The sequence below is a fragment of the Molossus molossus genome, unplaced genomic scaffold (assembly GCF_014108415.1).
Source record: "Molossus molossus isolate mMolMol1 unplaced genomic scaffold, mMolMol1.p scaffold_m16_p_9, whole genome shotgun sequence".
NCBI classification, from domain to species: domain Eukaryota; kingdom Metazoa; phylum Chordata; class Mammalia; order Chiroptera; family Molossidae; genus Molossus; species Molossus molossus.
Window position 1 is genome coordinate 46,706,604 of NW_023425403.1, and position 1,019,850 is coordinate 47,726,453.

Below are 1,019,850 nucleotides of genomic sequence, written 5' to 3' on the forward strand. Positions count from 1 at the left end.
TCAGAAGGTCTGGTGTAAGGGTCCCACAATTTGCATTTCAGGTCTAATAAGTTCCTGAGTAGTGCTGATACTGATGACAGGGGTCCATGTTTCTAGTCATTGTGCTCGAAAGTGGTCCACAGGCCAGCATCCTCAGCATCACCTGTAACCTCATTAGAAATGTGGAATCTCAGGTTCCACCCAGACCTACTGAATTTGAATCCCCAGATTAACAGGAACCCCGGGTGATATCTGTGCACATTAAAATTGAAGAAGAGCTAAAAGAGCTGGTTTAGAGGATTACAGGTGACATGCATAGAAAACTGATAGTTGCTTTTGTTACTATCAGCCAAAATTACACATACTGTGACTGAGTCTTGATTTCAACGAAGGACTGTCTGATCTCAAAGCTCATGCATTTTACTACAACAGGCTCAAAGACAAAACCTTGCAACAGAGTTAACTGGTTTTCCAGTACGTATGACTCATCAAGTACTTAGTTTTTTATTTTTTAACTGGGTAGAGATGAAGCCTCAAGATTCTGGCAACTAGTCAGGAATGATTCTTCTCTTCAGAAGAGAATACATTTATTATCAGTATTAAAATACATGGTAAAGAGAAGCAGCATGGGAAAAATAGTTTAAGGGGTATACTGATCCATTTTTTCCCCTGCTGCTACTTCCTTGCCCTATAGGGAATCTGGATCTCTTGAAGTTGCCAAAATGTTTGCACTTCACTTTTACATTTCCTCTCAGGTACCTAGAATACACCTTTCCTTAGAAGACTTTGCTCTGCAAATTCTAGCCGGGTCTCACTTCCTAAGTTTAGCCTTCATTTTCTGGCCTCTCCTACTTGGTGATCTATCTCTCTTTTAAATTCTCATAAGCTCTTTACTTTAACTGTCAAATACTACTTGTAAGTCTCACTTTAGAATTTAAATACAGTACCTATTTATTTCTCCTACAAGAGATGGTATATTCCCTGAGGGCTCATGCCTTATTCATTTTTAGCATCCTTTGCAGAACCTAGCACAGTGCATGTTATTGGGGCTCAATAAATATTGAAGAATCCTTGTTTTATGGATAGGTAGGCAGGAAGCTAAGGCAGATGAATAAGGAGTTTTATTTCTATCCATAGAGCATAACAGAAAAATGTATTATGAATTTTTCACAAGTATTTGCTTTAGTTAATTCCTCATTTCCACCTACTTTTGGACTGAATTTTCTACTGAAATTGTAGGATGAAGAAAATAAAACATTGACAGTGAATATCTTAAATGTTAGCAGTTATCTGATGGGTTGCAAATCTTTAAGAAATTATTTTCCTATCAAAAGTCACACAAATAGCCCTGGCTGTTGTGGTTCAGTTGGTTGGAGTGTCCTGTACACCCAAAGGTCATGGGTTCCATTCCCAGTTGTCACATACCCAGATTACTGGTTCGGTCTGGTCCGGGATGTGTATGGGAGGCAACCCATCGATGTTTCTCTCTCTCTCCTGAATTAGTAGAAGCATATTCTTGGGTGAGGATTAAAAACAACAATAACAACAAAAAAGTCACACAAATATGCTGTTAATGGGCATTTCTAAAACATGTTAATATATATTCTAGGATATTTGAGTTTATAATAGTGAGGAATGCTACATTTTTCTTTTAAAGAGAATGGGGAGGGGAGAGAGAAGTAGGGGTTGGCACCTGTAATACTTTCAACAATAAAAATAAATTTTAAAAAACTTTCAGGTAGTTAACTGGAAAAAAGAATAAAATTAATTTAATCCAGGGTCATTTATTTATAATATTATACATTTTAGCTTACATAGTATTTTCCTAGAAATGTATATAGGTTTGAAATATCCCTAAAATTGGTTATCCTTGGGCTCCTTATCTCCAGAACAAAAGAGAGTAGGACTGGATGATATTGAAGGGTTGAGAGGTGTCATGGAGAGAGGATATGACTGCAGGTTGACACAAGAGCTAGACCTGGGTAATCAGAGGCTCCTTCCCCCCTCTCCTATCCTTGACATATACTATACATTCCACCCAAATTTTTCACACTAGGACAGTGATGTTGTTGAGACCATCTGGACTGTACTTGTGACTAACCCTGTTAAAGCTTCCATCTAAACTCTTAAGATTTTGGCAATGGGTGCAAAGATCTACTTGTCTTACAGTTGCCCAAGACAAGCCTCACATATATGTTCTCTTGTTTATTAAACTTGCCACCTATCATTCTGGAGTGGCTTGCCTCTTTGGTCTTTCTTTGCCCACTGTGTATGGGTCCAGTTTTAAATTTCACCAGGGGAACTTCAGAGGTTTTGAACCAACATTAAGGTCTATTTCTATATACAGATAGAAAAATTAAAATGCAAAAACTGTGTAACTCAGCAAAGGTCATTCAAGTTAGTGGAGCAGCAAAGCATTCTAACGTTCATTATCAATAACCCTTGAGCACAGACTGGCTATGAAGTGAATGTAATTCAGGGACACAATTGCACTTTAGTGTTTTTTAGCAAAATGTTATTCAAAGTTATTCATATTGGGATAATATGAATGAAAAGTGATGATGATAGCAGTTTTCACTGTATGTGGAAAAAGTGCTTAATGAGTGTTTTATAATAGGAATATTGTGTTTAATAGAATAAAATAACTTGAATTTTTGTAGAGGTAACATGCACTATGTTTATTTAATTAAAATAGTGGTGCTATGTGAGGATAAAGGTGCTGTCAAATTATCATGTAATATAATAAAACTTTAATTTTCTCCACCTAAATAAAGTCTCACAGCTAAAACAGCTTTTTAAAGTTATTCCTCTGTTGGTTTCCAGATTTCCCTTACTGTAAGAAAGACCCCATTCTCCCTTTTAATTTTGAATATCTTAAATACATGAAAGTGTCCTACTCTTTATTCCAGTTGAGAAGAATTTATTGATTTATGTGAGAAAACGCCTAGGCAAGGTAACACTAAAATCATAACCAAATGAGTAGTGGATTAGTTTCATTTACTTTAGTGTCAGTACACTTGATTTGTATACGTTTTTACACTTTATTTAAAATGGATTACAAATGCTTCACAAATGTCTAACTCCAGGTAAATCTGATGAAACTTTTCTAGTGTAGTTTATTACAGTGACTTCCAAATTGTAAATTAAATGTATAAGATATATAATTTTAAGTCAATCATGTAGGGTGATATAACAACTTGAAATCTGCTATTTAGCAACAACCTTCTATACTCACATATGTGATCTTTTAAAACCATGCATTTGTTTTGTTTCAACAAAACACATAAGATTGAAACATGTTGGTGGGAGACAAAGAAACATGCTCTGCTTTTACATCTTCTAGTAGAGGTTAGTATAGTTATGTGCAAACTCACTAATTCATTAAAAATATATTGTATATCATCTATGGGAAAGTGACTGTATCATATATTGGGAAAAATACTGAAATGAATAAAATGGTTAACATCTTCAAAGGGTTTACTGTGTAGTGAAGAAATAAAAACATACACCAATAAATCATTACAGATAAACATTAATAAAATTCTATGAAAGTTCAGAAGAAGAAGACACATTTTTAAGAAATCTTATTGAACAAATAAACGGTTTTATTAGATTTTTCTCATTAAAATTATTTCCTGCGTTTAAATCTGGCACTTGGTGAAGCTGCAGAAAATTTTTGGTCCCTAGGGAAGCATCTGGAAAGTACTGTCATGATTATCAACAATAAAAATAAGCATTTGTAGAGCAGCTGCCTTACATTTGTCATGAAACAGGGTCTCAAACCCAAGTGACTGTTTCATGTGGTTGGGAAGGTAGTACAGTACATAAAAAGTCAATTAAAATGTGTTTTATGTGACAAGATCTAAAGGACTGGCACTTCACAATAAATATGGCAGGAATTAAAGGAGGAGGCAATCTCATGAAAAGCCTCACAGAATAAGCGGTGTGACTACACTTCGAAGGAAATACACAGCTCTGCCCTTGTAGCATCAATGCAGCCACAGGCAATATGTACGCAATGGACATGGATATCGTCCCCAACCTTGACTGATGGATGCTGTATTTCCTATTTTCAAATAGCATAAAATATTCTTCTTTTGATTTTTTTTTTAATTTAAAAGAATGTAGAAACTATTTCTAACTCATAAGCTATACATATGTGAGCCACGGGCCACAGTGTACTCTGCAGAAAGTTTTTCAGGAAACCTATACAAGAAAGCTTATAGAATTATTGTTTGTAATAACAAAAAACCTGGACACAGCTCAAATGTCCATTGAGATTGAATGACAAAATAAATTGTGGTTTATTCATAAAATGAAATACTAACCAGCAGTGACAATAAATGAGCCACAGCCATTAGCTAAACATGGATGAATCCCCAAAACACAATGTCAGTACAAAATTAAGTCACGAAAGAACACAGGGTGCATATTTCGTTGGCTATACTTAATAAACTTTCCTGAAAGTCCTAGCCAATCACGTCCTCTTATTAACTAGTTCTCTGCCATGTGGCCACCCCTTGCACAATGAGAGTCTGGGCAATGTAATTTTATCGCTAGGCACGTTTTCCCTGTCTCCGCCAACAACATTGGGATTCTGTTACTAAGGAATCAGGGAGGGATATAATTTGTGTAGGGCTGTGTTTGCTATATTCATGTATCCTTTCTACTTTCAGTTGTTTCATTTTGAGGCAACGACTTAGCTTGGAAATTAGAGGGATTGAGATTCTAGAAGCCAGAGGGAAATTTGTAAGGCAATATCAGGAAATGGACTGTCGGCCATAAGTAGTCTTCTGGCCTAATAGAAGTACCATTCTGTGTGTTTAACTGGTTGAAGACTCTTTTGAAGGTCAAATGGCAGTAAGTTAGAAAAAAATCCCTTTATTTAAAAAGACTGTAATTCAAAAGTAACAAAATATCAAAATTTAGTGTTGATTGTTATCTGGGATCTGTTATATTTGCAGCTGCAAGTGCTAAAAATCACATTGTCTAAAATTAGTTGTATCATGAGCCAAGAAAATTTACGTCATTTGTGTAATTTTGGTTTACAAATTCTCCTGACCCAGCAACTGATTTTAATATAATCAGATAACAATTTGTTTCATTTCAAACCCAAAACTTAATCAGCCTTGCCTACCTAAAGGAAAAGGCCAGAGTCATTCCTTCTTCCCATTTACCTTCTCATCTGTTTCTGAGTGTATATCAGCTCTAGAATTAGAAAGGAGGAATTCTGGAGAAGAAGTCAGAAACATGGAGGCGGTTTAAGTAGCGTATCAAGTAGGAAATACATTTTTTCAGATGGAGATATTGAAGGGGGCAGAGAGATGGAGGGAAAGTAAGAGGAGGTTTTGCAATGTTAACAGACTTGGTAAACCTATTTACTTATTTTTATTTGAGCCCAGTACCTTTTTGTTTTCTCTTCCCTCTTTTTTATTTCCCCTTCCATTATTAATCTGATACCACTTATTTTTAATTTAGTGTGAACATATTTCTGGACCTAAGCTAGAGTTGCCAGAGCACTTTTTGAACAAGCTGTTCGGTCTGCTCAAAGTCCGTTCACTAGTCCCAGTTACGACTACAATGGAAGGAAAAGGGACCTGGAGCACATCCTGAGACGGCACAAGTTATTCTGCTTAACAAGGTCCTTGCTTTATCCATCCTTGACTTCTATACTTTTCCCCCTGTATTTCAGCCTTTTTCTTCACACCAATACCTTTAGCTCAGATGTCCTGTTTCCTCTTTCCAAACTGTATAACCACCCATTAGACTGGAACTTTGGTCTCATGCCCCAGAGGCCTTTTACTTCGAATTATTTGGCATCCAGAACATCTGGGGCTGAACCTTTTACAGATAGGTGGGATGCATATGAAAATACTTCTCAGAAACAACTTAGAGGTGGGTTAGGCAATACGTCAATATGGATCAGAGGGTACATTATGCCTGGCTGGAAAATATCAGTCATTTTTGACCAAATTTCCTGACAGTTGGATACTGAGAGGCTGGATTCAGGATTTAGCTATTTCAGTGCATTATGATAATATTTTAACATGCGATTATAATAATGAATATTAAACTTCTCATGCAGGCACTTTATGGATGCTCAGAAAACAACAATGAAGATAAAAACTCTAAGAACATTGGCATGGACTTAGGTGAACTCCTCACTGTTTTTTATTTTATTGTAATGCATCATAGAAACTATATATAAAACTACATTAAACAAAATAATGTATATAAAATGCCTTGTGCATACCTAGTCCATGGTAGGCACTAAAAATGCAACTATATAATTAATTACATTATTGTATTCTATATTTATAATATTTTGTAATATTTTATATCATAATGCATTACATATTTTATCATTAGTAGGTGCTTTATGAGATCATCTTTAAGTTTCACAATGCTATAACTTCAGAGTTCACATAGCAGAGTGGGAACATTCATGTGGATTTTTATTAAATCCTACTGAGAACTGTAAGTCATATCTTCACCTAAAATTTATGTTCTAACATCCTATAATTCAAAATGTCAGAATAATTTCTGCCATTGACTCAGAAAATATCTCTTTGCCTACTGGTTTCTCAACTGTTTTGTCTGGATTTATATTTAAGCATTTGGCTTTCACTTTTATCTCTATTTCAGCCAGGCTGGAAGAGTTGCATAGTAATACCAGATGGCATTGAGTTGAGCCTGCATCAGCATATTGATGTTCCTGCATCAGCATATTGATGCTAGTGACACCAAAATGTCTCTCCGTCTCACTAAACTGCCTCACATAGGCATTAAACAAGTGTGATGACAAAGAAAGCTGACAGGAATCATCCCCTGGGGTGGATGAACTGTTGCCCATTGGAAGAGAGACTGTTTCACAGTGAGGTGGTGCATTATCACAATGACATGAAACAAATTCATAAATCACAACTATCCATAATGAATAAGAATGAGTATGAGACTTTTTGCTGGTCATTGGCGATTACCTATTGAGAGCAGAGCACTTTTGGTTCTGAATGTGATTGAAAACAAAACTCAACATGATGAAGAGGTTTATAAAAAACTGAAGCTGTTGCTCAATCCTGACATGAAGATAACTGGGAAATCAATTATATTTTATGTGATTAACTTTTTAGTTGAAGATATCTATATCTATATATACACATACACACACACACACAAACACACACACAAAAGTGCCTATATCATACTTGTACAGCTCAGTGAATTTTCATACATCTATCACACTCACATAACGAGCACCGGGATCAGAAAATAGCACACATTGACAGTACCCCTACTGCCTCCTAACAGTCATTACCCTTGGCTTTCTCCCCAAAGCTAACCTAACCTGAATTCTTACACAATAAATGAGTTTTATTTGTTTTGAAAAAGAATTCCATATTACTTTTGAGAGTGATTTAAAGTGGTGAGTGTATTATCAGACACATGTGATAGAAAGACTATTCTGCAACAAAGTGAAGTATAAACTTGAGCCCAGAGACCAGGAAAAACATGATTGAACTAGCTTGAGTAATAGAGAATGAGGAATCAACAAGGTCATAAAGTAGGGCTAGAAAAGAAGAAGCATACACATATGTCTGATTTGTATGGAGTAAGAGGGATGCAGATTGACATACAGTTTTCTAGATTTGACAGCTTCATAGATGTGGTTCCATTCTCTGAGAAGATGGAGCAGGTTCTAGGGGAAAAGGGATGAATTCAGTATTGGACATATTTAGTTTGAGGTACAATGTGGCAAGACTATGGCTAGTATATAAGATTTTAGGAAGTCAACCTGTTGATTGAATGCGTGGAGGAAGGGCTCATTAAATAAATAATGATGTAGTGATGATTCGCAGGACTCTGGCTTGGGCAAGTCCGTGAATAGTGTTGACATTCCCTCAGCCAGGAGAATTGATAAGCTTTGGACATACTGAGTTTGATGAACTTGTGAGGAATCCAAATAGAGATAGATTATGGTTAGTTGGGTATATGGAGCTGGTTCAAAACATGATTTTTTTTTTAGAGAAGATTAAAATACAATAAGTTATTTCAAAGCACTCTGGAAAGTTTAGAGTGCTCCGTAGACTACTACTAGCTATTATTTTTTTGTTGACTAAGTTTAAAAAAGCCCTGATAGTGACAGTCCATGATTAATCGTTGGAAGAGAAACATCTCTGTGGTAAAAGAAGACATCAGCATTTTGTCACTGACAACAATGGCATTGTGCCAGTTTCAAAAGCCATTCCAGCCAGTGTTCATCAGAAATTATTTACTTAAATTCTAATGGTGAGACAATTCAATTCTGTAAGACAGGAATGTTCATTTATTCTTTAAAATTGGTTCTTATCCACTGTAGCACTAAAAAAAAAATGCCTTTAGTTAGCTCAGTAATTGGTTGGAACTGAGGATTAGTCTATAGTCCAGAGTGAAAAGCCTTGTTAGCAAGACAAGTTCTTTGCTATGTCACAGAAAAGTGGGAATAGAACATTGTTATCACCTTCATTTTCTGATCTCGCTGATTAACCTGGGAGCCAGGGAGGCACCAGTAAGAAAGTAGTGTAGTGCTTGAGTCTGAAATTCTTGGACTAGATAAAAAGCTCTATAGGGACATTTCTGGATGTTTTAGACAAGTACCATATTTTTACAACTCCTGAAGAGATTAGTCTTCCTCTTGAAAGAGAGTCCTGCCCCTCGATGATCTAATCAGTATGGAACCAAGACAAGGTAGAAGAACAACCTAAGTGTCTGCCAACAGATGAATGGATGAAGAAGATGGAAGATGGATCAGTCTCCGCCCCCACCCCCCACAAGTATTATTCAGCTGTGAGAAAGAAGGAAATTTTTCCATTTGTGAAAACATGGATAGAACTTGAGGGTATTATGCTAAGTGAAATAAGCTGGACAGAGAGAGACAAATACTGCATGTTATCATGTATATGTGGAATCTTAAAAACAAAACAAAATAAAACAAAACCTCTCAGAAATAGGAAAGTGGTTGCCTGGAGCTGAGGGATAGGGAAACAGGAAAATATTGGTAAAAGGGTATAAACTTTCAGCTGTAAGATCGAATAAAGTCTGAGGATCTAATTTTTGACAAGGTGACTATATGTAATAACACTGTATTGTGTAATTTTTCTAAGAGAGTAGAACTTAAATGTTCTTACAAAAAAGATAAATATGTGAGGTAATGGTTATGAAAAATAAGTTAGGAAGGTAGGGGGAATCTTTTTATAATGTATTTGTATAGCAAATCACTATGATATACAACTTTAAATATCTTATAATTTTTTTAGGTCAATTATAGCTCAATAAAACTGAAGTGAAAGAAAATAGAAGAAAAGAAAAAAAAATAAGAGAACACATGTTAAGGGAAATAATAAATTGGACAAGAGAAATAATTGATTCATTCCACCAGTCATAATACATATTTACCAGGCACAATGCTGAGTACTGGAGATACCAGGTATGAATAAGATTCTTCTGTCAAGGTCCTTATAGATTAGTGGAGAGAAAAACCTATAAATAATTATCAAGCAACACAAAAGAATTGGGGAAGAGGACACTTAATACTCCCAGTAAAAATAGTATTTCATAGATAAAATGGAATGACATAGGAGTTAGGGATGAATTGGAATTCAGATAGTCAGAAAAGCTTGAAGAGGTTCCTACTGGCCAAATTTTAATTGAAAAAAAGATTTCAGTAATTAATTATAGCATATTGAATAAAAAATATCCTCAGATCCATAGTGATACTCAAGAAAGATAAAGAGGAGAAGGGAAGGAGTGGAGGTGGTGGGAGAAGGAAATGCAAAAGGGATGATAAAACATCAGAAAATCATCATTTGAAACCCTCAGTGTAGTACTTGATTCAGACATGACTCACGAATAGGTGCTAAAACCATTTGATTTTGGAGAATGTTATATTTGAACAGTGTGAAAATGTCACCCCAGAGTTTACCTCTTAATTACAAAGGGAAAATTTCATGTTTACAGCAGAGTGATCTGGGGACACTGCCTTGAGTGATCAAATTTAGCATCTCATAGAGTGAGACCAGGTGATGTCATGTGTCTTCTGATGAGGTATAATCAGAGGTACACAACATCACTCATGAAGTATTTTTGGCCAAAATGTTCAATCTGAATCTATTCAAACCTGCAAAACTAACTTCCAGTTTACAAGAAATACAAGGAAGAGAGAAACAAGTTGAACAACATCATAAGAAACAAACAAATTCAGGATGTGGGGACATTCTACATTAAAACTAGCCCCATGTTTGTAGGTTAATGTGTTATGGGGGAAAATGGTGGGAGCTGTCTTAGATTAAAAGAGAGTCAAGAGACACAACAAAATGCAATGTGTGAGCCTTGAGTGGTTTCCTGTTTGAAAAAAACAAATTGCTATTAAGAATGTTTGGGGGCCCTGGTCGGTTTGGCTCAGCGGTTAGAGCGTCGGCCTGCGGTCCGGAGAGACCCGGGTTCGGTTCCCGCTAAGGGCATGTACTTCGGTTGCAGTTTGTCCCCGGCCCTGGTTGGTCGTGCGGGTGGCAGCCACTCGATGTGTCCCTTCATGTCGATGTTTCTCTCTCTCTCTCCCTTCCTCTCTCTCCCTCCCACTCTATCTGTACAAAAAATGGAAAAATATCCTCGAGTGAGGATAAAAAAAAAAAAAAAAAAGAATGTTTGGGGGATAATTGAGAGGAAATTTGGATATAAACTGGATATTATATTGTAGAATTGTTATTTTTCTTAGATGGGATCAGAAAATTATGGTTATATAGAAGACCAGACTTCTTATTCTTCTCTAGGAGAGATGTAAAGTTTAAAATGTCTATGACACATTTTTTTTTTAAAAAAAGTATATATTTGGCAGCATGTTTAAATTTTTGGAACTACATGGAAGATTTATAGGCTTTCATTGTACTATTATTTCAAGTGTTTTGCATGATTAAACATTTTCAAAATAAAAAGTAAAAGATATTATAAGTAAGAGAGATCTGCAAATGATGTTTGATCCTAACAAAATTATTTTGGTGCCATTTCTGACTCATAGTGTTTGTAAATGAGCCCCTATCCACACCAGTTACTTCCCAAATGCTATTGCAAAATTTTGTTTTTCTGCACAGGCATACTTAATGTTCTTGGTATGGTGTTATGGGTGCACTATAGCATGATGACTATGTATTTGGGCTCTGGAGTAAGTTCTCTTGTCTCTGTTTCTAAATTCTATGAATAGGTACTCTGTTTTTTTCACTTCTGTGTCCTCAGGGTCTAGAACACTGGCCCACAGAGAGGATGCAAATCATACTTTTAAAACAAATTTTCATTTTGAGAAATTTTCAGACTCATAAAAAAGTTACAAGAAAACAATACAGAGTTCTATTTACTCTTCACCCATTATCTCCAAATGTTAACATCTTATGTCACCCTAGCACAATGATCCAAACCAGGTAAATGATATTGAAAAATGCATAATCTTCATCATTCCAATTTATTTTGAATGAATACATTTGTAGAATAGGCAAAATAATAGTTGCTACCTCAAGCATACAACCCTTAGTAAGTGTTCACTCTCATTCATATTAAATAGCATCATTCTGATTCTTTCTGCCCTTCTAAAGTTTATAGAAGGGCCATAGGGACAGCAATCTGGCTAGAAGGAGAACTACAGGGCTTAAAGTTGTATTTATACAGCAAGCATTATTTGTATTTAGCTTTTAGTTCATTTGGCATTGCTGCCATGCCTATCCTGTCAAATTGTTCAGGTCTTGGGTCACTCTAGATTTAGACATGATAAAGCACCACTTATATTATGTGCTGCAAGGGCTCATTCATTCAACATTTATTGAACCTGGACTACAAGCCCTGAGCGAACCCCTGGGGATTCAATGATAAATTAACCAACTAAATATACAAACAAACAAATAACCAAACAAAAACAAACAAATACAAAATCCCTTCCCTTTAAGGAATTCAGGTGGCCTAGGGCTTCCTGTGTCAAATCTATGGCTTGCTTCCTGATTTTACTGTCCTGGACTCTTGGTAGCTGCCTGTTCTCTGTGGCCTGACATCAGATATTTTTGGACCTTAGATGAGTGTGAATGTTGGCCTGTGTTACTATGACAAGGTGGTTTTAAGTCTCTCCAACAGCTGCTTAATATGGTCTGAGCCCATTCCAGTTTCCAATCCTGTGTAACAAGGTGTGACAACAGAATGCTTAACATGTTACCATAGAATAATGTCTCTTAGCAGACATCCTCAGACTTTCTGTTCTTACTGTTGGAGATAGTTCTTTTCTTAACTTTCTGTAGATGGCTCTCTCATGCCATGTATAAATGGAGTCTCAAGCAAAAACAAGACTCAAGCAAACCCCAGCTGTAACATCAGTTTTCATTTGTTGCTCTTCAATGCACCACAGTAATTTCTGGCTGCAAACTTTCCAGAGCACTTAGGAAAGACATATTTCCCAAGTTCTAGTATCATATTCAGCTTTTAATCAAATGAGGATTGAAGCTTATACCCCTATTAAAATCATCTACTCATATGTTTCAAATGGGTAAAGCAAAAAACAAAAATATACTAATAACTAGAACCAAAATATTATCAGGCAATAAAGATTTTTGATTCATGCTTTGGGAAATACAATAAACCACACTCTGATTATAGCATTTCAAATTGGTAGACTAAAAAGTTCCTCATAAATTAAATACTTCTCAAAAACATTGAGTTTATATAAAACTTATCATTTTCATGATTTTAAACAGAGCAACTTACAGTCCTTTAATTACCAAGTCCATGCATTTGCTTATAGTGAGCATAACTATGGTAAACATATAAAAATTACTTTTACATAATGTAAATGACCATCTTATATCCTTTCCCATTAATCTGAATATGTGAAATTTTCAACTGAGTTGATTTACATGAGGTCATAATTATAAAACATCGAAGAAACAGCTTTTAAATCAATGCAAAATATAAAAGGCACACATGAATGAATATGTATTAAAAAAACTGCAGCCACAAGCTATTACACATATAATTTAAATGATTTATTGCTTTTAGCTTTGATTTTTTTTCTCTGTTATTGAATCATTATGGGGATCCCTTGAGTTCAATTATAATTACACATATACACATTATCATGTTTCACACATATATATAGTACATATATAATCTTCAAAGCTGAACTAATGTAATAATATGTATGCAAATTTAAATGTGTAAAATTCAGGTAATTAAAATTATGATTCCCTTAGCAACATTAACATACAGATAGTTATGAATCACTTCAATGTATGTTAAATTTATATCACAATACATCTCTCTGGCAAGGTGGATTTATGGTGTACATGTGAATTCTTTAAATTTCATAAGTTACATTCTTAAAGTATTGGTCATACTTTTCTAAGTTTAATCATTTTATTTTATATTAAAGGCTTTCTTTATGTCCTGGACAGCTAATGTACAGACTTGGTGAAGGTCTGAGTGGTGATTAGGATTGAGGCTTTGCACCCCAAAAAAGAATAGGTGATTTATTGGAATAATCATATTTTTTTTCATTGATTTTCAATGTAAGATTCAGAGAAAGCTGAGTAATTTGGTAGACACAATACAATTTTTAAACAGATGAAAATAAACAAGCTGAAGCATGCAAATAAAGAATACTGCAACAAGGACTCCCTGAGGTGGCAGCAAGATGTACTGGTTATTAGAGTGGGTCCTAAACAACCTCTAGGTCAGTTTTGTTATGAGTTGAATAGTGTCATGCAGAATGTTATGCTGAAGTCTCAACCCCTGGTACCAGTGATTGTGACCTTATTTGGAAATAACAGGATCTTTGAAGATGTAATCAAGATATGATGAGGTTGTTAGGGTGAGCCCTAATCTAATATGACCGGTGTTCTCATAAGAAGAAGAGAACACCATATGAAGACACAGATACACAAGTGGAGAAGCCATGTAATGATGGAGGCAGAGATAACTGGGCAGCAGCTGCAAGCCAAGGAATGCCAAGAACTACCAGCAAATGACTAGAAGCTGGGAGGATGCAAGGAAGGATTCTCCCTTACAGGTATCAGACACCTTGATTTCTGACTTCTAGCCTCCAGAACCATGAGACATACATTTCTGATGTTTTATACCACTCAGCTTGTGGTACTTCGTTATGGCAGCTCTCAGAGACAAATCCGTCTCTATGAGTCACCTTGGCTACATATTCTGTTTTCTCACAAGGACTAGTTGTCTGACTTCTGGATTCCAATATGGATGAGCTTTACATTCTCATTTCCATCTAATATGAAGTGAACTGACTCTTTGTTACTTGCAACCAAAATATTAGTATCAACTGGAACAGGAGTGGGTTCTATGCAAGAGGCTCAAGGGAAATGAAGACATGTTATAGTGACGAGGCAGGGTAATGGGCAGTGAGAGTTTCTTCCCTCCATATTGTCAACGAAGTGCTGGTCGCTTGCAGTTTATGATGATGGAAGAATTAATTAGGTCATAACCTGTTGTCTCCAGATACTTAGATAATATATCCAACAAAGACAAGTTTCTGAGGACTTTTCTAATTTTAAAGACTAGGCCCAAAAAGCCTGTAGAATTGTAGGGTCTACTGAATTCCTGATTTGTCCACATCTCCATGTAAAGATTTAGAGTTTGGAATACATATAAATGAGAAAATCTGAGAAATGGGAGACGTTAATTGGCTTGCTTAAGGTTGCACCAATTTTACGTTATGAACATTTTACTGGAATTAAAAAATAAATAAAATAATAAAAGCACTTTGTATATTATGAATCAGGCAAAAAAAAAAAAAAAAAAAAGTTAACTATTTGAAATGCATAAGGATGTATTGAGGATTATATGTATGAACATTTAAGCCTGAAGTTGGAACAAGATTTGTGCCAAAGTCTTTCTATTCTCTACTGAATGTGATCTGTTGGACCAATGAAGGACTTGTTCCTGTTGAAGTTCTAGTCTTTTAATGTAAGTGATTTGCTGAAATGTCCCACTATGGAATGGGGCAAGAATTTAAGGTAATCTCATCTTTATGATCTTTAGAGAATGGCTTAAAAAATGGAGACTGTCTTACTGAATTGAATACTTTGGAAATATTTATGATATCTATGAAAGAAATAAAATTATATAAAAAATAAGGAGACAATGATCAAATACTTATTTGCTTTTTAACACTACATCTAAAAGAACTCACAGAATTCAGTTCTATAGTGTCTGTCTCAAATATACGGTCATTTTCCTCAGGAGAATCTAACTTTTCTAGACTCTATATCCCCGGTGCCAATCTGTGCTTTAAATGGAAGATTCAAAACAAAACAAAAATGGAAATTCACATACTTTGTTTCATTCTCTGAGTGATTAAATATAGTTGAATATTATACCTAAGTGTGCTTCATAAGTTTGTAGAGAAGGGAAGATAAGGAATTCTCTGGTTTTCTTTTGGTGGAATTAAAATCACACCAAACTACATCTCCTCTCCTTTCCCCTATACCAAACAACCCAACAAAAAAGGCGAGCAAACACAAATTCTCACATTGAAAACTCTTGTGACTCTTTGAGCATCTTCCAGCATTATGCAGAGATTAGTCCCACTGTAGAGGTAAGTTTTTTTTTAACTCATCACCAAGAAAATGCAAATGTTCACAACAGGCTAACTGATCAAGGACAAGCAAGAGAGGGAAAAAGAGGAACAGACATTTTTCAAAGGTCAGCTCTTCTAATCCTTTCAATCAACTGTTATATAGGGAGGACCATCATGTTACAGAAGTGAAAACGTTTATTTACTCAACCAAGATCACTCAGCCAGTGACAGAGGCTGATACTGTCTGACTCCCCACCAAGTACTTTTTCTAGTATACCACCCAGGCTCTCATACTGAGAGAATATTTATTCATAGACAAAGTGCTTTTTGCTTAACAATTTTCATAAAGGCCCTGGCCAGTTTGGCTCAGCGGTTAGAGCATTGGCCTGTGGTCCAGAGAGACCCAGGTTTGGTTCCCGCTAAGGGCACGTACCTCGGTTGCAGTTTGTCCCCGGCCCTGGTTGGGTCATGCGGGTGGCAACCACTTGATGAGTCCCTTTCACATCGATGTTTCTCTCTCTCTCTCTCTCTCTCTCTCTCTCTCTCTCTCTCTCTCTCTCCCCCTCCCACTTTATCTGAACAAAAAATGGAAAAATGTCCTCGGGTGAGGATCAAAAAAAAATTTTTGTTTTCATAAAGATTCTGTTTTCTTCACATCTTGCAATACTAAGAATCTTTTCTTAGGATAACACACACACACACACACACACACACACACACACACACACACCAACTCACAAAAGTGGTAACAGACTGCTAATTAGTGATTCCCAAGTTTTCTAGGTGTTTTTGATATCCATAATAAGTTGACCTCTGCCAATAAATGCCTTTCTAGGCATAGCACATGGATACAAATTTCAAAATTATGATGATAGCCAATAATAAGGCTCCCATTGGAGCTATCTACAATTTGATATTATATAACACAGTGTCTTTGAGTTTGGAAAATTCATGTTTTTAAATGGATGTGTAAATTCTTAATAAGCTGATCTTAGAGAAAGGAATAGATCACTATTTAATCAACAATTGAATGCAAGCTTCACTATTTTAATTTTACAATTTCTGCTTTCTCTTTTGCTTATTAATCAAAAACCATTCTGCTTCTTGGCTGAGAGGATGATGCTAACAAAATGTACTGTAATTGTTTAGATGTAATTTTTCTCCAGAGATCCAGGAAGCTTAAGCAGCAGTTGAGTTTTCTATTACTTTCTGCCCCCCTGGGTTTTACATGAGTTCTGCACTGACTTTCTTGTCTCCTGTATTTGTAAGAGTAAACGATTAGGTAGGAGAGGCTCCAGGGGACTGTTCTTGGCAGTAGCAGGTTGTGCTTAACCACCTTCTACTTGCATGCACCTGATGCTGTTGGTTATTAACAGAGTTTATGGGAATCAATGACTACAATATCTCTTTGCTTAATAGGTGTACACAAAGGAAAAAAGGATGTAATAACATTTACCTGCAGGTGCATCCTATGGTCTTAATCCAAGAAAGAGAATTTTGTAGCATTGTTGACAGCTGTTTTACATGTTCTCTGTTTTCACTGCACAGGTTGATCCATGAATATTCAAAACATGGTCTGCTTAACTATGTCACCCATGGGAAAAATCAACAAGAAGAGATGTATGTGGTAGAAAGTAATGGACAACAAAGGCTATTGCAAATGAAGTGGTAGGAATCAAGCTTAAACAAACCAGAATGGTAGTAGAGACAGTTAGTGGAAGATTTTTTTAAATGAACGTATGATACCAGTGTTGAAGTCATAATGTCAACCTGCTTTTTGATAGGAAGACACTGATTACTTCCAATTTATCTACTTTGTCTGAATGCTAGACATTAAATCAAGTTTTGTGATTGTTGAGAGAATATTTAAAGTGCAAGTTTTTGTATTCTTGCTCTACCATCTTTCTAGGGAAGAAGTTATTTACTTTTCTTTCTCTCTCTTTTCCTTTTTTTCCTTCTCACATTTTCTTTTCCTTCTCCATCTCCACATTCCCTCTCTTCTTCTCCTTATCTTCCTTTTTTCTTTTTCTCTGAAGCTACTAGGCTTTTACTGCTGCTACATGGGAATAAAAACTGGAGAAACTGAAAACCAGATGGCTCTTCATAATAAAAAGGGAAGCCGACTTTCAGAAGGAAACATCTAGTTGATGGGAAGAAGAAGGTGAGTTTAGATGGGGCAGTCTGTAGAAGTGTGGAGCTAAATGTTACATGGGACTTCTGGAGAAAAGGAAATGTGTAAGAAAGATTTGTTGCCATGGGATGCATGATGTAACCCCCTATTTATTTCCCTGGAGGTTTGTGTTTTTTTTTTTGTTTGTTTGTTTTTTGGTATGTGCCCCTAGTAGGGCCCGAACCCAGGACTCTGGTCTACAGGACAATGCTCCAACCGCTGAGCCAAACTGGCCACTATTTCCAAGTAAACTATTGAAAAGGTCAAATTTTGTGTGTGTGTGTGTGTGTGTGTGTGTGTGTGTGTGTACACATGCACATCTGTTATATCAACATATGTGTCTGGGCATTAGGTGAGAGTAGAGCTGACCCTCTATGATGCAGAGAGAAAACAATGTGACAAAAAGTATTTAAAATGTAGGAATACTTCCCTTACTGTCGTCTAAATGATCTTTTACAGCCAAATGAGACTCCTCACTGCTTCCTGCACGTTTTGCTTTCTTACCCCTGTACTTGTGTGCTTGCACTCTCTCAGACCCAACATCCTCTGCCACCTCATTTCACTCAGCCATCATTCAACCTTCCCAAGTTTAATGCCATCTTCCCTCTACAGCCTTCTCCGATTCCCTGGCTGGAAATGATTTTCCTGTTATTTCCTATTCTTGTATTTTGTTTGCAGCTCTTCTAAGTCCCTCATCATCCACTGCCCTGTATTATAGCCCAGGAGCAGGCTCTCTTTGCTGAGTGAGTGTGAGCCCCTCGGCTGAGGGGTCCTGTACTCTTCATCCCTGTGTCCCACCTAGATCCTGGGTCAGTACACCTAGCAGGTGCTCAGTTAACATCTGTGGAACAATGCAGGTCAGGCTCATCAAATATAGTTTTTTACCTGCATCTTTTCTTGCAACTAATTTATTATTTTTTAAAGGTCTTTTGTGGGTAAAATTTCCTTCTCATAGTACAGGGTTGACAGATAACATGGATAATAACAAATCGCAACAGTCAACATAGTTCTAAAACAAACAAGATAAAAAAATAATCAAGAAATCATTTAGAGGATATACTGTATTTCAATACTAAGCTGTAATAGGTGCTTATCCATTTGGAAAATGCATTTTCACAACAAAATTGTGTGGGAGTGAAAGACTAAAAACTGTCATTCTGAAGATTCTCACGTGAATGTAAGGGAAGACCATGCTGTTACTTATCTTTGTCTTAAATTAAGAGAATTGTAAAATGCAAATTATTACAGAATCAGAAAATGTGAGTAACCTAAGGAAATAATTAGAGGTGGTTTCCGTATTTCCCTTATGGAAAAACGGATAGTTATGGCTGTACACATTTTTCAGTTTTTATATTGTCCCTGTGCCCTCTGGCAAGAACTAAGATGAGAAATTTTGATTTAAGATACTGCTTGGAAGAAATAATAGGATCCCAGAGAAAATGAATAAGTAATACCTGTATACATCAACACAGATTAATCTCAAAAACACATTGATTAGTGAAAAAGCAAATCACGGAAGAAAACGTACAGGATATGTCCCCTTACATAAAGTTAAAAAACAGATAGGCCCTGGCTAGTTTGGCTCAGCAGTTAGAGTGTTGGCCTGTGGACAAGAGAGTCCCGGGTTCAGTTCCCGCTAAGGGCCTGTACCTCGGTTGCAGTTTGTCCCCGGCCCAGTTGGGGTCGTGTGGGTGGCAGATAGAACAAATATGTTGTCTAAACAAAGAAAATAGAGAATGTTAATGCAATGTTTAAGAACTGAACTTTATACTTGTTTGAGGAAATGAAAAAGGAGGGAAATTAAGGAGGGAAAAGAGGGGGGCCTCAAGACTACAGATAATACTTTATTTCTTAAGCTGGGTGGTGGGTTTTTAAAACTGTACCTATATATCACATACACCTTTGCATATATGGTATAATTAATGTTTAAAAATAAATATATACAGTAACTTCACAGCCGTGTTGTAAAACTGGGGACGTACAGCAGCATGGTAGAGAGTTGTGTCAAGGGTTAAACAAAACGACAAGCTAGACACAGCATTTGGGAATGTCACTTTTTAGTCAAGGTGTTGTGGGCAAAACATTTTAAAATGAAAGCATACCGGCAACTTTTAATGGAATAGAATAAAGCATTTGCACTAAATTTTTGAGATACAATCCAAGTATTGCCTCAAAAGTTGCTGTTTGCAATGAGCCATTTTAAGTTTGATCCCAAAGTAGTTGGGAAGCTCATTCACTTTCCTCTATAGCAGCCAGTTTCAACATATTTTATCTCATGGCACACATCGACTAATTACTAAAATTCTGCAGCACACCAAAAAATGTATTATATTTTTTGCCGATCTGACAAAAAAAAAAAAAAAAAGGTATAATTTTGATTCATTCACACTGGATGGCTATTGTGTTGCAAGTTGTTATTTTTTTTTATTTGACGATCGAAGGGAAAAGAGGTTAGTGCCCCTGACTAAATAGTCAGGTATTGCATGTTTTAGAAATTCTTGTGGCACACAGCAGTGAAAATCGCTGCTCTAGGGTGACGTATGGTGCAGGGAGAGCATTTGGGAATTCTCAAGGAGCGGAGCCGAGGAGAGGCCTTTAGCCTGAGCCAACAGGGAGAGTGGGCTCGTGCCTTATCTCAGAACACAGCAAAGGGGTATTTATAAGTATAACTCTATCATGTGGTGTTATACAAGCTTGCTTCCTTTTTGCTATTTTAGTGAATGCTGAGCAAATTTCTTTAGAGATCTTTGCTGAAATGGCGATTATTTTTGGTGCTCCCTAGAGATTATTGGAGATACAGTAATAAATTAATGGCCAGTTCTCCAGTGACATTCTCACTAAGCCACTTCTAAAAGAATGGGTAAGGGATTTTGGAGTGTTTATAGGAGCAGATAACACATCTAAGACACACGGGGCTATCAAAAAGGAAAAAGAGACTTTAAGACGCAACACAGAGGCATCCTTAAAATGCAAAAAACTTTATTAACATCTTTGTACAAATACAGATTGAGCTGTCTTTTTTCAAAAATGGCAATGTCAGTCTTCTTAATACAAGTGTATAAAGACAGAGTAAAAGTTGTCTCTGTAGACAAGCAGGGTAAGGGTATTGAGAAAGTCTAGATTTATTCATTAAGCAAATATTTATTGACTGTCCATGATGTACCAGGCACTATGCTGGCCAATGGAGTTAGAATGATGAGTAAAAGTATCATTACTATCCTTTGAAAAATATATATAGTAAACAAGAAGAAAATTGTTCATTCAAACAGCTAAAATGTTATTGAATGAAGGTGCATGGTCCTAGAAGAGGAGGAGCTATATAAGAGAAGGATTAGGTACAGTGGTGGAATGGATCAAGAAGAACTCTGAAGTGACCTTTGAACTGAGATCTGAAGAATGGGAAAAAATGAACTTGTTGAATTGTGGAGGGGAGGGATATCCTCAGCGAGAAACAGTACATACAACAGTCGTGAGGCAGGATGCAATATGCATGGTACATTCTAGAAAATAAGACTGTTTGACTGTAGCACAGAGAAAGAGGCGAGCAAGGTGAGCATGAGAAGGGCCTTTAGGACCATGTTCAGGATTTAGGTCATTATCTTAAAAGCACTGAGAAGCCATTGAAGATGTATAAACTGGAGAATGATATGATCAGGTATATGAAAAGAATATTATGACTTTAAGGTGTGGAATAAATTGAAAGATGCAAAAACTGGGAGACCGATTAGGGTGAATTGTAAACAAAAGGAGTGGATAATGAGTATTTAGCTTATCATGCTAAAGGGAAGAAAAATGTTTCGAGAAGTATTTAGAAGGTAAAATCTATATGACTTGAAAATGGACTGAAAATGAGGTGAGAAAGAAGACTTGTCAGGGATGACTGTCAGGTTTCTGGTTTAAGTTGATTTGCCATTGACTTGAGGCACACATAAATGAAAGATCATGACTTTTGTTATGGACACGTTGAGTTGGAGATAGTAAAACAAGCACATGGAAATATTGGGAAGGCAATTAGTTACATGCAGGTGCAGTTGAGGGAAGAGGTTTGGGTTGGAGACAGAGAGAGGTCAAGGAGTTACTGGTGTATAGATGGCATATTGATGCTAGAGGCACAGGTGAGGTTTTTGGTGGAGGGGAGAGAAGGGCCTAGAACTAATTCAAAGAAGAGGAAAATATAGACTCTGCCTCAGAGTATCTCATAATCCAGGGCAGGAGCATCAAGCTCTCAGGTTTTAGCTCCTCAACTTGATGAAAAAGAAATATGAGGCCAGAGAGAAACCCATAGCTCACTCTCAGAGAAATAACCATCCCTTCCTGCTGAGTTTTTGGATTTCCAAAACACAGTGCTGCTATCCACCATGTACAAGACGGTTGCATTGACACCTTAAGGAATCAACAGTCAGTTTGACAATCAATGCCTACCTGGAGAAGCCTGGGCCTTTTATATGCAAGAAGGATCAGCCTGAAGCAAGGACAAATGGGGAAATTTATTTAGTATGTGGTCCTCAATCTTGGCCTGACTTTGGAATCACATGGGTAGCTTAAAAAATTCTCATACCCAGATCCTAACTTAGTTGGTTGGTGTGCAGCCTGGATACTAGCACTTTTTATTTTTATTTTTATGTTTAGAGCTTTCAACATGATTTTATTGTTCAGTCAAAGTTGAAAATCTTTGGTTTAGAGCAATCAAAAATAAAAAATCCACTCTATCTCATTCTTAAAGCTTTTCCCATGTATGCTTACCTGGAACGGATCTTTGACTGTCCATCAAATCTGAGCCTAAACCACCTATCTATCTTGAATCTTGTTTATAACATTTTTACCCTTTTTTCTAAGCAAAGCCCATAGCTACAATCTAAGTTTCTCCCCAGATAAAAATTACATCAATTACACTGCTGCCCATGGCCCCAATCCAAACCTGCTTGCTTTATGTACTCTGAAGTTTATTCAGGGAATTTCTGCCCCTCTTACCATTTGGGAGCAGGGACCATGGCAGAGTCAAGCATGATTTGTGTACTGGGGCTTTGAGAGTTTTGAGGGTTGAGAGTTTTGAGGGCTCAGGAATGGAGAATGACAAGAGAACTAAATTTGGACAGTGATTCATGATCAGGTTAGCTGCAAACCTAATTTGATGCTGAGTTACCACTGTGCTGGTTAGTTGTCTCCTACTTCTGGTCACTACTGGACAAGAAAAAGCAGGCCCTAGGAGTTTGCATCTATAGATAAGTCTCAAGTGCCCTCAGCTTTGGAGAAGGGAGAACTTGACCGATGCAAACTTTTAGGTTCAGCTATTTAGATTTTGACATGCCCTAATAAAAAACCACGAAGCATTCAAGGCATTACATCCAGAAACTTCCACATAGACATCCCCTCTGGAGGCCCACCAGCTAGACATCACCAGGAATACACCTGTAGTAAAACAAAGATGAGTGTATTGCTTACAGCAGTTAAGAAGACAAAACACCTTGGGGAACAATGGATTGCCTTGAGAACAGGATGCTAGGAGGGGCTTACTATGGTTGTGTGTTAAATGATTTGGAGAAGGATTCAAAGAGCTGAAGTCAGGATGGGGTCTTTCAGAAAGCAACAATTAGGTGAATGGGTATCTAAATACTTTTATTTAGGGGGAGGACGAATGGAGCTCGAGTTGTCATTGGAAAAGAAGCAGTTGCTATTTGAATTATCCGGGAAAAGGAGAGGTTTGGTCATTATGTGATTGCAGTATCTTTGTTTTGATCTTTGGTCAGACATTTTTATGGAGTCTTGTTCATAATCATGGAGATTCTTCACTTGATGTTGAAATTCTGGGAGACTTCAGAAAATTCTGGGAGACACAGGAAAGTATCTTGGCCTAGCTGGTAGCCACTAGATTCACTACCAGAGGGCAGTTATCAGTTATTAGGTGTTTGTCTTTCTCACCAGACATGTTGGGATCAGGTTAGGGATGACAAAATTGTCAAGGATAGATTAGGAATGAAGAATGGAATGGAAGCTAAGAAACATGAACAGAAAATAAACTAATCTAAACTGACATAATATGTCTGTCACACTTGCTCAGTTTAGGAGGGTCCATCAATCATTCTAAGAAATTGTCTATTCATTCTCTAAAAATTCATTTGTTTTTGAAAGGACCACAATATAAATTCCTTTTCTAAATAGTGTATTTCTTTCTCCCTCCTCTCTTTTTCCTTCCTTCCTTCCTTCCTTCCTTCCTTCCTTCCTTCCTTCCTTCCTTCCTTCCTTCCTTCCTTCTTTCCTTCCTTCTTTCCTTCCTTCCTTCCTCCCTCCCTTCTTTCCTTTCTTCCTTCCATCCATAACCTCATTCATTAATTCAAAGCATCTACCTGATAATTAACCAGTCAATACTTTATTTTGTACCAGGCACTTGTGGTGTGTGTGGGGGTGGTGGTGGTGGTATACTACTATTCTATTACAAGATAAACATAGAAACCTAAAATAACCCAATTTGTAGGTCATACTTCTGTAAGGCCATCAGTTCAGGCATTTTGTGCCTGGGTTATCTTCTTAGGGTCTTATAATGCTAAAATCAAGATGTCAGCTGGGCCAACTTCCTGTCTGGGGGTACTGAGGAAGACTCCACTTGCAAGCTTATTCAGGTTTGGGCAGAATTTGGTTCCTTGAGGCTGCATGATTAAAGTCTTATTGGCTACTGGTCAGGGACAGCTCTCAGCTCCTACAGGCTGCCTGCAATTGCTGCCATGTGGTCCCATGGGCAGTTCTTAACATGATTATTGCTGCTTCTTCCAGGTCAGCAGGAATGACTCTCTCTGACTTCTTCCTCTGCAATCAGCTGAAGAAATCTTTCTACTTTTAAAGGACTCAGGTCTATCTAGGATTACCCCCCTTTGCCATATAACACAACACAATCACAGCTTCTGCCCACACTCAATAGGATGGGCAAGGGTCATTGGGAGTCCCCTGGAATTCCGCCTACCTTAGTTAGATGAATACAGATGTCAAAAATCATTAGTGCCTGCCTACAAGGAGTTCATAATCTCACCTAAGAGTCAGTCGTATAAACATAATTTAAATCCTCAGTATAATACTAGAGCTACATAATTATAGTGAGGTGGAATAAGAGGAAATATTTAATGTTACCTGCAACAGAAGGATGATGTAGTATCCAAAGTGTTTTACGGAAGAGATGTTTTGGCTGAGTGTGGAGGGCAAGCTGGATCCTCAGGTGGAGAGGGTGTGGAAGAATATTCCTGATGGAAGTTTTCCAGGAATGGAAAGTGTGTGTGTGGTGGGAAGCTATGAGTCTTGGCCACTGATGTGCAGTAGAGGGAGATATGGGAGCTGACAGCAGAGTCTAACATAACAGATAGAGCTATGAGGAAGAGCAGGAGCTGGTAAAACAGACACAGGAAGAGCGACCGTCAAAGGTCTAGCATTTGTCTTTCTCTGCTTGGCTTATTTCACTTAGGATAATACTTTCCAGGTCCCTCCATGTCGTCTCAAAGGATAAGAGATCTTTCTTTCTTACCGCTGCGTAGTACTCCATTGTGTATATGTACCACAGCTTTTTTATCCATTCGTCTACTGATGGACACTTGGGCTGTTTCCAGATCTTAGCTATTGTAAATAGTGCTGCTATGAACATGGGGGTACATATATTCTTCCTGATTGGTGTTTCAGATTTCTTAGGGTATATTCCTAGAAGTGGGATCACTGGGTCAAATGGAAGTTCAATTTTTAATTTTTTGAGGTAACACCATATTGTTTTCCATAGTGGCTGCACCAGTCTGCATTCCCACCAGCAGTGTACAGAATATAATGAACATAACAGTCTGAGGAATACAGTAGACCCAGAAACATGGAAGTAGGGCACAGACTGACATCCCTCAGAAGAGGGGGTGGGGGGGGTGGGAAGAGATAAACCACAGAACTTACATGCATGTATGCATGATCAATGGACTTGGACAACTAAGCCGGGGATGGGGTGGGGGTGGGGTGGGGAGGGGTAAAAAAGGTAAAATATCTGTAACAAAAAAAAAATAAAAAATTTAAAAAAATAAAAAATAAATAAATATCACAGGAAAAAAAAAAAAAAAAAAAGGTCTAGCATTGGTTTTAACTCTCCACAAATGAATGAGCCTCCCCAGCCTACCCCTCCTCGGGTGGGTGGTGGCTTGATTTGGATATAAGCTGCCATCAAATGAAGGACATTATCATTTATTTCGCCCTGTCATTTTGTGTTTTAAACAAATAGAACTTCCTACAAAAAGGCACAGAAAGACAGATGTTTCAATTTCCTCTTTCTCAAAGAAACGAGATGCTTTTGCATTCGCTACATTAGGACAGCACCTTAGATACTTAAACAACGTATCATTACCTTATAAAGTCGCAAGAACAACATTTAACTGGCAGCCGTTAGGAAGAATTAGCATTAAATGCTTAGGAGCAATTTATGGTAAAGAATGATCAGAAGACAGCCATACTGAAAATGAAAGAGCAAACATTTTCATATACTTTTTGTACAAAAATATAAATTGAATTTGGGTGTCTGGAGCACGACAAAGTATTATATTAATTGGATTAAAGCTATTTTAATGCACTTCTGAGGTTACTCTGTATAGGATTTTGACCTGGGTTTTAGTAGGCAGGCTCATAACTACATTAAACTGTGTTTTTTTCTTCTTTTTTTACATTTAGAGTGTATTTTCTTGATAAAATAGAATAATAGGACAATAATGAACAGAACTCAAAGCTTTAAGGGAATGCTCTGAGGACAATAAGTATTTACTACCTGATTTCTCAGGGAAAAAATAGAAATAATTTCAAAAGCTTTGAAATAATAAGATTGTATATTAATAACCATAAGAATGTAACAAACATAATTTTGCCGGATAGCTAATGTGCTTCTATGGCAAGGTGACCAGTCTTTTTGATAAGTAAATATATGTGTATATATAATAGAATTTTGCTTTTGTGCAGTACAATTCATCAGACCCTAGGAATATCAGTTGAAATGGCAGAAAAAGGTCATACTGAAACGAAGAACATAATTGAATAATTGGTCAAAGGAGTCATTGCTTACTTCACCTTAGGTAAGACACGAGCAACAAGTGTCAGGGTTTTGAGGCTAGCCACCTGTAAGCAAGGGAATTTGTGGAAACCCATTTGGCAGTCTATAATGAGAGCACAGTTATTTCTTAACTTATTCAAAGAACATTTATTCAGATGCCTATTAAGTGTAAGCACTGTGCCAAGTGCTTTAAAAAGAGTCCTATTTAAAGTCTGCCCTCAGAACATTCAGATCATCTGCACTTCTGTGTTGTTGAAATGACATCCTAATGGAGCAAAGATCAGCTACCTGCAATATTTCTTCCAGCCTGCTTTAAACACTTGATTTCTTATGATACACATAGGTAGAGCTAGATATTGTTGAAGTAAGAAATATCCAAACCTGTAGAGAAATTTTGAGTTTATTTGAGCCAAACTGATGACATATGTCGGGAGAAAAGATCTCAAATGCTCCAAAGAATAACAGTTTCGCAGGTTCTTTTATGCATTTGAAATTAAGGAGGGAACGTAAGGATTACATGATGGTGGGAGAAATCAATGCAGGGATGGGATCACAGAATAGTTAAAATTATGTGGTCTCTTGGAGGATCTGAAAGGGGGCATTTCAAAGGTGTGTTAACCTAGATGCCCAGGAACATTGCACAGGGTTTGCTTAAGGTAAAGATAAACCTTTTAGTAAAGGAGTTGTATGCCTGGGACATTACCCCCTAACCCCCAGTTAGGAATATATGATCAGATCACCCTATGAGGTTACTTTCCATAGAACCCTCCTTTTTTTGGTCTACAAGATGTCTATCTATCATATATCTATCTATCTATCTATCTATCTATCTATCTATCTATCTATCTATCTATCTATCTATCTCTATCTTCATCATCATCATCATCATCATCTATTTACTGATCTATTGATCTTTCTACCTATCATCTAGAGAGACAGTGATATATGTACCACACACACACACACACACACACACACACACAGAGAGAGAGAGAGAGAGAGAGAGAGAGAGAGAGAGAGATTGAGAGGTGGGATACCATTCATTGCCAATGTAGAAAAGAGGAGCATTGCAAATTGATTTATCCTATGAAACATTAAAACAGAGAAAATAGTCTTCCTAAAATATGCTGTTACCTAGGCTTTTCTTTCCAAAGTTAATAATTAAACTAAGGTTATCTGTCTTGCTGTAGAAAAATGAAAGTATATTTTTAAGGCTTGCTTCCTTAAAATGAATTGTAAATGTTTTGAAGCTCAAATCCATTTGAAAAATGCAAACATTTTAATTTGCTGAGAGAACTAATAATTATCTACATTGATTTTTTCCCCTCCCAATCCTTTTTCTGTTCCTCCTTCCATATTAATGGCATTAGCATCCAGGTAGCTTTCTAGGCTAGGACACTTTGAGTCATCCTCAATTTCCTTCTCAAGAGGAAATTACTTAGTCACTAGATGCTATTGATTCTACCTCTGGAATGTATCTCAAATTTTTACTCTTTGGTTCTACTGCCATTCTTTTTGTTTGTGTCTCATTTCTCTCTTGGACCATAGTAATTGCTTACTTAGTCTTTCACAGATTTTTTTCAATAAATATTTATAGAGCATTCCTGCTATGTGTTACCTATTTATTAAAACCACCACCATTTCATCTCTTGTCCCGTCATATCTGAGCACAAGATCCAACATTTAGCTACATATTTGCTATCTCCATTTGGCTGTCTCCTTAGTATTTTACAATTAACTTATCCAAAGCAGAACTCAGAATTCACTCCTCCTGAATCTCCAGCCTCCCAATTGGTTTCTCTCTCTCATGTCACCCCTTTTCAGTAAATAGAACTGTCAGCCCTCCAGTAGCTCAAATGATAAACCTCAGAATTATCTTTGACTCATCCCTTGTTCACTCCTCCTCATCTAATCTACCGACTTGGCTTCCAAGATCTATCTTGAATCCGTCACTTCTCCCTATCACTGAAACAGACCACCTGATTCAAATCCAAGTACTGTCACTTATTAGCTATGGGACCTTGGGTAATTAATGTCTGCCAGTCTTGGTTTCAAATACAAAACCAGACTTTTTAAAGACGAAAATAGGTATCGTTTTATACATTTTTTCTTTATTGATTTTTTTTGAGAGTGAGAGGAAGGGAGAAGGAAAGAGAGTTAGAAACATCAATGAGAGAGAACATTGATTGGCCACCTCCTGCATGCCCTCCACTGGGGATTTGGCCCACAACCTGGGCATGTGTCCTGACTGGGAATGAAACTGGGGACCTCTTGGTGCATGGGTCAATGTGTAACCAGTGAGCCACACTGGCCGGGCAATAGGTATTGTTTTAAAAAAAATTCTAAAATATGGATTTTACCTGTCAAGAACCAAAGTCTGACTGAGTGAGGAAAAATGTTTACTGATTTGGCTTTTTTATCTCCCCTAAACTAATTTATTTTTACAAGGGAAAGAAAAGGGGAGTTACTAGCTTCTCAGTGGAAGTGGTATCAATGCCTAGGGGGTGATTGGGCTTCTCACAACGATGAAGAGTCTTGACTGGCATTTATCTGGTGGTTGCAATGAAAGAATTGTCTTGTCTCCATGTGACTCTCAAATATTTTATTACTTTCATAAATTGGATTAGCCTTGATGTCTAGTGGGATTTCAAGATAGAAAGTTTTTTTTGAGATATATTATAGAGAAGTAGTTTGACCTGACATTTAAAAGGAAAACCTAGCCCTGGCCAGTTTGGCTCAGCGGTTAGAGCGTTGGCCTGCGGTCCTGAGAGACCTGGGTTCGGTTCCCACTGAGGGCACGTACTTCGGTTGCAGTTTGTCCCCGACCCTGGTTGGTCGTGCGGGTGGCAGCCACTCGATGTGTCCTTTCGGGTCGATGTTTCTCTCTCTCTCTCCCTTCCTCTCTCTCCCTCCCACTTTATCTGTACCAAAAATGGAAAAATATCCTCGGGTGAGGAAAAAAAATAAAAAATAATGAAAGGAAAACCTAGCTCATTTATGAAAATTATGCTTCTCTGTTTTCTTCCTTCCAACAATCTGTACTTTGTTATCTCTGCTTCATTTAAGGTTATTCCCCTCTTTTATTTCTTATCAAATGTATATTTGTAAGTCATGACTATTCTTACTTATCCTACCATTATTTTTAATTCTAGTACTCACTAACATCTTTGCTCTTTTAATTTCTTCTTGAAAGGGATGACTTCTGACCTTGTTTTCTTATATTCCAATAAGATATTTAAGACACAAGCATTTCACTACTGTATGTTGTCTACTGTAGTCAGGTTGAGCATTTACATGTTGAAATTCACAGTATTCTATTATTAATTACTTTTTTAAAAATAACTTCTTTGCATTACAATTAGGAAATTGTTGATTTTCCGCATAATGTTTGTGTAGGTAGGTCCTATTATCTATCTCATTTAACTTGAGATTATAAAAGGGATTCTTTCAAAATATTTGTTCAACAAAAACAAGTGCTGGGGCTGATGGGGTTGAGCCACTGATTTAGTTGCAAACATGCCCCCGAGAACAGGCCATAGTAGAGCTGAAAGGGCTGGCAGACAAAAGGGCACAGTTGGGTTGAGTAAGATGCAGATCGTGTGAACATAAGGGCTGAGGTTATAACAGGGCAGTAGAAGACCCAGCAGAAGTCAAGACCTGCACCCGAGTCCAGCTGAGTCTGACTGCATACTCGGGGGAGCTCTGTGAGAAAAGGAAACTCCCACAGACCACATCTCCTTCAGCCAATGCAAAGATGCTACATACACTCCCTTAGTTTAGATCCCCTTAGACTCTAGGGCCTAGAGAAAGACAAAGAGAAAAGGGAGAGGAGAGGCACAAACTTTAACATCTACCCCAAGGAGAAAGAGGTTAATGAGAAGTGACTGAGTTAAGTTGGATACTTTTCCTTTTTCTCTATCTTCAGAAATGGAATCTTAAAGGCAAGTTTCCATTCTGTAATTAGAAAATAAAGGAAGTTTTATCAATCCATATCGAGTTTGTGTACTCATGACTGTAAATTGTTCTCTCCACTCATCTTTGCCTATGCCCCCACAATGTCTTGCCTGGAAAACTGCACTAGCCTCCTAACTGGCTTCTCTGCTTTCTTTCTTCCTCATCCTATTCTGTTCTTCATGGAGCTGAGTGAGCTCTTCATATCAATTGTCATATCTTTTCCTTGCTTCAAACTCCCCAGTGGCTACTTTCCACCCATTATCATGGCTCTGAGTCATCTGGCCCCAACCACCCTCTCGTACATCCTTTCTCTATCTTGAGCCCACTGAGGTCTTTCCCACTCCAGACCTTTGCATTTGTTCTGCTTAGAAAGCTCTTCTCCAGGATGTGTGATGTGGCTGGTTCATTCTAATCCTTCAGGGCTCAGCCCCTTTGCCTCCACATAACAAGTTTTTTCTGCCTCCTTCTCACCATCTCCGTCATTGATTCTTTGTCAAATGACCCTCCTGATTAACCTGATAGCACTTGGAATGGTTGCCCTTGACATCTCAATTGATGGTAACTCTATATTTACAGTTGCACAGGCAGGCCCCAAACTTTGGCATCATCCTTGGTTCCCCTTTCCTCTTATACCCCACATTCAACCCACCAGGAAACACATTCCTGACTCTGTTGAAAATGCAGGCATTGGACCACTTTCCACTTTCTTCTCTGCTACCACCCTGTCTTGGTCGGAGCCACTGTCATCTCTCACTTGGTTTCAGAATAATTCCTTAACTGGTTTTCCCGTTTCTATGGTTGCCCTCTTACAAACCATCCTCAACAAAGCAGTCAAAAGCGATCGTTTAAAAACTGTTCAAATCCATTTCTTCCAGAATAAAATTCTTACCATGGCCCTCAAGGCCCAACAAGTGTACCCTGCTGGCATTTAAACTCTTGAGGGCAAAAAATATTGTTTATATAGATCACTAAAATATTCCAAGTACCTAAAAGTAACTGGTAACATGATGGGGGCTTGATACTATATCTTTGGATAAATGAGTGAATCTTGGTTACTGGTTCATTGTTTATTTTTCCACTGTTGGAATGTAAGATACATTAGGGCAGGGTCCTTAATAGCCGTGTTTAATGTTGTAAACAAAGTACTCAGAATTGCACCAGGTATCGAGTAAATGCTTGATGAGCTCTTGTTGAAGAAATAAGTGAATATCTACTATGAAAAGATTATTGTGTCTGCTTATACTGCAATAAATTAATGAGTATATTTTGCATACAGGTAGCATAGTTTCCATTCATCATTCGTAGGCAGCTATCAATGGTGAATGAAAATGTTATACAACAAAGTAATGAATAAACTGTTCATGTAAATAGAACTTCAAGGAAAGCACTGTGTAGGGTTATGGTTGCCTCACAGTTACAATCACATAGTGAACTGGAACATATTTAGTATATATCACAGTCTTTCTGCAGTTTGCCTTAGCTGTACAAAACCTGCGTAAGCCACTACTTTGCTGGTTATTTTCAAAACTGCTCACAACAGGGGCTTTTTTTTTTTTTTTGGTTTGTTTACAAAAATGAAAAAAATCATTTTTGTGTATAAGAGTACTTTATATTCTTGAAGGAGAGATTCACACTGCCAATCACTTACCTAATCTATTTTGTTTTTCATCTGTACTGAAGGGCACTCATACCTATATATTACTATGTGCAAATGTGGGGAATCCAACACTATTCTCTGTGATGGTTTGGATTGTTAATCTCTCCAGGGTTTCCTCAACATGCTCAGAGGCAGTTTCTGGCACCAAAGGGAGAATGGAGAAGTTCAGATGCAATTTTATCTCCCAATTGAACTTGATTAAATGGGGACTGTTCTAATCAAAAGTTTGAATCCTAAGGGAGTGCAATATTGTTAACGGGTTTGAGAATATTTGAGAAGAACAGGGAGGAAGAGTGCTGAAGTTAAGGCAGAGAGAGAATCAGGCAAGAAAATAATTGTAGTAAAGCTTATTAAGGCATAAAATTAGGTGAACAAATTGCTTCACAGAGAGTGTTAAGCTCATTGCTAGACTGGCAAAGGAAGTGGAAGAAAGCTCTTTGAAAACATTATTTTTATTATTTTAATAATTTGTGTCGGAATCATAGTAGCTGCAATCTGTTAGCCAGAAACAATTGCCAGCTGGTGTCATCATGGAGTAACAATAGTGGGCTGAATGCAAACATGTTTTTCTGTTTACCTGAAGAGCATTCAATTTTAGAAAATTTCTATTTATTTTCACATGAATGTGAGGTCTGCCCTTGTAGATAAGAAAGCCTGTTTATTGCGTGATTTAAGATCTTTGATTCGTTTCACACCAAGTTCCACAACTGTGATAGGGAGACTACTCCTGAGATAGTGTTCATTCACACCACCAAAGTTACCTATCACTAAAAACAAATACTTGGGTCTATGCCTGAATTAACGGTGTCACTGCTTGATTCTATGCATTGTTTTCCTTGTGGTTACCTCAAGGAAATAATGGTGCTTCGTCAGGTATTTTACTGAAAGCAAAAAGAAATCTTCTGGGATAATGTTCTTTGAAGAGGGTTAAAGGTTTGCTTAGGTATGGAACCATACTTTGTCAGCAACATAGCTATTATATTTGTTTGTTATAATGTTTTCTTCTGAAATTTTCCTAAATAATTTTTTTTAAACAATGATATAATCATGTTAAATTGTGTTGTTTTTCCTGTTTATCCGGAAACTCACTGACTGGGTCCAAAATACTGCAGGATGGAGAGATTGCTCAGCGTTGCCTTAAAGCCAGAGGGAAAGGGAAAATAATTTAATTGTTCTATTGCGATTTCATTGTCTCTTCCTGCCTCTTGACTCAAAGGGTCCCGAGAGGGAACAGAGGAAATTATGGGATCTGTTGTTGATGTTCATTGGATTTCTTCAACTGCAATCTGAATGTGTTTCAGGGATATCAGTGGTTTCTAATCTTGGCTCTGCTTTCACCTACTTTTCCTGGGTTCAGTTTCATAATCTCTGAAATGGGATATCATGCTCCTCTTATCTCCTTACTGGGTGGTTCTGAGGAGCAGATGAGAAAATGGCTAGGAAAGTGCTTTCCACTATACAAATTGCCACCAGCACTCAGGTCAGACATTTGTGTAGCTAACAAGGTTATATTTATCCATGTGATTTTATAGAAAATGAAAAACTTCGCAAATAAGGTAATATAAAAACAGGATACATTTTTATTTTGCTAAAGCAAATGTATGTATTTTAAAATCAGAACATCATTAACTAGATGCATTCAGAAAATGATTGTTGGGTTTTATTGGGTTTTGGGTTCTATTTCAATTTCTTGCTTGGGAGAGTAGTGTGATGTTATTAACAGGACTTTCACTTGAAGTGAAAGAGAAAGAATCAAGTAAGCTTTAAAGAAGCTGATTCATCTTACCTAACACCTTTCTTACTAATGTGGGTCACACAGTATCAGGAAGGGCACTGTTTGTGGTTCTTTATAGAGTTGAAAAGAGGCAAGGTAGCAGAAGAGGGAAGCTTTGTTGAGATGAATCTCACCTGCCATAAAAATAAAAATAACTTCCTATGGGTAAGACTTAGCAGTCCTAAAACAGATCTGGATCTTAACTGATGGCTGCGAAGGGAACAGTCAGACAAATGGAAGAGATCAGCACAGTGTCTCAGGAAGACACAGTACCTCATAGATCTCTAAGGAGACCAGGTGGGAAAGTTGGCTGATATGAAGGCATGGAATGCCAGGTGTGGACATGATGGTGGGGTAGCCAGGAGGGACATGATGGCATGGGCCAGGTGATCAAACTGCATCGTTCTGGCCTTCAGTATACTGCCACTCTCCACTTGGGTCAAATAAGATCAGGAATTTACTCCAAACTGATAGTACATCCATCCATTATCTGAAAAACAGAAATTGTTATTACATAAAGATTTGGTTCTCAGGTAAGTGCAAAATTTAGATGTTTGAAAAATAAAGTTTTTTAAAACATCTGCACACAAACAAGAGATTATTTATGTTAAGAAATACAGATAAGTGTAGATCTTAGTGTCCACTTTGGGGGCAAACGGTAAGTCTTGCACATTTAAGAGCTCAAGGTGTATTAGTAGGATGAATTTTAGGAGGTGACCCCAAAACTCCTCTTACTCTCTAAGTACCGCAAGGCTGTGGAGAGGACTGCCTGGTGCTGGAAGAAATGAAGTGTGGGTGGAACACAGAGCCTGACTGATACACAGTAGGTTCCTGATGGACAATGGCGTTCATCATGACTGGATGCTGGTTGAATCAAGCTGTAGAGCTGGACACACCAAGTTTGTAGTTAAGAAAGGGCTGAAATAAAACTAGGGCACCAGTTAGAATGTCCTGGGTAGAAATTAAAAGCAGTCTGGAGCCAATTTCCCCTGCTGACGGGGGACCAGCCTACTCTTGTGAAGTCCTGTTTAGGTGAATCCACCCAGCGCTGTGCAGGTGTTCTCCCCAAAAGGCCAGCCACATTTCTCCCCACTTTCAGATTGAGAAGGCTGTCGATGAGAGGTCTCAGATCAGCTCCAGCGACGCTCTCCTCGGAGCCTCTCCTTGCTCCGCCTGTGCCTTTCTCCCAAATCTCTCCTCCCTCGAGGCAGAAGGGATTCCCATCGCCAGCTGCCTCCTCGAGCCCCGCGGAGCAGCGGACTCCTCCCCTGGAAACTCCTCCGGGGCTGGGAAGGCTTCGGCGCATGCTCCGTACCTAGGGCAGGTTTTTGCTGCGGGTAGCAGGGCTACTGTCACACCGGCTGGCGGGTTGTGGCGGTGCCAGCCAGTGTGTGCGAGTGTGTCTGCGTGCCGGCGCCTGGGAAGACCGACCCGGAGCAGCAGTGTGACTCGCCGGGAGAGGCGGCTCCGCACGGGCGCCTCGCCCGCAGCCGCTGCGGGGGCTCCTCTGCAAACTTGCGGCTGTCACCGTCCGCCCCCGCGGCTCCCGCGCCTCGCGATCTGAGGGCAAAGGCGCCCGGCCCGCGTGCAGGGCGCTGTGCCTGCAGCCGGCCGGGGCGGCGGGGCCGGGCCGCGCCTTTGCCCTTGGCCAGTGCCCTGGCGAGCCTCATGCAGACCCCGCACTCGCCGCTGCAGCTGCCCGGCTGCCCGGCTGCCCGGGGCAGGTCCAGGACCGGAGCCGGACTCTCCAGCGTCTGAGCGCGGGCAGCGGGATGCCCCGCGTCGCCTGAGCGCGCGCCCGGCACCTCGGCCGGAGCAAGAAGCGGGCCGAGCTGAGCGCTCCCGGGAGCGCAGGGCGCCCCACGCCACAGCCTCAACCGCACGCGCCGGCGCCCGCCTACCCGCTCGGTCGGAAGGCCCGGCTCTGCCAGTTTCGAGTGCCGGAGTGCCGCGGGGCCGCCAGCCAGCCGCACGTCTCGGCGTCAGGGGCATGGAGGAGCGGCGGGCTCGGAGCCGCGCCCCTGAGTCCCCGAAACTTCCGAGCGGGCGCCCGTCTGCGCCGCTGCTGCCGCCGCTTTGCCTGCCGGCCTGAGAGCGGGACCATGGATGAAAGGTTCAACAAGTGGCTGCTGACGCCGGTGCTCACTCTCCTCTTTGTGGTCATCATGTACCAATATGTGTCCCCCTCCTGCACCAGCTCCTGCGCCAACTTCGGGGAGCAGCCCCGCGCGGGGGAGGCCGGCCAGCCTGCTGCCTCCGGTCCCGCCCGCCGGGCACAGGTGCCGCTGGAAGATCGGGAGCGGCGTCCTCAGCTGCCCCCGCCACCCCGGGGGCCGCCCGAGGGGCTTCGGGGCGCCGTGTCGCCCGAAGACGACGACGAGGAGCCAGGGGACCCCGAGGAGGAGGAGGAGGGGGAGGAGGAAGAAGAGCCGGACCCCGAGGCCCCCGACAACGGCTCCCTGCCCCGGTTCCTGCCGCGCTTCAACTTCACGCTGAAGGACCTGACCCGCTTTGTGGATTTCAACATCAAAGGGCGCGACGTGATCGTGTTCCTGCACATCCAGAAGACCGGGGGCACCACGTTCGGCCGGCACCTGGTGAAGAACATCCGTCTAGAGCAGCCGTGTAGCTGCAAAGCGGGCCAGAAGAAGTGCACCTGCCACCGGCCCGGCAAGAAGGAGACGTGGCTCTTTTCCCGCTTCTCCACAGGCTGGAGCTGCGGGCTGCACGCCGACTGGACGGAGCTCACCAACTGTGTGCCGGCCATCATGGAGAAAAAAGACTTTCCCCGCAACCACAGCCATACCAGGTACTGTCCCCTGCCCCGTCTGGCTCCCTGCCACCCCCCGCCCTTCTCTCCGCAGTCCCAACCCCGGGCCGCCCTGCGCTTCCTGGGCAGGCTTGGTAGTTCCCCAGCGTCTTCTAGCGGTTGGGGCAGAGGCTTTAGGAGGGGCCTAAGAAACCTCTGGATAGTGTCCTGGTCTTGATGTCTGTTCTTCTCCACCCTCATCGCTTCCCACCACCACCCTTTCACCTTCAAAGGTGTCGGAGCCCCGGTGTGTGTCCTTCCTTGTGCCTAGCCTGGTGTGGCGTCCCTCGGAGCAGGTGCTTGGAAAACCTTGGAATGGTGAGGAGGTCTGAGTTAGACGAGCGAAGTGGAATCTTGTACTTAAGTTCTGTGAGTGGGAACCCAAACCCAGTAAAAAGGCAGAGGAGTCTGGCGTAGAGAGACAGGGCAGGAGTTTTCCAGGCATGATGAAGCTGGAGAGGAGTCCAATTCCTCTATGAGTGGCTCTTGATGGCTGCTCGCCAGCTCAGGAAACAATCCCCTTGATGGCATTTTGAAGATACATGTTCAAATTCCTGTTCTACCTTGATAACCCTTATTCTGGAGATGGGTTTTGTTGCTGAGCAATGGCAGGATTTTGACTCATGCTGTTCTCAGCAAGATTTCCACTTTCCCCCAGGCCAATCCATCAACTCATTCCAAAATTGTCTGTTAAATGACTACTGTGTGCCTGGCAGTGTGCTAAATGCTAAGTGGATACAAAGATATAATAAGTAAAATACCTTTCTTTCGGGATAGAATGGCCTTCTTCCCCCTCCCCCTGTTAAATAGCAATACTGCAGAGAATTAGGAAAGTTTGACATCTTAATAGTCAGTGAAACTGCTTACATTATTAACATCCTTTGAGAGAGGCATGGGTTTAAGAATTTGGTTGAATGTTCCTTCTGCCCGTTGCAATTTGAAGACTAATCTGACATGCTTGCTTAAGGGACTAAAATATTAAAAGCTTGGAACACTAGTTTATTGAAGTTTTTATCTCAAAGGTTTCAAACAATTTGGTGTAAGGAAATAGGAATTTAAAAACTCAAGCTCAATATGTTGATATCAGATAGCTTTTCCATTTGACATGATGGAAAAGCTTCATTTACTGGCAGCTACCCAGATTCTGGAATTCACCACCACTGAAGCATCTAATTCTACTTCATTTCTCCAAGAATGAGCAAAATTTCATTATGGGATTTTTTTTTACTCTGGCAGTTTTTCAAATGCTTTCTCTCCTCCCTGCTCCTTTCCCTGTTTAATGGAAATTGGTTAGAATAAAAAATGGTTAGACTTGGAGTGAAGACATTAGACTTCCTTAGTATATTTTAAGGACCTTTTACTTTGAAATATTTCAAATTGTGTAGTATTTTAGATCTGTTCCTCTATTTTAGCTTAAAAACAGTTTTTCAATTAATTACTTCCATACTTCCTAACACACAGGTAATAAATAGAATATTAATAATAAAATAATTAAGACTTTTATTTCAGTGAGAGGGAATCTCTGCTACATTCTACCCAAAATTGTACTTTTAAGACCTGTATGTATTAATTGCTGAAGGAGCGCAGAGAGTTTGTTAGTTTGATGCCCAGCTTCCATTTCACCCAAACTTGAGACTGATTATAACATTGAAACATCTAATGACCCTTCAGTAAGTATCTACTGATGTATATAAAAGCCTGAGTGAATAGGTTAAGATTTTGGAGGAATTAGAGATTATGGAATCTAAAAATAAAGGGATATTTGCTTAATGGTGAAATGATGCTGCTGCTAAAGACCCAGGATAGATTATAGCAGTAAGGTCTCACTTCTGAAGGAAATACTCAATATCTCTCTACTCTGTGATGCAGGAAAATTCCACCTTGGCTATTTGAACATATGGTTTCTATTGCACAGTCAAGTGCCTTTCTTTGTTTAGCAGTGGGCCATGAACATTCATTTCTCCCTGATTCACAGGTTATCAGATAATCACCCTGCACTGATTCACTTTAAAAAATTCTGTTTGATTTTTTGTGATAGTATTTTTTGAGGGGGGTAGCACCTTTTACAATCATTCTTCCTTTTCTTTCTCACCCTGCTCTCTCCTTCCTGGTATTCTCAATTACTTTTCTTCTCTAGATACTGTAGGAAGGAATAGTCGTGGTTTATGTGAGGTGCCCTGTATCAAAAGCTATGGAGGAAAAATTGAAGAGATGTTCAGTAGCATCTTCCTCACACAGAAGATTGAATTAGTTGTCTGTCATTGGAATGTCTGTGTATGGCATTCTACAGTCAACTAGATTAGCCTGGATAGTGGAGGATACATTTGCACAATGCAAAATGGCAGATAATCCATTGCTACATAATGGGAACAAGGTTCTTCTTCAAATAGGGCTGACTCAAAGCAAAATACGAAAGTGGATCATGTTGATTTTAGTTCCCCACTCTCTTTGCTTTTGTTACCCCCCAGCGGCCCTTCATTTTCCCATTTCTCACAGGGATCAGTGCTTTTGTGAGTCATGTAATGGGTCAGAGCAAGGATTCTGGAGTCATATGGATATGGCTCTTGTGTTTACTAGCAGTATAACCAGGAGCAAGTCACTCTTTCTGAGCCTCAGAATCTTCATCTTTAAACATTGGTAACTGTTAGGATTTCTGTCACAGAGGTGTTATGAAAATTAAGTGAGAAAATGCATGCAAAGTGCTTAGCACAGTACTTATTCATAGTAGAATATGCTAGTATAAAGTACTTAATACTTAATATGCAGGTATATATTATTACTTAGACATTAGTTGTTAACTGTACTAAGATTATTTTCCCTAATCAAGGCTTTCTTTCATAGAGTGATCTGAGGTCAGTTCCTTAGAGCCACTTAATATAAATGGTTCCCAGTAATTTACAGAGATGCCATTTTATGATTATTTATATGGAGACAGAATCCTAAGTTCAAAACATCAGAAGAAAATAGAAAATTATGGACATTTGGGCATCAGACATTGCAGGGGACAGGATGGGAAACAGGATGGGGGTACACAATATAATTGGATATATCTTCTGTTGGTGACAAGAAACACTGTCTGGAATGGTGAGAGGCGGTGAGAAGTGGGAAGCCAACTCTAAAGGGAGATGCATGGTGGAGCTGAAGGAACCATCATATGGATTATAAGACCCAGGAAGGAGAAAGGCTTGGTGGCTGGCAATTTAGATCCAGCACAGAGGGCTTTTCTGACCATAGAAGTTGGTAAGAATAAGAGAGGAAGCTAACAGGAAAAAAGCACATCCTATCACTGATGATTGCTTCCCATTATTATCTTTTGCTTTTTTCTCCAATTACATATTTCTTTGTTGCTGTATGTTTCCCCCTTAAGCATATCTACGTCTTTTGAAGACTCTTCTTTAGCATTGTTGAGTATGGATAGAATCATAACATTTTATGGCTAAAAAAAGACTGAAGAGATGAGTGGGTAATCTAATCTTAAGGAGGTGAAATATATTTTTTTCCAGGGTTCATGTCTTCGTTTTAGTAAATTACATTCAATGTTTTGCCTAATGTTTACGATGCCAAGTATAGTGGAGAGTGTCTTCTGTACCTACTATGTGCCATGCACTATGATAGTTGTAGGAATACAGTTTTAGACAAACAGTGTCAGCCCTATGAGTTCAGGCTCTTAAGGAAAATAGACTTTGATCTTTGGTAAGTGAGTGTCATTCTCATTCTTAAATAATGCTGAAAAGAGATTCTATCCAAACCTTTTGTAGGGTGGGATGGCAATTTTTGCCTTTTATGCATTCAGTTAGTCTGGTTAAAGTAGTTTTAACCTTATGGATATTGTATTAGACAGGACCCTCTTTGCTGCAAATGGTACAAACCTAACACAAACTCAGTTCAGTCAGAGGGGAATTATTGGCTTAAACCAAACCATAGAAAAGATAGGGGTAGAGTTGGTTTCAAGAAAGACTGAAACTGGAGATTTGGGGTCTTTTTCTCCACACTATTTTGCATATGGATCTCATTCTGTCAAATTGCCTTATTCCGTGAAATGGGGAAATAAATGGCTGTCAAATCTAATACCTCCACAAGCTGAGAGGGAAGCAGGTTTTGCCCGAGATCCAGCTAGCTTGGAATCTTGGGGAACAACTCTTATTAGTCCAGGTTGGAACTTGTGACTATTTTTTGTTGTTCTTAATCCTCACCAGAGGATACTCTTCTATTGATTTTTCAATTGAGTAGAAAGGAGGGAGGGAGAGAGAAATATTGATGTGAGAAGAGACATGTTGACTGGTCACCTCCTGCACCACCCTGACCGGGACTGGGGATTGAATCTGCAACTCAGGCACGTGCCTCTCACCAGGAATCAAACCCGAGACCCCTTGGTCCGCTGGCCAGTCGCTCTAACCGCTAAACCAAATCAGCCAGGGTATGACTATTCTTTAAGCCAATCAACGTGGCCAGGGAAATGAGGTTCTCTGATCCACCTTGTATCACAGATCCATCCCATGACTGGTGTGTGTGTGTGTGTGTGTGTGTGTGTGTGTGTTATCATAAAAAAGGCAGCTAGCATAAACATGGCTCCTGGGTGGACTATTGGGTTCTAAACTTTTAGAGTGTCCTTCCAGTTGTATCAATTATAGGTGTAAATGAATGAGAAACAGATGAACCTTCGGATCTCTTCTTTGCATTCCATTTAGGACAAATTTTTATTTTATTTTTTTTATTATTGATTTTAGAGAGAGGAAGGGAGAGAGAGAGAGAAACATCAGTGTGAAAGAGAAATAACTCTCGGTTGCCTCCCACATGTGCCTGACTGGGGGCCTGGGGATTGAACCCGCAACCTATGTATGTGTCCTGACTGGGAATCAAACCCATGACCTTTTTGTGTACGAGATGACACTCCTGAGCCACACTGGCTAGGGCATGCAGGACAACTTTTAAGTCAAACTACAGCTCCATTTATTTGCAGCATCTGGGAACCATGTCATTTGAGGAAAAATGGAAGGAACTGATAATATTTAATAAGGAAATGGGAAAAGTAGAGACATAAAAGTTGTCTTTAAGTGCTCAAAGGAGGAAGATGTGGCAGATGTAGGAGACTGGTTCTGTGTTTATCCACAGGACAGGGCTAGGGTAAGTGAGATAGAAGTGATGGGATAAGGATTTCAACTCAGCGTAAGAAAGAACTTGATACAATTTGTAACTGTCTAAAATGAGAAGGAACTCCTGTGTGGTGGAGTGCTCCACAGCAGTGAAAACTTTAGGGTGGCAGATTAACTACTGATGTTGTGAAAGGAAATCCTTTCTGGGGAAGAGCCCAAGCCTGTATGGCCTTTTATTTTAAGGTTTGCATTCTAATCTAAGCTGAGTTCAGGGTACTTTCCTCCTCCCCTTTCCTGTTCCAGGCAGAGAACACAAAACAAAACAAAAAAAGAAATAAAAGGATTATAAATGAAGTAAATAGTTCTCAATCATTTGTAAATATTTTTACCAAGGAAATTTTGGTCAAACACAGTCTGATGGTATAAACTGTTTTATACATTCAGGGCCGAAAGCAATAAATAGGTTCTGTGTGCTAGAATGTCTGCTTAATAATAAGTATAAAAAGGTAAGATGTGAAAATATAGCACAACTTGCCACAAAAAACCATAACCACTTTGAAACATCATCCGGTTATTGCTTTTCCTTTAGACAGTAGGCTACAATATACAAGGAGACTGCAGAATTCTGTTTCAAAGATGGTGTAGAATATTATGGTCCATACTGTTTTCTAAAGCATAATCTTTTTGATGTCTCTTCTAATTAGAAATGTTGAACTGTAAAGAAGGTTAATTTTCACCATCAGGCTTGAGTTCAGTGTAGAAACTAAGGCGATAGAAGATTGTTCTGTCTATATGCCATCTCCACTTGTATATGTTCATTACAGGGTCTCTTAATGTATTGCTTCTGGTTCAGACAACCAATATTTGCTATAAATCAGAAGGAGGTTGAATTAAGCCCATTCAGTTTTTTGAGTTGTGTAGATAAGGCTGGAGGTGGTAATGCTAATAGATGATTTATTTATTTTTCCCTTTTTCTTGCTAGTTACCTTGGGATTTCTGAAAGGGTTGATTTTAGAGAAATATAAATGTTCATGTAACAGTTGGAAGCTAGGTACATTTAGCCACCAACAATGTGGATTGGCTTAATCTTAGACTCATATTATTATTCCCCAAAGCTAATTATTATCATCTCATTTTGACTAAAGACAATCAGGGGCTTATAGCATTTGAAAGTTATTTATGCTTGATAATGAATTAAACAGGTTTAATTGAGACTGGCAAATCCTAATGTGATTTTAAGAGTCATGAAATAAATTAATTATTGGGCCAAGAAATAGGTTTAGTATAAAAACAATTAAATGAAGAACTCAAATTAGTATTTTGTAGTAATCATTTATCTTGTTTTTGACATTGTTAAATTATATATATCGTGTATCTATTCTGTTTACTTTAATTAGTTGATATAATTTTATTTTAATTATAGCTAAGCATTTAACCATCAGTTGGGAAGTCTATTAAAAATTTAACTAATACAATGTTATTTGTTTATATCTTCCTCTAGCAAATATAGTTGCTCAGTAAAACACATGTCAACACAGAGACTGACTATAGAAGATGTTCAGTAAATGTCATCTAAAAATATATTGTATGTTCTAGATTACCTTGTAAAAATATCAACATAGCTTGACAAGATAGTGTTTTGTTTTTTTTAAAAAAGATGGAATTATTAAACATTTTTTATCATGACTCTCTTATTTCAGGTGTGAATTCTTATGTTTAATATAAATTGTTCATAGTTGCCTTCTATAATTAACAAGATATCAACTCCCCTGATTCTCTAGAAGAGGAGTAAAAGTAAGTATAGAGATCAGGGCTTATTGGATCATTTGAGAACATTATGTCACAAATTAGAAATTCATAGACTTGCCTCTTGGGAAGGCTAATCTCTCATCATTCATTTTCACTTTGGGGAAAAAAATAGCCTAAACAGAGAGCATGGGAACTTTGATGTAGGATGGGAGGATGAAAAAATATAAATGTAGACTCTGGGTTACTCCTGGTCAAAATTAGATGGTCTAGGTTGTTGTGGCTAGAGATTATGACATTGGAGAACAATGGGAGGAGACCCTGAGTGAGGAAAATAGTCCTCAAAAGAAATGGGAAAAAAAATCAATGACAGATTTATCATCCACTGAAAATTGTGCTGATGCTCAATTTGTGAATGTTTAAGATCATGGGCTGTGAAGTCAAACTAGCTAGAGTTTAATCTGGCTCAACCACTTACTGTCATATATCCCTGAATAAGTCAGTTACCTGCTCTTTACTTTAATTTCTTTCTCTGGAAAATGGGAGAAATAGTACGATCTTATGATGAGTGCTACAGAGCCTGACACACAGAAGAATTAGTTATTATTTCTTCACTGGACTCATTTTATACATTCATGCTGTTTTGTATAAAAACAAAATGATCCATAAACACGTTCTATCCTTTTTGAATCTGGAACTTTTCATCCTGAATGATGCAGAGATGAATTTGTGAGCTTTTAATGCCGTGAATGATAAAATTAAATGTTAATTCTTAAGATACCATGAACACTCAATGGGCGCTTAATGTATATTGTTGAATGGAAACTTATGGTCTTTCTTTTCTTCAGCATATCATTTTATTTTTTATGGGAAATTAACGAAACAGCAACAAAAATGTTTAAACACATACAATTAAATTCATAAGTGAAGCAATCCTGCAGTGAAATTGAATTAGTTGCCTCTGGGCACATAAATATTTGTAGTTCATTGCCATTATTAATATCTTACTGTGCTTTTATTGCTAAGTATTGTGTCATTTGTTGTCAGAACCTTGCATTTAACACCATATGTTCATGGTTGCTCCTACTCTCTAGTTTCTTTATAAACATAAGAGGGTAGAGATGCTAACCACCTTGACATCCTCCATATTTATTTGTTAGATTTTACCAAATTTTTTTTTCAAAAAATTCAAGGTTATGGGTGTATGCCTGTAAACCTGGATGATAGCTTCCATATTTTGTGGACGTTAATTAGGAATTTGTAGACTTTTATAGGTTTACTTCACAAGTAAAAACACAGACCTAGAAAGATGAGTAAACATGACTTTACAGATAGATAGCAGTAACTTAAACTGTGTGTGGAAATTTCAAGGTAAGATCAGTATAATACAGTAAAGAACAAGGTGACATGCCAAGGAAGAGAGAACAGACAGCGAATGTGAAGTGTAAATTAGAAGGATGCTATAGGGGAGGGAGAGAAAAAGGACAGAAATAGTCAAGGTGAAGAATGAAATCCGAAAAGAACTGAATCAGAAAGAAGGTAATATTGAAACTAGAGGTCAGAAATTTATCTTGTAGGCAATGTTGGTCTCATTAGTACATTTATGGGAAGTAATCAACTATCTAGGAGGCTATCTGACGTGGAGCCCTGGTGTATTTAAATGCTGCCAATGCTCTTTTATTTATTTACACATTCTTTTTCTGTATTAGGTTGCTATTTATTGATAGCTGTATTAGTCAGGGTCTTGGCAGTAAATAGAGGCACCCTCAGGTGTGAAGGGACTAGTTACAGTATGGATAGGGTAAAGGCATTGGACCTGAGGTACTTTGCAACTAGAGCAAGGGGAAACTGTTAATTCCCCCTGGACTTAAGTGTCAGAGGGAGGGAACCATGTTGTCAGCATCCATTGTCTGCTGGAGCCTGACAGGTGCTCTGGTCTCCATGGTAGGAAGGGCTTCCCCATAGGAGCTGTTTGTAGAAAGCAGCTATGCCAGAAGTATGGAGCTGAGGAGCAGAGGAAGAGGTTGGGGAGACTATCTTGACCACTTTTGCCTCCCATCTGTCCATCTCCTAACATTGTTTTCCATTGGCTGAATCCACCTAGAAGCTACAGGACAAGAGAGCTAGTTGATACATTCCATGCCTTCAACAAGGAGGAGAGTGTTGCAGAATGGATTTGGGATTGTGGGCATAGGAGGGATGGAAATGGAGAATAAGTAGCCTAGTGCCTTAAAATAGTTAGAAATTTCTTCTAATTCACTTCATGAATGCCCTGTTCAGTTCTACAAATGAGGCCGGGAACAAATACCCTTTCTTTTAACACCTGTACCACATGTTTTCTGTATGGATTGTTAGTCTTCATCTAAAGAATGGTGCATGCAGCAAAGGATACTCAGCTAAGGAGCAGTCACCACAGACAAGGGACTTTTTGCTGAGTAACAAAAATAATGCTAAATTTGGATGTTTTGTCACGTTAGTACCCTAGAGTCAGCTGGTAATAGTGACAGATTTGGGCAGTTAGAGCTGTATTATGATGCATAGTATACAACACACATTTTATATTACATCTGTGTATAGTATTTTATGAATTTGAAGTTATAGAACAATATTAGTTAAGGCATAACAAAATAGTTTGCAAAACTGGTTGTAGTTTGCAAAAGCATATTTATGAGATGAGATGTTCTCTGTTGCTTGATTTTCTTCCAAGAACATTTAGGAAATTAAGAGTAATATGTATATGGCTTTACGTGTCTGAAGGTAAAATGTGAGGAAGGAAAGGAATTGTATTACCCTTGAAATAATTCTAATATTTTTAGTTTTAAATGACTTGTGAAACAGTATTTCCATATTTATTTTGGAAGAGAGATGAGATGGTTGAAAGTAGGCATACATGCAACTCTGTGCAAAGCATTATGAACCTGGAATCTCCTAACATTAGATACTGAAAAATAGTTAAATAAAGTTAGTATCTGAGGAACCTTGACACTAGGAACTCGACACAGGGACTATCAATTCACTGCTTTAATTCCAAGAGTCAGAATGCCATGAGCAAAATACAATTCAACATATGTATTTGTAGATGACAAAACAATATCGTGCATCATTCATACCTAGTACATCTATTGGGATTGGTGCCTATGTGTTAAGTTTATTTCTCCCAGCGGACAGGATTTGAGTTGCTGGGAACAACATCACCCATGAAGAACATACCAACTTCCATCCTCTTTTTCACAACTACCCCACCCCCTTTGCACACAGTTCTCTCTCTTGTTTTCTAGGACACCATTTTGTGACATGGCTAGGGTCAGCAATGGTTTGTAGACCCAAGGATCAGCTTCAGGCCCTTGTCTCTATGAAAGTTAGCTTGTCATGATAAAATTGCCTCAGGAATTTTTTCTGCTGGCTGTGAAACGATTAGCTCGAAGGAACCTGTTATTTAAGTGCAGTTCACTTACGGAATCTGGGAGAGGTGTCAGAGAAGGCGCCCCTCCCCCATGGCTTCACTGAGGTTATCACTGTGCCTTCTTTATATGCAATGAAAGAGGTGGATTAACAGATAGTCTTATTTTTAATATTCCTATTAATAGACATTTCCATCAATAGTTCTATTGATACATAAATATCAAATGTTTTATGTATAAAAACACTGGACAACATGAAGGAACTTAGGTATAACTGGAGATGTGAAATCTATTTTCTGATGCATTTTCAATCTAAAAGTATTTGTCAACTATCATGGCCCCATTCTTTTTTTCTTTTTTTTGGTACGTGCCCCTAGCGGGAACCGAACCCGGGACTCTCTGGTTCACAGGCCGACACTCCAATGGCTGAGTCAAACCAGCCAGGGCTATCATGGCCCAATTTTTTAAAATATGATTTTATTGATTTTTTAGAGAGAGAGAAAGGGAGAGGGGGAGAGAGAGATAAAACATTGATGGGCTGCCTTTTGCACATCCCTGTTGGGGGATTGTCCCGCAACCCAGACATGTGCCCTGACCAGGAATCAAACCGATGACCCCTTGGTGTACAGTACGATGCTCAACAAACTGAACCACACTGGCTGGACTTTGCCTTTGAAATTCAGACTTTAGGCTACAACACTACTGAAGATAAATTTCTTTGCTCTGAAAGTTTTATTCTCCAAGTTCCTTATGTGTGCTATAAAGAATAATTAATGTAATGAAAAAATCAATATTGTGTATAAATTATTTAGGCTTTACTATCATTGTAATTTTCTTTTCAACACCTATTGATTGGCCACAATTCATTTGTTAATTTCTTCCTAATAAGATATTCATTGTATTAGGTCTATAGTAGTGCTGTCCCTGCACTTTCACAAATAAGTCATGAATTACTAATGCTACATGGAACAAGTTAACTTACTAGTGAGTACTGTGAGATGGAAATCAGCAAAGAGGAGTCATTTCAAATGCTGTCTTATAGAGACATTGTGTAACCAGACAACTGCTGATAAATAACTAAATGAGTAGATTATTGCAGGATATTAATTTGTATTTAAAAATGTTATGTGTATGTATTTTTTTCAGGTATGTACATGTTTCTGTGTTCAAGTTGATTTTTAAATCCAAAATTCTCTTTTATTGGGGGAACAGGGGGTGGTTATCCCTAACTGTCTGTAATAGTGCTCTGAATGTGTTGGTTATTAAATGCTATTTTGGCGATTGTCCACAAAATTACTTCAGAGGAGTGGGAAAAAATAGGAGACCCAAACAGATCTGGGTCCAATAAATCAAACTGCCGAAATTCATAGCAAAAATAACTTTTGCATCAGCTAATTTGGACCAGCAAGGCAAAATGGTATCCTAAAAAGAGCTCTAAATTTGTGATCAAGCAACCAGAATTTTTGAATCCAGGCTTCCTCATTGACTTGTTTACTTATTTATTGTGTGGCTTTCTTGGCAAAATTTAAGTTTTCTGAAGATGGTGACTATTTTGTTTCCTTCTGTATTTTCAGTTCCCATGTAAATTGTGCCCATGAAAGAAAGTACCCATAAATATATTTACTAATTTATTGGACAATTTGGGTGAGAGTATTTGTCCTCTCTCAATTTTTGGAATTGTTGTGGTTTAAGGAAATGACTCTGAGGGCACTTGGAAAGCATAATATACTATAAAAATTCAAATTTACATGGATGGTGAGAAGCCTTTTGAAATAAAATAGAAAAAGAAGGAAAGTTGTATTTTGAAAAATGCAATGAATATATAATTTTTCTGGAAAGTTTAAAAAATGGGAGTGACAAAGATGCAGTTAAAAATATGCAAAATATACATTCAGCTCAACAACTTGTTAGAATCATGAGCAGTTTCTTTTAAAATAGGATATATCATAAAACGCTTATGAAAATGCATATGTCTTTTCCTTAGACCATCAGGGAAAACTTTTTTTACAGGTATCTGGCACAGATCAAGGTATAAATGTCTCCGCCCCCCTGCCCCCATTGCTTTATCTTTTTGAGAAAATTCTCCTAAAATTGATATTTTTAGTTTTGTATTCAGAGCTTTATCATTATTTTCATATGACAGCTATAATTTATAGCTTCTGGTTAATATGTCCCAAAAGTAAGCTGAGAATGTAACTCTTCTTCATTTAAGCTGATTTAGGATGTGATACTCTGCTGAGCTATTCACCACATACTTACAAAGAAATTAAGAATTTACCTTAGAAAAATAAATATCTTCCAGAATCTAGAGTTTGTATTACAGTACAGATCTATCAGAGAATGATTTTGCTGAACAATGAGCTGATTTTCATACGTGAGGCATGGCTGGTCACTTCCAGGAGGATATACACATTTGCTTGCGAGGAGACCTCAAAGTCCTGGGCTGGGTGGAGTCTTGGATGAAATTTAGTAAGCTGATGGAAAACCATGAGAGATGTGCTGACTGACAGTAGGAGATGATCCAGCAGAGAGGGGGGCATTATCATTTATTGAATTCTTTATCTTAATAGCAAACCTATGAGGCAATGTAGATGTGTCCCTCCGAGTAGGATGTCATCAGCTGCATATAACAAAAATTCAAATTCATATTGGCTTAATAATAATAACACATTTTAAATCTTATAACAAGCCCAGAGAGAATTGGTTGATTCTGACTCTGTAGCGCTGTCCAGATCCAGTGAAGCAGAGAGGCAAAGACTGTAAGTTCTGAAGCCCAACTGTGGGTTTAAATTCTGACTCTATTACTATGTGACCTTGCGTGAATTGCATGAATCCTTCAGGGTTCAGTTTCTCGGTCTGTAAACAGTGATGAAAACATTTCTACCTGGTATTGGTGATGAAAATCTTATGAATTAATGCACACAAGCATTTAGAAGAACACCTGCACCATAGTAAGCACTCATTAAATGCTAGCTGTTGTTATTTTACTGAGGACCCAGGTCTTTTCCACATCTTCACTCTGCCATCTTGAACTTGTCGACGTGGGTCACAGGCAGCTTCTTTCATGGTTGCAAGAACACTGCAGTTGTTCAACTGGCTGCAGAATTTCCTGGCCAAATGGATGACTAGACCAGAAAGGGTCACATTCTCAGCCCTGGCCAATCACTGGCAACAGGAATGAGCCCTTTAGGACATGTTCTTGAAGATGGGGATAGCATTACCCTTCCTTGAATTTTAAGTGGACAGCAGAACAAAATGTAAGTTCTCCCACCAAGGGAAAGGGAGATGTATGTTGGAAAGGCTACCAGTGGTATCTCTATCTTGTTTTACAGAGGCACATGGGATTAAATCGTAAAACTAGATTTTAAATTAAGACCTCAACTTCCAAGTTCTAGTCTGTCAGTTATTCTCATTTACATTTTCTAAAAGTCTTGCATTTCTATGCTTGGTCAAAGAACTTGGATTATTCATTTATTTATTTTTTATTAATTCTTTTGTTGGTTCAATTAACTTCAACATACACTTCTTTAGTGTCTACTATATATCAATCACATACAGTTTCAAGGAAATCAGAGGCAGAAGAAGTAGTGATTATTACTGACTGATTGTTTACTCTGCTCTAGGCAAAGTGCCTTATGTATGTAAGTATACATTAAGAAGGTACTATTATCATCTCCATTATACAGAAGAGAGAATGAAGTTCAGGGACATTAAGTGGCTTACCCAGGGTTGCAGAACTACTCATTGGTAGAACAGTTAGGTATTTTCACCCAGGTGTGTATGATTTCAGAACTATATCTGTTGATCCCTAGGCTGTGCTCATGTGTGCATTTGAAAGCTATTTGAGCTGGTAGTAAGAGTACAGGCAGGAGCAAGGCAGGACCAACATCAGGACCAATGTCAGGCCTACATGGGATACTACAATAGCCTTGTTTTCTAGTTTTTATATTTTACGCTTTGACATCTCTCTGGGGCCTTGCTGGTCCTGGAGGAATTGACTCTTTCATGGTTAGCTAATTTCTAGAGATAATAAATAAATGAACACACCTTTCATATGAAAGCCAACCAATTCAGAGCCCATACCCACAACCACTTCCTTTATCAAACTCTTCATATCAGACCACTACTGCTCATGACCTAATCACCCCAGGCTAGATACAAGACAACTTGGGATAGCCCAGGGCCAACTGAAATTATTTAAATTAGCCAATCCTAAAACTGCTTACCCTGACTCACTTGTTCCTTCCCTTGGAAACCACAATAAAGCTCTTTTTTTCTTTAAATTTTATTTTATTTTTAATTAATTAATTTATTTTTGTTACAGATGTTTCTCTCCCCCCCCCCCACTGATTCCCCCCTTCCCCTCCCTCTCCTCCCTGTCCCTAGCTTTGTTGTCCATGTCCATTGTTCATGCATACATGCATATGAGTTCTGTGGTTTATCTCTCCCCCACCTACCCCTCTTCTGGGGATTGTCAGACTGTACCCCACTTCCACATCTCTGGGACTACCCCATTCCTCAGACTGTTATGTTCATTATATTCCACAAATAAGTGAGATCATATGATACTTGTCTTTCTCTGTTTGGCTTGTTTCGCTTAGGATGATACTTTCCAGGTCCCTCCATGTCGTCTCAAAGGATAAGAGATCTTTCTTTCTTACAGCTGCATAGTACTCAATTGTGTATATGTAACACGGCTTTTTTTATCCACTCATCTACTGATGGACGTTTGGGCTGTTTCCAGATCTTAGCTATTGTAAATAGTGCTGCTATGAACATGGGGGTACATATATTCTTTCTGATTGGTGTTTCAGGCTTCTTAGGGTATATTCCTAGAAGTGGGATCACTGGGTCAAATGGAAGTTCAATTTTTAATTTTTTGAGGTAACACCATAGTGTTTTCCATAGTGGCTGCACCAGTCTGCATTCCCACCAGCAGTGTGCTAGAGTCACCTTTTCTCCACACTCTCACCAATAGTTGTTGTTTGATGATTTGCTGATGGTGGCCATTCTGACAGGTGTGAGGTGATACCTCATTGTCGTTTTAATTTGCATCTCTCTGATGATTAGTGATGTTGAGCATTTCTTCATATGTCTCTTGGCCATTTGTATGTCCTGTTTGGAGAGGTGTCTATTTAGTTCCTCTGCCCATTTTTTAATTGGGTTCTTTGTCTTCCTTTTGTGGAGTTGTATGAGCACTCTATATATATTGGACATTAACCCCTTATCTGATATATCATTGGCAATTATGCTCTCCCATACAGTGGGTTGCCTTTCCATTTTGATGATTGTGTCTTTTGCTGTGCAGAAGCTTTTGAGTTTGATGTAGTCCCATGTGTTCATTTTCTCTTTTGTTCTGTTGCCTTAGGTGATGTATCAGTGAAAATTCTGCTCCGTATGATGTCTGAAATTTTGTTGCCTATAGTTTCTTCTAGGATTTTTATGGATTCATGAGTCACATTTAAGTCTTTTATCTATTTTGTGTTTATTCTTGTGTAAGGTGTAAGTTGATGGTCTAGTTTCATTTTTTTTTTGCATGTAGCTGTCCAATTTTCCCAACACCATTTATTAAAGAGGCTGTCTTCACTCCACTGTATGCTCTTGCCACCTTTGTCAACTATTAATTGAGCATATAGCCTTGAGTTCTCTGTTCTGTTCCACTGGTCTATATGCCTGTTCTTGTGCCAGTACCAGGCTGTTTTGATTACAGTGGCTTTGTGGTATAACCTGAAATCTGGTAATGTGATCCCTCCAACTTTGTTCTTCTTTTTCAAGATTGCTGTGGTTTTCGAGGTTTTTTTTTGGTTCCATGTGAACATTTAAAGTATTTGTTCTAGTTCTATGAAGTATGTCATTGGTATTTTGATGGGGATTGCATTGAATCTATAGATTGCTTTGGGTAGTATGGACATTTTAATGATGTTAATTCTTCCAATCCATGAACAAGGTAAGTGCTTCCACGTTTTTATATCTTCCTCTATTTCTTTTTTAAATGACCTGTAGTTTCTGCAAATAGGTCCTTTACTTCTTTGGTTAAGTTTATTCCTAGGTATCGTAATTTTTTTGGCGCAATGGTAAATGGGATTGTTTTTTCAGTTTCTCTTTCTGTGAGTTCATCATTGGTGTACAAGAATGCCGTTGATTTCTCGACGTTAATTTTGTATCCTGCTACTTTGCCAAATTCATTTATTAAGTCTAGTAGATTTTTGATGGAGTCTTTAGGGTTTTCTATGTATAATATCATGTCATCTGCAAATAATGACAGTTTCACTTCCTCCTTTCCAATTTAGATCCCTTTTATTTTTTCTTCATGTCTGATTGCTGTGGCTAAGACTTCCAGTACAATGTTAAATAAGAGTGGCGAAAGTGGACATCCCTGTCTTGTTCCTGTTCTTAATGGAAATGTTTTTAGTTTCTGTCCATTGAGTAGGATGTTGGCTGTAGGTCTTTCATATATGGCCTTTATTATGTTGAGATATGATCCCTCTATTCCCACATTGTTGAGTGTTTTTATCAGATATGGGTGCTGGATTTTGTCAAATACTTTTTCAGCGTCTATTGATATGATCATATGATTTTTATCTTTCATTTTGTTTATGTGGTGTATCACATTTATTGATTTGCAAATATTGTACCAGCCTTGCATCCCTGGGATGAATCCCACTTGGTCATGGTGAATAATTTTTTTCCTGTATTGCTGGATTCGATTTGCTAGTATTTTGTTCAGGATTTTGGCATCTATGTTCATCAGGGATATTAGTCTGTAGTTTTCTTTCTTTGTAGTGTCTTTTTCTGGTTTTGGAATTAGAATTATGCTGGCCTCATAAAACGAGTTTGTAAGTCTCCTTTTTCTTGAATTTTTTGAAATAGTTTGAAAAGAATGGGTATTAGTTCTTCTTTGAATGTTCGGGAAAAATCCCCCGTGATGCCATCCGGGCCTGAATTTTGTTTGCTGGGAGAGTCTTGATTACATCTTCAATTTCTTTTGTTGTTATTGGTCTGTTTAAGTTTTCTATCTCTTCTTGGTTCAGTTTTGGGAGACTATGTGTTTCTAGAAATTGGTCCATTTCGCTTAGATTGGTGAATTTGTTGCCGTATAATTGTTCATAATATTTGTTCACAATCCTTTGTATTTCTGTGGTGTCAGTTATTATTTCTCCTCTTTCATTTCTGATTTTGTGTATTTGGGTTCTCTCTCTTTGTTTCTTGGTGAGTCTAGCTATGGGTCCACCAATCTTGTTTATCTTTTCGAAGAACCAGCTCTTTGTTTCATTGATCCTTTGAATTGTTCTTTTGGTCTCCATGTCATTTATTTCTGCTCTGATCTTTACTATTTCCTTCCTTCTACTTGCTCTGGGGTTTTCTTTTGTTTGCTTTCTAGTTCTTTAAGTTGTGAGGTTAGATAGTCTATTAGAAATTTTTCTTGTTTTTTGAGGTAGGCCTGTAGTGCTATGAAATTTCCTCTCAGAACTGCTTTCGCTGCATCCCATAGATTTTGTGTTGTTGTGTGTTCATTTTCATTGGTTTCCAGGAAGTTTTTAACTTTTTTCTTGATCTCCGTGGTAACCCATTCATTGTTCAATAACATGCTATTTAGCCTCCATGTTTTCAAATGTCTTTGAATGTTCTTGTTGCAATTGATTTCTAGTTTCATGCCATTGTGATCTGAGAAGATGCTTTATATGATTCCAGTCTTCTTGCACTTGTAGAGACTTAGTTTGTGCCCTAACATGTGATCCATCTTTGAGAATGTCCCATGTACACTTGAGAAGAATGTGAATTTTGCAGTTTTGGGGTGTAATTCTCTGTAGATGTCTATTAAATCCATTTGATCTAGCGCTTCATTTAGAGTCTGTGTTTTCTTGTTAATTTTTTGTCTTGAAGTTCTATCCAGTGATGTCAGCGGGGCATTGAAGTCTCCTGCTATGATTGTATTGCTGTTGCTTTCTCCTTTGAAGACCTCTAAAAGATTTTTAATATATGTTGGTGCTCCTATATTGGGTGCATATATGTTTACCAAGGTTATATCTTCCTGTTGGATAGATCCTTTCAATATTATGTAGTGGCCTTCTTTGTCTCTAGGTATGGCCTTCATTTTGAAATATTCATTATCAGACATGAGTATTGCTACCCCAGCTTTTTTTTTTTTTTGCTTTTCGTTTGCTTGGAAGATTTTTTTCCATCCCTTCACTTTCAACCTATGTGAGTCTTTTGCTGTGATGTGGGACTCTTGTAAACAACATATTTGTGAGTCATGCTTTTTTATCCAGTCAGCTACTCTGTGTCTTTTTATCAAAGCATTCAAACCATTCACATTTAAGGTAATAATTGATATGTATCTATTTATTGGCATTTTTGTTTAGTGTGGTTCTATTTTTCTTCCTATTTCTTCTACTAATTACAGCAGTCCTTTTAGCATATCTTGCAGTGCTGGTTTGGTGTTAATATATTCCCTTAGCCTTTTTTTGTCTGGGAAGCTCTTTATTTGACCTATTTTGAATGATAGCCTTGCTGGACAGAGTATTCTTGGATTCAGATCCTTGTTTTTCATGACCTTGATTACTTCATGCCACTCCCTTCTGGCCTGTAGTGTTTCTGTTGAGAAGTCAGCTGAGAGCCTAATGGGATTTCCTTTGTAGGTAACCTGTTGCTTATCTCTTGCTGCCTTTAGGATTCTCTCTTTGTCTTTAATTGTTGGCATTTTAATTACTATGTGTCTTGGTGTGGGCCTGTTTGGGTTCTTCTTACTTGGGGCTGTCTGTGCTTCTTGAACTTGAATGCCTTCTTCCTTCACCAAGTTAGGAAAGTTTTCTGTCACTGTTTATTCAAATATATACTCTAACTCTTGCTCATTTTCTTCCTCTTCGGGGACTCCTATGATGCGAATGTTATTACGTTTCCAGTGTCCCACAGTTCTCTTAAGCTGCCTTCCTGTTTTTTAAATGTTTTTTTCTTTTTGGTTTTCTGATTGGTTGATTTTTTCTACCCTGTTTTCTAATTCACTGATCTGGTCCTCAGCTTCCTGTACTCTGCTGGCTAGTCCTTCCAATGTGTTCTTAATTTCTGCTATGTCATTCTTCATTTCCACTTGGTTGGTTTCCAGTGTTTCTATATCTTTACTCATGGTGCTGATGTCCTTACTCATGCTGTTGAGGTTCCTCAAGATCATGGCTCTGCACTCTACCTCTGATAGTTTGCTTAACTGCATTTCATTTATCTAATCTTCAATAAAGTCCTCTTGTTCTTTCATTTGGGATTTGTTTCTTTGTTTCACCATTTTGGCTATTTCAGTGGGTTTTGGAGCCTGCCAAATTTTCCCAGTGGATGTTGGTGTTCTGCTGTTTGTGGCTTCTCTGCTGGGTTAGGATGTGCCTGGGTGGGCCCACGTTAAACACCACTGTCAAGTTTTACTTTCCTGGGTAGATTTGCCAGCACTGGAAAGATTCAGTTATCCTCTAGCTTTTTCCTGGTGGCTAATAGTCTCAGTTACTCAGTGCCTTGGAATGTAGCCCTTGTGTTCTGCATCACAGGATTCCCAGAGGGTGGGATAGATGCTGGTTGTTAATGAGCCTCAATTTGCATGTCTTTGCCTCACCTGGAAAAGACTGACTCTCCAAGGGGGTGGGGCTGCTGCTTTTCCCCACAGCTCAGGGAAGGAGCACACTGGCACCATTCTTTGTGGCCGCAGCTCAGCAAAAACTCTGAGTGCCCTCCAAATCCTGGGTGTCCCCACAGAGTTCTAGCCCACTCTGCCCTGCCTCTGCCGTAGCCCCAGGTTAGTGGCTGTGGCTATTTTAGTGCTCTGTCCTAGCTCTCTGTGCTGTGGAGTGGGCTTGGTCTTTATTCCCCAAGGGCACTGCTCACAGCTAAAACTGCTGCTGTCTGTGGTCTCCCAGCCCGCCAGCCACTTGCGCCTCCTCAGATCCTTTCAGTGTCCCTGGTTATATGGTCCTGTCCTGCTTCTTTACTGTTGCTTTTTTTTCCCTAGGATTTGTCTTTATTTTAGTTGTAATTCCCGTTTGGTCCTGGGAGATCATCTGCGTAGCTTCTATTCACTCTGCCTCCATTTTCACATCCTCTATGCCTATCTTGTGCACAGCTGGGTTGCACAGGCTTTTCTGGTGCCCCCACATCCTGCAGGTCCCGTGGGTAACTGGATTGCACAGGCCCTTTGGGGAGCAGGCTTTATGCCTGTTTATGGGCTGCTGGGTCGCACAGTCTTCTCTGGTGCTTCAGCACCCAGCAGGTCCCACGGGAAACTGGATGGCACAGTCTCTACTGAGTCGCACAGTCCCTGCTGGGTGGTACAGGCTTCTCTGGTGCCTCTGCACCCTGCAGGTCCCGAGGGTGGGCAGCTGGATCACACCAGTCCCTCTCGGGCTCCACCTTCCCACTGCACTTGTGAGCTACTGGACCGCACAGGCCTCTGTGGAGCCCCAGGTCCAGCCGCTGGAGGCTGGGGAGTGCTGCTGCCCTGTGGGGCTCAACTCCTGCTCAGCTTTTGCTGTGGGTTTTGGGGATGGGTCTCTGTGCTTCTGTTGCCTGGGGATGGATGTCTGCTCCCCAGCATCTGTTGCTGGGGGTATATCTCGACTCTTATAGGGCTGCTACTGTGGGGGATGGTGCTGGGCTCCGGGCTGTCTGCGGCTTCTGCGGTCAGCACCTTGGGAGCTCCACTACTGTGCAGTGGTCTGTGCTGCCACAGAGTGTCCACTGGTCCAATGGTGCTAGGTGTGCTGGTGGGCTCAGGTTGCTGGGCCCTAGCTGCTCCCACTGCCTTCTCCCAGGATCTTCCAAAATGGTGGGACCTCCCCACAGCACAGGGAGAAGTGCCCTGAAGGGCCGTGACCGTGGTAGCCGGCTGCTCCGGCCACAGCACAGGAACCTTCTGCTCTGTGGCTTTGCACTGCTCGGGTTTGGTCGTCCACCTTCACATTCACTCACACTCTCTCACACACTCGCTCACTTTCTCACACACTCACCCTCCCTCTGGTCCTGCCCACCGACATCTTCTGCTCCTATATCCACAATAAAAGCTCTTGCCCACATTTTCCTCTGACTTCCTCAGCCTCCTGAATGACCCTGATGCGTCCCCATGTAGCATAGGGTTGTGGTATGTTGTGCTTCCTATTTCTAGGTATGTGTGAGTATAAAAATCCTTCTTCCTTTGTGACAGTCATTCGTGTGTCTACTTGTCTTAACATACATGATTAAAACAAATCCCAGGTATCCTAACACAGTTACCAAGAATGGAACTCAAATATAGGACTAAAGATCGAATTAATCAGAAGCACAAATATGGGTTCTGAAACAGTATAGAAACCAGTTTTTAGAGTACAGGTGCAAGGTCAGGTTGCGACTAGGTCCAGGAAGTGCTCTCATATCCATTGTCAGGAGGATTGTGGATTGGTTCCAGAGACTGGAGTGGCACCAAGTCTTCATGTCAGATGGTTCTAAGCTGCAGAAAGACATAGGTATGGGAAGAGGAGGAAGAGACTGGAAGGGTTGTAGAGTTGCAACACGAAGCAAAACATGAGACAGCCAATTCTTATAATTTAAACAATGCTGTAAAAACATTGACTGGTTGACAAGAAATATATAAAAGTACCTAATTTTATTTTTAAGTCATTTTTTTCCTGTTGTTAGCCAGCTAGATCGATTAATTCATTTATGATTGCACATAGCCCAATCCCAGGCATTGGGAGAATAAAGACTGAGGAGAAGACTTGTTCTGACTCTCAGGAGGGAAATCATAGGTAAAGTAACTAGGAAATATTTATGTCACAACATTTAAGTCACTTCATGTATTATGATCAGAACTACATATAAAAATTCTGAAGAAGGTATACTAAAAGAAATGAAGAGTGTGAATATTTGCAGGAATGAAGAAGGCACATAATAAAGACTTTGAATGGAGTGGACATAAGTCAGTTTACAGAGAATATATGCTGGGCTGATGAAATTATTTTTGATTCAGTATCAAATTTAGAATAACTCAAACAGTGATGGTTTTACAACTATGTCCGTAAATTCTTTGACACTCTTCTCTTTCAGAGGTGAAGTTTAATACCTCTCCCTACCCCTAGTATTGACTTCAGTGACTTGATTCTTTTTTTTTTTTTTAATTACATTTATTGGATGACATTGGTTAGTAGGATACTTGATTCTAATGAATAGAATTCAATCAAAAGGATGAACTGCCACTTCTGAGGTTAGGTTGTAAAAGGATGTGGCTTCTGTGTTGGTATCATCTCTTTTCTCTCTCCTGGAGCCCTTGCTCTGGGTGAAGCTGTGTTCTGAGTAGCCTTATAGAGAGGCCCACATAACAAGGAACTGAAACTTCTGCCAACAGTAATGTGAGTGAACTTGACAGAGGACCCTTCAACCCTCATCTAGTCTTCAGAGACGGCTGCCTTGTAAGAGACCCTGAGCATGTCTGAATGCTAACAGAAATGATAAAGCAAAGAGCAGTGATTGTGGGAGAAATGTTTTTAAGAAGATGAGAGACCATCTGATCACAGAACTTGGGATTTCATCTATCTTCTTTCCTTTTTGATAGAAACAGAGGCAGAATATTTGAACACAGATACGGAAAGGTTGGGGAATTGATAGTTGAAAGATGAAGGCGTTCTAATTTGATGACATCTTCTTTCTCTCTGAAGTATGGAGCAAGGTCATTAGCTGAGAGTGGGGAGGAGAGGAAAGAATGTTGGAAATTCGAAGAGAGCACAGAATGTGTGAATAATTATCTCAGAAGTTGGGAAAACAAATTTCCTAGGAAGTAAGCTGTCTGGCAGTACTGAGTTCTGTTTTGAGACCTGTGATTATAAATTTGAAACCAGTCCAGTTAGCATGGTTCTGTAATTTTCTTCAGCAACTTTAAGCTGCTGCAATGGAGGCATGGAATAAGCACACAGTTGGATTCAACCAAGATTGGGGTTTTACCAAGGGAAGAGCTAGGGAGTTATGGCTGTTAGCAAGGGAGCATTTCTAGTGCCAGAACATGTAATTTAGACTGTTTAGGAGATAAACGACGATACAAGGGTGGTGATAGATAAGAAAAGTGGTAGGGTCACTAGTATGTTGTGGTTGATTGTAAAGGTCTTGCTGAGGTTGGGGAATTGTAGGAGATGCTGTTGTAAGTGTGATGGGCAGAGAACAGTGTTTGAAATTGGGATGCTGAAGTGGGTGCTATAACTTACATGATTTATGTGAATGGGTGTGTGAAGTAGGTGAAGTGATCATTGGAGCTAAGAATATCAAAGAATGGTGGGGCCAAGATGGTGGATGGTTTATCCATGGGAATGGTGAAGTCAAGAATGATGGTAAAAACAGACTGGAGCTTGGTACTGGAAGTCAGGAGGTCCGTGGTGATAGCAACTTGGGTAAAGGGTTACGAAGAATAACATGTACATCAGAAGATTGTGGGAATGGAATTTCTCAATTCAGATTTCAAAGTTGTTGAGTTTTTCTGAACTGTAATGAACCAAGAAGAAAAGGAACAAAAGGGAGAGAAGAAAGCAGAAAATAGAAATAAGTGATATAGAAAAGTAGCAATAGGAACTTAAAGAGAGATGCAGGAGTCCCTGGCCAGTGTATACCCTTCTGTTGTGATTGAGTCTTGATTGCTGTTGACATGTCAATGGGAGGGATTTACTCAGGCCGATCAACTGCAAGGACTGGCTGTGTCCACTGTCCACCAGTCTCTGACTATCGTGGAGGATCAGCTGTGTAGGGGCCTACTACACAGAGCAAGACTTACTTCATCAGGGCTCTGGTAACCACTGAGTCCACTCATTGAGTGTGTCACTTGTGGAGGTGGTTGGGTGGTGGTGTTTTGATGTGGTCTGAAGCTGTCCACTGAGTGTGCTGGCTTTGGGGCAAGGTCAGCCACTGCCTGTGTTCTATCCGAGGCCACCAGGCATAAGCTACAAAGTGATCTGCCAATGTCTGCTTCTCGTGCTGAGCTTGGAGGTGCCCAGGAAAAGCCAAATTGTGAACCAGGCTGGCTGCTTCTAGTGCCAGGCCTGGGGCCACTTAACGAGAGGTATGGTGTTTGCTGAGACCAGATGCTGCTTGTTTGAGATATTTTAGGAAATCTGAAGCAGGATCTAAGATAGGCCATTTCTATGGTAAAGCAACTGGTAACAGCTTGGGTGGGCCTGAAAGTTGGGTGGGGCAGGGTCTCAGGGAATCACTGGGGTGGGGCAAACTGTGTAAGCCAAGTTGCTGGAGTCCCAGATATGGTGGCCGTCTGCTACCCTAGGGAAGGGTCTACCAAAGGAACAATGGCCTCTGACAGCACATCTGTCTAGGAGAGAGCTGCCCCAATGCCAAACAACTCCCCGTATGTCTCTGGTGCCTTTCAAGCTGCCTCTCCTATGCTGGATCCTGGAGGGAGCAAGTCTGAGTAAGTCTGTGTGTGGGCTCTTTAAGAGGAACTGCCTGGGACTCTGGAAGCCTCAGCCTCCCTCAGCCTCAAATCCCGCTGGTTTTTCCAACGAGAAGTGATGGGGACTTCTCTTCCTTGCTCTGGAACCCTGAGCTGGGTGCCTGGTGTGAGATGGGGACCCCTCAGTCCTCAGGGAGGACCTTCCCAGCTGAGGTGTCCTCCTGATTTTTATCTGCCACACTTGGGTGTAGGACCAGCCTGTCTCTGCGTCCGCCCCTCTACCAGTCTCCATGTGGCTGCTTCTTTAATTTGTAGTTGTAAGACTTCCATTCAGTTCAATTTCAGGTCGTTCTGAATGATGGTTGTTCTGTAGTTTAGTTGTAATTTTGATGTGATTGTGGGAGGAGGCAAATACCACGTTTAACTACACCGCCATCTTGACCGGAAGTCCATTCTCTCTTTTTGAAAGAAATGTGGATAATATTTATAAAGTTTCTGTCTAAACACATGCTTTTTTCTTTAAGTGTTGTTACCAAAGTGGTCAAGATTCTGTTGTTTGAAAGCTTCACTTGTGAGGGACAGCTCTGCCCCTATGTTGACAGATAACACAAAGGTTTTCAGTAGGCAGATGTCCTCACAGGAAATAAAATCTGACCACTGGCTGTGAGCTGGGCCCTAGAATCTGGAAGCAAATGCAGCAGATCATATGTCAATATGTGAGTACATAGGTTTCTGAGAAATAAAGGTTTTTTGAGGAGACAACTCACTTTCATAAAGAGGGTGAAACTGTTTCAAACCAGTCGTGTTTTTGATGAGATGGGCCAGGAGAAGGATGCATTAGGGGGATAATTATTACGGTTTCCAAAAGGTTATGCATTGCTTACATGTAGAAGGGGGCTCTTTCATAGGCAGATTGGCCTGTGTTATGTCTAAAGCTTGATTCTTTCCACATTGGGAGAGCTACTTGCATTTATTCACAATCTGATATCCTCTTGTTCTGTTCTGGAGAGCATTGAAGGCAGTACAATAAGTTACACTGGTGATTGTGACTTTGAGGTATCAGAAAGGTCAAGAAGGACCAAGGAAGGGCCTAGGAATAAAGGTCCAAAAATGGCCTCAAAAAGCTAGAATAGGAAAATACAAATGGTGAAGTGCCCCGCAACCAGTATTTATTAAGTTCTTATACTTAATGTTTGATAATATGACAAGTTTGGGCAGGCAGAGGTGGCTAAGGCCCCAGTGATAAAAAATGTCACTTCTTTTATTTATTTATTTTTATAATCCTCACCTGAGGATATTTTCCCATTGATTTTTAGATAGAGTGGGGGGTAGGGGAGAGGGAAGGAGGGAGAGAGAGAAAAACATTGATGTGAGAGAGATACATCGATTGGTTGCCTCCTGTAAGACCCCTGACCAAGGTCGGGGACCAAACCCACAACGCCATAACCGAGGTATGTGCCCTTGACCGAGAATTGAACCCCCGACTCTTCCATCCCCAGACCAACACTCTAACCACTGAGCCAAGCCGGCTTGGGTGAAGGTCACCTTCTTGATGGGAGAATAAGATACTATGTGAGTCAATTGGAAGTGCTGGGTACTGTGCTAGGCACTGGAGATTAAAAGGTGAAGCAGAATTTATGGTGAGCAGACTAAAGACTAGACCGCTGTAACGTAAGTAGGAATGTGCTGTAACACCAGTGCAGGGAGGTGCAGGGAGAACAGAGGAAAAGGGTAAGGCTTCGCCTGCAGGGGCAAGACAGGCTTCCTTGCAGGAAGTGGAGTAATTATAAGGGGTCATCAGAGCTCAGAATAAAAAGTGGCTAATTTTGCCTAAAGGGTATGATAAAGACTTCAGAAGCTATGATTCAGGAACTGCTCACAACTTAACCTTGTCAAGGAACTTCTTCAAAATCATTCCTCACCCATCTATGTTTTCGATGACATGCTGTTTGCTGCACATTGACAAGTAATTAAGTTGTACCATAAGTGATTTATTACTAAAAATATTGGAAGTACCAATGTTTGTGAAAAATGATTACATTCTTCTTTAATTTAAAAGAGGACTCAAGGTGACCTGGGGGATCAGTTCACATTTTGTGAGTGCTTTCTTCAGTGGGGTATAGAGGGTAGATTTACAGCGTGTCCTGGAGGAAAAAGGTTGATTACACCATTTTTAGCATATATAATTAGGAACAGATGAACAATACTATTCAATTATCATATAACTTAATTACTTGTGAATGTGCATATTAAGGCACATAACCTTCCTAAGCTAACTGCCTACCTCCAAAGACAATTTAAGGTGGATTACAGAATTAAAATAGGACAAATAACAATACCGATAAAACCAAAACAAATTAAAAGGAACAGAAAAATGTCTAACTTTAGTTCATTTGTGCAATTAAACATAAACTTAAGCTTTTAGTATCTTGATTGCTAAGACATACAATAAAATACTTAGAATGCTTTTGTCACTGGATTAAATTTGCCTCAGGAACAAAACAAAACACCTTTTCTGACCTCTGGAAGGAATTTATTGCTTAAAGGGACATGGGTTGACATCATGAACAATGTTTTCACAATAGTTTTGTGGAAGATACAGTTAAATTCTTCAAAGGCTGTTACTTATATCAACTCTATAAAACAGAGATATTGGTATATCAGCAAGAAGTATCTAAAGAATGTGATGAAGAACATTTCATTCACTATAGTGACAAAATATAAAATATATAGGAATTAGCTTCTTTAGGGATCACTGTGACCTGTGTAAAGAAAATGACAGTACTTCATTGGAGATATATAGAGTTGAAACATGAATAAATAGAGAAATGTTTCCTGAATGGAAGAATGAATATTGTAAAGATGGTAAATTTTTTATCAAGTTACTTTTTAAATTCAAGAATAAAAAATCTACTAGTCTTTTACTCGACTAAATCATTCTGAAACATTCTGGGGGAAAAAATCAAAGGACACCAGAAATACTGTGGAAGACAAATGATGTGGTAGAGTTATTTCCAAATATAAACCATGTTAGAAATGATCATTAAAACTGCATCTATTGACGCACAGCTAGAAATACTCATAAATAGGATGCCAAGCCCTAGAAACTGGCACAAATACATTTATGAATAGAATGTATGATGTAGTAGCTATCACAGAAGAGGGAAAGGAATACCCATTTAATAACCATTTTCCCAGGAACATTTAGACACACAGCAAACTCTTTTAGATCCATGTCTCATGTAACAAACTATGTTCCAGATGAATTCCACCGTTAAGCATAAAAAGTAATATAAGCTTTTGGATAATACCAAACTGGGCATATTGGAGTTCCTTGGAAAGAGTGATCCTTTCTCAAATATGAAGGGATGAGGAAAAGCACAAGGGAAAGCCGGAAAGTTTTATCTATATTAAAAATGTGAACAGTGTACAGTGAAAACAACATAACTGAAGTACAATGGGAAAGAGGAGGGCAGAGTTGCAGTGGGTCTGGGTTGGCAGGAATACCACAGACACACATCAGACTAATTCTTGTACTTAGCTGAGGATACAGGGTTTGTAGGGAGGAGGAGATCACACAGAGCAGGAACAGACGCAGCGGATTCCAACACCCTCTCTTGTGTGCGGAGCTTCTAGCAAGGTGGGCATGCCGGTGGCACTGTTCTCGCGGGGTTGGGTCCCTCCAGATCTGAGAAGCTCAAGTGCTGCTGCTCCTCAGCCCTTCTGTACTCAGAGCTGAACATCCAGGGATAAATTACATTCACAAATATCAAGAGTTCCTGGTTCTTGAGCCAAACTAGCCCTTCTCAAGGTCATACTTCATCTATGGGGAGAAAGCCAACTCTGAGCCCAGGTGTAACTGAGCAGCATCGTAGTGCCTTGCTTTCCAAGACCTCAGGAAACAGACTGAGGAAAACATACAAAGTATGACAGGAAAGGATTAATGACTTTCTTAAAGGCATTCAAAGTGATAGAGAAACTATTACATTCTCAATAGGTAATTGGGCAAAACTTAGTACAGACAATTTTTTTTTCATTAAGAACCTCAGTTAATAAGTAAACAACTAGAAAAATATTAACTTCATCTGTAAGCAATGCAACTGAAATATAAATTAAAAAAATAACGTACACTTACACCTACTAAATTAGTAAACATTAAATAACACAGGCATAATATCCAGTCCTCATGGGATTGCATTCATTTGCAGGTTTGCAACCTTCCATAGCTGATTTACAGAAAGTAGTCTGACGATATGTCAGGGAAAAAAATTGCCCATGGACATTTGTACCAGGAATCTCACCCTTGGGAATTTATCCTAAGGAATTAATTTAAGAGAAGAAAAAAAAAAAATGTACCGAGATGTTCCACCATTATTTTAATGGCAAAGAAATGGAAAACCAGGGAATACCTAGGAGTTTAGATGGCAGAGGAATGAATGGTTAAGCTATGTTAGAATAAACTGATGGATTACTGTTTACCCACTTAATGATCATTATGGAGATCAGCATGTTAGGAATTTTGAGGCACTGTTAAATTAGACAAAAAATTAGAACTATTCAGTGATCTGCTTTGTATTCCTGTTGTCAAGTTCTATAATGAAATATAATGAAAAAAGTAAAACTGTGGGTAATTGTATTTATTTTTTTATTATTATTAAAAGCAGCAGGGCCCTGGCCGGTTTGGCTCAGCGGTTAGAGCATCGGCCTGCAGTCCTGAGAGACCCGGGTTCGGTTCCCGCTAAGGGCGCGTACCTCGGTTGCAGTTTGTCCCCGGCCCTGGTCGGTTGTACGGGTGGCAGCCACTCGATGTGTCCCTTTCACATCAATGTTTTTTTTTTTCTCTCTCTCTCTGTTCCTCTCTCTCCCTCCCACTCTACCTGAACAAAAAATGGAAAAATGTCCTCGGGTGAGGATAAAAAAAAAAAAAAAAAGCGGCAGGGAGTGGTAGTTGAAAATGTGGATTCTCAGATTATTGGGTACATATGGCAGTTCTTCCATTTAATAACTGTGGGGAGTTAGTTACTCATACATTTGTGCTTCATCTGTAAAATGGGCATAATAAAAGTGCCTACGTAATAGAACTGTGAGGATTACATGAGTTAATATTTGTAAAATGCTTTGAAAAGTGCCTGGCATACATAAAACATAATGTCGGTATTAGTTGTCAGTTGAATCTAATAAGATGTAAACGGATGTAAAACACCCCCAAGTGAACAAAACATTGTTCTCTCACAAAACAACATTACCCAAGGCATAAGAAATAGACGTTGACTTCTCATAAATCTTTGTGTAGAGAGCAAAGCCATTGGTACTGGACTTTGACTACAAGGAATCTAATTTCGCTCATTTCTATAACATTCTGGTTCATGGTAGGCAATCAATAAATGGGTTTTTTTGACTGAATTGTCCAGATATGTGGCTTTTTGCCAATCTGGCTTAATAGTAGGCCAGAGTTTAGGTAACTATCGGAATTGTTCCTCCTTGACCTTGCAACTACCTTGAGATTTATCTCCCTCTCCACTTCTGTGCCTGTGTTCAGCCTACTGGTTTAAGACTCAGTACAGGTATTGTTTGTTGAGGGCAGGTTAAGATCTGTTTCTTGGCATAGACATGAGACCCTGTTGATAAATGTTATAACATTTAACATTTTATAGTTACATTTTTGTATTAGTTGGAGCTTTCCCACTTCTTAGTGGTAGAAATCAATCAGACTAGCTCACACTGAAAGCAGTGTTCATTTGAGATGTTGGCAGGACACAGTGATATCTCTGGAAAGCAGATACTCGAACAATAGGTGTCAGGAAGAGTCTTAAAAATCTGGTCAACTTCAGGAACTGGAGAGCAGGAATGCATGAACCCTGGTTCTCCATCATTAACATGACTTCACATCCTCTTCATTCTTTGGCTTCTTTTACACTTTGGCTTCTTTTTAAGCCTAATTATACATTTTTGTTTCTTGGCTGAGAAATCTGGCTGGCCCACCTCACCTGCCCCAAGTGAAGTGAGAAGGTGATAGGACAGAGTGTGGTGGAGATGATGTGCGCTTGGCTGTCTCCCAGGCAGTAGAGATGTTGTCTGGGGAAGGTGCTCTGAGAAGGGAATAACAACATGGCAAACTCCCCGGAACATGGCTAATGGGTAGCAGTCTCCCCTCCTCACTTGATTCCCAAACCATCAGTTTTCCAGTGGCAGATGGGTGTCTTATGTATACATGTATTCTAAGAAACTGGGGTGATTTCTGGCATGCAGAAAGTGCTCAATATACATTTATTGAACCGAACTTTCAAATATCTGCTAGTTCACTCATTACAGCAAATGCTAAATTGTAATACATTTTCCAGTGAATGCCGGCACACCACTATTTTAAACTGTTGATTAAAGAGAAGGCTAGAGAGGTGCAGGTGGCAGAACCACCATCCTATTGTGATGTTTTTGACATCTGACTTGTGTTCTCATCATTTCACTTATGCAGGAAGGCTGAAATTAAGTAAAAATGTATTTAAGGATAAGTGGGAGTTTATAGGAAGTCATGGGAAAAGCATAGATTTAGGAGTCTACAGATTAATTTTGACCCTGAGCTTTATATCATTTACTACATATATAAACTTGAGAAAGTCACTAAGTTCTCTGAGCCTCAATTTACTCATCTGTAAAATGAGATAAATCACTTAATCCATTTTTAGGTTGGCGTATTAAATGAGATTGTGAAATGAAGTTTCTAGGATGTAGTAGGTGTTAGTAATTTAATTCCCTTCTCCTTGCTTCTTACTTCCTTAAGTGCTTTGAGAGTTATTCTGAATGGAGTCTTAAGAGTCCTGATTTCTGTAGCATGAAAGAGACTGTTTTGGCCTGAATATTTCATAAGACAAGGACTTCCAGGAAAATGCTAAAAAAATGAACATTGTAAGGTGCCCCCTGTGGTCTGAACATATCGAAATAATAGCAGAAGAATTACAAAAATTATAATAAGTATCACAAAGGGAAAATAACCTTTGAAAACAATAAATGAAAACTTAAAATAAAAAACCAGATCTCACTGTGAAAGTATTTCAACACCAAAGGGGAAGAATACATTTGCAGGACCAGGCATTTGTACTGTGGTGGAGATGGAAGACAAATATCACGAATCACAAAGAGATAAGGTTGAATGATGATATCCACTTGAGAAGATAGGAAAGACATAATATCTATAAAAATATGCAGTGATGATGAATGACTGCAGTGCATGGAAATGCTGCAGAAATACAAAAAAAAAAAAAAAAAAAAAAAGACAGGACAGGCTACAAAGAAGAGGCATAGAGCCCTGGAGTAAAGATTTACATTAGTTGTACACTGTAACACTAAATGATAGTTTTAAAAACATGCAATGGACTGCATGAATCTAGAAAATAGATTGAGATAAATCTGGGAAGAACAGCTACAGTGTTATGGGCTGAATTGTGTATCCCCCAAATTCAAATGTTGAAGTCCTAACCTCAGCACCTCAGAATGTGATTGTATTTGGAGATAGGGCCTTTAAAAGGTAATTCAGTTCAAGTGAGGTCACTAGGGTGGACCCTAATCCAATGTGACTGTTGACTTATAAGAAGAGGAGATTAAGACACAGGCACACACAGAGAGAAGACCATGTGAAGACAAACAGAGAAGACGGCCATTTACAAGCTAAAGAAAAGGCCTCAGAATGAAACCAACCTTGTCAGTACATTGATCTCAGACTTCTAGTCTCCAGGATTGTGAAGAAATGCATTTCTGTTGTGTAATTCACCTAGACTGTGGTACTTTGTTATGTAAATTCTAGCAAATGAATGCATATATCAAAAGAAAAGTGATGAAGAAAACCATAGGAGGGAAGTAGAAACTTCTTCTAACCTGGAAAAGAAGAAATAAGGAGAACTTAGGAAAAATGTTTTCTATCAATACTCCTAATTAATGCTATTAGAGTTGCTTGCTGCAGGACTGACTATGCGTGGAAAAATGTGACAGGCTCGATGAATAACTAATGTTACTGAATGCATGCATGATTATGTATATAGAAAAATCCTAAGAAATCAACTAAAAATTATTATAGTAATAAGAGTTCAGCACAATTATAAAAGAAATCCATAGTTTCTAGTGCTTCATACATCTGTAAAATGTAATAAAAATTCATCTCTTTATAAATAGTAAAATAGCATTAAATAACTGTTCTTTTAGATTTCAGATTCCTAGCTTCCAGAATTGTGAGAATAAATTTCTGTTGTTTTTAGCTGCCCTAGTTTGTGGTACTTTGTTATGGCGGCCCTAGGAAATGAACCCAAGGACTGTGTAGTTTTTGTAGTTATTTAAAGGATATTCTTGCCCTGGCTGGTTTGGCTCAGCGGTTAGAGCGTCGGCCTGCGGTCCGGAGAGACCCGGGTCCGGTTCCCGCTAAGGGCATGTACCTCGGTTGCAGTTTGTCCCCGGCCCTGGTTGGTCGTGCGGGTGGCAGCCACTCGATGTGTCCCTTCACGTCGATGTTTCTCTCTCTCTCTCCCTTCCTCTCTCTCCCTCCCACTCTATCTGTACAAAAAATGGAAAAATATCATCGGGTGAGGATAAAAAAAACCACAAAAAAATAAAGGATATTCTTGAATATTTGAAGGATATTAAAAACATAATATATTAATTACTAAAAAAATCAATTTTTAAAATATTCTGTATGCTCTGACTCCTATTATCTAAAAAAAATACATAAATCTACACATGTATATTTATCCAATTTGTTTTTTATACATCATATTGTTAAAATGGCTTTTCTCTGGGAACATTTTGAACAATTCTTATTTTCTTTATTATATTTTCCTGAATTTTTATAAGGAGACAAAAATCTATAAATATTAATTTTTTTAAAGAGACGTGTATTTTACTTGGTATAGTCTTCATGTGATTTAGGCAACTGTGCTCACTCCTGAAAAATACAAAATTATGAGCATTTCCTTTTTCAATGTAAATTTCTAAGCACAGAGCTTGGCAAAACCAAGCACAGAAGAGGCTCAACCCGAACGTATTAGTTAGAATGTATAAAATATGGGAGGCTGACATATCTGAAGGACATGTATTACAAAAGCATTAGAAAGTTATACATAAGACATAGCAAGTCAGTCTCATCTGGAAAATGGGTAAGGTTTGGGATGAATATAAGAGGTTTCTAAGCTAATGGAGATTCATTGGCCTGTAATGAAATTACTTGGCCTGGGCTGAATAGCAAAACTGACTAATAAAACTTGGGCACCAAGAATTTTATTTTCCAAATTTCAGACCTTCTGAAATAGATACTGCTAAAACTGGTCACGGAGGATTTAAATTTGTTTACACACCTATCTAAAGAATATTTTAAGTTATTTGTAAGTATATTCTCAACCACTCTAAGGATTTTAAAAATGTCTTCATTTCTCTTTGGGGTTTTGAAAGTATGCCATTGAGAGTTAGTGATTTACTAATACTTTGAACTTAAATATATTTAATTTAGTTGAATTGAGATATATCTGAGAATGTAGGACAGTTTATTAGAGGCTTATTAAGGAGCCAAGCAAATGTAGAGTGAGGCTAGGATTATTTGAGACGAGCGTCACCCTGAGAGATATGAAATGGAATGTCCGTAGAAAAGCCATATTCTTTTTTTTTTTTATCCTCACCTGAGGACATTTTTCCATTTTTTGTTCAGATAGAGTGGGAGGGAGAGGGAGAGGGGGGGAGAGAGAGAGAGAGAGAGAGAGACATCGATGTGAAAGGGACACATGGAGTGGCTGCCACCCGCACGACCAACCAGGGCTGGGGACAGCTGCAATCGAGGTACATGCCCTTAGCTGGAATCGAACCTGGGTCTCTCTGGACTGCAGGCCGACGCTCTAAAGGCTGAGCCAAACTGGCCAGGGTGAAAAAACATATTCTTATTGCTACTATTAAATTATAATGTATGTTGACACCTCATGGCCATCTTTCTTCATGGAGAAAGAAAATGAGGCAGCAGATGGCCACAATTTCTAACAGCCTAGGCCAATTCATAACAGCCACCTAAAGAGTGAGCTCCGTTCTCCTCTAGTCCAAGGTTTCTTCCTGGGAATAGTGGCTATGGGTAGGACATTGCAGATTCATGAACATTTGGCTTATTTATTTTTATTGGCTGTAGTCACTTGGAGGAGCAGCTGGCCCTGGGCCCCAAAGTTTTCTGGCTGCTGGACTCCCTGAACCACTTTCCATTTACACAAGGCTTCCTAAAATCTATCCCAACCTTGAAGAGGAATTCAGAAGATTACATGTGACTTCATATTGATTACTGTTGCTTTATAGGCTGTGATTTTTACCCATTATAATTTCATTAGCATGAGAAGAGAGTCTCATTACCATGGCAATGAGGAGTAAGATTTGTGCAAATCATGTCACCTAAAACTTTGTTTCCTTTGGTTGTATTCTAACTTTCACTATTTCTTTTTCAATGATAAAAAAATGTAAACCATTTTCTCTGATTTAAATATTGTAAGAGACTTACATGCTGGTAATTCCTTTAATTATTAAAATAACCCTTTCACATAGAGTTACTATTATGTATTTTACTACTATTATTATTGCTGCTTTGCAGATGAGGAAATCGAGGCACAAAGAAGAAATTTGTCCAATGTCAAAAAGATAGGAAATGATGAAGCCAGGATTTGGTTTCAGGAGCCTGTGCACTTAACTTATATGCATGTGCATTTGACCCCCAAAGCCCAGATACTTAGCTATCTGCATTTGCTTCTTTCCCATTTAGTCTTTGACTGTTATCTTCAGTTGTCACAAGGCAACATTAAAGAACATGTTCTTCTAAATCTATTGTTATAGTATATTATGTTCCTATTAACATGATCATAATTATACTTTTGCAAAGCCTCTAGGTATATTATGTATATTTTATGCTTAACCTAATATATTTCCCCACTCACATTATGGGAAATGACACCGATGCAATAGTAGCCTCCCAACCCACTATCAGAGACCACTAAACAGAAAAACTTATGGATAAAATGAAGATGCTCCAATTGCATGGTTTATTAACTCAATTAAAACAAAAACAAAAACAAAAAAACGTATTATGAGAATCAGGAGGAAAAATATGAGGTAAGTTAGTGCACTTAGGATAGTATGCAAAAAGAAGCCCACAACCTGAATTCTGGGTTATTCAATGTTCATATGTCTTGTCTCTTTCTTTGCTGCATTAGCCTTCAAACCGGTGGTGTGGTTACAAGGATGAGAATTGGGGTTTGAGGAAGGGGCCCCCACAGAGAGATGGAAGGTGTCTGGGGTCATACTTGCTCTATTAGAAAGATACAAGGGCAAGTACTTAGTTGTCAGCCCATAATGGTGTGATTTTACTTTAAGACTTGGTTTTTCTGAACCTTCCAACCAAAAAGTAATATTCTTGCTTGTTCTTTTATACATTCCATTTATTCTGTCTTTAACATGCTTACAGGTTACTTACTAGCTTCTATCTGTATTTAACATATTATACCTATGTCTCACAAGCTACTCATTATCTATATTTAACGCATCCTATGACTTTTGCCTCTTAAGCTATTAGCTTACCTGTTATCTATGCGTAACATTTCTTCAATTCTACGCATTCTATTTGTTTTGCTTATCTTTCTTTAAAATTGAGTGTTAAATAATAGAGCAAGCACATATTGTTCAAATGCAATAGGTTTTCTCACCTACTACCAACTGGTGAGTAAAAAGTGCCGAGATTGAACAGAGTGAGCATTGGACACAAATGGTCTTGTGAATGGGTCACTATTTTGGTGGAAGTATCAGAAAAGGTTTTGGAAGAGGAGAATTGGAGCTAATGCTCAAGCTCTTTATATTGGTTAGTTTGTTTTTAACTGTTTCATGTCAACTCATGAAAACGATGATCCCCCTTACCAAGAGCTGTAGCTGCTAAAGAAATTTCTCAACTAGTTTCCATTATTGAGGAAATCTGGCATTGAGTGTGACCACAGTACATATAAATTTGCTTCCCTTGAAGGGTCTGAAATTATCAACTCGGGTTTATTGTCATAGGAGTTTTGATGTGATATCTCTTGTGAGAATAGCAGAGCTGTTGTGGCTATAATTGCCTTTAAATCCAGCTATCCGTTAATTTTCATGAGTGAAGGATGCAGATAAAAGATTAGGAGGATGAGAAATTCCTTATGAAGGTTATTTCGGAAAAGCTAGTTTGCTGAGAATTCAAAGTAGTGTTGATAAGGATCCTCTATTGTGCCTCTCTCTTGGAAACATTATAGAAAAGGACCACCTGTTTGTTTTAGAAAATTAAAATATGCATGGACTGATTAGGAGGTTTGGTTGATAGCGTAAGGTTAAGCATGTTGATGATCATGGATTTAAGCTCTCATATTTGTCATATAGGGACTGAATCACCCAGATATTAAAAAAAAAAAAAAAAAGAAGCAAAACATTCAAGAGCTTTTCTTAATAGTTTTTAGAAGCGGGGCTTATTGCTCTCTTGATGGCAGTTTCTAGCCCTTTGTTCTACTGAATTGCCAGGAACAGCGACTTTAGGTGTGCAGTTATTAACCATCTCGGGAGGACCATCCTTTAGGACAAGGTGACTACTGGGGACTTGAATGAGAGAACTGATTCCAAGCATTAAAGGTCCCTGTGGACAGATTTATTCAGCCAAGCTTCTTTGGTAGACAGGCCCCACCTGCTTCTTTGTTTTGGCATTCCCCATTCCTTGTTTAATTGAATAGATGTGAAATAAATAACTAAATAAGATAGATAAAGGAAAAAATAAAGTTGATATTGTTTTTTTCTTTTAGTAATGTAATGTATAAGCAACTTTGACCTAACAAGCCTTTGAGCATCTAATGTCAGTAAGGAGGGCTAATTCTTCGTGGTGGTGTTTAGGATTACCTTAGATTTCTACTCTTGAGCCAGAGGCCGATAGATTATGTTCAAGGGCTTGATTAATTGATTGCTGGTTGAAGCTGTTATCATGCTTTTATTTATTTATTTAATCCTCATCAGAGGATATTTTTCCATTGATTTTTAGATAGAGTAGAAGGAAAGGAAGGAGGGAGAGAGAAAGAGAAACATTGATAGGAGAGAGAAACATTAATTGGTTGCCTCCTGCACTATCCTTACTGGGGCCAGGGATCAAACCTGCAACCCAGTACTTACCCTTGACTGGGAATCGAATCCACGACCCCTCTGTCCACAGGCCGATGTAACTGCTGAGCCAAACCAGCCAGGGCTATCATGCTTTTCTGATTCTGCTTTTATCTCTCTGACTATTTCCTGTTTTGTCTTTCTGTAGTTCTCTTTTTCCTTCAAATGCCTTTTAAATGTTGGTGTTGTTTAGCTATATGTCCTGAGGACATATAATATTCTGCTAACTTGTACTGCTTTAGAGTAAGAACATATGGAAGCATGAGGAGGTGACAGCTAGCATAGTCTCAGAGGTTTTGAATTAAGATCCCATACCTACTGCAACAGACACACATACATATATTTATCAAAACTATCCCTGAGTTTCTGAGTGTGTGTGTTTGGGGTGGGGCCTGGCAATCTGTATTGTTAACACATTCCTGAGTTGCTTCTGATGCACACTTATTGAGTGCTTCTTGTATGTCAGGTACTATGCTATGTGAGAAAAGCCAACAGTTTATTATAGAAATTTAAAAACCTTATCTGTATTCTCTAGTTGATGTGTAAGCTTTCTGACTGTAGGAGGCCCCACAGGCAGGATCAGAACTTTCTTCTAAAAGCAGCTTTGAATGTGCTTATAATTAGTAGAGTTGATTAAGTATTAGGTTCTGTCTCATGAGGAACCAGCAGTGTGGTGGCCCAGAATATTTTCAAGGCAGGGGTTTTTTCACTGTCTCATAGATGTTCTCTTCGGACAGTTGCTGACCTGGAGCAGTGCAGTATCACGGTGCACCCAGGGCAGGTTAGCCTACAGCCTTAGCCTTGGAGATAACTGGATGGAAGAAGTTAATCCTCTAACCCAGATGTCAGATGAAGAGCTTCTCATCTGACTCCTTCAGGAGAGCGCTGAATGGTTCCTCCCCATGTGGATGCAAAGCTCAGCTCCTTTCCAGTTCCTAGGGCCTCATTTTCATTTAAATTTTTTTCTGTTTTTTTTTTTTTAGAAAGAGGAAGGGAGAGGGAGAGAGAGATAGAAACATCGATGAGAGAAAACATCGATTGGCTGCCTCCTGCATGCCCCCCACTGGGGATCGGGCCCACAACCTGGGCATGTGCCCTGATCAGGAATTGCACCGGTGACCTCTTGGTGCATGGATCGATGCTCAACCACTGAGCCACACCGGCTAGGAGCCTCATTTCCATTTGTTAGTTTATGGGTGATTTGGGGGTTTCTGTGGGAATTGCATCTTTTACCATGCAGAATCTCTACATCTCTAAGTTCTCCCCTTTACCTGCTTCTGTCCGTTCTCGGTCTTCCCTTCATTCCTATCTCCTCCCTCTATTCAGAGCTACCCACATTTCCGTCCTTGTTTGATGCAGAGAGCTTAATAGCAGTCATTTTTTAATTTGAGTGTGCTTGGGATTGACCTTTTCTCTCATCCTAAGAGATTTGCCAAAGTATTTTTTCTGTGTTCTTCCTAAGAATAATTCTGGAAATAAAAATTTCTCTGTCTCACTTTCTGAAATGTTTCCTTCAAAGCTGTTTCTTAAAAATGACAATTTTGGTGGTGTTATAGGCAATATTGTGAGTGGTTTATTTTGGTCTTGATTGGTTCAGTTTCTGCAAGAAGATCATTTCTAGCTGCTCCAGGAGGATGCGATGGCAAAAATGCACCCAGATGATCTAATAACTAAATTACAGAGGGCGGAAGCTGCAGCATAGTTTGCTTTACCTAATTTGGAGTTTGATTTGTTGAAACATTGTCTATTCTGATTCTTGTGATAACATTATAATAAAGTCATTTAAAGTCCTGGGGATCTGTATCTTTGTTAGTTTGTATGTAAACAAGAAAGACTGAGAACCAAGAATCAAGGTTAATTTGGAGCATTTGGTCCTGTTTTTAAGAAATTCATCTGAATGATTATCTTTAGTAGTAATGGTCATATGTACTATACTGAGTGTTATGGGTTGACTTGTGTCTATTTATTGAAATCCTAATCGAATCCTCATTAGGACTTAGAATATGACCTTATTTGGAGAGGTGTTTTTTTCCAAGTTAAGGTGAGGTTATTTTAGGATGGACCCTAATCCAATCGGACTTATGTGAAGGGGACATTTGGAGATAGACTCACATAGAGCAAGAGCACCACGTGAGCATGAAGATGGCCACCTACAAACCAAGGAGAGAGGCCCCAGAAGCCGCCAACCCAGCCAATGCTTTGATCTCAGACTTCCAGCCTCCAGAACTGCAAGACAATAGGTTTCTTTCGTGTCAGCCACATAGTTTGTGGCACCTTGTTAGACATCTGCCACAAACACAGTGTGTCTTGAATTGCAGTTCTTGTTTGGAACGTTAGACAGACTAATCTAGCTCTGTAGTTCAAGAGGGGAAAAGAATAGCTGGGAATTTTAAACATATTTCCACCAAAATGAAGAGTGTGTAATTTTGAGGAGTAGGATGGCAACTTTTAGGTAAATATAATAACTTACCTTAAGAGTTTCTAAACTTTATTTGGCAGGGAATCTTTTTTTTTTTTTTTTTTTTTAAGTTTTAAAGGAAATAATTGCACAACTGTTTTTGCTTTGGTTGAATGGGCATGTGTATGTATAAAGAGGGGGCTGGTTGCTATCCCTCCCTCCACCTGTCCTCCCCTTTAGATGGCCTGGAACCCTGGGCCTTTTAAATATTCTTGGCTACTGACTGAGAGGTCCCAGTTCGATTCCGGGTCAGGGCACATGACCGGGTTGCAGGCTCAATCCCCAGGTGGGGGCATGCAGGAGGCAGCCCATGGATGTATCTCTCTCTAAAAAAAAAAAAAAAATCAATAAAAACCTATTTAAATTCTCTTGGCTACTACTTTGAATTTACCCAGAAGGAACCATGGCTGAGGGTTAATTAGACTCTTTGCATGGGCTGGGATTTGCTACCATGAAAACTAGTTATATTATCCTTCAGGCAAAATATAATTTCTGGGAAAGTGATTAATTATATATGCTGTAATGTGGGCGGGCTGACCCCTAATTGGGGAAGGTTTTAGGGTCTGCGAAACATGGGGTGAATACTACAGGGTTAAAAGAACTAACCAGTCATTGTGAACCTGTCTTTTCCTGATTCCCTTTTCTTGAAGTAATGCCAGAAGCAACTATATCCCTAAATCTGCATTCATTGTTGGCCCTATTGGTTAAGCCTTGGGCTTTTCAGTGAGCTCTGTAGTATTGCATTAAAAAACTGCTTATAAAAGGATTTACATTTAATGAATTTCTCTGCAGCTTTCTCTGAGCTTTTTATCCTATCCTATCTAGTCTGGAACTTCCTCCTTCAATTCTCACTGCTCTCAGAGTTTCACCTTCCAACTCTCTGATGCTCACTCTCTGTAGTTATTCGAAATGTTCAAGTGTTACCCAAGTCATTCCCTCCGTTCCTTCTTCCTACCCCTAAGCAAGGTATTTGAGGGCCAGTTCCTATCAGAGCTTGGTGATCATCTGCCATGAGAAACATGCTGTGTTTGATCTCTCTAAGCTTTCATCCGCTCATTGCCCTCAGCTTTCCGCTAAAACCATCTTGATGTCCTTTGCCAGGAACTTGAAGTATTAGAAGGTCAAATCTGCAGGAGATCTGCTGCCTTCGCATTGAACTCAAAACGAGTTTGTAACAGCATCTAAGGGAAGTGTGTATCTTACTTCACTATATAAAGAGCCTATTATTCTCTTTGTTTAGATTGTTTCCATTTATTCTTCTTTAGACTGTTTGTTTTAGTTTGCTAGTTCACTTAATGTTAAGATATTTTCTCTTTAAAATTATATTTTTTGCCCTTTACTCTTGTTATTTTTTTATTTCTTAATCATTAACTTTTTATCTTTTTATTGTAGAAAGAACTCTTTTGAAATTTACCCTCTTAAAATTTGAAGTGTACAGTGTTATTGTTGACTATAGTTATAGCATTGTCCAGTGGATCTCCAGAGCTTATTCATTTTGTTGGACTAAAACTATGCCTGTTGATCACTAACTCCCCATTCCCCCCCCCCACTTCCTGAAAACACTGTCTCACTCTTTGATTTTACAAATTTGATTATTTTATTATTTTTTTGTTGTTGTTATTTTATTTTATTTTTTTTATCCTCACCCGAGGACATTTTGGACATTTTTTTTTCTATTTTTTGTTCAGATAGAGTGTGGGAGGGAGAGAGAGAGAGAGAGAAACATCGACATGAAAGGGACACATCGAGTGGTCGCCACCCACATGACCCAACCAGGGCCGGGGACAAACTGCAACCGAGGCACGTGCCCCTAGCGGGAACCGAACCCGGGTCTCTCAGGACCGCAGGCCGACGCTCTAACCGCTGAGCCAAACCGGCCAGGGCAAATTTGATTATTTTAGATACATCTCATATAAGTGGAATCATGTAATATTTGTTTTTCTGTGACTGTCTTATTTTAGTTAGCATGATGTCCTTAAGGTTTGTTCATATAGTTGCATATTTTAGAATTTCCTTCTTTTTTTATGGTTGAATTGTATTTCATTTTGTGTACACACTCACTCACTCACTCACTCTAGATTCTTTATCCATTCATCTGTCTGTGGATGGACACTTATGTTGTTTCTACATGTTGACTATTGTGAGTAGTACTGCAATGAAGATAGGAGTGGTAATCTCTCTGATTTCAATTCTCTTAGACAAATACCCAGAAGTGGGATTGCTGGAACATATGTTCTATTTTTAATTTTTTGAGAAACCTTTGTACTCTTTTCCATAGTGGCTGCACTGTGCATTCCCACCAACAGTTTGCAAGCCACCCTGCTGACAGTTGTGAAGTGATATCTCACTGTGGTTTTGATTTGTACTCAGTGACATTAGTGTGATTAGTGACACTGAGCATTTTTTTCATGTGCCCGCTAGCCATCTGTACCTGTATATCATCTTTGGAGAAATGTCTATCAAGAGCTTAGGCCATTTTAAAATGGGATTGTTAGTTTTTTTTACTACTGAGTTGTAGGAGTTCCTTAATATATATTTTGGATATTAACCCCTTATCTGATAGATGCTTTGCAAATATCTTCTCTCATTTCATAGGTGGTCTTTTCACCCTGCTGGATTATTTCCTGTTCTGCACAGAAGCCTTTCAGTTTGATGTAGTCCCACTTGTCTTTTATTGTTGTCTGTGCTGTTGGTATCGGATCCACGAAATCTTTGTCAAACTAATGTCAAGGAGCTTTCCCCTGTGTGTTCTTCCAGGAGTTTTACAGTTTTCTGTATTTTTAATGTTTGAATTTTTTAAAAATTCTTTGAATACTTTATATGGTAATTATTCATTTTCACTTGTCTTATTTTTTACCCTCTTTCTCTTTCTCTCTCTTTTTTTTTTTTTGGTGTATAGTTTTACCTTTTATATCTTCCTTTAATTTTCTATCTTTGATAATTTTTATTCTTTTTTATGATTTTTATTTTTTATTCATTAATCTTTTAGGAATGTGATAATTTTTTCTCTTTTAATTTCTGAGGTTTGGTTTTATCTATTTTATAGGTTTTAATTTTACTAGTTCTTTGCATTGTGATCTTCAAGACCCTTTCCTATTGTTTGTCTATTTCTTGTTTTCATTTTATATTTTATTTCTTTAATTTCTTTATTATTATTTTTTAAAGTTACAGACACATATTCATTTTGCAGGGGATGAAAATTGCAAGGAAATTCCCAGTAACCACAGAGTTTGGATGTTTTTCTTCTGACTGTCCATAACAGTTGCTCCTTTGGGTTTATAAAATATCTTTTTATTTTCCTTCACTGTTGATTCTCTAGGAAAAATAGTATCATTGATATCTGCAGAGATGCATATGATACATTTTTTATCCAAGGACTATAATGACCTTCTTTATGGAAGAGACCCATTTTATATTAGAATTAGTGGGTTTTTCTCTCCTTGCATCTCATACCAGCCGGTTGTTTACTAGGCGCTGGATATGCTCACATCCTTCTGTCTGACACAAACATTGGGGCCAACAAGTTGCTCATCGGTGTGCCACATCACTCAAACAAGACATCAGCAGGGGAAGGCCACCTCCGAGGCTTGGCATTGCGGAGGGAACTGCCAAAAGACCATTCTGGAAGGAGTCTCGACAACGGTCACGTTTCTAAAGTCTGTTCTACCTCAGTCTGCTTTGTATGTTGTGTGACCTACCAGCCCTCTTGGCAGGTTTATGGGAAAATCCTGGATGTGTCTCGATTTTTTCATTCTCACAGTATGGGGTACACAGGGGCTATGATTATCACCCATGGACTTCCTTTTCCTTTCTTTATTTTTTTAAACATGATATAGAAATATGAATGAATGAAAGTATGAATAAGTAAAAGTAGACTGTAAAAATAGAAAGGTGAGGTAACAAAAATTATGCTATAGGAGGAACAGTTGCGGGATATGGTTAGTCTGATTATAACAGGAATTTAAAGGGAGTTTGTTTGCTATTGGCAGATATCCCTGGGGCTGCCATGGAAGAAGAGGTTGCTAACTAGGGCAGAACTAGACACAATGGGTGGAATTTGCAGGGAGCCAGCTTTGGCTGTGTTCATGTATGAAAAGAAATCCACATATGAAAACTTTCAAACACACAACATACTGCTTCAAAGTGGACCATGATAGGCTAGTTTTAGAGCGAGACTAGAAGGATCTGTGATTTCTTGGTCTTATGTTTATTTTTACCTTTGGCCTTATATTGGACTGATCTTATTCGTTTATTTCAAAATATGGTATTTGGATTTGAAATGAATTTTTCTTATATAATTTTAATTATTTTAATAGTGAAAAGGAAATTTTTTTTTCTCCTCAGCATTATTATTGGTTATATGCCATCCAGGTGGTGGTGGGTGTCTTGTTATCTGGTAGGATACACTGAATCTAAGTTAGGTTCATGCTGGGCAAAAGATATAAATTGAAATGGAATAATTTTAGATCTAATCCTTAACTTTCCAGAGATTTATTTTATCCCAATTTTATTTAAAAATTAGGAAATGAATAAAAAAATGTATGATCTTAAATGGTTAGTGTGGTTAATTTTGACAGATGTATATACCTGTGTAACCAATTCCCGAAAGTTTCTTCATAACCCTTTTAAAATGATTTCTTCCCCATTCTCACCACCCTAGATAAACCACTTTCTGACTTCTGTAGCTATAGATTTGTTTTGCTATTCTTGGGCTTCATAAATAAATGGAATCATACATTGATTTATCCATTGTGTCTGGCTTTTTTCACTCACCCTAATGTTTGGGAGGTCTATCTTGCATGTTATTGCATTTCATTTGTTTCTTGAAACCTAAAGGAACAGTGCTGAACATATCCAAAGGACTTTGAATTCCAAAGATAAACTTCTTCCAGACATCATTACTTGGTATTGCCATATACTTAGTTCATTTTGCCGATTTTTATTGAAAGAAACAAGAAAAAGGGTAATAGCTGTGTAATGTAAAATGCTAATATAGTGTCTAGCTCATGGAAAGTGTACAATAAATGTGAGCTCTGATGACAACAATTGACAGGTCACCTAATTTTATCCCAAATACTTTTTAGTCCTAAACTTAAATGTAGTAGTATATATTATAGTAAAACGAGTTTCAGGAAATTTTAATAATTTTTTTTGTCCTATGCGGGTGGCTCAGTTGATTGGGAGTCATCCCTTGCACCAAAAGGTTGCTGGTTTGATTCCTGGTCAAGGCTCATGCCCAGGGGGTATGTAGAAGGCAGCCAATTGATGTTTCTCTCTCACATCCATGTTTCCTTCTCTCTCCCTCTCCCTTCCTTTCTCTCTAAAAATCAATAAAATGTTTTTTTTTAAAAACTTACAAATATCTCTTGTGAATTATACAAGAATTAAAATCTCTTCGTCAAATCTACGAATAAGCTTTAAATGTACAAAATCATATTCTCTTTGAACTGAAGTGGTGGGTTATATGTGGTAACATATTATATATGTTTATTTATAATAACTAAACATTGACACTAAACCACTGTGCAACAGTAAGATAATTTTTAGAAGTTTTTTTTTAAATCAGCTTTATTAAGGCATGGTTGCCATACAATAACTGCAAATATTTAAAGTGTATAAACTTGATACATTTTGATATGTTTGTACTACAAGACCATCACCACAACCAAGTAATGAACATTTCTGTCATCTTCAAATACCTCTTGTGCCCTTTAAAAGTTTTCTTTCCTGCCCTGGCCGGTTTGGCTCAGCGGTTAGAGCGTCAGCCTGCGGTCCGGAGAGACCCAGGTTTGGTTCCCGCTAAGGGCGCGTACCTCGGTTGCAGTTTGTCCCCGGCCCTGGTCGGTCGTGTGGGTGGCAGCCACTCGATGTGTTCCTTTCATATCGATGTTTCTCTCTCTCTCTGTTCCTCTCTCTCCCTCCCACTCTACCTGAACAAAAAATAGAAAAATGTCCTCAGGTGAGGATAAAAAAAAAAAAAGTTTTCTTTCCTGCACTATTTCCCCCTACCCTCTGCAACCCTGATTAGCTTTCTGTCACTACAGTTCATATTTTATAGAGTTTTAGTAAGGGGGTGGTAAACTAAGTTATGGTACATGTATATTCTGTTAAAATTAAAATAATGCTTTTGAAGAACATTTAATTCCAAGAGAATGCTCAATATATAATGTTAGGTGAAAAACAAATTATTAATATAGAATAGTATTAAATTTACATTCACAAAATACCTTTAACTTGAATAGAAAAAAATGAGGGAAACATTAAAATTATATGGTTATTTCTGCATATGAGGGATTAGGGGTGATTTATTTAATTTATAAATTTCTTATTTTCTAAATTTAGTATAATCAGAATACATTATATTGCAGTCAGAAAAAAATAAAAAGAAATCTGTGAACTCTGGCATCTACATTTATAACAAACTCTTTATGATAGAATGTACTTCTCCTTTGCTGAGGAAACTTTCTCTTGGGAATTTTAACTGTAAATTGTTAAGGATGTGTTCTCTGTGTTAAAGGAAAAATTCTGATTAAAGAGGCATTTTCTTTTTTCTGGAAGTGGAGTGCCTTGGATATTAATGTAATTTCTCTGAGTAATCACGTTAATAACTATGGTATGTAAAATAATTCCTACAGTATCTGACTGCTCATCCTCCTGGAACTGAACTGGAAGCAGTAAGTGTGCTCTCATGGTAATGAAGGTCACAAATCAAAAGAAAGAATGCATGAAAGAAGGATTAGAACAAAAAGAGCTAAAGCCATAACTCTACATCCCTGTTATAATGAATCCTATAATTTGACAAATGCAAGCGGGTAAAAAATGGCACTTAATGAATTAAGGATGAGCTGGTATTCCCTACTGTCAGTTGGGAATAAATAGTGTTTTTCCTGAAATACTGAAAGAGTCAGAAAAAAAAAAAAAAAAGAAAAAGAAAAAGAAAAATACACATATAAATTAAAATAATTTGTGAGATGTAAGGAAATTGTCATTTTAAAATAAATACTGTTCATAGTAAAGAGTAATTTTTCTTTTTGAGTTTTGCATAGGACTTACAGCCTGTATAAGGTAAACAAGAATTTAGGTTTTTTTTTTTAATCCTTACCCAAGGATATTTTTCCTTTGATTGAAAAAAAAATGTTTTTATTAATATTTTTGGAGAGAGAGAAACATTGATGTGAGACAGAAACATTGATTGGCTGCCTCCTGCAGACCCCCTACTGGGGATGGAGCCCGCAACCCAGGCATGTGCCCTGACTGGGAATTGAACTGGGACCTCTCAGTCCATGGGATGATGCTCAGTCCACTGAGCCACACTGCTGGCTGGGTTTTTTTAAAATTTTATTTATTTTTAGATAGAGTGGGAAAGAGGGTGGAAGAGAGAGAGAGAGAGAGAGAGAGAGAGAGAGAAAGATTGATGTGAGAGAGACACATCAATTGGTTGTCTCCTGTACAACCCCAATCTGAGACTCTTTGGTCCACAGGCCGACACTCTAACTGCTGAACCAAACTGGCCAGGGCAAGAATTAAGATTTATATATTGATTTTTACTTCTCAACCTAACAAAATAGTAATTGCCTATTTTGTGTTAGTAAGATTCTGCTCAGTGCCATAAAAAATATGGAAATGAACAAATAGTGTTCCAAAGGACATCAACTTTAGTGCATTTTTGGGGGGATGATGTTTGGGCTTTAAACCAAGTGTAAATTTTGAACTTGATGAAATGAATATTTTTATTTATTAGTATATTAGAAAGAAATGAAAGTAACAGCATAGATCAATATAGTTATGTTTTCATTAAAATTAGTGTTGAGGTCATTTTAAAAAGATTGCATTCTACAAAAAAAATATGAAAATAACCACACAGTTTTTCCTCTTTAAGTAATGTTATTTCCCACTTTTGGATAGGTCATTCTGGAAAACTCTTTTTTCCCCAAAGAAGTAATAATATATTATTTTGCATCCAAATTCCAGAATTAGTGCGGGTAAAATGAGACTAATTGAAAAGAATCTGGGATCGAGCCAGTAACTTCTAAGGCAGTAATTTCAATACTCAATCAAAATGTAAACTGATGATATTTCATGCAATATAATATTTATAAGCACATGGATGATACTTTGCACAATCAGAAGGGTATATATTGCACTTTGTAAATAGTGTAAATATGTATTTACCTGGGACAGAGGTTATGTCAGTTGTGGCTATGGGAAACTCTGAGGCACGTGACCATGCCTTACCATAGTATTATTCTGGAAGTTTATAAATCTGGCAAATATATGTCCGAAACAATGGCATATTATGAAAGTACAGTTTGTAAAATTAAATATTTTATCCTTCTTTTGTGCTTATAGTCTGTTTTTCTTCATAAATTCTTCTACTTAATTAAAGTGAACTCATTTTCAGGGATACATTAGAAAATCAAGAAACAGTAATATGATATTTCAGTAATGTCTTTACAAAAAGATATTTCAGTTAAAGTGCTGATGCTTCCTGAGAGCTTAATTGTATTTAAAAATAAATGAAATTCTGATACCTTATATTTTTTACTTCCCCCAAATCTTTCTCTAATATAGATGCTGTTTCATATAAAACTGCTTAAGCAGAACTTGACATCTTTTAAAATCATTCACTATCATAACATAATGTCGTCTGCAAATGTTTTCCACTTCATTTGAAATGTCTCTATGGATGAACACAGATCCTATTGGTATCAGCGATGGAATGCCTCACTCTTGTCGCATAAGAAAACTAATACCACTGTATTATAAGATAATGAGCTCTCAAAATTTACAGAGTTCCCCAAAACTTTTCACAGATCAAAACAAAATCTTGGAGTAAAAATAGTGATACATAAGTGTTCCTCAACCACTTGATATTTAGGAAATGATCCCACATGTGTGTATTAATGGACAAGGTAATCTCAAGAATAACCTTAAGTACTTGTAAGTGGTTTGCTGCGAGTGATTAGAATTGAATCGTAAATTATTTAAGTTGAAGAGATGTCTAAAACATTTAGTATGATTTAAGTACTTGAGATCATTTCTTTAAAATTTTCAAATGAATATAATTTTCTGAAAAAACAACAACAACATAGACTATTGTTTGTAATTGAAAATGAATTGCTTTCTCTTTCTAGGTGCACTCTATTTAATTAATTAATTATTAATCCTCACCTGAGGATATTTTTCTATTTATCTTCAGATAGAGTGAGAGGGAAAGAGAGAGAAACATTCATGTGAGAGAGAAACATTGAATGGTTGCTTCCCGCACGACCCCAATCAGAGACCGAACCTCAATCAAGGTACATTCCCTCGTCTGGAATCAAACCTGAAACTCTTTGGTCCATGGACTGACACTCTAACTGCTGGGCCACACTGGCCAGGGCTAGGCTCACTCTAAACAAACCATTTAATTCAGTTTATCCCTGAGTGTTTGGGAGATGGTAATCCCGTCTGTAGGTTATTCAGGCCCTATATTTCTTATCCTGCTCTCACTTCTGTCTACCTTCTGTTCTTATTAGTGCTCACACACATCCTAACAGGGGTGGATGATAGAGAGAAGTGCCTGAAGGAACAGAAGTTAGATGAGTCAATATTTTTCTTATTAATGTTAGGAAAATGTCTAGACCAAAAGCTGCTAGCAAAAATCAGGTTTTCAACATACTATTGGTTTTAATTTATGGTATGTGTGTCTTTCATTAACTTAGGGAATCCTAAACTTAATGGAAAATAAAGGCAGTTTGATTTAGTGAAAGCTTTGAATTCAGACACAGTGGGGTTCAAACCCCAGCTTTGCCATTACTAACATTATGACTTGGGCAAGATAATTTAATTTCTTAGATTTTATTTCTCTATCAGTTCATGGAGGATAAAAAATTTGTCATAGAGTTGTTATGGGCATTAATAATAACTTACGTTAAAATCTGGTATATAGCATATTCACAGTTTTTACCTGAGTGTGTCTTTCAGTATATTAGACAATATTCAATATTAGAGACCTGCTATTTGATTATACTGAGATTGCTAAGTATACTATGACAATTGTATTGCTAAGTATACGATCAGAAATATCAGTGGCCAAAGTTTTAGTATACAAATGTCATGACCCATTCGTTATTCACACAATTCTATGAAGCTGACAGTCCTAATCATAGAAAAGCACTCATAACTTTTATTTAATGTACAGACGATTTTCACTAGAATTAGGAGACAAAAACAGGAGAGCAAGTTCAAGGTGAGAACTCTAGAGACCCCAGTTTTTCTTTAGATTGTGTTCATTATCAAAAAATTCTGTATAAAAAGATCTCAGTTTTATATACTTTTTGGACCAGATGTGATCCTGAAATTGCTTATAAATAAAATTCTTTTTAAAAAATAGAAATGTAAATCCATTAGAAAACTTTGATGGTCAAGGAAATCAGACAGAAACTTCTGATAAATGCTCCCTAATAATTTCTATAAGATACAGTTATAAGTCATGTCACAGAGTTTATGTGCCATTTTTCTCGTCCTTGCCTGGCTCTGCTTGCCAGGGCTCTTATGCTAGCCTGGGAGAAAAGCAATTTTATAAACTAATTCATATCCAGGTGTAATCACCTTGTGTGGAAATCTCTTGGAAATATTGTTTTTCAAGTATGTTATGGTTTATTTAAAGCTATTTTTAAAAATTCAGAACACAGAGCTTAGTGCCTTTAATAAGGAAATACTTGCATTAGCTAGTGTTGAATTGTTAAGTGGAATTGAACCATGAGACAGGAGGGAAGTGGCTTTGACTGGGGGAATTAAGCTGCTAAAAAAGGTTGTGTAACATCTATCAACAACAGCAAAGAGAAAGTTCATTGTATTTTTCAGATAAGGAGTTGACAAGCCAAGAGATGAAGACAAGTCAACAAAGTGACTAAATATGGTTGAGGCACATTTTAATTAATTACTCAGTTTCAGTTGATGTATAACATTGTATTGGTTTCAAGTGTACAATATAGTAATTAGGCATTTGCATATCTTATGAAGTGCTCACCACAATAAGTCTAGGACCCATCTGACACCTACATAGTTATTACAATATTATTGACTATATTCCCTTTGCTGTACTTGCAATCCCTGACTATTTTTATAACTGGCAATTTGTACTTTTTTTTTCCTGTATTGATTTTTGAGAGAAAGAAGGAAGAGGGAGAGAGAGACAGAAACATTGATGAGAGAGAACATCGATTGGCCTCCTCCTGCATGTCCCTCATTGGGGATTTGGCCCACAACCTGGCCATGTGCCCTGACTGGGAATTGAACCGGTGGCCTCTTGGTACATGGGTTGAGGCTCAACAATTGAGCCACATCAGCCGAGCAATTGGTACTTCTTAATCACTTTACCTTTTTCACCCATTCTGTCAACCTCCATCTCATCTGGTAACCATCAGTTTGCTCTTTGCATCTATGAGGGACCATTTAAAAGTCAAATTTTTGTTTTCTCAAATTTTCTGTACTTACTTTCACATATTTTAATTGAAAAAAAGGGCAAATGTGTTTTACCATTCTTTATAGTGTTCAACTGAGCACAATGATGGATGGACTTAATTATTTATCATTGTAGGGAGCGTCATTCATAAGAGATCCACCTTCATTAATAAATTAAGGCTGTGTGCTTTCTCATTTTCTTGTGTGTTTTTCTCATTTTGCTGTATGTTTTTGAGGTTACATGAAATCTCTTATCGGTAACTAACTTACCCTTTGATCAGTTTGTTAACTGTCTCTTACAGATGTTGCCAGGTTTCTGCTGTCGTTGTAAGTCATAATAAGACTGAAGACTCCCTAACTCTCATCATAAGTGCATATTGGACAAAATTATTTATTCAATGAGAGAATTAAAGGATAGTCAATGGATTATAGGCAAGAGAGTGTATATGGAACATGGTCAGGTAGAAACACCACTGATTAGAGTCTGGAAAGAGAGACAGAGCAAAGAGAAAGGTGAGCTTGTGTTGGTGTTTAGCTACTCTTGCCTTTTGACCTGCTTACTAAAGCTGTCTCTTTAATGAACATTTAAATTAATTAAGAACATAAATTTAAAGATTGGGTAGTCTTTCTGTAAACTTCAAAAAAGTTAAAACAGCAGTGTAAAGAAAATAAATTTCAGGAAAGTCAACTTGAGTAAGGATCCATACAAACTAGATTTTTCTTAAAAAAATTTTTTTTTCTTTATTGATTTTAGAGAGAGAGGAAGGGAGAGGGAGAGAGAGAACATCGATTGGCCACCTTCTGCATGCCCCCCATTAGGGATTTGGCCCACAACTTGGGCATGTGTCCTGACCAGGAATCAAACAGGTGACCTCTTGGTGCATGGGTCGACGCTCAACCAGTAAGCCACACTGGCCGGACCAAACTAAATTTTTCTTAAAGCAACACTTGTAAGGGTGGCAGGAGGACAAAGAGAATGGATGAAACCTGGGGAGCTCCACTGAACTGCAGGTTTGAAATGCCCAAGAGAGTAAGGATTAGAAAGGACTATTAAAGCAGAAATAAGGCATGTGGGGATAAAACTAGGAAACATATGGGGAATAGAAGGTGAAATGCAGCAAAAATGACAAAAGACTCTTTGGGGTATGCATGCGATGACAGGAGGACTGAGAAAACACAGCCTCTTTAGGAGATGCAGAGAAGAGGATTGGCACCCAACCCAAAAGCAGAATTCAGTTGTTTTTCAAGAAAACTTAGCCTTCATCATAAATGTAGTGCATAATCTGGAAAATGAACAGGAAACAATGTATTTGGAGGGCAGGGAAACAAACTGGTCTTGACAGGGAATTGATCAAAGATCATTTAAATAGACATTCTGATGACTTTCAAATTAGAATATCCATTGTTGGTGATTTTGGCCCTGATATGCTAAAAATAACACCGTTTTGATACAGTAGAAAACTATTCTTAGTGATTGTTAGATCCCTGAACTGTTAGTGCCTGCTTCATTATGCTTTATGTCAAAGGACACAAAACGGAAAGTTTGTGTTTATAAGGAAAGTAATTCATGATCTTTTAAAAAAATACCTTCATTTTTATGGCCCTTTTTTCTTTACAATCACAATAGTGTGACTCCCCATTTTCTTGCATCAAAATACTCTGGGGAGCTCGGCCGGTGTGGCTCTGTGGTTGAGCATCGATCCATGCACCAAGAGGTCGCCGGTTTGATTCCCAGTCAGGGCACATGCCCAGGTTGTGTCTGATCCCCAGTGGGGGGCATGTAGGAGGAGGCCAATCAGTGTTCTCTCTCATCGATGTTTCTCTCTCTCTCTCCCTCTAAAATCAATAATAATAAAAACAATAATAAAATACTATGGGGAAAAAGCTCACCTCCTTTTAAAGTGACTTGCAGTCCAGACTTGCAGTCTGTCTCCAGTGACAAAAGACAATCTGTGTGTTCCAAAGCTTCCAGGGCATCTGAGAGGAGTGAACCAGGAGATGAACCATGCTAGTACCCTAGTCTTATTTTGTTGAAAAGTAAATTTGAATCAATTAAAGAAAATGTAATGTATGATATTTTTAAAATGATCTAATCTTCCCCTGAGTAGACAGCTTCTTATAAAGTTCACAACAGAATACAATATACAGCTTTATAGTTTACAATTTCTGGGATTTGAAGAACCTGGCAAACTTCCATGAAGAGCTGAATAATGTCTATCCATGTAATTGAATATATATTTTCACTTAAGATGTCTGAGACTGACAGCATCAAACCTGTGGAGGATAAGATGTTAGCTGAAGACAACTAGTTATCTGAAGGCAACTAATTTAACTAGCAGCGAAATTGTTAGTGGTGGCATTTCAATTGAATAGATTTTTTTCCCTTAATAAGTTAGTAAAACAAATAGATTTGTGGTGAAGCTCTGTAGTTTATTTACAAACTTAAAAGGAAGGTCCCGCCGATTTTAAAAATAGTTCCTATGTAATAACATTGAAAATGAGACTGGGATTCTGTCCAGGTGGCTCTCCCTGTGACTTGGCAGGGCACTCCAACTCTGTCTTCATGTTGCCCTGGCTAGATGCCCCGGAAGCACCCTCTCAGACACTCTGATTCTCTTTTTGAAAATGTATGATAAAGAATCTAGCCCTGGCCAGTTTGGTTCAGAGGTTAGAGTGTCAGCCTGTGGACTAGAGAGTCTCAGGTTTGGTTCCCACTAAGGGCACATACCTCGGTTGCAGTTTGTCCCCAGCCCTGATTGGGGTTGTGTGGGTGGCTGCCACTCTGTGTGTCTCTCTCACATCGATGTTTCTCTCTTCCTCCCACTCTATCTGAAGATAAATGCAAAAAATAAAAATAAAAAATAAATAAAAATCCTCAGGTGAGGATTAAAAAAAAAATCATCTAAGTAAGACTTTCGTTCATGATGGCGGTGTAGGTAACCGCAGCATCGCCTCCTTCCACAACCTCATTAAAATTACAACTAAACTACAACACAACCATCATTCAGAACCGGCTGACCTCGAGCTGAATAGAAGTCCTACAACTATGACATTAAAGAAGAAGCTGCATGGAGATTGGTAGGAGGGGCGGAGGCTGGTTGGCTGGTCCCACACCCACGTGTGGCAGATAAAAATCAGGAGGACACCTCCACTGGGAAGGTCCTCCCTGAGGAGTGAGGGATCTCCGTTCCACACCAGGTGCCCAGCTCAGGGTTCCAGTGCCAGAAGAGAAGTCCCCATCAATTCTGGCTGGAAAAACCAGCGGGAACTGAGGCTCAGGGAGTTGCGGCTGCAGAAGCCCCAGGCAGCTCCTCTTAAGGGGCCCGCACACAGACTTGCTCGGACTCGTTCCCTCTAAGCTCAGAGGGGCACCAGAGACATACAGGGAAGAACTGAGCTGTTTGGCCTTGGGATGAAGGCTGGAGAGGCGGCTTTCTCCTAGATAGATAGGCTGGCAGAGGCTGACGTTCCTTTGGTGAGCCCTTCCCTGGGGCAGCAGACACCGCCAGATCTGGGACTCCAGCAACCTGGTTCACACTGTTTGTCCCGCCCTGGTGACTCCCTGAGACCCTGCCCCACTCAACCTTCAGGCCCATCCAAGCTGTTTCCAACGGTTTTACCACAGGATTGCCCTGTCTTGGATCCTGCTCCAGAGTTTCCTAACGAGCAGCATGTGGTCTCAGCGAGCCCCATACCTCTTATTAAGTAGCCCCAGGCCTGGCACTAGAAGGAGCCAGCCTTGGTTCATAATTTGGCTTTTCCTGGGCACCTCCAAGCCCGGATAGAACACAGACAGTGGCTGACCTTGCCCCAGAGCCAGCACACCAAGTGGACAGCTTCAGACCATCTCGAAACACCACCACCCAACCACCTCCACAAGTGACACACTCAATGAGTGGACTCAGTGGGCACAAGAACCCTACTGAAGTAAGTCTTCCTCTGTGTGGTCAGCTCCTACACAGCTGATCTTCCAAGGTAGTCAAAGGACAGTGATCAGTGGGCACAGCCAGTCCTTACAGCTGATCAGCCTGAGTAAATCCCTCCCATTGATGTGCCAACAGCAATCAAAACTCAATTACAACAGAAGAGTGTATAGTCCACACTAGGGGTACACCTTGACGGCCCAGCAGGGGTGATCAGGGAGGTTGTGCCACTGGATCCTACAGGACACCTACAATAATAGGCCACCCTATGAAGCCTAGGAGATATAGCAATTCTATCTAATATGTAGAAACAATCACAGGGAAGCAGCCAAAATGAGGAGACAAAGAAGCATGCCCCAAATGAAACAAAAGAACAAAACTCCAGGAAAAGAATTAAACAAAATGCAGATAAGCAATCAATAAGATGCAGAGTTCAAAACACAAGTTATAAGGTTGCTCAAGGAACTTGGTGAGATAGTCAAGGAACTTAAGGAGACCTCCAAGGAACTTAGTGAAAACATCAACAACATAAAAAAGGACCAGTCAGAAATAAAGGATACATTACTTGAAATAAAGAATAATTTACAGGGAATTAATAATAGAGTAGGTAAAGCCAAGAAGCAAACCATTGATTTGGAATATAAGGAAGAAAACACTCAATCAGAACAGCAAAGAGAAAAAAGAATTAAAAAAAAAAAAAAAATGAGGCTAGTATAAGGAGCCACTGGGACAACTATAAGCATGCCAATATTTGCATCATAGGGGTGCCAGAAGGAGAAAAGAGAGAACAAAAAATTGAAAACCTATTTGAAGCAATAATGACAGAAAACTTCCTTAACTTGGTGAAGGAAACAGACATACAAGTCCAGGAAGCACAGAGAATCCCAAACAAGATGAACCCAAAGAAGTCCACACCAAGACACATCATCATCAAAATGCAAAAGGTTAAAGACAAAGAGAGAATCTTAAAAGCAGTAAAAGAAAAGCAGTTTGTTACCTACAAAGGAGCTCCCATAAGACTGTCAGCTGATATCTCAAAAGAAACTTTGCAGGCCAGAAAGGAGTGGCAAGAGATATTCAAGGTGATGAAAAGCAACATCCTATAACCAAGATTACTCTATACTGCAAAATTATAATTTAGTATCGATGGACATATCAACAGTTTCCTAGACAAGGAAAAGCTTAAGGAGTTTATCACCACCAAACCAATATTACATGAAATGTTGAAGGGTCTTCTTGAAGGAGAAGAACAACAAAAATATGAACAATAGAATGGCAATTGATACATATCTATCAACAATTCAATCTACAAACAAAATGAGCAAGCAGAACAGAAACAGACTCATAGAGAACTTTTTGTTGCTTCCCAGATGGGTGGGGGCTGGGTGGCTGGATGAAAAAGTTGAAGGAATTAAGAAGTACAGATTGGTTGTTAGACTGATGAACCTCAAAAGGAAGGGGAGAGAGAGGGTGGGATGAGATAAACCAAAGAACTTCTGTGCATATAGGCATAACCAATGGACACTGACAATAGCGTGGGGATGGGGGGGGTGGGATTTGGGAGAAGGGGGTCAATGGGGAAGAAATGGGGAACATCTATAATACATTCAACAATAAAGTTGAATTAAAAAGAAAAGAATCTAAGTGAAAGATCTAAAGGTACCAAACAGAACATTGAGATTTTATATATTCTTTCTTTCTATCTATCTATCTATCTATCTATCTATCTATCTATCTATCTATCTATCTATCATCTATCTATCTATCTATCTATCTATCTATCTATCTATCTATCATCTATTTATCTATCATCTATCTATTATCTATCTATCTATCTATCTATCTATCTATCTATCTATCTATCATCTATCTATCTATTATCTATCTATCTATCTATCTATCTATCTATCTATCTATCTATCTATGTATCTATCTATCTCCATATTTTAAAGGGAACTTGAGTGAGGAAATGTGGATAGCAAATCTATCACCATTTCCTTTTGGCGTGAAGTTTAATGGTGACTATATTTCTAAGTAGATGCATTGTAGACACTAAGGATGTCCATTAATAAGAAAAATATTCAGTAAATATTATTTTTACAAAACTGTATTAGTTTCAAACCCAGGGCTGCTATAACAAAATACCTCAAAGTGGTTGGCTTAAAAACACAGATAAATATTTTGTCACAGTTCTGGAGGTCAGCAGCTTCAAATCAAGGTGTCCATGGAAACATGCTTCCTCTGAAACCTGTAGAGAAGAATCCTTCTTTGCCATCTCCCTACCAGCTGGGCTGGGGTTCTCATGCCATTCTTTCCCTTATTATATGGGAGGTGGGTTGTACTTTCTCTGAAAATGGTTAGAAGATAAAGCCATTGGTTCAATTTCTTGGGACATATAGTTTGTCTAGATCAACCTAGTGTTCTGCCTGCAAAATATATCAAAAACACAAGCAAGTATTTAATTTGAGAATTTTATATCTATGTAAATGCTATTTCTACTATTAAAACTACCAGTATAAAAATTCTGTTTTAAATGTTAGTCATAAAATTACTAACATAAATAAATAAATAAATAAGTAAATAAGTAAATAAACAAAATAAATAAGTTTACATAGGCTAAACTCTAAAAAGATGTAGTCAGTGGTGCTACCTTTATTAATGGAAATATCATTTGAGGAGTTTCCAACTAGAGTATATATACTAAATCCCTTAATAAAATATCATTTTCTAAGTTTCTTTTAATCAGTATTAGTGCACAATATTGCCATGCCAAGGGCTGCATGAATAGAAGGCCCCGGGTTAGCATGTCTCTCCATCACCTGTTAGCTGACTGGCCCTGGCCAGGTGGTTAGCTATTCTCAGCCCATGTTTTCTCAGTTGTAAATTAGAGTGGCTAATACCACTCTGAAAATTTGTTTTGAGAACAAAATGAGATAATTTATCTAAAACAGCATGGTAACTGGCACTTAGTAATTTTTTGGTGAATGGAGGTGATTAAAAATAATGCTTATATTAAATAATGTCAGATAATTTGAGATTTGGTGTAAGCATCAGTTTCAGGGTGGCAGAATCATCAGTTTTATTTGCATTTGTTAAACTGTTACCATAATGCATTAAAAGGTCAGGGGAGCCGTAGGAAATAAGACAATTTGGCTTTAATTGGTTGACATGCCATGTTTGGAAAAAATCTTTTATTTTAACTTCAAAAGATAAGTATCATTATAACAGATAAGTTTCAGTGAAGCTAAAGACTTTTAAAGCATCCAAATTGCCCCTCAGATACTGTCAGACTTTTTGGAAGTGTTCCCAAGATATTTTAATTTTCATTTATTAGTGACTGATTTTACTATTATATATTAGTATAACATCAGTAAAATGTCAAAGATCCTTCTAATAGTCTTGCTTTTAATACTAAATAATTTTATGAATGAAGGGGATGGCCTCATACAAATCAATGAAAAAAGATGAGGGTTCTAATAGATGAACAGATAAAGATAACGAATAGATGACTCACAAAGGAAAAGTAAAACTGGACATTAACCGTGAGAAGAAAAGTGTTCTCTGTAATAAGGTAAGTAAAAATGAATACAGTCAAGTGTCTATTTTATTTCTTGCCTATTGTGATAAGAAAACGTTTTGCTGGAGAATCAGGGTCTAGTGACACCAAGTACCTAGCAGCATTGTTGACGGCAGTACAACTGGTGAACCCCTGTTAAAGGCAGTTTGAAAATATGCATCAAGAGTCATACAAATATTTATACCTGCGATACAAATTTTTAATTTGGAAATTAAACCCAAGACAAAAATACACAGATAGAAAAAGGTATGTGCAGGAAAATGCTCATCATAATGTTATTTAAAATTAGGAGGATTCGAAGCAACATTAATGTTGGCCACCATGGAGGAAAGAATGAATCTTTCAGTTATATATTGTACAGTCAATATATAATATACATATGCAAAGTTTAAAAATGCTTATGGTAGTGTTAATTGAGAAAAATAATATGAAATTATTTATATTCCAGAATTAAAGTTTTATAAAAATATGCATGGAAAAAAACTTGAAGGAAACCCCAAATAATAGTTTTAATTCCCCAAGAGAGAGGTGGTATCATGATATTTTTTTCCCTGTCTTCATTCTCCAGATTTTCTTTGCTATAGTTATATTTTATACAAAATATTTTACAAAATAATAATAAAAAAAGATATTCTCACCTCATTGAGATTATTGGGCAAATATAATCATGCCTTGTGGAAAAGTTTATCTTGGCCTCCAGGGCAAAAGCTGAATGCTTAAATAGGTATTAATTAGCCCTAGATTCAGCTGTAGGGGAGGATGAAGATGTCAGAGGTTAATACAAATTTTGATTGGGATAATTTATACAATGAAAATTCATGTCCATGCTATTCTGGCAAGTTTTCCTTTAAAAAAAGGTTAAGAATTTTTTTAAAGGCTAGGGATGACAGTAATTTTTAATAATGAAAAACTGATAGCAGAAAAACATTTCTGTACATACCAAGTACTTCTATCTTCTGTGGCTAACAACATACGTACTGTTCATTTATCTTGGTGTATAACTTATTACTGTCAAAGTGTATGAAAATTAGGATTGCATTTAATCTTCCAAAAATGTTTCCCTGAATAAATAGAGAGGAATCATAAGCATGATGTATTGTTTTGGGGAATAAGTCATAGAGTCGTGAAACTTTTTTTAAGCTCACTGAAGATCTTTTTTTTTTTTTAATTTTTATTTCTTCCTTTATTGATTTTAGAGAGAGAGGAAGTGAGAGGGAGAGGGAGATAGAAACATTGATGAGAGAGAACATCAATGGGCTGCCTCCTGCATGCCCCCCACTGGGGATTTGGCCCACAACCCGGGCATGTGTCTTGACCGGCAATCAAATCAGTGACCTCTTGGTGCATGGGTCGATGCACAGCCATGAGCCACACCCGCTGGACAGCTCACTGAAGATCTTTTTGCCAAACATAGAAGTGGCTTTTTCAGAGACTGTTAGGAACTGAATGCTTGTGTTCCCCTAAAATTCACAAGTTGAAACTCAACTCCCATTGTGTCTGTTATGGACATGGGGCCTCTGAGGAAGTAATTAAGGTTAGATGAGGTCATAAGGCTGGAGCCCTTCTCTGATAAGATTAGTGTCCTTCTCAGGCGAGGCAGGAGAGCTCCAGTTCTCTCCCACCGTGCTCACTCCTAGCAGTGTCCATGGGAGCACACAGAGGAAAGGCGTCTGTCTACAACTCAAGAAGAAAGCTCTCCCCAGACACCAACTGGCACCTTCACCTTGGACTTCCATCCTCTAGAACTGTGAGAAAATACACTTCTATTGTTTAAGTCTCCTAGTCTGCGGTATTTTGTTACAGCAGCCCTGAGCTGACTAATAGGGATCAGGCACGTGATTTCTCCCCACTTTAAACATGCCATCCCTTCAGCGTCCATGAAACTATGTTCAAATGTTTTCCTTCTGTTTCCCTCTTCTCACAATATGGAGTCATCTAACAATCTGTACAAAGTTAATATTTATTGAACTCTATTATGTAGTAAGCGCTGTTCTAAGCACTCTGTAGGTAGTAACTCACTAAATAATTACAGTCGCCCTTTGAGGTAGACAGGGCTATCATCCCTGTTTTACAGATGGGTAAACGGAGACACAGAGAGGCTAAGTGACTTTTCAAGTTCACATAGTAAGTGGCAGACCTGGGATTGGAACCCAGCAGCCTGGTTTCAGAGCATAGACGCTTTACCACTGTGCCCTACTATTTCTTACAGTGCCCCTCAGGGCAAACAAGGCTGATACCCTAAGATGGGTCATTGAGGGCAGGCATTGCTGTGAGCAATCCAGACAGTGAAAGGTACGCAGCTTCCCGGTTAAGTGGCATGGCAGAAGGATATGTTTCAGAAGATCTAGACCAATAGAATTGAAAACGACTTGTTAAAAGTAAATTTCAAAATGGTAGTGCCAAGTTCCTGGTGACATTCTCAGGCAAGACCCTGCAGATCTAGGGCAGTGGGCCATGTTTACAGTAGAAGGAAACAGCAGAGTTGGTTTTGAGAACAGGTAATCATCTCCACTAACTGGGATTCTTTGGGTTTGTTTCTGAACTTCAGCTCCTGAGCTTTGTTTCTTTATCTGGAAGGTAATAAATAATACTGTCCCATTCATAACTCATTCAGTACTCGCATGAAAGAATGTATTTAGGCTATCAGCACAGCGGAGTGTAAATGCAAGCAGAGCATAGGATTGACGTTCTGTTCTGGAATAATGGTGCCAGACAGGAAACCACATGTCAGTGAGCAGAGGCGATGACCTTCAAGCAGGTCAGTTTTTTTTCTGAGAAAAGTACTTCAGGTCACTTTGACATATGGCAAGGAACTGCCATTTATTATCTGGGTAACCTTGAGCAATTACGGAACCTCTCTGAATCTCAGTTTATTGATCTGTTAAGCAGTGATAATGACATTTACCTCGCAGAGTTTTGATGGGGAATAAAATTGGATAATAATGTCTTTAATCGCTAGCCCACTCTCTTATTTCTAAAGTATTTGATAACATTTACTAAATGTTATTGTTGGAAAAGTCTTTGGCTATGACTTTTCCAGTATTCACTTTTATTGCCATCTTACTTGAACTTCATTTCTTCTTCCCGCCATTAATTGGAATAATGAAATTATGGAGTTTTTAATTCCCCAAGGTTTAGAAATTAGAGGAAGTTCATCAAAGACATTTTATCCTGAAAAGTAAGAGAGGAGACAAAGAATTTTATAAAATGTAAGCTGGCAGGAAGAGATATTTCTACTGGTTTAAAATGAGGCCAAACTGAGTAGGAATAGGCATCAGCACTGCCATCCAGAAAGGAGTCAAGTGTTTGTGCAGGGACCTGTAAGACAGCTCGTCATTTTGGACTTTCCAAGTAGGAGTTAGGAGAGCTGTAGTGAGCAGGTGGCGGACATTGGAAACTGGTATTCTCAGGGAAGCGATTCTGTTTGTTCAGTGGAGGTAATCTCTGAACAAGAACCCTAAAGGGTCATATTTTGTGTTAACATTTATTTCTGGAAGAAAAAATGTTATATTAATTACTTCTTGAATTTTTTTGATGTCTCACATAATGCATCATTTGTGTTCAAAGGGACTCAAAGAATCACTTAATATAAGCCCTTTCTTCTGACTAGGAATTTATATAAACCACACCAGACAGATGGATCAACTCAATGAAACAGACATCTTTGAAGACTTCCTATGAGGTAGGCGCTTGATCAATGTTATGTGACATCTGTCAAGGAACAATGAAGATAGGAACAGGAATGAAGGGGGACAGGACTACTCAAAGTTATCATGGTACCAACATTCTCGATGCTGTAAATTACTGGTATATAGAAAATGCTTTGGGAACATTGAGGAAGAAATGAATATTCCTAGGAAGAGTAGAGAAAGCCTCACAACATATGTGACCCTTGAGCGGAAATCTGAATGTTAAGGGCTATATTAAGTAACAAAACGATATGTATAAAGGTATACATGCTGTGGGTCATGCAAGATGAAGACATTGGTGTGTCTCCATGATTGCTTCTCTGCATGTGAGGGAAGGTAAGAGACGAGGCTGTAGAGGAAGGTTAAGAATGGACTTCAGAAGAACTGGTGGTTTCCACCTGGGGGATGGGATGGATCTAAGGGCAAAAAGAAGGAATGGGTATGAGGGGAGAAAAGCTGACGTGGCTTTGAGTATTTTAAAGTGGAGTATTCTGTGGTATATTGGGGAGAGACGGGGAGAGGAGGGTAAGAGACACATAGGAGAAGTTTGAACTCTTGAAAGCAAGGGACCAAGGGAAAGAACCTATGAATACAATGGAAAAAGAAGGAAGGCTTGGAGAGGAACAGTCATGGAGGTAGGAAGACAAGCAGGGAAGTGGAGTATTAAAGACTCTCAGGGAGAGCATTGGAGAAGAGAGCATACAACATTAACATGAGCTAGGGAGACATCAAGGAGGATGAGACCAGCAATTAGGGGTCCCTTGTGACATTCCTGAGAAGGATTTCAGAGACATGAGAGCAAAAGTCAGGTTGCTTTGGGGTGATGAGTGAGTGGGAGTTGAGGAAGTACAGGCAGGGCATATCACTTTGTTAAGCTTTTTGGCAGGGAGGAGAAGATAAAGGAGGGAAAGAGGGTTCTGAGGAAGGGTTTGTGTGTGTGTAGATCCAGGAGGCCTGAGCACATTCATGTTTGACCCGAGAGCTAAAGCCAGGAGGAGGGAAGATGCAGTTGAGAATACGGAGGGGAAGAGTTACGGAGGGATTTTCCAGGGCAGCTGATGGAGGCTCGGATAAAGAGTACGAATGGGAGGAATAGTTCTTGAAGGAGCAGCAGGATGCTTTTTCCTCTAGGGCCAGAAGGAAAGACACAGGGATCAATGAAGGTGAAAAGGAGGAGAGCAGATTGCATGAATGCCCTAGTTTTTAAACTCTCTTACCAAAGGGAACATTTGCTCCCAAATGTGAGCATTTGCTAACACTTATTTTACTTTATTCTCTTTTCTTGGAGCTATTTAGTCTTTTTGTTTACATTTAATTTAATTTAATCCTAATCCAAGGATATTTTTTCATTGATTTAAAAAAATTTTTTTTAGAGAAAGTGGAAAGGAGGGAGAGAGGGAGAGAAAGAAAGAGAGGCAGAGAGAAACATTGATGTGAGAGAGATACATTAGTTGACTGCCTCTCGCACAAACCCTGACTGGGCCCAGGGATTAAACCTGAAACCCAGGTATGAGCCCTTGACCGGGATTGAACCCACTACCCTTTGGTGTGCAGGCTGATACTCTAACCATTGAACAACACCAGCCAGGGCTTAATTCTTACTTTTAAAATACAGTAATGATAGGAGCTAATTCATATTATTTTTATGAGAATTAAATGAAATAATTTATCTAGCTCTTAGCAATATGCTTGGCATATAGTGAACACTCAATCAAGTTAGTAAAATGAGTAATAAGAGCAATGATAACAAATTCTAAAGAGCTATATGGGATTTTCGTAGAAGCATCCTGTTTGTTGTAGAGGATGTTATGTGTAATAAAAATGCTGAATATGGTAGAAATTAACATACACTAAATCTGGTGATATTTATAGCTTTTTAAAGTCCTTCTGAAAAGGTTAAATTAATATGGTTACCCTGGGTACCTAGAAATGATTATGCTGTGCTAACCAGTGTATGGATGACAACTTAGTTTATAATATTAGTTATGTTCTGAAATTGACTGAATGATGACATAGAACTCTGTGGGTTATTTAAGGGTTTGTTTTTGGGAGGGCTACTTCCTTCATGTAAAGGGATCTGAGTTGTCCTGTCCTATTCTTCTATTCCTGACCACGAATGCCTCCTGTTATGTAGGAATAGCTAGAAAGGTGGTGATTAATTTCAAGAAGAGCTAATTCTGCTACCAAGTTCCTTTCCCTGGTGACCATGAGTTCATTTAACTTTCATTTACCCTGGTTTATCTATCGGAAAATGAGAATAATAATAGCTTTCCTTATAGCTTGGAGCTATTCTGAGGATAAATAAGGGAAAAAGTGGTATTTAAGCATTTGTTTAGTCAGCACACTTTTATTTAGTCTCTGTATCTGATTTCTGCTCTCAGAGGGGATATAATCTATAGTAGCATGGACAGGTAATAAACAGTTGCATTTTAGGGGGGTAAATGCACTGAAAAGCATGCAGTAGAACCCTGAGGACTGGGCATCACTTGAGGCTTTTTAGAAAGGAAGGTGGAACTTGAGGCTGATACAGGTTCAGAATTTCAAGAAGAAGAAATTTCTTTCTTCCACAACCTAAAGCTATGATACTGAATCCTTATTTGAAAGTCTTCACTTCTCTTAAGTTTAATTCCTTTACTCCTTGAATTTAATTTTATAAATGTATGTTTGCCAAATAGGATTTCTTGTTATTGGAACAAGGACCATCTTTCATTTTAAAAAAGGTTTTGAGTGTCTGTTATATGCTGAGCATTTTACTAGGTGCTGGTTGAACTATGGAAAGAAATAATAAATAACCTTTGCCCTCAAGATGTTATGGCCTAGTTGGGGATTCTAATGCATTAAGGAAGAATAAGATAAATACACTAATAGGAATATGGGTACTGTCTCATGGAGGCCCAGATCGTGAAGTGTCCATAACATATGGAAGATTTCATAGAAGAGATATTAGTGTTTTATCTGGATCTTGACAAGATAATGGGACATGGAAGTGAAGTGGGCTTCCAGCAAAGTCAGAGAAGCATGAAATTGCATAGATTCTCTGAATAGTCAGGATGGCTGGAGGATGTGTTTGTGAAGAGATATAGTGGAGAAGTAGGTTGGAAAAGGAGATAGGGCTAAAATTTAAGCATTTTACCCTTTGTAGTGTTTATTAAGATCCCCACTATAGAGCCCCTACCCCCTGGCTTGGGAGTAAAGGATCTAAGAACACATTTTACTGCCCTTTAGGTAAAAGAATGACATCAAACTCAATGATCAGGTCCTTAGCTAAAACTTTAAGGATAACACTCATTGTAGTGTGACTTGAGAGGCTGGGGAGGAGGGATGAGTTATTAGGAGGCTATTGCCAAAATTACCTGATCAGGTGATAAAAGAACTTTAGTTCAAGATAGATGAAGAAAGCATATACTGAAAGCTTTTCCTGCACAAAAACTCAGAGAAATATATAAAAGGGAAGATTGTCAAACCAAACATGTATTTCTACTAAAAGAAGTAAGCAGATGGGATTAAGCAGACACAGGAGAGCACAATGGAAAACTCTTTTATATAAAAGTCAACAGGGCCCTGGCCGGTTTGGCTCAGCGGTTAGAGCGTTGGCCTGCGGTCCGGAGAGACCCGGGTTCGGTTCCCGCTAAGGGCACGTACCTTGGTTGCAGTTTGTCCCCGGCCCTGGTTGGGTCGTGTGGGTGGCAACCACTCGATGTGTCGCTTTCACGTCGATGTTTCTCTCTCTCTCTCTCCCTCTCACTCTATCTGAACAAAATATCGAAAAATGTCCTCGGGTGAGGATGAAAAAAAAACAAAAATAAAAGTCAACAGGGACTTACAAAGACCTGAAGAAGGTCACCATCATGAAAGAGATCACATTAACAGACAACTTAATACACACAAGGATTTGCTCCTGAGGAAACAGAGAAAATAGAATAGTCTGAAAAAGGATTTTAAATGAAAATATTTAATATCTTCAGGGTGATAAATGTCTTTATATTTATAAAACAAAACACTAATTCAAAAAGATATATGCACTCCTATGTTCATTGCAGCATTATTTACAATAGCCCAATGGAAGCAATCTAAGTGTCCATCAATAGCCAACTGGATAAAGAAGATGTGGTATGTACACACACACACACACACACACACACACACACACACAGGAATATTACTCAGCAATGAAAAAGAATGAAATCTTGTCTTTGCAACAACATGGATGATGTTGAAGGTGTTATGCTAAGTGAAATATGTCATACAGAAAAAGACAAATACCATATTATTTCACTTATATGTGGGGTCTAAAAAGCAAAATAAATGAAATTAAACAAACAAAATGAAAACAAGCTTATAGATACAGAAAGTAAATTGATGATGGCCAGATGGGAGGGGGAGTTAGGTGATAAACGTGAAGGGATTAAGAAGGACAATCTACTAGTTATAAAAGTAGTCACACGGATATAAATTACAGCATAAGGAATATAGTTAATAATATTACAATAACTATGTGTGGTGTCAGATGGGTACTAGACTTATCAAGGTGATCACTTCCTAAGGTATGTCAAGGTCTAATCACTGTGTTGTATGCCTAAAACTGATATAAAATTGTATGTCAACTATAACTGAAAAATAAATTAAAAAAACTGAAAATAAATCCCAAAACAAATGATCTACAAAATTAAAAAATATATATATATAAAAAACTTATTTGGAGATCTTGGAAATAAACATTAAAATTATTACAATGAAAACATAGCTGATAGGCCACATAACAGCCTGAAAACAACTTAATAGTAAATCAAATAGTAATTTGACAGGTCAACTTAAGGCATTTTCGTAGGATCCAGCAGAGATAAAGATACGGAAAAAATGATAGAAAATTTAAGAGATGGTGGAGGATGGACTCATAAATTCCAACATCCATCTGATTAGAGGAAAGTACAGAAGATCAAAAGACCAAGAAGGAGGAAAAGTGGGATAATGGGTATATAAAACAATTAATTGAATTGTTGAATTGAATGGATGAATATGTGAAAAACTTGCAGCACTTAACGTTGACCGACAGCTTTACGCAGAAGTTATCTCATGTCACGGGCTATTTTTTGTAATTGAGTATGAAGGTGAAACAGTCTAAATAAACTTTAATATACTTTATCTACACATAATGAATTTAAATAATACTTTGTACATATCTGCTACGTATTATATTTTATACGTATTATATATTTTAGTAGTTTCTTTGGTGTGGTATACTGTGTAGCAATCACCTATGTGTAATGGTGCACAACATGTTTTACAATTATACCCGGTTTCGCTGCGCTTTCATCTGGGGATAACTCCTGCGTAGGTATATATAAAGACTGAAATTTTGGAATAAAGTAATCCAAAAGACGCCTAATTTTATACAGTCTGTCTTCATTAGATGTATTTTGTGAATTATCACTAAGATGGAAAAATGTAAGAATTTGCTCGAACCTCATTCTGCTCATAGTTTTAGGAAATATTGGAGCTTCAAGCAAAGGGTCCATTGACCAGTAATCCCTCCAATGTGATTTTTTTGTTTGTCCCATCAATGTCAACAAACCGAGAAACTACTTTACGAGTTAACTCGTGAGCAGTCAACAATGTTTGGGCATGAAAACACGAGTTAACGGTCACCAATATGTATAGAGTTGAGGAGGATCCTAAGGGAATAAATAGGTGATGGGGCTACTGCATATAGAAAGAAAAAAAGTTGTGGGCAAAGCATTTCAGTTTGGTTTTGGACCTTTGGGTTAAAAATACAGGGAAAATAGCTATGTGGACCTTCAGAGGAGAGGCAGTGAAGAAATCTCAGAGGCAGTACTTGAAAAAAGCCAAGTGCATAATATAATAGAAAATATGATAAAATGTGGTGTGAAGAATTCTGTTTGATTTTCATTATTGTACTATGTAATTTAACTTAATGAAATCAAAGTTGATTGTGGCACAAAGAGGTATGTCCCATTAAAATTTTATCACAGTTAAGATGAAAGGCAATGTATTTTGTGTTATCTAGCTGTTCTTTTTTATATTTTATGTTTGGATTATGTTGTTTAGTTAATGTTTGATATGTTAATTAATCATTGTGTTTAGTTATTATTAATTTTTTATGTAAACAGTTATATGGCTTTTAAAAAAATTCTATTCCACACCCTTTCCAAAAGAAATGTATAATTAAATCATCATGGTTACTAAATTACTAAAATAATAGGTCTCTTAAATAATCTTATGTCAACTTAAAGGGAAACTTATTTTAGGATCTGACCCCAAACTTCTAACAAGGATGGAAACATCATAGTCACCAATTCTTTAAAAAGGAGGACAGTTATTGATTTTATAGAGTTGTTCTTTTGTGTTTGGAGCAATATGCTACTTTCATGGGGCAGTGGGCATATAAATACAGTATTTTTTTCAATGAATGTTGGTCTATAAGTCTTTGTGAGATAGGTTTTTTTGTTTTTGTTTTTTAACCAGGCCAATATATAATACTTTTCTTGGTGCATGCCCAGGTGGTTTGTTGAACTATAGTGTTCTTTTTTAGGAAATGTCATTGAAATAATACTGTAAGATTAATTTATAATGATATTTATAATGATATTTAATGTATTCATAGCTTAATAAAAAACCTTTTCCCCATAGCTTGAATATATATCATTTATTAAACTACTACTGTATGACATGATGTACTTAGATCATTCTATTGTGGTAAATTCTTCTCAGCAGAAGTTCTGAATCTGCCAATGTTGACAGTTCTTTATTAAAAAGTATAGTTACTAGCAGGGTTGTTTTGGTCTTTTTTTAGTAGAAGAGTTTAGATATATTACCCATGAGTTCTTAAATATGTATAAAACTGGGGAAACATTTATGGTCTTGCTGGCATTTTAGGATACATGATTTGAGTTAGGGGAACACAATTCTCAGTCTTCAGTGCTACCCTAGGAACGATTGATTCCTGGTGTCTCACTTTAGCTGCTGTGGACACCACTGCAGTGAGGCCTTGCCCTGGTCTCAGGGAAGAGTCACTTCAAACGGGATTAGGCTTTCTGCTCAAACTCGTCTTGTGCATCCAGAAAGCACCAATGGGAATTAGCCTGCCCATCTGCTTCTTTGTCACAAACACACCTGCTATGTTTTATATGTATGTGGAACCATGCACACTTTCCAAGGGTACTCATGCATGGATAGTTTTAAGAATTCTCAGTGACATGCTGCTTTCAAAATTATCAACTTCCACATTTATTCTTTTCTAAAATTGCCTTAGAAAGTTCCTGCTTTTGTATATTTCTTCCCCCACGTTATAAAATAAAGACCTACTTTTTATTCATGTGAAATATTAATATAGTATGTTTATCCCAGGATTAAAGACCTCTCATGCACCAAAGAAAAAGATGATGAGAAATATTGGTTTTGGAAGAGGGTTTGTTTAATCAAGAAAACTTGAACCTGGGGGGTTTCTTGCCTTTCTGTAACTTACATATATTTCTGATAAGGATGAAGCTGGGCCTTACAAAGTAGGTTAGTGGTGCTGAGTTTTAAAAAAATAACATCCATGTTTTCCAGGACTAATAAGGTTTTAAAGATACATTGGATAAAACTACAAATACATATTTCATGTGGTTTCTTTTAGAGTCAGTGTGGTTTTCAGTATGATAGTTAAAACCTAGTTTATCAAAGCATGTCATAAAATATTGATTTCAGTTAAGTCAATCCTCATCTTACTTTGTCTTATAAAATATTTGATATTTACTATCTTTTATTTACAACAAGCTAATTTTCAAACTTATAATGAAAAACTTTGGATAACAATTAAAAAGTATGTAAAGGGAGTTCATAGTTTTTTTCAAAATTATTTTGGGGGAATTTTGAATAACAGAGTATTTTGAGTAACACTGAGAAAAGGCCTTCTTGAAACATACTGTAGGATTGTTCAGAGACCTTGGCTGGCCCCTTGTTCATACAAGCTTACCTCTTTGGTGCTGGGCTCAGGCTGCTTTTAAAAGCCCTCAGGTTAGCCCAGCCAGTGTGGCTCAGTGGATTGAGTGTTGTCTCATGAATTGAAAGATCTGGGTTTGATTCCCGGTTGGGGCACAAGCTCTGTATGCAGGCTCAATCCCCTAGTAGGGGGTGTGCAGGAGAAAGCCGATTGATGTTTCTCTCTCACATCGATGTTTCTATCTCTCTCTCTCTAAAAAATCAATTAAAAAAATGTAACAGCCCATAGTTTACCCTATATTCCCTCTGGGTTGTCTTGTCCATCAGGACTTCTGAAGCTCACTACTGTTTATGGAAGGCAAAGGCAGAGGGCAGGCTTTCAGGAGACAGTTGGTTAATTCTAGAACTTCCCCTTTGCAATGCCAAATGACAGAAAAGTGTGTGTGATTATTTCAGACTGCTGATTGTGCTGTAGTAACAAATGGTTCCAACAGCTTAGTGGCTTACAGCAGCCAAGAGGTGTCTCTTGCTCATGCTGCATTTGCACACATGGGTCAGCTGTGATTGTGCTTCTGCTGTCTGAGAGCTGAGATGGATAGATCAGCCTCTTTGGGAAAGAGGTGATTGTGCCAACTATAGGTAAGATCCCAGAGCTACACGTATCCCTTCTAATCCTTTCATTGATTAGTGCAAATTCATTGGCCAAACCTGGTGTCACTGAGGGTGAGGAATCTTGTCCTCTCTTTCATAGGGGCAGTGGATATTGTCAAAACAAAATTTACATTGGACAAAGTTAAACAGGCTGGGAAGGTTTTAGTCAAGGCTATTGCAATAGGAGATGGAGACCTGAACACAGTCTGCACTCAACTCCACAAAATAAAGGGTGGGAGGGCTTTAAGAGCTGGAATGGAGGTGTGGGAATCGTTGGCCATCTATGTTTGCTAATTGGTTTTACCAAATGGAAAAGTAAACTTTCATATCATTGTGACAGGAGGTAGTTTTACAAGTTGGAGCAAGGGATCCTACCCAACTTCGGTTTATGTCTCCATCCTTTCACAGGGTCTGGGAGATAGGGGCCCTATCTTCCTTGAGGATTACATTTCTAAGTGGTGATTCCCAGGCCCTTGAGAAAACATTCTAGGGCTAAAAAACTGTTAAGAGGCTTTTTAAAAGGTTTACAGCTCAAAGGGGCAGAGAAAGAATTTACAATGACAAGTTTTTCTAAAATGCTTCTTAAGAAATGGGAAGTCTGGGGCCTCGAGTCAGGAAGAAGGCTGTATACAATTAATCAAATCAAGGGGTTTGTTAAGGCCATTTTGGTCAATATTTAAGAAAATGCAGTCTACCACATTATAGTGTGTGTGTGTGTGTGTGTGTGTGTGTGTGTGTGATTTACTTAATTGCAAGCAACAGATATCAACGCAAGCTGCTTTAATTAGGAAAATGCACAGAATTGATGGGGGGGTGGTGTAAAGAATCAGATTTGAAAAATGTATCTAAGGTTGAGAAAGCAGTTCCACATCTATTGGCAGGGATAGTACAGTCAGAACTTTGCCACTGCTGGGCGAAGATGTGGTCGCCAGCAGACTCTTCTATAGCTGCTGTGAATAAAGGCTGGCTACTCCTTCAGTTTTGCTTCAGAGTCACAGCCTGGGCTGGGATATCTGATTGGCAGAGTCAAGGCCATACACCCTGGGCAATGGAGAGGTGTGAGCTCTCTCACACATCCATGCCCTGGCCTTGTATACTGGGGAGGGTGTGAGCTCTGACCTTGGCATTGGTAATGGAAAGTAGGGTGCTGAGTTCCACCAAGACTGAACAAAACTGGAACTAACCTTTTAACCCACACACCCCAATGAAAAGTTGAATAGACAAAGCAAAACGAAGCAAAGCAAAACAAAACATAGAAGAAATCTGTAACCACTAATGTCCACTACCTGAAGGATGGTGTAGTTGTGAAAAAAGTTGTAGCAATTGTTTGCACACTTCTTTCCTGTCTCTTCTGTGGGCCTTTCGATGGCCCCAAACCACCAGGCTGCTCTGACCACCTGATCTCTTCTCTAACTACTGGGCTCACTGGGACAGCCTCACAGGTCTCCGAGCGGTCAGCCAGCACCCATGGAGGAATTCCTCCTCCAAGCCCCTTGCACTAAGATGTGGTGAGAGCACAAGCGAGGCTCTCAAAACCTCTTGCGTCTATCAAGTGGGAGTATAGAAATCTCCATGGACATAATAGATGTTCCAACTTAGTGCCTTTAAAGGAGAGGCATGGAGGTGGTCTTTGAAGCTGCAAAACTTTGTAGTTGTGAACACCTCTTGCCCCTTATCTCTGAGCTTCAGGTTTCCGATCAGATACATGGCGTTTTCATGCATATTTTGCAGGGAGTTTTGGAGGGTGTATCAGATCAAGTCTGGAGAGTGCACAGCGCTGGCACAGTATGCACAAATAAGAGGGAGTGATTATTAGGAAAGGGACAACTTTAATTTCTTCTTTCCCTTCTGCTAGAGTTACTTCTCCACAGCCATCATAATTCCAGTATTTGTTAAGGAGGAAGGACATGAGTCTATTTTTGATTTGGCTTCTGGGGTTGCAGAGTGCCCTGTGCTCTTGCTCTGCCTTTGCTCTTAGCCCGAGGATCTCCTGTGTGGCTTGCCGGGCCTGTCAGTCAGGGCTGGGAGAGGCCAGGTCTCGTGCAGAACAGGTTGGAGCGTTGCTCCCAGGCTGCTGGATTATTCACTGAGCTGCAGGGCTTTGAAAATACAAAGCTTGTTGAGGAAGCGTTTATTAGACAATTTTTACTATGTCCTCACACTAATGCTGCACTAATCACGCTGGGTCGTGCAAAGTACCCAAGTGTTCCCTGAATAGATAATTAATTAAAATGTTATATGCACGTGTCATCCAGTATGTGAGGAATTTTATGGAAATTATTAACATTTTCATGAAAAATTCTCTTTGGGCCTATCTATAAATGCATGCTAAAGATGGGGCACTTCGGATATATAAATATACTGTGCGTGCATGTGCGTGTGTGCCTGTGTGTGTGTCAAATGCTTGACGATGATTAAGATTTTATTGGTGTGGGCTTAGTTAGATGATAAAGCTAGAAGTTAATACTGAAAAATTTTCCAAGTGTCATTACAACTTAACACCATTTTTTTCAGTTTGAAAGAATAACTGTCTTAAAAATCGAACAAATTAGAAAGTTTTATTGGCAGTAATATTGTGTTTCTTAAACTCTGGTTGCCTTGGTTACTCTCGGAATGTTAAAATAATCTGGGCCTTTAGACAGTGAGGACTAGTCTGTTTATTTTGGGCCCATGATGGTGCTAATTAACCATTTCTAGCACGTGTGAGGAGGAACTGTACGTGCTGTCTAGAAGGAAAGATGCCTATGGCAACCAGCAGTTTGGATAATTTCTGAGACTCAGAAGAAAATCGCATCATTAATACGGAGAATCACTACCTTCTAGACATACGTCAGTCCTTTTCTGAGTGTTTCTGGTGCATAAAGGCACAGCTTTGAGCAGTTTAAAGTTACTCTTAGAATAGAGAGCACGGAGCTCCTTAGGATCCTAATCCACATCTGTGACTTTTTTCTTTAACGATTGTTCTCCACCTCCACCCCTCTCTCAGAGCTAACCAGTGCCGAAAGTGGCAATGTCGCTTCTGAAGAGGCAGTGGTCCTCAGTTTCCTCACGGCCGGCTGTTGTACCTAGCCCTGTGAAGAGCTGAAACCTTATCCTAGAACCAGAATTTCAAAGCTGAAATGAAACATGAGTTTGCTGAGCTCAGCCCACATTTTTCAGATCAGGTGATGGATCAGAAGAGTGAGATTTCCATTCTGAATTTCTGATTTCCAGTGCAGTGTTTTTCTCTCATTCTGGATTATAATGAGGACAATCCTAGCTTTTCCAGGTAAATCCAAGTCCCTTATTTAAGTAACACTGCTTGTTGGGAAACTGTTTGGTACCATTGGAATGTTAGAAGTTCTCTTGGTAGAGGTATGAAATCACAAAGTGGAAAGGAACCTTGAGCAAGTGTATAACCCACACAAGCTCTAGGCTCCACCAGGAGTATTTTTAATACCTCACATATTCTCTGCTGACCTTCTAATGATGACCCCTCAGAAGTGTAGGAGCACAATGTGAGGAGGGCAGGGCTCAAAAGTTAGGGTATCTGTCTAAATAAGCCTGTTTTCCTTCTTTAGCATATTTTTGTTAGTCTGCCTAGTTAGATTTATTGACTGTAGAATTGTTGAAGAATGCATAGCTATGAGGAAGAATTAGGACTCACTTATGATAATAATTAAACCACTGAGATTTGTATTTTAATCTTTCCACTCTTATTGTTTCAGGACCATCAGATAATCCATACTGATAACTTGTGATTAACTGATTATCAGGTAGTTAACAGTATCAAGAATAAACAACACAAGAAGGGAAAAGAGAATAATGACATCCTGTGCTGTGTTCCACCTGTCACTCACTTATATTCAGTCTTCACCATCAGGTCAAGAAGGTATTGCTGTGACCATCTTACAGATGAGGACACTGGGAATAAGGAAGGTTCAGTGTCCTTCTGGAGATGACTAAGTTACTGAATGATGATGCTACGATTTGAACCTGGCCTTTGGCCTCCCAGCATGCAGAAAACCTTAAGTGGAGACTAGCAACTTGATATTGGTGCAGTTCAGCCTACTTTACATTTTCTTCCCGTTGCCTAAAAAAACGCCATTTTGTGTGATCCTGATGGTGAGCTGTTCAAGGATGAAGCCATAGAATTTTCCTAAGTTTGCAGATATCCTGAAGTTTAAAAATGGTGGGAGAATAGATTTTTTGAAAAGCTAATGTCTAGAGAAATGCTGATGAGTAAGAAACAGCTTAAGACACAGGCTGATAAAGGCTTCACTGGCACTGTCAGGGGGCACACAGTGCTGTGGGGGATAAAAGGGGGGATGAAGAAATAGTGAATCCATTTGACTGCATAACTGATAGGCATGGCAAGTGGTAGAAATGCTTTTGTATTCCATGAGCCCAAAAAACCCCCAAAATGGACAATTAGGCAATTTATAGCAACCAAGGCCTGGATGTAGCACAAGAATGTGGTGGAAGGAACTGCTTTGAAACACACACACACACACACACACACACACACACACACACACGGGACAATGAGATTGTATTGAAATTATCTTTTAAAAAAAGATTGGGAACTTCCGGTCAAGATGGCAGCGTAGATAAACGCGGTATCGCGTCCTCCCACAACCACATCAAAGTTACAACTAAACTATAGAACAACCATCATTCAAAACTGCCTGAAATCAAGCTGAATGGAAGTCCTACAACTACGGAATTGAAGCAGCAGCCACATCCAGATCGTAGGAGGGGCGGAGGCACGAGGGCCGGTGGCGAGGGCTGGTCCCACACCCACGTGTGGCAGATAAAAATCAGGAGGACACCTCGACTGGGAAGGTCCTTCCTGAGGACTGAGGGGTCCCCATCTCACACCAGGTGCCCCGCTCAGGGTTCCAGTGCCAGGAAGAGAAGTCTCCATAACTTCTGGCTGGAAAAACCAGCGGGAACTGAGGCTCAGGGAAGCTGATGCGGCTGGAGCCCCAGGCAGCTCCTTAAAGGGCCCACGCACGGACTTATCGGACTCTCTCCCTCTAAGCTTGGAGGGGAGGCAGCTCGAGGGGCACCAGAGACATACAGGGAAGAACTGAGCTGTTTGGCACTGGAGCAAGGGCTGAAGAGGGGCCTTTCTCCGGGACAAACGTGCTGTCAGAGGCCTTTGTTTCTTTGGTGAGCCCTTCCCTGGGGCGGCAGACAGAAGCCATATCTGGGACTCCAGCAATCTGGCTCACACTGGTAGCCCTGCCCTGGTGACTCCCTGAGGCCCCGCCCCACCCAACTTTCAGGCCCACCCAAGCTGTTGCCACTTGCTTAACCATAGGATTGGCCTGTCTTGGATCCTGCTTCAGGTTTTTCCTAAATTCTTTCAAACAAGCAGCAGCTGGTCTCAGCTAGCCCCATACCACTCGTTAAGTAATACACAGAAAGAAACACAGGGAGGCAGCCAAAATGAGGAGACAAAGAAACAGGTCCCAAAAGAAAGAACAGAACAAAACCCCAAGAAAAGAACTAAGCGAAATGGACATAAGCAACCTAACAGATGCTGAGTTCAAAATACTGCTTATAAGGATACTCAGTGAGAATCTTAAGAGCAGCAAGAGAAAGGCAGCTAGTTACCTACAAGGGAGTACCCATAAGACTGTCAGCTGATTTCTCAAAAGAAACTTTGCAGGCCAGAAGGGAGTGGCAAGAAATATTCAGAGTGATGAAAACCAAGAACCTACAACCAAGATTACTCTATCCTGCAAAGCTATCATTTAGAATCGATGGCCATATAAAGAGTTTCCCAGACAAGAAAAAGTTAAAGGAGTTCATCACCACCAAACCATTATTATATGAAATGATGAAGGGTCTTTTTGAAGAAAAAGATAAAATATATGAACAAACAAAATGGCAATGAATACATATCTATCAACAATGGAATCTACAAACATAATGAACAGTAGAACAGAAACATTCTCATAGATACAGAGAATATTTTGTTGGTTGCCAGATGGGAGGGGGTTGGGAGAATGGGTGAAAAAGGCGAAGGAATTAAGTACAAATTCATTGCCAGACTGACAAACCTCAAAGGGAAAGGGGTTGGGGGTGGGAAGAAATAAACCAAAAAACTTATATGCATAACCAATGGACACAGACAATAGTGTGGGAAAAGGCGGGAGGGGGCGGGAGTGGGGAGGAGGGGGTCAATGGGGGAAAAATGTGGAACATCTGTAATACATTCTACATTTAACAGTAAAGATTAAAAAAAAAAAAAAAAAAAAAAAAAAGATTGGGAAAGATTTAATGTCAAGCCAGACTGTAGATTAGATGAATATCTATCAATGAAGATCTTTAGAACTTAGATTTTTGGTGAAGACCAATGAATCACATAGTTTTAGGATCAGGATTGACAGGAAATGCTCAGATGTTGAATTCTAAATCAATTTAGTTTTATTAATATAAAACCTTACAGAAGGTGGTTGAGAGCAAAGTACCAATGAGCATGAACTCTTGAATTTCCACAAATTTAGTATATCAGCCTCCTTCTTACCCCTCCTTCACTGACCCGTGCTTATCTTCCACCTCTTGCATCTGTCCTGCATGAGTAGTTGCGCAGTTCATAGTTGGCATGTTGTGTTCAAAATGTCCTCCCTCCCTCCCTCTTTCCCTTCTCCCTCCCTCCCTCCCTCCCTCCCTCCCTCCCTCCCTCCCTCCCTCCCTCCCTCTCTCTTCTTCCTTCTTTCTTTCTTTCTTTCTTTCTTTCTTTCTTTCTTTCTTTCTTTCTTTCTTTCTTTCTTTCTCTCTCTCTCTTTCTCTTTCTTTCTCTCTTTCTCTTTCTTTCTTTCTTTCTTTCTTTCTTTCTTTCTTTCTTTCTTTCTTTCTTTCTTTCTTTCTTTCTTTCTTTCTTTCGAATGGCCTGAGCTGCAGGGGTTATTCTTGTGGAGTAGAATACCCTTCAAGAGTTTTGTTTGCCCACTCTTTGATTCAGCATCCAAGAAGCTTGCTCAGGACTCTCTGGTTGCTTGAATATCTTTTCTTTGACAATATTCTTCTCTTAGTGGGCCACCAGCCAATCTCACCATATTTAGAACTTCTTGGCAAATAACAAATTTTGTTTTCTGTGATAATGTGGTTTGTCTATAACTCATAGAGCAGAGGCATCCAAACTTCATTGGTTCATGGAGCACTTAGTTTCTCAGTAATTTTTTTCATGTTGCCCCTAGGCAAAAAAGTAATGATTCTGCTTATTAAGTAGTTATGTTCAGACAACTTAGTGAGTATTTATGTCCTAACTGTGCTAAGCATTTTACATACACTATCTCATTTTAATCATTCAGCAATACCCTTCATTCAGCCATTTATTCAAGAAACATTTTTTGAGCAGCTGATAGGTGCTAAGCATTGTTTTAAGGACTACAGATATAGGTGAACAAAGCAGGTGGAGCCCAATTCCCAAGAAATTTGTAGTCTGTTATGGGACATAGGTAATAAACAAAGTAAAGAATAGATATGAAGAGTAATAGCAGATAGAGATAAGTACTATGATTAAGAAAAATAACTCAGGTAAAGGGGAAAGAGAATGATGATGATGTCATTTTAGATAGGATGATCAAGGATGTAACTCTGTCAAATTGGTGGTATTATCCTCATTTTATAGAGGAAGAAACTGAGTCTTACAGAGGTTAAGTGTCTTGCCTACCTTAGCAGTTTTAAAGACAGCTGGGATTCAAATCACTCTCATCAAGGAACGATGCAAGCAACCAAGAGTCCTAATTAATTCAAGGATAACATTATTAACATATTTGTCAAAGTGTGTGAGTTGATATGTCATTGTGTCTGGGTACTTGAAATTTTCTGACATGAACTTCCTCCTATGAAGAACTTGAGAAAGATCAGTCTCATTTGCATACCTATCAAGGAGCTAAAGCTATTAACATAAGGGTGGAATCATTGTATGCTCAAACATTGCCGGGAGTGTAGAGCAAAATGATTTCTCTGAGGACAAACAAGACTTGGCTTCTTTGAAGAGGTAAATTCTCCAGTTGGAAAATAATGGGGTCTAGAGAACAGTAATATTTATTTAGTTCAAGCAAAAAAATCATTTTCATTTTGATTGACAGCTACTAAATAAGAGAACAATCAATTGGGAATAGCATTCCAAATTAAACAACTTGATTTTACTTTCTGTGAAAGAAAAGTAAAATATTGCACTTGAGTTTTAAGGACAGTAAAATGATCATATAATAAAGACAACATATAAGGGATAATAATGTATTTTAATTATTATTATGACCAGGTGATTGTAAAAGAGAGCAAGAGGGTGATGGACAGAAGGATGCTGAGCAAGCTCCAAGGGGAATGTGTTAGCTATAGGTAAATCATGTCTGACACATTGTGTTTTGGGCATCAGAGTAAATTATCACCTGTTAACACTACTCTTGGAAGGCTTTCAGCAGATAAGAATAGTCTTCAGTCTCTCAGTGCTCTGGGAAACATGTTGCAAATGAAAGCACATAAATACCAGTTTGCATTTATTTATTTATTCTCATATTTTATTGCTAATTAAAATATTATAAACAATTCTAAGCACGCAGATGGGTATTAAATGAAAAATACATGGCTTCCCAACTTCAGTAATACTTCCCAGAGGCAACCATTTCTAGAGTTTTCTGTTTATATATTTATAATGGGTTATATGTTTATTCCCTATTTTATCAATGTTAGACACTGTCTGTTGAATTCTAGTTATGAAAGAGGAATTGATCTCACGCATTCTTACTTTTCCCCTCCAAAATTATGTATGTAATTTTATAATATATATAATTTATAATTTTGTAATTTTTATTTTGAAATTGAGATATAACTGACATATATTAGTTTCAGGTTTACAACATAATGAATTGATATATGTATGTATTGCAAAATGATCACCACAATAAATCTACTTAGCATCCATAACCACACATAGTTATACATTTTTTCCCTGTGATGAGAACTTTTAAGATTTATTCTCTTAGCAGCTTTCAAAATATACAATACAGTATTGTTAACTATAGTTGCCATGATGTAAGTTACATTCCCAGGACTTATTTATCTTACAGTTTGATGTTTGTACCTTTTGCCCACCTTCACCCATGTATATTAATTACTTTTAGATTTTCAATTGAAGTTTCTAACTTTAATATAAAATTAATACCTTTAGATGGCTTTTTCTCTTTCTACTCTTAGTTCAATTACTTTTATATTTTCAGGATTTATATATTTAAATTATTGAAAACTGAAAACCAATAAACAATACTTGCAATATTATGATCAAGTAAATATTATTCACTGTAGAATCAATTGTATGTTCTGACCTTCAGAGAAGAAAGTAATTCTGTGGAATTGAACTCTTGCTCCTCGAAGGAGAAGGTCCAACAATTACAGTCAAAAGGATATTTCCTCTTTTGAAAAAAAAATCTGTATTAGTTTCTCAGGATCAGGCCATAGTTTCAGTTTGCTTCAAATTTAGAACATGGCTTTAGGGCACAACTTTCTATTTTCCCTGGAGTTTCTAATAATTTTGCCATATATTTGTTGACACAATGAATGTGTTTTCTTCACCATGCCATTAGATCTTCCAGTATAAAAATTACGGGTTTTATTAAATGCAATCTATTCTCATCTTAAAGACATTATTTTTGGGCTTGCATACCTGCTGTCTGAAGTTTTTTTCATGGCAATGCTAGGTTAGTTTGCTTCTATATACTTTTTATCTTCAAGTCTGTTTTGTAATTTTCTTATGGAGGGTATATGGGGGATATATGTCTATGTCCTTCATTATTGTAAATGTCTTTATTTTGTCCTCTTATTTAAAATTTACTTTAAAATGTTATTTTATTTATATTTAGGTGGGTGAAGATACAGAGGCTTAAACTAATTTTCCCTTGGAACTTAATAGGTAATAGTGAATTTTTTTTTTTTTTTTAAATCATCCAGTGTTGTTTATGAGCAGTGTGATACCAGTCTCCTTCTTTTCCTTTTGTAATAGGTTTTCCCCCTCTCTTTGAAAATTTTAAAATATTCTCCTTTTGTTTGGTGTTTGTAATTTTATAAGGCTGCGTAAGGTTGTGGTTCTGTTTGACACTTGGTGGATTTTCAGTCTCATGTCATCAGCTCTGGGAAGTTTTTGCCTATTAAAAAAAATCCCTCCTCTTTTTTTCTTTGTTATTTTTCCCTTCATATCTTATTAGATAGTTATAATAACTGAATTGACTTCCCAAGCCTATTAACTTTTCTCTCATATTTTTAACCTTTTTACTATTTATTCTATGCTTGGTGAGATTTTAAAAAATTGATCTTCCAGTCTTCTATTGAATTTGACTAAAAAAAAATTCTAATGTCACTCTTATTCTCTCATTTTTAAAAAATATAAAGCAGTTTATTAATATTTTATTATTTTAGTATACTCTTGGAACTCTGTGAGGATACTAATTAAGCTTTTTTAAAAAATTTATCTTTATTGTTGAAAGTAGTACAGATGTCCCCCCTTTATCCCACCCCCATTGAACCCCCTCCTCCCAGCCCCCCTCCCCACACTATTTTCTATGTCCACTGGTTATGCATATAAGTTCTTTGGTTTATCTCTTCCTACCTCCTCCACTACCCCTAATTAAGTTTTATAATAATTATTTTCACTTTCTCTGGAGTCAGATTTTAACTATCCTACCCCACAGTATTCTTGTGTTTTATTCTAAAATTTTTGGATGACATTTATTTCTGTTTACATTTTAAAATAAAAGGGCTACTCACTTATAAGAAATACAAAAGTATGAAAATGTGCATGATTAATCACATTGTTTTTAAAAAAAATTTTTAAAAAATTTATTGATTTTAGAGAGAGAGGAAGGGGAGGGAGAGAGAGATAGAACATTGATTGACCGCTCCTGCATGCTCCCCACTGGGGATCGGGCCCACAACCTGAGCATGTGTCCTGACAAGGAATCAAACTGGTGACCTCTTAGTGCATGAGTCAACGCTCAATCACTGAGCCATGCCAGCTGGACAATGACATTGTTTATAGCACTATTTGTAATAGTAAAATATTGGAAATAACCCATTTTCCCATCAGTAGGGGACTGGTTGAATAAACTGTGAACATCTTCAGAATGAAGTGCGATGATACTTTAAAAAAGTTATTATATGGAGTGGTCTATGAAATATATTGTTAGATCTATAAAAAAAGGCCATGTAGAGAAAGCATGTATACAGTAGTATGACACTACTTACTGAGGAAGGGGAGATATAAAATATATATATATATATATATATATATATATATATATATATACACACACACATGTGCTTATATTTTAAGAACTGGAAGGATAAATCATTTAATTTAAAAAAAAAAGCAGCTTTGCTCTGGCCAGTTTGGTTCAGTGGATAGAGCGTCAGCCTGTGGACCAGAGTCCAGGGTTTGATTCTGGCCAAGGGTACATACCTCAGTTGCAGTTCGTCCACCGCCCCGGTTGGGGTCACATGGGAGGCAACAAATTGATATGTTTCTCTCACACTGATGTTTCTCTTTCTCTCTCTTCTTACCTTCCTCCCTCTTGCTCTATCTGAAGATAAATGGAAAAGTATCCTTGGGTGAGGATTTAAAAATAAATAAATAAAAAATATAGCTTTGCCCAGCCGGAGTGGCTCAGTTGGTTGAGTGTCGTCCTGTGCACCTAAAGGTTGCCAGTTTGATTTCTGGTCAGGGCACATGCCTGGGTTACTGTTAGATCCCCAGCTGGGGCATGTTTGAAAGGCAACTGATGTTTCTCTCTCTCCCTTCCTCTCTAAGCCTATCCTAGGGTGAGGATTTAAAAAAAAATAGCTAGCTTTTGGGGAAAGAGAATAAGGTGGTGCTATTTTGTAAATTTGACTTTGTAACCATGTACATGTTTTACATAATTGTAATGCAAAATCAAATTTTAAAAGATAACCCCCCGAATGAGATCAATGAATCTGTATGTGCAGTTGGCGTAGAGGTGAAGTGCTTTAACATGGTAATCTGTATATCCTTGAAGGGATGTACCTCAAAGGCAAAAATAATTTTAAAAATCTTAAACTGTTTTCAGCAAGTATATTGTTGATGGTAGTCTCAATATCAGTAGTATTCTGATACTGTTGTTTGTGTAATATACAATAAAGAACACTAGAAATTATGTTGGTGTTATTGAAGATTGGGATTTTTGGCATGGAGAATGGGTGTGAGATGCAAGATTAATAAAGTTAGGTTTAAAGCTCTGTCCTCAATTTTGAATTGGAAGTATCATTATGAAATTATGATATTTTTTTTCTTTATTGATTTTAGAGAGAGAGGAAGTGAAAGGGAGAGAGAGATAGAAACATCAATGAGAGAGAACATGGATTGGCCACCTCCTGCATGCCCCCTACTGGTGATTGGGCCCACAACTTGGGCATGTGTCCTAACCGGGAATCAAACCAGAGACCTCTTGGTGCATGGGTTGACGCTCAACCACTGAGCCACACCAGCTATTTAATGTATGTATGTACATAGATTTATATGTATTAATACATATATGTATGTATTACTAGCTGTCTCCACTGAAAAACTGCAGACATAGTGACCAACCCATTGGAATCCCTAGCATCTAAGTTATTGTCTGTAAGTACCATCTTTCATTAAGATGAAAGAATTTGAAATGGCTGATTCCTGAGCAGGGGTAAGAATTATACAAGATAAACCTGCAATATCTTGTCTTTCTAGAAAGCAGTGGAGCTATCAGAGACTGCTAGGGTCATGTCAAAAGGATTCAGGAGCCAGCTTGTATAGGCTCCTGCTGGACAAAACTGGGACTTTTTCCAAATCAAAAGGAATAACTGCAGTGAATTTAACCATATTAAATATGTTTAAACCCATGGAGTCATAATCAAACAAACAACACTTTTCACTAATCCTCCCTTTCTCAAATTCATGGATCATTTTTGCAATATACAGAAATCAATTTTTTTCTTTGTTTTTTGTTTTTTTTTGACACTGGTAAATAAAGGCAAATAATTTAGTATTTATCTTGCATTTCTTATATAAACATCACCCCAGGATAGTCAAATATTTGATGAGGGGAAGCTTATATTTATAGAAGTATGCAAGATTAATAAAGAAGGAATAATAGCCCGAAAATATCATCTTTATGCAACCTTAAAAATGACTTGATTTAGGCAGTGACTATTAATGGCTGCTAACTTTGCAAGAAGAGAGACAATCAGACATTATGTACCTCCTGATGAAGGCACACGCACACCATGTCTGAAGTGGTTGGTCTTGTAAAAAACAAAAAAAAAAATTGAACTAAGTATTGAATTAAGTTTTCAATAGGTCTACAATGTACAAAAAGTACGGACAATGGAGATATATGTTAAGTGATGCCATGGAGAGGCCGTCAGCAAAATCCAGACTTTGAGAAACTCTTCAGATCAAATAACGTGATTTCTTCAACAAATTTAACTCATAGGAAAGAAAAAAGGGACAGGAAGGAAATCTGGATTACAAGAAACTAAGAGACCTATCAACCAATCATAATGTATGTTCCTTGTTTGGGTACTGATTCAAGTCGACAAAGTGCAATTTTAAGAAGATCTTTTGTAGGACAATCACATGTATGAACGTTGGGTGATGATATTGATATCATGGAGTTGTTGATTGTGGGAGGTTGTGACCTAGGTATTGTGGTTATGATTTGAAAGGGCACTCCTTGTCTCATAGAGATACATGCCTAAGTGTTTACTGATAGAATATTATAATGTCTCAAAATTTCTAAATAATTATGTAGATTAAGGATGTAGGTTGGCGTATACAGAGAACAAGATTGGCCATGAATTAATACCTTTGAAGCTGGGTGTTGGGTACATGGGGATGCATTATACTATACTCTCTACCTTTGTATATGTTTAGAATTTTTCATAATTTAAAGTATAAAACAATAAAGAATAAAGAAAGAAAAACTAATTTGAGTTAAAGCATATGTAGCCAGCATGTTGTTGTTAGTTATTTTGATGATTCAGTGGGACTCATCAGGTGTAAAACCTCTTTCTTGTGAGGAAGGCTGACTTTGAGCTTCATGTGGGTGGGTGGGGATTTCAACGGGCAAACTTCACCTGAGGGGTATGGGATGTGCACTGCTGAATGCCAAAAGGAGGAGGGCTTCACTGTGGGGGCACCCACTCCTGCCCTAGAACTGGAATCTGCCTGGGCAAATTCTTCGCAGAGCAGATCTTAAGTCTCGTTTTGAGGCAAATGTCCTGGCTGTCAGTGTCCATGAGGGAGGGAGTGTTCGGAAAATAAGTCTTTCAGTAAATTAGCCTTGATTATCATTATACAGCCCACTGGGGAATGTGTTCTTCCTGAGATCTCTTTGTTTGGAGTGAATCTTACAGTGTCTGAGCATCATTCCCATCAGATTCCCAGGAAATGGCTTCATCCTTGCTCTTACTCAGACCAAGAATACTTCTTTACGGGTAGGAGTGGAGAAATGGAAGGTTAGAATTCTCCTTTGAGTAAAACCCTATTGCTTCATGGAGTACATGTCTAATGAAGTTTAAACTAAAGTTGGATCTTTCATTTATTTTTCTGAAAGTTATTGACCAGGTATTACATAGAGGAATATTTTAAAAGTTGAATTATATTGGCTTTGAGTCAAATACTAAGATATGGAGACACTGGCTAACACAAAGGAAGTAAATGAGTCTTTTAGCAGGTGAAGTTAGTGGATTAATAAAATAAAATTTAAAAATGTTAAAAAAAACAGGTTTGAACAGTGGAGTTACCAGATTGGAAAATGACAAACTCAACTAAGAGGTAAAGCAATCAGATGGGTAGGCTAAATGGATAGAATCTCTAATAGAAAAGTGAGATGTGAGCATGAGTGTGCCCTGGGCAAAGTATTATTTATTTTATTTAAAAATTTTATTTTCTTTATTGATTTTAGAGAGAGAAGAAGGGAGAAAAAGAAAGAGATAGAAACATTTATGAGAGAGAACATCGATTGGCCGCCTCCTGCATGACCCTCACTAGGGATCGGGCCCACAACCTGGGCATGTGCCCTGACTGAGAATCGAACCTGTGACCTCTTGGTGCATGGGTCGATACTCAACCACTGAGCCACACCTACCGGGTGCAAAGTAATGTTTAAAAAAGAATTCCAGACTGTATTTTTAATTGTCTGAATCCCATTTAAACTTTCACCACTCGAATAAGACTGTATTGTTGGAGCACTATTAACTCTGTAGTCTGCAAAAATATCACTGCATCAGTAACCAGATTCTTTATCCTTCCCATTCTCTGTTCTGCAAACTGGCATTGTCTTTGTATTTTCTATTGAAGTTCCTGGTAATGTTGTCTTTTCACTCTTTGGGCTCATGATCTTGAAATCCTTATTTTTCCTGTCATTCATTCAACACACACGTATCAGTGCCTGTAGCTACCAGGCTGTGTTAGATGCTGGGGACACTGGTGAATGAGTTAAAGGAGGTCCCTGCATTCAAGGAGTTACGAGTCTTGCAGAGATCACTCATGGCCCCTTGGACCAATGTGCAGGGGACTTATACTAAGTCAGTCTGTCTCAGAATTATCCTCTTTTAGTGGACATCACCCAAATAGTGTTCACCACAGGTTGTAGTTAGGTGTCTGTCTCTTCTATTAGGTTAGGAACAGAATTCATTTATTATACATTATTCTTTCCCACCTTCCAAATTTTTTTAAATATTTTCTAGTTTTAGGACACAAGTGTGTGATTCTTACTACACACACACACACACACACACACACACACACACACACAGTCACTAGCCAACAACAGAACCCTGTTCATGCTCTCATAGGGTATTTAAAGCAGGTGACGCAATGCCCGTGCTGCCCTGTGGCTCTCCCCGCCAGCAGCTCCATACTTTCCTTCTTGAGGGTCAGCTTCCTACCAAGAGGAGAGTGAAAATTAGGTCTCCCTCCCTTCTCTGATATTGAGCATTGTTAGAACACTTCCACCTCGATTACAATTGTTTTTGTTGCTTTTGAAAATAAAAGTATAGCTCTTATTCATAAAACTTCAGAAGTTACTTCTAGAAAGACAGAAATAAGCATGGTATCTGATATATGATAAAATAGAACGTTGCACTAAATAAAAGTGTTAATAAATACTGATAAAATTTTTTCAACTCTTCTTAATGATATCAAGAGGATTTTGAAAGCCGTGAAATTAATTGCTTTATGGCAAACATTCGCCATGTAAACAATAAGAATGATTGAGTACTTAAATGTACCTGATCCTGAGCCAAGTCTTTTATGAGTAGTAACTTTTTTAGTCCTCACAGCAGTTCAGTGAGGCAGGTACCTTTCCTACCTCTATTTTACTGCAGATGAAGACCCTGAGACTTAAAGACATTAAATGATTTGTTCTTATCTATTAAGTGATGAGTCTGATGTTTGAACTAACCATAGTAATTTATCTCAAAGTATCAAATATAGTATTTGCTTCCTCCCTCCCTCCTTCCCTCCATTCTTCCTTCTCTCTCTCCCCCTTCTCTCCCCACTCCCTCCTTCCCTCCTTTCTTCTTTTTGTTTATGGTGCTAGGGAGAGTTCATTTACCATGACATACTTAATTTAAAAAAAAAGTTCTGTTTAATGTAGTAATATTAATGTTCCATTATCACATGTCTTTATTATTTAGTGAATAGCAGTGGCTTATTGGATTTCAGTTGTTACATTTTGCCCTACATGTAGTAGAGAGATATGTTATCTTATTATATAAGTTACTCAACATAATTGAATTTAGAAATTCTATTTTCCATAAAATTTGAAAAAAAAATTTTCTATTCAAAATGTGTGATATATTACAGAACATTTTTTTTTTTTTTAAACTTACAACTGCGAGGAACTTTGGAGGTATAGTTCCTCAGAAGAGGGGGCAGTTGGTTTTTGAATGTACGCCCATTTATATTTCTCACTGCAAGTCATTTACATAGATATGTTCTAGCTATTGAGTCATGCTCCTAAAATGTCAAATGTGATGATCACAGTGAGCAGTGGCTGGAAGAATTTCTCTCCAAATATTTCCCTCCAGAAAGAAGAGACTTTTCCTGCCTTGTTGGAGCTTAGCAGCCAGTAGCTTCCAGATTCTCCAGCCATCCTCCAGCCTCCTCACGAACTGCAGCTGGCAGGGTTGCAGGAGATCTGCTTTGTGGAATCTCTGGCTGGCAATTCCTGTCTTGAAACTACACAGGAGGCATGATATGCTGTGGAAGGCATGATGGGGCTCCTTTAATTAATTTGAGTTTCTGAGGCTTTGCTGTATTGTCAACCCTTGACTTTTGCTAAAGCGATGTCGAACCCTGCAATTCATTATGACTGCTGGGGCGCCGTGATTCCAGCAGTTGTTAAAAGTATGCTGGGCCCTAAAGATAACCTCTAATGATTTAAGACAAGAATCCTTTATTCCTAAAATAATTCTGCTCACTCATGTGATCAGGGAGCTCAATTTCAGTTTGACAGAGGTTTCAAAATAGAACTTTATGAGGGAAAACTGCAATTAGATATTCATGGGTAATATTCTTAAGCTTGTGGCATAGAGTGTTAATGAAGAGGAATATTGATTTTATTTTAGTTTAATTATACTACATTTGCTGTTATATATGCTGCGGACTGTAAAGAACTTGATCGTTACTTTGCCTTCTTCCTATGAAGGATAGAACTCTTTGCAATCTGCAGCAGACATCACATCAAATGTGATATACCCGACGTGAGGAAGCAAACAAAATCTTTAACAGAATTGCTCTGACTAGTACTTAGTTGCAAAATAATGCCATAGTTTTACCTTCTTATCTTTGAAAGCTCTTATCTGAACTACAGATCTCTGGGAGATTAGGAATCAAATAAAGCAGAACAGAAGGAAAATAGCCACCCAGCCATTCAAACCGAAACTATCAGCTTCCTTTCAAAGTCATCTACCATTTTTTCGCTGTCCAGTATTTGGGGATGAAAGATTTCCACGTATGGGGAGAGTTGTTGTGGTGGGCTCCTCCTAGTGAACTAAGGACGTGATAGAAATGGTTTGAGAGCAGATTCTCAATGGCAGGAGAGGCTACCGTGGAACATGGCCCTGTTGCTTTTCTTTTACCAGATGTTGTGGATAACAACAATCATTTTGATAACCTCCATTTTCTTGGAAAATGACTAGATTGAAAATAAAAACTTGGAAATTGTGGAGTGCTATGTTAAAGCACTGTTGGGGCGGGGCTTGTGTACAAGTTGATTTTTCTTCACTTTTGCTATTGTTTAGGTACAGCTTCGTGTTCAGTGAGGGGGACTAAAGTGAAACATTGATTTTCACAGGGTCTCACCTCGGTGCCAGTGACTTGGAGAAACTTAGATGTTTCAGGTGGAAAAATCTTTGGGTGATCTTCACTTTACTCAATGGGTCTTAGAATAAATAGCTGTGGGTGCCTGGAGGTGTTTTTCAATTCTCCTCGCAAGACTCAAGAGTTGTATATATCAGCCCCTATCCTCCTTCAGTTATAACCCCACGAAAGAGCATGGCTGAGCCCAGCTATTCTCTTTCTTTCAGTGTGAGGCCCAGATAGACTGTGCTTCGGACTGTTACTCTCCGACAGCCACATCATACAGGCACTTTCTTTTAAAGGAGATTCAGATGCATGCTGAACCTTGAGGGCATTTTGCTGAATGAAATAAGCCAGACACAAAAGGAGAAATTCTGTTTGATTCCACTTACATGAGGTACCCAGAGTCCTAGTCAAATTCGTGGAGCCAGGAAGAGTGGTGCTTGCCAGGGTCTGGGGAGCGGGGGGGCTGGGGAGTTCCTGTTTAATGGATGCAGAGTTTCAGTTTTACAAGGTGTAAAGAGTGCTGGAGAAGGACGGTGGTGGTGGTTGTGCAACAGTGTATATGTATTTAGTGCCACTGAACCACACACTTAAAAATAGTTACGATAGTAAAATTTGTTATGTGTATTTTACCGCAGTAAAAAATAGTTTAAAAAACTTTCTATCACGCCACCTATCTAGATAGTCTCTCCTCAACTAGATCATCTCACTTTTTAAAATGATTATTTACACAACATTCGTGCGGGTACTCAAATGCAAAGTTTGTAAATTCCCTTCCTCTCATCGAATACATCTTCAAATCTATGTTATTTTACTCACAAAATAGACCTCTACTCCATCCATCGCTTTGGTCTGGGGCACAGTGGCTCTCGACTAGACTGCCATCCTCGCCCCTGGACTTCCGTGACAACTCCTAACTGGTCCAGCGATGTCTTTTCCAAACGCGTTTCGGTGTTCCTCTGCATGAAAAGTTCTTCCTTCATTGTTTCACTAGGCTGACTTTCTGGTCTTTTAGGTCTTTCGGCAAAGGTCATATTTCACAGATGGCCTCTCTGAGCCTCTGTTCTAACGGGTCCTTCCTTACCTTCCACCCTGGCATTGGGTATTCTCTCTGTCACCCCTCTATTTTCCGCAGCGCAGTTACCACATTGCTTTTTTCTTGTTCGTTTGGTTGATCAGTGACTGTCTTTTACAGTACACACCCTATGAGGATCTCATCTTTTCTGCTAAACTCCTAGACACCTGGCCCAGAGTAAAGAACATGGTAGACACTCAATGAATTTATTAAATGAGTAAACACAAATTCATATTGTATAACTTTTTGCACTTTAACAGTTTAAATGTAATTTCTTTATATGTTTCAGATATACTACATAGCTCATCATATCATAAAAACATGGATTTGAGAAAACTGTGTTTGTACTTTGTTTCAAAGGTGGTTTTAAATATATGGTCTTTTTGTTGTTGTTAATACTCACCTGAGGATATCGTTCTATTGATTTTTAGATAGAGTGGAAGGGAGGGAGGGAGAGAGAGAAACTGCGATGTGAGAGAGACACATCGATTGGTTGCCTCCCTCATGGCCCAGACCAGGGCCGGAATCGAACCTGCAACCCAGGTACCTGCTCTTGACAAGGAATTGAACCCAGGACCCTCCAGCAGGCTGATGCTCTAACCACTGAGAAAAACCATCCAGGGCTAAATATATGGTCTTAATAACTTAATATTATGATCTTCAAAACTGAGGAATTGTACTTTCAGAGAAGCAAGCTGGGCTCAGCTAGTCACCAATTTGGATATTGCAGAATGCTGGTTGTCACATGATCACACTAAGTTTCTTTACTGTGAAATTGAGATAGTGATTACCTGTCTCATCCACCTTCGAGTAGTTATAAAGATTGTGTTTTTCTATTTCTTATTTGTGGAGTGCTTTAGCATTTACAAAGTATTTTCTTATTTATGCCTCATAGCAATCTGGCAAAGTAGGTATGGTTATCTGCCTTTTAGAGCAGAGGAACTTTATTTCCAATATTCTAGAACTAGCGAGTGGTAAAGGTGGGGCTCAGGAAATAAAAAAAAAAGGCCCACTGGCTGCATGTCTGCTATTCTGTCTTTGGCATGATTGCTGCCCATTCACTCACTGTAGCACAACTGAGGAGCAGAGACCATTTTGAACATTCCAAAATGCTGTAATAATATACATTCTTAACGTTATGATTTTTTTTGGTATGTGCTCCTAGCGGGAACCAAACCTGGGACTCTCTGGTCCTCAGGCCGAGGCTCCAGCCGCTGAGCCAAACCGGCCAGAGCGCATTATGATTTTTGATCATGGTGAGTTTTACCTAGATAAATTTGCTGCATATTCTTTTTATAATTTATCTTTATTGTTGAAAGTATTACAGATGTCCCTCCTTTTTACCCCTAATGACACCCTGCTCCCCACTCCCGTCTCTCACTGCCTTCCGCACACTGTTGTCTGTGTCCATTGGTTGTGCATATATGCATATAAGTTCTTTAGGTTATCTCTTCCCTCCCCCCACTCCCCACATTTCTTCCCTCTGAGATCTGTCAGTCTGTTCCCTACTTCCGTGACTCTGGATCTGTTTTGTTTGTTAGCTTATTTTGTTCATTGTATTCCCCAAATAAGTGAGATCATGTGGTACTTGTCTTTCACTGACTGGCTTATTTTGCTTAGCATAATACTCTCCAGGTTCCTCCTCCATGCATATTCTTACAAATTGATTGATTAAGCACCTGGGCTATGGACAAAAACACGCAAATACATACTCCACATAAGTTTACAGTAGCAATTGTTCAATTACAATTTTGGATTTAGAGTGGAGAGAATAAGGCATTTGAAATTATTTAGCTTTCTGAATTTGACTCCATGTCTTTTTCTGTTTGCTTTTTTAAAACATGCATTTGGGCCCTGGCTGGTTTGGCTCAGCGGTTGGAGCGTCGGCCTGCAGACCAGAGAGTCTGGGTTTGGTTCCTGCTAGGGACACATACCAAAAATAAATAAATAAACATGCATTTGGTCATGTGAGGGTATTTACATGTGATGTTTGCAATTGAAAACATTGATTCATATATAAAGGGTCCATCCACTCCTCCCAATTGGAGCAGAGAAGCTAACAAAAGTGGAGTAGGTCTAAATGAAATCATATACTGTATGTATATGTATGTTATATGTGTGTATATGCATATATATGTATGTGTATATATTTATTCATATATAGTAAGTGTATATACATATAATGTGCATATAAGTATTTACATGTAGGTAGGTGTGCATATGCACATATATGGATATGTGTGTATATATATATTTATAAATTTTTTTTCTTGACAATGAGCAAAGTAGTCTGGGTATTTTTCTAGGGGCCTCACCTTTAGTATGTGCAGTGAAAAGAGTGGAAAAGAAAGAAGAAAAGTAAAAAGGCCCAGAGAACAAAGAAGACTTGCTCCATCATCTACAGTTCAGTCTGAGGAAGGCGGAGCTGTTGACATTTCACTAGAAGCTGCCCTGTCAGGTCTCCGGGATAGGCTGGAGTTCTGACGGAGACTGCACGTGTGGTGGTAGATGATGAATGTTTCTTTAACCTGTCTCTGGTGACCTTTCTTCTGCCGAGCCTTAGGGCACCCGTACACAAGTTTTAACTCTGACTTCACACTAATTATTATGCACCTGTGGTTGTTATGTGGCTGGGTCTTGAAAGTTTGATGTGATTCTAAGTAATGTCTGGATGCCTTTCCACTAAAGAGACCTTTGTGTGTGGGTATAAAACTCACTGGGTTTTAAAGTCTTCTCTAAAGATACAGTATTTGAAAATCCAAGTAAATTGTGTACATCAGGGTGACTATTTTATATTAGTTTTGACTCTCTGGACAAATGTGTTAAATGCATCTCTGAGGGCAGCTACATTTTTTTCCCTCTGAATGTTCCTTCAAATATATGTTTTTCATCAGACTCTGATATATAAGTCTCTTCTCTTTTTTAGGTCTATGTGTGAATACTCATAACTCCCAATGTGTATTTTTCACTTTTATTTACAATGGACTGATGGGGTATTTTTTATGTTATTGTCCTTCGGGTTCAAAGGTGATGCCCCCGTGCTAATGCTAGCCATGAGGGGCGGATGTGGTTGAAGAGACCACTGTGACGGACAGTTTCTGCAATGTTATTTGCTATGAAAACAGTCTCTTGCTTTGTGGCCCAGGACGCTCTCAGCAGTGATCAGGTCTGATGTACAAGCGGCATGAGGCTTTCTTCTTACAGTCTCTGACGCTGCCACGTTCTCTGGTTTGGTGGCCGCGGCAGGTGCTGATCAGCATTTTGCAGGGAAAGCACAGTCTGAGGTCGAGCTTCAGTGTGACTTTAAGACACTTTTCTGCTGTCTTTGTCCTTGCCTGAATTTGGTCACCTTGCAGCAGTTTTGTGATACCACATTTCTATCCTGAATCTGGATAAGAGTAAATATCCTGCTGAGAACCCTACTTCCATGCTGATCCAATGATTAATAACGTAAATAACTGTCATTTACTGAGCATCTGCTAGACATCTTACCTGTGCTCTCTATTTACTCTTTGCCAGAAAAGTATAGTATTTCCTTCATTTATCCTCAGAGTATCACTTTCTCCAAGATTTCCTGGTTAGTAAGTGGCAGAGCCAGTTCAGGACCCAGGTCTATAGGACTTTAGAGCCCATGTTTTATGTGATGTGACCGTAGTACCACGGCGTCACATTTGGGTCACATTTGTGACTTTCCTTAGTGAAGTATGACTCTGTGATTCACATGACCAGTTTTTAAGACTCAGTTTATGGCAGATCTCTACCACCTTGCTGCATTGTGAAGTTGACACCAGGAACTACCCTTTGATTGGTAGATCAATGCCATGCGGGTGTTCTGTCTGCCAGCCCGCTGAAGGACATGTTGACTTTCCTGATTTTGGCTGGCTACTTCTTTAACTGTCCAGCTGCTGTCAAAGAGCTTGCTCCCCAGGTAGCAGAATTCAGTGACAGTTTCTTTCTCTCCACTGATAAGGAACACCTGAAACAAATGAAAAATTTATATTTTTCTTAGCAGAGGGTGGTATTTACATTGATCTTTTTTTGGTAACCACCACCTTTTAGCCTTTCAAATTCTAACCATTTCATTTGTAGTGTGCTGCTGGCTATACACAAAATTACTTACTTATCTATGGTATGAGAAACAGGTTTATGCCTACCTTCTGGGGTGTCCTTTTCCTCTGCGGCACTAGGTCATGGATGCAACACTGCCCTCATCCCTGGGTTGATCACTTAAGTTGTATCCCAAATAGTGTTTACCATATATTCCATTTCATATAGTACACTTTAGAGAATTTGGCAGAGTATGATATATAGAGCTATAGTTTAGCAAGTGTGATATTCATAGTAATTTTTGGATAAAGTTGAATATCAGTCTTCATCATAATTTACATATAACACTGTTTTTGTTTCAAAAGCAGAGTAAAATTTCTAGAAAATTAAATAAAACCTTGGTCAAGTTTTAAAATCTGTTTTCATTTCCTCATCAGTAAACAGAGATAATATACATGCTTCTTACTTAGATGTTGTTAATGAAAGGAGTATATATAAAGTGCCTTGTATGGTATTTGGCATATTACTCCACAAACTGATATATCTCTTTCTCTATAGACTATGAGTTACTGCAAAGTAATTTTTTGTCATTTTGTTGTTGTTGACACTATCAGTGATGTCCCCCATTTCCCTCCTCCTTTGCCCGTCTCCACCCAGCTCCTGTCCCTCCTCCTGGCAAAGTACTTCTTAGTCCACTTTCTTAGTGTGTGTGCTGTGTCATTATAGTTATCTATTTGTTATTGTTATAAGATGCCTGCATTTAGTATATTTATTGTCCATAATTAGAAGAGTTCATTGAAAGATACGGATATAAGGGTCTAGACTACTCGTATGCTATTTTAAAATTTTTCTCCCACCCTGGCCGGTTTGGCTTAACAGTTAGAGCATCAGCTCACAAGCTAAAGAGTCACAGGTTCGATTCCGGTCAAGGGCATGTGCCTCGGTTGTGGTTTGGTCCCCAACCCTGGTTGGGTCATGCGGGAGGCAACTAGTCGATGTGTCTCTTTTACTCGATGTTTCTCTCTCTCTCTCTTTCTCCTTCCCTCCCTCCCACTCTATCTGAAGATAAATGAAAAAAAAAAAAAATCCTTGAGTGAGGATTAAAAACAAAACAAAACTTTCTCCCAATGTACTATTTCATATTTTATTTAACTTTTGATATAAATATTAAGATCCATATTGTCACTTAATTAAAATTATGTAGCTATAGCCAGCAACAATAAGCTTCCTAATACAGATATTTATATTGTTTTATTCAAGGGGACCATTTTAATTAAGCAAGAATGAAAATTGTATTTCAGTTCATTTTTCTTCATCTAGAATTTTCTATAAATAAAATTTCATGGCTTGATTAAATCTATAGGAATTATAAAACTGCAAAAGAAATGAGAATTAATTATATAATTATCATTATTTTAATTTAATACTTCTTTATGTTTATAGTTTCATTGACTTTTCTTTCAGAGGAGCTTAAGAACTGCAGACTTAAAAATGAAAACATTCAAAACGGAGGTGGTGAGTCGTAGCTGAATACAAGATGGGGAAATAGACCATGAGGGTCCTAATAGAGTTTATAATAGGAAATTTAAATAAAATTCTATTTAATAATGAATATAAATTCCTGGACTATTTATTAATTCATTTTCAGTCTGACACGTTTGGCACATAAAAATCTCATCTTCTTGGCTTGAACTCCCTTGAGAAAGGGATGTAGGACTATTTCTCGAGAGAGCTGTTTGATAAGGAATTTGTCTATGAGATCCTTATCTTTGAACTCTGTACACCCTTACTTTCATCCCAGAGGCATTCATTGTCTTCTGGGGGTTCAAGAATCAGTCAAATTTTGCTGCAGTAGTAATCCTCAAATCTCAGTTGCCGACACCAGCAACAACTTGCTTCTTACTCATGTTACTTGTAGCTGTGGATGGGCTGTGGCTTATGTCCAGGCTGCTGGGTGACTGTGGGTCCATTCCAGGTGTGTTACCATTTTGGAACGCAAGCCAAAAGGAGAAGTCCTATCTGGGATATCTCCGGGCAGTTAGTGCAAACCCCAGAGGCTGAATCAACTACGCAGCTGGACTTAAAGCCACGTCATGATGTGACGTACGGCGTGTCTGCTCCCAGGCTATTGGCAGAAGCAAATCACGTGGACAGTCCTGCAGGCAGAGGTGGTCAGTGGCAAGAGGAGAGAGTGGATATTCCTGAGCTGTGATGCAGTTCACTACACAGTGACTCAGACCTTCTGGACCCAACTAGTTGTTAGGGAATAAGTTAGGTGATAAATATTTGTAATATAATGTGAATTTTCTTACCTAGCATTTATTGAACCATGTAGTAGACTGTAGTTGTTAAAAAAATAAATGGTCCAAATTTGATGTTCAAATGAAACTTATATAGTGTTGTGTATGCAAGTAACTATAATATATCCATCCATTAATTTGTTAATTAAATACTAAGTATTTACTGTGTGCCAGGTACTGTCCTAGGTGCTGACTCCTTTGTCTTCTTTCTTGTTCTTCACCTGCACATCCTCCTTCAGTGCGGTAGCTCCAGTTACCATATGTATGCCGATGACTGAATTTATTCTCAGGCACAGAGTCTGTTCTGAGCTGCATATTAACTACTTTCCAGTTGGATACCTATATTTTATTGGTATATATCCCTCTGGTACCTCATGTCAAAATTGAAGTCTTCATACCTCTCAAGCCTACTCTCCCTATGAGCTCCCCACTTATACATGCACTTATTTATTTACTCATTAAATAATTTACTGCTTGAGGTGTTGGAGGTTCAGCAGTGAACAAAACAAGTTTCTCATTTTTATACAGCATGCACTGAGACGTGGGGAGACAGCAGTAAGCAGGTAATAAGTATCAAAGTACAGAGAGTGTGAAGTAAAATAAAAATAAATAACAGACAGGTTGGTCAGGTAAGGTCTATTGAGGAGGCGGCATTTCCTTAGGGACCTCAATGGCAAGAAGGAACCAGCCATGTGCAGATCTTGAAAAAGTCTGTGTCAGGTACAGAGAACAGCTCGTACAAAGGCTGGTGGGTGAGAACAAGCTTGAGGTATGTAGGAGCACCCAGGAGGCCAGGCTGGAGAGGGACACCAAGTGGGTGGGGTTGGAGAGGGACCAGGACCCAGACATGATGGACTTTGAATTTTGTAGTAAGTGGTCCCACCTCACTGCCACCTCCCCAGTCCATGTCATCACCATTCTGGGTGGCTTCTGGCTGGTTTTTCTGCCCCTGGACTTGCCCACTTCCAGCCTGGTGTTCACTTCACTGCTAGAGTGGTCTTTCTAAAATACGACTTTGGTCAAGCCAGTCTCATTGTGAAAGGTACTCAGCACTTCCAAATGTCTTATGCTCCACCCCCGGCCACCTGCATGTACTAACAGGAGCTGTTCTGTGAGCCCCACTGCTCTACATGCGGGTCCTCGGAAGGTGGCACAGTCCTCTCGCCTCCGTGACTGGGCATGCTTCGCCCCTCTGCATTCTGTTCCGTCCCCATTCTGCTCCGAGCGACTGCAGGGCACCCGCCCAGTCCTGGTATGATTTTCCCTGACAATTCCATCTGGGTTAACCACCTCTCATATGCACTTCCTGCCTCTGGTCTTGTTCTTTCCATTTCAGCATCCCTCCTGAACAGTGCTGAGCACATTTTACCCGCCTGTCTTCCCCACCAGGGTGTACGTTTTGTCTTACTCACTTTCGTATCTCAAGGGTTTAGCACTAATAGATGTTTTAAAATAGTTGTTGATTGAGTGAGGGAATATATTTGTATAATTCAAGTGGCCAAAAATACAAGGAAAGAGGATCTTTTCCTCCACAATCTGGCCAGTGCTTTGTAAACAAAAGGTGCTCTACAAAACCTAGTTGAGTTAAATAAAGCGGGCATGTAAGTTGTTTGTTGAAGCAGAAGTAGGCAAATAGGAAAAGGGAGCATCCCCTCAAGACACAGAGCACGGGTGGTTCAGTGCAGCACAGAGAAACTGAGTCTGGGGTCAGAACTCAGAGTTTGAATCTTATTACTCGCTGTGTGACTTTGGTCGAGTAATGTACCCAGCCCTGTTCAGGAGTCAGAGACCTGTGTTCAGATCTCACTGTGGCATTTTTCTAATTGCTGGTAGGATTTTTAAAAATTCAGCTTTATTGTGGTATAATTAATAAAATTGTAAGCTACATTGTGGTGATTTGCTATACATATCCACGGTGAAAAGATTGATCTAGTTAGCTAACACATTCATCACTTCACATATTTATCTTTTTTTGGGGGGGATATTTAAGTTCCATTGTCAGCAGATTTCAATTATACAATACGGTGTTATCAACTATAGTCACCATGTTTCACCTCAGATCCTCAGGCCTTACTCAGAGCTGAATATTTGTGCCCTTTTACCAAACTCTCCCAATTTCTCCCACCCTCAGCCCCTGACAACCGCTTTTTTACGCTCTGTGTCTATGCTTTTAGCCTTTTTTTTTTTAAGATTCCACATATAAATGATACCATGCAGTATTTTTTCTTTTTCTGTGCTGCTTTTTCACTTAGTTAGCATTGCTGTGAGGATTAAGTGTGATAATAAAATTGCTTAGATGTGTGCCTGACAAATATTATTAGCATTAGTACTAGAATAGAGATATGAATATTTTCATCAAGGGTTAAAATGTCAATCAAATAGTGGAGTTGGTATAGCAAATTACTATAGAAATGTATTCAACTAGAATGTGAAGAAGGTTGGGAAGAAGTGAGAAATGGGACCATACAGATGGCGAGGCTGAAGGAGTTTCTCTGAGCTCTTCCAGAAGTATTATGGCTCTCAGGAGTCCTCAGGAAGGTCGGGGCACCCCTGCTCCTTCTGTATTGCTTCCTTCTCCAGCAGACTGCAGACTTGCCAAGTTCATGCCTTCCTCCTCTCCAGCCCTCTCTCTCCTGCTTCCTTTGGGCCTGCTGAGGCCGTTGGCTCCAGACTTCTGTTTAGAGCCAAATGAGAGAAATCAAGGTTGTCATGCCCCAGAGGTCTCTTGTTAGGTTTTAGGTGGGATCAAATAAGCCCAGTGGATTTTCCTACCTCTCCCTTGTCACTAGCAAAGATGCTTATGTTCTTATTGCTAGAGTAGAATCATTTACTCCAAGTTTAAAGAAATTAGAAGGAACATTGCCTGACAGTTCAATTCCATTCCAGCATTTTCAAGCTCCCCACGGATACTAGATTATGTATTTCTTGCAGATGTTATTAAGGTAGTGTAAATAACTAAAACACAGAGAATATGTGGTTCAGTATAGGCAGGGGATACAAAAAGTGAAGGGAGCTTTGGTATGTTTTCTGGGAGAGCTATGAAGCAAGTGATGGGGGAACCAAGGATAAACCAAACTGGAAAAGATGGTACAGGTTTTAAAAAGAAATGACAAAGGGAGAGAGAAGGGGGTGGGGGGGGGGGGGAGAGAGAATGATAATGACCTAGCTTATGTTTTGGTAGTTGCTTTGGTAATATTTGAGTGTGCATTGCATAAGTGTACAGGGAATTTAGAAAGAGAGGTAGTGAAGTTTCTTATGGGATTTCATTAAACCCCTTTCTAGCTATCTTATTATTTTGGAAATTGAATAAACTCTTCCAGGACACAGAGCTAATTAATACACTAGGTAATCTGCTACTTCATTAAGTGGAACTCCTCGAGGAGCCCATGAAGCTTCCAAATGTGCATTCTAGGAATAATTTTGTTGCTTTTCAGTGATAATAACAATGTGCTAGGCACTGTGCTCAGGGTTTTAAGTAATTTTCCATTAATCTGCATGATAATCCTATGAGGAGTGTTTTTCCCAGCCCGTTCCCAGAGCCTTGGTCCTCCTCGTTTGCTGCCATTTCACACCTTGCAACTGTTTCCCTGGCATCCTCATCTCATTAGCTATAGAATATTGTAAAGTAAGGAGAACACATGGCCCTGGCTGGGTAGCTCACTTGGTTAGACTGTCATCTTGATACGCCAAGGAAGCAAGTTTGATCCCCAGTAAGAACACATACAAGAATCAACCAATGCACCCTGGCCAGTTTGGCCTAGCAGTTAGAGCATTGGCCTGAGGACCAAAGAGTCCTGGGTTCGATTCTGACCAAGGGCACGTACCTTAGTTGCGGTTCTTCCCCAGCCCTGGTTGGGGTTGTGCGGGTGGCAACCAATGGATGTGTCTTTCTCCCTCTCCTCCTCCTTCTCTCCCTTACTCCCTCTCTCCCTCTGGCTGTATCTAAAGATAAATGTAAAAATATCCTTGGGTGAGGATAAAAGAAAAAAAAGAACCAATGAATGCATAAATAAGTGGAACAACAAATCAATGTCTCTCTCTTTGTCTCTCTAAAATCAATAAATAATAACTTTTTTTTAAAGGACACAAAAATCTATTCACAGGAAATATATTGGGTCTGCCTAAGCCTGATTTCCATGAAACTAAACCAAAAAGTGAGATGTAAACGAGACAGAATACATTTTCAGAGATTTAGTCCTGGTCTCTGAATTTTTAAAATAATCCCGTTGATGCATTATGTCCATTACAAACTCAGGAAAATATGGAGGTTCCTAATTTCTCGACTCATCTTTTTACCCAGAAAATTCACCTTACTACATTTCTCATTTTATTTTATTCCCTTTAGACTTTCTTATAACAGTTATCTATCATTCCTATTAGATGAATTGATCCCATTTACAAACTTTAATTAACATTTTGTTATTGATTAAATCTAGAGGTCATGTGCTATTCATGGAATTAATGTGACTATTATGTGTAAGGATTATTTTAAAATGCAATTTTATTGATTTCAGCTATAAAACCATTACTTTCTTCAAGAGAGCAATATGTTGTATGTGTGTGGGGGAAGGATGCCTTCACTGTTACTAGTTCAAGATTTGTCTGCCAGTTTCAAGGATTTGCTTTTTGAAATGTCAAAACTAAAAAAGGAAACAAAAATAACATTAACCGACCCACGTAGGAAATTATATTATTTGAGGATGTCAAATTGGAAGATGGAACGTGTTTTCTTGCAGACTTCCCTGCTTCCTGAAAATAGCAATGCATAACAGAGAACATTTTTAATGCCATCTTTGAACTTTTGCTTGATAAAAGGAACTGCTGTATAGCTTCGAAGGTTAAAAAAACAAACAAACAAACTCTTTGCAGAAACAGTTTGTCCTTTCCCGAGCGTCTTCTCATCGGTGCATACGTGCACTCGCAGTGGCATGCTTAATCCATCTTCACAGCCCAACATATCTTCAAGTGAGCACATACATTCTGTCAGGAAGGAACTATGACCTTGTTGTGAATGACTGCAAGTGGCACTGTGTGTGTGACTCTATCGCTTGATATAAAACATGGCCCTGGATGATCACTCTGCACTTGCTTTTTAGGGTTATAAGGTTGCGTGTGAGCTCCTTGCCATGACGGTCAACATTATTGAGCATTCGTGGTAGAGCCGGTGCCTGAAAAGCTTCGGTTGGTCCGTTGCCACACATTGTCATTCACCCCCACCCCCAGTCACTCCAAGTGTTCATGGACGCCTTAAAGTAACCCCTCAGTTTCCTTGTTTCCCCAGTCAGGGATAGTTATTTATTATTGTATCTCTCCCATAAAGTTGTCATGAGATTAAATGAAATAAAACACTCAGAACCTCTTGAGCAGTGGGTGGCACATAGTAAAATATGCTTTTGATAGATGTTAGTTTAAAGCACTTTTTTTTCCTCTTCGGAATAGGCTTGAGTTCATCAATCTGAGGAATCAAATGATTTCTTTCTATTTTAGATTTGCTTTTGCTTGTGAGCTTTTTCCTGAAGTGTAAGGCATAATTTTGTACTCTTCCAGCATATTCCTGAGAGCAAAGATGCGCATGAAAGTGAAGAGTGATTTAGTACGAAGTGTCGCGCTGGGTCAGCACATTAACTGCTTCCTTTCTGGGCTCCCTGTAGAAGGCTGCGGCTGCCACCACAGTGGCCACAGAATCGCTAGGGCCACCCTCTCAGAAGTGCCTGCCTTCCACCTTCCTATTCAGATCTCTCCTCTTATCAGGTCTCTGTATCCTTGTCCTTGTCACGTTGGTTTCTTAACTGGTCTGTCCCTTTTGGCCTTGCCTATTCCAATTTTGACCCATGTATATCGTCTGTTGGATTTTTGATTGGCATTTCCCTAAATGTCTCCCCTCAGAATGTCCCCTCAGCTGTCTACTGTCTGAAAGGTAAATCAAGCAGGAAGGGAAAATGTGCTGTGTTGACTGAAATCCCTGCAACAGACTTATTCGGTAGACATTCATAATCCCCTTGTAAACAGCACGGAGAGAACAGATAACTTCCCAAGGCTGTAGGACTGATTAGTGATTTGCTGGGTCTCGAGGACCATGTGGATGGTGGTTGGTGACTAGGTAATTGTGCAGTTTGGAGCAGCGGAAAGACAGTGCTCACCCTACAGCATGGCAGTGCTAATGGGGAGAAAGCTGTCCTAGGTAGGCATCAGAGATCTCCGAGGGACCTTTCGCAAGAGGATCACAAGTGAAACACAGCTCCACAGATGTGGCCGACAGAGCTGGTTTCTACTGAGTAATCATTTCTCTTTCTTTGTTCTAGGACCTCGGTATTTAGCTACCCATGTTACCCTCGGAGACAGACCGCTTTTCTCAGCCTTGCTTGCCACTAGATGTGGCCGTGTAACAATTCTCACTGGGGAGTTGTGAGGGAAGTGTTGCGTGAAGCTTTTGAGAACATTGTTTAAAGGGATCTGACTCAGCAGGATGCCTTTCTCCTGGCCTGCACCTCAGAAATGAGGGTCTAGAGGGTGGAAGCTGTGTACAGGAAACTGGGTCCCGGTAACATCATGAATCTGTCTTGCCAGACCTGAACTGCCTCCTTGGACTACTTTTGTGTAGGAAAGAAAGAAACTTCTGTTTTTTTGTCACCAAATGTATACAGGAAACACAGCTAGGTCTATGTTAATGCTACAGTTAATCAAAACAGCGTCTAGAAGAAAACTATAAAAATATAAAACAGGAGAGAAAAGGCACAAGGGACAGTACAAACATGCATGAAGGGCCAACAGAGGAACTCTGAGCACTCAGGAGCCCAGAATAGTTTCCAAGGCATCAGGGGGATGGGCAAGCAGGCTTTCTGTACCAGCCACCACTGGTTCAGGATATAGGAAGCAACTCTAGGCTAGCGGCTCATCCATTCACTATCTGACCCTTGTCAGTCATGAGGCCATTGAGAGTGATAGCCACGGGCTCAGTTTTGGAAAGTACCGAGTATATGTACAAATAACCTACCTTTTGGGTGAAGAGCCATGTAACTTACATTTGTTCATTGCTGTTGACCACTACCGCAATGGACACTGGGAAAATCAAAGCCCAGCTTTGCACCATAGCTTCTGAGCATCCAGTGCGGGCCACAGTGGAGTCCTCTCAAGCCTGATTGTACATTGCTCCCAAACAACGTGGGGCTGAATTTATTCATGCTTCGCATTCTTGTTTCTCTTTGATTAATGCTACAAACCCAAGCTTCTCTGGCCATTCATCATACCACACTGTTGTCTTCATGGACCAGCACTCCTCTCTTCTTTCTCCCTGTTTCTTCCATATTCCAAATATTTTCCCATCTCATTGACTTGTATTGAAACCTGGCTTGTCCCAAGGATGTGGCTTCTCCTGCAACCCTCTCAATGGTCAGCTGCAAAAGCTCTCACAGTCTTTGTTTCTCAGCATTAAGAAGTACTTTCCTTGCTCTGAAATGAGCCTTCTACCCAGTGTTTCTTCACCATTCTGAGTCTCACATTGCTAGCTCTATTATCCTCCTCCCTCCCTCCCTGCCTTCCTCCCTCCCCCCTCTCTTCCTTCCTTTCCCTCCTCCCTCCCTCCCTCCCTCCCTCCCTCCCTCCCTCCCTTCCTTCCTTCCTAGATCCATCATCCAGGTGGATCTATGGAATTCACAGAGGACTGGTTTATTGACAATGATATGACCAGTGATCTAAATATATTTTAGAAGTGAACGATTAAAATTTTTCTTTGGCTGTTAGGGCTAAAGTACATCTAGACACTAACAATATACACATCAATTTGCTTTATTAAGTATTTAAAATAGGACTCTGGCAACATGAAATTGTATTCTTTGTGGATATGGCTGAACAATTAAAATGAAGGTGAGATCCTGGATATAGAGTACAGGTTGCTTCACACAAAAGAGGAACAATTGCATATTTTTCTTGGGCTCTCCATTATTATTTAAAAAATTAATTTACCTGCTCACTGGTTGGAAATTAGTATGCTATTCTGTACCCAAATACCTAGTCAGCATTCATTCATTTTATAACTGAGTATTAGCTATAAGGAAATGAGAACCATTAAACATATATTGATTTTTGGGGGGTTCTGATTTCTGCATTACTTCTGTGTATATCATTTCATTTTTAATTTTATAAGCTAGACTATACATTATTCTAAGATCAGGCTGAGGCTCTTGAAAATTATAATATGCTTTATTTGAAAATTAGACCTGAAATGTAGAAGGCAGGCCTACCAGGAAACAACCCATTGGTAATCTTATTCATATTTGGTAAGAAAAGCCTAGGAATGCCTTTTAGCAAGTGTCAGAGTTGGAAGACATGCAGATTCTGGTTTCATGTAATTATTTGAATGGCTCGCTAGCAGGCCAAATGAGAATAAGATTAAAATTAAATTTTCTCAGAGTAACAGACTTCTATGCCCCTTCCAGGAGTGGAAAATTGATACAGATAATGAATTACATTCATGTGATTTAGGTCTCCATCCTCAGGAACTAAAGGCCATGCTTAGTTCTATACTCTCACTTAAAAAATTCACTTCCCTTAAGATCAAGTATTAGAACTGGAATATGCAAAAATATTTCAGCTCTGTTCCTCGGTGTCCCAAGTGACTGGCCATCTTCCTCACAGTAAACTCTAACATCCCTACACTGGTTTTCAGGGCCCACATGGTCTGACTTGAGTTGCCTTTGGGACCTCGTTGCCTACCCGTCTCCCGCTACTTGCTTGACTGCAGCCACCCAGGCCTCTTTCAACAGGCTTGGCACGCCCCTGCCGTAGGCGTCTGCACTGGCAGCTCTCTCTACCCGGAAAGCTCCTCCCCTTGACAGTCACATGGTTAACTCACTTAAGTCCTCAAGTTGGTGCTCAAATATCATAGTCTCACAGTAAGGCCTGCCTGGCCTGTCCCACCTAAAGTTTTAGCTTGTCATCTCCCCCGCCCCACCCGCCCCAAACTCTGACACACCCAATCCTCCTTATTCTATTTCATTTTTTCATATTACTTAACATTTTATAACTATATTATTTTTCTATTTATTATATCTCTCATTTTCTTATGTCTTCCCCAAGCTACATGAGGGTGAAGATCTTTGTTTTGCTCACTGATGTATCTCAAGTACCTAGAACAGTGCCTGGTTGTATTTATTGAATGGATGACTAGAGTATACTGTGGGTCCCATCCAGGATGCTTCTTATTTGGAATTGTTCACAAGTTACCTTTTGTTCAAAATATGATCCGACATTGCCTCGAACTGTAACTTGCATTCATCCCTAGCCTGATCTTATCATTCCCTACTTGTGCGAGTTCTAGTGTCACCCATGGTCTTGTCTGCACAAAGCCCAGGCCAGAAAAACTTATGGCTGTGTATTCATGGCAGGTGGCCATAGTATTCTGCCTGGTTATCTCTGAGATTAGAGACACAGTTGATAAATGACAGCCTGCCAAGCATCTATTACCACATCCCAGCTGTGCGTGGGACTGGGTGTGCATCCCTCAGACGGCTGTATACAGATGCTCCTGTTTCACTCTGAGTTCTGGCATGTCTCAGAATTTCTGATGATGGTGGCTGAATAGATGGAGTTACTTGGGACCTGATACAAGGGGCAAAATTCCTTGCCTAAAAGGAAGCTTGGCCTGCTAAATGGCATCATCAGAAATTCAGATGAGAGCAGATACGCTTTCCAATTAGTTTCCATTTCAAATTTCTAAATCCCTTGCATGGAGGAAGCCATCCTAGATTAGGTTGGTTGGAATAATGATATCTTCCACCCCAGGTTTCTGTGACTAATGTTGGTCTTTATTTTTGAAATCCACAAGAAATTTAGCAAAACAGAAAAATTTAGAAATCGATACAGAAAGTGAAAAGCCACTTTTATGGAGATTGTGTTTTGGTGCAGTTGAATGAATGATGCTACATTAATTTTTAATTCCTGTTGCAAAGGATGCCTTCCAGTGCTCCAGGTACTTGGCTCCATGAACCATATAATAGTTGGCATTAGCACTGTTCTCACAGTGTAAGCTTCAGATATGAATGGAAAGGTAGTAAATAATGAACTGAGGAGACTCGGATTCACTGGCTTTTATGGCATGCAGCGAGCACCATGCGGAAGCTATATGAATGCTTTTTCATGAAATTGATGAGGGTAGATATTTAATATTTATTAGGTGCTAAGAATTGCAGTTTCATTTCAGGTTTTAATATAAAATGGGTTTCCCTCTATATATTTGTTGACCTTTTTCAATGTTGTAAATGCATGAAAAATACTTGTTTGTATATGTATATGTGTGTGTATGTATATGTGTGTGTGTGTATGTATGTATGTGTGTGTGTATGCATGTATGTGTGCATGCACCAAATACTGAATACTGTATCAAAGGAATTGTGACCTTAAAATAGAGAATTTGTATATTGTGAAATAAAATGAAACATTTAGTTAAAATTAAAATTGTCATGACTTTGAACAGCCAAACATCTCAATATATACCTGTTTTAAAGTAAGCATGCTAAGATGTACACTTGCATGTTGCTGAGTACCATGATATACTGCAGTGGCTATACAAGATTATTTCATCCCCTAAATTCTCCTTCTAATGTTTTTTTAAAAATGAGTTGATCTGGCACCAATGGAACTTGTTATAATGAGTCATACCAGTGAACTGTGTTTTAATGCCTTGATGCCCCATGAAATTATTAGAGGGGGTGAAGGGGAAATGCATTTTCCTTATTCAGGTACTCCTCACATTCATTTTAAATTCCTACTCAAAGTTTGTAATACTTTCTAGCTGCTCTCTCCTCTGCAGTTCACTTCCTCTTTATGCAGGTGCACTGATTTCATCAAATGCCTCAGTCCTTGTTCCCTTCTACCCCAGTCATCTGCAGCCATCAACACTGCTGTCTTGTCTGAAAATGATATTGCATGGCATTTCCTCCATCCCGTGGTGCTCTGGCACTTTACTCACTGTCCTCTGATAATATGACTTCAACATCCCTGCTACAACCCTAAGATACTGAACTGGAACAGCTGCTCCTGTCCAACTACAATGCTCCTTCAGGATTCCCCTAAGACAACTCTGATCTCTGTTACTTCCTTTCTATCACCTCTCCCATCCCAAGAGCGCTCAGGGAATTTCATCTCTCAAAATTTTAGGAACCGATCTCAAAGGTTAGATAGTCCAATCTCAACTTGACTTGATGGGGATTTAGAATTGACTTGCCTGTTGTGAAAATTACTTAGGTCACCAGATCAGAAAGCCTGCCCCAGTTTCTGGTGAATGTCAGTTCAGCTCTTTATTACTATGACTTTATGACTTTCCAGACACCTTTTGCAACATGTGATATGCTTCAAGAGGAATTTAGGAAGGAAACTCCTTCCTAAAGGAGTTGTAGGACATGGAGGAGATTCAAGAGACTGATCGATGATAAAGACCTCCTCACATCCATTTTATTCATCCAATTCATTTATTTATTATTCATTCATTTTACTGTCTGTTTCTTACTCATGGTGCTAGCCACATTTCTCCTTATATAGGCTTTTTGGGCTTGATTGTCCCTTTTAATATAAACCCCATTCTGTGAAACTATTTTAGGCTAGATTTAATCTGTTTTAAAATTAATTTGTTCCTTCCATCTGCTTACTATATTTCCAAATTAGAGCATCACACCCTTTCCTTTTTTTTTTTTTTAATGATTTATTTTTTTGAACATCACACCCTTTTCTAGCTGGGACTGCTTTTTTGTGAGCTAACTTGTTGACATGGGAAGGATGCTAGAAGCCATCTACTGTATGACAAATATCTTGGATGAAGCTGAGAGAGATATATAGACAATGGATTTAGTCTTGCATCCTTCCCTACACTCAAAGTAGGGTTCATCATTAAAGTCTCTGAAAAATACATAAAATATGAAATACCACTCTTTTATTGGTACTATGTAAAGACCTGAAATGAGCCAGAGCCTCTACATATCCCTCTAATCTCACATCTCAAACATTACTATCTGTATAGTATTTATATTCAGACCCATATCTTAAAATATTACACATGATTTTAAAGAAAAAAATACCCATATCTATCAAAAGGAGACCAGTTGAATACCAATTGAAGAAGTTTGAGTACATTCATACTATGACCTGGTAAGTGTGAAAAGCAAGTTTCAGATTAATATGTGTCATATGGTTTAATTTTGGTTAAAAATATGCACATTTTGGCAAATCATTAAAAAAAAAGAATGGATGACACACACCAAACCACTGCTGTAGTTTCATGTGAAATATATGGGTCTTCAACGTGCATTTTTCATTCACTATATTACAGACTTTTTCCCATTAAAAATCACTTTTTTCATAGCTACAAAGAATCTATTATATGTATATGTCACACTTCATTGAGTCATTTTGCTATTGGTGGACTTCTAGGCTATGTCTAAATTTTATATATTACTAACTGTGCTGCACCGAGCATCACTGACATGCACACAGATAAACAGTTATTTCTATAAGATGAATTATCAGATGGGATTGCTAGAACTGTACAGTTAACATTTTAATACCCTGCCTCATTTTCTACTGTTCAACCGATTCTTCAGAGATGACAGCATCAAGTATTTTAGAATAAAATATTATCTCTCCTTTTGATGTCCAGGCTGATTGTTGTTGCGGCCTATGGATTAGTATTTTTTATTTATTGTGGTTGAATTTGGGAGGCACCACTGTATAAGGATAGTGTGCAATTTTCATTTGACATTTTACTCAAACACAACATTAGCCAGTGTTAAACGGTGGCAACCCTTCTATTTGCTATTATGTAAATAATGTACTTTGCTGTTCTCAGCTGAAAGGGCACTAGGTGAACTGAGAGTTATTATTGTTCTTTGTTCACTTCTGTTAGTTTGGGAGTAGTTGTTAATACCACAGATAATAAGGCAGACTTTTTCCACGTACAAACTTCTTGGAACTATAGACCAGGTAGCAAAATTAGCAGGAACCCTTTATGGGAAGTGAAACTACTATTTTTTAACGTATTGCTTCACTGAGCCCCTTATTAATCCCATGAGTTTATGCATCTAAAATTATATAACAGATCATTTCTGATATTTTAATTTGCTGTGGGATACAATGCAATTGACCCCGAACAACACAGGTTTGAACTCTGTGGGTGTACTTATACATGGATTTTTTCAATAAATTTGTAAGTACGGCAAATGTTTTTACTCCTCCTTATGATTTTTTTTTTTTTTTTATTATTCTCACCCAAGGACACGCTTTCATTTTATCTTCAGGTAGAGTGGGAGGGAGAGAGAGGAAGAGAGAGAAAGAGAAACATCGACACGAAAGGGACACTTCGAGTGGTTGCCACCTGCACGACCAACCAGGGCTGGGGACAAACTGCAACCGAGGTATGTGCCCTTAGCGGGAATTGAACCTGGGTCTCTCTGGACTGCAGGCCGATGCTCTAACCGCTAAGCCAAACCCTCCAGGGCTGATTTTTTTTTTTTTACAACACTCTTTTCTCTAGCTTACTTTTTCAAGAATACATGAACTAATACATATAACAAACAAAATATGTGTTAATCTACTGTTTATATTATTAGTAAGGCTTCCTGTCAATAATAGGCTATTAGTAGTTAAATTTTGAGGTGTCAAAAGTATATGAGGATTTTTGACTTCCTGCGTGGTCAGTGCCCCTAACTCTTACATTGCTCAAGGGTCAACTGTGCTACCATGGGCTTTTCACCTATAAAAGTAAGTTTTGGATATGGATTTGACTGTACCAAGAGAGATGTAATGTTGAAATGAATAACATAATATAGATGGAAAGACATTATCTATATAATCCTTTGATTTTACATGTAGGGGAATTAAGAAATTAGGAGGTTAAGCAACGTATAGAAATCATGGGTCAGCCATGGCAGGGCTCATAGTAGAACCAGGTCTCTGAATCATAGGCCAGTGTTCTTGTATCCAGCTGTGATGGATTTTGTAGGGATGGCCTAAGGCCACTGAACAAAGGGTACATAAGGGCACCATTGTATAATGTGTGGGTGGTGCTTTCCAACTATTTGCTGGTTGCCTGTGAGAAAAAATATTGATTATTGTTTATCTCTAGACTTTCCCCAAGCCCATCCTCTGTTATGCACAAGGAGCCATGAAAGTAGATAATTTAGGAATAATGGGTCTGATGTAGCAAAAGTAGCTGATTTCTTTTTGGGAGAATTTGCAGCAAATAAGTAACATTTGTCTGTACTGTTGTCAGCACCTTATGTGGCCTCCACTATGCCTCCCTGATCTCTTCACATGCCACTCGCCCACCCCAGGCTTTTATATCCTCAAATACTCCAGGCTTGACCTCGTCTAGGGATATTGTACTTGCAGTTCACTACTCCTGGGCATGCTCTGCCCCCAGAGACTGCTGTCCTCAGTATTCAGGTCTTGGCTCTAATTGAGAGAGGCATTTGTGACCATCCCATACACACTAACAGGGCATTACCTCTTTCTAGACTTGATCATGTAGTTCTTCTTAATTTCCTTTGTTGAAATATCACTGTCTAAAAATATCAGGTCCAGTATTTGTTTAGTAATTATCTGTCTCCCCTTAGTAGATTGTATCTCTGTGAGAAGAGTCTATATTGGTTTTGTTCAATGCTGTGAAATATGGTAGGTGTCCAATAAATTTTTGTTGAATGAATGAATGAATGAATGAATGAATGAAAGGTCTTATGGAATACTGTTCTGTTTGGGATACTTCCTTTATCCAACTTGCCATTACTAGGAAGGGAAGAGATACTTCCTTATAGCCTTCCTGGGGGGTGCGCTTCACTGCTGGCCACTGTGGAGTCAATTTTGTCATCTCTGGCATGTCCAGAGGTAAGATTTTGGGTCCTTGGGTTGTTCAGAAATTCCCTGCTGACATACCCGTAGCCTTAGTAAAAGTCAAGGAGAGCAAAGGTTGTCTTTCTCTTTATTTTTTCTCTGGCACCAATTTAATTGCCTGTTTATGCCATCACACTCATTCTTGTTGTTGTTATTTCTATATTATTATTGTGGTTATTGTTTGGCTGGTAAGATACATTTCTGACAGTGGGCCTTCTGGAAGCCTTACCACTATTAATCCTCAGCTGGTCCTGCCTCGCCCACTCACCCCATTCCAGACAATGGTCCACAGACCCTCTGGAATTGGGTCATCAGTGTCCACCCCTAGTGATTGCACCATGACTACGATTCTCAGCTTGCTTTTTCATGTTTACATAAATATATGTACAACAGGATTATAGAATCCCAGTTTCTTACTTTGCAAGACTGAATTAGCAGCTCTCATTTTCAGAGAACCGAGATACGTATTGTCTAAATGTCTTTTATATTGTGAGAATGTCAAAAACCCTTTAAATGTATTGTTCTCTATTTTTTATTAGATACTTTCTTACTGTAAAAATCTTTAGTTTCTTCTCTTCTAGGGAAAAAAGAAAGATAATAAAGATAATGCTATTTTCTCGTGGAAGCAAGCACCATAGGCGGCTGTCTTTATATGATGGTTCTGGGATACCGAAGATGTTCCATTTAGGTTGCAGGAACTCACCTGAGTGTCTGCACGTTGCAGGAATATACTGCTGCGTCTCCTTCACTTACCTTCTTTTTGTCAAGTAAATACAAAACCTTTTATAGATACTAACTCTCAACACCCCCAGAGGACAAGATAAAAGGCAAATAGAAGGAAAGTTACAGAATGGATAGTTTTCTTGACATCCTATAGTGCACGAGAAGCAAGAAAGTTCTGTTAATTTCTCACAACAGACTATTTCCTGATTAGGATGATTCTGCCGATTTAGAAATACCTTAATAACTTAAAAACTTACATCAAAAGGAGCTTTTATCTGACTGGTCAGTTGCTGCCAAGCACATTAATAGGAAGACATCTCTAGGGTAAAAATGTAAAGAAAGCTGTTTGTAGAGTTTTTGAAATATTAGACAAGATGATGTAATTGAAATAACTGGCATCAGTTGTAATACAGCGCATGTGAGAAAACATACAGTCATTATATATACTGACATGTAGTGGGTATCCAATGCACTTCATTGTTTTGAAAATTCCTACGAAAGCCTGTTTCCATTGTGCATTATTTGTCTATGTTTTATTTTTAATTGAATTTACTGGGGTGACATTAATACAATTATATAGGTTTCAGGTGTACAATTCTATAACACATACATCATCAGTGTGTTCATTACCCCAAGTCAAGTTTCCTTCCATCACCGTTTATCCCAACTATACCCTCTTCTACCTCCCCTCAACCCCCTTTCCCTCCGGTAATCACCATACTGTTGTCTGTGTCTGAGAGTTTTTCTTAATCCCATCACCTTTTTCACCCAGCCCCATTACCCCCCACCCTGTGACAGGTGTCATTCTTCTCTGTATCTGTGAGTTTGTTTCTATTTTGTTTATTGTACTCATTAGATTCCACGTATTAGTAAGATAATATGGTATTTTTCTTTCTCTGGTTGGCTTATTTCATTTAGGATTATGTTCTCCAGGTCCATTCATGCTGTCTATATTTCTGTGTTTTAAAAGTTGAACTCATATTTAACTTATTTTCATCAAAAGGTATGTAATATCAAGGTATGATGAATCTCAGTGTGTTTGTCTTTCAATAACAATGTTTTCTTACAAAATTTAAGAAAATTAGAAAAATTCCCCATATTTGTTTGTAGATCTAGTTATGTGTTCAAGTTATATAAATGTAGTCAATTTTCTATTTCAGAGAAAAACAAAATACATTTAGGTTTAAAAACAGGTCCCAGATGCTATTACTTTCTAGAGTTTGAGTGGTTTTCTTTCCTTGATTGACTGATACCCTTTCTGTGGGCAGAAAGGGTAAGAAGCTGGGAGGCAGGAGGACCGGGGTGAAGCGGCCTAAGTCACAGCTATGACACAGACTTGCTGCTTCAGTGGGGAAGAATTCTACCACCAAACATGGCAAACTCACATGTTCAAATACTAGTATTTTATTTTCCTTTGCTCTATATAATAAGTGACTAGATTAACTATTGAAAATATATTTTCTGTCTCTAGAATCCAAAGAGAAGAAAATCTCACCAGCTAAATTTATTAACTTGCACCCCTAAAGCAGATGGTATGATAGGAAAATATTGATTTTTTTCTCTACTGACAGAACAGCTGATAACTTATTTTTGGTTTGACTTAATGTATAAACTGTGAGTTAGGTCAAGGGATTTTTTTTTTTATGCCATTGTACTGGCTTATCTTGGACTTTACAAATCCACATATTGACTTTTCAAAGGGAAAAAATATATAATGTAACTCATTGGGATTTTTATAAGACAGTCACAAATTTTCCTCAGAATTTAGCCCCCTTGTACATGTATTTGTCATCTATTTCCCATTGCAGAGCCATGAAAAGGGCACGATTCAGTATGGGGATGCACCATGCAGTGCCCACACACATTACTCCTTTCGTGACCCTGTTTCTTTGCTCTTTCTTCCGAATTTGCAGGGAATAGGTTCTTAACTGTTTGTTCTGCCCAGTCCCAAAGATTCTGAATTTTGTTGCTGTGGGAGGTGAGGGGGTCTCCTTTTTTTTTTTTTTTTTTTACCTGTGATATGACAGTTGAAGTGAAGGCCATGATAAAGAATTAATGTCCTTGATCATATCATATAATGTCTTGGATACCTCAAGAATGGTATTAGTGACCTTTAAAAGGGACAACAGATAGCGCTCTCATTCTCTCCCCACCACGTGAAGACACAGTAAGTTGGCAGTCTTCAGCCTGAAAGAGGGCCCCCAGAATGCACCTGTGCTGGCACCCTGATCTTAGACTTCCAACCTCCAGAACTGTGAGAAATCAATTTCCGTTGTTTATAAGCTACAAACAATAACTACCTTAAGTGTCTTTTTCTGCATATCTTATACTTTTACTATGTGTACGTCTAAACAAAAACGAGATGATTGTTAGGGATATTTTAAAAACTTTATGAAAAAGTCATCATGACACCTGCTATGCTCTCACAATCTGACTCTTAGCTTAACGTTGTGTTCTAGAGATTGATTACATGAATACATACAGATCTTGTTTGTTTTTATTGCACTATACTTTTGAATTGTATTAATTTAGCAGATTTTATTTATCCATCTTGTTGATGGGCATTTTAATTTTCCCAATATAGGCAGTTGATAATATAGTATGCATTTCCATGTACATGTGACTGAGATTTCTCCAGGGCATCTACCTAGGAGTGGGATTGTGGGTCATAGGGCACAGATGTCTTTAACTTTACTAGATATTGCCAAATTGTTCTCCATTTTATGCTTGCATCAGCGGTGTATAAGAATTCTAGTTGCTAACCCTTCTGACATTTGAACAATAGTGTCCTTTTGGTTATACCATAAAGAAACAGACCTCCAGCCCTGGCAGGTTTGGCTAGGCGGTTAGAGCGTCAGCCTGCGGTCCAGAGAGACCCTGGTTCGGTTCCTGCTAAGGGCACATACCTCGGTTGCAGTTTGTCCCTGGCCCTGGTTGGGTTGTGTGGGTGGCAGCCACTCAATATGTCCCTTTCACGTCAATGTTTCTCTTTCTCTCTCCCTCCCACTCTATCTGAACAAAAAAAGGAAAAGTGTCCTGGGGTGAGGATAAAAAAAAAAAAAAAGAATTCTAGTTGCTCCATATCCTCACTACCAGTGATACATCAGATGTTTTCATTTCAATTTTTGTTGTCAATCTGGTGCGTATAAAAGTAGTATCTCATTGTTTTTTTTTATTTGCTCTTCCCTGATAATAAAGTTAATCATCTTTTCATATGATTATTGGTCATTTAAGTTTTTTCTTCAATGAATTATTTTTAATTAGCCTTTTTTGGTGGTTATATTGTTTAGTATGCTATAACAAACATACGATAGACTGGGTAGCTTATAAACAATGGAAATTTATTTCTCACAGTTCCGGAGGTTGGAAGCCTGAGATCAGGATGCCAGACAGTTGCGTTCTAATGAGGGTCCTGTACCAGGTTGCAGATTGCCAACTTACCGTGTCCTCAGGTGGTAGAGAGAGAATGAGTGCTCTCTGTTGTCCCTTTCCAAGGGCACTGATCCCATTTTGAGGTGTGCATCTTCTTGACCTAAATACTGTCCAGAAAGCTCCACCTCCTAATACTAGCACATTTCAACATATGAATTTTGGAGGGGGGACACAAACATTCAATCTATAATAGTGGTGATCTTTCTCTTATTGATCCGTAAATATTCTTTATATATTCTGGGTTTTAATTTTGGTTGCCTATATGGCAAAGATCTTTTCCCTCATCTGTGGCTTCTCTATTCACATAAAAAAAAAAAAATGGTGCCTTTGGTTGCACTGTAATTTTTATGTTTGATGAATCTATTTTTCAATCTTTTTCTTTTAGCTTCTTGTTGAAGATATTATTCCCTAAGTCAAATTCATTCAGAAATGCTCCTAGAGTTTTACTTTCTGCTCTTTCGATAGTTTGTATTTTTGTGATTATGTTCTAATTTTATATCTTATAAACCATATGTTATCAGTTTATAAGTCTGTACCAGTCAGAAGTCCAGAATTCTACCCACTGACCGTTTCTATAAAAAAGTCTACCTCACATTCAACATGTTTGTGAGCAAATAACTTTTGCATGATTTCATTTGGGAATGGGGCCGGTGGGGGCTCTTGTAAGGAGAATTACCTGGAGGTACAGTGCTCACATATTCTACCAAGTCCCCAAGAAGAATAATCCCACTTCATTTCTGACTACTTCTCTCTTGGGGAGTAGTCCTGCATCGTGGTCTCTTTTCTAGAAACCCTTAGAGTTCTGGAAAGTAAAAGTTACAATCTCATGACAATGAAAAACAAACAAACAAGCAAACAAACCCATTTATAGTTTATAAAGTCTATTACCTGGATTAGCCTCTAAGGTTGGGCTACCTATGCCCCCACCACCATTATTTTATAGTCTTTTAAACACTATGGATGTAGATTATTGAGGCCCCAAGTCGTAGCCATGTGACTGAGCCCAGCGCTGTGGGTAGGTAGCCTTGTTGTGGCCTGAATATTTCTCCAGTTGGCATAATTAGGAGACATACAAATAGAAATATCTATCTTTAAAATATTTAAAAGAAAGTCAAATACAGGGGTTTATTACTAGAAAGTAAATGAAGATGACCATGATAATTTTTAGAGCAAAAGTAAGAATTGAGGTTTAGACCACAGAAATATAACTGAACTCTGAGGAAGGAGAGACATGCTGCTTAGCAGGTGGGCTGAGCACTGGCAGATACTTGGTTCCAGCCTACATGTAGTTTGACGAATTGCTTCTGATCCCCACCCCTTTCCTCATCCTACTCCTCCACAGGCCCCATTTTAGGGCGTGGGAGGAAGGGGACGCTCAGACCTGAGGCAAGGTTTCAGGGGTACGGGTGGAGGTGAAGGCAGCTTGCTGTTCAAGCCTGTCATCTCTGTTTCTAAATGTCTGCATTACAACCGCAGCTTAAAAATATCTTGAACCTGCGTTGTCCAACTTGCGATGCTGCATACAAGCACTATTCTCCAAGGATGCAAGACTGTTTTTGTAACGTGTCATGTGCCTGTGCATGGCTTTCAGCTCACCCAGTGATTAGTAATTCTCGGTTGTTAATGGGTAATGAGACACACATTGGATAGCTTGGAGAGAAAATCATTGGTCATTCCATTAAATTGAATCCTAGATTTGAACTGCCGACGGCAGTGAGTTTATTCAACCAATCACTGATCACGTAAAGAAATGCCTTTTCCAAGTGTTACCCGTCAAATTTATTTCTTGGTGATATAAAATTGTATGTACTCTTTCACAGTGATGTGAGGAGTGAATTAAAAGACTTCAAGGGAAGCTATAAAATGGAAGCTTAAATTTTGTTTTTTATCCAAAATGTTATATTAATTTGCAGTTAAAAAAATTTTTTTTTTGCTGTTAGAGTTTTTCATTTGTGCTTTTTCCTTTCTCCTTTCTAAAAATCTAAGTAAACTACCCTCATTGCAGAAGATTTAGAAAATAGTGCAAAGAAGAATTAACATCTAGTGTCATGATTAGGACATGGGCTATGGAGTGAGATTAGATTGATCAGTTTCTAGCTGTGTGTTTTTGGGTGAATTACTTTGACCTCTCTCTGCTGAGGTTTCCATCTTTTTAATAGGATTAATAATAGCTACTCACAGCATTGTTGAGTGTTAACCTGGATGATTATTGCTCTTAACAATTGGTAGCTATTGTTATTATTAGCCCATTTATGGGAGGTAGCATAGTGCAGTAGTTAAGCGCATGCTTCGAGAGCTAACTGTCTTGGGCTCAAATCCCATTGCTGCTGCTTGACACATTTTTAACTCCTCAGTTTCCTCATTTATAAATGAGGTAATAATAGCATTTAATCCTAAGGTTTTCTGAAAATTGTATAAGTGAGCATACATGGACAATATAAAATAAACCCAACTACATATATTAACTATTATTATTGTGCAATTATTGGTCAATTAATGCTGACATTGCAGTACATTTTTGTTTTGGTATTGCAGGTAAACCTTTTGCTTTACATTTTCACGTAACCCGCACAAACAGCAGTCCTTTCTCCATAAAATTCCACAGAATTGGTGCGCCATGATTCACTTAGTCTCAATACTGGACACTAAATGTTTCTTTCCTTTTCTTTCCCCTCATTGATGAATAATAATTAGAGAAATATTATTGTGCTTTCCATGTGTTGAAAATTCTGGAGTTTTATATTTGTTTTTCTAATACTTCATGTATAGAAAATAATGAGACACTCATGACTCATCAACTACATTATCACAAGCTAATGTGTTACCATATATACTTTAAGTCTTTTCTTTGTAAAGAAATGATATGTCATCATGGGTGGGAGGGGGTGAGGGAGAGGTAGTGATAGGGGACACAGTCTGTCAAACTCCTCCCCGTAGGAAGACTTGAAGGCTGTCTCTATCCTACCATAGAGGTGACCTCTGTCGTCGCGTATTATCCCTGTCTAAGCATGAACAGTCTGCCAATTCCTATTTCCTCTTAGCACACTGAGAGAGGTTACAATTTTCCAAAGGAATTTTACTAAAAATAAAGGGAAAATCAGTGGGGAAAAAAAAAGAAAACATAAGAAACATGAACAGTTGAATTTCCTGTCACCTATGTCCCCTGCCCTCCACACTCCTGCTCTGGGCCTGACTTCCCTGGCCCCCTCTGCCCACAGAGTCTCCACCCTGCCTTCTCCCTCATTCTGAGCCCCATCTGCAACTCCAGAATGTGTTTCTGGGACCATACACATCTTTGTCTCTGATGGCTTTTCCTCTCCTCCTTGGTGCAGTTGTGGGGTGTCAGGGAACAAGGCTGAAGCCACCAATTTCCAGGGGGCACTACAGGAGAAGCTGATTTGGAAAACTATGTACTCTAAGAAGCAAGAGATCTGAATTAAGGAATAAAGGGATAGAAGACAATGAGCATTATTTGAGTGACATATTGTACTAAGTGTTTTTATTTTTTTAATCCTCACCCGAGGATATTTTTGTTTATCTTCAGATAGAGTGGGAGGAGGGGAAGAGGGAAAGGGGGGGGAGGGGGGGAGAGAGAGAGAGAGAGAGAGAGAGAGAGAGAGAGAGAGAGAGAGAAACATTAATGTGAGAGAGACACATTGACTGGTTGCCTCCCATAGGACTCTGTTGGGACCGGGGACGAATCACAACTGAGGTACATGCCCTTGACCGGAATGGAGCCCGAAACTCATTGGTCCGCTGGCTGACGCTCTAACTACTGAGCCAAACTGGCCAGGGTAGTACTAGGTGTTTTATATATACAATTTAACTTAATTCTTCCCTAAACTGCATGATAGGATTTATTTTCCTCCTTTAATGGATGAGTAAACTGAATCTCCGAGAACTGAAGTGCTGCACTCAAGATCACCACTGCCTTGTTGGGTTTAACCAAGTCAATTTTCCTTCTCTGTCCCCCATCAGAATGCAAGCCCCAGGAGACAATGAAAATTGTTCCTGTTTATGTGGGTCGTACTAGGTGCTTATCACTAAGGACATGATTTGTATTATCTCACACAATCTTCTTAATATGCTAAGGAAGTAGATCCTATTACCTAGTATCTATCTAATTTTTATTTTGTAAAAGGATAAACTGAGGCATAGAGAGGTGAAGCATGTTCTCTCAGAATCTTACAGCTGGTTAAGAGTAGGGCAAGAATTTGAAACCAGATAGTTTAACTTTAGCGTCTACTGTTAATAATTATGTTATACTACAGAGAAGCAGTATGTATGCATGTTTGTGTGTGTGACTATATGTGTGTGTGTGTGTGTGTGTATAATAATTATTGCGTATATACACCTTATTTACTGCTGTATTCCCAGGGCATAGAATAATGCCTGGTACACAGTAGGTGTTTAATAATTATTTGCTGAATGAATACATACATTGATATGTCAAGATACTAATATGAAAGATATGAAGGAGATGGTGCTCTCAAATGAAAATAACTCAAGGTGAATTTCTTTCTGAAATGGCTCCTTATAAAGATACTGGACAGAAGACCCACAATAGTTCAGGGACTCAGGACTGGCAACAGCCATGCTCTTCACCATCTCTGTGTCCACAGAGATAAGGGTCCAGGCCAGGTCCAGGGGCAGGTTACAGAAACCAGAGTTGAGAGAGAATTACAGCAGGCCACCTTGAGAGGACCATTGCCTCAGGTGAAGGACACAGAAGCTGGAGGGGACGCTGGAGGTGACACTGGAGGGAGGGAGCCAGGAGAATAAATACCCAGCCCTGCCTCTCCTCTCTCTCTCTCTCTAGTGTCCAGTTAGGGCTCCCCATCTGCCAAGCCCAAGGGGAAGCCAGGGGTAGGGGCGTCTTGCTGTAGTCCATACAGGCGAGCCTCCAGGACAGACAGCAGTGTGGAGAAAGGTGGAAAGATGTGGAGGGTCCAGGGGACCAGATCTGGCAGAAAATGACTGTGTACAGTGCCTTTCTCTCTCTACCAATCTGGCTATTTCTAGGACCTCAGATTTCTTCTGGAAACATGCCCGTTACCAAAGGGCAGACACCCAACTCACTTGTTGCCGTGTGGGGAGAAGAAAAGCATTAGGGATATGTTTAAAAGCATGTCAGGAACTGGCCGGCCCCGGAGACCAAGGAAGAGATGCAACCTACCACTTAATTAGGAAGACAGCTGCTAAAGGGCTGTGGCTGAAGAAGCTTCTGAGTAATAATGTTCCCTTGCGCTATCTGGTATTATTTGCCGCTGTCCGTCATTTGACAGATGGACTTTCCTGGTGCTGAATCAGGTCTGGATGTGCACTATTCTTTCTTCATCATGGCCTGGACTGCTCTTGGCACGGGCAGTCTTCATCACCATTTTTGCTTTCCCCTCCAGTCCCCAGCCCACAGCACGTGTCAGTGAATATTTGTAGTCAGGAATCTAGAGCTACTGATCATGGCTGAGACTGGTGTGCCTCCCCCCCTCCCCCAAAGGCACCCATGGCTCCCTATACTATCCCCTTACAGGTGTCCTGGGGACCAGCTGTGACCTCTGGAAGGTTCCTGGACATCTTCCCTTTGAATAGTTTGCCTAAATTAAAGAATCTTACATATCACTGTATGTTTCTAGAATGACATAAACTCAAATAGCTTACCCAGTTCACGAATAGTCTTGTTCTCTTCCACTTTCTGCCTAAAGTGTCCACCTTTATCCACCTTGTGAAGGTTTTGTAAACATGAAACACCATCTAAATAATATGAACACATTTTCTGTAGGTGATCAAGCTTGCATTTTCCAAGAATAATCTTTTCTGGTGATTATTTCCTGTGACGATTTTGAACTCTATTTTTTCAACATAGAGTGGCATCTGTCATTTACTCATTCATTCCAAGAAAATTTACTGAGTGCCTGCTAAGTACCACACACGTTTTTAGGCTCTGGTGAATTGGAGATGGACAGAGGAGACTGCAGATGCCTTTATGAGATGGTGAAAATAGTGTCTACCTTGGAGCGTCATTGTGGAGATGAGATGAGATTATACGTGAAGCAGTCACATAGAATTTGGCATATAGTAGCTGCCTAATAAATCTTATTTGTCAGCCTCTCCCTGCAGATAATCAACATGATATTAGAGACATTTTAAAGGTTTTTGCCAAAGATCATCTGGAGGGAAAATATTTTTGAAAGACCTTTTTAAATAGACCATTTTAAAGCATCATTAAAGCTTTAAACTTTCTGATTTGTTTCCTTGGCTTTTAAGTTGTAAGGAAAGATACACATTTTAAAAGTGTAAGGTAGACCAGTTATCTTACAGACATCTAAAGTCACCTTTCTTTTTTTCTGCCACTTACAGAGCTTTAATTAGAAATAGTGGTGATTCTCCCTTTCTCTGAAGTCTCAGCTGGTTAGAGCCGGCCCGGCTGTTTGTGATATCTGCTCCATCCGGGCACTTGAGCTTAAAAACAGCTTTGAAGAAACTTGATTTTAACTTCTTTCCCTGATAATAGTTTTACGTACTCTAATAAATCTGTGACATTTTGTTTGCCCCAGGGCTCTATAAATTTACATATTAGGCAGCTAAGCCATCGGATGTAAAAATTTCAAGTTGTTTCCCTGGCTTTATGAATTTAATCCTGTAATCACTGAAATGAATGTGGTCAGACAATGTCATGAGTGTCCCACTTTTTTTTTTTTTTTATGCCTTAGGATTGAAGCATCCTGTTTGGAATAAATGTATGGATACTGAAACCATGGCAGCCCACTACAAAACACCAACCTCATTAAGAAATTAAATATTGCCCTGCCCTGTTTGGCTCAGCAGTTAGAGCATTGGCCTTTGGACCAGAGACTCCCAGGTTCAGTTCCTGCTAAGGGCACATACCTCAGTTGCAGTTTGTCCCCAGCCCTGGGTGGGGTCATGTTGGTGGCAACCACTTGATGTGTCCCTCTCACATTGATGTTTCTCTCTCTCTCTCCCCCCTCTCTCCCTCCTGCTCTATCTGAAGATAAATACAAAAATGTCCTCGGGTGATGATTAAAAAAAAAGAATTTAAATATCAAAAAATACTCTTTTTTTTTATCCTCACCTGAGGACATTTTTCCACTTTTGTTCAGATAGAGTGGGAGGGAGAGAGAAATAGAGAGAAACATCGACGTGAAAGGAACACATCGAGTGGCTGCCTCCTGCACAACCCCAGCTGGAGTCGAGGACAAACTGCAACCAAGGTACGTGCCCTTAGGGGGAACTGAACCCGGGTCTCTCTGGACCGCAGGCTGACGATCTAACCACTGAACCAAACCGGCCAGGGTTCCAAAAATATTCTTTAAACCCTAACAATACTAGAGCACAAATGAACATTTGTTTTGCCTGCTCCTTTAACAGTTTTTACTTGGCTGTTAACGATTTTTGCAAGCTGGCAAAAAAAAATTGAGGACTTTTATCCTTAGGTGGCTAAAAGAAAGTCAGTACACAATATATTTGGCAATAACACATTTTCTGACTGAATTAATCATTGAAATATTAACCAATTCATAGTTTGAGCCATGCTACTAATAACTTATTTATAAAATGCACCTGAGCATACTTGAGTATTGTCCACTTGCCTTGTTAGATCCCTTTTCCTGCCCTTTTCTACCTGCTCGGCCCCTCATTACAAAATAAAAGAGACGGGGTGTTGTAAATAGCAGAGATTTATTTTCTCACAGTTCAGGAGGTGGGAAAGTCCAAGACCAGGGCCCCGCAGGCTGTGGTGTCTGGAGAGGGCTCTTTTCTTGGCTTGCGGATGGCAGCCTTGTCACTGTGCGCTCACAAGGCCTTTTCTTGGTGCGTGGGCGTGGAGAGAGGCCAACTCTTAGCGTTTCCACTGATAAGGGCACTAATCCCAGAGCGAGTGCACCACCTTCATGACCTTATCCAACCCTCTCAAAGGCCCATGTCCAAATATCATCACAGATTGGGAGTTACGGCTTCAAGATGTACATTTGGGGGTGGGGGGACCATAAGCATTCAGTCCATAACCCCTAGGAAACTGAATTGGACAGACCACATCAAAGCATCCCTTGCCTCTGGCCTGCTGCTGAGTTTGGCCATGGGGAGCATTAGCAGGAAGTGGGAGGAAGAGGGAAAGTGAAGTCAAGGTTGTCAGGAGGTGGCTGTGCCCTTGACCCAAGTTCACGGTGCCCGCCGGGCAGACCTCTCCACACAGCCTCTCTTTCCAGGTTCCTGTAACCACTGTGTCCCCTTCCATACAGGCCGGTGGTGGTGGCAGCCCTGCCGGTACTGGTCTCAGGTACCACACTGTCCCTGCACTTTCTCTGTTCGCCCTTCATCCTGGTTCATCTTTGTGAGCATCCCTTTCCTCACCTCTCTGACATTGCTCGGTATGAGTGATCTGACTGTTCCCTCTGTTTCTTGCTACCATCCTGACTGATATACTGAATTTAAAATATTTTAACACTTGAAAATCTTAAATACTATTATATATTAGGTTGAAAAGGACAGACAGGAATAGCTGGTAAAGAAGAAAATGTGTCTTCCGTGAGTCTCAAGCACTCCTCCTGCTCTCCCCTCACCATAAAGCAAAACACCAGAACAAAACTGTGTGTGTGTATGTGTGTGTTTGGGGGGAGGTGCTTATTTGTTGATGGGAAACTGGTTTATGCCACCCTCCCCTTTCGATTGATTGGAAAGCAGCTCAATTTAGGGAAAGTCTTTTGAGGAAATAATAATCAAATTATTATCTATCTGCTTTGGGGCAAATGTGACACTCACTCACTTCTAGGTGATCAGTACTCCCTGAAATTGTCACTTTTTTATTTGTTTCACTGCTTATGGCTTGTTCTCATTTGCAGAATTCAAGCTAGTGATTGTGGTTGTCTAAAATACTGTAGTGTTCTAGGCACCGAGAACAATGCTCATGGTAGCTTCCAAAAATATTTGTCCAGTGAATTTGTCACCTAGATTTTACTGAACTGCAGCAGGATGGGGGTGGGGAGGCCGCATTTGGGGGAATGGACCCAGGTGAATGCCCTAAATAAAGTTCACGTGACAGGCAGCAAACCGTAGAGGAAACTAGGGTGCAGGCGGAAGGAGTGGCATATGGGCGAACTGGTGGCCTCTGGAGTCCAGGAAGGTCAGAGGAGGTTCCAAAAATCTCATGGATCAGAAGCAAAGGGGCCATCGACCCTGGGCCCCTGCAACTCTAGACAGTTGGAATGTCTAGCAGCAGGTTGTAAGAGGTAAGCAACCTGGCAGAGTACATGGACTGAGGTGCTGAAATACAAAGTTGAATAAGACATAGTCTATTACATTAGATTTTTGTCTCTCTAGCATGGACTACTAGAAAAATGGTTATGTTCTCCCCCTCAGAATGGAAAGAAAGTCAATCAATATTAGTTATAATGCTACATTTTCTATTAGGATGATGAATTATTTTAAGTTTTATAACTGATTCTGTTGCCAGAGGGATGAGGGGGCCGGTTGCCTCGGACATTTGTGGGAATGGGGCTCTTGTGACATCTTTAGAAAATGAATTTTCTGTCCTGGCCGGTTTCACTCAGGGGTTAGAGTGTCGGCCCTCGGATGGAAGGGTCGCGGTTTTGACTCCTGGTCAAGGGCATGTACCTGGATTGCTGGTTCCATCCCCGGCCCCGGTCAGGGTCGTGCTAGAGGCAGCCAATCGATGTGTCTTTCTCACATCAATGTCAATGTCCCTGTCTCTCTCTCTCCCCCTCCCTCCCTTCCACTCTATCTAAAAATCAATGGGAAAAATATCCTCAGGTGGGGATTACCAAAGGGGGGAAAATAAATAAATAAAAAAGAAAATGAGTTTTCTAAGACTCGCACAGGAGAATACATGGTTCTTATTGGTGTGGAATTACATCTCTGGGGTTGTAGAGTCCCATGTCCCTCAGTCCAGTCCTGGAAGAGGGGCAGTTGTGGGTTCAGCAAGGCTAGAAATGAGGCCAAAGTCCAGAGCTTCTGTTCCACAATGCAGCCGGGTTCAGAGCAGGATCAGGCTAGATTTCGTCCATCTGTCCACGGTAAGGAGTCCCACGTGGCTGTGAGCCATGTTGGGAATACAGGGCATGGGAGCCCCACGAGCCAGGAGTCTGACTCCCGTGGCAAGAGACTAAATATTCAGGTTTCATGTGCTTGCAGGGGCCGTGCCTCTTCTGGCCACTGACTCGATCCCAGGTGTGACAGGCGGGCACCTCCCACGTCACTCAGACCTTATTGGGCATGTGGCTAGACTGCTTTTGTTCAGTCCCTTCCCCCACCCACCAGCAGGGAACAGACCTGGAGTATGTAACATGTTGACTTTCTTTAAAAAAAATTTTTTTTCTTTTTTAGAGAGAAAGGAAGAGAAAGGTAGAGAAAGCTAAAAACATTGATGAAAGAGAACATCGATTGGTCGCCTCCTGCATGGCCCCCCACTGGGGATTGGGCCCACAACCTGGGCATGTGCCCTGATTGGGAATCAAACCGGAGACCTCTTGGTGCATGGGTTAACGCTCAACCACTGAGCCACACCAGCCAGGCTAACATGTTGACTTCAAAGTTGCTCAAATTCTGAAATACAGATGGTGAAATTGACAGCTCTAGTAGACAAAATCAAGGTTATTTTTCTGTGGCCAACCATAAGACATCAATCTCAAGTCTTTAGTTAAAACTTCATAAGACAATGCTGAGATGCTGAAGTAAATATGATTTCCCCCCTCAGCCACTTTATGGTGTAACAGGGAATAAATTGATTTCCTTTCTAACAAGGCACAAATCACCCGAGACAAGGGAGTAAAGGCCTTGAAATGGGCTTTAATAATTTCCAGGCCTTAGAAGCTGCTACAGATGTCTGTGTGGAAAAGTGATGAGCAACATTTCTTAGGGAACAACATCAGCTTCATTTTCCCTGGGCTGAAGATTAAGAACACAGGAAATTAAAGGATGTAATAACACTCAGAGAGAACCGGAGGCAAACCAGCTAGGGCAAAGTTAACACGCAAGCAAGGAGTTACCAAGATCAGTGAAAGCTAACACCCATCTCTAACTTGCCTTAATGAAAGTTGCCCACTGAACTCACACCAGGTAAGTGGTCGGTTACCTCATTCCTGGAGGATTTCCCTCTGGAGCACTACTGTTTGAACAGGAGCATTGTATTCAGATTCAACAACTAGTAATTGCCCTGTTGACTGAATCAGTGACGGAGCAATTAAAATGCATTTCTTTACAGAGAATTATTGTGTTAGTGACTTTTAGATGAATTAGGTAGTTTAAAACGTGGGGCCACTATGCCATTAATGTCTTTATTTCCGTCCCTTTCCCTTCAGAAATTAATCTCTCATTTATCTGGAAGCATGCTTTAGTTCCCACAGTTTGATAATACTCTTTTGTGTGTGCGTGTAGGGGATGACTCTTCTTGTAGCGTGTGTATATATTTTCAGTAGGGTTTATGGATATGAGTTTTGTAAAAGGTACTTGTTACTTCTTGAAACTGCCAAATTGAAGGTGCTACACGTTTCAGTTTAGAAATAGCATGTAACCATGTAATATTTGTTTGTGATGTGTAAAGGTGCATTTGTATGTTAAGTAACCTCTTGTTGTAAGCCATACTTGTTTTTGGATATTTTATTTTATCAAATTCAAAAAATAAAATTTTTTGTTTCAATTCTCAGCTCAGTGTGTCAGTTGTGTGATCCAGTCAGGACAAGAGTGGGATAGGTTGTGTGTGAAGATGGAGGAGGGAAGGAGATGGCTGGGATGAGGAGTCACCCTTATTTTGCAATAAGAAATGTAATAGTGGCTGTTTTGCCAATGCCCCGTGGCCGGGGTAACAATGCGCAGGTATTCTTGTTGTATTGGACAGCACAGCCCCCAACTCTAGAACAAGACAACCTGTTCCAATGGCCTTTACTATATGGTTGTCCCCCCCAGTGGCTCAAACCCACTGCTGACACCAGCTAACTTCTGCATTGGTGCTGGCAGGGTGAGCTACAAGAACGTCTTTCTGATGCACTGGCCTGGGTCTGATCCCAAGAACCATCCCTAGCATTGACATTCATGACGGGACCAGAGCAATTGCTTTCAGAACAGAAAACCTATACTTTGTGGTGATACAAAATAATCCCTCAGATGTTCTTTCTGGGATGAATGCAGGAAAAATCCTTTATGTTTTTCACTGTATAGGTTATTCCTTTATTTGTATCTAACTTGGGGGTGGTAGGAGAAAGAAGAAAATTGCTTAGATGTTGCAATAACATCTACACTACAATTTTGGGCAATAACTACATGACAGACCCTGAAAGTTGCTACGAGAGAAGGTGAAAAATGCTATCCTTGGATGTCTCGTGGAGGAACTCATCTCGCTCTCTCTCTAAACCATGGCAGTTTCTTTCCTATGGAAGCTAGTTCTTTATATATTCTCAAGCAAAATATCCCAATCACTTCCATTCTTCTTTCCTCTCTCCTCCTCTCCTTTTTGCAGGGTATAAATTATATAGAAGAGCACGACTCAGCCCAGTAGCAGCAAGCTGTTCATTCTAGTGGCACACATTATTCCTTTCACGTGTTACCTGGGGGTTTTCAGATGTTCTAATTTCTATGTCAGGATATTAGCCTCTCTGGTGCTTTCAGTTATCCTGTGGCTCTTAAGGCTAATGATTGCAAACGAGAGTCTGGAGCCCCATTTCTGTGAGCACCGCTGCTCTGGACAGGGAAGAGTATCATCTTGAAGCTTGTACCAAATTCTAACATGAGAAATTTGAGATCAGTTCTTTGACACCTGTTAGAAATGAGCGAAGCACCCTTGCGTTTTCATATATGTTCCGGGCTCTATGTTCTAGCCAGAATATAAATTATCTTTGTTTTAGGATAAAGGAATATAGGGTAAGAGGTAGCTAGTGCTTGGCCCCAGGTTACAGGGTCAGCTAATAGTTTCCTGATTCCACAGACCAGTAATCTTTCTACAGGATTCCTCTTGAAAAAATGTATGTCCTCTCTGTCATGTATTAACTTGGATTTCTTTTAGGTTATTCTTAAATAATTTGGGCAGACTTTTATGTTTGTTTAAATGGAGCGTGTTTGCATTGTTACTGGGAGTGTGTTTAATTTTTCCAACGGGTAATTGAATTATTCTGAAGTTGAGCACATGGTTTATGCACAGCAATATATCAGCTTGTAAGCTGGCAATTGAGGCAGTCACTAAGAATAAAACGTTTCCTCCAAGCATCGTAAGTATTTTGGGAGCTTAAAATGTGAATTTTGATCACAGACATGCTTTGTAGATAAGTAGACTTGACCAGTCCTACCTGATAGGTACACCCGTAGGCAAGGCCATTCGAGAGGTCATCGTGCTTCAGATAGAGTGTGCCCTGATCCAGTGACCTGGGGGACGTGCGTATGTAGGCATGCTGATGCGGTTACTACGAGCTACCTACAAGAAGAGGGGTAAACAGCAAGTTATTCTGGGAATATTCCTCTTGGAAACCTCTTCATCAATTATCAAATAATTTCTCAAGTCCATAAACTAAGACCTAGCAGACGTCAATATTCTAATCATTTTGAATGAATATTCTATTCATTTTTTTCTCTTTTTCCCCCAGAGTAGAATATTTACTGGAAATAAACATCATGCTTTTTATTATTATTCTCACTGCAAATAAAGGATTACTTCAGGTAATGTAGAATGTGTTTCTCTCTCTCTCTTTGGAAGAGACAAACTCACAGAGACAGACGACAGTATGGTGCTTACTAGTGGGAAGCAGGGGCAGGTAGAGGAAGGTAGAAGAGAATAAAGGAGGGATAAATGGTCATGGAAAGAAACATGACTTTGGGTGGTGAACACACAATACAATATATAGATACTCTATTATAGAATTGTACAACTGAAACCTATATATTTTTATTAACCAATGTCACCCCAATAAATTCAGTGAAAACAACTCATAGACATATAGAAACAAACTAATGGTTGTCAGAGGGGACGGAGGTGGGAGGATGAGTGGAAAAAATGAAGGGGATTAAGAAGTATAGACTTCCATTTATAAAGTAAGTCATGGGGTTGTAATGTACAGCATAGGGAATATAGTCAATAATACTGTAATAGCTATATCACATGATGATGGATGGTTACTATACTTACTGGGTCATCATTTCATAAGGTATATAAATGTCTAATCTTTATGTTGTACAGCTGAACTAATATAATATTGTATGTCAACTACAGTTTTAAAATAAATAAATAGGTAAATAGATTTGGTGAACTAAAAGAATTTAGAACATTTAAAACACCTAACAACTGGATTTATATATATTTCAAAGGAGAACTATCTTGAGCAGTTTCAGGATTTAGATGAGGAAATTAAAGCATTATATTATCTTTTGTTTTTCTGTTGTTTATATTTTTGTCTCTTCTAAACACATACTGTTTGAATGGAACAACACTGTTGTTTCAAATTCTGTCATATACAGTGAAATATTTTTCTGTTTAAAGAAATATAATGGCACAATTATTTCCTTGGAAGCCTTAATCTAGATTACATACATTGGTGTGAATGCACCTTTATGATGTATACATAGAGTAAAATAATATTAAACCAAGATATGAAAGTACATTTTTGTCAGGTACATTACAGGCAAAGCATTTTAAAAATAGATATTAGTTATAGGAGCCAGCTCATCTTGAGATCATTCACATTAGTCATTAATCTTTAGCGAGTCAGTAGATTTTTGGTGCTCTATGGTGACTTTATCTAGTTAGTATTCTGCATAAATATTTTTATTATATTTAAAATTTTGTCCAGTTAAATCCATGGTTGTTGGGATTAGTCACTTTAGCTGGACACAAGTGAGAACTGTTTGTAGCCAAAGTCTTTGAAAGAATAAGCCATAAAACATTGATTTTGCAGTATCTCGTATTTTGCAGGTCCCACGCCAAGGTAAAAATATGCTTATTTTTACCTTTTAAGTGTGGATATTCTTCATGTATCAGATATGTTTTCCCTGAAAACATTCTATATTTACTACAGTCTTTGGGAAAATATTTACCCATCTTTTGCTCTAAAAATAGGCACCAACAGCATTTGTAGAGATCCAGCAGAACAACAGTAATCAATTTGATCTGGCCCCTAAAACAGGTGTCATTTTGATAAATGGTCCTAATTAAACCGAGATTTCAGGTAGAAAGCTGATTGAGTTAATGTGTTAGCACCTATGTGGCCACGGCCGGACAAGTGCAGATGTTACAACGGGGTAAGGCAGCACTTTATTAACTTTAGTGAAGTCTCCAAGTTTTGCATTTCTCATCATTTGATCCAAGTACCTCTGTGCGGTGACAGCACTGGCTTTGACTTTCATTTGTTCAGTGTTGCAGGCAGCAAAGGCAGCTGTGGAAGTTTCAGCTCTTCTGGGTCATTTTTCTACTGATCCCTATCCTGCAGTGAGAGACAAGTGCATAAAAATGATTAATTAGACAAGAAGCCTCATTGTTTCCGATCCGTGATTCATATTCCTTCTGCACAACATGGGTTTAAACCGCTGGAAACAAAGCTCTTTTTACGTCTTCTTACATTAATTTTTGAATAGCTTGTCGAGGGGTGCAGGATGCCTTCACTGCCTGCCGCCTCACATTCAGACAGACTTTTAGTGCAGAGTGATACAGGGACATGACCTTCTCTCCTGAATTCACGTTGCTTTGTGATCTCATAGTATCAGATTATGCCACAGACAGTTCTGCAAGTGGGTACTCCAAGGGAAGACTTAAGATTTCTTTTTCTCCCCTCCACTTACTCATTTTAAAGTTTTTTTGTTTTTGTTTTTCCTGGGAGGGGGGGTTCTCTTGGGGGAATATTTTAATAATCTCTATGAATTTAATTCAATTGCTTCAACTGTCTAATGCAGAGATCAACAAACTTTTGCTGTGAAGGATCAAATATTAACTATTTCGAGCTTTGTGGGCTGTATGGTCTCCCTTGTGACTACTTAGCTGGTGTTGTGACATGAAGGCAGGCACACATGATACATATGTGCAAAACCACAGCTGCTCTAATACAACTTTATGGATAGTGACATATGAAGTTCATATAATTTTAACACGTCGTGAATATTATTCTTCTTTTCATGTTTTTTTTTGTAACCAATGAGAAATGTAAAAAATATTCTTGGCTCCTGGGCCAGACAAAAGCAGGCAGTGGGCTGCTTTGGGCCCGTGGGCCAGTTTGCTGATCCCATTCTAATGTATTTCATGAAGCACTGCTACGTAATGAGTGCTGTATTTAGTGCTGGGCTGGAGTGGACACACACAAAATAGTCTGTTGTCCCTGCCTTCAAGGCACTTTTCATTCAGATGGAGAAAAAGTCAACTGCATAAAAGCACGTTAACATTATAAAACAGAATGTAATTAAATGCTAAAACCCAAACCGTACTAGTTCTCTAGCCGGCCAAGGAAGAAGGAAGAGGGGCTAGGGAGAGGGAGGCATGAGGTAAGGAGAAACCATTGTCGCAGAGGACTGTGGGTGTGGATGTGAGAGCAGCAGTGTGGGTGGGAGGAAATGGTGAGAAGGAAGAGGCCCTGAGAGACATGGAACTCAGGCAGGAACTGGTAGAATATGCTTTGAGAATTTAGAAAGAGTTTCAGGAGTTGAGTGTGAGAGAACCAAGACTCAAGCCTCTTCGTTTGGTTTTGCTCTGTTCGATAGGCACAAATATACCCAAAGTCAAGATTGATTATAAGTTTACTTTGTGTGCTATGTTCTATGCTAGAAAATCCAGGAGAGGTACAGATATTTTTCTCTAACTTTTTGAAGCTTGTTACTTGGTTGTTGCATGACATGTACCATTTTTCTTTGCTGTGTATACATTTGGCCATTCAATAATCGCTTATTACACCACCTTCTGGGAGTTAAAAACAGTGCTAGTGTACTAGTCAGCTCTGGTGGCTATAACAAAATTCTATAGATGGAAAGGAGGCTGGGAAGTCCAAAGTCAAGGTACTGGCAGATTTGGTTCCTGGTGAGGACCACTTTATGGGTTGCACAGCCACCTTCTTAGTGTCCTCACATGGCAGAGAGAGAGAGAGAGAGAGAGAGAGAGAGAGAGAGAGACAGAGAGGGGAAGAAAGGGGAAGAGAGAGAGAAATCTGTAGTGTCTCTTCAAAGGTCACTAATCCCACCGTGAGGGCTCCACTCTTATGAGCTCATCTAAATCTAGTTATACCCCCCTAAATCCCCATTTGATGGTTAGGGCTTCAACATATGAATTCTGATGGGGGCACAATTTGGTCCATGACAGTTGGATATTGGGAATATAAAGAATAGAATAGAACATAATTATAGCCTTCTAGGGGCTCACCATCTCAAGGGGAGACCCCATTGAGACTCTTAGTAGCACAGACTGTAAGTGCTAAAATAAAGGGAAATATTATTTGTAAGGAGAACACACAGGAAGAAGTACTTAAACTCTACTTGGGGGGCTAGAGCAAGAAAATGATTCATAGAGGGGCATCATTTGGGCTTTGTCTCAAACAATGAGTGCGAGTTAACTAGATGAGAGAGAATAGTCTCAACAGCAGGGGCAGAGTTGGGAGAGCATGTGGTGTGCTCAGCAAATGCAGGTGACACAACATGACTAGAGCATAAGAAGAACTTGTTGGATTGGCAGGAAAAGAGTGTAAGAAGGTATCAGAGTTTAGAATTTTGAAAGTTCTTTCATGTCATATTAAGGAGTTTGAACTTTATCCTGTGAGTGATGGTAAGTTGCTGAAGGACCTGAGCAGAATGGTGATATGACCAGATTAGTCATCTCTTTGGGGGCACAGTACAGAAGGTAGATTGGCAGGGAAATAAGTTAAAAATCTATATTTTTAAATCCATGTGAAAAGTGACGTAAAGTTAACTGGCAGTGAGGATGGGAATGAAAATGATAGCAGGAGGGGTGGAGGAAGCTTAGGAAACATTCAAAGTACTGGTTCAGAAACTGTTTAGTGTGATTATCGGCCAGATGGGGATAGTGGATTGACTTGGTGGGATAAAAGGTAAAGTTAGTTTTTGGAAATGTTGAATTTGAGGTTCTGAGTGTGAACTATGTGTCTGGAGATACAGATCTGGGAGTCAAGCAGTATGGAGGTTTGAGAGCTGAGGAAACTGGTCAGGGAGACTGAGCCATGTGAGAAGGTGAGGTCCAGAATGGAACTGTGGCGGAGGCCAGTGTCCAGGGAAGGTAGGATGGGAACTGAGGAAGTGGAAGCATGAGTTGTAAGCAGCTTTCAAGAAAACTGAATTTAAGAAAAATGACAAGATGGTGCTTAGTGGGGTCTCAAGGTCAAGAGAAGCTTTGTACAAAATGGGCAGGATCTGAGCTGTTTTTAGGCTGAGATGATGGAGCCAGTGAAGAGTAAAGACCAATGGGTTCTTGATAAAACAGAGAAAGGAGGTAGTTTATGAAGCAACTGAAGGGTTTAGCAGGGAGTAGCGGGATTACTTTGGATAGGAGGTGAATTCATGATGAACAGTAAGAGATGAGGATACTTGTGGAGACTGACAACTTTAGAGATTGGGGACATAAAAGCCAAGGGAGCTCCCAGCTGATGACTTATTTCTACTCTGTAAAAGGGGTGGTAAGGCCAACCACTCCAGGCGAAGTGGAAAAAGAGGTGTAAAGATAAGGTAGAAATAGCTGGTTAGGATTGTGGAGAGGAGACTTTCCCAGTGGAGCCCCCATAGCTTCTAGTGTGTGTGTGTGTGTGTGTGTGTGTGTGTGTGTGTGTGTGTGTTGGGGGAGGGACTGGAGAGAAGGGCTGGTAGGGCCAGGACAGTGCTTCTCACAACCTTTAATGTACTTATGGAATATTTGGAGATCTTGTTAACATGTAGATTTTGATTTATTAGGCCTGGGGTGGGGCTTGAGATCTTGAATTTCTTATATGCTATTAAGTCTCAAGTGATGCTGATGCTACAGGTCCATGCAGTATTTGAGTAGCAAGAAACCAGGGCATTTACTAGAAGCTGTGCGTGCACATTCTCACCATTTTTACTTAGCTTACGTGTTTAAGTTGGGGAGGGGCTTTGATGATGATAGAGAATACGGAGGGATTAAGGACCTCTGAAGTCAGCCTTGGCTCCTGAGCTGACCCGTCATAAAGGGCAGATAAAAGCTGTTTTCCCTCTTAAAGTTGGAAATTAATACATTGCTGGCACCAATGTGAATGATTGTGTGCTGTTTCCAGCTCTGCTGTTCTGCTTGGGTGTAAGTGAGGTGAACATAGGGGGCTGTGGTAGGTAGGACTGTTGAAGAAATATGCCGTGTTGATTTACCCTTGATTAGGAAAGAGACAGAGCTCGTAGACTGGGGAAGAAGATTGTGTATTCTGAGAGTGTGAGAGCCAACAGTGGTTGTCAGGGTGGGTTGTTCAGATAGATCGCAGTGTTGAGGGCTAGAGAAAGACAGATGCCAAAGTCCTCATTGATTGTGAGAATGATCCTAGGATCATAAAATGAGATAAAGAAGAAGGTGAAGGTAGGAGGCAGATGTCATGAGCCTCGAGGGCTCATGATACAGGGTGGAAAAGTAATGGTTTGGGAGTGGTAGAGAAACTGCTACAGAAGAGTGCTTGTGTATGGACAGGGTGTGAGAGGGTGTGTGCTCCACTAGAGAGGGCTAGAAGGGGAAAACAGAGCCTTAGTAAAGCAGGATCTACCAGGGTAGGGAAGAATCTGGGCATTCTGAGGTGAGCTTGACAACACGCAGTGGGAGGGTGTGGGCGAGAGTGAAGGTGGGCAGGAGTGTTTCCACAGAGTCCAGAGCAGGGGTAAAGAACCTTTTTTCTGCCAAGGGCCATTTGGATATTTATAACATCATTCGTGGGCCATACAAAATTATCAACTTAAAAATTAGCCTGATGTATTTGGTCAAACTTTTAATTAACTCACCCCTAATGTGATGGTTGGAACTGTTTCTCTTTGGGGAGGTGCGTGATGTTAGCTGGTATTGATGATATTGCTACTCGAAACTGCTTTTCCAGGTTTGTGTTGGTCGACTCTTTGCAATGGGAAGTTCTGAAAAGAACGTCTCACAGCAGTAAGGTGTTCTGAACACAGATGCATATTTCAGTGCATGTCTCCTCAAAGTGGGAAAGTCATTGTTGCTTATGTAATGTTTATAGAAGTCAAGGAGTGGGAGGTTGTATGTAGCTTTCAGCTCATCATCTCTTTGCAGCTGAATGATTTCATGTTGTAGGTTATCAGGCACATCAGCTGGTTCCACATTGAATGGTGTAGCAAAGACGTTCAGTTTCATTTGTTTAGTTTTCAGGTCCTTGAATCTTTCATTAAATGCCACAATTAGTTTCACACATTGACCAGCATATTCAAGTATCATAAGGCTTTTTTCCTTCCAGGGTGGGGAAATGCATCTTGTTAATCCTTTTGAGTTGCACTTTAAACAGCCTTAATTTAGTTTCAAGTGATTTTACATTTGAAAGCAGGGAGCTGAGAAGCTGGGTGGGGCCCTGCAGCTTGACCTTCAGCTCTGTGAGGGATTTGGTAATGTCCACCATGAACACTAAATCATACAGCCACTTGCTATCATTGAGTTCCCTGACAGGATTTCCCTTCATCTCCACGGACTGCTTGACTTCATTCCTCAGCTCGTAAAATCTCATGAGCATGTTTCTGTGACTCAGCCAGCAGGCTTCACAGTGATAAACAAGATCATCCAGTGTACTCAGAGTCAAGATCATTCAGTAACTCCTTAAACTGGCACTTTGAAACCCTCTGCCTTTGACAAAATTTATGCATGACACTACTGTTGACATCACATTGTTGAGCCTCAACGACTGTGCACAGAGACTTTCTTGGTGTGTGATGCAGTGGCATAGAATTAAATCATTTGGATCAAGACTGAGACCATTCAGTACTTTCTTGAAAAATGCAATTAACCCTTTTTGTGGGCCAGCCATGGCTGGAGCTCCATCTATAGTAAGGCCACTTAACTTTTCAAATGTTAGCTCAAGTTTTTTCATTGATAAAACCAATCTCTCAAACAGGTCTTCACCTCTTATAGTGCCATGCATGGCTTCCAGGGACAGCAGTTCCTCTTGCGTGTCAAACTCTGCAGTTATCCCATGAACAAAAACAGCCAGTCGGGCAGTATTTATGTCTGTTGTCTTGTCACAAGCCAGAGAGAAAAATTGGAAATCTCCTGCAGAATCTTTCAGTGTTTGTGTGTGTGTGTGTGTGTGTGTGTGTGTGTGTGTTAAATCAATAATCCGATCTGAGATGTTTCTCCGAGACAAATTAACACTTTGAAATAATTTTACTTTGTCTGGTCCACGGCAGCCACCATGCACTCTTGCACAAACTCTCCCTCTACCTGAGGCCTCAGCTTCTTTGAGACTAACTCACTCACTATATAATGTGTCCAAATAACATCTCTGTCACAATGAGGCCTAGTGGAAGCAGCTTGTTGTGATTCTAAATTCCACTGAAGAGCATTGATTTTATCCAGACACATTTGGGCTCCTAATTCTTTGAGTTTAGCATGTTTTGAGCTGTTGTGATGCTCCAGATTGGCTTTTTTTCATTACTGTCAACACATTGCCACAAACTAGGCACACAGGTTTGCCTTTGACTTCTACAAAAAATAATCATTTGTCCATTTCTCTTGGAAAGATCGACATTCTGCATCAATTTTTCTTTTCTTTGTAGTTACTATTTGTAGGATGTCACACCACTTAAGTTTTAGTAACTATCCAGTGTGTATGTTGCCAGTGATGTGATTATTTTGCTTTGATTGCTGTTCTAATCCTGCATATTGGCTTTGGAACATATCCAACATTCATACCATCGACCTTTGAGGTTTTTTCTGTGTCCTGTAATTTCCTGAATCTTCATTTGAGATTCAGTTTTTGCAAGGATTGTTGATTGTGGACATAGGATAAAAGTTGGAGTTATTCTTCAATCCTCCAAACACTGAAGGATTCTGCAGGAGCCCAATCATTGGAGGCAAGGTCATCAACTTTGTGAGGAATCATCTCATCGCATCTGGTCTCATCATCACTGGATCGCTGTGGTTTTCCCACAGTGTGTTAACACGTTTGCAACGTGTACAGCCTGCCTGGCATTGACCGTCCTCTGAGTCACCACAATACAGGCAGATGGGCCTTGAGCAGCCGACAAGAAGCGTATGTGTCTGTCCCGTCTTGTACTCGTATGTGTCCTATCTATCCCGTAATGGATATTCCTTGCTTGTCCCTCAAAATTTACGTTGTTATTATGATTCACTTAATATGACTTTACATTGCTATGAACAGAGCTCCTGGATTTATTGGACTTTGAGGCCTGCCTGAGGTTGCCTTGTCAGGGCAGACCAGAGGATTTGTCAGGCCTTACCCCTGACCCAGAGGAAAGGGTCGGAGAGGAACTGGCGGTGGAAACCAGGAGGAACCAGGAGAAAGGCAAGAGCAGTAAGAAGATCAGAATGGGGGATGACTGCTACCTAAAGAGGATTAGCCTTGGGGCCGTGCTGAACGATGACAACAGAGACAAGAAGCAGAAGTGCTATTGACTGGCCTGGGAACTCTGACTGTTAGGTAACAAAGTTTTCGGAAGGGAATCAGCAAACCTGATCCCAGGGTGGATATGTGGGGGTCTTTAGGCCTGGTATCTTTCCTATTGTGTGTGGTCTTGTTGGCCAAAAAGGAGGTCTGCCTATTTTATGCATATCAAACAAGAAAACTTTAAAGAAAGATTTATTCCAGAATTTTGATAGTATGGTAAGCATTCTTTTTGAGGGACAATGCAGAAGAACCTGGTGCTTGATTAATATGTTTTTATTATTAAAACATTGGATTTTATTTAGATAATGCTTTCCCCTCTAATTGTGGTGTGGAAATATATCTTTTCTGTACAAATTGGAAAACAGAAAATTATAATAGAGTGAAGTTCTAACTTCCTGCCCTAATTGAGACCACAGTCAGGCTATCAATAATAGAATCTCCATCCAGAAAAAGACCCTATTCTTTTGAAGCTATATAACATACCACATGCAAAAGACTTATCATGTTTACCAGAATGGGTACAATGTTAACAACATTGCAAGATTGGTTCTTTGTTCTTTTTATTCCCTTAGTTTTGTGTGGTAACTATTACTGTTCTATTGAAAGCAATAGCCAGTGGGGAATGTAATTTTGAACTTGACCAATGCAAAGCATTCATTTTGTTATGAAGGGTTTTGCAATACCTAAGAAAGAAACTACAGTTTAAAGAACTCCAGCAAAATAAATTTGAAATGGAAAGAGAGACAGTGATGAGGACTGGAAAAGATGCCTAACAAATCAAAACGAAAGCAGAAGAAAATTGGAAAAATAACAAAAGAGATCATCAAGCCCAATAGAAAAGATGAAATGATAGCAATTTGTGTTTATTTGGAACCTTTAATTCTAAAATGAAATTTGATAGGAATGAAGGATTTAGAGAATTTGGAAAGCAAGGTAGTAATGACTTGGTTATGGGAGGTTAGAGATGGGGTCTGAGCAAACCTGTAAATAGGAAATAAGAATTGTGAAGGAATTTGAATTTAATCCAGGGAGCTGTGGGGGATTTTGTGTAAAGGATTGACATGGTCACAATGACAGCATGGAAGATAATTAACATTCGGAATGCAGGCTCAGAAAGAAACTGGAAAAGGTGTCTTAGGGGAAGTGTGTGCTGGAAATATGGTTGCCTACTGCATGTTGGAGAGGACAGGTTTGACACACCTGCACACCCAGGTACTGGGATAGATACGACTGATGAATAAGACCCTTCCTTTTGAGTCCTTATTGTTTTTCATCTATTAAAAAGAAATAAAGGGAGGAAACAAAGAATTTACCCAAGCTTGGCAAGGTACAAGGGAAGTCTGAGACATTGTTTATACAAACTTCTTTGTAGATAATCAGATGATATGTCTCGAAAACCTTAAAAACACCCATTTTCTATGACCATATAATACTACCTGAAGGGGTTTATGATCAGTAATAATAATTAGAGATGTCTTCAAAGATTTATGCATATGGGTGTTCATTACAGCATTATTTATAATATCCCAATTTTGGACACAACCTAGACATATAACAATAGCACATTGCTTAAATAAATCACAGTGGATCTATCCAATGTAATATCCATTGTAACATTTATTAAGATCATGTTATAGAAGAACATTTGATGTTGGAAAATTTTTTCCATAATTTTTTTTTTCTTTATTGATTTTAGAGAGACAGGAAGGGAGAGGGAGAGAGAGATAGAAATTTCAATGGAAGAGAACATCGACTGGTTGTCTACTTCATGCCCCACATTGGGGATTGGGTCCACAACCTGGGCATGTGCCCTGATAGAAATCGAACAAGTGACCTCTTGGTGCATGGGTCTATGCTCAACCACTGAGCCACACTGACTGGGCAGGAAAATCTTTATAACACATTGTTAAGTGGAAAAGAAGCAGTTCTACAAATAACTTGTATGGGAAAAATGTGTTGTCTGAATGTTGCATGGATACTGGATCTTTTGTCATTATTTGTGCTTACTGGTAGAAACATGCATATAAAGACTCCCTGGAATTTTGACTTCTAGGCAGTCCTATGGTTGAACTGCCAGATAACAAGGATTTGTATTATGTAGAGTAGGCAGTCACCTATTGTTTGAAGGCGGGATTCTCTATAACCCCATCAAGCAGGAAATGTATTTTTACTCATAGCCTGAGTACATCAAATGCAGGCAGGTTGCTTTGGGGCTAAACATGAAATCAGCAAAGACGGGGCCATGAGCTGTTCCAGTAGACATGTGATGGGATAATCCTTCATGGCAAATAAATTTCTGTTTCTATTCAAAAGGCCAATAAACAAGTTACAATGAAATGTTCAATACAATTTATGCAGAGGCATGGGTTGATTTTTCGCTTCTTCTCTCTTACTGTTTTCAGACTAATCCCCTTCCTTACATTAAAAACTTCTGCTCTTTTGATGTTTACACCAAATAGATATACCACCTTCACCCCCAAATGCATATCATCTAATGATCTCGTAGTCATCCTTCTTCATTCCTTGAAGATTTTAGCTCCTGATTCATAGTCTTATTCTTTTCCCCGGACCCTTTTATTATTCTATTCTCAGTGACTGTAACACCCACCTACTCATCAACTTGGTCTGCTACCATTTTATACAATCATCTGTCTACTGCACTCTCCAATGCATTCACACTGTCCATTCATCACCACCATACTCTCTTCATTTTTCTCCTTTCCCAGCTTAGATTCCATGGTTGTCTACCATAATAACTCTCTTGAAAAATCCCTTAACTTATTTTACCTTTCTTCCTTTGTGATTTATTTCTAGAGAAACTCTGACACTATGAATCTGTCATTCACCATCTCCTTGCCAACACCCAAGCAGCTGAATATTCTAGGAGAAACACACACACACACACACACACACACACAAACACACACACGAGGACTGTCTGGTTTAATTTTAAGTGTGTGATCACTAATGTCAATTAGCCAGTTAGCGCTAAACTGCTATCCTATCATATTTCTCTAGTAAACTCGTTTTCCCATTTCCTGAAATGGCTATTTCATATCATTTGCTCTCCTCATATCTCTCCTACCTCTTCTGTTGCTGGTGACCTTGTTTCTTGTGCCATTGAGACGACAGAAGCCACCAGTAAGGCAACTATTTGTCTTCTCATTACCAAATCCGTAAACCCACATGAATTATTCTTCCTTCTTAATGCAGTAGGGAAATATCCCTCTTCTGCTATCAAAGCCAATTCTTTTTTTTTTCCTTTCCACCTGATTTGAATCCCCAGTTTTCTGCAGGACTTCTTTAACTTTTCCCTTCTCTGCATTGTTGATCTCTTCCCCACTAGCAAATCAGTGTATAAAAACAAACCTAAAGTCTTTCGCCCTGTATTCTTCTTAAACATCTGATTCATTTGTTTTGCTAGTAATGACCCTCTTTAAAATATTGTCTGCACATACTGTCTCTAATGCTTCACCTCCAGCAGCTGAAAATATCTTGTCAAGGTCATACATGACCTTCACGTGGCCTAATTCAGTGGCCATATCTTTGCTCTTTTGTGCTCAGACTTCACTGCACTGGATTCAGTTGGCACTCCCTTCTTGAAATATGATCTAATTTCGGCTTCTTTAACCTCAGACTATTTTCTGGTTTGCTCTCATGTAACTTGATGATTTTTCACTCCTCTGCCTCAAAATGTTGGTGCTCTCATCAGCTAAACCTGGGCCTTACCCTCCCTCCTCTCTATATATACTTTCTCTGTAATAGATCTCACTCTCTACCTGTGAATTTAATATTTTCTCCAACTGCTATCTTGACATCTCCAATTGATTGTCATGTAAGCTTGTCAAGCTTAACATGTCCAAAATGGAACCAATGGATTCCATTCTCCTCCAAACCTGTTCCTCTTTGAGTCGTCCTTATTTCCATAAAGACCACTACCACATACCCAGAAGTTTGAGAAAAACACTGGGAGTCATCCTTAATTTGTCCTTTTCACCTCTCACATCCAATTTGTCACTAAAATCTAGAGCTTTCACTTTCTATATGTCTCAAAACCTTCTACTACTGTCTGTGTCTATCGTCAGCATCCCAAACCGCACGGCATAGCCTCTTACTTGGACTACTGCTGCGGCCTCCTAATTCCCTCTGCTCCCAATCTTGCTACCTTTCACCCATTCTTCAGCCAAAAGTGCCTTTTTAAAAAGTTAAACCAGATTTTGCCTCTAAGATGAACTAAGGACTCCTTACTATGACCTACAAAGCTCTTCAGTCTGTCATTCCAACCTCATTTTATATGTCCATCCTCTTTGCTACTGAGACTTCATCTTTTTAGATCTCAGATTAAATGTAATTCATTCTAAGAGGCTTTCCTGAACATCCTGATAAAGCAGATCTCTCCATCATTCTCTATCACAGAACCATTACAGTTCCCTTTACAACCCTTATGATCACAAATCAAGTATGTTTATGTGTCTCCTCTGCTAGGCTGGAAGCCCTCTGAAGTCAAAGTTGAAAGAAACTCCTCTGATTACTGCTTTTTTTTTTAATTTATTTTTTTTAGAGAGAGAGGAAGGGTGAAAGATAGAAATATCAATGTGAGAGAGAAACATTGATTAGCTGCCTTCTACACGCCCCTTACTGGGGATCAAGCCCACAACCCGGGCATGTGCCCTGACCAGGAATTGAAACAGTGACCTCCTGGTACATGGGACGATGCTCAATCCACTAAGCCACACTGGCCGGGCATCTCTGATCAGTTTTACTTCATTATCTAATACAGTGCTTGTGCGTAGTAGATAGTATGCTTTCAATAGATATTTGTGAAATGAGTGAATAGATGAATATTTGCCAAGTGTTGATTTTATTGGGTGCTGAGGTAAAGAGAAAAGATAAAAATGATCCGGATTGTAAAATGATTACTGTGATGCCTGGGTGACACAGGCTAAGTGGTAAGGATCAGTGGCACATGTGGGGAAACGGAAAATACAATAGCAAGGTTTAGAACTTGAGAAATGACAAAATGATTATATCTTTGCAGGGATGAGGAAATAGGGCAATAAGGTCTGAGGAAAGAAAACTGGAGACCAGTATTCTCTACCTTTTGTGAGAGATCTTATACTTAAAAAATCTCTGCAGGCAACCTGACTCAAAAATAGGATTCGTAAAGCTACTCAGGACAGAATAAAGAACAGGAACCACAAAGACACTAAAATTCAGAAAGTTGGTGCAGATATCAATTCCTTAGTATGTACATATATATCAGTAAGTACCTGAATGCATACCACAGAAATGGTTAATTAGTAGGTTAATTATTTTTATGACTGATGTGTATTGATTAACAAAGAATTCCCTTGATTATCTTATGCCTTAGTGTAGATATGAAAGGCATCCCTTCATCTGGCCACATGAATGAAATTGATCATTTAACAGCAGTTGGCTTATCATATTGCAGTACTTTATATGAAAGATGCTATCCATAAAGGCAATTGTAATGGGTGGTTTAATAAGGCAAACACTGTTGGAGAATACAATTTAACTGTAGTCTTAGCAAATACTTTACTTTTTGCAATGCATTCATTTGTTTTCTTAAAGCCAATTATACATTTGTTTTTGCTAATTTTACTGTACAAAAGAAATTTGAAGTGCTTAATAGTCAATTACTGTGAGCATGCAGATAAAAATAATGAATGTTATCACACAGAGAGTTTATATATGAGGCAAGGCAAACACTAATATAGTATATGGAAATTTGTCAGAAATTACTAACTTCTATTTTAAGCTGTTTTAGAGCATTCGGGGGACGGAAAGCCTTTAAATCAATGAAATTTCTACCTGGGTCCATGTAGACATGATTCTTTCTAAATGGAATACTGGTAAAAGCTATAATTGGTGTCCTCTCAAGAGAGCTGGCTTTCTCCTTAACAGCACCATTAACACAATAGACAAGCAAACTGTTGGTGCTTAGATCTCTATATTTAGTCACTTTAGAATATTTGATGCTTTAATGAGTCATCAGAAAGGAACTCTAAACGTGCCTTCAAGTGATAATGGAGAATGACATATTTCAAACAAATTTTGGTTCAAGGAATGATGAATATACTGATAATAAAATTATGGTTATAGGTTAATTAAAGTGTTTTTATTCACTAATTGTACATTTATGTAGCACTTACAACATTTCAGGTTCGGTACTGGATACAGAAAATACTTCAGGCTCAGTATTAGGTATGTAAGAGAGATATGGTCATTGCAGCGTAAAGTTGATAGTCTCAGGGTAAGATGAAGCATTAAACAGGTTGCTCCAGCAAAATGTAATATGTGCTGTGATAGAGGAATTAATGGTAGCACAGGTACATAATCTCTTTCCTAAAATCGAGATCAGGGAAGGCTTCTTGGAGGAAATAACAGTTAAACTAAGCCTCTAAGTAGGCGTTAGGAAAAGGGGTTAGAGGAAACAGTTTGTGTGTAGGTCCTGGAGCATTTGAAAATGGAAAGAAGTCCAGATTGGCTGGTAAGGAAAATGGCAAAGATGAGTTCAGGAGAACAGATTTGGATTGCCTTATGAGTCATAATAAAGGAGTCTGTACTGTACCTATTTTTGTTTTTAAATCCTTACCTGAGGGTATTTTTCCATTTACTTTTATCTTCAGACAGAGTGGGGGGGGGAGAGAGAGAGAGAGAGAGAGAGAGAGAGAGAGAGAGAAAGAGAGAGAGAAACATCGATGTGAGAGCCTCCTGCACAACCCCGACCGGGGCCAAGGACTGAACCACAACCGAGGTACGTGCCCTTGACTGGAGTTGAACCGGTGACGCTCTGGTCCTTGAACCAAAGCTCTTAACTGCTGAGTCAAACAAGCCAGGGTTGTACTTTATCCTAAATGCTGGGATGCCACTAAAGATTTTAAGGAGGGTCAGAACATGATCCCATCTTATCGTATCTTTTAACCATCCTCGCTGTAGTGCGAAGAATGGGTGGGAGGAAACCAGATGGGAAGCAGGGAGATGACTGAGTGAGGGTATTAATACCACATTCCAGGCAAGAGGGTATGCTGACTTTCTTGGGCAAGGGCAGCTGGGGATAGAGACTGGTGGGTAGACTGAGGAAAGGTTTATAAGTTAGAAGGGCCAACATGATGGTAGAGAGGTGGTTCTGAATCTCAGGATACTGGACTGACCTGATAAACGTTTGAGAGTTATCAGCATTTAGACATATTGTAACTGATGCCAAGGGAGTTCATAACGGCATATAGCAGTGGTCTTCAAACTGAGGTATGGGTGTACATAAAAACTCCAAGGTTTATGTGGGCACACAGTTAATTTTAAGGGAATCCAGTTGCTAGGTCCTCAGTTTCTATATGTTGTCGTCCTAAGATCAATATTTCTGAGCATCCTTCTGTGGCCAGGTAGGTTCTTTCCCATATCTCCTTCCACATAGTTCTTTTACCACTGACAAAAGAAGGGCAGACCTGCAATTTATTTCTACGTGTCATAGTACCTCTGTGGGCCCCGCGCAAAATCAATAGCATTTATCTGGAGAAAGTGAATGACCCAAATGGGTGATAAATCCTTTTGTAACTTGGGTACTTTTTTTTGTCCCCACCCCCCATGAAATGAAAGGAATGCCTAATGGAACTGTCAGCTGATAGATCATTAAAAGTAATTTTTGATGCTAAATCATTATTTGATTTTTGGCATATAACTCAGAAGGAGTTTAATGAATTGAGTGACATTGCTATAATAAAACTCCCTCCATTTCTATCTATATACTTATATAAAAAATGTTCGAGGCACTCACATAAAAAATGAAAAACAAGAATAAACTTGATGCAGAACATTGTTTGATTCTAGCAGTGAGTTATATTATCCAGGGACCCATGACATAATTGAAAACAAATCATTTTGATTAATTAATAGTTCCATCTACATTCTGTTTTATATAATTAATAAATATCTGTCAAAATATAAAATATGTTACATTGTGTTTATCAATTTTATGTAATGGTAGTTTAATGAGAGCTCGATCCAGAAGAAAAATGTTATCACTTAGAAATTTATGGTCCTAGGAGATTAAAAAAAATTATGTTTACCAACATATTTTTTTGTGAGATATAGGATAAGGTGATCAATAAAAGACTTTCAAGCATAAAATATATTACATTGGGTTGAAATTTGGTTGAAGTAGAACAGAGTTGTGAGTTCCAATAGAAAAAAAAATGATGTAGCATTTTTTAATGTTAAAGAAGAGCTTATTTATGTATTTATAACTGGATAAAGGTGGGAATGAAATCACTGTGGTGATTTATACCCTTTAAACATTGGACTTGTTTAGGAAGGAAAGAAGTCATGGTTATGTTTTTAAATGTTCTTACAGCCTGGCTGGTGTATCTCAGTGGACTGAACGTCACCCCATGGACTGAGGTTGTAGTTCAGGTCTCAGTCAGGGCACATGCCTGGCTTGTGGGCTTGATCCCCAGTAGGGGGCGTGCAGGAGGCAGCCAATCAATGTTTTTCTCTCACATCGATGTTTCTCTCTCTTTCTCCCTTTCTCTCTGTCTAAAAAAAAATCAATAAAAACATATTTAAAAAAATGTTCATACAAAATTTACGAAATGGAGGCAATTATATTCTCTGCCATTTTTGGATGTCAACTTACAAATATGAGAAAGGTTTTTCAAAATCATTTTAATGGGTATATGGGAACAAAAGTTGGAGGACCACTGGTCTTGAGAGGGGAAGCAGGGTGGAAAGGGAAAAGGCATAGGTTAGGCTCCCAGAAGCGTCTTTAATCAAGAATCTGTCTACCTTCAGCTGTGCAGTAAGGACAGGAAGCAGGAAAAGGCTGGCTAGGAGTAAGTGTGTAGGCCATCTCCCCGGGGTTGGAGGTGAGGCCATTTATGAGCATGCAGGGAAGATGGGGGAGCATATGCAAAGAGAGCCTAATATTTGAATTAGCTGTTGTGGAGAACAAGAGCATCCACTGATGGGTGAGAGGCTAGTCTCGTGGTTGGCCGACCCTGATCCTAGAGTGATCTCCATCTGTTAGGTATGTGATATTTTTCAATCTCTTATTGGCAGCACATTCTTAAAGTCAATAGATAACATAGGCATTAAGAAAATTACTGGAAATTACACAATATTAGGGGAACATGGGGATAACTGGAGGCAGAGATGATAACTCATCTACCCAAGGTTACCTTAGGGAACGGCAGATAGAATCTCACCTTCTTGCTTCCCCACTGAAGATTTTATCAACTTCCCGTATCCATCTCTGTGGTACATCTTACACTGAGTTTGCTTATGAAGCGCACAAGCAGTGAGATGAGAAGTTAGGAAAGGTGTGCGTGTTCCTCTGCCTGACCCAAAACTTGGTCTCAACCCAAATATCCAAACCTGCAAATGCACTTCCAGGCCAATCTCCCCTCTTCCCTGATATATAATATTCCAGCCCCTGCCTGGAACCTGGCTCCCTTCTAACTCCACCTATCCAGATCCGCTAGGTCACCTAAAGACCATCCCCTCTGTGAAATTTCCCGACTCCAGCTGCACTTATCATTTATACCAGCCCTGTGTAGGAGGAAAAAATACACACCACAAATGTGGAGTCGCATGGGTAATTTTTATTTGTTAGGAGCCACATTATAAAAGTAAAAAGAAACAGTTGAAACTTAATTTTGATGTTTTATTTAACTTAATATATCCAAGATATTGTCATTTTTGACATGTGATCAATACAAAAATTAGTAATGAAAGATTTTATATCCAATTTTGGTACTATGTCTTCAAAACTTAGTGTGTTTTACACTTATGGCGTATCTCAGTTTGGACTAAGCATATTTTAAGCGCTAATAGCTATATGCAGTTGTTGCTACTGTATTAGTGAAAAAGCCATATGAGACAAATATTAGTGTAAAAATTCCATTTTTATTTGCTGATTGTTTTTTGAATGTTCTTAGTTTTCTTAGCAGACTTTAAGATCCTTAAGGACAAAAATCACGTTTTAAACTTTGATATTCTCAGGGTGTTCACCGTAATACTCAGCCATCATTAAGATATCTCAATCTACCACATTTGTTGAATTATTTTGCATAATGAAACTTGTTGTTAAACCATCTAGTGATATCAGTCTGTTGACTGGCCCTTTGGAAGTAGGATAGCACTTTTTGGAACAACAAAGCTGTCAGTTTAAAATAATTGACAAGACTGCTAATAGCTGCTGCTTGTGTTGTTAGACAATGGTTTAAATTTGTGAGCATCCTGGGAGTGGCTCTCTGTGTCCTTTCAGTGATACCCAGTCACACAGCTTTTATTTTCAGTATGAACATCTTTACATAAAAATTAATAGTTAATTGGAAGTTATTATATATTCTTTAAAAAACATTGAGTTAAATTTTCCCTGGGGTGCTTTGTCAAGTTGGTTAATATTATCACACTTATATTTGACTTTTCTGAGAACTTAGGTTGAAAATAAATGGGCTTAGCTATACCAAGTGGTCCCTTAGCAACTTTCCTTTGGTGGAGAAGAGGGGGTCTGCCTAGATTCTGGAAATGTCATCATCTCCTTCTACTAAGCCTTTATGTTGAGAGCTGTGGCCTTCAGGATAAACAAAATGTAAAAGGGCCCCTTGAGAATCTTAATTTGTTCAAATTAAAATGAATGTAGGGAGATAATAACACTGTTTTCAAAAGTTAGTCTGAACTTTAGCTCAGTATTTTAACCATATCTTTGGGGGAAATTACATCACCCTTACATGCAGGGTCAATGAAACAACAGTAATTATTTCAAGTTGTAGGAATTATTTTTTAGCCTCCACCATAGTGAATGCAATGATGATGAATTCTGTAGTGCAGATCGTTGAACTCAGCTCTATGACATTAGAAAACCTCTTAGTTGTCCTGAGTAGGGAGGAGGGTTGACAAAGTGATCACTGTTCTAATGACTTCACGTTAAAACAAAGTTATATCAACATCAGTTCTGCAGTAGAAATCCTTGCAGCAATGCAGAGTGGAGATCTTTTGCATGAAAAGGGAACATTACTCTTTCTGTAATTATGACCACTATGTGAAAGCAATCAAGAAGGTGTGCTAATTTATTTCTAACTGCGGCAATTGATTTCCTAAAAGCTTTATGGGGAATAAAAGATGTCAATGCGGTGAATCAGAAATACTTAATCCTATCACAATATAAAGCAAATTGAGTTGTTATGTAGTCCATCTATTTTGGTATTAATCAAGGGTAATTCACAGATGGGAACAGGATTATACAAGCTACCTTAAAACTTTTACCAGAAGAAACGGAATTGAAATTTGAAGCCTCTGGTGCTAATTATTGATGTGCATTCTGCTAGGGATTGAAGTCTATGGGTGACCCCATAACAGAAGTCTGCCAAATATGACATATTCCCTACACAGATAACAGACTGTTGTCAGTTTTGCTCAAGGGAGATCTGCATATATTGCATTTTTCCTCTGAGCTAGGTGTAACTGTCTGAGAATAAGATTTTTGCTACTGCTAATAACTATTAGCTTTAAATGTTATTCACTTGTCTATGCTAGGAAATCACAGCATGTACTGAACATTAATTTTAATCTCTTTCAGCAGCAGTGAAATTTTACTTTGTAACCCAGTTAGATGAATGAGATCAGCTACTGTGGTGCTAATTTTGTGTGCTGTTGCGAAATCATCTCAGAGAATGGAAAGCAGCCTCCAATGCTGATTGGAATCACCACATAATGTTGCAAACAGTGAGGTGATTCTTGGGCTCTTCTTAGACCCAGCTGCTCAGTCATCCTAGTTTGGACCTTTCTTCTTATATGAGGTTCAGAGAATTGAATCACTCAAAGAAGAGTGCAAAAGGTATGGCATTAAAACTACCACTTTAGGATCTCCAAAGGTGTAACTTAATTTTTGTTCCATTTCAGGTCTTTTGAAAATTCACAGTAATAGCTGTCAGTTCAGAGTGTCTTCAGTCAGTTCATGGTTTCTGCTTTCTCATGGGTTCCAACAAATTTTGAGGAATCTTGTAGATACCAAGACATGAAGGTCCACTCTGGTCCTCTCTCTGGACCCCATGTTTTGGTCCCTACAGCTTGCTACAGACCTTCCTCATTCTGATTATAAGGTCTTCAGGGTCTAGATCTCCCCCAGAGCCTCTTCCTCATCCATCTGGTACTCCCTGTTCTCATTTAAGATATTGACACACCCCATGCAAACTCCAGTAGTCTCCTGGTTGGGTTGGGAAACAGCATATTATAAATTTCCTGTTTATGTGAAATCCTTGACTTTTTAGATGCAAAAGTTCAGATTTTGCCTCTTTGGATCTTCTCTGAAATAGAAATTCCCCAATGTGTACCTGTCTCCTAGATTGCAATAACGTGGGAATGGAGGAGTCCTGGGTTAATAGGAAATATAGAGGGAAAAACCACATCAGTTACCATGTCAAAAATATTATTCTCTACAAGAACAAACTGAATAGTTTTAGAAATGGGAAAACAGATTAAAATTGGTCAGTCTGAGAAAAGAAGGCTAACTAACATACTAAGTATATGTATCATACATACATATGTGGTGTGGTTGACTGTTCTGTTTGGCTTGTGCTAATCATTTAGTTTCTCTCTTTTAGAACAGAACCACATGTGTAAAGATTATGTAGTTCAGTAATTTATTTAAACAGTTAGGAAACAGGGTCTCATACATAACTAGCATGAAGTCACACAGCAAATATAGGATGTGAAACCAGGTCCTCCGACTCAGAATTCTTTCCTCATTTTTTCCCTCCTTGCCTGAGAATGATATTATTTTGCAACTGAAGAAAATTAGGTTAGCTATCAGAATGAACTTTTTGATGCTAATAGGTCCAAACATTGAAATGCATTATCAAGGACATTTGCAGTGGTTATTTTAAAACATGGTTAGGAAGCTACCTTTTTGTTCTGGTCTGGCTGTAGTCCTGTGGAATCAGGGACAGTGCAGCTTATTGAAGTCGATTTTTTTTACCCTGGTTTTCAGATTACACGATTTTAAAGCAGACACTTCAAAAAAAAGTTTACAAATATAGACTTGATGGATATATTTACCACAGAAGCTGCCCCTGCAGCTTCTCTAAATTTACTGTGTTTGTTTTCTGTGTGTGTGTGTGTGTGTGTGTGTGTGTGTGTGTGTGTGTAGGGAACATCAATCTGCCCTTTCAAGCAAATGTAAGGATTTTTCAAGATGTTTAAAAACAGAAGTGTGAAATTGTTTTCAGATCCCTAGAGAAGATTGGACTGCATAGAACTTGAGCTTCTTCCTCGCGACGGAATGGATTTCTGTTGGGAGAGGATTTATAACTTTATGGGCCAGATAGTGTAAAAGATGTGACAGGCTTCACAAATAATTTTTCAGTGGGACTATTTCTTGGGAATGGTAATTGATTTTGCTTAGTATCTGCTAAAAACAAACCTGGAGGACTGTGTTGCATTAAAAAAGAAAAGAAAAGAAAAGAAAAAAGGCTCTAGTCAAGTCTTAATGTATTCACATTTGTGTGTGTGTGTGTGTGTGTGTGTGTGTGTGGGGAGAGAGAGAGAGAGAGAGAGAGAGAGAGAGAGAGAGAGAGAGAGATTGAGACAGATTTTAGAGAGATTATTTATTTTGTATTTCATTACTCCTGGATGGGAGAGGTACATTTTGGGAAAGGCAATCATTTTCTTTTCTCATGCTAATATTTAAAGTCTTAGCTTTCAAGAAGAATTTTCCTGATGACCTTTTTTTTTCTTATACTGCACCCAGAATGCCTCTCCAGTCCTTGGGTTCTTCCCTTTTGGTGGCAATGTACCTATTTAACAGGATTTGGGGTAGAGGGAATATCTGTTTGAGAGCAGCCCCTCGCTCCCTCCCTCCACCCCTTCCTCTCTTCCTCCCTATTTTGTAGAGAACAGCTTTGAACTGCCAGATTCAAATAACATGACAGCACAACAGAGCCTGTTTTACCCTCAGTTTTATTGAGATATAATTGACATATAACATTGTGTAAGTTTAAGGTGTGCCATGTGATGATTTGATGCACGGATGTACTGTACAATGATTATCGACAGTAAGGTTAGTTAACACATCCATCACCTCATACAGTTCCCTTTGTGTGTATGTGTGAACGTATACGCTCTACTCTCTTGGAAACTTTCAAGCATGCATCACAGTATGTTATCTATAGTCACCATGCTGTACATTGGATCCCTAGCACTTACTCCTCGCAGAAATGAAAGTTTATACCTTTGACCAACATCTCCTCATTTCACCCATGTCCCTGACCCTGGCATTCACCACTCTACTCTGTTTCTATGAATTCAGCTTTTTTATTTTTTTTTGGGTAGTGAAATCATACAGTATTTGTCTTTCTCCATCTGACTTACTTCACTTTGTATAATGCCCCCAAGGGCCATTCATGTTGTTGACAATGGCAGGATTTTCTTTTTCTTTAAGGCTGAATAATATTCCACTGTGTGTATGTATGCATGTAATAAAGATACATAATATAAAATTTAATATGTATTGTAATGTAAAATGTAACATATAATTATATATACATGCAACATATATTACATTTCCTTCATTCGTCTGTAACAGAGGCTATTTTTAATCTGGTTCTTTTTGTTGAATCTGGGAATCCAAAGTACACACTGCAGCTCATTTTTCAGTATACTCAGCTAGACTGAGGGAACTTTAATTTAATGTAATCTCTTAAGGCTGTAATCATAGAGTTAGTTGTGTTTCCAATATTCCTTCCAGCTGGACTTTCACTCTATATTAATGCTATAAAATTAATCCCTTAGAGGTAGAACCTAAAATTTGGATTTAATTCAGAATCAGTATAATGGGAGAGTATATAATATTATCACCTAATTCCTTTAGTCTGTTTGCCTTTTAAAGTATACAGATGTATGTCGACTTTCATCACTTAAATATTTGCCATAAGGATTTGTAGACATGTTGACCCTAAACTCACTGTTTGAATCAGCATTTCACCATTATCAATATGCATGTGTGTACAGGAAAAACCTTTTGTTGTTGAGATCAGGCGAGCATGCAGAGTAAGTGGGCTGCAGTCTTATGTCCCCTGCCCAGGTTGTTTCAAGTGTTTGCATCGTCTCTAATCATCTTCCTCGTCCTTGTTCCTGAGCCTCGTTTCTTTCTACCAGGAGTTGGGAGCATTTTCAGCCCGGGTCTACTTTAGGGAGGATCTTCGCTCTCTAACATGCTATGTTGTTTTTTACATTACAGTGTATGTTCCTTGCTCATATAAAAGGAAAATATAACTTCTACTGGATATTGTACGAAAGGATTTGTTGTGTAGTACATACAAACATACCCTCCCACAGCTTTATCATGTGTTAAAGAATTCGGTAATTGGCGTTTCAAATTATTTCATTTATGTTATTCAGAAATCCTGGGTGAATTTGGATCGCTATAGACATGTTTATGAGTGTTTTATTGACATTTGGGGAAACTGGAGAGGTATTTGGATGTGTGGGGAAGATATTAATTTTCCCAATTAAGATAACAGAGTGAGAGGGGCCCACCACCTGAAAACTGCGATGCAACATATTTTCATAAGATACTTGGATTTAGAGGAAGCATGCCTATATTTCTGCTCTGAGCACAAACATATAAATTCTGAAGTAGCCTATACTAGTAAAATTATCTTGACATCTTTTACATGACTAATCTTCACAATTGCCATCTAGGATAACTGATGTTTATTTTTGTAATTAAATTTGTCGAGGTGACATTAGTTCATATTAGGATCATATAGGTTTCAAGTGTACATTTCTATGATATAAGATCTGTATATTGCGCCCTGTCCCCACCACCCAAAGTCAAACCATCTTCATCATCTTATTTAGGCACCCCTCACCACCCCCCACCCACACCCCCTTCCCTCTGGTAACCACCACAGTGTTATCTGTGTCTATGAGTTTCAGTTTTATATCCCACATATGAGTGAAATCATATGGTTCTTAGCTTTTTCTGATGGACATATTTTGCTTAGCATAATATTCTCAAGGTCTGTCCAAGTTGTCTCAAATGGCAGTATTTCATCATTTCTTGTGGCTGAGTAGTATTCTATAGTATATATGATGTACCATCTCTTCTTTATCTAGTTCTCTATCGCAGGACACTTTGGTTGTCTCCATGTGTTAGCCACGGTAAATAATGCTGCAATGAACATAGTAGTGCATATCTCTTTGTAAATTAATGTTTTCAAAATTTTCCAGAAGAGGAATTGCTGGGTCATATGGTAACTCTCTTCTTAATTTTTTGGAGGAACCGCCAGACTGTTTTCCATAGTGGCTGTACCAGTTTACATTCCCACCTGCATTGAATGAGAGTTGCCTTTTCTCCACAATCTCTAACACTTGTTATTACATGTCTTTTTTTTTTTTTTTTAATCCTCATCCGAGGACATTTTTCCATTTTTTGTACAGAGTGGGAAGGAGAGAGAGGAAGAGAGAGAGATGGAAACATCGATGTGAAAGGGACACATCGAGTGGCTGCCACCCGCACGACCAACCAGGGCCGGGGACAAACTGCAACCGAGGTACATGCCCTTAGCGGGAACCGAACCCGGTCTCTCTTGACCGCAGGTGGACGCTCTAACCACTGAGCAAAACCGGCCAGGGCACATGTCTTTTGATAAAAGCCATTCTAACAGGTATGAGGTGGTATCTCATTGTGGTTTTGATTTGCATTTACCTAATAGCTAGTGAAGCTGGGCATCTTTTCATATAACTGTTGGCTGTTTGTATGTCTTTTTGGGAGAGGTTTCCGTCTCTTCGGGTCTTCTGCCAATTTTTTAATTCAATTGTTTGTTTGTTTGGTGTTAAGTTGTATGAGTTCTTTATATATTTTGGATATTAACCCTTTGTTGGAGCTGTTGTTTGCAAATATCATCTCCCATTTGAGTTGGTTGCCTTTTTGTTTTGTAGTTGTTTTTTTTTTTTTTTTTTTCTGTACAGAAGCTTTTTAGTTTGATAAAGTCCCATTCATTTATTTTTGCCTTTATTTCCCTTTTGTTTGGGGTCAAATTCAGAAAAAGTTCTCTATGACCAAGGTCCATAAGTTTAGTACCTATGTTTTCTTCTGTGTAATTTATTGTTTCAGGTCTCATATTTAGGTCTTTGATCCATTTTGAATTAATTTTTGTACATGGAGAAAAACTGTAAGTTTTATTCTTTTGCATATGGGTTTCCAATTATTGAAGAGGCTTTCTTTTATCCATTGTGTGTTGTTGGCTCCTTTGTTGAAAATTATCTGCCCATATACATGTTGTTTTATTTCTGGGCTCTCACTCCTGTCCAATTGATCTATGTGTCTATTTTTCTGACAATACCATGCTGGGTTTTTTTTGTTGTTGTTGTTTTTGTTTTGTATGTGCCCCTAGCGGGAACCAAACCCGGGACTCTCTGGTCCCTAAGCCGACACTCCAATTGCCGAGCCACTGGCCAGGCAATACCATGCTGTTTTGATGATCATAGCTCTGTAGTATAATTTGAAGTGAAGAAGTGTGATACCTCCAGCTTTGTTCTTTTTCCTCAGGATTGTTTTGTCTCTTCAGGGTCTTTTGTGGTTCTATACAAATCTGATGATTTTTTTTTTTGTTCTATTTCTTAAAAAGTGACATTGAGATTTTGACAGGGATTGCATTAAAGATGTATATTGCCTTGGGTAATATGGTCATTTTAACTGTGTTGATTCTTCCAATCCATGAACACAGTATCTTTTAATTTTATTGTGTGTTTTCAAATTTCTTTTGATAATCCTGTCTTCTAAAATGCCATTGTTCTCAGGTCTTCTCTTTCCTGTCTCCTCTGGAGACAATTTTTGATCTCATTCCTCTGCTAACCTCTTTATCTCGAACCCTATTCTCTTTTTCATCCTCCTGTCTTCCATTTTTAAGTAGTTGCTTTTTTAATCGATGATGCCAGTTCAAATGTAACATAGCAAGGAAGAAAGATGTTATCCTAACAGTGGGCTCCATAAATACCTCTTGGGAGGCAGTGGGCTTTGATCAAAAAAATGCCCTGTAAGCCAGTTGATATTAAAAATTGAGAAAAAAGGTTGACAGAAGACCAGGTGAGAAAAGGTGGCTGAATCACCCTGAACACATACATACTGAACAGAGATTTGAGGTTTGAAGCGAAGGTGGGAAAAGTAGGAGGAGGAGAGAGGAAAGAGGGGAAGGAAGAAAGTGGTTGAAAAACTTACAGAGAAGAAGAAATAGAGTTGGCAGAAAGGGCCAAAGGACTTTATAAAGACAGGTTAGTTTGATAGTCAAATTTACATGGTTTATATTCTTTGCAATATAAATGTCTTCAATTCTTTAGTACAATCTGCTGCATACACAACAGTTTTCTTTTTAAAAAAATTATTTTTATTAAATTGTTTTTGTTACAGATGTTTCTCCTTTCCCCCCCCATTGACGCCCTCCTCCCCATCCCCCCACCCCATCCCCAGCTTTGTTGTCTATGTCATTGGTTATGCATACATGCATATAAGTTCTGTGGTTTATCTCTTCCCTCCCCAAACCCCCTCTTCTGGGGTTTGTCAGTCTGTACCCTACCTTTATGTCTCTGGGTTAATTTTGTTCATCAGTTTGTTTAGTTCATTATATTCCACAAATAAGTGAGATCATGTGATATTTGTCTTTCTCTGCTTAGCTTGTTTTGCTTAGCATAATACTCTTCAGGTCCCTCCGTGCCATCTCAAAGAATAAGAGATCTTTCTTTCTTACAGCTGCATAGTATTCCATTGTATACATGTACCACAGCTTTTTTATCCACTCATCTACTGATAGATGTTTGGGTTGTTTCCAGATCTTAGTTATTGTAAATAGTGCTGCTATGAACATAGGGGTACATATATTCTTTCTGACTGGTGTTTCAGGCTTCTTAGGGTATATTCCTAGAAGTGGGATCATTGGGTCAAATAGCAGTTCAATTTGTAACTTTTTGAGGTAACATCACAGTGTTTTCCACAGTGGCTGCACCAGTCTGCATTCCCACCAGCAGTGTACCAGGGTCCCTTTCTCCACAACAGCTTTCTATGGGAAAATTTACTAATCCACACACATTTAGATTAGAACAGCATTATTCACACTAGCCAAAAGGTGCAAGCAACCCAAATGTTCATTAACAGATAAACAAATAGGGTATATCTATACAATGGAATGTTATTCAGCCATAAAAAGGAATACAATTCTTGTATATGCTGTAACATGATGAATCTTGAAGACATGCTAAGTGAAAGAAGCCAGGCACCAAGAGACAAATATTATATGGTTCTACTATAAAGGTACCTCAAGTAGTCAGATTCATAGAGACAGAAAATAGGTGGAAGATACCAGGAGGAAGGGGGAGAGTGAAATGTGGAGTTATTGTTCAAGGGGTACAGATTAAGGGTTTCAGTTTGGGATGATGATAAAGTTCTGGAGATGGACTGTGGTGATAGTTGCACAGCAATGTAGATATACTTAATGCTATTGAAACATGCACTTTAAAATGTTTAAAATGATAAATTTTATGTTATAAATATTTTACTACCATATGTGTGTGTGTGTGTGTGTGTATATATATTTTAATCCTTACCCAAGGATATTTTTCTATTTATCTTCAGATATGGTGGGAGGGAGGGAGAGAGAGAGTGGGAGAGAAAGAGAGAAACATCAATGTGAAAGAGACACATTGACTGGCTGCTTCCCACAAGACCCTGACCAGGGCTGGGGATTAACCGCAATTGAGTTATGTGCCCTTGACCAGAATAGAACCGATGCTCTAACTGCTGAGACACACATGCAGAGGCCAATATATATATTTTAAAATATGGACCTAGAGGCTATATGCCTGTCTGGGGTCCTATACTTTGTGCTGGATGAATGTGATCTAGAAACTGAAAAACTTCAGCAGAGGTTGGGTTACAGAACCAGAGAGTGAAAAACAAAACAACAAAACTCCCAAAACTATAAACCCCTGTAGTGGGTTCAATGGTGACCTCCCAAAATATATTTCTGTATTCTAGTCCCTGGAACCTGTGAATGTGACCTTATTTGGAAAGAGACTCTTTGCCTGTGTAATTAAATTAAGGATCTTGAGCTGAGATCACCCTGAATTACCCAAGTGGGCCCTAAATCCAATGACATGGTCCTTATAAGAGACAGAAGAGAAGGCCCAGAGGAGAAGTCCATGTAAAAGCATAGGCTGATATTGGACTGGTACCAAATCCTGCCCGGGCCACCAGAAGCTGGAAGAGGCAAGCAAGAATTATCCTCTAGAGCGTTCAGAGGAATGGGGCCTCACAAAACCTTGATTTTGAACTTCCAGACTCCAGAACTGTGGGAGAATAAATTTCGGTTGTTTTAAGCCACGAAGTTTAGGGTAGTTTATTACAGCAGCTCTAGGAAGGGAATACGACCTCCGACTTCTCCATGCTGTGGGAAATCGGCCTAGTCATCGGACAGCTGCAGGGCTCCCAAGCAGAGAGGATTGGCTGATTCCACTGATATCTTGAACGTATCTCTACTGACTTCTAGAACCCCTAGAAAAATAGAACCATCTTTTTTGTTGTTGTTGTTAATCCTCACCCGAGGATATTTTTTTTCCATTGATTTTTAGAGAGAATGAAAGGGAGGGAGAGAGGGAGGAAGAGAGAGAGAGAGAAACATGGATATGAGAGAGACCCATCCCCACATGGCCTGACATCGAACCTGCAACCCAGGTACATGCCCTTGACTGGGAACTGAACCTGTGACCCTTTGGTTTGTGGGCTGACCCTCTAACAGCTGAGCCAAACCAGGCAGCGCAAAGTAGAACCCTCTTCATTTGGTCTAATTCATGTGCCATCAAAATTTAAAGCAGATAGGCCGCATGTGTGTTTCAGATGGGGAAACTATGACTCCCTGCCAACACTTGTCAGAGAATCATCTGGGTTGTTTGCAGAATACAGTTTCCTGGGCCCTGTCCAAGAGCTAATGAATCAGGAACTCTAGGGATGTTCTCCAGGAATGTGTATTTTTCACAATCACCTTTCTATAATATTTATGCATGTTAGATTTTAAGAATGACTCCTGTAGAGATCAGGTTATTTGCCTGGTGTCTAATGGTGGGTAAAAGATGAAGTGAGGATTTGAATCCAGCTCTCATTGCCTAGAAAGCATGTGTATTTTCCACCAAATCCCAGCTGCATTTTCATCTTTCTTTTTACTCCAAATTTCTTTGCAGGATTCAGTGGTACCAGTGAATAAATTATTTCCTCTCTAGGCATTAATAGTTAATATTTATTTACTCTTTGGTTCAAGATCAAAACGATGAGAATATTATTATGAATGTGTTCATTTCCCCGAGATGGTGAGCTCTATCATGGTTGGACCACATTTTATTTATCTTTACATCTCTGGTGTCTAAGGCAGGGCCTTGCATAAAGAAGGCATCTCATACGGAAAAAGCCTAACCGTTTCTTCTTTATTGTTTTAATTACAAAAGAAATATGTTATTATTAAAGTTTCAAGGATTGCATAAGTATAGAAAATGAAAAGGACAATGTTTTGCCCTTAATTGCAATATTGGGAATGTATCCTTCCATTTTCTGGATGTATACAGATTATAAATATAATTTTTCCACACGGGGCAGATGGCTCTGTAATGTACTTTTTCCTTTTAAAAAATACAGTGAAGACAACCCTCCTGATTAGTGCCTAGAGGTCTATCTTAGTTCCAAAAGCCTGGCCCTTTTAAAAGACAATTCGCAGTTAATCTTCATGGTTCATGCCAGAAGCTCTCCATTGGAATCAGCCCAAGAAAGTGATGTCGTTTTGGGCCTCTGAGGTCTGAAGATGTGCAAAAGCTCAAAGGGATGGACAGACTCCAGGGAGAAGCTCAGAAACTGTCTAGCTCAGAGGGACCAAAGAAAGGAGAACATTTTGCCTCAAAGGAAAAAAAAAAAAAAAAAAAAGAATACTTTAGAAGAAGGAACTTCAAGTTGTTCCAGAAAAAAGAAGGGCGTGTGTTCTGAAAACCTGAAGAGAAAAACTGACTATGTTGATTCCCGACCTTGTGGCTTTCTCCATAGCAGTGAATAGAAAGCCCATGTTCAGGGAGAACTATAAGTGGATTTCAGCTGTTTAAACATCAATGGCAATAAGAGTGAGTCAAAGTGAATGGTGAATGTTAGGTTAGAAAGGACATTCTGTTTTTCTTACTTTTGAAAATATTCTTAAGGTTTTAGATTCTTTAAAATTGATTCAACAAGCAGTTACGACTGGAACAGGGGAGGCATGAAGATGCAGAGATGGGCTGATATCCACCCACAGGGGGACCACGGTTTAAATTAGGGCGACGGGACCTCCCTACACGTGTACTGTGAGCGCGAGCAGTTTTCCTTTGATCCTGTGTTATTATAGAATATGTCCCTGAAAACCAGGATGGAAGCCATGTACAAAAGCTGAATAACTCAGATGACAGGTTAACAGCAAGAAGCGAGGACAGACCATCCCATAGAAGTGAAAATGGTACCAAATCCCTCATTATGATGTCAAGTATGGTATATGAACCCTAGGTTTTACAGTGTATGCATATTTGTTTAATATACTAAAAACTATATTAAGCAGTAAACACATATAATGCAAATTTATTTAAAAAATAATTTCCTACCTAAGGTTTTCAGTATCTCAACTTACTTGGCATGACGTTAGGAGATAGGACCAATGTATTTGAACAGTGTTGGTGGGCTGTCTGGTTGTAATTATTCAGGGGATCCAGCCGGCAATTTTGATGCTGAGTCTAATGGGGACTTACAAAATTTACTCTGAGAAAGCTGAAACTAGCCTTTGTCTTCTCTTGATAAGAAATTTGTGGAAAACTTTATCCGTATCAACAGCTTTAGTGGATTTGAGTTTCTTCTTGCATCTAAATCATTTACATGCTTTTCTGATATTGATTCTTAATTCACAAATCTCTCCATTTTCTCTACTCCTGTACCTCCAATTGTAGGCACAGTGTTGGACTTAGTCCCATCATTTTATGTATGTCATTGGATAATTGCTCTTTCGTTCACAAACTCACAATTGACCAGTCCATGTTCCATGGGCTGTTACTGTCTTGCTTTTGGCATGCTTAATGATAGCATGCATTTCCTAAAGTGTATTAGTACCAGTGTTAACATTTTCATTTTTCTGTCTTTCACTCTGTCATGTAACAACAGAAAGAAGACAACTGAATGTTCAAATCCTCACACAGACGCTGCTGTGTGGAGGGTGCTGGTGCCATCAGCCGCCCCTTAGCCTGTTTCAACAGCAGACATGCAGAACTGGTACCGGAGAGGGGATGGAGTTTCACTGTATAATAAATGAAAGTCAAGGTTCTATGAATCTGGAAGACTCTTGTCATGTGTATATTAAAACATTCTGTCATCTCAAAAGTGCGGTGGGGATGGGAGCTAAAAATTTCATGCTATTTCAACAGTGTCCAAATTATTAATTTACTGTATCAGTGGTGACCTCCGAGCCTGTTTTTCTTTTTCTAAAAAGAGGGATTCCTATCTCACAGAGCTGTCGTGGGGATTGGGTACTGTGCTTAGGGCTTAGCGCAGTGCTGGCTGCATGGTGGGAGCCAGCGAGGGAACATGGGCTTTTTCTGAATCGGTGGATGCTGCACACCTGCAGAGCAGGGACCGTGTCTTTATGCCTTCACGGGAGCTTTGTACCAGTTGCTACATAGCAAAAAAGTATTTTTCACTTGTTCATTTCCCCCTGGTTAGGATATTTAGGGTGATTTAGTAACTGAGTTGAATTTTAGATGGAGAGTTGTGAAACAGAAATGGTGAGTTTAGAGATTTTTGGATAAGCTGTGCATGCTCATCTGCAGAGATGATTCTCTCCTGGATGTATGAAGAATTACAGCCAACCCTTGTTTATCCATTGGAAGGGGTGCTACATATTTTATCACCCAAACCAGTATGCTTTTTCTGGGGAACTTTATTTTTATTGTTGACACTATTACAGATGTCCCTATCCCCCACCCCCATCCCTTTTCCCACCTCCATCCTGTGCAGAAAGAGCATGCTATGACTATTTCCTGGACCACAGGTGAAATCTGGAATTGTCCCAGGCAAACAGAGATGGAGGGTCACCCTACTCATGGCTGATGTTCTTCATTTGGAACCTGGTTTAGTTTAAGGTGAAGCATTTCTGTTGAGTTAATGCCATAACCACATTCTAAATGAGTGGACTCTTCCTGAGGGTGGTCTTGCTCAGAAACGGTGGAGATCCTTCTGGGGGCAGGTTTAGTGCCCCTTGACTATCCTTAATTGAACAGTGGTACCAGGGCCTTGCAATACAGGGCTTTATCAGGAGATCAGATAATCCCCCCTGCCTAATTGTAGTATCTGGCCCCCGAAAAGCTTTTACCACCTATCTGTATATCCGTAGGAGGGGTTTAATGAGTGTTGCAGTAGCCCCTGGAATGTAAAGCTCTGTGATTCAAATTCAAAGATTATTCAAAGATTATCTGAAGTCCCATGCCGATATTCTATTCCAGGACTTCTGTGTGGATTCTCAAATTCGTCTGAGAACAGCCTGGCCCGGTGGTTAGAGCAAGGATTCTTGCTGCCAGATGACCTGGGTTTGGTTCCTTGCTGTGCCCACTTGTCAATTTTGTGACCCTGGCAAATTACTTAAATTTTTTTCCTCCTCAATTTCTTCATTAATAATATGGGGATAATAATAGTACCTAACTCATAGCAAGGTTGTGAGGATTAAATGAATTAATATTTGTAAAACGCTTATAACACGGCATGATACTTAGCAACAACTATATACATGTCTGTTTGTGGCCCTCGCCAGTTTGGCTCAGCAGTTGGAACATCGGCCCTCAGACCAAAGGGTTGTGGTTTTGATTCCTGGTCAGGGGTATATGCCTAGATTGCAGGTCCAATCCCTGGTCAAAGTCATGAGAAAGGCAACCAATCGATGTGTCTCTCTCACATCAATGTTTCTCTCTCTCTCTTCCCCTTGCTTCCCCCCTCCCTTTCACCGTATCTAAAGTCAATGGAAAAATATCCTCAGGTGAAGATTAACAACAACAAAAAATGTTTGTAAGTAAAAAATACAAATAACACTTCTACATATAATCAGGTGCTGGTGATAATTAAGCTTAAAGTGCTCACAGGCATAAATTTGGTAGTAAAGCAGTGATCCCACTTCTAGGAATATACCCTAAGAAGCCTGAAACACCAATCAGGAAGAATATATGTACCCCCATGTTCATAGCAGCACTATTTACAATAGCTAAGATCTGGAAACAGCCCAAGTGTCCATCAGTAGATGAATGGATAAAAAAGCAGTGGTACATATACACAATGGAGTACTATGCAGTGGTAAGAGGGAAAGATCTCTTATCCTTTGAGACGACATGGAGGGACCTGGAAAGTATTATCCTAAGTGAAAGAAGCCAAGCAGAAAAAGACAAATACCATGACCTCACTTATATACAGAATATAATTAATATAACAGTCTGAGGAATACAGTAGACCCAGAAACATGGAAGTAGGGCACAGACTGACATCCCCCAGAAGAGGGGATGGAGGGGTGGGAAGAGATAAACCACAGAACTGATATGCATGTATGCATGACCAATGGACATGGACAACTAAGCCGGGGATGGGGCGGGGGTGGGGTGGGGAGGGGGGTGCCAATGGGATAAAAAAGGTGAAATATCTGTAACAAAAAAATAAATAAAAAATTAAAAAAAAAAAAAGTAAAGGAAAGAACAAAAAAAAAAGTAAGGGCTATAGACAGCACGAGGGTCTTTGAGAGAATAACACTAGGAAACATATTCCTCAGATTTAAAGATGGAAATCTTTGTGTTATAAGAGCCAGTATTTTATTAGGATAATGAGCCCAAGAGACAAATGTAATTTTTCCTTTCCTTATTTTTTGAATGCCATTCAATTTCACAGGGATGCCTCTGCAATCATTTTTGTTACTGTTAATATTGTCATCACTATAATCAATATTATAATCATTGTCATAAAATATTAAATTCCATTGGATTTTGACAGTTCAGTATGTCAGTTAAACACAGAGGTCCAGCCTCAGAACTTAGAGGCTTTGAAATGATAGGTCTTCATTGAAGTCTGGAAGAGACCATGGTGGATTTAGTATGTCGATTGCTGAGTCCTCTGAATAAAACAGGAAGATGAAAACATCCATAGAACTGACAGCACAGCATCTGGCAGAGATCATCCTAAATCCTGGACAGAATGGTCTGAGAATCACTGCTGCAGAGTGATCTGAGCAAGGTGATCTTATTACCTAGTTCCCACTTCTCATGTCAAAAAAAAAAAAAAAAAATCGACCACAAAACACTCAAGTTTAAACATGAGAAAAATGCAAAGGTATATAAGGGTTACAGGCTTTGCAATGAGGTGGAATTGTATTCAAATTCTGGCTCTGGGGTTAATTTTATGCACCTTGATAATTTGTTAAGCTCTCAGAGCCCGTCCATGAAATGGGATGGAGACCCCATCATACAGTCAGAGTAAGAATGAAAGGGGATCATATATGTCAAAGCAGCTGTGCTTGGTGGCACTTGGTATGGGCAATTTCCTTTTGCCTACCATTCACTAGAGTTCTTGAGCATAGATACCATGCCTTTTTATTAGTATAGCTCCAGCACCCAACACAGTGTCTGACATATAGTAGATGCTGGATATGTATTCAATATTGAATGAATAATGGTTTAACTAAATTCATTCATTCATCATACATTCATTAACTATCTATCCTTTGTCAGTTATTATACTAAGAACTTGAGAAATAGAGGTGAACATGGCATAGTGCTCTCCCCACGCTGGCTTACAGACTTGAAGGAGAGAACATACATTTTAATGAGGACAATATAGCACCTGTGTAGGTCCTAGGAACACACAGATGAGGACACGCTTCACTCTAATTGGGGAAGTCTGCTTCACAGAAGAGATATTTGAGCTAAATCCACCAAGCACATACAGTAGAGGGAAGGGTACTCTGTGTAGAGGGAATTGCTTTTGCAAGAACTCAGAGGGAGGAGAGAGCATGCTGTGTTGTGAACTGCAAGTGTTTTGCTTATCTGGAAAACAGAGAGAGAGTATGTGTGTGTGCTTCAGGGTCTGGAGAAAGTGAGGGTCTGGCGGAATCTGGGGTGAAAAGCTAGGCAGGGGGCAAAGCAAGGCAGGCACCTGAACTTGATCCTGAAGTTGATGAAGAACCTACAGACCATTTTACCCAAGAACAGACAGGGCCAAATTTAGAAAGGGCCCTATGGCTGTCCCATGGAAGGTCAGGTAGGTGACTTTTGTGGTATTCCAAGTGAGACAGGGGAAGGCAGGGGACACATAAGAGCTCTGGCAGGAAAGATCTTAGGACATGACAGTGATAGCACTTGGGCATGGATTGGATGTAAAATCTAGAGAAATCCACTCCTGGTTTGACTTGTACAAGTAGCTTCTTCTATATTTTAAGAACCAAGGGAAATATTTTGTATTTCCTTAAGATTATCCAACTTAACGACCAAGACAGTGTTTTAACATTGAAAGCCACTACTCTTAATTTTTGTTTTAGCTCATGTTTTTACAAACATTTAACTTTGTTCATTTAATTTTGGATTTTCCATCTTTTGTCTCCCTTTTCTACCTGCAGTGTTTCACTTGGGGAAAAAAAGTAACCGTTGGTTAGTTTCCCTGTCAGAGAGTAGCTGTAGGCAAAGAGAAATACAGTTTTTGTTTCTTAGTTTCAAAAATTTTATATTACAGTATGAAGTTTATGCTAATGGTGTATTTGGATATGTAGCAATATTCAATAAAACATTGTTTCCTGGAGGTGTCCTCATTTGGGTGGTGACTATTGTTTCCATCTGAGTTCTGTAGATAAGCAAAATGAGTTAAGAATCCAAGCCTTCCATTTATTGTATCTTTTGTTACTACCACCACAAATGAAGCAAAGAGCTCAATGCTACTACTTGATGTGAATGTTCTTTGATGTCCTTGCTTAAATTGTTTGGTCGCTATTTTGCTAAGATCCTACCTTTAATGTCTTTTAAAGTATTTTTTTTTTCCCACTGGGTGAATTCTGTTATAGTTTAGTCTATTTACCTCTTATTTTAATCTAGTTTATAATGGGTGACTTCCTGGACTTTATGTTAAAAAACAAATGGATTATTTATAGGAACAGGAATTCATGTATATTAGCACTTTTTTTTTTTTTTAAAGACTGTTCAATTTAACAAATCCATCACTTTCAAAATGACTTTGAGTTGTAACCTAAACATTTTATATTTAGTTTCATAAAAATTCATTGGTAAATACAAATAAGTATTTAATGAACTATATAACAAGGATTGAGTCTTTGTTTAGTAGTTGGAAAACTAATATAAACATTTCAAAGTAGGACTCTTTTAGGTATATATTTGTAAATAACATTAGGCTTCAAATTGTTGAACTAAAACTTATATAGGAAAGTGCCGATTGCAAAAGAGGATATGGAGCTGTGAATAAGAAATACATAAATTATACACTGCTGTTTTAAAAATGTTACCAAATATCATTGATAATATATATATATATTTTCAGTATTAAATATCCATGAGTCCAAGATAACATAGTGGTTCTAAGCTGAGGGTAATAAGATGCTGTGGTGAAATGAAAAAAACTAAAAACATAGGAAATGTGTTTTCCTCAGCTCTGGCAGTTGAATGGTTTTGCATGAATCACTCGGTCTGTTTAGGTCTAACTTTTTTATCTATGAAGTCTGGAGATTAAAACAATTGCACTTTAGGGTCTTTAAGCATGTTATTCTTCAAAGCTTCATGAGTGGCATGAAGACAGAAATACATAGAGGCTGTGGATTTATAGGGAAAATGGTCCCTTCTTGGCTTTCTTTCCTTTTTTTACATTGAAATGTGAAAATAAAGGTATTTTGTGTTCCTAGACTATTTAACTTCAGCCAAGTGTGATGGATGTGTTAGGGATTTACAACAAGTTCACAGGTCACTGCAATCAAGTTTTTCTTAGAAGAAACAGAGAAGGATCAACTGTGTCGAGAAAGGTACATGGGAGTCCTAGAGTCATTGCAGAAGTAAGTGTATGTCACCATGACAATGAGTAGTGTTATCCCTTGTGGCGTTTATCTGGAAGGAATGAAGGTCATCAGAATGATGAATCACAACTGTCATGCAGGAATGTTTTAAAACTACAATATCAATAACATCACAATTAGATACCTTCATCCCCAGGACACTGGGCAGAACCATTAACTATTTGGTTCTACTGAAATGAAGGTAGGACACAAAGAGTAACAGGTGAAAAGAATATTAAAAACAGTAGAATCAATAGAAGGCAAACACTTTCTGTTTGAAAAAAGCCTGTTAGGACAGAGTTTTCACACCTGTCAGTCTTTTGTCCAGGTCTGGACTCTTTGGTGAAACAGACAGACAGAGGTGTTTAAGTGTCTGGGCAAGTCTGATATTATGAAGAGTCCAGGTGGATATCTCTGTCCTCGGTGTCTTATGTGTCTGGGGATAGCAGGTGCTTTCTTGGGGAAAAGTCAAGGAATTATTCTTTTACACAATAAATGATTTGGTTCTTAATCACATTTAATAAAATGAAAAGTCAGGCAGCAAAAAATAACAATATAGCCCTGGTCAGTTTGGCTCAGAGGTTAGAGCGTCAGCCTACACACCAAAGAGTCATGGGGTTTGATTCTGGTCAAGGGCACGTACTTCCGTGTGGTTCAATCTCTGGTCCTGGTTGGGGTCATGCGAGAGGCAACCAATCGATGTGTCTCTCTCTCATCGATGTTTCTCTCTCTCTCCCTCCCTCCTTTCCTCCTCTCTATCTGAAAAATGAATGGAAAAATATCCTCAAGTGAGGATTATTAAAATAAAATAAATAACAAGAGAAATATTCGCTGTGAATTGTCTTCATAAGCAGCATGGTCACTTGTGCACCTGTCTACCCATCCTGGGTTTACCACAGCAGAAATGAATCCTCTCTCAAACCACCTGACTGTGGTACCATTGCATCTAGCAGAGAAGTGAGGCGGTTACAGCCTTTCAACCTCTTAAAAGAACTAGAACTAATGAGAATGAAATCCAGTTAATTCGAAACAGGGCACATGATATAAAACATTGTTTTTTAAAGCACTTGAGTATAGCAAGCTTTGTATTTTGTGTGATCTCCCCACATTCATTAACTGTATTAAATACGAGTGCCTACCAGTGATTTTAACCCGTTCTGTACCGTGGACATCTGTGTTGATCGGTAGAAGCCTATGGACGACTTCTCAGAATAATGTTTCCAAGTGCAAAAAGCAAAATGCATAGCATTATGAAAGAAATCATTTATATTAAAATACTCTTTTCAAAATTGAACAAACAATGTAGTATGGGGGTAGGTTTTGAATAATGTTAAATATAATTGGTATTATGAGATAGCTGTTATAACCTAATATGATATGAAAATATATGTTAATTCTATTGGTAGCTCAGTAACAGAATTGGCTAATATTGTGATGGTATGATTCCAACATTCAAAGTTGAAGGAAATGGTAAGTTTCTACTGGAGGTAGAGAAAGTAAAGATGCACTTTTTTTCTTCTATTCAGATTAATGAAATTGCTGGGTTCTATCGCTCGTCCCCTTGAGAGTTCAAGGGCTCCAAGTTAAGAACCGCTCACCTAGAAGGTTTTCCTGGTCTGCACTCTACAGTTGACCTAACTTTCACAGACGACTGGAAAATGGATATAAACACCCACATTAATGTAATAAATGGAAAATAAATCAATCCTGTAATATTTATTATAATTAGAAAGTACAAGATCTTGATGGAAAATATTGATCTTCCTGAGTATACCTCTCTAGCCCTTATTTTCTCCTTAAAAATATAACATAAATGTATTTCAGGTGGAAAATTATTAAAACACTGTGAACAAACTTTCAGAAAGTGAGGATTTTTTTTTTTTTATGTATAATTGTATGTATTTAATGAAACACAAAAGATTTGGTATAAATTATCATTGGCAGGAACCAAGATTTAGATATTTATTACCTGGAGTAGACTATTGGTTTACAAAAAACAGATTTGGACAAGAACTGAACAGCCTCCGACCCAGGTCCAGTTTGGATATTTTATTGTGATTTACAATGTTGTCTTGGTTAGCATATTCCCAAGGGGGAATGCAGCTTCTTTGACAAAGGGCTTCTAATCAGTGTGGGGTCAGGCATTCACTGTGGTGGCAGCCACATGTCTGGGCTCAGGATGGAGCCTGGTCTTCTGAGGAATGAGAGCCACTGCTGACCCACCTCACAGGGATAGGGGCCAGCCAGGGGTCGAGACGCTCCTCCATGCTCCTGCCTACCCCTGGCTATATGAGAAAGTTGGGGTGTTGGTGGCTTTATCTGATTGCTCAGATGAGGTGCAATTGGCTGGACATCATACCAGGAACACAAGTCTATGCCTATCGTAATATTTTTGTTTGTTTATTTGTTTTCATCTCAGATAATGCAGTTTCTAATACTAAATATTCAATGTACCACATCAGACAGATCACTCTGGCTGCCTGGACTGACTGTGTAAATGTTGGAAAAGATGTAGAAATGAGGTCTTCAGAATAAAGATCATGATCATGGAAGGAAATGTGCTCTTTGTTCACCAACTGCCACTGAAAGGTATTCCAAAAGCAGTGCAACAAAGTACCAACTTCTCCCCAGCTACAGAAACCCCTGATTTCTATGCAAGTGTATTGACTGGTCCTGGCTTGTCTACACTTGAGGGGCAGTTCACACAGCACATGGATCACAGCAAATTAGATTACTTCTATTTTGGTACTGAACAATATTGAACAATCTAGTCTTTCCTTCAGGATGCCCTGTCTTGCTCTAGCCAGTGTGGCTCCGTTGGTTGGGCATCATGCCATGCACCAAAAGATTACTGGTTCAATTCCTGGTCAGGGCACATGCTGGGGTGGTCAGCTCAGTCCCCAGTAAGGGGCGTGCAGGAGGCAGCCTATGGATGTTCTGCTCTCACATCAATGTTTTTTTTCTCTCTACCCCTCCCTTCCTCTCTTTTTAAAAATCAATATAAAAGAGTCTTAAAAATATAATCTTAAAAATATTAAGTGGAGGCTGATCACTGATGGCTGAAAACAGAAAGTAGACTGTTGGAGTCTGAGCTCAAACCTGTGTAACTTCAATTCAAGCCCTTTTACCAGCTTTATTTTACGGTACAGCAGAGGGAACTCTGGCGAGATGAGAAGTTTAGAAGTTCTCCAAAGAAACCCAGTGTTGCCATGGGTTATTTCTAAAAGGCAAAGGTATAAAGCTTAGTTTCACAGCTTTTAAAAAAGTATTTGCAAGTATTACAAGTTGACATTTCAAAATGCTGAAATTTGAAAATATCTTTTAAAAAGTTCTAATTAAGCAATAATAAGTAGGAATTGACATTTTCTACCATTTACTGAGAAGTTACCTAGCTAATAACCTCCTCTTTTCAAAGTTCCAATCTAAAGGCATTAAATAAATATAGAGTGGCGTTATGGTACTGTGCAGGAAATTGGGGTCCCAGCATCTAACCTACTTCCACCTCTCCCTCAGTTCCCCTGCAAAACACCACTGATATCACCCTAAACAGAAAATGGGTTTAGTGTTCCTTCAAAATTTTGAATAGAAGTTGACTTTCTTTAAGCAATCCTAATTTAATTAATATTCTACAGCACTATTGACTCTGATTCACTTAGAATCCTTTGAAACACTCCAGCTATTTTTATAGTATGCAAAGTAAAAATTCCTACTTACGAATTTTAAGAACTACAGATAGATATACACTCGGCTTATCCAAAGAGCAGTAGGCTTTATGATGGTGTGATTTGGGATTATGGGGAACTTGCAGGCATGTTCTGTTGGAGGGAGGGAACAAGAGACAGGACCAGGGTGACCTCCCTTCAATTTTGCCCAGAACAGAGCTAGTTTATACTTGTTGTCATAGTTTTTCATTCTCAAAAGGTGTCCTCACTTGGATGATGAAATAGACATTTACTTCATTTAATTGTTCAGTGAATTCCATGGTTGCTCAAGATATAGTTGAAGGAGAACTGAAGTAGAATCATATCTCTACTAACTGAGGAATGTTGGGCAGTTGGCTTAACTTGTGGTTTCTTATTTACCTCTAAAATGGAGATTACAATCCCTACCTCACAGAGTAGTCCAGATGTTTAAATAATAACCATGTATGTAAGGTCATTGTAATTCTTGGCTAGTAGTGGACACAAAGGTGTTTTAGTTTGGTTGGTCTTCCTTGGCTAGAGTTCCATGATTGTTCAGTTGACAGCACTTAGAATGGGGAGAACCAAGTTTTACATCTGTTACAGTCCCCCTGTTTAACAGTGGGCACATCGCTTGATGTTTCTAAGATCTCTCCCGCTTTCTTTCTCTCTCTCTTTCTCACTTTCAATAATTATAAGAATGGGCTAAAATGAATACACTATCCATAATATAATTGCCTTTAGATTTTGATTGGGCATTGTTCATTCAACAAATACTGAGTGTGTATTCAATTAATACCTATACACCACATACATTGCAGGTTCTAATGAATCAAAAGTGAACACAATAAATATGGTAACCGCCTCAAAGGAATTGTCATTCTGGCTATCCTGAGTTACCTTTTTTAAGTATTCCCTCTTCTTACACATCAACAGGAAAGAATATTTTAGATTTCTTCACCTGATCCCATATAACAATTTCTAAATCTTTAAATCTAACTAAACCTCCTCTGCTTTTGCTTAAGTGTTTTCTTTTCTTCTTTTTCCCAGTGGGAAACAAGAAAAACTGTTCTTCTGACTAAGTGAATACCTTTTATGTTATTGAATCTCTCCCCGGCTTTGTCAAGGCACTGCACAGGGTAACACCGTGTGGTTGCCTTCAGTACTATAATGAACTCAAATATTAGGTTTCATCTTTGCATTTTCTTCATGCTAATATGAACTGTTTATAAAATTTAGAGTCTGAGACTGATTTTTGTGTTATAACATTTACAAGGTAGTTTCCGTTAGGGTGAGAAATTTTGTTAGGCAGAAGCATCAATAACTATGTGAGAGCTTGTATGGAGTGGGGCACGATGCCCCTGATGGGGGATTGGTTACCTTTGCAATTAACATGTGAGAACCTTCTTGATGAGAGGGAATGGATGTGCAATGGGATTCTTGCTATGTAGGCCGTGAAAGAGCCCAGCGGAATGGGCTTATAAAGGATGAGTTGTGAGTGGAGAGAAAAACAGGCTTTAAGACAGATAAACAGGTACAGCTGGGCTCCCACCCTCGACTCCAGGACATAGCCTGGTTGCCCTTGGCTGCATTCTGATAAATCTTGCTGGGAGGAAGGGATTGTGTACAGGGAGCCCAGTCCCACCAAGGCTTATCAGATAATTCTGGTGAGTGGCGGGGGGTGGGGGGGTCGCTGATTAGAGCAGAGGGGCTAGGCTCAAGGAAAAGATTAAATCTAACACAGCTAAGTTCTGAACTGCCAACAATTACCTACATTTATCAGACTACAGAGGACATCTGATCATCTTGTTTATTCTCTTGCTTCCCAGCAAAATTGTACATTAATGATTCCGGATGGAGGTGTGTCTCACATATCAAATGACTTCAGAAAGAGAGCTCAGCTAGAGCTTAAGTCGACTTTCCTTCAGGTCTAGGATTCCCTGTGTTATTTTGTCCATTCTGTCCTGGTGCTGCTTCACAGACATGGACACAGTTTTTCCGTTATAGATTATTTAAATAAGTCATCACAGAGATGTTCTCTCCCAGCCCTGTCTTTGGTGTAACAAGATGTCCATGTTTCTCAGCTGTATGCATGGGGAAGTCACATTTTATGTGAGAAATAGGTTCATAAAGACCTTGCATTTTTCAAAACTCACATAATTCAGCACTAATTTTCCTATTGTAATAAATTGAAATGCAGGGAAATGTGTTCCCAGACTTCATAAATCTACTACAATTGTAGTATAATTTTGCTTTTAAATATACTTTTTATGTATATCAAATTACATAAAAATAACACATGAATAAATAAACTATGAAACTTTGACCCTTTTCATAGCTTTTTATCACAGCTAATTTCACTCCGTGGATTTTGATTTGGGGGCACATTTAACAGCATCACCATTCAATGCAATTTGGGATATTGTTATGGGAGATAAAAACAATTATAATAGCACTGAACATTAAAATAATAGTAGCATTAGTCACAAAATCATTCAGGAATATTCCCATGCTCCAAAGCCCAGTGTAGTTCATGGCATACTGTTGTTTCTGACATTTCTGCATACGAGCAGAAGCGTGGCTGCCTTGCAAAGCAGCAACCATGGTGACTGGGCTCAACCTCCTCAACCTCCAGCTTCGAAGGGATGTGGTTCATGGGTGGTTTTAAAAGTGTGGTGTGTGTGCGTGCATAGGTGTGCACATGTGTATGTGTTTGTGTGTGTAGGGTTGCATTACATTAAATTTTTCATGTTAAGTTATATATTACATGCAAGATGCAGTACACAGAATATAAGTGGTATAACTACATTATATCATTTCAACTTTGCATATTGCAGTTTTGTGTGCTAGAAAATGTCTTATAGCTATATACAGTAAGGGCTATCATGATTATCGATGTAATTTTAGAAAGATTTGTTCATATTCTTGAACCACACATTTGTTTTATGTTTTTATATTGAACCATGTTGCTATGGGCTGAATTGTGTGTCCCCCATCCACACCAGTACTCACATGTTGAAGCTCTAACCTTCCATGGGATATATTGGAAATAAGACCTTTAAGGAAGTGATTAAGGTTAAACAAAGTCATGAAGATGAGGTCCTGATCCAACAGACAGGTCTGGCATCTTTATAAAAGAGGACAAGGTGCCAGAGATCTCTCTCCATCCGTGTGTGTACACGAAGAAGAGGTCACGTGAACATAGAGCAAAAAGGCAGCTGTCTACAAGCCGAGAGAAGGGCCCTCAAAAGAAAACCTACCTTGCTGGTACCTTCAACCCTGTTCTGAGACTTTCCAGCCTCTAGAACTGAGAGGAATCTATTTCTGTTGTTAATATTCGCTACCACACCATCTATGGCATTTTGTTATGACACCTCTAGCAGACTATTACACGTATCTTTTCATGCTGAATGTGTTCAAGTTATTAGTTCAGTTTTGATTCTTCTAACTTATAGTTAGTGCTTATGCACATTAAATGGTCCCTTTTGACTTGAAACCTACTATTTTTGTTTAGTTGAACTAAAAATTTGATTTATAAATTTTATCCTCATTTCTGGAGATTTGATTGTTGATGTTCACTGAGCTTAGTGTTGTAAGAATTCATTCAGTCACTCCTTTGGAAATGTGTTCAGGCCATGTAAGGAGCTGGGGTAGGCACCAGACAAAGGGGAGATACAGACAATATGGACTCTGTCTTCAACAGAATTGTCTGTTGAGTGACAGGAAAATGTGCTAATAACAATACTGTTAGGTAGAGCACTGTGACTGTCAGGAAAGGAAATTTGAACAGAATGAGCTAAATGACATACCCCCTGCCTTTGCATTCTACCCCATCAGGTTTTCAGTTCTTTGTCAGGACCAAGATCTTCCTCTCCTCACTGATTCCATGTGCTCTGCCTTTCCCTGGAATGCTCTGCCCCACCCCTAACTGACCGCCAGAGCTCAACTCCGTTATCACTTCCTCTGGGACGGTTCCGTGAAACCCCTAATGATGATGTAGTCTCCCTGTTCTCGGCTAAGATTCAATTATATTTCTGGTAATTATCCCAGTTACTAGTAATACTTTGGTAAATATGTAACTAGCAGCTCTATTGGGTGGGGATGCCCTGATGTGTAGTGTTTGCTGATGTCGGTATGCATACTTCCAGCACAGTGATAACAACTAGCAAGGCGATGTCATTGAACGTAGAATTGAGAAGAGATGCACAGGAGCAAACCACTGTATAGCATTTCCACCATGAAGATGCAGATATGTATTTAAGTAACTTCAAAAGCCTAGAAAATAGTAAATTAATGAGGAAATAATGAGCTTAAAGTATTAATTTTAGTTTTTCATATAATTAATTGAAAGTTTCTATAATTTAATTTTTAATACTAACTACATTTAGTGACCGGCTTGCAAAATTCTGAAATTTTAGGAAATATCTCCAACTACTGGTAGGAGCTGGCTTCCTCACAACACTGACAATCAATGTGTAATTATGTGTGTAAACGGTTATTTAATGTCTGCCTTCTCCATGAGAATGTAAGGAATGTAAGGACTGTGTTGGGTTTGATGTCTCAGTCAGTTTTGGTTGGGACAACAGAAGCCACTTAGGAATTCCAAATAGGGAGACTTTCATACAAGGACCTAGAGGTGTACACCACCTTGGAAGGTTGTGGGAGCAGGTGGTTGAGTGTAGCTGCCTTGTAGGAACCTACCCAGAAGCTGTCACAGCCAAGCTCCCAGTCTCAGTGGGAACTGCCATTGCAGATCTCAAGGATTCACAGCAACTAGCCTTTTGTCCTGCATGTGCCAACAGAGATGTCCAAATCCCACGTGTGTACTTCTTATTGGATGACTCTAACCTGGTGCCATGCTGGGAAGGGCATTGTGAAGAATATGGTTTCAGGGTTCTCTGTAATGCAGAGCATCTGCATCAGGGATCAGAGATGATACCACGCTGATGATAGACACGCTCTCTCTCTTGCTCACTAACTTATCATTAGCACCTAGAATATTATCTTGTATCTAGGTGGTGCTCAGTGCACGTCGGTTGGATGATAGTTGGCCAGATGTCGAAAGTATGTGACACAGCCATCCACGATAAAGGGTAACTGAATTTAAAGCAAAGGATTTAGCTGGACATTTAACTCAATTATCCTGAATCCTGACCTAGTACTTGGAGCATTCAGATTAACTAATTTATGGAATAGTATTCTGAAAGTTAATGAATAATGTACTTGCTTGGAATTCAAAACATTTCTGCCTATAAGGGGTAGTGAGATCTCTAGACTGATCCATAAAAGCTCGTTGCACTCATAATGCTCCTGATATATAGCCCTAATTATGGAAACCTCACAACCTATAGGATATTCTGCAGAAAATGCGCTGCACGTGCCAGTTCTGGAGCTAGAGCCACACTTTCTGTTTCCGCGTCTCTGGCAACAAGTCTATGAATTCCTCCTCCCCGGTTCCTGTTTAGATTTGGAACAACAGGAATAGGAACATCGTGATGCAGTTTCAGCTTTAGTCATGTCAGGGAAGATAAGTTCAGAGTGCTCCAGTGTTCACAGAGAAAAAATTCTGGACTGGGGAGGGAATTCTCCCAGGAGCTATAATAGAAAAGTAAATTCCATGGAAAGGATATTGCAAGTATTTTACATTAGGATTTTCTGTATTATGCTTATTTAATTAAGATCAGAGTTTTCATTGCAAAAGAATATAAGCTAGACAGTTCAAATTAAATTAGGAGAATGAGTTATATAACATTTGCATGGAGATTTTTGTTAGTTGGTCTTACAGGTGAGTGAAACTTACCTTGGGGATATTAACTGACAGTTCTTAAAGAAATCATTTTGTAAATTACTCACACACTGAAGTGAAAGATACTCTAAAGAATACTAAAATGTACCTTAAGTTTGTTGAGGGGTGGGCAGGGATCAGATTTTATTCACTGTGCATCCTTCAAGAGTTAGCACTATGTTTAGTAATCAAGTATCCAATGAATGTCAAGTGAAATCATGCAGGTTATCAAAAAGAAAAATTTGGAAAAGGAATTATAACCTAATCTAACCTAAGGACCCACATAATATTCCATTAAAAAAAAATGAGTGAAAATTGGAGGTTTATAATTAGGAAAACTGATTTATAATAAGAGAGAGCTGGAGTTTGGAAGTCATTGGTACCGTTCACCAGACAACATGAGTTCTTATTTTTGTGGATAGGATGGTCCTTACTGGCCCCCTTGGGATGAGATGGGACTGCACCAAACTCATGAGGATTTTGTGAGGAGACATGGTATTTCTAGATGATGCTTCCAGTCTGGAATATTTAATTGCTAGTTCAAGACACTAGAAGTCTTCTTTTTCCTGTACTATGTTGACTGGTAATGTTTCAGATAGTGACTGTTCTATCAGCCTTGGCCTCATGTGATGGACAGGTAGCATAAGTGAGAAATAAACAGTGTGACCATGTCATTTTTCATTCAAACCAGATCACTTTTGAGGTTTAGAGGAGGCTCTATTAATAATTTAGCTGAGACACTAAGCATAAATCAGAACTGTCCTGACCAAACGAGAAGTATGGTCACTTGGAACAAAACCTTTGTAGTTTAAACCTCTGAGATTGGCGTGGTTTGTCACTGCAACATGACCTCCTCTCCAGACTGAGACACGACTCAGTGCCAGAACTGAAAATGACATTCTCTTTTTTGATTTATTGACTTTAAATGAGTGTGTATATATTATTTGAATTGCAAGTAACCGAAACTCACTCCAAAGTCGTTGAGGTTAACACAAAGGAACACAGCAGCACTTGGAACTCAGGAAAGGCTAAAAAACAGAACAACTGGAGGACTGAGCTGGAGCTGAGCCGCAGAACCGGAGCCGGGGCTCAGATCCAACGCTCCAGGCCTCCGGCTCTACTCCCTGGGTGGAGGCCTGGCTGCCTCTCACTAGAGCCGGGCTTCTCCACAGAGGGGCAAACCAGGGCCATCGGCAGCTTCTAGACTCTAAGTCTGACTGCTTCCTTCACCACGAAGGACAGCCTGATAGATCTCTGAGTTCAACTTCAACAATCCCAGGCAAGGATTTCTGTTTGGCTCAGTTTTCAAAAAGTGTCAACCTCTTCATCAACCAGCTGAGACCAGGAAGTTGACTCATTTAGGACGAGTGTCCCTGGGAACGACACTGGGATAAGGAGAAAGATAGGAGAAGGGGGTGCTAGGAGGACATAAAACACTACGTTTACTTCATGTGTGTTCATGGATAGGGGCAGACACTATTAATTATGCACTTGCTTAGAACCTTTTCTGGAGTTAGGAAACATTTGTAACATTTTCCACTATATTCGTTTTTTTTTTGTTATTCCTTTTGGATAAAAGTCTCATCTGAGAAAACATCTTGGTAGAAAGAGTGATGAGTTGTGGGGCCAAGGGACCTAACTGACCCACCTGGGCATTGAACTGGAACTTCTCTCCGCGGAATTATATTCTAATCAACCAAACTGAGCTGTGGGAACATAAATGATGTAATGACATTCAAAGCGACTCTTACAGCTGACCATAAACTTCTATCTGCAGTGAGCTACCTCAACTCTTTTTAAAACAAAAAAGCCCCCCAAACCGGAAGAGTTAGATGATGTCCTCTTAAACCTGCCCTTAAATGTTAAATTGTGTGGTTTGTGATTCAGTGGCAGATCTCAGCACTGGGTTTGTGTCCCATGGTCCTTCTCTCCAGTCTCATATTTTCCATGTAAATTTGGGGGGAGTATAGTAAAAACCTACTCCCAACAAGGTTACCAGCCAAACTCTCCTATAACTCTGAAGGTACCTATGATTAAGGGCCATGTCGTGATGAAAATAATTGCTTTAATTAGCCATTAAACAGGCTTCAGGGTCAACATGACAGTGGGTTTCTTTCTGTGTTTGATTTAGTAGAAGCAGTTAATGATTTTGTTTTTATTATCTTTACCCCCTGCTTCAGAATTATTTACTTAGCACATAGAAAGCAACAGATATTTGTTATTATAAAATCAATTTCATGCCTGACTAGACCATCTCTTCCACCTTTGTCATTACTCTTTGAGCTTTGGGTGTTATCTTGAGCTCATTTATGTTTATACAACTAGATGGCAATGGGCCCTACCAATAATTATGTGGGGAACTTGAGTCATACAGCGATAGGCAGTGTATTTTCAGAGAATTTCCATGTACTCAGCCCCACCCCATTTCTATTGAAATTTCTAATCAATAGAATAATGTTCCTAAAGTAAAAGTGTCATATTATACTTTCCAGTTATTTAAATGATGCTAAGAATGGATTATATATCCACAGTAAAAGTTCAGTATTTAAAAAGAATGAAACACACATCCATAAGCTATTATTTTGGTTAAAAGCATTCTTCTTTGAAATCTTTGTTTACTGAAGTTGTGTTCCTTTGTTTTCCCTAGCTTTTATGTAAGGCTCAAGGTGACAATCATGGCTTTTCTGAAATGTCAGTAGCTGTGAAGTTAAATAATATAAATGCCACTAACATTCTTTCTTTTAAGTGGTTCTGGATTAATTTGCAAACATACGTGAAATTAGGTCTGCAAGTCTCCGTGCCTGTTCAGCACATCCTGGATACAGCCTTGTGAGTGTGGGGAGGAGGGAGTTTGCCTAGTTCCTTTCGGATCTGCCCCCTGCCCCCATCATGACTGGGTAGCACCTTCCTGCCCTCAGTTGCTGGCAAGGGGAGCTTTGCCTGTTTCCGTGGTTTCACTAGGTGTCAGAAATGAACTGCTACCATTTTCCCACTGAGGCAGAACGCCTGCCTTGTTCCTTCCTCCAGCCCCATTTCCTGCTCCGTGGAGCTAGAACCATAACACTACCCTGCCTAGCACACTGCTTCCTACGGGCCAGTCACAGGGAGCCATCATGCTACTCTCTGACCCTATGGCCCATCGTTCCCACTGCTTAACTTTGACCTTCAACACCCAGCGAACATTCATTGAGCATGTACCCAAACCTGGCTGGGAGTTCCAGCTCAGTACTTTCCTTAGTGGTTTTGTGATGCTCGGCAAGTTGGAAATGGTTCTGCATCTTAGTTTCTATATTCATAAAATGGGACTAATATAAATATTCACCTTATCTATGTCACAGTTGTCATGAGGACTAAATACAGTAAAGCATGTGAAAGTATCTTGTATAAGCAGCTGTATAGAAGTTTTAGTTATTTCATTTCCTTGGAGGTTCAAAACCTAGATTTGTATTGAAAATTAATCTCTATAACCTTGGTCAGCTAATTTCTCCTAGAAAATTTCTCTACTGGTGTTAGTTTAACATTTGACGCAGGTTATGTAGAAGCTTGTAAGCACATCAGAATCATCTCGGGTGCTTTGTAAGGCGAGATGGCTGGGCCCCGTGTCCAGAGATTCTGGTTTGAGTTTTGCTTTGGGACCCAGGAACCTGTATTTTTAACAAACACTGTGGATTAGTTTCCTGGGATTGCCATAACAAACTGCCACAAAGTGGGAGGGTGGAAACAGTGGAAATGTATTGTCTCACAGTATGGTGGCTAGACATCTGAGATCGAGGTGTTGGCAGGCTGGGTTCCTTCTGAGAGCTGTGAAGGAGAATCTATTCCAGGCCTATCCCCAGTTCCTGGTGCTTTGCTGGCAATCTTTTATTATTATTTTTTAAATCCTCACCCTTGGATATGTTTTTATTGATTTAGAGAGAGAGGAAGGGTGAGAGGTGCAGAGAGAGAAACATCAATCAGCTACCTCCCACACGCACCCTGATGAAGGATCAAACCCACAACCTGGGTATGTACCCTGACTGGGAATCATGCCCATGACCTTTCCATCTTCCATGTACAGCTGACACTCCAACCAACTGAGCCGCACTGGCCAGGGCTTTGCTGGCAATATTTAGTGTTCCCTGGCTTATAGATGTATCACCCCAATCCGTGTCTTCATTTTCACATGGTGTTCTCCCTATGTGCACGTCTCCAAATATCTTCTTTTTATAAGGACACAGTTGTATTGGCTTAGGGTCCAGTCTAATGACCTCATCTTAACTTGATTATCAGCAGAGACTCTATTTTCAAATAATGTCACATTTCAAAATTACTTCAATATATGAAATTTGGACTTCAATATATGAATTTCGGAGGGACACAATTCAACCTGTAACATACCTTAAGTGACTCTGACCCAGGTGTGCGTTGAATTACATTTTGAGAAATACTGTACTGGAGACTGCAGCCTGAGTGCAAGAGAACATGAGGCTGAAGCACAGAGCCCTGTTTTCTTTACATCAGAGAGAGCAGCTGGGAATGCAGTATAGAGTGGTGTAATGTAGCTGGAGAAGAATGCCCTGTTCTAATGCTAGGTGCACAGAGACCTTAAGAATTGCTTCCAAGTAACTCTGGAGGCGGGATTATTAACACTCCTGTTAATACTGTGAAAGCTGCCGGGCCACATCATCAACCTTGCAACAGAGCCATGATTTGTAGAAACTGAACCGAGAGTCCGCACTGAGAACCTCAGCCTACTCAGATAGTTCTTCTGAACTGTTTGGCAATTTCTCCCATGGTCTCATGTTTATTCCAGAATCAGCAGCTAGAGGATCTACATGGAAGCCTTTCTAAAAATACCATCTCTCTACCAGATCTGCGTAGATGGACTGCTCATGTGAAAATTTGAATCTGCGGTGGCCAGCTAGGACTTTCCTCATTACATCAGTTATCTCTATCCTTGAGTTGAGCCTGGGGTGAGAGTTCTGGAGGATAATTGATAATGCGATTACATTTTAGCTCCAGTGTTGCAGAGCATATGTTCAGGCATATTTCCAATAAAGCTGAGAAGGAATATTTACAAGTGCTATAGTCTAGTATGTTAAAGTAAAGAGGGTTGTGTTTTGCCTTACCTCCTCATACCTCATGGTTCTGTCTGGGTCAGATAACTAGAACCTTCTAACCAGTACCTCAGGGGAGGGCTGTTACAGTTGAGGAGAGATGACATATAGGCATTAGAAAATCATGGACGACATAATCATCAGAGATTCTTGGCCATAAGTATATGAAAGAAACAATAGATTTGAAAAAATGCATTGTGATATAAAACCAAGTTTTCCCCGCTCCAGAGGAGATGTAGCTCCTACAGAATGGGAAGAGGAGAGGAACAGTGGGGAAGAATTAAGGTGGACAGGGGCAAGTCTCCATGAGAAAGGGCCCTCTCCTTCTCTTATCACTTTCCTAGGTTAGGACAAAATTCAAGATCCAAACATTTTTATTTTTATTTTTTTATTATTAGTTTTTTAATCCTCACCCGAGGACATTTTTCCATTTTTTATTAAGACAGAGTGGGAGGGAGAGAGAGGGAGAGAGAGAGAGAAACATCGACATGAAAGGGACACATCGAGTGGCTGCCACCCGCACGACCAACCAGGGCTGGGGACAAACTGCAACCGAGGTACGTGCCCTTAGCGGGAACTGAACCCGGGTCTCTCTGGACCACAGGCCGATGCTCTAACTGCTGAGCCAAACCGGCCAGGACCAACCATTTTTATTTTTATATGTTTTACTTTTATGTCAGTATTTACTTTTGTATGGTAGTGGTTTATATAGAGGTTTATATTTTATATTCTACTTAAAAATATATAATGAGTATTTTCTATGTTGTGATATTCTTCATGTTTTTATGTCTAAAAAATAGACTGTTAAATAATTGTACTCTAGTTCTTTCACAAGCTGCACCTATGTATTACAGGGATTGTAGCAAAACTACACAAAGAATGGAAAGGCCTAATTACAATATTATTCCCTATGCTGTACTTTACACCCCCATGACTATTCTCTAACTACTCATTTGTAATTCTAAATCCCTTCACCTTTTTTACCCATTCCCAAACCCTCTTCTAACTGGCAACCATCAAAATGTTTTCTGTTTTTATGAATCTATTTCTGTCTGTTTGTTTGTTTATTTTGATTTTTAGATTAAATTGTTGATAGATATATATTTATTGCCATATTATTTTTTATATTTTTTATCTTTTTCTGTATTCTTAAAGAAGATCCTTCAACATTTCATGTAATACTGGTTTGCTGCTGATGAATTCCTTTAGATTTTTCTTTTCTGGGAAGCTCTTTATATGACCTTTCATTCTCAATGACAACTTTGCTGGGTAGAATAATCTTGGGTATAGGTCTTTGCTTTTCATCACTGTGAATATTTCTTGTCAATCCCTTCTGGCCTGCAAATTTTCTTTTGAGAAATCAGCTGACAGTCTTATGGGAGCTCCTTTGTAGGTAACTAACTGCTTTTCTCTGGCTGCTTTTCAGATTCTCTCTTTGTCTTTAACCATTTGCATTTTAATTATTAAGTGTCGTGGTGTGGGCCTCCTTGAGTTCATCTTGTTTGGGACTCTCTGTGCTTCCTGAACTTGTATGTCTATGTCTTTCACCAAGTAAACAAAGTTTTCTGTCATTACTATTATTGATAGATTTTTAGAGAGAGAGGGGAAAGGAGAGGGAGAGAGAGAGAGAGAAACATCATTGAGAGAGTGAGACATTAATCAGCTGCCTCCTGCACACACCCTAACCAGGGATTGAACCTGCAACTGGGGCACGTGCCCTGACGAGGAATCAAACTGGTGACCCTTAGGTGCACAGCACGATGTCCAACCAACAGAACCACACTAGCCAGCTATGTTTTCATGAAGGTTTTTAATTTCTTGCTTGCTTTCTTCTTTTTTTGGTATCCCTATGATGTGAATGTTGGTATGTTTGAAGTTGTCCCAGAGGCTCCTTACACTATCTTTTTTCTTTTTGCTGTTCTGATTGGATGATTTTTGCTTATGCATATTCCAAATCGCTGATTTGTTCCTCATTGTCCTCTACTGTACTGTTGATTACTCTTCATTTCAGTTAGTGTATTCTTCATTTCTGACTTTTTTTTTTATGGTTTCTATATCCTTTTTCATGCTGTTGAAGTTCTCACTAAGTTCCTTGAACATCCTTATAACCATTGTTTTGAACTCTGTATCTGGTGTTTTGGTTGCCTGCATTTTATTTAGTTCTTTTTCTGGAGATTTCTCCTCTTCTTTCATTTGGGACATCTTTCTTTGTCTCCACATTTTTGCTGCTTTCCTGTCTTTGTTTCTATGTGTTAGGTAGAGCTGCTATGTCTCCCGGACTTCACAGAGTGGCCTTGTGTAGTAGGTATCCTGTAGGGCCCAGTGGCACAGTCACCCCAATCACCTGAGCTGGTGCTCCAGGTGCACCCCCGTGTGGGCTATGTGCACTGTCTTGTTGTAGTTGACCCTTAACTGCTGTTGGTGTCACTGGGAGGGAATGGCCCCCAGGCCAATCAGCTGTGAGGACCAGCTGCAACTATAGTGAAGGAGCTGCTGTGCAGGAGTCAACCCTACAGAGCAGGACTTGCTTCAGTAGGGCTTTGGTGCTCACTGAATTTGCCTCTTGAGTGTGTCCCTCGTGGAGGTGGTAGGGTTGTAATCCGTCATGGTCTGAAGCTGCCCACAGGGTGCACTCGCTCTGGGGCCTCCCAGGAGGTACAAAATTAGCCCCTGCCTGTACCATGCCTGGGGCCACCCAACATGAGCTACAGAGCTATTGATGGCTGCTTCTTGTGTTGTGCTTAGAAGAGCCCAGAAGAGGCCAACCTGTGAATTAAGGCTGACTGCCACTATTGTCAGGTCTCCAGACCGCAGGCGGACGCTCTAACCGCTGAGCCAAACTGGCCAGGGCTGTCAGGTCTCTATTGGGGCTTCTTAGCGAGAGATGCAGGGCACACTGAGGCCAGCTGCTGCTTGTTTGTGAGATTTTAGGAAAGTCTGAAGCATGAGGCAAGAGAGGCCAGTTGTACGGAAAAGCCACTGGAAACTACTTGGATAAGCCTGCAAGTTGAGTGAGGAAGGATCTCAGGGAATCACCAGGGTAGGGCGAACAGTGTGAACCAGGTTGATGGAGACTTAGATATGGTGCATGCCTGTTGGTGCTCTGGTGGGGTGGGCTCAGTAAAGGAACAGTGGCCTAAGCCAGCATTTTTGGCTATGACGAAGCTGCCCCCCCCCCCCCCCCCCAGCTCTGGCCCTGATGCCAAACAATTCCGTTTCACCAGACTTGTCCCTGGTTTCTTTCAAGCTGCTGCCTCATCACTGGAGCTCAGAGGGAGTGCCTCTGAGTAAGTTTGTGCATGGACCCTCTAAAAGGAGTGCCTAGGGCTCCTGCAGTCCTTTGACTCACTCAGCCACAATCTCCGCTGGTTATGAGGACTTCTCTTCCCTGCACTGAAGCCCTAGCTGAGGGGTCTGGTGTGGGGCTGGGACCCCTCACTCCTCAGCAGGGAGATCTGCAGCCAAGATATCCCTCCCAATTATAAACCGCTACACGTGGGTGTGAGACCAGCCCATTCTGCCTCTGCCTCTCCTACCAGTCTTGATGTGGCTTCTTCTTTAATTCCCTTGTTGTGGTGCTTCCATTCAACTCGATTTCAGGTGGTTGTGAATGATGATTGTTCGGAAGTTGAGTTATATTTTTGATGTGGTTGCGGGAGAATTCTAGTACGGCATTTACCTAGCCACCATCTTGACCTGAAGCCTCTTTCCTATAAGCCTTTACTTCCCTTCCCACACGTGTTGGACAAACACTGCTAAGAGAATGGGTTTACTTACCTACCCGATTCTCTGTCTCTCAATCCTTTTAACCCTCACTACTGGAAAGGATGAAATGTCCATTGACAGGTCTGGTCTTGCCTTGGACAGATTCTACCACTCTTGCCAAAGCCCCTGTTTTGACATATTTACATAACCTTTTTCCTTTTCTGCAATGCCCTTTCTACATCTTTCTACCAACTAAACACTCTCCCTTCATATTTCCAGGCCCCCACATAAGTTCAACCTACTTTTAAATGAATGAAGCCTTCCTTGACTAGTTTAATGGATCTATCTTTCCTTTGAAGACTTGGTTGAATTTTCTCCTTTGCTTTTGTCTTGTCTTTTGTTATTATAAATGGACTGGTATCATGTTATCTTTCTGGGTATTTCTTATCACTTCCATTATAACGTGGAGGCTCTAATAGGTGCTCAGTAAACACTGTCTTCTTATTTCATAGCTATTTTAATGTCAAAGCAAAGATTGGAGCTCTTATACTACTAAGTAAAATTTTTTAAAAATGAGAATTTTCAGAATGTTGATGGATTTTCCAAATGTCCCTGGAACAGAGAGATGGTTAACTATATGGTATTAATTAAATGGAATATATTCATTCATTAAATTTATAATGCTGATGATTATATAGCAACATGAAAATGTTATAAATTCTATTTTAAGTATAAGTGAAGAAAACAGAGCATTAAATTATGCTTTTACTATAATTTCAGCTATGGAAAAACATGAATAAAGGCTTGGGGAGGATGCAAATATGAAAACACTTCTCTTTGGGTGACAGATTAATGGGTGAATCATTTTCTTTTAATACTAGAATACTATTTTTGTAATAATTAAAAAGACATGCAGTGATAGTTTGGACTATGGTCAGCTATGGAAAATAGTGCTCAGTTTCTGAGAATGGAAAATGAAGTGGGCTATATGGAGACTGCAGGGGCCTTCCATGTGTGAAAACATTCAGATAGCCTGTGCTTTTAATTTTTATCTTAAATAATAACGAATACTCACTGAATATAGGAGATTTAAAAAAAAGGCATGGTTACCATGTCTTAGGAGAGCCATTTTGGAATCCAGCTGTTCTGTTTATATAATAAATTCCATATTTCAATTTCCCCCCAGAAGTAAACTGCCAGTAGAATATTTGGAATTCAAGACCTATGACAATCTTTTTTCCCCCCCCTTTATTGATGTTAGAGGAAGAGAGAAAGGGAAAAGAAGACAGAGATAGAAACCTCAATGAGAGAGAACATAGATTGGCCACCTCCTGTATGCCCCCCACTGGGGATCAGGCCCACAACCTGGGCACACGCCCTGACCGGGAATTGAACCGATGACCTCTTGGTGCATGGGTTGATGCTCAACCACTGAGTCACACTGGCCGAAGACCTATGACAATCTTACTACTCTAAACTTCCTTTATTCAAAATCCACATCTTATTTGGACTTGCATGTTTGTTGGTATGACAATAAATCGTTTCTGGTGTTGGAATCATCACGTCCTTTTCCCACATAACCATGTCCCCTGGAGCTTTCATCAGGGACGCAAAGGCAGCACAACAGTAAGACTTTGCTGTGATTATCCCCTCATCTCCTTTCATTTGCAGTGCCCCTGGCAAAACTCTTTTTAAAACAAAGTTCAGCAAAATGATTGGCGCTCGGTAAGTGGTTGAAATTGAATAGGAAAAGCCATGAGCTAATGTGAAGTCTTTTTATAATGTTCTTTGTTTAAAAAAAAATGAGTAGAAAATATCCAAAATTAGAATACTAAGAACTGGAGCAGTCTTGCACCACACTGTTTTAATTGGGTGTTGCTCATGAGAAGAATCAATAATTTTTTTGAAGTTTCATATCAACTGCTTAATTTTGATCAAGTCTTATAATTAGTCAGCTGTGAATAAAATGAATCAGTTATAATTTTAACCTTAGTTTGTTTTTTTTTTTAAGTAGCTACAGTGATATAAGGAATAGGTTATCTAACCTTATTTAAAGCCTTAAAAAAAGATTTTAGTGCTATTTGGGAGGAACTACAACTTACCAATTTACTCATGAGTTTCAACACTCATATTTTCAGTACTTTTCAGAACATATTTATTGAAATGTTAATGTAATTTTGGGGTATTGAGGTATTTTGCCTACTTTATTTTAACCATCAAATAGTAATGTAGAAGTACCCAGTAATATTCCAACACTGTACCAGGCATCGAAAGCAGCATCAGGGATGGATTATATGTTCAAAGAATTTATGATGTAAATGGAAGAGCAGGCAGCCTAGACATACATGAAACAGAGAATAACTGACTTTCAAAGTGACTTGTTAACTGGTCGTAGGTAAAGTAGTTTCAGAAAAGAAGGAAAGTTTGAATCATCTTGAACGCCTTGCAGGACATGGAGCTTGAGTGGGGACTTGAGAGAGGGTGTGGCTGAGACTGCTAGTCTTCCCCTATATCTGTTCTTCCTGTTTTAGGTAGGAATAGAATTTATTGTCCGGCTGAGAGCTACACTTCTCAGTCTTCTTGTTTCTCTGTATAGCCATGAAACCAAATTCTGTACAATGGGTTTTAAGCAGAAGTGTGTGTGGCTTCTAGATTGTGCCATAGAGCAAGAAGGATGCCCATCCCTTACTCCTTTTTGTCTGCGTCACTGGGTAGAAGAGCTGGGAGCTGGAGCAGCATCCTGGGAAATGATGTTGGAGTTGTTTATATACGGCAGATGGGAGAGAAGGAGCCTAAGCCCTTATTAACCTCATCAAACAGAGTTGTCATGGCACCTGAAAATTTTATACATAAGCTAAATAAACTAATATCTTGGTTAAGCCATTGTTATTTTGGGTTTCCCCATTCGAGTAGCTAACCATTGTCCCAACTAATTTAGATGGATAGACTTTAAATTTGCAGAAGAATAAAGGGGGGCATTCCATGAACAGATGACCTTGAACAGAGGCTCTGAATGGGGATTAACATGGTGAAACTGAGTTGTTAGTTCTCTACCCCACAGGGTCTCCACTTACATTAAATAGCAAATAAAGTTATAGGTATTACTTATTTGACTTCATTGTGGCCAGGAATATTGTTTTGTATAAGTTGAATCCTTTTAAATTTATTGAGACTTGCTTTATGTCCTAAAATGTGGTTTATCCTGAGGAATGTTCCTCATACTTGGAAGGAATGTATATATTGCTACATGTATATAGTGATTTGTTAGGTCTAGTTTGTTTATAGTGTTGTTCAAAATTTTCTGAGTTTTTTTTGGTCTAGTTGTTCTATCCATTATTGACAGTGGATTACTGAAGTCTTCAATCACTATTATTTTTTTTACTTTATTAAAATACTGAATTTATTTCACATGTATATTTTTGTCTTCCCGCCATTTCCATTTGTCTGACTGCCACTACTACTGTGTCCTATCATAAAATTTCACACGTTCTTAAAACCAAGCAAAGGGTGGAGTTTCATCTTTAAAAGTCAAACAGGTATTTTGGAAAACACATTCTTGGCAATGGAACCTGGACAGTATTTATTAGACATGGTTGGGGAAGTCCTAACTCTGTATTATAAAAAAGGTAGCCAGATACCAACTGTTACAGAAATGAAATAAGATGGAAAATTTTAACAAACTGTTTAACAATTTTTATCATCACTGGAGGATAAGTTTTTTAAAAATTAATTTTAGACAGAAATAGAGAAAGAGAAAGAAAGAGAGAGAAGCCTTGATGTGAGAGAGAAACATTGACTGGTTGCCTCCAGGAGGTGCCTTGACTGGAGATTGAAGCCACAACTTAGGTATGTGCTCTGACCAAGAATTGAAACTGCAACGTTCAGGTGTATGGGATAATGCTCCAACCAACTGAGCCAACCGGCTAAGGCTAAGCTATTTTTCTTTTTCTTTTTTTTAAAAGAGACTTCCTCTGCTGCCAGAGATCTTGAGTAGTTAGTCATCCAGAAGCAATCATTCACATGATTGATGAACTTGGTTTCCACTTTGAAAAGAGATCCACTTTTAAAAAAGAATATTTGCTTGCATTTTTGCTTTAATGTCTTCTACAGAATGAGGTTCTTTCAGTGTTTTATGATTTTCTCTGTTTTTTTTTTTAAAGCATTCTTGACCTTTTGATCTTGGTGGTGTTTGTTTTGAATCATTCCCATTCTGTTTGATTTTGTGTATTTTTTTTGGCTGGAGTATCTCTTACAGATTTCTTTACTGGAGCTTTTTCCTCATCAAAATCACCGTTATCATCATCATCACCTTTATCTTCATTGTCATCTTCATCTTCATCACCAGCAAGTTTTATTTTTTTCTGAGGAAACTTGAAGTTCCAGGACAGAATGCTTTGCAGATACACTTAGGAGTTTCACATCCTCCTCTTCATCTTATGATTCTGCATCTTCTTCCACAGCTACTAATTGCTGTCCACAAAGATGCACAGGCCCTGAACCACACTTCAACTGTAAGACCGCAAGTAGTGTTATTCAAAGACACCAAGGGAAATCATTGGCTAGACAGACATTTTCAAAGCTGCCGGTGTTACTTTAATTGGACTACCTTCATAATTCATTGCCTCTGCTTCACCCATGTGCAATTTATCCTCTTACAGCCTCTAGTCTGATTGTTCTTGAAGATAATTGGTGTTCATTTTCATTATTATCCAACTTAAACTAATTATCTTTGTTGGCCTTTGGTTCACAATAGTTCTGGAGGTTGTGAGTCCAAGATCAGGGTACCAGCATGGTTAGGTGAGGGCTGTCTTCCAGGCTGCAGACTTCTGGTTGTATCCTCAGATGGTAGAAGGCTCCAACCACTGTTTTTGAATTGTCTACTTCTCCCTTCATTTTTATCACTTTTGCTTCATATATTTGGGTTAAATTTATAAGTTCTTATATTTTAATGTATTATAATTTCTTGTACTTTTATGTATTTTCTAGATGGATTGACTTTTTATCATTACAAAATATAATGATATTTGTCTCTAGTAACACTTTTTGTCTTAAAAACCCATGTTGTCTGATATTAATACAGTCACTCTAGCTTTCTTTTTTTTTAATCCTCACCCAAGGACATTTTTCGATATTTTGTCCAGAAAGAGTGGGAGGGAGAGGGAAACATCGATGTGAAAGGGATACATCGAGTGGCTGCCACCCGCACGACCCAACCAGGGCCGGGGACAAACTGCAACCAAGGTATGTGCCTTTAGCGGGAACCGAACCTGGGTCTCTCAGGACCGCAGGTCAACACTTTAACCTCTGAGCCACACCGGCCAGGGCTAGCTTTCTTTTAATGTAATTTCTACCATATCAGTAACTGCATTAAATTTAAATGGATTGAAAATTCCAGTTAAAGGCAGATTGTTTTTAATGTTTAGTTTTCTACATGTCTTGTTTTTGTTTTTCTCTTCCTCTATTACTGCCTACTTTTGTATTCGATATTTTATTGTATACCATTTTAAATCCCTTGCCATTTCTTTTACCATAGATTTTTGAATTATTTTACATCATTATTTATAACAATTTAGTTTGAATTAATGCCAATTTAATTTCAGTATTATAAAATAATTTAAATCTTATATAGCTACATTTCCCCCCCTTTATTTGTGCTGATATAAATATTTATAATCCTTTTTTTATACCATTGTCTTTTAAATCAGATAGGAGAAATGAATCATCACTAGCAAAAATACATTGGTGTTGTCTTTCATATTTATTTATGTTGTTTTCTTTACCAGCATTCTTTACTTTTTGTGTGGATTTGAGTTGCTTTCTAGTGTCCTGAATTTCAGCCTAAAGCACTCACTTTCGTCTTTCTTTTAAGGCAGGTCTGCTAGTGATGGAGTCTTTCAATTTCTGTTTATCTGAAAGTGTTGTTAATTTCTACTTCATTCTTGAAGAGTACTTTTATGGGACAAAGAATTCTTGTTTGACAGTTTGTTTTTTTCTTTCAGTGCATTGAATGTGTCATCCTACTGCCTTTTGGCCTTCAAGATTTCTAATGAGAAATTGACTTAATCTTCCTGAAGATCCCTTGTACATGATGATTTGCTTCTCTCTCAGTGCTTTCAAGAGTCTGACTTTGTCCTTTAAGTGTTTGGTTATGATGTATCTAGGTTTGAATCTCTGCACTTATTCTACTTGAGATTTGTTGAGTTTCTTGCATGTATAATGTTTTTTATTAAGTTTGGAAAGTTTGGGGAAATTATTTTTTCAAATATTTTTCGGCCTCTTTCTCTCCTCTACTTTTGGGACATTTCATATGTATATGTTAGGATGCTCAGTGGTGTTCCATAGCTTTCTGAGGCTCTTGTTTATTTTATTTTTCTTTTTTTCCTATCTTTTTCTCAGACTGGATAATTTCAAATGATGTATCTTCAAATTTGATTATTTATTCTTCTTCATGCTCAAATTTGATGTTGAGCTCCTGTCGTAAAGTTTACATTTCATATGTTGTAGCTTTTAATCTCTAGAATGTTTATTTGGTCCTTTTTGGAATTTCTGTCTTACTCTAGTTGGTGAGACATTACTCTCATATATATATTTTTAGTTCTTTAGATATGATTTTCTTTAGCTTTTTGAACATATTTAAAAGAGCTGATTTAAAGTCCCTGTAATTTCAACATCTGGCTTTCCTCAGGGACAGTTTCTATTTATTGATTTTATTCTTTTGTATGCACTATATTTTCTTGTTTATTTGCATGTCTTGCAATTTTTGTTGTCGAAAATTGAACATTTAAAAAAATATAATGTTGCAAATCTGGAAATCAGATTTCCTGTTTCTTTCCCGGGATTTATTGTTGTTATTGTGTGTTGTAGTAATTGTTTGTTATTGACTCTTTTGAATGAGTTCTGTAAAGTCTGTAGTTTTTTTATGTGTGACTTCTGAAGTTTCTGCTGTTAGCTTAGTTGTTAACAAATGATCAGACAGGTATTTTCTTAAATGCTTGGAAAAAACGCATCTCCAGTCTTTGCCTAGTTGGTCTGTGTGCATGTTGGGACATGCCTTCAACACTCAGCTAGGCAGTTTACAGCTCTGCCTCAGTCTCTGCCTCCTGCCTGCACAGAGCCTCAGCTCCACCAGGAGTGGGAGCCTCATGTGTCTTTCCTGAGCGCACATTCAGCCCTAGACATATGCACATCTCTACACACATACATGGCCTTCTAGTTTCCCAGAAATATGTTGGAGCTTTTCAAAGCCCCTGTGAGCATCTCATTCCCCTGATTTTCTTTTTAGGCTTTTTAGTTTGTCTATTATTTGCTCTAACTGGCCACCACCACAGAGAGACACAAAGTTGGACAGTTTTCTGTCGTTTCTTTTGACAAACATTCTCGAGATAAAAGGTGGAATTTCTTTTCTGGGTAATCTTCGAATCAGGTCAAATACAGAAGGCAGACCTTCAAGTGGGATTTTCCAAGGAGGCACCACCCAGGTCAGTAATGACAATTCTTTGGCATGTGGCTTTGAAAGAGCTCCAGCTTCCCTGTGCTGGAGGCCAGGACACTGACTTTCAACCCAAATGTGACCTGGAGGGCAGAGCATGACAAGTCAAAATGCCTCATGGCTCTTAAAGAAATGCCCACCAGGTTCTTGCAAGCATTTGGTTAATTTTTAAAGTTATGAGAAAGTTTTTTTGGAGCATTTTTGCTAGTTTTCTTATCACTTTTATGAAAAAAAATTTTCAGAGGACAGATCTACCATTTTTGCTGATGTCACTCTCTCATCTATTTTTATGGATTTTTCTATGTATTACTTGTTATTGTTTGGGCACTTTAAGATAAATTATAGTAAGTTATTTTATATCTCAGTGGAGGAATTTTGCTTTTTCCCTTTTAGAATTATGTCGGCTGAAACATATCACATTGTTGGGTGTAGTAGTCTATTGTACTTGGGAATGCCAAATTTGGATCCACAGTTAACATACCTAAAAATGAAATTTTTATTGTTTATAAGCAAATATAAGTTTTATTAACATTCATATATAACCATTTAACTGATACTTATATAGTGATTAGTATGGCTACTTACTGTTCTAACCACTTTATAAATATTGATGTCTTTAATTCCCACACGCTACCAGGAAAGTCCCATTATTAACCTCATTTTGCACTGAGGAAGCAGTCACAGAGAGGTTAAGAAACTTGCCAGAGTTCATGCAGATAGTGAAGGGCAGAAACAGAATTCAAATCCTGGTAGCCAGGCTTCCAAGTTCTTGCCTTTAATCATTATGCTATGCTGCCTCTCCAAAAAGTTCCATTAACGATTATATTTAGTTTATTCATTCCAATGTTTATTGAGCATTTGGCACATCTTAGGTGCTGTGGCTATTGCAGTGGATTAGATAGATATGGCCTCTACCATGATGGGCCTTGTAGTTGAGGGGCAGGAAAATATAAACATTAACTAAACTACAAATCACAAGTGATACAAAGAGATACAGGGTGTCATCAGAATACCCTGAGAGTGTTACGAGGAAAATTTAATCTCGTTTGGAGGGGCCAGAAAAGGTTTGTTTCAGAAAGTAAATTGCCAAATTGAGAACTACAAGTTGAGGAGGAAATATCTAGACCCCAGCCTTAGCCGTCGCCAGTGAATTCTGTGGCTTCGGTCAGCTGCTCGTCTACTTCCCTGCTTTGTTCCTCCTTCTTCTCTCTTGCCTTCTCTATCTCATAACTGCCCCTTCGTCTGGAGTATGACGCCAAAGGCTGTTCTGTCAGCATGTTTCTTTCATAATTTGGCAGTGGTTGGAAATTCCCAATGGCGCCTGCAGTTGTTTGGTGCTTTGAGGTTTCTTTAAAGTGTCATCTCCTAAAACTATATTTTTGTGCTACTTTAATTCTATTTTGAAAAGAGTATTTATATTCTACTTTTGCAGGAGACATAATACATTTTGGAAAATGGTCAAACTCTATACAAAATGGCAGGAAATCGTAAGTCCTTAAGATGTTGGAAATGTTTGCTCTTGTAGCTTCAATTGTATGTGGACATAGTTTCTGGGTTTGTCAATTCTTTGCCTCGGTGCCCTCAATCAGTAGCTTGGCAACATATTACACTGGCAGGTTCTTATTGTCTGTCAACACAAAGCTTGTTTTGTGTACAGTATTAGCTCCTGGACGGTTCTGCAAAAGTGATGTGTCACTGGAATTTTCTTTTTTGACATGTCTCTTACCTGGTGGTTAATGGCTGTGATGAAATATTTTTTTCTTCAAGAAATGAACCATTTCTTCTTGGCCCTATATTCCAGTATTTGATGATGTATTTGCCAAAAAAAATGCCAATGGAACCTTCTTTTCTTCTGTGCATTTAAAAAATGTCTACTATTTCTGCATTCTAGGTTTATTATTTCTATCAGTGAAGTGACATGTAACCGCAATCTGTCAGGCATTATATTGTAAACCGATGGATTGATTACTCTTGACACGAGAGACTCAAAGTAAAGAAAGAAAAGATGACAAATTCAGGATGTGTTCCATTCAACAACAGACAAAATAGAAAAGTAAATTTTCACTAAATTGTTTGGACAATCAGAGTTGTGGGAGAGTATATATTTTGTAATCAATATAAAGTGAATTATGTTTTAGTCTGCCTTGTATGACATAACACAAAACCTGCTGGATGTATTTTCAGCTGGAGAGTAAGCTAAAGGATAGGTCTAGTATAGTGATCTTAACAGAGACTTTGTGGCCTAAGCAAAATTTATGCTGGTGTACATATTTCAATACAATAGTCATTTCCTTTTTTTAATCCTCACCCAAGGACATTTTTCCATTGATTTTCAGATAGAGTGGGATGGAAGGAAGGAAGGAGGGAGGAAGGGAGAGAGAAAGAGAGAGGAACATTGATGTGAGAAAGTCACCTTGATTGGTTGCCTCCCACACGACCCTGACCAGGGCTGGGGATTGAACTGCAACTGAGGTACGTGCCCTGGACAGGACTCGAACCCACGACTCTTTGGTCCATGGGCCAACACTATAACCACTGAGCCAACCCGGCCAGGGAAGTCAGGGATGGGCAAAAGTAAGTTTGCAGTTGTGACTATGTGAAACAGAGTTTATTCTTGTATTACTATTTATTAATTATTGTATCCTTTATTATTATTTTTAACTGACTTTTGCCCACCCCTGTACTGAGATAGAGTAAGAGGTCTACATGACTGACATTCCAGAGAGACAAACCACACATATTCAGAGACCATATCTTTATAAAACAAGTAGCGTCTGCAACATAACATTCAAATCGAAGTAATCAGGAGAGGTGCTCTGAATTGCAGGTATTGGTTTCTGATAGTGCTGCTTCTTATAAGGAGAGCTCTATTTAGCTGTGTAGCAATAGGAATTTATGTCTTTAAAGATGGTTATTGCTTTGAGCTCTGTGAAGAAAACTAGTCAGTTTGTCATAAATCTGAATATTGCGGTGGTGAGGAATAAAAACAAATGTGCATGCTTTTTTTGTCAGCACCAACAGAAGAAAATAAGTAAACTGGAATGAGAGAGATTTAGAGAATTGTGAGAAGAAAGATCAGTAGTAATATCACTCAAGCCCTACACCTGAATTCTGAGGGCCACTGTGAAATTTTTGTCCTGATGGCTTTCAAAACAGCACAGATTCACCAGTCTGAAGTGTTTAAATTGCCTATACTGAGAAGTAGTTACTAGACATCATAAAATGACTGGAATTGTGTTTGGACTGGAATCTAGATTCTAGTTTTGGTTCTGGTAGCCTTTATATAGTCATATATAAAGTAGTTACAGGCATATGCTCATGATCAATCAATGCCATAGGAGAGCTTAAGGAGATTAGTAATAAGAATCTTCCAATGGGTCCTCTTGGTGACAGAGCTGGACTTAGGACCTCTGGTTGTGACAACAGTTATGTGAAGTTCTAAAATTCTGTGATGGTTGGGAAAATCATTCATTTTAATATGTTTTATAACTTTTTTGGATGGGTTAGCCTCTGCAGTACTTTAGTCTCCTAATTCTTCTCAGTAACTAGTCTAAACTTTTCAAAATGCCTTCTAAATGTCTACATTGGACTGCAAAATGAGCCTGGGAATAAGACATGTCATGAGTCCTCACCCTTGGTCAATCATACATACGTGTGGGAGAGTCTGAACAGGCGTAGAAGGCGGAGGCAACTCTTCTGGAGTCAGTATCCCAACAGAGACAGAGAAGGTCAGTAGTCAGGAAGGCCAGTCAAGGTCAGGTGGACAAAAGGAGTCCGGCTGGATATGCTTTGGCAGAAGCACAAACTAACGACTAACAGCAGGTGAAGGGTCAGTATCCAAGAGGTCAAAGGGTAGTAAAATAGGTGAAGATCAGGAGCTACTGCCTGCTGAACCACAGGGCAGGGGAAAAATTTGATATGCTCAGTTAACCAATGAGAAATGTGTGAGGATTAGTGGATTGAACGAATTTACCCAAGGTAGTTCTTCCCCATGCAGTGGAATGCCAGGAATTAAATCTACATCTTTGTGTATAATATCTGTTTCGTTTCTTCTCTACCACCCATTGCCAAGATTAGGGTACTCTACGTATGTTAAAGAATATATAAATTTTCATGTAAAATTTTTATGAGAAACATGAGATCCTATGATTTGAAGATTCACTTTCTTAGTAGGCATCCAACCTGAATGCAAGTTTGTGAAACAGTGTTCTGGTTAGGAGCATGAACACCTAAGGCTGGGATTTGCTCACCCGGGTTGCTTTCCTTGCAAGTAGAGTGTTAGAATTCAGGGTTTACACAAAGGGCTGTTGTGAGCATGAATTTTTTAAATGTGTTGTTGTTTAACGCAAAATTGCAAAGAAGGAACATATGTCTGGTTACCTGAGGGCATCACTGTTGGCTGGAAATATCCATTCCCTTCACAGCTGTCCCTAGTTCCAAAAGTCTGTGATGGATAACCTGGCTCAGCATCTTTTGAATATCTCTTCCTCACTGTGCTCCAAGAATCTGCTGTCCCAGACTCACCATTTGCTTTTCATGTTTCAGAAAGGTGTTAATGATGCAGGTTGAGTTCTTTTCCTTGAAGAAAAATGCAAACCAATGTTTGATCTATCAGTTTATTTATGCCTTTATTATCTTTCTACTCTTAAGTAATAAAACATTCTTTGTTACTCATCTGGATTAAATCGCTCTTTTTCTTGCTTAGTAACACCCCACAAAGCAGCTAAATAAGCCCTTTTCACTCCATATAGGTGGCCTATGGAACAGCTGTTATTTTATGACTACAAAACCTTATTTTTATTCTAGTTGAGGTTTTGTTTCCTCCCTTTTGAAAATGTTTATGTAATATTTATATATATAAAATATATGTAGCGTAATAATAACAGGGACAACTGTGAATCCGCTCCTTTAATTGTGAAGTAGAATGATACTCTTGCACCTTGTCCTTTCCTGGGCCATCTCTGCCCTCTTTCCCCACCGTCCCACGTTGCTTTGTAATTTATACTCTTATCACAGAAGTCTGACTCTCTAAACACCACATGGTTTAGTTTCATTTATTTTATAATATCAAAATGGGTATTGATGTACATAATTTTCTATGATTTGCTTTTTTTCAGACAAAATTTTGTTTCTAAGAAATTCCTGTGATTTGTTCCTCATGGAGCAGTGCTTTTTAAACTTTATCATGTACAAGCATCACCTTGGGAACTTGTTAAAATCTGGAGTGTGATTCAGAGCGTCCATGGTGGGACTGTGGCTCCCCATTTCTTACAGGCTCCCAGGTCCTGTTCGTCTTGCTGAATTGTGTTACCCTTTGGCTTGCAACGTTAGAGGGTACGGATTATGCACCATGAACAGATTGTTACTTACTTTAAAATAGATAGTTTGTTTATTAAGTTCAGGTATGCCTTCCTGAAAACATACATTTTACATTTGTTTCTTCTGCCAAAGCTGAGTGGAAAGATGGTGTTTGTGGAAAGAATTACAGGGCTGGCTCCCTTTGACCTGAGAACAATGACGAGCAATGCCTTTGTCTAAAGATCACTTGGGTGTTATCAAACCAAGTTTCCCCTTGTAAGTGCTTGGTTGGGTGCTTTTCTATCACAATTCCTGTAGAGAGAATAATGATCATTTTTTTTTTTTTTTTTAACTAGGATTTTCAGGCAATGTTAGCTCGGTAGATCTTAAAATCTTGAGCAGTAGGACTTAATGTATATTTTTATTAGTCTTGCACTTCATCGCTTCATGAACCTTTGGTAAGGTTCCAATAGTATAAGATGGTCAACTTCTGAGGACAGAGCAGGACGTTGCATGGCAGAACTGTGAGCATGTCTTACACGTGATTCAGCTGAAAGATCTACAGCTCGGATATGTAGGTGATTTATCATCCTTGTGTTCTCCAGCACATAAATCTCAAGGAGCAGCGGACACTTTGATCCTTTGAAAGATATACTATTTAGCAATAATTTTACTTTCAGAGAGAATAATAGGTACTTGATACTATTTTCCCTACTTCTGAATTCACAGTGTTCAACTTTGAAACTACAATCAGCTTCCACTTTAAGGAGAGCTATTTAGTCTTTGAGAAAATGGAAATGATGGCACATATTACATGTTCTTTAATAAAGTGTTGGAGAATAGGGAATTGGGCTCTTCCGTTCTAATAGTTGCCTGTCTCAGTGAGAGAAATTAGTGTTCTGAGAAATGCCATGAATTACTTAACACAATATTTACCATTACTCTAAATAATGGTAGGTGTGTTGTGGATTTGAGAGTCTTTTTAGCTTGTTTGGAGATAGAAGAATTGAAGTTTAATTAAAGGACAAGGTGTCTTTTCATTGCAAGTGACAGAAACTCACCTCAAATCAATTCAAGCCAGAAGGGGAATTTCTGTGCTCCTGTGACTAGCAAATTCTTATGGTTCTCTAGCTTCAGGCATGGATAGATCTAGGGTTTAATCAAGTTATCAACTTTCTCTCTCTATGCAGCTCAGTTCTGTTTTTCTTGGAGTTGGCTTCATTTTTCCCAGGGAGTGGCCAAGTTGGCCACCTACAGCTCGAGGCTGACATTATCTGATAAGTGGCAATCCAAGAGAGCAGAGTGAGCTGCCTTCTGGGTAGCTTAACCAGTTGGTTCTCTCCTTATCTATCCTATATTTTAACACCTTTCTCTTCTTTAACTACTTAACTCTTAATCCTTTAACACTTAAATTGCTGTCATTTATGAATAGAGTAGAATATTTGGAATATACAGATAGATGGGTATGATGATAAATTGATAATAGCAAAGATATCCAGTAGGATATACTCCAAAAGAGTTAACATTGATTATAGCTAAGTAAATGTTAATTCCAAAACTTTAATTTAGTATTTTTAACTGTTTTCTATTGGGCAGTTTATACTCCCCAGTAAAGACCCCTCACTCTCCTGATGGGAGATTTGCTTGTATGCTTGTACGTGCTCAGCTGCGTTACCCTGGGAGCTGTGTGGAAAGGAAGATGGGGAGTTTTGACACCGGATATATCAGCTTTAGCTTAATACTCTTGATTTCAGGATGATACAAACACCTGCCCTTAACTATGCCGGAGGAGATATGGTGTGTGTGTGTGTGTGTGTGTGTGTGTGTGTGTGGTGGGGAGAAGTCGCCAAGCTGATCTGTGTTAAGCAGGGGAAGAGCTGACCTGGGAGGGAAATTGAATCCCCAGCTCCCAGGGCATCACCCGGCAGGGCTGAGCCTCTCTCTGGAGGACTTCGAAACACAAAGATCTTGTTGCAAAGGCACAACATAGGAGAGATCACCTCCAACAGTCATATTTCCTAATCCCCAACATTTTCTCATAAAAATAAATCAGATGAGCTTCTGTATAACACCCTACAAGTCCCTGTCTAATTCCTAATTAAAAATCTAAATGAATCTTTTTTTATTAAGGTGTAGTTCCCAATGTTTAATATCTATGAAATAATTCTGAGTTACCTCATTTCAAGTAGTCTCAACCATAAAAGAATACAGAAAAATCTTATATAAGACCTTGAAATATTTTAATATTTAGCTATTTTAAGATCCTTAAGGATTGTGATCTCTTTAGAGATATTTTAAGATCTTTAAAGAGCATTTCCCACATATGGCTGAAGATGTCATTATTTAATATTGAACTATACTGCTACAGAAAGTAATTTAGCACAAATTTCAAAATGGAATAATGCCTAGCATGAAATTTAAAGTAACATTGGGGATCTATTTTATTTTATTTTTTCAAGAATTTAAGACTCAGAGTTGAGATTCATAATATTTTTTACCCTTGCTTCATACAGGCATGAGTATTCTTACCTTTTTTTTTTTGATCCTCACCCAAGGATATTTTTTTATTTATCTTCAGATACAGTGGGAGGAAGTGAGAGAGAGAGAGAGAAATATCAACGTGAGAGGGACATATCGATGGGTTGCCTCCTGCACAACACTGACCAGGGCTAGAGAGGAACAACAACCCAGGTATGTGTCCTTGACCGGAATCAAACCTGCAACTCTTTGGTCTGCAGGCTGATGCTCTAACCGCTGAGCCAAACCAGCCAGGGTGCTACCTTTTTTCATAATTTAATTCTTTTGCCAGTAATTTCCTGTTAGATATTGACAACGTAAAATGGCATTTCTTTTTCTTAGCTCTTATTTCTCCCCCCCTCTCTTCTTTCTTCTTTAATTCTTTACTTTCTTAGTGAAAATAGCTAACATTTATTTAATGTTTCCGAAGCTCAGTTTAAATTCTTTGCGTACACTATATTATTTTATTCCCACAATATGCATATGAGGGATGATGATTATCTTCGTTTCTCAGACGTTGAGGTTGAACCTTCAAAGTTTCATGAATCAGAAAGTTGAAGTCTTTCCGTGCTGTCCTGCAGAGGTCCTCAAAATGCTGTCCCTGGACCAGCAGTGGGAGCACCCTTTGGGAAGTTGTTAAAATGCAAATTGATAGGCCTCGCCCCAGATTTTACAAAACGAGAAACTTTGGTGAGATGGGATGGCCAATCTGTTTTAACAAATTTTTCAAGTGATTTTGATCCATGCTTAAGTTTGAGAATTATTGATTATACTCTTCTCTGAACTTGATCTGAAAATTATATTCTCTATTGCTGACTTTCCCTTTGTTATAAATATATACATATGAATTTGTTCTTACAGGTTGTTTTCTTTTTTATTTAGCCTCTTAATAAATTACTGAAAATTCTTCAGTTTAAATAGGTGTATTACCATTTATTCTGGTGATTATTTTTAAAAAAATTTGTGCTTTGGGTCCGGCTGGTGTGGCTCAGTGGTTGAGCATCAACCCATACACCAAGAGGTCACTGGTTTGATTCCCGGTCAGGACACATGCCCAGGTTGTAGGCCTAATCCCCAGTGAGGGACATGCAGGAGGCAGCCAATCCATATTCTCTCTCATCGATTTTTCTATTTCTCTTTTCTTCTCCCTTCCTCTCTCTCTAAAATCAATAAAGAAAAAAAATTTTTTAAATTTGTGCTTTGAACTAAATCACTCAAAATTTTATCAGCTAGAATCCAGCAATGCAGTAATATAAGGATGATCATGCATCTAGAAAACTATTAATGTATTTACTTCATCAACAAACTAACTGAGAAAAATTCATTAATTATTGAAAAAGTTTTTTACAAACTTAGCAGCCATCTCTAATAAAAAAATTAAGCAAGCCCTGGCCGGTTTGGCTCAGCGTTTGGAGCATTGGCCCGCAGATCAGAGAGACCCGGGTTTGGTTCCTGCAACGTACCTCCATTGCAGTTTGTCCCTGGCCCTGGTTGAGGTCATGTGGGTGGTGACCACTCAATGTGCCTCTCTCATGTTGATGTTTCTCTCTCTCTCTTCCTCCTTCTCTCCCTCCCACTCTATAGCTCAAGATAAAGTGCAAAGATGTCCTCGGGTGAGGATAAAAAAAAAAATGAAGCAAGCCCTGGCCAGTTTTGCTCAGTGGTTAGAGCATCAGCCCGTGGACGAGAGAGTCCTGGGTTCAGTTCCCACTAAGGCACGTACCTCCGTTGCAGTTTGTCCCTGGCCCCAGTTGGGGTCATGTGGGTGGCAACCACTCGATGTGTCTCTCTCGCATTGATGTTTCTCTCTCTCTCTTCTTCCTTCTCTCCCTTCCGCTTTATCTGAGGATGAATGCAGGAATGTCCTTGGATGAGGATTAAAAAAAATTTAAGCAAAATGGGAATAAAAGGAAAATACTACAGTATGATGAAGACTAGTTACTAAGACCAATAGCAAACATCATCCTGATAGTAAAACACTAAATCCATATCCACTGAAATCAGGATAAAGAAAAGATTGCCTTGTGTTACTGTTATTTTTAACATTGTTTTATAAGTTGAAGTAAATTTATAAAGGAAAATAAAATAATAAATATTTTTTAAAATGTAAGATCTTTTGTTTTTTTCCTGAAGATATTTCTTCTATAACTAGAAGCCCAATTATGTTAGTAAAAATGACTAAAATTGATTAAGAAACTTTATAAAGAGCCTGATTATAAGAAAAATATTTTCTAAAAAATTTATACTAATAGCCACTTAAAAATGGAAGTAGTAAAACGATGTCAGTCACAGGAATGACAAAAAATTGTAAAATACTTAGTATTATTTTAAACAAGAAAATCACAAAATCCATATAAAAAAATTACAAAGTAGTATTGAAGGATGTAAAAGAAGACATAAACAAAGAAGACTAATATCCTTTTCATAATATATAAACCCAATGCAATTTTACTTAAAATCTCAAGTGATTTTTGGAATTTAATAAAAATATTCAAGGTTAGGAAAAATGAATATCTGAGAAAAATTAAAATATGAAGAAGAAAAATAATAAAGAACCATTTTTTTTTTACCAGATACCAAAATATGCTGCAATAACCAATATGGTGTGGTAATAAATAGGTTGGCCAGAATAATTACCCTGACATAGATTTCAGTATATATGGAAACTTAATATATGATGAAGCTGACATTTTATTTTACTATGAAAAGGACTATTTGTTTAATAAATTGTGCTCACAAAACTGGAAATCACAATAAATGATACTACTGCTTCATACATATATAAAATTAATTTCAATTGAGAAAAAGATTTAAGTTAACAAAATAAAATTCTAGAAGAAAACCAATAATTTATGTGGTAACATACAGATTGTAGAGACCTTTCTAGCCAAGGCAAGAAATCAAGAAACTACTAAATAACTTTTGGCTACAAAAAAATGAAAAATTTGAGTATGGCAAAGACTACTCAAAGACAATAGAGAATTTATTTTTAATGTGTATGGCATGTAAACATAACAATAATAATAATCAAAGAAGTCTGACAAATTGATGGACCTTTTAGCCCAGTTTCCCAAGAAGGTAGAGTCTGAGGCAGAACTAAAGTGCTAATGCTTTATTTGTGAGATGCAAACCCGGGTTAGCAAGGGTGAGGATTAAGGAAGAGAAGCAAGGGAGGATAGGATGCCATCTGAAGTGATGTGTTACTGCTTCACAAGACACAATAAGACACAGCAAGTTCCTTGGCAGGTGTATTTGCTCAGGGACTTCACAGAGGAGTTGCAAGGAACACTAAGCTTTGGAAAAGTTCATGGAGGGAGACAGGAAGGGAAATGATCTTCAGCGTTTCCATCTATGTCTTGTTTCCTATTGGTCAGTGCTTGTCCAAAGAGCAGTTAGCCTTCCAAGTGTGTCATTAGACCACGTGAATGGCTCCACTACATATGCTTTTTCTCACTGAAGGTGACAAAAGGTCCAAAAACTCTAGGGGTCCAAAAACAACTAGTCAAGCCAGCACCATAATGACCATTGGGGATGACCTGGCAACATGCAAGGCTGGTGACTAGCTAGACCCCAATGGTGTTAGTGGGGTCTAAGAGACAGACAACGTGACCAAGGGGACTTGAGGAGGAGGAGAAGATTTGTATCTGTTAGGTGAAGTTATTCCCAGTACTTAATGTGACCAGTTTCTGTTCACCCCAGGAGGGGTGGGCCCATATCACCTGAAAGAAATATTCTTGCATAGATAAATGGGCTCATTAAGTTGTTTACTATTTTAGCTTATACAGCTCTTAAAAAAAATACATGCCACCTGGTTATAAACCATCTGTGTTAGCATGTGCCACTTGGCTATATATAGCAAGCCCCAGCCCCTCTTGGGTGCAGACATCTTGTTGCTGCTCAAGATGCTTCTTCTGTTCCTACGTTCCCTTAACAAATCCTTGATGTAATTCCAGAGTTGTCAATCTCCTTCTTCAGTCTCTCGCCCGCAGGGAAATTTTCTCAGCAGTATCCAGTACAATAGCAGAAGGATATAAAAAGGCATTTTAAAGAAGTTCAAATCCAAATGAGCAATATGACAAGGTGATTGACCTCCTCAGTAGATTTTTTCTTTTCTTTTCTTTTTTTTTTTTTATAATGCTTCTGCCACAGGAAGAGTGTATTTTCAAGACTCACCCAAACCTTGGTGTTATCTATTTCTTACATTTATCCTACTGCCACTGCACTGGTAAAGCTACCCTCATCTCTCCAATGCTGGCATTAGGACAAAGTAGCCCTTCAACTGGCCTTCCTGCTTTTCTGTCCTTCCACTTTGAAAGTAGCCAGAGTCATCCTATTACAATGCAAGTGAGAGCACTTCCTTTCTCTGCTCAAAACTCACTTATGGCTTCTCATCTTCCTTAGAGAGTAAGCTAAAATCTTTACAGTAACCTATAAAGTCCCACTTAGTGTGGTTTGTTACTTCTCTGATCTCATCTTCTACCACTTTCCCTTTGTCCTTTTAGTGCCAGACACACTGACCTCTTCACTATTTCTCTCCCAGGCCAACCACACTCTACCTCAGGGCCTTTGCACTTGCTGAATGATGATACCCTTTCCCTGGCTATCTGCTTGGCTTGTTTTCTTTCTTTCTCATCAGTTACTCAAAAGTTGCCTTTTCAGTTGAGGCCTTTCCTGACTACTTTTAAAATTTTTTCAAACTCCTACCCTGACATTTTCTATTCTTCTCCCATGCCAATTTTTCTTTAATTTTTTTTAGCATTGACTAATATACTGTGCATTTTCCTTATTTATTTTATCTATTATTATATGTGGGCCCTATGAGGTCCCTATGTGTTTTATTCACTACTATATCCCCAGGATTTAGAACAGTCTGGCATATAGTAGATGCCCAATAAATATCTGTTAAATGAATAAATGGTCACGAAACAAGAATAAGGTGTAGATGCTTCCAGACTTTATTCTTATTTAATGTTGGTGACGAGGGATGGTGGTTGTATGAAGAGCTCAAAAGAGACACATCTGACTTCTAGCATCCCTAGTGTGGCCCATGTATGAGATATGATAGGAAATGTTATTTTTTTGAGCATGGACAAGAAATAAGGGAAATCTGTGTTGGGGGAAGGTAGAGAAATCTTATTGGAAAAATGCAGTGTCTGATTGGGGTTTAGTTTGAAAATAAATTTTTGTTTTTAATAAAAACATGATGGTCCTGACAAGTGAGTACGATAAGTGAATTTGTTAAAAAGTGATATTCTCCGAAGATAAAAATTTTTCTTGATCTAATGATATGAAGAATTATTGAAATATTGTTAGGTGCTATGACAGAACTTTCTGTAAGGACTTAAAACTGGAAAAAGAAGTGCTGCTAAAAACAATCAAACAAAAACATGACTGATTTTTCTAAAGCTCATGGATTCCATTCAAATGAAATGGATATAAAATAGTGATCTGATTCACCACACAGGAAGATGCTAATGATTATTTTCGTTTTGTGTTTCTTTTTGCAAAAAGCACATTTTTGTTCATACCATCAAGTTTTCATTGAGTACTACTGTTTGTCTCATTTGTCAAAGTGGTGTTCATTGGAAAGCTATATTGCAAGATGCTGAGAGCTGTGCCGCAAAATTTTTTTTCTTTGCTTAAATATGTTTAGAAAACCTTGACTTCTGTGATTGTAAATACCTAAGTGGGGTTTTGAAATATCTTATAACTCCCATATTATGGGAAACTTTTATTATAGAACATTTGTTCATTTATTTGAGTATGGGATTCAATGCAAGCCAATTAAGGACCAATATCATATACTGCTAATATGAAATATTTAAAATTCAGAGCCCTGGCTGGTTTGGCTCAGCGGTTAGAGCATCAGCCTGCGGTCCAGAGAGACCCGGGTTCGGTTCCTGCTAAGGGCACATATCTTCGTTGCAATTTGTCCCCGGCCCTTCTTGGGTTGTGTGGGTGGCAACCACCAGATGTGTCCCTTTCAGGTCGATGTTTCTCTCTCTCTCACTCCTTCCTACTCTCTCTGAACAAAATATGAAAAATTGTCCTCGGGTAACAATTAAAAAAAAAAATCACGAAGAGATTCTCGCTTGAAATGCCAAAATCTCAATAAACAAAAAATAAAATTCAGAGAAGTACATATTTATAATTTTAAGAGGTTTACATTACTTTAAAAAGTGACAGTTAATTTTGAATTTTTTTATATTCATGTAGCATTTCTGCCCAAAGAGATAGTCTGATTATTTATTTATTTATTTATTTGTTATCCTCACCCGAGGACTTGTTTTTTTTTTTTTTTTTTGCATTTATCTTTAGATGGAGCAGGATGGAGCAGGAGGGAGCCAGTGAGGAAAGGAGAGAGAGAAACATCGATGTGAGAGAGACACATCGGGTGGCTGCCACCCACATGACCCCAAATTGGGCCAGGGATAAACTGCAACCGAGGTGCATGCCTTTAGCGGGAAACGAACCCGGGACTCTCTGGTCCACAGGCTGACGCTCTAACTGCAGAGCCAAACTGGCCAGGGTTGGTTATTTTATTTTAACAAGGCAAGTTTTGGTAAAATAATTTAGAATTTTTAATCCTCTCCAAGCAATTGAATGATTGATTATGGATTTGGGGGCTATGTCTCCTCAAATGTTTGTTATTAAAAATAGCCATTTATATTAGAAGTGTTTCATTAAAGTCAAGCCATTTTGGATTATTCAGGACACCTTAAAATCTATAGACATAAATGAATGTATTTAAAAATCTTATTTTACCTACATTTCTGCTAAAAGTGCAAAACTATATGCGCAGAACTTCAGCTAGTCAGTAGATTAACACATATTTATTGAATTTGCCAATGTGCTTGCACAATACAGGACTGGAACCCAGAGATAAAATCTGTGTCCCCAAGGCAAACCCATTCTGTTATAGAACACAACTTGGTGAATAAAAGCAAGATCATTAGAATAACTGTAATCTTCTTCATAATTATTAACTATAGAAGAAAAGATTTTTTTGTTTGGTTTCATTTCAAATGATTTCAAAATTTAGAATGAAAATTCTAAATAACTTAAAATGTTTCTTAGATAAAATAAATTATGCTAACCACAAATTGTTGCTTCTATATTCGATATTATTGTGTCCTAATTTTTAAGCCACAGATTTATTCTATGACTAATGTATTGAATTCCATTATTTCTCTTTTATTAAAAAAATTTTTTTTTTCTTTACTGATTTTGGAGAGAGGGGAATGGAGAGGCAGAGAGAGATAGAAACATCAATGAGAGAACATCAAGTGGCCGCCTCCTGCATGCCCCCCAGTGGGGATAAGGCCCACAACCTGGGCATGTGCCCTGACTGGAAATCGAACCGGCAACTTCTTGGTGCAGGGTTGATGCTCAACCACTGAGCTACATGGGCCAGGCTGTTTCTCTTTTAAAAAGACATAATATAGAGATGTTGAGTTCTGACCCCCTGCCCCTCAATCAAGATTTATATTATTAATAAAAAGTAAAATATATATTTATTAAGCAATTCCTTGAAATAAAACAAGAACAACTTGTAAAATTGTTAACAATTAGGTTCAATTAGGAGCTTAACTATTGAACATAATTTGAAGATTGTATCTAAAAATTATTTGATATTTCTTCAGAAAAAATAGCAGCTCTAATAACAGTTTCTGAAGGTCAAGGCTACTGATGGTATTCTGCTTCTATATTGGTGCTTTTAGATTTTTTTCTATGATTTTATGCCTTATTTTTATTTATTTATTTTTTGTTAATCGTCACCTGAAGATATTTTTTTCATTAAATTTTAGCGAGTGGAAGGGAGGGAGGGCGGGGGAGGGAGAGAGAGAAAAACATTAATGTGTCACACATTGATTGATTGTCTCCCACATGTGCCCCAACTCAGGATTGAACCTGCAACCCAGGTGTGTGCTCTTGACCAGGAATTGAACCTGAGACCCTTTGGTACGCAGGCCAATGCTCTAACCATTGAGCAACACAGAGAGATTTTCTTGTTTGTTTGTTTATGCCTTTTTTTTTTAAAGCTCAAAGCAAATAACAAGGTCAAGCAAGAGTGTTGGTGGATTTCCACACATAAGAGTTGGGTATAATAGAAAACCCTAAAGACTCTATCAAAAATCTACTAGACTTAATAAATGAATTTGGCAATGTAGCAGGATACAAAATTAACGTCAAGAAATCGACGGCATTCTTATACATCAATGATGAACTCACAGAAAGAGAAACTGAAAAAACAATCCCATTTACCATTGTGGCAAAAAAATTAAGATACCTAGGAATAAACTTAACCAAAGAAGTAAAGGACCTATTTCCAGAAAACTACAGGACATTGAAGAAAGAAATAAAGGAAGATATAAAAAAGTGGAAGCACATACCTTTCTCATGGATTGGAAGAATTAACATCATTAAAATGTTCATATTACCCAAAGTAATCTACAGATTCAATGCAATCCCCATCAAAATACCTACGACATATTTCACAGAACTAGAACAAATACTTCAAAAGTTCCTATGGAACAAAAAAGGACCCCGAATAGCCACAGCAATCTTGAAAAAGAAGGACAAAGAAGGTGGGATCACAATACCAGATATCAGGTTATATTACAAAGGTACTGTAAGCAAAACAGCTTGGTACTGGCACAAGAACAGGCATATAGACCAGTGGAACAGAACTGAGAACCCAGAAATGGACCCAAAGCAATATGCTCAATTAATATTTGACAAAGGTGGCAAGAGCATACAGTGGAGTAAAGACAGCCTCTTTAATAAATGGTGTTGGGAAAATTGGACAGCTACATGCAAAAAAATGAAACTGGACCATCAACTTACACCATACACAAAAATAAACTCAAAATGGATAAAAGACTTAAATGTGACCCGTTAATCCATAAAAATTCTAGAAGAAAATGTAGGCAACAAAATTACGGACATCATACGCAGCAGAATTTTCACTGATACATCACCTAAGGCAAGAGAAACAAAGGAAAAAATGAACACGTGGGACTACATCAAACTAAAAAGCTTCTGCACAGCAAAAGAAACAATCATCAAAATGGAAATGCAACCCACTGTATGGGAGAACATTATTGCCAATGATACATCAGATAAGGGGTTAATTTCCAAAATATATAGAGTGCTCATACAACTCAACAAAAGGAAGACAAAGAACCCAATTAAAAAATGGGCAGAGGAGCATACAAATGGCCAAGAGACATATGAAGAAATGCTCAACATCACTAATCATCAGAGAGATGCAAATTAAAACAACAATGAGGTATCACCTCACACCTGTCAGAATGGCTGCCATCAACAAATCATCAAACAACAAGTGTTGGCGAGGGTGTGGAGAAAAGGGGACTCTAGTACACTGCTGGTGGGAATGCAGACTGGTGCAGCCGCTGTGGAAACAATATGGTGCTACCTCAAAAAATTAAAAATTGAACTTCCATTTGACCCAGTGATCCCACTTCTAGGAATATACCCCAAGAAGCCTGAAACACCAATCAGAAAGAATATATGTACCCCCATGTTCATAGCAGCACTATTTACAATAGCTAAGATCTGGAAACAATCCAAGTGTCCATCAGTAGACGAATGGATAAAAAAGCAGTGGTACATATACACAATGGAGTACTATTCAGCTGTAAGAAAGAAATATTTCTTATCCTTTGAGATGACATGGAGGGACCTGGAAAGTATTATCCTAAGTGAAACAGGCCAAGCAGAAAAAGACAAATACCACATGATCTCACTTATATATGGAATATAATGAATATAACAGTCTGAGGAATAGGGTAGACCCAGAAACATGGAAGTAGGGTACAGACTGACAACCCTCAGAAGAGGGGGTGGTGGGGAGTGGGAAGAGATAAACCACAGAACTTATATGCATGTATGCATAACCAATGGACATGGACAACAAAGCCGGGACGGGGAAGGGGGGAGGATGGGGAGGAGGGTGTCAATGGGGTAAAAAAGGAAAAACATCTGTAATGAAAATAAAATTAAAAAAAGAAGAGTTGGGTATAGCAAACTTAACTTTGCAGAGACTTCTGCAAGTAGCCAGAGAAGGGGAACACCATATTTACATATAGTGAGATCTTAGGTGAAACGGATCTCCAGGTGACTCTCATAGAAATCTCTATGGGTGTGTACACATACATGTACACATAAGTACGTAAGCTCACTCCAAATAAAATGCATACATTCACATATACATAATACACCTCTCATATGCCGGCCTATATAGGGTATTTATTCAGAATGCATTATGTTGTCATCAATGCAATATTTAATAAATATTAAATGTTTTTCTCTTAACAATATTATGGAAACATGATCCTCAGATATTCATGTCATAACCTTAAGCAATTAAAAGTTAATTTTAGTATTGCCTTTGGAGAATATTGGTGAAAATAGACTGGAACTTATTCATAAATCACTGTCTCCATGATGCAGAATGGGGGAAGGGGAGCTGTAAGATCTTCACAAAAAATTGATGCCGCATCATCTCCATTAGAACGCCCCTAGGTTAAGAAAAAGGGGCAATAGAGGATATTAGTTGTCCATGCACTTTTCTTAACTTGGCATTTTTAGGAGTTTTGAGGTTGCATGACAGTGGAACCATCTTAACTATCTTTAAATTATAGTTCAAGATATAAGATCTATTGTGGTTTGGGGAGCCAATAATAAGGCTATTAATGTTTATAGAAATGACATTACCTTTCTTGGGTTTTCAAGCTTATATTGACTGTTAATGCTGTTTTGTCATTTATTCCTCCTTGTCTGTAGGCAAGAGTCTATACAGTGAAAATTCTTCATGGAAAATTACTTATATACAATCTTTTAATGTGAATGACTATTTAGGGAACTGATGTTATTATTATTATTTGGTACTAATACAATATTTAGGTTAGTTTTTAAGAATAGTTTCTATTCAGGTATCTTGAACCCCTTCTGTTGATGTTTCAGGCAATATGTCCTAATCATATTCCTAATTTGTGGTATAAGGTACTAATTCAATGTGACTGCAGTTACTACAGTATTATTTCTTGGTTCGCAAGCAATATCTTAAGCTAAAAGACAAAAAACAAAAACTGGCATTTTTTTTGTCCCGGGGGAGTTAACCTGAATAGAACAATAAAGACAGGTGACAGAATTGGTGGATATAGTATTCAGAAGATAATTTTTGAAAAAAAAAAAAAGACTGTATTAACAAGCTTATATTCTTATATAAACTATTCTAATGGAGGTTACTTTAGTCCATGCCCATTTGTAGGGTAACTTTACTTTTCAGATTCTTTAAAAATAGTCTGATGTTATGGACTGTCTGTTTTGGGTAATAAAAATGTAGATGTTGGTAATGAAAATGGGTCTTTTCTTTGTGAATGAGAAATGTGTGTTTATATAACTATCATATAGAATAAAGACATATGATAGAAACCCTGCCTGATCCTTACTAGGATTGCTGCAATCTCTATATAATTTATTTTTTTCTTTGTTAGTTACATGAATAGAATGAGAGTTATTTTAAAGGAGTCATAAGAAGAAATCAAACAATTTGAATTTTGTGTGTCCCCACCCTAAGTCAAGTTTCCTTCCATCACCGTTTATCTCCCCTTTACCCTCTTCTACCTCCTCTTACCCCCCTTTCCCTCTGGTAATCACCATAGTGTTTGTTTCTATGAGGGTTTTTTTTTTTTTTTAGCTTAATCCATTCACCCTTTCACCCAGCCCCCTAACCCTCTCCCTTCTGACAGTTGTCAGTCTGTTCTCGGTCTCTATGAGTCTGTTACTATTTTTGTTGTTAGTTTATTTTGATCATTAGATTCCACATATAAGTGAAATAATATGGTACTTGTCTTTCTCTGACTGGCTTACTTCACTTAGCATAATGCTTTCCAGGTTCATCCAGGCTGTCACAAAGGATCGTATTTCCTTCTTTTTTTTTTTATCCTCACCCGAGGATATTTTTCCATTTTTTGTTCAGGTAGAGTGGGAGGGAGAGAGAGGAACAGAGAGAGAGAGAGAGAAACATCGAGGTGAAAGGAACACATCGAGTGGCTGCCACCCGCACAACCGACCAGGGCTGGGGACAAACTGCAACCGAGGTACGCGCCCTTAGCTGGAACCGAACCCGGGTCTCTCAGGACCGCAGGCCGATGCTCTAACCGCTGAAACAAACCGGCCAGGGCCAGATTTCCTTCTTTTATACGGCCAAGTAATATTCCATTGTGTAAATGTACCACAGCTTTTTTATCCACTTATCTAGTGATGGACACTTGGGCTGCTTCCAAATCTTTTCTATTGCAATGAACACAAGGGTGGGTATATTCTTTCAAATTATTGTTTTGGGTTTCTTCGGATAATTTGAAGTGGGATTGTTGGGTCATAAGGCAGTTCCATTTTTAATTTTTTGAGGTAACTCCATACTGCTTTCTACAGTGGCTGTACCAGTCTGCATTCCCACCAACAGTGCACAAGGGTTCCCTTTTCTCCACATCCTCGCCAACACTTATCGTTTGCTGATTTATTGATGATAGCCGTTCTGATAGGTGTGAGGTGATATCTTCTTGTGGTTTTAATTTGCATTTTTCTGATGATCAGTGATGTTGAGCATCTTTTCATATGTCTATTGGCCATCTGCATGTCCTCTTTGGAGATGTGTCTATTCCGGCAGATGATGTTATTATAGAATTGTACACTTGAAACCTATATAATTTTATTTATCAGTGTCACCCCATGAAAAAAAAAACAGTTGGATTTTTATAGTCAGTTGTTTTGTAAATAAATAGTATGTGCTTAAAACCAGGGTCGGTAGCGATCACAGAGGGTGATCAGTGGCCAGGCTTTACTCTCCAGCTGTTTCACCAGATGGCCATAGCCCAGTGTTTTGCACCTTTTAAACTGGCTACATATAATAAATAGAAGGAAAATACTTACATTTCAACCTTATTAATTTGATGATATAGCAAATATATTTTTTAGTTTTTAAACAGATATGCCTTTATATATTTCTAATATTTAATAGTTAATGCTCACCTAAGTTTCTTTCTTTCTATCTGTTTTTTTTTTTTTCTTTACAAAGAAAAATGTTCAATATCAGAACATAGAAGTGTTTTCTTCCCCCCACCCCAAGTGTCAGTGTGATTTAGAAGTGGTTGCTGAAGAGAAGCCGTGTTAACATAACAACAGTTGATACAGTTGCAAATCTTTCCGTTTTAAGGCTCAGGGTTGTCCCAAAGGAACAATCCCAGCCTACGTGCAGATGTTGAGCTCTCTTTTAAAAAATAATGCTGAGCCTGATACAGATGTTCCCACATTGCCCGGCACTTTGATTAACCTTTTATGAAGTATCTGCCTACAGAAATCTGGATTAGTATTTTCCCATGTGTCTTATTAAAAGCCTGCCAAGCTTTATTGAACATTGTGTTTATACTTTTTGTTCTATGGACAGCTTTGGTGTCTAGTAAGTATAAAATGGAAGCATTAGCATACACTAACAAGAGTGTCTGATGTTAGCTGCTGACTTGAGTTTGCAACGGGAACCATCATGGTTTGATTAGCTGATTGTCATTAAAGAATTACTGTAGCTACACAAATGGGGCGGGGTGTGGGTGGGGGTTCTGATTTTCCATAAACACATTGCTAATGGAGCCCCTACTTTGCTTTCTTTGGAAACATGTTGATAGAATTTTCTGCTGTTATCAGATCCTTGGAATTGGGTTTTCAAGGTTATGCCCTTACTCTAGTCTAGACCTGAGCCCTCGAAACAGGAACCACCAGTCAAATGTAGTTATTTAAATTTAAATAAAAACTAAATAAAATTCAAAATTCGGTTTCTTTGTCACATTAGCCACATTTCAAGTGCGCAGCAGCTAATGGTGGTTAGTGGCTACTGTGTTGAATAATGCAAACATAGAACACTCATTTTCATCATGTAGAAAATCCTATTGGATGAAATTGCTCTGAACTTTAAATACCTGACTGACCCATTTGCTACAGAGTCTCTACTTATACACTACATTCTTAAAAGGATTTCTTCAATGGGCTTGTGACTCCTTAAAATTTATAGTATTAAAATTGTAAGTATCAAATTTTTCCTGAGGAATGACCAACCTATTTTTTGGTAAAATGATTGTTTCTTCTAGGTTAACGTTTGAATCCTTGAGTGAGAGTTTAGACTTAGAGACTTAAGAATGTGTTCTTGAAATAGCTAAATTTTTTTAGGTAGCTGGATAAGCCTTAAGAAGAGACTCCTGAGAAGTTGATGGCAGTCTTTATATCTTTGTAAACTGCAGAACAGTGGAGAGAAAAGCTGGTATAAAATTCCTAGTGTTGAGAAAATACCAACATTTTCCAGGCTATATAATTAATAAAATAATTTACTCTTTATATAGCTGTTAAAATGATTTTAAATGGATAAGCTCATGATTACTTTACCCTGAAATTTATTATTTTTGCCTACTTTGAGTGAATGGGTTGAAGTATTTACCAATTTTCCACCTTGCATCTTTTTTATATATGAAATATCTTTTCAGGTTATATAGTTTCAAATGTGTTACAAAAAACACTTCAACTAATTCTGCTGGATCTGCCCTTCGCCATATTCTAAACTGATTATGCTTTGGTTTATTAACAATTATTGAATGTGCTCATCTCTCACCTGGTTTGTGCATTAGCGTACATACTGATTTTGCTGTCCCCAGTTTATCCCAGCTTCTGTCTATCCTCAATGCTGCTGCTAGGATTATCTTCCTAAAATGTGCATTTAATCATATTCTGTTATATTCTCATGGTTTGCTGTATTCAAGTCAGAGACCTTAGCATTTTGTTCAGTGGCTGATCATAAACTGTCTCCTGTCCCTTCTCCAAGAATCTCTTTAAACCTTTCTTCTCACTCTAATATATTCCCAACAAATCCACGAGCTTTTATAACCAACATGGCCCTTTCTGCATGAGTTCCTAACCTCATCCGCATCTACTTGCTCTCTACAATGACCATGTTATTTTACTGTAAACAATGAGATTGTTTTCAGACTTCCCTCTTTTTTACCTCTAAATGTCTCCATATTTCATGTATTCTCCTTTTCTTCCACTCATCTCAGAGGAGGCAATATCTCTTCTTCTGTCAGATTAACTGCCCTAAAGCCGAACAATGAATCCTTGCTCAGAAAACGTCCATGGTTTCCCCATAAAGTGTGGGTTAATGTACATGAAGTGCTCTGCTGGGTGTTCCTAGTGCACCAGGATTTGGCTCAAACCTTCTTTGCTAGTCTTAGTCTTCACAGTGTTTGTTCCTGCAGTGGCCTTTGCAAACGAAATTAATTCTCTAAGTCTTGTTTTGTTTACTCCCTGCCTTACCTGATGCTCTTTCTTCTAAATGTCCTGTTCCTTGCTCTGGCCAAGTAGCTCAGTTGGTTAAAGCGTCCTCCCAATACACCAAGGTTGTGGGTTTGATCCTCCCCAGGGCACATACAAGGATCAACCAATGAATGCATCAATGAGTGAAACAACAAACCAACGTTTCTCTCACTCTCTCTCAAAATCAATTAAAAAAAACCCACACACCTTTTATATATTTATTTATTATTTTTTAAACATGTTTTTTTTTTTTTTTTAATTTTATTTTAGAGGGAGAGGGAGAGTGAGAAAGAAACATCGATTGATCCGCTGCCTCCTTCACGTCCCCTAACTGGGGATCCAGTCTGCAACCTGGGCATGTGTCCTTACCTGGAATTGAACCTGTGAACTCTTGGTGTGTGGGACGACGCTCAACCAACTGAGCCACACTGGTCAGGGCAAAACAAACCAAAGCAAAACAAAACAAAACAAAACCCTTTTAAATGCTATGTTTCTTTTTCTCATCTGGTGCGATTTTTGAGCATCCACACAAAGGCTGTGTCCCAGATGAAGGCATTTCTGATTGCCCCAGCATGCAGTGTTCACGCCTCATCTGCACTCCTGGAACACTTTACCCTCATTTCCACAGGCCCTGATAATCCCTCTGCTGAGGAGGAGCTCCTTGGTAACAATACACTGCGTATCCAGCGGTCTGTATTTCCCACAATGCCTACCACATCATCTTGTATTCATCCCATGCTCAAAATAATGTATTTTCAATGAATAAATGAATGGAATCACTTATTTTCAAGCTTAAAACATATCATTGAGCAGTATTTACAGAACTACACCCATTTTAAATGAAAACCTCTTAAACATACTTGCTAATTTTGCTGTTCCATGGGTGGGCTCTGGATTATGATGGGGCAGTGATTACTTTCTTAATTTTAGCTGGTTAGATATGATGTATTTAGACAATTACTGAAATGCTCAAGTTTGTCAGATTTAAACATAGAGACACCTTTTAAAATAATGATGATATTATGGATTCCTCTTTGGTGTACTGAAATGTTAAATTGTCAGGATTTTCAGTAGAGAAGAAGTAGAAAGTTTCAGGTGAGGTAAGCAGAAGTGTGTTTGCGCTCTTGTGCCTTTGGTTTTGTATGTCCGCATATAAAACACATCGTATATGGTGCAGGAAAAGAAATGGAGAAATGAAAAATAGGGAAGACAAAAAAGCCCTACAGTTATAGGTTATTAGAAGGCTGCTGCTCAGACAAGTGTTATGAAGCACGTTTTCTCCTTAGGCTCATTAACAAAGAGCAGTAGCTCCGAGATCAAACACATGGGTTTGTATTTGTTCATTTCACAGAGGGTCCTTTAAGGCTGAGTGCTTTGCCCTCTTCTTGTGCACGTTCTGTGAATCTAGAGACATCTCTAATAGTCTGTTACCTAAATCAAGATAAAGCAGCACCCAAATTGTTCTACAGCAATTGCAAATTTTTTTTTATTCCTGAGCTCCATTCCAACTTCATAGATATTAGTTGACCTGTCACAAGGAATGAGGTTATCCTTGCTGACCTTTGTGTCCTCTGCCTATTTTAGGGCAGGAACTAACAGCTCAGCAGAAATGAAGCTGAGTACCTTTTTTTTTTTTTGTGGTGGCGGCTTCCACTTCTACCAAACACGTGGAATTAAGTGGAAGAAATTTCATATTGCAGGGGGGAAAAGTAGAAGATTAGTAATACCTATTGGAGTTGGGGAAAATCAATATACATTTTCAAACTGTCAATTCAATAATGGTAAAGAAAACAATATTTTGAAATATTTAATTTTTTTAAGGTAAGCTAGAGGTTTAAACATACTTAATTCATCCAACTCTCCTATTGGAGAAATGGTTTCTGATTCTTTTACCCTGGGGAAACTAGAAGTTCAGATGTCATGTTTCTTTGGGCTGTTTCTCATGGTAGGTTAAACTCCTACTAAATTCCAAGCCTTAATCCAGCCCGGGGAAATACAAAGACAAATGAAACTGTCTTTGTTTGCATGGGATTTGCAATATCGGCTATGGGAACCAAGTACAACAACAATGAAAATATGCTGACATAATGTAAAGTTGGAATATGAAACTTCAGGTAGACAGGATGGTGTCTGTCTCATTCACCGCTGCATTCCTTGGCATCAGCATAATGCTTTGTACATGGCAGAAGCTGAATAAATGTGTTAGATGTTATTCAGGATTCTGTAGAGAAGGAACTTGAAGGCGTGATACCTGATCCAGTTCATAGAGGGCTTCCCACAGATGGTGCCACCTGAGCCAAGTCTAGAAGAAATGTAAGGGTCACCATGCTTAGAGAGTGGCCACCAGATGGGACTGATTGGGAAGGGCATTCCTGGATGATAGAACAGAGACAGAAAGGCACAGTAGCATAAAAAAAAGTATACAATAGTTGTGTTACATGGAATGTCAAAGGGTTAGGCTGTAGAGGCAGCAAGTTGGTGTTATGAAAGGACTTGGGGGATAAGCTAGAAATTGCACTTTAGTATAGGCTACCAGGAGTCCATGAAGCATTTAGCAGAGTGTTGTACTCAGGCTTGCATTGAAGAAAAAACTACTGTGACATTGATATGTTGAAGGAAGCTACTAATGGCATAACCCAGACTAGACAAATAAATATTCCAAATTGTGATATGAAGTCTCACCTACAGAGATAAAATGTCTAGAACTTTTAAATCAGTGGAAGAGATTAGTCTTTCTTTTATGAAAGAAAAATGTTTAGTTTGGCTAGTGTAGCTCACTAGTTGAGCATTGACCCATGCACCAAGAAGTCACAAGTTCCATTCCCAGTCAGGCATATGCCCAGGTTGTGGGCCCAGTCCCCAGTGGGGGGCGTGCAGGAGGTGGCCAATCAATGTTCCTCTCATTGATATTTCTCTTTCTCTCTCTCTCTCTCTCTTCCCCCTTTCCTCTCTCTCTAACATCAATAATGAGAAACATATTAAAATAATAAAAAAAATGTTTAGAGAAAAATATATATTGACTATCTCATCTTTTTATTAAGTCACTTTATAGTTGTATATAAAAATACATATATACTTCACTATGGTCACAAAATAATCATGTTCTCTTTATTAAACTCAAAATTAACCAATGATAAAATTAATCATTTAAATTACATTGGAAATATTTTTATTAGTAGTAAAACTATAATGACTTCATGAGAATTTTTTTTTAGAATGTTGCTAAGACCACACTTTGCAGAGATATTGAAAAATACCAGAAGCACCATCAGGAAGAAGTCATTGAAGTCTTGTGCTCTAGAAGAAAGTGACACTTGCCTGTCCTGTGCAGCGGTTCTCAAGCATACCTGTGATGCACGGGACCATTGTTGAGAGTGAAACAGAATGCTGTTCATTATCACGCTGGATGAGAGGTAGTTAACTTAGGTAGTCTGTGGCCAAGCCAAGATGGATGGTCATCTATAAGAATAATCTATACAGCACTGGAAATATGGGTTTTATTTCATATACTTTTTATTCACAATGTTAGCTTTTAATTCTTCCCCTATACACAACAAAATAAACAAAATAAAACATTAAACAACTCACTATAAAATTACCTTCCCACTAGATCTTGGTCTGAAACAGGCTAGAGAAAAGAACAAAGGGAAAGCCAAGTTTGTGGTTATCTTGCACTTAAACCCTAAATGTTAAGATGAACTAGAAACAAATTCAGAGCCTTTTCAGACTGATCCAAATGTATAGGGTATAGATCGGTAAAGTGGAGCTAGCACTGTACAATGGCAAGAGCTTTACCTGAGTTGTGTCTCTCTCTAACTTTGTGACCATGAGATAATACTTCACCTCTCTGAAGCTCAGTATCCACCTTGTCTTTCAAGTGAGAGCTGAAATTCACAAAATAAGAAATGATCTTCCAAAATGAGGAAAAATACTGTCTTTTCATTAATGGAAGAAATACGTGTTAAATTATAATATGATAGCATTTTAAGGTAATCAAATTAGCCAGTATAAGAAAAAGAAAAACCATCATAAGATTGTGTGGCAATGGTTATTGCAGTTTACTGATGATGGAGGCATAATTTGATCAATCTGCTCAGGAGGGCAGTCTGGCACTATGTATCCAATGCCATAAAGTTAAAAAAAAAGTTTGTCATACTTTTTGACTTCACATTCACTTTCTAGGAATTTACCACGGGAAAGTAATCACATTGTCATACAGAGATTTAAGCACAAAGAGATTCCATTGTCTAGTTATTTTTAATAGCACAGCGGCAGGAAAGAAATGCCTAATATTAAGGGACTGATTAAACAACTTATGACATATGCAGCTGCTGATAAAATGATGTAGCCTTTTAAAATTATACTCTTGAAGATATTTAAGGACGTGAGCAAATGCTTATAAAAAGTTGCTAAATAGATAAGTGGTTCACAAAATTACATATGCAGTGTGATAATTACTTTGCAAGAGAGTACATATATAACATGAAAAAAGAAAGAAATTTATACATATGAGATTTATACGTAATGACTAGAAAGACAAACACCAAAATGCTAACAGTAGCTATCTTAGTATCATAAGATTAGAGTTGACTTTTGCTTTGTTCTTTATTTTGTTTATTTAGAAAGTTTCTTCAATGAAATGTTGTTTGTATATTTTACAAAGGACAATTTTGCTATAGAACAATTTTGATTATAAAAAAAAGTTGCTAAACTAGATAATGTATAGTGCTAGCTTTTGTGCTAAGGTTCTAAAATCCTATTATTTTGTTTTAAAACAGTGGTTTTCACACTGTGGCCCTCAGACCTAATCTGGCCTACTACACAATTTTGCAAATAAAGTTTTTTTGGAATACATCCATGCCCATTTATTTACATATTAGTTATGGCTAATTTTGTGCTGCAATGGGAGAGTTGAGTAGTTGTGATAGAGACTACATGACCCACAAAGTCTAAAATATTTATTATCTGGCCCTTTACAGAAACAAAACAGAAAATAGACTCATAGATACAGAGAACAAACTGATGGTTGCCAGAGAAAAGGGAGTTAGAAAGATGTGCAAAAAAGATGAAGGGAATTAAGAGGCACACACTTTTAGTTATAAATCACAAGGATGTAATCTATATCATATAGAATATAGTCAATAATATCCTAATGACTTTTTAAGGTAGCAGATGGTTACTAGACTTATTGTGGTGATTACTTGTATATGAATGTCAAATCACTATGTTGTACACCTTAAATGAATATAATATTGTATGTCAAATACAATTAAATTTTTTTCTGACCTTTATTCTAGAATGTCGAATTGAAAATTTCTACTATTTACAAAATACATGAATTCTGTTAAAATATAGCTTAGTATTATTTCAGATCAATTTATTTTGATGTCTAAAATTCTATAAAGGTCTATACTTTATTTTAATAATTTATGAATATTAGATTCACAGGCCCCGGAAAGAGCAAGGTCCAACTTGACACTTTTATTGAAGAATCAGAGGTGTATAGATGTTTAGGTTAAGAGGTCTAGGCCTGCTCTCATCTCCTGTGTCCTGACCTGACTGTTATTTCCAATTCAGTTTTATGGGAAGAAAAAGGGGTTTTGCTGCTTTTTTTTTTTGCAAAATGATTAGAACATGTTCTAGCTGAATGTGAAATGCTTTATTCATTTCAATAACCAATATCTATTGCACAAGGCATTCTGTGGCCCTTGTGGAGGATGAGCGAGGAGTCCCTCAACTTTGGGAACAGGAAGAAACAAAATGGAGAGAGGAATGTATTCTGGAAAGGGGAGATTCAAAGCCCATATATGGCACTGGAAAGATATTTGAAAACTGAGGAAATATGATGGGCCTATAGAAATTTGAAAAAAATGAAAGTGAAGTGTGTAATAAATCTGCGAAAGAACTGAGTTAGGGTTTTGCATGGATTTTGGTCATGATTTTTTCTCTTTGTTTTGTAAGATTTTATCAGATTCATCTGTGATTTTAATGAATAAGACTAGGAAGACTTTCGTTAAAAATTTAATTTGCAGCTTTAAAATATATTCAACTTGGGTCCATGCTTTCAACCTAATGCAGATTTCATTTTGATTGATGCTCATATTACTATTTAGTTGTTGAGGAATTACATTTCTTGGTGGATTATTTTGAGGGTGGAGTTGCTTCTCATCCAGAATAAAAAGGAAAAGGGCTCTCGAGTTTCCCTTGCTTCTAGATATTTTCTTCTAATTCTCCACTTAGACATTTATTTGACTTAAAATGACTTTTTTTTTGCACCAGAGACACGATGAGACCTAACGAGCATTTAATTGTTATACATTAGTGCCAAGGTCTAATCAAATGACCTTCTAATGGAGATCTGCCTTAGTTAATAGGGATGATGATGGTGGGAGCATGCAAGGTTGATCATTTTGGAGCTGGGGATGTCTTTGGAAGGTACTGTGAATTCACTGATTGTCTGGGGAAGAGGGCGGCGCAGAGAATGGACAGGTTGGAAGGCTTCAGCGCTCGACCACCTGAGTGTCAGTACTGGACGCTTTTTTAATGATTTTTCTTCTCAGTGTTTTCCATATTTCCTATCTTTCACATTTATTGATTTACCAAGAGATTAGATGTATCTAATAATTCCTCTGGAATTAATTCCCATCTGCAGATCATGAGCCTGGATCTTATTATGGCTGGAAAACCTAATGGCTTTTTATCTGGAAAAAAAAATTACGGGAACAGCATTGACAATGATAAACTTAGTGGTTAAATATTATCATTTATATTTGCCAGATATTTTTAGAAATATATCTGAAAATCCATATTTATCTCCTTAGAAAACATCTCATTTTGAGGCACTTCATGAAGGTTTTAATTTTTATATTTTATAGATACTATACATGGATAGAAAATTTTTGTTGAAATACAAATAACATATAAAATACATCATTTATAGAGTTTTCCAACTTGCATTATTCTTGTCAAATTTTAGACGACTCTATATTTCCAGAAATTATACAATTTATGCTTTAGGATCAATACATATTTTACCATGTAAATATACATAGTGCTCATGGAATTTCTAATACATATAAAAATGAAAATAATGCCTTGCCAGTGTGGCTCAGTGGTTGAGCACCGACCCATGCACCAAGAGGTCACCAGTTCCATTCCCGGTTAGGACACATGCCCAGGTTGTGGGCAAAATTTTCAGTGGGTGCATGCAGGAGGTAGCCAATCGATGTTCTCTCTCATTGATGTTTCTCTCTCTTTTTCTTCCTCTCTCTCTTAAAAAAAAAAAAATCAATAAAGAAAAAATTTTTTTAAAAAAAGAAAATAAGGTAATTTTCTTTACATTATTATATTTACATAATATATAAATAATTTTAGAATCTAATGCCAAATGCCATGTGAATCATTAATATAGTAGTTTAATATCCTTAGCAATTGTTATACATAAACATTGTTTTTAGGGATTTGTACTGTAATCTACATGCCTCCCACAAGAATATACATTATATGCCTTGGACATACCTAATTGATTCAAGATTGGTTTGTTACTGGCTTTGCTATGAATTATTACGTAGTTCATGGTTTACTATTGCCTCTTAGTGAAAATGAGTCCGAATTACTTTTGCTTCCAATGATCTGCGTGAAAGTGAGTTAAATACTGTCCCTTTTAGAGCAAAAACGCCAGCTAGCAGTTTATCCCTTGCAGAGCACCACAAGAGTCCCCCTGACTGCTGGTGAGGGACTTCTCTCTTTGAATCCGTTTCTCTGCTCAGAAAGCCCGTGTGCTTGCTCTGCACATATGCCCTTCTTGCTTCAGTGTGCAAGTTGATAGCTTGTTGTGTGTGTTCCAGGATTTCTCTTAGGAGTGTTTAACCAAATAAATAAGCTCTTCACATTTAAGAGAAAATATATTTACCTCCCTATAAAACTGGATTCTAGTTGACAAGAAATCTTGACTTTAACAAATTATTTTCATCATCATCATTTATATCAAGCATCTTCTGAAAGTGCCTTATCTTGAGCTGGTCCTGGAGTGGGTGCAAAGTAGACAGGAAACATTGATTCAAATAAATACAAGGAAGATGCAGACAGTTCTATCAATGCTAACATAAAAAGTGCATACATCAGATAGATGATTTAATAGCATTTTAACCCCCAGGGGAATAATTATGTAGGAAAGGGTGGTAGTAAGCCATGAAATTTGTTAGGCTTCTTCATTCAATTAGTCTAGAGAGGCTTTAAAAAAGAAGAGGGAGTTTAAGATATGCTTCAATGAAAGAAACTGCTCTCTCTAATATCCTGTTTGGTAGCAAATGACTATTTCAATGTTTTGCCTGCATTAATAATCTTGGGCAATTGCCCTGGCCAGTTTGGCTCAGTGGTTAGAGCGTCGGCCTGCGGTCCGGAGAGACCCGGGTTCGGTTCCCGCTAGGGCACGTACTTCGGTTGTAGTTTGTCCCCGGCCCTGGTTGTTTGTGCGGGTGGCAGCACTCGATGTGTCCCTTCACGTCGATGTTTCTCTCTCTCTCTCCCTTCCTCTCTCCCTCCCACTCTATCTGTACAAAAAAAAAAAAGGAAAAATATCCTCGGGTGAGGATAAAAAAAAAATAATAATAATCTTGGGCAATTATTTAGATACATAGACATAGTGAATCTTCAAAACATATATCTCCAGAACAATAACCACATATTTCTATAAACAATGAGAATAATGATTAAATCTTGTTTCTTGGAAAATTTGAAAAAAAACAGATCTCACTAGAAGTTGATAATATTGTAATTGTGGACATTTGGGAACACTATGGACAGTTATTTTTTTTAACTTTATTTTTATTGTTGATATTATTCTAGCTATTTTTATTGTTGATATTATTATAGATGTCCCCATTTTCCCCCTTTGCCCACCTCCACCCAGCCCTGATGTCTGGCCATCACATCACTGTTGTCTGTGTCCATGGGTTATGCATATATGTTCTTTGGCTAATCCCTTCACTTTCTTTCATCCAGTCACCTCCCCACGCCCCTCTGCTCCGACAGCTCTCAGTCTGTTCCATGTATCCATACCTTTGTTTCTGTTTTACTTATCAGTTTATTTTTGTTCATTATTCCACATATAAATGAGCTCATATGATATTTGTCTTTCTCTGACTGGCTTATTTCACTTAGCATAATGATCTCCAGGTCCATTCATGCTGTCACAAAAGGTAAGATTTCCTTCTTTTTTACAGCGACATAATATTGCCTTGTGTATATGTATCACAGCTTTTTTTCTTTTTTTTTATTCTCACCCGAGGACATTTTTTTGTTCAGGTAGAGCGGGAGGGAGAGAGAGGAACAGAGAGAGAGAGAGAAACATCGACGTGAAAGGGACACATCAAGTGGCTGCCACCCACACGACCAACCAGGGCCGGGGACAAACTGCAACCGAGGTACATGCCCTTAGCGGGAACCGAACCCGGGTCCCTCTGGACCGCAGGCCAACACTCTAACCGCTGAGCCAAACTGGCCAGGGCTATCTCAGCTTTCTTATCCGCTCATCTACTGGTGGGCACTTGGGCTGTTTCCAGATCTTAACTATTGTAAAGAGCGCTGCTGTGAATGTAGGGGTACGTATATTCTTTTGAATTGGTGTTTCTGGATTCTTAGGATATATTCCTAGAAGTGGGATCGCTGGGTCAAAAGGTAGTTTCATTTTTAATTTTTTGAGGAAATTCCATACTGTTATCCACGGTGGCTGCCCCAGTCTGCATTCCCACCAACAATGCACTAGGGATGGTTATTTTTTTTAACGCTATTTTTGTTTTTACATGTGTTATGAGTCTGTTAAAAAAAGACTGCTGCCCTGGCCAGTTTGGCTCAGCGGTTGAGCGTTGGCCTGTGGACCAGAGATTCCCGGGTTCAGTTCCCGTTAGGGGCACGTACCAACCAACAAACAAACAAAAACAAACAAAAAACAAAAACAAACAAAAAAAGACTGCCAAGGTATACTATTAATATAATACTTTAGATATGTTTGAAATTATTCCCAAGGATGAGGAGTCCATTAATTTTGTTCTTTTAATTGATTTATAGTGACATCAAAATATTTTAATTTATTGTATTTTGAATTATTCAGAATTGCTAATAAGATAGCTCCTTCAATGGGCAATATATATAAAATGAATAATAATTTATGATGTCGAGTGGGATTTGATAAAATAAAATTTGTCACCCAGAACAAACTTCTACTTTACATACATATTTTCTTAATTTACTTTATGTGTGCTATGGCAAGAATGCTGTAATTTTCTGTTTGAAATTATAGCTCTTCAGGATGAGAGGGAAGCTTGATTTGATTAATTATGCTTACAAGCTGTTATGGGGGAACAATTTTGACTTTAGTTTTTGCATAATTGCTGCTTTTTGAATTTACATCACTTCCATCAGTTGTTGGGAAATTAAGAACTAATTTATTTTAAAGAGATAAGATGAAGAATTGAGGGTATTAATGCTAAGAAGTAATGACATTGAACTACTACTTTAATATGGTGATAAGTAAGATGAGAGAAAGCATTTATTAAAATGTTAGTCTCATACTTTATACTTTACAATCTCTAAGAAAATAGTTATCCTTACATTTAGAGGACTGATTCCTTAGATAATTTTCATTTTACTTGACTGACAACATTAGATGATACATTAAAAGGGACACAATCGATTCTTTATATACTGCTTTGTTGAAAGCGCTTGTGATGATCTTTGAATTTGCTATTCTCTATCCTACTAGAAGAGTAATTGAGATTCATTTCAGTGTTTCTTAGTCAAATAATTATAATTAGACAAAATATTTATTGCTGTTACCAAGATAAAGCTATAGATATTAGTCATTAGGAAAACAGAAAATACAGGCAACCCAATATCTAAAATAAGGTACCTGAGTTATGGACAGCTTAAAAATTACTCTAACACTCATTAAAATAACTAACACTGTTCCCTCTTCTCTGTCAGCAATGAATTAGTAGGTGTTGCATCAGGTGTCAGGCTCATATAAAAGACAGCGCAAGACATACTAACTCTGGAAGGTAATTTCTGAAGTGCCATTTTCATTTTTGTTTCCCTTTCCATTCCAATCTTATTCCTTTCTTTCTGTAAACTCTTGGGTCTGGGACCCAGCAAGAACCCCTCTCAGCAGCCATGTATGGTTTAGATGAGCTTGTTCTTTTCAAGTTCACAGCTTCATAAATATGCATGCTATTCTGGGAAGCGAAGATTCTGTCCATAACAATTTGCTGTCTTGCAGCTTGCATGACATAGTCTGTTACAATAGAGAAATTGCATCCACGTGTTGACTGAAGAGAGTTATACTGGTAGGAAATCAAGGAATTTCCTGGGAAGATTAGGAAAATTAACCTTTGTCTAGAGGGGAAGAAAGATAAATTATATTTGGCATGTTTCTCCTATATTTGTACAAAATATTTACACAGTCTTCAAACTGTGGAAAAACTAATTTAAAATATTTTCTAAGTGAATTCTCTGCTCAAATGTACACTTGACACAGTTTGCAAATATTTATTTTCCTCAAATTGTATTCTAATATTGTTCTAGGTTACACACTGGGATGCCATAGGACTTGGTATACTTTTAACTTAGCATTTATCACATTCTAGTTTTTATGTTTTGTTTTTCTCACTTAGTCATACATTTTGGAGGGAGGAGACATTTATTTTAGCATCTGCTTGGTTCCATGCTGAGCATGGCACATAGATGATACTCAGCAAATGCTTCCTAATTAAGAGATGATAGTCAACATCAATGATGATCAAAATGACTGGAGGCTTCATTTTTAACTGTGATAAAAATGTAAATGTAACATTTTAAAGGTCGGTACTAACTTGTTTATTAGTATTTCATTGAATTCCTGTTCTGAGTGAGATTAGTCTATTTATCAGCAAAATGTTTACATATATTGGGGTACTTAAATCAAGTTCTGTAGTCTGTTGGGGCTCCAGAGATGAGTTTAATACAAACACAGACTCTTTGAAATAGTTTTCAAAATGTGGCATGCATGTGCATTTTTCTGGAGAAAGGATCAAAGCTTTTATTTGATTCTCAAAAAGATCTGTGACTTAAACAAGATTAAGAACTGAATTAAAGAGTAATTGTTTTGGTGCAAAGTCCAGATTTTGTCAGTTATCTCATGTTCTCTCTGTGATTTATCATTTGAATTAAACTTTGATAAAAAATGAAATAAGAACATATGTTCCTATTCAACACTGCCTTCACTGTTTTAAAAACACATTAATGTCCTTATTAAACTATAATAAGAGACTTCACACCAGAGAAATGTTATTAGAGAAAATCAATAGCTAAAAATATTAAGTGAAGAAGTAAGTTACAAAACTTAATGTGTAATAGGTATATTGTATTTAATTAAATAACTTCACATAAGTAAAATGTGTTTCTAAATGTATAAAGACAGGAAAGATATTCTCGAGTTATCTGTAGTGATTATTCCTGGGTGGTGGATAGTATAAAATTTTCTTTCGGCTATTAAAATCTGTATTTTAAAGTCTGCTCTACAAATTTGTATTTAGAAATATACCCCTTCTACCACGCAAGGACAGAGAGAATAAGCGATCTGCAACCTGAAAGGGATCTTTATCAGAACCTGAGCAGGCTGGTCCTTGGATCCTGGACTTCTAACCTCCAGAATTATGAGAAATAAATTTCTGTTGTTTGTAAGCTCCTTCTTATATACACACAGGGTGAGGCAAAGGTAGATTTACACTTTGTTCATAAAGAAAATAATGCAATAATTAATAAATGGTTATAAATTGTGTTTCCTGTACTCACAACTGTAAACCTACTTTTGCCCCACCCTGTATATAGTACACATACACACACACACACACACACACACACACACACACAGTGACTAGTACTCAGAAGGTCTTTCTCTTTCAAGTTCTTTGCATTTTATTAGGCTGATTATCTTTCTTCAAACATTTAAATATAAACACAAACATACACACCTACACATAAATATACATGTATCCAACAGAGAGAGCAATCTTCTTCAAAGACACTGGAATAACTGAAACATCATCAAAACAAAATTTTGTTTATCACTTGCGTTGTGAGGACCTTATGCTTCTTGTATTGTCAATGAATTTGTCCTTTGCTCAACAGCCCTAGGTTTCAGCAGGCTGAAGTGACATTTTAATGCTGTGAGTACACGTAGGAGTTTGGAAGGACTCAGAATATCAATGAGCAGGAGAAAACAAGTTCACTCACCAACCAGTGATGAAAGAAGTGGCATGTGCCCATATCATCTATGCAGTATATGAAAGGAGACCTGCGGCTGCCTCCCCCCCCCCCCACACACATATGCATGCGTGCGCACAAAAAACACCCACGTGTGCATATTCCACATACTCTGCATCCTTCAACATTGCACAGGACACTTTTTAAGTTCTTCCTGTTTTTTTCTCTTAGAGGCTTACCTTGGATATTATTTAGCTATAGTTCACTTATAAAAATGGTTTTGCTTTATTGGACTAGAGGATTCCCAGCAATTACTATGATCTTTTTGTTATTGTTGTTACAGATGTTTCTCCTTTTTACCCCATTGACACCCACCTCCCCATCCGCCACCCCCAACCACGGCTTTGTGGTCCATGTACATTGGTTATGCAGACATGCATATAAGTTCTGTGGTTCATCTCTTCCCTCCCCCAACCATCCCCTCTTCTGAGGGTTGTCAGTCTGTACCCTACTTCCACATCTCTTGGTCTACCCTGTACCTCAGACTGTTATGTTTATTATATTCCACAAATAAGTGAGATCATGTGGTATGTGCCTCCACTTTTTTATATCTTCCTCTATTTCTTTTTTCAATGTCCTGTAGTTTTCTGCAAATAGGTCCTTTACTTCTTTGGTTAAGTTTATTCCTAGGTATCTGGGATTATTTTTTTAGTTTCTCTTTCTGTGAGTTCATCATTGGTGTATAAGAATGCCGTCAATTTCTTGACGTTAATTTTGTATCCTACTACTTTACCAAATTCATTTATTAAGTAGAGTAGATTTTTAATGGCGTCTTTAGGGTTTTCTATGTATAATATCATATCATCTGCAAATAATGACAGTTTCACTTCCTCCTTTACAACTTAGATCCCTTATATTTTTTCTTCCAGTCTGATTGCTGTGGCCAAGACTTTCAGTACTATGTTAAATAAGAGTGGCAAAAGTGGGCATCCCTGTCTTGTTCCTGTTCTTAAGGGAAATGCTTTTAGTTCCTGCCCATTGAGTATGATGTTGGCTGTAGGTCTTTCCTATATGGCCTTTATTATGTCAAGATATGATCCCTCTATTCCCACATTGCTGAGCATTTTTATCGGAAATGGATGCTGGATTTTGTCGAATGCTTTTTCAGCATCTATTGATATGATCATGTGGTTTTTATTCTTCATTTTGTTTATGTGGTGTATCACATTTATTGACTTGCGAATATTGTATTACCCTTGCATCCCTGAGATGAATCCCACTTGGTCATGGTGAATAATTTTTTTGATGAATTGCTGGATTCGATTTGCTGATATTTTGTTTAGGATTTTGGCATCTATGTTCATCAGGGATATTGGCCTGTAGTTTTCTTTCTTTGTAGTGTCTTTTTCTGGTTTTGGAATTAGAATTATGCTGGCTTCATAAAACAAGTTTGGAGGTCTTCCTTCTTCTTGAATTTTTTGAAATAGTTTGAGGAGAATGGGTGTTAGTTCTTCTTTGAATGTTTGGTAAAACTCTCACGTGAAGCCATCTGGGCCTGGGCTTTTGTTTGCTGGGAGAGTCTTGATTACATGTTCAATTTCTTCTGTTTTTATTGGTCCGTTCAAGTTTTGTATGTCTTCCTGGTCCAGTTTTGGGAGACTATGTGTTTCTAGAAATTTGTCCATTTCTCTTAGATTGTCGAATTTGTTGCCATATAATTGTTCATAATAGTTGTTAACGATCTTCTATATTTCTGTGGTGTCAGTTGTTACTTCTCTTTCATTTCTGATTTTGTGTATTTGGGTTCTCTCTCTTTGTTTCTTGGTGAGTCTAGCTAAGGGTTCATCAATCTTGTTTATCTTTTTGAAAAACCAGCTCTTTGTTTCATTGATCCTTTGAATTGTTTTTTTAGTCTCCATGTCATTTATTTCTGCTCTAATCTTTACTATTTCCTTCCTTCTACTTGCTCTGGGGTTTTCTTTTTGTTTGCTTTCTAGTTCTTTAAGTTGTGAGGTTAGATAGTCTATTAGAAATTTTTCTTGTTTCTTGAGGTAGGCCTGTAGTGCTATGAACTTCCCTCTCAGAACTGCTTTCGCTGCATCCCATAGATTTTGTATTGTTGTGTGTTCATTTTCATTAGTTTTCGGAAAGTTTTTAATTTCTTCCTTAATCTCCTCGGTAACCCATTCATTGTTTAATAACATGCTATTTAGCCTCCATGTGTTCAAATGTCTTTGCATGTTCTTGTTGCAATTGATTTCTAGTTTCATGGCATTGTGATCTGAGAAGATGCTTGATATGATTTCAATCTTTTTGAACTTGTAGAGACTCAGTCTGTGTCCTAACATGTGGTCTATCTTTGAGAATGTTCCATGTGCACTTGAGAAAAATGTGAATTCTGCAGTTTTGGGGTGTAATTCCCTGTAGATGTCTATTAAATCCATTTGATCTAGTGCTTCATTTAAAGTCTGTGTTTCCTTGTGTTCCATCTATTTAGTGATGTCAGCGGGGTGTTGAAGTCCCCTGCTATGATTGTATTGCTGTTGATTTCTCCTTTGAAGTCCTCCAGAAGATCTTTAATATATTTTGGTGCTCCTATATACAGTGCATATATGTTTATCAAGATTATATTTTTCTGTTGGATAGATCCTTTCAATATTATGTCATGGCCTTTTTTGTCTCTAATTATGGCCTTCATTTTGAAATCTACTTAATCAGATATGAGTATTGCTACCCCAGCTTTTTTTTGCTTTCCGTTTGCTTGGAAGGTTTTTTCCATCCCTTTACTTTCAACCTATGTGAGTTTTTGTGAGGTGGGTCTCTTGTAAACAACATATAGATGAGTCATGTTTTCTTATCCAATCAGCTACTTTGTGTCATTTTAATAGAGCATTCAATTTATTTACATTTAAGGTAATTATTGATATGTATTTATTTATTGCCATTTTTTTTTTTAGTGCGGTTATATTTTTCTTCCTATTTCTTTTACTAATTACAGCAGTCCTTTTAACATTTATTGCAGTGCTGGTTTGGTGCTAATGTATTCCCTTAGCCTTTTTTTGTCTGGGAAGCTCTTTATTTGATCTTCTAATTTAAATGATAGCCTTGCTGGGTAGAGTAGTCTTTGATTCAGACCCTTGTTTTTTATGACCTTGATTACCTCATGCCATTTCCTTCTGGTCTGTAGTTTCTGTTGAGAAGTCAGTTGAGAGCCTTATGGGAGTTCCTTTTTAGGTAACCTGTTGCTTATCTCTTGCTGCTTTTAGGATTCTCTTTTTGTCTTTAATTTTTGGCATTTTAATTACTATGTGTCTTGGTGCAGGCCTGTTTGGGTTCTTCTTACTTGGGGCTCTCTGTGCTTCTTGAACTTGAGTGCCTTCTTCCTTCTCCAAATTAAGGAAGTTTTCTGTCACTATTTCTTCACATATATTCTCTAACCCTTGCTCGTTTTCTTCTTCTTCGGGAACTCCTATGATGCGAATATTATTACATTTCCAGTTGTCTCAGAGCCGAGAATATTATTACGTTTCCAGTTGTCCCACAGTTGTCTTAAGCTGTCTTCCTGTTTTTAAATTGTTTTTTCCTTTTGGTTTTCTGATTGGTTGATTTTTTTCTACCTAGTCTTCTAATTCACTAATCCGTTCCTCAGCTTCCTCTACTGTGCTGTTTAGACTTTCCAATGTGTTCTTTATTTCTGATATGTCATTCTTCATTTCTTCTTGGTGGTTTTTAATTTCCAGTTGGTTGATTTTCAATATTTCTATGTCTACTAATGGTGTTGATATCCTTACTCATGCTGTTGAGCTTCCTCAAGATCATGACTCTGAATTCTAGCTCTGTTAACTTGCTTAACTGCTCCTCGTTTATCTCATCTTTGGTAGCGGTATCTTGTTGTTTCATCTGGCATTTATTTCTTTGTTTCACCATTTTGGCTATCATAGTGGGCTTTGGAGCCTGCCAAATTATCCCTGTGGGTGTTGGAATTCTATTTGTGGCTCCCTCTTCTGGGTTTGGATGAGCGTGGGAAGACTCACGTTAAATACCACTCTCAAGTCTTACTTTCATGGGCAGAGTTGCAAGCCCAGGAATGGTTCAGTTATCCTCTAGCTTTTTGCCTGGGGACTATTAGTCACTTGAAGGTTACTTGAAGAGTCTTGGGTTCTCAGTTGAATGAAAATCTCCCTCAGGTGCTCAGTGTAAGGGGGTTTCCTGAGGGTGGAGCAGATGCTGGTTGTTAATGAGCCTCAACTTGCATTTCAATGGCCCACCAGGTAGGTTGAATCTCCAAGGGAGGGGCTACTGCCTCTCCCCAGAGCCCTGGGAAGGAGTAAGATGACCACAGTCCTGTGTGGCTGCAACTCAGCAAAAACTCTGAGCGCCCTCCAAATCCCGAGTGTTCCTACACAGTTTTAGTCCAGTCCACCCTTCCTCTGCCGGAGCTCAAGGTGAGTGCCTGTGGGTATTTTAGCGTCTGTCCCACTCTGTGCTGTGGAGCCATCTGGGAGTGTAACCCCAAGGGTGCTGCTCCCAGCTAAGACCACTGCTGTCCGTGGGCTCCCAGCCCCGCTCTTGTGCCTCTACAATCCTAGCAGGATGGAGTCAGTGCCCCTGGTTATATGTTCCTTGCAAGCTGCTTTTCTTTTGCTTTTTCCCAACAATTTGTCTTTATTTTGGTTGTAATTCCAGTTTGGTCCTGAGAGACGGTCTGTGTAGCTTCCATTCACTCCACTGCCACTTTAGAATCCACAATTACTATGATCTTTGTGCAATACCTCATCGTCCCAGTATGAACTGAGTGGATCCCTATAACCACCCGCCACCAAAAAAAAAACAAAAAAAAAGTTCTCTAAATCATATAACCAGATTTATAAGTGGCAATTCAGAAATATTTTTACCTCAGGTCCAGATAACCCTAATGAAACTGAGAGGATGAATACACTAAAGATATCCCAGTCAGTGAATTTGATGGCTAGTTTTCATATTTGACATTAAGTCAAATTATGTACCATATTTATGAAAGGAATCCAAGTATTTAACTCCAACTCATTGTTAGGAAATTGCCAGGGACGGCAAGTTTGTGAGACTTACTACAGAGCCTTGGTAATGTTGATACCCGGCCTGTTTAATTTCTGGCCTCGTTTCACTTGCCATGGGTTCTGTTACTGTGGAATGGCAACATACACATATCTCTCAAGTCATCAAAACACATGAAATTTACACTTTGGCATTTGGGAGAACACTTTCCAGGAGTCTTAAGAAAGGAAGATAGGAGATGAAGCTAGCCACCACTTCACCCATTCTTTAATATGCCACTCGAATTCTCACAGGGAACAAGCATTTAAAGCCGGCTGGAATGGTTGTTCATTTTTTTGGCTAAAAGTTATCCATCCCCCATTTTGTTAAAAGTAAACTAGCTCTCTTTTGAGAAGCCACACTCTCTCTTCTGCACTAGAGGTCCACGTATTTGAGGTGGGCATGGTACAGGTCTGCCCATTAGGACATTGTGCAATGTCCTGTCCAGAGTAATTGATTCTGAGATGACACATGAGATACAATGAGGTTTTTCTTGGGCTGGGTAAATCCAGGGAAGATATGGGTCTGTAGCCCCTGGCAACCATCTAGCTGCAAAGAAGAACTTGAGAATAAAGCCAATGTGGGGCGGGGGGGAGGGGGGTGGACTTCAAGATGGAGAGAGAGTGGATTCTGGGGACATTGTTTGAGCCCCTAAATAAATCTCTCTTAGCTTTTTCATTTTCATCAGCCCGTAGGTTCCTTTTGTTGTTGTTGTTTAATCTACTTTGAGTGTTTTTTCTTTTGTCATCTACAAAGATTCCTAACTGATATAACATCTGTGCCCTCCTGAAAAGCACATAGACTCTGTCTTTGATGGAGAATAAAATAGGGCTCCTTCGTGCTCCATGACAGTGCTGCAAAGTCTGACCCAGCATTTCTTTTCAGCTTCTTTGGATTTTTTTCTGTTAAGCTTCTAACTTCTTAAATTGGATCCTTAGCCCAATATTATTCAACCATTTTTTTCCTAATACGAACATTTCAGGTTATAAATTTTTTACTAAGTAATGATTTAGTTGGATTTCTCAGGTTTTGGTATGTAATATTTTCAAATTTCCATTATGGTTCATTATGAAATTAAGGTGTAGGGTATGGTCATGGCTAGATTGAGAACCTACTTAACACCTTGGATTCTTGTTCTTGCTTTCTTTTATCTTCTTAGGGTTTCGTTTACTTTCTAATTGCCTTGCAAGCTCAGCCATGCACTAGAATGGTTTTCTTTTTAAAAAAGAATTTTTATCCAACATTAGGAAGTTTATTTTATCTGCTATCTTGTGAGAAACAGAAATTCTTCTCTATTGTCTGCCCATTTAAATCCTTATCATTCTCAAAAGCTCTAAAGCTACCTCTTTAGAGAACTCTTCTGTCAGACAAAATTAATCATCCCTTCCTCTGGATTTCCATGTTACTTTTCCTCCACTGAGCACCGATTTCATTCAGTCCTAATCAGTTCTCATTTATATATCTTATCTCATGTAATTCTTATCCACTTTCCCCCAGTAATATCTTACCTTTTTTCTCCTATCTCCCTAAATGCCATAGATTCTTCCTAAGTAGGGTAAAAATTTTACATGATGGTTTCAAATATTCTCCTCCTCACTGATGTCTGAACTTCTATTGCTTTCTTACATTTAATCACAGAACTAGTACTTTCTGGTTCTTAATCTTGCCTTGTTCTCAAATTTTATGTTCTCAGATAGAAACAAGCAAGAGGTTAATATATTGTTGTGCTTCCCCACCCAGATGTCAATTGCAGTCTCCTTGCCTCTTAAATGGTAGATAAGATTGACTTGAACCACCATTGCACACTGAGCATATGTCCACACTCTCCCCAATCGTTTTGCCCTTTTCAAGGCTGGACAGAGATGTGATTTTCAAGTTCAGCTTTTTCTCTAGTCTCCTGTTTTCACAGGTTTGGCTGTTGATGGGTCATATTTATATGCCATGCTTGCTGGTTTGTGCCCTCCACATTAACCCATATCTGAAACTCATTCTCTTAACTTCCACAAGGAAACCCTTTGATCTGTAATACACTTTACTAAGATATTAGAGAGATCTATATCCAGGAATGCAAGAAAATATAACGTTGTTTTTCTAAAAATCACTCATGTCTTCCATTGTCAGGAATAACTTACCTGAATTCCTTTACCCCAAATGTTGCTCCAGCCTTATATCAACTTCCTGGTGGTGTGGTGTGTGAGAACCAAGAGACCACCAGAGCCAAATTAAAGCCAAATACAGAGCAAAGCCGGCCGGCAACTGATCACGAGTTCTTGGAGATCAGCCCCTATATGCTTTATTACATGCCTTTTATACCTTACAGCAAAAGTTTAATGATATAAGAAAATAGGATCTTCTTGATATAATGCCCAGGCCTACAACAATGCTGTATAGAATTAGTTTGCCTTGTGGATAACAGGAACACCCAGGCACACCCAGGAACACCTAGGCATTTCGGGGTACATTGGGTCACACTTAGCCCCGAACTGCACAAACACAATGCAAGTCTAATTTCTTGAGATTGTGGGGGGAGGTTGAATCTCTGACTCATGACCTCCAGGCTCCATGGACTCTGTCAGACATATAACCGGCTCCCAACAATTTCTTCTTTACAAAACAGGTTCAGCTAGAGAGCACACAGTGACTTTCCCAATTATCAATTATGGAGCTATAAACAAGTCATTGGTAAACAATCATTTACAGTGATACCTCGGTTCTCGAACATAATTCGTTCCAAGAGGACGGTCGAGAACCAAATTGTTCGAGAACCGAAGCAATGAAACCCAATAGGAAATAATGGAAACTGGATTAATTCGTTCCAAGCCCCAGAAAATGCCTATTTACTGGCCTAATTTGTATATAATATGTAGAAAAACATAAGTCTCAACAAGAAATAAAAGTGTACAGTATGTCTAAGGGTTAAATTCAGTGTAAAGCGTGACTCTCTCCACAAAGCGTGGCTCTCTCTCTGCACTCACACTGATGACGCAAGCAAGGCGCGCTGGGCCGAATGAACGCCATTCGGCTCAACTCGGCTCATCTCGGAAGTTCGAGTTCCAAATATTTGTTCGGATTCCAAGACAAAAGTTTCTCGAATCTCCTGGTCGAATACCGATTTGGTCGAAATTCGAGGCGTTCGAGAACCGAGGTATCACTGTACCAATCATCAATTTTGGGGTTATGAACATGGCAGCACATTCCCCACTGGTTTTTAGGTTGAATCAAATCTTGTCATTTCCAGTACAGATATGCTGATAATGGGTTCGTAAGACCATAAGTTTCACAGCCTGGATTCTTTTTCTAACATGCAGTGGAGCAATTTATTATGCAAGGTCCAAAAAACAGTAGTTCCCCCTAGGTGGGTGGGTACTCAGATGTGTCTTGTGTATGAGGTCCCATCCCAGAGCCTCCTGCGGCAATATGCTGTGGTCGGGGAATATATACCACCCTGTGGTGTCCAGTGTCCTGCCTAAAACATTATTTAATTTTATTTCACCTTCAGAGTAGTTAAGGGCATTTGGGAGACACCTTGGGGGTAATAGAGGTAAAATGTGAAGAGGCCCCACTGGTTTTAGGGTCACTTCTCTGGCAGTCTGGTCTGCAAATACATTACCCCAGGCTACATGATCATCCGTAGTCTGATGCCCCTTATAATGTATAATGGCTACTCTCTGGGGTAGCCAGATAACCTCTAATAGGGCTAAGATCTCAGGTTTGTTTTTAATGTTCTTTCACCTTGATGTCAAAAGGCCCCTCTCCTGGTATAGTGCCCCGTGGACATGGGCAGTGGCAAAGGCATACCTGCTAACGGTGTAGATATTGACAGCTTTGTTCTTCCCCCACCATAAAGCTTGGGTGAGGGCTATTAGTTCAGCCCTCTGGGCAGAGGTGCCATGGCCTAAGGCTTGGGCCCAAAGTACCTTATCATGGGTGACTACTGAAGCTCTGGCATACCGTGTTCCATCTGCCATGAAGCTACTCCCATCAGTGTATCGTTCAGCATCTGGATCAGGCCATGGTGTGTCCCTTAGGTCAGCTCTGAGATTGGTCAAAGAGCTGAGGTCCTCCAGGCAGTCATGGATGGGTTCCTCTGGGTCATTGTCAGGGAGTAGCATGGCAAGATTTAAGGCTGTAGTTTTCAGGAACCGAATCCTCAGAGGGTCCAAGAGCAGTACCTGGTATTGGACAATCCTGGAATGGGACAGCCAATGCTCTGGTGGGCTCCGAAGGAGAGCCTCTACTGCACGAGGGGTACAATTTGCAAGTCCTGCCCCAAGGTTAGCTTTGATACTTCTTTAGTTAGGATAACCATAGCCGCCGCCACCCTCAAGCAATTTGGCCATCCTGCTGCCATGGGGTCTAGTCATTTAGAGAGGTAGGCAACAGGGTGTTTCCAAGGTCCCAAGGCCTGGGCGAGAACTCCCTTGGCAATACCTTGGCCCTCAGAGACATATAGTTAGAATGGCTTGGTGACATCAGGCAGAGCGAGCGCGGGTGCACTGGTGAGGGCTTTCTTCAGGTTTTTAAAGGCCCTCTCCTCTATTTCGGTTCAATTTAGACCATCTTCCTTTCCCCTGTGCTGGTATAGAGGGGCTTAGCAATATCAGCAAACTTAGGAATCCAAAGTTGGCAATACTTGATGGCCCCAAGAAATTCGTGGACCTACTTTTTGCTCTGGGGCTGGGGAATCTTTAAAGTAGCTTCTATCCAGCTTATAGAGAGGGGTCGTTTCCCCCCTCTTAGTTCAATAAACCCCCAGGGAAGCCGGATCCAAGTCAATTGCCCTGAGAATCCTTCTTTGGGGTCTGTTCATTCAAAAGCAAAAATAAGTTGGCTTACCTTGGCTAGAGGTAAGGAGAAGAAGGCATCCTTCAGGTCAAGGACAGTGTAGACTGTGCAGCTCAGTGGCAGAAGGCTGAGGATGGTATAGGGTTTTGGTACAGTTGGGTATATGGTTTCAACTCGCTTATTTACCTCCTGGAGATCCTGGACTGGTCAGAAGTCATCTGTCCCTGGCTTTTGTACCGGCAGTAGAGGAGTGTTCCAAACAGAGTGGCAAGGGACAAGGATTTCTGATTCATGAAGATGCCTGATGTGCTTTGAAATCCCATTTTGAGCCTTCAGATTAATCGAGTACTGGTGAATTCCCACTGGGGTAGCAGAACTGGTTAGCTATACTATAGTATATCCTCAGGGGGATCCTAAAGGATGGGATATGGGAGTTACCATCCTTCAGGGCAGACTGAGGCATTGTTAACAAAACTGTTTTTCCTTTCTTTGAATCTCTGGACACTGACATTTCTTAATATCATTTGATCTGGGTGTCCAGGCTTCTGTATATTTTCTGATGAACCATAACAGCCAATTGTAAATTGAAACTACCTTCGGGTGGCCAATTAACCCAATAGGTAGGCCATTCAAGTTCACATAGGGTCAGTAAGGTCCCAGAGCTTACTGGGACATTGTAGCTTTTTTGCCCGAACTTTGAAATCTTTAAAATTATCCAGTAGGCATTGCAATGGAGTTTTTGTACCAGACTGACTTTGGCCCATGACAACAAAGGGAAGTGCAACCAGACAACAACAGACAATCAGGTGGGCCAATAAACAAACAGAACAATAATATAGACGGGGCTCAAACTGAAGTTACTGAAACCAAACACCAAAAGAACACAAAACTGACAACTGACTGAAACTGAAGTTCCCTGTGATGTTTCACTAGGGGACCTGACTGAAGTTCCCTGTGACATTTCGCCAGGAAACCCGGCTGGGGAAGAAGTAATGCTGCATTCAGCCTTCCTCTAGCCACCAAATGGTGCCAAACAGAACAAACAGAAAGTTTGCCCTCACTGGTGAGATTCAGTACAGACTGATTCAAACTGAGGTCTAGGGCGATGTCTTGTCCTAGGACCAGGCTGGAGAAGTAATGCTGCGTCCAGCCTTCTCCCTTGCCACTGAAAGGTACCTATCAGACTGAACAGAAAACAGTACTCACCAGTGAGCTTCCAGATGACTCAAGATGAGTCCAGATGCTCTCTCAAAATTCAATTTAAAGTAGGATTTGAGACCGGGCTAGGAAAACTGGGAGGGCAGGCTCAGCCCCCCCGCCCCTTGCAGTTTCAATAGCGGGTCTAGTGGTTTGGTCCGAGGCTTCCCTGTAAGGGAAGAATCTCGCTGGGACCTTTAAATATTGTAGCATGTGAGAACCAAGAGACCACCAGTGCCAAATTAAAGCCAAATACAGAGCAAAGCCGGCCGGCAACTGATCACGAGTTCTTGGAGATCAATCCCTATATGCTTTATTACATGCCTTTTATACCTTACAGCAAAAGTTTAATGATATAAGAAGATAGGATCTTCTTGATATAATGCCCAGGCCTACAACAATGCTGTATAGAATTAGTTTGCCTTGTGGATAACAGGAACACCCAGGTACACCCAGGAACACCCAGGCCTACCCAGGAACAGCGAGGCATATCAAGGTACATTGGGTTACACTTAGCCCCAAGCTGCACAAACGCAATGCAAGCCTAATTTCTTGAGATTGTGGGGGGAAGTCGTCTCTGAATCAAGACCTCCAGGCTCCATGGACTCTGTCAGACACATAGCCGTTTCCCAGTAATTTCTTCTTTACAAAAGAGGTTCAGATAGAGAGCACACAGTGACTTTCTCAATCATCAGTTATGGAGGTATAAACAAGTCATTGGTAAACAATCATTTCCCAAACACCAATTATGGGGTTATGAACGTGTCAGCACACTGGCTTCTTCTCTCTTTTCCCCATCTTTTCTCCCAATATTCCCAAATTTTGATGATTTCTAATGTTAACTATTAGAAAAATTTCCCCATATATTTATGCAGATCCACACTTCCAGGGATTTTCCTAAACCCAAATCTCTGGGGCAGCTCTCAAGGGGACAGTGTTTCCATTCACTCTGCACTAACCCACACGTGCCTTCTTCATGCCGCTTGCTGCTCTTCCAGGCCTTCCGATAGCACCGCGGTCACCAGGAGGGGAGATCCAGGTGGCAAGATGCAGCTGCAGCTATTCCTGGCAGCACGATTGAGAAGGAGAAAGACCTAGATAGCAAAAATTTTTAGCATTTTCTCAGTTGGCAGCATTCCAAGATGAGGAAAACTAGAAGAGATCTCTAAGGAGTGGCTTTTTCTTTTCTTTTGAGGAAGGTATATGAAGCTTGGGTGTAGAGAAAAAGAAAGAAAGAGAAATAGAGAACTGTACATTTCGTGTGAGGCAAATCAGTATTTTGTCTTTGGAAGTGGTATTTTGTATAAAAAATAAACCAACATCATGAACGAGAGCTACACTTATCAATTTGGATGAATTTCAAAAACAGATTGTGGAGTGAAAGAAATAACTTTCAGAACACAATATAACTAGGTATTATTCCATTTAAGTACAGTATAAAAACAGACAAACCCAAACTACTAACTGTGTAGTTACATGTGAAGGTAGGAAAAATCATTTTGGGATATATGGGAATGTTCTACTTATTGGTCTGAGAGTTAGTGTAAGTATTTTATTACTTTTCCTTAAACTATACAATTACAGTCTTACATTTTTAATATATTCTTTATGTGTATGCTTTATTGCAAAGTGTAATACATATATAAATTATACAACAAAGCAAAAACAAAAACAACAACAACAAAAAAAACACCACTAATACACAAATATGAACAAAGAAGAATGTACCAGAAACTCTTAAATTTCCAAAGTCTGGCATTAGATTTGTTTTTGGATGAACAAATCTTATCTAAATGTATTTGACCTTGGGGAAAAAATAAAGTACAATTGCTACTAAACAAAAAGTCTTTCTTCTTGCTGAATATATCAACTGTAGAGGAGAAACTCAGTGACTCATATCGTGCTACACCCAGTGTCTGCACAAAGAATTTAGATTAATTATTCTTGGGAGGTTCAGGCATATTCCTTTAAGATCTTGGTAACTGATTTGTGTTGGTTATGACCCAAGCCATTTCAAAGAAACAGAAAGAAAAAGACCATCATCATTTCTGTGGGAATAGAAAAGTATAAATATAGTCCATTGTTATTAATAGTTGCATAATAAATAAAAATAAACACAACAATAGCTTAAGCTGATAGCTTAAGTTACAAGAATATGCTTGTAGCTTCAGTACAAGAATGTTTTTTTTTGTTTTGTTTTTTTAAAAAAAAACAGTTCTTTATTGATTTTAGAGAGAGATAAATATCGATGAGAGAGAACATTGATTGGCTGCCTCCTGTGCACCCCCCACCAGGTACTGAGCCTGAAATCTGGGCATGTGCCCTGGCCAAGAATTGAAGCAGCGACCCCTTGCTGCATGGGTCGATGCTCCACCACTGAGCCACCCGGCCAGGCAGAATATATTTTTGAACACTTTATTTACATTCAGTATAATAACTGCCACCGTTTACATTTAGGTTTTTAGATAGGCTCCTCTTTCAGAGATTACAAATGAAAAAAAAAAAAAATCCAGCCAATATTTCTATACAGAACATGTCAAGGCACGTGGTGAAATTAAAGCTTTATGTGCTATGGAGTGTAATTTTCCTATTTTATGCATCCATTTCTTTTTATTTGATTCTCCTGTCACCCAATATAATAAATGAAAATGCCATTTTTTAATAAAGGACTGTTTGCGGTAATCATGGAATTATATGTATTTTCACAGACTTAGTACATTTCAGCTGAGGTTATTTGTACTGCTCTGCATTTTCAATGGCAAGCTTGCTAGTCCTTTGCGTAGGTAGAATACATAGGAGAGATGTGACTTTTTCCAAGTCGTGTATGAAGTCACTGGGTTTTCTTTATAACAAGACCATGTTCCCCTTTTTCCTTTTGTAAGAAAAATAAGAGTTGACACTATTGTGGAGCAAGCCAAATATACTTCAGCACTTGGCTTTTTTCCAGAACCCTGGAGTGCTCACTTCTGGTTGTATTTTTAAAAATTATCACTATTGTGTTAATATTTACAGTTTGTATTGAATACATATTTGGAACTCTTATTTGTGATAAGTGTTATTTTGTTTTCTTAAATCAGTACTTGTGGACCACTATAAATATAAGATTATATACACATATATACGTACATATACACACCACATACAACATACATCCATGTGGGTATATGTAGGTTTGTGAATATGATTGATAGCATGTGACAGTCTCTCTTTAAGGAACAATAGAAAAAGCATAGTCAAATAAAGAAAAAAATGTCCCCTAAGTCCTAAGCTATCCCCAGGTATTCATCCATTGCCTCCTTGGATTTTCTCCAAATACGACTTATTTATCATGGATTTAAAGGATCTGGGAAGAGGTATAGTTCTATCAGTAGAGTTGGTCTTTGTCCATCCAAAACTATTCACCTTCAGGGAAGAAGCCCACTATTATGAAATTACCACTGTCCTCTTCTTTCTTAAATGATAAGAAAATTGCAAGTCACATCCAGTTTGTTACTTTTATTTCAATTATGATATTTTTAGCTGAAAGCTAAATTTGAGATTCATTTCAGTCATAGCCAACAGGAGCAGATGCTACTTTTCTAGCTTCTGGACATTTCTTTTCCTCATAAGAACAAACACGCCTACCACCCTTCTCTTCTCCCCAACTATCTATATTATATATAAAGCAAGATGAAAAAAAAAAAAATGGACAGGCATTCTCAAGTCACAAAGAAATCACTCTTTAGATGTTGGTTACCTGTGAAGTGCAAATTCTAATGATGACATTCAAAGAAGAAAACAACTTTTGGAATATAGATATTTATAAAGAAAAATGTTAATTAGGGCTTAATATCTGTCTTTAACTTTGGAAAATAATAGCTTAACTGAGAAAGAATTCAGATACCATCCTTTTAATCCATTTAGAGTGTAAAACTCCATGGTTTTTAGTCTATTCACAGAGTTGTACAACCATCACCACAATTAACCTTAGAACATTTTTACCAGTCCAAAAAGGAATCCTGTGCCCATTAGTTGTCACTACGCATTTCCCTCTAACTCCCCCAGCACCAGGCAACCACCAATCTACTTTGTGTCTATGGATTTGCCAATTCTTGGCATTTCATATAAATGAAATAAAAAAAAATATGTAATCTTTTATAACTGGCTTTTAAATTTATCAATGTTTTCAAGGTTCATCCATGTTGTGGCATATATTGATACTTCATTTTAATATCAAATAATATTCCTCTGCATGGATATACCACAGTTTATTTATCCATTTATCAGTTGATGGACATTTGTGTTGTTTCCATGTTTTGCATATCATGAATAATGTTGCTATGTACCTTTATGTACAAGTTTTTGCATGGGTGTATGTTTTATTACTCGTGGGTGTACACACTGGAATGGAATTGCTGAGTCACATGGCAACTTTATGTTTAACCTTTTGAGAAACAGCCAGATTGTTCCAAAGCTTTTGCACCGTTTTCCGTTCCCAGCAGCTGTGTCTGAGGAGGGTTCCAGTTGCTCCTTGTCCTTGGCTTTTAATTCGATTTTGTTGTTGAGTCACACTAGAATCAAAATCTATACTTAGGCCCAACATTGCAATGTCAACACCAGAACCAATAATTGTAAACTTGTTATGCCATTTGCAGGTGCATTTTAAGATTTGGTTGTATAACACTTGAGAACAGTCTCTCTACAGCTCTTAGAGAGGAGTCAGAAAATTTGCCAACAGAAAAACTCTGAACACTGGAAAAACAAGATTGCTGCCCCAGAGATTGTTTTTCTTTGTTCTTCCAGAACATCAGATTCCTGGCTCATTATTTGCTCTGAATGCTTCAATGACAGTGGCATTTTAGGTTACTCCTCAAATGACTCCTTAAAAAAAAACAATCTATCAGCCTGGCTGGTGTGGCTCAGTGGTTGAGCATCGACCTATGCACCAAGAGGTCACTGGTTTGATTCCCGGTCAGGGCACATGCCCAGGTTCTGGGCCCGATCCCCAGTGGAGTGCATGCAGGAGGCAGCTAATTGATGTTCTCTCTCTCCCTCTCCCTTCCTTTCTTTCTAAAATCAATAAAGAAAAAAAAAAAAAAAAACTATCAGAGAACTCTCTCACCTAGTGTTGTGGTATTGCGTATTGTGGAATTAATATGCAGCTTCATGTGGAATTCTGCTTTTGTCCTTAAATGTCATTCTCATGCCTAAGTGAACACTTTGATCTTTTACTCACTTGTTTTCTTAGCAAGATGCTTGTCTAACATTTTTCTCCCTTTGGATTCTGAAATTGTTTACTTCTCATTCACAGCTCCAAGTATATTTGAATGTGTTTCTTGACCCAAAATTGAACTCTTGGAGGAAGAGCATCCAGACTTTCACAGTGCCTTGTGTCATATTGTCTCCTACCCCGAACTTTTCATTCAGATGTGAGGACATTCGGTTCTGAAAAGTTTCACTCTTCACGATGGTGCCTAGCAGTGTTGTTACAGAAACAGACTGCACTGAGGCAAAAACGTATACAGCAAGCTGACAAAGAAATACAGCAGGTTTGACAATGGGCCTCGTTGTCTTTGAGATCAGGTTGGAATTCACCACCATGTGGATTCCCACTTTAATTTTTCACTGACATTAGAATATCTTCTTTATTTTTGCAGGATGGCATTTGAGCTGATTTAACACTGTCAGTACTCGCCAGCACAGCCTTATCAGCTAGTTGGAGGGTTTCAGGGAAGCTTCCAAGAGTCTGGGAAAGCTAATGATGCTGAGACCCCAATTTCCTGTAGTGAGCAGAATGTTGGGTCAGTGTGTGGTCTAAAGCTGTCGGTGCCTTGGTGGGCCTGTTTCCGTGCAGGGACTGCTTGCTCTCTCCCAGGCTCATCATGGCAGGTCAGCTGGCTGTTGATGCTGCTCCAGATCAGACCAGCATTTGCCTCCTGCCTTCAGATAGTGTAATGTGGACTTCTGACGCTTTCTGAGGGCCGAGGAGTGCAGCAAGAATGATTTCCTTGGCCCAGGCCTTATTCTCTCCATGGTTACTCTTTTCATCCCTTCCTGGTTATGATGAATAATCAGCAGACTTTTGTTTTGACTCTGTATAGCAAATTCAACTTTAAAAACAGAAATATAAGGTTGTCTTCTTTTGGTTTCCTTATTTGATGCAATACAATATTAAGAAAAATGTTTTTTAATGCTTACTTTGAATCTTCTAGTGGCCTGTTCACTGTTTCAGCCACACTGGCCTCCTGGCTGTTTCTGGAACACAAACCCTCCTTAGGGCTTTTGCTCTTCATATTCCTTCTGCCAGGAGTCTTTGCTGCAATACCTTTTTCCCGTCTTTACTCATCATCGTCTTCTCTGAAGAACTTAGTTAAAGTTGCAATCTGCTGCCTTCTGGTACTTTCTATTTTTCTTCTTTATTTATAACCATCTAACATGCTATATATTTTACATCTCATTTTGTTCATTTTTTTTTTATCTCCCCCCCCCCCAGTAGAATATAAGCTTCATAAGAACAGGGATTTTGGTCCATTTTATTCACAGCCAAGAGCAATGCCTGGTGTAAAAAGAACTCAGTAAATATTTGCCATATGAATACCAGGTGGATTTAAATTGGGCCTTTTTTTAAAAAAAAAAAAACCTTACCTCTTTCCACCAATGATACGAGGTGACAAGACTCCTTTAAGTGAACCACATTGAGAGACTGAGGGATACTTTATCAGTCTTCTGTGCCTCTGTGCCAGCCATGAAGGTTTGCAGTGCAGAGAGCAGAAAAGCTAGACTCCAAGAGAAAACCAAGAAAGACAGCTGGTTAGCTCGAATAGGCTTATAGAAGTTGCAGAAACTCCATCTCTGGACATCCTCAAAAGCTTTCATGTGGGGCTAACAGCTTCATTAATAGGATTGAAGACCTCATAAATATCTTTAAGATAGGAGCATAAAGTACCCTTTTCCTAAATTTTCTTCAATTAAAGAATTCTGAGGGAAGTCATTGCCAATGCTGAGGGATTTCATGATGCGCAGTTAACACCTGTTATGGGTTGAAATGTTGCCCACCCCAAATAAGGTACTTTTACAGTCCCTGTAAATGTACCTTATTTGGAAACAATCAGGTCAAGATGAGGTCGTTAAGGTGGACCCTAATCTAGTAGGGACTCTGTGCTTACAGAAAGGGGAAATTTGGACACAGAGACATGTAGAGGGAAGGCGTCGTGAAGACACAGGAAGAATAACACCTCTAAGCCAAGGAACGGCGAAGGCCATTCGCATTCCTCTTTTAGACTCTCGAACCGTGCGACAATACATTTCTGTTGTGAGGCCACCTCGTTTGTGGTGCTTTGTTACGATAGCCCTAGGAAAGTAATACATTTAAAATTTTTTATTACCATGTAGCGCTTGGGCATATTATTGTGGGGCTGATGATGTATTTAAATCCCAGAGCTTTAGATTTTAATTACCTAGAGAAAATTTTTATCTACCACTTATTCACTGGTAAAATTATGGTGTGTATGTAACATTCTCAGACATTTAATAAAAATAACTATACTTTTAGTGCTTTATAATATATATATCATTTAGAAAGCTGACTTGACAAATAAAAGAACAGGTTATGTTTAGCTAGACTTTAAGAAGTATTTTTAAACCCTGGCTGGTTTGGCTCAGCAGTTGGAGCGTTGACCTGCAGACCAGAGAGTCCCGGGTTCGGTTCCCACTAGGGGCACATACCAAAAAAATAAAAAGTATTTTTCATAAATACTACTTTATAAATGCAATTTATATAAATGATAGTCTAGAATCCTCCCACCTCTTTTGAATTAAAGAAGTTTATTAAATGCTATAGGCTTTGATCTTGAGCTTGAAAGAAATAAGGAGATACTTAGATTAAACAATATATTCAAAACACATTCACACAGAAACAGTCACAGAGAAGCTCCAATAAGACCAAACACACATCTAATCAAAGCATTTTTTCATGTTGTTTCCTAGTGAAAATATTCATATGTAGAAAAATTCTTATTTGATATAAGAATAGTCTTTCATGCCATATTAAGTTTTTCTGAAGTAAGGAAATATTTTTACATAATCTTAAACATTGAACATTAACCATTGGGACTATGAATAGAGTCTGGAAGTAAGGGTTATTTTTTGAGGGGCTAAATTTGATCATTTAAATTGGTTGAGTCAGTTCTAAAGACATTGTGAAATTCACTTAAATTGACACACTGTAATGTCAATAAGAAGTGGGTTTGTATGTTAAAATCATTCCTTTCCTGTACTCATTACACATCTTAAAGATATGGTAATATGGGCACAAAGCTGTATTTTTAAAGTACCCAACTTAGTTTGAAGTTATTATAAGAAAGAAAAGATCTAAGAAGAGATCAGTGGCTTAAAATTCCATAATGATAATGAACTTGGAGGGAACCTTGGATACTAAGTGAATTATAGACATGACAGTGGGAAAACTATACTCAAGCAATAATATTTAATATCATCCAATTTACTCTGTTTATGAAGATCCATAATTTTAAACATATCTGACATATTTGGCTACTTCTTTCATGTTTCAGGTTCCTTTCCCCCAAATTTTATACCATAGTTTTAAATTCTGTTACACTTAAAGATACATGACAGTTTTGTACAATACATAAAGATACCGAAGGTCTGAGTATAGATGGCTCTTGTCGGCCTTGTAAATTTCGGGCCTTCGTTCTAGCTCTAGTTTTACTGCCAACTAACTGGTGACCTTGAGAAAGTCTCTTCACCTTTTTTATTTCTTTTCATCATCTATGCACTCCAACAATCTGTTTAATTTGCCTCTTGAAAGTCTTTGTGGAGCCTGACAAAGTTTAGATATGTGCTTCTTTCTCCTGAGAATTTGGCATTTGCATGATGCTGTGAGTTTCTGTGAGTGCTCTGTCTTGCTTTCTACCGGCTTCAGTTTCTCTTAATCGTGAGAGGACCTCTTTGGACATCTCATTTGAGTACTGTTTGATTTGTGAGAATTTGGAGAATGCCACAATGACTTAAGGGATGGCTATGAAACAGAATTGAAAGCACTTCACATTTCGTACAGGGGATTGCTTTATATTTAAAATATGCATTGACTTTCATGGTGCCTATTTATCTGTTCTGTCAGGAACACACAAGTAAACATTTGTTCAAGAGCATCTACCTGGGGGAAGGAAATAGAAATGTAGGCACATTGCTGGTACTTATTTTGGGTCATAGGCTAATATTTAGGACCACAACTGCACCTATGATGGCCAAGCCCAGATTCAGAGCAGAGGAGGCTCCCCGCTAAGATTCCGTGTTTATAATTCAGGGTAGAGAATACAGGGTGGCTTTCACAGAGTGCGTGTGTCCTTTCCTGGCAGGTCATTAACCTAAAGTGATAACTCTATAAAGTTGTCTACTGTGTAAGGACTTGTGGGAAAGGTCAGGTACACGCAAAGGAAAGGTGACCAGGGGAAAGGGACAGTCTGGGTACGACGTCTCTCCTCTGATTTTGAAGATCTGCAGTGCTGGATAGTACTGAGAGCTTTGGAGAAGCCCTTAGCTTCCCCCAGCTGCTGACAAGCTTTTGGAGTAGCAGTAGTTCTGGGATTTGCAGGAGAAATTGGCAGGGGCGGAAGGATGCAGTGCAATATCATAAGCAAATTCTGTAAGAAGTAAGGGTTTTGGGGTAGATGTTTTATAAAGTTTAAATATTCTTCTTTTTTTTCTCTCTCTCAATTTTTATTAATTTATTTTTGATACAGAGGTTTCTCCTTTTTCCCCCTAGACACCCTCCTCCCCCTCCTGCTCCCCACCACCCCTAGCATTGTTGTCTATGTCCATTGGTTATATGCATACATGCATATAAGTTCTGTGGTTTATCTCATCCATTTCCCCCGCCCCCCCTCCTCTGAGGTTTGTCAGTCTGAACTGTACTCCTTTCTATGTTTCTGGGTCTATTTTGTTCATCAGCTTATTTTGTTCATTATGTTCCAGAAATAAGTGAGATCATGTAGTATTTGTCTTTCTCTGATTGAATTATTTCACTTAGCATAATGTTCTCCAGGTCCCTCTATGTCGTCCCAAAGGTTAAGAAATCTCTCTTTCTTACAGCTGCATAGTGTTCCATTGTATATAAGTACCACAACTTTTTTTATCCACTCATCTATTGATGGACACTTAGGTTGTTTCCAGATCTTAGCAACTGTAAATAGTGCTGCTATGAACACAGGGGTGCATATATTCTTTCTGATTGATATTTCAGGCTTCTTAGGATATATTCCTAGATGTGGGATCACTGGGTCAAATGGCAGATCAATTTTTAATTTTTTGAGGAAACACCATATTGTTTTCCATAGTGGCTGTACCAGTCTGCATTCTCAGCAGCAGTGTACTAGAGTCCCCTTTTCTCCACACCTTCGCCAGCACTTGTTGTTCGATGATTTGTTGATGGTAGCCATTCTGGTAGGTGTGAGGTGATACCTCATTGTTGTTTTAAATTGCATCTCTTTGATGATTAGTGACATTGAGCAGTTTTTCATATGTCTCTTAGCCATTTGTATGTCCTTTTTGGGGAGGTGTCTCTTTAGGTTCTCTGCCCATTTTTTAATTGGGCTATTTGTCTTCCTTTTGTTGAGTTGTATGAAGCACTGTATATATTTTGGAAATTAACCCCTTATCTGATGTATCATTGGCGATTATGCTCTCCCCAATCGTGGATTCTCTTTCCATTTTGATGATTATATCTTTTGCTGTGCAGAGCTTTTGAGTTTGATGTAGTCCCATGTATTCATTTTTTCCTTTGTTTCTCTTGCCTTGGGCATTGTATCAGTGAAAATTCTGCTGTGTATGATGTCCAAAATTTTGTTGCCTACATTTTCTACTAGGGTTTTTATAGATTCATGGGTCACATTTAAGTCTTTTATCTATTTTGAACTTATTCTTGTGTATGGTGTAAACTGGTGGTCTAGTTTCATATTTTTTTGCATGTAGCTGTCCAATTTTCCCAACACCATTTATTAAAGAGGCTGTCTTTACTCCAGTGTATGCTCTTGCCACTTTTGTCAAATATTAATCAAGCATAATATCTTGGGTCAGTTTCTGGGTTCTCTGTTCTGTTTCACTGATCTATATGCCTGTTCTTGTGCTAGTACAAGGCTGTTTTGATTACAGTGGCTTTGTAGTATAACCTGGCATCCAGTATTGTGATCTTTCCTACTTTGTCCTTCTTTTTCAGATCAAGAAATTGATAGCATTCTTATACACAAATAATGAACTCACAGAAAGAGAAACTATAAAAACAATCCCATTTATCATTGTGGCAAAAAAAAACCACAAACCCTAAGATATCTAGGAATAAACTTAAGCAAAGAAGTAAAGGACCTCTTCACAGAAAACTACAGGACATTGAAAAAAGAAATAGAGGAAGATATAAAAAAGTAGAAGCACATACCTTGTTCATGGATTGGAAGAATTAACATCATCAAAATGCCCATACTACCCAAAGTAATCTATAGGTTCAATACAATCCCCATTAAAATACCAACAACATATTTCACAGAACTAGAACAAATAATTCAAAAGTTTATGTGGAACTAAAACAGACCCCGAATAGCCACAGCAATCTTGATACATGTTCTTTTAAGGGTGGGTTTCAGCCCATTGACATTCAGCTAGATGAAGGCAGAACTCTGTTGCTTACAGCTCCCAACAAGAGCAGCCTTCCTGACAGGGTTACACAGGGTGTTGTTCCCGGGGACAGGGTAACAGCAAGCTGGAGCTGCAGGGGGCAGCTTATGTATGATAAATGGGGTGGTGTTACCTAAGTTTCATGGGTTCTCTATGGATTTGATAATTTGAATAATTCTACAGGCTCTAGGTATTGGGTTGGTTACTAGTTGTCTGGTACCTGGCCCTGGGGCGATTAGGGCAGGTGTACTATAGTCCAGGGTATGAGAGCTTGATAAGGGCAATGGTTGAGGTGTGGATCTACTTCACTGGACAAGTAGGAAAGCTGACTGACCTATAACCAGGGCCTCAAAACTGGATCAAGACAGCATTTAAAAATAAAAAGAGACTGTATTACAGTAAGTATATGTACTTTATAGTTGCTCAGATATCTAACTGATACTTCCCAGTTCTATTGATGAGTGGCAGGGGAGGCCACATATTCAAGGAACTCAAAGACCTTAGAAAGCACCACCCAACATCACCCAAAACTCCTGTGTAAATTGGTCAGTGTATGGCTGTTGGGCATCTTTTTGTCCCATGGAAGCAGAGGGTCTTGTTGACATGGGAGGATGTTGGTTGTTGCTATTAGGGGTTGGCTTGTGCAGGAGCAATCATGGGCTTATTGAGGGTTATCCCTACAAGTATGAGAATCTTGGGACCAAACCAATAGATAAGGTAGAAATATATTCAGAGTTAGGTAATGCAGGAACACTTGCAGGTTGAAAAGGGTTGAAAAGTTTCTAAAGTCACCCAGGTCTGTTGAACAACGAGATGTCCCAAGTGGCAGTGTATTTACCAGAAATGCCATGCCAGTCATTCAGTGTTGGCACAGATGTCAGTTATCATCCTGGGTGGTATTTGGCCCCAACGACACGTTTGACTGCTGGCTTTGCCAACTGAGCAGCACACGAACTTGTCCTAATAGCACTGGCTTCCCTTTTCATCCCTTCTGTCTTTGGTTCTCTGGTACCACTGTAAATAGGACTTGACTTACTGCCTACACCAACTCTCTTTTAGCTATAGCTGGTGAAGGTTTCCATGGTGATTCTAACTTCTGGAATAAGGCATCTATGAAGGGGGAGTTTGGGCTGGTACACATGGCCCCAGTTGACTAAATTGTTGCCTATCGAGCATACTTTTATAAGTCAAATGGGGATTTGTGTAACGTTCCTCTCCAGATTTATTTTCCCCAGCCTCTTTGATAGGGTCCTCTTTGATAGGATGTTTATGGTTTGCATAATTCTCTCTTTTTTGTTTTCGAAAGAACAGAAAACAAAGAAAAATACTGTGTGTGTGTGTGTGTGTGTGTGTGTGGTAGAATAATCTCTTCTCCTCAGGCTCATGGTATTTTATAGACTTGGCCTTTCTTTAGATTATTGGTGCCTCAGAAGTAAACCAAAGTGTTCAACACTTGAAAGCACTGTGAGTTCTGGTTAGTTTATCACCATTTTCTTATTTATGTCATAAATTATTGTGTCCCCAAGCATCTGGTAATAATCTGAAAGTTTTGACTAATTGGTAATGGTATATTTTTGGTTATTATTCATGTTTTCATAATTATTTTTATATTTAAATACTTCAATTTGTTTATTCTTACTGTATTTAAATATGTGCTTTTAAAAAAGACAACTAGTTCTATAAGACATAGCAGAAAAGTATTTCCCTCCATCCTTTGTTCACTTGATTCCCACTCTGCAGAGACAATTACTTTAAATTCTTTGAGCTTCTTCTACTATTTGCCTTCTACCATATGATTTTTCAGTTTTACATTATCATCTACTGACCTACTGGTTGTTATGGACTGAATTGTGTTCTCCCAAAATTCATATATTGAAGCCCTAACGCCTGTCCCTCAGAATGTGACTATTAAGAGACAGGGCTCTTAAAGAGGTAACTAAGTTGAAATGAAGCCATGAGGGTGGGCCCTAATTGAATCTCCTGTATAAGAAGAGATTAGGACATGAATACACACAGAGGAAGATCATGTGAAGATGCCCGAAGAAGGAGGCCATTTAAAAGCTAAGGAAAGAGGCCTTAGAATGAAACCAATCCTGCTGACCCCTTGAACTTAGATTTCTAGCCCCCAGAACCTGTGAGGAAATAAATTTCTATGGTTTAAGGCCCCCAGTCTGTGGTATTTGTTATGGCTACCATATCACCATACTTTGGACACCACAGGCATGTCTTTTCCCTCCACACCAAGCAATTCTCTGTGCCACTCTGTACCTCTTCATCGGGCTATTCATCTGTGTTCTTTCTTATATCCTTAATAGTTAAATCCAGGGTAGGAGTCTCGAAGTCTCCATCAAAAATCACAAAAGTACACCGTTTAGAGAGCTTCTGAGTTGGTGAACACGTCCATGTACTTCAAGGGTGAGGAAATACCCCAGCTCCATGGGGACAGAAGTTGGCAGGGCTCCTGGAGCAGGATCATCTGTAAGCACGGTCCATTCCTAAATGAATCTCCAGTCCCTCTCTTCCTGATGGAACATGAGGGGTGGAATAGAAAATTCCAAGCTTCTAACCATGGCTTGGTCTTTTTGGTGACCATTCCCCATCCTAAAGATCATTAGAACAAGATGGTCCTATAACCCAGAAAATTCCAAGGGATTTAGGAGCCCTGTGTCAGGAATTGAAGTCAAAGATCAAATCTTAGAACAAAGACCCTCCTAGTGTTCTTATCACTTAGGAAATTACAAGGGTTTTAGAAGCTCTTCTGGGAACCAAGGGCAAAGACTATATATACTGGCATAGGAAAAAACAAATAGTGTAGCCCCATATCTCCATCCTGAATTTATATATATCATGAAGTTATTTTATATTATAATGTTATGAAGTCAATCTTTGGGATTGTAATATTATAAAAATTATTACAAGTCAACCAAGGAGTATAGAAACATGGTATAATTACATAACCTTTTATTCTTCCTGAAACTCATTTTAATCAGTTTGCTTTGACCACTCACTACTTTTTTTCTCAATTCTAACAGAAGTATGAATCTCTTCTCAGTATATACAAACACATGAAATAATCGATCAGTTTTGCTTTTCTTCGGAAAGAATTTCTCTGAATTTTGCTTTCAGCTTGATTGCAGAGTGTCTGTTGTCCATTAGGCCACCAAGCCACATGACCTATTGCTCGTACTGAATCCTCTATTTCCTAGATTTTTCTAGGTTACTTTTTTATTTTGTTAGACTACATCCTCTAATATCACCCCAAGAAAGAGTTCATGGGATATAAAGTGTTCTCCTACTCTCACAATTGATTATGACTTAAAAACATGTCTTTATTATTTCTAGTTTCCAATGTTGATATTGAGATATCTGAGAATATTCTTATTTCTGATTCTCTGTTGTCACCTCACCTGTATCTTCTTACTGGGAGCATTACAGTTCCCAGTGATCTGATATTTTATGATGACATGCATTAGATGATGTATAATACATGAAATACATTGGGGAAGGTATTTTTTCATCCTTTTAGCTGGGCACTTGTGAGTTCTCTTATTTTGGAAATTCATCTTCTAGAATCTGAAACAATTAAAAAAAAAACAAACCCCTTCTTTGTTGTTAATTGTATCTTTTCAATTTCCTTCCTTCCTTCCTTCCTTCCTTCCTTCCTTCCTTCCTTCCTTCCTTCCTTCCTTCCTTCCTTCCTTCCTTTCTTTTTTTCCTGAAGCAATTGTTTTTGGAAGTAGGAACTCCTAGATAGATTACCTAATTTCTTTATAATTTCTCCCCTATTTTCCAACCTTTAGACTTATTTTCTGGAAGATTTCCTCAACTTTATCTTCTAACTTTTCAAGTAATTTTTTTCATTTGTGCTGTCAGATTTTAATTTTTAAGAATTTCTTTTTGTCATGGACATCACACCACTGGAACACTTATTTCCCAGATATTTTTATAAACTTTTTTCTATTTTAAAGATGTGATACCTTTTTCAGTCTCTCTAGGGACATTTATACAGAATTTTAAAGATTTATTTTCCATGGTCTTTGCTACCCGTAGATTCCTGTTTTATTTTGATTACTTTGGGCCTCAATTTTTCTAGAGGCATTTCTCAGCTATTTGGAGGTCTTTGGCTGGAATTGCTAAGGGTGAGACCTGAAAAGGCTAATTGGAAACTTTAAAAAAAAATGTTTGTTTTTTTTCTACCAATTATAGAGAGAGAGATAGAAACATCCATGAGAGAGAACACCATTTGGCCACCTCCTGCATGCCCCCTACTGGGGATTGGGCCCACAACCAGGGCATGTACCCTGACCAGGAATCGAACAGGAGACCTCTTGGTGCATGGGTCGACACTCAACCAGTGAGCCACACAAGCCAGGCCTAACTGGAACTTTTAAAATGACTGATAAACCATGTTGTTGGGGGACCTCCAACTTTCAGTGTGTGTAGGTCTTTTTCTCCTGAGTCGTCATTTCACAGGGTAGGTGTACTAGCTACAGTGTTTTGGGAGCTCATAAGGAAAGAGGACTGTGGGGCAGCTCAGAGTTCTCTGTAGAGATTTTATATCCCTGGTTGTCAGGGTACAGGACTTCCCTGAGCTCAGAATCCTTCTCTTTCACTGCCTCCAGTGTAATTTTCCAGTTTTCTGCTGAGGAAAGAGAGGGGCAGTCCCCTCGCCTGCCAGAGCTGGAGAGATGATCTGAAGACCTCCAGCCGATATTACCGATATCTGTCCGCTCTCCATGTGGTTTCCTACTTTCAGAGATTCCTGGTGCCTATAATTCCTGGGGCTTGGGGCTATAAAATTTGGGGGTACAAAATCTTTGTGGCTGCCTCTTGCCAACTTCCTCAGGTATTACTTACATCAGTACTATTCTCTTCAACCCTTTTTTAGTTGTAGGGCTACAACATCTGTACCCCTTGTTATTTAGTGGGATTCAGGAGGGAAAGGCGGTGCCCACATGGCTTCCATCTATCACATCTCCAAAGGGACCTCCTTACTACGTTGAAAGTCTCTTTCAAAACAAGGCTCCTTGCTTTTGGGGTCTTAGGCAGTCAAGGGTGGTGAGTGACGCTCTGTTTCTGGGTTGAAAAATTGGTGATTTTGGTTATGTGTTTGCAAAGCAGTTGAACTTCTGCATGTTCTACCTTGGATTATTGATGTTGTGCCTACCAAAGGTAGAGTATTAGAAAAATAGTAGGAAAGTTCAAGATGTGGAGTATCTGCCTCTCCTGTGAAGCATTTGGCGATAATCCTATAAGAAAGAGAAAAGATTGAGCTGAAGGTGATCTATTAAAAAAAAAAAAAAAAAAAATGGAAAACCGAAAAATGGCGGCGGAGTGAACGGAGCTACACAGACCGTCTCCCAGAACCAAACTGGAATTACAACTATAACACAGACAAATCGACGGGAAAAACCAACAGAAAAGCAGCTTGCGAGGACCATACAACGAGGGACACCGACTCGATCCCGGTAGGCTTGCGAAGGCGCGAGACGGGGCTGGGAGCGCACGGTCGGCAGCTCGGCAGCAGCCTCAGCTGTAAGCGGCGCCCGCAGGTCACACTCCCAGGCGGCCCCACAGCGCAGCCGGGACAGAGGCTGAAACAGCCACAGCCACTCACCTTGGGCTCCGGCGGAGGGAGGGCAGACTGGACTGGAACTGTGTCGGGACACTCGGGGTTTGGAGGGCGCTCAGAGCTTTGGCTGAGTGCAGCCACGCAGGACGGTGGCCACATTGCTCCTTCCCAGAGCTCTGAGGAGAGGCAGCAGCCCCTCCCTCGGAGATCCAACCCCACCCTGTGGGCCATTGAAGTGCTAATTGAGGCTCACAAACAACCAGCATCTGCCCCACCCTCGTGAAAGCCCCTTGGCTGAGCACCAGAGGGAGTTTTTCAATCAACTGACAACCCAAAACTCATCAAGTAACCTAGACTGCTAGCCTCCAGGCAAAAAGCTAGAGGATAACAGTACGTTTCCTGGGCTGGCAACTTTAACCAGGAAAGTAAGACTTGACAGTGGTGTTCAACGTGGGTCCTCCCTCGCTCATCTAAACACAGGAGAGGGAGCCACAAACAGTAGAACACCAACACCCACAGGGAGAACTTGACAGGCTCCAAAGCCCACAGTGATAGCTAAAATGGTGAAACACAGAAACAGAAGCCAAATGAAAGAGCAAAACAACTCCACCGAAGATGAGATCAATGTGGAGCAATTAGGCATGTTAACAGAGCTAGAATTCAGAGCCATGATCTTGAGGAAGCTGAACAGCATGAGTAAGGACATAGAGACACTGAAAATAAGCCAAATGGAAATTAAAAACCAACAAGAAGAGATAAAAAATGACATATCTGAAATGAAAAACACATTGGAAGGTTTAAAAAGCAGAGTAGGGGAAGCTGAGGACCGGATCAGTGAATTAGAAGACAGGGTAGAAAAAATCAACCAACCAGAAAAACAAAAGGAAAAAAACTATTAAAAAACAGGAAGACAGCTTATGAGAACTATGGGACAACTGGAAACGTAATAATATTCGCATCATAGGAGTCCCCGAAGAAGAAGAAAAGGAGCAAGGGATAGAGAATATATTCAAAAAAATAGTGAGAGAAAACTTTCCTAATTTGGAGAAGGAAGAAGGCATTCAAGTTCAAGAAGCACAGAGAGTCCCAAGTAAGAAGAACCCAAACAGGCCCACACCAACACACATAGTAATTAAAATGCCACAAATTAAAGACAAAGAGAGAATCCTAAAAGCAGCAAGAGATAAGCAACAGGTCACCTACAAAGGGAACCCCATAAGGCTCTCAGCTGACTTCTCCCAAGAAACACTACAGGCGAGAAGAGAATGGCATGAAGTAATCAAAGTCATGAAAAACAAGAATCTGAATCCAAGACTACTCTACCCAGCAAGGCTATCATTCAAAATAGAAGATCAAATAAAGAGCTTCCCAGACAAAAAAAGGCTAAGGGAATACATTAGCACCAAACCACCACTGCAAGAAATGTTAAAAGGACTGCTTTAATTAGCAGTAGAAATGGGAAGAAAAATAGAACCACACTAAACAAAAATGGCAATAAATAAGTACATATCAATAATCACCTTAAACGTAAATGGATTGAATGCTCCCATAAAGAGACACAGAGTAGCTGATTGGATAAGAAAGCATGACTCATCTATATGTTGTTTACAAGAGACCCACCTCTCAACAAAAGACTCACATAGGTTGAAAGTGAAGGGATGGAAAAAAATTTTCCAAGCAAATGGAAAGCAAAAAAAAGCTGGGGTAGCAATTCTCATATCTGATAAAATAGATTTCAAAATGAAGACCATAACTAGAGACAAAGACGGCCACTACATAATATTGAAAGGATCTATCCAACAGGAAGATATAACCTTGATAAACATATATGCACCCAATATAGGAGCACCAAAATATATTAAAAATCTTCTGGAGGACTTCCAAGGAGAAATCGACAACAATACAATCATAGCAGGGGACTTCAACACCCCGTTGACAGCACTGGATAGATCCTCTAGGCAAAAAATTAGCAAGGAAACAGAGACTCTAAATGAAGCACTAGACCAAATGGATTTAATAGATATCTACAGAGAATTACACCCCAAAACTACAGAATACACATTCTTCTCAAGTGCACATGGGACATTCTCAAAGATAGACCACATGATAGGACACAAACTAAATCTCTACAAGTTCAAGAAGATTGAAATCATATCAAGCATCTTCTCAGATCACAATGGCATGAAACTAGAAATCAATTGCACAAAGAACATGCAAAGACATTTGAACACATGGAGGCTAAATAGCATGTTATTAAACAATGAATGGGTCACCGAGGAGATCAAGGAAGAAATTAAAAACTTCCTGGAAACCAATAAAAATGAACACACAACAACACAAAATCTATGGGATGCAGCGAAAGCAGTTCTGAGAGGGAAGTTCATAGCACTACAGGCCTACCTCAAAAAAACAAGAAAAATTTCTAATTGACTGTCTAACCTCACAACTTAAAGAATTAGAAAGCAAACAAAAAGAAAACCCCAGAGCAAGTAGAAGGAAGGAAATAGTAAAGATCAGAGCAGAAATAAATGACATAGAGACCAAAAAAACAATTCAAAGGATCAATGAAACAAAGAGCTGGTTTTTCGAAAAGATAAACAAGATTGATGGACCCTTAGCTAGACTCACCAAGAAACAAAGAGAGAGAACCCAAATACACAAAATCAGAAATGAAAGAGGAGAAGTAACAACCAACACCACGGAAATACAAAAGATCGTTAACAACTACTATGAACAACTATATGGCAACAAATTCGACAATCTCAGCGAAATGGACAAATTTCTAGAAACACACAGTCTCCCAAAACTATTCCCGGAAGAGATAGAAAACTTGAACAGACCAATAACAACTAAGGAAATTGAAGAGGTAATCAAGACTCTCCCAGCAAACAAAAGCCCAGGCCCAGATGGTTTCACGGGGGAGTTTTACCGAACATTCAAAAAAGAACTAACACCCATTCTCCTCAAACTATTTCAAAAAATTCAAGAAGAAGGAAGACTTCCAAACACGTTCTATGAGGCCAGCATAATTCTAATTCCAAAACCAGAAAAAGACACTACGAAGAAAGAAAACTACAGGCCAATATCCCTGATGAACATAGACGCCAAAATCCTGAACAAAATACTAGCAAATCGGATCCAGAAATACATCAAAAAAATTATTCACCATGACCAAGTGGGATTCATTCCAGGGATGCAAGGCTGGTACAATATTCGCAAATCAATAAACGTGATACACCACATAAACAAAATGAAGAATAAAAACCACATGATCATATCAATAGATGCTGAAAAAGCATTCGACAAAATCCAGCATCCATTTCTGATAAAAACGCTCAGCAATGTAGGAATAGAGGGATCATATCTCAACATAATAAAGGCCATATATGAAAGACCTACAGCCAACATCATACTCAATGGACAGAAACTAAAAACATTTCCATTAAGAACAGGAACAAGACAGGGATGTCCACTTTCGCCACTCTTATTTAACATTGTACTGGAAGTCTTAGCCACAGCAATCAGACATGAAGAAAAAATAAAAGGGATCCAAATTGGAAAGGAGGAAGTGAAACTGTCATTATTTGAAGATGACATGATATTGTACATAGAAAACCCTAAAGACTCCATCAAAAATCTATTAGACTTAATAAATGAATTTGGCAAAGTAGCAGGATACAAAATTAACGTCAAGAAATCGACGGCATTCTTGTACATCAATGATGAACTCACAGAAAGAGAAACTGAAAAAACAATCCCATTTACCATCGCTCCAAAAAAATTACGATACCTCGGAATAAACTTAACCAAAGAAGTAAAAGACCTATTTGCAGAAAACTACAGATCATTGAAAAAAGAAATAGAGGAAGATATAAAAAAGTGGAAGCACATACCCTGTTCATGGATTGGAAGAATTAACATAATTAAAATGTCCATACTACCCAAAGCAATCTATAGATTCAATGCAATCCCCATCAAAATACTAATGACATATTTCATAGAACTAGAACAAATACTTCAAAAGTTCATATGGAACCAAAAAAGACCCCGAATAGCCACAGCAATCTTGAAAAAGAAGAACAAAGTTGGAGGGATCACAATACCAGATATCAGGTTATACTACAAAGCGACTGTAACCAAAACAGCCTGGTACTGGCACAAGAACAGGCATATAGACCAGTGGAACAGAACTGAAAACCCACAAATGGACCCAAGGCAATACGCTCAATTAATATTTGACAAAGGTGGCAAGAGCATACAGTGGAGTAAAGACAGCCTCTTTAATAAATGGTGTTGGGAAAATTGGACAGCTACATGCAAAAAAATGAAACTAGACCATCAACTTACACCATACACAAAAATAAACTCAAAATGGATAAAAGACTTAAATGTGACCCGTGAATCCATAAAAATTCTAGAAGAAAATGTAGGCAACAAAATTTCGGACATCATACGGAGCAGAATTTTCACTGATACATCACCTAAGGCAACAGAAATAAAGGAGAAAATGAACACATGGGACTACATCAAACTCAAAAGCTTCTGCACAGCAAAAGAAACGATCATCAAAATGGAAAGGCAACCCACTGTATGGGAGAACATCATTGCCAATGATGTATCAGATAAGGGGTTAATTTCCAATATATACAGAGTGCTCATACAACTCCACAAAAGGAAGACAAAGAACCCAATTAAAAAATTGGCAGAGGAGCTGAATAGACACCTCTCCAAAAAGGACATACAAATGGCCAAGAGACATATGAAGAAATGCTCAACATCACTAATCATCAGAGAGATGCAAATTAAAACAACTATGAGGTATCACCTCACACCTGTCAGAATGGCCGCCATCAACAAATCATCAAACAACAAGTGTTGGGGAGGGTGTGGAGAAAAGGGGACTCTAGTACACTGCTGGTGGGAATGCAGACTGGTGCAGCCGCTATGGAAAACAATATGGTGCTACCTCAAAAAATTAAAAATTGACCTTCCATTTGACCCAGTGATCCCACTGCTGGGAATATACCCTAAGAAGCCTGAAACACCAATCAGGAAGAATATATGTACCCCCATGTTCATAGCAGCACTATTTACAATAGCTAAGATCTGGAAACAGCCCAAGTGTCCACCAGTAGACGAATGGATCAAAAAGCTGTGGTACATATACACAATGGAATACTATGCAGCGGTAAGAAAGAAAGATCTCTTATCCTTTGAGACGACATGGAAGGACCTGGAAAGTATTATCCTAAGTGAAAGAAGCCAAGCAGAAAAAGACAAATACCACATGATCTCACTTATATACGGAATATAATGAACATAACAGTCTGAGGAATACAGTAGACCCAGACACATGGAAGTAGGGCACAGACTGATATCCCTCAGAACAGGGGATGGGGGGTGGGGGTGTGTGGGAAGAGATAAACCACAGAACTTATATGCATGTATGCATGACCAATGGACATGGACAACTAAACCGGGGACAGGGTGGAGGGGGGGTGGGGTGGGGGATGCCAATGGGGTAAAAAGGTAAAATATCTGTAACAAAAAAATAAATAAATAAATAAATAAAATTAAAAAAAATAAAATAAAAAATAAAAAATAAAAATAAAAAATAAAAAAAAAATAAAAAAAAAATAAAAAAAAAAAATGATGCACAAGAATAATTAGTTTTTTATTTATTTATCTTTTTTATCCTCGCCCAAGGACATTTTTCCATTTTTTGTTCAGATAGAGCAGGAGGGAGAGAGAGGAAGAGAGAGAGAGAGAGAGAAACATCGACGTGAAGGGACACATCGAGTGGCTGCCACCCTCACGACCAACCAGGGCTGGGGACAAACTGCAACCGAGGTACGTGCCCTTAGCGGGAACCGAACCCGGGTCTCTCTGTACCGCAGGCCGACGCTCCAACTGCTGAGCCAAACCGGCCAAGGCAAGAATAATTAGTTTTTTAAAAAGATATCATCTTTGTCTATGGCCTGAAATCTGTGCCAGTTGATTAAAAAATAAAATCCTTTTTCTCAAGCAAGCAAGAGTGGATGTTTAGCAGGAGTTGAAATGGGGAAACAAACAAACAAACAAATAAATAAGCAAGCCCAAGCTTTCAGGATCTCAGAATTCCTCTCCTTAACCATTCGTACCTGCGAGGTGATGAGGCCTGAGGGGAAATAATGCATATGGGTGGTGCGTCCTTGCCCAGAGATACAGTTCCTAAGGGCCTCAAAGCAGAGGCCTTTAAACGGATAACCTGTGGCAGGGTGATGGTAGTCCCCAGGAGCAAAGACTATCTAGAATGAAACAGACCAGGAGTTTTTTAAGTTATTAAAGAAGTAGACTGTAGCCTATGACTGTTCATCTAAAGCAGTCCTCAGTCCCACCCTGGCCACTCCTCAGTTTGAACAATGGGTTCTATTGTTATTCAGATCTTGGGGGTTTCTTGATCATCATCTCAGAGTGTGGATTTGAAGAACAGTAGAAAAAGATGATGGTCCTTGTGGATATAAGCACAGACTCTGGAAAACTGAGGATCAGGAAGGTCCTTCCAGAGAGCAGAAGTGGGGTTGGCAGGTGTGCTGATTCGGAACTCATATCCAGGACAGGAGTCCTGGCTCTCTCGGTCCAGCAGTCTGATTTGGAACTTGGTTTATCCTGGGCAGTGTTTTTCAGGCTTTCCTTTTCTGATTTTTTTTCCTCATTGTAAAAATTGCTGTTTTGAGTTCTTGTTGACTACTGTATATTAGGTATGTTGAAAATTGATCATTTATCTTTCAGCTACATGTTGCTGAATCATGGAGAATTCTTACCCGCATCTAAGCGGCCAGCCTGTCACACAGAGGTCTAGACTTGGAGCTGGTTGCAGAAACTAATTTAATGTGTGCAAAGAAAAACAACCTCATCCAAAAGATACTTGTTAGGGGCACTTGGTGGTTGATTCAGGCGGAGGATTTGGAGATAGACGGACTTGGGTACAAATGTGAGCTCTGTCGTTTACATTGCATACCCTTGGGCAAGCTAAACTCTCTAAACTTTCCTTTTTTCAAATATAAAGTGGGGATGATATTAATTCTACCATACAACGTTGATGTGAAGATTACATGAGGTAGGGCATGTGTAGCATGTGGCAGAGAGCCTCGCCTACAGGGAACACGCAGGGTTAACTATGTCCGTCTAGACGGTGACAGTTACCCTGCAGAGAGACATATTGCTGTGTTACGTACTGAAATGTGCTGAATTAGGTGGGTACACTTGGGGTCCTGAGGTTTCCTGAGCACGCCAGCCCTTCTCCACTGTATTGTTTCCTTTCTGTATCTGTTTCTCATATTAAACCCTGTACTCTGCCTGCACATCACAATGCACTTTATAGCTAGTTCCATGGCCTAACACAGTGCTGTTATAAAAGATGTTCAGTAAATATTTTTAAATGAATATATTCAGGGGTGGGCAAAGTAGGTTTACAGTTGTGAATACGGGAAACACAGAGCTTATTTCTGTACTATTATAACCTGCACGTCTTTTTCCATACAAACAACTATAAACCGACTTTAGCCCACCCTTATATTTATCACTTTTCATTTTTAAGCTTTTCTAAGCTTCTAGGTTATTTTTTCGAGATATGTTGGATGTTTTATTCTCAGACAGAGTGACTAAATTAGCAAATAAATAAGGTGTTTGAAATTCAGTTTTCTCTGGTTATATGTGGAAAAATCAGCCATTTATTCCCAAGTAAGCTTCTGTAGTATTGGGGGAAAATGGCATCCATTTTCCATGTAATAAAAATAATCTATAAATGTTCTTCCCAGTTAGATCTGTGTGCAGAAAGTGGCCAGTTTTCAAATGGAGAAGAGAAAATTGGATGCATTGCTATAAAAAAAATTTACTGTGTTTAAAAAGTGCTTTAAAGTATTAATGGTGTTAATTTAAAAATGACTACATTTTCAATGCATAGATTTAAAATTAAAAATAAATTTAAAATTTTAATTTCATTGAAATTACTTTATTTTAAAGTTGAGGCATTCTTTTGTCTGCTATTGAGAAGGGCTCTTATTTCCTTTTGTAAGACTGGTGTTTCTTCGGTGTGTACCTCTGCACCATGTGAATCTTAAAATGAAGCATTTCGTAACTATATGTGCATTCATATATGTGTTTAGTTTTCAATATATCTGATGCAGTCCTTATAGACATTTATTGTATTTTGAAAATTCCATTATGTATAAATTCCTTACAAGAGGCCACTCTGAAAATTCTTTGTGATGCTTTTCAAATGGAGATGTTCTTACCCTGGAGCGCTATGGTAATGTGCAGGGACACCTGAAGCCCTGGAGTGACTGTGACACTTGGCATATATAACCAGGGTGTCAACTTTTCCTGGAATATTTTCTTTTTAATTTGAGGAGCTATGCTAAGTACTCCTCAAATGATAAGTATTCAAACTTTTTAGAATAAAAAAGTAGATATATTATGAAATTAGATAAAAATTGTCCTGGAATTTTGAAAACTGAAAATTAGAGCTTTGAGAATATGTCTTGCTTGCTAAGAGTAGAATTTCATACTTTATGGGATGCATTTTTATTCTCTTTTACTGTTAGTGTAAAACTTTTATATCAACTTGGTTAAAATATTTAGTATATCTAATTTAATTACCATACATAGAAGTAACTGATACTTTACCTATTTTAGTTGATAGTGGTTACTTTAAATAAGGAATTCAGACAAGCATTCTGAAATTGAATGCATCCGTGTGTATGTTTGTATTTATTACCCTCTCTCCGCATTGAACTTTCCTTTTATCCAAAGGGAATTACATACTAATAGAAGGGTTTTTTTTTTTTTTTTTACTCTTCAGCATCAATGAAAACCAGACTCATTAGTCTTTCACCAAAAAAAGGTTCATGATTTTCATTAGATATCTAATAATGGTGTTAATTTTAATGGAGAAAATAATATAAAGAACTTAATTGATTTAAAGTTTAAATTTAAGGATAGTTGGTATACAATATTATAGTAGTTTCAGGTGTACAATATAATGATTTGACATTTATATACCTTACAATGTGATCACCATAAGTCTAGTAATCATCTGTCACCATCAACTTATCACAATATTATTGACTATATTTCCCCCCTTTAAAGAAAACAAAAACAGACTTTGTGATTCACAAATTGGGTCCTCTATAGACAAATGATAACTTTACATATTTGGACTCATTGAGACTCAAAGACAGTTTGTATTTCTTTCCATATTATTTGTCTTATTTTAGTTATTTGTTTACCACCCTTATCTTCTTCCTCTAGACTACAAATTCCATGAAGGGTAAGGACTGTGTCTTATTACCTTTAAAGTCTGAGCATCTAATACTAAGCCTGGCTCAACAATAGGTGTTGAATGGAACTGAGTAACAACATTCACATAGTTCCCCTGAAGCATTGCCCTTGTAACCAATAGAACACTCTGCTGCACATTAGTTTGAACTTAAATGATTCAATGATCATGTTTACTTGCTAATGTCATCCTATGAATTGTGTTTTAGAGTTGGATGTCTTGAAGAATAGCTTTTTCTTAACGAGACAGAATCCAGACAAAGCAATAATCTGTCTTTACTCAACCCAGACCTAATATGTTAATTCTGATTTAATTTAATTTTCTTCTGCTCATGGCACTGAAATTTTCAAATGGTTCATTTAGCACTTAATTATCAGCTAAAAATTTCACCCTATCTAGAGAAAAGCCATGCTGTGTCAAGTGCAGATCATTTATCTGGGCACATTTCTGTTCTTCTCACTGTTGTGGGGCTTCATGTAATTCAAGAAGAAATGTTTCCATCTAATTTAGAAATAACCTTATATATTTCAGAAAGGATTTCTAAGTAATTCAGGGTTAAATGTCATGTCTTTAGACTCCACATCTGTATTCAGTATACTCAATATTGTACTACTTTTTTCTTCTCTTAGAGGGGACTTGTCATAACTGCCAAATGAGCCAAAGGGTCATGGAAACTTTACTTCTATCCGAAGGGAATTGTATAATAACAGAAGGGGTTTCTCACTCTTCCTCTTTACAACCAGACTCTTTAGTCTGTTCCTTTTCTGCCTGAGAGATGTGCTGTCTTGCTGCTCCTCACCCTTCTTGTATTAGTTTCCTATTGCTGCTGTAACAAATTATTACAGAAGTAATACAGGTCAGAAGTCCAACACTTGTCTCACCGGACTAAAATCAAGTAGTTGGCAAGGCTGCATTTTTTTTTTCCTTGAAGGTCAAGGGGAGAATCCATTTTCTTGCTTTTCCCAGCTTCTAGAAATTGCTCTCATTTCTTGGCTTATTGGCCCCTTTTCCATCTTTAAAGCCAGCAGTATGAGGGTCAGTTGTCCTCTCTGGAGCTCCTCGTCGCCTCTCTCTGCCATGCTGAAGGACCCTTGTGATTACATAGAGCCCATCTGGATAATCCAGGAATAATCTGTTTTAAGTTAAGTTATTTAGCGACCATAATTCTTCTTTGCCATATCAAGTAGCATATTCATAGTTTCTGGAGGTGGGGCAAAGTGATTATTCTTATGACTATACCTCCCATTATATATTTTTTCCTAACTCTTAAACTTTTAATTATCTTTCCACTTTTCTTATTTTCTCCCGGTTACTTTGTATTAACTGTATTTCTTATTCATTCATTTATTTTGTGTTACTTGTTTTTACTTTATTTAACATATGTCTATACAGTATATGTTATACAGGTGTGTGTGTAGATGCCAAACGAAGCTTAAAAAACATTAAAACTTTAATCTTTATAAGAACTCTATATTGTTGTCCTAAGATATGCACCATTTTTATCTTAATTGTACAGATGAGGAAGTTGTGTCTCAGAGAAAAAAAAAATTGTCTAATTCTTCAACAATCAAAATAATCTTATTTATATAACTTATGAGTAAAAGAAACTGAAAAAAAAAAAAAACTATAGAAATAATGAGAAGGAGAGGGATGCTTATTTAAATATCTTCTTTGAGATAGGTGTAACTGTCATTATTTCCTAGGCTGAGTCTTAAAATTTAGAAGACTTGACCGAGGTCAGACAGTTGGCAGTTGATAAATAGTTGGGATGTCAAAGCTTATGATGTTGGTATCATAGGGCATTATCCTGCCTGATGAATATGTATAGATTTGGGTATGCATTGCCACTGCCCTTTCTCTTTGTTATTATTGATTTGCTACTTTTTAAACATAGTGAGTGAGTGAGTATATTGCATTCTGCTACATGTTTATCAAATTTGTATTCTCTCCTGCAGTCATTAGTAGCACATCTGACCCTGACCTGTCCTCTATTACAAAGAACTATTGGGTTTGTATTTCAGTTCCCCCTTTTGATGTTACTTTCACATTTGATGTTTCTGTTTAATGAAGGTCATTGCTTGCGAACAATCTGGAACACCATCCTAAGTATCAGTGTGATGAGCCTGCTGATTGAGGTATTAGTATACGAATGCCAGGTTTGTTTGTTTGTTTGTTTTTTTGCCCATAGATAGATGAGGATCCTGATAACATGATATTTCAGCTTTCTCCTTTTATTATTTGCTTGTCCACATGTAAATAATAAAGACACAACAGGAAATTCATTTTCAATTGTGTCAGGATCAGATTTGAGCAAAAGTAATAGAACATGGGCACATTTTCTGGTAAAATTATCTTCCGATTTCATGTTGAAGAAACATTCGGGTTAGTAATCTCACCACACAGTAAAGATTAAAGCAGCATTTGAAAAACACACTGGAATAAGGGGTGCTAAGAGATATTTTGCTGTTTGTTTTGTTTTAGAGATATATTCGTATTGAATTAGGCAGACTTCAGAGAAATCTTCCTTAAAGTGAGCTCATAGCGCTTTGTTTTTCATAAGACTATCATCAATCCTTGACAAATGCAATTACTTAGAAAACAAAATATACCCTCTAGCAATTTACCTGAAACATTCCTATTTATATTGTTTTTTTTGGAGCTTTGTTGTTACCAGGCTAGACAGGTTTTTTTTTGTAAAGCACTTTTATCTTAGTGACTTGAGTAATTTTCAGGTGTGTGTGTGTGTGTGTGTGTTTAATGCCCAGTATTATTTATTGGAATAGTATGAGGATGTTATGTTGCTAATTTATTTTAAAAAGCCACTAGGTGTGCGCGACTTCTATTTGGCCAATAGAAACCATTTCTGCCATGCCCGTATTTACCATTTACATTTCCTTCTGTTTCTTTTGTGTGCACTACAGGACATTGTTTAGCATATTGTATTGTTCATTTGTATCCTATTTGGAGAGGTTATAGTATATTTGATTTCTTGTCTGTGATAAAATCTTCTGTTGCATCCAGTTGTGCTTGTGACCATACTAAATATTATTTTAAAAAATGCATAAAGCCAAGAAAAAGAGTTACTGTAATTCCATGTTTCTAGAGTCTTACTAGAAGATTGAAAATGTGCTGAAACTTGAGCATGTTTTACATTGACCCAAGACACACTAAGAGTGAACCATCAATCAGCCTTTATGGCACACAGCCTCTTAGACAGTCCCCTTCAATTTGGCATTAATGCTTGTCTAAACCCCTCCTTTTGGATAACTTTCTTCTAACACAGAATATTGTACCATTGAAGGAATGTTCTTTCCATGATTAGGTTATAAGAGATTGTGACTTTTATTTTGATAGTGGACTCTATTGGCTTCTCTGCTTCTCTGCTTTGATAAAGCAAGCTGTCATGCTGGAGAGTTTATCACGTCAAGAAACTAAGGGTGGCTTTCAGCCAACATCCAGCAAGGAACATAATCCTGCAAACAACTACATAAGCTTGAAGTGACTCCTTCTTCAGTCAAGCCAACAATTGAGACCCCAACTTAGATACTTTTGTTATAGCCCATGAGAAACCTGGAAGCAGAGGACCCATACAAGTTGTGCCTGGAGTCCTGAGCCACAGAGGCTATGAGATAATAAGTATGCATTGATTTAAACTGCTAAGTTTTGTGATAATTTGTTATACAGTAATAGATAACTGCTGTAGCCTGGATTTACAACTACTTCCATGGATTATGTGCCCAAGCTTCCATTCTGTCATGAAACATAAGATGCCATTGCAAACAAAAGCATGTAAACGGTTGACCATTCATCCCAACCATAGTCATGCCTCATTATGTTTTTTGCTGCCTCTTTTCCACCTAATACCCAGGTCTGATGAAATTATCATTGTTCATTAGTCATTGTTCATAAAATTGAATTTCATAAGTGAAACCAGTAGCCTGATGAAAAGCATTCCTGTGTACATATTCCAACTTTGCAATTTGGGGAAATTTCAGAATTTTATACTGCCTAATATTTGGAATCTATAGTAAATTCCTTCCTTACCACGGTTAACATTAATAGAAAAGATGCTGGGCTATGGTACCACATTGTTTTTGACCTTAGAATTCAGAGGAACAGAACATATTATATGTGTTCTGTGATTAGGAAAAGTTCTACTCCTAGGCTTTGCCTCCTTTTGCTATATAATCTTTTGTTCTCCAATTGCCTTTTAGATTCCAATTAAATGACATTCTCTCCAGATACTTTACCTGACTCCCTTCTTCACCTTTTTCCTTCCAACACGAGGAGGCTGGGTACCCCTACTATGTGTTTTCCATGCCAGAATTCTTGTACTGAAGAGCTAGTGTAACTATTGGTATTCCAATAGGCTTTATGACAATTAAGACAAGGAGCATAAATCTCTTATTCATTCTGTATCTTTAGCATCTAGACCATTCTTTGGTCTAGAGTAAGCACTCACTAAGTATTTGCTGAAGAAATAAATAAATTTAAATGTCAATAATATGCAATCAGAGAATTTTTACCAATGAAGTCAGCAAAAATGTAGGAAGAGATGCTTGTCCCACAAAATCTACAGCCCATGGAAAACCACTAACACTTGCTTTTCTACAGTATTACAAGAGCACTGTACTGGAAAATTCAAGAATTTTGGATATCAGTTCTGCAAAAGAGAAAGCCATCTAGGGAGGTGTAACATTCAAAATCAATTAGAATTAGGTTGAAGACCTATTATTGAAGTTCCAGTTAATCAGCAGTGGGACATGCTGGCTATTCACATAATTCTGAAAGCCATGGGCTGTCATATTTAGAGGTCTGAGGGAATGTTCCTCAAAGTACTTCAGCATTTGAAATAGTACTAATCAATGGCTAACCATGCAAGATGAAACTTAACTCTGGGACATAATTGGCAAATATGTCTTCCATTGCATTTCCCCCCAAAGAACCATTTGTCAAGGTTACTGAAACCAACCTGTGTACTTATGGATTCAATGAAAAAAATCTCTGAATGTTGTGTTGTAAAAGGATATCTCACAGAGGTCCTTTAATGTATCTTCACAACGACTCTAGGCATATATTTTGCCACTCAGAGAACCGGCACCCAGAACAGCTGGAGCAGCCCAGCTTTAGAAGGATGTCCACCGATTTCCCAAGGCACTCTTCAGAGTGGTGGACACTTATGGGGACAGCCAATCTCTTTGTCTAGATCTTTTCAGGTTACACATGTTCTTAAAGATTGGACATTTTGCTCAAAGAGGAATAAAAGTGAAGAAAAACCTGATGACTAATGAAAGTGTCTTTAATCACATGTGGCAGTTAGAGTTTTAGTGATTATGTCATGACAAAAAGTCAGAGATATTTGAACACAGACCACTGACAGGCAAAGAAATTCAACAGGTCTGGCAAAACAGACTTGTTTACAAAATTAAAATTTTATGATAATTTATGTCCTGGAACTGTTTGTCCTTGACTGACTACCCTAAATGTTATACTTCCCATTAACAGAAATTTGTAAACTTTAATGAAAACTTTGATTTTATGTTCAATGTTTGAATTTAATTTTCTTCTAAATTTGCAATAATTTTTTTTAGTCCTTGAAATTATTTATTTTTTTAATTAATTAATTTATTTTTGTTACATATGTTTTCCCTTTTTCACTCACTGATTCACCCCTCCACCCTCCCCACCCTGTCCCCACCTTTGTTGTCCATGTCCATTGTTCATACATATATGCATATGAGTTCTGTGGTTTATCTCTCCCCCACCTCCACCCCCACTTCAGGGGATTGTCAGTCTGTATCCTACTTCCATGTCTCTGGGACTACCCCGTTCCTCAAACTGTTATGTTCATTATATTCCACAAATAAGTGAGATCATGTGATATTTGTCTTTCTCTGCTTGGCTTGTTTTGCTTAGAATAATACTTTCCAGGTCCCTTCATGTCGTCTCAAAGAATAAGAGATCTATGGAAAACAATATGGTGTTACCTCAAAAAATTAAAAATTGAACTTCCATTTGACCCACTGATCCCACTTCTAGGAATATACCCTAAGAAGCCTGAAACACCAATCAGAAAGAATATATGTACCCCCATGTTCATAGCAGCACTACTTACATTAGCTAAAATCTGGAAACAACCCAAATGTCCATCAGTAGATGAATGGATAAAAAAGCTGTGGTATGTATACACAATGGAGTACTATGCAGCTGTAAATTTGCAATAATTTTAAAGTATTAGTCCAATTTTCAGTTAACATACTGAGTTTTTAATGGGGATTGGTTTGCTAAGTTAAAAGTAAGACAAACTGTTTTCAGGTTTTTAGCTTTTTCTATAATTTGTAATAAGCTAGTTAAGAGTCAAGTGTTCTATATTATACTTTTAAGAAAGTTACTGTGGTGTTTTTATCTTTGTTTGTTTTGGAATCATACTGTTCTTTGCTTAAGTTTACGTCTCTCCCTTTCCAAACCACTCTCTCCAAAACTGCTGCATAATGTTTTAAAAAATGTAAATAGAATGCCACAACATTTCCTGAAAAGGGAAATAAACAGGGCTATTAGATTTCAACCCCATGATGATTGAGATTCACTCCACTTCTGAAAGTATACTGCTGGTGTAGCTTAGTGCAAGTTTTAGCTTGCCTGTCATCTTTCTTTAAAGCAAGTTTATTTTTCAAATATGTGTTGTTGGACTTTATTGCAAAAGATGGCAAAACATTAAATCACCTTGTTCATTTCAGTTCAGCAGAAGTAAAGGAGGAAGAGAAAATTTTACAAAGAAAGTACAGTTGAATTGTTAATGCCAAGACCTTGATATGTTTGTTAAGCAAAGATTAAGGAGAATCTATTCATATGGAAACTAAATAATGTTGTTGGTGTAAATGTTGGCTGGAGTTATGATAGGGTGTACAGAAAATTAACAAAGTAGTTATTTTAATGGAAATAATATTGAAACTGGACACAAAACAGGGATGAGGCCACCTGTCACTACTTGAGCCAAATTCAGCAGAGACAGGATTGAATCTCATATATAAGCGTTGATTCCAGTAATGCCAGCAGCATGGAGAGAACAGCAGGTCATCCTGTAAATTCTGCTCTAACCTCTCCTATTAGTCAGCTGATTAATATGGAATAAGTAAGAAAGGGGCTGCGTGCAAGGAGGGAAGGAGGGCAGGGCAAGGGCTGCAAGGTCCATGGTTCGTGTGTCGTCTTCTAGGTACTTGAAGTCCAACAACAAGGTAGTTAATTTTCTATGATGTTAGTGCAAGGTATCTCACTGAGGAAGAAAGAGAAACGGAGCCGCAAAAGTGGGCAAAAATTTTATTGAAGGGTTCCTGGACGAGGTTCACGGGTCCACCTGGCAGGGGCCAGGGAAGTCGTGCTGCTACTATCGCCTGGGGTAGATTTATAGGGACGTTAGGGACCTGGGTGGGGTGATTAGGTGTGGCGTCAGGGGATTGGCTAGCTGCTGGGGAGATTCAAACATGGCATATGTTGATTGGTTGGGAAGGGTGGTGGGACGTGACCAGGAGTGTCGCCTGAGCCACATCCGGGTACGGCGGAGCCTCCTGAGTTAGGTTTCGATTTCTCCTCTGGCCATCCGTTTCCGGGTCATTCGACTTCCGGGTCATGTGAGTCCCCGGAGCTCGCTGGCTTTACAATTAGAAACAGCGCCACCTGTTCCTAGGACTGGAGAATGCTCAGCATTCCTGAGTCAAACTCCTGGATGGGTCAGGGTCCAGGCACAGTAATCAAATCAAAATGTGTCCTGTCCTTTGTTTATTCTCAAAATGTATTTTTTCCCCCTGAGTACTGGACCCACCCAGGCTCCGAGGCATCTTATGTGTTTACAGCCCTGTTTCCCTTCTTGCAGCACATCCTCCAGTTTCCCAGGGGCTGTAAGAAAACCCCTTATCTATAGCTAGTAAAGTGAATAATCATTAAACAGTTGTGGTCCTATTCTTATTACATGCCCTTTCCCCTATCAATATAACCCCAGTTCAGAAGGTATAGTAAACAAAAATGAAAGTTGTTGACTAGGGTGCTGCAATAAATCTTACACTGCTCCTGAAGGGAATACTTGAGTATTCCCTAGAAAAGAATATTCTGCTGTGTCTTAAATGTAGACTTCAAATCGGCAGAGTCCTAACAGTCAAAATTTCCTTACCTGGATTAAATAGTCTTTCTTGTTTTTGCCCATTATTCCTATCAATCCCGTAGCTACATTGAGTCAGGCCACTGAAATTAGTATTGAAACAAATCCAATATCCCAAGCCAATTGTTTTCATCATGCTCACAACAGATGTTAAGTCTTGAAAAGGTATAAGCTGATCACGTCTGTGGTTCCAAGTTGAGAACAGAAAAAGCCAGCTTACATGTTGCCGTCACGGTCTATACGCTTGTAAATCCTGCAGTGTTTGGTATGAGACGATTCTGCTAGTGTTGATTAAACCTGCTTATAAATCTGGCATTGTGATAAGTCACTTTGGAAAGTCTTGGCATAACATTTGTCTGTAAAGCACAGAAGAGGGTCTTCTCAGGCAGAATTATCACTTGTGTGCAAGATAATATTTTTAGAATAGAATCTGTAAAATGTGGGTTCTCCAACTCTAAGTTTATATGTTCATTTTGCCTTCTATATAACACACTGGATGTTCTTTTGTTAGACGTAGATAAGGAAAAAATTGACACTTCAACTCTAGGTTGAATCATTTACTTAGATGTGATTTTTGCTTTCTTTTCATTCACATAGATATAATAATGAAATTGAAAATCTTTGGAGGATGTTTAACACCTGCTAGTGTATTCTCTTAGTGCAATACAGTGAAGAGAGAGGGTTTACAAGCTTCTAACATAATAAAAAATCAATTTATCAGTTCCCCTGTAGCGTTCTCATTTTCCTGGGTCTCAAAAATATTCCCTATTGCTTTCCCCTTATCCTGTTATCTAGAAATTGTTTTTCAACTTAAATACTTCTGAAGTTGCATTACTTTTGAAATTTATTAAAAGAAAAATTTATTTGGGAAGATTTTATTTTCCTAAGAAATGTCAAGATGTTGCTTCCTTTCCATTTTAACTTTTTTCATTTAGAAGCACATTTTTATTTATTTCTGTAGTTCTGATTTCTACTTTTCTTGGATTAGAAGGATAATTCGGTTTTTTGGTTAAAGGTCAAGTAGGTTAAGGATAGTAAATGAAAGATAGTGAACTGTGACAATGATTGTCATCTCACAATTTTTATTCATATTAGTAAGAAATTGAAAGCAATGTTTGGTTTGGTATAATTAAAAAAGTTAATTTCAAATGTTTCTACTAAAATTATGTATTATAAAAATGTTAACCATTTTAACCACATTGGTTAAGCTAGCAGTCTTTAACAAGAATATTCAGAATAATGGAAGAAAGCAAACAAATACTAATTGTTTATTATATCTTCTGCCATAAAATATTTTTAAAGCCAATACTTATTACTTCAGCCAGTGCAATTATAAAATAATAACTATAAATAAATAATAGCCAGAAAAAGGAAAGTATGAGACAAAATTATTATTATTTGCAGATGATATGATTTCACTCCTGAAAAATCTAGAACAATCTGTTGTCTATATACTAGAAAAATGGCAAAACTAATAGTATATATAGTACTAATAGTCATATAGTATGATAGTGATCAATCTGACTACATATGGAAAATATACCATAAGCAATCAAAAGATAAACAACAAACTAAGGAAAGTGATATATCTTCACCGATGCAACTAACAAAGCTCTAATTTTCTCATTTATAAAGAATTCTTACAAAACCATAAAGGAAAGATGTATAATTCAATGAAAAATCACAGAAATGGTGATTGACAAAAGATATAGAGAACATAAAAACATAAGAAGTGTTCAATCTCAAATTGAAGAAAGTAAACTTAATTTTCACCTATCACATTGGCATATGGCAGAGATTAAATTTTTACTACTTTATAGTATTACTAAGAATATAGGGAAAAGAGGTAATTCTTATGCACTACTGATAGTATCTCTCACAATAAAATATATCCTGACCTTTTGACTAGTAATTTCAGTACTAGATACTTAGTCTAAATACGTACTCTCATATGTGCCCAAAGATATGTGCACAGTTAAGTTTGCTGCACCATTGCTTGACACAGTAAAATAAAAGCAAATAAGGAAATGAAAACTGTTGACCAATAAGGAACTACAGAATGAAAAACCAGGTATATATCCATTAAAGTTAGGTGATGGGGGTACTGATGTGAAAAGTTTCTCAAGTTCAATTTGGGGGAACCAGTCAAGTGCTGAGCACTGGTTCTTGTAAATTCTCATTTGTGTACCACCATCACCAACAAAGGATTCACCTGTATATATATTTTTATGAATTTGAATTTTCTGGAATTTATTTCTCAAGAATCTGTGAAAAGTAGATGATTTTGAAGAGGAGAGACAGGGTCTTGAGTAGAAAAAAAATGTAATTTTATTATATTTCATCTTGTACTTATTTAAATAAAAATAAACCCTATTAAAATGGAATTAAAGAACTATTTTCTATCAGATATACAGCCATATTGTAAGTCAATATTTTTAATGTACTACCAGACTGTCCTGATTCAAGCTACCTTCAGATGATCAATAATTTACACACCTACCTACTTTCTCATAGAAAATATCAAAATCCATTTAAAATGAAAGTCCACTGAAAAATTTAAACAACTCAACAAAAAAATCTAACCACAGTGAGAAAGTGTCCACCTCTAGGAATTGACATGAAGTAGATATAACTGGCCAAAATTGGACAATTTGAACATCAAAAAAAGAATAATTATAATAATGGATTATAGCACATTAAATAAAAGTAAAAGCATGAGTCTATGGTGATATCTATGGATATACATATATGTATATGTAGAGAGATTCCCCCCCCACCTTAAAAACAATATTTTTTTTCTAAATATGTTTTTATTGATTTTTTAGAGAGAGAGGAAGGAAAATAGAGACAGAAATAACGATGTGAGAGAGATACATCAATCGGCTGCCTCCTGCACACCTTCTAAGAAAATGTTTTCTTAGAAGACGCAATCAGAAGGAAAAATGTAAAAATAGAGAAATTAAATGTGGCAAAATAATTGATGAATATAAGGAAAGGATACACAGGTTGAAATTTTGAAAAATGAAAAGAAAAATATTAAGTATGGATTAGTGGCTTGCACTATTTCTGACACATACTTTAATGGGTCCTTGGTGATGACTTCTTGTTTGCCTTCAGGGCATAATTATAATGTTTGGAAGAGGGTGTTTGGGAATATCTTAACTAAGCAAGATGAATAGAACTCTTATTTTTACTAATGTGAATGACTGTACTATTGAGGCAGCTTTACATATGGTCATTTTTTTTTCCTTCCTAAAACTGCTTGTACATTTGATGTTATTATTTGTGCTCTAGAATTAACTGTTAGAGTGTCGGACAGCTTACCATAAATACATTTGCTTTCAAAATTTTTGGATTGATTATTGTATAAGAATGTGGAAAACTATTTATCTATATATGCAAGTTAATCAATCGATAACTTTTTAGAAAACCTTGGTTCCTCATTAAAGCTTTTCTTTTAACCATTAACTGGTTCTCAAAATGTAGTTCTTAGGCCAGCAGCTTCAGTATCACCTGGGAAACATGTTAGAAAGTGAATCAGACACTCTGGGATTGGGCCCTGCACCCTGTCTTTAACAAGCCTCCAATAACTGAAATTGACAGGTCCCATTGCCACACAGATTCTGGCTTTTCTTTTTTTTTTCTTCTTTTTTTATCCTCACCCAAGGACATTTTTTCATATTTTGTTCAGATAGAGTGGGAGGGAGAGAGAGAAACATCGACGTGAAAGGGACACGTCAAGTGGCTGCCACCTGTACGACCCAACCAGGGCCGGGGACAAACTGCAACCGAGGTATGTGCCCTTAGCGGGAACCGAACCCAGATCTCTCTGGACCGCAGGCTGGCGATCTAACCGCTGAGCCAAACCAGCCAGAGCAGATTCTGGAATTCTTCATGCCATTGGTCTGAACATGCTGAAAGCGCTGAAAAATTCCGGGAGATTTGGCCTAATAAGGTAGAGTATCAGAAAGTGGATTAATACCTCCAAACATAACAAGTTGCAAAACAACTGTATCCATTATTAGTCCTCAGCAGGGGTTGGTAAAGCTCTTCCGACTTGGGCCAAGGGAAGACTTGGCAGAAGAGAAGTTAGCCACAAAGTAGGAGTGGGCTGAGCTGCAGGAACAGAGACACACTATAGCACCCCCTCCCACCACATGTTGGGACAGGACTTCAAGTCCAAGGGGAAGTCTGGACAGTGACTTAGTCCAGGTAATCCAGATAGAAGGTGAGGACGCACTTCACCAAATGGGCTAGAGATGAAATCAACAGTGTGCCTGGCAGCTCAGAGTTGCTCCTAAGCAGATTCTGGGAGAGTAAGAGCTAGAGCCATTGTTGAAGGATTGGGTGTTAGCACAATCCAAGAAGAGAAGCAGTTAGGGACCTTTCTGGGGAGGTTAAAGGAGACTCCGTTTTGAGATTAAAAGAGGTTTGATGTTTCAAATGAAAAGAGTCTCCACTTTGGAGGGAGAGGACCAAAGGACCCTGGATACCCATAGTGCCTGGGCCAAAACGGTGGGCGCGCTTTGGGTACTTTGTAGACCCACTGACAAAAATAAGGGGGAGGGGGAAATGTCTTACTCAGTCACCTTTGTTGGGGTGCGAAAAATGGGAATAATGTCGACTCCCTCTAGGGCTTTGGGAAAGATTAGACCTTCAAGCAGGCTGTGGGAAAGGTGCGGAGAAGCAAGGCCCACGTCTGGTAGTCATACAGGCAGGAGGAACTAGGGACCACACTGGACAATTTCAGTCACTATCAGAACGAGAGCAGCTAATAGCCTTTCAGGCCAGGTTTCTGTTGAAACCAAGGTAGGCTGAAGTTTGGGGAAGCCTTCATTAGAGAGATTCAGCAAGGTAGGGAACATCATGGTTAGGTTGAAATTGTCAGTATTCAGACATGCCTGATTAATGATGTTTTTGTATAATTTAAGGAAATGCCAGAGGAGGCAAAAAGGGCATTTATATTCCAGGTATTTATGAGTGCTTCACCAGGAAACTAAACTATTATTGGAAACTCTAGGTAAGAATGCTATGTTAGTTAAATAATAGTGATACTATGAATAATGAGGCTATTAATAGCTAACAAGTTGATTATCCCAGTTTAGAGAGTGCTTTGATATAATTATTTGATGTGGAGCACCTGTGAGTAGTGAGAAGCACACTTTTATCCTCCTATTGCAAATGAAGAAGTCCCAGCTAAAAGTAATTAAATGACATGAATTATCAGTCGAAGACTGATTCCAGCCCAGCCTCCTCAAGGCTTACTTTATCACAAGGCTATGCTGATCCTACCATAAAAATGTTTTTGTCTTATTTTAAAAGACGTTTTAAAACTTCCTCTTATTCTGAATAATGTGCAATAAAAACTGTAAGAAGTTTTTAAGGATTCCTTTTAAAAAGCTGTTAGGGGAAGCTAAGATGGTTTCATCCTCCCACGTCCGAGTTTGGATCCTAATTCACATCATTTTAAAGTAACAGCTAACTAGCCTTTTCCCATCTAACAGTCACAACTATTTGAAAACACAAGGGTGAGTTCTCCAGCCCTAGAAGTACTAGAAATAGAGTGTGGGCTGCTGGCTTGTTTGGAATGTAGAGGAGTTTCTTGCTTTGGGAAGAGTCTAAATTGATAACCTTTAAGGTCTGACTGCCAAGATTTCATGAAGAGCTGGAAGCAAGGGAAAAAAGAAAACAACAAAAAAAAACTTGCACATGACTGCTCATAGCAGCGTTATTATTTATAGTAGCCCAAACTTAGAAACAACCCTCATGTCCTTCAGTGGGTCAACAGTTAAACAAACTGTGGCGTATTCATACCATGGGAAACTCCTCAGCGATAAAAAGCAATAAACTATTGCTATGTGGAACAGCTTTGATAAACTTCAAAGGCATTATGCTGAGTGAAAAAGCAGGTTCTAAAAGATTACATACTGTATGATTCTATTTATAAGACATTCTTGAAAGAGCAAAATTGTGGATGTGGAAACAGATTGGTGGTTGGCAGGGGCTGGGGATGAGAGAGGGAGGGTGTGACTATAAAGGTGTAGCATGGGTGACAGGACATTTCTGTGACTTGATTGGGATGGTGCCACTACTATTAAATGAAGCTATACATGCAATAAAATTGCACAGAACTACACACACACACACACACGCACACACACACACACGAGAGCTTGTCAATATGAATACATTCTATGGATTGTACAAATGTCTAGGTTTTACTATTACATCAGAGTTTAGTGAGAAAAGCTGGGTGAGAGGCATGGAATCTGTATAATTTTTGAAACTTTCTGTAAATCTATAGTTATTTCAAAATGAAAAGTTTAAAGAAGAAAAACTTGACCTAGATGTGGTGTACATCATTCCCTTAGACTTAGTTGACAAGGACTGATTGCATGGTCACATGTAGCTGCAAGAGGGCTGGGAACTGTGGGAGGGAAGAAAAGATTTTGGTAGATAGAGAGCCTTCTCTGCCACAACAAAAATACTGGGAGTCATTGCTTAATGGCTGCAGAGTTTCTATTGGAGATGATGAATGAGTTCTGGAAATGGATAGAGTGTTGGTCACACAACATTGTAAACATACTTAATGCCACAGATTTTAAAAATGATTAAAATGATAGATTTTATGTTATGTATATTTTATCACAATAAGAAAAAGTAGGAGAAAAAAATTACTATAAGAAAAATCTTTTAAGCCTTTAAGTCAATGGCTAAGCTCATCATAGACATAACACAGGATTATGTCAAATCAAGAGGAAAGAATAGACCCTGGCCAATTTGCTCAGCAGTTACAATGTCAGGCCCGTGGACCGAAGGCTTGCGGGTTCAATTCCCGGTCAAGGACACGTAACTGGGTTGCAGGCTTGATCCTTGGCCCAGGTTGGCATCATGTATGAGGCAACCAATCATTGTGTCTCTCTCACATTAATGTTTCTCTTTCTTTCTCTCTCTCCCTCCCTCCCTCCCTTCCACTCTATTTGAAAAAATCAATGGAAAAATATTCTGGGGTGAGGATTAACCAAAAAAAGAAAAAAGAAGGAATAGATTATCTCAGTTTATTTTAAAATTCACTCAGAATTTCCCTTCTAGTTAGCAAACTGTATAATACAGAATTTCTAAGAACTGGTAAACTTTGGATTGTATAAGTATTTATGTAAAGGGACATGCTACAGATTCTTTGAAACATTCTTCCTTTCCCTCCAAGGCAGGATGGACTGGGCATTCTCATTTGCTAGGTGAAGTTTAGGCCATGTTTTGGGTCAGTGTGTCTATGTGTCAGATGACAGTAATCAGGGCAGAGATATTTTAGATGAAGTCTGCTGCAACTAGGAGGTGGATGCCTCCTTTCTCAACCCTCAGATATTTCATTTTAACACACTCATTTTCAGAATATACCACCCCTGTGCTGAGTGAGAAATTGAACATGGAGATTCTGGGTGGTTTAGTCTGAAAGGATGTGTTTTGTGGTCATGTGTGTTTTTATAGTGTTCTTTTCAGAATATCCTATGCCAGCCTGGAACATGGGCACTGGACGGGTATTAATTAGGACATCGATATTAGGCCCAACTCATTGAAGAAGCATAGCATTATCTTTTTTTCTGCTCCGTGCTGGGTAGTTGAGAGTATGAGTATAAACAAAAGTTCCATAAATAAGGAGTTCAGAATCATACTTGTTATATTGTTCTATTTATATTGTATGACTCTTACTTGTAGAAACACTTCGCCAATTGTGACATGTAGCATGCAGCATGTAAATGTTATTGTTTTCAAAACTATGGTTTGTAACTGTCTAAAATAGGAAGATAAAGGAGAGATCATGAATATGAAGTATATTTTTAAGTTTAGAACTTTTATTAGGCCAGGAATTTTGATTTTCTTATTTAAAATATGGTCATTGTGCATATAGAGGGAAGAGCAGATATTTCAGGAAGAAAATGGGATTTTTGTGTTCTAATTTTACAATTTACTAGCTAATTCACTCTGGGTGAGTCAAAGCCCTGAACCTAAATTTGCTAATACTTAAAAATGATGATCATAGTAAGACTACTTCACAAAGTTATCATACTGAAAAAAGTAAATTACAAAAAAATCCTTGGGAAACACTAAGCCCCTTGAAAGAGCTATTTAAAATAATCATATCTACTACTGAATTGGTTGTGTTCCTTCTCTAGGGAGGGAATTAAAGGAATGGGGATACTGAATTTTGTAAATGCACTTGAATATCTTTGAATCTTTTTCAGGTATATGTCAATCAAAAAAATTTTTTTTAATATTCTTATAATTTATTGTTTTAAAGAATCACCTGGGGGCCTTGTAAGACTGCGGAATCTAGGGCCCATACCCAGAAATTCTTCTTTAATGAGTTAAAAGTAGTAGCTCTGAATCTTGAGTGCATGTCAAAGTCACCTAGGGAGTTTAAAAAATTCCCCATGCCCAGGATGTACCCCAGAGCCACTGTATCAGAATTCTGTGGCTGAAGCCCAGGCATCAGTACCCCAAAGATTCTTGTACAAGAACCATCACCTGAAAAACATGGCCTTAGGCCTAGCAGGTTTGGCTCAGCAGTTAGAGTGTCGGCCCGTAGACCAAAGAGTCGGAGGTTCCATTCTGGTCAAGAGCATGTACCTTGGTTGTGGTTCTTGGCGTTATGGGGCGGGGGGCAACAAAATGACACATTACTGTTTTTCTCTCTCTCTCCCTCCCTCCCTCCCACTCTATCTGAAAATCAATGGAAAAGTTTCCTTAGGTGAGGATTAAAAATTTTTTTTTTTTTTAAAAAACAAACAAATAAAAAACCCCCATGGCTTTAAAGAGTAAGTTGCTACACTGTGAATAATTACAATTTGCATTTTCCTGATGTATAAAGGAAGACAGGACTTGTTACAGCATAGATTAAGAACAATATTTTAAAATATTTTTGTAAAAGAAAAGCTGAAGCAAAACAAATGTATTGCTTCTGTACAGTAAAACTTGATATAACTGTAAGATTATATTCTTAGACAACAGTGATATTACAAAAACAATATTGAAAAATGAGTGATAAAAGGATTTGCTTTTTACATTGTTTGATTACAGGATGATAAGATTTAACTTTATTTTTGTAAATATGGTGTCTGCATGTTTTGTTCCCTGTCCTTAATGCGTTTAATTAAATACTGATCCACGCTTTACTCAAATCATAGCTGTTGAATGTGAGGCTGGTACAATCTTATCATGCTTATTTTCTGAGATAAACTCCTAATTGCCTGCTTCTCAGTTCTTACTGGCTTTTTCCTGTTCTTTAATACTGGTGGGATTCTTAGCCCTTAACAATGATGAAAATGAAAGGGATGCAAATGAGATACATTAAAGCTCTTTGCAAAATCTAAGAACAAAACCATGTTACCCATTATTATTGTTGATGCAAACAACTCAGAATGTTCTAGATCTCGGTAACACTGAAGTTACAGAGGAGTGGTAGCTGGTGATATCCAACTTAATTGGCTGGGCTTGTCTTGGAGATCCAGTGTTTTGTAACCTAATCCCTGTATCAGCTGTCCCCCCCCCCCACTTTTGTTCTGACTATATCTACACTGAGCAGCACTTCGTTTTTTAGGTTTTTATTGCTAATTCAATAAAAACTCATTTCATGATTTTTAGTGCCCCCCCCCCCCCAAATGTGTGAGGTCAAAGAGAGTATTTCACTTCAAAAACTTCCCAAATTTTCCACAGGTTTTTACTCAGCATTCCCTATGCTTCCCTCACCCCCACCCCACTTCACCCCACCCCAACCCATCTCACAGAGCCTAGAACTGCCAGTAAGTTCTTTTTGCTTTCCTCAGACACTTAATTTCTCTCTCCTTTATTGTGTGAAGTTCACCTTCTACACTTGGAGGCTGAAACCTATTCCCCACTTCAAAATAAAGGGCTCTGCAGACATAGGGCCACCCTGTCTGGATTGAAGATGGGTGCTTATCAATAACTATTTTTAGAACTCAGTAATAAAAGGAAAGCCTCCTTGTATAAAAGAATATTGTCTATAAATGCCTATTATATTAGGCTTTACTATATTTGAAGAAATGTTTCCAATCCAGCTGGTAGATGTGTTCATGGAAAAAAGAACTTCTCATATAAGTATTAATTCAGACTAGAGTCAGCAAGCCTGATGTTCAGAACTTTATAACAAACAAACAAACAAACAAACAAACAAACACAATTTTCTCCTTCATTTTAAACTACACAGTATAGTTCAGGATCTACAGTATAATTTTTTTAATTTTAACAGAAACATAATAAAACTGAGTAAAAATCTGATTTTTGTCAGTCCTATTTCTGTATTTTCTCTTCTTAGTCAACTATCAATTATTTAGAATTGGTGTTGGGGATTTGTCCATTCACTTTCCTCTTTCTCTTTCATTTTTGAATTTAAACACAACATCCTGGATTCACAAGGGAAAGGAAAGGAGACTAAATTCGAGTAAGTTAGCTGTGATATTGGAGGGGTTGTGCAAAGAATGGTTCAATCAGAGAGAAAAAGGCTCCCCCTGGAGGTTGCGCCTGGGGCAGGGGGTGTGGGTGTAGGGTGTGCAGTCGAAGGCGTGGAAGATGGTGTGGACCCAGCACATTCAGCAGGTTATCCGTTTCCTTAGAGCAAAAACCAAATCCTGCCTTAGTGGGGTCTAACCCTCTTGCAGCATGTAAGAGAGAGGGACCAAACGTACTTCAAGCAAAATCATCCAGCAGCGACTGGTTGCTTCCCTGTCAGGACCGACTGAGTGGGTGGAAGGGTATTTGGTTATTGAATCAAAAAATCACCCTCTCCTTCCGCAGTTTTCTGCACAGTGAAGCAGAAAGCAGAAAGCAGACGCCTTACTTAACATGGCCAGTTGCCCTAGGTATTGTTGGCAGCTGTCTGATGGTACCGTGTGAGTGTAATCTGGGATCCCACGTTTGAGCCACGGCTCAAGCCTTTCTGGGCGAAGCCTTTCTGACAAAGCCTAGAGAAAGAAGATGCTGCGAGTTATATTTTTATCGGTGCTCCTTCTAGCCCGCCAGGCACATTTATCAGCACCTCACTTGGCCCTGTCATCTGGGCAGCAGTCTCTCCGAGAGACTGATGAGCGCAGGACCGAGGCTGTTAGACATCTCGTCAGGGTGATTTCTGGGGCTTTGCTGCGCTTTAGTTCAAATCGGAGCAAAGGATAGAAAGCAGGGTGAGTCCCTCCACCCAAGAAAGGCAGGAAAAAAAGATGAAGCTTTATATAAACTTTGCGTAGAGAAAATGTGTGGGGAAAGCGAGAATGTCAGAGCACTGGAGACTATTTTCAGAATGAGATCTTTTAAAAAATGTTGTACTTTTTCTAGCTCTTAATTTATTTTATTTTATTTTTTTAGTAGAAGTTTGGTGAAATTTTATGGCAGTATAATGATATTGAGGAGTTAGCGGATGGTTTGAAGCCTGGGTTTCCACTAATACAGCAGCATTTCTCTTTGGCCTTCCTCTATCTACAGAAAGTAGGATTGGTCTAGACCAGTGATTTGTCACCCTGGCTGTGCATTAGAATCATCTGGCAAATGGTAAAAGCAAGCCTGAGAGAAAAACAAATGAGTTGACTGCTTTTCATAAATTTTGTCCCATAAATTTTGATTTATTTGGTCTCAGGTGGGGACTAGGCATTGCTCTTTTAAGAAATCTCCACCATCCCAAGTGATTCTAATGTACAGCTAGGGTTGAAAGCCACAGTTCTTACAGCTAATTTTCAGCAGCAATATTTTGTAATTGTTTATTTGCAGCTTTTTTCCCCTCCCCTTAGAACAATTACATTTTCAGTTCTTTTGTTTACTATTACTTTTTCTTTTAAAAGGTTTCTATGTAATATTTGCAATACATGAAAAATTTATACAGCATCTATTTAAGTAATGAAAAACCATGAACAAATTTTTCAACTTAAGAGCTAGAGTATTACCATGACTATTTTGCCCACCCCTGAATATTACTAAACAATGTATTGCTTACTTTTGCTGCATTTGTGGCATTATAAAGAACACTATTATATACTCTATGCTATCTTATGCAATTTACTTTTTTTCACTTGAAGTTGTTTCTGAGTCATTCCTGCTGTGCCTAGCTGGATTTCATTCATTTTCACTGTTGTGTAGTATTCCATTTGTGTGACCATAGCACAATTTGATTTTGCCATCCTCTTGGCAATGGACATTGGGTTACATGTTACTCTACTCAACTCCATGTCATGAACACATACTATTGTAAGCCATTAGAATTCTTGCCAATCTAATATGTTTAAATCGGCATTTCATGGTGGTTTTAATTGTCATTTCCCCAACTACTAAATATCTTTTAATGTGCTGATTTGCTATTTGAATTTTTTTTTTTTATCCTCACCCGAGGACATTTTTCCATTTTTTGATCAGATAGAGCAAGAGGGAGAGAGAGGAAGAGAGAGAGACGAGGACATTTTTCCATTTTTTGATCAGATAGAGCAAGAGGGAGAGAGAGGAAGAGAGAGAGAAACATCGATGTGAAGGGACACATCGAGTGGCTGCCACCCGCACGACCAACCAGGTCCAGGGACAAACTGCAACCGAGGTACGTGCCCTTAGTGGGAACCGAACCCGGGTCTCTCTGGACCGCAGGCCGATGCTCCAACTGCTGAGCCAAACAGGCCAGGGCGCTATTTGAATTTTTATTTGCATTAAAGGCCAGCTCAAGGTTTCTACTTGTTTTTCTAATAATTCTTTTTAAATTTCCTTAGCAGCATGTAGTAATTCATACATTTTTAGGGGCTTTTTATTTATTTATTTTAATTGATTAATTAATTAATTAATCACTTTTTGTTACAGATTAATCTCCTTTTCCTTCCACTGATACCTTCCTCCTCCTCCCTCCCCGCCCTGTCCCCAGCTTTGTTGTCCATGTCCATTGTTCATGCATACATGCATATAAGTTCTGTGGTTTATCTCTCCCCCACCCCCTCTTCTGAGGATTGTCAGTCTGTACCCTACTTCCAAGTATCTGGGACTAACCTGTTCCTCAGACTGTTATGTTCATTATATTCCACAAATAAGTGAGATCATGTGATATTTGTCTTTCTCTGCTGGCTTGTTTCGCTTAGGATAATACTCTCCAGATCCCTCCATGACGTCTCAAAGGATAAGAGATCTTTCTTACAGTTGCATAATACTCCATTGTGTATATGTACCACTGCTTTTTTATCCATTCGTCTACTGATGGATACTTGGGCTGTTTCCAGATCTTAGCTATTGTAAATAGTGCTGCTATGAACATGGGGGTACATACATTCTTTCTGATTGGTGTTTCAGGCTTCTTAGGGTATATTCCTAGAAATGAGATCACTGGGTCAAATGGAAGTTCAATTTTAATTTTTTGACGTAACACCATATTGTTTTCCATAGTGTCTGCACCAGTCTGCATTCCCACCAGCAGTGTACTAGAGTCCCCTTTTCTCCACACCCTCGCCAACACTTGTTGTTTGATGATTTGTTAATGGTGGCCATTCTGACAGGTGTGAGGTGATAACTCATTGTTGTTTTAATTTGCATCTCTCTGATGATTAGTGATGTTGAGCATTTCTTCATATGTCTCTTGGCCATTTGTATGTCCTGTTTCGAGAGGTGTCTATTTAGTTCCTCTGCCCATTTTTTAATTGGGTTTGTTGTCTTCCTTTTGTTGAGCTGTATGAGCACTCTATATGTATTGGAAATTAACCCCTTATCTGATGTATCATTGACAATTATGCTCTCCCATACAGTGGATTGCCTTTCCATTTTGAAGATTGTGTCTTTTGCTTTGCAGAAGCTTTTAAGTTTGATGTAGTCCCATGTGTTCATTTTCTCCTTTGTTTCTGTTGCCTTAGGTGATGTATCAGTGAAAATTCTGCTGTGTATGATGTCTGAAATTTTGTTGCCTACATTTTCTTCTAGGATTTTTAGGGATTCATGAGTCACATTTCAGTCTTTTATCTATTTTGAGTTTGTTCTTGTGTATGACGTAAGTTGATGGTCTAGTTTCATTTTTTTTTTTTGCATGTAGCTGTCCAATTTTTCCAACACCATTTTAAAGAGGCTGTCTTTACTCCACTGTATGCTCTTGACGCCTTTGTCAAATATTAATTGAGCATATTGCCTTGGGTCCATTTCTGGGTTTTCAGTTCTGTTTCACTGGTCTATATGCCTGTTCTTGTGCCAGTACCAGGCTGTTTTGATTACAGTCACTTTGTAGTATAACCTGATATCCTGTATTGTGATCCCACCTACTTTGTCCTTCTTTTTCAAAATTGCTGTGGCTATTCGGGGACTTTTTTGGTTCCATATGAACTTTTGAAGTATTTGTTCTAGTTCTGTGAAATATGTCATTGGTATTTTGATGGGGATTGCATTGAATCTATAGATTGCTTTGGGTAGTATGGACATTTTGATGATGTTAATTCTTCCAATCCATGAACAGGGTATGTACTTCCACTCTTTTATATCTTCCTCTATTTCTTTTTTAAATGACCTGTAGTTTTCTGTGAATAGGTCCTTTATTTTTTTGGTTAAGTTTATTCCTAGGTATCTTAATTTTTTTGGCCAAGGTGGTAAATGGGATTGTTTTTATAGTTTCTCTTTCTGAGAGTTCATCATTGGTGTATAAGAATGCCATCGATTTCTTGACGTTAATTTTGTATCCTACTACTTTGCCAAATCCATTTATTAAGTCGAGTAGATTTTTAGGGTTCTTCTACATATAGTATCATGTCATCTGAGAATAATGACAATTTCACTTCTTCATTTCCTATTTGGATCCCTTTTACTTTTTCTTCCTGTTCGATTGCTGTGGCTAAGACTTCTAGTACTATGTTAAATAAGAGTGGCGTAAGTGGGTATACTTGTCTTGTTCCTGTTCTTAAGGGAAATGCTTTTCGTTTTTGCCCATTGAGTATGATGTTGGCTGTAGGTCTTTTATATATGGCCTTTATTATGTCGAGATATTATCCCTCTATTCCCACATTGCGGAGCGTTTTTTATCAGAAATGGGTGCTGGATTTTGTCGAATGCTTTTCCAGCATCTATTGATATGATCATATGACTTTTATCTTTCATTTTGTTTATATGGTTTATCACACTTATTGATTTGTGAATATTGTACCAGCCTTGCATCCCTGGAATGAATCCCACTTGGTCATGGTGAATAATTTTTTTGATGTATTGCTGGATTCGATTAGCTAGTATTTTGTTCAGGATTTTGGCATCTATGTTCATCAGGGATATTGGCCTGTAGTTTTCTTTCTTTGTAGTGTCTTTTTCTGGTTTTGGAATTAGAATTATGCTGGCCTCATAAAACGAGTTTGGAAGTCTTCCTTCTTCTTGAATTTTTTGAAATAGTTTGAGGAGCTCTGGCCGGTTTGGCTCAGTGGTTAGAGTGTCGACCTGCGGTCCTGAGAGACCTGGGTTCGGTTCCCGCTAAGGGCGCGTACCTCCGTTGCAGTTTGTCCCCGGCCCTGGTCGGTCGTGCGGGAGGCAGCCACTCGATGTGTCCCTTCACATCGATGTTTCTCTCTCTCTCTCTGTTCCTCTCTCTCCCTCCCACTCTACCTAAACAAAAAAATGGGGAAATGTCCTCGGGTGAGGTTAAAAAAAAAAAAAAAAAAATAAGAAATAGTTTGAGGAGAATGGGTATTAGTTCTTTTTCAATTTTTGGTAAAATTCCCCCGTGAAGTCCTCCGGGCCTGGGGTTTTGTTTGCTGGGAGAGTCTTGATTACATCTTCAATTTCTTTTGTTGTTATTGGTCTGTTCAAGTTTTCTATCTCTTCCTGGTTCAGTTTTGGGAGACTATGTGTTTCTAGATACTTGTCCATTTTGCTTAGATTGTTGAATTTATTGCCGTATAATAGTTCATGATATTTGTTAATAATCGTTTGTATTTCTGTGGTGTCAGTTATTATTTCCCTTCTTTCATTTCTGATTTTGTGTATTTGGGTTCTCTCTCTTTGTTTCTTGGCGAGTCCAGCTAAGGGTCCATCAATCTCATTTATCTTTTCAAAGCACTAGCTCTTCATTTCATTGATCCTTTGAATTGTTTTTTTGGTCTCCCTGTCATTTATTTCTGCTCTGATCTTTACTATTTCCTTCCTTTTACTTGCTCTGGGGTTTTCTTTTTGTTTGCTTTCGATTTCTTTAAATTGTGAGGTTAGATAGTCTATTAGAAATTTTTCTTGTTTCTTGAGGTAGGCCTGGAGTGCAATGAATTTCCCTCTCAGAACTGCTTTCACTATATCCCATAGATTTTGTGTTGTTGTGTGTTCATTTTCATTGGTTTTCAGGAAGTTTTTAATTTCTTTCTTGATCTCCATGGTAACCCATTCATTATTCAATAGCATCCTATTTAGCCTTTGTGTTTTCAAATGTCTTTGCATGTTCTTATTGCAGTTGATTTCTAGTTTCATACCATTGTGATCTCAGAAGATGCTTGATATGATTTCAATCTTCTCGAACCTGTAGAGACTTAGTTTGTGTCCTAACATGTGGTCTATCTTTGAGAATGTCCCATGTGCACCTGAGAAGAATGTGAATTCTTCAGTTTTGGGGTGTAATTTTCTGTAGATATTTTTTAAATCCGTTTGATCTAGTGCTTCATCTAGCATCTGTGTTTTCTTGTTAATTTTTTGTCTAGAAGATCTATCCAGTGATGGCAACGGGGTATTGAAGTCCCCTGCTATGATTGTATTGCTATTGATTTCTCCTTTGAAGTCCTCCAGAAGATTTTTAATATGTGTCGGTGCTCCTATATTGGGTGCATATATGTTTACCAAGGTTATATCTCCCTTTCGGATAGATCCTTTAAATATTATGTATATTATGTAGTGGCCTTCTTTGTCTCTAGTTATGGTCTTCATTTTGAAATCTACTTTATCAGATATGAGTGTTGCTACCCCAGCTTTTTTTTTTTTTGCTTTTCATTTACTTGAAATATTTTTTTCCATCCCTTCACTTTTAAACTATGTGAGTCTTTTTTTGTGAGATGGGTCTCTTGTAAACAACATATATGTGAGTCATGCTTTCTTATTCAGTCAGCTACTCTGTGTCTTTTTATCAGAGCATTCAAACCATTCACATTTAAGGTGATACTTGATATGTACTTATTTATTGCCATTTTTGTTTAGTGTGGTTCTATTTTTCTTCCTATTTCTTCTACTAATTACAGCAGTCCTTTTAGCATATCTTTCAGTGCTAGTTTGGTGTTAATATATTCCCTTAGCCTTTTTTTTGTCTGTGAAGCTCTTTATTTGACCTATTTTGAATGATAGCCTTGCTGAATAGAGTAGTCTTGGATTCAGATCCTTGTTTTCCATGACCTTGATTACTTCATGCCACTCCCTTCTGGCCTATAGTGTTTCTGTTGAAAAGTCAGCTGAGAGCCTTATGGGGTTTCCTTTGTAGGTGACCTGTTGCTTATCTCTTGCTGCCTTGATGATTCTCTCCTTGTCTTTAATTTTTGGATTTTAATTAGTATGTGTCTTGGTATGGGCCTGTTTGGGTTCTTCTTACTTGGGGCTCTCTGTGCTTCTTGAACTTGAATGCCTTCTTCCTTCACCAAATTAGGGAAGTTTTCTGTCACTATTTCTTCAAATATATTCTCTAACCCTTGCTCATTTTCTTCTTCTTCAGGGACTCCTATGATGTGAATATTATTACATTTCCAGTTGTCTCACAGTTGCGAATATTATTATGTTTCCAGTTTTCCCACCGTTTTCTTAAGCTGTCTTCCTGTTTTTTGTTTTTTCCTTTTGGTTTTCTGATTGGTTGATTTTTTCTACCCTGTCTTCTAATTCACTGATCTGGTCCTCAGCTTCCTCTACTCTGCTGTTTAGTCCTTCCAATGTGTTCTTAATTTCTGCTATGTCATTCTTCATTTCCACTTGGTTGGTTTTCAGTGTTTCTATATCTTTACTCATGGTGCTGATGTCCTTACTCATGCTGTTGAGCTTCCTCAAGATCATGGCTCTGAACTCTACCCCTGAATATTTGCTTAGCTGCATTTCATTGATCTCATCTTCCATAGAGTTTTGTTGTTCTTTCATTTGGGATTTATTTCTTTGTTTCATCATTTTGGCTATCTCAGTGAGTTTTGGAACCTGCCAAATTTTACCTTTGGGTGTTGGTGTCCTGCTGTTGTGGCTCCCTCTACTGGTTTCGGATGAACCTGAGTGGGCCTACATTAGACACCACTGTCACCTTCCTGGGTAGATGTGCAAACCCAGGAATGGTTCAGTTATCCTCTAGCCTTTTCCTGGTGTCTAGTAGTCTCAGTTACTCAGTGCCTGGAATGTAGCCCTGGTATTCTGCCTAAGAGGATTTCCAGAGGGTGGGATAGATGCTGGTTGTTAACGAGCCTCAATTTTTATTTCTTTGCCTCACCTGGAAAAGGCTGAATCTCCAAGGGGGTGGGGTTGGGGCTGCTGCTTTTCCTCACAGCTCGGGGAAGGAGAACACTGGCCATCGTCCTTTGTGGCCACAACTCAGCAGAAACTTTGAGTGCCCTCTAAATCCCAGGTGTGCCCACAGAGTTCCAGCCCAGTCTGCCCTCCCTCTGCTGTAGCCCCAGGTGAGTGGCTGTGGCTATTTTAGTGCTCTGTCCTGGCTGTCTGAGCTGTGGATCAGGCTTAGTCTATTCCCCAAGAGCGCTGTTCACAGCTAAGACTGTTGCTGTCCGTGGGCTCCCAGCCTGCCACCCTCTCATGCCTCAGTAGATCCTACCAGTGTCCTTGGTTATGTAGTCCTGTCCTGCTGCTTTTCTGTTGCTCTTTTCTGAGGATTTGTCTTTATTTTAGTTGTAATTCTCATTTGGGCCTGGGAGATTGTCTGCGTGGCTTCTATTCACTCTGCCTTCTTTTTAACAACCTCTAAGCCTATGTTGTGTGCACCTGGGTAACACAGGCGTTTCTGGTGCCCACGCACCCTTCAGTTCCTGTGGGTAACTGGATTGAACAGTCCCTTTGTTGACAGGGCTCTATGCCTATGTTATGGGCTGCTGGGTTGCACAAGCCTCTCTGGTGCTTCAGCACCCCACAGGTCCCGCAGGTAACTAGATCGCACAGTCCCTGCTGGGTCGCACAGGCCTCTCTGGTGCCCCCACACCCTGCAGGTCCCGTGGGCAGGGCACTGGATTGCACCAGTCACTCTCGTGCTCCAGCTTTCCACCACTCTTGTGGGCTACTGAGTCACAGAGGCCTCTCTGGTGCCCCCACCCCCTGCAGATCCCACCGGCGGGCAGCTGGATCACACTAGTCCCTCTGGGGCTCGGGCTTCCCACTGCTCTTTTGGGCTGCTGGGTTGCACAGGCCTCTGAGGAGCCCTAGGTCTCACAGCTGGTGGCTGGGGAGTGCTGCTGCCCCGTGGGGCGCAACTTCTGCTCAGCTTTTGCTGTAGTTTTTGGGGATGAGTCTCAGCTACTGGTCTGTGCTTCTGTTGCCTGGGGATGGATGTCTGTTCTCCAGCCTCTGTTGCTGGGGGTATATCTTGACTCTGATCGGGCTACTACTATAGGGGATGGTGCTGGGCTCCTGGCTGTTTCTGGCTTCCACGACCAGCACTTTGGGAGCTCCACTACGGTGCACTGGTCTGTGTTGACACAGAGTGTCCACTGGTCTGATGGTGCCAGGTGCACTGGTGGGCTCAGGTTGCTGGGCCCTAGCTGCTCCCACTGCCTCCTCCCAGGGGAGACCCGGGATATTCCAAAATGGTGGGACCTCCTCGTGGCACAGGGAGAAGAGCCCTGAAGAGCCGCTTACTGCTAGCCGGCTGCTCCCATCCACAGCACAGGAACCTTCTGCTCCATGTCTCTGCACTGCACAAGTTTGGTCGTCCACCTTCAAGTCCACTCACACTTTCTTACACACTTGCTCACTCTCTCACACACTCACTCTCCCTCCAGTCCTGCCCACCACCATCTTCACTTCATACATTTCTAATATTAATTCCTATCTAGACTTAAGTGTGGAAATATCAACTGTATATGTTGCAAATATCATTCTATGGTGTCTTGATGAGAAATGATTGAGCTCAACACGGTAAAAATCATCAGTCTTCTCTTTTATAACTATGCTATCTGTACCTTCTTTATAAATTGTTTGGTCCCTCAATATCCTATATCTAGCTGTCTTACCAAATTCATTAATTCTAACAGTTTGTAGATATTTAGGAGGGGTATTCTGTAAAGATAGTCATATTTTTTTTGCAGTTTATTCTAGTTTTATTGCTTTCTTTTTAATGCTGTATTTTCTTATCCTTGTCTTTTAGTACTTCTGGCATAATGTTAAGCAGAAGTAGTGACATTGTCATCATTTTTTTATTGCTGGTTTTAAACAAAATGCTTGTTGCTTAAATAAAAATTCAACACTAAAGCATGATGTTTGCTGTAGGGTTCTGAGATATGCCTTCTAGTAAATTAAGGAAGTCCATTTTCATTTCTAGTTTGCTAAGAGTTCTCTTTCTTCTTTGATTATCAGTTTTATCATGTTTATAAAACATTTTATCAGTTTACCTTTTGGCTGTTATATAAACCAAAAGCCCATATCCTTTTTTATTTTACTGAAGCATTCCTAAGACCTGGAACATGTCATACTTAGTAGTAGCTGAAGAAATGCTTGTTTGACGATTGACTGATGGACGTCTCTGCATGATTATATATTTGTGGCATCAAAAATATCTAGGACTTGTGCTTGACCATAGTTGAAAGTCATTTATTAATAATATAATATAAGAATCAGTCTGGATCTATATAACTTGCAAAATATTTAAGTAATATATGGCATATAAATTCAGTGGAATTTAGGCAGAAGTTTGCATATATTTGAAAGCCATATAGACACAATGGAAATGCTTATGATGTAAAGTCTGGTGAGAAAAGGACAATAAAACATCATGTGAACAGTTTGGGGACAATAACGTAATTATATAGATAAGGAGTCAACAGGACTATGCTAAAAGGAACATACATTTATATTAGATTATTGAGCATGTAGATCGTTTGTCTTGGTCTTCAGGTCAACCCTTTCTTTGGTGTTTCCAAAGTGCTTTTATAGTCATTAAGAGAAAGAGCAGAAAGAAGCTACCAGGGCTACTTTAATATGGCTACTGTATCAATGACCACAAACTTGGTGGCTTATAACAAGCAAATTTATTCTCTCACAGTTTTGGAAGTGAGATGTCCAAAATCAATGTGTTGGCTGAGCTGTGCTCCCTCGGAAGGCTCTAGGGGAACCTGTTCCTCCCTCTCCTGGGTCTGGTACTTCCAGGTGTTCTTTGGCTTTTGACTGCATCACTTCAGTCTCTGACTCCAGTATTAGTATGGCCTTCTCTTCTCCACGTATTTATTCTCTGTGTGTCTCTTTAAAAAGAACTATTTTAACTGATTTTTAGAGACAGAAGGGATATATATATATATGTAGAGAGAGAAACATCAGTGTGAGAGCCATAGTGTCAATGGGCTGCCTTCTGCAAGTCCCCTAATGGGGATTGAACCCGCAACCTGGGCATGTGCCCTGATTGGGAATAGAACTAACAACTTTTTGGACAATGCCCAACCAACTGGACCACACCGGCCAGGACTCTGTCTCTTTTAAGGACGCTTGAAATTGGATTTGGGGCCCACTTAGATAATCCAAGATGACCTGGTCTCCAGATCCTTAATTATACTATTTGCAGAGACTTTTTTTTCTGACAGAATCACATTCACAGTTGCCTGAAGTTTAAGATGGGGACATATCCTTTTGAGGACAACCCTTAAACCCTGCTAAGACACCTACCTTTTTGAAACTAAAGTATATGAGCTTCAAATATTCCATTATTTGGAGACTATGCAGAGTGTACACATAAATTGAATAGCACAATATGTACATTTAAAAAACTTTTTTAAAAAGAATTTTGGCTCTGTATTATTTTTATTAAAACAATGAGTATAAATAATAATTTTAAATAATTGTTTATATAATATAGAAATCTAACATTACGCTGAGGCTTTATGAAAGGTAAGCCTCCTATTTTCTTTTTAATTATTTTTTTCATGTAATCCTCGCTCAAGGATATGTTTATTGATTTTATTTGTTTGTTTTAGAGAGAGAGAGAGTGAGAAATATCATTGTGAGAGAGAAACAGCGATCAGTTGCCTCTCATATGAGCCCAAATGGGGACCGAACCCACAACCTAGCTATGTACCTTGACTGGGAATTGAACCTGAACCTTTAGGTATACAGGACGACACTCCAACCATCTGAGCCACACCAGCCAGGCAAACCTCCTATATTCTGTTTCATTATGGTGCAGTCTTCACTAATTTGAAAACAATGCCACTTGGATTTTTGTTCACGTTGTTAACAAATATGTAATTTAAGCAAATGCAAGAGGACTCTTTTATGTAAAGCTGTAAGTGTTGAGTAAAATCTTCCTTAAGCATTCTCTGCTTATTTCAATCATGTCTGTTCTCATCAGTTTGATTGAGTAAGTGGCTGGGTTTTTCCCAGTGTTATCCCTGGGGTATACAAATCATGGACTGCCTGGCACACTGCTATTGACGTGAAAAACACGGCTGTGTCTATCACAACTACTAAGTTGCAGTTATTTTATTTTGTCATGATGTTAGTTTAAATCTGCTTTTCTTCTCTCTTACAAAATTTTGACCCTGTTAATCATGCTCTGCATTCAGGAGAACAAACCAAACTAGTTTTGTTAGAAGGAGCATTATTGCAAAATTATTTGGTCCAGCTTCTAGCCCAGCAGGTAAACATCTTGATCAGACCAGTCTCAGTTCTTTCTCTCCAGAAGGAGAGGTCCTATCTTAACCCTTATTAGTCCTATTACGTGTCCTCATATTGTGACATTATTGTTTTTCTCTCTATAGTATTTTTGTTTGTTTATATAGGTAAGTAAAAAAAAAACTGAAAAGGGCCTAGCTAGTGTGACTCAGCTGGTTGGGCGTTGTCCCATGCACCAAGAAGTCACCGGTTCAATTCAGGGCACATGCAGGGGTTGCAGGCTTGATCCCCAGTAGAAGGCATGCAGGAGGCAGCCAATCGATGTTTCTCTTTTATGGATGTTTCTCTCTCTCCCCCTTCCTTCCTCTCTTTCTAAAAAAATCAATAAAAAATATTTTTAAAAAACTGAAAAGGGTTTTAAAATATATTAGGAAGACACTCTGGCCCTGGCCAGTGTGGATCAAGGGTTAGAGCGTCACCAATGCACTGAAGGGTTACAGGTTCAATTTCTGGTTAAGGACATGTACCTGGGTTGCTGGTTCAATCACCAGCCTGATCGGGGTGTGGGCGGGAGGCAATCAAGTGATGTGTCTCTTTCACAGCACATCTAACACATCAATGTTTCTCTCTCTCCCTCCCTCCAGCCCTCTGTCTAAAAATCTATGAAAAAAATATCTTTGAGGATTAACAACAACAAAAAATGAAACTCTGATCTAATTGATTTTTTAATATTGACATTTCAAGCTTTATTATTATTTTTATTGTTGACATTATTACAGATGTCCTCCATTTCTCTGCTCCTTTTGCTCCCCTCCACAGTTATTTTTAATGTGATTTTTATATGTTTATTTTATATCTCTGGCAAACTCCATGTCTTTGCCAACCTTAGCTATTGGTATCTGCTACTTAATGTTATTTCACTTGGTGGGATTTCCCATTCTTTCTGATTTCATCAAATATTTCTTCCATGAGGCACTCGCTGAATCATTTGTTCTTCTCTCTTTCTACAGACCCTATTCAAAGCTGTAGTTTTTCTAAGAAAGAGCGAATTGTGAAGGCCTTCAAGACATTCCTCCTACAAGCATACAGTGCTACACTCTCTTGTTTTTTAAAATTGAATATTCTGAGAAGAGCATGGGTAGCTTTCCTCGGCCACTGGATGTCTACTGTTGAACAAAGACAAGGATAAAGCCATTAGAGTCTCCAGTGATAAAAATCATAAGCCTACTGGTCTCATGAAATGGTCACTAGATGTCAGAGAACCTGGAGTTCTGACTGTCCTCACTGACACCACTGTCCCTTCACCACTGCCTCATGGTCAATGAAACAAGGGGTAGAATAGATTATCCATACATTTCTTTTCAATTCTAAAATTTTATTATTATTTTTCTTCTACTCACTTGCTAGCCCAGATAGACTGCATTAATTTTATATGCCAACCAAGTTACAAGGAGCTTTTACCTATCGTTACCATTTCTTAGTGTTTCATGTCACACAAGGCAGAGCTGCCCTGGCCACTTCTTTAACTTCGTCACAAGCCAACCTCCTCCTTGCTTACCACATCTAGCCACATGGGCACCTTTTCCTTTCCTTTAACATAGAAAGTTCTTTCTTGCTTCAGGGTCTTTGCATTTGCTCTTTCCTCTGCATGCCACACTGTTCCTCTTACTCTTACCTTGCCTTTTTTTGTTCTCATTCTTTAAGATTTAGCAAAAATGCCACCTACTCAGTCGACATTACCTGAGGACACTGTAAAGACCTGTCCCTACATCCATTTGCTTTTGACTCCTCGTTGCTTCTCATCACTTTGTTCATTTTCTTTGTAGCCTTTATCATGATGTGCAACCATCTTGCTTCCTAGTAATGATATTGCTCTTCCTTTCTTTTCCATTGTCTGCATCCTAGCATATAAGTACATTGAGAGTAGGAGTCTTCTCTGGGTTATTCCTGCTGTCTCCTGGTGTTTAGAAGAGTATATAGATAGATGTCTAAAAATTGAATTAATCTTTCTTAGTAGATCAAATTGTTCTTTAATAAAGCACATTTAATAAATTATTATGAGCTCTCTAAGTATCTCTGTCTTCAAGCTTGTGACCTGAGTCAGTTGGTATAGCAGGGTGCTTATTTTGGTTGTCAATTATTTGCCTTTATTGCTTATTAATATCTCTCAACATAAGATAAAAGCCAATTAACATTTGCCACTTAAACTCTAGAAAATTGTAACATACTAACTGCACTTGACCTTGAATGAAAGTTGAATGCTGGTATTTACTTGATGTGAAAATATATTTTATGGAGTTAATGTAGATGTTACTGGTGAAGATTTTCTTTATGGATATTACTATTTGTGACACTGGCATCCAATTAGTGATGTGGAGGCTCTGGGAAGATAAAAGATTCTCTGTTTGTATGTTTTTAAGACTATATTTCAATGATAATTTCAGCCAACATTTCCTCTTGATTTATTTACATACTTTTGTTTGCAATATTTTGAGTCCCTGCCATTTTATTTCCTTAAAATGTGTGTTCTGAGCTTTGCAACCAGGCAACATGGTAACCATGCCCCCAGAAACATATGGAACCCTGAATGATTAATATCATTGAGGTTATACCAAGTAGGTGGTATGAATTGAGTCATAAGAGCATATGGAGTTTAAAAGGATAGATAACAATATTCAAGGTACTAAGCTAGAAAAAAATGAACTAGCCTCCATGACCTAACTAAGATACATGTGTATTTTATCTTTTATAGAATATATGTACAAATAACTACAGGTACCATTTGTACTTTTTGTGGATTGATATCTAATATTGCTTTTAGACAATTAATGACAGATGCTAATTTGTTACTGTAAGCTCCTCTAAGAGGCTCTTGGTAAATAGACATATGCTTGGGAGCCACTGTGTTGGCCTTCATGTTAAACATTCAGATTGAAAAGTGATTTATTCTAGAGCTACATTTATTCACATAACACAAGTATATTATGTTTTCAGAATAGACTAATGTTTTGTTAGAAAAAAATTGCATTTCTTCAAAAATGGTAAGAGCCTGACATACCAGACATTGAATCCTTGATCTGCCTTTTACCAACATCTATGACATTTACTGAGTATGCAATTATTTGTGATCTTAAGCAAGTTCTTTAAATTTTATGAAGCTCCTCATCTATAAAATGGGGGAGAATAATAACATTGTCACAGAATTATTGTGAGGATGTCATGAGAAACATTGTAAAAGTCTTAAAAGTAGTTTGTACTCAATAAATGCCTGTTAACTTCCTCTATTCTGTTATCTTTGTCCCTAGAAACTTTGACTTTTGAAAGTTAAAGGGTTTTTCAATTAAAGAAAAGGTAGCTTAACTTTACAATTAAAAAAACTATACACACATGTAATTATTGGTGGTAGTTCTCAAGTGTTTTGGCTGCATTTAATGAGATTTCCTAGGCACAGAGTTAGGAGCAATAACAAATAGTAAGAGTTCTTATATAGATAAGGAAAGAAAAGAAGGAAATAAGGGAGGGATGAAGAAAGAAAGAAAGAAAGAAAGAAAGAAAGAAAGAAAGAAAGAAAGAAAGAAAGAAAAGTTCTTGTGGTATTTTCTTTAAATAAAGGTGCAACAATTCCTGCTATGGATGTAAAACCTGTAAAATAATAAGCCAAATGATACATGAGTGCACAGACTTAGCATACAGGTGCTGACATCTGTGTAATTTCCATCTGGTGCACATCTTCAGTCAAAACAATTTAAGCATTGTTATAAAAAGAACAAGGAAATTAAGTGACTGTGACAAAAAAAAAAAATGATATCATTGAAGAGGAAGAGAAAATTTAGAACAGGTATACAAAGCAGCATGTTACAAGGCCAGAAGTAGTCAAAATCAGATAAACATTTTATTATAGAATAACATGCAACTTTGGGTAACAGAAAAAGAGATAAAATAAAATGTCTGGTAGAATTTTCCTTCCGTTACAATTGGAAAATCTTCAAAGGAAGTCTATTTTACTTTATTTGCTGAGTTTTATGGGACCAATAGACTGACTCATCACTTAAAAAGTTGTCTGTGTCATTTTACAGTATTGGAAAATGTTGGAACAAAAGTAGAGAACCCTAAATTGTGTTTATACAAATAATGTGAACAGTATTTATTTTATATTATAATTACATTACATAACTTACTAGGTAGTCATCCCAATAAATATTACACCCATCTAACAGCATACATAGTTATTAGAATATTATTGACTATATTCTCTATGCTGTATTTTATATCCCCATGACTATTCTGTAACAATCAATTTGTACTTCTTAATCCCTTCACCTTTTCCATCCATCCTCCAACCCCTCCCATCTGGCAACCATCAAAATGTTTTCTGTATCTATGAATCTGTTTCCGTTGTGCTTGTTTATTTTTTTTAGATTCAATTGTTGATAAATATATATTTATTGCCATTTTATTGTTCATATTTTTGATTTTTTAATTCTTAAAGAAGACCCTTTATGCCCTGGCTGGTTTGGCTCAGCGGTTAGAGCATCCGCCTGCGGTCCGGAGAGACCCGGGTTCGGTTCCCGCTAAGGGCAGGTGCCTCGGTTGCGGTTTGTCCCCGGCCCTGGTTGGTCGTACGGGTGGCAGCCACTCGATGTGTCCCTTTCACATCGATGTTTCCCTCTCTCTCTCTCTTCCGCTCTCTCCCTCCCACTCTATCTGTGCAAAAAATGGAAAAATGTCCTCGGGTGAGGATAAAAAAAAAAAAAAAAAAAAAAAAAGAAGACCCTTTAACATTTCATATACTGGTTTAGTGGTGATGAATTCCTTTAGCTTTTTCTTGTCTGGGAAGCTCTTTATCTGTCCTTTGATTCTAAATGGTAGCTTTGCTGAGTAGAGTAATCTTTGCTGTAGGTCCTTGCTTTTCATCACTTTGAATATTTCTTGCCAGTCCCTTCTGGGCTGCCAAGTTTCTGTTGAGAAATCAACAGACAGTCTTCTGGGAGCTCCCTTGTAGGTAACTGATTTTCTCTGGCTGCTTTTAAGATTCTCTTTTTGGCCTGGTAAGTGTATTTCAGTAGTTGAGCATCAACCCATGCACCATGAGATTGCCAGTTCGATTCCTGGTCAAGACTCATGCCCAGGTTGTGGGCCAAATCCCCAGTGGGGGGCATGCAGGAAGCAGCCAATCAATGTTCTCTGTCATTGATGTTTCTATCTCTCTCTCCCTCTCTCTTCCTTTCTCTCAAAAAAATAAAATAAAAAAGATTCTCTCTTTGTCTTTAACCTTTTGTATTTTAATTATGGTGTGTCTTGGTGTCGGCCTCTTTGTGTTCATCTTGTTGGGGACTCTGTGCATTTCCTGAACTTGTATGTCTATTTCCTTCTCCAAGGTAGGGAAGTTTTCTGTCATTATTTTTTCAAATAGGTCTTCAAATGCTTGCTCTCTTTCTTCTTCAGGCAATCCCATGATGTAAATGTTGGTACACTGGAAGTTGTCCCAGAGGCTCCTTCCACTATCCTCATTTTTTTTTTCTTTTTGCTGTTCTGATTGGGTGTTTTTTTGCTTTCTTATATTCCCAATCATTTATTTGATTTTCAGTTTTATCTACATTACTGCTAATTACCTGTAAATTATTCTTCATCTCAGTTAGTGTATCCTTCATTTCTGACTGGTCTTTTTTCACGTGGTTAAGGTTCTCACTAAATTCATTAAGTATCATTATAACCAGTGTTTTGAACTCTGCATCTAGTAGATTGCTTGTCTCTATTTTGTTTAGTTCTTTTTCAGGAGTTTGAGACATGTTTATCTCCTTATTTTGGCAGCCTCCCTGTGTTTGTTTCTATGTATTAGGTAGAGCTGCTATGTCTTCCAGGCTTGGTAGAGTGGTCTAATGTAGTAGGTGTCCAGTAGGGTCCAATGGCACAGCCTCCCCCATCATCCAAACTGGGCACTTGAGGTGTACACCCCATGTGGGCTGTGTACACCCTCCTCTTATAGTTGAGTCTTGATTGCTGTTGGGATGTTAATGGGAGAGATTTACCTCCAGGCTGATCAGTTGCAAGGACTGGCTGTGACCACTGACCACCTACTTCTGACCACAGTGGGGAATCAGCTGTGCAAGGGCCTACCCCACAAAGCAGGACTTACTTCAGCAGGGTCCTGGTGTCTTCTAGGTCTAATCTTTGAGTTTGTCACTGGTGGTGGTGGTTGGGTAGTGACGTTTCAATGTGGTCTGAAGCTGTCCACTGGGTGCACTGGCTCTGGGGCCTCAAGGTCAGCAACTGCCTGTGTTTTGCCTGGGGCCACTCAGCCTGAGCTACAAACCAATCTGCAGATGGCGGCTATTTGTGTTGGGCTTGGAGGTGCCCTGGTTAAGCTAAGCTGTGAACCAAGGCAGGCTGCTGCTAGTGCTGGGCCTGGGGCCACTTAGCAAGAGAGATGGGGCTTGATGCAATCTTAATATAGCTTCTTTAATTCCCTAGTTGTAGGATTTCCATTTAGCTCAATTGCAGATGGTTTTTTGTTAAATGATTCTTGTTTTGTAGTTTTGAGTATTCTTTTTTTCTGTTATTTAAAAATTTTAACATTATATTTATTGTTGACATTGTGAACATAGGGTGCATATATTATTTCTGATTGGTGTTTCAGGATTCTTAGGATATATTGGCAGAATTAACATAATTAAAACATTGATACTACCCAAAGCAATCTATAGATTCAACACAATTCCTATTAAAATTCCAACAGCATATTTCACAGAACTAGAACAAATATTCCAAAAAAGATCCCGAATAACCTCAGCAATTTTGAGAAAGAACAAAATTGGAGGTATCACAATATCTGATATCAAACTATGCTACAGGCCATTGTAATCAAAACAGCCTGGAAATGGCATAAGAATAGGCATATAGATCAATGGAACAGAAATTAACTCACACCTATATGGTCAATTAATATTTAACAAAAGAGGCAAGAACACACAGTGGACTAAAGGCAGTCTCTTCAATAAATGATGTTAGTTTCAAGTATTATTTTTAACTTTATTTTTATTGTTGACACTATTACAGATGTCTCATTTTTCCCCCTTTGCCCACCTCCATCAAGCCCCCACCCCCCTTTCCCTCTGGCCGTCACCTCATTGTTGTCTGTGTCTATGGGTTATGCATATATGTTCTTCAGCTAATCTCTTCACTTTCTTTCATCCAGTTCCCCCCACTCTTCTCCCCTCTGACAGCTGTCAGTCTGTTCTTGATGAATGGACTTCAGGCACCATAGTAACAATGTACTAGGTGCTGTCCAAGGTGCTGGACAAGCAGCAATAAAGGAGATATCATTCCTGTTCTCTTCCATCTTGCAGTCTAAGTTACCTGCGACTGCTACTATAAGTCCCCGAGCAAACATCCCCACAAAATGGATCCCCATTTCAGTGATATCTGACCTTGTAACAGGAAAGATGGTGAGGGCTTCCATAAGGTTTTAGGGAAACAATCCTAGACGAATTCATCATGAATGTGGTAGGCAAACCATCTAACAATTTACCTCATGATTCCTGGAAATTGTTCTATTCTGTGTCTTTACTTTCCTTCTGCTTCAGCTAATCACTTCCAAGGCCACATCCTACATCTTGGTGGTGTCTTTCTGGACCATCTGCACATTATGTTTTGCATGAGGGCCCTTAAGTTGTGGAGTGGGTGGGAGGTTAAATCCAGCTTTTGTATGTATGGTTCCCCAGCTGTGGGCCCTGGCACAGGGCTATGTATGCTTACAGACAAGAACATCTTCTAATTTGCCTAACAAAGCGTTTTACTTACCAATCTGTGCTCAGAGTTGTACATCTACTTAAAAGGTGGTGACCGTTTTCTAATTTTTGCAGCAATGCTGCATAAATCAGCAGTACTGCTGCTGGCTTACACAGGTCCCAAACTTGACTGATAATCAAAAACAGTCTCATTTAATGACATTGAGCTAGTTCATCTTCAAAGCTTGAATTCTCGAAGGTAAGTTGTGTTTTACTATTCCTGGTCTCTCACTTCCATTCTCTTCACCCCGATTTGCTTAACGATTGAATCTCCAAGTCCTGTTGATTTAGTTTGAGATTATTGAACCTCTTAAATATTTCACTTACTATCATCTTTCCATCCTGTGCTCTTCCTCGACTCTGCATACACTCCATCTGAATTATTGTAACAGGCTTTCTTGACTTCAGCCACTGTCTTCTGACATCATTCTCCACATGGCCACAAATGGCCTTGCAAAATTTTTATTTTTAAGTTTGATGTTTAAACTGACTTCACATTTTCTGAAGCAATATTTTTCTCAAGTGTAGTTGATATATCCTCTAAATCAGGCAGCACCTGATGAAAATACAGATTTCTTAGCCACATACCAGATTTACTGAATTACAATCTCTGGTGTGCAATGTAGGATCTACACTTTAATAACTTCCTTAGGTGAGTCTTACAAACTGGAAGTTTGAGAACTGGGTTAAATATTGCCTAGAATGAATATGTGATTTATTGAAAATTTTCTTGCAAGAAAAATTTCTAGAAGTTTGCACACAGCCTAGTACATATAAAAATAGGTTTTGTTTATTTGGAGAAGAGAATCAAGGGCAAAGAAGGAAAATATTCTAAAACAAGTTTTTGTAAGAATAAGATGTTTGTGGTTTCTGTAAAACCATAGCCTTATAATTAACACTTCTTTGAGAGAGATTGGGTTTAACGTTTACTTAGGCAGAAATTTTCTTTTTCACATCCTTCAATGAGTGGTCCTCATGCACTCTATTTTCAGAGAGGAGCTTGTTGCTTCATAGAAAATTCTGTTTTAGTGTTGGTCATGAACAATTTCAGTTGGTTGAACTTGCAGGTGCAGGTGTATGTATATTTGCATTCATTAACAACCTATGAATTGTATAACAGATATTATTTCCAAATTATCACACTTTTGCAAGATGACAAGTTTTAAAAAAATTATTTTTAGGGAACTACTTTATAACTTTGTATGAAATCTGTAAATTCTGTTTAAAACAGTTGTCAAAATGTCCAAGAAAAAAATCTAGCCTCTAATCAAAGAACTAATTTAGACAAAATAAAGTAGCTGCTAACACCTTGACATTTTCTAAATAGAAATGTTTTTTTGCTTGACTGTATTTACTTTTGTATTTCTTTATTTGTTTACTTTCAAAAACCATTGACAGACTAAGCTAGAGTTTGGTGGTATAGAAATAAGTTAAGACTTGGTCACTACTCACAAGCAGATCATTGTCTAGCTTGAGGAGAAAGAAATGGGTATATCAGGTGTGCTAAGTTTAAATCTGGGATTTCAGCTGGTAGGTGGAAGCATAGATGCTAAATTCAATAATCTGAGCACAGGTAACTTGAGCTAGACATATAGTGTATAATTATATCTGTTTGAAAATGAGTATAGTTTAGAAAAAGAGGACCTGAAATATACTAAGCTATTTTTAAAAATTTAAGAAAAACTATGACTGTGGAAGATAATATCTGGATTGTGTTCTACTCCTTCAAAGCCATGCTCAAGGTAAGCCTATCCCTCACTTTGTACACTCAGTTGACACCACTATTTACTTAGTGGTGGTTGGCAGAACTAAAATCAGAGTAACCTTTGAAAACCCAACTTTGTATTCATACACCTATCTTTTTCGAGTCTTTTCATTTGGTGATATTGTTTACGTAAAATCCATTTACCAGAGGATTCATTCATTCCGAGGTTGGGAGTTCCTTTGGCAGTGGAGTAAAAGGTGCAGACTGTGGGATCCCAGTTCCATCATTCACTAGCTGGCTAATCAACTTCTTTGTGCTTCAATCTCATCATCTATAACAAGGGAAAAATAATAGTAGCTACCTCGCAGGATAGCTTGTGAAGCTTAAATGAGAAAACCCATGTAAGGAGCTCATATAGAGTGTGGCCCATAGAAATGTCTCCTTAAGTGCTGTCCTCAAGTGGTGTGGCTAGCTCTAGGGGAGAGGAATAGCAATGGCTGTGGAGTCAGAAAGCTTGGCTTGGAGTGCCCTCTCTGCCATGGCTTGCTCTGCTTTCATCACCTCCTGTTCACCCTGTTGGTGAGTTGAGGGAACCCTGGCCCTAAGGTTATGTGGATGATTGAACACAGGACACCTGACACTGGAAAGATGAAATTGGGAGTAATTTCTTAGTTACATATACTCACAACCCAAGGAGAAGGACAGCGCTCCATTCAGGATCACACAGGGCTCGTACTCATGAACAGAATGAACAACCAGGGGCTGTGGGAGGCAGGCTTTGTAGTGTCAAGAGGGTTGGGCTATCTCCTGACTCTGTGGAAGGATGTGATTGGCTTGTTTGAATCATTTTGAGGGCTGGCAGGAAACTGAAACTTGCTGCTCAGAAGAAGCAAGAACTGGGGTTGGTTTCCTTGGTAGCAGTGTTGTTTGGTTAGAATACCTTTTCTGCAGATGCAGAGTGAAGAGGGGAACCTTCAGTGAGGCCATTCAAGACCATCCTGATTTGACCAATGCAGCACATAATATTGAATCTTGATATTAGGTCTTACACCATACTATGACTGGGAAATTCACTTTCATCTCATTGCAACCTTGTTTCTTCACTGTAAAAGAGGAATGACTTTAAATGAATGTGTCTTATTAATTCCACAAATATGCAGTGTTATTAAATAAACTATTACTGAATATGATTTAGGAAATATTGCCTGTATTCTGACTATAATGTTTTGAAAAAGAAAATATCGTGGTAAACTCCATTGCATAAGTCAAGCTCTCTCTTAAATTCTTATGGAAATTTATTTTCTTTCTTTTAAAGTCAAGGACTATGTGTTAATATGGAAAATTAATGAGTTTTAGTTAGATTTGTGATAATATAACCAACATAACTGTCAAACTCAGTCATATCAATTTAGTAATTAAAGCCCATGGGCTATACACTTCTGGTAAAGGGTGAATATAATCAAATTTACCTTATAAATTGCAGACATCAGTTAGTGTTTCTGACTGATCATGTTGGTTTACTTCTCAGATCAATATTTGCATCTGACAAATAAGGTCAAAGTTTTGAAGAACTATATAATTAAGGACATTTCTTTTCTCTACTTATCCACTTCCCTTAATCAAGGATTAATTTAGGTTTTTTCTTTTTGGTACATTCTATTAGTGGGAATAAATAGGCAGATCAAAGTGTAAAAATACATTTATATATTTAATAATTTTTGCTGTATGTATTTGTGTGCATGACTGTGCATATAATAGCATATTCTTGCAGAATCTACAGTGTGAGAAATCAATAATCCACTCCATAGAGTGGTATATATTTGTACCAACTGATTTAAATGGGGCTCAGGGGCCTAATCTAGAGAAAAAAAATACTTAATGTCAATGACTGAGATTCAAGAGAACCCAACTGAAAGGAGATTATAAAAATCCATCCTGAGAGAATAAATTTCTGGAACACTGAGCCACACTGGTCAACGGAGGCTGAAGCTCAGAGAGGAGCCATGTCTGGGTCAGGTGTGTGGTTACTGATTGACCCTGCTCTTTGCCAGACCCTTGATAGTTTGTTCCTAAAGGGTAAACACATATTGGTGTAAAACCTAAAAGGGCGAGATTATGGGGGCCAAACAGCCCTGTGGTGTGACCTCTGAGAGAACATGGAGGAAGAGGAGCAGTTCCCAAATGGCCAAGAGTGGTGAACACAAAGTGGTTGGGAACAGTGAGTTGACCTTGGGGTGAATGTGGTGTCTAAGGGAGATCAGAGGATAAGACCCGAGCCTGGTGGAGCCTCAAGCCTCATAATGTACAATGCAGCCCCAGAGCACCCTGAGAAGAAACATCTAAGGAAGGAAGGCAGTTTAGGGCAGATGGTAACTCGTTCCAGTGCAGAGGTAGCACTGAGACAGCTCCCGGGGGAGCTCAGAGCACACGGGAGACAATTCCCAAGAACTCCTTGAGATACTAGAGGGAGAAGTGAACCGTGAAAGGTGGAGGCTATTTGAGACCTAAAGTTATATTTTCAAAAGGGGCCTCTGACTGAGCTATAGTTGGATCTATTAATATAACATTATTTGGTATTACAACGAGGTGTCCTTAGTCTTTCAGCTCGTGACTACAAATGATGTTATATCTATTCCAATATCTAAATGATAATAACTCTGAGCTCCCACTTTATGAGCAGTAAGTTTAATTTTGTTCCTTCTCGGGAACACTTCCTATGTTATATTCAAGACTGTCAGGGGTGGTTACTGAAAACCAAAGGAGACTTTGTCTTCTCTTCTAAGTCCAGGCTGTTGGGAGTATTGCTTCCTTTGCCAGTGAGAGTCTTTGTTTTTGCTAAGTAGTCCTGTCTTCTGCTGTGGCTGTGGCCTTTGGCGAGGATGTTCCTTTCCTAACCTGGTGTTAAGCCTAGCCAGAGGTGTTCTTCTTTCTCATGGTGAGTTTGATCTCAGGGGCTTCTCCAACTTGGCCTTAGTCAGGGCTAACTTGTCAAGGTTTGGTAACATTGAACATCAGAGAGAAGGCTTTGAATTCTCAATACTTTGCATCCCAGAAGACAGCCTTAAGATACAAATGTGTACAACCCTCTTCCAACAACCTCTAACCTTTATAAACCAATGACTGTGGGGGAGAGACAAAGTGATTCCATCCACTTACTGTCAAGCTCAGATTCTAGTTAGGTTGAAGTCCCATTGTATAACCCATTTAATTAAAAATGACTTTTAAGGTGGTTCTTTCTATGTTAAAAGAAGTTTTCACTAAGGAGAAGTTTTAGCTCCAAGAAAGAATATGCGTCAATATTTGTCATAAGATGTTTCACTACCCTTACAAAAATAAAGTCCTCCCCTGCTCCAGCAACTATTTCATGTCATAAGATCTCAATTAACACGCCTCTTTGCTAACTTCTTCACACTTCAGTGTAGCATTGGTTGTAGGAATGAGTTAAAGCCATACTGGTAGTAATTCCAGCTCTCCTTCAGCCAGATAGCACCGTGAGAGAGGGAGAAAGCACTCTCTGGCTTAAAAGACAGAAGACCCTGAATGGACTGGTTCTTTACCACTTGTAAGTTGTGTGACTACACTCAATCTCTGTGGACATTTATTGATTTAGGGGCTTTGAACAATGTCCTCAAAGTTTACTATCATTGGTCACAGAATTATTATTTTATATAATGAAGTATAATTAATATTAATAACAATGATAGTAATAAAATTATTTTTTAATGCTTACTATCTTTCAGGTACTATAATTTGCATGAATTGTCTTATTTAATTAAGGTGTATCTGAAGTATGTATCAGTATATCCATTTTATACAAGTGAAATAACTTGTCCAAGTCATTTATCTAGTAGGTAGCAGATCTGGGATTCAAACTCAAGTCCATCTGGGCTCTAATCATGTACATATAGTTCATGCAGAAAAATACACACACCAAAGTTCTAACATGACTTGGCTGTGAAGAAATTGAAATCTAAACAAAAATGAATTAGGCAATAAGAAAAGACCAGGAATACATTATGTAGTACAAAAAGATCCACAGGAGGGAAAAACCCTGGAAAGTTGCTTTATAGTGACACAAATTGAACAACTGCCTTCAGGGACAAAGCAACAAGATTGATTTGTATGAATGAATATTGATTTGACAGGAAATGGGACAAACTAATTATGTGAGTAAGTATAGCTACTGTATTTTAAACAAAGCCACGCCAAAACAGTCTGGGAAGAAAACTTTTGTTTCAGACAGTTGCTGATGTAACTTGAGACTTCTCCACTCCACTGACATACTCTCACCCTTGAAATGACTCGCAGAAGGATGTCTTCACCACAAGTGAGCTCTCCTTCCAGAGGAATCCATTTCTCTGAATCTCCAGGTTGACAATCTCACAAGCATTTTTTACCTCCTTCTCTCCCTTGACTCCTGTTTGTTACTTTACTTTTGCTTCTCGTGTGGATGCTGAGCACTGATGTTGAACCAGATAGACACAGTCCTTGTTGTCCCGAAATTTGTTCATTGGAAGTAACTTGTGGCTGAGGCTTTGGTTCCCGTGAGAGAAATCCCAGACAGAGTAGGGTCGTGCTGTGGGCAAATTCTAGTGTCATGAGGAGTGACAATGAGGTTTGCCTTAGATTTGGGGCAGGCAAACAGTCTTGGATGAATTCATCATCCCTGTAAGCAATCCATCCACACCTATGATTCTTGGATCTATACTTGCGTTTTCATTTCTCTGCTTCTATGGAGCCCAAGTTTTCATTTGTCCCTCTGATAATTAGGAGAGACTCTTTTTTTTTTTTTATCCTCACCCGAGGACATTTATTTTTTCTCCATTTTTTGCACAGATAGAGTGGGAGGGAGAGAGAGGAAGAGAGAGAGAGAGAGAGAGAAACATCGATGTGAAAGGGACACATCGAGTGGCTGCCACCCGCACGACCAACCAGGGCTGGGGACAAACTGCAACCGAGGTACATGCCCTTAGCGGGAACCGAACCCGGGTCTCTTCAGACCGCAGGCCGATGCTCCAGCCGCTGAGCCAAACCGGCCAGGGCGAGACTCTTCTAATTAGCCTTCAAATCATTCCCTTTGCTAGTGCTTTCTGTTGAATGCTGTCATATTTATTTGCCTAACATGTAAAGTCATTGTTTTACTTTTAAGCCAAGGAGTATTGTGTATTCTGTGTCCCTATCATTTTTTCAAGTCAAGGCCAACTTCCTCATTTTGTAATTCAAATATCACCATAAGCTGTTCACTCTTTCTCTATTCACAGATCTTAGTCCAGTCTTATCAGCTCTCAGTGTCATCCATCCACTTAATCTAGTCCCATCTGACTCATTATTTTACTCCCCACAACTATTTATTTCATTGAGATTCACTGAAGCCACATTTGCTTTATCTCTAGACCTTCATGGGTACATGTTTATTTATAGATTTATTTTCCCCCGGAACCATTTGAGACTAAGTTGTAGACATAATGCATCACCCCTAAATACTTCAGCTGTGTCCCTTAAAAATAAGGACATTTTTCAAAATACAAAATACAAAATTCAGTCTGTATTCATATTTCTTTAATTTTTTTGGGGGGGGGGTCCTCTACAGCTGTTCTCCTCTTTAGGATCTAATCGAAAAATTGCATTGCATTAGTTGTTATATCTCTTTAGTATCCTTAATCTAGAATATTCCTGCATAATGTTTTGTCTTTCATTACACTATTTTTGAAGAGTTTGGACAATGATATTTTTTAAAAGTTCACATCAAGCATTATGTAGAATGCTTCTCTATTTGGATTTGTCTGATGGTTTCCTCACAATTATGTTCTGGTTAAAAATTTTAGCAAAATTACTATATAGATGATATTGATATATTACTTTCTTCTTCAAGTTGCTCTCTTGGCTTCAATGTTCTCTTGTTATTGATGGAAATAGGGTGTCTCCTTCCCCATTGGATGCTGGGGCTGGGGTCCTTGTGATATCTCAAGAAAAATAATTTTCTGAGACCTGCATGGAAGGATGAGTGATTTTTAGTTGTGTGAAATTATATCTCTGTGATTCCAAAGTCCTGTTTCCCTTAATGCAGTCCTGGAAAAAGTACATCTGAGGATACAGTAGAGCTAAAAGCAAAGCCAGTGTCCAGAGTTTCTGTTCCTTGTTTGAATTGGGTCCAGTTCAGCATCAGGCTAATTGCAGTCCATCAATCCATTGTGTGGGGTCCACATGGCTGGGAGTCAAGAGAGCACACCCCCTGCAATAAGAGTTCTGTTTCATTATTGCAAACCTTATACTCCATCCAGTTAAATTCAGAGCAGTGTTATGTGACCCCTGCACTATGCCAGGTAATCTGGGTGCATGAAGAAAGTAGAAGATTCTTCTTCCAGGGCAGCCCCATGAGCCACACCCCCAAGAAATCTTCCCTGATTAATTCTGCTTATGGGGAATCTGTCTTTCCTGGATTTCTGTAGCACTATAGTCGATAAACTGTAAGCCAGTTTTGATTACTAATGTTCAGCCTTGTAATATAGTCTTGCTATATATTTTTTTAACATATGTGAGGCTTCTTGTCCAATAAGACTCTAAGTTCCCTTAAGACAGATATATATATGTTGTTCACCACTTTTTCTTGTCTGTTAAAGCACTAGGCATTGTGGTAGACCAAAGGCAAGTGCTCAAGAAAGTTAGTAGTTGAATCTGTTTTTGTAATACCTTCTTTATTTTAAAGCCTTTTGACTCTTTTCACAAATAAAGATAATTCTTGGCAATCTTCTGCATTAAAAAAGCTGTGACATAGATAATACATTAATGTATAGCTTTGAAATGAATTACATGACTTTTGAAAAATTGTCCTTTTATATCATATGTATTATGTTTGTCTAAGTTCATGATCAGTTTGTGTTTCCTGAGTATAAACTTGAACACTGTGTGTAGATAATCAGGAGTGTATTGTGGTTCAGATTTCTAAGTAAAGTTGTGTGGGGTCCACATGGCTGGGAGTCAAGAGAGCACACCCCCTGCAACAAGAGTTCTATTTCATTATTGCAAACCTTATACTCCATCCAGTTAAATTCAGAACAGTGTTATGTGACCCCTACACTATGCCAGGTAATGCCATGGATGATCTTCAAAACAAATAATCAACATTTCCAAAATTAATCATCTAAACCCTTTTTCTACATATAAGATTAGATGGTGGAACCATCATGCTTATCTGTGTAAGAATCATTCATCTCATGGAGTTATTTATCATCTGTCTGTGCATGTTGGTTAAAACATTTTCTCTTGGAAATCACAAAGATGATTTGGAAGGCAGATAATTACAATATAGCCAAAATTCATGTAGAACAGAATCCAGTGTGGAGGCTGATGTTTTATAAAGGTTTCTTAAATTTTGCATTGTACTTTATTATTCTATATTGGGGGAAAAGCATGTTTATAGTCATGGACCAGCTGGATCACTCCAGTTACCCCAAGACCCCAAATATTATTTTCCCCATGCAGAATCAATCAATTACTAAAAGTAAAGCTTTCATGCATCACTGTGTTTGTTTGTTTGTTTATTTATTTATTTTGCATCTACGAATGCACAGAAGCTTTACCTGATGCTCTGAACAGGGAGTTCCATAAAACCTGTCTTTTCTCTAACTTTATACAGTAGGGGCCATTTGCAGGTGATTGTGCCAGGTCTGTTGATTGCTGGCCATCTGGTGTAGCCTTGGCCTCTGAGTTTTAGAGCTGTAGAGCCCCCAGCCGTGGATTTACCAACATTTCTGTTATAAAATAACCATTTGGCCAACTTTGATGGTCTTTAAACTGTCAACTACCCTCTGGTCTGTCTTGACTGCCATAGTTTCATCTGTGATTTGTTTGCTGGAAAATAAACCTCAGGGTATTTAATCATATACTTTTGGTGACATCCAAATTAGTGTGTGTTACATTTGCATTTGTAGAGCTTAATCACAGAGAAAGTGTGAAATAATTCTATATGGATATCCAAAATGAATCAAAATAGCCATGTTGAGTTAGTTGAGTAATAAGGACATGGTTCTAGGAGTGGTGAATCCATGGATTGTAATAAGAAGAGTTTAATATTCATGAGGATGCTGTGTAGTTTCTGAAGGATTGCCATCACATTTATGCCTGATAAATATATTCTTTATGCATATGATAAGGCAACATTAATTTACTAAACAAGATGGTGATTATGAGGAATAATGAACTAAAATGATTTCAAAAGCCTCTGCTAACAAAGCAGGTTGTCTAAACAAACCTTCAAATTAGAATGGACCCGTAGGCCGAGAGCTGGTGAAATATGCGATCATAGCTGAACTTTCTGACAATAGCGCAGGAGCACATGTCATGCATCCCATACTTTTTGAAAAGTTCTGAACCTTTCCTCAGTGGCTACACCTTCAGCCTGACATGGCTGGGAAAGTTTGTGGAAATCTTATGGATGTGTTAAATATTTAATAAAGTTATAGGTTAGACATAAACATGTATACCAAATTGATATAAATAATTGTTAATTATTTTTCAAATCTTCCCCAGTGGATATATAAAAGATTTTTTTCTTCCTCTGTATGGAACACACTGATATGGAAGCTTAGCATTTAAAAACAAATTAGTCATTTACCTACTGAGGTAATTAGTGAATTCACATCCCTTAAACTCACCATTCCTCTACAAAAAACACTATATATGATAATATGAGTATATAATATTTAAGCTTTTAATTAACACAATGGATGAAAACTATTAAAAATGGAAGGGATCTTAAAAACAATGGAGCCGAAACCCTTTATTTCATAGATGAGGAAACTCAGGACTGGATAACTGAAAGAACTTGACTGAGATTGTAACGTCGACAGAATTAAGCTTTGAACTCTGGTTTTCTATCTTGTAAGCCATTGCTTTTTCCATGTAGCAGGAGAAAATAGGACATTTTAAAAACATTTTATGCTTACTGAGGACAAACTCAGCAAGGAGGCAAATAAGAGGTCACCCAAACCAAACTGTCACTTTTGAACGTGGCTTGAAATTTCTTGCTTTCTACTTTTTGTGTAGTGTTGATGACAGAATCTCTTTAGGGCTGAAACCATTTATTTTTTTGTTTGCCACTTTAATTTCAGTGAAATTTGAAAATGTCTGTAGTATTGACACAAAATAAAGATTTTTATTTATATCATCTGTCATTTTGGTATAACTTGAAATATTGCATAGGATAATTAAGTCAGTCCAATAAGCAGGAATTGAATGATCTTCCATGAGCTCACAATCTGCATATTAGGGCACACAGATATTAAAAATATTTTTAGATCATTAAAGGTACCATTTAACATGCTTAGATCATTTTTTCAGTCCTCAATAGACTTTTTTTTTTTATCCTCACCTGAGGACATTTTTCCATTTTTTGTTCAGGTAGAGTGGGAGGGAGAGAGAGGAACAGAGAGAGAGAGAGAAACATCGATGTGAAAGGAACACATCGAGTGGCTGCCACCCGCACAACCGACCAGGGCCGGGGACAAACTGCAACGGAGGTACGTGCCCTTAGCGGGAACCGAACCCAGGTCTCTCCAGACCACAGGCCGACGCTCTAACCGCTGAGCCAAACCGGCCAGGGCCTCAATAGACTCTTGCCTTTCTGTCATCTACCACACTCGATCTGTCACCGAACCTTGTTAGTTTTCACCCCTTAAGTATGTGCCAGCATGTGCCCCTCTTCACCATTTCCCGACAGCTGCTCTTATTCAGGGTCTATCACGTCTAGGCTGACTTTTCCAACAGCCTCTTAACTGGCCACCAGTCTCTGCCCTCCTCTTTTAATCCCATGCTGCTTCATTTTCTTAATGTCACCAAGATATTTTTCTAAGTTTCCAATTACTGCATGACTTAAAACCTATCTGCTCCCCATCACTATGAAGGTACAGTTCTAGCTCCATTGCACCCACTCACAACATTCTTTGCTTCTTTAACCCTACATTCTACCTTTTTCCCTAACCCGATCCCCATACCTAATACCTGAGCCACACCAGAGCTCTGTTCGTAGGATCTTTTTGATTTCCTCCCCAATTCCCCCTCCTCCTCACTCCCACCAAGGAGTCCAGCCACACTTTCATCTTCAAGACACACTTCTCCCTCTATGCTGACTTGAAGATTGCATTCTTATTTATTACCTTTTACTCTCAGTATGTATAAGTTTAGAGACCCCCCTTTTTTTGACTACATATCCCCATCATCTTGCACTTTGAGGAGCTCAAATGCTTTTGATCTTCACTCTTTGTGGATCTGGTATTTGAGAATTCTCCTACTTGCTGGAATTTATTTGAAACCTCCAAATGAATACTTGTGGTGCTTCGTGACTATTCAAAGATATGCACAGAGCAGCAAAAAATGTGAGTCATCTATAGTGCACATTTTCTTCCTGTTAAATAAGGTGACACTGCCTTCTTGTTTCACCTCTCAAACTGTAAAAGAAATGTCCTCTGAGGAGTCTATTTTGTGTCACGTTTTTACATTTTTGTGCATTTTGTTAGTGGTTTCTTGTTTAAAATGGCTCTCTATTGCAAAATGATGCAGCCACTGTGGTAAACAGTATAGGGGTTCCTCAAAAAACAAAAACAAAAACAAAAACAACTAAAAATAGACCTACCTTATGACCCAGCAATTTCACCCCTGGTATATATCTGAAGAAATCCAAAACACTAATTCAAATGATATATGTCCATTGCAGTGTTATTTACAACAGCCAAGATATGGAAGCAAACCAAGTGCCCTCAATAAATGAATGGATAAAGAAGATGTAGTGCATATGTACAGTGGAATACTACTTAGTCATAAAAAATAATCTTATCATTTGTGATGATAAAGTGGATGGACCTAGAGGGTATTATGCTAAGTGAAATATGTCAATCAGAGAAAGAAAAATACTGTGTTATTTCACTTATATATAGAATCTAAAGAACAAAATAAATGAACAAACAAACAGAAACAGACTCAAAGATACAGAGAAGAATCTGAGGGCTGCTAGATGAGAGGGGGTTGAGGGGCTGGTGCAAAGTGAGAGGATTACGAAATACAAATTGGTAGTTACAAAATAGTCCAGGGGATGTAAAAGTACAGCATAAGGAATATAGCCAATAGTACTGAAATAACTATGTATGGTATCAGGTGAGTACTAGATTTATCTGGGGAACACTTTGTAAAGTATATGATTTTCTAACCATTATGTCGTATACCTGAAACATAAAATAAAATTGAATGTCAACTATAATTGAAAAATTAAAAAATGGCCCCCAAACCTCATGCTAAATGGCTGTCTACTGTCTCTAAATGCAGGAGAAAATACATGTGTTAAATAAGCTTTGTTCAGGTATGAGTTATAGTGCTATTGGCTGTGAATTCAATGTTAAGTTGGGGGTCGCCACAACTTGAGGAACTGTATTAAAGGGTTGTGGCATTAGGAAGGTTGAGAACCACTGATTTAGAGAGGAAGGGAGAGAGAAATAAAAACATGATATGAGAGAGAGACATTGATCGGCTGCCTCCTCCACGTCCCCTGCTGGGAAGTGAGCCCAAAAGCCAGGCATGTGCTCTGACCAAAAATTGAACTGGGCTCTCAGTCCATGGGACAATACTCAGTCCACTGAGCTACACCAGCAAGGCTAAATCAATGTTCTTTAAACATAAACACACATAAAACAAAGTTATATATTGATTAGTCGATGACAATGTGTCCAGAGGCTCACGGGAACTTCACCCTGTATTTCTCCTAGGAGCAGTGACTCAATATTTGCCATTTCAGTGTTTGTAGTGACTTTGCAGAACATAACTACTGTGAATAATGAGAATTAAGCAGAAGGCTAAATTAATTAATTATTTGCATTATAGCTATCCTTCCCCCCTCCAATTTAGTGGTTCATGAGGGGACAGATTTTTATCCCCACAACCTCAGTGAGGAAACACAGTGAAACTTCTCATGGAAAATAAGAGTTTTATCTTTTCTCAGATTAAGTAATGAGGCACACTTGGGAGTTAGCGTGGTGTATGGAAAGAGAAGGGAATTGGGAATTGAAGATGATTAAAGTTCTGTTTTTTTTCTCTCTTGGGGATGCCATTTCTTGAGATCATTTAATCATTCATGAAATACATGTTACTAATACCTACCCTGCCTACCTCATCTGATTGTTGAGAGAAAAGAGTGAAGAATGAGTGAAATTACCGTTGTGAAAGGTTCTATAATTTGAACTATGTTGCCCAAATGTGAAGATACAATTACAATATATATACAGCTTGACTTGATTAGACCTACTGCCTTTCCAACGTTGTCTATTTCTCTCTCTTCATCATTCTCTTCCTGACATTTTATTCTTACTCTGTACTTAACAAGAAATACTACCCATACAGAAACAATACTTCCTTAAGCATTTTGTATGTGGTATAAACAATTTACTTCAATCCATACTTATAGGCTGACTTCTTACAAATTTCCACGATGGCTCTACTATTATTTTATCCTTTGACCTAGGTACAACCACACAAGAAAAGACCTATAGATTAATCCATTCAGCAAATAATTATTGAACATTTCCTCTGTGCCAGGCATAATGGTCAATGATGGAGAGGCATTAATAAGCAGGGAGAGGATCAAGCTCCTGTCCCTAATCCATAACAGGGATAGACTCTTAATAATTAGCCATGATAATGAAACAAATAGGACATGAAGGAGAAGAACCTTTAACAATACTGTTAAAGCCTGTAACAAAGACCCCCTTACGCAGAGTGTGGGTTTGAAGGAAGTGATGGCACGCTGAAGAGGTGACACATGTTCTGAGAGAGGAAGCTCAGTGAGTGCATGAATTTGGAATGAGGGTAGGAGGTAATTTGGATTGTACCAGATGAATGTGAAGCCCGCACAAATGTCCTGTGGCAGAATGGAACATGGTGCATTTAAGGAATTTAAATTAACTACTATGGCCAAAGAGCAATAAGTAGGGGAGATTGATAGGGAAAGAGGCTGGAGATATAGGAGGGAGCAACCCTGAAGGACTCAGAGACAATGTTGATGGTTTTGGTCATTACCCTACAAGCAGTAGAAGGCCATTCAGGGGTTTTATGGTTTTTGTTTTTGTTTTTTACTTAAATGTATTTGGATAACATTGGTTATTAACATTATATAAGTTTTAAGTATATAAGATTATAATTTGATAACTGTGTACTGTATTGTGTGCTCACTACTTGAAAACTAATTTCCTTCTGTTACCATATATTTGAACCTTTTTCCACATTACCCTCCACCAACCTGAATGGAAGAAGATATATGCTAATGGTACTTCCAATTAAGGGCCAGTATCCAAAATATATGAAGAACTCATTCAGGGGTTCTAAACATGGAAGTCACATAAGCATACTTGGGTTATGAAAGGGTTACTCAGCTTTCAGTATGGATAATGGATTGTAAAGGGGTGGGAGTAGCCAAGGGGGTGACCTGGGGAGATCCCAGATAGGAGGCTATTGTAATCATCCAAGAAACTACTAAGTGTGTGAAGAGTCTCTTTAAAATTTATAAACATATAAAAAGTGAATAGTTTAAGTACAGTTAAATTTCTTCCCTTTAATTTTAAGGGCTGAGTTTTTTCTTAATAATTATTACCTTCATACTGATGCTATAAATTTTGAAATAATGCTCATAGACAAGTATATATTTTGAGGTATGAAAGGTTGATTGCTTGCCAGTAAAATACTTAATAGCCCCATTTTTAGAAGAAGGAAAGGCTAAACACTCAAAATGTGTGGCTACTTTTAGTAGTGAATATGCAGAGTTACTCTTTCAGAAAAATAATTCAGCCTGAGGAACACATGTCAAGGAAGAAAGATGGGCTTGTACAGAGACAGTTAAGAATAAAGTCTTCTCTTATCCCTTATAAAATATTAGTTGTGAACTTCCAAGTTAAAGATACAATTTTAAGGGTGGGGTGAAGAAAACATACAGTCAGAGCTTAAACAGACCAAGATTTCCTCTTAGTGGATGAGGTGAGTAGGTTGACATCTCAGATGCTGGTAACCATGTGTAGCTTGTGATACAAGAAAATTGTTCAATAATGAATGTAATTTTGGGGAAGGAATAGATTTAGTCATATATCCCATGAATTTTTTTATAAGGTATCAATTTTAATGATTAGGCAAATAGAGAGAAACTGAAATATGCTCCTCCCACCCCCAATATTCTCAGCCTCTCTTTGCAGATTGTAATCTGTGCTCTCTGTGCACTGCAGAAGCAGGGTACACCAGATGTCTGGTTGCAACTGAGGCTCCTTTACTGCTCAAATTTCCGTGTGGTTCTTCCTGTGGTCCTAATGCCTGCTGAGCGAAGTGCTGGAATTAGAGAGAGACTCATCAGTTTTTCTGCTTTGTTCAGAAGGAATGACCACAACTGATAATCAGGAGTTCTGTAGTATTTAGGGCTCTACTGCATCTTGGGATAAGGGAATAGGGACACTCTTTCAGTCTCCAGCAAGGGATTATGCCTCTCTTCCTATCTTAACTCTTGTCCCGCTCTCATTTTGGCTCTTGAATCTTTTGTAGTCTCAATTTTAAACCAGTGTAGTGTCATTTTTGTAAAGCCATACCTGAAGTTTGATAAATTAACTTTAGAGGTGATGTTGCATGTCTGGTAGAAAAATGGTTTGTGTAAGATTGTGTAGTTCTCATTGTGAAGAACATGAAGAAAGGCATGAATATAGCTTTTTGCCAATAATCTTTGTAATAAAGGGCATAAAGTATGATTCTATTATTTCAAATTTTCCTACCTTATGGTACATTTTCTAGTACCATGATACAGAATAGTATTAGAATACTGCCAGTTCAAACTCATTTTGTGCAAAGTGAGGCTTAGATATTTTAAAGAAAAAATATACACAAAGGTGAGAGAATTATAATATCAAATATAAAATGCATTCAGTTTTATATATGGTGTGAAAACTAATGGATGTATTTTTTTTTTTTTTAACTGTAGGAAAAACTGAGTGGTGAAAGTGGCTAAAACACTCAAATAACACTGCCTTTTCCTATTTACACCAGGATCTTTCTATTGTCTTCATGTACTCATTTATTGCTTTGTCGTCTTCTCAAAAGGAAAGCTTTTGGCTAATGCACTGATATTATTTGGAAGATTTTTGTTTGCTCCAGAGGATGTTGAAGAGTCTATTCCCCTTTTTTAGCATCTGAATTAAAACGTAAATTATGTTTCTGTATTAATATTCGTGTAAAAATTTGTATGGTACATATTTCTAGAGAACAAGAAAGAGGGTGTTTATTAGTGTTACAGAATCCCTGTGAAGTCTAGCAAACTATTTTTTATAAAAAAACAAACTAGTTAAGTCAAATGTATCTTTAATAGCAGACCGAATAAACTCTGCTCTCAATCTTAAGTAGGCAGTCTACTGCTAAGTCTGCTATTATAATATTAGTATGTTTTTGCTCTCTCTTTTGGGGGCCATGTGGTTTTTATCCCCCCAACATGTCAAACTACCATTAGCAATACGTTAACAGAAAACACCCAGAGACCAGACTTTGAATACTGACTTGGGGAGCAACCCCCACCTCATGTGTTCTATCTACCCCAGTGTTCCTGTTCACATTGCTATCATTGTCCTTATTGTAAGGTAGCCAGGCGCCGCGGTGGGAGGTGGGAAGAAACCGAAGAGCCAAACAGCCGAATAAGCAGAAATCAGTCTTTATTGGGTACACTCCGGGCGGGTTCACAGACTCCGGGGGTCGAGTCCGAGAAGCCGCGCCCGATGCTGGGGTTTGTGATTTTTATATCTGCGCCTATGGCAGCGGGAATTTGTTGTTAGGGTTAGGTCCTGAGGGGCTACGCATGGGGGCCCCTGGAATGTGAGTCTATTGTCCCGGAGCAAACAGTTCCTGGACTAGGACAGGAGAATGGGACAGGAGTTGATCTATGAGTTCAGGGCAAACAGTTCCTGAAACAGGGTGGGAGTCTAGGTTGGGTAAGCGAGGTAACGGCTGAACAGCTTGCCTGGCGCCAGTTCCCAGGCTATCGGACACTTATCTCATTAAAACTATATTTTTTGTTTGTCTTGACACCTGTCCTCTCCCACTCAGTAGTGTTGACTACTTGAAGGCAAAATTTAAAAAATATTTACTTATGTACTTTATATAATTGGTCCTAGGCATACTGCCTTGGGCATAGTAAACGTTAGACAAATATTTAGTAAAAGAGGGCCATAGTGATAGGAGGGAAAGAGGGAGGGAGGGAGGGAGGGAGGGAGGGAGGGAGGGAGGGAGGGAGGGAAGGGAGGAGAAGAAAGGGAGAAAAGTAGGGAAGAGATATGGAAAGAATGAAAGGATGGAAGGATTTGCCACCTGGTAGCTGTAAGGATGTTTGCATGAACCTCTGTTTTCTCATTGGTAAAATGGGGGGAACGATACCTACTTCTGTGGTTAATCAGGGATTACCTGAGAGAACATTTCTAGAATATATGTTGTGTGGTTAATTATAGTATAGTCTTTCCAATCCTTCCTTTAGAAAAAATTCTATACTTCCTCTTAAAGTCTTCCCAAATTAATTCTGCCCAACCCATTTGGAAATTCCAAGGCCTCCACATATAGGTATACAAGGTATACTCCACCAAACTGAATTTTAATGTTTTCTTGATGGCTTCCTTTTGATCTTTCCACTAGGGCCATGTGGTGTGCCAGAGTCACCTTTTCCCATCTCTTGATCAGTGACATCCTATTGGTAGCATTGATACTACTGTAATAACCTGGTTATTAATGGATGGGAAAGAAGCAAAGGAAGACTAGATAATATAGGCATGCCATTTATACAGCTTTGTCAGAAAGCTATAGTTTAATGTTCTCCAAGTCTGTTCCCTGCAGGTTGATGGGGGAAGGGACTGGACAATAGACGCCTGCCCAGTAATGTCTGGGTGACATGGGAAAATGCTAACCTGTCAGTTACACCTGGGCACAGGGCATTGGCCAGAATATGTGTGAATACCGCAAGGGCATAAAATCTGAGATAATTCCTAAAATGGGGAATTTTCTCTCTTGGCCTCTTGGCTCTCTCTCTTGCATGCCTGCTTTCCTGGCTCTCTTGTTGCTGGGGGAGCATTCCTCTGCATTTACCCACGGAGCCATGAGAACTCCACACAGTGGACTAACGGACTGTGACTAGCCTGATGCCTGATACTACACCAGACTCAACTCCACCATAGCACGGAAACTGGACACCTTTTCCAGGACTGGCTTAAGAGAAATGAGATTTTTGGAAATCCAAACTCCACAAAGATAAAGCCTGTTACCACATCTCATCCTCCCATGGTGGCCTCTAGAAACGCATATTCCAGTGGTGCCCCCAGAACCCCACTTCCGCTAGTGACAGAGAAATTCTACCAGTGAAATTCTCTGATAATACCTTGAAATTGGCCATGGAAATTGATGTCTGCCTCCCCCACCCCCAGAGATTGACTGTTAAACATTTACCAGCACAGCACTGCCTCTGTCCTCCCTGCCTCTGTCCCATAGGTAGCCCTTGGGCGAGGGCAGTGGGTGTCCTATTTGTGAATATCCCTAGGGTGGGTCAACATTTATAAGTGGTAACAACATTGATGGGACTAGGAACAATTAAAAATGAAAAATTTATGGGAAAGGTAAAGCCAAGGAATTAAAGAAGAAATATACAGTCCTCGCTGGTCTCAGAAATATCTGTCTTTTAGACTAGCAGATTTATAATATTGTTATCTAATTCTTAAGCACACTATAGACTTATTAAGGATGACTTACCTTTTATAATGTTCTGCAATGTAATTACCATATTATTAAGTGTTTCTGCAAATCTTGTCTTTTTCCTTTGATCCACTCATTCTTTTGACTATTCCATTTTTGTATACCTTAATACTTTACATTTTAATGAAGGCTACATCAAACATTCTTATCAAGCACACAAGCAGCCCACTTCTTTGACCCACCAATATGAATTGTTAAAAAATGTATTTTACATTTCAAGTTATTTGTGGAGAAGAGAGTTTTATTGCTTCTCTTACAGAAAGATAGATGGAGTATTTATTCCTTTTTATTCCTCGAGGGCCTTTTAATCATAGAGAAGTAGTGAGCTGATTACTAAAGAATCCTGAAAATTTCCTGCTAATAAAAACAAACAAATAAAACATAAAAAATGATTTAACTCAGCATCCTTGTCTGTACTTTCATATGTATAATACTTTAGTTTACAGATAGCTTAAACAGAACAGCAGTGATACTACTTTTTAAGCATTTACCAGGTGTGAGTTTGGGGGTAAATGCTTTATGTATTTTATTACCATTTTATCTTTACAACAACCTTAGGAGATTTCTAGACTAGGTATAATTATTTTTCCTATTTTATAGATGAGAAAACTGATGCTTGAGCCTATTATGATTTTTTATGTAATTTAGTTACTAGATTTACCAAACTACTGGACATTTCCTAGACATAGGAAACAGAATTCATGAGCCATGTGTTTTAAGCAGGGTCTACTACTTTCTAGTTATGTGTCCTTACTTTGCCTCACTTTTCTTACTGTAAGATGAGGATAATAATCCAACCCCATAGAGCTATTGTGGCCATTAAGTGTAATAACTTGTGTACAATACTCACTAAGTAGGAGTGCTGAACTTGTGCTTTCTACTCTTGTTCTTGTCATAGCTACTATGATAAGAAAGTTTTTGCTCTGGCCAGTTTGGCTCAGCGATTGAGCATCAGCCTGAGGACCAGAGAGTCCCGGGTTCGGTTCCCGCTAGGGGCACGTACCACCAAAAAAGAAAAAAAAAAAAAAGAAAGTTTCTCAATAGCATCCTTCCATTCTCACTTTAGTTCTTAACTATCCATTTAACATTTTAAAAATTGACTGAAGGAAGTTAAGTTGGTGTAGTAACACAGTTGTTTTGCATTTCACATTTTGGAAACATACCCTAAGGTGAGCCCGCAGTGAGTCCTGTCCGTATGTAATCTACCACCCTGGAGCAGTGGGTGGAAGTTGTGACTTGCTTCCAGCAAATAAGATTTGGCAAAGGTGATAAGATATTTCTCCTGTGGGCTTTGCTTTCAGGGATGGGAGTGCCAGAGTCTCTTGCTGGCCCTGAAGAAGTGAGCTGATATGTTGTGAGAGGCCAATGGAGACAGCCATGTGGTCTGGAAGTGCTAATGTCCTCTGGGAGCTGAGAGTGGCCCTCAGATCCAGCAAGTAGATAGGACCTTAGGAACTGAATATTGGTAGATACCACATGAGTTTGGAAGAGGACTCCAAGCTCCAGAAATTAATGCAGCCTGACTGATACCATAATTCCAGCCTTCTGAGACCCTGAGCAGAGGACCCCGTATGCTGTGCCCAGTCTCCTGACCCTCCAGAAACGGACAGATAATACATGTGTTGTTTTAAGCCACATTTATTACCACATTTGTGGTAATTTGTTACATAGCAGTAGATAACCAATACACACATTTTTTTCAAATTTCTGAATATCTGACTTTGACCCATTTTTACCACATTAGTATTAGATATAAAAATATATCTTAAATACAATTTGTAATTGGAACCAAATAAAAGCTAGTTTTCTAAGTTTTTAAAAGACTATTAATTTTTAATTATTAAAAAATTCAAAATATGACTGTGATTACAGAGATGAAACAGACATTTTTAAACTCAAAGAAATGTTAGAGTTAATCTAACCTTTTTATTTTATAGATAAAAAAATTAAGTCACATTTATGCTACATTCTTTTGCCTCTGTATATTATGAACTTTTCATTGATATTTTTATAAGATTGCACTGAAAGAGATCTTGGATTTATGTAGATATTTTTTAAATTGTTTATTTGTAGAAGTGCTCAAAGTGGCGTTGTACCAATACAAAGAAAATACTTTTCTGTTTGGCCTGAATCAGACCCATAGCCGTTATAGAAGATCACTAGTTGTCAGAATGGAGGTAGGCCTGGAGGTAGCCAAGAGTTACCTGTGTCCACTGGCTGGTGTTATCAGTATTGCCATTCCTGTTCTCGAGGGCTATCAATTGATTGGCTTTTGACTTAGCATTGGGAGACCCAAATTTAATGAGTTCGCTGTGTATATACAGTAACAGATGTAAGATTTAGTCAGGTCATTGGCTCATTATGCCTATAGCATAAATAAAAACTCTAAACCTTGCTATTTCAGGTCTTTCCTCAGTGATCTGGCCTAATTTACTGCCTCAGCCCTGTGAGCCTCCACTCCAGACTCAAACTTTCTTCTCGAGGGCAACTGGCCTTATCAGGCCACCTCTGGGCTTCGTTCACAGACTTCACTACAAGCCTGAACTCTGCTCTTCCCTCAGACAGGGAAACTCAAGTCCTCCATCTCTGCAATGGGGAGCACTTACGCGCATCTAAATACATTGGAAATGCTTCCTTTGATTTGTTAGTGCTGAAATCTCAGATACACACATACACAAACTTTAACATACACACTCATACTCTTGATTTCTCAAATAGACTGTACATTTCTGAAGTTTAGAGAAGAGTGTCATATACCAATTCCCCCCCTCCCCATATCTAGTGATGTACCTTGATAGGTATTAATTTGATGTTTGTTAACTGATTAATTAATTGGTTAGTGTGGATAAGGAAGTAGGTAATGGATATAATTAGAGGGGTGATAACAGGAACTTATTACAGTTGCTGGGAACTGGGGAGTTGGTAATGGTCGTAATTAGAGACCTAATAACAGAAGCATATCGGGAAGGAGATACTGATGGGAAGACAAGGCCACAGGGAATAAGTGACAAGAAAAGAGGCCTAGAGACTGAAGGCTGAAGGAGATCTCCCCAATGGTGCCGGGCTTTGTGGTTTTGGAATAGGAAGAATAGCGTAATTCTCTGACAAACTTGAGAGCAGGAAGATATGTTGTGGTTTGTACAATTTGTTCTTCTCCTCACACATGTGTGTGTGTGTGCTTGTGTGTGTGTGTGTAAAATTCTCCATTGAGATTTCAGGATTATTTTCTTTTCCTCCTCCTGAGTAATCCACCCCTTGGTTTTCAGACCCAGAGTGGTAATTTGCAAGATAATGAAGATAATGTAAAAACAGTGTAAAGAGTTAAACACTAAAAAAAATTTTTTTTAAGTACACCTATTTGGAATGAACTTCTTTGAATATGAAACTGAATGTCTCTAATTAAAAATATGTTGATTGTTAAATGTTTAATTATTTTTAAGCAAGTATAGGGAAGACAAAAATAATTACAATGGTCTGGAAAACTGGGAGAGTAGACAAGAGGCTGCACCCCCTTCTTTTACCAGCAATCTTTCAACAAAAGACTTTTCTTTTGTACCTCATGTTTTGTTTTGTTTTGTTTTTTTCTTTCCCTAATTGAAAAGACCTATCTCTATTACTATTAGACATCATTCTATGTTTAATTCCAACTTCTAGGGGTCATTTGAAACTGGGTTCGACCCTCTAAGCTCTCCAAGGTAGATGTCAATGCAGACTCAATAAACATTCTTTGTTTTCTCATCACCCAAGTCACCATTAAAATGCCAGCTGTGTGCCCCAGTTTCCCTGGCTAGATGTCCTTAGTAAATTGATAACTCTGCCAGAGCTACACACATCTGTCCTGCCTTATAGACTGAAAGTACCTGAATATACTCAATGAATCTTGGTGAAAACCATCTTTTCTCAGTTTCATGTAGCTTTTTCTATTGAGTGTTACAATGATCACAATCATACATTTATGAATTGAAGATATTCTTTAATAACTTTTTTACTTACTGTGTAACCTTGTGCAATATGTGTATTAAAGAGCTCATCAACCCAAACTCTTTGAACTCCTTAGGACTCTTTCCACATGATATATATATATATATATATATATATATACACACACACACACACACACACACACACACACACAGTTAATAACTATCTCTATAAGATACGATGGGTATACAAGCTATAAGACCTTGGATCAATTATTTAGCCTCTCAGATTCTATGTAATGGGGATGATAGCATTTACCCCATTAAGATTTTAGGTGGATTAAGTGAGATAATATATGTAAACTGCTTACAAGAGTGGCATATATGCATACTGTATAAGTTTTAGTTATCATTTAGTGATTTGAAGTGGTCAGTGTTAATGTGCTTTGTCATTCTTAGGTCTGCATTTATCTATTGAGGCATGATTTACATACATTAAAACACAATGTTAAGTGTGCTGTTGGATGCCTTTGACAATTGTATACACTCATGTTATTTACACTCCAATTAAGATATAGCACATTGATATCACCTCAACAAATTCCTTATGTTCCTTTGCAGCCAGTCTCCTGTCTCCCAGAGGAAAAAACATTCTTATTTCTATCACCAAAGATTAGTTTTGCCTGCTATAGAACTCCAGATAAATGGAATCATAGAATACGTATTATTTTGTGTCTTGCATCTTTTCTTCTGCATCATATTTTTGACATTCACTCATGTTGCTGCGTGTGTCAGCAGTTCAATCCTTTTCATTGCAGAGGGATATTTTAGCATCTATATGCAGCCTGTTCATCCATTCTTCCATTGATGACAATTTGCGTTGTTTCTAGTTTGGGAGCTTCTATGAATGAAATTGCAATGCATATTTTTATACAGATCTTGTTGTTGTTACATATTTCCTTTCTTTTTGGTAATGCTTAGTTGTGGAATCATCAAATACAGGTTAGGTACATGTTAGTTTTTAAAGAAAGTAAGTTTCCAAGATGGTTTTACCATTTTTATATCTCACCATCAATGTATGAGATTTTCAGTTGCTCCAAGTCCTCACTGAACTCCATCTGCCGTTTCAACCATGCTAGTGGGTGTGAAGAGGATCTCATTATAGTTTTCAGTTTCATTTGCCTGTTGACTAATGGTGAGGAGCTTCTTTTCTTGTACTTATTGGCCATTCATACATCTTCCTTTGTGAAGTGTTGATTCAAGCATTTTGCCAATTTTCAATTCATTTGTTTTTATTATTGATTATCCTTATGTGATTCAAATTAAATTATTTGTATACCTACAACACTCTTATTATGTATTTATTCCATTTGTCAAAGGTAGGAAATCACTGCCAAAGTGGTTTACTTATCCTCAAACAGACTCAGTAAAGTATCAGTACTGTTGTTTCAGTTTCACACCAAAACCAGAGCCAAGGCAGGTGTTGCTATCATCTGCGAGTGATAATCATTTGCAGATGCTACATATGGTATCTCTAGTAACTCAGACTCCACGTTATGTAGCTCTCTACATTTTTACACTTTTGTGACTTAATCATTTCCTTCCTACACTTGTTTTCATGTGTCTCTTCAAGGAGAAAAAAAATCCCTGTGAGAATATAAGAATAATTAGTTTCTATGAATTGGATATTTACAACTGTTGTTTTTTAAAGGTGGGGGAGCAATTCTCTTTTTTGGGGGGCATTACCTTCTAAGTACAATACCGTAGCTGTGAAATTGGAATGCTTTCATTAGCTTATATCAGGGTCATTACAGTAGTGACAGCTAAGAAATGTTAATACATACTTAGAAAATGTGTTTGTTAATGGCTCTCAGGCAAAGACTGTGACAGAGCTGCCCCTAATTCCATAAACATAAGGCATATTAATCCCTTTAGTTGACAGGTGCTTAACTGGGCAGATTGGATGAGTAATTGGGTTGTTCTCCTAATCCTTAGCTTTGAATATAAATGAGAAATATCTCGATGTTTTTATTTGTCTTCAGTAATGTCTTCTAATTGATTTATTTTAAAATGAACTGTTTCTGTAGAATAGTGATTGTTTTCAGCATCTGTTGTTCATATGAGAGGGTTGGCATGATAACATTTCTAACCTTTTAACACTAAATTTTCTTTCCAAATTCCATATAAAGGACTGGTGAAGTCATCTTCCAATTATTTCATTTTAAGTAACATTACTTTTTTGGGGGGGAAAAACTATCCTCTAGGGATAAGATGGAGTCTTTTGGAAGCTGCTTGGTGACTTATATATGCCCCCAGGATACAATTTAGTGTTATACTGTGTGACCTAAAAAATTTTAAGGTAGTTCCCAAAAGAGCCTTAATGTGTTCTCAGGAGGCAGCACCTGCCTTGGAAAGACCCGGTTCCATATTCCTTTTTACTTGACAGTGAGAGAAATTAGTTAACATTTTAAAGAGTGGGCTGATTTATTTCTGAACCTTTTGTTTCAGACTCTCGTCTGTCAGTGTGATGAAGGATTGGGGAAAAAAATTTGGAATAAGTAAGAATTGTGGCATGAGAGGAATGAAAGACATTTTATAGAGCAATATAGGAAGAAAAGTTTGGGAGTTATTCATGCCAAATCGGGCCAAGAAGGTGAGAAGCTCATGAGAGGTCAGCAACTTAAAAAATAGCAACTAGGCAGCCAACACCTTGCACCAGGGCCCTAGTGAATTTGAGGAGGATGGAGTGCGGCAAGAATGAAGGATGGGTAATAAAATGTGGTACTAATTCAGAGAGAGTCAAGGGAAGAAAATATCTCAGTAGCCAAATTTTGTTTATGCATTTTTTTCCCCCAAATTTAGGGCTCTTTCTACATTTTACTTCCATCTACACCATCATTTGTGCAAACAGATAGTTGTTCATACGGACAGCTCTATAAATTTTTAATTGATTAGCACTTGTAATATTAACAGATGTTTTATTTGGGGGCAATATGTTGTCACCATGTTTGATCTTAGTTGATGGGAACTCCTAGAGGGAAGAATCCATCCCTCTTCATTTTTGTGCCTTCTGGATCTGACACAATGTCTCGCATCTAGACACACAAGGAACATCAGCTGATGGGATAAAGTCAGACTCAGGAGCTTGCTACCAGGCTTGAGTACTTCTTAATAATGATGTTTTGTGACAGAATGCTTCAGCCCCTTTTCTATAATAGTAAGTACATCCACAGGGGTGCCACATTTTCTACCTCCTTTGAGGGTGTAAATTACCTTTCTTATGCAAAAAGATTGCCTATAATATTCTTTGGAATGACTGTTCCCACTGTTGTTAAATGGTCTGACAGTACAGAGAGGGACAAGTTTTGGAAGAACAGTAAGACTTCAGAGGATCGTTCACATTTTCTCCCAAGAGCCTTCACAGTGGCCTTTAGTTACTTTGTAAAGGGATTCAGATTCATAAGCTCTCAGGGATAAGTTTTGAACCAATTTTTTTTCCCAGCAAGCAAGGGAATCTTTGAACATTGGAAACTTAGAACAATAGGAAATGACAATGTTCAAGTTTGCTCAATAAGACTGGGGACATTTTTTTTTTTTTTCCAGTTCACTTTTTAGCTTTAGTTTCCTTGAAATCTGTAATCCTTTTATGCTAGGTTCAACAACTGTTTAAGGAGTTGAAATACTAACAGCATTAAACTATTGTGTGTGTCGGGTTTTTTTTGTTTTTTTTTTAATAGTTCAGTTTCATTACAATTTCAGCTTTTTCTAACTAGTTTTATATTTTTCTTCAGACAATCTGTTATTACATATAGATAATTATGACATCTTTAATATGAAATACAAAAAAGAAAACATTCAACTGGTACTTGAAAGAATATAAAATCTTGTACCATAATTCTGATTTCTTTCTTCTCAAATGCTAGTAAATACAGCCATTACCTATTCCTATAAGTTTCACTGAGCTTCATGAAATTATAATAGTTTTGTTTCATGTCTGTGAAAATATCAGTGCCATCCATTAGCTGTAAACCAGAACACTAAAGTGCTGTGTGAATCCATTTTGTATTGGAACTTTGAAATTAACAGAATGTTTTAGCTCTCATTTGCATTTCACAACCAGGGAACTGTTCAATGCAGACAAATCTAACAGTAAGATAGGAACTGGATCTATATTTATTCTCAGTTTTCTTCAGAATGGCTTGATTTTTAGAAATGCATGTGTTCTTTTCAGGTCAAAGATTATAAAATACAAAAGAGCAACACTGACACTTTATTTAAGCACAGCATGTCTTTACGCCCTCGGGGTGGGCAGAATGCAGATCTTTGAGTTAGATAAAGGTCCATATCAGGTATTTAGAATCTTCAGTTGTCAGAACTTACCCTTAAATTGACCTTTGATGTGGTCTACATAGTCCATGCTCCTCATCTGGGGATGTTGTGGAGGAAATCTCCTGTGTTCTCTTTTCATGTTGACTCATTAGGTCAGCATTTATTAAACATTTTCTGTACACTAGATACGTATATAACTGTGCATTTGAAATACAGTTTTCTTGTATTTAATAGAAGCTATATCCTAAGAATTTCCATTTCAGCATCTAGATATTTGTATTAACAGTCTGCAGTGTAGTGAGTTATGAAAAGGTACATTAGTCATAGTATTTGACATTAAATCAAGGGAATATTGAAATGGATATATTTGCTAATATTGAAACTTAAGATAGTCTTTGTGAAATTTTAAGCTTAAAAAGAGAGTTACTTATAAAGTTTCTATTAATTTTATCTAATGAAAGATAAACCATAATTTATCTCTTCAGTGATAAATCCTTACATTTGTTTATAGGGAGTGGAGCATAATTGGCCTTGGATAGACGGGATTATATCTTTGCTCCGATATTCACTACCTTTTTACATTTAGGCAGATTTCTTAAACTTTGTTATTGCTCTGGGGTTTTAGCTGATGAAATGGGAATTATAATAATATTTATCTCATAGAGTTGTAATGATTACATGAGCAAGAACACATAAAGAGCCCAATATTGAGCACATATTAAGAACTCAATAAATGTTCATCTTTCACCTCCCTTATCTGGCCAGTATCTTGCACATGCTCAAAATTACTTATTGAATGAATACGTCATTGCTTGGAGGTTCTGAAAACAAAACTGATTCTGAAACACCTGGCTGGATAGTTTGTATTCACTTTGGTAATTTACTAAACATATTCCTGAGTAAAATATGAATTAATTAAATCAATAAATAAGATTTTTGATGACCCAGTGAGATCAAGACTCGTGCTAGTTGCTGTGGGATGTGTAAAGCAGGATAAGACAATACCCTTGTCCGTAAGGAAGTTACATTACAGTTATAGATGGGGGAATAAGATCTGAACATTTTTTAAAATTTAAATTAATTTATTTTTGTTACAGATGTTTCTCCTTCCCCCCCCCACTGATTCCCCCCTCCCTCTCCCTCCGCGCCCTCTCCCCAGCTTTGTTGTCCATGTCCATTGTTCATGCATACATGCATATAGGTTCTGTGGTTTATCCCCCCCCCTCTTCTGGGGATAGTCAGTCTGTACCCCACTTCCACATCTCTGGGGCTACCCAATTCCTCAGACTATTATGTTCATTATATTCCACAAATAAGTGAGATCATATGATACTTGTCTTTCTCTGTTTGGCTTGTTTTGCTTAGGATGACACTTTCCAGGTCCCTCCATGTCATCTCAAAGGATAAGAGATCTTTCTTTCTTACAGCTGCATAGTACTCCATTGTGTATATGTACCACAGCTTCTTTTTTTATCCATTCATCTACTGATGGACATTTGGAGATCTGAGCATTTGAAAAGTCAACAGCAATATTAAATTTAAGTAACATGTGAAATGATAAAATAAAATGACAGAAATTCTAGTAAGTAATATAGGCATTAAATAAAACTTCAAGCCTCAGGATTCAGGGAAGATTTAGTAACAACTCAAAACTTCAATATTGATAATATTTGGGATTTTTAGAATTGTTTTCAATACTGATGATGGCAAATATATTCTATCCCGCCCAATTATTCATGTTTCAAAGTTCATGGTGTGTGAATAAAATACAATATTTATGCTTCTCTACATGAGGCCCAATGTGGTCTAGTTGGATACATAAAAATGAATGAAAAATATTTTCCAACCAGGAGCACATTGCACAAATACATACATAGCTAAAATATGATATGCAGTATGCTAAGTTTATTCAACTATCATACTCTAGAAAAAGAAAGAAACAGCATCATTTGTATATTACTCCTTATTAAATAGGTAGTGGTTTGCTAGGGATACAAAGGTGAAAAAGTTACAGCTCTGACCTTCAGGAGAGAGTGGTGGGGGGAGTGAGTGACAGACAGTCATATAAATAAACACAGTATCAAGACAAAAATGCTCTAATAGAATTTTTGCAAATGTTCTGGAAAGCCAGAGGAATATGCCACTTGAGCTGCTATAAAAGAGAAAGAAAGAGGAACAAAAGAGGAGTCTGAGTAAACAATAATGACATCTAATGGGGAGATCATGGAAGACTTCATGAAGGAGAAGGTATCTGAGTTGAATATTGAAAGAAGGTTATCTCAATGAGTACCCCAAATGGGATATATTTGTTCATATCTGACATACGCAGACTAAAGTTTGTCTGGGGATTCCGGGATAGAATACTCCATGCTTACATTCATCCCCTAGCACTGTGTCTGATCATAATAGGTGTTATTAAATATTTGGTAAATTTACATTGTGCATAACAGAAGCAAGATGGGGTTAGGAAAATGCTGAGTAGTATTCTTATTTCTCATTTATCTTTGTATTCCCGATAGTGCCAATTCAGTGTTTTGCACATTGTAGGTGCTCCATTATTTGTTAAATTTATGACTTTTAGGTGGAGATTGTTGATAATTAGGCTTTGTAGTAAGTAAATATTTCAGAGATTTCCCATAGCTCATGTGTCAGAGAATATGGTAAATTTAAGAATGTGTTTGTTCTTGTGGTACTAGCATGAGATGAAATATAGATCAATAAAAAATAAACAAATAAACAGGAACTTCTATTTATTGAGTGCTTCTCATTTCCCATGTGCTGTGATAAGAATTTCATATGAATCCTCTCCAATCTTTAAAATGATCTGCAAGTAGATCTCGCTCTGTTTGCAGACAATAGAGTTTGACATCAAGAAGTGAACTGACTTGTTCAAGGACAAAAAAACAGTCAGACCTGAAAATAAGTTCAGAAACAAAAAACTCCTAAAGGCTCTATTACACAAAATAAAATAGTCGATGATAATATGGTCTTACAAACAAGTGCAGAAATAAAAGTTTAATTAATAAGAATGAGGTTAATTTAGTGGTGAATAAGTTCAATTTCTACATCAAATAATATTTCAATGTAAATACCATATAAATGACAGAGTTAAATGTAAGAAAAAGAGAAAAATGAAAAAAAAAATTTATAAAAGCACCATAAGGCTAATCTTTTCTTCATGTAGGAGGCAAAGGCATTCTGTGTGAAAAAGCAGTGAGAGGGACAATGAAAATAGTGATGATTTCTCGACATAAATATTTTAGCTTCTACAGGTCAAAAATAATCAAAAGATACCAAGCACAGAGTTGTAAAGCATATGGCAAATTGTGAAAAATACTTTGCAAAATAGCTATCAGTAGGTTAAAGTCTGTAATATTATAATATATGATATAATACGGAAAATCCAAATTTCCCAATTGAAAATGGGAAGAAGAAATTAACAAGTAATTTTCCAAAAATTGCAAGCTAATCAGTATGTAAAAACATGTACAACCTTACTGATATTCAATAAAATAAAATCTAAAATTAAATAAATAAAAAATAATTAAAGCCATAATGAGATACCTCATATTACATATTATTTATCATATTGATACTGATTTAAAAACAACATTTGTCCTCGAGAGGAATTATGGAAAAACACTCTAGTATATTACTGGGATATTTGTTGCAGTATTAGCTCCAATTTTGTTAAATTATAGTTTGTTAACTATAATTATTGTTAGCCAGATTATTCCAATTTTATCCAATGGAATATTAATTAGCTACATTTATATATAATATTTAATGCTATAAGAAGTATCTCCTGATATTCTGTTCAATGAATAACACATATATAGAGAATATCACCTTGTTAAAATAGAAATAAATATAAATGGAAAGTCTAGGTACAAATACATTTAAATGCTAATCATTGTGGTCAGAGTTTAGTTATATTATGAAAGTCATATTCCCCAATTTCCTATAATTAAGAAATGTTAGGAGACTAAAACAATAATTTGCTCTAAAAAATAATGAGAGTATGCTTTGCCACACAATTTAAAATTTTAAGTGAACCTTGGCGCTCATAGCTAGGCATAAGGATATTGAATTTCCAGATTAAAGTTCTTCAATCTCAGAGAATACACAAACCATCATTGGTGGGATTTAGGCAAATAAATATATAAATACATAAACAGCAACCAAGTAAAGGACAACTAGAGTTCAAGGGTAAAATAGAGATGTATAGTAAGTCTAGAACAAGCAGAAAAAATTATGTTTTAGAAAGATCTAAATGTTGAAGATATTAACCAGTTTCAAAATTGAATGAGTAAAAGGCAAAATATTTCTTTTATTAGAATACAAATCCCCCTAACATTCTATGAAGATTGTTGAGCACAATCCACAGCAGTGAGGCGGCTGGCGCTCCAGTACCCCACTGCCTGCAAGAGAGCAGGTGCTTGGGGAGAAGGACGCTTCTAAGTCAGACACAGGAGTCGAAGAGTTTCATGGAAAATATATTAGGACTCAAACAGGCTGAAACGGGGAGAAGAACAGCCCAAGCAGAGGAAAGATATTTGCAAATGCTCAGATGGAGAGCTAATAGAGCAAGTTCTCTAAGAATTTTGGTGGGGTTGGAGCCAAAAGAAATTGTGAGGGAATAGTGAGAGATGAGCAAACTAAGTAAACAAGGTCCAATTCGTGTATTGAACTGAGATTTCATCTTGCAAGATATGAGAACCAATTAAGGTTGTATAGAACAGAGTGACACACTAAGATTTATGTTGTGGAAAAGCCGCTCCAATACCAACCTGGAAGATGAATTGGTGGGAAATCTGATTAGAGAGAGGACAGTTAGATATTGCAGAAATTCAAGTGAGAAATAAAGATGGGAACAAAGAAAGTGGCAATAGGAGGGACAGAAGATGAATTTGAAATGTAAAAAGAGCTAGGAACAATAAGACTAGATGAAAAATGAATGAAGGAGTGGTGATTGATAGGAAAGATTAAGATGGCCTGAAGTTTCAAGGTTAGGTCTCAGGGGATGGGTGGTGCGTAGGAGAAACAGATTAGGAAACGGAGAGGTGGCGCATGTGGTGCAGGTGTGAGGTATTTCTAAGAAGAGAGGTTCAGCAGTGGACTGAACTGTCTTTGGGGCTCAGGAAGATGATCTAGATTGGAGATAAAAATTCCAATTCAAGGGTGCAAATGAGAGTATACCCTAGGGACAGTTTTTGTAAAGAAAGGAGAGTGGCTGATGTAACTGTGAAAGAAATGGACATTTAGAGAATAATATGGATTAAGAAGATTCTTGAATAGAAAGAAATGGTCAGGTGCGATATCCAGAGAGTTAAGAGGAGAGTCAAGAGAATCTATTATAAAAGTCATAAATAAGGGAATTTCCACAGTAAGAGTGTCAAAGCCACAGAGAAAATGAGTGAGAAAAGTATTGGATGGTTTCAACTGGATCTCTTTCATTCAGTAATTTATAGGTATTCAATAAAACATCCCCAGCTCAGTTTGAAATGGATAGTTTTTACAGGAAATAAATTCCATTAAAACCTAAAAATGTCAACTTTGGAATATGTCTTTGTATATGAAATATATATGTACATATAAACTAAACATAAGCCTTAGACATATTATTTAATCAAGAATTATTAAATGAACAATTGAATAAAGAAAGTAGAATGAAATACAGAGAACTCTCATGCGGTCTTCTCTTACCCACATTTTCCCAAATCACTCTCTACCTCTGTTACTTTTCATCTTCTGAGAGCGATAATGTACTGACTGCCTTTTAGGCCCAGAGAACATGTCCATCAATGTGCTGTAGACACATGAGCACATGAGCATATTATATGTCTTCTCTTACTTGAAGGGCTTTTGTGAAGTGATGCTTTCTGTGCTTTACTCTCGTTATCAGCTGACATTGTTTTTAATTGAAAAATGAGATTCCAGCCTTAGACTCAATATTATTTCATCTCTTTATGAATATTATTTGTAGATTAGTCAAAGTTTCTTAAATTTATGAATCACAGTAACTCAAACACTTCTGAAAATAAAGTAATCTGGAAATAAAGTGAAAGGGTATACGCAGTGTAAAATTTAATTGGTTAAAGCTTCTGATTTTTGCCCTGGCCGGTTTGGCTCAGCGGTTAGAGCGTCGGCCTGCGGTCCTGAGAGACCCGGGTTCGGTTCCAGCTAAGGGCGCATACCTCGGTAGCAGTTTGTCCCCGGCCCTGGTCGGTTGTGCGGGTGGCAGCCACTCGATGTGTCCCTTTCACATCGATGTTTCTCTCTCTCTCTCTGTTCCTCTCTCTCCCTCCCACTCTACCTGAACAAAAAATGGAAAAATGTCCTCAGGTGAGGGAAAAAAAAAAAAGCTTCTGATTTTATTTTTAGAATGAGCAGAAAATAAACTAGTACCATTGTGGCATGAAGGTTAGACTTAGTAAATGTGGTCAGAGAAGAAATTGGGAGTGAAAGAGAGAAAACCAATGTATTCTTTTATGCAATTTCACTTAAGAATTTTCAAGCTATTTATTAAGTCTTGAAGAATATTAAGTTTGAGAATTTATAGAGGATATTATAGCAAAATTATTTTCAGAAGAAATCTTTACTAAAATTTATAATTTAAACAGCATCCAGGTATTTGCTACATGTTTGGTTTTGTTTTACTTCTCAAGTCCTTCTTGAATTTGCTTATAAAGGTTACAGTTGTGCAAATAACATAATATTTGGAGGATATGGGAGGCTCGAATATATATTATGTGATAATTGTTATGACTTTGTTTGGGGTTTAAAACAAGCTCCTAAGGTTTTCAAACATCATCAGTCTAGAACCTTACCAGCTAATGATGCTGCATATAGTTGTCCTGTGAATGATTTTGATTATTGCTGTTGTCTACCATTTTACCTACCAAAATCCCTAATAGAATTTCTTTCTTCCCATAGCTAGTTTTTGAGGAAATGAAAAATAGACTATTAGAGCTTAAGTTTCAATTATGAATGCATATCAAGTTTGCAGTTATGTTAAACATAAGCAACAAGGTGTTATATAAATTAAACTGGGCTATAGCCAAATTTCTTTCAAAGGATGTCAAAGTCAAAACTAAGAAAGGAATTTTCACCCTGGCCAATTTGGCTCAATGATTAGAGCATTGGCCTATGAACCAACAGGGACTGAAGGGTCTTGGGTTCGATTCCTGGTCAAGGGCATGTACCTAGGTTGCAGGTTTAATCCTAGCCCTGGTCAGGGTCATGGCGAGAGGCAACAAGTTGCTTTGTCTCTCTCATCAATGTTTCTCTCTCTCTCCCCCTTTCACTCTATCTAAAAAATCAAAGGAAAAATATTCTTGGGTGAGGATTAAAGAAAAAACAAAAAAGAGAAAAAGAGACTTTCAATGTCTCTTTAAACCTATATGGTGAGTTTTACTGATGTTGTTACGGTTTTTAAATTCTTGACTATAGGCTTTGGTTAATCATACTTTTAAGAAACAAGATATTTTAATAATGCATTTTAGGAGATAAATTAAAGAAATAACAGGTGAGATTTATTCCAGGGATGCAAGGATAGTTCATTATTAGCAAATCAATCAGTGTGATACACCACATTAATCAAACAAAGAGTAAAAATCATAAGGTCATCTCAATATATACAGAAAAAGAATTTGACAAAATTCAGCATCCATTTATGATAAAAACTCTCAACAAAGTGCATATAGAGGGAACATGCCTCAATATAATAAAGGCCATATATGATAAACAGCATACTCAGTGGTTAAAAGATGTCATCATATTCAATGGTTGAAAGTTGAAAGTTTTTTCTCTAAGATCAGAAACAAGAAAGGATGCCCAGTCTCACCACTTTTATTTTATATAGTATTGAAAGTCCTAGCCATAACATTCAGACCAGAAAAAGGAATAAAAGATACCCCAATTGGAAAGGAAGAAGTAAAGTAAAACTGTCTCTATTTGTAGGTGACATAATTATATATATCCCTAATGATTCCACCAAATAAACTACTAGAACTAATAAATGAATTCAGTAAAGTTGCAGGATACAAAATTAATATATAGAAATCTGTTGTGTTTTTGTACTCTAATAATTATTATTAGAAGAAATTAAGAAAACTCTCCATTTATCATTGCATCAAAAAGGATAAAATAACGAAACATAAATTTAACCAAGGAGGTAAAAGAGCTGTACTCAAGCCCAGCCAGTGTGACTCAGTGGTTGAGCATTGACCCATGCACCAAGAGGTCACCAGTTTGATTCCCGATCAGGGCACAAGCCCAGGTTGTGAGCCAAATCCCCAGTGAGGGGCATGCAGAAGGTGGCCGATCAATGTTCCTCCTCATCAATGTTTCTTGCTCTCTCTCTCTGTCCCTTTCTCTCTCTGTAAAATCAATAAAGAAAAAAAAATTAAAAAGAAGAGCAGTAGTCAGAAAATGTAAGACATTGAAGAAGGAAATTGAAGCAGACACAAATAAATGGAAGGCTAGGAATTAATATTGTTAAGATGTCTATACTACTCAAAGCAATGTACAAATTCAGTGCAATCTCAGTTAAAATTCCAAATATATTTTTCACAGAACTAGAACCAGTAATCCTAAAATTTATATGGAACCACAAAAGACCCTGAATAGCCAAAGCAATCTTGAGAAAGAAAAACAAAGTTGGAGGTATTATGTTTTATGATTTTAAACTATACTATAAAGCTATACTAACCAAAACAGTATGCTGCTGGTACAAAAATAGTCACACAGATCAATGAAACAGAATAGAGAATCCATAAAGAACTGCATGCTTATATGGTCAATTAATCTACCACAAAGGAAGCAAGAATATACAATGAATAAAAGACAGTCTCTTTAATAAGTGGTGCTAGGAAAACTGGACTGACATATGCAAAAAAAAAAAAAAAAAAAAAAAGGAAACAGAACCACTTTCTTACATGTTATACAAAAATAAATTCAAAATTGATTAAAGACTTATATATAATATCTGAAACCATAAAACTCCTAGAAGAAAACATAGGCTGTAAACTCTTTGGTACTGGCCTTAGCAATGTCTTTTTGGATATATCTCTGCAGGCAAGGGCAACAAAAGAAAAAATAAACAAATGGGGCAAATCAAACTCAAAATTTTTGCACAGGGAAGGAAACCATCAACAAAACAAAAAGGCAACCTACTGAATGGGAGAAAATATTTGCAAATAATATATTCAATGTCATTAATATCTAAAATATATAATAAACTCATACAGCTGAACATAAAATAAATCAGATTTAAAAATGTGCAAAGGACCCGAATAGACATTTCTTCAAAGAAGACATACCAGTTTGCCTCAGTGGTTGGAGCGTCAACCTGTGAACCAGAGAATCCTGGGTTCAGTTCCTACTAGGAACACATACCAAAAAAAAAAAAAAAGACATACAGAGAGCAAGCAGATACGTGAAAAGATGATAATGTGATATCAATATCACTAATCATCAGGGAAGTGCAAATCAACACCACAATGAGATATCACCATACACTGGTCAGAATGTCTATTATAAAACAAAACAAAACAAAGAATAAGTGTTGGCGAGAATGTAAAGAAAAGAGAACCTTTGTGTACTCTTGGTGGCGTGTAACTTGGTGAAGCCACTATGGAAAATAATATGAAATTTCCTCAAAAAGTTAAAACTAGAACTACTATCTGATTCAGCAGTTCCTCTTTGGGTATTTATCTTAAGAAAATGAAAACAGTAATTCAAAAAGATATATGCACCCCTATGCTCATTGCAGTATTATTTACTGTAGCCAAGATATGGAAGCAATTCAGGTGTCCATTGATAGATGAATGGATAAAGAAGATGTGATATACCATATACATATTTCATAGAATATTACTCAGTCATAAAAACTAAAATCTTGCCATTTGTGACATGAAGGTATTATGCTAAATGAAATAGTCATCCAGAGAAAGATAAATATCCTACGATTTCACATATATGTGGAATTGTAGAAGCATAAATGCGAACAAGCAATGCAAAACATAAACAGACTCATAGATACAGAGAACAAACTTATGTGCCCAGAGTGGAAGGGTGAAAGGGGTGAAGGGGATCAAGAGGTTTAAACTTCCAGTTATAAAAAATAATAAGTCACAGGGATGGAAAGCACAGCATAGGAAGATAGTCAATAATATCCTAACTGTGTATGGTGAGAGATGGGTACTAGACTTATCATGGTGATCATTTTGTAAGATATATAAATACTGTACACATGAAACTTACATAATATTGTATGTCAACTGGACTTTAAGAAAAATAAAATTTTTATATAGATCAATCACGCAGAGAGAAAATGTATTTCATTGTGGTTTACTAAGTGTTAATTTAAAACAATTAAATTATTTTTATTCATATTTATCCTTAGATGATTAGAATAAAGGAATTTTAGACTTTGAAGAGAACATAACATCATTTAATCTGACCTTTTGTTTTGTGTATGTAAAATAAGGGGCTCAAAGAGGTATGTTTACTCAAACCCAAATTTTATCTGGTTTCATGATTTCAACTTCAACTCAAATTCCTTGATGCATGTTCTAATGCTCTTTCTCAACATAGTGCTACTTCTTGCTGAATAAATATGGGCCAGTTTTCATTTTACACAAAAGTGACTCTGAGATGTAAAAAAAATGGTGTAATCTACAAGAAGTGATGGAGCTTTTCTCAGAATGCTGTGCTATTTGAGAGAGGCATTAAACTCTTTGTCCCTATAAAAGCAAAATAAAAACAGAAACATTTTTTGAGTCAACATATTTTATTATTTTTTTAACCTAGCCTCCATAGTTATAATAATTAACTACTAAAAAAAAGCAGATTTAAAAACAGTATTTCACACATAACTGAAAAAATTCCAGCTAGGGTTTTGCTGCCTTACAATTATGGTTCTTTAGGGAATGAGATGACCTGCTCAACCATTTTGAATCTTCTCACAGTGTATCATTAATCAGAATATTACAGTTCCTGAGGGAAGTTGTCTGGGAACATGAAATTCAGTACAGATGGGGTGGGAGCAGATGAGGAGGGGGAAGGGTGGAGTCATCTTACTCCTTTCCTGGGAAATCTCAGGAATCCATGATGAGGACCCAAGTCGCGCTGATGAAAATGGCACAGTAAAATACAACTCTTAAGCCTCTCCTAGCCCTGTGGTGCACGTCCACTAACCTATTGCTAAGCGCAACGATTTCCATTGCCTTTTAAAGGAAAGGGAAAATAGAGTGCTCTGCTTGTATCTGGAATGAAGGGCACACCATTTGCGAACCCTGTCTTTGCTGATTCTGCCTAATGAAGCAGCTTAGGCACACGTGACTGGGATAGCTGGAGTGGGGGGAAATAAGACCAGCTTGCATAGCTGTCGAGATGTGCATATTGGCACCGAAGACCTTTGATTGGCTTTAGAAAATAATGGTTGATGTTCTCTGTGGATCTTGCAAGAGAATCTTACTGAAAAAAAGACGTTTCATTTATGGCACTTCCTTCTGTTACTGGCAGCCCTGCAAATGATCCGGAACAGGTGGGCATACCAATAAGCAAAGAGTGTGCTTTATAGCCTGTCATACTCCACTTATCTTATTTTGATGAAGATATATAAAGGGAAGATCTTGTGTTAGGAATCTGTAAAGTACTAACAAAATAAAAGGTACAATTTCTCTCCGGTAAGTTAGTTGACTATTAAAATTGAGAATAATTTTCTTGCAATTTCACAGTCCAGTTTTTCATCAATGGCAGTCATCATTTGGGGCAGGAAAGAGAGAAGCAGTCTATCAAAAACAGATAAAGAAAAGCCACACCACAGCCTGCTGTTTCTGCTATTTTGGATGATCGAGCTAGTGCGCAAATGAAATCATGACAGATTCATTTATATGAAATGGCCATTGCTGATCTCCTTGCCAGAAACTAGATTGCTTTTTTATTTAGGAGATTTGCAGAGCAGTCCTTAGCTTTTTTAGTTAGTGGCAAAATGGCAGCTGGCCAAATTGCCTCTTCTCATCCAGTTGGCGTTGCCAATACCTTGGGATGCGTGCATTAAAATATATTTTCAGTCAATTGAAAAAAATATTTTTCTGTTTAAATTTTTAACCATTTACTAGTTGGCTTGGGGAATACTCAATTTAGCCTGATATTAAGATTAATAGCTGGCATGATATAAATTTTACACTTGATAAGCATAGGGTTATGAATTAAAAAAACAAAAACAAAATTATCTTATGTATGCTTTTTTCCATTCATGATATTAATTATTTCAAATGACGTGTTCAAAGTATTTTTATTGCTGGTTTTACAGGCCAAATTGATTGAGTCACTAAACTCAGTAGATTGATTGGAGAAGATAAAGGTATTAGGTAGACACAAAGAAAAGTAAACCAGTCAAGTTGTTTTTGGGGTTATCTCATTTACTAATTTCCACTCGTAGAGGGCCTGTCTGCCTGGGTATCATCAGAGGCATGGGGTAACTTTTCTGCTGCCAGCACACATTCCGAAATTCATAGCAAGGGGGCAGGGATTAGCAGAATTACAACCAGATAAGTGTCTCTGTTTTGTAGTTTTATTTTGCACTTTGCTTCTGCTCCCTTTTCTTAAAGGTACTGAGTGCTGGTGTTTAGTGGCCTAAGAAATCTATTCATTTATTGAGTGTTCACTATGTACAAGGTACATGTGTTAGGAGCGGGGGGTTCAGAGTAAAATCAGCCAAGATCTCTGCGCTGTGGAGTTACCTTCCACCGCAGTACTTTTCTTCCTGGCCCTATTTCATAGCCAGTTGAGAGAGGGAGAGGGCTCAAACAGGGAAGATAAATACATTAAGTTTTACTACTGATGAAGCTGATTAGAGACTGTGGCTTTCAATTTAGCAGCCCAAGGGGGCTTACTAATGAATATTTTACTCCTTTACTAGACTGTAAGGTCCACAAAAGGTAGAGTCGAGTCATATTTGTTTTGTTGACCACCTTCTATTCAGGGCCCAGCACAGTGGAAACAATATAACATCATGTAGCATAACATATGTATCACAATATAAATATATGCACATATATATTTATATATGTATATATTTTCACATATATTCACATTTGTATATATATGTGTATATATATTCTATATCTACACCCACAGGTGTATGTAGAGAGAGCAAAAGAGAATCTATTCTTGTTATTTGTGGTAGTTGTGGTCTATAAAGTTGCTGAATTAATGAGCATTAATTGCTCTTAGGGGAAATGCAGGTTTAGATTCCTACAAGCTTCTGGTCTCAGCGTTTTCATCAATTGATCAATGCACAACCTGGTTTTATGTTTGTTTTGGTTTAAAGACACCATATTTAATATCTATTGTTGATTCATTGACACTGACCTCACACAAAACACTATAATTCATGCTTGAAAGGAAGTTTATCTGACACATATTTTCTCTGCAAGGCATATCTCAGCCATCTTGTGCTTGGGGCACCAGACAGCATTTCAGTTCTACACTTGGGGGTCATTTTCAGCAGCAAAATTACCAAAATACAGCACAAAAATGTAAAAAACAAAAAAACACATGGCAGTAAATAGAGCACTGCAAAGACACTTGTTTGCAGTATGAGAATTGAAAGAAGAAAGCAGTCTTGCTTTGCTCATTTTCAGCTGGGGACAAGCCCATTGGGTGACTCAAAATTTTTGCCACTCTGAGCTTGTGATGTGGATGATCACAAAAGCATCGTATCAGTTTTGGCATTACAAATACATTTTAGGGACTGGTTGATTTTGCGCATATGGAATCTACAAACCATGAGAATTGTCTATATAGATAGATGTATGTTAAATTGTATCTTCTGTTTTTCTCAGTGAGTTCTGTGCTGTGGAATTAGCTCTGGATGAGTTGTAATCCCAAACGGGGAATGCAGTTTCGGGTTTAGAGGAGGGAGGAAAGATAAACCCTCTTTCCCCAGTGCTGGGCTCAGCAATCTAGACCTGCTCTCTCTGCCTTCATACCAGTAAACACCGTAAGAGATGCAAAGGGTTCAATGCTTCCATCAGCCCACCTGCATGTCCTGACCGTGTCCCACGGGTTCTGAATAATGAGCTGGAGAAGAAATAGCTGGAAGAGAGACGCAAGCAGCAGCAGTGTGTGTAAACACGAGAACACAGCTGTCTGAACTCTACCAGGCAGCAGCAGGGCCTCTCTCTGCTTTTGAGTCCAGTTCCTGTTTTTCTGCTGTGACTCCAGGCATCACTGAGTCACCGCATACTTCAGAAACCTGCTGGCCCCAGCCTCCTGGAGACCAAGCCTCTCGCAGATGATTGGCAGTCCTTTCAAGGCAGAGGGGACCTGACCCATATCTGCATCTTTGGAAGCCTACAGCTCAGCACTAGAGCATGGAGGACCCCCATAAATGTCTTCTTGATTGATTAACTGTCTTGAGGCGTTTTACAGATTTTAAGTCAGACTTCTTCAAGTGTCAATTGAATAGGCAGATGCCTGTAATTCCTTTATTGAGGAGAAGAGCTTTTCATTCTGTAATTATAGAGGCAAGAAAAAGATCATAAAAATACTCAGTTGTAACAATTTAGTGTGAATGCTTTTTAGTTAAAATGTAATTAGTCAACAAATGTAAATTACTAATTATGAGTTCCTTTTTTATTTTGATGTGAAACCATCCTTCAAATGTCTGTAGTAAGAGGGAACAATACGGAAGAAAGAAATGCATAGGAAGAAAATGGAACAGCCAGTTTGAAAAATAAGAGCAAATTTGACCAGTTTGCATTTGATTGGGCCTAGACAGAGAATAGTTGGGTTCTGCTGTATAGTGCTTACAAAAGCACCGGCTGTGATTGGTATGATATTTTGATGATAATATATAGATAAAGAGAAATAGGTAGATAGATGGATTTGCATAAGAAAGTGTTTTAGTTTTTTAGGGCTGCCTTAATAATGTACCACAAATTAGGTGGCTTAAAACAACAGAAGTTTCTTGTCTCACAGGTCTGGAGTCTGGAACTCCAAAGCTGAGGTATCAGCAGGACCATGTTTCCTCTGAACCCTTAGGGAAGAATTTTTCCTGGCCTCTGTTAGCTTCTGGTGTTTGCCAATAATCCTTGGCCTTCCTTTGTCTTTGCCTCATGTGTCTCTGTGTCCATGTGGCATTTACCTCTTCTTATGACACTAGTCATGTTGAATTAGGGCCTACTCAAATGGTCTTATCTTACCTTTACTACACCTGTAAAGACCCTCTCTTCAATAAACTCACATTTGTACGTACCAGGGATTAGGACTCAAACATATCTTTTGGAGGACATGATATAACCCCATAACAGAGTGGTTACTACATCATTCATGAAAATCTTATATTTCACTTTGAGGCACAACCTTCCAGTCACAAGTTGTCTGCAGATTACTGCTCCATCCCCCTTCTACTGGGGGTTTTCCTCAAGCTTTCCAGCCAATAGCAGCAAACAACACACAGCTGAAATCACCAAATTCATTCTGGCTGAGCAATGGGAAGAGTCCAGGGAATTACCTGACGAGTACCTGGATTTATGATACATCTTTAACGGATAAAAAGGTCAAATTTTTGTGTTTGGAAGGGTCCCCATGTTGTGTTTATTTTCCTAGAGATCTCTGTCCATTCTTCTCTTCCTTACTCCCCATCCCTTATGTCATTCTGTTTTCTTTTCTTCTCTTTTATCAGATTTATGACTGTAATATTACACTTAGTTTTGGATTCTAGTGGACAAGGAGTTGTATTTAAATTTTTTATTTATTTTTCCAGTGAGTGACTATTTGGGGAAGACCTTCATTAAATCAACAAATACACATTTAAAATATTTAAAAATAGCTTATAACTGATGATCAAATGTGTACTGGTATTGGATTTATGACTGTCTCATGACAATACTGCTAAGTTTGCACCTTGTACTTCTCCTTGTATATGTGCACTGTTATGTTGAGCAGGTCTTCATAACCTAGATGGCATTCCTAGGAATGCCATATTAATAGATATTTTCTGCTTTTTACTTATAAGCATGATTTTTATTTGGTTTGGGAAACAGTTCTGCATCGTGAGAGAGTAGTGTAGTTATTCCAACTTTGCTCAATGGAATGAAATTGAGAGTGTGAACCACTTGCTGAGATTTACACAGTTAGTGAATGAGAATGTGTTCTGAACTTTGGTTTTCACCACCTTTCATGACATTGAACCTTTGTTTTTCTCCCACATTAAGAGAGTGTACTCACATGTAATTTATTCTTTGTGATGTTTTATTGAGAGTTCCTGACCAATACTAGACTCTGCTGCAAGTTATTTATGGGTGGAAATCAGAGTTGTATAAGAAAGCTAATAACAAATGTTAATATTAATTACCATTGAATTATTAAAATCCTGGGTTTTTTTTGTTTTTGTTTTTTTTTTGTATTATTGCACAAAAAGACTCTTTGCGTAGGTTATCTATAAAATTGGGATTGCTTTATTACCCCAGATAAAAGAGAAGAGAAATTTGTGAAATATTCAGTTATTCATTCAGTCATGATTTCCTCTCTCCTGTAGAGAAACTTCAAGGTATTGTTTGTCCCAGGTTCCCAGGGAAGGGACAAGGGCAGCACTGCTTTATATTCTGCTATAGTTGGATTAAAAATATGATCATAGCATTCTTTTATTTAAAATATTTCAATAACTTTCCATTTTACTTAAGATTAAAATCAAACTCCTACTTAGCATGGTATATAAAGCCTTTTATAATCTGACTTTTGCTATACTCAGTGACATGCAGTCACCTGAATGTACCATTTTGCTTCTTAGCTTGGCACATGCTGTTTCTTCAGCCTGGAAAGCCCCTTGTGCCTGATTTACCCAATCACCTACACTTATCTTCTTAGGTTCTATCTTGGTAATCTTTAGTAAAGGTGTTCCTGACTCACCAAGGAGAGTTTGATGTCTTCTACCTCCATATTCCCATAGTATTTTACAAACAGCTCTGGTAAAATAGCCAACATATTGTTTGTTTTTTTGCATATCTGCTTTGCATGCTAGATTGCAAGCTCTTTAAGGTAAAAAACAATGTCTTCTCATCTTTATATGTTTAGTTTATAAATTCAGGTATTGGTTAAGTGCCCCCCTCTTGCACATACATAAGTAAATGTTTATTAATGGATGTATGTTTTTGTGCCTTAGCTCATTTTCTCCACAACTCAGTTTTTCATAACTTTACATAATTTGTTTCCTCATTTGTGAAATAATTATCACCTCCTTCTGAATATATTGCACGTTTCATGCTTCCCTGCATAACACTGATTCATTTTAGCGCTATTTATCTTTGAAGTATTTTTATAATTAAAACAAAATTATAGCACACTGTTAATATATGCTCTTTCCATGCACTTTAGCCAGGGAGAGCTATGGCAGGCTACCACACACTCCTGGCCAGACAGCCTTAGCACATCATACTGCAAACTCTCTCAGCCAGTGAGCCCACTGCGTTATTCTGCGCTAAGTGGGTTTTGTGGCACGTAGTTTGGTCTTCAGTGTTCTTTCTCTTTGAGTATCCTTTTAGATGTTGAAATGTAGGTTTTATAGTGACCTAAGAGTCCTCTGGGTTATGTTCTTGAAAATAGAAGATCGTATTTATCAGGAAATTAGGGACTGGTGTAAGTCTCTTGCATTTTGAAGGGCACACGCATATTATTGCAGAATGGGCAGGATGTTTAACAGTTCAGAGTGGTGCCTGGAAAAAGCCATGGAGGAACGTGATTCCGGGAGATTTTGAGGAGGGTGAAGGAGTAAGTGCCACTGTGTGATGCACCTCCTTGGGGACTTCATATCATGTAACTTGCATTAGCACTAATTCTCTTAGAGCTTCTATCTAAACATGTGCACACCATCTCCTATTCCTATTCTCTAAATGCAAGCTAGTGAAGCATATGATAAAAGAGACTCAAAACAAACTAGCAAGAAGTAATAATAAAGAATAAATATTCCCATTTATGTTTTACTTTTAATGCAAGTTTTCTCCTTTTTACTTGCTTTCTTAGGCATCTAGCCCTACAACCTAGCTTATGTAATACTATTATAACATTGTAAGTAATATACTTCTAATGTGGACATTGCATATTTAACAGTAAAATGAAATAAATATGGAATTGAAACAAAAATTCTCCATGGGTAATAGAAAAAATACAAAAATTCTTCCTTTATTATTTTTCAGGAACCCATATATTTTCCCCAAGGTTTATGGGTTTTTGGGAAGTGGTTATTCAGATAGAACCTATGAATCTGCAAACTTCTTTCTTTAAGGCCGAGGGTCCCTTCTTTATTCTGGTGTTTCACAGTAAGCCAAAATGGGCTATTCATCCATAAACTTTCACTCGGTTTTTCAGATTCATTCATTTATCCCAAGTATTTCTAGAGAATGCCTATTATATACATAGCGCTGTCCTGGGTGCCCCTGCCCCCCCCTCAAAATGTCCCTACCTTTCAGTGAATTTATTTTCTATTGGGAAACATACAAATGGTATATGCTCTCAGGCAGTGAAAAGCAAGTGAGAAATAAAATGGGTCAATTGCCCAGAGAGTATGCTGGGTGGGACGAAGGTGACTGCGATGGGGTGGACCGGCAAGGTCTCTGAGAACGTCACATTTGAGCACCCGGATGAAGTGAGAGTACCAGCCATTTGAAATTCTTTGGGAAGAACATTTCAAGCAGAAGTAACAGCAGGTGCAAAGGCTCTGTGATGGGAGTCCACGTGGCAAGTGTGAGGACTGACAATAAGACCAGTATGGCTAGAGCAGAAAGGAGTCTAGACCTTGTTGGCACTGGTAAGGATTTTATATTTCATTCTTCCTGTGATGGTACGCTTCAGGAGAGTAACTAATCTAACTTATGCTTCACTGGCTGCTGTGTTCAGAATAGACCACAGGTGGGAATAACATGGAATTGGGGAAACCAATCATGAGGCTACAGCAGCATTCCAGGTGACTGCATAGCAGCACAATCTGTGGGGTTCTGAACTTCCTTCCCCAAACATGCAATTGTGTCTTGGCTGCAATAATCCCAATTATTCATGTGCATTAAATATGCTAAATCTGTTATCCCAATTTTACACTTCATCAAGACTGGATTCAAAACTACCGCAGGGACGATTCCTATTCATATTACTAGTGTATGTTTTCTATAAAGCATCATTATTCTCCAACTAGTATGTATTAGGAAATCTAATTACAGTGACCACACTTATTAGAGATAGGTTTTTTTCCTGATGACATTACCCAACAAATGAATTTCAGAACAATGGAATAGTTCCAATTAAAATGACATCTCAATTCAAATCCACTCTTATTTTGATAAAACTTGGGTTCAACCAATTCTTGTTTAATGGTTATACCTATGAATGATTTCAGCTAATTAGTTTCCAAACAAAACCTAATCATAAAAATTAAAAGAATTATAAACTCTGTCATTTGCTAGTTATTTCATTTAGAAATACAGTACACATTTAATGAGCACATTCTTGTGGGGTTTTTTGATAAGCATTTTTTATAAAATGAATTTGTAATAAACCCTGAAGTGATAAACTTAATAAAAGAAACTTATAAGGTATGCCTGTATGGAAGATTGATGCCTCTTAATTTTTTAAATCAAACAACGCTTAAGATAGGTTCTACTAACCTACTATCCATATCAAAATAATGCACATTTGGGTTATGTACTTCTAGAGTGTAATTGTGAATGCATTAGAGCAGGTTGACTGGCATGAGCTACCATGTGAGGAGGAGAGTTGTGAGCCTGAGCACCTGCTCTGGGGAGAGACCATCTGGGACAGAACCCAGGCTCTGCCTTTTACAAAGTGTGTAACTTTGGGCAAATAACCTATTGACACATCTCACTTATCTGCTAAATGGAATAAACACTGTACCAACCTCTTAAGATCATTGTGAGGATTAAATAGCTAATAATTTTAAAGCGCTAGAACAGCAAACATGGCAAGCACTAAATAAATGTGAGCATTTATTATGTCCTGTGGTTTGCTGCCTGAAGCCTTGAAGAACTTTGGAGTTCTTTTGAATGCGACTTCCTAGAGAAACCTCTCTTTGGCATTTATGAGAAAAATCTGCCAAGTACATATTTGACTTTTCAAAGATAAACTGTTTGCCTGACATAGGAGTTCATACACAGGTTTTCATTATTAATAAAATAAAAGACAACTAAGAATTAATGCATGCCTTTCTTGTGGGTTGCTCTTGTTTTCCTAGAGTTTATTTCTTATATATAAAAAACTGAAAAATCAATTATTCACATTTGTAAGTCATGGGTATGTAAAATAGTAGTTACAAGCCCTTCCTTCCTTCCTTCCTTCCTTCCTTCCTTCCTTCCTTCCTTCCTTCCTTCCTTCCTTCCTTCCTTCCTTCCTTCCTTCCTTCCTTCCTTCCTTCCTTCCTTCTTGTGCAAAAACAGTCAGAGGTCTCTAACCCCCGTGGCTTTCCAAAGCTCTATATGAACAAATCAGGAGGGGGAGTAAATAATCGTTCTTTATCTACTGCAGACAGTCACCCGATTTGCAGGCACAACTTAGTATCTGGGCCAATAACCAGAATGAAATTTTATTTGGAATGTATATATCACAAATGGTGGTTTCCAAGGCTTTTCATTCAGTTAGATATTAGAAAATGTAGCATTTCTGTTTAGGTAGGCGAGTTTCATTTATTGCCCAGGCCGTTACTAAGCACCCTCTGTCACTCACAGCTCTATGGCACGTGCCACAGATGTTTGAAGGACTCTACGAAATGAGTCTGTGCCATTGAGAAACCCAAGGGAGACAAAGGAGATCTTCATATTGTAACTCAAAATACGCAATCGGCATTTTTGTAGGTCAAATATTGGCAATTCCATATGATTTGACCTAAACTGTGTTTTTTTTTTTTTGTTTAAAGCTAACATAAAAAGGTGGCCCACTTGCTCTAACCCCTACCAGTGCAAAGGAGAGGGACCGCGCTTCACGCAGGGGTCTCTTCAACCTGTCACAGCTGTGTAATTATGTAAAGCAAATCAGCTTCATAACCTCGTTTCAGGGTTACTATTGTTCGCATTGCCTCTATTTGTGTTTTTAGAATCCAGCTGTAAACCCTATAATTAGGAAGAAGTATCAAAGTGCCTACTTACACACTTTTTATTTGTTTTCTAGGGTAGTAATTGCTGCTAAGTGCTTGCATGGCTGACAATTCAGCAAACAGAATGGTTTTCAAATACCCTCATTGCAGCCTTCTTGATGGTGCTTTCTGTTTCGTTCCTCACCTTGAAGCTATTCAGTTTTTTCCAGCTTTAATTCCACTCAAAAGTAGGAAAATGTTTATTTTCAATTAGAGTCTTAGAAAGCTTAATAGTTTCCCTTTGCCATTTCAAAGAGACCAGAGGAAATTAAAATCAAAGACAGTAAGTCATTTGACTTCTGGTAGTCAAAAGATTGCTACTTTCTTTTCTGTACTGGGAAAGTTTTGAGGTTTATTTCCCAAGTCAACTACCTCTGAATTCTTGGCACTGTATGCAATTACCCCATGATAGCCCTCCTAGAGATGGTCCCTGTTCTCCATGTGTCTTTTAAAGAATTTATTCTTCTTTTGTTGTTCCCACAAAAAAAAAAAAAATATGTTGCACAAATCGAATTTAGTTGATTTTGATCCTGTGTGCTTACTCCTGGACAAATGAGAGACACAATGGCCCTGTCTTTGGGAGGTTTTAGTTCTGATCTGTATGAACTTAATATTGAAAGACTAATAGAGTTGTTGTTTCTCCACATGTTGAATCATCTGGGGATATTTTTTAAATCCTGAGGTTGAACCCAAAAAAATAATTGCATCAGAATTTGCTGGGATAGGATCCTAGCCTCGGGACTTTTTAAAACTCCTCAGGTAATTCCAGTTGTGCAATCAAGAATGGGAGCCATGGAATTAGAACATATAGAACTAGCTGATGTTCAGGTGGTGGGGACATATACATTATTAATCAGTAGAAAAAGCATGTTTTATTGAATTTAAATGGACTTGGGTCTGAAATTCACATCTCTCACTTGTTGTGTGACCTGGATTAGTTACTTACATATTTTTGAGCTTCTGTTTCCGTAGTTGTAACATTTTACAGATGACAGCATTGTGTGAGGATTAAGTGCATGAGACAATCATCTAGTAGAGCTCCATGAATATTAAATACTTCTTTCTCTCCTTCTTTCTTTAATATAGTTTATTTCAAAGGATAGTTCAGGGATTAAATATGTAGGTTTATTTTCCTAGTGGTTATTTCTTGGTTCATTTCTTCTGTTTATATCATGCATCATTTTATCATATGTATTTATAATATATAATTTAAAATATGTTTATATTGTGATATATTATTATGTATTTATCATTTTGCTTTTTATTTTGAAACAATTTCAGGATTGCAAGAATGTTGGAAAGATAGAACTGAGAATTTTCATGTACCCCTTGCCCAGATTCCTGTAGTGCTAACGTCTTGCATAACAATAATACCTTTATCAAGTGCGGTGCTATCGATCCCATGCTATTAACTAAAAAACAGACTTTCTGTGATTTAAACAGTTTTGCAGTAACATCCTTTCTCTATCCAGGGTCCAATCCAGAATCCCACATTGAACTTAGTTGTTATGTTTCCTTAGTGTCCTACATTCTGTGGCAGTTGTCAGTCTTTTCTTCTCTTCGCGATTTTGACACTTTGAAGTTTACGGGTTAGTTATCTTGTAGACTGCTTCACAATGAAAGATTGTCTTCTGCCTGCTTATGGATAGAGAACATGCAATTTTAGAACAACGTGTCCTTTTCATTATTAAGTGTGCATGATACTGATTGATGTGTGTGCGTGTGTGTGTTTCTTCACATAATTAATAATATAGTTAGTGAAATGAGACATATTTTAGGGAGCTGTATTAGTTTCCTAGAGCTGCCATTATAAGTACCACAGACTGGGTGGCTTAAATAACAGAGATTTATTTTCTCATAGTTCTGGTGGCTAAAAGTCTGAGATCAAGATGTTGGCAGGGTTGGTGTCCTTTGAGGTCTCTTTCCTTGATTTATAGATGACAATCTACTCCTTGTGTCTTCACATGGTCTTAACTCTGTGTATGTGTCCGTGACCTAATCTCATTTTATAAGGACACGGTTGTTGGATTAGAGCCTCCCCAAAAGACCTTATTTAACTTAACTTACCTTTAAACACTAATTTCAACTGTAGTCACGTTTTGAGGAACTGGGTGTGGGTAGGACTTTAATATACAAATCTGGGGAGCATGGGGGACACAGAGTGTAGCCCATAACAAATGTCTCTCAAGTAGGGGCATACACTGAAATAGACGAGGCAAAGGATTACCAGGATGGCAAATGATCTGCAGTATTCCTTAGAAATAGAAGCAGCTTCTCGGCAAATTGGAGAAAACAGTCACAACAAGCATAATGAAACTCAAGGAGATAAACATGCTCAATGGGAGAACCAAGCTGCTTAAGCATTAAGTAGAAGACAGTTGATTAAAGAACATGACGCAGAAGGGGGAGGGATTGGTCCTTGGAGTTATAAATAACTCTAAAAAAAGTATGTGCCAGTATTCCAGCTGTAAAAGTCAACATGGTATGGGAAAATTGCAAGATATTTAAAGGTACGGAAATTTTTTTAAGGAATCATTGGGAAGGCTTACTCAACCACAAGAAGAAATTGCTCATGGGGGATTTAGTTGTCTTCAGTACTACATATGAGGGAGTTCGAAAACCAAGGACACTGACCAGCTGTTTCAAAACTTTACACAAACAGATTTCAAGTAAATATGCTTAAATGGCACTGAAAAATATTTAGAGTAGAATAGAATAAAAATGTTTTGACATAAACAATGTTTAAATACGAGAAAGGTTACAGATGGAAGAAGCATGATAATTATAAAAAGAACATTGGTCTTGGAGTTATGGATGCATCTGTTTTAAATACTGCCTCTACCATTCAGCTGGATGACCTTGGACAAAGAACTTAACCCCTGACTAAATGAGCTCCTGTAATTTTAACTGATTTACTCATGTAAATTTAGCAGATTGAGAAGAGAGCTTGTCTCTCAATAATTGTTAGTTACTTTCTCTTTTTTTCTTTCCTTTATTGATTTTTAGAGAGAGAAGAAATGAGAGGGGGAGAGAGATAGAAACATTGATGAGAGAGAACATTGACTGGCCACCTCCTGCATGCCACCCACTGGGGATTGGGCCCACAACCTGGGCATGTGTCCTGACCGGGAATCAAACCAGCAATCTCTTGGTACATAGGTCGACGCTCAACCACTGAGCCACACTGGCCAGACAGTTTGTTACTTTCTTACCAGTGTAATTTTATTTCTTAGTGATGCCTAAAGAGTATAGTCAATGTTCTTTGCTAAATCTGAACTGGTACATGTGAGGTATTATTTGAAGTCCAGGGAAATGATATTATCAGTCCTTTTAGCTCTAAGACTTTACATTTTTTATCACAAAGTGGTTTTGGGGCTTAAATTCCTAACCCTTTAAGAATCCAAGTAAAGCAAATAGGCTGTAGATCCAATGGAAAATTACAGGGGCGAGCTAGACTTTTTATGCTGTCAGACTAATGCAGGGGCTTGTGTTTGGGGAAAAACATGAATTATTTGACAAATCATAGTTTATAAAATTCAGCTATAGTTAACTACTGTGTGTTACTGGATTTCACAGAAATATTTTTCTATTGTGGATTTAGACCTCTTAACAGATAATAAACCCTCACAGAAAGGCATGGCAAATCTAGGGGCTCATTCATAGAATCCAAATTGACGTTGATCACTATACTTTCACAACCATGATGAAGTGTGCCTACTGTGTATTCCCTCTCTAACAGCATAGCAGGTCGTGCCTTAGCATAGCTGTGAGTGTTAGCAAACTTGGGTTCTCATTTTGGGTATTACCCTTTTGGTTGGAGGAAATCACACAGTCTTTAAATTTTCTGTCTATGAAATTAGAATCACCCTAATTTCTGGCTTCATAGGAGTTAGTTATTTTAAATGTAATGTAGATGTCTCCCAGTTCTCACCAGCATGGGGAATACAATCATGTCACATTTACAGTCAGACTGCTGCCTTTGCCTGGAAAGCTGTAGTAGGTAAACTCTCTCTCTTCTGGATTCTTCAGGATTCCCTAATATTTATCCAGGGTGGTGATTCCAGGAGCCTCTATTGCCATACTTGGCATTGTCTGGCCCACTGCTCACTGCAGAGAGCTGACCTCACTCAGCTCTCTGGGGGCTACAGTTCTCACTCTTGCCATGATAGAGTTTCCATCCCAAGTTATCTGCACTTGGACTTCTACTGCTGTCCCAATGCCCTCCATGCTAGTCTCAGAAGGCCCTACTCTTCTCTTTACCACCTTGAAATTCTACTCATTCCCTGTAGCTCAAGCTCAGTGACAGACCAGGAGAAGTGCACCATCCAGACCGGCTTCTCATTGGCCACTAGCTAGGGTTCCTCTCAAAGGTTACAGGCCCATTCAGCCATCCGAAGCTGCTGGCCTGCTCAGCTACCTCGTGCTGCCTCGCTTGGTCACAGGGTGCTCTTTTGCCAGCCCCCTGCCTGTCCCCGTGTTGCAGAGGCATATGTCTTCTACTGTTCAGAGATGCCCTTCAGGTAGATTCCTTGAGGTCCAGGTCCAAGAACACAGCACCAAGAGAGAGAATACAGTTCCCCTCTTCTCACTTTAGTTCCACTCCCCAAATCTAGGTGATTGACAGCGGGAATGCCTAGTCCCTTCAAATTCTACCCTCCACTCACACAGGTGTGATTTGAACCTTTTCCTCCTAAAAGATAGTCACATTCCAGAAAGCTGTAGTCCTATATTACTAAACCTCCTCCTTACATCTTCTCTCTCCAAATTACAAAAACGAAGGACAGTTTTTTTCTTTAATATAAATTTTTCTTTTCTCAGCATCTTTGAATTTCATTTTTACATAATGCCGTGTGTTAGACTTCTAGGTTGAGCTTTGTCAAGACCAGTAGAGTTTCTATTCAAAGATCTTCGACCATCTGAATGTTCTCAGGCTCTGCTTGCCTGTGATCAAACAGCATGAATACACATACACCAGAACAAAGAGTGTTTGGCAAGCACTCTGTCGCCAGTTAGAAGACCATGTTCAGAAGAGCAACTCTTGCCTGTTACTTAATCATCTCTTTCAGACCAACTTAATTCCTCAAAGCCCCAATTTCTCAAATTTTCCACTGTGCAATATGTTCTTTGTTTTTCATTTGCATAACTCAGTGGTCTACACCTGTAACTTTCCCAGAACAAAAGCATGGTCAGCACTAACCATTCTGTTCCTCCAGTGTACTGGCCGTGAAATCAGTGTTGTGTTATCCCCTCTGAAGATTCCAGGTTTTAATCCCTCTTTGTGGAAGAAAGGACCATAGAAAACGAAATAGAAGGTCCTATTTCCTGGACATGTCCTGGATATAGGATCTTCCATTTATTTTTCTCATTTCTCCTTCATATTTGGAATTTAAATATTTGCCCAAAATGATCCCTTATCTCCACCTTGGCCCAGCTAGTATACTCTTATGTAAGAATTAATAGGCTCACAAAATCCTTCAAAATTATGGCTAATGAGGCCTATAGGAATATGCAAATTGCTTTAGTGGGCATAGAGTACATTTACTACATATTTTAAATTGCTGACCTAATACTGGGAAAATTTGTGGTATATTTAATGATGTATGTCATAACATCTTTAACAAATAATGAGAAATTTTATTTTTCCTAATCCCTTTGTTCTTTTCATTTAAATATCTTCTTTAGCATATTGTTAATAAAGGGAAAAATACCCATAGTATTGAATTATGGTTCATTGGCTAAAAGGGGCTCCATATTATTTGAATTATTTACTGTTGTATAGCATTTGCATTCTCCTCTAAACTGAGACGTTTATCTGTAATGCAGTAATATTAGAATCAGGCTTGCTCTGAAAAAGCTAATGGAGCTAGAAAATAAAAGTTTCACAGAGCTCAATCAGGAGGAATTCATCAGTTTCTTCATACTAAATGTTCTTTAGCAAAAGGTCAGCACACTCATCTTGATTCTTATAAAGCAAGAATGGGCAGAAACAAGAAGAAAATGAGAGAACGAAAATGAGAGAATCAAAATTACTTATAATTATATCTCTATGCAGTAATAATAACTTTATTACTATGTTGCATATGTAGCTTGACATTCTAAATGAGCTGGATGAAATTAATACCAATAAAACTATGAAGACAATTACTGGCAATTGTATAAAATAAAAGGTCTTTAAGTTCTTTTTAAAATACTGAAAATCGTAAATGAAGAGTGCATGGCAATTTTTCCTCCCTTGTTTGACTTTAAGTCCTAAATAGGCCTATGTGGTTAATAAATAGCAAGAAAAATTAAGCTGGAAACTAGGCAAAGCCACAGACTCTTTAAGTATGTTCTTTAAAAAACCCACCACACACCAAATAAGCAATTTTCATGGATTCTGTGCACTATGTTTTTATTTCAGGTAAAATAATTGGATGACAATACAATTGTCAGTTCTGATTTTTTTAAAAAGGGTCTATAATAGGGTTGTACATAGTGTTCTAGTTCCTTGACTGAGCAAGGGTGGCATCTTTATAAAGTGTATGATATCATACTAATATTGTTGTATTTTCCAAAGCTAGACAAGTATACCTATTATTAAATTTTGACTAAGAGATTGATTACCTGGTGCATTTTTACAGGAATCCTATAATTCAATCTGACTGGTGTCCTTATAAGAAGAGAAACTTTGGACACGCAAAGAGATACCGGGGTTGTGTGTGCACAGAGGACAGACCATGTGAGGACACATCAAGAAGGTGTCCATCTTCAAGCCCAGAGAGAAGCCTCAGGAGAAACCAACCTGCTAACTAACACCTTGATCTTGGACTTCCAGCCTCCAAAACTGAGAGAAAATAAATTTCTGTTGTTTAAGCCACTTAGTCTATGGCATTTTGTCATACAATCTGAACAAACTTATACCACTCAGTAGCAAAAGTAAACACTGAAATATATTTACTGATAAATTTGCAAGTGGAAGATTAAAGGGGAGGGGCTGGTAGGAACTACCAACATCTGTTTTTCTCTTTTAACTCTTCTTGTTGTCCTCACTAATTCACTGTGGGAACAGACGTCAGGGCAGTGATCATGTAATGAGTATTCCTCAAACACTTAAGCCATCCTGTGGTTTGTTCCTTTTTTGTCTCTACAGTTACCTATTCTTAGTCCTGCTCCTTGAGTGCTGAGTTTACCAAGTCAAGATGCCTCCTCGCGTCTTCACACGCATCCAAACCAGGCCCGTTCTCCTGCATGACATTAATTTTCCCTCCTTCCTGGAGATTGCCCTGATTCCCCAGGCTACATTGGCCTCTTCTTCTCCACCCTCCACCCTCAGAACAATAAGGGTATTGTTCATGTTATTCACCAAAATTGCTTACTAGTTGCTGAAGGTCATCAATTCCAAGGCATTATTTAACCCCTTCAATGTTATGTCCCCTTTGGCTTGAAGATTTTATGTTTTCTGGAAGCCAGGGGAGTGCTATCACTCCTTTCTCATTTCCACTCCTCCCATCATCTCTGCTATGACCTCATCCCAGGGGGGATAGGGTACCACTGAACACACAGGGACTGAAATCAATTCAGAGGACTCCGATTCCTCATGACTGTGTGGGGTGGAAACAAGTAATCGGAAACAGGGCTGATAGGAACTACCAACATCTGTTTTCAGAAATGAAGGAAATGTTTTAATGCAAAGATAGATTTATTAAGGTAGATTAAGCCTTTGCATTTTCTTGCTCAGTATCTTTCTTGCTGTAGTTCGTTCATGAGGTGTTAGGGAAAAGAAAACTGATATTGATGGTTTAATACATCTAATGAAAAGGCGCTTAAATTGTTTAAGGAGAATTTTTGTTTCCCCTGTTACTCTACTGGGGCTATGCCTCATGTTAAAAAGTATGAGGGTTGGTCTCTTTTCTAATTTTTCTTTCTTGCTTGTGTAAATGCACAATAAATTCCTTTGACAGTCAGAGGCACAGACAAATGTTGTTGGAAATCTCTGACCTGTCTTAGGGAGGAGTAACACTTTTAACAGTGAACTCACTGGGGGACGCTCTGTTATGATGTCATGACTTTTTACTCTTTACAAATGTCAGCAACATTCATCTTTTAACAGTTCCCCTGCTATAAACCTATATTTCTTGCCACTTGTTCATTCATTCAATATATACTCTACTGTTTCCAGGGACTGATGTCTATTTTCAGTTCAAGCTGTTTCTTGTATCTTAATACACTCTATTCATTGTATAGTAATTTGATTTAAGATGTTAAATGCTTGGAATGCTGTCTGGCTCAGAATAGATGCTATGTAACTGTTAGCTCTAAATCAGATACATGGGTGAAGGGTACAGAGTTATGTAGTTATCCAGATTTAGATCTGCTATTATAACAATCTAATTAGATGATTCTGCAAGTAAGAGGATTCTAGTTATATGTTAAATTCATGTCAGACAGTCTGGGTCATTTTTGGTAATCAATGGTTAATTTCATCTTTTGTTTTTTAGATGGGTAGACAGAATGGAATAGGCAGAACTCTCTTCTGGATATGGTGATCTGGGACAAATTAAAAAAGGCCTGGGGCTGATTTGCTGATGATGTATTGATATGAACCACTGAATACCTGTATGCGTTCTTCAGGCTGATGTTGCCTGTCTGTGTCTTCTTTGTGTCTTTGAGGCTAACTGTGAAGTTAATTTCCCCTATGTGGAAACAAAGAGGGCTCTTAATTTATGATGGTAGGCCAAGCACATGCTTTTATCTTCTCTTATTTTTGAGGGCTTATTAATATAACACTGAAGGAGTAAGAATGGCATTGTCACGTACAGGTGAAGAAGAGGCCTGGGAGGCTCTGGTGGACATGGAGCTCCACAGGGTTCTAGATGATAAAAAGTGCAAGAGGTTAGCTCATCAGAGCAGTGGAGGTTGCAGAGGCTTGACCTAAGGAACCCCAGCAGGGCTGTAGCCTCTGAAATTATAGGAAGAAGAGGTTGGACTTGAGAAATGCAACCCAAAATAGGAACCATTAAGTAGATTAATTAATCCCTTCACACATACATACACCACCTTTATTCCTCGGTGGATTAAAAATAGAATTGAACACCTTTTCTTGGGGGAGTAGTAGGGAGAAACAAGAAAACTAATGCAGCAGTTGTGCCACAAACTAAAACTTTGCACATGGTGGTACTTGGGGAGCCATTCACACAATGGCTGCTTCTCACTTGCTCATTCAGAAGTGGAATTTTCCAGGCTCACCGATGAACACAGAGGCCCCATTATTATTATGAATGAACCTCAAAGAAGTACAAGATAGCTAAGGAAAGTCTTCAAAATTAGAGAAAGACCTATAAAAATATGGGAAACCTGACCCTAAAGGAAGCAGGTGATTCAGAGTTCAGAACACATGGAAAATAAAAAGTTATAATTGGTATCCTCAGAGAGATTTGAGATATTACATCTATAAAATAGGAACAAAATGCTATAAAAAGTGAATAATCATAGAATAAGAAAGAGCCCCTTAAAATAAAATTATATATATGTAATTGATATACAAAATACAATAAAGGATTTGAAAATTATATTTTAAGGAAATCTGAAAGAATGCAGAACATGAGATAAAAAGACATAGAAGTCAACCCAAAAGATCTCTCCAGGGTTCAACTAATAGGAATTCCAGGAATTAATGAGTGAAATATTCTCATATAATATAAGAAAATTTTTAAGAGTTAAAAATGTCACAAATTGTCACATTGGAAAGAGGGCTGAGCAGAGTGAAAATGTCATTTAAAATTTTTACGGTATCAAGGATAATAAAGAGAATTAAACTGAGACCTAAAAAAAATCAAATTTTCTCCACTGTTCATCAGCACACCGAATTCGAGAAGTCAGTGGAACATTACTTTCAAATCTGAAATAAAAGATGTTCAGCCAAGAATTCTATATCCTGATAAATTATCAATCAGGTGGCTGGGATAAAGTCATTTTCAGACATGCACTCTTAGGAAGTTCCTTGACAATGTATTGCAGCAAGAAGAGGGCGAGACTTAAAAAAAGTTATGGATTTCAAGAAAAAGAATGCATCCAAGGAACAGTAAAGGAAAATTGCCAGATGACGTTTCTGTAGCATTATTCAAGGATCCCAGATGGGAGAAGAGAAAAGAGGCTGAGGGGGGGAGGATTCTGGGAAAATGATGGATTCATTATAATAAAAAGTACAAATAACAGAAAGAAAAATATATGAGAATATGATAAAAATAGAGCATAAAAATTAAATTAGAAATTCTCAAAATAAAGAAAGCTTTATAAGAAGTCAAGGTTTAAATATGAAATAACTAACCCACATTAGATTAGGATGTTATTGGGCTTCAAGAAAAATGGAAAAGTTTTAATCAATAGAAAGAATAAATAAATTGAATGGTATTAAGGGTCAAGGTGAGAAAAGCGTATTTCCAACAAGAACAAAGTAAGAAAAAATGTGTAAGGAAACATCATATAAACATGGAGTAAACTAAAATGCCAGCGAATTTTGAGCAGTCATGGGCTGTAAAAGAAAAAAAAAGGGAGTAATTCTTTGAATATTTGCCTTCAAAAGACTTATGGCATAACAGAACCATACTACCAATTTCTATTTAGAACTGTGTTATTTATTTGCTTGTTTACTGTTCTTCCTGACCAGAATGGAAGCTGTATGTTGGTCTAGTTCATCACTCTGTTCCCAGCATGCAGAAGGGTATCTGGCCTATTGTAGATACTCAGTAAATATATGCTGCTTGAATGGAGAAGTAAACAGTTTCCTACAGTTATCATAAAGAGCTCTTTACTGGTGTTCAACTTCGGGAGTCGACCTGTAGGCAAAGACTTAATTCTAGTTATAGGTCAGAATAGAACTGTTGTAGATCCTGATGTTGATGATCCTGATACTGTAAAAGCAATCATCATCACTGCCTGCACTTACATAGTGTGTACTGTGATCCTGACACTGCTCTAAGTGTTCATATATATATATATATATGTGTGTGTGTGTGTGTGTACCTCTCACTATGAGCTACCTGCACTAACATTATTCCCATATTACAGATTCCTTCTGTTAACAGCTGGGAGAAGCTGATGAGGAGAGGTATAGAAAGTATAGCATGTAGGACCAGGGCCTCTTCTTTTTATTACAGAATCTCTGGGCCACTTGCTTTTTAAATCATGGGCATGTGTACTTAGGTCAAACTTTAAAAATAAATTAGCTAATACAGTGGGCACCTGGGGTGAAGTGTATAAAGAGAAGTGCTGTATAATTTAACACTGTTAGACCTTATGGCTTCTTGGGCATGAACAGAGCAATAACCTATATCACATGGAGTGGAAACTTCAAAACGCTAACCAGTTATTCTGGAATGGGCCCTGATGTGGGAACAAGCCAAAGAGGAAGTTTTATTATAGTGAAGATTTCCCACTAATAAACATTACATGCTTAATTAAAATGGACTTGAACAGTGAAACCTCACTCTTGTTTCTGCGAACTGAAAAAAATTTGAGTGTCAAGAAAAACCTAGTTATTAATTAATTAATCTTAATTTCTTAAGTTAAAATCATAACATTTTATTTTATTTTTCTTTATTGATTTTTAGAGATAGAGGACGGGAGAGGGAGAGAGAGATAGAAACATCCATGAAAGAGAACATCGATTGGCCACCTCCTACATGCCCCCCACTGGGGATTGAAACCACAACCTGGGCATGTGTCCTGACTGGGAATTGAACTGGTGACCTCTTGATGCATGGGTTGATGCTCAACCACTGGCCACACTGGCTGGGCTAAAATCATGACATTTTAATTTTTATGTATAGAACATAAATGGGTTTGTACATAGTACATTTTATACCATGCTTTCTGGGTTCACTGCGATACCTAAACGACAGTGTTTCTTATGTAGGAATATATATATATATATATATATATATATATATATATATATATATATATTAGAGTTCACCATTTTATGGGCAATAAAAGGACTTGAACATGATGAAGTGTGTAATTACATGGTATATAAAACATATTGTTACTGTGCTATTTATACTTGTGCCATCTCTTGGGATAGTGATGTGAGACCAAAGGTTTCATCTGATAGTTTCTTATAAACAGGCTGAATGGATAGCATTTGCTGAAACAGCATTTTTAAAGATTTTTTTTCTCAGTTTTAAACTACACTTGAATCTCGTCAACATATTCTTTCAAGATCAGAAGATTTAAAGCATACTATACTTTGTCTAAATAAAAGCAATCTAAATGTCAGGAGAAGTTGTTAAAAAAAAAGGAGGGTGGGACATCAAATCTAGTGCTTGACCTCTGCATAGTTAGGGGTCACTTGTAGAGTCAGAAATGAATTATTCTGTATTAGAGATGCTTGGTGCCGCAATAATTGTGGAAATTGGAAAGAGATAGGTAAAAATAATAGGTCAAACCTATTACATTAGCTTTCCTTTGGCACAATTTTATGCTGTAAACCATTGAACCAAATATCACCCAGTGTTTACTGAAGAAGAAAACACTGAAGCTATTATGTTTTTATGAAATAAAACAATCAATTGGGCATAAAGTGTGTCAGAGGGATGCTTACCATCACTGTTGGTAACCAGTATCTATAATAGCAAAACAGTTTTGCTCATTTGTATTTAATACTTACGTTTTTTAAAAAGTTTGAAATCTTATAGATTATATTTTGCTTTTGTTAAACCTAAAATGTCTTCTATATAGAGCAACTAAATTTATTATTATCAAAATTTTACTTAGTAGGAGCCCTGTGAGAGTATACTGCATTATATGTTTTCCTTCATATCATTTTAGTAAAAGTAATAATTTTAAAAATTGTAACATTAACTTTTTAAATAAAAAGTATTTTATTCATGCAAGTCAGCTATCAATCATAACATCTATACTTTCTATTAAAATAATAAGTTCCAAAGTCAGCTAATTATTTTTTTATGTTTAGGATTTCTTTTTAGACCAGGGGGTGGGGGTTAAATTTAATCAGTAGCATCTTACTATGCATACTGACTTACCCAAAAGTAACACCTTTAAATATATATGCTTTTCTATGATTTCTGCTATTTAATAATGAAAGAATTCTCTATGTGTAAGAACTGTGATGCAGGGTTGCAAGTGGGGGTATTTTTCTCCTCTCATAATGATAAGGAAACATGATGAATAAGATCTGTGCTGTGACTTCCATCTTAAAAAGCAGTATTTGGTACTCCTAACACCCTTGATCTAGGCTTCATCATTCTTACTCCAGGGGAGTCTCTTTTCCTACATTCATACACAGGTCTGGTAGTGAAAAACTGTAAACATTTTCATAGGTCCAGGAGAGCTGTGTGGGTAAAATTCATTACTTGAAAGTGGATTGTTCTTGATGAATTCTCATTTGCAGAGACAGCCAATGCTGGCATGGATGCTAGGGGCCGGCCACAGGACACACTATAGATGTGGGAAGGAAGCTGAGGTCCAGAAAGACACGCAGTTTGCCTTCTAAATGTGGTCCTTCTCCTGTATTTCTTAGTTCAGTTCATGAGACCAGCTTTGATATTATTCAGCCAGAAACCTGGAAGTCCTCTCAGTTTTCACACCTCATTTTCTAGGTGTTCCCCAAGTTCTCTCTTCCTCTACCTCTTCATCTCCAGCTTCTCCATCTCATAAATGTAGCCCTCAAGTGGACCCTTGCCAGGTCTCCTTGCAATAATCTGATCATCTTACATTCCGTTCTTCGTAGTCCACACTCTATTTTCTGGGCCTCCCCAGGTTCCCAGATCAGAACCCCGGGGAAAGCATTAACTTCTCCTTTAGTCCTGTTCAACAAATTTTCCAGCCGAAGGACTTCTGGAGGCAAAGCTCACTAACATGACAGGATCATCAGCTTCTCTGCCTTCCTCTTATTTGTAACTGTGCAAAGCCAGTCTCTTCCTCCACCCCATCTTTCTCCCCAATTCTTCCCTTTTATGTCTTGATTCCCAGCCACCAGAAGGCCTAATCTTGTGTACGCCTGTCTCCACACTGTTTTCTTCATTTCTGTCTTATTACAGCCTGAGGATTTGGCGCTCTTCTTCCCGAAGACGCAACTGAGGTTTGCCACTGTGGAGACTCTTTGCCTAGTTGTCCGTGGTACGGTAAATGCCGCTGGTAGAAGCAAGAGCTATTACTCTTCCCACATCCTTTTATCTAAGTTCTGGCCTAAAGTCTTGAGGATTATTAACTTATTTTCTCTCTGGACATGGTGCTTCTGGATTACCTTTAAAAACCAGCCTATTAAACATACATTCTACAGTCTCAAATTCTATGCTTTTTATGTAGACCTACTTAATTGTAACTATTCTTTCAATAGCCAGTCATTGTCACTATCCCTATATATGCCACCAAAATGTCTCTTTTTAATGCAAATACAATTGTATTTTCTTCTTGCTTGAAATTCTTTAATGTTTTTTCAATCACCTACACTAAAGACCAAAATACCTAGAATGACACTCAATGCTTGTCTCAGTTTGCTTCTGCCTTAACTTTCAGTCCTCACTTATCACCATGTTCTTCAGCACAGCTTTCTTCTGGATATTTCCAATGTCTACTGCAATGCATAGTACCTAAGAAATACTAAAAGGAATTCTTATTCACCCTAAACCACTGGTGCTTCTAACGTATCATGCTCCTGTAGCTGTTCCCTCCATCTTTCCCTGCCCCTGGGTCTTCTTCCTCTCTCTAGTACTCCTACAGTTTCATGTCCTCCTCACCCACTTGACTTTCTAGACTCAACTTTAGAGGACTTTCCTGGAGGAGTCTTTCAACCCAACCCCCAAGCTTTCCCCAACAGAGTGCCCTTTCTCTTTATTTCCCTAGCTCTACTGTAGCACTTAGGTTGTATTGCAATCAAGTTTAATTGCCTGGCTCCATTAGACTATGAGAATATTAGTTTTGTTCATCTTTATATGTCATACTACCCACTTTAGCAGACATGGAATAGGCATAATTGTTGGACATAAATAATGTTATGTCTTTGGGATGAGTAGGTATAGTCTGGAAGCCTTTAGAATGGTCATACTGTGATGAACTATTGTTGGTGAAAGATCCTCTCTCCCTTTTCACCCCAGGAAAACACCGCTAATGCTCTTTATAACATCTATCATGCCAGGCTCGGAGAAAAGAAAAAAATATTTCTGCTACCAGTTTATATAATTCTAATTCTTTCAGCATTCCTATAAGAAAGAATGGTTCTTGTGACTCAGTCTTTCATCTCCCTTACTGAACGCCACCTTGAGGGCAATGGCTTTACTGTTACCGAATAATACTGTTAAACAGACCTCCTTATATGATGGGCCCATGTTAAATCAGAAACTAAATAACGAAATCTCCAGAAGACCATATTCCCGTATGTGTATAGGTATATATGTGTGTCTATCTCTCTATCTATCTATCTATCTATCTATCTATCTATCTATCTATCTATCTACCTACCTACCTACCAACCTTTAAATCTTCAGAAGACTATACCAATCTAGACCTTCTTTTTTTTAAAAAAAGTTTTTATTTATTTTTTTGTTACAGATGTTTCTCCTTCTTTACCCCATTGGCACCCCCCCCACCCATCCCCCCTGCCCCGTCCCCGGCTTTGTTGTCCATGTCCATTGGCTATGCATGCATGCATATAAGTTCTGTGGTTTATCTCTTCCCACCCTCACCACCCCCTCTTCTGAGGGTTGTCAGTCTGAACCCTACTTCCATGTTTCTGGGTCTACCGTATTCCTCAGACTGTTATGTTCATTATATTTTAGAGCGAATGCATGTCGTAGGCTATGGAACTGTTTATCACAATAGACTTACCTCTGAGGAACATTTTCAAAGACATTGAACAACACTGGGTGCTTCGGTTGTGCTTCTCTTAGATAAAAAGAGGTCACAGAATTTGAAAGTTAGAATTTCTATACATATAAAAGGTGTTACACATTACATTATGTTGCTTGTTAAAACTCTAACTGGACTTATGAAAACTATAGATCAAGTACACATCTGGATTTTAAAAAACACATCACAGAGCAGCCCTAGGTGAGCAAGTAATTTTTATTCCTGTCCTTTCCCCGGGTTTGTGCTTTCTACTCCCAAAGACCCTTCCAGTTTTTTATGTGGTGCCTGCCTTGCTCTGACCTCAAACAAATGTTTTGCTCAGTGGTAGTTCAATGAATCTGGAAACCCGCTCCCTGAGAGGTAGTTCTAATAAATTTGAGTTGGCTTAAACAAAATCATTATTGGGGGATGTCCGATTGGCTTTTTATCAGTTTTATGAGCCTTTTGATGGATTGTTACTTTCCTGTTTTCCCCCTGGTATTTGCCATAGGAACTTTTATGATTTGTTTTGAGATTTATTTAAAAACTCGTCTATTCATCTCAACAGAACACTGATGATTGTGAAATATCTCACCAAAAAGTGACTTTTTATAGAATTATTATAACATCTGCTTATTGTTAGATAAAGATGTCTTTAAACATTTTGTGTTGAATAAAGACCGCTGCTTGCCCACCTCTATGCTTTTTTATATTTGGCTGGATTAGAATGCTATTGAGTATTTTTTCCATACCCTGGAGACTGGCCATCGCTCTTTCATTCTTCAGTATAAATATTTACCAGTCCCATAAGAAGTTGAGACGATTGTGTTGAGCATACAAATTGCCCAAGAGGTTTCTGGCTAACTTGTCCTTAGAAACTGTGCCTATGATTAATAAGAAATTATGCTGTAGCAATATTTTCTCTGTTGAGGGAAAGGAGTGACTGTCCTTGCTCATTATGAAATGACTGTGGCCGAAAGGAAAGTTGTAGCCTGTCACAGAGCAGTTGGCATTTCTGCTAAAGAGGTGAAATTATGTTATTGGCAAAAGAGTCTGGGAGGGTATCAAGTATGTGGGTACTAGACAAGCACTCAGCTGAAACTTGTGAGGTCATAATAAGGGTGCCTTCAAACCCCCATGTGAAGGCCCCAGCCGGAACCAATAGCCACTTTTTGCCATGTCAAAGACAACCAATATTATGGAAGCAGATTTCATCTCTTATGACTGCAGCTATCCCTATGTTAGCTTATTTCTGGCTGTTTTTGTTTTGTTTTGTTTTAGTTTCCTAGAACATGATTACCTCTAACATTAAAAACCACCTGATGTTAAAAGGGAAAAGAGAAGGGATAGATATGGGGGTCACATTACCCATTTTTTCCTACAACTTAAAGAAAAAAATCTGATGATGTTGACATAGGTAACATAATTTGTCCTTTTTTAAAAAAGCCAAAATATGCTTTTATTTTGAATTTCCCATCTAAGCAAGGATGGCTGTGTATCTCTTTGTGTTTTAGTTTTGCTCTAGTCCAAAGGGCAACTCAGTCATGTTATCCAGCCCTGACTGTTTGCATCAGATCTCGAAAATGTAAAAATGCCTTATCTTTGCTTTCCAAGCAATGGTATTAATTTAATTCAGATGCTGCACTATAAATTCAATGCTAAATATTGAAGTTTGAATTTTTTGCTCAGCTTTATTAGTGGTGATTAGCTAACACAAATGCATCTATGATTTATGCATGTCTAAAAATGATTCTGAGAAACTGTTTTGTGCAGGGTTGACTGTTTTGCACAGTTTTGTCCTTCTAGGACATCTTCTCAAATACACTGATCAAGTAGGCCACCTCTGGGACATGAGACTGGCAGACTGCTTGTACTCTGCAAATTAACATTATAGATACAGTTCTAGGAATTGAGAAGACTGAAAATTTTGTGATAATGAGGTTGACACTAAATTTACAGAAAAGCAAATTTCTACCAAAATGGCTTTTTAAAAAATAAAGATACTGTAAATTTTTAAATGAATTTCTGACATTTTGAAATGTTTTGACAGCCCTTCATTTGTATAAAGCTTTATGTGTAGCAGCCTCATTGACTTGTTTTTGTTTAGTCTGGTTTTTATGTGATAATTTTTACCTCTGTTGAATTGGTGAAAAATAATTTAACATTTTTTTTTCAAGACTCTAGCTGGCACAAGAACCCTCTAAATCCAGCCAGGGATTTTTCTATAGCCTAATTTGTGCATTGCAATGAGCATAAAATTTGCATCTAGTTTTATTTTTCACTCTGTACTGGTATTTATGTAATGCAAAATTAAATGTTGCGGAGTGTTAATTAACCAAGGAGAACCATAATCATCAGCAGAATCTCTATAGTAAACCTATGAAATTCAGACCGGCTCAGAACTTGAAGGCAAATAGCTACCTTTTGGAACAATGTCAATTGAGTGTATGCTCCAGCCAAATGACACAGCTAAGCAGTAGAAATCCAAGTGTTGAAGGAATTATTTTTCCACACAACAGAGGACTATAAAGGTTCCCCTTTCTTACTCCAAAAGATTGCAAAAAAAGAAAAAAAAAAAGGTCAGGGAAATGATTGAGCTTAATGTTAATATTTTGTGGGCAGACTAGAAATTAATATGGGATAATAACAAATCTGACTTTTAATGTCATTAGAGTTTTCTTTTATTTTTTTATCCTCACCCGAGGACATTTTTCCATTTTTTGTTCAGATAGAGTGGGAGGGAGAGAGAGAGAGAAACATCAACGTGAAAGGGACACTTAGAGTGGTTGCCACCTGCACGACCAACCAGGGCTGGGGACAAACTGCAACCAAGGTACATGCCCTTAGCGGGAACCAAACCCTGGTCTTCAGACCGCAGGCTGACGTTCTAACCGCTGAGCCAAACTGGCCAGGGTAGAGTTTTCTTTTTTAACATGATTTTAAAGAAGATTATCTTTGTTTTCTAAATGTCTTAATTTTATTTGAGTTACCAACTATTCTCATTCTATCAGGAACAATAAAAAGTCTTGTGTTTTAAAATACTATATATTTTTATGCCCTGGCCAGTTTAGCTCAGTGGTTAGAAGTTCAGCTTGCAGATGAAAGAGTCACAGGTTTGATTTCGTTCAAGGGCACATGCCTTAGTTGTGGTTCATCCCTGGCCCTGGTTGGGGTCATGTGGGAGGCAACCAGTCAATGTGTCTCTCTCACATCAGTGTTTCTCTCACTTCCTCTCTCTCTCTTCCCTCCTTCCCCCACTCTATCTGAAGATAAATGGAAAAATATCCTTGGGTGAGGATTAAAAAAAAAAATTAAAATACTATATATTTTTGTAATGCATAATAAAGGGAATTATCAAATTATGTGGAGCAATATAAATGCTCCCAAGATCTTGGAGAAATTCCTTTTAACCTGGCTATTTATTCTCCCTTTAGCATCAGACCTACCTACAGTGGGATAAAATATGCAGCCAAACCTCAGTTATCATGTCTCTCATCTGGAACAATTCAGTTCTCCACCAAGTTGTTCACATAAGAAGTCTTAACTTTGGTTCCACCTGACAACCCTTTCATGTTGCTACATCAGCATGACAAAAAGCGTCTCTCAGGCCACAAAGGAGAGAATGCACAAGCTAGGAGCCAGTTTACAGCTACACCTTGCCTTGTTAACATCTCAGAAAATTGTGCTGTGAATATTTTTGGGTTTCTTGTTTTTGTTTGTTTTGCTTTTGTTGCTGGTAAAATGGACGATTAGCACAATTTTAAAACATAAATAGGCCATCAAGAGTGTTAACGTTACTAAGGGTGTGAAAGAAATACCCTAGTGTTAGAACGATCACAGCCAATTGAAGAGGCAGACAAATTGTTGTTGATTTGGATAGATGAAAAGCAGCCTGTGATAGCATTTTGGAGGCGGTGATATGTGAAAAAGCAAAGATGCCACATACTGACCTCCTGAAAGTCATCTTGGAACAAGTGCTGGAAGTGATTTGTTTAAGGCTAGTAGGGGGTGGTTGGATAAATTAAGAAAAGAAGTGTTGATTTATAGATTAAACAGTACGTTAGACATCTACTGTATATAAGAAAGGTTAAAACAAGGAAACATTTATGGGTCTGGAATGAATTAATTCAATTTATGTTGTTTCTAATGGGAAAAAAATGATTCGGTTTTCAAACAAATCACATCTCGAACAGCATTTCTTAACAAATTAAGTTTGAGAACCAAGGTTCCACTATATTTCTATTTTTTGCCCCAGAGCATTTGGAGAATTCTTAACAATTTCCTACCCTGCTATTTAGGAGGATAGTCTTATCATCCAGGAATAAGACTTTATTCTTATAGGAATGAGATTTTCTCTACTTACAAGCTAACAAGTTAGCCGCAGTTTCATGGATGCTGGCAAAAGATATGAGGCCCTTGGGTCAGAGACAAAGGACTTTATTACTCATTGCACAACAAATAGCATGGACTTTATAGTCTCTTTGGTTCTCCTTCCCTTCTCTCCCCTCACTCCTGTTCAGTATCCACCTTCCCTGCCCCAAGTTCCATGGGGTTGATTAGGCATGGCCCAGGTAGGTGATGAGTACACAGTGAATTTGTAGCACAGCTGAAGACCACTGAGTATACAAAACCCAATATTATTTAATGGACTGAGTGTAAACCTGACCACCTTTGCTCTAGAGGGAAGCACCATCTTTATCTTCTGTGGCTGTTTGTTATACAAACACCCTGGAAAAGTTAGGCTGGAACCAAAGCTGATACAAGATGTGTAGAAGCACCTTAGAGAATTGTCTCTCAACACTACCAAGTGAAAACAGGCCTGCCTCAATCCACTCCTCCACAAACAGTGTTACTGTGGTATTCTTTTAGTAGCATGTGGAGGTAGAAGAAAGGTGGTTCTTGTAAAATACTTTTAGTGCAACTACAAGTCATCTCATTAACTACTGGTTACTTTGCTCCTTTGAAAGACCTCAGACATCATTGCACACCTGGAAATCAATGACAGGAAACTAAGATTGCATCAAAATACCACCAGCAAACAAAACATCTGCTTCCCCCCACTTCTGAGTAGTCTGAAAAATTTAAATATTTCTTGGACAACTTGTACTAGCTATTGAGTCAGTCTTGATCAAAACATTGATATGGAAAAGAGTGCCGTAAGGGTAACTATGCTTTCTTTTGGGGTTTCCTCTCCTTAGTTTTATTCTCCATATCTTTCCCTGGGCATTATTGGAAGAAATTGAATACGTTCTTTTAGAGAAGGTGATAGAAAAGGGGAAGACTTTCTCTCCTTTACTCTTCCCCTACTCTTCCCCTCTCCCTGCCCCCCCAGCTAGCTCACCCTTGGCTTTCTGAATGTAAGGTCTCCACAACCTCAGTAATGTTGGTTCTTCGGCCAGCAGATGCTGTCAAGAGTTGAATATGCTCTAGGAGCTTTCATGGGGCCTATAGATCAAGAGTCTGGAGATTAGGGCATATGTTAGAGACTGAGTGTGCCACAGCTCTGAGCCATTAAGGAAATCATAGTGGGGTCTCTGGTGATGCAGAGCAGAAGTGTCTACCTTCCATGAGGAGGTAGGATTTGAGACCTTTGCCTTTTCAATGTGGGTAGAAGAGCTACTATATATGATAGCAGACATTGATTTCTGAGATAATTTAATGAAAAGTGTAGTACTATGAAAATTTGATTTTTCTGTGTAAGCCTAACATTAATTTTAGTCATTTATGTGAACGGCTTAGCATTTATCCCTAATTACCATGTAGCACAATGATTATTCATAATACTAATAAGTGTCAGATCAATGTTTTTAAGTTGCATTGATTATAACACTACAATCTGCTTATGTGTGATGCTTCCTCTTCATTTGGATGGGTATCTACTAAAGCAGCAGGGCTTTCTGACTACAACCTAAAACATTTAATTTTTTTTTTTTTAATAGACAGAGAGACTCATTTGCATTAGAAAAGATAACTGCAGCCAGTTTGACTGTGGGTCACTGTGAACAGTAGAATCTTCATATCTTAAGTACAATGGTTAGTAATAGCAGGAGTGCTGGCATTTAAGACTTTGCATCTATCTATTAGTTAATTATCTAGTTTGCTCCTAATTTGTTTTATTTCTGCCACCTCTCTTATTACTGAGGAATGATATTATTGAACCCTAAAAAATAGATGTCTGCCTTCATGCCAGCCAAGCAGAAGAGTATACTGTCTTTGATATGTTGAAATAAATTGAAGTTTAAGGAATTAACTGTGTGTGGGAAGAGGCATGATGTAATCTTTTCCTTTTTCTGAATTTTGAGTCAGAACACAGAATTCAATTTTGTCCATCTGTTTGACCATTGATTTTACCAAGACCACTTTGCTTTAAAATTTATTTATTTGGCATGACGTTAGAATGAAGTAAAGCTAAGAAAGGCATCTTACTGGGGTAAGAGTATCTCCAACAAGTATTAGCTTCATAAAATCATGTTCTCAGCCCGCAAGGAAATGATTGAACCTCACTCAGAATCTCAAACATTTATTTAGTATCTACTATATAGGCAACACATTAGTTTCCCCAGCACATCATAGATGAAACAAGTTTAAAATAAATTAGGTACTTAGGTCTTGAATGTGAATAGCTGACTATTTTTAGTACTTCCAGTGTAGTTTTGAAATAAAATTTTAGTGGTTAGATCATTTACAACCTTGTCTTTATTATAAACTGTCATGAACCTTTATCCATGGTCCAGCTGTCTCCTGGATTTTATGTTAGTTTAAAGCTCTTGAATGCTGGATTTTATAGTGGAAACAGACAGCCTGCATTCTGTGTAACAGAAGAATCAGGCCAATGGAATTACTGTAGAAGAATATCTTTTAAAAGCTGATGGCTAAACCTGGACGTCTTGAGTTAAATGGAGTCTCTGAGTGGTTCCTGGCAGAGTAATGAAACTGTGTTATTTTCTTTGGAGGAGTCAACTTCTCTGAATGCTGTTTTGTTATGTGTATGTTTAGTTGGACTTTGACACTCCAGTGGAATTATAAAATCTCAACTCTCCTAGGAAAATTTTTGGAAAGAACAAAATTTGTGTCCTGTCTTATTATCTGGGTGTGGTGAAATGAATGCAGTAGGTATACCATGTAGAAAGCAACTGTATAATCAGTATCTTAATCCTTTTGTTATAATTACTGTTGTATAAAACTGGAGAAGACTAGATTGATCTAGTTGTATAATCAGCATTTTGACCCTTTTCAATGAATCATTGCTGCTGTGTAAAAATGAGGAAGAGTAGATTAATCAGAATATGCATGATCTATTTGGAATCAGTTTTCAGATGAGACAGTCACCCACTATGTCCAGATTTGAATGTCCAGCAGCCCTATCCCCCAATTACATACATTACTGATGTATAAATGCATCTTTCTAAGTGGAAAGAGAGTGTATTTTTTAGTGATGTTATACAGTATTTAATCTTATTTATTATAGGCCTTTGTCAGTTCTAATAGTCTTAAATTGTAAGTTCCTAGAGGACTGTTTCACTTCTGTTTAATATATTTTAAAGTCATCTGAGAAAGTGACTTTTATAATTAAGAACTTTCCAAAAGCTATTTCTCTACCCACCCACCCCAGGGATGATGGTATTTAAACTGAGTTTTTCTTGATTTAATCTGTTTTTCCCTATAACTTCAATTATATAAATTATAAAACTTTACTTACATTTACATCTAATTTTTGGCATAAGTCATGTATATTATGCACAGTCCTGATTTTAATATTTTTTTCAATTTCACATTAAGAACTTGGTTTTTGTCTAGAATTTTTTTTTTTTTTTTTTGGAAAATTTCATATTTATGATGATCACATATGTATGAAATGAGTGAATCTTTACTAATTTTTACCATAATAATCCTTAGTATATGCAAATAATTTTAATCTCCAGAACTTGTATTTGCAATATTTTAATAAAATAGAAAAATAATAGGCAAATATGCTGATATGTATAACTTTAAATTCCATTTGTTACATGGAGATTGATTACAATTAGCTTAATCACCTTGGTCAGAATCCCTTCTCTTATTTTACCCTTGCTCTAAAGTATATTTCAAAGGTCAAACACTTATTTATCCTTTTAATGGAAAATTTCTGTCATTTGAATATGGCCAGATTGACATTTATCCTTAGAACACTTAGGGGAAACACTTAGCTTAAATTGCAAAAATGCTTAACATCACAAGTTTCATAATGCCAGGATGGGCCTCTTTAAAAGAATCTCAAACCTCACACAATATAAAGTGATTTTACCTTAACTTGCAAGCCTGGCAGCTCAGGTAGTAGAGAAAACAGTTATTTACTTGGTGACAATGTGGCAGTCACGTAAATGTGATGTACAAAGTAAACTCACAAACAGTATTTCATAAACAGAGAATCATCGGGTCCCTGTTGATTATAGTATAGGTGCTAGACATTTTAATGGAATTGCTTCTTAATTACCGAACTCTCTTTGATAACCATGAAAAAAAATTGGATTGGACAGTATTGATTCTAAGCACTTCTGTTCCTCTTTAGGGATATTCTGAGCTGGCAAAACACATACAGATGGGCAGACAAGACTGCTTAGTCTGTCCTCTGCTGAATTTGATCAATAGGAACCTATTTCTGTATCAAGGAGAAGAGGCTCTGTTAATTTAGGTCTGGAAATCTCATCATTAGATACTCTTCAGTAAGAAGATTTAAAGTATTTTAGTTATGATATAAATTGCATGTATGCATTTTTCACATTACAATGTTTACATTCTTTTTTTAACATGTCAAATGTGTTTTTTTTAAATATTCTTAATTTTTTCCTCAATAAGACTGCCAAGAGGGCCTTAGCTAGTGAATAACACTCCTATTCCATGCTATTCTGTATTCTGATGGGTAACTTTCTCCTCTGCAATATTGTATATGGTTTTAGGAACTGAGGAAATAGAATGATAAAAAGAGAATCATTTTGGTTAACAGCACCATAATATTTTTTTTATCATTATCCAGGTTAACATAAATTCTGTTTCGAATTATGTATTTTCATTCTATGTTCTTGTGTTTATTCATTCAGAAACATTTACTGAGACTCAAGGGTAACTGGCTTAGAATCAAGATAACTTGGAATTAAGAATACACTACATATTAAGAATGCAAAATGATATATTTTTATTTTATGCATTTATTCATATAATCATACTTGTAGTAATAAATTATATAAGGGGTATAGATTGGCTGTGTGACATCTGATTTATGATGCTTCCATTTTGTAGCAAAATACCCCCAAAAAGGGTTTTAAAGATGTTTTCTGCTCAGTTTTCTTTTATTAATAGAGCCAGTTCTCTGAGTGCTAAGACAAAATTTAGACTCCCTCCAAGGAGTAGGGAGGAATGGAGAAGGGACCAAGCCTTGGCAAGCAGCTGCATTTCAGACTCAAGGTGCTGAGGCTCTGATCTGAATTTCATTTTTAACATTTGGAATAGGTTCTAACAGACTGTCCTGCTCAATCTGTTACATTTGTCAGGTTCTCAAGACAAAAAGAAAAAGAAAAAAACAGAAAAAAATATGGTCTTTTGAATTGCAGTTTGAGATTTGAAATTCCCAGATCATATTTCCATTTCCTACTATACATATTCTGAGGGAGCTGGGACATTATGAAAACCATCAGGGAAGTGGAGACTGCAGTAGACACTGATGAAAATGAAGGGGATTGTGAGAAAGAACGGATGTGAGAAGGGGAAAGCATTCACAGTTTGTAATTGGACTTGACAGGAGAGACTGGAACATGGTAATAGATGTTCTTCTGAGATTATAGTTCATATTCATTTGATTTTTTATTAATTTTATCATAAATAAGAAATAAAAAAACAAATTTATGTGGGAGTCATCAGGCAAAGAAAGAAAAATATTTCATTTTACCTTGTTCAGAACTCAAAAGACTTGAATGACCTTGAAAAAGGGATGTTAAGATCATCACTGGGTTGTTAATAATGAAGATCATCTTGGTCATTGCCTTGGAAAAGTCCAACAAACTGTGAAAGGCATACTGATTTCAAGGTAGAATATAAAGCAATAGGAAAAATGTTTAGTATACCTGAAAGTATAGGTACAATTCTAAGTAGGTCAGTTTATATCCCTGAAATCAGGACCAGACATGCAGTTTTAGGATAAAGGTGGGCTCTCAGATTTCTGCTGTTGCTGTGTTGCAATACGTTCATTCCTACATATGCTTCAGGGTAAAAGGGTGATTTTAATTTTCCACTTGCTTTCAACAATTCTTAGTAAGATTGCCTGGTATGTTCCTTTCCTAGCTATAAGAACAAAAATGGCTGTAACTCCCGCCTTCGTGAGAACATGCTCTCTGCTGTAGAGATTGATCACTGTTCACATTTGCTTTCCTAACTTAAAAAATGATAAATTGAATAATGGTGTGATAAGATCTGTTTTAATTAACTGGTTACAGCATGTGCATATATTTGTAAACCACCCTTTAAAATTCAGTGTTTGAAAGTTGTACGAGTGATTTAAACTTTGACCTGAGAATCATTCTGAAAGGTTATTTGCTTGATTCTCTTTGTAACTGTAGTGATGATTAATGAGCAAATTGGTTGACTTTAAACACTTTTGACTAGCTAAATACATACTATATTACAATTAATAAAGACAAAATTTTTTATTAGATTATTTTACTTGGAGCTCAAGATAGAGCCAAGATACTATACATAACACAATACCCAAAAGTAATTTCTGTGAAAGGGTATTGTTTTCTCTAGGATTGAACCATTCTTCTGTGGTTTTAACCCAGACACTGTGACATTATTAGTCTGTGGGAGCAGAAAGCAAACCCAACAATGGACAGAGAAGTCTGGCTTCAGACTCTCAGACATTTACCTGAATTTGAACAAATTAAAGGAGTTTAACTGTAAAAGTAATTAATCTGTTTGGAATTCTCCCACTTGTTATTTACATTGTTGATGGTTTTATATATAGAAAAATATTATTTTAATTTGGTAATTAAGCTTTATTTTGGTACACTTTTATTTTCAGGGCTCCTATGTTTTCGGTAAGATTCCATGTAAATATATATTTTCTTGGCTTATCTTCTATGAGTTCTCAGGTTTAGAAAATGTCTTGCTGTTTTCAGACTTTGAAGACAGCAGGTCACCCAGCCATTGGCCCGGTCTCTCCATACACACTCTAAGACTAGATGCTGTCAGTTATTGCAGGTGCATTTATTTTTCTTCAGAGAAATACACGTTCATGGATATTGATTTTATATGTCTTTATACTTTGTAGTAAACTATGGAAGGCTATTACTTTATGTAACAGTGGCTTTAGGAATTAAAACAGCTCATATGACTCTAAACTCTATTTGCAGGTAGTTTTCAGTTAAGGAAATAGGGTCTGGCAGGGTGCCTGCTCAGTCCAGGCCTACTGAAATCCCTCTTTCAGTGGTGAGGTTCAGAGCATCTTGTCAAGAAGTATAACTTATGTTCAAATAATGCATGTGAGCTAAATGTCTACTGCCAAAAACCAGCTGCCTGGGGCAGATACGAAAAACGCATCGTAAGTACTATTGAACAACTCACTGTAGGCTTTTAATTATCTGAGATTTACATAAGCAACTCTACAAAATGGGAGATGCACCCAATTAAATGACAGTAAATTTACTTTGCAGAAGAATTCAATAATTTACAACTTAGTTTCCTTGCATTGCATTAATTACCTATTTGGTAACAGATTAAAAAACATCTGGGTAAAATTTAACCTACATATATTAAAATTAACTACAGTGATTGATTTATCTGTATATTTATTTAGTATATTTATGTGCTAGACATTGGAGATAAGAAGACATAAAGACAGATACAAACAGCTTCATATTCTTCAAAAGCTGACAGTTCAGCAGCACTGACAAACATGTAAGTGAAAATTATAACATTGTCATAAGGACAACAGCAAAATATGTTGGACACAGTTGTAGTATTCATTTGTTCATTTAATAAATACTACCTGAGCTTCTACTATATGCCAGAGTAGACATGCATGTAATAAGAAAGCTTGAGTAGACATGGTCTTAGAAGCAAAGGTAAAACAAATGTTAGAAGAACATAGTAACTGCCACATTATTTCTGACAGTATGAAAGACCACCTGATTAAAATAACCACAGGCTGGTGAAAACAACTATATGCCAGCAAATTGGACAACCTGGACAAAATGAACAAATTCCTAGAAAAATACAATCTTCCATATTCAATCAGGAAGAATCAGAAAATCTGAATAGGCTGATGACAACTGATGAAATTGAAGCAGTAATAAAAAATAAATAAATAAAACTCCCAGCAAACAAAAGTCCTGGACCAAATGGCTTCACAGGCAAGTTTTACCAGACATTCAAAGAAGAACTAACACCTATCCTTCTCAAAGTATTCAAAAAATCCGAGAGGAAAGAAGACTTCCAAGTTCTTTATTTGAGGCCAGCATTATGCTAATTCCAAAACCAAAGAGACAGTACAAAGAAAGAAAATTATAGGCCAATATTCCTGATGAACATAGATGATAACATTCTCAATAAAATATTAGCAAATAAGATCCAGCAGTACATTAAAAAGATCATATACCATGACCAAGTGGGATTTATTCTGGGGATGCAAGGCTTGTACAATATTTGCAAATCAATAAATTTTATACATCACATAAACAAAATGAAGAATAAAAATCACATGATCATTCTTAGCTGATTTGGTTCAGTGCTTAGTGTGATGGCCCATGAACTGATGGACTGTGGGTTTGATTTCTGGTCAAGGGCACGCACCTGGATTGCAGGTTCAATCCCCAGCCTTGGTCGGGGTTTTGTGGGAGGCAACCAATCAATGTGTCTCTCACATTGATGTTTCTCTCTCTCTCTCTCCTGCCCTTCCACTCTATCTAAAAAAATCAGTGGAAGAATATCTTCAGGTGAGGATTAACAAAAAAATAAAAATAAAAATCACACAATCATATCAATGTACACAGAAAAAGAATTCAACAAAATCCAGCACCCATATTTTATTAAAAATCTCAACAAAGTGGGAATAGAGGGACCGTAACTCAAAATAATAGAGGCCATATATGACGAACCTATAGCCAACATCATACTTAATGGGCAAAAACTAAAAGCATTCCCCTTAAGAACAGGAGCAAGACAGGGATGTCTGCTTTTACCACTCTTATGCAACATAGTACTGGAAGTCTTAGCCACAGTGATCGGACAAGAAAAAAAAAATTAAAGGCATCCAAATCAGAAAGGAAGAAGTAAAATTGTCATTTCACAGATGACATGATATTGTACATAGAAAAACCTAAGGACTCTACCAAAAAATTACTAGGATTAATAAATTAATTCAGCAAAGTAGTAGGATACAAAATGAACATTCAGATATCAATGGCATTTTTATAAACCAGTAATGAATTCTCAAAAAGAGAAATTAAAATAACAATCCTGTTTACCATTGCAACAACAACAAAAATAAGATACCTTGTAATAAACTTCAAAGGAGGTAAAAGACCTATACTCAGAAAAGTACAGGATGTTGAAAAAAGAAATAGAGGAAGATACAAACAAATGGAAGCATATACTGTGTTCATGAATTGGAAGAATTAACATCATTAAAATATCTATACTACCCAAAGCAATCTATAGATTCAACGCACTTCTTATCAAAATACCAACAGCATATTTCACAATTCCAGAACAAATATTCCAAAAAAAATAAACAAACAAACAAACAAAAAAACCAAAACCCCAAATAGCTGCAGCAATCTTGAGAAAGAAGAACAAAGTTGGAGGGAAACAATACCAGATATCAAATTATACTACAAAGCCATTGTAATTAAAACAGCTTGGTATTGGCACAAGAACAGGCATATAGATCAATGGAACATAACAGAAACTGCAGAAATTGACACACATTATTATGGTCAATTAATATTTGACAAAGGAAGCAAGAATGTATAATGGAGTAAAGACAATTTCTTCAATAAATGATGTTGGAAAAATTGGACAGGTACATGCAAAAAATGAAACTAGATCATCAAATTACACCATACACAAGAATAAACTAAAAAATGGGTAAAAGACTTAAGTGTAAGTTGCAAAACCATAAAAATTCTAGAAGAAAACATAGGCAGCATTATCTCAGACATCTTACGTAGCAGAATTTTCACCAATACATTTCCTGGGACAAGAGAAATAAAGAAAAAAATAAATAAGTGGGACTACATCAAACTAAAAAGCTTCTGCATAGTAAAAACCATCATCGAAATGATAAGGGGATCCACTGTATGGGAAAACATATTTGCCAATGATACATCTGATAAGGGGTTAATTTCCAAAATATATCAAGAACTCATACAGTTCAACAAAGGAAAGACAACCCAATTTAAAAATGGGCACAGGATCTGAATAGACTCTTCTCCAAAGAGGACATACAGATGGCTAATAGACATATGAATATATGCTCACTGACACTAATCATCAGAGAGATGCAAACTAAAACCAAAATGAGGTATCACTTCACACCTGCAAGAATGGCTACCATCAATAAATCAACAAACAGCAAGTCTGGCAAGGATGTGGAGAAAGGGGAACCCTAGTACACTGCTGGTGGGATTGCAGACTGGTGTAGTCACTGTGGAGAGCAGTATAGAAAATTAAAAACGAAACTACTGTTCAACACAGCAATCCCACTCCTAGGAGTATATCCTAAGAAGCCCAAACACCAGTCAGAAAGAATATATGCAACCCTATGTTCATTGCAGTGTTATTTACAATAGATAAAGATCTAGAAACAGCCCACATGCCCATCAGATGAATGGATAAAAAAATGTCTGTGGTATATTTACACAACGGAATCTTATGCAGTCATAATAAAGAAGGATTTCTTACTCTTTGTGACAGCATGGATAGACCTGGAGAATATCATGCTGTGTGAAATAAGCCAGTGAAGGAAATAACAAATATCACATATCTCATTTATAAGTGGAATCTAATGAACATAATAAACTGATGAACAAAATAGGACCAGAGGCATGGAGGCATTGAACAGAAGGACATATCTCATGGGGGCACAGGGGAGGGGGTGGGAAGAGATTAACCAAATAACTTATATACATATCTATATAACCGATGGACACAGAAAATAGTGTGGTGAAGGTCTAGGGTAGGCAGAAGCTGGAAGGAGGGTGGTAAAGTGGGGGAAAATTGGAGGACATCTGTAACACTATCAACAATTTTTAAAAAAATGCAGTGTGAGCCAACACAAAAGGACAAACCTAAAGAGGACAAAACTAAAGCTAAAGCTTGAATTTTGCAAGGTAGATGAGCTCTAAAGTTGGCTTTCACTATTACAGTTTCTGCCAAATCTGTGTGACCTTGAACTTTCACATCAGGGCTCAGTGGCTCTACCAGACAGATGGGGAACAGGTAATGCCAATGTTACATAAACTATTTCTGAGAAGAAAGAAGAGAGAACAATCTCAGACTTCTTATATGGAGCAAGGATAACCTCGATACAGAAACTGGGCAAGGAAACAAGGGCACTAGGAGAAAGAAAAATTGTAGGTTACTCTTCTCATGAGCAAAGATGCAAATATTTAATTAAAGATTAAGCATATGTAATGTAGAGACATCTTTAAAAAATAGTGTATAATGTTATCTCAAGAATGTAAAAATATATTTAATATTAGCAAATTAATTAATACATCACATAAAACCCACCAAATAATTTTTTTAAACTCTAGGATTTTTAAAATAACAGATTCAGTAAAATATTCGATGAACTTCAGCATCTATTCATGACTTGAAAAGGATAATTCTTGGCAAAATAGGAGAATAATGAAACTTTATTAGTCTGGTAAGAGGAATCAACAGAAAAACTATATCAAATTCCAATGGTAAAATATCGAAAGCACTCTGTCAAATGTCAAGAAAAGGTAAGAATGCCCACTCTTACTCCAATATTGTATTGGAGGTTTTAGCCAATGTAATAAGACCAAAAAATAAAAATAAAAAATTGGAAGGAAGAAACAAAACTGCCATTGTCCAAAGCTTATCTGTGTAGAAACTGCAAAAAGACATATAAAAAATGACTAGAATGAATAAGACAGTTTAGCAAGTTGCTGGATATAAACTCATTTTATAAAAGTTAATTTTAATTCTACATACTAACAGCAAGAAGATAGTATAACAACCCATATAAAGTAATAAGAAATAAATATACAAAAGTTTTGTAAATCTATATTCCCTTTTAAACAATGTGTGAGGTTAGAAAAATAGAAGTTGGAAACAAATATAGAAGATTATAAGTTTTGTTGCTGAAAATCGAAGTGAATGGAGAACTTGATCATAGTCCTCGGTAGGAAGATAATTTTCCCTGTTTATTTATAGATTTAATGCTAATTTAATAATAAAAGAAAAACCAACAGACTTGTGTTTGTTTCTATAACTAGGTGAGCTTTTTAAAGAATTTATTTGAAAAAAAGAAAGTGTAAGAAATTCCCAAGACACCCATAAAGAAGAATAAGATGATATAAACTTTTACAAATAATCAGGCTTATTTAAATTTGTATTTTGGTTTAGACAATGCAAAGAGTTGTTTTGTAGACTCATGAAATAAAATGAGAGCATCCCAACAGACTCAGATCTATATGAAAACTTCTTATGGATACATCATTATAGAATGGCAGTAAATGTAAATGATAATAGGGCAAATGATTAATTGTATGATAAGATTAACATTAGGTGCCTATAAAATAATTGAAAGTGACCAAAAATTTTGACGTAAAACAGCAAACTGTGAAAAGTATAGAAAAAAATATAGGATTATATTTTTATGACCACAAAGTAGAAAAAGATTTTTTTGGCTAAGGTATACATAATGCGAGACACAAAAATTCAAACCATTAAGTAAGAATTTGAACTGACCATATTAAAATTAAGATAGTGTTTAGCAAAAGACACTGTAAACGGGGTAAAAAGACAAGCTACAAACTGGCAACACAGACAACAGGCAAATAATTAGCATCCAGATAACATAAAAGACTTCCTAAATTCCGTAAGAAAAAAAAAGACAATTAACAGAAAAAAGAAGAGAAAAATTAAAAGACCTACAAACATTTGATAGGCTGTGAAATAAAAATTAAAAACCTTTATTTACCCACCAAACCTACCAAACTACTGAGTATTGTGAAAGCAGCACAGAATCCTCATTCACTTTGGGAATCTTAGTAACTTGAAATGCTCACACACTCCCATAATTCTAAAAACCAGTTTTTAATATACACCCCAGAAAACTTTTTGCGCTGTTGTACTGAATGTTCATAACATTATAGTTGATAAAGCTAAAAAGTGGGAACAGCCTAGATGTCTTTCAAGAGTAGAACATATAAATTTGTAGTTGTAAATTTATGTAACGGAAGTAAAGAAACCCGTTTTCTAGACCTAATGATGTAGTTAAGAAGTGGTCCGAATAGAATCTGATCACCTTCTGGAAAGGTAGAGCAACTCCAATGGCAAAGCTGATAGAAAACATGCTCCAAATCAATAGTTATCAGTTTTAAAACTGCGCACATCCACCAGATTGGAAACAGTTAAGATGCTGGGTAACACTGGGTGTGTTAGGTTGTAGATAGGAACTATCATCCACTTTGTTGGGTGTCGAAATTAATATAACTACTCTGGAAAACACTTTTAAATTCCTTAGTAAATTTGAACCTGCACAGAACTTACGAATCCAGTGGCTTCACTGCGGCATGAAAACCCTAGAGAACATTTGCATATTTGTACCAGGAAATAGACATAAAAATATTCTTAGCAGCAAAATATGGAAACAACTCAAATGGCCATCAGCAATAGAATCAAGAAATGTACAGGAGCTTACTCAACGGGAATCTACTCAGCAATGAAATTAACGGAAGTAGATTTTGCCTTAAACATGGGTGAATCTTAAATAGACATAATGGTGAATGGAAAGAAGCAAGCCTTCAATAATACATAGTACGTGATTTCATTGATGTAAGTTAAAAAAGACTTTTAATATATTATGTAGGGATCGCAACCCACAGGCCAGAGCAAGTGCTGGGCTCGGAGAGAGGACAGAGGCTTGATGAGGAAGGGTGGAGGGACGGGTCTAAGCTATGCTACAATTTTCTGCTTTTGAAAGTGGGTGGTGCTTACATAGATATTTACTTTGTTATAATTCTTCAAAATCTTCATATGTTCTCTCTATACTATAGTCAATTCTATAATAGTAAAAATAAAAAGATGAAACAATAAACCAAAATATTAACAATGCTCTCTCTGGGCCATAGAAGTACATACAGATCATTTAAAATTTTTTGATGTTTGCAATTTCTCAAGTCTCTCAAATGAAAATGATAATCTAAGAGAAATAATACATATCCTGTTAACCATTTTTTAAATTGGAAAAATTTTTTGACGGGAGGGGCATGTGTCACTTGGGAAAGCTTCGTGGTTGTGGAAGGGAAAGGAGGTGACCCCCGTGTACAACTTGATGTTTCTATACTTCTTAGTGAGACATCTTAAGGAAACATGTTAGAAAAAATATGCGGAGTCACATGAAACTAGTGTCCTTTGTTTCGGCTACTTAACCTGTACATGTTTGTTTTTAGTTTGTTTCTTTTCTGACTCCCATTTGCAAGTGAATGGGAGACAGGGTTAGAGCTCAGAGTGAGGCTGGAGTTTTCCAGGTTTTTGCTTTTTCGCTTTTTCTTTCTCAATGTGATAGCATACCATGCTTCTCATTTAAAGTAGAGAAAGGGGCACAGTCTGGGTAGACATGAGGTTGTCTATCTAAGGATTTGTTTGCATATTAGTGGCTGGATTTATCACCTCTCTTATTTCTGAATCCATTCTGCTTGCTGGAGTTCATTGTATCACCCACACAGATCTCATTCTTGTTGCTTTTAATAAATTTCAAGATATGACTCTAATTTCCAAGTCTCTCTGTGTTCTCTTTGCCTTTAAATGGAAAGGTATCACTCACGCATCGCAGTTTGATGTAATGTGAAGGAAAAAGACTACAGGACAGTTTGCAGGAATGCATATTAGCAGTTGGCCCTGTTTCCTGCTTAAATTTGTCCTAAATCTTATTTCTCCTTAATTCATCTCATAGGGAAAGAGAAGTAAGATTATGCTGCAAAATGGGATCCTTTGGCAGTTCTCTTAATCCTGTTAAGATTATGCTCCTGCTTCTGGTCATTTTTTATCTTTTCCTCAGTCAAATTTCTGATAAAAACCTAGTTAGACAGATTTAACTTATTGAGTACCTACCATGTACAAGGTATTGTTCAGAGTACACAAATACACAGGGCCTGCTCCTTTCCCTCAAGGAACCTATGACCTAAAGGGACAGACAGCCATTTAAAATAATTATTACTGTGAATAATGCTGCAATGAACACGGGAGCACAGATACTTCTTTGTGGTACTGATTTCACTTCCTTTGGGTATACATCCAGGAGTGGAGTTGCTGGATCATATGGTTGTTCTATGTTTAATTTTTTGAAGAACATCCATATCGTTTTCCATAACGGCAATACTAATTGACATCCCTACCAACCGTATACAAGGGTTCCCTTTTCTTCATTTCCCCACCAGAGCCAGTACTTAGCTATTCTCTTTTTAATAATAATAGCCATCCTAACAAATATTAGGTGTGATAGATACCTCATCATCGTGGTTTTGACTTGCATTTTCCTGATAATTACTGATGTTGAACACTTTTTTATGTACACATTTTTTGGCCATTTGTATGTCTTCTTGGGAAAAAAATGTCTGTTCAAGTCCTTTGCCCATTTTTAAATTGTGTTGTTGTTTTTGCTGTCAAGCTATAGGAGTTCTTCATATATTTTGGATTAACCTTGTTGGATATATGGTTTGCAAATATTTTATCCCAGTTCGTAGGTTACCTTTTTATTTTGTTGATTGGTTCTTTTGCTGTGTGGAAGCTTTTAAGTTTGGTGTAGTCCCGTTTGTTTATTTTTACTTGAGATTTTGGTGCCATTGCAGCATTATTCCCTATAATATGGAAAAAACTGTTTATCAACAAAAGAATAGATAAAGAAACTGTGGAATACTTATACAGTGGAATATTATTTAGCTTTAAAAAAGATAATAATGTCTGCAAAAACATAGATGAATTTGAGGGACGTTATGCTAAGTGAAATAAGCCAGACACAGAAAGAAAAATACTACGTGATCTCCCTTATCAGTGAAACCTAAAAGTCAAATACATAGAAGCAGAGAGTACAACGGTAGATACTGGGACTGGGAGGTGTGAGAAATGGGGAGATGTTTGTCAAAGAGTACAAAGTTGCTATTATACAGGATGAATAAGTCTAGAGACCTAATGTACAGCATGATGACTATTGTTAATAATATACATTTTGTATTGGAAATTAGCTAAGGGAGAACATTTCAGATTCTCTTACTGCACGATCACAGAATTCTTGTTGTATACCTTAAATATATACATTTACTTAAAATAATGATGATAATATATGACAGTTATGACCATAGAATTAATTTAGCATGTTTTAGATGATAAGCAGCCTTCATACATTAACTCACCTAGTCTACATAACAACTATATCACACGGGTATTATTTGTCACCTTTTTGCAAATGAGGAAATTGCAATCACGTGTCCAAAGTCATACAGCTACTAAACAGCATAGTTAGAATTTAAATACCAGGTAACCCAATTCTCAACCCACCATTTGTACCCACTACACCATGAAGTTCAAGTTCACCAAGAAACAAAACACAGGACAAGGTTGCTGAAACTAAGGAATTTGTAATGACTTCATTACAAACCCATTCCTGGGGTGGTGCAGTATTCAGTGTTTTTCAGTTCTGTGTTTCTTCATGTTGACATCCAAGGGCTGTGTCTTCCTAATGATTAATTTTTCTGTTTTCTTTAGACATAGCTTATTATTGACTTCCCAGCAACTGTTTGCATGTTAAATGTCTACACACAATCCTAAATGAGAGCCTCTAGCCTTAAGGTTAAGAAAATGACCAATCAGGCTTAGAAACAAATGCACGATGTATGGCATGATGTGCTAGACATCTTGAATGGACACCTTTTCTCTTAAATATGAGAAATCTTGGAAACTAAGAAACTGGATGTTTTTAAAATGAAGTAAGTATGAATAAGGACATAGAAATTGAAGTGATGAAACATTTATTTGGTTATGTGGTCATTTAATTGAACAATTTTGTGTGGCCATTTAAATTTAATTTAACAGGCTACACACACACACACACACACACACATCATGGTGTGATCAATCACCTTTTTCTGCAAAGAAAACGAGGAAACTGAACCTAAAAGATATGCAAATAACAGGCTGAGTTTGAATGATAGTTCCCATTACAAGTTTAAGTCCATCCAACACACACATGCCAGGGTAGACGTTATCATCATAAACAACAAGAAAAATCTGTGCACACACTACAGAGCCCTGTTTACAGAGGCTATGGAAGCCATAATTTAGAACTTTAGACATTTTTAAGAAGTAAAATATTTATCTTGGATCTTTTGGCATTAAACGTAAAACACAACAGTTCACAGGAAGATAAGCCTTCACTGAGCTCCTCTTTGGCAAGACCTAAAACAGCCATTTTTGATTACTTTTCCATATTGATCTCCTTCAAGGAAGCTAGTAAATAATTTCAGCACCACTGTTTTCTTCTTGTTTATTCATGTCTTTTACTAGGAAAGAAAGATTTGCTAATGGAAGAAACAAAACAAAATATTTGCACCATGCTGTGCCTCTCTTTGACAAGGGCAGATGTGGCAAGGAAGCTTTTTCTCCCTCATAAAATTGTTTACATGAAACAGTGTGAAAGAGCTAAAGAATAACAGTTTTTCTTTAGCAGCTGGAGGTTATCTGAATGGAGTCTTCAATTCCCTTGCATGTTTTGTAATGCAGATTTCTTTGAAAATGGTCTTGCCCGTGCACCTTAAATACATTTTAGAATTATTTTACCATGAAATTAGTTTTCTCCATCATTGGCTTAGTTGAATCCCCCCCTCATATACTTTTTTTTTTTTTTTTTATCAATGCTGGGACATTAAAAATAAAGCCCTGGCTGCACATGCTATTTTTGTAAATTCCTATAAAAAAATCTGTCCTGCGGCAGGCCAGTGTGCTTTGAGACTCAGGTCATTGTCACAGCATGGCTACTTGGTATTCTGCTCCTCCACCTCTCGCCCTGCCCTGAGTTTTAATTCTACACTTCTACTAGCCCTGCCACTGGCCTACATTTGTGTATTTATTTTATTTATTTTACAGATACTGAAAGAAAGGAGTTTCAGGAGAAAAAGTAGCACAGAACTTTGCTGCAATTGAATGGGCCATATCTAAAATAACTGATTTATAAAGCAACGCATGGTTCAAAAATCATGCTAGGAAACCAGCTGGTGGTGATGATATTGGTGAGGTGGTGGTAATGGTGCTGGTGAAGGTGGTGCTGGTGGTGGTGGTGGTGGTGCTGGTGGTGGTGCTGATAGTGGTGATAGTGGAGGTGGTGGTGGTGGTGGTGGTGGTGGTGGTGGTGGTGATAGTGGAGATGGTGGTGGTGGTGGTGATAGTGGAGATGGTGGTGGTAGTGGTGGTGGTGGTGATGGTGGAGATGGTGGTGGTGGTGGTGGTAATAGTGATGGTGATAGAAATAATAATAGCAGTGGTGATTTTGGGGGGTGATGGTGGAGATGGTGACAGTGATGATGATGGTAGTGATGATGGTGGTGGCAGGGTCATGGTAGTGGCTTAAAAGCATGCCATTTAAGATTCTAGGAAATGTGGCTGATTGAACACTTTTATTCCTATACTCTACTCATTTCACAATAGGTAGTTCTCTTGCTATGCTAATATTTTCTTGTGTCTAAAAACACAATTAATTTTAATAAGGGAAGCCCTTTATCAAATATGCTACATACATATTGAAGATTTTTCAAAGTCAACAAAATAAATGTTCAATTATTTGGTATGCATTCAGTATCCTTGGGAAACAAGAGTTGTAAAAAGGAAAGCAACTCTGTAAATTTAGAAGTGTTAAAAATCTCCCCATATTCATTTTTCCAATTGCTGTTATACCTGAGAGGATTGTCTCTGTGCCATTGCCAGTTGGCACGTTGTTTTCATTCTGCACTTTGAAATATGAATCTATTACCGAAGGATCATGTTGGTGAGGCATTGGGGATGAGTAAGTTAGGAATAGTAATTAGTTTTCAGGCATTCCATTTGAGGATGGCAATGCATTTTCCCCCAACATAATGTCCATCCAAGCAGTTGGTTTATAATAACAGTTAGTTTGAGTAAACTTGCACATTCTGAGTACACTGTCTTTATCTTCTTGACACATTATTTCCCAATTACATCGTACTTTTCCTTCTGCTCACCGCTTCCCACAAAAGATATCCTCTTTTAAATAGGTCAGCCTGTGACACCCATTCCTCATGTCTGGAAGGTGAAACCTTTCCCACTTAGACAACAGCAGCAACAAACTACTTCTCATTCCATTCCTCCTGTCCCTCCGCCCAAAGCCCTGTCTCTTTCATGGTCATTGTTCTCCAAGGTGTAAATGTTGTCTTCCCTTCTTTCTACTCTCTCACTCTTCTGTTCTACTCACTGCAGTTTGGCTTCTGTCTTGATCCCTCCTCAAAACAGTTCTCATTATTAGCCAGAGATCTTTTTTGCTCAACTGAGAGGCCATTTCTTAGACTCTTACTGGACACTGAGATGGCATTTGACCTAGTTAATGACACCCTCTCTGGTAAACTATTCAACTGATATTCCGCTTAAATACCAGCTCATTCAAAATGACTTTATACACCCTTCCAAGTCTGGGAAAGTACTCCCTTGCCTCTGCATTTACATAATAGAACATAATAGATACCTATTTTTCTCAAGTTTCTTTTGGTTTCAAGTAACAATTCTCTTCTAGAGCGTAAGCAACTTGAGGATTTATTATTGTGAGTCAGCATTACATGTTGGGTCAGGAAGCAGGAAATGTCACCAGGACTTGTAGGGACTTTAAACAGGAACAGACAACTGTAGAAACCAAGACAATTTAATTTGGATGCACTTTGCCCTCCAAGACCAAATAACTACTAGCATCTGTTTCTTTCTATGTTTTGGTCCCATTTCCCTCTCATCTACAGACCAGCTTCCCCTGATTATTGGCTTTTCTTTCCCTCCTCTGAATTGACATATCCTGTCCTCCATGCCAGGGGGAACAGGAACAAGTAGCAGAAACATGGCTTTGGGGATGCACCCTGGGGGTGCTGTAGGCTGCTCACAGAAGAGGGGAATCATGGGCTGGGCTGGCACTCCAGTATATGCTCATTTCAGCGCTCACTTAAAAGTCTGGTGAATAATTGAACCTCTCTCTCCCAGTATTTTCTCACTTTCTTAAGCAATCTAAATCCCCAAAGCACTAATATTTCTCACAGACAAGAAAGTGATTTTACCCAGGATAGCTTCAACATCCTCTACACTTTCCTTGTTTCCGCAGTGGGGTATATACACACACCGCGTTTCATGTGCTTTACTTTGCTGCTTGTTGTAGACACTGCATTTTACTTTTCAAATGGAAGGTTTGTGGCAACCTTGCTTTGAGAAAGTCTATTGGCAAAATTTTTCCAACAGCAGTTGCTCATTTCATGTCTCTCTGTCACATGTTGGCAATTCTCTCAATATTGCAAACATTTTCATTATCATTATATATGTTATGGTGATCTGTGAGCAATGATTTTTGATGTTACTATTTTTTATAAGATAATTATTTTCCCCCTTTCTTTAAAAAATTAAGTAATTAATTTACTTTTGTTACAGATGTTTCTCCTTATTCCCCCATTGACACCCTCCTCCTGTTACCGCCCCCACCCCCAGCATCTTTGTCTGTGTCCATTGTTTATGCTTATATGCATAAGTTCTTTGGTTTATCTCTTCCCTCCCCCAACCCCTTCCTCTGAAGTTTGTCAGTCTGAACCTTACTTCCATGTCTCTGGGTCTATTTTGTTCTTCATCTTATTTTGTTCATTATATTCCACAAATAAGTGAGATCATGTGATACTTGTCTTTCTCTGACTGTCTTATTTCACTTAGCATAATACTTTCTAGATCCCTCCATGTAGTCTCAAAGGATAAGAGAACTTTCTTTCCTACAGATGCATAGTACTCCATTGTGTATATGTACCACAGCTTTTTTTTTTTTTATCCCCACCCAAGGACATTATTGCACGTATCTTCAGATAGAGCAGGAGGGAGAGAGAAAGGAAGAGAGAGAGAGGAACATTGATGTGAAAGTGACACATTGAGTGGTTGCCACTCACATGACCCCAACCAGAGCCAAGGACAAACTGCAACTGAGGTACATGCCCTTAGTGGGAACCAAACCCAGGACTCTCCGGTCTGTGGGCCAATGCTCAAACTGCTGAGCCAAACCAGCCAGGGCTATACCACAGCTTTTTTATCCACTCATCTGTTTATGGACACTTGGGCTGTTCCCAGATCTTAGCAATTGTAAATAGTGCTGCTATGAACATGGGGGTACATATATTCTTTCTGATTGGTGTTTTAGACTTCTTAGGATATATTCCTAGAAGTGAGATCACTGGGTCAAATGGCAGTTCAATTTTAATTTTTTGAAGAAACACCATATTGTTTTCCATGGTGGCTGCACCAGTCTGTGTTCTCACCAACAGTGTACTAGAGTCCCCTTTTCTCCACACCCTCGTCAGCACTTGTTTGATGAGTTGTTGATGGCAGCCATTCTGGCAGGTATGAAGTAATACCTCATGGTTGTTTGAATTTGCATCTCTCTGATGATTAGTAACATTAAGCATTTTTTTCATGTCTCTTGGCCATTCGTATGTCCTTTTGAGAGGTGTCTATTTAGGTCCTCTACCCATTTTTTAATTGGGTTCCTTGTCTTCCTTTTGTTGAATTGTATGGGTACTCTATGTATTTTGGAAATAAGCCCCTTATCTGATGTATCACTGGCAATTATGCTCTCCTATATAGTGGGTTCCCTTTCCATTTTGATGGTTGTTTCTTTTGCTGTGCAGAAGCTTTTTGGTTTGATGTAGTCCCATGTATTCATTTTTTCCTTTGTTTCTCTTGCCTTAGGGGTTGTATCAGTGAAAATTCTGCTGTGTGTGATGTCTGAGATTTTGTTGCCTACTTTTTCTTCTAGGATTTTTATGGATTCACAAGTCACATTTAAGTCTTTATCCATTTTGAGTTTATTCATATATATGGTGTGAGTTAGTGGTCCAGTTTCATTTTTTTGCATGTAACTGTCCGATTTTCCCAACACCATTTATTAAAGAGGTTGTCTTTATTGCATTGTATGCTCTTTGCCACCTTTGTCAAATTAATTGAGCCTGATGTGTTGGGTCAATTTCTGGGTTCTCTGTTCTGTTCCAATTATAGTTGGTATACACTATTATATTAGTTTCAGGTGTACAACCCAGTGGTCATACATTATATAACTTAGGAAGTGATCACTTTGATAAATCTAGTTCCCATTTGACACAATACATAGTTATTACAATATCATAGACTGTATTACCTATGCTGAACTTTATATCCCTGTGAGTATTCTGTAACTACAATTTGTACTTCTTAATCTCTTTACCATTTTCATCCATCCTACCAACCCCCATCCTGTCTGGCAGCTGTCAAAATATTCTGTATCTATGAGTCTGTTTCTATTCTGTATGTTCACTTATTTTGTTTTTTAGATTCCATATAAGTGAAATCATATGGCATTTGTCTTTCTCTGTCTGACTTAGTACAGTACCCTCTAGGTCCATCCATGTTGTTGCAGAGGGCAAGAGTTTATTCTTTTGTGGCTGATTCAAATTCCATTGTGTATATACACCACTTCTTCTTTATCCATTCAACTATTGATGGACACTTAGGTTGTTTTTATATATCTACGCTATTGTAAATGATACTGCAATAAACATGTGGATATATTATTTTTTAGATTTAGTGACTTCGGTTTCTTTGAATAAATACTTAGATGTGGAATTGCTGAGTTCTTCTTTGTCTCTTGTTATATAGCCTTTGTTTTAAAATCTGCCTTGTCTGGTATTAGTATTGCTACCCCAGCTTTTTGTTTGTTTGTTTCCATTTTCATGAAATATGTTTTTCCATTCTTTTACTTTGAGTCTGTGTGTGTCCTTTGATCTGGTGATTCTCTTTTAGATATCATATGTATGGGTTTGGTTTTGTTATCCATTCAGCCACCATATGTCTTTTAATTGGAGCATTTATTAAACCACTTGCACTTAAAATAATTGTTAACAGATATGCATTTATTGCCATACTATTAGTATTTTAATCTTTTTTTCTACTTCACTGTAAAGAAGTCCCTTTAACATTTTATGTAATATGGGTTTGGTGGTGATGAACTCCTTTAGTTTTTTTTTTTTTTGTCTGTGAAGCTCTTTATCTGTCCTTCAGTTCTAAATAATAACTTTTCTGGGTACAGTAATCTTGGTTGTAGTTTCTTCCTTTCCACCATTTTGAATATTTCTTGCCAATCCCTTCTGGCCTGCAACGTTTTTGTTGAGAAATCAGATGACGGTTTTTTGTTTTTAAATCCTCACCCCAGGATATTTTCCCATTTATTTTCAGATAGAGTGTGAGAGAGGGAGGGAGAGAGAGAGAGAAACATCGATGTGAGAGAGACACATTGACTGGTTGCCTCCCACATGACCCTGACCAAGGCCAAGGATGAACCAGAACCGAGGTACATGCCCTTGACTAGGCCTATGCTCTAACTGCTGAGCAAAACTGGCCAGGGCCAGATGAGAGTTTTATGGGAGCTCTCTTATAGATAACTAACTGCTTTTCTCTTGCTGCCTTTAAGATTCTCTCTTTGTCTTTAACTTTCGGCATTTTAATTATAATGTGTCTTGGTGTGGGCCTCTTTGGGTTCATCTTCTTTGGGACTCTCTGTGCTTTCTGGACTTGTATGTCTGTTTCCTTCATCAGGTTTGGGAAGTTTTTCATCATTATTTTTTCATATCAGTTTTCAAATCTTTACACTCTCTCTTCTCCTTCTGGCACCCCCATTATGCAAATGTTGGGGTATGCGTAAAGTTTTCCCAGAGGCTCCTTATACTATCCTCATGTTTTTTGGATTCTTTTTCTTTCACTTTTCTGCCTTTTTATCTGATCCTCTGCTTCTTCTCCTCTACTGTTGATTCCCTATAATGTATTCTTCATTTCAGTTAATGTATGCTTCATTTCTGACTGGTCCTTTTTTTATGTTTTCTATCACCATTTTAGAATTCTAGTTCCTATCTGACTGGTCCTTTTTTTATGTTTTCTATCACCATTTTAGAATTCTAGTTCCTATTTCTTTGTTGACATTTTCACTAAGTTTATCTACTCTTTCCCTAAGTTTATTGAGCATCCTTATAAGCAGTGTTTTAAACTTTGCATCTGGTAGATTTCTTGTCTCAATTTTGTTTAGTTCTATTTCTTGAGTTTTGTTCTATTCTTTCATTTTGAACATGTTTCTTTGTCTCCTTAGTTTGGCTGTCTCCCTGTATTTGTTTCTATGTATTAAGTAGAGCTGCTACATCTCATGGGCTGGGTAGAATGGTCTTACATAGTATGTGTCCTCTAGAGCTCAGTGGCACAGCCTCCCAGTTGAGCTGGGCACTCTAGGTGCACCCCCCAGTGTAGGCTGTGTACAGCCTCCTGTTGTATTGAGCCTTGATTGCTGTTATCACTTTGCTGGTTGTAAAGGTTGTAATCACCATGGAGGATCAGCTATGAAGTGACTGACCCTCTGGAGTAGGACTTACATCAGTGGGGCTCTGGTGCCTGCTGAGTCCATTCCTTGAGTATCTCACTTGTGGAGGTAGTTGGATGGTGCTTCGACATGATCTGAAACTGTCCACTGGGTATTTTGGCTCTAGGTTCTCCTTGGAAATGCAGGACAAGATCAGTTGCCACCTGTGCCCTGCCTGGGGCATAAAGCAGTCTGCAGATGGCTTCTTCTGGTTCTAGGCTTGGAGGTGCCCAGGAGAGGCCAAGTTGTGAACCAAGGCAAGCTGTCACTAATGCTGGGCCTGGGGCCACTTAGCTAGAGGTATGGGGCATGCCAAGGCCAGATGCTGCTTGTTTGAGAGATTTTAGTAAAGTCTAAAACATGAGCCAGGAGAGGCCAGTGTTTGTATGGAAAAGCCATACAAATGGCTTGGGTGTGCCTGCATGTTGGGTGGGGTGGGGTCTCAAGGAATCAACAGGGTGGGGCTAATAGTATTAGGTTGATGGAGACTCAGATATGGCACCTGCTTGCCAGTTCTATGTGGGGAGGGCTCATAAAAGGAACAATGGCCTCTGCCAGCACTTCTGTCTGGTGGAAAGCTGCCCCTCTAGCCCTCATCTTGATGCCAGAGAATTCAGTTTTTGCCCTTGTGTCCCTGGTGCCTGTTCCATGTCTTTGCCCCTTCTATCAGTCTTGATGTGGTTTCTTCTTTATATCTTTAGTTGTAGGACTTCTGTTCAGCTAGATTTCAGGAAGTTCTGAATGATGGTTGTTTTGAATTTTGATGTGGTGGTGGGAAGATTTGAGTACTGCATTTACTAATGTTGCCCTCTTGACTGGAACTTCTTGATGTTACTACTGTAATTGTTTTGAGCTACCAGGAGCCACATTCATGTAAGAGAATTTAATAAATGTTGTTTGTGTTCTGACTCCTCCACCAACTAGCTATTCCCTTATCAGACTCTCCTATTCCCTGAGACACAAAAATATATAAATTAGGCCAGTTAATAACCCTACAATGTCCCCTAAGTGTTCAAGTAAAAGGAAGAGTTGTACATCTCTCTTTAAATAAAAATCTGGAAATGATTAAGTTTAGTAAGAAAGGCATAACAAAAGCCAAGGTAGGGCTTGGCCTCTTGCACCAAATGGTTAGCTAAGTTGTGAATGCAAAGGAAAAATTATTGAAAGAAATTAAAAATTCTACTTTAGTGTTCACACAATGATAAGAAAGAAAACAGCTTTATTGCTAATAAGGAGAAAGACTGTAGTAGTCTGGATAGAAAATCAAACCAGCCAAAACATTCCCTTAAACCAAAGCCTTTTCCAGATCAAAGTCCTAATTCTCTTAAATTTTGTGAAGGCTGAGAGAGATGAGGAAGCTTTATAGGGAAAGTTTGAAGCTAGCAGAAGTTGGTTCATGAGGTTCAAGGAAAGAAGCCATCTCCATAACATAAAAGTGCAAGGTGAAGCACCAAGTGCTGGTGAAGAAGCTGAAGCACGTCATCTGGAAGATCTAGCTGAGATAATAATGAAGGTGGCTACACTAAGCAACAGGTTTTCATGTAGATGAAAGAGTCTTATATTGGGAAAAGATGCCATCTAGGTTTTTTTTATAGCTAGAGAGGAGAAGTCAATGCCTGGCTTCAAAGCTTCAAAAGACGGACCGACTCTCTCATTAGGGTCTAAGGCAGCTGGTGGCTGTAAGTTGAAGCCAGTGCTCATTTACATTCTGAAAATCCTAAGGCCCTTAAGAATTATGCTAAATCTACTCTGCTTGTCGTCTGTCAGTGGAACAACAAAGCCTGGATGACAGCACATTTGTTTATAACATGGTATACTGAATATTTTAAGACCACTGTTGAGAACTACTGCTCAGAAAAAGATTCTTTTCAAAATATGATTGCTCATTGGCAATGCACCTGGTCAACCAAGAGCTCTGATGGAGATGTACAATTAGATTGATGTTGTTTTCATGCTTGCCAACACAGCATCCATTCTGTAGCCCATGGACCAAGTTTCAAGTTTTATTACTTAAAATATATATTTTATAAGTTTATAGCTGCCATAGATACTGATTCTTCTGATGGATCTGGGCAATGTAAATTGAAACCTTGTGGAAGGATTTACTGTTCTTTTTTTGTTTTAATCCTCATTGGAGGATATTTTTTCCATTTATCTTCAGATAGAGTGGGAGGGAGAGAGGGAGAGAGAGAGAGAAAGAGAGAGGGAGAGACATTGATGTGATAGAAATACATCGATTGGCTGTCTCCTGCACAACTCCAACTAGAGCTGGGGACCAAACCGTAAGTGAAATATGTGCCCTTGATTGAAATTGAACCTGCGACTCTCTGGTCCATGGGCCAACGCTCCAACCGCTGAGTCAAACTGGCCAGGGTGGATTTACCATTCTTGATGGCATTAAGAACATTCATGATTCATGGGAAGAGGTCAAAATATCAACAGTAACAGGAGTTTGGAAGAAGTTGATTTCAACTCTATGGATGACATAGAGTTCAGTGTGGGAAGTAATTATAGTTATGGTGGAAATAATAAGAGAATTACTCTTCCTGAAAGTGGCCAGAGGTGACTTCTGAAAATGGTTTACTATTCACTTGACCCAGAAAACCCCAGAAAATCATGCAAACCAAGAGGTTCAAATATCTGTGTTTACTTTAAGAACCCTCATGAAACTGCCCAGGCCTTCAAAGGTATGCATATTTGAAAAGCCATGACATATCTGAAGGATGTCACTTTACAGAAGCAATGTGTGACATTCCATTGCTATAATGGAGTTGGTAGGTGTGCCCAGGCCTAATACTGGGGCTGGATGCAGGGTCAGTGAACCAAAAAGAGTGCTGAATTTTTGCTGCACTTACTTAAAAATGCAGAGAGGCTCTGGCTGGTTTGGCTCAGCAGTAGAGTGTCAGCCAGTGGACCAAAGAGTCACGGGTTTGATTCCAGTCAAGGGCGCGTACCTTGGTTACAGTTCGTCCCCAGCCCTGGTCAGGGTCATGCGGGAGGCAACCAGTTGATGTGTCTCTCTGAAGTCAATGTTTCTCTCCCTCTCTCCTTCCCTCCCACTCTATCTGAAGATAAATAGAAAAATGTCCTTGGGTGAAGATTTTTAAAAAATTAAAAAAAAAAATTGCAGAGAGTAAAGCTGAACTTAAGGGTTTAGATGTAGGTTCTCTAGTCACTGAGCACAGCCAGGTGAACAAAACTCCCGAGATGCCAGGCAGCATGTACAGAGCTCATGTGAACCAGCCCATACGTGAGCTCGCCCTGCCACATTAAGATAGATGATCCTTCCTGAAAAAGAGCAGATTGTTCCTAAAGCAGAGGAGGAGGTTGCACAGAAAAAGATATCCCAGAAGGAGCTGCAGAAACAAAAATGGATGGCCCAGGAGTAAATTCAGCATAAAAGAAATACTAATGAAATTAAAAGCAGAAGGAGGGAAAAAAAGAAATAAGAGAACTGCAGTTGAAAGTGAAGCCCGAAGATGGGACTGAATTGCTGCAATCTCATGGTGAAACTTTAATGAATGAAGAGTTGCTTCTTATGGATGAGCAAATAAAAAGTGGCTTCTTGAGATGGAATCTACTCCTGGTGAAGATGCTGTGAAGATTATTGAAATAAAAACAAAGGGTTTAGAATACCATGCAGACTTAGTTGACAGAGCAGTGGGTTTGAGAGCATTGACTCCAATTTTGAAGGCAGTTCTCCTGTGGGTAAAATCCTGTCAAACACCATCACAAGCTACAGAGAAATCGTTCATGAAAGGGAGAATCAATCGATGCAGCAAACTTTATTGTTGTCTTACTCGGAGAGACGGCCACTGCCACCTTGCCCTTCAGCAGCCCCAGCCTGCTCAGTCAGCAGCCCTCAGCATCGAGGAGGACCCTCCGCCAGCAGAAAGATTATGATTTGTTGAAGGCAGATGGTGATTCGCATTTTTAGCAATATCATATTTCTAAGTTAAGGAATATATATTGGTTTTGGAGACATAATGCTATAATCGCACACTTAATAGACTGCATTATAGTGTAAACATAACTTTTGTTTTGTTTTGTGTTTCTTCATCCTCACCTGAGAATCCTTTTCCATTGATTTTTAGAGAGGGGAGAGAAAGAAACATCGATGTGAGAGACACATCAATTGGTTGCCTCCCACATAACCCCAACCAGGGGTGGGATCGATCCTGCAACCCAGGTACATGCCCCTGACCAGAATCGAACCCATGACCCTTCAGTCCGCAGGCTGACACTCTAACCACTGAGCCAAACTGACCAGGGCTAAGCATAACATTTAAAAAATTTTTTTATTTTTATTGATTTGAAAGAGAAAAGAAAGGAGAGGGAGAAAGACAGATAGAAACATCGTTGAGAGAGAGTATTGACTGGCTGCCTCCTGCATGCCCCACAATGGGGATTGGACCCACAACCTGGGCATGTGCCCTGACCAGGAATCAAACTGGTGACCTCTTGGTGCATGGGTTGGTGCTCAATCACTGAGCCACACTGGCCAGGCTAAACATAACTTTTGTATGTACTGGGAAGGTCCTGAAATTTATGTGACTTGCTTTATTGTGATATTTGCTTTATTTGGGTGGTCTGGAACTGAACGTGCAATATCTCTGAGGTATGCCTTATTGAAGGAGCCATTTTTTAAGTCTGAAATAAATTCTTATAGAGTCTTAATTGATCATCACCTTATTATTTTGATTTGAAAAGTGGGAAGAATGGATTCAATGCTTTTATCAGTCAGTTATTGCTGTAAGAAGCAATGACCAAACCTCACGGGTTTACAACAATATGCATTATTTTTCTTGCTCGTGGGTCTGGAGGAGTTGAGATCAGACTGAATTTGGCTGAGGTTGACTGGACTTGGTGCAGCTAGGTTTGGGTCTGTTCATTCCAGGGCCTGGGCTGAAGGGACAGAGGCTACCTGGTACTTTTTCCTCCTCGGCAGAAACCTGAGCAGAAATATAGGCTGCTTCTGTAGGCCTAGAATCAGATGTGGCAACTGTCCTATTCTATTGCTTAAAGCTGGAGACAGGGCAAGTTCAACTGCCATAGTATTAAATTGCTAAAACAATTTCAATAATTTTTTTTTTTTTTTTATTTATTTTTATTTTTTTATAATTTTTTTTTTTTTTTTCCTCACCCGAGGACATTTTTCCATTTTGTTGTTCAGGTAGAGTGGGGGGGAGAGAGAGGAACAGAGAGAGAGAGAGAGAAACATCGACGTGAAGGGACACATCGAGTGGCTGCCACCCACACAACCGACCAGGGCCGGGGACAAACTGCAACCGAGGTACGTGCCCTTAGCGGGAACCGAACCCGGGTCTCTCCAGACCGCAGGCCGACGCTCTAACCGCTGAGCCAAACCGGCCAGGGCCAATTTCAATAAATTTTTAATTTTTAAGGTAAAGGTCAAATTCCTTAGCTCAATATATGAGATTGCTAGGTCTGTAATTGCCTCTGGCTGATATCTTGAGCTTCGTTTCTTTCATTTGTCCTCATAGATGTACAGTTTGGCTCAAGCCAAATTCAATGACTGTTGAACGTATCATGTCATTCCACACCTTCTCTCATGCTGTTATTTCTGACGATCCTTGCTTTCTTTAACTAGGTAACTACTATTTAACATTTAAAACTAAGTTCAAGCAAAGGCCTCCTCCTACAAGCCCCCTATGATTCCATCCTATAATGCCCCTTCTCTGTGCTTCTTAGCAGCTCGTTTTTTTCTTTCTATCATTATATTTATCCTTCTTTGATGTATCATTGATTTATCTGCTCCTCAAGACAGAACTGAATGTTTCTCAAGAGCTATGGTAACACCTTAGTCAACTTGTAGCATGTGCCTGCCACTTACAGTCATTCAATCAATGTTTGTGAATGGAAAGAAGAAGAATGAAAAAAATCAAGAAAGTGAAAGGAAGGAAGGGAGAAAGAGGAAAGAAAAATGGTGGTTTTTGTGGAACAGCTCATTCTCTGAGTTCATCCAGTAAGCCAATGTTAGATATATTTTAGTGTTATAATTAAGAGATGGTATACCTTAACCAATATATCATTGTTAGCTCCATTTTGCAGGCATTATTTTTTCATTGAGAGCAGCTAGATATTTAATACTGTAAGCACATGTGCAAATGCTAAGTCCCTCCCCGAAGTCAAGTTTGTGCCATTTGCACTTCCCTGTAAATATTTTGTAGCTGCTACCTTGCTATGTGATGTCTGTCTGAACATGGCAAGTTTAATTACACGAGAGCACTCTTGCTCTATTATTGACGGATGTAGTTCAACGCCCAGCCTTGAGTACCCCTGGTAGAATGCTAATAAAGAAATGGGGCTCTGGTCGGTTTGGCTCAGCGGTTGGAGCATTGGCCTATGAACCAGAGAGTCCCAGGTTCGAGTCTTGCTAGGGGCACGTACCAAAAACAAAAAAAACAAAACAAACAAAAAAGAAATTGGGACTTGGTTGTTATTAGGTCCTTTTCCTATTGGAAAAACAAAGGGTGATGGATGTAGCCAGGGCCGAGTTCCTTCCTATTATAGGAGTTTATCTTTATCTGAGCTTCTCTGGAGCCTCAGTGACGACATGACACATCCTGGTAAATAACGCCTTAAAAAAGTCTGTGCTGGCTTGTTTTAGAGTGCATGTGCTATTTAAAAATAGGTAGGGAGCTTGACACACACCTGATTTCCTCGGAGATGGAATTCAAAGTGTCTGGCATCCTCTTCCAGGAAAGTTTCTCATCACCTCACCCCTTGTCTCCAGCTGCTCGGGTGGCAGCTAGGTTACAAAGGCAGCATCCAATTACTCGGAATATCTGCCCCTGCTCTTGGCAGGGACTTAAACTTCCTGGCTTTTGCAGATGATGGATGGCACTTTTTGTAAAATGCGATTTCTCTAGAATGCTGAGAGGTTGAGTCGGGAAGAGGGTAGGTCTCGATCCCCCCAGGACCACATAACGGAGAACTTGTGTCCAGACAAAGTCAGGAGGCCACTGCGTGAGGGCTGTGGTGTGATTACATCAGACTCCAGTGAGAACGGCCTTGCTCAAGAACATGTAGGCTGCATTTAACTCTTAACGTGGGAAACTCTAGCTGTTTCCTCAGTGTGAATTCCTTTCCAGCATGTTGTTATAACCCTGTGGAATGGGAAGCGCCTGGCCAGGTGTTGCGAACATTCCCACGTTGTCACAGGGCCTCCCTGGGAGCTACAAAAGGAGCGGAAAGATGCAGAGATGGCTGTCAACATACAATGAGCAGTGAAAATCAATGAGAGGAAAATGGTCCATTTTTGTTTCATTGATTTTTGCTGGTCAGTGAATCCTCTTCATTTTATGTACCCCCTTCCTTCAATGTTTTTTCTCTGTTGGACACATCTTAATGTTACTGCTCTGCATCAAGCACCGGACTGAGAGTGCCAGCTCCTTTGATCACAGGTTGTCGGTGATGGCAATGTGTTAGGTCTGGAGAAGAGCGCAGAGGGGAAACTGAAGCTTGGGGAAGAGGATGCTCGCTCCTGCTGCAGAGACAGTGTCTGATGCAAAGCATGGGTGGGGGTGGGGGTGGGGGCACTAGGAGGAATAGATTCGCTTAGAGACTGGAGTGATTGTATTCAAGTGATAGGGAATGTCTGAAGGAAGAAGGACCGGAGACACGTCCCATAACTGAAGAGCCAGTGTGGGGCCCTGGGAAGAGAGCAGAGACAAATTTGTGTGGGCCTCACGGTAGGGTTTGGAGGCATCTTTGGCTTACTGCAAAGCTACTGCATTAATGTTTTTGTGAGACTGCAAAGAAAAAAACAGCATTCAGTCTACCATTCCACAAGTTTAATGTAATAGGTTAATTATTTGGAGTTCGTTGCGTGTTTTCGGTCACCACACTAAGTGGAAGAATAATTTGGCTCTCCAGAAGAGAAATCAGGAACCCAGAATCATGACCTTTTTGCCCCAGAAAGGCTTGTTCAAGTTAATGGGAAAGGGATGAAATGAACATTTTTGTAACCTACAATAATTATTGTCTCAAGCTACAATTTGTTTAGTTATTTCTGTCAAATAACCATTGAATTACTCTTCATATTTTAAATTTTAGATCGGAAACTAAGGTACAAGATATTTTTAAAAATTGTGTAAGATCAAATAGAAGCTAAATGCAATTCTTGGATGAGAACTCAACCCGTAACACTTTTGTTAATTGATTGGCTACTGAAACATAATACCTTATAGGGATGCAGTTGGTAGTTAGAATTTCCCAAGAAGAAAAGGCAAGGTTCCAGGCTAAAATGTACTCTCTCTTTTCACCTTGGAGACTATTGTTTTGTTCCTAAATAGGTCTTTTAATTTATATTTTGCATTTGGAAACTCCTGCTCCAATATTCAATTCCAAAATGTCCTGGAAGTTCTTGAGCTGAGGACGTGTTCAATTCTCTGAGTTATTGCTACTCTTCAGTTTTCTACTTTTTTACTTTAGGATCAAGAAGGTGGGCGATTACTTAAATGCCTGCTCCCTGGTCTAAGAATACCTTTCAACAGGCCAGTGTGGGCTTACGTAGTTCTGGGCACAGGAAACGGGGATGATGGGAGGTTGATAGCAGTTATGGTCTAGGTAGAGGATATTGGGGACATCTGTAATAATGTCAACAATAAAAATTGAAAGACAGTAAAAAAAGAAATTGCCTCGGGTAAAATATGATGATAGTTGTAATTTTAATTTTTTACAAAAGAAAGTTACATAAAATAAATTCTTATTTGCAAACAAAAACAAAAAATAGGTTGCACGAATGCACATTTTCCTTAAGGCCTTGGACACTAATACACACATAATAGTTTAGTTCCTTGAAAATAAATATGTAATGTGTCCTTCAAGCTAGTTTTCACAAGTTTTCTTTGTTTCCCTGGGAACCTCGTCTGCTCCTTGACCATCAGCAGTCTGTTAAGTCACAGGCCAGCAGAAGCCACTTGGCTGGAATGGAGCCCCAGGTAAAGCAGCGCTGCCCATCAGCCAGTATTGTAAAGACAAAAAGAAAACAACAACACCCCTGCGTTGTCTGAGTTTGTTTTGGTAGCGGTATATGCTAGCTAATTAGGGACTTGACTCATCCCATAGTAGTCACAGGAACAAAAATCAGATGAAATCACAGTAACTCTGCCCCGTGGTAAACTTGGTAAGGCACCAAGACAGCTGCAGTTATGTTCCAAAATGATGAATTTAGAAGTTGAAATGGAACTTACAATAATTGACGTAACCTCACCCAAAAATCCTTATTGAAAAGCCAAAAGGAGAAAAGGCAGAAAGAACCATGATATGAAACAAACAAACATTACTCTGGTCTCTCAGCCCTCACAGTCAAACTGCTTTAGAAGAGCATAACCTCACCTGCCGAGATGCCCAGGGACCTAAGCAGGTGGTAGATTTTTTACTTGAAGGAAACAACCACCATCTGAAAGTAAGAGGTAACTGTCTTTTTATTGAAAGGCATGAATGGTGCTTCTTCATAGCTGGTGAAAGCGCTTAAATCTAAGGAATATATTAGATACAGACATGGAAGAAGAGGCTGTCTTCATCTATGCAGGAGCCTTGACACTCCAAGAACACAGATAATTGACTTAATTTTCCTCCACAGCTACTCAGGATTCCCTAGACAGATCCGACGGATGGGTTGTCCAAGGAGACAGAGAACTAAGACTTGAATCCTTCCTTGAGACTGCTTATCTCCTGTGGTGACATTAGACCTTGTGAATGTTGCTAACTGTGGCTCTCTAGAATGGGGTTATTTGTGGTGCAATATCTTGATCATAGAAAGAGAAATATATTTATGCTGATGGAGAACCGATCTCTGAGGAAGAGTTCATATCAAAGGATGGTGGAGTGGTGCTTACCATGACAATACCTTGAGTTGATAGTGGCCTTCAGTTCCTCGGAATAAGGCAGAGCCTTTCACAGTACTAAGGGTTGGAAAAAATTGTAAGGAGTTTTGTGAAAGTGAGGGCTGTTTAATATTGGACGTCAGTTACTGAGAAAGGTTAGTAACTTGTCTACTTTCTCTGTGTGTGCGCTTTTTTACATAACTCCTTTTAGTAAGATATTGGTCATGTAGCATTTCTTTCCATTTCCTTTATGAGGACCCAGAGAGTAACAGAGGCCAATTTCCCCCACACGTCACACTCTAACGAGCACTACTGGAAGGTAAGCCTTTGAACTCCCTGATCAGCCTACTCTCCAGGAGGCTATTGCCTCATTTAGTTTATACAGAAGGCTGTGTGTGTGTGTGTGTGTGTGTGTGTGTGTGTGTGTGTGTGTGTTTTAGGGGGTGGGGGTGGGGATGGGATAGGGGAATAAGAAAGCGATATAAACTGAGTTTTATTTTGGTCATCAGAACTCTTTAGCAATAACTACCTCAAGTTACACAAAACAAAAAATTAAGAAATTACCATGTCCTTTAATATGGGACAATGCTCTATGCTGTGAAATTTTTAGGTTAAAGAGATAAATGCACTTATGTGGATAATTTCAGGTTAGAATAGCAGAAATGACATCTATGCCCTTATTATGACTCATTCAAAGGAGTGGTTAATTTTCATGACTAATTTTCAAGTTTTATTTATGCTGTAAATTAAATACTATGCTACCAGTTTACTATGACTTATGAAAAACAACAACAAAATAATCCTCCTCCCAACCCCCTGCCTTGGTACCAGGAAGGCCTGAGTACGAAAGGGGACTAGCTTTTTCTCCAAGAAATTTTATTCTAATTAGATATAGGCAGTAGTTTATAACTAATTAATGTTTGCTTAGAGAAAAAAAATAGCACCTGGTTCAGTGCCCAGGCGTAGATCAGTGGGCACCCAGTCAGTGTGTGTTGAATGAATGACAGATGTGGACTTTTGAAGATCTGGAAGGAAGACTTACTATTTTAAATAGGATAGATTGCTCAGTCGTACTAGTGTTCATTAGCAGCCTTCTTCTGGGCCAGGGATATAAAAAGGGAAATGTGCAGAGAGGACTTTTAACAATGACAAGAGAAGGGAGCATGGAGAATGCAGGGCGTCAGGGCAGGAATTCTAAGAGTCAAAAAGAAAAGGAACGTTGGGAGTAGCTTAAAAATTAATGTATTTAAAAAAATATAAAGGATGAGGAGGCCAGAGGAAGCTGGCAGGGGAGCTAAGTAGAAGTCCATTATCCCACGTATAGTTCTCTAGACTCATTTCCAGTCTAATTGTTTACTCTTTGTTCCTGCTTGAAATGAAAGCTGATCTCACTTCCAAGTAAGTGCATTTCCATTGCTGCATCAGACTAGTTTTTATATGATCAATAATAATAATAACAGGAATAATATCATACCTACCATTTATATGCAGCATTTGCTTTGTGCCTCTCTCTCTGTGGCTGTTTTATGTTCACAACTCCAATTTTTAGTACTCCGTAATGGAGATGTGATTACTACCATTTCACAAATGGAGATTTGGGGCTAAGAAAGATTAGCTTATTTGCCCGGGTCACACAATTTCCAAGTGGTAGTGGGAGAATTTCAAACTAGATGGATCAGACTTTAAGTTTTTTTCTCCTTCCTTTTGTTCGGAGATAACTGAGAAGGGAAGGGGGAAGAGAGATGTCTTGCATTTAAACATTTATTCATTCATTCAACTTTTGATCTGACAAATATTTGCTCTAAGTTTGCTGTGTGCTAGGTCCTGAGAATGGAATGATGACCCAAGAGCAGTCCCCATGTCAAGGAGCGCTCACTCTGGCAGAGGTGTCAAGGACACAGCCTGTCAAGCTTCCTGAAGAAGTGGCCATTAACAGAGTGAGCAGAGGTTGACTCGGGAACACTCAGTTCAGCCTTCCAAAGTCATGAAAGGAGGTGTTGCCTGGACAGGTTTCTAGGCAATTAGCTTAGAGAAAGGTGGATAACCATTCTAGGGAGAAGGAACAGTGAGTCTACACCTTGGTAGTTCCCAGAGATCATATATCTATAGAACTGAAGCATAGACAGTCGATTGTCGAGAGATGAGAATGGAGAGGAAAACAGAGGTCTAATTATAAAGGACCTTGAAGGTCATGAGAAGGAGGTTGAATTTTATCCTCAGAGCAATGTTGAACCACTGAATGATTTTAGATAAAGGAACAGAAGTCTCCGGATTGCACTTTAGAATGATGACTCTGGCTATACAGGCATTGGATTAGAATGGATCAAGACAAGAGGCAGAGAGAAATGTTTCATTGATAGGTAGGAGGGAATGATAACCTGAGTTAAGGCAGTGACAATGGTCAGAATTAGATGGATTTGAGAAGTATTGATGAGATGGAATGAAAAGAACTTGGTGATTAATAAAATGAACAAGTGGACCGCATTAGTCAGGCTGAATGAAATTGCATGGCTATAAAAACACAGCAGCCAAACCTCCCTAGTGCAACAGAAGCTTCTTTCTCTTTCACACAGAGCACGTTGTAGGTCTAGGCAACTCTTTCAAACAGCTGTTCACTGTGCTCAGTGATCCAGCTGCTCCAACCTTGTGTTAGCTCCATCTCCACATGAAAACTCCTCTGCAGTCTTTAGGATGGAGGGAGGGGAAGACTGGGAGTTATGCTTAAGCTTTTCATGGCTTCTGTCTCATCGGCTAGAATTAGTCATATGGGCTTACCCAGGGGCAAGAGTGTACCAGCATTGTTTACCCCAAGGATTAGACAGTTCTGCACTTTAAGAATGTATGTATATGTGTGTGGGTAGAGAGAAGGGAGTTAGTGTGGCGACAGTGGATTCGCTTTTAAAGTTTGGGGCTGATTCATGAGATGGGTGAGGACATGCAGGTCATGCACTTTTACAAATTTGGCTGTGCTGCTCTGTCCTGAAGACAACATCAGTGTTTAGTAAGATGTCTCCTTGTAGGTCACTGGGTCCTTTAGGCTTCTGGAGCTTGCTCTCTTCACCTCACCACTCCCTACCCTGACTCCTGCCACCTTCTGCCACCATGACACAAGTCTCCCTTTAAAAATGGTTTATGGGTGTATGCATGTATGCATAACCAATGGACATAGACAGCCATGCTGGGGGGGGGGGCAGACTGGGGAGGAGGGTGTCCAAGGGGGAAATAGGAGAAACATCTGTAACAAAAATAAATTAATAAAAATTGAAAGAAAAAATAAAAATGGTCTATGGGGAAGTTTTGTGCAACACTGGGAAGTAACTGACCAGCAATCCTCAATGCTTGTGTGAACTGACGCAGATTTGGGGTTCATCTTAGCATGGCCTGAGTGTACTCTGGAGCCCACACTGCCCAGGTGCTTATGAAATGTTTACATGCACTTAAAATGACAGTGTGCTGAAGAGAAACTAAGTGATTTGGACTTAGTTTTAGATTCATTCCAAACCATAAATAAGATTGATTAATTATAAAAATGCCTTCTCTATAGAAAAACCCTTCTCTTCTATTTTTAACATGGGACTTGGGGCTTTAATAGGGATGAGGATTTCTTTATGTCCTCTGCCTAATAAGTTTCACGATCTGAATCAACCACCAAATACATCGTGGACATTTCCATCTTATATTTTAGGCACCAATCAAGTCAAAGTCAGATGAACTTTCCAAAATCTAAGAGTGTATGGTCTAGGATTCTTGTCAAGGCTGTGGAGAATAGCTTATAATGTAAAGTGAGAATTGGGGGGGGAAAAGTGCTTGCTAATCCCAAAAAACAATCACAATAAGAACTGTGCTTCTTGCCTTTCCTTCTGCATAAGCAGAAAGGGAAAGTGGTAAGTTTATATAGAGAGGATTCGGGGTCCACTTTTCTCCAGAGTAGGCTCATAGTAGGCTTGCAGTAAATGTTTGGAGCATGAGTTAAGAGTAGAAAAACAAGACTTAAAGGGTTTCTTCTTCGCCTGAAGCAACTCTGCTTAGCCCACAGGCAGTTAACAGTACCAGCATTACACAGGCTCATACTCTATCAACCCCAAAACGTGGAATTTCTTTGTTGCCCTCCCCAGATGCATTCTGCGGTTAGAAACAATGTGCAGGTACGTCTTGCTTCTCCTCTGGCTCCGAGACTTTGGGCAACTTGCATTCTCTCTGAGCCTCGGGTGATCAAGTGGAAAAGAAGAACCAGGGTGGTGATCTCTGCCTGGTGCGTTTCACAGGCTTGACGTGAGGTGGGATAAAGTATTGTGCATGGAGTGCTTTGGAAACTGGAAATCACTGTGATGAGCTCTAAAGGGAAACTAATTATTTAAAAAATTTTCATGCTCTCACCTCGCTCACCTGTACGTCTTCCTTCCTTCCTTTGTTCTCTCTGTGTCCTGCTCACCTCTGTCTCCTCACAATACGCTTACTTCCTTGCCCTTGGATCTCCACCCTCTGTGCTTCATCAACTCCAAAAACAAAAGAATACAAATGGGGGGAAATCCCTTACGACTGCTGCAAGTTTCAGCAAAATGCTCTTTTCTCTTTCTCTCTTCTTGTCCTCAAGTATATTATTCACAGTGCCTCTCATGTACTGTGGACACTTTATAAATATTCCTATTAATAACAACCCAGAGAGTTATCTATTTCTACACTAGTGATGATATTTACTAGTTACCTATAACATGATCTTCAGGGTCCTTTCTCCTGGGGCAAATGCAGGCTCATTATTTTGGTCTGTCAATCTGCTTTCTTTGCTATCCCTCCCAGTGGAGATTGATTGAGAAGCTGGATATGATACTGAGATCATTAGCTTTCAAATCTGGCTCCTTGAAACCAAACAGAATGTATGTTATGCTTATATGACAGTATTTTTCAATAAATTAAGATTCATATTTTTACTTTTTTATTTTCCATAATGCTCAGTTTGAATAAAGCGTTGTCTGTCCTACGGGGACTTTTATTTGGTCTCCTCAGCAGTGCTGTTAGAAGCCCATAACAATCAAATGACTTGATTAAGGTCATTTCCTGGGCTGAGGCACCTTAATCTGTCTAGATCCTGAGCAGCTTTCAGAATGACTTTCCCTCAATCCCAAAGGTCTTTCTTCACATCAAGTCCAATCAATCATTAAATATAAGAAAGTAGGTAAAATAGAAATCTATGGGAAAAATATAAAGCTTAACAGAGACATTAGTCTGTGTAGGTATGTTCCTTTTGGTTGTTGGCATAATTATATTAAAAGGAGACCACAGGAAAAATTGTTGAATAGAAAAAATTAAGTTATGCCCATGCCTTAAATATGGATTACTTTTTTCCTGACTTCTTTGATGTCCTCCCAAAATGTTTATATTTTTCTGTAGTATTACCTTTAACATGTCATACACTAAAAAAGGCTCTAATGTATCAATAGATTTGATAAAGATAATGTTTATTGAGCACTTATAGTGTGCCAGATAACGTTAATAAGCAAAAGCAAATGTGGTCTCTATTTAATGGAACTTAGAGTCTAAGCATGCTAATGAGAGTATAAAAGCAAACTGAGATCTAAATTATGAAGGAAAGGAATATAGTTTTATGAATGCATTTTATCACAGAACTGACCAGATTTTGAAGGTATAGTCATCAGAGAAGTGATCCTAGAAATCTAAAGAACATGTAGGAATTAACCAGATGAAAGATGGAGCTTTAAAGAAGAGTATTCCACTAAGAGTAAACAGCAGGTGCAAAGGCCCAGTGGTAGAAAGTGTCTGGCATCTTTGAAAAACTGAAAGGAGGGCAGTGTGTTTGGAGCTCAGAGAACAAGGGTGCAGTGGTTTAGGATGAGAAGGGAGAGGCAGATAAAACAGGACACCCAGGGAGGTCCCTAAAGGCCTTCCATGCCAGGTCATGTTGAAATGGCTAAAGCCTTTTCAATAAGGATTGTGACATAACTCGAGTTTTATTTTGTAACATTTTTTTTGGTATGTGCCCCTAGCGGAAACCGAACCCGGGTCTCTCTGGTCTGCAGGCCAATGCTCCAACCGCTGAGCAAAACCGGCCAGGGTTCGATTTTTATTTTTAAAAGAAATGTTTAACTTCATAGTTAAGGAAGGATAAAGTGTACTCTCAGAATTAGGAAATATATTCAGTTTGAGAAATTTGAAGTATATAGGTCTTTGGCTCACGGTTGTATCACTTGTTTTATTACTGTGTGTCTTTGTGGGCTATTGTCTCACAAATATGTCTCACTCGAGATATAAACATCCTTGAGAGAAGATTTTTTTTTTCTTATGTCTTTTCACTCACTAGTGCCTAACACAGTGCCTGGAACATAGTGGGTGATTAGTACACCCGAAACTAATATAATATTAAATGTCAACTGTAATTGAAAACATTTTTTAAAAATGTTTTTGAATGGATGGAAGGAGAGTTATGAATGAAAGAATTATTAAGAATATGAAGAATTAGATCAGACTTAAAAAATAGGCAGAGTTTCCAGATTAGGGAATATAAAATTTGGCAAAGTTTGATAAAAGAACCGGGCAACTGGGAAAGAAATAAGGCATTATCTGGAAAAGATCCGTATAAGATGAGGTGGATAAAGTGGGACCCTCTTCACTTATAGTGAGTTTGTTGTAAAGTAACTCAAACCTATTAGAATTGCATTTGTTTTTTCCTTAAGTGGAACTTTGACTTCTTTTGTGTGAATTTTTTGTTTGTCCCCAAAATAAAATAGAATGGGTTAAAAAAGGAGGGGGGCTCTAACAGAGGTATGTTATTTAGGAAGGTAAAATTGCATGGTGATATTTGAAGTTTCCTAGAGCACATGTTGAGTTGACGTTGGTTTGCAATTATGAGCCATTGCCTTAGAGGCTTGGTCAGTGACTGCTAAATACTCTTAGAAAATACTCTGTGCTTATATTTTATTTCTAAATGTGAAAAGTAAACAAAGAAACAAACAAACAAAAACATTAAATTTTAATAAGGACTATGTCCAGGGAGACTCAGTGATCTCAAATTTAGAACTCATGGATGGTCTCCATTCCCACCCAGGTATATGATATGAATATCATATTCTAGAATATTAAATGTCAAAGGGCAGTGAGTAAGCACCATATTTGGTGTCTACACACCAGGTCTCCTGGCATCGGTTTTGAGCATATTTTAGAGGTAAATCAATATTTTTAAAAAGTGGAGCAAATACTTAGATCCTCAGTCACATCCAGACTATTTACATTTGTCTTATAATCACTCTTCAGTGTGATTTTGAACATGACTGCAGAATTTCTGCAGCCGAATGTGTGTTCATTGATATCATAAGGCATGTTCAGTGTTTCTGCTAAGGTTTTCTATATTGCTGGCTTATGTTCAAACTGGGAGACAGGTTTTGTATGTGTATCATTGTGAACAGAAATAGCTGTGTGCCACCTGAGAGTGTCTAGTATTAGAGATCAACTACATTACAGATAAATTAACTTAAGTTTAGTTGGCAGGAAAAAAATATTTAACTGAACAAATCCACAGAATTAGATGCTTTCTAGATAGGAGATGAATGGTTTTCTTTGTTAAACGTTTCATTTTTATTGTCACCCATACTTGAGTTTTACCCAAAATGATCCTTTGTATCTTTTTTTCCTCCCTCTTCGGCTTCCTCTCTTTGGATGTGGATGGACCCTGTGGACCTGGCTTCTCTCCTGTACAGGTAAGAAAGGGCAATGTTGCTGCTTATATTCTGTGCTTCAGTTATACTTAGTGAGAAACATTATTTATCTATTCCACAGCTGCACTTTAATATGCTGAGATATGTTCCTGAACTTGAAAACAAATGCCTCTTAGGATGCCTCTAAGATGAAATATTTAAATTATTGATGACATACACTATGTTTGTTATTTAGATCATGTGTTGGTATTAGTACATAAGGATGCTTGAGTAAGAGGAATAGGTTCTTGACCATTAGACTATAAATTGGTTCATCATTCCCCATTGACTTCTGTTGTAACTTCTGATTGAATGTCCATTGACATTCAATGCTGCCTAATGTTTTCAAAGCTGAGGTTGTTTTTTTCTCTAGCTTCATCTCCATCAAGTAGTTTGCTATTTATAAAGATCAGGAAAATACACTTGGTAAGTAAGAATGTGGACCATGAAAGCTCTGTTGATCAAAACATCTTTTATATTGTGAATAATCACTACCATCAATCAATATGGCAGTTTTTCTTTTTGAAAGTAGAACACACATATAATTAAAATAATATTATTGGTAATTTTGAAAGTTTCTGCATCAATCTGACTTTTAGAATGTGTGACTATGTTTAATCTTTCACCACAAAATTTTGGAATCCTATAAAAGCATTTATTTTTACTTCATAGGAAAAATAGATACAAAAATAGTTTAAGATTGTATGCACAATGGTACTCTATGTCTAAGACAGTATGTGTGGTCTTTGGAGTATGTGTGCCTTATATACCGAGGAGGCATATTAGCAAAGTTGTGATACTCAGAAGTGTTCATAAAAAATAATAAATCATATAACAATGGGCATGTTAACCAAACCATTTCTTTGGGTTCTGTAAGATGTATCTTTATATCATTGAAGGAAGAGGAAATAGTGTTTCTAGCCTCTATTTAGCTTTTGTCCCCAAAGAACTGCCTTTGAAGTTATGATTTAATGTTACATCTCAAATTTTATGCAGGCTTTTTAAAGCAAATGACTACTTCCAGAACAAACTACAATAGAAAATAGCTCTTTATGTTATTAGGTGGATATTAATTCATCAAGATACACAATAAATTCATGAGATTTTGTACCAGGAATTTTTTCCCTATGTATACAAACACATATTTTTCTCAAATTAATAAAAAATAAAAACAAAAGCAATGTGTTTCTAGTTTTGATGACCAACTATGAGACTTAGAACTGCATTTTGTTCTTAGATACAGTAACTAGCTTATCGTAGTTCCTGGTGAATTTGTTTCCAATTTTTTTTCCCCATCTTTTCTGAAAGAAACACATCATTCTAACAGCACTGCTTCTGTATATTTTAGTATTGTGAGTCTCTATCTTTAAGCAATATTGTAAATGGTAAATAATATTGATGTGAACCGTAATAAGAGATAACATTCTTTAAGGGTTTTCCAAGTGCCAGGCACCAGTGTTAACTTGTCTAAATCACACACATACTCCTATTCTTCCTCTACGTTTGGAGCAAAGTTTGTTGATTTGGGGGGGGAAGAGTACATTTACATCATAACATATCAGATGATAATATTCTTAATATGTCTGCCTCCATGTAACTCAACCAATCTTTTTTCTATCTTCTCACTTCTGCTTCTCCCTTCTTATGTATAAGAAATAATTGCACACTGTTTTCTTATGTAGAGCAACTCAGTGCCAGTTAGCCCTTCCACTCATACTCAACTCTGAGCCCTCCTTTGCGTATTCAGGATACCCAGAGATGCATTAAATAGCCTCATACAGGGACAAATAAAGAAGTAGGCAAAACTAGATTTACAGTTGTGAGTGTGCAAAAGTTTATTCTTATTTATTATTATATGATTTATTTGTATTATAACTGCAAACCTAGTTTTGCCCACCCCTGTGTATTAAATCTCTGAAGATTATGTGTTTCAGTTATCTAGGACAATAATTGTAATCAATGATGCCAATTCATGGTGTTAGATACTTTAAAACATACTTGAATTTAGCAGCAGCTGAGCTTAATTCAATAGGAAAACCATAATTAGTTAGGACCCAGAATCTTGATTCTAGAACTATTACTTGGTGTACAACAGAATAAGGGCATCTGACATGTGTTTTCATGGAAGATTCCTAAAGAAAAGACTAGAACATGGACACACTGAGCTAAACCTCAGAGAATGGACTGAAGTCTGAATTATTGCAAGGAGTTCCACCGTAAACAAATATTTTCAGTGTATTTTAAGGGTCATACATAAAAATAAGTCTGCAGGGCAGAATTTTAAAGGTATTAAAATGACTAAAATCTAAACATAAATCTGCTGAAAGATTTATGAGATAACTATTTTGCATTGACTGGACTAAGAATGCATTTAAAATATTAATACATGTATTATAGTGCTGGAAATGCTGACGACATTTAGATGACATGCTACATACTTTGTCTTTCCTGTCTTTCTGAGTGCCAAACAATAGCATTTCATGGTTATGATGTCACTTGAGAGACATATTTTATTGGTCTATCTGTATCCTCTGGTCTATAAATAGAACTCCCCAGAATATCTACAGAGTGATAGCCCATTAAATATAGATCTTTTCACGGCATTTGCAGGGTTATAGGCAAACTTGTAGATAATCCCATGCTCTGTTTCTATTATTGTATTAACATAGTCAGGTTGTGCTGCTTCAAATCTTGGAGCATATTGTGCAATTTGTTGTCCTAACAATCAATGTTTAATGACATCTGGATGGCCTGGAGGAGCCATCTATGGTGGACCATACAAGGACCCTTATTGCTACTGTGTATTTACGGCATGAGTGTGTTGCTTGTGACTGCTTGTGAGCCAATCTGAATATCTACCAGTATGATTTTCTTGATCATCAGACTGGGGAAATTAATATGATATATATGATATGATATGATATGATATGATATGATATGATATAATAATATATATAGGGAGACTGCATGGTATAAGTTCTTAACATAATTTACCTTCTTGGATCAATTCTGAAGAAGACCCACGTCAATCCAACTATTATACTTGATAGCTAGTTAAGTTCAATGGGCATTCCATTTGAGGGAATTAGTCTGTTATTTTTTGCTAACTAAACACACTTTGAAAAGCTACAAGTAATTGTGACTATTGTTAGAAGTCGTTCCCAAAGCTATATGCCTACTGTCTGGTGTTTCTTTCCATGGGTAATGTTTCTGTGGCAGGTGGGAAGGACTCAGGGACACATTTCGGACTACCATTAATAACAGAGCAGGAAAAGTGGAGGGATACTGTACTTTCAGAGGGAGAAAGGAGATTGTCCTATCACAGGGTTATTAGTAACTTTATAATTGTAGTATTAATGTGCATAAAATACCCAAACAGTCCAGATGTATGGTTATGAGACAAGAGAGGAGCATGAAAGTGAAAGGGAGGGTTCCTAGCTGTCTGCTCCTGAATGTGACATTTTTCATTAATGGATTATCTGCCACCACCTGCCTACATTTCTAGCTTGCACACTAAAGGCATGTGGGCCCCATTGGGGCAGTTCTGGTGATAAGTTATACCCTAGCTGTGAGCAATATTACCTACTAGCCAACCAATATACACATGGCCTCTTCTGAACTCAGTCATCTGCTAAATAAACCCTTCAGTGAGATTGTGGGCATGATGCCTTTGCTCATTTTGCTCTCATTTCCAGATCTCTCAAGTCCAGCCACTCTTGCTGACAGGTGTATCTCAGGGACCTCCTGGATGACTTTTTTTTTTTTTTTTTAATCACTTGCTTATTGTCTCCCACCCAGAAGAATTAATTCACAGTGCAACATGGATCATAGTTCATCTTTATTAATAAATCCTCTCATGGTACTTTTCAACCATTCTCCTTGCCCAGGTAGTCTCTATAAACAAATATGCATCTTATATTTCCTCTGAGCAATCCCTCATTCTAACTTCTACCCACCAATTGGATAAAGTAATATTTATCCAAGCTATATTCTCACCTTGTCTTTCTTCTTCGTTTGGAAGTGCTTTGTACCTAGTTAGTTGTACCTGGCACATAAAAATTAATTGCATTGAACTGAATTGAAAATCTCTTACGCATGTTTTTGTCCAGCACTGAAAATCTTGCCCCCACCTGATAACTGCAACTGGACATTGTCGTACAGCTCTTCTGTGATCCACTGGGGCTTTATAGTTGATCGTTAGTAAATTAGGCGTAATTACCTGTAGCTGCCTGACTACCTAATATTGTGAAGGTATGGCTTCAAGAATGAAGCCTACCGGATTTTGTGTCATTTAAGTTCTTCACAGAAGTTCAGGAGGCATCATCATCACCAATGTTGTTTTTCTTCCAGGTATGACGGAGACATTATTAAATTCTTCTTTTCTAAGTCTACACACAACAAAAAATTAAAAGCTTGTTTGAGAATGAGGTGGGTAGACCTAGTTTCAACCCAGATTTTATTATTGGGGCTCTAATTCTGGCTGCCTTTAGGAGGGAGATTGCCTTAATGGCCTTGGGAGCCCCTACATTTACCCTTCTCAAAGGTTCACTTATAGTCTTGACAGAAACTCCTGTTTCTCCTTTTCTTTCTTGCCAGTGGACTGTGATGGGCCAGCTTGTTTCTGTGGTGGTTCTGCCGGGTACTGCTGCCACATCTTGACTCCTGTTTCATGATGCCGCCATTGTGTTGGTTGGTCCACCTTCTCCAGGGACTTGGTTTATTTGGGCTGCTTTTGCTTCTAAACCTTCCCATTCCCCAGGGGGTAACACTCTTTCTATAGCAGCTGGACAGAATCTCAGTTCTTTCCCTGATTTGAGAGAGCTTAGCCTCTCATTTTACTTTAGAACTTGGACCATTAGGAACAGGTGTTGAGAGGCTAGGTTTGGGCTACTGCGTGATGCTGCCCTGTGTCGTAGGCGCACCTTCCTCCCTGCTGCTGACCGAGTCCTGTGTGAGGGTGCAGAGCCTCCAAACGCCTCAGTGAGCTGAGTACTTTCACAGCTCACTGAGAAGAGCTGTATTGCTCTTCTTCCTTGAAGAATTTTAGTTCTAGTGTCTATAGATAGATGATCAATCCCAAGGTACCTCCACCATTTCTAACAGGGAAATTTCATTTTATTTTTATTTATTTATTTTTTTTTGAAGAATGGCCTTTAGTGAGACCCTAACACATATACGTGGGTATATATTGAATTCGAACTCCTCAATGACTTTAAAGGACAAATTAAAACTGATTTGAGTCTTCTTACATATTGAAGGACATACAGTCGCTTCATTTTGGGGGTCGTTCCTCTCTTAAAATTTCCATGAAACCTGAGGGCTTATTCAATCCAAATGGGGGCTGAAAGGTCAGTTCAATTTCCATTATAAGAAAGGAGAGACCGAATCCTTTTCAGTTTGCTAATGCTATTGCTTGTGGCTGCCAAGTTGGGTGGCTGTTGACAAAATCATGCTCCCTGCTATGACAGGTGCTGCTAATTCATATCTCCACACTGGCCAAGGGCACTCTGCCATGTTAACTTTCAAGTGAGGAAACCTTTACTTTCTCAGAGCCGTGCTCAGAGAAGGAAGCCCTTTGCTTGACTTTCCAAGGTCATGGCTTCCCCAGATCCACTGTTCCTTAATGCCCTGGAGACCTGTACATAGAGTTTGGGCAACTTTTCTCTTTCTGTTCTTAAAACATAAAAGATCTGATTATACCCATTTTGCAGACAGTTCACCCTTCTGAGGGAGATTGCTCCACTGACTCTGGGTCTCCCTCCACTCATCGTTCTCAACATTTCCCTCTGGGATTTCAAAGTGATTCTTTGCACCTCTCTCTCTCTATAAAAGAAAAATCTCCATGCAGCCCTTTGCCTCATATGCAAGGTGGGGCAAAAGTAGGTTGAAAGCTGTGAGTATGCAATTGTATTATTATGTATGTTATTGTATTATTATTTTCCATAGGACCTGCTGTAACCCTACTTTGCCCCACCCTCCATACCTAATAATGATAGTCATTGAGGTTTCAGAATGTTTTCTAGAGTTTAAAGTTACTCATTATTGCATTTATTTTTCACAGCTGTTCTCGAGATAGATGTTGTCACCTCCCGTTCTGACAGTATGTGGCGCAGGAACTGAAGGGTGACTTTTCTTTAGAGTGGTATTGGCATTCATCAGTTTAAGTAAGCTAATGTCACCCTCTTGACCTTTATAATAATGTGGAAAGTTAATATTCCAACTTATGAACTGAATTATGTTTCATCAATACCAAAATATGAAATGTATTATGGTCTTGCTTTGCCAAAAACTCTGAAAAAAGGGTGAATTCTCTTTCTCTCTTTTAAAATGGCCATGCCCAGACAGCTCTTAGGGGGAGGGGGATTATTGGGAGAAGGATAGAGGGACTGAGCAAAAACAAAAAGAGAGAGAGCAAATGGACATGGACTACAGTGTGGTGATGGTGGGGTGGTGGGGGTAGGGGTGGTGGATAGAGGTGGAAGAGGACATAGAGGGGACAAATGGTGTCGGAAAAAATAAAATAAAATAAAAGCATAAAGAGTTAATAAAATAAAATAAAATGACTATGGTTTTGTTGACAGTATTACTGATGTCCCCCATTTTGTTCCCTTTGCCCCCCTCCACCCAACCACCCACCCTAGGCCTTCCCCACACCATTGTCTATATCCACGGGTTATACACATATGCATATCTGTTCTTTGGTTACTCTCTTCCTGTCCCCTCCACCCTGCTCCCCTATGAAATCTGTCAGTCTGTTCCATGCATCCATTGCCTCTGGACCTATTTTGTTCATTAGATTTCACATATAAGTGAGAGCATGTGATACTTGTCTTTCTCTAACTGGCTTATTGAGCTTAGCATAATAATCTCCAGGTCCATCCATGCTGTCGCAAAGGGTAAGACCTTCTTCTTTTTTATAGCCATATAATATCTCATTGTGTAAAAGTACCACAGCATTTTCTATCTACTCATCTACTGATGGGCACTTGGACTATTTCCAGATCTCAGCTATTGTAAATAATGCTGTTTTGAACGTAGGAATGCGTATATTCTTTCTGGTTGGTGTTTTGGGTTCTTAGAATATATTCCCAGAAGTGGCAGCAGGTGTGAGGTGATACCTCATTGAAGTTTTAATTTGCATTTCTCTGATGATTAGTGATGTTGAGCACTTTTTCATATGTCTCTATGTCTATCTGTATGTCCTCTTAGGAGAAGTGTCTATTCAGGTCCTTTGCTCATTTTTTAATCGGTCTGTTTGTCTTTCTGGTATTGAGTTGTATGAGTTCTTTGCATATTTTGGGCGTGCCTTTTAACTTCAAATGACATGCTGGAAATCAGATTAATAGAATGCTTAAACGACAGAGGCAAGTATAGAAAGTTATGAGAAATATGATTTATTAAGGTATGAATGTCAATATGTCACAATTTTTAAACAAATATAAGGAGTAAGTACTAATAATTTTTTAGAACAACTTTTTAACTTATCCAAGATCTCATAGTCATTGCCTAAAAAACATTAGTTCAGACCCAGGATTCAAACATACTGTCCTTAATCTCTATTCAAGTCTTTCCACTGTGTCAGTGATACTCATTATTTGTGATGTATCAGAATAACCTCTGGAGCCTATTACAATGAGAAATGCCTGGACCTGCTATGTGTTACTATATCACAATCTCTAAAGTTAGGTAGGGTGTAGAAATTAGCATTTATTTATTTTTATCAAACTCCACTGGAAATTTTGAAACATCAAGCTTCAGAATCACCAAAAACTCATATACACATTCAAAGGAAGGGATAAGAAAAAAGAGACAGTATGCTATTGAGCACACACCCTGGCACATACACCAGAGAAATCCATTAGTAGGTGCTATTAATATAGAGGTAATGAGATGTCCTCTATATTGCTACTGGTCCCAATCATTGTCTATGCTCAGCGTAACTAGTATTGTTGGAAGACCTCTCTTTGCAGCCTGTCTTTGATAAATGCTTAAGGTATATAGCATTATAAAGAATAATTAGGATTTTTTTGCCCGAACGACAAATAGAGTTTGACTGCATACAGTGGTGTGTCTGCTCCTGTACTCTAACTTCCCATTTCTCATGTCCTTCCTCCTGCTTCTTCCCCTCCCCTAGCTGCCCTGCTGATTTTCTTCTCATTCTGTGTTGACATCTTTCTCACTCCTCCTGACTGATAGTATTACACTGTCTTTTTTCACAATCATTTTAAGGGAGATGTTAATGTTTTTTTCACATCTCATTTATAACACCCAGTTCTTATTAAATATAGTCAAGGATTTATTGGTGCAGACTTTGTTAATGGAATGAGAAAATCCCCTCTTTCAATGCTGGCATAGAGGATGCTATGTCATGAGAATTTTTGTTTTGAGAGCTGTTGTCACTTGTAAGAAATATTTCTTCCCTTTTGTTTTTATGTATGTATGTATGTATTTTTTATTTATTTTTGGTTAGTTAGCAGTTCCCCTATTGCCAATGTTTTATAACAGATTTCAATAAGAGTAAATACCTTTACTGTTTCCTCCTTAGAATTTTAAAGTACCTTAAACACTGAGAGCTTGTGGTTTTCTATCTTAAGTGGAAAGAGTTGAGGAGGAAAATAGCCACAGAATAAGTAGAGAGATTATTTTTGTTTTGTTGATGATGGCTTCTCTTAGTGATTTCTTTAGTCCTGTTCAATCTTAGATTATTAAGAGCTTAATGAAAAGAGCATATTGCCTCTTTACTTAAACAGTCATTTAATGAAGACTCTAATATCATTGTAGCTCAGAGAAGGGGAAGGGTAATTGTATGACTTTATAGGTTCACAAGTTGGTAGTTGTATAAATGTGTGGCCAAGACCTGAATTTTCGTATTCTTGAATATGTTCTTTTGCATACCTCTATTAATAGATTTGTGAAAATATACATACATAACAAAGCATGTGTATGTTTTATTTTTAACTCATTAAGGTTTGGACTTATTCTCAAATATGTGCTACTCTCAGGAACAGGGCAGTGGTTTCTCTCACTCCTTCAGCATGATGCCTGGACACAAAGCAGGAGTAAGCACCCTACTCCAAATTGAGAAGTCCTTGGTTGAGCATCCTTGGTTAACTGGGCCATCCAGGGCAATGGACAGAGGCAGAAGGATTCATAAGTGTGAGGTGATCCCAAGACTGCGTGGCTGTTTGTGCCACATTAGAAGAAGGGGATGAGAAGAAAGGGCAATGAGCCAAAGAACACTTACCACAGTGAAGAAAGTTTTAAGGACAGGGCTGTGTCCCAATGCACTTATACCTAAGATCCTATTTTCCCATTCCTAAATGTACTATCTTTCATTCCAATGGCCACATTTATTCATTTTATATTTTACTTTGGACAGATTTTTTTATTTATTTTTATTTTTATTTTTTTATCCTCACCCGAGGATATTTTTTCATTTTTTTGTACAGATAGAATGGGAGGGAGCGAGAGGAAGGGAGAGAGAGAGAGAAACATCGACGTGAAGGGACACATCGAGCGGCTGCCACCCGCACGACCAACCAGGGCCGGGGACAAACTGCAACCGAAGTGCCCTTAGCGGAAACCGAACCCGGGTCTCTCGGGACCGCAGGCCGACGCTCTAACCGCTGAGCCAAACTGGCCAGGGCAACTTTGGACAGATTTTATTCTTCCTGGAAATGGAGTGAAGACTGTGGGAGAGAAAGTCTAATATTCCTAGAAATTACTCTCTAAAGCTCTGGGATCTTGTTTCCAAAGACAGTCACCATCGACCCCCTCCCCTTTGTGTGCTCATGATGCTTTACCCATCAAGAGGTGGAGTCTATATTTCCTCTCTTTCAATGGGCTGGCCATTTGACTGACTTTGACTAATCAAATGTGGCTGATGTAACATTCTGGGTCTTCTGTCCTCTTATAAGCTAGCTGCCAAGTAAGAAATCTGACTACTTGAGACTACTTCTGACAAATGAGCCTCATGGAGAGACAATGCAGAAAGAAATACCTGCTCCCACACCCCTCTCCAATTTTTCTAACCATCCTAGGTGAGACACCAGACAAAATGAAAATCCAGGCTGGGCTCAACTGGGTTTTGCATTTCTGCTCCATGTCATGTCTTTTGGTGTTGAATGTTTCTATAGATGTGCCTGTTCTGGCTGTTCTATATAAATGGAATCATACCACACGTGGTCCTTTGTTACTGGCTTCTTTAATTTAGCTTCCATGTTGTAGGTCTTCAAGGTTCATCTATGTTGTAACATATATCAGTATTTCACTCCTTCTTATTGCCAAGTAAAATTTCATTGTATAAAGATACCATAGTTTGTTTATCCATTTATTTACTCCTTCTTATTGCCAAATAATATTTCATTGTACAAAGATACCATAGTTTGTTTATCCATTTATCAGTTTATCCATTTATCAGGTGAACATTTGAATTGTTTCCACCTTTTGCTATTATGAATATTGCTGCTGTGAACATTCATATATAGGTTTTTGTACTGATGTATGTTTTCAGTGTTCTTGGATATATTACTGTGAGCAGAATGACTTCTGTTTTAAAAGTATCATTATGTCTACTGTGTTGAGAATAGACTGAAGGGGTCAAAGGTAGAGGCTATTGCAGTAATCCATATGAGAGAGGATGGTGACTGCAGGATAAATTGTTTTGACCAACCACAAGTTCTAGGGTATGGACCCTTGGTGACAGCCAATGCTCAATAGCAGTGCCATCACAACTGATCAACAAGTCTGTTTGCCATCCTGGAAATGGTATGAAATGCCTCATACTTAATGGATTAGCACTCAGTGGCATGTTTTCTAGAGAGCTGCTATTCATAGATCTAATGATATTATACCAGATCAATATAAAATCTATTAAAATACAACAGTCCGATAATATTAGAGCCACAAGACATAACTGTAGTTGACATGCAAAGAAGAAATGTGTGGCCATATTATTTAAATGCCTTCATCAACTGTAGGCTTCCCCAGCTGTGAAGTGCATTACAACTCATGACATGTGAAGGTGATCTCTATTTTTCTTTGGTAGAGTGGAAGTTTGAGTGGAAGGAATTGTGGGAGGAGACAGAGATAGAAAAAAGTAGAGCTCATATATCTTCTGACTACAAAATGTCTTCTGGGGGATGGGTAATGAGAAAGGGAGAGAGAGAGAGAGAGAGATATGTAACAACCTCATCTGTCAAGTTCTGATCCCCATAGTTGATGAGGTCGTTTGTATATTGTGTCAATGCTGCTGTTTAGAACCTAGTGGTCTGCTTGCTAAACAGAAGGGTATCTGTATTTTGAGTACACATAGGACATAAAATTGGTTTCTGAATAAGGGAAAGTGGAGTAAAATGTATTGAGTGATTACTACTGCATATACCTTTTTACGTTAATCTACATTAAATCTTCTGAGTGGATGCTGTGAATTCTGGAGCCATAATCTCTCTGGGTTCAAGTTCCATGTACAATCACTTATTAGCTGCTGTCCTTGGGCATATTTTGTGATTGGGCTGTGCTTTTTTCCTTATCTATAAATAGGGCTAACACTAATGACCTACTATATAGGAAGGTTGTGAGGATTAATGTATTCAAAGCATTTAGAGCAAAGCCTGGCCAGTAGTAGGTGCTCCATGAACCAATATGAACTAAGTTCTGCCAGAGTACTTGGTTTCTTTCTATCCATTTTACATGCTGCCTTTCCCAAACACATATAAGAATACCAGAGTATTCATGGGGTGTTATTTTTCTAATTTTCTATTGCACTTCTGACATGCTAAGAAATCCTGATGAATGTAGGAACCTAAAGTTCTATACAGCATCAAATGAGTCCAGTCAAACTTATTTAATTGATTAGGACTTGAAAACATAGGTTTTGACACATACCACAAACTTTTGTAATCTAGCGTAAAATTGTAATGTTGGATGAAGCAAAATTTCAAGGAAAATGAGACGTAAGTCATGTTGCTCCTTATGCTCTTACTTAAATGTCTTCTACATTTTTCTTCTCTTGTTAGACCTATAACCAAATATTTGAATCATAAATCATGACTGTTTGTTAAGGCTTTGTATGACAGATATCTAACTTTTACCTTCAAGAAAAGCTCGAATAATAAATAACAATGTTCTAACAACCCTCAGGTACCCTAACCTCACTGTGTAGACTGCAGTATTCAGTTAGCTTACTGTTCCTGACCAGATTGGAGATTTATTTTAGGTGATATCTGAAATGCCAATTTCTGGTATCATGTAGTTTCATGGTTTTGCGTACCTAACAGGCACTCAGTAAATATTAGTTGATTGATTGATTTTATTTTCACAGCTTTCCTGTTAGTAAAGGGCCAGAATATCCTGCCTTGTCCATGTGTGACATTCATTACAGTAATTAGCAAAGCCTCTGGTGTTGATTGAGGAATGAGAGTCTCCTCCACAGGGTGGTTGGACTAATGTAAGCCACCATCCTTGGAGTGGGAATTCCTGATTAGGTCAGTTGATTCCAACTGGAGTGTAACTTAACTGAATCATTTAAGCACATAACTAATCTACCTACTGTCTATGTTGTTCAAAAAAGAGCTTTTTATTTTAAATGGGCTTTTAGTGAGTTTCATTTTGCAAGATGATTAGAATCCCTCCTTGTATGCATAGCTTGTTTTCTAAATGCTAAGACTGAATGAAATGAAAAGAAAGAGAACATTTGGAAAACTTCATTTTTATTTTGTTAAATGCACAGCAACCCCCTTTAGGATGTTCACAAAGGAGTGAATCAGTATCTGTTTGGAAGTTCCCATTTGTCAGCACCTGCCCCATGAGACCTACATCAGGGCAGTGCCCATACTGGTGGTTAGCTATGAAGATAACATAAATACATGGAAAACAATTAGAGAATTGCATATTAGAGTCTCTAATTAACAATGAAAGCATATGAGATTGTAAATGGTACAGAAGAAGTAGAGGGGGTCACTGTGACCTGACGTATCCCCAACAGAGCTCATGGCGGAGGTAAGCCTACCAGGAACATGGAGGATTTTAACTGTAGGAGCCTGGGGAAGACATTCCTGCCCGGTAGACTAGGGATTGTCATGGGGAGAGCATATGTACGAGCATGGTGTGCTCTAGAAGAGCAAGAAACCAGCTTGAGTGGGGTAGTAGAGCAGAGGGTATTTGGACTAATAATAATAGCTCACATTTACTGAGCACTTATTATGTGCCATGCCATGTGCTAAATACTTTATATCTATGAATATATTTAATGATTCCTAAGTCCTTATGAAGTAGTTGCTGCTATTATTCCCATTTTTCAGAAGATGAACTAAGGCTTGGCAAACTCAAGTAACTTACCCCATGGTCACATAGCTGACACGTGAGAGAAGTGGGATTTGAACCCAGGCAGCATGGCTTTAAACACTGCCACCCTCGCATTTGTAACGACTGCAGTATTTTGCCTGTCTGGTGGCTGGTGACTGGTTGCTGGCATATCGTGGAAAGTCTTGGAAACAGCAGATATCTGAAGCAGATTCTGAACAGGTGTTAGCAATTGCTTAGCCGTGAATGTTGCCGGCGAGTTCAGCAAGTCTTCAGATGTAGACAGGAAAAGGAGACATCCAGTGACAGAGACGGAGTCAGAAATAAAAAAGCACAGAAAGAAAATGTTAACAGAGAGAGAATGAGGAGGCAAAACGGTTATGGTGCAGAATGATGGGACGACTTACACCTCCTGTCAGTTATATTCAGAGCACCTTAGCTCTCCATTGCTTCAATCTGGTCCCCAAGTACCTAACATAATTAAAGATGACCTTCCCCCCTAGGAAATGAGATAGAGATCCATTGCTTTTGATGTCTTTCTTGTGAGCATGTCAAAGAAGTCCGGTAGTCATAGACTAGCTTACAAAACTGTATGAAATGTATAAAATTCTGTTGTATGATTCTTATGCAACAATAATAAAATAATACCAGAATTTCAAAATGGAACTGTGAAATGTAAAAATAAAATTCAGGATAAGATATTACTGAAAGCCCAGTTTCGCCACCTGCCACTTTTGGAAAATATTGCCCCAAAGGAGTCAACTGTGACCAAATACTGTATTATATGCTCAAGTACTCAAATTTGGTGCCATCCTCCCTCTGAGGGTGTAAATAATGCTCGTCCAACCTGATGGAAAAAATTCCCAAATTTTCTAAATGATCTTCCAGAGCAGCTGAAAATATCTTTAATGTGGAACAAATTTATTCCTTTGTAATTGCTTCTTTACATCCTGTGTAATCACATGGGAGAATTCCCCAAAGACTGGCAGGCTGCAGTTTAAATTCATCAAAAACATGTGAGAAAATATGAATGAAGAGGCAGGCTTCCATGAAATGAAAAAGCACTAATAAGAACAGCAAGTAGGTCATGAAAGTGAGCCCCTTTGGAGGACTGCTTGCCCCACACTCATCCTGGTAATGAGTCGTTTTAGGAGGAGCTCTGTGTTTGGAAGATAGTTCTAAGAATTCTCAAAGCCTAAAGCAGGTTGTTAGTTGGAATGTTCCACAGGATAGAAGTGTTGTTGAGTTTGCCTTGGACTCAGTTTAAACATGCCTTTTGGCCACACATCCCCCACAGTCCTCTCTGTCACCCAGAGAACACGGACGTATGCAAAGCACTCTGAAAACATTTGGATGTAAATGAATTGAGGAAAATAAGGTTTTCAGGAAGATATTTACTTGCCTTCATCTCGTCTAAAATTACATTGCAAATCAAGACAACCTCACATGGTTAGACCTCCAGTTATTTAATGAAGAAATTTTAGAGGCCGTTTGAAAAATCCTTTCATAAGCACAGAGAAAACATATACGTGGACGTCCATCTCTCTTGTTTGTGCTCCAACATATGTCACATCAAGAAATATAACTAAAAGAAATGGCAGAAAAAGTGGTTGATGCGTGTTCTTTCTGCAAAGTGCTTCTCTAAGATAGTTACGGGATTAGTGCTGTTAATTGGGTAGTTCTTAAATTGAAAAGCTGCTGGTTCAGTCTCTTTCTGATATTAATGGTTCTGAGTCTCATTTTGTTGCTTTTTCTGTGGGATGTTGCACACAGAATCAATATTTCTTTTTACCTGCTCTGCCATTGTGTGACCTTGAGGAGGTTTCTTATTCTTTTTAGGTCTCAGTTTACCTACCTCTAATAAGGAGTTAAATAGTACAGAATTAAAAAAAAAGATTTTAATAATAGATGTCTGAAAAAGCTTTTAGATTTAGGATTTGAAACCACTGTATAGTTGGGAGTGATAATAATAGTAATAGCTTGGGTTAACAGAGAACTTTCCTTCCAAAAGCTCTAAGCACTTTTACATTATTCTTTCTTTCATTCGTCCTCAAAATACCCTTAAGAGGGTATCAGCTTCCTCATTTGGCAGATGAAAAAATGAAGCAGAGAGATGTTGGAATGAGTATTAATTTTCAAAAACAGTACTTCTGATTCCAGGAACTGTCCCTGATTTAAAAATGGCAAGTGTGTTTCTACCGCATGTTGTATATGAATGGGGAAACTTCCCGGGAATGCTGCCTCTCAAAGCTGTCTGCCATTAATTCATCTCTTAAATACGATAAGAAACCTTTCTTTGCAGTTATCACTTATTTTCCTATTGAATGTTGCCCTTCCATTTAGACGGTGATCATTATTTCAGTGCTCAGTGCAATCAGTGAATGGAGAGATTCATGTTATTTCTGTCCCCAGTGAAACTGATTACATTGTCGTAGTCCTGGGTAAGCACTTGTAAGATACGTACAAATATTATTATGCTGCCACACGGGTTATCCATATGCTGGCATTATGGTTTTCAGATGACTTCCAGCTGTAACAGTGTGTAACTGAAAACCAATCACTCCTCTCCCGAGAACATCACAATTTCTGCTGCTGAAATGGAAATTGACAGGAGGAGTTAGATACAGCTGTACCTGATCGTCGAGGGATAAATTATTTTGTATAATTGTTAGAGCCTTGCTAAGACCTAATGGAATGAACATGTTGTTTTCCACACCTGCAGGAATGGAGAGTCCTAGCAAATACTGTGTGCTTGGATTTAAAGGTGTGGGAGACTGTCAGCCTGTTGACAATGAGAAAAATTAATTTAAACTGCTGATAAGGAAGGAAAACATACACAGTGAATTAAATTTAATAGACTGAAAAAATATGTTTCTCCTTACTATTTCCATGTGGGAATGTGTCAGACTTCATTTAACTCAAATAACTATGGACATTAAGAACTGCTACACTGCAGCCTCTGTTGGGAAATTCTGGGTGGAAATTTGGTGCATCACTCATGGGCACTATTTTGGTTAGCCTTACCTTTTAATGTGAAATGTAATGAGGTGTGTCCTGAGCAGAATTGAGAGTGGTTGGTTGTCGATGACAAATTTGACATCGTTTCTGTTCCCTCGGCCTTGTGGTTTTGCCTTTCCGGTAATGAACAATGGAGTAGCCCTGGCTGGGTTATGTATGCCCTTCTAAGATCTTATTTAAGAAGATAGATCTGATTATCTGGAGGAGGACGTAGAGTTTGACAACTAGGATCTCACTCAGAATAACAGGTTTGCTTTCACTTTCCTGGAATTAATATAGGGTACTCGGACATCTTCACATAGAGAGCTTGATTGTCTTGCCCTATCTTTCTACTTCTGTTTCTATACAACATTAAAAGGGGACTTGTCATTGTTACCACTTTCTATTTTTCTCTCATGTTATTAGTAATAACATTATTGTTTCTGTGAAATGCTACAAGCATCTTAAAAATTTAAACAATTAAAAAAGACTAAGAAAATGAACAAAAACATTCAGATATAATCAGTACTGTTATTTTCGATGTCGCCCTAAGCAGATAGGCAGGGATAGTAATAAAAATAAAATCAAAATAACTTTAGAATATGCTATGCCATATATAGTATTTTAATATTAACTATTCAGTTGAATTTTATGTAACATTAAAAGAAGCCGAATAAAGTAAAGGAATTGAAATTCAGGCAAGTCCTTCACAAGGAATACTGGAACCTGGGAGAACCCAAAGTTAAGAATATGAGTTAATAAAGGACATTTTTTAAAATCTATTTTTGTTAAAATTGAAATTACCATGCTTATTATACCTACATGTTTAAAATTTAGACTTGATTCACTTTCTGCTATGAAAGATGAGGAAATTAGCATACTTTCACACTTTTATACCCTACCACCTACTATTTTTATTGGTTTCATGATTAGATTTTACATTATCAAGGTCTATAACATTTACCTTTGGCTGGATGATATTAATCCCCATGCTTTATAATTGTAATGGGTATTTAAATTAATAGAATGCTCAACTCAAGCCTTTCTATTGCCAGTTTTCCATTTTTAGTTTTTTTGCTTTGATTCATTCCATACAGGCTGGATCTACTAAGCCAGAGCCATACCCCCACCTCTGTCCTTTTGGGCCTCAGTTTTGTAGAATGGGTTAATGGTTTAATTCTGTTTCTTTTTTAAAATACGTTTTTATTAATTTTTTGGGAGTGGGGAGAGGAAGGGACAGGGAGATAGAAACATCAATTGGCTGCCTCCTGCATGCTCCCCACTGGGGACTGAGCCAGAAACCCAGGCATGTGCCCTAACCAGGAATCAAACTGGAACCTCTCAGTCCATGGGACAACACTTAATCCACTGAGCCACACTGGCCGGGTGTGTTTCTTAGTTAATGTGACACAATCCCTCTTTTTAAAAAATTGTTATTGTTGTTGTTTTTATTGTTATTTTTGTATTATTTTTTATTCCTTAATTTTATTCTACTCACACTACCCCATTTATAATCACTCTAATGTGATAAATATCCCATGTGTTCGGTGCATATGAGTTTGCTTCCTTATAAAACAAGTACTGTTGTATATAGTATAAGTGACCTTGTTCTGACCTAACTGAATTTGTTGCTTTTTTACTCAACATCATATTTTTAGGTTTTAGCCATGTTTCTGCTTGTATAACCTAGTTAGGTGCTTTTATCTCTGCATAGTATTATATATAATTTATTGTCCCAAATGAGACATTTTTAAGGCTAAAAAAGGGTCCTATTAATAATTTTACCAGGACAGTCAACATACATTGAGACTGACCCAGACCACATAGATCCATGGTTGCCTTATCTTTGCTGTACCTTTTCCACGCTTTATATTTTCAGAGCTGTATTCATGGAAATTTAGGTTGTGCATCGCTAACCATGCTGAGATGGATATGCTTGTATATGTCCCTCATGCAGCTTTGTGGAATTTCTCAGGGATTTCTACCTAGGGGTTGCTGGGTCGGAGATGTACATATGATTAACTTGTCTAACTAGCTAGTTGGTGCTGCGGAATGCCTTTAGCTGTGTAAACTGTATCAGTAATGCATGGGGATTCTCAGATTCCCGTGTCCCTCCAACAGCTGACATTAGGCAGCTCTGCAGTTTTTATCAGTCTGATGGCTTTAAAGTAATGCTCAATGTTCTTTGAATATGAATTTCTCGAAGTAACAGTGAATTTGAACTTGCTAACCTTTGAGGTTCTTCCTCCACCGAATTGCCAACACATGGATGGATTTGTTGCTTTCCTTGTTTGGTTTTGATTAGTGGGAATTCTAGATATAATTTCCTTATTGCTGTTAGGTTGAGAGATCTCTCAGTCTATCTTTTTATTTTTTATTTTATTTAACCCTCACTGAGGATATGTTTTTTATTAATCTTCAGAGAGAGAGGGAGAGCAAGTGAGAGAAATATTGATGTGAGAGAAAAACATTGATCAGTTGCCTCCTGTACATGCCCCAACCAGGAATCAAACCCTAGGTATGTGTCCTTACCAGAAATCGAACCCACAATTCATGTACAGGATGACACTCTAACCAGCTGAGCTTCCTGGCCAGTACGTTCAGTCTATCTTTTCTGTTGTTGTTGTTAACTTTAGACATCATGTCCTTGGTTAAACAGACATTCTTATTTTCATTTAATCAAATCCATCAATGTTGCTTTATGTCAGTGCTTGGGGACTATGTTTAAAAAATCCTTCTGCATTCTTGGGTTATGACAATCTTCTACATTATTTACTTTAACTTTATTGTTTTATTTATCTTCTTTTTTAGGTTACATTAATATCATTATTTATTTCCTAAATTGGAGCGACCTCATAGTAAATAGTTGACAAAATGAAACCCACAGGGACTCAAGAGCCAAGAAGTGGGTAGCATTCAGTCAAGTAGTTGACCCATAAAAATGAATGTTTTAGTGCCAGATGCCACCCATTGGCAATGAGCTCTGAGCAAAATGTCTAGAGTTTCTTCATCTTTACTAATTGAACTTTCCAAAGAGGATTTTTTAACTCTTTAAAACTATATAGTGTTCATTAATATTTTTAAATTGAATGTATTGGGGAGACACTGCTTCTCAAAACCATACAGGTTTCAAGTATATAACTCAATAAAGCATCATCTGTACACTTCATTGTATGCCCATCTCCTCAAGCAAAGTCTCTTTCTGTTCCCATCCCCCTACCCTTTGCCCCCTCCACATACTCCCTAACCCCCTTCTCTCTAGCCCATCAGTAGATGAGTAGATAAAAAGGTTATGTTACATTTACACAATGGACTGCTACTAGGCCATTTAAAAAGAAAATCTTACCTTTTGTGACAGCATAGATGGACCTAGAGATTACTATACTAAGTGAAATAACTTTATTGTTTTAACTCTGAGTTAATTTTTTGAATATTACTATGCAGACTAATATTTGTCAATTGATTTAAGCCACCAGCTTTATCATTATAACAAAGATAGGTGATTATTAGTCTTTTTTTCTTGTCCCAGTATCATATTGTATTTATTACTGATTCTGTTTAAAAAAAATATCTTTTAGTCAAGTAAATCCCTTGTCTTTGCTTTTATTTTGCAGTGTTGAACTGGCTATTATTGAAGCTTTATTGACATTTTAAAATAAGTTTTAGATTTGAGTTCATCAAAATCCACCATAAATTCAGCTGGAATTCTGATTTTATAGTTGCATTAAATTTTAGTTTGTTTAGGGGAAGATTGGCTTTCTCTTAATATTAACTGCCCTCAACCAAGAATATAACTGTTCATCTGTTATGTCTTATGGTCCTTCAATAGGTTTAAAAGTTTTATATTTAAGGGATTTATGAATTATTTAAAAATTTCTAGATACTTTATAATTTTATTGTTATTGTTGATGGTATCTTATTTGTAGTTATATTTTCTAGTAGTTTATTGTTGTTGTAAAAATATGCTACTGTTTTTTATGAGTTGATCTTGTATATATCAACTACAAAAACCTCTTATTAATTCTAGCAGTTTGTTGATTTTGTTGGTTATTCTCTGTGGGCAATTACATCATCTATAAATAATAAGAATCTTTTTTTTTTTCTCTCATCTTTCTAATCTTTAGCCTCTCATTTCTTCTTGTTTGTTTGTTTTCTATAGTATGGGCAGATCTTTCACTATAGAGGCAGTGATAGTACTGGTCAATGATTTTAAGAAAACTTTATGGTAATTGTCTTCTTTTTGTTCTTATAAGCTTGAGAATATCTTTCTTTTACTCCCATTGAATGATTCTAAAATTATTGCAAAGCCTTTACTTTCCTTTGAAATTCTGTGGGATACCGCACTATTGCACAGCAGTGTATATTGCTTTGGATAAATCTGAGATCAAACTGTATCTTTCCTCTTTTAAATGCCTCTTTCCCCTCCCTCTTTTTATTGGATATCTATATAATATCTCCCCTTTTCTTTGAAGTTTAGTGACTTCCCGTAATACATTTTGGCCTTGATCTTTCTGTGCATTTTTTTTTTTTTCTGGAGCAAGATCTAAAGATTCAAGTCTTTATTTAACAACATTTTTTTCTATTATGTCATTGAACTTTTTTGTCCCATTTTTCCTCCTGTTCTCTTCTTTCTGAATACCAATGATATTCATTTGGAGTTTTCTTTGTTTTCATGTCTATGTTCATTGCCATATTCATTGAAATATCTTTGTTAATTTCTATTTTGTTCTGTATGATTTTCACCATGATTCTGACTCTTTTAAAATGCATGTTATTGATTCCAGTGTTTGTAACTTTTAATGTTTCTTTCCCTTCCACTTCTTCTCTGAGCTCTGCCAGCTTCTTTTTTGATTTCCTTATGTTGCTTTAACTCAGCTTTGAACTCATGTATCTCTTTCTTGAGCTCTTTTCTTTAGAGCCATCCTGCTGTCAATAATATCTTTAAGGCAACAGAGAACTCTTGGAACTTTGTCTCTGTGTCCTTGGATATTGCCTGTTGTAATGTATTCCCCAGGTGCCTTTGCTATGTTCCTTTACTCCTTCTTCTCCCAGATTTTATGCATAATTGTGTACTGGATCCTTTTAGGTGATTACTCACGTAGTACTGGGCGCAGCTAGTTGCCGAAGGAAAGCACATGCAGACAATGAAAGCAGGATGTTAGTTGGAAGTGAAGCAGTCTGAAGCCTCTGCTCACTCGATCTCAGTAGGGATCATTTCCTCTGGTTGGAAAGAGGTTGCTATGGCCCAGAGCAAAACTCTTCTGGTCATGATATCTTACTGTTGCTTCAAGGCTCTTGCATGTCTACCCTCTTCATTTCCTTTGCTTTATATGCTCTGGTCTCTCTGCAGAAAAGATGGATCATAAACAATAGAAATAGGTTTGTGGCATGAGTTCTCCTTCAGCAAACTCTCCATGACTTGCCATGGTACTAGTTGTTTGTGATTTATAGGACTATCACCCACTTTTACGTGTATGGTCATGACTTTAGATCTCATTACTCCAATCTAAGAATCTGTGAACATCCCTTTGAAGACTATATATGTACATTGGAGACCACCTGTGTCCTGTTTGAGATCTAAAGAGGTCTTTATCTGTTCTCAGGTGGTCCTTCATCTTGATATGACTTCAAATTACATAGATATGTTCATAACTATATTTTATACTTCATGCAAAATACATTTGTGCAAATAAGGATATAATTGTGCACAACTATCAGGATTATTCATTATCACTTTTGTCGAGAGCTTGTTCATTACAAGTTAACACAATGCTTCTCAAACATTTTATCTGTGGTCCATGCTCTCAAGTCCTACTTTGCAGTGAAAAAAATAACTTGACAAGAACAGGAGGAGGGAGAGAGGAGGGGACCCTCTCTGCCTTGTAAAACATTTATTCTAGTGGGGGTAGATAGATAATAAACAAGTAAAAACATACATATACTATATCAAGTGCTGTGTTAAAAAACCAGAGTAAGTAAGTATTTTATTTTTAATTATCTTTATTGTTGAGAGTATTACAGATAACCCCATTCTCCCCCCCCCCCCCCAGTGACCCTCTCCACCCTGCTCCGGTCCTCCTCCCAGGCCTCACTGCACTATTGTCTGTGTTCATGAGTTATGCGTATATGCATAAAAACTCTTTGGTTAATCTCTTCCCGCTTCCCCTCCTCATTCCATCTGAAATTTATCAGTCTGTTTCCAGTAAAGAGGTATTTTAAATAGGGTGAAGAGGGAAGTGGTTTTGTAGGAGGACATCTTTGAATAGAGAGCTGAGGTGAGTGAAACGAAAGGAGAAACTAAGTCACATGACTGGAGAAAAGATTCCCAAGCAGAGGGGTGAGTGAATACAGTGGCCCAGAGAGGAATGTTCTTGACGTGTGGGGGAGAGGAAGGAGTACACTCTGGTTCGAGCGAGGCAAGTGAGGGGACAATGGGAGGAGGTGCAGTTGGAGAGGGGGTCAGGAGTCTGCTCATGAGCCTTGTGGGGTATGGTAAAGGTCTGGATTTCATTCTCAGGGGGAAAGACAGTGGAGGATCTGAGTAGGGGAACAATATGATATAATTTGTTTTGGGCCAAGATCCCTTTGGCTGCTGTGCAGAGAATAGATTTGGGGAGGGCAGGGCTGGAATGGGGTTGTGGGAGGACAAATAGAAGCAGCTGCTATCATCTTGAGATTAGATGACACTGCCTGAACTATGGGAGTGGGTCAGAGTAGAACTGACTGGATGTGGGCTTTATACTGAAAGTAGAGCCAGCAGGATTTGGTAATAAATTCAAGGTGAGAAATAAAAAAATTTGACAGCAGTTCAATTTCAAAGTTTTTCTTGGCCTGGTTATTGGAGTGACTGGTGATGCAGTTTGTCATAGGTAACCGTTGTGGACTGGATTGTGTCCCCACACTCACTTCAACTCACATGTTGCTACTCTAATCCTCAATGTGAATGTTACTATATTTGGGAAGAGGGTCTTTAGGAGGTAATTAAGATTAAATGAGGTTGTAAGGGTGGGGCCCTAACCTGATAGGGTTTGTGGCCTTATAAGAAGAGGAAAAGAGAGAGAATTCCCTTTTCACATGTGTATAAAGAAGCCATGTGAACACACAACACTTACTGGCCATTGACAAGCTGAGAGAAGAGGCCTTAAAATGAAACCAACCCTGCAGGCACCTTGATTTTGAACTTCCAGCCTCCAGAGTTATGAGAAGTAAATTTCTGTTTTTTAAACCTCTCAATCCATAGTATTTTGTTATGGCAGCCCAAGCAGACTAGTACAGTAACTCTGAGTGAAGTATCTTTTTATTTACTTAGTTATTTTCAGGAAGCATTATTAATCAAAGAGTTTGGTTTTTGACAAGTTAAATTTGAGATTCTATTGGACATGCAAGTGACGTTGCCTAGTAGCAAGCAATTCAGGGAAAATGTGCTAACAATGACAAAGGTAAACTAACAGTAATTTATAATAAAAAACCTAGAATAACAATTTAAAGTCAGCTACCTCAAGGCAACACCGATTATGTACTAAAAACAAAGCATCTTCTCTGAAATTGGTATGAATTCAATCTATCTTTATGTGCACCTTTGCCTCGGAGGAAGAGCTGTGCAGTTGGGGTGGCAGCTGGCCTCCTCCTCGCTGTACTCCTTTACTGGAATTTACATTAACTGGAGGGATAATATAACGTTTGTTTATGAATACCAAATATTAGTAAACTTGAATAAATCACTAACATGCAGTTAGCTCTAATAAAAATAAGATTGGTGAAGCTTCTTGTAATTCTTTTATAGGAATTGAAGAAAGCAATTATATTTATCGAATCGTATGCAGACTACTAAGAGGGTTCCCTTAGTCCAAATTGTAGGGATTGGACCATCATTTGAATCACTGAGCTTGTGAGGTCCTTGGTAAAGATAGGCCTGCTGGGATGGTCTTGCTTACTATTTAGTAGAGTCATTTCTGTGTTTTCATGCTACATATGCTAGACACATTCATGTTTTGCATCTTTGCATGTGTTAGAATGCCTTTCCCTGCACCTGTATTTCTTTCTGAATAACTAAAAACATTCAAATGTTAATTAAATATGTTTTACATGAGGGTAGTGGGCATGTCTGCAAATTAATTCGTATTCTTTTCTTTATGTGAAGTAGTTGGCATAGCCCCAGTTAATTTCATTTCTTAGAGCATGATATTAAGAGAAGCAGTACTGTTTACTTAATATATGTAGTATATTATGTATGTTATATAGCAACTTTGAATCTATTTATAAAAATATCACAAAAGAATATTATCATATGTACATCACTGCCACACATTCTTCCTCCCCCTCAGGTGGTAAAAATAAACTCTACAAACATTCTTTTGTATTACTTGCTTGGTATAAGTAGCTATTTATTGCAAATGAGTACTGATACTTAAGTTGTAGAAATTAGACTATCTGGATTAAGGCAGCAATAATTAAATTATTCATCATATTGTGTTCCTATTAAAAGAAATATCATGTGAAAAGGAAATGTCCAATAGCGTTTTTGAACTTATCTGTTGGGCTACATTTATGATGCCGATCCTTTATTCAAAGTCATCTTATAGTTTTCAGGTTGTTTTATGAAGCAGCATTCATGCTAACATAATTTCATTTATTTCTAAAAAGGACAGGTTTCTATGTTCTGGAACATTTTCCCTATCCTTTCTATGTACAAGCCTTCAGAAAACATTTATTTTCACATTTTGGCTGAAAATGACTTTAGAATAGAGAGTTTATGATCCAAATATGTGCATTCTGTTTTATTTTATTTTTTTATTGGAAACTTGTCTAACATGATAAAAAACTTGTTTAAAAGCTATTTACTTAGCACAAGGTAATGGAGTTCATTCTCCCTGACTTTCGGGAGATGTGTTCCTAGTGGGCAGAGAAAAACGTGGAGAAGCTTCTGGGTCTAAAATATGGTTAATGTTGCATTTGAATCACTTTGTTATTGATTGGTGGTCTCCACTCTCGTTGATTCCAACATATTTCTAGTTGTTTGGTAGGAAATTGGTAGTGTTTGCTAGTTGGTCTGCTAGATAAGGACTATGGCTTCACCCAGGGACCTAAACACTGTCCCTAAATTATAAGACAGAAATTGGCTATTTTGAGTTAGGTCTTGTCTCTACGCTTTGAATGACAATGTCCAAACTGAACTCTTACCTGGGCAGACCTCCCACTGGGGAACAGAGGAGCAAATTAATAAATATTTCTGGGCATGGTTAACCAGTCACTGTATTCTGATGATGTAATTGGTAGTGAGCTACCACTAAGGGATATAGAAAGATGAATAACAAATAGTTCTGCCCTCAGGAAGTTTAACTTACTTGGGGTGACATTTATTTGTTCATATACAACTTAGGAGACAGTATGGTATAATGAACAGAGGCACATGCTTTAGAGTCAGGCTAAATGAGTTTATATCCTACCTATATGAGTTACTACCTGTGAAACTTTAAGCAAGTTACTTAACCTTGCTGTGCCTCAATTTCCTAACATATAAAGTGGGCAAAATAATAGCACTTGCTTCATAAAGTTGTTCTGAAAATGAAGTTCCTTATTCTGCTAGAGGTTATATTTTTTAATGCTAAATTGTAAGTATATATACACTTAGATCTTGACTTGGAAATTTTAGATGTTATGTTTTGACTTCTCAATATAAAAATGAAGGATTCTTTGATTTTCCCCAGCCTTTCTTGTCTCTACTTCTCTAAATGGATTGTTTTATTATTATATTTAATGATTCTATTAGCTACCTTTAATAATCTATTTGAAACTCCATTTCTTGTTGCACTAACTTTAGGCAATAGTTCATGATGCCTCACTATGGAAGCTGAAGGAAATAATATCTTCAGACTTTTCTTCACCTCTTCTACTTTTTCCAAATTCTGTTGGCTTTGCCATTCTTTTCATATCATCAAGGTCTATAAAATGCACCCCCTCTTCTGAAATAATAATTTAGACATTTTGTTTTATCTAGAAATTAATTCTAAAAATATAAAAAGTTATCAACATCTATATTGTTATGATTATGCAAATGTGTTTTTTCAAAGAATAGAATAGTGATTGCTTCTTAGAAATATGGATGCTGATCTCTCTAGTATGATATTATCTAGGAGAAAATAGGTTAGGCTTTAAGATCAAATGCATTTTTTGTTTTAAAAATAACATTTAATGTTCAAAAAGCATGCTATATTTTATTTTATTATGACATTTGGACTAACTTTAAATTTTTTATTATTTCAAAAACATATCTAATTACATATATATATATATATATATATATATATATCCTCACTCGAGGATATGTTTTTATTGATTTTAGAGAGATGAAGGGAGAGAGAGAAAAAGAGAAAGAGAAAGACTTTGATCAGTTGCCTCGCAGAGGTGCCCCGACCAGGGATTGAACTCAAAATGCAGGTATGTGCCCTGCCTGGGAATCAGACCCCAACCTTTTTGGTGTATGGGATGACACTCCAAACAACTAAGCCACTTTTTTTCTTATGTACACTTTTAAAAATTATTATTAACATTAAGAGTACCACTAGTTTATTTATCCATCTATCTATTTTTGTGAATTTACTTTATAGGTCAAACATTATTGTAAAGCCTGCCCACCTGCTGCCCCAATGTGCATGTTTTTACTTTTTTACTGTTTTACCATATTTTTATCTTTATTCAACAAAAGTACTCTTTGAACATCTACTATGTGCCAAATACTGTTTCAGGTACTTGTGATGTACTTGTGTATAAAACAGACAAAAATCTCTGTCTTTGTGGAAATTTCCTTGAAGCCAAGAAAACAGAAAATAAAAAATAAGTAAATTATATAAACAATTTAGAAGGTGATGAGTGCCATAGGGGGGGAAGTAGGTAATGTAGAGGAGGGGAGATGGTCGTGGGGCTGGTCAGGGGCACAGTTGCAATTTATTTTTTAATTAATAGACCTTATATATTAGAGCAGTATTAGGTTTATTAAAAAGTACACAGAGTTCCTATGTACCCCTCAACAGTTCCCCTTATTATTATCATCTTGTATTCGTGTGACACATTTGTTCCAACTGGTGAATGAATATTTATGCACGCTAAGGTTCCCGCTTCCTGTTGAACATTTTGTGGATTTTGATAAACATGTAATGTCCTGTATCCATCACTGCAGCATTACACTGAACAGTTTCACTGTTCAAAAACTCCCTGTGCTCCACCTGCTTATCCCTCCCTCCCTTGTTCCAAACCCCTGGTGACTACTCATCTTTTTCACTGTCTCTGCTGTTTTGCCTTATCCAGAATGTCATATTGTTGGTATCATACAGTATGTAGTTTTTTTGGACTGGCTTCTTTCAGTTAGCGATATGCATTTAAAGTTCCTCCTTGTGTTATCATGGCTTAATAGCTCATTTCTTTTTATTGAGGATTGCAATTTTTAATAAGGTGAGCAAAGCAGTTCTCTTTGTTGGAGCGTATATTTTCATAATTTCTTACAAAAGAGTGCCTGGGAGAAAGATTTCTGAGTCTTCGAGTGCCTGAGCATGTTAGTATTTTATCCTCACACTTAACCTATGATTTAGGTTGGCACAGCACTCTGGGGTAAAGGATGCCCCATCAGTGCTTTGAATGCACCGTTCCATTGCCTTTTAGACATCGTGTTGATAGTGACAAGTATAGCACATCACTTTGCAGAAAATCTTCATGTTTTATTTTCCTCTGTACATGCTTAGAATTCTCTGCTAATCTTGATTCTGAAATTTCACAAGGAGCTGCCAAGGTGCAGAATCTTTTTATTTTCATTCTGGTCTTAACATTTTTCTTCTGTTATTTATGTGATTTATATCCTCTCTTCTGTTGTGTTTGTTCTCTTTTTGGAACTCCTATTGGTTCAATGTTGACTTTCCTGGATTGAATATTTTCTTCTCTTAAATTTTATCTCATGTTTTCTGTCTCCATGCTAGAAAATTTCCTAAAAATATTTTCTAATTCTTTATTTGAATTTTTATCTTGATAATTGCATACTTATAATTATAAAAAATAATTATATTTTTTTACTTTTACAAATGACTCTCATCACACTCTATTTCTATTCTATACTTCAATATCTTCTTAAATATTACAAGGAGAATGATTCATTTTTTTGAAAGTTGTCTTTTGTTGCCTGAATTATGTTTCTTTTGGCCAATTAAATTGAGAGTGTTTGGGTGTGAAATAGTTGATCCTCAATCCCTGTCTCTACCCACATTAATTTTCCACAGGCAAATTATTTAATTTCTGTTTTGTTTTTTTGTTTTGTTTTTAAAAAGAGGTCTTAGTTTAGCTCGCCTCAAGGTGAAAGCCCAGCTGCTTGTTGGCCCCTGCTAGGATGGAGAGGGAAGGTTAGGGACCAGTTTTATTTTTTTTTAAATCATGCATCTTAATTTCTGTTTTACTCCCCACTCCTCCTGGTTATTAGCTGACTCTGAACTTTGTGGCTATTCTAGGGCTTCTCCAGGAAAATTGGCTCTTACCTCTACAGCTAACACAGCTACTGAAAATACATTGACACAAAAGCTTTGAACATATTCCTCACAGTCCTACACACTCCTTCAACCACTCCAAACTCGATTTGGGGCTTTTAACCATCTGTTTTGCTATCAATTATTTTAGATGTAATCTGTGACTTTGAAATAATTTCTATTGGAATTGCTATTGTGCCCAGTTAAAATGCGTTTTTTAATCTCATTATCAATTTTATTTTGTAATGAACCTATTAGTAATAAGTGTGAAGGGAACCAGTAAATGACAAATCTAAACATATTAATTTACTTGTTCTATAGCTATGCATCGTGTATACTATAAACCAGGCATTTTGTTAGGCTCTGGTGACAAAATAGTGAAAGACATTGTTCCTGAGCTCAATGGTTTTGTACCTCAGTCAGCAAGATTTACAAGTAGAGCCACAATTATCATGCTGTGTGTTCACTAAGCTAGAGGTTTCCCAGGACATGCTGCAAACACAAGGATACTTTATTAGATGGGGGAAGAGGAAAGGTTTTTGGTGAGTTGCTGAGTTGAATTTAGAGGATATTTGGAGTTAGCAGGAAATGGGAAAATAGAATATATTCTGGGCAAAGGGAATGGCTCAGCGAAAGGTACAGAGGTTGCTAATTCCGAGAATTGCAGCTTGTTTACTGTGGTGAAATCTGGGGTGCGGAGGGGAAGAAGACGAAGGTGGATGAAGACCAGGCAGGGCACAGGAGCTCAGCTATAATGAGCCTGTGTGACGTGCTGACGAGCTCGGAATTTCTGAGGATGAGGTGCACGAGGGAAGGATTAAAAACAGTGAGTGCCATGATCAGAATTGCATTTTAGAAAGGTCACCTGGATGCTGTGTGGAGACTTAGAATTATTCCCTATCAGTGTGGTGCTGTGGAGGATTTATTTTACTTCTGCTGAGATCCAGCAGAGATAGTTAAGGGCTGGGCTGCCTGCTCACCTCCTCCTTCTAATCCTCTCCAAATTGGGAGGTATTAGTGGAAATTGTCAGCAAATTGGTAACTTATACTTTTTCCCTGGTACCATTTCTAGGGGTTTCATTGGGGATGGTTAGAAGTGTGGAACTAAGACGAAATTTCTGTCTCATTCTTGTCCACCGTTTTTCAAAACTCGTGGTATTAAGTTGAAGCTTTCCTTTATTAGTAGCAGGTGGTAATTATTATTGTTGTTTATTACTACTGCTTATACTTTTTCTTTATTCCATTAGATTTGAAAGAAAGCAAAGGCCTTGATCTAGTTTCTCTCCATCTTTCCTTAGACTGCACTCTCCATTACAGTGGCCACTAATCACAAGTGACTATTGAGCACTTGAAATATGGCTAATATGAACAGAAATGTTCTGTAAATGGAAAATACACACCGATTTCAAAAATTTAGTAACAAAATATAACAATAATTTTTATATTGATTACATGTTGAAATCATAATATTTTGGATAGATTAGATTAAATAAAATCAATTATTAAATTATCTTTATCTACTCCTTTTAACTTTTTTAGTAGAGCTGCTTGAAAGTCTAAAATCACATCTGTGGCTCACATTACATTTTTATTGAACAACCCCAACTCAGAAGATGCTCCCTTATTCACTGGAAATAACATAGTAATAACACGTAAGAGATTATACTTAAAAAGTAAATTAATTTATTCATAATGCACGTTTTCTATTGAGCATACGACATGTCAAACACTTTTCTAGGCATTGGAGCTGCAGTGGTGAATAAAGCAAGGTCTTAGCTCTCATGGAATTTATCTTTTCATGAGGGAAGGAGAGAGTGAACAATCAAGTGAACGCCTCGTGGAACTCTGGTTAGTGATGAGTGAGATGACCAAGGAGAACAGGCCAATGGTGTAGAGAATTTCCCGAGGCTCTGCTGGGGACGGTGGAGCGTGATGTGGCCAGGAGATCAGGACAGCCTCTTGGTGAAAATATCACTAAGACAGAAGCTAGAAGTGTTGAGGAGCAGCTGGACTGAGTAAACGTGGAAGGTCAGAGCATTCCCAGCAGGAGAAACTGCAAAGGTGGATGCCCTCAGATCGGAACAAGCCCAGTGCGTTCAAGAAGTAGCCAGAAAGTCTTTGTGGCAGGAGACACCTTGAAAAAGCAGGTGGGTTCTTTTCAAAGTGTGCTTCACAGACCCAAGATGGTCCCAAGACACTTCAGGGGCATCTGTAAGGTCAAATCTATTTTACTGTGTTAATATTTGCTCTCTTACTGGGAAGGCACTGATGGAGTCCTGGTGCTATCAGGGATGGAGCACTAGACTGTCTTCTTTATTGCCATTCAGGACCTGTACACATAATGCCAGGTTCATTTAAGAGTGGTCTCACTAAAGCACTGTAATTATTAACAGCATTAATTCTTGAGCTGTGAGTACACACAGTCTTAATATTCTTTGTAATGAGATGAGAAGTACTGTCTATGTTAAGTAATTCTGCAGCAGTCTCCAACATGATGGTTGTCCCAAAGAAAAGCACTGGTACACATGATAGTGAGCTGAACTGGCAATGATTTAGTGGAACATTCTTTTTCACTTGAAATGTCTTCCAAATTATGGTTCTTCAGACCTAGGTATTTGGCAGACATTTTCTCAAAAATGAACCTATCACTTTGAAGGTGTCACTTCAAGGGTAACAAATGACATTATTGTTGCTGATGATAAAATTTGAGCTCTCAAGAGAAAAGTAGAATTTTTGGAAAACCTGTATCAGCCTCCATGACTGGTGCCCAATACTTAAAAGAATTTACTGATGAGATTGGTGGGAATATTAACAAATGTGATTTTTTTTTATATTGTGTAATAAAATATGTCAGCATTTGGAGGTTCTAGATAACTCCATAAATTGATGGTTTTCAAGGAGCAAAGCATAATGTTAAACATCATACCTGATTTGAAGATTCATTCAAAACACAGGACAGACCAATATATTTTACGTAGTACAGTGTCTTACAAAATATTCACTGATAAAGCTTCAGATTTCACATTGCAGCTAACCATGAAGACACTACCACTCATCAAGTTTGCATGTACATCGAAGAAAAATGTCCACAATTATCTGAAAGTGATATTAAAATATTTCTCTCTTTCAAAGTATATATTTGTGGGTAGCCAGATATTCTCATATCCGTCACCCAAAATAACGTATCAAAACAGATCAAAGGCTATCAATCTGTACTTCTCTATTTCTTTACCTTTTCAACCAGTGCCCTAAGCCCCCTCCCTTCTGGCAATCATCAGTCTGTTCTCTGTATCTATGGGTCTATAAACTGTAATTGAAAAACATTTTTAATTAAAAATATTAAAAAACAAAACAGATCAAATGCAGAAACAATACAATAATCTAGCTGTCTTCTCTTAAGCCAGATATTAAAGACAATTTGCAAAACATAATGTCATTCTTCTCAATGATTTCTTTGGAAGTTACTATAGATTTTTTTAAAAAAATGTGTTATTTAGATTAGCTTGCAATAGATTTATTATTGCCACTTATAAACAAATTAGTAAGTTAATATTTTTAATATTTCCCAGTGTTAATTTAAATTACAGTAGTATCAGTATATTGAACCCACACAAACAAAAGCTCTTTGTGGTCGTCAATAATTTTTAGAAATTTATGTGTTGCTAATGATAAGATTTGAGCTCCTGAGGCCAATTTGAGAACTGCTGATCCACAGTTGGGATCTGGATTGTATTCTAAGTATAATGAGATGTGGTAGGTAGAATTTAGACATAGATATGACAAGATCTCATTTATATATAAAATTTACTGTGACCTCGCTGGAGCATGCAGTCATTTAACTCTTATAAAGTGTCCTCCTTCTCTGTGCCAGGTGTGAATACAAGGTGAACAAACCCTTCTGTGACAGAAAACCCAAAAATGGAAGCCTTAGAACTTCATCTTAAATCTTTCTTTACACAGATGTTCTTTATCTAATCAGTCTCCAAATCCATTCTTTCTATTTCTGATGTCTTTCAAATCTATTGCCTTCATTCTATTTCCGACAACAGTCTGGTCTTTATCATCATCTGTACTCCTACAACAGAGTCACAATTGGCTGCTCTGGCTGTGGTCTTTCCTTATTGATAATTTATCTCCATACAGTCTTGATTCCCCACCCCCAGACCCTGACCAGGCCTGCTTAAAACACGGATGTGATACTACCAATCTCTATTTTTAAAGCCATAACTAACCAGGGTTTCTCAAATCCTTAGTGTATATTAGAATTACCTGGAGTCTTATTAAAATGCAGATTCTGATTCAGTAGATCTGATGATTCTGCATTTCTAAGTTTCCCATGAATCCTATGCTTCTGGTTCATTGGCCACACTGAGCAGCAGGGGTTTTGACCACGCCTCATGGCTCATCACTGTCTCATCTTCAGAGCAGCATTCAATGTTGATCAGAAACTATCTCTAATCTGTTTCTAGCAATAGCTCTCTGCCCTCATCATTGTTCTAGTTATTTTTCTAATAAACAATGAATTTATATGCAACAAAGTAAAATTTTGCAAACCCTTTCCCTCATCTTGTTCACACAGCCAGGCTCTGAGAGAGTCAAATTCTCCTGGTTTGGTGGCAAACTGGTATTTGGATAAGTGAAATTTCCCTTGGATTAAACCAGACATAGTATGGGAGATTTGATTCTTTTTCAAGTAGTCACTCGGCCCTGGACGGGTAGTTCACTTGGTTAGAGCATCGTCCTAGTACACCAAGGTTGTGGGTTCAATCCCCAGGAAGGGCACATCCAAGAATCAACCAATGAATGCATAAACAAGTGGAACAACACATCGATGTTTCTCTCTCTCTCTCAAAATCAATCAATAAAAATTTAAGTAGTCGCTTGTAATATCATTACAAGCTCAAACTTTAGAAGAACAGTGTTTTGGGAACATCTCAGTGTTGTTGTCTGGGTGTCAGTTACATAAATTTCAATTCCCAATATTTACATAAAGGCCTGAACTAGTTTTTCCCAGTGTAGGGCAGCAGGGCAGAGGGTGGACTGTGATCTGTTGGTGGTGCCATTGCAGCTAGGACCATCCTTCTGGCTATGACAGAGCCATTGGACAGCCCATGACCATCTTTACAGTAAACATTATGGAAATGTAACCTTCCTGGAGGGGGCAGGGGTCTTGGCAGCAAAATGCTTTTGAGTAAGGAAAGTAGCACAGTGGCCTGAGCTCCCCAAAGCTGGGAAGAAAACTTACACTGAGAAATCCCAGGGACTTTCGGAACCCAGGGGACTGCCGCAGGAATCCCGCTCCTCTCGGGCGCACATAGGAAGAAAGCAGTGTGCTTGTGGGAATTGCACTTGAGGGAGCCTTGCAAGGCCTAGTTCTTGTCTTGGTTCCCACTCATTTTGTGAACTTGAGCAAATCACCAAATACCTATGAAACTCAGTTTTCTCAAGTGTGAAATGGAGGTTTTATTTGCCCTACCTGACTACCTGGGGTGTTGTGAAGGCTAAATGAGATAGGAAACATCACCAGCATGCTGTATCTCATCAAATTACTTGTTTATTATTAAAGCCACTAGGAATGGTGTCGATGTAAGAATGTTCAAAGCTGGAGAGAATTTTTATAAAAATTTACTTGAGCCAAACAGAGGCTACACCTGGAAGAAAGATCTCAACAGACTCAGATAAATACCTCAGAGAATAACAGTTTGCAGTTTCTTTTATGCATTTGAGGTAAAGGAGGGAACATAAGAAATATGACATGAAGATGGGAGAAAGCAAGTCAGGGATCGGATTACAGAATACTCTTGTCCATGCTTTAGAAGGAGAAGTCTGAAAAGGTGATGAGGTATTTGAAGAGAGGTCTGAAATAGGGCATTTCTAAGGTGTGTTAACCTAGGTGCAGAGAAACAATGGACAGGGCTTGCTTAATGCAAAGCCAAGAATTTTAGTAAAGACTTTAGATGCCTGGGATGTGACGACTCACAATGACCTGCCCAGTTAGGAATTTGTGATCAGATCACCTTGTAAGGTTACTTTCCACAGAACCTCCTTTTTTCCATTCACAATGGAGTAGCTGCTATGCACTAGCCATCATTGTTGGGGCACTGTATGTTATAAATAATTCGTGCTGTCTCTCTTCTGAGTCCTTTCCCCTTTGAGAAGTAAACACAACTGTCAGATATCGGTTTCATTACCTGTAAAACTGGGTGGAAGAATACGACTATATTCTTCCAAATGTGATCCCTTCTCTCCTCAATAAAACATACCTACCTCCAAAAGCTGATGAGCCAGACAAGTAACCACAGGTCATTCCAGACAGCCCAGCCCCAACTGTCCCAGCATGGGAAGGATCCAGCTGGATCCAAAGAACAGCCAGACCACCCCTTCTAGTCACCCATTTTCTCTGGAAAGGCAAGCATGACTTACAAGAAGACTGATAGCTTGTACTCTAGTACTCCTGAGACGGGAATTCCTATTTGGGTCACGAGAGATAACTAATGAGAGAAAAAATGGCTTCTTCTACACATCCATTATTCCACTTAATTCTTACAGCTGCACTTTGATGTACATATTATTTTTCCAGTGAGAAGTATAGACTTAGACTAAGAGCTTAAAAAATGTGCTCACCCTAACTGGGAGGCTCAGTTGGAAGGAGCATTGTCCTATACACCAAAAAAAGGGTTTTGGATTCAATTCCCGGTGCGGGCACAAACCTATGTTGTGGGTTCAATCCCCGGTCAGGGCATGTACAGGAGGCAACCAATTGATATTTCTCTCTCACATTGATGTTTCTCTCTCTCTCCCTCTCTCTCTAAAAATCAATTAAAAAAGAAACATATCCTTGGGTAAGGATTAAATAAACAGTGCTCAAGTTCTTTCAGCTAGTGTGAATATGCAAGTGTTGCACACTCTGAACTTCTTAGTAATAATGAAAGGTATAAGGTCTGTGGGTTCCATTAGCAAACATATCTCAAGACTATGGGGGTAGTTGGCCAGGAGTCAGTTCAAATGAAGAGTGTTGATAGAAGCCCAGATGTTCTAAGAGGGACTCACAGAAAGGTGGGAAAATCCTTGGCCTGAACTCCAGGATGTAAGTCTGGAAGTGCGAACATCTGAGTTTGTGAGCAGGGCTGGAGGGGAACTGTCATGCTGGAATAACAAAGAGAACCTTTCCTAATAGGAAGAGAATCCCAGATTTTATACTTACACCACTGATGGGACAAAAGAATAAGCATGAACAGTCACACTCTCTGCCACTCTTGCTTGCAGACATGACAGGTGTCTCCAGTGTTTCCCCAAAGTGGAAGCCGTTATTAGGAGGTGGTCTGCACATGGCATTTCTAGGCAGGAGGTTAAAAGCTCTAAGGTAGGATGCATACTTAACGTGATTTTCTGCTTCATTCTCCTTTAAAGATAAACTGGGGAGCAAAAGTGTCAATGTTTGTAGCTTCATTCTCTGTTGTAATTGGATGATGTTGTTTGCATTTGAAATGGGAACCAAGTGAAGTGAAACTAAAATCTTCTTAAATGGCGCTTTGATTCTTTAGGGGAGTGGGTACATGGAGACTGATGAGGCTTTGGACCATCCCAGGAAAATCCCCGGACATTGTCAAGCCTTCCACATTTATTTACTTAAAAACAAGCCTCCCATTCCTCGGAGTTTCAAAAATGATTCTGCATGTTATTGACAAATAATAATTTAATGGACAGCCTGATTAGATGGGCACAATGAATTAGCTATTGGCCTGACAGCCATATAAGCATTATGTTCTGTATCTGTTTACTCAGCACTAGGTGAAATGCAGAAGTCTATAGAAAATCAGATTTCCATGCTGCTTTGTCAAAGCAAATTTAATCACAGCCAGAACATGTGGCATCCATCATTTCCACTTCAGAAGGCATCAACGGGGGCAGATCAGCAACAAGGAGCCCGGCTGCCATGGCTGTCCTCCACTCACAGGAAAATTAAATTTAACTATAGGTCCTTGATAAATGAGGCCACCGAAGCCATCAAACATGATGACTAAGTGCTCAGCATTAAAGCAATCCCCAAAGGCCCCCAAACTGGAAAGCATCGTCTCATTTGATCTGGCCTTGAGGTCTTTGCACACATTCACAGCTCTGCTGTGGCCAGATCAATGTGGGCGTTAACACACGGCCCCAGGAACCTAGAGATTATTTTCCTAGAAATCTTGACTGGGTCTTTGCTTTCCCAGAAGGTTCTGTTTGAGCTCTCTCAGTTGCTTGCCCAATCTATCTTTTCCTTCTATACTTCTTTCCTTTCTCATTGTTCTTTACCCCTATCCAGCAGTGATCACCCAGGCCCTAAAATGACTATTGTTGGATCCTGATTGCTTTTAAAATGTTCCATCTCTGGCATCTTAGCTATTCTCCCCCAGGCTCTAACTTAAGGGAAATCAGACTATAGATGTAATTTTGTGAAATACTAAGACTGTGAGCTATTTGAGGGCAGGGACCATATTAATTTTTTTTTTTTTTTGTCCCCAGAACTTAGAAATTAGAATGTGGCACATAGAGTCGGCTTGATTAATGCATATTGAATGAATAAGTAAATGAATGTTCACGAAACTCGGTTGAATGCTCTGATCATAGGATTAAGATCCATATATTTCTGAATGTAATCCAAGTGTATACACTGACTGTATCATTAAATATCTCAAGGGCAATTGTGTATACCTACCTCTTCAAAATTCAATTTTGATTAACTGACTAGCTAATCAAACTGGCCTTTGTATGCCTCCATTTCCTCATGTTTTATACAGCATATTGAATCATAGCTATCCCATGTGGTTTTTACGAGATTTACATGCAATAATTTATTAGCATTGGATAGCACACAGCTTGCCACATAAGCAAAGAATCAATGTAGATTAGTTACTGGCATAGTTATAATCATCATCATCATCGTTATCATTATTTACATGCTTTTTGCTCAGCACCAGTATTGGCATTGTAGAGGGAGCAAAAGAGATATAAAATTTGCTCTTTTCCTGGAAGGAATTTCTGAGTGCCTTGGAAGACAAGAAAAAAGACACGTATATAGGAATAATATACTAGGGAAATGCAGAACAGAATATAAATGCATAAAAGTTTAAATATAGGCCCACTTAGATTTGTACATATGAATCTGACTTTGTGGGAAAGTTACCTAGGTCTTAGGGGACAAGCCATGATAGCAGAGTTCTGAGTGACATGGGCACTGGAGGTGTACCTGGTAGTGTGCCCGTGGGTATATTAAGGAAATTAGCCCAACTTGAGTAGAAAGATTGATTGGGGAGTTAGAAAAAATTTAGTTATCTAGGTATGGGTGGAGCTAAATTTTGTAGATTCTTGAAAACTAGGTAGGGGTTAAACTTGTGGCTTGATGTGTATGCACAGAGATTCATTTGAGGTTCTTTACCAGGAAGTTACATATAAAAGTGAGTTTCTTGGGTCATTAATGTGTATTGGGTGTGAGAGGCTGGGATGTGAGAAATGAGCCAAGTGGGGTTTTGCAGCAATCAGGTGTGAAATAAGGGAAGATGAGGAAGGGACAAGTGAGCCTCTCTCTGCATCTCTTGGAGGAAGAATCAGTGAGTTTGGGTGAATCTTCTCTTTCTATTGCTGGAAAGTGAGTAGCACATCAGGGAAGGAGCAAACTCCCTTTCAGAAGGCCAAAAAGAGAGAAGGACAAGATGCGTTCACCTTGTTCCAAACTGATTGACTTGCTGGAATAATTTTAAGTGTTAGTAATTGAGAATAAGTCTACAGCCTGAGAGCACTCTGCACACGGAGGCATATTTATAACTCTTCTTAAACTCATCAAGTGCGAATTTAAAAACTTATAGTCAATAATCAAAATCATATTTTAATTCCCCTGTAAAAAATTATGATGCAACTTAAGCATACCCCTGCACTTGCATTTTCATCATGAAGCATTCGAAAGGAATTTGTACTAAATAAATATACTGTCTACTTTCTTAGCACATTTACATAGACATTTTTCAAAGTTGTTATGAAATCATTGAAGCATTTTCCGGGTATCTCTTGAAAACACTTAGAAGCGTTGGCAGAAATCATTGTCTTTGGTCTAATCACATGTTTCCAAAAACAGTTTGCAAACATGTTATTTTGCTATTTACTAATTATATTTATTTGATACACCAATCACTTAATAGCCTCTGGCTGCATTTACAAATAGTATTGAGAAAGCTCCCACTGTTACACTTATAATTTATTATAGACAACATAAAAACAAGATGCTGTCTCTCCACATGCCTAACACACACAGGGATGCTTAGAGAAGAACTCTGTACAGATCCTGAAAGATGAAATATAAAGGGCACTCTTAGCTGAAGGCATTCATTTCTTTTGAGACAGCTGGAGACTGCAGCTCTTCTCCATTGATGCTTTGGGGCGGGGGGGGGGGGGGGCGGCGGCGGCAAGGTGATGCCTGGGATGCTGGCCTCTGTTGACCAAGCAAGTGGAAAACTCTGGCTCCAAGGCAAAGGGTGGTGCTTGTCATGCACTTTTCAGGATCATCTGAAACCACCAGGCACTATGTTGTCCTAGGGGATCTCAAAGAGTCTGTGATGAGTAATACTTTCTCCACGGATGATTGTGCTAACAAAACACTGTCCAATTAGCGGTTACCTAAATTGTGTGGTTTCAGAAGGATGCCAATAGCCGACCTTTTAAGGGAGAGGATCTTCTATTTACCTGTACCGGGTGCTCCTCCTTTTTAGTCTCTTCTCATTTAAAAAAATTATTCTGTACACGTGTCTCAGGCCCCCGGCTCTGTGTATAACGTGGGAAGCCTTTGGAGGCACATACTCTGAGAGTCACACTACAGCGCTGCTCTCCTGCCTCAAAGTCGTGGGGAGATTTTCTACCACGGACCACGATCGAAAAGAAGTCACCATTCTCGGTTATATCTACGTCCATGTTCATCCCATCTTGGGCATTTATTTTTGTGTGCTGCTCCTTTATTGAAACCATTCATTCTAGAATATGCATTTATTTCTTTCCCTATAGATCATACAATCATTAACTTCTCTCAGGACAAGGGACATGTTTCATACACTCAGTATCATTGGCTTATCTAATGACTAGTAGGGTGCTAGTCACATGGTTAAATGCTAATTATAATGCAACAGAAAAAACGTCATCTTAGCCTGGATCAGTTCATTTTATTCATGTGTCTCCAAAAGCAGGGACACAAACAAATAAACCTATGCTGGGACTGATAAGCTTTTGATAGTAGGTTGGATGTCAGGTGTTTGTTTTATAAATGAGAGTGGGAGAGAGCCTGCCTCTGTTTACAAAGGCTTGTGGTGAGCGACATGTTCAGCCTGGTGCAATGTGTGGGTGGGTGCTGGTGCTTTCACAGGGGAGCGAGGGGCACCAGAAAAAGTGGGGGCAGCAAGATAAAGACATTCTGTCCTTCAGCTCACAATACCTTAAAGGCTATGCTCCACCTGAAATACGGGCAGATGAAGCTGATGAAATATGGGCAGAAGTTAATGCACACATGACACTGTACACTTCAAAATAGGGCGAACCAAACGCTGATCATAGCCCGAGGTGCCTTGTCTTATGTGTTATCGAAACATTTTAAAGGAGCTTTACTACACGCTCCAAATAAGTAATGTGATTTATGGAGAAAGAGATGCTGTTTTATTATTCTAGCAGAACATATGAATAATTTATGAAGTAATTCTAATCACACTTTGAAGAGAAAAAAAAAAAAAGACAATGGTCATGCCTCTCTCCTGCCTTATGTATTAATTATAGAGATCCTTTGCATTATAAATGTATTAACAATTTGAGAAGAAAATAGTTTTTTGTTTTAAAATCTTGTGAGATATTGTAGTGAAACATTCGAGAATGTGGAAATGGATTTTAGTAATATTTAAAGCATGTAGAAAATTCAAGACTTAAATTAAGTAAAATTTTACCTTCTACTGTTTCTTGGGTTTTCTTTTATTGTATTTGATTTTACAAGTTCCACTATTTCTTGATGAGGTAGGTTGCAGAGGACTTGGGTCCGAGGCGCCTGCATCCCCAACTGGTCTCCAAGTTCCCCTTGGTTAGGTCCCTCTTTCTGTGTTTTTTGTATGACCTCAAAGTTTAACCTGTTCCAATGCTCTGTGAGTTGTGATATTATCACAGGCATAAGAAGCCCACTCCTCCAAGATTTCTCAGCAGAATGTTTTTCAAGAGAGAATGGCGCCAGACCATCTGAACAAGAGAGTGCTTGGCATAAAGTGATGCGTTATATTTCAGTGGACTGGTTTGGGAAAAAGGAAAATTATTAACTTAATAAAAAGTTTATATCAGTTTAAGGTGTACCTTAGCACAAACTGTTTTACTAGTTTTCTCTAACTTTCAATCTGAGATCACATTTGTATCTATCATATGACTATTGGGCCTACAAAATCCAACTCAACCAAGACATTTGCACAGCTCAGTTTGGGTGCCCATTTTTTTTTTTTTTTATCTTTTTAAAAATTGTTTTTTATCCTCACCCAAGGACATTTTCCCATTTTTTGTTCAGATAGAGTGGGAGGGAGGGATGGGGAGAGAGAGAGAGAGATAGAGAGAGAGAGAGAAACATAGACGTGAAAGGGACACATCGAGTGGCTGCCACCCGCACGACCAACCAGGGCCGGGGACAAACTGCAACCGAGGTACATGCCCTCAGCGGGAACGGAACCCGGGTCTCTCTGGACTGCAGGCCAACTCTAACCGCTGAGCCAAACCAGCCAGAGCTGGGTGCCCATTTTAAAGTCTCTTTATCTTCAAGTGGCTCTTCATTGTTTTCCTTCCGTTGTAATGTTTTCCTAGAACTGAAGGGTCATTGGCTGATTCCTAACCAGTACTGCGTTCCCTCCGGAGCCCCTCCTAGGTTCAGAAAGCCACTCCGCCTCCCTTTTGCATCCACTTGTTCTCCTGGTTCCCTGGATAATGTTCGTAACTGCTGCTCTGATTTTGCCTTTCCCGCTCTCTGCTCACTCAAGCCCTCTCCCTGTGGCCTACCCCATGCATGTGCTTGGTGTTTCCTGTAGCCCACAGCCTGGACCTTCTTCAGAGGGGAATTTACTTTTATTCCTTTAGCCTCCATGTCTTTCTGATGGGGAACAAGAATGAAGTGTGGAGCATAACTCAGTGCCAGGCCCGACACGTGGGCAGTGGCTGCCAGCTAAAACCCAGACTCCGTGAAGAGTTTCTTTATGGTGACATAATACTGAAAACTAACTTTTGAGCCCTGGCCTGTTTGGCTCAGCGTCAGCCTGTGGACCAAAAATTCCAGCCCTGGTTGGGGTTATGCGGGAGGCAAACAATCGTCGTTTCTCTGTCTCTCTCCCTTCTTGTCTCTCTCCCTTCTTCCCTCTCTCCCTTCTACTCTCTCTGGAGGTAAATGGAAAATTATTCCCAGGTGAGGATTAAAAAAAAAAAAATTAAAAAACAAAACAAAACGGAAAACAAACTTTTGAGGTGGCCCGGCCGAGTTCTGAAGTTTTCCAGCGGTTTGGTATTGCTGTGTGGTGAGCATTGCTCTAAACCCTAATACAAAGTGGACTCTGACAAGTTCAACCTGAGGACGTTTCTTCCCAGATAGTTTCCAGGATATGTTTTGTGTTTATTTCAACCAAATCACTTTTTATAAACAATTTTTTTTCTTTATTGATTTTTAAAGAGAGAGGAGGGGAGAATGAGAGAGAGAGATAGAAACATCGATGAAAGAGAACATCAGTTGGCCACCTCCCACATTCCCCCCACTGGGAATTAGGGCCACAACCAGGGCATGTGCCCTGACTGGGAACCGAACCCACGACCTCCTGGTGCATGGGTCGACACTCAATCACTGAGCTCCATTGGCCAGCCCAAACCACTTTTTAAAACAAATTCCACCTTTACTCAAATGCCTACTCTAAGGTCTTTACTGCATTCAGGTATGACACATATTTAAGATGTTCTAAATATTTATCATGTGCTATCAGTTCATACATATTTTCTTCTTCAACTTGTCCCTTCATTTAAATGTTTGATTTATTTCTTCTGCTATCACAAATAGGTGAAGGGCAAGCAACATTTAGGGGTGTTTTCTGAGCCCCTCTATCTAACCCAATAACTCCAATTCAACCTCAGCCACAGGGACCTTGTCAGCATTGTTTAAATTTGGTTAATGGATTCTTTGCTGAGGATAATCTCTTAAATTGACATTTTAAGCTATGCCATTAATTGCCAACTAACATGCTCTTATAAATTAATGCCATTTCCTTCACTTCGCTCTGCAAACCATTTTTGTTCTAAAATAAATCTAATGAAGGAATCATCTCTCTTTGCTTAGCTTGGGACATCTAAATTAGCCCTAGGCATTCCTATTTATTTCTGGTTCTGAGGACCTTATGGAATTAGATTTGACACACGTTCTCCACGGGGAGCTGTCAGCTGGCAAGCACCAGGATGGATGATGCACTTCAAGAGTGTGGAGGAAGAGTGACCTCGGGAACAGATTAATCCATATCTATGCACAGCTATATGTCTGACACATCTTCCTGAGAACTCTGATGTACAAAACCAAAAATCTTAGGGCTGAAGAGGATATTAGAGACCACTTAGTCCAACTCTGACATTCTATCCACAAGAAGACTAAGGACCAGAAATAAATGATTTCCTCTAGTCAAAGAGCCAATTAGTGGAAAAATTGGTCTGAGAACCCAGGTTTCCTTGCTCCCGAGAATGTACACTGGTTTGAGTGTTTAAGAGTTTTAGTTCTTTCTGCTGATTTTAGGGCTTAACACATCAGGAGACCTGAGAGTTAACTAGCGAAATTGAAATGACTGTAATAAATTAGCCATGTATATAGTGCCTGGGAGCTATGATTACAGGTGCTGTAAAAATGCGAAATGTAATGAGAATGATAACTTTACTGAGAAGCCTATGAAAATGTGGTTATATAATGTCTGCCCAGGGCCAGATGGGAGGTGCCTCCTCAAATCGACTGATACTACATGACCTCATGAAATCCATAGGAATATATGTCCATCATGCCATGGTTTGTAACTGTGATGCCCCAAATAGTCACCCAAGGACCTAACACAGAAGGTGTCTTCATCAGTGCTGAATTATTTATGAAGTGATTTTCTAGGTAAGACTACAACTTATTGTATTATTTCATTTATAGGCAGTTTCACCATTTACCAATTTCTCTTTGAAGGTCAATTGAAAATTAAGACTGTGGAGGTCAAGTTTGATGTGTACATTTCCTGATAGTTTTTATTTTTTTCTTAGTACTATTAGATCAAGATATGTTTTAACTCCCATGAATTATAAATGCATATCTGAAAACTTTTTGATTCAAGGATCCCAGGTGCAAAAAATTCTCTGGAACAAATACTTAACAAATTATGTTTGAACAATTACACAAGAAAGAGATGGTTCCTGGTTCATTAACAACAATATGGGACAAAGTTACTCCCTTATATTTGTGGATAGGATTATTGGACTGGCAGATGAAGGGAAAAACCATGAACCATAGACACAGTGTATCTTGATTTCATTAAGATAACCAGCAGCTTTTCTATCAATATGGATATGCTTGAGGTGAGCAGGGAGAAATTGTGCAGCATGATAATAGAATCAGATGGACCCCTTTGATTGAACACCAAATGTAGTATTAGATTCATGTCACCTTAGAGGTATCTGTAGTCCCATTCGGTATTTTTATTCATGATTTTGTAAATATATAATTAAATGAAATAACAGCCTCCCACTCCTTTAAGAGTCAAACTTTTCTGGCATATTTGGAAAGGTAGAGTTTAGTTTCATATTCTAATGCAATAAGGGGCATTCCCTTCATTCCTGGTCACTTTTCTGACAACTTCTGCCCTGAGTACACTATATATGCTATATCTTCCTTCCCATGAACTTCAGCAGAGGCTAAATGTGTAAGTGACTACATTCACCTCTACCACTCTGTCTCTTCACTGCTCACATGACCACCACTCAAGGCTGTTCAGGTGTCCAGTAAGGGAAGAAGACTAATAAGCTTCCATCTTTAATAGATATTTTCTAATAAAGGGGCATAGTCTAGGTTCTTGCTCTGCCACTTTAAAGTTCTGCCTTGTATCAGTCTGTCTTTTGTGATGTCCTTATAGCCACACACAGTGATTGAGAGCCTTTCTGTATACTCTTCTAGATGTTAGGACACATGAGAGAAACATATCATGGCAGTCCCTGCTCAAATGGGGATTTGCATTTTGATGGTAGGAGATTACAATGAAAGAAAATCAAATAAACAAGATGCTTTCAGATAGCAACCAATGCTGTGAAAAAATCCACTATAGTATTTAAATTCCACACATGTGCATATCTTTACATATCCATCATCTGTCTCCCTTTAGGGAGTGCCACTCCCACTCATCCACAGGAAATCTTTTTCTCTTCCCATTCTTTTTTCAGACAATCTGCCTCCTCCAGCAATGCATTTTTCAATGCCTGATTAACATAGTCTACAATAATATCCTGGGAGACTCTAGCCACCCTACATTCCCAGATCTGGTTGGTTCAGGACTTCTTACCAGTGTGTGGTGTAATAGGTCTACTCATCTTGGTAATGATATATTGAGTAATTTTGGAATCCAAATAGGCACTCAGCCCTCAGAACAGCTCTCAGAGACAGCATGGTCAAAACCCACGCAGGAGAAGAGAAGTGTGATGTCCTTGACAGGACATTTTCCTATCCTATAATCTGTGTATGAAGGGACTTAATTTCAGGATCTATTTTCTTCTGTCCAAGTGACATTTCAGGAAGTGTGGGTGAAAATACGCTTCTGAGCTTTGTGTAAAACACAAACTATGAAGGATGGCAAATGCATTTTAAAACATGTATTCATATGAGTTATTTAAAAAATGTTGAATAGGGCAAGGCTGAGAATAGATGAAAGAATCAAAATTTTTTCTGAATAGGATGGGATGATGTATTTCAACTACAGCTATGAACTATGACAGGAATAAATATGAAGTACTAAACATGAAAGTTTATTTGCACTAGTTCAGGGCTGTAAAGACTCACCATGACTCAACAACAGTTGATATGAAAAGAGTCCCAGAGGGCCTCAGTAGCCCGTGACCTTACCCTGTGTCAACAGTGTGGCGGCAACAAAAGGTCAAGTGCTCAGAACAAGAGAAGATACATTCCCACAGACATCTGTACTGGTAAGCTCAAATCTGGAAGATCGTTTCTAATTTGGAGACAAACTCACTAAACAGAGATAATTACAAACCTGAGATCACTCAAAGTCGGTTGAAGTCAATCAAAGGGCATCTGAAAATTATTAATACAATGAACTATTTCTGGAACTGAGGATCTGAACACAGAAAGACAATGCTTTTACTAGACCTGATACCAGATCTGACACATTTCTTTGCACCTTTACATGACCAGCATATGGAAGAATGAATAGATGCAAAGTGTGTTGTACAAGAGAACGTAAAGTGGACAGACAGGAATTCTTTACTGGAACCATCTGACAGTGAGACAAACTACCTAATAAAGTGGCGAGTGCTTTGTCACTGAAAACGATCGAGTAGGGATTTGAACAGATCTGTCAAACTTGTAAATTACTTATATTATTTTAGTTATTATTATGATCTTCAAGACAACTTTTTGTTAATCTTCCTTCTTGACACACAATATAGAAAACTCCAAAATATGACTACGTTCCAGCGTTGAGTCCTGCATCTAGTTACATCTTGTGCATGCATGATGTTTGCATCAGATTCCTCAGTGCTGTCTTCCTGGGTGGATGTCTGACGGAACATGACAAGTGGTCCCCTGCTGGCCTGGGAGGTTCAGCAATCTACCCAGAAAATCTGACTCATTGTACTATTTAAAAATGAACATTGTTAGGAATTCACACATGTATTGCTTTGAAATGAAGCTTGTACTAGAAGAAATATTTGGAAATTATAACAATAAAGAAACTTCTTTCAAAATTGGTATTCTAGAGAGAATCAAACAGATCTTTGTTAATTAAAACATGGAACGTGCACTCCTTGCCTGGTGAATACATAATAGAAATATTTGAGAACATCTCTGTGTACCACTAGGTCCCGCTGCCATTATTTATGCGGCGTGTGTCAGCCACGACAAAGCTGTGGTGGGCTCCATGCAGGACTAACATGTGTGTTTCTTTTGAATCTATTCCTGCTCAGATTTCTGCTACTTATTTGCATTGTGAGTTTGATAACACTGCTTGTTGTGCTCATGTTCTCCCAAGTAAGAATGGAGCAATTATTTCAATTTACCTCATCAAACCATTGTGAGCAGACGTCTCAGCTGAACATAGTCAAGAGAAATTAAATGACATCCTACAAATTATGCTGGCATATTTACTATTCTGCACTCCCTTTACAGATAAAACTACTGTTTTGAAAAGCTTAGAAAATATTTTAGAGTTTATCTCGAATTATACTCAAACCCACATCAATAATCATGGGAAGGAGAATGATATAAGTCAACACTTCTGATGGAGATCAGGCATTTATTATCTTAAGAGCAGTCAGTATAGTTTGTGCTGAACTTTAATTTCTCTCACAAACTTTACAACCGAGGATCAAATCTTCATAAGCAGATAATGTGTCCTATGTATATTTTAGGTGATTCTTTGAAATGCTAATTAATTTAAAAATCAACTTATTGCCTATGTTCTTATTGTTATTATAAAGATATATAAATTCTCTGGTTTGCATTTGTATTTGTAAGAAATTTAAAAACAGAAGCCTGGCTGGTATGGCTCAGTGGTTGAGTGTCGACCCAGGCACCGAGAGGTCACCAGTTCGATTCCTGGCCAGGGCACATGCCCAGGTTGTGGGCCCGATCCCCAGTGGGGGGCATGCAGAAGGCAGCCAATTGATGTTCTCTTTCATTGATGTTTCTCTATCTCTCTCCCTCTCCCTTCCTCTCTCTCTAAAATCAATAAAGAAGAAGAAATTAAGAAACAGAAGTTCCAGGTAGAAAAATGTTGTCCCCAGCCCCAGTTGGGTTGTGTGGGTGGCAGCCAGTGGATGTGTCTCTCTCACATCGATGTTTCTCTCCCTCACCCTCTCTCCCTCTTGCTGTATCTGAAGATGAATGCAAAAGTGTCCTCGGGTGAGGATAAAAAAAAAAAATTCCAATACCTACTTCAAGAACCACCTGCTACAGTCAGTAAATGTCAAGAATAGATAGAACAGTAATTGTAACACAGGAAGTAGTAAAGTCTGCGTACAAATATCTGCTGAACTCTAACCTCTGAATACAGGGTGTGTCTGTCTTATTTATTCTTATTTCTCCAGGGCTTAATACAATGCCTGGTACATAGTAGGTGCTCAAGAAATATTTATTGAGCTTGCTCTACATCACAAATTGCGGGGTGAATTGGAAATGGAACAATCTTTCAGCATGCCTTGGGAGTTTACTCATCAATTTCTCAAACAGTGGTGATTTACATTTCATTTTGGCCTAACAATCTTAAAATACTTTTAGTGTAGTAGATCTCAATGTGGACTGTTCATTAGCCTTATCTGAAATCTTTACAAAAAAATCTTAATGCTCCAGGATGCCCCCTCAAAACCAATGAAAGCAGACCCTCTGAGGAGTTTGGATATCAGCATTTTTTAGGCCTCTTCAGAAATCCTGTGCAGCCAGTTTGAGAACCGGGTGTGGTAGGTGTGGTAGGGAATTTAAGCTGCCTATTGTGAGTTTCACCTGATACCATTTCTCTCCAGGGGCCAGGGCAGGAATTAGGGATCTGGAGGGGAAGAACTTGCACCAGATTATTGAAAATACAAAAGTATTCTGAAAAAGAAATTCATTACTATAAATTATTTCATCATTAATTATGCCATGTCCTGTTTTTATGTTCACTCTTCTTTATAAATGAGATGAAATAGCTTTACAATGTGCCTAACATCATTTTAAAATGCCACATAAATTCACTGCTGTTTTTATGGGGTTGAGAAATTTTAACACAAAAATAATTTGCCTAGCTTGAAGAATTTGCATAAACCATTGCAGGGGTGTGTTAAAAATTACTCTTCTTCCCTTTAATGTAAAAGCACATGACAGGACTGAGGATAGATTTCATTCTTATGATGCCCCAGGTGAATGTCCCATCTGCATATTAAAGATTCCATTTAAAATAAACTCCCAAGTCACAATGGGCATTTACCTTAGAATACATATGTCAGCATCGGCCTGGGACCATGGAAGGAAAGTTTCTGCAGGGCCAGTCACATCCACAGTTGCTTCAGCTCCGGGGCCCCTGTGTAGTTTTCTACAAATAATAGTAGGAGAAGAGTATGACCTAGATAGGCGACACCTCATGCCAGAGAGAAAACAGGAAATTGCAGAAGCGAAAGGGTGTAGTGGTTATCTGGGTTTTACTTCTTAAAGGCTTGTAGTATCATGGTCCCTGGCAACAGTTATGCTTTTTTTTAATCAGGAGTAATTAGGTGAAAGCTGGCTTCACTAACAAGTGCCCTGAAGCAGAGTAGATGTGAGAAATACTGGGGAGGGCCCTCTCAGTAAGGTACCGTAAATATTGAACCCCGGAGAGAACAGCGAGGTGGTGAAGGGCATGGGTGGAGGTTCAGGTAAGCTCGGGCAGCCGTTAACGTCAGGACGTCAACATGGTACAGAAATCAGCTCAGCAAATCCATCAGCAGACCTGGCATCTCTCCTTTTGGGGTCTACCCGGCCCCTAGTCTTTACTGCTTAAAAGGCACTGGACACAGAGTTTTACCATCAGTTGATACCTTTATTAGAGTCAAATGAGAAATATTTTACTATTATGGTATTTATTACTCTCTTAGTATTGCTTTTGAAACTTAAACATGACAGAATAGTTTTCCGTAAGATTAACCTTAGTGGTTCCCTTGTTGGAAAGGCCTACTGTCCAGAGAGAGAGGCAGACAGACAAACAGACAAAGGTGGAGAGAATTCAATTTAGGCTTTTACATTAATTCTGACCTTTATGCAGTCTCAGTGCTTGATCTGCACCTTGATTGTTTTCGCCTCATCTTCATTAGTCGTCTGAGTTTGGGATTTGGCCAGCCTGTCTGTGAATCCTGTGTTTACCCGCTGCCATGGGGGGCGCTCCAGTGTTAGGTCTTAGTGCTTCTGGGTCTGTAGTTTGCTTTGGGCTTAAAAGACTTATAGTACTGTGGGTGTTTGAAGGCCTGAGAATCCTTTTTTTTTTTTTTTAATCCTAGAGATTTGCCAGAGAGATGAAGCTGTCACAGAGGCACCCAAGGAAGTCCTGACAGTTCTCTTCTATTGTAGGGCTTTATTTAGGAGAAATGCAGAAAAGTGTAAAAATTGCAAAATTGTAACGTTTAGAGCAGAACAGTCTTACATTTTCTTCAATAATTTTGTTTTCCTTGAAGTGTGACTTCCCCTCCCTACCCTGGCCAACCTAAATTTTAACTCAGAATATTTCCTAGTGCTTTTGATTCAAAATTGGGTTCATACTGCATCAGTGTGGGACTGGATCTGGGGCCTCCAGACTCTTTCTCCTCCGGGAGGTTACCCAGACACATCTTCCTAAGACATTATGCTAATTACATCCCATCTCGCTCAAAGACCTCCAGGGATATGGACACCCACGTGTTCAGTGCCGCGGCCCCAGTTCAACTGTTCCACCTTCTTCTCCACCATACCCCATAGGAACTCTACTTATGTAAACTGGCCTAGACACTGTTACCCCAAAAATGTCTTTTACTTTCTCAGCTTTTCACATTTTCTTATGGTATGCCCCCTTCATTACTACTTTCTCTGTTAATCAGGGTTCTCCAGAGAACCGGAACCAATATATTATCTATCAATCGCCTAAAGAGACTTATTGTAAGGAAAGGCTCACGTAATTATGGAGTGTGATAAGTCCAAAATCTGCAGAGCTGACATCCCAGTTCAAGTCTGAAGGCTGGAATCTGCTGTAGAACCAGGCAGAGCTGATGTTCAGTCTGAAGGCCATCAGGCAGAAGACTCCTCCGACTCAGGAGAATTCGTCTTTTGTTCTATTCGGACCTTCGGCTGATTGGATAAAGTGCCCCAAGGGAGCTTTACTCAGATTACTGATTTAAATGTTAACCTCATCCCAAAACACCCTTAGAGAAACACTCAGAATAATGTTTGACCAAATATGTGGGCACCCCATGGCCCAGTCAAGTTGACACATAAAATTAACCATTCCACTTATCCTACAGCATTTGAAGAGCATTATCATTGTTTATCTAGGTTCAGTTTTTTTAATCTGAACATCCAGAGCTTTAGTCTCTCCTTACACCACTGAGTTTTAAATGCACTAGCACCCTGGCTGCCCTCCTGTGAATCGCACTGTGTCCTGTCTCCACCATCCGTCATCCCTACCGTCTCATCCTAAAAGAGGAGGGCTGTTTTCTCTCCTCTATTTCTCAAGGATGATCAGATCTCCCTTGTCTGTTAGGTTTTATTTTCCTGAGGCACTCAGTAGAAATTATTTTTGGATGTGCACCCAAAATAAAAAACCTCTAGAGCCTCCAAGAACCACTGTTTTATCAGTTGGTTGGATGCATATATTATTTATTTGTGTTTCTTTAGAACACAGTTGAGATCGTCGATCAGGCTGGGGGAAATGGTGGCATAGGTTTGGAGTATTTGATGCTAGCTTTTTTAGAACATAGAGGATTAGAATATTAAATCCTCATCACATCAAGGAATAGCTGTGGCTCTGGCTTGGTTCCAGGCTTATGTAGAAATTGTTGAACTGTGTTTGTTTGGTAATAAAAATACTAATATCCGAAAAGAAAACTCCTAAATCAACCTCGTAAGTTATATAGTAAAAGGTCCTCTATTTTTTGATTAAATAATAATAGAAAATCAATTTTAGCCCAATAATAATTTTTCACTCAGATTACTTGCAGAAGCATTGGTTATGCCTAGGTAACAGTTACTAAAAAATCTGAAAAACATGCTGATTATGTCACAGCACCCTTCAAATTTCTCTACCAGCTGTACCAAAACGTTTGTGGGTTCAGAGCATGCCACGTTCTCCCACACTTTCACTCTGTCGGCCTGGAATTCCCTCTCGCACCAGGCATGACAGTGCTCTGGCCCAACAGTGTCTACTCCAAGAAGCCCTCTCTGGTTTCTGCAGGAAGACTTAGACATCCCTTCTAGGCAGTGAAGCACAGTGTGCATTTCTTTATTATCTTATTTGTCACAACGTGCGTTGTCCTCTGTTCCCACGTTTATCTTTCTACATCACTAGCACCAACATCACATTAATACGTGCTACTTAATGACATGAGGGATTCAACGGTGAGCAGCACAGATTAGCTTCTACCCTCATGGAGCTTCTCAAGCCTAATGTGCACCCCAAACTTGTCATGTTTGTAAATACCAATATTTATTATATCAATAAATGAAAAATTGACTCCCCTAAAAGACTGCTCAAGAATATAGACAGCATCTTATCGAATTTTTTTTTTTGCATCCCTAGAACTTAGCATAGTAAACAATACACACCAGACATGCAATAATTGTGTTTGAGTGAATGAAGGAATGATTAATTTAAGTAATTTCATTGTTGACTTTGAATTTTATATGAGCAAGTAGCTTCTCCGGGAAAAAAAAGAAACTCATTTGAAGGTTTATGCTAATTTCTTTTCATAAGTGCTGTTTTGAAGCTGATAATTTTAGGGGTAATGAAAATTCAAAAGTCAGGTCATCTCCCAGAAGAATGAGTTGGAATCAAATGGCACTTTTTACTAGCACAAGATGTTTAGACAATTCTAATCATAGTTTCAGTAATTATAAAATTATTAATATCAGCTGTCACTTATATTTAGACTTTCAAGTCGAAGTTTAACCTTTAACTCTGTCCAAATCTGTCATGTAAACAAGCTAAATTAACCATTCTTTGAGATAAAAAACTAATATCTTACAAGGATTTATTCAGAGTGTGCTAATTCTTTGAAGCTTCCTGGAAACCAAATTCAAATTCAAGACAATTAAATGTTAATAAGTTTCTAGTGATCAGAGAGACAAATATAAGGAAGATTAATACTCTTTCTCATGCTTTAGAAACAGGCTTTCAATGTGATAAAATAAAATGTTACCTTTGAAAGTGACACCTGAAATTACAGTGCTGGATGCCCTCATATATTTAGTGAACAAGCAAAAAAAACTTCTTGAATATGGAAGAAGAGCTAGGATGGTGAGCTCCCTTGAGGGGGTCAGAGTAGGAATAAAATGAATTCATTCATTCATTGAAAAATCGCCATGTGCGTCATTCTCCACACCAGGATTATGGCTGTAAACACACACAGCAGAAATCTTGTTCCGTGGGGCAGCCCCACTGGTGGGTCAGGCAATGCAAATGCGCAGGACAACACATGCATGATAATTACAAAATAAAGACACAATGATTTGCAGATGCTTAAGAAAACATTATATTTCACAATGTATATTTTGATATATCTCTGGGAAGGGATTTATCAGAACCTTGAGTTGAGGACTGGCCCGTACATGTTGACTCAGAAGGAGCTGTTTGCTCAGAGCGCCAGAACCGCAGCCCATCATGCGCCCGCTGCTCAGCTCACATCTCCACCCACTAAATCACACTTTCTCACTGTAGAAAAGAAAACTAATGTCGGAAACATCTAAGTTCAGCTCTCTGCCAGCTCTGTATTGACCTTGTATGTTCAGCTCTGTAATTTTAGGATTTCATAAATATAAAAAGTACTTATATTTTATCTTCAGTTTGGCTTTAATTTCTCTTCTCTGTGAGAACTATAAACCTGCCAACTTTAAAGTTAGTTGATCTATTTCTTCTGAGCTATAGGAATACAGAACAAGTCAGGTGTCAGTTGTTTTTTGTTTGTTTGTTTTTTAAGTTAGAGCAATCTTAAGTGATAGCCTAGGGGAAAAGTTTATTGTGTGCATTAAGAATGAAATTTTGTTTATTTCTATGGTTTTGGAGCAATTCAAAGTGCATGTATTTATTGCTTAGATGCATGCTATCCACCTATTACAGAAATAGAGCAGCTTGCGATATTTTCAAAATCTTTCCTCTTAAAAATGTCTCACTTTACTGACAAATGTTCCTTTGCACTTTTCTGACCACAGCCTCAAGGTCTCCTGAGGGCAGATCCAGCTGGAGGCAGGTCTGCTCTGAAGGGGTGTGGTATTTTGCTGTGTGCTTCTGGGTTCTCTATAGCTGTCCTCCTGCCAACTTGTCACATCTGTGGTCATATCCAAGTCAACTTAGAGCATGAAGGGTCTGAGGGCAGGGGTCCAAGGCCCTGGTCTAGGCCTTCCCACCTGGGTGCTATTTGCACTGTGATGACATCCAGCTGCCTGCTTTTGGAGCTAATCTTGGGGGGCTGGAGGGGTGCTGCCAAAGCAGATATCCAGGCCAGCTAGAGCCAGCACAGACAGACTTCACAGTGATGACGACTCAGGCATCAAGACAAATGGCTGGAGCTGGACAGTGGCTTTACAGGAGGCAGGCACTTGGTATCAAGAGAGACTTCAACAGGTAGCGGGCACTGGGCTGAGGTTCAGGTGTAGGAGTTTATGCTGGAGGAGACAGTATTGAGAAACACAAAATGGAGTCCAAAACTCAGGAGACTGGAGGCAGGGAAGATTAGTAAGGCATAGCAATAGCATAAAACAAAGGAATCCAGTTACAAACTGGAGTAATAGGTGGAAGAAGAAATAAGCCCAGTTATAAAGGCTGAAATAAAGCTTTAGAACAGAACTTGTGACTAAGGCCCTTGGAGGTTAACAGGAGTTTGAGTTGACCAACCATAGAGACAGGAGTAAGATAGAGGCTGGCAAAGGAGGACCCCCAGGTCCTCCCTGGGGTGTGGACATTAGGGTCCTGAAGATACTGGACTTCATTAAATTCAACATGTATTTGAAGGGGTTTATGTAACTCTTCCATGCACAGTTTATCTCCTTATCTCCTATCAGTTGTACATTGGGATCCCTCTATTCCTTGATTTATAGCCTCTTTTCCCTCTTCCAGGGAACTCAAATGTCTATTGTTCAAAATTTAGCATATGTTTACTGAACACTTACTATGTAGAAGGCCATGTGCTGGATGTTCTGCAAGAGACCATGGTCAGTAAGGCACCGTCTCCATCTGAAGATGTGGACATGGTGGGGAGGCATGACAAGGGTACAGCGAGGGCAAGTCAAGGCTGCGTGTCAGAGGTGAGGTCTGAGTTGCCTAGGGTGCCTCAGCAGGTTCCCCAGGAAGCACAGGCTTCTCGTGGGACATCTTATTTGAGCTATCCCTTGGAGGGTAAAATTTCAGTAGGTATAGATGAAGGGGATAAGGCTGAGGAAAGAGCAGATGTACAGACAGGAAAGCATTCTCTAGGCTTGTTGGTGTTTAGGAGAACAAGGAGACAGACAAAGGTAACCTCGCACAGACATGACTACATTTGCTAGAGTCTTAGGTCACATGAATCCCACTAAATTTCAGTGAAGCTATGTGTTGTAGTTCCAGAGTCATATTGGATGTTTTACACCTAAGAATATTGCAATCAAGAGGCACTTAGTTTTATGCAGAATGAATTAAATGGAGACTCACAGAAGAAGGCCATGTCAGAAATCATATGCAATTGTGACACCATCATGAAGTGCCTGTTATGGTAACAGTTTGGTGATGGAAAAAGTAAAATTAAAAAATGGCTACAAGTTTGAATCTGATTGACTCAGAGAATATTGGTACAGTAAATAGCATTAGGGAAATTAGAAGGAGGATTTAGTACTGAGTGTATATGTGTATCATGTGTGCATGCACTAGACCCGGCTAGGTAATCAATGCCAAAGACAGAAATACAAATAGGTTGAGTAGGCAGCTAGCTGGAAATAGGTGTGAACTGGTTCAAGTAATTAGAATGTGGTGCCACAGCTCAGGGGATAAGTTAGGGATCAAGACAGAAGAGAGGTCAAAGCCTTGGAGTTCATGCTCTTTTAAGGGACAAAAGAAAAATGAGGAACAATAGAAAGTAACAGAGAAAGGACCATTCAGAATAGATGAAGACCAGGAAAGTGTAAGTGTTACTAAGCAAGAGATCAGTTTCATGAAGAAAGTATCATGCCTTGCTCTCCATAAAAAACAAAACAAACAAAAAACAAAAACAAAAAAACCAAATATGAAAATAAATTTGGGTAAATTAACTACAATGAGATATAGCTAGAAAAACAAAAGTCAACAAGTAAGATGAATAAGAATATAATAGCCAAACAAGTGCACACATCCATTAGTATTCATTTTCAGAATCTAAATAGCTAAAAAAAAACCCAGCAGCTGACAGAAATTCCCTGTCCCCGCTGTAACAAAACCAGTGTTCATTGCACAAATCTCTTTATTTGGGTTCTCTGGGGAAGAGTCTGGGCACAATCTCCTTATATGGGGGCCTTGGGTCAAGGAAGGAACCCTGTAAAATGGCAGCGAAGCCCATAGTCATCAGCTTCTAGCCATTGGAGCCTCTGTTTCATTAGCTGCCCCTACCCTCCTCCCAGCATGTAGCCCAGAATCCTGGTCCCAGACTCCCTTAGCTACTTCTTGTCACAAGCTAGGAAAAAGCACTGTGGGATTTCATGGCGTGTGGCAGTTGAAAAGTGAGATATATTCTGCAGAATGAAGTGAGATGCTGTGTGGATATTTGTAAATAAATAGTATCGCACCTCATTCTCCTTCTGTTCTTTCGAACACATGGAAACCGCCAGTGGTCAAATAGCTTACGATAAAGGAATAATAATGGGCTGAGTGAAAACTTTTTAGAAAACATATGCCTTAAGGTTCAAATAAAATATGATATTTCAGAAGAAAACAATGAGATAAGATGGAGATGTATAATGAGAGTAAAATTGCAACCTTACCGCAGAGTTCACTAGACCTAAAGGAAACGGGACAGTTGCATTGTTTCTGCGTTATCAGAGCTTGTCTACCGGCGCTCTCATGTTAGCAGACCTGGCTTTCGTGACGTGAGAATTACTTGGGGACCTGTGTAAATACCACTTCTATATTAAGAGTCCCATCTTCGGTTCTGCCCACAGCTCTATGAACAATTTGTTATTAGAAAATTTATGATCTATAATTTATAGACAAGTCAAAAGTAGACCAAAAGAAATTAATAAAGTACTTTTGAACAGATGGTTCTTAAAAAGAAAAAGTCCCAAATGGAATACAGGACAGTGAACTGGAGTGAGATGTGGAAGACAATACATTCCTGTCTGAAAATCACAGATAGATGTCAGTGACAATAAATGCCAGACCAAGACAAAAAAGTCTGGATGTTTTTAGCAAGAAAATTGCTTCAAAGAATGTATTTGCCCAGAATTTTAGCCACCTTAAGTTAGCACCATAGATCATTGTACCTTGATGTCTTGTGCATATGAATTAAGGGGCAAGGGGAAATTTTAGTAAGGGTCTGAAGGTAGGTAGCTCTATGCTTTAGCCCCTTGAATGTAGACCATTCTTAGTAGAATGACAACAAATATTTAATAAACCCACTACTACAAGTTCCCTTATTGGACTATCTGTAAATGCACAGAGGGGCACAGCTAGGCTTTTCCTGGTGTTAGGGTAGGAGGGACCTGATTGTTCATAAAGTAATAAGAATGCCGTAGGTTTTCATGCCTCTATATTTATAATGCTTTATAAACAACAACACTGGACTTAGTGTAAAGAAACTTTGGTTTTAATGCTAGTTTTTGTACTATGTGTGTAACTAGGTCATTTGAGTTATGGCCCCTATTTATTTAGCTTTAAACTAAAGATCTTATCCTTTCCAGCATAAGCAATATTTCATTTAGATTTTCCTCTGTTCTTAGGTATTCATTCCTATCAACTGATATCTAAATTTTCCTAATCACTCTCAGATATGTCCAGAACTCATAATCTCTAAATTTGTCAACTGGAATTACCCTTGGCCATTAAAACAAATCTCTACTTGAGTATACATTTAAGGGTAATTGAGAAAATTATTTGTTTTGAAAATATAAACTTATTTTAATCCTGGCTCACGAGGCTTGGCTGGGCTATGCAGTACAGGTAGAGCAGCCTTGATTCTGAGTCAGATACCAGTGCTTTTGTGTATTCCGAACCATTCACTTCCATGAGAAAAGCATACAGCAGTACTGTGTCACAGGCTCGGGTGAGTCATTAGTCATAAAAGTGACAGAAAAGCAGTTTTCCAATGCTAAAAGTGACATTAATGATATATAATAATGGTCTGGATATTTTGGCTGCATTCATTTTTGTCGGCAGCAGCGGCCACAGCCAAGCGCCGTTGTTGGGTATGCTAGGGAGAGATGGTCCTATATCTGATGTCACATCCAATTTTTTGAACTACTTAATTCAGGTGATTTATAGGTCATCTTTAAAGCTGAGATGGATTCACCAGCAGCAAGGTCTAGAAACAGTCAGTCCAGCTGCTCATAAGTAATATTAGCCACTGACGTCCTGCTTCAACAAATGTTTATAGACTGCCAGGTATTTCCATAGGTATAATTTCATCACGCCCTTGTACCTTCCCTGGGAGGTGGGTACCGTTATACTGATGTTTATAGATGGAAATGCACTCAAGGAAATTAAATGTCAAGGATGCTAAAGGTCATGCAGCTGACAATGGTACAACCAGTCTGAACTGGGTCCAACTGCAGAGCCAGTACTGAGGGGCTCCACTGTTTGGGTGTGTGTGGTAAAGGCAGGTAGTGAGATACCTAAGCAGCTCCTGAAGGGTGAGCTGAAACGGCATGCTTGTAAGTAAGCACAGCCTAGCCTAAGGAAAACCCTGAATGAAGCCCTGAGCTTGCAGAGAAAGGACTGGCCTCACACGCCCAGTGTTTAGAATGGGTTTCTGGGAAAATTCAGTGTCTTTCGGCCACAACCTCTCAACCTAAGTGATCCCTCAACAACCTCGGCAAGGGCACGGAGAACAGTGTCTACATTGTAGTCTCACAGTCCCAAGGTCTTAGTGACCTGCTGCACTCAGGATACTCAGGTGGCTTTTGTCTTCAAGACAAACATCCCCTAGATGAGTAATTGAGTATTTCAGTTCTCACTCTACCTCTCTGCTGCCTTGGACTCCCAGCTCAGACCAGGAACAGAACAGCACAGGAATAAGACCATAGACTCTGGAGTCAGATAACCAGGGTTTGAATCTCAGTTCTTTCACCAACGGGCTGTGTGACCTTGGGTAAGATACTTAACCCACCTGTCCCTCAATTTTGTAAGGGAACAAAATTTTTGTAAAATGGGAACAATAACAATACAACAATTTCATGGGGTTAGCAGCAGGATTTAATAAGTGTATAAATGCTCTATCTGCTTTGGGCCATTCAGTTGTCATCCATAGGCTGATACACACATATGTGTACATATCATTTTTCTTTAAATTCTTCTTTTTTGATTTCCCTTAGCCTTTACCTTTTTGCTCTTTACCTATCAGTCTCCTCCCAATGCTCTTTTCTTTCTTTCTTTCTTTTTTTTTTTATCCTCACCTGAGGACATTTTCCCATTTTTTCTTCAAATAGAGTGGGAGGGAGAGAGAGAAACATCGACGTGAAAGGGACACATCGAGTGGCTGTCACCCGCACGACCCAACCAGGGTCAGGTCGGGGACAAACCGCAACTGAGGTACATGCCGTTAGCAGGAACTGAATCCCGGTCTCTCTGAACCGCAGGCCGACGCTCTAATCGCTGAGCCAAACCGACCAGGGCTCTTTTATTTCTTATTTTATAATGAGCATGCCATCAAGTCTACGCTCCACTTATTTTACCTCCAACAATCCCATCTCTGAAAAGGAAAAAAAAAAAAACACCTACATTCACAGCTTTAATTATCATGTAGGTTCTGGTAGTGCTCAAACTGAGATGCATATTAAATAGGTCATTTTTGAGGACTCACCACTTGCCAAGTTCTTGAGTTCCTACATACGATTTCATTGATTTCTCTCAAAGGCAAGCATGTTATTATTTTGATATTAGGAAGAGAAAGTTAAGTTTCAAAGAGATTTACTAACTTGCCTTAAGTCTCACAGCAGGTAGATAACAGTTATCAGTGCCTGCTGCCTGCTGAGTGTAAGGGGTTCATTTTTCACGAACCATTTACAGATTCATTTACAAAGCATGCAATAATGTTCTGGAGAATTTGGGCAGTATGGCCAGTGCCAGGTAAGGAGAAACTTTTAACGTAAAAAAGATAACATCTATACAAAGCCCAGGGCCAGTATGACGCTCTGGCTGGGGGTCCCCTCTCGGCCATCAAGGCTCTATGCCTTCACAGGTAAGTCATGTAATCTCTCTGATACTCATTTTCCTCATCTGAAAAATGAGAATCATAATATTATTGATGTGAGGATGTTAAAAGGGAAACAGAAATGGAAGTTGTTTATACATTTTATGTCGCAAGAGAAATGAAATGTAAGTTTTCTTCATTTTATTATTCATATTTCATATTTAGATTTTTCAGACATTGTTCAGATTTTTAGAGTCCCACCTGTAATCTTAAATGTGGATTGGGGAATGTGAACTGACTACTGGCCAAGACTCATTCTGAATGTCTAATGTAACTTTGGCCAAGCAAAGTATGGTGGGCTTGTGCTTTTTAAAAATTGTGTTCTAACTTTAGTAGGCAGCTCTATTAGTGTCGAACTGAATTACAGGGCCTTTTTTTTTTTTTTTTTTTTTTTTTACCAATTTCTAAGTGAGAATATATACAGTAAATTAAATTTTATTAGTCAATAAAGCTATGTATCATTCCATTCCTCTATTTCCCAATCTAATTTATTGTACTGATATCTAACTGGCTTTTGAAGATTTTCATCCTAATGAAAACTAGGCCACAGGAAGACCCGTGTAGATTGCATCTTTGATTCATTTAATGGGTCAGGAAAAGAGGGTGTAGCTGTTTCTTTAAACAGCAAACTTCAGGCTGTTTCACTGAGAATAACCCAGGTGCTGATCACCTTAATGACAACACTATTTTAAAAAAGCATTTTAAACACATTATGCTGTAGATTATTCTATCTTTTATTCCTAATGGGTCTGTCCTTGAAGGACCATTATGCCATTTCTTTCAGATGTTTAATAAAGCACGAGATTATAATGATCATGCTTGAGAATAGGTTTGCTGCATCTGGGAATTGCAAGATAGCAATCTTCTATTAAATCATCAAGATGCTAAAATGTATCTTTAGTGGAGTGGTGATGGAGGTTTTATTAAATTGGTCTAATCAGTATTCCCTAGGATCATTCATACAATTTTATTTTTAATTATTATCATCCCATTTAAAAAGCATGTATTCAAGATTCCTTTGTGCATACTGCTGAGTGGAGATCTATGAGAGTTTCAGCCCAGGCCCTCCACAGGCTTATAGTTAGAAACAACCCTGAAGCTTATTTAACCTAGTAAATGAAGGACAGATACATTATTCTTATAGAGGTGTTGCTGTGGGGGGTTGAGTGTAGGCTCCCAGGTGTACTTGCTTGGGTTCAAAGACATGCACTGCACATATTAGTGGCCATACGTTGGACATGTTACTTAATCACCTCTGAGAATACTGTTACATTGTGAGAATTAAAGGCAATGATTTGTATTGTTAACCCTTAGCACCGAGCCTTAGCTCAGTAAATGGTAGCTCTTTAAAAATAAGATGTTGAACATCAGAGATAATGTTTAACCAGTAATTTTAGTTGGATTCCCCACACAATTTCTAAACAGTCTTTATCATTTTATTCTTGGCAACTCAGATTTTTTAAATGTAGAAAAAAAAAAAGTAAATAACCAAGGAAGTTGAACCTCTTTTAGGATCATAACAGAAAAAAAAAAATCTACCTCGCCGTGGAGTTTCAGCTGTTTCGTCAGGTCCATGCAGCAGGCAGGAGGATGGTGTGCCTGGGCCCGGCATCTTGCACCCACAAGGAAGGAGCTAGGCGCACTCCCTGCAGCAGGTGGTGGCTGGGGCCGAAAGCTTCAGGGGTCTTAGAGCCCTGGAAGCTGCAAGAGGCACCTTACTCGTGGTTCGCAGGGAAGCAGAGAGAGAAAGCAGCAAAGGCTAAGATCAGGGATCCAGACAGAAGCTCTCAGGTCAGGGATCTGAGGCTTGGGTAAGAAAGAGGAAGCAGGAGCTGCTCCTGGACATAGGGCTGGACTGAGCAGTGGATCCAACTAGAAGAAACGGATAAAAAGCCTCAGCGTGGGAAGCTTGCAATTCAGCCAATAAAGTATTTTCTCTTGACCCTGATTTAATTTTACTAATACATCCAACGTCCAGTCATCTTATATAGAGGTTTCAATAAAAAGGATCCCATGACATAGGTAAGGTGGTGGCTTAGGCAAGGCTGGATTTCTTTCCATCACACTGTCTCAAACCCCATTCCTGATGAAATGGTAAAGTTATCACACTTACATATATTATAAAGAGTGAAAACACATTAAAAAGAAATCAAATGCCAGAACAGCAGCATTTGTTTTGCTTGAGAGTTATTATTTTAATTTCTGCTCTTTTAAAATGAGCACCCATTAGTATTTAAAAAAATTTTTTTAGAAAGTTTTTCTACCTTCAGATATTTGCTTTTATGTGTGAAGAGCACATGTAGCCAAGGAGGGGACTTCAATTGACATTCTTGAAGAAGAAGCTAAAGTATATAAGAAGGAAGGGAGGGCTGGTCACCATCAGACCTTACAGCAGAAGCTGTAGTGAGGGCACAGGTACCAGAGGCCTGTGGTAGTCCTGCAGAGTCTTGTCACTCTCTATGGCTGCTCAGAGGTTTTGAAAGTGTGCCCCGCTCTTTGGTTAGCAGCACAGCATGAGAATGGCACTTAGTTAACTGATTGGGACCCATTATGTGGCATGAAAGGAGGAATTTGAAGGAACTTAATTGTGCACCTATTAAATGCAACAATTGTGCTACCCATGTTCAAGGATTGTATCTCTTAACCTTCATGGGGTCCTTGTAGAGTACATATTATTGTACCCTTTTAAAAATAAGATTAAGTGCCTTGCTGATGGCCATGATTTGGGGATGCATGCCTGATGCAAAAATTCATCACCTTCCTTTATAATACAGCCTCCTCCTGGGTTGATGAGCTTTTCGAAGAGAACTGACCTCAAGAAGCACCTCCCCACCTGCTCCCTGCCCATTACTTTGTCCCCAAACCTGAGGTCAGTGCCATATCAATATGACCAGCTTGTGTGCAAACACCATCTTGACTTTTCTCTTGCATCTATTTGTTGCCCTGCAGATAACACAGGAAATAATATAATTGGCTGTAGCTTCTTCAGCCAATTGATAAAGATACATATCTAGTTTATATGAACTTGCTTGCTTTTCACTGCCCAAAAGTAGGAAAAAGAGGCTACTCTGTTGTTTCTTGCAATTGAAAATGAACAAGTTCAGCAAGTGGTGTGAACTATACTTTGAAAGTTTCTATAGAGCATGAATAATTGGGCAATTTAGCACAGTACTTCTGGCTGATGCATTTTGCAGAACTTTTCTTCTACCTATTCAGGGACTCTGGGAATAACTCAGAATGCATGCAGTTTATGTGTTTTTAAGTGAAGACGCTACATGCTTGCTACTCTTTTGTCTTATAAAATTACTTGAAACTATTTTTCCCTTCATGGTGAACTGCTATAATCTGTCTTGGAAAGTACTTTTAAATACCAAAGATGAAGTTCCATTTCCTTCACAGTTCATTGGGTGCTTTGCCTTAGCACCTTGTATAATGAGTATCTCATTGGCATACTGCTTAAGCATCATTTAGTCACAAAACCAGAAGAAATTCCCTATTTGACCTGAAGTGACTCTTCGAAACCATAGCAATACACATACACATGATAACAAAAGAAAAAGCACAAGGTCGTGAGAATGAATGTGGCATGCTTTCTCAATGAAATGATCTGGGCAAATCTAAAATAAAGAGCTCTTGATTAAATTTACAGAAATGACAGATTGTCTTATTACACTGAATCTTCCCTCATCCCCATCTCTGGTTTTAAAATAAGCAAGCTATTCCTCATGAACCTAAATAAGTATTCAATTGACCTCTGGGATAATGCTCAAACTTATCAAAATGAGAACAAACAAAAATCCCAAATAATTTAAAGAATTTATAGTAACTAAATTTCCTACTAAATCATGGAAAAAAAATTCATTTCCATAATAAAAGCATTCTCTCTACCTGGCTCTTTGACGAGAGAAGAAATCAGAAGTGTTATTGCGGGTGATATGTTAGAGGGACGGGTCAGAGGCTATGGTGACATTCCAGCTGCATCTACAGTACCTAAACCACCATGTGTAATGGGTGAAGAGGATCTTAAGTATGGAGAGCTCAGGACTTCTAATTGACATAGTGGGCTGGCCACATGCATTTATCTTCTCTCCCCTTCCAGCCCCTTGTAAAATGAGAACAAAAGGAATCAGGAAGTGTGATGCCTCCAGCTTTGTTCTTCTTTCTCAAGATTGCTTTGTTTATTCTGGGTCTTTTGAGGTTCTATATAAATTTTAGGATTTCCTTTTTCTATTTCTTTGAAAACATGCTATTGCAATTTTGAAAGAGATTGTATTAAATCTGTAGATTGCTTTGTGTAGTATGGATAATTTAATAATATTAAGCCATCCAATCCATGATCATGAGTTATCTTTTTGTCTAATTTTGTCTTTGGTTTCTTTCATCAATGCCTCATAGTTTTCAGTGTATAGATCTTTCACTTCCTAGTTAAATTTCTTCCTAAATTTTTAATTATTTTGATGCTATTGTAATTAAAATTGTTTTCTTCATTTCTTTTTCAGGTAGTTCATTGTTAGTGTATAGAAATACAATTGATTTTTGCATATTGACTTTGTATCCAGCAACTTTACTGAATTTGTTTATTAGGTCTAAGAGTTTTGTTTTCTTTTCTTAGTGGTGTCTTTAGGTTTTTCTATATGCAAGACTGATCACATCAATTTACTTCCTTTCTGATTTGGGTGCCTTTTATTTGTTTGTTACAAAACTATAGTAATCAATACAGTAAGGCACTGATATAAAACAGATACACAGACCAATGGAACTAAATAGAGGGGCAGAAATAAACTCGGACATATATGTCAACTGGTTTTGGTTAATGGTGCCAAGATATACAATGGGGAAAGAAGAGTCTCTTCAAAATGGTGTTGGGAAAACTGGATAGCCACATGCAAAAGAATGAAATTGGATGCTTATCTTATACCATACACAAAAATGAACTGAAAATGGATTAAAAATTTAGATTAAGAGCTAAAATTATAAAACTCTTAGAGAAATAATAGGGGAAAGCTTCTTGGCATTGTCAATGATATTTGTTTGTTTGTTTTGGATATAACAACAAAAAAATAGGTAACAAAGGCAAAAATAAATAAGTGGGACATCATCAAACTAAAAGGCTTCTGTACAGCAAAGGAAACAATCAACAGAATGAAAGGGAAATCTTCAGAATGAGAGAAAATATTTACCAACCATATATCTGATAAGGGGTTAATATCCAAAATATCTAAGGAAATTCTACAAATCACTAGCCAGAAAACAAGTAGCCTGACCAAAAAATGGACAAAGGACCTGAACAGGCATTTTCCTAAATAATACATGCAAATGGTCAACAGGTAAATGGAAAGGTGCTTAACATCACTAGTCATCAGTGGAATGCAAATCAAAACCACAATATCACAAAAGATATTGCTGTATACCTATTATGGCTATTATCAAAAAAGACAAGCCATAACAAGTGACGGGGGAGAGAAAAGAACCTTTATATACTGTGGGAGGGAATGTAAATTAGTATAGCCATTATGGAAGACAGTATGAAGGTTCCTCAAAATATTAAAAATCAAACTACCATACAATTAAGCAATCCTACTTCTAGGCATATATACAAAGAAATGAAATCAGTATCTTGAAGATATATCTGCACTCCTATGTGAGGCAAAGTAAACAATGAATATGTGTATTAACTTGATTGTATCATTTCATAATGTATAAGTATATTAAATCATCATGTTGTACTCCTTTAAAAATCATGTTGCACAGCTTAAATATATACACAAATTTTATTTGTTAATCATACCTCAAAACTGGGAAAAAAAAGAATAAAAGAAGCTTTAACCAACAAGAACCAACATAATAATGAAAAACTTACAAAGTCAGTAGAAAACTGAAAATATCCCAATAGAAAAATGAGCAAATGAAACAAATAGGCATTTTTCAGAAGGAGAAAGCCTTCTCAGGGCTAATGAATATACAAGAAAATGTTTATGTTGAATGCCATTGAGAGTCTGGAAAGTATAAATGGAGAGAAAACTGAGATGCCATTTCTTGCCCACCAGATTGGTAAAAATGAACATGTCTTATCGTGTGGTGTATTTTGAGAATGTAGTGAAACAAACAGTCTCATATACAGCTGGTGTGATACAGTACAGCCATTTTGGAAGGTAATTTGGCAGCATTTATGAAAATGAAAAATGTGCATACCCTATGACCCAGGAGGAGTTCCTCATCAGGTCTCCAGCGCAGAGAAACTCACTCACACACTCCAGAAGGCACTACTGCAACATTGCTGGAAATATAAGGCACAGACCTTGTTGTTGTGTGATGTATTCATACTACAGTGTCTTTTAAAAAAAAATACTACAATTTGACTTTGTGAATGTTTATATTCAAGTGCATGGCTACTATGGTTATTTCATCACATACTCCATTTTTGGATTATAATATAACATTTACCATTCCAAAAAACAGGTCATATCTGAGAACAGTGGGTTTGGCAATGGATTATACATACCATATGCCATATATTTTAATCCATAGCAGCTATGATTATGTTTTGGTGTTATGATATATTTATCTTGCAGAAAACTTTCTATGTATCTCAAGTAATAGGTTGCAATCCAATGCCACTTGAAATGCATCAGCCTGCATTGCTGAGCTTTATTCACCTCAAGAACAAAGTCAGTGTAGCCTATTGACAGCAAATTCACTTTTAAAATCATCTTACGTATGGCATTTAAAAGTATGGAATTTGTTCTGTAAGAATGAGGTAACAATGTCTAATGATACCTGGAGATTCCATTAGGGCTGAGTCAACCTCATGGAAGGAGTATGTCTGTTCTGCTTCACACTCTAAAACAGATATACTGAATTTTCTGAATTGGTCATGACCCTGCAGTTCCTAGCATCATTTTGGACTTTTACCAGGCTTTCAATAGCTACTTGCCAAATGAATATAATAATATCACAGAAAGGAGAAGATGCTTTGCTGAGCTATTGGCTGTTAGCTTGGAGGAGATGAATGACATATTCCCCAGAGAATTTATTTTATGAGTCTGGTCTTCCTTCATATTCTCCATTGTACCCTTGACCTAGAACAACCATATTGCTACAAAGTCAGAAAAGGAGACTGACATGCAGGATGGCCGAGCAGAGAGATGGAAAGAACCTGGATCCTTGATAACGCCTTTCACCCAGCCCTGAGCCCATCTGCACTCTGGATATTCTGTTATGTGACAAATACTTTTGTATAAAGTCACTTGAGAATGGAAGCACCACAATGGATATTTTTCATAAATAAACTGACGTTGAAGCAATCAAATATGCTAAAAATCACAAATGTTTTTTGTTTTTTTTATCAGACCACCAACAGTTTCCTCTGATTGAGGAATAAGAGCAGAGAAAACAAATTAAATAAACCCTAGAAATGGAAATGGTTGAATATTTATATTAAAAGGAAATAAAGATAAGTTATTCTAGCCCTTCTATTTAAACAGAGAGTTTTAGGCTCAGAGAAATACAAACCTTATTCAGGATCACTGAGCAAGTTTGTGGTATGACAAGATTAGATCTCAGGGCTGGATTGACTGCTTAAAACTGTCTCTATATAAATGTTAGTGTCAAAAAGAGAGAGTGTTTAAAAAGAGAGGAGACAGGTATGAACACAAATGGTACCATTTCTGGGTAGTCATTAAGGTCTACCCATCTAAAACATCACAGGATCCTCTTTCAACTAGATCGTTAACTTGAAGGAATTGTATAAGATTGAAGTACTAGCTCGGCTGGTGTGGCTCAATAGTTAAGCATTGTCCCATGGACTGAGAGGTCCCAGTTTGATTCCCAGTCAGGGCACATGCCAGGGTTGCCGGCTTGATTCCCAGTAAGGGTCATGCAGGAGGCAGCCTATCAATGTTTCTCCCTCACATTGATGTTTCTATCTCTTCCTTCCTTCCTCTCTCTCTCTCTCAAAAAAAAAAATCAATAAAAACATATTAAAAAAAGATTCAAGCACTATTATTTTATGCTTTATTTTATAAAAATTTATAATGTCAATACTTCTAGTACTTTTTATAAATAATTAATACTTACAGATGCTTTAGGGAATTGAAGATATTTTTCTTTGATGAGAGAGAAATGTTATTCTATTTATTTATGTCTTCATTGGTTGATACTTGCATGTGTCCTGACTAGGGATTGAACCTGCAACCTTGGCATACTGGGACAATGCTCTAACCAACTGGGCTACCCAGCCAGGGCCTGAAGATATTTTTTAAGCAATAAATGTGTCTCTGGTTTGGTTTATGTCTCTTCTGATTAGTGCATGACCTCTGACATTTGTTTGTTTCATCCTATTTTAATTATAAAATGTTTTGGCCTTAATTTTTACCCTAAATTTTTACACAGTACAATTTCTTTACTCATATCTCTTTGCTAGTTAATGTTTAATGTCATTTGTATTCTTACACCTTTGAATATTAAGCCACAGAAAGGTTTTCCAGTGATATAAATTATTGCTTCCATCGAAAGTGCTGGTGGAATTAATATCCCAGATTAATGTAAGGCTGAAATCTAAGCATATAGCATACTAAAAGAATGAACAAAGATTAATGCACTCATGTTTGCAGCCTAAATGAAAGGTCAAGGACTTGAGACTGTGGGTAAAGATTTTATATTTTGGAGAGTTTTCAGTACACACAAATTTAATTACCCATTAGGCCCTGACTACCTATTAGCTACTCCCACTTTGGTTCAGTCAATAAGCCTTTATACAACACCTACTATGTCCAACAGTGTGCAAGACCCTGGGAAGCATATTAGTAAGGAGAAAAGTGTAAGGGGCAAGTGACCAAAGAATAGCAGAAATATTATAAGGAATAACACAATGACTCTGGCCATGAGGAATGTACAATCTAATAGAACAAGTTAGTTAATCAAGAAATTACTGCAGATTGTGGTCAGTGCCAGAGTAATGGTTTGACCAAGTACTATAAATTAAACCTAGTGTTTAGGAAAAAGGATTGTAGCAAGCAGGAACCAAAGATAGTTTGAATATGTACGTGGATCTCATATCAACAAGGATTTACCCTATTGAACACAGGTACTGAGGCATGAAACACTGAAAACAACCCACTGAAGGGAAATCCAGAGTCCCTGAAATCCAGTGACTATACGCACATGTTACATAGATGTCTAATGTGGACCTTTCTCTCGCAGGTCATAGTACACATAAAGCCATAGAAATACAGCCCCTGGGAGCAAACACTGGCATTAATGCTTATCTAGCCTAACCCAGGGCACTGTGCTCCAGCATGGAGCAATGTGAAAGAATATAGGGTGCTCAGCAGGGGTCACAGAAGCCGAATTCTAGTCCAGGCTGTGGAGCTGAGGGCTGCTAGACCTCGGGGAAGTCCCTTCGCCTCTCTATTCCCTCGGTGCACAGAGCTCTTGATCAAAAAATGGGTATGGACTCCCTATGAGGAGCAAAAATGAAAAGAATTATGATTACTATCTTCTTACAGTAGTAAGTGCATTATTACTATGAGATTTTTGATAATTTAACTAGAACTAGACTAAATTTTACCTTCTACTCTCTGCAGTTTTTCATGTGAAATTTGGAATAATTAGGATTCAACTGCAGATTTTTAATATGCTCAAGTATTTTGAATGATTTCTGATGCCATTTACATATAAACAATTTGTCTCCTAATTACAGATGAGTTATCCAGTTATTAAAATAAGCCCTACAGAAAAAAGTAAGTCCTGCAGGACTTATATTTGATAGTATTTAAGTGGCTACTTTTACATACTTGAAAATAATCGATTTGTATTTCTTTCAAAGTATTTAATTGCAGACATTATTTTTTACCAACTCACTTGCTTCCACCTCATGCCCCATTCCTCCCAAATGGTTGAATCAGTGACGTGTTAATGCATTCGTTCAGCCAACGCATTAGATTGCAACTTGACACAAGTTGTAATTCTGAAGTTTATGAGTTGTTGGTGCTTCCTGGGTCCCTGTTTGCCCATGATGGACGAGTGCATTCAAGGTGAGTAAGACACTAAGGCAATGGCTGTCTATCCATTCATATTGCAAAAAGCAATAATACACTCTCTGTACAACTACACCACATAATAAAAAAATCACCTATATCAGATTGTGTAGTATGGTGTTCGCATTTGTATTTATTATGATTATCTTATTTAGTGAAAAATTTATTTTCAATGTTTCAGTGAAACCTCACTCTGAAGTCACAACTCAAAGATAAGGTGCAGAGGAAAGGACCCTAGACTAGGTGGGTAGGTATACTGGATTCTAGTTCCATTTCTGCCACCAATTCTCCGTGTAACTCAAGCAAGATTTCTCACCTCTTAGGACCTTGCTTTGGGCGTAGCTATTTAGAGAAGGTTGAAACTGAGAATCTCTTAGCACCACTTTCTTAATCCTGTCCCCTGCTCAATATCTTCTAATCTGCCCTTGATGGAGTAGTGTTTTTATATTTCTGACCAAAGAGTCTTTTAAGTCTCTCACATGTTCTTAGAACAGAGAGAATATTTGGCTTAGCCTTTTACTTAAACAAAGAAACCCAAAAGCCAACAAACAAGATTTCAATGGGGCAAATAATTAGCTCAGCTAGTTGAAGAAATTGCAGTATCTTTTCTAAACCAGGAAGTCTACATTTTAGCCCTTTCTTTGTCATTGACAAATTGAGTGAACTTGGGCGTGTTGCTATACAGGGTTTCTCTGGAGATATTTCTAGAATGACAGGTCTCAGTCACTTATTACAATCTGTTTCAAGTGCTAATGTGATATGATATGATATGATTCTATGCAAATGTTCTGGTATCAATTAAGTCTTGTGCTTGGTAATGAACTATATAATCTCTCTTGGATAAATAAGGGCTGCTATATATATTTGTTGATCATTCATTTTCTCCGTTTAACGATTTTTCACATTTTCTTTGACTTTTATTCACTAAATGACATCTTATGATTTAACCTAATCATAAGATGTCATTTAAACTAGTGTCATAAACTAGTGTCTCTATATAAATATTATTCTCCAAAATTCTTCTATACTGCCTTCAAACATTCATTTGACTATTTTTTCTTATGTGATTGTAAGTATCTTCCAAGTCATATTATGTGTAAAGAACACAATCCAGTATTTCACATAGTGTATTAATACATGAGCTTTTCTAAAAGATTTATCTATAATGTTAATTATTTTCATTTTTACTAACTGACTTTATAATGGAAGCCATGTTTGCTGCTTTATTCACTACTTTGAAGTGTGTGTGTGTGTGTGTGTGTGAGAGAGAGAGAGAGAGAGAGAGAGAGAGAGAGAGCGAGCACACGATGGCCCTACCTTACGAATGAGTTCTCGGCAGTAAGCCCATTTAAAAGTTGTCACGCCTCATGATCCTGACAACACACCAAGAGAAGCTGATTTAGAAAAACACAGATTGTTTGCTAATCCCCACTGTGAGGGGATAGCTTACTAATTATTTTTTGACTTTGAATGTTTTAAAACATTTCTTTATGAAATTATTGAATGGAAGAAATTTTTGGATTGAGAAAATATTGGTTTCTTCAACTCCCTCTTTAAATATTATTCTTTTTAAGTTATATGACTAAAATAAATCATTTAAAACTCCCTGTTCTTTAAGTCCTGGCCGGTCAGCTCAGTTGGTTAGAACATCATCCTGATATACCAAGGTTGTGGGTTCGCGCCCTGGTCAGGGTACGTACAGAAAACAGTCAATGAACACATACATACGTGGAACAACAAAGTGATCTCTCCCTCCCCCCCTTATTTTTCTTTCTCTCCCTCTCTCTAAAAATCGATAATTTTTTAATAAAAAACTCACTGTTGTTTCAAAACAGTTTAAATGGATTTTGATTTCTGTCCACATAGTAAGAAATTTTTTCTTAGAATTCAGACTTCTTATTTATTTCCTTATATTTATAATAGAGACATACGAAGCCAGAGAATGCTTTATTTTCTCAGTTCAAGCCTTTAATACTTAAATAATCAGCCTTTTTAAAACGATGGAAAATTGGATCTCTGTGTTTTAATAATCTTATAAGAAGTAAGAGGAAAATGAGTGAAATTTTTTTGTTTTTATTAGTCACAGAATCAAACATATCCATGGAATGAAATGAAGTAGTATAGTTTAATAGAGACACTTTATTAAATTACCTTAAACAGAAATTTTAAAAGAGCAGACTTAGTTTCAATTTCTCACATTCTATTTTTTAAAATAGTTGATTTCAGGAAAAATTACCAGTTTCAAACCCTACTTGTATACCATTCATAAAAGGAATAAATTCAGACCCACTTTTCTCTTTATATGCTGATTAGATTGCAGTATAGTCATTTCATGCAACAACTATTTTTCAAGTCCTGTGGGATGCCCAGAACTGCTAGAAGTAGTAGCAGGGAAGGCTCTTGTCCTCGGGGAGCTGACACAGTAGTCTTAGTGAGTATGACAACTGCCTAAGAAACACCTAGAGAACATACGCATGTTAACTCTCAGAAAGAAAATCAAACTAATAAACAATGCTATTGAGATTGATCAGACACCATTTTAAATAGCGAATCAAAATAAGAGGAAAAGTGTGGATTCAGGCTCTCTGGAGCTGAAGGAGCAGGGGACAAATGCAGAGTGTGGGGGCTACTGGCCTGAGAGTGGGACTGAACTGGGGAACAGGGGAAGAGCTTTGAGAGGTGGCCAATCTCGCTATAGAGGCGTTTGAGGTAACCCAGTGCCGGGCACAACGTCAGATGCCAGCTGACTCACGTAAACAGGTGAGGACTTATATGTTCTGTCTAAAGAGGAAAGTTTTTATTGAGTTTCAGCTGTTATGTTCACAAATAACTGCAAATCTGCTGCGGCCATATTTTCAGATCTTTCAAATGCAGTCAGACACACATATTTTAAAGAAAATGCTTTTAATTTTAAATTTTGACTCAAACACACAATAAAACTATATTGTCTGAGCCAAATGAAAGATATGTGCTGGCATGATAGCACCTAAGAATGACCAGTTTACAATCTTTACAATAATAAGGAGCTTTGGAAGGTTTAAACCTGAGAGTGACATGATAGTAATAGTGACTAGAGGGTCCTGGTAACCGTGCAAGAAATGATCAGGGATCAAATCTAGACAAAAATGGATAAACAGAAACTGGAAAAGGGAGTATAATTTAAGAGAAATTGCAAAAGATTTTCAGAAGTAGGAAATTTTATTAGTTCACCTATGAAAATAAAAGTCATGCAAGAAGCCTACTCCAAGGTTTTGAACTTGGGGTTTCAGGTTGATGGGTTAGAAAACAGCTTAGGGGGCAATGAGAAACTATTTTATATTTTCTCATTTGCACTGAGATTCTGAAAAGGGATCACCTGAAGCTAGTTGGAGATTTTAAACTAATGAGCAGGAGGTACAAATGTCAAAATTGATTAGGTATTTAATTGATCTCCTGGATAAACAATATCTGCTTGAACACATACCTCTTCCACATACAAAAATCATTCATGTAGAACCTTTTATTTTTGAGAAATATATGAGGTTGGCTCATTTTCCAAATATATATTATTCTGTGTTTACCTATGCAGTTATCCATCCATTCATGCATGCATAGGGTTGCCAGATTTTGAAAAAATACAAGTTGCCTAGTGAAATTTGAATTTCAGATAAAGAACAAATAATTCTTTGTATAATTATACCTCAAATATTGCATGGGACATAGTTATATAAAAATTATTCATTGTTTATCTAAAATCCAAACTTAGCTTAACATCCTATATTTTATTTGGAAGTATGTCCTCAGAAGCAGCCAGGCCATCATGCTATTTCTCTTGGACCACTGCTGTAGTCTTCTTGGTCACCTTCTTCTTTCCAATTTTGCCCTTCTACAAGCCATTCTCCACACAGCAGGCAGGGTGATTTCTTAAAATCAGATTATGTCATCTCCTTGCTTCAGAAATTTTAGGAGCTTCCCTTGGTCTTCAGATAAAATTCAAACCCCTGACCATGACTTGCAAGGCTTTCCGTGATCTAATCCATGCATCCTGCCCAACCCTGTCTTGATTGTACTGTTACCCAGCCAAACTGTCTTGAATGTACAACTGTTCTTCCAGCTAAGTTCAGCCCCTTTAACTCTTCTTGTTTTTCTTCAAACCACCCAAACTGACTTTCAGCTTAAGGCTTTTGCACTTGCTATTCCATTAGCTTAGAATGCCTTTCTCTAAAATTTTGCCCACCTGGCTGGCTCTATCATCATTCAGTTCTTAGCTCCAGTGGGATCGTCTCAGATGGGCCTCATCGGATCACTTTATCTAAAGTAGAGTTTCTCAAACTTGGCAGTATTGACATTTGGGGTTGGCTATCTTTGTGGGGTTGTCCTGTGCATTGTAAGACGTTTAGCAGCATCCTTGGCCTCTACCTACTAGATGCCCTCAGCTGTGACAATCAAAAATGTCTCATCAAATATCCCCAGGGGCACATTACCCCTGATTGAGAACCACTGGAGCACCAGCCCCTTTCTACTCTATTTCTGCCACATTATTCCATTTTCCTAACTTCATAACACTTACCACTCTCTGCAGTGTTTCTGTTTGCATTTATTTGTTCTTGTTTATCATCTCTTTTTCCTTGCTGGAAGAGAAACAATGTGTGCAAGATTTGGTCTGTTTTATTGACTGTTGTATCCTTATTGTCCAGAACTATGCCTGGCACATAAAGGCTCTCAATAATCATTTATTGAATGCATGCCAAATAAATTCAAATGACCTTTATTGAAAAGCTAACATTCCCCAGGCACTGTAGGCTTAAGTGGAATAACAATGAACCAGACATTATTCCTAGTCTCTTGTCTCTGATCTCTTATAGAAGAAGCCTACTCATGAACTCCCAGCCATATGTAATGAGAATTACAGGGCCTGCAGGCTACATGCATCTCGTATAAGGTCCAGGGAAGCTAACCATTCTACAGCACATGGGTCAGTCCCATACCACAAAGAATTGTCCTGCCCCAATGAGAACATTGTCCCACAGACAAAACTGGCTCAAGCCATCCAGGACTCACCTGCAGAGCTGGGGAGATCATCAAACTACATGGGCACAAACTACATGGAGGAAAATTAGAGAAAGTAGTTTCAAAAATAAAAATGAGGAAAAATGGCGGCGGAGTGAACGGAGCTACACAGACCGTCTCCCAGAACCAAACTGGAATTACAACTATAACACAGACAAATCGACAGGAAAAAGCAACAGAAAAGCAGCTTGCGAGGACCATACAACGAGGGACACTGACTGACTCCATCCCGGTAGGCTTGCGAAGGCGCGAGACGGGGCTGGGAGCGCACGGTCGGCAGCTCGGCAGCGGCCTGAGCTATAAGCGGCGCCCGCAGGTTACACTCCCAGACGGCCCCGCAGCGCAGCCGGGACAGAGGCTGAAACAGCCACAGCCACTCACCTTGGGCTCCGGCGGAGGGAGGGCGGACTGGACTGGAACTGTGTCGGGACACTCGGGGTTTGGAGGGCGCTCGGAGCTTTGGCTGAGTGCAGCCACTCGGGACCTCTCCACATTGCTCCTTCCCAGGGCTCTGAGGAGAGGCAGCAGCCCCTCCCTCGGAGATCCAACCCCACCCTGTGGGACATTGAAGTGCTAATTGAGGCTCACTAACAACCAGCATCTGCCCCACCCTCCTGAAAGCCCCTTGGCTGAGCACCAGAGGGAGTTTTTCAATCAACTGACAACCCAAAACTGATCAATTAACCTAGACTGCTAGCCTCCAGGCAAAAAGCTAGAGGATAACAGTACGTTTCCTGGGCTGGCAACTTTAACCAGGAAAGTAAGACTTGACAGTGGTGTTCAACGCGGGTCCTCCCTCGCTCATCTAAACACAGGAGAGGGAGCCACAAACAGCAGAACACCAACACCCACAGGGAGAACTTGACAGGCTCCAAAGCCCACAGTGATAGCTAAAATGGTGAAACACAGAAACAGAAGCCAAATGAAAGAGCAAGACACCTCCACCGATGATGAGATCAATGTGGAGCAATTAGGCATGTTAACAGAGCTAGAATTCAGAGCCATGATCTTGAGGAAGCTGAACAGCATGAGTAAGGACATAGAGACACTGAAAATAAGCCAAATGGAAATTAAAAACCAACAAGAAGAGATAAAAAATGACATATCCGAAATGAAAAACACATTGGAAGGTTTAAAAAGCAGAGTAGGGGAAGCTGAGGACCGGATCAGTGAATTAGAAGACAGGGTAGAAAAAATCAACCAATCAGAAAAACAAAAGGAAAAAACTATTAAAAAACAGGAAGACAGCTTAAGAGAACTATGGGACACCTGGAAACGTAATAATATTCGCATCATAGGAGTCCCCGAAGAAGAAGAAAAGGAGCAAGGGATAGAGAATATATTCAAAAAATAGTGAGAGAAAACTTCCCTAATTTGGTGAAGGAAGAAGGCATTCAAGTTCAAGAAGCACAGAGAGTCCCAAGTAAGAAGAACCCAAACAGGCCCACACCAAGACACATAGTAATTAAAATGCCACAAATTAAAGACAAAGAGAGAATCCTAAAAGCAGCAAGAGATAAGCAACAGGTTACCTACAAAGGGAACCCCATAAGGCTCTCAGCTGACTTCTCACAAGAAACACTACAGGCCAGAAGAGAATGGCATGAAGTAATCAAAGTCATGAAAACCAAGAATCTGAATCCAAGACTACTCTACCCAGCAAGGCTATCATTCAAAATAGAAGATCAAATAAAGAGCTTCCCAGACAAAAAAAAGCTAAGGGAATACATTAGCACCAAACCAGCACTGCAAGAAATGTTAAAAGGACTTCTGTAATTAGCAGTAGAAATGGGAAGAAAAATAGAACCACACTAAACAAAAATGGCAATAAATAAGTACATATCAATAATCACCTTAAATGTAAATGGATTGAATGCTCCCATAAAGAGACACAGAGTAGCTGATTGGATAAGAAAGCATGACTCATCTATATGTTGTTTACAAGAGACCCACCTCTCAACAAAAGACTCACATAGGTTGAAAGTGAAGGGATGGAAAAAAATTTTCCAAGCAAATGGAAAGCAAAAAAAAGCTGGGGTAGCAATTCTCATATCTGATAAAATAAATTTCAAAATGAAGACCATAACTAGAGACAAAGACGGCCACTACATAATATTGAAAGGATCTATCCAACAGGAAGATATAACCTTGATAAACATATATGCACCCAATATAGGAGCACCAAAATATATTAAAAATCTTCTGGAGGACTTCCAAGGAGAAATCGACAACAATACAATCATAGCAGGGGACTTCAACACCCCGTTGACAGCACTGGATAGATCCTCTAGGCAAAAAATTAGCAAGGAAACAGAGACTCTAAATGAAGCACTAGACCAAATGGATTTAATAGATATCTACAGAGAATTACACCCCAAAACTACAGAATACACATTCTTCTCAAGTGCACATGGGACATTCTCAAAGATAGACCACATGATAGGACACAAACTAAATCTCTACAAGTTCAAGAAGATTGAAATCATATCAAGCATCTTCTCAGATCACAATGGCATGAAACTAGAAATCAATTGCAACAAGAACATGCAAAGACATTTCAACACATGGAGGCTAAATAGCATGTTATTAAACAATGAATGGGTCACCGAGGAGATCAAGGAAGAAATTAAAAACTTCCTGGAAACCAATGAAAATGAACACACAACAACACAAAATCTATGGGATGCAGCGAAAGCAGTTCTGAGAGGGAAGTTCATAGCACTACAGGCCTACCTCAAAAAACAAGAAAAATTTCTAATTGACTGTCTAACCTCACAGCTTAAAGAATTAGAAAGCAAACAAAAAGAAAACCCCAGAGCAAGTAGAAGGAAGGAAATAGTAAAGATCAGAGCAGAAATAAATGACATAGAGACCAAACAAACAATTCAAAGGATCAATGAAACAAAGAGCTGGTTTTTCGAAAAGATAAACAAGATAGATGGACCCTTAGCTAGACTCACCAAGAAACAAAGAGAGAGAACCCAAATACACAAAATCAGAAATGAAAGAGGAGAAGTAACAACCAACACCACGGAAATACAAAAGATCGTTAACAACTACTATGAACAACTATATGGCAACAAATTCAACAATCTAAGCGAAATGGACAAATTTCTAGAAACACACAGTCTCCCAAAACTATTCCCGGAAGAGATAGAAAACTTGAACAGACCAATAACAACTAAGGAAATTGAAGAGGTAATCAAGACTCTCCCAGCAAACAAAAGCCCAGGCCCAGATGGTTTCACAGGGGAGTTTTACCGAACATTCAAAAAAGAACTAACACCCATTCTCCTCAAACTATTTCAAAAAATTCAAGAAGAAGGAAGACTTCCAACCACATTCTATGAGGCCAGCATAATTCTAATTCCAAAACCAGAAAAAGACACTACGAAGAAAGAAAACTACAGGCCAATATCCCTGATGAACATAGACGCCAAAATCCTGAACAAAATACTAGCAAATCGGATCCAGAAATACATCAAAAAAATTATTCACCACGACCAAGTGGGATTCATTCCAGGGATGCAAGGCTGGTACAATATTCGCAAATCAATAAACGTGATACACCACATAAACAAAATGAAGAATAAAAACCACATGATCATATCAATAGATGCTGAAAAAGCATTCGACAAAATCCAGCATCCATTTCTGATAAAAACACTCAGCAATGTAGGAATAGAGGGATCATATCTCAACATAATAAAGGCCATATATGAAAGACCTACAGCCAACATCATACTCAATGGACAGAAACTAAAAACATTTCCATTAAGAACAGGAACAAGACAGGGATGTCCACTTTCGCCACTCTTATTTAACATTGTACTGGAAGTCTTAGCCACAGCAATCAGACGTGAAGAAAAAATAAAAGGGATCCAAATTGGAAAGGAGGAAGTGAAACTGTCATTATTTGCAGATGACATGATATTATACATAGAAAACCCTAAAGAATCCATCAAAAATCTATTAGACTTAATAAATGAATTTGGCAAAGTAGCAGGATACAAAATTAACGTCAAGAAATCGACGGCATTCTTGTACATCAATGATGAGCTCACAGAAAGAGAAACGGAAAAAACAATCCCATTTACCATCGCTCCAAAAAAATTACGATACCTAGGAATAAACTTAACCAAAGAAGTAAAGGACCTATTTGCAGAAAACTACAGGTCATTGAAAAAAGAAATAGAGGAAGATATAAAAAAGTGGAAGCACATACCCTGTTCATGGATTGGAAGAATTAACATAATTAAAATGTCCATACTACCCAAAGCAATCTATAGATTCAATGCAATCCCCATCAAAATACCAACGACATATTTCATAGAACTAGAACAAATACTTCAAAAGTTCATATGGAACCAAAAAAGACCCCGAATAGCCACAGCAATCTTGAAAAAGAAGAACAAAGTTGGAGGGATCACAATACCAGATATCAGGTTATACTACAAAGCGACTGTAACCAAAACAGCCTGGTACTGGCACAAGAACAGGCATATAGACCAGTGGAACAGAACTGAAAGCCCAGAAATGGACCCAAGGCAATACGCTCAATTAATATTTGACAAAGGTGGCAAGAGCATACAGTGGAGTAAAGACAGCCTCTTTAATAAATGGTGTTGGGAAAATTGGACAGCTACATGCAAAAAAATGAAACTAGACCATCAACTTACACCATACACAAAAATAAACTCAAAATGGATAAAAGACTTAAGTGTGACCCGTGAATCCATAAAAATTCTAGAAGAAAATGTAGGCAACAAAATTTCGGACATCATACGGAGCAGAATTTTCACTGATACATCACCTAAGGCAACAGAAATAAAGGAGAAAATGAACACATGGGACTACATCAAACTAAAAAGCTTCTGCACAGCAAAAGAAACAATCATCAAAATGGAAAGGCAACCCACTGTATGGGAGAACATCATTGCCAATGATGTATCAGATAAGGGGTTAATTTCCAATATATACAGAGTGCTCATACAACTCCACAAAAGGAAGACAAAGAACCCAATTAAAAAATGGGCAGAGGAGCTGAATAGACACCTTTCCAAACAGGACATACAAATGGCCAAGAGACATATGAAGAAATGCTCAACATCACTAATCATCAGAGAGATGCAAATTAAAACAACAATGAGGTATCACCTCACACCTGTCAGAATGGCCGCCATCAACAAATCATCAAACAAGTGTTGGCGAGGGTGTGGAGAAAAGGGGACTCTAATACACTGCTGGTGGGAATGCAGACTGGTGCAGCCGCTATGGAAAACAATATGGTGCTACCTCAAAAAATTAAATATTGAACTTCCATTTGACCCAGTGATCCCACTGCTGGGAATATACCCTAGGAAGCCTGAAACACCAAGCAGGAAGAATATATGTACCCCCATGTTCATAGCAGCACTATTTACAATAGCTAAGATCTGGAAACAGCCCAAGTGTCCACCAGTAGACGAATGGATCAAAAAGCTGTGGTACATATACACAATGGAATACTATGCAGCGGTAAGAAAGAAAGATCTCTTATCCTTTGAGACGACATGGAGGGACCTGGAAAGTATTATCCTAAGTGAAAGAAGCCAAGCAGAGAAGGACAAATACCACATGATCTCACTTATATACGGAATATAATGAACATAACAGTCTGAGGAATACAGTAGACCCAGACACATGGAAGTGGGGCACAGACTGACATCCCTCAGAAGAGGGGATGGGGGGTGGGGGGGTGGGAAGGGATAAACCACAGAACTTATATGCATGTATGCATGACCAATGGACATGGACAACTAAGCCGGGGACAGGGTAGAGGGAGGGTGGGGTGGGGGGTGCCAATGGGGTAAAAAGGTAAAATATCTGTAACAAAAAAATAAATAAATAAAAATTTCAAAAAAAATAAAAAAATAAAAAAATAAAAAAATAAAAATGAGGTTACTCGGCAGAAGGAGCAAAGTCCAATATTTGGATGAAACACCACACATCTTCTATAACAGGGCAAAGGTATTATTGAGAAGTTATTGAAGATTTTCTTTGAATATGAAAGTTGGAAAATTTTATTAGAAAATATTTAGATAATATTTGTTGTGTTATATTTTATTGTGGTGTCCATAGTTCTTGCTATTAATCATGGCATAATGTCTTCACTATTATTGACACTTACAGAGAGCGCTGTTCCCTCTTTCACAGTGTTTATCTTTTCAAGTAAACTTTTTTTAAAACATTAAAGTCTATCATACTTATGAAGAAGTTCACAAGTTATAAGTGTGTAACTCAATGCATATTGGAATCTACTCATGTAACAACCACTCAGATTGGGAAACAGAGCATGGCCAGCACCCCAACAGCCCACTTTCTGTCCAGTCACTGTCCCCATTTCTCTTCCAAAGCAGCCACTATGCTGAGTTCTGTCATCACAGAGTGATTTTGTCACCTTGCTATTTATGTAAATGGATTATACCATATACGCTCCTGTGTTTACTTTCTTTTGCTCAACTTTATGTTTGTGACATTCACTCATGTTGTTTTTGTAGTAGTAAGTAGTTCATTGATTTTCATTGCCTCTATTATATATTGTATAAATATGCCCCAATTTATTTATTGATTCTATCTGAGCTGTTTCCTGGTTTGAGCTTTTAGAAATAGTGCTTCTATGAATAGTCACATCTGTGACTTTTGTGGGTGTGTGTACACATTTCCATTGGGTGCATACCTAGGAGTGGAATTGCTGGGCCATAGAATATGTATATGTTCAGCTGTAATAGATGCTGCCAGATTTTCATTGTGTTTGATTCAGTTTACTTGTGTGAGAGTTCCTTTTGCTCTACATGAAGATAGAATTTTTAAAGAGGCAGCGCTGTATAGAATTAGGATATGATAAAAAAAAAAAAATGTTGCCTTAAAATAAACATTTCCCACTCTGTAATAATTTTATGTATGCTTGGCATACAGTATTTATAACAGAGCTGGTCACTTTCTTTTGTGAAATTTTACCCATGTGCCTGCTTGAACCTACTTCAAACTAGATAATGACAAGGATCTACTGAGTCTAGGAAATTCAAATTATCCCCAGAATATTGAGGATATGGGAATAACTTACTCTATGAGTATATAGTGTTGCTTTAACCAAATCGTAAAAATCATTGCTGTGTTACATGAAAAGTTTATGAGGTCACATGAATGCTTGCTTACTGTGCATATGGTAAGAGCTGTGCATTTCAAGTAAAATATAGAAGCAGTTCTGGCTGTAAAGAAGTAGTTTAAGAAATCGAGAGAACTATAAATGGCCATCTGCTCTCTTCTCCATTTTTATTTGCTGAATTAACCCAGTGCAATATTTTAATGATTAATGGGTTGGTATTCCATCTGCTCATTAATTTTTTCACACTATACAATAATCCATCATTTTTACTTAGTGGAGACAATTTGCTACTTTGTAAAAATATTTTTAAAAATAGAGGCAGTGGGTGTAATTCGACTTTCCATTAATTTCAACTGTATTTTAGAGATGGAGATACTGAAGTCAAGGTGCTGCGGAAATGAATATCCCAGTTCATTGGGATGACACTACATATTGGGTGATGTGTATATAAGATAGGTATGTTTGGTCTTGTTTGAAAAGAACAAGAAAGAAGCTTTCTCTAATGACCAAAGATTGCAGGATGCAAATTACATCAATGACATTATAATACTTTGGCAAAAACTGAGTGTAAGGATTACTTCTTTAAAAATAATGCAAAACATATGTCACTATCAGAATGGAGCTTATGGCATTCCAATTCTGTACTCAGTGCTCTGAATCTAAAACAAGTTGAGCATATTAATGTGTGTGTGCATGCATGTGCACACATTTACATTAAAGTTTCATTTAAGTATATTTTTAATTTGTTTCTGTTCTCTTGCTTCGGTCTTTTTATTTCTCTTAAGTTGGCATGGCACATTATATGCTGCTGGGCCATTTAAGGTTCATGTGCCCAGGAGCAGATGCCAGTTTAATGGCATCTTTAATGCCTGCTGTGCCACTTCCACAAGTAGAGTCCCTGAAAGAGGATTTGGCCAGAGGGTTCAAGCTGACATTTGGAGAATTGATGGATGAGGTGAGAGGTAGAGAAGAAAAGGGAAGGGGCTTTAAAATATTTCAGTATTGATGGTTTTTAAGATGTTGAGAAAGGATTTCTACATCATTTACCAAATATTTTCTCTCCTGGTGGTTTCCTAGCTCAGTCAGTTTTAAATAATTTATCAATAGATTTTTAAAAGCCTCCACTCCAGTTCTTATAGGTTCTGAAACCTGAGGGTATTCTTACCTATCAGGAGAGATATATCATTCCCTTTAAAGATAAAGGGTATGTTGTGCTGAGGAAATGGAAAATAACTAGGAACAATGTTTCTATGGATTACAGAAGCCTATCCTGCATTCATATTATTTCGAAATAGTGACTAAATCCTGAAAAAATAATGGCGATGCACTAATCATCATGCCTAAAGTAAACGGCATTTTAGAGACACACATTTCCCATCAGATTTCACTTGTATCTTGTTTCTATTGGACTGGATAAATAAAAGCCGTAGCTTTTAATTTACTTTTTAGAGTTTGTCTATGAAATGTTATATACTGTATCTTCCTAAGGCTCTTGGGCCCTACATATTGATCATATCCTCTCCCATGCCCAATTTTCCCCATATTACTAACTGCAATATCTGGTATAATTGGCACTAGTCCATCCCAATGCATGAATTAAATGATATATTAGGAATTTTTTCCCAAGAGAAATTTTCATGAAAATTTAAAGACCAAGCAAACAAGAAATTCAAAAACATGAAACAAGTCAATATTTTAAATGGTCCAACATAAGAAGTCAAGGATTTCTGTTTGGTTGAATATGAATGTAAAAATGTCTGGTTGGATAGTACCCAGTTCTAAAGAGAGGTTTTTATTGTGTGGATTATTCCTTGGAGCATTTTTATTTTTTACATCCTTGTATAATTGAGTTTCAAAACAGACCACATTCATCTTTGAGGACCTGACACTGCAAAATGCTTCCATGGGCTACAAAGCATAGGAACTAGATAATCAACTTGGTTCTCTACTATAAGATGTACATTATATGTGCCCTTAGTTTATAATGGATTATTGTCAGTACACACCCAAGTCCACCATGGTCACGCTAAGACCAGAACTCAGCTCACACTGCCTCCCAGTATGTGCCTGTAGATCCATCAATAGGTCCTCTCAGACAGAGTTATGTCTTTTCAAGATCATAGGAACATTTCTTCAATTACAAAGCAGGAATATAACAGTGGAATAAAGCACTGTGTTTTATAAAAATTTACCTGTGAATTTAATGAAAATAATTCCATGGTGACATACTTAAATTTGAAATATCCAATACTTTAATGTTTCTAATAAAATGTGAAGATTGAAAATGACTTAGGAAGGGCAATATAGCCTTCCCCTTAAATGTTCAAGAAAACATACATGACAGAAGCCATTGTCCTTTCTCTCACATGGAGGTATTAGGTGAACTCAGTGCGAGCAGTGACTGTGCTGATCCTCACCAATGTATCCCTAGTAACAACACGTGCAGGGCACATAGAAATATAGGCAGTGTTAGGAAATAGATACTAACATAAAGGAATGACTATGGGCATGGATTATGGCATCAGATGGCCTGGGTTCAAATCCCAGCTCCTACAGTTAATGACTTCTGAAGTCTTCTGGAAATTACTTAATCTCTTCAAGCTTCACTTTATTTGTTTTTGGGGAAAGAATTAGCTATCCTGTGGGTTATTGTGAAAATTAAGATTTTATATATAAACTGTTCAGTTCCATGCCTGGTACAGTTAGTGTTCAGTAAATGGTGGCTATTTCATATGAAGAAGTTGGTGGTCTTCATGCCCAGATAGATTTATTTATTTATTTTTAATTTAAAAATTGGGATACAGAGTGAAGCTTATGCATGAATATAAAAAATGCTAGAGGATTTCTCAGACCATTACTGATTTCCTGTGTCCCCAATGTGATTTATTCTAAGCAGCACCCAGAAGAGCCAGGGACCGGTGTTTTTCTCTTATATAATCAATCGATAGCTACTTTATAAGTTAATGTTAGGTTCTTCCTTTGTTCTTTTGCCTTAATTGTGTACCTTGGTGTTCAGGAAAGAGAAATAATGCTAGAAGCTTGAAATCCCTCAGAGAGTAAAGTATATTTAACAAAATCCATAAAGAATGTTCAATTATGCAATTTGTTCCCATGAAAAGGCTTTTGTTGATTATCATGTTAATTAGAATATCTTCTACTCTACTGAAATGTTCTATACAATCAATGTTTCACTTCCTTGTGTCTCAAAGCACATAATTTGTAGTTTTCCGAAAAGGAAGAGACAGATAGTACCAAATCTTTGCATTATAGCTGGTTCCCCAGAGAAGCTTGTAGCTGTGCTGAATAAAAAAAAAAAAAGAAAAAAGTAAAACTTAAGACATATCGCTTGAACTATATACTGGGATATCAGAGAATAAAAAAATTTAACCTTATCATGTAAAGCTCATGGGAATTACCTACATCATCAGCCAAAGAGATGTTACCAGGTTTAAAAACAAAAGCAAAAAACCAGACACACATCAATTTTCCCTGTCATTATTCCTTTCCTTTTTTTTCTTCTCCAATTTATCTATCAACATTTTATAAATAAAGAAATTTTTTTAAATAGACACTTATTTGATGAAATAAAATTATAAAAGTAACACAATTTATAAGGAGTACTTTGTTGTCTTCATATTAAAAGTTACATTAAGAGATAAAAATATTTGTTGTATTTTAACAAAAGTACAAATGCTTAGTTGATGCAAACAGTGTGTTAATAACTATGAACCTAGCCTGGCTGGTGTGGCTCAGTGGTTGAGCATTGACCCATGCACCAAGAAGTCACCAGTTTAATTCCGGGTCAGGGCATATGCCCGGATTGTGGGCCCAATCCTCAGTGGGGGGCATGCAGAAGGCCTCCAATCGATGTTCTCTTTCATCGATGTTTCTGTATCTCTCTCTTTCTCCTTTCCTGTCTCTCTCAAATCAATAAAGAAAACATAGTTTAAAAAATTGTCAGTCTTTAAAAAAAAAAAAAAAAAAAACTATGGACCTACTAACAGAAATAGCATGTGATCTCTATCTTCAAAGAGCTTTCAGTCTATTTGTTGAAACGGGACAACAAAGAGCTATGTAAAATAATTTAAAGTGAAGTGTGTGATAAGAGTACAAAGCCCAAACAAAGCCTTTGGCCAAGAAATATTAGAGAAGGCTTCACTGTAACTTGGAATTCCGAGTCAGTCATTAAAGGATGTAACCGTTTCTTAGGCACACATGAGGGGGAAATGCTTTTAGGAAAGAGAATGTCAGGGAAAGTCATCAACTTGTCATGGTTTGGGGACTGTCAATGGGTCAAGCTTGGCCGGAGCAGAAAGAGCCTGGACAAAAGGAATGGAGCCAAGACTGTGGTGTCAACAGACTGGACCTTGAATAGAATGCCCATGGGACTGGACTTACCTGACAAAGTCAGCAGGGGGCCACCGAGGACATCTGAGGAGGAAGTATCTGACCTGTGTCAGATAAACTTTCTCTGAGTTTGCACATCTCCATTAACAGAAGCTCCATCACTGCAGGGGCTTGGACCCCAAACCTGGGAATCATCCTGGACTCCTGTCTCACCTTACATCCCTCAGTCAGGAGATACGACACCTGGAAAGTGACCCGAACCTGGCCACTTCTTATGTTCTCTGCAACCATCTTCATCCGAGACACTCCACCTCCACTGCTGTTTCCTCACTGAGCTTCCTGTTTTTACTCTTGCCCCCTCCCTTAGGGTCTCTTCTCTACGTAGCAGCCCCAGACAGCCTTTCACCACTGATCCAGTGACATTGCCCTTTCATTCTAAATGCTTCGGTGGCTTCTCATCTCCTGCTGGTTAACAGGCCCGTCCTTCCTGTGACCTGCAAGGCCTCACACCCTCTGTCCCACTGTGACCTGGTCACAGCCTTGCGTCAGTGGCTCTGGTTAGTCTCCTGTGGTTCTTCCGAGCTCCCAGCAGCTTTCTCTGCAGAGCCCTTTCACTTGTGGGTGCCTCATCTTGCAAAGCTCATCCCCAAAATGCAGAGCTCCTTCCTCTCATTTAGTTCCTGCTCAAAGGTCACATTATCAGAGTTGCTTTGTAGAAAATAGCAGCCACCTCCATCCCGAGCCTTTCGCGCCTCTGCCTTTCTTCGCAGCAGTTATCACCATGGGACTTTTCATAGAGCTGTTCTGTGTCTGTCTCTCTGGTAGAATTTCAGCCTCTTGAAACTTGGGCAAACACTTGTATCAAAAATGTCAGGCACTCTTTAAAGAACCTGACAAATGTCAACTCATAACAACCCCATGGCCTGGGTAATATTGTTCCCATTTTATAGACTAGGAACTTGCAGCAGAGAGGTTCCGTCAAGTACACAAGCTCTCAGCACTTCGACTCGAACCCAGGCAGGCAGCACGCTTCGCCACCACTAAGGTTTTCTGTCTCGAAAGCAGAGATTTAGTTTTGTTCACTGTTATGCTACTTCCTTGGCACCTTGGATGTGGTCTGGCTCAGCATTTGATGAAGAAGTAATCTTTGGTTATATTAATTTGAGGTAGCAGTAAAGCATCTCTTTCCTGTGTTCGGAAACCAATTGAAGTATAGAAAGAATGAGTCGGAAAGTTTGTTTCTGTTCAAATACCATCTATTATTTCTTTTGAGACTATCACTTAAGTTTCTTTTCTTTTCTTTCTTTTTTTTTTAAGCTCTCTGGATTTTTTTATTGGCCTGCATGATTCCATTTTCTATTAAAACACTGTTATTATAAACTCAGCAGTAAATACTAAATATTAAATACTTGACTGCTTTTTTATGGTCATGTGCTGAGTTTAGCAAATTAATCAAAAGAAAGCTTGTCTCTAAAATTTCCTCTCTTTAATTGCACTGCGGGGAATAGTCAGTGAAAAGATATTTGATGAGGAATGTTCGCTTTGTCAGACTGAGCTATATGGATCATGGCCAGTGCCAAGCACTGTGCTATGAGTATAAAGACCTGTAAGGTATTCCTATATCTATAGAGTTCAAGTCCAGGAAATAGACTAGTAAATACGTAAGTTCAAAAATTATCACTAGGGTACAGCAGGAACATGGAGCCATGTGTTTGGAGAATTGGGTTAAGAGGGAGAAGTCGCAAGAAAGGTTTGGTGGAAGAGAGCATATTAGATGTCTTCATAGGTTAATGAGTATTTGCAAGGCTGACTCAGGGTAGAGACAACCTAGGGCTGTGGGTTGTGGTGGAGATGGTGGGTAGAAACCTTTCCATACAGAGAAAAAAGAATGAATAACAGATTCATGTTGTGAATCTTTGTTCAGGTTGGTCTTTCACAGGGAAAAACTATCAATTTTTGAGAATCTAATTTCTTATTAACTCTATAAATTTCTATAAGACCACTGAAGGCTCAGAATTGCATATGTATAAAATTTGCTGACAGCAAATAAAATAATGTGTTGTTTTATGAGTGGTTTAATTTTTTTTTAATTAAGGGAAAATATGAAATTATGGTTTTATTTAACTTTTCCTCTAAGAATTAACATTTTGGTACAGGTTTAGAAAGCAGCCAAAGTTTCACAAATGCTGGTTAAATTTTTGCTAAATTTCTTGTTTATTTCCATCTCAGATATATTTTTGTAATAAGATTACTCCTAACAATATATATTTAATTTATCTTTAAAATATATCCAATCAGTTTATTTGTGGATAAAATTTGGCATAGATATTATGTGGCATACCCTACATTTTTTTACAAGACATCTAGGTTTTTCTTTAAGAAACTTTCCAATAGTGATGTCTTAGGTTTTATGATCTTGAAAATTTCTTACATTTGTATCATTCATTAGAGTTTATGAAACCTCCTGTTTTAACTGTTTACCTACTTGATATCAGTTGATCCTTACAATAGTTCTGACTTAGACAAAAGATAGCTGGTTCTGAGTTCCTGCTTCTTTTTTTACTTGCTCTTCAAATGTCCAGATACAATGCCCTCAGATGGCTGTTGAGAGTATGAAATTCCAAAGATGTTGTCAGGCCCCATGCAAGGTCATTGATCTAGTAGCATAGTGAAAGTAACACTGATGGACAGTGAGTCATGCAGCCAGGGCTTCCATCAATCTGGGCCCTTTCATCACCCGGATGGAGACACTGGACCTATCACCAGACTTTTCTGGGTCTCAATAAATCATATCTGAAAATGAATTGGAAGAGAAGAGATGAAATAATCTCCAAGGTCCCTTCTAGTTCAAATTTCTGAGGCTTGATTTGAACTTGAAAGTAAATGAAGAAGAAAAAACATAACCATTAGAAGAATATCTTAGAAGATTTGAGTGAAGTATGGAGGTTTTAAGACCTTTTGATGCCTGTGAAGTGCATTTGGAGATGTCATACGAGGCATTCTGAAAATGGGCAGCATCTCTTCATATGAAATATACTAAAAGCCAGTTTCAGATTAACATGGGAACTTTTCTATATGTGTGACCTAAGGTTTACTCTGGTAAGGCACTTATATCATTTAAGTGATCTGCTTCTATTAGGAATTTTTTATTTTCCTTAATTATACTAAATAATGTTTTCTGCTAACAACTTTAAAAGAGGGTCAAAATAATTATTTCCAGATATTATGGGTTAATAGAAATATTTGATACTGGCTAGAATTCTTTTTTTTTTAATGAAACAATATCTTTTTAAACCAATGCCAGTGAAATGTGTAGTAAAAATTAAATGTATAGAAGTTACTTTAGAAGTAAAGAATGATATTGCAGTTTGATATTACAAAGCATATAGTTATTTTTTTATGGAATCTCTTATATGTAAAGGTACCTATATCCCATAATAATTGTTGGGAATTCAGTTTTTTTGCATACTGATCTATAAACTAGATAATTGACTAAAGGTTCAAAGCAGAGATTTATTGCCGCTATTGTTACATTTTCTAGAAAAATGTAAAACTTTGTTTTAAATCACAGGTTATATTTTATTACTAGTTCCTCAGCAAATCAGTGGTTTCTTCTCTGAAAATGTGTGTTTCTATTTGGAAAAACTCTTCATTTCTTCTTGTTATCAGCCACCAATCTCTACTCTTTAAACAATATCTGTATAAATACAAGTGCACACAAATGTTTATGAACCTCTGTTCCTGGAAGCAGAAAATATTCTAAACAAGGCCTATATTTGTAACATTTCTTAAAAATTAGTCTGTTCTCCAATAAGAAGATCCCTACAAGAGAAAACTATGGATCTCTGATCATCCATTTCTATAGATTACATAGAACTATCAGCAGAAAATCTCCATGAACCCAAAGCTCAAATTATTTTTTTTCTATTTCTGGATAGTTGTACTAATTCTGTTTTCTTTCTTAAAGTAAAGTAGGCAGAGAGAATAATGTAGTTGACTACTTATTTGAAGGCTATATCAGTATGGTAATTTGTATATCCTTGGCACCTAGTAGGTGTCAGTAATTCTTTGTTGAATAAACAAAGAGCTTCATAGGTTTCCAACCAAAGGACAAATGCATAGGATGCTTACTACAGAATAATTCATGAGATACTAGTGGCAAAAGGTCATCTCTTCTTTATGTAAACATGTTCAAGAAACATAAGAGTTCAAAGTGAACTGAAATCTTCTGAACTTTAATGTACTTAGTGCTGGCATCTTAAACTAATTTATGGATATGACTTTTGTAGTATGTCATAGTGATAATTTGTCTACAATCATTTCATAAGCATCACCAAATAGCTATCCTGTAATAAAAGTCCATCATTATTATATTGAATCAGACTTAAATACAGAATATAAGTTGTACTCTGTTGTAGAATGCATTTAAATACCTTGATTAAGCCCTACTAACTCAATGTCAAGTGACATGTCATGCCCTTTGTCTCTTAGTTTACCCTCCACCCCTCAGTGATTCTCTTTTCTTGGCATCTCATAGCATTCATTGATTCTCTTTTTCCATTAGTTTACAGAAAAATTAGAGAATGTATGTAAGCTTATATTAACTACAGTTATTTAACAATTTTAAATTGTGCTATAGTGAGGCTAATTTCAATATATTGACTTTATCTTGTTTGAATTGCATTTTAAGGATCAGTCTGTGCTTCCAACATAATCCTCCACAAATGTTTTTCCCTTATTCCAGTCACTATTAATCCAACCCAAGACTTTCATGAAGGAATAGGGTTTAGCTCCATTTTAGCTGAGCTGTTAAAAGTAAACCTGAACTAGAGTAATTGTGGTTTTTCTTGAGGAAGACAAAGGATGGACAGAACGCTAGAATTAACTCAATTTCTCTAGATCAAAACTAGTGGCATGGTCTCAAACCAGCAGTATCCACACCACTTGGGAAATTCTCAGACTTCACCCACACCTATTGAATGAGAAATGCTGGAGGTGGGGCCCAGCAATCTGTGGGGCCCTCCAAGTGATCCTAATCCATGCTCAAGTCTCAGTGTGACCACATTAGATCTTCCCTTCATGTGGATAATTCTCTGGAGCTAAAACAACTAAAAATACCATCCTATCTCACAGAAGTCCAGGTAATACAACCCAAACCATAATTAATTAAAACAGAAACTCATTGGTATGCATGGGTTTCAATAGAGACAAATTTGAGCTTATCCTAATGAACAGATTCCTAACTCAGCCATGTAGGGTGACCCATCTGAGTCTCAGGGTCCTCCTCTGAAGAACAACGTTGACCTTGCTGGACTGTTATGAGGATTAGAAATGACATGAAAAACAAGATCCTGAGATGCTTTTCCCACATTGCTAACGAGGCATAAGCATCAAGCTTTTGCTTGTACAAGTTGCTTCTAAATAATATTAAGTTTAAAATATATATAATAAACCCGGCCAATGTGGCTCACTGGTGGAGCATCGACCCATGCACCAAGAGGTCGCCAGTTTGATTCCCAGTCAGGACACATGCCCAGGTTGCGGTCGGGATCCCCAGTGGGGGCATGTAGGATGCAGCCTATTGATGTTCTCTCTCATCAGTGTTTCTATCTCTCTCTTTCTCTCCCTTTCTATCTAAAAATCAATAAAGAAAAAAAAATTGTTAAAAAAATATATAATTCTGTTTTGAGCCTGATTTTGTATTTGAAGTTCATACTTTTTTTTTCTTAAGGAGGACCCTCAAATTGTATTAGCTTCAGGCCCTCACAAAATCCCTATGCACTCCTGGGAAACAACAATGCTTGGCACATGCCAGAGGGTTAATAAGTGTTAGTTCTGTTGGTAGTCTATTTGCTTGTCCTGCTACTTTTTGTCATTTACATTTGAATCCTGAATTGTACTCTGGAATGACTTACCAGGATAGCACATAAGCTAGATAATGAGTGCATGATACACATTTCTGGATGACAGTGAGTTTGAAATGTCACTAGTGCCATGAAGGCCTGGGAGGATGGCAGGAGTGGAGTGGAGGGGCTCAATGGGGGGAAAAGAGGGAACACCTGTAATACTTTCAACAATAAAGATACATTTCAGAAGAAAAGGAATTTATTTAGGAAACAAAACTTAAGTGCCAAGGGGTGCATTCTCTCACAAAGCAAGAGTGCTTGTTTGTCAGGTCAGGCAAAGATTCCAACCTCTTTATTTACATTTATCTAATACACGGCAAGCAAGATGTAAGGAGAACTGAATCTTTTTAAAGACAAAAACCTTTTAAAACCAATGTGATGTTGCTTAAGATTCAAATGACAGTTCTCTGGAAGTCAGACTGTATTCTTTGCCCTCTCTTTGACAATGATGATAGTAATTGAACAGAATGTAGTCTTCTCCCCTGAAGTATATGCATATAGACATTTAAGGTTATATTTGCAAAGTAGCATGTATAGACTTGACCATGTGTCTCCTCTTAATACTAATAGTGTCATGCAAGGTGCAAGGAAGTGCTTTTGCTCATTGACTTGAAAATGTACCCTACGACATTAATGCCGGTATCCTTCAACACCCATCAAGTATCCCCTTTCTCTATGACTTCTTTTCAATTAATTTTATTCCAGAATGAAGAGTTACCAGAGTGGTAATTATTTATTTATTTTTATTTATTTAGGTTAGTGATAGTAGTGCTAGCATTTTCAGTGTATATCAAGTGACTGGATCTTTTTGGTTGAAGAGTTGGTTAGGAAAATGACTGTCAAGCTCACTCTCTACCATAGTAACCAAATTTTAATACCTTCTTGGGATACAGATATTTATATAATCTAACTCCATGGCACTGAGGTACAGTGTATGTAGTGTATTTATGATTGAACAGAAAGTTTCAAACAGCAGCCTGTGAAATTGGATTTTAGATGTAATGTACCATAAATGCTGTAAAGATTGCCTTTAATGCTATAAATCAGATTTTATTGGTTTCAGCAATCTCATTCTGGTTATTGTATTGCCCACAAAATCAGAGGAAATCAAAGAGCTGGAATATTTTTTATTTTAATATCCCATATTCTACAGTAATGGCACATGTACCCTTACAGCTTCCTTTTTGGGTGGGTTGGACAAAGTTGACAGGTGGCAGGCCCCAGCAACATATCAGTGGCAGGATCAGTGTAAACAACCCAACTGTCGGACTTGAAACCTTTCAAAATTTCCTTTCTGGGAAATATACACGCTAGTGAATTGGCAGATCCCTTCCCTTTCTGAGACGCTGGTTGTCATATTCTTCGTGCAAGGCTGACACCTGTAGAGACTGGCAGGTGAGGTGCACTTTGCATCTTCTGTTTTGTGATGAGCCTATCCTTAGGGGTGGGGGGGGGTCTCCCTGCATGACCTATCTGAGTTATTTAAAGCACCCCAACTGTTTCAACTAAAATAAAGTTGAAAGTTGTGTCCTCAAACAATCTCTCCATGTTTGATTTAGAATCCCCTCCCACCACACACACACTTTGATATTTTTTTTCAGTATGATTTAGTTGAGAAGATCAATGTATTTGGCATTTAAAAAACACTTGCAAAGCACACACAAGGACTGGTAGAGCCCAGGAAGATTTAGTAATCTAAAGGTGAACTAGTCAGGACTAGAACAATTTTCAAGCTATTAAAAATAGAGTTGTCTTAGTTTATGCATAGTTTTCCTCCATGTTTACTTACACTACACACTCTAAATAACCTGCCCAGGCCTCGTGGGTATTACTTTCATTGTTTGAGGTCGAAGGCATAGACTCTGAATACGGCAAGAGGGGACGCGGGGGTTTCTTGAAACTGAGGATATCAGAGAGCTACATCTTCATTATACTTCACTTTTTAATTTATTTTTACTGTGACATTATACCAAATAGGCTCTTGTTAGTTCCCCCACCTGAAAAATAACCATATTTAGCAATCAGCTAAGCACTGAAATGTTATGTTTTGTCTTGATTACAAAGAAACCTAATTCCCACAAACGCTTAAATAATCTTGAACCTGGTGGAGATAAAAGCCAAAAAGAACGTTAACACAGCTAATATTATGCTAATCCAAGTTCAGCAATTATTTTTCTTCCAAACTAGGAAATCTTCTTGATGCCACCTTTACTGGCTGTGAACTAAGCTGGAAGAAGTAAGAGGATTATGCTGATCAGGGCTTGACATTTATGACTGCCAGTTTGCTGCTGAAAATATAGCCCAGGAGCTCAGCCCTAGACCTGGGACGCAGCTGGATCCCAGACTATGCTTTGGCACTTGTTTTAGGCTGCATTCAATTTTCTGGGAACCCTGTGGACTGCCTACATTGAACAAAGAACTGTCCTTGTCTGGAAATGTATGTGCAGCTGCAAATGAAATGAGGAGGCTTTTTCTTTAAGCACCTTTGCCACTGGTTCCATGTTCTTAATAGAGCATAAGGGAACCTCTTCCTCTCTCCCTTCAAAGACCAGCCTTCTCCAAAAAGTTATCCTCTCTGAAAACCCTCTCTATTTAGTTTCATAAAAAACAAATAGTTTTATTGTATCATTTACCTTTTTTTCAGTCTTCTCTACATAACTCTTTTTATGCAAATGCTAAAAATGTAATTCTATATTTTGGTTTGATTTACCTTGTCTCCTATCCTAGCCCAATCAGACTGAGGTCACCAGAAACTAACTGGCTTTTATTCATCAAAGTTAGGTTTATTGCATCATTGCAACAGGGGAGACCACTCACCAGGAGAACTGTTGGGCATCTCACCAAACGAACTAAATGACAGAGACTTTTGAGGGATAATGGAGTTTAGGTTAAAATTTTTAAAAAGCAGTGTTTGGATAGGCTCAAAGCAAAGCAGGGCTGTGTGCAAAGTGTTTAACGTCAAATTGGGACCATGAAGAATCTGAGATCCTATTTCTTTGAAAGCTACAGTTTAGATATAGATCATTGTGTCTAGAGACCCCATGTTTAAAGCTCTGTATCTGGATTGGAAATCGAGGCTGTTTCTGTGTCAAAGACTTAGTTCATGTAGGCAAGGGTGGATGTTTTATTTCTTCTGATATGATTTCCAAAAATAAGAAAAGATTATGATAGTTAATGATTTTACAGAACAAAGTATGTCAATGATTATAAAATTGGTAGTCATGCAAGAAAAGTGTTGTTAAAAATTTTGTAGCTATAGTATATTCTTTGGAGAAATACAGTTTTCTGTTAACTTTCAGCTAGCTTTATCTATGTCTATTATTCTAGATGTTGAATGTCCAAGTACTTTTTCTTTTTTTACTTTCTTGGTCTAACTAACTTTTACTTTTTTTCTTCCATATCATGTATTTACTAATACCTTTATTCAGAATTCCATCTTACATTTTAGACTTTCTATCTGTACTAATTTTCTTTCTTCCTGAAGCATATCCTTTAGAATTCCAGTTAAGGATAGTCTGTATATGAGGACCACTCACAGGTGTCCTTATTTTGCCCTCGTTCTTGAAGGTTAGTTGTATTGGGTATGAAATTCAAGGGTGGTGATTTCTTCATCTCCATGTATTATACTCTGTCTTCTGGTATTTATTGCTTAGAAGTCAGCCATAAGTATAATTGTTCCTTTGTAAATGATTTTCCATTTTTCCTTTAAATATCTCTTCTTTATTTTCAGTGTTACAGTTATGTGCTACATAACAACATTTCAGCCAGTGACAGAATACATATGTGACAGTGGTCCCATATGATTATAATGGAGCTGAATTTCCTTAAGAACTGGAAAGATATGATGTTCAGGAGGGATTTTTTTTTTCTCTCTCTTTGATGGGAGCAGTATCCATGGGGCTTGGCAGCAGATTCCCTGTCACTCACAGCATCTCAATTTAGAGTGCACAGATTACACCCCAGTCAGTCAGCCACTGACCTGTTTCAGGACAGAGGAGCCTGTCTCCCCAGTGGTACATATTCAGAGGGTGCTACAACCCTCCCAGATAGAGCTTGAAGGTCTTCAGAGTACATTGCTGTTGATTCTTTGCTGAGGACCTAAGATTCCGTGTAAAGACATAGGACCACAGGAGCAACCTTAACAAGTATTAAGTGCTACTCCTGCTCTAGTAAGAGCTTTCTGTGGTGATGTGGAGCCAGCCTGTTTCTATTCTTTGGGAATATGTTCAGGTTGTAATAATGGAAAGTGTAAATAAGTTTTATTTCTTTCATTAATTCAATGCCAGAGGAAGCTTTTTGTGCCAGATTGGGTTAATGGGACCAAAAACAAATTTTTGAAGTAAAAATATTGAGTCCCCAGTTCTACACCTTCTCTATGTCAAAAGCCCTCTTTCTGTATGGATAACACAAAGTGCCTTAATATGACCACTGCTCAAACATGCAAAAACCAAAATCACATTGCCAGATAATCTCCTATGTTTCTTTATTTCTCTATCTTAATTTATTATTTCTACTGGTTCTCAGACCACCTTCTACTCCCTCTTGACAGTTATTGATATGGTGATCTATGTCTTACCTACTAGTTTCTCCTCAGTGTTTCCAATCAATCCAGCCTACATTCTAGTTGATAGAGCAGCACTGACAACGCCAATGTTCTATTTCTAACCCTGCTAAAAAGAAGCAAGGGAGAGCTTGTGAGACAGTGTTTATAAAGTCTACAGTACTGTGCACTAATGACCTGGGCCTTTATATTCACTCACCACTCACTCACTGACTCACCCAGAGCAACTGCCAGTCTTGAAAGCTCTATTCATAGCATGTGGCCTATACAGGTGTACTATTTTTTATCTTTTATACTGTATTTTACTATACCTTTTCTATGTTTAGATGTGTTTAGCTATATAAGTACCATTATGTTATAATTATATTAAGTACAGTAACATCTTATATAGATTTGTAGCCTAAAAGCAGTAGGCTAAACCTTATAGCTTATTTGTGTAGTAGCTATACCATCTAGGTTTGAGTGAGTGTTTGCACAGCAGTGAAATCACGTAACAGCACATTTCTCAGAACGTATCCCTATGGTTAAGTGATGCATGACTATATATACTTTTACTTTCAATATGTCTAGTTGTGGGTTTATTTTTATTTATTCTGCTTTGAAATTATTCAGCTTCTGGGATACAAGTTTAGCATCTTTAAAAAAATTGTTGAAAATATTAGTTCTTTTCTTTGCTAATATTTCCTTCTCCCAATTTTATTTATTAGCTCCCTCTGAAACTCCATTTAGATGTATTTCAAATTTCTTAGCCTATTCTATTTCTTTTCAACTTAAAATTTTTTTTTTACTATCTCTCTAGGTTGATTATTTTAGATTTATCTTCAAGTTCATTAATTCTCTCTTTAGCTGTGTTGAATTTGATAAATTATCCTACTGAGTTTTAAATATTATTTTAAATATTAGTGAATCTAACATATTCTTTTAAAATATAATTTTTACTTGTTTTTTAAAGTATAATTTTATTTTTAAATGGTTTTAAATCTTTTATTACTTAGAGTATATTCAATATAATTATTTTATATTGTGAATATTATTGTATATTCAACATCTGAGCTCTTCATAGTTGAGTCTGCCATCTCTCTTTTTTAGTATGCTGTTTCTTATGTGTGTTGTGTTCTTTTATATTGTGATTTCCTTGTTTTTCTTATAATTATCTGTGAGAACTATTAGAACTTCAGTTTGATGTTGAGTTCCTCTAGTGAGGATGTACAGGATTACTACCAATCTGGGTTTGCATTTAATTAATTTTTATGCTTGCAGTTTTTCAATACATACAGAGAGTATAAATGTGGGTCACAAATCCCATTCTCTACAGGGATTGACTTATAATTACCAGTTCTCAGAGAGATTTAATTTTCCTCATACCTGGTGTCAAGTTATGACAAGCAAGTTCCCATACTCTCCTTTCCTGAAGGTGAGGATTATTCACCATTTACTCTTCCACTTTGGAATCTCAGCTTTACATAGAGCCCTATTAAGTTCCTCCCTATGAGTAAGCCCTGGCTCCTATCTCTTACCTCTTATGCCCTGACAAACCAAAATAGAGTCAAGGTCACAAGATTGAGCCAACACCTTCAGGACAGCTGAGGCTTTGATGCTGACTTGTCTCTCTGGGATCTGGTTTTTCTTTATTTGGGGAATTCAATTCATCTGAGATTTCTTTTTTTATTTTCTTATGAGTTCTGAGATGGTTTTAAAAGCTGTGATTTAAGCCCAGCTGGTGTGGCTCAGTGGCTGAGCACTGACCCATGCACCAAGACGTTGCCAGTTTAATTCCTGGTCAGGGCACATACCCAGGTTGTGAGCCAAATCCCCAGTGGGGGGCATGCAGGAAACAACCAATCAATATTCTCTCTCATTGATGTTTCTATCTCTCTCTCCCTCTCCTTTCCTCTCTCTCTAAAGTCAATCAATAAATAAAAGCTATGCTTTAAAAATGACTTTATTTGATGGTTTCAAGAGCTTTCAAAGAGAAACAGAAATTTTGGCCTGCTATACTTTCAGAAATGGGAAGTTGGGAAGTCCTTTCTAAGTAGTATGTGTATGTGTATATATATATATATATATATATATATATATAGAGAGAGAGAGAGAGAGAGAGAGAGAGAGAGAGAGAGACTATTGCAAGAGGGATATGAATGAAATGTATTTTATTGTTTTACATTTTTTTAGAAATGCTACTCACCATTATAATTAGAAATCAATGGTTTTTAGTATTGTCAAATGTAGAATCAAGGCAGAAACATTCTAAGTGTGAGTTCAAATCATGTGAGACAGAGATTGTTGCTAACTTTCTATGAGGAAATAAGAGTTTACAAACTGGCTTATAAATCAAATGACCTGGGGAGGTAGTGGCAATATTTCAGGCAGGCCCCTTTCATTTTAAGTACAGGGGCCAGGCATACACAAAACAACTCATCTTTTCCCAAGCATTTCTCAGTATTTCAGAATGGTTTTATTCCAGAATAGATTAGGATCTTTCTTCTTCTTTGTGCCTGGCTATCATCTGTCAATTCTTCATTCTTTCTAAAATAGAAGTTTTAGCAGCCTATGGTTCTGTTTAGAACAAAGAGCATTGCAAAAATAAATGTTTTTATTAAAATGTAATGAGGTAAACAGAAAAGTTTTTAGACTAAACACTGTGATTTTTTGGAAAAGAAAACAGCGACATAATCCAGTTTTCCTTTTCTTTGCACTGACCTTACTACCAGGCATTCCGTGAGAAGGTTAATTACTATTAGGGACTAGTTCTCAGCCCCAGTCTGTAACATCTTACAGTTGTACACTGAGATCCCAAACATGTGGCAAAATTTCTAAAATGTAATTAACTTCAATATACTTTGGTTGTATGTTGTATTTCTTAAACACCAACTCAAGTCTTTCTCCAGATACCTCCAGATAATATTACAAATTTCTTAAAAAGACTATTTTAATTCAATTTCATGGAGATATCATATATTTTTTCAACATTTCCAGCAATGATTGATTTCAGAATCAGTGCTATGGGGCTCACGAAGATCTCGAAATAAAACCAAGGGTCTGTGAATGCTAAAGCAGAGTGGGAAGCCTGCCATTCAGCAAGCCCAGTAGAAATTATCTGGAAATACACATAAGTTAGAGCTCAGGCTGTTGAGATAGGAGTGAGTGGGCTGTTCTATAGATGGGACAGAATGGAGAATTCTTTCAAGTCCAGAATATCAACTGGTGGACAGTTGGTTTTTGAAGCCCCAGAATATCAGCTAAAATAACTTTGTTTCTGATCATTGAAACATCATTTGCTTTCCGCAATTTAATCTTTTAAAATACCTTTGCAAAGCTTTTCCAAAACACCAACCCTTGGAAACACAGGGAATTTAGGCAACTGTTAAAGGCTTAAATGTTTGATATCAGTGAAGGAAGATGGGCTCTCTGGTTTTGCCATTGAGTTACTGCCTGATGAACCCTGAGAACAGTATATAACATAAACAGGATCCCTGCCCTTAGCAGCTTCCATACTGAAAGCAAATCAGTTTTCCAGCGGCAATACCATTTCTTTTTATTGTTAGTGTTGGTGATGGAACTTTGATAGTCCAGGCTGTACACTACACTAAGGATTAAGGAAAACATTGCTTCTGTCCATATGGTGCATCGCCTGAATACATCAGACAAGACATTAGTAGATGTAGAAATTTGGGAATATGTGAGTGGGATGTGCATGTTTGCTGTAAAATCAGCCAGGTCATTTGTTTGTGCTTCTCCTCTCACTGTGCTGCAAACCACACTTGTAATCAGAACCCCTTCTAATTCTTTTCTGGTTCTTTCATCTTGCTTTCCTGTCACTCTTCTAACAGTAGAAGCTGCAAACTTGGCAGTGTGCCTCTTCCCTGCCGTGAGTCAAAATATAGAGGAGCGGATTTAGGTACCATTCCATGGATCAGTCAGCATGGGTGTACGCCTTGGCAGGGACCACCGGTATTTCTCAGACTGCCAGAGAGGAAGGCAGGAACATAAAGTGCAGGCATATGTAAAAACACAACAGGGAGAGCAGAAATGAAGAGCAACTGCGGAAAGCAAAATAAATCTCAGCTTGGTTCAGGAACAAACAGCACACACTTCTGTTTGCTTAAGAAGAAAACTTTTAGTCTCGAAGGGCTGAATTAGTGACTCAACTCTTTGTTGAGCACTTACTGAGTGAATGTACTTTGTTCGAAAGGCATTAGACACGAAAGACTCCAGAAAAACTTCAACGTTTTTAAAGAAAAGGTAGATGTTTAGTAGCCTATCTCTGCAATTCCAGAATGAGAAAATCGAGGCCTAAGGATATTTTAATGGACTTAGTTTGAGACACTGAGCTGGGCAATCAAAGAGCTGGTTGGTAGACTCAGATTCTGACTTCGTGGCATCTAGTTCTCAGTGTTTCCACAGAGTCTACTGACCTCTGATGCTGATTATTCATGTAAATGTGAAAGTGGGTCCTATTTGTGACAAGTGATGAAGGGAGCCTGTCCCTGGCATCTACATGTCCACCTTAGCACGTGCCTCTTTTACCAATGCTGATATGCATGACCAGCGGTGTGGAGAAGAAAGGTCAATAAGGAAAGGCTGGAGACAGAATGACTTGTTTTGTGTCACCAGCACTCAGTGAGGACTCATAAGGCTAGAGATTCAGGCTCCTTTGCAATTCAACCATCACCCAATAGATGATAACTTCCTCTTCACATTCTAAGGTAATGGAGTCTTTGAAGATGTGGTCTTATTCATTCGGTCACATATTTCTTAAACAATATTAAACAGAAGAGGTCTTTAAAGACTTCCTTTTTGCCAAAGCTATGAGATATTACTCAATATTAGCTCTACCACAGTGTGGCATTGACGTTTTTTTTTTTTTTACCTTTTCTATGAAAATCTTCACTGCTGAGCCTCCAGGACTCCCACTCTTTTTGTCTCGCAGCACATGCAGATCTCTAAAATATCTTCACACCTTCGGTACCTGCTCTCAGTCCACACCCTAAATGGTGGTTCTTTTCTCCCAAAGTTCTCAGCAGCTGCTTCTCTCTCGACGAGTTCTTCATGGGAAATCTCATGTTCTCTCAAGAATAATGTCTACTCCTATAAATTTAGGAATCACATAATTAATCTTCATTTCTGACTTCAATGTGTATATGTTTCAAGGCCCGGTGAGTACCTGAACCTACTCACTTCCTGCCTCTGACCCAGCATGGTGCCCTTCCCATTCTGCCGTGTCAACGTTTCTCGCACAGTTTCACTCTCAGCGCTAATAACGCTGCCCTGATACCTGTTCCTGTAGTGTTTCACCAAAATAATTAAAATCGCTTCCCAGTTGGGCTCTCTGTTTTCAATCTTGCCCAGATAAAATCTATGCCCTTCATTAAGTTCCCAATCTAAACTGTTTAAAACATGGATATTAGCCTGTTTCTCTTAGGACTGAAATCTTTCAATGTCTATCTTTCTCAAAATGATCACATTAAAAAAAATCCTTCATCACCTGGGCAGTGCCCACCTCTACAGTCTTAATGGCCTGCTGTTCCCAGCTGGGCCCTGGCATGAACAGGACAAACCACTTGTAAGTTTCTGCCTATCCACGCTGTTCCATGCCCTCTTGCTCATGCTGCTGCCCAGCCTAGAACCCCTCCCCTCCTTGCTAATTCTTGACGGCTTTATTCCTATTTACTTCCAGGACCTAGCTCTGGCACAGGCTGCTCCCAGCGGTCTTCTTGCCTATACCACCAAGATTACGCCCTCAGCTGCTGTGTTCCCTTCAGCATCCTCGTCATACTCTGTCACCTCTACTCACATTGTGCTTAGATGTTAAGCTTATGAATTCATGTCCTGCATAGACTCTGAGTTCCTCGTGGGGAGCAGTGCAACCCCATCCTGTTTCTGGGAGGGGCAGAGGTGCCTAGCACAGAGTAGGTAGACAACAAAGTTTCTTGACCTGATTGCCAAACCCTTTCCTATACTCCAGAAATCCAAACACTATGTGGGACCTGCTTCAGGGGGCCCGCTGGACAGTGGGAGGTCTGTGTACCTAGTAAACCCCACTCCCACCCGATGTGATACGAGGCACACACTGGATGTGAAAATAGCTGACAGCCTGAGGGAGGGAAGGATCAGAAAATACTCCTTAAATGAGGTGAACCTTCATCTCTTTTCTTCACTTACCCTTTTCTGCACTTTTACTTCTTCAATTAAGGAAGCACAATTGCCTTCAAAACGCGACTGGAGAGGCGCAGGACTGCCTCATCGACAGGCTGATGAAATCCAAAGCTTTCCCTGGGAGCCGTTGCTTTCATCTGGCTTCCGCAAATGTTTAAGCCAAGATGAAAGTACACTTGTGTGTGCCAGGGACTTGCAAAATGTGCTCCTGACTGGCAAAACACAAAAAGCTTTAAAAAGTGAGAAAATTGTACAGCGAGCACTGCCATCTGATAATAGCAAATAGGCTCACGTTTGCGCAGAAATGGTCGAAAGGCATTTACTGCACAGTTAGGATGTGGCCAATGAGAGGACTAAGTGGCTCTGTTGCCAAATGTCACTTTTAGATAATACTCCACACCTACTGACTTTGGATGAAGTTGCCTACCCTGAGCTGAGGGGGGAATTTGGATCCAAGTGTGCAGTTTGGGCTGCAGCTTTGGCTCCTGAGCAACAGCAGCATGCCACCGGAGGTAGGGTCCGGGCACATCGACTGGATTTCTCATCCTATCTCTCAGGCACAACGTGAGCCATTTTATTTACTTTCGATGCTTTGTGATGCCAGAGTTGCAGCAGCCCAGCCCTGAAGGAGAGCTCAGCATATTTTTTCCCAAGAGTTCCTATTGCTAGAAACTCAGAATGGAGTGACACAAATCTAATGAAGTGAAAGCACTCTCTCACCCTCCCCTGAAGCCCAGAAAGCACTGCATTGGGAAAATTGTGCTCTAAACGCGTTGACAAGGGCAGGGGCTGAGTAGAAGCTGGCTATGAATTTATATACATTTGAAGATTCCTGCTCTCCTCCCTCTTCTTGACTGAAGATAAATTGTGTTCAGCTTTCAGGAGTTGAGTTTAAATACGCACGTACTATTGAGGGTCCTCTTGGAGGAAGGGGAGGAGGAAGAGAAGGGAGAGGTTTTAGATACATGTTGGTAATGGACGATACAATAAATGATAAATAAAGGAATTAAAGGGGTTTCCTTGGGTGCCTCCTAGAAATGAGAAGAAAAACAACATTGGCAAGTTCACAATGATTGTGGACTCAAAATTTGCTGGTGCTTGATGAATTCCTAGCTTATAATAACTACTGTAGCTTTACATAACTCTGTATTAATTTGAATTTTATTAATTAAAGAGGGACCCAGCTGAGACTGCCTTTATGACAGTTTTTTTTTTTTAAATTAAGTTTACTAGATTGGTAAAATGAAGTATTTTGGTGGCACTTGAGGGACATTTGTTAAGTACCCGATATTTTGTGCTTTACACTGTGGATACAGAAATATTTCTTGTCACAAGGATGAAGGAGTTGAGAAATTACGGCACATATTTCTGAAACACACAGAGATTAACTGAGGTCTTAGAGTTCTTTAATCTCTGCTTTCCTCAGTTTCCTCATCTAGGTAATGGGACTAACTATCTCAAAAACTTGTCCTATTGATTAGCTGCAATAATCTACCTGGGATATTGTGAGTAGTTTATACTTTTAGCTTGTATTGATAGTAAGGCAGGGGAATTAAAGTATTAAATCAAGGCAGGTAGTAGATGGTGATTAAGAGCAAGACCTTAGAAATTGCATGGTCACTGGTTTAAATATTTATTGAACACTCACCAGGCATTGGGCATTTGCTAGATGCTGCATATTCAATTGTGAACACTAATGCAGAAATGTGCGCTCCCTGCCCTTATGGGGTAAATAGGTTCTGGGAAGAAGCAGAATAAACAAGTAAACAAATAATGCATTCTCCCTTCCTCCCCAAATGGTAGTGAATTCTCATAGAGTCTCTGTTTTTGTTCAAATCCCAAAACAAAATCCCTCTTTGTTTAGTTTCTACATGGTGTTTCTATGGTGAGTGAGAAGGATGCCTTGTGGTGGATAGACACAGATACCCCCCTGTGGTTTAGAAGCCATTGGGGGTAACTGAGGGAAAGAGGGTTGACTGAAACCCTCTTGTCTCCTGGGTGAAAGCTCATTTGATTTATGGAGGGAACACCTATTGTGTGGCATCAGTGAGGAAACACTTGTAGCTTGTTTATTCCTTTGTATGGCCAACCATCCTGGTTTTACCAGTATTGAGATGATTCCCAGTACTTGAGACTGTCAATGTCAACCCTGGGAAAGTCTCAGGCAAACCAGGTTGAGTTGTTCACACTACTTATCTTACCCACTTGTCCTTCTTCAGCCCCAGAAATATATAATTTTACATTGTGAAAAGTTCTATGAAGAAAGAGAACAGGATGCTATAAGAGTGAATTATAATAAGGACCTCGTATAAATTGAGTGGCAAGAATCCCCTTCACAGGACATCTGGTCCTATTCAAAATGTCCTGTGGTGATATTTAGTTTATAACAAAAGATTCTCAAAATTCAGTTCTGTCCAAAACATTCATGGAAACATTTGGTTCATAGTGAATATAAATCCCACTCCTCTGTAAGATTCAAACCCTGATTCATCTAACTAATCCCATGTGCCAGTACTAGCTAGGCTATTGAGGCAAGAAGGGTTATTAATATCAATACAGGCACAACACAATTATTGGACCAATAACCCATGATAGTATTTTTTATGTATTAATCCTATAAACCAGAAGCAGAGATAAATGTTATGGGCAGAGACATTTTCTAAACATGGATATTTTGGACAGGACCAAATAACAAATGGCCATTTGGGGTGAACAAAATATTTTCATATTTTGTTACTGTTTGCATGATATATCTTTCTGACTTCCAACCTATTTGTGTCTTTGAAAGTGTGTCTCTTGCAAACAGCATATAATTGGATCACCCACCCCCCTCATCTATTTTGCCAATCTCCTTTTCGTAACTGGAGTGTTGAATTAATTTATATTACTGTATATGAAATTACTGATAATGTAGGATTTGCATCTACCATTTTGCTATTTATTTTCTATATGTCTTATGTCTTTAATGTTTTCCTCATTATAGCCTTCTTTTAATCTACATGGATATTTTCCAGTGAAGTATTTTAATTCCCTTGTTATTTCTTCTACTATATATTTTTAAATTATTATTTTAGTCATAGCCCTGAGGATTACAAGTAACATCTTAATTTATTACAGTCTAGTTTGGATTTATACCAATATAATTTTAATAATATATAAAATTTTGCTCCTATATAGCTCCATTTCCTCCCCTCCTTTGTTCTGTTAATATCATAGAAATTATCTTTATCCATTTTGCACCCAATAACACATATTTATGAGTACTATTTTATGTAATTGTTTTCTAAATCAAATAGGGAAAAAATGGGTTATAAACCACTTATACTGTCTTTCATATTTACCCATGTAGTTACCTTTACCAATGTTCTTTATGTCGTTAAGTGGTTTCAGATTCCCATATAGCATCCTTCTATTTCAGTCTGAGTTCTCATCAGAAACTCTGGAGGCAAGAAAGCAGTGAGGTGACATAATCAAAGTGCTGAAAGAAAAGGACTTTCAACCAAGAATTCTACTTCTAGTGAAATGACCCTCAAAGAAAAAGTCGAAATTAAGATATTCACAGATACAAAACTGAGAAGAATTGTTTGCTTTTCTGCTCTTGTTTGGATATATTAAATGGCTTATCTTTTTATACTTTCAAAATTCTCGTTGTCTTTCAATCATTTGATTATGATACTTTTAACTGTGGGATTTTTTTTAGTTTATCTTATTTGAAGTTCATTGATCTTATTGGATATGTGTATTGACTGTCTTCTTTACATTTGGAAAGTTTTATCCATTACTTCTTAAAAATTTATTTTTCTTTATTGATTTCAGAGAGAGAGGAAGGGAGAGAGAGATAGCAACATTGATGAGAGAGAATATTGATTGGCCACCTCCTGCATGCCCCCCACCGGGAACTGGGCTCATAACCTGGGCATGTGCCCTGACCAGGAATCAAACTGGCGACCTCTTTGTGCATGGGTCAACGCTCAACCACTGAGCCACACCAGCAGGCTCATCCATTAATTCTTCAAATATTCTTTCTGTCCCCCTTTTCCTCTCTCTTCTCTCCTTCTGAGACTCCCATTATGCACATGTTGGTCTGCTTGATACTCTCAGGCTGTGTTTACTTTCCTTTATTTTTTCTTTCTATTCCCCAGGCTAGATAATCTCAATTGACCTATCTTCAAGCTCACCAGTTTTTAATTCTGACTGTTCAGATCTACAGCTGTGCTCTTGTAGTGAAATTTTCCTCTCATTTATTGTGCTTCTAATCTCCAGAATTTTTTATTCCTTTTTATAATTTCTATTTATTTATACTCTCTATTTGGTAAAACATCATTCTCACATTTTTCTTTAGTTCTCTAGACATAGTTTTATTTATTTCTTTGACTATGTTTAAAATAACTAATTTAAAGTCTTTGTTGTAAGTCCCAACACTTGGCCTTCTTCGGGGACAGTTTCTACCGATTGCCTTTCCTGCCCTTTGTGTGTTCGGGTTATACCTACTTGTTTCTTTGCGTGTCTACTATTTTTATTGAAAACTGAATATGTTAGCTGATATAATGTGGCAACTCTGGAAGTCAGATCCTCTAACCTCACCAGAGTTTGTTTCTGTTTTTTATTTATTTTTTGGTTTTTAGTGACTTTTCTGAACAAATTTGTCGTCTTCTTTATATGCAGCCACTGAAGTTTCTGCTCGGTTATCTTAATGGTCAGCTAACGATTAGACAGAGGTTTCCTTCAATGCCTGGAACTAATCACTTCTTCAGTCTTTGCCAGGGGCTCGGTGTATGTACTAGGCAATAGCCTTAACAGCCCAGCTAGACTGCTTTCTATTAGCGTTTATTTTCTGCTTGCATAGAACCTCAAGTGTAGCAAGAGGTTAGACTTTTTGGCCTTCCGGAGTATGCACATAGTCCTCGGCATATGCTCTGCTCTCCAAATTTACAGGGGCTTCTGGACTTCCAGGAATATGTTGAGGATTTTCAAAGACTCCCAGGGACACCTCATTACCCATGCTTTCCTTTTAAGTTTTCATTTAGCCTGTTCTCTCAACTATTACCAACTGCCTCAGGTAGTTGCCATGTTAAACAAATGCCTCTGATTTTTTTTTTTTTTTGCAAACACCCTTGAGAAAAATAGAATTTTCACATTGGGTAAATTTCAAGTCAAGTTTTATATAAAAACAGACTTGCAAATGGGATCTTCCAGGGAACTACTAGACAGGTCAAATAATGACCAATTCTCTAGGAATAGAAAGTTGAAAAGCCCCAGCCCCATTCTGCTCCTTCCCGTGACTGTCAGACCGCTGATTTCAAGGCGACGGTGGCTGATGGTTTCCAAGAGTACCGCAAATCTGGGGCCGGTGCAGGAGGGGGAGAATAGGGCAGGTAGAAACACTGAAGCTTGCTCTTCTTAATGAGATATATCCTTTTAAAAAGGGGTCTCTGGATTGCTGCCAGCCTTTAACTAATATCTAATATTTAGAGTTATAAAAAAGTCCATTTTGATCACTTTTGAGAGTGTTTTCGTAGAGAATAGGCTTTTTGGTTGTTTTTATCAGCATTTTCACGGGTGCTACCTCTCACTGTTGAACAACTCAATAAATGGTGTTTGTTTATCCTTGTCAGCTCAACAACCTCATGAGATGAACATTGTTATCATATTACAGATGATATTGAAGCAAAAAGAAAATTAAATATTTGGTGTCTTTCACTTCCTTTTACTACATTTTTCCTATTTCATCTGCCACTAAACTCCTCCTCAAAGCCCATGCTTAGGGAAAGGTTTAATATTAATCAATTATGTCATATTAATCAGTTATATAGATTCCAGGACATATGTTTCCTCTCACAGAAAAAATATGTATTGAGTCAAAACATATCTTCATTCTCATAAAGAAATTTGAAGCATCCGTGAGAAAAGTGGAACTTTGTTTTTAAAGCAGGAGAGCCCTCGAGATCTCTAACATCGTATTGGCAGGAGAACTTCATCTCATTAGTGGGTCTAGTGTGGAGTCTGCCATTGCCAGGGGGCATGGAGATGTGCCAGGGCTCAGGTGACATGATTAGGGTGGCGTGCGGAGGGCAGAAGCCCCCAGGGGCAATTGATTGACTTTCTTGGTGGGCTGTGGTGAGGACTGGCTTCCAACATGTGCCCAGCAAACTCAAAATTAGACGTGAAAATCAATATCAGAAACTTAGGGTGTACTTTGGATGCAAAATTCATCAGGACAGCTTAAGAAAACAAAAATGTTCTTTGGAACCCCTTTGTTTGCTTCATGGCGTAGCAAACAGACCAACCCTGCTTCAGAAAAGAAGTCTCTAGAAACAGTTTCCTCTATGGATTTTCCAGCAGAGAGGATGTACTCCCATAAAAGGCAATTATTTGAAGGATCATCTCAAGGAAACCTCTGTTTTTGTTGGAGGAAGTATTCTACCTTATAATCTGGATCAGTACTGCACCAGGAACACTCACTATTCAACTTCTAAGATGCGTGCGTTGGTCACTAGATATAAACCATGAAGAGATTTAGAAACCTAACACTTTTATTTATTTGTGTGTTTTTTTTAAGCAATGTACTGTTTACCAGTGTTTAGAGCGTTGTCTGAGGATTCAGCATGGATTAAAGCTGCAGCGATCCCCCGGGTTAATGCTCTCCTAGTGCTTGAGGACCACGGCAGCATCTCAGGGACACTCTAAAGCAAGCTGGGTCCTTGCTGCCTCTTTTGCTTTTGTTTTTTCCTTTTTGGTTTTGTTTCAGAAGAAGGGAACAAAAGCCCATTGTTAAAGTGGTTTTACTTTTAACATTGTAACTTAAATGACTACCTGACTTCAGAAATCGTTTTATGAAAGGAGTCTGAGTGACTAGCTAACGACATTCATGAATCAGAGCTGCAGCTGAACCCACCCCATGTTTTTTCCCCCAGACTTTGTTCCATGTTACTGTTCTACCTCACGTATTCCACCGGGCGAGATATAATACTGAGGTGGGAGAACCTGCACATGCATTGAAAGCTCTAGAAGTGTGTTTGACTTTATTGTATGCACTTAGGACGCACACTGTCTGAAACAAATCCAGCACATTTAACAGAGACATCACTTAGTGGGGGCACTCTGTTGACACTGATACAATCTGTATTGAACTATATTCTTTTAGTTCATAAACAAATATATTTAGGAATGATAGGTTACCTTGATTGTTGGTTTAAACATTAACTCCAATCCAGGCAAGATAATTTGGACCCCATTTACCAGCTTAAAGGGGATGAAACACCATGCAAAGTACTAGGAGAAGTTCGGGGTTTGTTGTATTTGCAAATAGTTTACAAACTGTCTGGTAGTTCTGTTTACCTCTCGTTCGGTATGCACAATGGTCAACTTGCAACCTTTTAGATTTCTTCAAAATCTATGATTCCTAATTGGATGCCATTACAAAAGGGATTTGTTACTAATAGCCAAGAAGAAATTCAACAGACTCTGAAAGATGGTCTCCTACAAAATTTAGGATTTTCAGTGATACAAAGGAAGACACAAAAGGACCACTAATAAAAGCCCTAGTTTAGAGGTTTAAAAAGTAAGTAATGTAGCATGTTATGCATTGTGATTATAAACTGCTGAATTGGCGTTTACTGTGACAAGAGTCTCCAATTTATTGGATGCATGTCATTGGAATTTGCCCTTTCTTTTTATGGGTCTTTCCATGATGAATGCTAGTGCTGGGAAATGAAGAGCTCTTACCCTTTTCATACTTTGCTGAATGCTGGTGAACTTGCCAATTGATGCTTCTATAATTTTTGCCTCAAGGTCACCTGAGGGGACAGAGTCATCCAAACAAGGTCACTGACTATGTTGAAAGTTAATAGTTGTTTCTTGAAAAGTCACAGAAAAATTAGGATATAATTGCTATAAGATGGAAAATGGATTAAGAGAATATTTTCATTTAATAATGCAATTCATTTAGAATAAAATGTGATAAATAGTGCATGGACAACTAAGGTCATTCGGTATGCTCTCAGTAATTCAATTAGGAGAATCTGAAAGTGATGAGTGCGTGGTCGGTGGGAGCTGTAAAAGCACTGAACTGTTAATAATTTGAGACTTTCTCATCCCTTTATGCGGATGAAAGTGGATCAATTATGTGAACACACAGGTCTCCGTATTGTCCTCATTTCCCATATGGGTCCGGAGGGAGACTGCACAAGGACCCCAAACCATGAGGCAGGGCTTTGCCTTTTGAAAGTGGTTCTCTGTCTTCAACTTGAATGTCAATGCAGGAACAATGCAATAGCTGGATTTTTTTTTTCTTTTCAAGTCATAATTTCAGTGTCCTGAGAACACAGAGCTCTTTTGATTCAGATGCGCTAAGAACTAGGGCCATTTGAGAAAACGTTTAGTATTACAGCAAGGTGGAACTGTTGAGTTCTCCAAACCCTGTGAGCATATGGTTAGGTTCTTACTGTGTTTTCCATTCTTACATTTAGGTACGCTTCTCCACCCTCCAGCGGACACCAGGGGTATAATCTAAATTTGATTCAGCCCAAAGCAAATCTGCTAGCCGTGTTCATGTTTTTCAAAGAAAAAATTAGAATACAGGGTTTGAGAATTACAGATACATTTATGAGAATATTGAGACTCTCCTGAAAAATTCTAGAAATGTTCCCTGGCCAGTTTGGCTCAGCAGTTAGAGTGTCGGCCCATGTGTTGAAGGTTCGATTCTGGTCAAGGGCATGTACCTTGGTTGCGGTTCGATCCTGGTCAGGATCATGCAGGAGACAACCAATCGATGCATCGCTCTCACACTGAGGTGTGTCTCTCTCTCCCTTCCTCCCTCCCACTCTATCTGAAAATCAGTGAAAAAATATCCTAGAGTGGGGATTTAAAAAAAAAAAAATTCTAAAAATGTGATTAGCACACATACAGTACCTCAAAGCTAAATACAACTTTAAAAAAGTTATATCATATGGGTGATTGTTATAGTAATATGTCTAGTTATTCATACCATGATTTATATTTTAAGAATTAAGAATTAACCATATGCTTTGGATTCTATTCTTCATCAGTAAAGTTAGGTAGCTTACACACACCAAAAAGCAAATTGTCTAGTACTGGCTTTTCCTAATGGCCTTTTTTTAATACTAATCAGTGTAACACGCCTTGCACAAAATATCAACTGACTTCTAAAAATTTTTTGGAGCATGTCTAGGGAACTATATTGACCATTTGGAAAATCCAAATGGTGTATATGCTGGAGTATGCAGACATCCTGATGACATTTTATTTGAAGGAAAGCTGAAAGTGGGTAAAATTATTCTTGAACAAGTTCAAACTGAAATCCTTATATAGATCTGGTGGAGAACTTGTGTGCATTCTCTAGGAGGCTGAAAGAAAAATTTTTTATCTGAATCTGGTAAATTCAATCTGATGAATTGGTTCTACTTTACTTACGAGGAAAAAAGCAGGGGGGTGGGGAGGAAAGAACAGATACTTTGCAACAGTAGCAACATGATCCTAGCTTAGAAAATCATTCTGGAATTCATCATCTTCGTTTTCTTTTCTCGGACATCGGAGCCCACCTGAGTGTAACCGTTAGTTTTCTTCTGTTTATCACAACATATCCTCTGAAGACTTCATCCTTCCCTATGACTTAATGATCACCACTCTAGAGATGATTTCTCAAAATACATTTAATAATTTTTTGTTTGCGTCTTTAGTCCTTTATTTCTAGCTGCCACTAAATGCAGTGACTTCAAGTTGATCGCAGAACTGGTCATGATGGGAGCATTTACACTAGAACAATTGCTAAATGCTACAAATTACACACCGCTCCCCTAGAGGGGGTTGTTACATATTTACCAGCACACTCTTAGCTGTCACCTGAATTTCATACTTACACCTCAAACACAACATGTACTAAATAGAATGAATTCATCCAGGTGACCGTCTCTCACCGCACTCAGATTGCCTCTTCTTCCCGTAGGTATAAATCACTAATTCCACTCAATCTCTCAGCGGCGAGTGCTTCTGGACCCAGTCCATGGTCCTCTTTTTTCTCTACCACCTCTATACTTACTTTTGATAATCTCATCCTGTATCCTGACTGTACATACAGTTCATATGCTGAGCTCTTCCTAATTGATATTCCTATGGCAGAGCTCCCTGCAGGCCGTGTCAAACTGCCCCCTGGGCTGTCGAATGGACATCTGCACACACCCGTCCGCACAGAGCTGCTCCAGCCCCCGGCCTCTCTGTCCCAGTTTATAAAAATTCTATCTCTCTGGTTGTTCGGGGGGAAAAAACACACCTTGTGACTCTTTTCTTTTTCATACTTCCTGTCCAGTTTGTCAGGAGGAAATCCTGTTGGTTCCACCAAGAAACTGTATCCTGATCCTGCTCGCTTCCCATCACCTCTGTCGCTGTCGCCCGGGGTAGCCGTTGTCAGGGCTCCCTTGGATTCACACGGAAGCCTCTTCATGGATCTCCCTGTTTCGATCCTTCCTCCTTGATAACTTCTCCTCAATGCACAATTCGAGTAACCCCTAAACATGTAAGTCAGATCATAGTCCTTGACTCAAATGCTGTGGGGGCGCCTGTTTCACTCAGAGAGAGAGCCCCAGTTCTCCTTATGGCCTGGAAAAGCCTGTGAGATTTGCCCCAGGTTTACTGTGATCTCTGTTCCTATTATTCCCGTCTTGCTTACTCTGAAGTAGCTCTCTTGGCCTTGCTGTTCATTGAACTCACTACATGCTCCTGTTATTCCTTCCGCCTGAAACGTTCTCCCCCTAGACACTCATGTGGCTAAGTATCTGTCTCGTTCCGTCTTTGCTCATATTCGCCTCCTCATGAGGCCTACTCTGACGGCTTATTCAGTGCAGCATCCTGCCCACTTCCTCCCCCTGTGCTGCTTCCCCCATAACCTGCTCAACTCTTTCCACAGCACTTAATGCCTTCAAACACGCTACGTCATTGTACATGTGTCATGTCTATTGTTTATTGTTTGTCTCCCCCACCTGAAATCAAGCTACCAGAGAGCAGGAATGTTGGCTGTTTTATTCCCTGATTTATATCAAGCATGAAGGACTATGACACAGAGTGGAAACTCTGTAACTCTTGTGAATGAATGACCTGCCTTAAAAGGTCACTCATTCTTGACTTTTATTTCCTTCCCACATCCAAACTCTACAGAAGTCCTTCTTCTTCTAAGTCCTTCCTTGGTGGGTTTACCTCAGAGGGGCTCACGGAATAGGGTACATTCTGAGACAGTGGCTCCCCTTTAGGGTTTTCTATCGAGGCTGGGGCTGGGATGAGGCATATGTTTACCTAGAACAACCAGATACACGAAGAGTGCAATAATGAGTACTGACGATCCTGTCAGGGAAGAACTCACTTTAAGTCCAAGGGGCATGTGGAGACTTGCTTGGAAACAGCCAATAGCTCTAAAGAATCCAAAGAAAAATATAAGATGGTCCAGGAAGAGAAGAAAAGCGTGAAGACCCAAACAGCCAAAATAAGCCTGGAGGTCTGTCTCATGTGTGTACCTATGTCTGTATCCATATCCATATCCGTATCCATATCTGTATCCATATCTATATCTATCTGTATCTGTATCTGTATCTGTAGCTATACCTATACCTAATTCTGTATCTATATCTACATCTGTAGTTACATCTATATCCATATCTGTATCTATCTATATCTATATATATCTATATCTATATCTATATCTATATCTATATCTATATCTATATCTATATCTATATCTATATCTATATCTATATCTATATCTACCTGTAAAGCCCTGCTATGTGTGGTGGATAAGCTGGTAAAGCTAAGCAATAGTGGTAGATAGTTCTGCCTATCTTCTGTTTCCTCTCTTCATTATATGTATTATATTTCTACTGTTACCTGAATCCCTGTTAACTTGAGTCTGTGATATAAGAATAACCTGTTCTTTCTGATACCCCTCTCTAATTCATCCTTTATCTCAATATCAGCTTCATCTTCCAGATCACACTGTTGATCTTATCCCTTCTTTCTTTTAAAATCTTTTCGTGCCTCCCCATTGGCTACTTGACTAAACCCTGATTTTTAGTCCAGAATTCAGGGTTTTGACTCCAAGCCATATTTTGAAACTACTTTCTCGCTTACTTTCATATAGTCAATTATTTATTTATTCATTCAGCAAATATTTATTGAGCTTCCAGTATATGCCAGGAATGAGCAAATGTTTCTTTTCCTAATCATATCATTCACCATTCCCTAAGGCTACGTTCTGTGATCTTATCTCAACTCTGTTCTTTTTTTTTTAGTTTTTATTTTTTAGAGAGAGATAGAAACACGGATGTGAGAGAAATATCGATTGGCTGCCTCCTGCATGCCCCCTATAGGGGATTGAGTCCGCAACCCGAGCATGTGCGCTGACCAGGAATCGAACGGGGACCTCTCAGTCCATGGGACGACACTCAATCCACTGAGTCACACCAGCTAGGCTCGACTCAGTTCTTACTGTCATTCTCTTTTTCTGCAATGTTCTTTTTCATCACACTGATGACTATAGAAATCATACGTATCCCTCATACTTAGTTAAAATGCCCTGACTTCCACAGGATCAGTCCAGCCATATCCGTAAGTTCACGAGCTTCTGATCTAGGCTTAGCATGGCATTCACACGGTAGACAACCCTAGCCCTCTTGCTAGCCCGGGCATGGCTCCCACTGCACGCGCCCCTCCAGGTGAGTGAATCCACAGGCCAGTCCTCAGCACGTCTTACACTCCAGGGCTCGTGCCCAAACTCACATTTTCCTGTCGGCTTGCAGAACTCCTGCTCCTCTTTCAGCTATTAAATAAGCTCAAGAACACCTCCTTCAAGACACATTTTCTGCCCTGGCCAGTTTGGCTCTGCAGTTAGAGCACTGGCCTGCAGATGGAAGGGTCATGGATGCAAGTCCCAATCAAGGGCACATACCTGAGTTGCAGGTTTGATCTCAGGCCCTGCTGGGGTTGTGCAGGAGGCAACCAAATCAATAGATGTGCTCACATCAATGTTTCTCTCTCTCTCTCTCTCTCTCTCTCTCTCTCTCTCTCTCTTCCTCCCTCCCTTTCTTCCTTCCACTCTATCTAAAAAAAAATCAGTGGAGAAATATCCTCAGGTGAGGAGTAACAACAACAAAAAATTTCCTTGTTCCCTTCCACCCTCCGACATCATAATTATCCTTCTTCCTTTAGTTCTTAGTTCTTCTCAGCATCCTTTTGTTTGTTTGTTGTTTGTTTGGTGGTTTTGTTTTGTTTGTTTTTTCTGTATCAGGGCATTTGCTTCAAACTGTTTTGAATTCAGTGAGTTATTTATATGCCTTTTTCCTCATGTGGCTTGAAGCTCATTTGGATTACAAAATGTTTTCTTCCTGGTTCTCTATCCCCAGAGTGTGTGGTCCAAATCGTTGTTTACAGCAAGTCTTCAGTAAATTTTTATGGAATGAATGAGTGCATCCATTTTTGGCTCCATATGTTACTGTCATGACACACATCAGATATGTAGAAACTTAATACCTGGTCTTGGCATGTATAGTAGGGTGTCCCCCGAAATGTATACACACTTTGAATAATTATAAATGCCAATGGGTTAAATCTGAAAAAGACAGAAACCACAACTGAGCTATCAGATATTAAAGTGTGTGTGTGTATAAAATTAAATTCTACTAAATATAGTATTAAATTCTACTATTATATATAATACAATCATCTAGTGTCTGTGTATAAACATTTCTGTGTGTATATAACGTGTGTGTGTATATATATATGCAAACACACACATATATGTGTGTGTATATGTGTGTGTGTGTGTGTGTATAATTTGGTATACAGTCCCTAGTACACAATAGAAGCTTAATACCATTACCCATTACCTTCCCTTGGGCTAAATGTATCGAGAAAGCTCTCTAGTTAACCAACAGGAACTATAGGCAAAAACATCATGGTGTCATGACTGTCAAGTGCAGGACATGGGCCAAGGGTGTGAGAGCAGTTATACGTGGGTATTATTGGCACAGGCCCCTTGGCACCTCTTGGCATGGGAAACATGCTGGGAACTGTGAGTGTTTCCTGGGCCGCCCAACAGGGGCCTGTGGCACTTTTTCAGTTCTTGCCCTGGTCCGTTTGTCACAGATGTTCTGACATTGTGCCTGTCAGGCTAACTCTCTCATTAGTTTCCAACTCTCTCTTCATCTCGAGGAACAACTGTCTCTCCAGAAAGCGGTTAGGCCTTCTGGAACATTGGAAAAGATGACATGCTGTGACATGCTAGATGATTCTTCTATGTGACAGATACGTTTCCCTGCATGAAAATGTATTGACCCTCATCCAGATATGGGTCATTCACTCCTGGCCAGTCATCGGGTCAGTAAGTCTCCATCTGTGGTCTAAGGTTTAAGAAGAGATGCACAACACACTTTTCATTTTGTTTTCTTTCTTTCTATCCTTTCCCTTTTTTTTCTCCTCTTTTCTTGCCTGCTGTTCTTCTCTCTCTTCCTTCTCCCTTTTGTCTATCTGCCCATCTCTTGCTTTCTCATTCTGGATTTTTAAATTTTCACTCTGCTTTCATGTACTTGATACATACAATAGGAGGCACAGATGATTAAAATAACCATAATTACCTTGTGTTGATATACAGGCTTATGGTTTGAAGGCATCTCACCTATTTGTTGTTGCTTGTACTGTGCATTAGAACAAAATTGTTACATATTTCTTTGAAAGGAAGACTGGGATTCAGCCAAACAGGTACTTGGTATTCTGTGCTGTGAATTGTGTCTCCAGTCTTTGAGGACCTTTGTAGGGTATAGGTTCTGAAAATATTGCTGTAGTCACTAAAAGGATTCATAATTACTCTAAAATTGTATACTGTTAAAGGCCTTTCTGGACCATCTTCTACCTCACATTTCATTGCTCTTTAGAAATTCCATTGAAATAAGCATCTCTAACATCATTAACTCTCAGAGGGATTCAAATTAAAACTACAATGAGGTATCACCTCACACTTGCCAGAATGGCTGCCATCAACAAATCATCAAAGGACAAGTGCTGGTGAGGGTGTGGAGAAAAGGGAACCCTAGTACACTGCTGGTGGGAATGCAGCCTGGTTCAGCCACCATGGAAAACAGTATGGAGTTTCTTCAAAAATTTAAAAATGAATGCTCAGCCGGTGTGGCTCAGTGGTTGAGTGTCGACCCATGATCCAAGGTCACCTGTTCGATTCCTGGTCAGAGCACATGCCCAGGTTGTGGGCCTGATCCTCAGTAGGGGATGTGTAGGAGGCAGCCAATCACTGTTCTCTCTCGTAGATGTTTCTCTTTCTCTCTCACTCTCCCTTCCTCTCTCTCTAAAATTTAAAAAATATTTAAAAACATTTTTTCTTTATTGATTTTTTTAGAGAGAGGAAGGGAGAGGGAGAGAGAGATAGAAACATTGATGAGTGAGAACATCAATTGGCTGCCTCTTACATGACCCCGCTGGGGATTTGGCCCACAACCTGAGCATGTGCCCTGACTGGGAATAGAACCGGCAACCTCTTGGTGCATGGGTCAATGCTTAACCAGTGAGCCACACTGACAGGGCAAGAAAAAATATTTTTTTAAAAATTTAAAATGGAACTACCATTTGACCCAGTGATCCCACTTCTGAAAATATATCCTAAGAATTTCAAAACACCAATCAGAGAGAAAATATACACTCCTATGTTTATAGCAGCAGTATTTATAATAGCCAAGATCTGGAAACAGTCCAAGTGCCCATCAGTAGATGAGTAGATAAAAAAGATGTGGCACATTTACCCAAGGGAATACTATGTTGCTATAAAAAAGAAGAAACTCTCTCTTTTTTTATTTGGTTAATCCTCATCCAAAGATATTTTTCCAATGATTCTTAGATAGAGTAAAAGTGAGGGAGGGAGAGACAGAGATCGAGAGAGAGAGAAACATTGATGTGAGAGAGACTCGTCGATTGGTTGTCTCCCACATGACCTCAACTAGACCCAGGGATCAAACCTGCAATTCAGGTACATGCCCTTAACCAAGAATTGAACCTGAACCCTTCCGTCTGAGGGCTTAAACTCTAAGCACTGAGTCAAACCCGTCAAGGCAAAAAGAAGGAATGAAATGGAAATTATTATGCTAAGTAAAATAAGTCAATCAAAGACAATTATCACTTGATCTCAATTATATGTGGAATCTAATGAACAAAATAAACTGATAAACAAAGTAAGACCAGAGGCATGGATGCCTAGAATAGCCTGATAGATCTTGGGGGAGAGGGGCACCAGGAAAAGACTAACTAAAGAACATATATGCATATATACATAACCCATGGACACAGACAATGGTGTGGTGAAGGCCAGGGGGTGGGGGGTGGAGGTGGGCAAAGGGGCAGGGGAAATGGAGGACATCTGTAATAGTGTCAACAATAGAAAACCAAGTGTCTCTATAGCAGTAGCATGGAGGATTTTCTTATGCTATCACAAAGTTCCAATCACATCATAATAGTCATCAATTGATGACCAAACTGCTAGTTGACTGTTTGCTCTGCAAGAAAATAGAAACATTTTTGAAAAAATTAATGTCATACTATTCAGGGTCTTGTGTTTGCTAAAATCTTGTCTGACTTAAAAGCAAAGACAGGGAAACTTTATTATTCAGCCTGGTCTTGAACCGAGTACTGGGAAAACCCACTGTCTGTCATTGTGTGTGTCTACTCTTTAACTTCCACTCCTTCCCAAAGAAATAGAGGCTGAAGAGTAGGCAGTGCATAAAAGCTTTAAGATTTTTTTTTTTTTATTTTTATTTTTTTATTTTTTTTATGAATTTTTATTTATTTTTTTGTTACAGATATTTTACCTTTTTACCCCATTGGCACCCCCCACCCCCACCCCTCCACCCTGTCCCCGGCTTAGTTGTCCATGTCCATTGGTCATGCATACATGCATATAAGTTCGGTGGTTTATCTCTTCCCACCCCCCCACCCCCCATCCCCTCTTCTGAGGGATGTCAGTCTGTGCCCTACTTCCATGTGTCTCGGTCTACTGTATTCCTCAGACTGTTATGTTCATTATATTCCGTATATAAGTGAGATCATGTGGTATTTGTCTTTTTCTGCTTGGCTTCTTTCACTTAGGATAATACTTTCCAGGTCCCTCCATGTCGTCTCAAAGGATAAGAGATCTTTCTTTCTTACCGCTGCATAGTACTCCATTGTGTATATGTACCACAGCTTTTTGATCCATTCGTCTACTGGTGGACACTTGGGCTGTTTCCAGATCTTAGCTATTGTAAATAGTGCTGCTATGAACATGGGGGTACATATATTCTTCCTGATTGGTGTTTCAGGCTTCTTAGGGTATATTCCCAGCAGTGGGATCACTGGGTCAAATGGAAGTTCAATTTTTAATTTTTTGAGGTAGCACCATATTGTTTTCCATAGCGGCTGCACCAGTCTGCATTCCCACCAGCAGTGTATTAGAGTCCCCTTTTCTCCACACCCTCGCCAACACTTGTTGTTTGATGATTTGTTGATGGCGGCCATTCTGACAGGTGTGAGGTGATACCTCATTGTTGTTTTAATTTGCATCTCTCGGATGATTAGTGATGTTGAGCATTTCTTCATATGTCTCTTGGCCATTTGTATGTCCTGTTTGGAGAGGTGTCTATTCAGCTCCTCTGCCCATTTTTTAATTGGGTTCTTTGTCTTCCTTTTGTGGAGTTGTATGAGCTCTCTGTATATATTGGAAATTAACCCCTTATCTGATACATCATTGGCAATGATGTTCTCCCATACAGTGGGTTGCCTTTCCATTTTGATGATCGTTTCTTTTGCTGTGCAGAAGCTTTTTAGTTTGATGTAGTCCCATGTCTTCATTTTCTCCTTTATTTCTGTTGCCTTAGGTGATGTATCAGTGAAAATTCTGCTCCGTATGATGTCCGAAATTTTGTTGCCTACATTTTCTTCTAGAATTTTTATGGATTCACGGGTCACATTTAAGTCTTTTATCCATTTTGAGTTTATTTTTGTGTATGGTGTAAGTTGATGGTCGAGTTTCATTTTTTTGCATGTAGCTGTCCAATTTTCCCAACACCATTTATTAAAGAGGCTGTCTTTACTCCACTGTATGCTCTTGCCACCTTTGTCAAATATTAATTGAGCGTATTGCCTTGGGTCCATTTCTGGGTTTTCAGTTCTGTTCCACTGGTCTATATGCCTGTTCTTGTGCCAGTACCAGGCTGTTTTGGTTACAGTCGCTTTGTAGTATAACCTGATATCTGGTAATGTGATCCCTCCAACTTTGTTCTTCTTTTTCAAGATTGCTGTGGCTATTCGGGGTCTTTTTTGGTTCCATATGAACTTTTGAAGTATTTGTTCTAGTTCTATGAAATATGTCGTTGGTATTTTGATGGGGATTGCATTGAATCTATAGATTGCTTTGGGTAGTATGGACATTTTAATTATGTTAATTCTTCCAATCCATGAACAGGGTATGTTCTTCCACTTTTTTATATCTTCCTCTATTTCTTTTTTCAATGACCTGTAGTTTTCTGCAAATAGGTCCTTTACTTCTTTGGTTAAGTTTATTCCTAGGTATCGTAATTTTTTTGGAGCGATGGTAAATGGGATTGTTTTTTCAGTTTCTCTTTCTGTGAGTTCATCATTGATGTACAAGAATGCCGTCGATTTCTTGACGTTAATTTTGTATCCTGCTACTTTGCCAAATTCATTTATTAAGTCTAATAGATTTTTGATGGAGTCTTTAGGGTTTTCTATGTACAATATCATGTCATCTGCAAATAATGACAGTTTCACTTCCTCCTTTCCAATTTGGATCCCTTTTATTTTTTCTTCATGTCTGATTGCTGTGGCTAAGACTTCCAGTACAATGTTAAACAAGAGTGGCGAAAGTGGACATCCCTGTCTTGTTCCTGTTCTTAATGGAAATGTTTTTAGTTTCTGTCCATTGAGTATGATGTTGGCTGTAGGTCTTTCATATATGGCCTTTATTATGTCGAGATATGATCCCCCTATTCCTACATTGCTGAGCGTTTTTATCAGAAATGGATGCTGGATTTTGTCAAATGCTTTTTCAGCATCTATTGATATGATCATGTGGTTTTTATTCTTCATTTTGTTTATGTGGTGTATCACGTTTATTGATTTGCGAATATTGTACCAGCCTTGCATCCCTGGAATGAATCCCACTTGGTCATGGTGAATAATTTTTTTGATGTATTTCTGGATCCGATTTGCTAGTATTTTGTTCAGGATTTTGGCATCTATGTTCATCAGGGATATTGGCCTGTAGTTTTCTTTCTTCGTAGTGTCTTTTTCTGGTTTTGGAATTAGAATTATGCTGGCCTCATAGAACGTGTTTGGAAGACTTCCTTCTTCTTGAATTTTTTGAAATAGTTTGAGGAGAATGGGTATTAGTTCTTTTTTGAATGTTCGGTAAAACTCCCCCGTGAAACCATCTGGGCCTGGGCTTTTGTTTGCTGGGAGAGTCTTGATTACCTCTTCAATTTCCTTAGTTGTTATTGGTCTGTTCAAGTTTTCTATCTCTTCCGGGAATAGTTTTGGGAGACTGTGTGTTTCTAGAAATTTGTCCATTTCGCTGAGATTGTCGAATTTGTTGCCATATAGTTGTTCATAGTAGTTGTTAACGATCTTTTGTATTTCCGTGGTGTTGGTTGTTACTTCTCCTCTTTCATTTCTGATTTTGTGTATTTGGGTTCTCTCTCTTTGTTTCTTGGTGAGTCTAGCTAAGGGTCCATCAATCTTGTTTATCTTTTCGAAAAACCAGCTCTTTGTTTCATTGATCCTTTGAATTGTTTTTTTGGTCTCTATGTCATTTATTTCTGCTCTGATCTTTACTATTTCCTTCCTTCTACTTGCTCTGGGGTTTTCTTTTTGTTTGCTTTCTAATTCTTTAAGTTGTGAGGTTAGACAGTCAATTAGAAATTTTTCTTGTTTTTTGAGGTAGGCCTGTAGTGCTATGAACTTCCCTCTCAGAACTGCTTTCGCTGCATCCCATAGATTTTGTGTTGTTGTGTGTTCATTTTCATTGGTTTCCAGGAAGTTTTTGATTTCTTCCTTGATCTCCTCGGTGACCCATTCATTGTTTAATAACATGCTATTTAGCCTCCATGTGTTGAAATGTCTTTGCATGTTCTTGTTGCAATTGATTTCTAGTTTCATGCCATTGTGATCTGAGAAGATGCTTGATATGATTTCAATCTTCTTGAACTTGTAGAGATTTAGTTTGTGTCCTATCATGTGGTCTATCTTTGAGAATGTCCCATGTGCACTTGAGAAGAATGTGTATTCTGTAGTTTTGGGGTGTAATTCTCTGTAGATATCTATTAAATCCATTTGGTCTAGTGCTTCATTTAGAGTCTCTGTTTCCTTGCTAATTTTTTGCCTAGAGGATCTATCCAGTGCTGTCAACGGGGTGTTGAAGTCCCCAGCTATGATTGTATTGTTGTCGATTTCTCCTTGGAAGTCCTCCAGAAGATTTTTAATATATTTTGGTGCTCCTATATTGGGTGCATATATGTTTATCAAGGTTATATCTTCCTGTTGGATAGATCCTTTCAATATTATGTAGTGGCCGTCTTTGTCTCTAGTTATGGTCTTCATTTTGAAATCTATTTTATCAGATATGAGAATTGCTACCGCAGCTTTTTTTTGCTTTCCATTTGCTTGGAAAATTTTTTTCCATCCCTTCACTTTCAACCTATGTGAGTCTTTTGTTGAAAGATGGGTCTCTTGTAAACAACATATAGATGAGTCATGCTTTCTTATCCAATCAGCTACTCTGTGTCTCTTTATGGGAGCATTCAATCCATTTACGTTTAAGGTGATTATTGATATGTACTTATTTATTGCCATTTTTGTTTAGTGTGGTTCTATTTTTGTTCCCATTTCTACTGCTAATTACAGCAGTCCTTTTAACATTTCTTGCAGTGCTGGTTTGGTGCTAATGTATTCCCTTAGCTTTTTTTTGTCTGGGAAGCTCTTTATTTGATCTTCTATTTTGAATGATAGCCTTGCTGGGTAGAGTAGTCTTGGATTCAGATTCTTGTTTTTCATGACTTTGATTACTTCATGCCATTCCCTTCTGGCCTGTAGTGTTTCTTGTGAGAAGTCAGCTGAGAGCCTTATGGGGTTCCCTTTGTAGGTAACCTGTTGCTTATCTCTTGCTGCTTTTAGGATTCTCTCTTTGTCTTTAATTTGTGGCATTTTAATTACTATGTGTCTTGGTGTGGGCCTGTTTGGGTTCTTCTTACTTGGGACTCTCTGTGCTTCTTGAACTTGAATGCCTTCTTCCTTCACCAAATTAGGGAAGTTTTCTCTCACTATTTTTTTGAATATATTCTCTATCCCTTGCTCCTTTTCTTCTTCTTCGGGGACTCCTATGATGCGAATATTATTACGTTTCCAGTTGTCCCATAGTTCTCTTAAGCTGTCTTCCTGTTTTTTAATAGTTTTTTCCTTTTGTTTTTCTGATTGGTTGATTTTTTCTACCCTGTCTTCTAATTCACTGATCCGGTCCTCAGCTTCCCCTACTCTGCTTTTTAAACCTTCCAATGTGTTTTTCATTTCGGATATGTCATTTTTTATCTCTTCTTGTTGGTTTTTAATTTCCATTTGGCTTATTTTCAGTGTCTCTATGTCCTTACTCATGCTGTTCAGCTTCCTCAAGATCATGGCTCTGAATTCTAGCTCTGTTAACATGCCTAATTGCTCCACATTGATCTCATCTTCGGTGGAGGTGGTTTGCTCTTTCATTTGGCTTCTGTTTCTGTGTTTCACCATTTTAGCTATCACTCTGGGCTTTGGAGCCTGTCAAGTTCTCCCTGTGGGTGTTGGTGTTCTGCTGTTTGTGGCTCCCTCTCCGGGATGGAGTCGGTGTCCCTCGTTGTATGGTCCTCGCAAGCTTCTTTTCTGTTGGTTTTTCCCGTCGATTTGTCTGTGTTATAGTTGTAATTCCAGTTTGGTTCTGGGAGACGGTCTGTGTAGCTCCGTTCACTCCGCCGCCATTTTTCGGTTCCGATTTTTTTGTTTTTAAAATCACCACTTGCAAAAACAAATATTCGGATTGAAACAAACAAACAAAAAATAGAGAGAGAACCAGGCTCTCTATGGCTTATTTTTAATCATCAATGTTAGAACAAAACTCCTGTCTTTATCTTTTTTACACATACTGGATATGCCCGTTCCTAAAGCCATCGTTATTAGAAAAATGCCTGGAGTTAACATGTCTGAAGTGATTATTTAATTTGACAAGGGCAGTACCAATTTTTCCCCTCAAGAAATGTTGAAGAAGGAACTTCTTGGCTGTCTTGGCTGGCTCACCAGCAATTTCCATGATTTGTAACGTGTTTATAAGTGGGGGGAAAAGATCACCTGAGCCCTTAGGACATTGTTAAGTTTATGTTTTCTCTCTGCCAATATCTGTTAGGGGAGAGCAAAGTGAGCATCTTAGTTTCTTACTTTATGCTTTTCAGTTCAACTGACTTTCTCAATCTAACACACTCATGATGACAGGACTGAAGAACCTGTGAACCCTTGACAGTGGGTGAGTCATTGACTTTCCTGCAGGAGACAAAATCAGGGGACATTTTAGATGTGTCAGAAAGTGTATTTCGGAGTCTAGCGTAATGGGGAATAATAGCAAAGCGTTTGGAGTGTGCAGGATGACTGCTCATCTCCAGGAGGGTGAATGCAAAAGAAAACATCGTCATTATCTCAAATGCCTCCTCCAAACTTGTGAATAGGCTGTCAAAGGGATGGCTGCTGATTTGTGCTTAGGTTTTGTTTTCATTTGTATGTGTCCCAAAATAGCTAGATAGCTCGTTCATATGTGTATGAACTCACCCACTGTCAAGTTACATACATATAACTCCTTTCATTTACATGATTGTTTGAAGACCCTCTGATATACCTGTGACCAGCTTTCCCAAGAAGAACATTCTGATTGTATGCTGAGGTGCATCACACTAATGCTAATTCTGAGGAAAACCAGGCATGCTGGGTAAAAGTCAAATGAAACCCTACCAAACACTCAAAGACCTTGTCCCTTCCATGCTGGCCAGATACGCACTTTGTTTCTGGAAATGGTGTGGGAATGTCTGGGAAAGAGGAAGAGCGTGAGACAACACTGACAGAGTAGAGAGGAGTCTCCTACCTTTGTTAACTTGTGAGCCTTCTGTTGGGCTGCTCCGTTCTCTCTACATCTTCTGCAAAGACATCCCATGTCTCAAGAACAAAGGACTGAGCGGAGCGTGGTTAATAGTAGTAAAATATGTCACTCATTTTCATTGTTATTATGATTACCACAATTATAATTCAGAATCTGTGGTTGCCAAGAGGAAATTAGATAATGTATAAAATATAGCAACAGATAAAATCCCCTCGAGAGCTTCCAATTTAGACTAATATTTCTGTCTTTGTTCATAACCTAAGAGAATTATGAAGATTGTCTTTGATCTACCTTTGAAAAAAGCATTATTAAAAACAACTCATTTGATATTTTTCAAATGCAAGAAAATAAATTACAATAATGGGCCTAGATGCCAGATATAGTTTAAAGTTATATGCTGAGTTGAGCACAACAGACCACTAATGCAATTAGTAATTAATTCTGTAATAATGCTTTGCATCGTGGTTTCTCAGGATGTTTTACAATATCCTAATTATGTCACATACTCTTTCATTTGTTAAGAGAAACCTCATTTTTATTCTTATCAGAACTCAAAAGTTCAAGTCCAGAAGTTATTAGATAGTGAACTCATCTTCAAAAAGATAGACTAGAAATATGTTGTTGGAACTAATTCTAACCATATTTCAAGCTTACGCTCATTTTACAACTGAAATAAAGGCCAGAGAAGTAGAGAGGCAGGGAAGCCAGAATATGGTTGTATGCTAGCGGTGTGCTTGGGGCCAAGTCTTTGCACTCGAGGACAGTGCTACAACCAAGCTTTCCTCTGTGGCCAGTCTTCGCTCTGAGCCGCTCTGTGGTGGGATGGGGTGGGGGACGGGGAGGAGGAACCATAAGATGGCACAGGGATCCGGCTTACATTCTGAGACAACTGGCTGTCTTGAGAAACTAGGGCTCATTTTCCTAAGCTCCAAACTCCAGGTGGGTTCCAAACCTTAAATTTCAGACTGACTTATTTTATGTATATCATGCATAAACAGTTTCACAGTTGCTTTAAAGCCATATTTGGTATAACCTCTCCACTGGATGCAGGATATCAAAACCTAGATGTGTCATGGCCAAAGAGATTATTCTGGCTCATTTTAGTTTGTGTGTGTGTGTGTGTGTGTGTGTGTTGTGTGTGTGTGTACAAGTTTCTGTGTGTGTGAGAGAGAGTGATAGAGAGAGAAAAATGCGTGTGTGTGTGTGTGTGTGTGTGTTTCTGAGACATACCTCAAATGGCAAAGCAAGAAAAGAAGAAAGATCAACCCCAATCAGCTCTGATATTTATTCAGCACAAACAAAAAGAGACATATTCATTTCTTATTTTTATTTATTGAAAAGCAAACTTATGAAAGTAATAAAAATGATTTTTTAAAACAAAAGAAAAAAGGTATTTTCTAGAACTCATTCACTTTTAAGATGCTGAGTCTGGAACAAGTATGCCCAAGAATATACCCCTTGTCATTGTTTCGAAAGAAATTTTTTAGAAGTCTGAAGAGCACTTTTCTGCGAGTCCTGGTGGTTTAAAGATGATCTGGTGACTTTTGCAAAAAGAGCTTCCGTGAAGGAGCTGCCCAGCTATGATCAACACCAGAACTATTCCGTGGAGTCTTTTAGAATCTTACCTGACAGTAGAAGTTTCAGAAAAAGACATAAAGGGAGGAGAATGGAAGAGTGTCTATTCTAAAACGTTTTAATCAGTAAAAATTTAGTACTCAAAAGTACTATCCATAAAATTGTGAAGAAAAAGCAGCATCATAGCTAGTAACTCAAGTCAGACTTTAACCTAATAAAACAATTAAGAGGCACTGACCATAAGGAGGCACATTAAAACTTAAGCAACACCTTTCTTCAAAGTTATATTTAACTGTCATCCACATCAAGATCACGAACATTCCTGGCATTCTAAAATATTCCATTGTATTCCTTCACCCTACAGGTAACATCATTTAATACCTTTATTACCATTGATTAGTTTGTCTATTCTAGATATTCTTGATGGAATCATATCATAATTTTGCGTGTGTGTGTCTGCCTCCTCCGCATAATGTATATGAGATGTATTCCCCTTATTTCATCTATCATTAACTTGTTACATATTAATGCTGTATACATTATTCTTCTATCAATAAATATTTGGGGTTTTTTTTTCAGCCTCTGGCTATTATGCATAAGGCTTCTGTGAACATTCTTGTATATGTTTCTTCAGGGATATACACCCTTGTTTCTCTTGGGTATATATCTAGGAGTGTGACAGCTGGATCGTAGTATTAACGTACATGTCATTTTAGTGGGTAATGGCAAACAGTTTTCCATAGTTGATATGCTAGTTTAGTCTTTCTCCAGCAAGATATGAACATTCTAGTTACTCCACATCCTTGACAATAAGTGGTATTATCAGTCTTTTGGATTTAGCTCTTCCATGGGGGATGTAGTTGTATTGCATGGTTATTTTATTGCATTTTTCTGATGATTAATTATATTGACTTTTGCTGATTTTTCATTTGAATATTGTCTGTATACAATAGTTATTTAAATTTTTTGTCAGATTAAAAAATAGGTTTGTTTGACTTTTCCTTATTACTTTGTAGGAATTTTTGAGGTATACTATATATATGCTTTTTGTAGCATATATGTATTCTAAATATCTTCTCAGATTTTTTTAATCTTCACCCAAGGATATATTTTTATTTATTTTGGAGAAAGAGGGAAGGAGAAAGAGAGAGAATGAAACATCAACGTGAGAACATCAATCAGTGCCTCCCATACACGCCCTGACCGGCAACCTAGTTATGTGCCCTGACTAGGAATCAGACCCAGAACGTTTTGGTGTATAGGATGATGCTCCAACCAACTGAGTAACCTGGCCAGGCTCAGATTGTTTTTTCATTCTCTTCCTGGTATCTCTAGATATATTGGTTTTTAAATTTAATAAACTATAATTTATCAGTTTTCTTTGATGTATAGTGCTTTTGTGAACTAATTAAGAAATTATTTTCTGGCCTGGCCAGTGTGGCTCAGTGGATGAAGCATTGTCCCACAGACTGAGAAGTCTGGGTTGGATCCCCGGTCAGGGCACATGCTCAAGTTTTTGATCCCCAGTGTGGGTTGTGTAGGAGGCAGCTGATCAATGCTTCTCTCTCACATCGATGTTTCTCTCTTTCTCTCCCTTCCTCTCTCTCTAAAAATGTCAAGAAAAACATATTAAAAAGAATAAAAGAAATCCTTTCCTACTCTACAGTAGAATAATATTCTGTTTTCTTCTAGAAATTTAATGATTATTTTTTTTAAACTTTTAGGTTCATGGGCCATTTCATGTTAATTTTAAAATATGGTTTGAAATAATGAAACAAGATTTATTTTTTCTCATATACATATCTAGTTCTTCCAGAACCATTTATTGAAAATAAGTTCTTTTTCTACTGCATTTTAATGACATTTTTGTGAAAACTCCATTGGCTGTACATGCGCACATCCACTCCTGGACCGTCCATACTTTCTACACATTTTATTTTCCACTTGGTATATTATGGACAATAAATATGCAACATAATTTCCTTTTAATGGATAGACAGAATTTAATTTATAGGTGCACTAAAATGTATTTAATCTCTTATGGCTTGCAAACTCAGTTATTACATTTATTTTCTCTCTTACATATGCTGAATCATTATGCACCCTTCTTCCACACAAGTGCTGTAAGAATAGCAAGATAATTAAATTTTAACAAAGAGAACCTCTATTATATAATGTGAGGTGCATTAATACAGCATCAGAAGAACTAAATTCCAATCAAGATTCTGCCACTTATTGACTGTACAGACTAGGTCTCGGCTATAATTTGAACACGATACTAATTCCCTCCCAGAAATAGAATAAAAATAAAACATATTAAGGAGTGCTTTGAAAGTCATAAATTGATAAAAAAGAAAACACTTTTTGTTATTGATAAATAATAGAAGTTTGACAAGCATAACATCATTTTAGCTTATTTGAAAATCATAAAATTATTTTAGCCCGTTCATTAGCAAACAGACCTAATCTGGGACAAGCCTCTAATTCATAAGAGACCTCCGGTCTTCTAACTGCTTGGTTAGGGTAGATGGTGTCTTCATTAGCTTTGTAATTTAAATCTTTAGGGTGCTAATTAAAGAGAAAAAAATCAGCTTCTTTTGGTGTTCTGTGATGTGTCTATTACTGTCTAGAAGAGACACAACTTTGGTGCAAAAACACAAATAGCTTGAGAGTAGAAAATTGGAAAAAGATATAGCATGAAACAGTAAGCATAATGGATCTGGAGCATTTATACTCATATGAAACAAAGAAAAACTTAATATAATAAATACCATTAGAAACAAAGAGAGACATTTCATAAATTAAAAAGGGTCAATATTAGAAAGACATAACAATTATAAATGTACATGCACCTAAGAACAGAGACCCCAAATACTTAAAGCAAAAACAGGCAGAATTGAAAGGAGAAATGGATAATTAAAATAATAGCTGGAGCCCGACTGGTGTGACTCAGTGGTCGACCCATGCACCAAGATGTCGCCGGTTTGATTCCTGGTCAGAGCACATGCCCAGGTTGTGGGCCCCATCCCCAGTGGGGGCACGCACGAGGCAGCCAATCGATGTTCTCTCTTATCGATGCTTCTTTCTCTCTCTCCCTCTCCCTTCCTCTCTCTCTAAAATCAATAAAGAAAAAAAAATAGCTGGAGATTTCAATACTTCAATAATTACTATAATAGGTAATTCAACAGAAAATCAGCAAGGGAATGAAAGACAACATTATCAACCAATGTTACTTAACTGACATCCTAACACCTTTCATTCAATGACTACAGGATACACACTTTGGGAATAGAATATTCTCCAGGACAAAGTATATTATCAAAATATATTTTTTTAAAAATTGAAATCATGCAAAGTATGTTTTCTGACCACAACCAAATTAGAGACCCACAACAGGAAGAAATCTGTGCCAAATATTTGAGTAATAATACTTCTAAATAAGCTATGGGTCAAACAAGTAAGAAGCCAAAAAGGAAATCAAAAATTGTTTTGAATTAAATGAAAACAAACAAAACAGATGAAAGTTGTGGAATGCAACTAAAGTGGTGCTTAGAGGGGACTTTATAACTCTAAATGCTTCTAACACCAAAGGAGAACGTTTCTAATCTCAGTAACCAAAGCTTCCACCTTAAACCACTGAAAGAAGAAAAGTAAACTAAATTTAGCATAAGCAGAAGGAAGGAAATTATAAAGATTAGAGAAGAAAATTATGTCTACAAATTACCCAAATGCACTCATGAAGGAACAGAAAATCAGAAAAGACCAGAACAAGAAACCTAATTAGTTATTTCAAATCTTACCACCAGCAAAAGCCCAGCCTCCCATGTCTTAATTAGTGTGTTCTATCAAATATTTAAAGAAGAAATACCAATTTTTACAAACTCATAAAATAGATAATGAGAAGGACTCTTCACCTCACTTTTTTCAGGCCAGAATTACCCTGATACCAAAGACAAATGAAAACTTCTCAAGGAAAGAAAACTATAGATCAATATCCTTCATAAAGAGAGATATAGAAAACTCTTTAACAAGATATTAGCAAAACAAATTCAGTAGCATATAAAAAGGACTACATGCCATGAGCATGTGGAATTTATTTCAGGAATACAAAGTTGGTTTTATATCTAAAAATTAACCAGTGTAAATAACCATATCAATAGAATAAAGAACAGAAACCACATGACTTTCTGAGTAGACACAGAAAAGATACCTGACACACACATTTCTGGTGGGGATATACAACGGCACATATACTTTGGAAAACATTTTGGCAATTTTTAAACATTAAACATAATTTTACCACACAGCCTTGTAACTCCAAATCCTACTTCTAAGAATTCATACTAGGGAAGTAAAAATATATGTGCACACAGAGAATGGCACAGGACTGTTCACAGCAGCATCATTCAAAATAGCCCAGACTGGGAACAATCCAAATGCCTGTGAATTTCAAAATGTGGTCTAGCCATATAATTAAATGCTATTCAGCAATCATGAAGGAACAAAATACTGATACATACTGCAGCATGAACCACAGAAACATTATCCTAAGTGAAAGAAGCCACACACACACACACACACACACACACACACACACACGGATCTCTGTATTATTTTATTTCATTTATACTAGATGTCTAGAAAAGGCAAATTCATTGAGACAGCAGATCGTGGTTGCCTGGGTTTGGGGGTTAAAGCAGGATTGAGTGTACACAGGCTCAAGGAAATTTTTTGGAGTGACTGAATGGCCTAAAACTGACTTGTGGAGATGGTTGCCCTCTCTATGAATTTATAAATATCATTTAATTGTATATGTGCAATGGGTAGCTTTTATGGTATGTAAATGATACCTTAAGAAAGTTGTATTAAAAAAAAGTCTCTGTTTCTCATCTGTAAAAATAGATATATACCACATTGTGTGTGCATGCATTAAAAAAGTGATTAATTCATAGACACAGCTTTGCACAGTGCTTGATAGAGTAACAATGAGTCAGTGTTTGTAGCAGTCATCATCATCATCATTATCATCTTTCAACTGAATGTAACCATCTGTCTTCAAGACCCTAGTTGCTGAACTGTGCTGCAGAAAATACTACCCAAACATGGGTAAATTGGTAACATTAAAAATGTACAAGCTGAATGATTGATGCTTCCTGGCATTTCTGTGTCTCTTGCTCAAGTACATTCTACCTTTCTTTTCACTAAGCTCTTCAAAACCCCACGTCCCTTCTATCACTCACTCTTATATGTGAATGCCACCTCCTACTTTACAGAGAATATCATGTTTGTGAAGGGTTCTCCTTTGATAATATCTCTGCATCTATAATTTTCTTTCAATCTTCTTTCCTATTACAGTCTCAGAATTTTTCCTCTTCCTTTTCTTGGGCAATTCTTGCTCCTGTGGCCTGGATCAAATCTTATGACATCCTCTGGGACTCTACTCCATCTCCCATAATTTCTCTGTGGTATCTTCAATTTCTCCAAACATTCCTGTGATTTTTTCATATGACAGGTGCTTCTTTCTTATGTTCAACAGTTTGTCATTAATAAACAAAACCAACAAAAACATTTGCCAATCCAAAGGTCCTCTTTATGTTTTATCCATTCATGCAGTCATTGATGTATCCAACAAATCTGTACTGAATGCCTCCATCGTTCCAGCTACCTTCCTAGGGATTGGAGACATGATGGCCAGCAAGAAAGAAATGGCCCGTTCTCCTGGAGCTTACTACGCTCTAGTAGAAAAACAGTCATTAAAAATTACTGGAATATTGATTAATTTTAATTATTAATAAGTACAACAAAAAAGTATATCAGGGTACTAAGAGAACATATATTAGATGTTCCAGGGACAGTTCACTAGAAAATGTTATATTTAAAATGAATGTGAAGGATGAGTGGACTTTAAAAGAGAGTTGGAGACTTAGGGTAGGAGAGTGGGGGAAGAATCCCCAGCGGAGGGAAATTATATGCAGAGTGGAGAAGTCAGGTTAGAGGTGTTTGTATGGAAAATAACACAATATTAATAAATAATAATGTAAGAATAATCTCTGTGTTTCACATATTCACGACTGTAAACCTACTTTTGCCTAACCCTGTATATAAATAAATGTCTTGAGGCTAAAAATATGCTTCCATGAAAATAAATAAATGAAAGCCATTCATATAAATATTTCATATTGTTTCAAGATCTGTAATTTGTAGCTAGGGCAGTGCATCTAGTTTGGTTACTTTTTATATAGAATAAATTTATGAGTCAAACATTAGAAATTTGCAGTATACGGCATTCAAATTGTCTTAAAAGTTTATATTAGTAAAATTTAATTATGCGATGTCATCCATGATGAATTATACCTGTATATTGGCCAATTTTTTGTTACATAGGGGATGTCATTTAATCATAAAGTAAAAAATGTCTTTCTTGTGATGAGATAGCCTTTCAAACCAAGAAAAATACCAAATTCCCACACCTATTTGCTTTATTTATTATTTTTATAAGATAATATGAATAGATTGTGCAAAGAGCAATTTCTATTCTGCTAATGCCAAAATATATAAACGGTATTGAATATAAAGTAAAAGTACATTGCAAGGCAATATTTAAACAGAGAAATAGATAACAAAAAGTAGCAGACAACTTCAGGTAGATTTTTCTGTTCTCTTACTATCTAACTTTAACTTGTAACAGAATCTTTTGAAAGGGTCAGTATCCAATTAAACTCTTATACTAAATGTTGAATACAGTAGCAGTTGTTTCTTTACAGAAAATATGCCTTCTGGAAACTTCTATAACACATGCCATCTTTTGAGGATAAAAGCACATTTGTTATCCTAGTTCAGAGATAATTGCTTGCCATTAGGTTGGTTGGGACGTAAATTTTAACTCATTTCTGTCAGCTAGTGTTTCGACTTCCCAAACTCCATTTCCATCTGCCCCTCCAGTGACGAGCTGAATATCATTTTGCCTTTCACCAAAATGATAATGACTCATAAATGTAAATTTCATTGAAATCACATGTGTGGAAATATTTAATGGCTTTTTTTTTTTTTTTTTAAGAGTAGGGAAATCAGATGGGTTGATCTTGGATCAGCAGCATTATAAAATATCCCATCCAAACTTATTTGCTTTTCTTGTTTCAATGGTGGAAACATATTATTGACTATTTTCCCTTTTTTTATTCTCTCTCTCTCTCTCTCTCTCTCTCTCTCCCTCTCTCTCTCAAGCATTATACATGCATTTGGCTGTCAGAGCTTTAGACATAATAGTGTCACACAAAGGATACTTATCTGTGCCTCTTTCTAGGATGGGGAAGGGTAGTGAGATTGGCCACCTGCATGTGCCTTGTGCCAGGATTCTTGTCTCTAAGCCCAGAGGCCACATTTCAGCATCACAGACTGTGACTTTTACTAAAGGAAAAAGTCTTTGATAAATAGCTGCTATTTCCAAAGTACCTACTGGGTTTTTGGGTTGTTGTTTTTTTTGGCTTGTTTTTGCTAATTCACCAAATTCATATGATATGCCAAGCTCTGTTTTAAGCTATTTAACATATTAATTCGTTTTAATCTTCACTTGAACACTTTGAGATAGATAACGGTTGTGATTCTCATTTTTCACATGCAAAAACCATGGCACAAAGAGGCCTCATACACGCTCACACATAGCTGATGAGAGGTGCAGCCAGGATTCGAACCTAGGCAGTCTGGTTGGGTGGAACCTTCCCTCTTATTCTTGATATGCTTTTATCTTCTATTATGTTATCCAGTCCTAAGAAAAACTTGATCAGGCAGGATGAGAAAAATAAAGATTAAAAAGGCTAGACAGTATCCTCAATTGCACACAACGAATGCACACAAGTGACATGCTTAGAATGCTTTGTAACAACATGTGACTTGCCACCCACCCACCTGTTCCCAGCACGGTGTTGCCAACTTCAGGGGGCCAGTAGGAAAACCTTGCAGTGCTGCTGCTGCTGCTGCATTCTGTCCCATGTCCTCTCACGCCTGGTAAACACCTGTGGCAGGGCTGCAGGGCTGGGGGTGTACACTCGCCGCTGTGCCGCATCTGTTTTGGGAGAAAAGGAAGACAACAGACAGAGCTGCACACACCAGCACAGACCCTCTCTTTTGTATTAGATACATTTGGTATTAGACACGTCCACCCTGTTCATCTAGATTTTGCTGCAACAACCAAAAAGTAATGTTTTCTTCTACAGGTATGAGATCCTGGCACGTTAGTCTTACATTTACCCTTGAGGATAAGAATTCTTGCTGATAAGAAGTGTGCTATAAAATATGGATACCATGTCTCAGGTATTTAAGGATAACGCGATAAACATGCAGATGGGGCCATTAATGAACATTAATTGCTTTAAATTAGGTTTTATTGTGCAGTGGGTAAATTGGAAAGTACACATTTGCATTGGTAATAGAAAATTAATTTAAATGCTTCAGGAAGCAAAATATCACCTGATGTGCTAAAACCTGTTATTTGGATAGACTGAAAGGGAACTTGAAGGGCACTGTGTTTTAAAATAAAATAAAATAAAATTTGCTGGAAGCACACATCTATGGGAACACCTCCTTAGGTGTAAACCCCTACAGCTACTGAGTTTGCCTAAGCCCAGAAAGGCCCCGGATGGTGACTGAGGGAATGTCACCCGTGTGCTGCGCTGTGGTGGTTATGTGAGGGTGCACTGTAATCGGAGCGCTGCACGGGCCCTCAGGAGGTTGCTGTAACCTCCCTCGCTCCTCCACGGAGGACAGCTGGTCTCAGAATCTCCCAGAACAGATTGTTGCCAACCCAAGTCTTGTAAACGCTTGGAGGGGCAATGAAGTTCTACCCTCCTCCGTGGCACATGCCCAGCCAGGACCTACCTGGACTCACAGGGATGCAGCCCTCCCTCAGGCTTCTGTCAGTCTCCCCAGTAATGGTTTGACCCTGTACCTTCTCTTTCTGATGAGTTAGTAACTAGAGAAGGTACACAATTTTTGTTAACTTTCTTATACTTGGATAGAGGTCACCTTTTGTCTTCTCTTTAGCACTTAATTTTTTTTCTATTTATGTCATTATTTTGGGAGTTTGCTCTGAAAGGAATACTATTTAAAAATATTATATGTTCTCTAATAAGAGAGGTGCACAATAAAGACTTTATGTAAAAGTAGTAGGATGTTGGCGTCATAGCTGTTAGATTTCCTTAGCCAGTTGCGCTGCTGTTCCTTAGGGGAGGATGGGAGAGAAGGAGCAGGAAACTGAGGCGTAAGCAGCAGAGAACACACTGGTGTGGAGTTGAAGAGACAAAAGGAGGCTTGCGATTTACATTTGAGAGCCATCAACTTTATAGATTATTTTCAAAGCCATGAGATTACATGAGAATCACCCAAGGAGTAAATGTAGAAAGTGAAGTTAATATAGAATGAGCCTTGGACACTTGAGCATTTTGAGATCCAAAAACAGGAGGAAGACCAGCAAAGAAAACTCAAAAGAAGCAAGGCCAGAGATGAAATAGAAAAATTGGGAGAATATAGTGTCCTGGAAACCAAATAAAGAAAGTGCTATAAGAAGGTCGGAGCGGCCAGCTGTGTTTAATGCTGCTTAGAGGTTGAGTAAAAGGAGGTCCCTATTGCCCTTTGCAGTCATTGTTGGTGGTGTAATAGGGACAAGGTCTATTTAGGTAGAGTCAAGAGACAATGTCAGATGAAAAGCAGAGCCATTGAGCAGAGACACTTTTTTCAGGGACTGTAATATAAGGAGGAACAGAGAACACCTAATAGCAGAGGGGAATGCAAGATCAAGAGTAAAATGTTTTGAGGTAAGAGATCTTATAGCGAGAATATATACTAGTGGAAATACTCAGTAGAAGAAAGAAATGATGATGCTAGAGAGAAAGGAGGGGATGGTATCCAGTACACAAGTGAAGTGGTGATTCCAAATCCATCCAGGGAGAGTTTGCCCACGGTTATTAGACGGAAGGTAGGTAGATGGATACCAATAAAAAAGGTTGAGAAATTTGGTTCATTAAATAAAATATTGAGCTATTCTCTTTATATATTTGAATCACATTTTGTTTTAGGTAATCGAATATTTTCTTAGGCTTTTGAACAACCCACTGGTTCTTGGGAGAGGGGGCCCATTGTACTAAATAGATAATGAGCAGAGAACAGAAATAAAAAGATATTGTGGTTTGTTCAGCCAAAGGTTTTATAAGTGCTTTCTGTTTTCATGGAGGACCACCACTGATGCTCCATCCGCTGATCCATGGCCATGCCTTCGAATACTTGGGGTCAGAGCCCCAGTGCAACAGGGGCAGGCTAGCACTTTAGGAGGAGTTTACTGAACACTTAGGGATCATGAAAGAACCAGCAGAGAGTGGCTTATAACTATGAGCCAAAGGGACCCCTCTCTGTCCAAATCTGATTTTAAGAGAATCTCTACTGGGCCAGCCTTTTTATTTTTTTTGCTGGGTAACCTCCAAGTGTCAATTTCTTTGTTTTGTGTTTGTTTGTTTGTATTTTTTAGCACAGGCGATTATTTTTCTCAGAGAAAAACTCTCTAACTTCCTTCTGCAGTGGGTAAGCCAGGCTGCTCGCATTGTGAGAGCTGAGTCAGGAAGAACAGACTTATTTCCTCCATTAGGGCTTCTCCTACCTGGCCCTCAGATGGACTCGCTGTTCCTGAGTCCACACACTCTGATCCAGTCAGCAGAAGAAACATTCCTTCCTCAGAATGAGAAGAGGCTGGAAGCACATGGCACCTCCAATTTCGGAGCCTTCCTGTGGTCCAGCGGTGCTCACCTGCTCTGGGCCTAGCCGCATCCCACTGGTCCCTCTCACACTCTACAGACTGGGATTTCAGCTCTGCTTTCCAAAATCGTGGTAATGTCTCTTTGACTTTTGTCTCCTCTCCGAGTCTCAAGAGAATTTTTCTCCCTGCGCCTTCACATTATCTTCCCTATGTGTGTGTCTGGATCCAAATTTCCTAGAAGGACACCAGTCATATTGGATTAGAGCCCACCTCATTTTAACTGAACTGCCTCTTTAAAGTTGCTATCTCTAAAGACATTCATAGTCTAAGCTACTAGGGGTTAGGAATTAAAATTATGAACTTGAGTGAGGAGACACAATTCTGGCTCTATGGAGGCAGAACTCCTTGACCAGAAATCAACTCTCAAGGTGCAAACACCATAACTGATACACCCAGCGCAATAGTCAACTCCATTACAGTTCCATTAAACACATTTATACTTACTGAATTCTACGAAGCTAAATTACTCAGGATGTGAATCCTTCATATCAATTATAGATAGTCCCAAGGCTCAATTTCTCTGATAAATTGCTTTATGATTCCCATTCTACCTCCAAGAGACATAGATAACTATTTTTTAAAAAGTCCCCATCCCCAAGTTGAGGTTGTCTACCTCAATGTTTTTTGAGGTCAAAGTCATAATATCCTAAATTATTTATGATTGTGCTCTTCAGAAAAGACCAAGAAACGTTGACAAGTCTTGTGAAGTCAAGATAAATGACACCTTCTGCTCCCTTTCATCTGTGAGATTCATTACTCTGTCAGAAGAGTAATTTAGATGGCTGTCATTTGTTCCTCGAAAAGTTATTTTGGTTCTTTCAGCATACCCTTCTTGAGTTGAGTGTGGTAATCAGCAGGTTTTCTTAGTTAAAAAAAATCTCTCCAAGTGAGCTAGAAATGGGGAGGGGGTTCAAGGTCATAGTCAGTAGAAAAAAGTTGTTTTTATGTTTGCCCTTTCTCAAATACTACATCATGGTGTGTGTAGCAGATCTCTGAAGTCATCTCTGTGGGTGGTGAGACATTTTTGGATCAAAAGAAAAAGTTGCTTGCCACATGAGTTGGGTCTTAGGTTACATTATATGGAGGTAAAGTACAAGAACATTTATGTTGTTGTTTTTTGAGAATCAGTTTTCTGTATTAAAGCAGGTTGTTTGGGTGTATTCGCATATTGATAGGATATATGTTCTCTATCAATAAAGATGAAATAAAATGCAAGACAAATACTACTGAAAGGAAAAGTTAGTGAGTCAGAATTCTCACTTGATTACATTTTGGTTGACTTTGGGTCTCCCCACTTTTCACCAGTGGATGTGGCATTTAGCTGAAATGAAAATCTTCCTACTAAGAAGAATGTGGTTGGCTGGTCTTTCTACAATGGTCAGTGCTTCTCCACATTTTAAATTTCATTTAGGGGTGTGTGTATAGGTGTGTGTGTGTGTGTGTGTACACATATACACATATATGTCACACTCTTTTGTTCAAGAAAAATTAAAATGAAGAAAGGTTACATGTCATTTTCATCCTCTGTGCTATATTTCTTGTTAAAAGAGATTTATTTTCTGGATATTATTAGCAACTCTGTGCCCATATCACTTTGCACTCAATTCTCTTATATGTCTTGTGACACTGTGTTGTAAATATTCGATTACATCTCTTTTCACTGCTTGAGAACTTGAGTCATATTAGACTCATAAATCTCATTTCAAATTTAAGTGAATATACTTAATCAAAACATGTATTTAGTGTTTTATACTGAATTTTTTAATGTAGAGAAATATTTTTAGGACTTGGACTACGATATTTGATAATACTCCTATTTATAATACATTATTATAGCTTTCAGGCTAACACTTAAAACCAGATAAACGCAAGATTTGGCCACTCAAAAGCTATGTGAAAAATTGACAATAATATAGAGTGGTTTGAATTCAGATTTTGATTTACCTTTTTAACTGTATCTACTAATTACCACACTATCCATTTTATCATTAATTTATTTTTCATATCAGCTTAGCTATTTGTGCAACCCTCACGACTTTTTTAAAGCATACAACTTCATATCATTTATTTTCTTTTTGTATTCACCATGCTCAGTAAAACTTTGATCCCTGAAGCTGAGTGTTTTATTCCTCTTCTCTGTTTAGTCTATCTTTTGTTCCTGTGTAATTATGTTTAAAGATTTCTAGGAACACAGTGATTCTTTGATACATGCAGTATTATCAGAGGAACTCCAGCTGTAAATTGGGCAAAGGGAAGAGAATGACTTGACTCCAGAGCCCACCAATGACTCTTAGAGAACTGAATGCTGTGGATGGTGCATAGATCCTGGAGCTGCAAGACCTGGATTTTAGACCATCTACAAAAGAGACTTCATAATAGCAAATTTTATTCATTAGGCTGAAGTGCTTAAGGTGAATTCATGCTGGAAACCTCATTAAAGACCAATAATGAAAGAGGCTCTTGTATTGATATTTAAAATAAGTGATGGGTTTATTTCTTTTGTCTTGATCATGATGCAACCTTGCATTAGTTAATGGATTTTCCCCCATATCTTTTGTTAGTACCAAATGAAAGTAATTCCAGAAAAGCACCTTATGAGTGTTATTTTTTTCTTTAAATCCTTGACAAGCTTATAGAAGCAACTTTATATCCTCCCATTCCTTTTTATACACAAGTTGAATTACCTTTTGGGATTCCATGTGTGGCTTTTCTTTTTTATATAATGCCCTACATGCATTGAATGGAAGTGATTTCATGAAGGTTTGTTTGATGCAACAGTAATCATAAGGTTTATTTGTATCACTTGTGCTATTGTCTGTGCTTTGTATTTTAAAGTATCTGCATATCCTTTTTAACATTAACAATGCATTACTGAGAGAAGCGTATAACATATCATTTATGATATTTAATTGTCAAATACGTGTTCATCCAGCTAGAGTTTAGCTGTATATAACTGTTCCTTTTATTTTGGTACGTGCCCCTAGCGGTCAAACTCATAACCCTTTGTTGTACAGGAGGACGCTTTAACCAACTGAGTACGTGGCCAGGGCTAAAGCAGTTGCTTTTCTATTGCGTGTTCATTAAGACATTGTAAGACTGTGAGTGCTAGCAGGTATAATTTCATCATTGGGTTAATACATTCATAACACACTAAATGTCATTTTCTTCCAAGCAAGTACTAGCCAAAGCACTGTGGAAACAAGATTGGTAGCCATTTGTACTAATAGATTTTGGTTTATTTGGCTCAGTCATTGTATTGTGAAACAATCTTTAGTCCTAGGAAAATACGCTCTTATCGTATGTTTAACTTCTGTTGGTTTTATTGGACGAACACTGGCATAAAAAAGAATCTACCTTTTTTTTTTTTTTTTTTTTGTAGGAAAGGAAAACTCCATCATGATAAGAGCAACAAAACCTAAACAATTCCTAAGTCATTTAGCATAATAGATCACCATTACTATTATCTTCAGTTTATAAACACTTGGCTGTATAAGACTGACCAACCGCAGAGAACTTGAAAACAACTGAAGTGTGGGTGGATAAATTTGAAGGCGAGGGTTTCTTTTGAATAGAAGTAGGTATTCCTGTGCCATTCCTCTGCAGACCTCTCTAACTGAAATGATCTTTGTATTCTGAGAAATCTGAAAGGTCACACTGAAAGCTTAGTCGTTTTCTACAAGTACATTAATATTGACTAATCTAGAAATAATTAAGCAGTCGCAATTTTGGAGAAAGCAGCTTCGGGTGGAACAAGTTAAACGCTAATTTCACACATACATTTGTTGTCCCAATAACTAAACTATTTTGCCTAAAGTAAAAAGTTCTATACTTTCTGTTACATAGAATTTCTAGGAATTAGGGTAAACTAGTTATCTTTTCTCCTTAGCTATCTTTTGTCTTTTGATTTTTTTCCTAATGTTCCTTCTCTCTGGTTTCTACATGGATTCTTCAAAAGGTGGGATGTTTTAAACTATATTTTGTGTATCTGGAGACACCATGCGTAGGGGCCATAGGAGATGTCTAATTTTTGAACTGTATTAAGTATCTGAATTAAATACTGTCATTAATATTTGATACATGAAATTCTTTAGAAATGGAGTCTTCACTTGCAGTCAGAAATGTAAGTGGAGTCAGGCCTGGGAGACTTGTGAGTCTAATTTTAGAGGCTTCTCCAAAACCCCAGCCTATGAACCAAGTTCTCCGTATGCATATGTTGGTGAGGCTCACGCCCGTTGATACCAGAAACAGTTTCTCGCGCAAAGGTAGCCTGTGGCTTGATGGAAGACGAAACTTTGACTGACTCCTGGATTTGAAGTATTCCCATGTGTTGTCATCCCTGCACTTAATATCCTTTCATACTCTTGACACCTGAACTGACAGCCTTAACCTGTTATCCCTTGGTAGTGCAGTTCCAAGACATAAAATGTACAGCTAATTATGACGCACTTCATGGTGGTATATGACAGACAGCTGGGTGCTGGCAGAAGACCATCCAAGAAGAGGTACTAGATGCATTTATGAGCTGCTTGCCAGGACAGTCACAGTAGAAAAATGCTGTGTGTGTGTGTGTGTGTCTAATATACAGGGTGGGGCAGAAGTAGGTTTATAGTTGTGAGTACATGAAACATAGAGTTTATTCTTGCATTATTATTTATTAGTTATTGTATTATTTTCCACACAAACAACTGTAAACCTACTTTTTCCCACCCTGTACAGTGAATACAGACACACTCTGTAAACACACAACATAAACATATTTGCACAGCATTTTTTAATTTGCTTCTTTATGTTGCAGCAAAAATGTGGGTAAAAAATATGATCAATACATAAAATGAGTATTCAGTACACAGCCCACAGAAGTGATCTATTTGGCAGGGGCTGGCTCTCTTAATCTGACAGTCTTCTATTTTAATAGATAAGTATCATTTAACTATTATTCTCTCTGCCATGATTCTAAAACAAGCCCATGAAAAGTGATAATGCAGGTCAAACCAATCATTTTGGCACTAAGTAGACCAGAAATCGATTATTTTATTTAAAACAAAAGGATTTATATGTGGATAGTTTATTTCTTTTATTACCTCATTCTAGCTTTTTGTCATAAAGAAGATAGAGATAGGATGACTGGTTGTGGATGTGCAAGAAGTGTTAAATGTCTGGCATAGGAATGTGGAAAGAGAAGTCGATATTGCATTTTGTGGCTTTACTTGAGTTTACATCATTAACACAAATTTATGTTTCTAATCATTCATTTATGTAGTGAGCTTCATACCACAGCAGGTAGAATCTGTGTTAGATAATACATAGCTACTAAATAGGATATTAATTCATTAATTTAATTAATGTGTGCTGAACATTAATGATATTTGAGGTAACAAGCAGTTGGGATCTTCCATTCCGTATAAGTGCGACATGTGGGAAGTGTGTCCACCCATCTAACAGTGTACTTCTTCCATGATGGGGTCAAAAGTGAAAAAAAGTAGGTAAAATATCATTTCTTTTTTTTTTTTTAATTTTTTCTTTATTGATTTGAGAGAGAGAGAGAGAAAGATAGAAACATCAATGAGAGAGAACATCAATTGACCGCCTCCTGCAAGCCCCCCACTGGGGATTTAGCCCACAACCTGGGCATGTGCCCTGACCAGGAATCGAACTGGGGACCTCCTGGTGCATGGGTTGATGATTTACCACTGAGGCACACCAGTTGGGCTAAAATATCACTTCTTAAACTCAGACCCACCATGGGAAAGATGACAACTACTGCTCTTTATTCCTGTTTCCCCTCATTTACCCAGAATAATTTCCCAGAACGGCCAAGGAGCTGAGAAACGTGATCCACATCCCGGTCATGTTGTGTGTCTCCCAGTCGAATTGCAAGGGCCAGAGACTAATTCAGAGCTGTTTGTTCAATGTGCTCAGTTAATGACAGTGGCAGACAAAATTGCAGGTGTGTAGTCTTGGTGTGTTATATTTCAAAACAGAAAATAATTTTATTTTGGGGGTGTACAACTTGACCCACCTAAATTATTGCTTTCCCATTGGAAAAGTAACCTATCATTAAATTGTCATACCAGGAGGAAGGCATTTGCTTGCAGTTACACACAAGTCGTCATCATACTTTCTCATTACCATCAACATCTCCGCCAACTTGGGGGCCCCATTTTCTCTACAAACGCAGCTTGAAAAACTTCCTCTTTGCCTGTTTATTCAGGTCTTTGATGAATTTCTGAACTAGGAAAATAACTGTCACAAGTGAAAAAATATGTGTATTGATGTGACTCTCAGATTGTGGTTTAGCCCACAGCAATGCATGCATTTCCCTTTAATAATTACAGCTTATTACCTGTGTAAATGGTGCTGAAATGGTGCTTAGTCCATACTGCGTAGAGGCCAAAGCCATCTGAAAAATGTCTTGAGTTATTGTAGTTTTCTACTGACAGCAAGGTAACTGAACCTATTCGGGTTTAATGTTCCATTTTGTGTTGGCTAGGCATGTCTGAGAAGGATTGATAGTCATTTTTTTACTGCTGTTGTTATTGTTTTAATTTAGTACATCTAATAACTTTCATTCCTAAGACACTGAATGCATAAGACAGCCCCTTCCATCAAGAAGCTCATGATCTGTGCAACTAAATAATAAAATAGAAAAGGCTCCTTGATAAAGCAGGCATGCGTACAGTCAAGAAAAGTTAAAATGCCATATGTCGGTTCCAGTTCTCTAATCGTTGCCCGTATGTAAAATTATAGGGCTGGAGCTTAGTGGTTTTTTGTTTCATGGTGGAAACAGACTTAGAAGATAACTCTGTATCATACTGGTGTTGAGCAATGGGATTCACAGCCATATGTTACAGATACATTGTATTTGGCATCCACTGTGTACAGTTGCTCTTTACGCCATTTCCCACTGCAGAGTCCAATGCATGTGATAATCAGCTGTGCTAAAATGTGGATTTGGGTATTTAATATTTACGAGAGATAAAAGTGCAATTTAATGTATGCATGCTCACTGCTCCCTCTCCTCCAGGCTCTCTTCTTTTCTTTTTCGTTAAAGAAACATTGAGCAAATACCACACATATTCTGAAGCAGCCAGAGGAACAGTTATTTATTTATTTATTTATTTTTACAAATAGGATGGCAAAATGTTCATTTTGTAAGTATTTTCAGTATAACAAAGTAATTCTGTTTAAAAATAATCTGTGCAGTGAGACAAATTTACACCTTCCACCTCCAGTGAACATATTATTTTTAGCCACAGTAGAATGAATATGTGTGTAGTTTCGAAACAGGCTATTAAAAGTTTCCTCAGAGTGGAAACTTCTGAGTTTGGGGTGGGTTTTTTATGTTGTAACACATGGCGTGTTCTTTTGTGTGTGTATGATTTGGTCACAGTTGGCTGGAAGTCAATTACTTTGAATTTGGGCAACTTATGTTTGTAACACATCCAGACAGGGCGAATTTGAAGAATGATTACAATATGCAGAATGTCTCTAAACATGCTCACAGTTGAGCTCACTTTGGTATTTTAGATTTGTAGGAAGTGAAGGGCAAAAAATCATTATATATTTCCAACTCACATATCAGCCAATCTCTGAAAAATCTGAAGCACTTTCCCTCTGTAAGATGATCTGGTGGCGTGCCTGTCAGTCCAAGGGGCATTTCACGCGATGGGCTGGATGTATCTGAATATTATCCTGGCTGAGGCAGGCGTGCTGGTTGGTGGCTTTGGAACTAGAGTAGTAAAAGGTTAGGAGGGATGTCAATGATTAAGACCTTCTGCATTTTAGGGGCACAGGCAATAAATGAAGAAGCAAAAGCCAGTGAGCCACGGTGACTGACAGTGCAATTTATCACCAGAAAGTGACTAAAGCAATGAATGAGATAGTCAAATCCCGGTTTAGTCCTCATTCATATTATTTGTCTAATCGACCCATGAAAGGAATTGACTCTCTGGCTCTAGTTCTGACAACCAAACCCTTTCAAACCTCTGCCTGGTGGTACTAAGCTAGGCTGTGGGAATTTGGCTGAATGCTGCATTCTTATGTGTTAAAATTTTCATCTTTATTTCCTAATGGATTTTGCTATTTGTGATTTATGTGGCTCCCTCCAGCTGGTGGCATACAAAGGAAGGACGAGTTTAGTCCAAATCCACATGATGGTAGATCAAAGGTACTTTCTCCTATTTTTAATTGCTGACCCCACCTTTGCAGGTCTTGAAAGATACTGCTGAAGGGATAATAGAGAAGAGATGCTCACTTGATAGAGAGGTTTATTCTCTAACGCTATCAGCTGTCAAATCCACAATCTCTGAATTTGTGTGTTTTGGTTAATGAGTTTTTCTTGAAATTATAAATCTGTCAGCTGTGTATGAACACTCTCCTCTTAGGCAACCTATCTAATGTCATGAAATAGATGTAAAATCTGCACTAAATAAGCTGCCCATGGCCATGCAGAGGGCTCCACCAGTCCCTGGCATATATCCTTCATCTAGCCACTGTGGGCGGCTTAGGACCAGGATACTTTGCCCAAGACCCCCAGTGTAGGCACCTACTGCTGCCTGCTTATTTGAATCCTACATATGCTTCAAAGTCCAGCTGAAATCCTGTCCTCCCTGAAGCCTTGCCTAACACCCCCATCCAAATAGCCACCCTTCATAGAGCGCCTAGTACGTCCATGCCTGTGCGAGGGTCTTGTGTTTCATGGGAGAAAGCTGATGAGGAGACAGTGCAGAGCTGCGGACGTTGATTCATGCTTTAGAGTCCGGATGTGCTGTGCCACTTACAGGTTGCACGACCTGGACAGGTTGTTTACCGTCTCTGAGTCCTCGTTTCGTCTTCTGTGAAATGGGGATAATCAAGGTACAACCTTCACGGGCTTGTCGGGAAGGTTCAATAAAATGGCAGCTATAAGGGTTAGCTCGGTATGCATAGCCAGCACCCCATGGATGATTACCACCCCCAGTCCTCGAGGAGTCCTGGCAGTAGGCATCACTCATCTTTTGGGCAGCTAGTAAGCAGAAGAACTGACATTTAGATTACAATTTGTTGGGCAAAAAAAAATCCAGGCTCTTGGTTATTTCTCATATCTCTTCCTCATTAAATTCTTAAAGCACTGATCTGTAACAAATTTAACTTCATAAACTATATTCTGGCATAGTTTGTGTATATCCACTATATCCCTTAAGCATTAGCCCCTGGAAGGTGACATCCAGGCCTCAGCTGTGTTGCAGCTCCAGGCCCAGAAACAGCCACGTCAGGTGCAGGGAATGCCACCGTGGCTGCCCAGCTGCCCCTGTGGCTCCAACAAGTCAGTGGCAACCACGAGGGCCACACCTGGAGAGTTGATGCATGTTCTATTGGCATTCTCCCCTAAGGCCCCAGATAAAAGCTCTTGGTACAGGGACCCCAGGCATCTCTCCCTCCCTCCCTCCCTCCCTATTAAGCTCCAAGGGCCCCTCTTTGGCTATAACTCATTTCCTGAACCTATTTCTTCTACAGCGCACTTCGTCTGCCTCTGTGACTTTCTAAATAAACTTTCTCTCATAGCTTGAGTCTGGGCTCTGAATTTTTTCTTAGCCAGAACTCCAGCACTGAGGTTGCTGAACCGAGATCCGACCTAACTTGTTACTAACACCCGGTGTCGCCGTTCTGCCGGTGATATTTCTCTTTTTTAGTTTCATCAATAAGTCAATTTACTTAGAAGAAGATGTTACAGTGAATTACACTGAGTGGCATTGCCAGACAACTTGAGAGTGGCTAGCTCTAGAACAAGGAGCGAAAGAAACACTGTTAGCCATTACGTGTCTGTGTATTTCCTCTTCACATTTCTTAGATCACAAATAAAAAATACAAGATGTTGCAGCGAAACTCTCATGAGTTTCTCTCAAATAAGTTAAAAGTGTGCCGGGCCTGGGGAAAAACTGAAGCCTAGCTCACTGGCTTAAAAAGGGGGCACGATATAAAATTGGTGCCCAACTCAGCAACTGGCCAGGAGCCTTCACCTCATATCACTCTCCAGTTTGAGTCCGATCTCCTCCGAGCCCTAAGCTTCCCCACACCTGAGATTACTTCTGAGGAGACAGCTGATGTCGTTCTGGTGTGAGCGAGGCCTGGCAGGAGGTGCTCAGGTTTAAGAGAAGGAAGAGAGAAGGTGGACACCAACACCACCACCACCCCACCCCACCCCCTCGTATTCAGCCACATTGTCCTCCCTCCGATAGGAAGCCAATGTGACGCAGTGAATCTGGGGAAGGAACCCAGCAGCAGCATGTTGGGAGTCCAACGGACCAAATGGTTTCTACTGCTGCTTTAATCCAGCCAGAGCACAATGGAGAGAAGGGAGGGCACAGTAGTCCCTCCAGGTCTGGGGACTGCAGATCAACCAGGATGCAGTGCTTTTTAAGAAAACGACCTCCTAGGAGCCAGACCCATAAGCTGGAAAATTGTGAGAGAGAGAGAGGTGTCGCCTCCTGTCAATGTCCTATATTGCTGCTCCAAACACTGAGTCAGGAGCTGCAAGAGGGGATAACCCAAAGCTACTGGCCTGGTAACTAAAGGATGAGACCAGATGGGCCAGATGTGGGGATGTTGAACATTTACCTAATTCCTCCCAGAGAGCTCTGTCCAGGCCTAGGAGTGACCCTGAGTACTCACCTGTGCAGGCTTAGGCCTAGGGCAAGCGCAGGGCAGAACAATAGAGAGCAGAATAGAAATATGAAGAGCAGAGAGCCCAAAGTGTGGCCCAAGGGAACCTTTCTTCAGGGACCGGTTTCTCAGGACCTGCACTTCCTCCTGATCCATAAAAATCTCAGCCTGGTTCAGCTCATGAGCCTGCTGCCCGAGTCCGAGCTTCAGGGACAGCCTACAACAGTGCCCCCTCACTCCCCCAGAGACCTGGACTCCCACTGCGGGGGCAGCTCCCACCACCCCTGCCTGCTGAGGACCAGCACCAAGGGCCCTGAGACCGGGGCCAGCAAATTCCGCAGCTGATCTTCAGATGGCACATCCCTGGGCTGGACCTGGAGAGTCACAGGGAGCTCCCCATCCCCCACCCCCCAGCTCAGCCCCTGGTAGCAGCAGCAGTAGCAGCAAGGGCAGCAGTGACGGTGCAGCCAGGGACACCTCTGAGCGCAAGGAGGCGGCTGGTACCGGCAAGAAGGGGAAGTGGCGGCCCTCGCCCCTGACGACCTTGACTCTGTGTACAAGGTCCTGCCAGAAGTAGACTTTGAAGAACGCTTTGCTGAGCTGCCTGAGTTTCGGTCTGAGGAGGTGTTGCCCTTGCCCACCCTGCAGTCTCCGGCCACCTGGCCCCGGGCCATCCTGGGCTCCTACTGCAGGAAAAGGAAGAACTCCACTGGCCTGGGTCCTTCCGAGGCCCCACCTTGCCCAAGAGCGGGATGAGATGCTCCAGCTGCAGCTCAGAGCCCACTGCCTCCAACAGTGCCAAGTGCAAGGTGCCCTTCACCTTTGACCTCCCACCAGCCCCAGCAGGCAGCCACTCCCATGAGCAGGCCCCAGGAATCAAGGGCCCCCTCCGTGGACTGACCCCTCCACTGGCACCGCTGCTGCCCCTGTTCCTACTCCCAGCCCTGCTGGGTGCCCTGCCCCCATCTCACCTGGCTTGGGTTCCAGCATGGCCCAGGCTGCCCTGCCAGTTTCACCTTCGCCTCCAGAACCAGGCTGGGACAGCCTGCCCAGTCCTTCCCCTCTACCCACTGGTCCCTCCACAGTCCTAATAGCAGGTGAGGGGCCCCTGAGAAGATCCCGGGACCCACACTACCCTACTCAGGACATGGACAGTATATAGGTGGCAGAAATGGGGGGGAGCAGGATGGTTACCTCCTCCCCAATAAAGCCATTTCGTCCTTTCCAGTTTGGGGGTGCAATGAAGCCTGCTCCTCTGTCTATCCCTGTCCCTTGACAGCTCCCTTCTGGTGATGGGAAGCAGCTGAGGGGAAACAGGGGCACAGTCTCCCTCCGCTGATCCCCTGTACATAACAGCCTAGAATGCATGACCTTCAGATCTTTCACTTGTATTTTATGCAAAATGGCTCCTATGCGGGCTGCAGGCAGAGAGAGTGAGGGCCTTGGGCCACAGGGAGTTGACTGTGGAATAAGGGAAGTTCATGCACCCTTTTTCTCCTCAGAGGGGCTGGACTCAGGTTAGTTTGGGGGTGGAGATTCCCATCCTAGCCCTCCCATCCCCGTCAGTAGCTTAGAGCCTCCCAGCTCGGTCAGGGGCTAATTGGAGTCATGGGGCCAGGCCACCGGTATTTAAAATGTGTAGGCTGGCCAGGCAGCCTCATGTCTGTGTCTGAGTCTGCCTATGCATTGGCTCTGGAAGATGACCTCCAGTGACACCTTGACCTCCTTGGCTTCCTACCCTCCATGCCCTCCACATCCGGTGGTCTGGGACTGGGAAGGCAGGCCCAGACATGGTGCTGGAGACACTCCCTGCAGGAGAGCAGCGCTGGGGCGGCCCTCGGGGTTATATCCTGGGGAAGTTCCTGCAGTAGACACCATCTGGCTCAAGTACCTGCTGAGGCATGCCCTGGACACTGGCATACCTCCTTGTCTGGCCCACCAACTCCAAGGCCAAGGCAGGCACTGGTAGCTTCCCAATTAGCTCCCAAGCACACAAAACAATCCAGCCCAGAAAGATGCCCACCACGTTGCCCTCCCCATCCCCAGGAGACCTGATGAGGCCAAGAAGGAGGCTCCCAAGAAAGGTAGCCAGACTAAGGATAGAGAGGCAAGAATAGGCAAGGCCAGGAAGGCCTCTGACAGCCAGACAAGGCCACAAAGGCCCCTCCTGGTGCCAGTGGGCCCCATGGGAAGTTGAAGGTTAAAGGCAGAAAGAACAGCCCAGAAGATGCCAAGGCCCACAGGAAAACCAAAGCTGGAACTCAGAGTTCAAAACCATGGTAACCCAGGGCGAGGGTGGTGCCGCTTCCCCAACCATAAAGAAGACTGGGAACAAGGTCCTGAAGAAGCCACTGCCCAGGGGACCTGGGGAGGGTGGAAAGCCAAGGCTTCTGCTACTCCTAAGGAAAGTGGATCCAAGATAGTGCCTGTACCACTGTCCTGGAAGACAGAGGGCCCCAAGGGCCCAAGAAGGCCGGGCATGCCCACCATGGCCTCGTCACCCTAAGGGACCAGTAGGAAGTCAGACTCCAAGAACTAGAGGTGGAGCGGAGAGAGACTGAGATTCTGTTGGAGTTTTTATTCCCCAATAAACCATCACTCTATTTATTTCACTGTAAACTATTTATCAATAAAGAATTCCTGAGGGACTTCCGGTCAAGATGGCAGCGTAGGTAAACGCCATATCGCATCCTCCCACAACCACATCAAAGTCACAACTAAACTACAGAACAACCATCATTCAAAACCGCCTGAAATCAAGCTGAATGGAAGTCCTACAACTACGGAATTAAAGAAACAGCTGCATCGAGACTGGTAGGAGGGGCGGAGGCGGTCGGGCTGGTCCCACACCCACGTGTGGCGGATAAAAATCAGGAGGACACCTCAGCTGGGAAGGTCCTCCCTGAGCACTGAGGGGTCCCCGTCCCACACCAGGTGCCCTGCTCAGGGTTCCAGTGCCAGGAAGAGAAGTCCCATAACTTCTGGCTGTAAAACCAGCAGGAACTGAGGCTCAGGGAGGCTGAGGCTGCTGAAGCCCCAGGCAGCTCCTCTTAAAGGGCCCACGCATGGACTTATCGGACTCACTCCCTCTAAGCTCAGAGGGGAAGCAGCTTGAGGGGCGCCAGAGACATACAGGGAAGAACTGGGCTGTTTGGCATTAGAGCGAGGGCTGGAGAGGGGGCTTTCTCCAGGACAAACGTGCTGTCAGAGGCCTTTGTTCCTTTGGTGAGCCCTTCCCTGGGGCAGCAGACAGCCACCATATCTGGGACTCTAGCAACCTGGCTCACACTGGTAGCCCCACCCTTGTGATTCTCTGAGGCCCTGCCCCACCCAACTCTCAGGCCCACACAAGATGTTGCCAGTTGCTTTACCATAGGATTGGCCTGTCTTTGATCCTGCTTCAGGTTTTTCTAAATTCTTTCAAACAAGTAGCATCTGGTCTCAGCTAGCCCCATACCTCTCGTTAAGTAATACACTGAAACAAACACAGGGAGGCAGCCAAAATGAGGAGACAAAGAAACAGGTCCCAAATGAAAGAACAGAACAAAACCCCAGGAAAAGAATTAAGTGAAATGGAGATAAGCAACGTAACAGATGCTGAGTTTAAAATACTGCTTATAAGGATGCTCAATGAACATAGTGAGAACCTCAGTGAATGTAGTGAGGGCCTCAGGACCATAAAAAAAGGACCAGTCATAAATGAAGGATGCACAGTCAGAAGTGAAGGAGGCACTAACTGAAATAAAAAATAATTTACATAAATTCAGTAGTAGAGTAGGTAAAGCCAAGAAGCAAACCATTGATTTGGAATATAAGGAAGCAAAAAACACCCAATCAGAACAGCAAAAAGAAAAAAGAATCCAAAAAATGAGGATAGTGTAAGGAGCCTCTGGGACAACTTCAAGCATGCCAATATTCGCATCTTGGGGGTGCCAGAGGGAGAAGAGCGAGAACAAGAAATCAAAAACCTATGTGAAACAATAATGGCAGAAAACTTCCCTAACTTGGTGAAGGAAACAGATATACATGTCCAGGAAGCACAGAAAGTCCCAAACAAGATGAACCCCAAAAGGCCCACACCAAGACACATCATCATCAAAATACAAAAGGTTCAAGACAAAGAGAGAATCTTAAGAGCAGCAAGAGAAAAGCAGTTAGTTACCTACAAGGGAGTTCCCATTAGACTGTCAGCTGATTTCTCAAAAGAAACTTTGCAGGCCAGAAGGGAGTGGCAAGAAATATTCAGAGTGATGAAAAGCATGAACCTAACCAAGATTACTCTATCCTGCAAAGCTGTCATTTAGAATCAATGGCCATATAAAGGGTTTCCCAGACAAATAAAAGCTAAAGGAGTTCATCACCACCAAACCATTATTATATGAATTGTTGAAGGGTCTTCTTGAAGAAAAAGATTAAAAATACGAACAAACAAAATGAAAATGAATACATAGCTATCAATAACTGAATCTACAAACAAAATGAACAAGCAGAACAGAAACATTCTCATAGATACAGAGAACATTTTGTTGGTTGTGAGATGGGAGGAAGGATGGAGGAATGGGTGAAAAACATGAAGGGATTAAGAAGTACAAATTGGTTGCTAGACTGACAAACCTCAAAGGGAAGGGGGGTTGGAGGGTGGGAAGAAATAAACCAAAGAACTTATATGCATATATGCATAACCAATGGACACAGACAACAGTGTGGGGAAAGGCAGGAGAGGGGCAGGAGTGGGAAGGAAGGGGTCAATGGGGGGAAAAAATGAGGAACATCTGTAATACATTCAATAATAAAGATAAAAAAATAAAAAGAAATAAAAAATTCCTCCCCCTCAAAAAAAAAAAAAAAGTATAGGCACAATTTCTTAGCTTATACTTAAAAGAGTCTCCAAAAAATAGGTTACTTGGTTGCTTCTTCATCAGGATTATCAGTGTTTGTGGGTTTTTCTTTTTGGTAATTGTTTGTGTGGTTGATTAACATATGGAATTAAGTACCACTACTCTATCAGTATGACAAAAACAGAGTATAAATTTAGGCCCATCCTCCTAGAAAGAGGAATGCTGCTTCCTTGATTATTTTCTCTTTATTCAACACCTTGAAGTTTTTCTGTCAATAGATATTTATTGAGAAATATGATGCTAACTTCAGATGATGCTGGCCACAGGCACCTTCTTTTTATTATAATATGCAACATCCAATTTGATTTTCTAACAGTGTTGATAATTCAGCTATTTTATAAGCCAGCTATTAGGTTGAAGATTCACAGGGGTTACAGATAGGAAAAAATTGCCTCATTTTGAGAAAAGCCCTAGGTGTCCTTTAGTTGATCGTGTTGTGAATTACAGTGAAGAAAACCTGTGATGGATGCTATGGGCAGGAATCCTCTCTTTAGCACTGAACATTCCCATGTCAGAGATCGGAGATATTCGGCTCAGCTTTTACTAGAGGGCTTCATACGATCCCATCTTACAATAGTAGATTAGAAGCATGAATGGATCTTTGAATTAAATAAAATAAAACTGTAAAGAAAAAAGTATCCTTAAAAACAAAAAGCATTGGAAACAAAGAACCAATACACTCTAAACATTAGGCAACAGTACAAGAATGCTAGAGCACTTGGTTTCGTTACCCGGGTTGTAATTTATATGCAGACATAGTACGCTGTATATGATTTACTCTTCAAAATGCAATCAAGTCATCTTTGTTTGATAGATTGGTATTTTGAGTTTTCATAACAAAAGCTTTCCAAGACACTATTGCATGACTCCCTTCCCACTTGGTATTTGAAACCAGATAATGGACTATCTTGTGAATACAACACACACATCTCCAGTGTGCTCCTCAGCACCTTCATGGATCATCTGAAATGAAAGTCATCTCCCAGGCCAGAGGGAATACTGGCGCTGGCATCTTGTGATGTTTACCTCCATTTACCTGAACAGAGATTACCCTTCAAGCACTGTCAAGGACTTCTGATATTGTTGAAATGCATTTTTGGATCACTTTTCAAAGTGCCTCTGTGCAGAGATCATTACTCTGCATGGAAATTACCCAGAGATAGTGAAGTAAGAAAACCTATTCCAAACACGTGAGACGGTCTTATCCCTTGTGAAACGCATGCCCTCAAGAGATGTAAGAAAATAACCTGAATATGACTTTTATTCTTATTGTCACTATGCTAGGTTTCACATTTTTCAATTCCTAAATTAGCACTAAATGCCTACCTAATCGATTATTAAAGGGAAATATAAAAAGTAAAGTGTTTGGCACAGTCCTTGGCACATAGCAGGCCTTCAATAATTTTCAGTTCTCTTCCTGTCCCAGGGGAGAATTCATCACCTTGGTCAACTATTACTGTGATGGCCCAACGGCAAATTCTACATCAGAAAGTAATCAATCAAAACACTTGATTAGTAGCCTTTAATGGATCTGCTTCATTTCACATCTCAGCAAAATGTTTATTTCATATTAATGTGTTCTGACATAAGGAGGGAGTGTTTTCAGCCAAAATATTTAATTTGCAGCTGTCTCATGATTGATAAGTTGTCAGAGGGCCATGTGTAAATGATTGCTCTAGTGACAGGCTACTGAAGATAAGGGATTTGAAGTGGGTCATTCAATGTAAGACTGGTAGCAGGCTTCCATATGCCCCTCCTCTCGTCTCTCAAATTGTTGATCAATGAAGGAAACACATGGTATCTTTTCTTACTACTGGTAGGCATACATGGAGAACAGAAGGAAGGGATAATTGATTGGAATTGCAATAAACATATTATAATTTAAGATTTTGACTTTGTAAGATGGCAAGAGTGGCCTAGCATATTTTGAGTTTATTAGCCAGCTCAGGAAGCTCTGTTTAGTTTTTCTTTTCCTTTTCTTTCTTCTCCTTTTTCTTTTTTCTCTCTTTATTCTTATTTTCCTTTCTCTTCTTTTCTTTTCCTTTTCTCATCCTATATTACTGGAACAACCTGAATACAAACTCAGCAGAGAGGAAATTTTAAAGAAAAATAACCAATTTCATGGATACGTGTACGCTAAAGAAATTAACTCTTACATGGGTATCTGCTCTTAATGAACTCTTAATGAAGGGGCTAGTTCATCTTATTCTAATTAATCACCATTAGGTAGGTATTAATATTTTGACTATAGAGGGAAAAAAAGATGGCGGAAGTGAATCAATGTGTACTCAAGGTTAAGCAATGAGCAAGTGATAGAAATAGCCACTGTGCTTCCCTCCAGCTGCCCTAACTGAACTAAATCGTGTCTGGTGTGACTTAGAGAAGGACTAATACTTAGAATGCGAAACACCGCTCATCCAGTAATCAGCTGTGATTGAAACTTTTAGATTCATTTGAACAAGTATTTCTAGGAAAGAAATAATTTCTTTATTTCTGCAAAATTATATAGTCTCGGAGGCCTTGCCAATTTCATAGTATATTTAAGGATATTTGCCACTATTAGGATGGCTACAGATTCCCAAATCTGTTGGGAACTTGAATCACAGATTGCTTGCAGAGAGCTTTTGCAAATCCTGAAGATGAAAACAATTAAACTGCATTAAGATCCCATACCGAATGATTCAGCAGCAACTATTTCTATATGAATATTAATAATGTTTCATGGAATAGCAGATGTTCATTTTTCATTTATTTCTTTTTCTGGCATAGCTATTATTGGTAAGATTAGCAAACAAAAATGTATATTTTTCCATTCACATATTTACTAATTTTGGTCTCCTGTTAATTCTTTTGTATTTTATCTGATGCCTTATAAAATTATGTAAATATAATTACTACTCTCAAAAATTACTGTGTAGGAGGAAAGATGTTGTTGTTAGACAAGTGCTTTGTCAAAAGTGCTATTTGAGGGCTGGTCTGTATTTACCAGGCTCATGTTGGAATTGTGCTTGAAAAGGCCATTTGTGGCCAAATGATAATCCTCATTTGAAAAATTAAGATTCAGCCCTGGCCAGTTTGGCTCAGCGGTTAGAGCGTCGGCCTGCGGTCCGGAGAGACCCGGGTTCGGTTTCCGCTAAGGGCACGTACTTCGGTTGCAGTTTGTCCCCGGCCCTGGTTGGTCGTGCGGGTGGCAGCCACTCGATGTGTCCCTTCACGTCGATGTTTCTCTCTCTCTCTCCCTTCCTCTCTCTCCCTCCCACTCTATCTGTACAAAAAATGGAAAAATATCCTCGGGTGAGGATAAAAACAAAACAAAAAAATAATGAAAAATTAAGATTCATACTCAGGTACAGTGACTCCTAAGGGTTGATGTCCATCTATAATCCCAATTCATAATTCCATTTCAATGCTCTAAGATGAAATTCACCCTTCATCTCTTACCTCACTTTGATGTAGGTAAGACTGCTTTAAAGCTTATTATTCTGTTTCACCTGTTTTTTAAATATGAAAACAGATCCCAGCCTCATCATTGAATATATAACAACCTTCTCTAATGTCAGATATAGTTGACTTTGCTGTGTCATTAAAAAAGTTAGCTAGTGGTACATATACACAATGGAATACGATGCAGCTTTAAGAAAGAAAGATCTCTTACCCTTTGAGACAACATGGAGGAACCTGGAGATTATTATGCTAAGTGAAATAAGCCAGTCAGAGAAAGACAAATATCACATGATCTCACTTGTTTGTGGATATAATGAACAAAATAAGCTGATAAAAAGTAGATCCAGAGAAATGGAAGTAGGAAACAGGCTGACAAATCTCGGCAGGGGGGTGGATGGCGAGAAGAGATAAACCAAAGAGCTAATATGCATATATGCATAACCAATGGCCACAGACAACAATACAGAGAAGGGGGATGGGGGTGAAGGAGGGTGTCAAAGGGGCAAAAATAAGGGACATCTGTAACAAAAAAATTAATAAGTGTAATTTTTAAAAATTAGCTAGATTCTTTAGAGTTGCATTGGAGTTTCTGCATAATCCAAATTGTTCCAGCTATTTGTTTTCTAGGTAAAATGATGATTGGCTATAAGCACAACTTGGGGGAAATTAGACAGAGCGAGTGTGACCTCACGGACATGAAAGCCAGAACTGACTGCTTTCATATTCACATTCTCCATCTCCGAACATCTTTCATTTGGAAATTGGCTCCAGCCCTGTCACAGAGGCTCGTCTTTAAATTAAAGTTACACAGGCCAAGATATGACCTTTAATAAACATTCACTGCTGCCCTCAGCAACCATTTATAACCCGCAGACCTAAAACTCTAAAAGCAACTGAGCTTCAGCAGTAATATCCTTCTCATGTCTGCAGGCAGTCATACCTTCTCTCCCTGTCCATAGTTTTAAATCTTATGGGGGGAAAGCAACTCTATCAAAATAAGGGAGACACACACACATCTGCCCAGGAACACAGATGCCTAGAAGCTCTAGGTTAGAAGTATCCTTAAAATCTTTTGGTTCAAAAATCTCAGCTGTTTGATGCTTGATAGCATGCCAGCTATGTGCTTAAACAGGTCTACTGATGAGAAAACCCATTTTATCTAAGGACACTATTGTCATTTTTAAACATTTTATCTTGTAATTATTATTTTTAATTTGTTTAAATTTAACTTTTTTTTTTTTATCTTGACCAGGAAAAAAATTTTCTCTTCTTTTAGATTATGCTTATTGGTCCTACTTTAAGCAATTGAGACAAAATATTGAGAGTGTTCCCATGTATTACCTGCATCTTCTCTAGGTCACCATTCCTAGTTCTTCTGAAAATAGGACATCTTCTGATTCTATTCTTTGCGATGGATAGTCTCATTTGAAGGGGTTCAAGTTCAATGGCCCTTCAGAAAGTTCAATGGTAACTTTACACATTGCAGGCAGGAGTGAGAAATAAGCATAGCATTCCTGAAGGACAATTTGGCAATGCACAGCAAAAGATTTAAAAATGTGCATAACTTACAGAAGCTTAGCATAAAGCAATATTGAAATGTTCAAGGTTCATACACAGTGATGTGCAACACAACATTAATAATAATATTTTTAAATAAAAAATTGGGAAAACTTATTTATCTAAAAGTAATAAGGGAATTAACAATCAGCGGACTCTGACATCAAATGGTAGACTGAGAACACATGTTCATATCTTATTTCTTCACTATAATTTATTGAAATATAGTAGCATAAATCCATAATAGTGAATATAATTGTACAGGAAAGGGTTCAACAAATTTCTAGATGTATTAGGGTCCAACTAGAGACATAGTAGGAGATAAATATATTGAGAGATTTATTGCAAGGAATCAACTTACACAACTCTTGTGGGTCCTTAGGAAAGGTCAAAATCCACAGGCCAGTAGTCAGGAAGGGCAGCAGACTAGAGCTCAGGCAAGGGCTGAAGAGCTCTCAATAGGAAGAGTATCTTCTTTCTCAAGAAAGCCTCAATTCTGCCCTAAGGCCTTTCAGCTAATTGAATCAGGTCTGCCCAGGTTATCTAGGGTGATCTCCCTAATTAAGTGAACTGATTGGGGATTGAAAAATTATTTTCTCTTTATTGATTTTAGAGAAAGAGGAAGGGAGAGGGAGAGAGAAATAAATTGATTGGCTGCCTCCTGCATGTCCCCCACTGGGGATTTGGACCACAACCTGGGCATGTGCCCTGACCCAGAATTGAACTGGCGACCTCTTGTTGCATAAGCCGACACTTAACCACTGAGCCACACTGGCTGGGCCTGATTGGGATTTTTAATGTCATCTACAGCAGCTGCTAGATTAGTGCTTGATTGAATAACTGGAACCTATGGCCTATCCAAATCGGCACATAAAACTATCCGCTGGAAGACAGAGAATGGATGGAAGAATGTAATCTGATAAACCAGAGAAGAAAAAGTCCCAGCATATACAATACACTGATGGGGTGAGAGCAGAGGAGGCAGATGGTCAGCCTGGCACAACCCCCAGGTGGTTTTAAGGATGGACTGGGGAGCGAGACAGACAGTGCATATTTCCTGAAGATCTATTGATCTCTGCTCACAACTTTCTTTCTTCCTTCTGCTCTTATACAATGGCATACAACTAACCTTTAAACCTGAGCAAAAAAAAGATGGAGAGTTTTTCCTCTAAGGAAGCAGAACTAGCATCTGGGGAGAATAAGTATAGCTTGCCTCATTTGGCATCTAGAAGATGCTTCTACCCTAACAATGAGCTCAAGACATGCTCACACTAAACCAAAACATAGTGAAGTCCACACACGGAGACACACTGCTCAGGCAGCCCCTCCATTTCCTCATCCTTTTATAGGTGAACCAGAATCTTCAGGACTTGAGGGTAAACATTTATTTTAAAAGAAAAAACTCAGTGGAAAAACTGCACCATAAAATTCAAGAAAACAGAAGAGAACTAGGGATTGGGGTTTTTAATCTCATCTACAGCAGTACAATAACTATAATTATTATATTGAATAATTTGAATAAACCAGAGAGGAGAAAGTCCCAGCATATACAATATACTGATGAGGTGAGCACAGAGAAGGCAGATGATATAATAACTATAATTATTATATTCAGGGTGATTTGCAAAGATAATGCATCCATAAAACAAGAACAAGATGTCATAAATAAAAAAAAGAGACCCCCTCCCCCCCAAAAAAAGTACCCTGAGAAATTATGTGCATGGGGTAGAGGGTGAAAATGAAGAAAATAGATTATAGAAATAGTAAAAGTCTAACAGTAAGAAAATATGAGAAAAAAATATTAGTGACATTAAAATCAATCTGTATGGAGTTTTCTCAAAATATTATAAATGGAACTCACTAATGCCCCAGTGATTCCACATCTGGGACTATATCCAAAGAAACCAGAGACTCTTATTCCAAAGAATATATGCACCCCTATGTTCATTCCAGCATTATTTACAATAGCCAAGATTTGGAAGCAGTTCAAGTGCCCATCAGTAGATAAGAGGATATAAAAGCTGTGGTCTGTGGTACATTTATGCAATGGATTATTACTTGGCCATATAAAAGAAAGACATGTTACCTTTTGCAACAGTATGAATGGACCTGGAGAGTATTATGCTAAGTGAAATAAACCAGTCAGAGAAAGACAAATACCATATGATTTCACTTATATGTGGAATCTAATGAACAAAATAAACTAACAAACAAAATAGAAACAGACTCATATATATAGAGAAAAATACTGACAGCTGCCAGAGAGGAGGGGTTGGGGAGCTGGGTGAAAAGGTGAAGGGATTAACCAAAAAAAAAAAAAGCTCAGATACAGACAACAGTATGATGATTGCCAGAGGGAAAGGGAGTGGGGAAAGGTGGAAGAGGACAAAGGGGATATAAATGGTGGGGGGAAGAGACTTGACTTTGGGTGGTGAATACATGATGCAGTATGCAGGTGATGTGTTATAGAGTTGTACACTTGAAACCTGTACGGTTTTATTAACCAGTATCACTCCAAAAATTTAATACATTAAAAAAAATCAATTTATGACAATTGATAGTTCCACCAAAAGGGAAAAGAAAATATATCAGGAGAAACTAGAAAAGAAATAATGCAAGAAAATTTTTAGAGCAAAGGAAGGTAAGATCTTTCCAGTTAAATTCCACTCAATGTTGAGTGAAATAACATCCACAGTTAGATATATCAATGTGAAATTTAAGAACACCAAAATAAAGAAAACATCCTAAAAGTTTCCAGATAGAGAGAAAATTTAAACAAAATACAGTTACTCTCTGAAAGAAGTATCATCAGCAACAATGCATGCTTGAAGACAATGGTACAATGCCTTTAAACTAAAACTGAGGGGAAATGGTTTTGATAACACAGTTCTACTAGCTAGTGGTTATCATTGGACAATGAAACGATGGGTTAGTTTATTTATTTTGGGAGTGTTTCTATGTTATACTCTGATGTTTTCTAGAGACTGTGTGATATGTTTTGATGCTTTTTAAATGTGATGCACAGAAGCAAACAAAATGTTGAATGTAGCCTATTCAGTGCTGAATCATGCAGGTGTATTTCATAACTCCTTTTAAATACTTTATTTCTACTTAACAGTGGACTAAGATTGCACAAGCCTTTTTGGTAAAGTAGTTTTTGTTGAATGCTATTGAACTTATTGACAATCTAAGCCTCTCAACTATTTTTCATTTGTATGACCCTAAAACAACTCCTTTGCTCAGGACCTCAGCACTTATTTCTTGTTTGTTTGCAGTTATGTCCAAAGCTTTAAATTATCCGTTTTGATTTCTTTTCATTTGAACAGCCCATCATATATGTTGTCGACATTTTTGTAAATGCTGATTTTTATCTTCATATATGAAACCTAAACTAATACATCTGTTAGTTCTAAAAGCAAAAAGAAACAACTTGAATCCTTTGCTTGGCACCTTACCATATCTGGGTCTTTGTAGGAGAGAAAGAAAAATCATCCGCTGTGAAGATGTCTTCGTTCCTTCTGGCTCCATGGGGACTGCTTGTTGCAGTGGAAAAGGTCATCTGCAAAGTTGTTTCCTTTGGCCTAAAATAGATGACACATTTCCCCTGGAGTGAATGATTCACTCTTATTTTGTTGGGTTTAAGCCGATAGGCTAGATAATGACTTAATGAGTGTAAATACCTTACTCCTATAAGACAAGGGCATTGGAACATCAGGGCCCTATTTAGTTCACCAGAAGAAACGATGAAGCCAGTGGAAATGGACCACCTGGAATGACATAGTCACAATTTAAGTGTTACTACGGTTAACTTACAGAGTTGTGTGATCACCATAATAAGCAGAACAATTTTATTTTAGCTGAAATTGGGAGAAGAAACACGTAGGATAATAATCAGCTATTTTAAATAGTTGGGTGGATCTATCAATCAAAATTACCATCTAACAAAAGAAGTACTATACTTACCAAAGTCACAACATTTCTATCATGACTTCTGGCATGGTGTATTATTAAAACCAGCCTTTCACTTTGTTTTCATTTCATCTAAGACACTATGCACAATTTGAGACAGGTGAAATGTTAATTACTGGTCTGAAGCTGTAGAGAATGACTAATCGAATAATGTGGTAGCTCACTGAGATTCCACATTATGTATAGACAAATCCTAATTATGGTATTTAAGGATAAAGTTAGAAGAGGCTAGATTTTAAATAACTATTAGAAGTGATTAAATACACATATTTAACTTGCCTTAGATTTAATTTTTTTTCTGGGCATAAAAATTAAATCTATTACTACAGAACTCACAGAGCTGGGAAGGAAAGTCAATCAAAATTTAATACTCAGAGCACTTTACTGAATACTGGGCTCTTGGAAATAGAAAGGAGTCCCCATGACTAAATTATGCATAACTTAATAAGAAAAATATGAAAGATGCAAGAATTACCTATATGCAAAGGGAGGTGAAGAAAACAATACATAGTATAGGCAATGGATGTAAGAGTAGAGGCTGGATCAAGGTAACCACTGGATTTCACAAGCAGACGAACAAAGAGAGGATGTGAAGAGGAACAGTAAGTATGGCTGTGTTATATCTATAGAATTCAATGCCTATGTGAAGTCAAGTAGAGGCCATGTTGGTTGTTTGTTTTATTTTAGTTATAGGGAAGAATCATAAATGTAGAAGAGACCATTAAGTACATGTAGTCCTTTTCCCTTTATGTCAAAAGCTGTCTGCAGTCATCCCAGCAAGATAGCACAAAAGAATCTGGTTTATTTACAAGGATTTTCCTGCCCGTATTCATAGTCTTTGAGGCTTTTCAGACAAAATATTCTGGTGGCTTCATGTTCAGAATGGGAACATTTCCAGGTAGTTCAGCTGGCACTTTAGAAAGGAAACCCTGTCAATCAGTACACAAATGAACCACATCAATAATACTAACCAATAAGGCATACACCTACCTTACATTTAAACTCTAATATTGACAGAGACATGGAAGTAGGGAACAGACTGACAAACCACAGAGGGAAGGGGGTTGGGAAGAGATAAACCAACGCGTTTATATGCACATGTGCATAACCAATGGACACAGGCAATAGTTTGGGGAAAGCAGGAGGACGGTGGGAGCGGAAAGGAGGGGGTCACTAGGGGGAAAAGTGGGGATATTTGTAATACTTTCAACAAGAAAGATAAAAATAATAATAATGATATTGACACTGCGCGGGTATAATAAAGATAGCCCTCTTTCTTCTTGATACAAGGTTGGGCATCAGCACAGTTATATCAAACCTGTTGTCCACTTCTCTCCTGTAAACCTATAAAACAAATCACTTGCTTATATAGACAGAAAAAAAAATTTGAGGGACTCAATATTTTAATTTCAGAAAGTATCCAAGAGAAATAAAACAAAGATCATTGCACCTGAATCTCTTAAAGGGGCTTTTAAATATCTCTCCTACCATGAGTATTCAAGTTCACAAGCTCTATTAGCTAGACATGGAGCAAAGGGAGTAAGAAATGAAGGGAGTAAATGAATGAAAGTCTGTGAGCCTCAGTTTCCACAGCAGGAATAATATGCTGGAAAGTGGAAAGTGTTTTTCAACTATAGAAATTAATAAAGCATAAGGTACTATTCTTATTTTCTGCTCTGTGACTTTGAGCTAGCCTGTTCAACTAGTTTAAGACTTCTTTCTTAATAAAATGACTCAACTATAGGATCTTCAAGGGCCAGTGTCTTCCAGTTTTAAAATACTTGCTCTCTGTCTTGCTTACATTAACATTAAAACCAAATTCTAATACTACACATAAGCTGTTGGCAGGGTTTCTGCTTCCAAATCACAAAGCATGTATATCTTGAGATAGTTTCCACTAAAGACTAACTTTTCTAAATAATCTATTGACACTGGCATCGCCCACCATCGATGCTTTTACTCGGCTTGCTCAAGAACTGTATTTACCAAATGGCACTGAGAACTTTTAGTGTTAACCTGCAAACAGCTCTGTTCATCTGCATCTGCTAAGGATGTGAGAAGAGTAACCAACCTGTAATTTTCTGGTGCATCCTAATTAAAAATGGGGAATGAAAATAATGTTATGCTCTCATCAGAGGCACTTAGCTTGATTGAGCGCTTGCTTTATATTCAGCATACAACTGCTGCAAATATTTTCACATGTCTAAAATGGGGATAACAAAGAAATGCAGCAAATTCACAGGCATCAATGTTACCACCACTCGTTGGCAATTGTTCTATTGTGTTCTGTTTGTTGAATTAGTTGGGATTATTTACTTCGCTACTGGGGCACTTAAAGGATGCTATATATCTTCTGTTATAAACGAATTTGGCCCTCACAGCAGTTCTAAGTAGGCACTTGTCCCTGGCCCCAAATATCTCAAGCAGCTCTACAACCTGCCCCAAAGCAGAGGGCAGTGGCTTATAACATCAGCTCCAGTGAGCCCTGTCTCTCATACAGATCAGATGGCCTTCTGTTCCTGCATCCCCACTGTGTCTGCCCTCAGTCTCCAGAATAAATCCCAATCTGAAAGTCCTGTGATTCTTCATACAAATTCTGCATCTAATCTGGATACTTTATAGGACTCATTCCCAAACCAGTCTGCCCTTAACGCCAGTAGTTAGATCAGTCAAATTGATGAGGATGCCTCTAGTGGCAAGATAATTATAGATTAATACATTATGATTTGACCAGGAGCAAACACCAGAAATTGAGATGGTTGAATCTACGTAGAAGCAATATGTCTAAAATTCTCTATTGAAATGAAGATGTTGCTCTTGAGTTGGGTACTCTGAGACCTGGGCTGAAAAGCAGGCGAAGCAAGCAGGTCCAGGTCATCTGAAGAGTCAGTTTCATGGGGCTTAGCAGAGAGGGAACCAGGTGTAAGGAAGCAGGATAAAAACTTGGGCACGAGTCCACAGGGAAATATGAGTCAGGAAACTAGAAGAGCAAGAAATTCCCCCAAATTCTTCATTATCTGAATGTGCAACTGAGGTAACAGGTAACCTGAGGTCTCTGTCGGGTGGGAAAGGAGCTGTTAAGGGTCTGAGTTGCCTGGGATTCCACGAAGTGCTATCTGGCCTCTTTTCAGAAACTGTTTAAGCAAATAATTTTGTTTAAAACATTCTATTAGGGCATTTAAAAATATAGACCTTATTTTTTTAGAGCTGTTTTAAGTTCATAGCAAAATTGAACCGAAAGTGCAGAGAGTCCCCTGCCCCCACACAAGTACAGCCTCCCCCCAATCAATATCCCCCACCAGAGAGGTACATTCATTACCATTGATGTCAACCCACAGTGACACATCAGTATCACCCAAAGTCCAGAGCTTACATCAGGGTTCACTCCTGGCATTGCATGTTCCATGAGTTTGGACAAAAGGCATGTATCCATCATTATTCTACCACACAGAAATGTTTCACTGCGCTGTAAAGCCTCTGTTCTTCACCTCTGCATCCCTCCTTTCCCCCTAACTCCTTAGGACCTTGGGAATTGCATATGAACCAACAAGAATAACTTTTAGAAGGGTACTGTGGTCAACACAATGATTCAAATGAACTCTCCAGTCGATGTGATTTTTACTCAGATTCTTACCCATGATATCTTTTATGGAATACTGTACATTTTAGCATAGTTTTCTTCCTGAGAGTGTCTTAAATCAGAGGTTACATAAGCATTCTGCAAAAATGTACTGGAATGCACTGGGCCATCCCAGCCTCTTAATGTTTCTCCCTCACACCCAGATGCTGACAGCTCTTCCCTGGAGCCCACGTGTGAAACTGGAAGTGGGTGGCTTTCAGCTTAAGCTTCTATGACTTAGATCCTCAGGGAGCTGCTTTGTGCACCCCCACCCCCACCCACCGCCAAAGCAAGCTCTTAGCTGCAGCACATGGGAGACGTTGCAGGCAGGCAGAGAAGCGGTCTCCTTGGGCTCCAGCAAATGCACATAAGCCCTGGTGCTCTGCACACCTGGACAGGTGGTGGTGGTCTCACCAAATCTTCAGCTATAGATTTTCTCATTAAACGCTTGTGTATTCCACCCAAAAGAAGGTGACAGTGACAGACACTTCTCACTGGCCCTCACTCTCTTTTCCTCTGTCCCTCCTAGATACCTGGCTGTCTCTACCTTTAGTAGGAGAGTTTGCTAAATCCAGCCTCATCTGGGAATCTTTCTTTGGAATAATCCACTGGTTACTTTCCTCATACCACTTTCCACAAAATATAATCTTGAGTTGTCTTTTTCACTCTTTCAAATAAGGAAACTCACTTTTTAAAATCTGTTTGTCCCCAAGGAGCAGAAAGGAAATGAGCATGCTTCTCTTTGCCTGGGATCATATCCCCAGAGAACAAGCGGGCAGTCCCTGGAAGCTGTGTTTGGGGTCATGTGTTACATCTGGAAATGAACTGAAAGCAAGCAGAGGTGTTAATTGCCTGGGTCTCCAAACAAAAGGGTATAGAAAAAAAAAAAAAAATCCCTGGAACCTAAAACATCACTGGAAATGTAACAGCAAGGAAAAGCCTTACATTTGCCAGGAAAAGTACTATGTTGGTTAAGTGTAGTTGGTGAGTGGGCTCCCAAGAGATAGGCTTAGTAATAACTAATGGTCAAGTAAATGTCTTCTCAGGAAAGTGAGCTCATTTAATTGCAGGGCTTTGTTTTGCTGGGAGATTTGGAGGGGGAGTGCTGCGAGATTGGGCCAGGGCTGAATGTCTTAGGACAAGGAAGTTGTAAGGCTAACCACCTTCCCCATAACCCACCTCTTGCCATCGCCTTTGTAACATTCTCCCTCTCCCACATTTAACCTTCTGTGTGTGTGTTTTCTAACAGAGCAGTATTTCATGACCGTTAGTTGAGAGAACCTCCTAGTTTAGAGGAATGACAAAGTATCAGCCTGCTCTGAATGCTCACATGGCTGAGTAGTTCTGGCTGCACCAACAAATAATTTTTCTTCTCATTCCAACTCTTGCCACTTTTGAGCAGTGGAGAGATGTTGAAAGCTCTCCACAACAGCAGTTTTCAAATTTGGGTTTGCATTAGAATCACCTGAGCAGCCTTAAAAACACAAATTCCTGAGCTCAACTTCAGATCTACACTATCAGTATCTCTAGAGGTGGGGCCCATAGCTCTGTGTTTTAAAGCCTCCCCAAGACATTGTGCTGCATCCAGCCAGGCCTGAGCCCAAGGACTGATACCGGAGAACTGAGCCCCAAGTACCTTCAGGCTGTGGCCATGGTTCATGTTGGCCATGCCGCCTGGCTTTTTATGTCTGTGCACTGCACTCAGTTCATAGAGACATTTCCTGGCAATCCCAGGGCTCGTGTAGTTGTAGGAAGAATGTTGGAAGGATCAAGGATTTGTTTGTTTCACTCTCTTTTTCTTTTCCCCGTAGAGGCCCAAGCTAAGCATGCAGTGATAAACAAAGGAAATGTGTTCAATGCAAGTCCTCTGAATGAAAAGAAGTTAATAGTGAACCATCTCAGGTCCTCTGTTGACCATTAATGATCTAAATGAGGAGCTGGAATTAGCAAGGTTTGCTGATGGCATAATCAGTGTCAGTCAATAAGAATTGCAAAGGAATAAGAGCATTCCATGTGGGCTTTAAAATTAGAAAATCTAATGAAACTCCTAGGGATATTGGATTTGTGAACCTTTCGGTCATTCTGCAGAAAACACTAAGTGCTGGTGTCATGAGTTCAAGAAAACAGCAGCCAGAAATCATTTCAGAACTCTTGTTTATGTGTTTGCTACTTCACAGTATATTGGTGGGCAATGAATAAACATTGCATTTAGAAGCCACTGTTACAAAGTAGATAACGTTTGGCTGTTAATAGGATGGAAGATGGTATAGAAGAAATAACCTCTCTCCCAATCCCTTCTCAGTCTCTGTTTCCCTTTTACTTTTTCTCACTCACATGCACACAAACACACTGCACATAACTACGCTTTCCTTCACTGTATGAAATATTTCTTATTCTTTATATTCTTGGATTCCTCCCCATGATAAGTGCTATGGACTAAATGTTTACATTCCCCCCAAATCCATATGTCAAAGCCCTAATTTCCAGTGTGATGATATTAGCAGGTAGGGCCTTTGGGAGGTAATTAGGTCATGAGGATGGAGTCCTCATGAATGGGATTAGTGCCCTTATAAGAAGAGATAAGAGAGAGATGAATTCAATAAATAGCAAATAGATTGCTGAAGGTGAAGCATTTTAAGATAGTCTTTAATTTTAATGTCTATGTGAAGTGGTAAACTGAAATAGAAAGCTCCATTTTTCTTATTGTTATCGGAGAAATACATGGGTAGCCTTTCTTCGTTGCTAATGGGAGTGAGGTTCTTGGGGTTCCACTGGAATAAGCATTTCTGAAGGCCCCCATGGGAGGATGAGATGTGGTAGAAAGCTTTATTTTTGTGGAATTGCAGCCTTGGTTTTCTAAAGCCCCATTTCCCTTAATCCAGTCCTGGAAGAGGTGCAGCTGGGGATTCAGCAGAGCTAGAAACAAAGCCAACACGCAAAGTTTCTGTTCCATGATGGAGCTGGGTCCAGTACAGCATTAGGATAGTTGTAGTTCATTGTGTGTGGGGTCCACATGGCCGTGTGCCATGTGAGCAAATGCAGGAGTGTGAGAGTCCCGCAGCCAGGAGCACAAGAGGCAAGAGAGCAAGAGAGTGAACTTCTTTGTTTAGGAGATTAAGTATCTCAACTCTTCCCTGAGATTGCAGTGGCCACAGCCACTCTGGCCAATGACCTGTTCCCAGATGTGACTGACAGGCAAGTACCTTCCTATGTCACCCAGACCTTCCTGGGCATGTGTCTAAATTGCAGCTTTCTGGCAAAGCTGCACAGATGGCATGCCTATAAAATTTGGCCGTCCCTCTGTTTCTTTCCTGTTAATGAATAACCAGGTTATTTACAATGGTATCATTATGATTACCATTTTGTAACTGGAAAAAATGTAAAGAAAATAATTTATTATCCGAAGGGCTCTAAGTGGCAAAGCTGTATTTCTATCTGAGTCTACAGTCCTTATCCTTAACTGCAAGTTTATACTGCTTCTCAATCACTTAGACAGGTAAGGTAGGTATGGTAGCTGAAACAGTTTCAGTGCATAGTAAATAATCGCTTGGTGGTATTAATGTCTATTGTAATGACTGTCGTTCTAATTTTCCCACTATATTAAATTACCCGACTAAATGTACAATTCAAGATTTTGAAAATGGCTAAAAGAACAGCTAAAGTATTAAGCAGTATTATCTAATAGCAAATGCAGATATTAAAACATAGTGCAGGTCCCAGCTTGTACTGATCACACTCATTTGGGGACCTGAGTCAGCAGAGTTCAGTCTGAAGGGTCACCCTTAAAAGCTGCACTCACTGGCAAGACTTCCTGACCTCAGCCCACCCAAGCTGCTGCTTCAGGTCCAGGAGACTAAAGTGATAAAATTGGGCTATTTTAGGCATTGGCCTTTCTTGGGTGAATGCAAATAACAATGGGATTTTATCTGCCAGTAAATACATAGATTAGGCAGATAGCTCACTTTTTCATACGCTAATCAATCAGTGTATGTTAAATACCTACTAAGCACCAGGCAGGGTCTCCACCCCAGCCTCCTCCAGCAGTAGGACCCAGATCACACTTCACCTCCTGGCAGGTCCTGCTTCCCAAGCAGCAGCCCCTCAGAAATACAGGCTGAGAGACCCCTGATGAGGCACAGAAAATTCTCTGTGTGCAGAGAAATGTTTTTCTAGTGGTGGAGAGGGCCTCTTGGAGAATTCTGGATGGAAGCTCAGTACATCTACCTCTGTGCTGAGAAGCCATGCCTAAGTAAACAGCCCCTGTTCTCAAAGGTGAAACAGGAGTGGACTTGGCCAGTTGGATCTGGGATGAACCACACTGGTGTCAGAATCACACATTTCTCTCAGACTTCTCAGTGATTTCGTACTTTGGTCTTTTGCTGGTCTCACCAACAAACTTATACCTTTTGTCGTAAGTCTGTCCTACATCTGCTCTGTCTTGTGTGTAACCTGCCCAGTCCAGAGGGAGGGGAGCCGCCTGTGCTCCATCCTTTCTTTCTCAGACCTTTCCAAGACCTGTACCCACACTGACCAGTAACCTCAGCCTGATCTGCCTGGCCCTGTGGACCACACTTCAGATTATATCTTCTAACAGATGAGCCTGAATGACCCACTCTCCCAACTTCTCAGAGCCTGGCCAGTCGGACACTTATGTAGTGGAAACAAAGTAAATAGGCACTCTGATGATGCATAATGCATAAATTCCTAACTATATCTATAATTTATTAATAAAGTAGTATATGGTAATGACATAATAAGAAAGAAACATTTTAACATTGAGATGAATTATTTTATATGTAGGAAATATATATATTTATTAAGTCTCTGTATGAAAATAGAACATAAGAAATTATGACCATATGGTTCTTATCTCTGCCTGTCTTTATTCTCTCTGGCTTTTGTCAGTTCATGTCCTTCTATGAACCTCTTGGTTTCTACTTTGCCTACATCTATTTATCTCCTAACTTCTAAAGATGTCTCCTTATTAAGCCACCATGCGGAGCATCAATTAAGCACCTGCATATCCATAGGACTTGCGCAGGGGCTGTCTTCCCACAATTTCCTATTTATGTTTCATTGAGTGCCTCATTCTAGACTTTTGTTGTTTTTTCTAATATATATTGTGTCACATTTTCTCTGTGGGTTATTATTTATGCTCCATGTTTATTTATATCCCTAACTTGTAATTTTATAAACCAGATTGTAATCAATCTGATTTGTTTCATAAATTCTGGTATGTTCTATATAAAGAATGACATTGAATATAATTGCAATAGGTTGAGTAGATCACTTAGTATTCTATGTGTGAAGTTAGGATTTCTTATGATTCTCCGTCCCAGTAGAATATAAAATATATGGTGTGTAGAACTCCAGTGTTCTGGGATAACAGATGATGTAGTCATGGCATATTTGTCCAGAGATGCATAAACCAGGAGTGGTCTGATTTCATTTCTTCTCTATTGAATGAGCCAGTCCTTATTTTCCTTCGCTCGGTGACCTGTAGATTGGGGATTGTGTAAGGGCTGCTTAAATTCATGAAAAATTGCTAAATTAAACTGATTTGAAATGAGGTGAATGATAAAGAGAATTAAACCCAATTTTAGGGACTGAATACTAATGAACACTAAGAAATACAGATTCATCTTTCTTGGCACCAGTATCTCTGTAGATACTTCCTGATGTGATCACCTTGTGGGCACTTGGAACATCAAAAAAGCAGGGAACAGATGGATTGGGCCCTGGGTGATTTGGAGTTAAGGAATTTTGAGTTTCATGGGGATAGACCCTGTTGGATTGGAATTTAATATGTTGAACTCAATGAGTTATCCAGGCTCACCTCAGCAAAAGCATATAGCCCCTATTGTTTCAGGGTGAGGATTGAGGGGCTTGTTGTGTGGCCAGAGAGTAAGAGAAAGAACTAGCCACCAAGACTACATCTTAACACTGTGGGAATGTCAAATAGTCATATTTCCAGTGTAAGAAGTGTTGGTTTACCATCCCAATCAATCAAGGTAATTATTTCATAGGTTGATAGGTAATTGCTAGATAGCTTTTGAATGTCCCTCACAGCTTCCTGACCCTCTTTAGCCAATACAGGCTTTCCAAGAACCTGATGAAAATTCTAGGTTTATGACATTCTTTCCCTCCCCACACACCCAGCGCATTGAAAGAATTCAGCAGGTACGATAGGATTCTTTCATTCAAACAATACAATGGAAATGTAAGTGCTTCTGAGGGGAGAAAAGAACAGAAATAGAAACCAAGGCGTATCCAGACTAAATCAAATGAGATTTTTCAAAAGAGTAAAACTTCAAAGATTATTTTCAGAAGAAAACAGTCTTCAAAACGATTCCTCAAAATCCATTTGAGGATATGAAAAGGACGCACCAGCTTTCCTTGTTTGGTACCACAACTTGACGGTCATGAAGTGTCGTCTTTTTCTGTGCTAAATTTTCTTGGACTGTTTTTGATGTGATGTTAATGGGATATTTTCACAATTCTACAGCTGTCCCTAGCTACAAAGAAGCATTTATAACCATCGGCTTGTAGACCTTCTTGTTATAGGAGTTTCAAATATAGACTCTAAATATTCTACGTCTTTCAAAACCATTGATCGCCATTGATCAAATAGAACTAAACCGCTTTTGAGTCTCTTTGGATTCCTTGCATAAATACATATTGAGGTGCTGTTTTAAATGTCCATTAGATGTTAACGTTCCTCTCTGGAGCCATTACCATTTATCATAGGACTGTAAATATAGATTCAAGGATGTTTAAAACACACATTATTTACCCGGCAAAGCTTAATGGCTCCAAAAGATGTATGAGAATTCATTTATAACTCGTCTCCCAGAATAGATCTTGAACACCTCCCGTCTATGAATTTTATTTTATATTAGGGGATGAGATTAGGCTACTGAGTAACTTACCCAATATTTTAAATAAAACATTTTTCAAAGCGTGTGCATTCAACAATTTTGTGACTTTGTAAGAGTAATTTGTTTCGAGTGGGTGCTTTCACAGAAGTAGGCAGCCCTGGTTTTACCGAGGCACATCTAAAACAAAAAGAAAAGGAAAAAATTCTTTACCTTAGGTGGTGTATAAGCTAGTGACCGGTAGGCGGGGCTCGTCGGTGAGTGATGCCAGGACAATTGCCTATCCACAAGGACAGCACTAGACCCTTCCCTTAGCCTGGGCCCAGAGAGCTTCCACACGGATTAAAGAATTAAATGTGAAGATGAAAAACCTAAAAACATCTTAGTAGAAAATATCAGAGAATATTTTATGACTTCTGGGTAGGGAAAGATTTTTTTTAAGCTATAAAACCACATCAACTTTAAAGGCAGAGATAGACAAATTAGGCTATATTAAAAATGTATAAAATCTATATAAAAATATATCACAAGCCAAGTGGAAAGACGATCTAGAAAAGATTTGTAATATGTATTACAAAAAAGGATTAGTATCCTGAGTATATAAATAATTTCTACCTATAACCAAGAAAAAAACCAAAAGAATTGAAAAGTGAGTAAAGGATACAAGTAGAATAACACCAAGGAGGAAACCCAAAGGCCTGGCCAACATGTGAAAAGGTGTTCTCCCTCCCTGATGCCCAGGTCGAGGCAGAATGAGGCAGAGCCTTGCCGTCTCTCCTCATCACGTGTGCAGAATGAGTCCATCTGAGAATGTCAACAGTTGGAAAGATTGTGAAGCAGCAGGAACGCTCGTGTGTTGCTGGTCATTTTAATTGACATCACTACTTTAGATGTAATATGTTGACAAGATGTAATAATGTTGAAGGTGTGTATTCCCTACTCTCTATGTGCCTAGAACAATGCTTACACATGTGTATTAATACACAAGTCGATTTATAAGGATATTTATAATTGTTTATAATAGTGAAGATTTGAAAACAGGTAATTCTCCATTAATGGAAGGATTAATAAATTATAGAATATTCATAAAATGCAAATACCATTTTGCTAAATATAGTAAATAGCAAAACAAACACACACCCTAAATGGAGTAGAGCTACGTCTATCAAATAAATCATGTTGAAGGGAAAATTGGCAAACTGGTCATCTAAAGTTTGGAAACATGCAAAATATTACCATGTATAACTATGGATTATACATGTGAAGGGGAAAACCGAGCATTGAAGGGAATGAACCCAGCTTCAAGCCAGTCTTTAATTTGTAGAGGAGGGTAGATGATGGACGTGAGAGGCACACTGGGTTCTTCAATTGAATTTCACTTGTTTTAATTTTTTTAAATGTCAACATTTTTTAATTTAGGAAATATCTGGAGCAACTATGGAATTATATTGGTTTTGAAAAGCTGAGTATACTTGGATATTTATCATGTTATTACCTATTTTTGAATTTTTAAAATATTTCTATTTCAAAATTTTAAAAAGCACAGAATAGTTTCCTTCCTAACTCCTTTCTATCCCTTGTGTCACTTCCCAGAGGCAACATTATTATCCTTCTGGCAGTTGATGCTCTGTCTCTAGTTAAGGTAAAAATTCTACTAATTGAAACATTATTTCTCATGGTGAAAGTTAATGATTGTACTCACTTATACCACTTCCAACTTTTCCTCCACAATTTTGAAACATAGTTATATCGAGATGTTCAATTCCTCTATTTGCTTGAGTTTTAAGGAACATTTTATACTTAAGTCTTTTTAAAAAATATTTTTTCTATCAAGAAATGTCCTCGGGTGAGGATATATATATATATATATATATATATATATATATATATATACACATTTTTCTTTATTAATTTTAGAGAGAGAGGAAGGAAGAAGGAGAGAGAAATAGAAACATCGATGAGAAAAAACATTGATTGGCCACCTCCTGCATGCCCCACACTGGGATTGGGTTCACAATCTGAGCAGGTGCCCTGACCAGGAATCAAACTGGCGACCTCTTGGTGCATGGGTTGATGCTCAACCACTGAGCCACACTGGCTGGGTATATACTTAAGTCTTACTTTTTTTGTTCCATCAATTATAGATAGCTTCTTGCTCCTCTTCTTTCTAAGATGGGTATCTCTTACCACTCTTCTCCCCGTCAGTTTCGGATATGTTTTCTTTCACAATCTTACATTACTCAGATCAATAACATCTACATTCTGTTCCATAATCATAATTAAATCTTCTGTCCTCTGAGCTAATTCTAAAAGATCAAAATCAATAAGAAATGTTTATATTATTGTGATTATTTAATGTGGTTTTAAAATAGATCCAAGCAGTGAATCATACTTTTATTTCTTTTCTCAGATTGCTTTTTGCTTTTCCTGGAAATATTAATTGCCTTTATTTCTTGAATTAGCCACCATTATTTCCTTGAGTTGTTCAAATGTCCCATAATTTTAAGCATTCCATTTGAGGGGCTGATGTGATTATGAGAGGTATTTTTAAAGTAGTAATGTATCTGGACAGATAACTAAATTACCTCACAGAAGTCGAAAGCCTAGGAGAAAGAAACTACTTGAAAGCATAACCCATCATCATTAAATGACATGTTAAAATGATTTTTTTTTAAATCTTTGACATTATATTGAACTGGGGTTGAACTCTTTTTGGAAGAAATAACAAGTGTGCAACATAAATTCTGTCTCTAACAATAACCAAGAGAATATAATTGATCTGAACTCACCACCAAATAGTCTTTTTGTAACGTGTTACTGTGTAATTTTGACTGATATTTAATCCAAAATGATTCCAGTGATATCTTTTTGGCTATGTGTATTAATTTTATGTTACTACACTACAAATTATCACAAGTTTAGCTCATAGCTCTGTAGGCCAGAAGTCTGGCTGAATTTGGGTTCTCACAAGACCAAAATCAAGGTGTTAACTAGGCTGGGTTGTTGTCTAGAAGCTCTGAGAAAGAATCTGCTTCCAAGCTTACTCAGATGATCAACAGAATTGTTTCTAGTGATTTTAGGTACGAGGCCCCAATGCAGGTTATTAGCTAGGGGTTGCTCTCTGCTCCTCGTGGCCACCTGTATTTCTGCTCATGTGACCCACTTCATCTTCAGCCTTCAAACTTCAGATTTTTCTGCTGTCAGCTGAAGAAAGTTCTCTGCTTTGAAGAGCTTCAGTGATTAGATCAAGCCCACCTGGGGTTTTAATTACATCTGCAAAATCCTTTAAAGCAGCACCTAGATTAGTGCTTGATTGAATAACCAGGGTAGGAGAATATTGGAGGTGGGGCAGCTTTAGAATTTTGTCCACAACTCTGTCATCTTCCTCCCTTCCTCCCTCCTCCCTTCCACCTTTCCTCCTCCCCTCCCTTCCTTTCTTCTTTCACTCCTTCCTTCCTTCCTTCCTTCCTTCCTTCCTTCCTTCCTTCCTTCCTTCCTTCCTTCCTTCCTTCCTTCCTTCCCTCTTTCCTCCCTCCCTTCCTTCTTTCTTATCTACCTACCTACCTACCTACCTACCTACCTACCTACCTACCTAGTCTAGCTATCATCTGTCTGTCTAGCATCTATCTAGCTATCCATCTAAATATATGCCTATCTCTTTGCCATTTTATTTCTGTTCTGTTCTTGTTCCAGAAAGGACACGGGTGGTTCTGTCTTTTCAAAAACAGCATACAATAAAAATAAAATGAAAAGGCAAAGAAAAATATGGGTAAAGATAGCAAGTGCTCTTGACTGCTCCATTAGTGTGGGTAAGTGGGCCAAGCAGAAGAGCATAAATGTTAGCCACAAAGATAGTGAAGTGACATCCACTGAGCCTGACTTTTGGGTCCAGCAGCAAATCCAAAGTCTAAAGTATGGTGCTGTAGTGGGAAATTACACAGAAGTTGAGCAGCATGAGGATATCTAGTTCTTTGTGCTTGGGATGTCATTAAATATCCAGGAGAAACGTGTAAGTAGTGTGCATCACTCAATTTTTGAACTCGTAAATCTGACAAACATGTAATAAAAAAAAAGAGAGGGTACTGTTTAACAGAGTAGGGATACTAAGTTAGCAACATTTGGTCCTGGCCAAAATATCCAGAGACCTTTTGTCCATGACAAATGATCCTTGATATTTGGTCCTGTCCAAAATGTCCACAGAGACATTTGGTCCACGCCAAATTGTTCTTGACATTCAATTCTGTTAAAAATATCCATGCTTAGAAAACATCCCAGGGTTCAAACAGCCCATAAGGTTTATTTATACTTTTGATTTATAGGACTAATACATCAGAAATACTAGCATGTTTTATTGGTTCAATAATTGTGTTGTGGCTGTACTGCCAATCATAATTCTTCTTTCCTCGGTAGCCTTTGGGTAATGGCTCATGATCAAGGACATTTTGGCATGGACCAAATGTCTGCATGGATGTTTTTGGATAGGACCAAATACCAAGGATCTTTTGTCATGGACCAAGTGTCTCTATGGACATTTTGGACAGGATCAAATCTCCTGCAAGTGCGACACCCGTGTGGCAGATCATATGATTCTGCTGTTCCCTTGCATGAAGCAAATGTCCAACAATGCACACCAAGGACTAGTGTTCAGGTAGTAAAAGGGGAGTGCATTGGCCCTTCTATAAGTGATTGATTATGCTCCCAGAAGGAGCAGGTACAGTGAAGAATAAAATGTCTAGTCCTACTCTCATGCTTTTTATTTTTATTTTATTTGTTTTTTTTTTCTTCCTAATATTTTTTGAGGGTATACCACATTGTACGTGGTTTCACATAGAAAATGGCACTTAATTCTCACACCAACCCTGGAAAGTGTGTATCCTCATTTCTGTTTTGCAGAGGCATAAAGGAGAGAGAAGGAAATGCATGTTTAAACATATTCCATGACTATCAGTTACTAAGTATTGAGCAAGGTGCCTTTCACATTTCATTTTGTTTATTCCTCAATACCTCACGAGGTAGCCCATATTGCTTTCATTTCACAGGAGGGAAAATCAGCACTCAAATAAGATAGAACTTGCTGGCATCAAGCTGTAGTGTCAAAGCTGGACTTAACCCTGGCGTGTGTGCTCAAGAACTCCCCTGATGAGAACGTATCAGAAGGAGAACCCCAGAGAAGTGCTTTAGGCATTCCACATATGTGGGTCAAATTTCATGGTTTAATACGTCATTTAGTTGTACATTAAAAATATGATAAAATACACTCAGAGATGTGATATTCAAATTTTAACATGTTAGAAATCAAAACATACGATTTCCCTGCTCTGCAAAATAAAGTGATAGTAACAAACCTACCCCACCTGGGTTCCCTGTCTCAGGATCCACTTGAGTCTTTGGTACCTCCCTCTTCCCAGCCTTCCACACCCATCAGGTCATCCAATCCTGAGGTTTCCTAAATCCCTTGTCTTGATCAGCATCCTAGCTACACACTTGCATAGCACTCTGTAGCACTTACTATAATAATTATTAAATAATTTGTGAGATTAATTTTGCTTAATGTCTATCTCCCCTGCCAGATTTAAATTCCACAAGGGTGACAAAGATAGTTCTCACCACTATATCTCAGGCTGTGACTCTTTAAATCTATAAATAAATACTGGGTTACATCATTTTTATGGAGACCTCAGATCAAAGCTTTTCTTTTGCCTCTATTTAATTGAAGAGTACCCTGAGATTATAAGACATACTTTTATCTACTGTGACGTCTCTTTGGCATGAATCAAGATTTTTAAAAAATATGTTATGTAACCAACAACAACAAAAAGGGGAAAGAGCAAAAAATAAATTGGATGCTGACTTCTATAACTACCAATTTTAAATTTTGAATATTTTCACAAAAATAGCTGTACAGTTTGGTGATTTACTGTACAAAATAAAGATTGTAAGCTTGAATTTATGACATATACCTAGCTTCATAAAACACATCTTTAATCTTTTTTACATAGGGAGATGTAATAAGAGATTTAATCTGAAAAAGAAATAAGTACTGATAAAACTTCCAAAAATTAATGCTGGGCACAGAAGAGGCCCTAATTAAAATCTGTTAAATGAGAGAATGAATAAATGTTATATTTGGTGTTATAGACTGTGCCCCCTCCAAAATTTAAATTTTGAAATCCTAACTCCCAACGTGATGGTATTTGGAAGTGGGGTCTTCAGGAAGTAATCAGGGTTTGATCGTGAGGGTAGAGCCCTCCTGAATGGGTTTGGTGCCCTTACACGTACTGGAGAGCTTGCGATGACAAGTCAGCAGTTTGCAGCCCAGAAGAAGATGCTCCCAAGACCTGACCATGTTGGCATTCTGATCTCAAACTTCCAACATCCAGATCTGCGAGAAATCAATGTCTGCTGTTTATAAACCACCCAGTTTATGGTGGTTTGGGCTGGGTGGTTTATGAACAGAAATGTCTTAGTCCGTTCGGAACAGAAATGTCCATTTGGACTAAGACATTCGGAAAATGCCTACATTAGTCCTTGTGGCTGCTACTACTTCCACTCTACTTGGCACCTCTCTCTGCCCCTCCCTTCCCTTTCATTGTTATCGCTTTGCTTTCCTTCCTTCCAGCTACAACATCTTTCTTTAAATAATGAAGCTTTTAGTAAAAAGCTTTGGCAAAGGTACACCTTTATCAAGAAACTTGTTCCTTTAGAAATAGCCCAGACACGTACCATCCAAATTTCTCTATAAAAACCTTTTCTTTGAAATGGCGAATATAAAGTTCCTATTTGAAGAAACCAGAAGATGTGAGAGCAATGTTTATTCTTGGTTTAAGGACAATAGAAAAAAGCAACAGAGAGACTGTTTCATTTTATGGTGTGTATTTTAATGTTTGTGTTTTGACTTTTAACATTATTAGGATTTTCATAAATATTTGAACCCTGTGGAAATAATCTCATCAACATTCTATTTCTAGGTCTATAAAGCAATTACAAGCTGGAAAGTGCTATTTTATTGTAATAAAAAGGAGAGTATTGGTGATATGTGGTTTGTGGTTTATTAAAGCCAGCTTGCTCAGACTTTAAAATGAGTAATTGCCAGCATAATTACTGTTTTACATTATGTGTTCTGCACTCGGCTTTTTCCCTGAATCAGTCTTTCTACAGGTTTATGGTGCTCTTGCTTGCAGGACTAAAGAACATGTAGTTGAATAATTTAGCATCTATGGTCTTACCTATAACTGTGAATCTGCCTTCCATAAAGTGGTCCGAGATTCTTTGAGTTAAGGCCAGAACGAGAATACCCACACGCTCTTGAAAGCCTTGAGATCCCAGTCTCTCTGATACCCTTTCTTCCCAGAGGGCCACATGTCTCCCTGGACACAAAGAAGCGCTCTCTCAGCTGCGCTGACAAGTGCTGACAAATTGGTGGTGTGTGTCTTTGGGGCCCAGATGCCAAAGGATCGGTCTGACTCACCTGTTTTTCCCCACTCCTCCTTCCTGCCTTCCTTTTAAGTCACCTGGACACTCGAGACAGTGATACTAGTAACTGGGCTTCTGGAAGCGTCCAAAGTCACCTCGAGTAATGTCTATCGGTGCTACGACCCCGTGGTCACTCATGTGTACTGCCTTCTATGGAATTTGTTTTCTTCTACTTTTATCTCAGACAAATAGATGATAAGCTCCACAAGACCACAGCCGTCTTCCTCCCTTTTGTATTACCCATAGCAACCGATAGGTGGTGATGAAACAGGAAGGAGAGACTGGCCCTGCAGGATGCTTCTGCTGGGTTTGAAGCTGCCCCTTCAGAGCACCCAGCGACATCAAGTCTGGAGAGGCACGTGTCCGTCCGTAGGTTTGGCACAGGATTTCTTTTGCCTCTCAGAGTTTGGGGGGGCGGTCAGGAAAAAAAATGAACTCAGAGGAACTCTTTCAGTGACATGTTAGTGGTCTTCTGTGTTCTCTCTGACTTATTTTCAGGTGAGCTAACATGGCTGGTTAGCTAGAGTAATTATCCCTGAAGAAGCCACCGATGCCCTCTTTGGTTGCCATCCACTGATGTTATCCTCATCCTGACGTGGTAAAGAGGCAACATGCCCTGTGAAAGGAAATTTCTTCTATGGATGGAAAGAAATACAGAAATCAGGTTCTTCTCTGTTTATAGTCCTCCTATCTGGATAGGCCTCTGGCTTCTAAGATGATGACATAGATGTGCCTTGCAGTATTTTGAACTTTGCTGCTCACTTAGGAAATAGTGTGCTGTGCCATTCATATCTCATGTTTAAGGGTGTCATTAAAAGAACAATTCACATTAGCACATCTTCATGTTCTCTCTTCATTGCATATCTTTATAAGAGCGCAGTGAAAGACTATGTAATGATAACCCCTGCAGGAACTGAAGATAAACCATACAATTTATAAAATGACACATGGTGAGTCCTAGAAACTGTGGAGACCTAGAAACTGTGAATTAACAAGCAGACTCTGCAGCAAAGTTTAAATTCTTCAAAACCCTACCATGCTGACTGATGCCAATGATAATTCTTCTTGTTGAAGACCAAGGTGTTTATGTGTTTTTATGGTGCATATCATCTGAGTGCCAGGTGCTTAGACATATTATTTTAGAACAAGACACAGCATTTTTATATCTTTATCTACTTAATGACCTCATATTTGCCTCTGCTGGTGATTCGTGTTCCAGTCAGGTGTCTTTGGGGATTAACCACACAGAAAGTGTTGTCTCTGAGGAAGATGTTTCTACAACCAAATTGAACCAATCTAATTAGAATATTGCATAAATCACAATATTCATCTAATAATAATGTCTGAGAAATTTATAGTCAGGGTAAATTTACAGACACATTCTTTTTATGGGAGAAAATACATCTTGGGTATTGATTTACTGAGCTAAAGGCAAAGGAGCCAATATGGCCATGGACTAATAATAGTATATTACACATTTATGAATTTTTAAGTCATACCCATGTACTTTCACAGATATTACCTTATTTGACTTTCAATAGTACAAAGATATTTTTTATAGTCTATATTACCTTATCTGAACTCTTCAGGCCAGATTTATTTCTTAAAAAAAAGTTTCAGACTTTTAAAGGTAGTATTGTATATATATCATGTATTCTATTGTATCCAGGGTTTGTACAGTTATCCCTGTAGTCAAGTTCATTAATATTGCAGCAGTGAAACTTCTGAATAGTCACACAAAATAAGTTAAATAATAAAAATAAGGAATCTCACATCAGTTTAAATTAGATTTTGCCAATACGTGATTTAGGGAGAAAAACGGGTTTTCAAGAATTGGGGATTTGGCATATACGTAAGGGATTATGAATCTATACAAAATATATGTTACAAACCCAGGTTTTCACTAAAAAGAGCCAGAAATGTTCCATAGACATCACATCAATTTCTTATTGAAAAAAAAAAAACAGCCCTGGGCGGTTTGGCTCAGCGGTTGGAGCGTCAGCCTGCGGACCATAGAGTCCTGGGTTCGGTTCCCGCTAGGGGCACATACCAAAAAAAACCCACAAAAAATAAAATTATCAATACGCTGTCCTTTTTCACACTGTTTTCATCGTTCGGCTTGGCTCTCCTGCCTCCTTTTTGCATTCACATTTATGCTCATCTCCAAAGTCGTTCCCCTGGAGCCACAATTCTGAAATTTCCCTTTTTAAGGTGAAATAATACGTACTTTGGAGCCAGTTCTATCTAAACTTTAATCCTACTGTGACTTTCTGTAATTTACTTGAAACTTTGATACCTCTTGTTGTTTTTTGTTTGTTTGTTTTGTTTTTTGGCACACTGTTTTTAGTTTTTAATTATTTTTATTTCTAAAATGTTATTGTTGACACTATTGCTGATGATCCCCATTTTCCTTCCTTTGCCCACCCTCACTCATCCCTGCCCACCCCTTCCTTGGCCTTCACTCTCTCATTTTATTCACCTCTAAAGTGAAAATAAGAATATATTTTTATAGGGTTCATTTGAGAGCATATTTATACAAACAGAGTTTGTGGGAAAGACTAGTTCTTTACCCACTATCGCTGCTCCCCTCCGCTTTATGGCAGAACATTAATTTTTAGCTGGTGTGTGGCCACTGTACACAATGGCAATGTCTCTTAACCTTCCTGAAAGCTGGGTGTGACCATGACACAAAGTCGCAGCCAATGGAAGGGAAGCAGACGTGCTGGCGGCACCTTCCTCCGGCCCTGCGGAGCTGGCCTTGGATTTCCTTCATGCCAGAGACCAGCCGAAGGCCATCCCTTATGCCACTGTTATTTTGCATTTTCTCACACTCATAGCTGAACTTGTTTCTGATAAAGCTTTCAATAAATGTTGGTTTTCTTGAGCTGTCCTTACATCCACTTTTTATTGGCACTTATAAACTTTCTTTGCAGTTCTGAATCTTCCAGTTTAGGCATCTGGTTGATTCCTATGGTGCATCCCCAACCCGGCTGTGGATAATCCCCCGCCCCTGCCGGGCTGCCTTCTTCCCCTCAACCCTTCGGCGTGATTGTAGTGTACCCAGCAGTTTGTATGTAAGTCATTTTCCACGAGATTTCATTCTGCTTTCATTTCCTTCAGCCTCTTAAAGATCTTTTTAATCGTCTCATCTTAAATTCCCTTAATTGCTGTTTTATAATTCTAGAAATCTTTTGATGTTTCCTTGTGAAATGCTTTATTAGGCTTTCTTTTTACCTCCTTGCTCCCAATTTCATCATCACATCTTTTCTTTCTTCTTCTTCTTTTTTTTCCCCAGTCTTATTTTTCTATTTTAGAAAAAGTTTTCTCTTCATTGCTTTATCCTCCTCTTGAAATTGCATCAGTGTCTTCCCAGAAGGCAGTACCGCTTCTGAAGGGAAGCTCGTATATCCTTCACTGCACTCTGGAGAGATTAAAGCCTGTAAAAAGTAATGCACACATTATGTTAACATTTATGTACACTTAAAACACAATATAGTAGTATATACTGTATGAGTACACAAAAATGTAGAAATAGTAAGAAAAGAGGCATCAAATAGATACATGTCCATAGCAATTAAGGCACTGAATAGACACATGTCAGCTCTAATTGTGATTCCGTATGTGGGAGCAGCTAAGGAAATGGGTAAGGTAGGTGTCCTTGGTTATGTCTATAATTTTTTAAGCAGCTTTATTGAGATATAACTGACATACAATAACTTATACATATTTAAAGTATATCATTTGATAAACTTTGACATATGTATGCACGAGGAAGTCATCTCCACAGTCAAGATAATGAATTATCCGGCGCCACCGCTAATAATCTCATTGTGCCCTTTTGTAATTCCTTCCATTGGTTCCCCCTCCCACCCTCATTCCAGCAAACACTGATCTTTCTGTGACTATAGAATGGTTTTCATTTTGAAAACTGTTATAAAATTGAAATTATAATATAGATATTCTTTTTTTGGGGGGTCTGCCTTTTTTTGCTGTGTGTTGTTATTTTGAGATTCATCCATATTTTGTGTACATCGATAGTTTATCCATTTCTATCACTGAGTAGTAGTTCATTGTATAGATAAACCATATTGTTTATCTGTTCAGTATTGGTAGACAGTTTGGTTGTTTTTGGTTTAGAGATATTATAAATAAAGCTGCTAGAATCATTTTATGCAAGCCCTGAAAGAACATTTTTTTTTAGAGAGAGAGAGAGAGAGAAACTTTGATTTTTTGTTTCACTTATTTATGCACTCATTGGTTGACTCTTGTATGTGCCCTGACTGGGGATCAACACCACAACCTTGGCATATTGGGAGGACCCACGAACCAACTTACCTACCCAGCCAGGGCTGAACTTTATTTATTTTTTTCATTTCTCTTGAGTAAATACCTGCGAATGGCATACCTGGATCATATCATAAGAATAGGTTAAACTTTTCAGACACTGCCAGACTGTCTCCCAAAGCAACTTTATGTTCCAATGAGTAGTGTTTGAGAGTTTCATTTAATCCACACTAATCCCAATTTTTGGTACTGGGATGTATAGTAGCTAATAGATATATAGCGGTATCTGTGATCTTAATTTGCATTTCCCTAATGATCAGTGATGTTGAATATCTTTTCATGTGCCTGTTTGCTATTCATATAGCTCCCTTAGAAAAGAGTTGTTTAAAATATTTTGCCTATTTTTTTACTGTTATTTGTTTTCTTATTATTGAGTTTTACAAGTTCTTTATATATTTTGGATACAAATTCTGCTAGATATGTGATTTGTTAAAACTTCCAGTATTGGGCTTGTCTTTTAATTCTCTTAGAAGTATCTTGAAGAGCATAATTTTAAAATTTTGAGTAAAATTTATTATTTTTTTTCTTTTATGCATTGTGATTTTTGTGTCATATTTGTAAAATTATTGCTAACCTCTGGCCACAAAGACTTTTTTCTTATGTTTTTTTTTCTATTAGTTTTTGAGTTTAAGGATTTACATTTAGTATTATGATTACTTTCAAAATAATTTTTTACAATAAATAAATATATAAAAATGTATCTATTTATTTTGGCAGACATTATATCCAATTATTCTAGCATCATTTGTTGATAAGACAATTCTTTCTCCACTGGCTTTTCTGTGAGTGTGTATAATGAGAGAGATAAAGAGATTTCTGGACTTTTTTTTTGTTCTATCTTTATGCCAGTATCTCACTGTCTTAATTATTACAGCTTTATAGTAAGTCTTTACTTCAGGTAATGTTAGTCTCTCAACTTTTTTTTTAATCCAAAGTTGTTTTGGCTATTCTAGGTCCATTGAATTTCCATGTAAATTTTAGAATAGCTTTAAAATTTCTATACAAGAGCCTGGTACCTGCTGGGATTTTATTGGAATTATTTTAAAACTGTAAATCAGTAGGGGAAGAATTAAAAATTTAACAATATTGATTCTCTCTATGAACATGGTATAACTCTCCATTTAATTTGTCTCATATGTTTGGCAATTTTCAGTATACTAGTCTTACACATCTCTGGTCAGATTTATGCCCAAATATTTCAAGTTATTGTAAATGGTACTGTTTTAAAACTTCAAGTTGTGCCCTGGCCGGTTTGGCTCAGCGGTTAGAGCGTTGGCCTGCGGTCCACAGAGACCCGGGTTCGGTTCCCGCTAAGGGCACGTACCTTGGCTGCAGTTTGTCCCCGGCCCTGGTTGGGTCGTATGGGTGGCGGCCACTCGATGTGTCCCTTTCACATCGATGTTTCTCTCTCTTCCTCTCTCTCCTTCCCACTCTATCTGAGTAAAAACTGGAAAAATGTCCTCGGATGAGGATAAAAACAAACAAACAAAAACAAACTTCAAGTCATTAGTGTTTGTTGCTAATATGTGGATAGTAATGAACTTTTAGATACTAACTTTTATCATGTAACCTTGCCAAATGCAATTATTCTTATAACTTTTCTTGTAGATTCCATTGGACACATTGGAAATTCATTGGATTTTCTGCATAGACAATAATGGCATCTAGGAAGAAAGATAACTTTACTTCTTAATTCCTGTATGTCAATTTATGTTGCCCTTTAGTGTTATTTTTCTTATGCCTGGAAGAATTTCTTTAACATTTTTTGGTGGGTGAGGGTCTGTTTGTGAATAATTATTTCACCTTTAGTATGACTGAAAAAAATGTTTCATTTTTATTTTTGAAAGATATTTTCACTGTACCCAAATGTTGTTTTGGTTGTTGTTTTAGTACTTTAAGGTTGTTGTTCCATTGTATGCTCATGCCCATTGTTTCCAAAGAGAAATCTGCAGTCATTGTTTTTGTCCCTTCTGTATGTTTTACCTGTTTTTTTGTTTTGTTTTTAATGACTGCTTTTAAGATTTCTTCTTTATCACTTGTTTTGAGCAATTTGATTATAATGTGCTTTGGTGTAGTTTTCTTCATTTTTGTTTTTGGTTTGTTTTGTTTTGCTTTGTATTCCTTAAGCTTCTTGGATCTGTGTGTTTAAAGTCTCAGACAATATTTTTTCAAATGTATTTTCTATTTCTCCTTCTCCATTTTCTTTCTCCCTGAGACACTACAATTACATATATGTGAGGCCCTGGAAGTTACTCCATATTTCACTATGCTCTTTTCATTATAAAGTAAAAAAAAAAAAAAAAAAAAAAAAAAAAAGGCCGTCTCTATTTTATTTGGATAAAATAAATTTGGATATAATTTCTATTGCTCTATCTTCTAATTTACTAATTCTTTCTTTTGCAATTTCTAATCTGTGGTTAATCCCATTCAGTATATTTTTTCATCTGTGGTTAATCCCACTTAGTAAATTGTTGTTTTCATATCTAAAAGTTCATTTTGGGTCATTTATATATATTTTAATGTCTCAGCTGAAGGTTTTAAACATTTTGAATACAGTTAGAGTAACTGTTTAGTATCCTTGTCTGGTAATTCTAATAACCTTGGTCATTACTGGATCTGTTTTTATTGGTATTCTCCTCATCATGGGTAGTATTTTCTCACTTCTTTGCATGCCTGATAATTTTGGGGTGGCTTCCAGGCATTGTAATGTTTAATTTGTTGGGTGCTGGATGTTTTGGTATTTCTATAAATATTCTTAAACTTTATACTTGGGTATAGTTAAATTACTTGGAAATGAATGTTTTAGGTCTTGCATCTAAAAAATTTTAAGTGGGACCAGAAAATAGTCTTGATTTTGAGATTATCTGGTTTAACTGATGGTAACTGGCACAATTCCCAGCTCTGACTGAGAAGCCAAGTGATGCTCCCTCTAATCTTTTAGGGTGGTCCCTTCCTTGGTCTTGGATAGTTTCCTTACAGGTATTATCCTCTCCACAACCCCAGTTACACTGATTTTAATTGTCTCTTTTCTTGTCTGTCTCCTCCACTAATAGTAAAACCTTTTAAAGTTAAGGAGAGTGCCCAGCTAGGACACAGCTTAGAAAAATGTTCCTACTCAATAGACACTTGTTGAATAAATGAGTAAAATAAAGTAGGAATGAGAAAATAAATAAGCAAGATATACTTTCATTATTATATAAGTTAGAAGAGAGATCACTTCCAATTTATTTTCAATAAATATATTTAAAAAATTAAAAAAGCCCAATATTGCCCTGGCTGGTTTGGCTCAGCAGTTAGAGCATCAACCCATGAACCAAAGGATCTCAGGTTCAATCCCCAGTTAAGGGCACATAATGGGTTGCAGGTTCAATCCCCAGCCCCAGTCAGAGTGGCACAGGAGGCAGCCAATTGATGTGTCGTTCTCACATCAATGTTTCATTCTCTCTCTCTCCTTCCCTCCCTCCTTCCCTCTTTTCTACTCTATCTAAAACTAATCAGTGAAAAAATATTCTCGGGTGAGGCTTAACAATAACAACAAAAGAACAGAGGCCCAATATCATATTCATTTACCTAATTTGTATCAGACCCATATCTGCAATTCAAGATTCATGTCTTCTAGTTTAGGGCACTTTCCATGGCCTCATTGTGTGTTCCTGAAATAAAACAGAGAGATAACCTAGAATTGAGATTAAACAGGAAATGCCTTAAGTACTTACAAAGAAAATGTTTTTTTCTAATATTTAACATTGTATTTTCCCGGAATGCTTGAGTATTTTTCTAGATGTAGCACTATGATAAATATGAATATAATAGTGAGCCCTTTTCTGTGTTATGGGGTCCATGACCTCACCTTCTTTTTTGTCACCCTTCTCACACTTTGATAGGCTCAAATATTGAAAAGCTTTATCAGAATCCAGTGAACATAGCACCTTCCCACAATCATGACTTCAATCGACCATTTCTGTACCAATATATGAAAAAAATAATAATCACATTCAAAGAAGAACTACAATTTTTCTACTGTATCTTGTTAAAAGAAGTACTTTCTAAAAATGGAGTTGGTGATCTTTATGTCAGAGGATTTTTAAGTGGGCTACAAGAGATAATATGTGCAAAAGTCATGTCTTATAGTTGTTGCCAAGTAAAAGCTAGTTCTGTTTAAAGAAAAAAAAGTACTTTGTACCATTCAGTTTACAACCAAACTATAAAACAGAATGTTAGTAGTAACAGAAATTACCTCCTCTATTTGGTGTAGGTGGAAAAGAGAGAGCAAAAGAGCCAAACATTTGCTTAATATCAAATTGTGAGTTTTTATCTTTAGGTGAGCAATATGTACCCTGCCAAGCACTGTGACTCATCCCTTGTGAGCATGCCCAGAAGGTGCTTGAGGAGCGAGGTCTGAAGCCTCCTTTCACTGTCCAATGCAAGGACAAACTTAAATAATACAATGTGTATATCTGAGAACAGAATGAGAGAAAGAAAAAAAGAAGAGATTTCTAGGTTTAGTGGTTAATGACAATGCCCACGGTGGTGGTGGGAGTGGGGTAGGAGGGTGGGTGTAGGAGGTTGGGGGGATCACTCCTCTAGGATAATAAGTAGAATGCCACTCTGGGCTGGAATCCCAGCTTCCAGAGATGCTATGAGCACAGACTCTTTACTGGCTTTAAAAAGTAGTGCAGTTCTTGCATCATCTCAGTTGACATGGATGCCTTCAAAGGAGGAGAGAGAAGGGTGGGCCATTACAAACAAAAAGATGGAGCGGAATCTACGTGGCACAGATTCTTAACTCAGTAAACTCTTTCATTCTTGACTTCTGGTTTACTAACTGTCTGAAACTTTTAAAAAATGGTTTATACTTTTTAGATTCACAGCATAACAAAATATTTAATCCATTTGGTTAGCAATAGGTTTTCCAACCTCCTCTTCATTTTCTCTCTGTATATAACACAGTGGTCTCTGGATTTCATTATTTTACTGGTTTCTCTGACCTCTGGTATATGCTCAATCCCATTAGCTTTATTTTATTTTTTTGAATCTTATTCTTCATGTAGAATATGGTGGTTTTTAATGTGGAATTTAATGCAGTTAAATCTTTTCTGCATGCCTGACCTTTATTTCTTGCTATTATTAGCCTTTGCACATAATATTATCTCTGTTTTCACTGGTATGCTTGACAATTCCCTATTTAGTATCATCCAGAAATTTCATTAATGTACATCTTCTTCCAGATTGTTAATAAAGTTGTAGCTCAAACTGAACCTGACATTCATTTCTATTACTCACTTCTGGTCATCTTCTTGCAGCTCAACATATTATCCTTTAGCATAGTTTTTTCTTTTTCTTTTTTAAGGATTTGCCAGCTATTTTCCAATCCTCCTGATATTGCTCATATCTTGTCATTTTGAATTAACTTTGCGATTAGTATTTCAGAATCTAGTAGACTGCCTTATACATAATAAGCACTAGATAAACATTAGTAGAACTAAGTTAAGTCACCAACTCAGCCATGTGTTTTCTTCAGTGTGTTTGGCTTTCCCCAAACCTACCAAGAAAAGAATATAATTTTTTTTTTGTAACAGACTCATTAAAACAGCTTTTAGCTACTTTCTCTAGTCCTTTTAAATACTTAAAGATGCTACATTTCTTTTGATAGTTAAACACTATCTTAATCTAGGTGCTGATATAGACAATAAACAAGAAAGTTATCCAAATACTGCATATATATTCCATAGCAACTTTAATATTAATTTGTTTTGTAGATGTCCTTATAAACCTACTAAATTCCTAATACGTTTTGCAGTATCTTTTAATAAATTTATATTTACAGTAAGACCGATGCCAATTATCATAGGACATAAGAGAACATAATTAACAAAGAAAAAACAGGAAAAAATTAAAAGTCCCAAACTATATCAAGAATGGTAGAAGAGGGAAAAGAGTCTGAATTTAGAAGCCAGAATAAGGTTGAATTCATTAGATAAATGGCCTCAAGCAAGTTATATAATTGCTTTCAGCATCAGTGTTATTTTTTGGTTTTTTTTACATCAGTGTTATGGGGATACTATTTACTGTGTAAGTTTCGTGGATGTTACAGGTAATTTAAGTAAGCCCTAGGAATACTCTTGGCATAGGATGGGCTCTGGACACAGTCTTGGCCCCCTCTCCCTAATCACAGGAAATGGTTTCCTTTACCTCATTGCTCAAGCCAGAGGTTTAGAAGAGACCTGTGGTTGGTTTCCTCTTTCACCTCCACATCCAAACAATACGCAGCAAGTCCCATTGCCACTTTTTTAAGAACACCTCCGATCCACCCACTGCCACCTCAGTGCCTGGCACCTGAGTCACTGCACAGACTTGTGTCCGGAGGAGCTGTTTCAACTCAGCCTTCCTCCAGTTCACTGCCTACAGAACAGCCAGACTGTACCTTTTCAAAGTGCAAATCACATCCTGCCACTTGATTGCTTACACCTTGCAGGCACTTCTCACTGATTTGAAATAAAATCCAACCCCCTTATACTTATGATGTGGCTGCTTCCCTTAGACCACAAGCCCCACTAACACAAAGACCAATCTGTCATCTCAGTTCCCCCCCCCCCCCCCGCAGTCTCTGACACATTGCCTAACACACAGTAGGCACCCATGGATATGTGCCGAAGGAGTGTTTGCACTCTGTGCTATTGCAGCAAGGGAAACAGAAAGACTGCTTTCTCCCAGCTTGGCCACGGACTCTCTTCCTAGGTCGGTGTCCTAAAGTAGATTGCTCAAGGATGTCTAGCAGTGAGAAATGGTAAAACTATAACTGCTCCTACGTTGGCCTCACCTTCATTATCCAGACGCTGACATTTAATCACCGTTGAGTACTCAAGAAGGCAGTTCCTATAGATTAAAGTAACTATCTGTTAAAGAGGAGGAGACTGAAATTAAAATGAAGAACCCTTTGATGGACATTACATTCAAATCATTAGAATTTCATATAGATGTAATTGCTCCCTCAGAATAGATTAAATATACACAGCATTTTAAATGACATTTTTACATTGTTAAAGCACAGTTGATTACAAATTATGAGTATTTTAAACCAAGCATGCTTTCTTTCCATCAATCACCATTATCGTGGCCATCTCTTTAATAAAATTATTTGCTAATGCAAAACTAAAATGAGCAATGCCTGAAGCACATTAACGCAAGGAATCATCAAGTGACAGCACACCCACCATCTGATTCTCTCGCCAGGACATGGTGTCTGGAGAAATTTGTTTTCCTTCCTTCACACACAGTGTAGCTTCTGCTAATGGATGTTTTTTCAGATGACGAGTCCTGAGTGCCTCTAAGCTTTGAGGTGCTAATCATTAGCAGTTGAGAAGCATCTTAGAGAATAAACTGTGGCATTCTCCCCAAAAGCTGAAGGTCGAGATGCTGCAGGGCTATTTTGGATGCTGGATTTTGACATTTATACTCATTCAAATTAGGAACATAATGTATTAAGTTGACAAAGAAAGCAAAGTCCTCCGTTTTTCAGTCAGCAGTGGGCTGCTCAGGTGGGTGTGGTAGCCACACAATTCTAAGGTGCTATTTACCTGCCCATTTTTTTCCAGGGCCTCGGTTGATGTGTGATGAAAACCCCCTGTGGCAAAAAAACAAAGGAACACAGAGACTTTTTAAAAGCAAATGGGTTTTATTTTTAGAATCTGAAAAGAGCTGATGTATTCAGTGCGTTGGGGTTGGTACAGGGACAGGGGAAGGGAACCACACAACATCCGAAATGCTGAGAATTATATTGGAAAGTGATCAGAAAGGAACATGTTGAAAACTCTCACCATAGGAGTTAACTATACCTATTGCCTATTAAATAATTCTTATTCATCATAAGCACTCACTATAAAAGAGGTACCAACATGTATGAGGATGGATATTAAACACAAAATGTGAAAACTTCTTCAAAACATAGAGAGCGTGTTGGGTCAGAATACAGTGTGCTGTGTTCTGAGGATAAACAGTATAGAGAGCTAGTATCTTCGTTCCTGGAATTTACACCTCTCTTTCTTAAGTACTCAAGAAATATTTGTGAAAATTAACCTACTGGTCATAAATAAAACTTCGGCAAATTTACCAAAACTGAAATAGGACCAAAACCATTCTTTGATCAAATGACTCTCAGCTACACAGCACAAAGCCTACCTACATTCTGTATGAAAGGAAGACTCTTGAAATCAACTGACCGACAAAGGAAGGAGGTCACAGGATAGGCAAAGATATTCCAGGCAGATGCAAACAAAAATGAAACATTGCCCACAATGTAGCTACTGGATGAATTTGAATCCAGAGTAAATTACATAAAGAGGGACACTTTATAAGGATATAGTACAGCTCACAATGAGCACTAACAATGTGAATACCCAATCACTAAAGAGAAGAGCATCAAGATTGATTATAAAAATCACGGGAAATATATGGCAGAATTAGAGACTTTAAGTTACTTATTATAGTCATCAATAAACCAAATGGACCAAAAATAATTAAGGGTATACAATACCTAAATAACAATTTAAAAGATAGAACATATATACATATATATTTGCAAAATTGATATATATGCAAAAATTAATATATTGGTCATAAATAAAACTTCAGCAAATTCACCAACCCAAAATAAGAACAAAAACTTTCTTTGATCAAATGCAATAAAAGGAAAAATTTCTAAATATAACTGTATTTGAATCAACAAAAACATAGCCATATGGAAATTTCAACACTTTCTCTTAACTAATCCTTAAGAATATCAGAAAATCAGAACCCAAAATATAATACATCCAGAAGAGATTGATGAGAGCATATGTGAGACTCAGTAGCATATACCTAAAGTCATGCTCCAGAGTCATACACTAAATAATTCACTAATATACAAAACAAATGTCAACTTCTAAAAAAAAGCAATGGAACAGTTAAAAAGGATAAAAACATTTTCATGAATAGGGAAATAGAAAAATTGTAGAATTAATAAGTAAACCTAAAAGCTGGTACAGAAAAAATATATAAATTTAGCTGACTTATCCAAAGAAAAAGGAGGAAGCAAAGTACAAAAGCAAAATGGCGATGACTGCAAGTGAAGGAGAAAGTAAAAGAATCGTAAGAGACTGCTTTGTTCAGCTCTATACTAACATAATAAAGAATATGGATAAGGAGGATGATTTGTAAGGAATCATAGCATATAAAAAAAAATCTATACAGATCAACTCTTATAAGAGATTATTTCAAAGCATAATTCTACTGAAGTGTTAAATAATAGATAACTGTGCAAACTATTTCAGATTATATAAAAATGGAGGAAAGTTTGCATGTTGTTTCATACAGCTATTATCTGTAGAGGAGAATCTGTTTCTTTGCCCCTCTAGCTTCCAGAGGAACTCAGTTTTGGCTGCTGAGCCCTTCCACCTTCAAAGCCAGCAATCTCATCACTCTGACCTCTCTTGTTCTGACTTCTCTCACATCCCCTTCTCTGACTCTCCTGCCTCCCTCCTTCACTTGTACGAACTCCTGTGATTACATGGGTACCACCTGAATAATCCAGGATAATTGCCTCATTTTAAAATCCTTGAATTAATCACAAAGTCCCTTTGCCATGTAAAGCAATATAGTCATAGGTTTTGTGGATTAGGATATGGGCATCTTTGGGAGGCCGCTGTTCTGCCTCCCACACCACAATCCAAAGTTTAATATATTCCCTAGTACCATATGCTGGATAACGATGGATCACTCAGATATGGCTGAAGGTTAGCAAAACCTTTACTGCACAGCTATTTGGATTATTTATAGAATTACAATTGCACTACCAGAAATTTCTCCTACAGATTCACCTAAACAGGGTAAAGATGATTGTATATACAAGGATACTCACCGCAGCATTTTTATAACATCAAAGAATTTAAAATAAGTAAATCATGCTCAAAAAAAGAACTGGTTAAATTGGCTATGGTACACTGACAAAATGAAATATCCTGCAGCCTTTCCTGAAAGATACTTTTTTTGTATTGAGATGGAAAATATCTCCAAATGCAGATCATATGTCCTTGTGTATAAGAGGAACTTTTTTTTTTATCATTTGCACATCTCTGAAATCAGAAAAATGTCTTTCAAATAATGGCCTGTCATGCTTTAAATGGCAGAATATTTTTTCTTTTATAGCAGTAAAATACTGTTCGTGTATCTTCTGGTCAGTGAGAACTTAAATTTGATGGAAAACTATTGTGAAGAGGGGAAAGGTTCAGATTAGTGTGTAACTATGTGTTGTTTGTGCAACAAAATGAATATGTGGGAACACACACATTTTCCTTATTTATTTGATCATTACCACAGCATTTAAATAAGCTTTTTATTTTTTCCCATTAAAAACACAAATCTCTTTTTGATCACATTTTCTCCCTCTAGTTATTACCCCTTTACTGGGCTCTCTTTTATAGCAAAACTCTTCAAGAGATTTAATCTATACTCATTTTCTCCAGTTTCTCTTCTGCTTCTTACTCCTAAATCCATTCTAATTTGTTTTTGTCCCACTAATACCCTTCTCATCAATATTACCATTGACCTTGGTCTTGATAAATTGTTCAGCAGCATTAGACACCATTGCCATGCCTCCTTCTTGAAATCGTTTTCTTCCCTTAACTTCCAGGACACCTCACACTGGTTTTCCTCCTCCCCATGGCTGCTCCTTCTCAGTCTCCTTGCTTTTTTTCCCTTAACTCTTTCATGACCATGACTAACTGTTGGAGGGTCTCAGGGCTCCATCTTGTTCTCGTCTTCTCTATTTACATTTACTTATGTGTGGGCTCCTCCAAACTCACAGCTTCAAATAACATCTATTTATTTGCCTTTGACTCTCAAATTCTTGTCTTCAGTTCAGATCTGTTCCCTGATTTCATACTTGTATATCCTGCTGACTGCTTAACATCTCCAAACGATGTTTGATAAGCATTTCAAGCCTCAAATATCTAAGACAGAACTTCTCATCTTACCCCCCAAAACCTATTCATTCTTCAGGCTTCCTGTTATACCTCCATTCTTTCAGTTATTCTGGCTAAAATTTTAAAGAGTCACTCTTGATTCCCAAGTTTTTCTTGCAGCCTATATACAAGATTTGCTTGCTGTTGTTGATCCTATCTGCAAAGTACACCCAGCATCTGGCCCTTTCTCACCACCTCCATGGCTGCCATACTGGTCCAAGTCCACAATTACCATCTATTGACTGTCACTGCAATGCACTTCTTTATTGCTCTCTCAACTCTTGCTCCTCTTCAGGTTATTATCAAGAAAACAGCCAAGATATCCCATAAAATGTATGTCAGATCATGTCTCTCCTTGCTCAAAACCACCCAATGGCTCTCTATGTCCCTCAGCATAGAAACAAAGTTTATTATAGTGACAAATCTCAACCTGATTTGGTCCACTGTGGACCCCAACTTCATTCTTCACTCTTTGCTCCCAAACTTACTCTTCCTGGATGCTTTGCCCTGATAGACACGGAACTCACTTTCTCCTCCTTCAAGTCTACGCAAATGTTACTTTGTTCAAGAGGCTTTTTCCGACTACCCTTAAATTTTGTCAACCATTTCTGTACCTTCCTTCCCAAGACTCCCTACCCACATTCCATGTTTGAATTGTTTTCATAGTAATAATCATCTTCTAATAGACTGTACAGTTAGTATATCTATCTTATTTATTATGGTTCTTCTCCCCACACTAGAATGTAGACTCCGTGAAGGCAAGGACAATAACATTTTTGTTTACTAATCTATGTATTTATAGATCCATATTCAATGCCTGACATATATTGAGTACTAAATAAATATTTGTTAAAAGGTTATTAATTTTGTATATGGGTATCACAGTTCTGGAAAGATACATAAGAGAATGGTTACAAAGACTTCTCTGTGGAGGCGAACTGGATTTCTAGGGGGGACAGATGGAGAAAGGAAAACTGCTTTTTAATCTATACATTTTTGAATTTTAAATTTTATGCTGTTATGTATTTAAAACAATTTAATTAAATCATTTACATATAGTTTAAAAATATTAGACAAAGGCTTTCATCTCAATTTTGAATTGAGATGGAGTAATAGACTTTGAACCAAGAGTGTGAAACATCTCATATGCTTTTTAGGTCACCCACACACTTTGCTCTAGGGCTTGTCTCCACTAATCATATGGTCATTTACTATGTCAGTAGGAGGAACATTGGTGATATTCTCTATCACCAGTTCATCCTTTCTCATTCTACTGCCCCACTTTTTAAGGGAATTTGCAGAAATTGATGTCCAGACAGACAGGGCTTTTGAGATCAAAGTCAAATTCGCTTTTGAGCACCAGCAACAGAATCTTGTCTTCTCTAATGCAGGTGAGACAGAGGCCAGCCTTAGGTCAGTAGAGGGATAGCTGCTCACAAAATGGACCAACCCATAAGTGCCAGATACCAGCTAGCACGTAATTGTGGAAAGTTCGAACTAGCGTTTGTGATGTTGCTAAGCAGAGGTGTTTTATTAGCATTAAGCATTGTCCCCTTCAACTGAAATATAAACCCACAAATGAAAACAATCTATGCTTCATTATTTTTCAAAGGAACTTTCTCTCTGGAAAACAATTTACCACCAGAAACATGTCTTCTTTTAGAAAAGTGTATAATTGGATGCCATTTGACATTATATAGCATTATTAAAATCCTGAGATTCTCTTCATGTGCAGTATTTTTTTTTTTTTTGAGCAATGTTTTCCCAGTCTGAGATTCCCTTGCTGTCTTACCTAGCCTAATCTATTTTGAGAGCTCAGCTAGAGATGATTTTGAAAGAATCAGGTTCTCGATACAACTTTATAAGATTAGATGGGTCAGACCAATATAAAGATCAAATGTAACCATGGTTATTATTACTTTTGAGTAACTTTTATTTTGCACAATACACTATCAAGGTCTTGTCAACTAGTACCTGAACTATTGGTTTACAGAAATGTAGACTTCTACCTCCCTCCATTCTTATGTACCTGTCTGCCTCATGGTGGTAAATATTTATGTATCATCACTGTGTGCAGAATTGACTGGACACACCATGCCTGTGTGATTGTGTTTTATCTTTGTTAGAAATGCAAATCCCTAGGCCTACCCCATGACTGTCAAACTTACCCCGTGATTCTGATGCTCACTAAGGTTTGAGAACTACTGAGTAAGAGGATGGAAAACAAATAGAAGAGCCCCATCCGGTGGCTCAGTTGGTTGGAGAATTTTCCTGTACACCACAAAAGATGAGGGTTCGATTCCCAGTCAGGACATATACGTAGGTTGTGGGTTCACTCCCCGGTCAGGGCATGCACAAGAGGCACCTATCAATGTTTCTCTCTAATGTCTCTCTCTCTCTAAATAATCGATGAAAAGCATATCATCGGGTGAGGACTAAAAAAAAAGAAGAAGAAAAATAAATAGAAGAAAACATCTTTGTTCCTTTGAAATGTACAATATAGTCAGTGAAGACAAATTCCTTGCATATAAAGCAATTTGGTTTTATTATAAAGAAATATATCCACGCATGAGCAGAACTCAACAAAGACCTGCTCGGTGAACACATGGCTGGCTGGCTGGCTGAATTCAGCACAGACACAGTAAGGGAGCATGATGAATGTACCTGCTTCTCTCCTACACTGCTCTGCCATCTGTGTGATTCTTTGGTTTCACAAGATTAACAAAATACCCCGTGTCTCTGTAAGCAAGACTGGGTTTTATCACCTTTGAAGCTATACCAGCAGCCCATAGAAAGAGGATGTACAAAGTCAGTACAGACGGCACCTGACTTATGACGGTTTGACTTATGGTTTTTCAACTTTATGGTGATGGGAAAGCAAAACTCATTCAGTAGAAAGTGTACTTCAAATTTTGATCTTTTCCCAGGCTAGCGATATACAGTACAACAGTCCCTCGTGCTGCTGAGATGATTTTGCCCAACTGTAGGCTGATGTAAGTGTTCTGAGCACATTTATGGTAGGTTAGGCTGAGCTCTGATGTTCAGTAAATTAGTGTATTAAATGTATTCTCTATTTATGATATTTTCAACGTATGGTGGGTTTATTGCGATGTAACCCCAGCACAAGTTGAGGAGCATCTGTAGTTATAATGATGTTAAAAAGTGTGAAGGGCTTCATTTACTCTGAACAAATTCTAGTTGCTATACATGACTACTGAAGAACAGAAATAAGGTGTGTCATGTTTTAACCAGGGGTAGGGAGTGGGGAAGTGGAATCTAAAAATTTGAATCCAAAATATGGCAGAAAAGGAGAAAAATAAACACAGCTAAAATCAGAACAAATAGGAACAATAAAAAGATGAACAGAAATAATTCCAGATATATTGGTAACCTCAGGAGGTCTAAGAGGAATAAACTCTCTAGTTTAAAATACAGAGATATGAGTTTGAATAAAAGGAAACCAAAATCCAGCATATTCTGTTTACAAGTGACGCACATAAAATAACACAGTGAAAGATGAAAAGTAAAGGAGGGATAAAAGATACACCAGGAAGATGTTAACCATCCATGCACTTGAGACCACTGCGGCCACATTAGTCTGTTACACACAGCTGTGAGGTTTCCAGCTTCCGTACATTTTAAAGGAACACATCATTAAATACCACAACATTTCAGCTAAATATGCAACTTGTTTTAAACCCTACAGTTATTTTTTTACCTAGAAAATGCCAATTGCTAAGTTAATTTTCATAAAATAGAGTTACATTACTATGATTGAGATATTAATTTTATTTTCTTATACAAATGCTATAGATGAAGGCACATTCCATATGAATCATGTTTCAGTAGGAAATTGCATCCTGTTTTCACCATCGCTCATGAACTTGAGTGTTAGGAAGCCACAATCTTAAACTCAATAAAATGTTAATTGAGGGAATGCTGAGGACTGGCAATTTCCTTGATAAAAACTAGTTCAGATTGCCAAGGTTGGGTGGAGAGAGAATCTTCTCGGGAGGTATGCAGTACTCCTAACTTTTCTCTGAGCCTCCATGCTTTATAGAGAACTATAGCAGATTTTTTTAAAGTAGTAATACATTTCCTCATAGGGCTGCAGTAACAAGATCTCCAACGAAACCACCAATCCTTCCCACATTTCATTGTCAACCTTGCACAATCATATCTGATTTATTGATTCTGGGTTGGTGGTAGGTTTCTTTTTGGCCAAACCACTAGTTAAGTTATACTGTCTCAAGCCATTTTTTGTTCTGCGGTAGTCAGCGGGAGTGTCTCTAAAGAAAGTCGTTAAAAGTGGAAAAGGTGAAAAAAGACTACTTTTGCTTAAATTATGTTAAAGGAATCCATGTGATTTTTGTAGATAATTTAATTTCTTTTTTAAGGGCCCCAAACCAAATTTTTAAAAATAAGTCCACATAGATATAATCAGCAAAATTATAGTTTCTATTATTTCTATCCTTCTCTCCCCAGACACATACCTTTTGAAAATGAGGCATTCATTGGTCAAGTGACTTATTTGCAGATATTAGGAAAAAGAATTTTGGAGTTTGAAAAACTCTAATTTGGACCTGGCTCTGACAGTTATTAACTCTGTAAGCAGCCTGGCTTCTCTGAACGTTGGCTGGTTCATCCATAGAAATGCATCAGATAATTCTTAATTTGCCAGTTTGTTATAAAAATTAAATAAAATAAAAAATATTGCACCAAAAAAAAAATTTAAAAAGTGGAGAAGACGAGTTTGGAAAAAAGTTGAGAGGTTCAAAATGTGTTCTTTAAAAATATGAAGGATATTGAACTGTCACTGACATCGACTCACTCTGGCCTCTTTGGACCAGCATTTGCATTGGGAGGGAAAACCTCTGAGATGACCCAGCCTTCCCTGGAGACATGGCCAGTAAACGCCCCCTATTCTTCTCTTGTAGAAGAGCTGCATACTGTGAGTAAAATCCATGATGACATTGGAAATCCTGCTTAGTGAATGACTGATCTTTCTACTCTTTCTGAAGTGGGAAAATGGGGGCGTGTTTCTTTACAGTTTTTCTGAAGCGCTTGGCTCTGGTGCTGTGTGAAATGAAACCCAAGCACAGCTTGTGGCCTCGTCTTTGTTAGTTAGAAAATGAGGGTGTTGTGATTCAGGAGATTGTAAGACAGCTTTCTGCGGCAATATACATTTGGGGGTAGGGACTAATTTTTGAAGATTTATCAATCTGGTGCTTGAAGAGGCATATCACAGGAAACGCTTTATACCTTACAACTCCTTTTCCTGGCCATGATTTATTGGACCATGGCACAATAAATCACGCTTTCTGATTCCCTCTTCTCTATCTGAATTAAGTGACTCATTCTGTAGGGCCAAGCTTGCTCCTTTTCCTTTTTCTTTTTTTAATTTTCACTGAAAACCTTGTTTTGATCTGTTTCAACCTTGTATTGTCATTTTTCCTGTTAATTCTCTCATTATCTGGGAATGCTCATATAAAGAATATTTCTGTATAAGTCATATATTATCTATCTAAAACAATTGAGTTATTTAAAAAATGCATAGATTTTAATATACAAGCCACATTATTGCTTGGAAATATAGTACAAAGAAAATTTTATCTTATTTTGAGTTTTTAATCTTTTGGTAAAAAGTGTAATTTTCATTGAACCTTGAAAATATGAATTCAAGTGATAAGTCAGGTTGTAAACAATTTTTTGAAGCCAAACTTTTAAATAACCATAAAGAAAATAATCATATTTTTAAAAACACTGCAGGTATACAATAGAGATAGATATTTGGAAACTAGAAGATTTTTAAAGCAAATGATGGAGTAAATTCAATAGCTCCCACATGGAGGGAAGAAATGATTTTCTGTTTAGGATATCAAACAAAACTAACTGATATTAATGGCTGCACACGCAGGCTTCCCATTTGCACTTGCATGAGGGTGAGGCTAAGGATTGGCAGTTGCTCATATAAATCAAGTCTGGTAAGAACCGTATGAGTAAGTGTTTGACATTTTCCGTTGGAAAGGAGCAGCTTGTCTTCAGTTCTGAGATGACTTCTTTTGATGAACCAGATTTTTAATACCAACTTTGCATAAGCAAATGCACTGTAATCCAGAGGGCAGAACTTTCTGAAGTGTCAAAGTAGCCAGGATGAAAGCAGAAAATGTGACCATATTTCCCCATCAAAACCAAATCTGTTGCCTGTGTATCTGCCAGCCTATTTCACTTACGCTCTTTTCATTCACTTGTGCTGTGTTTCAGATCTAAAGAAACAGGGAGAAAATGGTGACATATAAACCAGACTGTTTTCTATGTTACGTCAACTTCACAAAAGAATCTAGTTTCTTACTGACCAAATGTCTTACATGGCAATTACTTGTGGAACAAATACTAAGCCAACATTTATTATTGCAAACCTAGTAAATACTCAGAAAATTATGTGACTCCTATCTAAGAAGACAGGTTGCTTTGTAAGTATGAAAAATCACTCATTACATCTGAGTTCTACTTCTGTCTCTACCACTAGTCATATGAACTTTGCAAGATACCCGGCTTTCTGGCCTTTGTAAAAAGGAGGATATTTAAATAAATATACTTTTTTTTGTGCATCTTCCAGCTCAAACATTACAACCTCAATTAACTGAACTGAACCTACTTACTGACCTCTACAGGAGAAAGTAAGAGGAGATCAAAAGGCAAAAAGAGAACAAAGTGCAAAACAGCAGTTGTGACCAAATGTTCTAAGATATAAGGCCGTGTCCAACAAAGTTGTTTAAGCTATGACTTCTCATCTTGCTAGACATGCATGACTCCATGCCCATTTAAAAGAGATGAATCAAATCTCTCAGGCAGCTATGTGTGAGAGCTGAGCTGGAGACACTTGTATTCTAGAAATTCACTTAAGTCTTGAAAGTAATCTTTAACAGTGACTGGCTTCAGCGTGATGCAAGACTGCAACACAGACTTCTCTGTGGAGGGCAAAGGGTTTCCAGTATGAGCCGATTGCAGTTCATGTATATCCAGTATCTCAGAACTCCTTTCAATGCATTAAGTTAGATCTCCAGCTTGCCCCACACTTGAGGTGGTGTTGATACGCAGCCCTGAAACTTTCCACTCTGACACCAATATCGCTGTTGTTGCCATCTGGTTGCTGGCCCTAACACAGAGGCAAACTTACTCTGGTTGCTTAGCCTTGTTCCTGCTGTCTCACTTTTATCCTCAGGTTTTTCTATTGCCCCAGAAAGACAAAACCTAAGCAATGTGTTGAAACAGCAGTTTCTGGTTGAATTGTCCTTCCTCACAGGAATAAATGGCCAGTTCATCCCCAAGTATAGACCTAAGAAATGTATTAGACTCATATAAGATGCAAAAAACTCCACTTGAAAATTATTCAGCCCCATGTCCTGGCTGGTTTGGCTCGGCGGTTAGAATGTTGGCCTGCGGTCCAGAGAGACCCGGGTTCGGTTCCCACTAAGGGCACATACCTCGGTTACAGTTTGTTCCCGGCCCTGGTTGGGTCATGCGGGTGGCAGCCACTCGATGTGTCCTTTTCACGTTGATGTTTCTCTCTCTCTCTCTCCCTCCTAGTTTATCTGAACAAAATATCAGGAAAAAAAATGTCCTTGGGTGAGGATAAAAAAAAAAAAAAAAAGAAAGAAAATTATTCAGCCCCATTTCCATTTTACAGAGTATATCTTCTTTCCAAGACTAAGGGAAAGTAAGAGGACTAATCCAGGTACTTTTATATAATTATGTATCTAATTTTTAACATTATTTGATATCGTTTCAATTTTGCATCGAGGAATTGAAGACTTAAAAAGGTTAAGTAACCTGTCTAAGTTAAAAGACTTAATATATGATAGAACTGGATTAAAATACTTGGCCTCAAAAATCTTTTTTTTTTTTTTCCCCAATCAGGCTATGTCTCTTTTTGAAATTACACAGAGTAGCAATTACCTTAGTTCCTTAGTTCCTCTCAAAATCAAAAGATAAAAAAAGGAATAGTGAGAAAAAGTTATACACAAGGAAGGTAGAGTATAGTAACTATCTAGAATAAACTGGTGTAAACTAATTACTTCTGGAGATCCAAAATGGCAGCAGAGTGAATGAAAGCTACACAGACTCTCTCCCAGAACCAAACTGGAATTACAACTAAAATAAAGACAGGTCATCTGGAAAAACCCACTGACGAGCCACTGGAGAGAAGTTAGGAGCTAAAACCCAAGCCAGCTCTCCAGCACAGAGTGGCAGAACAGGGAAAGGCACCCACATAACACCTGGCTGAGAAAATCACCAGAGCAGAGGTTCTCTCTGGGAGGGAGGGGTGCAGGGAACACTGACCTTCCCTGAAGGGCCAGTACAATAATTATAGCTATAGCCACTCACCTTGAGCTCCAGCAGAGGGAGGGCAGACTGGACTGGAACTGTGTGCAGAGAGTCAGGGGTCCTTAACACTGGAGAGAGAGCGGGGAAGGAGGCCATCAGGAGCTCTATGCTGAGTCATTTCCCAACAAGACAGTATCCATTTTCCTCAAAGAGCTCCTTCCCAGAGTGGCTGCATGGGGGATGGGGGGAGCAACTGCCTCTCCCTCAGGAATTTAAAGTCACTCTGACCAGAGAAGTGCAACCTGAGGCTCATTATCAGCCAGAGACGACCTTCCAGCCAGTATGTAGAGAAGAGCCGCTGAAAGCTTTGAGCTTTGGACCTGGCTCTCAGTTGTGGGGATTGTGACTCTGGGGACTGAGCTGTGAAGCCTGAGGCCTAAGTTCCTATACTGAGCCACTTCCCCATCCTTCAGTAGCCATCTCTGTCAAGTAGCCTCATCAGAACATCTTTAACCTGGGAGGTAAACAACTTCACCTCCCTTGGGGATTTAACATCACCTGGCCTAGAGAAGTGCAACCTGAGGCTCATTAAAAGCCAAAGATTACCAGCAAGCCAGTAGCAGAGAGGAGATTCTAAAGGCTTTGAGCCTTGGGCCTGACCCTCAGTGTTGGGTGTCCTGGCTCTGGGGACTAAGCTGTGAAGGCTGAGGCCTGGATCCCTGTGCTGAGCCAATGACCCACACTGCAGAAACCACATTCTCCTCAAAGGAACTTTAACCCAGGGGAAAGCAATTGCCCCACCTGCTGGAAATCCTCTTACCCTGCCCACCAGAGGGATTTTCATCCACCTGAAGGCTACAACCTGAGAAACATTAACTAACTGAGACTGATAGTCAGCCTGCAAGAAAAAGCTCTGCGAAAATTTAATATTTGCTTGGCTTGTGACTCTACCCAAGAAAGAAAGCCTAGACATTGGTGTTTAATGTGGTTTCTTTCATACTCATCCAAACCCAGCAGAGGAAGCCACAATGGAACACCAACACGCATGGGGAAAATTAAGCAGGCACCAAAATCTGCTGAGAGAACCAAAATGGTTAAATAAAGAAATAAATCCCAAATGAAAGAACAAGAGAATTCTATAGAAAAAAGGATAAATGAAATAGAATTAAGCAAGTTCTCAAAGGCAGAGTTTAGAATAATGTTTATGAGGAAGCTCAACAACATGAGTAAAGATATAAAAACAATAAAAGTCAACAAATGAAAATGAAACAAACACTTCTGGAGGACTTCAAAGGAGAAATCGACAGTAATACAATCATAGCAGGGGACTTCAACACCCCTCTAACATCACTGGATAGATCCTCTAGACAAAACATTAACAAGGAAACAGACTCTTTTAGTGATACACTAGAGCAAATGAACTTAATAGATATTTACAGAGAATTACACCCCAAAACTGAAGAATTCACATTCTTCTCAAGTGCACATGGGACATTTTCAAAGATAGACCACATGTTAGGACACAAACTGAGTCTCTTCAAGTTCAAGAAGATTGAAATCATATCAAGCATCTCCTCAGATTACAATGGCATGAAACTAGAAATTAATTACAATAAAAGCATTCAAACTCATGGAGGATAAATAGCATGTTATTAAACAATGAATGGGTTACCAATGAGATCAAGGAAGAAATTTAAAAGTTTCTGTAAATCAATGTAAATGAATACACAACAACACAGAATCAATGGGACACAGCAAAAACAGTCTCAAGAGGGAAGTTCATAGCACTACAGGCCTGCCTCAAGAAACAAGAAAATTTTCTAATAAACTATCTAACCCTACAACTTAAAGAACTAGAAAGGAAATAAAAAGAAAAACTCAGAGCAAGTAGAAGGAAAGAAATAGTAAAATTCAGAGCAGAAATAAATGACATAGAAATAAATGACATAGAGACTAAAAATTTTTTAAAGATTAATGAAACAAAGAGCTAGTTCTTTGAAGAGATAAACAAGATTGATGAATCTTTAGCCAGACTCAGCAAGAAACAGAGAGAGGACCCAAATAAACAAAATCAGAAACAAAAGAGGAAAAGTAATGCCCTGGCCAGTTTAGCTCAGCGGTTAGAGCATTGGCCTGTGGTACGGAGAGACCCGGGTTCGGTTTCCACTAAGGGTGCGTACCTCAGTTGCAGTTTGTCCCCAGCCCTGGTTGGGTCGTGTGGGTGGTAACCACTCGATGTGACCCTTTTATGTCAATGTTTCTCTCTCTCTCTCTCCCCTTCCCATTCTATCTGCACAAAATATCTAAAAAATGTCTTTGGGTGAGGATTGGAAAAAAAAAAAAGAATAGAAAGAGGAGAAGTAACAACTGACACCACAGAAATACAAAGGATTGTTAAAAAAAAATACTATGAACAATTATACACCAACAAATTAGACAGTGTAGGCAAAATGCACAAATTTTTAGAATTGCATATTCCTTCAAAACTTACCAGGAAGAGACAGAAAACTTTAACAGACCAATGACAACTAAGGAAATTGAAGATGTAATCAATAAACTCACACCAAACAAAAGCCTGGGCCCGGATGGCTTCACTGGGGAGTTTTACCAAACATTCAAAGCATGTTTGCCTCAAACGATTCCAAAAATTTCAAAAAGAAGGAAGACTTCCAAACTATTTTTACGAGGCCAGCATAATCCTAATTCTAAAACCAGATAAAGACACTACAAAGAAAGTAAACTACAGGCTAATATCCCTAATGAACATAGATGCCAAAATCCTTAACAAGATATTAGCAAATTAAATCCAGCAATACATTAAAAAAATTATTCACCATGACAAAGTGGGATTCATCCCAGGGATGCAAGGCTGGTACAACATTCACAAATCAATAAATGTGACACACCACATAAACAAAATGAAAGATAAAAACCATATGATCATGTCAATAGGTGCTGAAAATCACTGGACAAAATCCAGCACTCATTTCTGATAAAAATGCTCAGCAAAGTGAGAATAGATGGGTCATAACTCAACATACTCAAGAACATATATGACAAACTTAAAGCCAGTATCATACTCAATGGGCAAAATCTAAAAACATTTCCCCTAAGAACAGGAACAAGATAGGGATGCCCACTTTCATCACTCTTATTTAGCAGAGTACTGGAAGTCTTAGCCACAGCAATTAGACAAGAAGAAAAAATAAAATGGATCTAAATCAGAAAGGAGGTAGTGAAACTGCCATTATTCGCAGATGACATGATATTGTACATAGAAAACCCTAAAGACTCCATCAAAAATCTACTAGATTTAATAAATGAACTTGACAAAGTAGCAAGAACAAAACTAAATCCAGAAATTGATGGCATTCTTATACATCAACAATGAACATTCAGAAAGGAAAACCAAAAAAGCAATCTCATTTGCAATTGTAATAAAAAATAAAATAAAATGCCTAGGAAATAAACTTAACCAAGGAGGTAAAAGACCAGTTCTCATAAAACTATAAGACATTGAAAAAAGAAATAGAGGAAAAAGATATAAAAAAGTAGAAACAGCCCTGGCTGGTTTGGCTCAGTGGTTAAAGTGTCAGCCTGCAGATCAAAGAGTCATGTGTTTGATTCTGGTCAAGGGCACATACCTCAATTGCAGTTCAGTCCCTGGCCCTGGTCGGGTCGTTTGGGAGGCAACTAGTGAATGTGTCTCTCACCTCTCTTTCTCTCTCTCTCTCTCTCTCTCTCTCTCTCTCTCTCTCTCTCTCTCTCCCCCCCCCCCCCTCTCTTTCACTCTATCTGAAGATAAATGGAAAAATCTCCTCTGGTGAGAATTTTTTTTAAAAGTGGAAACATATACTATGTTCATGGACTGGAAAACTCAACATCATTTAAATGTCCATAATACCCAAAGCAATCCTTTTAAAAATACCAATGGCATATTTCACGGATCTAGAGCAAATTCTTCAGAAGTTTGTATGGAACCATAAAAGACCCCAAATAGCCACAGCAATCTTGAAAAAAGAACAAAGTGGGAAGTATCACAATACCAGATATCAAGTCGTAATAAAAGCCATCATAATCAAAACAGCCTGGTACTGGCACAAGAACAGGCATATAGATCAATGGAACAGAACAGAGAATCCAGATATCAACCCAAGACAGTATGTACAATTAATATTAGACAAGGGAGGTAAGAGCTTACAATGGAGAAAAAACAGTCTCTTCAATAAATGGTGTTGGGAAAATTGGACAGCCACATGCAAAAAAAAAAAAAAGAAAAGAAAAGAAAAAGAAAGTTAAAGTAGACCATCATCTTACACCATACACGAGAATAAACTGAAAATGGATAAAAGACTTAAATGTAACCTGTGAAATCATAAAAATCCTAGAAGAAAATGTAGGCAGAAAAACCTCAGACATCATATATAGTGGAATTTTTACTGATACATTGCCTAGGTCAGTGGTTCTCAACCTTCCTAATGCTGCAACCTTTTAATACGGTTTCTTATGTTGTGACCCCCAATCATAAAATTATTTCATTGCTACTCCATAACTGTAATTTTGCTACTGTTATGAATCATAATGTAAATATCTGATACGCAGAATGTATTTTCATAGTTACAAATTGAACAGAATTAAAGCATAGTGATTAATCACAAAAACAATATGTAATTATATATTGTGAAATATTTATTTATAATTACAAGTAAATGAAATTTTGTCTTGAAACATGGTGTAGCATGGGTAACAGTCTTAATATAACAACAATAAATTACATTGCTACATTTTGCGACAGTATGCGTAAAAAGCAATGTCAGTGCGAAGGTTGACATTGCTTCTTTCTCACCAGATCAGAAATTCTCGGGGCAGTCTTTGCACGAGCACAACAAAAATCATCTTCCACAACAAGTCTACTTCTGTATTTAGACTTGATAACCAACAAGCTGGAAAACCCCGTTTCACAAAGATATGTTGTTGGAAATGGAATAAGAAGGCACAACACAGTCTCAGACAAAACAGGATGTGACTGCAAGCACTTGATCCAGAATTTTGTAACTGTCATTGTGGAGAAATTAGTTCTCGCTGCATGACTGTTAATAAGTTCAGTGAACTCCTCTTGTTCTGTCTCAGGAACACCTTCAACTTTGTGAATGGGCTTCTGGCAAGTGCAAATAGGGTGTGAGGTAGATTTGGAAAGACAATGAAAGTTTGTCTGCAAGCACGTGCAAGTGTACTTTCACAGAAATTATTATCGTGATCCTTTTGTCTGGTTCAATGTCAAGTTACTCAAAGAAAGCAGATAAGGTAGGCAACATGTAAATTTTATTTTCATCCAATTTTTTTTTTTTTTTTCCAAAGCTAAAGTTTCATTTGGAATGGTCAAATCTTTTCAGACAAATTGAGGCGTGTTGCATTTGATCCCTGCAGTGATAAATTTAACTCATTCAAGATGGCAAAGATGTCAACCAAGTAAGCTATTTTCTGCAGTTCACTTTTATCGCTAAAAAGTGCTTTAAACTGCGGCCTTGCTTTCTGATTTAAAAATGTTTTGAGTTCATCACAAAGCTCAAAAACATGTTTTAAAACTTTTCCTGTCGACAACCATCTCACTTCAGTGTGAAATAGCAGAGCATTGTTCGGCGCATCCAACGCATAGCACAGTTGTGAAAACAGTCGACGGTTTAAAGTGCTCGCCTTTACAAAATTGACAGAATTTATGATGCTTTTTATTACTTCTTTTAACTCTTGTGGCAGCATCTTCATTGCTAATATTTGCTGATGAATTATATGTAGTGAGTTCCAATGAATTTTGGTACCAAACATTGAAATGCAGATCGACATCCTAGCATAGCTGGAGCACCATCTGTGCAAACACCACAAACCTTTTCCCAAGAGATCTTGTGCTCTTTCAGAAATGAACCAACTGTGTCAAATACATCATGTGCAGCAGTTGTCATTTCAAGAGGTTTGCAAAAAAGAAACTCATCTTTAAAGTCACCATCATTAATATACCTCATGTAAACCAGTAACTGTGAACAGTTTGCAACATCTGTAGATTCATTAAGCTGAATGCTAAATATTGGAAGTGGAGCAGATTTAATTTCCTGGATTACCTGATCAAGAATATCAGCAGACATGTCATCTATTCTTCTGTGGACAGTGTCATTAGATAAGAAAATTGCACTCAATTTCATAACAAATTTGTCTCCAATCATAACTCAAACAATGTCTTTGACTGCTGGCAACAGTAAATCCTCAGCAGTAGTGGGAGGTTTCATAGCTCTGGCGATTCTGAGTGCCACCAAATATGAAGCTTCAATGGCTGCTACGTTTTGTTTGTGGTACTTGCCACCAGTGTCAAGTCTGGCTCTCTTGAGTCCATCAGCTTTGCTTCTTAAATAGTTGGTATCCTTGCTGGCGAAGCTCAGATGCTTGCTATCAAAACGGCGTTTTAGTTTGTTTGGCTTCATAGATTCGGCTGATAGAACTTCATAACAAATAACACATTGCAGTTTCTTAATTTCTGCTGTAATTATTGAGGTAAAACCATACTGTAAAAAATTCTCACTAAATTTGCTGTTCTTAATGTTCTTCTCTACACAATCCATTGTCATGGGATTGTTTGCTAATGAAAATAATATATAACAATACCTTTAATAATACAAAAGATAAAACATGGCATAGTTTAGTCAATACAGTTCATTACAGTTTCCTATGACTTACCATTCTGTGTTGTTTTTTTACATACTTGTTACTACCACAAGGGGGCAGTATTCACATCAAACACAGCTGAATATAAAAAGACTGATCAGCCTCCAGATTAAGTTCCCATGGTACAGATATTTTTCTTTGCAGTAGTTGATGATTTTACAGTACATGATTTTTCATTTATCCAGTAATTATAATTCATGAAGTGTCATTTTACCTGCAAAATTGCTGTTTTCAACACAGTAGCTGCTCTCTACACATGTGTGACAGGTCCGCAAAAGTACATTATGGCACCAACCCTGTCACATACACCTGTATTTGTACAGGGTGTATGTGATGGGGTTGGCGCGATGATGTCATCATGCCAGGTACTCATACATGGGAGTATTTGTATGTGGGCAGACTTGCCTGGAGACAGATAGAGGAGCGGTGTCTCAGTTCCTAAAACCTTCAAAAATATGTGCTTTCCAATGGTTTTTGGCAACCCCTGTAAAAGGGTCATTCGACCCTCAAAGGGGTCACAACCCACAGGTTGAAAACCACTGGCCTAGGGCAAGAGAAACAAAGGAAAAATTAAAAAATGGGACTGCATCAAACTAAAAAGCTCTGAACAAAATGAAAAGGGAACCCACTCTCTGGGAGAATATATTTGGCAATGATACATCTGATATGGGGTTAATATCCAAAATATTTAGATACTCATACAACTAAACAACAAGAAGACAAACAATTCAATTAAAAAAATGGACAGAGTACCTGAATAGATACTTCTCCAAACAGGACATATATGAAAAAATACTCAACATCTCTAATAATCAGAAAGATGCAAATTAAAATGACTATGAGATATTATTTCATACCTGCCAGAATGGCAGCCATTCACAAATCCTCAAACAAGACGTGCTGGTGAGGATGTGGAGAAAAGGGGACTCTAGTACACTGCTGGTGGGAATACAGACTGGTGCAGCCACTGTGGAAAATATGGTGTTTCCTCAAAAAATTAGAAACAGAACTGACATCTGACCCAGTGATCCCACTTCTTGGAATATATCCTAAGAAGCCTGAAACATCAATCAGGAAGAATATCTGCACCCTTATGTTCAGAGTAATGCTATTTACAATAGCTAATATCTGGAAACAGACCAAGTGTCCATTGGTACATGAGTGGATAAAAAAGCTGTAGTACATTTACACAATGGAATACTATGCAGCTGTAAGAAAGAGAGATCTTTTACCTTTGGAACAACATGGAGGGACCTGAAGAGTATTGTGCTAAGCAAAATAAGCCAGTCAGAGAAAGACAAGTACCACATTATCTCACTTATTTTTAGAACATAATGAACAAAATAAGTTGTTGACCAAAAGAGATCCAGAGTCGTGGAAGTAGTGGACAGACTGACAAACCTTAGAGGCTGGGGGCTGGGAGGGGTGGGAAGAGATAAATCAAAGAACTTACATGCATATATGCACAACCAATCAACACACACATTAGGTTGGGAAAAGCAGGAGGGGTGAGAGTAGGAAGGAAGGGGTCAATGGGGAAGAAAAGGAGGTCATCTGTAGTATTACTTTCACAATAAAAAAAAAGAGAAATAAAAAAAGAAAATAAAAATAAAAGAGGTAAACTTGCAAAAATAAATAAATAAATAAATAAATATATGTGATTTTTTCTAAAAATAAAAATTTTAAAAATAAACTAGTTACTTCCAATGCTTTGGGTAGAATAATTTAAACACTTGCTCTGTAATCAAATTTTATTTTGAAAATTCCATTTTCAGGTCAAGATCTCCCCTGAAACTCTTATCTAATAGATGGTATTATATCATTTGATTTATAAAGTGATTTTAGGAAGCCTCCTATAAGGCAATCATATCAATAGTCCTGCAAGATATAACTTCATCAATAAAAAGTAAACAGGTTCGTATGCCATGTTTCTTGCCATGGTATTAATAGATGTTTTTGGTTTGATGTCAGTTGTTTGTCAAGGAATTATAATAATATTTTTCAAAAAGCTTTGATTTGACTTCCATTACACTGCGAGACTATTTTTTTCTCCCAACCTCCCTACCATCTGTCTTGATTCTACATTGGAAAATCTCCCTGATATTCCATCCAGAAGGGCTAAGTGAAATCAATATGGCAAGAGCAGATTGCTGATGCATTCCAGCTTTTAAGTGGGATGTTGTTATGATTAACAGTGGCCCAGCTCTTTACCTCTCTATTATCCCAATACTATCTCAGAACATTTCAGTTGCTCATCGCATTTAATTAATTCTATATGCTTCCTAAAAATGCAGCATAAGGCTAAAATAAACGTGAAGAAAAAAGATCAATTATGTTTAGCTTTCGGCAGAATTGGAATGGTATGGTTTTCCCTTTTTGTCTATTTTGGATAAAAACTGATCAATATATAAGAATATCATGTGTTTTAAAATATGGCAATGAAAATCATTAATAAGATCTATTCTTTGATGTGCTGCATGCTTTGCTATATATTATATAGAATACTTCAGCTTTTTTCAATGTTACTACCCCAAATAAGAATCTTTTAAAAACTTTGTATCACCTAATTATATTATGCAATCTGTCACTGTTGATTTCTCACCATCCAGCTAGTAATAAATATGTGTATCTTTATAATTATTAGAGGCTAATATTTTATGGTGTGGCAGTTCTGAATAATGATACGAGTCCAATTGAAGTAGGTGGAGATTCAGGGCCACTGGGAATCGTGTGATTTTAAAAAAATGGTGATGCTTGAGTGTTGCATGAATTATACACACATGGAAGTCTCTCAGGAGCAGAGTAGACAGGAGGAAGATATATTCAGGAAGCACTTAATTGTAAGTATCAGAAATTTTAACTAAGAAAAAAATATGTTGGCTCGTGTAAGTGGGAAGGCTGGAGGTGAATGCTGCTTCACACATGATGTAGGGCATTTTTCTTGATCTATCCCTCTTTTTGCTTATACTCTGTGTTTCCTTCATCCTCTGCTTCTGTAAACAAGCACTCTCCATATCCCCATATGCCATGAAAGATGGGCCTGGGCATCCCCAAATTTCCAGTGTCCCTGTTTCACAAAGTTTAAAGAGAACTTATGTCTCAAAAAGGCCATATCCAACTCCCAGGACAAGATTCTCTGTAGCTCTGCCTGGATTTGTACCCTCTTCTAGACCAATGGAAAAATGAGGATCCGGTGCTGCTTGACCAGGCTGGTTAAGGGCTGTGCACCCTTGTGACCCAGGGTTGCGGGACATTCTGAAGATGGGGGAATAATTGAGCAAAACCTTCTAATACATTTGGAGAGAAAGAGCACAAGCCAAAAACCAAAAACACAAGTTCTCAATCAATATGGAGAAAAAGGCTTTGGTCCTGGCTAATTAATTATGCTTTAATAATGGCTATTCCTATTCAAGACCTATTAATCTAAGTCATGCAGTTATATTTAGCCACTGGAGCTAAGCAAGTTTGCAAATGTCTCAAATGTAATCCTTATGTGTTCTCCTTGTATGTCTTCTTTTACATAAAGGTTTTGCCTGGTCTCACCCACTACACTGTACATTTGCAAGCTTTACCAAGTGACTGTGTCATGTCTATTGCTCTGCCTGGTTTATAGGAGAACCTCAAAATGTCTGTGAAGTGGATAATAATAATCATGCTTTTTCTTCCTTTTGTAGAGCAATGGGTAGCGTCTGGTTGGTACTAGCTGCTCTGTAACAGTGTAAGTTCTTGCCATTTTAATTGTCTTCCTTTAAGTTGGCATTTGGTATCCTCCCTCAAATTCCTGGTCTCTCTTCCCCTATTACCCTTTAGTTTTGGAAATAAATAGCCTAGACATTTAAATACTTTTCGCTCACCCTATCTTTAGAATTACCTCTCACTGCCCACCTTCTCTCTCTGCCATGTTAGTCTCTCACTAAAATAGAAAATTAACAGTTGATTCCACAGTTACGTGGGAAGTTATTAAAACTAGTGTAAAGTGAATACTTGTCATGTGTTTGTTTGTTTCCCTTAATATCACTGCAAATATGCTCTGTGTTCAACACAAATAAATTCTTTATTTTATCTTAAAATGGTGATTTCAATGATGTACTATGAAACTAATAAAATACTATTGTTGAGGATAGAATGTCAAGACATTTTTCACATTTTAAATGAGAAAAAGAACAATATATATAGTTTAAAAGTCTTGTTATATATATATAATCTTATACAATTACACATATATGTATATATAAATGAAAATGTCTATTAATTTGCCAATACACTGCTAGATTTGCTTTGTTAAATTTTTGTAGGATGCTTGCATTTAATTCATCAATGAGATTAATTTTTGAATTGTATGTATGTGTGTACATTGAGTGCTCTCCTGGTTTGGTTTTGGGAGTCTATATTATATGAGCACTATAGAATGAGTTGAAACTTTCCACCTTTTTCTAAGCTCTGGAATAGTTTAAGTAAGGTATTTTTCATTGTCTTTTTAAAATCTGGGTTGGTGGTCTGAATTCAAGATAGAGATTTGGCTAAATTATAATTTCACTTATGGTCATTTGTCCACTGAAGTATACTTAAATATTTTTAGTCTTACGTATATATTTATTTAATTTTTTATTGATGTTAGAGAAAGAGGGATAGAAACATTGATGAGAGAGAACATATATTGGCCACCTCTTGCATGCCCCCCACTGGGGATCAGGCTCACAACCTGGGCACATGCCCTGATGGGGATTGAACCAGCGACCTCTTGGTGCATGGGTTGAGACTCAACCACTGAGCCATACCGGCCAGGCTTATGTATATTTTTAAATGTACCTACATAAGGTTGTACATAGTATTTTCTTATAAGTTTTAAAATTATTTATGTATCTGTAATAATGCCACTTTTCTAATATTTGCATTTTCCTCTTTCTATCAGATAGGCCAACATTTTGTATACTTCAGTTTTATTTACTTCATTATAGTGTCTTTTAATTTTCTAGTTAATTTCTATTTTTATCTGCTGTAATTTTACTTCTCTGCTCTCTTTAGCTTTATTCTGCTACATTTATTATTTTATTCATAATATCCTTATATATCATAAAGTAAACTGATTTATCAATTACCCTAATCCATGGGCAGGAGAATATATTGAAGTTAAAATTTTTAGATCTCAGTATACTATTCTATAATTAAGTCAAAGGAGATGTTATTTTGTGTAAAGAGTTTCTGGTAACTACAGAAATCTCTCACGAGTGTTTTGCCCATAGTAAATGTCATCACTTTTAACAGAAAGACCATTGGAATAACCAGGAGTTCCAAATGTCCTCATTTACATATTTAAATTACCCTGATACCACTGACCAGAACCTGTAGCAGTTACCTTTCATTGCAAGGCTGGCGGTTGGTAAAAAAGTCACAAAGTGGTAGTTACATGACCTAAATAAAACTAACATATTTTGGAAAGTGCTTCTGTACATGCTGCCTAGCTCTGCACAAGCCCCCAGGACCAACAGGGATTATCAGAAATGCAATATTGCTCCCTGGCTGGTGTGGTTCAGGTGGTTGGACATTGTCCCATGTACTGAAAGTATGCAGGTTCAATTCCTGGTCAGGCACACGCCTGGGTTTCAGACAGGATCCCCTTTAGGGGGTGGGCAAGAGGCAGCCAATCGATGTTTTACTTTCACACTGATGTTTCTCTCTCTTCCTCTCCTTTCCTCTCTCTCTAAAAATCAATTAAAAAATCTTAAAAAAAAAAAAAGCAATATTCCATTGTTTCAGCTTCCAACAAAACTGGTGACCATGACCTTACATCCAGTCCCAGACCCCCCCTTCCTCACTGTGTAGACATGATAAGTCACATTCCATCTTCAACACCCCTGTCTGTCTTTGACAGTGAAATGAAGAAAAAGGCACCTGCCACATACCTCCTATCAATAAGTCTTTATTTTATATATATATATATATATATATATATATATATATATATATATATATAATCAGGACTGTTATTGTTAAAGAACAGATCCTTATAAAATGCTTTTGTTGACCAAAAAAACATATAAAAGGGGGATTTTTTAAAAAGAAGAATTGCTCTATTGACGTTAGACTCAGCTCTGAGTCTGATTTCTATGCCTTCTGCTGAGAGGAAGTGATTAACCATGTAGACATTGAAGAGAGACTGGAAATGTTGCCCAATAGGCAGGAGACCAGCCATGACATGGCACACTGTGAAATAGCATTAGTTTCCTTTAAAATTCTGTCTACCTAAGTTGAAATGTAGGTGAAGATTTTATAATAGAAAGAAGAAACATGTCAATAGCATTTTAGTTTCAAAGTGAAAAGAGCTTAAATTTTTTTGTGTATAAAAACAAAATTGGTTCAATGCCCGGACAATGTGGCGCAGTGCTTGAACATCGACCCATGAACCAAGAGGTCACCGGTTCGATTCCCAGTCAGGGCACATGCCCAGGTTGTGGGCCAAATCCCCACTGTGGGGCATGCAGGAGGTGGCCAATCGATGTTCTTTCTCATCAGTGTTTCTATCTCTCTCCCTCTTTCTTCCTCTCTCTCTAAACTTAATAAAGAAAAAAATTTTTTTTAAATTGTAGGTTTATTGAAGTACTGTTAATCAATAAAGAAAGTATATAATTAAAATAGCTTATTTCCCTTCAGAGAATCATAATCTGGCCCATATCTTTTTCAGACATCTATGTATATTTTACCTACATTTGCATTAAGTGAATTGCACAACTGTTTTTTTCCCTCATCATATGTTGTGAATATTATTTCAGATTTTAAAATTATATTTAAAATAAAATATATGTGGATTACCTACTGTTGTGAGTTGAATGATGTCTCTTTTCCCAATATACATTCATTTAAAATCTATGACTATGAATTTACTTGGGAATAGGGTTTTTGCAGATGTAATTAAGTTAAAAATGTTGAGATGAGATTATCCTGAACTATCTGGGTATCTCATAAATCTGATTTTGTCTTTATACAAGAAAGTCAAAAGGGAAATAGATCCAGAGAAGAGGGCAGAGTGAGACAGAGGCAGAGACTGGAGAGATTTGGCCACAAGCCCAGGAATGCTGACAGCTACAAGAAGCTGGAAGAGAAAAGGGACAGATTCTGCCCTGGAGCCTCTAGAGGGAGCACAGACCCATCAACACCTTCATTTCAGACATCTGGCCTCCAGAACTGTCAGACAATACATTTCTGTTGTTTTAAGCCACCAAATTTGTGGTAATTTGTTATGACAACCTTAGGAAACTAATACACCTGTATACACATGGGAATTGATGTAAGTGGATACATTTTTAAGAAGAACCTGATATTCTAATATGTTATAAAAAGTAAGCTTATAACTAATCATTAATACAACAATTTCATTGCATATTCTTTAAAAGTATAAAAGCTGCCTGGCTGGTGTGGCTTAATGGATTGAGTGTCGTCCCATGGACTGAGAGGTCCCAGTTGGATTCCTGGTCAGGGCACATGCCTGGGTTGCTGGCTGAATCTCCAGTAGGGGGAGTGCAGGAGGTGGCCGATTGATGTTTCTCACATTGATGTTTCTATCTCTGTCTCCTTTCCTCTCTCTCTCTCAAAAATCAATAAAAAACATATTAAAAGCATAAAAGCTGACCTACAGAATAGAGATATATATTGTGAGTGTGTGTGTGTGTGTATCTTCCATTTTGCTTTTATATACATTTTAGAATCACAGGCAAGGTTCCTTAATAAAACCCTTATGGGGTTTAAATCTTAAGATAAATTTGGGGAGAATTATACTCTTTAAGATTGAACATGGTTAAATCTCTTAGTTTAATTATGAATTTTTAATGTCTTTCAATGAAGTTATAATACAGTATCCATAATGTTCTACAATTTTTGTTAGATTTCTACATACTGTATATTTATGTTGCTATTTTAAATGCTACTTTTTAAAATTAGATTTTCTTCATTGCTATTGATAGTATATAGATTAAGTGTATTGATCTTAGTTCTGGCCAGATTGCTACACTCTCTTAGTAATTTACTATCTCTACAAATTATTTTGGATTTTCTGTGTAGCTAATTATATCATCTGTGAAAAATGATACTTTTTGTTATTATCATTTTATTCTGAGTATTACTACACAGGCAAGGACTGGATACAGCTTGCAAGGCAGCAGCTAGTGGACATATTTCTCTTGCTCTTGATTTAAAATGATTGCTTCTAACATTTTACTCTTAAGAATGTTTTTGATCTAGGTTTTTGGAACTACTCTTTATTGGGTTAAGGAAGTTCCTTTTTATTTCTAGCTTACTAATGATGTTTGTTATTAGTAAATCAATTTTACCATGGATTTTGTTTTTATCTATTAAGAGGATACATGACTTTTTTTTCTTTTACCTACTAATGTGGTAAATTGTATTTAAAGCCTTCTATTGTCAAACCAGCTTTGTAATTCTGGGAATTTTTTAAATGATAAATGGTATTAAATATTGTGAGTTTTCTTTCTTTATCTGTTGAGATTATTATATAATTTTTTCTCTTTACTTAATGAGTAGTGTAAATTATATTGGTTTATTTGCAAATGATAAACAAATTTTCAATTCCCTGACAAGCCATATGATCTTTTATATATATGATGGGTTCACTATCACTTTTATATTGAATCTTAAGAAAAGAAGGGGAGGGGACCAACAAACAAGAACCCAACGAACAAACAAAAATTTCGTAAACTAATGAGATTAACGTCATATTGCTTGCAGTTAAAATATGTAGATACTTTAGATATATACCATCAAATCAGAGTGGAGGAGTTTTTAAAAAATGTTTTAAGTATTGAGAATTGTTTGGACACGACTTAAACCTTTCACATCGCACTTACTCAGGATGGGAGCTATGTTTGCAGTTGGGCTGATCCCAGCTGGACGCTGCTTCTGTGCAGACTCCAGTGGGAGCCTTATTCCCTGTCCTTCAGGTCGTCCTTGTCCGTGTGAGTACAATTAACAAAAGATTATTCATTGTCTCAGTGGCCTTATTCAAGACTGCTTCTTTTCGGCAGAATAAGGTGTATTTCTTTGCAGTCCAAACTGTTCTTTAGCCACTCAAGTCACTGACTCTCAATAATTACCACTTACTAAATTTATCTTGTGGGAACTGAACATTTTCAAAGGCTTTGCAAAGCTGATAGGAATTGCTTCTTTCCTACATTTTTTCATTCCTTTCCTTGTGTTTTCTCTTCTCCCATGTGTCCTCTCCACACCTTCCTTTTCGTTTAGTGTATCTCCCTCCATTTCTGTCCTTTAAATTTCAGAACCAGGGTCCTCTCCAACTATAGCCATTGTTCAAGTCCTAGTTTAGCTCTCTTTAAAAATATATATATACATGTATATAGCCCTGGCCGGTTTGGCTCAGCGGTTAGAGCATCGGCCTGCGGTCCGGAGAGACCCGGGTTCGGTTCCCGCTAGGGGCATGTACCTTGGTTGCAGTTTGTCCCCGGCCCTGGTTGGTTGTGTGGGTGGTGACCACTCGATGTGTCCCTTTCACATCGATGTTTCTCTCTTTCTCTGTTCCTCTCTCTCCCTCCCACTCTACCTGAACAAAAAAAAATGGAAAAAGGTCCTCGGGTGAGGATGATAAAAAATATATATATATATATATATATATAATATGTTTATATATGTTTTTTATTGATTTTAGAGTGAGAGGAAGAGAGAAGGAGAGAGAGAAACATCGATCAGCTACCTCCTGTGTGCTCCCCATTGAGGATCGAGCCCACAACTCAGGCATGTCCCTGACCGATAATCGCAGTGGCCTTTTGGTGCGTGGGACGATGATCAACCAATTGAGCCACACTGGCCAGGGCAAGGTTTAGCTCTTTTTAAGACAAACGATTTGTATATATGAGATGAGAGCATGTTGTCCAGTTAGATTCTTTGGAAATGAAGTGTGAGTGGGAATAGAGGGTGTGGGGAAGCAACATTGAGAAAAAAGTGTGGCCTACTAAAAAGTTTCTCAAGCCAGTCCATTTTACAGATTATTTTTGCATTTGACATATATCTAAAATGAGGCAGCACAGCCTAATGGTTAAAAGACCCAGGCTGGCTGGGTTCAAACCCCATCTCTACCATTAGGAGCTGCCTGGCTTGGACAATATTCTAACCATCCTTTTGTATCAGATTCCTCCTCTGTAAATGGAGGGAATGACACTCACTTCCTAATATTGTTGATGAAATGAGTTAATATTTGTAAGGTGCTTAGCATAGTGTTGGATATATAGCAAGCACTGTATAGTTTCCTATATAAAAAATAAATAAATAAATGGGGAAAATTGGACAAGAAAGATAATTTTTTTCTTGGTTTCAAGAAATGTTCAAACCTGTATAGAATTTCTATGAATATATTTGAGCCAAACTGATGACAATTGCCAGGAATCAAAATCGCAGCGGGCTGAGAAAATGCTCCAGAGAATGGTGGTTTTGTACCTTATTTTACACATTACAATTAAAAGAGGATGCAGAAGTGGGTTACATGAAATCCATTGATGCTAGATAAGAGGAGTGGGAGAAAACAAAGCAGGGAAACATCTGGGATTGGATAAAAATAAATAAAATGATAGACATACACATACTTTACATAGGTAAGTATAGGATAGTTAACAGTCAACCATTAGCACATTAGCGATGAGGGGTTCTGTGGTCTGTGCTCTGGTGCAGTGATTGTGCCCAGAGGGGTGTGGGAAAAGGGAAGTTATCTTGACATTCTAAAGCTGTGTTATCATAGATGCAAAAAGACAATAGAAGGGCTGATTTAAGGTAAAGATTGGCCTTTGTCAAGGAAGATACTGGCCTAGCACATGGCTGCCCTCCATGACTGCTATTAGCTAGGGAGTCTTCATTTCAGACCACCCTGTGTGGCTACTCTGGGTCTCTAAGGTTGTAAGGCCCCTGTGCAGGCTTTCCCTGAGCTTGTCAGATGGCTCCTTTCCTTCCACATGGGGTGACCTTCAAGACAGAAGATAAGGGGATTTTCAAAGGAAAACGTGGTGTGCAAAAAAAGTAGAAATAAAAGAGATTACCGTGACTTGCAGTTATCCCTATGGAATCACAATCATCTGTACTTTAATTAAGAATAGTTCATAGTATTCTTAATTCAACGTTTATTCGCATTCACTTCTTTAGATTTTATGGACTTTCTCTCATAGTCACATTTCTTTTTAAAATATTTCAAAGCCTTTTTCATTGAGTTACAGGAACAACACTAATTTTAGCTCCAATTGTTATATTTTCAAAGAAGCTAAAAAAAAAAGTGTTAAGCCTTACTGTTTTCAAAGAACAGTTCTATAACAAGAAACTAGACTCTGGTTTGAAAGTGATTGGTCTTATTAACTAGAGGGAGAAGTATGGCCTGAGCCAAAAGGCAGAAAGGAACAAGTGATTCCATCTTACGCTTTCATTTTAGGCTTTTCCAAAGCTCCTGAAACCACGTCTCATGATCATTTCTTTAAATAGAGGAAGTAAGTGAGATCCCCGGTTCAGTGTGCTTCCCAAGGTCACACTCCAACTTGCTAACATAGCAATAAAAATCCAATATCCTTGATTAGTGTCTGCTGTCCCCTTATCCTTGCATATCGATTTCAGGTATGACCAGAAAAGGAGACGGGCAGGATGATCTTCGTGGTGTCTCCAGCCCCACCAGCTGCTTAGCAGCTCCGTTGACTGCATCTGGATGAGCTTTCCTTGACTCCTTCACACCTTTTCTGTTCAGGCAGAGTTCTTGCCAGCTGAGAAGTCAGAGTGACTCATCTGTGCCCTGGCTGTTCTCTCGCGCCATTCCCCTTACCCTCCTCCGTTCAGCCCCTGAGGCAGAGTTTAAGTCCTCACAAGTGTTGTTGGTCTTCATGGGTCTTTGTCTGGCTGGTCACTTTCCCCCTGGAATGTCTGCTGTTTTGTGGTTGGTTTCAGGAAGCTTTACGGATTTCATTCACTGAAAATGACTTTTGTCTTTTTAATGCTTTGGAGCTTTAACCCATTGTTCATGTCTTTAAAGCTAGTTGAAGAGAAGGCCGTAGGAAGGGCCTCTGTGCTGTCCAGTAGGGTAGCCACTGGCCACAGGAGCCTACTGAAATTGAAGTTGGGACTTAAAGTGACCAAATTTTAAATCCAATTTCACAGACCCCCTGGCCATATTTGAAGCACCCAGTAGCCACACATTATTTCTCTCAGCTCAGCCTCAGCCGGCTCATCTCTGAGAGGCGAGATTGCAGAATGACCGCCAGATCCTTCTGGCCCTGGATTCTGTCATTTTTCCAGGGACTTTTCCTGAGTTTGGCTGGACTGTCCTGGGTTATATGAGCAGTGGCTCTCTCTCCCCACCCCACCCCCCATCTCTGTCCCCATCTAACACAATGTAGCTCCCTTATATTCACCTTGTGTGCTGGAACCACGTGCTAGCAAAGAATATGGTAATGTATTCAGCAAAAGCTTTGTGTACTAAATATAGCCTCAGAGCTCGACGAGCTTTTTTTTTCTTTTATGAGTGTTGGCAGCTGTTTTACTATGAAACAGGTCTCAGAAAGAGATGAGGACACATCTATTTTGAGATAAAACTTTCTTCTGAGATGTAGAAATGACACTAATAAATGCTATTACAGTTAATGAAATCAGGGTAGCAGCTTATTTTTATTTGATTGTGTAGGGCATAGTCTTCCAAATATCCTTGTACACATTCTGAACATAAACTAGAACCTATTGTCAATCAATCAGAACTACAAGTTGGTCTCTGCTCCATTTTTATTTTATTTTATTTTTTGAGGCCTGAGGTTGTAAGAAAAAAAAAAAAGAATTAGAAAAATGGAGGTTAAAATCATAAGATTAAATATTCCCTTTCTTTTTCTACTATTTACATGAAAGGGGAACAATTAATTATCCAATGAGAGATATTTATGAACCTCAGTTTACAAACTAAAACAAATGATTTTAAAAATTATATAGTGCAAGCTTTCTGTTTATATCCCTTTGAAAAGTAAATGTGACCGTGCCGTGTTAATAATCTTAAAAAGGGGAATTTCAAAACCTTCAATATGGCAAATTTTCAAAGTGCTGATTATATGTGCTAATTGTCTTTTGCTTGTTATTTCAGTCTCCTAAGTAGGAAGATTCTTAGCTAGGTCTATCCCCCCACCCCCATCCGCGACTTCCTTCAGGCAGAAATTCCCTTGAGGAGAATTTTCTGACAAAATCATTAAGTAGAAGTTTTATGAGCCTAGGTGGGATAACATTTGGAGATGACTGATTACATGATTGCAGCTAATTGTTTGTGGGACTTGGAGAGTCTCTAACATCTTTAAGGAGAATCCTTCCCCTTGTAATCCATCAAAAGAATTGCCGTTTTCTCTAAGGACAAGCTTCCTTTGGGGTGTCACAGAGAAATATTTCTGAGGCAACCTTCCACAAGCCTCCATCTGTTTATTTTCTGATGAAAATAATCCCTCCTTTGTTACCAAAATACGATTTATGGCTTCGAGGCCATCCCCAGCTAGGCTTTTGCCCTTCAACAAGAGTATTTGAGACCTTTTCTGGTTGCATGCAAGAAATTATAGACTAACTCTGTCCCATTAGAACCCTACTGATCTAAAAGAATTAATATACTTAATTCTGGGGTCTGTTGAACACAGAGATAGACAAAAAGGTGTAACTCACTCCAGTTCAGATATAACTTTCTTTTTTATTATTATAAACAGCATACATTTCTTTTTTTAAAATTAATTTATTTTGTTACAGATGTTTCTCCTTTCCCCCCCATTGATTCCCCCCTCCCCACCTCTCCCCTCCCTGTCCCCAGCTTTGTTGTCCATGTTCATTGTTCATGCACACATGCATATAAGTTCTGTTTATCTCGCCCCCACCATCCCCTCTTCAGGGGATTGTCAGTCTGTACCCCACTTCCACATCTCTGGGACTACCCCATTCCTCAGACTGTTATAGCATACATTTCTTAGTGCATTTATTTAATTTTATTTATTATCATAAGAACACTTAACATGAGCCCTGGCCCAGTGGTTGGCCCAGATTGGCTCAGCGGTTAGAGCATCAGCCTGTGGTCCAGAGAGACCCGGGTTCGGTTCCCGCTAAGGGCGTGTACCTTGGTTGCAGTTTGTCTCCGGCCCTGGTTGGGCGTGCGGGTGGCAGCCACTCAATGTGTCCCTTTTACGTTGATGTTTTTCTTTCTCTCTCTTTCTGTTCCTCTCTCCCTCCCACTCTACCTGAATGAAAAATGGAAAAATGTCCTTGGGTGAGGAGTTAAAAAGAAAAAAGAACACTTAACATTAGATCTACCCTCTTAAATTTTAAGTGTAAAACACAATATTGCTAACTACAGGTAGAGTGCTGTACATCAGATCTCTTGCATTTGAACTGAGCTAATTTATGAATGAAGTACCTGAAGCATTTGCAATATCAGTGTATTTTGATGCAGAGTGTAATTATTACCTTATTTTGGGGGGCATCTCTTCATCAAAGGCATTGAGCTCATTACTAAATTATAGTTAATAAATAACCATTAACTATAAGACTACAGACGTCATTATGTCTGTAATCCTTAACTCTATGTCAAAATCCCACCCTCAGTCTTCATATTTCACATCTACTATGGGACGAAACTAGTTACATAGCATGTATTCAACAGATATTTTCAGTTATGCATTCAACAAACATGTACCAAATACCTCCTGTATGCAGTACACTGTGACTCACACACATACACATATGTGCATTTGGCACATGCACACACACACACCCCAGCCTTAGAGCTAAGATAAGGAAGATCATCTATGTCTCACTCTATCTGACAAAAACTCTGCCTGCCTTGTTCTCATTACCACTGGGTGGGGAAACTGATATTGAGAAATTATGAAATTGTTGCTTTGTTGAGGAGTTGGGGGGTGGGAATTGCAAAAACATAAAAAATATTTCCCTTTTGTAACCTGTTGTCTGTCTTGTATACTACTTCCATGTTGGCCTGATAAACTCTTGAACTGCAACCCTGAAATAAAACTCATGCACGTATGTCGTGGCAAATAAGGATTTTGACAAAAATTCTGCCTGTTGGAAACCTGGGTGGTGCCTGGTGATAAACGGTGCTTCAAGCCAGGTGGAATAGATCAGGATAAAGAAATTAGACTGGAAACGGAGGAATGCAAGCTGAAGCACAAAGCCAGCCAGATTCTTATATTGCCCAGAAATGAACTAGTAAGCAGGCAGGAAACTAGAATTTTTTGTACCTTGAGCTAAAAGGAAAAAAAGAAAGGCATCTAGAGAACTTTATCTAATAGATAACTATCACCTGGGCCTGGTTTAGAACCAGAAATACCTTAAGTCCTTGTTATCGGATGAAAGAGATCCATTTGCCTGCCAGCATCAAAGCCCAGTAATATACAAACAGGAGTTTGCATCAAAGAAAGTGAGGGTTTATTTTTCAGAAGTGGCCCATGCCCAGGGACACAGGTGAACTAATGGCTTCCAGGAGAAGGGTTATATAAGGGGAAAATCATTAATCATGGTGACTAAGAGAGTCAGGGTCATGGTCAAAGTTGCGGTCTCCACTGCTTGGTTGGTGCTGGGCGGGGGGTAGTTTGATCAGTGCAGCTGGTCCTGCTGTGAACCATGGCATCACTTCTGGTTTTGCCACTTCTCTGGGCTGGAGCTGAAACACAACTGAGGCCTAGACGTTATCTCTAGTTTGACTGAAGCTCTGTCTCCATGGTCAACAGACCCCAGACTTTGCTCCTAAGATTATCTGACGCTGACCAGAACACCATTGTCCTGAGGGCTTAATAGTTAAGGGAGTGGTCCTACTAGAGACAAGGAGGCAGGTGAGTCAGGGTGCTGGATGAGGCTGTGAGATGGCCTTGGTTCTGGTCTGAAGGCAAGATTTCAATCAAGAGATAAAGTGTAGAAAAGCGAGCAAGGATGTATTGACTACAGCAAAAATTCACTTAGGATTCTGAAACTAGAAAGAGCATAGAAGACGCAACAGGGGAGCCTAGGCTGGGCTGCTGTAGCTCACCGGGGAGTCAGAGAAAAGGGGCGCTTGGAGACAGGTTCAGGGGGTTAGCCTAGGATGAGCTGCTGCTGCCCATCGCTCCCCTGGTTGCATGTCTCCTGGGGTCCCTTGGAGTTTAGGAGATAGGTGCCTATGGAGCAAGGACAGAGGGAAGGGAATGGCAAGGGCATGCTCCCTGGAGGGAGAGAACACTGGGGACCTTTGCTTTCTGGGGCTTTACAGGGTGGGCCTTTAGGGGGGGTCTTTGAGGTGGATCAATAAAATAGTCATCAGCTTTATGCTGATGTACCAAAAGGAGATTTCTTCTCTTAATTTGTCTGTCCTTGGATGTGGTTGGCAAATGGCCCTAATTGGATTTGTGCTGTCTGACTCCGAGTGGGGTGATTTAAACTATTTACCCTCTGGTTGGGGAAAAGTGCAAACCTTTCACTCTTAAGTGTCCTTGGTTTAGGGAAGACAGGATTTGCTAGGTGGCTGCAAACTGCTGTTTAACTATCTGTCTTAATTTCCCTCTTCTGCCTGTCCTGGACTTTTTCTAGCTTCTTCCTATCCTACAACAAGGCTAGTTTGGATCCAAAGGAAAGAAAAGAGAAAAGGTCATATTAAAGAAATATACTGTCTAGGAGGTTACATCCTTGGAATGAGATAATATTGACATCAGGTAACTCCTTGTTCTTCTGTCCCCATGGGAAGCCACAGTTATGTTTGCTCCCCCATTTCTGCTAAGAAGAATGAGGTGAGACCCAAAAGGGAACAACCCTGAGGTCTCACAGTAGTAGCTTGTTTTTGTTTCTCTTTCCTTATTCAGGCGGACACAGCAGAGTCTGAGAGACTCATCCTCTTCTCCAAACACCTAGAAGAAGAATGCTGTCATTATTTTTCTAATCACTAGCTCCAACTTCCTCCTTTCTTTGTTTACCTGGCTGATGCTTGGAAGGTGGTTGCCCTTGCTCAGCAGGCAGACCTGGCTCTTAACTGCCTTTGAGGCGAGGGATTAAGGGAAAGGGGAATGAACACTGTCTATGCAAAATGGAGCATTGTCAGTCCCTTAGCTAGTTGACCGTGTAGAAAAGTAATTGCCAAGCATGATTCGGGGCCCGCATTTTGCAGGCAGTGCATTTAAGTACATACATAAGCCTTTCTGAGCAGATGATTACAAACTCTGTGTCACTTTTGTATTCTTATCTATCTTTTTCCTCATTTCTCCTCAGACACAGCTGTTTGAAGGTACGGAATTTTAACATGAATGCTCCAACACCATTTCTTGTACTATGAAGTATGATTAAACTTAGAATAAAATGAATTCTTTCCTGACACAGAAGCTGCAGTGCAGGAGGGGGGAAAAAGACACTTTACTTTTTTGGATCCCATAGCATCCTCTTCATGAAAAGCAACACGAGACTCTTCAGTTGGTGTACAACAATGCCATTGATCCTATTAGCCATTTATATAACATCTAAAATGCCAGCAATCACATTATTTAGGTTTGACATCTGCTTGCTTATACTCACTTTATTCACAGCACAACACCAAGTCAAATAAAAATAAAAATAAACCAAAAAGCCTAAAACTCTAGATGGACACTTCAGAAACCTGAGTGAGCAAACGCGACAAAGAAGAGTCTGTAAACACCGGCTCCTGAGCTCCATCCGGAAGCTCAGTGTGTGGCGGTGGGAGGGGCCTGGGGATGTCCAGCTTTGGTTCCCAAAGCTGCTGGTTCCCAAAGCACCTGCAGGAGCGCTGCCCTGGCCGAAAGCCTCATCCAGAACCCCCATATCCAGGTGCCCGAAAACCACACACACACACACACACACACACTGCTTTTATTTAAGGCGGGAGATTTGGTAGGTTCATTTCAGCGCAGAGTGGTAACACATCTTCTTTACAAGACATTTCAGCTGCCTTCAAGGAAATAGCAGAGAGAGTTAGAGGGCCATTAGGAGAGACCATTGAGAACATCCCGGACTTTAAAACCCCAAACAGAGGAGAAGCTGTTAATGCAGACATCCATTCTGTGCTTACTAGGAACACGGTACTGCTGACACATTGTTTTAAAGGGACCATTTAGAACCTCTAGTCAATTGGTAATTATTGATATTTATTACTGCTCTGATGAAACCCCCAGCATATATTTACTTTCTAAAGGTTGGTAATAAAAGCAGATAAATTGATAAACAATTAGTCATTTGGGGGACTTTCCTCCTATTTAATTTGCTTCTCACTTTTATCATCCTGCTCTGTGTGTGTGTGTGTGTGTGTGTGTGTGTGTGTATGTGTGTATACATCTTATATATGCATACATAGTTTTGAACAGAATACATATATTAGAATGGTATATATATAATATATATATTTTATATATTGTTTTGAATATAATATATACTATAGTATTTTATATATATTCCAGTTTAGCTGGCCAAGTTATGAGGAAGAAATAAATTACTACCCCCACTCTTCCCCTTTCTTATTTGGAGCTGCACAATTATATCATTAAGTTAATTATGCCAGCAATTAAAAAGGAGCTGGTTATTTGGGAACAGTTATTCAGAGTGAATTGCTCCTTAATGCCGGTACACGGGGACTGGTTTGATGGGAGAGCAGGAAGTCTGTAGGTCAGTGCAGTATTTCTTGTTGCATTCTGCTGTCAGAGGCTTTCACTCCTGCCCTTGAAAGGCTCAGAAGTATGGGATAAACCACATTACACCAGTCCTTATCTTTCTTATGGGTATTAGAGACAGCTACTCTCATTAACTCTCCGCTTGTGAATTATGGGCCGGCCACTTACTGTACAGAATAATAAATTGTCCAGAACTGTGTGTGCACACAGCTACTGGCTCCACATACTGGCTTCTCGGCCCAGCGCAGTTCAGCTACTTGCAGAACCCCGACTGGAGCTCCAGTGGAAGAACTTGCTCATTAAAAGTGGATCCTGATTGTGCTTTTATGCCACTTAGTAATTCTCAATTTCTCTTGAGTATAATTTTAATGTTGACAGTTCTCATTTTTTAAATGATCAGAAACATAAGTATAAGTGAGACCTAACACATTCATGTTTTACTTACATGCCTGCCTTACAGCTTCAAGTGATTCTTATTTGGATATTACATTTATTTCAGAAGAATAATGGTTTTATGAGGCAAAAATGTGCTTGCTGCAATATATAGAAAACTACAATAAAAAACAAAGAGCACGTGATTTTCTTGGTTGGATAAAATAGGAGATATTAGAAAAAAACTAGTAAATTCTATGGCACAGTGAGCACTCAATAAATTGGTATTGAATTATGGAATGATTAATAATTATATAGTAACAGTTAGTAGTCAATGGAAGTGTTTGAAACAGTACTCACTTACATCAAGCTTGAGTTGGGACCTAAGATCTGAGGTCATCCTTCAGGGGGCTTTTCTGTGGATGCTCTGGTCACCCTAATCAAGAATAGTATTGATGGGGTGACACATGGTTCATCAGTCATTGTCTCTGAAAGAAGGGTAGCACTGCCTCTCATTGAATCACCAAATTTGATGATATATTGAATGCAAGAGTCATCTTTTTCAGAATTAGGGAAACCTAGGTAAGCATTCTAATGATGTAATTGCTCAACTATTCATAGAATTATAAAATAAGTAGACCTGAAGTGGATGAGTGGTTAGGGGAAAAGAAACCTCCTGATTCCAGCCCCAAATTGAGAGAGTGGATGAACGTTTTAGGAATGCTGCAATAAACAAATATTCATTGTTTCCTCTATCAATGTGCCAAACCCTCCACAATTTTGGCAGCTTTGTTCTGTTACACAGCAGTCATTTCATTCTTTCCCAGGCAGTTAGAGAAGGTCCTGACATGGCTGCTTTGATGCTCATAACCACAACCTGACTGAAACATATCCTCCAAAGACCAGGCATTCACCAGAAGTAAGACTACCAGAAGTATAAATATAGTGTTTTGCAAGGAGGCATCATCCCCTTAACTTCTAGTTCTACCAGGATGAGCAATGAGCAGGGACTGTGAAATACTAGCTATGAAACATCACAAATCTATAAGGTATAATCATGGCAGAGTTTATGCTCCTTGTACTTTTTTTGGTTGCATTTTTTCCTCTTTTGTATTTGAAGAAGTTGTGTTTTTTTGTTTGTTTGTTTTTAACTTCATGTTGTTTTAGCCTTGCTAAGGAATAGCAAGGGAAAATATTTGGGTTCATGCAAAGGGCAGAGTTTTATTTGGACAATAGCACACATCTGGCAGCCAAGTTGGTGAGAGGAACATAAGAGGCAGTGAAATTCGGCAGAGCTATCAGAATTGATGCTATTAGACTAGCTGCCTCTGGCCCCTGCCCATCCCCAATCTGGAGATTCACCTTCCAGAGGTAAAGAGTTTGCTTTATTTTAATAAGATTTGTGATATGCCTAATTCCAGTGTATATCAGAAACATAGATGGTAGATTCCAGTGCTGTTCTGGACTCTGAACAAACGCAGATAAAGAATAACAGAGAGAGTAATGTTACATAGGACAGAGGCAAAAAATGGACCCCGGAACAAAAAAGCCATGTGGTTGTTGGGCCATGGTCATCAAATACTCAGAATATTGTACCGTACTATAAATATGTTTATAATAAATATAAATAGGAAGAAATCAAGGATTTTGTGCTGAAATTAAATTTTTTTTTTCCATTCGAGACCTTATTGTGTTTTCCCCCTTATTATTACCTGTCATGGAAATGGGCACATAGAGGCCTGTAGCAACATAATCTGGCCCCTGCTGGTGCCTCTTGCAATAGCTCCTGGCCAGGTAGCTGCCTCTCAAGATAATGTCTTCCTCTCATGATAGTAGTTGCCTCTCGAGATAGTGTCTTTCTCTCGAGATAGTGGCTGCCTGTTGCAACACCGGCTGCCTCACAATAGTAGCTGACTCTCCCGATAGAATTAAACATTGGAAAACTATGCTAATGGCACAGGTATGAGAAAATAAAATGATATTTATTAGGCTTCTTCTATGAGCCAGGCATGTTCCTAGAAGCATTATATGACCAATAACTAAGGGATGTTAAGAAATTTACTCAAGTAATACAGATACCTCAATGTCTATGAATGGGCATGTAATGACCATTCAATAAGGAGCATCTCTTCAAGTTACTGTCATGTTGGCTACAGTACAGTCCTTCCCCTTCAAGTACAGTATGGTCTTGAATGCCATCCTGAGAAGTTCAGAATTTGTTCTATAAGAATGGAAGAAGTTTGGAATTTGTTCAATGAGAATTCCTTCTGTGGAAAATAGAATTCATCCTACGGGAGTGTGTTCTACAAGAATGGGACATTATTAGAACTTCTGGAGGGAGCCAATAACTGTGTCCAAGCTGCATGTGGGAAACATCACTCGGACTATAATGCAAGAAATGCATCTAAGTTTGGAGGTCATTAAGGGGGAAGACGGTAAATTGAGGGTTTGGACATTTTGAATAGGAGGAGCTCGCAGAACATGCATGAGAGGACGGATATGCCACTTGTTGACAATGTAGTATGTAAAGAGATTCAAGATAAAAATACAGACACCTGGAATGCTCCACACACAGTGCAGAAGTGAAGATGAAGGCAGATCCATGACCCCAGGAGAGACATCTCATGGCTCTTTGACTTTGGGACTTGCCCAAGACCAAGCAGGCATATTTGCTTTATTAAAACCTCTAATCTTGTTTATTTTGCAAGGGCATTTGAATCCTTGTGGTCTAGTTCACCAAGATTGCAATTCAAGTTGAAGGACTGGAAAGAAGCCACAATAAATCATAAACTGCAGGTCTCAATGACCTATTGTCCAATCCCAGAATGGAAATGCAGTTGTTGGGATGTATTGCTAAATAACATGTTAATTGTAAACATCTGTGGTTGATCCTATCAGTATGAGTAGAGCAGGAGATGAAGGCAAAGGACTAGGAGTAGGAGGTAGAAAGCAGAGTGGGCAGGGCACACATGGAATAGAGTTCCTAAGGCAGGGCTCAGATCTAGAACTGTACAGTGGTAGCAAGGGGGAAATGGACATACCAAGTGGACCAAGTAAGTAAGAACCAAGGACTAGGACTCCGGGAGGGGAAAGTAGTAGGGATTAAGGATCAATGCAGAGAGACTGACAGCACATACAGAAAGCAATAGTAAATACTCTTGATATGATGCCAAGTATTTGCTTCAGCTCAAGTTAGGAGTGATTGTCCTGCATTAGTAAGAACCAGCAGCGTTCATTGGACAGTCCAAGTCTTATAGAAAGAGATAAAAGGAGGCAAAAGCTGGACAAGGCAGTTCTTGACACATTCATTCCAGATAAGAACTCCATTTCCCGGAGTAAGGGAGAAATAATCATTCTTAGTTCTTGTCTTCTTTCTTTCCTTAGTCCAGAGCTGTGGTTCTTAACCTTTGGGTGGGAGGCATTTTCAGAACTGAGTGAATGCTAGAAGCTCTCTCATCAGAGAATTTCAGAGGCACATAAATGCTCAAATGTTTTCTATAATTATAGGGGTTCACAGACGTCTCAGCCCTCCGACTGAGAACACTAGTCCAGGATGAGAATAAGTCAGCTCTTCTGCAGCATACCCTCGCCTCTCTTGGGAAAGGTTAAGGCTCTGCCTCCTTCTTATATATGTGTAACAGGCAGAAGACAGAGTGGAGAGGAGCTGGCTCATGTCCCTGCCTCTTGAGTATAATAACTGCACATGTATGAATGGATGAGATGACTCTGGCAGAATGACAGTCTTACTAGGGACTAAGGTGAAGGAAGAGATATGAATCATAGCACAGTGAAACAGTAGCAGCAGCAACAATAACAACTACCACCAAGCACTGTGGGCCTATTAAGTACCAGCTACTATATGATACACTTTATCTTGCTACATAAACATTATTCCACCTAATTTACTGATAAGGAAACTGAGTCTAGAAGGAGTTAATTTTGATTTATCTACAGGCAGATAGTCATGCCTGTCTCATAATAAGAAATTTTCCCTTCCATATTTCCAGCTCCTGCGTCTTGCTTATAGAAACCCTCTCGTCTTTCTTCCCATTACAGAGCAAAAATTAATCTTAACATTTCAGAGTTTTCCTATTCAATGTTAGCTGTCAAGTTAAATAAGTGCCGCCACTAGTGCATAAATGCCTCTGTAAAAATTAGGAAAAGACACTCCTTCCAGAAGGATGCAGCCCAATGCCAGGGTACATGGCTGAGCAAGCAAAGCATGGGCCAAATTTCAGCCCCCTTCCCCCTGGCCAGATATCCCTGGGCAATGAACAACCTGCCCACCTCTACGTAACAGCCTTGACCCAAATTACCCCCAGTACTACCAGAGGTGAAGAGCCGGGACAAAGCTTTGTTCCCAGTGTATTCATCACAGTTTCTCACTGATCTTGTTATTCAGTAGCTATATTTTCTTAAGCAAATTGCTCTGTAAGTTTACTCTTTTGAAAAAACATGTACTATGAAAATGAGAGATAAAACTCTCAACAGGAAACCAAGGACAGATCATAACTCTGTCTCAGTTCAACAAGGGAAAATATATCAATAATGAGATGAAGACCAATTCAAAACAACTTATGTTGTCTTTGGACCTCAGAAATAATCTCTTTCCCATTATTAGGGAAAACGTGAACCTGTTTTTCGTTTCTCACAAATCCAAATCTTATTTTCAAGAGATGATCATGTGTAGCTAAAATTGCTTCCACTTACCTATTATAGTGGAATGACAAGTATGTTATTGTTGGTGTTTATTGGCATTATTATGAGTCATTTGTCAAAACTTGAAGGAAAAATCAAGGACTAAAACCCTGGATAAGTCATCTTATTTTCATAAACATGTTCTCAAATAATTATCTCATATCCAATATCCACTTAGACTCAATGTAAACTTCTCATAAGCAACAGGAATGGTTGCAGATAACTTCAATATCTATTAGGATAATAAGTGGAAATGATACGGCGTATTTTGTGATATATTAGAATCCATATTGCTTGTCAACTTTCAAACTAATCTCAGCTACACCTTATTTTTTTCAGTCTGATACTTTTCTTCAGAGAACATAATCAATTTACCAACCCAGCCCCGATGCTGCGCCCAGTTTCCTCTGGTTCCGTCTTAATGCTGAAGCAAAGCAAGCCACTGAATTATATACAAACTAAAGGCAGTACCATTATCCTAGAATTAAGGGTTGCCAGTTGTATCCGTATTCTCCGAGATGGTTGCCATAAACACTTCACGGCCAGAGAAAACGAATGTTTTTGTTCCCATTTAGCTTCATTGTCTTTTCTTGCACATGGATGTGTGGCCGTGAGCTGCCCGGTGGCCTGAGCCAGCTCTGAGCGGGGACCACACACGCGACAGGAGCTGTGGAAGTTGGGAGCCTTTATTGACCAAAGCGCGTTTGATATTCATTTAAAATCATTCATTTAAGTAGAGAGGAGAAGCCTCCCAAATACCTCAAGTTGGAATATCTGGGTCCCCTTTGTGAGAGGAGAGAAAGAAATAAGCAGACACTTTCTGTGGCAGGAAAAAGATCAAGTCTGAGATGCCGGACATTCTCTTCTGCAGGACAGGGAGAGGCACCAGGCCCCAACTCATTTACGTGTACATGGAGCAAATTGTTTCAAACCTTGTGATCACATGAGGGCCAAACAGAGAACAGCATTTGTGGAAGGAACAAAGAGTCCAGGAACGAATAGTCTTAGGTGGATACATGGACATGGCCCAGAACATAAAAACAGAACGTATGGCTCCACATGAGCCCTTCCTCTCAGTGCACAAAAGCTGTGTGTTGGGACCATTTCTTTCTTAGGAACCAACAGTGGCAGGTAGCCTTCGGGCTCCTCAGCTGGGCTGATCTGTCCCCACATTGGGTTATGACTCTGCTTTTCTTACCTCTCGCCATTAGGGCACTGACACCCTACCAGCAACCCATCAAGCAGGCTGGCTGAATTTTTCACCCAGTGTTTTTGTATTATACAGGCTGTCGCAACCTCTGGCACCTTCCACCTTGTCTTTATTTCTATCTCTGAGTTTGAAATTCAAAACAGTTTATATTTTTCTATTAAGAAATGGTGAATTCCACAACTGATCCCTCCCACCCCCACCAATAACTACAGGGTACTAGAAAAATGAAGGTATTTCTTCTCTCTTGTGAAGAGGAGAGTCTTTCAGAGGCTGAGGCTTTGATACCCTCGTTTATGAACAGGTCGGAGCCCATGACTCTTTGTCAGGCGAACTGAGACAATATGAAGCAATTCCTTTCGCTGGGGCTCAAGCAGGGCAGTTTGAGGCCGAGAGAACTCTCGAATAGGAAGACAGGATTTGATTCAACAGAGCCTGGAAGCGGTGTGTGTGAGAATTCTGCATCGCAAGATCACATTAAAGCTGTTATTGATTGGGCCGAGGAGAAGGTGCCTTCAAACCATCATATTTGGTGTGTCATTGATCTTCAGAAACTTTCTCCATGCCGCACCCCAGCACTTACCAATGAGTTTAATGACAATGCCCTGAAGAAAGACTCCGTAGAAAGAGCTGAGGACAGCCAGGGCCCGAGGCCCCCTAAATCTTAATATGTTGTAGATCTTCCAGCTGTAGCCGTTTGATTCATCACTTTGGGGAGATTAGAGACTGAGGCTGAAATCCACATCCTGCTGGGGAAGAAAGGAGCTTTGATATGAATAAATAAATTGCATGTTTATTTGTATCAATATCTGCTCTATCCCCTCATGAGGATCTAGGGAAAGATGAATAGTGGTAATGAAAACCCTTCTGAAGTGAATGTGACCGGCTGCCCTGACCTGAGTGGGGCAAGTTGGTGCTTCGGGAAATGGAGTCAGCAAAGAAAAGAAGACAGGAGCAAACGACAGCCTGCTCGTCAGGAACTGAGCTTTTGAGATTTGTCACATTTAAAGTTTAACCTATTTATTTTTGTCAAGGGAGGGGGACAGAGCTGGATACCATCGCACATGCTAAAATACAGTCTTATATATATAAACACAGTGTTGTAGGACCGGGTTCAGCTAATGCATGATAATGTTATTCTTGCTTGTGGGCAGATAAAACAAATTGGCTTTGCTTAGAAATCAGTGGAGAATGGATTTCTATTTCAGACAACTAACTAGTAAACTAAAAAGAATTGTTCAAAATGCATTTTATAGATGTTATATATTATCCTCAAGGAACTATAAATTCGGTGCCTCGAATTGAACATGAAAACTAGAACTTTATCAACTGATTGGATTTGTTAGCCTTGATTCTCTAATTTCATTGTACCTTCTGTCAAGGGCATCCTCAAGGAAGTGATAGAAATAGTTTTTCATACAATGAAACCATAAAATTTGCCTAATAGAAGGATAACAAGGATTGAATGCTTTTGATATAGCTTGAAGTATTTGGAGACGCTCTTTTGCATATCAGTGCTGTGACTCTGGAAATAGCCCCCAGAAATTTGCAGTGATGGAGGCAGTGTTCCCGAGAGATGGATGCTCCCCTACACCAGTGAGAAAGGGTGTGTCTTTCATAAACATGGGCTTGATTAGAATTACAGAATTTAAAACCAAAACAAGTCTCCAAAATAATCTAATTTCTAGAAGACCAAGAGACAACCCGGATCAGTGGTTGTCAAGTCTTAGTGTGCTACAAAGCTGAAACACGAGCCCTGGCTGGTTTGGCTCAGCAGTTAGAGCATCAGCCCGTGGACTCAGGAGTTTTGGGTTCAATTCTGGTCAAGGGCACGTACCTAAATTGCGGTTCAGTCGCCCACCCTGCCTGAGGGAGGCAGACAGTCGATGTTTCTCTCTCACACCGATGTTTCTCTCTCTTCCTCCCTCACCTCCAAACTCTATCTGAAGATAGATGGAAAGATATCCTTGGGTGAGGATTACTAAAAAACAACAACTATATTTGGTCTTCTCCTTCCTGATACTACCACTGATATTAGATGCAGAGGAATTGGGGGTGGGGAAACATTTTTCTGCCAAGGACCATTTGGGTATTTATAACATCATTCATGGGCCATACAAAATGATCAAGTTAAAAATTAGCCTGTTATATTTGGTCACACCAATTTGGTGAGGCTGTGATGTTAGCTGGTATTGATTTCCCAAGCTTTATACTACCCGAAGGCCGGACATTTAGCTCTTAGTGGCTATTTCTAGTACCAGGTCCTTAAGTTTTGTGATGTGATTTGCGATTCTCTTAGGTTGAGGAATGACTTCCTCATGCAGTAGCCAATTTCTTCAAGCTTGAACCATGTTGAGTTTCTATTTATTTATTTTTAAAATTTTTCAATCACAGTTTACATTCAATATTATTCTGTACCAGCTTCAGATGTACAGCAAAGTGGCCAGCAGATCACGTACCTTACAAAATGGTCCCCCGGCTGCCTCAAGAACCCACTTGGCCCCATCCATAGTATCATGACATTAGGAAGTTTCTCTTTGCTGTGCTGATTTTTGCCATCTTATAAGTTCTGGCCTTTGATCTTTTTGGCATCTTGTATGCTAATATTCTATTCTTTACTGTCCATAATAAATATTTAATAAGTACCTATTAGATACAAAGTGAATCACAGCGAGTACACGTTGTGTAATCACCATCTGCCTGTCTTATAGCCATAGCAGACGTTTGTTGATTATCCCTGATCTCTTCAATGCAGCTTCAGAATCCTTGTTAACACAGAGGTCCAGGCAATCATACCAAGCCATCAAATTTGACACATGGAGTGAAATGCAGTTGCTATAATTATGCCAGGCAATAAAAGGTAATAATGTGTCATCAGGGAAAATAACACCCATTCTCTTTCTTACATGAAAAATCTGTATGTGCATGGCAAGGTGGACCAGGCATGTCTTTACCTTGACAATACCATACTGACCACTCCTTCCTTTCTCCGTTCTTCTCTTGTATCTGCTCTTATTGCCCATTTGTGCCAGTGTCTAGTAACATCATGTATTTTAGATCTCTGACATTCTGCTCCTGATAACTGTTTCAACTTCATGGTGACTTCCTGTAAGGGAAGTTAAGGGCTTGCCTGTCTACTCATCACCATAGTGGTTTTATGAGGCAAAATAGTATGGTTATTTTTCCCTGTGTCTTTATATATTTTATATATACAAATAATATACACATATATACTATGCCATATGTATGTTAACATATATTTCATTATATATGCATATAAATGTTATTATACATATGTACATGTGTGTATGATATGTGCGTGCATGCACACACATACACCTTACTCTGTCTAAAGTGAAAAGTGAATCGTCATTCTACTACAAGTTCAAGCAAATGGAAAAAATTCAAAATTATCTTTTTTAGACAAGGAGACTGGGTACATTATTTTCTAAGCACTTAGCAGTCTTTGTGCAAAGAGCTCGCCCACTGTTTCACAGGAAGACTTAAACTAATGCTCAGTGATAAATTCACACACATGAGCTGTGGAGTGGAAATATACTTTGATTCTGAATTTGAAACACAAACCATGGCTCAGGTGGTTTCCTGGGAGCTCAGGGCCAGTTTTACACTCTGGGAGAAACTAAATGTTGAATTGACTGTGTGTGTTACCCTCGGTGTGCCATGGCACACTTCCTACATTGTCACCATCGCCTTCAACTTTTGTGTGATTGTCCTATGAAACTATTGATCTTCCAGCCTCCTGGCTACCAATTTCTTTCCTTTTTTTTTTTTTAAATTATCTTTATTGTTGAAAGTATTACAAATGTCCCCCCTTATTGTCTTCCTCTACCCTGCTCCTGCCTCCCCCTGAGCCTTCCCTGCACAGCTGTCTGTGTCCGTGGGTTGTGCACATATGCATATCAATTGTTCGGTTAAACTCTTCCTGCCTTCCCCCTTTCTTCTGGGGTTTGTCAGTCAGTTCCCTGCTTCCATGTCCTTGGATCTACTCTTTCTTTTTAATCCTCACCCAAGGATATTTTTCCATTTATCTTCAGATAGAGTGGGAGAGAGAGGGGGAGGAAGAGAGAGAGAGAGAAATATTGACGTGAAAGAGACATATCGATTGGTTGCCTCCCGCACGACCCAACCAGGGCCAGGGACAAACTACAACCAAGGTATGGTGCCCTTGACCAGAATCAAACCCGGGACTCTCTGGTCCATGGGCTGATGCTCTAACAGCTGAGCCAAACTGGCCAAGGCTCTTTGGATCTATTTTGTTCATCAGTTTATTTTGTACATTAGATTGCATACATAAGTGAGATCATGTGATATTTGTCTTTCTCTGACTGGCTTATTTTGCTTCCCTGGCTACCAATTTCTGATGAAAGCCTCTGAAATACTTGGTTTCAGAAATTAATTTAGAGACCAAGATAGAGCTTTGGTTCATATGAGCCAACTGAGAAGAAATTTTATAACCTGTGTTTTGGCCTGGACAGAGAGACCTCTGGTCCACGTTCATTTTTCCAGAAAGAAAGAGGACTATTTACCTTGGGCATAAAATAGTTCAGGTGTAGAAAGGGCAGCTTTTCCTATTGGAGCTGGCACAGCTCTGTTTACCTGGAGAGATTTTGCTCTGCGGCATCTTGGCCCATTTGACTTGAAATTTTTGATTTTCCATTATCATGCCTCTTGTAATGAGAGACTTGTGGTAACATATGTTTATTACTCTTAGTTAAAAGACACCTGCCCAGATGGTTTATACCTGGGAAACATTTGCAGTCATCAATCCTCCTCTAATCAGCAAGTTTCCCGTCCCTCACCACACCAATTCCTTGGGATGACCAAGGATTGCTTCTCTTGGGTCATGTGTGGTCCATGCCTTGCACTTCAGATGGAGGTAAGTGAAGCAAATCGCTTCACTCTGAGAAGCCAGTGAGTTTGTCTCACCAACACTCCCTAGTAGCTTCCAACTGGTTGGAAGGATTCATCTCTCATCATTGTCTGCCTCCTGTCTGCAAGTCCTGGCAATGAGGTGCCCTCTCCGCACCCTCCCACTCCCCCAGGTGCAAGGGGAGTGCGGCTGCGCACAGCAGGGTCTCTTCTCCACTTCCCCAGGACGCTGGACTGCGCAGGCTTGGGAGCAGGGGTTGCTTTTGATTGGACAGGCTCACCTCTTCATCCCAGCAACCGGCTCCTGGAAACTCCTAGGCGTGCGTGGCTTGCCACAGAAGCTAGACTTCTATAAACAGAAGCATTATTCGGAGGTGAATTAGCCAAGTTATTAAATTGATCTATGTGATGGCGAACAGACCTGGTGGTTGGAAGACAGAAAGGAAGCAGCAATCATCTGTGAAATACCAAACAGCCCAGACACCAGGGAAGAGGGGTTCAGGAGTTGTGAGCTTGCCAATCGTTCCCTGCATCCCATAATGTCAAAAAGGAACAGACGGGATTTTTCCCTCCCTCCTCCCTCCAGCGCGTGGGCCTGAGACCTGCCGTGGGCGCCTTCTTCATTTAAACCAGCGTCCTGAGGCGCCGCACATTGGCCGTCTAATTAAATCTCTCACGCGGCAGGATCGCAACCACACTTCATCACCCGGAGACCTTGACCGTCTGCTCCGCCGTAGCGAGCAGCAATATATAAATCTACAGTCAACTCTCAGAAGGCCTGAGCGCTAGGGATTTATTTCCACTACAATACTCTGGAACTTCTATGCTGGTTTTAAGTAATCCCTCGAGAAGGAATGAGGATATTATGGTGGTTCTAAGAATTACCTTCCTGGTAAAATATTGTTTAGAGATAATAATGCATTCTGTTTCAGTTTTGTCGTCGCCCAGATATTTTCTTACTGATTGAATGCAGCGGCACACTGGGAGGGAACGCAGGCCTTGGGGGAGACTTAGGCGTGGGTTTACCTGACTCCGCTTCGCGTCCACGGGCTGAGCCTTACGTCACCTTCCTCTCTCGGACCGGTGGCACTGGGCCCCTGATCTGCCTTTTCCGAAGAGACCAGACACCTTAGTGTCATCCTTCATGTGTCAGTTCTTTTATTTCAATCCCTGATGACAGATTAAACAGTAAAATCTTAGACACTCACCTATGTGAAAATGTATGGCCCTGAACTTACAATTAGGCAAATGAGTTCTCTGTGTGTGTGCAACTGTGTGATAAATACTCCTTCGTGCAGATTACAATTCCAGGAAATTGTATAAGGACAGAGTGGATCTGACTCCGAAAATTTACAACCTATAAAAAAAAAAAAAAAATAGCCGTATTTTAATAATAAAGATTCTTTCCAACATTTATATTTCCTGAATATTTACAGCCAAGTTTGCAAAAGCTATATGTTAAGATACCGCTACATAACTTCAATGTTCTGAAAACAAAAATGAATCTTCCATTTGACAAATTACTTTGCCTGCAAATAAGATATTTGACTGAGTGTGTATTTTTTTTTTTTCCTTCCTTATTTTTGGGCTGATAAGAGGACGTATATGTTTGAGTTCTGGTATTGGTTTCTGATAAGAACTTGAAAGGTAAAGAGAGGGAAACAGACTACTACATCGTGGCCAACTTTGGTCACTGTACCATCCTCTAAAAAAATAAAATAGGATGAAGAGTTGTTTCAGCCCACGATTCTTGATCTGATGTGTAATGTCATCAGATGAAACATGAAGTAGAGACAGGCTTTCTAACCAGCTGTGTATTTGGTTCCAGCTGACTGACAGTAGAAAGAAAATGTGTCAGTCATGAATATTAAGTTCCTTTCTAGCATTTTTCTTCCAGATGGGAGCAACACACACACTGTAGCAATGCTCCTTCCAGCTGATGAATTTCCTTATTTATATTTTTGGCAAAGGGTATTGATTTTCATTGGTGACTTTCACCTGAATACCCTACTGTGTGATTTAAAAAAAAAATATTCAGCTTAGCTTCTTTTAAAACAGCCCACCCTCCAAAAAAATCTATTTATATCAAAGTCATTCCAGCACAAACCCTTTTATTATCACCCAAGCCCTTCATTCTTTTTCATCCTATTTGCTGTCTTCGGAAGTACATAGTATTGCACACCTAGCTTTTTAACTTACTGATGACATAATTTCCCAGTCTTGTCATCACAATATCATAATATTAATAATCAATTATAATGTTAAAATCTACTAATTTTGATGTCCTTGTGCCAGCTACTTGATAAATGCTTGATTATTTTATTTATTTATTTTATGGCTCTTAATTCTTCCCAAAGCTCTATACATTAAACACTTCCTTCCATCATATGGTAAAGAAAACTAAAGACAAAGAGGTCAGTAACTTCTCCAAGGCCACATAACTAATATGTGGCAGAAGCAGGATTTGAAACTCACTCTTTGAATCCCTGTCTTATTCCCTTCACTGCTGAACTATCAAAATTTTATAAACTTGATGATTCTGTTACTCATTCATTAACATCTGCCTTATGTTTTCAAACAAAATTGCAATAGGAATGTAACTATAAAAAAATGTTTAAAGGTTACACATTTCCTCATTTAAGTTTCCAATTTTTTGCAAGTTATTTTCAGGCTGGCCTCCAGAGAGCCCAAAGAAAATCATATCTAAAGGGAAGGGTTTTATGTTGGGAGACCAGTTTCTATTGAACAGCTTTTTTCCTGACTCTTATCCCCATGGCAACGAGCAGCTGACTGAATTCTCCTTTGCAATCCCCACCTAAAGGCAAGGAGCTACTTTCTAGAGGGGCTGCTGCTTGGTGGAGAAGAGGCACAGTGGTCTAGCACAATGGCACGTGCTGTACATGTTCAGCTGTAGTCTTTGTTTCCTGATACATCTATTGATGGCTTTGTGAAGGTGTGAAGGAAAAAGGCAACACCAACCAGCTAACCATCATCATCATCTTTGATGTTACCATTAGTATCGACAGAAGAACTGTTCCTAACCTGTCTGTTACCTTTCAGACACATTAAGAGTCACATATTTTGAACATAAGTCACCACATCTAATTTATCCAGCATTCATTCAGCCTTTAGTTTGTCTAAGTCAATCACTGAAAATGAAATTTTGCCTTTTTGATTTGTGGCTGGCTCTTATTTGAATAGGAAACTTCACATTTGAACATTTTAAGCCTCATCATATTTTCTTTCTCCACATGACAATGATAAACAGATCTTGGCAAAGCCTCAGATGCAAAAGAAAATTTTTAAATGAACCATACTGTCATTTCTTTTGAATGATACGGCCATAAACCAACAATTCAAAGGATCACTGAACATCTAGACTTCTAAAGCAGGAGGGCAACTCAGACTTTTGGTATAAGAAAGTGCCATTCAACTTAATGAAGTTTCAAAAGGTAACTTTTTATAGAAAATTTGTATTTTTGGAATGTTAGTGATGATAGGCTGAGAGAATTTTTAATAGAGTGAGAAGACATGAGATTTGGAGATGGAGAGACAATCTGAGATCTTGGATACTTGACTTAAATTCACCAAGCTTTGGTTTCCTTAATAATGAGAGAAAATTGCCTCAGGCAAGGGAAACAAAAGAAAAAACCAAACAAATGGGACTACACCAAACTAAAAAGTTTTTGCACGGCAACAGAAACCATCAGCAAATGAAAACACAACACACTGAATAGAAGAACATATTCTCTGATACATCTGGTAAGGGCTTAATATCTAGAATTTATTAAAAAAAAAAAAACATATAAAACTCAACACCAAAAAAACAAACAATCCAATTTAAAAATGAGCAAAGGACCTGAATAGACACTTCTCCAAAGAGGACATATAGATGGCTAATAGACATATAAAGGATGCTCAACATCACTGATCATCAGAGAAATGCAAATTAAAACTACAGTGAGATATCACCTCACATCTGTCAGAATGGCTATCATTAATAAATCAACAAACAACAAGTGTTGGTGAGGATGTGGAGAAAAAGGAACCCTTGTGCACTATTGGTGGGAATGCAGACTGGTGCAGCCACTGTGGAAAACAGTACGAAGTTGCCTCGAAAAATTAAAAATGAAACTGCCTTATGACCCAGTAATCCCACTTCTGGGACTATATCCAAAGAAACCCAAAACACTAATTCTAAAGAATATATGCATCCTTATGTTCATTACAGCATTATTTACAAGCCAAGATTTGGAAGCAGCCCAAGTGCCCATGTATGGTAGATGATGAGTGGATTTTAAAAAGCTGTGGTACATTTACACAATGGAATACTACTCATCCATAAAACAGAAGGAAACCTTACCTTTTGCAACAGCATGGATGGACCTGAAAGTTATTGTGCTAAGTGAAATAAGCCAGTCAGAAAAAGACATATACCATATGATCTCATATGTGGAATCTAATAAACAAAATAACCTAACAAAGAGGAGACAGACTGATGGATACAAAGAACATACTGACAGCTGTCAGAGGGAAGGGGATTTGGGGCTGGGTGAAAAGGGTAAAGGGATTAAGAAACAAAAAGAAAGAATCAGGGACACAGACAATAGTATGGTGATTGCCAGAGAGAAGGGGTTGTGGGGAGGGAGAAGAGGGTAAAGGGGGAGTAACTGGTGATGGAAAGAGACTTGACTTGGGGTTGTGAACACACAGTACAATATACAGATGATGTATTGTAGAATTGAACACCTGAAACCTATATAATTTTATTAACCAATGTCACCCTAATACATTCGATAAAAATATTTTTTTAAAAGAAATTAAAAATATAATGATAATTGGCAACTTACTAGGTTATTGCAAGAAATGGGCATAAGATATATAAGAGTACAAAGAAATGCCCTGTTATATAATAGTTGCTAAAGAAACTAGCTACCACTATTTTTCTCTCACTATTATTTTCCAATGGATCATGGCATTACCTGCCTAAGAGGAGAACTGAGTGGATAATCATTTCTTCAGAAGAGTGAATTGCATATGTGAATAATGCAATGAACATTACCTGTTAACTTTCTGTCTGTGAGTGTGTGTTCTTATGAGTCTGAGCACAACTTGCCAGACATTAAACTATGCAAATCAACAGGCTGAAGACATCCACAACCTTCCAAAGCCCTCGTGTTTTAAAAAATCTATTTATGAGATGGAGAGGGTTGGCCCTCCCAGGGAAGATGCTTACAGAATAAGATCCAGTTGGACGAGCCATTTAATTATATTTATTGACCCTTCAACTGGAAGTCACCCAGTGCCCAGGCATGGATGCACAAGGGATATTTGAAGCTCCATTTTTAATGGAAGTGAAATGCTGCAGGGGAAAACAGAGAGCGCAGATGTTTGCAAATCCATGAGCTCCCAGGCTGCACTGATATAGGCAACCATCTGATTGCAATGCTTTTCCAGTAACAGGGTCCTGCTCAGAGTTCTGATCTAAGCACCTCCTTGCAGAACTGGCAAGCTGCAACCCCGGAGTAATCCCAGCTGACAAGGGAACAAAGGCCGAAAGAATAAACAATCTGGTTAATTGAGTTTGAATGATGGAATTGCAAAGAGGGACCAATAAAAGGTGCAATAAAAAAGATTTTTAAAAATTCTAATAAACCTTGAAGAGATAGTGATGTTGGGACTCTGGAAATAATAACAGCACAAAGCCATGGAATCATAGCATGTAAGCTAGGAATCTAACAGTGTGATTATGGGTACAGACAAATCAAAGGTGTTTTTTTAAAATTTCTGTTTCTATGATTTCAGTGTTTTACAATTACCTTTAAAAGTGATCCTATCATTAACATGCATTTTATAAGAATTTACCTGTTATATGTGACCTTGAGGAAGTCACTTAATCTAAGTCTCAGTGTCCTCATCTGTGACATGCGGATAATAATGCACACCTTGTAGTATAAGACAAGCGATTATATATATAAAATAATACATATGTATGTAGATGTATTAGTTTCCTAGGGCTGCTGTAATAAAATACCACATTTTTTTATTACTCACATTTCTGGAGGTTGGAACTCCAAGGTCAAGGTGTCAGTGGGTTTATTTTCTTCTGAGGCCTCTCTCCATGGCTTGCTGCCACCTTCTCTTTATATGTCTTTTCACTGTGTGAACACCCCTTGTGTCTCTTTATGTGTCCACAATTCCTCTTCTTACAAGGACACCAGTCATATAGGTTAAGGACCCACCCTAATGACCTTATTTTAACTTAATCACCTCCATAAAGGCTCTATCCCCAACTTTAGCCACATTCTGAGATAATGAGCATTATGAATTGGGGGGAGGGGAACAATTCAGTCCATAACAGTATATATAGTGAGTTTAGAACTACTGCCCCAAAGGGACCTAGTATATGGTGATGGAAGATGATTTGACTTTGGGTGGTGGGCACAGAGGGCAATATACAGATCTTGTATCATAGAAATGTACACTTGAAATCTATAAGATCCTATTAATCAATGTCACCCCAATAAATTTAACAAGAATAAAAAAGAATTACTACCCCATAGTAAGCACCCAATAAACAATAGCCTTTATTACTATCAGGGGTATTATTATTAATTATTATTATACAATTTGGTTTTCATGTCCGCTATGTAAGGTGCGAATTATGATCATGATAGTGTTACATGTAGGTAGGGAAACTGAAGTGCAGAGAAGGTAAAGCACTGACCCCATATTGTGTGGTGTGTGTTCGTTTTAAAGCTGGACATGCACCTCGTTTCTCGGGACCCCAAATTGTTTCTTTTCTACCACATTGTACTGCCACCAAGTTGTTGACAATGGTCAGAGAATTGGTTGTCCTGTTCAATTCCTGACTATTTTGACCCAAAGCATGGGAGGCTGTTTGTCTTTTGACCTTAATGTCATGTTGCCTGTTGTCCAAGTAAAAGCCAACAGATGGAAATCTACTCATCTTCCCAACACCAAATTCACCAAAGTATCTGCATCTCCATACCCCCTATCTTACTATAATGAATAAAGTTCTCCAGCTCCTCCCTAAGGCCAGATGTCTCTTCACGATCTCTCCTTCTCAAGAACTGTACTCTTGTGATCCTCTCTCTTTTCTCTGCTCCGTGAATGTCTCCTTCTTTAGTGCACCACTCCATTAGCATATAGACGTGCTCTAGCATCTCATATCTTAAAAGAAGGAAAAAAAACACCTTTGGTGACCCACTAGTTCCTGCTGTATTTCCTTTTATCCTGCTCTAGTAAAATATAAAAGGTATTACAGTCATTGTCTCCAATTTCTCAGCCCTCATTGACTTCCCTAGGCACTTTGATCATGTTTTCATCATCTTCCTCCTCAGAAATCCATATGTTCATGTCTCTGTTCTTATAGTGCTTGGTTTCTTAGAAGCACTCAACACTATCGTTAACTGTATTCTTCACGAACACTTTCATCTCTTGGCTCCTGGTTCGGCATATTCAGCTTATTTCTGCCCTACTGATATCACTGGCTACTTCATCTCAGTCTCATTGTTTGATCCTTGACTGGCTATCTCAAGGCCCCCACAATTGAGTACCTATCAGATTCTAGGTTTCTAAGGAAACTTCCCCTTAGATTTTAGGTACCTAAGAGATCCAAGAAATATACCAATATTTTTGCACTTAATCCTGGATTAGACATAAAAAAATAAAATAAAAGCTTTAAGTCTCATACACAGATGCTGTCCAATATACCATATGTCTTTCTAGTTTTATTTATTCTGCTGCTTGAATAGTGTTTATTTTCTCACTTGGTTTGTTTCCTATTTGAAAACATCTGTCAGAATTGCTTTTAGAAGGTACGTGTGTTTTTATTTTAGATATTATGTATTGAGTACAATTTGCATGTATTCTCTTACATAATCTTATAAGTGCCCTGTGAGTGAGTGGTATTGTCACTTAATAGACAGAACTTGAAGCTTAGAGAGTTTCAGTAACTTATCCAAGTTCATACAGTTAATGGCAGAGTAAGAATCCCACCCCCATGTCTGACTCTATTGCAGGTGTACTTCAAATATTTACAATGTTATATTTAACATTTCTAGAGTAAACTGGAATTTGGGGTCAGGATACAGCTGTTTGGGGGTTGGGATTTGTAGAGCACCTTTTGCCGCAAGCAACAGAGAATGCAATTCAACTGGAACAAATAATGGAATTTATCATCTCAATTAGAGGAACTTAAGAGTTATGAACAGTAAGATCAGTAGCCCAAGAAAGGCATCAAGAATGGAAGCTCCTTCCAGCTGTCTGCTTTGTTGTCTTCTGGGCTGACTTTATCTAAAGATTTTCTTCTTATAATTACAAGATGGCTGAAGTAGTTATGGAAACACACCAAAACATATCACTATTTGGCATTACTAAAGGAGATTCTTCTGATTTATGAAATTTATCAGGAAGGAAAACCTTCAAAAACTCCTCAGTAGACATTCTCTCACATCTCATGAACAAAATTGGCTACTTAGCTGTATACTTCTCACCTGGGCAGCAAAGGAGCCGTTCCTAATGGCTTAGATTTACTTGGATCTACCTACCTGATTCATGGGTAAGGAGAGATGATTGGAAACCAGAAGAAAATGAGGACTTGGACATCGTTAAAAGAAGATGACTATTGCATAGACAACCAAGAAGGTGTACTTTATCTCTCAAGGGGTATATTAGGCACACTATCTGTGACTGCATATTTGTGTTTGTATATGTTCTATATTGAAGTCATTTTTCCTTTTAACAAAACCTCACTTTGTTGAGAGGAACTTTTCATCCATTCTTCATACATCCTTTTTCCAAAAGTCTAATTAGATACTTTGTTGGCAAGAATCTTAAATAAAACATTCTTTCTGTGGTACCAGGAATGTTTATTATTTGGTCTGTGACTGTTTTGTGTAGGATTTCCAATTTTTCAAAAAGTACTGGTATGCTAAGGGATTGAACACATTCCCACATCATCCACAGGTTCATGCAATTTTAAAGTTATCTCTTTAGAAATAAGTTGTCTGAGCTGTATAATCTCTGATCATGACTAACAATTTGAACATCTTCCAATGACTCCCCCTTATTAATAGTTTCTGTGACTCAGATGCCCTGTGCTGGTCGCACCTCATTCTTATTTATAGAATAGTCATATTTTCAAATACTTTCCCCATGCTCTTTTCTTTGGCTCTAAAGTAAACCATATTTGCAAGTGGCATTATGAAGACTCACTATAAAGTACCTCACCATTCTGCACATCCAGTTAATCTACAGACTGAACATCACGAATGATCTCTCTCTCACTCAAAGGCATGGAAACTGGCAGTTCTCTTGCTAGCCTGCCTCTGTATTTTACCTTAGGACAGGCATGGGTTCCAATCTCTTTGCAACTACTCTGGTGGCCAGAGGTACCCATGGGATGTAATTAACGGCATCATCACCCCACTCCTCCAGCAGAGGTCGGACAAGAATTTGTTGGCAAGAGCCAGAATGGTATGTCACAGTCACCAACCTCTTTCAAATCCTCTTCACATCTACTCTCTGCAGTTGTTAATCCTCCAGTATTTAACAAAGTGCAAAATAACAAGAATTCTCATATTTGCAGAGTTGACAATGAACTAATTAACCTATTAACTCATTGAGTGGGTTTGGGAGGGATATTACTCTGTGAAGTCCCCTGGAGCCACATTTGCAGCTAATGGGCCTGTATCCCTAACTTACTTCCTGGGAGGGACCGGGGTCTCAGTAGGAAGCAGAAGATATCAATCCTCACTGTACCGAGAGGGACAGGTAAGCATGACTTTGCACAGTCTATGAGAAAACGTGTTTTGTTTTTTATCTTTTAAGACCAAAAAGAGACCCTGAAGTGAAGCCAAAGTTGGAACTCAGTATTTCCTGGCAAACCGCCTGTGTTCATATTTGAAATCTTGCCAGGATTTGTTTATTTGTTTATACTGTTAAATCCAATGCCGAGTGTGGGTAGGCAAGAAGTTTCGTGCTGGAGCTGGGGTAGTTCTGGCACCTGGAATCTCTGACAGCAAGAAAGGAGCATTGTGATTCTGTTTCTATCTATAGTTTGCTGAAGTGGATACTTATTACGTCACGTGGAACATACCTCTAGGTGGTGCATGTGTGTGTTTGGGTGAGGGCAAACACACATAAAAGGACATTTCTAACACAATTACTGTCCTGCAGAACCGGACAGACCATGGGGTTGAAGTGGGTCCTCTCCTTAGCAGGCAGCAGCTTATTGGAAGGAAAAGTATTTGGGAACCATCTCTGCCTCTGACCTTAGCAGGAGGCTGGATATCCCCATTGGGACATCCTCAGAACCTAGGCAGGGCTCGAGGGGCGGCACCTAAAATATGGGCTGGGGGGCTGGAGGCTCGGCAGTGGAGCAGATGCTTTATGAGCCTTCCAGTGGGGTTCGCAGTTCTCCAGGGCCAGGGCACACGTAATCCGAATGGAGAAACTGTGAGCGTAAAGCCAGAGGTGGGGATGGTAGTGGTGAGGGTGGAAAGACATGCAGCTACAGTGGTCAGAGCAGAGAGAAGCCAATCTCTGCAGAGAAATGTAGGGCAGGTGGCAGCCCTAAACCTCTTTTATGTGGCTTCTGAGGCCATGTGGTATAAAGAGGGGGTGGGGAGGTGTCTTGAGTGTGTAAGGGGCTTACGAATGTATTTACAACCTTATATTCATTACACATACAGGACATGCATTCTCAAGGCCTCTGTGTCTGTCTGCTCCCTCTCCATAACTCCACAGGTTAATCACAGCTACTCTTGGGAATAAAGAGAAATCGTCCCTTTCTTTCTTTAAAAACAATTTTAAAATCCCTGGTTCACCTAGGTCGTGTGCAGCATCCAGGAATCTCCTTTCCAGGTATTGTGATCTGCTCTCCCAGGGTCCTTCCTTCCCTCGATGCAGGTGTCGTGCTCAATAAGGAGAAGAGCTTCCATCTCAACAGTACGTAGCATGGAATGGGGCAAAGACCACATCAAACTCTCTGATCAGAGGGCATAGCAATTTGGAGAAAGAGAAGTTTCGTTGGCCTTCTAGAGGAAAAGGCCTAGAGCTAAGATTTAGAACACAGGGATTTCTCCTGCTTTGCTCCTTCGAGCATAAGTCATTTCACCTCTCTGTGATTCATCTTTGCCCTTTGAAAACTAATGTATGTATGGGTGTATGTATTAATAACTCACTTTGTTCCACAGAGGTTGTAAGCCAGTGTCTCAAAGTAGAAACAAAAATGTGCTTAGAAATATGTAAATGAAAAAATTGGTTCAAGGGAAAAGAGCGTGAAAAATTAAGATGCAGTTAAGGTTATTTTGTCCATAAAGTAAATTTAGTTGGCAGAGAAGGTCAGGAACACACCTTGGCATAACCCAATCATAAGTGCAAAGGGGCTAATACAATATGGTGATGATGATGATGATCGTGACAAATAGTCAGGACTTATTAATTGCTTACTATATGCCAAGCACTGTGCCAAGTAAGCATTTTGTTGCTATCATTCCCTTTTATCTTGTCCCAAACTCTGTGATGCAGACACAAATACTGTTCTCATTGTTCAGGTAAGGAAGCCACGATTTGACATAATGATAAACATTTTCCATAAGAAGTAGAATATAAAATCTGATATTACTCCATGGATCACCAATAAGATGTCACAATGCAATGTGGAGACCCATTGCCTCAAAAATAGTCTTATGGTGAATCTAGTTGAGTTAAATGCCCTTAGGAAATCTATGAAGTTGTTACAGTGTTATTTACGTCCAAGTGAAGTTGTGAAAGACCTTCTACCGGAAGCAGTGTTGTTCTTGGTGTGCAGGATTCCCATGCTTTGGCTTGCTTAACCCAGTGACATATTTGAGTCTATCTGGAGGTAGGAGTAGTTTTAGCCTCAGAGCGATGTTTCGCAGATTCTATTTCAGAGATTTTGTTAAGTATTTAAGCTCCCTGACAAACTCCTGGAATCGCAAATGTCTATACCACTCGTTAAATCCAGCTTGATTCCACGTTACAAATGTGGAAACGAATCAGGACACATGAGCAGACAGGTCGCTGCGAATTCTTCCACAGAATGTCCCCTGGGCAGCGCCAACCCATTTCTCGTAAGACAATTCTGACATGTTGCCAAGGCCCAGAATAAGGAATAATCGAAGTTCAATGAGCTGATATATGCATGTGGTTGTACAAATTTGATTGAGATGTGCCAGGTATTACAGGCCTAATGGAAACAAAGGTGAGCCAGCCTCTCATCACTGAGCATATGACCTACTGATAGGCATTGATAATTAAGTGAGCGGTTAAAATGAAGCCTAGTAGAACAAACACACGAAGACATGCACATGGGAACATACCATGTGCACTGAAGGCAGAGATTGGAATGATGTGTCTACAAGTCAAGAAACACCAAAGATGACTAGCAAACGGCCAGAAGCTGGGAGAGAGGCCTGGGACAGGTTATTCCCCAGCACCTTCAGTGGGAACGGGGCTCTGTGGACACCTTGATCTCAGACTCCGACCTCCAGCATTGTGACACAATCTATTTCCGTTGTTTAAGACTCTCTGTGGTACCTTGTTATAGCAACCACAGGAAACTAATACACACCTCTCCCCCACACCCACCCTCAGGCAGAAACCTGGGAGTCAACCTGTACCACCTCTCTCTTCTCTCGGTCGCCACATGCAGTCACCACACTCTCATTCCTACTCTCGTTTCGTACCTTTGCTTAGAGCCTTCTCCTCCTTCCAAGTGCCTTTGTCTAAGGCCTGTCTAGCTCAGCTCGTACATGTGGATCAGCTAAGATCCAACCAGAAAGGCAAAACCACTATGCATATGAAAGAACATACTGTATGGCCGTGGCCGGTTTGGCTCAGCGGTCAGAGCATTGGCCTGTGGACTGAAGAGTCCCGGGTTCGGTTCCCGCTAAGGGCCTGTACCTCAATTGCAGTTTGTCCTCGGCCCCGGATGGGGTTGTGTGGGTGGCAACCACTCGATATGTATCTCTCACATCGATGTTTCTCTCTCTCTCTCTCTCTCTCTCTCTCTCTCTTTCTCTCTCTTCCTCCCTCTGTCCCTCCTGCTCTATCTGAAGATACATGCAAAAATGTCCTCGAGGGAGGATTAAAAAAAAAAAAAGAAAAATGTACTGTATGAATAAGAACTTTTACAATCATGGGAGGATCTTGCAAAGTAAAGACTTGAAAAGGAGAATTTTATAATCAGAAAAATCACCAATCAGATCTGGTAGGGATGAATGAGTTGGAGCTTGCACGGAGATCTTGAAGGTAGACACATGCAGCTGACCCAGTGGGCCATGCGGTGATTGTTGTAGACGCCGGTGCAAGGTTCTTGACTGCGCGTGATTTACTGGCTCTGTGAGTTCCCAACACAGGATGTAGCGTGGGCCTGGAGGCACGGTAGGGCAGCAAGGCCAGTGGTCAGGACTGAGATATCAGTGCAGAGGATAAGAGGGAGCCCAGAGGAGAATCCACCGACACCTCTTGAGGTATCTTCGCTTCTAACAGATGATGACCTGTACAGTGTGACAGAAGCTGCCAGGCTTCTGCCTCCCAATGTCACATAACTTAGTTTTGGGGAATCCCAACCTGGGGCTGTACAGAGGAAGGGATTTTGAACAACAGCACTCCCAAAATGACAATAAAACGCTATAGCTCAAGCTGTAATAAATGACCACATACTTGGCAGCTTAAAAACAACAGAAATGTATCTCTCACAGATCTGGAGGCCAGATGTCTGAGATCAGTGTCACTGGGACTTACTCAAGGGGTCAGCAGGGCTGTGCTTCCTCCAGCTCTGGTGGCTGCCAGCATTCCTTGACTCCTGGCCACATCAACTGCACAGTAATTTTCTGTTCACTTTTTTATATCTTCTATAAAAATCTGAACCTTTCAAATGTCTGGACCTGTCTCTCTCTGTCCTGGAAATTCACTTTGGTCCATAGCAGACATGCAATAAGTGTTGGGGAGTTTTCCCCTGGTCATAGCTATATCAGTTGATAGTATATTCCCAGATACCCTGGCTAGAAAATGTTTTCTTTAATTGTTTCCATGTAGCTATGTTGTTTTTGTTTTGTGGTTTTTTTGTTTGTTTTTTGTTTTGTTTTTTTATCAGAGCTTCCCACCTAGGATGAGGTAAAATGTTGATGCCCTGAGCTTTCTGCGGAGTCTGATAGAGTTTGGATTTCACTGGAGTTGGGTTCCCCTGAGCACCCTCCTTCATCCACTGCAGAAGGCTCTACCACAGTGATCATTTTTCTCATGTGCATTTAGATGAAAGAAGTTGTGAGGCTGTGTTCTAACCAAAGAAAACATGGTTCTATCTTTCATAAATGAATTTTTATCTTCCTTGAATTGCAATGTAGATCGAAATGTATTATGTGATAAAATGAGCACAAGTTTATGCTCTGTCTCCACTAGCTTACTCTGTATTGTTGTTCTGGTCAATAACCTACCTAAGATTGGTTTTCTCATTATGAAATGAAAATGGCAATTATATCTACCCTAAGGGATCATTTCTGTGAAAGTACTTTCTACGTTCTCATGTCTGATACAAGTGTGAATTGCAATTTGAGGTCAGGAATGCCGATGCAGATCATGGGGTCTGATGAGTCCCACGTAACTATATTGGAAATTTGCCATTTGGTTCATTTGCTACTCTTCTTATTTGGGGGTTACCAAAATGGGATAGAGGCAGAACCTCATCTTGCACAATTGGGCACCTATGGTACAGATATGTGAGAGGAATCTATCAGGCTGGTACCAGCCTGTCAAACCTTGAGGGAGCGGCTCAGAGTTGCAAGAAGAGTTGAAGATGCTCGGAGAGTTCCAGCAGGTGTAGCGTCCCACAACCGTGGAGCCAGGGGTCAGAGGGGAGGAATCCAGGGGCAGCTTCCACAACAGACTTCCTACCCTGGGACTACAGGGTAGTCCCTCAATCCTGCTTTTCCTTTCTGAACCTGTTCTTTATCCAGGTCCTCATTTTCACACACTTTCCTTTATCTCCTTCTTCGCAACATTCTTTTTCTGCCTAAGTTAGCTGGAGTCGGCTTCTCTTGATTGCCATCAAGAACCCAGCTAGAATAACTTAAAAGTTTTAAAAATATCAATTCTGCTCTAAATCAAAACAATATCCTTTCAATAGTTTAAATAAAAGAAATTTTTATCTTGTATAAGAATATTGTTTGCCAGTTGTCCCTAAGTTTCCATCAATATCTTCATCTCCAAAATACAGATACTTTCTTCCAGGGTCATCTTGAAGATAGAATGAATTATTCAACAGATGTGTACTGGGTCCTTACTATTTGCCAGGCAGTATCCTATGTGTTTGGTATATATGTGAAACATTAAAAATATATCCAATGAGTGTTTGATAAAATATAAGTGCTGGTTAAAACCGACAAATAAACTAGTATTTAAAGGGTTTTCATAAGAATTAAACTGGATAAACAAGGAATTCAAAACTCTAATGTACTGTGCAGTGGTACAAAATGAGAGTGTAGTGTGACAGAAGCCATATTTTAAATGTAATTTAGAAAGGTAATCAATGCTTAGATATGCTCTTAAACACCTATTATGTGCTCTTAATTGTGGTAGATCAAGTGAATGATTTCCAAACGACACAGTTTCTGGTCTCAGGGGATATAAGCCATATGTACATAAAATAATAACTTAAACTATGTTGAGATATAACAGTGCCATACAAATGGAACAAAAAGATAAAGGTTCTTAGAATGAAGGGAAAAGACACCACTGTCATCAAAGCTACGCTCTGTGGGAAAAGCAACAGAGGAGCTATTTGAGCTCAGTCTTTAGTCATGATAAGATAGAAAACAGTACTTTAGTTAGTTGTGGACATTGTTATTCATATTTTTCCCATTTGAGTCATCGGTGGAATTGTACATCCTGACTCCATTGTGGTTGAGTGGCACCATGTGACTAGTTCTGATGAATGAGAAGGAGCCAAAAGGACATGTGCCACGTCCAGGTCACAGCATTTAATTGGGAATCTGAGTCTCACCGAGCTCTGTCCATCCTCTGCCATGGCAACCAGCAATGTCCAAAATGGCTACTTCGTCCACGGACTCTGCTGTGTGCAAGATGAGGCCAGCCTTGTGCTAACTCACCGTAGACATGTGACTAGCCCCAAAGCAAAGCTTTGTTGTTTTAAGCCACCGAGAGTTAGGGGGTTGTTTTATTACTGCAGGTGACCCAGCCTATTCTTACTGATTCAGCAGTTACAGGAGAAAAGGCAAACGAGGAAACATTGCTATGGGAATGTAGACTCTGAAGTAGGTCAACTCCTTGAATGAACTTAATTTTGAGAAGTTGATTCTAAAAAGAAGACCAAGAAGCGTAGACTGCAGAGAATTTTGCATATCAGAGGAAGAAGCAGGGACTTCTTTCAGGAGCCTATCACTGGTTTTGAGTAGAGGCTAGATGTGAGAAGTTAATCTGAAGATTCATCTGAAAGCAGTGGTCCATGGGAATTAGGGAAGGGAGCCCAGTAAGGCTACGGCAGGATGCAGACAGGATGTGAGAAGATTAAGAAGTTTTGTAAAACTGGTGGCATTACTCTCCTTTAAAAAAAGAACAACGAGAACAACAAAAATCCCCAAACAAATTACATGCTAATCTGGAGGGGATTTATAGATTCACCTCTAACCATATGAGCTATTGGTTTAATATTCCAGACTCCAGGAAAAAGCACTTGGACCCCTCATTCCGCATACATCATGTTTGAGTAATGGTTCTTGTTAGTCCTGTAATAATGTCCCCTTTTTTTAAAGTGAAGCCTAGTAATAAAAATTTTATTGTAATCCAATGCTAACATGATTCTTTCTAACTAAGAATTATGTTTGGTGGATTTAAGCAACCCCAGAAAATATTCAGGCTAAGAATATGTTTGGAGAAAGGAACGCCCTTATGGATTAATGTTTTAGGGAGATTTCTTAAGAACATGCTATTTCTTATTGTCTTGCCTTTTAAATTTAAAATTAGTAGTTTTCAACTTTTAATTACTTTAAGAATCATCTAGCAACATATTTTAAAATGCAAAATCTTCATGTCTGTCTCAGAGGGATTGTGATTCAGCATGTATAGGGGTAAGGGGGTGTAATAAACTAAATGTTTACATCCCTCCCCCAAATTCATATATTAAAATTGTATGCCTCACTGTGATGGTACAAGGATGTGGGCCTTTGGGAGGTGACTAAGTCTTCAGTGTGGAGGTCTCATGAATGGGAGTAGTGCCCTTATAAAGAGCCCAGAGAGTTCTCTCACCCCTTCTACCATGTGAGGACACAGACAGGAGACAGTTGTCTATGAACCAGAAGGTGTCCTCAACAGACACCAAATCTACCTTCACCTTGATCTTGTACTTTGCAGCCTCTAGAAGTGTAAGAAACAAATTCTTATGGTTTAAGCCATCCAGTCCATTGTATTTTTGTTATAGCAGCCCAAATGGACTAAGGTAAGGGAACTAGAAACATGCACATTAAGAAGTAGCTCAGGTCATGTGTGAAGAGAATCTGAAGAGCACACTTTGGAGGGATACTGTATTGACTCTGAGATCCCAGACTTTGCCACGTGATCTGTGAAAGCAGGGTTGTGTTTTAATTGTTTCAGTGTCTCTGGTACTTGTAATTCCTAGCACATATGAGGCAGAGCTGGGTAAGGCTTATAGACACTATTGGACTGAACTGGATTTATATTCTGCCTCTAAGATTTATTAGCTTTGAGACAGGGACTGTAACCTCTCCAGACCTAGCTTGGTCCTCTGAAAGTTGAAGGTAATGACACCTTCCTCCATAAAGTTCATGGAGCTTACATGAGGTTATGTTTCCATAGAGCTTGACACAGTTCCTGGGGCAGGAATTTGGAGTGAGATCTTGGTACTATTATGATGGTGTTAGGGCCAGCACACAAGAATGCTATGACTGGGGTTGCTGACCAAGGAGGAAATGCCAAATACAAATCAAAGTTCCTCTTAATCAAGGACTGAGAATACACTGAATACCCCGCAAGACTGGGAGCTGGTAAAAGCTGATTTGGAGAAAGTGGTGTAGACCTGGCCAAGGTGAGGCGACCTGGTTTCCCAACATGAAAGAAGGAAGTCCAGGGTTTGGTAGGTCTTTGTATTAGGAAAATGTGGCTCCATTGTGTCCCAGGCTCTAACCAATATTATTAGAAACCTCTTGTCCTTCCTTTAGTGAGGGAAGGGAGACAAAGAGGTGGAAGAGAGAAAGAGGAAGCAGACATATTTCCTCCCCTGCTAGGCCCATTGGAAGTTCTCCATAAAGGTATTTGTTTGGGTTGTTATTTATCATCATCATCATCATAAAACTTTGGGAATGATGAGAATAGCTGACCTTTATTTAATGTGTTCTATGTGGTAAGCTCTGTGCGAAGATTTTTCCATATGTGTCTCATTGAATCCTTATAAGGAAACCCTTTGAGGTTGCTACTATTTTTATCTCCATTTAAACACAAGGAAAGGAAAGCTCAGAAAGGTTAAATAATTTGTTCAAGTAAATGGTGTCAAAGCTTGGATTCTGTCTAATGAGCAAATCTTAAGACAATGTTAAAAATGGATTAGTTGTTAAGTTGAAACAGGGAAAATATGAGTTGCCCTGACTTTGGGGAGTTTGCTTCTGACTTAGAGCTGGGGTGTATGTTTTGGGGTGAGGGAATCTGCTTTGCCTTTACCTGCCCATGAAACGCAAAACAAAACAACAACAACAAAAATTGTAGCTGAAGAGCTTAGGTAATTTTTTTTATTACTTGTGTTAGTCAAAAATAAGAAATTGCAGTTCAAGTTTTTCTGTGGCTTAATTACAGGCCTCTGTGCTGCACGCAATCCACTAAGTACCAATAATAAGGGCCATCCAGAAACAAATCCTCTGGAGACCTCCCAACTCCACTGGGTCTGTTTAGGACAAGTGATAAGAAAACAATGTTCTATGTGAAGGAGCAGCGGGTCCCTAGACAGTGTGGATCTTTTTCTTATTAATGAAGTAAAATGAACATCATTACGGGTATAAAACCAACAGCAGAAATGAAAAGCCATTCTTGTTAGTTACCTTGGGGCAGCAAAGAAAATACCCATTCAGCATGTTAGCTAGGAAGCGATAAGGTGCCTTCAGGACCTGGCCTGTGCTGCCCTAGCAGGGAGGACCAGGAAGAAGCGGTCCTACTTTTAAAGGGTTTTTCTACATCTCATATGATGTGGGCCCAGTTCCTAAATCATCTTTGAATCAGAATAGCAATTCTTTTTTACCCACTTGGCTGGAGTGTTAAAGAATCTTTGGAAAATGTTCAATAGATGTCTTGAGCTCTGTGTAAATATGAAAAGCACGGTTATTTGTGAAAAGAATATCAAAGAGAAGCTTAATATTATTCAACCTTTTCTATATTGGGAAGCAGATGCATTTATTTCTATGTACAAAAAGATGGAATTACTTCACAGAATAGAATACCCAGTGGCTGCAACATAGTAGGTATGTAAGTATGTGTTGAATGAATTAATGAATAAGAAACATATGAATAGAAGACCTCATTAAAAACAAATTAGAAAGCTGAACGCATATGATAAATAACCATTTGTACCTACCAGTTAATTTAGTCTTTTGCTACCAAAAGAAAGCCCTGTTTAAAATATGAAGAATATTAAGGCTTGAAATTGAAGAGGGAAGCATGAAAGAACCAGTAATATCTGCGTCTCGAGCCCATGTCACAGCCAAACTAGCAAATTCAGCTTCTATTAGATCAGAAAGAATACGCTCAGAGCAGACTTAAGTAATGAGAGAGTCTTGGCCCCCGAGTCCATGTCCTTGGGTGGTGAGGCTGGCATCTAATAAGTGAACTAAGGTGATAGAGTTGGAATCAGGGCCTGGGGGATAGGAGCACATATGGTCCCCACATGTTCTATGAATTGTGAGGACTTCGTATCTTGTCAAGGTCACCTTTGGCTCTGACAGCCTAAACTCAGTGCCGTTACCATTCTCAGTGCCCAGCTAAAGGATTCAGCCTCTGTTCCTTGACTGTCCCAATCCACCACCCACACAAGGTGCTTGTTTGTATAGCACACTTCCCTGATGGTTTGGGGTTGCAAAGAGGCTTACATGAAAGAATCTCACAGATAACAATCTAAAGGTTATTATTAGTCATCTCTGTTCTTCAAACCTTTCAACCACTCTGCCACCAGAAACTGGTTGCTGGCCAACATTTCCCCTCAGGCCTCCGTCATGATGCTTGGTTCATCACTCCCTTCCTCTTTTCCTTCCCTACTTCCCCTTACTCCCAATTCAAATGAGCTTCTCCTAGAAAGTATCTGAGTTCTTGCTTTATCTGGTCCCAGCCCCTCCATGCTCAGCATACAGCTTCTTTCATGTAAAACACATATGGATGTAGATATGTCACTAAGCGAAGCCAGTTCTCCTGAGAAGAATTCTCAAGTTGGCTTTTAAAATACCTTTCAACATGTTTGTCCTCCTCACTAGCATAGGAAGACAGTGAGGGTCTCCGCAGAAGGGGCATTTGTCTGCTAACCATGGTTAGCCTTGCTAACCATTACTTTTTATTCTACAAGCTTTGAGATATTGGTTACTCCAACTATTAGGTGAAACTCTGCTCATTATAAAGTTGTCAGTCAATCATGGTATAATTCTAATTCTAATTACGGTGGGTGAGGGGTTTTCCCCACAACAACAAGCAATTCTCTGATACCAGCTGGGTGTCCTACAATTCAACTCAATTCTGCCACTATCTACCTGGAGGTAGCATGAGGTCCTACAGATTAAGGACTCAGTCCTATAAGACTGCTTCCCCCACATCCCTTCAGATGCCAATTGCAAGTTCACCTTGTCACCTGGGCTTCTGACTGGTAGCTTCCCACCATCCCCTCCTGGGGTTCAATTTATCTGCTGGAGTGGCTCACAAATCTCAGAGAAACATTTTACTTATTAGATTACTGGCTTATTGTAAAAGGATATAACTCAGGAACAGCCAGATGGACCAAGTTTCTGGGTTTGTGGAGATGCGGAGAGAGGGACTTAATCGAAGAGAGCAGGGAAGCTTCGTGCCCTTGTCCTCTCAAAAATTCAATAATTTGGGATTTTTATGGACACTTCATTACTTAGGCATGACTGATGAAAACATTGGCTATTGGCAACTGAGCTCAACCTCAGGGTCCTTTCCCTTCTCCAGAGGTATGAGATGATGGGGGCAGAGAGACAAAAGCTTCAACCTTCTGATCCCTGATTGGATCTACTGGCATCCAGCCCCCATCCTTAAATTACCTGGGGGCTTTCCAAAATTCACACTATTAACATAAGAAAAGACAACCTTTAAGCTCTCATCACTTAGGAAATTCTGAAAGTTTTGGGAGCTCTATGTCAGAAACTGGATGACAACTAAATGTGCATTTATTTTTATGAATAACAGTATCATACTTGGTGTCTTTTCTCCTTCTGAATATAAATAATCATCTTTGTATTTAAAAGTGAACATGCACACACACACACACTCACACACTCACATACTCACCTCTTAGGCAGAGCTCTTGGACAGGGTGACATATATCTTTGAGACCTGATTTAGGGTTTGCTGGCAGGTTTCATGGTTTCAGTGAGTCCTTTAGATTTGAACTTGAAGGAATCTGGTATAGGGCTATCAGCTTCCTATCATTAGCTTCTTAGGACAATTACGGGGCCTACTTCCTTCTGTTTCTTCTCTGATTACGGTCCCTGTGAGACCAGCGCTGCCTTCCCTCTAACCTTATTTCTGGCCTGGCAGAACCATATATTAAGCCCTTGCTTCTGAGGCTAGTTGGGTATCAAGATAAATCTTGTAATCTACTTCCAGAAAGTAGCATCCGTGCAGGTTAACCTACCCTACAGCTATCCTAGGATCTGACAATAAGGAATAAGGGGGCGGGGGTGGGGGGGTGGGCAGGAAAAAGAGTGTTAAAGGCATAGAAAAAGGGTACGATGTGACCTCTACATCCAACTTAGGAGACTCTGTCCCATGTAATGTAATTTAGACTGACTGTAAGGATGGGGAAAGGCATCAACAGGCATGTCTCCTTGAGTAGGAGCTGCCCCACCCACAGGCTCTGCTGCTGATACTGTCTGTCAAGGAGTAAGACTCCTGGACCACAGCCTCATTACTGGTGTGCTGCTTTTACCCATATCTCTGCTACATAGGGCTCAACAAATATGCGTACTTAACAAATACCAGCTTTGTTTCTTTCCATGTCACCCAGAGATACCTTGACTCTCCACGGTGAACAATGAGGAAATTAACGCACATTTAGTTCTTTCTGTATCCCCTCCATTAACTCCACGCCCAATACCTATGGGCCTTCCCTTCATTCTGTAAGGTTTTTGTGAGCATTTGCTGTCTGGCCTTCCATGTAATACAGGCTTCCAAACGTGGTCTACAGGATGATTCTATAAATGAAAAAGCCAAACAACATGTAAAATGTGACCAGGTAAATAAAAACTGCACAAATGGTGCAGTTGGACATGGAAAATAATGAGTATGCACACTGGTTCTTCCAACTCCCACCCACGTTAAATGAAATCTTCTTTTATACCTCCCATTAGTCCATACATTATTACCATGTTTTAGTTGGCTTCACACCTGTTTGTGACTTTGTCTTTCAGTTTTTTGTTTCTCTTGAAACTGCTAATTGTCTTTTTTTATGAAGAAAATAATTATATGCCTTTTTAAAAAAATCATTATTATCTAAAACATTCACTCCATGGATTCTGGTATTTGTTGAAGGTGGACCACTTTCTCTCCATGTCTTCTTTTTAGAGATAGCTGAGTTTTCATCCTTATACATGTCTCCCTTGCAGAGTGGATTCCTTTTTACATATTTTAGGATATTTTCTCAAATACAGTTTTCTTTTTCCACAGAGTACAGAGCAGGTAAATTTCCTGAGCACATCAATATTTTTAATTCATGCATACATTTGATTGATAATTTGACTAGATAGAAAAGTCAATGTTTAAAATCATTTTCCCTTGAAAATTTTGAAGTTTGATGGAATGTTTCTAATATTCAGAGTTCTGATGAGAAAATAGTTGGCAATTTAACTTTTATTTTATGTGTCCAAACTTTTTTTAGGTTCTTTCTCTCCAGAAGCTTTTTAGATCTTCTCTTTATCTTTGGGGTTCTAACATTTCATTCACAGCTCTTGAATCCCACAGGTCTTTTCAATGTGAGCATTCATGTTTTCCAGCCTTAGAGAATATTCTATTTTTACTTTTATCATTTATTTTCTGGTGATTTCTTGTATTTCTTTACTCTCTATCATGATTTTTTCCCCTAGATGGATATTAGACCTATAGACTACATCTCCTTGTCTCCTAATTTAATTTCTTTCTCTCTCTCTCTCTCTCTCTCTCTCTCTTTTTTACATCTTCTGCTTCCCCATCATATCTGGAAGGTTTTCCTGTTCTATCATTTGTCCTACTGATTTTTTTCAGGCTCAACATGTACACGAGTGTCAATTAATTTCTAAGAACTTCTTTTCTCTCTCTCTACAATTCTGTTCTTGTTTAATAGATGTAATAACTTCTCAGGATAGTCATAATAATATTTTAAAAGAGCTCTTTGGTTTCTTAAATTACCCATTTCTTCCAGGCAGTAATCCTTAATGTTCCATTCATATTTATAGGTAAGAACTAAGCTTATCAATGTTGGTAGCTAGTGTGGGTTTTCTCTGCCATTATGTTCACCTGGTTCTTCAAAAATATTTTCCTTGTATGATTGGTTTCCCAGAGCTGCTGCAGCAAAATTCCACAAACTGGGTGGCTTGAACATCAGTAATTGGTTCCCCCACAGTTCTGAAGTCCAAAGCAAGGTGTTCACAAAGTTGGTTCCTTCCGAGGGTTGTTCAGGGGAATCTGTGCCTTGTAAATGACCATCCTCTCCCTGTGTCATTACATTGTTTCCCTTTCCACATTGTCTGTCTCTGTCCAAGTTTGTCCTTTCTATAAGGACACCAGTCCTAGTGGATGAGGGAATGACCTAAATTTAAATGGATTCTCTGCAAAGATCTTATTTCCAAATGAGATTACATTTGCAGGTACTGGGGATTAGAACTTCAGCATCTTTTAGGGGTGGACATAAATTCAATCCATAATACCTCTCAGTGGGAGATCAATAATACGTTTTTAATTGATTAATAAAGACTAGAAATTGGGCTGGTGAATTCTAAATTGAGAAAGGCTAATCCTGCAAAGCCTCACCCTCAATTCCATGCCTTTAGGGCAGGTCAGCTTGTCATTTATTTATTTAGAGGGCAGGTTTTAGCAGGGTCAAACACCACTGTAACCAGATGCTCTACGTGAGGGGAAGGATGGTGGAGACAGGGTCTCTTTATTTCTTCTAAGACACCGACCTTTGCTGTCATAGTCAGTTTGGGGTGTTCTAACGAGATAACATAGACTGAGTGGCTTGAGCCACAGACATGTATGTCCCAGTTCTGGAGGCTGGAAGTGCAGGGTCAGGGTGCCGACAGGTGTGGTGTCTATGAGCGCCTCTTCATTCCTGCGCCAGACAGCTAGCTGCCTCCGCGCACCTAACGGGGCAGAGCGGGTGACATCTGCCTTCTTTCTCTCCTGAGGAGAGCACCGAGGCACACCTCTTTCTATCACACTTTACTCAGTCGTGCTTCACAGATGTTGCATTTTCACTTAGTGAAGGCCAGACCTTCCACCAGCAAAAAGATTGTGACTTACTTTATTTCGGTGGTCCTGGAACTGAACCGGAAATACTTCTGAGGTATGACTGTAGTCCTACAGTGAGGGCTTCACCCTCATGACCTCCACGAAACCAAATTACCTCCCAAAGGGCTTACCTCCCACACCATCCTACTGGGGGTTAGGATCTCAACATAAGATTTTGGGGAGGGGGACATGCAATCTATACCCTTTGCTTTCTGCTTAGAGGTAAGAAATTCCTTCTCTTTACCACCTTGAGTTATTGCAAGCACACAGATCAAAATGTATTTTGAAAACTATGTACTTAAACTTGACTAGGTGTGCTTTGTCCAGAAACAAAATGCCCTGTGTTCTATTAAGGACCTGGATGTTTCTACCTGCTTAGTGGGGGGCTTTACAGGCTCCGACCCAGTCCCAGCTGCCTTTCTGGAGGGGCAGGGCTCTGGGCAGGGCTCTGGGGTAGGGCTCTGGGGCAGGTCTCTGGGGCAGGGCTCTGGGGCGGCGCTCTGGGGCGGGGCTCTGGGGTGGGACTCTGGGGTGGGGCTCTGGGGTGGGGCTCTGGGGTGGGGCTCTGGGGTGGGGCTCTGGGGCGGGGCTCTGGGCAGGGCTCTAGGGCGGGGCTCTGGGGTGGGGCTCTGGGGCGGGGCTCTGGGGCGGGGCTCTGGGCAGGGCTCTAGGGCGGGGCTCTGGGGCGGGGCTCTGGGGTGGGGCTCTGGGGCGGGGCTCTGGGGCAGGGCTCTGGGGCGGGGCTCTAGGGCAGCCCCAACTGCAGGCGCTCCCTGGACCATAAACCCAGACTAACCTTCAGTCCCAGGTCAGGTTCCACTAGCAGGTCAGCATCTGGAGGGCCTATGAATGGAAGTAGTCTAGGATGGATGTGGGAAACCATAAAATACCTTGTAAAGTGATGAATGGGAAAGATTTAAATAGAAATCTGGATTAGTACTAGGGGGGAAGGGGGATGATGCCTCCTAGGCTTCTAGGAGGTGCCTTTTGAAATCCTAAAAAGAAATAAGGCAAATTAAGAGGAACTACTGTTATTTAAATTGGGAATTAAACCTGGGGAAGCACTAACTCTAAAAAGTGTTGGACTATGTAGAAACTTTATTTCTTTAATATGACCTTTTCTCCTTTCTTTCCTTTTGATTCAAACGGGCCTCATCCAGCACCCTGACTCACCGGCCTCCTTCTCTCTCACACGTCCACTCCTTAATCATTGAGCTCTCAGGACAGTGGTGTTCTGATCAGCCTCAAATAATCTTAGGAGCAAAATCTCAGATCTGTTGATGACAGAGACAGTTTCAGTCAAACTAGATATAATGTCTAGGCCTCAGCTGTGTTTCAGCTCCAGGACCAGACAAACAATGAAACCAGAAGTGACTCAGTAGCTGACGCAAGGACCAGACGCACTGATCAACTACCCCTACCCTAGGGCCGACCACGACCCTGACCGTGACCCTAACTCCCTTAGTCACCAAGATTAATGAGTTTCCCCTTATCTGACCCACCCCTGGAAGCCATGGGAAGCCAGGTCTTTGAGCATGAGCTCACCTGTGTCACTTCCAGAAAAGAAACCCTCGCTTTCTCTGCTGCAAACTCCTGTTCTCATCTCACTGGGCTTTGATGCCGGCAGGCAAAAGGACCCCTGTTGTCCGGTAACCGTGTTAGCTAAAAGTCTACACAGTTTTCATCAAGGTTCAGTTCAATTTGCAATACAATAAGCAATGTAGGATTTTGTGAGGGAGAACTTTGTTTTTCCAGAATACATCTCTTGGGTGCCTGAGTCAGAAGCAGAACATGAGGCCTCCTGTGAGCCATGGATTTGATCATTCTTTTATTTATTTAATTTTTTCCTTTATTGGTTTTAGAGAGGAAGTGAGAGGGAGAGAGAGATAGAGACATCGATGAGAGAACATCGATTGGTTGCTTCTTGTACGCCCCCGACCAGGGATCAGGCCCACAACCTGGGCATGTGCCCTGACCAGGAAGCGAACCCAGCGACCTCTTGGTGCCTGGGTCGATGCTCAGCCACTGAGCCACACCGGCTGGACTATGGTAATTCTTCATTCCAGGAAATGAGTGAAAGGGAAACATGGTGTGGGGAAACTGACTAGGAGGGCCAGCCATGCTGCGAGTGGGCATCTCCTCCCTCCCTTCCCACTCCTCGCGGTTCCAGGTTCTCAGACAGCAAGCTGCCCAGAGGGAGAAGGACCAGCCCCCCCCCCCCGCCCCCCGAACGCACACCCTGTGGCAGAGATCTCACCAATCCTTACGTTTCTTGGGGAACGCCCTCCACTAGAGAAAAGGTAGCCATCTAAAAGCCATTCACATCAAAGCTCAGAGCTGCTCTCAGAGTGTGCGCAAAGGCAATTTCGATGTTTTAACTAATCTGACAGTATTTTTTGAGCACTTCTGTTCCCGTATTTTCCCCATGATAGGGGTGACAGAGGGTATTCTCTCTGCAGTCAACACTTCGGAGAAGGCTGCATTTCCAGGAGCTTCTATTTGCTGAAACCTCCCATTCGCCCAAGAATTGCACTAGATTCTGCCCCTTTCTGGCCCTTGAGCAGAAAATTAAAATACTCTCTTTCCTTCCAAGTGTCTTTTGTGGTGCCGGCTGTAAACACCATCAACACCATCAAGCTCTCAGCATGAGTTGAAACCCCCCCAGAACTAATGGCTCTAGCAACTTCCCACCGCCCAGGAGAGGGTCACTGCATTCCCCCTTCTGTGTGTCAGCCTCCACGGCGGCACTGGGGTGCGTGATGTGGCAGAAGGAGGCGGGTAGCCTTTAAAATCCATCCGAGGTCAATGTATTCCATTATATGCACAGTGCTTCAAATTCAGTTTTAACCTTTGACGAAATTTGCAGTGTTGGGATTTTTTATGCTAGAGCAGACACAGGAAATCGCAGGTGCAACTCATTTTGGTTTTGACTTACAATCACTGCGGGCCCCTAGAATTTTTATAGCAAATTCTCTCTTTCACTTGAGTGTAAAGTGTCAGAAGTCTGTAGCTTGTCTCTGTAATGTACATTAATAGGTAATATTGATTTGTGGAAATTAATTACTAGGAAAACAGCTCTCAGCACTTACCCAGGGTTTGGAAAGAGCTGAGCGCCCCCTTGTGGCTATAATAAATCCAAACTGAAAGGGATGAAAAGCTTTTAACAGTTTGTGTCTCTCTGCCTCTCTCTCTGTCTCTGGTTATATTTGTTGGCTTGCTTTATGATTTTGAGTTGTTTTTCATTTTATATTAACATCAGCATATTTCATATAATTTTGATGGAGGACTTAGAGCTGGCAGCTAGTGTCAATTTTACAAGGACAGGCTCCTTGGTTTTCTCCTGATTATTAAATTCAGATTCTTATCAAGAGAAATAATAAAGAAGAAGGGACACATTTAGGGAAGTTCACAAAGCAAGGGAATTACAGTTGCATTATTCTGTTTCTTAAGGGAGGCCTCCTTCTCTTTTTAATCTATGTATTGATTGCACAAAGGTAAAAGCCACCTCCAGCAGCCCCAATCTACATTTATTTTGAACATCTTAAAGATTATTTTCTCAGATTTACATATAGCAAAGGAAAGTGAGAAAATAAGTGTCCTCATTTGAGAGTTTTTAAATCTCTAAGAAATGAACATTGAAAGTTATTACCTCTCCGATGCTTCAATCATGCCTGAAGAAAAATATTTGCAGCGTAAGGTCACTGTGCTCCACACTTGAATTGATGAAGGGAGCACCCAAGGCAAAGTTTAGACAGAACAAATTGATTTTTTTTTTCAGAGAGATTTAAATGATTGTGCATATATTTTTCCACATTTCTGTCATTCCTTTATTAATTAGGCAGAATTACAGCGGGGCTCCCGAGCCCACCGCAGCTGGAGGATCCCACTGAGTGTCCATGTGGCGAGCTGGGCTTCTGGAAAAAACTCAGGCTATTATCATGAATAAGTGGATTTTGGAGAAAACCTGATTAGGGCTCTGTGTTACTTCCAGTATAATTTGCATTCTCCTAGAATAGTCTGTGGTATGACATTGGAATCTAGTCACAAAATGAATCCCTAGCTCTCCTATTGTTCCTAGCACAGAGGAAAGTGTGTGTGTGTGTGTGTGTGTGTGTGTGTAAGAAGAAAAAGGAAAGGAAAAACGAAAGAGAAAACCCCTGATGTTGAGGCCTAGATAGAACATATGAAAGTGAAAGATGGTGTCTGGTGTATTTCCCCTTCAGTGCACAGGTGTAATTAGCACAAACAGCAGTTCCAGGGCTTGGGAGGGAGGGAGGGAGAGAGGAGACTGCGATACACAGCTAATGCTGGCCAGGAGCACATGCTGAGCAGCAACCACTTGGTTCTTTAGGGACTGTAGAAAATTTCAAGTTCTAACACCATCTTTCTTGATCTTTTTAAATATAGAATTTTTGCAACGTGCAAGACCCTTAAGAATATGCTTAAACGGCTGCAAGGGTTGTATCAAAAGAATTCAGTGTCCACCTGCATAAGCTTCTGTTGGCCCCAAATTGGATAATTTGAGGATCAATAAGGATAATGACTGCAATGTATTGATATTTATAAAATATGTTTAGAGTGATGAGTTTATAGTGATATAAAAACAAACAAACAGCATCAACAAAAAGCCCCTTTCGAGGGATCTAGGAAATCAACCGATTGTTTTGAAATGAGTAGAACTAGTCAAGCACTCACCTAGCTTTCCTGTAGAACTATACCTTGGAGCGTCAAATAGTTGATAAGGGAAAGTGTCTCCTGATAGAAGCATGGCAGGTAAAATGAAGAAGAAATGATTGCATTAGAATATCACCAACTTGCAACCCTCTAATGAATGATCATCAGTGGCTATGGCATTCACAAAAACAAGGACCACCGGACACTCTGTGCCTCCAGATTGAAGTTCATAATAAGTGTTTATTATTTCAGAATGATCCCCGCCCCCCAACTTTAAATAGTGCCTGAAGGTGTAACCATATTCTGGGATTTCTGGCTACTTCTTTAGGGTCCCCCTTTACAGTTGGGTTTCAAAGAGAAAATGAGCTAATATACAAATCAGTGAAATCTCCAAGCTTAGAATAATGTGCTAATGTCATGTTTTCTTTCTGACTCTTAACTACATTAGAGCAAAATAAGATAGCATAGGGTCATTCAAAGATTACTGCATAGCCACCTCCTTGAGATCAGGCTGTATCTTATATACCATTATATCCCAAGAATCTATCACAGTATTTGGCATCGAATACATAATCAACAGACATTTTAAAATAAACAAACTAGTACAGTAGCTGAGGAAGAAAAAGAAAAGTTTCAGCTCTGCTAGTCTTTAGTTGTTTGACCTTGGGGAAATCCTTTTATATAGCTGAGCACCGATTTTCTCATCTGTAAAATCCTGCCTATGATACAGTCTTGTAGTGAGGATAAAGTGAAATAATGGATGAGGAAAGTGTTGTGAAAACTGTAAGTATGTTACACAAATAGAAAAGCACTATCAGCTGTTTTTTATTATTAACAAAGCTTTTCTTAATATTAAAAATGGCACTGTATTGGGGTGGTTTCTGAGGCTCTGGGGTTCGTGGAGTAAGAGAAGTTGTTGAAGTGGGGAGTGTGCACCTACATTGAGAATCTGCTGTGTGTCGGTTAGTGCTGAACCCTTTATAGTCATTATTTTGTACATTAATTGCCACAACCCTATGAAGTAAGCATGTATACCCCATTATTTAGATGAGGAAACCAAGGCTCCCACAGGTCATCTAAGCTAACCAGGTGACACCAAATGTGAGATGGACCTGAAATCAAAACCCAGACCATCTAACTTCAAAACCTCTTTTCTTTCCACTGCACCTTGAAGTGGAGTTGCCAACATGTTTGAAATTATGTGCTCATGCTCTGTACAAAGGAGTCCAGTTTGACTTGTATTTTCCTTGAATCTTCTCTTCTGAAACAGCCGACCTCAGGATCCAGCAACCTCCTTTGAACACATTTCTGGGTCTTTGTAGTGTCGTGTTAAAAAAGACCTATTTGAAAGCCAAAAAGAGAATTTTGGCATTGCATGAGCTCTGGCTTTATCTGAATTCTCTTGCATCACTATTTCTAACCACCCTTTGTTGTCCTGAGATTACTACGACTTTGGGCTTCTGGATTCCTTTGGAGTGTTAAAAGAGACCAACCAACGAATTTTTATGCATATATGCATAACCCATGGACACAGACAATAGTAAAGTGAAGGGCAAGGGGGGGTGGTGTGGTGGGGGTCAATGGGGGAAAAATGGGAGACATATGCAATACTTTCAACAATAAAAAAGAAAAGAGAATTGACCTGCAATAATAATTCTCCCTTGCCTCTAATAACCCTTTCTTAAGTGTCAGTTTGGTATGCAGTTTTGTGGGTGTGCTGAGCTCAGGAAAATTGTTTCTAGGACTTCTTCTACCCTGTAAATATCTAGGGGACCCTCTGCATCCATGCACACCTGAGGTTGAGAGGAACCGATGCCCTGGGTCCCCCTGACCCTGCAAAATGCTGCCTCACTCTCTTCTCCTGCTGCCTACCCCCAGGGGACACAAAACCCTGTCCCTGAGATGCTCATTTTGCTTCTGGAGTTTTGAGTTCAAGAAAGCCTGGACCACTGCAACATTAAGTCACAAATTGCATCTCTGCAGCCTGACACTTACGAGATGATGGAAGAGACTGTCAAAACTGTCATCACTTTGTGAAATTACAGACATCATCTAAAAGCCTATGTAACTCAAAGGGTGTTTTGATGACTAAATTGGTCAATGTAATGCAGCACTTTAGATCTGTACTTGGACATAGTAGGCAGGCAATAAATGTTAGCCGTTATTATTATTCCTATTGCTATCAAATTTTGTTTCACGTGGAACTTTCCATAGTTTAAGTTAGCTTGTTCCTTAATCATTGTTTGAGAGATGACCTCCAAGGCACTCTTTCGGAATGGAATCAAGTGAAGATCGTTTAGGTATTTTGTTAAATATGCTGAAGTGATTGCCCAGTCCTGATTTCAGAATCTTTGGCAGATCCTAACACAGAGTAATCCTTTATGGAAGAAAATGGAAAAATCTGGACAGAGATTTTTTTTTTCCCCAATTCTTATGATGTTTTAGGAAATTCATATCAAAGCTGTCAGATATAAACCTAAATATCGGAACACATGCCTTGCTCTTAAATATTCTGATTGACTTATTTTCCTTTCCGAATTGGCTAGTGCAAAACGACCGCAATGGAGACGCCTGGTCGCTTCCACCTTGTCTGATTCTCACATTCCCTAAAAGCAGCGCCTGAGAAATGAGCTACAGAGAGGGAACACGGAGGGCCGATAACACAATCTGAGTGTACTATCTGGTGTTCGGCTTTGCCCGGCTGGGATTAGAGCTGCGAGCCAGGCTGAATTGGGCCTTATCTCCCTGCGGGGCGGCTCCAGGCTTCAGCTGGATGCCCACATGCATAAACCACAGCTTTGCAGAGCAGAGCGCCTGGCAGCGTCCCGGTGCCCAAATCCCAGCGAGGCCCGAGCGGGGCGCTCCGAGCCCAATCACCCCAGCAGTCTCTGAATAATGCAAGGGCCCTCCCTGGCACACCGGGAACCGCACTGGGAGGAACTGTGCTCAGCAAGATAGCAAACACAGTCCCCGGAACACGCCTGGCCTGAAATTTATTCTTGCAGCAGCCGCTTGGGGGAAAGGGAAAGCAAATATGACAAGCCCCCGAAAACCATGGCGTTTTAGTGAGTTTGAGGCTCCCCGGTTTCACATCAATATAGAGCAGCAACAGGACAGGGTTTTAAAAGTTTATCTTATTGATCCATACGAACTCTTTCTCTGGGGAGCTGGGGGTGGACTGGCCATCACTGCGAAATGACCCGCATCGCCGGAAGCCTCTACCTTCGTGCTTTGGGTTGGTTGGTTGGTTTAGAACCTGGGTGACTGCCCTTAATTAGTGAGGGGACCCCGGGACGTGGCAGAGAAGCTGCCGCCCGCGAGGACCAGGGCTACAGACACTAGGCTAGGCACCTGCGTCTTTCGGATCCAGATGTGGGCTTTCATACAGCTGCAGAGCTGACGGGCGGGATTTGAATCCACAAAGGTTTAGTCTCTAGTTGGATATTCCAGCTGAGCATTAAGTACAAAATGAACGCATCTTTTGAGAAGACTGTTTCCTCACCATCATGTCACAGACCCCGCTGCGGCAGCCCTGGAATGTCCCTCAGAGGCTGATGTCTGTGCGGGGCACCTGCCTGGTTGCTCCCGGAGGGAGCGGAGCCAGGAGCCTGGTTCACAGCCCGCCCCTGGCTCCCAGGTGGCCTTGCCCGCCTCGGGCTTGAGGATGTTCTGCCCCGCGCAATGGCCCGGTCCTCTCCTATGCTGACTGGGGCCGGTTATATTTTGGTGTTTTGGAAATGAAATGAGGACAATTCCCTTGACCCATAAACTCTATTCCTAGCAATTTATTCTCTAAACAAATACTTCTGGCTCAAGATATTCATTAGATTATTGTTTGTAGTATACCCTTTCAAATAGAATCAGCCTCCTTGTCCAAAACTGGGAGATTGGTCACATAAAGTATGTACATCCATGACTGGAATATTATGCTTATATGGAAGAATATTAAATAAAATGAAAAAATATGCACCCTGTATTTTTTAGTTTAAAGTATAGGTTAAAATATCATGTACACTATGATCTCAAATCTGTAAAAAAGAAGAAATATAGCCCTGGCCGGTTTGGCTCAGCAGTTGGAGCCTTGGCCTTCGGTCCGGAGAGACCCGGGTTCGGTTCCCGCTAAGGGCATGTACCTAGGTTGCAGTTTTCCCTGGCCTTGGTTGGGTCGTGTGGAAGGCGGCCACTCGATGTGTCCCTTTTACTTCTATGTTTCTCTCTCTGTCTCTTCCTCTCCCTCCCTCCCTCTCTATCTGAACAAAAAACAGGAGAATGTCCTCGGGTGAGGGAAAAAAAAAGAAGAAATATATATATCTTAGATGCCTCCTAAGAAATATATATATTTAACTGTGGTTATAGCTGAGTGAAGTGATTATTGGTGATTTTTATTTCTGTTCTGCGTTGTTCATATTTCCCATAATGACAACATATTGCATTTCTAATTGGGGGAAGGGAGGGGAATTGATGATTTTTTAAAAAGCCAGACCAGCTACAACCAAAGTAGTCTCCCTTTAAAGTTACCAAGCACACAGGTAAGAAAAGGGATGCAGAGCCGCTGTCCTCCTGAGGGGAGCGCTGTGGGCATTCCCCTCTCTCTTTCTTACCAATGGAAAGGAGTCTAGGTCTCTGGTCCCGAGTGAAATAAAAATGCCTTAGCCCAAAGGATCCGTTGCTTTGTAAGTCAGAGAGGAGTAAGGGCAGCTTGGTGGGGGTGCATGGCTTCTGTGGTAAGATAACAACCAGCACATGTCTGCATTTCCTCATCACAGTGCCCGACATCCTGGGACCCAGTTGCTCCGACACACACCATTGTCAGCCTTCTAGAGTTCTTTATTATGATACTTAACAATCATAGTTCCCAATTTCCCATTTGCTTAGAACATCATTTTTAAATTCCTTAATTTGTTTCCAAGGCTTGAATAAAAGGCCTTTCATCACCGTGTCACAGGGCAGTCTGATTGCTAAGCTCTAGCTTCCACAATCCCCCCTATCAGATACAGCGTAGTCAGATAATACTCTATGAAGATAATGAAGAATGGGCAGCCCATCATGAGCATATGGCTCTAACGGGTGTCAAGAAATTAATTTCATTCTGAGCATTTGGAAAATGACTTGAGCACGCAGTACAGCAGGGTGTGGGGGAGCTAAGTTTCACTTTTTGGAAACGCACATATCAGCTATGTGGAAGACCTACCAGTTGTCTGTGCATCCCCCATGGTGAGGATAAGATCTCCTTAGATGCCCCCTAAGTCCAATTTACAATCTCTCACAACATTCTTTGTGAGACACTGATGTTTGGCAAAACTTGATTATGTAGGGAAAACTTATTTCAAAGTCTGGAGGCAAAGAGGTAGGAAGAGAAATGGATTATTTCCCTTACATTTCACAAGATCTAAGCTAAGAGAAACACTTAGTCTGGGCCACTTCCGTTTGTTAAGTCACCAACAAGTTTAATTTACTGGGCACATCACCATCAGAATTTCTGAAACAGTGGCTAATAAAATGTTTATATTTACTCATTCCACAAACATTGAACACCATGGTGTATAATAAGGTCATTTATCATATGCTCTGGAGAATGAAAGATAAGTAAGGCATAAAGCCTGTTAAAAGGGTAAGACATTCGCTGGTCACTGGAATGCAGATACAGCCTGAGAGTACATATATACACTGGGACATTACTCAGCCATAAAATGGAATGAAATCTTACCATTTGCAATAACATGGATGGACCTAGAGGGTATTATGCTAAGTGACGTAAGTCAGAGAAAGACAAATGCCATATGATTTTACTTATGTGTGTAATCTAAAAAGCAAAATAAACAAGCAAAATGGAAACAAACTCATAAATACAGAGAACAAATTGATGGTTGCCAGATGGGAGGCAGGTTTGGGGGATGGGTGAAGAGGTATTAAGTACAAATTGGCAGTTATAAAAACTGTCAAGGGGAAGTAAAGTATAGCTTAGGGAACATAGTCAGTATTGTAGTAACTACGTATAGTGACAGATGGTTGCTAGACTTGTGGCGATCACATCATAACATATAAAATATCTAATCACTATGTTGTACATGTAAAACTAATATAATATTTTATGCAGCTGTAATTGAAAATTTTTTTATTTAATTTTCAAAAGATAAAGCATGCAAGGCACAGGTTTCAGGGGGCCAGAAATCCCTTCTGCCGAGAGCATCACGGAAGGTTGGCTGGAGGAGTTTCTAGTTGAGCTGGTTGTTATGAATGCATAGAAGTGTGAAGTATGGACATATTTTGTTGCTTGATTTTTATGAGTGTTAAGCTAGTAGTGGAAGGAATACAGGGGTTGGCTAAAGTTGGATTATAGTTGTGAGTGTGCAAAGCAGAGTTTATTCTTGTATTATTATTAATTAATTAATTATTGTATCATTTATTACTATTAACCTACTTTTGCCCACCCCTGTATATGTATTAAATCTCCACTGTGAATCTAGCATTTTATAGGTTCTTTCAGATGTGGTCTTATTGGCTAGGCGAGTCATAGCCTCATAAAAGTGAATTTTTTTTTATTAAGGTATAGCTGATATACAATATTATATTAGTTTCAGGTGTACAACATAGTTCTAAATTTATATACCTTAGGATGTGATCACCTTGATAAGTCTCGTAGCCGTCTGTCACTGCACAAAGTTATTACAATATAATTGATTGTATTTCCTGTGCTGTGCATAACCTCCCCATGACCTATTTATTCTACAACTGGAAGTTTGTACTTCTAATTCCCCATCATCTTTATCACCCATCCCCTACCTCTAATCCCCTCTGATAACCACCAGTTTGTTCTCTGTATCTATTAATCTGTTTTTGTTTTGTTTTGTTTTGTTTCTTTTATTTTTGAGATCCCACATATATGTAAAATCACATGGCATTTGTCTTTCTCTATCTGACTTATTTCACTTTCATAAGACCCTCTAGGTCTGTCCATGTTGTCACAAATGATAAGATTTCAAATAACAAGTGTTGGTCAGGATGTGGAGAAAAGGGGCATTCATGCTCTGTTGGTGGGATTGCAAATTGGTGCAGCCGCTGTAGCAAACAGTATGCAAGTTCCTCAAAAAATTAAAAATGGAACTGCCATATAAGTCAGAAATTTTACTTCCGAGTATTTATCTAAAGGAAATAAAAGCATCGATATTAAAAGATATATGCCTCCTGATGTTCATTGTAGCATTGTTTACATTAGACAAGATATGGAAGCAACCTAGGTGTCCACAATAGATGAATAAATAAAGAAGATGTTAGATTTTATATATACACACACACACATACATACATACACACACACACATACATACATACATACACACACACATATATACAGCTATATACATATATAATGGAATATTATTCAGCAATAAAAAAGAGAAACGAATTTTTAAATACCACAGGAAGAGAAATTCCAGAGACGTCTCCTCCTTATTTCATTTTGATGAGCACATTGGCTCTGCTTCCTCTCCATTGCAGAATTGACAGGGAAGGATTGGATAGAAGGGAAGCAGAAAATATGGAGGAGGGAAAGGTAGCATAGAGGAAGCTGACAATGAGGAAGGAGAGGAGATGACGACAGATGGTGTGTGATATTCCTTGCATCTGTCAGTGAGTCTGTCCTATCCACACCCATGTTTCTGGTGCTCTTCCCTGCTGGCCCCTGGCTGTGCGCTCCTGGCCAACTGTCGTCCACCCTAAACTCTGCTGCTAAATGAATCTTCTTAAAACAACACATTTTCTCTTTTAGCAATTCACAGTTGCTTTCAGAGCCCATGACAATTTGGCCTCAGCATCCTGTTCCAGTTTATGCCTTCCATTCATTCATTCATTCATTCAACAAACATTTAGTGAAAAATGCACAACTTGAACTTCCTGGTCTAATTAGACCACATTGTTCTCTGTACATTCTTAAATATACTGTGTTTACTCTTTACCTCCGTAATTTGCCAATCAATGCCTTTTTCTAATCTACCACCCTTGCACTTTGGGGCATTTTATTTTATTTTTTCTGTTCTTCACATTCCCTAGAGTGAGTCCTCACATGTAACAAACCCTCAGTAAACATGTGTTAATTAAATGACGTGATAATTAAAGAACTGAGCAATTATAAGATAAATTATTTAGTGAAATACGGGTTCTTGAAGCAGTAGGAAAGGAAACTAGTAAATTTAACATTAAAAAAAAAGAAAGCTACCTCATTGTTACTAATTACCTGTTGTATGAAATATTCAACTTTCTACCCAAAGTCTATGCTGACTGTCTCTCTCTGCATACCAACCATCACAATCAAATGATGGATATATTAGAAGAGTATATATCTTTTTATTCTTTTCACACATTTTAGACATTCAAAAATAATATCAAATCAGTGTTTAGGAAAGAAATGGTCATATTTATCAAAGGCAATATTAACCTTTGTCATTAACAAAATAAAATACATTTATCTCATATGACAATCATTTCTTTTACGTAGCATAATTTATTGAACATTTGCTGTGAGCTGGACTCTGTGTGAGGTGAGGTGCTGTGGGACCCAAGGCCTAAGGTCCAGTTATCAAAAAGGAACTTGAAGGGAGGATGCGACCAAGACTTTAACATGCAGGTTAGAAGAGCAGTAAGTGCCCAGCTGGTGTGGCTCAGTGGCTGAGCATCGACCCATGCACCAAAAGGTCTCCAGTTTAATTCCCGGTTAAGGCACATGCCCAGGTTATTGGCCAAATCCCCAGTGGAGGACATGCTGGAGGCAACCAGTTGATGTTCTCTCTCATCAATGTTTCTCTCTCTCTCCCTCTCCCTTCCTCTCTCTAAAGATCAATAAAGAAAAAAATTTTTTTTAAATGTGTGGTAAGTGGTGCAGTACATCCTCGAGGCTGGACAAGCCAGGGAAGAAGGAGAAGAGGCTCGAGCTGGGCCAGGAAGGATGAGGGCGATGCACATAAGCAAAGGGAGAGGCCAAGACTGAGGGAGGCAGTAACACGCTTGTGCGGTATTCAGAGTTTTTTATTAACATGATTACCTCACAGCAAGGTAAGATGCTAAAGAGATTCTAAAGTAGTCATGCAAAAGCGTGTGTTCTGTGTCTTAGGACTTCAGTAAACCATGATGGTTCCTGTGATGATTATCAGTTAAAACGATTATTAAAGTAACCAAGGTCCCGCTCTTCCTGAGCACACGGGTATTTGCCATCATTACCCTGGGGCCACAGGAATGACAATGCTAAAGAGCTGCCATTGCTTTTCAGACATGCTTACAGAAATTCACCCAAGCTCTCGACGAAGGGGGAGGCCTGCTGACAGATGCTGTCACTGACACAAAGTTATCTGTCTTAGGGATTGTTCTGGTCCAGGGAGACTGGCAGAGCATCTCCTTAAACTGGTGGTTAAATTCCTTTTACTTTACCCAAATCGTTAGGTGACTGAGATCTTTTTGAGGACCACACCTTAGTCATCTCTGAGTTCCCGATGCCTAGCCCCAGTGCTTGGCAAATACAGCGGGGAGAGAGCTCAATGAATGTATGGAGAGCTAACGAATGAATGAATGGACAGATGAAGGGACAATATAATAGTTTTCTTATTATATTCTTATATTTTCTTATTATATTCTTATTATTTTCTTATGTTTTCAAAACCTGGGGAGAGTTTTGGTTAACTGCAAGGACAAATGTGTAAACAGATGATGCTCTGTGTAGACTTAGGAGACTGAGCTAAAAGAGCGGGAGCCCGTGGAGGCCTCTGCGCTGTGGCCACAGCGGGCTTCGCTTGGGAACTGCGTGTCGCCCTTCCTCCCTTTTCTGTGTTTTACCTTCACTGTGCTGTTGAACAAGTAAGGTCAAAACAGGAAGGTTCCAGGTTTCAGCAGTCCTGAACCCTGTAAGAGTTTTCCTTCAAAACCGAAGCGGCAGTTATGGGAACAGAAGAAAAGGCGTGTCCTTTGTTTGGGAGCAGGAGGAGGTTCGTGGCCCTGGAGCAAAGCTCGGACACAGTAAAGGCTGGGTGTGTGGCCTGGAGGTAGACATGACTTCATCAGTGATTTTTGCAATTTTCTGTCTAAAAGAAGAAAGAAAGAAAAAAATAGAAATGAGAAATATGATTTAATTAATCAAATTTTGTGAGGGGCAGTTTCCTTCAATAGTTAATTGTCCTTCAACTCTATTTTGACTATTGTTCTATCTTTCCATTTTGACTGCTTTGCGGGATCGAAACAAACAAAAAACCATACATGAGAAAATATACATGAGAATATGTCTGATAAAGCAGAACACAAATGCCATTAACCACTCTATTCCAGACCCATGAGATGGGACAACTTTGTACTTCATCAACATAAATGTTCCACTTGTACATTTTTGTGTCTTGATGCCAGAGTTAATTTTAGTTAGAATTGGGCCTCTTACCTGTTTGGCTAGTAGAACTTTCAGATATTTGGGACTTCACAGTACTCATGTAAACATGGCCTGCTCTCCGGTCAGTCATTATAAATACAATGCTAAACTGAATAAAGTTAGATTTGAAACCAGGACCATTTCAAGCGTACGTCAGTTTCGGTCAGCTTTGAGGCTATGTCGATTTCCGATAAAATGAAGGCATCGGGACCTCTATGGCCAATTTTCCCAAATGAGACAAAAGCCTCTAAGTTTCTAGAAGCAGGTTCCAGTCAAACCTTTATCTCACAAGCCATTGCCCTCCCCAGCCCTAGAATCCTCCTGCTGATGCGATTACTTCAAAAATCTGGATTGTGTTCAAATGTGAGGCATCAGTGAGGTTGTGACATACCAATTGATTGCCATCATCTTTTGCATTTAAATTCTTTTTTGTGTTTTCTGTTTTGCCCAATTAACAAGGAAATAATAAATTTTCCACGTGTTGTCTTATTTGACCCAATGCAAAAGTTTTGCTGATTTCAATTCTTCTGTTTGGCATCCTTCACCCCCACTTGAGTTACAGCGTCATCACTATTATGTTTCTATAGTTACAGTGAAATGGTCCTATAAGTTAAAAGTCAGTTTCTGCTTATAGCATTAGAAAGTGGACAAGTCCCAACATAAGACCAAAGCAAGATTTTTTTTTTTTTATCCTCATCCGAGGACATTTTTCCATTTTTTGTACAGAGTGGGAGGGAGAGAGAGGAAGAGAGAGAGAGAGGGAAACATCGATGTGAAGGGACACATCGAGTGGCTGCCTCCTGCACGACCAACCAGGGCCGGAGACAAACTGCAAACGAGGTATGTGCCCTTAGCGGGAACCGAACCCGGGTCTCTCAGGACCGCAGGCCGACGCTCCAACCGCTGAGCCAAAACGGCCAGGGCCAAAGCAAGATTAATAATGATATGTCATAATATTCAACCATAATAATATCTCTGAGCAAAACTTTATCATCAACCTTCCTTTGTGGAGCCCAGAAGCTGTGTCAGTCATTTTCCACTTTCCCTGCTGACCTTTTGGGAAATTTTCTTCCACTGATGGAATTGTCATTCTGTCACAGGAAAAGACAACAGAGTAATGACGATTGGTGACTGACAGAAGCAAGGGCTCGGGCTGCTCTGTCCGGGGCAGTCCCAGTAATTCTTCCTCTTGATTTAAAAGGAAGTGAGTGCTACTTAAGATTTTGAAGTTTCTTTAGCACATTTCAAAATGATTTGGCTAGACATTCAAAATAACTCAATACAGTAAGTGTATACTTTAAAATATTATAGTTCATCTGTTTTTTGAAAAACAGCATAAAAAAATGTACCCTTAAATTCCTTATTTTTGTCATTGCTTTTACTACGTATGCATAAAAAAAAAATGTTTAGGTTGGCCAAGGGAAGCCTGGCGTTCTTTTCAAAATGTTTCAGGACACATTGTCTGCCCAGGAGAGCTCTGAGTGTTACTCCTGGAGACAAAGTGGTAGGGTGGGTAGCCCATTCTGTTGGTAGCTCCTCAAATTATGAGAAGGATTTTCCTCATTTTGAATCCATATTTGTTTTCCTTTAGTGCCTGCTGTTGTGTTTTATCTGTTGACTTCTCCAACCCTCCTCTTGCCCTTTTAGCCAGAGGTACTCTGATCTTTACCTGATCATTCTGGAGCTAATTGTTTACAAAATCTATTTATTTTTCACATCTCGTTAGATGTCATTAGATGAGATAAGACCTGTAATTATAGTAACCACAACACCTGACAGTTAATAGCATTTACTAAATATTTGTTACATTTTTGTCTCTAAAATATCATCTGGCACACAGGCAAGCCCGAGGCTTTGAAATCAAAGCAGCCTGGATTCTACTGCAGTTCAAGTATTAACTTGCTCTAGGATTATGGGCTGCATTTTTCACCTTTCTCAGCCTCTGATTTCTCAATATCATTTCAAAATAAATAAATAAATCTCATTTTACAAAGTTGTGTTGAAGGTTATCTGTGCCAGTATCCTCCAAGTACCTAGCACTTTTTCTAGCACATAATAGTTGCTCAGTAAACATTACTCCACCCACAACTCATCCTTCCCAACTCCACCTCCTTCGTAATCCAGAATAGCAGTGTAAACAAAGCATAGGAGCCTCGGCTTCCAGCTTTGCCCTTTCTACTCTCACAACCTTGGACAAATCACTTTGCCTCCATGCATGATTCCCTATCACATAGTCTCACGTCTACTACAAAAGTTTTTTGTAAGAATCAAATAAATTTTGGACTGGTAATAACTTTTAAATATCATAATGTGTTCTCTTAATGTAAGGTATTGTAATTGCTGATAGTAATTTATCAGTGAATAATTGCTGAATGAATAAATGATCTAGTCCCCACTCCTCCCTCCCTGGCACAGGGAGAAAAACCCCAGCAAATTTAATATTGAAAACTGGTTCACACATGTTTATGGAAATATGGACATATGGGAACATTTGCCTGATCAGAGAAAATCCAGGCAAACACTCTCACATGAACATCTGGCAGAAGAGCCATTGACTGCAAAGGTTCAGAGTCCCCCTTATTGTTGTCCATGACTGACACTCTTCCTTTAATGTCTTCCAGGAATTTCTATTACATCACAATGTTGCGTGATCCAGTGTCCCGTTACCTGAGCGAGTGGAAACATGTCCAGAGAGGGGCCACGTGGAAAACCTCCCTCCACATGTGTGATGGGAGAAGCCCCACCCCCGATGAGCTGCCTACCTGCTACCCGGGGGATGACTGGTCTGGGGTTAGCTTGCGGGAGTTCATGGACTGCACCTACAACCTGGCTAACAACCGCCAGGTGCGCATGCTGGCTGACCTCAGCCTGGTGGGCTGCTACAACTTGACTTTCATGAATGAGAGTGAAAGGAACACCATCCTGTTGCAGAGCGCGAAAAACAACCTGAAGAACATGGCCTTCTTTGGGCTCACAGAATTCCAGAGGAAGACACAGTTTCTCTTTGAGAGGACATTCAACCTCAAGTTCATCTCTCCCTTCACACAGTTCAACATCACGCGGGCTTCCAATGTGGAGATCAATGAGGGTGCTCGCCAGCGCATTGGGGAGCTAAACTTCCTGGACATGCAGCTTTATGAGTATGCAAAAGATCTCTTCCAACAGCGCTACCACCACACCAAGCAGCTAGAGCACCAGAGGGACCGGCAAAAGAGGAGGGAGGAACGGAGGCTGCAGCGGGAGTCTAGGGGCCACCGGTGGCCCAAAGAGGATGGGAACACAGAAGGGGCAGTCACTGAGGACTACAACAGTCAGGTGGTGAGATGGTGACCCCCTGCCCTTTCCTCCCTCTGGAGGGGGAGGATGAGCAGGCGCATTGACCTTCTGTGGTGTAGCCTTGGAGACCGTTGGGCCATTCTGAGGACATCTGGCTGTATGTGGCTGGAGCTGGATACCTGCTTCCTCTCTGTCTTCATCTGTATCCAGCTGGAGATGATCATCTTGTTATTTTCTTCCTGACATTTTCCAATCTGGGATATTAGGTAGGGTAGGAATGCATCCGGTAGAGACCACGTTAGAAGGTCAAGGAGAGAAGCACCACAAAGGAAGCAGTCCTTGCAATCTCCTCGCAGCAGCACAGGTCCTAGTGAGGGTGACCGGAACCCAGAGAGGCAGACATGAAAAGCCAAAGTATGGCTTGGATGCTCTGCAGAAGCTGGTTTGTGTCATACTATCTCTGTAATGGAAATGTTGGTTTGTTTAACAAGAGAGAAAAAGAAGTCCCTTTCAGTGCTTTGATGAAGTTTTAGGCCAACCCTCTCTTTGCTGTCATCTTTGAACTGTATTTGAATGTGGTTTAAATCATAGGAAGAGTCAAGTGTTTTATTGCCATTTTTGAAAACAAAATTATCCTACTATTCACCATCACTAGAGAGACACGTCCTACAAAGCCCTGCGTCCCAGCCCTGAGACACATTTCCTTCCCCTCTTTTTAGGGAACTGCAGGTGGATTCAGGACAGGGTGCCTATGGCCCTGGAGACATGAACGTTGGTAAGGGCATTTGGGAGAAAATGTACTTATTCACTAATGCCAAGATCACACTTTACCAAGCTTTATTTTTAATGTAAGGAATGAACGATGAGGGGCATAAAGCAGGAGGATGACTATGTCTACCCTTTCCAAACTGGCTACAGATCTTTATTGTTTGTTTGTTTTAAAGTTTTACCTCTTTGGAGCAGTCACCTTCTTTGATATGGTACTGCCAGGTTTGAAATTCTACTACTACAGAGGGAACGACATTTAAAAAGAATTTGACCTGAAGATTAGGAGCTTAGCTAGCAGGCATACAAAATATATTAGAGGTCCATAAATAAATAATAATTTTGATTTAGGCCAGGAGACACGAAACATGATGGGACAATATCCCCGGAGTTTAAAAAGACTCCACCCCCCGAAATCTTGACTATTTCTAGCCTGATAACCTTTCAACCCTCATGTGGTCTTGACTTGTTGTTAGACTGTGGCTACAGCTGGCAAATCTGGCTCAAGTGTACGAAACTGAACGCCCAAATGCACTGCATTGCCGAGTGTTTCTTATTTTCACCCTTTCCCAGCCACAACCACGCAACACAAAGCCTTTGAATAACACAGGGAGGAGAATGGGAGAGGAAATAGAGCACTTGCCTAGCATTGAGTAGGAGGATCAGAGTGAGCAGAAAGTTTCACTACAGATTGATCCGATCCATCCCCTCAAGGAGCTGAAGGCAAAATGAGTGAAACTCCTACATCAGATTGAGAAGCCAATTCCATTGATATCCAACATGTTTGATGTTTAAGCCAGCTTTGTGTAAGCCACATCTCAGCCCCCAGAACACTCTCTCTCAGGTTGAGAGTCAACGAACCCACAGGCATCACGGAGTGCCTGCCGGCATGAAGTGGGGAGCCCGTGACTCCATCAAAGGGTGGGCTCGAGAAGTCACTTAGATACTTCTCTCTGCCCTGGGCTTCATCTGTCATGTGAGGGAAGGCATTATTAGGGACCTCCCTTCTGCCAGGAACTGTGGGAGGCCTTTTCATACTTTAAATCTATTCACAACCACATATATATTCTTAGCCCCAATTTCATAGGTGAGTAAAATGAAACTCACTGACAATAAGTAGCTTTCTCGTGAACCGTGTGCTAGGTCTGGCTACTGCAAAATGCAAGCTCTTTTAACTCCATCATGTTTTCTTCCATATGGGATAAAAGCTTCCTGCTAATCATGCAAGAATCCAGCTGTTATTGCCCAGAATATATGCCTCTATCCCATATGGGTGACACAACTGTGACAGCACCAAGCTGGCAGTGACCCAGAGCCAGGCGGCCTCCGTGCCACCGACCGACCCGTCAATGTGCTAAGAGACTGAAGACTCTTTAGGCAACTGTATGTACTTCATGAGCCATACATGAGGGTGAGTTAAAGGGGCCAAGTGCATCTTGCTTGTTAGTTGGTAGAGATTAGGCTCACAAAATATTAATGTTTGTTTTTTTGTTTTGTTTTTCCGATGATTTGTTCCTAAGGTAGGGAGGGAAGAAGGGTTGCAGCTGGGATTAGTGAGAAGCGTTCTCTCTGTGTCTTCACATTGTGATGTTAGGAGCTCATGTGCTGCCTAGGATGGCAGGACTGCAACTTGTCCTTCTGCTTTCTGTCGTGATACACACACACACACACACACACACACACACACACACACACACACAATGGTCCGGTCTTTTGTCATGTGGAAAATCCAAACAAGTTAGAAAGCATTCAGATTGTTTCTTTTAAAGTCACTTTCCCTTTTTGGCAGGGAGTCTGAGTGTGGCTGAGACTTGGAGGCAGCCTCTGCTAACTCCACACGGGTCCTTGGGCACCTCGGGATTTATGTCAGAGGCTCTCCGTGGCCTTGCTGCTAAAGGCGTGATGTATGGTGCTCCGCTGGAGACCAGCTATCAGGATGTTCAGAGGAGAAACCATCTCTTCCTGTTGGCCCGAGGCCGGTGCTGAGCAAATCAAAGAGACTGACACGGGCTTTCTCATAACATTTCATTCTAAAGCAGCACACTTGTCCTATCCCTGCCGTCCTATGTTGATAGAAATGAAGAGGTGGGGATGCCGTTTGTTCTCCGAAAATTGACTGCACACCTACCTGCTGAGTGAAGCTCGGGGTAGCGATGCCAACAGAAGGCATCTGGGCCAGAGGGTCCAGGGGCAGTCAGCAGCCTTAAGATCCCAAAACCAATCCATTCCAGATACATTAGTGTTAAAAGCCCAAGAAGAGAGAGAAAAAAAATTCCCCAGGGAGTTCCACATCCTATGGACCCCTGCAACTTCCAGGTACACATTTCTGTCCTTCTCTTGGCAATGGTAGTCCTAGTAACAAGACTGGAATGAGGTGTCTGTGTGTGTGTGTATCTGGATGTTAAATTATTATTATTATTATTATTATTATTATTATTAAGGATTAAGATACATACTATCTATTCTGCTTTCTTCTCATCTATTGGCAGCCTCCTCTTGGTAGCTGGAGAAAACCTGTCCTTTGGATTATTTGTATTCTATTTCTAATAATTAATAACATTAGCAATTAGTTTTAGGCAACAGTTAAGGATATTAACGTGTGCTGTTAAAAATTATGAAAATGTGTTATCATCTAAAGGAGGTAACTGTCATAAATAGTTTGATCAATGTTTGAAATATGAGGATTTGTTCCAAAGTCTGTCTAGCGGCAGTATGAATATGGGAGAGGTCTACAAGATAGACCTAGCAAGGAGGTGAGCATAGATGATAGAAAAATAAATATATGTCTATTGGATAGGATTCCCTTTTGGCCGATTTAACGAAGACATTCAAAATGGTAGTGACTTCAAACAGATTGAAGAAGTGTTCTCTCACTTGAAAGGTAAATGGTTGGGTAACTCTGGTGTGTGACATCACAGAAGCCCAGGCCCACTCTCATTTCTCTTTCATCCTAATGTGCAGCTTCACCTCATGGCCCAAGATGACTTCTCAGCTCCTGCCATCTCATATACACTTAAGGCAGCAAGGAGGACATAAAGGGAAGTTGCACTTGTCACTTTTTGTCACTTCTTGTGGGCTAGCACCTCACCATTAGCTACATTTAGTGGCAAAGAAAGTCAGGAAATATCTTAATTATTGGTTGCCATGTGCCTTGATAAATATAAAGGTCCTATTATTAAGGAAACAATGTAAAAAATAATACTGATAAAAATATTGGCCTCTTATACAAAAGGAAATTAAAAATAGATCAGTGGTTTTCCATGTCATTGTGTCATCTGTTTTATAATGGATACGATTAAATTTCATAGCTTTGCATAGTATGTAATGCTTTTTAAAACATTTTTTTATTTATTATCTCGTTGGTCTTCACTACATTGTTTTTGTTGTTAATTCTCACCTGAACATATTTTTTTCATTGATTTTTAGAAAGTGGAAGGAAGGAGGAGGAAGGAGACAGAGAGAGAGAAACATCAATGTGAGAGCGACACATCAATTGGTTGCTTCCCACATGCCTCCTGCCCAAGGCAGAAGATCAAACCTGCAACCCAGGTACATGCCCTTGACTGGGAATCGAATCTGTGACCCTCTGGTGTGCAGGCTGGCACTCTAACCACTGAGCCACCGGCCATGGCTTCATTACCTTCTTATATGTTAAATAGGACCTCTATTCATTACCTATTAGATAGTTTGACATGGAAATTCAGAGATGTTGGGAGATTTCCCAGAGATTCTAGTTTACTAAAAACAAAGTTGCTCAAAGCTCCAGTCTTTGGACTTCACAGCCTTTCCTACTACTATATGCTACTCAGCATCAGTTCAAGGTTGGGAATTGAAAAACATGGATCTAAATTTTTATTGATTTGTATCTTCCCTTACCTTTTCATGGAACTGCAGTGACCTTGCTAATGCCAGGGAGCCTGGTAGAGTTGGCCCATAAGTCCCTGCTTCTCATGAGGGAGCCTGTTAATAGGAGTGAAATGGCCAACTGATTGGCAGCATCGCAGGGGTGATGGAGAAGCACAGACACACTCACACACTTCTTGCTGGATATCCACCTATCCAGTCTGAAAGGATTTGAGGTGAAGGCTGGGGGTTCTGCTTATATCTCCTTAGGGAAGCTCCTTGTTAAGAACATTAAGAATCGGTACTGGCCTGAACAGTGACGCTTAAGGGGTGATCCATAGAACCCCTGCTCTACAAATTTTCCTTCCTCTCTACCTCTTTCTCAGGCCCCTAGAATTTCATCAGCAATGTATTTCTTTGGTTCTTAAAATACTTTTTGTTGTTTTTGTTTTGTTTTGTTTTGTTTTGTTTTGGTGTTAAGTGATTCTCTCTGCACATTTGCTAGAAAGAGGAAATACTTTAAAGCTGTCATAAGCTAACACTTTCGCACAGAGAGTTTATCTGATTCCTTTCCAACCATGACCTCTAGCTGAGAAAAAGGTCCTATATAATAGGATCATGCGGAGGTGGGGGTTAGGGAGGGTGGGAATAATTATATATATACATATATATATATGTAGAGCTCCTAAAAAGAAAACAGATCTTGCAAAGGTGGAAAGGTGAGGAATTAAATATGTGCCAGAAAATATTGAAAAATAGAAAATGACTAATGTACAGCTTCTGTCCTCAAGGACAAGGGCAGTCTGGGGACTGTAATTCGTTTGGCCATTTAAAAGTGCAGAAGAGGGCATGCGGCTCATGAGACAGGACAAGAGCATGGGGATAGTTTTAGGGACTGAAATGAAGAGTGAATGAGTGGGATGAGTTGGCTCAAAGAGAAAGCTGGGTCAGACTTAAGCAAAGACTACCCTGACCTGATCACAGCTGTGTCTCCAAGGTTTCTCCTTTCCCATAGCTACTGTACCTCCACCAGTCACCAGAACTCCGACGGGAAGCCTGCAGGATGGGTATCAGGGTTGGCTGAGTCTGATGACTCTACTTCGTTGTGTCATCTGTGGGGAGCATGCCAAGGTTCTTTCTCCAAGGCACTTCCAGCTTTTCTTCTATCCCCTTCCCCCATCTCTACTGGACAAAAACACCTGTTATCCTCTCACCATTTTCACCAGACACATCTGAACTGATTCCCTAAAACTGTGAATCAGCCCTTTCGGGCAGGTGGGTGGGTTCTGCAACCTGCGTGTTTTGTAGTCTAATGGATGGAATGCACAGGGACCCGTCGTCACAACACAGACAGAACCAATCGACCTTGCAGAGGTGCTGAGATTTCCAGAGGACTGGCCTCGCTCAAAACACCAGCAACATCTGCAAGACAAACACCCCTGGACTTCTAGACAAGGACTCGGGGTAACTTAACAGAACTCCGGTCTGAGAACCCGAAAGCACAGATGTTTCTTGAACCTGTGTTCTAAGTTGTCTATGGAAATAATGTATCATCCCTGGACACATGAAGTGGAATCTCTGTGAGTTCCATGTTCTGCTGCACTGTGGTAACTCATCAAAGGGCCAGATGTCAGTGCTGAAAAACCTCAGTTCTTGCCAGGAAAAACCATGTTCTGAGGAAACAGTCTGTGTGATTTAGTCATTGTCCCCATTGTCCACCAGCTTGTCATTATTATTTTTTTTTAATCATGTGATCAACTTTTCTCTTCTTTCTTTTTTTATCCCCCCCAGAAGTACTTTCTGGGTTTTGCTTGCATTATTTTTCATTTAATGTATCAAAGGTGAAAAATGTTGGGAAGAAAAATCTGGACTTATATCTGGTGCCCCATTTTAGATATAAAGATAGTTATTCAGTAGATAGTAAATTATTTCTCCTAAGAGATATTTCCTTTTGTTTCTGTGCAACAATATGTATGAACTCGGGTACTAGGAGATTGTATTGTGACACTATCAATCTTTATTGCTATTTAAAAATGATAGTTTGTAGAACTGAGGATTTCCATTGATGTGAAGCACAATTTAATGAATAAGTTAACATATTAAACTGTTGTGATGTCAAGAACAGTTGTTTCCCCTGTGATTTTGTTAGACATTTTTACAAAATGAGAAAAGTTGGTTAAACACTTTAAGGGATTTATGGAAACTGAATCCACAGGATCAGCTTTGTCAAACTCAAAAAATCCATGCTTTGGATACTAATGTGGTTATTGGATGTGAAACTTTTAAAGTATAAAAGTCAAAGAAAATATAGATTGAAACAATTTAAAACCTCTGAGGCCAGGGAGGATTTCACAGGCTCTCAAACACATAAGCTTCCAAAATCATGGTGCTCAGTAACTCTCCCCATGCATTGCACACTGCGGCCCACGGAAATGCACTGTGAAGTGTGGAAAAGCAGCCTGGAGACGGAGGGAGGAGGACAAGGTGTGAGAAGGAATGGTGGGAGGGAAAAACAGGAATTGGAGAAAAGGAATTGAAACTTGGTCTAAAAGGAAGGAAAAGGGGGAGAGAGGAAAGGAGAGAGGTGAAGGGTGGCGGGGGGGAACAGAAGGAGAAAGACAACAATAATAAAAACTAATATGGGTCTTTTCACAATTTCACATTATATGGTTTGTCAGATTTTTAAAAAATATATGACCAGTTCCTACAACATAAGCAAAGAAAGCAAAAATTAATAAACAAGATAACATATTAAGCTGTTGTGATGTCACAAACAATTGTTTTCCCATTTGATTTTTGCAAAATGAGAAAAGCTGGTTAAACACTTTGAGGGATTTATGGAAATCGAGTCCACAGGATCAGCTTTGTCAAACTAAAATGTCTGGTACAGAAGAGTTTCTTCATTTAAAAATCCCTCGAACGATGTACTTTATTTTCTTTTATTCTGTAGAAGTGGGGTTTGTGGATTCCTCCCTCGCTTACAGGTTAGTGAGATCGGGAGCCTGGGAACAGTGTCATTTGACCAGGTCCCTCTAACGAGTGGGAACCATATGCAACAGAAATTTGACTCTAACAACTGAAGTAGGCACAGGAAAGGCTCCAAAAGACAACAGAAGTTAAATAAAGACACAGGTGTGCAAATATATGCACACACACACACACACACACTTTGGGAGCTTTTGTCTTCCAAGAAAACCTCAGATAAGTTAAGAGAAGGACTAAGAAACAGTTAAGGTTTATTTTTTCACTCCACTTGCCTTGAAAATAGTGTTAAAAATGTCAAAAATATTGAAAAATCTGCTCTCAATATAATAGTGTTTCACTATCACTATATCTTTTCATATCAAATATAAATTTGAAAGTTAATTAAGTATAATTCAGTGTAATTATTTTTATATTTTATAAACAATGTCAGTTGTTATTTATAATTGCAAAGTAGTGCATAATCTTAGGTAATTTGGAAAATAGAAGTACTAAAAAATATGTATATTTTAGAGCCAAATCCTGACATTTTTATCTATTTACCTTTATAGTTTTATGCAATAGCAATAAAAGCAAATTTTTAAATAACAATGTTTTAGTCAATTAGAATTATAAACTTATACAATGTAAATATATATATTAATATTTAATGCCATTTTTTGAAAACATAATTTTAATAGCTGCATATAATTTTATCATTCTCATATTTGGGGGCATACTGGTCAATTTCTCCACTAATATAAATATCACTAAAATGAATATATTTGTACATATGTAGCATCTATGTAAGTGTCTTTGCATACCTGTTGGAGACAGGGCAGTGGACCACTTGATTGTATCTTCCTAACAACTTCATAAGAAAAAATATTCCAGAGTGTTAAAATTACAGATACAGCAAAATAAATAGTAAAATATATATATATATTTTAAGTTGAAATGAAAATGATCTATATAATCAAAGAAAATTGGATGTATCTCTCCAGAACCATCTTTCTGGCCCTGAACTGAAGGTCTCATTCCTCCAAGATGCTGGGAGCACAGGCCGGTGGCTAACTGCTCTCAGCTGCTTCTCTCAAGGACTTGCCCTCTCCACAAGGTCACACCACAGTTCGGGGCCAAGCCAACATGAATACCCCTGCTATGGAGGAAAAGCTCAGGTCTTTTGACCAGCAATATCTCACCTCCAAAGTGCCACATAGGGTCAGCTGAGTGCTTCATTGCAAAGCACCCCAGTTCACTTTCTGCCTCTGCCCGTTCTGTGGTCCTCACTCCCCAAAAGGTTGTTCACAATCAACTTGCCTCACCCATCTCCACCACAGACTCTGCCCTGCAGGGACCTACGCTAGACTTGCCCAAGTTCTGGCCTGCACAACCGTCGTCTGAGTTCCTCCTCCATTGTAGCACCTGCACATTTCCCTTCTTGCCTTCTGAGCTCTGCTATGAAAAGTTATTTTGGCATATTTTGTCCAAGAGTTCTACTTGTTTATGGCTGAAAGAGGAATCTTGTTAGCTCAGTCTGTCAGGTTCCTAGAAACAAGTCTGTTCTCAAATTGTGAGAACTCCTTTAATTCTGTGTTTCCTTTGCTTTTTCATTATTCGGCACTTTATCACATTTTTTCTATTTTGAGACTCCAGATTTCCGCAATTAACTGGCACCCCCTTTCTACCGTGGGGGAGTTTTCTCTCGGTTCACGTGCCTCTGTCATAAACCTCTCTTTGTACTCGTGCCCTTTAATAATATTTTTATTTTTCTACTTACGTTATTTTAAATATTTTACTTTACCTTTTCACTTCTTAATTTTCATTTTCAAGTTTTTATCTTACACTCACGTTTGGATTTTTTCTTCTTAGTCTTTGTTTTTTAATTTATTGTTTTCAAACTTATTTCATTGGTTCCATTTTTTTATCTTTCATTTTAAAACTCACCAATTTTCCCTCTCTTCATGCTTAAGCTTTCATTTCTTTAAAAAAAAATAGTTTATTGATTTTGAGAGAGAGAGAGAAACATTGATGTGAGAGCTCAACACCCATCAGCTGCGTCCTGCATGGTCCTTACCCAGGATCAAGCCTGTGCCCTTGCCGGGCAATCCAACCAGCAACCTCCTAGCGCATGGGATGGTGCCCAGCCGACTGAGCCACACCAGCTAGGGCTTAACCTATCATTTTTATTGACAGTTTACTTTATAGTCTGTTTTCTATCAAAGTTTATTTCAGTTTCTTACTGTTGGTTATAATTGTCTCTTATTTTTATTTTGAAACAAATTTATTTTATTCCTACTATTTGTAACTAACATGCTGTGCTCAGGTAATTCTGCCTGCACAGTTTCTACTTTCTAAACTAGGTTCTATGAGGGCTTTGTGTGTGTTCATTTTTTTTTTTTTTAATTTTTTTTCTTCATTAACTTTAGAGAGAGAGGAAGGGAGAGGGAGAGAGAGAAACATCAATGAGAGAGAACATCAGTTGGCTGCCTCATGCATGCCCCCCACTAGGGATTTGGCACACAACCTGAGCATGTGCACTGACCAGGAATTGAACCGGCAACCTCTTGGTGCATGGGTCAATGCTCAACCAGTGAGCCACACTGGCCAGTCTAAGGGAAATGCTTTTAGTTTTTGCCCATTGAGTATGATGTTGGCTGTATGGTTTGTCATATACAGTCTTGATTATGTTGAGACATGATCCCTCTATTTCTACTTTGCTGAGCGTTTTTATCAGAAATGGATGCTGAATTTTCTCAAATTCTTTTTCAGCATCTATTGATATAGTCATATGGTTTTTATCTTTCATTTTGTTTATGTGGTGTATTAAATGTATTGATTAGTGAATATTGTACCAGCCTTGCATCCCTGGGATGAATCCAACTTGATCATGGTGAATAATTTTTTTAACGTCTGCTGGATCCAATTTGCTAATCTTTTGTTAAGAATTTTGGCATCTATGGTTATCAGAGATATTGGCCTGTAGTTTTCTTTGTAGTGTCTTTATCTTGTTTTGGAATTAGGCTTATGCTGGCCTCATAAAAAGAGTTTAGAAGTCTTCCTTCTTCTTGAGTTTTTTTGGAATAGTTTGAGGAGAATGAACATTAGTTCTTCTTTGAATGTTCAGTAAAACTCCCCTGTGAAGCCATCCGGGCTCTGGCTTTTGTGTCCTAACATGCAGTCTATCTTGAAAATGTCCCATGTGCACTTGAGGAGAATGTGAAGTCTGCCGTTTTTGGTTATAATTCTCTGTAAATGTCTATTAAATCCATTTGATCTAGTGCATCATTTAGAGTCTCTGTTTCCTTGTTAATTTTTTGTGTAGAAGATCTATCCAGTGATGTCAGCGGGGTGTTGAAGTCCCTGCTATGATCATATTCCTGTCAATTTCTCCTTCAAAGTCCTCCAGAAGTTTTTTAATGTATTTTGGTGCTCCTATAGTGGGAGCATATGAGTTTATCAAGGTTATATCCTTCTGTTGGATAGATACTTTCAATATTATGTAGTGGCCTTCTTTGTCTCTTATTATGACCTTCCTTTTGAAGTCTATTTTATCAGATACGAGTACTGCTATCCCAGCATTTTGTTCTTTTCCATTTGCTTGGAACATTTTTTCCATCCCTTCACTTTCCACCTGTGTGATCCTTTTGTTGTGAAGTAGGTCTCTTTTTTTATTATTATTAATTTATTTTTGTTACCAATGTTTCTCCTTTTTCCCCCATTGACACCCTCTGCCCATTTCCCCCCACCCACCCATAGCATTGTTGTCTGTGTCCATTGGTTATGCTTATATGCATAAGTTCTTTGGTTTATCTCTTCCCTTCCCCCTGCCCTCCTCCTCTGAGGTTTGCCAGTCTGAATCCTACTTCTGTGTCTCTGGGTCTATTTTATTCATCAGCTAATTTTGTTCATTATATTTCACAAATAAGTGAGATCATGTGATACTTGTCTGTCTCTGACTGGCTTATTTCACTTAGCATAATACTCTTTAGATCTCTTCATGTCGTTTCAAAGGATGAGACATCTTTCTTACTTACAGATGCATAGCATTCCATTGTAAGTATGTACCACAGCTTTTTTATCCAGTCATCTATTGATGGGCACTTGAGCTGTTTCCAGATCTTAGCAATTGTAAATAGTGCTGCTATGAACAAAGGGGTACATATATTTTTAATGATTGGTGTTTCAGGCTTCTTAGGATATATTCCTAGAAGTGAGATCAGTGGATCAAATGACCATTTTTAATTTTTTGAGGAAACACCATATTGTTTTCCATAGTGGCTTCACCAGTCTGAATTCCAACCAGCAGTGTACTAGAGTTCTCTTTTCTCCACACCCTTGCCAGCACTTGTTGTTTGAGGATTTGTTGATGGTGGCCATTCTGGCCAGTGTGTGGTGATAGTAACGTGGGTCTCTTATAAACAACATATATTTATATATAAGTCATGCTTTCTTATCCTTCAGCTACTCTTTGTCTTTTTATTGGAACACTCAATCCATTTATATTTAAGGTTATTATTGATATGTACTTATTTATTGCCATTTTTATTTATTATGGCTCTGTTTCTCTCTCTATTTCTTCTGCTTATTACAGCAGTCCTTTCAACATTTCTTGCAGTGCTGGTTTGGTGCTAATATATTCCCTTAGCCCTCCCCCCCCCCCCCTTGGGAAGCTCTTTATTTCAGCTTCTATATTGAATAATAGCCTTGCTGGATAGAGTAATCTTGGATTCAGATCCTTGTTTTTCATTACCTTAAATATTTCATGCCATTCTCTTCTGACCTATATTATTTCTGTTGAGAAATCAGTTGATAGCTTTATGGAGCCTCCTTTATAGCTAATGTGTTGCTTTTCTCTTGCTGCCTTTAAGATTCTCTCTTTGTCTTTAATATTTGGCATTTTAATTATGATGTGTCTCAGTGTGGGCCCCTTTGGGTTCTTCTTACTTGGGCCTTCTGTGCTTCCTGAACTTGTATGACTTTTTTCTTCACCAAGTTAAGGAAGTTTTTTGCAACTATTTCTTCAAATATATTCTCTAACCCTTGCTCATTTTCATCTTCTTCTAGAACTCCTATGATGTGGATGTTATGTTTCATATTGACCCATAGCTCTCTTAAACTGTCCTCCTGTTTTTTAATTGTTTTTTTCTTTTTGATTCTCTGATTGGGTGATTTTTTCTACCCTGTCTTCTAATTTGCTGATTCAATCCTCAGCTTCCTCTAATCTGCTGGTTATTCCTTCCAAAGTGTTCTGTATTTCTGCCATGTAATTCTTTATTTCTCCTTGGTGGTTTTTTATTTCCAATTGGTTGTATTTTATTGTTTCTATATCTTTACTCATGCTCTTCAGCTTCCTCATAATCATTACTCTGAATTCTACCTCTGATAATTTGCTTAATTCCATTTCATTTATTCCTTCTATAGAATTCTCTTATTCTTTCATTTGGACTTTCTTTCTTTGTTTCACCATTTTGACTGTCTCAGCAGGTTTGGCACCTGCCACATTTTCCATGTGAGTGTCAGTATACCACTGATTATAGTTCTTTCTGCTGGGTTTGGATGGGTATGGAAGGGACCACATTAAACACCAATATCTAGTCTTGCTTTCCTGGATAGAGTCACAGGCCAAGCAAAGATTGAATTTTCCCAAAGCTTATGCCTGCAGACTGACTATTAGTCAGTTACTTAAGAGTCTCAGCTAAATAAAAAATCTCTCAGGTGGGTAGGATAAGAGGATTTCCAGTGGATGGGGCAATTTCTTTCCCCTGGGTTAAAGTTGCGTTGAGAAGAAAGTGGTTACTGCAGTCTGTATTGGTTTAGTGCAGGGATCAAGGCCTCAGCCTGCACAGCTCAGTCCTCAGAGTGAGGACACCCAACACTTGAGGTTCAGGCCCAAGGCTCAAAGCCTTCAGAATCTCATCTCTGCCTATGGGCTTGCTGGTAGTCTTTGGCTGCTAATGAGCCTCAGGGGGCATTTATCTGGGCCAGTGATATTAATTTCCCGAGGCAGGGTAAGTTGCTTCTCCCCCAGGTTAAAGCCTCTATGATGGGGGCTACTTAACAAAGATGGTTACTGAAGGATGGAGGAGTGGTTCAGCATAGGAACTCAGGCCTTGGTATTCACAGTTCAGATCCCAGATCCAGGACCCCCAACACTAAGGGCCAGGTCCAAATCTAAGAGGTTTAAGAACCCCCTCTGCCTACCGGCTGGCAGGTAATCCCTGGCTGCTAATGACCCTCATGTTACATTTCTCTGGCTAGGTGATGTTAAATTCCCGAGGGAGGAGAAGTTGCTTCTCCCCCAGGCTACAGCTGCTCTGGGAAGGAGCTTTTTGAGGAAAATGGCTACTGTCCTATGGGGAAGTGCCTCAGCATAGAGCTCTAGATGGCCTCCTACCCAGCTCTCTCCCCAGTATAAGGAACCTCTGCTGGAGCCCAAGGTGAGTGGCTGTAGCTGTAATTTAGTGCACTGGCCCTTTAGGGAAGTGCCAGTGTTCCCTGCGCCTCTCCCTGCCAGACAGAATCTCTGCTCTGGTGATTTCCTCAGCCATATATTATGTGGGTGACTTTCCTTGTTCTGCCACTCTGTGCTGGGGAGCCAGCTTGGGGTTTTAATCCCCAATTTCTTAGAGGGAACTGCTCACTGCTAAAACAGTCCTCAGCTGCTTCCTGTGGGCACCCAGAGAGCCCTCTTGTGCCTCTGCAGCTCCTACCAGTCTCAATTTGGGGTTTTTCTTTATATTCCTGCTTATAAGGGTTCTCTCCAGCAGCTCTTCAGTTGGTTTTTCCAGATGACCTGTCTTTATTTTAGTTGTATTTCTAGCTTGGTCCTGGGAGTCAGTCTGCGTAGCTTTTATTCTCTCTACCACTATTTTCGATTGCTCTTACTATTAACTATTTGTAATTTGCAAGTAACATGTAACTTCATTTTTCTTCATATAGTCATCTTTGTCATTTAGTTTGAGCATCATTATGATTGATACATTACTATCTTCTGTTTTCTGATTTTTGTTACTTATGCTTCTTCTCTGTCATATTTTCTGTGTTGATATGCTGTTATTTCTGTGGAAACAGTGTTGAGAATGCAGCATATTGGTTTGACTTTCTTTTGTGTTATATTAAGATATTTGCATTTATATATTTTCCTCATTCTACTTCCCATTGTTTGTTTCAATTACCTGAAGTAACACTCCTGGATTAGGAAGACTTTAGGTTCATTTTGTTATTGCTATTATTGTTATTATAGTTAGCATTGTAACTACATCAAAAGAAGCCAGGGGAATAAAACTAAGCAAACTTATTCTCACCCTAATCTGGAAATACTGACTTACTTTTAATGTCAAAGTCCTCACACTTCTAGGTGATGCTTGCATATCTGATCATTTAAATTATTCAAACTATTTTTGCATGTAAAATAAGATAAAGAGAAAATTAAAGACCTCCCAAATTGGTGTTTGAAAGCCATGGGGACACCTAGCTTTCAGGATGTCATTAGTTCCTGTGAATAATATGTTTATTTAGTGAGAAAAAAATTAAAGGAGTGAAAATTTTATTAGGACTCTAGAAATTCAATTGTTTCAAGTTTAATTTATGACTAACTAAACCCTTCATAATATACCCAAATGAGGGGAGGGGGATTGAACTGGTCTTTTGTATAGGTAGCAGGATTTTAAAATTTAAGAATATAATTTTAAAATATTTCTGAGTAAGAACACTAACAACCTTAATATCAAGATAACAGTTAAAAAATATATAAATACAGACTTCTTTTCTGGAGTGGAAAGAGAGAGCCTTCACACATTCATGGTGCTCACTCTATCTGGGGCATAGCCAGGTGCTAATGCCCTCCTCTCTTGTCTCTACGCCTACAGGTGTTAGACAACAAAAAGTCATTAAGTCCTTTCAAATCAAGGCATCACTCCCAGGAGCTTTGCCAGAAAGCCTGCCAGTAAGTTTTAAGCAGAAACATATATATTTACTGTTCTAAGAAGCCACTGCTGATGGTTAGTATTTATATGTGCAGTGGTAGTCACTGCCAATAACCCCCACCCACCACTCTATACTCCATGTGAAGGTGAAAGCAGAACACTATGTATTACCTCAGTCACCTCTGAAGAGCCACGGTCCTCTTTTAATGCTGTTATTTGTTTGTTCTCTAGGAGAGAAAGCCATCCCTGGGTAAGACTCTAAAATGTAGAAAAAATGCACAATGCATTTAGTAGTACACTATGATATACATCCTAATGTTATTAATAGCCAATTTTACTCAAAATCATTGGAGTACACTTTCATTAATTTTCAAGTCTCAAAACTCAGATTACTAAGATTTTTGTCCCCCAAATAATTTCTGTGACTCAGTAAAGGATCAGGAGTGATGCCACAGAATCTTTACCAGAATGGTGATAATTTAGCTCTTTTTAATGTCTCCTTTCCTTTTTTTTTTTTTTTTTGGCAATCCTCACCCAAAGATATGTCCTTTATTGATTCTGGAGAGAGAGGAAAGGAGAGGGAAAAGGAGAGAGAAAGGGAGGGAGGGAGAGAGAGAGAGGTGTGAGTGAAAAATATCAATCAGTTGCCTCATGCATGCTTGGGAATCAAACCTGCAACCCTTCAATACATGGGATGATGCTCTAACCACTGAGCAACACCAGCCAGGGCCAGGGCACCTTTCCTTTCTTTTTATTACTCCTTTAACAAAGAAACATTCGCAAAGAATTTTCTGTGAACCAAGCACAATGCTAGATGCTGAAGTATGAAGAATAGGCCCTTCTAATCCCGAACACTGTAATATTTTCAGCAATCTCTTTGGTACCCATAGGCCAAATGACAGGTATCCTAGAAAAGGCTACAGTCTTGCCCCAAGCTATACTTCAGGGAATCTCTCCGCACTCAATTCTCTAAACCTGTAAACTCTACCTTTCTCATTCTGTCGTACACAATATTCCAGACCAGCATTATGATCTCTTCTCCAACTCTCAGCCTGGATACTCATCCTTCTTCCTTTTGCCATGCCCTACAACTACAGACCAGCTCTACCCGACTCCATGCCCAGATCAGCATCCAGGCATCCAGCCCACATACAAGCCTGGGATCCTGACTACATAAGATAGAAGGGCAGGGGTCTTCAGGGCCCTCTTTGATGCCATACCTTAGGCATTAGATCTTGAAGGTCAGGGACAACTTCTCCCTGTTCATCATTATTTGATACCACTCAGCCTAGCACATAGTAGATAGTATATATTGGATGAAGAAAATAGTAGGTGAAAGAATCAATGAGAGAATGATTCCAACTTGTCCTCTTGGGCAAGCTTGCAATTTCCACAGTGTCTACAATGACCTATATTCTTAGGAATCCCAATAGACAATGCTCTCTGAATACTTCTGTTTTTGTAAACTAATGAACACCCCATGTCTTTCACCACTCCCACAATTCAACTTATCCCAAATAAAACATATTATCTGCACCGTTTCATCTGAAAAAAATCTGTGTTTCTTTCTGTGCCACCTTAACCTCCATTCATTCACGAGCTGTATGACTTATTGGGCCACTCGAAGTAAAACACCTGATCACCCTCAATTCCTCTTACCCATCCTGGGGATGCTGTCACCAACATCCATCTCCTACTCTCCATTCCTACATTCACTACCTAGTTTACAACTTCCTCCTGGCTCATCCTGTTTGCCAATAGGAGCTTTTTATGTATGTTTTAATCTTCAAAGCAACACTATGAGCCATTATAGTTTTTTAAAATTAGAAAATTGAGTACCAGGAAAAGTAAATGGATCCATAGTTGATAAATATTGGAACTAGGATTTGAATCAGTTTTGCTTCAATCCAAAGCCCAAGTTCATAAAATAATTGTTCTCTTAGCTTCCAAAACATTTCCTCTTGGCCTGACGCTGCCTTTTGAAGGATCTGGTCATATCATTTCTCTGCTCAACCGTTTTAATGGCGACTCATTGACTTTTGAATTAAGTAAACACTCTGTAGAATGGCAGTTAGGAGCTCTCTCTCGCTCTCTCTCGCTCTCTCTCTCTCTCTCTGATGTCATTTTGCTCTATAGTAATCTTTCCTCTCTTCTAGTCACACGGAATTCATGCAGAATTCTCCCAAATGGTTTGGGGGTGGGGGGAACACCTTAGTGAATCATCAGGTGAGTAAGGATGGAGTTGATTGGGAAGATAAGGGAAGTTATAGGACAGCAAGGACCTGGACATTCTCTAGGTGGAGGGCCACAAATAGAAAGATGATTGTTTTGGCTGAGTAGGCAACTATGGTTCTGCCCCCCAAACAGAAAGGAGAGCAGAGGATACTGAACTCTCTAGTGAAAGAGAATTCTTTGGTGAGCTCCTCACTCTAGAAGGACAATAGTTGAGAAGAGTCCAATCTGATATTGGGGTACTCTCACAACAATGAAGTCATGAGTTATATACAGGAGGCCATGACTATAGGGTAATTTCTGACTTTCTGAAGGTTCTTGTGTGCCTGTCTTTGGTCATAATAAAGAGGGGACCACTGGGGACATGTTGTCCTATTTTTACTTAGCCAATTGTTGGACGAGAGAACCTAAGTACATATTGGCAATTTGAAAAAATAATAAAGTCAGTTTGCTAAAATCATTGAGGTCAGTGACAAATAAAAAGATATAATTACATTTAGTATGATTTTAATATTTCCCTATTTAATCCTGTAAGGACAAATAACCCTAACATTCAGTTAACCAGAATATTTGTATTTCCCACGATACTGCTATCCTTGGATTCTCTTGCCTGAATAAGTGGGTGTTTATCATGAAGCAATATCTTTTAGTTTGAATTTGGCTTTTTAGTTTATTTTCCTACTTTAGGACTCACTATCTTGTTAGCATGTGGTTCCCGGACTGTCTACGGATTTCTCTGATGAAAGCCTCCAGGTAAATTGGTTTGCTTTACCTCTCGAGATGGTAATTTAGATCGACAAGAAAAATCAGACTCTTGAACACTTTCGTTGGCCTTTCGTGATCAAATCTTCTCGTAAACAATCAGAAATAAGTACAGTGGTGGATTAACCCCTTGCTAGCAAAAAGAAACCTGTTCTAAACTTGGGATCTGCCCACCTCTAACCTTAGCTCTACCCCCACCTCCCAGAATGCCCAGATTATAAGGCCATCCCCATATTTTCAGGACCAGGGCAGTAATTCTACTAGAGGCCCAGGCCTGCTGATCATCCCGCTCTACCTCCCACACCTTGTTCCATCCCACACTGTGAGTGTGAGTGTGTGTGTGTTGGGGGAGCAAGAGTGGTCTCCAGTCTATGGATATAGTAAGGCCAAAACTCTGAGCTGTAGTCAACTGTGCCCTCAACACTCACCCTTTGGATGAACTTCTAGTAGGAGAGCTTGGATCTCAGGAAGAGAATTGTGCAGGCCCCAGATGCTGTTGTGGGTTCCATGGGGTGCTGAGTGTCTGGAATATGTTGTAGAAGAGGGAGAGTCACAGGCTTCAGCTGGACACATTCCTCCTGGCCCTGCAGAATTCTTTCCCATAAAGAGGGGCTTGATGGAGGAGGACCGTAAAGCAAGGGAACCTGGATACCTGGGTCTAGGGTGGTTCTGCACATCAGTGTTCATGCTCAGACTCTTCATCTCTTCATTTCCAGACTCTACATATCCAGTATATAAATACATGTCATATAAATACAATTGAACAAAGATCCCTGGCTCGTGTCCTATCTTCAGGTCTTCTCAGCTCATCTGAACACCAAGATGAATCAGGCTCATTTTCTCCCTTAAAGAGTTAGCCAGGAAGGAAGGAGTGATAAACCAGCCTTTCCTATGCCATCAGATGGAGGTAGGTAGCCTAAGCAAAGAGGACAGACAGTCCTCAAAGCTCCCAAAAGCTATGGAGGCAAGTCAGAGCTCAACCTGGTTAGCTATTTTCAGGGTTGTGGAAACAGCCACTCTCTGTGTTCCAACACACAGTCCTAACTGTCCTGCTTCACATTAAGGCGAAAACAGACCCTCCTTCAAATCCTCAGAAAGTGGAGGAAGTATAAAGTCGGAGTTGGTAAGTAAATATATCTGACGTTTGTCTATATGGAACAGGCTGCATGGACTGGAAAGAGAATCTATGGTTTCTTATTTTTTGTTTTTCGTAAACAAGACTGTCTTTTAGGATGAAGAAGCAACGCATACTGCAGATGCAAATGGGAAGTCACTGGCCTGGCCGAGGATGGCTCCAGTCCTAGGAGAACTCAGTCACTGGATTCCCCAGGTGAGGCCCCTGGCCATCTACTGTTGTGTCGATACCGAACACCTAGAAATGCCATTTCTGCTCTTCATAGAGGGCACATGTGCAAGTACAGTAACTAGCAGTTATTTAGTTCTCTCTTTTTCTTCCAGCAAACAACCAAAAAAGTGGGGCCTTTTAGTGCCTTCTTTCTGTAGAGCAAAAGCTTTTACATGTGGCTTTGAAGCACTCTCGTACCTGAACAGTGGCTCACCATCTGTGGTATGAGGCCAGCCCTTATAGCGTCTTTTGTAGTTGCTAATATGTTAACTTTGGGTCCAGGATTTAACATGTTATTGATAGCCAAGTCCAAAAATTGTCCTCTAAGCTGTCTCTTCTAAAGCAAGCACTATTGTGGATATATTTTCCTTGTCTCTGCTTCCAGCGAAGGGCAAGGGATTCTCCATCTATACCTACAACTGCTATCCGGGGTGAAGAGATAGGCCACTGCCAGACTCTATTCATTTCTACAGCACCAAAGATTCAGACAAAGAGCGGTGGGATTGATGGTAGACTGTGCAACTGTTCAGTAATGTCCTTGCCCCTCCTGTGTGGGTGTTACTGCCCTATTGAACCCAGGTATGGTCAAGGAAACGTAAGGGGACTGTAGTGTTTCACGGCCAGGCCAATGCTTTAGGAACAAGCAGATGCTTAAGCATGCTTGACTTTCCCTCGCCCCGGCAGCCAACAGTGCTCCAAGGAGCAGCTGCTCCGTCAGCCTGGGTCTCAGGGTACAGATGATTACAGGGCTGACTTAGGGAGGAGAGCCCAGCTGGCCTGTGATAGACATACAGCATGAGGGGAAAATAGAACTTTGTTGCTTTAAGCCACTGGGATTTTCATAACCTATCCTGAGTGATACAGAGTCCAACGTTACTTATTTCAAGAAGAACAGAAAGTAGATTTCTGCTTTTTTTTTTTTTTTTTGGTGGAATATCTGGATTTTAGTTTTGCCTCTTCCTCAAAGTGATGTTTAAAGCCGAGTTCATTAAACTTTGGGAGTCTCTGCCCAACCTATCCATCTCACAGCGTCCTGGGAAGAGAAAATCGAGATAGCAAGACGCGTCTGCTTTACAAAGAGAGGTGTCAGCACCAAGGAGCGTTTCCCTGAGCCCAGAGGGTGAGCGTTAGGGTTCCTGAGATCCCCGAGCCCCTCCCAGGGTGCCCCCTTGTTGGGGCCTTGGGTAGGGTGATGTATAACTCACATCCGCTACTGAGAACTGATGACAAGAAGATGACAGAGAGAAGGTCTGGGTCCTGTCCTTGGGGGGCTGGCCCCTAGAAGAAATAACACAAAATGCCCAAGAAAGGTCTTTAGGACATCTTCAGTGTAACACTGAGTGGAGCAAAGTGGGGACCACTGTAAACCAGGCCTATCAATCAGGAGGGGCAAGTTCTAAAACAGACGGCAGAGGGATGAAGTCCATCAGGACGTGAGGTGCCAGGAAGGAAAAGGTGCCAATTTTCACTTGTACCCTGTGCACGACCCCCCTTCCTATACACACACACACACACACACACACGTGATCTTATATAGACTCAAGGGAGTCAGACTCAGACTCAAGGAGGTCCTTGTCATCATCTTTGTGTTTTGCCATGAGAAAACAGGCTGAGTGATGGAGTAGCACTGCCAGAATCAGGGTGCCCACACCGGCGTCCTGCCTTCAAAGCCTGTGTCTCTTCCTCACCCTGCACTCCTGCCTTTTCGAGAACTGTTTCAAGTGGTGCGCCCATCAGCCACCAGGGGGAAGTGCCCGCGGCATATCCCATTAAAGCCCCTGCCCTCTCTCCTTCCCTCCCAAATTAGGTGGTTACATTTTCTCTTCACAGGGCCTTTAGCAGCTCTCACTGCCTGTGGGGCCTAATTGAGCAGGAGTCTCCTGGGGGCTCCACTCTGCTATTTCCTGATGAGCAAGGGGAGAAGGGAGCAGAAAATGCGATGATTCTCATTAATGAGGGACCCCCGTTTGTCATTCCTCTTATCAGCATCATCGCTATTTTAATTAACCAGCTTTGCCATTGGGCCTGCAAATAATTTTTTCTGTGCATTGTTCAAACCGCTAGGATGGATACCTTTAAAGGTGCAGGCTTCTCCCTCCATGAGCCGTTGCTAATTAGAGCAGGAGAAGCTTTAACTCTCTCTGCAGAAGGCCAACAAGTCAGGTAGGATGTGACCCTCATTAGCACGGGGGAGATTACAAGTCCTGCTCTTATTATCCAGGTCGCAGTGCCCCTTCTGAAAGTCACTGCTGGTTAAGAGGGAGTGTTGGGCTGATGTAGATTTTTGCCCGACAGAGCCAAGTTAGAAGATAATATTTTATTCTGGCAACAAGAGGAGATAGCGTTTACCATCCTGTGTGGAGGGTAATTTTCTAGTTAAGCAGTAGCTAAAAAGGCAAAGGAAAAAAAAAAAAAGAAAAGAAAGGGAAATCTCTTCACAGTCTGGCTGGGAAAAAAGACTCTATTAAAAGGGGTCCAGTAAAGAAAGCTACACCGCAACGCAGGATCGTGGAGGTAAGGACTCTCCCAGGACTGTTTCTGGAGAAAAATGCTGTAACCTGACAGGCCACTTAAATGATGGCCCTGTGGAGAGAAAGGTGACAGGGCGCAAGGCAAACGGTGTGAAAGACTGTAGGTGCGGTGTAGGAATGGCTTTGCAAAACTGCTTTCAGATTCAGGCAAAGAAAGGAAAAACAGGTGTGGCTAAAACATGGCCTCAAGAAGTTTGAATTGGATCAGGGACTGGTCATGGATCCAGATTCCTGAAGCCTGGTGGGGCCAGACCTTCCTCTGTGGTGCGCATCATGGATTTATCGTTGAGTCTGTGGAAAAAGCAGCAGGGTCTTCCGATCCTTTCTCCTTCTGTGACTAGGGATGTCTTAAGTCCATTTGTGGAAATCTCCCTGATTCAATTCAGGTACCCCATTTCTTCATAGCTACTCTTCCTTCTGAGACACTAAGTATACAAATGGACAGGGGCCAGACCATATATAAAAAGAGAACTCTGACCCATGATCTGCAGCAACCGGCCCAGGAAGCTACCCTATTATCTACATGAAGCAGCACAGGAGGCCAGCTTGCTGTGCGTCAGACTTGTATCAAGTCACACCACTATCTCTAGCAACAGTCCAGGAAGCCAAACAAGGACTCCTGCAACAGCTGGCCCAGATGGCCAGAACTTGGTAAATAACTGACCGCTTCCCTAATTTATGACCTCACTTCTAACTTAGGACCAATCAGAGAAAGGCAAATATGTACCACTAACCAATGGCAGGGGGCGCCCCACTCCTAGTTAGCAGCCCGGCTTCCCCAGGCCAACAGCCTCCAGTCAGGGCGCCAGGAGCCTCCCCTCTTCCCACCATGAAGCTCTCCCTCTGCTCCGCCTGCCTGAGTCCCTGCCTCAAGCTCTGATCAAGCGGCCTCTGCCTGTTCTTGTGTGTTTAGTCTTCACCTATTTTCACACTTTCTTCCCCATTCTCTCCCCGGTGCTCCTTGGAACTTGTTTTGGGTTGTTGTTTTTTTCTTTTTTCTGTGTCTATTATGTAAAACCCTTCATTTCTTTTCCTCCAAAGCCACCCCAGGTTATCCTAGCTTACGCAGTATATAGCTATGTACTGTAAGAAATGATCCCAAATCTCAGCAGCTTAACACAACCTCCATTCACGATCGTGCGGTGCCTGTGGGCCAGGGCCCGGGCTTGGCTAAGCAGCTCGCCTGTCCTTCCCAGCTGGCTCCAGGCCTTCCTGCGGTGGTGGTTCCTTCCCTTCGGGCTCAGCTGGGCACCATCTGCTTCGAAGCCTACTCAATAGTACTAGGTGGGCTTCCGTTTCTTACAGCTTCTGGACCAGGGCCCTCAGCTTCTCCTGGTTTCGTAGAATCAGAGCCTCTTTGCAGGGAAGCTCACAAAATGGCAACTGGTTTCATCGAAGTAGCGGGTTGGGTGAGAAAGTGCCGGCAAGATGGAAGTCAAGGTCTTTTATAACCTAATCTCAGAAATAACCCCCATCGCTTTGGCCATGTTCTATGTATTAGAAGCAACTCACTGTCCAGTCAACACTCAAGGGGAGGAGATTACGACACAGGGCATGAAGACCAGGAGGCAGGACTCATTGGAAGCCGTTCTAGAAGGATGCCTGCCACAATCAGCCAGGCCCACCCTCTGTCTGTGCACAAAGTGTCCCCTATCCTTGAGCCGGTTCCGCCCTCCCTCACTTCCCAAATCTTATCAGCAAAAATCTTCTTTTCCCATTTGAGAAAGTATCAAAGAACTTTGTTCTTTTTCAGTGATCTTATATTTGCTCTCTTACTCTCCCCTCACCACAATCCTGTGAGTGAGATAGTGCCTCTTATTATGGCTTACAGACTCCGGGGACATTCTTTTGCTTGAGGCCACTAGTGACAAAGCCAGACTGAACCCGAGGTTTCTATTTTTGTCTTCAGAGTCCTCAGATCAGCAGAACACATTGCAGTTCTGTCCGTGTGTTCCGCTTGAGGCTATTGGAGCGATCACATGGGTCAATAGATGTGAAAGCGCCCCGAAAGGTGGTGATGCTTATTGTAGGGCTGGCCAAATTGAGGGTGCCTCCCTTTTCTGGGCTACTTTGGCTTTGATGTTTTTTAGTACACTACAGTGGAAATTTCAGTATTTAAATATAATGTACAGATTTAAGCTCTCTAACAAAGGTAAAATTCTTGGATATTCTGAACTGATGTGAACTCCAGAGCTGATGCAGCTAAATAAAGGGGTGGACACAAAGGGATTTTGCCTCCAACCAACAATCACAGCATTGTGAATGACAATGGGGAATTCTTCTCATAGGCTGTGGGGATGTCCTTCCTGGTCTTTTAAAATAGTCTTCCCCGGGACAAAATTGCTGCCCACCATGAAGTCTATTAATAATCTACCCCCTGGCTTAATTTTATAAGGTTCATGGAAATTTTCCATTAGATGTTTCTTTTAATTTATTTGGGGGAAAATGAATGAGTCTCTGTATACAAATTAAGAAGACAAACATCCCAAACAAAGGAACTTCATAAAAAGTATTTGTATATATTATTTATTGCCTCCAGTACAAACCCACAGACATCTTATAAGAAGAGACACATTGATTTTTGGCCTGCCTTAATCAGGAAAACATATATAATATTAATAGTTTCTGATCCTGTAATCACAATGGGAAAAAAAATAATGCCATATGGCTCATATCAGGACTTCAAAGCCTGTTTGGGGATTTTTCTGAGTATCCACATGACAGGCTATAAAAATGCAAAGACAATTTATGAATGTATCCATTGCACTTATGCAAAGACAAAACTTCTAAGTAATCAGTCTGTAGTGTGGCCATTTCGAAGAGGCTTGGGAATTCCTATTCCCCTCCACCCATCCCCAGCATTTCATGCTCATTCCTACTGGACTATTTAATTTCCATGCATTTCCCAAGCTCCTCTGGTGCTTAAATTTAGACACATGAGCAATATATATTTCAGAAATAATTATCCTTGTCAGGACCTAGAAGTCTCATTTTAAAATCAGTGTGCAACATTCAAAATCACTAGCTGTCTTCACAATTTTCTAGCCACATCCTCTTTTCCTAAGTGGCAGAGCTAAATTGCTCATAGTGTTTTAATGATTGCTCATCTGAAGATCACAGACAAGTCAAGATTAACAAACCAAGGCCAAATTCATCCTTGCTTCTACCATGAATCTAACGTCCACTCTCAGTCCATCATGCACTAATCATACCAAATACATTTAACTGGTCTCTAAATGCTGTTGCTTGTTCCTCCACAAGCTCTCTCACCATGATTCTTTCTTTGGAGTGCATAGATCCAGTCTTGGTCACCCTTCCTTATTTGTTGCTTGGCTTGTTATAATAGCCTTTCACAGGCCCTCCAAGTGAAAATCAGAATGATTTTACAAACTGTAGATTTTTTTAAAATGCCACTTTAAGTGTTTCTAAAGTGAGACCCAAGATCTTCAGTTTTCTATTTTACGTCCCATATCTCCCCTTTTAACAAATCCCAAAAAACATAAGGAATTCTACCATGGGTAGCTCCTCAGGTGCTTCCACCTACACCCACGCCACCACTGTCTTGCACCTGGAGCACTGCAGTCGTCTCCTCTCTACTTTCATGTTAGTTTCATGTCATCTACTTTTCACCTTTACATGCTGTTCTTGTCTCAGCAGTCCGATGAAACATCTTTAACCAAATATCAGATCATGTCGCTCTTATTCTTAAAACCCTCTAGTGGTGTTTCTTCTCACTCAGAATTCCATAAGTGGCCTAGAGAACCCTTTACCATCAGGCCCCCCTCCTCTCTGCCCACTGTCACCTTATTAATCTTGTCTCCCATCTTTCTCTCCCATTGCCATTGCTGTCCACTCCAGCCCCACCACCTCCTCTCTGTATTTCAGAAGCACAAGGCAAACTCCTTGCTCAAAGCCTTTCCATTTGTTTTTTGCTCTGAAATCCCCTCCCCCAACTTGACTTCCTCTCTCACCTCCTTCAGAACAAGGATGAAATATCACTCCTCAGCGAGGCCTCCTGCAGGTACAACTCCTGTCTTTCTTTCTTTTTTTTAATCCCCACCAGAGAACATTTTTACTCAGATAGAACAGGAGGAGAAAGGGAGGAAGAGAGAGAGAGAGAGAAACGTCGATGTAAGAGAGACACATTGAGAGAGACACATCAATTAGTTGCCACCCACATGACCCCAACCAGGGCCGGGGACAAACCACAAACAAAGTACATGCCCTTAGCGGGAACTGAACTCGGGACTCTCTGGTCTGTGGGCCGACACTCTAATTACTGAGCCAAACCAGCCAGAGCACCACTGGCACTTTCTATTCCTTTCCTATACCTTCTGTTTCTCCTTGGCATTTATTGTCATCTGACATCCCACATATTTTATTTATCTGTTGATTTTCTCTTCCTACTAGAATGTCAAAGCATAACAAAAGGCATTTTGAAAATTAGTTTGTAACTGATAAATCATCAGAACCTAAAACACTGCCTGGCAGCCATCAGATACAAAGAACATCGAATGAATGAACAGGACATACAAAGATATTTTTAAAAACCCCTAGCACATCAGTTCTTCCATGCCTTATTACAGACATGCTGTCAAGCTATATCACTGAACCTTCCTCCAAAGGATCATGGTTAAAATATATGTGTGCAAAGAAATATATGTGTGTGTGTGTGTGTGTGCATATTCTTTGCTCATATTATTCTTTTTCCTCTATAATGTGCTCCCAATGGACAAACTTCTATTCATCCTTCAAAAACCATAGGTCTTTCCCTTGCTGTATGTTTTCCCCTCTCTTTGGTTTAGTCACATTTACTTGCTCCCTCATCTCCCTCATCAGAATGCTTTGTACAAACCTCTATTATATTATCATCTCATGCTATTCCAGTATATTGTTTAGCTGTCTGTCTCTCCTAGCTTCTTTTTTTAAAAACTGTTTTTATTGACTTTTATAGAGAATGGAAGGGAGAGGGAGGAAGAGAGAGAACCCTGCATGTCCCCTACTGAGATCGAGCCCACAACCCGGGCATGTACCCTGACCGGGAATTGAACCTGTGACATCTCAGTGTATGGGCCGATGCTCACACAACTGAGCCACACGGGCCAGGGTTCTCCGAGCCCCTTCACCTTTGTGACTGCTGTAGCACCCAGCACAGAAGCTCAGGCTTTCAGTAGAGTAGATGTGCAATCATCATTTGTTGTATTTTCCATTACATTGAGTAAGTGGGAGAAAGGGACTTTTGAGGTTTTCTGAGTATATCTGACAGAACCTAACTGAACTAGACACATAAATAACAGGATTCAGAGGTCCTTACAGAATGATTAACACTGTGTTTCCCACACTTTCCTGGTTATAAAAAGTTACCCAATAGCCTGTCAAAATACAGAGTCCTAAGATCCATCCCAGACCTACCAACTAGGAATCTCCAGGGAAGGATAAAAAAAAAATGTATATCTTTAACTAATACCACTGGCAAATCCTATGGCCAAGAAAGTTTGCAGAAACCCTGGATAAACCCACTGCAACTAACATAATAGCTTAAAGCATCTATGATTGACTTTTATTCTATTGTCTCACAAATGTGTTTTAGATATTTTGATAGATAAATATGGGTGGAAGTTTTCCAAACAACATTCAATCTTGATTCCATCCTTAAAAATTCTAGACCACTGCTCTGAGCTGTTTGGAGCTGATTCACAGAGGAATGAAGAACCACAAGGGTTTTTAATGTTTTCTCACAGATCCACGAGTTAACATTCAGAGACTTGCCTTTTGTTGGCCTCAGTTCACCCATCTGTAAAATGAATATGGCGCCACCTCCTCACCAGGGTATTGGAAGGTTTAATTGTATTTTGAAATTCTTTGCATCTGTCAAAAAGTAAAGACGTGTAAGGTCTAATTATGAGCAGTGAGTTAGTATTCCTGGGTTGTCATGCCATTAATGTCATGTCTGCATTTAAATTCATAGACTAAAGAGCCCTTGCTTTTCATTTAAAATAACTCCCTTCTCCTCCTGTTCCCCATTGGATGTGGAGACCTTCTTAGGTCCATGTGTTTGAGCATTTCTCAGTCTATCATTTCTGGAACATCTTGTGGGTCAGCACAGCACCAGCCCTCAGTGGAGCTGGGCTCCAACCTGCCTGCTTACATTTGGGCAAGCTCGTTCAGACTCAGTTGACTCACTTGCAAAATGGAACAACATTTAGCCCAAAGAGCTATAATAAGGATAAAAGAATAGGAACTAAATCAAAGGTAATTATTTTTTTAAAGAAAAAGAATGTTAAAAAAAAACAAAGACTGTGTACCGAGGAAAAAAGTTGAATTGCCAAGCAAAGAACCCAGCACAGTATGGGCTCTAGGTTGCCTTGGATGAGACTTTGGGGAGGAGAAATTGGGTGAGTTGGAAGACTCTGAAGTGCCTCTTCTCATCTCAAGAAAGCAGTGGACCTGAGTGCTGCCGTTGGCGTGGGGTTACCTGGCTCTTTGCTTAGTGGGCAGTGGCTGGAAGCGGCCGTATGGGACTCCACCTCAGTATTTGAGTGCCCAGATGGCCACTGCCATGGATGTGAGGTGTTTGAGCTGGGATTTGTCTTCTACTGACGAGATGGCCAGGTTAGGGTTTATCAATATTATAATGCTGATTATTCATAACATTACTAAACAATAAATTACCATCCATGTATCTTTTTACCTCCCTTCTGGGCATCCCTTTCAGCTCCTGTTTCATCCCTTTAAACTTCCCTTATCCGCCCCTGAACCTCAGGGCTTGTATCAAAATAAAACTGCGTTTCCAGTATTCAGTGTCATGCCTTACTATTCAGGGTCCAGGGCCCAGCTAATTAACCTGAGCAATGTGTCCAGCTAGTGGCCTAGTGGGTAAGGATACTTCTATGGCCCTATATGGGCACTGTTGTCCCTCTTGGTGACTTTCTAAAACAAATTTGCATATTTATTGTAGACTGGGGAATAGAGAGTATGTTGGTGGCCATGAGAATGGCACCAAGTGGAGTCATACTGGACCTGGGTTCAGCAACCTTGGTACTTGAGTTCTGGCTAGGAAAGAATTCAGACGCAAGACTCAAACTGTAAGAGAAAGTTTAGTTAGAAAGTCACAGAGGTAGAAATGAGTGGTAGTAGAAATGGGCCCAGGAGGTGACACGCCTGCTGGGGTAGGGATGGGGGAGGGGAAAGGCAGGGTGTGCTCCAGGTAGATAGCGTCAGAATCGAGCTATATTAAAGCACACTCTACTGGTTCTGGAGAATTTCTGAGTGGTGTTGGAAAACACACACATCAGAATTGGTGTCAGAGTTGCATCTACTGATTTAAATATTAATCACATCTGAAAAACACTTTCATAGCAACATCTAGATTGTCTTGGACCAAACACCTGAGCACCACAGCCTAGTCAAGTTGATACAAAATTACCTCACAGTGCTCAATGCCATTTTTATGCTACCCTCCTGCCAGGGTTAAATACCAGTTGCTTCTCCTCTTCCTCTTAGTGTTCTAGCCTTTGCTTCTATTAAGGCAGAATATGACTGCAAGAGCAAGCCTACAGCCTAAAGATGAAGGAGGAGATGAAGGAGGGGACGAAGGACATTGTAACATGTGCACTGTTATTTCCAAAGTGATTCCATGTCATTTTTAAAAATGTAAGTAGTTTTCCCCATTCTTAAATTTGGATAATTAAATGTCTGTTTCCACCCTCACCTGCAATTCTTTATACTTAGAACAAATTGTCTGAGAAGAGCTGGAGAAATTGTGGTTACTTTCTCCAGGGAGAATCTAAAATAATTTTTAAAGTGTGGCAAAGGGTAAAAATTGGAACCCAGATGAAATGCAGGCAGACTTTGGCACACAATAAAAGCACTACTTGTTAAGCATCTTGCCCAACTTTTTGTTAGGTGGAGGTACCGCCCAGCTTGGAGAAGAACAATTCTCTTATCTTCTCAGGCCAGCTGGCTCATGGTGTTCTCCAGGCAATAGATCAGAGAGAATTATTTCCAGCTCTCAACTTCCAACCAGCAAACCAAGGGCCTTCCTACCTCCCGGAGGCATTGCTAACTCTGCTTACTCCACAGCCAGTGTCCAAGATAGGCAATGCTGAAATGAAATGATTTCAGGTGTGGTGGCTGTCTGTGTTCAACCCCATTTTGCAGATGGGAAGTTGAAGCACGGTGGTAAGTTGCTCCTCAGTGATGGAGCCAGAAATAGCAGCCACAATAGCTGGTCTTCCCGATGGTTTAATGCATCAGGCCAGCCAGCTAAAATAACCCAGCTGGAAATAAACTACATTCAAGTTTTCTGCCATCCAGACAATGACCAGCAGTAAGTGCCGATTCACTAGGCTCCCAGCACTCAACCACTTCCTGGCTGTCTGGATGTAATTGGTGATGATGATGATATTACCTGTTGAATTTCTTCTCTGAGGGGCACATGCACTGATTCATTAAAATTCCAAGCAAAGAGTTTTAATCCCTGTTTTACAAATGAGACAACTGAGACCCAAGGTCACTCCCCAAGCAAGAGTGGTAGGCATGGATTCAGACTCCGGCCCGACTGACCTACTCTTCCAAGATTCTAAGACCATGTGTGGTTCCCGTAGGCACCCTGACTTAATTGATTTAAAATCTGTGTGTGCAAATTGTACATGTTCATCCATTAAGAAAATTAAGGTTGATTTACCTAATTTTGAATGAACCACAGTAAAAATTTGTTTTTTGACTTCAAACTGGAAGGACTTTGTAAGCTGGACTGTGACACCATGGTTGATACAGGTGAAGCATGGTTCATTATATACAGAAAATACCCAAGAGAAGGGAGGGGAGCCAGAATTGCGCAGAAATGTGTTCCCTGACTGAATCTACAGAATGCTGAAGTGGAGAAACCTAAGCAAGTACATAATAAATAAGGTGGAAATGCCAACAACCAGAAGGCATGTGTTCGTTGGTTTAGGTACAGTGCCCCCTCCTTATCTGAGATTGCACTTTCCAAAGTTTTAGTTACACATGGTCAACCATGGTCTAAAGATATTAAGTGGAAAATTCCAGAGATAAACAATTCATAAGTTTTAAATTGTGTGCCGTTCTGAGTAGTGTGATGAAAGCTTACGCAGTCCCGCTCCATCCCACCTGGGACACGAACCATCCGTCTGTTCAGCATATCCAGGCTGTATATGCTACTCACCTGTTAGTCACTTAGCAGCTGCCTTGATTATCAGATCAACTGTCATGGCATAGCACTGCTTGGGTTCAGTTATCTCTTATGCTACTTAATAATGGCCTCAAAGCCATTCACATAACTTTTTATTACAGTATATTGTTATAATCGTTCTATTTTATTATTGTTGTTTATCTCTTACTGTGCCTAAGTTATAAATCAAATTTTATCATAGGTATGTATGTTTGGAAAAACACAGATATATACCTATATACATAATGAGAGTGTTCAGTACTATCTGTGGTTTCAGGTAGCCACCGGGTATCCCCATGGATAAGGGAGAACTGCTGTCCCTAATGTCCAGAATTCATGAAGTTGATTATCATTTTGTATCGTTCCCCAAGGAAATATTTTTTTTAACTCTCATGTATTGTAGTAGGTTTCCCTGTGAAGAAGTCATTCGACTTCTTTTGAGAGTTCCCATAGGAAAATACATTTCCTTCTACCGAAGAAATTACTTTAGAGTTCTCATTACTGGAGTGTGTGCGCTCTGTCAAGTGATAGATACTGAGACATCTTGGTGGGCCCAGAAATTAATTTCCTTTATGTTTCATGGACTTGCACACTGGTTCCTACTGTTGACTGGTACTCATACATCACTCTCTCCAATTATGAACACTGTTTGAGAAAAACTTGCTAGAGGAAACATAAAAGTAGATCCATCATAATATTTATACCTTCTGGGAAGAAACTCATTCCATTTTCCTGGCCCACAAATATAATATTAAATGAACTTTCCTTTAATTTATCAAATGCAAAATATTTATTCATTCATGCATTCAGCAAATATTTATTGAGTGTCTACTACGTATCAGACACTTTAAAGTGGTCAGAGAGAGGAGCAGCAAATTATATAGTTAAAATCCCTGTCTTCATGAAACTTACATTCTAACAACACACACACACACACGCACACACACACACACATTCAGTTCATTTTAGATGTGAATAACCAAAAGTTAAGACCTAGGTAGGGGTTAAATTTGTTAGTTAGCATATTTATGTGTTAACTTTTATAGCCTTAATAGTTTTAGGTAAAATTCCTTTAATGAAGAATAACATTTATAAAGGAATACACAAATCATAAGTGTATAGCTCAATGAATTTTCACAAATAGAACATATTATAACCACCAAAAAAAACAGTAAAGAAAACATCACTTAACCTCTCAGAAATCCCCTCTTTTGCTTCCTCTGGTAACTAACCCTTTTCCCTAAAGATAACCACCATCCTAGCTTCTAACACCATGAATTAGTTCATTTATTTTTGGTTTTTATATAAATTGATTCATATAGTAAATACTATCTTTGTGTGTGTAGCTTCATTTCATTTTATTTATTATTTATTTAGATTTCTCTCTGCTGCTGTGTATAACAGTAATTTGTTCATTTTTATTGCTGTGTAGTATTTCATTGTAGGACTATGTCATAATTTAATATAATTCATTCATTCTACTGAATTCATATTGCTTCTACTTTGGGGATATTCAAACACTAATATGAAAATTCTTATGCATGCATTTGAGGACATATGCCTGTTGCATAAAATCTAGGAGTAAAATTGCTGTGTCGTAGGGTACATGCACATTCAGGTTCAGTGGCTACCACAAAACAGTTTTTCAAAACGGTTGTTCCCACGTACACCGCCGTGTAGAAAAGTTCCAATTGCTCTACATCTTCAGAGCGCTTGGTTTTCATCTTTCTATTTTTAGCCCTGATGGTTGGGTGTATACAGGCTTTCCATGTGGTTAATATGAAAATTTCTCTGGTGACTAATGATATGAACCTCTTTTTATATTGGATATTTGATATTATCTTTCTTTTGTAAAGTGTCTCTTCAAGTCTTTTGTCCAATTTTCTATTGTATCATCTTACATTCTCTTGCTGAGTTGTAAGAATTATTTGTATATTCTGGGTATGAGTCTTTTATAGTGTTGCAGCTATCTTTTCTCACTCTGCAGCTCACATTTTTTTCTCTCTCAGTATGTTTTATTGCTCAACAGAAATTGTTCATTTTAAAGTAGTCTAATTTTTCAGTGTTTTTAATGGTTAGTGCCTTTTTTATGCCCTCCTTAAATTTTTTTGCCTTACCACAGTCCTAAAGATTTTTGTTTTTTTCCTCTAGAAGATTTATTGTATAACCTTTAGTATTTATATCTACAATTTATCTGGAGTTAACTTTTGTATGTACCACATCAAAATGCATTTTTTCCCACTTTGATGTTTTGTGTTGATAATTTTTGAGAAAAATTAAAGAGAAATGGGGGAGGCAGCTGAAAATAGTATTAGTATTTAATAACAAAACTAGCATGCACTTTATATACCATTTATTATACACAATTACTTCCCTACACATCTGACATATGTCCTATGATTTAGATACTATTTTATGTCTCCCATTTTATAGATTAAGAAGCTGGGGCTCAGAGAGTTCAAGCAATATGTCTAAAGTGACTCAGCTAGTAAGTGGCAAAGCCAAGATTTTTTTTTTTTAATCTTCACCCGAGGACATTTTTGCATTTATCTTTAGATAGAATGTTAAGGAGAGAGGGAGGAAGAGAGAGAGAGAACATTGATGTGAGAGAGACATTTTGAATGGTTGCCACTCACACAACCCCAACTGGGGCCGGGGACGAACTGCAACCGAGGCACGTGCCCTTAGCAGGAATCGAACCCAGGTCTCTCTGGTCCACAGGCCAACACTGTAACTGCTAAGCCAAACCGACCAGGGCTAAAGCCAACATTTGAAGCAGACATTCTGGTTTTAGAACCGACTCCCCTAACCACAAGGCAATGCTGCCCATTTCTCAATAAGTCATACATTGTTTGCAGTCTATTATATAAGTGGGGTGAAAATGTCTAAACTGGGACATTCTATGACTTCGGAGGACTCAGATAATAAAAGAACAATGTGGAGTTGCAGGATGTAAGCTGTACTGTTTTTCCTAGCACCCTCTCGTTTGCCCTGATTTTTGTGATTCTTGCTTACATTTCAGGCAGACAGAACTATTCTTGGAGCATTTTCTTCTTTAATTCTAAAGAGTATGCTACTGTCTTAGTCTTCATCCACTGGCATGCCAAAAAGGAAGCATTTATGTGCACTTTCCCATCATCTTCTTCCTCCACCACTGTTGCGATTTCACCAAGAGCTTCAAGCACAGTTTTCATCTCAACTTGCTTTGTTTCTGTGGCTTGAAGCCAGCCCTTTAAAATCAATTTTGCTTGCCCTTGACTCCAGGGGTTGAATTTCTATTTGATTTCTTTTTCTTATTCTTCTTTTCTTTTATTTAAACCCTGGCTTCCATTAAAAACGGAAGGGGAAATGGCCTTACACCTCTGAATGCTGACGCCGCCAGCAGTCTGTGAGGATACTGCAGCCGGCGCCTCGACCTGGGACGGCACCGAGCCCATCTGGAGTCGCTGATGGACCCTGGCTTGCGTGGGGCAGCTGCTGGAACCTACCTCGATGCCTACACACCTCAACCATTAAGCAGAGAGAAATGGCCCAGGAGTAGTATGTGGTTTGGGGCTTTTAGAGAAAATGCCTCCTGATATGGAATCAGCAGAAGAACCTGGTGAGGAAAGTATCATTGACCCTTAATTAGCTTGCCTACTATGAAAGGGATGCAAATGTTTGGGGCAACCATACGCAATGCACAGGTCTAATTAGGTTCCACATGCAGTGGCCCGCATGACTAAATGGTTTATAAATAGAACTTCAGATGTGGAAAACAGAAGCGCAAAGCATAAGTCATGATTGACTGAGTTCAATTTAATTACAAGTCATTCGAGGTGGTGGTGGTGGGGGAGTTGCTTCAGCTCAGCACCTGGGGAGACAACTGTTAGTACTAACTTTGATGCATAAACTTCAAAATGCAATTCTGTTACTGGGGGAAAAAAATCCTATACTAAGTGGTGGAGGATGGGAGAAACCATTGCAGCATTCCAAGAAATATCAATATACTACGGGAAAAGCAAAACCCAGAGCAAATTTTCCATAAAGAATACCAGAAATTTTAAACTTCTCTTCTTGGTCCAAGGTTGGACGGTGTTCCAAGGCCCTGGCATTTCTGTGGTTCACGAGCTCCAGCTTCTGTAATACCCTTAAAAAAGGAAGGTCATGTGAAAATATCACGGATTATGCTTTGCCTCAGCCTTCCAGCATTCATGTGACCTTGAGAAAGTCAGTAACCACTCTTTCTCTGATTTACAAGCTTCTCAAGAGCAGGGGCATGTCTTAGTAAACATGATGTCTGGCCGTGGCCACCCAGATTTATGTTCAATGAAAGAAGGAACAAAGCAAGTATGAGAGAGGTGCTATGAAATGAGAGCTAAACTGACTTTTGATCTTAATATTCCACGTTTCTACAACCAAAACTGTTTTACAATGAGCAGTTTGGGAACATGCTAAATAAACATGATCGTATATTCAAGCCAATGGTTTGATTTGCCCTGGCAGGGAGGAGTATTTTAACGCTAACATGGTTAAGAACTGCAACTACGTGATGATAAAATGACTGACTTTGCATTGTTTTATTATTGTTTTAAAATTGTGTAGTGACAATACACCCACTTACTGGAACTCACATTGCCCTGTGTCTCCCACCACCAGGGACTCCAGCTTCTTCTTTTCTTGTCAATATCACTTGATTTAAATTTTTTCATAGTGGCTTTCTTAAGAAGAATCAACTAGATGATAAGTTTGTTCTTTGAGCAGCGCAAATTCTGCAGCAGAAAGACAGAGAAACCCATAGGCGTTGACAGGAGGTCATCTGGTGAGATGATCTGACTCAAGTTTATGAATAGGCTTACACACACACACACACACACACACACCCCACAAGGATATACTGCTAAGGAATAAGTAGATTTTTGCTGAGTTTGACACACATTACCTAGCAGAGGTATTTCAAACTAAGTGCACTGCACTGATATGCCTTATACATCAGGCACTCTGCTAGGCACGGGGTCTCAGCAGTAAGATTAATAGCATGAACCAGCTGAGCCAGACAGAGGAGAAGGCATTCTGCCTAGGGGCACTGTCAAGGCTTCCCAGGGGGGTAACAGTTAAGAACAAGTTTGACAAATCCCTTGAGAAGTGCATTACTAGCACAGGAGTGAATTTACTGGTTTACTTGACAAACCCATTACTATCTGTTGTCACTGTGGAGTTCCAAGATAAAGGCACGCAAGAAAGGTGAGATTTACTTGGGCTGAATAATATTTCATTATATGGAAATACCACAGTTTGTTTATCTATTCATCCACTGATGGACATTTTGGTTGTTTCCACCTTCTGGCTATTGTAAATAGTTCTGCTATGAACATGCATGTACATATATTTCTTTGAGCACCTGTTTTAAATTTGGGGGGGGGAGATATATAGCTAGGAGTGAAACTGCTGAGTCATGTGACAATTCTTTGCTTAACTATTTGAGGAGCCACAAAACTATTTTCCATAGTAACTTACCATTTTACATTCCCATCAACAATGTACAAGAGTCCCAATTGTTACCAACACTTGTTATTTTCTGTATTATTATCATTATTACAGCCATCCTAGTGAATGGAAAGTGCTATTTTATTGTAATTTTTATTTGCATTTTTCTAATGACTAATGATGCTGAGCATCTCTTCATGTGCTTATTGGCCATTTGGATAACTTCTTTAGGAAAATATCTATTCAAATCCATTGCAGATTTTAAATTTGGTTATATATCTTTTTACTGTTAAGTTATAAGAATTTTTATATACCTTGCCTACTAGACCCTTATCAAATCTATGATTTGCAAATATTTTCTCCTATTATGTAGGTCTTATTTTTACTTTCTTGATATCTTTTGATATGTAAAGTTTTTTAATTTGATGGAATCTAATTTATCTATTTTCTTTTGTTTCTTGTGCTCTTGGTGCCGTATCTAAGACTCCATCGCCAAATCCAACATCCTGAAAGTGTACAACTGTTTTCTACCAAGAGTTTTACAGGTTGAGCTCCTCTAGTTAGATCATTGATCCATTTTGAGTTAACTTTGTTTATTATATGAGGTAAGGGTCCAACTTCATTCTTTTCCACAGAAATACTTAGTTGTCCCCAGTACTATCTTTTTAAACCAAATATCACATTTATTCTTCACAGGAATCCTATAAGATACTGAGCATTATTCCTATGATTTTCATTGTATGGCCAAGGGAAAGAGAAGCTCAGAAGCATTAAGTCAGTGACCAACGGCCACATAACTGTTGAGCAACGTATGAAGGATTTGAACTCTGGTCTTACTGCATTTCATAAGGACTCTGACTTGACTACACAGAAAATATACGCATGTGTATAATCTATACACATATTTATATATAGTTTGATGGATAAGCTTTTCATCTGGAATGTTTTGGAAGTTCTGACCTTTATGGAAGCCCGATTGTAATCATGGACATGTGCACGTTGCATAGGTATATTAGCTCTTGCCATTAAAGAACGCCCAATAATCACTGACTGATTTGGAAGGAACTCAACCAAAAAAAAATGTTCAACAGCGTTTAGCACCTCGCGACTGCATGCTACATTCTAGAGAACTGGTGTTTACAAGTTGAATAATACACTTCTAGGAGAGAGTTATGGAGGTTTATAGCTAATACATGTCTTCCGGAGATTGGGCCTTAGTGAGCACGGTTACAAATTAACTCTATTATGTAACAAATGCTTGAGCTCTCCCTTTCTGAAAAATATGACTTCTAAGTCCTCGCCAGCACCATTTGCTAAAGAGACTCTTTTTTCCTCCATGAATGGTCTTGGCACCACCCTTGTCAAAAGCCAATTGGCCGTGGATGTTTTGTGTTTATTTCTGCATACCTATTTTTATAGAACTTTCACAATAAAGATTTCAGCCATAAATTCTGTATTGCTCTTTTCTCTTGGTTACTAGACTTTTCAGGGATTTTCAGGCTTTTGAGGGATTTAAAATTGTTTTACTTTCTCATTCACTAAACCATTCCTTGGCCTCTTTCTACTGGTGCTGCAGACAGCGCAGTAACTCCTAACACTGAGAAGATAATTTTTTGAGTAGTTTTTAGATAATAAATCTGGCCATGAGATGATGTAGCACTTACAGTGCAAAATCCGGGATGAATGGAGGCCCTCACATGTTTTTTCATTTGTTCTCTTGAGTTCCCTTGAAAACCACCGTTTACTGAAACTCAGGCTATTCTAGTTCAAAGCTTTGCTTCTGACAAGGATTTAGTCTGATGAAATGTCACTTCTGTCATTTTCCTTTTACATTTACTCGACCTTTGACACCCTTTGCGTCTTGCTCCAGGGCTGTCGTGTTTGGCCCACGCTCTGTGACTGATTATTCCACCTGTTGAAATATTTACCTTGACTCTGTGAGGCCACAGCCGCTCCCGCCAGAGCTACCTTTGAGCCCCAGCGGGCCAGTCCCTGAAATCTTCCAATTGAAAAGGTCAGGCACCTTCAGGTACTGACCGTTTTTAATTTTGTAGCCTCTGTGGAAAGCTGAAGGGGGCAGACTTGAACAAACAAATTAGCGTGAGCTGGCCACGAAACTCCCTGGAAACTGCCACGGGAGGAAAGGAGAAGCAGTTTAACTCAACAGACAAAGAGGAGTCCCGGGTGTTCCTGTGACAGCACTGAGCCATCAGGTGGACGGAGGCAACTTCGAGTTGTTAATCCCCTGAGTCTCTGACAGGCCTCGTCCAGTCAAGAGCTCTCACCTGAGGCTGACTCAGTTTATTCAGATTCAAAGAAGATTATTCACCGATTTCTGATGCCTCAGAAATATTGGTGTGGAAATGCCCAAGGAGGCCCTATTTCCTACAGGATGTTCACGGGCCTTAAGTCAACAAGCTTCTGGATGTCGTGACCACGGAGAAGCCTTCGTTGGAATTTTGTCTTTAATCTGAAGCCACCGCGTTGTATTGCTGCAAAGGACGGAAACGTGTCCCTGCCATGTCCTAAGGTGCTGGGGCAGAACTTAGTCATTGTCGTTCTCAAATCTGTTCTATGAACAATGGGGAAGGAAGAAATTGAAGGCACCCAGCTGTGTGAGGAGTGAGAACAAAACTTCTCTCGAATATTTCCTTTGGCCTTGGGAAAATGTTTGATTCTTTCGCACACCCTATATTTAGTTTTTTGGAAATAACAGAACAAATTATAGAAAAGGAACTTTGTTGAATAAGTGTCACAGAGGAAATTACAAAATGCCCAAACTACCATTTCTAATGTATCTAGACTCAAGTTAAAAAATCCAGAGTTAGCCCTGGCCAGTTTGGCTCAGTGGTTAGAGTGTCAACCTGCGGAACAGAGAGACCAGGGTTCAGTTCCTGCTGAGGACACGTACCTCTGTTGCGGTTTGTCCCTGGCCCCGGTTGGAGTCATGGGGGTGGTGACAACTTGATATGTCTCTCTCACATCTATGTTTCTCTCTCTCTCTTTTTGTTTTTGTTCAGACAGAGTGGGAGGGAGAGAGAGGAAGAGAGAGACAGAGAGAAACATCGACGTGAAAGGGACACATCGAGTGGCTGCCACCCACACAACCCAACCAGGGCCAGGGACAAATTGCAACCGAAGTACATGCCCTTAGCGGGAACCGAACCCAGGTCTCTCTGGACCACAGGCCAACGCTCTAACCGCTGAGCCAAAGTGGCCAGGGCTGTTTCTCTCTCTCTCTTCCTCCCTCTCTCCCTCCTGCTCTATCTAAAAAAATTAAATAATAATAATAAAAAAAAGTACAGAGTTAGAGAATGCCTTACAATACTTCCTCATCCCTCTTTATTTTGCTCCTTGTGTAAGGTCAGGTTCTCCGCTGCACCTTTCTGTTCTAATGAAGCTGCTGTTCTCCAGACTTCCACACTGGCTTGAACGTACCTTTACCTGTCCCTTTATGGAACACTTGCCTCCTGTGAATTTCAAAACCTTAATCTGTCTACGCTCCCCTTCTTTGATTAGTCTTTCACTGATGTTTTATCTTTGGACCCTGAGGCACACTTCCTCCAAAGTTCTGAGTTTCATTTTCTCTTCTTTTCACCCTACTCATTCTTTGTGGATGACTCCATCTCTGGCCAATGGCTTTTGCTATAACCTATATTCATTCTATCTGCCAGTTCTCACCTGTCTCCCAAGCTCCGTCTGCCTTTTGGACACCACCACAGAAAAACCCTATGAACTAGTCGTTCTTAATACATCTACAACAGAGCTTTCTGAAATCGATAGAAAACTTCTTCATAGCCTCTGTATCTTACCTTGGTTAAAAGTAGTCAGCTGTATTACCACCTTCTCTCATCCTGTTAAGTGTATGTCTGAAATATTTTCTTATACTTCCTATTTATTCTCATTATCATTGCTTCACTGAAGGCCACAGCAATCCCACCATCTTCTAACCCAGGTACTTTCGAGTCCATTTGTTCACTGTCTAGTTCCAGCACTTAGCTCAGTACCTGGCACATTGTAGGCAATTTATAAATCTTTTTGAATAAATGAAAATATTCTACCCCTAGATTCTCTTCTCTTTCATTCACTTTACACAATCATCACAATTAACCAAAACAAAGACACAATCATATCATCATTTGTCCAGAACCTTTTTGTGGTCACCTCCCATTTGCTACAGATAGAAGTCACGGAGTATCCATAATTCACTTCTGGGAACTCATTTTCTGCCACTGTCTGCCAGGACCCTACTCACTGATCAGAGTAGATTATTTTCATGCCTTTATTGTGTCATATATATCCCCAGCTCTTCAACTTTGCTCCTTCTGTTCTTTCTGCCAGAAATATTCTTCTTGCCTTTGTATCTGAGATAAGATGGTCTTTCATCTACGATCCTTTGAAAAAAAAAAATCAAGCATTAATAACAGGCAAATGAAGTCAACATAATGAGACTTTGAGATATAATGAAAGGTTAGAAAAAGGGGCCATTCTGAATCCCTATCTTTAAAAATGACCTTTCCAGCTTCCTGCACTCTTAGGATCCGAAGTTCCCTCACACCTACCTCCACCAGCGCAGCATCAGACATTGAGAAAGAAAGAAGACAGAAGGACAAGCTTTCTGAGATGGAAACAGGGAGGGATACTGAGAAAGCCGGAGCATGGTGGAGGTCAAGACTCCAAAGGTTGGGGGTAGTTAAAGAAAGCAGGTCTCAGGGATACGGTGGAGGAAAGGGAGAGGGGTTGGGGGGCAGAGAGAGATTGAGAAAATACAGAGACTCCCTGGAGCCTGGGACGGAGAAAGTCCACGTGCTGGTGGAGGCGCCAGGGTGGTGGGAATAGGGAAGCCCTGGGAGGACACGCACAGACATGAGTGTGCACGAAGATTTCCCCGCCGGCCTCTTACCTTCCTCGGGCTTCGTGTACAGTGCCATTCTACTACTTAGAACTGGAGCATGTGGTGTGCTGCCCAGGTACCGTGCAATGGATGGAGAACAGGTCATCACCTGTCCCGTGCCCTATCTATCACTTACAGGCACTTGAGATTAGTCAACCTAGACGATGAGAAGGAAAGAGAACAAAGCAGGGGGTTCACCCAACCAGCTAACCAGAAAAACCTATTTCACTAACTGTTTCTGGAAGCCCTCACTTCAAGCCCTCGAGAAACAAAGGCTGGTGACTCAGTTACACACCTATCAATTTCCTTCTCGCGCTTCAGCAGGCTTTGCTTCCCCAGGCAGAATTGATGGTCTGTCCTCTGGCTCCGGCCGTCTTTGTCTTTCATAGGTCTGTCTGTTCTGTGCAACTAGATCCCGAGTTCGCCGAGAGCACAACTGTTGATGCTGCCTCCAGATCCTTCAGAGCCTCACTCGGGGCCCTGCACCTTGAGGCCACTCAATAAATATTATTGACTTGGCTGTTACAGATGCTGTCACTGAGGCCCAGAGCAGCTAAATGGCTTTCCCAGCACTCCATAACCTGTCAGCGGCTAAGCTAGGAAGGGACGGCAGCTCTTTCTTTTCCACAGAAAGCTCCCTGTCTAAAAACTTCCGTTTTGGCACACATTTGCTTAGAAAGGAATCATAGAATGCGTGCAGTGCTTATTCTCTTCAACCATATTACACTCTAAAGTTGCAATTTTCTAACAAGAGGTAGTATCATCGACACTCACAGACTTTGTATCAGATGTGCCGTTGGTTGGGTCACCATGAAATGAGTTTATTAGTATCCACAGCCGGGGGAGGCAGTAGGATTAAACAAGACCGGGAGGGGAGGGTTCAAACAGCTCTTCTTCAAGACTTCCAGTGTACCATTGGGTAACAACTAGATGAACTACTCATTGGCTCCATGTTTTTGTTTTTGTTTTTGTTTTTTTAGCAACACTACATTTTGTTCAAAATGAGTAAAGAAATCACAAGCAATTACAAAATTTAAAAGCTGGGTGGAGGTGGGCCAAGGCGGGGTCTGGGGAGTGAGGTCAGAATGGGAACATCTGTAACAGTGTCAACAATAAAAATTAATAAAAAATATTCTTAATGTTTAAAATTAAACTTAAATGTAAAATAAATTAATAAATACAAGCTAAACTTTACCTCAAACACCAAAACATCCAGAAAAAAATAAATAACACAATATTTATATTAATTCTGGGACACACCTTTATAATACCTTTTCCTATATATTTTGTCTACATAGCGTAAAAAAATTATTTTAGTGTGGTAAATTATATATAACACAAAATTTGCCATTTCAACTATTTTAAGTGTACGATTTAGTGCCATTAATTATATCCGCAATGTATGTAGCCATTACCACTATCTATTTCTACTTCTTCATCTTCCCAAACAAACAACTCCCCATTTTCTCTTCCCATTTCCTCTCTCCCTAGCCCCTGGTAACCTCTGATGTAGGTACTGTCTTATGAAATGGCCAATTCTAGGTAAATAAAATCTCATAAATGGAACATGCAATGTTTGTCCTTTTGTGCCTCCTTATTTCACTCGATGATGTGTTCAGGGTTCATCCACATTTTAGCCTGAGTCCTCACTCATTCCTTTCCAAGGCTAGTGATAGTGCGCTGCATGTATCCACCCCACTTTGTTTACCCACTCATCTGTTGATGGACGTGGGTCTGTCTGCCTTTCGGGTCCTGTGAGTTATGCTGCAATGAACACTGGCATATAAGTACCTGTCTGAGTCCCTGATTTCAGTGTTTTAGGTACATGCCTAAGAGCGGAATTGCTGATCCATATGGTAATTCTATGGTTAACGTTTTGAGGAACCATTAACCTATTTCCACAGCAGCTGCACCATTTTACATTCCCACTAGCAATGACAGGGATTTCAGTTTCTTCACATCCTCACCAACACTTGTTACTTTCCATCTTTTGTAGGACAGCCATCCGAGTGGGTGTATTCACTTTATCTCATTTGAAGGTTTTACTGCGAGTTGGAGAGATTTTGAGATGTAATTTTTATTTTGCTCCTTGATGGCCTATTCCACAATTAGAGATTCATTCGTTTGGTTTAATATTTCTCACCTTCTATTAAAATGCTGAAACAGGAGCATCTGGAGCCTTTTTGGTTATTTGCAGCACATTTCCTGTTGTGTAGGCTTTTATAGAGCAGCTTAGACATCTGATGGGAGCTTGTAAGGGGCTGGTTGCTGGTGCAAGACCCCCTTCGGGCTCTTTGTCATTCCCACCATGTGACCGTCATTCTCTGGAGTCCAGGTTTTCAGAGATGCTCCTTACATCCATCTACTTTACTCCCTCACTCACCCTCCTTCACCCTCATCCCTATATCTGCTCCCACTACCTTCATTCTTGTTGATGCCTTGAACCACTTCACAATGGAACGATTTCAATACCTTCCACTACCCTCCTGCCTCTATTGCCCCTCCCACCCCCCCGCAGTCAACTCCAGCAACAACTGTCATATTCATCTCCCCACATGCCTACATATTCCATATGCTGCAACCCTGCTGCAGCGAAATGATCAGGGGCACCTCCTTGCTGGCAGAAAGCTCTTTACAGTTTAATCCACACTTATCTTCTTAGGAAGATCAGCCCTATCCTCCTCTTCCTTCCAACATGAAACCTCCTGTTCTCTTATGACAGAGCCAGCACTTCCTTCATTTCCAAAGAGCCAGGCGCTCCTGTGGCCACCCGGCCCCTTTCCCTTGCAGCCTTTGCTTCTGCATATTTGTTATCGCCTGGGAGAGCTAGTACCTTACAACACCATGCGAATGACGTCCCCTTGAATGTGCAGCACCGAGGCCCTGGCGTGCCACCTTCTCTTACTTTGAAGCGTTGACATGAATGTTTTCCCATCCCCAAACCCCATATTTCAAACCCTTCCACCTCCAATTCTTCTGGTACAGCTCCTCAATTTTCAGCTTCATCCTAGGTAGATATTTGAAACACTTATGGAAACCCCCAGCTAGATGTCTTTCCTCTGTGCTCCCATTTCATGTTCACCAATTACAAAGCATGTTGCACTGTTTTTCTCCCATTGGCCTATCTGCCCTTGTAGAGTGTGAGAGCCTCCCGGGCAAGACTTGTGCGGTGCTCACCACTGAGTTCGCCCCTGCGGTGACTGACACTTGGTGGGTGTTCTATAAATAGTTGGCGAATTGAGTGAATGGAATGACCAGTCATCTACCAGGTCCTATTTAAGGACTGCTTGGAAGTTTCCTTTACTCCACACTATTTCCCTCAAATCCATTCATCTATCTATTCATTCATTTATTCACCCTTTTATCAAATGCTTGTAAACATCTACCCTATAACTACCACAGAGGATAAGAAACAAAAAGCACGCACGTTGCGGACTTTACACGGTAATTAGAGAGAGCGTATGGAAACTCAGAAAATAAACAAATAAGTGAAATATATAGTAGGCCTAACAGATCTAGCGGTGATAAATGTGTGCTTTAAAAAGTCAAATATAACTGAGAGGTGATATAAAGGCTGAAGGAGAGACTATATTGGAGTGTGAGGCCTATGGTGGAAAGTTGGGCATGTAGGAAGGGTTAGCAGAATGGAAGGGGCGGGGCAGAGGGAGAAGACAGGTACTTTGCCTGGAGATGGAGGAGAGGAAGACCAGGGAAATAAAAATGAGGCAGAAAAAGGAAGGCAAAGTACCAGAGACAATCATTATTACCAAAGTTTGGTCCTGGCTTTAGAATTGAGTGGGGGAAGAAAAAGGATGGAAGGCCTGTAGGGTAGAGACTATGGAATAGTGACCATAAGACTCAAGAAGCTAGCCAGAAAGAAAATGCTCCTTAAAAGAGAATTACCCCATGATAAATCTGACCTCTTTCTTTCCAGCTGCAGAAGAAAAAGAACATGCAGTATAACTTTTTAACTATGAAGGGTAGTTGTATGGGAGTATAGCCTTCTGTGAAAGGTGATAGCTATAGCCTTAGAAATATTCCTTTAGCTTGAACTATAGAATCAAAATATCTTATGTCAAAATAACTACTTCAGATACTCAGAGCAAGACCATGAGCTGCTTGGAAGCAGGGCAGCATTTTCCTTCTCTCCGTCCCAGACCCCAGCACAAGGCCGAGGACACAGCAGACAGACATAGAAACGTAAATCTAGAATGAGAATAATTTGTTATCAGGAATTTTCTTGGAACTACCTGGCCTCTGTATTTTTTTTTTTGTTGTTATGCTTGAGACTTACTTTCTAATTCATCATAATGGTTTTTTTTTTTATAAAGTAATATATTTTCTTTACATGTAGAATGCTTAGAAAATAGAGAATATGTGTACCATATTTCTCTAGTTCATGCGACCTGAAAGCCGAGTAACAGTAATAACTCATACTTCATGGGTTCTGTCTCCTCCTTCAGTTACTGCTCTCCGCCCCTCCACCCTGCCCCCCGGTTCTTTGTTCTAGACGGTATTAGAAATCCAAGGGACAAGGGGATTTTGGATTCACGTTCACAATGTAGTGTGGCCCATCGGTTGTGGCTTTTGCCCCATTCCCCTCCCACATCTGGCCACCCTCAACTGGTGTCGCGCATACAAAACACACACGCGTGAGGAAGAGCTCTGAGTGCCCCCCTGGGGAGCAGGAGCTCTGGCGTCTCCTAGCTGCCAAGTACCTCCCGTGCAACCAAAGCTCTGAGGGGTTTCCTCAGAAATGTGGGGAGCACGCCCACCTCCACCGCAGTCAGATCTTCTTACTGAGGTGTTAGCCCAGAAAAGAAGGACTTCTCAGCTTCTGACTATGACTCCTCTCTCCCTTGGCCTAAGCTTCAAGTCCAATGACTGGATCTTCTGAGATTTGCTGCCACATAGGTGTCTGAGCTCTGGGCCTCTTCCATGAGGACGCTGATCCAAATCAAGTCTTCACTGGTTCACTTCATGCAGTACACTCACCCCACCCCAGCCCACCCACTGTGCTCAAACATCTCCAAATCTCGACAGTTACACACACTCTAGATTACAGTTTGGCACCTAACAACAAATACAAAGAAGGCAATTAATAAATCAACATTCAAAGATTATCATTTTAGCATTGTAATGTATTTCTTCTCATCTCTTTTTGCATATTTATTACAAAATTGAGTCTATGGTATATGAGTTAAATATGAGGTCTTTTCCATTTTAAAATCTCAAATACAGAGCGTTGTATGTATCCTGCCTTTTGGTTAGAAAACATTTATCACTGAAGAGCAATCAATCTAGATAAGGCCCTTTTCTATTATCATTATAAATATATAATTATAATAATATTTTATTTCCTTCTGATGAAGGTACTTTCTTACTGATTTCAATATATACACTGGTTCTCAAAAAATGTTACATTGTTTCATATGTGTTCTTTAATATTCATTTGTACTAAAATCCCATGCTGTCCTTACTTTTTTCACTTAACACTATTTCTCAGATGTATTGATGTACACATTATCTAAATCTTATCATTTCATAATATGTATTTACTATATTTTGCTCATTCTTTCTCCAATGTTGAACACTTGGGTTACTCTAACTTCTTGCTGCCACAATTAAATATGACAACTGTTTCTCTCATGTTCCTGTAAGGACCAGTGTAACAATGTCTCTGTGATATGTGTCCAGGAATGAGTGGAATTTGGGGTCATTTTTTCTCACAGAGTAAAATTCTCTAAGTGCCACTGTATCGCTTTACAGTGTTACTCAAGTTCCCATCTTTCCACATCCTTAATGACGCTTCGTATCACATACTTTTCTAATTTTTGTTATTTTGATGCATGTAAACCAGTATTTCATTTTTATTTATTTATTTATTTATTTATTTATTTATTTATTTTGGTATGTGCCCCTAGCGGGAACCGAACCCTGGACTCTCTGGTCCGCAGGCCGATGCTCCAACCGCTGAGCTAAACCAGCCAGGGCAACTAGTATTTCATTTTTAATTTGTATCTGTATTTTCTGATTGCTACAGAGTTTCAACATCTTTTCATAGAATTGTGTGCCTCTGCGGCTTCTTCTGTAGAATGTCCATTCACAGTTTTGCTCATTTATCCTACTTTTGTACTTCACATTACAGCTTGAATATTTCCTCATACTTTTTTTTATCCTCACCCGAGGACATTTTTCCATTTTTTGTTCAGATAGAGTGGGAGGGAGAGAGAGAGAGAAACATCGACAGGAAAGGGACACATCGAATGGCTGCCACCCACACAACCCAACCACGGCCGGGGACAAACTGCAACCGAGGTACATGCCCTTAGCAGGAACCGAACCCAGGTCTCTCTGGACTGCAGTCCAATGCTCCAACTGCTGAGCCAAACAGGCCAGGGCTATTTCCTCATACTTTCCATGAAAGTTATTTAGAATGGATTTATAATATTCCAAAACACACTATATATTGTTTAACCACTGCTCTTTTATTAGACCTTTAAGTGGCTTCCAATGTTTGCTAACTGTGATAAGCATCTCTGCACATAAACCCTTTTCTACATGTGTGATTTTTTTTCCTTTGGACCATGTCATGGAAAGTAATCACTGACTCAAAAGCTATAGAACATTTTCAGTCACTTAGTATATATTGCCAAATAGCTTCCCTAAAAGGTTATGACATTTACAGTTCCATTCTTGTCTTACCATATACTCACAAATATTTCCCAAATCATCACCAACCTGAAACATAAAAACTTAGCTTATTTTTGCTTTAAACTGCTCACTAGTGAGAGCTGGATCTGTTTAATGTAGATTAGAAGCGTACACTTTTTTCTGTAAATTATGTTTTTGTGCTATTCACCCAGTTTCTCTCCGCTATGTATATTATATACTCGATTCACAAGATCTCTTTATAGAAATAGTATTTATGTCATACTGCTTTTCATATCTACAGCATATGGAGATAGTTCTTATACAAGAAACAATAGCAGTTGTTTGGGGCTTGTCTTCTGTGGGTATCTAAGAAGCATTGGATGCTGCTGGACATTTGCAAAAGTGAGAAAAATAACTGCAGCCTAATCCTGCAGGCTGGTTGCCCTTCCTCCGAGGGACAGCTAACTATTACTTCTCAGCAAGGAGGTCCATAGAATTCCCTCTGCTCTGCATTTCAGCTCATTTCTCCTTCTTACCCATCCCCATGTTTGACTCTCACCGACTGCAAAAGTTAGGAGGGTCTCATTGACTACAGAAGGCCCGGGGCCTGTGTTGTAAAGCTGGAATAAGGAGGATTCAATAAATCTGACCTTTAGGACGAAAGCCGTAGTCAAAGGCAATCTTTCTTAATTGTGTTGTTGGTGTGAATTACAGATCATTCCATTTTATGTGGTTTCCAACTCGGATCTGTTCTACCATAACCTATTTGTAATTCTCGAGTAGTTAATAACACAGCACCTTGTTCTGTGCCGTGTCCAATCTTGCTTTCAGCCAGGGAGTTAGCCTCCAGGGAACTATTGAAAACTGTGACTGGCGTTCTTGTTTTCACTTAAGGCCGGACACATGTAAGGCGAACTGTAGAACCATGTAACCACCGTGCTGCAAGGACGCCAAATCCTACTTGACTCTATTTTACTTCAGGGACATCGGACCCTTTCTCCCGGGAGAGGAGGGGAGTCATTTAGTCGATACTTGTTTGCCCAGTGGCTGAAGAATGTGTGTCTCATCTGCATAGTGACTGACACTTGTTTCTCATCAAATCCTCAGCTGGGCTAATGTCTATCCAATCTCAAGCCCTTCCTTCTTGGATACTAAATGGAGAACCTCCAGAAACTTTAAAAAGGTCCATGTTTGCCACTGGACAATAATACATAATTTTCACTACTGTGTGCGTTTCCTTCTGTGGACCAGACGGAGGTGTACACGTGCCCTAAACAGTTAGACGAGATACTCATCTGTCTGACTTCTATGAACCTGATTCACACTTGTCATATTCCTTTTATGCCATGGCTTCAAGTTCTTGATCTAACTACTGCATGTCCTAATGGATGGGGAGAAGGGGGCATTTCTTAAAATATTTTTAAATCACAAAGGTATACAATAAAATGTACAGAATTTAACTGTAGATTGAGAAGTTCTAACAAATGCTTGTATCTGTGTAACCACTACTCCAATCAGGATACAAAACCTTTTCATCACCCTAGAAAGTTCCTTTATGTCCATTCTTTTTTTTTTTTTTTTAAATAGTTTTTCTTTATTGATGTTAGAGAGAGAGAGGGAGATAGAAACATCTATGACAAAGAACATTAACTGGCCACCTCCTGCATGCCCCTCACTGAGGATCAGGCCCACACCCTGGGCATGTGCCCTGGACTGGGAATAGAACTGGCAACCTCTTGGTGCATGGGTCAATGCTCAACCACTGAGCCACACCAGCCGGGCCCTTTATGCCTTTTCTAGTAATTAATCTTAGTGCCTGCCACCCTTCTGACTTCCAGAAGCATAGATAGGTTTTTATTGTTCTAGAACTTGACATAAATAGAATTATACATTATGCATCTCTTCTACCTGGTCTCTTTGACTCAGTATAGTGCTTATGGGAATTAATCTATGTTGTTGCGTATATCAGCATTTCATTATTATTGCTCAGTAGTAGTGGAGTGAAAACACCGCAATTTGTTTATCTAGTAAAATGTTGATAGCCATTTGGGTTGTTTCCAGTTTTTGCCTAGTATATCATCTTGGAGAGACACATTTTCACGGGGACATAAAACACACTGACTCGAAAAGACTGATATACAGCACTACTGTAAAATTAAGCATTCTTGTTGATCAAGAGGCCATTTAAGAGAGGGAGATGCAAATTGCCGAGTGAGAGGATATTGTGGCCAATACTACGAGGGGTTAGGATCGAGAATGTATTTTTTTTAATCCCTACAAGTCATTTCATTCCTTTTAGTAAAAATTTAGGAGTGGACTTTTCAACCCCTAGGTTAGGTTCACATTGTTTTTAAATAATGATGTTAGCTGGGTGGTTTTTGTAGATCTCCTGTATCATATTGAGAAAATTTCCTCTTTTCTTAGTTTTCTGCGAATGTTTTAAAAAATTTATGAATATGTTGAGTTTTTGTCAAATGTTGTTCTGACTCTTTTATTCTGTGGATGTGGTTAATTACATTGATTTTCAAATGTTGAATCAAACTTGCATTCTTAGGAGACAATCAACTAGGTCGTTATGCATTATTCTTTTCTATATTGTGCTATGCCAAATTTTATTTATAAAATTTTCATCTGTGTTTAGGTGAAATTTTGGTCCATAGTTTTCTTGTAATGGGTTTCTCAGGTTTTACAGTGTAATACTGTCCTCATAGACTGAGTTTGGAAGTGTATTCTCTCTCTTGAGTTTTCTGTAGAGTTGATATTGTTTCTCATTTAAATGCTTAGAATTCTACTATTATTCACCAGTGAAGTAATCTGGCCCCATGCTCTTTTTGTAGAAAGGCTAACTATGAATTCAATTTCTATAAGAAATGCAAAGCTATTTAAGGTTACCTTCTTGAATGAACTTCGGTAGTGACTTTCAAGGAATGTGTTCATTTCATATAAGTTGCCAAGTGTATTACCATAAAATTATTCATAATCTTTTTAGCAAATGTATTAACAGTTGTGATGCCCCCACTCTAATTCCTGATATTAATAATTTGTGGTTTTGTTTTTCACTTTTTTTTTCTTATCAATCTGGCTAGAGATTTATCATTTTGTATGTTCCTCAAGATCCAGCTTTTGGGAGGACTTCCGGTCAAGATGGCGGCGTAGGGAAACGCAGTGTTGCGTCCTCCCACAACCACATCCAAGTCACAACAAAACTACAGAACAACCATCATCCAAAACTGCCTGAAATCAAGCTGAATGGAAGTCCTACAACTACGGAATTAAAAAAAAAAACAGCAGCTACATCCAGACCGGTAGGACGGGCGGCGGCGCGAGGGGTGGTGCGACGGGCTGGTCCCACACCCAAGTGTGGCGGATAAAAATCAGGAGGCTCCCGCGGCTGGGAAGGTCCTTCCTGAGGACTGAGGGGTCCCCGTCCCACACCAGGTGCCCCGCTCAGGGTTCCAGTGCCAGGAAGAGAAGTCCCCATAACTTCTGGCTGGAAAAACCAGCGGAAACTGAGGCTCAGGGAAGCTGAAGCGGCTGGAGCCACAGGCAGCTCCTTAAAGGGCCGGCGCACGGACTTATCGGACTCTCTCCCTCTAAGCTCGGAGGGGAGGCAGCTCCAGGGGCGCCAGAGACATACAGGGAAGAACTGAGCTGTTTGGCACTGGAGCGAGGGCTGGAGAGGGGGCTTCCTCGGGGACAAACGTACTGTCAGAGGCCTTTGTTCCTTTGGTGAGCCCTTCCCTGGGGTGGCAGACAGAAGCCATATCTGGGACTCCAGCAACCTGGCTCACACTGGTAGCCCCGCCCTGCTGACTCCCTGAGGCCCCGCCCCGCCCCACCCAACTTTCAGGCCCACCCAAGCTGTTGCCACTTGCTTAACCATAGGATTGGCCTGTCTTGGATCCTGCTTCAGGTTTTTCCTAAATTCTTTCAAACGAGCAGCATCGGGTCTCAGCGAGCCCCATACCTCTCATTAAGTAATACACAGAAACAAACACAGGGAGGCAGCCAAAATGAGGATACAAAGAAACAGGTCCCAAATGAAAGAACAGAACAAAACCCCAAGAAAAGAAGTAAGCGAAATGGAGATAAGCAACCTAAGAGATGCTGAGTTCAAAATACTGCTTATAAGGATGCTCAATGAACTCAGTGAGGGCCTCAAGAGCATAAAAAAGGACCAGTCAGAAATGATCGCTGCACAGTTAGAAACGAAGGAGGCTTTAACTGAAATAAAGAATAAATTACATAGCTTCAATAATAGAGTACGTAAGCCCTGGCTGGTTTGGCTCAGCGGTTAGAGCGTCGGCCTGCGGTCCGGAGAGACCCGGGTTCGGTTCCCGCTAAGGGCATGTACCTCGGTTGCAGTTTGTCCCCGGCCCTGGTTGGTCGTGCGGGTGGCAGCCACTCGATGTGTCCCTTTCACATCGATGTTTCTCTCTCTCTCTCTCTTCCTCTCTCTCCCCCCCACTCTATCTGTAGAAAAAATGGAAAAATGTCCTCAAGTGAGGATGAAAAAAAAAAAAAATTACATCCAATAGCCCTGGCCGGATTGGCTCAGTGGTTAGAGCGTCAGCCTGCGGTCCGGAGAGACCCGGGTTCGGTTCCCGCTAAGAGCACGTACTTCAGTTGCAGTTTGTCCCCAACCCTGGTTGGTCGTGCGGTGGCAGCCACTCGATGTGTCCCTTTCACATTGATGTTTCTCTCTCTCTATCTCTTCCTCTCTCTCCCTCCCACTCTATCTGTACAAAAAATGGAAAAATGTCCTCGGGTGAGGATAAAAAATATAAAATAAAAAAAATAATAGAGTACGTAAATCCAAGGAGCAAACCATCGATTTGGAATATAAGGAAGCAAAAAACGCCTAATCAGAACAGCAAAAAGAAAAAAGAATCCAAAAAAATGAGGATAGTGTAAGGAGCCTCTGGGACAACTTCAAGCGTGCCAACATTCGCATCTTGGGGGTGCCGGAAGGAGAAGAGAGAGAACAAGAAATCGAAAACCTGTTTGAAACAATAATGGCAGAAAACTTTCCTAACTTGGTGAAGGAAACAGACATACAAGTCCAGGAAGCACAGAGAGTCCCAAACAAGATGAATCTCAAGAGGCCCACACCAAGACACATCATCATCAAAATGCAAAAGGTTCAAGACAAAGAGAGAATTATAAAAGCAGCAAGAGAAAGGCAGCTAGTTACCTACAAGGGAGTTCCCATTAGGCTGTCAGCTGATTTCTCAAAAGAAACTTTGCAGGCCAGAAGGGAGTGGCAAGAAATATTCAGAGTGATGAAAACCAAGAACCTATAACCAAAATTACTCTATCCTGCAAAGCTGTCATTTAGAATTGATGGACATATAAAAACTTTCCCAGACAAGAAAAAGTTAAAGGAGTTCATCACTACCAAACCGTTATTATATGAAATGATGAAGGGTCTTTTTAAAGAAAAAGATAAAATGTATGAACAAACAAAATGGCAATGAATACATATCTATCAACAATGGAATCTACAAACAAAATGAACAGGAACATTCTCATAGATACAGAGAACATTTTGTTGATTGCCAGTTGGGAAGGGGGTTGGGGGAATGGATGAAAAAGGTGAAGGGATTAAGAAGCACAAATTCATTGCTAGACTGACAAACCTCAAAGGGAAAGGGGTTGGGGGAATGGGAAGAAATAAGTGATACCTCGGTTCTCGAACGCCTCGGTTTTCGACCAAATCGGTATTCGACCAGGAGATTCGAGAAACTTTTGTCTCGGAATCCGAACAAATATTTGGAACTCGAACTTCCGAGATGAGCCGAGTTGAGCCGAATGGCGTTCATTCGGCCCAGCGCGCCTTGCTTGCGTCATCAGTGTGAGTGCAGAGAGAGAGTCACGCTTTGTGGAGTCACGCTTTCCTATTGGTTTCATTGCTTCGGTTCTCGAACAATTCGGTTTTCGACCGTCCTCCTGGAACGAATTATGTTCGAGAATCGAGGTATCACTGTAAACCAAAGAACTTATATGCATAACCAATGGACACGGACAATAGTTTGGGAAAAGGTGGGAGGGGGGCAGGAGTGGGGAGGAGGGAGTCAATGGGGGGAAAATGTGGAACATCTGTAATACATTTTACATCCAACAATAAAGATGTGGAAAAAAAAAGAAAAAAAGAAAAAAAAAAAGATCCAGCTTTTGGTTTCATTGATATTTAGAGTTGGTTTCTATTTTTTGAGCTTCTCTTCCTATGTTTATTTTTTTTCTGTTTGCCTGATTTTAATTTGTTCCCTTTCTTTTCCATGGTAGGGTGGAAGCTTAAGGCATGATTTGAGATCATTCTTTCTTTCTTTCTAATATTAGTGTTTAGTGCTGTAAATTTCTCTCTAAACATTGCTTTAGCTTCACTCCACAAATTCTGAATGCCACATCTTCATTTCTACTTGGTTCCAAATAATTTCCAGTTCTTCATGCAATTTCATTGATCTATGTATTATTTAGAAGTATGTTGTATAGTGTACAATATTTGGTGAATTTCCTCATATTTTTTGGTCCTTAATTTTTTATTTAATTCTATTGTGATCAGGTAACATATTTTATATAATTTGGAACTTTAAAATTCCCTATGGACCGGTAGATAACCTAACTTGTTAAATGTTCCGTGTGCACTTGCAAAAATAAAAATTGTTTATTCTGCTGCTGCTAGGTGGATATTCTACAAATATCAATTAGGTCAAGTTGGTCAGCTGTGCTCTTTGGGGGAGACTAGTGTGACTGGAATAGAGAGAGTGAAAGGAGCAGCAGGAGAAGGTCAGAAGGTTGTAGCTGGAGGTGGGGGAGGCTGATCTTATAATCCTATGATCCTGAAACTAATTTACAAGCATTTTGTTTTTTATTCTGAATCATACAAAGGAATAAAATGTTTCCATTTCTGTTTGAGAAGGATCCCCTTAGCTTTTGCATGAAGAATACAAAGTGGAAGTACAAGGGCAAATGTTAGGACACTTTTTGAATAATCCAGACAAGATAGGACTATGATTAGACCTCAAGGAGTGGCAGAAGAGGTCATGGAAAGCAGTTAGACTGGGGGTATGTTCTGATGGTAGAGCTGACAGAATTTGTTGTTATTAGGTTACAGAATTAAGCAGTCTTCCCTCCACCCCTCAATTAGGGCTAAGTATTACCTTGTAATATTACAAATAGAAGAGTTACAAGGTCATACTCTTCATACTATTTTATTATTCTAGGCCAAAACCCGCTGTGAGAGTCTAGAGACTTCCTTCAGAGACAGTGATGGAAGAAGCCTTTAATGTGCTTCTCTAGCCGTATAACCTGGCCATTGTGCTCATTTTCACTACACAAAGATTCCAATAACTGGTAGTGGTTTTGAATACCGGGAACAGTAGGAGGAATATTTTTTTAGTCAATGTACAAATGAATAGTTTATATTTTCTTCCAAATTTGACTTTGAGTTTTCACTACAAACACCTAGGTAATATTTTTTAAACCTTCAAAAAAAATATGTTCTTATGTACTTAAGCTTTGGGGAAATGTTCTTATTCTTTTTTTTTTTTAATTGACTTGTATTTGAGAATATTTTGTTTCAAAATGATTAGTATACTTTCTGCCCCTGGTTTGCTTTCTAAGTCAAACATGGTTGTTTTGACAATATGTCCAAAGGCTTGATCAATTTGTTCCATTTAACAAATATTTATCTAACTACTTCATGTCAGATCTTGTGCTATGTACTCAGAAATAGGCTATTTCTAATCCAAGGATTGCAAAGTCCCAGTCCTAAAGAACTATATATACATATATTTTAATTTTTCCTTTATTGATTTTAGAGAGAGGAAGGGAAAGGAAGAGAGAGATAGAAATGTCGATGAGAGAGAACATCAGCTGGCTGCCTCCTGCATGCCCCCCCACAGGGGATTTGGCCCACAACCTGGGCATGTGTCCCAACCGGGAATAGAACTGGCAACCTCTTGATGCATGGGGTCGACACTCAACCACTGAGCCACACCAGCTGGGCATAAAGAACTATATTAATATGTACGTACTGTGATAAAAATTAGAAAACCTGGTGGTATGAGGAAATTTAGGAGACCTTTGTATGCCAGCTGCAGGGGTGAGTTTACCAGGTGAATTGTTAGTAGTGCAGCGAGATAGGAGTGAAAAGTAGATGTTTCCTGCAGTAGCAGCAACATGCATAAAGGCTGTGGTAGGAGAGGAATCACAGTGCACTCGAGATCTGTAAATACTTTAAAGTGGTGAGACCTCTCCATTAAAATATTGAGCAATGATGCTGAGGAGTAAAGCACAGGACAGGTTGTGAAACCCCATGCTAAGGAGTTTGTATTTTAATTGTAGATCAAGGGGAGCCATTGAAAATCTCTTCTAGCAAGAGAGTGATATTATATTTTGAAAGGTCACTCTGGCTGTGGTGTGGAGAATGGATCCAAATACTGCAAGATCAGAGGCAAAGAGACCTATTTGCAGGCTGCTGCAGTAGTCTGGAAGAAAGATGCTGACAGCCTGAAAGAAGCTACTACCATGCCCTGGCCGGTTTGGCTCAGCTGTTAGAGTGACAACCCGCAGACCAAATAGTCGAGGGTTTGATTCCAATCAAGAGCATGGACCTCAGTTGCTGTTCAGTCCCCAGCCCGAGCCTGGGTCATGTGGGAGGCAACCAATCGATATGTGTCTCTCACATTGATCTCTCTCTCTCCCTTTCCCACTCTGTCTGAAAATAAATAAAAATACATCCTTAGGTGAGGATTAAAAATAATAATAATAATAATAATAAACTACTACCAGAAACAGAATTGGAGAATTCCAAAAATAACATGAGAGAATCTAAAGAATAGTTGTGATTGGAGGTAGTATGTGGATTTCCAAAAAGTAAAAAGAAGAATCCAAGACTTATACACTGGGTAAAACTGCAGCATCATTGACTAAGATATTGGGTGTAGATGAAGTCATATATTTGGATTATCTGTGATGAACTGATAATAGATAATCAGATATAGAGGTCTGGAGCTCAAGACAGCCATTCTAGCTTGAAGTAATATTTGGAAGTTATAGCACACAGATGGTCACTGGCGCTTTGGGGCTAGAAGGAATTATAGAAAGATTCATAAAGCACTGAGAATGGGACTCTGAGAAATGCTGACATTTTAAGGGATTGCCAAAGAAAGACGAGCCAGCAAAGGAGACTGAAGTAGCAGCCAGTGGGGTAGGAAGAAGACAAAGACAACAGGAGAATGGGGAGCTGTCTGGAATTGGGGAAGCTCCCAGAAGTCAGGGTAGGTCCCCAATGTTCAGCCAAGATGAAGAGTCAGGCAAAATGAAGTCTGTCAAGGCTATTGCATCTAGCAAAAAGGAAGTCATTTACCGTCCTCAGCAAGGGCGTTTTGGTGAAGTGGTGAGGGAGGAAGCCAGATCGCAGCATGTTGAGTGAATGAGATGGCAAGTGGAGTGAGCTGACATAGGCTATGAAGGAAAAAGTGCAGGACCAAAGCTAAAGTGGGACGTGAGGTCCCTAGAAAGTGAACTTGTTTAAAAGCCATTATAAAGAGTTAATATAGCCCTGGCCAGTTTGGCTCAGCAGTTAGAGTGTCAACCCGCAGACCAAGGAGTCACGGGTTCAGTTCTAGTCAAGGGCACGTACCTTGGTCGAAGTTCAATCCCTGGCCCTGGTTGGGGTCATGCAGGAGGCAACCAATCGATGTGTCTCTCTCGCATCGATGTTTCTCTCTCTCTCTCCCTCCCTCCTCTCCTCCCTTTTACTCTCTCTGAAAATCAATGGAAAAATACCCTCGAGTGAGGATTAAAAAGAAAGAAAGAAATAATAATGAAGAGTTGGTCTAGAAGAAGTGATTGTAGCTACTGAAGAGGTGGTGCCTGACCCAGCAGGGTTTCTGGGGAGGCAGGAATGGCTGGACTCCACAATGTCCATGGAAGGAGTAGCCACATTGAAGAAGAAGAGTATTTCTGGGAAGGTCAGTCATGGAGTAGAGATGCGTACCTGTATGAGTTGACTTGTGTCTCCCCCAAATTCATATGTTAAAATCCTAATCCCCAGTACATCAGAATGTGACGTTACTTGGAAATAGGTCATTGCAGATAATAATAGTGAAGATAAGTTCCTACTGGAGCAGGGTGGGTTCCTAACCTAATATGTCAGGAGTCCTTATAAAAGGGAAATTTTGGACACAGACACACATGTACAGGGAGAGCACCATGTGAAGATAAAAGCAGAGATCAAGGTCATGCAGCAGAAGCCATCGAAGGTTGCCAGCAAACCACCAGAATTTAGGAGAGAAGCCTACAACAAACAGATCCTTCACTCGCACCTTCAGAAAGAGCCTACCCTTGACCTTGGGCTTCTGGCCTCCAGCACTGAGGCGGTGAGTCTCTGTTTACGCCCTCCAGCGGCCCTATTTGCTTACAGCAGCCCCAGCTGACAGACAGGGCACGAGGGACAGCAAATCCCATGTGATAAGCAAAGGGTCAGCGGAATTCTAACCTGATGGTCGTTGCTTTTACTTTGGACCTAGTCCCTATGTCGTCTTTGGGGAACCCACTGGCGAGGCAGCATGGGGTGCGTGGAGAATACTTGAAATAACTACCCTGGACAGTGGAAGACAGCAGTCTAAAAGGCAAGATAAGGTTGCCAGGTGGTTCTGAGACTTCAGCTGAGCTTGGATCCCAGTGATATACAGTATTTTTTAAACAGTTCTTTAGTGGCACTCCACAGTCCAGCATGATTATTTTGAGAATCTAGTTTCCACCACTGAAGTCAAAACTATCTTTTTCTGCCCTGCCTGCCTTTTCCTAGGCCTAGTCTTCAACAAAGTTACAAAGTAATAAAACTATTTTATTCATAGGAAAGGTCATTAAAATTAATCAGCAGGCTGTTTGCCCATGTGCTGCTCATATTCTTTCACCACCAAGCACGAATCCCCCGAGTTTGGCTTATAAAATTCATGACTAAAACATGTTTTTGTCTTTCATCATCACCTTTCTCACAAATGTGGTGGTTCTGAGCTCTCCTCCCGAGCTGAAATGTCTCCCCCAGGCAGATTTCGTCACCCTTAAATTCAAGGATGTCTTAAGAGGCTTGTTTTCTCCTTCCATGAATATGAATCAGGCCTCGGAAGGCTCTGTGACTAACCAGGCCTGAGAAAGTGCAGTAATAGTTGATGGAGAAAAAGTTATCACTGGAAGCCTTGTGAATGTACTTTTTTTTTCTTTTTCCCAACACGGAACATTACTTTCTTAAGGTAAAATATGGCAACTCACATGAAACTCATGTGAAATACAATGGAAAAAAATGGGACTTTGATTTTTATGAAATTTGTATTATTCCCACTGCTAAGTAAGCCAGTTTTATTTTAGACTCCATCCTCTGAGTAAGCAGCTAAGTTCAAAGCCTGCCCCCCAAAAAAGGTGATGAATTTCTCAGACATATTGCAAGAGAATTGCAAATTCTGGGCAATATTCATTAGGGAGATGGAGGAGAAGATTGCAGCCGGGACACCTCCAGGAGGAGGAAGAACTGAGTAACGTCAGAGCAGGACCAAAGCAGCTGACTGGCTCAGAAAGTGCCATCAAATGCCTGGGACAAATCTCCAGGAGTACCCTCCCTCCAGTGAGGAAGTCAACAACTCAGGCCCTGCCAGGTGAGCCTGCTGCCTTGATTAGAAGGTACTTAGTGATGGATTTGGAGTCTAACTCCAACATCAAAGGAAGTAGGTCTAAGACTGGGGCAGGATTGATTTCCAAGACTCACCTGCAAACTGCTTTCTTTTAGGAGAAGGGGAAATGGTATTCCTGAGTCTCATTCCTTATCAGTGGACCTGTGTGTTTCTGCATATGCCTCCAACTTGAGCATCCCATCTTATACACCACTCTCTCTAAAGTCTAGTTTGACTGTAAAAATAGTGAGACCGCGAAGGTACTCGTGGAATCATAGGGTAATGAAGCTGCGGTGTTGTTTAAGGATAATCTAGTCAATCCCCTCCCCTTCCTCCCTCCACATAAATTATCACGAACGCTGCCACCATCATTATTTTATTGAAAAGAAAATAGAAACTGAAGCCCAGGATTTAAATATCTTGACCATATGTTACTAAAACAAGAATTAAGCCTGAGTATTTTGTATTCAAAGATCTTTCTACTGTGTAACTCAGAAGGATCCAGATCCTACACGTCAGCCGACCAGAATGAAGGGCCCACTGGAACAGACCCGGCACACGGTAACGTCATGAAAACAGCTCTGATCTGCAAGTTAAGTGGGATGAGAACAATGACTCATAATGGTTTCTAATCCACTAAGTTTATATTAACAAGCATTTAAGAAGATGAATTTCATTTCAGCTATACTTCATCGTGTATTTCAAAACCTTTTTCTACACTAAATTTCTCTCTCTCTTTTCAAAAACACCTATGAGGAAAAAAAAGAGAAGTTTGGTATTATTACCTCCATTTTAGAGATGAGGAAAATTAAGATCAGAGAAAAGTGACAGACCCAAATTCACAATGCTAATAATTATTAGAACTGAGCTTGGATCCCAGCATTCTGCCTTCTAGCCCGATATGTTCCCGCTATTCGACAGACAATCATTAAACTCCCACTATTTATCAGAACTTCTACCAGAGCCTGGGGCATTTGAGATCTAACTAGGAGAAGTCTGATTTCAAAGATGTGGGAGCCTGGCAGAAAATTAGATAAGTAATTAAGTAAATTATGTTCAGTAAAAAAGAAAATGATTAACTTATGTCCACCAAAGAAGTCATTACCTACTCTGAGCCTCTGTTTCTTTACCTGCAATAATAACTTCTTTGTAGAGTTAAGTGGAATATATGCACTGATATTTAAAAAGTCTGTGTTTTCACACAATATCATAAAGAAGTTCAGAGAGCAGGACAAGGTGCTAACACGTTGGAGCAGTGAGTGAGGGTTCCAGTCAAAATTTCTCTGACAAAACAGAAATGTGTTTCACTAAACTTAGAAGAAGCAACTTCCCACTGATGAATACAATGCCCTCTAAATCCCTGTAATCTTTGGGGTAGGGCCCGAAGGCTGCAGGGTGCCCCGCGTAGTATAATAGATCTTGGAGAGATCTATTCTAATTTGAAATTTGCTCACATGCTGAATGAATAAGACTAAATTGCTTACTTTCTCTGATTCTAGGTCCCTCAGGGGTAGAAAAGCATAATTATCCCAATAAATAACATGGCATTATAAGTCAATAACAGGATGGCGTCTTCCTGGCTGGTAGACTGTAATCGCATGAATTCAGAACTTGAGTTTGCCAAGGTGCTTGTTACTGCAGGCTTACCATGGGCTTATTATATTCTTTCTGCCTTGAAAATGGCTGTCTCGACAGCTGAGTTCATTAGGTAAACAGCTGGGGTAATTGATAGTGTGAATACCGTTTCATTTCCTGCTGCTCTAAAAGAATTTGCTCCGAGGTGGAAGAAAATGACCAGTTGTGCCACGGTGAGTTCCGGCCAGTTTTCCTGGAGGAGCGTGCTGCAGGCTGAATATCTACAAACTGTCTTCTTTCCCGCAAGAGCGAAGGCCATGGGAGGGGCCCATCGGTTGCTCCGTCCTTCTCAAGGCTGCGGATTCTGCAGAGAGCTCCCAGTCCTCCCTAGAAAGCCTTGGCGGTGCCAGAGGGCTCACGGGGTCCTCCAGGCGGAGAAAGATGAGCCTTCCACTGCCCTCAGCCCCAGGCTGGAAGCCCCAAATGTCAGTGGAAGCCTTGTCCTGGTTGTGTGGGGCTTAAAACAAATTCACTTTGGGAGATGAGGCTCTTTGAGAAAAAGAAAAGGGTTATAAAATTCTACTGCATGGGACCGAATATTTTCCCCCAAATTAATGAATGAGTTTAAAGCAATTTCAATAAAAATCTCAGAAGATCTTGTTTAACTGGACAAAATTATCCTACAGTGTATCCAAAATATGGTAAAACAGTAGTCAAATTTTACACAATTAAAATAATAAGACGTGACTGGCACTTGCAGAAAATAAAATATGCTACCAAGCAGCCGTCATTAAACAATGTATTTCTGGGACCTGAACAGACACACGTATCACTGGAAATAAATGATCCAAATGAAATAAAACCCAAATTTATATGAAAAATGCAGTGCAAAATAACATTAACTTAAGTCAGAAATGGCTCTAAACAACTTTCACCTTCTTGCGTAAGAACTTTGGGAGGGATGTACAAGCCTTATCAGCAGGTAACTAAATATCTATTTAATAGTGCAAAATGCTCGGCAGAGATTTTGGAATTTTCTCTCTCTCTCTCTCTCTCTCTCTCTCTCTCTCTCTCTCTTTCTCTCTCTCTTTCTTTCTTTCTTTCTTCCCTTTATTGGAGTGAAGGAGACAGTTTTAAGAATAGTATTAAGCCCTGGCCAGTTTGGCTCAGTGGTTGGAGCATCAGCCCTCAGACCAAAATGTTGAGTGTTTAATTCCTTGTCAAAAGCATGTACCTGGGTTGCAGGTCTGAACCCCAGCACCAGGTAAGTAGGAGGCAACCAATCAATGTGTCTCACTCACATCAATGTGTTTTTTTCTCTCTCTCTCCCCCTCCCTCCCTTCCACTCTGTCTAAAATTCAATAGAAAGATATCCTCAGATGAGGATTTAAAAAAAATTTTTTTAAGTAGTATTAAAAGCAAGTAATATAAATAGAAAGATGGGTCCACAAAAATGAAAACATTTGAATTTCCATTAAAAAATTGAAAAGTGGCCCAGCGGTGTGGCTCAGTGGTTGAACATCGACCCATGCACCAAGAGGTTGCCAGTTCCGTTCCGGGTCAGGGCACATGCCCAGGTTGTAGGCCAAATTCCCAGTGGGGGGGCATGCAAGAGGGAGCCAATCAATGTTCTCTCTCATCAATGTTTCTATCTTTCTGTCCCTCTCCATTCCTCTCTCTCTAAATATTAATAAAGAAAAAGCAATTTTTAAAAATTGAAAAGTACATGTTAAATTGGGAAAGATAGTTCTAACATATATTTTATGCTTGCCAATTTGATCAACAAAAATAATATTGTTTCCCTTTGTATTACTTTGTGAAGCTAACACACTTATTCTAGGAATGTTGGTGTTTTTATATCTTTTTTGTAAACCACCTCTTCAGGTTGCTTTCCCATTCTAAAAATTGGAGTATTTATCTTTTTTTATTTTTATTTTTTGGCACTTTGTATAGTAGGGACATTAATTCTTTATAATATAGGGTGGCCCCCCCAAAAAAATGTACACAAGGTGTATTACACTTTGAAATTAAAATGTATTTTAATAAATACTGGCTTTATAATTATTCGAAGTTGATTTAAAGTTGTACATACATTTTTGGGACACCCTATACTATAAAGAATTAATGTCACTAGCATACAAAGTGCCAAAAAAAAGATCAAGAAAAGATAAATACTCCAATTATTTAAATGAGCAAGCAGCCTGAAGTTGCAGTTTACAAAAAAGATATAAAAGCACCAACATTCATAGAACAAGTGTGTGAGCTTCACAAAGTAGTACAAAGGGAAACAACAATATTATTTTTGCTGATCAAACTGGGAAGCATAAAACATTCTTTTAATAATCATGGTTGAGGAAGTAGCAAACATTTGTGGGTAACAAAATGTTGGAAATTTGGAAAATGTTCATGTCTTTTAACCCAGCAAGTTCTCTGGCTGGCATTTGTCCTGTGGAAAGTATTATAGATACTCACAAAGATTTATGTATGAGTATTTTATGAGTGTTTATGATTTAGAAACAACAGAAAGGTCTATCAATATGAGACTATTTGTATAGTCAAAATACAGCAAAAAACTAAACAACTGCTCAAAAGCACAGTGTAGAAGTATATTTAAATGGAAAATACTCTTTAGTAACTTACTTGGGAAAAAGTTACACACCTAAATGATTAAGTGATTTTTTTTTTCCCTTGGTGGTGAAATTAATGTGATTCCCCCCCTCTTTTATATGCTTTCCTGCACTTTCTAAAATGTCAACAAAGAGCACTTAATTAATTTAAAATTAAGAGAACATGATGTCCTGTTATATTTGTTTTCTAAAGACCCAGTACAGAAGAATTTGAGCAATTTATAGCAAGAAACTGAGTGGCCATATCTTGGCTCGTTATGGTACTGTGGTTATTTGTGTCTCCTATGGCTGTTCCCTATTCTTCCTGAAAGGTACCACCTGCTGCCATACTCCTGCTCAGTCCTCAGGACTTCAGGGTACTTCAAGGAGGGCCTGTTCCAACTGCAGCTGCTAGGGTAGCCCGCGGCCTATGATCTAGCCCTGGACCATGACAGCATCCCTTCTCCTAACCAAGTGGTTGGGTCGTGGATAAGCAGAGAACACAGCCAGTCCAGTAGGTCCCATCAAGCTAATCCAAGAATTTTTGCCTTGGTGGAAGGCAAAAGGTGTTTCTTGCTGCATTGGACTCGGGGCTGTGAGCTATCTCCAGCAGCCACTGGAAGGTATCGTGGCCAAACTACAGCTACACAGGGGGATACAGAGCAGAGGGATGGAAAGGAGCTCAGTCCTCATGATATCATCTAAGTCCCTGGGTCAGGTAAAGCCTAAAGCTCGATGGACTCCTCCTCCTAACCAAAAAAAAAAAAAAAAGTTCTTAAGTTATATAAGGAAAAAAAGAACAGTACTTTTAACTACTTTAGGCTAGTGTTGAGTTGGTTTCTATCACTTACCCAAAAAAAAAAAAAAAGAGAGAGACCAAATCAACACGGAACTCAAATGCGCTCACAGCTAACCACTCGAAAGTGCACCAGGAAAACGTTTAAGGATCAGGACTTCAGTAGGCCTCCCAGGCTATACTGTCTCCATTTAACTTGTTCTAATGATATAAAAAAGGAGCACTCACCAAAAATAATGAGACCGCCAACGCTACCTATAGTACTTCTTGAAGAGTGCGCATAGTACTTCATTCAGAAAACCAGCACAGGAAGGGGCAGGTGGGCTTGCTAAAAATAGAAAACTTGCGATGTTTCTTGTTAGTTGTGTATGCAACCTAGACCAGTGCCTCCAAAACTTTCATGTATATTAGTAAAGGTTGTACCAACGAAGTCGAACCACCATGAGTAAAATGGAATAAGGGTTTTATTACAGGAATTGGAGCAACTATAATTGTGGGATAAGCTGGGAAGTAAAGTCCCATAAATGGAATTAGAGAAGCTGAGAAAAGTCACTAAGGAAACCTCCGAAAGTGTTGGCTTGCATGGACAAGATTTCAGGGAAATCTCAGAAGTGAGCAGAAGGAGAGGTGATGCTGGTGAGTTCTGTGGAAGGCTGTTGCCTCCATGTCTGGAGGTGGATTTGCAGGTTCTTTGATTAGCAAGGCTGAGAGTCTGGAAGAAGGTGTGGAATGGGAGAGCGGAGGAGAAGCTGGAACCCAGGACATGCCACCGTTTCTCACTGCAGCTAGGAGGACCCTCGGCAACAGGGGGCGCTGCTCCGCTTCCACCTTGTCAGTCTCATGCAGATTTCTCTTCTGGCCAACTCTAGTGTTCGATCCTGCAGTAGAAATGCGGTTCCCGTTTATCCAAACCGACTCTTATAAAACCTCCACAGAGTGTACCCGTCCACCTTGGGAACGGGTTAAGATGTAGATTCTGGACTTCCAGTCAAGATGGCAGCGTAGGTAACCACGGTATCGCATCCTCCCACAACCACATCAAAGTTACAACTAAACTACAGAACAACCATCATTCAAAACCGCCTGAAATCAAGCTGAATGGAAGTCCTACAACTACGGAATTAAAGCAGCAGCTACATCCAGACTGGTAGGAGGGGCGGAGGCCGCACGATGGGCTGGTCCCACACCCACGTGTGGCGGATAAAAATCAGGAGGACACCTCGGTTGGGAAGGTCCTTCCTGAGGACTGAGGGGTCCCCGTCCCACACCAGGTGCCCCGCTCAGGGTTCCAGTGCCAGGAAGAGAATCCCCATCACTTCTGGCTGTAAAACCAGCGGGAACTGAGGCTCAGGGAAGCTGACGCGGCTGGAGCCCCAGGCAGCTCCCTAAAGGGCCCGGCATGGACTTATCGGACTCTCTCCCTCTAAGCTTGGAGGGGAGGCAGCTCGAGGGGCACCAGAGACATACAGGGAAGAACTGAGCTGTTTGGCACTGGAGCGAGGGCTGGAGAGGGGGCTTTCTCGGGGACAAACATGCTGTCAGAGGCCTATGTTCCTTTGGTGAGCCCTTCCCGGGGGCGGCAGACAGAAGCCATATCTGGGACTCCAGCAACCTGGCTCACACTGGTAGCCCCGCCCCACCCAACTTTCAAGCCCACCCAAGCTGTTGCCACTTGCTTAACCATAGGATTAGCCTGTCTTGGATCCTGCTTCAGGTTTGTCCTAAATTCTTTCAAATGAGCAGCATCTGGTCTCAGCGAGCCCCATACCTCTCATTAAGTAATACACTGAAACAAACACAGGGAGGCAGCCAAAATGAGGAGACAAAGAAACAGGTCCCAAATGAAAGAACAGAACAAAACCCCAAGAAAAGAACTAAGTAAAATGGAGATAAGCAACCTAACAGATGCTGAGTTCAAAATACTGCTTATAAGGATGCTCAATGAACTTAATGAGAACCTCAGTGAACTTAGGGAGGGCCTCAAGAGCATAAAAAAGGACCAGTTAGAAATCATGGATACACAGTTAGAATTGAAGGAGGCATTAACTGAAATAAAAAATAATTTACACAGCTTCAATAATAGAGTACGTAAATCCAAGGAGCAAACCATCAATTTGGAATATAAGGAAGCAAAAAATGCCCAATCAGAACAGCAAAAAGAAAAAGGAATCCAAAAAAATGAGGATAGTGTAAGGAGCCTTTGGGACAATTTCAAGCGTGCCAACATTCGCATCTTGGGGGTGCCAGAAGGAGAAGAGCGAGAACAAGAAATCGAAAACCTGTTTGAAACAATAATGGCAGAAAACTTTCTAACTTGGTGAAGGAAACAGACATACAAGTCCAGGAAGCACAGAGAGTCCCAAACAAGATGAACCCCAAGAGGCCCACACCAAGACACATCATCATCAAAATGCAAAAGGTTCAAGACAAAGAGAGAATCTTAAAAGCAGCAAGAGAAAGGCAGCTAGTTACCTACAAGGGAGTTCCCATTAGGCTGTCAGCTGATTTCTCAAAAGAAACTTTGCAGGCTAGAAGGGAGTGGCAAGAAATATTCAGAATGATGAAAAGCAAGAACCTACAACCAAGATTACTCTATCCTGCAAAGCTGTCATTTAGAATCGATGGACATATAAAAACTTTCCTGGACAAGAAAAAGTTAAAGGAGTTCATCACTACCAAACCATTATTATATAAAATGATGAAGGGTCTTTTTGAAGAAAAAGATAAAATGTATGAACAAACAAAATAGCAATGAATACATATCTATCAACAATTGAATCTACAAACAAAATGAACAGGTAGAACAGAAACATTCTCATAGATACAGAGAACATTTTGTTGATTGCCAGTTGAGAGGGGGGTTGGGGGAATGGGTGAAAAAGGTGAAGGGATTAAGAAGTACAAATTCATTGTTAGACTGACAAACCTCAAAGGGAAAGGGGTTGGGGGGATGGGAAGAAATAAACCAAAGAACTTATATGCATAACCAATGGACACAGACAATAGTGTGGGAAAAGGCGGGAGGGGGGCGGGAGTGGGGAGGAGGGGGTCAATGGGGGGAAAATGTGGAACATCTGTAATACATTTTACATCCAACAATAAAGATTTAAAAAAAAAAAAAGATGTAGATTCTGATTCAGTAGCTCTGGATGGGGCCTGGGATTCTGCATTCCTAACATGCTCTTGAGGATGCAAGGGCTGAGGTCCACAGACTGCATTTGGAATAGCAGGCCTTGATTCCTGTGATGAAACTGGAAAAAAAAAAAAAAAACATCTTCATACCATCTAAGCAACCCTCAGAAAAAAGTACAAAAGGGGCTCACTTGTGATGAACAAAGGGAAATTTCTTTAAAAAATGTCTTAATGTTTTGCTTAATACAGCATTAGGTACTATGGGAACCACTGGTCTCACTTGAGATGGGACATTTGGATGTCTCTTTGATCCAAGCGGCCCTCTCCCACCTGGCATAGTTCTCAGTGCCGATCTTCATCTCTCCTCCGAGCAAGAGCAACAAGGCCAAACGCAGAGACCTCCCGTTCGCAGGGAGAGGAGGTTTTCTTTGCGCATCTCATCAACTTGCTTCTCTGTGAAAAGCTGTCCCAGATTTTGATTTGTGGAGCCCATGACCAAGCAGCAAATTAGGGCACAGAGATCATATTACCTAAGACATGAGTTATTGGAGTAATAAGCACGTGTAAATAGCATTTACATATTTAATGATCATTTTATTTTACGGCAATTTTGCATTAAATATTCAGAAATTATGTTCTCTTTACTCATGTAAAAGCCTTTAGTCAAGTGCGTTATTACTATTCCGGGGGAAAAAAAAAACTTTATTATGCCATTATGTGGCACGTGATGGCATTTAAGCTCTCGTGTCTGTGTCAGTCACCTGGAAGTCCTCACCTCAGCCAGCCTTATGAGGTCACCTTTTACTGTAATAATGAAATGAGATGGCTGGAGCTTTACTCTCCCAGGAGGCAAGGACCTCCTTCTCCAGTCCCCACCCCCCACCTGCAGTGGCCAAGGAATCTCAAGGGCTTTTTTGTTTCTCATCTCCTTTTGCTTCTGTGTTTTCCTTCAGTTCCATTCTCGGTTTTCCCTGGAGCTAGCAGTCCACGAGTCCTCATTTCACGTCACTTTCAGCCCACTGTCAGCCCAAGTGCAGAATGCTCGCTCTTTTCGATTTTGTTGTGCTCTCCCTTCAAAACACCGTTTTCAAAAGCCGCTCGTGTTTAGGGAGATGGAGTGAGTGAGGGTGATGCTGCAGATGACAGCAGAGTGTAGCAGATAAGTTGACACAGAGCATTGCAGAGTGAGTTCCTGCCTGGCATATTTCTCTCCCCGAGCCCCAAAGACACTCACTCTGTCCTCAACCTTCCCCTCACCATCTCCTCTTATCTCCATTCGCAGCAGGGCACGCCGCCCAGCACGGTGACTTCCTGAAACTCACGCCATCGCCTACTTTACAAGGCTGAGCAGTGGGTCCCTCTGGCTTTCCCTGACTATACTGGCCCTGCCTGGGTGCTCACTCATTCTGACCAAAACTACCCGTCAAGGTATCTTGATACCAAAAAAAAAAAAAATTCCTCCTCCCAGGAGGAAAGAATTCTGCCACCCGCTGATATACCAATAATCATTGTTTGGTTTTCATTTTTCTGCTACATTCTCTTCTCAGCAAAATCTTTGCAGCCTCTGCAAGGGCATCTACTCTTCAGATTTTTACCCCCTCGTGATATGTGGGGATGGAAGAAAGAACATCACAAAGATCCGGAATAATTGTTCACATTGATCCCCAAGAGAAAGTGGCTTATGTTCATCAGACTACATGTATACCTCAACCAGAGCTGTAGACCATGAGCAACACATTTAAGCATAACTATGGAATGAATTTCTCACACTCTCCAACAAGATCTCTTTTATCATAACTCTTATTCTCTCTCTCTCTCTCTCTCTTTTTTTTTTTTTGTACGTGCCCCTATTGGGAACCGAACCCGGGACTCTCTGGTCCACAGTCAACGCTCCAACCGTTGAGCCAAACCAGCCAGGGCTCTCTTTCTTACGTAGGAGTCCTAGTTTCATGTTACATGGGAGTTTCCAGCAGTTTGTCTACAAGGGAAGGCTGGTGTTCAACCTTCACTTGGTGGTGGGCTCAGAGCCAAAAGCACTCCTCACACAGAGCTCGGCTGCCCACCTCACTGAGAGCAGGACAATTCTCTTTGTACCCTGGGTGCTCTTTCCGGCCAGAATCCCCCTTCAGAGATCTCTCTCCACACCCAGAGCCCTAACCAGCCAGCTCTGGGATGGTGCCGAGTCCTAGAGCCCTGGGTAGCCTTGTCCCCTTCTCCTGTATCTCTTTCTGTTGCATTCAGACTCTGAGCTCCTACGGAGAGGACTACTCAGTGGGTGACAGCTATCCTATTTATTGGCCTCACAGCTGTAGCAGAGGGTGGACAGTGCCTTGACTGGAGGTCACAACTGGCATCACACCTCTTACCTCGGAGTCAGGAAAGTGACCTCCTGTCACTGAATTTTACCTACAGTGACTCCCACATCCTGTGTCTGCTTCGAACCTCCAGTGCTGACTCAGCTGTTTTAGATTTTTCCTAAAGACAACCAAATCTGCCTCCCAAACTCCCTCAACCTACTATAACTTCACTGGCAGGAATACTCCAGGAATTCTGTAAATCTCCTGTCCACCCCAGTTCATTTTATTCCAAAGAGTTTAACAATAAAATCTCAGAAACCCAGCCCTTCTGTACTTCCCTTTGTAATGATCTTTGGTGTGATTGACATCACTGCTTTCCCATCTTACTTTTGGTTGTGTAGTCAAAACTTGATCCTACAAATCCGGTTATATTTCATCCTAACAAATATCCGTAAGCTATAGGGCAGATGTCTTCTGAAATTAAAACATCTGAAATTCTGTACCCAGGACATTGATTCCAGCACAGGGGCTCCTTGCTTTACTGTCTCAGGGATGTACCAATGTTGGGGCAGATCCCTGGTGTATTCTTGTCATGTTGCAATGTCCTCTTTCCCAATTGTTGCCACTCTCAAAACTGGAGTTCCATGTGGTCCGTATCAAGTGAGCTATTCCTAAAGGGACCATATTCAAAATCACACTTCTATCAAAAACAATTTTTTTTTCATCTGTAAGATATTTTGTGTCTACAGGTTTTGATTTATACTATAACATTAGAAGAATTTTCTGGTTAGCTTCTTTCCATGGAGTTGAACCGGGCATTGTGTGTTCTGGAACACAGCACCCCCTGCAAATTTGGAAGCCCAGTTTCAGAGAAGATTCCTGGTGTCCTTCTCAGGTGTGGGACTATGGTGATACAAGTGAGGTACTTGCTTCAGGCACAGAATTGGAGGGGACACCGAATGCTTCAGTGATCAAGATAAATCATGGTTTTGATAAACACTATTTAATGCAATATACTGAACAATCAAAATTAATGCAAAAATTCATGATGAACATAATACCAAATGTTTAAATAAGGATGAGATCAGTATTACTGATTTTTCCTTTTACTTCAGGCTCTTATCTGGCTAGACATACCACAGTGACTGACCCTGTCTTTATTCAAAGTGATATTTTGTTGATAATAGATTTTACTTTCTTTCATTTCATTTTTTTCTTTATTGATTTTAGAGCAGAAGGGAGAGGGAGAGAGAGATAGAAACATTGATGAGGAGAACATCGATTGACCACCTCCTGCATAACCCCCACTAGGGATTTGGCCCACAACCTAGGCATGTGCCCTGACCCGGAATTGAACTGGTGACCTCTTGGTGCACGGGTTGATGCTCCACCACTGAGTCACACCAGCCAGGCTTTTATTTCATTTTTTAAACTATTGCACTAAAGTAATATTTATTTTGATTACTGAGTTTATTCATGCCAAAGGCGAGTACCACACTCACCTCCCCCTAATCCAAGCTCTGATCTATCATCTTTTTGAGCAACAACTTGAGGGCTAGCCCAGTCCAGGCCCTGAGCTATTGAACTTCAGAGAATTATGCTGTAATCCCCATTCCTCAAAGTTTGAGAGCAACAGTGGATTATGGCAGTGAAGAAAAACAGAAAACTTAATATTAAACATTGGACATCCTGGTTTGCACTAAAGGACTACTCACTGTTCATGGTGTCCCACATAAGGTGACATTTTGTGTCCTTTCTCCCATTTATGGATGCTTTGGTAGCCATCTTTTCATAACCAAAATGGAAAATGAAAGAATCTGGCTCACCAATACATGTTATTTCACTGAGAGGAGTCAAACAACCAGGTTTCCATCAAGCATCTTTTTCTCACTATGGTACATTAAGTTAGCAAAAGTTTGTGCTTGCCTGCTAGTGACAGGTACCAGTAACACGAGGATAAATAAAACTCTCATCTGGCCTTGAGGTGCTCTCTCTCTGTAGTCCTCGATCAGACCTTGCTGAGGTCACACCCAGACCAAGTGACAATGAAACGGAATCTCTGGGGGCAGTGCCCAGGCATCTGTATTGTGTTAAATTTCTCAGTCGATTCTGAAGCACAGTGAGGACTGAAAATCACTCTTCTAACAGAAGAACAGTCACAAATAATTGCCAATGAACACAGTGTACTACAACAAAAGGCAAGGTGGAAGGGAACAAAGTGGAAGAAAGGATTAGTTCTGCCTGGAAGGTTCAGGAAGGTTTCCACAAAGGATGAGACACTTGCGTGAGACCTTGAAAGATGAAAAGAAATTGCTCAGCTACCACACTGCACTGTGAACACTGGGGGAGTGTTTGTGTGGGCAGACAAAGCAACTGCACGAGGCAGAACCAGAAGTTACCCACTGCTTGCTCATCGGGACATGGGTCATACAGAATGCCTGTGTGTGTGTGTGTGTGTGTGTGTGTGTGTGTGTGTGTGTGTGTGTATTAGGGTTGGAGACCGATTCGGTGGCCTGATGTATTTTGAAAAGACTGCATATAGATTTCTTTTCTGGGAGAATCAAGTTCTATATTAGCATACTGAAGGCTCTAAAGAACCCTACAGTGACACTATCTAGATCAAATAAATTTAACCTTTTTTTTTTGTTTGTGTTGTTTGGCTTTGTGTTGTTTTTGTGAAATGCCTTAACATCCTTGATCTAACTAGTGTACCAAGACACACATCTAGGGAGTATTTTCAGAGACCAGGGATTCCCAACTGCTTCTCTCCAGAGCGGTTCTTTCAGAATTAGACCCCAAGGTAAGCCACAGTAAAATAATAAAAACAAACATAGAGCAACTAAACTTCCACCACCAACTGTTGATAAATATTTTGCACTTTTGCATTTTTCCCTCATCCCGGTGTATATAAATACATTTTAAATTTGTAATCATAATATAGGTGACATTTTGTGTCCTTGTTCTTTCACTAATATTTAACTGTAAATCCCTTTTCTTCCTGTTCCATGGCTTTAATAACTATCATTGTTAATGATTTATCAAGGAAAAAGCATAGTTTACATACCATTCCCCTTGTGTGATACTAAGATTGTGCCCAGTGGTCCTGTAATTACAAACAATTTTGCTGCAAAGAACAGGTAAAATTACATTTTCTTGCCTAGAATATTTCCTTAGAATGAATTCCCAGAAGTGTGATAACACAGTTATGAAATCTAAACTATTGTTCTGATGGAAATATTCGGTCCTGGTGGAGTTAATGAGTTTGCATCTTGGAGTGAAGGTAAAGAGTGGACGAGAAAGAGTTGTCAAGCCACCTTCTACGCGATTGACCTGCTGCAGTCAAGTTTCCGGGACACAGACAGATACTACAGAAGGGTCCTCATGCTGGCATCGGGCCTTTCCAACACTTCTTCTTTGGCTGTTACATCTGTAGAGACAGAATGGCACGTATTTCAAACCCTATACTTCTCAGACAATGTGCCAACTTCTGTCCTTGCTCTCTCCTGGTCTTCTTAACCCCAGGAGCCCTTTCTGCTCTGGCAGGGGACTCTGAACATGCTCTGCCCACTCCCTGACTCTGGGACGGGAGAGAAATGCCAATTTGGAATATACTTTTAAAATAGAGAGCTGCCTGTAGCTGAACAAGCTTTAGCACTGTCAGCTTTGCTGTTATTGAATTTCAGATTTTAAAACCCAAAAGGAAAACAAAAACCTGACAAAAATTATATTTTCTTGTGAAAAATCAATCTCAACAGAGTATATAGGTACATGGATACGGGTATAATTAAACTTCAAGTTTGGGTTGCCAGTAAGAAAGTTTGCAGTTGCAATAACGATGCCAAGTGGCCTTTCTGATTCTCTGGAGTTGGTGAGCGTGAAGCACCCTGGCTTATCATTCTGGAGCTGAGCAGGAGGATCATGACTTTACACTTTGCCTGCTCTGAAATGCTGGTTTTCCCATAGTCTGAAACAATGTTTTGAAGGAACTACTAGTTCATGTTTTACCCAATGATTTGGCTACAATGATTGTGCATCTTTACATCTAAGAATTCGGTGACAACGCATTTTTTCCTGAAACTTCTGGTTGAATCAGAATTTTAGAGGTAGAATAAAGTCTTGAAGACTTGTCGCCACTAGAGCCACAAGAATATCTCAATCCATGTGGCCACAAAGGGGCTATTGAAATAGAAGAGTATCATGTTTATTTCAAGAGTTTTAAGACACTTCTATAGTCTGGTGGGTTTTATCTGTTTGGTTAATTTCTTTCTCCTTCTGGAGACTATGTTGATGGACATGATGCTACTGAACAGAAAAATGCTTAGCTTAGCCCAAGATAGACAAGTGAGGAATAAATTCTGAAGGGAGTGTTTTGAGGAGAATAAAAATGTGACAATAAAAATTCATTGAAAATGTACTCTTCACAAAACAACAGATAGAACTACAATACAACAAAGTTGGAAAATGGAAAAGAAAATATAAGCAGATTAGATGATAAAGACATACAACATCCAACTAAAGACGCTCTCTAGGAAAGGAGAGCAGGAGAAAATAGAGAACTTATCAATGAAATACGACACACTTATGAGTAATTTTAAAAAGGACGACCCAGCATAATTAAAGCAAGGACACCACCGCCACGGCATCTTTGCCAAATTTTAAAACACCACAGTGTAATGAAATATTCCTAAGTGTTCCAGGGATGAAAAGCAAAGAGTAAGGAGTTGAATGACCTTAGACTCCCCACACTACTATTACAAGCTGGCAATAGTGGAGTAGCACCTTCAAAATTCTAGTGGAAAATTATTTTTAATCCAGAATTCTATACACAACAAGTGATTAATAAAGTGTTAGTAGGTAGCGTAAAAGCAAGCTCAGACGTGGGAAAGTTCTCATTTCTCTCTCGTGCTTTTTCAGAAAGCTGCTGGAAGTTGTTTGTAACAAGAGAGAAGCAGTAGTCTGGATGATTACTAGGATAATAAGACAGCTGCTGCCCCCTGGACTGTCAGATTCTCCAACGACTTGCTCTCTGAGCAAGATTTGTGAAGTGTGTTCGGAATGGGCCATACTACCACGAGCACTGGAAGGGTGACAGACACCGTGCTGGCTTCTTTGGGGAGACAGAGAGGCTCCCTCTGAAGTGCAGTCAGCGGGTGCTGAACTCAACCAAAAGTGCACACACTCCCATGAGCTGGGTGTGGCCCAACTCGAACCTTCCCTTTTGAGTCAAGTCAAAAAGCAAACAATGGAGAAGGAAGACGGAAAGGTGTCAGATAGCTGAAAGAAGGGGGAATTCAAAGACTGGGGAGCTTTCATCCCCTCTGGACAGTGTTTTCTCCTCTCAAGGTCTAAGGCTCCTCAGTGGCTTTGGTAATGGGGCTGGGCCTGTAGGAGGAGCGGTGACCCCTAAGCAAACTTGCCAAAGCAACACATGTGCCTTTACTGCCCCTCTTTTCCCTACTTCTCCTTTTCACTTCCAGACACCATGGGAACTTGGACATCTGGTCTTTGATTACGTACCACTCACATACCTATCCCCTCAGCACACACACACCCATTCCTATCCATAGTTCTGTATCTTGGGTCACAATGACCTCTCACTTCTTCTTCTTTTCACCCCCTCCCCTGGAAAAACCATCAGCATTCTGATATGTGAACTGATCATCAGAAAGAAAGCAATTCAATTAAACTCATTCCCACTAAATTGTGAATATTTAAAATTTCTCACTCTCCTCCAATAATACTGCATCGAAAAGGAAGATTATTAATGTAAGTGAAGCTCCAGTTAGCTGACTTTCAGGCAGGGGTGTTCACCTGTTGGGAGGAAATTACCTTCCAGGTGATTTAGCAAAAAAGTGGAGAGGTCTGCTTGATTCCACCTTCAGGGGCTCCTAGAAATGAGAGCCGTAGAACTCGAGAACCAGAGGGAAGCTTTAGGTTTATCTTCCTTATTTTACAGCTGAGAATAATTAAATCCAAGAGGAAAACCCAACCACAGATGACTGGTGGAAAAAATAAGACAAAATCTGTTCCGCCAGCTCTCTCCCACACTCTTTTTCCTTCCAATGCCATCTCCACTTCTAAGACTCAAAGTTTCTTCTTATCCCACCTGTTATCCCTCACCTATACCTGATATTGTTAGAGAAATGTTCCTACAGATTTTTATATTTAGAAAGTATTTACATATCACATAGCATAATTATCCTTCTAGAAAACAATTTCAGACTACATCTTGAATAGGTGAAAATATGGTCATGTACAACAACTTTTTGTGTTTTTTGGTTTTGTTGATTTATTTCTTTTGTCATGAATAGTGGCTACCCAAAATTACTAAGGTTGATATTTTATAGAGAATAGTGGCTATCAAAAATAACTACTCGTTCACAACTTCACTGCCAGACTATAAAAAGAGCATGTCATGAATGCTAATCCATATGTAAGGCATATGTGAAATCAACATCAAGCAGCTGGTAAAAAGAATTTGCACAAAATATTCAGTAAACTCCATGAAGTTCCAGCTCTCAGTCCTTTTAATTCTTCTGGCCTTACTTTGCATGAAAGGTTCTCTTGATCCAAACACAACAACACTGCAAACTCATATTCTGGGCCATAAAGTTAGAGTCAGACATCTAGAAATCCTCTTAACTGGTGACTGGACCAAAGACTATTCAGGGATTTCAGTTACTATTCAGACTACAGACCTTTCAAGTTTTTCACCCCAGCAATGCAAGATGTGGGGGATGAGGCAGGTAGATATCTCGAAGATATTTTAGCTCATCTACATATCTTGGAAACTTAAAATTTTTCCAATGAGATTCCATTTCTAACAGTCTTCACACTAGTCAACAGATCAATATTTTTCACCAAGAAAAACTCATTTCTGACATTCAGTATACAAATGAACACAGGGTGAATTGATTGAGATTTGGCTGCCAGAAATACATGTAGTAGCTGCCTCCAAAATGTGTCATTTTCCAATCTAATGCCAGCTGACCTCCCGCAGACTATGTACTCCTGAGTAAAGCGATCAATTGCACCTAGAGTGAAAGTTGTACTTTACTAGCACATTTATAACTTCTCACTATCTAAACTGAAGTACTTTAAAGCCCATTTCAGACTTCATGACAAAGTAGAATCTCTTGACCTTGAGTCATGTCTCCTTAACTCCATCCTTCCAGTTTGTATCTTGTCCCATTCTTATGTTTCCACAGTGGTTGAGCTGTGATCACTAGTTGACCTTGTTCTATAGTTTCTTTTCCCACAGTCAGAGCATGGGTCTTTCTTGCCCCAGAAGAACCATCTCCAAGCTCCTAGGTGTTCCACCCTATTGAGAATTTGCTTCTAGGAACTAACATAGGTTCTAAGAGGTGAGATGCTAGAATTTCTGACTTTTCATCAAGCTGCTAATTAATTTCTTTCCATCATGATCCATATTGGCAGCTCTTTGCTCATGATGTAGAATCACAAGTAGGGAACTGAGCACAAGCAGAATGTAGTGGTCACAATGGGACACCTGGTCTAACAGGAATGATGTATATTGTTAGATTTGAGTGGGACCTACACCCACTTTCACCTGCATAGCAAAGTGTAGCTCCATATGCTTGGACACTTGCCTGCCATGCTAAAGCAAGCATCGCCACCACAGACCAGCTGATGTTAAATTATGCAACCAGAGATATATTCCTTCCACTCAAATTTTTGCAATGACTTGAAATACAAATACTCCCAAAGGGTAGTATTTGAAATCAGGTAATAGACCAATGGGGAGATAGATTTTTGTGGAGGGCAGAGAGTTGAACAGAGGCCCTTTGCTGTACCCCTCAAATCAAACTTCCTATTTGTCTATTTGCTCTCCTTGCTTGCAAGATTTGCACTGATAAGAAAAAAGAACCAAATCCTCTTATACGGACACATCCAAATAACCTTGTGATAAGGGATCAAAAGAGCTCAGGTGGATTTGTACTCCACAGGTATAATATTTGCCTTGACTGATTTGTCATTGTGTGCAAACATTGGCTATTACTTTTATAGCCAGTGGAAGGGCAGAAGTCAAAGCTCTGGCAGAGAGTAAATAACATATTCCACAGTGACGAAAGAAGACATTAAAAGCTCATAAGCAAGGAGTTGCTGTGTGCAGAACCCATCCTTGTGATTTAGAGCATACATACATCCCCTCCCTGTAATTGGAAGCCAGCCCTTCTTAAAATGGGAGAATTGTGCTACTTTTACAGGCTTTATTAAGATCTATGGATGTGAAACCACACATATAAAATAAAGAGGCCTGGGAAAATGACACTTCTGGCCCACGGTGCACAAGAGTGTGTGTATTTGGATGCGGCTCTATGACCCCTGCGTTAGAGGTAGCCTCATGCAGGGTCCAGGGGACTGGAAGGACCGATTCAGACTCCTCATGCCAGATTCAGTCTCTACGCCCTGCAAGCTTCACAACCACCCTATAACAGACCTGCCCATGACCATGACCCACCCCAGAGCTTTAGCTGGGTTTATTTAACCTCTAAGGTCAGGTATGGAAGGGGTGTCCCTTTATTCCACCCTGCAGGTGTCCAAGAAATTCTGGAAATGTGTGTGTATGATTGTGGGCTGAGGTGTAACACAGGTAGCAATGCGTCAGACAATGTTCGAAGGACTTACACATTTAAATCCATTCAATCCTCACAATAATCCTACAAAATATCACTATTTCTAGAGGTGGAAGCAGAGCATAGATTGCCAAAGAGAAGAAGTGAGTAGTGGAATCAACATTCAAATACACAGAGACTGAGTTCCGAGTCTGGGGTGGACTAGAGGCTGGTGGCATTGGCAGCCCACTGCCCTCCGGAAAAGCCAGCTGGTTCCTGCTGTTTAGTATGAAGTGTCTAGTCAGCTGATGGCTGGGTGGGTGGTGGAGAGAATGACTTGGAAGTTCAGGAACTGTAAACAAGGCCCCAGGCATACTCTGTGGGCATTGCTCAGGCAGTGGACCCAAGGGCGGACCACGCTTTCCTGTTTGAGGCATGTTTCTGATCGCTCCTCACTTTGGGCTCCCATACTCTCTTCCTTTTCATCCAGTATTAAAGCACTTGTATCCCTTTCCATGTCACAGACAGGGCCCAGGAGAAAGAGAACAAATAGTCCTGTCACCAACAGCTCAGCCAGATGTCAATATGCTCTTGTTGAGCATAATCCATCCCACAGACTACGACCTTCAGGGTAGATGATGAAGTAAAATAAAAGTCAGACCAGTTTGTGATCATGTCAGAACACAGACAAAAACAGGGTTTCTGTGCAAAATGACAAAAATGGTCGAACATCCTCTTCTCCTGGCAAACCTGAGAGACTGACTCTTTTGGGGGGGAGGGTGGGTGGTAGGGTTTTTTCCCTTAGCCTTTTTACATACATGTAATTTAAAGAGTCAAATATTTCACAAGATTTTTAAGAAAAGCCAACAGTCCCATCTTTGCTCCCTGATCCAATGGTCCCTATGATAACTGTTCAAGTAGCTTCATATTGAGGCAGATCTATTTGGGAGGAAAAACAACTTGAAGAGACCTAGGAAGGGACGCTTTTGGTCCATGCACTGCGGAGGCACACCGGTGAGCTCCTGTTGCACCACACCGGTGAGCTCCTGTTGCTACCGCGGCCTCTTCCTTATCGGTTAAAGCTCCAACCTCACTCCATTTCTTCTGCATCTAGTAAAATTCCTTAAGATACCCAATCATAGAGCTACCGCTGCTTTCTGACAGTGCCCTATTCAACGTGTATCCCTGCTTCCTTGAAGTCTTCCTAAAACCATCTTGCAGAAGCCCAAGTCCTGCAATAAAGCCCTCCGAACGCTGTCACTGAGCCGGCCACGACTCCCCTGCTGTGCAGTCTTGTTGTCTGCAGCAGCATCTGTCAGAGGACTTTGAATGCAGGTGCCTTCCAGACAAACAGCCTCAGCACCATTACAACTATCCTCCAAGTCATTCAGAATGTTACACACACACACACACAACACCTAGTTCCCACTTCCTTTGAAGGATAGGATAGCTCAGTCTTCAGCAACACAGTTACAGAACATCCACTTCCTGGAGGAGAGAACAAAGTTGTTTCAGATTTATGTTTTGCCTGGGAAATGTCACCACCACCGCCTTACTACCATTAATAAGGATAAATGAGTCTTAACTGATTCATTAGAAAAACCAAAGGGAAGTGACTATTTGTTTTCCATACTGGTATCGTGACTGATATCCCTATGGATTTTCCAAGTATCTACATCTAGATATATTGTCTGTACCTCATATTTTTTAAAGCATTTGACAACATAGGTAAAAACCCCAGGTTGCAAAACAGTGTAATGGTATCATGATAAAAGTGAACCCAGGCAGCTAAGGAGCTCAGAGGAAGGGAATTTTTGTTGACATACAGAGTCCAAGGAAGACTTCCTAGATAAGATGATTTTTTTTCAGAGTTAAGTAGTTGTTAACCAGTCATGTGACCTGCAAGGCACTTCAGGTAAAGGAAGCCCCCTTAGTAAATAGAGGTCAGGTTCCTTGGGAGAAATTTCTATCGATCAGTTTGGCTGAGTTAGTTTATTTTTGCTTTTAGGAAGCATGCAATCTATTTACATACCAGTCTATTTATATATAATGTACTGGCGTTATTCTCTATGTATTTGTCTCTTGCTCTACAGGGAATGTTCTGAAACATCATACAGTACGGTGTATGAGACTGAGAACAGGCTTTAAGTAGGCAGCACTGGCACTGCCATGGCTTGATCACGCAATCTAGGCCCGCACCGGGCCGCAAAATGCAGCTGCTCAGAAACATGCTTTGAATGAATACAAAAAGTCACCTGACCCCTTTGTGCTTTAGTTTCCGCATGTGTAAAATAGAGGCGATGCCCGTAAGGACACAGGCAGACAACTGAAGAGCTGATAGAACAATCTGGAGAAGTAGAAGTGGCTGGCATTCTGGTGATGGCATTCGCAATGGGGAGAGGCAGATTGATTCAAGAGTTCTGGAGGAAATGTAGCCAGAACCTTCTACTGGATTCGATATGAGGAGTACAGGCAACAAAACAAACACGATTCCATCCTGTTTTTGACTTTCAGTTCCAACGGTCACTTATGATACAGGAAAGATTGGAAGACATGTTGCCAAGTAGAGGTACCTAGTCATCAGTTAGGTGTAAGAGTCTCTGTGTAAACTTACCTTTTCCACTGCTGTTGCTGTTGAATGTGGGTAGTCTCCACACTGTTACCTGAAGCTTGAAGTTCAGCTGCTGGCTCTCAACACAGACTTGTGAAAGATGCACACATCATCTGGATGGGTTGAAGTAACCAAGGAGACCAAATGATTCTTGCAAAAACCATGAATGACATTTTCGGGGATGCAATCCTAGTTTCTTCTTAAGATAGCTATATGAAGTACAATCTTACAGGGCCAGAAAGCCCATCACTGAAAGACTTCTGGGCGGGACATGCAGGAGACAAGAGGAGAACGTGTAGAGAAGGGATCAGAATAGGTCAACCCCGCCCCCGTTTCTTCTTGTGGTCTGAACCCCAGACAAGGGGAACTTCATCTCATGCTCCTCTCGAGTTCTCTGACTCCTGCCCTTGTTCCCATGGCTCAGGAAAGGTGGCTTAAACACAGCTCTCTGTCTGATAACATTTTCTGGCAAGAAACAGGTGAGACTCTAGGTTTTCCTTGATTCTAAAAATCTTTAATGACCTTCTTGATTCATTTAGGAACTTGCATTACTATTAACTAATCATTTTCTTTTCTTTCCAAACAGATGTGTTTGGGGTTGTTTTGTTTTGTTTTGAAATGCCCTTCTGCTGACAAGACACTCACAAATAAATCTAACAAACACATAGGCATCTGTGTCTCTATTTGAAATATCATGAGTAAAAAAAGGTGCTCATTGCCTGGGGCCCCTTTTTATTCCACTTAGGCTGACTGCTGTCCTGAACTGGCAAGCGCAGGTAACAGCTATCTCCCGAGTCTCTGGGCACCGGGACTGCATAATGACAGCTGTGGTTGGAGGGCCCACAGCTGCCACACAAACACATTGGCTGTTCCCGAGGAAACGGTATGTGAATTGGGTTATTTGAATCCAAGAAAGAGAAGACCAAAAGGTCCTTTAATTTAAAGTCTTATCATATATAAAAGTGGGTATTTTATTCCTCCTGAAGAGAACAATAGCTCTGAATGCCCACAACAAAACATGAAGTAGTAAAAGCAGGAATGTCTTCCACTGGTCATGAGAAAGCCTCTCTTAGCCATTAGCCCTTGTACTAGGCCCTGAAGATGAGCAAACTAAGGCTGAGAGGCCTGCAGAGGCCTCTAGCCAGCCTGACTCCGAACCCCACCACCAGCCACTCTGCAGCACATTTCTGAAGCTTTGAAAATGTGCAGTCTCTACTTTTTTTCAGACTCTCTTCCTGGCCTATTTGTTCCAGCTTGATGGTGGCTTTATTTAGGTGATAACAGAGGAACCCTGCTGTTTTATGAGGCGATAATCCAAGCCCTATGTGGATAACTATTCTTTTAGGTTGAGTGGTTTATCCTGCTGATAAAAAGGGGTAGATTATTGTTCGGAAAAATCCAAAGTCTTCTTTTCATTCTTGTGTTAGATAAGGACACTGGCAAATTTACTTTTAGCAGAGGCCTCGGAGGGAATCCCAGGCTGAGGTGAGCAGGCGGGCTGCAGAGCAGGCCCAGAGGACTGTGCTCCCTGCCTTCAGTTGGCAGGGGCGGGAGGAAGTGGTCGCAAGGGCTGAGATTGGTTACCTGTCCTTTCATTTGAATGTCTAAAGGGGTTACAGGGTGATCCAGTCCGACGGTTCCTTTTACCCCCCAGGGACTGTTCTGGTTTTAGCATAATAGTCCTGCATTTCAGAAAACCCCTCCCTTCTTAACAAGCCAAAATGGTTAGTAGCCCCAAGTAAAACCTCGGCTGGAAGAAATGATTCAAGGACAAAAAGGACTGAGAAGCAAAATCTAAAGCAGAAGTTCCTTAAAATATATAACTTACGGTCCCTAGACATTTAAAGCCACTTCTATAGTTTTCACATATTTCCTGAGGACAAATGGGATTTTTTGAAGGTCCAGGCAAACAAACAAAATGTCCATTAAATGGAGGCTGGTTAAATCAAAGTTGGAGCCTCCATCACTGAAACACACAACAGCCTTAAAAATTAACAGAGTAAACAGATAGACAACCATGTTGAATAGTCTCCAAAACTGAAGGAAAAATATATGCATCTTTTGCATATGTATACCATTTACAGAAGGGTAGTAGCAGTTCGCTGTGGCTGTGTAACAAGGTTACCACAAACTTAGGGATTAGAACAAGGAGCACGCGCTGTCTGTCAGTCTCTGTGGGTTGGGAGTCAGGGCTCGGCTAGGTTGGGTTCTCCACACTGCCATAATCACGGGACAGGCAGGACTGCGTTCTCATCTGAAGGTCTGACTGGAGAAGGATCTGCTTTCAAATGTATTTGGTTGTTGGCAGAATTCACTATTTGTTTGTTTGTTTGTTTGTTTGTTTGTTTGTTTGTTTGTTTACAAGACTGAAAGCATTACTTTCCCCTCAGCTCCCAGGGCTGCTGCAGGTTTTTGACACGTGGGTTTCCCTAGCACGGCTGTTCACTTCTGCAAAGGCACCAATAAAGCAAGAAACTCAAACCAGCTGCGAACTGCAGTCTTATATATCTGAATTGTGTAATTGGGTGGAGAATGACCCAATTTTCAAAGTTTACATTTTTTTTGCCCAGTGCATGAATTACTTTTATTTATTTATTAAAATAAAACACACATGCACACACAACAACAGCATTTCACTAATCAGTTAAGAGAATATCATGTAAGCAAGGGTCAAGCATTTGGTTCACTTGGCAGTCATCATCCTCACCTCCTACCCCAGCACTGTGCTCAGTGACAGCTCAGAACCAGGGCCTGGCCTTGAACATATCATTTCACCTGTACCTGGAAATCAAAGGTGTGTCGTATGGCAACTGTAAGACGTTGTGAAGAAACTCTATTGTATCTCTGAACGACATTGCTGGGGCATGTTATGGTATACTCGATTGACGGCAGAGGGTGTACCGGGGTAAGTGCTCCATTCAGTATCGAGTAAAACAGGCTGATTCCGTTGCTGGTGTATATGAGGAGATGACAAAGTCACTGAAGGATGGGCGCCGGGATGTGCTAAGAAGCGGCCTGGAAAACAAACAGCCAATTAATATCTCATAAATCCCCTCGCTGGTCCTCGGACCATTACCATTTGTGTCACCTTGGAAGTTGTGGAAAAGGCAGAGCTTCTATTCTCATCCCAGGCCAACTAAATCAGAATCTGCATTTTTTTTTTTAAAGATTCAAATGCATATTAAAGTTTGAGAAGTTTTGGGCTGGACTACTCCACACTAGAGTACAACACACACTCAGAAGAACTTACCCACGTCTTCACAGAAAATATCCACACAGGAATGCTTATTGCTGCTTATAATAGGAATAAAAAAAAAAGGGAGAGAGAGAGAGAAAAAAAAACTGGAAAATAAATTGGTCATCTGTTGAGAACTGCAACATAAGTTGCAGTGTATTTATCAGGGACCCTATAAAAAGCTAAATGCAAACTACAGCTACATATATCACGAATATATAGATAAATGAACTTATAGATAAATCCTAAAAAAAAAATAATGATGATTCCAAATAAAATAAAGAGAAACACAATGAAGAAGGAGAAACGAGGCATTTTACGTGTACGTTTTTTACACTGGTGGTAGATATATAGATGTTTGCTATATTTTCCCTACTGTTTTATATACTTGAAATATTTCATAGCAAACATGAACTAATATCCAGCTTGTCCAGATGATGCCAAATTCTTTTCAAAATACCTGTACTGATTTCTAATCCATCAAGCAGTGAGTGGGGTTCCCATTACTCCACATCCTCACCTGCAGTCTTGGCTGGTCAGATTTCATTTTGTGCCAGTCTGCTAGGCACATATGAAATGGCATCCCAGGGCTGTTTCAGTCTTTTCTCACTTTGTAGTGAGCTACACCTCTTCTGTGCATTGCAGCTTCACATCCTTGCACATTTTATGATTGATTGATTTTTCTTTATTGGTTTATAAGAAACTCTAATGAAGAGCACTAAGAATGCAAGTTGACATCTTTTTTCTATTTAAGTTGTAAGTAACTTTATCTCTTAAACCAGAGAGAGCAAAGGCTACTGGGAGAGATCTAGTGGGATTCTGGATGCAAAATTGGGTCTCTTCTTAGTCAATAGCTTATGGTATCTCCACATTGATGCCACTCTTCTTGCATTTAAAAATACAGTAAAAGCAATTAATTAACCAAATAAATGCATAGGATTAGAAACTCTCTGTTTCTCCATGGTTATAAGTTTACCTTACAGAGCTTCACACTGTTATTATATTGCTGCTATCATTTTGTTTTTGTTTTGTTGGGGGTGGCCAGGGGACAGCAGCAACATAAATTAGCAACATTTGAGATTTTCCTAGTCAACTAAAATTTGTATTAGTCTTTCTTTTTTTTTTTTTTAATTGACCTTTAAGAAAATGACAACCTTTAAAATGTACTTAGTGGAAGAAATTCCATTTTGTGTTTGATATAGCACTTCTGTAGCTGTCACTGTTTATACCTTAAAAGAAAGACACATTTTCTTATTTACACTGAGAGGAATCAATTTCTTTAGAATGCTGGAAAATCCTTGTGCTCAAACGATTAGAAAATCTCATTTATGTGATGGATGTTCCTTAGAAAATTTTTGGTAGCAACCCAAAGAGAGCTGTAGTTCCATTTATAATGGGGAAGGTGGTATCGCCTTGGTGAGTGAGACCTATTACTTTAAGTAATAATGGGCTTTCTCTCAGCCCCAACGTGTAAATGGGACTTTTCAGCATTGCAAAAGAGAAATCCCACAGACAAGTGTTACAAGGCTTAAATCCGAGGTCTGACTCTGTTTTCAGGGACACGCTGCATGGCTCTGAGATTTCAGCCTTCAAGGACCCATGGCCAGACATTCTCATCCTCTAGTACTGACCCATGAGGGTTTTGTTGTTGTTTTGTTTTGCTTGTTTACTGGCTTTCTTTTGTATTATTATGAATCCATAGATTTCAATATATTTATTGTGTTTTATGGACTGAATGCGTTCACCCCAAACATCCAGCCCCTAAGGTGATGGTATTAGGAAATGGAACCTTTGGAAGATAATTAAGGTTAGATGAGGTCATGAGGATTAGTGTCCTTATAGGAATCACCAGAGAGCTTGCTTGCTCTCTCTGCAGTCTGCCAGATGAGGATACAAGGAGAAGGACCTTCACCACACCTGACCATGCTGGCATCCTGATTTTAGACTTCCAGCCTCCAGAACTATGAGAACTTTCTGTTGTTTATAAGCCACCCAATCTATGCTGCTTCTGGTATAGCAGCCCAAATGGACTAGGACACTGTTTTATTCCATTGTACTTATTAGTGGTCGAATTTCCTCATCTTTGGCCAGTAGGAGTGCATTCAGTTTAGGTTCTTTTGGTGAGAAAATATATTCCAGGCTCATTCTGTATATATCCTGCCTCAGACCTATGATAATTTATTTCTCACAAAATCCCTGATTCCTTTGATTACTTATGAACCACATTCTGGGTACTAGTGGTATCCTGGTAGATGGGTTGGTCATTGTTTCTAGCATTTTCAGTGAACATAGAAGGATATAATATATTTTCCTTAAATACAAAAATGCAGCATTTACAATTCAAATTTAGGTCTATAAAATTTCCGTTTGACCTTGCTGATCGTGTATTTGTATCTCCTTTCAACTATGCTGAAAAATTCACCGGATAATTATATTCACATTTCCTCCAACAAAATGATTGGTGGAAACAGTTTAAGATTTTTCTTCTTACAGTGCTTTTTTCCTCAGGGCATAGCCCTCTAGGGTTTGGCAATGAATTTACTGGTTGTTTTTTGTTGTTTGGTTTTTCTTTTTTTTAAATCCTCACCTGAGGATATTTTTTTATTTATCTTCAAATAGAGTGGGAGGGAGATGGGGAGGAGAGAGAAACATAGATGGTTGCCTCCCACATGATCCCTGCAGGGCAGGGAACCGAACTGCAACCGAGGTACACGCCCTTGACTGGAATTGAACCCAAAACTCTTTGGTGCCAAGGTTGATGCTCCAACCACTGAGCCAAACCAGCCAAGGCTGTTTTTTTTTATTTCTCACCTGGGTATATGTTTTGTTTTGTTTTTTCATTGACTTTGAGAGACAGAGAGAAACATCGATGTGAGAGAGAAACTTCAAGTGGTTGCTTCCCACATGCGCCCCAACCGGGGATTGAACCCAAAAACTTCTGGTTAAAGGAGGTCACTCCAACCAACTGAGCCACTCAGCCAAGGCTGAATTTGTTGTTTTTTCACTTGGAACAACTCTTATCTGTGTGGTTTTGTCACCACATGGACAAATAGTAAAACTATTCATTTCCTTTTACTTTCAATTCTAAGTAATTACATTTTAATTTATGTAAATGTTATTGAAATAAACTATCTAAATGGTTCCAAAGTAAAAACGACAATGTAGGATGTATTCAAAGTAGTCTCTCTCGGATCCTCCCTCTCGTCTGGTTCCCCTTAAATCTGTCTGGACCTTGCACACATCATAGTCTTTTCAAAATGCAGCTCCTGTCACCCCTGCTTCCTGCTTAGAAACATTTCCTCACCGCGCCAGCCACTTTACAATGGTCTGCTGGGCTCTTGCCTACCTCTTCAGCCTCATTCTCCATCCTTACTCTTGATGCTCCAGCTAAAACGAAATGCGTTCAGAGCCTCAGAAGTACCAAACTCAGCAGCACTTTTGAGTTTTTGCCAATCTCATTCCCTCTGTTTGAAACACTCCATTGCCTACATTCTGTCTCCGAGTCTGTCTAAATCCTACTGACTCTCTGCTATCAGCCTGATGGCTCTCCTCCCAGGAAGCCTCTACCTGGAGAAGAGACCAGGACACTCCACAGACGTAACATCCAACACCCCGTTAGAAAAGTGCCTGCTGATGTGTCTGCCCCTCCACTGAAATGTAAGCTCTGTTAGGACAGGGCCTTTGTCTATTTGGTTCACCATTTTATTCCCAGAGCTGAAGATCTTTTCTGACCCTCGGGCCTCCGCTAACCCGTGTGGTCTCTTTGTGAGCAGCCAGGCGCTTCTGTGCAGACGAGACATTGCACAGTTGCACGGGGCAGCCCTGCCTGGCACAAGGTATGCACTCATTACATACCTGTTGAATTCATTTAGTTATCCCTGGTTTTGACATTTACTTACTAATCACTTTATTGCTGATCCCTTTTCCCTTTTTAAATGGTCTTTTTTAGAGTTTAGAGCATCCTGTAACAGTTTCCTCTGAAGATGGTTGCACTCCCATTTCCAAACAGACAAATGGAGCTTACAGCACAGCGGCACCAGGGAAGGCACACAGCCCGCTGCTCGCAAAGGTGCTCCCTCAATCGGCTCAAAAAGGACACACGTGCCTTGCATTTGAAATTCGACTCCTTTATTCTCAGTTCTCTGAAGGAATCAGTGAGGGGTGTGGGAGAGGACGCCACTGGAACCATTAACATTTGTTCTGCAGACAGCAGGCCCAGACTTCACCTGTTCCAAAGTGTGAGAGAATTTGGAAGCATCCAGTTCACGATCACTTCTATGCAGTTTGACCTCCCATTGTTCCTGTGGTGAAGCACCTGCTGCGGCTAATCTGCCTCCTGGAACTCAAACCGCCTCCTCCTCCGGATTCCCCAGTGCTCTGCCTCGCTCTGGGCCAAGACGCTCTCCACAGACGGAACCTTTCGAATCATCAAGGAAATAAGTCACTTGAGCACAAAGCCTCCTTCTCTCCACATTGTTGAACAAATTGTCAAAACACCACTTTTGTCATAATCGAGGTTCTTCAAAATACCAAGATATTTCGTTTGAATACTTCCTCCCACATCCGTCACAGTGTAGCCCTGCAGTATAATGAGCCAGATGCCCCTCAAGTGCCACCTTCTAAAGACAGGGCAGCTGCTCTGTCAGCCCCTGGGTGGGCCTGTTTCAGGCCGTTTCTAGAGGACACTTCAAATCTGATGAAGTATTTTTGAAACTGTGTTTAAAGAATAGAAAAAAAAAAAGATATAGTGAGAAAAAGAATGTAGAGAGGCAAGAATCTGGACCTTAATCTGTCTCCTCTTGAAGAATTCTTTCCAAGACCCCTTGCATGGCTTCCTGAACTATTTATATGACCAAGTATCTTGACTTATCATAAAGAAAGTCTGAGATGGCATTGTCAAACAAGCTCATCTCTAAAAGATAAAAACGCCCATAAATATTGAGGCGGCCAGCTGCCATTCAACATTTAGATGTATTAACAGCAGTAAGTAAATATTTGTGAAAGCAATTTTCATTGACTTCAAGAATTGAACAAATACATGATCAATAAATAATTCTCTAAAGGGCAGATTTCAACAAAACATTTTAGCAGTCATGGGACAATCCTAATTTTTCCTATTGATTATTTCAAAACCATGTTGTGTGGTTTCAGCTTGTAGCTGCATAGTGAGGATTACTTGTATTCAAAGGAATTTCAAAAGCTAATGAGTGACTAGTAAATGTGTCTCAACTATGAAACCCAAACTCAGATTATTCAAAATGTTGGACATCTCTTTTCAACATATATCAAGCTAAAGGCTTTAAGGCTCTTTAACTAGTTTACAAGTCCCACGGGGAAAAGCTGATGGCCTGACAAGAGCTACCTTCGGAGAAACAAGACCCTGAACTAAATATTAGTTCATTCTAGAGTCTTGAGCACTCATTTTATAGCTGAGGTTTTGGCCTCACTTGCAAAATGGGGATGGTAGGCCTTGGCTGGTGGCTCAGTTGGTTAGAGCATCATCTTGATAACGCCAAGGTTGTAGGGTGGATCCCTGATTAGGGCACATACAAGATTCAACCACTGGATGCATAAATAAGTGGGACAATAAATGAATATTTCTCTCTCTCTCTCCCTCCTTCCCCTCTTTCTCTAAAATTGATAAACAAAAAAATAAAATGATAATATGAAATGAGGATGGCAAAACCTACATTGCAGGGGTAGTTATGTGTATGAGAAAAAATATGCATTTGTGTGTGTGTGTGTGTGTGTGTGTATATGTTCATAATATACTAAAAATATTGTGCATAGTGCCTGGCAGAGACAAGGGACCTAACAAACTATTGCTGTATTTTATACAACCATAATGAGAATCAAAACACAACTTGTAAAAATAAAAATCAAGTGGAGGTAGTAGAGCCCTTGCCCCACCAATCAAGACAGGAAGCTATCACTTATTCAGGGCTTAGCAGATGTCAGGGACTTTGATGGACGTGATGTCACTCAGTACAACACATAGCAAGGTGTGGCGGAGAGCACTTCCAAAGGCAGCCTGCTGTGTAAATGACTGTGGGCTTCCTCCAACAGGACATTTCTGTTCTGGGTAATTAAGGTTAGGCCAATAATTAGGTTAATCTATGGAGCATCTTGGATTTTCTAATAAAAAATTTCAGATAGTCCAGAAATAATTTTTAACTCTACAGTTTCTTTGTACATCTAATTATTTCCCTGATTCCACATTCATAAAATATGGACCTTAGCTTCTCTGCTTCTCATTTTGTTTGAGTATGCTACAAAGAAAATCAAATTTTAATAACAACTATTATTATGTGTTTACATATAATGAGGCTATTTCCATGTGCTCACAGATGGTCTGGAATAACTAAACATTATTACAACCAGTTTTTGTAAATGTGGAGTCTCTCCACTGGCTTCTTTGATCTCTATCAATAAAATATTATTATTTTGATATTCATTTTTGTAATAAACTTTATGCTACACTGGAAATTTGGTAGAATTGTGAATTGTTCATGTTTTTTAGAGGGGAGTGTGGAGAAAGTTGTTGCTTGTGAGCATATTTTCTTCCAGAGGTGAATAAATAGGTTTGGATAGCTCATTAGTTAGCTGAGATCTAAAGTCAACCTTGAAGAGAGTCTTGGCTCTTGCTTGTCTCTTCAGATCATCTCCTGTCATTTTTCCACATATTTTTACTCCATCCTGAGTTAACAGTTCATAATCCTAATATAACACATTCTTAGTTGTACCTCAAAACAACATACTAGTCCAAGAAAATGATATGGCAGCCTGGACTAAGGTAGTACCAGGTTGGATCGAGAGTAAGTATGATTAGGAGAAGGGTTACAAACCCGAGGACAAGATCCTGGGACCTAGTGTTCCCCATCTAAATACTTTATAAGGCCCTTTGCAATCTGCTATATGCATCTGTCTGTCATCTTCCACTGCCATGGGAACCATGAACTGTAGGCACCCTCCATCCCTCCCAACTGCCCACTTGCTCTATATTCATCTCCAGGTGGTTCTATTAGCTCGATATGCTTGTCTCCCCCACTTAGCTTCCTTCATGTCCCAGAGTAAATGTTGACTTCCTTGCCCTTCCCTAGTAGAACTAAGCATTATTTTTCTTGTTTTTCAAAATGCCCTTTAAATATATTCCAGTTATGATATAGCTGGGTAAAAAAATAATTATTTTGTTGTTGGCCCCAGAATTCCTATTAGAGAAAAAACAATTTTTATTTAGTCAAAAGACACTGAAATGCTGTCACTAACAGAAAATAAGGCCTCAGGAGAACGGGCCAGCAGACCAACACGTGGACAGAGTAAAGAACTAGGACCCGAAAAGGCCATGTGGAGTGGGGAGAGAAGGGAGGGGGGCGGGGGGGGAGGGGCTGAGGAGATCAAAAGCACATGGTGGGAGGTGGAAATGTGGGTTGCCAGGATCAGCAGAGACTCTTAAGAAAAGAGGAATCTAATATTCAATTTAAATCCATCTGCCATATGCTTGTGAGATGAAAGCCCACGTGCCATTAATCTCACTTACTCCCACCGAAGGTCTGCTCCTTGTGGTGGCATCATGCTAGTGGAACTTTCAGAGTATGAAGGAGACAGATCTGTGACCCATATTTTAATTTATACGAACACTGAGAGAAAGGAACAGAGGTCAAAGAACACAGAACAAAGAGAAAAGAATTCCAAAGAAACTGGGTCATCATAGTTAGCAAGGAAATTTACGGAAAGAAATAGAACTAGAAATATCATCCTTCCCCCATTCCAAACCCCTGCCTTCCTTCCCCACTGTGAACCATAAACCAGTCATTTCCCCACCTGTCAAATTAGACATAAACTAGATGGTCCCTCAGGGCCCTTCCAGCTTTAATAGGCTGTGAATCTAAGCTTTTCACCGAGCTTGGGGAAACTAATAAAAGTTATGTCCTAGAGTAGAAAAATGTTTGGTGCTTTGAATTAACTTCATTAGGCACTGGAGATGGCACAAATAATGACAGTCATTTAACACCTAGGTGAGGAAAAAAGCAAATTAAGAGAAGTATTCTCATGGCATCAAACAATGGCTTATTCAGATCCTTGTGGCAGTTGTGTAGCATCTATTCTAAAAATTACAATATGTTTTGAAATTACTATCTGAGTGTATATACAATATGTGTCAGACATTATGCAATTATGTTCTTTAAAAAATGATTACAGTATCTGGATAAAAACCTCTGATATAAGCAAATGTTCAAAGTTCCATTGTCTCCCAACCTGGCATTTTCAAGATGGTCAACATAGAGTGTCGGGTAGCAACTGAAGATAAGGGCTTAGTCGAACGAATTTATTAAAATGTAATTATTTGGAAGAAAGTATTATATTGCTTCTATTTATCTTCCAAAGGCAATTATCTGGCTGTGTTTCAATAACTTTAGTCACAAAGAACTATCATTTAGAAAAACAGGTGTGGGTCGGTTGGTTCTACTCTACTTAAATGATGGAAGGTCAGCCCTGGCCAGTTTGGCTCAGTGGTTGGAGTGTCAGCCTGCGGACCAGAGAGTCCTGGGTTTGGTTCCTGTTAGGGGCACATACCACAAAAAAATAAAATAAATGATGGAAGGTCAGTTTTGGCATGGAGAGACTGAGGCAAGGAGAGAGAGAAGACACTGTTGTAAACTCTCAATAGAATTGATGTATTTAAGTCAATCTGCCATCAGTCATGTATTAATAGATGTACGAAGAACCAGTGGAGTCCTGTACAAACCTCCTTACAAGCCATTAAAGAATTTTTGGCACCATGAATAAACATTAAGCCCACAGAATCTGGAAACAACCTGAGTTCAAGTCTAACTCCAACACTTATTGGTTGTGTGATCTTAATTGTTCTCTGCGCTTCAGTTTATTCTGTGTAAAACTGAGTTATAATAAAAGTTCCTAGCCCTTGGGTCTGTCTTGGGGACTAACTAAATCAATACAGATTATGTAGAGCCATGCCTACCACAGAGCAAGCACTCCATAAATATAAGCTATAATTCTGATTTTAAAATGTTGTCACAAGGAGAAATTTAGACACAGTATTAATCAGGGAGAAGATAAGTGAGTGTTCTTCATTGTAACATTGGTAGAAAAATGAAGAATTTAAAGACAATCTGATGTAATTTAAAGACAATATGATTTAAGGAAAACACAGGCACATGGGTAAACAGAAGACGTTACTAGGTATTTCTTGTCTACTCTAGTCCAGACACTGGGCTGGGCATATTACCTGTGGCAACTCATACAAGCTTTCCAACATTCAGAGCAGTAGTTATTATTATCTCTGCTTCACAAGCAAAGGGGTAGAAGGTTCAAAGATGCCAAGTCACTTAGCTGAGATCACAGCCAGTAAGTGGGTGAGTCGGGAGCAGACTCGGATCTGTAGACCCCCATGGTCTTACACGGCAGCCTAGATCTGCCATAGGGTAAGGCCTGGGCAACGTGGCCATTAAGGCCAGCTGACTGAAGCAGTGATCTATAAACACTTTGGTCTCAGGGCCACTTTACACTTCAAAGAGCTTTGGTTATTGTGACTAACATGTAGCATATTAAAAATAACACTGAAAAAAAAAGTAAAGTTATTAATTTAAGAATGACAACAATAAACCCATCATATGTTAACCCAAATAATGTGTATGTCTGAAAAATAATTGTATTTACCAAAGTAGAAAATGTCTGTGAGAAGAGTGGCATTATTTACATATTTTTTTTTTTTTTTCAAACCTTCTTGATGTCTAAAGTATTACCTTGAAAGAAATTATTAGAAAACTTCAGGCCAATGCTCAGATAAACCTGGTAAACAAAAGTCCTAAATGTATATGATTTGATGAATTATAAAAATTTACATTTTAAAGCATTTTATTTGGGTGGGAGGTATGGTAATAGGCAAATTATGCCAACACAAATAGTACCACATGGGTCCTCCCTCAAAGTTTCTGATTGGGAGTTTCTATAGGTTCAGTCAAAGTCATAAAAATTGTAATTAAACTCTATTTAAAGTAATTAATGGGAGGGAAGGTTACCTTCAGAGAAAGGCCCAACATTGCATGACAATCCTATTAAAGTTTCTGTTCTTCTCGGTGAGAGTAAATTTTACACAAACTCAAGGATGAGGAAAGGTCTTAATAAGGAAGAGGAAGAAGTCGGAGTAAGGGGGATAAAGTGGGAGATGAGATGTTGAACTAGTCACACTAGCTTGCCTTTCTTCTTATGACTCCAAATAAGTCCTTCCAGGAGACTGAGAATGTAGAAAAATATCGAATTTTCCATTAAACATGAACGACACTGTTGAGATCTATTTTCTTAAAATTAACTATTTCAAGTGCTACTGCATATTTTAAGACACACAGTCTGGATGAAAATAAGTATGGATAGCAAGAGCTAACATTTATTCAGTGCTGCACTTACATGAGGCATTCTTCTTAACCTATGAGGGATCCCAGTCAACTGTATGGGACGTGTGCGTTTATAGATTACTACATTTCATTCACACAACACTAGGTGCTAATGGACATTAAAATCATTGTATTATATCACACTATAATAAAACAATGGACAATAAAATACTGGGAAACATTTATTTATTAGAGAAGCAGTTCAATCAGTGATTAAAATTGTAGAACCTGAGACAAATTACTCCAGTTGCACTGTATTTCCACTGCTTACTACTTATGTGACCTTGGGCAAGGTTCTTATTCTCTGTGCTCCAGTTCCATCTGTAAAATGGGGCTAATGGAGGTACTTTCTAATTCATAGGGTTGTTGTAGGATTAAGTGCTTTAATATATGTGATGTGCTTACAACTAAGTATTATAGTTTGCTATCATCATTATAATCATTATTCATTTTATTATTATAAGGTGTAATAGTTTCTCCTAATTCTGGTTTGAAAGTCCTTCGCATGTCAACCCAAACACAGAGTGAAGAATTAAGCACAAGGACTGCCTTTTTAAGAGGGAACTAGAGTCTCATGATTTCTGCCCACTTGGAATCCCTCTCACATCCAAGGGAATTTTAAGTGAGATTCCACTGAATTCTTGGGTCTGGAAACTATGCCTGTTACTAGAGATGAGATTCTCATCCAAAAGCTTCCATCTCCACTTCATCCACGTGTCTACTCCCCGAAACAAAACATAACAGTGGTCTCCATGTTGAAATGTTACTACCATATACTCACTCTGTGACAATGGAGTATTCCTTTGGTTCATTGTTCATTCTCTTTTTTCCTTCTTGTGGGCCATAAACTCCATTTAACCAAGTAACTCATAATGTAACTTTTTACTCTTTCTTGTCAGTTTCTCTCCTTGCTTCCATTCTTCCTGCAGGTTTAAAACTAATGATTATTTGTTGGAATAAACAAATCTTCCCTCCACATCTCCTCTGCAACCCACATACTCTGCCTCATCCCTTTCCAGGCAGGTGCAGCCTCAGGGTAGCTTCTTGTCTTCTTTATGCATCAATGCTTGCTACGAGTTATTTGTAGCTCACAGTGGTTTTGGTAACATGGAGATATTTTGCATCTCAGCAGGCACAGAGAAAGTATGGTTAACAAGTGAGGTTGTAGCATGACCTAGCAATTCATTTTTATCAGGAAGCAGGACTCCAAAGCCGATGTGCATTTCTTACGTTCTGGGGAGAGGCACACACAGGTTCGAGATGAATACCATGGACAGCAACAACCACCCCCACATCAGTGCAAACAAGGACTGTAAAGCAGCCAGTCGGAGGATTAGCTAGCCACAAGCTATATCCCAGACAGCCCAGGGCACATGCAGATTCCTAAAGCAGAGGACCCTGTGTTTTCCTAAACAGAATCACTACACACGTGATAGACCCCCTCTCTTCTGGAATATCTGTGAGCTAATCTAAATTGTAAGGGAGGTTAGAAATTGCTTCACATCTATGGGAAAGTAGAAACAATTACTAATTTTGCCAATGTCATCCATATTCCAAAAGGATAATCCTATTTTATAGAGGTTTTATACATTATTTTTTATTATTATTATTTTTAATGCAGCCTCTCCTTTTGCCTTTTCCAGCTGTGTTGGGCTAAGACACCTTTCTGCTTTTCATTTTTTTTCAAGTACTGATGGTTTTCTCTGAGGCACTTTTATTTCTAATAAGGTTTTCTATGCCCTCTAGTGGTTATTTTGTTTCTACTATTTGAGCCAAACTAATGGACAATTAGGGCACAAAATTTTGCCTGAGGGGGATAAAACTCGAGTTGCTGCGCACTTACAGGCTATAAGACATGGCTCGTGGAGTGCCTTCCCTGAGAGGGGGGTTCGAGGACAGCTTCACCCCATGGGCCACAAGGACAGGCTCCGATTCCCCTTTGTTTTCCCAACCCCTCTTCCTGTGCTCCCAACACAGGACTATCAGAAACCCTACCTCACTTAGGCTGCGTTTTATAGTTTACGATAGGAATTGGTTACTTCAGTTTGAAAGATAACAGAGAAGAGCCTATTTCTGTCCTTCCATTCTGGCTCTTGGCGAGAAGCTTAAAATTCACTCCTCTGAAAAATGGAAAACGGCCCGTGGCTGTTTTTAAGGCCACTGCTTAGAGCCAGATGGCATTTTGTGGGCCCTCCCTCCTGCTTTCAAGTCCAGTGAACTTGGTAAGAATCAGGGTCTTCGAAAAACCAAGGTGATTTGAAAAATATGTTCCGAGATGTAACAGCCACGGCTGCGTGGTTAGAGGCAGATGTATTTTGGTACAGCTGCCAGGCCCTCGTCGAGCCTTCTGTAAATTTTGATCCCTGGTAATTATTGGAAATGACACCAACTTTTCTTAATTAACCCCTCTGACATCAACAGAAGGTATGCTTCCCGCACCGGTTGCCTGGAGAGGGCCGCGTTAGGGATGCAAAGCGTCCCATTGCTCCGCACTCATCCCGTAGTCACCTGTTCTCTCCAGAGAAGAACGGGGCGAAGGGGAGGGTTTGTTTGGATTATCACTCCTGTTCATCTAAGGGGTAATGTTTATCCCTGGCTCACAGGGAGATGGAAGAGACAAGCAGTCCTACACGGGTAGACAGGTTGGAGAAGCAGTAGAATACGTCATAAAATACGTCCCATCAGTGAAGCTGTGACCACCAAGGACATCTTTTCCATCACTCTGACATCATATTTTCAAAAATCATTGTTTTAAGTGTTCATATGTTTAGATAGATCATACATACACACACATCTGTAGAGTTAATTTTGAAATAATGAAAAAATGAATACCCTTGTACCACTACCCAGTGAGGTAATGCCAAATTTTTCTTTTTTACAAATCAGTGTGCAAGTCCTTTCCTAAGAGTGCTGGAGGAGAGCTCACTTTGTTTCGCCTCCTTCCCAATCCCTCCTGTCATCCAGCTTTTAACACTTGCCAGCTGGTAGATGGGGAACGGCAGTTCACCATATCCAGTTCTGCATGGCCCTGACTTCTGACAAGTGTCAGCAACTTTCCATCTTTGTGTGCACCGTTCACGCTGCTGCTCCTGAGAAATACCTATCTACATATTTTTACTTACGGTTTTTACTTGTCTTTTTTGTTCACTTGTAAGAGTTCTTTGTGTGTTCTGGATAGGTAGGGTCAGTTGTTTATACAGCAAGAATCTGCAACAGATAGTCATCAGAGACATCTGAGGCTTTGGGGGTTTTTTGCTCTCTTTATGGTATATCTTGCTAACTAGAAGCTCTTAACTTTTTATGTAGTTGAAATCATCAGTGGTTTGTTTATGGTTTACATTTTTTGTGGTTTGTTTAAAAAGCTTTTTTTCCCCCAGATTTTTAAAGATAGGCTCCTATACCTTCTAAAGTGTTACTGTAGCATCTTCTACATTTGTGACCAAGAAAGCTAACTGTCCACCAAGTCCTCATGCCCCTCCCCTTTTCCAGAGGATAGTTTGGAGAAAAAGCGGCTCAGTCAGCAATAAGTTAACCCTTCTTAGCATCTAGATGGGGTCATGTGACCAGTTCCTGCCAATGGACTATGTGTAGAAATGACACAGCACTCAGGTAAGACGTGTGTGCCTTCTCTCTTTCGTCATCCACAAACATGCAAGGACTCCAGGGTGCGAGGGTTTGGTGAGGCTGTAGATGGAAGGAACATCGAGCTTGAATCACTGCGTGTATGGAAATAGCCAGCCAACCAGGAATACCTATGTTGGGCAGGCACCTGAGCAACAAAAGGACTTGTATTGTGTTAGCCACAAAATCTGGGGGCTATTTTGTTTCAACAACTAATATTACCCTGACCAATATGGAAACTGGTCTTTTGATGTAGGAAGCTGACTTAACAGATTCTAAAATATAACATTGACGGGGGGTGAGTGACAGGTAGCAAAGGAAAATACAAAACAAGACGAGAATAGGAGAGCTTTACTCCATTGGAGCATACAGGTTTGCCGCTGTATGTGTGTGAGCAGGTCAAGTGCCCCAGATATACAGCTCTGTGGAAGTAGTTGGAAGGAGCTAGAAATGGTCATGTATGTTGGGTTTTCCTCACTGCTTATAGCAAGGTGTAAAAGGATGAGTCCAAATGGTTAGCTTGAGAGAAGAGAGAGAAAGGAATGGAGAGAAGCCAGAAACTTAGTTTCGAGGATAGGCAGAGCTGTTTCTGCACTCTAACCCAGGATTTAAAGATTAAAATGAAAAGGACTTTGAACAACAAGGTTTCATCAGGAATTCTCTGTTTCATGAAGGGATCAGGCCCAGTGGCAAAGATCAGATTAAAGTTATTTCTTTCCAACTCAAGGTTATTTTATTAGATGACCTCAAGGTACCTGCCGGTGTATAAGGTACACCCCAAGAGGCAGCCGTGGGAGGTGGGGAGCAGGAAGCAAAGCTGTGAATCAGACCGAGAATTGTGTCTAGGGAAGAACGAATGTGCTTATTCATACATGGAATGGAATGAAAGCAACCGGTGGAGAAGCCTACTAAATATCTGTAGGAATTGTCTTGCTAAATGAACTGCAATCTGGCTTTCCAAAGTCTGTGACTGCAAAATAGCCCTCTCGTCTCCAAACTTGCCCCAGCAGGAAGTTAGCAGTGAAAATGGAGCCCCCTCGAGGAGGAGATGTTCCTCCAGCCCATTTCGGATGGGGCATTAGGGCCACGGTTCTCCCTGGTGCGGTCCCCAAACCAGCAGCCCCACCACCGACTAGGAATCTGTTAGAAATACAAAAATTCCAGACTCACTGAATCAGAAATTCTAGGGCTGGTGCCCAACAATCTGCTGTAACAAGCCCTCCAGGGGATTCTGGTTCTTGCTAAAGCTTGAAAACACTGCCTTCGAGGAGGAGAATCAGGAAGCATCCCCTGGACGGTGGGGAAGAGTGGAAAGGAAGCTCCTTCCTGAGAACAGGCTTGAGTCTAACCACGGAGCTTCCCCACGGGCAGGAAGCAGGGTCTTATTTTTCCTTGCAAAGCTTTCTTTTGTATAATCCATCTGTGTGTTTGTTTATTAATACAATAAACACTTATAACCCAATAACCCAACTGTTTTTGTTTTTTCCCCTCGTTCTCTTTTTTTATCGCCTTCTGAAAATCTGCTCATATATATGTTGGACCTTCTCTCTACTCCATGTTTAACTTTTTCTTATCTTTTATTTTCTTGTTGCTTTCCACATAGGTTTTTTTTTTTTACCTCACTTCCAATTCATTAATTCTCTTCTTTTCTGAATCTAATCTCTGCTTTTACCAAACTATTAAAGTTTTTTACTTCAATTTATTATAGTTGTTATTTCTAGAAGTCTGTTGTCTTTCTTTAATTTGCGTAATCATTTCATAGTCTCATTTTCGTCAGCCCTTCTTCTGAAGATCCTCAATTTTTTAAACAAAATACACGCTGTTTTACAATAATGTCTGATAGTTTCCACATGTGAAATCTATGACAATCTGATTCTTCTGTCCTCTAAGTATTTCACCCGTTGTGCCTTTTCGTTGGCATGTCTTGTGATCGCCTTTTAAATGTGTTTCTCATTTTCCTTGGAAGCTTTACCAGTAGGAATTCTTGAGACCTAGGTTAAAGTTGTTTTCCCTCAGAGAGGTCTCGCAGATGCTTCTGCCAGTTGCCTGTTGGTACTACCCATCTGGAAATCACTTTAAATTCAATTCTCCACTTGAACTTCAATTTTAACATGCAGGTAACAACAATTTACATGAGAGTTTGATGCTGACTATGATTTCTCAGGGGCAAATTCATTTTCCTTCTACCTAATGTCAAAGTAAATTCAGGCTGTTTTATATTCTATTCCCTTCAGCTCCATAGCCTTATTTATCATTTACCCTCGCATGGAGAGCAGAACCCATGGACATGCAGAGTTTTGCAAGGATCTTTACCCTTCTGAGTTCCATGCATTATGTCCTATCTCTTATACTTAGGATGACCATATATCAGCCCAGGCACTTTTAAGAATAAAAGTGGGTGCTGTTAATAATTATACCAGGGCAACAGGCATTCTCTAGGACAGTCCTGGGTAAACCAGGATGTATGTTTGCCCTTCTCATCCTCACATAGACATAAAAACTTAGGCTCGAAAGCACCAGGATTTGCAGATACAATTTGGAAAATTACTGCTTTTGCTGCCTGCTGACTTCTAGTTTCCTATCCTCATATTTATTTCTCCCCTCTGTGGAGTTTTTGGTTTTTTATCAGCTCAGTAAGCATTTTCATCCATGTTTGTGAAAGTCTTTTATTTAGCCATTTTCATTGTTTTTGATTGGAAGGTTGTGCAGTAGATGTAATCCAGTGTGTTACCAGAAACAGAAGTCTTTCCCCTTATTTTCAAAGGCAATACAAAGACTTAATTTAAGCATGAATTTTTCCATGTGCAGAAATTGGTTGAGTAAGAATTAGGATTAAAAAGCAGGTATTTCTTATTCTAAAAGAGGCTCATTGTTGTTGTTCTATATAGCATGCCTCCTAGCATATTGCTAGGAGCTGGAAACACAAATACACGCAACCATGCATTGGAGGAATTAATAACCTCACAGGGGAGAGAAAGAACACATGGGCATGGAAGAGTGGTAATCCTGTGTGATAAAGTGCCCATAGTGGGACATGAATAAGAAAAGGAAGTGGAAAGACTGGCTATTCTGGGCTGGGCAGTTGGAGAAAGATGCAAAAACAGCTGAACTTAAGTAGTGTTTTCACAAATGGTGAAAATTTGAACAGGGGCTTTAACATTGGCCTTGTTCCAATTCTTTAACACAAATACAAATACTATCTGGTTTGTCCCCCAATTTAAAGGGGAAAAACCCAGCACTGTTACTTAAACTTTTAGGCGGACTAAGAAAATGTTTTGCAAGAGGAGTAGGTTTGTTATTTGATACAGAGAGCATCATGTGTGGTGTATATGTAGATTGTTTTTCTTGGCTTTCATGGGGTAAGATTCAGATATTTATAATGTTGCCTTTGAAAATAGGATAATACTAAGCATGTAATACCAAGTGCTTACCTATTGTTCATCTCCTAAGTGCATTTAAACAGGTAAATGGGGCATTTAACCAGGTGCAATTAGCACCCCAGGATATTCCTGTGCATTTACCTTTTAGAATATATTTTAGGATTATTGGTGAGAGGGATTTAGATAATTATATATATTTCTGAAATGCTCCTTTTGGACTGAACCCTTTGGACTATAACTAGAATAATGATAAACTATAATGGCAAAAAAGAATTGAATAAACATTTCATTGAGTTTTGGTGAGTAAATGCAACATAATAAGTACTCAGCCTAAAAGGCACATGTGGATAATGCAGCTGTTATGCAACCTTGTAGTATCTTTGAAAGTAGAACTGTTTATTCCTAAGGTTTCTATATCACAGTGTTTTGCACATAGTAAGGTTTCAAAAGATGCTGGTGTTTTGAACAAAATAGGAGTTACAGTTGCTCTTTTAGTCCTAACTATGGAGGCCATACATTCCTTCGTGCTATACGTACCCATGCTCAACAAGCAAAGATCCAAACTGAATGAAGAGTACTTATGCATCTATGTTTTATGTTTCAAGGGTTTGTGATTAATTTTTTAAAAATTATATAGAAACATTAATGTAGTGTTATCAAACATTTCCAGAAAGAAAACAATGTGCTCAGGCTATGGGCATATTTCCAAACCATGAAAAACTAATTATATGCTATTATGCAATCATACAAAATTACTCCTATATCATAGACTATGTAATCACAGAGGCAAAATAAAAATAAGGAAATAGAGCAATTCCCAAAAACTTGGTGCTTTAAGTACATGTTAAAAAAAACCCTACTTTCCTAACACCTCTGAATGCACAACAAAAGTCAAAGAATGCTGAAATCAAGAATAACTTTAGCATCATACTACCAGCCTCAAAGAGTTTCTTTTAGATGGAAGTTAGAATAAATACAAAGAAGATGCCAAGAGTACTCCTACCTCCCCAGTGCAAAGCACATATCAACTTGCAGGCAGTTGGTGGAGGGCGTTTGGAGTATGCCCTTTAATAGCCCCTGCTTACGCTTTCCAAGAGCTCTCTTTTTGCTCTTTGAATGGTCATTCCTTACAACCTCCAGGTCTGTTTCAAGGATGTCTCTGAGAGTATTAATTATAGGTTGTAAATTTTTAAAAATCATCCCTATAGTGTTTCTGTTTCCTTGAATACTCCCCCGTTCCAGTTTGTTTTATTTTTGGATCCTCTGAGTCCTCCTATAGGCTTTCATCAGTCACCTTGTTATTGGTGGCTGTCCACTCATTCTGAAGAGTAAGACACTACTAAGCTAAGTTGACAAGGCAGGTCAACTAGTGGGCATCACTTTGGGTGAGCCGGCTGGGCTACTCCCCGAGTGTTGGTCTCCAGACTATTCTGTCCTTTTGTGTAAGTCAGCTTAGTGTAGTGGTTCTGCACAAGGCTCTGAAGTTAGACTGGGTTTGTGAAGAAAAGGTTAAGACAGAATCTTGTGCGTCACTAGTGCTATATGAGTTGTATCTGTTATTGCTGTGTTTTCCATTTCTCTAGAGGAATTCACCAATATTCTGCTAGGAAATGTATGCGTGAGCTGCCAATGTTGTCAGACCCAAATGTTTCCGTCTAGTATCTAGAACCTCACTTTTACTCTGCCTTTAATTGTATCTATTGTCTTCAAGTTAAGAATCTTTCTGGTTCAACCTCCCCAGAATGAAAAGCTTAGAATTTTCTTGGAAAAGTGGCAGTCATTGGTTTGCAGAGGACAGAAGAGAATATCGGGGGCAGTAATTGTTTCTTATTCAGGCTTTAAATCAAAACTCCTGTTGTCAGTCCTACTATCACCCTCTTTCAGAGCTGGCTGGTCATTTTCATCCCAGAGCATTGGTAGTTAAGCAGAATACATTAGCTTGCCTCTGGATTCCCTCCACTACCAGCTTTGTTTTCTTTTGGTTTTACTATTCACCCATCCTTTTTCAGTTTCCGAAATTTCCAGTGTGTTTACAGTTATATTCCCATTGTCATTTTAGGGGATAAGATAAGTGAATAAACTGCCATGTTTAAACTGAAGTCTCCCCCACATTTTAGAAGGGTAAATACTAAAGAGCATTAATGGGAGAGGCAGGAAGTGTTTCAAATGGGATCTGCTCCCTCACCTGGGATAGATCACAGTGGAACATACTATTAACAACAATAAGACTGGACAAAATATATGAATCAAATATTTTCAGGCTTAGACAAAGCAACACCATGAACCCACAATCACCCCAGCTCTCTGTCCAGGCATTTCTTGACCATAGTGTAGAGAACTGGAGTCTAAACTGAGCATAGTGGTCCCAGTTACTTGAGGAAGCATAGGTCAGAGTTTGAAATTGCTGACATGTCTGAAATATTTGGAGCAGAACACCAACAATGAAGGAATCATGAAGAGTAAGGGTAGAAAGGTATGGAGATTCCCTGTGATTCCTGGGCCAAGGGTCGTGTTTACAAGGAGAGACGGTTGAGATTAATCAGAAAAGAGGTTGTTATGGCATCAGAGATACAAGTGGGCAAACAGTGCTAGGGGACATTGGAGTTCCAGCCCATCCAGAGAGGAAAAACCTCATTAACATCCCATTAACTCATCTTGCTGAGACAGCAGAAATCTGCCTTAGGAAAAAAAGACAATGCCCTAGAGTGAAGTCTATTCTAGATATTCTCTGGGAAAAAACAACAACCACCTAAAACCAAGTGTGGATAAGAGCACAGGGGAACCAGAATTTGGACACTGGGTCCTGCTGTATTGGAAGGGCCTGGAGGAAACCTTGGGCTTTTCACAAATCTGTTCTTAAAAAAGTGTAAACCCAGGTCAACACAATATCAAGGTAAGCAAGAAACTGATGTATCCACTGGAGAAAAAGTCAACAATCTTCAGAAGACCATAAAAGAATCTAGAGTCCGCACAATGATGTGTTTACAATATCCAGTATTCAGTAAAAAAATCATAAACACAAAAAAGAAAAATGTATCCCATAGCCAAGAAAAGAAAAGCACTTAAAAACTAACCTTAAGGTCACTTTACATTGTTATTATTGTCACTTTAGCCAGTTGTTCTTTAAGGAATCACTGTGGTAGGTTGCATAATAGCCTTCCAAAAATGTTCTATTCCTAATTGTCAGAACCTGTGAATATGTAACATTGCATAGGAAATGGGACTTTGCAGATGGTATTAAATCATGGATTTTGAGATGAGAAAATTATCCTGGATTATCTGGGTAGGCCCAACGCAACTGCAAGAGTTTCAATAAAATAAAATAAGCCAGGAGAATCAGTCAGACAGAGGAGGTATTTAGATAGAAGCACGGGTGAGAGAGACTGGAAGATGCTATGCCCCCGGCTTTGACAACGGAAGGTGGCTTATGGAAGCTGGAGGGTGCAATGAAATGACTCCTCAGGAGCCTCCAGAAGTGAGGGAGGACGACCACTCCTTGACATGAGTCCAGTGAAACTGACTTCAGACTGTTGACCTCTGATAGAGAATAAGTTGTGGTGTTTTACGCCACTAAATTTGTGGTAATTTGTTATAACATCCAGAGAAAAGGAATACAAACAAGTTGCTGGATTTAATAGACAAAGATGTTAAAACAGCAATGTAAATATATAGAAAGTGGTTAAAAATATGATTTATTTAGTGAATAAGAGAGAATTTCAGAAGAGAAGTAAAATTAAATAGAAATTTTATAATCAAGAAGTAAAATAACTGAAATAAAAACCTCTCCAGGAAGCCTATTGATTCTTCCATACACAATTTCTATCATTTAATAAAAAATTAGTATATATACAAGGAGACAGGATTATGTGACTAATAAATTTCCAATAAATGAGGAAATTTCAGACAATAGAAGCAATCCCAAAAGTAATCCAGATATTGAAGTGGATAGATAAGAACTTTAAAATAACTATGATTCTTCAATTCTAAAAAATATGGGAAAAGATAGACAATAATAGATTAAAAGACAAAGATATTAATTGAAATGGTAGAACTAATGAAGCAAATCCAATGTAAATTCTATAAATGATAAAAATATAATATCTGACATTAGGAATTCAATGGATGAGTCTAATAGCAAATTGCAAAAAAATGGCAGGATTAATAAAAGACAGATCAATAGAAAATATTTAGACAAAAGTGCTGAAAGGAAAATTAAATTAAAAACAAAAAAACAGACCAATGCATATTACAATTTAATTTCTTCCTGTAGCTCAAGAACGGAACAGGTTCTCAACCTTCAGGCATTTTTACATCGCTGGCCTTGTATCATTTGATATCATTTGGGCTCACTGTGTAGTTTCAGGTAGATTAGATTGAATGGCATTGCTGGGTACAGTTTCAGAATAACATTAGAACAGGAAGTGACGTTTAGCCTCAAGTGCTCCACGGCCTTGCAGTTGTTAACATCTTGCACTACTCCTTCTCAAGGCCTTCTGGGAGGGGGACCAAATTGGCCCGTGCTGGTCCAGGGGGACACACGCAGGCACCAAGGTGGGTTTGCAGGCGAAGCATTGCAGCAGTAGGCAAGCCTCATCAAAAACCTCTTTCCCCCAGGGTCCAGCTCCAACCCTGCAGATCACAGGCTTGGCCGTTAATCCCGAAGAGTTAACAAAACGGTTCCCCACCGAAAGGAAATTCTGTCAACTCTTACACTGTCGTGGAAGAAGCACTGGAGAGGCAGCAGCTCCCGGATCGTTTTCATCCCTTACATTTGCCTTCCCAAAGGAGGAAGAGCTGAATATGATCAGTGGGAGCCATGTTCAGAGTGGAAGGGGTAAAGGTAGTTGACGACTCAAAGATCTGCACAGAAGAGTCATAGCTAACAAAAGCAGAAGAGTGTGAGAATTTTCAAGTCACCATCGTGACAGCCCTAGCAGACTGAGACAACAATAAGCCTGACTGATCAACTTAAGAAGGCAAAGGAGGTTGGAGAACATTCTCATAGGAGGGTCAGGCTGGTACATCCTGAAACCCTTGCTTAACCACTAAATGGAGGGTAGTCAGTCACTACACACCTCCTCGGGTGGTTCAGAGCTTCTGAAAAACAAGAGAAGCAAGGAGGGTAGGAGGGGGAGAGGGAGGGAGGGAAGAAGGGAGGGAGGGACCAGGAGAATAAAAATATAGATTAGATATTAAAAAATATTAAGAATTTATTGTTTTGGTTTTGTGTGTTTTGAAAGAGATCAATGTTGAAGCATTTATAGGTGAAACTATTATGTTTTCTGATATTTGATTTTAAATATTTTAAAGGGGGATGGATAACATGGGATGGGAGAGAAACAACCAGAATGGGAGGGTGTTGATTATTGGTGAAATTAAGGCATGGGTAGGAGAGGTCATTTTGCTACTTTCTCTAATTTTTTGACTATTTGAAAATTTCCATGGTATTACGTGAAAAACAAAGTGAAGGGGTTTCTGTGTCTCCAAAGTTCAGAACAGGTTTTGGGGATTCCCTGCACTCCCTGAGCCTGACTTTAGCTTCCTGGCCTCATGCAGAGCAGACCAAGCAGGCAGCTCCCTCTCTGGCAGACAGTCAGAGTTCTGCGTTTTTTTTCCCTTATCCTTTCTCTGCCTACAACTGTATGTGCGGCAAGGTCATTCGGGTCCCGTTCTAGCCTTGGAAGTATCATCAATCTCTTTTTTGGCCTCAGTTCCAAACTTCATCCTCCAGCACAATTAGCCCTGAACAGTCCTGAACTCTTTACTTTGGAAAATAAAACTTACCCTTTGAATCCAATTGAGCTTGGATCTGTGTGATTATATTCTATCAGCAGAAGCCTGGAAGGCAGACAGTCATCTGAACCTGACCCATAACTGCAGGGAACAAGCCAGATAAGAAAATGACAGAACAGCTGAATCGAGGGAAGGTATTTTGAGGATAAAGGAAAATTATACATGCTCCCAAGCGAAGGTAAATTACCCAGGGTAATAGAAATGCTTAAAAAAAAAAGTGAAAAAGTGAGATTGAGTGTCAGAGAAGGTCCTTAAGAAAGCAGAATAAGGAAGAAAGACAAAGTGGAAAAATTAATATCAGAAAGGGCTGACTTATTGTTCTGTAAATTGATAGGAAGAAGGAAAATGATGAAAGGTGCAGAGACAAGTAGAGATGGACATGAAGGAGAATGAAGTGATTTTTCTTGGGTGGGTGAACTCTTTGGAATAAGAAGGAAGAGAGACAGCGAGAGAGACAGAGGAGGGGGTTGTGGGTTGTGCCCTGGGCTGGAATGACAGCAGCAGTGGGGTAAAGGCTTGTCTGACTACACTTGGGTGATGGCCCAGGAGCTGGGCTGGGTATGAGGGAGAGGGGAGAGGAGAGCCACCAGTGTCCAGGTTCTAAATGGACCGGTGAATGCTACTCCATGCTGAGCAGCCACAGGGTCAGACACATCTGGCCGACCAGTGAAATAGCTCATTCCATGTGCTATGGGAAAGCCCAGGAGAAGAGAAGATGCCTCGAAGATGAAGGGTGGAGAGAACGCCATCATCCAGAAAAGCGCATGTGTGGAAGGAACACTGGCTTTCCTTTCTTCCCTGGCATGCCTGGCAGAGCCTCCTGAGGAACAGCCTTCAGTAGGTCGACATCAATGGGATGTCCTAGAAGAACCTGGAGCTCACCAAGAGTCCCTCTGGTCATCTCTCTTCTGCTCGGAAGTCTACTCCAGCCCTATTCTATAACTGATTCTCAGAATTATTCTTGTTCTCTAAACCTGGAGAACATAAGCTTCATGAAAATATAATTGTGGCAAAGCTGCATTTTCACAGAAAAATATAACCAGCCTAGTCAATGATTTTAAAATTAGTTTATTAATTATATTAACACATTTGCTAGGTTTTTAAATATTCAGACTAGGCATTTTCTCAGATATTTACACTTAGTGGTAATTAAGCACATACACAACTCAAAAATAGCTTAATAGAAGTCACATTTTTATGATAGTCACAAAAGGAAAGGGTATATTAAAAGAATTAGTGTTTACTGGAATATTTTCCCACAGAGAGAAATAAAAAATATGTTAGATTTTATTTACTACCCAATATATACATGATATTTAACAGTACTTCTGTTCCCCAAAGTCTCTCCTCCTTCCTCAGGATATGTTGATAATAACTAATACAACTTGATAATTTTTATAAATTCAATAACAACTTGCTTTAATCTACAAAACTGATTAAAGCCTACTATAAAATACAGTTTAATCATCTCAAAGCAAAGTTTGAAAAAAAAGTTTAAAAACAAAAATGTAAAAAAATGAATATTGAAAAAGATACAAATAATGCATTGAATAGTCTAGGGGTTCGATCCAAATGGGCCCCAGTATGAAACCATGAATGGAAAACTGGCTTTCTCCTATCTTGGTGCTAACTTACTAAGAGACCTGGAGAAACTGTTTTCTGACATGGCCCTGAGTTCCAATTTTACCTTTTAACCTTCACTGATATGCATGCATCCCATTCTTTTATGTACCCAAGGAAGGATCTCTGTAAATGGGTTGCAAAGAAGTGCTGGCAGTTCTGCCCCGGTTCTGACACAGAATTCCCTGAATACACAATATTTACTGAGTTCCATTGAAGGAGATACACTGCACGTCTTAGAAATCACAGGGAAGTATCGGCAGGCTTTTCTCTTGGGTTGAGTAAATGAAGACTGTCAAGGGTTGTTTGAGTAGCTGGTTTTCTTTGCTTGCTCCAGGTCCCCACTAGCTTTGCATCTCACCATTGAGCAGATGGCCTGCTGAAAGTTGTCGCTGACCACCACGTACAGAAACAGGTTACCAAAGGTGTTCAGGGCGGCTAACGGTCTAGAAACGATGTAAGCTTCGTGGATCTGATTCTCAATGGAGCAGCTGATGGAAAGCAGGCGCGACTCAATCCGAAGGACCCTCAAGATATGGAAGGGTAAGAAACAGATATAAAACACAATAAGCAGCAGAATGGTTAGCCTCCGAGCTTTCTGCTTTAGGCAGCCGTGAGCCTGAGGTCCTTGATTTAGGGTGTAGATAATCATAGTATAGCAAAGCGTCACTGTCACCAGGGGAAGGCAGAAAGTAGTTGCAGTCAAAATCAAATTGTACCATTTGATAGTAGTGAGGTCATCTGAACTGGTGAGGTCAAGGCAGGCAGAGGTATTGGTCCTGGTGGTTGATGTGATCAGGAAAGTCATGGGGATGACAGCCACCAGGGAAGTGATCCACACCACAGCACAGGCCACCACGGCCCATCGAGTTTTGTGAATGCAAAAGCAGCTCATTGGGTGATTGATCACGAAGTAACGGAAGATGCTGAAGCAGGTGAGGAAGAGGATGCTGCTGTACAAGTTGAAGTGGAAACCGAAGCGGATGAACTTGCACATGAAATCCCCGAAGATCCAGTTTTCGCCACTGGCGTAGTAGTGAATGAGGAAAGGGAGGCTGGTTAGATACAGCAGGTCTGTGCAGGCTAGGTTCAGCATGATGACGGTGCTGCTTTTCCAGGGCCGCATTTTGCAAATGTAAGTGGAAATTGCCACTGCATTCCCTGGAAAGCCCACCAGGAAGATGATGCTGTAAATAACAGGGAGGTAGTGCCTCTTGAGTGGGATTTTTTCATCAGTGCAATTTCCAAAAGCAGCTGCATAATCGGGGAAATCAGAAGCATTTGCAAAATTGTCTAGTGGCTCATTCATGGTTGTCTCCTTTCATCTTGCAAGAAAACAAGAGCCTGCAGTTTGGCAATATGAATAGACCGAGAAGTAACTCGCTGATAAAAGAAAATAGAAAACATTAACTATAGGGTAAGGAAAACATTGATCCACTTTTAAATGAAAATTGCTCTAACGTTTTAAATTTGCCACTGGTTTTTCTCTTTCATCGCCAAAGAGATCTTGTGGAGAAGAGATTGAATTTCTAAGAAAATGGCTGTGAGGCAAGTTGCTAAAGACATCTAATAATAATATAGAAGTTAAATTATCATGAGAATTAAAATGAATTGTTGGGGGCGGGGGAACACATGGAGCCATGGAAAACAATTTGGCAAGGTTGCTGATGAGCAAGCCATAGGATATTGCGCTAGAGATTTAACAAGACCCACCATGAATCAAGTGCCAGACACTTTACCTCTTGACTTGACTAAAGGCTGAGAAGTATTTCTTATTACAGCTCTTTCACCAAAGAAACAAAGACGGGGTGAGGGGAAGAAACAGAGACTGAGGGAGGTCGTGCAGCGACCCCTGTTAACACCTCTGGTGGCCTGGCCTGGATCCCAGCCCCGGCTTGTCTGGCTTGGGAACCCTGCTCTTTCTGCCTTCCCTCACTGTGCCGCCTCTTACCCTGAACGACCCTGAAAGAACTGATGGAACAGGAAGTGCAAAGGCATGAAAAGACTGAATACTGGGAATTTTTTAAATGAAGATTCATGCATCGCACCATTGTATGTATGGTAGATTTCATTTCAAATTTCAGCTCTTCCAAACCGCGTTCATAGCTAACTTAAGTTGTTTACGTGTGTGTGGGAGTGGTAGTGGGGGGTGGGGGGCAGCTGTATCAGGGCCTGCGGGGCTTGGGCTCTGTCACCAGGCGGCCTGACCTTGATTCTCAGTTTGGCCAGTGAGTAGTTGTGTGTCCCTAAACTAGTTGTTTAGACCCTCCAGGGCTGGGAGGAGTGGGATTTGAACTTCCTTCTTCTGGGTTATCAGTGTTTCCTAAAATGCTGAGAGTGAATTTCTGTAGTGAGAAAAGCATGAAGATTATATAAAGGAAGAATTACTTACAATTAGCTTATTATTTGAACATAAGTAGCTGTTAGTAAAAATGCATCCACTTACACATTTATGGAGTGTCCACTGTGTATTAATTAGGCACTCTGCCAGGTCCTAGAGATACAAAATGAATAACACACAGATGTACAATCCACTATCACAGTCTGCAGGGGGAGATGGACACCGAAATCATTTCAACAAAATATAACCCTACCTCATGGAGCTGTCAATATACAAAAATACTTGAAACACTACCAGGCACATAAGTCTCAATAAATATTAGGTAGTTGTTAATCACTAAGCCCTTCAATAGATGAATGGTACAAGGCTACTAAGATTACAAAGGAGGGAGGGAACAGCTAACCTGGAGAATAACAGAGGGTGTTAAAGGAAGGTTACCTAGGAGGGGACATGTAACTGACATCAGCAAGAGGATGGGAAAGTCATTCTAGGCAAGGAAATAGCACCTGCAAAGGCACCGAAATATGACAGAGTTGAGAAGGTACAGGGCAGCTCTAAGTAGCTCAGCGTGGCTACTATATGGGGGGAGTGGGGGCATTGGTACATGAAGCTGGAAAGGAAAAAAAGCTAATAATAAAAACAATAGTGTCTCCTATGTTAAAAGCACTCCTCTAAGTGTCTTACATATGTAAATTCATTTAATCCTCTAAGCAACCTGGGGAAGAAGTGCCCTGATCATCCTCATTTCACAGAGGAGGTAACTTCAACACAGAACAGGCAATGACTTGCTCAAGGTCACACTGCTAGTTAGTAGTGAACCAAAATAGAGAACAGGCAGTCTGTTTGCAGAGCTGGGCTGCCTTTCACAATGAGTAGGCAAGAGGGAAATAAGTACTCAGTAAATCAGACTTCTCAATTGTGTGACCCAGGGCTAAAACGTCAGTAATAATGGTACCTAATTTGAGTTGAGAGAAAACTAAATGAGTTCATCTACATAAACTGTTTGAAGGGTGCAACCAGGGCCTGCCATTTCTACTATTACCTGGTACTAACTCTGCACCATCAAGCTTTTCCTCAGCGTAGCTTAGAAGTATGTTTCAGACTGGCCAACTTAACAAGTCCAAAATCAGTAGAATCCTTCCCTGTTATTTGGTTTGACTATACTCTTCCAAATCCCACTTTGGGAGGAGATCAGAAAGCATTTAAATGTTCATTACTTTTAGTCCAGCCAATGTGGCTCAACAGTTGAGCGTCAACCCATGCACCAAGAGGTCGCTGGTTCAATTCTGGGTCAGGACACATGCCCAGGTTGAGGGTCCAATCCCCAGTGGGGGGCATGCAGGAGGCTGCCAATCGATGTTCTCCCTCATCGATGTTTCTATCTCTCTTTCCCTCTCCCTTCCTCTCTCTCTAAAATCAATAAATGGAAAAAAATGTAAATGTTTATTACTTTTATTCTGAAATAATTGGAAAAAAACAGCCTAGCCCAGGGGTGTGTCACTTGCCACTGGGCAGCTGTTAGGACCCTCAGAGGAGAAGCCAGTATTCCCTGGAATCGTGCATTACTTACCAAAGGAGAATGTTTCTGTTTGTCAAGTTAATTGACTTTCACTAGCAACCCTATTCATAGAAATAGTACCTACGCAGCAATGAAGATGAGAGGAGTCAGGCTCTGCTGACCAGCAAGGGTGCTGTGAAGCCAGGAAACCACTGTGAATAGCTTTTCCCTTGGCCAACACCAAGGGAAATGGACTCATGCATGGATAGGAGGCAGTCACTGAAATCCAATGAAAATGGTCATGGTCAAGGAGTCCCTGATGCAGCCCTTCCTGAAGTCGGCTCTTAGCAAATCAAGATTCAAGTCCACAGCACTTATCTGTCAACTCCTGCAAAAATACGTAGTCACCTCATACCCTGGGAGCCCAACACACAGAAGGTGCTCAATAAATATTTGCTGAATACATAAAAGAACAATGAGAAACATCAACAAAATTTATCTTCTGCTGAAGGGTTAGTGAAGCAGCAACTATTATTAAAAAAAAAAAAAAAAAGTTTGGTTCTTTAATGACTTTTAAAGTAAGGAGCAAAATTAATTTCTGCCATTGCCAAATAAACCTCTGCTGTGTTATGGGGACATTTTAAACAATAATCTTATCAGGGAAAGATGGGTTGTAGGGAGAAACAACCACTTTGTTATTTGAAAAACAGTTCAGCTTGCGATTTAATGAAGCTGACCGGCCAATTGTGAGGGAGGAGGGGCTAAGGAATTTAACCCCTTTCCCATAAATCTTACCAAAAGAACGTTTGAGTTTACAAAATATGCGTGAAGTTAAGAACAGCAGACAAAACCGGTTCTGGGCTGCGAGCCAAGTAGAAGGAGGCAGTTTCTTTCCTGGACAGTCCCAGGTCCTGTGCAATCGCTGCCACCCCCAGGGCACCAGACTCCACAAAGGAATCATTTCCATTCACAGGACATTAAAGAATAATGTGGTGCATCCCCTACTCTACTACGGCAGTAGATCTCAGACCACCTGAACTGACGGACCCTTTATAAACTAGAAATAACGATCTATTATGTGTCAACATGACCAGATATAAAATTCTGACCTAAACAAGATGTCACCGAAAGAAAAGCATGCACTGAAGACTTGGGGGAATTTTATAAAGGAAGCACAATGTATAATTTTACCCTCTGTTTTTCCTCTGAAACTGGGAAGAGACTATGACTGTCCGAGGCTCCCTGCAGCATGTGAGGATCACTGTCTAAAGGCCACTTGCCTGTGACCCTCACACCGGTATTCCCGGCTTCCATGGCAGCATTACCTGAGGTATACAGAGCATTCCTGCCTACTTGGTGGGAGCAAGCAAAGTGGGATCGCTGATGAAATGTGATTTTTCAAAGGTATCTGTTAATTTTGTAATGACAATACCCTCTCCACAAGAGCTCCTCCGCCCACCCCCAGCACACACCCTCACTTTCCTGGTGCCCTCCAAGGCGGAGTTCACACCCATTCTCTCCTTCTCCCAAGCTGCCTGCAGACCAAGGGCCTCTACACAGCCCCGTCCCTCTCATCTTCCCTCAGCATTTTTGGAACCGCCACCGCTGGGGTCACATTTGGTTACCAAGAAGAAACCTGGATAGACCTTCCATTCACAAAGGTTCATTTTGGCTTCCTCATCTACACATCTGCAATCTAATTTGATTTCCTGCTAGTGGAACACAGACCAGTTCTTAACCCAGACACATGTGTGGGGAGGGTGAATGTTGTCTTCCCTGAACCCTGATGGAATCCCTTTCCTCAACCCCTCCCCGAATCCCAGCTTTCAAATAAGAATCCGCATCTCAGGCACCCTGAAGTCCCTTAGAGCTTCTGTGTTGAGGGGCTCAAAGCTATGATTTTAGCTATTTGATCTTTGGGAGAACCAAATAAAATCTATGAATGCTCTCCTCAAAAATGCACGTTTAGACACAAACATTTTACATACAATTTGGAGGTTTAAAGACAATCCTAACCTAGTTCTCTTAACCTATAGCAATGAAACAAGGCAAGACAAAAGAAAGGCATTTCGGAGGAAAAGGCTTTGTAGGTTTGCTTTGGGAGAGGTGGGGGTTGTGGGCCAGCGTCTCTGGGCTTTGCTCACCTTAATGCCCAGAACAATACAGTTCGAGCTAAGAACGGATCCTCAGGGCAGAATCAGTCAGTAGGGTCAGAGATGAACTCTCTTGTTGGTCCCCAAAGTCCCCCCAAAATACAGTATGCTTGGTAGTTAAAAAGGCACGCGATGAGATGACAGTCTGGAACTTCTTCAGGTCTCCCTGAGACAAATCTCTCGCCACTCTAAGTCTTTATTTTCCCCAAATGCTCCCCCGCCCCCTGTCAGGATGTGGAGTGCTCTTGCTGCCTTCAAGAGAAGTTGGGGGCCCCTACTTTGTCCGCCCCCTGTCCTGCCCTGGGCTCTGTTGCCCCCAGGCTCTGGGCGCCTGCGTTCCCACACCCAGATCCGAGAAGGTCCCCCGCATCCGGCTCCCTCCGGCCCGCAGGGTCCTGCTCCCCCATCCGGCTCACCTGGCTCCCTGGGCACAGCAGCCTTGGCCCCAGTGGCCGAGTGGCCGTGGCCGTCGGAGCGCGGCTGCTCCCTGGCAACGGGACAGTCCCAGCAGAGGCCCGCGCGCCGCCTCCGCTCCTCCCACCCGACCCGGGCCCGGAGCGGGTGCGGCTCAGGTCCCGCCCCAGCAGACAGCAGAAGCATCCTCTCCTCCCTTGCCCACTTTCCAGGCCCACACAGGGACGACTGCTTTCACTCGCAGCGATCTCTGGACATCCTTTCTACCGGTTTGGCACAAAATTGCCCGAAGAGAGTATTTGCAGAGGTGCAGAAACACACTGGCAAGAAGGCTTCTTGCCCAGGGGGGGTTGCAATCCTGTTGCCTGGGTTCAGCAATATCACCTGCTTGCCCACAGTTCAGGGCCTTTTATTTAGCATGGGATGGAAGCTACTTCAATTTTGGCTTTCTAAATTAGAGATGTTTTCTCACCGTATCCACTTCAGGGTCTGCCCTCCATCTCAGCAAGGTGGTTTAAAAATAGTTTGTGACTTTGCGGGAACAGCAAAGCCTCTGCCAGCTCTCTTGCCATATGACTTGGGAACAGTCTCTTCCCTTCTCTGAAACTCAGCTACATCATCCAAGAGAAATGCACTCTAGGGTCCTTTCCGGCATCAAGCATGAGTTTTCTGTATTGTCCAATGTGGACACGTGGAGAAAGCCCCTTCTCGGCTCTGTCACCGATGGACATTGAATGTCCCTTCTGCACTGCCATGTTGATGGACACTAAAAGCATCAACCTGGCAGTGCAGAAGGGACATTGAGTGTCACCCATGCAGAGCATGCCAGTGTGGGGGATTGAGAATGTTAAAGCAGGTGTCCCAGAGCCCAAGTGAGAAAGATCCTCCTTAGCTGATGGTTGGGACAGCGCTTCATTAAGTATTTTAATTATTATGCTTATCATGGCTATTATTTGAGTCCCAGCCTCCCCTGGGAAATATGTTGCATTCAGAGAAAAATATTATTCTCCAATTTTACTACTTTTAATCACTTCCTCAATTTGTCATTTGGAATTATTTAACCCTATTTTGTTTCAGTTTATCCACATATTCACGCAACAGAACCTTGCTGCTTAGTTATTCTGTATCAGGCATGGAGGACATAATGAATAAGACGTGGTCTCTGCCTCCCCAGAGCTTATGTCCTTGGAAAAACAAAAATACTTAATTTAAAGTGTTTAGGATTTGACCCTGATAAATAAGAGTGCTGTAAATGAATGTAACCACCCAAAAATTGAAAATAGGGATTCAAAGAGATACTTGTATAGACATCTTCCCAGCAGCATTATTCATAATAGCCAAAATGTGCAAGCAACCCAAGCGTCCACAGGTGGATGAATGGATAAACAAAATGTGATATATCCGTACAATGAACTATTATTATTCAGCCTCTGGAAGGTAATTCTGACATGTGCTACAGCATGGATGAACCTTATGTTAAGTGTAATAAGCTGGTTATAAAAGGGCAGACACTGTATGATTCTACCTGTATGTAGTACACAGAGTAGTCCGATTAACAGAGACAGAAAGAGCATGGGGGTTGCCAGGGCGGGAAGTAGAGGGAATGGGAAACGTTTGTTTGATGGGTGCACAGTTTCAGTTTTACAAGGTGAACAGAGTTCTGTGGACGGACAGTGGTGACGGTAGCACAGCAGCATGAAGGGACTAATGCCAGTCTACTCTACATGTAGAAATGGTTAAGATGGGAAATTTTCTACGTGTATTTTACCATAACTTTTAGATTTCTGTTTAAAAATCCAGTCTTATAGCCTCACCTCCAAAGGAGGACACTGAGAATTAGAGAGGTCCAAGGGTCAAGCCTGAGGACAGGGCCAGGGGATGCCCATGTAAGACCAAACGCACCAGCTCTCTGTTCTTACTGCTCTGAGCTGGCGTGTCTGGGCCACTTGATTGAAGCCATTGCTCTAACAGAAACATTGAGCTATAACCCACACTACTCTATATTGGCTCCATCAACAAGATGCCTTTTATGAATTGTCTTTTTTTATACTTTATTGTTTATCTATAAATATTAGTTTTTACTACAACTTGAAATCCTCATCTATAAAGTAGTCATTCGCTAGAAAAAATAAAATACTAGCCAATAGAGATCTTAAAAATCTCTGAAGAAAGAGAATAATATAATTTATATAATTTTAAAACAATTTGCATCACAAAATGATGTCATTAATTTAGACTGTGTTTTAAGCTTCTAATATAGGACCTTGAAGTTGTCTTTTAATAACCCTAAGTCAGACTTATATAAGGATAAAATTCAACTTTATTTAAATGTGGTTTCTTGTCCAGATTCTGAAATGCACTTTCTTCTTTCATTTTGATTTTTTTATCCTCACCTGAGGACATTTTTGCATTTATCTTCAGATAGAGCGGGAGGGAGAGAGGGAGAAAGAGAGAGAGAAACATGGACGTGAGAGAGACACATCGAGTGGTTGCCACCCACACGACCCCAACCAGAGCCGGGGACAAACTGTAAGTGAGGTCCATGCACTTAGCGGGAACAGAACCTGGGCCCCTCTGGTCCGCAGGCCAACACTCTAACCACTGAGCCAAACCGGCCAGGGCATGTACTTTCTTCTTTAAAATGAGCACCCAGTAGAACAGAACCCCAGCACTTCATCCACAGCCCTCTGAGCATCACAGGCGCCACCCGAAACGTGCTGCTGTTGCTCTCTGAAGCAGGCGATGAGACTGATTTCCAGTTGATCTGGATGCTCAGAATTTCTCTAAATCGGAAGCACAGGCGCCTTAAAACCTCCTGCTTTATTTATTTATTTATTTTTAATTAATTTATTGTTTTTGTTACAGATGTTTCTCCTTTCCCCCCCACTGATGCCCCCCTCCCCCCACCGCCCTGTCCCCAGCTTTGTTGTCCATGTCCATTGTTCATGCACACATGCATATAAGTTCTGTGGTTTATCTCTCCCCCCCACACCCCCTCTTCTGGGGATTGTCAGTCTGTACCCCACTTCTACATCTCTGGAACTACCCCATTACTCAGACTGTTATGTTCATTATATTCCGTATATAAGTGAGATCATATGATACTTGTCTTTCTCTGTTTGGCTTGTTTTGCTTAGGATGATACTTTCCAGGTCCCTCCTTGTCATCTCAAAGGATAAGAGATCTTTCTTTCTTACAGCTGCATAGTATTCCATTGTGTATATGTACCACTGCTTTTTTATCCATTCGTCTACTTATGGACACTTGGGCTGTTTCCAGATCTTAGCTATTGTAAATAGTGCTGCTACGAACATGAGGGTACATGTATTCTTTCTGATTGGTGTTTCAGGCTTCTTAGGGTATATTCCTAGAAGTGGGATCACTGGGTCAAATGGAAGTTCAAGTTTTAATTTTTTGAGGTAACACCATATTGTTTTCCATAGTGGCTGCACCAGTCTGCATTCCCACCAGCAGTGCACTAGAGTCCCCTTTTCTCCACACCCTCGCCAACACTTATTTGATGATTTGTTGATGGCGGCTATTCTGACAGGTGTGAGGTGATACCTCATTGTTGTTTTAATTTGCATCTCTCTGATGATTAGTGATGTAGAGCATTTCTTCATATGTCTCTTGGTCATTTGTATGTCCTGTTTGGAGAGGTGTTTATTTAGTTCCTTTTCCTCTTTTTTTAGTTGGGTTCTTTGTCTTCCTTTTAAAACCTCCTGCTTAGGAAGCTCCGTTAAACTCTGCAGAGAAGGCAGATTCCAGTACCATTCTCCAAACAGCCATTAATTATTGCGTTGGGGGTTGGCAAAGGGAAGAAGCAAGGGTAACAGTCTTAGTTATTCCTCAGAGTTGAGTAAGAAAGAAACAAATCATCGGTGCCAATGTGGACCCTTCTGGTTCTCTCTCCCCTGGTTATCATTTCTCATCATTTCTGGCCATCTGTATTAACCACGTCTATTATTTCCTATATTCTGCTGCTTTGATTTCTGGGATCTTAGTGACTCAGAACAGACTGCCCTTTCTGTGGTTAGCCGATTCTTAGAGGTCAGAAACTCACCAGAGAGTCTGCTTTCAAACGCAAACCAATCATTGCAGGGTCCATATCCCCAGCCTCCTTCTTTAGTGGGCTCTCACTCTCTGTGCCACCATCCACCTGCCTTCCTCAGCCCCAGGGTCAGGTACCAGACAAATAGGAGGGCAGTGCGTACATTCCAGAGTTCACTGCAATTCAAACTAGCCTAAGCCTGACTTTCCTGCCTCACCTGGACCTTCCCAGAGAAACCACAATAAAGATGCTCACCACAGTTCTCCCTCTCCTTCTACCTCTTGACCAACCCTGGTGCTTCCCCATGTGGCCCCGTGGTGTGGCATGTCCCACCTCTTGGGGCCCATGACTCTAACAAACTATCTCTTCAATACTAGTCATCTCCTGTTATGTTAGTCTTACCACACCTGAATAATAATAAAACCTATATTTTGAAACACCATATATGACCTTGTCAGACTTTGTTGTAACTTTGGCCACAATATGATATGTCTTAATATTCTTCTGAGATGAATTCTCTTGATTTAAAAAAAAATAGTTCACTTGTTTTCTAAAATTGATTCCTCAGTGAAGATGTATTATTCAAATAAAGCAAATTTCTTGTCTATACTCTACTAGGCAACAAATTCAACTATTGCCATGCCTTCCAGATTCCTACAATATTTCTTCAGTGCAGAGGAAGACATTAGGCATAATGGAGAGAGTCCTGGAGTTTGAGGCCTGAATTTTAGTGTTTGGAAAGCAAGTCAATGAGCTGGAAGAGAAAGTTCCCTTTCCAGGTCTCCATGCAGGAAAAGTGGAGGTTGGACAAGACATTCGCTAAAGTCCATTCCAGATTAAAGGGATCCGAATCTGTAAAAACCTAAGAGAAATCAAAGTTTAGTTTCTTAGAAAAGCGTGTATGATATTGCTGTGCCTATGTGAGCCACCTGCTGTGCTGTGCAAGCAGCATTGATGATTTTTAAATGTTACCAAAATGATGTGTTGTGGATACTTTTCTGAAAGGGAGATTTTCTGGGGAATTTAGAGAAATATTGGGAAAGAGATCAGCTAGATTGTCCATTCTTAGATCCAACCCCAAAATAATCTGGGAGATTATTGGGGTCTTTTAGAAATGGATGAAGACCCAGGCAGTTAATAGACCTAGACTGATGACCACAGCTAAGGATGGGATTACTGTTCTGCTCAGGGTAAGAGTTTTAATGGGAAACGTGATGACCACTGGAAGCAGGGAGAAATGGAGATTGGAGACTAAAGGAAACGTGGTAAATAAAAGAAGTAGAGAAAAGCCAGAGAATAGAGAAGGCTATCATCAAGAAGCTGAACTCTTTGTCTCTGCTGGTGCAGGGTCCCCTGCTTGGACCTCCCTTCCTATCCCATCTTTCTGACCATACTAACTACTCTATGAGTACTCATAAAGACATTGTAAGACTTAAATATGTTATAGGACTTACTTAAATACTAACTGCTCTATGAGTATCCTTGCCCAGAAACGTTTCTCTTCTGAACACCTATTGTTCTTATAGTCGGTACCATATGACCCAGTGTTTATTCATTTTAAAAATGGTTAATAATTTTACAATAATAGTTTTATAAACCCGAGTCTTGCCTAATCAACAAGATTGTCTACATCTCAAGAGAGATCTTCTTTGGATCTTACACAGCACCTTAAATGAGTGCATAACAGGGAGCAACAATTGCCTGTTGTTGTTAGGCAATTATTACTGTAATCATGACCTTAATGAATACTAAGTTCTTTGAGGTTTTAGTTACTAATTGAGACCAAGCTCTCTTCCAGTGGGCCCTGTCCAGGCAGGTGAGTATATGGGAAAGTAACACAGGGAAGAAGTGTCAAGAATTTAACAGAATGAAAACTAAGCTAAACAATTGAATGGGGTTTTTAGGAAATTGTTGGCCACCTGAGAACCATGTCATTCACGTGGTAGGTTCTGAAGGTAGTTTGTGCCATGGGTGGAAGAGTGAAGTGGGAAATTCAAGGGGTTGGAGGTAATGGAAATAAAGAAATAAGAATGTAGCTTGAAGGCTGACATGTTTAAAGAAAAGTTTTTATTTATTCTTTTTTTCTGATAGAGAATACCTAAGCATTACTATAAACTAATGGAAATTTTAAAAGCCAATGGAGAACTTAAAAAATGAGGGATAATTAATGGACAAGGGACATAATAGTTGGAAGATATGACTCTGAAAATAGTAAAGAGGTGTTTGAATCCTGGCTCCTGCTTTTACAAGCTGTATAACTTCTCTCTTTAAACATCATTTTGTTCATTTATCAAACTGGGGCTACATAATTATCGTAAAACGTACATGAGATAATAAATAGAAAGTCATTAACATACAGTACGCATTGATAAAATAGGAGGTATTCTTAGGTCAGAGCACAGATGGGAAGGGGGAAGGCGCCAGCTTCCTCTGAGCTAGGAAAGAAGGATGGGGACGACCCGTGTGAACTTGAAATGCAACTTCATTATCAGTGAGGCTAGTCCAGGGGTTCTCAATGCTGGCAGAATATTCAAATCAACTGAGGCGCTTTCAAATATACCATTTGCTTGGCTCACACCAATTAAATCAGAAATTGTGAAGGTGGGCATGAATATTGATTTTTGTTTTGTTTTGGTTTGATTTTTGTTGTTGTTGTTGTTGTTACAACTCTCCAGGTTAACACACTATACAAAGTTGAAAATGATTAGGATAAATTTCATTCTCAAACTTGACCACATATTGTAAATACTTCAAAATTTTTAAAGATTTCACAGAACTAGAACAAATACTTCTAAAGTTCATATGGAACCAAAAAAATCCCCGAATAGCCACAGCAATTTTGAAAAAGAAGGACAAAGTAGGTGGGATCACAATACCAGATATCAGGTTATACTACAAAGCTACTGTAATCAAAACAGCCTGGTACTGGCACAAGAACAGGCATATAGACCAGTGGAACAGAACAGAGAACCCAGAAATGGACCCAAAGCAATATGCTTAATTAATATTTGACAAAGGTGGCAAGAGCATACAGTGGAGTAAAGACAGCCTCTTTAATAAATGGTGTTGGAAAAATTGGACAGCTACATGCAAAAAAATGAAACTAGACCATCAACTTACACCATACACAAAAATAAACTCAAAATGGATAAAAGACTTAAATGTGACCCATGAATCCATAAAAATCCTAGAAGAAACTGTAGGCAACAAAATTTCAGACATCATATGCAGCATAATTTTCACTGATACATCACCTAAGGCAATAGAAACAAAGAAAAAAATGAACACATGGGACCACATCATACTCAAAAGCTTCTACACAGCAAAAGATACAATCATCAAAATAAAAAGACAACCCACTGTATGGGAGAGCATAATTGCCAATGATATATCAGATAAGGGGTTAATTTCCAATATATATAGAGTGCTCATACAACTCAACAAAAGGAAGACAAAGAACCCAATTAAAAAATGGGCAGAGGAGCTGAATAGACACCTCTCCAAACAGGACATACAAATGACCAAGAGACATATGAGGGAATGCTCTACATCACTAATCATCAGAGAGATGCAAATTAAAACAACAATGAGGTATCACCTCACACCTGTCAGAATGGTTGCCATTAACAGATCATCAAACAACAAGTGCTGGCGAGGGTGTGGAGAAAAGGGGACTCTAGTGCACTGCTGGTGGGAATGCAGACTGGTGTAGCCGCCATGGAAAACAATATGGTGTTACCTCAAAAAATTAAAACTTGAACTTCCATTTGACCCAGTGATCCCACTTCTAGGAATATACCCTAAGAAGCCTGAAACACCAATCTGGAAGAATATATGTACCCCCATGTTCGTAGCAGCACTATTTACAATAGCTAAGCTCTGGAAACAGCCCAAGTGTCCATCAGTAAATGAATGGATAAAAAAGCAGTGGTACATATACACAATGGAGTACTATGCAACTGTAAGAAAGAAAGATCTCTTATCCTTTGAGACGACATGGAGGGACCTGGAAAGTATTATCCTAAGTGAAATAAGCCAAGTAGAGAAAGACAAATACCACATGATCTCACTTATATACGGAATATAATGAACATAACAGTCTGAGGAATACAGTAGACCCAGAAACATGGAAGTAGGGCACAGATTGACATCCCTCAGAAGAGGGGGTGTGGGGTGGGAAAAGATAAACCACAGAACTTATATGCATGTATGCATAACCAATAGACATGAACAACAAAGCTGGGGACGGGGCAGGGGGATGGGCGATGGGGACGGGGTTGCCAATGGTGTAAAAAAGGAGAAACATCTGTAACAAAAAAAAATTAAAAATTAAAAAGAAATAAAGACAAATAATGCCAACCAACCATTGATGAATCTCAAAAATATTATATTGAGCAAAAGAAGCCAAAAACAAAGAAATCCACTTTGTATGATTCTATCATGATTCCATCAAGATGAGGCCAGAGGTAACACTATATTGTTTTCCACATTGGCTGCACCAGTCTACATTCACACCAGCAGTGTACTAGAGTCCCCTTTTCTCCACACCCTCACCAACACTGGTTGTTTGATGATCTGTTGATGGCAGCCATTCTGACAGGTGTGAGGTGATACCTCATTGTTGTTTTAATTTGCATCTCTCTGATGATTAGTGATGCTGAACATTTCTTCATATGTCTCTTAGCCATTTGTATGTCCTGTTTGGAAAGGTGTCTATTTAGTTCCTCTGCCCATTTTTTAGTTGGGTTCTTTGTCTTCCTTTTGTTGAGTTGTATGAGCACTCTCTATATATTGGAAATTAACCCCTTATCTGATATATCATTGGCAATTATGCTCTCCCATACAGTGGGTTGCCTTTTTATTTTGATGATTGTATCTTTTGCTGTGTAGAAGCTTTTGAGTATGATGTAGTCCCATGTGTTCATTTTTTCCTCTGTTTCTGTTGCCTTAGGTGATGTATCAGTGAAAATTATGCTGCATATGATGTCTGAAATTTTGTTGCCTACAGTTTCTTCTAGGATTTTTATGGGTTCATGAGTCACATTTAAGTCTTTTATCTATTTTGAGTTTATTCTTATGTATGGTGTAAGTTGATGGTCTAGTTTCATTTTTTTGCATGTAGCTGTCTAATTTTCCCAACACCATTTATTGAAGAAACTGTCTTTACTCCACTGTATGCTCTTGCCACCTTTGTCAAATATTAATTGAGCATATTGCTTTGGGTCCATTTCTGGGTTCTCTGTTCTGTTCCACTGGTCTATATGCCTGTTCTTGTGCCAGTACCAGGCTGTTTTGATTACAGTGGCTTTGTAGTATAACCTGAAATTTGGTAATGTGATCCCTCCCACTTTGTTCTTATTTTTCAAGATTTCTGTGGCTATTCGGGGACTTTTTTGGTTCCATATGAACTTTTGAAGTATTTTTTCTAGTTCTGTGAAGTATGTTGTTGGTATTTTGATGGGGATATCATTGAATCTACAGGTTGCTTTGGGTAATATGGACATTTTAATGATATTAATTCTTCTAATCCATGAACAAGGTATGTGCTTCCACTTTTTTATATCTTACTCAAAAAATAAATAATTGAACTACTATTTGACCCAGTGATCCCACTTCTAGGAATATACCCTAAGAAACCTGAAATACCAGTCAGAAAGAATATATGTACCCCCATATTCATAGCAGCACTACTTACAATAGCTGAGATCTGGAAACAGCCCAAGTGTCCATCAGTAGACAAATGGATTAAAAAGCAGTGGTTCATATACACAATGGAGTTCTATGCAACTGTAAGAAAGAAAGATCTCTTATCCTTTTAGATGACATAGAGGGAGCTGTAAAGTATTATCCTAAGCAAAAAAGCCAAACAAAAAAAGACAAGTATCATACGATCTCACTTATATACGGAATATAATGAACATAACAGTCTGAGGAATGGGGTAGTCCCAGAGATGTGGAAGTGGGGTACAGACTGACAATCCCCAGAAGAGGGGGTGGTGAGGAAAAGATAAACCACAGAACTTATATGCACGTGTGCATGAACAATGGACATGGACAACAAAGCTGGGGACAGGGAGGGAGGGGGGGAATCAGTGCGGGGAAAAAAGAGAAACATCTGTAATAAAAATTAATTAATTAATTAATTAAATAAATAAATAAATAAAAGATGAGGCCAGATATATATATATATATATATATGTTTAAATGAGGATGAAAATTAAAATAATGGTTGCTTCTGCGAGGGGAGGAGGGTTGACCAGAATGAGCAAGAAGAAATTTTCTAGGTTGATGTAAATGTCCAATATCTTGATTAAGGTACTGAGATGAATATATTTGGCAAAACTCAGTTACCTGTATCCTTAAAATTTGTGCATTTCACTGAATGTATTTATACTTTAAAAATAATTTACTCCAAAAGAACATCTGATTTCTTTGGTATGGGAAATGGGTTAGGAATTGGAATTGTTATGAGCTCTCCTGATGGTTATAACAAAGGAAGTTTGAGAACCATTTGCCTAAATCATCTGCTGAGATTGAGACAAGAGTGAAGAAGCAACCTTGAGAAATCTGGGAAAGGTTTGAATTTACAAAGTGAGGTTGAATAGGTACAACCTTGTTTTTGTTGGCGTTATCCTGGGTTGTCTCCATGAGAGGCCCCTATGGTGTCTGACAAAATGCTGAGTTCCTAGGGCCCACATGAGGTGAACTGATACACAGTTTGGAAGTGAGGCCCAGGAATTTTCACAGTAATGAGACTTCTGGGTGCTTCTAACACTCTAACATTAAGACAGTTCTAAAACAAAGAAACCAGCTGAGGATGAGAACCAAGCATTTCCATGGAGAGAAGAGGACTGAATGGAGGAAAATTCAAAGCAGATCAGGGCAGCTCTAACCGGGAGCAGAGAAAGTATTTGGAAAACCAGACAACCTGGACAAGTATCCACAGGAAGCTGAGGAGGTGATGAAGAGCTGTCCCCCGAAAACAGAAGAAGCCTGGAAAAGCAAGGGAAAGGGAAGGAACAAAGAAGCGAGAAACTGGTCTGGAGACGGGCTCAGTCCATGAACCAGTGTGATCTCTGGGGCAGCAGTCAGTGCTTCTGTACGTGATTCCTCTGAAATGAACCAAAATTAGGTGTCAGGATTGACAATTGTCATGGGCAACATCAGCAAAATGTTACATTTCAAAAATGAATACAGCACACATTTGAGATAGACCTTGGGTAGGATTTGGGGAAAGTTAAATGTTTTTAAGAAGGAAATTCAGGAAGAGGCATCAGTTTATGAAAAAATAGGGGGGATGAGAATTGAAGGAAGTGTCCAGGTAATAACAGCATGAGGTCCAGATTTCCTGGAATAAAAAAAAAGTACATCTAGAAGAGTAGGGGATGAGTAAATCCTGAAAAGTAGCATGAGAATATATTCCTTCTCTAACCCTGGCTCGGAGAAAGCAAGCTGACATGAGTCATGAATCCAGTAGCCTACAAGGAAACTATTTGTGCAAACACCCCAGGGAGATTAGAAACAGATCTTTCCACACTGAGCTTTTGATGGGAACTCAACCATGGCCAACAGTTTGATTGCAGCCTGGTGAGACTGAACGGAGAACTAGCTAAGTCGTGCTTGGACTCCTAGCCCTGGGCTCACGGAAACTGTAAGGTGTTAAATGTGTGTTGTTTTAAGCCACTAAGTTTGTGATAATTTGTTACACAGCAATAGGTAACTAATACAGAGTTTGGTGAGAAGTCTGTACCTAATTACACTGGCAATGGGGAGCCATTGAAAGTGTTTGAGCAGGAAAGTGTAATAAAAGCTAACTCAGATGTGTTTAGCACCTGATTGTCCACTAGTTTTTCTATTGGGCAGACATTTCATTTAAATGTTTTGTCAGTAAGTTTCTACTAAGAAAAAGGACATCCCAAGAAAGTATTTGAAGAAAGGAATCAAGTTGTTGTTACCTTAAAGATTTAGTCTTCCGTGTTTCTCACATAATTGATATATCGAGTTATATTTATTATGTTATGTTTTGCTTATTTGTTCAGGTTTTTATTTTCTGGTGTTTACTTTTGTGGTTAAGGTTTTATTTCCTCATTTTCTTTTTTGGACCTTAGAAACTATAAAAAAGAGTGATGGATTACAATCATATGGTTCCTTAAGCTATTTTCTTGTTTGGAAGACAAATAGATTCCGGGGTCAGTGCCAAACTCTTGTCAGCTTAAGAAAACTTTACTATATCAGTGTATCACACAAACATTATCTTTGTCTTTACCTCTGTGACCATGAAGGACCACAACTCCACCATGCACACACTGACACTTAACTTGTAAAACTGCATCCACACTCTCATCTTTGCTGAGGTACCCATAAAGCAACTTGTCACTGTTGTGAGCCCCAGTGGCACTACTAATGACCAGCACAGGATGGCTAAGCTTAAAGCAAATAGAAGATCATTCCAGCATTAACCTCAACCTCTCTATACCTACACTATTCTACTCACCATGAGAACAGAACATTAATCACTCTTACACTCTGATAGAAGTTCAGAAATTCAGATTCTTTGGTGCCGAAGTAACAATTGTTTGCATTTTCAATAGCAGTCAATGTTGATCAAATTACCTTCATCTAACATTAAAAAATAATTTGTTACCAGAGATCCAATTTCCTTCCTACTGTTACTAGAATTTCTCCTCTTTCATTAGACTCTTAAGAGAACATTAGGCCATCAAGAGCTGTTGAAATTTATTTGCCAACCCTGCTAGATGTCACTTTTCTCTCTCAGCAACTGCACTGAGTAGCATCAGCTTATTTTCTTTGTTATGCTTCTGAGTTTGAATTAAAATGCCTCAGAAGAACACATAACAGGCTCTGCAATTTCTTTATTAAAGCATTTTCAATATCTTCCTTTTGACCTTTTGGATTGCTTCCATGATTAATTTTTTTCTAGGGCTCTATTGACACAACAGACCACACTGTACACACCTGTTAACCCCTGAAAAATCAAAGTTGAAATCTGACTTGAGTATGAAGCCCCAAATAATTTCCAACTAGCCCGGGCTTTATGAATGGTAATCCAGACAAGTTCATCTCCGTGATGGACAGGCTCTGCGTGGGGAGTTGTTGTGAATGGACAGGCTCTGCGTGGAGAGTTGTTGTGAATGGACAGGCTCTGCGTGGGGAGGAGTTGTTGTGAATGGGAGATGGAAACACAAGGTGGTGCCTGTAAGGTGTGGAGACAGCATCGTGTTTAATTCCAGAGTGGCTTGTCTTAGTGCTCAGGTTTAGAAAAATCAGAAACACGCCCTGGCCAGTTTGGCTCAGCAGTTAGAGCATCAGCTCATGAACCAGAGAGTCCTGGGTTCAGTTCCCGCTAAGGGCTTGTACCTCAGTTGCAGTTTGTCCATGGCCTCGATTGGGGATGTGTGGGTGGCAACCAGTCAATGTGTCTCTCTCACATCGATGTTTCTCTCTCTCTTTTCCCCCCTCCCTGCCTCCCACTCTGTCCAAAGATAAATGCAAAAAATGTCCTCGGGTGAGGAGTTAAAAAAAAAAAAGAAAGAAAAATCAGAAACACAAGTAATTCAATTATAACTATTTCTTGCGTTGACTTTTTATAGACACTCCTCTGGAGTCTGTCCATTTTTGCTTTGTGCCTGATGTCTGATTGTTACTTAAAATTGTTAAGCTATTTATTATCCCTCCGTTCCTAATTATACCAGATTGATATTTCTTTAATTTGAAAAAAAAAAAAAATTAAACCCTCTTTAATCGTAAATCCTGATTTAATCCCAATTGTGAGTTTAACTGTATCCAGACTTTGCAAAATTCTGACAACTGTCCAGAGGTAGTTGAAGAGACACTGTATCATCTGTTTGATTAACCTATTCCATCTTCAAAGGTCGTTATTCTTGGCCTTTGCAACTTCCCTAACCCTCCTCTTCGTGTCACAACATACTGATCACTGGTCCTGCGGTTTTAGATGTCTTTTGAGTCTTTACATCTGAGCTTTCTGTTCTATTTTATTGTTAACCAGGGGTAATTAGGTTTCCAAAATCCCAAAGTGATATTCTCTGAAGAGATACCTATGAATTTAGTTATTTTATTATATATTTATTTGAAAGAGAAATATCGCCACACCTTTCCTTCAGAACTGCCTGCAAACCTGTTTCTTTGGTCTCCTGGTCACGTCCCAGTGATGTTTGCGTGGGCGGAGAGTGTAAAGACAGGAGTGGGCACTGGAAAAGTTTCCTCCCAGAGAAGCAACCCTGAGACCAGTGAGGATAAGGGAACAGTTGCAGGGAAGCCCTGTGTTTATCCCACATGCACTCAGCGGTTGTAGTCGCTTGCCCTTGGCTGAGCTGGTGGGCAGTACTCTCTTCTGACATTGTCACCCGGAGCGCAGCCATTGTGGTCTCTTTTGGAACCATGAACATTTGCATTTATTAGGCCTTGGGGAGGGCCAGCTCTGTAATTTGCAGGGCCCATTACAAAATGAAAAAATGGGCCTCCTTGCTTAAAAACAGCAGAAGAAAGTGCCTTTAAAGGTCTTCCTTTCTTCCCCAGTCTCTCTTGATTTGTCATGGTGGTTCTTTTTTTTTTTTAAATTTGCTATTTAATGTCATTCTGAATTTAAAAACTAACGTTTTAAATTATTAATATAAAGTTTCCCATTCATCTTTATATGGTGCAATGTCAGTTTTAAATGCAAATATGAGTATTTAAGTCATATAAAGCATCCTTAAAATTACGCAAGCCGTATTTCAGAGCTCTTACACGTTATTGTATTTTGGTCTGGCCTCAATAGTAGAAACACTGCACAAAACTGACTCAACTGTTTCTATTTTATTTTTCCATATGCACACATGCTACCAGCTCTGTCCTCAACTTACTGATGAGTACTGAAGACCGAAGAGACAATGAACTATGGGTTGCCCTGTCTTTTTCCTTCCTTTCTATGTCAGCAAATTCATTTAAGTCATTGGCTTGTTCAGGAAAGAATGCAAGTGAAAATTAATATGATAGGGTTCCTTGCTCATTAGTGTTTATTAGAACACCATTGCCTTCTTTGTGGGTCCGAAGCAAGTTCTGGTTAAAACAGAAAGCATGGCCTCTGGGGGCTGTCAGCACCCTTCCTACCCAGTCATACACCTAGCACTTCCCTTCCACTTGCTTTAAATCGCCCTGGTCGGTTTTGCTCAGTGGTTAGAGCATCGGCCTGTGGACCAGAGAAACCAGGTTCGGCTCCCTCTAAGGGCATGTACCTCGGTTCCAGTTTGTCCCCAGCCCGGTTGGGGTTGTGTAGGTGGCAACCACTCGATGTGTCTCTCTCACATTGATGTTTCTCTCTCTCTCTTCCTCCCTCTCTCCCTCTCACTCTGTCTGAAGATGAATGCTCAGGTGAGGATAAAAATAAATAAATAAATAAATAAGTCTCTGAACTCCCACACCTTGGGGGCCCACCAGCCCTCTTTGCTTAATGGGGGTCACGAATGATATTTGTACATTCATACTGCACGTAGCTCCCTCTGCCCCTCTCTTCATACACACGAACATTGTCCCCTCACATTCCACTAACAAAACACAAGATCAAAGATAACATTATTAAGATCTTCAAGACAGCCACAGCAGCACATTAAACCAAAAGAGGGACCCTTCTGAGCACCGGCCGGGCTGCTGCATAGATTGCAGCCCCCAGCTCAGCCCTGCCCTGGAATTGGGAAATTGCTCATTTGACTGACTTGGGAAAAGTTATCAAAGTCAAGAACATTTCAGAAGTGTCCATTGAGAAGAAACATTTAAGTTTTTTATTTCTTGTGTTTGTAGACCACAAAAGACATTAAAAAAAAATGTTTTCGATTGAGTTCATAAGGATGGTTTCTATCCTTGTCTTTCACCACAAAGTAATTTTATAGAGTACGGAGGAACTGGCTTCGGGTAAGTTTTATTTCTGAGTGACTGTGTGCACGATAAGCTTCTCAGCTCATCGAGTCTCGGGTGCAGTCCCACCACCTTCTATTCATTCTGGGTCATTCGGCTCAGAGCCTTGACGATGATGTCTTTGGACAATGGCACTGGTACATGTATCAGTCATTAGTAGTGGTAGCTATCCATCTGCAAGAGGACTATATGTAGATAATTATGACTTGAGAGACAAAAGGGGAACTTTTGCCCCAGACAAGCCATGTAGTCATTCCAAGCATTGGACACACACACACACACACACGCACACACACACATGCCCGCGCGCACGAGAAAAAAAGCAGTAACACTGTTTCCCTCCTCAAGGACTGAGATAGCAAGTTATCTGTGTTTAACTGACGTCTTTAAAGCTGTGTCTACGCACAATTCAAGCTTTTGTCTTATTAAGTTGGTGGAGATGAGGACACTAGGACTTTGCAGATAATTCGTTCTCCTCAGACACAGAAGGACATTGCCCAGCGCTCCTGACTTCTGTAACTTATTTCAGAGGATGAACTTGTTGCACAGGCATAGAATGTGCCATGGAGCCATGCGCACACCTTCCACCAGCCACGTTTCTCTTCGTGTCCTGCGGACGGCTCAGGAAACAAATCCTCACCCCTCTGCCGGTTTCTTGGAAGCCAGGAATGAGAGCTAGTCTGTTGTACTCTGGGGAAAAGTGTGCTGGGCTCCGAGGTGCAAGCAGTAGCAACCAACCTTCCCCTCCTTGTCCTTGTGTACTGACCTCAGCCACACACGTGTGCAGGGATAAACAGAGACCAGTTTGGACTTGCCTCTGCTCCTGCCGTCAGTATCTCTCTGTGACCTGTCCTCAGCTGCACTGGGATGCCAGAGACATTGTGTGTGAAGTCGAGTGGCAGGTGGGCGGGCTGGGTCTAGAACACTGCAGAAAAGCACAATATCCTCAATGGTTTGCAAACCCTCCTAAGGGAACCTCCCCCTCGCACCCAGCATTCGTTCAACATGACTTGTATTCCCATCAGTCAACCAAAATAGGCTACAGATGTAAAGGGAGTGCCTTCTGAAAACTACCCTGGTGACATGGACAGGGCAGCCACTGAGTTTGAAATAACAACAAAGTTTGGCTCTGGAGATGTTTAACTGGATGAGCTTAGACACGTTATTTCATTCTGGAGTCTTGTTTTTTCAATAGTAAATTAGAGATGAAAATACCCCCTTGTCTCCCTCAAAGTTGGTGGGAAAAATGAACAGGTTTTAAAACTCCACATGTCTTACTATGCGGTAAAGGAAATGGATAAGGGCTACTGGAAAGTCAAAAGCCAGGCATTGCTAGCAAGTACCTGACACCACGCTGGGCAGCGTGGAATAGCAGTGTCTAAGGTCCATGCCTATCTGAAATATACCCACAGTCTCATTGGGAGGAAATATGTGGTACAGACACGCTCTTTCTTTTAGATGTCCACTTTGTATATGTATATATATACACAATATATATATTGTTAACAACAAATGGCACTTCACCTACGAGGCGGGTTCTCTTAGTCCCGCTTGACACACGCGGTAAAGAGGGGCAGTGGTCGCGAATGACTTCTGGCAGTCACAGAGCTGTAGGAAAATGGCAGGTCCAAAAACTGAAACCCGTGAAGTCTAACTTCAGAGGCTGAACTTCACCTTGACACATGCCATCTCTTATGATTGTTACTAAATAGTTAGCGCAGACAATAATTAAGTGGACTTAGTATGGTAATCCTCTCAAAGACCCTATGTGAGCATCTTTCCCTCAGAGCTCTACTTGTAGCTTGATGATAAGCCATCGTAATAGCCTAAATGTAAACACTAAGCCTTCTTAATGTGTCCCTTCCCTGAAAGTTCTCAAAAGCTGCCAGTCTGTTTAGAAGGAGAGCTCCTGGTGAATGTCCTGTAGAATACTCATGCTGGAGACTGCCACCTGGTGGAGAGACCTCTTCCAGGGAATCTCTAAGCATGTCCTATGGATGCCAACAATTCTGCCCACACTAAGGCCGGTTCTGCCAAGGGACCATATTGACTAGCGTATTTTATTAGGACTCTTTCACTGTGCCTCCTTGCTCAAATGTACTGATCTATTGCATAGTTCCTTTGAAACAATACTGGTCCCGTGCATAATGAAATAGAATTTAATAGCATTTCTGGCTTTTGAGGGGTTCAAAGTATATGTCAGATGATAAAGAGAAATTTGAACACACCAAATGGCAGCACCATTAAAAAAATGTTTTTTCTTTATAGATTTTAGAGAGAGAGGAAGGGAGAGGGAGAAACAGAGAGTAATATTGATGAAGGAGAACATTGGTTGGCTGCTTCTTGCATGTCCCCCCCGCCCCCCCCCCCCCCCGGGGATTGGGCCCACAACCTGGGCATGTGCCCTGACTGGAAATCAAACTGGTGACCTCTTGGTGCATGGGTCGACGCTCAACCACTGAGCCACACTGGCCGAGGGGCAGCACGATTTTTTTAAAAAAGAAGAAGAAGCTGTTCTGGAGTAGATATGACAGACTTACGTGTCGGCCCCTATTCCTTGGTCAAATATCTGAGAGAATGCTTATATCTGTTGGTACTGCCTTCCCAAAATAACGGAATCTTGACACAACTGTCCCTATTTTGACTCTGTTCATGACTAGCTTGTGTTCATTTCAGCTCCATGCGCCCACACTGCCACAAAACACAGAGGTCATAGCCTAGGGCGTGGGGCGACTAATACTGAAACTCCACAGATCTCCTCTTGATATTAGGAAATAGGGTATATTTTCCCATGAATGGCCTTTTTCATGAGTTTTCATTTACTGTTTCGCGTCGGCTAGTGGTTCAGGTTCCCAGAACGCTTTACTGGACACCGATCTTGTGCAGCTGAACTCTGCTGTGGTGACCACTTAGGGATAGGCGCCTTCACCATTCCCCGTTTTAGAGATCTCGCGCCGTCTTTGCCTGGGCCGAGTGTGTCCTCAGAACTAAGCGTCCCAGAGGGGTGACTCGAAACCGGACAATTTCGGAGCACTTTCCTAGCTGAATTTCTAAGACATATGGACAAGTAGACATTTGACATTCAGCCAAGGATGTGCCCAAGCAGCCCCTGGCAGCCGGCAGCCGGCAGCCACCCTGCAGTGAGCAGCCATATGACGCATGCTGAGCTTTAGATGTCCGTGCCCCAGGACAGCAAGCCTGGACTTCAGGGTTCTGACGAGGGACCACAGCAATCCCCGGATGACCTGAAGGCCGATGCTTTGGGAAGTTCCAAACACAGCGAAATGCAGAGGGGTCATCACACAGGCACTTGTTGTCTGGGTGTATCTTTTCCCCTAGCCTCTATGTCTGCCTTGTTTGCCACTGTTTGCCCTCCGCCTAGTACAGGGACTGTGCATGGTGGCCATTCAACAAGCCGGAGGTATGATTGTAGGGGGTGGGTGTCTGTAAGGACCAAGCTGCGGGAGCTGATCTGGCAAGAAGGAATCAGCAGAACCCACCCATTGCCCGGTGCTACGTGCCGCCTATCTGCAGGCCCCAGGTTTTCACGCTGCCTCGCTCTTTGTGGTTAACTCTGAGGCATTATGAGCATGAACATGCTTAAGGAAAACAAAGAAATCTGTATTTCTGTGGCCTCCTTAAAGTTGTTTCCTTGAGCAAACTTGCTCCCACTGTCTTTGAGAACGAACTCTAATTTGTTTTCACGAGTTTTTTTTGTTTGTTTTTTTTTTTCATTTTAAACCTTAACTCATTTATACAAATGGAAGAGAGTAAAATAGGTTCATCAATGGCCCTTAGTTTTGTGGAAAATGTGCTGTGTGTTCAGGGAGCAATAAACGTTTCCAACCCAGACAAGTTTGAGGCGGCAGAAGGTGATTCTGGAAGGCTAGCACAGCCCAGTGTTTCTGATGTTGGCATTGCTGGTGTTTGTTACATAACATTCCTTTTGAAAAACTGTTCTGTTTTGCTTCTCAAGTTCAATTTGTTAGTAAAGATGCTGAAAGGATTAAGGGTTTCTGTTCATTTAGATATTTGGGGGGATTGTTTCAAATATACATCTTTTGGCTGGCTGGTTTTGCAGGGGTTACAAATGTGCACCCCTCCTCCCTGCATCTCCAGAAGCAGGGGCTTTTAAATGGTCATGAGAGTTGAAATTTTATCACGCTGTTATTTCTCCAGAAAGCAAGATGGGAATACCACAAATTCCCTCAGGAAATCAGTAATCTCTCCTTTGGTTTCAACTCATGCTAAAAATATTAAGTATATGAAGAGGAATCTCATTAAGGGCTTTCTTTTTGCAGATACTAAACTAAGGCAACTCTATGCATCTTCACATTTATTGTCACAACCCCCCTGTGAGGTCCCACAGTATTACCCCCCCTATCTTATCTGTGGGGAAACTGAGCATCACAGAATCTTTCGACCTGTCCGTGGCCTCCCAGCCTGTACCAGTTACTATGTCAGTGCCTCTCGGCTGCACACTCACCCTTCTTGATCCTGCTTTGAGAACTGGGGCTCCACAAACCTCGTTTCGCCTTTGCCTGCAAATAGGTCATCCTGGCGGGAGGCAGCAAGGCTGGATGAGGAAGGGACATGGGTTAGTGTTCTAGGATTTTCGTAACCAAGGACCCCAAACCAGGAGGCTTAATTAACAACAGAAACACAGCCTCTCGCACTCCTGGAGCGTAGACATCTGAAATGCAGGTGTTGGAGTATTGCCTCTTTCCGTAGGTTCTAAGGGAGAACCTGTCCTGGCATTTGGGGCTTGTAGGTGCACCGTCCCCATCTCACACACTGTCACATGGCCTTTCTCTCTGGCGTCTGTGTTCTTCTCTTTTGTGTGTCTCTCCTCCCATTCTTGGAAGGATGCATTCCTATTGGATTAAGGACTATCTTCCAGTATGACCTTGCCTGATCTTACATTTTAATTACATCTGCCAAACCGCTCTTCCCAAATAAGGTTATAGTCACAGGTAACAGGGTTAGATTTCAATAAATCTTTTTGGAGGATACAATTCAACACACAGCAGAACGAGTCTTTTCCTTTGCTTTTGTTTTCCTTGTGAGGTGCACTGGACAGCGACGGTCCCTGCAGTTCCCCCAGTAGCGGTGGCTGTCTGGATTCTAAAGTAGGTCATCTCCAGGGATGTTCCTCTCTCGGGCGGGCAGTGTGTCCTGCCACCCGCCGCGCCTTCAGCCAGGGGTCTGACTCAGCGCTACAGAGAGTTCCTCAAGGTTTCCAAATTCCTTCCTTGTTCATGTTCGGAACTGTCACCTACAGTTGCTTCTCCTGTTAAACTTCAAGTTCTCTTTTGCTTTTCACTTTTTACTTAGCCAACAATTCTTTCTATTAAATTCTCTCTGTTAGATTATCAGCCTTCCGACTGGCCCCTGACACCTGGGTGGTGGTCCGGAACTCATACCTAAGGCAGGGGGTGGTGTGCTGAGGACCTGAGCTGTGTCTTCGGAGAAAGCACTAGAACTTGTAGTCAATCCTCAATTTTCTATGGTCACTGTGAAATGACATAAATGAAAGTCACCCATCATAGCTAGTTTTGAAGGCAGGGAAAAGGCAAATAAATGTTAGAACCTTCTATTAAATCTGGTCTGGTCTCTAAATATTTACAAGTGGTGAATAGCACCTCTGCTTCCCACTTCCTTCTGCTTATTACCAGCAAACCACCGTGTGCACGCACCCCGTTTTCATCTCCCGGCAACGTGGTGACATTGCCCTGGCTGACCTCTTTTGACGTCAGCTGTGACCCTGAGCTCCTTTGTTCAATAAAATGTGAAAGGAAGTGTGTCGTTTCCAAGTAGAATTTTAAGAGCCAATGCATGATCGTGATGTAGCTTTTCCCCTGCCCTGCCAATCATGGGAGCACAAATCAAAACAGAACTTCCACCTGCCCATGTGCTGGACTGACGACAATGCACAAAGCCCAGCCAACCTGAGCTGCAAATGGAGCATGAGTGAGAAATGATGTTTGTTGGACCATTTGTTTCTGCAGCTCCTAGACCTTGCCCTGATTAGTGCACACAGACTCGCATGTCCAGGGGCACTCTCTCAAGCTCATGCATTTTTTATATTTTATTCACTCGTCTCCTGGGACATTGTGCATTCCCGGTATTCCTTCACCCTCACTGGCTTCTCCTTATTTGCAACTTTGCTGGACGCTTCTGCTGTTCTGTTTTACACCATATTGCTCTCTAATTCAAAACCTCCAATAGCTTTCTGCTTCCTCAGAATAAAATCTAACTGCTGTATAAAGAGTAAATTATAAACCTCATATTTGTTCTTTCAGACAGTGTAAGTAATGTTGGAAGCCATAGGTCTTCTTTGAGTTTTAATGAGAAACCTGGAATGAATGGAAGTCAGCTGATATGGGTGTTTGAGAAGATAAACTGCCCAAGCAGCATTCTAGCATTACTTATTACTTGCTATTAATAAATAAAAGGAAAGGTCATAATTATATATATATAATATAATATATATATATGATCACAAATTCAAGTAAAATCTCTGTTTATTCTTTTGTCTTCATGGATGAGTTTCTGTCCGTCTATTTGCTAAGGAGGTCAAAGAAGTTTTCTGTGAACTTGAAGAGGCTCTTCAAATTTCCAGCTCTGTTGACATGTGTCCTTGAGACTAAAAATATCTATTATAAAATATCATATGTAAGAGTGTTTTGTTGTAAATCAAAACAAACATACAAACCTGTTTGTTTACCTAAAGTTGTTAATTAAGTTTGTCGTGGGAAATTGAATTTTACCCTTGTGATAACTATTTTGCTCTGACCTCCTTCATCTAGTTATAATGAAACTTACGAATATAAAAGAGCTATACAAATTCTCTTAAACCTAAGAATAAATCTAAGACACATTTCTTTTATATAATAATTTGTAACAATAAATTGCTTTGAAATTAATTAGCATGCAAACACAGAGTAGACTGTCTTTCACAGGACCCCTTACCTTGGTTCTTATGTGATTGGATTTTCACCTACCCTTCTGTATTCTTTCTCTATAATTCTTTTCTTCATTGACTGTCTCAGGCACTCTGGCCTTGTTGATGTTTCTAAAACACAACAAGTTCATTTTAAACAGGGCTTTTAGGCTTGTTGATAATTTTGCCTGGAAGATGTTTTGCCTCCCTTCCCATGACTCACAATTATTCAACATTCAATTTTGGTTCAGATGCAACCTCCTCCAAGAAGTCTTCCTATATCACTCAATCTAACCCTCTTCTCGAGACTATTAAATCACTCTCTCATCACTCTGTTTCTTTATTTCATGAAACTGTGTTATTTTTTATTTGTTTGTCTTCTCCCATGAGACTGCAAATTCCATAAGAACAAGGACTTGTCTGTCTTACTAATCAGTGTCTCCTGGCATCTTGAACTCTGTCTAGTCTACAGTTGGCCATATACACAACTGTGAAATAAATGAACAAACTCATTTTATAACTTCAAAAGCATTGTAATGGCTAGTAACAGTACAGCATTATTCTATATATCTAGATGAACTAGGGCCAAGGACAATCCTATAATAAGAAAACTGCCTGGTTTAGACAATATTTTAGCACACATCTTTTGTGGGCCACAGCTGTAAGTAAGTTCAGCCAATGTGCTTTATATTAAGGACTACTTGAGCCCTGGCCGGTTTGGCTCAGCGGATGGAGCATCGGCCTGCGAACTAGAGAGTCCTGGGTTCGGTTCTCGCTAGGGGCATGTACCAAAAAAATAAAAAAATAAAGACTACTTGAAAATTGTCTATACTGATCCACGTATGAATTAGCAAGAACTCGGCCCAACGATGGCAGGTGATTCTTGCTTCTGCACATTGTGAAAGTTCAGCTGGGCTGGTACAGTACATAAGTGCAATCTATTCAAATAGTTAGGATTCCATAAAACACTCCTACTGAGAATCTTCTTAGCATGTCTGTATTGAGATGAATAATTGTGCTTGAATGAAACCTAATAGATGCAGAAAGTTGGGGGTCTCATCTCTTGGCTTTAATTGGGTTGCTCAGCAGCTCTAACTCAGGGTATGGCCAAGGACTTACTTTTTCAAATGGACCAGGTCTGAGTTAAGAAGACTTAAGTCCAGGCTGCTGGTAGGCCCTCAAACATGAATGCATCAATCAGACTTTAAGACACCAGTTGTAGAGAAAACAGGGATAATCCTTCAGTGTGAGTTAAAATTTACATTGTTTATTATTATAAGTAGAGATTCAAAGATAGTTGCATGGAACTGTAAAAACAAACATAAAAACAAACAACCACTTGCCTTCTGTGACTGGTGTTCGTAGAAGACAGCGGAGCCTGTGCTCTGTGAGGCTGGTGGAATGCACGGCACAGACGCTTCGGCCGTGTGCTTTGGTGATTACAGTGTCACATTGAAAATGGTCCAGCTGCATTTTCTATTTCTTCTTATGCCAATTTTTAAAAAACAATTTTTGCTAGAAATTTTTATTTTATTTTTTTAAATAAACACTTGAGGATATGTTTATTAATTTGAGAGACAGAGAAAGGGAGAGAGAGAGGGATGGAGGTAGGGGGGAGAGAGAGACAGAGAGACAGAGAGAGAGAGAAACATTGATCAGTTGCCTCCTGTACACACCCTGACTGGAAATCAAACCCACAACCTAGGTATGTGCCCTGACCAGTAACCAAATCCACAACCTTTTGGTGTACAGGACAATGCTCTAACCAACTGAGCCACTCAGCCAGGGCTAGAAATTTATTATATTTATCTGAGTTTTCAAGGTTGTGGTATGATATATGTGCATATACATATACATACACACACATATATAAAATACTCTAAATACAGGGGGTGGGCAAAAGTAGGTTTACAGTTCATATGGAAAATAATACAATAATGAATAAATAATAATACAAAAATAAACTCTGCGTTTTGTATACTCAAACTGTAAACTGACTTTTGCCAACACCCTGTATATGTGTTTGTATGTCATGTGTGTACTATATATTACATATAATATTGAACGTGTGTGACTGAGAATTTGTTGTACTTTGAGCTGTTTCTCGTTTGAGGTGCATTTGCATCAGCGTGCCGTCCATCAACCCCGTCGCCTCCGGCGGCCTTCCCAGCTGGCCTGAACGTGCAAGGGAACGAGGGCTGTGCTCGGCGGAGCGTCCCTTCCAGGGATATTTTGGCTTGCTTTTCAAAGAGTTTACAGATTGTTCTATTTTTATCAGCCCTTGAATATTCTGAAAATACGAAGAGCAATATCTTGGATGCTGGGGGGTGGGGTGCAGGCTTTGCTGTCATGGACGGGCCCTCTCTGTAGACAGCTCTTTTCATTTTCTTATTTGAAATGAGTTTAATTCTAAACAAACAACAGGCCCACACATTTCTATATTTTACCATGAAATTGTTTAGAAATGGGTCAAATTGTTTCCTATCTAAAGCAAAACACAGTGAAGCACCAAGTGCTTCATTTCTATGCTTTCATCCAAATGTTGTAAAAATGGGATTAACCTCAGTAGATCAGCTCATTGTTCAAGTATGTCCTTGGGGCACATTGAAATTGGCTGTTCGGGTTTTTTGATGGGACAAGTATATTTTTCATAGGCAGCCTCTTTTTCACATTTTGGACACAAATTTATTATTTTTTTGTTTTTGTTTTTTTTATCCTCACCCAAGGACATTTTTTTATTTTTTGTTCAGATAGAGTGGGAGGGAGAGGGAGGGAGAGAGAGAGAGAGAGAGAGAGAAACACCGACATGAACGGTACACATCGAGTGGTTGCCACCCGCACGACCCAACCAGGGCTGGGGACAAACTGCAACCAAGGTACGTGCCCTTAGCAGGAACCAAACCCAGGTCTCTCTGGACCACAGGCTGATGCTCTAACCACTGAGAAAAACGACCAGGGCTTGACACAAATTTAAAGGCACTTTAGTACAAACTTTCATCAGTTTTTGCCCTTTTACATTACTAGTTGGTCTTCCTATGTAATTCTGAAACTGACCTGAATTACTCCAATAGACATGTGGAGATGTGGAATTCTGCTCATTTTACCTACGCATATATTGGATAAAAACTTAAAAACAAAACTAAAAATTTCCATATTGTTGATTAAAAGATAGAATAGAAGTATCAATAGGATGCTGCTCTATTTCCCTATGACACTGTCCTTCCAACATAGTTTTAGCCCTTGGATGTATAACTTCCGTTTTAAAACAACAAAGAGGTATAGGTTGAATCTGTACTGGCCACAGGGCAAATCTTTCTGTTTTTGTGGTTATTGATGTCATTGTTTTTTTGGAGGGGGTGGGGTGGGGTTGCCTCTTAATGTAAAAGAGAGAATATTCTTAATCAAGAAACACTCTTGTAGTGGTTGTTTGTATTAGGTAAAGTTTTCATTAATGTGATTCAGACAATTCCATTTAATATGCTGGTCTTGGGGATCTGCTTATATTTAATTTAATTTAGAATTTTCTATTTGTTAATACTTAAAATATAAAGCTATTTTTAAATGGTAAAATCAAACCATTCATTTGGAATTCTCAGTGAAAGAGAACTCTATCTTAATGCAAAAAGAAAATGACTTTCTATGTTTTTCTCTTGATTTTTTCCAGTATATTCAATGGCTAGAGAAAATAAAATAATTTCTAAAACTTTTAAAAAAACCAAAACATTTCTAGTTTTAAATTTGCAAGGTTTATAAATTTTAGGATTGCCTGGCAGATTCATTTTGCTTTCATGTTAATTATGATGAAACTGACATTTCTGAAAGTCTTTGTTTTATTTCACTCCCAACCTTTCCCCAGATAATCATTCAGGATTAATATGAAACATTTTATAACATTATTTAAATACAATAATAATACTTAAAACTCATAGAGTGATTACCATATTCCAGCAACCTATGCTAAGCTCTTATACATATTAACTCATTTAATACTCATGACAATCCTGTGTGGTAGGTATTATTACCTTTCTAGATAAGGCTTCATAGATAAGAGATTTGACTCACACACAGAGAAATTAAGTTACCTCCCCAGGGTTATAGCTGTTAAGTGGCAGAGTTGGGATTCATACCTTGGCTCTTTAGGTGTAGAGTCCACATGTCTAATTACGATTCTATATTACTGTGGTTGAGTGTAATATGGTTTGTTATTTTGTGCCTTTATAGAACTGGGGCTTGAAACCTGCTCCACACAGTAACAAAACAACTGGTAAATTAATATTTTTGAATTTTTAAAACTTCTAGAAATGTGGGGTCCTCTAGGCAGTGCCCTGTCCTGCTCACCCATTTTGGTTTGAATCTCCTCTAGTGATTCAAATAGTAAATATCATATACTCAACAGTAAAAATGTACAGTACAGCACTTTAAAATAATTCTGGCCAACTCAGGTATTAGACCTATTTTTATTGCTCAGTGGTGTCCTGACCTGACCACAGAGAGTTGCACCAACTCTGAAGAAACCAAACAAACAAACAAAATCCAGGAAATATTAGCTGTGGATGAAAAGTTTCCCTTTACCAGCAGATGTCACCATTGCCTCTTAGCACTGCCTAGTGTGGACTGGAGATGAAGATGAGGGAGAACAAGAGAATTATTTTACTAAAATCTCTGTAAGTCATTGGGTACAAACAATATCACTGTGGCACGAAGACAGATAATTACACAAAAGATGGAGAGTACCTGGCTTCCCACTTCTACAGGGAACAGTGACTTCAGACAAGCTGCTGCCTGTCTAGTAGCTCAGAGGCGGCTGCACCGGCAGGGAGGCTGGAGTGTGGTGGAGGGAGCTCCTCCTTGGTGAGCACAGAGCTGTTCTCATTCCTGGAAGCCAACAGGACCAAGGAGAGCACACACGCTAGAGGACAGAGAGCCAGAGCAACGGGGTGGTAGTGAACTGTCTGAGAGCGCACATGTACAAGGCACTCCTGGTAGAGCCTAGAAATAACTGGAGCAGACTTGGAAGTGGCTGAAGGTCTTGCACTGGCAGATGGGTTGAAAAGTGGTGGAAATGAAACTCACACAAATGCTGGCTCTGGGAAAGCAAGAGTAACCAGACATGGCTCACCCCGAAGGCAGAAGGAATGCGTAAACAACTCTGCCAAGCCAGGAAAAAATGACCGTGACCTTTGCACAGTTCCCTGCCGCCCCCCGCCCCTCCCCCTGAAATGGTATCTTACTACTCTGAAAAATGGCCATGCTTCTTGCCTTCAGTAACATTAGGAGAAAAATCATTAATTATTTCAGTGATTACATAATCAAGTTATAGGATACCTATTAAATTATAATCGTCAACAGATATTTGGGATTTTAAAAATATCTGTTCCTTGAAAATGTTTACTTATAGACTAGTAAATTCTGTTGTCTAAGGTAGTCAGGAAATATATTCTACCTAAATTTTAAAGATGTGGTTTTACGATTCATTATGGGAAACTTTTCTAAGATTAAGCAGTGCACTTTTCTAACTTGGTCCTGTAATTTCAGACGCTCACTAACACAAATAAAGACTGTTGGTCTTTGCTTCTGGATATGTGCTATGTTTTGATGAAATTGGTTGGTAGTAAGAAGATAGCTGGGGGGTGACCCTCAGAGCTATGAAGGGAGCACAGGGGTCCCCTTTGACTTGAACTGATACCCAAAATTATACCTCCTGAGAAACACTAATTCTTAAGCCACAAATAGTTTGAAACTGAATGGTGATGGCTACCTTGTGGAATAATTCTCTAACAAAATAAAAAATGTACTGTTACTACCCTGCCTTGGTCTTTAGGCCGTATCGTTCCCCTGAGTGTCCAACCCATACAACAGCACAAGGAACATTACAATTAGAATGTCTCCAGGCAGTCTGAACTCACAGGTTTACCAGATCCATCAAGTAAAAATACAGAAAGGCACTTAAAACTGAATTTCAGATGAACTAAAAAGAAGTATTCCTTTTTTATATTGTTGGATTCAATTTGTTAATATTATGTTAAAGATTTTAACTTATGCCCAGCCGGTGTGGCTCAGGGGTTGAGCATCAGCCTATGCACCAAGAGGTTGCCAGTTCGATTCTTGGTTGAGGCACATGCCCGTGTTGTAGAGGGCATGCAGGAGGTGGCCAACCGATGTTCTCTCTCATCGATGTCTCTATCTCTCTCTCCCTCTCCCTTCTTCTCTCTCTAAAATCAGTGAAGAAAAAAAAAAGTTTTTAAGATTTTAACTTGTATGTTCTTGAGCTATATTGGAATGTCATTTTTCTTTTTGTGTAGAATATTTTTTATTTTATGTTAGGCTTTGATATCTGGGCAATAGTGGCCTCATAAAATGAGTTAGGAAGTGTTCCTTCCTTTTTAGTTTTCTGAAAGAATTTGTGTAAGGTTAGCATAATTTCATCTTTAAATGTTTAATAAAAATGTTTGGTATAATTCAGCGAAATTATCTGGACTTGAAGTTTTTCTTTGTGGGAAAGTTTTTGGATAGCAAATTCAATCCTCTTAATGACATTTTGTATAACTTTTTTTTAAATCCTCACCCAAGGATGTTAAAGAGAGAGAGAGAGAGAGAGAGAGAGAGAGAGAGAAACATCAATTGGCTGTATCCCACATCCCCAACCGGAGTGGAACCCACAACCTAAGTACTATATGTCTTGACCAGAGATCTAACCCGCAACCTTTGGGTGTGCCAGGGTGACACTCCACCTTACTGAGCCCCTTGGCCAGAGCTCTGTATCTTTTTGTCAGGTTTGAGAGGTTTTATTTTTTCCTCTGAGTCTGTAAATTTATTGGCATAAAGTTATTCATACTATTCCTTTTCTATCCTTTGATTTATTTCTAGATAAATATTTACATCTAACTAATGTAAAATCTACAGATATGCTCTTATTTTTGGTATTTGTAGGTTTTTTTATTAATGCTATTTCTCAATTTTATTGATCGTTTCAAAAAACATCTTTTGGTTTTATTTTTCTCCATTTATTGATTTCTGCTCTTATCTTTACTATTTTGTTTTTAATACTTTAAGTGTAAGATACTATTTTGTTTCTAACTTTATAAGGTGCATTTAAATCATTGACTTTAAATTTTTGTCCTTTTCTAATATCAGCATTTCTCACTTCTCATTACTTTAGTTGCATCCTTCAATTTTAATATATTTCATTTTTATTATTCAGATTGAAACATATTCCAATTTTCCTTGAGATTTCTTCTTTGACCAACAAATTCCAAATATTCTGTGCTTTTTTACATATATCACTGCCATGTATTTTTAATTTAACTGCATTGTGGTCAGAGAACATTCTCTGTAATATTTTGAAATGTATTTAATGGACCAGCATATGGTCTAGTTCGGTGAACATTTTCTGTTCTCTTGAAAAGACTGAGTATTTTTCCATAATGAGTGTAAGACAAGATTGGTAATGTTAAAATCTTCAATATCTCTACTGATTTTTTTGATCTGGTTCTTCCAGTTTCAGAGACAGAGGTGTTACGTCTTGAATGTAGTTACATGTTCTCTAGTCTCCTTTCAGTCCTGTCCATGTTTGCTTTGTGTATTTTGGAGCTCTGTTATTGAAGCGTATACACGTGTGACTGTTGTGTCTTCCTGACGAAATGTCTCCTTTATTATCATCATGTGTCCCAGTGAACCTTAGGCAATACTCTTTGTCTTGAAGTCTACTTTGTCTGGTATTAACATAGTCACACCAGCATTCTTACTCTTAGTATTTGCAAGGTGTAACTTAGTCTGTATTTTTCTTTGAACCTTCCTGAACCCACTCCAGTTATACATTTGGGGCTGAGTGTGTGATCCATAGCCTCACTGAGAGCTGGCCCTGGCCTAAGACTCCTGTCATTAAGCCATCCCCTATGCTCTCACTTAACAGGGGCCATGATGATGCCTCCTGTCTCCACAATATCATCCTGTCCTTTCCCAAAGGAGCCTACTGACATTAGAAAGGTATCCATACAGCCCTGGCCAGCGTGGGTCAGTGGTTAGAGCATCAGCCTGCGCAACGGAGTGTCAAGGGTTAGATTCCCAGTCAAGGGCATGTAGTTGAGTTGCAGGTTTGATCCCTGGCCTGGTCAGGGCTTGTGCGGAAGGCAACCGATCAATGTGTCTCTCTCACATTGATATTTCTCTCTCACATTGATGTTTCTCTCTCTCCCTCTCCCCACTTCCCTTCCACTCTCTCCTAAAAAATAAAAAAATTAAATTAAAAATTAAAAAATCAATAAAAAATATATCCTTGGGTGAAGATTAGCCAAACAATAACAACAGGTATCCATACAGCATGTCTCACATTGGACTCCATAGACATGACCTTGCCTGCCTCTCCAGCCTCATGTGGCCACTCTCCCTCAAGACACCAGCTTCCAGCCACGCCTCAGACACAGGCCTTCCTGCATGGCACAGGGCGTGCTGCCCGGCTTATCTCGCACATCTTATTCTGAGATCTTCACCCTTAGGCACAATTTCACTAGGGTGTTTTGCTCATATGCATACACATAAAAATGTATAACTGTCAGTGTTTTTTTATTGAATTGAGCCCAGTTTCCTTTTTTTACTTTTCAATCTTAATGTTAATAAATTGCCAACACTTGTTGTTTTGCTTCCTTATCAGTTCCGCAAAAAAAGAAATTCATGGGAAGCCACTTGCAGAAGGCTCAATCACAAAACTAGACTTTTCTGCCCCCTAGTGGCAGGCTCAGGTATGCCCACAGAAGCTAAACGTTTGGAAACCGGCTTTAAAATGACCCTGGCAGATGCGAAGCTCCTGTTGGTTTTCATCTCCAAGCCTTGACTCGTAAGCCATGTCTAATCTTTCCTTTACATACATATTTTTACTATTCTCTTCATCAATGTGTGCTTTAATTTATTTCTACCTTCATGAAGAAAAAAGTGGAAAATATTTTAAAAAATAACTTTACAACAGCTTTGGTCATAGAGAAGCAGTAAGACTGAAAAGTAATAACATGTCATAACACAGAGGGAAAATACAAACATTAAATGATTTCTTGTGAAATTTGGAAATACAAATAAAGGATTGTGTCTGTGGTCTGATTATTTATTCTCTTTGGATCAGGTACCAATCCATTTTCTTTCTTTTTTTTTTAATTAATTAATTTATTTTTGTTACAGATGTTTTTCCTTTTTTCCTCACTGATTCCCCCCTCCCCCCCCATCATTTTCTAGTACATATTCAATCTAGTGAAGGTTTAAAACAGAGAGTCTAAATTAGGCCGAGGGTTCCCCATTCTTTAGATCAGTGTTTTATGACAGTTTTAATCCTTGGCTTGTTTTGATAAACATAAAAATCTCGGCATCTTCGCTCCGTCCTGGAGATTCCTAACTGCCATGCAGGGAGAGTTTTCCTTCAAGCTTTATCATCCGTAGTTTGTATGACAGAATAATACTTTTTTAAAAAATATTTTTTCCTTTATTGATTTAGAGAGAGGAAGTGGGAAAGAGAGAGAGATAGAAACATCGAGAGAGAACATCGATCGGCTGCCTCCTGCATGACCCCCACTAGGGATCTGGCCCACAACCTGGGCATGTGTCCTGACTGGGAATCAAACCAGCGACCTTTTGGTGCATGGGTCGACCCTCAGCCACTGAGCCACACTGGCCAGACAAAATAATACTTTTCTTTTCATTTTTAAATACAAAATTGTATTGATTACCGCTTGCCTATTCCTGACTTTTCCCACTTCCCATGCAACCCAAGGCATATCACTCTTATTGTCTTAAGATTCCAATTTCGTTAGCTAACAGGTACCTCTGCCTCGCTGATCTCAGAAGGTACCATGAATAATTCTAACCAAAATAATCTGCACGTTCTCAGGTGTCATAGATAAAATGCATCCTAATATTGCTGATGTTTCTCTCAAAGAATAATGGTTCATCCTACATTCATTTTTATTTGGTGTATCAATCACTGAGCATGGTAGACACGTGACTACAGACTTTATGATTTGCCTGTAAGATGGCGCCTTATCTATCCTATGTCATTTTCATCACCACCCTGGCAACGGTGTGAATCTCAGGGATGATAAGACTTGAGAATGAGGGTTACCTGGGTTGCACAGCAGTTGGTAAATCTTAGAATTGTAGTCATGTATGTACATGGCTACTCAGATAGAAATTTTATGTAAGTCAAAGATTCAGTTTTTGAGGTAAAAACTTCAAATACTCAAAAACTTGTCTGTTTACATATTAAGTTTTCAACAAAGGGAGATAACTTTGTTGGGAGGTGGGAATGGGAAAACCAAACTCGTGGAGAAGAGGAGAGTTATTTAAAGGAGGCCTTTGGATTTTATATTCCAAATTGCAATCTGGGTAAAGCACGAATCTTAGCCCATTGAAAACTGGAAAAGCCACAGATAAGTGAGGTCATTGACAATTATTACTGCTGATGGCATGTGGGTGTGTGGGGGCGTGATCATGTATGCCAGGTGAGGGTTCCAGTAGACGGTGAAGGATTTGGGTAACAAGTTTTAGGTTAAATCAGTGAAAAATACATATTCCCTATGTGAGGTTTAGCTCTTTCTGCCTGATGTTACATATTAGAGCCACAAGGTGGGGATACAACATAACCTTTCTTGTCTCATGCTGCTGGGGAGTAGAAATCTAAAAAAAAAAAAAAGAAGCAGTATATATTTTTAAATTTATTTTTATTGTTGAAAGTATTACAGATGTCCCCCCTCTTTCCCCACTGACCCCCTCCACCCCACTACACACACACACACACACACACACACCACCTTTATCGCCCTATTGCCTGTGTCCGCTAGTTATGCACATATACACATAAGTTCTTTGGTTTATTTCTTCCCACCCCTCCCTCCCCCCTTCCCTCTGAGGTTTGTCAGTCTGTTCCATGTTTCAATGTCTCTGGATCTATTTCTTTCATTAGATTCCACATATAAGAGAGATCATGTGATAGCTGTCTTTCTCTGACTGGTTTAAAGCAAGACTGTTATCCCTTAGAACTTAATGGTAACTTTGACCCTGTATCTTGCACAGAAAATATGCTTGTCAAAGAAAGAATATATTTTTGAAAATCGCTTGCTTTCAAAAATAATTTGCACAATATGGCAACCGAAACTTGCTTCCCAGTTTCACCCCTGGTTAAGACGAGAGGACTGGAGTCACTGTGTTCTGGCGTGTAGGTCTCAAGTTTCCATTCGGTCATCATTCTGGAGTTATCCAGCTGCATCACGGCTGTCATTGAAGCCATCCCCCCTTCTTTCCTTCCCGAGTGCATGACCTTCTCATCCTCCATATTTGTATTTAATCTAAGAGTTTTGCAGAATATTGAATTCAAGCATTTCATAATAGGATATAAAATTGTTTAAATTTTAGAATATCAATATGTGTGTTATATCTATAAAATATCTACACACAGATACAAATTCAGATATGTAATTATTTCTATTTTATATGTATGAATTTGATATTTAAACATGGACTGAATTTTAATATAAGGTTATATAAAAATTCTTCTGATAAATGTACTTATACATAGGTATGTAAGATAAACTGCATCTTAACTTATAAATATATAGTTACATGTAACTATGGATAAGAGTTTGTGTGTGTGTGTGTGTGTGTGTGTATGTGTGTGTATACATACATAAGTAACAATTGATTTTTTTGTTAATCCTCATTCAAGGATATTTTTCCATTGCTTTTTGGATATAGTGAAAGAGAGGCAGGGAGAGAGAGAGAGAGAGAGAGAGAGATCTATTAGTTGCCTCCTGCATGACCCCAAGGGCTGGGGATTGAACCTGCAAACCAGGAAGGTGCCCTTGACCAGAAATTGAACCTGTGACCCTTCAGTCCAAGGGCCTACGCTATAACTGCTGAGCCAAACTGGCCAGGGCCACATGTAGTAATTTCTATCCATATGTTCATAGATAAACTTCTACAGGAAAATTTTCTCTGTGTGCTCACTATCTCCTCTTAAATATCCCATGAGCATCATGTTTAAAATGTAACTCATCACACCATCACCCCCAACCTCTTCCTGTATTCTTTGTATCAAAGAGTGGTCCATAAAGTCATTCAGTTGCCCAGGATCTTAAAAACTTCCTATCCTTCACCCTGATCCTAAAATGACTAAGTCCTGTGGATTGTTCTCCAAATATTTCTCAGGCCCACACCTTGTCTTGTCCTTATAGAAACGTCCATAGAGCGCCTTCCACTGTCCTCTGGTCTCCTTTCAACCCATCCCCGACGTGGCCATCAGACTCATCTGTCTGAAGTCAGATCTGGTTATGTCCTTACTCTAGTTAAACCTTTCAGTGGGTCTCCACCCTTCATCCAGAATATAAGCTATAAGGACCTACAAGGCTCCAAACTACAGAGCCAATCAGATATTTTCATTCCTTCACTTTTGTTTGTTCTTTTTTCCACCAAGAAAACCCTCCATGACAAATCTTACTTTAAAATTATATTCATCTTTGCTCAGCCAGTGTGGCTCAGCACTTGAGCATCGACCCATGTACCAAGAGGTCGCCGGTTCGATTCCTGGTCAGGGCACAGGTTGTGGGCCCGATCCCCAGTGGGGGGCATGCAGGAGGCAGCCAATCGATGTTCTCTCTCATCGATGTTTCTATCTCACTCTCCCTCTCCCTTCCTCTCTCTCTAAAATCAATAAAGAGAAAAAATTTTTTTAGAAGTATATTCATCTTTAAAATATGCCCTAGCCGGTTTGGCTCAGCGGTTAGAGCATCAGCCTGCGGTCCGGAGAGACCCGGGTTCAGTTCCCACTAAGGGCACGTACCTTGGTTGCAGTTTGTCCCCGGCCCTGGTTGGTTGTGCGGGTGGTGACCACTCGATGTGTCCCTTTCGCATCAATGTTTCTCTCTTTCTCTGTTCCTCTCTTTCCCTCCCACTCTACCTGAGCAAAAAAAATGGAAAAAGGTCCTCGGGTGAAGATGATAAAAAATAAAATAGATATTGATTGTTAACTAAAAATAGGAACATATTATAGGTGCATATGTACTCAGTATACATGCATTATATACACTTAGGCATATAAAAACCAAATCTATAGTAGTGTGGTAGCAAAGCAAACTACTGCTTGACCATGGCAATGACTCAGCACTGCCACATATGATCATTCATTTGTTTAAATAATCATCTCGCTCTCCCTGCATGGGAGATGTTTGGGAAACTCTATTAAACAAAATGGATGAAAATCCTTGCCCTGGTAAAGCTTAAATCCTGGAATATGAAACATTTATTTCTCAAATAAAATATCTATTTTGAATCTTTTAATAGTCAAGTAAAAGGACTAATTAATTAATTAATTTTCTTAATTAATTTTATGATATAAAAATGAAACTTTCAGTCTTTATTTACATCTGTAATTGTATTACTAAACAAATGATTTGGTACCAAGGTAGATTCTTCCTGTCTTTCAATCTTATATTTTCAGAAATTGTTAGTTAGCTTCTGTCTATTCAAATATATAATATGCTCAGCATTAATCAGCTGAGCACTTCTTTTACTTGTATTTGATATCACATAGGGTGAGGTTAAGTACTACATGGTGAAAAACAAAAATAACTGTGACCTAAACATGACGGTTTATCTTTCTCTTCTTTGTAAACAAGTCTGGAGGCAGGTTCTCTGAGGCTGAGTGGCAGCTCTGTTGCTTCAACATGTATCTGAAATAGACAGCCCCGTACTGGGTCAGGAGTTTGAGCGAGTTCTCTTATGGGATAACGGGAGTGAGAAAAAAAAGATCCCCTCAACACTCAGAATAAGTCGTATAGGTTCAGGTCCTCTATAAGCACTAGGAAGAGGTTGGAACCGCTACATCATTTCATCCCAGAATCCCGAGTCACCTCCAGATGGTCTTTGACAATGGTGGCTATGTTTTGGTGAGTATGAGGTCTGAAAACATTTCCTTTTCTTTGAAGACTATTTGTTGGAAAATAAACAATGCAGTGAAGGACATGGACGCTAGTGCTTTCGCACTGCATTTCATGACGATTTCTTCCACTCATATTCTTCCAGGTAGACGGGAACCTCCTGAGGACAGGGATCTCCTGCACTGCATTTCTGCATGCCCACAGTCTCCTAGCACCAGATCCTACGTACTCTTGCACTTGCTCACTTCTCCAGTGTCATCCTGTGAGACTCTTCCTTTCGTTCCATCACCTTCCTCTTGAGGTTCCTGAGTGAGCTCATATCCTTCAGTACTAGGGAAACGGGTTTGAAGGCTGGGCCCTCACACTAAGTGGAGCTCAGCATTGACAAGCCCCACCCATACACACAATTTCAGTCCAATCTCCAGAAGAGGAATTGTCGTGAGTCTTCATCAGTAACGGATCATCTTATGGCTTCGGCCAGTGACTGGTCTCGTGGGAGCTGAATGGCACTATTATGGAAGTTTGCCATGTGGGGCCATCTAGACAACATTTGACTTGTTAGATTAAAGGGAACACATTGGCCAACATGGCCCTTCACCCATACCCCTTATCCTTTTCCCAGTGTGGAAAGCAGATATGATGCTAGCAGTCATCTTTTCTGAAACAGCTGACAAAGATAAAGCAAAGTCCAAGAACAGAGTCGCTGACCTGAGAGAGGGGAACGGGTTTCACCAGCCTGGTAATGAGAAGTCCCTGGACAACAGCATCTCGAGGGTCTAAGCGCAGCTCCTCCACACTGCTAAGAAAATCAGGACTCCAGGAGGGATGGCTCCCAAAGGAGCAGCAATGGTGTTTAGCCAGAGGAGTTTTACTGTTCTTAGGTCGAGTTTAAAGAAAAATTAGCAGGACAAACAGAGTCAACTCAAAAAACAAACAAAAATAAAATAAAATAAGAACTTATTAAGCAGAGGAAAACAAAAATATGTGCAAGCACAGAATTATAATAATTGCACAGTGTGTCTTCCTTGTGAATAATAATTGTGTCATAATAATAGAAACCATGAATATTGACCTAATGAAGAATTGTGATACAGGTATTTTGGGAAAATGGAGAGAGCCATATTAGAGAAGTCAATTCTCATCTATCATAGTAAGAATCCACAGATATCTGAAATTTTAAAACAAAAAAGAATAACATAATGACACTGTTGTTTATAAATAACATTACAAGGTAAATTTCTGAAAAAACAGTTACAAGATTTTTAATTTAAAAGATCTGTTTTTCCTCATCTGAAAATTTAACTTTTAAGAGCATGTGCATGTTTTATTTTGGTGCAAATTAAACTAAAACAGTTATTTATCCAAAAAAAATTAAGGCAAGCATTAAAACAGATCTCTCATTGCAGTAATGGAACTCTAAAACCAAAATGAGTTTGTTTCGTGAAGATTTGTTTCTATGATCTGATTTTCTATTTGTTTGTTTCCATGGTTTTGCAGCAAATATTTCTGTACACTCTAAAATGGGCCTTCTAAAACCCACTACAAAAACTAGGTGTTTTAAAACATGAGCAAAGTTTCTGACAGGAGAATTTATGCATCATAAGAGAAGAATTTGCTGGAAAGCCTTAAAAAAATCTAGCAATCGGTGCAATAACCTTTTATTCAGCTCATGCACTTTTCTTCTTTAGAACACAAAATTTTAACCCCTCAATTAAAGAAAAAACTTTCAATTAAGGGACAATCTTCACTCTTTTATAGCTTTTTAATAATGACAATAGTACTTCTGTAAACCTTACAAACCCTCATCCTAAATACTATTTTTCTGGGAAAAGCTTCTTCATGGAAATTTAAGTATGATCTTGGAATATGGTGATCATTCATATTTCTTACAATAGAATAATACTGAAATTCTGAGCTTATGCTAAATCTTATGGTCATATTTTTAAATAAAACTGTATTTTTGAAAAGGGATTGAACGTATACGTGTGCTTGTGAATAGGTTGGTGAATATATATCTGAGTAAGCAAAATAATTCCTGAAGTTGCTTTTTCAATTTTAATGAAACAAAGGACCTCTAGATAAATGTTCCAGGGGCAGAGTACCATGCAAGTCAGAATTTATCTTGTACATTGTTTTTGCTTTGAATTAATTTATGTATGCTGCCCCCTCTCCTCTCTTCCCCTTTTTTCATTCCTTCCTTTTATCCCCACAAAAAGTCAAACATTAACTCTGTTAAGAAGGTATGTTCAATAAAAAAATTCATGAAGATAGCAACTATATTAATTACCTTACTTCATCCTTAATAGAGACTGGGTTGATAATGCTGGTTATATCTCTCCAGGTAAAAGCAATTCCTTGTTCAGAAGAGCCCTTCTAAGGGTTCATCCCAGTCATCCAGATTCCCCAGAGCAGTCAATTCAGAGCTCTGTGTCTTTGCAGGACTTGCTCTCTCAGCTGGGAGTTTCTTCTTAGTCTGCCTAGCACATCTTAATCACCTTTTAAACTCAGCTTGGCATCAACCCACCTGACTTCAGATGGTCTCTCTTAACAATGTGCACTCCCCTACTCTCCGTATTAACCAGCATGCCCCTCACTCTGTAAATACCCACCTCACAGCCAGGGCAGCTTCTCTGGGGTGTTCTTCAGTGTTCCAGTTGGATCCCCCCATCATCAGGGAGTGTCACTTCAAACCACTTGGTCCAGGGTGCATGTTACTATATTCACACAATTTAATTAAATCATACGCAAACCAAGAAAATGTGCATGGGCAGAAGAAAGATGTTTCTTAAGACTAATTTGAATACTCTTTTGAGAAGACTCAAAAGATAAGTCTTCAAAAACTATGTGAAAACTAAATAGACAAAATAAGTGTGACATTTTGAGAACACAATGAAAAATGTAGAGGAATAGAGAACTCGGGTGCTTCAAAATAGTCTTTTTGGGTTCACTGCTCAGTTAATACATTGAAACTAAAAATCATCAAAGATTCATTGTAAATGTGGTTTACACAAGAAGAAAGCCTTGTCTAAAAGCCTTGTCTGATCCATGGGCTTAGACATACGAAAAGGCTTGGGCTTTTCTCAGAGGGTTGACCAAACAATAACCACCAAGAAATAATGTTTTATTTGAATAAAATGCAGAAGTATGTATGTCTTCTCTTAACTACCCACTTCGACTAAACTCTGTGATTAGCCAATTGTCCTTGATAACACATGATAAAGAAAAAGGACTTCTATTAATAAGTACGTTCTAATCTGTAGCATCTTTGCTCATTAGTAAACTAAACATATATTCAATATATTCAATGCTTTAACCATTAGGCTACTTCTAGGAATAGAGCTGTGACAAAGGAAAGTGTGGTCCAGCCCTCTGTCCTTGTGGGGCTTAAAATTGTGCAAGACCGTATCATCTTTAGCATCTCATCATACTATAAATATGTTTGCATATCTGTCTTCCTTGCTGTTTGGCAACCACCTCAAAAGTCTGAAATACAATCTCCAGTTTTGCATTTTTAATGCCTTACAAAATACCTGGGATTTAGTAAAGACTAAATATGTTGGTTGAACTGAACTCATGAATAAAGCCCAAAACATTATTTTATCTAAAAATTCTAATATCTACAAGAGATCAATAGTGTGACATATAATTTGTAGATTTACCTGCTGGACAAACCATGGCTAGAATTGGAACACAAGTATAGCAATGATTTTTCCAATGGAAGAAAATGACTGCACTGTTGCACAATTACTTATTAATTGGGGCATTACTTACCCAGGGAAGTACTTACACAGCAAGCACCTACTTTCAGAAATTCTCGCTATAGTCAGTCCTCAGCAGGTCTCCAGCACAAAAGTTCAGCGAGGAAATAACCTCACAGTCATGCGAGTGCCTTTTAATGAATTTGTCTGTGCAAAAGATGAAAAGACCAGTCAGGGAAGCAATTCATTTCTAGTTGAGGGGGGTGGGGCTTAGGCTGCAATTCTTTTTTTTCCAATCCTCACCCAAGGACATTTTTCTATTTATCTTCAGATAGGGAGAGGGAGGGAGGGAGAGAGGGAAACATCAGTGTGAGAGAGACACAGCGACTCAACTCGTTGCCTCCTGCACGACCCAGACCAAGGCGGGGACAAATGGCAACCAAGGTACACAGCGCTTGACCAGAATCAAACCCATCAACTCCTTTGTCTGCGGGCCAGCACTCTGACTGCTGAGCCAAACCAGCCAGGACACGCTGCAATTCTTTACATGTTGCTGTTTCCCCACTCCCCCATATTTAACACTTTAATCCTGTAGTACAGCCTGGAATATACATACGGATTCCTCAGAACAGTTTGTGCTTTTAACATTTTTTTCCAGCTAAAAAAGCTTTTTATTTCCACCAGCAGAAAAATTAATCAATATCATTGATAATTTCATCTGAAAATCTAGATGTTACTCTTCGATCCTGTGATGGAATCTGATTTTTGTTTCCAGGATTTATTGCCCAAATGATTGCAGTCATCAAATGTCCTCAAGTATATCTGCTCCGTCATCTGGTTTAAACATCAGCCTTTGATGTTTCGGTGCTATCCATGGATGTCAAGATTTCTTTGACAGATGGTGGAGTTTCTCACTTCCAGTTTCCATCAGAACTGCAGCAGTTATCTGGATAACATGCAGTCAGAATTTACTGAAACTACAGCCACTCCATTGTGTTGTTTTCTTGAGAAATTTAAAAATACAGAAAAATACAAGTAACATATATCAATTATGCATGAACCTACCACCCAGTACTGAAAGTTGTCAGTATTTTCACACATTTGAGTCTATTTTTTTTTAAGTAAATATAATAAAGTACTGTGAATAAAATGGAAGTCTCTTTGTTCTCTATTCCCAGTATGAATTCTCTCCTCCCCAGTGGTACCTTCCTCAAAGGTAGCCCTTTTCATAAATTTAGTAGAGACCTTCTAGTCTATAAAAAAAAATTACATACACATATTTGCTTCCAGGAACATAAAAGAACATTGATTGACTTTTATTTTTATTTATTTATTTTTTTACTTTTATTTTTTTAAATTAATGAATATGATAGTATTCTTGTCTTTCATTTGTATTCAAAATTACACACTTTGAGATTATCCACATGTATGTATTTGCATTAAATTTCTTTCAGTGACTAGATAGTATTCTGTTAAATCAATATGCCACAATTTATTTACTCATTCACTCTTTTTTCAAAAATTTATCTTTATTGAGAGTATTAGAGATGTCTCCCATTTTTCCCCATTTGCCCCCCTCCACCCAGTTCCCACCCCACCCCAGGCCTTCACCGCATTATTGTCTGTGTCCGTGGGCTATGCATATATGCATAAATTCTTTGGTGAATCTCTTCCCTCTGAGATCTGTCAGTCTGTTCCATGCTTCCATGTCTCTGGACCTATTTTGTTTATCAGTTTACTTTGTTCATTAGATTACACAGATAAGTGAGATTATGTGATATTTGTCTTTCTTTGACTGGTTCATTTCGCTTAGCATAAAAATCTCCATGCCCATCCATCCTGTCTCAAAGGTTAAGAGAGACTTCTTTTTTATAGCTGCATAGTATTCCATTGTGTAAATGTACCACACTTATTTTATCCACTCATTTACTGATGAACACTTGGGCTGTTTCCAGATCTTAGCTATTATAAATAATGCTGCTATGAACGTAGACTTGCATATATAGTCTTTCTGATCAGTGTTTCAGGATTCTTAGGATATATTCCTAGAAGTGGGATCACTGGGTTAAATGGTAATTCCACAGTGGCTGCACCAGTCTGCATTTCCACCAGTAGTGTACTAGAATTCCCTTTTCTCCACATCCTCGCCAGGACTTGTCGTTTGTTGATTCTGGCAAGTGTGAGGTGATAGCTTATTGTAGTTTAAATTTGCATCTCTCTGATGATTAGTGATGTTGAGTATTTTTTCATATGTCTCTTGGCCATCTGTATGTCCTCTTTGGAGAAGTGTCTATTTAGGTACTTTGCCCATTTTTTAATTGGATTGTTTCTCTTCCTTTTGTTGTGTTGTATGAGTTCTTTATATCAGATGTATCATTGGTAAATATGTTCAGCCATATAGTGGGCCCCCAAATTATATAGCTGGATGTGCTTGAAATACAAAGTATTTAGAGATACTGAGTTCTCGGTCACTGTTTCCTTTAGAACATAGCAAGCACTGATGTCTCCTGGCACTTCCCATCACTGTAGAGAGCTGGAGGCCAGCCTGACAGCCTTCTCTGTTTAGATGATATGATATTGCTGCCTGGATGCCTGAAGAAATCCTTCATCTTTGAAGTTCAACCACTTCGCCAGGATATGGTCTCGGTTAAGCTTTTCTCTATTACAGTTATTTGGAACACAGTATGCTCCTGCTTCAGTCTGAGCAGTGAACCCAAAAAGACTCATTTGAAGCACCCGAGTTCTTGATTCCTCTACATTTTTCATTGTGTTCCCAAAATGTCACACTTGTGTTGTTTATTTAGTTTTCTCATATTTTTTCTTCTGCATTTTTGAAGACTTACTTTCATTGAGTCTTCTCAAAAGAGCATTCAAATTAGTCTTAAGAGAAATCTATCTTCTGCCCATGCACATTTTCTTGGTTTGTGTATGCTTTAATTAAGTTGTGTGATTATGGTGACACACACCCTGGTCCCAGTGGTTTGAAGTGACACTCCCTGATGATGGGGGGATCCAACTGGAGCACTGAAGAACACCCCAGAGAAGCTGCCCTGGGTGTGTGGTGGGCATTTACAGAGTGAGGGGCATGCTGGTTAATACGGAGAGTAGAGGAGTGGACATTGTTAAGAGAAACCATCTGAAGTCAGGTGAGTTGATGCCAAGCTGAGTTTAAAAGATGATTAAAATGTGCGAGGCAGACTAGGAAGAAACTCCCAGCTGAGAGAGCAAGTCCTGCAAAGACACAGAGCTCTGAATTGACTGCTCAGGGGAATCTGGATGACTGGGATGAACCCTTAGAAGGGCTCTTCTGAACAGGAATTGCTTTTACTGGAGAGATATAACCAGCATTATCAACCCAGTCTCTATGAAGGTGCTCCTGAAAGTGCAGTCCTCAAACTGGCTTTCCATCCACAAATTATTACAGTCCGTGGCGAGATAAGGAGTCTGTGACAGAACAAGTCACCTATGTCACAAACACACTTTTTAGACCATTTGACGTGTCACAGCAAGACTCTCTCCAGTAAGGGAGTGACACAGTGATTTACATTCGGTACAAGCCTTCATCTCCTCGTGGATGGAGAAGCACGGCTCCAGAGCCTGCACACAGAACACCGATTTCTGGGTCAGATGGGGACTCCATTTTGCTACGTACTTCTCCTAAGCTGCTCTCCACGGACACTGTCCCGATTTACTCATCCGTAGTATCTGAAACTTATTTGTCCACATTCTTACCCACTCTTTTTAAAATGTGTTAATTTGCTTCAGCATTGTCGAGCTATAATTCACATACTGTATTATACTGTACATACTGTACAATCACCCATTTAAACTACACAAGTCCATTGGTTTTACTACAGTCGCAATACTGGCCTCTGTAACCACAATCAAGTGTAGAACATTTTCATCATCACCCCTCAAAAAACCCATCCCCTTTGTTATCACCCTCAACCTTCCCATCCCTCTGCTCAGGCAACCACTAATCTACTTGCTGTCCCTACAGATTTCTTCATTCTGGACATTTCATATGCACAGAATCATACAACACGAAAACTGTGACTGCTTTCTTCCACTTAGCATAATATTTTCAAGAGTCATTCGTGCTGTTGTGTGTATCATTATTTTGCTCCTTTCTGGGGTCAAATATTGTTCCACTGGAAGCCAAACAGCCCCCTAGGTTCCTGCCCCTGGGGCATGCAGCACCCAGGCCAACACCCAGGGCCTGGCACCATGGCCTGGCCCCGCCTTCTGGCTGCACTGGCTTGTTGGGGTGAACTGGCACAGAGAACTGGAGGATGCACTGCAGGGCTGCCAACAAGACATGGCACCCGAGGATCCCGGGCGCTACTGCGCGCCCACCCGCCGCGGGCTCTCACCGCACAGCGCCTAGTGAGCAGCGCCGGGCAGTCCTCCAGGAGCCGGCAGCCCTTGGGGACCTGGAGAGGGGGCAGTTGGTGTTCTACGTATCGGGACCACTAGGGGTCACCCAGGGGCTGGGGGGGACTTTGGATGTGCCCACAAAACTCTGCCAGACCCCGATTTCTACACGTTCGCCTGCTGGGTGTCCCTCCTGTCTGAGGTGTGTCGGGTGGGCGCAGGCCAGGTGTGGAAGTGGGGTGAGGGCCTGCGGTGGACCCCAGTCTCCTGGGCGTGGAGCACGTGGCCTGGCAGCGTGGCCAGAGCAGCTTCATCTTCGAGGGCTAGGAGGCAGGAGCCCGGTGATGGAAGTGGACCACGACGGGCAGGTGGTGCCCATGGAGATGCTGGGGCCCGTCCGGCTTGAGCCGGAGGTGCTGTTGGCTACCCTGGGCACAGTGGGGAGCATGTGGCCAGTCGCCTCAGCTGTCCTATCTCTCCACCCACCTGAACACACTGGAAATGTGGTCTTGGAGAGGTCAGCAGGGCCCTACTACACCGTGGGTGGCGCCCGTGAAGCTCCTGGTTCAGGCCTGTAGGGGGCTGCTCAGGTGGGAGGGGGTCACTGCAGGCCCAGTGTGCGGGCACGATAGTCCGGCTCCTGAGCACCCCCGGAGCCCCTCGTTCCGGTCTATGCTGGCAGCTGTATTCCTGCGCGGGAGCTAGGAATGGGTGTCCCCAGTGTCTTCACTTCTGAGTTCACACGTTTTCTCATGACAACAAGGATGTGGGTTGTGGTTCAGGGCAGCTATTTGCACCAACGTTGGCTTTGCAGGAGCAGGGCTGTGTTTGCTCTGAACACCTGGGAGTGGCCCAGGAACCTGACCCTTGCTGCCACAGTGTGATTTCTCTGCCAACCTCTGCCCCAGTCTAAAAACAGATTTCAGAAACACCTTAAAAAAAACACACACACACACACAAAAAAAACAGCTTTATTGAGATATAATTTCATATGCCACACAGCTCACCTATTTAAAGTGCATAATTTAATAATTTTTAACATATTCACAGTTATGCAACCATCACCACAGTGAATTTTAAAGCATTTTCATCAGCTCAGAAACAAACCCCCTACCCTTCAGCTATCACCCCCTCTCCCACACCCCCCACATTCCCTCCTCCGGTCCCAAGCAACTACTAATCTCCCTTCTGTCTCTATAGATTTCCCTATTCTGGACTGTCATAGGAACAAAATCATACAATATGTGCTATTTTTTGACTAGCTTCTTTCACTTGGTATATGTTTTCAGGGTTCATCCAAGTTGTAGCATATAACCACTTCATTCCTTTTTATGGCCAAATCCACTGTGTGAATATACCACATTTGCTATTTAATCATTCATTGGCAGACATTGGATTGTTTCCAACTTTTAGCTATTATGAATAATGCTGCTGTAAACATTAGTATACAAAAAAAAATCCATTGTATGGGTGTACCACCCTTTGTTTATTTATTCATTCATAGGTAGATATTTTGTTTTTTTCTGCCTCCTTGGCTGTTTTGAATGATGCTGCTATGAATATTTGCGTACAAGATTCTGTGTGAACATATGTGCTTATTTCTCTTGAATATATCTTTAGGAATGGAATTGCAGGGTCAAATCATAAGTTTAACCTTTTAGGGAATTGCCAGACTTTTTTCAAAGTGTCGACACTATTTTACATTCCCGAAAGTAGTATATAAGGTATATGTGTGTCAGTGTTGTTCTGATATCTTCACATCCTCACCAACATTTGTTATGTAACTTTTATTTATTTTTTTATCCTCACTTGAGGACATTTTTGCATTTATCTTCAAATAGAGCAGGAAAGAGAGAGGGAGGAAAAGAGAGAGAAACATCAATGTGAGAGAAAAACATCGAGTGGTTGCCACCCACACAATCCCAACCGGGTCCAGGAACAAACTACAACCAAGGTATGTGCCTTTAGCAGGAACCAAACCTGGGTTTCTCTGGTCCATGGGCCGGTGGCGCTAACCACTGAGCAACCAGCCAGGGCGTGTTATGTAACTTTTTTATTATATTCATCCTAAAGGGTGTGAAGTTGTGTCTCCATGTGGTTTTGATTTGTGTTTTTCTAATGACTAATAATGCTGAGCAATGCTCATGTGCTTATTGGCCATTTGTATATCTTCTTCAGAGAAATGGCTTTTCAGATACTTTACTCATTATTTAGCTGGGTTATTTATCTTTTTTTATTGAGTCATATGAGTTCTTTAAGTAATCTAAATGTAAGTCCCTTGTCCAATAAAGAATTTGCAATTTAATCTGTTTATTTTTTTAGTTGTAAATGAGTATAATATGCATCAATATGGCTCAATTAACATATAAAAATTTAATATACAAAAACTGATGTGTGTTATATATGTGTATGTGTATATATGTATATGTATATCACACATGCATATATATCCTGCTAATATTGCTGAGTTTGATTTTCTAATATTTTCTTACAACTTTGTGACTGTTTATGAGAGATACCGGTCTGAAATTTCCTTTTTTTATCATCTTTTTGGGTTTGTGCCAGTGTGTTAGCCTCATAAAGTGGGTCTTTTTCTGGAGAATCTGTGAAAAATTGGTATCATTTCTTCCTTAATTGATTGATAGAATTCAACAGCGAAGCCATTGGTGCCTCATATTTTCCTGTGAGAAGAATTTAATTGTAAAGTACTTTTGTGTTGGATGCTGGGCACAGTGGATTTTGTTGAGTTCTGGGTTTTACTTTCCCAGAAAGAATGTTGAACTCTGTTTCAGAAGATGCTTATGTTCCTTGTGGACCAACTGATGATTTTGTGGTTTGCTTTAGCATTTTGTCAGAGTGAATGTAAAACAATTTTTACTCTAGCTCTAGCTTAGTCCTGCCACACACGCTGGGGTCCTCTGGGGTCTCTGTGGAGTGCCTGGGTGTGCAGCAGGAGCCGTGCACTCTGGCTGACTGAAACTGAAGTTCTCTTACTCTTGTAAGCTCTGGGACTTGTTCAGCTTAAAGCTAGCTCCCTGGTAGTTCTTTGGTCAACTCAGAGCATTTCCTACACATGCAAAACATCATATTCAGCCTCAGGCTCCAGGGGAAACCTGTGCATAGTTCTGGAGCTTTTATTTCACATAGCACTTTCCTCTACATTGCTCTGCTCCCCAAATTCCAGATGCTTCCTCTTTCCCAAACGCCAGTCTCTGTTGCCTCGCCTCCAGACCACTGTGCTGGTCTTTAGATCCTCCTCCCTGCACTGTTATCCAGAAAGTCTCTCCGAAGAAGAAAGTGGGAGCTCGCCTCATTTGTTTCCCTAATCTCAGCCCTGCGCTGCTTGTCGTCCAGTATCTGAACATAGTTGCCTGATTCATTGTGTCTGGTTTCCTAGTTGCTTATGATGAGGAGATAAAGATGAAAGTAAAATACTCAGATTCTATCATCTATGAAAAATCATTCACAGTTGGGCTTGCATTAAAACAGTCACGTATTTTTCAGAAAAAGTTAATACTTTAATCATGTGACTTATCGGAATATTATAGTAGAAAAATAAACTGAAGTAAAATGAGTGAGACCCCTTAACCTTCACATAAATTTTTCTTTACTCCATGAGAGATTTCCCAACAAAAGATCTCTCTAAAGTTAAGGAAAGGTACTAAATAAAACATTGAGAATGTGAAGTCATTATGTCTCATTAAATACATAATGTAATTTTAGGCAGTATCAGTTAATTACCTGCAGGGCTAGATAAGTGCATTAGTGATTTCATTCTTCCTTTTATTATCAAATATTCATATTTTGTAACCATAATTCCCCAAATTGTTTAGTATTTGTTTTATATAGAGATAAATGCAATACTCACCACTAGTGTAGTGTCTTCATTGCAAAGTTCTTTGTTTTAGTTCATCTCTAGGTTTTTGTTATCAAATAGTTTGCTAAAGAGGGTTCATCCTGTATTTTGTAGGCATGCCTGAGTGTTGCCTTTGTACTGGAAAGCAGGGTTGGCTTCGTCAGTATGCATCCTGTGCTATTGCACGGGCCCTGCCCTGAGAAGGACCTCATGCTTGCTTTAATGTTCTGTTATCAGAGCCTTGAAATTCTTAATATTCTTTTAAATAAAGGCCCCACATTTTGATCTGGCTTTGGGCCTCCCAAATTATGTAGCTGGTTGTGCTCAAAACATGAGGTGTTTGGGGATCCTCAGTGCGCAGTATCTTTTTCCCTCAGAACATAGCAAGCACTGATGTCTCCTGGCACTCCCCACCACTGTAGAGAGCTGGAGGCCAGCCTGACAGCCTTCTCTGTTTAGATGATATGATATTGCTGCCTGGATGCCTGAAGAAATCCTTCATCTTTGAAGTTCAACCACTTCGCCGGGATATGGCTCCCTGTTAAGCTTTCTATATTACAGTTATTTGGAACACAGTATGCTCCTCCTTTAATCTGCAGATTTGTTTCAGAGACTGCTTCTTACATAACATATTTGGTTTTTATTTTTTATTTTTATTTTTAGAAAGTAAAGAGGCAGACCTGGACCTTCATATGCTCTTTATTAAATTGTTCTCCCCTTGGAGCTCAAAATTCCGGCAGCAGCAGTGAGGAGGAGGCTCAGAAACGCTTCTTCCAGAAGCAAGGGGAGAGAGCCCTTAAAAAAGCAAAACAAAACCAAACCCTGACCCCAAATCCCTTTCCAACTAATTATGGTAAAACTGCTTGAGAAAGCTGTCCATTATTCCTGATCCCAGCTTTGGAGGGGTGATGGCTTCCTGCTGCTGCTAATCTCTTGGCTCAAGAACATCCATCTGTCATTGCAACTCTTCCATCACACGTGTAACCAATTTCTGCACTAAATCCCTGCACCCCTGTTTTAAAGACTTAACATGGTTTCTGTTTCCTTGGTTGGCTCCTGACTGTTGATACGTGCGTGAATATTGTAGTGACATTCATTATATTGCTCTTATTAGCAGTGTTATTTGACTCATGTATATCTTTTCTGCTTCTTTGTTGTTGTTTGTTTGCCTGGTCTATCAATTACTGGAACTGAAAAGTTTCCCATTGTATTGGCAGGTTTGTCAATTTCTCCTTATATTTCTATCATTTTTATTATTATATACTACTCAATGGATACAAGATTAAAATTGTTATATTTTTCAAGTTGGAACTCAAAGTCAACATCTGCTCTATGAATTGCATGAGCCCCTCCTAGTTTAAGTGACCCCAGGGCTTCAATAGGGGAACGTGTGGTTTTAGTCTGCACATTTCTGTTCTGCGTGTAATATTTTCTTTTCTCTGGTTTCTATGCCCTTCTGATCCAGTCTGCTTTTTCTTCCAAACATTCATTGTTTCAAGTTTCTGGTTCTCTAGTTTCACACTTTATCCCAGCAAGTTGATAGATTTATTCTTTTTCTCTGTGTGTGTCTGTTCGATGCATATATATATATATATATATGTATGTATATTTCCACATCGCTGGAATAAATAAAGTAGCTTTAAAGGTTTTTGCTTCCCTCAACTGTTTTTATGGTATTGAAATCAACTGTTTAAGAGCACTGGCTGCTAAAATCATCAGGGTTTAGTCTTTTTGGAAGTAATTCTTTGGTGACTTTTTCAGTTTTTGATAGTTACTATTTTTCCAGTTTTCTATTTTTTTCTCAAGTCATTTTGCTAAAGTATATTCTCTATAAAATTGAACTTTTATTAACATTTTTTAATCTATTAGCATTATTTTATTCCAATTCTAATTTAATTTAAATAATTTAAAACTTTGCTTTAGTTGTCACAGATACCAATTCCTCCCTAGTTTAATTGTTTTTATGTTCTTCTGCCTAGCTAAAGAGAGCCACTGGTTTATTATTGTTTTGGTACTTTTATTTTTTATAAAGAAGTAATTTAAGAGTAAATGTTATAAACCATATTTTTATTTATTTTAACACATAAGTAAAACGTGTTTATTTTCTGTTTAATGCTAATACTCTTCTCCCCATTCTGCCCGTTAGCTCTGACACTGCTAACAGCCTGGTCTGGATTGCAGTTCTGTTTGTAATGCTGTGCAAACACAAACACACATACATAGGACATTTTTCTGCTGGTTTGCTTTTTGTTTTTACAAAAAGGAATACACTATACAGAGTACTCTTTAAATTTCAGTTTTCAATATTTAGGTGTATCAGTTACCCCTTCAAGCTGGTAAACTTTGTTCAGGCATGAATTACAGTGCTATTGGCCTAGTTCAATGTTAATGAATCAATAATACGTATTAAGTAAGGTGCCTTTAGAGCAGAAACACACATAGAACATAGTTCTGTATTAATCAGTTGGTAAAAATGTGACCGGAGGCTCACAGGAACTTAACCCTCTATTTCTCGTAAGAGCAACGATTCCATATTCACTAATTTGTTGTTCACGGTGACTTTATAAAACCAAACTACCATGAAAAACAAGAATGCAATTTTGAGAACAAATGTGTGACAGTGAAACCATTTTTATCTGTATTCACACAAAATAAATAAAGTAATGTCTGACTAGTTACTGTCTTCAAAGTCACACAAACACTCGGTCTCCAAATGGTAAGCAAATTGGTGCTTTACTATTAGCTAAGGTCCATCACTGCCTCTTTCCTACTGGACGGAGTCCTGGGTTACTGGAGGCACATTTTAGTTGAAGCTGTGAGGGCAGTTGTCTGAGTACTTGGGAGCTGTTAGAGTTAACTTGCTTTGCTTTCTGCTAATGACCATCCAAAATAGAGCTATTTCATAATCATTGTTTCCATTTCAGAAAGTAAAGCACAGCCTTCCCCATGTGGCCCAGTAGTTGAACATTGACCTATGCACCAAGAGGATGCTGGTCTGATTCCCACTCAGGGCTCTTGCCCAGGTCACAGGCTCAATCCCTAACAGGGGGCATGCTGGAGGAAAGCGATCAATGTTTTATTCTCTCTCTCTTTCCCTCTTGCTTCCTCTCTCTCTAGAATCAATAAAAACATATTTTTTCTTAAAAAGAAGAAGAAGAAGAAGAAGAAGAAGAAGAAGAAGAAGAAGAAGAAGAAGAAGAAGAAAGTAAAACACCTAAATCAAAAAGGATATTTGAGATCTATTTTCTACCGAACAGGATGTATATATGGCAAATAATCCAGCAAGTCAACTCAGAACTAAAATGATCACCTTTGGAGTAGGAAGAGGATTGTTAACCATGGTGTCATGAACATTGCAATAATAGTCATTATTAAGAACCTGAACCCAGGTAGCCAAAATTCTGTGCTTTCTTTTGAAAGTAGTATATAACTTCTATTACTTTAGGAGGCATTTAATGAAATATGGGAGGAAAAAAAAATGAGCGTTTCATTTTTTCTTCAAAACAAAAATACAACCACCACTGTATATTAACTGTGATGTTCCCCCGGCCATTTAAAATGTGAGTGCTGTCATCTAAATGACCCTGATAATAATGTAAAAGATAACTTTTAAAACTATAAACACAGGTTAGGTTTTTGGTTTGTTTTAATACTTATACTTTTTCTCTCTGCTCTTATAAGAATGTTAATTTTCAGTTTATTTCTTAAGATTCTTATTTATTTTTTCAATTACAGTTTAAATTCAATATTATTTTTTATTAGTATCAGGTGTACACCATTCAGGGATTAGATAATCATACACTTTACACACTGTTATCCTCAATATTTCCAGTACCCACCTGGCAGCATGCACATGGCTATTACAATATTATTGACTATATTCCCTAGGCTGTACTTTACATCCCATGACTATTTGTAACTATCAATTTGTACTTCTTAATACCTTCACCTTTTATACCCAGTCCTCTCACCCCCTCCCTTCTTTTGTTTTTTTGAAAAATAATTTTATTAAAGAAGTGCATATCCATATAGCTACATGATATAGACAAACCATTTTTTAAATAACAGAAGTACTATAAAAAACTTTGTCACTGAACTTTAAAACCAAAAAGATGAAATAAACAAATTGTTTCAAAATATATATTCATGTTTTTTCTGAAATGAGTTCTGATAAATTATATATATATACACATATATATGTACATGTATATTTTTTATCCTCACCCAAGGACATTTTTTCCATTTTTTGTTCAGATAGAGTGGGAGGGAGAGAGAGGAAGAGAGAGAGAAAGAGAAACATCGACCTGAAAGGGACACATCGAGTGGCTGCCACCCGCACGACCCAACCAGGGCCGGGGACAACCTGCAACCAATGTACATGCCCTTAACAGAAACCGAACCTGGGTCTCTCTGGACTGCAGGCCGATGCTCTAACCACTGAGTACCGGTCAGGGCTGATAAATTATATATATATTTTTTATTTTACTCTTCTTTCTTTATTGATTTTTACAGAGAGAGGAAGGGAGAGGGAGAGAGAGAGAGAAACATGGATTGGCTGCCCCGTGCATGTCCCCTACTGGGGATTGGACCCACAACCTCGTCATGTGCCCTAACTGGGAATCGAACCGGCGACCTCTTGGTGCATGGGTAAACAACACTCAACCACTGAGCCACACCAGCCAGGCATTTATATATATATTTTAAAGAAGCATGTATATAAACTTTACAAATGAGCAAAATTAAACAACATATTGTTTAAGAATAGAAATTTCAGTTTAGATAGATGGGATATGTAGTCCACATTACTATTAATTTAAAAGTTGAAAATTTGATTAAGATGACATTTCGGGCCCTCCACAATCCAGGCCTAGCCCTGAATCTTTACCGTCTTTCTAATCTCTTCCAATTTCATTCACCTCCAGTCCCTTTCTATCTCCACCTCCCACCACCACCCACTACCCAAGTGTTCTCTGAGCTTCAACTTGTTATCTAGCATCTTGTTTGAAATGCCTCCCTCTGCGTTGTCCTTCTAAATCTCATCTATTCCAAGTGTTCCAAGAAAGTGTTTTCTCCCTTAGCACATTGCAGTCATAATTTGTCCTGTACATTTTATTTTTTAAAAGAGCATTTGACGTCATGTGTGAATGTATGTTTAACATACCTGTATACTTTCACTTCGTTCTACCTGCCCAGTAAGATTTTTTGAGAACAAGCTTCTTGTCATATACCTGTTTTTTTGTTTTGTTTTGTTTTCCTGAGCATGAAAGCACATACATTTTCAACCATCTTCTGTGAGTCGAATTGTATTTCTTAATGGCTATAACTCCACATCAAGTATGGGGGAATTAGACTAAAGTTGGGGGGAGATTTTCCAGGAGGAAACTGAGAATGAGACAAGGGATTAAACACAAAGAATTTTACTGAAGTTATTTAAAAATAATGACTTGTGATTCCTTTTATACTCATCTCTCCCAAATTTCCTACATACGTCCTACGCTACAGCCAAACTGCATATTGTCCCAAATACGCTTTCCTCCCTCCGTGCCTTTTCGAGGTCTTAGGCCTTTGCATAGTCACACTGCACTGGGTTCAAGTTCCCACTGCACTACTTAAGGGCTGCAGGACTGCCCTGGCTGGTTTGGCTCAGCAGTTAGAGCGACGGCCTGTGGACCAAAGAGTTGCGGGTTCAATTCTAATCAAGGGCACGTACCTCAGTCACAGATTCGACCCCAGGTGCTGGTTGGGGTTGTGCGGGAGGCAAGAAATTGATTTGTCTCTCTCACATCAATGTTTCTCTCTCTCTCATTCTTCCTCCGTCCCTCCCATTCTATCTGAAAATCAATGGGAAAAGATCCTTGGGTGAGAATGAAAAAAAATAAAAAAGAACTGCAGGACCTAGGACATGTTACCTAACCTCTCCAAGTCTGTTTTCATCCCCACCATCCTTTAAGGCAGCATTTATCAAATTGTAGACAGCAGCCCATTGGTTGTGAAATAGACATCGTGGATTCCAATCATGGTTTTTGATTAAGTAAAAATAAGTGGTGTGTGGTAGAGTAGAAGAGAATAGAACATGAGAGTATATTGGCCCATAATAAGGGAAAATATTGCTTGGTGAAATTCTCATTTGACATAGGTATGACTCTGTGTACTTCATTGTAACATGAAGTGTATTTCCCACTGAAGGTTCAGGAAGAAACAGTTAACACTTTTAATATTGATTTAAGTTGTATGTCATTCATGAAACCTTCCCAGATTATGTCACCCGAATTTACATTCCCCTTTTGTCTTCTCAGACTCCTGTTCTGCAGGCACATTCTAGGGAGTATTAGAGTTGCTTTTGTAAGTATCTGTTTTTTACAGCAGATTTGCTAATCTCTGCATACTTAGCAGGGCTCTTAGCATATTTACTTATACATTCTAAATGCTAAATACATATTTTGTTAATAGATGACTAAGTTTTACCATATTTAATTCTGGAGGCAACAAAATTAAAAAGGAAAGCCTGGAAGATAAACTAGAGATAAAAATTCAGGAATTTAAATTCAACCAGAAAAAAATATCCATAATTACTTATTTATTTAATGAGGAATACCCCCTCCCACTAAATAAAATGTTTTCAAACTTTTAGGAAGGGGATTTTGTTATTAGATAAAATATTTCCCTCTTAATCCATATAGGGCAGGACTTTTTAAAATGGACCTAATGGGTTAGCTTTAAGACTACACACATTCTCTGAAATTGTATGCAAATCTGTCATGTGTGTATACACACACATATGCTTGTGTGCATGTGTGCGCACACACCCTGGAGTGTAAGTGTCCAAAAATTTACACTTTCCAAGGAGGTGTTTCATGATCCAAGAAGCCACAAATATAAATCTGTGCATCCCTATCAGTAAGAAAAGGATATCCCAACTATCTGCAGTTTCCCTGGCTGTCGACACTCTTTCCTCTGATGTTAAAAGTCATCCAGCTAGGATGAAGGCTCCAGATTCTCTCCCTGGTCCAAAGGGCACCGTCTGCTATTACATTAGGTACCGAGGGAAGCGCTGTGACTCTTCCAGGCCATTAGAAATAATTTAGTCACTTATCTTCTGGATTCTGCTCCTTTTAGCCATCTCTTATTGGCTTTCCATGGCAATAAATCACCTGTTTGCTCAGCATCTCCATAGTTCTCGGAATATGTGATCATCATGCCTAATTGCCCCCCTCTAGGTTATAGAAACCTGATGGGTGGTGCATAGCGTCACTGATGTTCAGTTTGCTTGTGGTCTTTCAGCGTCACAAGGGATGAGCACAAGGAAAGCCACCACAATTCATGGCTGTTTGGGACCTCCCCCATCATGGGCTCCCTAGGCAGGGGAGGAAGGGGAGCTGTGCCCAGAACCATTTGGAGATGAATGCGTCCAGTGTTTCAGTGGAATTTAATGTCTACCCTTCTGTTTGCAGCATTGCATTCTGATCCCCCACCAATAAGCAGGGATGTCAGAGGAATAACATTGTGGAAGTTTAAACAGCTGCTTTCCTCCACCGTGATGCTCCTCCGCTCTCCTTCACACTAATTTCCACCATTAAAACTGACCTTGCTTTCCAGGGATAAGATGCCAGGCTCTGGGGAACCTGACCTAAGGTTTAAAAACCAAGTGGAAATTTCCAGCCAACCAAGGCGTATCACCGATAAATTGCCCTCTGATTTTCCTGGGGCAAAGCATGCCACCTCTGGAAGCCAACACTATGATACCTTGTCAGTGGTTTTCCGAAGCTGCCCTTTCTGGCCTCCAAGTCACCACCAACTTGTAGGTCCAGGTCGAATGCTGCTCTGGGAAGCCTGGCCTCTCCCAGGGGCAATCTATAGGGGACAGGAAGCATCACTGCGGCAGGTTAAAGAAACAATTGATTCCTGATTTTTGTTGTTTTGTTTTTGTTTTTTGTTTTCCTGCATGGGATCTAAAAGCCTGAACTGTGAATCTCTTCAAATGCAACTCCCCTTTCTGCCTTAACTGAACTCTTGCGGGCAAACAATTTCGTGGTGAAATCAAATCACATTGAAATGCGACTCTTTTTGGAGGAGGGCATCTTAGGACACTAGTGATTTCCACTATCCATTATCCACTTGAAATGCAGTTTCCGTCCTTGGCCGAGCTTCCGTTTCCCCACTTCCCGGGCTGCTCCACACCGCCTTACTTTCCGCAGCAGCGGCCACGGGCGCAGCCGACGGCCCCCTTTCCCCTGCCATCCACGAGAACCCCCTGGCTTCTGGGTGCGCCGGCCTTCACTCCCCACGTGGTTTCCGTGAATCCGAAACACAGCCGTGGTATCCACTTGCCAATGGACCAGGCTTGATCAAGAGTTAGTTTGCCGAGTTGTGTTTTCCAGGACCCTGATTTCTCCCACAAACGGGAAAGGGGGTGTTACAGTCCCCTCCCTGTCCTCAGCCCTCCGCAGAAGGGAGGCCTGCCTCGTGCTGCCCGATGGCCACTCCAGCAGTGACCACCGGGCTTGGTATGCTGTGAGCTGATGAAGCTTCCACCGGGGGGAACTATTAGTCACAGCACAACGATGAAGGAAGGTTTGGGGCAGATGCCTGCTCTTCCTGTTTCCCAGCTCTTAGCACTCACTTCAAACACTTGGTAGGCCTATTTTGTGCTTCTCAGTAGAGGTCATGATAACCAATGCTTGACTCAGAGAGGCGTGCTCTCCTCGAACACCGCTGCTCCAGGAGCCCCGCGCCCGCCTTGGGCAGAGTGAAGTGAAGCAGAGCCCTGCCTGCTCCCCGGTACCCCCAGGTCCCTCCCAGCCTCAGCCTCACCAAAAAGCGGGGAGAGCCTCAGAACTAATCCCATGTGTCCACTGTTACTGTTTACATGGAACACCCTAAGGAGATTGAATAGGCCCATGTCTTCAACACCTGGACCCCCATGCCCATGGGCCCCCTAACCCGACCCCATCAAAGACCCCTGCCCTCCACTATGCCCTCTGACCAGGCCACTCAGTATCAAAAGCCACTATTGCTCAAACTCTTGCTCCAAGGAGATACAATGTGGTCTTCCCTGAGGATCACACTTCCTGGCAGCCCCCTCTGGTGGTTTGCTCCCCCTCTGCCCTCAAAGTCCTGGGCGTCTTCCTGCTCCTCTCAGACCCCCCACCCGCCTTACCTTTCAAGCCTGTACATCATATACATCAGACTCCTCCACCCAGTCTTCCACCTGGTTGAAGTTTCCTTGTACAAGACTTTGCCCTCATCTCTCACAGAAAAGTGTAGCTTTTGCCCCATCAGTCCAGCGCTGCAGTAGTTCTCGGTAAGTCAATATACACAAGTAGTTCTTGGTAAGTGTTTCCCAGGCCTCTGTTGTCTCAGCTCTCTGGCTTCCTCTTCTCCAGGGACCATATTCTTTACCCTCTCTCAGCCCTCCACTCCACTAGTCTTCTCTAGACCTTTGCATTCTTGGTGCTGTTCCCCTTCCTGGCCTCAATTTCACCACCCCACTCTGAGATCACCACCCCACTTTAAGATCACCACCTCTGCCCTGGCTAGTTTGGCTCAGCAGTTAGAGTGTCGGCCTGCAGACAAAAGAGTCATGGGTTCAATTCCGGTCAAGGGCACGTACCTCGGTTGTGGCTGAGTCCCTGGCCTTAGTCGGGGTCATGTGGGAGGTAACCAATCGATGTGTCTCCCTCACGTAGATGTTTTTCTCTCGCTCTCTGTCCTTCACTCCCACTCTATCTGAAAATAAATGGAGGATTATCCATGGGTGAGGATTTTTTAAAAAAGATTACCACCTCTTATGATTTGCCAGCTCCCTCATGCACCTCACTCAAAGACGTATTCTACCACCAAGGACACTCCGACTTTCTCACTTCTCTGCGTAGAGTACATTGTTCTGCTTCCCCAGCTTAGCTTGTATAGTCCATCAAGCAGGTTTTGTACATACACGTAGCTCCCCCCTCGCTCTCTCCCTTTGCCATACTCATTTGGGAAAGCCAGTCCCTGGGTTAGTCAAGCCCCCTGACTTCTCTTCACCTGCCAAGCATGTGGCTATGGCTGGAGCAAACACAAAACGTGTTGAAGTGTGGCTCTCTCTTCATAACGCTAACCTTTAGGACACCCAGATCTTTAGTACACTCTCTAGACTACTACTTTGTGCCTTTTCTTTCTCCAAACCACCACTACCTTTGTCCCATCTTCACTCCTCGTGGATAATCTTCCTCTATTTTACTGAAAATTAGAAGCAAGAGGAAGAGAATTTTCTCGTGTCCTTGATCGACCGTTTGCAGCTGTGTGTGAATCCTCTGCCTTCCCTGCCGTCCTTGTGCCAGGACCCGTGCTCTCCAGCTCCTCCTGCTACCTCCCTGGTGTCTTCTTGTTTGTTTCCTTTGCTTTGTTTCTCCTCATCTTCCAGATCTCTAAACTTTGGAGTGCTCCCAAGGTTCTGACCTCTGTCTTTCTTTCTGTGCATATACAGCTGCTTGGTGATCTCATCCATTCTTGTGGCTTTAAAGTTACCTACATCATTCCCTGGCTGGTTTGGCTCAGTGGTTAGAGCATCGGTCCACAGACCAGAGAGTCCCGGGTTCAGTTCCTGCTAAAAGCACGTACCTCAGCTGTAGTTATTCCCCGGCCCCACAAACAACAACAACAAAAACTACCTACGTCTTTATCTGCAATCTGGACTTCTTTCTAATGTGAGGCTTGTGTCTGCACCTGCTTGCTAACACTGCCGCGGTGGGTGTCTAATAAACATTTTCAACCTAAGAAGTCCAAACTGGAGCTTCTAATTTTTTTACCCTGTAAGTCTGACCTTTCTGTATTATTTATCATCTAGGTAAATTGCAACACCATCCTTTTAATTTTTCAGGGGAAAATACCCCAGATCACCCCAATTCATATCCCTCCTCCTTTCCACCCATTTTCTTTCTTTCTTTTTTTTTTTTTTTTTTTTGTTACGTGCCCCTACCCGGAACCGAACCCGGCACTCTCTGGTCTGCAGGCCGACACTCCAACCGCTGAACCAAACCGGCCAGGGCTCCACCCCTTTTCAATTCATTAGAAAATTATCTTCTACTATCAAAATGTTTACAAATTGTGTCCACTTACTTCTTACCCACGGGCCCTTGCGCTCAGCATCCGGAGCAGTGCTGCCACGTGGGAAGGTTCCAGGACTGTCTGTTGAGCACCGAGTGCCTTGGGACCACCCAGAAGGTGTGACTTACAATTTCATAAATGAAAAAAAAAAATGTGAGTGGCATGACATTACCGAACCTTTCATGAAGATTATTGCGGATGCAGAGAACTCAGAGAACTCTGGGGGGTGGAGGCTGGTTACTATATCAGCGACCTGTTTTCACAACAACTTCAAGTTTATTTCTCAGCAAAGCAAAAAGTTCACATTCTTCCTTTTCCCTTTAGCAAGTACCATTTATTTTTGTAAATGGTATATCACTTTGAAATGATATACCGGCAGACAGTCCTGTTAAGAATGGTAGAGAATTTGGAATGCAAAATGATATTTACAGAATTTCAACTTCATTTTTTACTATCTACTGTATTTCCAAGTATGTAAATATTTATTATTCAGTGTTTTTGTTTTTTTTAATTTTTTTCTTTATTGTTTTTTTTTTTTTAGAGAAAGAGGAAGGGAGAAGGAGAGAGAGATAGAAACATGAATGAGAGAGAACACTGATTGGCCGCCTCCTGCATGCCCCCACTGGAGATCAGCCCACAACCTGGGCATGTGCCCTGACCAGGAATAGAACCGGCAACCTCTTGGGGCATGGGTCGATGCTCAACCACTGAGCCACACCGGCCGAGAGTTATCACCCAGTTTTTACAACCCACTTTCTTCAAGCACATGGCAAAGCAAATGCTTCACTGCACTGATCCCCACAAAGGGTGGCTCTGTGCTTCACTCTCGAACTGGAGCATGTCTCCATCTCAGAGAACGGGTCATCACAAAGGTCAGTTTTATTGCCCCATTGGACATTAAATGGTTTTGTCTCTTAGATTTATCTATTCATTTTACTACTCCTGGATACTGCGGTGACTTCCAGTGTGGGATTATTATGAATACCGTTGTGGAGATTTTTGTAAATGTCTTTTCTTATATGTGTAAGCATCCATGGGAGTGACGCTGCTGGGTGACGGGGTGTGCCCGTGTTCAGCTGCAGTAGGCCCTGCTAGAAGGCGAGTATGACCTCAGACCCATGTGCACAAACGTACGTGGATTACTGTTGTTCCGCTTTCCTACCAACAGGTGATAATGGCGCGGATTCAGTTGTTATAGCCCATCTGCTGGTGTATTGTGGCATCTTGTTGTAGTTTTAACTTTCCTTTTCCTGATGGCTAATGATGTTGAATAACTTATTACATGCTTATCTGCATTTGGGTTTTTTTTTGGGGGGGGGGGATGAGGTGCCCATTCAAATCTTTCGTGCATGTTCTGTTTAAGTTATCTGTACATTTCTTATTAATACATAGAGGTGGTTTAAATATTTGGATTATGAGTTCTTTGTCTCTAAAAAAAATTATCTTCTTATTGTGGCTTGCCTTTTCATGATTTTGTCTATTCTTGGATAATACTTTGGCGTGTAGGACATCTGAAGGTGAACGTCCAAAATATCACATGTAGAAAGATTATGCTTGTAGATACTAAAACATCTGTTCAATTTAGGGAAATAGAATCTATTAATTTGATGATTTGATATCATGATGACCAACTAAATGAGTGGTATTTTGACATTTTGACTAAAATAGCTCACTTGCCAGTTTGGTTTTGGCATCGTGAAAACAGCAAAATTTGAACATGAAACCTTACTCAGAAGAAGAGAGTGATCTTGACGTTGGCTTCTAGCCCAGACATAATTACTCCCAAGATACACCTATTAACAAAATTGGGCTTGATTTCCTTAGTCGCCTCGTATTATGATTATAAATTCATCATTTACCTGACAGGGACCTGAATTGGGTCCATTAAGTTTCCTCTGGCTCTAGTATCCAAAGACGCCCTGCTTCTCTGCAATTTTAGGCAAAACAGCTGATTAATATAAAAATTAAAATATAAATAGGTTTAAAATGACCGAAGACCATAACAGATAATTTTAGATATTGTGAAAGATGCAAGACTATTTTTTGAAGTCCTTTAGCTCTAAAAGTTGATTATGTATACATGTATGCATATATAAATATATGTTAATGTATATACTTATAGTCATACACATACACACACACATATATAACACATTTTTGTGTTTTTATGCATATGTAAATATAATCTTAAAATGTTATTAAGAATGATAAAATTTCTATGAATCAAGTTGTTTTCTTACTTATTCATCCTTACTATTACTGAAGTAACTTAACATTTCATACAATCTGAAGAGTAACTATCTGTAATTCTACCACTCAGATACGAACAATTTTATCATATTAGGGCTTTTCGAGTCTTTTCAAAATGTTTAGTGACGAAATATGTTTAATGGGAAAATCTCTTTAGATACATTTTTCTTTCTATTTGTTACCAAAGTTTGTGAAAATTGGGAGATGACAGTGTGGTGATTTAACTTAAAATGTAGGTCATGAAATGCATTTAAAATTCACTTTCTTAGCTCTGGCCGGTTTGGCTCAGCAGTTAGACTGTCGGCCTGCGGTCTGGAGAGACCTGGGTTAGGTTCCCACTAAGGGCACGTACCTCAGTTGCAGTTTGTCCCCGGTCCTGGTTGAGTCGTGCGGGTGGCAACCACTCGATGTGTCCCTTTTACGTCGTTGTGTCTCTCTTTCTCTCTCTCCCACTCTATCTGAACAAAAAATGGAAAAATGTCTTCAGGTGAGGATAAAAAAAAATTCACTTTCTTAGAGTTTGGGGGTAAGGTGGAGCATCAGAGAGAGTTATAGTTGTTCTCTAGAACAATTGATACTGAGGCCAAAAACAATGATACACCTGATACAAAATAACAAGTATACATTTGCCAGTGATACATCTGATAAGAGGTTAATTTTCAAAATATATAAAGAACTCATACAATTGAACAAAAAAAATACAAACAATCCAATTTGAAAATGGGCAGAAGACCTGAATAGACACTTCTCCAAAGAGGACATACAAATGGCCAAGAGACATAAATATATGCTTAACGTCACTAATTATCAGAGAGATACACATTAAAACAACAGTGAGGTAGCACACACCTGCTAGAATGGCTCACATCAACAAATCAACAAACAAGAAGTGCTGACGAGGATCTAGAGAAAAGGAAACCCTAGAACACTGCTGGTGGGAATGCAGACTGGTGCAGCCACTATGAAAAATGATATGGCGGTTCCTCAAAAAATTTAAAATGGAACCGCCATTTGACCCAGTGATCCCACTTTTAGAAATATATCCTAGGACTCCTGAAACACTGATCAGAAAGAATAGATGCAACCCTGTCTTCACAGCAACGCTATTTACAATAGCTAAGATCTGGAAATAGCCCCAGTGCCCATCAGCAGATGAGTAGATAAAAAAGCTATGGTACATTTTCACAATGGAATACTATGGAGCTGTAAAAAGAAGGATTCCTTACTCTTTCACACAGCATGGCAGGTCCTGGAGAGTATTACACTAAGCAAAATAAACTCCAGTCAGAGAAAAACAAGAATCACATGATCTCATTCATATGTGGAATCTAATGAACAAAATAAACTGATGAAAAAAATAGATCCAGAGACATAGAAGCATGGAACAGGCTGACAAATCTGAGGGAAGGGGGTGGGAAGGAAGAGATTAACCAAATAGCCCATTGACACAGACAATAGTGTGATGAAGGCAGCGGGGAGCCAGGAGTCAGGTGGAGGGGGTCAGTAAGAGAAAAAAGGAGGGATATCTGTAATACTTTCAACAATAAATATAAATTTAAGAAATTATTCAGCCTTACCCACATGTTTTTCTCTTCCTTTACATCTTATCCCTTCTTGATTCAGATCTTCCTCTAGTATAATTTTTTCCTACTTAACGTGCATGTTTTAGAATTTCTTTTAGTGCATTGCAGGTAATGAATGCTGTCAATTTTTAATTGACTGAAAATATCTTTATTTCATCTTACTTTTTATTTTATTTATTTATTATATTTTTTAATCCTCACCTGAGGATATTTTTTTTCTCATTTACCTTCAGACAGAGTAGGGGGAAGAGGGAGAGAGAACATCCATGTGAGAGAGACATATCAACTGATTGCCTCTGGCATGACCCCGACCAGGGCCGGGAACCGAACTGTAACCGAGGTACATGTTCTTGCCTGGAATCAAACTCATGACTTATGTCTGCGACTGGCACTCTAACCAATGAGCCCAACCGGCCAGAGTTTTTAAAGATATTTTAAATTTTATAATTTTAGCTTACTACTTATTTTCTTTGTGTACATTAAAGATATCATTCCACAGACTTCTGGATTCTATTATTTATGTTGAGGAGTCAGTTGTCAGCATAACTGTAGCTTCTTTAGGATGATCTATTTTTATTCTATCTGCTTTTAAGATTTTCTTTGTCTTTGATTTTCTGAACTTTCTCTATCATTCTTCTAGGAGTGGATTTCTTATATATCTTGCTTGAGATTTACAGTGATACCTCGGTTCTCGAACATAATTCGTTCCAGGAGGACGGTCGAGAACCAAATTGTTCGAGAACCGAAGCAATAGGAAATAATGGAAACTGGATTAATTCGTTCCAAGCCCCAGAAAATGCCTATTTACTGGCCTAATTTGTATATAATATGTAGAAAAACATAAGTCTCAACAAGAAATAAAAGTGTACAGTATGTCTAAGGGTTAAATTCAGTGTAAAGCGTGACTCTCTCCACAAAGCGTGACTCTCTCTCTGCACTCACACTGATGACGCGAGCAAGGCGCGCTGGGCCGAATGAACGCCATTCGGCTCAACTCGGCTCATCTCGGAAGTTCGAGTCCCAAATATTTGTTGGGATTCCAAGACAAAAGTTTCTCGAATCTCCTGGTCGAATATCGATTTGGTCGAAATCCGAGGCGTTCAAGAACCGAGGTATCACTGTATTGAGTTTGTGGGATCTGTGTTGTTGCCTTTTATCATGTCTGGGAAACACTCAGCTATCACCTCGTTAATAATTTTGTTTTGTTTCTTTCGTCCTCTTCTCCTAGGACTATGATTACATATATATTACACGTTTCTGCTCTGTCCCACATTACTAATGCTATTTTATGTAACTTCAGTTCCTCACTCTGTATCTTCACTGTGGATATTTCTATTGACCTGTTTACCTATTCATTGTGGTCACTGTTTAATGTGCTACTGAATGGTGCCTCAGTCCCATTCAGTTTTTTCTCCCTCTTAGATTCTGGTTCCATATATATTAAACGTCTTCGTTCTATTTCTTATGACTCTTATTTGCTCTTCTATATTTTCCATAATTTTGTTTCTTTGTGCTATACTCTGGATAATTTGTTCTAATTTATCTTCCATTTTAGTAATTCTTTCTATGATGTTTCTAATTTGCTGTTAAAATCATCAATTATTTCTAAATGGAATCATTTGTTTTTAATCTCCAGAACTTCTATCTGGTTACTTAAAAACTACACAATGTTTCATTCTTACTGTTTTCTGTTTATGTAGGTACCTTTAAGCTTATATGGTATGTCTTTATAATTGACCTGGTTGTTCTACAGTCTTTGTCTAATAGTTTCAATATATGAAGGCATTTAAGATATTTTGTCATGTATTTTGTTTGATGATGGATTTGCTCATGAAGACTAATTTTCTTGTGTATCTGGTTATCTTTGGCTATATGTTACATTGTATGTAAAAAAATTATTTGTAGGAATTACTTGAGGAACATAGAAAACATGCTTCCCTCCAGAAATAATTTACTTTTACTTCTCCTGGGGTCACTATAATTCCATGACCACCTTAAACCAAATCAGTGCTTTACATTACTTTTATAAGCAAAGGATTTGAAACCAGTATGAAATTCCCCATGAGCTTTGCCATTTTGATTTGCCCTCAGCCCTGAGTGCATAGCCATTTGGTGTCTCGGGGGTGATTTTGGGGAAGATGGTAGAGGGAGTTGGTTGCAGAGAGCTTCTTATAACACACCCCATTGTGTACAGACCCTGCGATTTCTTTTCAATCTCTTCCCACTTAGAATCCCATCAAAAATAAGATGTTAATGTATTGGGATTGCCAAATCCTCAAGGCAAGAGACTTCATGCTTCCCTATCTTTGTGGGTATTCATTTATTTATTATTTATTTTTAATTTTTAACAGTATACTTTGACATTTTATCCATTTTTTTTTTTTTTTTTTTTTTTTTAGCTCTTTTCAGCAGCCAATACAAGTAGCAGAAAGCCCTATGGAATATATTTTTTGTCATGATGTTAAATAAACTTGCATATATTTTGAGATAAATTTAAATTTGCGGGAATTTAAAAGATAAAATAAATACCAAAATACTTCTTTTTTGCTTGTTGTGGATCTCCTGATATTCTACCCCCAGTCAGACCCCCTCCTTCCTCATTGCCTCCCAACCTTCCATCCCTCACTACATATACAGAGATGCATACAAATGTATTTATTTTATGTGACTCTTTTTCTGTGGGAAATGTATAAAAAGCACTGTTTTATTATATATATATAATATATATTATAATATCATATAGATATATAATATCAATAGATCCAATAGATATATAATATCAATTAGATCTATCTTTTATGCCTTTTATATTTTTCTTATAGTCATTAATTGTGGGTTTTGGTTTTTCATGTTTTGCTCTAGGAGGACTTCTCAAGCTGTTTATCTAACTTCTGATTTACTATTCATTCTGTTCTTTAGGGCCTCTACTGTGCTTGTCGTTCTTAGTGTAACAATTTCCCTCTGAAAGGAACCTTCCCTGCTCTCAATACCTCCCCCTCTTGTACTTCTATAATACTTTAGGAAATCGTATTGAGAATATAAATTACATTTTTAAAACAAGTTTTCTCCTGGATTTTGTTTGGTGCATAATCTATTTCATCACAGAATGTTTCCTCTGATAACTCAGATTCTGCCCTTCTTTTGAACAACAGGATTTTTTCCTGTATAATATTTTGTTTTCTTATCCTTTTGGGTGCTTACATACATCCAATTGTGCAGCTCAAATAAGTTGTCCTCAAAATGAACATATATTAACATATTAAAATATTTTTATCTCTGCAGAGGAAGGGGAAAGTCTGTTTATCTATCTATCATCTATCTATCTATTTATCTATCTATCTATCATCTATCTATCTATCTATCTATCTATCTATCTATCTATCTATCTATCCATCCATCTTCCTTTTGCCTACGTAGTGCCAGCCACCTGCTAAGAGAGGCTCAGGATAGAACTCCCCCGCGTGGAGGGGCTCCGGTCTGCTCGCCCTGGCTGCTCTCACGGGGAGGCTCTGCAGCTCAGTCATCACTTGCGCCATCCTCACAGTCTCTGGGGTATGAAAACCAGTTTTTCCCCCAAAACTACCAAACCAGTTTTTGCTCACAGTGAACATTTCTGATAATGGATCCACAAAGCCCACTGCTAAAGAGTACTTCCCCTGTTTACCTCACCCACATGTTTTCTGAAATGTTGCTCCTCCCTCTGGTCCCCTTGGGGAAGCTGGGTGCTGTCTCTTCCCTGTGTCCAGGCTCTCACCAAAGGCAGGGAGCGCAGAGGCCTTCGGTTTTCAGCTCTGCAAACATTCCCTAGCAAGACACTACCAAAGGCTTTGCCATGTGCTTGGAAGTTAAATATGCAGGAAACAAAATGCAATTACTAGTTTAAGAAAGATACCTTGTCGTAAGTATCTGATTACTAACATGTAGTCAGTAGAGGTCATGTTTAAGTACAGATTGCTTGGAACAGAAAAGGAAATTTAAAAAATGGAACATAAAGAAAGTCACGTATTCCTTTCCTTCAGGACGCTCTTTGACCAATATTGGGCCTGGTGACTTCTATTTATCCTCTGAGAAGAAACCAAAGCAAATGAGCACATAGTTATTTTTCAACTCTGTATGCTAAGTATGATGAAGAAGCTACTTTAATCAAATGTATCAAGTTTATCAATCATCATGATGACATTGAACTCTCTAAAATAGGTATACTTCCTTAAAAATAATATGTTTAGAATTTTTACATAGCAGGTCCCATTTTATGTATAACTGAGAGCTTTCTTGAAATACTTTATAAAATAAAAAATTATTTTCTGAAGTTTCAAAAAACAAAACACAAGGACTCAGCAACTCTTTAAGTGGTCAAAAAAAATGAGTTATGTTCACTACATGGGTGTCTAAGCTATAAAACAATAAAACCAGATGATTGCATTGAAAGGCAAGGATGACCTTCGTATTTTGGACATTTCAATGGGAACTTGGGAAGATTAAAAGTGCAACAGTGAATCACATTATCAACGTGGCTGTACCATCCTCATTAGAAGCCGTAGGAGATAGAGAGATCACTGGGGGGAAAGAGGTCGTTGGGAAAGACTCGGTACCCTGAGTACCAACCAGGCCCACATGTTCCTTAAGTCCTGGGTTAGAGCTCTCAAGTGCATATGATGGCAATAACTCATACTGAAGTTAAAGAGAAATCTTCCTAAAAATTATTCAAACATTTGTATAGATAGTCTAGGATGCTCCTCCAGAAGCATAAGAGGCAATAGGTGCTCTAATCTTAATACTGTGGCCAAATGTGATATTACCCATTTGTGAGACAGAACAGAAAAGTGAAGGTAACTTGAAACTCAGTGCATCGGTTCAGCTGTGGCAAGCCACCAGAGATAGCTTTACCAAGGAAACAACAAACGATTGAGACAGTAGGCCACGAGATTACTTTCAAGTGGAAGCATGCCATTGTCGGCTTCTTATATTTAATTTTAAAGTGCTAAAAAAAACTCAGTTTACCATGCGGGCAATTGGTACCTGCCAATTCAATCTTGTTGATGCGAAAAATTTTGATTAATCAGCGCAAGTGCTTGTACCCAATGCATAATGAAGAGGAGATATATCTATATCTATATCTATATCTATATCTATATCTATATCTATATCTATATCTATATCTATATCTGAATCTATCTATATTTATCTATATATATCTACATACATACAGGGTGGGCAAAAATAGGTTTATAGTTGTGAGTATGCAAAACCCAGAGTCTATTCTTTTATTATTATTATTGCATTGTTTTCTGTATGAACAACTATAAACCTACTTTTGTCTCCAAGTATTGAACCATTAAAAGTGAATATGCGGGTGGCAACCCCTCGATGTGCCCCTTTCATGTCGATGTTTCTCTCTCTCTCTCCCTCTCACTCCATCTGAACAAAAAAATGGAAAAATGTCCTCGGGTGAGGATGAAAAATGTGTGAATAACATTGATATTTAAATAATTATTTTAATTATCAACTTTATAATCAGAAAACTTAATGGGGTAATAGAAAAATTTCAGAAAATAATAATAACTACCATTTACTGAATGCTTTATGAGAGCTGAACATTGTGGAAAGTCACATATTTTTTCCCACATTTAAGCTTTAACAACCTCTTGATTTATTTTACAAAATGGGAGACTGAGGTTTTAAAAAGTTAGAAATTGACCTCACATATATGATGAGTGTGTATCAAAAGCAGGGATTTGAACCCACATTTTCCTGATTCCATAGTTGGCGTCCTTTTCATGTAAATCACATTGCCTCATGGTAGACATTCTACGTAAAGATCTCTTTTGCTGTAATATATTTACATTTGGACTTTTTACTTTCTTGTCTTGAGGTGGAAGTTTAAAAAGACTGTGCATAGGGTTTTTTATATAATATTATAATTTATTGTATCTACCTTTAAGAAAACTTAAAGTCAAACTATGTTTAAGGAAAATATTGGACCTGTTTTTGGTTTAAAGTACACAATGAATCTGTAATAATTTTGACCATGTAAGAACTGATGAATGTTTTAAGTTTTAAGTGTTGACACCTTTTGAGCAAGATAACTGATTCAATAATATTTACCTTCCAAATGACTCTAACTGTCCCTCAGGAGAAAATAAATCAATGAGAGCTACGCCTTACTCTGATACAACAGCCATGGGGAAGGGAGACCACAGGGTTAAGTGGTGTGTTACACACATTTCATACTGTCTTGTAAGGTCTGATTAGTAAATTTTCAGGAATTTTGTGAGCAAAATGCAAACATTATTAAAAATTAAATTATATAGACTTACAATTAAATTACATTGAAAACAAAGGTGTAGCTTTCTAATTATGTATTACACTTGAGTATCATCTATGGTCTGCAGTTATTTCTGTCATTATCTTCATGGTAGAGGTATCACGTAATGCTCTGTGTTGATTAGGAATTGGAAAATAAATGCCGTTACAAACAACTCCAGAAGCTCATGACTCATAGGGTTTCATTTCTTACTCACCTCACAGTCCAGCGTGGTGAGGATTGGAGGCTGAGGCTCTGCTTAAGCAGAGACCTAGACTCCTACTACTGAGTGTCTTTACAATCTTATGGGGTGTCTGGTATTTGGTTGCCCACAAGAACAGTATGAACAGTGGTTTCAGTGGGTGGTTTTAGGGGACAGGCCTGGAACGGGCATGTAACACTTCCAGTCCCCATCTCATTAGCCAGAATTTGGTTGGCAGGTAAGACTGGAAAAAGTTGCCTCCCCACATGCCCAGGAGGAAAATGAAATGGGAATTTGTGAACACACAGTATTGCCTCTGCCACTAGCCCCTCTTTTTCTTCTTTGCCTAGAAAGTCCCAATGGCCACGGGACATTGCCCCTTTCACAGTGTGTGCTGATGAGTATACTTGGTTTGGTTGAACTGCCTGGTTACCTGAAGTGATTGAATAAATGAGTGGACAGCCAGCCCTTGCAGACATGCAGCCTTTGCATGGTACCAGGCTTTCAAGGGTGAGCATGTTGCTGACAGACTGTGGGAGGTCTGAGATTCGAGGTCAAAATATGAGCTTAAAAGGATTTTCTGGTTCTGCTAGAATTGCTTTTTGACTTTAATTTCATAACAAAATCACTCAAAGTACTTGGCCAATCAATACATTTAGGTCAGTGTCTTCATGTTATTGCAATCTCTTGATTTGTTGTCAAAACTTTACATTTATGAGAAGGAGGGTAGGGGATAAAAAGAAGTATTAGGAGAAATGTATAAAGTGTGAAGAATATTAAGAAAATGTCCAAGAATAGACACTCTAAAGGCCAGAATTGCTCTGTTACGATTGCACATTGCCAAGGCAAATGTTTAACACGGTGAACCGAGGGCGGCGTGCTTGCCTGTGTGTATCATGTGTCTGTGGGTGTGTAAGTGACTTGCAGGCTCTATTTCTGGAGCATGATTCCAGGGACAGCACAGTAGGCATGTGTTCCTGGAACGACGTCAAGCTCACAGGCAACCTTCCCCTTCCCAACCTGGGTGCCAATAGTGACATATATGTGAGGGAGGAGTCCCACATGCCTCTTCCCATCTGCTTCCTGAGCTTCGAACAGAATGGAGATGCTGAGAGGCGCTGCAAAGCCAGAGACACTGCTGTCAGTTGGCCCAAGGACACCTGCCCTCGTGGTGTCTGGCACAACCTGGTTCACCTACACTTTGACCAGAGCAGCAGTCTAGGCCTGTCCACTGCAGGAGCTACACATGTAGTAAAGGACCACTTTTTCGTAAGTTTATTTCCTTAGTAAAGCTAAGAGGCCCTGAAAAGACAGACAGCTGAGGATCCAGAAACTGGGCCTGAGGAATACCTAGTGTGTGCTGGGTCCCTTGGTTCAGTCCCACCTGTGGAGTGCTGCGTGCAACCCTGTCCTGGGCTCTCCCGGTGTAATCCTGCCATCTGTCATATGGAGTGTTCTGGGGGAGGCCTTCCTATTTCTGTAACCTGCAGAGGGAGGACAGATGATCGCGGGGCAAGGGCAGGCACAGGGCTCCTTTCCGAGTGGGCGTGTGTGACCGCAAGCAAAGCAGAGCACCTTGCGCAGAGCTTTGGCCACGGATACGTTCCCAGTGTTGAGGGTGTACCTTCCCTACTGTGATTCTGCGTCCCTAATACCTTTTTCTCTTTATATTTATTTTGTTGGTAAAAGAAGAGAATCCTGCTCCTAAAAAAGAAAAATAAATTGGAAGTAGAGACAGGGGAGAATTTGACTACAAAAGAACTGCACAAGGGAATGCCAGGGTGAGAGAAGTGTTCGTACCCTGACTGTGATGGCTAGGTAGCTCTGCATCTATCAGAATGAGCAGAACGCTGTGCCCAAAAAGTGACACCTGCTGTTTATAAAGTAGAACGTACATATATAAAGCTTTTCAGACATGTCACTAGCCCCTGTAGCTCCCTTTGTGAAAAAGATAATAATGTAAGTTAAAGGGACAAGAAAATGCTTATGTAAATAGACTGAATTGTCCTGTTTCTTTCAATATGGTAGCCCCAGTCACAGGTCATTATGGAGCGCTTGAAATGGTAAATCAAATGGAGACGTGCTGTAAGTATAAAATACATATCAGATCTCAAAGACTTCATAAAAAATATAAAATTGCTCAGTAATACTTTTTATATATGGATTACATGTTGACATGGTAATATTTTGAATATATATGATTAAATACTATATATTATTTAAATGAATTTATTCATTTATTTCAACTGTTTTAAATAGGACTACCAAGAAATTTAAAATTACATTCGTGGCTTACATATTTCTATTGGAGAGTGCTGGTTGACACTGTGTACAAGTTATAGGTAGAGGTATCATGGAATTAGCAATTCATTAGCAACTAACTCCCTCTACCCCACCCTAATTTCATACTCATTACCCACAGCTCTGTTCTTAGCCACCAGCTATCCCTTCTCTAGGTTCCTTTTCTTATTGAGATGTAAGCATAATCTTTAATCAAATGACTCCCAAATTGGTATCTCCAATATAGCATCCATCTAAACCAGTGGCTTTCCAACCAGGGCCAATGTCATCCCCCAGGGGACAATATTTGGCAATGTCTGGATACATTTTTAGTCATCACAACTTGGGGAGTGAGGATATTACTGACATCTAGTTTTTAGAGACCAGAGATTATGCCAAACATCCTACAGTGCACAGGACGGCCCCCACAACAAAGACTATCCAACACAACATGTTAATACTTCTGCAGTGGAGAAACCCTGATAAACATTTACCAGTCTGCTCATTGACATAACAAATGTTAAATGATAACCTACCTTGTATAATACACAATGTTAAAGTAGGTTGTGGAAAATAAAATAGTACTTTATCTACAACGATGAAGTAGATATGGACCCTGCATTCACCAGATTTATAAAGATAAAACATTAGTTTGAACAGAATAGGTCAACAATAATGTCATAAGAAGAGATAATGGTCAGTGGTAAGTACAAGTATGGATGATTTCTCAACTATATTCTTTGTTGCCAAAGCTGACATGATATTTCTACTTGGATATCAACACAGCTAAAGCTTAACACTTGGAGGCTAAAAAGCATGTTATTAAACAACAAATAGGTTACCAACAAGATCAAGGAAGAAATTAAAAACTTCCTGGAAATCAATGAAAATGAACACACAACAACACAAAATCTATGGAATGCAGTGAAAGCAGTCTTTAGAGGGAAGTTTATAGCACTACAGACCTACCTCAAGAAAACCAGGAAAAATTCCTAATTGACTCTCTAACCCTACAACTTAAAGATCTAGAAAGAGCTCTGGCTGCTTTGGTTCAGTGGTTAGAGTGTCGGCTTGTGGTCCAGAGAAAGATCTAGAAAGAAAACAAAAAGAAAAATCCAGAGCAAGTAGAAGAAAAGAAATAGTAAAGGTTAGAGCAGAAATAAACAACATAGAAACTAAAAAAAGAGTTCCAAAGATCAATGAAACAAAAAGCTGGTTCTTTGAAAAGATAAACAAAATTGATGGACCATTAACCAGACTCACCAAGAAACAAAGAGAGAGGACCCAAATAAACAATATCAGAAACAAAAGAGGAGAATTAACAACTGACACCACAGAAATACAAAGGATCATCGAAACACACTATGAACAATTATACGCCAACAAATTGGATAATCTAGGAGAAATGGACAAATTTCTAGAAACACACAGTCTCCCAAAAATGAACCTGGAAGAGAAAGAAAACTTGAACAAACCAATAACAACAAAGGAAGTTGAAGATGTAATTAAGAAACTCCCAGCAAACAAAAACCCAGGCCCAGATGGCTTCACAGGGAAGTTTTACCAAACATTCAAAGAAGATCTAATACCAATTCTTCTCAAACTATTCCAGAAAATCCAAGAAGATGAGAGACTTCCAATTTCATTTTATCAGGCCAGCATAATCCTAATTTCAAAACTGGATAAAGACACTACAAAGAAAGAAAACTACAGGCAAATATTCCTGATGAATTCAGATGCCAAAATACTTAACAAAATATTAGCAAATCAGATCCAGCAATACATCAAGAAAAATTATCCCAGGGACCAAGGATGGTACAATATTTGCAAATCAATAAATGTAATACACCACATGAACAAAATGAAAGATAAAAACCATATGATCATATCACTAAATGCTGAAAAAGCATTCAACAAAATCCAGCACCCATTTCTGATAAAAATGCTCAGCAATGTGGGAATAGAGGGATCATATCTCAACATAATAAAGGCCATATATGAAAAACCTACAGCTAACATCATACTCAATGGGCAAGAACTAAAAACATTTCCCTTAAGAACGGGTAAAAGACAGGGATGTCCACTTTCTCCACTCTTATTTAACATAGTATTGGAAGTCTTAGCCACAGCAATTAGACATGAAGAAAAAATAAAAGAGATCCAAATTGGAAAGGAGGAAGTGAAACTGTCATTATTTGCCAATGACATGATATTGTACATAGAAAACCCTAAAGACTCCATCAAAAATCTACTAGACTTAATAAATGAATTTGGCAAAGAAGCAGGATACAAAACTAATGTCAAGAAATCGACAACATTCTTATACACCAACAATGAAGTCACAGAAAGAGAAACTAAAAAACAATCCCATTTACCATTGCAGCAAAAAAATTAAGAGACCTAGGAATAAACTTAACCAAAGAAGTAAAGGATCTCTTCACAGAAAACTACAGGTCATTGAAAAAAGAAATAGAGGAAGATATAAAAAAAAGTGGAAGCATATACCTTGTTCATGGATTGGAAGAATTAACATCATTAAAATGTCTATACTACCCACAGCTATATATAGATTCAATGCAATCTCCATCAAAATACCAATGACATACTTCACAGAACTAGAAAAAATACTCCAAAAGTTTATATGGAACCAATAAAGGCCCTGAATAGCCACAGCAATCTTGAAAAAGAAGAACAAAGTAGGAGGGATCACATTACCAGACATCAGGTTATACTACAAAGCCACTGTAATCAAAACAGCCTGGTACTGGCACAAGAACAGGCACATAGACCAATGTAACAGAATAGAGAACCCAGAAATGGACCCAAGACAATATGCTCAATTAATGTTTGACAAAGGTGGCAAGAGCGTACAGTGGAGTCAAGGCAGTCTCTTCAACAAATGGTGTTGGAAAAATTGGACAGCTACATGCAGAAAAATGAAGCTAGACCACCAACTTACACCATACACAAGAATAAACTCAAAATAGATTAAAGACTTAAATGTGACTCGTTATTCCATAAAAATCCTAGGAGAAAATGCAGGCAACAAAATTTCAGACATCATACGCTGCAGAATTTTCACTGATACACCACCTAAGGCAACAGAAACAAAGGGAAAAAATGAACACATGGGACTACATCAAACTCAAAAGCTCTGCACAGCAAAAGAAACAAATGTCAAAATGAAAAGGAAACGCACTATATGAGAGAGCATAATTGCCAATGATACATCAGATAAGGAGATAATTTCCAAAATATATAGAGTATTCACACAATTCAACAAAAGGAAGACAAAGAACCCAATTAAAAAATGGGCAGAGGAGCTGAATAGACACCTCTCCAAACAAGACATTCAAATGGCTAAGAGATATATGAAAAAATGCTCAACATCACTAACCATCAGAGAGATGCAAATTAAAACAACAATGAGGTATCACTTGACACCTGTCAGCATGGCTGCCATCAACAAATCATCAAACAACAAGTGCTGGCGAGGGTGTGGAGAAAAGGGGACTCTAATACACTGCTGGTGTGAATGCAGACTGGTGCAGCCGCTGTGGAAAACAATATGTTGTTACCTCAAAAAATTAAAAATTGAACTGCCATTTGACCCAGTGATCCCACTTCTAGGAATATACTCTAAGAAGCCTGAAACATGAATCAGAAAGAATATATGTACCCCTATATTCATAGAAGCACTATTTACAATAGCTAAGATCTGGAAACAGCCCAAGTGTCCGTCAGTAGAGGAGTGGATAAAAAGCTGTGGTACATATACACAATGGAGTACTATGCAGCGGTAAGAAAGAAAGATCTCTTATCCTTTGAGACGACATGGAGGGACCTGGAAAGTATTATCCTAAGAGAAACAAGCCAAGCAGAGAATGTCAAATATCACATGATCTCACTTATTTCTGGAATATAATGAACTAAATAAACTGATGAACACAATAGACCCAGAGACATAGAAGTAGGATAGAGACTGACATTCCTCAGAATGGAAAGGGGATTAACCACAGAACTTATATGCACGCATGCATAACTGATGGACATAGACAACAAAGCTGGGGACGCAGTGGGAGGGGATAGGGAGGAGAGAGTCAATGGGAGGGGGGGAGGAGAAACACTTGTAACAAAAATTAAAATTTAAAAAAAAAGAAGAAAATAAAACACAGCTAAAACTTAACTCATCAGCATTCCCTACAACGAACTATTTTCTAAGCACGTCATTATTCTGTTAACTTCCTTGGTTAGAAAGTTGGGAGATACCTTTGACCATCTCTAGTTTTTCCATCTCTCATCAAGATTTTTAAAAATTCTGATTTAGTCTACATAAATAATTCTGCTTACTTTTCTCCTTTTCCAACTGTGAGCAAACAATTTTAGGGGCATATCAGTGCATTACAAAGTATAATATATAATATGGTCCCAATATGTAATCTAGTGGAGGAGGTTATGGGATTTCTAGAATTGCCAAAAAAAAAAAAAAAAGGTAACTATCATACAGGTTGTAAGTGGCAAATAAATAATAGAGATAAATGTCATAGAAATTCTGAGGAAAATATGTCTAATCTAGACTTCTCATTGCTAGATTATTAGAATAATTTCCTCTGCTTCCTGCTCTAAACCCCTAATGTTCTCAAGCATCTCTTTTATTGTGATATATCTTCTGCTCCAAAGTCTTTAATGACTTCTTTCCTAAGGGATTAATACTCAGCTGCTCTCCCCACCTTTAAAGGCATTCTACAGTGTGACCCAACTCTCCCTTCATTTCCCACTCTCCCCAGTGTGCAAATACCCGCCAGCCAGGTGGGCCTATGCACAAGCCCCGCCTCCATGATTCCGGAGCTGCCTTCCCGCACTCCTTTGCTGATATCAGCTCATCGTTCCAGGTCCAGCTCAATCTTCTTCTTCTCCGCAACTCTTTGGTCCCAGGGCCAGCGCTCTACCCGCTGAGCAAACTGGCCAGGGTGCAGTCTTCATCTGGAAGCTGTCCTTGCTCCCCCAGGGCCCACTCTTCCCTTCTTTCATCTCCTTGCAATGACTACAGACACAACCCAACACTGAACATCCCTGTTCTCCGGAGGCTGCAGTCGTCACCAACACTATCTCAGAAAGAAGAAAGGAGCCATGTTGAAGTGTCTTTTCAGTACCTGAATTCACCTCAAACAGTCCCTAGAAGACACTCAGTGTCCTGCTCAAAAGCAGAATCCTTGAGGTTGTGCCTTTGGAGAAACATTACTATGATTCTTCTAAGTAACTGATTCTTTTACACAAGTAGATCAAATACACTGCCCACATAAATGTTGTACTTCAAAGTGATTAACTTAAGGACTACACACATATTCTAATTTTCAAGCTTTTCTAGTTTGCTCCTTTTTAAGAATTTCTTTGAGAGCCAGTGGCACATTTCTTTAATACATTCAAAGATGATAAATCTTAAATCTGGGGAGGTGAACTTGGCTTTTTAAGTGGCATTTAGGGCCATGCTAAAGGATCATGTTGAATGAACCTGGGTAATATTATAAATGAGTTTAAAAAGAGTGGAAGCCAGAGACTCACTTTTCCTGCCGATTTTAAACCATGTCCGAAGGTAGCTAGAAATAAATGCTAGCATTCCGATTCCCCGTGGGAAGAGCCCTGTCCTGCACTGCAGGCCTCGAAGACGTAATGGCAAACACAAGGTTTCTGTAGGCATCTGTGTCCACCTGTTGGCTGCTCCATGCTCCCCTTCACTCCATGCCAACATCCCTTCACCGATGAAGCACACGCTTAGGTGCTCATCCCAGGGCAGCTCCAGTCACTGACTGGATGGTGGGAGTGGACAGCGGAGGCAGCGCTGTTTGGGTTTTTATGGACAAGTTTTAGGACACAGTGACCGCTCAGTGAAGCCAAAAGATGGTCAAAGATGGCAATGAAGACTTCAGAGGTAGAATGAACACTGCTGGAAAAGGAAAGCCATCTTTGCTGGGGAAAAGAAGACTGAATCAATCAATCAGTGACTGTGGGGGTGGGGGGCAAGGCAGAAAGACTCACAGATATGGGCCAGATACATTGAATATGATAAGAACCAACATTTAGACATTTATCACTACATACATTCAGCATCCATTTGTCAGAGCAGTCGGCTGCTTTGGTGTATGACAACAAATTAAATCTGCAGTCCTCCTTGGCATCCCAATCCTTTTTGAGCACTGCCCAATCTTCTGACTCGGTGCATAGATCGCAAGCAGAGGGGAGAAAGTGCTTTATCATGTGGATGTTTCTCATCACACATTATTTCTTCTAATCCTCACAGATCGTCTGAGGAAATACAGTTGTCTTCATTTCCACAAAAGGGGAGCTTGTTCTTGGAGATTTTAAAGATCTTGATCAAGTTCAGGCATACAGTAAGTTTTTGAAGAATGGAAAATAGACAGTGGCCAGACCAGGCACCCAAGCCTTCTAGAAGATTCTAAATTCACATGTGCGTCTTCCTGAAAAATCTGCTTATCTAATCTTAGCTGACATATGCTTCTGCTGAGTCATCTTCAAAATGATGAACCCTAATTGCCAGGGTTCAGAACATCTTTGAATTGGAGGTTCCTTTCATCCTGTTGAACATTATCAGTGTCTAGTGATCCTTCCTTGTTTTCTAAGCTCTAAATAAGAGAGAAGAATGCAATCACATTTTTGTTGTTGTTGTTAATCTTCACCTGAGGATATTTTTTCCATTAATTTTTAGATAGTGTTGAAGGGAGGGAGGGAGAGAGAGAGAGAGAGAAACATCAGTACGAGAGGGACACATCTATTGGTTGCCTCTTGCATGACTGACTGGGCTGGGGATCGAACCCACGACTCTTTGACTCTTTGGTCCACGGGCCAACACTGTAACAGCTGAGCCAAACTGGCCAGGGCTGCAGTCACATTTGATATTCTGTAGCTTTCTCTGCTTAGTCGTGCCACTGAGTACCTTGTTGTGTGAGAGGCAACATTTCCCGAGTACGTGACAATAGGCTTATTTTTCTCTACAATTTATAAAGCATTCTTACATGTAACATCTAGTTTTATTTTGCCTTGGCAAAAGACACCACGCTGAGGCCAAACATTTCCACAGTAGTGGTCAATCAAGGTAACTTCTTTTAAATCAATCTTTATCTTTGCTCTAAAGCAGTGGTTTTCAACCAATGTGCTGAAAAAAAAAAATTTTTTTTTAATCCTCACCTGAGGATACTTTTCCATTTATCTTCAAATAGAGTGGGAGAGAGAGAGAGACATTGATGTTAGAGAACCATGTTGGTTGGTTGCCTCTCTCACGACCCCAACCAGGGCCAGGGACCAAGTTGCAACCAAGGTACTGCCCTTGACTGGAATTGAACCTGACATTCTAACCACTGTAACCGCTGAGCCAAACCGGCTAGGGCAAGAATTTTTAAAACATGCAATAACGGACTATTTAGTCAGGGGCACTGACTTTTTTTTGCCTTAGATTATCAAATAAAAGAAAAAAAATGACAGCAGCCAACACAACAATAGCTGTGCAGTATGAATGCCCGGTCTTGAACCATAAATATATAGGTCATATAATAGAGTTGCATCTTACTGATTATGTTGCATTATAAGGTTTCATCTAATTGGTTAATTCTTGGTACCATAAATCCTTGTATAGAAATATAGGCACCTGATTGTTTTAAAAGTCACTTTGGAGCAAAAAGGGTAGGTAATAACTATTTTATGTTTACTTTTTGTAAATCAATCAAAAATATTCCTCCTTTTTATTGTCAGCTCTGCAAAAAGTATATTTTTTGGTTTGCCAAAGAATTTTAGTAATTAGTGTATGTGTGTGCCATGAGATGAGAGGGGTTGAAAATCACTGCTCTAAAAGACAGGCATGAAAGAGAAATGCCTTTAATAACTTGCTGGCAGAGCGAGCCAGGAAGTGTAAGCATGCTGTCCTATACCAGGGGTTCTCAATCGGCTCCAGATTGCCTGGGGTGCGTGTTAGATATTCTGGGCTCCCATCCTGGATTTGCTAATCTGAGTCTCTGAAGGCAAATCCTGGATATCTGCATTGTTTTACTGTGAATCTTTTACATAACTTTTTTGGTTATGATTGCCCAGCCTGAGCATTAAGACGGAGGCCGCTGAGCGAAACAAGCCTTAATGTCTTCCTGACGTCACTTTCCACGATCTGCAGATTCTGCTCCCCCGGACCCAGGTGAATATTCTGCCAGGCTCCCTGAAAGAGTTAATTAAAATAAAAGAATTGATTTTGAGGCTACTTAGAGTGCAACTGTCTTCCTGAAGCTGCTGTGATGTCTGATTGGTTCATATAGGTCTGCGAACTGACGTTAACAAGAATTTGGAGTTATTTTTAATTAAAATTGTTTTCACTCATTATTCAAAATTAACACAACCAGATTCTTCAGACAATGAAAGCATTTTGATCTTGAATGAAAAAGTGAAGCCCTAATCACTGGGGCATTGATACACACTCCATCTTTGCTTACTGTGTCGCCGTGGTGTGAAATGTTGGCTCACAAACTCTCCTATGCCCGCGGCTGAGAGTCCATCAGTAGGACAATCCCAAATTACAGTAAGTGACATTGGAGAGGTGGCCTGACCTTTCCAGCAAAGAAACAAGACAATGAGAGGACGGACCCTGACATGGGGTTGGCCCTGCTCTTCTGGGCTGGGATGTCCCTGGTAACGCAGATCGTCCTTCCAGCCCGTGCTGGACTCTAGTCTTCAAGTCCTTCTGCCACCTTCCTAACCTCCACCCTCGGCATCACAGTGGTCTGTAGTTCCTGCCGCCTCTGTCTGTATCCTCCTCTCACCACGCTCATCCAGCGTGGACACTGCACAAGCCTTTTCTGATTCCCCGAGTCAGGCCCAGAACCTGCTTTCACATGCCATGTACCACTCTCTGTCTCGCCACTTGTTTTTTGTTTTTTGCTTTTTAAAAATATCTTTTTTATTGATTTTTTTTTTTTTTTTTTAGAGAGAGGAGGGAGAGAGAAGTAGAAACATCCACGTGAAAGAAAAACATCGATCAGCTGCCTCCTGCACGCCCCCTACTGGGGACCCAGCCCGAAACCCCCGGCATTTGTCCTGATCAGGAATCGAACCGGGACCTCTCTGAGCCACACTGGCTGGGCTCACGCTGCTTGTTAATCTTTGTCCCTGTCTAGATAGAAAGTGCCATGGTGAGAGGAACATGTCTGTGGTTGTTTATTAATATATGCTCAGTGCCTAGCAGAGCACACAGCATGGGGTAGGAACTTGGTAAATATTTGTTGAATGAATGAATGAATGACATTCTTTTCCAGTTAAGAGCCGACTGAGCCTGAAACCTTTTGGAAGCATCAGCAAGTGGCATCTCAGAACCCAGAGGAGAAAACAACAGTCTTCCTTCCATGTGATCACTGTCTTGCAGTAAAAGCTCCTTCACATCTGTGATTAATCAGCACAAAGAGAAGTCTCCTGTTTTCATAACTGAAAAACTGCTGAAATTGTTTGCTGCCAGGACTAGGCTAACTGAGATCTTGCTAGGGTGAGTCACAGATGGCATACAGGTGCGGCACTGGTCCCTTTCGTTTAGAATGATAAAGCATGGGGTGGCAGGACCCCCAGTGTGCCACACAAATGGGAGCCTTGCAAACAAGCTTGCAAACACTGATGGCTACTACGTTGGCAGACTGGCCTGTATTGTTGATGCTTTTCAGCCATTGTTACTTCTTGCCTGGATGTGTCTTGAGATGGGAAGTCAAAGGAAGTGCCTTCTCTTTTCAGGCTCTGCAGAATTTAGCTGCAGCCCTGTCTCCCTGGTGTCCTAGGATTTCGCCAACTTAAAAAAAAAAAAAAAAAGTGGGGGAAGAGGAGGGTGCATGTTATTAATGTTACCTTAGCAATAATAGTAGAAGTAGAAGTAGTCATGGTAGTAATAGTAGTTGTAGTAAGTAGTAGGAGTAAGAGTGGCAGCAGTAGTAGTCATATTGGTAAGGCAAAATTTTTAGATGGAATGAAATGTCCAATCTTATATTTTTTATATGTGGACTGCCCCTCCCAGGGTCAGGGGCCAATAGCTGAAAGCAATCAGCTGCAAATAAGGAATTTCCTTTAAAATCTTGGGATTTATCTAAAAAATCCATGCAGATTTACTTGTGACTCCATTCTATGTCAGTATCGTCTCTTCCTCCTCACCCCCCACCGAAATAAAAACTATGAGTGATAAATGTTCTCCTGGAACATGGACCAAGTCCTTTGGAGGGTTCACGAATCCCCTGCCCCACTCCTTCACTCCCAAACACCCCGGGATGCCGAGAATTTCGGTGTAGTTTCTTTACTGCTCAGGGCACGTAAAATAAAAGACAAACTGCACAAGTTCCATGTTTATAGGGAAAATAATGGGTGGGACAAAAAACACCCAACAAATACATAAACAACTGGAATGAAATGATGAAATATATATATTTAGTATATGTGCTGCCAAAGCAAGCACTGAAATATATATATTTAGAAAGGGAGAGGAAGGGGGAGAGAGAGAGAAACATCGAAGTGAGGGAGAAACATTGATTCGCTGCCTCCTGCATGCCCCCTTCCGGGGACCAAGCCCGAAACCTGGGTACATGCCCTGACCAGGAATTGAACCGGAACTTCTCAGTCTATGGGACCATGCTCAATCCACTGAGCCACACTGGCTGGGCAAATTTTCTGTGTTTTAAGGGAATAGGGGGAAGAGTTTCTGCACGCTGGAATGACAGCATTCAGTGCATGCAGCTGGACCTCCCAGCATCTCCCCGCAGTTCCAGAACGGCTGGGAACCTCGTCCTGACAGCCTCAGTCTGTCAGTGGTCCATCACTGTTTATCACACTCACATTCAATTACTCTTGGCATGTGCTCTCAGTCTGGAACCTCTGCCAGATACTGGCTCTGACTGCAACTTGGCTGCCTCTGATGAAGGAGGTTTGATCAGTGTTTGATCGATACTTTATCATCAGTTCAGGGGTGGACATCATTGGGGCCTTTTAGATAATGTGAGGTATAAGGTTTGTATGGCACCCAAGTAGCCCTCCAGTCTCCATGCCTAGAGGGAGAGCTCTGGAAAAGGCCCCTTGGCACTGAACCTGACTTTCTTAGCTGATGAATATCATAATCAGGCTGGATCTTAACTTTCTGGTGGCTGTCTTGGCTCTGTGTTGATGAAGCTTTCCTAATGCCTTCCTGCAAATGTATGAAAGATACATCCAAAATATGAGAAAAGATATTAGGTCCATCTCTTTTCATTGTGTCCAGAGAACTATCCTTGTTTGGACAAAAAGCTCAGATTGTCATCCATAAAATAAAATAATGGGATTATGTCATCTCTAAGGTGCCTTCCAGTTAGTCTGTCTTTGGATTTTGAAAATTCCCATTACACTGTCTGAGAGGCAGAGATGTTTCATAAACCCATGTGGAAAAGAGATCCTATAAAATAGTTCATGAGCTGAAGGTTCCAATGACCTAGAAGAATATCACAAGCCAATATCCAAACTAGCCAAGACTGAAATGTCCACCCTTTCATACCTGCAGAGAACCAGACTAAATCTCCTTGAAGATTCATCCCAACAGAGAGCAAGGATGCCTCAAGTGAATGGTGAGTGGTAAGTGGTAAAACAAAACAAAACAGAAAAACAGGGTAGGAGTAGACTTTTGGAGGTGATGGATATGTTTATGGCGTTGATTGTGATGATGATTTCACACGTGTATACTTACCTCCAAAGATATCAAGTTGTACACATTAAATATGTGCAGCTGTTTGTATGTTGATCATACATCAATAAAGCACTTAAAAAAATTTTTTTAAAGTAAATGGTCCCACCAGCTCATTATGTTCCACTGCCAGAAAGACCTAACGAGCTCCTTGCAGCGTGTTCTTTTCAGAAGAGTCACTTCTCCTGTCTCATTTTGGGGGGACCTCAGGAACTCTCCATGGAGAATATAAAAATATTCATATATTCTGGACTCTTGTGGGCTTGGTGTGGACCTGCTTGTTTGTAGTATTCCTTTCTCTGCGATGTAAACCGGGTACCCTGGGTGGGTAAGCCTAGATTGGAAAAGACTGAAGACTTGCTTGGAGAACACAGCTCTGAACCTCCGACACCGTGTTGGGGGCGGATGGAGCCAGGTAGCCTGTCTGTGGAACATGGGTGGGCCCGGCATGCTGGGGGCTGCACCCTGCGGTTTTTTCCCAGTAGCTTTGCTTGGTGAGAAATGCATGGTCCCCCAGCAGGAGATCCCTTAGTCTATTTCTTTGCAACAAGAGCAAATAGTAACAGAGGCTTGTACTCGGAATGTGAGAGCTGAAAGGGAACTCAGAGTTCACCTCAGTCAACCCCTCATTCTGAAAATGAAGAGCACCCAGGCACGACATGACTATTTGGTCTGGCTCCCAATCTAATTAATTGGCAGCGCCAGGTGTGGAAACCTGGTATCCTGAGTCAGAAGAGCCCTAATTCAAAACCTGGCTGGGTCTCTCCCTGGTTATGTTCCCTCTGTAATGTGCCCCATCTCCCCTAAACCTCGTCTGCAAAACAGGAATGATCCCCTCTGCTTTTTAAGGTTCCTGCGCATATTATATTCATGTACTTTGCTGGGTGCCGTCTACGTTAGAAAGGTCTTTGTGCAATGTTCTTGCCCTTATCACAGGTTTAATCAAAGCGCCATGAAGTCAGTGATTTCCTTTTCTCAAACGTGCTCTGGTTGCAGTCTGGCGTTGCATAACCTGCTGGCTGAGGACACGGGTCCCCAGAGAGCTGTAGCGAAGTGGCCAGACAAGCTGGCGCGGGGTGGGCGTTCCGTCCAGCAGAGGGCAGCAAAGCACGGGCTCCTCCGGCCGCTTGCTCACTGGGAGCTGGGAGCCATTGTGTTCCCTAGGGGACAGGCTGAGGGCGCTCTGTGCAGCCTGGTCTTTGCAGTGGAAGTATTTTTCCTGTCTCGTTTCAGGGTGTTTTTGCAACTGATTGTGCCCAGATTTTTTTTCTTTTTAGTGTTCCCTTTCTGTGGTTCAGTTTTGTTGGAGGGAGTAATGAGTACATTTATTAGGCATCTACCTGCCACGCAGCAGACACCGTGCTAGGCACCTAAAATGCAGTGTCACAGTTATTCCGGGGGTTAGAGAGGTTGACTTATTCATATACGGTTAGTAATGTGTAAGAAGCGAAAGCTCTTTCTAAACCAAGGATGGGACTGGCATGCAGTCCCTCTGTCCAAAGATATTTATTAAATGCATGATGTTAAGTTAGGCACCTTCATAAATGCAGGGAATCAGGAAGCAAAAAAGAATGTGGCAAGTCTTTTTATTACTATTATTTTGAAAATGATATACAAAATTTTTTTTCCTGTGAGCAACTGATGTGGGAGGTGGTGGGGCCTGTTAGGGCGGAACCCCAGGCCCCACTCAGGACTGCCGGGTGGAACGCTGCAGGCGCACCAAGTCCCCAGGTGACTTCAGGGTGAAGCAAAGCCCGGGAGGGCAGCCAGTGGCTCCCTTCAAATATTTGGAGGGCCAGCATTTGAAAGAAAGCGTGTATTTATTTTGCTTTGCTCTAAAAGGCAGATTTAGGTTTAATTTATTATAAGCCACAAGAGAAGGAGGTTTCCAAATCCTTAAAGAGCGGGGAATGTGGAGTTAGACCTTATCCCAAACCTGGGCAGCTCCCGACTAGTCACTGGGTGAGTGGAAGCTGGAGGAGCTAAACTACTTCTCCCTGGTTTTCACTGTCTATAAAATGGGGATATTAATATCGAAACAACTAAAACTGTTTGTTTGTGTTTGTTTTTTTTTAATTCAGTAGGTTCATTAAAATGATTTGTGCACTTGAAGACACCCTACAAGTGTCAGTCACAACTATCACCTGGGGTGGCCAGGCTGGAACAGGCTGCCCTGGGGTGAGCGCCTGGGGTGGGAAGGGATGCAGGAAGTATGTGTGGGGCTCTCGACATTCATTGTGGCTGGGCACGTGGTGTAAGTGGGGACAGCTCAAGGAAAGCTGGACGGGGAAACCAATGGCAACATGAGGACCAGAACCCAACGTTCACTCCTTTTGTATTTACTGTGCGGTGCAGTCTGTTTACTGTTCCAGGCAATTAAGAGCAAGTGCAAACACTGCAGGGAAGAGTGAGCACGGACCTCGTTGTGACTGCTGTTACCCAAGGCTCAATCGTCTTGTCACCAGTGTGTTATTAAGCAGGATGGAAACGGTGGTCTCTTCTGTGAGGCCTGCCAGCCCAGGAAGCCTGAGGCACCGGGCACTGTGGGTGCTCCCCTGCAGGCGCCAAGGGTAGAGGGAGGGGGGCCAGAATGAGGGCTGCGCCGGGTGCCTTGCACACAGTGGGCGCTCCACACATGCTGGTGGAATGAATGAGTGAGGGTGACGGAAGGTCAGAAAACAGCCAACAACTTGGTTTCCTCCGTGCACACCTCTCTCTACACAGCCCACAGAGCAGCCAAAACCAAGACACACTTCTGCTGACTTGGGATGGGTTGGTTCTAGTTTAGGCCTTCCATCCATGAAAGGCATCTCTCAAACACTTGGGTAGTTCAGGAAAAGGCATAATACGCAGAAACCCGTTCTATCCAGTCCTGCCCGGAGAACACTCATTAGCCTGACATAATGTTTACTTATGTTTGTCGTCCATTACTGGACACTCAATCAAGCTGGACACCACAATCACTCCACGTTTGAGCACTGTTCTCAAGCCGTCTAGTATTGTGTTTCCAAGAGTGAGGGCTGAGGTAGCAAAAAAGTTGGGAACTGTAATAGTCATTAATGAGGAAGGGGTTGGGAGCTTGAACCATCTAGGGTTTACATGTTCTGGTCAGAACAACATAGTGATCCATTTCCAGGCCTGTTTTCCCACCCAGACAGTTTCTTCCTAAGTGAAGCAAACCTTCCAACCTCTCCTTCCCTCCTCCTGTCCTTCCCCCTCCCCTCTCCTCCTCCACTTCCCTTTCCCTCCACCCCACCCTCGATTTTCTGATTTCTTTGTATTTTAAGCACGGTGCCATGAAGAGTGTGGAACTTGGAATCAGGCTGTCTGCATATTAGTTCCAGCCTTGCCCCTGACTAGCTGGTTGACCCTGAGGATGCCACTGGCCCCCTGTGAGCCTCAGTTTCCCCACTGGTGAACCGAGACCCTGCCGACCTCCCATGATCTCTGTGAGGATTCATATGAAAGAGCTTGGAAAGGTGTCACACAGATATTTCTCTCTCCCTCTCTTTTTTTTTTGTTTAATTCCTCTACTGTGGCATTTCATTTGCTTCTTCTAATGTTCTTCTCTTTTCTCTCCTGAAAACTGACATTTTTAAAACTGTTGCTGTTAAAATGAGTACTTGCCTTTTAAACATCTTCAAGTTGCTAAGCAGCATCCACTCCCCCCCCCCCTTTCCTTTTATGCAGCCTGGTTGCCATAGTATCATCTGAGCATGGTAACAAGAAGCAAAGAGCAATCATTTTTTGCTAAATGGGCTTGGGCAGACAGATAAATACACTGAAATGTTTCCTCACAAACCATCTCGAGGAAGGGGGAAAGCGCTCCAGAGTATACAACTTTGTTTCTTTAATCAGCTACAACCTGAATTCCCTGCTCACTCCCAGCAGGTCTGCACACCTGTAGCTCCCTGGATGTCTTACAGCCCTGGCGCCACACTTCCACTAAGGCTTTTGAAGGGCTGCTGCTGCTGCTGCTCCCTTATTTGTAGTTATTTAGGGCTAAATGCAGACTCAGATCGTTCTCAGGTAGTTGCTAAATATAGAACATGGAGCGTGAATCAGTATTGTGACTAAAGGTACTCCTGTCGTTGCAAGTTTGGAGTAGATAATAAATAAACGTCATCAAAGTGACATCAAGGGTGCTCTTTAAAAATGGAAAGATTCAGATTTAAAAATAAAGAACCTTCTTGAAATCTAACATGTGTTTAAGAAATATAAATCCTAGACTCCTGTTCTTCAACTCCAAGCTCACGGGCCAGGTACTTGCTTACCAAGGACATAAACTGAAACACATCCAGAACCAGTTTTTCCTCTTGGCCCAGGTAATCCTGGACGGTCAGTTCTCCCCAACCAGGATGCACAGGTACCGGTTGACGGGTTGTTAAAGCATTGCAATATTTCTGTAGCGGCTGGTGTTTCCCTTAGCTCCCAGAGTGTCCTCTTGCTGCCCAGTCATCCATGCTACAGCTCCAGGACCCCTTAGGCCTCTCCACAGTCCAGCATCTAAGGGGTTAAGCGTGGCATGAAAGGGGTCTCAGGGAGCCTCGCCATGAAGCCAGTATCTGTGCAGATTGGTCAGTGTCCACATCATACTTGTTGAATTATTTTGAGTATCAGCTTTTAGAGCTGTCCTCAAGTACTCCACATGTTTTGCTAAATAATTACGTCAATGTTTTCTTGAGGAAGCAAATTTTACTCTTTCAGATGCAGCCATGAGGGAAGGGTGCTGTCTTCTAGGAAAAATGTGCCTGCGCTCAGTCCTCCTGGGGAAGACAATGCCTGTGAACTTGGGTCACAGGATTGAGATGAACGAGCACGGTTGCCTGCACTCTCATGCGTGGTTGCCCAATGACAATGACACGCAATTGCTGGGCAACTGGTTAGAACAGGACGCGCATTTCAGGGCCTCACCATGCTGTGTGTGTGTGTGTGTGTGTGTGTGTGTGTGTGTGTGTGTGTGTGTTGATGCAGAAGCTGATCACTGTATCTTAAACACACATGGCTCAGAGGGCTTTTCAGGCAAAATCAGGCTGTTCCCAGACTCATTCAAACAACTCAACTTGCTCCTCAAAGTGAAATAAAACTTCCTTTCATTGGTCTCCCAGGGCCGCCTCTTCTGTGTTTGACAGCTTTTACTCTTCCTCCACCCTGCTGGAAGCCACTTCAGGGTTAATAACACGTCTTTCCAGAGGAGTCTGAGGACCCAGGAAGGAAGTAGAAGAGATTTTTCAGGCTTTGCTTTATCCAGGCAGAAGCTGCAGGCATCTCCGACAGATGGTATCCATCCAGCGCCTCTCAGAAAGAACTTCTGCCATGTCACTCATCAGCTCGACTCAGAGCTTCTGATCCTCGCTCTAGGAAAGTTCTCTGCGATGTCTGAAGAATGTGTAGTTGAAGACTATTTTTCTTTGTTTGGACTCCAGCAGAAGCAGAGGTTAGCTGTTAGAATACGCTATAAACTAGTCCTTCTGAGTTCCAGATTTCTGGATCTTTCTATTTTTCCCCTTTATTTGGAGTCCTTGGTCAAATGAGAAAGGTTCTCCATGTCTGAGCTGCCTACCACATGATCCTCCCCATAAAGACTCTCAGATCCCTTGTCTATGGCCATGTCTATGACTACATAACAAAGTTGTGTTTTCCAAGAAGAACACTCTTTCAAGATTCTACGAACTTTCACATAGTCCCTAACTTGACCATGCCCAGAAGGCCAGTGACCAGAGCTTCACAGGGCTTTGTCTGTTTTGCTGGCCAAATTATTTCGATTAGGTTCTAGTGGTATGCTGAAAAATGTTTTATAACTATCTGTCTGGGGATGGGGGGCGGGGGGGAGACACTGATTTATGACATTTGCCAATTTCCATGGTGCAGATAATTCTACCATGGCCTGTTCCAAGCAACTAACATGAAGTCACTGATGTAGACTTGGGAAGAGACGTACACAGTCACTTCTCCTGAGCTTGTCTATATGAGCAGGCTCTAGCACATTATCGATAATCCTTCTTCAAGGGAATATGACCATTGATCTTTTTTCATGTTCCTTTCTTTATCTTGTTTCCCTCCAACATCTAATCCCATCAGAGATACCAATCCTTAGAGCCAGTGATTTCCAAACTCTTTTTTGGCCAGTCTTTATGTTTATAGAAATAAATTAACTACATAAACGCCAGCCTCACTGAGAGGTTGGGGACGGTTTTAGGAACCACTCTACCCTATAACTATAGAGAACACGAAGAGTCACTACTTTCAGTTTTTCCCACTTTTGATCTTAGACAGAATTATATGGAAAATATAACATAGTCCTTGACATATGATTGCTTTCTTGAACTTTTAGGAACAAATTGAAATGACCAATATGTGGGTCCACTTGGAACCACTTGTAAAACCCATTGCTTTCAGCGAGGAGGGGCTCTCCGGAGTTCTATAAATCATCATCACAACAATGACCTCATACGAGCTGTAGGACAGGCCAGTGCAGTGGGACCCCTTGCTCTATCTACCCGAATGCCCAATTTAAGTCCTTGTCTGCAGTTCTGAATGTTCTCTGGCTTCAGCTTTCTACCAAAAACAGAGAGCTATGAGTCACACCACTTAACTGGCTTGTAGGTTTTCAGTCCTGCTTTTTCCCCTCAGTCAATACCTTCTCTCCTCTTGTTTTCGCTCTCTCTCTCTGGGTTTGGTTTTCTCACAACATTATTTCATGGGATTTAGATAGCCCTGAAAGATTCTTTTATATATTTCCCTTCCAATAGAGTGCTTCCATTTTCATTCATCTCTTTTTGTTGTAAATCAGCGTTTAATGAAGATGCACCGTTCAATCTTAATGGACTCATGATTCCCTCTGATGAGTTCCTTTTATTCTGATAGGAGAAATAGGCTTGGAACTTTCTGAGACATCAGCAATCAAGTTATTAATAAAGAAATAAAAGTTCTCAAGCAAGCCCTGGCCAGTTTGGCTCAGCGGTTAGAGTGTCGGCCTGCGGTCCAGAGAGACCCGGGTTCAGTTCCCGCTAAGGGCGCGTACCTCGGTTGCAGTTTGTCCCCGGCCCTGGTTGGGTTGTGCAGGTGGCGACCACTCTATGTGTCCCTTTCACGTCAATATTTCTCTCTCTCTCTCTCTCTCTCTTCCTCCCACTCTATCTGAACAAAAAATGGAAAAATGTCCTCAGGTGAGGATAAAAAAAAAATTCTGAAGCAAGAATGTAACCTATAAAGACAAGAGAAATTGTAGGAATGTTCTCTGCATAAGTTCTACAAGTCTCTCTGGCTATCAATGCAATGTATAAGATTGAGAAGTTATTCTATCTCCAATTCTTCCTGGCCATACTCTTAGATATGAGGGCAGTGGTAACAGGAATATCAATGCTCAGGACTGTCTTCAGGAGAATTGTGATGGAACCGGCAATCCCAGGTCCCCACTCTGCAAGAGGCACACAAGTGCAAACACGTAACAGGCTTTAACTTGAAGCCAATGGTGTGAAGTTCTAATAGTTGCATTTCAGACATCAAATGGGAGTAGGGAATAGGACTAGGGAACGTCCTAAGTCAAACGTGTAGGTTATTGTTACTTCCAGCTGCATGCGAGGCCTACTTGTTGGTCCACCAGCAACGGGGGAGACCAATCTGACCTTCATCCCCATCTTCCGTGAGTTGCTGGACCTCTTCACTGAACAGACCCAAAAAAGAGTCACTCAAATCCAATATTTAGTCTGTGCTCCATATCTCAATTAGTAGAGCCATTCACAAGGCCACCCAGACACAAACCAGCTAGTCCTGTTTGACCTCTTTCCTCTCCCTGCTCTCCACTGACTTGTCCAGTCTTATCAACTTCTTTCAGGTTTCACATTTCTACCTCGTTCTTTCCAGTTTCAACCCCATTGTCCTAATTCAGGTTATTTTAATTTTTGCCTCATCTGGAATAATGTTTTATTCATAAAACACTTTCAATAACTGTAAGTCGAATAACTGGGTTGCTATAGAATCTTCCTTCTAACTTACCTGCCCCCAGTCAGCTGTGCGTTGTCTCTCCCATTTATACTCCATTCTCCAGTGAAAGCTCTAAAGCATAATATGGGTTTTATCTTTCCTGGGGATCATAACATTGTACCTGCTGTGATCCCCCTCTTTGGCTTGTCTCTCCTGATGTGGTCCCACATGCTCTTGAAGTCATCCCTTTAAGTCATTCCACTCCCTCTGCAGAGGACACTGGACTTTGCTTTTCCAGCATTATTCCCACCCAACACAGCTGTTCCAAGAGCCTGGGTCAATCTGACCCATTCCAGGGAATCATGTTAGAATCACATCTCCATAAGCAAGCAGGGTATTACTGGTGTTTCTCACTTAGGCCTTGTGCCAGATCATCTCTTTCCCCCTTCTGTGTTCTTCCTGTATCGCAAGGGCTGCAACATCTGGAAACTACATTTCCCAGAAGTCTTGCAAAAGGTTTCCCACTTGCATTGTGCCAAAGAGAAAATGTCAAGCAAGATTGAAAGGTAGAAGCGAAGTTGACCTCAACACTGTTCCCGTAGCAGCAATAGGCAGGTTTGAGGCTTTCACAGAGGACCTAGGGGAGGCTCTGACCATGACTTCCATGAGTCATTCTGTGGAACACTTTTAGTGCTGTTGCAGGCACCTGAGATCATTGATTCAAAGTTCTTGCAATTCCTGAACTTCCTGACTTCCTAAATTCTACGAGTACTTTTTACTGACTTTTGTTACCTAGCCTCCCAAAGGTTTTGTTTAGCCTCTAACTCCTCGCATTAAATTCTTTCTTCTGGAACTATCTGGAGTAGTTTCTATTTTTCTGATCAAACCTTGACTAACCTAGATCAGGCAACCAATGATTTGGAGATGAGTTTAAGCCAAGCCTCAACTTTGAAAGCACCAAAATACCACCTTTCTGTCCCATCTGTGGTTACATGAATCTATAGGATTCCATGGCTGCTTCAGTTCCTGAGGTATATTCTTAATCTTCTGCAAGAATTAAACCTTTGTGGTGGATCCCATCCTACTTGGCTAAAACCTTGGTACCTTCCTAAATTTTGCTGGCCGATCACATAAGGGACCTTATCTCTGTGCCTTATCTACTCTACCACTTGAACTTGTTCTCTAAATTGGACACTCTGTCTGGAACCAAAAAACTGTCATCTCCCAACTTTGATATTCATCACTGCCTGGAAACTTCTGCTCTCATTCTTATTCACTTTTTGGCTCCAATCAATGTTGATTAATCATTGAATTATTGTCCCATATCTCCAAGTGACAAATCAATCATACAACCAAGTTTGTTCCCATGGACTGGGTCCTAATTTATCCTTGTTTGGTCTTATTTTTTTTCCTTCTACTACTTGTCTCCTCTTGAAGTCCCAGTACATCCCTTAGTTAAGCCTGTCATGGTCATTGTATTAAGCTAATAGCATACCAATTGCTTAAAAGTATAGCACTTTTCTTCTACTCCTAGCATTCCACTTCAAGTCCTTGATGTACCCAACTTTAAGTCAGGACATAACTCACAAAGACAAAGGAAATCACTAGGGTCATGATGAATAGATGTTATATTATTTGACAAAGAAGCATAGACCAGTTAGTCTGGTCAGAACTATTCATAACAGATCTTCAAATTTCTGAAGTCACCTGCCCTTTTCCCCTACATATTATATAGTGGCAACTTGTTTTACCTTCTCCTCATATATGCTATTTACTGTCCCCAAGAATCTCTTATTCTGGATTCAGATATCAGTATACATATACTCTGCTTTTGAATCAGCCTTTTGTAGTTTCTGTGTGTTGCTGAAAGAGTTCTTTCTTTTCTCTGGGCGTGCTCTCTGCCTTTCCTCTCTGGAAAATTTTTGTAACCACATGTGTACATTTAGTACTACATACTCTTCTTTAAGAGGTAATTTATGGAAAACCAATCTGTGTGCACCACGAGTGCCAATGTTATAAGTCCATGTAATCATATAATTTCTGTATTTGTTTCAGCCAGAAAACAGGGAACTCAATCTTTGGTGTGCCTGAAAAATCCTCATGTCTATATTCAAAAGGAAATACTTAGTGCAAAAAATCATGGAAGCAATTGTTTCACCTGCTTCTACCCTTAAGATTTGAGGGGAGAATTAAGTTCTGCTTAATATTATATATGGACACACTACCTATTCTTCTTGGAAATCTTTTCAAAGAGATTCCACCCACCTGTCACATTGTTCTGCAGGATGAGTCATGAACACTGCAATGCCACAAAAGGAAGGTTCTAACATTTGCTCGTAGACCTCCTGGCTGGACAGACCGGCCTTTCAGATCTGTCATGCTCCAGTCTCAGAACAATGAAGTGTACTTTTATTGGCACAGTGGTGGAATGACGACTGCATTCTTCTTCAGTGTCTGATTTCATTCTGGGGCTCCAGCCTTTCCTCTCTCTCTCGCCATCAAGGTTTGCTTCATCCATGTTCCAAAATCCAACTGCCTGCTTTCTAACTGGGGTTTCCATGACAACTTCTGTTTGTGATGGTGTTGACTCCAGCACTCCATTTCATCTCTCCTTTGTGACACGGAGTCTTCTTTTCTAAACAACCCTGATTCCTCTCTGTTCTTACATTGTGCTTGACTTTGACTCACCCTCTTTGAGGTCAATGTACATATTAACGAGTTTTGTTCTCAGGTAAACCAGATAGAATCAGAATCAAAGTCACAGTTTTATACCTACCCCCACACAGAAAACTGGATCATATTAAGAGTCTCCTGCCTTGTAAGAATGGAGGTCATTAATTTTCTGCCCTGGAAAACAATGATTAGCTAAGAGAGAATGCAGGGAACTCCATTCTTCCTCCCTCCCCCACAAAAATAAACATATATTTACAAGTCACCTTTCAAAATAATTCTACATGCTTAACCAATTCAAAACTCATTTGAGATCATACGTCTTTTCCCCCCAGGTACATTCCTCTAATTGGGAATGTCTACCAGTCTTTCACTCCATCGTATAAAATCACTTTAACACTCTGGGACAAATTGGCAGTCCTGTAAAGAGGGGAGAGACTGAGGAGGAGGGGGGTCATTTTTGAAGGTAGTACTGAGAGTCGAGAAAGGAGATGATTCTGTAGGGAGACATTCCAAAAAAAGGATTCTAGAGCCCGAGGAAATGCAACAGCACTTCATATGGTCTGGGGATACTATTAATAATGGAAGGTAGGAGGGAAAAAAATCACATGTTTTGCAGATTTCTTTAGCACATCAATGGCAGCAGCTGCAACTGACCACTGTGAAGCATTCCACCCTTTGCCCTTGGCATGTGGGCTTAGGTTGCTGATGCCTAGGTGGGTGTGAGGTATTTCACCCGTTGCAATTTAAATCCTCTTTCTGTAGTATTCATAGACTACAAATGCAACTCTATGCACTCTATTTAGAACACCAGCTCTGCTCCTTCCTCCTCCTCATCCTCTTTATTCCTCTCTACTTTAATCTCTTCATAAAAAGGGCTCATTAGGAATCAGTGCCTTGAAGTTCTGTTGGTTGCCTTACCATGCAGATATATATGTTTAATGATAAACATAAAAAGGAGAAATAAACACACAGTCTACATCATCACATAGGATGAATACATCTTTTGAAATCTTTGAAATATCAAGCTTTTTTTTTCTGTACTGGAGAGAATAACAGCTCTGGACTTACTGAGTGTGGTCCTTATCCTGCCTCTTATCTAGCCAGATGCCCTTGAGTAAGTTATCTAGCCTCTTAGAGCCTGAGTTGACCCAGAGAAGGGGGAATAAAAATATCTCCCTCATAATGTTGTGAAGATTTACGAGATAAAGTTTGTAATGTGTCTGGCAGATGGTTAAGCTAAATTAAATTTTAATAAAGGCCCCTCTTTAATATATACGGGGTGGAAATGAACACATTTTTAGTTTTCTAGCATTTTTGTCTGAAAATTTTCTATCAATATTCATCCAAAACGTCACCCAATAAAATAATTATTGAGAGCTATGTGCCAACTAGTGTAAACTTTGATAAAATTTCTTTTTATGGATTTCATTGAAGATGTGACAGACTTATTTTGAAACTAAGTCTTTGGAACAGAGTCAGCTTCATTAGACTCATGCTATCTGTGCTCTTGTTGGCTGCTTTGGGATTCTATGCTTGCCTACTGTATTTGAGAAACCAGTCATGATTCATCTTATAGTCCAAATTCTCGTGAGGGCCCTCAACCCATTTGTTTCAATGCAATCAGTGTTTATGTGCTACTTTCCATGTGCAGAGGGCAATGCTAGAAGCTGGAAGTAGTTAGGAAAGAATAAAACACTGTTCTGTCTCAAGGAACAGTAAATATGGCTGAGAGCCAAAGCATTGAGCAAATGACTAATAGAAAACAATGAAGTGAATGCAATGAGCAAGTGATATGAGAAATGTGGAGAGAGAGGTCCATTCTGGCAGCGGGAAGCAATAAGTGGATGAGGTAGCATTTATACAAGACCTTAAAGAATGAGCAGGATCTGACCTAGCAAGATGGGAAAGGAAGCCTGTATAGGCAAAGAAGGTTGAGCAGCTATGTCAGTTGTCATCTTGAAGGAGACAGTGAACTTGGCTAAAATTAGTTTTGGAAGCGTAGAATCACTAAATTTTATAGCCAGAAAGGACCCTGGAATACAATCCACTTATTTTAGCAGCACATGTTAAAAGGAATTATAGGAGATATGTTTGGCAAGGCGTGTTGGATTAATTTATGGAGAACCTGTCATTTGAAAAGTCTGGACTTCCTACCACAGGTAATGGATATTTCTGGAGATTATGAGTAGTAAACTTGAGTGTATTTGCAGCTCTTATTCCAGTTTTGGATCCTTCTATGGCAGTGCTTCTGGAGCTTATTAAAACTGATTGCTGGCCCCCATGCCCCAAGTTTCTGTTTGGTAGGTCCAGGTGGGACCCAAGAATCTGCATTTCTAACAGGTTCCGAGGTGATGCTGGAGACCACATTTGGAGAACCACCGCTGTATTGTATTCTGTTGGTTCTCAACTCTGGGTGCCCATTCAGATCATCCAAGGGGTGGTTTAAAAATACTGAGTCTTGTGCTGTAGCCCAGACCAGCTGCACCGGGAGCAGTGAGGATGACAATGGCCGATGGTAAAAGCTCCCAGGTCCTATCCCAGGTCAGCACTTCTCAAATTGTCTTGTGCATATGAATCACTTGGAATCTTGTTAAGATACAAATTCCTTTTTAGTGGGTCTGGGTGGAGGTTTGAGATACTGAATTTCTACTAAGTTCCCAGCAGATGGAAATGTTGCTGGTCAATAGACCACACTTGGAGAAGTAAGTTTCTAGAAAGTTCAGTTGTTGTTGTTGTTTTTTCTCTTCTCACTTTTCCCTCCAAGCTTCTATTTGGTGGTTGATTTATCCTCTCTTTCTCTGCCCCCAATGCAATGTAATAATATTCCATTCGCAAACCCCTACTTGGTTGTGCCCAAGGAAAAAAAAAACACTGAGGTTCTGGGTGAAGAACTTTGGGTTTGGGTTTGGGTTTGGTCAGCAGGTGAGTCAACCTGGAGATGTGCCCCAGGGCAAATGCCTGCTTGGCGGCACAGAGTCTGTGCAGTGCAGGTGAGCATGTTTCTGCAGCCCAGACCTGCATGTGTCCATCTGCAGCCTTCTGTCCCTACCAACTGCTGCGCTTGGCGGGCCACCCACACGCCTTGTGCTCGCCTGCCTTGCATGCTCCTGAGCTTTGCTTGCCCACCCTCACTCAGCAACTTGCTTTTCTGCACAAGTTACTCTTTGTTATAAGCATAATTCCCAAAGAGAGAATAAGAAGCTTTCTGGCGTATCTATTAATCATGAAGGAGGTTGAAAGCTAGGAATAAAGAAAGGGAGAAAGAGACGTATAAGCTAAATGGAAAATGCCCATTTGAATGAAGATCCTCAGACAGACCCTTGGTAGGACTGCATTCTTGTCCATTACCTTAACTGTGTCCTTCTTTTTCTTTGTGAGTGTTCATTGGGGGGTGGGGTGGAGACAGATGGGTGAGAGGACTTTTTCCCCTTTTATTTTCTTCAGTGAGTTCTGATGACGATTTGAAGTGCTTTTAGCTAGAAAACTATACTTGGAGGAGTAAAAATCAAAACATTCCAAGGTTATAAGGCAAATCTATCCTTACAGCCTTGGGTAGATCAGTGCTAGGACATCTAACTCATTTCAGTTAAAGGAAGATATCTGAGCACAAGCTGCACTGTGCCATCATTGAACAAAGAAAGAAAACAGTAATTGTTTTTGCTAAACTGTGTTTATACTAACAACAGCCTGTGAAAGAGTTTAGCCCTTGAAATTCTTCTTCCTGGGACCTTGGGAGATTACCACTTAGGAGCGGGAACTGATTATTTATTTACTGAGTCTATGTGGGTAAGAAAAGTTTTGCAAGGGTTCCAAGAGCAACTTCCAAGTGGACATGCACAATGATACATGCAGAGGGTGCAGGACTTCCAAGTGGACACGAACAATGACACATGCAGAGGGTGCAGGACTTCCAAGTGGACATGAACAATGACACATGCAGAGGGTGCAGGACTTCCAAGTGGACACGAACGATGACACATGCAGAGGGTGCAGGACTTCCAAGTGGACATGAACAATGACACATGCAGAACAATGACACATGCAGAGGGTGCAGGACTTCCAAGCAGACATGAACAATGACACATGCAGAGGGTGCAGGAATTCAGGCCAATTGCAATACTCATGATACTCACAAATTTGGGTCACACTCTCAATTAGTTTAGCTCCTCGTCTGTGTGAGTACAGAAACAAAAGCTACTTGGAGCCCTTGCGGGTTGGCAGAGCATCTTAAAATATCGTCCTAAAGAGGCAGTGCTGTAATTCAAAACAGACTTCCAAAATAAACTCAGCAGGGCAGCACTGGGGACCGACCACGCCAGGCTCCCACCCTCCCAGTTCTGGGTGTTTGAAACTTCAGTCTGGCTGACTGTTACAGTCCCCCTCTATGAGCCTGCTTCTCCTGGGAGGAATCAATCATTCTGAAATGCAGTCAAGATTTCTGCCATTCCAGATGCAAGCTTCCTCTCACGAACCCTACACGCTCTCCCTCCCGTGTCAGTCATAATCAATCTTTTCCTGGAGGTGGGAATTGGAACTAGGTGCAGTTATGTGCTGGAGAATGTGCGCTCCCGGGAAGGCCAGAACTGGACATGGGGCACTGGATCAGGACATGCATCTCGGAAGTTTCCTGGGACATGGGGTGATGTACAGTAACAAGTATGATTCTGTCAGAGCTAAGTCCAAATCCTGCCCCATTTGCCTCGGCCATTTCTGCCTCCTGAGCAAACTTTTATGTTTTGGAGCAGACGTACAGATCATCTGTTGTGCTTAAAGTGGGTGTGTTGTTTTTTTAAGGAGCTAATCTGGTTGTGCAACACCATCAAGAGGAGCCACTTGTAAGTTATATTTAGGTGTGTGTATGTTCTCCCACTCGTGGCGATGCTGAATCATATCCATCTCCTCTTTATTATGTAACGCCCCACTCACAAGAAGGGCTCCGGGCTCTGCCATGCGGAGAGGCCCCACCCACCTACACTCACTCCCCCCAGCAGAAGGGTCTGCTGTTCTCTCCGCCTGGCCTGGCTTTACAGGGGGGAAAAGAGGAGAGTGACCAATTCGTTTGTGTTTGCCTGGGGGGTTCCTGGTTTTAACTGAAAGCCCTGTGCTCCAGGAACTATCCTCTACCCCACCCCACCCCCATTTAGTCCCAGCAAACTTGGGACAGCTGGTCACCCTAACAGGTCTGCCTGTTCGCCCATGTCTGGAATCAGGTGATGAGCATGTGGACGTTAGCACTGGGTCCTGGTGGCTCTGGGTTCCATGGAGAGGAGGGTTCCTGCTATGGTCATGGAGAGGAGGACAGTCCCTGCTCCACGTGGCGTCCTGGACAGGTGTTAAGGAGTTCCCCTGTGCCGAGGGAAGCGACGGCCCCACAGGCGAAAGGCTTCTATTCTATTCCTTTGCAGTATGATTGAAAGCCAGGAATCATTGTGTGTGGGAGGGAGGGGGTGGTGAGGGGTAGGAGGTTATCGGGGAGAGCACAGGCTTTGGAGCCCAACTGGGTTCAAATATTAGTCATTCCGCTTATCCTGTTTCTGGGGCAGGTTATTGAGCTGCCATCAGCCTCAGTCTCCTTGACACACAAGACTTTGACCCTCAAGCTTCTGGATGGGATTTTCCTATGAAAAGGTGATCACATTCCAATTCACTTCTCCTAGACCTCAGGGTAAGGCAGTAACCTCGGCCTTTTGACTAGGTGTGTGTTATTTCTAAAAGATATTACATACATTTAGTGGGCATAAATGTTTGCACTCTAATTAGGATGTGTAAGAACTTAGATTTATTTTTCTGTAACAATTAAATTTCCTCATGAGCCTTTATCTTCAGTGGAGGAAGGGAAATCTTCCCTCCCGAGGATTGTTCAGCTTAAGACTGGACTTTTCCAGGTGAAACCCTTAGTTTAGGTTCACTCTGTCGAAGACCACACTCCAGTTCTTTGTGTTGCCTTCACCTCTGGGAAGTCAGGGTGTATGTGTACCACTGGCCTCTGGGAGTCAGGGTGTATGTGTACCACTGGCCTCTGGGAGTCAGGGTGTATGTGTACCTCTGGCCTCTGGGAGTCAGGGTGTATGTGTACCTCTGGCCTCTGGGAGTCAGGGTGTATGTGTACCTCTGGCCTCTGGGAGTCAGGGTGTATGTGTACCTCTGGCCTCTGGGAGTCAGGGTGTATGTGTACCACTGGCCTCTGGGAGTCAGGGTGTATGTGTACCACTGGCCTCTGGGAGTCAGGGTGTATGTGTACCTCTGGCCTCTGGGAGTCAGGGTGTATGTGTACCACTGGCCTCTGGGAGTCAGGGTGTATGTGTACCTCTGGCCTCTGGGAGTCAGGGTGTATGTGTACCTCTGGCCTCTGGGAGTCAGGGTGTATGTGTACCACTGGCCTCTGGGAGTCAGGGTGTATGTGTACCACTGGCCTCTGGGAGTCAGGGTGTATGTGTACCTCTGGCCTCTGGGAGTCAGGGTGTATGTGTACTTCTGGCCTCTGGGAGTCAGGGTGTATGTGCACCTCTGGCCTCTGGGAGTCAGGGTGTATGTGTACCTCTGGCCTCTGGGAGTCAGGGTGTATGTGTACCTCTGGCCTCTGGGAGTCAGGGTGTATGTGTACCTCTGGCCTCTGGAAGAGAGGGCCCTTTAGAGCCTTCTGTTCTAGTTCATTCTGGATTGGCCTGTACAGCTGGAGCTTTGTGTGAAGGTGACTGCACCTACTGGGGGTAGCTGGTCCCTGGTGCCCTACACTTGTGTTTGCTGCTCACGTCCATAGATCTGCTGCAGCCCCAATCACGGGGCCCATGGAGTTCTTCTTAGCCTAACCCAAGATCTCTGTAACCCACTGACTCTCTTAGCTTTCTTTTCTTACACTTAATGGAGAAGCATCAGTGAGCTTATCTTGGGCCCTCTTTACCTAAACATGCAAGGTCACTGTGTTGGCTCAGGGCATAACGCAAGGTGTTCCAAGTGTTCCAGGGTTCCAGTCAGAAGGTGGGCATAAGCCCTGAGTGTTATGAGGTCCCCCTTAGCCTACTTCTTATTTCTGACCTCTCATATGCCTCTCTACCCAACACAGTTTTGACTGTGGAGTTGGGCTTGATTGAAACTACTTAGGGACATTGACCCAATTCTAATGCTCTTCTGTTAATTCTCATGGTTCAAATCCCAGCCATTTCTATGCAGAGGAAACTGCTTATATTATGCTTTTATAATGTCCTAGGTACTTCTTTATTCTAGACTTATTGTAATAATTCTATGGTCTGAGTCATACAAGCTTGATGTTTCAATTTTCAAACAAAAATTTTTTCAAAACAAAACCAGCTATTTTTCTTTTCCTTTCCCCTCCCCTCCTCTCATCCCTTCCCCCTCCCTTCCTCATTCCCTCCTTGCTTTTCTCCCTCTCTCGCTCCTTCAGCATATCTCTTGCAAATCTAATGTGCTTTGGCATCCAAGCAATTATTACTCTCTGTATATTCATTAAAGTAAATATGACTATCATAACAAATCAACTCCTAGACTTCAATGGCTTAATGTAATAGGATTTTGTTTCTCACTTTTAGAACAATTTGATGCAAGTTAGAAAGAGTGTGTTCTGCTCCATGTGGACATTCAGGGACCCAGGAACTCTAGCTTCAGCACAAACTTTCTAAGAGAGGGTGAAGAAGGTACATCTACTTATCTTGGGAGGGACACATATCGCTAGAGTTCATATTCAGTTGGGGAAAACCAATAATATGGCCCCACCGAGTTTTAAGAGAGGCTGGGAAATGTAGTCCTGGACTGTGTAGCCACGTCTCAGCCATAGTTCTAAGTAGGGATTGTCCTTCCGTGTGCTGACTTTTGCCAACTTCTAGAATTTATGGTGCACTGTAGTGGGCATTTGGAATAAAAAGATGACTAAGACATGTTCTTTACCCTCAAGGGACTTACCTTAAATACAGGTAAGTGATTAAGCTTTCCACACTGCTTTTTGCTGGCTCAGAGCAATAAGATCCAGCCTTTTGGTTTGCCTTTTGTTAATGTAAGTACAATGAAAAGCGAATGCAGGGGAAAGAAACTCAGCTAATAACTGAAGTAAAAGCTGAGAGGGGGTCTTGAAGGTCACCTATACAAAACCCTTTGCCCATGGATAAGAAAACCTGAGACCCAGAGAACCGAAATGACCTGCTGAAATTCCCACAGCTAATTAGTGCCAGAACCAAGTTAAAATCCTGCTCTTTTCATCATGAAGTACTAAACACTTTTCAGTATATTGGAATCTGATGACTGTGCAGAAGGACTGATGAGCTCAGCCCTTTTAAAATATGTTTTCAGGCAAATAGGGCTAATTATCAGTGGAATTTCCCAATGTTGTATTGTTCATAGATAATCCAGTCAGCATTCGCCATTATACCCACAAAACACACGGGTATCATTGCTTCATTGGGAAATTATGGCGGGTCTTTGAAGTGTTGTCTGTATATATCCAGCTTGGATTCTCTCTGCATTCAGTATCTCAGTTCATATGCCCCCAAACTGTCAATATCATCTTAGGTAATAATATTTATCAAGTTTAATTAGTCCAACTAGCAGTCTGATGGGTCTCAAAAGTTGAATTCTGTTGCTGTTCTGACAGTTGAGACCTTGGAGAAGTTTAACCTTGGGTTCTAAAACCGAGGAGAAGCTGTGTATACTGCGCAGTTATAAAACTTCCTAGACAATAGATCTACTGTGAACCAGAGCACACCGCTGTAAACTTTCTAGTTCCCTGGACACTCTGGAGAGTCTCAGACTCTATTGCAATCTAAAACCATCCACACAGCTTCTCAGCTGCAACATTGAGAGATGGGAACCCTAGGTTCTTAATATATAAATAAAATAAAGTTTTCCTACAGTCCAGAGTTGGATATTTAAGCTACAACTATGTATTTTTCTATGTTTTCCCAGAAAACTACTAAGGCATACATTTATTTTTCACAGTATCTTTTAGGTACGATTTTAGATTGTGTTGAAATGGCTAAGTTTCTCCTAAATTGAACCCCCCGCCCCAAAATCAATTTCATCTGGCTGGAATCAGGTCCTGAGATTTTTTTCACCAAAAGCAAAATTACCTTGTATGTGTAACAAAAACAGTTGAAAAGCACTTGTTATATTTTTCTGCACTGATATCTTCAGATTAATGTTATTCCAGTCAATTAGTTGATATTATTCTTTCTGGTGTGAATAGCCAGAAGGGCCCAGCTTAAGCTGTCCCAAGAAATCTATTCCTTCTTCTGGATTCTAAATTTCAATGTATAGTTTAGGTTCTTGCCCTTTCCCTTTCTCCTGGGCTGACATTGGAAGATTTCATCTGACTGTTCACTCAGTCAGTTATTCAGCAAACATATACTGAGAGCTTACAGTAGGTGGGCACTGTTGTGGGCATTAGGAATTTAAAGATGAGGAAAGTATGGCCCTTACATTTAAAGAGCTTGTCTGGAGGAGGAGACAAATGGTACCAGACTCTATCTATAGTGAGAGAGTGATCAAGTTCATGTAGTCCTACTCTATTGCACACCTCCAGGGATCATGTTCAAAATGTTGTATGTGAATGGCAGTCCTTAAGGTACAATGTGAGTGATGTTCTAGAGATGTATGACACGGCTGCTTTGGGAGGAATCACAAAAAGGCTTCATAAAGGATGAGACACTTGAGTTGAGCCTTGAAACGATGATTAGGTAGACAAAACATAGAAGGACATTGCAGGGGATGACCCAGGCAGAGGGGGGAAAATGGATATGGTGAGATTAAAGTTAAGTGTACAAGAAGAGGTATGGAGACTGGGGTTGTTAAAAGAAGCAAAAACCCGAAAGGAAGTGTCTTACATGCCATAGAAGGAGTTTGCAATGCATTCAGTTAGTGCTGCAGGGTCTTTAAAAGGCTTTAAATATGTCATTTTTTGAGAGTTCACCTTGAAGGTAATGTGTAGGGCAAGAGTGGAGGGGTGGCGTGGAGAAACGGGAGGTGATTTAGAAGGCTCTCGTAATAGCTCAGCAGAGAAACGATGGAAACTTGAGCTGGGGTGGTGAGGTGGACAATGATTTAAGACATTTAGGAGGTGAAGTCCATAGGTCTAGGTAACTATTAAGAAGTAATAGGGTGTTGCTGGGGATGAAAGCCATATGGGTGAATCATAGATCATTTAACCAAGGTAGAGGACCCAGAATGAAGGTGACTTTGGGCACAAAATGACTGTTTTGGGTCATGTTGAGTTGGTAACTGAGACCACCAGGAGGGCTACAGAGATAAGACTGGAGTTGTGGAGAGATGTGTGGGCCACAAAAAGCAATTTAGAGCCATCAGTGCTTAGAGTGTATTGGAAGATACTCCTCTAAATTCCTAATTTCTCCCTTCTCTCCACCCTAAAATGACCTCTGATGAACGTTCTGGATGATTTAAGTTTTTCAAAACCATCACTTGGAATCTAGGCAATCTTAGCTGTCAGATTAAATTACCACTTACATGGCCCTCTCCCGGATTGCTACAACTCCAAGTCCCTTCCTAAGGTTTCTCTGCTCTTCTGTTTCCCTGATTGCTTCTAGTTAAATAGTTGGATAGACTTTCTTCTGGGCCCTGGTCCAACGTTCTTCAGTGAAAAGATGGTAAGTTTGATTGCCTGCTCTCCCACTTTCAAGCCATGTGATCTTGTGCAAATTATTCAACTCTGAGCCTTGGTTTACTAATATTTGCAAGTGACTATAATAATAACTTGAGCACATTCTTTTTTGAAATTTAAATGAGATGAAGTGCTTAGCCTGCCACATCAATAGATGCTCCACAAATATTAAACTTGTTCATTCATCAATTTTGTGAATTCAAATCTGTTAAAGTGGAAAGCAAACCTCGGAATTCTCTTACTTAATCCTATCAAATTAAAGATGAGAGACCTTGCGAATGAAAATGACTTGACCAAGTCGTTTTATACATCATGTTCTCATGTTTAACTTTATATCATGCTCCTTCCTTCCATCTTGTTTTGGAAAAGTCTCTGGCTCCTCATATAGCACCACAGCTCTGTTGGGCTTCTTGTGGGGAGATAGGAAAATGAGGTCTGCACTGACTACCTATTACTGCATAACAAGTCACCACAAACTTTGTGGCCTAAAACAAGGCACATCTGCCAGCTCACCTCTTTTGTAAGTCAGCGGTTCTGGTGCAGCTTAGCTGAGACCTCTGCTCAGGGTATCACAAGGCTACAATATAGGCTGTGTTCTCATCTGGAGGCTCAAATTGGGAAGACTTTGCTTGCAAGTTCCCTTGGGTTGCTTGCAGAATTCATCTCATTGTTGTAAGACTGAGGTGTGCCTTTTCTCACTACTATCAGCTGGGGGCTGCTCTCAGGAACCAGAGGCCACTCAAGGTTGGTGCTCTCTGGCCCTCTCACAACACATCTTAACTTCCTCAAAGCCAACAAGAGAGAGTCTCTACCTGTCTGCTAGCAAGCCACTTATATATAGTCAGAGACATAATTACTGAAGTGATGTCTCATCACCTTGCCATATTCCATTGGTTAAGATAACCACTCACAGGTCCCACTCACACCTAGAGGGGGGATTACACAGAGCATGATACCAGGGATTGGAGACCTTCGGGCTATCTTAGAATTCTGCCCTGCAGATACCATGGCAGGTTTCACTGTGAGAGTATCATAGAGCACAGTCTGTTGGCCTTCAGCCTCCTCTCATCACAACACAACACAGTGCACTGCTTGCAGGGGAGCTGGATCTGCAAGGGCTCTGGCTGAAGCCAGACCCAAAGTGTCCTCAGGAGATCCGTCAGACCCACAGTGGGAGCAGAAAATGTGTGCATGTACACGTGTGCTTGTGTAGTGCGTGTGTTTGTGTGTGTGTGTGTGTGTGTGTGTGTGTATGTGTGCTCGCGCGTGTGCGCGTGTGTTTGACAGAAGGGTGCTTCCTAGGAGCACATGAAGAGACACTGCCTGCCATCCTGGCATTTTCTGAAGTAGCCTTTTCCTGAATTGTTGGTACACTCTGTGACATGAGTCATGCTGCCTCTTTATTAAAAATCCATCTTCTCCAGCTGAGGCAAGCAAATATTTACCCACGTCTAACTCTGGTCTCAGCCATGGCAAATTCTGTGCCTTCTCCATGGGCCTATCCAAACACACTGGGTATGGCTACAAAAGGATCACATTCTGTTTCTTTGCTGTCCTTCTGGGAACTAAGAAACTGGAAGGTACTTTCTCTGTCTCCAGGCCCCTTCTTGGAGTGAGTCCTGCCCACCACCTGACCGCTCTTCTCAAAACTGCTGTCACCACACTACTAGTTTGCTCTTCTTGCCAAGTTCACATCCCTCATCTAACCCTTTAAGATCTACCAAGCCTCCACCCCACCCCCACTCACCACCATCCCCCTTACATACTGTAGTTTCCTACTGTTACTCAACACCCAGAGCATGTTGCATCTGAACAATGCCTGTTGCCATACATCTGCCCTCCCATTCCACCAAAACCCTTTCCTTATGCTGTCAAAGGCATGGTGGCGTCTAAAGCCCACCTTGAACCTCACTGCCTTCCTGACCATCCCACAAGCGTCCATCTGCACCGACACTGACTAACTGAACTGAAAGGCCTAGTTTTCGACAATTACTGTGTTCTGTGTTTCATTACTCTCCATTTCCACTGGAGTGTGTCTTGTTTCTCTAGTGAGATTTTACATCTCTTAAAGGCAAAATAGACGTTTCCCTCTTTCTCTCTCTTCCTCCTTTCTTTTCTTTTCATGATGTTTGAAATTTGGCCATGAGGCTAGATGGACCTGAATTTAAATCTCAGTTCCACCACTTTCTACCTGTGTGAAATCCCTGTGATATTCGTTTTTCTCTTGTTTAAACTAGGATAATAACTACATCATATGGTTTCTGGGAGAATCAGTGAAATAGCATGTGGGAAGGAATCAATGTACATATATGTGCCTGGCACATAGTAAGTATTCAACTAACAAAAGGTATTATAGAAAATTTAATTGCAGGTGACCATTTCTGTTTAATTCAGCAAGAAATACTTGAATGCTGTCCATGAGCCAAGTCCCGTGCTTATGGAGGGGTGTCAAAAGGCCAAGTGACTGTGCTCTTGTGCCCTGTATAAGCTTGTAAGGGTTCCAGGAATCTGTAGACTGTGACCCAAAGCCCTTGAAGAGACCAAAGCGGATAGTAATTGTTCCTGAAAATTGACAAGACTCCTCTCACAATGAGTTCATGATAAGAAGCCCTTTCGGGGTATACCCAATAGCATTCACGAGGAGAGTGGGCACGGGGCTCTCAGATTCGGGTTTGTTTCTGTTTTCTCCGACAGTGGAAACGAGGGCTGCATCCGAAGAGCAAGTGACCAGATGGCCCTGGTCTGATGAGTTGTTAGTGAGATAGAAGATAGATGGCTTCCCATTCTGCTGTAGGGGAGGAGGGAAAGGCAGAGAGGGCTTGATCACCTGCAGTGTCCTCTCTCCTCCAAGCCCCCCCGCATGCTTGTCTGAGAGATGGGGAAGTGTCTCATGATGCAATTGCCTTCGAAAACTCCAGGGAGACCCTCGTGTAAGAACGGTCACTAAGGTCAGTAATGGACTAAGTACCTAATAAATGTCTGCTGAGTTGAGTGTCTCCTCCGGTAGCCGACGCCGAAACCCTACAGAACGTGATCCACCTGAAGGTGATCGGCCACCCATTCTGAGCTCGGGGAAATTATCTGAAGGCCGGAGTGTAAATGTTTTTTCTGGGCTATTTGCCTGAGCCTGCGCTTATAGAGAAATGCAGGGCTTTCCCTGCTCTGTTTTGTGGGTGGCTCAATAAAACAGGAAACCGTCCACCTGAATTCCTGTCACAGTCCAGTTGCCAGTGGCGGAATCCACAGGCTTTCCCTTTTACAGACCGCAGAGTGCCTTGATTGTTGGAATAAAGCACCGCGCTCTGCGTGGACTCGCCTGAGAGGCGCTCGCTGAGCCCGCTGCGCAGGGCAGAAGCAACGAGGGTTCCGAGGGAAGGGAGAGCTTCCCGTGTGTGGCCGATCCACTGGTGTCCGTGGTGGACGCGTCCGTGTTGCTCCTTGGCATTTGGTGATGCTGTGTTTTACTGCCCTTGTCCTGGCTGATTACTAAGTCCATTGATGTCAGTTTATGTCATAAGCTACCCATTCAACTGTCCTTAGGAACTTGGGGTGGACAGAGAGCTTCGTGCCCCTTCAATCCCATTAACCCTGTGGCCACATGGTGAAGGGTACGAGGACATTCTGCGTCTGAGAAGCCCCCAGCCCTGGGGCATTGAGGGGAAAGACAGTTTTCATGTGAGCTGCTCTCCCCACTTACCTCTGACCCATCCTTGGGTCGGGTTGGGCTTGGGAAATTTCAGACCAGTGTTTCTGACCACCATACAACTACGGCTTCTGATGGCTTTCCCTCACCCCAGCTTTCTCTGGAGTCGCCTGTGAGGGTTTAATGGAAAAATAAAGGGACAAGCAAATGGTTTCTTAACTCACTGCAGGATTTAGCGATAATGGCAACCTCTGTAGATTGATTTACTGCATGCCTGGCCCTGTGCCAAGCATTCTTCACACATTGATTTGCTCAGAAACCCTAGCAGGGAAGTACCCTTATCCACAGTCACTGATGAGAAAGCAGGGCCTGTTGGCACCCAAGAGTTCACAGCCAGGCAGTAAGAACGCTGGAGAGTAAATCCCAGTCTCCAAATTTTAGAGTTAAAACTCTCAGATATCATGCTATATCTGATACTAGTTTATTCTTAGGTATAACTATGTCTTGGCACACAAAGTGCTGGAAGTGTATGGATACCTATAGCTTATCACTTATTCCTGCCAATCACATGGCAAGTATAGGAAATGGAGAATAGTAGTCTCACGGACGAGCCCAGTGGGTCAGGCCCAAGAAGGGAAGAGTGGGGAACTGAGGGAGACGTCAACCTGGGCCTCTGTCTGGTGCGAGCACAGAAAAGCTCGCTGGCAGGCAGCTCCTGCAGAGGTCCGGGTGTGCAGAGCGGGGATCTGCCCGGGCCGTGTAGCTCAGATCGCCACACCTTCACCTAGTGATGCGTCTCCATGTGGATTCTGCTGCAATGTGCTCTTAAGCATGCAGCATCATCGATGAAGTCGTTTTGCCAAAATTGCTTGAGCTGGGTTTTATTTCACTCCCAGCTTACAGGAAATGCAGGGGTTAGGAACCAAGGAAAATGGCTCAAGGAGCAAGTAATCAGACAATTCCAGAAGGCAGGGCATGCCACAGGCCCCCTGCTCGTCTCTTCTGCTAGTCAATAACGTGGAAATAAAGCTGCAGAGGTAGGAGGTGTGGAGAGGCTCTGCAAGATTCAAAGCAAATCAAGAAATGTAACCACCAAACACGATTTGTGGACTTCAGTGGGATCCTGCTTTGAATCAATGAGTCTTAAGACACATTTGAGGGACAAAGGGAGAAATTTGAATATAGAACAAGAACTTTGTAATGTGCAGGTTATTGTTGTTATTTTGGTAGGTGCAGTAAGGGGACGGTGATTACATAGGACAATATCCTTAGATTTTAGAGATGCTGCTGAAGTCTTCAGGAGTAAAATGTCATGATGTCTTAAAATGTATTGCAAATACTACATCAAAAAAATAGTAAAGTATATGTGGCAAATGCCGATAATTGTTTATTCTTGGTGATGGGTAGATGGTGTTCATTATACTAGACTATCGTGACTGTGATGAATCTAATGAAATGGAAAATTACCACCTTGGTTTGGCAGTGTAAAAGCAATGTAGTGATTTATAAGGCCAATTTACGAGATAATTGCCACCTGTACAATGGCTATGAGGCATAGTGTGACTATGTCAGATTCATCTTGATCCCAAAATCACTGTGCTCAAGTGTGCTCGGACGGCTGTTGTACGTGGAGAGGAGAGAACCTTCTCGTGTAGTGTGGTCCAGCCTAAGAAGCACATGGAGCATGTCTGAGACCCTGAGGACACCCACAGCCAGGGGGCTTTCGTGGCCCTCCACTGGGCAGATTTGGGAGGCTGCCAGCCCATTAGACACCCGAGGTCAGAGCACGGAGTAGCAGCCCCTGCAGCTGGGAGAGAAGATGCTGTTTCCCAGTCTGCCCTGCAGCTGTCTGCTCCTCTGGCCCTCCTACGTCTCCTGTTCACCTGCGGCTCTTCCATTCATCTGCCTTCCCACACGGAGGCTGGGCCCGTTCTCTCGCTCCCGTTGTGGACACAAGGAATCTGTTGCTTAGCACTTTCCCCACTTCATTTTCCCGAGTCAGTACCACTTCCTAATGGCCTCCGCCATTGCACCCGTCCTTTCCTGGAGCTTTTCTTGTTGAATTTTTATGACTCATCCCGTTTGTACTCTGCTTAAGGATTTTATTATGATTTATACTGCGGTTCTCTGTTTGACAACTTTTTTTTCCCTGGTGCCATCTGCTTCTTTGTAGAGAACTGGTGATACACACAGATTCACACACGCACCTACACATCCACCTTTGGTGAATGTCAGATTTGAAACCGTTCATGTACGAAGTGACACCTAGGAAAATGCTTGGCAAAAGGTGAACTGTTCATCACGATCGGTCCCTGTGAACACGGTTAGCATTTGGATCACGCGGGTGAGCTTCCTTTTTGTTTTCTGTCGCAGTCTTTTCCTTTGGAGGCAGGAGCCGCCGACTCACCTTCCCCCGCGGCCGGTTCTCCATTCATTTCCCTCATGTCGCATCCCAGTTTGTTTGGGGCAATTTAGCTTTTGAGCATTCTTCTCTTGTTAGAGCCTGTAATGCAGTTTCCAAATTGAAATTCTTCCTTCAGGGAGCCAAGTGCTCCAGTGCTTCTAAATTTACATCTGGGTAGCAGATCTACGAAGCCGGAATGCTGAGGTGCACAGTCAGTGCTTCGGAGATTTTACAAAGAGTTCCATCCCTCAAGGTCTCTTCCAGCGAGTTCCCTCATCAAGGACAGATGGTCTAATTTAAGGATGATCAGGAAGTTTCAGAAACATGACCTAATGTTTATCTCTCTGGAGACTTTGCTTGTTGGTTTGGCTTCTGGGAAACAGTCCCTGTGCCTGCCTCATTCTCTCTTTGTCTTTGGTAAATTCTAATAAAAATAATGTCTAGAAAGGTGTTTGCACTGCCTTTTATAAAGAGAATATATTTGCTTCTGATAATATATATCAGTTATACTTTACCCTCTTTAGATAATAAAAACTCAGTTTTTTTTTTCTCTTATGAAAAGCAAACATACCATAAGCTCTCTGACTATCACAGGAAAAGAGCCCAGAGGTCATCATCGTGACCCTGAGTTCTGATCAGAATTGTCCTTTGTACCTGCCCTACAGATGACGTCTGGACGCAAGCGCTAGCTGGCAGCCTCCGGAGCCTGCTCCTAGGATGGCATTTAATACGATGACTCTGATGATGTGATGTATGTTCAGTGATTTATAAAAAATCTGAAGTGAAAATTAATTTTAAACCATCTTCATAAGTGTAAGAAAATGCCCTCAACCCCAACTGTGTCCATTCCTTTGGGAAGTAGTATTTATTTAGAGCCAATAATACATTTTAGAATTATTTTTATTGCTTTCTATGCTGAATGTTCTTCATTTAAAAGTAGCACACAACCTGGCTGGTGTTGCTCAGTGGTTGAGTGTCTATCCATGCACTAAGAGGACATTGGTTCGATTCCTGGTCAGGGCACATGCCCAGGTTGTGGGCCCGATCCCCAGTGGGGGGCATGCAAGAGGCGGCCAATCGATGTTCTCTCTCATCCGTGTTTCTCTCTCTCTCTCTCTCTCTCTCTCTCTCTCTCTCTCTCCCTTCCTCTCTCTCTAAAATCAATAAAGAAAATAAATAAATAAATAAATAAAAATAAAAGCACACATCTTTTTTTCCTTTTGTCTTGAAATGTAAATATACCGCGCCTGGGATTTGTTTGAAACATCTGTGCCCACTGCAGCGCACACACACCATGTCACCCTTCCCTTATGTTTTATAGATCACTGAATACAGTTCAGAGTCCCCAAAGGTTCGGGGAATGCAGGAGACAGGGAAAGCGATGCTTACGCAGCGTCGGTGTAAACGCCCTAGGAGTACAGAGTGACTCACAGCCTCTCTGACATGAGTCACTGCCACACAGAACGGAGTCATTGGCTACCACATGGCCGGTGGCTGTTTGTTCTGGAGGCAGATGGAAGGCGGACTTCCACAGAGGCTGAAGGGCGTGACTGAGGAGCCCCGACACCCCCAACACAGGCAACTCCAGGTCCCATTTTTCCCTTGGGTTTTGTATCTCAAGAGTATTCGGTTCCCCCAAATACGGCATTGCCAGTATTTTTCACCCAAGGAACTGAGCCAGAGAGAAGGTTAACCTAACCAAACATGAAAGAAAGAAAAAAATAAGTAACAACTCTAGGTAGAACATTGATGCGGGGGTGGGGGGGCACGGAAGCCAAACAAAAGAGGTAAAAGCCCAAAGGATAGCAGCTTATTAGCTTTCTTATTTAATGAGAATCAATGCATTTTATTACAGTACATTTTATGGTTAATTGTATACAAAACATTAGAACGTGGTTGATTTAATGAGAAGGTTTGTTTTAAAAAGATGGTAATACTTCTGCAGGGTTTTTAAAAGTATTAATCAGTAGTATTGATGACATTTCCTACAAAGAATAGAGCTCAGCTTGTGTTATTGAAATAATATATTCACCTCTGATTTCTCGATTGTAAATAGAATCGTCAGATGCTGACTGCAAGGGCCTTGTCTCTAGTCCCTTCATAACAATTCTCACCCCAGGCATGTTTGCAAGTGTTTGGAACTGCTATGAAAACTCAGCAGTTCTCAGGTCTAAGTTCCTCAAAACCTAGAGTTGACAGAGCCAGGCACAGCTTCCTCCCTGTCCCCCGTGGACCTAAATAGTCGGTGGCTGGCCCAGCATGGGTCATGCACAGACCCACACCAGCATTGCTGCCCCCTGACTTCCTGTGGGCATCTCCTCAGCCTGGCTCTTTTTCAGCTTCCTGTTCTTCCTCCTGGAACCAATAACCTGAAGGGTCACTCCCAGCAAAGTATACCACGTTGACGTACCCCAAAGGGAAATCTAGGATATGTCTAGTGGCCCAAGGTATAGAACGAATGCACAGCTAGTTTTGTTTATCATAGACAACGTTCTCTTTGCCTTGAGAAAAATCAGAGCTGTTCCTCAGAAAAACGAGAAACAGATCAATTTTGCCTTTGGTCCCTTTGATTTCCCAAGAAGCACCAAATACCTCCTCTTCGGACCAAGGACTCATCACTTTCCACGTAGTTATTTGGTTCAGATTTATGCTGTCAATTAACTCTGCAATGTGGTCTCGGTCAACGATGGTTTAAAAGCGAGTGTTCCACTTCTCCATTAACTGTCTTCTCATTGGTTCTTCTGAAAACTGAAAACACCTCTGTTCCCAAAGGAATAATTCTCTAGTTGTAAAGGTGGTCTCTGGCTGGAAATAGCCTCTGGTTAGAGACAGGACTCTGCGCCCCCGGTTCTTGTCTTACTTGTAGGAACGAATTCAAACAAGAGACAACAAATAGCAGCAGAAGCAGGCAAGGATGTATTTGTAGGAAAGAAATACTCTCGGATGGAAGCTGAGCAGGAGAGTCAGCTGGCCGAAGCCGAACCAAGTGCCCAATACTTTGGGAGTTCAGAGGGTTTATATCCCTAAGCTGGAACGCCCCAGGCAAAGATCAAGTCACCCCCTTCCTCATGTCTCAAAAAAAATGTATCTCTGAGCTACAGGGCTCCTTCATGCAGGTGTTGTGGCACCAATGAGACCACATCCTGGAGGGGCTCTGGACCTTCTCTTCCTATAAGGGTCTGTTGCCTCCACTGTCCATTTTTGGTTTGTCGTGTGTCACACATATTCTCTCCAACCCCCACCTGCCTTTCCCAGCTCATATCTTTCTAACTGCCTCCTCTAACAGCTGTAAGATTGCATCAACATAGTGAGCACTGAGGGAGACATTTGAGAAACGTTCCTTGTGTCCTTTGTCATCTCATGAAAGCCTCTATTTGCATGTAAACGCTCACACTGTCAGACCAGTTTGTGTGTGATCATACCACATAGTCTTCAGCTGATTTGAGTCAGGGTACTCCAGGTAATACAACAGAATTTGCTGAAGGATTTTCCTGTTGCCCTCACCTCACAGATTCTTCAATGGCCCTACTCCGTTCAGTGCTACTCAAGAAGAAAGTCTGAAGTGCAAAACTTCACGACTCTTCAGTAGGCTGGGGACTAGGAGGCCGGTCTGTAGGCACATTGGCTTCTGGTTTACTGGTCCCAGTGCCACCTGACTGAGCAGACGAAATAAATGACAGCTATACTCAAGATGTACTTACTTTTCTTGTAGGTAATGTTTTATTGATAGCTAAGGTTTGGTTTTGCCCTGGATATTTTCTTATAATTTTACAATGCAGCTATTTCACAGGGTTCATTCTTACTCTAATTGATACTAAGTAACCCCCTCTTATATTTTTGATTTGTTTCTTTACTAATATACTTATAAAGTATAGTGAGAATGGTCTTCCCCTGACTTATTTGGGGGCAGCTACATGAAGGTTATGGAGAAGGAGAGTTTAAGCGATTATTATATGGAGCCACGTAGAATGGGAAAAGGGACAGTGTGCTTTAACACCGACCACTGGGGAAAAAACAGTGTTTCCAGGACAGCACCTCAGTGAGGGTGGGGCCTGAGCCAGGGCCTGACAGCTACAGTGTCCTGGCACAGCCCACTCTCCTGCTTCAAGGACTGTCGTCAGGTTGCACCGGAAATTATGCATTAAAAACCACGACACTCCTCTCTCTGCCTCTGGTGATAATCCTTCCACCACCCTTGGTGCTGCTCCCATGTGACGGGCTGAGGATGAGGAAGAAGTCAGGAAGGATCTCAAACAAGGACAAACAGGGAGAACAGGGGAGAGGGCTGGAGGCAAAGAAAATGAGAAGCCCAGGACTGGGAGGGTTCCGGACGAAGCTGTGGGTTTGCGTGACCGTGGTCGTCACCAGGGGTGTTTCCATATTGTTGGGCTCTCTAACCTCACAGGCACATAGTGGAAGTCCGCCTTGTCCACCAACTTGAAGTGTGTCTGTATGACTTGAAATGTAACAGTGACACACGAGGGAAGCGATCTGTGTTTCATGACCAGGTAGAAGTTTCCAGACACAAGGCCCCTCATCCTCTCTTCGCTCCAGCAGCCTTCAAGACAAGGGCAGTTCCGTTGGCCTGCACCCCTGGGGGACTGCCACACTGTGGTGGGCATGTGGCATGATTGACACATACACTTTGTTGCTTTAAGTATCTGAAATTTAGGAAATCTCAGATACTTAACCTCTTAAGAATTATCTGGTTGACCTAACGGACACTGAAGAAACAGACAGAGGCTCAGAAAACTGCCAAATACAAATATATGAGGGAAAAGGTAAAGAATGAAAGATTAAAAAAAACACAGCCACGGAGAGATGGAGAAAAGGAGGGAGCAAACGGGAATATGAGAGAAAAGAGAAAGAACAGAGGGAGGCGAGAAGAAAGAGGAAAATGACAAAAGGAACAGAACCAAGGTCACCAAGGCTGTGGCTACCCAGAGTATCTGGAGTGGTAACCGGCCATATAAAGTAAGTGTGTGGGCCTTGATATTGACAGTGTATTTGCCTTGATTTCACAAAGTTATTAATTGATATCTGTTTAGTTATGCCTCCAACTGTTGATTGAAAGCAGCATTATTTGACATGGGAACAACCTGAAGCACATGGGCATTGGATGGTTTTTGGAACTGGACAGTTCAGCTTCATTAGGAAATACTATTTTGTTTCAGAAGACAGCCCGACAAGTCAGCTAGTTCTGGGTTTTCAGATCATGCCCAGAGGTGCCCTTTGGCCTCCACACGGCTCTCCAAGGGGCTGCTCCCTAAAACAAGGCAAGGCCGACCAAGAGACTGCTCTATCTTGTTTCCGCCAGAGCAGTTGCACTTTTATGTGATGTGTGTAGCAAACTTCCACATAAGGTTTTATGTGAAGAAAGTGTTCTCTTTTTAAAAGGAAAAAAAAAAAAAAAAAGACTTCTAACAACAGATCCAGTCCACTGTGGACAAGATATCACATACTTCTCTAATACTCTATTCAACCATCATGAATGAAGTCAACTCTTCATTCAGAATGAAATAACGTTTGCAGCTGGAAAATATGACTCATTAATGGAAGATTGCTGTTGGCCAAGGATCTCACTTGATCAGGGGGCCTTCAGAATGGACAGTGGGGAATTAAAGACCTACAGAGAGGGTCTTATAGGGAAGACCCTTTAAGTTTTGGAGATGAACAAAACAGGAAATTGCCGGAAGCCCTGAATTTATGGAAAGTCTATTCCCTCTCCAGAATCCAAAGCCACATTCTAACATTTTCATTTGAGTGTATGGTGATCCCCCTCCAACCCAAAGCCAGGAACAGCTGCCCAGGACGTCTCTTGTTTCCAGGGGACCATAGCCAGTCACCCAACAATCATAGTGATTATTGACTTCTGGGCATGAGGTAGGTGAGACCAAAACAACATCTTACAGGCTGCTTCGGGTTAGGGTATCTTTTTCTTAAGAAAAGCTACACTGGCCATCTCTTCGTTGTAAAAGCAACTCCTGGGTTTGCAGCAGGACTGGTGGAGGCGCAGGAGGAAAGTCTTGTTGTACTGTGGACCACGGGAGACCCCTGTTCATTTTGGATGATGGGGTAGGAATAAGGTAGAAGGCAGTGACATCGTGAGGAGAGTGTCCAACACTAGATTATAGTATTGGAAAGGGAAAATACTGGCAGTTATACAGACAGGAGCAGACACAAAAATAACATCTGGAAACTTGAAGGGTTAAATGAACTGCCAGGGTTGGGTCCCCTGCGCCTTTGGTTGCGTGTGAAGTAGGCAAGCTGCACGAAGCGTTAGCAATGCATAGCAGTACTTCTAGTGCTGAACACACTATCTGTTCACTTCATATTATCCCAGACTTAGATACTTGCAGGAATGTTTTTCATCTGTGCATTGGTGAGATTTCTAAATTCAAAATGTATGAAGGTAATTTGAGCTGTGTTTATATAATACATGTTCATGTTGGCGGTTGTCCCTAACTCTATTTCCATAATCATGCCTCTCCGCCCAGCACTGTAACTTTGGCTGCATGTAAAGCAATAGCCCACCAGTGGCTAGGAATGGTTCCACATGGACAATCCAGAATGCTTTTTTCCTCACTAACTAAAAAAAGAAATGCTCATATGTACCTGGTGCTTCAGCTTGCAAATGAAATAGTCCATTTTTCACATAGGTTATAGTTTCAAAGATGGTTGGCACTATGAAAATATGACGGCGCCAGTGAAAACTATGTTTCCCCTGCTCTTAATATCTAGAGAGGAAAGAAATAACATTAAGATCAGCATCTATTTGGGTACCCAAGGAAGGATGGTACCAAAGAGATTGATTTATCTGATCTCCAGGGCATGTTTTCACTAGGAAAAAAGAAGAGAGCCGTAGTTTGAAGATAAGAGGGGCCCGAGAGTGAGAGAGGAGGTGGCCGAGCAGGCCCAGAGTTGAGGGGCAGTAATCAAATACACACGGTAAGGGGACAAGGAGCACCAAGGACCCCCTGGATCTGCCAGTGACAGGAGGGAACTAGGAAAAAAGGAACAAATGATTGCAAGTTGGCATGGGTCAAGGCTCCAGTCAGCCTAAGTTGCCAATATGCGAGTTTGAGCTTATAAAAAATAGGCATCAGCATGGTTGGGAAACAAGATGCCGAAGAACTGGTACAGGGACAACAACAACAATGCAGGCGGAGTCCCTGAAAACATATTTATTTATTTACAATGGTCGTTTGAGACTTCTGTGAAGAAAAATTCTTTTAAGTTGGAGCCTTGTTATGTCATGAGAAGATGTGCCTAGCAGAGAGGTAGCTCTGTGTTTTGTAGCTGAGACAATTCTGTCCATGGAACCTGGGAAGGAAAATCTCTCTATTGGTGTCCTACTATTTCAATTCAGTAAGGCCCAACGAACTATTAAAATAATGCATGGATACATATAATACATTTGTCAAAACCCGTAGAATGCACACCACCAAGAGTAAGCTATAGATTTTGGATGATAATGATGTGTCATTGTAGGTTCATCACTAACGAATGTGTCACTCTGGTTGTGTGTGTTGATAATGGGGGAGATTGTGCATGTGGCGGGGCAGGGCTATAAGGGAACTCTGTACCTTTGGCTCCATTTTGCTGTGAACCTAAAACAACTCTAAAGTAAAATTTCCTTTTGAAAAAGAAAGAATAAAAAATAATCTATGATCATATAGACAGAGAGGCTGCATCATATAAAATATGGATCAATGTTACTTTGTTGAATATTATCTTCCAAGAAAAATTTCAAGATTTTTATGAAAAGATATATGCCTTACACCTGATACTTCCATAGAACGTGATGGAATCCAAAGTGATTTTCTGTCATAGTAATTGCCTAGAGAGGAGCAAAGGCTGAAACCCAGCCTTGAACTTGGGAACTTTCCACACGACATGTTTGCTGTGTGTATGGATTTGATGAAACTTGCCTGTGCTCAAGCCAAGAAACACTGTCACTGTGGCTGTTTATACTGGAGATTCAGGACTTTGCCAGTGAACTGTGTGGGTGTAAAACAAGGAGGAGAGAAAGTGATCGGGCAAGACGCAGCCCCAGCAGGCATGACCGGCAGGCATGATGAGAATGTAATACTATGCTTCCTAAGGTACCTTCTCATTGGTCATTAAATTAGGACATGTTCATACTTCAGATGGATGTTCAGTGCCTTAAGTGAAATGTTCCTGGAGATTAATCCCCCTCTGTTCGTGTATGCTCTGGATGCTTAGTAAATTTTTAATGGCAACTCTGCATCTCCTGTGGGTTCCCTAAGTCATTCTCTACTTTCCCAGGGAGCAACGTTGGCGTGTCCCTAGAGAGCAGACACTGCTCCTTGATCGTACCTTCAAAAGCAGCCACCTCGGAATGACTCTGAATTGACTGGGGGCAGACATGCTCCCCACAATATTAGCCCATAATAACACTTAGGGATCTTATGAGCCAGCCTGGGCTATCTGCTTTTTCAGCTACTCCTTCCAACACCTTCCCAGGTAGTTTTTATTATTACTTTACTTTACAGAAGAAGTTTAGAGAAGGTCTGTTGCCCAAAGAGAAATGGCTAGAAACCGGTGCACTTATATAGTGGAAAGCTTACTTTTCTATCTCTACGTGGCATCCCTTTTCAAGGATGGAATTGTCAACCAATGGTTGTTGGTGCCAATTCGGTGCCAACAGGAATCCCCAATTTGGGGGTGCAGTGAAGAAAGAAGCTTTATTCAGTGCAGAACAGCTCAATTGTGATATAGCACGGCTGTGAAAATAGCACGTGTGTGGAATAGCTCAACTGTGACACAGCACAGCTGTGAAAACAGCATGGCGCGATAGCTCCGCCCTGCTCCTCCATGGTCTGCTCCGCTCCGCTCCATGCCGCTTTGCTAGGTGCTGCACCGGTCTGCTCTGCCTGCTCTGGCAAGACTTCCATGTTGCAGCTCGGCAGGGAGACACGTCTGTGGAAATGGAAAGTGCGCTCTCCGAGCCAGAGAGGAGCTTACATGGACAGGAGTCCCCACCCTTGGTCCTCGATTGGTCTTTCCTCATGCAAATGAGGAATCCAAATCCTCACAGTTTGATTGGTCCAAAAGGCGCTGTTGTGATTGGTCAGAATAGAGCTGCTCTGATTGGTTGGAGGTGCACAGCTCCAATAGGATAGGGGGAAGTCGCAGTCCCACCGGTTGAAGTAGGATTCCAGAAACTCCTGTATAAGGGCTGCTCAGATGCAGAAACAGTGCAGGCGGGCAGTTCAGAGCAGGCTTTTCTGTGAAGTGCAGTTTGTGTGAGAGGCACTTTGCAAAAATGGCTGCTGAGGCTCTGTTTTTAAAATTTGAGCCCAGTGAGCCCCCAGAAGCCTTTCTTATTTTTCCCTCAGGGCTCATGGAACCATTGACCAATTTGATTCCCACACTTAAAAGATAAATCTTAAGGGGATAGATGCCTTTCCCTCTTGATTCAGCAGAGGAGTTGTTCTCTCAAAAGTGAACTCAGGAAGTGCATTTAGAGACCAGCCCGACGTGCCCCGCCCCATCACACACCAGCATGCTGGGAACGAGGTCTCCTGTGAGTCTGGGCCGACAATCTAGGGCATGTTTGCGTTGCACTTGGCACTGTATGGTTGCCCATAGTGACAAGAGTGCTTTTTTTTTTTTTGTCTTGGAAATTGTCGCCAATTTTGTAACCAAAAGTGGAAAAGTTTACCAATCCACAATAATCAGCCATCCTACGCTCGTCACTGGCAGGTTCCCTGGGCACAGAATGAAAGGAATCAGCAAGGTATTTTCCTTGCCCAGCAGACATTTTTGTTAAGTGATCTTCCCAGAAATGCCATTTATTCTTCAGAGCTGTTCACGCTGAGATGCCTCCTTACCTCTTGGAGCTGAGTAACTGAATTTAGCAAGATGAATGGTGTAACTCTTAGGCTGCATGGAACAGGAGCAAGATTAGTTATTTCTCAATTGCCAACTAAAATTTAACCAATTTATAGACCAACAGGTAATGGCTCAACTCCGCAGGATCTCTTCAGGTTGCCCTGGTACTTGGAACATTTTCTGAGAGAAAATATGTACGTGCTTCACAAAGGCCAGCAAGAGGGAGTTTGCAGGAAGTCAGAGTTTGTATCATTTGTATCAGCTGGCTAAGTCCTGAATAGCAGCAGATACTTAACAAACATGTTAACTTCATTCTCCCTTAATGTGGTTCTGACCCTGTCCCCAGGGGCAATCCTGTAGCTGAAAAAAGGCCACCTTGCTTGTGGGGCTGCCCGGGCTGGGAGAGGTCCTTCTGGGGGGACCCAGGAGAGGAGTGCTCTGAACGCCTCAGACTCGTGGCCTGCCCCGAACACACCATAAACTCTTCCGTTCGACTTTCACATAAAGAAAAATGCAAATGGAACTGTATTTACTTTGCTCCTCACTCAAGCCTTAACAAAGACGACACAACCGAAACTTACTTTTGCATTTTAGGAACGGATGAATGGCCACTGACTTGGCAGGTCCCAGAAAGCTGAAACCTAAGCGGGAAGAAGGTAAAGACAAGAAGCAACCTGACTGTGCTTGGAGAACCGGGAGTGTAGTGCCAGGGGCTTTTTAACGTGGGGGTGAAGAGAGGGTGGAGAACGGGGAGGGGAGTGGTTTGAAAGAAGCAGTTAGATACTAGATTCTCTCTCCTCCCCCACTCTGTGCAACCGGTACGTGTTCCCTTCCCCCAACCCTGGCAGGAAACTAAGAGTGTATTTTTGGAGGGGTAAACCAGAGGAGCTCTGGCATGGGGAAAGACCAGACACAGCTGGAGGCAGCTCAGCATGCTCCGTGGAGCACTGGTTATGTTAATAATCAGCTTGAGCTGGAGGAGGGGAAGATAATTTCTGGTCATTGCCAATTTCAGAGGGATAAATACTCCCACTCAAGCTAATTTCAAGCTAACAACAATAACTCTGATCATGGAGTTGGAAAAAGAGGTACATAGTCAGCTTTTTGAACTGAGGTAAGCTGGCCCCAGGACCACCGAGAATGCCAAAGATAGACAAATTAAGTGGGCTGTTACACACACGAGTGTGGAATGACCTCCACCTTCCTCCTCTTTTCTAGGTGCCCATATCCATGCAGCCAGAATAATACTTTATAGGCAGCGGTTGGAAGTTCTGGCATTTTTTCCCCCTTGGAGAAGAGTTAAGAGGTACCTGGAAATTTTTATATCATCGGTGCCCCCATGAAAGTACCAACCAGATTGCTCTGTAATGAATATTGTCTGACAACAAGCCCTCTTACAAAGAGCTCCCCAAAGCACTTTATAGACCCACTAATATGTAAGCAGATATCCAAAGCGGACCAGTTATTTTAGGAAATACGCCAACTTTAAAGTCAAAGTGAAAAAAAGAGAGAGAGAGAAAAGGAATTTACTTTAAAAAAAAGACAACGTAGAGAGAAGAAAACTTGATAAAAATGAAATGTATTGTTACATTCATGAACTAAGAAAGGAATGTTTCCATAAAGAAACATTCAGAAAGTAGAAAGGAATCTTCAAAATGAAAAAAGTGTGATAGAAAAGCAGAAAAATCTCAATAGATGAGTTGAAAGATAAAGTTATGGAGACCTAGAAAGGAGAAAAGGCAAATAAATGCACAATGAAAGAAAAAAAAATATTTTTAAGTAGATTATTAATCCAAGAGATCCAAAATTAAATAATAAAAGTTTCATTAAAAGGGAAAAGAAAATAGACAAGAGAAAATTATCCAAGAAATGCTACAAATAAAATTTCCAGAATAAAGTACTACATGAGTTTCCTTCCACATTAAAGAGTTTGCCAAAAGTAAGCAAAATGGATTAAAAAAAAAAAGCCCAAACCCATGCACATCATTGTTAAATTTCAGAACACTAGAGGAAAAAAAAATTCTGAAGGCTTTCAGGAAGTAAAAACCAGTGATAAAGATTCAGAGTAGCATTGAACTTCTCTATACCAGACTGAAAGTAGACATAAATGATCAATGCATGCCTTCAAAGTTGTGAAGGGGATATGATTTCCAATCTAATACTCTATACCCAGATACTGTCAATTAGATGAGAGGATAAAGTAAGGGCATTGCCAGATATTTAAGGTCAAAAATCTTTCTTGCACCTTTTTTTTTTCAGGAAGCTACTGGAGGAAGAAATACTCTAAAACAAAGGAGTGTATCAGTAAAGAAAACTTTGGATGCAGGAAACAAGTAATCGAACACAAAAAGTAGCCAAGGGAATCCCAAAGGATGATGGCGAAGAGATCCCAGGAGGACGTCTCAGCAGTAAATCTGGAGAACATTAACTCCAGATTGGAGCAGGAAGGCAGAGGACTCTGGAGGGATGTCTCAAAAAAGAAGAATCAATAGTGTACCAAATGTGTGTGGCTGTTAAGAGGAGATTTATATTTATGGTAAAGAGTTTGGGGATTAATTAGTATCAGGTACTTAGAAAACTCAGCAACTCCGTCCACCAAGGGGGGAAAAATGGAAGCTAACACTGGAGATGTTAGTACAGGAAAGGACATTTAATAACAGTTCACTACATGGCTCAGCTGTGAGTACTGTTCTCTAATCTCATAGCAATGTAAAAGACCATATATTGATCCAAACCAACCTTGTAATAGAACTGTAGAGGAAGAATATGGGGAAGGGAAAGTGTGTGTGTGTGTGTGTATGTGTGTGTGTGTGTGTGCTCATGCTGCGAGGACTGAAAAATGTTAATTCTAGCCTTCTAGAAAGAACTAAAATAGTAACAGAAACAGTATGAATAAACCATTTAGATAAATATAAGTATAAGCAAAAGAAATAATCAATGGAAATAGTTAAAAGTTAAAGTAGTTGGGAGGCAGGTGAGAAAAGGCAACAAAGATTTTTTGTTAGTGAACCAGGTAGAAGAAACATTTATTTTAATTCTGTAAACACATAATTTTGATTAAAAAGTAAATATAGAACTAAAAAGAAAATTATTATATTTAGAGAAAACAGAATACCTTTAATAAAACTGGAGCTATTTGTGAATACAGGAATATTCTCTGATTGGAACAAAGGCTAGTATATATTCCTGGCAGAAGCAAACCAGAATGTGGTATGCCTAAGCCCAGAGGTCTGGTGCCTGTGTGTAATGGGGTTGCAACAAAGTGGCCAACAGCTGGACCATAACCACTCTACCATGAGATTTCCCAACATTAGAAAACTTGTCAATGTGCTGGCTTCCAGATAAATTTTGTCTATAAATTTCTCCTATATGTTACGACTGACTGCCTTTGACATACTTCTGTGTAGAAGGGACTTAACCAAACTCTAATGACCAATTTCTATGCCTGCCTCATGCACTAGAAGTTGATTCTGTGGATTCAGTTTCATATAGTAAGTATTCCTGGCAGACAAATACTGTGTGCCAGACTGTACAGTATGCTCAGGAATCAAAGGCATCCCTTCCTTCTTTCATCCAATATTTGTGTCTAATATGTCTAGAAACTGGGAAATCATGGTAGTGGAACAGGCAGAGTTTCTTCCTCCTGGAACCTCCTGGATTGTAGATGGACCTTCTCATTCTCATAAGAATCTTGGATAAGGCTTTTAGTTTTCACAAGAGGATATTAACTTTATTTTTCACCCAGTTGAGTTTTTAAATGTATGGATTCGCATTAGCCATGCTGAAAAGGGAGTAATTAAATCTGCCCAGAAGTAGCAAGGAAGGCAACATACAAGAGGATTGTGTCTTGTTCTGTCTTTATCTCTAATTTCTAACAGAGTACTTGGCGCATGACTAGTACTATGTAAGTGTTTCTTGAATGAATAAATGGTGGAAGGGTGGATGGATGGGTGGATGGGTGGACGGAGGGAGGGATGGATGGATGGATGGATGGATGAATGGATGGATGGATGGATGGATGGATGGATTGATGGATTGGTGGATGGGTGAATGGATGGAGGGAGGGAGGCAGAAAGGGAGAGAGGGAGGGAGGGATGGATGGATGATGGGAGGGTGGGTGGATGGATGGATGGATGGATGGATGAGCTGATTCATCTGAAATTCACCTTGGCTTATTAAGAAGGCAGTTCTAAGAGCAGAGGGACCATACTTTGGAGACTATGTAATTAGGTTGTATTGATTCCAAAAAAGAAATCTTTGGACACATCTGTTTCTACAGCTTCTACACAGTCATGGTTATTTTAGCCCCTTCAGGTTCCATAAATACAATTTTGAGATGAGCCTGGATTCCCAGGGGGCATACTTTTTTAAAAGGGCTCATTTTTAGAGCTCTTTGTTTCCTTGGTTTAGATTTCAGGGAATCATGGGACTAATTACACATACAGACTTCAGGGCAGTTTTTAGCTATTTTTATTTGAGTAAGAAACATATTTTGTGTGCTCTCGTTCCATATATATATTTGATCCAGGTTTTAAAGAACTTTCTGTCTAAAAGACTGCAAATCTGTGAGGGGACAGATCTCTGTTACAACATTAGCTGTGGAGTGAAAGCGCCCTCTGAAATTAAACAGTTGTCTCTAAAGTCAGTTAGTTGTGTGGATTAAGCTGAGTTGTAAGGAAATTCTGAACTGCATGTAGCTCACCTTGCTGGGCTGGCTGCTTCCACACTCACTGCAGGAGGCAAGAAGACCCCTCCCCCCAGTAACTCTCAGACTGCTTTTACTGAAAGGAAAGAATAAATGTAGGCCCTCAAGGTAAGAATAAATATAGGTCCTCCAAAACAGAATGACTGCTGCTTACTAAAAATAAAGAGCAGACATTTCTTTGTTTCTCCTTGCATTTGGTTTGCACTTTATAACCCTCTGAAATCAGTGTGAAGAAGGAGGTGGCACTAACATGGGGAGCTTGGTTATAAATCCCCTAAACACACGGAGAGAGACAACATTAGGCAGGTGAGCCCATAAATATGCTTCCACGGGATATGGCCAATATAAAAGCATCTTTTGAAAATGAGAAAGATTGGATCCATCCATTCTGTTTTGGATTCCTGCACTTCACTCTCCTGGCTGTGTAGATGAGTAGCTCAAGGCAGGGTTTGCACCATTGTATTTATGGAATATAATTTATGAGGCAATAGCAATCCATTTAAGCCAGTTCTCAACCCCCATTTATTCTCTGAGCGTGGATGTTCCTTCCCACTGGCTCGGAGGGCACCCATCAGATGGATGTTGGTAAGTTGGCAGCCCTGGCTGGCCAGCAGCATCTGCCTCCTGCGCTCAGGCTCTCTCCACAGCCTGGGTGGCTGCCCTCTGCTTCACGAGAGCTGAGCTCACCATATTTGTTGGCATTGGCTTTTGATAACCTTGGAATGAGTCAGGAATCTGGGTTTCCAAACATGCTCTCATTAGTATGGGTGCAGCCAGCAATTGGCCTCACAGCCTGTGAAGAGGGATCTATTTGATTTTGCTCAACAATTGTTTATTTTTTTAAACCCTTTTCTTTCTTTCTTTTTCTGACTTCTTAGTTCAGGCAAAAGTGAAAAGAGGCAATTCACACCTAATATTTCAGAGGAGATGGAGAATGTCATGCAAAGTTTGGTCTGAGATGGAAGATAGGATTTTCTGTGGTTTGTTGGAAAAAGATGGTTGGTCCTTGCTACTGAAATCATGGTCTATGGACAACGGCATCTGCATCACCTGGAGCTTTTAGCAAGGGGGCTCTCAAGCCCTTCATCTTCTTTTTAACAAAACCCCGGTGACTCATATGCACAGTAAAGTTTGAGAAGGAGTTAGGATGTTGTCTTCCACCGAAGCCAGTGCAGATTAATTCTAATGGCATTGGCTTTGAAATGAAAATCCTCTGCACGGCACACCCTTTGGTTCTTAAGAGCCCAGCATGTCGCTTTGCCCATCCATCTCTGGAGATCTTTGGGTACTTGGCTCAGTTCTCAGTGCTTATTCGTCGTAATCATCATCTCAACTCCTTTTGCAGCTAAATTGTACCTCACCATAGAGGGTGAAGACACTCCTTGGGTGGGTTCCATGACAGGGTTGCATTTTAAGGACTGAAATGTCTAAGCGTGATGGAACTTCCAGCTATTGTAGTGACTTTCACTACTTATACTTAAGTAACATCCTGGATTCCAATAGTTTAGCATGAAACTTGTCATTATAATTTAACATTATAAATTTAATATTTTAATTAAAGGACAAGTAAGCTTAAGCATCACCTTGAAAGTGACTAAATATACATTTATAATAGAATAGCATACTCTAGATGACCGTGAACACAATCATTACACTTATTACATTGATAGACTATAAGCATTCTTGATAGAACTGGGAACTTGATAGCAGTTGACAAATGTGGAAATTAGTTGAAATTGGTAAACACAATAATGCTTGGGACCCAGTTTTTAATTTTTTAAAGAGATACAAAGTCTATATTTTAACGCAAGGACACAGGGTCTGAGGTGTACATACAGCTGAGATCTTCATCAAACCAAATCTCACAATAAAAAGTAGGGTGGGAGAACAGGAAAGAGATTGTCTACTGGGCTGTCCAACCTTAGCTAAGTGGAAATGTTCTGTTCATCAGCAGTGGCTCCTGTGTGAATTCTGGCAAAAACAATGCTCCTATGTGGAAGATGAGTGTATTTCCTATTTAACACCTGTTGCTTTTAATGCGTGCATCCATATACATAGGTTTCTTTGTCTTATGTCTGCAGTTTCTGCTGCTTGTGGCTTTGGGGAGTTATGGAACTGTCAAGGGCAGGTCCTAAATTCTGGCAACAGATGAATGTCTGTGCTCCTCACTGGTCTTTCACCATCCTCGGGAGCAAGTTGAGACAGTCGTTACAGGAAGAAAAGGACATTGTGCACCCAGCCTCTCCTCGCTGGTTCAGATTGGTTGGAGTGAATATACTTATCTTTGCATATTGTTCACAAAAGTGTCAACCTGTGCAAAGTTAGTAACTTACTTTTAAGATTGAACATAAAACAGGTTTAAAGATCTGGGCCAGAGAAGACTTGAGTCCAGGTGGGCGAGATAGGAGAGTCAGGGCATTTGGGGAAAGACGGAAAGAAACAAAGGTCTTGAGATGCAGGGCTTCCTAGGTGGGGGATTTGCTCTTTCGGGGGAAGAGGAAGGGGTCCCCCAGATCATTTCCCTTGCCGGCTGAGCATGAGCCCACCTTCAGCTGCAGACTGACCAGATTTGTTGACCTCCACAACCAACTACCACGTGACAACAGAACCACAACAAAGAACGCTCTCTGTACTTAAAGGTTTGAGAGGGAACAAAGCAATGAGCTGGGAGAGCATCACCCTAGGACAAGTGCCGCCTCCCTGAACACCTGCGGGCCATACATCTGTGACGTGAGCTGAGACAAGAGAACAAAGGGAGGCCAGACACCAGGCATTTAAATTTGTAAACGATAAAGTGCGACCCTGTGGCTGAGGGCACCATGTCTTTCTCCCGGCAGCTGGCCATGTGGGAGCCTGAGAGGGACATCGAGCACATCTGCTAGGGTGGGACAGGGTGGGAGCTGGCCCCAAAGAGCACGGGACTCCTCGGTGGTGGAAGGTCATCACATCTGGGAAGGAGACTTTTGACCTGCAAAACTGTGGGGTGCCAGGCCAGGCAGGTGCCCCTTCTCTACACCCCATGTTTCCAACTCAGGATTCCAAATTAGGCAGTTCTAAAAACCTGTCATAACCTTACTACTTGGGCAGGGGTGGGGGAGGGTAAGTACTGCAGTTGTAAGGGGAACCCAGTTTGCCTAAAAACCCACCTGCGTGATTTACGTGGCCAACTTTCAACAAAGCAGCCACCCTCCCTCTGCTCCCAGGGCAGTCGCCGGTCACCTCCCTGCACACTCTTACACACTCCCAGCAGTCACCCTCCCTCTGCTCCCAGGGCAGTCGCCTGTCACCTCCCTGCACACTCTTACACACTCCCAGCAGCCACCCTCCCTCTGCTCCCAGAGCAGTCACCTGACTGTCACCTCCCTGCACACTCTTACACACTCCCAGCAGCCACCCTCCCTCTGCTCCCAGGGCAGTCGCCTGACTGTCACCTCCCTGCACACTCTTACACACTCCCAGCAGCCACCCTCCCTCTGCTCCCAGAGCAGTCACCTGACTGTCACCTCCCTGCACACTCTTACACACTCCCAGCAGCCACCCTCCCTCTGCTCCCAGGGCAGTCGCCTGACTGTCACCTCCCTGCACACTCTTACACTCTCCCAGCAGCCACCCTCCCTCTGCTCCCAGGGCAGTCGCCTGTCACCTCCCTGCACACTCTTACACACTCCCAGCAGCCACCCTCCCTCTGCTCCCAGGGCAGTCGCCTGACTGTCACCTCCCTGCACACTCTTACACACTCCCAGCAGCCACCCTCCCTCTGCTCCCAGGGCAGTCGCCTGTCACCTCCCTGCACACTCTTACACTCTCCCAGCAGTCACCCTCCCTCTGCTCCCAGGGCAGTCGCCTGTCACCTCCCTGCACACTCTTACACTCTCCCAGCAGCCACCCTCCCTCTGCTCCCAGGGCAGTCGCCTGTCACCTCCCTGCACACTCTTACACACTCCCAGCAGTCACCCTCCCTCTGCTCCCAGGGCAGTCGCCTGTCACCTCCCTGCACACTCTTACACACTCCCAGCAGCCACCCTCCCTCTGCTCCCAGAGCAGTCACCTGACTGTCACCTCCCTGCACACTCTTACACACTCCCAGCAGCCACCCTCCCTCTGCTCCCAGGGCAGTCGCCTGACTGTCACCTCCCTGCACACTCTTACACACTCCCAGCAGCCACCCTCCCTCTGCTCCCAGGGCAGTTGCCTGACTGTCACCTCCCTGCACACTCTTACACACTCCCAGCAGCCACCCTCCCTCTGCTCCCAGGGCAGTCGCCTGACTGTCACCTCCCTGCACACTCTTACACTCTCCCAGCAGCCACCCTCCCTCTGCTCCCAGGGCAGTCGCCTGTCACCTCCCTGCACACTCTTACACACTCCCAGCAGTCACCCTCCCTCTGCTCCCAGGGCAGTCGCCTGACTGTCACCTCCCTGCACACTCTTACACACTCCCAGCAGCCACCCTCCCTCTGCTCCCAGGGCAGTCGCCTGTCACCTCCCTGCACACTCTTACACACTCCCAGCAGTCACCCTCCCTCTGCTCCCAGGGCAGTCGCCTGTCACCTCCCTGCACACTCTTACACTCTCCCAGCAGCCACCCTCCCTCTGCTCCCAGGGCAGTCGCCTGTCACCTCCCTGCACACTCTTACACACTCCCAGCAGCCACCCTCCCTCTGCTCCCAGGGCAGTCGCCTGTCACCTCCCTGCACACTCTTACACACTCCCAGCAGCCACCCTCCCTCTGCTCCCAGAGCAGTCACCTGACTGTCACCTCCCTGCACACTCTTACACACTCCCAGCAGCCACCCTCCCTCTGCTCCCAGGGCAGTCGCCTGACTGTCACCTCCCTGCACACTCTTACACACTCCCAGCAGCCACCCTCCCTCTGCTCCCAGGGCAGTCGCCTGACTGTCACCTCCCTGCACACTCTTACACTCTCCCAGCAGCCACCCTCCCTCTGCTCCCAGGGCAGTCGCCTGACTGTCACCTCCCTGCACACTCTTACACTCTCCAGCAGCCACCCTCCCTCTGCTCCCAGGGCAGTCGCCTGTCACCTCCCTGCACACTCTTACACACTCCCAGCAGCCACCCTCCCTCTGCTCCCAGGGCAGTCGCCTGACTGTCACCTCCCTGCACACTCTTACACACTCCCAGCAGCCACCCTCCCTCTGCTCTCAGGGCAGTCGCCTGTCACCTCCCTGCACACTCTTACACACTCCCAGCAGCCACCCTCCCTCTGCTCCCAGGGCAGTCGCCTGTCACCTCCCTGCACACTCTTACACTCTCCCAGCAGCCACCCTCCCTCTGCTCCCAGGGCAGTCGCCTGTCACCTCCCTGCACACTCTTACACACTCCCAGCAGCCACCCTCCCTCTGCTCCCAGGGCAGTCGCCTGACTGTCACCTCCCTGCACACTCTTACACACTCCCAGCAGCCACCCTCCCTCTGCTCCCAGGGCAGTCGACTGTCACCTCCCTGCACACTCTTACACACTCCCAGCAGCCACCCTCCCTCTGCTCCCAGGGCAGTCGCCTGACTGTCACCTCCCTGCACACTCTTACACACTCCCAGCAGCCACCCTCCCTCTGCTCCCAGGGCAGTCGCCTGTCACCCCCCTGCACACTCTTACACACTCCCAGCAGCCACCATTCCTCTGGCCTGGGGCCCCGTTTGCTTCCTGTATCTTCCTCAGGTCATTCATATTTGCTCAACTGGTCAAACATTTGCAAAAACTAAAATAACCTTCTTTTAGACTGAGGGGGAAATGCTTCCTGTCGTGTTTCAGATATGTAAGGACTGAAGTCGGGACCCAGGGCCACATCGTTCTCACCCAGCTGTAAAGTGGCACTTGGGACTCACCTAATGCCATTGCCAACAACACATTATTTCTGCTAATGGTGCTGCCTTTGCCTGGAATGTCTTTCATCACTAACACACACACACACACACCCCTTCACACACACACACACACCACACACACACACCTTCACACACACACACACCCTTCACACACACACACCCTTCACACACACACCCTTCACACACACACTCCTTCACACACACACCTCCACATACACACACACTTCTTCTCACACACACACCCGTCTTCACACCCACACACACTCACACACACCTCTACATACACACACCCCTTCACACACACACACACCCTTCACACACACACCCCTTCACACACACACACACCCTTCACACACACACCCTTCACACACACCCCTTCACACACACACACACACCCTTCACACACACACCCTTCACACACACACCCTTCACACACACACACCCTTCACACACACACCCTTCACACACACACACCCTTCACACACACACACCCTTCACACACACACACCCCTTCACACACACACACACACCCTTCACACACACACACCCTTCACACACACACACCCTTCACACACACACCCTTCACAGACACACACCCTTCACACACACACACCCTTCACACACACACACACACCCTTCACACACACACACCCCTTCACACACACACACACCCTTCACACACACACACCCTTCACACACACACACACACCCTTCACACACACACACCGCTTCACACACACACACCCTTCACACACACACCCCTTCACACACACACACCTTCACATACACACACACACCCTTCACACACACACCCCTTCACACACACACACCCTTCACACACACACACACCCTTCACACACACACACCCTTCACACACACACTCCTTCACACACACACCTCCACATACACACACACTTCTTCTCACACACACACCCGTCTTCACACCCACACACACTCACACACACCTCTACATACACACACCCCTTCACACACACACACACCCTTCACACACACACCCCTTCACACACACACCCCTTCACATACACACACACTCCTTCATACACACACACACCACTCCATTTCTGCCTTCCTGGCAATTCCTACCCATCTGTGAGGACCCAGATCAGATTTTACCCTCTCCACAAAGGAATCAACTATCTATGTAAGCCCGAATCCCCAGTATCTCAGAATGTGACCTAATTTGGAAACAGGGTCATTACCAATGTAATTAGCTAAGATGAGGTTGCACCTGAGTAGAGTGTGTACCTAATCCAATATGACTGACCTCCCTGTAGGAAGAGGAGACTCAAAAAGACACAGGAGGAGGAGAATACTGGAGAAGACATAGATACACAGAGGGAAGATGGCCATGTGACCATGAGGCTGAGAGCAGAGATGCATGTACAACCCAAGGAATGCCATGGACGACTGACAGCACCAGAAGGTAAGAGAAACCATGGATCACACCCTCCCCCTCGAGCTGTCGGAAACAGCATGGTCCTGCCCATGCCTTGATTTTGGAAGTCTAGTTTATGGAACGGTGAGAGAATAAATTGCATTGTTTCAAGCCACCCAGTTTGTGGCAGTTGTTATGACAACCCTAGGAAATGTACACAGTGACTAGTCTCAAAATGTCCAAGCGCAGTTTGTGGGTGCTCCCCCAGTTAGGATAGAGCCCTTGAGTAAGGCAGGAATCGCAGGGGGAGAGTTAGGATTTACATGCCCGTCTGCACCACTGACTTGCGATCCCTCAAGTGCTGCTACCCTGCCATATACACATGCACTCCTAGCACAGTGCCTGGTACACGGACGGACGTCATAAATACAGAGTGAGCAGATGAGTGAGCAACTGAGAAGGTTCATGCAAGAAGGAAACAATGAATACTTCATGACAAGTCTCGGGGAGGCAGCAGCCACAGTACCAAGGGAGGGGTGAAAATAACACCACAGATACTCCTCACCCAAGGATATTTTTTCCATTTTTTGTACAGATAGAGCGGGAGGGAGAGAGAGAGAGAAACATCGACGTGAAGGGACACATCGAGTGGCTGCCACCCGCACGACCAACCAGGGCCGGGGACAAACTGCAACCGAAGTACGTGCCCTTAGCGGGAACCGAATCCGGGTCTCTCCGGACCGCAGGCCGACGCTTTAACCGTTGAGCCAAACTGGTCAGGGCAACCACAGATACTCCTATTGTGCTGTAGCCTGATGGGGACTTTTTTACAACGTTGCATTAATTTTTAGATTCTCCCTCTTTTAGAGAGAGACAAATTGAGACAAATTTTTATAATTAAAAAACAGGTCACTAATTTCCCCTGTTTCTAAATAATGCCAAGGGGGAGAATGTTTCTTGGTTCCAGGGAACCCCAATTCTAATTTCAGCCCTGACAGGATGCTTCAGTGACCAGGTCTCCTTGGTCTCGCGTAGGCCTCCTGGGCGCAGAATCGGGCAGTTCTCATTACATCCCTCACTTAGAAAAAGAAAACAACCTCAATTTCCAAAACACACTCTAAGGGGCTATGCAAAAGCATACCCTGAGGGAAATGAGAAAGGAATGTTTTTTTATCATAATCCCTTAAAAAGGAGAAATGTCACCTTAATTTAATTGGGGCTTTCTATTACATTTCTTCTCTATCTGTGACACAGTTAAACTCCATTATCCAAAGCACTGACCCAAGATGAGCTACTTTTTCTCAAAAAATGAGAAATCTTCCTGACATCATTGTTCCAATGTCTTTTGTGAGTCCTTCGGTTCTGAATTAATTATTCAGAGGAAGAGAGAGTGAATCAGAATTTCAGTTGGAAGGTTTGGGGGCATGAGTAGTTTTAAAAGCATATTTAAAAAATACATATATATACACACATACATATCTATATTATAAATTAGTGACCTGTTTTGTAATTATATAAATTTATATATATATAAATTCCTAAAAAAAAAATTAAAAATGTTAATAATACAACCTTTGAAAAGCACAGAGTGACAGCTCTTCACCAGTAGAGACACAATAAAGATAGATATCAGAGTAGCAGCAACTCACCAGCACTAGGACCTTTCCCCAAGAGAGATGCTGTTGATCAGAATCTTGGACTTAAACACCAGGTAATATAAGTACAGTCGTCCCTCACCACTTCGCGCTTCGATTGGCTTCACTCTAGAGTGAAGGCTTCACTCTATCGGTTTTTTCAAATACTGTGCTATGTATTTGTGCTTATTGAAGAGAGGCATGTGCTTTAAAAGTATACCACCATGTCTAATATTGTCTCTTCATATAATTCATATTGCTCACGATATGAGTTCGCCTTTGGTTGTCAAGAGCCTTGAAGCTGTTCCCAAACCCAGGAACTGTAACCTGTTACTTTGGGTAGACTTCCTCCATCATTGAGATTGTGCTTGCCCCTCCCCCCGCAGCTACTGTTTATCCATGTTTTTAGACAAGCAACTAGAAACCCTCCCTAATCATAGGGGATAACTGCTATGTATACACAAAGTATCAGTTTGTTACAGATCTAACAAGAACAGAGAAAACATTGTATAAGTCTCTTTGGAATATGAAAATAGCATTCCATGTTGGTCAAAGACAATATTAGGGACAGACATAGTGATTTTCCTTTTTTTTAAATCCTCACCTGAGGATACTTTTTTTCATTTATCTTCAAATAGAGAGAGAGAGAGAAACATTGACATGAGAGAGATGCCTCGATTGGTTACCTCCTGCACAACCCCAAGCAGGGCCGGGGACTGAACAGCAACCGAGGTAAGTGCCCTTGACTAGAACAGAACCTGTGGCTCTTTGGTCTGCAGGTCAACGCTCTATTGCTGAGCCAAACCGGCCAGGGCAAGACATTGTGATTTTTTTTTTTTTAACTTAAGAGATGTGATTGTTTAGGATGTTTCCTCCCAAATTAAATAAATTATCAGGCAGTACATGAATCATATGAATTCAAAACATCCTTTTAGAGTCTATTAGCATGATGGTGCCCTTAGAGTAGTGGATGCCTTACTTTCAGGTGTGGACAAAACAGGTAGATAAGGCTTAACGTCCACATGCTGCCTCAGTTTTTCCTCTTCTGGGTAATTCTGACTGAAACATGCAGGGGTAGAGGTAGGGGGTCCCCAACAACCTGGAGGATGTGCTACCCTGAAGGTCTGTTCCACCCTGATTCTCCTCATTGGGCTTTGCTACCCATTTCAAAATTGAGGTAAGATAATGCCTTGATGTCACCCAACACAAAGTGCCCAATAGTATTTGTTGAATTAATGAATAAATTATTATTGAAATAGTAATAGTATTAATAGTTTCATAGTATTAAATATATTAACATAAATTAATATTAAAGTATCTGCCTATATTAAGAATAGTAACAAATAGGATAAAATAGCAAAGAATCATTCAATTTGAAATCTCAGGATTACAGCCAATAACCAAAATAACAAAATAAATCAGAGAACATATGGGCAAGAGTACTTTTTGTTTAAAGAGGAAAGTAAATCGGATCTTTGTCAGAATACCTCTGAATTGTAGCATTCACGTACGTGCTCCACAATATTCCCGTGATTGATCAGGTATTGCTTTTTAAAGGTGGATCTGAGACGTGAGCACCAGAAAGTAGAAATTCTTAGAGGAAAACCAAAAAGGTAAAGAGAATGAAGCATCAAAAGACAAAACAAACAAACATAAACCCACACTGAGAAAAAACAAAAACACAACGCTATAGGGAATACATTATTTTTGGTTTATAAAAGTCTGTATTTCATTGTTTTCAAAAAGTAAAATTAACCTCAACTTGGACTTATGAATTATATTTTATATTTTTATAAGCCAGCTTCTTTAACATATTTAGACAGGTGACAGCTGAATTTTCTAGTTAATCCTAAAGCTGGGTATTCAACCAAAGGGTCTCATTCTTATATGGACCACAGACATGGTCTTAGAAGTAAAATTTTTCCCTAGTTTTCCAGAGTTCTTTGTGTTCCAATGAGTGGAGATCTTTCTGAAAAAGGAAAATGAGGTCTGAGGAATCAGTGTACTCTGCAATGTCTCAGAAAGTGTATTGTTTGTTCCTTAACCTACATATTTGTCAGATTCTAAGTGGACTGATTTCTTGCCACATCAGCATACATTGTGGCAGGAAGAAGAAGTTTCTGAAATTTTTGTTGGTGTGTGCTTTAATTTTAAAAATTAAGAGTGTTCCAGACGTATAAAAAAAAAAACAAAAAAAAAAAAAACAGCATCAAAACTCATCAAAACAATCCTCAAATTAACTTTATTTCCCTCATGGCTCCCCAGAATTGTCAACAAATGAAAAGCAATGAAAAAGGGACTGATGTTATGTAAACAAAAGAAGCTGGAAATAGTCTATAAATACTGAGCTCCTCATCCCTACATCACCCTTTCTTACCTTCTTTTTCCCCATTGAACTTGCCACCTTCTAATATTTGGTGTAATTTTCAACTTTGTTTATGATACTGTGCCCCTACTATGATCATGAGGGCATAGATATTTTTACATTTTATTTTCTGATGCCTCCTTAGTACTTAAACAGTGCCTGGCACATAGTAGGCACATTACAAGTATCTGATGAATTGAATAAGCCTAATGAAGGACCTCAGATATCATGCAAACATATAACAGCTCAGAGCCCCATTTTTTTTTAATCAGCATTTATTTAGAACAGAATGTGGGAGGGTGTTCTCTCAAGGAGTACTAAGTCATGTTTTACAGAAACAATAAATTAAATAACATTTCTATGGCACTTGAGCAGTTTACAAAGTGCTTTTTTATGCATTGTCTCATTTGATCTGCCAGCAGCCTCTTAGGGAGTGTTTTTCTATTCTCACTATGTGACAAAGGAGGCTATTGAATCTCAGACATATTAAAGGATTTGTCCCCAAACACCAAAAAACAGAAAGTGCTGGAGCCCAGATGTGAAGCTGTACCCTTTGAGGGCAGAGTTTATTTACTCTGCCCTCAGCCACATGCCCTCTTATTTCTGGATTCCTCTCAGACTTGTGTGGGCTGCAGCCAAGCTGCCTTCTATGCAACATCCCTATAAATGACCATTTAATTGACACTTTTTTTTTTTTTTTTTTTTTTACCATAAATGTATCTAGTTCAGACTGTTAAATGCCTAATAACTCTTCCTTGGCAACAGTGTTCCTGTAGTTCTCATTGGACACTATCAAATGAAATAGAGAGGGTAAGTTTCTCAGGGTGGTTATTTCCTTTCTTTAATATCCCCAAAAGGTTGATCAAAAACAAAGTAATACAACAGTGGGGTACAGTGGTAAACAAGAAATGCTTTTAAAAATGATGGTTTCCATGATAAAAAATAAAATCTCCCAGTAAACTAGGAATACAGAAGAACCTTTCTCAACTTGAGAAAGACTATCTACAAAAAACTCTACAGCTAACATCACACTTAAGTAAGAAACTTTAAGCTTTCCCACTAAGTTATAAGGCATCAATGAGCCCTCTCACCACCTAATGTGCTAATATGAGAAAAGGAAATAAAAGGTATATTCGTTTGGAAGAAAATGAAACTGTATCTCTTCACAGATGACATGATTATCTATGTAGAAAATCTGAAAGAATCAATAAAAACAAACTCTTGGAACTAATGAGTAATTGTAGCAAGGTTGCAAGATACAAAATTAATATACAAAGGTCAATCACTTTCCTATATACCAGTAATGAACAAGTGAAATTTGAACTTGAAAACACAACATGATTTAATTAGCAATCCCAAAAATGAAGTACTTAGGTATAAATCTAATAAAATATGTATAAGATCTATATGAAGAAAACTACAACACTCAATAAATGAAATAAAACAAGAGCTAAGTAAATGATGAGATAATCCACTTCTATAGGTAAGAAGACTCAGTATTGTTAAGAAGTCAGTTCTTGCCCTGGCCTATGTTGCTCAGTGGTTAGTGCATCAGCCTGGACACCAAAATGTTGTGGGTTCGATTTCTGGTCAAGGGCACATACCTGGTTTGCAGGTTCGATCTCCAGCCCTGTTTGGGGCATGCACGGGAGGCAACCAATTGATGTGTCTTTCTCACATTGATGTTTCTCTCTCTCTCTCTCTTTCTCTCTCTCTCTCTCTCTCTCTCTCTCTCTCTCTCTCTCTCTCTCTCTCCCCTTCCTTTCCTGTTTTCCACTCTTTCTAAAAATCAAAGGAAGAAGTATCCCCAGGTGAAGATTAACAGTAACAACAACAACAAAAAGATGTTGGTCCTTCTGAACTTGATCTATAGATTCAATGCAATTCCATCAAAATCTCAGAAAGTTATTTTGTGAATATTGACAAATTGATTCTAAAATTCATGTGGAGAGGCAAAAACACTAAAGCAGCTGAAGCAATATTGATGGAGAAGAACAAAGTTATAAAGCTACAGTAACCAAGACAGTATGATATTGGCAAAAAATATATATACAAATAGATTAATGGAAGAGAATAGAGACCCCAGAAATAGATCCCCATAAATGCAGTCAATTAATCTTTGACAAAGTAGAAAAGGCAATATAATAGAGCATATGATGCTGGGTCAACTGGACATCCAAATGTAAAAAAATAAATCTAGACACAGACTTTATACCCTTCTTAAAAATTAACTCAAAATTATCACAGACCTTAATGTAAAATGCAAAACTATAAAACTCCTAGAAGATAACCCAGGAGAAAACCCAGATGATCTGAGTATGATGATACCTTTTTAGATACAGCCCCAAAGACACAATTCAGGAAAGAAATAATTGATAGTTGGGCTTCATTAATATTAAAAACTGCTCTGAGAAAGGCTGTGTCAAGAGAATGAGAAGATAAGCCACAGACTGGGAGAAAATATTTGCAAAAGACATATCTGATACAGGACTATCATGCAAAATATACAAAGAAGTGCTTAAAACTCAAAAATAAGAAAACAAACAACCAATTAAAAAATGGGCTAAAGACTTTAATGGACATCTCACCAAAGAAGACATGGAGGTGGGAAATCAGCCCATGAAAAGATGCTCTACACCATATGCTATCAGGGACATGTCCATTAAAACAATAATGAGATACAACCAAACTCCTATGATGTTGGCAAAAATTCAGAACAATGACACACCAAATGCTGATGAGAATATGGAGCAACAGGAACTCTCACACACTGTTTGTGGGAATGCAAAGTGGTACAGCCACTGTGGATGACAGTTTGGTAGTGTCTTACAAAACTGAACATACCCTTACCATATAATCCAGCAACCACTCTCCTTGGTATTTACAACTTTCATCTACACAAAAATCTGCACAGGGATGTTTATAGCAGCTATGTGCCTAATTGCCAAAGCTTAGAAGCAACCAAATTTACTTCAAGAAGTAAATAGATAACCTGACCACTGTGGCTCAGTGGTTGGTCCTCGACCCATGCACCAAGATCAGCATGGCCCCTGCGCAAGGATGACGTGCAAATTCGTGAAGCATTCCATATTTCTAAAATATGTTTGTGTGACAAAAAGAGAAGTGAATAGATAAACTGTGGTACATCCACACAACAAAATATAAAAATATCATTCAGCCCTAAAAAAAAAAGAAAGAAAGAGCTATCAAGTCATGAAGAAACATGGAGGAATCTTAAATTAATTTTATTAAGTAAGAAGCCAGTCTGAAAAGACTACATACTGTATGATTCTACATGTAGGAAATTAAAATCCTGGAAGAGGCAAAACTATGGAGACAGTAAAAAGATCAGTAGTTGTCAGAGGCTGATGGAGAAGGGGGAGGAATAAATAGGTAGAACTCAAAGGATTTTTTAGATCAGTGAAACTACTCAGTATAATACTGTTATGGTAGAAACATGTCGTTACACATTTGTCCAAAACCCAGAGACTGTCCAACTACAGACTTAGGGACATAAAGATGTGTCGGGGGAAGCTCATCAATGAACAAATGTACCACTCTAGTGGAGAATGCTGATATATGTGTGTGGGTAGGGAGTATATAGGAAATCTCTGTACCTTCCCTTCAATTTTGCTGTGAACCAAATACTGCTCAAAAAAACAGTCTTAATAAATACACACACACACACACACACAATATGATGGTTTCATTTTTACTTATCAGTGTTTGGACACTTCCCCAAATGTCCTCAACCAGAGATAAATTAGGTTGGAAATTTTGCAAAAACAATATTTCTCTGCTCTCATAATTTTCCGAGGAAACTCAAGCTGGCTGATGCCAACTGTTTTACTGTATTTTGAAAGCTTTTTCTGTCCCTAAATGGCATCATGAATGCAAAATGACCATGTAATTGTCTTTTTGCATTTAAAGTTCTCCATCTTTCCTGGGGTTTATGGTTTGCATGTATAACAATCAAGCTACAAAGTCTAATAACAAGATCAACAATCTTCCTTTCACACGATTCCTGCAGCACCCTCCCATTTATGACTGGTACCACCATTTGCAAACTTTATCTAGTACTTGCTTACAAGGAGCTCCTCTGTTTTACTGGGATGTTGAGGGTGGTGTTCTGGGAGGTTATTTTTCGGCAATGCTGCCACATTGTAGCCATTCAACAAGGGACTCGCATGGTGCATACAATTTTATGACTTTAATCCCAATGAGATGGCCTCCATTTAACACATTTTGGGAAGGGATTTAATTGCTAATAAAGAAGTATCTGGTCATTCTTTACTTACATTGTTACCACATCCTAATTCCAAGGATGAAGTTCTCAGAATGTTGACAGTAGCTGCTCTGGTCATTCTGACACTACACATCATAGGGTTATCCTGATCCCTTTCATGTGGGGACCAATGTGTGATTAGGATGTCAATGTCCTTATTTGCCTGAGTTCATCCTGAATTCTAAGCACTAGAAAGTTAAGAGTTATATACAGATTTGTGATAACATTGAAAGCATTGTGTGTGTGAGTGATACTAGTAATTATCATTCCCATTTATTGAGTACCAATATGAACAGCCATTTTGGTAGGTGCTTTACATGTGCTCTCACTTAAACCCCTCAGGAATAATCATGGGCCATAATTGTTCCCAGAATGAGTAAGTAACTTGCCAAGGCTGTGCCGTGGAGGTGCTAGGAGGACTTTCTTCAGAGTTCGGTCATGTCCACTCAATTATTACACTAGTTAATGCATAGCATTCAGCACTCATCACGAACCAGGCACCATTAATGCTTATATATTCCTTAATTTAATACTCACAAATAAGGTAGATGCCATGATTATAATTGAGGAAACCAAAGTATAGGGTTCTTAAAGATTTTGCAAGAAATCACACAGCTTTTAAGTTACAGAGTTGGAATTTGAAATCAGACAGCCTATCGACAGAAGACTTGCTGATCACTGCTATGTTATATTGCCTTCTCAGTTTAACCAACACCTTTAAAGATAATTTTGTAAAATCATTGGAACTGTAAAATTTTCTTTGGAACTACCTGAATGTATTCATGTGTATAAACAGTACACTACACCACACACACACATAATTTGCATACTTCTTGAAGTCATCATCATATGAATCATTTAGAGTCTGCAACTTACCAAGCCAAATATATCCCATCCGTCTACAGAGAATACGTCTAGCATTGCCCCACTTTTTCCTCCAGAAAAGTCGATACATAGTCCTGTGGACACCAAACCAAACAGAATAGAAAGGAGAATCAAACTGTTTGCTATCCATTTTTAGCCTGCCACTTCATTTTCATTGGTCCATTCCAGGATGAGGGCGGAAAGCTTATTTTTGAGGCATCCAAGATCACAGACAGTGGTTCCAGATAAAGAGTGCTCAGGGCACTGCCAGACCCATAGTCAACTGTGTGAACTCTAAACAGTCTGCTCTTGTTCCAGTGTCCTCTTCCACTGGGCACTGGAGACATTCCTAGCCTCTGTTTTGTTCTCCATGAAAAGTGCTAGCAATCTATTTAGGGCAGAGCTCTGATTTGGATGTCAAATAAAACTGATTGATTTTATGATTCTGTAAAGGTTACCTCAAAAGGTGAAACGATTTCTGCTGCAGAAGAGCACCTATAAATCCAAGCTATTTGTGACAAGTCTTGTCCCACTGGAGGAAGATGGATTCTTGGAACTGCATCTAATCCTAGAAGAGACAGCAAATTTTCCATTAGACTTGGCTCGAGAGCTCCTGCTCTTTAGGTATCAGGGAAGCTTACATATCTAAAGGCAGCATGGTTAAATGGGAATTTGTTGTCAATTGTTCCTAGAGTAGTACTGTGAGAAATCGCCATACTACTCTATGGACAAAATAAAACAACACATCCCACATCTGTTAGTTACCTCTTTGCCATCAGTTAAGAGCCCTAGAAGATGTTGTCTCCAAATGATTCAAAGGGTCAATGTGTAGCCAGAGGCCTTCCGAAGCTCCAGGAGGGCAATCTTTGATGTGTTTTGAATTTCTGGGTATCCTCAAAACTCTTTGGGATTCTTGGCCCAGCAAATGAAGGATGAGAACAATGGGAGATGAAGAATGTGATAGAAAGTGAAGGAGGAAAGGGATGCATGCAGTATGTGTGTTGTATTGTGTGTGTGTTTGTGTGTGTGTGTGTGTGTGTGTGTGTGTACATTTGTCTGTGAAAATAATGTAACAATAGGTGGATGGGCTGTGGTACATACCAATCTAAAGCAAGAAGATTCACTGAGCATGTTTACCTATTATTTTAATGGTTTTAAAATAACTACCAAAGGCAAGACAGTAGGGAAAACCAGAAGTTACTAAAGACGTGGAGTGAGGAAAGGGATAAAACTACAACTTCTGTGGCAGGGACTGTGTTAGGCTCTTTGGGTGACTGTCTTCTCTAATATGCAGGATGACCACAGGATGGGGAGCGTGAGTCCACTCTGCAGGGATGAGGTTGAGTGCTCTAATGCACAAATGATTGGTGCAGTAGGGATTCCAGCCTAGTCGTTGGGTACAGTTGCTGCCCTTTATTCTTCTCAATGCCTGCTCTCACCCACTTGGTTCAAGTCCTCACTGCCACCCACCGGTCTGCCGGTCTGCCTTGCCCTCTCTTTAGTCCTTGAGGCCTGACTGGTGTTTCTAATATCCAAATCAGGTCACATCGACCTTCTTCATTCCTTGAAGAGGAACCAAAGGACTCCGCATGTAGACCTTGCACTTTGCAGCCTCCTGTAAGACCACCCCCCAACCCCCACTTATTTCCCGTGCCTTACAGTCCATCACATGCCACTGGACGTTTCTCCACCATGCCCTAGTCACTTTGTCACCTGTTTCTGGAATGTCTGCCTCTCCTACCTTTGCCTGGCTCACTTGGAATCATCCAACACTTAGCTGAGACCCCCATTTCTCCAGGAATCTTGCCTGATCCCCTGCTTGGTTGGGGTTCCTCCCGTGTATTTCCACAGCACTCTCTAAATTCTTCTGCCATAAAAATTTACATTATGTTAAAATATTCCTTTGTCTTATGTATCGCACTAGTTTTAAATACTTTAAAGGCAAAGGTCAAATGCTACATGTTTTTGTACACGTAGGACTTTGTACGCAGTGCCTCCAATGAACAAATTTTTAAAGTTTTCTTAATTCTGTGTGAAATATATACAAAAGGGAGGTTTCTCCCAGATAGAGTGGAATTGTCATCATTAATATGATCTTCTTCTGGCATGATACTGCTGGGTGGGCAGGGGGCATGAGGAACACTAGCTTCCGAAAACAGACAGATAGCAGAGCATGGCACAGGGAAAGGCTTCAGCACGGCTGTGTGCCCAGTTCTCTTTGCCTTTCTCCTGGTCACGTGGGAGAGCTAGCTGGCCCTTCTGACCAGAGTTCCTCACTTCACCACCGGATCCCATTCTCTCTTTCTTCCAAAGGGGCCTCATTCCATGATTCCCTTGCCTCCTGTATCCTGAACTGATTGAGGCTTCCCACCAGTTTCAATGTGCTCCCACCCTGGAGCTTCTAGGTAAAAAGGTAGGTTGTATACATTCTTTACCTCCACTTCCTCCTCCAAACCCACACGCAGAAAGGAACACAAGTGGTGCAGACCCACCAGGACAAAGAAAAGCAGGTGAAAGGCGACAGTGGAGTAGAAATGTCAACCAGATTTGGAAGATGTAAATAGGATGGATAAAGGCCATTGACTCAGCAAAAGAAAAACAGCTAAAAGCTATGCTTCTGCATAGGGAAATGCTAACAAGAAGCCTATTGATTTGTGCTGTACACCTCAGCACATGGAGGGAGAGGAAGCTTTAGGTGCCTCCGAAGGCAGGTTTATAAAGAATGATTGAAAATGGCACTGGTTATATAAGAGCAGACTCCTAAATCTCACCCTCACACTTTGCAGACAATTAACCACTCTCCCATAGTTCAGCATTAGGTTTGTTTTCTAGACACACTGAAGCAAAGAATCTTTAGGCGGACACATTACAACCAGAGGAGAGAGGTGGTGAGTCATTCTCCTAAAAATGAGGGGATGCAGTCAGTGGAAGTCCACACACCGATGATGATATCCCCGGTCCCATCCCCTCCTCTGCCACAGCTTACTGGCAACCAGACGTGGATCCCTAGCGAGGAGACTATAAATTTTTTCTGTTGAGAAAATGACTACCTGTGGCAGCTATGGAAATGCAACTCAGATTTCCTTCAAGAGAATGTCCTGCGGGGAACATAATCACACTGAAGCTGTATGTCCCTGAGCTATATCCAGCTAAAGACAACATTTCAGGAGGATTAGCCTAACGGGAGACATTTCCAGTGGGCAAGCTTTGCGGAGACTTCTGGCAGCCTGGCCAGGACATGTTCAAACCACACTGCAGTCGTGGGCTCCTTCCTTTCCTCTCCTGTCAGGCGCCAGCCCCACGCTGCAGTCAGAAGGTTCTTCCTCACTCCTGCCCGCTCCTCCTTTCTTCTTCATGGGCATCTCCCTCAATAAATCTCTTCCACAGCTAACTCTGTCTTGGGGTCTTCTTCTCAGGGGATCTGAGCGGACGAAGTGGCCTGAGAAAGGTGCTCATACAGACCATGGCTCATGGACCATCTGGCTGGCGAGGATCTAGTTCTCACTGGAACGTGGAGAACAGTCAGCCCCTGACGGTAATGGGAACAATGATTCCAGACAATTAGGTATTTAAAAGCTAAGAGGGGAACAATGCCCACAACCACAGGAGAGTTGGCTGATAATTACTGATTTGTATTGACACTCTGTAAAGGGACGATGATAAACTGAGGACAGTAAACACACCATTAAAGGCTAAGTGTGAGAACCTGATTACTTCTCCAATAGCTTACAAAGAGGCCCATATTTTGCTACAGTTGAAGTGGACACAGATAAAAAACAGATTCCCCCTCCCTCCCGGCCCCAAAGATGCTTAGATGAACGCCAAGGCAGGTTTGTTGTGCTAAGATGAAGGCCCTGGTTAGGAACAACTGGAACTCTGAAACATGGGCAAGGGACATCTGGGTGGATGTCACCAAAGACTGTGGTCCTGCAGACACTCCTGAACACTCAGAATCTCCAACACCCTCCATCCCCAGTCAAAGTCGCTGTGCTGGAAGATGCTGCGGAGGCTTCCCCATGCAAGGCAACGAACCTTTCTCTCTCCTGTCTACTTATCTAGCCTGGTTGGGGACTCACTGGGTCTCACCAAAGAAGCTAAAAGAATGAGCTATCATGTCCTGGGAGAAACCTGCAGAATACCCTGGGATTCGATTTTGAGGGTGATTGATCAAGGGTGCCCAAATATAAAGCTGGATGAGCAAGAATGCATTGATTTGGGGGCACTTTCTTGGAACACAGGATGAAATACTGTGGCCGGGATCCCAGAGTTTGGGGCAAACCCACCGTTAGACAAACCTGAGCATCCTTGGCCACAACGAGCACAGTGGAAATGCCTGGAATTCCCTGGCCGATGGTAGAGGGAGGCATAACAGGCTAAGAAATGTAGGCCTGCTGAAGCAAACATACTGCGTGAGACCTGCAGGGCCTCTTGAGGGTTCTCCTCCTCTTGAAGGCTCAGAGGATACAACAGTCACCTAGGTCATCAGGAATGTGTTACCAGAGGGGCGTCATTAGAAGTGCAGCTTGTGCTGCCTAAAGGTTCACAAATGGCTTGAGGGAAACACCCCGAAGAAGGCAAGGCTCACCTTAAAATGTTTCTGTCTCTCCAGGAACATGGTCCCTCAGGCCCGGGATGTCTCGGAGGCCTTGGGATACCTCCACGCAGATGTTGTATGTATATCGTCATATTCTTTCAGCTTTGCCTTGTGGAGGATTAGTCGGCAACAGCTGCTTTGCCACCACAGAGGTGGACGTCCCCCAAGCAGCGTGTTTAGTACCTACATGTGGATATGAACCAATGAGTAATGAATGTGAAGCGATGGTCAATAAACAATGAATAGGAAACAATAGTCAATAAATAACGAATATAAAACAATAGTCCAGACTCCACACACAATTGACAAAACTCACTAACTTGAGAGGCAGGGACAAAACAAACAGTAAAAAGAAAGAAAGCATCCGTGAGAAACGGATATGAAGCAGGGGCAAAGAACCAAACGTACAGGTGTTGTTATCAGAGAGAGAAGAGGAGCAACGAAGCCACAGAGGAAGGACAGGATGTCGCCCGCGTGGAACACATGAGGAATAAATACAAGCTTTTGAACTTTAGAAATTACTGTAGCACAAATCAATAACTTTAGAAGTTTTGGAAGATAAAGTTCATGATAAAGTAGAACAAAAAGGTGAAAAAGAACAGCCAAATAGAAGAGAGAAATAAGAAAATTAGGGGAATCAATGTGTTAGGTCCAATGTCTTACAAACAGGAGATACAGAAAAAGGAAAAGAGAAAATTATCAAAGAAATAGTAATATTTTTTCCAAATTAAAATAAATGTGGTTTTAGAAAATGTCTGAATGACACAAGGAGTGAAAATATAAACAAAATGCATTATCATTAAACTTCAGAATATTAAAGAAAAAAAGATAACCTCAAAAACTTTCATAAAGGTAAAATGTGTCACACATAAAACATCAAGAATTCAAATGGGCTCTGGCCGGTTTTTACTCAGCGGTTAAAGGGTCGGCCTGCAGACCAATGAGTCGTGGGTTCGATTCTGGTCAAGGGCGTGTACCTCGGATGCAGTTCATCCCCTGCCCTGGTCAGGGTCATGCGGGAGGCAACCAGTCTACATGTCTCTCTTGCATCGATGTTTCTTTCTCTCTCTCTCTCCCTCCAACTCTATCTGAAGATAAATAGAAAAATATCCTCAGTTGAGATTTAAAAAAAAAAAAAAATGGCATCAGAATTCCCCTTTACAATATTGAGAGCTAGAAACAAAAATGAAACAATGTCTTCAAATTCTGATGGAAAATCATTTTCCACCTAGAATTCTCCGAGACAAACTATCAGTTAAGTGTGAGCATAGTTACTTCAACTTCCAGACATTTGAAATCCCAAAAATTTACTTCCTATGTCTGTGTTTTTAGAATGCCACTGGAGAAGACGCACTGCAAAAATGACAGAGTAAACCAAGAAGAAAAAGACGTGGAATCTAGGAGCTAGGGGCTCTGATAGAAAAAGAGACTGTGGGAACAAACCCACAGGATTCTGTCAAAGAAAATGCCAGGATGCTAGCCCTCTGGCATGAGGACAGGGGAACCAGGGTGGCTTGGAACAAGACAGAGGATGACAGCAGAAAAGGCTTCAATGACAGTAACAACTATGAAAATGGAACTGATTTATTTATGTGTTTGTACTGAGAGGAATATACTGTTCTGTTGGAGAGGTTGGGAAAGAATTCATAATGGTCAGTACAGAGACATTTAATGACAAAACAAACTGTACAAGAAAGAAAAGGCAACAATAATGTACCTGGTGACTGAACATCAATAATAATTGTATAGTTGACACTGGATATTTAGTTAAATAAAAATTGTTACATAACTATTTTGGCAAACTAGAGGGAAAGAAATCTGTGTTTGGGCACATCGGGTTTTCTGTAAGAGAACTTCCGCAGTAGGGAGTCAACAGATAAGTCCAAATGAACACTACTCAGAAATACAATAGCAAATATAAAAATAAAGAGCTAATAACATTGAATGTGTTTCTAGGAAGTATATCTTGGAGATGGAAGGTTGAGACAGAGAAATTACATTTGCTTTTATTAGCCTTTGAGTCATTTGATTTTTAAAAACTGTACATGCATGCACTGCTTTGTCAAATAAACTTATAAATACATAATTAAAGACCTCATCACATCCACAATAAGAGCAATGAGTAGTTCATGAACATTTAACCACATACCAGCTCCTCCCATCTTGAAACAAAGAACCCCACACACTTCCCTTGACATTTTGGCTTCTTAAAGTGCTACCCCTTTTCTTTCTCTTCATGGGCCAACTTCTTGAGCAGTGATTTTCCTCACTGTCTCCATGTACTTATCCACCCGCCGCTTCTCTGACCTCTTTGTTGTGCAATGCCAGGAATTCTTTTCTTATTTGACAGCATTGGCTGGCCACTCTTTGGGCTTACCTACCACAGTTCTTCCTGCTCTCTGTGCCATTCTGGTCACTCCTCATCTCATCCCTTCCAAGCTTCTGCCTTTTTCTATTTGACCTGCAAATGTGCTCAGAAAAGCTCTCTCAGCCCATGTATCTGAATTGCCAGGTTATTTCTCAGGTTCTCTCTGGACTGAGTTCTGGGGCTGACCCTTCAGCAGAGTGTTTTCTTCTCCTTGCTAATCCTTAGACTTAAATTCTAGACTTTCTTGCTTCCTCATTTGCTCCCATCTAAGAGGAGGTCATCAGGTTCCCTTGAACTATGCCCTGAATTTCTGAAACTGCTGTCTGGGCCACAGAATCCAGTTCCTGCGCATCTGGGTAAAAAGCATGCTTATCAGCTCTCATGAAGGAAGGAGCATGGCATATCGGAGGAACAGAAAAATAAGTCCAAAGTAGCTAGAAAAGAGAGATCAGGGGAAATAGTGACTAAAGACATGGGGCCACACGATGCGAGGTCTTTTATTCAAGCTTGAGGACTGTTGTCTTTAAGACCAGTGGAAAACCATTGACTTGTTTGCAGCTTGGAATACATGTGATTGGATTTCCATAAAAAGATGAGTTTGGATGAAGTGCAGAGAATGTATAAGATGTAAAGGAGAGAAAATCAGTAAAGAATGGGACAGAAGAGAGACAGCAGTAATTGGATTAGGGTGATGATGATGGAAATGAAGAGATATAATTGAAACACAGACAAATTTAGGAGGTAAAATTAACAAGACTCTTTAATGACTAGGTTAGGAGTGATGAGGGAGAGACATTAAAAATGACCCCCAGGTTTCTGGCTTGAACAGTTGAGTAGCTGACGGTAACAATCAAAGATAAAGAAGATGGGAGGAGGACCAAGTTTGAAGGAGAAAATTATACATTTTTGAGCTTGAGATGTGTTGGAGATAGCTAAGTGCAGATTTTTAAAAAGTCACTGGATACATAGGTCTGGACCATAGAAGAACTGTCTGAGTTGGTAGATAAAAGCAGTGTACTCACAGGCGTACCAGTTTCCCATCACTGCTATAGCAAATTGTCACAATCTGTTAGTGGCGTAAAACAGCAAAGACTATTATATTACATGTTATCCATGTATAGTTCTAGAGGTCAGAAGTCCAAAATGGGTTTCACTAGGCTAAAATCGAGGTGTTGACTAAAATCACAAGGTTGGCTCTTAGGGAGAATCTGTTCTTTCACCTTCCCAACTTTCAGAGGTCAGAGGTCACCTGCATTCTGCATTCCTTGGCACATGGCTCCCCCCTCCGTCTTGAAGGCCCACGTGTAGCACCTCCAAATCTGTGTGTGTGTGTGTGTGTGTGTGTGTGTGTCTGTCTGTCTGTCTCTGCCCCTGCCTCTGTCTCTGTTTCTCTCTCCCCCAATCTTCCCTTTTTTCTCCTCTGACTCCTGCTTCTATTGTCATTTCTCTTTCTACTACGCTTACCCTCTGGCCGCCCACTGGTAAGGACCCTTGTAATTACATTGAACCCATCTGGATAATCCAGGATAATCAACTCATCTCAAGATTCTTAACTTAATCATATCTGCAAAATCTCTTTTGTCATGTAAGGTAACATTCCCAGTTTCCTGGATTAGAATGTGGACATCTGTGGGGGACCATTATTCTGTCTACCACAGACACAGAGACACGATTCTGTAAACGTCTTTTGAAGAGGTGATTTTTAAAAAAAATAATAATCTTTATTGTTGAAAGTATTCATTTTCTTTTAATTTGAGAGAATCAAAATCAGAAAGATAGGAAAGTATAGTGGATGAATGAAGGGAAATAATGGAATTTACAGTACTGGTCAAACTCAAGTTACTTTTACACCAAAAGTTATAGGTATTTTTGCCCCTAAAGAAATTGTTCTTTTGAACATTTATAGGAAAGAGAAATTATTTCTGAAACCTGGTATCTTGAGAATTTGTTCAGCTTTTTTTATGGAGGCATTTTGACCATGAGTTTGGTAGTTGTAATATATGGCATATCAAGTTCTGTTCAGACGCTATTCCATAAGAGGACTGCTTATCCTGGACTTCTAACTCTAGGCTCTCGCATCTTGACTTTCTTTGACATGGCCTCAATACACAGAGTACACAGCCACCATGGAGGTGACATATCTCATGGTTCTATCCAATGAGATACTCACAAAGATTTGTTTCCTGCTCCTGTAACTCTGAGATGTGCTTGTTGACAGGTTTTAGTACCCAAACGAGTTATACTTCCATCAGAAGACATAGCATCGTTCCAAAGGAGGAGCAACTTCTTCACAACCTGGTTATTTCATCATGTCACTAGACAAACAAACAAAAGAAGGGTTAACATTTAAAAGTGGGAAGAGGATGTATAAAGGGAACCAGGAAATCCTAAAGATGCTGCCTTGTAATACCCCTTATAATACTCATTGGATGACTCAGCAACTTAAACAGAGATCCACCTAGTAGGGCTGAGAAGTATGTGCATGGCAAGGGACTCCAGTCAAAGAGAAATTGAACTACAGGGTGGAAAAGGAAGTCATGAATAATCAGTTACTACCCAATGACAAGTTACTGAAGTAATAATTGTAACTATTACTCATTTTTTCTCCTTTGTTATGCTATGCATATTTTAAGTGGTATACCTAAGTTCTTTTTTCTTTCTTCTCCCTGTCCCCACTACCTTATACAGTGCTTATTAGTGGCATATATATAATTTAGCTCTTACGTGGAAGACTACTGATGAAAACAGTGGAACAAGAAGAGGAGTGGGCATCTCTCAGATAATGTAGGCCTGGAAATGGATGGAGTAACTGGCAAGACTTTGAGTTATCCTCCTTTTGAGAAAGGAGCTTAGTGCACTTTCGATGTGTTAGGAGAGTTAACTTATGTTACTTAGTTAGGGACATTTTCTGAACTGTCAGGATAGGAAGAAAGATGTGGTAGATGTTGGGCAGTCTAGTTAACTACATTAGGTATGTATCTTCTTCTGGAGAACTATCCCCCTCCATTGTCTGTCTCACTTGGACAAGGAAACTGGGTTGATCTTGGTAAAGAGAATGCATGCCAGCAACCAAAAACAAAAAAAAATGGATAAACTTCCATTGCAAGATCCACCAAATATAGATACGTCTACTTGTATATTCAGAGAATAATTAAATTCAAGACATTTATAATGTCAATATAAATGTCTGATTTTTTTCACACTGTAGAATGAAAATATACATAGTTTACTATACAGTTACTATATCGTTAAGTCAAGCAAGAATGCAGGTATATCAAAATCAAATGTTACAGAGTAGGGCTCTCTTATCAATTCTAATCTCTTTTAACAGGAATTGAAAATAGTTTAATGTAGATGTGGATACAGGATACATCCAATATGATTTTCTCTTCCGTTTTGATTGTTCAAGACCAGTGATTTCTGGGTGTGTTGGTTTGTTCCAACGACTCCTTCCTTCTATTATAATATTTAATAGAAATTGTTACATATTCTCTCTTTCAGAATAATTACTCAAAATTCAGCAGCTGTGTTTCTTGAACTCTAGTTACCTCCGTTCTTAAGATTCCTTCTGTTTCCAGTGCACCCATAAAATTCCTTCACTTTATTTATTGTGTGAGTGTAGACTTTTTCTATTTGGAAGATGCATTTTGGCAAATGCCTTCTCATCCCCCCAACTGATCTCTCCCTCTACCTTTTTCTGACCCCTCCCCAATCTGCCACCATACTCTGCCAAATACCAGGATGACTTCTCTGCCCACATATTCATTTGTGCTTCTCCTGAATACATAATAGCAAACTCCTGCTGTTTGATAATTTTACACCCTCAGTTGGGTACACCTCAGAAATCACCTTGACCTGCTTTGACTGGAAGATAAAATATGCATCTTTCAGTACGTATCTGCACGTTTCCCCTTTAATATTTCTCTGAATGCCGATTTTTTTTTTTTTAAAGAAATTGAAAGAAAATCAATAGGAATCTTAGTGGTAATTTCTGATTCTTCCTAGGTGAATGGTGTTTACTTTCCTTCTGATGTCAGTCCGAGGGAGAAGGTATTGCCCTACTTCCTCTGGCATTACCAATTTTCTTTTCAGTTGTTGAATTGCTTGCATAAAAGTGCTTCTAGGCGAGTGAGCTAATTATTTGGCCTGCACAGGAATCAGACAATTGGATATGAAACCAAATCCCCAGTCTCTTTTCTTCGCCACTGTGTTTGGGTTAATCATTCTGATGAGAGGATGAAACTAAGACTTTGTACATGGAGCTGGAGAGTTAGAGATGGATATAAAATAGTGCAGCTTAAATGATCATTAGAGACCATCTGATCCAAGCACATGTGTTAAAAGTGAAGAAACTCAGGCTCCTCAAATGGAAGCATCTTTCCCACGGCTAAGGAGAGAAAAGACCATTCTCACACTCATACCACTGCCAGGCACTGCTTCTCTTTCCTGCAAGATATAAAGAGTATCATCTTGGGAAAATATAAAGTGCATGTTCAATACAGCCTAGCTCTTGTTACACAGCTCTGCCTGATGCTTTGGTAAGAATATAATATAAAATAAACAAGCCTAAAAAACAAACACTCCCCCCCCCCGCCCCCTTTACTTGCTCTCCTGCTCTCTGGCTTCCATGCTGTTGTGTCTCATCTTTCCCTCCCTAACCAGTGATCTCCACCCGCTGTCCCTGTTGTCTCCAACATAGCTCCTCACTGTCTTGCTGGCAGTCTCGCTTCACCCCTGAAACTGCTCTTCCACCAGCTGTCTTCAGTGACCCTCTCACTCCCAAATTCTGCAACTCTGGCATTTCCATCATTTCACCTCCTTTCTGCATCGGGCATTAACGGTTTACTCCTTTACCTCTTCCCTGAGTCAGACATAAACTCTTTGACATATCACTTTTTAAAAACAGTTTAATTTTTTTTAAATTATAGAATTCTTGAGAATCAGAGGAAAGGACCTTAGTATGATTTATATTCCCATGTTTCTAATGAAACAATTAATCATTTGATATATTTCCTTTTGGTCTATTTTCACATTATTTCAATTTTTTTTTGCATTCCCGCGTATTTTTTGCTTTAATTGTTACATAGTATTCAATTGAATTTATAACTTAATGTATATTTGATATCCATCATAAAGAACAAATTTCATATTCATGATACCCTGCATTACTCTAAGAAAATTTTCAAAATGGGAGCGAAGTGCAAAGTATGTGACCTGCAGTTGACATGTAATATTGTTCACTAAGTAAATAATAACTTAATTTTATTGAAGAAGATTTACTGAATCTGAAATGCCTCTGAATGGGAAGCAGGTTTGCCCAGAGTCCCCCTGCATCCCTACAGTAGGCTGAATAATTATTCCCCCAAAGATGTTTAGGTCTTAATTCCTGGAACCGGTAAATATGCTACTTTACATGACGACAAAGGGTTCTACAGATGTAAGTGTATGACCTTGGGATCAAGATTATCCACACTGGGCTCACTGCATCACAAGGGTCCTTACAAGAGGGAGGTAAGAAATGAGAGAAGGTATTCTGGCCATGAAAGCAGAGGTTGAGGTGATGTACTTTGAAGATGGAGGAGACCAAACGCCAAGAACGTGGGCAGTCTAGAGAGGCTGGAACGGCAAGGGGAGAGATTCTTCCCTAGAACCCCCAGAAGTAATGCCCGTCTGTCAACACCCTGATTTTAGTGTGAAAAACCCATTTTAGGCTCTCTGACTGCCAGAATGGTAAGATAACAAATTTGTGTTGTTTTAAACCATTACATTCATGGTAAACTGCTATAGTAACCACAGAAAACTGACACAACCTTTTCCACACCCAAGACCAGAACTCTAGGAACAACCTCCGAAACAATAACAGCTTTGCCTCGATCGCTCAGGATCTCTTTCCAAACTGTCTCCTTCCTGTCATTTCACTGCTTCTCCTGGTTTAGCTGCTTTGCCAATGTCTTGTTGTTGTTCTGTTTTGCTCTATACCCAGCCACTTCGGATTCGGGCTAGTCAACCATGTTGACTTTACCTGGATGCTCTCTCTTAACAACTTAGCTTTTGTCTCATCAACATCCGGCCTTAGTACACGGAATCCTAGGAACAGTAGTACTTGGACCTCAGCACTTGTCCAAAAGAGATTAAACAAAGATTTCCAGATTCATGAAATGGGCAATTTATCATTATCCCAGAACTTTCCCTAATTCTAGACCTCATACATGCAATAACTTACTAGCATGTCTACCTGGATGGGCCCATAGACACATAAACTCAAAAACTGAACCCACACTTTCTCCAAACTTGGTCCCTTCTCTTATATTCTCAATCCTGGTTATTGGCAACACCCAGTCATCTCCCCTCAGTCCTCAGACTTATTTTACATCCTTCCATCTTCCTGTGGGGCGGATGCCATTGCCATGCCCAGTTGTTTACTTTGGGACATTTTTAATTTACTCATTCATCAAGGACTATGATTACAGTAGACTTTAGCTATTATTTTAGATATTACTAGCTATTAATTAAAATGACATATAATATTAATATATACATAAATATAATATTAAAGTTGGTTTGTCATTTAATAAGACAGGCTAGAGTGACTATCTAACCACAGTCAATGCGTGAGTTCTTAGACACACAGTGCTATTCCTCTTACTAACTAGAAACTTCCACCAGACCTTTACTGGTCTAATAACAGGCTCTTTCCTCTCCAGCTGTGGGTGCTTTCAGATTCCTCAGGAGGTCACAGCAAAGCATCATTTTATTATTTGGTAATATAGAAAGAGTTTACTCCTGTTTTCAGGTCACTCTGATGATAGCAGTACAAATGATCCCTGTAATTTGATCGTACATAGAAAAGGAAGGGGTGGCATCCCACATTTGTCACCTCCGACGCTCACAAAGAGTTACTGGGTTAAGATGACAGAGACATATTGAGATTGGATCCCAGGGACCCCCAAGAGATCCTCCATGACTTGGCTTTGCAGGTACCCACTGGCTCCCACTGCCTTATTTTCAGCCTCTATTAAAATAGCATCGAGTCTGTCTTCAAAGGGTTCCCTGTCTTGTGCTTCTTGTCCTGCAGAGGATGAGGTGATTAATGATTCAATCTGGTTTTTACTAACAGATGACTGCTTAGAACTTAGAACGTGCAGGTCATATGGAGATGTACAAACCGTGTGCTTTCTGGAGTGTACATTAGACAGAATGCGATTTTTATTTTTCCAAATGGGATCCAGCCTTATTGGTTTTTCTGTTTATAAAAAATATATATTCTCATTTTAAAGAAATGAAGATAAGTATAAACTAAGAGATATAAAATAAATACCGTCTCACATCCACCACTGAGATTTAATCACTGTTTATGTTTGATTCATATTCTTCTAGGATTTTGTCGAAGTAGCAAGTAACTCAAAGACTTTTGTCTGTGCCAGAGGGGAAAAAAAAAGTGAAACAGAGACTCCGAAAGGTTCAAAAACAGGAGAAGCAATCTCCTATTTGTGCTGCGGCAGCAAACGCGAAGCGCCAGAGCCCAGTGCCACGCATAATGCTCCCTAATGTAATTAGGAAGCCAAACCTATCTTTCCTCTGCCACTGGGAAACCTCAAACTATGCACTATGCAGCTAAAAAAGTGAGATTGATACAATACCTTTTCTTAAATGTATTGTGGACTGAAATATTAGTCCCTAACCCACGGAGAATTGATGTAGCTCTTGATTTACTAGAAAAATCTGCGGGGGAAAAATTCTGTTTCTCATCACCACCACTGACAGATTCATGCTCAGAGCAAGGCTGCTGTAGGTTGCAGAGGGAATATTTTCCCTAAATTCACCCACAGAGTAATTGTCCTTAAAATGAAGCTACAAAAGGTGAGAAGATCCTCAGGAAGCACTTGAGCTGACAAATGTCTCCGCCGCAGCCATTATCAGAGGAACAGGGTAATTTCATAGCATCTCCAGACCCTGACTCTGTCTGCGTAGTGGGGCTAGAAATGCATGTTCGAGAAACCTCGTAGGAGGCTTCCCCAAATAACATCCTGTAAGTGCCTATAAGGGCACTCTGAAATGACTGCGGTCGTGCACAAATATCAAGAATTATCATCGCTCCTGGGGCCGTAATCATACCCATCATCTCAGAGAGGGGGACACACACTTGCCTCTCCTCCTGCACTTCTGTTGGGATCACAGTCCACATCTGTCACAGATAGAGCGAAAGATGCAATCCTTCTCAACCTGATGGGCGGTTCTCAGAGCTTTCTGAGTCAACGGCTGAGGGCACCACGCATCTGCAGGTAGCTGCTGCAGGTATGCTCTCCCCAGAACACCGATGCACAGGAAAACCAAGCCAGAAGAAAAAGAAGAGAGGGCCAAAGACAACACATACCCCCGAAGCCTTACTTTTTCATTAAACTCACCCTGATTCCCTTTGGCCGTGGGCCAGGGCTTCCTTGAGCATGCGTTCTAATCCCTGTGTCATGATATCCAATGTTCCCCATTACTTGAGTCCTGTCCATCTTTCCTGGCTTCTCTCTCACTGTCCAACCCTCATCCCACTTGCCCCAACCCAGACCTCGCTACCTTTCTTACCCTCAGCCAACATTACCTGGAATTCCCGAAAGAGCCATGCCCTCTCTGGCTTCTGCACCACTGCCCACCATGTTCATCTCCTCCACCTGCTAGTACCATCGTATCCTTTCAGCAGCGTGTGCACCTCTTGACCTAGGAAGCCATATCCATCACCCCAAAGGGAGCAATGTGCTCCATGCTCTTTGTACTTATCCCATCAAAACCCCATCCACTGCCTAGCCAGGTAGTTCAGTTGACAAGAGCTCTGTCCCAATATGTCAAGGTTGTGGGTTCAGTCCCCAGTCAGGGCACATATCAGAATATAAGAATCAACCAATGAAGGCATAAATAAGTGGAACAACAAATCAATGTTTCTCTCGCTCCTTTTGTCTTTCTCTAAAATAAATTTTTAAATAATCCACTGAATTCTGGGGGTCAATTTAGTTGCCTGGGTCTCTCACTGTTAGAGTAGGGGACTTGTTTTCTATCTTGCTGTATGGGTACTTGGTACATGGTAGAACTCAGCAAATGCCTATTGCAGAGAAGAGGAGGGAAGGAAGGGAGGGAGGGAGAAAGGGAGGAGGCTCAAGGTAGAAACAGTGAATTTTGGCTTTGTTAAGATGAAACTGAACATTTTGGTATAAAAACCAAAATAGTTCCTTGTTTTTGTGAGAAAGGACATACACACAACACACATGAGTATATATGGACATGTATGTATGTATATATGCATAAATATATGTATATATTATATCTGTATATATGTGTACATGTGCATATACATATGTATACATGCATGCAAGAATACAGACATAGTGCTTCTACTCTTCCTGGATCACCCAGCAGCATATCACAGTACACACAAATGAAATTAATATAATCACAACTTAAAGGGACAGATAAGGACTTTTAACCAATTTTCGGCACATGGTTATTGATGTTTACTTTTGAAACCACATGCACAGCATGTGCAGCTGGTGACGCTGTGTGGGCCACCTGCTACCTTGTGCTTCTTCAATCATGTTTGATTACAAAGATGAGGGAGAAAAAGACCAGAGAGCCCAACCTGATACGTATTTTATCACTTAGAGTGTGTTTGGGCAAAGGAGTTCAGACCAAGCATGTCAGCAGTACATAAGCTGGCATGGGGCTCTGGCCACCTGCCGCAGCAGACCCCTTGCTTGGTTTCCATGTGCTCTGAGAGCATGACAGAAAGCAAATCCAACTGTCCACAGTGGGTGTCAGGAGCCAAAGCTCAACCCCTTCCTGCAACTTACCCCTGGCCTCGTTGATGCTGACAGTGTTCTAAAGACATTTTCCAGTTCCCTTGTCCTGTGTAAACAAATGTCATAAAAAAAAAACAATTACCAGCAGTGACATAAAAACACCTTATGAGGACCAGCATAATTACACTTCTTTTCCTTTGGATGGCATGTCCAGGGTTTCCCATACATCATTTTGTTTGCTCTCTGTGACAACAGAGGAAGGAAGGCAGAATGTGTTTTGTTTCAAAAAATGAAGAAAATGAGAATAGAAAGGTAAAGTTAATTTCTCAAAATTATTCAAGATAAGCCTTGACACGTCATGTTTCTTCTGGATGAGATATATATTCCAAAACAAAACTGTAATGTAGTAGAAAACAATGCGCTTAGAGAGGAAAGATCCTCAGATTGTTCACACACACCTATAGGACTTGGGCAAGTCATTTGCTTTCTCTGGGACTGATATTCTCTTCACTAAAAAGGAAACATCTGCCTTTGCATGTCCCAAGAGATGGTGCATAAGAAAGAGCGGTGTGAGTCATGAAGTGCTAACTCCTGGGAGGGCTGCCCACCAGCGCGGCGTACGGTTTTCACCGGCTCCAACTCGTTCTTCAGAGGTTCATCTGACAGCGTTTGGAGCCGAAGGCTGAATTATGGCATCATTGGAACTCAGCTCCTGACACCCCTGTGCAAAGAACAGGTCACACATTCATAAGTCCCCGACTGGTTTAATTTTTATTGTAACTTACCTGTCGGCTGAAACCGCTCCTGTTGCTTTGATTATGGATAATAACACCTAAAGCTTTAATGACAGATGGGCACTTTCATTAAAAATAAGTCAAATGAAATTGAAAAAAAAATTGCATTGACTTGAAAATCAGTGCCTGTAATGAAGTCGCGCTCTCGTGTGAGACACGCAGTGGAAGGACCGGCTTTGACAAAGAAGTTGTCACCTGAACCCTCTGTGTGAGCATTTTTCAGTTTACATGGGCTCTGTTCCAACGGTTCACTCCTAAATTGGTTGTTTAAAATTTATAACTCAAGTCACACGGAAAAACATGGTATCCATGTCAGGCCAGCCCACCCATGCCTATTTAATCACGGAGTGGGCACGATGTATGAGTAATAATTCTGCTGTTTTAGGTTAAAAGGAATTTTGTGGACCAGCATGGTTATCTCTTCACCGTTCTTAAGGGGAAAATGTACTCATGAATGGTAACTCAGGATACTGCGAGTACACATTCCCGTTTTCAAAATAGTCAGGGGAGACACCCTGACCCCCGGCCAATGAGAAGACTCCCCTGGGGAAGGGCCTCCCTCTGCAGCTGCACTGGGTCCTTGGCACAGGATGAGAACGGATCTCCCAGCCTGAATCTGCCATGGCCTCTCGACGGAAAGGAAGAAAATGTTCCACCCACGCTTTGGGGCTCAGTACAGGACATTTCTATATATAGGACATTCATAATTTAGGTGTTTATAGGTCAGGGAGTGACTATGATACATTTCCTAATTTTTACTCCCTGTCATAGACATATAAGACAGGCAGTCAAGATTTACAAAACAGAAATAACCTGGCCCCAGGGTGGTCAGCCCTGTTACTATGGCAGCTTGGTTGGCCTTTTCAAGCTTAACATTCAAATCCTCTAATGGAGGTAAACAGTATGAGAGACTGACATCCTCAGAAATTGAGGCAGACATGACATTAAAGGATATTTATTCAGGGAAAAAAAGAGAGAAAAATCTTCACTGTTCATGCTTTCAGAAAAAATGTACCAGTTATTTAAGTTAGCGTGCTGTGCTCTCACCCCATCTTTGCAGTGTTCTTTTTGCTCTCAGGAGGAATATGACTCTGGGCTGGATCTGAACCATCACTAGAGTAGATAAGCTCAGGCATGGCCCACCTAGCAGGTGTGAAGTACAGGCAATCAGAATCAGAAATGAGACTAAATCATTTGGAATCAAAAGTTGGGCTAATAATATCAGAGTTTAATAAAGTAATGAATACTCCAAGAGGTAGGGCCGGTTGGAAAGCAGAGGGATTGAGCCCTTCAGTGTAAACAAAGGTGCCCTAGAGTTGTAGAGTCTGAACAGGCTCATAGGTGCCCAGGTGAGCTGTTCTCTTCACTGTCCATGGTTTGGCAATCGGGAAACAGGTATCCTGAGAACAGGCTAGGAAGAACCTTTATATACCAGAGGTAGGAATTGCCCAGAGATTAGAATTACTCCACCTGCAGGGATTCTGATTCCATCAATTTATGGCGAGCCCAGGAACCTGTGGGCCATACTTTGAAAAAATACTGTACTAAGGGATAGTATTAAATTTCACCCCCAAACAACTAGGTCAGCTGTGACACCACATAAGGGAGTAAGTTAAGAGAAAGAGGAGGTGAAGTCAAAGTGAGCACAGATGCCTAGTATCACACGAAGGTTGAAACAAGCCAATGAAGCCAGCAGATAAAGAATCAAAACTAGAACCATTTTGGGCTTTGGTCCCAAGAGAACTTAATCCAAAAGGTCTTGGTGGATGTTTTCATCTGATAAGTCCTGTTGTCCATTTCCCACCCAAGTATGAAGAGCCCAGACATGTTTTTGGCTGGGTGGTTACGGAGAAGACAGAAACAAGTTTGAGAGAAGGTTGCAGGCAGGAACCTGGTGTGCAGAACTGAACCAGATGTAGATTGTCAGGAAGAGGCCAGAAGGGAAAGGAAGCCCATCAGTTGAGAACAACAGCAGCACCACTGTCCAGAGGACAGACGAGCTGTCCTAGTACTTTCTTCCCTGGGCAAATCAGCTCTGGGGAAAGACCCACTCTATCGGCCGAATTTGGTTCTGCCAGGTTGCTGGTCACACCCCGGGGGCCCTCAGGATGGTTGAGGACAAGATGTGGCCGACAGGAGAATGAAAAGTATGTTTCATGGGGACACATGGACTTGCTGGCTTCAACTGGGATCGAAGCAGACAAAGTGGGAAGGAAGGGTAGAGTAGGGGTTAAGAGACAGGTTCTGCAGCTGAACTGAGTTTGCTTCCTTGGTGTTGCTGCTTCTTGGCTTGAGAACTCGGGCAAAATACTTATCAGTAAAATGTAGATGATTATAGTTTCTACCTCTTGGGTTCTTGCGAGGATTAAATGTGATAGTCGAGGTAAAGTGACTGGAAATGACCAGTCAGTCACTACCTATGATGGATATTGCTATATTAAGTTCTTTGTCTTCTGAGGCCTTTCTCTATCAATCAACCCTCCTTCTTTTCAAGTGCTCCCTGACCACTGGCTCATTGCTGCATAATTTAGCACTCAACCCAAACTTGCTTTAAAAATGAAGCTGCTTGAAAGATTCATCTATATCCTGTCATTTCCTCACCAACCATTCACTCTGCTCATCCCTCTTCAGCTGCTTTTGCCAGGGTCTCTGATGGTATAATTTCCAGATCTGTAGGCACCTTTTAGAAGGTTGCATCTAGGGTTCTTTGCCACCACTGGCACTCATCCACTCACTCCTGGGCATCTATCCCTCCTTGCTGGCCATTCTACTAGGTTCACCTGTTTCCCCACTTCATGAGCAAATCATGCCTTCTCAATGTCTTGAAGCTATTCCTGCTTCGTATGGGCTGTCCACTGCTTTCGCTGGGTGTTCCTCATTTCTCACCAGTGTGTGTCCATTTTGTAGTCATTTCTTCAATGTGTTTTGGCAACCTTTTGAACTTAGAATGTAAAATGGTCCAGTATCTGGAAGTATCCCTTCCTATTCATACTTCCCACATGCCCTACAAGACTTAGTAAGTCCACCAAATCACAAGTACAGTTTTATTTCCAAAGGGTAAATTTATTGTTTCCTCTTCCACCCTACCCACAGTTGTCCACATTTCAATAAATGGCTTTATCACTCACATAGTTGTTCAGAGCATAAAGCTAGAAATCGACTGTGATTACATGCTTTCCCCTATATTCGAGAGCAATGTTGTAAGAAGACAGAACAGTGCTACCTCCAAAGGATACCCATCTCCCCTGCAACCATACAAAGTCCCAACCACCATGACTTCTTTTCTGGACAACTGTCACAGGCTCTGCCTTCCTGTTTCCATTCTTGCCTACCTGTTATCCATTCTCTACCTAGTAGTCAAAGTCATGGCATGTCACCTCACTTGTCACTGCCTTTAAATGCCTCCTAGAGCATCTTCAATGCACTTCCGAACATTTGCCCTGGAAGTCATTTTGGTTCACCTGCTCTGTCTTGCTATGCTCCACCCCCACTGGGCTTTTTATTTCTGGAGTAGCTCCCTACCAACCTCAGGACATAACATTACCTGGAACATCCTTCCAAAACATTCTTCTGCCTGGAACATTTCTCACCCTGATCTATGAATGACTGAGTCTTTCTCAGCTTTCAAGCCTTTTCTTCAATGGCAACTCCTTAGGGAGATCTCTGAACATCCCACTCAAAGTCCAGTTCCCTGAGCCACAATTCTCAAAGCCAGCGTTTTATTTTCTTTGTGCTATTAATAATAATAATTTCTATTTATTTTACTCACTAAAATTGGTTTTCTTTCAATATCTACCCACCACACCTCCTTTAGAATCTAAGTGCTATATGGACAGGGACCTTTTCCCTTATATCCTCAATACCCAGCACAGTACTCCATACACAAGTAGGTTCTTTAAATACGTGTTAAATGACCAGATGAATTAAACTGATTACAAACCTCAGTGGTCTGCAGAGATTACACAGCTCACAAGGGCCCTGCCCACCCATCCAGACCCTTCTGCTAACATCTCTTTCTATTAACTCAGTACTGCAGCCATGCAATCCTTAGGCAACTTCTAAATGAAACATCCTCCCTCGGGTTAGTACTTTTACCTGCACTATTTTTCCTGTTTCTTTGTCTTCCTAGAGAACTCAGGCATTATCTCCTCTATGATTTCAACACTCCCCAGTCCACCCCAAAGATCAGCTTACCCCCTCCCACCCCCTCATATGTATTCCACTATGCGTGG

General features: G+C 39.5%; 2 protein-coding genes and 2 pseudogenes across 2 annotated transcripts; 2 read left to right on the forward strand and 2 right to left on the reverse strand.

Annotated features, from left to right (window-relative positions):
* The first annotated feature begins 36,268 nt into the window (after nt 1-36,268).
* On the forward strand, nt 36,269-739,502 carry HS6ST3 (heparan sulfate 6-O-sulfotransferase 3). The gene is made up of 2 exons (XM_036250142.1): nt 36,269-36,993; nt 738,699-739,502. The coding sequence occupies exons 1-2, from the start codon at nt 36,287-36,289 to the stop codon at nt 739,405-739,407; spliced, it is 1,416 nt and encodes a 471-aa protein (XP_036106035.1). The 5' UTR covers nt 36,269-36,286; the 3' UTR covers nt 739,408-739,502.
* On the reverse strand, nt 217,932-227,961 carry LOC118622960 (annotated as a pseudogene).
* Nucleotides 739,503-849,342: 109,840 nt separating the features above from the next.
* Nucleotides 849,343-850,577, reverse strand: OXGR1 (oxoglutarate receptor 1). The gene has a single exon (XM_036250368.1). The coding sequence runs from the start codon at nt 850,563-850,565 to the stop codon at nt 849,552-849,554; it is 1,014 nt and encodes a 337-aa protein (XP_036106261.1). The 5' UTR covers nt 850,566-850,577; the 3' UTR covers nt 849,343-849,551.
* Nucleotides 850,578-995,964: 145,387 nt separating this feature from the next.
* Nucleotides 995,965-996,026, forward strand: LOC118623102 (annotated as a pseudogene).
* Nucleotides 996,027-1,019,850: the final 23,824 nt, after the last annotated feature.

Coding starts and splice junctions, on each gene's coding strand:
- HS6ST3 (XM_036250142.1), top strand. CDS start 36,287: ATGGATGAAAGGTTCAACAAGTGGCTGCTGACGCCGGTGCTCACTCTC. Junction 36,994..738,698: donor CGCAACCACAGCCATACCAG/GTACTGTCCCCT, acceptor AATGTCTTCCAG/GAATTTCTATTACATCACAA.
- OXGR1 (XM_036250368.1), bottom strand. CDS start 850,565: ATGAATGAGCCACTAGACAATTTTGCAAATGCTTCTGATTTCCCCGAT.